The sequence below is a fragment of the Mobula hypostoma genome, chromosome 26 (genome assembly GCF_963921235.1).
Source record: "Mobula hypostoma chromosome 26, sMobHyp1.1, whole genome shotgun sequence".
In the NCBI taxonomy this organism is placed as follows: Eukaryota; Metazoa; Chordata; class Chondrichthyes; order Myliobatiformes; family Myliobatidae; genus Mobula; species Mobula hypostoma.
In genome coordinates, this window is record NC_086122.1 from 24,822,835 (window position 1) to 25,871,501 (window position 1,048,667).

At 42.0% G+C, this 1,048,667-nt stretch overlaps 7 protein-coding genes and 1 long non-coding RNA gene across 35 annotated transcripts in view; 7 read left to right on the plus strand and 1 right to left on the minus strand.

Moving 5' to 3' along the window:
• The first annotated feature begins 148,076 nt into the window (after positions 1–148,076).
• On the plus strand, positions 148,077–169,166 carry LOC134338067 (hairy/enhancer-of-split related with YRPW motif protein 1-like). The gene is made up of 5 exons (XM_063033597.1): positions 148,077–148,669; positions 149,477–149,543; positions 149,626–149,709; positions 151,643–151,724; positions 165,812–169,166. Exons 1-5 carry the CDS (start codon positions 148,590–148,592, stop codon positions 166,546–166,548), a joined length of 1,050 nt encoding a protein of 349 aa, XP_062889667.1. The 5' UTR covers positions 148,077–148,589; the 3' UTR covers positions 166,549–169,166.
• Positions 169,167–188,134: 18,968 nt separating this feature from the next.
• On the plus strand, positions 188,135–202,582 carry ndufs5 (NADH:ubiquinone oxidoreductase subunit S5). Of its 2 annotated transcripts, none has more exons than XM_063033679.1 (3): positions 188,135–188,250; positions 199,741–199,992; positions 201,636–202,582. In XM_063033679.1, exons 2-3 carry the CDS (start codon positions 199,777–199,779, stop codon positions 201,738–201,740), a joined length of 321 nt encoding a protein of 106 aa, XP_062889749.1. In that variant the 5' UTR covers positions 188,135–188,250; positions 199,741–199,776; the 3' UTR covers positions 201,741–202,582. The 2 variants fall into 2 exon arrangements, with proteins under 2 accessions (XP_062889749.1, XP_062889750.1); XM_063033680.1 differs by lacking the exon at positions 188,135–188,250 and adding an exon at positions 188,265–188,372.
• A 60,007-nt stretch (positions 202,583–262,589) lies between these two features.
• On the plus strand, positions 262,590–862,355 carry macf1a (microtubule actin crosslinking factor 1a). 24 transcript variants are annotated; one of them, XM_063033713.1, is made up of 100 exons: positions 262,590–263,269; positions 486,956–487,017; positions 535,652–535,741; positions 546,438–546,515; positions 549,903–549,995; positions 567,815–567,981; positions 571,203–571,315; positions 573,029–573,135; positions 575,009–575,128; positions 576,788–576,883; positions 577,968–578,095; positions 578,606–578,699; positions 578,799–578,953; positions 582,686–582,965; positions 584,389–584,517; positions 584,833–584,910; positions 587,427–587,588; positions 590,415–590,519; positions 592,015–592,110; positions 594,449–594,574; positions 598,695–598,847; positions 599,119–599,226; positions 599,823–599,977; positions 601,408–601,534; positions 601,955–602,138; positions 604,442–604,599; positions 605,372–605,550; positions 605,976–606,114; positions 608,647–608,840; positions 616,617–616,779; positions 617,710–617,793; positions 617,883–617,990; positions 618,086–618,184; positions 618,696–618,848; positions 622,809–622,897; positions 627,875–628,010; positions 633,315–638,105; positions 644,543–644,692; positions 644,846–645,061; positions 652,552–652,770; positions 654,626–654,775; positions 657,308–657,541; positions 659,530–659,793; positions 664,046–664,274; positions 665,443–665,759; positions 668,499–668,675; positions 671,196–671,319; positions 673,523–673,731; positions 674,061–674,378; positions 677,528–677,694; positions 680,934–681,090; positions 681,428–681,554; positions 684,957–685,019; positions 688,110–688,345; positions 689,848–689,977; positions 692,874–693,073; positions 697,772–698,267; positions 700,361–701,832; positions 742,249–742,410; positions 745,267–745,437; positions 750,015–750,181; positions 753,433–753,592; positions 755,810–756,136; positions 759,409–759,493; positions 761,860–762,101; positions 764,111–764,317; positions 771,945–772,064; positions 773,149–773,256; positions 774,293–774,511; positions 776,040–776,243; positions 779,463–779,694; positions 780,825–781,051; positions 782,082–782,204; positions 782,957–783,058; positions 783,149–783,250; positions 784,433–784,606; positions 786,294–786,449; positions 789,138–789,335; positions 789,780–789,908; positions 793,572–793,742; positions 794,218–794,373; positions 795,505–795,711; positions 797,809–797,928; positions 804,489–804,658; positions 806,055–806,214; positions 806,397–806,591; positions 809,405–809,533; positions 810,241–810,384; positions 813,284–813,472; positions 815,074–815,170; positions 817,481–817,650; positions 822,001–822,163; positions 822,841–822,995; positions 823,539–823,613; positions 828,719–828,736; positions 832,318–832,435; positions 850,140–850,351; positions 852,180–852,290; positions 854,667–854,778; positions 858,038–862,353. In XM_063033713.1, the coding sequence occupies exons 1-100, from the start codon at positions 263,107–263,109 to the stop codon at positions 858,286–858,288; spliced, it is 21,855 nt and encodes a 7,284-aa protein (XP_062889783.1). In that variant the 5' UTR covers positions 262,590–263,106; the 3' UTR covers positions 858,289–862,353. The 24 variants fall into 24 exon arrangements, with proteins under 24 accessions (XP_062889783.1, XP_062889795.1, XP_062889794.1 ...); XM_063033715.1 differs by lacking the exon at positions 262,590–263,269 and adding an exon at positions 317,381–317,672; XM_063033718.1 differs by lacking the exon at positions 262,590–263,269 and adding an exon at positions 367,624–367,911.
• Positions 854,801–878,722, minus strand: LOC134338142 (uncharacterized). Of its 3 annotated transcripts, XR_010016154.1 has the most exons (4): positions 878,673–878,684; positions 876,178–876,274; positions 871,184–871,337; positions 854,801–855,688 (listed from the first exon to the last, which is right to left on the minus strand). It is a non-coding gene; the product is annotated as an uncharacterized LOC134338142 (long non-coding RNA). The 3 variants fall into 3 exon arrangements; XR_010016153.1 differs by lacking the exon at positions 876,178–876,274 and having other exon boundaries at positions 871,184–871,340; positions 878,673–878,722; XR_010016152.1 differs by lacking the exon at positions 878,673–878,684 and having other exon boundaries at positions 876,178–876,691.
• Positions 878,723–879,576: 854 nt separating this feature from the next.
• LOC134338141 (bone morphogenetic protein 7-like) lies at positions 879,577–957,481 on the plus strand. The gene is made up of 7 exons (XM_063033729.1): positions 879,577–882,019; positions 931,035–931,227; positions 948,337–948,485; positions 950,693–950,890; positions 952,855–952,931; positions 953,114–953,224; positions 956,317–957,481. The coding sequence occupies exons 1-7, from the start codon at positions 881,629–881,631 to the stop codon at positions 956,464–956,466; spliced, it is 1,269 nt and encodes a 422-aa protein (XP_062889799.1). The 5' UTR covers positions 879,577–881,628; the 3' UTR covers positions 956,467–957,481.
• Positions 957,482–972,840: 15,359 nt separating this feature from the next.
• hmgcl (3-hydroxy-3-methylglutaryl-CoA lyase) lies at positions 972,841–1,013,456 on the plus strand. 2 transcript variants are annotated; one of them, XM_063033946.1, is made up of 9 exons: positions 972,841–973,007; positions 987,405–987,488; positions 997,211–997,318; positions 998,629–998,724; positions 1,000,565–1,000,713; positions 1,005,531–1,005,594; positions 1,007,531–1,007,719; positions 1,009,878–1,010,003; positions 1,011,582–1,013,456. In XM_063033946.1, exons 1-9 carry the CDS (start codon positions 972,987–972,989, stop codon positions 1,011,681–1,011,683), a joined length of 939 nt encoding a protein of 312 aa, XP_062890016.1. In that variant the 5' UTR covers positions 972,841–972,986; the 3' UTR covers positions 1,011,684–1,013,456. The 2 variants fall into 2 exon arrangements, with proteins under 2 accessions (XP_062890016.1, XP_062890015.1); XM_063033945.1 differs by lacking the exon at positions 972,841–973,007 and adding an exon at positions 977,166–977,312.
• Positions 1,013,457–1,015,601: 2,145 nt separating this feature from the next.
• Positions 1,015,602–1,032,443, plus strand: pithd1 (PITH (C-terminal proteasome-interacting domain of thioredoxin-like) domain containing 1). The gene is made up of 6 exons (XM_063033947.1): positions 1,015,602–1,015,929; positions 1,026,996–1,027,039; positions 1,028,307–1,028,384; positions 1,029,219–1,029,323; positions 1,030,342–1,030,450; positions 1,031,078–1,032,443. The coding sequence occupies exons 1-6, from the start codon at positions 1,015,741–1,015,743 to the stop codon at positions 1,031,177–1,031,179; spliced, it is 627 nt and encodes a 208-aa protein (XP_062890017.1). The 5' UTR covers positions 1,015,602–1,015,740; the 3' UTR covers positions 1,031,180–1,032,443.
• Positions 1,032,444–1,038,643: 6,200 nt separating this feature from the next.
• Positions 1,038,644–1,048,667, plus strand: part of lypla2 (lysophospholipase 2) — an 18,723-nt gene continuing 8,699 nt past the window's right edge. Inside the window, exons 1-5 of the mRNA XM_063033558.1 lie at positions 1,038,644–1,038,760; positions 1,041,705–1,041,798; positions 1,042,139–1,042,170; positions 1,045,534–1,045,599; positions 1,046,719–1,046,766. Coding sequence (XP_062889628.1) covers positions 1,041,721–1,041,798; positions 1,042,139–1,042,170; positions 1,045,534–1,045,599; positions 1,046,719–1,046,766 — 224 coding nt within the window. The 5' untranslated portion in view covers positions 1,038,644–1,038,760; positions 1,041,705–1,041,720. The remainder of the gene's footprint in view (positions 1,038,761–1,041,704; positions 1,041,799–1,042,138; positions 1,042,171–1,045,533; positions 1,045,600–1,046,718; positions 1,046,767–1,048,667) is intronic.

Below are 1,048,667 nucleotides of genomic sequence, written 5' to 3' on the forward strand. Positions count from 1 at the left end.
ACCGAGCACCATCTCTGCCGAGCGCTTCGACCCCAGCCCCGGCAACAGGCAATAGGCAAAGTCGAGGATTTGGGGCCTTCCCCTCCGGAGATTCTCGAGCGCACAGTAGCAGCGGCAGCAAAGCAGGCATTTCAGAAGTTTCTCCAGATGTTCCTCCGTGCTTCTCATGTCTGTCTCCATCAAATCAGGATTGTGCATGGCCCCTATTTAACAAATACGATATCAATTCGGAGCGGCCGCGTGCGCTGCGTTGTGCCGCCATCTTCTCCTCCCCTCCCATAATCCAAAGATGTACCAATTGGTAAGTTAGTTGGTCATTGTAAATTGTCCTGTGATTAGGCTAGGATTAAAATCGGGATTGCTGGGGTGGTGTGACTTGAAGGGCCTACTCCGTGCTGTATCTCAATAAATAAATTACAAAATGGATCACCTTCTTCCCATATTGGTCCTGGAAGCAGTACTCATCCATTCTCTCAGTTTTTGATTGTTGTTCCTGTCATCCTCTCATGCCTCATTTTCTCTGATTCTTCTCCATCGTGCCTGACCTCATCAAGAAAATATCTTTTAGAGTAGCCCTTTTTAATGCAACACAATGGAAGATCTAGCCACAGCCAGGCTCTTAAATATCATCACATGTCTTTATTTGATTAAGCATTGATAGGTTTGGTAGGACTGAACTTCCTGTGTATTATCTTGCTTCTGCTTATTCTGTTTCATTAACGTGTAACCAATTCTGTAATTACTTGTATCAAGTGACTCTCAGCACATCTGTGCTACACCTGTTTTTTTTTCAGGCTGCTCAATCAGATAGCGTTGGGATTTCATCTTTTCTCTGCCAGCATTTCTCCACAGTTCATACAGGTTCAGGGTCCAGAATGCCTGTTAGTTAGGGAAGCTTAGAAAACCTCCTCAAGGATAATTCCCATCTCCCAAGCAGTAGCATCAAGCATGGCTTCAATATTAGTTCCCAAGACAAAAGAATGATCCCCAGTTTGAAAGTGGTCCATGTTTGCCTCCATCTTTCTGTTGACCTCATCACTTAAAGCCAGACATTCTGCATTGGAATATATGTCAGAGGCCATGACTATTTTGTGATTGTTTCCATCTGGCAGTCTTAACTTCCTGTTTTACTATCAAAGTCACCACAACGAACTGCAACTGTCACACATAGGTTGTTCCATCTTTCTTGAGCCCTGAACTCTCATCTTCCCACTCCAGATGTTCACAGGTTGTTAGAATGGTACCCTCTACAGCTGTTATGTATATAACTGCTTGTTGTCTTCCCATCTTTACCCCCAGCTCATAAATTTCCAGCTGGTACAGTGAATGACTTAATTCCTGTAGTGTTTACCCATGACCTCCCTTTGTGGTGTCCACCAATTTCTTTTTTATAGGCTTTTATTCTTCCCCTTTTTATATTTAAAGTTTTGAATTGCCTACCAACATTTAGGTTAAGGCAGTCTGAGGTACTCACATGTTTCAAGCAGGCTTCAGTTATACCAGTGCCCAAGAAGAACATGGTGACCTGCTGACATCCACATCCACCGTGATGAAATACATCAATTCCTGTCTGAGAAGTGACTTAGATCTGCTCCAATTTGCCTACCGGAGCAACAGGTCAACAGCAAATGCCATCTCATTGGTCCTTCACTCAACCTTGGAACATCAGGACAACAAAGGTGCATACATCAGGATGCTCTTTACTGACTACAGCTCAGCATTCAATACCATCATCCCTTCAAAACTAAACAATAAGCTCCCAGACCTGGGCTTCCTTGTGCAATTGGATCCTTATTTTCCTCACTTCCAGACCCCAGTCAGTTCGGATTGGCAACAATATCTCCAGGATCTCCATCAGCACAAGTGCAGCTCAGGGCTGTGTGCTTAGCACCCCCTACTCTACTCACTTAACACTAATGACTGTGTGGCTAAGCACAGCTCCAATGCCATATTCAAGTTTGCTGAAAACACCACTGTCGTAAGCCAAATCAAAGGTAGTGATGAATCAGCACATAGGAGAGAGTTTGAAAATCTGGTTGAGTGGTGCAATAACAACAACCTCTTACTCAATGTCAGCAAGACCAAGGAGCTGACTGTTGACATCAGGAGGAGGAAACCAGAGGTCCATGAGCCAGTCCTCATCAGAGGTGGAGACGGTCAGCAACTTTAAATTCCTCAGTGTTATTATTTTCACAGGACCTGTCCTGGGCCTTGCACATGAGTACAGATATGAAGCATGGCAGCACCTTAACTTCCTGAGGAGTTTGCAAAAACTCGCCATGATGTCTAAAAGTTTTGACAGGTCACCCGAGCCCATCAGGGTTCATGTTCAGATCCAGGCACAGGAAAACACTTGGAATAATAAAGTTAAACTAAGAGTTTAATGTGCATTTAGTCAGGGACTTGTTATCTAGGCTTTGGGCCCTCATTAACCTGTACTCTTGTTTAACTTCTTGGATTTATTGTTTTGTCTGATTTTTGGGGGTTAGCAAAGCATGAATTCTGCCCTGAGATGTATTTAAAGGGCCATTACTATCCCCTCAGTGCTTGGTTGATGTTGATGCTAATTTGTAGTGTTTCTGACCGGAGTTTTCTGTTCTCTATATCCTTGTATTATTCAAGGTTTGATTTAGTTTATTTGATGAATTAAACTCTTAATTCAAGTCCTTGACTAAATGCACATTAAGCATAGAACATCATCCGAAAAAAAGCAAAGCTATCAAATTTATCACCTGCAAGGTCATAGCAAGCATTTATGGAAAACAAAATCAGAAACCGTTACAAAAACAGCCACGGCCTGAAGCAAAAGAATCATCAATTCTCTATTCAAGAAGTAAAAACAATGAAACTGTAAAAAAAAAATGAACCCTCAGAAACCATGACTAACAACCTGAGGTTTTGACAGTTTTCAGTCAGCTGCCTTCAGACTTCGTCCAACTATTTCTAAACTTTTATTATCAGACATTTTATCAAACTTTTCTTCAAAGACCCACTTGAGATGCTTAGACAACATGACTATATCTACATATGTATTCCTGTACTAAGTGCATTATTCCATTAAAGTTACCCTTCCAAAACACATGTTTGCCAGATATGCTAATCTCAAGCTTTCTTCCTTTCTCTCAAAAAAAGGGTCACGACTTTAGTCACAGCCTGTCACAGACTGACATTTGTAAATACAGTGGCATGCAGAAGTTTGTGCACCCTGGTCAAAATTTCTGTTACTGTGAATAGTTAAGTGAGTAGAAGATGAACTGATCTCCAAAAGTCATAAAGTTAAAGATGAAACATTCTTTTCAACATTTTAAACAAGATTAGTGTATTATTTTTGTTTTGTACAATTTTAGAGTGAAGAAGAGGAAAGGAGCACCATGCAAAAGTTTGGGTACCCCAAGAGATTTGAGCTCTCAGATAACTTTTACCAAGGTCTCAGACCTTAATTAGCTTGTTAGGGCTATGGTTTGTTCACAGTCATCGTTAGGAACGGCCAGGTGATGCAAATTTCAAAGCTTTATAAATACCCTGACTCCTCAAACCTTGTCCCAACAATCAGCAGCCATGGGCTCCTCTAAGCAGCTGCCTAGCACTCTAAAAATTAAAATAAATGATGCCCACAAAGCAGGAGAAGGCTATAGGAAGATAGCAAAGCGTTTTCAGGTAGCCATTTCCTCAGTTCGTAATGTAATTAAGAAATGGCAGTTAACAGGAATGGTGGAGGTCAAGTTAAGGTCTGGAAGACCAAGAAAACTTTCCGAGAGAACAGCTTGTAGGATTGGTAGAAAGGCAAATCAAAACCCCGTTTGACTGCAAAAGACCTTCAGAAAGATTTAGCAGACTCTGGAGTGGTGGTGCCCTGTTCTACTGTGCAGCAATACCTACACAAATATGACCTTCATGGAAGAGTCATCAGAAGAAAACCTTTCCTGCATCCTCACCACTAAATTCAGTGTCAGAAATTCGCAAAGGAACATCTAAACAAGCCTGATGCATTTTGGAAACAAGTCCTGTGGACTGATGAAGTTAAAATAGAACTTATCGGCCGCAACGAGCAAAGGTATATTTGGAAAAGAAAGGGTGCAGAATTTCATGAAAAGAACACCTCTCCAACTGTTAAGCACGGGGGTGGATCGATCATGCCTTGGGCTTGTGTTACAGGCAGTGGTACGGGGAACATTTCACTGGTAGAGGGAAGAATGAATTCAATTAAATACCAGCAAATTCTGGAAGCAAACATCACACCATCTGTAAAGCAGAAGATGAAAAGGAGATGGCTTCTGCAACAGGATAATGATCCTAAACACACCTCAAAATCCACGATGGACTACCTCAAGAGGCGCAAGCTGAAGGTTTTGTCATGGCCCTCACAATCCCCTGACCTAAACATCATCGAAAATCTGTGGATAGACCTCAAAAGAGCAGTGCATGCAAGACTGCCCAAGAATCTCACAGAACTAGAAGCCTTTTGCAAGGAAGAATGGGCGAAAATCCCCCAAACAAGAACTGAAAGAGTCTTAGCTGGCTACAGAAAGCACTTACAAGCTGTGATACTTGCCAAAGGGGGTGTTACTAAGTACTGACCATGCAGGGTGCCCAAACTTTTGCTTCAGGCCCTTTTCCTTTTTTGTTATTTTGAAACTGTAAAAAATGGAAATAAAAAAGTAATTTTGCTTAAAATATTAAAGAAATGTGTTACCTTTAACTTTATGCATTTTGGAAATCAGTTCATCTTTCACTCACTTATCTATTCACAGCAACAGAAGTTTTGACCAGGGGTGCCCAAACTTTTGCATGCCTCTGTAATTATACTGTTCAACCCTCGTCAATATTGGAATGAACAATTCAGTTAGAAATTTATTAACACTCAAAATATGTTTTATCAAGTTTACTTAAACTGAAGCTATAAATTCAGGCAGTGATTCACAGTCTAGTGCAGTCTGTATAATTCCCATATTAGAAATGAACAGGAACATACCAACTAAGAAATATACAAATTAGATGCTGGGATAGGCCATCAACCCCTCATGCCTGGTCTGCATTTAGTAAAACCATTGCTGATCTCACTGTACCCTCAGCTCTGCATTTCCATTCACTGACATAACCTTTCACCAATTGCTTTGAGTACCTAGCTTCTCTGCCTTAAAAATATTCAAGGAGTCTGCTTCTATTGCCCTTTAAGAAGATAGTTCCAAAAGTTCGCATCTCCGAGAGAAAAAGATTTATTCATTTTACCATTTATTTCTAAATGGATTCCCATGTTCCAATTATCTGCTCTGTCAGACCTCTCAGGATCTTACATGTTTCACTCAAGTCGACTGGATAGATTCTCAGAATTTTACATTCCAGCAGATGTGGATGCACTGGTCAATCTTTCCTCATAAGGCAATTACCCTGTTCCTGGTTTTAGTCTAATAAGGCTTCTCTGAACTGCCTCCACTGGAGCAACATCCTGCCTTAAATAGGGAGAAAGTACTGAGTACATTCCTCCTGATGTATACCAATGCTTTGAACATACCAAAAGCATAACCTTACTACTTTTTATTTGATTCCCCTGACATTAATAATAACATTTGGCTGGCTTTCCTAATTACTCACTTCATCAGCATACTGTTTTTTATGATGGATTTCCTTGAATATCCAGATTCTTCTGCGTATCAGACATCTGCAGTCTCTCACCATGTATGTAATATGCTTCTTCTTCCTGCAAAAAGGGTGATCTCCCATGTTCCTACATTATATCCCATTTGCCAGATCTTTGCCAATTAATACTCAGCCACAATTTGCAATGTTGTTGGGGAAAGGAGTGTGTGGGGATACCACTTACAAAGTCCAAATAAGAAAATGCAAAGTCCACACCAACAGTAATCAAGGTCAGGGGTGATTTTGCTCCATTGGAGCTTTACAACAACAGCACTACCCGCTGAGCCATCGTGCTAATCCAATTGAAGTTCCAACAATTATTTCTGTTCAGTGACATCTCCTTTTGTATAAACCATATTCCCAACTAACAAGTAACTTTCACAATGGTTTTTCAAGTCAGGCTTCAAAGGACACCAGAAAAAAATCTTAACAGATAAATTTTCTCTAAAAGTAAAAGACTTTTCAGGATTATTTAAGCAAAGCTGGAAGATGTTAACGTAGATAGAAAATATTTCTCCCATGAATGGCAAATCCTACAAAAAGTAGTGGATACTGTACAGTCTGGTCCATCACAGGCAAAGCCTACTGCACCATTGAGCACATCTACAAAGTGCACTGTCACAGTATCCATCATCAGGGAATCCCACCATCCATGTGATGCTCTCTCTCTTCTCACTGCTGTCATCAAGAAGAAGGTACAGAAGCCTCAGGACTCTCACTACCAGGTTCAGGAACAGTTATTACCCTTCAACCATCAGGCTCTGGAACCAGTGGGGATAACTTATATTCAGCTTCACCTGCCCCATCACTGAAACGTTCCCACAACCTATGGACTCACATTCAAGGACTTTTCATCTCATGTTCTTGATATTTATTGCTTGTTTGTCCTTTTTTCTCTTTTATATTTTCACAGTTTGTTGTTTTTTGCACATTGATTGTTTGTACGTCCTGTTGGGTGCAGTCTTTCATTGATTGTTTTATTTATTTGTTTGTTTGTTTACTTATTTATTGAGATGCAGCATGAAGTAGGCCCTTCCGGCCTTTCAAGCCTCGCTGCCTAGCAATCACCCAATTCAATCCTAGTCTAATCATGGGACAATTTACAATGACCAATTAACCTACCAGTCAGCATGTCTTTGGACTATGGGAGGAAACCGGAGCACCTGGAGGAAACCCATGTGGTCACGGGGAAAACCTCCAGACTCCTTACAGACAGCAGCAGGAATGGTTTTGGATTTACTGACTATGTCCACAAGAAGGCGAATCTCAGGGTTGTATATGGCAACATATATGTACGTTGAGAATATGTTTACTCCAAATTTTGAACTTTATGTTGTTCACTTGTCCCTCTGATCCATTTAGTATCCCAGAAGACCTTTGGTGTTCTTCAATTGCAATTTCACTTAAGCAAATATTATTTCTTGCAAATCATAAATAATTGGCAATTTTAAAATCTATTTTCCTTTGATCTGTTTTAGGCAACTCATTGTTCGTGCTTACAGAGTGCTCTTTATGATCCTGATACCAGAAAATGAGTCTTAATTGCATTGCCACATGGTTATCGACTAATGGTGCCACAATGTGCAATATTAAATCTAAAATAGACTACCCTGATTGGTTCCTTCACAAACTGAACAAAATCCTCTTTAATATACTATATTTCTGAATCATTCTCCACAATGTTACAAAAGTATCTGTCTGTTGCCTCTTTATGAAGTCCCAAGTCCAAATGATTGTTATATCTTGAGTCCTGAAGAAGGGTCTTGGCCTAAAATGTTGATTTTTTAAAATTCATTTCCATAGATGCTACCTGACCTGCTGAGTTCCTCCAGCATTTTGTGTGTGTTGCTTTGGATTTCCAGCACCTGAAGTCTTGTGTTTACTACTATTATATCACCTTTATTACATGCAATCTCTAATTTCATGAGTTGTTCTCTGGCTAAAGGTTCCATTAATCTTTTCTGCCCCTATTATTTCTGTGTTCCATCCATTCTGTATTCCAAGTACGAGGAAATCTGCAGATGCTGGAGTTTCAAGCAACACACATAAAAGTTGCTGGTGAATGCAGCAGGCCAGGCAGCATCTCTAGGAAGAGGTACAGTCGACGTTTCGGGCCAAGACCCTTCGTCAGGACTAACTGAAGAAAGAGCTAGTAAGAGATTTGAAAGTGGGAGGGGGAGGGGGAGATCCAAAATGATAGAAGAAGACAGGAGGGGGAGGGATGGAGCCAAGAGCTGGACAGTTGATTGGCAAAAGGGATATGAGAGTATCATGGGACAGGAGGCCTAGGGAGAAAGAAAAGGGGGAGGCAGGGACAAAGCCCAGAGGATGGGCAAGGGGTATAGTGAGAAGGACAGAGGGAGAAAAAGGAGAGAGAGAAAAAGAATGTGTGTATATAAATAAATAACGGATGGGGTACAAGGGGGAGGTGGGGCATTAGTGGAAGTTTGAGGTCAATGTTCATGCCATCAGGTTGGAGGCTACCCCATCCATTATTTATTTATATACACACATTCTTTTTTTCTCTCCTTTTTCTCCCTCTGTCCTTCTCACTATACCCCTTGCCCATTCTCTGGGCTTTTTCCCTCCTTTTCTTTCTCCCTAGGCCTCCTGTCCCATGATCCTCTCATATCCCTTTTGCCAATCAACTGTCCAGCTCTTGGCTCCATCCCTCCCCCTCCTGTCTTCTCCTACCGTTTTGGATCTCCCCTTCCCCCTCCCACTTGCAAATCTCTTACTAGCTCTTCTTTCAGTTAGACCTGATGAAGGGTCTCGGCCCGAAACGCCGACTGTACCTCTTCCTAGAGATGCTGCCTGGCCTGCTGCGTTCACCAGCAACTTTGACGTGTGTTACTCTGCATTCCAAGTGATTTTTTTTTCTCTCTATTTGTAGCCCTCCCTTTATTGGAAGAGACACCTGCACCCTAAGTTTTCCCAATCACTTCCATTTTATCAACTAATGGTGAAGCAGTTGGAGTATTTAATTCCCACTAATAGTCACTCTGCAACCATATCCCCACTGTGGTTATTAAGTTTAACCCATTCATTTCTAACTGTTATTAATTTATCTATTTTCTTGTGATGCTTTGCACACTTAGAGTAAGTGTCTTCAGGTGCAGTTTGCACCTGTTCCTAATGTCAGCTTGGACATCATTATCTGCTATTATTGATTTAGCTGCCTTTCTCTTCTGGAGCTGCTGTACCTGGTTTTACTCATATCAGTATTCTGCTCTACGATCTTAGCTTTCCCTATTGCTTCTAAATTTACTGTTTCCTAAATCATGACCGCCATCACACTCTCCCCCCACTTCATTTAGAGCAGGGGTTCCTGATCTCTTTTTATGCCATGGACCCCTACCATTAACTGAGGTGTCCATGGACCCCAAGTTGGGAACCCATGGTTTAGAGTCTTAACCCTGTCCCAGTGTCTTTATTTGCTGGGTTTTGAGGCTCTGGGAACTCATAAAATCCATATTTTGGAATATGGGTCCTGGTAAGAACAAACTGATAGAAAAATGAGCAATTATGTTGTAACATAATCTGAATATATATTTGGCAGTTTTCACACAGGTTGAAGCAAAAAGTGAGAAGGAAAAAAAACAGGTTCAATAAAAATACAAGTTTTAAATTTCACAATTCATTGATTTTTAATCCAATAAACAATGAATCTTCAGGATAACCAGCCATTATTTCTTCAGAAATTACTTCAATGGTCAGTCTCTGACCTTGAACCACTCAGATACTGAAGCACTCTGATCCACTTAGATTCAGTTCATAAAACCCCAACCAACTACCCAACATTTACACTTGGAACCTTGTCTCCTCTGACCTTTAGTCTGCATGGATATCCACCCTCTTTCCTCTCAGTTTGTTTCCTCCTCCGACTTTCCAAACCGTTAATTCAGTACGTGGTTTCTCTTTTCCTCAACTTCACAACTGAGTCTTTTAAGGCTTGAATTGCTGGGTGTCAGTTGATGTTGTGGGAGGGCAGGGAGGCGGGTGACAATCAGTAAGCAATTATCAACTGTGACCCTTGCTCAGCGATGTCTCAATTTATTTTTAAACATCCGGAAGGAGGTTTCACGGGTACATTGATTAGATCAGATTTGATTAACTTTATTTGTTAGATATAGTACATCGAAACGTACAGTGAAATCCATCATCTGCGTCAATGACCAACACAGTCCAAAGATGGCCTGGGGGCAGCCCCCTAGTGTTGCCCTGCTTCACTAACATACCCACAACTTACTAACCCTGACCTGTACATCTTTAGAATGTGGGAAGAAATCAGAACACTGAAGGAAAGGCATGTGATTATGGGGAGAAGGTACAAACTCCTAACAGAGAGCAGCTGAACTGAACCCAGGTTGCTGACACTGTGAAGCACTGCACTAACTGGTACACTACCATGCTGTCCTTCTCCAGTTATAGCCAATGAAACTGCTGGAACAGGTGCCCTGACACACATTATGCATCGCTGGACACCACTGGGAATGTTGGAGATTCTCTTTGGAACAGCAGCAGAAGCGTGGGTCAACCCAGAACAAACATCCTGGACTGTGTGAACAACACAGTAAATCCACGGTGTCCTATCATTATTAATCTTTGGGATGGAAAGACCAGTGGCCTTGAATGGAAAATCCAACTAAAAATAGTAGATACGGCCCAGTCCATCAAGTGTAAAGCCCTTCCCTCCATTAAGCACATGTACCTGAAACAGTGGGGCAAGAAAGCAGCATCCATCAACGAGGACCCCACCATGCAGCCCGTGCTCTCTTCTCACTGCTGCCATCAGGGAAGAGGTACAGGAGCCTCAGGAGGACCCACACCACCAGGTCCATCAGGCTCTTGAACCATATAACAATTACAGCACGGAAACAGGCCATCTTGGCCCTTCTAGTCCATGGCAAACTCTTACTCTCACCTAGTCCCACCAACCCGCACTCAGCCCATAACTCCCCATTCCTTTCCTCTCCATATAGCTATCCAATTTAACTTTAAATGACAACATCGAACCTGCTTCAACCACCTCTGCTGGAAGCTCATTCCACACAGCTACCACTCTCTGAGTAAAGAAGTTCCCCCTCATGTTACCCCTAAACTTTTGCCCTTTAACTCTCAACTCAAAGGTGATAATTTCACTTGACTTCACATGTGCCATCACGGAACTATTCCCACAACCTAGAGACTCACCTTCAAGGACTTTTCATCTCGTGGTTTCGATATTTATTGCTTATTTATTTATTATTATTTCTTTCTTCTAGTAGTTGCACAGTTTGATGTCTCTTGCACACTGGATGAACGCCCAAATTGGTGCGATCTTTCACTAATTAACATTGTTTCATTGTATACAAAAATGTAGTCCACAAAATTTTTTTTGCTGAACTCTTTCTATATGTTGGCAATGAAATGAACAGTTAGCCGCTGGTCCATTGGTTCATCGCTCAGTAGTCGTTCATTTGCAGTCATATAATGTTATTAGTCCTGTTTATAGCAGATTGGTGAATCTTTCTTATTTTTGTTCAGTTTTTCCCACTGTGATTTCTTGCATAGGTCAGAGATAAGAAATGTGAATCATCTACTAATGTATTTTCAATCAAAATATTAACTATTGTGCCTTTAGTAGTATATTCTTGATTTCATGTTAAACTAAAAGTACTTCTTGAAGAAACAGAATATGATTTGCTTTATGTATTAAAAGAAAGGCCTGACTTTCCACTAAGGGGCACCAAAGAGCTAACAAAACTATTTGGAAATTTTTCACAATTTCAAAGGCACTGATCTGTTCAAGGAAAGGTGAGAGTCATAAAACCAATAACACAAAATATTATATTTCATTGTTCTTGATTTCTTGTAGCCCTAACTATATAAGGTGACAGAATTTGCACAATATCTAAGATTGCAAATAAAATGCAGTGGGATTTTGGGATGCTCGAGACCACTTTAAATACTAACTCAAAATGGAGTAATTTCCTATTGAGTAAGTTAGAGACAAAGTAGGGTGTATGCTGAGTAATGTACAATGTGATCGTTCTTAAATAAGATAACAAATTTCCTATTGGTGGTGTCATTTGGATCGGTTAAAATGATTTTACATCAATATCGTGTCTATTTTGTTCATTTCTTTTTCTGATTATGTATGGCTAGCTTGATTAAAAAGAATCAGAGCTCAACCCTATTAATGGTTTGTCTAAAGATTTCTGGATAGTTAATCTCCACTTTTCATCCATGCACTTTTTCCAGCCATATCAGTATTTGAATTTTTCTGGATAAAAGATCCTACTTCAACTTTATTTCACCTGACAAGTCCCCACATTGTTCTTTAAAATCCTGGCTTTCCTCTGCACTCATTATGAGAGATATTCCCTTTCTCTTGTGGTAGCTAAGTTCAAGATTTCATTCATCCTTAGTACTATTTTATCAACAACACACTACAAATAAATAGCATTAAAGAGATCTGATTGCAACATACTATATTAAGAACAGATCATCACTGTGCAAGGATGATGCACCAATGAGTGACCTCAGGTGCAAAACTATTGCAAGATACATAGCAATAGTTGGAACACAAGGGGGCATGATTTTTAAAGTGATTGGAGGGAAGTATTGGTGGGGGGGGTGTGGAATATTAGACATAAGCTTTTTACGGAGTGGTCAGTGTGTGGAATATTCTGCCAGGGATAGAGGTTGAGGAATATATATTCGGGAAATTTTAAAAACTCTTATATAGGCACGTGGATGGAAGAAAAATGGAGGGCAATGCAAGAGGGAAGGGTTGGTTTGATCTTTTTTACTGCTCATTACACCGCTGGTGTTTAGGGCAGCAATGAATCTCCTCCATCTCTGGCAGTGTTCAGGGCTTCCTTCAACATGTCAGTAGCTTCCTCTCGGTTTTCACGACTGTCAGCCATACAAGTCCTGAGTGGAGACTCAGGAATACCATCACACTCAGATGTAGAAGGAGCCTTCATTGCTGTTTCCGTAACAGTTTTGTTTGGCCAGTCTGGGTTGCTAGCCCTGAGCTGAACCTGGAGGGCCGGTGGGCTACTCTCAGTCTGGCCTCTACCCTTTGACCTATTTGGCAAGGGTGACTATCCCAAAAACCAAAGCATGAAGCTCAGACTCCAGACAACACAGCTTTCTGGGTCATTGAGGCACGCAAGCCTCCAACCACAACAATGGCGTAATGGTGTCGAGGTCCTCATCAACGTCAACGATGGACGAACAACAGCCTTAAAAGTAATGCAGTTTGCCTTTTGGAGACCCAAGAGACTGCAAATTCTGGAGTCTGGAGCAACAAAAAAAATCACTGGAGGAAATCAACAGATCAGGCAGCACCTACAGAGGGAAATAGACAGTCAGTACTGGCCAGCTCTTGCTCTACACCTCCTCTTCGCCTTTTTATACTGGCTATCCTTCGATCCAGATGTAGGGTCTCACTCCGAAACATTGTGTGATGAGAGCCCTTGACAAGGATGGTTTGGATCCAAATGCTGGAATATCTGAAGCAAGGATTGAGACACGCTATCGGGCCGGATCGAGAACTGAGCACAAAACAAGCACTGGACGACGTCACTAGTTGGGCTTATGTCTGAGCACCGAACCTCAGCTCAGGTGTTCTTTAAGTACTCAATTCTTGGCACCTAAAACATGATAGCCAATTGTCAGGACTGCCCTGAACCCTTAAAGTGGCTGCCAGGTATGCATACTCTGGAGAGTTAGGGCATCTAAATCCTGGAAGCTGGTGCACTTGGAAGCATATCGTAACAGGACACCCTCCCATAAGGCCAACTCCTGACGGTCCTGGCTGCTCGGAGAGATGGTGACGGTAGTCATATATGAGTACCATATCCAAGATGTCTCCTCCAGACACCCAGCACCTCTCCTTCGGTCTGAATCCCTCCCAGTCCACGAGGTATTGCTGAACACCCTAAACAGTTTATGAGTCCAAAAGTCTTCTCACCATGAAGACTTGTTGCCCATCAATAAACCTGGGTGGCTGTGAGGCTGATGGTGGTGGGGCTAAGGGGCTGGTGCAGGCAGGTTTTAATTTAAAGATTTGGAAGGTGGGCTTGACCTTCGGGTCTTGGGCAGCAGCAAGGTGAAAGCCACCAGGGTTACTTTCCTCAGATCTTTGAAATTTCCAATGAACTCGGGCACCAACTTTCTATACTACACCTGTAGAGGCAAATCATGAGTGGACAGCCAGACCTGTTGCCCAGCCTGAAAAGTGGGTCCCTGTCTTCTCCTTGGGTTCACCTTGGTTTCTGCCTTCCAGTTAGAGGCCAGCAAAATCTTTCTTGCCCTACTCCATTTTTGCTTGCAGCATCAGATGAGATCTTCGGCTGCAGGGACCCCAACCTTGGCCTCCTGTTCCAGAAAGAGAGGTGGAGGATAACCAAACCGGCACTCGAGCAGTGACACCCCTTGTGCTGAATGCTGTAAGGTGCTGTGGGTGACCTCTACCCAGAGCAAATGGAGGCACCACTTGTCGGGTCTTTCTCAGACCAGGCATCTTAGGGCACATTCTAAATCTTAGTTGGCCCGCTCCATCTGACCGTTGGACTGTGGATGAAACGCAGAGGGAAGACTTGCTGTTGATCCAATCAGCTTACAGAACGCCCTCCAGAAATGTGAAGCAAGTTGCCTGCATATACTGCCAAGCCATTCTGGGCCACCAAAATCTTCCGTTGATAAACTCGAGAGTCCTGGCAATTCCCTGAGTGAGTGGTCATTCTCGACGAACATCCCCATTGGGGTACCTGGGACCGGATGGAACTTGGGATGAACAGCCGGCTTGGAGGGCCGTTTTTTGGAATTTCCCCTTGTACTTGGGCCTTGTGAACAAGGGCATCAATTCCCCAATGAATTGGTGCTCCCACCTTGGCTTGAGGCAAAATGGTGGCAGGCTGCTCCTCTTGTTCTGGTTCGTCAAACTGACAGGACGAGGCATCTGACTTCTGGTTCTTTGACCCCAGTCGACAGATCCAGATGAAATTAAAGCAGTTAGTGAACAAAGACTATCTGGCCTGCCTGGAATTCAGCCTCTTGGCCGCCTCAGTATAAGCCAGGTTCTTGTGGTCGGTCCAAATGATAAAAGGGTTCTGACCCTCTCTAGCCAGTGATGCCATTCCTCCAGGACTAACTTAACCACAAGTAGCTTCAAATGCCTGTTGTCATAGTTCCTCTCTGCCGGGATAGCTACCTGGAGAAGAATAAACATGAGTGCAGTTTACCGCCCGAAGGTGATTGTTGAGACAACACAGTGCACCCACTCCAATGACTGAAGCATCCACCTCCACAATGAAGGGAAGGTCTGGGTTCGGAGAAACCAAGATGGGAGCTGACGAGAACCACGGTTTAAGCTCTGCAGAAGCAGCCTCTACTTCGGTAGTCCAGACAAAAGGGCCCATGTATTTCTTAGTTAGCGCCATCAGTGGAGCTGTCCCTGAGCTGAGGTTCCTGACAAACTTCTGGTAGAAATTTGCAAACCCAAGGAATCGTCGGACTTGTTTGACCGTGGATGGCTGTGGCCAATGCCTAGGTCTTCGTAGGGTCCATCTTGAGATTGCTATTGGAGATGATGAACCCCAAAAATGAAGCAGTTGTCACGTGAAGTTTGGACTTCTCCAAACTGACATAACATCCATGGTCTAGAAGGCTATTTAAAATGTCCCTGACGTGAGCGACATGCTCCTCCATGGACCTTGAATAGATTAGGATATCATTCAGGTCAATGAAGGCATATTTATGGAGAGTACCCCGGAGCACGTCATTTATAAAGGCCTGAAAAACTGCTGCAGTGTTCACAAGGCCGAAAGGCACAACCAGGTACTTGCAGTGTCCTGTTGGTGTATTGAATTATTGAATGCAGTCTTCCACTCATCGCCTTCCCTAATATGGACCAGATTGTATGCACTCCGGAAGTCTAGCTTACTGAATACTCCTGCCCCCCTGGAGAATCTCAAAGACAGTATTCATGAGTGGAAGGGGGTAATGGTTCTCGACTGTTATGCAGTTTAATCCTCTATAATCAGTATATAGCTGCAGGATCCCATCCTTCTTTAGTATGAAAAGAAGCCTGCGCCGGCTGGTGAGGTGGAGGGTGAAGGAATCCCATAGCAAGAGCTTTCTTTATATATTCTTCCATTGCCTCTCTCTGTACCAGAGAGCACTTATAATCGACCACACAGAGGACAAGTACCAGGCAGGAGATCTATAGCACAGTCGTAGGATGGGTGTGGTGGAAGAGTCGAAGCCTTGCCCTTGATGAAGTCCTCTTCCAAATCCTTGTACACGGAAATTCGACCAGTCTGGGTGTTGCAAGTTCTTCTCCTTCAAGGACAACTCCTGAGGCTTCTTAGGTGACAGGGGTGGTTCGACTGACCTCCAAGACTCCTCCCTAGGTTCACTAGACTCCACCGTATCCTGTCGATGGCAATAAGGTGTTACAGATGGTCCTTGCACCAAGGGTCTGCGTTTAGGAGTTTTCCCTTTAGTCGGGACCTGGCAGCTGGATCCCTTAGGCTTTGGGTTACCTTGACTGAAGTCTGTCCCCTTGCTGGTCATTGGTCTCGGTAGAGTCTGGGGGTCAGAACACCACACTGCAAGCATCCCCTCTTATAATAAACTGGACTAAGCAATAATTCCCCCCTCCCTCCAGCCCACTGATGGGTTATGCTGGGACAGCCAGGAGTACTCGAGGATCAGGGGTATGAATGGTGAATCACTGATATAGAAACTAATGTCTTCCACATGATCCCCTATCGTCATCTGCAGTTCTCAGGGAAATGTATGGAAGAAATGTGGCAAATGTTCAGGGACCCTTACTCTTTGTGATTTTTATAAATGACCTGGATGAGGAAGTGGAGGGATGGGTTAGTAAATTTGCTGATGACACTAAGGTTGGGGGTGTTGTGGATAGTGTGGAGGGCTGGCAGAGGTTACAACGGGACATCGATAGGATGCAGAACTGGGCTGAGAAGTGGCAGATGGAGTTCAACTCATTTAAGTGTGAGGTGGTTCATTTTGGTAGGTCAAATATGATGGCAGAATATAGCATTAATGGTAAGACTCTCGGCAGTGTTGAGGATCAGAGGGATCTTGGGGTCCGACTCCTTAGGACACTCAAAGCTGCTACGCAGGTTGACTCTGTGGTTAAGAAGGCATACAGTGTATTGGCCTTCATTAATCGTGGGATTGAATTTAAGAGCCGAGAGGTAATGTTGCAGCTATATAGGACCCTGGTCAGACCCCACTTGGAGTACTGTGCTCAATTCTGGTCGCCTCACTACAGAAAGGATGTGGAAACCATAGAAAGGATGCAGAGGAGATTTACAAGGATGTTGCCTGGATTGGGGAGCATGCCTTATGAGAATAGGTTGAGTGAACTCGGCCTTTTCTCCTTGGAGCGACGGAGGATGAGAGGTGACCTGATGGAGGTGTACAAGATAATGAGAGGCATTGATCGGGTGGATAGTCGGAGGCTTTTTCTCAGGGCTGAAATGGCTAGCACAAGCGGGCATAGTTTTAAGGTGCTTGGAAGTAGGTACAGAGGAGATGTCAGGGGTAAGTTTTTTTACACAGAGAGTGGTGAGTACGTGGAATGGGCTGCCGGTGGTGGTGGTGGAGGCGGAAACGATAGGGTCTTTTAAGAGACTCCTGGATGGCTACTTGGAGCTTAGAAAAATAGAGGGCTATGGGTAAAGCCTAGGTAGTTCTAAGGTAGGGACCTATTCAGCACAGCTTTGTGGGCCGTAGGGCCTGTATTGTGCTGTAGGTTTTCAATGCTTCTATCCAAAGCAACAATCGAGACACGGTATCGAACTGGATTGAGAACTGAGCACAAAACAAACATGGAGACGATTATCACTAGTAGGCTTACGATTGAGCACCGAACCTTAGTTCAGGTGCTCTTTAAATACTCGATTCTTGGCACCCAAAACAGGATTGCTAATTAGCAGGGCTGCCCTGAACACTTAAAGGGGCCACGCTAACTATCTATACTCCAGAGAGTTAGAGCATCTAAATCCCGGAAAGTGGTGTGGTTGGGACTGTCTCATAACACACTGATTGTCCATTTCCCTTCATAGATGCTGTCTAAGTCGCAAGTCGAGGCCTGAAAACCAGAGCCGTGAGTCCACTGTGGAAATCAAAGCCCAATGTCTGTGAATCCATGTGTCCACTGGAGACTGGAGGGTTGAAGTCGTAGGGTTAGAGGACAATGTATGTGTGTGGGTGGGGTGGGGGGGGGCGGGATTGTGATGCACTTTCAATTATTCAATTATTCCAAAAGACTGGAAGTAGGGTAAATACTGAAAGGCTTTTATTTGCAGTAAAATGTGACCTCCTCCATGCTGAGTATCTGTCCTGGACTGAGGAGGAGGAGCAATGGTGAAATCGCCTTTATTCAGGGGTCTGTGGGAGGAGCCACAGGGGCAGTCAGCAGGGGGGCGTGTCCAGACAGGTAACCCAGTTACAACATATATATATGGTTTATCACAGGTTACTGTTGTTGTTCTGTTGCTTGTTGTGTTCTGTGTTGTTCTGCTGAGCATCGTGGGCGTGCTATGTTGATGCTGGAATGTGTGGTAACACTTGCAGGCTGCCCCCAGCACTTCCTTAGGTCGCATTGGTTGTTAAGGCAAACGACGCATTTTGCTGCTTGTTTCAACATACATTTGACAAGTAAATCTGACCTGCTGAGTTCCTCCAGCTTTCTCAGTGTTGCTCCAATTTGCCTTTTGCCCAATATCTATTAGCAGATTCACCATTTAAAATAAATTCCTCCTTATCCTTATTTATCTCGATGGTATGTGGGGAACAGCTCCATGGTAACTTAACATACATACTCTCCCTCATCATCTGAGTTCTTGGGTACCACCACTGAATGTACCTTTTGTCCTGTCTTTGCAGATATTGCATCTTGCACTATCTAGTTAAAAAGTGATAATATCAAACTGTTCCGAATATACGTAACTGAACTGAATGGTTGTTCTGATAACTTTGCCTTCACGTGATCCAGGCCCAAAGAAGAAGGCACTGCTGGGACCAGTAAGCTTTTGATACTTGCGACAAATTGGCAAGCAAGCTGCTGTTACACAACATAGAACAATGGCTGCTTTATTGTCGCACCCAAGGTCCTGGGCATGCTCTAGGCTATGTGCACACTTCAAGGAAAAAAAGTTCCCTCTGCTTGGATATGCAGGAGGTTTCTGTTAATGCACTGGGCAGTACCTGGTGCTTTCAGAACCTGAGGGTGCTGACGTTTTTATCGATTAAGATTAATCAGTTTCTTTTTTTAGCTTTGAGATGATTGTTTTTGGATTCACCAGTGGTATTTTGACCGCTTTTAAGAATTACACGTTCCTCTGACACATTGCGAAATATGGTCTGGGTACTTCTTCATGCCTGTAACTTCCAAAGCTATGTGTCACATGAAGTTAACTGCTTGTTTACACACAGTAGCTATTTTACTTCACAAGAATTCCATCTCCAGCCTCTAGTGACGTAGATCTGAGTTCCCACATCAGCTTTGATGATTGTCCTTGGCTTTCTTAAACCACATAAATGTTGATGATCTATCCCATGGCCAATCTCAGGAAGATCTGTACACGTTGGTTGTACGATAAAGGGGTGGCACGGTAGCATAGTGGTTAGCACAGCGCCTTACGGTACCAGTGACCCGGGTTCAATTCCCACTGCTGCTTGCAAGGAGTTTGTACGTTCTCCTTGTGACCGCATGGGTTTCCTCCGGGTGCTCCAGTTTCTTCCCACTGTCTAAAGATGTACCGGTTGGTAGGTTAGTTGGTCCTTGTAAATGGTCCTGTGATGAGGTGAGGATTGAAATCAAGGTATTGCTGGGCAGCATGGCTCAAAGGGCCAGAAGGTCTATTCCGTGCTGTATCTGTCTTCAAATTATGTTCTTTAGCATTTGTGTAAATCTTCCTACTTGACCACTGGCTCTTAGCCAGGGAGATATAATCTTGCTCCATGCAAAATCTTGTTAGTTTACAAACTTACTGAAAACATTACTGTCGAATGATGGTCGGCTATCTGAACATACTCTTTGCGGTCTACTAAACAGTGCAAAGAATGGGAGCCTTCATCAAACAATATCCCAATAGCCTTTGATAATTATTGTTGGATTCGTTCAATCATTTGTTATGTGCCATGTTGTAGGATGAAGGCAATCATGGTCCTTCCATGACCAAGGTTATTCTTGGCAAATTTTTCTACAAAAGTGGTTTGCCATTGTTGGATTGAGGCGTAGAATTGTTATTTTTCCTGCAATTTAGTCTTCCTATGCTTGCTTGTATTTTTATACAATCGACTCCATACGTATGATTGTTCAGCTTGAAATTTCCATTAATTACAGCACAGTTGCTTTGGTATTTTACTAGAAACTTCTTAGTTTTCAGTAGCAGATGCCACATCACTTGAATCTGGCTATTTTACAGGTTAATTGTTATCACTGGAATTTACTGTCATCTCTCTAGTTTGGTACAAAACGACCACAAATACTTTTTAGTCTGGTCTTTTCTTCGTTCTTTTGATACTTCTTCTTCTTGTACTTTGCTCTTAAAACAACAATCATAAGCGCTAAGTTTTATGCCTCATTATTGACTAACGAATAACCTTTTTTTTAAAAAAAAAATCACAACATCAGGATCCCAACACCATGAATAAGTCATCACCAGTTAGAGTTATGCAAAACTGACATTAAGATAGGGTACTCTCAGTAATTTTGACCTGTGATTTGATATTGTGATTTCCTTGACAATCTGGGCATGTACTGATTTAATATTTATAGAATATAAATCATAGAACAGGACAGGCTCTACAGCCCACAATGTTGTGCCAACCCTTTAACCTACTCCAAGATCAATCTGACTCTTCCCTCTCACATTGCCCTCCACTTTTCTTTCAGATTCCAAGTTCTTTTCCTGGAACAAAGCCTGTTCTGTTAAACAATCTCTCTTAGTTTATGCAATTCAATAATGATCTTTGAGCAAAATCCACAAAGCATTCCACCAGCATTTGCAGGGTGATTATGCTAACACCTCACCCACAAGATCTGAAGTGAATGCAGTTATACTGCAAGTTCATCATAAATTTCATGCTGATCTTGCAGAGAGTGTCCAACATGACTAGAAGGTGAATTTTCTACAGTTAGGTGAGTTATGACATTGGTAAACAGACTAACTAGCAGCTTACGATACATCACAACCTCGAAGTTTTAATCAAATGGATACAACTAATAGTACAATTAATACACAATAAATATCTGAGCCCAGTTCCACCAGAAGGATGGCCTTATTCACTTTCCAGTGGCCTCATTGTCACTTGTTACCACTGTTATTGTTAGCAGCAGAGTTCCACGCACTCCAGGTAGATACCAAACTCTGAGCATACCATTTTACTGTACATGTTCTCCTCCAGACTTGCTGTGGTAACTTGCAATATTCTTATTCTGACAGAGTCTGTGTTTTCCATTATCCCACATCCTCATCACCTGTGTAATGTCGGGGTTCATTGCGTCACGTCATAGTGAGGAACCGAGCAGCTTCAGCAGCTGCAGCATACTGTGCCTACTTATTCCAGACGATTGAGAAGCTGTTATAACGATTGCTACAAGCCAGAACATAGTCAACCACATTAGTCTGTGCTTAAACAGGAAGCAGCCTTAAACCCGCAGTGACCCTTAAACAGGATGTAGGTGTCACTGGTTGGGCCGAGATTTATTGCAAGGCCATTTTTAGAGGGTATTGACAATCTATATCCATGATCGTGTATAGGCCAGAGTAGGTTAGGAAGGTAGATTTCTTTCCCTGATTGGTCTAATAACTTCATAATCACCTTTAGTGATGCTGGCTTTTCTGACAAGATTTAATTTCCTGTCATAGAGTCATACAAAAGTACAACACAGAAACAGCCCCTTCAGCCCATCTAGTCCATGCCAGACCATTTAAACTGCCTACTCCCATCGACCTGCACTGGGACCATATGAATCTCAGGGTTGTATTTGGTAACATATAGGCACTTTGATAATAAAATTTACTTTGAACTTTCCTACCATTAAGATAACTGGCCTACCGTTGCTGGGCTTTTCTATTCATTGTTTGTTAAATGAGGTGTTTGATCTCCTCTTACCATTTGCACCCCTGTGAAACATTGAAAGATTGTGGCCAGATCTTCTAAATTTTTGTCCTTACTTTCCTCAGCATCTCATGGAAATAAGGCAACTTTTCTACCTTTTTTTTCCATGCTCTTTTAATCTGATCCAATTTATCCACCTTCTCCCCGCCCCCCGCCCCCCCATTACTGTGACATTGACACATGAATTTCAGATGCATGTACCTCAGCTGTGTACATGAACAATATCTCTTTTATGGTTTATAATTGGACTTTACACTCCTCTGTTTATCATCCGAGGAAGGATTTCTGAGTTCTCTTTTAGGTTACCCATGAATCTATCCCCAGGTACTCTTAATTTCTCTTACTTCCATTTTCAGTTCTCTTCTATACTTCTTAAAGTTTTGGTTCTCTATTCAATTATGATCCTAACATTTAGATTAGATTAGATTATGAGGACATGCAGTCCTCTTTTATTGTCATTTAGTAATGCATGCATTAAGAAATGATACAATGTTTTTCCAGAATTATATCACGGAAACACATGACAAACCAACCTAAAAACTAACAAAAACCATGTAATTATAACATATAGTTACAACAGTGCAAAGCAATACCATAATTTGATAAGAACAGACCATGGCACAGTAAAAGTCTCAAAGTCTCTCGAAAGTCCCATCATCTCACGCAGACGGTGAACCTCCAGCGCCGCCAACTTGCCGATGCAGCATACTGGAAGCATCCGACCACAGTCCGACTCCGAGTCCATCCGAAAACTCCGAGCCTCCGACCAGCTCTCCGACACCGATGCATCGAGCACCATCTCCGCTGAGCGCTTCGACCCCAGCCCCGGCAACAGGCAATAGGCAAAGCCGAGGATTTGAGGCCTTCCCCTCCGGAGATTCTCGATTGCACAGTAGCAGCGGCAGCGAAGCGGGCATTTCAGAAGTTACTCCAGATGTTCCTCTGCGCTTCTCCCGGCTGTCTCCATCAAATCCAGATTGTGCACGGCCCCCTAGTTACACGTATGATATTCATTCGGAACGGAATCTTCTCCTCCCTTATCAGAAGACATTTTTTCAAGTCAAGTTTATTGTCACATGTACAACAGCTACAATGAAAAACATCTTCACAGTGGCATCATGGACTCTTGGATAAAGAAATCAGACAGAATATAATTATGCAAGACAGTGAGGAGGGAGAAAGAGAAATGTCTGTGTAAACACAAGACCTTAGGGCAAAATAAACACCACCAGAGACAAGCCCATCGAGGTGCAGAAGGTGGTGCACACAGTTCCACTGCTGAGGTAATGCAAGATAGGAGTTGTGCAGATCAGTTCAAGATCATGATGGCTGTAGGAAAGTAGCCGTTTCTGAACCTGGTTGTTTGTGTCTTCAGGTTTCTGTAGCTCCTTCCTGACATTAGCAGGGAGAAGGGAGAATGGGATGAATGGTGGGGCACCCAGGTAAGAGATGCTGCCTCATTTTAATATCTTTAGAATTGAAATAGCTTCATTACCTATTAAAACAGCAATGTGTGTCAGTCCCATAAAAATCACACTGTCAGGTTTCCCTGAGGAATACCACATTAGTCTATATTACCCATGACGACCAAAGTCACCTTCGTCCTTAGCTTTCTCGCCAACGTTTGTTGCTGGCGCCATATCTCACCACTTGCTGCTCTTGGTTACATGAGAGAAGAACCCAAAAACCTAGCTTACTTCCTTAACAATCTAGGATACATTCCATCCAGACAAAGCACTTTTCAACTTCATGTCAATAGCATTTATAATGCTCCTTTTTCTTAATCCAATTTATCCACCTCATCCTTCCTTACCATCCCTTAAAGCTTGTCTCCTTTACCTGAAGGAGGGGCAAGTCATATTCCTCACCCCACCGAAGTTCAAAGGAAATTTTATTATCGGAGTACATATATGTCACAATATACAACCCTGAGATTCAGGAACAGTCAGAGCAGGCACAGACCTTTGCAACCTTTCCCAAAACCTTGACATTCATAGATTGTGGCTCATGCTGTTTTACTTTCTACAGAGAACTTCCACAGCTGCACTATTGGTTGGCAGCTACCAATCAATAGCCTCACAACTGATAAAGGCAGCCAGGACTTAAAACTGCTGGAGGCAAGAAAGGAAGCATATTATTTGTGCAAGGGGCTAAGGAACCCCTGTAGTGCTCTAGCCTGGCACTTGAAGGTTGCCATGGAGGCCCCTGTAAGGAAACCTTCCTATTGCGGCAAACCGTGAGATATCACAGAAATCAGTTGCAAGTGCCTAGAATGATACTGAGAATGACATTGGCCGTGACCTTTTCATGCAGAGCAGTCCAGGCATGTGGACCAGTATTTGAGGCTATGGGAGTCACAGATATGAATATGGACTGTCTTGGTGAAGCTTAGTGTCAGGGAAGTGGCCCAACCAGGAAGCAAACTCAGTTCGCTGGGTTGGAAGTCCAGCACTCTATCACTGAGGATTTGAGAGTGAACCCAATTGCAGAAACCAGGGTGCAAACAGGAGTTGACGTACAGATTCAAAAGCAACTTTTTCCTACTTTTGGCCCAGATGGGCAAAAACAGGCAACCAGTCCCACTCAAAAATGCAGTAATCCAACCACAGATTCAGTGATCTTAAATATTGATACACAAATAAGATTCAGAAAAGGCTGACATTAAAAACAACACAAACACTGAAAAGATGCAAAACAACACCCCCGACCCTCCCAAGACTCTTACTACTTACAAGGTCACACTTTAAGACTGAGAAAAGTGAAATACAGGATTTAGGTTTAAATACACAGATGTTAATTGGGAACATGTACCGTCAATGATCGATAACAAGAGAGTCCAATCAGTCCTGGAAAAACACCTTAGTCTGCCCCTGCTGGCCAACCCTGGAACAGACCAGAGTCCAAACACTTCCTACACGGACACTTCTCCTGAGGAAAGTCTAGAAACAAGCAATGGATTGATGGAAGTTCTGAGTGGACAGGTTCTTGCGTAATGTGCTCTCCGGTGCCTTCTCCCAAACAATCCTTGTGGCCGCCTGTGATTTCTAAGTTCCAGCTCTGTGACATCCAGCAGTATGTGTACAAAATCCCAAATGGAAGTCAATTTTAAGTGCAAGGAAAAATCATTGAAATTACAAACAAAGTTCAGTGCTCGGTGTGAACATTGTTACAGCAAGCAGTGAGGCTACAGAATGCAGTGGAGCAACCAAGCAAAGAATGTAGTTTGAGTCTTGGCTATTTACGCAGCCAAGTTTCAGGGAAATAGATGGATGGATGGAGGTAAATAGATGCGTTATTGATCCCAAAGGAAGTTACAGTGCCACAGTAGCATTACAAGTGCACAGATATACAGTACTAGAAGATAAGTAAGGAGAATAAATAAATAATAAGTTACCCCAAACAGGCTAACAGGAGGAGGCCATCACTTCCCCGGCTACAGGTTGACTCATTATAGAGTCTAATGACTGAGGGTAAAAATGACTTCATACAGCACTTTTTGGAGCAGCACAGTTGTCTTAGTCTATTACTGCAAGTGCTCCTCTGTTTAGCCAAGGTGGAAAGCAGAGGGGGAGAAACATTATTCAGAATTGGCAAGGTTTTCCGTAGGGTCCTGTAATGTAGGGATCCATTTATTTTAGAGCAATGATTCCACCACCACCCCCCTCCCCAGCACTATGTATTGATCTGCTGTCTATGCATGTGGATTGTTCTCTCTCTCTCTCCCTCTCTCGCTATCTCTCTCTCTGTCAGGCTGGAAGTCTTATATCAAGAGGGTTGAGCTGTATTATAACATGAACAACATGGAGGAGCAAAAGAAAACCCCTGCACTTCTTAGCTTAATGGGTGCAAGGACGTACAGTCTCTTATGCAATCTAGTAACCCTGAAAATCCAGCAAGCAAGAAGTTCAATGAAATTGTTACAATTTTACTGGATCGCTTGAGCCCTAAACCGCTGATAATAGCTGAGCAATTTAGGTTTTACAAAAGGAACCAATCAAAAGATGAAAGCATTTCTGAATACATTGCAGAACTGTGCAAACATTCCACATACTGTGACTTCAAAGATGGACTTTCTGATGCATTAACGTCAGGCTTGTATGTGGCATGCATAGTCAAATACTCAAACTGAGGCTACTGGAAGAAAGAGACTTAACCTTAGAACAGGCATTGACCATTGCAATATCTTTAGAGACTGCAGCAAAGGATGCAGCAGAACTACAGAAAAGGAGGTTAGAAAATGTGAAATGCACAATATGTCCCTGAATGGTACACAAGGCCAAAGATGTTATCGATGTAGCAAATCCTCCCATGATGCAAATGACTGTTGGTTCAAAAGAAAAAATCTGCAGAAAATGTCACAGACAAGGTCATATACAGAGAATGTGCAAGGCAGACAAAAAACACAACCGAGCAAAAAGTCTCAAATACAAAACTAAGCAAAATGCACAAAGTAACCACATGTAAAACAGAATCAGACAACGTAGAGTCCAACAAAGGTGAACTGTCATACCTAGAACTGCATAGTATTACTGAAACAGATCGCAATATAATATGGATCACAGTAGATGTGTCTGGTGTAAAACTGAAAATGGAGTTGGATACAGGGCCAGCTTTGCCCATAATTCCAGAGGCTGACTACAACAGACTGTTTTTGAAGGTACCATTAGAGAAAACCTCAGTGATGCTAATGACTTACACAGGCAAAAAAGTGTCTCCCAAAGACAAACTAAAAGTAATGTGATGTATGGAGGGCAAACACAACAGTTAGAGCTTTATGTATTGAAAGGTGGAGGGCCAGCACTTTTCCTACGTGAATGGTTGAGAAAAATCCAGCTAGACTGGCACTCAATCAAAGCTTTGAGTGTGACATCAACAGGCAACAGCAGCCCAAACAATAGCACTAACCAGAGAATGGCACAGCTGCTCGATGCTAATCGGAAGGTGTTTGAGAATAGATAGTTCAGCCAGTTGCCAAGTGAAGCAGCAAGGAGCTTTGGGATTGGACAGGAAATCCTAGCACATAATTACCGAGAAGACAAGCGGACACCCAGTAGGACAGCTACAAGAGCTGGACCAGTGATGTACACAGTGGATGTTGGAGATCAGATATGGCGACATCACATGGACCAGATACTGGATGCTGAACCAAAGAACACACCTGGGTCGACTGCATCCGACAAGGTGGACACATTACAGTCACTGGACTTACCTCTCAGTGATGATCAAGTCACTGATAGCAATATGACACTGGAAAATGAGAACATTGTCTTAGGCAAGACACCTACCAATCCTGATGCCACTCCACAGGTGCAGAAGTGCTGTCCTGAAAGAAGCAGAGTGCCAACCAATAGACTGAACCTTTAGAACTGTGAAGTTGTTATTGTGAAAGTATGTTTATTTGGAATATGGGTTTATGAAAGGGAAATGGAATGTTTTGTACATATACAGTTTTATGTAGTATTAATCTAAAGGGGGAGGAGGTGTAATGTATGGATCTATTGCTTTGAGAACTATGACTCCCCCCGCCCCCCGGTACTATGTATTGATCTGTTGTCTGCACATGCGCTGTTGTCTACACATGCACATTGTTCTCTTGCTTTCTCTCTCTCTCTCTCTCTCTCTCTCACACACTGCAATATGAATCCACCAGTTAAAGCCATTACCCATGTGTGTGCTTTTATTTAATTGATACGTAGTTGTGCACGGACACAACAGGTCCTTTGTTCTGTTACAGCCTCCAGTGTGTCCAGTTTGACTCCTGTAACAGAGCCAGCCTTTCTAATCATTGAGCCCGTTGCCATTACCCTTGCTGATGCCATTGCCTCAGCACACCACTACATAGATATAATAAAACCTGATTTTTCTGTAAACTGGAACTGTCATTTTTCTGATCAGTCACGCAATACACATTACAAAAGAGTTTTAGGCATTGCGATAAAGTTAGCGCCAAAATTCAAAGTACATTTATAATCAACATATGTGTAAGTTATACAACCTTGAGATTGGTCTCCTTACAGGCAGCCACAAAACAAGAAACCTGAGAGAGCCCATTTTTAAAAAAAGACTAACAATCACCCAATGCACAGAAAGAGAAAAAAATACAAATTGTGCAAACAGTAAAAGCAAGCAACAGCATTCAGAACGAAAGTGAGTCGATAGACACGAAGCCCGGAGGAAGCCCACTGCCTCAGTCTCAGTTCAGCGCAGAGCGGAGCAAAGCCGAGCTCACGATCGGAGTAGCCAGAGCAGGTCACAGACTTAGCGCCATGGAGAGTGGAGTAAACGTCACAGAGCGGCGAGCAGAACCAGCTCGACGCTCGCCTCCTGTCCCGACGCCTTTCCTCTTCAATCCATTTATCCTGTAAACATTTCTGGAGCTAGCAAGAGTCTCATCAGAAATTCAAGCATTGATGTTTTCACTTTAAACCCCCAAAATAGGTGCAATATTGCTCTGCTCCATATTCATCTGTACAGTACTGTTCATCATCACTGCGAGAAGGAATTTCTTGGCCACTATCTTTCATTCTCCAGGGACCTTCAGTACTCAATGTCTTTCATTTTCCCATTGCAGAAATAAGTCTAGTCTGTATCCCAACTATCTCCTATTTTGAAGGTTTATAATCCCATTGCTCACTTACTGTTTCACTTGGCAAACTTTGACTCTGAGTTACATGTGCCAGACCCTCTTGCAACTCTAGCTGTCCATCGGCTGAGCGTTTTCACATCTGATTTTCCTTGTCTTTTTCCTCAACCATTCTAAACATAACACTATTTTCCAATGTTCTTTCATAAACATATTCTCGGCATGACCTATTTTGCTGCCCAGAACACTCTTTCCTTCTTTGGTATGGAAATGCATTGAGAACATCCTCTCTTATACAACTCATCCTGCCTTTTACACAGATATTTTCCCAAAATATCTTTGTGACCATCATTGTCACCGTAATTATACGAGGGGTGATTGATAAGTTCGTGGCCTAAGGTAGACGGAGTCAATTTTAGAAAACCTAGCACATTTATTTTTTCAACATAGTCCCCTCCTACATTTACACACTTAGTCCAGCGGTCATGGAGCATACGGATCTTGGACCTCCAGAAAGTGACCACAGCAGGGGTGATTGATATGTTTGTGGCCTAAGGTAGAAAAAGATGGGTTATACAGCTCTCATTGCATGCACATGCAGTTCAACTCTTTGAGTGATTTTGCAGAAAGTTTGAAGTTAATAACTCATCTCCTTCTACCTTGGGCCATGAACTTATCAAGCACCCCTCATAAATGATTTGTTTAAATTCCTGAGGATTTTTGAGCAATCCAGCGATCTAAGTACGATGCTAACACATTGAAATATTGTGGATTGATAAGTTGTTAAAATTCAAGTTTGATCCAAATCTTACGACAGGAATATTGTTGAAGCCAGCAACAGTCACCATGATTAAGCAGTAAATGGGGCAATTGTTTCCAGCAGTCATATTGCCGTAGTCAGTCACAGAAATCATTTGTCCAGTTTGGCTTTCCTCACCTATGAGCTCTGCTATAGAGGTACCTCATCGATAGATTCAACATCCATTCTTATGAAGGCTGTGAAGTTATGGTAATGATCACTGAATAGTGACAAAATAAAGTTCATGCTTGTTTATTCAACTGTGTTTTTTTTAGGAGTGTAGTAAGTTTTATTCATGCCAAACCAACTCTATAGCACGGAGAATTTGTCCTTATGAGAGCAATTCCTTCTGATTGCCATTATCGTTGGAAAACATTTTTTTTTAAATTGTAATTATTTTTAGTTAATTTTTTTTAGGAGTGTGGAAATCTTTATTTACTGCCAAGCAAACTCTATGGCACTCAGAACTTAGAATTTGTTATTTCGAGTACAATTCCTTCAGATTGTCATTATTGTTGGAAAACAATTTTTTAAAATTGTAAGGATTTTAAGTTTATTTCTTTTGGCTTCTGTTTCTTTTTTTTTCTTTGTTTTCTGTACTTGAAATCCAAGTAAAGTTGCAAGCATGGATTATGACTAATAGCCCTTATTCACCTCTGAATGCTAGGACTTGACCCTGTTAAAGTTACATCAGCAGGCAATATGGAATGCTTCTCTCTTTTTAGACACCTTGGCTTGCATTTTCTAAGCTACCCACAAATCCTACAGAGACTTAAATTGTAGAGTTCATTTCAAGAATACAATAAAAACTCTTACCACAAAATACAGTTCAGCTCTTTAATTATGAAGTGTCTTAGGCACAGTGCATTCCACAGTGTCAATTTTCACTGTGAGATTCATATTTATTCATTCTATTAAGGCAAATTAATGTTTTTCATCATTAAAATAAATATAGAAATTTAGAACAAGGAAGCGATTTTTGAGTTTTTCCACATATATTATCACGCCAAGCCTTTGATAATATTTAGCTTGAGAGCATCAAATCATAAAGAAATGAAGTCTGTTTTCATGTGACCTATAAATAGATATGTTACTGCAGTGTCGTGGCATTACTTTGTATTCACAATGCATCCACTCCCTTTGGTTTAAGCTGGAATTGTAAACAGATTTATAAAATTTACTTAGCGTGGGAAAGACTTAACAACTTGTATGTTTTTTATAAGATGTAGTGTTCCAGTTGGAATTCCCCCATAAACCAATGTAACCACAATAATGTGAAAGAGATGGTTTGGTCTGAAATCAAGTTTTGTGGCCAGAAGCTTGAAATGTCATCTCTTAATTCGTAAAAGGTACAAGGACAATATCGTTCCACATCAAATAGATAACAAACAAGGACACAGCATGAACTGTGAGCACCCTCTTGCTCTGGAAACCAGTAGAGACCTTCTGTGAGTGTGTACAATCTTTGTCGTTGTTTGTCTGCAGGCTTCTGACGTGAGTTTTGTGAGGTAGTGTGTGAGTCATATTCTGCAGTGAGGGAATGCTTTAAAGACCTGAGAGCAAACAAAAAGAGCTGCGTTACCTTCCTGTGTCAACCTAATGTGTGACACTTCTGACACACTGAAATTTGAGAGGGAGAAACTAAGGTCGGGTATATTAGTAAAGAGTGGAGTGAAGAGAGGAACTGGCAAAAATTAATTGGAAAAGAACACTGGCAGGGATGACAGCAGAGCAGCAATGGGTGGAATTTCTGGAAGTAATTTGGGAAGACAGGATATCTGGAAGTAATTTGGGAAGACAGGATATATATATATATCCCAAAAAGGAAGAAGTATTCTAAAGGCAAGAAGACACAACTGTGGCTAACAAGAAAGTCAAAGCCAACATAAAAACCAAAGAGACGGCATATAATAGAGCAAAATTTAGTGTTGAGACTGCTTCTTTTTACCTTATATGTCAATGACTTGTATGATGGAATTGATTACTTTGCAGCTAAGCTTTGCTGATGATACAAAGATAGGTGGAGTGATCGATAGCTTTGACGAAGTAGAGAGGCTACAGAAAGACTTCGACAAATTAGGAGAATAGGCAAAGAAGTGGCAGATGGAGTACAATGTCAGGAAGTGTATGGTCATAGAAAAAAATAAAAGGGTAGACTATTTTCTAAATGGAAAGAAAATTCAAAAATCTGAGGTGCAAAGGGTCTTGGGAGTCCTTGTGCAAGATTCCCTAAAGGTTAATTTGCACATTGAGTTGTTGGTGAGGAAGGCAAATGTAATGTTAACATTCATTTCAAGAGGACTAGAATATAAAAGCAAGGATTTAATGTTGAGGTTTTATAATGCACTGGTAAGGCCTCACTTGGAGTACTGTGAGTAGTTTTGAGCCCCTTATCTTAGAAAGGATGTGTTGACTCTGGAGAACATTCAAAGGAGGTTCATGAAAGTGATTCCAGGATTGAATGGCTTGTCCCGTAAAGTTGCCAACACGAGGAATTCTGCAGATGCTGGAAATTCAAGCAACACACATCAAAGTTGCTGGTGAACGCAGCAGGCCAGGCAGCATCTCTAGGAAGAGATACAGCCCGAAACATCGACTGTACCTCTTCCTAGAGATGCTGCCTGGCCTGCTGCATTCACCAGCAACTTTGATGTGTGTTGCCCCGTAAAGTGTTTGAATTCAGAAGAATGAGGGGTGACCTCGCTGAAATCTATCCAATGTTGGTAGGCCTCGATAGAGTGGATGTGGAGAGGATGTTTCCTTTGGTGGGAGAATCTGGGACCAGAGGACACAGCCTCAGAATAGAGGGGTGTCCTTTTAGAATGTAGATGAGGAGGAATTTCTTTAGCCAGAGAGTGGTGAATCTGTGGAATTTATTGCCACGGGCGGCTATGGAGGCCAAGTTTTTAAATATCGTTAAGGCAGAGGTTGGCAGATTCTTGATTGGTCAAAGCATGAAGAGGTATGGGAAGAAGGCAGGAGACTGAGGCTGAGAGGGTAAATGGATCAGCCATGATGAAATGGCGGAGCGGACTTGATTGGCCAAATGGCCTAAATCTGCTCCTATAACTTGTGGTCTTATGGTCTTAAGGACTTGTGTTTTCTTCTTTCACAGTGGCAAACTAAAACAAAATTGTGCTCTCCAACATTGAAATACAGACCTTCATACTTAACATCAAACAAAAAGAAGTTTCCAGTATTTGCGGACAGCAGCAGAGAAGCTGTAGTGCTCAGCAATGGAACAGAAATGTTGTTAAAGAAATATATTATATATGAAATTAACTTAGAAATGTAGTCACTCAACATTTAGGGGAAAAAAGATTTAGAACGGTGTTCGTCCATTTTTTAGTAGAATGAACAAAAATCCATTTTTAAGCTTTCTTAATATTTCACTTGATGGATTTTTAATATTTCAACACATAACATAAAAAGCTTGCTTAAAGTTTCTGGCAAATTTCATTGTGGTTGGGGCCATGTGCAATCTCGTCCACTAAAATCTAAAAGCATTAAGAACAAAGCATTAAAAGCATCTAAGAACAAAGTAACATAAATATCAACGCCCTTCCACAACTGGAACCTCCATTTGAGATATGGATTTTGCTTTCAAGAGTTGAATAGGAAAGTTAGGCTAAACCTGCATCAAATCCTGGTTAAGATATACCATACAGCTCTAATCACCAAAACAATAAAAAGCAAAACACTGAACAGAGTGCAGAGTCAGTTGAGAGAATGACACTCCAAATGCCAGTGTATACATATTAGGAAAAGGTGAAGTGTCTGGGTCACTTGTCTTCTGAAAAAAGAAAGCTGAGGAATAATGCAACATTATTAATATCCTGAAGAGTTTTGATAGATACAGAAAGAACATTTCCTCCTTCAGCATAACTATAAGCTATTAATATTGAATAGTCACCAAGAAATGTATTACGAGATTCAAAAGAGTATTTTTTACCCAAACAGTGGTGAGAATATGGAACTCAGTCAAGCAAGAAGTGGTTGAATAATATAGTATAGAGGAAGGAAAAGAGAAAATTGGCTGAGGGAGGGATCTGGATGAGAGAGACAGAATATTTTCTTGACACTTATCAGTTTGAAACAACTTTCCTCATCTAAATTTTCTTGGAACCATGTAATGAATAATTGGTGGGGGGCTGATATGGTGGATAATCGCCATACTTTCGAAGTTCAAAGTGAATTTATTATCAAAGTACATATATGTCACCATATACAACTGTGAGATTCATTTTCTTGTGGGAATACTCCATAAATCCATAATAGAAATAACAACCATAACAGAATCAATGGAACTTTGACTTAAAACCTGTGTGCAAAAGATAATAAACTGTGCAAATACAAAAATAAATAAATAATAATAATAAATAGATAAGCAATAACTGTCAAGAACAGGAGAAGAGGAGTCCTTGAACATGAGTCCACGGGTTGTGGGGTAAGTGAAGTTGAGTGAAGTGATCCCCTTTGGTTCAAGAGCCTGATCGTTGAGTAGTACTAACTGTTCCTCAACCTGGTGGTGTGAGTCCTGAGGTACTGTACCTTCTTCCTGATGGCAGCAGTGAGAAGAAAGCATGAGCTGGGTGGTGGGTGTCCTTGAAGATGGACGCTGCTTTCCTGAGACAGCGTTCTGTGTAGAACGCTGTCTCTCTCCCTTCCCCTATCCCTATTTCACTCTGTCCCCTCCTCCAGCTGCCTATCACCTCCCTCATGGTTCCGCCTCCTTCTACTACCCATTGTGTTTTCCCCTATTCTTTCTTCACCTTTCCTGCCTATCACCTCCCTGCTTCCCCTCCCCCACCCCTTTATCTTTCCCCTTACTGGTTTTTCACCTGGAACCTACCAGCCTTCTCCTTCCCACCCTCCCCCCACCTTTTGTATAGGGCCTCTGCTCCTTCCCTCTACAGTCCTGACGAAGGGTTCCGGCCCGAAACATCGACTCATCGTTTCCACGGATGCTGCCTGACCTGCTGAGTTCCTCCAGCGTGCTGTGGGTGTTGTTCTGTGTAGATGTGCTCAATGGTGAGGAGGGCTTTACCTGAGATGGATTGGGCAGTATCCACTACTTTTTCACCATAGGGAGCTGGTTTTAAGCCCCATTCAAAGCAATGATCAGGAATGCACAGCAATATTTGAATGTCATAAAATTAATGCCTTCCTCAATTCGTCAATGGTAGAATTAATCCATAATTATCATTGTGGACAGTCAGTACCAGCAGGCCCAACAAATGTCTCTGAAGCATTGGGAAAGGGTGATGTGTTTCTCTTCCAAAGCCATTTCCAGTTTTCAAAAGGTGCCATCATTAAAGCATCGCTTGATGTAATCGTTGTGCTAAAAATATTAGAACTAAAGTATTGCATAATGCAGGTAATTGTATTCTGCATAGGGTATAACAAGAAAAAGGTAACCAAACGCAAGGAATTGTTTCTGTAGGTAAAAACAGAGAAGCTAAAACTGTATCAAATCTTAGCTTTAATACAACTGTAAAAAGTGTTTTGAGCTGAATTGTACTGATGGCCAGCTGGGGTTCTACACCCGTGCCAGTTACAGCACACGTGCACTCTGTGGGCCAGCACTCTGTGGTGTGGTCTATGCATCTTCAGTGTGGTCTCCAGTGGGGCTTCCACAAACTACAAGCTGAGGGGCTTCCTATCAGGTCTCCTTTCCATAATCCACAACTAAAAAATGAGTGAAGGTTGATAGATTTTTTAATAATTTCTTTTAATATATATTCATGATATTTAAATAGTTTATTATTTTCTATTCTTAGTTCTGTTTTAATTAATTACGGTTTTCAACACATTCTGTCAGAAGCCCATCAGGCAGTCTGTGGTTGAGGCTTTGATTTCCATCCCTGCAGTCTGGTTACCATTTTGGGCCCGTTCCTCCTTGAATGTGCAAGACCAGCAGGAGGGCCATTGCCACACAGCCTCAGAAAGTATCCTGCAAGCGCCAGTCACAGGGCGGGAGCCGAAAGCAATGCAGTGTGACCATTGATCTCTTTCTCCCCCCCTCCACCCCTTTTCAAGGTTCCTTTGAAGACCCTGACCTGGAGTTACACTCTGACTTCAGTCCTTTGCGGGAACAGGACCCGCTCTCAGGGCCTCATGACCGGCCGCGTTTTGATATTCCAAGAACGCGGCCCAGAAGGCGAGCATGCCTTCAGGGTGCTGGATTCGCGTGGCTCTGGGGAAGGGCTGATTCAAGGCCGGTGCCCCTGATTGAACCATCACGGGAGGACACGGAACATTGGGAGCAGCGGGGTTAGCTGCCGGGGTTGTGCGCCATCTCTCTGGGCACTGAGCTCGGTAAAAGCGACGCAACAGACTTTTAACATCGTAAATCAGCAAGTTGTTGGTTATGTCTCCCCTCTCACTGTGAAACAGGGACACCTCTTTCTCCCTTATTAGGGAGAGAGAGAATTACCAGGTGGACAAGTAGTCTTCGGGATACTGCAACTCTGTGTCTTTACTGATGCTTTGCTGCACGTTTGAGTGCTCAGCGGAGGGTGCTGATGCTTTTTAGCTGGTGGCGGGGGGTCATTGCTTTGCTGCTGCTTATGCATGGGAGGGGGAGCTGAGGGGGCTTTGGGGTTCTAATGTTTTAACTGTCATTCATTCTTTGGGGCACTTCTCTGTTTTCATGGATGTTTGCAAAGAAAAAGAATTTCAGGATGTATATTGTATATGGTTCTCTGACATTAAGTGTATCTGTTGAAACCTACTGAGGCACAATGAGGATGCAAAGAGAGGTTTAAACGATTGACTGCTGTATTACAAGGTCATAGGGGGAATCAGGTCTATTTTCCCTTTCAAAGGAAAATAGAACATAGAATAGCAATGTTGTGCCGACCCTTAAACCCTGCCTCCCATATAACCCCCCACCTTAAATTCCCCCATATACCTGTCTAGTAGTCTCTTAAATTTCACTAGTGTATCTGCCTCCACCACTGACTCAGGCAGTGCATTCCACGCACCAACCACTCTCTGAGTAAAAAACCTTCCTCTAATATCCCCCTTGAACTTCCCACCCCTTACCTTAAAGCCATGTCCTCTTGTATTGAGCAGTGGTGCCCTGGGGAAGAGGCCCTGGCTATCCACTCTATCTATTCCTCTTATTATCTTGTATACCTCTATCATGTCTCCCCCTCATCCTCCTCCTCTCCAAAGAGTAAAGCCCTATACCAAATAGGGCTCTTTAAACATATGGAAAAATAGATGGAATATTTGCATTTTTTTAGAACTGTTTGAAATAGACCACAGCCCATAAGCCATAGGAGCAAAATTGGGTCATTGAGTGTTTCACCATTCCCTCATGGCTGATTTATTATCCCTCTCAACCCCATTCTCTTGCCTTCTCCCCATAACCTTTGACACTTACTAATCAAGAACCTATCAACCTCTGCTTTAAATTTACCCATTGACTTGGCCTCCACAGCTATCTGTGACAATGAATTCCACAGATTCACCATCTTCTGGCGAAAGAAATTCCTCCTCATCTTTGTTCTAAAGGGAAGTCCTTCTTTTCTGAGGCTGTGCCCTCTAGTGCTAGAACGCTCCCACTACTGGAAACATCCTCTCCACATTTACTCTATCTGGGCCTTTCAATATTCCATAGGTTTCGATGAGATGCCCTCCTCAATCTCTAAAACTCCTGTGAGTACAGGCCCAGAGCCATCAAACACTCCTCATAAGTTAAACACTAGAAAGTCTGCAGATGCTAGAAATCCAAAGCAACACACACAAAATGCTGAAGGAACTCAGCAGGTCAGGCAGCATCTGTGGAAGTGAATAATCGGTCGACGTTTCGGGCCGACACCCCTCTTCAGGACTGAGGAAGTCCTCATATGTTAACACTTTCATTCCTAGGATCATCCTCTGAAACCCCCTCTGGACCTTCTCCAATGCCAACACATCCAATCATGGATAAGGGGCCCAAAGCTGCTCACAATACTTCAAATGTAGTCCGAACAATGCCTTCAGTAGAACTCATCAATCTGACAGGGTTGCTGAGAAATCTAACACGAAATCCAGAAGAAACCTTGCCTTCTGAGAACAGGTTGAGTGAACTTGGCCTTTTCTCCTTGGAGTGACGGAGGATGAGAGGTGACCTGATAGAGGTGAATAAGATGATGAGGGGCATTGATCGTGTGGAGAGCCAGAGGCTTTTTCCCATGGCTGAAATGGCTAACACGAGGGAGCACAGTTTTAAAGTGCTTGGAAATAAGTACAGAGGGTACGTCAGGGGTGAGTTTTTCACACAGAGAGTGGTGAGTGCATGGAATGCACTGCTGGCGATGGTGGTGGAGGTGGATACAGTAGGGTCTTTTAAGAGACTCTTAGATACGTACATGGAGCTTAGAACAATAGAGGGCAATGTGGTAGGGGAATCCTAGGCAGTTTCTAGAGTAGGTTACATGGTCGGCACAACATTGTGGGCCGAAGGGCCTGTAATGTGCTGTAGATTTTCTATGTTCCTATGTTCTATATTCTAAACTGCTTTATTATGAAAGTGGTCAAAATGCTTGATTAGCTAATATAGGTGAAGTAAATAGTACAGGTGTATTCAAGAGGAAGCAGGGTTTGTCTATGAAGGAGAAGGAAATAGAGATTTTTGACGGAAGGAACTGAATCAGTCTCAGCTGCAGCAATCTCACACTGGATTTGTGGGTTGTAGACGGGGGTTGACGACTATGTGGTATTATTTCTTGATGACCATGTGGAGCAGCTTCTCCAAATCTATTCCTCAATTCTTCTTAAAATGGGAATGGTCTATAATAAAGGGTTGCATGATATTACCCAATTTCCTCCATTGACTAACTGGGTAGCACATGCCTGTTGTTATTTGCCATTCATGTTGTTAACCACATCATTACTGTTTTGGTCACATTTCTAAAGAGGAAAATATATGTAATTATGATGGATATAAAATTAGGAATGGGTAGATCATACAAAGGAGGTGGCAGGGTGGAGATATGTCTCTACCAAAGCAAGTGTAAGTAGTTCCTTCCCTCCGCTAGCCTGCAGGTCACCCTTGGGCAAGGTGTAGCACCTTATAGCCCCCGATCAGTGCCATGTGAAGCCACGGGAGCAGGTGGTGGACTGTCGTATGAGCAGCTGGTGCATACCACAAGTCCTGGTTATACGACCACTGACGCCAGGCAGACAATCTCTGAAGAGTATTGATAATGGCTGGGGTCACCCGTCTTGTAAAGACACTGCCCAGAAGAAGGCAATGGCAAAGTACTGTTGTGGAAAAATTTGCCAAGAACAATCATGGTCAAGACCAAGATGTCATACGACACGGCACATAGTGATGATGATTATTTCATATAAAAAGTATCTCAATGAAGCTGTTGTGGGTTTAATTAAAGCGAGCTGGACAGTTACAGTACGGTGCAAAATTCTTAGGCATATATATAACAAGGGTGCACAGTACTGTAGTAATTTTATGTGTTGCACTGTATAGCTGCTGTAAAAAAAACACAAATTTCATGATATATATGAGTGATGATAAACCTGATTCTGATATGGGTCTCTATTGTGGGCTGACAGTTGGAAGGGGGGGCAAGAAGAGGGAGAATAATGGTTGGAAGAGGGAAGCACCAGAGGGACATACTGTAAGGATCAATAAACCAATTGTTTGGAATCAAATAACCTTACCGGTGTCTCAGGGCTGGGTGTGTCTGCACCCGCACCACCAACACCCCCCACCCCGGCATTCCTTCTCTGCCGTACATCCCACACCTCTCTCGTGGCGCTCCACCCCGGCCACTGCCAACATCCTTTGCTCCCACCAGATTTACAAACTCACTCTCCACTCCACGTTGACAAATACAGTACCGTGCAAAAGTCTTTATATATGTATATGTCCATGTGTATATAAAATACTTTTGCACAGTCCTGTACGTGGTCAATATTCTTTGCTTGAAAATCAGAAGGTTCTGTATTCTTTAAAATACTTTATTTATTGAGATTTTTAATATAGGCATCGGTTAGTCTCATGAGACCATGGATTTGTGCCTTGGAAGGTTTCCAGGGCGCAGGCCTGGGCAAGGTTATATGGAAGACCAGCAGTTGCCCATGCTGCAAGTCTCCCCTCTCCACGCCACCGATGTTGTCCAAGGGAAGGGCACTAGGACCCATACAGCTTGGCACCGGTGTCGTCGCAGAGCAATGTGTGGTTAAGTGCCTTGCTCAAGGACACAACACGTTGCCTCAGCTGAGGCTCAAACTAGCGAACTTCACCACTAGACGGACGCCTTAACCACTTGGCCACGCGCCAACACATTTATTGAGATAAAGCGCAGAATATGCCCTTCCGGTCCTTCGAGCTACACCATCTAGCCACCCAGCCTCCCCAGTTTAATCCTAGTTTACAATTTACAATGACCAATTAACCTACCAACCCTTGGACTGTGGGAGGAAACCAGAGCACCCGGAGGAAACCCACGCAGTCATGGGGAGAACATGCAAACACCTTACAGGCAGTGGCAGGAACTGAACCCGGGCCGCTGGTACTGTGAAGCGTTGTGCTAACCACCACGCTACCGTGCTACCCATCTCCTCCCCTTTATGCTTGTGATTATTCTGAGCACACTGAACTCAACAGCTACTAATGTGTCCCCCACCCAACTGGGAATGGCCAGTAAAGCAGTGCGTGCCCAGTGGATTGCCATGAATTTCAAAGGGAATACGCCTGTGCTAATCAGTCTTGAGTAACGTTTGTCCACGTTCAGCGTACGTGAGGAAATACATCCCTCACACGATGCTCTCCTGGGACATTGGTGCATCACTAATCTCCAGCAGCTTCTGAGTTTCTGAGCTGATCTGCTGCCTTCCCCTTCCATCATGTCGTTACAATTTTTTAGGATGGAAGTGCAGTCAAATTTAACGGCAAAGATTACTGTTGGAACCAACAACTCCGCTGTCTCCCGGAATCTGAATAAAAGTGATCAAATAGAAAATTGGTCAGAATTGCACAACCTGTGGGCTTATATAGTCACAGATCTTTACAGCAGAATTAAATAATAGTATGTGTTCAAAGGTTATTCATCACTACACTACAAAATTATTAGCTGGGTTAGAAAATATAACTGAATGGAAATTCACCTCTTAGTTTCAAACAGACAAAATGAACTTCAGATCAGCACTTTAAGTTTACAGAAAATTGCATGTTTAATTTAACATTTCAAGAAGCCAGGATTTCCGAGACAAAGGGCCATTATGAACCGTCACAGAAAACCATATAAAGAAGTTGTGTCACTGTAATAAGAAAGACCATAAGATATAGGGGCAGAATTAGGCCATTCAGCCCATTGAGTCTGCTCTGCCTTTCCATCATGGCTGATTTATTTTCCTTCTCAACCTCATTTTCCTGCCTTCTCCCCATAACCTTTGATGCCCTTACTAATCAAAAACTTATCAACCTCTGCTTTAAATATATCCAGTAATTTGGTCTCCTCAGTCATCTGTGGCAATGAATTCCCCAGGTTCATCACCAGCTCTGGCTAAAGAAATTCCTCATCATCTTTGTTCCAAGGGGTCATCTGAGATTGTGCCTCTGGTCGTAGACTTTCCCACAATGAAAGCATCCTCTCCACTCCATCTAAGCTTTTCAGTATTCAATAGGATTCAATGAGGCACCCATCCCCCATTCTTCTAAACTCAAATACAGGCCCAGAGCCATCAAACACTTCTCATACAGTATAATACTCTATAATTCCCTGGATTACTCTCATAAACCTCCTCTGGATCCTCTCCAATGCCAGCACATCTTTTCTAAGATAAGGGGCCCAAAGCTACTAACAATATCACAAATGTGATCGGACCAAAGCCTTATGAAGCTTCAGCATTGCATCCTTGCCTATATTCTAGTCTTCTCGAAATAAATGTTAACATTACATTTGTTTTCCGTACTAGCAACTCAACCTGGAAGATAACCTTTAGGAAATCCTGCGTGAGAGCTCTCAAGTCCCCTTGCACTTCTGATTTTTGAATACACTCCCCATTTAGAAAATAGTCTATGCCTTTATTCCTTCTACCAAAGTGCATGATCATACACTTCCCTACACTATATTCCATCTGCCACTTCTTTACCCATTCTCCTAATTTGTCCATGTCCTTCTGCAGACTCCCTGCTTCATCAACGCTACCTGCCCTTCCACCAGTCTTTGTATCATTAACAAACTTGGCCTCAAAGCTATCAATTCTGCCATCCAATTCATGAACATATAACATGAAAAAAGGTGTACTCAACACTGACCCTTGTGGAACACTGCTGGTCACCGGCCTGCAATCAGAAAAGGTCCCCTTTATTCCCACCTTTTACCTTCCACCAGTCAGCCTATCCTCTATAAATGCAAGTATATGTTTGTCTTGCTAAGCAGCCTCACGTGTGGCCCCATGTCAAAAGCCACACTTTTGGACACCAGGACTGAACTCTAAACTCTGAAGGCCCAAACCGTAATCGTGACATGCTAACCACTAAGCAACTGTGACACCCATTCTATCCTGCCTGTGATTTCCTCAAAGAATACCAAATGGTTTGTCAGACAAGATTTCTCCTTAAGGAAACATGCTGAGTTTGGCCTATTTTATCCTGTGCCTCCAAGTACTTCGAAATCTCATCCTTAGTAATGGACTCTAACATCTTATCTATCACTGAAGTCAGGCCAACTGCCCTATAATTTCCTGTGTTTTCCCTCCCTACCTTCTAAAAGAGCGGAGTGACACTGGCTATTTTCCAGTCCTCTGGAACCAGAGTCCAGTGATTCTTGAAAGATCGCTACTAAAGCCTCCATAATCATAGCGGGAGGAGAAGATGGCGGCGCGATGCAGCACGCGCAGCCTCTCCAGTGAAATGATATCGTATTTGTTAAATAAGGAACTGTGCACAATTCTGATTTGATGGAGATAGCCGTGAGAAGCACGGAGGAACATCTGGAGAAACTTCTGAAATGCCCGGTTCGCTGCTGCTGCTACTGTGCGATCGAGAATCTCCGGAGGGAAGGCCCCAAATCCTCGGCTTTGCCTGCTGCTGGCGGCCGGGGCTGAGGTCGAAGCACTCGGCAGAGATGATGGTCGGTGCTCGGTGTCGGAGGGCTGGTCGGAGGCTCAAAGTTTTTGGACGACTCAGAGTTGGACTGTGGTCGGGCATGCCAGGGAGAGTTTTCTTCCTTCTCCCATCTGCGTGAGATGTGGGACTTTCGAGAAACTTTGAACTTTTTTTTACCATGCCCATGGTCTGTTCTTCATCAAGTTCTGGTATTGCTTGCACTGTTGTAACTATATGTTATAATTATGTGGTTTTTGTCAGTTTTTCAGTCTTCGTCTGTCTCGTGTTTCTGTGTTATCACACCGGAGGAATATTGTATCATTTTTTAATGCATGCATTACTAAATGACAATAAAAGAGGACTACGTGTCCTCATAATCTAAAACAAAATAATCTCTTCACCGACATCTTTCAATACATGGGGTGTAGCTTTTTTCTATGGGCTGTTCCCAGGAATGTGCGCGCATGCGTGCGCACACACACACACACACACACACACACACACCCCCCCCCCCCCCCCACCAGCGGAAGAACATCGTGTGCTGCTGGCAGATGATCAGCTCAGTGAAGGACACCCTTTGGTCTGCCTGGAAGTCGTTGGCCTGCCAACGCATCTAGATGTCCGTAGAGCAGAAGCTCGCAACCTTTCTTATGCCATGGATCCCTACCTTTAATGGAGAAGACCGTTGACCACAGGCTGGGATACCCTGCCGTAGAGGAATGCTGCCGGCTGGCACATTCCCGGCTGCGGGAGTACGTGCTGAAGGACTGACCAAAGCGGGATGCGGCCCCCACTAGGACTCAGAGGGGTCGGCTTGCGTGAGGGAGCCCCCTCAATTGTAGTAGTAGCATACTATCCCAGAATGCCACTTGACTGGCAGGAGTGATACTGAAGTGTAGGACTGTACCAGAACCATACAGAAAGCATTAACTATGGATGTAAAGAATTACATGGTTTATTCTTGTCAGTATTTTTTTATTATGAATTAAGTTTATTTTGTTCACTAAAAAGGAATCTTAAAGCTTTTAATATTAGTTTACTGGTTAACACATCCATCTAAAGTTCCAAAAAGGTTGTTAACTCACCTATTTGACTCATTCACTGTCTGTCTCAGGTAGATCTCTTACCGAAGGACACAAAAAACGTTTAGGAACTTGGCCTGATCCACAGTGTGGTTTGGATAATGATTCAAAGGAAGAGCTTAAGGGAAAAAAAAGATGGAAAATTAAGTTTCTGGTGGTCTGGAGCAGCAAGTTCCCTACTGTAAGTACTGTATGTTTGCGGGGGTTGGGCCGGTTCTGCTGGCCGCTCTGCGATGTTTCACTCTGCCGTTGGCTGCACCGAGTCTGAGGCCGTGGGCTTCCTCTGGCTGCTCCGGGGCTCGTGCCTCTGGACTCACCTTCGCTCCGGATGCTGTTTCCAAATGCTTTTACTGTGAAGCAACATCAGCTTAACCACGACCGACAGCGTCCTAAGGCACAATGCTTCTTTTTTTCTTCTTTCTTATAACAACGTAATGAAAGTCAAACGAATGTATGTGTAGTAATCAAGCAAAAAGCAAAGGAAACCATCTCCTTTCCCCTTCCCAGCCCTCCCCTCCCCTCACCCCTCCCATATGTGCTGCTTAGGCCCTACCGCTACACAGTAATGGTTGCCAGATTTTTTCAAATTCCTTGAGTCTGTCCTTGATAACATATCTTATCCTCTCTAGATGCAGAGTATCCATTAATGCACTCTGGATGCTGTTGCTTGCTTTTATTGTTTGTACAATTTGTTTTTTTTTCCCTCTCTGCACACTGGGTGTTAGTTGGATATTTTTTTGTATTCTTTTTGGATTTCTTGTTTTGTGGCTGCCTGTAAGGAGACAAAGCTCAGGGTTGTATAATGTATACATACTTTGATAATAGATGTACTCTGAACTTTGAATTTTAAAGATTTGTATCGATTTGATGGTGGCACGACGCAGCTCGTAGCGGCCACGCCAGTGGTGATGTCTGTTATTTGTAAAGTAGGGTGCCGTGCACAATCCTGATTTGATGGAGACGGACGTGAGAAGCACGGAGGAACATCTGGTGAAACTTCTGAAATGCCTGCTTCGCTGCTGCTGCTACTGTGTGGTCCGGAATCTCCGGAGGGGAAGGCCCCGAGTCCTCGGCTTTGCTTGTTGCTCGGCGGCCGGGCGGGGTCGAAGCACTTGGCAGAGGATGGTGCTCGGAGAGGCTGTATCGGAGGGGCTGGTCGGAGGCTCAAAGTTTTCAGACGGACTCAGAGTCCGCTGCGGTCGGGTGCTTCCAATGCATCGGCAAGTTGTCGGTGCTTGGAGGTTCATGGCAGAGAGAGTTTCTCCCTTCTGCCGCCTGCGTTAGATGATGAGTCGATCGGGACTTTGAGACTTTTTTTTTACCGTGCCCATGGTCTGCTCTTTATCAAATTATGGTATTACTTTGCACTGTTGTAACTATATGTTACAATTATGTGGTTTTGTCAGTTTTGGTCTTGGTTTGTCCTGTTTTTCTTGTGATATCATTCTGGAGGAACATTGTATCATTTTTTAATGCATGCATTTCTAAATGACAATAAACGAGGACTGAGTGTCCTCATAATCTAATCTAATCTAATCTCTCATGTCCATATTCTGTAGCAGAGAGGCAAGGTCGCTTTGGGATATTATAAGATAATATGAATCATTTTTAAAATAAAATATTCAATTTTTACAAAATAATTGGCACAAATACCAATGTCAAATTAAACAAGAGAGAGGTTACAAGTTTGTAGTCACTGTTTCATGTGTGTTCAAAGGTTAATTCATCTCCAATGAGAAACCACACTATGAAATTATTAGTTGGGTTAGAAAATGTAACTGAATAGAAATTCACTCCTTAGTTCCAAACAGACAAAATGAATTTCGGATCAGCATTTTAAACCTGCAGAGAATTGCATGTTTAACTCAACACTTCAAGAAGCCAGGATTTCCAAGACAAAGTGCCATTATGAACCATCACAGAAAACCATATAAAGAAGTTGTGTCACTGTAATACGAAAGACCGTAAGACCTAGGGGCAGAAGTAGGCCATCTGGCCCATTGAGTCTGTTCTGTCTTTCCATCATGGCTGATTTATTTTCCTTCTCAACCCCATTTTCTCCCTTCTCCCCATAACCTTTGATGTCCTTACTAATCAAGAACTTATCAACCTCTACTTTAAATAGACCCAATGATTTGGTCTCCACAATCACCTGTGGCAATTAATTCCCCAGATTCACCATTCTCTGGCTAAAGAAATTCCTCATCTTCTCTATTCCAAAGGGACACCTGAGATTGTGTCCTCTGGTCATAGACTCTTCCACAATGAAAATATCCTCTCCACTCCATTTAGGCTTTTTAATATTCAGTAGGTTTCAATGAGATTGCCCCTCCCCCCCACTCTTCTAAACTCAAATACCGGCCCCATCAAACGCTCCTCATACGGTAACCCTTTAATTCCCAGGATTATTCTCATAAAGATCCTCTGGATCCTCTCCAACGGCAAAAGGTTTTATCTCTGGTTTGCCTAAGGGCTCTTCTCTACACAATGTCAGGTATTTGTTATCTGAGTGGAAATGGAGTTCTCTCGAAATTCATTTTCATAGATCTTACAAAATAGTTTTCAGATAAAAAAACGTTTACATACTGCATGCAATCGGGAAATTCTAACACAGTCCTCTTTGTGAGGCATTTATAAACTGTGATGTCAAACATACGCTGGAGGTTGACTGACACGACGTGCAAGTATGTATCTGCTCATGAAACAGCAAAGACTTCCAATGCAGGAACAAGTCTCAAAGGGAAAAAGCTAGCCTGGTTGAGAGGAAGTTCTCCTCAACTGAGATGCTGATAAAGGTCCTCCACTGAAGACAATAATCATATCTGCAATAACCTCAGTGCCTCCAGACGAGGTATATTTCTGCCTTAGGGTAGCGAGGACACAAACTGTGGAGTAACCGAACACTTGAGCTGACAACCCAGCTCCTTGCCTCAGGTGAACACTTATAATCCAATATCGATATACAATCAAGTATCAGAAAGGTATTTCCTATACACCATTTAAATAGATAGATAGATATACTTTATTGATCCCGAGGGAAACTGGGTTTCCTTACAGCCGCACCAACCAAGAATAGAGCATAAAATAGCAATACAAAAACCACAAACAATCAAACAACAAAATGCAAACTATGCCAGATGGAAAATAAGTCCAGTACCAGTCTACTGGCTCAGGGTGTCTGACCCTCCACGGGAGGAGCTGCAAAGTTCGATGGCCACAGGCAGGAACAACCTCCCGTGCTGCCCAGTGTTGTATCTCGGTGGAATATGGCCGAAGTCCAACAGCAGAAAGTTCAATATTCGGTCTACAAACACATTCCCTGATCGTAATATGACCCGGATTGCACCATCTGTTGTTAACCAGAACAGTAAGCACCCAACTCCTTTACGCTTACCGCTCTCAGTGCACTTCCGGTCAGCCCGAACGGTCTGGAAGCCGTCCATGGAGAAGTTTTGATCGGGTATGTCCTCTCAAAGACAAGAACATCATACTATTTGGAGTCATATTTCCTTTTGGCAACCAGCACTTTAAGAATTCCTGATGACGGACATGCTAGGGGTTTGTATATATAGTCACAAACCTCTTTAAGTACCCTTGTATATATGTTGTCTGGCCCTGGAGATTTATTAACTTTCAGCCTGTTCAGCTGAAGCAGGACCTTACTCTCTAAGATCGCTAAGTCATTTCAAACAACCTTATTGTTCTCTACACTTACTGGGATATTGGATTAGATTATGAGGACACGCAGTCCTCTTTTATTGTCATTTAGTAGTGCATGCATTAAGATATGATACAATGTTCCTCCAGTATGATATCACAGAAACACAAGACAAACCTATTGCTAACATAGATATTGCTAACATCTTTGCAGGTGAATACTTTAGCAAAATGTGAGTTCAGAATATCTGCTATGTCCTTCTCTGCATAATTTAACACTCCACTATTATGCCTAATACACTTAACCTCCTCTTTGACTTTTCTTTTACTACTAAAGTAATGAGAAAACCTTTAGGGTCAATCTTAGCAATATCAGCAACATCCTTTTCAACCTGCCTTTTGGCAATCTGAATTTCACTCTTGACTATAGATCTCATATTTTCATATGCCCTACTGTTAACATCATTACTGGTTTTTCTGTATTCCTTATATAGATGTCCTTTCTTCAATCATTTTTATGTGTGTCTTTATTCATCCATGTAGTTGATCTATTGTTTTAATGCTTCTCCCAACCTTGGGTATGAATGTTTCCTGTACTGTGTGTATTACCTCTTTAAATTGACCCCATTGTTCTTCAACTGACTCGACGTCAACCAGTTCCTTCCGGTTTACCTTCTGAAGTCTTTGCCGCATCTGCACAAACTTTGCCTTTCTGGAATTCAACTTAATGGCTTTGTTTTTTGCTGATATACTCTCCCAAAAAACTTCAAGACTAATAAGTTATGATTACTTGTTCCTAAAGGCTCAACAGCTTCCGTACTCAAAATTCTATCCTGATTGCTACAGAATATCAAATCTAGACAGGCCTTCCCCTCTTGTTGGTGCATCAACATGCTGGGTCAAAAAACAGTCATTCAATAACTCAATGAATTCATTTTCCTGTAAGCTATTAGTCACTGGGTTCTCCCACTCAATGTCTGGGAAACTAAAGTCACCCATAACTGGAACATCACCCTCAGAACTTGCTTTTTAAATATTCAGATAGAGTTGTTTATTAACATCACTATCAGCGTTAGGGGATCAATAATATACTGTACACCCAATGTTATTCCTTTATCCTTATTGCTTTCAATTCTCACCCAGATGTCTTCACTAAGTCTTGACTTATCTCCTATCATAAGCAGCCTCATGTTTAAATTCTCTCTTATGTATATGGCTACTCCTCCGCCTTTACAATCTTACCTGTCTTTCCTAAGTAAAGTATATCCTTTAAAACTGTATTCATCACCATCCTTTGAAGTCAGCCACGTTTCAGTTATTACACCTGCATATAATTCCAGCTTGTTTATTTTATTCTTAATACCTGCTGTATTTATACAGGCCATTCTTAGTCTGTTACCAATGTTTTTTATCTATTCTGACCCCATTTTTATATTTTTGAAGCCTATAAGCAGTTTATGTCCTAATACGTTATTCTCCACTATGATGTTTAAACAGTTGAGCCTGGCCTGTTCTAAGTTCCCTGCTCCCCCATTCCCTAGTTTAAGCAGTCCTCTACTAACTGAAGCATATGCTGCCCAGCACACTAGTGACTCCCCCCCCCCCCCACCCCCGGTTCAAATGCAACCCGTCCCGGTGGTACAGGTTCCATCTGCCCCAAAAGGTGCCCCAGTGTCCCATAAACCTATGCCCCTCTGACTTGAGCCACGTTAAATCTTCTGATCTCCTCTATCTTACTGAACTGGTGCGTGGCACAGGCAGAACTTCCGAGAAGACCACCTTGTCAGTCCTGTCCCTAAGCTTCCCACCTAACTCTTTAAATTTGTCTTGCAGATCTGACAGCCCGTCCTTTCCTATGCCATTTATTCCGAAGGGGACAATGAATACTGGATCTATCCCAGCCCTTCTGTAGCCCCATACAGCCTTGCCTTTACTTATCATACCTTCAAATGCTTAAGAAAGTCTAAGATTTCCAACAGCTTTTCATGTGACCATCAATGTTAATTTGTCATTTCAGCTAATGCGTGTTATGGCAACACTTTTTCATATACAGAAACTAACTGTATTTTCATTGAAAATAGCTAATCAAACATATTGGAAGCCAAATTTGGTAATCATCATAGTGGAAGATTGGAGATAATTTAAGCTTTATCCATAGCTGTGAAAATTGGGAGTAATCAGAGTCTGAAGTCCTCCAAGAGGACCACTGTATTGTTGCTCTTCAGGTTTGTGTACGTTATCATTAGGTTTTCTCTAGTTTACATTTAAGTTGCAATTGTCCTTGATTACTTCCTATTAATACTCTGAGACTTTGCAGATGTCCAATTAAGTATCCTTGGATTTTTGTCTCTTATTTGAATAGTTAAGTGTTAGCTTGTAATTAGTCTGGGGTTTTATCAACTGCCTCCAAGTAGATCACAACCTTGTCATGGTTTGCAGACTTACATGTCTCAATAGTGTTGGCTGAAGTCAGGGTTTTATGCCTTGGCTCTTGGTAGGGTCACCCATGCCAAGCAGGTCAGAGGGTAGAGGCCAGACTACTGCTCCTCCAGGTTTGGGGGTTCAGCTCACGGCTGACAACCCTGACTGCTAAAACCAAAGCTGTTAGGAAAAAATAGTGAAGAATCCTTCTGCATCTGAGGGGCCAAGAGAGACAGAGATGGAGGACCTTAACGAGCAGTAAGTTACGTAAGAATCTGAAATCGCACGGAAGCTTACTCAATCATTTATTGGATATTATTCAGAAAAGAGCTAGAGCGTTTTTCACACACACAAGATATAAAATATTGCACGGGACTTGATGGTCTCGCTGTGAATAACAGCAGCAGCTTGGTTATTGGCAGACTGTTGTGTTGAATGGCATAACAGAACTCTGGCATTAGCTTCCTGCCATTGAATCTAACAGGATCACATTCATCAAGGGGGCAGTGGCTTTGACAAAACAATGACTTGTCCTTCAATGCAACTCTTTGCACAAATATTTTTAGAATACCACCCACCTTGTAAAATTGTGGCATCTTAACATTATCTGTCATCATTTAAAGCTATTAGCGCTTCACTTAAAGATAAACTATTTTTAATAACTATTTTACCCCATGCCCTTGCTGGAACAGGGCAAGAGGTGAAAGAGTTATGTTTCATTTTTGGCAGGATTAATTTTTTTTTACAGGATTTGCGTCATTTATATAGTTGGGTCGCAAACAAAAGCAGGTTTTGACAAATACTTTAAGAGGCATTTATTTCCTCATCAGTTTTCCTACATTTTCCATATTAAACTATGGCTACCAACGATTCTAGAAAATCAATCAATTTACTTGATCTAGCTAATTTGCCCTTTGCACAGGAGGGTTAAGCATCAGATGGAAATGGGTTTGAAATACAGGGGAAGATTGGACCACAGGAGGCTGACATAATTCTGTATTAAAGAAATGGGGAGTTAATTTAAATGGGTGCAGGGAGGACACCAATTTCACACAACACGTTCATTTGAATTTCTGGATTCAACCAACACTAACTGCATTGTTTATTTGCTAAGAACATCAGTGAGGAGGCAGGATCGTGAGTAGATGCTTCCAGTGAGAGCAAGACTGCAATGCTTAAAGTTGGCGTGCATCTGTTGTGGCTGTGAATGAAGTCACCAGAGAGACCAACGTGGCAGATATAAAAGACTTTATTCGGGATACACAAGATCTGATAGCCATTAGAGTCACTTGAGAGAGGTTTGCAACATTGCAGCATATTGCAGCAACATTGCAGCACATTTTATATGTTAAAGAGCAAAGGTAGCTTGACAATTTCTGTAGTTAGAATTCCCTCATAATGTTTCTTCTGAGTTTCATGTAATTTTTCAAAATTCCAAGGTCTTCCCACCAACACACCCAAAGTCAGTGCTAGTTATTGTGGTCTCTGAGTCGTATTCATGCAATGGGGTGTTGATTGCATTCATGCACAAGCAGACATCTCAGTCAATTGGATGTCTTCTGGTCAGCAATTTACTCTAAAATGTAGCTTTAGGAAAATTATTGTTCTGAGCTGTATTTTAAATGCAATCAACAATCCATATTCAGACATCCCACCCTGCAAAAACTCATTTCAGGGGGGTAGCAACATCAATTTGCTGGAGACTCCCGGAACTTCCGGGAGAGGTGGGATGTCTGCAATAGAGTAGCTCTTTAGCAGCTATACAGCCAGTTCAAACAATGTTAGCTATGCTAATGAACAAATGACACCTGTTAAACTCACCCCAACATGTCTTTTACAGTCTTAACCCACCATGGGCAATAGAAAAGTCACTGTTGCAAACAGTGCAGTGAGCAACACTGTCATTATTTTTGACCCCTATTAGGCAGGGGTACACTTTAGGGTAGTCTGGGGTGACGTACATTTTATATTTTCTTTTTTTGGGACACTCTGCCATGGCGTGCGCTCTCTCTCGCGCTCACTCTCTTCCTTGCACTCTCTCTTTCTTGTGGTCGCTCTCGTGCTCGCTCTCTCATACTCTCTCTCACACTCTCTCTTACTCTCTCTCTCTCGCTCGCTCGCTCTCAAAAAAATTGATTTCCGGGACATTGTATATAATTTGTGGGCATCAGGGAGCCACTATTAATATGCGGGAGACTCCCGGAACTTCCAGGAGAGGTGGGATGTCTGCATATTCAGATCTGAAGGTTAATTGCTTTGTGAAATTAATATCTGCTATGTAGCCTAACTCCAGAATACACCCTAACACATCAATCCAAATTCAAGTGCAGACAGTTGCATGGGGAGTGAACCTGACTTGGGAAACTTTAATAAGTAACGTATCATGTGAGATGGCCTTCTTTCTTTAAAGTTACCAGTGTAGCATCAGCAGGAGTGATTAACCTGATGTGTACCTGGTCAAAAGGCTGTGGGCTAGATAGCCATGGAGGTCACGGTTAGAAGCCAAGCCCCAGGACCTAGATGCCGTGTCGCAAGACATTCAATGACCCCTCATGTGGACAAAGTCAGTGAATAAATTTTCAGACACCTAATCCTACCTCCTACTGTAAAACCAGCCTCGGGCTTCGCTCAGCTCACCACACCCTCATTCTGTAGCTACCAATCTCTGCCAATGGCACGTAGCTAAAATTCAGCTGCTCTACCACACCCTTTGTCAGCAGGAATCCTTGCATGCATATCTCATAGCTTATGCACTCTGCCAGTCACTCAGCCATTGCACAGACAAGTTGCATGTCACTGACACATTTGAACCCCACCCCCATAGAAAAGTGGGGAGCATTTGCTGAGGCAGCAGATGCTCACTGTGTCTGCGGAACGTGTGCCTGGAATGTCCTGATGCCCACAAAGAAGGTGCAGACCACTATTAGGAAGGCTGATAGTGAGCCATTTGTCAGCAGTGGAACACAAACCATCTAAGAAGACAACATCTCCATAACTAATTGCCCTTCTCACCTCCCTTCTCAACCTTTATTTACAACTTCTGATATCCACGCTTATTATAAATAGACATTGCCGTCCATCCCTTCCCCCCACACTGGTGTCTTTCTTTTTTTCAAGTGGTCAAGAACCACGTTGAGAGGTCAGCTGTGGAAAAGGTGAACAGCTTCAAGTTCCTCTCAGAGGATCGATCAAGTTCAAGTGCAGGTTTATCGTCATCAGTCTGTACATATATACAACCAAACGAAACAACATTGCTCCGGACCATAAAACGTATATCGCACACAGCACATGAAACAAAATATTACCATAAATAAGTTAATGAAATGTAATTCAAAATGCTTGTGGGAAAGCACAGCACAGGTAAACCGTAAACAGCTCGCTGGGATCTCGGTGATGGCCATGTATTCATTAGTCTCACAGCTTGTTACCCAGTTTGGCAGTCCTCGTCCTGATGCTTCTCCATAGAACATAGAAATCTACAGCACATTACAGGCCCTTCGGCCCACAATGTTGTGCCGACCATGTAACCTACTCTAGAAACTGCCTAGAGTTACCCGACTGCATAGCCCTCTATTTCTCCAAGCTCCATGTACCTTTCTAAGAGTCTCTCAAAAGACCCTACTGTATCCACCTCCACCACCGTTTCCGGCAGTGCATTCCATGCACCCACCAATATGTGTGAAAAGCTCACCCCTGATAATCCCCACTGTACTTACTTCCAAGTGTAGCCCCCCTGGCAAGCCTTAGGGTTGCTCAGCTCGCAGTTGTCCAGGGAAACAGCCCTCAGCCCCGCCAAACTGGGTAATTAGTTTATGTGGATGCTGTGTGATGTACCCCACCCCATCCAAATAACAGACAATACACCAGATACTATTAAATGAATTACAGTTTATAGATATTACTGGAACTGTGTACATACACCTATTGACGCTTCTGGACACATCTTCAGTGATGTTCCTGGAATCATCGGGTGTTTCGGGTCTTTCAACATCATACAACCTCCTCCAGGTGACCCAGCCGGGGCTGATCAGACCCCAGCTTGTGTCCAGATGGCTAGCTACTTATGACTCCATGGCTCCCCTCTTTTAAGCCACAGCCACCTTAAGGCCCTCTCTGCCGCATCGGTGGTGCTGCGGATGGCTCTCCTCTTCCTCTCTCCCTCGATGCCCAAAATGCTGAAGGCTCTAACCAAGGAACGGGCTACGAATCCCCTACAACCAACCTCCACTGGGAGACACCTCACTCTCCATCCAGCCTGCTGACAGTTGCTGAACTGTTCAGCGTACTTGGAGAGCTTCCTTTCAAAGGCCTCCTCCAAGCTATCTTCCCATGGGACTGTCAGCTCCAGCAGCACCACTTGCTTAGTAGACTCAGACACTAGGACAATGTCTGGTTGCAGGGTAGTGGCTGTGATATGGTTGGGGAACTTCAGCTGCCCTTCGAGGTCCACCAACAGCTGCCAGTCCCTTGAAGAGGTCAGAATGCCTGCAGATGTTCTTTTGGCAGGTATTGCCAAAACTATACAATTAATAGAGATAAAATATAAAAGAAAAATAAAAGGTGCCACAATTATCAAAGTTCAATCTCTTTGTGCACAAATAGTTGGAGCTCGGGACCCTCTTCCTTCACCCTACGATCCCCTCGGACCACCTCGACCTGCCGCCTGGGACCAACAACGGTGGTCAAACAGACGCTCCACACAAGTCCGTCTCTGTCTCCTCTCCTCGCCGAACACCCTGGACCTCGGACTCCTGCTTGGGGTCCGACCCTGTTAGTGACTCACAGCACCTTGTCCATCCTCACTCTCTCTCTCTCTCTCTCTCTCTCTCTCTCTCTCTCTCTCTCTCTCTCGCACCTTCTGCCCAAAAACCCGCGCATCACAATAACTTACAGACACACAGAAAGAATAACATCTATCCCAATTGGTTCGTTCTTCCTCTTATCAATTACATAATCCAAACAAACTGCTAGCGGGAGGACTTTCTCAGCAGTTAACATAACAAAGAAGCCAGTTCAATTATAACGTAACAAAGAAGCCATTTTAATTAGCCTACGCAGTAACATAAAAGAAGAAACCCCTTACACATGCCCCCTTATGTTAGCCACTTCAGCCCTGGGAAAAAAGCCTCTGGTTGTCCACACAATCAATGCTTCTCATCATCTTATACAGCTCTATCAGGTTACCTCTCATCCTCCTTCACTCCAAGGAAAAAAGGCCAAGTTCACTCAACCTATTCTCCTCCTTCCTGCTGGTAGTGGGTCAAAGAGATTGTGGGATGGGTTGTGGAGATCCTCTACAATGCTTCACACCCTTCATCTGCAACACTCCCGGTAAGTGTCACAAACAGGGGGCGGAACACCTTGGTGACCTTTGTGGGCAGTTTTCTGTCCTCTGTAGGGTCTTGTGGTCCGATGCCCTGTGGCTTACACACCACACAGTGATGCAGCCAGACAGGGCTCTCTTGGTGCTGATCTCGAAAGTTGTTAGGATTGGGGCGGGCACCCTACCATGCCTCAGTCTCTCACTGCTGTTCCTTCCTGACATTGTGGGGAGGTGCTCTGGGTCCAGGTTAGATCATTCATTACGTGTACATTCAAGGAATTTTGTGCTCTTCATTCTCTCCCTTTAGTGTCATTGAATGGAGCGTGGTCAACCTGCGCCTTCCTGAATGTCCACGGTCATCTCTTTTGTCTTGTCCGCATTGAGTCCCAAGTTGTTGTTCTCACACCATTTACAAGCCTCTCCGCCTCCTGTCTAGATGCCAACTCATTGTTGCTGATGAGGCCAACCGCTGTTGTACTATCAGCAAATTTGATGATGAGGTTTGAGATGGATCTGGCAGTGCAGTCGTGAGTCAGAACATGAACAGCAGTGGGCTGAGCACGCAGCCCTGGGGGGCACCAGTGCCCATGTGATGGAGCTTGAGATGTTGCACCCAAATTGGGCTGAATGGGGTCTTTCCATCAAGAAGGCCAAGGTCAAGTTACTGAGAGGGGTGTTAAGCCCCAAGAAGGATAGTTTACCCACCAGCCTCTGAGACAGGATCGTGTTAAATGCTGAACTGAAGTCGATGAACAACATCCTGGCATATGAGGCATCATTTTAAAGGAAGGACAGGATGGAGTGGAGGGTCGAGGCTAAGGCATCATCAGTGGACCAGTATGAGTGGTAGGTGAATTGGAAAGGGTCCAACGTAGATGGAAGGTGGGATTTTATATGATCCATTACCAGCAGATGAAAGCAATTCATGACTGTTGAAGACAGTGCTGCTGGAATGTTTAGGCCAGTTACCATTGCTCTCTTGGGCACCATAACGATGGTGGCCGCCTTGAAGCTTGCAGGGACAGTGCACTGTTTCAAAGATACTGTATGTTCAAGGTGTCCATTAAGACCTCTGTTAGCTGGTCAGCACAGTCCCACAGCTCTGTGTGAATTTACTCTGGCTATAATTCTCCTCACCTCGACTGTGGGCAGACAAGATGCCTGTCCCTCAGGAGAGAGGGTGTTTGCCCGACGTCACATCATTCAATACATAAAATCATGCATACAAAGCATTCAGCCCGTCAGGAAGGGAGACGTCTCTGGTGTTAACACACAGGCTGGACTTGTAATCGGTTATGGTTTGTGTACCCTGACACGTGCGCTGCATGTCCCTGGTGTCACAAAGGAGTCTGTGAATTTTCTGTGCGTACTCACGTTTTGCCTTCCTGATGGCACGGGAGAGCGTAGTTCCTGCTCGATCTGTCAACAACACCTCGATCCCTAAGCAGTGCCCAAACCTCTGCAGTCAGCCATGATTTCTGGTTTGCCCTGGCAGTGTAGTGTTTAATCACGATAACGTCTTCGATGTACTTCCCTTTGTAGCCAGTCACCGATCCCGCATATTATTCAATGTTGACATGATGATCATAGATAGCCATCTCCCAGAATATGCTATCAAAGTAGTCCCTGCAGTGCTGAGGCAGCATCTTCTGGCCAGGCCTTGATCTCCCTGTAAAATGGTTTGACTTGTTTAACCGGTGGACTAGTCTGCATGCAGGGATTAGCAAAATGGATGTGTGGGCTGAGTATCAGAAGTGAGGGCAGGGGTCAGCCTTGTAGGCTCCACGAACGTCGGTATAAACCAGGTCTAATATCTCCTCTGTCCTGGTTGTGAAGTTGACCTGCTGGCAGAATTTTGGCAGGACCGTTTTTAAGTGGGCGTGATTGAAGTCGCCAGCAACAACAAAGATACCATTGGGGTGAGTGGCTTCGAGGTTCTGGAGCTCCTGCAGCGCTTCCTCGACATTAGCACGGGGGCGGAGGGGGAGGGGGTGAAAAGCAACAATCACAATGTCAGTGAACTCCCTCGGTAAGCAGAAGGGCTTGCACTACACCATTAAAAATTCTAGCTGCGGTGAGCAGTTGCCCGTTACACCAAGGTGTTCACACACCAGTTCTTACTAATGTAGGCATTCAGACCACCTCTGCAGGTCTTGCAGGAGATCGCAGCGCTTCTGTCTGCCCAACATATTGATGCAGTCGTGAAGGGGGCATGGCAGCTCAGGAGTTTGAGGAGATTTGGTATATCACCAAAGACCGTGGAGAGCATTCTGACGGGTATGGAGGAGCCAACATACAGGATTGATAGAGGCTGCAGAAGATTGTAGACTCAACCAGCCCAGTCATGGGTACAGCCCTCCCCAGCTACCATCTGCACAAGGTGACGCCTCCAGAAGACAGTATCCATCAATAATGACCCTCAGCATCTGGGATGTGCCCTCTTCTCGTCACCACCATCAGGGAGGAAGTGCAAGAGGCTGAGATCCCACACTGAGCATTTTAGGAAGAGCCCATTCCCTTCTGCCACCAGATTTATGAACAGATCATGAACCCACGAGCACTATGTCGGGCACCTCTGCTCCTTCCGCCAAAAGCAGAACTCCCCGGCGGCCCAATATTTTAATTCTGATTCCCATCCCTGTTCCAATGTGTCAGTTTGTGGCCTTCCCTTGTGCCATGATGAGGCCTCCCTCAGGGTGGAGGAGCAACACCCTATATTCTGTCAGGATACCTTCCATGCTGATGGCATGAATATCGATTCCTCCTTCTGGTAAAACATTTTTTCCCTCCCCCTCACTTCTTCTTCTATTCAAAAGCTTTAAGTTCCTTGGGGTCAATATCACAAGTGACCTGACTTGGTCCAACCAAGCAGAGTTCACTGCCAAGAAGGCCCACCAGCACCTTTACTTCCTGAGAAAACTAAAGAAATTTGGCCTGTCCCCTAAAACCCTCACTAATTTTTATAGGTGCACCGTAGAAAGCATTCTTCTAAGGTGCATCACAACCTGGTATGGAAGTTGTCCTGTCCAAGACCGAAAGAAGCCGCAGAAGATCGTGAACATGGCGCAGCACATCACACAAACCAATCTTCCATCCGTGGACTCACTTTACACCGCACGCTGTCGAAGCAGTGCTGCCAGCATAATCAAGGACACGACCCATGCAGCCAACACACTTTTCGTCCCTCTTCCCTCCGGCAGAAGGTTCAGGAGCTTGAAAACTCGTACGGCCAGATTTGGGAACAGCTCCTTTCCAACTGTGATAAGACTGCTGAACGGATCCTGACCCGGATCTGGGCCGTACCCTCCAAATATCCGGACCTGCTTCTCAGTTTTTTTGCACTACCTTACTTTCTATTTTTCTATTTTCTATTTACGATTTATAATTTAAATTTTTAATATTTACTGATTTTTACTATTTTTAATATTTAATATTTGTAATCCAGGGAGTGTGAAGCGCAGAATCAAGTATCGCTGTGATGATTGTACGTTCTAGTACCAATTGTTTGGCGACAATAAAATATAAAGTATTCCTCACTCTGGCCTCTTACCTCACTTCCCCCTGGGTCCCCTCCTCCTTCCCTTTCTCCCATGGTCCACTCTCCTCTCCAATTAAATTCCTTCTTTTCCAGCCCTTTACCTTTCCCACCCACCTGGCTTCCAGCTATCCTCCTTCCCCTTCCCCCTCTCCCCCCGCAACCTTTTTATTCTGACATCTTCCCTCTTCCTTTCCAGTGCTGATGCAGGGTCTCGGCCCGAGACGTCGACTGCTTATTCATTTCCATAGATGCTGCCTGACCTGCTGAGTTCCATTTTGCATGTGTGGCTTTGGATTTCCAGCATCTGCAGAATTTCTCGTTTTTATTATTTACTCCCTCGCCGTTCCTATTTCGCACTGTTTGTTTATGTTTTATTGCAACTTATGTTAATTTTTTTATGTCTTGCACCGTTCTGCTGCCAGAAAGCAACGCAAGTTGTTGAGAATAAAGTGATCCTGACCTTGCCAGCACTGGAGGAACAACAAAAAAACTGCAAGATTGAATGGGGGAAGGGGAAATTGCAACTGCCAGCTAACTAGACTGAGGTTAAACACACATTCTGACGATGATCACTCACATGAGGAAGTAAGTGAATCAGGCCAACAATTATAGAAACATAGAAACATAGAAAATAGGTGCAGGAGTAGGCCATTCGGCCCTTCGAGCCTACACCGCCATTTATTATGATCATGGCTAATCATCCAACTCAGAACCCCGCCCCAGCCTTCCCTCCATACCCCCTGACCCCCGTAGCCACAAGGGCCATATCTAACTCCCTCTTAAATATAGCCAATGAACTGGCCTCGACTGTTTCCTGTGGCAGAGAATTCCACAGATTCACCACTCTCTGTGTGAAGAAGTTTTTCCTAATCTCAGTCCTAAAAGGCTTCCCCTTTATCCTTAAACGGTGACCCCTCGTTCTGGACTTCCCCAACATCGGGAACAATCTTCCTGCACCTAGCCTGTCCAATCCCTTTAGGATTTTATACGTTTCAATAAGATCCCCCCTCAATCTTCTAATTTTCAGCGAGTACAAGCCCAATTCATCCAGTCTTTCTTCATATGAAAGTCCTGCCATCCCAGGAATCAATCTGGTGAACCTTCTTTGTACTCCCTCTATGGCAAAGATGTCTTTCCTCAGATTAGGGGACCAAAACTGCACACAATACTCCAGGTGTGGTCTCACCAAGGCCTTGTATAACTGCAGTAGTACCTCCCTGCTCCTGTACTCAAATCCTCTGGCTATAAATGCCAGCATACCATTCACCTTTTTCACCGCCTGCTGTACCTGCATGCCCACTTTCAATGACTGGTGTATAATGACACCCAGGTCTCGTTGCACCTCCCCTTTTCCTAATCGGCCACCATTCAGATAATAATCTGTTTTCCTGTTTTTGCCACCAAAGTGGATAACCTCACATTTATCCACATTAAATTGCATCTGCCATGAATTTGCCCACTCACCCAACCTATCCAAGTCACCCTGCATCCTCTTAGCATCCTCCTCACTGCTAACACTGCCACCCAGCTTCGTGTCATCCTCAAGGAAATACATGTTGCTTTGGCGAAGCTTTCAATAAGCCTGGGTTCATTGTCAAGGATGTGGAAAGCTCTGGTAACAAGCTATACAAGACTTTTTGTGGAGCTTGGAACCTTAACTTGTCCAGGAATGAAAAGGTAGTCATTGAGCTGCTGACCAGGCAGTAATACAGCATCTAATGGTCAGTGTTGCATTAGATTCATTAAGGTCCATTTCAGCAGAATGGGCCTCAAGAGACAGAGATAGTTGGCAGTGCTAGATAGAGATAGAGATGGCCACAGAGGCAGGGATAGAGATAGATACAGAGGCAGGGATAGAGATAGACACAGAAATAGTTGGCCATAATCAAGAAATTTCCCTGAAGTCTAGAAAGGTCCCCAAACACTAGTAAATGGAAAAATCAATAAAATGTGTGACTATAGACTGATGAAGGGTCTTGGCCCAAAATGGCAATTATTTACTCTTTTCCATCTCTGCTACCTGGCTTCCTAAAGTTCCTCCACCATTTTTGTGTGCATTGCTTTGGATTTCCAGCATTTGCAAACTTTCCTGTGTTTGTGACTACAGACTAGTCAGCTTAACATCTTCACTGGGTAAAAAAAGTAAATCCATTGTTAACTAGGTAAAAGTATCTCGTTTAGTAAATCACAAGCCAGTGAGTAGAATGGACATGGTTTTATAGAAGGGAGATTGTGTTTCATACATTTGTCAAGTTATTGTAACAAGCAGGATCAATAAAGGGGAATCAATGGCCATTCTATAAGATTACTGCAAAAAATACAAAGTGTGGCTGGGAGAATATATTGTCATGGCAATTGTGTGGCCAAGTCCCAGAATGAGTGGGTGATTTTCTGACTGACACTCAGTAACTGGAAAGATGCTCTAGGGACCTGTGATTGGATCCTGGGATCACATATACTGTAGCTAAGTTTGCTAATTATACGATAGTAGATGGGCTGCAAATTCTGAGGAGGACACAAAGAGTTTGCAGAAGGGAAAAAAAAGGATCACTTAAGGGAATGGGTAAGCAGTTGCTAGGTGCAGTTAGATGTGCAAATTGTGAGACTAGCCAAACTGGAAAGAATTATGAAAAAGCAACTGATAGAAAACTTCCAATAATATATTATCGCATTGTTCAGAAATGCTGACAATTCAGCTTCTGGTGAAGTTTCCTATGTTCTCTTTAAACTCATGGATTCTGGAAGTTTTATTAAACTACTGTATAGGGTGGCATGGTAGCGTAGTGGTTAGCTACACAGTACCGGCGACACGGGTTCAATTCCCGCTCCTGCCTGTAAGGAATTTCTACATTCTTCCCATAACTGCGTGGGCTTCCCTCTGGATGCTCCAGGCCTAATTATGTGCTGTAAAACTCTATGAATCTAGGACCTAAGCTGCACCTATACTCATTAGAGTGTCCAAGAATAAAAAGTGATCTCAATGAAACACAAAACGTTCTGAGGGGGGATTGACTATGTGGAGGTGAATTTGTTGCCACAGGTGGCTATGGAGGCCAAGTTATTGGGTATATTTAAAGCAGAGTTTAATAGATTCTTGGTTAGTCAGGGCAGGAAAGGATACGGGGAGAAGGCAGGAGACTGGAGCTGAGAGGTCTTAATGATGAAATGGCAGAGCAGACTTGATGGGCCAAATGGCCTAATTCTGCTCCTATATCTGATAGGTAGCAAGAAAATGTTTTCCTGGGTGAAAGGACCGATTGTGTCATTTGCTGTCTTTAACTAACTTTCTACTTAGCTCAAAAGCAATTTATAGAGTGGAGTGCCACATAGCTTTTTTCAATTCTTTCTTTATTCCTCCAAGGGGATCAAAACCTTGTGGTGGTTTGGAGGCTTGCAAGCTTCAATGACCTGCAGAGATATGTTGGCTGAGGTCAGGGTTCTTGGTAGGGTCACCCATGCCAAACAAGTTAAGGGGTAGAGGCCAGACTAAGAGTGGTCCACCGGTCCTCCAGGTTCGGGGGTTCAGCTCGGGGTTAACAACCCTGACAGTTAAAACAAAACTATTACGGAAACAGCAGTGAAGAATCCTATTGCAACTGAGTGGTCAAGAACAGACAGAGATGGAGGACCTTCATTGCTGCCCTAAACTCCAGCAAACATAAGTCAGTAGGTACACTGGCAAGGTATTGGCAGCACTGGCAAGTCCATCAGTCATTTAAGCCCAACCCCTTTCGAAGTGAGTAGCTCACTGGGCTATTTTGGAAGCAGTTGTAAATTAACCAAATTGACATGAGCCTAGAGTAAGGGTCCCCAACATGGGGTCCACAGACACCTCAGTTAATGGTGGATGTCCATGGCAAAAAAAAAGGTTGGGAACCCCTAGCCTAGAGTCATGTATGGATCAAGCCAGTTATTCAGCAGTTATCCAGGAATTTGATTAATTAGTTGGATTTAAATTCCCCAGCATCCATGTCATGAACCAAACTCTTCTTCTGGATCACAAGTCCAGATCTCTGGATTACATATCATCAATATTATCCAGATGTGGCTGGACCATTATGACTATTGGCAGGTTTGTGATTTTTGCTCTGCACTGCCAAAAAAGCCAGGCAGTGTCTCTGCCAGCAAGCACTGAATGAAATAAGAGTTTTTAGTTCTTAGTTGATAATCTTCCATGATCTATCTTACAAGCCATCCACGGCAGATTATGATTTATCAGGGCTCCAGGCAAGCATAAAATTAGAGGTCTTTCGCTTGTTCTGAGTGGATTTTGAAGGCCCAGGGCCAGCCAATATGCTCCACTATATAAAACAGGATTTGCTGAGATAACCAAATGGCCATTGGGTAAACTGTCATCTGTAAATGTGAGCAGTGTGTGAAATGATATGAGGTTATGAAGAAACAGAGAACCTGTCAATTCTCTGCTTCTGAAATCTGACCTGTGAGGTCAAGTCAGTTCACAACTTTGAGTTGAGGTGAGTGAAGTTATCCACACTGATTCAGGAGTCTGATGGTTGTCTTTCTGGGCCTGGTGTTATGGAAGCTAAAGCACCTGGAACTCCTTCTCGACGGTAGTAGTGACAAGAGAATACATCCTGGGTGGTCGAGATCCCTAATATTGGGTGCTGCCTCCTTGTGACAGCTGTCCTTGTGAAGGTGCTCAATGATAAGAGTCAAATTTGTCCAAAGTTCAGTCTCAGAGTCACCTCTGAAATCAAGGAGGTGGTTATGGAAAGCGTCAGAGTTCAGCGAGGATATCTTTACAGAAGTATCGATATCACACAGGTTCTTGGAGAACTGCACCAACCTACAATGCGTGTAAGTTCTCCCCTTCCTCCTTCTCCCTCTTCAGCAGCTCATCCTGTTCGATCCATGCGTGAGAAATATTTGCTCACAATTTCTGAACTTAAATGGAAATATACTGTATATCCTTTGGGATATCCGGACAAAATATTGCACTTAAAAAATGCTGTGGGGGCCATAAGTGAACGAGAGGCATGCCAAATTGTCACATTCGCCTAAGTGACAAAGATGACACCTTCCTATCTGCATTAAACGTATAGAGTCCTGCTCAGTATGGAATTGTTCAAATAATTCTAAGAACAGGGGGTAAACCATTTAGTTAATTTATTGACAGCAGCAAATTTCTGAAATAATGAAGGAAAATGCTGAGCCCAAGAGGAAAGTGTTAAATGAAACACAAGAGTTTTATTCATCTATTGAAAGCAGAAGAAATGAACAGGTTATAAAGGTGGGGTGGGTTTTCATTGCAATAATTAAAAATGAGGAAATAAGATAGTAAACAGAAGATCACTGAAACTATTTTAAAGACTGAAGGATGCCTGGAGTGATCCTTCCACAATACGTACATTTAAAAACGGTAGGAATTAAACCATCGTTCCCTCCCCCCAATGATTTTTGCAGAAACTATTCAGACTTTTCCAGTTCATGATCAAGAAGAAGATCATCTTGGATTCTGAACAGTTACTTCACCAGTCGTGTCAAAGTCCATGTAAAATTCAGACTGGTAACATTGTAAAGAGAGTTCCTTGGTTTTGCGGCTAATGTTCTTTCCTAGGCTAACAATGTAGATTTTTAAAAATAATACCGCTCAAAGTTCACCAGCACTGTGACATAATCATCAGTAAAGGTACCACTAAAGATGTAACTTTAAGTTTCACCAATGATTTATGTCAGGAGGTGATTAGGCATCAGTAGTTCCATCTTTGTTTTCAGTTAGTTGTACCTCATTTCAGGTACAACCCAGTTCACTGCCCACAGGAACATTGGTGTGCAAGTCACATTTTCTCTCTAAATATAAAGAAGAGAGCCAACTTTTCTCTTTAATGGCCAAAACAGTAATTATTAAATAATTGATTGTCCTATGGTCTGATATGTTTTATAAACCACTTTCAGTTATTGGAGTGCAAAAAAAAGGCAGAGGACTCCACTTACTATTTCAAGTGTTTTTGGTGAAACCGTGGGAGTTCTCTAACTATAAGAACAGGTTGTGCAGATTTGATTTCTACTATTATTGCAGTAAATAAAGACTGTGTAGTTAAATAGAAGGGTTCACTGTTGCTTCAAAGTGAACGGTAGAAAGATCTGGTTTCCAGTGCACAAAGTAGTGATTGTCAAGAATGCTGTGAAGTTACACTTTCTGACAGCTACTCAGTATAACCTGTGGCAGGGTTTAAGAAGAGAGGTTTATTGGTTTTAGTGAAATAATACAGTTCCTCTTTCATACCTCATCCTTCTCAAAGCCTACAGTCACTAAACTGGGATATCCAACAATTGTCAGAATTACTTGTCACCTCCCAGCTTCACAGTTGACCAAACATATCTTATGCTTAACCTATGATTTATTTATCAGAAGCTAAGTATATCGAATCATGATTATTGTAGGGTTTGTCACAAAGGTATTTCCTGAAAATTAAGTTACACCAGGTTTCAAAAGCCACACAAATGACCCCTGAGATATCTCATTTTTGTACAAAAAAAAATGATTGCTTTCTCTATTATTAACCACATTCTAATCCTAGCAAGGTCTAAAATAGAATATTCTTTAAATGGACTTTCCTGTCGCACACCACATGTCCCAGTAAAAAAAAGGTCAAGTTTTCACTGTACAATATTATGCCAGTGCTGAAGAATCCACTTCTCAAGCCACTAGTTTTGCTTCCAGTCATTGTTTTGTTCCTTATCCAGATTCCTAGCCATTGTCACCTCACCCACACCTAAGAAAACTGTAAACTTTATCCGTGCATGCGTCTTGGATTGAGCACGTGACATGCTCCTCATACCCCAGAGAACAGTCACCTTGCCTCACGTTGTGTTGCCCAAAAAGAAAGAGCATTGAGACACAGGTACTTACAAGTATTTACATTTCTCTTCTGAAGGACTTCAAAGTCACTGCAGCTGAAAGGATTTGGCTATTTAAAAACAACTTCCTGACAGGAAATACTAGATCTGTTGCTGTCAAGGAGCACGGGGTACATTAGCATGTGAATATGACAACCAAGCTCGAGTTCACAAATGAACTATGAACAATATTGCTTGACATTGATTATTTTTACAGAAAAAAAGAGTCTGAGCAGGCTTTAGCTGATGTCTTCAATAAAAGCCCTTTGGGTGGATCAAGCCCTGTGATCTGACTTCAGTTCCTTATTACTACACAGCTCCACAACATCAACCCTGCCTTGGCTTCCTAAATCTCCCTTGTTAGTTGTCTCCCAGTTATCTCAAGGTCTTGTTGCTGCAGCCATTCCGCAAAGCAGATTGGGTCTAAGCAGCAGCACAAAATAAGATCGTGTTCTGGACTGTATTGAAGACTCAAGAGAATGCAGATGCAACAAACTGGAGCAACATATGGTCTGCTGGAGGAACTTAGTAGGTCAGGCAGCATCTGCGGGAGGGAAGGAACTGTTGACACCTTGGGTCGAAACATCCCCCATCCTGAAAAGTCGACAATTCCTTTCATCCCATAGATGCAGCTTGATCCGCTGAGTTCTTCCGGCAGACAGTATGTTACTCCTGCATTATCCCATTGGCTTCTGACAATTTAAATGATTAGCTTTATTTGTTCAAGGTAAATTTTATTATCAAAGTACATATACAACCCTGAGATTCATTTTCTTGTGGGCATACTCAATAAATCCAAAGAATAACAACTAAAACAGGATCAATGAAAGACCACTCTACTAGGGCGTTCAACCAGAGTGCAGACGACAACTAACTGTGCAAGTACAGAGAAAAGAAATAATAATAATAGATAAATAAGCAATAAATATTAAAAGCATGAGATAAAGAGTCCTTGAAAGTGAGTCCATTGGTTATGGGAACAGTTCAATGAAGTGGCAAGTGAAGTTAACCCCTTTGGTTCAAGAGCCTGATGGCTGAGGGGTAATAACTGTTTCTGAACTTGGTGGTGTGAGTCCTAAGGTTCCTGAACCTTCTTCCTGATAGCAGCAGTGAGAAGAGAGCCCATCCTGGGTGGCGGGGGTCCCTGCTGATGTCTGATGCTTTCCTACGACAGCGTTTCCGAAAGATGAGCTCAATGGCTGGGAGGACTTTACCCGCCATGCAGGATTTTCCGTTCAAAGGCATTGATGCAGCAGGCTGTGATGCAGCCAGTTAATATACTCTCCACTACACATCTGTAGTAGTTTGTCAAAGTCTTAGATGTCGTGCCAAATCTCCGCAAACTTCTAAGGAAGTAGAGGCACTACCGTGCTTTCTTCATAATAATAGATAAATAATTACATTCTTCCAGGATGCTGCATCGGCACGTTTGCGGCACTGGAAGCTCATGGCAGGGAGAGTTTCTCCCTTCTACCGTCTGCGTGAGATGTTGGGGCCATTGGGACTTTGAGACTTTTTTTTTACCATGCCCATGGTCTGCTCTTTATCAAATTATGGTATTGCTTTGCACTGTTGTAACTATATGTTATAATTATGTGGTTTTTGTCAGCTTTAGTCTGGGTCTGTCCTGCGTTTCTGTGATATCATACTGGAGGAACATTGCATCATTTCTTAATACATGCATTTCTAAATGACAATAAACGAGGACTGAGTGTCCTCATAATCTAATCTAATCAAATCTCATTTACTTGACAGGCCCAGGACAGGTCCTCTGAAATAATAACACCGAGGAATTTAAAGTTGCTAACCCCCTCCACCTCCGATCCTCTGATGAGGACCGGCTCGTGCACCTCTGGTTTCCCTCTCCTTGGTCTTGCCGACATTGAGTGAGAGGTTGTTGTCATGTCACCACCCAGCCAGATTTTCAGTCTCCCTCCCGCATGCTGATTCATCAAAGCCGCGGCACGTGCGGTGAAGTGCATCGTTTGCAGTCCAAGGACCGTGCCGGCGGCAGCCCGCGAGTGTCGCCACGTTTCCGGCGCCAGCATACCATTTCCACATCTCACCACAGCTAGCCCTAGCTGTTCACCTCCTGGCAGGAGGGAGGAAACCGGAGCACCCAGTGTTGTGTTTCAGGCACCGCGAAGCCGGGTGGCCGTGAGTAACGCCCACGAGAAACGGAGGGGTGAGCACCAAGTGTGCAGATCTTTAACTTGCGTGCAAGTCACCTCCCCAGAATGCCCTCTCGCGTCAGGTTCAGTACGTAACACACAGAGAAGCTCAACAACAACCCATAAGGGTCAAAATATACATGAATACATTACATATCCCCTCCCCTTATTTTAAAGGTTTCTCCCCCCTTCTCATATACAGTCTAGCTGCTGAACTATTAACATTCAAATTCAACCAACAACATAAAACAAGGGTAAGAGGGTAGACTGTCTCTATTCCCAGACATAACCCTGGGGATCTTTCTGCCTCATGTGCTGAGGGTTAGTCACTAAACTAGAGATTCAATCTGCCAGTTCCTGTGAGGGTATTGACGACTAGGGGATGACACCAAAGTCACCTTATCTCTGGGTGGTGTATGTGTAGATCTTGGCTTGTCTACTGCATTGTCACCAAGGGGCATCTCAGAAACCACAGGTGATGGGGGGAGCACCGGCCGTGTCAATTGATTTTAACAGAGGTTCTTCAATCGTTGTCTCAGAACCCTGTGCCATTTCTGCAACTGGATCTGGATTGGTCAGTTCATGTTGGCTTTCAGTAGCCTCAGAAGTGGGTAACAACTGACCAGCATGCCTCCTCTCAGTGTTGTGGTTACTAGCTTCCACTGCGTATGACACAGGACCAATTTCTGCCACCACTGTCGCGGGTACCCACTTTGTTCCAGAGCAAGTATTCTCTCAGCTGCTGTGAAACCTCTGTGCTTCCCTTTGGCACATCTCTCTCCTTGGGCTTTCTATTCATTGAGCACAATCTGTTTGCATTTGGGGGTCTAAACAGGTCATGCCGGGTGCGAAGCTGCCTTTTCATCAGCGTAGCGACTGGAACCATTTTGGAGGTGGCGTGAGGTGTGTCAAGACACTGGTTAAGGGATCCATTTCCCATTGAAGGCTTAAGGGCTTGTTTCAGCAAGGCCAATGGTGACTGGATGTTATGGTGCTGATTTTATGTGCTGGATATCATTTGCTTCCATAAATGCCTTGAACTCCTGAGGCAAGAGTTGTGGGGCACTGGTGCGTTGAGGAAACCCAAACTGGCTAAAAGATGGAACGGATCTGCTCAGTGCATTTTTCGGATACAGTGCTCTTCACAATGGCAACCTCGTGTGCGTCCACGATGACCATTCTCTTCGACGGTTGCATCCAGTCCTGGCCACCAGAAGTAGCTGTGTGTGACTTCTTTCACGCGTACTACGCCACAGCGTCCTGCAAGTAGCTGGTCAAGCAGTTGCGTTCTTAATGGTGGAGGAATGACAACACAGTAGCCCCATAGGAAACATTCTGCTCGGACTGTGAGCTCCTTCCATCGAGCCTGGTGAGCTTTCAGTTCTACGGTTGGCCCTCCTTTCCATACATGAGTTACCGTGTCCACCACCTTAGATAGAACAGGGTCAGTACATGTGTTCTTCTGGACTTGCACCGCAGTTATCAGAGCTGTAGGTACTTCCTTGAAGTAGAAGACCTCTTTTGGTGATGACTCTGGAGCTGTAACAGCTAGGGGAAGTCTGGATAGTCCATCAGCATTCAAATGGGTGCACGGACCTCCTGTGTGTGATATCGTACTGATGTGCAGATGGTAACAAAGCCCAATGTTGCATTCGACCAGCAGCCAAGGAAGGACTGCCCAAATGTGGACCAAAAATTGATGTCAAGGGGCGATGACGTGTCAGTAGTATAAATCGTCAACCAAGGAGCAATTGATGGAATTTCTTAACTTCAAAAAACTCAGCCTGGGCAGAGTAGCTTGCTGCCTTGCTTAATGTCCTTGACGTGAAAGTGATTGGATGCTCTTCATCCAACAGCGTAATGTGTGAGAAAACTGCCCCCACACCACTGGGTGATGCATCGCAAGCCAACTGTATGGGCAATGACGGGTTGAAGTGCGCAAGTGTTTCAGATTGTGGCAAAACTGTTGTGGCCTTTTTAAAAACCTCTTCACTGCGATCTGTCCACTGCCAAGGTGATGCTTTACTTAAAAGCTCATAAAGTGTTTTCAGCATGCTAGCTAGGTTAGGAACAAACTTTGCAATGCATATTATTAGTCTTAAGAAAGATCTTAATTAAGTTACTTTCTGTGGTGATGGAGCCTCCACGATTGCCTTCACCTTTGATGGTCCCTTGTGAAGCACTGAGTTCAAAGTTCAAAGTAAAATTATTAACAAAGTACATACATATCACTATATACAACCCTGAGATTATCTTCTTTGCGGGCATGCTAATAAATCCAATAACCATAATAAAGGCATTCGTTAGTCTTGCAAGACCATGGATCTGCACCTGGAAAGTCTTCACTCTCCAGGGCGCAGGCCTGGGCAAGGTTGTATGGAAGACCAGCAGTTGCCCATGCTGCAAGTATCCCCTCTCCATGCCACTGATGTTGTCCAAGGGAAGGGCATTAGGACCCATACAGCTTGGCACCGGTATCATCGCAGAGCAACGTGTGGTTAAGTGCCTTGCTCAAAGACACAACACACTGCCTCGGCTGGGGCTTGAACTCACAACCTTCAGATCGCGAGTCGAATGCCTTAACCACTTGGCCACATGCCCACTCAATAACCACAATAGAATCAATGGAAAACCGCACCAGCAAGGTGGATAACCAATGTGTGAAAGACAACAAAGTGTGCAAATACAAAAAAGAAAGAGGAATAAATAATGATAAATAAATAAGCAATACATGTCGAGGACGTGCAATGAAGAGTTCTTGAAAGTGAGTCCATAGGTTGTGAGAGTGTTTCAGTGATGGGGCAAGTGAAGTTAACCCCTCTGGTTCAAGAGCCTGAGTTGCCAATCACATGGCAAGAATATTCAATCGAAGGTCGAACCTGTCTTTCCAGGTCCTTAGCACATATTCCTTGAGTCTTTGTAGTCTAGCTTCCAAGTTTTGTAGGTGCTCGCACTCATTTTTTTTCTGAGTAGTGAGAAAGTCCATCCAAGTAGCATTACACCCCTGTCGACCCACCCAAAATCGGGTCCATTGCTCGCTGAAAAAACGCGGGAGCTGAGCCGATGCCAAGTGGTAGCCTTCAATACCTGAACTCTCCTTTGTTAGTCACTATGGCCTTGCAAGTCTGGCTTCACGTGCATCTGCAAGCACAAGTCAATCTTGCTAAATGCCTGCAATCCCGCAAAAAAGGTCGTCAATGAGGGGAAGAGGGTATTGTTCAGCCTTAAGAACTGGGTTAGTGGTTACCTTGTAGTCTCCACAAAGCCTTAAAGACCCATCCCTTTTTGGGACAGGGACCATTGGAGTTGCCCATTTACTTACACGCACGGGTTCCAATACCTTACTCAGGACCCGTCCTTTCAACTCAGCCTCTGCTTTTCATTTGAGGGCCTAGGGAACAGGTCTTGCCTTCAGGCGTTTTGGTGTTGTGTTGGGCTTAACAGTTCCGCCCAGTTCTCTGTTGAATACGTCTGCATGATGCTTCAATACCTCTTGTAGACCAGTGCTTCCACCAGTCAAATGCACTTCATGCCAGTTGAGTTTGAGCTGCTGCAACCCAGAAGCACCTTTAACAAAGTGCAATGGAGGTTCCTTCCTCTGTTTGGTAATCTCCACTGTAACACGTACCAGAACGACCTCACCAGTGTGAGTCTTTAAAGACAACTTTGCCCCTTCCGGGGTGAGATGCTGCAATATCTCCTTGTAAACTGTCTCTGACACAGCACCCATATCCGTCTGCATCCTCACTGTGGCCCCACCCAAACGCGGGGTCACCAAATAACCATCTTTGTGTCCGAAACAGGTAAAACACACAAAGCTTCTTCAACCACAGGCTGAGAGTCACACAGTTTGTCCCCACCCTGTTCACATGTGCCTTTTTGTTTTTCCAGAAGTCATTTTTCTTGATTACAGTGTTTTTGGTTGAAAGGTGCATTCAATTTGACCCTCTTCGCCATGAATTCATTAACATAAATCATTATACCAGCATTCCTTTGGTGAATGCCCAGTATTGCCACACTAGTAATATTGATCGCCAATAGGTGTCTTATTGTCAAAGTCAGTAGAAACTTTATGAACTTGGGAAGATGTGCTTAATAGATGTGCCTCTTTGGCTTCCATAGATATACTAATCTCAATTGCCTTCTGTAATGTTTGTCTGTCTTCTGTAAGCAAATGTTTCTGAGTTGCCTCCCTGCGCAAACCACGTTTGAGTTTATTACGCAATGTATCGTTCAGCGACTGGCCGCAGATAATCGCTTCAGCGCTGCCACAAATTGTAAACAAGACGCGCCTTCCTTTTGATTACTTTTATGAACTCTAAACTTCTCAGCAATAATCAAAGGTTTAGGTGAATAGTGATCCATTAAGACTTTAACTATGACCTCACTGGGCTTAGCACCAGGCTTAGCGGATTGCACTAAACTGTGTAATAAATTAAATGTTTTTGCATCCATCACAGTCAGAAAAGTTGGAAATCAAATATCTCTGAAATTTGATTTGCCAGTGCAAAATATTCAAATCTTTCAGTAAATGAACTCTGTTGCTCTGTGGTTTCGACATTCAGCCCCACGCTTCCAAACATTGTCACCATATTCAAACATAATCATGTTCCAGAAAGTTAACCATGCTTCTCGCTCTCTTCCTCTGCCTGTCCTTCTCCCTCTCCCCATCTGCCCTTCCCCCTCCCTGTCTTCCCCCCTCCCTCTCCTCCCCCTCTCCCTCTCCATCTCCCTCTCTCACCCCCTCCCTCTCCCTCTCTCCCTTCCCTCTCTCTACCCCTCTTATCTCCCTCTACCCCTTTAATCTCCCTCTACCTCTTTCTCCTTCTCCCCCTCCCAATCCCCTTTCCCTCCCCTTCCCCTCTCCCTTCCCCTCCCCTCCCCCTCATTCCCTCCCTCTCCCTCTCCCCCTCTCTCCCTCACTCCCCCTCTCCCCTTCCCCCTCCCTATCTTCCCCCTCTCTCCTTCCCCCCCTGTCTTCCCCTCTCCCTCTCCTCCCCCTCTCCCTCTCCATCTCCCCCACCCACCCCTTCCCTCTCTCTACCCCTCTTATCTCCCTCTACCCCTTTTATCTCCCTCTACCTCTTTCTCCCTCTCCCCCTCCCACTCCCCTTTCCCTCCCCTTCCCCTCTCCCTCCCCCTCCTCTCGCCTTTTCTCCCTCTCTCTCTCCCCCTCTCTCCCTCACTCCCCCTTTCCTCCTCTCAGGGTCAAAATGCACGTGAATACATATCGTATCCCTTCCCACTTCTGTTAAAGTTCTCTCCCCCCCCCCCGCCATTCACAGACCAGATGCTGAACTATTAACCTTCGATGGAGTAATCATCAAATCCGACCAACAACATAAAACTTCTTTTTTCTCTAAACTCGGGTAAGAGGGTAGACTGCCTCTATTCCCAGACACAACCCTGGGGATCATTCTGCCCCACGTGCTGAGGGTTAGTCACTAAACTAGGGATTCAATCTGCCTGGAGACTGCCTGTTCCTGCGAGGGCACCAACAAACTGGGGATGATGCTAAAGTCATTTTATTTCTTGGTGATCGTGGAGGGAACGTACAAACTTCTTACGGGCAGCGGCGGGAATTGAACCGATAGGTGATGGCTGGCGCTTTGAGGTGTTGCGTTAACTGCTACACTACTGTGCTGTCTTATTGTGCTGTGAGAGGGCTTTGTCTTTGCTTCCAATGCCTCTGATAATTACAGGCACCTGAAACTGTTTTTAAAGATTTATGAGAAAAATCCTGCTTTGATTTGCTTGAAAGCAAAATCAAATTATGTTAATTAATTTCAAAATAGAACAATAGTGCAAATCAGGAAGCCCATAATTTGTGCTAGATAGCTAGGAGCTGTGGCTGGTGTGACACTGAAGGGCCGGTAACAAAGAGTATCTGCTCCCCTGGCTCAGATTGCCACAGATGTCCACTCAGGGGCAGAGCAGGAGATACACGCACATCGTAACATGCAGTCCACCCTGCACTTCCACAAATGGTGCAGGTAACAGAGCTGCTTCCCCACAGCCCCTGAGGTTCAAGTTGAAGCACGACCTCTGATACTGTCTCCGTGACGATGTGGGTTTCCTCCAGATGTTCCAGTTTTTTCCGCGATCCGAAAGATCCTAAAGGTTGATAGTTGTTGTGCACTTATTATTTAAGTAATGTTTGAGTAATCTTATATATATAGGTTGATCAAGAATTCTTCTTCATTTAAATAATTCATTATGGGTTATATATTTACTGTATGACCCGGCAGATGGCGTGGTGGCATCAGCGCAGGATTGCGGGGCGGGAGGCCCCGAGTTCGAAGCCAGCTGGCTCCCCTGCACGCCTTTCATCTGTACTGGATTACGAGCTGGTGACCTCTTTGAAAAAAAAACTCACCCGGCAGAAGGCAATGGCAAACCATGCTATAACTTGCCTCATACGTGATTCCCAACTACGTCAGAGTGGCGTAGGAGGAAGTCGTCCGCTAACTGGAAAAAATTCCGGATGCGACGTATCTTTATATACTGTATAAATATGTTGATTGCATGCATCATCACGCTACCGTGTGACGTGTGCGCGCTTCACTTACAGTAAACACGTAGTTAGACCCGCATTCCCAGACTCCCTTGTCTTCCTTTGAATTATTTTGAAGTTTTGATGTTACAAAACATTGTAATAGTTATTTGACCCTCCTCCGCTGGAGAGTGAGGAGATAGTGAGGGAATCGGGGTGAAGTTGGCAGAAACCCGTGGAGGATAAAACAGGATCAGTGGGGCGGGATGGAAGTGTAGCGGTTTGTGCCCTGTTGTACATCGCCAGCTGTAAGATGCAGGTTCAATTCCCACCACTGCCTGTAAGGAGTTTGTATGTTCTCCCCCCGTTACCCTGTGAGTTTCCTCCCACATTCCAAAGATGAACGGGTTAGGGTTAGTGAGCTGTGAGTGTGCTTTCTTGATGCTGGAAGCGTGGCTGTACTGGTGGGCTACCCAGCACAATCCTCACTGATTTGATTTGATGCTAGTGATGCATTTCACTGCATGCCTCAATGTGTAGGTGACAAATAAAGCTAATCTTTAACTGGGGGCCAGAAGGCCAACGTGATCTCGCTAAACCAAAAAGCCTTCATCTGCGTTGCATGGCTCTATTACAAATTGTAGTACCAAGCCAGAGAGGTCCAACGCGAGCTGGCACACATACTCTAATCTGTTTTTTAACAGATCTGCCAGCCAGCCAATGTCACAAACAGGAACATTATCTGCAGACTAAGGTCTGTTTTATACTTCTGCGTTAACTCGACGCCGTAACCTACGCAAGTGACTTACGCGCGTTGTGAGCATTTATACTTGTGCGTTGGTGTGTTTGCGTCGCTCTGCAATTCGCGCACGTCACGCATGCACACACACCTGCCCCTGCAAGGCTTCATGGTCATGGTAGTCTTTCTCGGGGTAAACCAGAAGCGAGCGTCTTTTTTCGTAAAAACGAAATGTGTCCTCCATAATTCCGGAGGTCTATAAAGCTTTATGGAAAGCATTGCAGCCAGAGTTCCTTCCCTGCCCTTCAGTCGCCCAATGGGAAGCTATTGCAGCGTAGGAGGAAATGCGATGCTACCAAGTGGACCAATCACAGTTGTTGCGTTCTGCGTTGCCGCAACACGCAATTACATTTTGGGAGAGGTGCACGTCAGGCTCTGGCGTAGGGATCCGTGTCGGCTCTGCGTAGGGTTTGCGGCGACGCAGTACTTACGGCGTCGCGTTGACGCAGAAGTATAAATCAGGCTTAACTGCTGCTTTAGTGAAGGCAATGCAGAAGCTCAGCCTGGTAAACAGCTTTGTACCAAAGTACCGGGCAAGGGTGACTTCTATGGCCTGGGAACTAGGTTGGCAGAAACAAGGGGTCAATTTTGTCTCTTGATGCCCCAGGATGGTCTACTGGGAGTGTGACAGATTCTAACAGTCTAACCTCATGTGTGTTGTCTGCTCACTGTTTCCTGTCGGAAGCTGTTGGATTGCAATCACCTGAGCCACAAGATGCTAACAGTGATGATCACGTGGGAGGGATGAGCAGAAAGGTTCAAACTTTTCATTTGTAGCTCAGGGAGTAGTCCTCCTCTTGTGGGTCCCTTCAAAGAAAACTCCTTAAGCCTCAGTGTGCTTCAAAGGCCTTGTGACAGACACAGTGAGCAGGGCTGTCGTGGCCAAAGCCTTCCTCAGAAGTGAAAGAAAATTACTCCAGTGGGCTGAAGTTAGTCATGGGATACTCATTGTTATTTATCAAGAAGACTCTTATTGGACTGCACCAACTGAGCAAAACAAAGCACAAAATGGTACTGCTTAATGTCAACTGTTCCCCAGTCAAGTTACTGATACTGGAGGGAGGTCAAAATATTCTTTACGCTCTTACACACAACAAACGACCGAACTTCGGCTTCAAGAATAGTCACTATCCCTCAACCATCAGGCTCTTGAGTAAAAGGGGATAACTACACTCACTTGCCCCACCATTGAAATGTTCCTACAACCAAAGATCGCACATTACGGGCTCGTTATCTCATCATCTCATGTTCTCGCTATTCATTTATATTTGCATTTGCGCAGTTTGTTGTCTTCTGCACTCTGGTTGATCTTTCATTGATCCTGTTATAGTTACTATTCTATAGATTTTTGCTGAGTTTGCCCACAGGAAAATGAATCTCAGGGTTGTATGTGTACTTTGATAATAAGATTTACTCTGAACTTTAAACCTGAGGATTGAGGGAGAGAAGAATATGGGAAGAGGTGCAAGGTGTGCCTCATGACATTATGACATATTGAGTGAAAAGCACTTAATATTATCCTTCAAGCACTACAGGCTATTTTGTTTCAGCTGAACTTTGCATATCATCGTTTACAAAATCTTTCAGATTTTAAAGCTTTGTGGAATTTCCCTCAACTGCAACCTTTGGAAGTCGTCAAGCAGGCAGAGGATACCCCCTTCACTGCCAGCTGACCCTCGCGTACAAAGGACTGGAAGATAGTAAAACTGGTGCTTTTGATATTTCAATAATATTTGAGTAATTTTGTAAATATATTGTTGATTAAGCATTGTTGTTCATTTAAATAATTAATTACGGGTTATATGTAATTGCATACATCATCACGCTACCACATGATACGTGTGCGCCTCGCGTAAAGTCAAGACGAAGTTACATCTGTACTTTGGACTCCACCTGCTCCTTTGCATTAGTTTAACATTTTGAAGTTAAAAAACATAAAAATCACAGCATTAAACTGAATGATTACAAATTATGAAAATAAAACCAACAGGGTTATCGTTAATAATATAATCTAAAATTAGAATGATTATAAACAGCTTAGTTTCCCCTCTTCTAGTTTACAGTGTTACCTAATTCCTCAAATATAAAATACCTCTCTCATATTTATTGTTCTTCATGTCAGACTTTGCCAGATATTATCCTATGAATACAGTAGATTATTGATACTGTCTTTGTGCTGTCTACATATTATGGAAATGACCAAAATAGCTTTTTTTTAAATAACTATTCAACTAAGAGCTGCACTGTATTTTTAGTTCACTGAGTTTTGAAGGAGAGTATACTGTGACCAGAGCTGTGACTGAAGAGAGTTGTTTTACTTTTGTATGGAAATTAATAGCTAGCTCAAGGAGAGTTCAGTTCAGTGCACAAATATAGGCACATAACACATCTCCCTTGGCAATGAATGGTGAATATCTCAGGGCCGTGCACAGAGAAGCAGCAGGAAATGTGTGGAATGAAACACTGACGAAACAGTAATGAGACACTGTAATCGATCAGTTATAAAATGATAGTAATGAATCTCATTATTTTGAATCGGTAAATAACCACACTGAATATGCTGTTGTTCTAGCTGTGTGAGTGACATCAGTGAGTGTGGGAATGGACGTGTGGGACAGGGCGTTTGCTCTGAAATCCTGCCACACCCAGTCTCTTTCTATTCCCTTTCCCTGATGCTATTATTTCCCTTGATTTTTGCTGCTGATTCACAGAATATTGTTTTCCCCTACTGAAAGGGTAAGGGTGTTGTCTCCTCAACGTCAACATTGAAATAGCAGTGGATAATCCCTACAAGTCCAAATTGTTGTCTCAGAGTTGGATTGAACCCCAGAAGAGTGTGGCCCCAGAGCGAAGGACCGGAGAGGGAAGGGATACATTGCCTGTCTTGATGACTCCCTTCAAAACAGCAAAGATATAGCTGACAGCTTACCAGTCAATTAGCCTTATTTTGGGATATCCCTTTTCAAAATAATGTTTCCACAAAGAATTTAACTGAGACGGCAACATCTCGCGCACCAGAATTCTAACTCAGCAGCTTTCACCTCTGAGTTGCTGAACCGCCAGCTAATTGTTAATGCCAGAAATGGAATAATTAAAAGAATATACTGAAGTAACAAAAATGACATCCCCACAAAGGAAGGTGGGAGCGGCCAAGAGGATCGTAGGGGTCTCCCTCCCATCCGTCAGGGACATTTATCAGGAGTGCTGCGTTTGCAGGCCCCTTAAGATTATTAAGGATCCCACCCATCCATCCAGCACCCTCTTTGACTTTCTATCATCAGGCGGGAGACTGCGATGCATGAAAACAAGAACGATCAGGATGGGAAACAGCTTCTTCCCTCAGGCTATTGGGTTCTGAACTCCCTGCCACATCACATTTAAAGTGCCACGGTTAATCTGCTCCTGACAGTATTTAATTTATCCACTTTAGTTTGATGTTTATGCATGATTCATCTGTCGAGTTTATCCTTACTTTCATAAGTTATTGTGTGTTATGTGTACTACTGTGCTGTACACCCTAGTTCAGAGAAATGTTGTTTTGTTTATAACCTTATATGGTTATAAATGTTATATAGCTGCATATAGTTAAATGACATTCAACATGACTTGACTTCATTAGATGAACTAGAGCCAAGTCTTAGACCAGGGGTTCCCAACCTGTCGTTCACAGATCCCTCGGAAAATGGGAACCCCGGCTGAGACCATCAGTTAGCTATCACTTCCATCTGATGTGAAGAAGCATAAAATATAAAAAGTAAAGATCAATGTATTGCAATTGTTAAAGTGTCACAAACTAGATAAAACTGAACAAGCAAGCAAAACACGACTTTAGAATACATCCCACAGAGCTGCTGTACAACGTCACTAAAAATAGCACCAATGAATAGCTGGTGGAATTACTGAACCTGTCAGTTCTCATCCCATAAAAATGAAATAATTCTTTCATCGAACTCCATCTGAAGTTCAAGTTGCAAGTAGCATTAATATATAGCGATGCTATGCTGGGAGTAACTGGATGGAAATTCTTTTATATGTAGATTCTATTATACGTAGATCAGAGATGATGGGTCAGTACAGTACAGCACAGGAACAGAGTCTTCAGGCTATGATGTCTGTGCCAACCTATTCCTATCTGCTGGAACATGGTCCATATCCCTCCATTCCCAGTATGTTTGTGAGGCTCCCTAAATGCCTCTTAAATTGTATCTGCTTTCACTATCAGGAATAAGCCTGGAATCTCTGGGATAATGAGCCTTACATCAGGGGTGGGAAAGTTACTAGAGGGAATTCTGAGAGGCAGGTTTTACCTGTATTTGGAAAGGCAAGAACTGACTGGGGATAGTCCGCCTGGCTTTGTGCATGGGAAGTTGTGTCTCAAAGTTCAATGTAAATTTTATGATCAAAGTACATATGTACCACCGTATATATGCATGGCAATTGTCCCGTATCGGACTGCAAAGCACTCCAGCGTGTGGTGAAAACTGCCCAGTGGATTATCGGCACTCAGTTGCCCACCATTGAGAACATCTACCATAAACGCTGCCTGGGCAGAGGGAAAAGCATTATCGGGGATGCATCTCACCCTAACCATGGACTTTTTACTCTCCTCCCATCCGGTAGGTGCTACAGGAGCCTCCGCTCCCGCACCAGCAGGCACAGGAAGAGCTTCTTCCCTGAGGCTGTGGCACTGCTGAACCTCTCATCACAGCGCTAAGCAGTATTGCATTCGTATTGTACTGTCTCAGTACTTTTATATTTGTGTGCTGTAGCACTTTTTTTATTCGCAGTTATTTTGTAAGTAACACTATTCCTTGCATTTCTGGTCAGATGCTAAATGCATTTCATTGGCTTTGTATCTGTACTCGGCACAATGACAATAAAGTTGAATCTAACCTAATCTAAAATATAACCTTTTCTTGCAGGCATACTCAACAATATTATGAATTTTATTGAGTTTTTTGAGGATTGGCGGACAGGGTGTAGGTGTTGTCTATATGGACTTTAGTCAGGCCTTTGAAAAAGTCCCACATGGTAGGCTGGCCTGGAAGGTTAGGTCACATCCAGGGAAAGCAATCACCTCCCAGCTTCTTACATCATCCCCACTTCCCCCACCCTCCTTCCTCTTCCCCAGGGCTCGCTTATCACCTGCCAGCTTGTATTTTCCCACTTCCTTATTCTGGCTTCTGTCCCCTACTTTTCCAGTCCCGATGAAGGGTCTCGGCCCGAAATGTTGACTGTTTCTCCCCCTCCACAGATGAGCTGCTGAGGTCTCTCCGGCATTGTGTGTGTGTTGAGGGATCAAAATTGTGGAGGCCTGTTTTTCAGAGACGGAGATGGGTCCACTGTTTGTCGTCTATATTTGGATGGGAGTGTAGTTGGCGCTGTTAGCAACTTTCTAACATTACGTGTGTTGCTCTGGATTTCCAGCAACTGCAGGATCTCTTGTGTTTATTGTTAATAACTTTTGCAGATGACACCAAAATCGGGAGTATATTGGGCCGTGAAGATTATCTAGGATTACAATGCACCCCGCCTTTGGTTTAGGGTTCACCATGGATGGTGTATCCTAACTGTCTATGTGATAAGTACGATATGGAGTTACCCATACAGCTGATGAATCCAAAGGAACAGCAGAAACCGACACAATTTGGTACCAGCGGCATCGCAGGAGCTGCCAGCCAGCGTTGAACTCAACAGAGGGCTGCCTTAGCGACTCCAGCTCCAGGTTCTTCCTCAGGTTTTACTCCCATGAGTGGGCCGCAAGGCAGCAGAGGTTTGAGATTAGGGGTTGTTTTTTTCTCCCAGATGAGCTGCCATCTACAGCTGACAAGCCCCACCTACCCAGAGCAACTGGTTTTAAGGCACCAGCATCCCATCTTTGCCCCTCCTCTTGTCAATAGGAACAGTCCCACCAGGATTAGTAGCTAAGGTTCATAAGGTTCGTCCATCGTCATCGATGAAGACCTTGACACCATTAGTACTTTTTTTTTTACGAGGTCGCATTGCCAGCTCGACACTCAACCCGGCACGGATGGAAAGCATGCCTGGGAGCGGCTCGACTGGATTCGAACTCGAGAACCTTCGCTCCCAGAGTCTGGCGCTGATGTCACTGCGCCACCAGCCGGCTTGATGGTGTCAAGACTAGCGCTTGATTTGGATTTAAGTGAGGGAGAGTTGCGCAGCGTCAGCCTCACTCTCTCTTCCCAATTCCCATCTGGATCCAGTGGCAAGACAGAGTCGAGACGGCTGGAGATGGGACTAGGCGCAGTGGATGACCAGGACATCTTCTGTGTCTTGTCCTGCTCTACATATTCCACGACGCTTGCAGAGACCGCCTTCTTGACCATTGGACCTTCCATTGGTCTCATCCACTCAATCTGCCGGAGTCTGTCTTCACATGGTGGGATAGACAACTCCCTATCTCACCGAGGTTTGAGACTCGCCGGCTACCCTCACCAGCCGGCTTGTTGAAGCCGTTGCCCAGGGTGTGGCCGCTGTCGCATGCAAACAGCTAGGAGGAGCCACAGGTGAGACCTGAGTGCCAGGTGGGGACCAAAGGTGGACAAACCACCCTGAAAAGGACGTGACATGTTCCCCCACCAGAGGTGCTACCCCTCCCTGACACCTCATAGTAGCTAAGCCACACTTGAAGGCCAGGAGCTGGACTTGGTTGTCAGAGGAGCACACCACTGGGAGGATGTACTTGGCGGTGGGAGCTGGTCCCCACTACCTTCACCGGCGATGACAAACATAAGGAACCTAGAGTTACAATAGTTTAGGCAAAAGAGCCCGAAGGATAGAAGTACTGTAGATGGATCCCTGGTACTGGTGACAGAGGTACACAAGGCAGTGAAGAAGGTATTGGGCACTTGTCTTCATCAGTCAAGGTGAATGCAAGAGTTGGGATATCGTGCTACAACTATTCAAGGTGTTGGTGAGACCATGCTTGGAGTATTGTGTACATGCAAGAGATTGAGCAGATGCTGGAAATCCAGAGTAACACACACAAAATGCTGGAAGAACTCAGCAGGCCAGGCAGCATCCATGATGAGGAATAAACAGTCGAGGTTTTGGGCCCAGACGCTTCATCAGGGCTGGCTTAAAAATAGAGTGAAAGTGAGGCAATCAGGGCCCAGGGAAGCAGAAGTGGTTGAAGAGATTGAGAGCATGCGAAGAGTCCCGGAGGCGGCAAGAAAATGGAGTTGAGATACGCGGATGCGAGTTCAGTTCATCTCCGGTCACGAAGCTATAGAAAGAATGTCAATAAACTAGGAAGGGTGCAGAAAGGATACACACGGATGTTATCGGAACTGGGAGCATGATTTATAAGGAGAAACTGGATAAGCTTGGGCTTTTTTCCTAGCCCATAGAAGGCTGGGGGTGGGGGGTGACCTTACATGAGGGGAAAAGACAAAATGAATAGACAGGTAACACACATCAAAGTTGCTGGTGAACGCAGCAGGCCAGGCAGCATCTCTAGGAAGAGGTACAGCCGACGTTTCAGGCCGAGACCCTTCATCAGAACTTGCTTGAATTTCCAGCATCTGCAGAATTCCTGTTGTTTGCGTGAATAGACAGGACCTTTTTGCCATGGTAGAAGAATGTAAAACTAGAAGGCATAGAACTTAGGTGAGAGGGAAAAGACTTAAAGGGACCGAAGGGACGGACTTTTCACACAGGGCGTGGTGGGTATGTGAAATGAGATCCCAGTGGTAGACTCTGGTACAATTACAACATCTAAAATATGGCTGGAGAGGTCCGTAGGTAGGAAATGTTTAGAGAAAGGATTCCCAACCTGGGGTCCATGGACCCCTTGCTTAATGGTATTGATCCACAGCATAAAAAAGGTTGGGAACCCTTGGTTTAGAGAGACATGGGCCAACCTAGCCATTTAGGTGGGCAACTTGGATGGAAAACAGTGACCAGGACTGCACACAATGCTCCAGATGTAGACAAACGTGAACCAAAGTTTTATACGGCTGCAAACTAACTTGCCGAGCCCCAGCCAATGAAGGCAAGCATGCTACACGCCTTCTGTACCACCTAGATTGAGGACACTGGTTGTTGAGCACCTCTGGGACAAAGTGATGTCATTTGTGCAACATCACTTAGGAAACATGAGAGTTAAATAAAATATTGGCCCCACCTCCAATCTCCTGCCTGCATGCCCTAACTACCTCTTCCCTCAGCTGATCTCCCGGACTCCTGCCACTCACGATGTTATCAGTTCAATCTCATCTGACCTCCATCTACAGCAGTGTCAGAGTTCCTTCATCTCCTCTTCCATTCACCCCTCCACCATTGGCAAGAAAGTCCTTGTTAGGTCCATCCCTTCTAATCTCTATCATCCATCCCACTGCTGGCAAGCTACCAATCCCACCTCACCACCTGTCAAATGTAGTCAATATTTTTGTCAAAACCAAAAATGTGCTGTGTTCTGTGATGAAGACTTCGAGCTGCAACAGTAACATTATTTGTTTGAGCAGGCCGGATTTTATTCAGATGTTGCAATTTTGTTCACGTTCACTTTCATTCTTGACTGCAACTCAATTGTGTCTCTGTCTGCTGTTTCCATTGAGACAGTGATTTCAACTGTTCTTTTAAATGTGAGTTGAGCTTCTGTTAGGAGCCATTTTTGAATGTAAGATCCCACAAACTAAATGATCTCTCAGTGCATCATTAAGCCCATCACCGAACTGGCAATGTTCAGACAATCCCTTCAATTCAGCCACAAACACTGAAATGGATTCCCCTTCTTTTTGATTCTTTTTGAAGGATTCTGCAATCAACAATGGCTCCAGTTCTAAATGTTCCTCATCACTTTCACGTTATCAGCAAAGCTCATTTCGGCTGGTTTGATTGGATCAGTCAAACTTCTAAACAAACTGTCTGCCTTTAAATCCAATGAACTCAGCAAAACTGGCACAGATTATCATCAGCTATTCCATTTGCTATAAAATACTGCTCAATTCATTCAGTATACAAAATCCAGTTATCTGTTGTGCAATCGGACACATCAATCTTTTTGATGTAGCCAGCCATTTCTGCTTTTTTAAAAAAAAATTACTATTATTATCAACTTGTACTCACTGTTTATGAACTCATAACTTTGTCCATTTTCTGCCTTTTTGAAATAACTTGACTGTGGCTTCCCTTCTGAAGAACACATACTGTACTACCTTTTTTTAACTCAAACGTCTCACTGTATTTTTTATAAACTCAAAAGTCTCGCTGTGCTTCAACAGGTAGGTAGTCATCTTGGGTTAGTTTAAAACTTCCCCATCACCACTGTTGTGATTTGTAACTCCAAAACTAATTAAAAGCAAAAACCACGGAACTGGGAATAATGTGTCTACTTTCATTTTTACTTTAAGACATCTACACAGTTATGACGTGATGGCATGATGACATATGCCATTCACGTACTTTTTACGTATGAATTATTTAAATGAACAAGAAAGCTTAATCAAACAATATTACTCAAATACTACTGACATATTTAATACACAACAACAACATGTTTTAAAACACTTAGTTTTGACAAACGTAATGACAAAATGGGGGCATAGATCAACCAAGATTATTCAATAACAACAAACTAGCTTTTATATCACATCCTAATAACTCAAGGTGCTTCATGGGAATCTAGCTAAACTATAGGATCACTACATCGTGGAAACATAAGGCAGTAAAACAGTCCTTTTGTCCTACAAAGTCTGCTTTGACCATCAAGCACAGACTTACACTAAACTGATCCCATTTTATTCTCCCCATATTGTGGAACAAACTGCCAGCGGGAATGTGGGTTTGATTTTCAACACTTAAAGAGAAGTTTGGATAAGTACAAGGATGGGAGAGGTATGAAAGGCTATGGTCCCTGTGTGGGTCGATAGGACTGGGCAGAATAACAGTCTAGCGTGGACTAGATGGGCCAAATGTGCTATACTGTAGAGCTCTATGACATTTTCACCATCTTTCACCCACAGATGCATACCGGGACAGATTTAAAGCTCCCATTTAATCTACCACTTGCTCATCTTTGGGATTTCCAAGGAGACTGGAGTACATGAGGGAAACATCAAAGTCACAGGGTACGTGTACAAACTTCACACAGCCAGCTCCCTGGGTCAGGATGCAGCCCGAGTTCCTGGAGCGATGAGGCAGCAGCTCTGCTAAAATAGCACTGCTTCACCCAGAGAAATCTTACACCAGGTCGAATAAGATTACTTGGTTTCATCAAATATTATCAAGCACAGGAATGAGCAAAGGTATGGAGAGGTGTGGGAAAGCTGGTGTTTAGGTATTCTATAGGAGAAAATATTCCAAACATGCAGCAATCTCAGAAGGAGCTATGAAAATGAAAGGACTGTGTTAGTGGATATAGGATTCTTTGTATTGCAGAGAAGTTATTAAGTAACATTCAAAATTATTAAGTAACATTCCATTGTAAATTGAACTGTTCACCTAAAATATATCCACTATTTATTTCTTAGGAAAGTTCAAAGAATTTCACACCAGATTAGGTTCAATGTCTCCTTTCAACCATTTCCGCATTATTGTTTAAAAACTTGCCACACTGCTGTTGCTGGTTGACCATTCCCAATCCTATAACTTTCCATTCTTCCTTTGTTCTTCATGATTTTCACTTTAAACTACCAGTTGCTGATGCGCTAACTAGTGCATAGTATTTTTTCAGATACACTTAATACTTAAATTCAGATTCTTCCATTTGAATTATTCATTGTTGTCTCTCATCCAACAAAACAAACTCCATTTCTTCTCGGCTATGTCCATGTGGTAGAACTTTTACTAGCGGTATCGTCTGAGTAGACCAGATGAACTTTGCCAGAGGAGGAAATGAGAATTGACACTGCTGCTACAAACTAATCAATCATGTTTGGATAGCAGGTGTGGTCTCTTTAAAGCTCTGCTAATTGGCGGCCATGTTTCTGGCACCAAGATTTGGATATTTAAAGAGCACCTGAACTCAGGGACTCAGTCCCCAGCTCAAGTTTGGTTCAGTCTGCAACTCCATTTAGGATTTCTGTCTCATTTGAATTTTTATCTACTCTCGTTGGGTTCTCATCTAGCGTCTAGTCAAGAACCCTGTTCTCGCCTCAGTCCTGATTCTAGTCTCGGGTACTCCAGCACTTGGGTCATTACCATACTCACTTCGGCCTCTTGTCACACTCAGCAAGTCAAGCAGCATCTCTGGAGGCTAGTAAACAGTCAACATTTCAGGCAGAGACCCTTCATCAGGATTCCTAATGATGCCCTGAGTCCTGATGACTGCTCTCCGCCCAAAATGTCAGCTGTTCACTCCCCTCCATAGATGCTGCCTGACTTTTTGACTTCCTCCAGCACTTTGTGAATGTTGCTCAAGATTCCCAGCATCTACTGACTCTCTCGCGCTTATCACACTTTAACAGTGTCTCATCTGAGACATGTGACTGGGGTGCATTCTTTCTTTCATGTACAGCATATCACATTCATAAAATGTAGGTTGCCACATGTTTTGGTTTTAACATTCTGGATTTAATATTTTGTCCTCTCAAGTTTTTGTATATTTCAACATGATAAATAAGTTGCATGAGTCGATTAAATTAGCAGCGTTCTGCCAAATAAGGTACAAAGGCCAAAATCATACGGATTTCGGGCAGTAACTACACTTGAATAAGATATAAAGATTTTAGCCAGCCGTTACAATTGCCTTTTGATTTTAATGACTCTTTTACCATTTACTTGGAAAATATACGACATATTATGGTGACAATATCACATCAGATTCTAATTATATCAACTCTTTCATTTGAGTGATTGTTTGAAGAGAATGTTCAAAGCATACACATTCTAAACCCACATCACACAACAATGGCCTAACAAGTACCCACACTGTCTCCAGCTGCACTGAACCCAAACCACAGAGAACTCCATTTACGCCTAAACACATTCGATCCATCTTTTACCACTTTACCTAACATTTTTCCTCTATATTAATTTTTACCGTATGGCAAGTATGTTAAATGAAATCCAAAATGTTAGTTATGTTCTCCAAGTATGAGTAACTCCCCAGTGATAATAGAATATTCCAGGCATTACGTGAAACTATTTTTCTCCGAGGAACATCACCTTGTTGCGGTGGAGAGGCTTATGTCTTCCTGAAACCCCAAGAGTGATGCTGTCTGGAGTTTCGTTATCTGGCACTTACTCCATGGCAGGAAGGTCAAAAGGAAGGTTCAAAGTTCAAAGTGCATTTATTATCAAAGTATGTATAAATTATACGAACTCGAGATTCGTCTCCTTACAGGCAGCCACAAAACAAGAAACCAGCAAAAAAAAACATTGATAAGAAAACACCATGAAACACCCAATATGCAGAGAGAAAAAAAACACCAATTGTGCAAACAGTAAAAGCAAGCAACAGTGTTCGGAATGAAAGTGAGCCCACAGACACAAAGCCCGGAGCAGGACACAGCCTCAGCCTCAGTGCCCCAGGGAGCAGTGTCAAACATCATGGAGCAGCAAGCAGAACTGGCCCAGCCATCACCTTTGGTCTTGACACACTGCCTTTTCAATCCTTCTGGCCCAGCGTCACAGCGGCAGTGGAGGCGGAGGGGGGCTGCAGCGGTGAAGGGTCTCCAGCTGTTTTGCTCTCTGCGTCACCAGACCCTGACCCTGATCCATCAAGGACCATGTGCTGGCTGCCCATGCCTCAGCCTCCTCACATTAAACCAAGTGACGCACAGGTGATCTCCGTTAAGGGAATGCACCCTACCATCCCGGATCAAGTCCAAAGATGGTCAGAGAGTGGCGAAGGGTGCAGATTGTGAGGTCTGGAGCACCCTAGTCACAAGCTGGCGCATTGGGTGGCGGTGGTTTGATTCAGCCGCTGGGTGCTTGGACTGAGGCAGAAAGAGCCCACAACTGAGCAGGCAATACATGGAACTCTTACGGGACAGGTGGGTAAAGACTAAATTCATTAAGAGCTTGAGGAGATTTGGGATGTCACAAAAGCCACTCGCAAATTTTTACCGATGTACCGTGGAGGGCATTCTAACTGTCTGCATCACCATCTGGTATGGGGGGGTGGTGCACGGTGCTACTGCACAGGATCAAAATAAGCTGCAGAGAGTTGTAAACTTAGTCTGTTCCATCATCGGCACAGGCCTCTGCAGTATCCAGGACATCTTCAAGGAGCAATGCCTCAAAAAGGTCGTGACCATCATTAAGGACCCCCATCACCCAGGTCATGCCCTGTTCTTATTGCCACCATCTGAGAAGAGGTACAGAAGCTTGAAGACACACACCAACCGATTCAGGAACAGCTTCTTCCCCTCCGCCATCTGATTTCTGAATGGACATTGAACCACTACCTCGTTAATGTCTTATTTCTATTTTTGCATTACTCATTTAATTTAACTATTTAATTATATGTTGTTGTTGTTCGTCCATCGTTGACGTCGATGAGGACCTCGACACCATAATGATGGTGTCGAGACTAGCGCGTCATTTGGATTTAAGTGAGGGAGAGTTGCGCAGCGTCAGTCTCACTCTCTCTTCCCAATTCCCATCTGGATCCAGTGGCAAGACAGAGTCGAGACGGCTGGAGATGGGACTAGGCGCAGTGGATGACCAGGACGTCTTCTGTGTCTTGTCCCGCTCTACACGTTCCACGACGCTTGCAGAGACCGCCGCCTTGACCGTTGGACCTTCCATTGGTCTCGTCTGCTCAATCCGCCAGAGTCTGTCTTCACATGCTGGGATAGACAACTCCCTATCTCACCGAGGGTTTGAGACCCGTCGGCTACCCTCACCTGGTTTAGCTGGCTTGTCGAAACCGTTGCCCGGGGTGTGGCCGCTGTCGCATGCAAACAGCTACAGGGAGCCACAGGTGAGAGCTGATTATATATATACTTATATACTTATATTATATAATATACTTATTATTATATATATACTTACCATAATTCATATTTTTTCCTGTTATTATATATTGCATTGTACCGCGGCTGCAAAGACAACAAGTTTCATAACATATCTCTGATGATATTAAATCTGATTCTTATTCTAGCTTAATGTTTTTTTTGTTTTAAGGAAGGCCTTAACTGTGTAAAATTTTAAAAAGGCTAACGTCAGAGCCAACAGAATAAATTGCATTGAATAAACCAGGATCGAATAGAATAGATGCATTAATGAATACATTGTGGTCAGGTTATGGGACATTCACTCTTCCTCGAATGACATTTGAAAGGTATTACAACTTAACTATGAATGACAAATGGGTATCATTTGAGTTTTAAAAGACAGCTGGCATCAGCAATTGGATAGAAAATATAGCCAATCACATCTCAGCCCAACTTTAAATTGGGGGCAAGAGAAAGTCTGCAGATGCTGGAAATCAAAGTAACACACACAAAATGCTGGAGGAACTCAGCGGGCCAGGCAGCATATACGGAAATGAATAAACAGGCGATGTTTCAGAAGTGTCGACGGTTTACTTTCCCATAGATGCTGCCTGACCTGCTGAGATCCTCCAGCATTTTGTGTGTGTTGTTTAAACTTGTGGAGCTCTGTGGAGGAACACAGGGGCATGGGATTTTCTGTCTGTGTGGTGAAAGTGCTGAATGAAGAAGGCAGGGTGTGACTCGATAGTTGGTCACATCCAACAAATGTGGCAAGTAAGTGCCAGCACTGTCAGTTCCAGGATGCGTTGCTACTCTGCCTTGGGTACGAAAAGCAGTGGGTGAGACTCCTTTCGAAATTCTATGACGTTTCTGTGCGTTGCAGGAATCATCCAGATAATCGGTTGATCTGAGAACTCCAGTTGGCAGGTAGTGGGGTGGCTATGTACTTCTGTGCCTTCCCCGTGTTATCTGAATCATCTTCCATTCCTGTTTAACTCCCCTGAGCAAAGATTGCATACCAAGCAGTGAAGGACAATCCCAATGAGCCCTACTGAGAAAAAATCCCCAAAACTGCCTCCTCTACTCCCACAATGAAGCCAAACTCGGGTTGGGGGAGCAATATTTCACATTCCATCTTGGTAACCTCCATCTCGATGGCTTCAACAATTTCTTAAATTCCGATAATTTCTCCCTCCTCCTTCCTGCTCTCCTTTTCCATTCCCCATTCTTCTCCTCGGCTGCCCATCACCTCCCTCATGGTCTCCTCCTCTTTCCTTTTCTTCCATGGTCCGCTGTCCTCTCTGATAAGATAGCTTCTCCTTCAGCCCTTTACCTCATCCACCTAGCCCCTCCCAGCTTCTTACTTCAGCTGCCCTCCCCTTCACCGGACGTCACCAATCACCTGTCAGCTCGTACCCCTTACTCCTTCTTATTCTGGCTTCTGCCTCTTTCCTTCCCAGTCCTGATGAAGGGCCTCAGCCCGAACGTCAACCATTCACTCCCATGCATAGATGCTGCCTGACTTGCCGAGTTCCTCCAGCATTTTGCACATGTTGACCATAAGACCATAAGCTATAGGAGCAGAAGTAGGCCATTCAGCCCATCGAGTCTGCTCCACCATCCAATCATGGTGTTGCTCAATACTTTCAGCATGAATCCCGTGTTTATCATTTGTGAAGTACTCCAGTGCTCTCAATGACTGTTCCAGTTGACTCACAAAATTAGTTGAGGCAAAGTTTGCCCTTTGACTTCATTTTTACTGGCAGAGTCATTAAGCCAAGTATGTGGAGTTACCTCTCAGTCCCTTTAACCCTTCAACCAGAAACTTGCTTACTGTGCAGAGATTAAAGAGCAAGATGTCAAAGGAATGTACCAGTCAAAAACATAAGAGACCACAGTTGGTGATCACACAGTTTGGGACTGACTATTCCGTTTGAATATATTCTTTGAAGTTTTGGATGCAATTCCTTTGGACCGCATTTGTCGATTCCATCACAATTCATCCATATTAAAATTAATTAATCCCATTAATCAGAGAGCATATCACATATGTTATTGCCTATACTGCATTTTTATGCATGCACAAAAGCAAATCTGATGTTACTGCTTAAATAGTCAAAGCCTCGCAGATACTGAACTTATGAATTCATTGGATCATGAGCTAACTGGTTGCTTTCAAAGTTCAAAGTAAATGTATTATCAATTATTTCTGCATTTATTACCAATGCAGATTTAAAGGGGAAACTGGCATAAAGTGCAAACAGAGGACACTTATAATGGTCATGTTGGGCAAACAAAAATAAATGGATTACACAGGGAAGGGAAAAAGGTAGAAAGTCAAGTTGCAGTTTCAAGAAGAGCACTAATCTGCATGCTGTTGATGAAAAATCTGATAACGATGAGGGTGATACCGGACTGAGTAGCCTTGAGAGTTAACGTGTGAAAACTAACAAGAGACGAGCAATATGGCTTACACCAGAAGAAAGTGGCTAATTGATTAAAATGGAATTGGTTACTGGCTTGGACGTACTTAGATTTCCAGCATCTGCAGATTTTCCCTTGTTTGTGATTGGTTACTGGCTCAGTTGTTTCAATCAACTCACAAAATGATTTTGAGCAGCATTTCAAAGATACTGAAGCTGCAGATACCTAACTTGGAAATTATACCCGTAGAAAAGATAACTCCTGTGGGCATGGTATTTATAGCAGTGAATTAGAACAGCCAACAAGCCACATTGGGCTTGTATGTGGTAAAGACAGGAGGGCCAGCATTGTGGGATCACGATCGGCTGAGACAACTACAGCTTGGCTGCAGATCCATCCACCATTTGCGTGCCACGTCCCCTACAATAGAGTCAATGGAACGTGAATTGAGAAAGGTACTGGATGATACCACAGCAGTGTTCAAGGAAGGCAATGGAAAACTCAAACATATCAAGGGTAAAATTGTGCTAAATTAAAATGGCACACCCAAGTTTTGCAAAGCCTTTTCGGTTCCACATAGCACCTGCAATAAAATCACCAGTGAACCAGATCACATGGCAGCTGAAGGAATTCTTTTCGAGATTGAGTGGAACCCATGGGCAATGCCAGTGGTCTCAGTAGCCAAGAAGGATGAGTCTGTCAGGATCTGTGGTGATTTTAAGGTCACCATAAACCCAGTACTGAAAGTAGATTAATACCCTCTGCACAGGATAGAGGATATATTTGCAAACCTTCCCAGAGAGAAACACTTCAGCAAAGTGGACTTACTGAGGCCTGCCTACAGGTGGAGAAGGAAAAAGAGTCCAAAATGTTTCTCATATTAAACACTGACAAAGGGGTTATTCGCTATAATGGGTTTATTTTTGGAGTAACATCTATACCTGCACTCTGGCAGAAAGTTATAGACCAGGTGCTGCAAGGCTGCCCGGGCACTCAGAGTTACCTGGATGACGTCATTTTTACCAGTAAGGATGACAAGGATCATCTCCAAAATCTCAAGACAATTTTAAAAAGATGAGAAGATTATGGGCCCAGAACACAATGCAACAAGTGTGAATTCTTTAAACGAAGCATCACTTACTGTGGTCACACCATTGGAGCACAAGGATTACACAAGTGTGCTGAGAAAATACAAGCAGTTGGTGGATGCCCCAAGACCAAAGGATGTGTCACAGTTGTGATCCTTCTTAGGATTTGCCAATTACTATAACAGGTTCCTGCCAAACCTGGCTACTTGTGCTCCACTCCTTGAACTCATTACTACAGATCGGGAAGAAATGGCAATGGACAAAGCAGTGGGAGGTGGCTTTCCAAAGACAAAGGAAATAGTGACGTCAGGCACTGTAGTCACACATTATGATCCACATCATCCAGTGAAGCTTGCCTGTGAGACTTCTCTTTATGGTATAGGTGCAGTCCTGTCATATGCCATGAGTGATGGAAGTGAACGCCCCATAGCCTTTGGATCATATCTCCATATCACTGCAGAGATAAATTACTTACAGATTGACAAAGAGGCCTTCAGTCTGGTTTGGGGTGTAAAACCTTTCAATAGTACTTGTATAGGAGAGAGGTTACCCTCATTACTGATCATCAACCACGAATGTCCATTTTCAATCCATTGAAGGGTGTTCAGGTAACAGCAGCAGCACAAATGGACAGGTGGGCTTTGTTTCTTGGAGGGCACAATTACAAAAGATCGAATTCAAGATGACAACTGATTGTGGAAATGCTGAAGGAGCATCTTGGAGAAAGGAAAAGTATCCAGAGCTGTCAAAGCCACTTCCTGCAGTCCAGGGTCAACTCCTACGGCCACCACAGAGGAGGCCCCAGAACCTGAGATTGTTTTATTGCCACAAGTCTCACCTGCCAAGCAGAGTGAACCCCCCCCCCCGCCACACCGCCCACCCCCGTTAGGAAAGACGTTAACCCACAAGAGTAAGAAATCCCCCACAGCAATTAAATCTGTAGGCCTGTATGGGACAAGTTAAAATGTACTATGCTGTGGATGTAGTAGTTGTATTATATAGTGTGTTATTTTTAACAGTATATATATACATGTATTTGAGTTGAGATACATTCTAAACTGAGTTGGAGTTTATAGCTAAGCAGGGAGGAGTGTTGTGTATTTAATATTTCAGTAGTATTTGAGTAATATTGTAAATATATTGATTGATTAAGCATTCTTGTTCATTTAAATAATTTATTACAGGTTAAATGTAAAAGTACGTGAATGGCAGACAGCATCACGCCACCCAGTCATGAGTGGATGCCTCACTTAAAGTAAAAACAAAACTGGACATGTTATTCCCAGCTCTGTGTTATTATTTTTAATTAGTTTTATATTTTGAAGATACATGTCACTGTTGAAGTCCCGATGAAGGGTCTTAGCCTAACATGTTGACTGTTTATTCCTCTCCACAGATGCTGCCTGACATTCTGAGTTCCTTGAACAACTTATATGTATTCCTCAACATGCAAATGATGAAGAATAGAAATTTTCTATTCTTGATACTAATATAAACTTTGTTATGCCCGTTGAGGAATAGCAGATGAAGTTGTTTCAATGCAGTTAAGAATGCTGAAACCAAAATTTTTTTTAAAACACAGCTAAAATTTATAATCATCAGCCCTCCTTATCCGTGGGTTCCACATCTGTGGATTCAACCAACCGCGGATAGAAAATACTGTACAGGTTTCCCCCGCTATCCGAAAGTAGAGCGGAAATGGCATAAAGCGAAGAAGCAATTACCATTAATTTATATGGGAAAAATTTTTGAGCGTTCCCAGACCCAAAAAGTAACCTAACAAATCATACCAAATAACACATAAAACTTATAACACTAACATATAGTAAAAGCAGGAATGATATGATAAATCCACAGCCTATATAGAGTAGAAATAACGTATGTACAGTACAGTGTAGTTTCACTTACCAGAATCGGGAAGACAGCGAGCACACTGGAAGGTTCACGCATTTTTCTATTCTTTGTAAGCACTGAAAACAGCCTGCAAACCTGCCCTAAACTCACGCGCCCTTTCAAAATTAAAAGTCATACTTTTCTGCAATCATTGCAGCACTGTCAATCGTAGCAAAAATCTCACGCAGTTCAAAGCTATGGCGTGCACGCTGCCTCTATAACGGCTCACTGCAAAACAAGCGCTGAACGCCATTTTCACTTTTCGCCACTCTCGCTGCTCGGGGTGCACGCTGCCTCTATAACAGCTCGCTGCAAAAGAAATGTTGAACGCTATTTTCGCTGAGGCAGCATCAGCGTTCCCAGAAGAGCTACGATGGTTGCGTCTGTACTGAACATGTACAGACTTTTTTTTCTTGTCATTATTCCCGAAACAATTCAGTATAACAACTATTTACATAGCATTTACATGGTATTAGGTATTAAAAGTAATCTAGAGATGATTTAAAGTATACGGGAGGGTGTGCCTAGGTTATATGCAAATACTACGCTATTTTATATAAGGGACTTGAGCATCCGTGGATTTTGGTATCCGCGGGGGGTCCTGGAACCAATCCCCTGTGGATACGGAGGGCCAACTGTAGTCGTAATTTCTGAATTCCATTTCAATCCAAATGATCTCAAGTATTCAGGGGTCATGCTGATGATAACCAAGGCTTTAAAAAAACTTTTTGTACTTTCTCCTGAAAGGTTTCAGAGATCTGTCCAGGTTCTAGTATTGAAGCAGAGATTTGGCGTCCGAATGCATTGCTCTGGCACCATTCTGATATATGGTGGATAGCATTCAGACTGGCTGCATCACCGTTTGGGACGGAGGCTCCAACGCACAGGATAGCAAGAGGCTGCAGAGGTGGTAGACCCAGACAGCTCCATGGGCAACCATCAAGGACATCTTCAAAGGCAGTGCCTCAAGAAGGTGGCATCCATCATTAAGGACCTTCACCATCCGGGACATTCCTTCTTCTCATTACTACCATCAGGAAGAAGGTACGAGAGCGTGAAAGCCCACACTCAATATTTTAGGAGCAACTTCTTTCCCTCTGCCATCGGATTTCTGAATGGTCCATGAACCTATGAATACTGGCTCAATATTCTTTTTTTTTTGCACGATTTTAGTTTTTACTGTAACTTACAGTCATTTTTTACATCTTATACTGTCACCATCATCATTATGATCATTATGTGCCTTATCATATGATAAGGGTGCTCATGGTCTTTCCATGACCATGATTGTTCTTGGCAAACTTTCCTACAGAAGTGGTTTGCCTTCTTCCAGGCAGTGTTTTTACAAGATGGGTGACCCCAGCCATTATCCATACTCCTCTGCCTACTGGCAGTGGTCATGTAACCAGGACTTGCGATATGCACCAGCTGCTCATAAGACCATCCACCACCTTCCCCCATGGCTTCACGTGACCCTGATCGGGGGGACTAAGCAGGTGCTGCACCTTGCCCAAGGGTGACCTGCAGGCTAGCGGAGGGAAGGAGCGCCTTACACCTCCTTTGGCAGAGACGCATCTCCACCCCGCCACCCAGCTGTACTCCACTGCCGCCAAAAATCAACACATTTCATGACACATACCAGTGATAATAAACCTGATTCTGACTTATGCACAGGTTAGTTAATGAGGTTCTTTATTTCAGGCGGGAACTGTAGTTGCCTGGTCCTGGCCCCCCTCAGATGATGGAGTGAAAACCAAAACCAGATTGAAGACATCTACTGCTCTACCAGTTCTTAAAACCTGGACCTACTGAGGAGAGCCTCTGACCCAGTTTAATTGAAGTTAATTCTCAAGCAGTGAAAGAATTGTAGCACTCATGTACAAATTCCCTACAAAATGTTTGACAACAGAAATCTTTCTCTCGCGCATCCACACTTTTATTTTAGTGAATCAAGAACTGAAAACGCTGGAAACACTCAGCAGGTCAGACAGCAGCCATGGTGAAGGAAACAGGGTTATCAATTTATATCAAAGACCCATGGATAAAGTGTCACTGACAAATATTTTCATGATCACCAATTATCTTAACTGACTTAACATTTTGGCAAGTCATTTGTTAGAGTTTGCATTCTCTTTTTTTTTGTAATTTATTTTTTATTGAAGTTCATCATCAAACAAAACTTTCCATAAGATGTATTTCAGATACTGTACATATATATCATATAGTCATATTTGTCAGAAATCTCCACATAATATTTATCTGAGGTATACACTTACAGAAAGGAGAGGAAAGAAAGAACAATCAAAAGAAGAAAACTATGTACAAAGTAGGGAGTGATCTTTTTTTTACAACATATTCATTGACTTGTGAGAATAAAATCAGGCCTATGAGGTGTTATGTAGTTAAACCATTTTTCCCAGTATGAATCAAGTTGTTCCAACTTGTGATTAACAGATCCTGTTATCTTCTCCATTTTGTAAATGTCCATTGTAATTTCCATCCATACATTTAAAGTTGGGCTCTTCTGTGATAACCATTTCTTGGTAAGGGTCTTTATACCAGTCACCAGCAGTTATACTCATTAAATATTTATCTCTTTTCAACCATTCTTGAGGTATATACCCAAAATATATGGTCTTACTTTCCAAGGGTATTTCACATTTAAAGATGTGGAGTTTGCATTCTCAATTTATCTAAATCTCAGATGAAATGGCGGTGAGGATTTCCTCTGACCATCTCTGAACAATTAGACAGAAAAATCAGCTTGTCTTTTCAGTCAGCGGATTTACCTATGGGGACTGTTGCATTTATGACCCATGGTTGATCGTAGGTTTGGTTGGGCTCTGAAGGCTTAATTTTCAGATAAGGCTCATACATGAATCATATTCTTGTTTATCTCTGACTTATATCAGAGTCTTGTCAGAGAATTTACTGGGGTGCCACAGGTTCACCAACATTATGGACATCCCTCACATCCTGCCAACAACTTCCTTTACATCATCAGAATTGCAATGGTGTCCAAAGTAGGCTATATTTGATAGCTTCGTTTATTGAAATTGCAAGTAATTTCATGTAGCAAGAATTATTTCACAAATTCAAGGTAAAAATGCCACTTGTGACGTATCTACCATAATGCTGCCTTCATATTCTTTAAAAGCAAGTAAGGCACAGTCCTGATATAAAAAGCAGAAGCTTTGATCATTTCCATGAGGAGTTTACAAGTTGTTCATTAATCCAGTTTATAGAACATGTTCGAGTGACATGCTGTGAAGGACTCGAGGATCGCAGTAAGAAGCAGGAAGACGAGTTTGATCAGGCTGGACACTTAGAAATATGGCTCGTGAATAGGGAACTACCAGTGAGGCAGTGAATTCAAATTTCATGATTAGAGCACATCTGTAAGCAGTTTCACAAATTGTTACAGAACTTCAAGGCAAGAAATTTGCTTCACGCTAACAGCAATGTGCAGAGTGGATGTTAGTTTCATAAGTATTTTTGAGAAATATGCTCATGTAAGTTAATATATTCCCTTATGTCAAACTGTCTTCCCATTATCTGATAATGGAGAAAACTGATCTAATCAATGATCTATTAAAATAGGCCACAGTGGGATTGCATTATCTTCTTGAAAGAATGTAAAAACTGAGTCGCCGGTCTATCATTGAAGAATGACTGTTTCAAAGTTCAAGGTACATTAATAATCAAAGTATGTACACTTTATACATACTTGAGATTCATCTCCTTATAGGCAGCCACAAAACACAGAAACCTCAAAAGTGCCCAGTAAAAGAAAGAAGACTGACAAACACCCAACATGCTGCGAGGGGAAAAAATGTGCAAGCAATAAAAGTAAGCAAGTAGCTTCAGAACTGAAGTTTTAGAAAAGACGTGAGGCCAGGCGTTACCGCAGCTGGGGCAGGCCCAAGTTCACCGCAAAGCCAAATAAACGTCGCGAGACCACAGGAGGGAAGCCAGGCATCACTGCAGCCTCAGTGAAGTACACAGCCCAGTAAACGTCACAGGGCAGTAAGCAGAACTGGGCAGAGACGCCCGCCCCTTGCCTCCAGTTCCGACACCCCCACCCTTTTCAATCTGGCCCCGCGCTTAAACTGACTAAACATCGGGTCGTTCCTCACTCTCGGACCGCCGCATGGCCTGAACCCTGTCACCACAATTTGGCCCATGTCTGACCTTTCCAGTTCGGCCCGGCACTCAAGCCGATCAGACCCCAGGACTTGCCACGCTCTCTGGGATGCCGCCACTCTTCCTCGACTCTAGTTCGATCCCTGCCTCTGCCTGCGCTTGCCTCGACTATGCCTTGCCTTCACCTCTGCCTCCGCCACCACCAGCACCATCGCCTCTCCATCATAGCATTGATTGGTATTAATAAGGTATTTTGTAGTTTCCTTGTCTTGCTTTTTTTTGCCACCATTAAGTAATTGCTGAGCATCACCAGTGCCATCCTAAACCAGAGAAATCTTCAAAAATACCACACCCGGGTGACTGTCTTCTTAAGCCACAAATGACTAAAAAATCAGTAAGAAAGGTAAAATTAAAGTACAAGATAAAGCTGGCTAGCAACATAAATTGGATAGTAAGAACATAAAACATATTTAAAAGAGGAAAGAGAGGTGAAAGTTAGCGTAGATCCCGTAGAGTGTGGGAAACACCAAAATGGCAGATGAATTAAAGGGTTGTTTTGAATCAACCTTCACTAAAGATGGTACATGTAACATGACAGAAATACCAGGAAGTGGAAGGAAGGGAGGAACATGGGAAAATTACCAAGTCACCAAGACAGTGGTGTAGAACTGTGGCTTAAATAGTCTCTAGATCCTGATGAACTTTATTGTGGGACCTTAGAAGTCAGTGCCTAGTGAGACAGTGGATACATTGGTTTTAATTTTCAGACATTCTCTGAACATTGAGGAAAGCTCCATTGAATTAAAAACGGCAAATGTGAAGCCCCATTGAGAAAGAGAGACAGAGATATAGAAACAAAGGCCTGTTAGTTTAACTTCATCATGGGGAAAGTGTTAGAACCTATTACTAAAGATTTTACTGCAGGACACTTAGCAAACCATCAGGTAGTCAGGCAATTTCAACATGGTTTTGTGAAGGGGAAAGCAAGTGTTAGCAGTTTATCGGTGCTCATTGAAAAGGCAGACAGTTGCTCTGGATAAATGCTCTGTAAATTTCTCTTAGGTTCAATGCCTTGACTAACTGGTAGGGCTTACTAAATTAGATTTCCAAAAGCCATTTGATGAAATGCTGCATGAAAGATTATTTTATAGCTGTAGAAGATTATATACCAATAAAAAGATTTTAGAAATGAAAGGTTATTCTAGGAAATAAAAGCTCACGATGTAGAGGTTATATTTTGTGGGAGGAGGGCAAATTGGGCCCGTTTCTGGTTGGCAAGATGTAACGTATGGTGTGCCATGGAGATTTGTGCCGGGGCCACAACTGGAGGAGACTTAATACAGGACTTGGTTGAACACACTGAAGAATTAATTGTACATTTCCTGACAACACAAAGATAGGTAGGAAGGCATATTGTGAAGAGGACATGGGCCAGTAAAGGCATATGGGTGAGTGGCAAAGATAATTGGATGTGGGAAAATGTGAGATTGTCCATTTTGGTAGAAAAATAAAGGAAGCACACAGGGTGCTGTGGAATCTGGGTTCTTCTCGTAAATGATTTTCAAAAGGTTCGCATGGACATGTAGTAAATGGTTGAGGAAGCTATAAAAATGTTACGGTGTGTCGCCAGAGAGACTGGATACAAAAGTAGGGAGGTTATATGGGGAACGAGTGGCAATACCTCTGAAGTACTGTACTAGGTTGGTGTCACAACAACAATTCAACGTCAGGAAGATGAAGGAACTGGTTGTGAACTTCAGGAAGGAAAAATTGGGAGAGCGGACACCAGCCCTCACTGAGGGGTCAACGATGGAAAGGGAAAGTATCTTCATGTTTCTGGGCATCAACATCTCAGAGTATCTATCCTGGGCCCACCACATTGACGCAATCACGAAGAAGGCGAATCAGCGGCCCTCCTTCACTTGGAGCTTGAGGAGATTTTGTATGTCTCCAAAACACCCCTGCAAGTTTCTGCATCTATACGTAGAGCGGCGGTCCCCAACCACCGGGCCGCGGACCGGTACCAGGCCGCAAAGCATGTGCTACTGGGCCGCGAGGAAATGATATGAGTCAGCTGCACCTTTCCTCATTCCCTGTCACGCACCGTTGAACTTGAACATAGGGTTGCCAACTGTCCCGTATTTGCCGGGACATCTCGTATATTGGGCTAAGTTGGTTTGTTCCATACGGGACTGCCCTTGTCCTGTATTTCCCCTGCTAAGGTAAAGCATTCCTATGAAACCTTTCATGCCGAAATGGCGTAAAGCAAAGAAGCAATTACCATTAATTTATATCGGAAAAATTTTTGAGGGTTCCCAGACCCAAAAAATAACCTAACAAATCATACCAAATAACACATAAAACCGAAAATAAATAACACTAACATATAGTAAAAGCAGGAATGATATGATAAATACACAGCCTATATAAAGTAGAAATAATGTATGTACAGTGTAGTTGGGAAGATTAAGCCAAAACCAATTTGTGGGGGGGGGGGAAATCGGCACGTATGTGCATGCGCACGTCACACATCACACATGTGCACACAGGTGCCTGTGCAAGGCTTCATGGTCATGGTAGTCTTTTCCCGGGGTAAACACAAGTGTCCCGGGATTTGACTGCTACTTTTGTCCCTTATTTGGGAGCGAGAAAGTTGGCAACCCTAACTGTAAAAGACATGTTGAGGTGAGTTTAACCCTACTTGAACACCCCTCCCCCACCCCAGTCGGCCAGTCCGTAAGAATATTGTTAATATTAAACTGGTCCGCGGTGCAAAAAAGGTTGGGGACCCCTGCAGTAGAGAGCTTTCTGAATGGTTGCGTCACCACCTGGTGTGGAGACCTCGGTGCTCAGGATTGAAAGAGGCTGCAGAAGGATCCGCCAGTTCCATCACGGGCACAGCCCTCCCCACCATCGAGAACATCTTCACGAGGCAGTGCCTCAGGAAAGTCACGTCCATCATCAAGGACTCTCGCGACCTTGGACCTGCACTCTTCTCAATACTGCCATCAGAGTGGGAGGTACAAGAGCTGGAAGATACATGCTCAGTGTTTTAGGAACAGCTTCTGCCACCCATCATCAGATTTCTGAACAGTCCATGAACCGAGAACACTACAGTATCTCGTTATTCCGCTTTTACACAATTTATTTTCTCTTGTAACTTCTAGTAATTTTTATGTCTTGTGTTGTTCTCCTGCCGCAAAAGAACAAATTTCACAACATGTATGTGTGATAATAAATCTGATTCTAATTCCTTACTTAAGGTAACCAGTTAATGCACTAGAAGTTCAGAGAAGATTCAAAGTACATTTATTAACGAAGTATGTATGCAGTATACAAGCCTGAGATTTGTCTTTCTCACAGACAGCCACGAAACAAAGAAACACCATTAAAACCACTTCAAAGAAAAACATCAACCCTCCCCCATTTGCAAAAGAAAATCCCGCAAACAACAACAAAAAGATGAGTGAGAAACACAAAATATAAAAGACAAAATCGAAAGAGTCCAGTCCAGGCATATTCAGTTCAACTCCATGTTTGTTATCTGCAGACCGCCCTAATTCAAAGTCACCCAAAATAGCAACAAGAAACCAGAAACACATTATAACGTGGACTACAGAGTCTAATCCACAATCCACATTGATTAAACCTTGCCAAGATTCCACCACCATCCTCCGACAGCCTTGAGGGAGAGGGACCATTCGAAAGCAAGGATCTCGCAGTAGCGAGTAAGAGGGAAAGAAAGACAGTCACACGCAGACACCTTCCTCCAAGCGAGAGACTAATATGTTGCCCTTGGTTGCATTGTTCACTGGCGCCATCTTCTTCCGGTCCTATATGTAATATAGGCACAGGAGTGGTCCATCCAGTCCCCTGGCTTTGCTCTATACCATTTGTCAACGTTCCCGATCTTCTATCTCAGCTTGATTTCTCGCCCCCATTCCTTTACCCTTCCTTTCCCTTCATATCCAGAAATCTATTGATCTCTCTTTCAATGCCTGAGCCTGCAAAGGTGTTCATGTAGAGAACTTTGAGACTCACTACCCTGAAGTGAAGAAATTTCATCTCATCAACTTCTAAGCAGCCTACCCATATTCTGAGACCATCATCCCCTCAGCCGGGGAAATACATCTTCCCTTCATCCAGCCTGTCAAACACTGTAAGAATTCTGTAAGCCTCAATGAGATCTCCTCTCAGTCTTCTAAACACTAGATATTTAAAGCTTAGTCTGCTCAATCTCTCCTCATATGTCAAACAGCCATCCCTGGAACTAGACAGGTGAATCTTTCTTTCCACTCACCTTCCTTTCTTATGTATGGAGCCGAGAGTCCACTGCCTGTCCGCTGGGGAAGCTGAAAGCCAGCGTCTGCGAACCCCTGAGTCCTCTGGAGGCTGGAGGTGGCCTATCCTGGATTCGGAGGGCTGTGTGTGGATGGGAGGGAGGAACGGAGCTTGTTCTGCTGTCACTGCTTTGCTGCTTGTTGTGTCCTGTGTTGTTCTGCTGAGCGCTGTGGGCGTGCCACATTGGCTTGGAATTTGTGGCAACCCCTTGCGGGCTGCCGCCAGCATATCGTTGGGTCGTGTTGTTTGTTAACGCAAGCAACGCATTTCACTGTATGTTTCGATGTAGCTGTGATAAATAAGTAAACCTGAATCTAAATAGAATCTGAACCATACACTCCATGTATAGTATCCCGAAGCCCTGTACAAATCCAGTTAGATTTTCTTGCTCCTGTATTCAAATTTGTTTGTAATAAAGGTAAAATACCATCCTCTGAAAGTTCAAAGTTCAAAGTTCAAATTAAATTATATTACACTGGACAACAAAGATTTTGCTTCCTGAACACCTTTAGGAATTTTGGGCTAATGATCATGAAACTCACCATGAAATTTCCCTCTCACGCACCATTTTTTAATAAACTTATGTTTATTATTCCAATTCATGATTGAAGTCAATTAAAATGTTGCCTACAATGTAAGCTGGAAAGTTTCCTATCTTGTCCAGGCATGCTTGGACATGGTTAGGCGGCGCGGCTGCTGCATGGCAGGACAGGTTTTAGTAATAATTATTGGGTTCAGGACTGTAAGGATGGAATTTGCTATCACCAGGCACAAAAATTTCTATGAAGGAATTTGATATTTGAGACAGATGCTTCCCAGAATAACTGATGCCAAGATTAAGGAAAGCATTTTTGTTGGTCCACAAATCAAATAGGTCAACAATGACAGGCAATTTGAAGAATTTCTAGTGGGACCGGAGAAAATCACATGGAAGGCATTCAAGGAAGTTGTTGAAATTTTTCTTGGCATCTATAGAGCACCAAGCTACATGCAGCTGGTTGAAAGCGTGCTTCAAGCATATAAAACCATGAAATGCAACATGTCACTAAAGATTCATTTTCTGCATTCCCATTTAGACTTCTTCCCTGCAAATCTTGGTGCTGTCTGTGACGAGCATGGTGAAATGTTTCACCAGGACATTGCGGTCATGGAGAAAAGATACCAGGGCAACTGGAATCCATCAATGCTGGCGAATTATCGTTGGACAATTAAGCGAGAAGCCTCAGACACTGAGTACAAATGAAAATCATTAACAAAATATTTTTAACTTAGTTATACAATTAACCATATTATATTCAATAAAAGTTAATTTGTTGTTTCTCCAAATTCCTACGTGATACAAGTAGTCTGAAATTATATTTGGGTACATTTTCAAGCAGTCTATCATAAACAAAATAAAATTCTTTGAAAAAATTTGTTGTCCAGTGTTATCAAAGTACATATGTGTCACCATACACAACCCTGAGATTCATTTCCTTGCGGGCATACTCAATAAATCTATAGAATAATAACCATAACGGAAACAATGAAAGACTGCACAACTAGACGTTCGACCAGAGTGCAGAAGACAACAATCTGTGCAAGTATCAAAAGAATAAATAATAATAATAAATAAATAAGCAATGAATACTGAGTATATGAGATGAAGTGTCCTTGAAAGTGAGTCAATTGGCTGTGGGAACATTTTACTGAAGTTGGTTCAAGGGCCTGATGGTTGAGGGGTAATAATTGTTCCTGAACCTGGGAGTGTGAGTCCTGAGGTTCCTGTACCTTCATCCTGAAGGCAGCAGTGAGCGGAGAGCGTGTCATGAGTGATGGGGGTTGGGATTCCTGATGGCGGATGCTGCTCTCCAGAGACAGCATTTCATGTAGATGTGCTCAATGGTGGGGAGGGGTTTTCTCCATGATGGATTGGGCTGTATCTACTACTTTGTGGGAGTTTCTGTTCAAGGCCATTTGTGTTTCCATACCAGGCTGTGATGCAGCCAGACAATATACTCCCCACTACACATCTATAGAGATATGTCAATGTTTTAGATGTCACGATGAATCTATGCAGACTCCTGAGGAAGTACATAGAACATAGAATAGTACAGCACAGTACAGGCCCTTTGGCCCACAATGCTGTGCTGACCCTCAAACCCTGCCTCCCATATAAGCCCCCACCTTAAATTCCTCCATATACCTGTCTAGTAGTCTCTTAAACTTCACTAGTGTATCTGCCTCCACCACTGACTCAGGCAGTGCATTCCACACACCAACCACTCTCTGAGTAAAATACCTTCCTCTAATATCCCCCTTGAACTTCCCACCCCTTACCTTAAAGCCATGTCCTCTTGTATTGAGCAGTGGTGCCCTGGGAAAGAGGCACTGGCTATCCACTCTATCTATTCCTCTTATTATCTTGTATACCTCTATCATGTCTCCTCTCATCCTCCTTCTCGCCAAAGAGTAAAGCCCTAGCTCCCTTAGTCTCTGATCATAATGCATACTCTCTAAACCAGGCAGCATCCTGGTAAATCTCCTCTGTACCCTTTCCAATGCTTCCACATCCTTCCTATAGTGAGGCGACCAGAACTGGACACAGTACTCCAACTGTGGCCTAACCAGAGTTTTATAGAGCTGCATCATTACATCGCGACTCTTAAACACTATCCATCGACTTATGAAAGCTAACACCCCATAAGCTTTCTTAACTACCCTATCCACCTGTGAGGGAACTTTCAGGGATCTGTGGACATGTACCCCCAGATCCCTCTGCTCCTCCACACTAGAGGCACTTCATGACTTCACTTAAAAGCTGGGCCCAGGACGGGTCCTCCGAAATAATAACACCTCAACAACTTAAAGTTGCTAACCTTCTCCACCTCTGATCCTCTGATGAGGACTGGCTCACAGACATCTGGTTTTCTTCTCCTGAAGCCTATAATCAGTTCCTTGGTCTCACTGACGTTCAGTGAGAAGCACAAACGGGCAGGTTAAGTTTACAGCTGCTGCAGTTTAGGACTGAATCAGAAGACTGAAACATGTAAGATCCTGAGTGGCCTTTACAGAACAGATGTGAGAGGATGTCCAGTGGGAGAATCTAAAACTAGTGTTTTAAACGGGAGGGTTTCCCATTTAAGGCAGAGAAGAGGAAAGATCTTTTTCACTCATAAGATTCGGAGCTCTGTCCTTCAAATGGGAATGCAAGCAACTTATTGGCATATTTTTATTGCAGAGGTAACTTAATAAGCAAGAGCAGGAAGAACCATGGGCTCCTGAGATGAAGCTATAATCAGTCACGTGTGAAGTAGCTTAAAGGTTTGCTTATATTCTGATTCCTAATTCTTGTATCACTTAGCAAAGAAAAACTAGTGGACCATTCAAGCTAATGGGTGGGATGGTAGCATAATGGTTAGCACAATGCTTTACAGTACGGGCGACCAGGGTTCGATTCCCACCGCTGCCTCTAAGGAGTTTGTACTCCTGGGAACGCGTCGTTTCCGCTGGGTGCTCCAGTTGACTCCCACAGTCCAAAGGCGTACCCATTGGTAGGTTAATTGGTCATTGCAGATTGTCACATGATTAGGCTAGGGTTAAATCGGGAGATTGCTGGGTCGAAGGGCAAAAAGAAAGAAAGGAAGGGAGGAAGAAAGGAAAAAAAGATAGATTGTCACTGATCTCTCACCCAGATGCTACCATGTTGAAATCTAGTTTCTTTTTCCAAGCAGGCAAGATAAGTATCTACCTAAAACTGGTGAGGTCTTTCAGATAGGTTAGTCAGTCAATAATAACATCATACATGTGACCAAGCAGGACAGCCATTGGAACTCTGGTAAGTAGAAATGATCATTCCTCTAGATTTCTTGTCTTCCTCCCTTAGAACCTTCCCCCCACCCCCCACCCCCCGTTCTGAACTGGTTTTTTGCCATGAATCTGACATTGGTGATAAAGGAAGCTTTGTACCAATAAAGCATCTGCCAATCTGCTTGGGAAGCAACAAACAACGTGCAACATGTAACGTTGGAATTTTCAGTATTCTGGATCTAATACCATAAAATGAGGTGGCTTTGCATATCAGAATCAGAATTAGAATCATAATCAGGTTTTATATCACCAGCAAATGTTATGAAATTTGTTGTCTTTGCCTCAGCAGTACAGTGCAACACATAATAATAGAAAACAAAAACTGAGAATTACAGTAAGCTTATATATTCTTTAAATAGTTAAATTAAATAAATAGTGCAAAAATAGAAATAAAAAGTAGTGAGGTAGTGTTCATGGGTTCAATGTCCATTTGGAAATCGGATGGCAGAGGGGAAGAAGCTGTTCCTGAATCATTGAGTGAGTGCCTTCAGGCTCCTGTACCTCCTTAGTAATGGTAGCAATAAGAACAAGGCAGGACCTGGATGATGGGAGTTCTTAATGGTGGTCACTGCCTTTCTGAGGCATTGCACCTTAAAGATGTCCTGGATACTACGGAGGCTAGTGCCCATTCTGGAGCTGACTGAGTTTACAATTCTCTGTCAGTCCTGTGCAGTAGCCCCCTCCCCCATACCAGACAGTGATACAGCCAGTTAGAATGCTCTCCACAGTAGATCTGTAGAAATTTGCGAGAAACTTGCAACCTACCAAATCTCCTGAAACTCCAAATGAAATACAGCCACTGCCGTACCTGTCAAAATCCTCTCTTGGTTAAAAAAAATTCCCATGTGGTAATAACGGTACAACGTTTGAATTAATGGTCTTTAATAAGAAACTCACATGATAGACCTGACCGGTCTCAATGTAGTGGAGAGATCTAGAAGAGAAAAATGCTTAATTAGAGCCTAGAAGGAACTGGAGAGGAAGGTTCAAAGGAGAACTATTCATAGCAATATAACAACAAAAGGTTACAACAAATAGCAAGATATTTGTGGTTAGATGTCAGTGGCGAATCAGACAACTGAGATTTCTTTGTGTTCTATAAATAGTGTTAAAGTCTCCTCACATTTGTCTTATTGACAAATCTTTGGCTTTGTGAAGAGCTCTTAATTGGTGTCAGAAGTGTTTGACAATGTTATAATTATGGAGTTTAATTTAAATAAACTGTCACTCCACTAGGCACTCTGGGTGCCTTCGATCCTGCAGTGTGCTCATTTTGTCCATGTTTAATGGTGCAAAAGTACAACCAAGGGCCTCGTTGTGATTTCAATTGAATATTTCCTCATTGCTCTGAGGAAAGATCAGTGACCTGATATTTTATTCCTGCTTCTCTCTCCACACGCGCGGATTGGTTTGCTGACTATTTGCAGTATTGTTCGGCTGTTTGTCAGAAAGACATACTGTAAGCATCCTGGTAAAGTGGGTGGAAATCAGGTGGATGAAACATAGCACAGAAATAAGAAATGACTCATTTTGGTAGAAAGACTGAGAAGTGCTATGAACTAATTCAGTGGAAGTGTGGAAACAGAGACAGATGTATGCATCCACAAAAGTCTCTGAAGGTGACTGAACATGTTAAAAATGTTGCTTAAAATTCTTAGTAATTCCGGGCTTTATAAATAGACCAGCTGAATTCCTCCAGAGTGTGTGCATAAATTGAGAAACAGGGTACAAAAAGATCTTGCTAAACCCTAGAAAGACCTAAAAGAGGAGGATAAGAATTTCCCTAGAAAATTAAACCATCTGCGGCTATTTTTGTCTGATTTATGGATTAAATATTGTTTCATGCTCGTGAACATTTCCAGCTCTAATTAGTGACTCTCTGGATATTGGCCCAGATATTTCCAGGTGCAGTTCAGCCCTTCACATCTGACACCTGCCCAACATCGAGCATGGACCTAATCGCATCATTCAGAGTGTAAACAGCATTCTGAAAGCAAGTGGAAATCTACTGTCTGAACTGCAGATTCATTTTCGGATTCAGATTCATTTATCACACGTACACAGAAATAAAGTGAGATGGGCCATATGTGTCAGCAGTCGGTCGAATCTAAGATGTGCTGGGGGCAGCCCGCAGGTGTCGACACACACTCCAACGTAGCACGCCCACAACGCTCGGTAGGACAACACGGAGCAAAGCAAAATAAAACACAGCAAGCAACAAGACAATAACAGCAAAACAAGCCCCTTTTCACTCTCCCTCCCACCCACCCATCCACCCACACAGTCCACCAGCCCAGGACAGGCCTTCGTGCCTCCAGCAGACTCACAGACTTTAGGACTCTGACTTCCTCAGTGGACTTCGGACTCGTAGGCCCACCCAGGGCTTTGGTCATTGGGCTTCAACCTATGGACCGATCAATCTTCTGGCTGATGACAGGGCCTCAAACTCCAGACCTTGATCCCCGATCACGTCGACTCAGGGACCGAGACCAGCTCTTGTGCCCCCCCCCCACCACCCACCCCGCTCGCACGGACATCCAATCCTTGGACCCACTGACCTGGGGGCACTCACTGACCACCAACCCTCATTCTCGCTGGCCCTAATCCAGAGCGCTTGGAGCCCAGTATCCACGGATGTGCTCTGCCACACGTCCACTTCGCAGGCCTTTCAGCGTGGAGCTGAGGCCTAGGCTCCGGTTATTCTTCGTTTGAACTTTGCAGTGAAACAAGGGGAAAAGTCAGCAAAAACATGGATGAAAGACACCAGCGTTTTGCCCACAGCTTCCACTACAGCTACTTCACTGTGTCATGTTTCTGTTTAGAGGCACCAGGGTCAAAGCTTGCAAAGTCCCTACAATGTGTAATGCGCTGTGATCACTGGCAGCTTGATCGAGTTATCACTCTGGGCCTCTTCAGCCTGACGTTGACAGGTTTTATGTTCAGTCACGGGGGGCGGGGGGTTGGGGGTAGGGCTCCATGCCACTGCACGTCCCCCTTCCTCCTCGTCTTCACAACCTGCTGCTTTCTTCCTCACGCCCATTGGTAGCCTTTTTTGTCAGGGAGACTGCCCTCTCTAGATGTACTGATGTTGGCAAATCAGTCAGACGATGATGAGGCCTTCAGAGCTGGCCGCTGCCAAGAAACACAAGTGAAGAGATTTTACATATGATTCAAGGCAAAACCATTCCAGGCTCTCACCAAATGGATATGTCATCCAATCGGATGATAGTGCCAAAAGAGGCACCCATTGACACCAAGTGTGAACTTCAATTCTGAATTCTTAGACTGTGCAAAGAAAGGTCTTCAATTACACAGAGAAGCAGGAGACACTGGAACTCTTTCTTTAGAGCAATAATAATAACAGTAATAAGTATTTTATTGATCCCGAGTGGGAAATTCTTTCGTTACAGCAGTAAAATTTAAAACACACTTAACAGTGTGCAGAGTTAACTAATAATAAAGTGCAGAATAATAATATACACAATAATAATTTACCAATGTGCGATAATGTGCAAAATGATAAAACAGAGACTATCGTACTATGATGCGTGTTCTCCTGTCGCACGGAGATGAACTGTTGTATATGCTTATTGCATCTGGTAGGAAAGATTTTCTGTAATGGTCCTTGTGACAGTGGAGCTGAATGAGTCTGGTCGAAAAGTAGGTCATGGAGAGGATGTGCCTGATTGTCCATGATGGATAACAGTTTCTTAAAGAAAGTTAAGATGAAATTTGATGGCTATGCAAAGTCCTCCCCAGGATTGGATACATTTACAAGAGGTACCACCATGAGAAAGCAGCATCATCGTTAAAGACTTCCACCACCCAAGCTATGCTCTCTGCTCACTACTGCCATTGGGCAGGAGATCCAGAAACCTTAGATCCCACAGCACCAGGTTCTGGAGCAGTTATTACCCTACAACCATCAACCTCCTGAACTGGTGCAGATAACTTCAGTCACCACTTCTCTGAACTGATTCACTTTCAAAGACTCTTTACAACTTCTGTTGTTGGTATTTTTTATTTGTCGGTCAGTTTTTCATAAATTATATACAGTACTATTCTTTTTTTTGAAATTCATTTTCATGCAAGAAAATGAATTTTAAGGTATTGTCTGGTGGCAAGTACATACTTTGATTGCAATCTTACTTTGAACTGATGTAATAGTATTTACATAGTATATATAGGCATCCGTTAGTCTCGTGAGACCATGGATTTGCGCCTTGGAAGGTTTCCAGGGTGCAGGCCTGGGCAAAGTTGTATGGAAGACCAGCAGTTGCCCATGCTGCAAGTCTCCCCTCTCCGTGGCACCGATGTTGTCCAAGGGAAGGGCACTAGGGCCGATAGGTGTCGTCGCAGAGCAATGTGTGGTTAAGTGCCTTGCTCAAGGACACAACACACTGCCTCGGCTGAGGCTCGAACTAGCGACCTTCAGATCACTAGACGAACGCCTTAACCACTTGGCCACGTGCCAACACACACACACACATATATATATATATATATATATATACTGTAATTGATTTACTTATTTCTTTTTTTCTGTATTATTATGTGTTGCATTGTACTGCTGCTGCTAAGTTAACAAATTTCACGATGTATGCCGGTGATATTAAACCTGATTCTGATTCTGGTTTGGATAAAATAAGGAGAAACTGCTCCTGTGGATAGAGATAAACCAGGGTGCACGCTGTACAATAACTGGGCAGAGAACCAAAGATGAGAGAAACAAGTTAAACCTGAACTGACGTAATGCAGTACAGTACCTGACTGGCTGGTGAAACTAAAATTATCAACAATTTTGAAAGGGGTATTAGACACCCATAGATTTACAGAACTACTGTTCAGCTAGTTCCATCACAGGACAGCTCTCCCCACCTTCAAAGACATCAACAAGAGGCAATGTGTCAGAAAGGCTATATCCATCATTAATTCTCCCACCATTTGAGCTGTGCCCCCCGCTTCTTAATGTTACCACAGCAGGAAGTACAGGAGCCTGAAGACCCACATCTCAAAGTTTGGCAGTAGCTTCTTCCCACTGCCATCAGGTCCTTGAAGACACTACAGTGCTCTCTCTCTCTCTCTCTCTCTCTCTCCCCCACTCTGTTCCCCCTCTCTCTGCTCCTGCCTCTACCCCTTCTCTGTCTGTCCCTCTCTCCTTCCCCTTTCTCTCTCTTTCTCTCCTCTCTCTCCCCTCCTCTTCTCACATTTATTTATTTATTTTGTTGTGTAGGTTATGTGTAATTTATGTTAATTTAAGTCTATGTTAACTTATATTTGGTTCCTTAAGTTTGTTATAGCCGGGGGTGGTAATGGGGACAAACTCCCACTACCTATTAAATGCTTCCAATGGCGTGTGTCTCAAATAGCCTCTGACAGCCAAGTCCAGCTCCCGGTCTCCACTTGTGCTACCAAGCCCAGTGGAACCGTTTCTACTGACAGGAGACGGGGCAAAGGCAGGTTACTGGTGCCTTAAAATCAGTCACTTTGGGCAGCCGTGGTTGGCAGCTCCTCTAGGAGAAGGAAAACTCTGATCTCAAACCTCCGCTGCCTTACAGCCATACCCACTCATGGAGAAGGCTTTGTGAGTAAACCCTGAGGAAAAGTCCGGAGCTGGAATCCCTGAGGCAGTCCTATGTTGAGCTCAACACGGACTGGCAACTCCTGCGACACCGCTGGTGCCAAACTGTATCGGCCTCTGCCATTCCTTTGGATTCATCAGCAGCATGGAGAGGGGAGCTTGCTGCATGGGCAGCAGCTCGTTCTCCATATTGTTTTGCCTTGGCTTGTGTACACAGCCAGGAATCAACATCGATGGTCAGCCCTGATCAAACAGGGGCTGACATATCTCACGTTTGTAATGAACTGTGCTGCTGCAAACTTTCGTGTCATTTATACCCTGAGTATAGTTTCCTTTGACAATAAACTTGAACTTGAAAATTGGGTTTGAACTTGTTGGCAGCATAAAATGGAAGATGTACAAGGGTGTGAGGAGCAATCAGGTGGATGAGCTGAACTGGGTCTGTTTGTTCATGATGTGCCATGTCATTTGACATAGGTGATCATGGTCTTTCCATGACCATGACTGCTCTTGGCAAATTTCTACTCCAGAAGCGGTTTGCCATTGTCTTCTTCCGGACAGTGGGCAAAAAGAGTGACCCCCCCACCCCCCAGCCATTATCAGAGATTGTCTGCCTGGCGTCAGTGGTCACATAACCAGGACTTGGGATATGCACTGCTCACATGACCATCCACCACCTGCTCCTATGGGTTCACGGGACCCTGATCGAGAGGCTAAGCAGGTGCTACACCTTGGCCAAAGGTGACCTACAAGCTAGCAGAGGCAAGGAACGCCTTACACTTCCTTTGGCAGAGACGTATCTCCACCCCGCCACCCAGCTGGGTGCTTCTCTCAAACAGCTGCCGCAGCCAAAATAGGCAGAACCTCTAGGTTCTGGCTACAATCTTATGAAATAATTCATTGAAAGGAAAGAGTGTAAGAGGGAGCAGGTCCCCGTGATTTTATGGATGATATTGGAGTCAGAGGACGAGGCTCCAACAAAAGTGCAATAAAATCACATTGAGGACAGTGATGTTTAAAATTGGATACTCGCTGTTAAGGGTAATTTGGGCTTTGGTAGAAGATTACCGCAATCATTCACTGTCCATACTACTTAGCAGAATAACAAAAGATCCTTTGAAATCTTAGAATGATATTTTTACTGCTCGGGGTCTGTTGGAGTTGAAGGCAAGAAGCGATCACTTCACCAAAGGGGGGACTTAAAATCCACCCATGTAAGTTAACCATTATAAAAGCAATTGGAAAAAATGCCTGTGTCATACAAAAAGCTTGTAAAAATAAACATCAAACCGCCAGCAAGAAAAGAAAATATACTAAAAAATTTACAATTAGATCGTGGAAAAAATCTATCAATTAGCTCAAATGATAATAACAAGCAAATGAGCCTCATCTTTTCTCAAAATCAAATAAAGGTTTAAAGGTTCGACTTCTAATTTTCTCCAAGCTAAGACATAGCATCACTTGAGAGAACCATTGTGACAAAGTGGGAGCTGATGTATCCTTCCACTTCAACAAAACGGCCCTCCTAGCTATCAATGTAACAAATGCAGTCACACACAGACACACACAGAAATACCATGAATATTTTGAGGAATTATTCCAAAAAGCACAGTTAATTTATTAGGTTAATAAATGACTCCGGGGTTGTACACCTAATGGGTTCTTTTTTTTCTCACTTTTTCTGCTTAGTAGGTTTTTTTTGTTATCACAAAAATGTTTTTTAATCTTTAAGATAATGTCTTCTTTGAAACATTGTAAGTGTTGTTACTTCAATGTACTCATGTTATTTCTTTTGTATAATATAACAATAAAAAGATTTGAAAAGAAGGAAAAAATGCCTTGAAGAAAGGATTTCTTACTTTGTTCCCCTGGATCCAATTCTCATCTCATTATGATGTAGACTGAAATGGGTTCTTAACTCCTGATGACAGTAATCATCCTGGCACCTAACTTTCTATCAACACACTCATCTTCTCTTCAGTAGTTCCCACACAATGAACCCGAGCTGACACTGGGGATGTGTCAACACTGGAGAAGGACCAGCATCCTCCTTATCTCCAAAGCGATGCTTCTCTGTTCAGAGGTGATGAGAGCAAACAAGAACGGTCTTTTCTCTTGTCACATCTTTGTAAATCGCACCGGGTTGAGTGGTTGAATTAAAAGACTGATAGACTTACTGTACAGCAGTGGGCTGCACACTATTGGCCTGCGTTCAACTTTGCAACCCTTTTGCGCACGTTGCAGCAAAGAAAAGAATGACTGCATAATAATTGTAATTTTCAAAATTCCAAGCGTCTGCGGATTTTGTCGACTTTATAGAGACACAATTAGAGCTTCGAAAGATATGAAAACAAAATAATTTTACCAATGATTCTGCCATTTATTGTTCCTCTTGTACTGCTGGAGTTGATTAAGTAGACTCAAATCTCTTCAGACAATGGCATCAAATTTTCATAATTCTTAGTTTCATCTAAATAAACCTCAATCACAGTCTTGGGCTTCTCCCCATCAAATCTGATGTGGTGTGAACAATGCCTTGGTGTCATATGACATAATTCAGAGAGAGAAATAATGATGGAGAGGCCATACAGTTAATTCCTGTATTCCCTCCACAGTACAACATTCACTTTCAGAGGCTTTAACTTCTTGCATATGACTCTTGTACAGAGGCTTTTCACTCCATGCCAGCAAACTCCAAAGCACTTTGGAAACAATAAGGTTCTTTTTTAATGTAAACAGACTGTTGTGATATAGGAAATGGAGCTGCCAATCAGTATCCAGCAAGCTGCCACAAACTCCCAAGTGGTAAATGATGTTGATTGAAGAGTAAATATTGGCCCGGATGCCAGTTTTAACTTATTGCTTTTCCTATTCATATAGGATCTTTTACCCTGTGATTTGGAATGAACCACTTGATAATTAGTTTTGGTGGTGTTGTTAAAGGATTGGCACTCCGTATTCCCTTTGGGCGAAGAGGGTATTTCATCTAGTCATTGCCAAGTCCCACTATAACCCATTCTCCCCACATTCCCATCAACTTCACCCCCCCAGTTTCTATCACACGCCTACGCTAGGGTCAATGTCCTGTCAGCAATAAATCAGCCAAACTGCACGTCGTTGGGATTTGAGAGAAAACTAGGACACACGGTCATGGGGAGACCTTGCAAACTCCACATAGACAACACTGGAAGTCAGGTTTGAACTGAGTTGCTGGAGCCGTGATCCACTGGCTCTACTCACTATGCTGCGCCACCCATTGCTCCCTGCAGGCGGGGTAAGTCCTACACCTGCCCTCTCACCTCCATTCAGGGCCCCAAAACAGACAACACTGTTGGGGTTATCTACTGTATCTGGTACTCTTGGTGCATCCTCCACCTAAATTGGTGAGACCCGATGAAAACTGGGGGCACCGCTTTGTCGAGCACCGTTCGCCCCCTCCACAAAAGAAAAACGGGATTTCCTGCTGGCCAACCATTTTAATTCCAGTCTCCATTCCCATTCCACCATGTCAGTCCATGGACTCCTCTACTGCTACGATGAAGCCGCTCTCAAGTTGGGGGAGCAACACCTCATATTTGAGTGCCATTGAAGCGATATTTATTTATGTATTTGTTTGTTTATTTAGAGATACAACATAGTTATGAGCCTTTTCTGGTCAACGGGCCTGCGTCACCCAATTACACCCATGTGACCAATTAACCTACTAATCCCTACGTAGGTCTTTGCAATGTCACGTGAAACCAGAGCACATGGAGGAAACCCATGTGGTCGTGGGAAGAATGTAAAAACTTCTTATAGGTGGCAGCGAAACCGAACACAGGTTACTGGTGCTTCAATAGCATGACACTGACCGTTACGTTCCTGTATGCTTTCAAAGGTTCGAGAGCTAGCTGCAGGTGTTTATACCCTGGCCTGAAGAGAAGGGCTTGATTCAGTCCGTGCATGACTAGGACCAAGTGCAGGTAGCTGAATTATGAGAACAATGGATTTTTTGGGACTAGCTTGACAGAGAAAGAAAATGCACCCATAGGGAACAAATAGGAACATGCCCGTTATCAGTTTTTTTTCTACAGACTGCCTGGAAACTGTTAACGTAGTGAAGATTCCAGTGCTTCACCAAGACCACAACAAGAATCATTTTCAGCATGCAAGCTATAAGCATATTCTACAACCCTCAGATTTGAGTGGAGCTTAAAATTGCACGGAAAGTATATAACCAGATTATAAGCAGTGTACCATAACATCTTTATAGACTCCCAGTAACGTGCAGCCTATTCAAAAGATGATAGCCTTTGGATAACAGAGCTCCTCACTCTAACTAAAGTTGAAGTTAAATTCAATTGGTCATTAGGTTGGGGAAATCGATTAACGTTATCCAAGAACATGTAAGCGCCTTCCGATATCTCCAACACATACTTTCAATGCCTTTTGCAGAGTGATCATGTAGAAATAGTTTGTTCGGGGTTCCTTTTGCTTCTAATTTCAATTACTGTTTGCAAACTTTATCAAATGTTGTGGGAACTTGATCTCCACAGTTTGAAGAGGTTAAATGACTTCCATCAGTCTTCAAAAAAGCTGACATATATGTACATGTTCTTTGATTCTCTCCACACTGCTGCTGAAGGAATGAAAGTCCTTACATCGGCATTTTCTGACAGACGGAACTCTGGGTTGGAAATTTCACAGACCCTGGGAACACTCTGGGAAAGATTCCTCAAAGGTCACCATCGATGCTTATGGATGTCTAGTCAAAGACAAGTCGAACATCTTAACTCTAAAACGTTGAAACAAACTTTAGAGCAACAAGCACATTTTGCAGAGGGAACTCAGTAGGTCAGGCAGCACCTACAGAGAGGAATAAACAGCCGATGGTTCGGGACGAGAGCCTTCAGCAGGACGGGAAAGGAAAGGGGGAAGAAGACAGAAAAAGAAGGTGGGGGCAGGGAAAGGAGTACAAGTTGGCAAGTGATAGTTGAAACCAGGTGAGGGGAAAGGTAGCTGAATGGAAACAACATATGGAATGTAGTTTAAATTGTCCGAACGGCATTCATTGTTAATGATCAAATGAGTATGGTGGGCAGTTCTTACTGCACTCAGAATAAAACTGTATAGGCAAAAAGTTCCTGAAGAACTATAACACAGCTACAAGAACAGGCTTTCAAAGCAAAGCAGAAATGGTAATGTTGTCTCAGACTGGCATTTAAGATAGATATCTTGCTCTGTTCCAAGGCACTGATGCTGGGTGAGAACTTAGGTCACACACACACACACAATGCTGGAAGTGAACATAGTCGACGTTTCGGGCCGAGACCCTTCTTCAGGACTGAGAAGGAAGAGGGGAAGATGCCAGAATAAAAAGGTGTGTGGGGGGAGGGGGGGAGGAGAAAGAGGTGATAGGTGAAGTCAGGTGGGTGGGATAGGTGCAGAGAAGGAGAGGAGCGTGGAGAAAGGGAAGGAGGAGGGGATCCAAGGAGAAAGCAATAGGCAGGTGAGAAGCAGTAAAAGGACAGAGTGGGGAATAAAGGAAGGGGAGGAATTTAGTTAGCATTTCAGTGATACGTGAACATAAATTACTGTCTGTGGTGATTTAACTTGGGGACTTATTTATTTATTTTCAAAGAGTTAACACCCAAGGTAGAAATTTACGTAAAAGCATTAAAATTGGCCACATTAAGCTTCCAAGTAAGTTCTCAGACTTTCCCAGGAAGTCGCTAAACTAAGATTAGAGTCTCTCCCAAGTGGACTGAGAGAAAACAGAGCATAAATCTTCCAGAACAGTTCCTACTAACAGAAGAGCTGCATCTAGAAGCCTGAAAAAATGTTATCTCCCTATCAGATCGGACAGAGTCCTGGAGAGGAAATATATTTGGAAGTTTTGAACATATTCATGCAGTTATACCACTGCTGTATTTTGAACAGTGTCTTTCCTCACTGAGAATGTACTTTGAACTTTGAACGCAGGGCAAATCTCCAACTTCACCTTCAGCGATTGGAAAAAAAGGTTCAATGCTCCTCAAAAGGAGTACAGGCATTCTCGTCTTTCCACCTTCTGGCCAGCCAGCACTGCTTGGCCTTCCAGAAGGTGAAATGAGCAAGAGTGAGGGGAATGGACGGCCGGGGCGATCGCGTGAGGGTGCACGTTCATATTTCCTGCTGCTTGTACTTTAGAAGAGACTGTGTGACTTCGGGACGAGTTTGAGGATGGTATTGGCCCTTATGATGTAAGTCCCACTGCGGGCCCCAAAATGGCACTCTATGGTCCAGAGGAATTAGGTGATGCTGTTGCACCCCTCCCACTGCAGTGAGCTCCTGCCACTGCCTTCTGTCTCACACCAACTGGCCTTAAGAGAGGGGGAGAAATATGAGAGTGTGTGTGTGTGACTCCATTCCCAAGGAGGTAGAGTAAACCTTTTCTGGTGTTTCAAATGTTGTTGCTTGCAATATTGGGGCCAAATTGTGTTTCCCCCCCACCCTCCAAACAACATGTTAAATTGTCATTGGCATAGATTCTGGCAGGAGGGCTCACAATTTACACATAGGAGTAATACAGTACTGTGTGAAAGTCTTAAGCACATATATATACACTGTAGCTAGGGTGCCTAAGACATTTGCACAGTACTGTAGTAATTTTATGTATTGCGCTGTACTGCTGTTGCAAAAAAAACCAAATTTCATGATATATGTGAGTGTTGGCAAACCTGATTCTGATATGGGTCTCTATCATGGACTGAGAGTGGGAAGGGGGCAGGGAGAGGGGAGTCATGGTTGGGAAAAGGGGAAGGGAACGGGAAGAACCAGAGAGACATTGCGTAACGATCAATAAACCAATTGTTTGGAATCAAATTACCCTGCCTGGTGACTCAGGGCTGGGGGTGTCTGCATCCACGCCATCCCCCGCCCCAGCATTCCTTCCCTGCCACCTGTCCCACAGCCCTCCACTCCACTCCAAACGTCCTCTGCTCTCGCCAGATTTACAAACTCACTCTCCACTCCACCTTGACAAACACAGTGCCTAAGACTTTAGCACAGTACTGTACATCAGTCCTGTAATGCACATTCCCATTAAGTCAGATAGGGCAACGCCTATTATGTCTGCCGTGGTGGAGGAAGAAGCTGGAGAGACTAGGGCTCCTTGGTGACTGGAAGGAAGGAGAGACCATGTTCTCCAAGCACAAACAAGAGAAAATCTGCAGGTGCTGGAAATCCAAGCAACGCAGACAAAATGCAGGAGGAGCCCAGCAGGCCGGGTGGCATGGATGGAAAAGAGTTACGTCAACATTTCCAGCTGAGACCCATCAGTGGGGCTGGAGAACAAAAAGCTGAGGGGTAGAGTTAAACGGCGGGGGTTGGGAAGGGAGGGAGAAACACAAGGTGATCGGTGAAACTGGGAGGGGGAGGGGTGAAGTAAAGAGCTGGGAGGTAGATTGGTGGAAGAGATACAGGGCTGGGGAAGGGAGTCTGATAGGAGAGGACAGAAGACAATGGATGAAAGAAAAGGAGAGGGAGGAGCACCAGAGGGAGGCGATGGCAGGCAAGGAGATAAGGTGAGAGAAGGAAAAGGGGATGGGGAATGGTGAGGGGGGGGGCCTTTACTGGAAGTTGGAGAAACCGATGTTCATGCCACCAGGTTGGAGGCTACCCATGTTCTGTAGAGCCTACTGAAAGAGGTACTAGGACAGTACCAGACATACCAAGCACACACTCCCACACTGAAAAAAAAACAATAAACTGGAAAGAATAGTTGTTCCATTGTATTAATGTGGTATCCCCCTACAAAGGTAAGTTAAAATGAGAGATCTGTGATTCATTTCTTCAGTCAGAAAATGTCAGGAATAAGAGGGAGGGTACCCAAAGCAAAAGGGTGACCTCATAGGCAGAGCCCAAGGGCAGTATTCACCTAACCGTTATCAATGAATGTTGTTGGGGCAATTTAAACTACACCCTATCCACTTACCTTTCCCCTCACCTGGCTTCAGCTATCACTTGCCAACATTTCCACCACCTTCTTATTCCCGCTTCTACCCCCTTTCCTTCCAGTCCTGTTGAAGGGTCTCAGCCCAAATCACTGAGCGTTAATTCCTCTTCGGCACAGAGGCCCTGAGGCACCCGGCTATCTCCCGTTTGAGTGTTGGAGCGATCTTGTGAAGGGTCCTGTTACGAGCCAAATGGCCCTTGAAATGTGGAGCTCGCCAAGTGCTGCTTGTTACTTTACTGTGACTGCCAAACGACAATTGTTTACTTGACTTGGGAGTTCCAAAATCAATGCTTGCTTGAAAAGGTTTTCTCATGTACACTGTGTAATAAATAATGTCATTATCATATGACATTCAGAGGAGTACCTGACCAGCATTACCCAACTGGCATGGTTTCCCCTATTGGTGATCATGGTTTGATCCTTGTTAAAATACTACTTCACAACTGTAAGGGAAAATCTGTGTGACATGCCTGCTGTGGTTGAATAGCTGATCCAGTGTAAGCTGTGAATTTTGCGTGTAAGACTTGAAACAGTGGTGAATGCAAGAGGGAATGATACAGTTCGTTTGTTATATGACGTGGGCGATCATAGTCTTTCCATGACCGTGGTTGTTCTGGGCACATTTTTCGACAGAAGTGGTTCACCATTGCCTTCTTCCAAGCAGTGCCTTTACCAGATGGGTGTCCCCAGTCATTAACGATACTCTTCAGATTTGTCTGCCTGGCGTTGGCGGTTGCGTAACCAGGACTTACGATGCTCATACGACCACCTGCTCCCATGGCTTCACGGGACCCTGATTGGTGTGTGGGTGGGGGGGGGGGCTAAACAGGTGCTACACCTTGCCCAAGGGTGACCTGCAGGCTAGCGGAGGGAAGGAGCACCTCACACCCCCTTTGGTAAAGACATATCTCCACTCCACCACCCTTGATGAAGTATATTAAATAAAAATCTATAAATCGATGGTCGATGGATATGATGATGCAGATTGCTCCTGGGTCACAAACGGTTTCCTTTTTCCCAGGTCCATTTGGACAATAAGTCCATTTTTGGACTTTCACTAGATTGCCATTCATTGAAATGTGTGGAGGTATGTTTTCCATACTGAGTGGTGCAGTTTCTGAGACAGACAATGTCCATTTTGTCTGTGTTGGAAAATGCTCTGCTCAGTATGGAAACCATACCTCCACAGCATTGCATGAATGGCACCATAGGCATGCAAGACTAATAAGAAAGAACAGTTACGAAAAGTGGAGAGAGTATGTGCACATGTGCAGGATATGCGTGTGAGAGAGAGAGAGAAACAGGGCAAAATTAGTTCCACCATTTGTAGGAATGAAGGTATGTACTAGACATAGTTAGACTTCTGAGTTTAATAATATTCTGGGAGCTCCCTTCTATATATGTCCATAAATAAGACATTTATAACCCAGGATGACCTGTACTCAATTGTTTAGCAGTTCCATTTAATATCAGAGAATGTAAATGGTATACAACCTGAAATTCTTACTTTTCACAGATATCCACGAATATTAGAGAATGTATACAGTATACAACCTGAAATTTTTACTTTTTGCAGACATCCACAAATATCAGAGAATGTAGACAGTATACAACCTGAAATTCTTACTCTTCACAAACATCCACGAATATCAGAGAACGTATATGGTATACAACCTGAAATCCTTGCTCTCCACCAACATCCTCGAAATGGAAGAAAAGCCCCAAAGAACAAATGACAGGAAAACATTAGAACCCCAGATCACCTCCTCCCCCTCCCATGCACAAACAGCAGCAAAATCATCAACCCTCCCCGCTCCCGCTTCAGCAAAAAACATCACCCCACCCCCACCCGCCATGTAAGGAATAGCAAAGCCCCTGAAGAGACTATGATCTACAGTCCTTCCAAAAAGCACTATTCACCCCAACAGTTCAACAAAGGCCTCCATCCTCAATCGAGGGCAAATAAGGTCTTTGAGGGTCCTTGACCTGAAATGTTAATCATTTGTTTCTCTCACCATAAAAGCAGCCTAAACTGCTAATTAGCTCAATACACAAGAACACACATAAAAGTTGCTGGTGAACGCAGCAGGCCAGGCAGCATCTCTAGGAAGAGGCACAGTTGACGTTTCGGGCCGAGACCCTTCGTCAGGACTAACTGAAGGAAGAGTGAGTAAGGGATTTGAAAGTGGGAGGGGGAGGGGGAGATCCAAAATGATAGGAGAAGACAGGAGGGGGAGGGATGGAGCCAAGAGCTGGACAGGTGATAGGCAAAAGGGATATGAGAGGATCATGGGACAGGAGGCCTAGGGAGAAAGAAAAAGGCGGGGGAAGCCCAGAGAATGGGCGAGGGGTAGAGTGAGAGGGACAGAGGGAGAAAAAGGAGAGCGAGAGAAAGAATGTGCATATATAAATAAATAACAGATGAGGTACGAGGGGGAAGTGGGTCATTAGCAGCAGTTTGAGAAGTCAATGTTCATGCCATTAGATTGGCGCTACCCATACGGAATATAAGGTGTTGTTCCTCCAACCTGAGTGTGGCTTCATCTTTACGGAAGAGGAGGCCGTGCATAGACATATCAGAATGGGAATGGGACGTGGAATTAGCTCAATACTGCTGCTTTTGTGTTACACATGAATTCTTCTATCTCCAGGCAGACAGGTCTGAATATGTACAGTATATCCATGTAAGTGTTGCAGGTACCTTCATACGATGCTCTTACAATCAGTAAGTATAGCAGTGCATTGTATTCTGTTGCTGTTAATCAATTGAATGCAATGTATCCATTAGTGGAAATATGAACATTCATCAGTTTCTATTAGGTAATATTTTATCCTCATGACCTCAGAAGAACTTGTAGGTAGCTGACTTACTCTGTGCACACATTTACCAGTATTTTTTTCCTATGTTTGCCAAGTGATGAACGTAGTGCAAAGGTTTTTTTAAAGATTAGCTTCATTTGTCACAGGTACATCAAAACGTATAGTGAATGTATTCGTTTGCATCAAATAAGATCCGTGAGGAATGTGCTGGGCATTTCTCAGTGTCACCGTGTGCCAACATAGGATGCTCACAACTCACTAACCCTAACTGCACATCTTGGGGGATGTGGAGAGGTGGCAGGCCCTTCTGGCCTGTTATGTTTTGTCACCTCAGAACTAATTCTAAGGAATTCACAGTAGTCCGGGTTTGTAGATTTAACTTTGTGTTTACTTTAAGGGAGGCGTGCACATAACACATGGTAGCGAGATGACGTATGCAATTCACGTATTTATTCATATAACCCAGAATGAATTATTTAAATGAATAAGAACACATATAAATACAGACACACAGGATTACTCAAGTATTATTGAAATATTAAATATACAACACAGCCCAACGAGTCCAATTACACCCATGTGACCAATTACCCTACTAACCCCATACATCTTTGGAATGTGGGAGGAAACCGGAGCACCCGGAGGAAACCCACCAGGAGCGTACAAACTCCTTACAGACAGCAGTGAAATTGAACTTGGGTTGCTAGCATTGTAATGAGTTACCTTAACCGCTGTGCTATCACACTATTCCACCGTCCCACCCACCCAATACCTGAATGCATATATGAAACTTGTCTTGGAACTTCAAATTTCAAAGTATGTTTATTATCAAAGTACGTGTACATTATACAACCTTGAGATTCGTCTCCTGACAGGCAGCCACGAAACGAAGAAACCCAAAAGAACCCATTAAAAAAGACAGCCAAACACCTAAGGAGCAGGGACGAAAAAAAACAAATCACGCAAACAACATGTGCAAGCAAATAGCGTTCTCAACTGAAGTCCACAAAGAGAATCTGTCAACGCACCCATAGTTCAGCGCAAAGTGGAACAGAGAGCTGAACTGGCCCGTCCCTCGCCTCGGGCCCCGATACCCTGACCTTTTCAATCTGGCCAAACATTGGGTTCAGTTGCCTCCATATGCGCTGGCGCCTGGACCCCGTTGCCTCGATTCAGTTCAGCTCGGCACTTAAATCACTTTTTAGTGACACTAAAGAGATATTTTATAAAATAATCTCACTGCAAAAGAATACATATTACTTCATCCTGAATGTCATACAGTATGTCAAGGATAGATTTCCGTGCTCAGAGAGTGAGATTGTATGCAAATTAGAGCCGTAGACAATGTACATTTCACAAACAGTAGGGAAACTGTAAATGCACCTCGTAAAGACACAAGAGAAACTGCAGAGACTCTCAAGTCTCCTTATGGTTTGGTTCTCATCCAACTTGTTGAAATGTTCAATGCCTGCCTGTCTGCATAGTGCTAATGGAACTGAGACAGTGGAAAACACTGGGATTCAAAGCATTCATAACTCACCCTGAACATGAAATAAATTGTGCAACGTATTTTGTCCCAGGATATATTCATTACCAGATTTCAAAGACTAAGAGCAAGAATAGTGTTTAAAATCAGATCTAAAAATTCATTTTTGTGGTATCATCACCCACCAGCTAATCATTCTTTATGTGCTGTTTTTGATTTTCTAAGAATATGAGTTCTTTGATCAAGTTTAAAGTGATAATTCATAGAAATACATTTCCATCAGGACTTTAGAAGTCGAGCTGCTGAGAGTGCTTTGCGATTCACCATTGCCGAACTCCTCCGCTCCATTTTCCTACTCACCCTACATCTCGATTTCTGCATTGAGCCCCGTTCTGAATGAACTCTGTGGCTCAATCACAATACGGCAGAGCCAGTTCCCGCTTCATGAAAACTTTTCCTCTCGTCTCAGGGCAAAAGTAATCTGTCCACTTTCCAGTAAATGGCAACCGTTTCAAGGTCCGTCAGCCAGACAAAGCATCTAGCTTGTAACAGTTGGGTATATTTTGATGAGACCTTCGCTCTCTCTTCTAAACTCTAGCGAACACAGGTCCAATCTCTCCTTCTGTACTGTTCCAGAAGTGAGGCTGTGAATGCTTCTTACACTAACTCTGTAGTAGGCATATACTTTTGTGCTAAGGAGAGCTGAACTATGTACAGTACTCAAAGCATGTATATGTTATACAACCTTGAGATTCGTCTCCTAACAGGCAGCCACAAAACAAAGAAACCCAAAAGAAGCCATTTTTTAAAAAAGGCTGTCAAGCACCCAATGTGCAGAGAGAAAAAGAATCATGTGAACGAACAATAAAAGTAAGGAACAGACACAAAATGCTGAAGGAAACGTCGACTGTACTTTTTTCCATAGATGCTGCCTGGCCTGCTGAGTTCCTCCAGCATTTTGTGTGTGTTGCTTGGATTTCCAGCATCTGCAGAGTCTCTGGTTTGTGATAAAAGTAAAGAACTAGCACTCAGAACTGAAGTTTACGGAAGTGAATCTGTCCTCAGACACGAAGCCACAGCCTCAGCTCAGCACAAAGACGATTAAACGTAGCCTCACCTCCAGTGTCAACTCCCTGACCTTTTTGATTGTCCAAATATCGGGGCCATTCCTCACTCTTGGACCCGTGCTCTGTTGTTTTAATAGGATCCAGGGCCTGGACCCTGCTGCCTTGATACAGCCTGTACCCAGCCTTTCCAATATGGCCCAGTGCTTAAATCGATCGAGCGTCGGATTTTTCCTTGCTCTAGGGGACAGGCCCAAGCTCTGCCTCTCCTCCGCTCGCCTCGACTCGGCCTTACCTCTGATCTGATTGCAGTAAGAGATGTTGACAATGCTGTTGAAATTGCAGAGGGTAGTCCTAGGCTACAGGATGCTTCTGATCAGATGACAGGATGGGCAGAGCCATTCCAAATGGAATTTAATCCTGTTGAGTGTGAGGTGATGCATTATGGGTGAAACTAATCGTACTCCATGATTGGTGGCATCCTATGAAACATCCAGGAAAAGAGGGACCTTGATGTACGAGTACAATCGCCCCTGAAAGTTGCAAAACAGGTAATTAAGGTGTCAAAGTTAGCAAACAACAAGCTCTGCTAGAAGAACACAGCAGATCAGCAAACATCCATAGAAGGAAATTAATGTGATTGCACTGGAGAGGGTGGAGAGAGATTCCCTAGGGTGGGGTAGACGGTTTCAATTGTGAGCAAAGATGATAGGCTGGGTTTGTTCTCTTTGGATCCAAGGAAGTCGGAGATGGGGGTGGCTGATAAAGTTATGAATTAGATAGAAAGCAACTTTTCCCATAGCAGTCGTGACAAAAGCTAGTGGGCAGAGGATGAGGGTAAAGGGTGAGCAAAAAGAAAAGAACAAATCGCGCAATTGGCAAAAAAGAGTGAAAAGACACGGGGTTTTAAACATCAAACTACAAAGTTATCGAGGTGGTCCGGGAACATTTTGTGAACTGTCTGAAGGATGTCACCTTTGGTCACGTTGTTTGCTGGTGCCTCCTTCTGCCTTCCACTACAACACACAGAATCTGCAGATCAAATGTTAGCAAGTGAGAGTAACATATGGGTTTTTGCAAAGACGTGATGGGCTATGGTCTTTAATCTGTGCTATACAACCCCTTTCTTTACTCCTGTACTCAAATCCTCTCACAGCAAAGATTAACGGACCGGTGCCTTCTTAATCGCTTGCTGAACTTGCTCGTTGTCTTTCTGTGACCTCGATACAAGGACACCCAGCTCCCTTTAAACATTAGCCTCTCTCCGTCTGTCAGCACCGAGAAGATGCTCTGTCTTGCTTCATCATGAACTAAAGTGGTCCCCACACGTTTCCCACGTTGTATTCAGCTACCGTGTTTTCGGTGACTCGCTTAACTTGCCCAACTCCCCAGGAAGTTTCTTCGCATTCCCCTCCCCACACACACACACACACACACACACACACACACACACAGAGTCAGGGAGGCACAGTGGCGTAGTGGTTAGCACAACGCTTTACAGAACTGGCGACCCGGGTTCAATTCCCACCGCTGCCTGTAAGTGGTTTGTACATTCTCCCCATGACCACGTGGTTTCCTCCAGGTGCTCTGGTTTCCTCCCACAGTCCAAAGATGTACCAATTAGTCGGTTAACTGGCCATTGTAAATTGTCCCTTGATTAGGCTAGGACTAAATCAGGGGATTGCTGTGTGCTGCAGCTTGAAGGCCAGAAGGGCCTATTCCACATTATATCTCAATAAATAAAATAATGTCATAAAAATGAATGAATAGTTCATTCTTCAAGAACATTTTAAGTTGCTAAGTATGTGCGGTGATCAGGTCTGGCAGATTGCACAGTGTATAAACATTATGTTTCATTTACTCTTTCTTACAGCACTGAGCCTTGCTCCGTTATTTAAGGTATATTTGTAGGACTAGATGTCAATATCCCTTAATTGCATGCCTGAGACCTGCTGCCTAGACTCTGTGGGGTGGCCAAGTGACTGGTGGCATCTTCTGGGTTATCAATTGGGCGCCCTCTTTCCTCGGTGTTTCGCTGATAGGCCCGCGACACCTCCGGAGGGGTCAGCAGTGAATCCCGGCGTCCCGGACTCACCCCCTTTCCCTCACTTGGGGGCCCAGATGGAATCCTTTCTCTTCATCCAGAGCCACTGACCACCCTTTTCAGCAGCTCTGGAGAGGTAGATTTCAGTTCACCATTTCAGAATCAGGTTAAGTATCGCCAGCGAGTGTCATAAAACTTGTTAAATTTGCGTCAGCAGTACAATGCAATACATGCTAAAGATTTTAAAAAGCTGAATTACAGTAAGTCTATATATGTGAGTATTAAATAGTTAAGTTAAAATTATTAGTGCAAAAACAGAAATAAATTTTTAAAAAGTAGTGTGGGAGTATTCATGGGTTCAATGTCCAGAGGGGAGAGAAGCTGTTCCTGAATCTCTCCGTGTGTGCATTCAAGCTTCTGTACCTCCTTCCCATTGGTAACGATGAGAAGAGGGCATGTCCTGGATGGTAGGGTCCTTAATGATCGACGCCGCCTTCCTGAGGCACCGCTCCTTGAAGACGTCTTGGATATTATGGAGGCTGGTACCCATGAAGAAGCAGACTAATTTTACAACTTTCTGCAACTTACTTCGATCCTGTGTAGTCGTTTCTCCCCCCACCCCCACCCCTCACCCCTAGGCCTCTGCATTCTCGTTTGTTAGAAGAACAATTAATAAACAGGGATAGAGAAGGGGGGGAAAAACAAATGTGGGAAATGAGAATGATAAAAGGGAAGAAAATCAAACAATGGAGTAGCTTTTAACAAACACAGTACGACTGCCCATAACAGTGCATTCACTCAGTGTCTGACAAACGCAGTACAGCCAATAATTGTATGCACATTAGTCTGTACACTAAGCAAACACGCTCAAACATTCATCAAACAGAAGTAGTTCCATTAACTATTTTATAGCCATTCACAGGATGCGCCCGACACTGTGGAAAGGACAGTAAAGGCAATCATTTTGCCCCCTCCTTATTTCCGCTGAAATGTGTAACTTGCTTTGGACCCTTGGACACTTATGTGCCATATAAATATTCATTAAGTGGACAACGAGAACAGAAAATGCAAAAAGCAGTCGGCAGCTCATGCAGCAACTGTTGCGAGCCAGTTGGGGTGAATGCTTCAGGACAGGCCTTGAGCTTCGTGGAGACTCCTGAGGCAGAGCTCCCGGTTTCCTGTCTCTTTATCTGTCTTTCCCGCTCCCACACCCACTTCTCTAGCCCTGGTTTCCTGCACCGTCGAAGCAAAATGAAGGATGGGTGTGCAAGAGATTCTGCAGCTGCTGGAAATCCAGAGCAACACACTCAAAACGCTGGAGGAAGTCAGCAGGTCTGCAGAGGAATAAAACAGTCCCGATGAAGGGTCTCGGCCCACAATGTTGGCTCTTTATTCCGCTCCCTAGATGCTGCCTGACCTGCTGAGTTCCTCCGACATTTTGTGTGTGACATTAAGTATGGGGACCCTATTTCTCAGCTCCTCTTCTGAACTCAACCTTGAACTCAATTTATTTTAGTCATCAGTATCACCGGCATTTCATTTCAGATTTCCCATTTCTCGGTTTATTTCTCCTCTGATACCTTTAGATAGTTGAGTTCCTCCAGCATTTTGTGTGTGCTGCCCCAGATTTTCAGCATCTGCAGAATCTCTTGTGTTCAGATAATTCTGTTTCCATGGTTACACTTTTTATGACCCTTTGTTGGCTTACTTGCCACATGCGTTCATCTTACGCCATTTAATCTCTTCCGCCTTCTATCTTCCTCCAAGAGGATCTCAAACTTGTCGTAGGGTTTGGAGGCTTGCGTGCCTCAGTGACCCGGAGAGCTGGAGTCAGGGCCTTGTGCTTTGGCTTTTAGTAGTGTCGATCATCCCAAATAGGTCAAAGGCTAGGAGCCACACTACGTGGGTCACTGGTCCTCCAGGTTCGGGGGTTCAGCTCAGGGCTAACAACTCCGACTGGTCAAAGAAAATTGTTACAGAAACAGCAATGAAGAATCCTTCTATATCTGTGTACTGATGAGGACCCCGAACCATACCTGGGGCACAATAGAGTGGATGGCCACGGACAGACAGAGATAGAGGAACTTCATTGCTGCCCTAAACACCAGCAGCTTAACGGGCAGTAAATAAGCAAGGCTTCATTCCTATTCCACATTTTTCCTTTTGTTCACCCACTCTTCCTGCTTTGCACTGCATTTCTAAAACTTATCCTGTCTCTAATTTTTTCCAGTTCTGATGAGGGATCAATAATCTGAACCATCCACTCTATTACTGTCTCTGAGGATGCTCCCTGGCCTACCGTCCCAGCAACTATCTTTGTTATTCAGATTTCCAACACTACTGAAATGTCGAGCCCTAGTCATTGATACAGTAAGCCAACAAGCTTGATCTTATAGAAACATAAAATTATGAAATGGATAGGTAGAGGCAGGAAAGTTGTTTCCACTGATAGGTCACCATCACAGCCAGCCGCTCTAGTGTTGTTTGGCTGATGTTGAGCAGGTCAGTGTCAGTTAAATCAGGTGAGAGTGGGCAGTTGCACAGAACATGTTCAATGTTCTGCACCCTTTCGCCACACTCACAGGATTCGCTGGTCTCTAAACCCCACTTCACCACATTGTCTCCTGTCCTACAAACTCCCGCTCTCGCTCTGTTGAGAGTGCACCACTTCCATCTGTCAAGCAGTGCCCCATCTGGTGACATTTCTGTGGGGTCTTGCACTGTATTGTTTGGTGGGGTTCTGGCTTCCGTTTGTTGCCAGAGATCAATCCTGTATGGTTGGGGGGGATGTTCCGTGCGGATGTTCCTCCACTGTAGCAAAGCTTTTCCTCGGTTTTAGGCGGTTGGAGACTGGCACATGATAATGTAGTGGGTGCCGTGGATCTGAGTTCTGTTTACCTTTTTCAATTTTTGTTGTAGTGTGTCTTCGGGTCTCTGGGGGAGCGATGCCTGCAAGTCTGTAAATGATGCTCGTGGGTGTGGGGCGCAGTGTGCCTGTGATTATTCGGCAGGCTTCGTTAAGCAACGGGTCTATTTTCTTCACATGGGCTGATCCGCCCCACACAGGTGCACAGTATTCTGCAGGTGCATAGCAGAGCGCTAGGGCAGTTGATCTAAGTGTGTGAGCATTAGCTCCCCATTTCGTGCCTGCTAATTTTTTCAGGAGAGAGTTGCGAGAGCCAACTTTCCCTCGGAGGTTTTGGATGTGGGTGGCAAATGAGAGCGTCCTATCCAGTGTCACGCCCAGGTAAGTTGGAGTCGGATGGTGTTCGAGCTCCTTCCCACACCAGAAGATGAGTTTCCGAGCTGCTTCCCGATTCCTCAGGTGGAATGCACACACTTGAGTTTTTGATGGATTTGGGTTCAGAGACTATTTTTCATAATACTGCTTCATTGCTTCGAGGACTGCTGTAAATCATACTTCAACTTCTTGGAAGGAGTAAGTTTGTGTTGCTATGCATAGGTCGCCTGCATAGATAAACCTGCGTGTGTTAGGAAAGGTTGGTTGGTCGTTTGTGTAAACATTAAATAGTAGAGGTGCCAGGACTGATCCCTGTGGTAATCCGTTCTTATGTGGACGCCAACTACTCTTAATTCCGTTCATTTCCACATAAAATCTGCGATTTTCTAGGAGGCTTCTTATTACTTTGACTGTGGTTTCATTCTTTAACATTTTAGATAATTTCAGCAGAAGGCCTCTGTGGTTCACAGTGTCGTATGCTGCTGTTAAATCAATGAGTACTGCCCCTGTAATTTGTCGCATTTCAAAGGCATCCTCAGTATACTGGGTTAAATTCAGGAATTGACCACAGCAAGAGCGGCCTGGCCTGAACCGGGCTTGGTCTGGTGTTAGAAGATCTTCGACTAAGGGGGATATTCTTTTCAGTATGAGTCTCTCGTAGAGTTTACAGAGGGTGCAGAGCAAGGAAATCGGTCTGTAGTTTTTAGGAATATTGGGGTCTTTATTGGGTTTTAGGAGAGCAACAACTTTGGCTCTTCTCCACTTTTTAGGTATCTTTAACGATCTTAGGCAACAATTAAAAAGGGACAGAAGCCAGTGGAGTGCTTTAGGTCCAAGATGTTTAAGGAATTCATTAAGAATCCCATCTTTGCCAGCAGCTTTGTTGGATTTTAGCTGTGATACTTTATCCTTTAATTCTTCTAGGGTGAGAGATGGGAAGTTGTTATTCCCGTTTGAGAGAGCCGACTCCATCTCCTTCCTTCTTCACTCTTCCTTCAGTTAGTCCTGACGAAGGGTCTCGGCCTGAAACGTCGACTGCACCTCTTCCTATAGATGCTGCCTGGCCTGCTGCGTTCACCAGCAACTTTGATGTGTGTTGCTCCATCTCCTGATGTTGCTTTTTCTTTTGTCTGTTCTTTGTTATTTGGTCGACCATTTAGTATTAGTTGTTGGCAACCTGATTGGGTGTTACGGCAGCAATTCTCTGTGGTGGTCTATTGTCTGAGTTGAGTTTCTGAACAGTTGCCCATGCCTTCTTACTGTTCTTGGATATGTCTGTGTTTTCTATCAGTTCCTGCCAATGCTGTTGTCTCGCTTGGCTCAGTAGGGACAGAACTGACTCTTCCATTTCAATTGTGTCTTGACCAAACGGGGCTTGGTCACATAAGTTGACATACTCATCATAACTTTGCTTGATATCACTAGTCAATCCCTGAGTGATCGGTGGATCAACCCTTGTCCCACTGGAAATCATGAAAATCATTAGCACTAATAGGTAAGACTAGAACTAGGGGATGTAGCCTCAAGATTCAGGGAATAGATTTAGGATGGAGATGAGGAGGAACTGCTTTTCCCAAAGAGTGGTGAATCTGTGGAATTCTTTGCCCAGTGAAACAGTGGAGGCTACCTCAGTAAATATATTTAAAACAAGGCTGGATAGATTTTTGCATAGTAGGAGAATTAAGGGTTATGGGGAAAAGGCTGGTAGGTGGAGGTGAGCCCATGATCAGATCAGCTATGACCTTATTGAATGGTGGAGCAGGCTCGACGGGCCAGGTGGCCAACTCCTGCTCCTATTTCTTATGTTCCTATGTTGAACTCAAATGCACATGAAAAACAAGAGATTCTGCAGATGCCGGAAATCTAGAGCAACGCACACACACACGCGCACAAAACGCTGGAGGAACTCAGCAGGTCAGGCAGCAACTATGGAGAGGAATGTTTCAGGCCAAGATCCTTCATCAGCACTGGAAAGGAATGGGCAAGAAGCCAGAATAAGATGGTGGATGGAGAGGAAGGAGTACAAGCTGGCAGGTGATAGGTGAAACCAGGTGAGGGGGAAGGCAGGGTGCATTAAATAGATGGTTTGCAATCTTGCACTCCCTATTCGCTCCACAATGATAAATATTTACTGAATATACACGATTCATCTTCCAGCTTAAATGATTGGATGTGATTACAGGCCTAACAGAAAAATGGAATTAGTTTAGATAGCATTTTGGTTGGTATGGATGAGATGGGCCTATATCTGTGCTGTATAACCCTGTTCATCTGGAGATTGAACAGATGCAGCTATATCCAGTTTTACGTTAAGCAGACACATTTGCATTACACATGCTCATGGGCATGAACTCCTTCTCTCTCTCTCTCTCTCTCACACACACACACACACACACACACACACACACACACACACACACACACAGAGTGCACAGTTATATATTAGAATGCCAGCACACACCAGCGTTTCCGTGACAGTTCTGCACACCATCAACTAATCAGAACTCAGTACATGTGGTGTAATATTTCTGATAAATATAAAATGTTAAGAGTCCAACAAAACACAGATATCAATTGGTCAAATTACATTGGTAACTAATCACAAACAGGAAATCTGAAATAAATTAAGGCACACCACAACCAGTTTTATTTAAGAATCTGTTCCATACGTTTGTGATCCGTGGGGTAAATATATCTTCAAATGCTTCATCTCAGTTTTTGCTGTTTCATTGTTTTAGCAGAAACAGTACATGCGTGTGCACGGTCAGTACTGCGAAACTGATGGAATTTGGTGACTTTTTCAGTGTTTACCAGCCCTTTGATGATTGCATCAATTTTAGCGAAATTAGCAGAAAATGTTTTTATAACTTGTGATTGTTTTAGAGCATAGAACGTGGAATGTTAGAACAGAGTACAGGCCATTCTAAAATCATCCAACCCTTCTCTGCCACGTCACCCTCCGTTTTTCTATCATCTATGCTCCTATCTCCATCGATGCTGCCCGCTGCTCTGCTGGCGTTTAGGGCAGCCATGAAGGTCCGCTATCCCTGTCTGACCTTGGATACTCAGAGGTAGAAGGATTCTTCATTGCTGTTTCCCTCACAGTTTTGTTTGACCAGTCAGGACTGGTAGCCCTGAGCCCTAGAGGACCGGTGGACCACTCTCAGTCTGACCTCTACCCTTTGACCCGTTTGGTATGGGTGACCCTACCAACAGCCCTGACTCCAGACAACATAGCTCTCCGGGTCATTGAGGCATGCAAGTCTCCAAACCGGGACAAGGTTGTAGTCCTCTGTGACGATGTTCCTGTCTAAGAGTCTCTTAATTGTCCCTAATGTATCTACCTCTACCACCACCCCCGGCACAACATTCCACGCACCTACCACTCTCCGTGTAAAAAAACTTCACCTCTGACAAACCCCTGTTCTTTCCTACAATGACCTTAAAATTATGCCCCCTCGTGACTGGAAATTGTGAACAATATAGCAGTAGTGGCACTGCAAATCATATTTAAGCCCAGATCAAATCATCAAAGGGAGTGAGTATAAAGCGTTGCTCAAGTAGCCCCAGAGACCGGGATCAGTTCCATCCCCGGCAGCTCTCCGCATGGAGTTTGCACGTTCTCCTGACTCTATGGGTTTCCTCCAACAGAGACTGGTGGGAGGGAGAAGAAGATGGAGGCGCGACGCAGCGCGCGCGGCCTCTCCAGTGAATGATATCGGTATTTGTAAGTAGGATGCCGTGCACAATCCTGATTTGATGGAGACAGATGTGAGAAGCATGGAGGAACATCTGAAGTAACTTCTGAAATGCCCGGTTCGCTGCCGCTGCTACTGTGCAATCGAGATTCTCCAGAGGGGAAGGCCTCAAATCTTCGGCTTTGCCTATTGCCTGTTGCCGGGGCTGGGGTCGAAGCGCTCGGCAGAGATGGTGCTCAGTGCTCGGCGTTGGAGGGCTGGTCGGAGGCTCGAAGTTTTCGGACGGACTCAGAGTCGGACTGTGGTCGGGTGCTTCCAGGACGCTGCATCGGCAAGTTTGCGGCACTGGAGGTTCACAGCAGGAAGAGAGTTTTTCTTCCTTCTACCATCTGCGTGAGATGATGGGACTTTCAAGAGACTTTGAGACTTTTTTTTTACCGTCCTCATGGTTTGTTCTTCATCAAATTACGGTATTGTTTGCACTGTTGTAACTATATGTTATAATTATGTGGTTTTTGTCAGTTTTTCAGTCTTGGTCTGTCCTGTGTTTTGTGATATCACACCAGAGAAACATTGTATCATTTCTTAATGCATGCATTACTAAATGACAATAAAAGAGGACTGCGTGTCCTCATAATCTAATCTAATCACAGAGATTTAGCAGGCTGGTAAATTAGATGGCCGCAATAAATTGCCCCAAGTGTGTAAGTGAGCGATGGAAACAGGAGGGAGTGGTGAGACTGCGGGGAGAATAATAAAATTGTAATTAATGGAGGATTAGTGCAAATGGGTGATTGGCGATCAGAGTCAACTCAATGGGCCGAAGGGCCTGTTACTGTATGGTAACCCTCTTGCCCCTATCAGGTTCCTCATTCTGTCGGAGGAGTGTAGGAGCCCAGAGAGTGCGGACAACAAAGGAAGAGCATTTTGGGAAAGGCGCTACCTGGGGAATTGGACACACCACTAAAGAGAGAGAGGTTAACTGTACGTGTCACATGCACATCAAAGCATGCAGTGAAATGCATTGCTTGCATCAGACCAAATCAGTGAGGAATATTGGGGGGCAGCCCGCAATTATCAATACTCTTCCGACACCAACATGGCATGCCCACAACACACGAGCCCTAACCATACGTCTTGGAATGCAGGAGAAAGCCGAAGCTCCTGGAGGAAACCCACACCGTCACGGCAAGGACGTACAGACAGCAGCGGGAATCGAACCCCGATCAGCAACTCGTGTATCCGATCATTATTTCCTGGAAAACAGACTTACTTGGGCGTGAGTGGCCGAGCAACGCACACAAAAACGCTGGAGGAACTCAGCAGGCCACGCAGCATCTACGGAAAAGGTACTGTCAACATTTCGGGCCCAGACCCTGCCGCACAATCCTGCTGAAGGGTTTCGGCCTGAAACATCAACTGGACTACTTTCCGTAGATCTGGTCTGCTGTGTTCCTCCAGCATTTTGTGTGTGTTGCTCAGATTTCCAGCATCTGCAGATTTTCTCTTGTTCGTGAGTGACCCAGTTGAGTTTGTCCAGCGCCCCACGCCTCCCACTCAGAATTCCTGTCACATGGTATCACCAAAAATACCCTTAAGCAAAAATGATAAAGTTGACAGTGGGCTGAGCCATTCTAGACTTGGACCCTGCTCACCCGCACTAAACTGTCCCAAAAAGGCCTGGATTGAATGATGGTGGAGAGATTAAAATCAATAGGAGAGTCTAGCCTCAGAATGAAGAGACATCCCATCAAAGTTGAGATGAGAAGAAATTTCTTCAGTGGGTGGGGAATTGCCGGAGGGCTGTACACTCATTGTCGTATTTAAGGAAGAGATTGGCAGGCTCTTGATTGTTAAACCAATTAAGGTTTGCTGCAAGAAGGGAGGAATCAGGTTGAAAAAGAAATCAGCAGGATGTCAGAGCAGCTCGATGGGCTGAATGGCCTGATTTTGAACCTAGGTCTTATGGCCATATGGCAAACTCATGCACTGTCCCAGAAGGCCCAACAGCCATTAACAAGATGGGGTTTGTTGGAGGTGAATTTTCCAATTGATTTAGATGCTTAATAAAAATTTATTTTCTTGTACATAGAATAAAAGGAAAACATTATAAAACATTAACCAGAAGCAGAATAACTTTGGGGTGGTAACTTTTCTTTCCTGTATCACCATTGAAATCAGTGGGCTCTTAAATCCGGTCCCAGGTCTTTGCTGAGAACATGCTTGGCCCCTTTACTGAAATCCGGCCGCAGATCAAATGACAGGTAAGACGGAGACTTCTGTGTTTCACGGTGTTTACAGGGAAATATGAGATTTCTTTCAGAAGCAGAATGCCATGTAGCACAACTTGATCTGCCAGCACAGCAGAATGGCAATCAGTGTATTGGCTCCTGGCTTCCACTCAACATACAGTCAGTACTCTCTCTCCACCGAGACTCTCACTTTGAACTGCCTTCTTAACCTTATTATGTAACAACTTGTCTGCCTGAAAGTCCCTGTCTATGGTCATATGTGATTAATTTCAGAGCTATCTTTATGGTTTTACTTTGGCTGTTGGTAGGGCCACCCATGCTAAACAGGTCAAAGGGTAGAGAGTGGTCAAAGGGACTGAGAGTGGTCCACCAGTCCTCCAGGTTCGGAGGTTCAGCTCAGGGCTAACGACCCTGACTGGTCAAGCTAAATTATTACAGACACAGCAACGAGGGATCCTTCTATATCTGAGTGTAACGGTATTCCTGAGTCTCCACCCAGAGATTGCACGGCTGACAGTAGTGCAAACTGAGAGGAAGCTGCAGACACGATGGAGGAAACCCTTAACCCTGCCAGAGATGGAGAACCTTCACTGTTGCCCTAAAGGGCAGTAAGTATACTTATGGTTTGTTTTGGGACCTCCTGATAAATGAAGCCATTGAAATAAAACTAGAGGAAAAGAATTTTAACAAAGACAAAGGTCTCCATTTTAGCAAGAACTGGAATTCGATTGTAAAAAAAGGTGGGAGAGTGGCCACCCGATTGGATGAGGACTAACCAATCAAGAGGAACGGACTACGTGGGTATAAATACCTCTGGATTAGACATGCCCAGGCATCATGCCTGATGAAGATGGCAGAGTTCGTCATTGAAACCTCGGTTATGATCGATACCTGTACCCAACTGGAAGCCCGAGAAGTTTATTTGCGAGTTTAACCACATTTTAACATTTGTTTCCTTGTTTCCTAATGCTAACGCCTTCCCTTCCTCTGTAACTTGTTACTTGCTTTCTGGCCTGGAATACGAGCTCAGGTTCAATCCCTCCAATATTGTTTGCTATACCTACAGTTAACAAGGCCCTAACCTCTGGAATTCCTCTCTACATGACACACCTTTCTTCTTTTAAGAAACTATCTCAGGCCTTTTTCTTTTATCAAACATATAATCATCTGCCCTGATATGTAACAGTTAGTTCTGTTGGCAATTCTCCAGAGATAGGTTTACTCTCTGAGAAGCCCCATATAAATTATATAAGTGGATTGATTTTCTATTGAGCGTGTAATGGGCACAACTAAGCAATAAAATGCATGGTCTTCTGCTGCAGAGAGGCTTGACAACCTGACATACTCTTTTATCTTCTTGTGTAGGCCCAGTGTTGTTGTTGGGGTACTTTTGAGTGTCAGGAATAAGAGTAGATCTGCTATTTAATTGGCATCTCAATTTCAAAAAGATAGTGATAAGAGATAAGAGAGAGAGAGAGAGATAGAAAGAGAGAAAGAGAGAGATAGTGAGAGAGATGCAGCACGGTAATAGGCCCTCCCAGCCCAATGAGACTAGTGGCCCAATTATACCACCATCGTGGACCCCCACTATCCATGCCATCCTCTCTTCTTGCAACTACCATCGGGCAGTGGGTACAGGAGCTGTAGGTCCCACACCACCAGGTTCGGGAACACTTATTAACTTCAAACACCATCTCTACTCTAACCTCAATCCACAACCTGCAGCCTCACTTTCAAGCTCTGTACAGCTCATGTCCACCATATTGTTTTTTATTTGTACATCGGTTGTTAGTCAGTCTTTGTTGATATATAAATTCTGTTGTATTTTTTATTTTATTTATTGATATACGAGGGGTGATTGATAAGTTTGTGGCCTAAGGCAGAAGGAGTCAATTTTAGAAAACCTAGCACATTTATTTTTCCTACATTTACACACTTAGTCCAGCGGTCGTGGAGCATACAGATCTTGGACCTCCAGAAAGTGTCCACAGTAGGGGTGATTGATGAGTTTGTGGCCTTAAGGAGATGAGATACACAGCTCTCGTTACATGGCAGGTCAACTCTTTGAGTGATTATGCCAAAAGTTTGAAGTTAGTAACTCCTTCTACTTAGGCCACAAACTTATCAATCACAACCAGCAAACCCCCAATTTAATCCCAGCCTAATTACAGAACAATAACCAAGTTTATTGTATCAACCAGTACGTATTTGGGAACCGGAGCACCCAGAGGAAACCAACACAATCACAAACTGCTTACCGGCAGTGGTGGGAATTGAACCCGGGTCATCTGCACTGTAAAGCGTTGTGCTAACCACTACGCTACCGTGCCATTCCTCTAAATACCTGTTAGAAAATGAATCTTAAGGTCATATCTGGTGACGTATATATACTTTGATAATAAGTTTACTCTGAACTTTGATATTAATCCAAAATTTGGATAGAAGAAGGAGAAACTGCTTTTTCTGGGAAAAGGTAACCAGTGTGTATTAGAGTGATTTTTGGGTTTAGGTCATTTACATTTAGCAGACGGCTTTGGCTACCAGTCTTCTATTCCTTGACAATGTATTGTGGATTTAAATTGGAACAATGCATTTCCTAAAAGCTGTGAATCCCAGTGCAGACGATGCTGGCGCCTGTGGGATGGGTGCGAATCAGAAGGTGTGAAGTTTGTATGTAGTTTCAAAAGAAAGCATTGTCTATACTTTGTAAATATGGAATTGTCCTTTGTGTTTAGCATATAAATATCGAGCAGACCGGCAGACCTTTCCACCAAAAGTTTCTCTATTTGATGCCTGCTGTACCTTGTGTTGTCGGATAAAGAAGCTGCTTTGTATCTACCAGTAATTCTCTCCGGCAGTTTCATTCACGCAACAACAGTGTTTACAGCTGTAAGATAAATGGGCAAAGAACTGAAGATAAAGGGGAAAATAATAAAGACTGAGCTGATGTATTGGAGTACCTGAATGGATGATGAAACCAAAATTAGCAATAGATGGAAATTAGATACCCATCGCTCACTCAAACTGCTATTTAGCCAGCTCTTCCCACGACTTAACTTTGGACCTACTAACTGGTATGTCTTTGGAATGTGGGAGGAAACTAGAGCATCTGGAGGAAACCCATGTGGGCACAGGGAAAACGTACAAACTCCTTACAGGGAGCTGCGGAATTGAACTGGAGTCCCTGGTGCTGTAATAGCATTTTGCTAACTGCTATGCTACTGTCTTCTTCTTCTTCTCCCCCACTGAGGCTTAGGCCACCGAGAGCAGCTCGCCAGACTCCTCTGTCCTGGGCCGATAGAAGGTTGATGGCCTCTCCAGCTTCCGTTTTCACCACGCGACTTCATACATCTTCTAGGCGAAGATCCTTCCTCTGCCAGGGATGAGGTCTGTGGAGCTCCTGTAGTTCAGGATTTTGACAGATTGGGGTTGCTAGCCCTATACCCAACCCTCCTCCTTTTGCAGCAGGGGCTTGGGACCATCCCTAGTGGAGTTACCATGCTTCCCCCATATATAATACAGTGATGCTCTGGGCTTCCTTGCACGAACTGCTTGCTTCAGGTCCTTCCACAATGTTTCCATAGGATTAAGGTCAGGACTTAGACTCGGCCATTCCAAAACATGAAATTTATTCTGCTTTGTTAGACTAATGTGTGTTTAGGGTCGTTGTCTTGCTGCGTGACCCACTTTCTCTTGAGCTTCAGTTGAAGCAGTTTTGTAAGGGGGAACGGCCTAAAATTCCTCCAAGCCAACGTGCAGGACTGATCAGCAGTTACGGAAACATTTGGCTGAGGTTATTGCAGTACAAGGGGGTCACACCAGTTACTGAAAGCAAAGGTTCACATACTTTTTCCAACAAATACACGTAATATTGGATCATTTTTCTCAATAAATAAATGAACAAGTATAATGTTTTGTATTATTTGCTTAATTGGGTTCTCTTTATCTAGTTGCAGGACTTGTGTGAGGATGTGATCACATTTTAGGTCATATTTATGCAGAAGTAGAGAAAATTCTCAAGGGTTCACTCACAAACTTCCTAACACCTACGTATATATCCTTTGGAATTTAGAACGTGAAGGCTTGGGGAAATAATCTTGAAACCGCAGCTCACAAACTTATCCAAACTTACTGACAAAGTAGACTTAACCTCAGTAAAGGAACCACATGAGTAAAAACGAATGCTGAGATACCACAGGGTCAATCAGATAATTATTAAATTACCAGACAGGGAACCAACAGACCTCTGGATTAATGATCTAATGAAATGAGTTCAAATCCCTATGTCACAGTCTGTACGCCTCATGATTTTATCAAGCTGAACGGACTCAGTCTTTTTCCCCAGAGATGGGGAACCAAGAACTAGAGGGCCTAGATTTAAGGTGAGAGGGAAAAGAAGAGGAACTTGCTGGTGTAACATGGAATCAGGTTCATGGTTTGGCGAATGAGACAGAAAACACTGACTACAAGTAAGCATATTAGTCATTAACACAAAATACTCTGCAGATGCTGGGGTCAAAGCAACACTCAGAACACACTGGAGGAACTCAGCAGGTCGGGCAGCATCCGTGGAAACGATCAGTCAACATTTCGGGCCGGAACCCTTCGTCAGGACTGAAGAGGGAAGGGGCAGCGGCCCTATAAAGAAGGTGGGGGGAAGGTGAGAAGGAGAAGGCTGGTAGGTTCCAGGTGAAAAACCAGTAAGGGGAAAGATAAAGGGGTGGGGGAGGGGAATCAGGGAGGTGATAGGCAGGAAAAGTGAAGATGGAATAGGGGAAAACACAATGGGTAGTAGAAGGAGGCAGAACCATGAGGGAGGTAGTAGGCCACTGGGGGAGGGGGCAGAGTGAAATAGGGATAGGGGCAGGGAAGGGGAGGGGGAATTACCGTAAGTTGGAGAATTCGATGTTCTTACCAAGGGGCTGGAGACTACCCATACGGTATATGAGGTATACTCATATATGCTGCATATTAATCATTTATTTACAATCAGTAAGAAATCAACCAAACATTTAAGTTCCCCCAAGTTATACAAATTACAAATCTAAATGTTCAACATCAGACACTGTCACTGCGTTCGAATATGGCCCAAGTGCAGAGCGAGAGACACTGAAGCGGGGTTCACAAACTTCAATGCAATCAGAGTTAGAGGGAAAAGAAAACGATAAGCACTCGTCCAAACAGGGCCATTAACTAAAACTCTCAAATGGAAAATGAAGCCAACACTGCAGCTGAAAGGAATGACTAAATATAAAACGAATACTGCTAGTCTTCAGAGTCAGTTGACTCGACAGTCCAATTTCTCAGGCCAAGCCGAATGCAAGCAGGCAGCGAAACGTTGCTGTGCTTTGCTCAAGTCTTGACAAGCACTAAGACGAAAAGAATGGAGTTAAATACCATCACAATGAAGTAATAATTAACTGACACATGCAAATTCACGAGCACAATTGCTGTACCTGCTGCACTGCTGAATCCGCAGTTGTGACAGGTACTTAGGGAAAGGTGCGCATGGTGCCTACCTTCCCAATGGTTCTGTGAAGCGTGCCTTCGAGCCAAAGGGGAGAGCGAGAGAGTGAACCTCTCGGACTTGTTGCTATTATAACCCCCGAGGTGCCCAGAACTGGAATTAGGCGCCGTGATGCCCAAGCCAACCAAGGGAAAGAGCAGCTGCAGTTTTAAGCTGACCAATCAGAGACTGACACAGTGGAAGCAGCTTTCAGCTGGCAGATGGGCAACTTTTTTGTTACACAAAGGGTGGTATCTCTGTGGAACTGGCTGCCTGAAGAAGTAATTGAAGCAGGTACGAGAACATCTTTTAACAAGTGCATGGATTGGAAAAGTCAAGAAGGTTATAGGCCAAATGACAGGAAGTGGGACTATCTGGATTGGCAAGGACTGTTGGGCCTGTTTCTGTGCTGGATAACTCTGACTCTTTTACTCTCTGACCACAATGGTGGAAGTTACATTCAATTAAAAATGATGATAAAATGACAAAATTGTTAAAGAAGCCCATCTAGTTCACAAATATCCTCGGTCAGGAGGTCAGAAATGGGAACACTGTGGCAATACTACAAAAGCTGCAAGTAGTATTCTTTGGTATGAAATTCATACATTCTCCCAGGGATTCCCCAGGTTTTTTGGTTTCCCCCCATATTACAAAGACATGCAGTTTGATTGGCTGCTGTTGTTATGCAACCAGCAAAAGTGAACAATATTATAGCGATAAAAAACTAATTAAACTAAATTAGAAATCTTAGATAACAAAATAAGAGAAATAAGTGTAACTAAGCCGCCAACAACAAAGTATCACTCTGAGGCTCACTCCCTCTCAACTAGACTGAACTGAACTAAAAGAAAACGTGAATACGTAACTGTACTCATTCGCGCCTAGTACACCCCAAACCCTCGTAACAATTTACCCATAACAAATGCGCAACACAAAATACAATACAGACAGAATATAGATACATGGCTCCTCCTAGTGAGATGAGGGAATGGGAGGACGCGAGAGAGGTAAGAGGGTGGGGAAGGAAAGAAGAGGTAAAGAGAGTGCAGGAAGAGGCAATTTGGGCACTGTCCTTAATTTGGTACGAAAATAGACTCTTAAATGCACCACAGGTTCCCATTTAGATTTATACACTTGGTTCTATCTGCAGCTGAGGTGGTGGTTATGAAGATGTACAGCAAAGAAACTGTAAATAAAGTTAAGTTCAATTGAATGTGTACAAACACAATTGTTTTATTTTTACTTTGGGATAAATACAACATAGTAACAGCCCCTTCTGTCCCAACGAGCCCCCCCGCCTTGCCCAATTACACCCATGTGACCAATTAACCTACTAATCTGTATGTCCTTGGGGTGCGAGAGGAAACCGAGCACCCCGAGAAATCCTAACGGTCGGGGGAGAAAGTACAAACTCCTTACAGAGAGCGGTGGGAAATGAACCCAGGTCATTGACACTGTAAAGTGATATGCTAACCGTACTACCCAATTAGAGTAAGATCCTGAATTACCTCCTGCGCTTCTTACATGCATTTTTGAATACTTAGCACTGGATTTTAAAACTCCAAATCAAGAATGTTTTTTAATTAAATAGGATAGTTTTTATTATTGTGATTACTATTACTATTGTTTCACAGCATTCTGTACTGCTGACAATCTGATTTGAGTGGATTATATACTGAGGAAAACTAATGTTGATCAGTCTGTGTCAAAGAAGCCGTAACAATTTGTCTTCCACTTTTTTTTCCTTGCTTAACAATCCAAGACATATTAAAACTGGTACACAGAGACAGATGAACACGAACCTACATTCTGACCTACTCAGTGTCATCTTGGAAAAATTTGGGCACTTTCCCAAGTGCATTCATCTTACTCATAAAACAGTTTCTATCGACAGTCGCACATCTGCTGTGATAAGGAACGGATAGTCTTGTGTAGTGTGACTAAAAGCCTGAGGTCAACTACGGCTTTTTAATTGAAATGTCTCTTGCTGGAAGTTGCCCAGAACACTCACTGTGTAAATCACTTTACTCTGAAAGCTGGAATGCATCATAATGCCAGCGATTATTTCTACTTAAACCTGACACATTAACTTTTTGTTTGTTCCTCCCCATCGTGTGACAACCTTGCCGTTTCTTCAGCATTTGTCTGTTTAATTTCTCACAAAGCCGACACTCAACCTAACATGGACGGAAAGCGTGCAAGGAGCAAGCGGGATTCGAAACCGAGAACCCTCACCTCGAAAAGTCCAGTGTGCATGGCCACCTCACCACCGACCAGCTGAGCACTTTAACTTAGCTCATGAGAATTATGACTGCACACAAGTGAGGCGAGAGCAAGATGTCAGTAGTGCGGATGTATAGAAAAGTGTTCGCTACAGGGGGAAAAGAAATCTTATAGTGTAATAGTGTAATCAGTGAGAAAGTATGATGGTGTCAGTGTCTGGCAGATTGCAGATGCCAAAATAGGTAAACACAGTGTTCAAGTCACAGTGGAGGGAAATAGATAATATTGAACATTACAGTACTGTACAGGTTCTTCAGCATACGATGTTGTGCCAACCTTTCAATCTTCTCTAAAATCAATCTAATCCTTCCTTCCTACATAGCCTTCCATTTTTCTGTCACCCATATGCCTACCTAAGAGGTTTTCAACGTCCCTAATGTATCTGCCTCTACCACCAACCCTGGCACAACACTTACCGTTCTCTGTTTACCTGTCATATCCTATACTTCCTTCGAGTCACCTTAAAATTATGCCCCTTTGTATTAGCCACTTCTGCCCTGAGAAAAAGTCTTTGGCTATCAACTCTACCTATGGCTCTTGTCATCTTATACACCTCTATCCGGTCACCTCTTATCCTTCCTCATTCCAAAGTGATAAACCTTAGCTTGCTCAACCTGGACATACCCTCTAGTCTGGGCAGCATGCTGGTAAGTCTCCTCTGCACCCTTCCACATCCATCCTATAATGAGGTGACCAGGATTGAATGCAAAATTCCAGGTGTGTTCTAACCAGAGTTTTATAGAGCTGCATCATTACCTTGCAGCTTTGAACTCAATCCCCTGAAGGCCAACACACCATACACCTTCTTAACAATCCTATCAACCTTCATGGCAACTTTGAGAGCCTTGGACATGGACCCCAAGATCCCTCTGTTCCAAGACCCCACATAAACTGATGAGATAGTTTATGCAGAGCAACTACGTGTTGTCTCATTGTAGAGATCAGTTCTGCTTGGCTTAGATGTATACAATTTAATAGAAAAATTTTTCATCTATTAAAATATTTAATAAATGTATGACAAATGTTTGCACATATGGGTTCTATTGGGTTTCTTTGTTCTGTGGCTGCCTGTAAGGAGACAAATCTCAAGGTTGTATAGAGTATACATACTTTGATAATAAATGTACATTGAACATTTCATTTAGTGACTGCTCCCAAAGTACTTTCACTTCTTTGGCTCCTCTTCCCCCCTTCCACTTCCTTCCACTTGCTGACCCTCTTTACCAGCTTCTTCACCCTTACAGTGCAACCACCTACTTCGCAATACACAGCCGGGCAGCGTCTGAGGAGACTTCAGCTCTTGCAGCCTCATTGGTCCAGTGAGTGAAATCCAGACAAAATCAAAGAAGAATGCAAAAATCAAAAATATATATATATTTCTATTTTTATTTAAGAATGTTATGTTGCTTGAAGGAAGTCCATGGAATTTGCCTCGGACATGCCCGCCCTGGCATGCTAGTCAGATAATGTCTTTGACCAACTCTTCAATAAGCCTGCCAGCCTTCCCCATCCTGCGAATGCCCAGCTGACTTCTTCACTATCAATCAATCAACTCCCACCCTGTTCCTCAGACTGATCCTCGGCAGTCCGCCTTTGCCCAGCCCGCACGTATTATACAAAACTCCTCCCCTTGCTCCGCCTATGCCACCGGACAACCTGAGGGTACAAAGCAGTTGTTAGGGAGCTGTTCCACCCTATTCCAGGTGGAGGCTTTGGAGAGGGTGGAGGAGAGCTTCACTTGAACACTGCCTGGATTAGAGAATATTAGCGACAGATAGATAGTTAGGTGGAATCTAGGTCAGCCACCTAGAAGATGGTTGGTATGTCAGAGGCTGGGAAGAGACGTGATAGAGGTTCGTGAAAGCACAGTAGCGTAGTGGTTAGCACAACGCGTTACAGTATAGGCGATTGGGGTTCAATTCCTGTCATTGTCTGTAAGGAGTCTGAACGCTCTCCCTGTGACCTCGTGAGTTTCCTCCGGGAGCTCCGGTTTCCTCCCACAGTCCAAAGACGTACCGATCAGTAGGTTAATTGATCATTGTAAACTGTCCCATGATTAGGCTAGGGTTAAATCCGGAGACTGCTGAGCAGCGTGGCTCGAGGGGCTGAAAGGCCGCTGTATCTCAATCAATCAATCGATCAATAAATAAAATTTTGATAGGGGTAGATACTCAGTCTTTTTCCTCAACGTAGAAATGTTAAATATGAGAGAACTTAGCTTTAAGGTGAAAGGGGGAAAGTTTAAAGGAGACAAAGTTTTTTTTAAATCAGAAATTTGCAGTTACCTGGAACGTACAGCGAGCAGAGCGTTGTGGGCGCAGATACAATAGACAGGCAGGAAATGAGATACGCATCATGTGCAGGAAGATAGCTTTAGTTTACTTTGGCACTGTGGTGGGCACAGACATTCGGACCTGAAGAACCTGTTCTTGCACTGTACTGTTTGCGCAATGGTTTGACCCCTCTCCTATCCCAACGATAGGACCTCTCCTATGACCGCTGACCCGAAATCTCCACCAGCTGAACGCGAGACCCACCGGCCTGATCCCTCTACCGGCCAGCCAGTTGCCTTGACCTAGTTTTCAATCCCTGACTCAACCTCACCAACCTATTGGTCTGATACCACCCCCCTCACTGAATCCCAATTCTTTACTCCAACACCCACTCCCCTCCATGAACCCTAGGCCCCAGTCCACTGTGACCCACAACATGTTCTGTTCTTGTGCTCTGCACCGGCGGAGTCTGCAGACGGAAAGTCCTTTCCGCTGTTAATGAAAGACACCAGGAGCCGCTTCCACCACCGAACTTCCCTTCGTCGGGCACCAGAGTAAAATCACAGCCGCCTGCCATACACCAACGTTTAGGCTCGGCGTTTTTAGATTATTTACCAACGTAAAAAGGATGAACTATAACGTTGGCCAGCAGCGCTGCTAAAGCATTGGGAATAATGGTAACAATGGGCTTGATCTGCCGTCAGGTGCTCATTAGCGGATGTAATTTGTATTGTTGGCTACAGAGGAAAAGATTGAACTGTGGGGAATGGAACTCAATGGCCCCCTTTCACAAAGCTAACATGGACTAAGGGGCCGAATGGCCGCTATCTGCACCGTCATGTGATTATCCCCGGACTTAAAATGGCTCCTCCTCCCTACAACAAGGGAGCTTCAAAATACGCATTTCTTAACACCAGAGTATGTCTCAGGCTATAAAACAAAGTAAAAGAAGTAAAGCATGCTTTAAAACGATCGGGAAGTGGTAACGTGAGGAGTTTGCATCTTCTCCCCTGTGGAGGGATTTCTTCCCACGTCACAAGAACCTGTTGGTTAGAAGATCAAGTAGGCGCTGTAATTGTGGGTGGGTGAGGGTCTCCGGGAGGCTGACGGACAGAGAAAAACACGGGGAGGGTTGGGATTGTGCTGTGAGCGTGCACAGAGGCGATGGGCCAAGTGGCCTCTTTGCCTACGACAAAATATAAGTGCGCGGTGTTTCCCGGTTAATTGTGTGTGTTCATGTGTCAGGAGTCCCGGTGCCGTCTGGCTTTGAGGAGCGGCTGGAGAGAGGGCTCTATGTGTCTAGGGCGTGGTTTCTCGCTAACAGGTGCTGGTGGAAGTCACGGATCTCCGGCTGCCCTCTCCCCTTCTCACGTTTCAGCCGTCAAGACAACTACCTCACCTGCCGACCAGGTAACCAGGCAGAGCTGAGCGACTGGGCTGGCTGTCAGCCCCTCCAGCGCGGTCCCGCTGACGGGTTATTGGTCGGAGACCAGGCCCTTGCCGAAAGCAGAGGATACCGGCGGGGAGAGGGGGTCAAAGAGGTAAAAGTAGAGGTTACTCAGCCGCCTTTGAGTTTTGAAAGTGTACAGGGAGAGGAGAGAGAGCGCGAAAGACAGACAGACGCAGACGCAGTGCAGGCGATAGAAGAGGGAGGGAGACGGACAGGCGTCTGAAATCTGGGAAAGAGCCAGAGAGACTCGGTCAGAAAGAAACATTAAATCAAAGAGACCACATGAGAGCGATCAAACCACAGGAAGTATCTCGCGGGGAAAGAAAACCAGCAACTACAAGCCAGCCCGAGTCATCGCTTCTCCAGCCGGGAGCAGCGCGCTGGCGGACACCGGGAGCGAGCGGGGCATCGCACTCGTATTCCCAAACGCGGTGCCGGGGTTAACCCGGAGCTCAGCAACCCGCACGGCAGCCGTTCGCCCCCGCCGCCGCATCACTTTCAGCGCGAAAGCAGCAGCACCCACGGGGGCATCCAACAAGCTACAGCGTTCCCAGAATTGCCAGTAACTTGTCCCGTCAAGGGTAGGCGGAAGCCTCCAACTCAGTCCTTACCTGTGTGTTGCGGGATTACACGCCACTCGCGATTACAGTCTGTGTACAGTATATCTGTTTTAAAATATTAACACAATGAAACGACTCTATGATGAAACCACCTCGGACAGTGACCTGGAGGAGACAATAGACGTTGGAAGAGAGGAATACTGCTGGTGAGTAACGATTACTTGTTTAACTTTCTTGGCCTTCTCTGATCCAGCCCAATCTCATTTTCTTCACGGGACAGGTGTTTTCTGATATGTTGGAAACCTGGAATGATTGATTTATTAATGAACTTTGGCGCTCAGGGCAGCAATGAAGCTCGCCCATCGCCGCCTGTCCCTGCCCAAAGCCAATTTTGGTCTTGATCTCGGCGGTGGTTCGAGGCTTCCTTCATCGTGCCGGTAACTTCCTCTCGGTTTTCACTGCTGTCAGACATGCAGGTCCCGGGGAGGGGGCTCAGGAACACCGTCGCACTAGGATATAGAAGGAGTCTTCAGCGCTGTTTTCCGTAACAGTTTTGTTTTCACAAATCAGGGTTGTTAGCCCCGAGCTGAACCACCTCCCCGGATCTGGGGGACTGGCGGACCACTTTTAGTCTGGCCTCTATCCTTTGACCTGTTTGGCATGGGAGTCAAGGCACAAGGCCCTGACTCCGGCCAACACTGCTCTTCGGGTCAGTGAGACACGCAAGCCCCCAAACCCTACGACTAGGATGTCGTCCTCTTGGAGGTTAAAAGTCAGCAGGAATGTCTGCTTTTCTTTCAAGTTTCCAGCATTTGCAGTGTATTCGTATTCTTGGATACTTTGGTGACAATTTAAAATATTATATCTTAACAACACACGAAGGGTTAAAACATCCTATCATTATTTTACAAAGACATTATTATCCTCGCATTGATATTTATTTGGTAAGAAGTTGCCCATTTGTCTTGTAACACAAAACATGTAGATGTTAACGTAAGTTTTTCTGTTTTCAGCCCTGTGACTCGATCGAGTTCACCAACTACAACTTCCCACATTCTGGCACGGAAGAAGAGGCGTGGAGTAAGTGGTCAAATAGTCATTTCTGAAAGGCAAATGCTGGTTGGGTTTAATTTAACCACTTACTTAAATATGTTTCTTACAGATTATTGAAAAAAGAAGGCGGGACAGGATTAATAACAGTTTATGTGAACTGCGGCGTCTGGTCCCAACAGCTTTTGAAAAGCAGGTAATTGATAAAGTGAAGAAATGTGATCTTTAAAATCCAGCTCCCATTGGAATTGTTCATCCTTGTGCAAAATACTTAGATTTGGAATGGGTAACTTTTGTGTTATTTCTTCAGAAGGCTCTGATAGTTGAAAAGGCTACATGACGTTTACGACATAATACATAACACTGCACAGTGGCGCAGTACAATTTCCATAGGATGTTTCCTGGATCACACAAAGGAGGGACTGTAGATTTCATTAGTGATGCTGTACGATTTTGAGAGCAACACATCACACTATCAAAGATAATATATACTTCTACGAAATTCTGGCCCCATTTCAATATAGTCTCGAGGAGGAGTTGTAATATTTGTATTCCCACAATGCTGTCATGTGATGTTTCAATAATGGAAAGCGATCACAGTCCAGTGTCAGGGCAATCAAATGTCAGTTTCCAGCAGGTGACATTATAAGGGGATGATCTGATTCTACCAAAGGAACTTTGCATACTTTTATATTTAGACGTGGTCTGATCGCTCTAGAAGGAACTGCCCAGAAAGCTGCCCTTAATTGGACAATAACTTTGAAATATTCTGGACAAGATTTTAAACATACCGGCGCAATGTTTTCTCCTGGTCAGGGAGTTGATAGCATAGCTTGCTGCTGCCATTTTACTGCACACTCTACAATGGAACACTTCACAATTTATCCTCGTGTCTACCGTAGAAGGAAATCTACACCGAAGATTTGGCCAATTGCAACACAAATTTTGCATTTTGGCTTTTAAATTGCCATGACTACGTGTATATCAAAATATAAGAACAAGCAAATATTGTACAGATTTGAAATGTTGGTTGTTTCTCTTTCTGCAGATGCTGGCTGACCTTCTGAGCTTTTCCTGCATTTTCTGGTTTTGTTTAAAATTTCAAGCAGTTGGATTTGATTTTGATTTTCAAATATTGCTAAATTAATTTTGCTTATCTAGTTGTTCGCTTTATGTTTCTAAAGCCAGCCCAACCCATCATCATTATTTTTCCGGCAATCCATATATCATATAGTGCACAGAATCATAAATCTGCAGTTGGCTTTTGAAAGCTGTAGCAGTCTTTCATGTACTTATGTAATCCAGCTGTCACTAACTTGAAGCTCAAAGGACCAAGTTCCTTGTATCAAGATCAGCCTGTGGTTTCATTGTCACAGTATTCATTTTTTAAATATTTATTTCTACCAAATATACTCTTGTAGTTCCCTCCTCAATTTCAAACATTACTTTATAAACTCAGTATATACTCGTTCTTAGCCATCTGGTAGTGTAGTGGCAGACTTCTAGGCAAATGGCCTCAGGTTTGAATCTGGCTGGCTCCTTGACTGCTTTCCACCTGTGCTGGGTTAAGTATCAAGCTAGCAACTCGGCCTTGTGGGGTAAAAAACAGACAAAGTGCAAAAGGAACGGCAAGGATGCTACCCGATGCGCCACAAGGTGCGGAGGGGAACAACGATACTCATTCTCGCTGTAGAGTCAGAGTCGTACTACTGTGACTGAGTGGTATCACTCATTAATACAGGCCCTTCGGCCCAACAATTCTATGCCGACCATGTTGTTTACCCAGCTACCCCCAATTTCCTGCATTTGGCCCCCATATTCCCCTAAACCCTGAAGAGTTGCTATTATTGTTGAAGAGTTTACCAGAATATTGTTCATAATCAATGACTGCTTTGAAAGTTATTGTGGAAGCTATTTCTGTTTTGCATAACGATCAGAGCTGTGCTGCTAGCAGAAATGCAGGAAGTCGTAATTCTGTTTTTCAGTTATTCAGTAGCCTACTCATGTACTCCCTGACGTGAATATTGACTCATTCGTAGACCATTCGGTGTAGTTGAATCTGCTTCTTATCAATAAAGCACATTGCTATTAATATTCACAAACAACTGTTCTGTTATTCCACTACACAGGGATCATCGAAGCTGGAAAAAGCTGAGATCCTTCAAATGACTGTGGATCATCTGAAATTGCTCCGATCAACAGGGGGTAAAGGTAAGACTGAGATGTAATATCTTTATTCATTTGAAATCTAAGTTGTATCAGACTTGTTTGTCTGCAATGCTATTGCTATGTTAAAACCTCCGTGAGTCCTCTTGAGGAGGAGGTATGACTTGATAATGTTGAAATGTTTCCATTAGTGGGACATTGTTCTCTCGTGCTTTAACCAGGTCTATTTAAGAAAAGAGACACAGTTACGGGATTAGAGAGTTGTCATTATATTCAGAGGTACACAGGAACATCTTGGAGAGCGTGGTGAATCTCTGGAATTCCCTTGCCCAGGTAGTTCTGGATGCTAGATCATTAGGGTCTTCAGAGACCGAGGAGATGAATCTTTGGAAAATCAGGGAATTGAGGACTACAGAAAATAGGCACAGAAGAGGAGAAGGGGTGGATCAGCAATTATCATACAGAAGTTGAAGCAGGCTGATGATCTGAGTGCCCCGTCCATACTGAGCTCGCCAATTTCATCATCTTTGCCTCCAGCTTCCACCCTGCCCTTAAATTCACTTGTTCTATTCCTGACAGCTTTCTCACCTTTCGAGATCTCTCTGTCTTGATCACTGGAGACAAACCGTCTACCGATATCTTTCATAAACCTACCGATTCTCACAGCTGTCTTGACACCCTGCCTCCTGTAAAAAAATGCCATTTCTTTTTCTCAGTTCCTTCTTCTCTGCCACATCTGCTCCAGGATGAGGGTTTCCTTTCCAGGACATCAGAGGTGTCCTCGTCCTTCAAAGGTCAGGGTTTGACGCTGCCCTCACCTGCATCCCGTACATCCGCTCTCACCCTATCTTCCCGCCACCTCTCGGGAGAGAGTTCCTCACCCTCACCCACAACTCCCATCAGTCTCCGCATCCAACACGTCATTCTTCACAACCTCTGCCACTTTCGACGGGACCCTACCACCAAACTCAGCTTTATCTCCCTCTCCCCCCCACTTTCCATTTTCTGCAGGGATCGTTCCTTCCATGATTCCCTTTTCCATTCATCCCTCCCCACTAATCTCCTTCTTGGCATTTCTCCCTGCAAGGAGCCAAAGTGTCAGTCTTGCCTATTCACCCCCACCCTCATCTTTGTTCAGGGCCCCAAACTGTCCTTCCAGGGGCAGGCAACACTTCACCTGCGAATTTGTAGGGGTCGTCTACTATGTCCAGTGCATCAATCCCTCTGACTTTTGGTAATTTTTTCCCCCTCCTTATTCCCTCTTTTTAAATTCCTCATTCTAGTCTCTTACCTCTTCTCGCCTCCCCCTGGTGCCCCTCCTCCTTTCCTTTCTCCCATGGTCCACATTTCCTCTCCTATCAAATGCCTTCTTCTCCAGCCCTTTACATGTTCCACATCACCTCCCAGCTTCTGGTGTCACCCCCCGCCTCCCATCCACCTGGCTTCACCCATCACCATCTTAGCTTGTTCTCCTTCCCCTCCCCCACCACCTTCTCCTGGCATTTCCCCCCCCTTCCTTCCCAGTCCTGATGAAGGGCCTCAGCCCGGAGCGGCAACTGTTTATTCGTTTCCACGAATGCTGCCTGGCCTGCTGAGTTCCACCAGCATTTTGTGTGTATTGCTCTGGATTTCCAGCATCTGCAGAATCTCTTGTGTTTATGATGTGCCCCACTCTTACCTTTTTTCCTTAAGTTCCTCTCTGTTTCCCAGAGACCAGAAAGTGGTTTGAAATCGTCGTTCTCATTAATATTAAAGATTATTTCATCACATTCAGATCAAATCGCTGTGTAGCATTAATTCATGCCTTCAGGTTATTTCAGGTTACAGCTGAGGTCAGAGTGGGAACTAGCCCTTGACTGGAAAAAATGATATTTAAGTACTGTTGCTTAAGTGTTTATAATTATACTTGTTCCTTAATGGCAGGGGTTCCCAAGCTAGGGTTCACGGACCCCTCAGTTAATGGTAGGGGTCCATGGCATAAAGAAAGGTTGGGACCGCCAGCTTTAGGGTGTTATGTACATACTATAATGATTCTATGTGACTTTGGTTCTGATGCCCAAAGTCTTCCGCTGTAAGTTAAAAGCTGGGTTGTTCTTTCTGAAGCAAACTGGGAATTTGATGAGATACAGTATACACAAGGTCATGGCTGGTTTAAACTGTGTGAGTAAAAGAACACTTCTCCCATCAGCAGGTGGTTCAAGGACTGAGGGCTTTAAGTCTTTATTCAGGGATAAAAGTCTTTATGCAGGATGCAGTTAATTTCTTGAACTCAATGACTGTAAGGGTGATCGAAATAGAGTCAATCAAAGTACCAGAAAAGGAGCTGGATAAATATTTGAGAGGAAATAACATGCAATGCTGAATGGAAAAGGCAGGAGAATGAAAATAATGAAATTACTTCCCTGAAACCGGGCATGGAATCAATGGCTCTGAGGTTCTAGAAACTTCTAGTTGCAAATTTGTGGCTGCTTTTTAGTGGCAAGCCCTCCTATGAACCAAAATACTTTTTTTTTGCACGAAACTTTCCGTGAAGAAAGACTGCATGATGAACAAGCAGATTTTATGTTCTCTGATGGTAGATGTATATCAATAAGTCATAAAACCTGGGTTAAAAGCCACAAGACATCAAATAAGAAATGAAGCATTTTTATTTAAAGTGAGCAGATTTCAGTAAATTGCTTTAGAAGTTCTCCACAGGGCTCTCTGGAATTTGGATCATGTGTCCTTAATAAAGTGCTTCTTTATATATATTTTTTAAAAATGAACTTTTACTAAAATGGACTTTTTTTCTTTATTTGTGGTCTCTCATAAAAATGTGTATAACTTATATTTAATTTATGCTTTGTGAATGCTGCATATCTGATGCCATGTGCCTGCGATACTGTTGCAAGTAAGCTTTTCATTGCACCTGTGCATACATGGAGTTGTGCATGTGACAATAAACTCGACTTTGACTTCAAGGCAACACACCACAAAATGCTGGAGGAACTCAGCAGGCCAGGCAGCTTCTGTGGAAGAGATAAACCGTCAATGTTTCAGGCCGAGACCCTTCATGAGAACTGGAGGGGAAAAAAGATGGGAAGTCAGAGTAAGAAGGTGGGGGGGACGGGAGGAAAAAAAATACAAGGTGGTAGGCGATGGGTGAAACAGGGAAGGGTGATTGGTGAAAGAGATGAAGGGCTGGAGTAGGGGAACTCTGAAAGGAGAGGACAGAAGGCCATGGAAGAAAGGAAAAGGGGAGGAGCACCTGAGGGAGGTGCTGGGCAGGTGAGGTGAGAAGGTGAGAGAGGAAAATGGAAAGTGGGAATGGTGAGTGGGAGGGGCCCATTACCAGAAGTTTGAGAAATCTATGTTCATGCCGTCAGGTTGGAAGGTACCCGGACGGAATATAATGTTGCTGCTCTAACCTGAGTGTGACATCATCGTGGCAGTGGATAAACTAATCCTTGCGAGGGAAATAAGTGTTACACCTGTCCCTACGCCTCCTCCCTCACTACCATCCAGGGCTCCAAACAGTCCTTCCAGGTGAGGTGACACTTCACCCATGAGTCTGTTGGGGTCACCTACTGTATCCAGTGCTCCCAGTGTGGCCTCCTGTATATTGGTGAGACCCGACGCAGATTGGGAGACAGCTTCGCTGAGCACCTACACTCCGCCAGAAGAAGCGGGGTCTCCCAATGGCCACCCACTTTAATTCCACTTCCCATTCCCATGGTAACATGACAATCCATGGCCTCCTCCGCTGTTGTGGTGAGGCCTTACTCGGGCTAGAGCAGCAACGCCTTACATTCTGTCTGGGTAGCCTCCAACCTGATGGCATGAACATCGATTTATTGAACTTCCAGTAATGGCGCCCCACCTCCCTCGCCATTCTCCATAGCCATTTCCCTCTTTTCCCTTACCTCCTTACCTGCCCATCACCTCCCTCTGGTGCCCCTTCCCCATTCTCTTTCTTCCATGGCCTTCAGTCCTTTCCTATCAGATTCCCCCTTCTCCAGCCCTGTAGGCCCTTCACCAATCAACTTCCCAGCTCTTTACTTCACCCTTCCTCCTCCTGGTTTCACCTATCATCTACTGCCTTGTATTTATTCCCCCATCACCCCCACCTTCTTACTCTGACTTCCCATCTCTTTTTTACTCCATTTCTGATGAAGAGTCTCAGCCTGAAACATCAATTGTACTCTTTTCTGTGGATGCTGCCCAGCCTGCTGAGTTCCTCCAGCATTTTGTGTACAAACGTTTGTATGTTGCTTGGATTTCCAGCATCTGCAGATTTTCTCTTGTTTGTGATTTGGCTTTAAAGTCCTTGTTCAGTCATTGATATCAATAGTGAGCTAAATAAATGTGACTTGGCTGGGCTACATTAGTAATATTCTTTGAAGGAGTAAATAATCAACATTGAAATAATGCTTTTTCTGATAGTAGGACATCCCAAAGTACTTCATAATTTACAAATTACCAAAGAATCAAGTCAAGTTTATTGTCATTTAACTATACCATCAAACAAGACTTTTCTCCGAACAACGGTGTAAGCCATTGTAGTATACAGACACACATATAACACGCAATAACTTAGGAAGATAAGGATAAAATCTACATATGAATCACGCATAAACGACAAACTAAAGTGCATAAATTAAATACTGTAAGGAAGAGGTTAACCAGTGGCACTTTGAATACAATGCAGCAGGGAGTTCAGAAGTCTAATAGCCTGAGGGAGGAAACTGTTTCTCATCCTGACCGATCTTGTTTTTATGCATCATAGACTCCTGCCTGATGGTAGAAAGTCAAAGAGGATGCTGGATGGGGTGGGGGGGGGGGAGGGGTGGGATCCTTAATAATACTAAGGGCCCTGTGTATGCAGCGCTCCTGATAAATGTCCCCGATGGATGGTAGGGAGACCCCTATGATCCTCTCACCCGTTCTCACAGTCCTTTGTAGGGACTTCCGGTCCGATGCTCGCTGCTCCCATACCAGATGGAGATGAAACCTGTCAGGACGGTCTTAATGGTGCTCCTGTCTAATGCAATTAAGATGGGGGCAGGGAGCCTCATTTCCCTCAATCCCCTTAGGAAGTTGTTGTCATCTGGGCAAACCTAGAAGTCAACTTGCAGAGAACTAGCTGATATAAAATCAATTATTCACTATTCATTGTGTACATTTTCCTTGTAGTAACAGCAATAATTTGGAAATATTTGGAATTCTTCACCAAAGAAGTCTGTGGAGGGTCTGACTAGAATATAGAAGCAAGGATGTAATGTTGGGGCTTTATAAAGCACTGGTGAAGCCTCACTTGGTGTACTGGAAGTGGCTTTGGGGCCCCTTATCTAAGAAAGCGTGTGTTCACATTGGGGAGGGTTCAAAGGAGGTTCATGAAAATTATTGTGGGATTGAAGGGCTTGTCATATGAGGAGCGTTTGATGGCTCTGAGCCTCTACTCACTGGAATTCAGAAGAATGAGGGGCGATCTCACTGACACCTATCAAATGTAGAAAGCCCTCGATAGAGAGATGTGGAGATGATGTATCTATTGGTGGAGGACTCTGACCTGAGGACACGGTCTCAGTCTAAAGCAATGTCCTATTAGAATGGAGATGAGGAGGAATTTCCTTAGCCAGACAGTGGTGACTAGGTGGAATTTTATTTACTTATTGGGATGTGGCACAGAATAGGCCCTTCCACCCCTTCAAGCTACGTCACCCAGCAGTCCCTGATTTAATCCTGGCCAAATCACAGAACCATTTGCAATGGCCAGTTATTCTACCAATTGGTACATCTTTGGACTGTGGGAGAAGCTGGAACAGCCACAGGAAACACACATGGTACAAGCTCCTTACAGGCAGTGGTGGGAATTGAACCCCGGTCTCCTGTACCGTAAGGCATTGTGCTAACCACTATGCTACCGTGCTGACCCCTTTGCTGCCACGGGCAGCTGCAGGGGCTCAGTCACTGGGTGTATTTGAGGTAGAAGTTGATAGATTCTTGATTGGTCAGGGCATGAAAGGATACGGGGAGAAGGCAGGAGACTGGGGCTGAGAGGGAAAATGGATCAGCCATGATGAAATGGCAGAACAGACTAGATGGGCCAAGTGGCATAATTCTGCTCTCATATCTGATGGCACCTTCAAAGCTGATAATGGATAATTTTTTTAGCTCTTGGTGGATATGGGGTTAATGCTGAGATAAAATATTAGCCAATATCTTATTGAATAACCCAAGCAGGTACAGGATGGCTTTCTCCTGATTCTATTTCTTATGTTCTCACAGAAACCTACTGAATATTTAATATTCCTTCCAAAATCAGATGAATTGTTGAAGCTTTGTTCAAGGAACTTCCTAGTGAAACCATTGCAAAAATTACAGATGAATGTCCTTAGAATCATTTCCAAATTTCTATGTGACTGCGTTTATGATCATCTAATTTTCCTTATCCTTCTCAGCCTACCTGCCGTGCTTTGCATAGTTGTTTTCCTTCCCCCTCCCTCTTCATCCTTGTATTCTCCACTCTTGCCTCTTACCACTTCTCTCCTGCCTATCACTTCTCCCTGGGTCCCCTTCTTCTTCCCTTTCTCCTGTGGTCCACTCTCCTCTCCTGTCAGATTCCTCCTTCTCCCACCCTTTACCACCTGGCTTCACCTATCACCTTCTTGTTGTCTTCCCCACCCCCCCCCCCGACAACTTCTATTCTTTCCCCCTTCCTTTCCGGTCCCAATGAAGAGTCTCGGCTTGAAACGCCGACTGTTTATTCACTTTCACAGACGCTGCCTGCGACCTGCTGAGGTCCTGCAGCATTTTGTGTGTGTGTTGCTCTGGACTTTCAGCATCTGCAGAACCTCTTGTGTTTTCACAGTCGCTCAAGGTTCCCTCCTCCAACTCACAGCCACCATTGAGCCAGTCGGTGAGAACACTCTCCTCCAAATTTACCCTTGCATGTGCAGCCATGATTAATAATCTTCGGCAGAAATCTCCCTTCCCCAGTCCCACACCATTACTTGTGATATCTGCTAGGGATGACCTTTGGCCCCTTCCTATTTCTCAACTGAATGCCGCACCTCGGCAACGTTGTCTGAAAATGTCAGGTTATGCTTTCCCCCTTTCTCCTTTATTCCTCTCTCCGTCCTTCTGATGCACCCAGGTTCTCTGGAGTATCCCCTTCTTTTCAACCCCCACCCCCACCTCCATGGTGCCAAGTTTCCTCACCCATTAACCCTTCACCCTCAAATTCAACCCACTGGCTCCCTTAACCCCTTGCGCTAGTGTTCCCCTCTGCCTAGCATCCATTTCTCATCAGGTTCCACTTTGCACTCCTTCCTTACCAAAGTCCACTGTCTGCAAGTCATCTGTTAACTCTATGTATCACTTCTCGGCATTTGTCACTATCTCCATCTTCCCTCTCCTACCCTGCTCCACCTACTCTTCGCCCGGATCCACCTGTGACTTGCTAGCTCCTGCCTGGTCCCTTCCCTCCACTTCTTTATCCCACTCATGTCGTCTTTACTCTCTCAGTCCTGACCTCACACATTTGGACCCAGACATCAAATACTCCATAATACAGAGGTTAACAACCTCTTTTTTTGAATGCTGTGGGCCATTATCATTAACTAAGGGATCCATGTTAACACACAAGGTTCTGCAGGTGTTGGAAATTCAGAGCAACACGCACAGAATACTGGAGGAACTCAGCAGGTCGAGCAGCATCCGTGGAGAGGAATAAACAGCCAACTATTCCCTTCCTCCGCAGATGCTGCCTAACCTACTGAGTTTCTCTGTCAGTTTGTATTTTGCAAGGGAGTCCAGTTTCCATAGTCATTTTTTTTATTTATTCACTTACGGGATGTGGGCGTCGCCAGCTAAGCTGGCATTTATCGCCCATCCCCAGCTGCCCTTGAGAAGGTGGTGATGAGCTGCTGCCTTGAGGTGTCAGTACACCCACTTGTGCTTCCATTTATGCTTCTGACAACCATTTCCAATTCACCAGCCCCTTTCTCAAGGTCTCTTCTGCATCAATGTTGCTTGACAGCTTTTCCCAGGCACAGTACTTAATAAGAAATTTCTTCTTGGTATTTATAGGCATCCGTTAGTCTCGTGAGACCATGGATTTGCGCCTTGGCAGATTTCCAGGGCACAGGCCTGGGCAATGTTGTGTGAAAGACTGGCAGTTGCCCATGCTGCAATTCTCCCCTCTCCACACCACCGATGTTGTCCAAGGGATGGGCACTAGGACCGATACAGCTTGGCACCGGTGTCATCGCAGAGCAATGTGTGGTTAAGTGCCTTGCTCAAGGACACAACACACTGCCTCAGCTGGGCTCAAACTAGTGACCTTCAGATCACTAGACCAATGCCTTGGCCATGTGCCAACACCTAGGTATACATAAACACAAGGAATTCTGCAGATGCTGGAAATTCAAGCAACACACATCAAAGCTGCTGGTGAATGCAGCAGGCCAGGCAGCATCTCTAGGAAGAGGTACAGTCAACGTTTGGGGCTGAGACCCTTCGTCAGGACCCTTCATCCTGATGAAGGGTCTTGGCCCGAAACGTCGACTGTACCTCTTCCTAGAGATGCTGCCTGGCCTGCTGCGTTCACCAGCAACTTTGATGTGTGTTACCTAGGTATACAGTAGGTCTTCTAAGTATATAGTATATTGAAAAGTCATTGTCTTTGATCCCAATCCCAGACCCCGTTCTCCACTCACCTTATCGGTCTCTTCCTCTCCCTTACAATTGTCTGAAGCTGAATCAGCAGTGCATAAGCTTTGTACCATAATTTCCCCCAAAGATAGGTATCCAACTTCATATCTACAACATCAGGAAGAATAATTATTTCCACCACTGTCACATTACCCACCTTCCTCCAGCCTCAGCTCATCTGCTGCCCTTTCACCTTTGCCTTTGTTGCCTCTAAATCTGGTTATTCCGGCCCACTCTGAGGGAATGCCTCAATTTAAGCGTTCTCTTATTTGTTTCTCCTCCAAGAACGGGGTGCAGAGACTTGCTGCACTTCACTTATTTCTCAATGACAACATGACGTCAGAGCCTAAGCATGCTTCCAAATGGAGGCCATGGGTTAAGGGTGAAAGGTGAAAAGTTTAAAGGGAGCATGAGGGGAAACTTCATCACTCAGAGGGTCGTGAGAGTGTGGAACGAGCTGCCAGCACAAGTGGTGCACGTGAACTTGTTTTCAACTTTTAAGAAAAATTTGGGAAGGTACATGGATGTTAGAAGTATGGAGGACTGTGGTCCGATGCAAGTCAATGGGAGTAGGCAGTTTCAATGGTTTGGCGCAAACTGGTCTGAACTGCCTGATTCTGTGCTGTACTTTTCTTTGACTCTGACAGATGTACAAACCAAAAAGTTAACTATTTTTTAAACTGAGGTGTTTTCTGGGGATCCCTGCAGCCTACCAGAGCGAACGAGCAACTTGCACCCCCTTTGGTAGAGACGCATCTCAGTCCTGCCACCCAAATAAATAATACAGGTTTATTAAAATACCAAAGCATAACCAAAATAAATGCATGGCTTTAACGAGTTCTGTTTTATATTGCCTTATGTTACAAATTAAATTTTAATAATTTGATATTAATTTAAAATGTATATGTAAATCAATTGCTCATTAAAAGTTTAAAAATTCACTGATGTGACTTAAAGTGCACCCAAGATGCCTAAAATTCTAAAGGTTTCAAAATTATTTGGACAGAATGGAAAGGCCACTGGCGTATTTTGGAAAGCAAAACAAAAATAATTTCTGAAATGTCTTTCTTTGCAAAAATAAAAGCCCAACCTGTCAATTGTCAGGATAAAATACACATGGACTTTTTGTAGGTTGACAATATAACGAAAAGTAATTATTTCATAAATTATTGAAATAAACTTAAGCCTTACTCTGAGCAAACCTTTTCTAACTTTTGCTTTGAAGTTGGTCTTCAGTCCCATCTTTAATTTAACATTTTAGAATTGTTTTGCACATACAATAGATCCCATTATACCAGGACTTTTAAATTTTCATAAAACAGAGGAATGCAAGTGATTAAGGGTGAAAAGTTTAAAGGAAACATAAGGGGAAACTTCTTCACTGAGAGGGCCATGAGAGAGTGGAATGAGCTGTCAGCAAAGGTGGTGTATGCGAGCTCGATTTCAACCTTTAAGAGAAGTATGGATAGGTACACGGATGGTCCGGGTACGGAGGGCTATGGTGCCGGTGAAGATCAATGGGAGAAGACAATTTAAATGGTTCAGCATGGACTAGATGGGCTGAAAGGCCTACTTCTGTACTTTTCTATAACTCTATTAGGTGCATCTATTAGGTTTAAACATGCATGTTATGAAATTTCTTACTCTAAGAAAAATAGTATCTGCATTTATCCAAAATGGTTGGTCTAGAATTTGCTGGTGAACGGAACCACCAGAATGTATCTGTTTCAAGTGGAAACAAGTCCAGGGTATTTGTCTGTGCATAACCAAAGGCAAAGCCTTGAAGGATCAGTTAGCTGGAGAATTGCTTGTCATTTCCTGTGTCAGGTTAGACCTGGGAAAAAAGCTTCCCTTGACTTCAAAGGGGATTGTGTTCATCTCTGGTGGACACAGGTCCATACGATGAAATTCCAAACAATTTGACCCTTAGGATCAATGCAGCACTTTCACTGAGAGGTCCTGCAATAGGGGTGAAACAGAAATCGTTGAAGGCTAAATAAAAGTACATTGACAATCCAGATCATTACCCAGCTTCAGATGAACGAGGTGTGGTTAAGCAAAGCAAGGAGTCAACCTGTCGCCTTTGAGGACGAATCAATGGAACACTCGTGTTTCATCCACATCATTTCTGACACAGTTATGATCCTCAAGTCAATGTTGAATACTCAAACGGCCAGGTTCCACCTTGGCATCCAGATCTGTCTGTATGGAGCCTGCACGTCCTCCCTGTGGTCAAATGGGGTTTGCCCAGGTGCTGCAGCTCCCTTCCACGTCCCCAGGGTTTGTGGATTGACAGGTTAATTGGCCACCGTAAGCTGCCCTCAAGGTAGGTGGGTGATTTGCGAGTGGGGGAGGAGTTGAAAGAGGATTGGCCACTGGGAGATAAGAAAATGATGGGAATTCTCTGAGAGTCAGCATCAATTTGATGGGCTCCATGGCTTCCATGATAAATATGTTTATTCCTTACGTACCATGTCGTATGACGTATGTAGTCATGGTCTTTCCATGACCATGATTGTTCTTGGCTAATTTTTCTACAGAAGTGGTTTGCCATTGCCTTCTTCTGGGCAGTGCCTTTCCAAGATGGGTGACCCCAGCCAGTATCGATACTCTTCAGAGATTGCCTGCCTGGCATCAGTGGTGGCATAACCAGGTCTTGAGATGTGTACCAGCTGCTCACGCGACCACCCACCACCTGCTCCCATGGCTTCACATGACCCTGGTCGGGGGGGGGAGGGGTGACGCGGAGGAGCTAAGTAGGTGCAGCACCTTCCCCAAGGGTGACCAGCAGGTTAGCGGAGGGATGGAGCGCCTTACACACTGTATTCCCACCGTGTCACCCCAAATAGGAAGTAACATTAATGTGAAATACAGTTGATAGAACATGTCTTCAGCTCCATCATGGACACTGGCCTCCGTAGTACCCAGGACATCTTCAAGGAGCGGTGCCTCAGAAAGGTAGCGTCCATCAGTAAGGACCCCACCACCCAGGACATGCCCTCTTCTCATTGCTACCATCAGGAAGGAGGTACAGAAGCCTGAAGGCACACTCTCAGCGATTCAGGAACAGCTTCTTCCCCTCTGCCATCTGATTTCTGAATGGGCGTTGAACCCATGAACACTACCTCACTACTTTTTTATTTCTGTTTTTTGCACTACTTTAGTAAATACTGTAGATAATCTAATTCAGTTTTCTCTCTCTTATCTTGTATTGCAGTGTACCGCTGCCATAAAGTTAACAAATTTCACAACAAATGCCAGTGATATTAAACTAGATTCTGATTCAAAAAGCTCCTGATAGACAGTGTGGCAGAATAACAGTGAGGTTTTGCTACTCTGAACTGAGGTTTATGTGGCTTCTTTGACACCATGATAAGACAATGTATATAATTTTAAATTATATATAAATGGCAGCATTTTGCGATTTAATCAAAATGAACACCTTTAACCTTTATTCAATTCCCTTGTTTCAGTGTCCATATTTCAGAAGGAGAAAGATTAGTTTGCTCGTGGCATCACTCAAGTCCACAAACGTGATTTCCTCCCTTGCCTCAATGTATTTAGCGTTGTACCTGTTTAATTGATTTTAATAATTTAAAATGCATCCACTGCAGTATTTAGTTACAGCCTGCTACATTGCTGGCATTTTGGGCAGCAATGAAGGTCCTCCATCTCTCTCTCTGTCCTTGGCCGTCTTCTCTATTGTGCCCAGTTATGGTTCTGGGTCCTCATTTCTGCCTCTACAGCATGGCGCCAAGTTGCCTTTGGTCTCCCGTGTTTCCTCCGCTCTCCAGGGGTCAAGCGAAGTGCTGTCCTGATGACAGAGTTAGCCTCTCTTCTCATCACGCGCCCAACCCATCTCCAATGTTTCCTCGTGAGGATTGTGGCCACAGCCTCTCCGTGACACTGAGGGATTAGGGCATGGCTGGAAATCTGCCTTGGCCAGAAAATACGGAGGATCTTCCAGAGTCTGGCAGCATGGAATGACGGCAGCCTGGCAGGGTCGCTCTCTGTCATGTACCAGTATTCTGACCTGTACAGGACACGGCTTCACCTTGGTGTGGATGCTGTACTTGGTTGATCCCATGTATTGCTCTTTAATCTGCCGAAAGTGGTAAATTACTCCATGAGTCATCTGTAGTTCTAGATGGATTCATCATTTACCAAGCTTGTATTTGTTTCCCATTGCACACTGTTTCTTTAAATCCACCCATCACTTCACTTTCTGGCTTTTAAAAACTATATCCTAGTTTCTCTAGTTTTTTCCTGAATTCAGCCCATCTCTTTTCATCATTGACGAGAATCAATACAGGTTTTTGTCTTGTGCTGTCGATGGAAGTTAGGGTCAACACAACACCCAGTGGGTCCAAAATATCTACTTGGTCACCTTTTATTAACTAAGGAACATTCAAGTGTCAGCAGACGCTGGAAATCCAGAGCAACGCACTTGAAACGCTGGAGGAACTCAGCAGGTCAGGCCGCACCTATATAGAGCAATGATCAGTCCATGTTTCAGGCAGAGACCCTTCATACGAGTCCTGACTCAGCCTACAACATCAGGTGTTTATCTCTCTCCAGAGATGCTGCCTGACCTGCTGAGTCTCCAGTATTTTATTGACCTTTTTTTTTGTTGTTTTTTTTAAACAAGGCTCCTTAACTTGGGTCTCTGAAAGTTCACCTTAGTATCAGTAATCAGAATCGGGTATAATATCACCGGCATATGAAATTTGTTGACTTTGTGGCCACAGTCTGATGCAATACATGATAACAGAGGGGGGGGGGAGAAGCATGAATTACGGTAAAAAAAAATTTATATATATATATATAAAATTACACCTGCTGCAATTCATTAAGTAGTGCAAAAATATAAATTTTAAAAAGTAGTGAAGTAGTGTTTATGGGTTCAAGGTCCATTCAGAAATCGGATGGCGGAGGGGAAGAAGCTGTTCCCGAATCGTTGAGTGTGAGCCTGAATCCATTCTTGGATTGATGTTTCCTTGAATGATAAATAGGAACATTCTGAAAAGAGTAAAGAAATTAATGCAACACACACAAAATGCTGGTAGAACGCAGCAGGCCAGGCAGCATCTATAGGAAGAAGCACAGTCGACATTTCAGGCTGAGACCCTTCGTCAGGTTAGTTCATTAGTCCTGACGAAGGGTCTCAGCCTGAAACATCAACTGTGTTCTTCCTATAGATGCTGCCTGGTCTGCTGCATTCCAGCAGCATTTTGTGTGTGTTGCTTGAATTTCCAGCATCTGCAGATTTCCTCGTGTTTGCGTTTTTAAAGAAATTAATGTTTGCATTATTTTTGAGTTGCATACATTCAAGTTTGTAAAGGTTGGTCTATTACTAAACTGTAAAATAACTGAACAATGAACAAGTTTTGTTGAGAACTTTTCTGTCTATGGACTCACTCTAATTATTTACTTGACAGGTTACTTTGACCCTCATTTGCTCGCCGTGGATTACAGGAGCATGGGATTTCGAGAATGTCTCACTGAAGTCATAAGATACCTCGGCTCACTTGAACAAATTCAAGGCCGTGAAGGTGCAGATCCACTTAAGGACCGTTTAGTGTCTCATCTCAACAATTACATGTCCGAAATAGAGCCTTCACCATCTTCCTGGATCCACCGGGCCTGCACTTGGCCACATTATCACTTAGCCTCACTGTTCCCACAGCCGGCAGATGGAGCACAGTTATCCTGCAGGGACTCTTTTCACAACCCGGCCTTCCTTACTGGCTCGGTGCTGGCATACTCCAACTCGTCTCTAAGGGGAATTCCTCTTGACAGAACAGCATCTACTGTGATGCCATCTACTCACTGCCACCTCCCGAACATTGCATCTTCCAACCTCCTGTCGAGCCTGACATCTCCGATTCACAGAGCCCTGTCCAACATAGCGTGCACACTGCCTGGTGTTCCGTCCAACATGAGCTCAGCCAGTAAAGCGCTAACGAGTGTCCACGCATCCCCGCAGATTACCCCACCCTTACTACCACCGGCCGGTAACTCCAGCACCATTCATCCAACTGCCTCGTCCATTCCAGGGTCTTTAGGAAGTTATCACTCCGTGTCACATTTCCAACTCAATCCTTCCAATCAGGCAAACAACCTGGGCACTCGCAAGCCCCAGAGATCTTGGACAGCTGAGATTGGGGCTTTCTGAATCCATTTTAATTAAAGGCGGGGGAAATGACACTTTTTACAACATTGTAAGAACATATTAAGACAGAAAATGTTCTGTTAAATATAAACAGTAATACTTCTGACTGAAGTAAGAAAGAAAAGAACTTTATGCATTATAAGGTGCAGAGGTTTCATTCAGCATTCTCATCTGGGAAATGATTGTTCTTTATCTGACTATATTTTTCCATAATTTACTCTACCTTTCCTGACAGCACTGCTTTAGCTTTTCTCAGGGAAAAAAGGCTTGTTTTTTTGAATTTACCTTTGTTAGGATAAGCGGGGCAGTGGCTGACTTCATTAAGAGTTCCATCATACTTAATCACGTCATGCAAAGTAAATATTTTCAGTTTGTTGTTGGTATATCTGATACTGGTTTGTTTTACAAGCCCTTGACAAGGGAGAGTCACCGGTGTGATGCATGGGTTTACCATTTACTCTCAGTTGGCCTCCTTCTTCTTAAAGCTGCCTTCACTCTCTTCCTTGCCATCAAACTGCAAGGCAGAACTGCACACAGTTTGATTCTTATCTGTCCAATAATAGTTGTTAATTACTGAACACGATTAATGTTAATGTTGGCATTGTTAACTTTGGTCGGTCCTCAAGGAATTGTCCTTGGCTGTTTCCTATTTCTTATCTCTGAGCAACAAAGTGCCCGATCGTAAATGTAGCCGACGACAAAAATCTTTCTGCACCCATTCACTGACCCTAAGTTGGAAGAGTCTTTGTCTGACTTCCTATACTGGATCAGCAGAAGTTTCGTCCCACTACTGGTATAACTACAGTTATTGGTTTTGGTAGCCCACAAACCCTATTCAAAGGTTTGAAGTTTCATTTATTATCAAGGTATACAACTCTGAGATTCGACTTCTCCAGATAGCCACGAATCCAAGAAAACCATGGAAGTCGTTGGAAGAAAGACATCAACCCCGCGCCAAAAAAGAAACAAAAATTCCAAGCCTCTTTCCAGTAACTATATCAAAGTGAAGCAAAACATTCCCTTCCCATTTCTATATTTGACTCCAAGATGAACTTCCATCTGTATGTAAGTTCCAATGCTAAGACAGCTTATGACTTCCCCTTGTAACATCAGCTCACTCTGCCTGCCTCATAAACCTTGTCCATGCATTTGCTACCTTTAGATTTAACTGAAACAGGACATCTGTAGATAGACTCCCACTTTCTACTCTTCGTACTTGCAATCATTCCTAGCAGATTCTCTCCTCCTGTGTTGTCCCTCAACCAACGCTTGTACCTTCTCCCAGACCCCACTCCTCAACCATCTACATTAATTCCTGATTGCACAATGTCTCAATTTTAACATTTTCATCCCTGCTTTCAAATTCCACCCGGTCTCTGGAAACTGCTCTGACCCCTACAGGACTCTGAAATCTTGTGCAACCGATATATTTGCTCATCCCGCCCCGGTAGACTTGTCTTCACCTACAGAGGCTTCAGGCTCTGGAGTTTCTTCATTAATCTTCTTTACCTCACTAACTTCCTTTCTATCTTTAAGATGCTCCCTGAAGTGTATTGCTTCGACCAAGCTGTTGGTCATCTGCTCTGATAATCTCCTTGTATTACTCTGTGTAAGGCTTGGTTAAACTACAAAGCACCATGGGACTGTCTAAGACAGGGGTTCTTAACCTGGGATCCACAGATAGATTCCAGGGTTTCTGTGAACTTGGATGGGAAAAAAATTTGCATCTTTATTTTCACTAACCTTAACTGAAATTTAGCATTTCCTTCAACGGTGAATGTAGGCAACAAACCACAGTAGCATTAGCAGTACCTGTGACTTTGTCACCAATAGGAATCACATATCACAATACAGTTGTTAGAAATATCTCAAAAATCATTAAATATACAAAATATTGTAATCCTATATATTTTATTTTATATATTATCCTGAGAAGAGATCTAAAGGCTTCACCAGACTGCCAAAGGGGTTCATGGCAAAAAAAAAGGTTAAGAACCCCTGGTCTGAAAGGTGCCATGTAAATACGTGGTAATTTTATTTCTGTCATTATTTCCAATTATTAACTATTTTTGAGTCACGACAGGCAGTGCCCAGGCTCAGACCAGTTTCCATACGTGATCTATTTGCAATTCTTGAACTATTCCTGCAAACTGTTCGAAATCCAGACCGTTCTGTAAGTCGGAAAGGAACAAGAGAGGTTACGGAAAGAGCAGTGGTGGGAGAGTAAGCGGGCACGGGCCGAGTGGCCACCAACCATCCTCGCTGTGTCAGTGAGCAAGTGAATCGGTTCAGCGCTCCCAGCTCTGTTTGGCCTGATCCGGCCCCTGACCAGTGTGGCTGTAGGCGTACCAACGCCCTGTTCCCACCTGTCCGCGTCCCCACAACAGCTGGTGAGCCCATCCTGACGGTCCTTCGAATGCCAATGTGTACGTGGTGCCCATAATCAATAAGGCCGATAGATTCTTGATTAGTCGGGGGATGAAGGATACAGGGAAAAGGCAAGAGATCGGGGCTGAGAGGGATAGTAGATCAGCTACAAAGAAATGGCAGAGCAGATTTAATGGGCCAAATGGCCTCATCATGCTCCTATATCTTATGATCTTACAAGTCAGGCATTCATAATCTGGGGAGCACCTGTATCGATGATCTGCATTGACTGCATTGACATCGACTGTAGTCAATTCTCTTCCTTGATGGCTTTATAGTGCTGAGCAGAGGACTGGTCCTTTAATTATGGCGATTGTTTCGTCTGTCCATAAGGCAATATTTCTCAATTGGGGAAATAAAATTATAAAACTTGCCCAAAAACAACAAATGGCAGCTAAAGCTGGGACTTCATAACTTGGGTTTCAGTATTTGCAGACTGTACTGCCAGAACTACCAGACCATGAAATATTACTACCCTAGAAAGTCATCTATCGTAGGTAGCATTACCTGTGCATAGGATCGTGTCGCCTCGCGAATTTCAAAGGCAGGTTATGCTGCTGTTACTGTGCAGCGTGTGGAAGAGTTTATCGGCACGTGTTTCATTTCAATGATCGAGGGTCTGTGGAGTCCAGCTCTCACTCGTCGAGAGAATGTGCGAGAAAAACTGGGCCCAATCAAATGTTCATTTCGCACGACTCCAAGCAGGGGATGAAGTGTTTCAAATGCAAGCACAGCTATAAATTTGGTACAACACTGACATTAGTGTCTCCGGTTTCTGAAGTACGAGGTTTCCAGCTGGTACTGGAGCCAAGGTCCATTGGATATTTTCAATACAGCAATAGGAACAATAATTAATGTATACCAGAAATGTGAGCAGAGATATGGCTGAATATGTATAATGCTTCCACAGGTACTTATAAACTTGTACAGCACAGAAATAGCCTCTGAGGCCCATTTTGTTCGCGCAAAGCATTGTGCCTAATCTATTAATCCTACTTGCTCTCATTAAGTATGTAGCTAATTAATGACATGTATGTTGATAATATCTAGCCTGCATAATCAGGTAACTTGTATTGCAAACAGATCCGACACGTGCAGTACTGTGCAAAGGACTTGGGCACATGTATACAGCTCGGCTGCCTTAAGATTTTTGCACAGTGCTGCACTTGTCAATCTGGAGCGGAGAGCGAGTTTGTAAAGCTGGCGGGAGCAAAGGATGTTGGGAGTGGCAGGGGTGGAGGAGTGTAGGACAGGTGGCAGAGAGGAGTGCCAGGGGCGGGGGTGTTGTGTTGGCACGGGTAGACACACCCAGCTCTGAGACACCAGGCAAGGTCATTTGATTCCAAGCAATTGGTTTATTGATCATTACAGAATGTCCCTCTGGTGCTTCCCTCTTCCCCCTTTTCCCTACCATGATTCCCCTCTCCCTGCCCCCTTCCCACTCAGTCCACAATAAGAGACCCATATCAGAATCAGGTTTATCATCACTCACAAATGTCACGATTTTTGTTACTGCAGCAGTACAGTGCAGTGCATAAAATTACTACAGTGCTGTGCAAAAGTCTTAGTCTCCCTAGCTGTGTTTATGTGCCTAAGACTTTTGCTCAGTACCGTAAGGCGATGTTTCATGTTTCGATATTTCAACACAATGAAATATCAACTTTGAAGTGATTTTGTCAGAATTAATTATAAATTGCTTGAATTCACCATCTGATCCAGATGGTGCTGTAATTCAGGCAAGAGTGGATCGGCATCCTTCATTGCCCAGTTTCCATTAGTCAAAGTTCACAGTGCTGCCCAGATTCGCTGTCTCCCCTTCTGTGCTGTCACTCAACCAATGTTTGCCCCTTCTCCCAGACTTGTCACCTTCACCCTCAGGGCTCTGTCCTTCTGTTGCTCAACACCTCCCCGAAGTCAGCACATTGATCCTCCAGCTGACCAGCTTCTTAACGGACCGATCTGCTGATCGTCCTTCTCCCCTGAGCAAGTGCTCCCTGCAAAATCCATCCCTACATTGCGTGTCCAAACGAGGTCTCTTTCACTCAGAATTTAATTCTGGTTTTACTTTGTTTTAAACACATATTTGATAAATCAGTGGCAGCAGTTTTCTCTGGGACAACGACGTCCCGCCTGTGCTGGGTGACATGTTACAGGTCGGGGTAAAAGCACAGTCCTACATTGGCACTGGAGTGTCTTGCTACTTCTGGTGATTGGTGGTCTGTCCAGGTGATGTCACTGGCCAATAAAAGCTTAGACTTCATTACCCCAATTTATTATGGTCCAGCTTTGCTGACAACCCTGTAAATAATAAAGACGGAACCCTCAAAATGCATTAAAAGAATGGAGAAAAATAACTGGGGTTGCTTAATCTCAATGTAACACAAAAATTGCCGGAGGAACTCAGCGGGTCAGGCAGCATCTATGGAGGGGAATAAACAGTCGCCGTTTTGGGTTGAGATCCTTCATCTGTACTCCTGAGTCATGAGTCCCGATGAAGGGTCTCAGCCTGAAACGTCCATTGTTTATTCCCCTCCATAGATGCTGCCTGACCTGCTGAGTTCCTCCAGCGTTTTGTGTGTTGCTCTGGATTCCCAGCATCTGCAGGATCTCTTGTGTTAATCTCTATGTAGGTATGTTTAAGGCCGCCCACTTTGCAACTAAAAATAGACAATGGAATCTTGTAACTTATGAGAATTTAGAAGTCGGGGGTGGCTCTGGAAAAAATTGGTGTGCTCTGGAACACAGAAAATTCAGCAGGTGCTGGAAGTGATCAAATGGAAACAGAATGTCGGACTTTATAACTTGTGGTCTGGAATACAAGGAGTTGGAAGTTATCCTACAGCTAAATGAGCCCTGGTTAGGCCACACCTGGAATACTGTGATCAATTATACCCCATAACAGGGGAAGAATGCTTTGACATTGAGCTGATTGCTTTTTTGTTAAACATGGTTATGGTTAAAAATATAAGTAGGTAAGGCTAGGTCATGAATTGGAATTGATCTTATTGAATGGCAGAGGAAGCTGAAGTGGTTCACGAACCCATTTCTGCTTCTAATTATCTGAAAACATTTATGCGCACCACAAAGATGTATTTATTTTAAAACTGCAAACAATGCACATAAAAGCTCAACAAAGTGCATTGGAAGATCTCAACCACAAAGCTGCTAGCGGCAGATGATCTTGTGAAATGTTGTTGGATTGTTGTGGAGCTATTACTTAATCAGGGGAATATCTTTTAGGCAAAATTCATAATAAATGAGTTGTAATTATAGAGAAGTTTGTCTTTGATCTCGAGCTCAGGAATCTACATGTTGTATTTGTCTTTAAACATTGGTTTCGCTGAATTCCATTCATTTCGTACAATGGATTCAGGCATATGGAGCTGGGTATAATCATTGGCCAATAAATCCATCCCCCATGCTATATGTACTTGATGGTGATGGCATTAAGTTGTACTCAGCTCCAAGTTAACTCCATTGACATCAGAGGCAGAGAACAACGCGTTGATGCATCTTGGTGATAAAAATCATCTCCATCAACCATATTAGCAAAGTGTTAGCAGGCTAAGACCTACAGCAATGAGATCTCAGGAGCACAATTTGAAGGGGAGGGGGGAAATGTTCTTGTGTAGGTGTCGCCCTCAGTTGTTCTTCTGCAGTTTCCAGAGAAGAGACTCGGCCATAAATCCCATTTGTTTCTGTAGCAACAGTGCAGACCACGCGTAGTGCGACGCCTAGTGGTAAAGACGGGCAACGACATACTTTTCTCTCGAATGAATTTTATCGAAGTGAAGATGAAGCATTCCACAAATTCAATCCCACTTCTTCCAATATTATTTCTTTAATCTTCCAATCATCCTGGATGCACTTCTTGCAGGCGTGTGGTGAGATTGCTCTGTCCCTATCACCAGCAATAGTTATTAATTATACAGGAGTCGCAAGTAAAAGGATCACACACAAAACGCCGGAGGAACTCAGCAGGCCAGGCAGCCTCTGTGGAAAACAGTTGTCTCTGACCTGGTGAAGGGTCCCGGGCCTGAACGTCCACTCTTTACTCTTCTCCATAGGTCCTGCTGACCTGCTGACGAAGGGTCTCGGCCCAAAACGTCGACTATACCTCTTCCTAGAGATGCCGCCTGGCCCGTTCACCAGCAACTTCTATGTGTGTTTTGTGTCTGTGTGTTGCTTTGGATTTCCAGCATCTGCAGCTTTTCTCGTGTTTCCAAGTACGGTAAAAGGATATTAAGCACACGCAAAAAAAAAAGAAATCGGTAATGAATTTCGGGAGGAGAGCAAACTGCAAACCGAAAGGTTTCGGGACGATTATAAAAACAGTGGACTAACTTTTCAGGGCAATGTTTCTGAAAGGATTCCTATTTACTCTTCAAGCCTGTAGGTCAATTAAAAAAGAAATTATAAAAAGGGCAAGTCACTGAATTCCCCTTCAACAAATCCTGATATCTATATCCTAGTCAATACTTCACTTCGATAGTATTGTTGGGAATCAGCTGATTGTATCCAGCTGACCCTTGCCTGCTGAATGGACGAAACACTTTTGAGATCACGCACTACACACTATACACTAATGTGTAGAATAATGGTATAATTAAAGCCAACAAACTGGGGAAAACCTGTTTATGTAATGGATTTTAATATAATATAGAAACGTTATTAAGTGAAGGTCTGAAGAGCTTCTTGGAACAGGTAGAAATATTATTAAAATTCTCTGCAGCCGATCAGTATGTAATTGCTGAATTAAATACAATTGATCTCTCACTGTGTGGGAAAGCCATAAGAAACTCTATCGTAAATCTGAAATATGATATAGCGGATCCTAGAAGGTGTGTGTTTTCAATTTATATTGAATTCTGTATGATTGAATGGATTAATTATCCGCAGAATAATAAACATGCATTGATTGTAAAATATGAAAAGTGTAAAACTGCTTCACTTAATTTTTCCTTGTGTAATTTTTAAATTGCAGAATCTCACAGTTTTGTTTTTATCTTGCCCTAAAGCGCCTTCGTGGTACTGTAATAGGAAAACACTAAAGAGCAAGTGTGGTTAAACTCACGCACTCTTGAAAAAATTGACCATAGCGCAACAAGACACAAAAGTGGATCTGGAGAAAGTAACAAGATGTTTAGTCCATTCTTTTCTGGTTTAATCTCACTCAATCCCCATGAATCTCCAGAAGGACCACAACCTTATCATAGGGATTGGAGGCTTGCGTGCCTCGATGACCCGGAGAGCTATGCTGGCTGGAGTCAGGGCTTTATGTTTTGGCTCTTGGTAGGGCCACCCATACCAAACATGTCAAAGGGTAGAGGTCAGCCTAAAAGTGGTCCACTGGTCCTCCAGGTTCGGGGGTTCAGCTCAGGGCTAACAACTCTGAATTGTTACGGAAACCGCGATGAAGAATTCTTCTACACCTGAGTGCGACGATATTCCTGAGTCTCCATCCGGTACTTTCATGACTGACGGTAGTGAAAAGCGAGAGGAAGCGACTGAAATGCTGATGGAAGCCCTGAACACGACCAGAGATGGAGCACCTTCACTGCTGCCGTAAACGCCAGCCGGGTAATGGGCAGTAAGTCATCCCCATCCCATTTTTAGGAGTGAGGAACATTCATTAGCAATATTTTAAAATCCTTTCATCTCATCGTTAACAACCTGAACTTTGGGCAAACCTCACTTCTGTTGTTAGTCCTCTCTATATCCAATGCCCTGAAATTACATATGGCACTTCAACATTGATCTAAATAAGATTTTGTGGAAGTTTTAAATAAATGTTGAAAATCTATGGAAAACACATCAACTTACAGTAAATCCTATTATTTCAACTTTGTAACATTCCTCAGAAACTTTGATTTATTCGGACGGTCTCTAATTAATTCCTTTCCAAGCATTTAATAAATACATATTTTTGGATATTAGTAGTTGGCTAAAATTAAATTGCCTGAAATGTTTAGCCACATTGGCACTATTTTGAAGGGGATGAGTAGTGTAGGGGAGGAAGAAGAGGTGGTGGACTTATTTGTTGCCATCCAGGTCCCTGGTGCATTTTTCTTCTTCACTGGACATGGGGGGATTCCAGCTGTCCAATCCCGATTTCCCTGAGGGCTCTGGGGACTAATTTGTCCCTAGAATGAGTAATTACTTTGGTACATTATGTCCTTGAATAATAATTCTAAGCAATTACTGAAGGCATTTCTAATCAGAATCAGAATCAGGTTTAATATCACCAGCATATGCCGTGAAATCTTAACTTGGCAACAGCACACAGCAGTATATAAATAAAGGGGAAAAACGGAATTACAGTGAAATATATATATATATAAAACAGTTAAATTAAGATAAGTAGTTTCAAAACCAGAAATAAATAGTGTTCATGGGTTCAATGTCCATTTAGAAATCAGATGGCAGAGGGGAAGAAGCTGTTCCTGAATCGTTGAGTGAGTGCATTAAGGCTTCTGTACCTCCTTCCTGACGGTAACAATGAGAAGAGGGCATTTCCTGGGTGGTGGGAGTGGTCCTTGATGATAGAAGCCGCTTTTCTGAGGCACCTCTCCTAGAAGATGTCTTGGGTACTACGGTGGCGAGTAACCATGATGGGGCTGAACTTTATAGCTCTCTACATGCTACTTCAGTCCCGTGCAGAGCCCCACTCCCATACCAGACCGTGATTTATGAAATCTCTATCAGAACTCAGCAAACTATTCATCTAATAATCTTACCATTCTTCACATTCCTTTGCATATATATCTCTTTCATTATTCACACAAAGAAATCGTAGCGTCTGCCTCTGCCTTGATATACAGTCTTTTCATTTCAGTCGCTGGCAGAGCAATTGGCATGCAGATGTGGAACGACAGGACCCCCTAGTGGCCAGAGCATATTTTGCAGGTGCCTTCATACGCGCTTCATCAAGCATTTCAAAGGCAGACACAGTGAAATCAGACCTGGTGTGAATTGAAAAGAAAACATTATTTCACAAAAGAGAGTGAAAATTGAGTAAAAGCCATAAACAAATTATGCATGTTTCCCTCATTATTCTGTGTACAGTAAGCCATGCAATTTGTTCCTTTCTGACTTGTTTTTGATGCAAACCTTTTAAAGCTTGTTTCTAAATCAAAAGAAAAAATAGCCTCCTGCAAATTTACTCTAAATGGCTACTTTAGTGAGTAACTTATGTACCTAATTAAGTGGCCACTGAGTGCATGATCATGGTCTTCTGCTGCTGTAGCCCATCCACTTCAAGGTTCAACATGCTGTGCACATTCAGAGATGCTCTTCTGCACACCGCTGTTGCAAATTCATGGTTATTTCAGTTACTGTCACCTTCCTGTCATCTTAATCCAGCCTGGTCATTCTCCTCTAACCTCTCTCATTAACAATGTGTTTTTGCCCATAGAACTGCTGCTCACTGGATTTTTTTTTGATTATTTTCCATACTGTTTTCTGTAAACTCTAGAGACTACTGTGCATACAAATCCCAGGAGATCAGCAGTTTCTGCGATACTTAATCCACCCCATCTGGTACCAACAATTATTCCACAGTCAAAGTCACTTAGATCTCATTTCTTCCCCATTCTGATGTTTCGTTTGAACAACAACTGCTCCTCTTGATCTTGTCTGCATGCTTTTATGCATTGAGATGCTGCCACATGATTGGCTGATTAGATATTTGCATTAATGAGCAGGTGTACAGTACTGAGTGTAGATTCCAATGCATGGTGAAGGGTAAATTTCATAGTTCTCTACTTTGTCCTTAACCAGACTATACTTCTGTTCCTTTTTCATTGTTAACTTTGGTTCCAAGAAACAGAGGCATCATGTTCCTTACATCTACTCAGCCAATCACATTGATTGCTTCTCCAAGTGTATCCTCCCTTATTTGGGGCAGATTTTGAAACAGGGCAGCCTGCACATAATGAACACTGAGCTGAACTGAACATGCCTGGATGCTTTTGATTTTGTGTTTTATATTCTGTGTTTTCTTGCTCTTTTTTTGTCGTTTGCGTGATTTGTTTTTTTTGGGGGGGACGCATGAGAGGGTTGATGTTTTGCTTTGAATGGGTTCCATGGGTTTATCTGTTTCATGGCTGTCTGTGGAGAAGACAAATCTCAGAGTTGTATACTGCACACATACTTTGATAATAAATGTACTTTGAATCGTTTGAGTCCTCTATTGCATTCTTCAGCGAAGAGAATTGGCCGCCGGAGAAGCAGTGCAAATACTTATTTGCTATCCCGAGAAAAGATTAAATGTCATTAAAGAACTTTGATCACCTGAGGCAATGAAGTTGAGATTGTAAACCGTGACAGCCCCACCACTAGCACATCATGCCCTGACACATATCACTCACTGCTACAGCTTGCCGACTTTTCAAACCTGAGCAATTTCACTTCATTTTAAGGCAAGCCTCCTAAATATTATTTTCCCTCCTGATAGGAAAACGTGAGCTCAGGCACCTTTGATCTTGGCTGAGATTATGTAATTAATGGAGAATCATGAATATGCACCCACTTCCTAACACTGTTTCTGCCCAAACTTTGTGCCTTAAAATAAGAGCCACTGCTGCCCCACGACTTCAGGCTGTCCACATTGTGAAAGATTTGCACAGTTATCCTGCGTTTGGTTTGGCACCATCCAGTCCTAGCACAGATTTCACTCTTACATTTTTACATAATGGCTAGAACTATTTATTTTGACCACGTTATCAACTTGCAAACTTAACACCCAAGCAGCACAACTCACCCAGTGGTCAGTAGATCAAACTTAATTACTTTCCTCAGAACGCTAGCGTCTGTAACATGGCCCCTGACAATGAAGCAGTCATTACCTATTTGTTGACCTCCTTCCTGTGATTATTGACTATGGGCCAATGCAGGAAGTAATTTAACTATCAGATATTTTGGATTGCAGCAAGATTTAGGAAATTATTCTGTCATTTTTAGATTTATCGAAATGAGAAATTATTTTCAACATCAACATCATGTGTCATTGACAGATTAAGACTTACAGTTCAAATTGCAAACATTTCGTTGGGTTTTATAAATAACAGCAGAATCAGAATCCGAATCAGGTTTATTATCACCAGTATGTGACATGAAATTTGTTAATGCAGCAGCAGCAGTTCAATGCAATACATAATCCAGCAGGGAGAGAGAAAAATAATAAATAAAATAAAACATAATAATAAACAAGTAAATCAATTACATATATTGAATAGACTCAAAAAAAATGTGCAAAAACAGAAATACTGTATATTAAAAAGAGTGAGGTAGTGTCCAAAGCTTCAATGTCTATTTAGGAATTGGATGGCAGAGGGGGAAAAAGCTGTTCCTGAATCGCTGAGTGTGATTCTAATGAGATTCTAATGAAAAATGCCATTACAATAAGATCACTCCCACAATGACCACTTTAAATCAGAATTTCAACAGATCAAAAATCTGGCTCCATTTTCTGGCTGGCTGCCCTTGATCTTTGAAGGGGGGAAAGAATCACAGAAACATTTGTAGGATCACATCATCAGTAAAGAATGCTAAATGGAAACAATATGTAAGCAGTGACCTGTTGGGGATGAAGTCTGGTTGTGGCATATCGCCGCAGGAGAAAAAAATGCAGCCTTCCAATTGGCAGTGAGAATTTGTTAATCCACAACTCGCCATAGATGGTTCTTACAGGTTTCCAATTTCAGATAGAAATATGACATTCTGCCTGAGGGATAGTATAAATTGAAGGGTGGGGGGGATGCAGGAGAAATAGCTTTTTTAAAAACGATATTGAAAATAACTCTAAGGATTCAGTGAGGCCTTCTGAAATCTAGAGCCCCTGTTCCTCCCTTCCCATGGCAGTGACTATTTCTCACTCTTGTTACATTACCTCAGAATCAGGTTTAATATCACCAGTGACACCTCTCGGTCCCTTGTTCATGAGAGAAAGAGAGAGAGAGAGAGAGAGCCTGGAGCAAGTCAAACTGTCAGGTAAACAATAGTTTTTGTAGACTGCAGATCCTGGTCTCCCTTCGGAGGCTTTGCGGTTGCTTGGTGGGTGATGGGCACTGGCGCTTGCTGCCTAAATGGGTGGGGGGGAATGGGGGGGGGAGCTTGATGCTTTGCAGCTGCCTGTGCAGGGGAGGGGGGGAGGTCGATGTTTTTCTCTCGTTCATTCTTTTGGGGTTCTGTTTTTCGTGGATGTCTGTGAAGAGTAAGAATTTCAGGTTGTATACTGTATACATTCTCTGATAATAAATGGAAATGTATGTTGTGAAATCTGTTAAATTTGCAGCAGCAGGACAAAGCAATACATGATAATAGAGAGAAAACTGAATTACAATCAGTATATACGTACAGAATATTTACATTAAGTAAGTAGTGCAAAAAAAAAGGAAATAAAATAGTGAGGTGGTGTTCATTGATTCAATGTCCATTCAGAAATTGGATGGAGGAGGAGGAGAAGCTGTTCCTGTATCATCAACTGTGTGCCTTCAGGCTTCTGTACCTCCTTCCTGATGGTAACAATGAGATGAGAATCTGAAGTAAAACATTCAATTCTGAATAAAATGTTTGCACTGCACCTTACAAGTGTTTAGCCAGTTGCCCACAACACTTCCCTTTACAGACTCATCTATGTTCCTTTTAATTCTTCCCAATGTTTCTGTGTCTTACCTGTTGTGTCATAAACAGAAAACTGCACAGAAATGCAGTTTCACCACTTTCAAGATTTATTGTTGGGCAACTCTTACTATGTAATTTGGACCCGGAGTTTGGTACCCATTCTTCCCCGATATTTAGGGGTCAATTGCTGCCCTTTGTGGATGGCATAACCACAACTCTAATGGAAAACAGTTCCAATCTGTAACACTTAGATATCCGCTGGGTCCTCCTCTTCAGCCAGCGACACAAAGGGATAGTGTTCCTGTGCAGTTTGGACCTTGGATTCTCCCATACAGGCCTACATTTCATTCATGCTCAAGGGCTGTAGATAAAATCCTCATCTGTGCTTCTGAACAGGAATTCACATGTCGCATCGCCCTGACGTTACCTCGTCGACCTTTTCTCTATCATGACGTCAGACCACTCAAAACCAGTTACTCGTCAAGTGCACCCCCCTCCGCCCAGTTTAAAGATTAAAAAAAGATTATCTGTATTTGTCATGTGTACATGGAAAGATACAGTGAAATGCATCATTTGCATCAGATCAAATTAGCGCAGGCAGCCCACAAGTGTTGCCACGTTTCCAGCGCCAACTTAGCATGCCCACAACTTACTGACCCTAACTGTAAATTTGGAATGTGTGAGGAAACCAGAGCACCTGGGGAAAACACACGCAGTCACGGGGAGAACCTACAAACTTCTTACAGGCAGCGGCAGGAACTGAACCCCAATCAGTGATTGCCGGTGTTGTAATACTATTATTTTAACTGCTACGTTACTCTGCCACCCCACCTTGACTTCAGCTAGATTATGTGAAATGTCAACATCCAGGCTGGTGCCATCAGTAGTCAGACTAAGTGACACTGCGCCCTCTTCACTGGTGTGTTGTGACTGTGAACGAAGCCACCAGAGAGACAACTGAAGCTGGTGGATATGGACGCCTTTATTCAGTAAAACAAACAGCAGGCATCATACTGGAGACCCTCTTGGAAGAAGAGGCCTCCCTGGCCCAATATTCCATGGCATTTTTATATGCTAAAGATCAAAGGTAACAGCAGGACAATTCAATGGTTACAATGTATCTACAATGCTTCCTTTGAATTACATATAGTTTTCACACACCTCCTTCTTCACACCAGCACTCCAGATACCCAAGCTGAATGTTGATCTCCTTTGTCTCTTCAGTTGCATTCATGCATATCTCAGGTGAATGGGTGTTTCATGATCTGCAACGTACTCAAAGTGTTGTCTATCCTGCCCTCAAATTTACCTGGTCCATTTTTGACATCTCCCTCCCCTTTCTCAATCTCTCTGTCTCTATCTCTGGAGACAGCTTATCTATTGATGTCTATTATAAACCCACGGACACTCACAGCTACCTGAACTATACCTCCTCCCACCCTACTACTTGTGAAAATGCCATCCCCTTCTCTCAATTCCTCAGTCTCCACCACATCTGCTGTCAGGATGAGATTTTTCATTCCAGAACTAAGGAGATGTCCTCCTTCTTCAAAGAAAGGGGCTTCCCTTCCTCCACCATCAACACAGCCCTCAACTGCATCTCTTCCATTTCACATGTCTGCCCCCACCCCATCCTCCTGTCACCCCACCAAGAATAGGATTCCTCATCATTAGAAATCATAGAAAAATTACTGCACAACACACGCCCTTCAGCCCACAATGCTGTGCCGAACATGTACTTACTTTAGAAATTACCTAGGGTTACCCATAGCCCTCTATTTTTCTAAGCTCCATGTACCTATCCAGGAGTCTCTTAAAAGACCCTATCCTATCCGCCTCCACCACTGTCACTGGCAGCCCATTCCATGCACTCACCACTCTCTGGTAACTTGTTTTCACTCTTTTGACCTCACCTACCACCCCACCAGCCTCTGCGTCCAGTACATAATTCTCCATAACAACTGCCATCTCCAACAGGATCCTACCACCAAGCACATCCATCCCTTCCTTCCCACCCCCCACCACCCCCACACTTTCTGCTTTCTGTTGGGATCACTCCCAACACAACTCCCTTGTACATTCATCCTTTGCCACTGATCTCCCTCCTGGCCCTTATCCTTGCAAGCAGAACTAGTACTACACCTGCCCCTACACTTCCTCCCTCACTACCATTCAGGCCCCAAGCAGTCCTTTCAGGTAAGCCTGTTGGGGTCATATACCATGTACTGTGCTCCTGGTGTGGCCTCCTGCATGTCAGTGATACCCAATATAGATTGGAAACCGCTTTGCCAAGCACCAACGTTCTGTCAGCCAGAAAAAGCCGGATCTCCCCGTGGTCACTCATATTAATTCCACTTCCCACTCCCGTTCCAATATGTTCATCCATGGCCTCCTCCACTGTCATGATGAGGCCACACTTAGGTTGAAGGAGCAACACTTTATATTCCATCCAAGTAGCTTCTAACCTGATGGCATGAACATCCATTTCTCTAACTTCCGGTAATGCCCCAGCCCCTCTCCTTCTCCATTTCCCTCTCTCACCTTATCTCCTTACCTGCCCATCACCTCCCTCTGATGCTCCTCCCCCTTCTTTCTTCCATGGCCTTGTGTCCTCTCCTATCAGATTCCCCCTTCTCCAGCCTTGTATCTCTTTCACCAGTCAACTTCCCAGCTCTTTACTTCACATCTGCCCCCTTCCAGTTTCACCTATCATCTTGTGTTTCTTCCTCCCCTCCCCCCCCCCACCTTCTAACTCTGACTCCACATCTTCCTTTTTCTCCAATCCAGCTGAAGGGCATCGGCCCAAAACGTCGACTGTACTCATTTCCATAGATACAGCCTGGCCTGCTGAGTTCCTCCAGCGTTTTGTGTGTGTTACTCCAGGAAGATCATTGTCAGGGCTGCATTTTAAACTTAATCTACAATCCATATTCAGGTGTGAAGACTGGTTGCTGTTGAAATTAATATTTGCTATATACTGTAACTCCAGAATATGCCCTAACAGTCAGGTATTATTCAACCCCCACCAATAGGCAAGACGAGTTTTCTTAGCACTCTGAAAGAACAAGGATACAAAGAAGGATACAGTCATGTTAACTCCAACATGATCTGCAGTATGAATCAGAAGACATTGGGGAATGATGGGGAAGTGTGACATGAAAAAGTGAACTTGGAATGAGGAAACTTGGTCATGGTACCAGGACTATCATTGCCCAGGGTTGCTGGCTCCAAACTGACAGCCACTCTTCTTTTCATGACGGGATGAGCAATCAAACCAAGCTAGTTCCACTAATGCTTTGCTCTTGTACAAACAAGCGAGAGGCAACTATCTTAATTAACATTTTGAATTATGCCTGGATGATGTACCATCAGATGAATGAAAAGTATGTAGAAACTATGAGATGTGCCTTCAGGAGACAGATTGACAAATATATGAAGATATTCGGTGGCATTACTGGATAAAGAATGAGTCATGTTAGAGATTATTGGTGGAAGAGTGATGGGTCATATTGATTGGAGCAGAGAACAAGACGAGTGATAGAATCAGAACCAGAATCAGGTTTAATATCGCTGTCGTGAAATTTGTTAACTTTGCAGCAGCAGTACAATGCAATACATAATAGAAAAAATGTGAATTACAGTGAGTATATATATTAAATAGTTAAATTTAATAAGTAGTGCAAAACAGCAATAAAAACAAGTAGTGAGGTAGTGTTTACGAGTTCAATATCCATTCAGAAATTGGATGGCAGAGGGGAAGAAGGTGTTCCTGAATCACTGGGTATGTGTCTTCAGGCTCCTGTACCTCCTTTCTGATGGTAGCAATGAGAACAAGGTGATGGGGGTCCTTAATGATGGACACTACCTCTTTCAGACATCACTCCCGGAAGATGTTCTGGATACTACAGAGGCTAGCGCCCATGATGGAGCAGACTAAGTTTACAACTCTCTGCAGCTTGTCTCAATCCTTTACAGTAGGTCCTTCCCCCCACCCCACCCCCACCATACCAGACAGTGATACAGCCAGGTAGAATGCTCTCCATAGTACACATGTAGAAATTTGCGAGTGTCTTTGGTGACATTCCAAATCTTCTCTAACTCCTAATGAAATATAGCTGCTGCCATGCCTTCTTTGTAGCTGCATCTATCTGTTGGGCCCAGGGTAGATCCTCAGAGATTTTGACACCCAGGAACTTGAAAAGGCTCACCCTTTCCACTTCTGATCTCTTTATGAGGACTGGTGTGTGTTCCCTCGTCTTACCCTTTCTGAAGTCCACAATCAGTTCTTTGGTCCTACTGACGTTGAGAGCAAGGTTCTTACTGTGACACCACTCAACTAGTTGATATATCTTACTCCTGTATGCCCTCTCATCACCATCTGAAATCCTACCAACAAGAGAATTGACAATATATCCACTGGTTTTGAAGGTGTATGGAAATACCTTTTGTAGCACTGTGTGCAAGTCCTTGTGGCTTTGCTCACTGTGATCTTCCGTTCCAGATCCTTTCATTGCACCGGTGGAAAAGGATCTTCTTCCTTTCCTCCAGCCCATTATCCAAGTTCAGGGGATATCAAGCCTTCCCTGAAGTTTCATAAAACCTGGTACTTCTCATAAATTGCCACGACTCTGGCTCAATGCAGGATTCTTCCCAAAGTTCCAGAGATGAAGATGCACTTTTCATGGTCCATTCTAGGTCCTGTGAACTTTGAAATACTCTGATTTGACAATCTATTCTGCAATAAACACATTGTATAAATGAGGAATCAATCGCATTGTTAAAGCATGTTCTGGAGTTGGGGCAATATAGCAAATATTAACGTCAGCAACCAATTTTTAGACCTGAATGTGGACTGTAGATGAAATTTAAAATGCAGCTCTGGACAAGACCTGAAACATGCGATGATCCCAGGTCACACCACTGATGACAAACAAGAGAAAAGCTGCAGATGCTGGAAATCAAAGCAATACACACAAAATGCTGTAGGAACTCAGCAGGCCAGGAAGCATCTATAGAAAGGAGTGAACAGTCGACGCTTCGGGCCGAGACTGTTCACTCTTTTCCATAGATGCTGCCTGGCCTGCTGAGTTCCTCCAGCACTTTATGTGCGTTGCTACTTCACCGATGATGTGTCCCAGCACATCCTTGGATGCATCTCAGCGTCAGAAAAGAAAAGCAAATCAAACAAAAACTTACTATTTCTCTGATTAACAAGAGGAAGCTCGCCGACATTTTAAACGTAATACAACAAATGGAAGAACAGGTTGTGATGTTCATGTTCTTCACCAGTGTTTCATTTTTTATGAAACTACATCAATCAAAATGCAGGTGCTGTGAACAGAATGTGATCAGAGTGGGCTCTTGTTTTTATGATCACAGCATGAAAAGTACTGAATGAAACAGAACTGGTCAAGCCAAAATTAAATGAATAACATGTTTAACAATGTGCTGCGTCCATATTTTTTCACTGTTCCTTAGGCCTGGATGGCAGCCTCAAGCATTGACAACTGGTAATCAACAAATCTCAGCAAATCCTCAGCAGGTGGAAGGAACACATCCGTTTGGAGCTGAAGTTGGTGGATGTCCAAGTTCCTCAGCTGCAATGCATCAATGGCGAGAAATGTTTCCAAAGGATTTTACAATCATGTTGGCAAGGCACTTGATTCAATGGAGCTGATATTCAGAAAGCATCAGAAAGAAAGGGTCTTTTAAGAGACACTCGGATAGGTACATGGAGCTTAGAAAAATAGAGGGCTATGGGTAACCCTAGGTAATTTCTAAAGTAAGTACCTGTTCAGCACTGTATTGTGGGCCAAAGGGCCTGTATTGTGCTGTAGGTTTTCCATCAACAGATTTAATTTTTTGCCTTCCTCCTCCCCTCTTTTTCTATGCCCCACCTCTTCTCACCTGCCAATCACTTCCCCCGGCTCCCCTCCTCCTTCCCTTTCTCCTCTGGTCACTCTCCTCTCTTATCAGATTCCACCTTCTCCAGCCCTTTTACCTTTACTTTTTCCCAGAGAGAAAAAGAATGTGTGTATATAAATAAATAAATAACGGATGGGGTACGAAGGGGAGGTGGGGCATTAGCGGAAGTTAGAGAAGTCAATGTTCATAGCATCAGTTTGGAGGCTACCCAGATGGAATATAAGGTGTTGTTCCTCCAACCTGAGTGTGGCTTCATGTTTACAGTAGAGGAGGCTATGGATAGACATATCAGAATGGGAATGGGATGTGGAATTAAAATGTTCTTTCTCTCTCTCTCCTTTTTCTCCCTCTGTCCCTCTCACTATACGCCTTGCCCATCGTCTGGGCTTCCCCCCCCCCCACCTTTTCTTTCTCCCTAGGCCTCCTGTCCCATGATCCTCTCATATCCCTTTTGCCAATCAACTGTCCAGCTCTTGGCTCCATCCCTCCCCCTCCTGTCTTCTCCTATCATTTCGGATCTCCCCCTCCCCCTCCCACTTTCAAATCTCTTACTATCTCTTCTTTCAGTTAGTCCTGACGAAGGGTCTCGGCCCGAAACATCGACTGTACCTCTTCCTAGAGATGCTGCCTGGCCTGCTGCGTTCCACCAGCAACCTTTAGGTGTGTTGCTTGAAATTCCAGCATCTGCAGATTTCCTCGTGTTTGCCTTTCCCACCCACTTGGCTTTATCTATCACCTTCTAGCTAGCCTCTTTCCCCTCACCCCCCACCTTTTCATTCCGGTGTCTTTTCCTTTCCATTTCAGTCCTAAAGAAGGGTCTGGGCCCAAACGTTGACCTGCTGAGTCCCTCCAGCATTTTGTTTGTGTTGCGACAGATTAAGTTCACAGAACCGTTGTGCAGCTTAAGGCTTCATAGCGTGCCAGACCCCAGTTCTATCTTGTGTGAGTGGAGTTTTCACAATCCCCCACGACTGCTGCTCTCTCTGAGACTCCGGTTTCCTTCCACATCCCAATGACTTGCACGTTGGCAAGTTAATTGTCACATTAAATTGTCCCCAATGTTCAGACCATAACACATAGGAGCAGAATTAGGCCATTCGGCCCATCAAGTCTGCTCCACCGTTCCATCATGGCTGATTTATTATCCCTCTGAACCCCAATCTCCTGCCTCCTACCTGTCACCTTTGACATTCTTACAAATCAAGAACCATATCACCTCTGCTTTAAATATATGCAACGACTTGGCCTCCACAGCCATCCGTGGCAATGAATTACACTCAGAAATTCCTCCTTATCTTTGTTCCGAAGGGATGTCCTTCTGTCCTGAGACTGTGTCCTCTGGTCCTGGAGGGGTAGAAGAGTAATAAAATCTGGATGGGGCTGATGAGAATGTAAGATTCCACAAACACAAGAAACTCTGCAGATGCTGGAAATCCAAAGTAACACACACAAAACGCTGGAGGAACTCAGCAGGTCAGGCAGCATCTGTGGAAATGAATCAACAATCAACAGTTCGGGGCAAGACCCTTCTTCAGGGACTGAGGAGGAAGGGGGAAGATGCCAGAATAGAAAGGTGGGGGGGAGGGGGAAGGAGGCTAGCTGCAAGGTGATGGGTGAAGCCAGTTGAGTGGGAAAGGTCAAGGGCTGGAGAAAAGGGAACCAGATAGGAGAAAGGGAAGGGAATGTAGGATCACTGTACATCAATAGTTGAGTCAGTGTGGACTCGGTCGATCAAAGGGCCTATTGCCATGCTATATTGCATCTTTATGACTTTACAACTGCCATGAAAAAAATTAAAAACTGAATAAATACGTCACCACGAGAAAACCTGCAAGATGCTAGAATTCCAAGCGGCACCCACAAAATGCTGGAGGAACTCAGCAGGCCAGGCAGCATCTATGGAAAAGAGTTAACGTTTTGGGCTGACACCCTTCAGCCAATTCTGCTGAAGGGCCTCGGCCCGAAACGTCGACTGTTTATTCATTTCCAATAGATGCTGCCTGGCCTGTTGAGTTCCCCCAGCGTTGTGTGTGTGTGTGTGTGTGTGTGTGTGTGTCTTAAATATGTCAGGAGCTGGCCCTACAGATTGCAGGTATGTTGCTTAAAAATCAATTCACCGCAAATGCATTAACGGAAATGCATGTGATTCATTCCAGCTTTGACACAATGGGGTAAATGTCCCCCAGTTTCCTGACATTCTGTGACCTGACAGAATAGGAGGATTTTGCTCCCAGTACACACACCCTCATGATTTAATCCCTCACAGTGCAGTTTCTGCCCTGTGTCGCAGATTAGGTGCCTTTATCCGTTAATATTAATGGAAAGGGTGGTTTATGATCGACGATGGACACGCACCCAGCCAACACAACAATATCAGCATTCAACTCAACCTCAGTATCTTCTGTATCTTTGTTTTCCTCATCCCGGCAGAACAGTCCCAACGATCACCAGGATCAGGGTGTGGGAGGGGCGACACAAATTGGAATTGTACTTCCTGAAATTTAGATTGAAGGTTGATTTGATTGACTTTTTCAAAAGCGTGGTAGAGTTAGACGCAACCGTCCAAACTCAGAGACAGCCCGCGCACCGCCAGTTGATCGGACCTGCGCATGCGCGCAGTCACGCCGGGGGCGGCGCTGTAACGGCGGACGGTAGAAAGGCGTAAACTTGGCGCTGGCGCCCGCTTTACGACCGGACGGAAAGTGAGGCGGGGATCGGAAGGTGTTGAAGGTGAGAGGGGCAGTCTGGGGCCTTTGGGCGCCGGGCTCTTTTCTGGGTGACAGCTGGGGTCCTCCGTGCCCGGGGTTCGGGCCGGGGCGGGGATAAGGGCCGATCGGTTCGGTGGGACTCAGGTGAGGCCGGGACTTGACGGGACAGGCTCGGTGTAGGATGCGCAGGTCGGTCACCGGCGGATAAGGCCGGGCACCGTGAGGAGGATGGAGGGACAGAGAGTGAGACAGGAGTGGGAGAGGAGGAGGGCGAGGGGTGAAGAGGAATATGGGGGGGGGAGGGAGAGAAGAAGGAAAGTATGTGGAGAGGCGGAGGGGTTGCAGTAGAGAGCAAAAGTTCAATGTAACCCATAAAGAAAGCCATTGAGATGGTATCTGGGCTCGGTTAAGCGGGTTGGGTTATATAGAGCTGTAGTGCTTAAACTGGTATGTGCAGGTCTGTTTCTCACTTTGGGTAGACAGTGAGTAGTGCTGAGCTGAAGGAGTCACCATTGTGTTGAATGGTGAAATAGACGTGAGGTGCTGAATGACCTTCCTCTGCGATTTATGTTGTGTTGTGATGATTCTTGCATGTGGGGGGGGAGAACAAATAAAAGTACACTTTTTATTTTCCTCAGTAATTGTGATTGTGCCACTACCAAACAGTGCAATGGCCTAATGCACGTTGTACTTCAAAAGGGAATGGAATATGTCTAGGAAATACAGACTATGTAATTGAAGCAACAGGCAGTTGGTAAAACTGAAATTGGGTATGGATGGCTGGGGTCATACCTCGCGTGAAGGAAGATAGTTGTCCAGCTGCAAGGAAAAGTTTGTGAACCCTTTACAATTACCTGATTTTCTGCATTAATTAATCATAATATGTGGTCTGATCTTCATCTAAGTCACAAAAATAGGCAAGCACAATCTGCCTTGACTAATAACACACAAGCAATTATACTGTTCATGTCTTTATTCAGTGCATGGTTTAACCATTTGCAGTGCAGCAAGAAACAGTATGTGAACCCTTCTATTTAATAACTGGTAGAACCTCTTCTGGCAGCAATAACCTCCACCAAATGGTTCCTGTACCTGCTGATCAGATTTGCACAATGGCAATGAGGAATTTTAGACCATTCCTCCATACAAAACTGTTTCAGTGCATCAATATTTCTGAAATACCTTGCATAAACAGCCCTCTTCAGGTCATGCCACAGCATCTCAATTGGGATAAGTTCTAGACTCTTCACTTGGCCATTCCAAAATACAAATTTTCTTCTTTTTAAACCATTCTGTTGTTGATTTACTCTGTATTTTAGATCATTGTCTTGTTGCATCTTCCACCTTCCATTAAGCTTCAGGTAACAGACCGTTACCCTGACCTTCTCCCGTAAAATGTTGTGATACAACTTTGAATTTATTGTTCCCTCAACAATTGCAAGCTGCCCAGGCCCTGAGGCAGTAAAGCAGCCCAAACCGTGATGCTCCTTCCACCGTGCTTCACAGTTGGGATGAGGTTTTGGTGTTGGTGTGCAGTGTCCTTTTTCTTCCAAACATAGTGGTATGCATTTCTACCAAAAAGTTCAACTTTTGTTTCATCTGTCCACAGAGCAATGCCCCAGAATTGTTGTGGAACATCCAGTTGGTCTTTTGCAAATTTGAGATGTTCAGCATTTTGTTTTGGAGAGCAGTGGTTTCCTCTGTACTGTTCTTCCATGAACACCATTCTTGTTCAGTATTTTTCTTAAAGTGGACAAATGAGCAAGTCTTCAGCAAGTCAAGTGGTTAAGGCGTCAGTCTGGTGATATGAAGGTCACTGGTTCCAGCCTCAGCTGAGGCAACGTGTGTGTCCTTGAGCAAGGCACATAACCACACAGTGCTCTGCGACGACATTGGTGCCAAGCTGTATGGGTCCTAGTGCCCTTCCCTTGGACAACATCGGTGTCGTGGAGAGGGGAGACTTGCAGCATGGGCAACTGCCGGTCTTCCATACAACCTTGCCCAGGCCTGCACCCTGGAAACCTTCCAAGGCACAAATCCATGGTCTCACGAGACTAACGGAAGCCTATTATTAGCAAGTTCTAGAGATTTCTGCATGTCCTTTGCTGTTACCCTTGGGTTCTTTTTCACCTCCTTCGGCATTGCACGTTGTGCACTTGGTGTGATCTTTGCAGGATGCCCACTCCTAGGGAGAGTAGCAACAGTACTGAATTTCCTTCATTTATAGACAATTTCTCTTTCTGTGGACTGATGAACACTCAGGACTTTAGAAATGCTTTTGTAGCCTTTTGCAGCTTCGTGCATCTCTACAATTCTTCTTCTAAGATCCTCTGAAAGTTGTTTCGAACAAGGCGTGGTGCTCATAAACAGGTCCTTCTTGAGAAGACCAGGCTCTGTCAGGAGCCTGACTTTGTATGTTTTTTATAGGGCAGGATACCTCTACAGCCCACACCTCCAGTCTCATTTCATTGATTGGAACACCTGACTCCAAATAGGTTTTGTAGAAGGTGTTCACATACTTTTTTGAACCTAGATTGTTATTAGTTTAGGCAGATTGTGTTTGTCTGTTATTGTGACCTAGAGGAAGATCAGACTACATTTTATGAGTAATTAATGCAAAAAGCCAGGTAATTGTAAAGGGTTCACAAACTTTCTTGCAACTGTAGTTGTTGGAGTTTGATCAACCCAGTCCCACAACATGACTGCAGAGATTCCCTTGGGTTTTATCCTTGGGCCCAGTAATGATTAGCTGTTTCATCAATAATTTTCTTTCCATCATAAGATCAGAAGTGGGGTTGAGTTTAGTTCCATTTGTGCTAGTCCAGACTGGATGCAGTAAAACTTCCTGCCGCTGCCTGTGAGAAGTTTGTACGTTCTCCCCGTGACTGTGGAGTTTCCTCCCACAGTCCAAAGACGTACCGGTTGGTAGATCAATTGATCATTGTAAGTTGTACGGTGATAAGGCTAGGGTTAAATTGAGAGATTGCTGGGCGACATGGCTAAAATGACCTATTCCGCTCTGTTATATCAATAAGTAAATAACCCAGACAATATCAAGGCATCAACTGGATGCAGTCAGACTTCAACAGTATCAAGGCGTCAGCTGTTAAGTATTGAGTAACGTTCGTGCCCCAAAAGTGCTAGACGTGTATTTCCATCTACTCTATTTCCCTCACTGAGTGCCACAACATCTGACCAGATCAAATTTGACAGCCACACAAAAACCCCTGGCTACAGGTCAGACACTTGGTATCTTGTTGATTTCTCACCTCATGACATTCCAAATCGTATAAGAGTGATTTGAAGGAATTTCTTTCCACTTCCATGGATGAGTACAGTACCAGCAAGTACTCAAGAAGCTGATTAGCATCCAGGACAAAGCTGCTTGAATGCAACTCCACCCATCATCTGAAACATTCATTTGTTGCGTCTCCAGTGCACGGTGGCTGCAGTGTGTGCCATCTACAACATGCAGGGCGGCTGCTAGACTACTCCAGCATCACCTTCTGTACCTGCAAGCTTTACCAGCAAAAGGGATAACAGCACTAGGCACGTAGGAACATAACTGCCTGCACATTTCCTTCCAAGTTATACCCATCCTGATTTAGAAATGTATCAGCTGTCTTTCAATCCAGCAGCACCATGGGAATATCTTCACCAGAGATTCAAGATGACAGCTCACTGCCACTTTCTAAGAAGCAGTTTGAATCCTGGAGTACTACCACACCAAAGCAGGCTCTTCAGCCTATCTAGTTCACTCTGGCCTGTCTAGTCTATCAACCCATACCATAGCCCTCCATGCCTTAACCTTCCTGTACATATCCAAACTTCTCTTAAATGTTGCAATTGAACTCGCCTTTACCACTCTTATTGGCAGCTTTTTCCACACACATGACACCCTCTGAGTGAAAAAGCCCCCCCCCCCCGATTTGCCTTCAATATTTCACCTTTCACACTAAACCTATGATGTCTAGTTCTAATCTCACCCAAAGAAGGGAAAAGCCTGGAAACATTCATCCTGTCTGTACCTCTCTTAATTTTGTAAACCTCTATAAGAGATCCTTTCATTGTTTTTCAAGTGTTAACCTATTCAACCTTTCCAACAACTCGGGTCCTGAAGTACTGGCAACGCCCTTGTAAATTTTCTTTGGACTCTTTCAGATATTTTTGTATCTTTTCTGTAAGTAGCTGATCACAATACTCCAAATTTAGCCTCACCAGTATCTTACACAACTTCAACTCCTATACTCACTGCCCTTACTAGTGAAGGTCAATGTGGCAACTCTCTGTTTATGACCTTGTCTATCTGAGATATCCTGTCTACTTGAGGTAAGTAATGAATTATAGGTTTGCCAGCAATGCTTAGAACCCAAGCAATCTAACAATGAAAAATCATGGGTAACAGTGGGCTTTTAATGAGGTTTGACTGAGACTAAAACTATTGATATGATATATGGACTTGGGAGAGCAAGTAATATAATGAACAAGAACGTGTCTAGGAAATGGTATGTGTTAAAGATGCTAAAACTGGCATAGGTTGGAAAATATCTTATAGAGACTGCTGCTGAGGCAGTGCTTCACCTTGTATGTAATTTGGATTTTGGAATTCAAGATTTGCAAATGATAATAACCTGGACGTGGGCAAAATAGAGTGCTATTCTTTTACAATCAGTGTCCAAATGAACACTTTTCAAAATGATTTAAATGCATTGTTACAGCGTATTCTGGAGATGTGGAATAGAACAAATAGTTATTTGAATATCAACCAGTCTTCAGGTCTGAATGTGGATTGTAGATTGAATTTAACATACAGCCCAGAACAATGGTCTTCATGGAGCTGCACTTCAGGAAACACCCATTTGACCTACGATGTCTGCATATGCATGAATGCAGTAAACACCCCATTGACCTGAGAAGTTTGCATGAATGCAGCTCAGAGACAATGGTGATTGACACTCATTTTGGGTGTGTTAGTGTGAAGATCTAGGTATTTGAAAATTATATGCAACTCATGTTATGTACCCCGTAACTGGGTTGCCAAACCAGCAGAAATAGGTCACTCAGTTGGAGTCTGGATTACTAGAACTAAGAAAGCTTTATTAAAGAAACAAGCAACACAGTAATCGAAAGGATAATAAATGCAACAGTTCAGCAATGATAAACACACATGTGCACAGAATTAAGATAACAGCATCAATCAAGCTCTATCGTTGTCTAGGGATAAATGACCAATTTCAAAGTGACACAAAGTTCAGTCCAATTTAGTAGTTCAGTTCGCAGTAATCGTTGCCATGGCGATGGACTGATCATTCAGACATGGCTTCCACTCACAGACCGGCGATATTGCTCACAAGCAGCTTTTGGGCAGGTCCTTAGTGATGTCACCTGAGGTCACCGACTGTGACCCCTCCTCCAGATGTGGTCGATCCTCTGCAGTGAACCCGGCACCCAAGCGAGGGTGGACACACATCGGGTTCCCGCTGATCGTACCTTTCCACCCTGTGCGTTTAAGGTCCGGTACGTCCCACCGACTCGTGAGAGGCGCACCGCTTCCAGGGTCTCGTTACCTTGGGTGTCGTGTGTGTCCTGCCTTAGCAAACCTGTCCCTTTTTATCTCCCTGCTGGGGTATCGCCTGTCCATCACTTTAAACAGTTCAGGGTTCAAAGGGGGAGCCACTCCAGACAGCTCTCTCTCTCTCCCGTCCCTTCATTACACATCTCCAGACGCTGCTCCATTGTTCCTTATCTCTCCTTCCCCTGAGGACAGTTGGCAGACCAACTGCTGATCTCACAGGACAGCTAACATCTATGTGTATTCTCGTCACACTTCCCCCCTTTAAGGATTTTTACCAGGAGGTAAAAATTACAAACATGAATACATTATTTGATACACACAAATATACATCGTTATCAGCTATTTGGCTAATACAGGGAATTTGAAGTTGTCAACACCTTGACAGACAGTCATCACATTTTCTGTTCCTTTTATAGGTGTTATTAATAATTCCTTAGACCAGGCTCCAACTCAGCAAACTTCATAGTGGCCAAAAACACTGATGAATTGCAATCAATGTAACCTCTCATTTGGCTTTGTCCTGGACCACAATAACAAGGGTCGTCCCATTCCGACCTAGTTTCCTCTCGCAAGGGCTTAGTAGGAGGGGGAGGGGTAGTGACCGCAGAGTTATGGCAAAACTTCCTACAGTACCCCACCATATCCAAGAGCTTTCTGAGGGCCCTCTTGTCTGTCGGGGTTGGGAAGTCAGCGATAGCCTGCACTGTAGCTTGCGTCGCTGCCAGCTGCCCCTGTGTCACCACAATTCCCAGGTAAGTGACCTTCATGTGGCCGCACTTATTTTTTTCAAGGTTCACTATCAAGCTGGCTTCAGACAGCCGTATTAAATTGCCAATACACACCTCTTGTGTTCATCAGCCCTTTAGTCACTGAATTACTCATTATATATGGATGTTGTTTGCTAGGCTGACCTATTGTAACAGACATCACCCAACGTCCCAGTTCTTTGCATTGCCTCGGGACAATCAACCACACGGGTGCGAGTCGTTTAATTTCTCCTAAAGAGTCGCTTTGTTCGGGGATTAAGGGAGAGACCTTATCAGTAGACCTGGCCAAAACAATAGCCTTCTCCCATCTGATCGATCCCATACTAATCTTTTCAAAATGGTTTTTTTCTCTTATCAGGGGGCCCCTAGCTTCATTGATTTCCACGCTAACACCGACTAGGTTTGTTAGCATATCAAAAGCCGGTGACCGTCTCAGTTCGCGTCGGTCATAATCAATAACATTCTTCTCCCTGGGCAGCCAGTAAATCTCTTTCATGATTCCACCAACTGTTTCCTCCAGCACCGCAAAATGTCCACCGGGGGGTACCTCGTGGGCCATGTTAAAAACCTCATCCCCATTACTCTTTTGCACCACCCCCCACTCCTCATCTATGGGTACTGTACTTGATTTTCCTTTTTTCCTTAGCACTTCCTCCTCCACACAATAGCCTACTAGTTCCCTTGCTAAAGCTGTGTCAGAGAGAGCTGTCTCTGCTGAAACCATCAGCCCCTCGTTTCGCTCCTGCGTCTGCACAAATTCTTTCCTGGCTACTGCTACGTCTGTCCCAGCTCCCTCACTGCCTCTTGTCTCACTACGCTCTTTCTTTTCATTTTCTACCCTCTTCTCATACAAGGTTGACAGAAACGTTTCAGCTAAATTCACTACCACAGTCCCGTGATGAACCTGTGAGTCCATGGGCGGGGCCTCAATGCTGGCAGGCTGACCTGTCAATCTCACGACTGGGAACACGATTCCCCCGGCGATGTCATTACTGAGCAAGACTTCCACGCCTTTCATCGGTAATTCGGACCTCACCCCAATCGTGACCAGTCCAGAGACCAGGTTGCTTTGTAAGTGTATCTGGTGCAAAGGGACTGACTCTGTCCCTTCCCCAACACCTTTGACCTCTACCTCCCTAGTCTGGGTCTCTGAGCTAAACTCTAATACACTCTTCAGTATTAGTGACTGACACGCTCCCGTGTCTCTCCAGATCCGCACTGGAACTGGTTTTAACCCCTCCTTCACTGACACCAATCCGGCCGAGATAAACCTCTCGCACCCTTCCTGAACTTTTTCAGACCTGTCCTTCCCTAGCGGTTCACTTAACAGCTCGATACAGCCATTCAAAATCGCTGTTTTTCCTTTTCCCGTCTCCTTCTTTGGGGCAAAGCACCTGGACGCAAAGTGTCCGGCTTTCCCACAATTATAGCAGACGACCCCAGGAGACTTCCTACCAGACTGCTCCCGGTCTACCTTATCCTTTTCACTAGTCCCCGGCTTACTTTCTGACTTTTCCGGCGGACTCTCCCTGCCGTCCTGACTACCCTTCTGGTAGCCTTTACTCGGGGCAAACTTCATTTTATGCGTCAACGCATACTCATCTGCTAACTTAGCAGTTGCAGCTAATGTGGCTGCCTCTTTCCCATCGAGGTAGGGTCTCATACCCTCAGGGACACAACCTTTAAACTGCTCAATCAGGATCAGTTGTAGCAGTCTGTCATAATCGCCCTCTACCCCCTTTGAGGCGCACCAACGCTCACAATATGTCTGCATCTCACGGGTAAACTCCAAATACGTGCGGTCCCACTGCTTCCTCGCATTCCGGAACCTCTGCCGGTATGCCTCCGGGACCAACTCATAAATCCTGAGGATGGCCTCTTTTACCACCTCATACCTCTGGGCATCTTCTGCGGACAAAGCGGAGTAAGCTTCTTGGGCTTTCCCTTTCAGTACACTCTGAAGTAAGACAACCCACTTATCCCTCGGCCAGTCCTGACTTATAGCCACTTTTTCGAAGTGGAGAAAGTACCGATCCACGTCGGTATCGTCAAATGGGGGAACCAGCCTAACCTCCTGGGTCGCCCGGAACCCTCCACCTTGGTTCGGCACGAGCCCCTGCTCGGCCCTTATCTTTAACTTCTCCAGCTCAAATTCCCTTTCCCTCTGTTTCCCTCTCTCTTCTCGCTCCCATTGCCTCTCTTTCTCCTCTCTCTCCAACTGTCTCTCTCTCTCTTGCCTTTCTACCTCTTTCTCTTTCTCCCGCCTTTCTAACTCTCTCTCCTGCCTTTCTAACTCTCTCTCCTTCTCCCACCTTTCTAACTGCTTCTCTTCGTGTTCTAACTGTCGTACCCGGAACTCGTGCTCAAGTCTCAGTTTTTCAAGCTGTACCTGTACCGCGTCTCCAGCAGGTTTTTCAATAGACACCACTCCCAGCTCGCCTTGGGGAAACACACCCTTAGATACATAGTGCTCTACGATAGCTCTGTGTATCTCCTCTCTCCTCATTGTTGACTTCACCTTAGCAAGATTTAACTGTTTGGCCACAGCTACTAATTCCGATTTCCTGGCATCCTCTAATGCCTCCAAGGTCGGCGCCTTTATAAATTCCTCAGCCTCCATTTCTGCTGTTTGTCTTTTCTTTCTTTCGGGAATTTTACCCCAATCAATTTACTCCGTCCCAAATTTAGCGTTCAAAATCGCGGACGAGAACCCCACTTATGTTACGTACCCCGTAACTGGGTTGCCAAACCAGCAGAAATGGATCACTCAGTTGGAGTCTGGATTACTAGAACTAAGAAAGTTTTATTAAAGAAACAAGCAACACAGTAATCGAAAGGATAAATGCAACAGTTCAGCAATGATAAACACACATGTGCACAGAATTAAGATAACAGCATCAATCAAGCTCTATCGTTGTCTAGGGATAAATGACCAATTTCAAAGTGACACAAAGTTCAGTCCAATTTAGTAGTTCAGTTCGCAGTAATCGTTGCCATGGCGATGGACAACGTGGGGGGAGAGAGAGAGAGAACGGGAACGACTGATCATTCAGACACGGCTTCCACTCACAGACCGGCGATATTGCTCACAAGCAGCTTTCGGGCAGGTCCTTGGTGATGTCACCTGAGGTCACCGACTGTGACCCCTCCTCCAGATGTGGTCGATCCCCTGCAGTGAACCCGGCACCCAAGCGAGGGTGGACACACATCGGGTTCCCGCTGATCGTACCTTTCCACCCTGTGCGTTTAAGGTCCGGTACGTCCCACCGACTCGTGAGAGGCGCACCGCTTCCAGGGTCTCGTTACTTCGGGTGTCTTGTGTGTCCTGTCTTAGCGAACCTGTCCCTTTTTATCCCCCTGCTGGGGTATCGCCTGTCCATCACTTCAAACAGTTCAGGGTTCAAAAGGGGAGCCACTCCAGCAGCTCTCTCTCTCTCCTGTCCCTTCATTACACATCTCCAGACGCTGCTCCATTGTTCCTTATCTCTCCTTCCCCTGAGGACAGGTGGCAGACCAACTGCTGATCTCACAGGACAGCTAACATCTATGTGTATTCTCGTCACACTCAAAAGAAGCATTATGAATGCATTGTAACTATAGGAATTGTCCTGTTGTTACTTTTGTTCTTTAACATATAAAAATGTGATATAATGTTGGGTCCGGGAGCCTTTACCAGGAATGTCTCCATAAGAATGGCTGCTGATTGTGCTGAATAAATTAGATTAGATTCAACTTTATTGTCATTGTGCCGATTACAGATACAAAGCCAATGAAATGCTTAGCATCTGAGCAGGTGCAGAAGAATAGTATTATTTACAAAATAACTGAATAAAAAGTGCTACAGCATACAAATATAAAAGTACTGAGACAGTCCAATATGGATGTAATACTGCTTAACGCTGTGATGTGAGGTTCAGCAGGGTCACAGCCTCAGGGAAGAAGCTCTTCCTGTGCCTGCTGGTGCAGGAGCGGAGGCGGAGGCTCCTGTAGCGCCTACCGGATGGGAGGAGAGTAAACCCATAGTTAGGGTGAGATGCATCCCTGATAATGCTTTTCACCCTGCCCAGGCAGCGTTTATGGTAGATGTTCTCAATGGTGGGCAGTTTGGTGCCGATAATCCACTGGGCAGTTTTCACCACACGCTGGAGTGCTTTGTGGTCCGATATGGGACAGTTGCCATACTACACTGAGATGCAGTTGGTGAGTATGCTCTCAATGGTACAGCGGTAAAAGTCCGTCAGTATCCTGGGACAGAGGTGAGCTTTCTTGATGCTCCGCAGGAAGTAAAGGTGCTGTTGCGCCTTTTTGATCAGGATGGAGCCCTCTATATCAGTGACTATATAGTGTTTTCAGCATCTGGTGACTTCAATTATATATTTTAGAAGGAATGTTACCAAAAAGGAATAGTTATTTAGGACTGCTTTTTCACAAGTAATTGAAAGTGGCATTGCATGTAAACAGGGCTAGTGAATGAGTGATAGGTTCCAAAGAGAGCCATCTAAATATAAATATAGAACCCACCAACAAAACCTCATCCAACTCCCCTTTGAATGTTTGCAGCCGATCAATGCAGGCTGGCAACATAAGTCAAAGTCTCCGCAGCAGGAACAAACTTTTCTATTACCTAGTCTTCCTTGTTGTCTATGTTTTGCATATCTTGTTTACTTGTAAAGTGGTCCCAGAAACTAAATTTTCTGGAGACTCAGCTATCCAATGTCAGCCAGTGTTGTAGTGGCTTCAGCATCGGACTTCAAGGCAAATGGTCCCGAGTTTGAATCTGGCCGGCTTTCCATCTGTGCTGGGTTGAGCATCAAGCTAGCAACTCGGCTTCATTTTTAAAAAAGTCAAATGCTATGGCAACGGCAAAAATGCCATCCATTGTTCCTTACCACATCTTGTGGTACAACAGCAGCAGCTATCGAAGATGTTGTGGTTAGTTTGAATCCTTGTTTTAAAGTAGCAAAACTCCACTGAACAGGACACAATGGATTGGTTCAGACCTGCCCACAGACTTATTTAGAGGCAGTAGAATGTTTGTGTTATTTCTACTGCGAGATCACTCAAGCTTAAAACACAGCATTCCTTTTCCTATCTAGTATCTTAAGCATACTTTATGAGGCCAGGAATGTTTGTTGCTTCAAAATATATGACGCTATTCTGTTTTCATCAGAAAGCTCCTGGTTGAACTGTTCCCAATCCCACAGCCATGCCATTAATTGACCTCCAGGGAAAGCTGGGCATCAACATCGACAAATGGATGCTAATCCAAAGTGGTGCACAGCCCCACAACCGGCCGGCCCGTTGTCACGTATTTGAGAAGGATTGGATTGAATGTGCTCATGGGATCGGGAAAATCAGAGCCATGAAGGAGTGTAATCTGGAAATGGAAGATTTCTATGAATGTGTGAACCGAACTAAGTTGGTGAGTCGGCAGGCGTAAAAACAATGTGCCATATTGTCACAAATGTTGATGAGCAGTGTAGCTGTAGTATTTCCTTGCAATGCCTCTGTAAAGTTATCTTTTCACTTTTGAATTGAATGTTTAGAATCAGAATCAGTTTTAATATCACTAGCATATGTCATTAAATTTGTTGTGGCCACAGTGCAATGCAATACATTAAAGACTAAAATACAATTTATAAAAAATCGGATCATAGAAAACTACAGCACTAAAATAGGCCCTTCAGCCCATCTAGTCTGCAAAACCATTTAAACAGCCTACACCCATCGACCTGCACCCATATCACAGCCCTCCATATCCTCCCATCCATGTACCTATCCAAACTTCTCTTAAACGTTGAAATCAAAATCGTATCCACCACTTGTGCCAGCAGCTCATTCCACACTCTCATCACCCTCTGAGTGAAGAGGTTCCCCTCATGTTTCCCCTTAAACGCTTTACCTTTCACCCATAGCCCATGACCTCTAGTTGTAGTCCCACACAACCTCAGTGGAAAAAGCCTGCTTTCGTTTTCCCTATCAATACCCCTCATAATTTTGTATACTTCTATCAAATCTCCCCTCAATTTTCTACATTCCAGGAAATAAAGTTTTCTAACCTAGTCAATCTTTCCTTGTAACTCAGGTCCTCCAGTACCAACAACATCCTTGTAAATTTTCTCTGTACTCTTTCAATCTTGTTTACATCTTTCCTGTAGGTAGGTGACCAAAACTGCACACAATACTCCAAATTAGGCCTCACCAATGTCTTATCCAACTTCAACATAACATCCCATCTGATGTACTCAATACTTTGATCTGAAGGCCAATGTGCTAAAAGCTTTCTTTGCAGCCCTATTTGCTGGTGATGCCCCTTTCAACAAATTATACAACTACAGACGCAAAAAATCCATCTATAATCTCCTCCACCTCTTCTGGCTCCACACATAGATTGCCATTTTGATCTTCCAAAGGACCTATTTTGTCCCTTGCAATCCTTTTGCTCGTAATATTATCTGTAGAAGACCTTAGGATTCTCTTTCACCTTGTCTGCCAGAGCAACCTCGTGCCTTCTTTTAGCCTTTCTGAAGTGGTCTCTTACGTTTCTTACACTCCTCAAGTACCTCATTTGTTCCTACCTGCCCATACCTGCTACACACCTTTATTTTCCTTAACTAGGCCCTCAATACCTCTAGAAAACCAAAGTTCCCTAAACTTGTTTCCTTTCCTTTTATTCTGACAGGCACGTCAAAGCTTTGTAGTCTCAAAATTTTACTTCTGAAGCCCTCCCATTTACTAAGTGCATGCTATATACTGATTAAGGAAACTTTCCTGAACACATTCGACAAACTCTATCCCATCTAGTCCTTTTACAGTCAGGGTGTAGAGAGGCCAGCATGCATCCTTGAAGTGCTCCAATGTTGATTGTCAGTTGAGGGTGGGGGGTTATTTCTGATCCGCACTGTTAGTTGTTGAATGGTGCATTTACTTGATGCACACTTTACTGTGCGGGTTTTTCAATTACTACTTGACGGTACTGTTTTGTTAGAAGTGTCTGTAAATGACCAGATCTCCATGCTCTCAAGTGCTGTGCTGACATGGTGCTTTATGTTTCCATGCTCACAGGAAAAAAGGCTGAGCAGCATCCGAGCACAAAGAGAAAAGCTGATAAAGGAAGGCAAGTACACTCCTCCAGACTACCACACCGGCAAAGGTGACCAACGTCCATAAGCATTGTCCTTGTCTTCGTTACCCATACAGGAGCAAGCATCAGATGATCCTCTCAACAGTCTAAAAACTGGAACATTACAGTTAGCTTGTGCTGAAGGTTATCATGGGACAATGCACAGCTTGTGTGTCCAGTTTAGTTGGGTTGTTTTGGGAAGGCTATTTGTGGGCAATGATTGTGCAACTTGTCTATAAAGATTATTAAATCTAATTACGATACTGATTGTTAGCTTTGTCTGTCATCTGTGATGAGAGATTCTATGATTCCAGTCTTTTTACTGTCACCTTTGGCTCAGCTGATAGCGCTCCCACAGTCCTGCCTTCGACTTCCGGTTCAGAAACCGTGCACAAGAATCTGGACTGATGACTGACCTTCCAGTGCAGAGCTGAAGAAATGCTGCACTGTCAGTGGTTCACTCTTGGATAAAGCCCTCTGCTCTCTCCCAAGAGAGTGAGGTTCTCTTTGCCAATAATTCAAGGAAGAATCCCTGGTTATCCACCTGACCTGCCCAATACTTAATTGTGAACATTAATAAAACATGTGGACATTACCTTTTTGTGAACGTTTGCTATACATAATTATGTGTTTCCTGTGCCTCATTAACTGAAAATTCGTTGAGATGCTTTGAAAGAGATGTTAAAAGTGTGATATAATTTTCCCCCCTTTTTGTACTTGCTGTTATAGTCTTGGCTAAAGACAATTCCGTATGTCTATTTGACCACAATCTGAGAATGAACCAGATCACTTGGAAACTTCCTTCCATCATATCTGCAGCACTAAGACTTCAACCAATGTAAAGACACCCTTTTCTGCCCATGTCTTAATTCCTCTGACCTGAAATAAATTAACCAAATCTTGAACTCTAGACCTGACAGTTTCAGTGCTATCCTGACTGCTGTCTATATAGACCTCTAATCATCCAGAACTCTGGAGCCTGGCTCATAATTCATATTACATAACCACATTCAGTTGAACCATGAAATAATTCTATAGCTCTATTTGACTCGGGCTTCATGGATGTCAAATTCTGCTATTTTGCTGTTCTTCATATGAAGTAATCTATAGCCGTTCTAATTGCTGTATTTTTCACTTTTGATTATTAGTTACAATTACTGTTTGAAATTCTCGCTTTTTTTTTTAACTCACTTCCTCCTGATCAAAGATACAGCTATGGAATCTCATTGAGGGGTGTAGCTACATCTAACTGTTGTATAAACAATAGAAAGTGAAGAAGTACTCACCAGGTCAAGGACTTTCTCTGGTAAGAAATAGATTAATGCTTCAGGTTTATGAATCATCGAAGCTGGAGAAGTGCTGATTCCTGGTGGAAAATCTTGCATCGGTGAGGACACATTAGATTAGATTAGATTATGAGGACACTCAGTCCTCATTTATTGTCATTTAGAAATGCATGCATTAAAAAATGATACAATGTTCCTCCAGAAGGATATCAGAAACACAGGACAAACCAAGACTAAAACTGACAAAACCACATAATTATAGCATATAGTTACAACAGTGCAAAGCAATACCGTAATTTGATAAAGAGCAATACCATGAGAATTAGGAGCAGAATTAGGCCATTCAGCCCTTCATGTCTGCTCTGCCATTCAATTGTGGCTGATTTATATTTCCTCTCAACTCCATTTTTCCTGCCTTCTCCCAATAACTATTGGAGTTTTTACTAATCATAATTGAGCTTAGCTGTAAAGGCCCTTCAAGATGAATTGCTGAATGGAAGAGAAACAGAATGGATTCGCTCTCAAAATTCCCTTTCCGTGATCACTTATTGACACCCTATTGCTGATCCCCAGCTAATAATTTCAGAAATTATCTGTTCATTGAAGTAATGGCTGGAATGGAACTGAGCCTTGGAGAGGCAGCAGCCTCCATCAGACAAATCTCTCTGAAAGACTGAATGACAACGTCAGGTTCCCATCTTCCTCACTTTTCCTTTCAACATCCTCCACATTCAACAAGCTCTCCTCCATCACATTTCCTATGATAACATCCAGAGACATTTTGCATCCTCTCCCATTTCAGCATTTTCATTGTGAACATTCTCTCCTTGGCTCCCAGGTTCTCTTCCATCTCTCCATTTCATGGTATCTTCTCACGTGACCACAAATGGAGACCTGACCTTTTTATCTTTTCCTTCTACCACACAGAACCAAGGCATTCTTCCCTGGTGAAGCAGTTACCTTAAGTATTAACTACTAATACGAAGTATTGACTAGCAGTTACCTTGGTGTCCTGCAGTGTGGTCTGTATACCGCACACTTTGGCCATGAAAGGGACTCCAAGATGGTGTGTTGCCTCCCAGGTGCTGGTGTCCAGGATGTCTCAGAGCAGCTGCAGAAGACTCAAGATGGAGGGTGAGCTGCCAAAGCTTTGGTGCCAAGATGCACCACATGACATAGGTAGAAGATCCTGCACAGTGAGTGTAGGGAGTTCGGGAAGCGGCTGAAGAGCAGGACCTCCAAGACAGCAGGAATCTCTATATTACTCCCAGTACCATGTGTTAACAGGGCAGGAATAGGATGATGGCAGAGATGAATGAGTGGCTGAGGAACTGATGCAGGGGGCAGGGTTTCAGATTTTGGGATCTTATGCGGAAGGTATGACTGCACACAAAGGCTAGGTTATACCTGAACCCAAGGGGGACTGATGTCCTTGCAGGCAGGCTTGCTAGAGTTGTTGAGGAGGGTTTCAACTAATTTGGCAGGGGTTTGGGAACTGGAGTGTTGGGGCTAAGGATGGGACAAGTCGATAAAGTGTGTAGTGAGACTGAGTGTGAACAGGCAAATAATAGGGAAAATTGCAGTCGGTAGGATGAATTGAAGTGTAATGGTAAAATAGGGTGAAGATATTCAAAGGCTTGCAGTATACAGAGTAAGGTAGATGATCTTGCAGCACAAATAGAGGTTGGCAGGTATGACAGTGTGGACATCACAGAGTTGTGGCTGAAAGAAGATTATAGTTGGAAGCTTAACATCCAAGGAATCACATTGTATCGAAAGGACAGGCAGGTAGGCAGAGGGGGTGGGGTGGCACTTTGAACTTCAATCCTTCAAGAATCACTAGATTCTGGAATGGTTCAGAAGGATTGGATAATTGCAATTATCTCCCCACTCTTCAAGAAGGGAGAGAGGCAGAAGAAAGGAAGTTAGCCTAACTTCAGTGGTTGGGAAGCTGTTGGAGTCCATTGTTCAGGATGAAGGCTTGGGTAGATTAGGAGAATGGGCAAAGAAGTGGCAGGTGGAATACAGAATAGGGAAATGTATGGTCATGCACTTTGGTAGAAAGAATAAAGGTGTAGATTGTTTTCTAAACGGAGAAAATTCGAAAATCTGAGGTGCAAAGGGACTTGGGAGTCCTTGTGCAGGATTCCCTGAAGGTTAACTTGCACATTGAGTCTGTGGTAAGGAAGACAAATGCAATGTTAGTATTCATTTCAAATCAGAACAAGGATGAGGTGCATTGGTCAGAGTGCACTTGAGTATTGTTAGTAGATTTGGGCCCTTTATCTCAGAAAAGCTGTGCTGGCCCTGTATACGGTCGAGAGGAGTTCACGAGAATTATTCAGGGAATGAAAGGGTTAACATATGAGGAGCACTTGATGGCTCTGGGCCTGTACTTGCTGGAGTTGGTGGGGGGGGGGGGGTCTATTGAATTTTGAAAGGCATAATGGAGTGGATGTGGAGAAGGTATTTCCTATAGTGAATGAGTCAAGGACCAGAGGGCACAGCCTCAGAATAGAGGGACATCCACTTAGAGATGAGGAGGAATTTGTTTAACCAGAGGGTAGTGAGTCTGTGAAATTCTTTGCCACAGATGACTGTGGAGGCCAAGTCATTGAGTATATTTAAAGTGGAGGTTCTTGTCTAGTCAGACAAGTTATGGGAGAAGACAGGAGAATAGGGTTGAGAAGGATAATATATCAGCCATGATGGAATGGAGGAGTGGACGATGGGCCGAATGGATTAAATCTGCTCCTATAGCATATGGTTTTGTACCTCGGTTCAGTCTGCAAGGGCAAGTCTGGTCTTACAGTTGCCTTGAATTTCTGTTGTTCATCCACTCCCACACCACGGTTTTTGGCCTCGTATACCAGCATCTCATTTTCCGACTAAGCTCTCTGCAGGTCTGAGCTCAGCATTGAATTCAATGACCTCAGATAATAAATTTGTATTGGAACTGGCCAGCTCTGACAGAAGGTCATTGGTCTGCCCATTACAGACTCCCTGGTTTCCACCCATCGTGGAATCCAATTTGTTCTCTCAGCCCTTCTCCACTGCAAATAGAGACATTTGCTTTCTACCTTGTCCTTGTTCTGATGAAATATCTTCAACATGAAATGATAACCTTTACTTTTCTCTCTACAGCTGCTGCCTAATTTATGGAGCATGAATCGTTCATCTGGGCCCACTTGTAATTAAGCACAGTTGGTAGTTCCTGACCAGCTTCGTTCGATAGCTTTTTGGCTAGATAGTTTTAGCAGGTGTTTTTGATGTGGTCACAGTCATTGTTGAGTTATTCAGGTATCATTCTCAGATGGAAGTCACACTGGATTAGCAGAACCTGGTTTCGAGAAGATTACTTAGGTCGCAAACTAGGATCTCATTTAATCCTTTTCCCACCATCAGTATGTGCCTCCATAGAAATGATGATAAATCAGAATAGATAAAATGCTGATGTTCAACAAGTATTGGTTGGTTTATGGTGTTAATGTGGATTAGAAGACCTTCCGGTAATCCTTTTTTTTTAGAAATGATACCTACATTTGTGACCCTATATTTCCACATGAAAATGTCTATTCACCTACAGGCTATGACTGGTCTGGTACAGACCCAAACCATCCATCATGAAGTGCTGTCCATGGATCAGAATGTTATGTCTGGCTGTATCATCTAAGTCAGCAAGTGCCATGCCAGTAATCAACTGTCCTGAAGTTGTAACATAGTTTGAGTCGTGCAGTAGTAAAACACAAGTTCTTAATTTTCTTTCTCTGTAGCAAGAATGCCACCAACTGAGTCACACCAGCATGATTTACCACTGTTCACTTGCATTTTACTTATATTTTCTGTTCTTCCGTCAACAATAACAAGTTATATAGCACCTTTAACAAAATAAAAATACCCGATTGGAGTCCATAGGGATAGGTGCTTGCCATGGATTATATAACTCAGTTTTTAAAGTCTTTTGCTCCACTAAGTTGTCTGAACGGGTTCCCATTTTACCCATCGTAAAGTTGTCATCATGTGGTCAGAACCCAGTGTCCTCTCCCCCTCTTGTGCTCTGTGATGTGTTAAAAATGTACATATTCCTTCTATATCCCTAATTTCTTAAAATTATTCAGATATAACAGTGATCATGGAGCTGTACCTATTACCCTGTAATAAGCTGTGCTGAATTAACCACCTTACTCATTTCCTGCTTCAACTGTACTACCTTGGTCGTTTTTATGTTACGTTGGGAAACTTGAGTTGCATCTGCCCACGGTCTTCATTGTCTTACCATTTATTCTTGATTGGTCATGTCCTCTTTGATCTTTATCTGTCTTACTCAGGCTGCAAAGCAACTCACCTGTGTAACTAATAATAGATTGCACTTTCCTATTTGCAAGGTAGAAATGCAATTTAAGGTACTGGAGCTTAGAAAAATAGAGGGCTATGTGATAGGGAAATTCTCGGCATCTTCCAGAGTAGATTACGTGGTCGGCACAGCATTCTGGGCCAAGGGGCCTGTACTGGGCTGTGGATTTCTATGTTCTATGTATGTTGTTGTTGACTCCGTAAAAAGTGAGCTCTCACAGGCATGGAAACTACAGCTACAATTTGAAAGCTCATGGTCCAACAGATGTCTTACTCTACTATTAAAATCAAGACAGGATACTTTGGGTCAGTTGGGAGCTTAGAACCATAATAGGAGTTGCACTAGCTCTATCTAAAAAGATATTGCCAATCTGCTGTAACTACCATGTAGTGTTACCAAACAGCAGACGTAATGTGCTATAAGTGATTCCACCAGCGTTGGATCAATTCAATACTCAATTAAGTATCTCCATCCACAAAAATGGAGTCCAACCTGTGCATCTTAAATACAAGGCTGAAATTTTTGCCATTATATTCACTTGGCAATACTTTGCTATTAGAAACTTGCACCATCCCAGAAGCAAAACTTTAACCAGTAGTTCACTGCATGTGAAATTAATAAACTGCTGGGTATACAGAATACAGTGAAGCTTATTGGGCCTGACTGCATTTTCTACTAAGGGGCTGAATATTATCTCCACACCTTTAGCCAGCCGTAACAGTGTAGCTGCAACATACATCTGCATAGCAATGCATTTAAATGCCTAATTATATTGTCCATAAATTGCAGTAAGTCCAATCTGAACAATTAGCCTACTCTATCAAGTTCAAGTTTAATTGTCATTCAACATACACATTCAACCAAACAAAACAGTGTTCCTGTGGGGCCAAGGTGTAAAACACAAAATCATACAACACACAGCACATATAATTATGATAGAAAACATAATTACAAAAAGAAAATAATATTAAAAATAATAATGCAGATGGAGTATCCCTTATCCAAATTACCAAAATCTGAAAACCTTTGAAATCCAAAAATTTTTTGATCACTGACAGGAAGTCAGTGAAGAGGTGGGAGGAGAAGATGGCAGCGCGCGCAGCTCTCCAGTGAAATGATATCGTATTTGTAAGTAGGACGTCGTGCACAATTCTGATTTGATGGAGACAGACGTGAGAAGCACAGAGGAACAAATGGAGAAATTTCTGAAATGCCCGGTTCGCTGCCGCTGCTACTGTGCGATCGAGAATCTCCGGAGGGAAGGCCCCAAAATCCCCGGCTTTGCCTGCTGCTGGCAACCGAGGCTGGGGTCAAAGTGTTCAGCAGAGATGGTGCTCAGTACTCGGTGTCGGAACTCAAAGTTTTCGGACAACTCAGAGTCGGACTGTGGTCGGGCATGGCAGGGAGAGTTTTCTTCCTTCTCCCATCTGCGTGAGATGTGGGACTTTCGAGAGACTTTGAACTTTTTTTACTGTGCCCATGGCCTGTTCTTCATCAAGTTATGGTATTGTTGCACTGTTGTAACTATATGTTATAATTATGTGTTTTTTGTTAGTTTTTCAGTCTTGATCTGTCCTGTGTTTCTGTGATATCACACCAGAGCAATATTGTATCATTTCTTATTGCATGCATTACTAAATGACAATAAAAGAGGACTGCGTGTCCTCATATTCTAATCTAATCTAAAGTCACAAATGGCATGGGACAATTCTGAGAAGTGATCTCACATATGTAATGAAAAGAAATTAATGAAAAATAGAAAAACACTGTATAAATCAAAAAAATGAAGATATTGATCTTGTATTGAAAGAATGGATTCGTCAGCTTCAGAGTGAACATATGCCACTTAACTGTACGCTGGTTGTAAAACAAGCAAAGATTTGTCATAATGAACTAAAAATTGAAGGTAGTTGTGAATATTCAGCAGGATGCTTGCAGAAATTTAAGAAAAGGCACAGTACTCAATTTTTAAAGATAAAGTGTGCTGATCATATCATCATGGAGCAGCAGAGAAATTCATTGATGAGTTTGTGAAGAATCTAACACCAGAACAAGACTACAACGCTGATTGTTTTTATACCTTACAATAAACCTAAAAAAAAACACAAATACAGTGTGCTGTAACCTTTTAATCAAAATGCAGCATCGCAAGAGGAGACTGAATGCCTGTCATTGTTTGTAGTTCAACAGCTGATTCCGGTATTCTCCCGATGCTGCTATGCTGCTCTTATAACCCTGCACACATTATATTTTCATTATATTAATGGTTTGTAATAACGTTTACTGTTAAGTACATAAACAAGTGTAAGACAACAAGTGTTAGTCCTGACGAAGGGTCTCGGCCTGAAACGTCGACTGCGCTTCTTCCTATAGATGCTGCCTGGCCTGCTGCGTTCACCAGCAACTTTGATGTATGTTGCTTGAATTTCCAGCATCTGCAGAATTCCTGTTGTTTAAGTGTAAGACAACGACTGCTTACCGGTAACACACAAACTCAGAGTCAGAAATTATGGTGATTCCAAATTATCTCATTGTATATTCCAAAATCCAAAACACTTACAGCCCATCCCTCCCCCTCCTGTCTTCTCCTATCATTTCGGATCTCCCCCTCCCCCTCCCACTTTCAAATCTCTTACTAGCTCTTCCTTCAGTTAGTCCTGACAAAGAGTTTCGGCCCGAAACATCAACTGTACCTCTTCCTAGAGATGCTACCTGGCCTGCTGCATTCACCAGCAACTTTGAGGTGTGTCACTTACAGCCCCAAGCATTTTGGATACGGGGTACTCTTATAACCTGTAATAAAACCCAAGTCCCTGAGTGTCATGGCCTGTGTCATGGGTGTTGTCCTGAAACCACGTTTCTGCAAGAACAGTCTGCAGCAGTTTCTCATCATTATGGCAGACAATGCAACGAACTTGTCTTCCACCAAGTGAACACTAGAGGGCAGCACCACCCAGAGGGGCCAGGCTCCAATTCAGCAGCACACAGCCAGCAACGGCGTCTTCTTCCTCGGCAGCCACAACATGTAACCCCCAGGTATGAACGAGAGTCTGGTCCACCCCACAACCGAGGCCACAGAGCTCCCCCATCAGTCCTGCCAGTGAACCAGAATCGGGGTACTCTACATTATCAATGTCCAACAGGGTCTTGCGATCACAACAAAAATGTCCAAGATGGTCGCACATCACCTCCAACAAGTCGAGCTCCACCGCTATCCAGCAATTCGCTGGTAGGATAGACCTGCAGTACACAATGCTCTTGGTAACCAGCAGTGTCTTGCATTTGTGAAAAAGAGACAAAGGATCAACAATCACAGCTTTGGCTGGACACAGAAGCTGCTGAGTCTGAGTGCGCCACCATCTTACGGGAAGATGTCACTCACAATGTATTTAGCATGTTTCTCCAAAAGCAGTTATATTTCTGAATATATGTCTTGCACTTTGTGCTTGACAACCTGGTATGGAAGTTGTCCTGTCCAAGACCGGAAGAAGCTGCAGAAGATCGTGAACACAGCCCAGCACATCACACAAACCAATCTTCCGTCCTTGGACTCACTTTACACTGCACGCTGTCGGAGCAATGCTGCCAGGATAATCAAGCACACGACCCACCCAGCCAACACACTTTTCGTCCCTCTTCCCTCCAGAAGAAGGCTCAGGAGCTTGAAGACTCGTACGACCAGATTTGGGAACAGCTTCTTTCCAACTGTGATAAGACTGCTGAGCGGATCCTGACCCGGGTCTGGGCCGTACCCTCCAAATATCTGGAACTGCCTCTCAGTTTTTTTGCACTACCTTACTTTCCTTTTTCTATTTTCTATTTATGATTTATAATTTAAATTTTTAATATTTACTATCAATTTGTACTCCAGGGAGTGCGCAGAATCAACTATCGCTGTGATGATTGTACGCTCTAGTATCAATTGTTTGGCGACAATAAAATAAAGTAAAAGTAATGACGAGAAAATATAACATTTGAAAACATAAAGTGAGGCAGAGAAAGAACCTTTTAGATGTTGTTATTAGAGTTTTCATTCTTCTGCTTGTTCCCCCCAGCCCCTCCACATATGCTCCAGATCAGGATGGAAGGACTTGAAAACAGAGAAACCAGGTGGTACTAGATAAATAATTCACTCACTGCTACTCAGTCTACTGCTTACCTCCTGACTCCAGCAGTCTTGGTTCAACAGAAACTGCTCTTGACGTCAAGAGTGCATACGGTGAGGTTTGGCAACAAGGAGCCTTAGTAGGATTGAAACCAATGTGAATCAGGAGGACAGCTATCTTCTCAGTGGAACCAAACATGGCAGAAGGGAAGCATTTTGTGGTCACCTTGGCATTTCCTCAGAGAAGAGGCTACTCACCTTCAGATGCCTTACCAGTGACCTCCCTTTCCTGCTGTTGGAAGCATTAGGTTTGCTGATGCTTGCACTATGCTGAGTTCTATTTGCAGATCATACAATAGAGCTGAGAAAACAGTCAGGTTTGTGGTGATAAGTACAAGTAAGGCTCAAGCAATGCAAGTATCAGATTCAAATCTATCACAGTGAAATGTCTCATCTGCACAAACAACCAGCACAACCCAACCATGTGCTGGGGGCAGCTCGCAACTGTCACATGTTCTGGCGCAATCATGCTTGGTAGGACAACACAGAACACAGCAGATCAAAACATCCCAAGTGACAAAGCAACAACAGCAAAACAAGCCCCATTTCTCCCTACTCACGCACACGCAGAGTTCTGTAGACCCAGGACAGGCCATCCTCTTCAGCCTCCAGTCTTCATCCACAATCCTCATCTTGTAGATGCATAGACGTTGGGCCCTCAATCTCCCAGCAGACTCACAGAGAACTGCACACCCCGGCCTGCGGCCATTGGATCTTGACTGCCGGCCTTCCAATCGACCTTCAGGTTTCAACACTCGGTATCAACCCAGGACTCACCAAGGATGATGAATGTGGATCCAAAATCCAGGCCCTGCCATTGACGGGCTCCCGAGCGCTAGGCCTCGAGCTCCAGAGTCACGGTTTGCACACCTAGTGGGTCGCCAGGCTTCGTTCCTCCCGCCCGCATGGAACTCCAATCCCAGGACATGCCAATGACTTCAGTCCTCAACCTCGATGGTCCGTGGGCCCGGCATCTGACCATGTCCACATCACTGCCCTTCGAGTGCAGAGCAGAGAATTAGACTCTGGCCTTTCCCCCACATTCCTGTCCCTCGACCCCAACCATATTCCTAATTCCCCTCTCTACCCTCAAACCCTTCCCTATGAAACTATACAAAAGGACTAAATCTGAGCCACAGCTCAGAGCCAACGACTGCACCTTTGTGTCAGTGTCAGGTAATGATCATGGAGTCCTGATGGAAGGTCTCAATCCATAAATGGTGACTGTCCCAATTCCTTCCACAGATGCTGCCTGACCCACCGAGCTCCTCCGATGGCTTTGTTGCTTCAGGTAATGATTGGGCTCAGCAAGAGCAACTCCACAGCAACCTGGGGAAATCCAACAGTCGAACCATTACCAACCCCTGCACTGTCGACATCCTTGGGATGTTATAATTAAACAAAAGACCATAAGACATAGGAGCATAATTAGGCCACTCAGCCCATCGAGCCTTCTCCACCATTCTATTATGGCTGATTTATTATCCCTCTCAACCCTATTCTCCTGCCATCTCCCTGTAACCCTTGACATCCTGACTATAAATACTATGATTGCAAAAGCAGAATTTCTGTGGTAGATGACTCTCTTCCTGTCACTGCAAAACCTTTCTACCATGTACAAAGTTCAAGTGAAAATGCCCTCACTTGGCTAGATTAATTCCTGTATCAAATGCAAAATGTGCTCAAGACTTGTGCACTCACTGTTATCTGAGGAGATGTCTCTAACCTCTCCCACATCCAGATAGCATACAGAAAAAAAATTGTTGTCGAAAGAGGAAATGTTCTCAGAAATCTCTCTAATCTCACATCATCTTGTGTCCAGATAAACTTTGTAGCTCTGAACTTTGCTGGCAAGCTCCATTTTGCATCACCTTTTGACCATCACTCGCAAATAAAGTTATCATACAATCTCTCATTTCTTTTACTCGGGAGCATAAGAATCTGAATTTATTATCTTTTCCGTTTAATTAAGCAAGCAAATATTATTTCAAGACGTAAGAGAGACAGATGCTGGAAATCTGGAACAGCTCACCCAAAACACTGGAGGAACTCAGCAGGTTAGGCAGCGTCAATGGAGGGAAATAACCCACTGTCTGTTATGCCATTGCTGTTTAGGGCAGCAATGAAGGTCCCTCCATCTCTTTCTGTCCTTAGCCACTCAGATGCAGAAGGATTCTTCAGTGCTGTTTTCATAACAGTTTTGTTTTACCAGTCAGGGTTGCTAGCCCTGAGCTGAACCCCTGAACCTGGAGGACTGGTATACCATTCTTAGTCTGGCTCTACCCTTTGACCTGTTTGCCATGGGTGACCCTACCAAGAGCCAAAGAACCAACCCCTGACTCCAGCCAACACAGCTCTCCGGGTCATTGAGGCACTGAGCCTCCAAACCACGACAACGGTGGAGGGGAGAGAAATGAACACTCGACATTTTGAATGGAGGCCCTTCATCAAATCTAGAAAAAAAAGAGGGCAGAAGCCAGAACAAGAGGGAGAGAGGAGAGGAAGAGCATGAGCTGGCAGGTGATAGGCGAAGCTATGTGATGGGGGTAGGCAGGTGAGGACAAATTCAGGACTATTCTGGACCTATTCAATTTCCTCCAGTAATGAACGATATTGGAAGCTGGGAGGAGGTAAGTGGAAGAGGGAAAGGACTGAAAAAGAAGGAATCTGAATAGGAGAGGACAGTAGACTGTGGAATAAAGGGAAGGGGATGGGGAACCAGAGGGAAGAAGGTATAAATGAGGGACAGGCGGGGATGGGAAGGAAAGGGATACAGAGGCCAGAGCGATAAGTGAAACAAGGGGAGAGGTGGGATAGAGGGGATGGGTACCAGAGGTTAGATAAATCAATGCTGACATCATCAAGTTAGAGATTATCGATTCATAAATAAGGTATTTCACCTTCAGTCTGCAACTGGCCTCAACTTGGCGGTAGAAGAGTCCGTGGACAGGCATGTCAGTGAGGGAATGGGAAGTGGAATTAAAATGCTGGCCATCTGGTGATCTTGGCTATTATGGCAGATGGACTAAAGGAGCTCAACAAAGCAATCCTCAGCTCCGTGTTGGGTCTCACCAGTGGAGGGGAAGCTGCAATGGGGAGCTCCGGATACAATAAACAACCCGGACTGATTCACTTGTGGGGTGTTTCCTCACTGGAAGGACTGTTCAGGGCCCTGAACTGTGGTGGGGGGAGAGAGATGTAGGGACAAGCATAACACTTAGCATGGTTGCAGGGATAAGTGCATGGAGGGGGATATGCATGTGGGGAATGGGGGTTAAGCAGAATTCTTCGAGGATGTGATGAAGCACATTGATGAAGTTAGAGTAATTAATGTGGTGTGTATGGATTTTAGAAAGGTTTTTGATAACGTTTCCTATGGTAGGCTCATTCAAAAAGTCAGGAAGGATACGATCCAAGGAAACTTGTCTTCATGGAGACAGAACTGGCTTGCCCAAAGAGGGCAGAAGGTGGTAGTAAACAGACCACTTTTGAGGAGCTTGAGATGCCTCACCACTGCTCCCGCTCTCCACTATCTGAAGCCCTCCGGACCTTTTGCGGCAGAGGTGGACACATCCTACCTGGGCACCAGGGATAGCCCCTCCCAATGAGGTACAGACAGGAAAACACATCCGTGTGTGCCTCCTCGCACAAGTTCAACTCTACACAGCACCGATATGGAGTAGGGGACAGGGAGCCACTTGCCATGAAATGGGCCTTGGAGGAACAGAGACGTTGGCTGATGGTAAAAACTGAGCCCTTCCTGATCTGGACAGACCTCCAGGACCTCATTTCCATTCAATAGACCTACCAACTCAACCCATGTCAAGCTTGCTGGACTCTCTTCTTCGAGCTTTTCAACTTCACCATCTCCTACTGACACATCTCCAAGAAAACTAGGGCCTTGTAGTGACAGTTCAACCCAGCAGAAATGGAGATCGACCCTTAGTCCATCATTCCATCCTCTCAGATCCTCGCTGCAATCACCTGCGACCCTGAGAACCAGATCTCCCACGCCCTACATCACGAGCACTCCAAGGCACACCAGTGGGCCCAGTATTCACCCCTTTCCAGCCATCTCAGCATACAATGGACTCTGGACTTTCTGCGGCACCAGCTGTGGTAGCCCACCATGATCGCAAATGTATGTCAGTTTGTTACTGCCTGCCCAGCCCATTTCCTCCAACCAGCAACCCCCTGGGTTCCTGTAGCATTCCCTGGGCACCCATGGCCCCAAGTCACCATGGGTTTGCAACCTTCCACAGCGATGGACCAGTTCCCCACCTCATTGCCCTCCCCCAACTCGTGTCAGCCGCTGAGGCAGCAGATCTGGTTCCCCAACGTGTACTTTGCCCCCAGGGCTTCCCTCGGGATGCTCTGTTGGACCGGGGCCCACAGTTTGTCTCCCGCTTCTGGAGAGTCTTCTGCTCCCTCCTCCGCACCTCAGTCAGTTTGTCCTCTGGCTATCACCCGCAGACCAGTGGAGAAACTCAAACCCTTCCATGTGGAAGAAGTATCTGCTCCGGGCCAAGCCGTCCCACAACCTACACACCTGTTCTGCCACGGGTATGTCACCCTTTGAAGTGCTTCATGTCTACCAGCCCCCATTGTTCCCCACAGAGGACCTAATGACGGAGGTCCTGCCCACTGGAGCCCTAGTTCACCATTGCCGGAATGCTTGGAAGAGGTCATAGAGGGCTTTCCTAGCTGCCAACCGTGCCTCCTGCACAGGGAGATTATTCCAACCTGGGGACCGTGTCTGGTTGTCCTCCCAAGATCTGCCCCTGACCCTGCACGTTGACTTCGGCAAGCTCTCGCTCCAGTTCATTGGTCCCATCAAGATTACCCATCGCATCAACCCACTCTCTTACCGCTGCCAGCTGCCACCCCCCCTCAGGATCGTGCCTACCTTCCATGTGTCCTGCCTCAAGCCGGTTGTCCATGGAGCACTCAACCCACCGGAGCCTGCCCCTCCGGAACCCAGGATAGCGGAAGGTGACCCAGCATGCACGGCCAGCCCAATGATGAATTCACGTCATTGTGGGTGGCGTCTGCAGTAGCTGGGTGACTAGGACCAGTATGGCCCAGAGGAGAGGTCTTGGGTGCTGTCCAGTTCCATCTTGGATCCGTCGCTCATCGAGAAGTTCCACCGGGCCGATCTGGATCGTCCTGGGTCGTCAGGTGCCAGCCGTAGGAGGGGGTGCTCCTGTCAGGCCTCACAGACAGGCACTTCCCAATCCCCACCCATCTAACAGGAGTCACCTGCTACTCACTTCCAGAAACATCACCTGCAGCCTATTTAAACCCAGCTCTCATTCACAGTCCCTGTTCACTCACTGAACCAGCTGCTCCTATACTTCATTTACCTTTGAAACCCACACCCACCCCAAACTGGTTTCCCTGGGCTGTGTACGTCTAGGGAACACACACTCCATTTCCGCCAAGCCCGTGAGATTGAGACAGCTCTCCCACCCCAAACCCCGGTTTGTGTGGGTGCTGTGTACTTTGTTACCCTGTCACAACTCAGCGTCAAGAAATAACAGACAGCACACTGCATACGATTAAAGGAATTATCTTTATGAATCTTAACTAAAGGGTTAGTAAAGAAAAGTAAGAGAAAAACAAAAAGGGCCTATTATAATTAAACAGTTAAAGGTGCACAAGTTGGAGCTCAACTCTTCCAAAAGTCATACATATTCACCAATCGTCAGTAGACTCTGGCACCTTGCTCCTTTGAATCACGGTCCCTCACCGCGTCAAATCCCATGACCAATTCTCTCCAGCATTTTCTCTCTTCATCTCCTGCCAAACAAAGGACCCAGCTCACATTCCAAAGCACTTGTTATCTCTAACATTAACCCAAACACTACTTCCACAGAAAGACCACTATGTTAGCAGTGAAACCTTTTCCAGGGTGTTACACCTTGTTGCCCTGTTGTGTTCAGTATATGTTTTCTCTTGTTTTGTGACCCCTCATGGCTTGTTATTTTGCAGTTTATTATTAAAGTTATCACTTGCCGCAAAAACATCTCCAGTGCTCTGCATTTGGGTCAAGCTTCCTCTACATTTCCTGATATAAAGATCGCTCAAATTTGCCATACAAGTTGATAGGGTTGTTAAGATGGCGTATGGTGTGTTGACATTCATTAGTTGGGAGATTGACTTCTCTGTGGATTGTCACCTTGTCGCGGTGGAGAAGCTTGTGTGGTCCTGTGATCCCGAGAGCAATGCCGTCTGGAGCTATGCTCCTGGTAGGGTCACCCATGGCGGTAAGGTCGAGGGTGAGGTCCCTGACAAAGAACAATCCAACCAGGACCTCAACGGTGGAACAGGCAGACGAAGTTACTTCGAACTCAATGGCTGTGAAAGCAGATGAAGGCTGCAACAAATCCATCAGCTCCAATCGTCGTGGTTTCCAAGCCATTGGAATCATTTGGTTGAGTTGCAAAGTATCGTGTGCTTCTTGGAGTGCAACATCAAGTACACGTTAAACAAATACACGCACAGGCATCTTCACTCTGTGGGCCACTTCTTCAGAATGAAGACCATCATCCTCGACCTCAAGGGATAGCCATGACGACGGCGACAACGGGGGACTGAGTTCAAGAGCCGCAAAGTATTGTTGCAACTCCATAAAAACTTGGTTGGACCATACTTGGAATATTGTGTTCAGTTCTGGTTGCCATATTGTAGGAAGGATGTGGAAGCTTTAGAGAGGGAGCAGAGGAGGTTTATCAGGATGATACCTGGATTAGAGGACATGTCATATATAGATAGGTTGAGTGAGCTAGGGCTTTTCTTTTTGCAGAGGAGGAGGAGGATGAGAGATATACAAGATGATAAGAGGCGTAGTTCGAGCAGATTGCTAGAGACTTTTTCCCAGGGCTGAAATGGCTAAAACCAGGGTACATAATTTTAAGGTGACTGGAAGGATATAAGAGGTAAGCCGTACACAGAGAGTGGTGGGTTCGTAGAATGTGCTGCCAGGGGTGGTGGTAGAGGCAGATACATTAGGGGCATTTAGATACTCATAGATAGGCACATGGATGACAGAAAAATGGAAGGCTATGTAGGCAGGAAAGATTAGATTGATCTTAGAGAAGAGTAAAAGGTTGGCACAACATTGTTGGCTGAAGGGCCTATACTGTGCTGTAATGTTCCATGTTTCATGCTCTACGATAGCAGTGGTGGGGGGGGGGGGAATTCCAATTTTTGGAAAAGAGAATATCTCGGATGTCCTGGAATTGGAAATCTCATTGTGAGAACAGATGCTTTGGAGACCAAGGGACAGAGAGAAGGAAATACCTGTAGCATTCTTGCAAGTAATAGGGTGGGAAGATGAGGTAACTGTGGGGTCAGTGGGCTTGCAACATGTGGAGATGGAGACAGAGGTCAAGAACGGGAAGGGAGGTGTCAGAGATTAAACTTGAGCACAGACTGCAAGTTGGTGGCGAAGTTGATGAAATTGATGAGTTCTGCATGGGTGCAGAATGCAGCACCAATGCAGTTATCAGAGAAACAATTGGGGTGCATTAGCAGTGTGCATTTGGAAACTGGATTATTCCACATAGCCAGCGGAGGTGCAGGCAAAGCTGGGGCCCATGCAAGTGCCCACGGCCACATCTTTGGTCTGGAGAAAGTGGAAGAAACCAAAAGATAAATTGTTATGAGTGAATACCAGTTCTGCCAGATGGAGGAGAGTGGTGCATGAGAGGAACTCATTGGAAATCCATCCTGGCATGGACTAGATGGGCTGAAGGACCTTTTTTCTGTGCTGTAGTACTCTATGGCTGTTGTCAAGAAAGAATTGGAAAGCCTTGAGCCTTCCTAATGGGCCGTGGAAATGTACAGTAACTGGACGTCAGTAGTAAAACTGAGGCAGTGAGAGTCGGGGAGTTGAAAGGGTGGAGAGTATGTAAACTGTCACTGATATGGGGGCTGGGGGGGCAACGTAGTAGTGTATCAATTAATGCAATTGCTTTACAGCTCCAGCGACCATCAATCAGGGTTTGATTCCTGTCTGCAAGGAGTTTGTACGTTCTCCCCATGACTACGTGGGTTTTTACAGGTGCTCTGGACTCCTTCCACATTCCAAGCAGGTACGATCAGGATGAGGGTTAGTAAGTTGTGGCCGTGCTATGCTGATGCCGAAAGCGTGGCGGCAAATGTGACAAATAAAGTTAATCTTTAAGTCCGGGTGGGAAGGTACGAGGGCACGAGGACAGTGGGGCGGGGGCAGGTGGAAAAAATGGGCTTACTGGGCCAGTGATGTTTGTGGATCTTGGGTATGAGGGAAATATGGTCAGTGTGGAGTAGGGGAACTGAGGTTGGAAGCTGCAGAGGGGAGATCTTTAGAGGTGATGAGGTCAGTGACGGTGCGGGAGAGAGTAGCATGGTGCTTCTCAGACACACACTATATCAAGATCTTTCATAATTTTAGTTTCCAATTGCATCTTGCATTGTACTTCAATGGCATTTACTTAGATTTCCCAATCAGAAGTGACCTTTCTACTTTTATGATGTAAATTAATATGATGTACAAATGAAAAGCATAATTCAATTACGTAAACATTTCTGGATGCAGAGTTAACAGCAAGATTTGTGGTTATGCAGTCTTGAATGGAAATACTATAAAGTGGTTCTCCCGTAATCTCATCACCAGATACTTGCTGTGTTTCATTATATTCCACATTTAATCTAAAAATAAACTTTGACCATAATATAACAGTAGTCATGAAGAGTCAATGTTTCAGGATTCGAAAACACAACATCAGTGCGCTGACCAGGAGAAAATCTGCAGATGCTAGAAATCCAAAGCAACGCACATAAAATGCTGGAGGAACTCAGCAGGCCAGGCAGCGTCCGTGGAAATGAATAAACAGTCGACATCTCGGCCCAAAGCACCGACTGCACTCTTTTCCGTAGATGCCGCCTGGCCTGCTAAGTTCCTTACATCAGTGCACTGTATCTGAAACGTTACACTCAGGATGCACAGGTTAATCTGCACTGGGGTCTCCCCACACGTTGAAGGACTGTTCTCAAGCAGGCTCAGGTGTAGAAAGGTGCTTTGTGTTTATTCATAGGGAGGAAAAAATAGCCAAAAAAAAACAGACAGCAAATCACACAGTAAGCTAAGCATATATTGCAGTTTGAGATGCAGGAACTCATTACTCACAGATTTTAACAAGGCATTAAGAACGACCATCTCACCGTTCTGTTCAGATGCAGCATTTTACAGAGGTGCTGAGATGCCCTGTTATAACTTTGGAAGTGAGAGGAAATGAGCAACGCTCTGCTTGAGAATAGGCCTCTCAGACCTAATGGGGAAGATTAATGATGGGAAAATACCCAAAACATGATGTGCTTGAACAATATTATTCTTTGTTGGTCTCTTGAAAAAACTCTTCTGCAGGATGGTGGAAAACCAATTACAGGACACAATAGGCACATGTTTAACGCGTGACTCTCTGTTATTTGTCTTTTAGAGAGATACATTACTTAATCTCCGATGAATCTGTGTGTGTGTGTAAAGACTAGGAGATAAATGTGTTACAAGGCAGATCAATTCACTTCACCGACTCTGACCCCTGTATTGGGCTACAAGCCATAAATCATCCTAATTTGCGCATCCATTTCATTACCGCTGTTATTTTAAAAAAGATGAGAAAATGTACAGATGCTGGAAATCCAAAGCAACACACACAGACTGCAGGAGGAACTCAGCAGGTCAGGCAGCGCTGATGGAAATGAGTAAACAGTTGACGTTTTGGGCCAAGAGCTTTCAGCCAGTCCCGATGAAGGGTCTCGGCCCGAAACGTCGGCTGGTTATTCTTTTCCATTGCTGAGTTCCGCCAGCATTTTGTCTGTGTTGCTTTTAAAAAAAAAAGATGTTCTTTTTATTCTCAAATATGGTTTGTTACAATACAGTACCAGTATCAAAAGCAAAATGTAATCTCAAAATACTTGCCTATTGTGAACGAGTTGGCATATTGGCTGTGCACAGGAAGAGAGCATCGTCATTTGTTTCCAAATAACTGAAGCAAATCAGTAGCACTCTCTCAAATAAAATATGCCTAGGTATTTTCAGAGATAAAGCAATTGTCCTGAGATTGGACTCTTAATACTTGAATAGTCATCACACAAATTTAGTCCTTACATCCGTGCAATGAGATTTGTTTGTTTATGAGCATATTTTAATTAATACCTATCTGTAACTTGGCAATATTAAGATTATATCTTCCTACTATTCCCTGAAAGAGATTTTTTTCCTCCCTTCAAGGATTTGCAGTACCTGTAACATCTGTTCTATGAATCTAGATATCATACAGACATCACTGCCACATATTTACATGTACATGACACAAGATATTATTTTTAAGGGCAGAATAAAACAGATAAAGGGTATTGTATCAAGGAAGGATTGTTTTCTGGGGAAATTCTATTTTTTCAGGCTGGTTATTCAGGTGCACTGATGTGCAAAAGTAAATGGCAGAGAGAAACGATTGAAATTGTGATATCCTATTGAAGAAACATTGAGAAAATTATAATGGCAATTTACCATCCCAGACAAAATCAAGTTTCAAAGTTTAAATTTATTTTCAAAGTGCATTAATGTTACTATATACTACCCTGAGATTCATTTTATTGTGGGCATTCACAGTAGTTACAAAGAAATAAAACAGAACAAGCCCTTGATGAGGTCTAGATAATGGACTTCTGGCTTCCTTTTCCTCTAGTCAATAACCAGACACCTGCAGACAGATAAACAGCCAATGTGCAAAAGAAAACAAACTGAAAATACAAAAAAACACACAAATAACAATAATAATAAATATATAAGTAATAAATAATATTGGGAAAATGAGTTGTAAATTCCTTGAAAGTGAGTCTATAGGTGGTGGAATCAGTTCAGTGTTGAGGTGAGTGGCGTTATCCACTCTGGTTCAGGAGTCTGAGGTTGAAGGGTAACAACTGTTCCTGAACCTGGTGGTGTGGCACCTTAGGCTCTTGTACCTCCTTCCTGATGGCAACAGTGAGAAGAGAGCACGGCCTGGGTGGAGGGGATTCCCTGATAATGGAGACACGAGGAAATCTGCAGATGCTGGAAATTCAAGCAACGCACACACAAAATGCTGGTGAACGCATCTCTAGGAAGAGGTACAGTCGACGTTTCGGGCCAAGACCCTTCGTCAGGACTAACTGAAAGAAGCGATAGTAAGAGATTTGAAAGTGGGACGGGGAGGGGGAGATCCGAAATGATAGGAGAAAGACCGGGAGGGAGAGGGATGGAGCTAAGAGCTGGAAAGTTGATTGGCAAAAGGGATACCAGGCTGGAGACGGGAGAGGTTCATGGGATGGGAAGCCTGGGGAGAGAGAGAAGTGGGGGAGGGAAGCCCGGAGGGTGGAGAGCAGCCAAGGAGTTATAGTGAGAGGGACAGAGGGAGAAAAAAGAGAGAGAGAAAAAAAGAGGGGGGAAATAAAAAATACATTAAAAATATATAAAATAAATAAATAAGGGATGGGGTGTGAAGGGGAGGAAGGGCATTAACAGAAGTTAGAGAAGTCAATATTCATGCCATCAGGTTGGAGGCTACCCAGACGGAATATGAGGTTTTGTTCCTCCAACCTGAGTGTGGCTTCATCTTGACAGTAGAGGAGGCCATGGATAGACATATCAGAATGGGAATGGGATGTGGAATTAAAATGTGTGGCCACTGGGAGATCCTGCTTTCTCTGGCAGACAGAGTGTAGGTGTTCAGCGAAACGATCTCCCAGTCTGCGTCGGGCCTCGCCAATATGTAGAAGCCCGCATCGGGAGCACCGGACGCAGTATATCACCGCAGCCAACTCACAGGTGAAGTGTCGCCTCACCTGGAAGGACTGTCTGGGGCCCTGAATGGTGGTGAGGGTGGAAGCATAAGGGCAGGTGTAGCACTTGTTCCGCTTACAAGGATAAGTGCCGGGATGGGAGGGACAAATGGACAAGGGAGTCGCGTAGGGAGCGATCCCTGCGGAAAGCAGAAAGTGGGAGAGGGAAAGATGTGCTTGGTGGTGGGATCGCATTGGAGGTGGCGGAAGTTATGGAGAATAATATGTTGGATGATATGCTGCATCCGGTGCTCCCAGGGTGTGGCCTTCTATATATAGGTGAGACCCGACAAAGACTGGGAGACCGTTTTGCTGAACACCTACACTCTGTCTGCCAGAGAAAGGAGGATTTCCCAGTGGCCACACATTTTAATTCCACATCCCATTCCCATTCTGATATGCCAATCCACAGCCTCCTCTACCATCAAGATGAAGCCACACTCAGGTTGGAGGAATAACACCTCATATTCTGTCTGGGTAGCCTCCAACCTGATGGGATGAATATTGACTTCTCAAACTTCTGCTAATGCCCCTCCTCCCCTTCACACCCCATCCCTTATTTATTTATTTTATGTATTTTTTTCCCCCTTTTTTTCTCTCTTTCTCTTTTCTCCCTCTGTCCCTCTCACTATAACTCCTTGCCTGCTCTCCACCCTCTGGGCTCCCCTCCCCCCTTCTCTCTCTCCCCAGGCTTCCCGTCCCTTGATCCTTTCCCTTCTCCAGCCTGGTATCCCTTTTGCCAATCAAATTTCCAGCTCTTGGCTCCATCCCTCCCCCTCCTGTCTTCTCCTATCATTTCGGATCTCCCCCTCCCTCTTTCAAATCTCTTACTATCTCTTCTTTCAGTTAGTCCTTATGAAGGGTCCCTGCCCTCTTCCTAGAGATGCTGCCTGGCCAGCTGCATCCACCACCATTTTTTGTGTCTGTTCCCTGATAATAGAAACATAGAAACATAGAAAATAGGTGCAGGAGTAGGCCATTCGGCCCTTCGAGCCTGCACCGCCATTTATTATGATCATGGCTGATCATCCAACTCAGAACCCAGCCTTCCCTCCATACCCCCTGACCCCTGTAGCCACAAGGGCCATATCTAACTCCCTCTTAAACATAGCCAATGAACTGGCCTCAACAGTTTCCTGTGGCAGAGAATTCCACAGATTCACCACTCTCTGTGTGAAGAAGTTTTTCCTAATCTCGGTCCTAAAAGGCTTCCCCTCTATCCTCAAACTGTGACCCCTCGTTCTGGACCTCCCCAACATCGGGAACAATCTTCCCGCATCTAGCCTGTCCAATCCCTTTAGGATCTTATACGTTTCAATCAGATCCCCCCTCAATCTTCTAAATTCCAACGAGTACAAGCCCAGTTCATCCAGTCTTTCTTCATATGAAAGACCTGCCATCCCAGGAATCAATCTGGTGAACCTTCTTTGTACTCCCTCTATGGCAAAGATGTCTTTCCTCAGATTAGGGGACCAAAACTGCACACAATACTCCAGGTGTGGTCTCACCAAGGCCTTGTACAACTGCAGTAGTACCTCCCTGCTCCTGTACTCGAATCCTCTCGCTATAAATGCCAGCATACCATTCGCCTTTTTCACCGCCTGCTGTACCTGCATGCCCACTTTCAATGACTGGTGTATAATGACACCCAGGTCTTGTTGCACCTCCCCTTTTCCTAATCGGCCACCATTCAGATAATAATCTGTTTTCCTATTTTTGCCACCAAAGTGGATAACTTCACATTTATCCACATTAAATTGCATCTGCCATGAGTTTGCCCACTCACCCAACCTATCCAAGTCACCCTGCATCCTCTTAGCATCCTCCTCACTGCTAACACTGCCACCCAGCTTCGTGTCATCCGCAAACTTGGAGATACTGCATTTAATTCCCTCATCCAAGTCATTAATATATATTGTAAACAACTGGAGTCCCAGCACTGAGCCTTGCGGTACCCCACTAGTCACCGCCTGCCATTCTGAAAAGGTCCCGTTTATTCCCACTCTTTGCTTCCTGTCTGCTAACCAATTCTCCACCCACACCAATACCTTACCCCCAATACCGTGTGCTTTAAGTTTGCACACTAATCTCCTGTGTGGGACCTTGTCAAAAGCCTTTTGAAAATCCAAATATACCACATCCACTGGTTCTCCCCTATCCACTCTACTAGTTACATCCTCAAAAAATTCTATGAGATTCGTCAGACATGATTTTCCTTTCACAAATCCATGCTGACTTTGTCCGATCATTTCACCGCTTTCCAAATGTGCTGTTATCACATCCTTGATAACTGACTCCAGCAGTTTCCCCACCACCGACATTAGGCTAACCGGCCTATAATTCCCCGGTTTCTCTCTCCCTCCTTTTTTAAAAAGTGGGGTTACATTAGCCACCCTCCAATCCTCAGGAACTAGTCCAGAATCTAACGAGTTTTGAAAAATTATCACTAATGCATCCACTATTTCTTGGGCTACCTCCTTAAGCACTCTAGGATGCAGACCATCTGGCCCTAGGGATTTATCTGCCTTCAATCCCTTCAATTTACCTAACACCACTTCCCTACTAACATGTATTTCACTCAGTTCCTCCATCTCACTGGACCCTCTGTCCCTTACTATTTCTGGAAGATTATTTATGTCCTCCTTAGTGAAGACAGAACCAAAGTAATTATTCAATTGGTCTGCCATGTCCTTGCTCCCCATAATCAATTCACCTGTTTCTGTCTGCAGGGGACCTACATTTGTCTTTATCAGTCTTTTCCTTTTTACATATCTATAAAAGCTTTTACAGTCCATTTTTATGTTCTCTGCCAGTTTTCTCTCATAATCTTTTTTCCCCTTCCTAATTAAGCCCTTTGTCCTCCTCTGCTGAACTCTGAATTTCTCCCAGTCCTCAGGTGAGCCACTTTCTCTGGCTAATTTGTATGCTACTTCTTTGGAATTGATACTATCCCTAATTTCTCTTGTCAGCCACGGGTGCACTACCTTCCTTGATTTATTCTTTTGCCAAACTGGGATGAACAATTGTTGTAGTTCATCCATGCAACCTTTAAATGCTTGCCATTGCATATCCACCGTCAATCCTTTAAGTGTCATTTGCCAGTCTATCTTAGCTAATTCACGTCTCATACCTTCAAAGTTACCCCTCTTTAAGTTCAGAACCTTTGTTTCTGAATTAACTATGTCACTCTCCATGTTAATGAAGAATTCCACCATATTATGGTCACTCTTACCCAAGGGGCCTCTCACGACAAGGTCGCTAATTAACCCTTCCCCATTGCTCAAAACCCAGTCCAGAATAGCCTGCTCTCTAGTTGGTTCCTCGACATGTTGGTTCAAAAAAACCATCCCGCATACATTCCAAGAAATCCTCTTCCTCAGCACCTTTACCAATTTGGTTCACCCAGTCTACATGTAGATTGAAGTCACCCATTATAACTGCTGTTCCTTTATTGCACACATTTCTAATTTCCTGTTTAATACCATCTCCGACCTCACTACTACTGTTAGGTGGCCTGTACACAACTCCCACCAGCGTCTTCTGCCCCTTAGTGTTACGCAGCTCTACCCATATCAATTCCACATCTTCCCGGCTTATGTCCTTCCTTTCTATTGCGTTAATCTCTTTTTTAACCAGCAACGCCACCCCACCTCCCCTTCCTTCATGTCTATCCCTCCTGAATATTGAATATCCCTGAACGTTGAGCTCCCATCCCTGGTCACCCTGGAGCCATGTCTCTGTGATCCCAACTATATCATAATCATTAATAACAATCTGCACTTTCAATTCATCCACCTTATTACGAATGCTCCTTGCATTGACACATAAAGCCTTCAGGCGCTCTTTTACAACTCTCTTAGCCCTTGTACAATTATGTTGAAAAGTGGCCCTTTTTAATGCTTGCCCTGGATTTGTCGGCCTGCCACTTTTACTTTTCTCCTTTGTACTTTTTGCTTCTTTCTTGTGGCAGAACACCTTATAGATAATGATGGGGAAGACTTTTCGTATGATGAACTGGGGTATATCCACTACTTTTTGTAGGCCTTTCCATTCATGGGTATTGGTGTTTCCACACCAGGACCTGATGTGACCAGTCAGGATACTCTCCACTGTGCATCTGAAGAAGTTTGTCCAAGTTTTAAGATGACATGCCAAACCTGCCCAAACTTCTAAGAAACTACAAGGCTCTGCTCTGCTCTCTCTGTAATAGCACTTACGTGCTGGTCCCAGGACAAGGTCCGTGTAATTATAACACCAAGGAATTTAGTTACTGACCCTCTCCACCTGTGATCCCTTGATGAGAACTGGATCACGGACCTCTGGATTTCTTCTCCTCTAGACAATAGCCAGTTCTTTGCTTTTGCTGACCAATTGTTGTGGCACTATTCAACCAGATTTTTAATCTCCCTCCTATACGCCGATTCGTCGCTATCTTTTGCTCAGCAGCGGTGGTGTCGGCAGCGAACTTGAATATGGCGTTGGAGCTTTACAATTGCCGCAAAAAACCGAAGGAGCTGGTTGGGGACGACAGGAGGAATGGAGATAGGCTAACCCCTATTGACATCAATGGATCTGAGGTAGAGAGGGTGTTCTTCGGTATAAACATCACCGAGGATCTCACGCCGTCTGTACTTAACGGTTGTGTGGTGAAAAAGGCACAACAACGCCTCTTTCACCTCAGACGGCTGAAGAAGTTTGGTATGGGTCCCCCAAATCCTAAGAACTTTCTACAGGGGCACAATTGAGAGCATCCTGACTGGCTGCATCACTGCTGGTATGGGAACTGTACCTCCCTTAATTGCAGTACTCTGCAGAGAGTGGTGTGGACAGCCCAGTGCATCTGTGCATGTGAACTTCCCACTATTCAGGATATTTACAAAGACAGGGGTGTAAAAAGGGCCCCAAGAATCACTGGGGACATGAGTCACCCCAACCACAAACTGTTCCAGCTGCTACCATCCGGTAAACAGTACCGCAGCATAAAAGCCAGGACCAACAGGCTCCAGGACAGCTTCTTCCACCAGGCCAACAGTGATTAATTCATGCTGACACGACTGTACTTCTATGTTATATTGACGGTCCTGTTGTACTTACTATTTATTACAAATTACTATAAATTGCACATTTAGACGGAGACATGACGTAAAGATTTTTACTCCTCGTGTCTATGAAGGATGTAAGTAATAAAGTCAATTCAATTCAATTAAGATCCTGTGGACAGGATGAAAGAATCAAAGATGTGAAAAAAGGGAAAGAAGTAAGAAATAAGAAAACTTTTGTCTCGGACAGTGATACTATTTCAATGTAGCGACCATCAAGAATATGCATCGTCAGCTCTGGGCTTCCCGAGATCACGTTCCCGCTTCCATTGTCTCACCACCTTCTCTCTAATATTTCATATTTTTAAAGGCACATTTTCTGCCTTTGCTGATACACTGGACTCATTTACGCCTAGTGTTTTCAGTTTCTATGTGCAGCGTGAATAGTGATGGTATTTCTGCGGCTCAGCGATCCAGGAGGTACATAAGCGGAGGGGCGTTCCCACTCCTGATCGCTTGATTATCGGCTCCTGCAGGCACACAGGTAGCTGCGCTCTTAGTGAAAGTTTGAAATAAAGTTTGTTACTGAGCATAAGCTTTTCAACATGAACACGCAATGCAGTGAGAGAAAAACTCAACCATTTTTGCGGATAAAGATCAAATTTAATGCTATAAAATCAGATAACTTTTGACTCTATTTGCTTCCTTTGATTATAGCCACTGTCGTGTATTTAATATTTAAGTAATGTTTGAGTAAATGTGTGTGTGTGTGTGTGTGTGTGTGTGTGTGTGTGTGTGTTGATTAAGCGTTCTTGTTCGTCTAAAATAATTCATTACGGGTTACGTGTAATAATACATTAATTGCATACGTCATCGGGCTATCACGTAATACGTGCGCGCCTCGCTGAATATAATCCCGAAGTTACACCTGCATTTCGGAGTCTGGTCTTCCTTTTAATTAGTTTAATGTTTTGAAGTTACAAAACATAACAGCCATCATGCATGATAACGTCCTCGTGGAATGAATGCAATTAGCCCTGATTCTTGCAAATGCCGCCTCGAAATGTTTTCTGAGCACTCTGGTCGCAGTTTCACTGCAGGGGTTTACACTAAGAATGCTTTCAATATGAACGCCAGGGCTAAACAGGGTTTTAGTACTATGAAGGATCATCTGATTGCAATGCAACATACAAGTTAAACATAGAACATAGAACATAGTACAGCACAATACAGGCCCTTCGGCCCACTATGTTGTGCCGACCCTCAAACCCTGCCTCCCATATAAGCCCCCACCTTAGATTCCTCCATATACCTGTCTAGTAGTCTCTTAAACTTCACTAGTGTATCTGCCTCCACCACTGACTCAGGCAGTGCATTCCACTCACCAACCACTCTCTGAGTAAAAAAACCTTCCTCTAATAGCCCCCTTGAACTTCCCACCCCTTACCTTAAAGCCATGACCTCTTGTATTGAGCAGTGGTGCCCTGGGGAAGAGGCACTGGCTATCCACTCTATCTATTCCTCTTATTATCTTGTACACCTCTATCATGTCTCCTCTCATCCTCCTTCTCTCCAAAGAGTAAAGCCCTAGCTCCCTTAATCTCTGATCATAATGCATACTTTCTAAACCAGGCAGCATCCTGGTAAATCTCCTCTGTACCCTTTCCAATGCTTCCACATCCTTCCTATAGAGAGGTGACCAGAACTGGACACAGTACTCCAAGTGTGGCCTAACCAGAGTTTTATAGAGCTGCATCATTACATCGCGACTCTTAAACTCTATCCCTCAACTTATGAAAGCTAACACCCCATAAGCTTTCTTAACTACCCTATCCACCTGTGAGGCAACTTTCAGGGATCTGTGGACATGTACCCTGAGATCCCTCTGCTCCTCCACACTACCAAGAATCCTGCCATTTAATTTGTACTCTGCCTTGGAGTTTGTCCTTCCAAAGTGTACCACCTCACACTTCTCTGGGTTGAACTCCATCTGCCACTTCTCAGCCCACTTCTGCATCCTATCAATGTCTCTCTGCAATCTTTGACAATCCTCTACACTATCTACAACACCACCAACCTTTGTGTCGTCTGCAAACTTGCCAACCCACCCTTCTACCCCCACATCCAGGTCGTTAATAAAATTCACGAAAAGTAGAGGTCCTAGAACAGATCCTTGTGGGACACCACTAGTCACAATCCTCCAATCTGAATGTATTCCCTCCACCACCACCCGCTGCCTTCTGCAGGCAAGCCAATTCTGAATCCACCTGGCCAAACTTCCCCGGATCCCATGCCTTCTAACTTTCTGAATAAGCCTACCGTGTGGAACCTTGTCAAATGCCTTACTAAAATCCATATAGATCACATCCACTGCACTACTCTCATCTATCTGCCTGGTCACCTCCTCAAAGAACTCTATCAGGCTTGTTAGACACGATCTGCCCTTCACAAAGCCATGCTGACTGTTCCTGATCAGACCATGATTCTCTAAATGCCTATAGATCCTATCTCTAAGAATCTTTTCCAATAGCTTTCCCACCACAGACGTAAGGCTCACTGGTCTATAATTACCCAGACTATCCCTACTACCTTTTTTGAACAAGGGAACAACATTCGCCTCCCTCCAATCCTCCGGTACCATTCCCGTGAACAACGAGGACACAAAGATCCTAGCCAGAGGCTCAGCAATCTCTTCTCTCGCCTCGTGGAGCAGCCTGGGGAATATTCCGTCAGGCCCCGGGGACAACTCCAACACCTCCTCTCCCTTAATATCAACATGCTCCAGAACATCAACCTCACTCATATTGTCCTCACCATCATCAAGTTCCCTCTCATTGGTGAATACCGAAGAGAAGTATTCATTGAGGACCTCGCTCACTTCCACAGCCTCCAGGGACATCTTCCCACCTTTATCTCTAATCGGTTCTATCTTCACTCCTGTCATCCTTTTTTTGTTCACATAATTGAAGAATGCCTTGGGGTTTTCCTTTACCCTACTCGCCAAGGCCTTCTCATGCCCCCTTCTTGCTCTTCTCAGCCCCTTCTTAAGCTCTTTTCTTGCTTCCCTATATTCCTCAATAGACCCATCTGATCCTTGCTTCCTAAACCTCATGTATGCTGCCTTCTTCCACCTGACTAGATTTTCCACTTCACTTGTCACCCATGGTTCCTTCACCCTACCATTCTTTATCTTCCTCACAGGGACAAATTTATCCCTTACATCCTGCAAGAGATCTCTAAACATCGACCACATGCCCATAGTACATTTCCCTGCAAAAACATCATCCCAATTCACACCTGCAAGTTCTAGCCTTATAGCCTCATAATTTGCCTTTCCCCAATTAAAAATTTTCCTGTCCTCTTTGATTCTATCCTTTTCCATGATAATTATAAAGGCCAGGGAGCGGTGGTCACTGTCCCGCAGATGCTCACCCACTGAGAGATCTGTGACCTGACCCAGTTCATTACCTAGTACTAGATCTGGTATGGCATTCCCCCTGGTCGGCCTGTCCACATACTGTGACAGGAATCCATCCTGGACACACTTAACAAATTCTGCCCCATCTAAACCCTTTGAACTAATCAGGTGCCAAACAATATTAGGGAAGTTAAAGTCACCCATGATAACAACCCTGTTATTTTTGCACCTTTCCAAAATCTGCCTCCCAATCTGCTCCTCTGTATCTCTGCTGCTACCAGGGGGCCTATAGAATACCCCCAGTAAAGTAACTTCTCCCTTCCTGTTCCTGACTTCCACCCATATTGACTCAAAAGAGGATCCTGCTACATTACCCACCCTTTCTGTAGCTGTAATAGTATCTCTGACCAGTAATGCAGTAATCCTCCCCTTTTCCCGCCCTCTCTATCCCTTTTAAAGCACTGAAATCCAGGAATATTGAGAATCCATTCCTGCCCTGGTGCCAGCCAAGTCTCTGTAATGTCCACTACATCATAATGCCATGTATGTATCCAAGCTCTCAGTTCATCACCTTTGTTCCTGATGCTTCTTGCATTGAGGTACACACATTTCAGCGCTTCTACCTTACTGTCTTTACACCGTTTATTCTGCTTCTCTTTCCTCAAAGCCTCTCTGTATGTTAGATCTGGCTTTACTCCATGCACTTCTTTCACTGCTCTATCGCTCTGGGTCCCGTCCCCCTTGTAAATTAGTTTAAACCCTCCTGAACCATGCTAGCAAACCTACCTGCAAGGATATTGCTCCCCCTCGAGTTCAGGTGCAACCCATCCAATCTGTACAGGTCCCACCTTCCCCAGAAGAGATCCCAATGATCTAAAAATCTGAAACCCTGCTCCCTGCACCAACTCCTCAGCCACGCATTCAACTGCCATCTCCTCCAATTCTTACCATCTCTGTCACGTAGCACTAGCAGCAATCCTGAGAACGCCACCCTTGAGGTCCTGTTCTTCAGCCTTCTGCCTAATTCCCGAAACTCACACTTCAGGACCTCATCCCTCTTCCTGCCTATGTCATTGGTCCCAACATGTATCACAACTTCTGGTTGCTTTCCCTCTCGTACCAGGATGTCGTGCACCCGGTCAGAGACCTCCCGGACCCTGGCACCCGGGAGGCAACAAACCATGCGGGTGTCCTTCTCACGTCCACAAAATCTCCTGTCTGCTCCCCTGACTATAGAGTCTCCAATGACAACAGCTCTCCTCTTCTCCGTCCCACCCTTCTGCACCACAGGGTCAGCCTCAGTGCCGGAGGCCCTGCCACCGTGACTCACACCTGGTCGGTCGTCCCTGCCAGCAGTATCCAGGATGGTAAACTTATTATTCAGGGGAATAGCTACAGGGGTGCTCTGCACTACCTGTCTGCTCACCTTCACTTTCCCCCCTCTGACTGTCACCCAACAACCTGCCTCCGACAGCCAAGGTGTTACTACCTCCCTGCAGCTCTCATCTATGACTGCCTCATTCTCCCTTATGAATCGAAGGTCATCCAGCTGCTGCTCCAGATTCCTTACACGGTCTTCCAGATCGCCCAGCCATATGCACTTCTGGCAGATGTGACCCTGCGGGAGAGGGGCGTTCCCCCAAGACTGCCACATCTCACATGAGAGGCACATCACCGTCTCAGGAGACATTGTAAAATTATTTGTAAATAATCTACCTGGCCTTTACATCGTTCAAATTTTAAAAGTACCCGTCCGTTAGTTCTTTAGATGATTACAATGTAGATATTCTCTTTTGTAGTTTGCAATTTTAAAAAGGCGAGGTCAATTTCAACGTTAAAGAGACGTGTGGGTAGGGACATTGATGGTGGGGTTCTGGACAGCGTCGGTCCCGGAGCAGGTCGATGGGAGTAGACAGTTTAGATGGCTCCGCATGGACTAGACGGGCCGAAGGGCCTGTTTTCTGCGCTGTACTTTCCTATGACTCTCTAAGATTGGTGATATACGAACATAAGAAATAGGATATGTCTTATTAAGCCGCTAGTTCAACCTTTAAAAATGTGGAAAATCATTTGGTAGTGAGCGAGCTAATTGCAGAGTCAGGTTAAATGAATGGTTTTCAGGTTGCAAACCGTGACTGGAAGGTCGCAGGGTGAATCCCGGCGCCTCCACTATTTACAATCTATACTAATGATGGATGCAGTTTATTGCAGACAAATCTGCTGATAACACAGGTGGGGAAGTCAGTTCTGAGGAGTGTGTAAATATACTATGAATATAGATAAGAACACTGAATAGCGTTGCAGAGGACAGGCACCGACACAGCATGAAGCCAAATTAAACTAATCACTTCTGCCTGCACATGATGCATATCCCGCCACTCGCTGTATATTTATGTGCCGATCTGAATTTCTCTTCAATGCTACTATTGTATCTCTTTTAAATACCACCCCTAGCAGCACGTTCCGGGCATGTACCGCTCTCTGTGTAAAACAAAATAAAATATATCGCGCTGTACACCCCCCCCCCACCGAGTGAGTACGTTAGTTAAGTAACCGAGTCACAGAACAGTGAATTTGTATGCATGGGCTTTCAAAATGAGTTTTTCTAAATACTGCATCATCACCACGGACAGAAGCTGTCTGTTCATAAATTTAGCCAACGCAGCAAAAAGCAAAGGTTGTCTTTTCCAAGAAATGTCTCTCCAGGGTGCGCGTTTGATCAAGTAAACGCTCAAAAATTTGCCAGATTGTTATACTGTGAGGTTATCTACTCTGGTAAAAACGCAGAATATTGCTCAAGTGGAGAGAGACTGCAGAATGTACCTCGGTTTCCTCGTCCGTGAAAGACGTTAACACGAATTCACAGCACAGAAAGGCAATTGGAGTATAAGCATAAGAATTATCGCTACAACTGTACAGGGTGCTTTGGTCTCTGTACGTCAGGAGGGACAGACTGTATTTAATTTGAAGGCAGTTCAGGGAAGCTTCACTGGGATGACCAATCAAGAGAGTTCAAAGTTCAAAGTAAATTTGTTAACTAAGTACATTACACATATGTCACCGTGTACAACCCTGAGTTCATTTTCTTTCAAGCAAGCACAGTATACGCAAGAAAAACGACAGAATCAATGAAAGACTGCGCCCAACAGGACAGAAAACAGAGTGCAAAAAAAAACAAGCCGTGCAAATACAAAAAAAGGAGAAAAATAGTAAGTAAATAAATAAACAAGCAAGCAATAAATACAGAGAACTTGATAGGAAGAATCCTGGAAAATGAGCCTGGTGGTTGTGGGAACAGTTCAGTGATGGGATAACTGAAGTTGTGTGAAGTTACCCCCTCTGCTTCAAGATGTAGACCTTTAGACCACAAGACAAAGGAGCAGAAGTCGGCCATTCGGCCCATCGAGTCTGCTGCGCCATTTTATCATTAGTTGATCCATTCTCCCATTTAGTCCCACTCCCCCGCCTTCTCACCATAACCTTTGATGCCCTGGCTACTCAGATACCTATCAATCTCTGCTTTAAATACACCCAATGACTTGGCCTCCACTGCCGCCCGTGGCAACAAATTCCATAGATTTACCACCCTCTGGCTAAAAAAATTTCTTTGCATTTCTGTTCTGAATGGGCGCCCTTAATCCTTAAGTCACGCCCTCTCGTACTAGACTCCCCCATCATGGGAAACAACTTTGCCACATCCACTCTGTCCATGCCTTTCAACATTTGAAATGTTTCTATGAGGTTCCTTATGTAGAAGGAATCTTCACTGCTGTTTTCATAACAATTGTTTTACCGGCCAGTTGTTAGCCCTGAGCTGGACTCCTGGACCTGGAGGACCACTGAACCACTCTTAGTCTGGCCTCTACCCTTTGACCTGTCTGGCTTGGGTGACCCTACCAAGGGCCAAAGCATAAAGCCCTGACTCCAGCCAAGACAGCTCTCCTGATCATTGAGGCTTTTCTCAATCAATGGGCCCAAAAACTGCTCATCATACTCATAGTGCCTCAGAAAGCCTCAGCATTGGACTGGTCTAAGAACACTGAGGCTGCCTACAAGAAGGGTCAGAACCGTCTCTATTTCCTGAGGAGACTGAGGTCCTTTAACATCTGCCGGACGATGCTGAGGATGTTCTACGAGTCTGTGGTGGCCAGTGCTATCATGTTTGCTGTTGTGTGCTGGGGCAGCAGGCTGAGGGTAGCAGACACCAACAGAATCAACAAACTCATTCATAAGGCCAGTGATGTTGTGGGGATGGAACTGGACTCTCTGACAGTGGTGTCTGAAAAGAGGATGCTGGCCAAGTTGCATGCCATCTTGATCAATGTCTCCCATCCACTACATAATGTACTGGGTGGACACAGGAGTACATTCAGCCAGAGACTCATTCCTCCGAGATGCAGCACAGAGCGTCATAGGAAGTCATTCCTGCCTGTGGCCATCAAACTTTACAACTCCTCCCTTGGAGGGTCAGACACCCTGAGCCAATAGGCTGGTCCTGGACTTACTTCATAATTTACTGGTATAATTTATATATTACTATTTAACTATTTATTACTATTTAACTATTTATTACTATTTTCTATTACTATTTATTATTTATGGTGCAACTGTAACGAAAACCAATTTCCCCCAGGATCAGTAAAGTATGACTATGACTATGAGATTACGTCCTTGCTTTTATATTCTAGTCCTCTTGAAGAGAATGCTAACATTGTGTTTGCCCTCCTCACCACCAACTCAACCTGCAGATTAATCTTTATGGGATCCAGCAGAAGGGTCTCCCAAGTCCCTTTGCGCCTCGTATTTTCAAATTCCCCCCCCACCCCGGTTAGAAACTAGCCTATGCTTTTATTCCTTCTCCCAAAGGGCATGACCGTACATCTCCCCAACACTGCTTTCCATTTGCCACTTCTTCGCAAATGGCCCTCTTGGAGGCAGAAATTGTGAGGCCCGTGCCTCGGGGGGGGGGGGGTTAAGTGCTACAGGACACAAACGGGAAAATGAGCTTGCGGTCCAGATCAGATAGGCGACTTTCTTATTGAACATCACTTCCTGTTCCTTTCTCTTATGTTCTTTCTAATTCAGCTGGGACAGTGTGCAGCCTCAGCAATCTGCTTCTGAGGAAGGAGAACACCAACCACTTCCCTACTCTGATTATTTATTCAGCGAGTCCTGATTGGGGAGCACGCCTTATGAGAATAGGTTGAGTGAACTCGGCCTTTTCTCCTTGGAGCGACGGAGGATGAGAGGTGACCTGATAGAGGTGTACAAGATAATGAGAGGCATTGATTGGGTGGATAGTCAGAGGCTTTTCCCCAGGGCTGAAATGGCTGGCATGAGGGGGCATAGTTTTAAGGTGCTTGGAAGTAGGTACAGAGGAGATATCAGGGGTAAGTTTTTTTACGTGGAGAGTGGTGAGTGCGTGGAATGGGCTGCCGGCAATGGTGGTGGAGGCTGATACAGTAGGGTCTTTTAAGAGACTCCTGGATGGATGCATGGAGCTTAGAAAAATAGAGGGCTATGGGTAAACCTAGGTAGTTCTACGGTAAGGACATATTTGGCACAGCTTTGTGGGCCGAAGGGCCTGTATTGTGCTGTAGGTTTTCTATGTTTCTATGCAAGTTATTTTGTGTGGTATTCTGGCGATTAAAGTATCAGGCTTTGCTGTAATGGTATCTGCAGTGGATTAGTCCGACTCACTAATCTACAGCTAACATTGCAGGCTGAACTGACAACAGAGAGGACAAATTATAGAATTTTTGTAAAATCTGGGAATATTTTAAAATATTACAGTAAAAGATTACCCACATTGCCTGTCCTGTATTGACAGTAATGATTTCACGTTGGCACTAAATGGAGTGCATTTAAAATCCATTATACATTTCAGCCTAATAGATAAGGACATAAAAGTGCAGGCACGAAGTTTCAATTCTCCACATCACTCCTATCAGGAAGTAATCCACAGCTGCTATGCTAAATATCCTCCAGAGTATCGGAGGAGGGCTCCTGAGATTTTACTGGTGTGTCAGATGGTACATTGATCGCTGGGACCCGGTCCAGGCACAGCTAAGAGACTGATAGGATAAAAAAAAATATGCTCTTTCTGGTCATGGTAAGGATCAAATGAGTTTCAAGCAACTGCCACACTTGTGCAATGGGCAGCTTTTCTCTCGAGGCGCTGATTAAAGCAGGTTGCTTAGAGTTCAAATCAGCCTCTAAGCTCCCCTAGAAGTACAATGTATTGGCCTGCCAGTAAAGGCTGGGAAATTCCTCCATTTCTGGTGATCTCATCACTTAAGTTTTTTTTAAACTACAGAAGATATTTATTCTAGTTTAATCTAAAACTCCACCCGAGCCTTCGAAATATCAATTCCTCCGATTCAAAAGGCTGTTTCTTTTCATGCAGAATTTTACCGTAATCATTAATCATTTATGTTTATGTAGGTAATTGCTGGCTTCTGTCACATCCACTGCATCATAGCATTCAACGCTGCCTAGAGGTTCATAAAGGTCAGGCTCTACGCTTCCTCAATCTTGACACGGTTCAGCATTTCAGTTATTTCTATGATCTTAATACTTCCTGTAGTTTATGTGTGTAGAAGATAATTTGTGATTTCGGTGAGAGAAATTTGCTGTTAGCAAAACGACAGATTGCAGGCATGTTCTCAAATGAACTAGGCACTTCCTTCAGTCAATTTCACCGTGTGTAGTAAAGTGTAAAATATTGATTCATTGGTAATTGCTGTATTTGGCAGATGGAGTGAAGACTGCATTTGCTGAGAGCCATTCAAGATGTCTATAATGAGTGCCATTGTCCCAAAGCAATGAAATGTACAGTCCTATATTGCTGATTAAAATTTACTCTGACAGTTTTCAAATACCTGATATATAACGCAGAAATTCCTTCAAGGAGTGAACCAAGATCAAATCATTTCTACCATCTGACTAGTGTCCTTTTTGCACTGAAGATATTTATTATGTTTTACGTTTTCACACCCTGACATAGTGAGTGCCCTGGGGTATGAATTTGTGTCATCTTCTTAGAGATATTTCTATCTCCATTATTTTGTGTTTCAGTTTAAAAATTTAAAAGATCTTCTGCGTTTTTTTTTTCTTCTTAATTCATGACACCAATGCACTGAAGAACAAAGATGAAAACTCAAACAATTCCTTCACAGTTCAGAAGATGATTATTAATATTTCTCATCAAAATATTTAATCTTTTATCCAGATGGCATTCAGCAGGAATATCCCTCAATAATCCAATCAGAGGAGAATCATAACTTCAGAAGGACTGTGTCCTCACTTGAGTAGGGCTGTCCCTTTTGAAGCCATATTTATCTCCAAGGTCACCTGTGAATACTCCACTAAAAGATTACAGCGCATATAAAAAAACAACTGATTAGTTTTCCCAACTGAATATTTATCGACATTAATTGCCACTCTAAGTGGTACACTTTCTCAAATGTGAAACTGCCTCAGGCTGCCCACATACATTCTAGTTAGTCTGAACTGTTCCACAGTAACGTTAGCCCAAATTTTAATGCAGAAGTGCTTTCCTTCTGGAAAATAAATCAGATATGCCACTAAATCTTCCAACCTAGAACATTACTTGCGTCAGAGAAAAGGAATGAAGTATTTCAAGGCATTGGCTGTTTAGACAAAAAGAAAAATTGCTAGATTAGTAAACGTATGCAGAATAGTAAGTTGATATCTTCATGTTTTGATTTGTAACTCAAAAACATAAAAACTAATTCAAAGAAAATCATGGCAGCCAGGGATAACTTGTGTACGTTTAGTTTTAATTTCTTTAGTGAGGTGTGCACTTATGACATGGTGATGTAATGACGTACGCCATTCACGTACTTTTATATATAACCGATAATGAATTATGTAAACAACAAAGAATGCTTAATCAAACAATATATTTACAATATTTCTCAGATATTACTGATATTACACCACATTCCTCCCTACCTAACTATAAACTCCAACTCAATATATCATGCATTCAGGCCAAGAGATTTAATCACTGTGGAGGATTTCTTACTCTTGTAGGATAATCTCTTTCCTGGCTATGGAGGTCACTCTGCTTGGCAGGTGAGACTTGTGGCTGTGAAACAATCTCAGGTTCTGAGGCCTCCTCCGTTGTGGTTGCAGGAGTTGACTCTGGAACTGTAGGAAGTGGTTCTGACATCTCTGGCCATTTTTCTCCTCTAACAATCGAATCTGCTCTCCTCAGCCAATCAATCTGTCGTGTCCAGGTGACATCAGACACAATCTCCACTGTGTAGGAGAGTGGTCCAGTTTTGTCCTTAATCTTTCCAAGTGTCCACTTTTGATCACTTCTGTCCCTCGCCAGGACTGTTTGTCCAGGAGTGAAACATCGTATCTCCTTATTTGAAGGGCCCTGCAATTTTTCTCAGCTGTTTGTCCTGCTTACTTCTGAGATTGGGTTTGAGGAGATCCAACGGAAAACCCAGGGACAGCGGAGCTGGTAAGTTCTTGGCTGTGGTGACACGCAAGGAGGAAATTGGCCAGCTTCAGATTAGTGTCAGTGTAGTGTGTTCTGCTGATATTGCCTGCGGTGCTTTCGTTAGACTCTGAATAAACCTTTCTGCCAAGCCACTCGTAGCTGGGCGGTACGGTGCAGATGTAATATGTCGTACTGCATTCATTTTCAGGAATGGCTGACACTGTTCTGCACCATCTATGGTCCATCATCACTGACTAAGTGTTCTGGAGCACCAGTCCTTGGGTAGAGCCTTCCCCACCCATCAACAGTGTGCGAGGGAGGTGGCAGTGCAGGCTATTGGGAACTCGTCTGGCCACCTTGTAGCTGCACCCACCACTACCAAGAAACTTGTGCCCATGAATGGTCCGGCAAAATCCACAAACGTTTTGCCCAGGCCATTCCCAGGGATGCAGAGGCACGGCGCTTGGCATCTTCTGGGCATGTTGGCATCCCGAACAGTGCACGGCAAGCTCCTTGATCTGCTGATCTATTCCAAGCCACCAGACAAAGCTTCAAACCTATGCTTTCATTTTGACCAGGCCTAGATGACCGGCACCTAGCTCCTCCAACAATTTGGCTCTCAGCTTGGATGCTACAACAACTCTCAATCCCTGCATAAGGCAACACCCGACAAGGGTAAGTTCGTCCCAGTGCTGGTAAAAATGGGAAAGTGGAATTTTTGCTGCACGTTCCAGCCATTTTGGATTGCCATGTAGACCTGACACAGTGTGGCGTCTTTTCTGCTTTCCCTTTGGATCTTCTCTACATTAACAGGGAGACCTTCCATTTGCTTTAGGGAGAATATGTCAAGAGGAGTGTCCTCTTTTGTAAATTTTTCGGGTATTTCCTTCTCCAATCCAACAGCATTTCCATGATTAGCTGACCTCTTGAATTTAAACTTGGTAATTGTGTGCTCCAAGTAACAGAGCCCATCTCTGCATTTGTGCTGTTGCTATTGGTGGAACACCCTTCTGTGGATTGAAAACAGACACTAGTGGTTGATGATAAGTAATGAGGGTAAACTCTCCACCAGACAAGCACTTTTAGAAATGTTTTGCACCCCAAACCAGACTCAAGGCCTCTCTGTCAATATGTGTGTAATTTTTCTCTGCAGCATTAAGGGAATGTGATTTAAAGGCTATGAGGTATTCACGAACATCACTCATAACATGTGACATGATTGCATCTATACCATAAGGTGAGGCAGCACAGGCAAGCTTCACTGGACAATGTGAAGAATAATATGTGAGTGCAGAGTCTGACGTCACCATTTCCTTTGTCTTTTGGAAAGCCACCTAACACTGCTTTGTCAATTGCCATTTCCTCCCAATCCATTGTAATAAGTTCAAGAGGTGGAGCACAGTAGCCAGGTTTGGAAGGAACCTGTTACAGTAAGTGACAAATCCTAAAATGGACTGCAACTGTGACACATCCATTGGCCTTGGGGGATCCACCACTGCTTGAATTTTCTCAGCACACTTATGTAAATCTTGCGTGTCAATGGTGTGACCGCAGTAAGTGATGTTTGGTTTAAAAATTCACACTTGTTGCATTGTGCTCTAAACCCACAATTTTCTAATCTTTTTAGCACTGCCTTGAGATTTTGAAGATGTTCCTTCTCATCCACACTGGTAACAATGATGATATCCAGGTAACACTAAGTATCTGGGCAGCCTTGCAGTACGTGACCCATAGCTTTCTGCCAGAGTGTAGGTGCAGATGCTGCTCCAAAAATAAGCCTATTATAGTGATAGGGTGTTTATGGTGAGAAACACTTTGGACTCTCCTTCCATCTCCATCTGTAGGTAGGTCTTAGCTAAGTCCTCTTTGTTGAAGTGTTTCCCACTAGAAAGGTTTGCAAATATAGCCTCTATCCTGGGCAGAGGGTTATTGATTTACTTTTAGTACTGGGTTGATGGTGACCTCAAAATCATCACAGATCCTGACTGACTGATTCTTCTTGCCTGCTGGGAACACTGGCATTGCCCATGCGCTCCACTCAACCTTGAAAAGAATTCCTCCAGCCTCCTTGCGATCTACATAGCTCAGAGGCTTTGTCACAGATGGTATATGGAACCAGATGGGCTTTGTAAACTTGGGTGTGGCATTTTCATTTAACACTATTTTACCCTTGACATGTTTCATTTTTCCAATGCCATCCTTGAACACTGCTATGGCATCATCCAATTCCTTCCTTGATAGGATTTCAGTTGACTCTATTGTAGGGGATGTGGCATGCAAATGGTGGATGGATCTCCAACCAAGCTGTAGTTTTCTCAGCCAATCATGGCCCACAATGCTGGCCCTCCTGTTTTTGCCACCTACAAGCCCAATGTGGCTTGTTATTGTTGCATTTCACTGTTACGAATGTCATTTCCACAGGCGTTATCTTTTCTCCAGTATAAGTTCTTAGTTGGATATCTGCAGGTTTCAGCTCAGTAGCTTTGAAATGCCTTTCAAACTCATTTTGTGGTGTGACTGAAACAGCCAAGCCAGTGTCCAATTCCATTTTAATTAACTTGCCATTCACTTCTGGTGTAAGCCATATTGCTTGTCTCTTGTTAGTTTTCACAACTATGTATTTGTCCCACTTGTTGCATTTTCTGCAAGTTTTGTTTTTAATCCTGCATGGGTCTGGTGTATGTGAGCCCCTGCCACAATGGTAACACACTTTGTTTGGCCAGACCGGACTTTTTTAGACGTTGCCATTTCATTCCAGACCGCAACTCAAATATGTCTCTGTTTGCTTTTTCCATTTATACAGTGATTTCAACTGTTCTTTTAACTGTGAGTTGTGCTTCAGTTAGGAGCCATTTTTGAATGCTTTCTTGTAAGATCCCACAAACTAAGTGATCTCTCAGTGCGTCATTAAGCCCATCACTGAACTGGCAATGTTTAGACAATCTCTTCAATTCAGCCAGGTAAGCTGAAATAGACTCTCCTGAAATAGAATCTGTTTATGAAACCTAAAGCATTCTGCAATCAACAATATTTTCAGGTCTAAATCTTTCTGCATTATGTTCACGATATCAGCAAAGCTCATCTTGGCTGGTTTGGTTAGAGCAGGAAAACTTCTTAGCAAACTGTATCTTCTTCCAACAATTGCACTCAGGTGGCAAAACTGGCACTTGTTTCTCATCGGCTATGCCATTTGCTTGAAAATACTGCTCAATTCATTCAGTATACATCACCCAGTTACCTGTTTTGCAATTGAATGCGTCTGTATTTCCAAAATAGCCAACCATTTGTTTTTTTTTCTGTTTTCAATTTATTACTTTTCGCACGAGTACTCACTGTTTATGAATCAGCAAATTTTGTCCATTTTCTTGTTTTTTAAAACTAGATTATTTGTCTACCCTTGCTAAGGGAAATAATGTGCTGTGTTTTTTTAAATCGAATGTCCCTCCCGCTCCTCTTCCTTAAGAAAAACATGCTGCACATCAACAAGTAGGTAGTCGTCTCATGTTCATTTTAAAATTTCCTCATTGCTGCTGTTGTGCTTTGTAACTCCAAAACATAAAACTGATTGAAGGAAAAACATGGGGGCTGGAGATAACCCAAGTACAGTTACCTTTACATTTCTTTAGTGAGGAGCTCACTTATGATGTGGTGGTGTAATGACATTCATGTACTTTTACATATAACCCATAATGAATTATGTAAACAACAAAGAATACTTAATCAAACAATATATTACTGAAATATTAAATACACTACAGCTTATAGGCCCTCAATTACCAGTCTTCTAGCATGTTGGAGTAGCAACTCTTGCATAATGTAAACAGAATCAGCAAAGCCTTCAGTTCCACTGTTCCATCTAATAACTAAATCTATCAGTCCCATCATGGCAACACAATGAGATTAATAAGCATGCAAATAAATAAAATATTCCCTGCATGTTATGGATGTAACAACAAAATATCTGTGGGTCAGTAAGTGTTGCCTCCCATATTTCCTTGTTAATTTGTGTTTAAAATTAATAAATATCTCTTGGATATATTTATTTCTTGGATACATTGGAAAGCTATAAGATTAAACCCATTTTAACCATATGTGAGACAGAAATTGTATTCTATGGACACAATTTCCTGAAAAAAGAAAAGTATTTTTCTCTTCTAACACAGAAATTGGCTGCTCATTTCCATCTATCTGTATTGGTGTTTTGATTTCGAACCGTAGTCTTAATAGCACACGAATCTTGATCCGATATTCCCTATTTAACACTTTTTTTATTTGTCTGTCTGGAACACTCAAATGGTGTATTCCTTTCTTCTTCAATGGTTAACTCGGGCATTGATTCATGGATTTCTGTGTAAAGAAGAAGGCTATTCAGCCCATTGTGTCAATCCCAACTGAAGAAGAATAACTCAGCTTCCAGCACTAGGGTCCACAGCCCTGCAACCCACAGCTCTTCAAGACCATGCTGAAATAGTTTTTCAATCTGAAAAGACTTTCTGCTTCTACCATCTCTTTTAGAAGAAAAAAATCTCATTTATATCTTTTCTACTTATTCTTTCAAAACTTTTTATAGTTTTGTATATCTTAAGTCTTCCTCTACCTTCCTCTTTTCTAAAGAAAGCAATGGCACCTTATCCAACTTTCTCGTAGCTGATATTTCCCAATCCTAGCAACATCCTTGTAAGTCTCCTCTCCAGTACACAACCACAACTCTCCATACCTGCTCTCACCTTCAAAATCATGTCTGTCTTTTTTTCTCAGTGCCACTTTCCTTTACAAGTCCATAGCCCTTGATGCTCTCAAGATCCAACAATGTCATAATTATAGACTGAGCCTTGGGGAGAGATTTACAAATAGACACCTCACTCAGAAAGTGAATTCTTCAGATGTGAGTACACAGGAATCAGGCATTGGTCTTTCTGGCTGTTGTCCGCAGTTCCAGCCACAACTTCATTGATCTTATACTCAGCCGATAAAAGGAAATAACCAATATTAATTAATTACTTTAAAGATCTGTCCTGGTACCTTTAAGGTTAATGATCTGTGGACATGCACTTCAAGGTCTCTCCATCCATTCCATATCAGTATCATATATTAACCCACCTCTTGGCTTAGAAGCAACCTCCATCCATACCTACCTCCACATCTCCACCCCTCCCAAGCTTTATCACTGACCCCTCCTCTTCTTTTACATGACATCATCGAAGGCCTGGCTCGTGCATATGGATGACCTCCATCTATCGCCATTTCTCCACCACCTTCTTCAATTTCCCCAATGTCTCTGTACTCTAAACCCCATTGACTGGCCGTTGATCTTCCATAAACAAAAGCCGTCTAACTGGTCTCCCATAATCTGACCCTGTCCTGCAAGAAAATGAATCTCGATATATATGTACTTTGTTAATAAGGTAAACTTACTATCTGGGTACATATATGTCACCGTATATAGCACTGGGATTTTGAACTAATCCTCTCTGATTTCTACTTACACATTGCCTCTGGGCTTGACCTCTGTACAAGCAGGAAATGTTCATATTTGTGCTTTGTTGTCTCAGGTTCTCCTACCTCAGCAACTTTCTCCAGCACTGCAATCCTCCATGAACTCTGTTCCTCCATCCTTTCTTCATTTTCTGCACTTTACCTAGTCTGCCCCACCACTGATGGTTGTTCTTAAGGCCTTCCAGAGCCATGCTCCCCACCACCAGATCTTCCTTTCTTCCATTAAGGCCTACTTTAAAATCCACCGGAAGTTCTCTCCAGGTCTGAGAATGTGTATGTGAGGACAGAAATAGAGCTATCACTTCAGATCAGTGCTGCCTGATTTGTTGAGTACTACCTCAGCATTTTCCTTTTATATTTCAGCTTTGCTTTAAAGTCCACCTTTTTGACCAAGTCAGATTCAGATTCATTTGCTTATCACGTGTAGACGGAAACATACAGTGAAGTGCATCAAGGTCGGTTCAAAACACACACACACACACACACACACACACACACACTCACTCCTCCAACCCCAGGACAGATCATCTACAACCTTCGGCCGCTAGTCTCCAGTGGACTCACAGATTCACAGACATTGGCCCTTCAATTTCCCCAGATAACTGGCAGACTCAGGGCTCTGCAGACTTGCAGACTGGCCATCGAGCCTCAACTTCCTGGCTTCGATCTTCGGTATCGGCCGCAGGGCTCACCGGTGGCGATGGAAAGAGGGCCCCAAACTCCGGACTTCCCGATGACGGAACCCCAAACACTAGGCCTCGTCCAAGTCCTGGTATGTTCACCATGAGGACTGCAAAGATGCAAAAATGTGATTCACTACCACCTCTTCAAGGTATTGGAGTTGGTTCATTAGTGACACGTGGATCCGTTTTGCACACGATCCTGACAGACCCTGCCCATACATAAATGCATCAAGGTAGTAAAGCAAAACCAGAATGCAGAATATAGTGTAGCACAGCAGAGGAAGCCTAGTGCAGGTAGACATCCAAAGTACAAAGGCCACAACGAGGTAGATAGGGGATCAAAAGTTCAAAAACTTACGTTTTAGCCGATGAGAAGTCCATTCCAGAGTCTGTTAACAGCTTGATAAAACTGTCCTAGAGCCTGGTGATAGAGGCTCTCAAAATTTTTGATCTTCTGCTCGATGGGAGAGCAGAGAACTCTGAATGACTAAGCCGGAAGGAGTCCTTGATCATGTTAGTTGGCTTCTGGAGGCAACAGGAAATTAGGGGTGGTGAATACATATTGACCTTATTATCAAACCCCCTACCCAGTAAATGCATAGAAGTAAAGCTTCCAATTGACTCTCCCTCACACTTACCAATCCTTCATAACGAATCCTATCAGCTCTTTCCTCAGCCCCATTCTATGGCAAAGCTTGGAACGTTTCACTATGTTAACAGTGACACAGAAAAGTAAAGGATTGCTCTTGTTAAGGTAACCTGATTGCACCATCATTAGGATCCATCTACCTTGACAGGTTTGATACATCCTTATATAACATATCAACCAAGAGGTCCACCAACTTGTCTTTGGGTTTGGAGGCTTGCGTGTCTCAATGACCCGGAGAGCTATGCTGGCTGGAGTCTGGGCTTTATGCTTTGGCTCCTGATAGGGTCACCCATGTCAAACAGGTCAAAGGGTAGAGGACAGACTGAGGAGTGGTCCATCAGTCCTCCAGGTTCTGGGGTTCAGCTCAGCTGACTGGTCAAAGAAAAATTGCTATGGAACCAGCAATGAAGAATCCTTCTATATCTGTGTGCGACAGTATGGACAGACAGAGATGGAGGACATTCATTGCTGCTCTAAATGCCAATGGTTTAACAGGCAGTAACCTAACCTATATAACATATGTGATTCCAAGTAGTCTAGTCTCAAAGTGCCATTAGTTTTGTAATCAACCAGCTCATCAAAATCACTCCTAAAATATGTTATATATTATCAAATATAATAGATTTATATTTAAACCTCCGAACCTAGAGGACCAGTAGACCACTCTTGGTCAGCCTCTACCCTTTGACCTGCACTGAGATCCTTTGAGAAAAATACCGTTATTTTAACTTGCGATCTGTGCTTTCCAAACTTAAGAATTCAGCTTCTCCATCAGTCCCTAAATACAAATTAACCTCGCCACTCATCCCCAATCGGAAATAGCAGCCACTTCTCATAATTGACCCAATTACTTCATCAAGAAACATCTCGGGTGGAGAATAACAACGACCTCGTACAATGAGAGTTTTTTGTTCAGAGACAAAAGTACGACTAACATTGAACCATTATTCCAGAGCACATTCACATTGGTACAATATGAGACTTTGAAAAGTAGCACAAGTTACCCAGTGAAGTACCAAGAGGGAAAGAGGTCCTTTATATACCTGCCAACCCTTGGACAAAGAATGCACGAAAAAAAAACTTGAACAGAGCTTCACAAAATGTTTCTACTGCTGTAGACAGGGAACTGGCTAGCAGTCTCTGCCAGCAACAAACATAAAATGAATGCTTGCATTCTTCTGAGGGTCAAGAGAAGTAAATGAATTTGATCCCCCTCTCACCCCCCTCAAACCACATTAACACTTCTAAATTGTCTCCTTAAATAAATGTCTTACTTTATAGACAGTCTTCAGTTCAAAATATTTAAAAAAAATTTTTTGTGAAAATTGTCTTGAGAAAACTATATTCACAGTAGTATCAAATTGATTCCAAGCCATTTTCTTTTGGCAGTTGTTACTTCCCCACTTCAGATGTTGAAACGAACTATTTTGTGTTTCTTTTCCTACAATGAACTGACCAACAGTTCTTTTTTTTATTTTCAGCAGTTCTGATTTTATACAGGGAAAAAAAAAGTCTATTTGAAGGGTATTTGAATTCTCACAATTTCTATCAGGTTATTAACAAACATTGCTGAGATTTGTGTGAGAGCTCTCTGTGAAACATGCCAGAAATTGCTGAATCTGAAATATTGTCAAAGGACACTGTCCAGAATCACAGACAGAACAAGAAAAATATGCAGATAGAAATATTTCCTATACAAATAGTAAAGTTCCATGGCAACACACACAAAATGCTGGGGGAGCTCAGCAGGTCGGGCAGCATCCAAGAAAATGAATAAACAGTCGATGTTTTGGGCAGAGACCTTCCTCAGGACAGGAGAGAAAGGGGGAAGGTGTCTGAATAAAAAGGTTGGGGAGGAGGGGAAGTGGGATAGCTGCAAGGTGATGGGTAAAGCCAGGTGAGTAGGAAAGGCGAAGGACTGGAGAGGAAAGAATCTGACAGGAGAGTGAACCATAGGGGAAAGGGAAGGAGGTAGAGACCCAGGGGGAGGTGGTAGGCAGGTGAGAAGAGGGAAGAGAGCAAGGTGGGGCATAGAAGAAGAGGGGAGGGGCAGGGAGGGTTTTTTTAAACAGAAGGAGAAATCAATATCCATGCTTTCAGGTTGGAGGGTACCCAGATGGAATATAAGCTGTTGCTCCTCCACGCTGAGGGTGGCCTCCTCCTGGCACAAGTGTGGGTCGTGGACCAACATGTCGGAACAGGAATGGGAATGGGAATTAAAATGTTTGGCCACCAGGAAGTTCCACTTTTGGTGGATTGAGCGGAGGTTTGCAGCGTAACAACGTAATGATTCCAAAAGTAATCGGCATTGAGATTCAAATTTATATGATTTTGAAACAGGCCCTTCAGCCCACAGAGTGCATGCCAACAAGCACCTTTTTCAGGTCACACTACACTGTCATGGCGTCGCTCACTGGACTGAACCCAATGGCAGGCTCTCTGTCGCGGCAGCTGGTGGCATCCACTCGACCCCGGTGCGGCAGAAGGCAGACTCGGGCACGGGAAGCACTGACCACAACTGGATCCCAGGAGCAGAGGGCAGGAGGTCCCCACGAAGGGACGGTTAGACATAGGGACACCAACAGGGCAACAGAGGAATGATGGAGCAGCACAGTGAGACAACGCATTCTGTCCAACACAGTGACACAACTCAATCTCTCCAACACAGTGAGACAACTCAATCTCTCCAACACGGTGACACACTCAATCTCTCCAACACGGTGGGACAACTCAATCTCTCCAACACGGTGAGACAACTCAATCTCTCCAGCACGGTGACACAACTCAATCTCTCCAACACAGTGAGACAACTCAATCTCTCCAACACGGTGACACACTCAATCTCTCCAACACGGTGACACACTCAAGCTCTCCAACACGGTGAGACAACTCAACCTCTCCAACACGGTGAGACAACTCAACCTCTCCAACACGGTGACACACTCAACCTCTCCAGCACGGTGAGACAACTCAATCTCTCCAGCATGGTGAGACAACTCAATCTCTCCAACACGGTGACACACTCAATCTCTCCAACACGGTGAGACAACTCAACCTCTCCAACACGGTGAGACAACTCAACCTCTCCAACACGGTGAGACAACTCGATCTCTCCAACACGGTGGCACAACATGATCTCTCCAACACGGTGAGACAACTCGATCTCTCCAACACGGTGAGACAACTCGATCTCTCCAACACGGTGACACAAGTCGATCTCTCCAACACGGTGAGACAACTCAACCTCTCCAACACGGTGAGACAACTCAACCTCTCCAACACGGTGAGACAACTCAACCTCTCCAACACGGTGACACACTCAACCTCTCCAACACGGTGACACACTCAACCTCTCCAACACGGTGAGACAACTCGACCTCTCCAACACGGTGAGACAACTCGATCTCTCCAACACGGTGACACACTCAATCTCTCCAACACGGTGAGACAACTCAACCTCTCCAACACGGTGAGACAACTCAACCTCTCCAACACGGTGAGACAACTCGATCTCTCCAACACGGTGGCACAACATGATCTCTCCAACACGGTGAGACAACTCGATCTCTCCAACACGGTGAGACAACTCGATCTCTCCAACACGGTGACACAAGTCGATCTCTCCAACACGGTGAGACAACTCAACCTCTCCAACACGGTGAGACAACTCAACCTCTCCAACACGGTGACACACTCAACCTCTCCAACACGGTGACACACTCAACCTCTCCAACACGGTGAGACAACTCGACCTCTCCAACACGGTGAGACAACTCGATCTCTCCAACACGGTGACACAACTCGATCTCTCCAACACGGTGACACACTCAACCTCTCCAACACGGTGAGACAACTCGACCTCTCCAACACGGTGAGACAACTCGATCTCTCCAACACGGTGACACAACTCGATCTCTCCAACACGGTGAGACAACTCGATCTCTCCAACACGGTGAGACAACTCGATCTCTCCAACACGGTGAGACAACTCGATCTCTCCAACACGGTGACACAAGTCGATCTCTCCAACACAGTGAGACAACTCAATCTCTCCAACACAGTGAGACAACTCAATCTCTCCAACACAGTGGGACAACTCAATCTCTCCAACACAGTGGGACAACTCAATCTCTCCAACACAGTGACACCACTCAGGCACTAAACGAAAGTCCTCTTTAAATAATCACAGAACGCGGGAAACCCGTGCCAGTCACAATTAACAGACCAGATCAGTCAGAAAGCCAAGGGGTTAATGGCTCTCATTAAGACAAGAATTAGTACAGACAGGTCTTCAGCTCATGGCATACACTAATCCCATTTTAAACTCCGCACGTCATCAATCCATGTAATTATTTGTCATGTTTATTGAGTGCTATTTGATTATCACATCAGACACATATATTATATATGTCGAATGATAGTGAAATGTTGCTATATTACCTTCATTACTTTAGAGAAGGAGTGGATGACCCGAGGGGTTACCGAAGGACTGGGCTGGTAGTTCAGATAAGCCCTGAATTTATCATCCTCCAATTTACTCCGAATACCCAAGTTCCACAGAGGACTACAACCAGAGGTAAATCCATAGCGCTGAGTTGTATGTGGTGGGATTAAACATGTAGGGAATTCATAGTGGATTCAAGTGTTAAATGGGAAGTGACATAAATATTACACATGCCGATAGATGTGATTCTAAAATGATCAGGTGCCTCTCTGGTGCTAGGGTCAAGGGTGTCATCGTCATTCTGAAAGGAGAGGGTAAATAGTCGATGTTGGAACCAAGACGAAGGTAGAAGATGAGACCCTGCAGCCAAATAACAGAGTTAATATGAAATTGAAAAGCAGGATCTCAAAGGTACTTCTTTCTGGAGAAGGGCCTCGACCTGAAAGGTTGACTACACACTCTCTTCCATAGACGCTGGCTGACCTGCCGAGTTCCTCCAGCATGTGGAGTGTGTTTCTTCCTGGAATTGCTGTGCCCATATATAGAAACAGGAGAGGCGTGCAGATTAATGCACGGCTAAGGAGGTGACTCAGGAGAAAGGGCTTTAGATGCCTCCAACATACTGACTCATCATGGGGACTGAACACCAGTGCAAGGTAGATGGCTTGCAGCTCAAAAGCCGAGACAAATATCTTACAGAGAGGTTGGCCTATTCCATCAGGAAGGTTTAAACAGCTTGGTAGTAGGATGAGTTACAATATTTCAGAAAAAGAAAGGCAGGAGGAGAAGATGGCGGCGCGACGCAGCGCGCACAGCTCTCCAGTGAATGATATCATATTTGTAAGTAGGATGCCGTGCACAATTCTGATTTATGGAGACAGCTGTAAGAAGGCACAGAGGAACATCTGGAGAAATTTCTGAAGTGCCTGGTTCGCTGCTGCTGTTACTGAGCGATCAAGAATCTCCGGAGGGAAGGCCCCAAAATCCCCGGCTTTGCCTGCTGCTGGCAACCGAGGCTGGGGTCGAAGCCTTCGGCAGAGAAGGTGCTTGGTACTCGGTGCCAGAGGGCTGATCAGAGCTCGAAGTTTTCGGACGACTCAGAGTCGGACTGTGGTCGGGCATGGCAGGGAGAGTTTTCTTCCTTCTCCCGTCTGCGTGAGATGTGGGACTTTCGAGAGACTTTGAACTTTTTTACTGTGCCATGGCCTGTTCTTCATCAGGTTATGGTATTGTTGCACTGTTGTAACTATATGTTATAATTATGTGGTTTTTGTTAGTTTTTCAGTCTTGGTCTGTCCTGTGTTTCTGTGATATCACACCGGAGGAATATTGTATCATTTCTTAATGCATGCATTACTAAATGACAATAAAAGAGGACTGTGTGTCCTCATAATCTAATCTAAGCAAATCTGGAAAGAGACCATTTAGTAAAGAAACCTGGTGGGTGGAGAACTGAAGATTGAAAAGCAGAAGGAATCTGGAGACAAAGGGGTTTGGAAGCACTGTGTTGTGTTTATTATTTCAAGCAGATTTGGAAATAAAGTCAATGAGTTATTGTCACAAATTTAAATGTGAGGATATCAAAGATTCAAACATTCAAAATACATTGATTATCAGAGTATGAATGCAGTATACAGTGCTATGATTGGTTTTTCCCACAGCAATGGCTATGACTGGAAATGAACAGGAATGGCATTGCAACATTCCTGGTCATGGGGCTTTAAGTGAGGCAGGAGAGGCAGTGATGTTAGTTTGGGAAACAGTTACAGCTATGAGGGCAGATGACGTTGCTAGAAAGGCCATCACTGTGAAATTTCACATTCACATTACTGGAAATGTACAATTAATCAACCTTGGTGCAGTAGACTTAACCCCGGCTGAGGTCTTCAGAGGAACACAGGTATTCAGTGGTATAAAAGGCAAAAAGCAATAGAAGAGCACATTTGTACGCAAGTTTCTGAGGAACAAAAACAGCAGGTGGTAATGGTAGAGGATTTCAAATGCCCAGAATTAAATGGGACAGCAGGAGAATAAAGGGTTAAGACAATGTGGATTTCCTGCACCGCATTTATAATTTCATGTGTAGCAAGCTCAAGTACACACTAGGTGATGCTGCCTGGCCTGCTGAGTTCCTCCAGCATTTTGTGCGTGTTGCTTGGATTTCCAGCATCTGCAGATTTTCTCTTGTTTGTGGACCATTAGGTGTTTAGTTTTCGGGAATGAGAGTCCACTTTAGAGAAATAATTGTAATTTTGTCGGATCTTGCTTAGTTTTGAAAAAGAACAAAGATAAATCAGTATATTATCAATCACATTAAATTGGGATAACAACCACTTTGCTTAAATATGATTCAGCAAACATGGACTAGAACATAAGAAATAGATGAAGCAGATGATCTACTAGGATCTTCCACCCAGCTCTATTTATGATTGGTATTCCCACCTCCCTCAACTACTTTGATGCCTAGAAATTTATTTGTCTCTTCTCGTAGCATACTAGTTAGAATACATGTTGAATATTCTATTCCATTCTTGTTGCTAATACACAGATTCTAGTCAGTTATTCAACAGTTTGCAGTGAAATCTGACATTTGTGATTCATATTGCTAAGGGTCCACGGTACCTGTATTTCTTAGTTTGGAGAGACTATAAATCAAATTGATCATAAAGATCAGAGGTTCCCAACCTTTTTTATGTGATGGACCAATGCCATTAGGCAAGCAGCCAATGGGTCCTAGGATGGGAACTCCTGATATCGATGCTTGTGTAATCAGTTCAGGCATAGAAAACAAATCGAGAACGTGACTTTATATTGAGTTGAGGGAAAGGACATGGCGAAACAACACTGATGAGGGTCTAAATATAGGAGACTGTGTGGATGCCAGAAACCTTGAGCAACACATGCAAAATGCTGGAGGAACTCAGCAAATCAGGCAGTATCTACGGAGGGGAATAAACAGCTGACATTTCAACCGAGTCCCTTCTTCCAAAACAGAGACTGTTTATTCCCCTGAATGGGGGGGAGGGGTTCCCTCTGTTCATTAGTCACAAGCAGACTCGCCCTGGCTTACTAGTGTTGCTCCTACCTCCCACTCCTCTCACACACCTTTACTTCAAGTGAATTCACTCAGAGGGTCATGAACCTCTGGAGTTTGCAGATGGAATCACCTACTATATTTAATACATAACTGCAGTTCAGTGCAATCTCAAATGGGGGAAGAAAAGAATGCAGCAATCAGATCAGAGCGGGGTCCTGACTTGTATTTTTTTAACTCCGACCAGCATTTCTTTATACTCTTGCTTTGCTGCCTAAGTGGGAATTTGGGAAATATTTGTGAATTTTCACGATACTGGTCTCTCCAGATTATTCTTCAATATTTCCTAGTTTTGATTGTTAAACTTCATTCTGTATTCCATCTGCTCTATTTACACACCACCAATTTCACAAGCACATTCACTCTGAATCATTAGTGTTCCTCCTCCCTCCCTCTCCTACACACCTTTACTTTGAGTGAATTCACTTAGAGGGTCATGAACCTTTGGAGTTACTTCCCTTCAAACATTCAAAGTCAAAGAAAGTTTTATAATCGAAGTATGTATGTGTTACCATATCCTAGCTTGAGATTCACCTTCTTGCAGGCACTTACAGTAAATACAATAGAATTATTGAAAAACTATTCATAAACAGAGACTGACAACCGATGTGCAAAAGAAGATAAATCGTGCAAATATGAAAATACTGAGCACATGAATCGTAAAGGGTCCTTGAAAGCGGGTCGGTTCAGAGAGGTGGTGAATGAAGTTATCCACGCCAGTTCAGGAGCCTGATGGTTGGATGGTAATGGCTGTTCCGGAAACTGGCGGTGTGGGACCTATGGCTTCTGTACCTCCTGCCTGATGGTAGTAGTGAGAAGAGGGCATTGATAATAGATTCTGCATTCCTGTGGCAGCACCCCATGCAAAGGTGCTCAGTGGTGGAGAGGCTTCCTGAACCAGCTGGCACAGCCCTAATCCCCACATTTTAACAACATCATAACCACTCTGTACTACAATGGAATGTGTTTATTTTTGCTTTATTACAATTCATTGTTGTAAAAGTTGTGTCTCATTCACGTTTGTGTTTTCTCGTGAATACTGTTTATGTGATGCTACTGGCCAGTGCTACTGCTGCAAATTTTTCATTGCACCTTTGTGTAAGTCAATATAGTTAACTTCATGCACAAACCAGGTGATTCTATTTAAATGAATTAGACCTTAAGACCATAAGACATAGGAGCAGAATTAGTCCGTTGAGTCCATCGATTCTGCTCTGCCATTCCATCATAGCTGAGCTATTTCCCTCTCAGCCCCAATCTCCTGCCTTCTCCACATATCCCTTCATTCCCTGGCCAATCAAGAATCTGTCAACCTCTGCCCTAAACGTACCCAATGACGGCCTCCACAGCCGCTTGTAGCAGCAAGTTTCACAGATTCACCACTCTCTGGCTAAAGAAATTCCTCCTCATCTCTGTCCTAAAAGGACGACCCTCTGTCCTCTGGTCTTAGACTCCCCCACCATAGGAAACATTCTCTCCACATCTAGTCTATCAAGCCCTTTCAACATTTGATAGGTTTCAGTGATGTCATCCCTCATTCAATGGATCTGGGGTTGAGAGGGTGAACAGCTTTGAGTTCCTCAGCATCCACATCATCGAGGACCTCACGTGGTCTGTACACACCATCTGTGTGGTGAAAAAGGCACAACAGTGCCTCTTTCACCTCAGAAAGTTGAGGAAGTTTGGTTTCGGCCCCCAAATCCTTAGAACTTTCTACAGGGGCACAACTGAGTGCATGGTATGGGAACTGTACCTCCCTTAATTGCAGGATTCTGCAGAGAGTGATGCAGACAGTCCAGCGCATCTGTAGTTGTGAACTTCCCATGATTCAGGGCATTTACAAAGACAGGTGTGTAAAAAGGCCCTGAATTATCATTGGGGACCCGAGTCACCCCAACCACAATCTATTCCAGCTGCTACCATCCAGGAAACAGTACCACAGCATAAAAGCCAGAACCAATAAGCTCTTTCCACCAGGTTATCAGAATGATGAACTCACACTGATTTGAGTGCATTTCTATGTTACATTGTCTGTTCTATTTATTATAAATTCCTATGATTGTATATTGCACATCTAGATGGAGACGTAACATAAAGATTTTTACTCCTCATGTATGTGAAGGATGTAAGAAATAAAGTCAATTCAATTCTATTCTTCTGAATTCCAGTGAGTAGTGGCCCAGAGCCATCAAATGCTCTTCATATGACAAGCCATTCAATCCTGCAATCATTTTTGTAAACTTCCTTGAATTCTATTCAGATCTCCAGTTTTCATTCTTTGTCCCACTCATCACAAATGGGTCTTTTTTTCCTGCCACCATCTGATATCTCCACGTTCACAATTATTTCAGAATATTTCTGATCTGAACAATCTGAAGATTACACGTACTTGAATGACAGCATTGAACTGCAGTGAAAGGACAGCCCAACTCTCAGCAAGTGTATTTCTTTCACCTGAATACTAAGCATGCACCGGTTCACTTCCGCACATCTATTTAGAATTTTTTAACAGGTTGCAATTTATTCACAAGTTTTTCTTTCACCTAAAAACTTTATAGACTAAGTCATCCACTCCTGAATCATTAGGCATTAAAGGGTTCAAAGGTTCATTTACTACCAAAGAATGTGTACAGTATACAACTCGGAGACTCATCTTCTCCAGATAGCCACTAAACAATGAAAATCGTGAAGGTTGTTCGAAGAGAAACAGCAAAACTCACCACACACACACACACACACACACACACACAGGCAACACAATCATCAACCTGCCCCCAAACCCTCCTCCCCTGCACAAAACGCAACAAGAACGCCCCCAACCACCAACCCCCGCACACAAAAAAAACTAACAAAATGCGACAAGAACGTCAACCCCCAAACCCGCCTCCCCTTCCACGAAAGGACGACGAGAAAGAACGGATCAAAACACAGAATATAAAAAAAACCGTAAGACTGAAAAAGTCCACAGTTATCGTCCAATTCTCACTTTGTAAGGTGTTGTAGATAGAATTTATGTTGGTACTTAGTGAGGAATTTTATATTTGCTTTGCTGAATGCCTTGGACTTTATTATTTCCCTTACCAGGGATTTTACTAAATTCTTTGCTGTTGGACCCTGTTTCCGAGGGACTGTCAGTTCCTGTTTGCATTATCTATCATTGTCTTGGTTATTCACGCTTCGTTTGATGCATTTATACCTATTTTGACCGCAAGTTGACCGTTGTAAGCGTAAGATAGATATCAATCCTGCCTTTAATGCCCTAATGTCAGAGTGGCATTTTGTAAATCTCACCGTGAGGCTTAAAGAGCCAAGATTTATTGTAATTGAGAATCGGTCACAGCCATCTATTGCAGATATTAGTTGGTTGTTTTAGCAGTGAGTTTCTGTTAGCCTGCACAGGGATTTACATCATTTCCGATTTCGATTGTCAGTACAAATGAGGAGCTTATGTGGAATTTATCCAGTGATAGGACATTCTGGGCCCGTTATCGTTCTGGTTGTGGAGAGAAGATGAGAGTTTATGTTCATTCATCTCAAATCCCTAGGGCTACGACAACCGCAACGCGGCGCTCACTTTACCCCCGAACAGGGAGACAAATCTCGGCTTTTAATTTACACGGTGAGGAGGAGTTCCCCGCTTCGTCTAGCCAATGTCTTCCGGATTTTAAAGGAAGTTCCCGCCGTGATCTGTTACAATTTCGGGTGCGGATTTAACAAAGAATGGGAAAACGTCGCGATATTTACATACAAATCTATATCACAGCACTGCGGGTCTCTATTCCTACAGGTGAATCCTCTCCCAGATCATTGGAAATGGAGGAAGAAAGGCCGCCGCCTCCCACCAGAGCAGTATCTGGCTCGACTCCCACCCCGGCCCTTTCCCCATTCACTTGTCTCTTGGGTTTTATTTGAACAGATGGAGATTCACAAACACTCCCTACATCCAGTGAACGAAGCCGAGGCAAGAAGCGATCCTGGCCTGCAACAGACACGTATACACCGAGACAGAAAGATAGACACACCCAAAGGCACACAGAAACAGATCGCTTAGCGGACAGATAAATCCAGTTCCAACCTGGAGACTTATACTCACGCCAACAAGCAGCGCTTACACACACTCATCAACTGACCAGGCGCATTCATTCAAACGCACACACAATTACAGCTGACATCGCTCGGCTCCGGAGTCCGGGGGTCGGCCCTGACTGTGCGGAGTTTGCACGCTCTTCCCCTTCGCGGGGTTCCCGGGCGCTGTGGTTTCCTCCGGCGTCCCCGGAGATGCGCCGAGAGGCTGCCTGGATGCGGTTCATTACCCCGAGTGTGGGCGGGGGAACGGGAGAAAGAACAGGCCTCAGGCAAAAGAGTCGGGGCAGTGGGAATGCTCAGGCAGCTATCGTGGACTAAGAGAAAATATGAAAAATATAAAAACTATTATACACAAGCATGTAACACACACCCAATGCTGGAGGAACTCAGCAGGCCAGGCAGCATCTATGGAAAAGACTAAACAGTCCACGTTTCGGCCCGTGACCCTTCATCAGTACCTTTGCATCTGCAGATTTTCTCGTGGCTGTGACACACACGCATGTAGTTAGATACTTACAAATGCCCACGCCGCAATAAAGGCTGTCGTAATCTTTAGTTATATTGAATTTCTCGCCTTTGGTGGAACTTGTTTAGTCGAATACGGCTTTAATGCCGAGATACTTCCCAAAGCATTTCACTAAAGGAGATCGAATAAATATCAGTGACCAATCAGAGAAAGGCTCGGGATGTTAGGTCCAAAATAAGTTATCAGGAGTATTGTATAGAAGTATATATTGAAGATTACACGTTCTCCCTGTGAATGAGTTATCAAGAGGATTGTATAGAAGTATATATTGAAGATTACACGTTCTCCCTGTGAATGAGTTATCAGGAGGATTGTATAGCCGTATATATTGAAGATTACACGTTCTCCCTGTGAATGAGTTATCAGGAGGATTGTATAGAAGTATATATTGAAGATTACACGTTCTCCCTGTGAATGAGTTATCAGGAGGATTGTATAGAAGTATATATTGAAGATTACACGTTCTCCCTGTGAATGAGTTATCAGGAGGATTGTATAGCCGTATTAATTGAAGATTACACGTTCTCCCTGTGAATGAGTTATCAGGAGGATTGTATAGCCGTATATATTGAAGATTACACGTTCTCCCTGTGAATGAATTATCAGGAGGATTGTATAGAAGTATATATTGAAGATTACACGTTCTCCCTGTGAATGAGTTATCAGGAGGATTGTATAGAAGTATATATTGAAGATTACACGTTCTCCCTGTGAATGAGTTATCAGGAGGGTTGTATAGCCGTATATATTGAAGATTACACGTTCTCCCTGTGAATGAGTTATCAGGAGGATTGTATAGAAGCATATATTGAAGATTACACGTTCTCCCTGTGAATGAGTTATCAGGAGGATTGTATAGAAGTATATATTGAAGATTACACGTTCTCCCTGTGAATGAGTTATCAGGAGGATTGTATAGAAGTATATATTGAAGATTACACGTTCTCCCTGTGAATGAGTTATCAGGAGGGTTGTATAGCCGTATATATTGAAGATTACACGTTCTCTCTGTGAATGAGTTATCAGGAGGATTGTATAGAAGCATATATTGAAGATTACACGTTCTCCCTGTGAATGAGTTATCAAGAGGATTGTATAGAGGTATATACTGAAGATTACACGTTCTCCCTGTGAATGAGTTATTAGGAGGATTGTATAGAAGTATATATTGAAGATTACACGTTCTCCCTTTGAATGCGTAAGCTTCCTCCGAGGTGCTCCGATTTCCTCCAAAGTTGCAGGTTATTGGGCCCTAGTGTGCGGGTGGGTGGTAGAACCTGGGGGAGTTGATGAGTACTTGATTTAGCTCCCTCGTCTTTCCTATTCTATATTTCCAGGATTACAGGACAGCGTGATAAGGTTTCGAGATTTCGTGTGTTTAGGGCCTAGACACCGAAGGCACGATTGCGTAAGTGAGTCTGCAGAACAGACCAGAGTGTTTAGAAACATAGAAAACCCACAGCACAATACAGGCCCTTCGGCCCACAATGCTGTGCCGAACATGTCCTCCTTACCTGAGAAATTACCCAGGGTTACCCATGGCCCTCTATTTTTCTGAGCTCCATATACCTGTCCGGGAGTCTCTTAAAAGACCCTATGGTATCCACCTTCACCGCCGGCGCCGGACTGTCTTAACTCTGAAACAGGTCACCAAGTGTTTGATCTTAAATCCGAAGCGTTACGAGACTGATCCGCCTAGGTGTCTTACGGATTATGATCTAGCTATCTGTTTTGCAATTCTTAAATCTTTTAAAAGCTGATTATTATTAAGTAGATATCCATTGCGTTGTCACAATGAGACCCAGGGAAAGGTACAGCGCAGAAACAGGCTCTTCGGCCCATCTAGTCCGTGCCGAACCATTTAAACTGCCTGCTCCCATTGACCTGCACCGGGACCATAGCCCTACATACCCCTCACATCCATGTACCTATCCAAATTTCCCCCGCACTTTGAAATCGAACTCACCGCTGGCAGCTCATCCACACTCTCACCACCCTCTGAGTGAAGAAGCTTCCCCCCCCGCCCATGTTCCGCTTAAATTTTTCACCTTTCACCCTAAACCCATGACCTCTAGTTGTAGTCCCACCCAATCCCACTGGGAAAAGCTTGCTTTCTTTTATCCTGTTTATACCACTCATAATTTTGTACGCCTCTGTCAAATCTCCTCTCAATCTTCTACTTTCCAAGGAATAAAGTCCTAACCTATTCAACCTTTCCTTATAACGCAGGTCCTGCAGACCCGGCAACATCCTTCTAAATTTTCTCCATACTCCTTCAACCTTATTTACATCTTCCCCGTGAGTAGGTGGCCAAATAAAATTTGATTTTATTTTGAGTTCAGTAAAATTAATTCGTTGAAACACGAGTTACAGTCGTGTCAAATGTTCCCGGCCGCGTATTAATGACACTAGAACATAGTGGAGAGTGTATTGTGGAATCTCTCCGTGTAGTTCGCTCCAGTTATGCCGCAATTAACTTTATTCTCTGGCCTATTGACTGGCCAGGATAGATAACTGCCTGTTGGCATTGTAGCAATTATTCCAAGAGGTTGGAGACGAACACTAGAATACCCAGTCAGAATTTCCCTCTGCACATCTCGGCTCATTCATTGGTTGACTGGTTGCTTCCAGGAATCACAGGTCGTATTCACTCGCCCAATCCTGACCAGTCAGTGGTCGGGATTTAAATTAAATCATATTATTGAATTCAGGAAGAAATCACCCACGTTCCACACAGATGAATAGTCAGATATACATAACTGTGCGTCCCTTTTATCTGAAAGGGAAGCCTGTCTCTTTTTTTTCCGTAGGAGGTTTGGTCAGAGAGAAGGTTTCAGCGTTGTCAAATAAGCACGATCAGAAATTATGGCTTTGATAAAGCTCGTAAATTCTGTTCATCACAACCACTCGGGCTATGGAAGAAAAGCGAATATTTAGAAATATATACACAATGTGGAGTATCTAGTAGATTGAATGCACTAACGATGCATTTTAGATCAGGAATTAATCTGGTCGGTGGTACTTTAAAGAGATGATTTGGGGTGAACAGGATGAACATAAAAACATATACTCAACGTGAGATGTCAAGTGGTTGGGGTTATTTTTTTTAGATAGACATTAACTAAAATGGGCGTGATTAGGATAAAATGAATGAGGAAAGAACGAAGGGTCGACCAATCCGGGCTGTGTGGAGACAGAATGGACCAGTCTGAGGTTATGATGTGCAAAAATAATCCGTTTTTATTGCCGCTAGCAGTAATCTCCCTCTCCCTCTCTCTCTCTCGCTGTCCCTCTCACGCTCTCTCGCGTTCGCTCTCTCTCTCTCTCTCTCATTCACATTGCGAGTTGGGGGCGTTTGGGAAAGGAGAAGTGGGGGGAAAAGGCCAGGAAATCTAAATAGTACAATCAGGATTTCAGTTCTCTTCATCTTGGTGCCGCGCCGGGAAAATCAGATGCGGCACCCGAAACTGCTGATAAAAGAAGAAGATATCTGCAGTGGGGAATTCCACGGCTGGGTTGCCTAATCTCAGAGCATAAATGGAAATCGTCGGGTATTTAGTGACAGCCATTGCAGAGTCATAGGTCGATCTCCGGTGTTCACGGAAAACAACTGGTGTCTTCCGCACAAATCGACAATTCATTTAAGGAACTAGCAGACTGAGAGCAGGAACGACGTTTCGGCGTTTTATTTTTTTTAAACCAAAAGCATTTGGAAGAGACGGGCGACCTCGCTTTCCATTTTTTAACCCCATACCGGGAGTGTGGCTGCCTCCCACAGATCATCGTGTGTTAAGGGTGCGAGAGAGGAAGACAGCATCCTTCCTTCCTCCCAATGTCGTCTTCCGACGAAGAGAGCGTGAGCGAAAGATCGGGAAGCCTGTCCCCGTGCCCCGGCGACACTCTACCCTGGAACCTTTCTAAACATCAGAGGTCCAAAAGGCAAAGCCAGGAGTCAGTGCTGGATCCCGCAGAGAGAGCCGTGGTCAGAGTCGCTGGTAAGAAATGGCTTTGAACTGGGCGAGAATGTGGGTGGAGAGCAAGCTGCTCGCAGCCCGCACTCTTAATCCGGATCTAATGCTTAATTTAATCGCTGGTATTAAATGATACAGGAACGCGCGGTCGGCGATGCAATCAATGGGGGGGGGGAATCAAATATCAAGAGAACATAAAAGAATCTAAGCCACACGCTGAGGTAATGGTGTCTGAAGCACGTGTGGTGCTAGAAATGAACGGTGGGCATCTGAAATGTCCCATTGCAAACCAGCCGGGTTGCCGGATTATTCCCTTATTAATGGCCGGATTCACACCCCGAATCGCCCACCCTTCCTGCAGAATGTTAATGCTGGTCAGGCATGTCAACCTGTGACTGTATTTTTTTGTTAGCCTGGCGCTGTGGCTGGAACTTGTTTTCGCTCTGTCCTCCGCCTTCTGCGCTGCCCAAAAGGCTGGTGACATGTGAGAAATCTGGGGATCCCTCTTTTGTAACAACCGTGCCATTTGTCTATTTGACTGTATTCTTCAGTAAGAGGTAGATAGCAAGTTAAAAAGTCTGTAATTTGTGAGATAGAAATCATTTTTTTCACCATGCCAATGGTATTATGCCATAGTATCGTCGGTAACAAATCTCCATTACAGTATTTAAAATTGCCCAGAATATGAGCGAGATTGGTAGCTCGGTTGCCATGGTTTCCCCTGGAGTATAGTTTGCATTCCGAATAGTGAGCCTGGAGTGCTACAAACGAAACGCCCGCCATCAGTCCCGAGACCACCATCTCTCCAGCGTGAAAACCTACCCGTAAAGCTGAGAACTTGATCGTTAGCGTTTTGAATTTCTTGAAAGAAGCAAGCTATTGGACCATTAAAACACTGCGTGATACATGCCAGTCTATGTACTTAGGTACAGCCATACTAATGATGATAATATCTAGTTTGAAAAATATGTATTTTTACCATACGGAACAGACGAGAGGGTATTCTATACATAGGCGTGTCACCTGAAAACCTGTCAGTAATTGTCGATACAAATCCCCAAGCAATAATTCTAATAAATTAGACAACAGACAATGTTAAATTCCAAGTTAATATTTAGAATGTAAATATGCAATAATATTTATAAAACAATGCAGTCTTCATGAAATATGAAAATGAAACATCATTCTATTTTCTTATTCTTGGGCGGGTCAGATGAAAACTGCAAATAACTCTGAAATATTTATTAGCCACCATCAATCTTTAAAATGGAATCCTAAATATAAGCAGTCCTAAAATATTTACAACATCAAATAATCCTGAAAAATTATACCTAATAAAATTGATAGGTAAAATATCTATTCAAAAATACACATTGTTGGAGGAACTCGGAACCCTTGAAGAGAAATAAAGAGTAAGAATAGAGGTTTCTGACTGAGATCCTTCATCAGGACCGGTTGAGGTCTCAACCTGAAATTTCAACTCCTTATTCCTCTCCATAAATGCTGCCTGACCTGTTAAGTTCCTCCGGCATTTTGTGTGTAGCTCTGGATTTACAGCATCTGCAGAATCTCTTGAGTATATCTATTCTAATTATAGTAAGTATAATTGAGTTTACTAACAATATTTGGAATGCATATTTCAGATATTAAGATTAGTATTTATAGTTCTGATTCTTACTTCCCACAACTCATGTCATGCAATCATTAGTTCCGTAGAATTATACTTAAAATATTAATCCAGTAAATCTTTTCTATACTGTAATATTAATCACTGGTCATGTGATGGATATTCACTGTTCAGTACCAAAAGGACCTCTTCTTTTTCGCCAAGCTTAGCTTTCTAAACACTAGCAAGATCAAAGTTTTGCTTTTGAGTAAGTTAAACCTCCAACCAATATTCATTGTTTAGCTTTCTGTCATAAGCGGGAGCCGGCCTTCAGATCTTGATGTAAATGGAAAACAATAATCAGTTTGAAGTTAAAAGGACAGCTTCGCAAACAAGCACTGTCTGTAAGTGACGGACTTGCTGGCCGTACAACACCTGGTCTAACTGCCAAAGAGGAGAAGTATAAGGGTAATTTAATATGGCTTGTTTTAAACTAGACAGCACTGGCTAAGTTGTTTAGTTCAAGGAAGTTTGCAGACCAGATTGATATTATCATTTAGCATATCAATAGCTGATTTATTGATAAATTGAAAGGATTATGTACTCAAAGACTCAGCTTCATGGCATTAATTGTGGGTACTTGGGAACCTTCTTTCCAGACGCTTTTAGGCTTTTTGGGTAAAAAGATAGCGAAAAAGATATCACATGTGTGTGAAGTCACTCAAGTGGAAAAGAAACGGTCTCAAGTTCAAGCTTTTTAGGAATGATCCAGGAAGATGAATGATGGAAACACAGGGTGAAATAGAATCCACTCCTTTGGTTTTGATTTCTGCAATGATGATTTGCTCATTTGCAGCTTGTGGATTTTACGTTTGTAGATTATAGGAAGTGTACCTGTGTTTTGGAAATCTTTTGTGTTTCAGAAATGGTTTGTAATTTGGAAAGTTTTTATAAGATAAAATCCACTTTGGTTTTAAATGTGTTTCAACAATGTTGTTAAATTTAAACATGTCCCATAAAAAAAAATAAATGAACTGTGTTTAACCTACTTTGTTAGCTGAAAGTATCTTCTCCTTGGTAGGGAGGGGGGCCCACCACTCAAATAGTGGGTACTGGCAGCGAAACTCACTGTGGAGAGTGAACAGGGGAGTGAACTTGCCTTTGAAGATTAGGTAGTTACAGTTCAACGTCACCTTAGTGAGGGTACCTGTGGCTATGCACATTATTTATTTATTGATTGATTGATTGAGATACAACATGGCCCTTCTGGCCATTTGAGCCCCCAGTTCAATCCTAGTCTAATCACAGGCCAATTTACAGTGACTAATTAAGGTACATCTTTGGACTGTGGGAGGAAACCAGAGCACCCAGAGAAAACCCACGCAGTCTTTGTTTGAGTTTAGAACTTCGTGGTCAGCAAACCCAATATCATCACTGTCAATGTTTCATTGTTATAATATGGGTGCTAATTATCTTGCATAAATTATACAACCTTGAGATTCATCCCCTTGCAGGCAGCCACAAAACAAAGAAGCCCAAAATAAACATTAAAAAAAGAAGGCAGTCAAACACCCAATGTGTAGAGAGGAAAAAAAAGCAGATTGTGGAAAGAATAAAAGCAGGCAAATAGCACTCGGAACTGAAGTCCCTGAAAGCGAGACTGTCCACAGGCATAAAGCCACGGACCCCCAGTTCAGTGCAGAGCCAGGTAAACATCACAGAGCAGAGAGCTGAACTGGCCTGTCCCGCACCTCGGGTCCCAACACCCTGATCTTTTCAATCTGGCCCGGCACTTAAATCATTGTCCAAACATTGGGTTCCCTCACTTCAATACACTCTGAGGCCTGGACCCCACTGCCTCGATGCCGAGTCTATTCATTAATAACTGGCTATCTACCCTCCATCTTTCAGTCTGAATGAGTGAACTTGAATGGAAACGCTGACTGTCAGTTTCCCTCCAGAGACGCAGCCTGGCCTGCTGAGTGCCTCCAACATTTTGCTCATTGCTATTCAATCATGGGGATAGGAAAGAGGAGAGAGGGGAAGGTGCCTTGATAACTGCAATAGGGGAGGTAAAGGGAAGTAGAAGAGTGGATGGGAGACTACAGGTGGGATAAGTTGTAGTTCTAGAAAGGGAAACAGTTGACCAGGGAACTCGGATGGAAAGAGGTAAGCTCGGAATCAGAATCAGGTTTATTATCACCGGCATAGGTCATGAAATTTGTTGTTTTGCAGCAGCAGTCAGAGCAATCCATAAAAATGACTTTAAATGTCAATAGGAATATACAGAACAACAATGCAAGTAGAGAGTAACAGAGTGAGGTGGTTCTCATGGGTTTATGGACAGTTCAGAAATCTCACAGCGGAGGGAAAGAATCTGTTCCTAAAACATTGAGTCGACGTCTTCAGGCTCCTGTACCTCCTCCCCAATGGCAGCATTAAGAAGAGGGCATATCCTGAATGGCGAGGGTCCCTCACTTCAGATACAGCCCTCCTGAGGCATCAACTTTTGAAGGTGTCCTTGATGGTGCCCGTGACGGAGCTGTTGGGGAAACCTCCCGATCCAATGCACTGGCGACTCCATGGGAAACAGTGATGCAACCAGTCAGCGAGCTCTCCATGGTACATCTGTAGAAATCTGCGGGAAATGTCAGGAATGGGAGCTGGTGTTTAATAAAGAAGAGGATGAATACTGAGAAAATGCCTGTCATGGTTCCGTTTGGCTGTTCCCCTTTAACGCTCCTTTCTCCCTGATTATGCCCTAATTTCAGCCATTAGATTTCCAATTGCTGCTAGTTTACTTAGTGACAGTACACCTGGTTTGCATCAGAGACTGTGAAACAAGTACGATGGCGTCACTACACAGGTCGCCAGTTTGTTGGTCTATTCTTGTGTAATAATTCGTTCTCTCGTCCGCTTAGAGCCGTCAGTTCTAAGTTTAGTTCCAGGTTCTGCTCTAGTTTCAAGATAGTCCCTGTAGATCCCATCTCCTTGTCAAGATTCCAACTGTTTGCTGTTCTACGTTCACGTCTACGCCAGCATCCCCAACTCATTCGATTGCTGGTGTCCTGCACTTGGGTTCTCCTCAGTCGCACCAGGCAACAATGCCCAGTTAGCAGACAGAGTGGGTCTGAGAAAGCATAGGGAGTGGTGGTATGACAGGGTATCCCTAGCTTTTACAAAGTTATTTTAAAGAGGTGTGGAAAGGTGGAATATGGGGCTAGTTACAATGATACTAATTAACCATCCATAGCTCTGTGTATAATAGCTATTTCCACTCCTCCCTGCTCAGGCAACATAGATTTGCCATTCCCCGGGTTTTCTTTCATTTTCTAGATCCTTTTTCAAGCTGCAAGTTAAACAGGGCAATAGAAAGTTTCTAGTTACCCTGCGCCTTATCTTTGCTCCATTTTGCAATGTGATGGCAAGCATAAGCAACTTGTAGCTGCGGCAGTCATACTGACTACATTGGCTGGAATGCATGCAAGAACATGAGGTCTACCTTCATGTTCATACAGCAAATGCTCAGGGATATGTAGTCTGGAGGATTTGGAAGAAAGCCAGAAAGCAGCTACCTACACAGTGCAAGGAGCCAAGAACAGCTGACGATGGCAGAAGAAGGGAAGGAACTTGTTGTGTATGATGCTAATGGGAGAACTGTGGCTGCTAGGTGCATCTATATTTAATTTGAAGGAGAGGATGTGCTAGTGTTCTTAATTAGGTGTGTGCTGTCCTAATCAAAGTAAGGAAAGACATCTTCATTCTATTCATTCAGGAATATCACAAGATCACTTCCAACATTGTCTTGTAGCAGATAACAAATTGCTGATGGTTATTAGTTCCTGGTAGACTTGATGGACAACCTTCCTAAGAGTTCTAGTATGCCTGACCTTAGAGCCTCACTTCAAGACAGTTTTGATGCCCTGAAAATGTAGATATTCTTTGCCGGTGTATTACTCCAACTGTACACCCAAATCAATTGCTACCTCCCAAAGACCCAAGGCATTAGCCTCGGGATATTTATAGATGTTTAAAGAAGTGGTAAGGAAGGGGAGGAGGGTTGTGAGGGAAGGAGTTAGAATGTGCTGTGTTTGTGCAGGTCGACCTGTTGTCAGAAATATATTGAAGTATTAAAATCCAGAGCAGATGTAGAAGCGGACGGAGGGAAGGGGAGGGGGTGTGTGAAGAGGGAGCCGTGGTGCTTGTAGGCCCAATGTTCCACTGTGCACGATCAAGCCCCACCATTATTAACAAACTGTTACAATGGTATTAAACTGTGGCCAATGGAACCCACTTCCTTGTCATGTCCTGAGCAGCTCCCTATAAATGGCGTTCTTAAATGTAAAAGCTTAACCAGAGATATGGAGCGAACATCGAACAATGAATATGGGATGATTTTGCAAGAGTTTAGAAGAACAAGAGATGATCTTATTGGAACATAAATTTGAATGTTCTTAGCGGGGTTGGATAATATGACTGTGGGGGAAATCCAGAACCACAGAACATGTCCTAAGGATACTTAGAGGGATTTTGTCGTTTGGATGCTTGTGAATTTTGATAGTTCTCTAGAGCTATCTGAATGCAAGTTCATTAAGTATATTCAGGTCTTAGAAAGGATATACTGACAATGGAGAGGGTTCAGAGAAGATTCATGAGAATGATTCCAGGAATGAAAGGGTTACTGTATGAGGAACGTTGGGCAGCCCTTGGGCTGTATTCCCTGGAGTTCAGAGTAATGGGGGGGGGGGGGGCGGAATCTCATAGAAACATTCCAAATGTTAAAAGGCCTGAAGAGATTAGATATGGCAGTTATTTCCCACGGTAGAAGATTCTAGGACAAGAGGGCATGACTTCAGGAATGAAGGACGTCCTTTTAGAACTGAGATGCAGACAAATTACTTTAGTCAGAGGGTGGTAAATCTGTGGAATTTGTTGCCACGAGTGGTTGTGAAGGCCTAATCATTGGGTGTATTTAAGACAGCGATAGATAGGTTCTTGATTAGCCAGGGCATCAAAGGGTGTGGGGTGAAAGCAGGGGAGTGGGGATAACTGGAAGAATTGGATCAGCCCACGATTGAATGACAGAGTAGACTCGATGGGCCAAATGGCCTACTTCTGCTCCTATATCTTAAGGTATTATTTTTCAACACAGAGGTTCAAGCGTTATAGGGCTCTTGCAGGAAAATGCAGCAGAGAACAAACTTGCAGGAATACCGGAGCAGGCTTGAGAGGTCATCTACCCTGCTGCTGCTCCTATTTTTTATGATCTCTGTATTTGCACCTCAAACAATATATCCTCCAATATTCAACATTGGTCCAAACTTTTTCATTCTGATTTCATTCAACAGCCTCCTAATTCCAAAAGAGATCACAATATCATCAGCAGTGGGAGCTCTGGCCAGTTTTACTCCAATGACCTCAGTGGTTATCAGGCCAGTTGTAGTCTCTCTCTGACCTTTATGGTGGGCATCCGTTATCCCTATATATACCTCTGACACCATTGCGATCTGCAATGGCTCAGCTGTTCACTGCCCTTACATAATGTGAAGCAACAAGGCAAAATCTTTAGTTCTAGCATGTTCAAATCATCATTACCATCATCAACATCACAAGCCATGTCATATGACGTGGGCGATCACAGTCTTGACCATCAATATTCTTCGCAAATTTTTCTACAGACATGGTTGCCCGTTGCCTTCTTCTGGGCAGTGTCTTTACAAGTTGGGTGACCCCAGCCATTATCAATACTCTTTAAGAGCTTGTCTGCCTGGCGTCAGTGGTCACATAACCTGGACATGATATGCAACAGCTGGTCATATGACCATCCACCCCCTGCTCCCAATGGCTTCACGTGACCCTGATCGGGTGGCTAAGCAGGTGCTACACCTTGCCCAAGGGTGACCTGAGGGAAAGAGTGCCTTACACCTCCTTTGGTAGAGGTGTATCTCCACCCTGCCACCCATATTTCCAGATATCACTTCTAAAAGCATAAAATTACTACCTAGCTGTTTTCTTCAGCTTGATGTAAATCTGGAATAAAAGAGAGAATTAAACATTTCCAACTGGTTTAGTGTCACTGGAAATTCAGTTGGCCACTACCTGACAAGCAGTGAGCCCCAGGATGACATTGGTCCCCATTTAATGGTTCTTTTGGAGCATTGCAGGTGAAGCTGTGTCAGGCTCTGCAGCAACAACCATCACAGGCCAGTCCCAGTCCTGTGTCTGACTGCAATGCCTTTCAGCTAAACTATTTACCTACTGTCCACTCTTCAGGTCACACTGCTCTCTGCAGTGCACCTTCCCAGTTCTCCAGTATCATCCATCACTCTGGACTCCATGATATGAAGATACCTTCTGTTGAAAGTGACCGTCTCTGATCTCCTCTGAGGCAACCAGTAAGCTGCTCGTGCCATTGCCCGTGCCCTGCCTGCGGAGTTTGTGGATTCCTCCTGTGAGCACGTGGGTTTTCTCTAGCTGCTTCAGGTTCCTCACAGATCCCGGACATGTGCGGGTCAGAAGGTTAACTGACCGTTGTAATTTGCCCCTAGTGTGTAGGTGAGTGGCCAAATCCAGGGCAGAGGCAGAGGAAGTGAAGTTGATGGGAATGTAGGGAGAATAAAGGCTGATTTATACTTGTGCGTCAAATGTACACCATAGGTACAGCGTAGCTACGTACCTTATGCTGTACTCTACGCCGTAGCCTAACGCGCACCTCTCCAAAATGTAACTACACATCGCGGCGACACAGACCACAACAACTGTGATTGGTCTGCTTGGTAGCATCGCATTTCCACCTACGCTGCAATAGCTTCCCATTGGGTGACTGAAGGGCAGGGAAGGAACTCTGGCTGCAATGCTTTCCATAAGGCTTTACAGGCCTCTGAAATTATGGAGGACACATTTCGCTTGACGCCAGTTTGTAGCTAGCTCCTACAGCCTGTTGACTTCCACCTGAAGCTAAAATCGAATGGTGATTGCCAGTCTCTGAGTATAATGTGCGTACACTGATGCGAAATAAATGGTTGGAGACGATGAACCAAATTGTCAAATCTACCTGCCGACATCCGAAAATATTTGAAATGCATTTCCTCGTCCATGTCTCTCAGTGGCCGGACAAGCACAGAAAATTCACCCTCCTTCAGTTTCAGTCGCCATTGTTTGAAGTTTGAGTTTCTTCATGTTGAAGAAACTCAACACAGTGGCAAAGAAACCCCGCCAACTAGCGTTTTGGCGGTGAATTGCAGAGCGACACAGGCACACCAATGCACAAGTATAAATGCTCACAATGGCGTAGCCCACTTGCGTAGGCTACGGTGTAAGCTAGTATGCACAAGTATAAATCAGCCTTAAGGCAAGTTATGGTAGGATTAGTGTAAACGTGGCTATAATGGACTCAGTGGTCTGAAGGGTCTGTTCTCATGCTTTTTCTTTTTATGACAGTCTGACTCTAATCATTTAAAATGCCAGCGTTGGTCCCTGATTTTCCCTCACCACCCGCTAATCTATGTGCCAGTCCCTGATTCCTTCCAAGTATCACCTGGTCTTAAGCTATCCTCCTGGCCCTAACTGCAGCAAAACCATAAATGGAGCCCCCATCATCCCGGACAGGCACTCTTCTCATTGCTACCATCAGGAAGGAGGTACAGAAGCCTGAAGCCACACACTCAATGATTCAAGAACTGTTTATTTCCCTCTGCCATCTGATTTATGAATGGGCGTTGAACCCATGAACACTGCCGTCCTACTTTTTTGTTGCACTATTTATTTAACTATTATATAATATATGCATATAGATGTACATATTTTATATACATATATAGTTTAAAAAGTAGTATATGTGTGTGTGTATTTATATATATATATATGTACTGCTGGAATTCAGAAAAATGAGAAGAGATCTAACAGAAACTTATAAAGTTATGAAAAGGGTAGATAAGATAAAGGCAGAAAAGCTGTTTCCACTGGTAGGTGAGACTAGAACTAGGGGGATTTGGGGGATTAGATTTACAATGGAGATGAGGGGGAACTGCTTTTCCCAGAGAGCGGTGAATCTGTGGAATTCTCTGCCCAATGAAGCCGTGGAGGCTACCTCAGTAAATACATTTAAGACAAGGTTGGATAGATTTTTGCACAGTTGGGGAATTAAGGGTTATAGGGAAAAGGCAAGTAAATGGAGATGAGTCCATGGCCAGATCAGCGAAGTAGGATTGATGGGCCAGATGGCCTACTCCCGCTCCTACTACTTATGTTCACAAATATATACAATATATACGTCAATTCACAGTTTTTTTCCTCAATTATTATGTATTGTATTGTACTGCTGCCACAAAGGCAACGAATTTCAAATTTCTCGACATAGGCTGCTGAGATTAAACCTGCTTCTGATTCTGATACAGTGACCTCTGGTCTCTGGGAGGGGGACAGCACGGTTCTGGTTCCAAGAAAGTCTACCGCCCAATCCCTGAGGCCCTGATCCTTTGGCACAAGTGATATTTTCACTGGAAGGTCACAACCAAAACAGTCAGTGGCACCCTCGCACTGTTCCTATCGAACATACTGTAACTCTCAGCGCTGAAACTTCTAAGGAAACACTATTAAACTATTGGGACCATGTTTGTGTTTAACTTGAGCTAAGGTAGCTTCCAAACATATTTTCAGTTTATTTAAGACTCAGAGCTGGAATCATGACAATTGTGTGACTCATCTTGTTGAATTCTAATGGTAGGATTACAGATTTTTCATGGTTGCCTCTCTTTGAGGTATCTGGCCTTTTGAAAGTAGCCTGACAAACCCAAGGTGTTTGGTTGCTAAATTATTAATTTTCATAATGTGTTCCTTCTAATAACACAATACAAATGTTAATTGGCTGAATTTCCGCCGTATCTTGCTGCAATATACCTATCCCAACCCTTATATTCCCACACCGCCCTCTGCTTCACTATTTCCAGCAGAGCTTTTAACATAATCAATATATCAAATGACTCTGCAATTCATTCTTTGTATCATTCTCTAATTGCCACTTCTCATTCTATTTTAGAAACGTATTCTTTTGCTTTTTCTCACCTTTTTCTCAGAACCTTTTTGCCCAGTTCTGGTGATTTTCTGCATGATGTGTTGCTTAAAGGTTTCTCAGGAACAAGAGGTGTACTTACAGTGAAGTGCTTTGATGTGCAAAAGTTATTATCATGCAGGCAAATAATGTGGTTGCCATTTCAATGTGATGAGTCTTTCAAACATCGACCAGTTGACAGCAACAAAGTGGTTTATCCCCAGTACTGGATCATTATCCTAAATCATGTGCTTGGATCTCGATTAAACTCCACAATCTTCTGTCTCCATGAGTGAAAATGATCTAATACAATACTGGAAATGGATATGCAAATTATAATTGCTTAATTCAACTTACATGAAAGCAAAGTTATGTTTTGTCTATAAAACATAATGCTTTAAAGCATATGTTTTCAGGAATATCAGCCAATGTCCTTGACTCTTCTATCACATTTCCTGGGAATGTCCCATCTCACAGGCAGGACAGATGTCCCTGGAGGTGATAGTTCAGTGGTACAGGCAGGAAGGATTGGTCCCTGGAAACCGTTGACAATGACTGTACCCCGCAAAATCTCACGGCTTCAGCCAAGCAGATGTAAGGAAACAACCCATGTTGTCTGAAACCATCAACCACCCATTAGATCATAAAGCATGGGAGCAAAATTAGGCCATTCGGCCCATTGGGTCTGCTTCCCCATTCGATCATGGCTGATTTAATTTCCCTCTCAACCCCCTTCTCTTGCCTTCACCCTATAACCTTTGACATCCTTACTAATTAAGAACCTGTCAACCTCCATTTTAAAGATATCCAACAACTTGGCCTCCACAGCTGTTCCACCTCCTGCTGGTGAACCAGTACTTCTCCACGCTGAACACTGTGCACTGAGTGGAGCAAAGGCAAAGCAGGGGACTTCAACGTCTACCACCAAGATGGATTTACGGTTCCACCTCTTGCTGAGGTAGCTGATATCGGAGGGCCCTATACTGGACTCAAACAACCTGAGCACAAAAGCACTTGCTTTCGTCCTGATCTACCTATCATTCATGGACAAATCTGTTTGTAATGAAGGTGGGAGAATGGGAGTATAAAAAAAAAATCAGACATGGTTCAATGGCAGAGCAGACTTGATGGGCTGAATGGCCTAATTCTTGGCCTATAGCTTATGGTCTATGGTTGATAATCATACTGGTAGGATTGCTTGTGGAAACAAAATTTTGTACTCATACATACAGAGGCTAATCGTCTATGTCGTGTGGCACAGTCAACAAGTATAATGGAATAGATTCAGAATAAATCTCACAACTTAAAGCTGGGACATAAAGAAGGCTTTAGATCATCAGGCATATCCCTCACTTTAACATTACTGTAAAACCAGGCAAACAACTCTGGTTCATTGAGGAAAGCAGAACGGCCTCCCAGAAGCAGATTTTTTAAAGTCAAAAATGAGGCGCCAACCTGCTGAAGCTACCTGATAGAATTAAGTACAGGAGATTCTGCAGTTGCTAGAAATTCAGAGTAACGCATACAAGATGCTGGAGGAACTCAGCAGGTCAGGCAGCAACTATGAAGAGGAATAAAGAGTCGATGTTTCAGACCAAGAACCTTCTCTTGTCCCGGTGCAGGTTCTCGGCCCGAAATTTCGACTGGTTATTCATTTTCATAAATGTTGCCCGAGCAGCCGACTTCCTCCAGCATTCTGTGTGTGTTACTATAGAATTAGGCAACAGAAGCAACCGATATGTCAGATCAAAGCTCCACAGACGTGTTGTGCTTGTGGAGAGGTGTGTCACTAACAGGTGGAGGAGATTCCTGTTCTCAAAGATGATAGAGCCCAGGAATGGAGAATAAAAAAAACTGAAACCTGCTGAACTATCTCGGCCAGAACTGCCAGTGGCCCCTCTTTCTTCTTCCTGAGGTTTTATTGATGAAAGAAGCTATCCTCCAGTCAATTCTATTAACTCATAAAGTACAGTGTGATACCAAGAAAGTTCTGTGTGCTCCAGATGGAATATTGAACTGAAACAAGATATCCTGGTATAACTCTGAACATTCATGTTCCAGAGCTAGTCATAACTCTAAATCAGTGGTTCCCAACTTGGGATCCATGAATCCCTGCTTAATGGTATTATTGGTCCATGACATAAAAAAAAAAATTGGGAACTTCTGCTCCATGTGAAGGCATTCCAGAATAACTGCACAGCAGTGTGGAAAATTGCCCAGGTAAAACTGCCTCACGTAGAATTGGACAGATACAGTCTGGCCAACAGCATGTACTGGTTTAGTCTGAATCATCAGCAAGGTAATGGAAGATGATATTAACCATGTTACCAAGACATTCTTACTCAGCAGGTCCTGGTTGTGCCAGGACTACTCGGCTCCATGTCTCGCAAGTGCATAATATATGTGTTAAGTACATAATGAGCCTTTTCATTGCATCATCAAGTTTAATTTTATTTCAGATAGATGCTGGGAGCAGGCAGCAGGTCAAGCGAAGGAGTAACATGGCTCAGGTTTGAGACCTTTGTCAGAATGAACTGCCCTGACCGGGTACATTAACTCTCCACAGATGCTTCTGCCCCGCTGGGTGCATGTAGCTGTTCTGATCTGGGCACACAATTCTAAACCAAATGAAACACTTCTACATTTATACTAATAACTTCTGCATATTTTATAATCTCTTTGAATTAGAGCAGAATGTTTGAATGTTATCATTTGCTCTGTTAGATTTACAACATTTAATGAGGGTACAACTCGTAAACATGATGAAATTGCTGGCCCCAAGTAAACTAATAGAGGGTTGTCAAATTCTCTCAAACTGACTAAATGAGGAAAGGGGTGATTAAAATCGGATGGGAGAACTTAATGTGTTTTGTAACTTAAAAGCATTAAACTAATTCAAAGGAAAACAAGAGAGTCGGGAGATACGAGTCTAACTTCATTCTTTAAGCGAGGCATGTATGTATCACATGGTATCAATACATAAAACCATAAAGAATTATATAAACAACAAAGAAGGTTTAATCAAACAATATATTTACAAGATTACTGAAATATTAAATATACAACACTTAACATCCTACTCTTCAAACACAAAATCCTGGATGAATTCAGCAGATCAGGCGGCATCTAAGCAAGGAATCACCTTTTCAGTCCAAACAGTCTACATTTCAGCAGTAGATGCTGCCCGACCTGCTGAGTTCCTCCAGTATTTTCATGAACTGCTCAAGATTTCCAGCATCTGCAGAAACTCTTGCATCTAACATCCTGTTTATGCTGTTTTCAGCTCATAAATCTTCACCTTTTTCCAGAAAATAAATGCACTGTTTGTCAGTGATCCTAATGACAGAATAAAACTGGTCTGCACCAGGCTTGCCACAATCTTTACAGCCACTTCTCTCCTCCTCCAACCATCAAGGATTCCCAGAAGATGGCTGTTCTACGCCTACTTTTAGTCCTTCGCTTCTTTTGGGGAATCAAGATGGCTGACAAAAGCATGAGGTGATTGTGCGCATCTAGGGATTCTCTGGGGTAAAACCAGGCCCCGGTGAAAGAGCTCTAGGATTCTCGCTGCTCTTTTTTTTTGTGCATGGGGAATCATACACCGGGCACAGTAGCCTCTCAGCACAGGAAAGCCAGCCAGAAGCATTTACTATCAGGGGAAAGGGTTTCACTCAATCAACGTGTTGTTGGTCAGTGGTCACTATTACTGAACCAGGTCTATCACAACGCCAGCGTCCTGCATCAGTCAACCATTTCCTGTAATACTACAACCGCCAAGGATTGCCAGAGGGTAGCTGTGGATGAACTTGGGCTTCCTAAATCTGGCTGATGAAGTCCTTTTATGTAATAGTCCAATACAATCATGGACTAAGGAGTGATTATTGGACACATAAGAGGGATGTCGTAGCAACTATGTAGCAACCTGGAGTGGTCTGGATGCTCACAGCATGTTCAACAAACTACGTCAGCCAAAGGGTCTGTGCATGCAGCAGAACAAGTTCTTCCATCTGATGGAGATTTGGCTGAGAAAGGAAAGAAGAGGGAATGCCTTGATAACACACTGAAGCTGGAGACCCAGGGATGATTCCTCCATCACTTCCCAGAAAATAATGCACTCTCCCTTCGGAATTAATTACACAAAGCAGCTTTGTTGTCCCCTTGCATTAAGGAAAATATAAGTATTCAGTATGATAACAATGCAACATGATATGAAGTGAAAAAGCAGTCAAAAATAGAGACCGACATAAAGTCATAAACACAAGAGGTTCTGCAGATGCTGGAAATCCAGAGCAACACAGACAAGATGCTGGAAGAACTCAACAGGTCAGGCAGCATCTATGGAGAGGTATAAACAGTCAACGTTTTGGGTTGAGTTTTGATGAAGGATCTTGACTGGAAATGTTGACTGTTTATTCCTCCAGCATATTGTGTGGGTTTGACTGAGGTAAAAGCCATTTCTTCAATGTCAGATCGATGTTAAGTCATCGAGTTTTTCATCATGGGATTGAGACGAGGGTTTGGCAGTAACTGGTGAAATGCAGCTGCTTCTCACGTCAGACCTCTCGAGGTGCTTTTTAACCTCTGGCTGGTCAAGTCTGACAGAATCTATCCAAAGGGTGCAGATTCAGAATCAGGTTTAGTCCCACTGCCTCGTGGTGTGAAGTTGTGGCAACGTGCAGTGCAAGACATAATCATTACTATAAATTAAAAATAAATAATGAAAAAGAGGATTAATGAAGTTGTGTTTATGGGTTTGTGGACTGTTCAGAAATCCAATAGCATTGTTATTTGGTTATTACCAGGGCAGTCCATTATAATCTGATCTTTTACCGTCACTGATACTGGCCTGGGGGAGGCTGATGGCATAAGACTATAAGACACAGGAGCAGAATTAGGCCATACACCCCATCGAGTCTGCTCCATCACTCAATCATGGCTGATCCTTTCTTCCCCCTCCTCAGCCCTGTGGGTCACTCCCAAGGTGGCATTCCCAAAGGGCTGCAGCTCAACGTTCTCAGAGAGCACACCCGGGGAGATCAGTGATGCCTTTAAAATTCTGGGCCGCAGATCCAGTTAGAGGCTGAGCCGGAACACATGGGAGACTGAACTCAAGTAAGTGTGGTCTGAGGTTCCAGGACTACCCCTGGTGTGCAGCTGGCATTGAGGTGAAGACACATTGTGAAGCAGACAATAAAAAGCTTTTTCCCTGTGGCAGAAAAACACACAAGATGGAAGTAGTTTTGCCTAAATGTGCTGTTGTGACAGATAACAGTTTAGCCCTACATTTACTTGTGTGCATAAAGGGAGCTTTCTTTGGAAGACTAAGCCCCTGAGGTCCGTTTATCTTTTCCCGTCATCAGGGGTGAGAAATGGTTTTCCCTATGATAAACCAGCTCTTGGATTGCCCCAGTTATTAGACCTAGCTTCTGCTCACACAGAAGTTTCCAAATCACTTTAACTCAACCAGGTGTCAACCTCTATGCTTGTGCTTGGGGGAGGTGAGTCCCTGATGATACATCCTTCGAAGGCTTAGTCCTTCACAAACCTGCTTTTACATGGTCAAAGTGCTCAGTACATCCTGAAGGACCGGATAAGAACTAGCATAGAAATGGACTAAAAGCGTTCAGCAGGTCAGGAAGCATTTGTGAAAGGAGAAAGAGTTGAAGGCGTGGCTCCAGGGAGGCAAACCATTTCCATATTTTTTGGGATTGCCCTAAATTAAGTTTATATTGGGAAGGTATTCACAGAACGTTAGATAAGGTATTTAAGATTCAGATACCTCTGAACTTTGAGACTCTCTACTTGGGGCATGTATTGTTTTTGGAACAGAAGAAAGATAAAAAGCAGCTGCAGGCCCTTTTAGCAGCAAGTAAGAAATCAATCACCAGAAAGTGGTTAAATCCAACATCACCTACATCAGAAGATTGGCATGAAATCATTTTGGAAATATTTTAAATGGAAAAGATGACCAACTCTTTGAGAATTCAAAAGGAAAAATGTTATCAAATTTGAAATAAATGGTTTGAATTTATAACCCCAGAGTGAGCAGACTTTAGATGGCTCTCCGAATGGTTTATACTGTTTGTCTCACCAACATAGTAATAGTGTTAACGTAAACAGGCTTGGCTCGAATGTTTATTGTTCTTTTTTTTTGGAAAATGTGGAATTAACACAAGTAAAGATCTGGGGAAATTTTGGATCAGAAAGAAATGGACCAGAAGAGATACATGGAAATTAGTATTCAACCACTATTATTAATATTTTTTATAACAACTATTATCATTATTTTGTTTAATAGAGTGGAATTACATTTGTACATAAACATCTATTTGAGTGCCTAATTATTTTCTATATTAGCTCAATTTGAACTTGTGAATGTACAAATTAATATAGATTTACTCACATACAAAATGGAAAAGGTTATATATGTAAAAAAAAAGTTTGTGTATTACTTGTGAATACCTTATCCAAATAAAAATAAAATTAAAAGAAAGAAAAGAGAAAGAGTTAATATTTCAGATCAAAGATCCTTAATCAGGGATTTCTTTCTGAAGCAGGGAATTCAACTGAAAGATTTAGCAGTGGACCAATCAATTCAAAGAGAGAGAGAGAGAGAGCTTTGCACAAGTTGGGGAGAAGAGTTTTAAAAAAGGAGCATTTCACGGGGCTCGGCGCATTAGAATAGTGGGTATGACTGAGAGGCCAGTGTTCCATTCTGGGTATCAGATATGGGATGTCCAGGAGACTTCCAGCCTCCCTGATGGCTACAGCTGTGCCAGGTGCATCGAGCTGCAGCTCCTTAGAGATTTAGAGGGAACTGAAGCTGCAGCTCGATGATCTTCGGCTTGTTAGGGAGAGTGAGGAGGTGATAGACAGGAGCTATGGGCAGAGGAGACAGATAAGTAGGTGAGCATCAGGGGAGGGAAGGGAGGGTGTCAAGTAGTGGAGAGCACCCCTGTGGCTGTCCCCCTTAACAATAAGTACTCCATTTTGAGTGCTGTTGACGAGTACGATGTACCTGGGGGAAGCAACAGTGGCCGTGCCCTTGGCACTGAGTCTGGCCCTGTGGCTCAGAACGGTAGGGAATGGAAGAGGATGGCAGCATTGATACAGGACTCTATAGTTAGGGGGACAGATAGGGGATTCTGTGGGCACCAAAAAGAAACACAGATGGTAGTTTGCCTCCCAGGTGCCGGGGTTTGTGATGTTCCACAATATCCTGAAGTGGGAGGATGAGCAACACATTGGTACCAAGGACATAGGTAGAAAAAGATTGGAGGTCCTGAAAGCAGAATACAGGGAAGCTGAGAAGCAGGACCTCGAAGGTCGTAATCTCGGGATTGCTGCCTGTGCCACGCGACAGCGAGTATAGGAATAGAATGAGGTGGAGGATAAATGTGTGGCTGAGGGATTGGAGCAGGGAGCAGGGATTCAGATTATTGGATCATTGGGACCTCTTCTGGGGCAGGTGTCACCTGTACAAAATGAACCGGTTGCACTTGAATCTGAGGGGGGCCAGTATCCTGGCGGAGAGGTTTGCTAATGCTCTTGGGGAAGGTTTTATCTAGATTTGCAGGGGATTGGGAACCGAAGTGAAGAGGCGGAGGGTGGGGAGGTTGGAGCACAAGTGGAGACAGACTGTAGGGAGTTTGTGAGGAAGGACAGACAGATGTTAGAGCAAAGATGCACTCAGCCTGATGGTTTGAGATGTGTCTATTTTAATGCAAGAAGTATCATAAACAAGGCAGATGAACTTAAGAGTGTGGATCAATACGTGGAACTGTGAAGTTGTCATTACAGAGACATGGATGTCTCAGGAGCAGGAATGGCTGCTGACTGTGCCAGGCTTTAGATGTTTCAAAAAGAACAGAGAGGGAAGCAAAAGAGGTGGGAGCGTAGCATTGCTAATCAGGGATAGTGTCATGGCTGCAGAAAAGGAGGAAGTCATAGAGGGATGGTCTACTGAGTCAGTGTGGGTGGAAGTCAGAAACAGGAGAGGGGCAATACTGGGTGTTTTTTATATACCCCCAATAGTAACAGGGATATCGAGGAGCAGGTAGGGAAGCAGATTCTGGAACGGTGCAATAATAGTAGGGTTGCTGTGATGGGAGATTTTAACTTTCCTAATACTGATTGGCATCTCCTTAGCACAAGGGGTTTAGATGGGGTGGAGCTTGTTAGGTGCATTCAGGAAGCTTTCCTGACACAATATGTAGATAATCCAACTAGAAGAGAGGCTGTACTTGATCTGGTATTGGGAAATGAACCTGGTCAGGTGTCAGGTTTCTTGGCGGGACAGCATCTTGGAGGCAGTGACCACAAATCTGTCTCCTTCACCATGGCGCTGGAGAGGGATAGGAGCAAACAATTTGGGAAAACATTTAATTGGGGTAGGGCGAAATGTGATGCTAGTAGGCAGGAACTTGGGAGCAGATGTTCTCAGGGAAATGCACGGCAGAAATGTGGCAAATGTTCAGGGAACATTTGCACGGCGTTCTGCATAGGTATGTTCCACTGAGGCAGGGTAAGGATGGTAGGGTTAAAGAACAATGGTGTACAAAGGATGTAGAAAATCTAATTAAGAAGAAAAGAAAAGTTTACGAAAGGTTCAAGAAACTAGGTACTGTTAGAGCTGTAGAAAATTACAGGGTTGCTAGGAAGGAGCTTAAGAAAGGAATTAGGAGACCAGACGGGGCCATGAGAAGGCCTTGGTGAGCAGGATTAAGGAAAACCCTAAGGCATTCTACATATATGCAAAGAGCAAGAGGATGAGCCGTGTGAGAATATGACCAATCAGGTGCGATAGTGGAAATGTGTGCATGGAGTTGGAGGAGGTAGCGAAGGTACTTAATGAATACTTTGGTTCAGTATTCACCCGGGAAAAAGACCTTGGCGATTGTGGGGATGACTTACAGTGGACTGAAGCACTTGAGCGTATAGACATTAAGAAAAAGGATGTGCTGGAGCTTCTGGAAAGCATCAAGTTGTATAAGTCACCGGGACTGGATGAGATATACCCCAGGCTACTGTGGGAAGTGAGGGAGGAGATTGCTGAGCCTCTGGCGATGATCTTTGCATCATCAACAGGGATGGGAGAAGTACCAGAGGATTGGAGGGTTGCAAATATTGTTCCCTTGTTCAAGAAAGGGAGTAGAGATAACCCAGGAAATTATAGACCAGTGAGACTGACTTCAGTGGTGGGCAAATTGTTGAAGAAGATCCTGAGGGACAGGAATTATGAGCATTTGGAGAGGCATAATCTGATAAGGGATAGTCAGCATGGCTTTGTCAAGGGCAGGTCATGCCTTCCAACTTTGATTGAATTCTTTGAGGATGTAACAAAATATATTGATGAAGGTAGAGCAGTGGATGTAGTGTATATGGATTTCAGTAAGGCTTTTGACATTGGTCTCCATGCAGGGCTCCTTCAGAAAGTAAGGAGGCATGGGATCCAAGGACACCTTACTTTGTGGATCCAGAATTGGCTTGGCAACAGAAAGCAAAGGTTGTTGTAGATGGTTCGTATTCTGCATGGAGGTTGGTGACTAGTGATGTTTCACGGGGATCTGTACTGGGACCCCTCCTCTTTGTGATTTTTATAAGAGACCTGGATGAGGAAGTGGAAGGATGGGTTAGTAAGTTTACTGATGACACAAAGGTTAAGGGTGTTGTGGATGGTCTGGAGGGCTGTCAGAGGTTACAGCGGGACATCAATAGGATACAGAACTGGGTTGAGAAGTGGCAGATGGACTTCAACCCAGATAAGTATGAAATGGTTTATTTTGGTAGGTCTAATTTGAAGACAGAATATAATATAAATGGTAAGACTCTTGGCAGTGTGGAGGATCTCAGAGATCTTGGGGTCCATGTTGATAGGACACTCAAATCTGCTGTGCAGGTTGACAGTGTTGTTAAGAAGGTGTATCGTGTGTTGGCCTTCATCAACCATGGGATTGAGTTCAAGAGCCGTGAGGTAATGTTATAGCTATATATGACCTTGGTCAGTCCTCACTTGGAGTACTGTCTTCAGTTCTGGTCACATCTCTACAGGAAGGATGCGGATACTATAGAGAGAGTGCAGAGGAGATTTGCCTGGATTGGAGGGCGTACCTTATGAGAATAGGTTGAGTGAACTCAGCCTTTTCTCCTTGGAGTGACGGAGGATGAGAGGTGACCTGATAGACGTGTATAAGATGATGAGGGGCGTTGATCGTGTGGATAGCCAGAGGCTTTTTCTCATGGCTGAAATGGCTAACACGAGGGGGCGTAGTTTTAAGATGCTTGGAAATAGGTACTGGGGGGATGTCAGGGGTAAGTTTTTCACACAGAGAGTGGTGGGTGTGTGGAATGCACTGCTGGCAGTGGTGGCGGAAACGGATACAACAGGGTCTTTTAAGAACCTCTTAGATAGGTAACGGAGAGAAAAATAGAGGGCTATGTGCTAGGGAAACTCTAGGCAGTTTCTAGGTTATATAGTTGGCACAACATTGTTGGCTGAAGGGCCTGTAATGTGCTGTAAATTTCTATGTTCTATGTTCTAAGATTCATCCTGTTTCTCTTTCCCAGATGCTGCCTGACTTGCTGAGTATTTCCAGCATTTTCTGTTTTTATTTCAGACTTTCAGCATCTGCAAGTTCATAATTTTTTTTAAAGAATTAGCATAGTGTTGACAGGCCAGGCACGAGGGAATGCAAAGCCTTGCTATAACGGCATGATTTGGCAAGCTGGGTAAATGTGCAATTGCTTAAGGAAAGGGTAGAAGTAGTAGTTAGGCAACTTGCTCACTGTAGCTCCCAGCCCATCCATTTCTATCTATCTCCATCCATTTTCATCACAGTGTTGATCTGACTTGTAATTCACCCCCACTCATTCCTCGTTACATGGAACTCACAACGTTACAGCACAGTACAAGCTGTTCGGCCCACAATGTTGTGCTAACCTTTTAACCTACTCTAAGATCACTCTAACTCTTTCCTCCGACATAGCCCTCCATTTATCTATCATCCACGTTTCTAACTTATAGTCTCTTAAATGCTCCTAATGGATCTGAACGTAATGTGTGTTTACAAAGACAAATTTTTATCTTGTAAAAAGGAAGAGACTTAGTGAGTGACTTTTTACACATGGCTTAGTAGTTACTTCATGGTTTTGTGAGCTGAGAAGAGAAAGGACGATGTATTATCAGAATATTAGGGCGATGAATAGACTGTGATGACAAAGGAGAAATCAGGGGAGTTCAGTGAATGCTTTCAGGTGAGAACTGTTGTTGGTAAAATCCAGCAGAAAGCAGGACAGGTGAAGGTAAGCCTGGAATGATAAACAGAAGCAGCAATGAATTTTCTGATTGGTTGAGAGGTTGAAGGAAAAAGTGATGTTAGCAGATGAAATGTGGAAAAGTGGAGCTATTACGTCCTTGGTACAGGCTTTAAGCTAAAGCCCAAAGCTTTGGCATTCTCGGCCCAAATATTGGACAACCTCAATGCATTGTTGTAATGAAATAATCTGTGTGGATGGTGTGCAAGATATGCCGCACCTTGGTACATGTGACAACAATAAACCAACTTACCAGCCTCTGCATCTCTACCACTCCTTTCTCTTTAATTGGTTCATTACGTGCCATGTTGTATGACATAGGTGATCAAGGTCTTTCCATGACCATGATTGATCCTGGCAAATTTTTCTACAGAAGTGGCTTGCCATTGCCTTCTTCTGGGCAGTGTCTTTACGAGACGGGTGACCACAGCCATTATCAATACTCTTTAGTGATTGTCTGCCTGGTGTCAGTGGTCGCATAACCAGGACTTGTGATATGCACAAGCTGTCCCTACGGCCATCCACCACCTGCTCCCATGGCGGTTATGTGAGCCTGATTGGGTGGCTAAGCAGGTGCTACGCCTTGACCCAAGGGTGGCCTGCAGGCTAGCGGAGGGAAGGAGCACCTTACAACTCCTTTGGTAGAGACGTATCTCCACCCCATCATCCCTTCTCTTTAATACACCTCATTTAAAGCTAATCTTTCGATCAAGCACATAGCCAACACTCCTAACATCTCCCTCTGTAAACTACAATGAATTTTCTTGTTTGTTTGTTTATTTATTGACATACAGCACAGAATGGGTCCTTCCGGCCTTTTGAGCCATGCTGCCCAGCAATCCCCCAAATTAACCCTTGCCTAATCACAGGACGATTTACAATGGCCAATTAACCTAGCAACAGTAAGTAGGTCTTTGGACTGTGGGAGAAAACCCACCCGATCATGGGGAGAACGTACAAACCTCTTACAGGCAGTGGTGGGAATTGAACCCGGGTCACTGATACTGTAAAGCGTTGTACTAGCCTCTACGCTACAGTGCTGCAATAATTATTTTGGGCACATTACAGAGAAAGGAAAGGTTAGATTGATCTTAGGGTAGGTTAAAAGGTCAGCACAACATTGTGGGCCGAAGGGCCTGTAATGTTCAATGTTTTGATTATTGTTTCAAATTGAATTTTTAACAGAGCCACGAAAAACTAGAAGTCAAGTTGCAGAGTCGTGGGGTGGTGGGAGTGTTGTTGCTGGGGAGATGGGCCGAGTGAGTGGAGTGCTGTAGGTCCAGTGGAATTAGGTAAATGCAAGTCAAAAAAAGTCCAGATATTCACTGTCATGCCAGGCATTTGCAATGAATAAATTTAGCAAGATTAAGAGGCAAGTGCGAAAGGTGCAAATGGGTTTGGAGTTCTGAAGGATCTGCAGTCTGGGGTGAAGATTCCTGGCTGAAGTAGTTAGCAGAGAGGAGAAGGTGGTAGATTTTTAAAAATTTTACCTTGTAAGTTGCTATGATCTGAAATGCATTGACTGAAAGGAGAGGGAAACCAGATTCAATGGCAGCATTTAAAAGGGAACTGGGTATTTGCTTAAAATGAAAAACAAGTCATTGCTGTTCTGTGTTAAAGAACAGGCAAGTGGAAGTAATTAGTTCTTTCACTGGGCCTGTAGCCTTTCTTTGCACAGAGAGTTCTGATTCTAATAGTGGGTGGTCTTGTTGAATGAAGTGTGTAACATGCTAGGCCAGAGATTCACTTTTGCAAAGGCGAAAAAAAAAGCAGGCAAGGGCTTTTGAGGGTTGGTGCAGAAACCTTGTTCACATTCTCGGTGTCCTAGCACCCACTAGAAAATATGTCTCGTGAAAATCAAAACAAAACACTGGAAATTTTAAATAACAACAGAAAATGCTGGAAATGTCCAGCAGATCATGCGGCATCCGTGGGAAGAGAAACAGAGCTAACTTACCCGATTGAAGACACTTTTGCAGAACTAGGAAGGGAGAAAGAAGCTTTACGAACTGCAGGGAGGGTGGGGAAAGGGGAACCTCTGATAGGGTAGGGCAAAATCAGGTGACCATGGGAATAAACTATAAACAGGTTATCTGGCCTTTGAATGAATGGGAACAATTTGAAAATGAGCATAAAACTGTTCTGACTGTATTGCAACATGCAACATTAATACAATGCTTACTTCCAGCACAGACAGGTCGTAAAAACCTTCCCTCTGAAACTATAAACACAGGAGATTTTGCATCGAAGTGACTCCACCCGACTCTTTAGATGCTGTCTGACCCACTGAGTTCCTCCAGCATTTTGTGTGTGTTCCTCTGAAACTTTGCTATTTTAAAAAAAGCAAAACTCAAACTCCATACTTTGTCCTCATTGAGATCTCTGACCTTCTGCCACATTGAAAATGAAGCTGCCTTTCCCATGGAGCTTAGGGACACACGATTGGTCTTGTCTCTCTATCCTGAGAATCATTCCACGCTGCTGTTAATGTCATCCATCACACTGGCAAGCTACTCGTGTTTGCATGAGGGAGGTCATTCAAACTATATACTCAGAAACAGGAGATTTCACTTGCTTTTCCCCCATTCCTCAGGAGGAGGCACGAGCATTTGCAGGACTTTCCAAAGTGCAGGCATTCTTGTTCCCTCATACAGATCCCCCGACAACCTCCGACATGGAGAATCTGCCATAATTCTGGAGCATTTCTCTGGCCCTCTTCCTTAAAGAACATGCGGGCAAGGTCTTTAATACAAACACAAGCGTCACAGAAAAGTACAGCACAGAAACAGGCCCTTCTGCCCATCTAGCCCATGCTGAACCATTTAAGCTGCCTAGTCCTATTGACCTGCACTAGGACCATTGCCCATGTACCTATCCAAACTTCACTCAAGCATTGAAATCAAGCTCGCACTCAGCACTTGTACTGGCAGCTCGTTCCACACTCTCATGACCCTCTGAGGTTCTGCAGACGCTGGAAATCCAGAGTAACCCACACACACACACACAGAATGAACAGACTACTTTTCGGGCTGAGACACTTCATCAGGTTCTTTAGACCATAAGACAAAGCAGCAGAAGTCGGCCATTCAGCCCATCGAGTCTGCTCTGCCATTTTATCATGAGCTGATCCATTATCCCATTTAGTCCCGCTCCCCCGCCTTCTCACCATAACCTTTGATGCCCTGGCTACTCAGATACCTATCAATCTCTGCCTTAAATACACCCAATGACTTGGCCTCCACTGCCACCCGTGGCAAGAAATTTCATAGATTCACCACCCTCTGGCCAAAAAAAATTTCTTCGTGTCTCTGTTCTGAATGGGCTCCCTTCAATCCTTAAGTCTTGCCCTCTCGTACTAGACTCCCCCATCATGGGAAACAACTTTGCCACATCCACTCTGTCCATGCCATTCAACATTCGAAATGTTTCTATGAGGTCCCCCCTCATTCTTCTAAACTCCAAGGAATACAGTCCAAGAGCGAACAAACGTTCCTCATATGTTAACCCTCTCATTCCCAGAATTATTCTAGTGAATCTTCTCTGAACCCTCTCCAACGTCAGCACATCCTTTCTTAAATAAGGAGACCAAAACTGCCCACAGTACTCCAAATGAGGTCTCACCAGTGCCTTATAGAGCCTCAACATCACATCCCTGCTCCTATACTCTATTCCTCTAGAAATGAATGCCAACATTGCATTCGCCTTCTTCACCACCGACTCAACCTGGAGGTTAACCTTAAGGGTAACTTGCACGAGGACTCCCAAGTCCCATTGTATCCCGTCCCAAGTTCCCTTTACTAGCCTTTCCAGGTACCTTTAATCACTAAAGAGCACTCTCCAACCTGCCTCCTAACATTGTAGCATCATTCAATCAATGGCACCCACCATAGCTGGAAGAATGTTGCTTGCATGTCTCTTTAAGAACTGACTGAAAAAGTGAAACCTGCTGGATATACGCGGACAACAAAGTTCAAAGTGAATTATACTATCTAAGTACATACAGTATATGTCACCATATACAACCCTAATATTCATTTTCCTGTGGGAAAACTCAGCAAATCTATAGAAAAGTAATTATAACAAGATCAATGAGAGATCAACCAGAGTGCTGAAGACAACAAATTGTTCAAATACAAAAATAAATTAATAGGAATAAATAATAGGAACCTGAGATAATGAGATAAATAGTCCTTAAAGTGAGATCGTTGGTTGTGGGAACATTTCAATGATGGGGCAAGTGAGTGTAATTGTCCCCCTTTCATTCAAGAGCCCAATGGTTGAGGGGTAGAAACTGTTTTTGAACCTGCTGGTGTGAGTCCTGAGGGTCCTGAACCTTCTACCTGATGGCAGCAGTGAGAAGAGAGTATGACCTAGGTGGAAAGCCAAAGCTTTCAATCGCTGCTATAACAAGGACAAGTGTGTATTCGGGACCGCCAGACTTGCAATCCTTGGGTGTGTCATGGAGAACGGAGTCATTGGCCCTGACCCCGACCGTATGCGCCCCCTGTTGGAACTCCCTCTTTCCAACACCCTCAGAGCCCTCAAAAGGTGCCTGGGCTTCTTTTCATATTACGCCCAATGGATCTCTAACTACTCAGACAAGGCCCGCCCCCGGTCAAGTCCACCACATTCCCCCCCTCAGCCGAGGCCTGCGCGGCCTTCAGCCACGTAAAAGGGGACATTGCCAAAGCAGCAATGCATGCGGTGGATGAGGCCATTCCCTTCCAAGTAGAGAGTGACGCCTCCAACTTTGCACTGGCTGCTACCCTCAACCAGGCGGGAAGACCAGTGGCGTTCTTCTCCCGTATTCTTCAAGGCCCTGAACTTCGGCACTCCACAGTGGAGAAAGAGGCCCAGGCCATTAGGCACTGGAGGCACTATTTCGCCAGCAATAGGTTCACCCTGCCAACTGAGCAGCGCTAAGTCGCATTCATATTTAGTAACCAACAGCGGGGCAAAATCAAAAACGATAAAATTCTGAGGTGGAGAATCGAACTCTCCACCTACAACTATGACATCATGTACAGGCCTGGGAAGCTCAACGAGCCCTCCGATGCCCTATCCTGGGGAAAGTGCACCAGCGCACAGATCGAGCAGCTATACGCCCTACATGTAGATCTTTGCCACCCGGGGGTCACCCAGCTTTTCCACTTCGTGAAAGCCCGGAACCTGCCTTACTCCCTTGAGGAGATCAGGATGATGACCAGGGACTGCCAAGTCTGCGCGGAGTGCAAACCGCACTTCTACCGACCCGAAAAGGCACAACTCATCAAGACCACCCGCCCTTTTGAGCGACTGAGTGTTGACTTTAAGGGCCCCCTTCCCTCCACCAACTGCAATATGTACTTTCTTAACGTTATCGACGAGTACTTGCAGTTCCCCTTCGCCATCCCCTACCCCGACACCACTACCACGTCAGTTATAAAAGCCCTGCGCAAGCTCTTCACTCTGTTCGGATACCCATGCTATATCCACAGTGACAGAGGGTCCTCGTTTATGAGTGACGAGATGCGCCAATACCTACTGGCTAGGGAAATTGCAACTAGTAGGACCACGAGCTATAATCCCTGGGGGAATGGAGAGGTAGAGAAGGAGAATGCCACGGTGTGGAAAGCCACACTCTTAGCCCTCAGGTCAAAGGGACTCCCGCTGGCAGGAGGTCCTTCCCGAGGCACTCCACTCCATCCACTCCCTGTTGCGCACGGCCACCAATGCCACCCCTCATGAGCGGCTCTTTTCTTTTCCCAGAAAGTTGACCACTGGAACCACCCTACCAACTTGGTTGACGTCCCCGGGGCCAGTGCTGCTCCGGAAACATGCGAGGAGCAATAAATACTCCCCGATGATCGAGAGGGTTCACTTACTTCATGCAAACCCCCAGTAGGCCTATGTGGTTTTATCTGATGGGCGGGAGGACACGGTCTCCATCCGCGACCTGGCGCCCGCGGGAGCACCGGGCCCCTACCCTGAACACTCCGTGGTGACTATTGACCCCGTACCCGATGTATGTACCCACGGGACACCGCGCACTCCAAGCCCTACACAGACACTACACGGCACTCCCATATCGGGCACGAAGCACACGCACGAGGGATTACCAACGCCTAACGTGCTGACACCTCAAGTCAGGCCGGAGCCAGCACAACTGCCGTCACCGATGCAATCACCACTGGTGCTACGTAGATCACAGCGACGGACTCGACCGCCTGATAGACTTAACCTGTAAATATACTTGTTTTAAGTATTGTCAGTCACTTCACCCCACAGGACTCTTTTTAAAAAAAGGAGTGAATGTGGTAAACCATATATATGTTGTAACTGGGTTAACTGTCTGCTGACTGCCCCTGTGGCTCCTCCCACAGACCCCTGAATAAAGGTGATTTCGCCTTGCCCCTGCCCCTCAGTCTGGGGGCAGACACTCAGCATGGAGGTCGTATTGTACAGCGAATAAAAGCCTTTCAGTATTTTACCCAACTTCAGTCTTTCGGAGTTATTGAAGGTGCTTCAATCATAGAAGAGCAAGAGTGCCATCTCTGAATATCCGGTCTCTATTATACCTCCTTGTACGTGATCTTGCACTGAGTAAATAAGCAGCTGTTTTTTTTTAATGCTCCGACTGGACTCTGCTTCATTAGCTGTGAAGTGCTTTGGGATATCCTGAGGTTGTGAAAAGACATCCTGCTAATAATTCTTTCCTGACCTGTTTAGATTATTGTATTTCACACACCACCTCAGTTGGAGACAATGACATTTGGAATGGGAAGAGGTTATAAATTTGAAAACAACACGATCGCTACGAAGACGGCAAGGGAGCAGTGAGGTTACTTATGTTAACATGAGGAAGTCAAGGAGACATTGTACCATCACTGGCGTATTGCCATTGTCATTGAGTGCCCTCTGACGGAATGTGGAGTGCAGTTTGAAACTGTAGAGAATTGTACCCCACCCTTTATTTTACAACACTCAGCTCTATTTCCACTTGAACGTACCAAAGCGTTATGCACATTCAATGCAAGCTTAAATAACTTTATTCAAATTGAAGTTTTTGTTTATCCTTTCACAAAAGAAATCATAAGCATTATTTCAATCATTCAGTTTTTGAAACAACTGGCGAAACCCTGATCACGGCAGCTTAGCAACACTGTGATCACTTTACAAACACAAGAGTTTCGGCAGATGCTGGAAATCTGGAGGTACGCATTCAAGATGCTGGTCAGATGAAGGGCCTGGGCCCGAAACATCAACTAGTTATTCCTGTCCATAGATGGTGAGTTCACTTGCTGAGTTCCTCCAGCATTTTGTGTGTGTTACTTTGACCACTTTGCAGTAAAGTGGACTTTAATTTTTTGTTCTAGTTGTGTTTTCTGGTTTAAAATTGTGTAGAATTCATGTTTAACCGATGTTTTTCTTCTGAATGCTGCTTATATGATGCTATGTGCAACAAATTTGCACTCAATGTCAGTAAGCCCAAAGAGCTGACTGTGGATTTCAGAAAGGGCAAGACAAGAGAAGACACAGCAATCCTCATAGAGGGATCAGAAGTGGAGAGGGTGAGCTATTTCAAGTTCCTGGCTGTCAAGATCTCTGAGGACCTAACCTGGAAGCAACATATTGATGCAGTTATAAAGAAGGCAGGACGGCCGCTATATTTCAGGAGTTTGAGGAGATTTAGTTTGTCAACTAAAACACTCAAAAACTTCTACAAATGAACCATGGAGAGCATTCTGAGAGGTTGCATCACCGTCTGGTATGGGGGGGGGGTGGGGAGCTACTGCACAGGATCAAAGTAAGTTGCAGAAACTTGAAAGATCAGCCAGCTCCAATGTGAGTACTAGCCCCCCGTAGTATTAAAGACATCTTCAAGGATCGGTGCCTTAGGAAGACCCCCCACCACCCAGGACATGCCCTCTTCTCATTGTTACCGTCAGGAAGGAGGTACAGAAGCCTTAAGGCACACACTCAACAATTCAGGAACAGCTTCTTCCCCTCTCCCATCTGATTTTTAAATGGATATTGACCCCATGTACACTACCTCACTACTTTTTTAGTTCTGTTTTCTGCCACTACTTAATTTAAATTAACTATTTAATATACATATATATACTTACTGTAATTCAGGTTTTTCTCTATTTATCATGTATTGCATTGTACTGCTGCCATAAAGTTAACAAATATCATGACATACACCGGTGATATTAAACCTGATTCTGATGTGCCTAGGATGCTACTGCCAGTAAGTTATCCATTGCATCTGTCCATACATGTGCATTATGTCTGTTTGTACATGTGCATTACGTCTGTCCAACATGAGCATCGCATCTTTCCATATATGTGCATCACGTCTGTCCGTACATGTGCATCACATCTGCCTGTACATGTGCATCACGTCTGTCCGTACATGTGCATCACGTCTATCTGTACATGTGCATCACGTCTGTCCATACATGTGCATCACGTCTGTCCGTACATGTGCATCACATCTGCCTGTACATGTGCATCACGTCTGTCCGTACATGTGCATCACGTCTGTCCGTACATGTGCATCACTTCTGTCCGTACATGTGCATCACATCTGCCTGTACATGTGCATCACGTCTGTCCGTACATGTGCATCACATCTGCCTGTACATGTGCATCACGTCTATCTGTACATGTGCATCACGTCTGTCCATACATGTGCATTACGTCTGTCCATACATGTGCATCACGTCTGTCCATACATGTGCATTACGTCTATCCATACATGTGCATCACATCTATTCATACACGTGCATCACGTCTGTTCATACACGTGCATCACATCTGCTCGTACATGTGCATCACATCTGTCTGTACGTGTGCATTACACGTGTGAATTACACCTCTGAATTCCATGTACTTTTGCATCTGACAGTGAACTCAACTTTAAAGATTTATAATTCCTCTCTCTCCAGACATCCTTATCTTAAACAAACTTTCACAAAGAAGGACACAAACAACCTTTATCTGGATTAATTTATCTTCCACGGCCAGTGAGAAGAACGTTTTGTTTCTAATGTTGTGAGTGGCTGTGTAACATTGATGCAGTTAGCCTTGTTGAGTATGTAGCATGAGAAAGTGTCATACTGCTGGGCTTCTCCGAGGAGCACCACTTTATCATGGTGGGGAGGCTTGTGAGATCCTGACAGTGATGCCATCTGGAGCCTAGCTCCCGTTAGGGTCACCCATGGCAGAAAGGTCGGGGGGGGGGAGTTTCCAGAGAAGGGCAGGTCCACCAAGACCTCGACAGTGTACCTGGTGGACGGTGGTGACACACCATAACATCAGTGAAGGCGGCGGAGGACGGCAACAGCAGTGAAGGATTCCCAGTCATCTTGCACCTTGCACTGGACCCCGACCCCGACCTGTCACAGACCATGTGGTGGCTGCCTTTGCTTCAGCCTCCCCATGTTAATCAAAGCCATGCACAACCATTCTCCATTAAGGGAGTAACCCCTGAGGACAGGGGTTCCAAACCGTTTTTATGCCATGGACCCCTACCATTAACCGAGGGGTCCCTCAACCCCAGGTTGGGAACCCTTGCCTTAGGAGAACATCATGCTCGACTCCATCGATCAGTTGGGGCTGGGATTCAGCTGAATAATACCAACTATTCTGATAAATCCACCATGAGAGTGCTGGAGCTAGAGAGCCTTTTCAGAAATAACGTTTTGACATCAGACTCATGCTGGATTGGCAATACTGCAGGCTTGCTTTCAGGGATATGGAAACATATCCCTTGATGTGGTGTAGACTAAGTGAGCTTATTGAGATACATGGGGTGGCAGCTCTTCCTTTTCACCTACCCGGTGATTGTCCGGAAAGGCATTAGTCCATTGCACCAGCAATTATCTGGGCAATGGTAGCGCTCGTTTGAAGTTCCCGTGTCAAACTATTTATAAGTGATACTCAAATAATGTACAGAGTTTTAGCTAATACTCCAGGCACTGGTCCAGTGAAGGTGACCACCTTTTCACTTTAACTTGCCTTTTGTGGTTTATCATTTCCTGCAACGTGTAAAGGACAATGGGTGCCGCTGACACCCGGTGCTGCAAAAATTATTCGTCACTAGGATTTGCTTCAGGTATTGCACCGTTACCCATCTAATTCTGCTGGCACTGCCATCTTTTGACAGAGAGATGCAAATAGTACTCTCCACCCACAATTCCATTATTTATTTATTGAGATACAGCACGAAATAGGCCCTTCCAGCCCTGCGAGCTGCGCTGTCCAGCAACCCCCGATTTAACCCTCGCCAAATCACAGGACAACTTACAAAGACCAATTCACCTACCAACATCATTGGGCTGAGGGAGGAAACCAGGAACGCAAGAGGCTCTGCAGATGCTGGAAATCCAGAGGAACACACACAAGATGCTAGAAGAATTCAGCAGACCAGACGAGAGGTTTGGGCCCGAAACGCCTGCTGTTTATTCTTCTCAATAGATGCTGTCTGACCTGCTGAGTTTCTCCAGCATTATACTTTGTGTCCATATTTCATTTCACATCATTACTTCTTAATTGTTTAATTACCCTTTTATCTTCTTTTCTCACACAGAAATAATAAAAATCAGATTCTTTTCTCGTTGTTCCCTAATTTCCTTCATGAATTTCATTGTCGGCTTTTAACATCGTTACATATTTCAATAACTCTGCATTACTTGATTGCATCTCAATTATCTCAATTGTCTTTGAGCTGCCGAGAGACCTGTTAAGAGGCAGGGATCATACAGAACGATTGAAATATTATTTGTGCTTTTAAACATAGTGCTCTTAATTATGATAAGTACTCTCATTGGTAGGTGAAAGTAAATTTCAGTGTACTGTGTCAGGGTCAGGAGAAATGTTGAATGCACACAGTGGCTCACAGCACAGAACTAGAGCAGTGGTTCAGTCCTGCGCACCAGCACGATTAGTTAGCCTCAGCTTTAACTTGTATACCAGAATTGTTTTGCCATGTTCAAATCTTATTCCCTCAAAGTATCGAGTGGCTAACTCAGTTCATTGTAGCCCAAGTTGCTCCATTTATAAATACTTGTTTATTTAGTGAAATAGCACTGACCCAACGAGCCGCACTGGCCATCCAGCTGCTTAACACCAGCCTAATCACAGGACAATTTACACAGACCGACGAAAGCACTAACTGGGACATCTTTGCACTGTGGGAGGGCACCAGAGCACTCGGAGGAAAGCCATGCACTCACAGGGAGGTCATACAAACTTCTTAGAGAGGACACCAGAATTCCACCCTGAACTCCGATGCCCTGAGCTGTAATAAGCGTCTCGCTGACCGCTACGCCACCATGGCGCCCGATCACGACGTCAAAGGGCAAAGTAATTGGTGGCTGCCCTGGTCTTGCCAACGTGCGTGACCATCCACATCTAGCTTCGAAGTGACAATATTATGATTGCTGTTGTCCATCAAATTCATCTGGTGACCCAGTGGAGGAGTGGAGGGCACATTTTGTGATGTGGAACAAAGCTTAGTAGTGAAACTTCTGTGAGTTTAGATAAGCATTATGACTGTTGTATAATGTAGGACCATAAGGCCATAAGACCACACAGCACTGGTACAGGATGAGACCATTCAGCCCTTCGAGGCTGTTCTGCCATCTAGTCATTGTTCCTCTCAATCCTATTCTCCTGCCTTCTCCCCGTAACCTTTGATGTCTTTACTAATCAAGAATCTATCATCCTCTATTTTAGATATACGTAATGACTTGGCCTCCACAGCCGTATGTGGCAATGGGTTCCACAGATTCACCACCCTCTGGCTAGATAAATTCTTCCACATCTCAGTTCTAAAGAAATGTCCTTGAATTCTGAGGCTGGTCCCTCCAGTCCTAGACTCTCTCACTATTGGAAACATCCTCCCTATGTCGGCCTTTCAAAATCCGACAGGTTCCAATGAGATCCCGCACCCATACGCTTCTCATATATTAACCCTTTCATTCCTGGGATAATTCTCGTAAACCTCCTCTGGACCCTCTCCAACGCCAGCATATCCTTTCTTAGGTATGGGGCCCAAAACTGAAATTTCAAAATTCAAATGCAAATTTATAGTAAATCTATTATCAAAGTTAATATATGTCACCATGTACAACCCTGAGATTCATTTTCTCGCGGGCATACTCAATAAATCCATAACAGAATTATAACCACAACAGAATCAATGAAAGACCATACCAACTTGGGCGTTCAACAGACAAAATACAACCAACTGTCCAAATACAAAAAGAAAGATAATAATAGTAAATAAATAAGCAATAAATATCGAGAATGTGAGATGAAGAGTCCTTTAAAATGAGTCCATAGGTTGTGGGAAAATTTCAATGATGGGGTGAGCGAAGTTATCCCATAGGTTCAGGAGTCTGGTGGTTGAGGGGTAGTAACGGTTTCTGAACCTGGAGGTGAGAGTCCTGCTCTCAATACTCCAAATGTGGTCTGACCAATGCCTTATAAAGTCTGAGACTTATATCCTTGCTTTTATATTTTAGTCCTCTCGAAATGAATGCTAACATTGCATTTGCCTTCTTTATTATTGACTCAACATGCGGGATAACTTTAGGAGAGTCCTGCACTAGGACTTTCAAGTCCCTTTGCACATGCAATGTCTTCAACTATGGAATCAGGTCATGAAGTGCCAATTGTTTAAGCTTCTTGCATTGTCACTTCCAACTAGAAATATTACGCACAGATTGAAAAGAAGGCTTGTCTGACATTTTGGGGATCACTCAATTTCAGAAGTTTCCATTTAGTGGGTATTTCCCTGTGGTCGTAGACAGTAAATCACTGGTGAATATCTTTGTGTTTCCAGCATTTTCTGATTTTACTGCAGTTAGTTGAGTGTTCTTCATCAACATCATCAATTTAGGATGTTTGCTGGTTTGAATCCCTCTCTTTGTTACTTGCTTTAATAAATATTCAGGCAGAGAATAACCAAATAATAATACTTCAGTGCTCTTAAGCTGTCTGTTTGCCTCACAATGCTGCACTGTGAATTGTGCCCTTGAGTGTCTTGTATCTCTTTGATGCTTTAAATAATAAAATCTATTTTCTCTGTCTCACTTTACATGCTGAGCCAGATCTAGTGTTTCAGTCGACATTGAGTCCATTTGCAAATCTTAGTAGCTGCATTGTAAGTTGCAGGCATGGGCATGGGTTGATATGTGAGTCAATCAAAGGGCTTCACCTTATATTTCGCCTGGGTAGTCTCCAACCTGATGGCATAAATATCAATCTCTCCTTCCGGTAAACAAATTTCACCCCCTGCCCCCCAACCTTCCTCTATCCCCCACTCTAACCTTTTACCTCTTATCACCTGCCTATTACTTTTCCCTGGGTCCCCTTCTCTTTCCCATGGTCCACTCTCCTCTCCTGTCAGATTCCTTCTTATCTAGCCTTTGCCTTTTATCACCCATCTGGCATCACCTATCACCTTCCAGCTAGCCTCCCCTCTGCACCTCCCCCAACCTTTTTAATCTGGAATCTTCCCCTTCCTTCTCAATCCTGAAGAAGGAACTCGGCCCGAAAGGTCGACTATTTCCATAGACGCTGCCTGACCTGCCGAGTTCCTCCAGCATTTAGTGTGTGTTGCTGCAGAAAAGATTCACAGGTTATAATATTTTCTTGCAGGCGAGATAATGAGATGGTGTTGCTGTTGACAATTTTAGCTATGTTATTACTATTTAAACCTAATAATAATTTATACATCTTCAGGTGTCTGAAATCCAATCTGTGTACATTAAGACTGGATTTTAGGGAATAATGGAACCTGGCCTATGGAAACAAACTTCTGTAATGGAAAAAAACCTATAAAATTTGAGAGTTGTTTTGTGTTTTCAAGAATGCTTTACTTCATTTTTCCCTTGTTAGTTGGTTTGACCATTTTTCTTTATATGTTCAGTTTGCTAACATTCTCAAGTCTTTGTCTTTTCAGCTAGTGATACAATAAGCTTTGTTTCTATTCTCATATCTGATTTGTGATTTCAAAGTTCAAAGTAAATTTATTATCAAAGAAGTTATGTCACCAGATCCAACCCTGAGATCCCTTTTCTTGCAGGCAATCTTAGTAAATACAAGGAGCACACTAGGATCAGTGAATTATCTCATCCAACAGATCAGACAACAACAATTATGGAAAAAAACTACAAATACAAAGAAAAACAGTAAATAAATAAGCAATAAATATCAAGGACATGAGATGAAGAGTGCTTGAAAGTGAGTCCAGTTGAGTGGGAACAGTTCAGTGATTGGGGCGAGTGAAGTTGAATGAAGTTATCTCCTCTGGTTCAAGAGCCTGGTGGTTGAGGGGTAGTAACTGTTCTTGGACCTGGTGGTGTGGGTCCTGAGCTCCGATACCTTCTTCCCTGATGGCAGCAGCGAGAAGAGAGCATGGCCTGAATGGTGGGGGTCCTTAATGATGGATGCAGCTTTCCTGCAACAGCGCTCCGTGTAGATGTGTTCAATGGTGGGAAGGGCCTCACCTGTGATGGACTGGGCCATATCCACTACCTTTTGTATGTTTTTCTGTACTAGGGCATTGGTGTTTCCATACCAGGCTGTGACACAACCACTCAATATATTCTCCACCACATACATATATATATATATATATATATATATAGAGGTTTACCTAAGTTTTTGATGAAATGCCAAATCTAGGCAAACTTCTAAGAAAGTAGAGGCTGTGCTTTCTTCATGATTGCACTTGTGTGCTGGACCGAGAACAGATCGTCTAAAAAGATAACACCAAGGAATTTAAATTGGCTGACTTTCTCCACCTCCGATTTCCTGATGAGGATTAGCTCATGGACCTCTGGTTTCCTCCTCCTCAAGTCAATAATCAGCTCCTTGGTCTTGCTGACGTTGAATGAGAGGTTGTTGTTGTGGCACCACATGGCCAGATTCTTAATCACCCTCCCGCATGCTGGCATCAACCAATATCATTTGGCAGTGCTGCCCCCATATCCCAATTGGTGGCTGTATGATGTTTGGTGAAACCTAAATTCATTTGGTAGTCCTGTCATTGGTGAGAATGAATTATATTTGACATTGTTCTGATTAATTTCTTTTCCCAAAATCTCAGGTGGGAGAATGGGAGAATGAGAATGAAAGAGGCAGCTGGGGAGATTGTGGAGGCATTGATAATGATCGTTCACGAATCACTAAATTCTGGAATGGTTCTGGAGGACTGGAAAATTGCAAATGTCACTCCACTTTTTAAGAAAGGAGGGAAACGTATTGATGTAGTCATAAAGAAGGCGAGACAGCGGGTATAGTTCATTAGGAGTTTGAAGCGATTTGGCATGTCAACAAATACGCTCAAAAACTTCTATAGTTGTACCGTGGAGAGCATTCTGACAGGCTGCGTCACTGTCTGGTATGGAGGGGCTACTGCACAGGACCGAAAGAAGCTGCAGAAGGTTATAAATCTAGTCAGCTCCATCTTGGGCACTAGCCTACAAAGTACCCAGGATATCTTTAGGGAGTGGTGTCTCAGAAAGGCAGCGTCCATTATTAAGGACCTCCAGTACCCAGGGCATGCCCTTTTCTCACTGTTACCATCAGGTAGGAGGTACAGAAGCCTGAAGGCACACACTCAGCGATTCAGGAACAGTTTTTTCCCCCTCTGCCATCCAATTCCTAAATGGACTTTGAAGCTTTGGACACTACCTTACTTTTTTAATATACAGTATTTCTGTTTTTGCACATTTTTTAATAATCTATTCAATATATGTAATTGATTTACTTGTTTATTATTATTTTTTCTCTCTTTGCTAGATTATGTATTGCATTGAACTGGTGCTGCTAAGTTAACAAATTTCACATCACACGTCGGTGATAATAAACTTGATTCTGATTCTGAAGAGAAGAAAATAAATTATAGGCCAGTTAGCCTGACATCAGTGGTTGGGAAGATGTTGGAGTCGATTGTTAAGGATGAGGTCTCAGGGTACTTGGAGAGATATGATAAAATAGGCCATAGTCAGCATGGCTTCCTTAAGGGAAAATCTTACCTGACAAATCAGTTGGAATTCTTTGAGGAAAGAACAAGCAGGATAGACAAAGGAGAATTGGTGGGTGTTGATTTTCAGAAGGCCTTTGCTAAAAGTGCCGCACATGAGGCTGCTTACAAGTTAAGGGTCCTTGGTATTACAGGAGAGATACTAGCATGGATAGAGGATTGCCTGATTGGCAGGAGGCAAAGAGTGGGACTAAAGGGAGCCTTTTCTGATTGGCTGCTGATGACTAGCGGTATCACTCAAGGGTGTTAGGACTGCTTTTTTTATGTTCTATGTCAATGATTTGGATGAGGGACTTGATAGCTTTGTGGGCAAGTTTGTGGATGATATGAAGACAGGTGAAGGGGCAGGTAGTATAGAGGAAGCAGAGAAGCTGCAGAAGGACTTAGACAGATTAGGAGAATGGCCAAAGAAGTGGCAGATGAAACACAGTGTCGGTCATGTACTTTGGCAGAAGGAACAAAAGCATAGACTATTTTCTAAATGGAGAGAAAATTCAAAAATCCGAGGTGCAAAGGAACTTGGCAGACCTCGTGCAGGACTCCCTAAAGGTTAACTTGCAGGTTGAGTCTGTGGTGAGGAAGGCATACGCCATTCATTTCGAGAGGACCAGTAATGACCTCTCAGGATGTAATGCTGAGGCTTTATAAGGCACTGGTGAGGCCACACTTGGAGAATTGTGAGCAGTTCAGGGCCCCTATCTAAGAAAGGATGTGCTGACATTGGAGAAGACTTAGAGGAGGTTCATGAAAATGACTCTGGGAATAAAAGGGTTATCATATGAGGAGTGTTTGGTGGCTCTGGGCCTGCACTCGCTGGAATTTAGAAGAATGGAGGGGAATCTCATCAAAACCTATCAAACGTTGAAAGGCCTAGATAGAGCGGATATTTCCTATAGTGGAGGAGTCTAGAACCAGAGGGCACAATCTTAGAATTGAAGGATGCCCACTTATAAAGGAGACAAGGAGGAATTTCTTTAGCCTGAGAGCGGTGAATCTATGGAATTACTTGCCACAGGCAGCTGTGGAGGCCAGGTCATTGGGTGTACTTAAGGAAGAGGTTGATAGGTTCTTGATTGGTCAGGGCATGACAGGATATGGGGAGAAGGCAGGAGAATGCAGTTGAGAGGGAAAATGGGATCGGCCATGATGAAATGGCAAAGCAGTCCTGACGGGCTGAATGGCCTCATACTCCAATCTCTTATAGTCTTTTGCAATAATTTCTGTGGTGAGTAATGTTGAACGCTTGTATGAAATATTCCCATTTCATTGTTTTGTGATTAGCTTTCCAATAATTGGCTTTATCCAATATACGGTTGTATTATTGTTGTCATGTCCCCAAACATTGCTGTAATATGATAGCTGGCCATATGCTAATCTCACTTGGTCTAGATGTGATTGAAAATGAAAGGAAAGGGCAAAAACAGAGCTCAGACAATAAGCAGAGGAGGACTTAAAACCAAATCTAAAATAAAAAGCAGTGTTGCGAAGGCGGAAGGATGATATAGAAAAGGCAGACGCCATAAACTCACAGGAGGTGGGAAGTAGCTGTTCTTGAAAGTCCTGGATAGAGTGGATGCAGAGAGGATGTTTCCTGTGGTGGGGGAGTCTAAGCCTAGAGAGCACGCCCTCAGAATAAAAGGGCGTCAATTGAGGACAGAGATAAGGAGGGATTTCCTTAGTCAGTGAATCGGTGGAACTCATTGCCACGGGTGGCTGTGGAGACCACGTCACTGGGTATGTTTAAAGAGGAGTTTGGTAGGTTCTTGCTTAGTATGGATGTCACGAGTTAAGGTGAGACAGCAGGAGAATGGGATTTAGAGGGAGTAATAAATCAGCTATGATTGAACGGTGGAGCACACTCCATGAGCTGAATGGCCGAATTCTACTTGTATATCGTGTGGTGTAACCATTCAGATCTCATTAACCTGCACAACACTAGTCACTACCTCAGTAAAGCAATATGATGACTACGGACCACTTTGACCCCCTTTGCACCATAATAGACTTTGTTTTTTTTATTCTAATTTTCATCTTTCTTGTATAATTTTGTATAACTTGTGTTTTCTTGTGAACATTGTGTCTGATGCTATGTGCCTATGATACTGTTGTAGATAAGTTTTCATTGCACCTGTGCCTATGACAATAAAATTAACCTTGATTTTCACCGGACGACAACTGGAACACTGTTGAGGCCAACAATCTTCTTCCTATCTCATGCTTTCAACCATTTCTTACTACCTTCTGGAATGAATTGAATTGGCTTCAAGAGGCACGATGCAGGCAACGTATTTCACTGTATGTTTTGATGCTTCGACATACATGTGGCAAATAAAGCTAACCTTTGTCCTAAGGAGGCTAGGATGGTTAGGAATGCTTTAAGTTCATCTACTGTGTTCTTTTCCTAACGTACCCATCAACATAGTTTGGAGAGTTCATGAAGCCCTTCATTCAGCACTTAAATAGCCACTATTAGTTATAACTTGATGCGGCAGGATTCCAAAGTTTTGATCTGTTCTGTGTGTCGAGGGATCATTTAACCCTCAAACTACATGGCACTTCCATTCTGATAAAACAGGTTAATTCATCATTTCTTGATACACCCAATGCTCCTTCCTTTCACAAACCATACTAATTTTTTTTCCCCTGGTTGCTTTCCGTTTTCCTAAATTTCCTGCTATATCTTCTTGAGTAATAGTTTCCAACCTTTTCCCCATGACAGATGTTAAGATAACTGGCCTGTGATCCAGCTTTCTGACTCCTTTTTTTGAATAAAGGAGTTGTAAGAAGACTAATCTCAGGATTGCATATGGTGACATATATGTATTTTGATAATGAATTATTTGAACTTAGCACTTACATTTACTATTTTCCTTCAAATGGGGCAATGCCCAATTCAAAAGAAATTAAAACCAATGCAACATTTTACTTCTCCTAAAACCCTAAGATGATGTCTATTATAATTTTTGATGCATTACTTTCTGGAAATCTTGATATCTCACATCAACCATTTCCTCTTTATCCACAGCACATTATTTCTTCATGGAAATCTAATAAATTGATCACTTTTCTTTTTCACCAAACCATGTTAACTTTATCTGGTTACCTAGATTTTTTTCTAAATGGCCTGCTGTGCAGTGTTGCAGTAGCCCCTGATATTTTCCCCATGACATAGCTAACTGGCCTGTCTTTTCTAGTTATCTGTTTCCTTTGCTATTTTCCACTCTAATGGATCTTCGCCCATACAGATTATGAAGACACACAGTCCTCTTTTATTGTCATTTCGTAATGCATGCATTAAGAAATGATACAATATTTCCTCCAGTGTGATATCACAAAACACAGGACAGACCAAGACTGAAAAAACTGACAAAACCACATAATTATAACATATAGTTACAACAGTGCAACAATACCATAACTTGATGAAGAAGTTCATGAGCACAGTAAAAAGTTCAAAGTCTCTCAAATGTCCCACATCTCACACAGACGGGAGAAGGAAGAAAAACTCTCCCTGCCATGCCGACCACAGTCCGACTCTGAGTCATCCGAAAACTTCGAGCCTCCGATTCAGCTCTCCGACACCGAGTACTGAGCGCCATCTCTGTCCGAACGATTCGACCTCAATCTCGGTCGCCAACAGCAGGCAAGGCCGGGGATTTTGAGGCCTACCCTCTGAAAGATTCCCGACCACGCAGTAACGACAGCAGCGAACGAGCGTTTCAGAAATTTCTCCTGATGTTCCTCTGTGCTTTCACGTCCCTCTCTATCAAATCAGAATTGTCCACGGCCCCTATTTAACAGATACAATATCATTTTTCACCGGAGGGCTGCGCTCTCTCTCCTCCCACCATATATGGGAAATTTTGAAATTCTAAAACTAATGGATAGGTCACTGAAGGTAGCTGTGGACTGGAAAACTGTGATGATGGTTGCATTGATCAAGAGGAAGGAAGACAAAAATCTGGAAACAATAGTAACACACACAAAATGCTGGAGTAACTCTGCAGGACAGGCAGCATCTATAGAGAGGAACAAACAGTTGACATTTTGGTCTGAGACCTTGCATCAGGTCAATAGGCCTCTTAGCTCAATCATGAAAAAACTATTCATCACCATAGAAGTTCAATGGAATCAAAATAAGTCAACATGGCTCTATCAACTGTACATCACGTTTGATAAATTTGCTAGAGTTCTTTTAAGATGAAACAAGAGGTCAATAGAGGAGAACCTGTAGATGTGCTATATTTTGATTTTCAGAAGGTGTTTGAAGAGATGCTCAATGAAATGCTAGCACAAAAAATAAGAACTCATGGTATTAGAGTAGGTGTGTTTGGATAGTTTGAAGATCACATAGACGATAGAAAGTTGAAATAAACAGACCTTCTTCAGGCTGGATGAATTTAACTAATGTGGTGCCCTAACAATCAGTTTTTGTTCCTCAATTATTTATAATTTCTATTAATGATGAGGAGGAGGGAGCAGAGTGCAAGGTATCTAAGTTCTGTGATGGCAGAAAAAATAATTGGGAGGTCATGCTCCCATGAGGACATATGGGCTCTACATCAGGTTACATGCAAGTTAAATGAATGGGTGACAACTTGGCAAATGGAGTTAAAGATGGAAAAGGGTGAGGTCATAAACTCAGGTAAGAGGAATCTAAAGCCATCTATTACCCAAGTTGAAAAAGGCTGCAGGGGAATGAAGTACAGAGGGATCTAGATGTCCTTGTGCACTAATCACAAAATGTCAGCCAGCGAGTGGTAAGGAAGGCACATGATATATTGGTCTTTATAGCTAGAGTGTTGAAGTTTAGCTTTTGAACAGTATTTTTACAGTTGTGAAAAGTACTGATGAGGCCACATCTGGAGTACTACACACAGACTTTACTCCCTTATTGAAGAAAGGATACTCTGTCATTAGTGGCTGTCCAGAAGAGATCCACCAGGCTAATTCCTAGGTTGAGAGGGTGGCTAAAGAAATTAGATTTAAATTTGTTGGAGTTTAGAAGAATGAGGGGTGAGCTTGTCAAAGCAGGTAAGATAATAAGGGAGCACGTGGGGTAGATTTTGAAGTGGTTCTACCGGTAGGATCATCTTTAACGGGAAGACCCAGTCACAAGATTAGGTCATGGTCATTTAAAACAGACGTGTGTAGAAACTTCTTTTCATAGAGGTTGGTGACTCTCTGGAATTCTCTGTGCTGAAGGGTGTGGGGGCTGGATCACTGCCAGGGAAAGCATATAAATTTCAGAAAGATCAGGGAATTGAAGGCTGTGGTTAACTGGCAGAGAAAAGGAAATGAGGTTTGAAGCAGATTAGCCATGATCGTATCGAATGGTGCAGCAACCCCGAAGAGGGCGAATCGCCTAGTTCTTCATTCTTAAGTTATTTTGGTAACTTTTTTTTTTAAGAAGTCCCTTGGATATATCAGTCTGGAGCTTCACCATTTGCTCTGGAAATTATAATTTTCCTGAGCGTAGGGCTTCAGTATTGCAGCTGGGATGGTGTAAAGTCCTGCAGCTTTTGTTGCAGTCAGCATCCTAAGCTATGTCTGGAACTGAACGGCTGTAGGCTGATTCCTGTGATAGTGGAGATAACAGGAAGAAGCTAGAAGAAAAATCTGCTCAGTCATCCTGTGGAGCATGGCTGCAAGTGCTTCCGACTTGTCCTTAGTGCTGATATGCTGGGCCCCACCATTGCTGGAGATGGGAATGTTTCTGGAGCCGCCTCCTCTGCTGAATTGTTCAGCACCGTTCATGACAAGATGTGATAAGATCACTTATCTCTATCCACTGTATTTTGCTTTTGCTGTTTTAACATGCACATCGTCCTTCGTAGCAACTTTTCTATGTTGACACCTCATTTTTAGAAATACCTAGTGCTGCTCTTAACCTCTACTGACATCAATGGATCTGGGGTTGAGAGGGTGAACAGCTTTAAGTTCCTTGGCATACACATCACCGAGGATCTCACGTGGTCTGTACATACCGGCTGTGTGGTGAAAAAAGCACAACAGTGCCTCTTTCACCTCAGATGGTTGAGGAAGTTTGGTGTGGGTCCCCAAATCCTAAGGACTTTCCACAGGGGCACGATTGAGAGCATCCTGACTGGGTGCATCACTGCCTGGTATGGGAACCGCACCTCCCACAATCGCAGGACTCTGCAGAGAGTGGTGCGGACAGCCCAGCGCATCTGTAGATATGAACTTCCCACTATTCAGGACATTTACAGAGACAGGGGTGTAAAAAGGGAAGTATCATTGGAGACCCGAGTCACCCCAACCACAAACTGTTCCAGCTGCTACTATCCGGGAAACAGTACCGCAGCATAAGAGCCAGGACCAACAGGCTCCGGGATAGCTTCTCCCACCAGGCCATCAGACTGATTAATTCATGCCGATACAATTGTATTTCTATGTTATATTGACTGTCCTGTTGTACATACTATTTATTAAAAATTATTATAAATTGCACATTTAGATGGAGACGTAACATAAAGATGTTTACTCCTCATGTTTGTGAAGGATGTAAGTGATAAAGTCAATTCAATTTAATTTTTCTCTCCTCATTGAACCAGGATTAACCCCCTGGTTTGAAAACAATTGAATGATGAACGTGTGAGCTATGAGGTTATACACCAAATCGTGAAGGTGGGCATTTCTTCTACTGCTGAAGTTCTACAGCACCTCACGGATACTTAGTTTTGAGCTGCCACTACACTGTAGTGCCAACAAAATAATAGCACCAATGATGTTGCAAGTGTCCCCTGAAAGAAGTCACATTTAAATTCCTGGTTTAACAGGACTTGTGTGCATACTGCAGTCAGATTGAGTGAGCACTCCCGCTTATCCATAATTGCTAACGGTTACTAATCAACTACCTGCACATGGCAGAATACCAACTCTTAGACCAAAGTACTTTTTTAAAATTAAGGAATGGATACCGGTATTTCAACATTAAAAACATGCATTTATGTAGCATATCTAATGTAATGAAATATTCCAAGACATATAATAGGAATACCATCATTTTGGCAAAACTATATACAGAACAAAGTATTGGCTTGAAAAAAGAGGGAGTTTCTGATCAGGATTTTGAAAATAAGCTTGGGGGTTAAAAATGTTTTGGTATAGGAGTTCTATGACTGACCTCTTTGCAGGTGTAAAATGTCTTTCAGTGGAGGAGCAGTTAAAATCAGGAACTCAATGGAAAAAAATTAGATTTTGCTCACTGTCCGCGATGTCCACTCGTGTCTTCAGGGCGCGGAGACTTTCCCTAATCCGTCGCCGAGTTGATTTAAACACTGGCCCGGGTAGACAGCAAAGACAGCGTGTCGGTTAGGATGAGGGCCGATTTTGCTCGTTCTCCGCGACAGTCATCTCCATGGCGCTGAGGCTAGGAAGGCTGCTGCTCCGTGCCCACTAATATGACGAACTGCTAAGCGAGGCTTTGGGCCTACTCTGGGCTGCTCCAGGGTTTGGCTCTGAGGACTCAGTTTTGGTTCGGAATGATGTTGTTCGCTTCAATTGTTTGGATGACTTGTAGTTTTTCCCCTCTTGTGCATGGGTTGGGTTTTTATTTTAATTTTTTTTCCTCTCTCTTTAAGTTGAGTTCTTCCAGGTTTCTTGCTTTGTAGCTGCTTGTGAGCAAGCAAATCTCAAGGTTGTATAATTTATACATTCTTTGATAATAAATGTACTTGAATCTTGAAAGTTAAGGAGTGCATTGATCAAGAAATCTTGTAAGGTTAGATGAGGTTCAAAGTTCATTTATTACCAAAGTAAGTATCCAGTATATAACTCTGAGACTCATCTTCTCCAGATAGCCACAAAACAAAGAAAACAAAGAAGTCATTCAAAGAAAAACATTAAAACCCTCCCTGGCACAAAACTTTAAGATTGCCCCAAATTAAATCGCACAACAGCAACAAGAGCATCATACGCCACCCCCCCCACACAAAAAAACGAATCGGGTGAACTGGGAGTACATCAAACCCCAACTACCCCCCTGCACAAAAAAAACTTACTGATCGCTCCAAAATTAGATCGCTCAGACACAATGTTCTCTCTAAGGTGTGCGCGTGCACACATCTTTTGCTACTTGCGAGCAAAGGAATGTAAACTGCGCACGAAAGGTTGTCAACCTCTACCTCGTTGGCATGTTAAATATATTTCACGATCGCACACAATCTCATTTCCTTTTCCAGTTTCTGATGTTGACAGCATGGAGTTTGTGGTGATTTGTCTGCAGATTTTGGAATTGGTTTATTTATTTTGGTTTCATTGAAGAAATGATTCAGTGTGCACATTTTATTGTCACTGGGCAAAACACTACACAAGCTTTTTGTGCACTCGGGTCATTACAAATTAGAGGGAACATTGCTCAGATGACAAAAAGAAAGAACGGACAAAAACACAGAATATGAAAGACAGAAAACTGAAGAGAGTCCAGTCCAATCCATAAATTGCAGAACTTTGGTAGCATCCTCAAGCCTTGAGGGAGACCACTCGAACACAGAGGCAGAACAGTGAGGGAGATAAGCTGTCTCACACAGATGTGATGGAGAAGGGGGTGAGAAGATCATGGATGGATTTGAAAGCACGAAGAGAATTTTAAAACTGATGTATTGTCGGAACAGGAGCCAGTGAAAGTCACTAAACACGTGAGTTAAGATGTATGAGTTTAGAGTGAGTGCAAATTACAACAAAGGTGAAGGGGCTGGTCATGACCCTATTGGAACAGTTAAGTCCAGTGTGAGCGACAAAAAATAAAGCTCTGAGCAACAGATACAACAGGAGAGGCAGAACTGGGCAGAAACAAACAGCTTAACTTACAAAGCTGATTTATGGATGAAAATGCAGCCTTTGTTGGATGTGCACAAAATATACTGGAGGAACTCAGCAGGTCAGGCAGCATCTGTGGAAAAGAGTGAAGGGGAAAGATGCCTGAATTAAATGGTGGCGGGGGGGGGGAGAGGAGGAGTGGAAAGGGGTTGGCTAGGTGATAGGTGAAGCTAGATGGGTGGGAAAGGTCAAGGGCCAGAGAAGAAAGAATATGATGGGAGGGGAGAGAGGATAATAGGAGAAAGGGAAGGGGAGGAAGCCCGGGGGGGGGGGAAGTAATAGAAGTAAAAGATCAGAGTGGGGGTCAGAAGGCGGTGGGGGGGGGGCGAGTTTTGGTTCACCTGAAGAAATCGATATTCATGCCATCATGTTGGGGGGTACCCAGATGGAATATAAGGTGTTGCTCCTTCACCTGAGGGTGGCCTCATCTTGGCACAAGAGGAGGCCAGGTACTGACATGTAGGGAAGTGAAGGGAAATCAGAATTAAAGTGTTCAGCCACCGGAAGTCCTGCTTGAACATTTTCCTTTCCCTACTGCTCCTATTTGGTGACACGCCCGAGATGCCAACCGGACCAGGTGCAGACCACTAATTGGACGGTTGCCAAATATTGCTCACCAAGAACAGAGATACCCGGTGGCACAAAGTAGCGACACAAGCAGACAGGGTGATGAAGGACATTGAATACAGGAGTTGGGATGTCATGTTACAACTGTACAGGTTGTTGCTGTGACCACAGTTGGAGTTTTGTGTGTAGTTCTGGTTGCCTGGTTTTAGGACAGGAAGCATTAAGTCACAAGGATGAAGAAAAATATTTTACAAAGATGCTACTGGGGCTATAAGATGGAGCTATAAGAAGTGTCAGCATAAGCTGGGACTTTTTTTTACTCTAAGGCCTTGTTGGTTGGGTAGTATTCAAAACCATGAGGGGTGTGAATACAGTGAATGGACACACTCATATTGCCAAGGATAGGGAAGCCTACAGCTAGAGGATATATATTTCAGATGAGAGTTGAAAGATTTAAAGGAAACCTGCAGTACCAGTTCTCTCACCCAGAGGATGGTGGGTATCTGGAACAAGCATCAGGGGAATATTTGAAAGGCATGTGTCCAAGTACACAGATTGAAGAGGCCTAGTGGGAAATGGGCCAAATGCAGGTGAATTGGACTAGCTCAGATAGACACCTTGGTTGGCATGGATGAGTTGGGGCCAAAGGACTCCTTCCCTTGCTGTTTAGATGTATGCAGGGACAGACTTGGTGTTTGGGAAAGGACAGGATGAGATTGTGTGGATGTACAATTGGATGAATTGTGTGCCCTATAAATGGGGTTCAGACCTTTGTATTCATTTTGAACTGTCATCCCTTCTTGGTCCATTCTGTTGGAAGTCACACGGAGGCAATTTACGGTTGCAAGGCACATCAGCATCCAAAGCCCTGGTCAAGACCTACTTTAACACTGCACTCTACAAATGCGGAGAGTGACTATGGAAGGCCCAGAATGACAGATTATCTACATGCTCTCACATTGCATTTCTAATTATTGGCCCTCAGATACTGCATATATTTTTAGATGAACAGATGTAACCATTATCCTGTACCCTCCAGAACTTTTTCAGGCATTGTGAATGCTCGCTTACTTGTTCCCAGGTAAAATCTTAATTATCTCCTTAAATAGGCACAAGAAACAGCAAACGTTTGCTCTGGTGCATAGTAGACATAAATCTTGTGAAGGAATCAACTTCTCTGCGTATTTGCAGTCCAGGAATCTAGCGACAGCTGTGGCACGTGCTGGTGAGAAGGACGAGAGCATTCTGTTTAGTATTTGGAAGGCAGGGATTTCTCAAAAGAGCATGATGAAGATGGTCATCTTGGCTAAAATCATGTTATTGTGACTAACCACTGATTAACACACACATTTAATTCTCTCATCAGGTAGCTGAGAAGTCTCAATCTCTACCTTTGTGACAGCAAACAACACTAAAATGTCCCTACTTTCCTATTGCCTGCTCTGCAAGAGTAACCTGTCCAATATGTGGAGGACTCTCAGTCTTTCTGTCCCCTTAAGCAAGTAAATTATACAGAAGGATAATTTAGGAAATTAAAAGTGCATGTTACCTTGGGTGAAGGTAATGGTCATCAGTTCTTCTGCTTACTAAATGTGGAAAGTCTCCATTGTGCTGATGGCCATTGGGGTGGCGTGGTAGTGCTATCAACCTGGGTTCAATTCTGCTGTTGTCTATAAGGAGTTTTATGTTTTCCCCATAACTGCACGGATTTCCTCCGGATGCTCCAGTTTCCTCCCATATTCCATAGATGTATGGGTTTATGGGTTCAAGGGGTCAAAGGTTCATTTAGGGTTAGTAGGCTAATTGGTCACATGAGTGTAACTGGGCAACAAGGGTTCGTTGGTCTGTTAAATCTTGTTACTACGCTGTTTCTCTAAATAAAAAAAAATAAATATTGCATACTCCTTATTTGGGGCATCCACTACTTTCAGAAAGAGGGAACTTAAAAGATTGACTGGAATGATTCCAGCAATGAGGGACTTTACCTTTCAGAAGCATGAGTGGTTCCTCATCAAAGAGAGGAAGTTGAGAAGATATCAGAAAGAGATAGGTATTGAAAATTATGAGAGATCAGATAGAAAGAAGCTGTTTCCATTGGTGGAAGGATAAGAACCAGATTACATGGAACTGTGGAATTCAAATGGAAACTGATAATCTTTTTAGGGCTAAGGGTGGCAGATTGAGATGAACACACAAATAAACCCAGTATGGATTTGAAGGGGCAAAGGTTGACTTTGCTTTCTGTAACTTGTTAACTCACGTGTGACTTCCTCAGAGAAGTATACTTGGTTGATGTCTTCCTAGTCTTAATCAACAGTGGCGTAATTGTTTCAGATCCCCATAATCTCACTTGGTTGATTACCTCATAGTACGGCATGACAGGAAACAGTGATCTTCCCATGACAACAGTGTGATCTTTTCATAATCTTATTTGGATTAGTGTGACTAGCAGATGGGTGATTGTTTCTGATGGAAACATACAGAGATAGTTGAAATTAAGAGCTATCTCCACTGATGTTGCCTACTCTGTCAGGTACTTTACGGCATTTTAGTCACAGAGCATGGGAGCAGACCAATTGGCTCAACTTGTCCATCCCGACTAAGTTGTCTAATGGAGCTAGATACATTTGTCCCATATTCTTTCCTCTCCATGAACCTGTTTAAATGTCTTTTAAATGTTGTAATTGTACCACTTCCTCTGGCAGCCCATTCTACATACCCACTCCGCCTTCCGTGTGAAAAGGGTGCCCCTCGAATTCTTTTTTAATTTATCGAGATACAGCCTGGAATATGCCCTTCCACTCCTTCGAGCCACACGACCCAGCAATCCCCCGATTTCATCCTAGCCTAATCACGGGACAATTTTACATTGGCCAGTTAACCTAACATCAGGTACATATTTGGTTCATAGGAGGAAACCGGAGCACCTTGAGGAAACCCACATGGTCATGGTGAGAACATACAAACTCCTTATAGGAGGCACCATAACACACCGAGCTAACCTCTCATCTCAAACCTATGCCATCTAGCTTTAGATTTTCCTATTCCCGGCAATAAGACTGTTACTATTCACCTTACTTATGTCCTCTACGATTTTTATACACCTTTGTAACGTCACACTTCAGTCGGCACGGAGGAATAAAGTGCTTGCTTACCCAACCTCTCCTTGTAATATAGTCCCCAGAGTCCTGACAATGTTCCTGTAAATCTTCTTTGTACTCTTTCCAGTTTAATGACCTCATTCGTGTAAAGGATGGGATGACTAAATCTGTACACAACAACAGCTTGGGAGGTGTATAAAATCACAAGGAGCATCCAGATCACAAACAAGAGAAAAATCTGCCGATGCTGGAATTCCGAGCAACGCACACAAAATGCTGAGCTCCCCCAGCATTGTGTGTGTGTGTGTGTGTGTTGTCCGGGGGGGGGGGGGTGAATGCACGAGAGGGAGAAAGATTTACAACAACACCTTCTTCACTCAGAGCTTGGTGCATCTCTGGCACAAGTTGCCCAGAGAAATTAATTGAGGCAGCTGCATTGCAAACACTTTTAAAGACATTTAGGTTAAGGCATGGCTAGGCAAGGTTCATAGTGAAGTGGACACCGTAGTCAGCAGGAATGAGTTGGGTCCCCCCTTACCGTAGTCAGCAGGAATGAGTTGGGTTCCCCCCTTACCTTAGTCAGCGGGAATGAGTTGGGTCCCCCCTTACCTTAGTTGGCGGGAGTGAGTTGGGTCCCCCCTTACCGTAGTCAGCGGGAATGAGTTCGGTCCCCCCTTACCGTAGTCAGCGGGAATGAGTTGGGTCCCCCCTTACCGTAGTCAGCGGGAATGAGTTGGGTCCCCCCTTACCGTAGTCAGCGGGAATGAGTTGGGTTCCCCCCTTACTTTAGTCGGCGGGAATGAGTTGGGTCCCCCCTTACCTTAGTCGGCGGGAATGAGTTGGGTCCCCCCTTACCTTAATCGGCGGGAATGAGTTGGGTCCCCCCTTACCGTAGTCGGCGGGAATGAGTTGGGTCCCCCCTTACCGTAGTCAGCGGGAATGAGTTGGGTTCCCCCCTTACCTTAGTTGGAGGGAATGAGTTAGGTCCCCCCTTACCGTAGTCAGTGGGAATGAGTTGGGTCCCCCCTTACCTTAGTCAGCGGGAATGAGTTGGGTCCCCCCTTACCGTAGTCAGCAGGAATGAGTTGGGTCCCCCCTTACCTTAGTCAGCGGGAATGAGTTGGGTCCCCCCTTACCTTAGTCAGTGGAAATGAGTTGGGTCCCCCCTTACCTTAGTCGGCAGGAATGAGTTGGGTCCCCCCTCACCTTAGTCAGCAGGAATGAGTTGGGTTCCCCCCTTACCGTAGTCAGCGGGAATGAGTTGGGTTCCCCCCTTACTTTAGTCGGCGGGAATGAGTTGGGTCCCCCCTTACCTTAGTCGGCGGGAATGAGTTGGGTCCCCCCTTACCTTAGTCGGCGGGAATGAGTTGGGTCCCCCCTTACCGTAGTCGGCAGGAATGAGTTGGGTCCCCCCTTACCGTAGTCAGCGGGAATAAGTTGGGTTCCCCCCTTACCTTAGTTGGAGGGAATGAGTTGGGTTCCCCCCTTACCGTAGTCAGCGGGAATGAGTTGGGTCCCCCCTTACCTTAGTCGGCAGGAATGAGTTGGGTCCCCCCTCACCTTAGTCAGCAGGAATGAGTTGGGTTCCCCCCTTACCGTAGTCAGCAGGAATGAGTTGGGTTCCCCCCTTACCATAGTCAGTGGGAATGAGTTGGGTCCCCCCTTACCTTAGTCAGTGGGAAAGAGTTGGGTTCCCCCCCCTTACCGTAGTCAGCGGGAATGAGTTGGGTCCCCCCTTACCGTAGTCAGCGGGAATGAGTTGGGTCCCCCCTTACCGTAGTCAGCGGGAATGAGTTGGGTCCCCCCTTACCGTAGTCAGCGGGAATGAGTTGGGTCCCCCCTTACCGTAGTCAGCAGGAATGAGTTGGGTACCCCCCTTACCGTAGTCAGTGGGAATGAGTTGGGTCCCCCCTTACCTTAGTCAGCGGGAATGAGTTGGGTTCCCCCCCCCTTACCGTAGTCGGCGGGAATGAGTTGGGTTCCCCTCTTACCTTAGTCGGCGGGAATGAGTTGGGTCCCCCCTTACCTTAGTCGGCGGGAATGAGTTGGATCCCCCCTTATCTTAGTCGGCGGGAATGAGTTGGGTCCCCCCTTACCGTAGTCAGCGGGAATGAGTTGGGTCCCCCCTTACCTTAGTCAGTGGGAATGAGTTGGGTCCCCCCTTACCTTAGTCAGTGGGAATGAGTTGGGTTCCCCCCTTACCGTAGTCAGTGGGAATGAGTTGGGTCCCCCCTTACCGTAGTCAGCGGGAATGAGTTGGGTCCCCCCCTACCGTAGTCAGCGGGAATGAGTTGGGTTCCCCCCTTACCTTAGTTGGAGGGAATGAGTTGGGTCCCCCCTTACCGTAGTCGGTGGGAATGAGTTGGGTCCCCCCTTACCTTAGTCAGCGGGAATGAGTTGGGTCCCCCCTTACCGTAGTCAGCAGGAATGAGTTGGGTCCCCCCTTACCTTAGTCGGCGGGAATGAGTTGGGTCCCCCCTTACCTTAGTCAGTGGGAATGAGTTGGGTCCCCCCTTACCTTAGTCGGCCGGAATGAGTTGGGTCCCCCCTTACCTTAGTCAGCAGGAATGAGTTGGGTTTCCCCCTTACCGTAGTCAGCGGGAATGAGTTGGGTCCCCCCTTACCGTAGTCAGTGGGAATGAGTTGGGTCCCCCCCTTACCGTAGTCAGCGGGAATGAGTTGGGTCCCCCCTTACCGTAGTCAGCGGGAATGAGTTGGGTTCCCCCCTTACCGTAGTCAGTGGGAATGAGTTGGGTCCCCCCTTACCTTAGTCAGCGGGAATGAGTTGGGTTCCCCCCCCTTACCGTAGTCAGCGGGAATGAGTTGGGCCCTCCCCCTTACCGTAGTCAGTGGGAATGAGTTGGGTTCCCCCCCCCTTACCGTAGTCAGCGGGAATGAGTTGGGTTCCCCCCCCTTACCGTAGTCAGCGGGAATGAGTTGGGTTCCCCCCTTACCGTAGTCAGCGGGAATGAGTTGGGTCCCCCCTTACCGTAGTCAGCGGGAATGAGTTGGGTCCCCCCTTACCGTAGTCAGTGGGAATGAGTTGGGTCCCCCTCCCCCTTACCGTAGTCAGCGGGAATGAGTTGGGTTCCCCCCTTACCGTAGTCAGTGGGAATGAGTTGGGTCCCCCCTTACCGTAGTCAGTGGGAATGAGTTGGGTTCCCCCCTTTACCGTAGTCAGTGGGAATGAGTTGGGTCCCCCCCCTTACCGTAGTCAGTGGGAATGAGTTGGGTCCCCCCTTTACCATAGTCAGCGGGAATGAGTTGGGTCCCCCCTTACCTTGTCCGTATTCAGTGGGGGTTTCCAGCTCCTGTGGAAGGTGAGGCTGCGCCTCCCCCCGCGGTCTCGGCGCCAGATGTCGCAGCGCTCCGCCTTCCAGGCACGGGGAGGTGCTGCGTGAGGGCAGGTGACGGAGCCGGGCGCCGGGAGCCGGGAGAGCGCAGGCGGCTCTCTGCTCTCTGGCTCCCCCTCGGTGCGGTCACACGGGCTCCCGGGGAAGGGTCTGGCCTGCCAGACGGAGTCAGACTCCGGGCGGCGCTGCTACACACACTGTCCGTCCGCGGGAGCGGCCATTCATCAGCGGAAAATAAAAAGGGGGCAGGAGGCGGCGGGGTGGAGAAAGAGAGGGAGAGAGAGTGAGAGGTTCATCCAGGGGAAATCTCTCGCAGTCCGGTCCAGCTCCACTCCCGAGTCCGCGTCGCTGCTTGACGCCAGCCCCGGAGCCCGTGTTGTGGTGAGGGAGAAAGCGGCCCGTCGCAGCCGCTCTTCGGCGCCGGGAGCGGCGAGGATCCCGGCTGGAACGCTCCCACCATGGCCGGCTATGTGCCGGGTCAGATCCCCAGCACCTTCGCTGAGGAGAAGGAGTACGTGCAGGCCTACGAGGACGTCCTGGAGAGGTACAAAGGTAATGAATAACTCTTGTGGAACCACCGCATCCTGGTGGGGAACCAGCTTCCCTTCTATCGCCCGGCGTCCGCCCATAGCCTCACAGAATGGCTAGCAACATATTTTCCTCCCCTGTCTGTTCGCACTGCCGAACATTGGGATGCTGCTCATATATTTTGTTTCCCCCCGACCCTTCGTTTTATCTTGTCCGAGGTACGAATTAATCGCCAGAAAAGGTTGCTTTGGTGTTGATGACACAGATCCAGTGTAAATTGTTTAAATGCCCTCCGTTTGTAAATGGGGAAACCTACTTCCAAACCCGGCTAGGCTTTGATTCTCAGTTTTGTTAGGGCATAATTGTTCGTCAAATTCATGACGCCGTCGTTTCTCGTGTAAGTGATATCCCAGTGTTAATTTTTCACACCGTAATGTATTTCTGAGAAATATTACTGTGTTTGGAAGATTTTTATTAATTATCCCTGTGCGGATTATTTTAAAATACTGTCTGATATCCTTCTATAAGCCTGGTATTTTCTGTCTGAAAAGTGGATTAGTATTAAGATTCACAAGAAGAGCAATGACTCTCAAATTAATCTCTTTGTCTTTAGATAATGTTATCAGCAAATTACCATTTGGTGTGATGGGTTTGCTTTAAGCTGTACTGCATTAGACAGATATATTTCATACAAGGTAAACGGTTGGACTCTGGATAACGTTTTTTTTAAATCGGAATATTTTTCTTCCTTTAAACCTGTGTCATTGGGTGGTTTTGCGAGGTGTGTCAGACCTGTCTTGGGAGGCGGCTGCATTGCAAGTTCAGACTTACTCTAACAATAGGAAAAGGATGTTTCTGGACTAGTGATATGTCTCAGAAATTCGCTTCCTGATGATGTAATAAATCTGTCAGCCAAATCTGAAGCTGTTTGGGACAGTTCTATTTCCAGAGCGAAACTTGTAGTTGAAATTTAAAAAAAACAAAACCGCAGACAAAGATATCCCGTGTTGAAATCTTCCTGCATATCCTGATTACTTGTGTGGCGGTCTTTGACGTTTCCTATTGCACTTAAGGTACATTGTTTAGCGGTTCCTGATTTCTAATGTAGCACCATCTTAAACTACAATAGTTATAATATATTCTGCAGCGGTTAGTAACTTAATATGCGCTCCTAACTGTATATAATTCATATCACATTAAATTGAAGTATTTTAAAAATACATTTTAACTCGTTACAGTAATGCAGTATCCCTTTACCTTTCTACTCTGCTCCAAGTTTAATCTGGGCTGTTGGGAATGAGCCACTCTGTAGACGCATGCGTATTAGCCACGGGGCCCCGGGTTGATTGTAGGTTTAGACACAGGTTAAATGCTAATATCAACATCCGGGGTCCAAAATGTGAATGGCTTGTGACCAATAATTGACATTTTTTTTAAAGAAAGGTTCTCCTCTACAGACCAGAATAAATTGCTTCCACTCTGGTTCAGAGGTGGAACCTGTGTGATTGATGTGGGAACATCAGGCGGCGTTTGATGTTTCATGGGTGTTGTGTGCACTTGCCATTTTCCCTGGGCTTCTCCATTCCTGGCAGAGATAAGAGGTTCAGCTGCCCACTGTGTTTCAGTTGGGGCAGCAACAACTCCTTGAACAGTGTTCAAGGAGTTCCTGGACTTTGAAACTAGAAACTTTCAGGATGTATACAGTATTGTATACATTTCTCTGACATTAAATGTACCCATTGATTGATAGAATGGAGTTCAAGTCTGCCATTGTTCAAAGTAAATTTATTATCAAAGTACATAAGTGTCGCCATATACAACCCTGAGATTTGTTGTCTTGTGGGCATACTCAGTAAAGCCAAGAACCGTGTTAGAATCAAAGACTGCACCCACGGGGCAGTCAGAGTGCAAAAGACAACAAACTGCAAGTACAAAAGGAAAAAAAAAGTAATAATAATATCAAGAACATGAGTTGAGTCTTAGAAAAATGGGCTATGGGTACCCTAGGTAATTTCTAAAGTAAGTACATGTTCGACACTGCATTGTGGGCTGAAGGGCCTGTATTGTGCTGTCTGTCGGTTTTCTGTGTTTCTGAGAGTCCTTGAAAGTGAGTCCATAGGTTGTGGGAACAGGTCAGTGATGGGGCGAGTGAAGCTGAGTCAAGTTATCCCAACTGGCTCAAGAGCCTGATGGTTGAGGGGTAGTAACTGTTCCTGAACCTGGTGGCGTGAGTCATGAGGCTCCTGTACCTCCTTCCTGATGGCAGCAGCGAGAAGAGAGCATGACCTGGGTGGCGGGGGTCCCAGATGTTGGATGCTGCTTCCCTGCGACTGCGCTCTGCGTTGTATTGTTGGGACTGGGCTTCAGTTTGAGGAGCAGGGATGCATGTGTTCGCTTTCTTTTAACATAAGGAGCCTGAAGTGCACAGGTAACATGGCCGTGGCTGAGTGGCAAGGAGAAGAATGGGAGATCATTTCTCTTGCTGCTTGAACATTAAAATCTGTGCAATCACACTCTTACTCTCTCTCCTTCAGACCCCTTTATTTCCTTACATATTTGTTCTCTCTTCCCTGTCTCCATCTCCATCTCTCTCTCACTTAACCCTGCCTCTCCCTTTTTCCCTTTCTCTCTCCAGGTGATCTCCTTGGCCCTCTGGTGGGCACGTTTAATTGAAGATATTTGATCATGAATATTTTGGCTCCATCAAAGCCCTCAGCCATCAGGATCATGAACCAGTGGGGATCATTTCATTCAACTTCACTTCCATCATAAGTACCATAGTACAGGCAACTCCTGCATTACGATAGATTGTGTAATCAACATTTGCCCGTGTGGTGCTCACAAATCACTACCAAAAAAATCTAGCTTACAGAATAACAATTCATTGTTACAAAATTTATGTGGGGGGAAAAGTAAAAAGTAAAGGTTTTTTTTGATGATTCCACTACGGACCATTGGAAAACTGTCTCCAACATTATCACTGACCTCATCAACTCTGGAGAATTCCCATCCACTGCCATCAGGCTCATAGTTCCCTAATCCCGCACTGCTCGCTTCTACCTCCTACCCGAGATCCACAAGCCTGACTGTCTGAAATAGGCCTAATGTCTCTGCCTGCTCCTGCCCCACTGAACTTGTGTCTGCATGCCTCAACTACATTCTATCCCCCTTGGCTTAGTCCCTACCTTCATCTGGGACACTTCTTGTGTTTAAGTTTATTAAACTCTCTTGTCGTTACACAGACGACATGCCTTGGTGTTACGGAAAATTATTATATGGATGATTTTCTAAGAGCACAAGCCCCACCGTGCACTGTGTGAGTTGTTTATAAATCCTAGAAGAAATTTGACTTTTATTCATTTAACTTTACATCAGCAGATTGAGAGGTGATCTATGAGAAATGTGTAAAATTGTTAAAGGTCTTGACTGGGCAGATGCAGAGTTGATTTTTCCCTGGCTGGGGTATTCAGAACCAGAAGGCAGGATCTGAAAATAACAGGTCAAGCAGAGGTGAAATTTCTTCATTCAGTGGGTAGTTGTCTTTTGGAGATCTTTACCAAATATCAGTCATTGAGTGGGAAATTGGATATTATAGGAATTGAGGGATTTGGGATGAATGCAGAGGAATTAAAAGAATGGCAATGATCTTGTTGAATTGTGGGGTAAGCATGAGAGCCTTATTTGTTTTGCCCTGAGGTTTGAAGGTTGAACTTGGCTTACAAGGTGCTGACTCCCAAAAAACTGCTAGTTTCTGACATCATTTTAAGTCATTTAGAAACATAATTTGAATGCTTTCCAGATTTCTTGAGATCAGACAGTTTCCATACTACTGGGGGCAAAGGCAAATCGGTCAGGAAGAGCAGCTGGAGTGAAGAGTTGACATTGTTTGGTCACTGAAAACTTTCCTGAAGTTTTTGTCAACTTCACTGAATATTTTTAGCAAATGTGCTATTAAAATCTACAATGCACTGACTAATATTAAGCCATCGCATCAAAAATAGTTGCATTTTTGCACCTGTTGTATAATTACACCATTCGTCAAATTTCAGAGATGCTCTTGAAAAGGTTTTGAGTACGCGTTGAAAAGGTTTTGAGTACGCTTTGAAAAACCATGGTTTCATCTGCTGATTGTCTGATATTTTTAAATATATATTTGATTGTTTTCAGATTTATTTGTGGCAAGCCTATCAGTGATTTATTGAAGAGTAGTCAGCCCCTGCTGTGGTTTGGAACTTGTTATTTGCTTTGTGTTACTGGATTGGCTCTACGTCCCTTCATGCCTTTTGTGTTGATATATTTCATATCTTGTTGATTTTTTTTGGAAATATGAAGTTAGATCATGACAATGTGGGGCAAGATGTTGGAAATCTGGACTACTAAATAATAAAGTTCATGAAATACTCCGTGTTTTTTTTTTGGTTTTTCTTGTGTTCAATTTGTGAGCTCATGAGGCAAGAGAAAAGTGTGATTCTAAGCCCACCTGCAGTGTATTTCCCTGTCTTGTTGTCTACTTAAAGATTTTGGCCGAATTCTATACTGTATTGCTAAAGGTTTTGTATTCAATGATACTCCCAACTGAAATGGAAATCAATGTTCATATTAATTTTTTTTATCAGAGTTATTGCAAGTCATTGTTTAAGGCATTATAGCTATTCCTGGCTGGAGTATCACAATACAGCATTTGCAACTTGCCATACCTAAAATATTTGGTCTGTAAGGAAAAAGAAATCACTTCAGAGTGTTGTACATTAAACTGATTCATTGAACAAGAGAACATTCTCAAAAGTGTGGCCAAGAAGGTTGCATGAAATTGTATGTCATACTCTGATAGATCTTGTGATTGTATTAATGGATGGAATTCAATTTTTGGGAGGATTGGGGTAGAGAAGAATTTTTATAGTTCTCACAATGTATGCTGGCATTTCTTTCATACTTGGAGGCTGCATGGCAGTGTAGTAATTATTATAACTGTTTACAGCGCCAGTGATAGGGGTTCAATTCCTGCCACTTTCAGTCAGAAGTTTGTACATTCTCTCTGTGAACATACGGGTTTCCTCCAGGTGCTCTGGTTTCCTCCCACATTCCCAAGATCTTTGAGTTGGGGTTAGTAAGTTGTGGACATGCTATGTTGGTGCTGGAAACATGGCGGCACTTCAAGGCTGCCCCCAGCACGTCTTGGGATGTTGTTCATTGACATAAGTGACATATTTCACAGTATGTTTTGATGGTCATGTTATAAAGGCTAATCTTACTGGTCATATCTGGGGGAAAAAAAAGAAATGACAACAAACTGATGACTTTCTCCCAGGATCCAGTAACATGCTGTCCACTCTGTGACCTCTCAGTAACCTGTCCTTGCTACTTGCTATAACGTTTGCTTGTCCAAAATTCTGCTGCTGATAAATTTTGGTCCAAGCCCGATTCGCCAACTACAGCAGTGTTTGATGATCCAGATGAGCTTGTTGCTCAGACGAGGTTTACCATTGACCAGAATCTCAACTGAACCATCCAGAAATACCCTGGCTATAAGAGGCAGATGAATGCACAAATGTATTGCAGGTAATAACTTGTCTCCTGGCTTCGACTGTCTGGAAGGCCCAGACTGTAAGCTTGTTGAAATGGTTTCCATTTCATGGATGAGTAGAGTGCCAACAACTCCTGCTTGAACGGTGCCCTATCAACCACCCAGAACATTCCCTCTCTTCAACATTCAGATTTTGATTCATTAATTTATCACATGTATATCAAAACATACAGCGAAATGTCATTTGTATTAATAACCAGTGTTACCTCAGGGTGTGCATGGGGCAGCCTACAACATCGCCACACATTCTGGCACTAACATAGCATGCCCACAATGCTCGGCCAACCAGCACAGAACACAATCAAACAGCAAAACAAGCCCCATTACGTGCCCACAATCACTTCTCCAGTCCCACAACGGGCCGTCCCCAACCTCCAATGGACTTGCAGACATTGGGCCTTCAACTTCCCCAGCCTACTCGCAGTGGACTCGGGGCTGTGGTTGTCAGGCCTTGACGTCCGGGCTTCTAATTGACCTTTTGGGCTTCGATCTTCCGTATTGACCCCAGGGCTTGACGAGGAAGGAGGATCTTGGGAGCGCACTCTGAGCACTAGGTCTCGAACACTGGACTCTGAGGAGCCGGACCCTCGTCGTTGGACAGTGACTGCAGTGTGTATCGTGCACAAAATACTTCTGGAAACCCCCTGATCTCTGCTGCCATGATCATGCACAGAAACAGCAATGCCTACAAGATCCTTTCCAAGTTGCTGCTATCCCAAAGTGGAACTATGTTGCCCGCGTCCCTCGCGGCTGCCCGCATCCCTCATTGTTGCTAAGCTCCATGTCCAACAGCACCATGGGAGTATCATCACAAGGAGGACTTCAGAAGTTCCAGAAAAGTTGCTCACCCACCTTGTGGGCAGTAGAGGATGGCCAATAAATTTGGTTCTTGCCAATGATGAACAGATTCCAAAAATTAATATTTAAGAATAAATAAAGCAACTCCCTGCCTACAACTTGCTTTTTTTTTCCCAACTCTACAGGAAGTGTTCAAGCCCCAGGCTATGATTCGAATATGTCGTTGCTGGGTTTTCCATTAGGATCCTGACTTTTCGTGCCACAAACTTCATTTTGTTGCGTAGCAGATGCATTTTGTGCAGTTGCGTCTAACATGGCCTGGAATTTGCATACTGATAATAAATTTGAGAAAGTCTGAAGGTGCTGGAAATCCAAAGCAGCGTGCGCAAAATGCTGGAGGAACTCAGCAGGTCAGGCAGCATCCACGGAACTGAACGAACAGTCGACGTTTCAGGTTGAGACCCTTCATCGGGACTGAGAGGGAAGGGGGAAGATGCCAGAATAAAAAGGTGGGGTGGTGATAGGTGAAGCTTTTTGCCCTTCCTGCCCATCTAGCTTCACCTATCACCTTCCAGCTAGCCTCCTTCCCCACCCCCATCCTTTTCATTCTGGTATCTTCCCCCTTCCTTCTCAGCCCGAAACTTTGGCTGTTTATTCATTGCATACTATTGTTAGTCTTTGCCCATTAACAAGACGAATCAGCCTCCGCTGCATGGATCTTAAATTCACACATAGGTGGATGAACATGCAGATACCTATTGACACATGCAATCTAATTGCATACACATACTCAGCACATCTTTCCCTCCCCCCCCACCCCCGCTTTCCACAGGGATCATTCCCTACGCGACTCCCTTGTCCATTCGTCCCCCCCATCCTTCCCCACTGATCTCCCTCCTGGCACTTATCCGTGTAAGTGGAACAAGTGCTACACATGCCCTTACACTTCCTCCCTTACCACCATTCAGGGCCCCAGACAGTCCTTCCAGGTGAGGCGACACTTCACCTGTGAGTCGGCTGGGGTGATATACTGCATCCGGTGCTCCCGATGCGGCCTTCTATATATTTTCAAGACCCGATGCAGACCTCGCTGAACACTTATGCTCTGTTCATCAGGGAAAGCAGGATCACCCAGTGGCCACACATTTTAATTCCACGTCCCGTTCCCATTCTGATATGTCTATCCACAGCCTCCTCTACTGTCAAGATGAAGCCACACTCAGGTTGGAGGAACAACACCTTGTATTCTGTCTGTGTAGCCTCCAACCTGATGGCATGAACATTGACTTCTCTAACTTGCGTTAATGCCCCACCTCCCCCTCATACCCCATCCGTTATTGCCCATCCTCTGGGCTTCCACCCTCCCCCCTTCCTTTCTCCCTAGGCCTCCTGGCCCATGATCCTCTCATATCCTTTTTGCCAATCAACTGTCCAGCTCTTGGCTCCATCCCTCCCCTTCCTGTCTTCTCCTATCTTTTTGGATCCCCCCTCCCCCTCCCCCTTTCAAATCTCTTACTAGCTCTTCTTTCAGTTAGTCCTGACAAAGGGTCTCGGCCCGAAACGTCGACTGTACCTCTTCCTATAGATTCTGCCTGGCCTGCTGCGTTCACCAGCAACTTTTATGTGTGTTACTTACACATACTTTTGCTTTTGGACTCCCTTTCCTTCTGTCCCCCATCAAACCTCTCCCAGCACATGCATCACAGTCACACAGCGTTTTCCCTCCCAGATCCTTTTTTTAAATCCAAGTTTCCCTTCTCTCCAGTGTCTCCTTATTTTACCAAGGCCGTAATAGGCTCCTGACCAGGCGGCAGTGATGAAGTGGCTTGTGACTATGGACTCACTTGCCTGAGCTTTAATTCTGAGTGTTATTTGTTTAATTTCTATTGTTTGCATGATTTGTTCTTATTTTCACACTTTGGGTGACTGACAGGCTATTTCAATGGCTTCTATTGGGTTTCTTTGTTTTGAGGCTGTCTGTAAGAAGACGAATCTCAAGGTTCGATGAGTGAACTTTGAACTCATTTTTCCCCTGCCCCTCCCAGGCTTCCTGACTGCACTTTTCTTGCCACCTTCAGGGTTTCCTAGCCATTCTTTATTTTTCTCATTCCTGCAATCTCATCTGTTTGCTCCCATTGGTCACTTCTTATTCAGCTCAGTCCCAACAATTGTCCCTTGACTGATGACCGTCCTCTCTGTTTGCTCTCGGCCACCAAGCCACCAGAGGCCTACACTCCTGCGAAGCCTCCATTGTGAAAATATTGGTATAATTGCTGTTATCTGGACGGTGCTGCTTGGTGTCGCAGAGGCTGTTCAGTTGCTGAACAGCTGGCAGGTTTTGCCAGATGATGAGAGTTCATCATGCAGAGATAATTCCTCATGGCCATTGCCATGTTTCAGATCGAACCTTTCATCGCATGACTAAGGAAGTGCTGCATTGCTGGTGTTAAATCAAGGACAACAATGATGCATTAAAAAAAACTGAGGAAAATTGGGTGTTTTATCCTTGCTGTCTTGGCAAAGTAGATCCTTATGTCAGACTGCTCACACACATTATTTGAACACTTTTTGATACTGAATGTAAAATTAGCTGCTATTAATCCAACATTACAATAATGACAGGACTTCATTGTTTTGTAAATATTTTGCCCAAGGTAACTCAAGGACTATATAAATATTGACATTACAAAAATTAGATTCAGTATGCAGAAGCAAGACATGACCTAAATCCTTGTAACAAACACAAAATGCTGGAGGAACTCAGCAGGTCAGGCAGCATCAGTGGAAAAGAGTAAACAGTCGGCATTTTGTGTGTGTGTTGCTTGGATTTCCAGCATTGGCAGATTTTCTCTTGTTTGTGATTGACGTAAATCCTCGTGTAGCCTTTCGTCAGCATTGTTGTTCAGTCAAAGTAAAATTCCCTTTATTTTGCATAAGTGATAAGCCCCAGACTGTAACTTCTGGTGAGCTTCGTTTCGCAACGTTAGTATGCTGTACCCCCCACTACTGAATAAAATTGTCGTGTGTTACTTGGTACCAAATTCAGATTTCAGCTATGTTTTGTCTAGTCAGAGCTTTCAAATGTTGAGCTTTAAAGGAATGTTTTAGGGAAGCTGGATTATGAGTCAGTTCTTCTTAAGGGAAATTTTTGTGAAGTGAGATTTTAATTTTGATCTGGCAAATATCACAAAAAATTATTACTAATAATTGCTAAGACCTAGCTGATAGAACACAATTGTGAGTTGTATTCTGTATGCATACTTTTGATATTGTACTTTGAATTTTGTGGATTCGGTTTGAAGGTGTGTAATTATTGAGGGTGTCAGAACCCTCAAACCTCTTGAATCCAAAATCTAAACAGTTCTAGAGTAAGCTTGTATTTACTTATGTGACGAATGAAGAGCACAATCCTGTTCTGATGTCACAATTTCTCACTAAGATTTAGTGAATGGTATGTCGCCTACATTGTGAGTTCTGCTGGTATAGATCTTGGCAGTGTGAACATTTTCTCCATCCCAATTCCCCACTCCTGTTTGGTTCTTAACAATACAAACAATAGTTAGTACAACGCTTTACAGTATAGGCGACTCGGGTTCAATTTCTGCTGTACATTCTCCCTGTGATTTTGTGTGTTTCCTCCAGGTGCTCTGGTTTCCTCCTACAATCCAAAGATGTACCGGTTGGTAGGTTAATTGGCCATTGTAAATTGTCCCACGATCAGGCTAGGATTAAATTGGTGGCGGGGGTGGGGGAATTGCTGGGCAGCACAGCTCAAAGGGCCGGAAGGCCTCTTCCACGTTGTATCTGGATAATAATAAATCTACGTCATTGGTAATTGAAGAAAGTCGAGCTGTTAAAAACCAGACTCCATTTTGGCTGAACTTGCAGGTTTGGTTTTTCCTTGTGTCTTCTCTTTAACCTTGCCTTAAATCTCTGTCCTGAATTTATGATTTGTCAGCAAGAGCAGATCAACCTTTGAAGGTATAAATGTGTCAAATTGACGAGAGAAATTTCCTTGTTCAATTCCTGACCTGAATTCCTTGCCTAATCTTGGGCAAGGTAGTAATTGGAAAATAGTATTGCTTTATCTGATTATGAAATATTTGAGCAATAAATGACTCAAGAGTTGGGAATCTTGGTGACACAACACAGGAACTTGCCCTTCATCCCAATTGACACTAATCCCATTTTATTCTCCACGTAATTCCACCAGAATCAAGTTTAATATGACCAGTATATGTCATGAAATGAGTTGACTTTATGGCAGCAGTACAGTGAATACATGATAAATATAGAGGAAAGAACTGAATTACAGTAAGTATGTCTATTAAATAGTTAAAAATAGAAACTTTAAAAAGGTAGTGTTCATGGATATAATGTCCATTTTGAAATTGGATGGTAGAGTGGAAGAAGCTGTTCCTGGATTGTTGAGTGTATGCCTTCAGGCTTCTGTACCTCCTTCCCGATGTCAGCAATGAGAAGGGGGCATGTCCTGGGTGGTGGGGCCCTTGATAATGGATGCCACCTTCCTAAGGCACCACTCCTTGAAGATGTCTTGGATACTATGGAGGCTAGTACCCGTGACAGAACTGACTAACTTTTTAAGTTTCTGCAACTTCAATCCTGTGCAGAAGCCCCCTCCGCCCCACCCCACCCCATACCAGACGGTGATGCAACCAGTAAGAATGGTAGATCTTACCAGTCGCTTGCATGCTGGGGGTGGGGGCGATGAACAGTAGCCAATACCCTACAACCTCCTGTTTGTGACAGGAAGCCAAGCAGTACGCCAACCGGTGGTGTAGTGGCATCTGCACCGGACTTCCAGGCAAATGGTCCCAGGTTCGAATTCAGCCGGCTCCTTGCAGGCTTTCCATCCATGCTGGGTTGAGCTAGCAACACGGCCTCGTTTATATGAAAAAACAGACAAATGCTGAAGAAATGTTAGGGTTGCTGCCCGATGCGCCACAAGGCATGGAAAGGAACAACGACCCAAGCAGTGAATGCCAAGTGATTTTTGATTAAAAGAATCTTGTAGGTAAGCTTAAATACCCCTTTCTAGTGGGAATTAATGGACATGGAACCCCTACTTTTTTTGTTAACCTGGTGTATGGGCTCAAATGCAGTTGTCAAATACTGATTTTTCACGCACTGCAGTCCGTATGACCTCCTTGTGAAAATGTGGAGCAATCATACTTCAGGAAAATAATGCAGAACAATGTCTTACTCAAAGCATCTTCTGTACCGTGTGCTGAAATTCTTGTACTTGTCAATGGTTTGTGGACTGGTCAAGGCAATGTTTTTGGAACACTTTGGTTAGTCACATCTTGTCCCTTTTACTAGTCTCCTGTTCTTTCTGCTTCCATTGTGGTACAGAGTCACAAATACTTGTCGTAAAAAGTGAATGTTTCAAATTTTTTGTTTGTTGGCCAATCTGTATGGTCAGGGCAAGCAAAGTAATATTTCAATTGTAGATCTAGAATTTGAATTGTGTTTCAAATTGTTAAAGCCCCACATTTATTTATCTTGTGTACTCCTAAGCTCATTACTATTTTAAATATTCTAAAAAGACCAATTCCAGGAGAGAAGTGACAGGCGTTTGTGGAATATGGAGTTGACATTTATTTATTGAGATGCAGGGGAATAGGCCCTTCCAGCCTTTCAAGACACTACCCAGCAGCCCACTAACTTAACCTGAGCCTAATCACAGGACCATTTACAATGACCAATTATCCTACCAACCGGTACGTCTTTGGACTGTGGGAGGAAACTGGAGCACCCGGAGGAAACCCATGCTGTCACGGGGAGAAGGTACAAACTCCTTGCGGGCAGTGTCGGGAATTGAACCCAGGTCACCTGTACTGTAAAGCGTTGTGCTGACCACTACGCTACCATGCTGCCCTGTGAAGTAGAAGGCAAGGAAAAAAAAATTGTGGTCTATGGTTTTGGGCGGTGACCGGTAAGGAACACCTCAAATATTTTGGGTGGGAGGGCTGTGGGAAATATGTTCAATTAATGTTGAACCATCTGTAATTGGACAAAATTGACCTGAACAACAGAATGTTGGCTAATTGGGATAGATTGTTTTGATATGGTAATGCTGAGGAGATTTAGGGAATGGATTCTGGAATTTGGTAGCTTGGCAGCTGAAGCAATTACAGGAAGATTGATGCCACAAAAAATCTTAGGAATTGATGGCTTTAAATTGAGGTGCCTAAAGGAGAGTGTGTGATGATCTCATTCAACTGTTAGAAAGATTAAAAGAAAGCCAGTACGATCTTTGGATGAGGTAAATTTTGAAAGATTGTTTATATGAAGTTGTGGGCACGTGGCCAAGTGGTTAAGGCACTCGACTGGTGACCTGAGGGTCGTGAGTTCAAGCCCCAGCGAGGCAGCATGTTGTGTCCTTGAGCAAGGCACTTAACCACACAGTGCTCTGTGACGACACTGGTGCCAAGCTGTATCGGCCCTTGCCCTTCCTTGAACAACATCAGTCTCATGGAGAGGGGAGACTTGTAGCATGGGCAACTGCTAGTCTTCCATACAACCTTGCCCAGGCCTGCACCCTGGAGAGTGAAGACTTTCCAGGCGCAGATCTATGGGTCTCACAAGACTAACGGATGCCTTTATTTATGAAGGTGTTCAAGAGATCAATAGTATGGTATAGTAATGTCTGGAAGGTATGAATGATGGCTTTATCCACAGATGAGTTGAGGCAGGAGGTGGTCTTCATAATGGAGGAAATGAATTTGAAATTTTACATGTAGTCGGTAAAGATCCTTTTCTAAATTTCCTTGTGAAAATTCCCCGAGAAGTGAATGAGATTGGGTCATGAGGTTAACAGTTGGTGCTGAAATTCCTAAATTGTGCTTTAGTTTCGTAATGTTCACTTGGAGAGATCTGCGGTTCGTCCAACTCTTGTTGCGTCGTTTGACAATGTTGAAGTGCTGTGGGGTGGAGAGGTGGAACTCAGTGCCACAGGGAACTGATGTCACGTCTTTAGATGATTTGATAACTTGTTAGCACAAAGGAATGGTGTGCAGTTCATCCGTTCTCCAAACTTGTGCACTTTGAGTCAGTTCCCTGCAAAATATCTCTTTAATGTTCTCATTAAAAGCTCTATCCAAGTGGAATTTATTCCTTGTAGAGTCAATCAAATGAATTCTTAAGAAGCAAATAGCTGTACTTTATAAAGGTACCAGCATCTACCGTGCAACTTCCCATAATCTTGTTAGTCACTTGCCAGAGCAGTGTGTACTGATTTGTGGTTCACTGCAGGTGCCTTTCCTTGTAAAGGTGGTCCAGTTTTAGTCATTTAGAAACTCCATGCCTATGTTCATTATAAACATTTAAGATTTAAAGTAGCTGGTTCATGCCACTTCACTGTGGTGAGTGTAGACTGTGTTATTTATGATACGCATGTTCTTGAGGGCCGACCTAAATACCCATTAAATCAATGGTCCTGCTATTAATTTTGTGCTTTGGAAGGGATTGATTGATTTATTTATTTATTTTGTAGCATGAAATGTTTCTGAACCAAGAAGGCTTTTTTATATATACTTTTTCATGTCAAATTAATACCATCATATGAGAGAACGTTTCTCCAGACCAGGATGTGAAGCACAGTAGTGCACATAACACACAATAACTTAGGAAAGCAAGGATGAAATCTGCAGATGGATTGTGCATAAATAAATAAAGTGCATAAATTAAATTAACCGGTGACACTTCAAAAAGTCTGACCTGAGAGAAGAAACTGTTTCCCATCCTGACCGTTCTTGTCTTTGTGCATTGGAGTCTCCTGTCTCATGGTAGAAAATCAAAGGGAATACTGGATGGATAGGTGGGATCCCTAGTGATACTAAGGGCCCTGTGTACACAGCACTCCTGATAAATAAGATCAGCTTGTTTTGATTAATTCATTCAACCTCTTTGGGCTCTGCACTTGGTTATGATTACCAAAAAGGATGCTGGTGTGTCATGCAGAATTTGTTCTGGGTAACTGAAATACATGGTTCCTGGTAATTCTAAAGATTAGGTCATTGTTTCTTTCAGCTGATCTGTTGTCACGTGCTCCCAAAGATTACTTACTGTAGTTGTCCCACCCATTTTAATTTACATCATCGGTTAAAGTTGAGCAATTGACTTGACTCTTGGAATGTAATTATGAATTTAAAGAGTTCTGGAAACTCTTAAATTGTGGATGTCAGTTATTATAGGAGTAATTTTCTTAAATGGTGAATGGAGAAGTATACTTGATAAGTAGGACTTTTAAAAGTAATTTCATGGACATATTTAATTATGTGTCTTTAAAGCATAGATTACCAATGAAGCAATTAGAATAATGATTCGGGAGAAGGGTGGCATCAAGTAAATGAAGGGTGGTATTTGTACTTCCAAAAATAATTGTGCTTTGTCTTTAATTTCAAGTTGTGCTTATTATTCTGAGGCGTAGTAATTCAAAGGCCAGCATGAAGAATCTGGAATTGTTACGTCCAAATCTCATCATGACAATTTGGTTACTCAGATAAATCTGGAACAAAAAGTGCAGTGGAAGTATATGATACAGAGGCTATCTGTTTTATGTCTATACTGATCAAGAATGGTACCTGGGTCATTCCCCCTTCCTGTATATTAATCCGTTGCCCTGCAATTGTAGCTCTTGAAGTGCTGATCCAGGTAAATGAAGTGCACGTGTTTGCGTCCTCACTCCTGAACCTGCATGGATATGTTCACTGTCCGCAATTCCAAGGCTTTCAAGGAGTCCATGTTCTCCGTATTTTATTTTAAATTTGCATAGTTTGTCTTTCTCACATTGGTTCTTTATTAGTCTTTATTCATGTAGGGTTTTCACACATTCTATTGTATTTATTTTTCTTGTAAACGCCAACAAGAAAACAAATCTCAAGGTGGCATGTGGTAGCGTATCATCATTATGTGCAGTGTCTTGTATGACATGGATGATCATGGTCTATGACCATGGTTGTTCTTAGCAAATTTTACAGAAGTAGTTTGCTATTGCCGCCTTCTGGGCAGTGTCTTTACAAAGACGGGTGACCCCAGCCATTATCAATACTGTTCAGGGATTGTCTGCTTGACGTCAGTGGTCGCATAACCAGGACTTGTGACATGGACCAGCTGCTCATACGACTATCCAGTACCTGTTCACATGGCTTCACGTGACCCTGATCGGGGGCTAAGCAGAGGCTACACCTTTCCTAAGGGTGACCTGCAGGCTAGCAGAGGGAAGGAGGACCTTACACATCTTGTTTGCTAGAGACATACAGGCATCTCCACTCTACCACCCATAACATATATGTATGTTTATAATAAAATTACTCTGAACTTGATCTTCGGAACACATCAGACCTGTGTATATATGTATGTATATCCGTGCACAAGGAAGGCCTGGCAATCTACTTCAGTATCTATAATTAAATAAGTAATGCAAAAAAAAAAGCAATTTAAAAAGTAGTGAGATAGTGTTCATGGGTTCAATGTCCATTCAGAAATTGGGTAGCAGAGGGGAAGAAGCTGTTCCTGAATCACTGAGTGTATGTCTTTAGGCTTCTGTATCTCCTTCCTGATGGTAGCAATGAGAATGGGGCATGTCCTGGGTGATGGGGATCCTTAATGATAGATGCTGCCTTCTTGAGGCATTATTCCTTGAAGATGCCCTGGGTACTATGGAGGCTGGTACCCACGATGGAATTAACTAATTTTACAAGTCTCTACAGTGTATATTGATCCTGTGCTTTAGGATCCCCCCTCCCCCCCCCTCCCCCCCCCCCCACTATAGTATGTTCTTTAATTGCCGGCCACTATTTCAGTGTTTTGATATGATCTGTTGGTTGTGGGATTGTTTGATCCTATGTCCCTACTTTGTTTACAGATATGTCTGGTTCTGTTCTCTGTATGGCCTTCGACTCATTAAACTGGGGCTGATGGCAAAGTTAGTGAGGGATGTTCTGGCTATGAGATTACAGATTGTGTTAGAGTACATTTTGCAAATTAAGCTTTCATTGCCATTAAACGCCTGTGTAATTCATGACTAATTTTCTAGTGCAGGAATCCTAATGCCCTTATCTGACCTACGTGACACTGGATCCATATCAATCTGATTGGTACAATGATCCTGTGAAGTGGTCTACTAAGACATAATAACAATTTACTATAACCTCGAACCAAGACAAATCTTCTTAACATGCCAATTGCAATCTATTTGAGCTGGATGATTTATTGATGCTAGAATTAGATTTAATCTTAGAACAGATTATACTCCTGGAAGCAAACATTAGAACTTAGTACATAGCTCCCACTCCACCCCTAGAAGTCAAGGATCTTCATTCTGACTTTGAACATGAAACCAGGGTCAACATTTCACAATCCGCAGACCAGAAGCCTGGAGGAAGATGAATTTTGTTTTGTTTTACTTTTAGTTTTTCCCTAACTGCAATTGATGGATAAATTTGCAGATGACCTGCTGTCATGATAGCATATTTATGGAGCTCAAACAAAGTTATGAATTTGTTACAGTAGTGCATACAATTTTTTAAAAAACAAAATGCTGAAAATACTCAGCAGGTCAGGATGCATCTGTGAAAAGAGAAACTATTACTCTGCCTGACCAGGTTATTCCCAACATTCCCTTTGAACTTTCATTTTGGATTTCAAGCAACTGTGGTCTTCAAATATTGTTTTGTTTTTTTTTCTCTCTTTTGTCTTTATCACTGTATTTGCATACCATTTTATGAATTGGCAAAGACTAAGAAACCACTTCCACTCCCTGTCAGCCACACCAACATTGTCTGTGTCATTCAGTCTTCTCTGTTTTCACTTTATCACAGGTATTTCTTTTTAATCTACACCCTCTCTGCAACTTGATCTGTTTGATTTTTAGCATTTCCTAGTTCACACAAAGGGCTTCTGACTTGAAATGTTAACTCTGTTCCTGTATTTAAAAATGCAGTCTAACTGCTATTTCCAGCACATTTTTTCTTCAGATTTTAGTTTTTGAATGGTGCTTATAAAGCCACTTTTGTTCAATGGTCTTCCCATGTTATAACTTTTGCAGATAAGATTTATGAGCCAGCTTGTCTCATTGTTAAGTCGCCTTTTGTGGGTTCAACATTCCATACGTAACTTGGCATGTAAGATGGCAAATGACTGCAGTGCTGCATTGCTAGAGATGACAGCTTTAATTTACTGCCCACTGCATCGCTGGTGTTTAGGGCAGCAATGAAGGTCCTCCATCTTTGTCTATCTATACTGTCGCACACAGATATAGAAAGATACTGTAGTTCATTGCTGTTTCCATAACAATTTTTTGCCCAATCAGGGTGGTTATCCCTGAGCTGAACCCCAAACCTGGAGGACCAGTGGACCACTCTTAGCTTGGCCTCTACCCTTTGACCTGTTTGGCATGGGTGACCCTACCAAGAGCCAAAGCCCTGATTCTAGCCAACATAGCTCTCTGGGTCATTGAGGCACGCAGGCCTCCAAACCCTATGACAAGGTTGTGGTCATCTTTTAAAGAAGTTATTTAATCAATCTGTCTTTTTGGGTCACGCAAGCGCACACATGCAAACACCTCTCCCCATCTCCCCCTTCCTTTCCAGTCCTGATAAAGGGTCTCGGCTCAAAATATCAACTATCAACTGTTCATTTCCCCCTTTGTAGGTGCTGCCTGACTCACTGAGCTCCTCCAGCATTTTTTATGTGTATTGCTTAAGATTTCCAGAATCTGCAGAATCTCTTGTGTCATTTCAGGTGGTCACTTTAGAGAGGAAAAAAAAAATCCCCTGGTATAGCTCGTAAAAGAGCATAGGAGCGTGGAAATATTCAGGCATAATCTGCAGACTGAGGAAAAACAGAACTTCTGCTTGCTGCTATTTCACCTCAATTACTTTTGTTAGGACTGGGGATGGATTTTAAAATGCTGCCTGGTTCCTGTCCTTCTCTCCTCTGCTGCTCCAATAACGCTCACCACAAGCTGGGAGAAGAAAACCTCATCCTCCAACCACTTGATTTACGACCAATATTCTTATTCCCAAGAAAGTAGTTCAAATAGACATTTTGTTCACAATTCTTCCTTTCTTGTGGGCATTTTATCTTCTTTCTGAGGCTTTCCTTTCCATTTTTGAGATTGTGTAATGAATAGAGGGGGCACAGGAAATGTACATTTACTCTGCATAGTGGAATGGCAATGTTATTCAGCCCTTTGGGGAAATGAAAATTAAATGCAATTAAAATTTGTTTGGATCTTTTTGTCCTTGCACCCTTTTATTGCTTAGTGCAAAATTCCCCGACCATGACAACCACTGTTTGGTCTCTATTTCATTCAATGTCATCTGCGTTGTTGTAGTTATTAAAAGTAGAATGAGTGCAGTGGATAACTGGAAACTCACTCACTAGACATTTGCATTAACAACGTTTTGGAAATGTAATTTGATTTTTGACAAAATGAAACATAAGTCCATGCTCCTCAGATCTCCTCGGCTTTTTAAATTTAACTATTTATTGAGATGCAGTGTGGCATAGGCCCTTGGAGCCACGCCGCCTAGCAATCCCCCGATTTAACCCAAGCTTAATCACGGGACAGTTTACAATAACCAATTAGTCTGCCAACCAGTACATCTTTGGACTGTGGGAGGAAACCGGAGCACCCAGAGGAAACTCACCTGGTCACGGGGAGAATGTACAAACTCCTTACAGGCAACAGTGGGAATTGAACCTGGGTCGCTGGTACTGTAAAGTGTTGTTCTGACCACTATGCTACAGTGCCATTTGTCTGTGGTGCTTTCCATGATCTAGGTAATAGCAAAGGTGATTTTGTTTTTTCAGGAATTCATGCGAATAGTCTGCTTTACAGTTGTAAAAATTGAGGAAAACGTGTGAGCATTTTTTTTGGGGGGGGAGATTTACAAATATTTGAGCAAATTTTCGTTTGTTAACGAAATACACATTGTCCCTTCAGTATACTGCATGGAATACTGCACAGCAATCAGAGTGTGTGAACTTCACCTGCACAATAGTGCTATTTAAAAGATTAGTCATAAGTGACTTACCCTTGGATCTCCATAATATAAAGCTGGTTTGAAGATCTGTAATACCATCTGAGTCTTAAGGTTAAGTGAATCAGACTTGTGCCAGAGGGCCATTGGATTCTTTAAGACTTGGGTATCAATTTAAACCAATTATGGAAAAACTTGGCCTACATTCTAATTGCATATAATAATATGTTGGTTTAGTTTAAGTAACTTACTAATAGTTATGGTGTATAACTGAGTTCTGTTCCAGATGAGAAACCTATAACCTACTAAAGTCTTATCAATGCTGATGATGAAACCTCACAACTAAAGTTCAATTTATTATCAACCTTGAGATTCCTCTCTTAACAGGCAGCCACGAAACAAAGAACCCCCCCCCAAAAAAAAAATCCATTAAAAAATACCTTCAAACACCCAATGTACAGAGTAAAAAAAAACAAATCACTAAAAAAAACAAATTTATTTTCTGTGAAGTGTGTAGAAGTGATGCTGCTCCTTTTAAATTTTATTCTCCAGAAATTAGAACCAGCCAATTTACTGCTATTGGGCTGCCAGTTTTACATAGGATAGTAAAGCTTGACAAAACCTGACTGCCGTGGGTATTGGTTAAGTTTACTCTGATAAAACATTTGAGCTTGCATGAGTCTGTGCCAGCCTGCTTTATATTTTATCCAGGTTAGGGAAATTAGCAGATGTTTTCTGCCATTGATCTCTGCTACACTTTATCTTCGGCTTTTCTGCAAATGCTTTCAGATTGGTTACAGAAGTATTCTAAGCGTTCAGGTTGGGAGGGTGGTGAATGGGTTGGGTTTTAATTTTATGTTTGTGCAGCCATTTTACCATATGTTAAAATGTTTAGTGTCTTTAGTACGACCAGGACATCAGTATTTTTAACAGCTATATTACATCAAGGAGCTGTTCTTCTTTCAGTTCAATTAGTGTTTATTTTTGCCCTGCTACCATCTCTGTTCGTTGTTCAGTATCAACATTCTGTCTTGTGGTATAAATAAAGCTGCACTGGGAGCTAAAGAGCATTGCTATGTCTCAGCTATTGATAATGATAATTGAGACTTGTAAACGCTTTATTGGGTGCAGGAGTGAAGCCCCTTGAGGTCGTCTGCTTCTGTAGCCCACCCACTTCAAAGTTTGCCATATTATGCATTCAGAGATGTTCTTCTGAACACCACTGCTACAATGCAAGCTTATTTGAGTTCCTGTCAGCTTGAACCAGTCTGGCCATTCTCCTCTGACCTCTCTAATTAACAAAGCATTTTTGCCCACAGAACTGCCACTTGCAGGTTTTTTTTTCCACTATTCTCTGCAAACTCTAGATACCGTAGTGCCTGAAAATTCTAGGAGATCATTAGTTTCCGAGCTACTCAAACCACCCAACTATCGCTCCCTGGTCAATGTCATTTAGATCACATTTCTTCTCCATTCTGATGTTTTTGGTCTGAACAACAACTGCAATTCTGAAATGAGAGAATATGCAGACGCTGGAAATCTGAGCAGCACACACAAAATGCTGGAGGAAATTGGCAGGCCAGGCAGCATCTATGGAAAATAAGTAGAGTTAATGTTTTGATCCGAGGCCCTTCAGCAGGCGTGCATGTCTGTATGCTTTTTATGCATTGAGTTTATGCCACATGATTGGCTGATTAATATTTGCATGTACCTAATAAAGAGGTCACCAAGTGTACAGTATATAGACCAGTCAATGTTAAATTTATTTCGTTAACCAGTTCCTTTCATCCAGATGAGAATGTCTGATTTGTTGATGGATCTGACTGGGGGAGGAGAGGAGGAAAATAAGAAGAAAATTTTTAAAAATATATCTTCCTTTGCAGAAACGTGATGTTGGTTGAAGATTGGATTACGTTCTAATGAATTACTCTCCAAGCTTGGCCATGATGAATAACTATTTTGAATCTACAGAAGATCTCTCAAAGTTCAGTAGCTTTGAGATAAGGGTGGGAGGGGTTGATGGCTTTAGGAACAAGAATCAGAATCTGGTTTAATATCACCAGCATATGCCGTGAAATTTGTTGTCTTTGCAGCAGTACAACACAAATTATGATAATAAAGGCTGAATTACAGTACGTATATATAAACTAGTTAAAATAAGTAGTGAGGTGGTGTTCATGGGTTCAATGTCCATTCAAGAAAATCAAAACTGACCTTCAATTTAAATTGCTTTACTTGGAGAATTTCATTGTGTTTTGTAATGCAGTTTTTATTGATTTGGTAAACAGTTTTTCTATATTTTGATTTATTTTGGATAAATTCCATGTAATTCCAGCTTTCCATGATTCCTGAAAGGTTGTTCCAATAGTCCAATTGGAAGATGTGGTTCTATTTAATACTGGCCTATAAAGGTGGACTTTTAACCATCTAAGATGACGAGGGACATTGATTGTGTGGATAGCCAGAGGCTTTTTCCCGGGGCTGAAATGGCTAACACAAGCGGGTATAGTTTTAAGGTGCTTGGAAATAGGTACTGAGGGGGCGACAGGTGTTTTTCACACAGAGTGGTGGGTGTGTGGAATGCACTGCCGGCGGCAGTGGTGGAAGTGGATAAAATATGGTCTTTTAAGAGCCTCTTGGATAGGTACATGGAGCTGAGGAACATAGAGGGCTATGCGCCTGGGAAAGTTTCTAGAGTAGGTTATATGGTCGGCACAACATTGTGAGCCGAAGGGCCTGTAATTTTCTATGTTCTAAAAGTTGGTCGGTATAGATGACTGCACAAAATAAAATTTTATTCTAACCTTTTAGTTAAAGTTGTTGTGACCACAAAGTAGCAGTGACATTAAAAAATATCCAATCAGACATAGTTGGTGTTCTTGTACCAAATCTGTAATCTATTAATATATTATCTTTTAATCCTTTCTAGCCTTAATGTAGAGTTCTTTGAAATTTTATTCAGGCCCCTCCCTCCCCCAACCCTTTGTTCATATAAATGATTATTATAACCAGAGATTTTGATCAATTTAACTGGGAATTTTTATTTGTGAATCACATGCTCCTTTTTTCACCGTAGAACCAAAAATACAGGAACATTATAAAGCATGACAAACAAAAAAAATTTAAAAACCAAAATATCAGCAGTTCAAAAGTATCCATTCTCCTTTGCTCAGTACTTGGTTGAACCACCTCTTGCAGCATTTACAGCCAATAGTCTTTTTGGATAAGTCTCTATTAGCTTTGCACAATGTGTTGGAGCAAGATTTGCCCATTCTTCCTTGCAAAATTGCTCAAGCTGTGCCAGGTTAGTTGGGGTGTGTGGTGGACAGCAATCTTGAGGTCTTGCCAGAGATGTTTGATTGGGTTAAGGGCAGGACTCTGGGCCACTCAAGGACATCAATTTTCTTCATTTGACGCCACTCCATGGTTGCTCTGGCCGTGTGCTTTGGGACATATTTCCTCCCCATTTTAAGCTTTCTGGCAGAGGCTAGCAGGTCTATATCCAGGATCCCTCTGTATTAGCAGCATTCGTCTTTCATCAATTCTGACCAGATTTACAGTTCCTGATGCTGAAAAGTATCCCTTTATCATGATGCTACCTCTATCATACTTTACAGTAGGGTTTGTGTTACCTGCCTGATGTGCTGTATTGGATTTGCGTCACATGTACTGTTCAGTGTTAAGGTCAAAAAGTTACACTTTAGCCTCATCCTAACAGAAGACTTACTTCCACATCTTTACAATATCTTCTAAGTGTTGCTTTGCAAAATCTTTACGGGCTGCGAGAGGTGGTTGAACTAAGTAAAGGGGGATGAATACATTTGAACTGCTGACATTTCAGTTTTTGAATTCTTAGTTTTTCATGCTTCACAGTTTTCCCTGTTTTCTGGGCTCTAGTGTGTTGGGGGGGGGGGGCGCGGAAGAAGCGTGATTCACAAATAAAAATTCCCAGTTAAATTTATCAAAATTTCTGGATGTAATGCTCGTGTAACCAAAGGGTTGGGGACTGGATACTTTTTCAAGGCACTGTATTTACCTGCAGAAAATGTGCAATGCATGCATAAATTTGTGGGGAATTTTGATACTCAGTTTTGAATACAAACAAAGTGCTGGAAATATTCAGGAAGTGAGACAGATCTGTTAAGATGGATTAAGTGTTATCGTAACAAGTACAAACCCCATTTCCAGAAAAGTTGGGATATTTTCCAAAATGCAATAAAAACAAAAATCTGTGATATGTTAATTCACGTGAACCTTTATTTAACTGACAAAAGTACAAAGAAAAGATTTTTAATAGTTTTACTGACCAACTTAATTGTATTTTGTAAACATACACAAATTTAGAATTTGATGGCTGCAACACACTCAACAAAAGTTGGGACAGAGGCATGTTTACCCTTGTGTTACATCACCTTTCCTTTTAGTAACATTTTTTAATCATTTTAGAACTGAGGATACTAATTGTAGTAGATTTGCAATTGGAAATTTTGTCCGTTCTTGCGTGATATAAGACTTCAGCTGATCAACAGTCCATGGTCTCAGTTGTCTGATTCTCCTCTTCATGATGCACCATACATTTTCAATAGGAGATAGATCTGGACTAGCAGCAGGCCAGTCAAGCACACGCACTCTGTGTCTACAAAGCCACGCTGTTGTAGCCCGTGCAGAATGTGGTCTGGCATTGTCCTGCTGAAATAAGTATGGATGTCCCGGGAAGAGACGTCGCCTTGATGGCAACATATGTCTCTCTAAAATCCTAATATACGCCTCAGAGTCAATGGTACCTTCACAAACATGCAACTCACCCATACCATCACAGATGCTGGCTTTTGTACCTTTCGCTGATAACAATCTGGATGGTCATTTTCATCTTTGGCATGGAGAACTCGACGCCTGTTTTTTCCGAAAACTAGCTGAAATGTGGACTCATCTGACCACAGCACACGGTTCCACAGTCTTTTGGTCCATCTGGGATGAGCTCAGGCCCAGAGAACTCGCCAGTGTTTCTGCATAGAGTTGATGTGTGGCTTCCTCCTTGTGTAATACAGTTTCAAGTTGCATTTCTGGATGCAGCAACGGACTGTGTTGAGTGACAATGGTTTTCCGAAGTACTCCTGATCTTGCATTGAAAAATATTCCCTTTGAACTGACTAACAGTTCTCTCACGAATTTTGGCACAAAGGGGTGAGCCATGACCCATCCTTGCTTGCAAAGGCTGAGCCTTTGATGGACGCTACTTTTATACCCAGTCATGATACCTCACCTGCTACCAATTAGCCTGCTTATTGTGGAGTCTTCCAAACCAGTGTTACTTGAATATTCTGTGCACTTTTCAATCTTATTTTAACTCTGTCCCAACTTTTGTTGAGTGTGTAGCAGCCATCAAATTCTAAATTTGTGTATATTTACAAAATACAATTAAGTTGGTCAGTAAAACTATTGAAAATCTTTTCTTTGCACTTTTGTCAGTTAAATAAAGGTTCATGCGAATTAACATATCACAGATTTTTGTTTTTATTGCATTTTGGAAAATATCCCAACTTTTCTGGAAATGGGGTTTGTAGTTGACTTTACATCAGAACTGGAATAGTAGGTGGTGAATGGGTTTTCAAATCCTGAGAAAGCCAAGCGGGGAGGGGTAAAGAAGTGAAGCCTATTGAAAGTAAGGAAAGCAGGGGAGGTGAAGTGTCAGAAACTGAGAGTATGGAGTAACAAGCTTACAGGCGATTTTAAAATGTGGATTTGGCTCAAGGGGCCAACTGGCCTACTCTTGTACTTCCATGCTTGTGAATGTTAAGAAGTATTTGTGTGCTGCATCTAAACCTTTTTTTTAAAAAAAAAAATCCCCCTTAATCCCAAATACATATCAGGCATCTTGTGGCAAGTTCCTGCTATTGTCTGTATTGAGGCCTTGGTTTGTATTACAACTGTTTTCTGGAATTCTGTATTTTTAATTTCACTTGCTATGTTTCCCCACTGTGCATGAAGGCCAAGAAGCAGGAAACTGGAGTAATTGGGGCGACCAAGTGGGATAACTATGAAATGTTGGAATGAGTCCTGGAATCTATATGGTAGCTGAGAAGTCTATATCTGAGTTATGTGCTGAACACAGGATCATTATTGAATCACCCAGGAAGCCAACTGTGGCATACCTTCTATTGGGGAATTTGAGGAACTTGAAGCCAGCCCACAGAGGGGTCATACAGATACTGTAGATGACTTTATTGTAGAGTAATGCAAAGCTTATGGAAATCCTTGGACATTTGAGAACCATTAACTCGAAGGACTGATGATCTTCAGGAACACATTGCCACTGTTACTTCATTGTGGCTGGTTTATTGCTTAGCATTTGGAGTGAATGCTAAATTTGTATTCTAATCTTTTTCTGAAGTTCATTTTATTTTCAAAATATGCTTTTCAAAATTTAATGCAAACTTTCTGTGGTAAATCTTTGGTTTAAACTTGTGTGAAATACTTTTCTCTACAATGCAAAATGCAGCTACCATATTCTACTTTTTAGGCCTGAAATAATACAATTGTTAATGAGTATTAATAGTGAGTGAACTGTGAGATTACCAGGAATGCTGGTGCCTCTGGCCACACCATCTGTAAAATGAGATAAAAAAAATTTGACTTGGTTAGAATCAGGTTTAATATCACGGTCATATGTTGTGAAATTTGTTGTTATGTGGCAGCAGTACATTGCAATACATACTGTCATTTTCAATTAAGTATGTAGATAAATGTATATTATGTAAATTAGTGCAAAAAATAGTGAAATTGTATTCATGGGTTCAGTGTTCTGCTGCTGATGGCAGGGAAGAAGCTGTTCCTGAATCGTTGAGTGTGTGCATTAGGTTCCTGTACCTCCTTCCTGATGGTAGCAATGAGAAGTCCTGGGTAGTGGGATTCTTAATGATGGATGCCACCTTTTTGAGGCACCACTATAAATGAGGAAACATTTGGAATTGTCCATTTGCACGTTGTTGAAGTGTATTTTCCCCCCATCCTCTAACACTGCGGAGCAAATGTTCAAATAGTTTGATTTGTTCAAATAGTTTGATTATGAACCAGTAATATCTAACAACCCAACTCTGGCATCAATACATTGTGTAATTTTTTAGTTTTTTTAGCAGTTATGATTCGAGTGATGTTTGAAGATTTCTCCTTGCCACAAGCTGCAGAGTGGAGTGAATAAGGTGTCATACATTCCTTGCATTTCGCCCTGGTCCTGGCTTTGAATTATAGTTTTCTGATGTTGCCCTTGGTAGCTGTCTAAAGGACATCCTCTGTCAGTGAGCTGTGTGAATTGATTAACACACAACATGCAGAAATTGAGTAGTGTTTCATTTCAACTCAAACCTGCTCAACTGCACAATGCACACAAATTGTTTTCCTGCTGGTTTCAAAATTGGCTATCTTAATAAAATCTGCTGAAAATGCTAACAGAATCATTAGATGTTAACATTTATTCTTTGAGGCAAAATAGAGTTGAGAGGGCATCTTGGCTGACCCTGTAATGGGGTTGATGCCTTGTAAATGGGATATGTTTGAGCTGATTGACCACTTCATTCAACTGATCCTGTCGTCATCATTATATGCTGTGTTACTTGACGTGGGCAATCATGGCCCCATAACCATCTTTGATCTTGGTAAATCAAAGATCAAATCTACTGAAGTGGTTTGCCATTGCCGCCTTCTGGGCAGCGTCTTTACAAGACAAGTGACCCCAGTCATTATCAATACTCTACAGAGATTGTCTGCCTGGCGTCAGTGGTCACATAACCGGGACTTGTGATGTGCACCAGCTGCTCATACAACCATCCACCACCTGCTCCCGTGGTTTCATATTACCCTGATCGAGGAGGCTAAGCAGGCGCTACACCTTGCACAAGGGTGATCTGCAGGCTAGTGGAGGGAAGGAGCGCCTTACACCTCCTTTGGTAGAGACAAATCCCCACCCCACCACCCTAAATGATCCTGTACTGGCCTAGCCATTATATGAACTGAGCTGACTAACTAAGAGAAATGTGGGTGGGAATTTTCAACTGCTTACTGTATTGCTGCAGATAAATTGTGTATAGAGTCTTCCAGAAACATTTGTTTCCATTATGGCAGATGATTAGTGAATGTTTACATGTTGGGAGGTTCTCCCATGTCTTTCGAAGTTGATAAAAGGGTGAATGGAAAGGTGTAAATTTAGGTTTTAAATTTGAGAATAGTAAGACAAACGAAGGAGACCAAACATAATTTTTTGGGACTATTTGAACTTCGCAGACACGAAACCCGGGGCAGCTATGGCAGGACTCGACCTCAGTGCTGTGGAGCCCCAAGCAGAACTGGCCTGACCCTCACTTCCGGTCCCCGATACCCAACATTTTTAATCCATCCAGTCCGCTGTTTAAATTGTCCCAGCACCGGGCTGTCCTTCACATTTGGGGCCCAGTCCCCGCACGGCGATGCGCTCTGGGCATGGACCCTGTCGCCACGTTCCGGCCCGTCAGTGACCTTTCCAAATCGTCCCGGTGCTTAGATCGATCGTACCTTGCTTTTGGTTTCTCGGGCCCGAAGGATCACTGGGGACCCGAGTCACCCCAACCACAAACTGTTCCAACTGCTACCATCTGGGAAACAGTACCACAGCATTAAAGCCAGGACCAACAGGCTCTGGGACAGCTTCTTCTGCCAGGCCATCAGACTGATCAATTCATGCTATATGGACTGTCCTGTTGTACATACTATTTATTACAAATTACTAAAAATTGCACATTTAGACAGAGACATAATGTAAAGACTTTTACTCATGTATGTGAAGGATGTAAGAAATAAATTCAATTCAGGTGGACAGGACATCTTATAATCCATCTAGCTGGCCTCCAACCTGATGGCATAAGCATTGATCTCTCTAACTTGTGGTAATTACACCCCTTTTTCCCCCCTGCCTTTTGGTTTCCCATTCTGATTGCCCTTTCATGCCTTCTCCTCACCTCCCTGCTACCTCCTTTTCGTTATCCTCCTCTTTCCCTTTTTTCTATGGTCCACTGTCCTCTCTAATCTGATGCCTCCTTATTGAGCCCTTTTACCTTTTCCACCAATCATCCCCTGGCTTCTTGCTTCATGACCCCTCCCCACCCACCCACCTTCCCCGTCACCTCATCTCACCTGTCGTTTGCCAGCTTTCCCCCTCCCTCAATTACTCTAGTTTCTGCGCCCTTCCTTTCGAGCCCTGATAAAGGGTCTCGAGCCTGAAATGTTTATTCCCCTCCATGGATGCTGCCTGACCCGTTGAGTTCCTGCAACGTTTCTGTGTTTGTTGTTGGATCTGTCATGGCACAGCCGGCCAGGTTAGACCAGAAACGGGATCAGCAACCCCATTACTTTAATTGGTAGTCATAGTACTACAGATAATGAAGGGCAGGTCAATAAGATTGGCCCAATGGTGCTGCAGTCTTTCCTTTTGGGGGAATTAAAGGGGCAGAAGTGTGTGGAAGAAGAATAAATACCACTTTTGTGCACAATGCTATAATTGCAGCATTCCGGTGGTTGTCTGTTTGGAAATCCTTATTGTGTGTTTTAAGCAAATCTACTCCAAGCTGCAAGTTTGTTTTTTAGTATTGTTACTGTACCTCTTGTTGCCATCATCTTTATTGTCCATATTTAGTCTCTTTGGCCATATTTTTGGCAAATTACTTCATTATTGATATTTTGGCTACCCCCCTGCCAACTACTACTCCTCCTTCTCTGCAACTAGCAAGTTGACCTGAGGCCTGTGTGGCTTGAGATGGGCGGCACGGTAGGTAGCATAGTGGTTAGCGCAACGCTTTACAGTACAGATGACCCGGGTTCAATTCCCATCACTACCTGAAAGGACTTTGTAAGTTCTCCCCATGACCTTGTGAATTTCCTCCCACAGTTCAAAGACCAGGTCAATTCTTCATTGTAGATTGTCCCGTGATTAAGCTAGGGATAAATCAGGAATTGCTGGGCGGTGTGTGTTTAAAAAGGTCGGAAGGGCATTTTCCACGCTGTATCTCAATAATGAATAAATTAATGTTGGCCATCTTCAGAGTTCACAACAAGAGCAGGTAAGTAAGGCTGCAGTGCCAGCAAGAAGAAGAAATGAAGTAGCTGTATCTTGATTAATCCGTTTGATGTAATTATTTGCAAATGCCCAGTGTTAATATATTGTAAACTCTTGTACGTTCCTTCGTTTGTTATGTGCCATGTTGAATGACGTGGGTGATCATGGTCTTTCCATGACCAGGATTGTTCTTGGAAAATTTTTCTCCAGAAGTGGTTTGCCATTGCCGCCTTCTGGGCAGTGTCTTTACGAGATGGGTGATGCCAGCCATTATCAGTACTCTTCAGAGATTACCCGCCTGGCATCAGTGGTTGCTTAACCAGGACTTGTGATGCGCATCAGCTGTTCATACGACCATCTGCCATCTGCTCCCGTGGCTTCACATGATTCTTGGGTCGGGGGGGGTGTTAAGCAGGTGCTACCCCTTCCCCAAGGGTGACCTGCAGGCTAGCAGAGGGAAGGAGTGCCTTGCACGTCCTTTGGGATCTCCACAAAATTAATAGTCCCAGTCAGTTGTTTGATGTGAAGCTTGAGACAGCTTGTATTTGGGACAGGGTGGGTGTGAAGGAGGAAGGTTTGGTTGCCTGTATGCTATCATCAAAACATTACTTACAAAACTGATAAAGTTTCGAAAAGATGCTGATTTTTTTTTAAAATCGGGTTTATTATCACGGACATATGTTATGAAATTTGTTGTGTTGTGGCAGAGATTCCTCTGTTTGATGAGTTTTAGGCCCAAGTAAAGGGTAGGCTATTTACGACCCTGAGGAAAAATTCTTTTATGTACCCAGAGCTGAACCTTTGGAATTCTCCACATGGGAACTGAAGCAACTTATTGATTTTTTTTTTGTTTTGAACAAATAAATAGCTGAGATTTTTGGATATTAAGGTAAATGAAAGACATGTGGGACAAAACTGGAGAATGGGGAGGTCGTAGATGAAGAATAATCTTAATGAATGGTGGAGCAGGTTTTAGATTAGATTCAACTTTATTGTCATTGTGCCGAGTACAGATACAAAGCCAATAAAATGCATTTAGCATCTGACCAGAAATGCAAAGAATAGTGTTATTTACAAAATAACTGCGAATAAAAAAAAATGCTACAGCACTTTTGAAGGGCTGGGTGGCCTTGGCCCTGCTATTCTTCATATTCCTATTGCATTTTCTTAATGTTTCGGAGCAGAATGTCAAATATTTCATCCCTCGGAAGTCTGTACGCAGCTGGATTTCATACAGCTGGCATGACAAATGTCAAGTGATACTCTTGAAAAGTAATGTTCAACTGCTGCTAAACTTCTGGGCCTGAGTAATTAAATGCAGCTTTCTGCCAAGTTAATGGTGGTTGCTCTGCTCTGAACGTAACCGATGGCTAAGATATTCAGGAGTTCGCCAGACTGAAGCTTTCCCCTCCATTCCTCAATTGGAAGCTGAAGCTTAATTTTTGTTACTGTTACTTCCTAATTGGAATAAACAGATTCATGGAAATGAAATTAATTGTACTCCATGGAGCATATTTACAAACCTTGAATATTAAATCAGGTGATAATGAGACTTTACTGTCATGAAGATGATTTGTGGTGTGATATTGGAATGGAAGGTTCTTTAAAAAAACTGAGTTATTAAATTATGTATCTAAATGGCAGCTGCTCCAGATAATGGAGTTCAGATGGGTTATCCTAGAACTCTGTTACACGGGCGCTCACATTATGTCAGAATCATTGAAAGAAAATAATAAATCATTTTATTGTAATGAGATGGTGTTCATGGATTGTTCTGAAATCTGTTGGCGGAGGGGAGGAAGTTGCTTCTCAATCACTGAATGAGAGTCTTCGGGCTCCCGATGGTAGTAACGAGGTCATGTCCCAGATCGTGAGGGACCTTAAAGATGGATGCTGTCTTTTTGAATCAGACTTAATATCACTGGCACATGTTGCAAGAATTGTTGGCTTTGCAGTAGCGATACATTACAATGCCTAATAGTAGAGGGAGAAAATGTGAATTACAGTAAGTATATATAAAGAGGGGGAGGGGTGAAGTAAAGAGCTGGACCCTTTCCACCTCTGACCTTCTAGTTGATTACTGGCGCATAGACCTCTGGTTTCTCTCTCCTGAAGTCTATAATCGGTTTCTTGGTCTTATTGACATTGAATGAGAGGTTGTTGTTATTATACCACTCAGCCAAGTTTTCAGTCTCCCTCCTGTATGCTGATTCATCATCCCTATTGATACAGCCCACAACAGTGGTGTCATCAGCAAACTTGTATGTGGTGTTAGAGCTGTACTTGGCCACAAAGTCATAGGTGTACAGCGAGTAGAGCATGGGGGCTAAGCACACATCCCTGTGGTGCTCCTGTGCTGATACTGATTGTGGAGGAGATGTTTTAGCCAATGCAAACTGACTGGGGCCAACAAGTGAAGAAATCCAGGATTCAATTGCACCAGGGGGTATTGAGGTCCAGGTCTTAGAAGTGTTACGTACCCCGTAACTGGGTTGCCAAACCAGCAGAAATGGATCACTCAGTTGGAGTCTGGATTACTAGAACTAAGAAAGTTTTATTAAAGAAACAAGCAACACAGTACTCTAATCAAAAGGATAATAAATGCAACAGTTCAGCAATGATAAACACACATGTACACATAATTAAGATAACAGGATCAATCAAGCTCTATCGTTGTCTAGGGGTAAATGACCAGTTTCAAAGTGACGCAAAGTTCAGTTCAATTTAGTTCAGTTCAGTTCGCAGTAATCGCTTCCGTGGCGATGGACAGTGTGGGGGGAAGGAGAGATAGAGCAAACGAATGAATATTCAAGGTTTCCAGACAGACCTTCGCAGTCAGCTTTCGGGCGAGTCCTTTGTGATGTCATCTGAGGTCACTGACTGTGACCCCTCCGTTTCCAGATACGATCGTTTCCCTGCGCTGAACCTGGCACCCAGGCAAGGGTGGACACACACCAGGTTCCCGCTGATCATGCCTTTCCACCCTGTGCGTTTATGGCCTGGTACTTCCCACCGACTTGTGAGAGATGCACCGTTTCCAGGGTCTTGTTACCTCGGGTGTCGTGTGTGTGTCGCCTTAGCGAACCTGTCCCTTTTTATCCCCCTGCTGGGATATTGCCTGTCCATCACTTCAAACAGTTCAGGGTTCAAAGGGGGAGCCGATCTTGACAGCTCTCCTTCCTTCATTAACATCTCCAAATGCTGCTCCATTGTTTTCCTTATCTCGCTCTCTCCTGAAGACAGGTGGCAGACCAACTGCTGATTCCACTGGTGCGAGCCCAGGCCAGCTACATCTTAATCTATGTGTATTCTTGTCACAGAAGCAACACACATAAAAGTTGCTGGTGAACGCAGCAGGCCAGGCAGCATCTCTAGGAAGAGGTGTAGTCGACGTTTCAGGCCGAGACCCTTCGTCAGGACTAAGTGAAGGAAGAGTGAGTAAGGGATTTGAAAGTTGGGGGGGGAGGGGGAGATCCAAAATGATGAGAGAAGATAGGAGGGGGAGGGATGGAGCCAAGAGCTGGACAGATGATAGGCAAAAGGGATACGAAGCGATCATGGGACAGGAGGTCCGGGAAGAAAGACAAGGAGGTGGTGGGGGGGGACCCAGAGGATGGGCAAGGGGTATATTCAGAGGGAGAAAAAGGAGAGTGAGAGAAAGAATGTATGTATAAAAATAAGTAACAGATGGGGTACGAGGGGGAGGTGGGGCATTAGCGGAAGTTAGAGAAGTCGATGTTCATGCCATCAGGTTGGAGGCTACCCAGACGGAATATAAGGTGTTGTTCCTCCAACCTGAGTGTGGCTTCATCTTTACAGTAGAGGAGGCCGTGGATAGACATATCAGAATGGGAATGGGATGTGGAGTTAAAATGTGTGGCCACTGGGAGATCCTGCTTTCTCTGGCAGACAGAGCGTAGATGTTCAGCAAAGCGGTCTCCCAGTCTGCGTCGGGTCTCGCCAATATATAAAAGGCCACATCGGGAGCACCGGACGCAGTATATCACCCCAGCCGACTCACAGGTGAAGTGTTGCCTCACCTGGAAGGACTGTTTGGGGCCCTGAATGGTGGTAAGGGAGGAAGTGTAAGGGCATGTGTAGCACTTGTTCCGCTTACACGGATAAGTGCCAGGAGGGAGATCAGTGGGGAGGGATGGGGGGGACGAATGGACAAGGGAGTTGTGTAGGGAGCGATCCCTGCGGAATGCAGAGAGAGGGGAGGAGGGAAAGATGTGCTTAGTAGTGGGATCCCGTTGGAGGTGGCGGAAGTTACGGAGAATAATATGTTGGACCCGGAGGCTGGTGGGGTGGTAGGTGAGGACCAGGGGAACCCTATTCCTAGTGGGGTGGCGGGAGGATGGAGTGAGAGCAGATGTATGTGAAATGGGGGAGATGCATTTAAGAGCAGAGTTAGATCGCTCCCTACGCAACTCCCTTGTCTATTCGTCCCCCCTATCCCTCCCCACTGATCTCCCTCCTGGCACTTATCCGTGTAAGCGGAACAAGTGCTACACATGCCCTTACACTTCCTCCCTTACCACCATTCAGGGCCCCAAACAGTCCTTCCAGGTGAGGCAACACTTCACCTGTGAGTCGGCTGGGGTGATGTACTGCGTCCGGTGCTCCCGATGTGACCTTTTATATATTGGCGAGACCCGACGCAGACTGGGAGACCGCTTTGCTGAACATCTACGCTCTGTCCGCCAGAGAAAGCAGGATCTCCCAGTGGCCACACATTTTAATTCCACATCCCATTCCCATACTGACATGTCTATCCACGGCCTCCTCTACTGTAAAGATGAAGCCACACTCAGGTTGGAGGAACAACACCTTATATTCCGTCTGGGTAGCCTCCAACCTGATGGCATGAACATCGACTTCTCTAACTTCTGCTAATGCCCCACCTCCCCCTCGTACCCCATCTGTTACTTATTTTTATACATACATTCTTTCTCTCACTCTCCTTTTTCTCCCTCTGTCCCTCTGAATATACCCCTTGCCCATCCTCTGGGTCCCCCCCCACCTCTTTGTCTTTCTTCCCGGACCTCCTGTCCCATGATCGTCTCGTATCCTTTTTGCCTATCACCTGGCCAGCTCTTGGCTCCATCCCTCCCCCTCCTGTCTTCTCCTATCATTTTGGATCTCCCCCTCCCCCTCCAACTTTCAAATCCCTTACTCACTCTTCTTTCAGTTAGTCCTGACAAAGGGTCTCGGCCTGAAACGTTGGCTGCACCTCTTCCTAGAGATGCTGCCTGGCCTGCTGCGTTCATCAGCAACTTTTATGTGTGTTGCTTGAATTTTCAGCATCTGCAGAATTCCTGTTGTTTGTGTCCAGGGCTTAGAGTTCACTTATTAGTTTTGAGGAGATGATTGTATTAAATGCTGAGCTGTAATCGATAAAGAGCGTAGGAAGGAAATTAAGTGACTTTTTTACTGTAGAATAATTGTTGGTGCTGGACAAAGTGGTTTGAGTATCTCAGAAACTGCTGATTTCCTGGGATTTTCACACACCAGTCTCTAAAGTTTACAGAGAATGGTGCGGAAAACAAAGGAAAAACAGCCAGTGAGTTGCAGTTCTATGGACAAAATTCCCTTGTTAATGAGGGAGGTCAGAGGCAAATGATCAGACTGGTTCAAGCTGATGGTCAGACAACAGCAACTCAAATAATGACGTGTTACAACAGTGGCATGCAGAACAGCATCTCAACGCACAAGGTCGAACCTTGAAGGGGATGGGCTACAGGAAGAGAAGATCACTGCTGTTCCTAGTAAAGTGGCCACTAAGAATGTAGATGATAATATACCTGATTTCTAATTCTAAATAGGGGCAACTTCAAAGGTTAGGTTACTGATTTTTTTTAAAAGCCTGGAAGTGTTCATGTTTTAAACTGCATCTGCAATTGTACTATAGCCCTCTGATATAGCCACGTCACTGGGTGTATTTAAGGCAGAGATAGATAGGTTCTTGATTAGCCAGGGCATCAAAGGGTATGATTAGATTAGATTAGATTCAACTTTATTGTCATTGTGCCGAGTACAGATACAGAGCCAATAAAATGCATTTAGCATCTGACCAGAAATGCAAAGAATAGTGTTATTTACAAAATAACTGCGAATAAAAAAAGTGCTACAGCACACAAATATAAAAGTATTGAGACAGTACAATACGGATGCAATACTGCTTAGCGCTGTGATGAGAGGTTTAGCAGTGTCACAGCCTCAGGGAAGAAGCTCTTCCTGTCCCTGCTGGTGCGGGAGCGGAGGCTCCTGTAGCGCCTACCGGATGAGAGGAGAGTAAAAAGTCCATGGTTAGGGTGAGATGCATCCCTGATAATGCTTTTCGCCCTGCCCAGGCAGCGTTTATGGTAGATGTTCTCAATGGTGGACAATTGGGTGCCGATAATCCGCTGGGTAGTTTTCACCACATGCTGGAGTGCTTTGTGGTCTGATATGGGACAATTGCCATACCACACTGAGATGCAGTTAGTGAGTATGCTCTCAATGGTAAAAGTCTGTCAGTATCCTGGGACAGAGGTGAGCTTTTTTTGAGCTCTGCAGGAAATAAAGGCGCTGTTGAGCCTTTTTTATCAGGATGGAGGAGTTCAGGGACCAGGTGAGATCTTCGGAAATGTGGACACCAAAGAGTTTGAAGCTTGATACACGCTCCACTACAGTTCCGTTGATGTAGATGGGGACGCGAATGTGACTCCTGGCATGTCTGAATTGAAAGCAGGGGAATGGGGATGACTGGAATAATTGGATCAGCCCATGATTGGCAGAGCAGACTCGATGGGCCGAATGGCCTACTTCTGCTCCTATATCTTATGGTCTTATAATTAATTTTTTAAATGGAATCCCCTACAAGGCATCTGTGTCCTCCCTTGGATAAAGAGATCACAAAATTATGTGTAATTGAAGAAAGTGTTTCTTGCTATTATACTAGAACCCTGTAAGTAAAGGTCAAAAAGTGAATATCCCACTTGGCTTAATTGGTTCCCTTGTCTGTGTGTTGATTTCTTTTAATTTATAAAAGATGTACATGTTGTACTTGTGTCCTTTCTGGGAGGAAAGCAATTTTTCCATTCTTCCTAGCAAAGGATGATCTTGCACTTCTCTGCCATCTTCCAATCACTCAACAAATGAATTATTTTCATCTGCTCTTCCTATTGAGGGCCAATAATAGATCCTCAGATTGTGCTGGCTGTTAACGCAAATGATGCCTTTTCACTGTGTTTTAATGTACATGTGATTAATAATAAATCTAAATTTATACACCCTTATGTTTTGCAAAGATGCTGACACAAGAAAATTGGTGTAATTAGAGCTGTGGAAATATCTGATCTTAACAATACCCTGGGCTCAAAATGTACCTAAAAGTCAATGCATTTCTTCGTAATGGTGGCAGGTTATCTAGGGATCCTTTTGAAAATTCTCCTAAGAACTGAACATAGAGCTGAATCTTCAGCATTCCATTTTATATAATTCATTCTTTAATTCATCAAAAACATTCAAAGTTAATTCACAAGAATGCAGACGAAATCTGGAGGTGAGCCTCAATTTTGGGGTAAATTGTCAATATCTGGTCAAATGTATAGAAGATAGAGATTTAGATTTTGAATTCCCTTCCTTCTATTCCTAAATCCATTTTCTAAAGGAGAAATTCTCATGGCTGTCCATTTAGAAGTTATTTTTTTTCTTTGGAGAAAAATTGGAAAAGGGGGGTTATTTAATTTTGGAAGCATCTTCATTTTCTCTTATTGGTGGGGGGGAATAAAATTTGAGGGTAGTATGAGTCTAGAAGCTTGAATGCATTTTTGATACCTCTACTCACGATCTGCCTTGTTTTCTTTCCAAGGCCTTTTGCAAGCAGAAACACTTTTGATGTTTGAAAGTATAATTCTATGCTTTCAACCTGCAGGAGGAATAACACTAATTATAAGTTTTACTGGGGCTTGACATTAAAGAACAAACAATTGAATGTGTTTTGTGATCTTTACAGTAATGTTCCTGAATACGCATTATTTAGAAAATGCCTTCTTGGCAGCTTTATGACCCATCTTGTATTTTACCTTTGCAAATATGGATTTTGAACAAATGTAATCTCTTAGCAATTTAAAGCAGTGCCTGGAATTACCTGTGAAGTTCATTTACTGTGTGTCAAAAATTGAGTGAAACCTGGAATAAGTGATGCCCGCGTTAAGCTGAATTGCTTGATTTTAATTTTAGACACAAGAAAGTCTGCAGATGCTGGAAATCCAAAGCAACTCTCACAAAATGCTGGAGGAACTCGGCGGGTTCAGTAGCATCTATGGAAGTGAATAAACAGTCTATGTTTCAGGCTGAGACTCTTCTTCTGGACTGGGAAGGAAGGGGGAGGATGCCTGAATAAAAAGGTGGGGAGAGGGGAAGGAGGCTAGCTGGAAGGTGATAGGTGAAGGCAGATGGGTGGGAAAGGTAAAGGGCTGGAGAAGAAGGAATCTGATAGGAGAGAAGAGTGGACCATAGGAGAAAGGGAAGGAGATGGGGACCCAGGGGAAGTAATAAGCAGGTGAGAAGTAGTAAAAGGTCAGAGTGGGGAACTGAGGAAGGGGGTGTGGAATTTGTTTACTGGAAGGAGAAATCAATATTCATGCCATCAGGTTGGCGGCTACCCAGATGGAATACAAGGTGTTGCTCCTCTTCCCTGAGATGGCCTCTTCTCGGCACGAGGAGGCTGTGGAGCAGCATGTCGGAACAGGAATTGGAATTAAAATTTAATTTTTCCAAGATCAAAGGATGGATATGCAAATGAGTTCAAAAAGGTGTCATGTGAGCGAAGGACTGTTTGAGCAATGGGATATCTGCTTATTATTTCATCCTAGAACATTTTCATGAAATCAACTCTCAAATTTGAAACAATGGATTTTATTTTGTTCTAATCTTGTTGTAGTTTGCCTTTTTTTAAAAAAAAAAGTTAAATTCTGGATATCTGATGTAGAAAATCCTGGAATTGGGGAGAATGAATTAATATTTCAAGCTGATAAATATTTGCATGTGGCGTGATGAAGTGAATAATTTACTTGACTTGCTACTTTAAAGCTTGATGTCGGGTGGAGATACATCTCTACCAAGGGGAGGGGGGGTGTAAGACGCTCCTTCCCTCCGCTAGCCTGCAAATCATCCTTGGGCAAGGTGTAGCACCTGTTTAGCCCCTTGATCAGGGTCACGAGAAGCCATTGGAAGCAGGTGGTGGATGGTCGTATGAGCGGCGGGTGCATATCACAAGTCCCGGTTAAGCAACCACTGACGCCAGGCAGACAATCTCTGAAGAGTATTGATAATGACTGGGGTCACCTGTCTTATAAAGACACTGCCCAGGAGAATGCAATGGAAAACCATTTCTGTGGAAAAGAATTTGCTAAGAACAGTCATGGTCATGTCAAGACCATGATCACATACACCATATGACAGGGCGCATAACAAATGAACTTTAAAAGCAGCTAGCAAGATTCACTATTTCTCCTGCTGTCTTGATGCTTAACATTGCCAAAAACTGAGAATGAGGAATGTTGTTGCTCGTCTGAATTTTTTTGGGGGAATTTTCTGCTTTTTCTGTTAAATTAGAACATGTTTACTAAAGACAGAAATGTACTGGTGGTGTAAATTGAGATGCTGTTTATTTCATGAGTCAAATTCCAAATTATTTAATAGCTCTGAAACACTTCTTGAGATGTTTCAAGGTTGATTTAGGGTTAGTGGGAAGATTCAGCACAGATTAGATGAGCCAGGGCCTGTTTCTGTTGTACTTTTCTGTGACTCTGTTTGAGGATGTTTCAAAGCCTCCTGGGTGGGTGGTGGGAAATGCCCGGGACTACTTCTGGACCATAACGTCGCCCTTCTATGTTAGGCATTTCTTCACTTTTGAATCCATCAGAGTTACTTATTGCTTTTGCTGCTGCCTTTTCAAAGATTGGAGGATGGGTTCTCTCCATCTACCATAATAGCCAGAATCTCCTTGTGACCAGCCATTCTTATTCCACTTCCCATCCCCATGCTATCATAATCTTCAGTTTACCCACACATTCCTCCTAGTTCCCTTTCTTGCCTCATTCCCAGTCCACAGAATCTGGTAGGCAAGGTCAATCTTCAGGCCTTTATCACTTCTGCCTATCGCCTCTCAGCTTCTAAATTCATTCCCACGTCTCCTCCCCCCTCCAACCCCCCTCCACCACTACCCTATCATACTGACCGTTTTCCCTTTCATTCTAATCCCGAAGAAGGATGTCAGCCCAAAATGCCCATTTCCCTCCATAGTTGCTACCTAACCTGCTGAGTTCCTCCAGCACTTTTTGCGTCACTGAAATGTAGAGTATTTGGGATAGGACTGAGAATCTTGCCTGTGTAAATTGCAGAAATGCTCAATCTCTCAAAACACTCTCCTTCCAAGCAGTCATCTTCTGCTCATCTCTGGTTTCCCCATTGTCCTCGCCTATTGCTTCTAACCCATCAAACTAGACTGGAAGCAAATCATCAGATACTCCACACCAGCCCGTATGTTTTGTTACAGTGACTGCTGTTCACTAAAATTGCTCATAAATTGTGGTTCTTTCTTTTTTATAAGAAACATGGGAAATTTGTTTTTAGGACTACATTTAAATTGAAAATAGTATACAGACATTTTTCCCCCTTCTTGCCTCTCTGGTTTTTACTGAGGAAGGTTACTGTAGTAAACTGAGTGTATTGTCTCTTATTTCAAGGTTTTTTTTTAACACTGGTCTTTATTCAAATCTTCTCTACTCGTTGAAGAGAAAAGGAGGTGGTCAGTATTGCCCATTACGGTGTGGATGGTTAGTATGAGCAATTTGTCAGGAAATCTACACCTCACCTGAGATGAAATGTGTGTATATGGTGGAGCAGAAATCTCCATTTTGAAAAAAATAGTTAAGGTTGGGGAAGGTTTAAATGTCACCATGATTTTAATTACAACTTAACTGCAAACCTGAATGCAGTCCTTCCCAGTTAGCGTTTTTTTTAAAAGCCTAAAACAGAAATATTTCGGATATTTTCGGAAACATATGATATTGAGAGCTTGTCACTTCAGAATTTTCAGTTGCCATTGTATCTGATGTCAAGGGATCAATTTACTCTGCTGCCAAAGTTAAATAGACTCCACTATTTTACTGGCTTGTAACTACAAATCTTGGGTTTACAATGTTCCTTCCCATGCCTTGATATAAGTTTTGCAATTAATTAAGAGCTTAAATGTCATTATTATCAGGGACACTGGCAGCCAATTTGTGAAGAGTGGGTTCTCACAAACAGTATTATGGTATTGACAGACAAATTTTGTTACTGATGTTGATTTGAGGCATGGATATTGTTTAACTGAATAGGGACAAATCTCCTTTAGAATATTCAGACTCAGCATGTACATTTTGAGAGGTCTTCTGTTCAATGTCTAATCTTTAGAATGGTACTATTGATAGTAAAGCATTTCCTCAATAGACCACCAAAGGATAAGCTTTATTCATCACGTGTTGGGAGATTGCTGTTGTGTGTTGGCACGACGTGCACATGTATGATGATATTGTGCACAATAGTACAGAAGTGCTATTGGATGCAAACGTTAAGTTATAAGATTCTTCACAACTTGGTTTCAACTTGATATCAGAGAATGTATAGAGTATACAACCTGAAATTCTTACTCTTCGCAGACATCCACGAATCAGGGAAAAAAATGAAGAATGATTGAACATCAGAACCCCCCCAAAGCCCCCACTCACCCTCCACACATGTTAAATTTTCATAATCATACATCCTGATCATATACAGAGTGTTTCACTATAAAAGCCACTTAAAATTCAGCAAACTCGTATGTAGCTTTAAAATCAGTGGAAGAAACTTTGTAGGTTTAGAAAAATGTGTGGCTGCTTCTCTGTCGAAAATTCCACATGTTCCAGGAATGTGGAGTTTCGAAACACTTGTGTCAGCTATTCAAACATTTGCTGCTGTCTGACTTCAAAAATACTGAAATAGCTGCTGAGCCTATAGCTCAGATGCTTTTCACCTGTCTGTTCAGTGGTTTACAGAATTCTTTTGCAGGCGGCATTTGTCATTTGATATTGAGGGCCTCCTTTCTACATTTGATGTTTTATTAAGCACAGACACCATTCTTATAGATACTAAACGATTCCCAGTTATTTTTCACTCTGCTTTAAAAAGCCCCTTGCTGTACAGCAGTGAGTAAGCAGAATTGGCATCTGTAATGGTAGTACACGACTTTTGAAATTATCTTGCTTTTGATACAAAACAGTTATTCAAGTTTGAATATGAAGTTAGCATTATTCATTTTAAATACAGTTGCACACTTGAGTTACTTAATCAATTCCAGTGTGTTAATTTGATGATTTTCAGTTTTGTCATTTTTGATTTCCACTTGCTTGAACAGTTTTTAAAAAAAAACTGGTATCATCTAATGACTTTTAGTACTTCTATTTAACAAATTTAAAGCAAATTTGAATGTTTCATGTTTTACAGAATACAAAGATGAGTTTTCAAAGATTTTGTTGTACTATTTGACACACATTAATTAGAAGCTGTAGAACTAACTGAGAAAATCTTTTCTCACCTGTTCTTGTCATTTCAAACAAACGTTCTTGAGATTTGTATGCGCAGATGTAACCCGTTGCCGCAGTAACAGCCTGTCATATGCAGTGAGTTTTCTATTAGAATAAGCCAACCATTTTCCCGCTGCTGGACAGTTGCTAGTGACTGATCAGTAAATGCTCGTACACTTTTAGGTAAATCAGTCACTACAGTACTGTATAGTTTTCTAGAGGCTTTAAAAATAGAATGTTTTTAGTGTGAACGGATGTATTTGCTATTTTAATTGGCATATAAAACTGGCTTAACCTTGGTAGGTGAAGGTACTGAATAAAACTGACCAATTTTGATTTTATTTGTTTTTTTATTTATTAAGATGCAGCGTAGAATAGGACCTCCTGATCCTTCGAGCTGCACTGCCCAGCAATCCCCTGATTTTTTTAACCCTAGCCTAATGACAGGACAATTTACAATGACCAACTGGTACGTCTTTGGACTGTGGGAGGAAACCAGAGCACCTGGAGGAAATCCACACAGATATAGGGAGAACATGCGAACTCTTTACGGGCAGAGGCGGGAATTGAACCTGGATCGCTTGTACTGTGAAGTGTTGTGCTAACCACTACACTACCGTGCCACCCTACCGAAGCTTCTATTTAATGTAGAAGTAGTTGCCATTTGTTTTAATAATGGAAAAATATTGGCACAGATAACTCCTGGCTTCTCACAGAGCCTTTTACCTATATTGTCACCTGATCGGTTTATATACCTGCAGGATCAGATGACAAAAAGCCATTTTTCTGAAGTGTGCGCTCCCACACCTCTTTGACAAATCATTTAATTAACACATTAAATGACGCTTGCTTCTTCGTTACGGAACACATCAGGAAGGTCCTTTTTGAAGTTCGGGCAAGATTTGTCTTTTTAAGTTTAGTCAGTTTCTTGCTCTGTCCTCAATAAAATTGAACATTTTCATGGAATTATTCATATCTATGGCATTGAAGAAACTCATTTTGTCCATCATGACAGCCAAAGGTGAAGTTTGGATTAATCCTGTCTTGCGGCTGTTGGTCTGTTTCTCTGCACCCGATAGTTAAATGTACTATCATCCATTTGGATAGTGTTCCTTACCCCTGTCACTTGATGATTAAAATTTTGTATTTTTCTCAACCACCTTTTCCAAATTAACTTAAATCAATGGCCTCTAATTACTGACTTTTTTTTTGCTAAAGGAAATGATTATGTCTATTTGCACTGTGCCGATCCCTCATTTTGTCCACTTTAAGTTAAACTTTCCCTCTGGAATCGATGCCAAGGATTGAATCGGAAGTCTGGAATTTGAGGCCCATTGGTTGGGGGAGAATCCGTGAAACTGAGTCCACAACGGAGGTTGAAGCTTGATGTCTGGAGGCCTGAGTCTTTGCTGGAGGGCAGTCCTGGGGTTAAAGGACTGTGTACTGTATGTGTCTGAGCCGGACAGAGGAACCCGGCTTGTGTTTTTTTTTTGGCTGCTGTTAGTTGGTTGTGTTCTGTGCTTTCCTCTCGAGCATTTGTGGCCATGTTATGTTGGTGCTGGAATGTGTGGTGACACTTATAGGCTATGTCCCCCCCCCCCACCCCCCCACCGCCCAGCACAGCACCGGCTGAGTTGGTTGTTAACGCAAATGGCACATTTCACCGCATATTTTGATGTACACTTGACAAATAGACTTGAATCTTGTGTTCAAAAAAGAAACAGCAACCCTAGCCCCTTGTCATAATTCTCCAACCCTGGCAAAGTCATAAATCTCCTCCGTACTGTCAAGCACTGTAGTGCAGTTACCATGACTCTTCATGCTGTTCCTAATGCTTCATGCAATTCCTATATTACCTTCCTTCTCTTGTATTCTGATTTTTATCCAGCAAAAGCAAGTAGCCTATATGTTACCTTAACAGCTTGCTTCTCTACTTGCATTGCTATCTTCAAGCATTGGTGGACAAGCTGTTCTAAATCTTTGTCTCTTAATATTGAGTAATCCCTGCCATGTACTTCGCAGTCATCACAGACTAAATTACATTTGCCACATTTTTTTCTGTCACTCAACCAGTCTTTGGGTCTAGAACTTTCTTGTTATTAATTGCATTATCAAAGTATCATTTGGCATTTGTTTGTCCTCAGCTGAAGTCTCAATCATTATGGTATACCACAAGGAGCAAGTAATCTAGTACTGAACCCTCTAGAACTCCATTGAAAGCTACTTCCATTTGCAACAATTCCCATCAATTATTACTGAACCTACTTTTAACTGAACAGGCCATCTGCCCATGGAATGCAAAGGCTTTACTTTCTTGATCAATCTGCCATGTGATTTCTTCCAGTCTGGTGCTACAGTTCGTCCATACAACATCAAGTGCTGCACCACGTCAAATCTCTGCTTCTACATTTGCAGCATTCCAGCCCTTTGTCAGCATCCCTGCATCGAGCAAATTGCAAATTTATAGTTGGAGTCTGTGGTGCATCTGTTTTAAAAGCGAGTTTTTTTTTACACCTGTGTCTGGCAATTATCTATCTTAAATGCTAGATCACTTACTCTTTCTCACTGCCAATTTTCATGTTCTTTCTCGTTATTGTTAGAACCAGTCTCATCCACTCTACCCTGTAGATTTTGCGCATGACTTGGGGAGTGAAGCGAGAGGTGTCGAGCATTTATTGTGTCTGTTAAAGTCCTTGGCAATACCTACTAACTGCTTTTCTTTATTGGGAAATGTGTTACCAGTGTTTGCTGCAAAGTGGGTAAACTGTTTGACCGAGAAAGAAGTGAAATGACCAAATTTGGACTTTGTCCCTTCTCCAACAGAACTATAGCTGAGGTCACCAAACTAGAAAACAAAAGCAGGAAAGGGCATTTCCTCTCTGTTAAGGCGTCTTCCAAGCATCCTTCATATTGCATCTGCTAAATTGGCACAGATCAGTATTTTATGTCGTTCCTCCTTTAATCAATAATGTTTAGTCCCCACCAAGATTTCGATGACTCCATGCATGCTGGTTGTATGTCTGCTTTTCTCTGCTTATTTTGCTTCATAACTAATTTGTTTTGGTGAAACTAAAACTGATTTCTCGAGGATAAATTTGGAGAGTAAATGCTGTTTCCTGTGTTATACAATATTCTAATCTCGAGATGTTATTGCAGGTCCTTACAAGTTCTGTCAGAAATTCAAAGTCCAAACCTGTTTTTTTTCCCTTATTAAGTGTTCTTCTTGACCTAAACATTCTAAGCATGTTAACACACACAAAATGCTGGAGGAACTCGCTAGGCCAAGCAGCATCTACAGAAAGGAGCAAACAGTCGCCATTTTGGGTAAAGACCCTTCATCAGTACTGGGGGAAAAAAGAGATGGGAAGTCAGAGCAAGAAGGTGGGGGGGGCGGGAAGAGGTACAAGGTAGTAGGTGATCAGTGAAACTGGGCGTGGAGAGGGGTGAAGTAAAGGGCTGGGAAGTTGATTGGTGAAAGAGATAAAGGGCTGGAGAAAGGGGAATCTGATAAGAGTGGACAGAAGGCCATGGAAGGAAGGGAAGGGGGAGGTGCACCAGAGGGAGGTGATGGGCAGGTAAGGAGATTAGGTGAGAGAAGGAAATGGGAATTGTGAATGGTGAAGGGGGGACAATTACTGGAAGTTCGAGAAATTGATGTTCATGCCATCAGGTTGGAGGCTACCTAGACGGAATATGAGGTGTTGCTCCTCCAACCTGAGTGTGGCTGCATAGCGGCAGTAGAGGAGGCCATGGACTGACTTATGGGAATGGGAAGTAGAATTGAAATGGGTGGCCACTGGGAGATCCCACTTTTTTCAGCAGGCAGAGCATAGGTACTCACTGGTGGTCTTCCAGTCTACGTTGGATTTAAGAGTAATGGCAGATCCATTCGAAATTCAAGAAAGTAGCAAAACTCCAATAACTCCCACACAAGTCATCCAATGGTACCAGACTTAAGCCATGGTTCACAAAAATCTTCTCAATCTTCCGGAGCTTCAGGGCATCTCTTCGCAATAATGTCCCCTTGCCAAATTTATAGATCTTCTCTAACAGCTCTCCTAGCAACCAATGCTTTTAAATTCATTTTTTTTTACAATTTATCACAATCAAGGCCTGCCATCACATAGCAATAAATTGGAAGCAAAATTAATGAGGAAATACACATAACAGCTACCAAGTTATGACAAATGAGTCAGAGGTCAGAATCAAAAATGGCCAATAAATGCCAACGATTTAGAATATCTAATGTTCCAAATAATTAGAATTGAGAGAACAGAAGTAAATTCTACAGTCCTTCACTGAGCTGGGAAAGTCAGTTTTAGCTTGAGCATTAACTATGCATCTAACAATAAACAACTTTTGCATCAACATTAACAGGATGGGCAGGAACTTGATGAAAAATGCAGCAGTTCTGCACAGAATAGTTGGCATTTCTGAATGTGAATACAAAAGTTTAAAGAATTTTGGGCAAACGTCCCAGACCTGTTGGCTTCTTTGTTGGCAGTTCCCTCACTGTTCTGACTTTGACTTTGGAAGTACATGGGAAATCCAGCAGTATGTCTATATTTATTGCAGTTCTCTCTTCCCCCCCACCCCCCACAGCATTTGCAAGAGGGGATCTGCAGTCTTGAAGAAGGGTCTCGGTCTGAAACGTCGACTATCTATTCATTTCCATGGATGCTGCTCAACCTTCTGAGCTCCTCCAGCAGACTGTGTGTGTGTCTTTAGATTTCTAGCATCTCTTCAGGTTTATGAGGGGATTTCGCTGCTTTAGAGGAATGACTATGTGAAGCCCTATATATCTATTCAATCACTTGACTAAAAATTTAGATTTTTTTCATTTTGAATATATATTAATTTTAAATATTTTTATTGTTGGGAGCATTCAGAAGTACTGAAAGTCCTTGACTGTTTTGACATTGGCTAAGTTGGGGTGTAGCTTAATCAACTACAATATGTGTGTGTGCGTGTGTCTGCTGTTTCATTAGGAGGGTTTGTTGTGGCTGTCACGTCATGGCCGTGTGCTGCACAAAACACTCATCTAAAATTGATCTTGCTGCCATTTTTGGATCGGGGAAGCTACAGGTAGCTTGGTCAGGAAAGGTTTAAGACTGTAATGGCTGGGTAGGTCTCTGGTGTATGGGAAACGCATGTTGCTAGTGGCAAGTACAATCCCTCTGACTGTTTGTTCGTTGTGTTCTGCATTGCATGACGTATGCGATCATGGTCTTTCTGTGAGCGTCATTGTTCTTGGCAAATACTCCGACTGAAGTGGTTTGCCATTGCCTTCTTCTGAGCAGTGTCTTTACAAGACAGGTGGCCCCAGATATTACCAATGCTTTTTCAGAGATTGTCTTCCTGGCATCAGTGGTTGCATAACCAGGACTAATGAGCAGCTGGTGCACATCACACGACCATCCACTCCCTGCTCCCGTGCTTCACGTCACCTTGATTTGGGGGGGGGGGCTAAGCAGGTGCTACACTTGCCCAAGGGTGACCTGCAGGCCAGCAGAAGGAAGGAGTGCCTTACACCTCCTTTAGTAGAGATATATCTCCACCCACTGTAACCGTAGTGTGTGCTGGACAGTAACTGTCACAGGTTGTACTAACATCTATGCTGCTACTTCTGGGCATGATCCAGGAATTGGTTTTGAGTTCTCTGGAGCATTATCATTTGTGAGCAACCTATGTGTTGTTTATTCATACTGGTGATGTCTATCGATATTTCTGGATTGATCTACTGGTCAGGGTAATGTCTGATCCTCCAGCTTATTGTACCCTGATACAAGGTTAACGGGCTGGTTTGTGTGAGATCTAGCTGCCACTGCACTGATGCGCTCTGGCTGGATGTCAGGCTTCTTGATGTAGAGTTGAGGTACTACCCAGGAAACCTTGACCAACCTCAACAGAAGGTGCAGTAGAGTTTGGCCACCTTTAGCTTTTAGATGGCACTTGATTTTTAGATATATTTAAGAACCACTGAGACTTGTGTGTAATCAGGCATTTAAAAACGCTGAAGTTTAAAAACCAGAGCTTCTTGGCAATAATTAAAAGCATCAATTGAAAATAATTTGCCTTCCATTTTGTTACCAACCTGCAGACCTGGAATCCTTTTTGGAATCGCTTGGATCTTTGATCCTGCAGTTCATTTGAGTGGTTCTCATTCCCCAGAGTAAAGTGGGGAATCCCAGCAAGACAGAGCACTCCATGGATATAGTAATGGGCCCATCACCACGAGTCACTCACTAACCCTGGACACTGTGGGAAGATTCAGACGTACTGACTGTGGCAAGTTCTCTTTGGAACAGCAGATGCCAGCCAGCAAGGTATATTCTGGATGATCTTCATCATTATTAGTTAGCATATTGGCAGCTTTTCTAAAAATCTAGTATAAATGTTAATATTTTAATACAGTGGATTCCAGGTAATTGGGCCCTCAGTTAATCAGGACAGGCACTTATTTGGCCCAACTCTTAAAGAACAAAAGCTAATTGAAAATAGCTGGGATTCCTTCATATATTCGGGGCACTACACTGCTTAATTGTGGCAGGAGACTGTTGCTGAACAGTTTCTAATGAGCATCAGTGACCTGCACTTGTGTGGCCGTTAGACACTACACCATGCTCGGAACGAACAGTTTTTAAATTGCGTCAGTTGCATGTGTTTCTGTTCAAAAAAAAAAAGAAGCAGTGATTTTTGTCACTGATAGTTGGCGAGAAATAAGCTGTAACACAGTTCGGAACTGATTTGCTCACTGTGGCTTCAAGCATTGAGGCTTTGAGATACCAGAAATGGCTGGGAGTGAAAATGAAATGATACTACTACTTCAATTTATGAACTATGAAGAAATTCTAAGGTAATACACACAAAGTACTAGAGGAGCTTAGCAGGTCACGGTCCTGATGAAGGGTCTCTGCCCAAAATGTTGACTGCCTATTCCCATCCATAGATGCTGCCTGACCTGCTGAGCTCCTCAAGCACTGTGTGTGTGTGTGTGTGTGGCATCTTTAGTTTGTGCCTCTTGTTTCTACGAATTTGAAGGTATCGATGATCTTGAATGTTAAGATGAAAATTAAGAATTGTCGAAAGCATTGTATGAAAGCTGTCCATCATTTGCGCTGATTTTTATTTAGTCAATTAAAAGAACGCACTGTACTTTGGATGAATTCCACCGCTAGCAATTAGGAACTAATACACAGTTTTATAGTACTGCAGTAGTATTGGTAATATTCTGTATTTCATTCAAATACATAATTTGTTGCTCAGTTAAACAGCAGTTTGACTTTAATACCTTTTTAATTATTTCTTTGAAACTTCAGCTAATTGGGGCAGCCACTCAATTGGACCAAAATGCACTGGTTTTGATGTGTCCCAATTAATTGAAATGCACTGTATTTAATTTTATGGTGGATTTTTAGAAAAGATACCAATATGCTAAGAATGATAAGATGATCCTATTTTTAGCATCAGTTTGTTTCTGCTGCTACCGGTAAGAGTTTGTACGTTCTCCTCATGACCACATGTGTTTCCTCCAGATACTGTAGTTTCTTCCCGCATTCCAATGTACAGGTTAATTGATCACATGAGTCTAATTGGGCAGCGTGAGCTCATTTGGGCGAGAAAGGCCTTTAATGTGCTGTACTGTATCTCTAAATATTAATATTTAATGAACCATGCACTCTATACTTTCTGTAAACTGTCATCAATTTTATTCCTATGACTTAATTAAGCAATGTTTAATTATATCTAATGAAGTGAGAAGGACAATTTGCAGCTTCTAAAATTGTAAGGTGACAGAAAGCAGCTGGTGGTATTGAGTTAGTCAAACCTACAGCTGTGGAGGACAGGTTTAGGTATTGTCTATTTGTATATACCTCTGGCGACGCCAATTTAAATTGCATTTGTGTATTAGACTCCAAATGTTGTGTGGACTACATTGAGAAAATCGTAAACTGTTTCATCTAGTCTGTGATATCCTCCTGGCTGTTTTTTAAAAAAAGAACAGGTGAAGAGGGCATATTCATTTGTTTTGCATAAGTAAACCAGGAAGTGGAAAAGCCTGCCTCTGAGCCCAGTGGGATCAAGGTCTTAATCCTGTGCTTTTGGGAAGGTTACTGTACTACTAACGTTTATGAAAGGATTACCTAAATGAAACCGTACAAGAATTTTCTGCAAGAAATTGCAACATTGAAGGGTAAGTTTTCTTCAAACCCTCGAGCTGTCGCAGGGTAAATTGTACAGATTCAGTAAAACGGTGCAAGCTGGACTATGTCTGCTGCTGATCAGCCTTTTCTCCTCCACGTCTGGAATTTTAAACTGCCGTTACAGCTTTAAAACAAAGTACAGTTGTAGTTAAAGTTGATGAAAAGCGCTGTCATCCATGTGTCAGTTATGTGCTTCATAATCTTTTGTTCTTGTGGAAACATTTTTTTAATCACTGCATTTAGTGAATAAAATTGAAATGTGAATAATTTTAGGTAAGGATGGCACTCTCATTTGATTGTGGCCTTAATTTGTTGTTCAACTTTTCTAGATCATTTGCAGTTAAAACGATGTGTGAAATGGTCCTTCATGAACTGTTAAAGTAAAACTTGTAACATGGAAAGTAAAGACTTCAGCTTGGGATGTCTGAGTTCAATCTTGACGCTGTCTGTAAGGAATTTGTACGTCCTCCCCATGGAATGCGTGTGTTTGGTCTTGGTGGTCCGAGTTCCGACCATGGTTCAAAAAATGTACCGATTAGTTGGTCATTGTAAATTGTTCTGTGATTAGACTAGGATTAAATTGGGGGATGCTGGGCAGTGCATCTCGAAGAGCCTATTCCGCACTGTAATTCGAAATAAATAGATATACTAATTTGATGTCTGCTTTGTAAAATCTTTTCTTTTCCCACATAAATTTCCTTGTAGAAGAAACCTAATTCTAAATCTGCATGGAAATTCTGAATCTGCAAGGAAGTGTTCCAAAAATTTAGAATATGAAGGAACTGCAAAGGTAAGTAAATTATTACTTCATCAGAACTGGGGAAAAAATGCAAACTGTGTTCCAATTCGTGTTATAGTGCTGGATCAACTTGTACCAACTCTGCAAAGTTCTTCAAAGAAAATTAGCCAGGAGTTTGTGATCCATGCTTTTGTGTGTTTGTTTGTAGCCCATGGACTTTTGGACCTTCATGCAGCAAATAAATGACAGTTCATTATTTACTGTGTAAATTTGACCTGTTAATCTTACCCTTTGTGAATGTAACCATTATTCCCTCCTTACAAATCCTGTGAAACAAAATTCCTGCAATTATATCTGGAAGAAACAAAATCCAGAGTTCTCATTAGTGTAGATACTCCCTTCCTCCTTTGTCCATCTATTTAAAAACTTGGAATCATTCAGTGATTCATGAACAAAGTTCTTGTATGTGCTGCTGCAATATTTGTAGAAGGTGACTAGTCAGCTTCTCTGACTGTAATCTGCAGAGAAAAATTGTATTAGTGTAATGTTGAAGGTACCAAGTTGTTTAATGAATTTGTCAAGTGGTTCTGAAAAGACTGATATACTGTCGTTAGAGATGCAATTAGCTTGTTATATCACCATTTTGATTATTGTGTCTATATGTGTAACCAGTAATTTCAGTACAAAATGTGGCCGTTGCCTAGTTGCAACTCAGACCTGATGACCTTATCACAATGCAGACAAGAAAAAAATCTGCAGATGCTGGAAGTCCAAGCAGTGCGCACAAAATACTGGAGAAACCCTGCAGGCCAGGCAGCATCCATGGGGGGGGCGGGGGGGGGGAAAGTACAGCTGACATTTCAGGCTGAAACCCTTCAGCAGCACTTGCCCGAAATGCCGACTGTATTTCTTTTCGTGGATGCTGCCTGGCCTGCTGGGTTTCTCCAGCATTTTGTGAGTGTGTGTGTGTGTGTGTGTTTTTCTTATCACAATGCAGGTTCACATGACTACTTGTTGGCAGCATAATGGTTCTGTACAGCAGTTGCTTCATTAACTGGCTTTTGAAGCCGGTCCTTAAGCAGAAAATACTGGGTTGTCATGGTCTTCACTGGAATCCATAGTGTTTTGTTTTTAGTTTACTGTATTTATAGTAGTTGCCCTTCATTTTACATGTCGTACAGTTCTGATAAAAGTCTTAAAGGTTATATAGAAAAAGTTATTTATTTTATTAAGGTAAGAGATAATTTTGATATTTAATACTTCTTGCCATGAGGGAGCGGGTTGCTGTAATATGTGGGTGAGCTACTCTTTTCTGCTTTGAATCTGCTCCCCCCCCGCCCTAATTTGTTTTGTGTCCTTGTGCACAAGTCGTTGAACGGCAAGATGCAGGTGTAGTAAGCGATTTGCAAAGGCAAGTGACATGTTGACCTCTAGGGAAAGAGGAGGAATAAAACAAAATTATGTTGCCCGATAGCGGTTATGATGACTTCATCTAGGATAACGTATATAGTAACAAGCAATCCGCTGAAGGTATTCAGTGGATCGAGCAACACCTATAGGGGGAAAGGAGTTGTTGGCTTTTTGGTTCAAAACTCTGCATCGGTCTTGAAATGTTGCAAATTTCTTTCTTCTTGCAGATTCTGCTCAACCGGTTGAGCTCCTTCACCAGTAACACACACAAAATTGCTGGACGAACTCGGAAAGTCAGGCAGTATCTGTGGCAGGGCTCCCAGCCCTTTTTATGCCGTGGACCCTTGCCATTAACCAAGGAATTCGTGGACCCCAGGTTGGAAAGCCCTGATCCTTTGGAGAGAAATAAACAGTTGCTGTCTCAAGCCAATGCCCCTCATGAGATGCTGCCTCACCTGCTGAGTTCCTCTGACATTTCGTGTGTGTTGCCCTGGATTTCTAGCATCTCCAGAACTACTTGTGTTTGAGTTCCTTCCAGCAGATTTTTATTTTCTCCAGATTCCAGCATCTGCAGTCTCTTGGATCTACACCGTGGTATATAGGTTTTGGTATACTCCTTCAAATACAAAATGTGTGCAACAGAAAGGGGAGCATTTAGGATTCACTGGACAGGTTCCTGAGATGGGGAAAGTATTGTATGTGAAGAGAGTTGAGTAGGGTAGAACTCTACTCCCTAGAGTCTGGAGGGAAGGGGATCCCACTGAAACTTGCAAAATTCATTGAGACTTGACAGGATGGATTTGGAGACTATGCTTGCCATGTTGAGGGTTCTGGAATAAGAGGTCATAATTTCAGAATAAGAGGTAGCTATTTAGCATTGATAAAGAAACATCTCTTCTTGAAGAGGATGATTCTTTTTCAATTCTTTACCCTGGAAGACTGTGAAGTTGTCTTGTAGGTCATTCAACGCCAAGGTTGATGGATTTCTTAATCTCAGAGGAAGATGGGGGTAGTGAAGGGAAGTGTCGTTGTCAATGATTGACGACTGTCTTGTTGAATGGCGGAGCAGGGTCATGTGGCCTAATCCAGTTCGAAGTTCTAAAACAGAAATCAGAAAATGCTAGAAATACTCAATAAGTCGTGCCACGTCTATGGAAAGAGAAACTCTCAACGTGGCAGGTTAAAGTCCCTTCATCAGAACAGAAAAGACCTGAGCTTGTAGAGCTTCAGGGCAGGCAGGAGTTGGGAGATCTTCGGGGTCAAACCAGGGTGACCATAGAGATGAGGCTGTCTGGCCAATGAGTGAATGGGTGGAGGTGGAGAATGAGAACACAAACAAGAATGTGAGAGTTGCAAAATGCACTGCTGGAGGACATGTTCAGCAGGTCAGTCTGGGCATGTTTTCCATTTCCAGAGAGAGAGAGAAAAATGTAAAAGAAGAATTTGAGTGAATAAATAAGCTGAGCTAATGTTATAGTTGGATGACTGATACAGACTGAGAAATCAAGCTATCTGAAGCTGTAGGGTTCAATATAGAGTCCAGAAGGCTGCAGTGTCCCCAAACAGAAAATGGGGTACTGTTCCTCAAACTTGCCATGGGCCCCATTGTGAAAATGCAGGAAGCTGCAGACTGATGGGTGATAGTGGGATGGAGACAGGCAATGGAAAACTCGGCCAAACGGACTTAATGCAGGCGTACGGAAATGCAATCAACCTACCTGAGCTTGGTTTCTCCAACACCGCCTAACGCTTTCCAACCTGCACCAAAGGCATTAGCTGATTTAATAGGCTGACAGTGGGATTGTGAATTTTTTGTGCTGCGTGTCTGATTAAACATGGTATGCGTTTTTGTGTCGCAACTTGAATTGGGCGGGATGGAATTCTGCTCTGAAGCTTCTATCACCTCCAAATGGAGAAAAACCGCCTGTAGATTGGACTGGCCATATTATCATATTTAAACACCTGCCTTTCTGTTCAAATCCATTCCATAGGATTGTGGTTCAGTGGATTTGATGAAGTAACTGCCATATGTTAAGTATTTAAATTCTATTGCTTATGAAATAGAAATTGAGGCCTCCTGTCTGCTATCATTTTGGATCTCCCCCTCCCCCTCCCACTTTCAAATCTCTTACTAACTCTTCCTTCAGTTAGTCCTGACGAAGGGTCTCGGCCTGAAACGTCAACTGTACCTCTTCCTAGAGATGCTGCCTGGCCTGCTGCGTTCACCAGCAATTTTGATGTGTGTTGCTTGAATTTCCAGCATCTGCAGAATTCCTCGTGTTTGCCCATTCAGTTTTGATGTTTTCTCACTTTGCTGTTGTCAAATGTATCCCACTTTGGCAAAGATGCAAAATTGCATCACAGTTAGAATTTCACCTCCCCTTTTAAAGTGAATGTGTTAAGGGGTTGGGGAAGGTTCCTCCTAATAATCGTGGAAACATGCAGCACAGAAGCAGGTCCTTTGGCCCATCATATTCATGCCATTACCGTAAATGGGAATTCTTATCACCAAGTTATTAATTCAGTACTTTGAGCACTTGTGCTTTCAGGAGTGAAATATGACAGGGTGAAGCCAGAGCATTTAATTAACGTGCAGCGTTCTGGAGGGAACAGGGTCAAATGCAGGCATATGGGCCCAACTCTGTTGGGCAGCTTGGTCAAAATGGCTGAGTTGACCTGAAGGGCCTGTTTTCTGTGCTGTGTAGCTCTATGGATCTGATAACGATCACAAAGTTTGGGCCAAAATAAAACTGTGGAGATATTTGCCCAGAACAGTCGTGGTCATGGGACCCTGATTGCCTGTGTCGTACAGCACATGATGATGATGACGATGATTGGGAAATTATTCCAAAATTCTTTCAGAATTCGTGCTGCCCTGATGTGCACTTATTTTAAAACTGAACTATGCCTTGAACTCTACCACTAAATATCAATGATCAGTTTTATAAAATCACTGTGACCTGACGCAGGCCCTACCATGGGAGTTTACAACTTCATGTTGTCCGTTCCTAATGTGTTTTTTTAGGAAGAGGGATTATCCTCACCCAGTCATCAAGTGTTTCCTTTATGCCCGTTTTGTTGTTCAGCCCATCCAGTCCATGCAATCTCATCAATTGCTGCTTATTTCCCTGGAATCTCTTCTCTCCAGCTCCCCCATGATTCTCTTATCACTCAGCAGCGCCAGGGGCAATAGCCAGTTAGATTAACGACCAGCACACTTTAGAGGTGGGAGGGGAAAGCACCGGTGGGGAAACTCGTGCACTCAAGGGTAGAGAACGTACGGACTCCATATAGACACCAAAAGAGCTCTGAATTGGGCCAAGGTCAACAAGGCTAATTCTAAGTCCAATAAATTCTTCATTGTTGCAAGTTGCTCTTAAAAATAACAAAACATGATCAACCACCCAGCATCAATGTAAGTATTAGATTTGGGGGCCACAGAAGTGTCTCCAGTCCTGTTCTCCCCAGTGTCCTCGCCACTAATATCTGAGAGAGCCAATCCACAGACTGTTGAATGATGCCATAAGTCTACCTTTTTAGCAAAACATCCCAGACTCTTTACCCTCTGTGGATAGATTTCCCTGCCCCTTTATCAGGTCAGATACACCAACCAATTGGGCACAAAGGAATATAATCAATGGATCTGCTCCTGGAAATTCCAGGCTCCCAAATCTCTTGGTTTATCCTGAAGATAGTTAGCAAGTGTTGATTCATAAGCACAAGAATAAGGGCAAGTTGGAGGAAGGTTGATTTCTGTCATCATTACATAGGTAGAGGTAGCCAAATGAGATTTCCCTCAAGGGTACTGTAGGAGGTTTGATTCTGACCATGAATATTAATTAAAATAGTATTGATCCTCCATAGCCAGTGATATTCTAAAAAAAATTTCATTAGCAAGTCATCAGAATTTTATTTACTGCAAAGTGATGTGTTTCTCTGGCTTGATATTGAATTGTCCTTGTAAATAGAACTGCCAACGCCTGCAGCAGAATACATCAATCGATATTTCATTGGAAATTATGGCATTTGATTTGTTTTTCATGTTTACTTACTATGCGTTCCCTTTGGCATCTATGACCAAACATGAATTTTCCAGCTATTTTCAGGGTACAATTGAAAGTTTGCTTACTTCAATTGGCAAAGTTATTCCAGTCAACTGTGAACATTATTGAAGCAATGGCAAGTCCAACAATGTTATACCAAAATTACACTAGACAAGTAGTTACAGCTCAAGGTCATATTAGGTAACGCACAACCACTTGAGGAATTTGGATTCCTTCTGTGGTTGCATTGCAAGGATGTTTAGATGTGCTGATGTCTCCTCTTTTTCTCCTTTCTGGTATCTCTTATCAGGCACAGCTGTAGCAAGCATAAAAGGCAGTTTTTAGACTATATGGTTTTAGTAATTAATGATCCATGTGGAAATCAGAACCTTTATTAAGCAAAGTTTAATTCCTTGCCTTTCTTTACATTTTTTTAATGTATCGATAGATAGGGTAAATGCAAGCATGCTTTTTCTTGCTGAAGGGTCTCGGCCCAAAATGTCGACTGTATTCGTTTCCATAGATGCTGTCTGGCCTGTTGAGTTCCTCCAGCATTTGTGTGTGAGGCCTTTTTCACTGAGGTTGGGTGGGACTACAGCTGGAGGTCATGGGTTAAGGGCGAAAAGTGAAAAGCTTAAGGGACACATGAAGGGAAACTTCTTCACTTAGCGGGTAGGGAGCGTATAGAGCGAGCTGCCAGTGCAAATGGTGCATGCAAACCTGCTTATAACGTTTAATAAGGAGTTTGGATAGGTACAGGGATGGCAGGAGTATGTAGGGTATTGGTCCCAATGCAGGTCGATGGGACTAGGCAGTTTAAATGGTTTGATATAGACCAGGTGGGATGAAGGGCTTGTTTTTGTGCTGTACTTTTCTACGACTAGATTTTAGAACACTTTTGAATACTGGTATCATTCAAGACATAATGTTAATTACCAATGACACAGCTTAGTAGAGTCTTCCTCCATTAAGTTTTATTCAAGATCTATCTATGAACCTTTATCCATCCCAAAGTGCCGGGCAAGTCCAACGCCTTGAGACACAAAACATACCGTTGAAGGCCATTTATGGAAGAGCAATAGCACAATGTGTAGTAAACTATAGTGCAGATTATTTTCCTTAACTGAATCAACAGACTTTGTTGAACCACTTTAGGGAAAGAAGATGGCCCTCTTTATCTAATTTAACAGAAAATAACAGCGTTTGCAATGCAAATTTTGGATTTGTATTCAAATTAGACCTTTCCTGAAACCTCTCTCCCATCTCTTGATCTGACTTTATCTCCGTAGACAAACTATTCACTGACATGTATTACATGCCCACTGAGCCCCCACATCCTTATAGGCTACACCTCCTCCCACTTTGTCTCTTGTAAGGACGGGTCTCCACTTTCTCCATCTCCCACCTCTGTCACGTTTGCTTGTGAGATGAGGCCTTCCTCTCCAGGACATCGTCCTTTACCAGGAAATAGAACCTCACCAGCACCTTCCCTCCTCCTGCTCTTGCCCCACTCTTGACCCTCAAACCTTTCCTCCCCTCTTCAGATTGAGCTCTACTCGTGTTCTCTTGTTTCTTGCCTTTTCAGCTCGTCCATCAAACCATCCTTTTGATGTTTCTACAAGCTGCAGTGTGATTTTTTTTTTTCCCCCCCGCCAGCTACATCTTTCCCTCTCCTTGCCCTTTCCTGCTCCCCCGGGAATTTAAAGGAGATGTAACATGTGCCCATACACAACTCACTCACTTCCATGCAGAGACCTTTGCTGAGCACCAACGCGCCATCCGCCACATGGAGTTGCCGGCCATTTTGATTCCCCTACACTGACCCTCCATCCTCTGCCTCCATTGCTGCCAGGGAGAGGCCAAGTGCAACTGAGAGGAATGGTGCCTCTTAATCCACCACCTAAGGATGTGAACTTTGAATTCTGCAATTTTTTTTTGGTAACCTTCGCCATCTTTCCTTCTATGTCTCCTTTAGAATCAGTCGGGTTTAATATCACCAGCATATGTCATGAAATTTGTTAACTTAGCGACAGCAGTACATGATAAGCATAGAATAAAAAATAAATCAATTACAGTAGTTGAATTAAAAATAGTGCAAAAACAGAAAAAAAACTATATATTTGTATATCTATCCAGTTCTTCCTACATGCACCTCATGCCCAGCCCTGATCATCTTGTTTCATTTCCCTCCATCATCCACTCAAATCTCCCTCCTGCCATCGCTCTTCCCTACCCCTCCTTCCTTCACCTCTTCATACTGGTTTCCACCCCTCTATCCTTTCAGTCATTGGCTCTTACTTTCCCTCAACAGATGCTGACTGACACATTGAGTTCTTCCTGCACTTTGTGTTTTTGCTTAAATTTTAAAAATACCGCTTTGAGAAAAGTGGCTACTGAATTGGCTGATTCTTTTTTTCTCACTTTCCTTAGCACTGCTATGATGTAGGTATAGTTCATATTGTTTTTCAAGTCAGATTGATTTTGATTCTAATTGAACTTACTGGCTTTCGAGGAAGCTCTCAACATTAAACGAGTTCTTTTTGATGAAAGGATACTTGTCAGTTTGGAAACATTTTTAAATTTGCTATTAAATTGATAAAATCTTTAACTTTGAGTTAAGTAGCTGGGTCACTTGTGATCTTGGCATTCTGATTAAAATGCTTGTAAAATCTTGATTGGCTTTGATTAAATCGCACAAGTTGTGACAAGTTACAAAATAATTTTTATAAGCAAAATTTTATCTTTTAAAGGCTGCTTCATGGCAGATTGTAGGCGAATGTAAAATTAGTTTTGAATGAAAATTGAATGGAAAAGCTTCGCAGTTATGTCCAAAACACAGCTTGTGCTCAAATGCTTCGTATTTAAAATAAAAGCACATCGCCCCATGAGAATGTTGTTCCAACGGTGTTTGAGATTTTAAATCTTCCTTAATCCTACTAGTTATATGAGGTAAAGCTGTTGGCCCACTCTGAAAGGATGGCAGCTGTTACCTTGTATCTCTGATAATCCTGACATCCAGGCTGTCCGTGAGAAGCTGACGTGTTCGCTACCTGTGACTGTGTGGGTTTCTTCTCGCATTCCAGCGAGATGAATTGGTAGGTTAGTTGGTTACTGTAAATTGCCCTTGGTGTTAGGTTCCTGACGAAGGGTCTTGGCCTGAAACGTCGACTGCACCTCTTCCTAGAGATGCTGCCTGGCCTGCTGCGTTCACCAGAAACTTTGATGTGTGTTGCTTGGTGTTAGGTGGATGGTTAAAATATGGAGGGAGATGACACCCGCAAATTTCTACAGATTTACCGTGGAGAGCATTCTAACTTGCTGCATCGCTGTCTGGTATGGGGGTGTGGGGTGGTGTCTACTGCATAGGATTGATATAAGCGGCAGAGAGTTGTAAACTTAAGTCAGCTCCATCATGAGCACTGGCCTCCGTGGTAGGCCAGTGCTCATGATGGAGCTGACTTAAGTTTACAACTCTCTGCTGCTTATATTAAGGATCGATCCCTCAAAAAAGGTGGCGTCCATCATTAAGTAGCCCTATCACCCAAGAAATGCCCTCTTCTCACTGCTACCATCAGGAAGGAGGTACAGAAGCCTGAAGGCACGCACTCAGTGATTCAGGAATAGCTTCTTCCCTGCTGTCATCTGATTTCCGAATGGACATTGAACACATGAGCACGACCTCACTGCTTTTCAACTTTTTTTAATTTTGCACTACTTATTTAACTATTTTATGTACTTGCTGTAATTCATGTTTTTTCTATTAGTATGTCTGCATTGTACTGCTGCCACAAAGAGAATAAATTTCACGACTGATGCTTGTGATGTTAAACCTGATTCTGAAATGTGAGAGGAATAAAATGGGATTTGTGTAGGGTTGATGTCCAAGTTGCCTGATTCCAGTTCTATGACAGTCCGCAGTTGCCTTTTCTAACTTTTCAGAATATTTAAAAGGATTTCTCATTCTGTCTTATCCACTTTAGGAAAGCACTCCAACTTAAACCTATTAATTAGTTAAACTTGCAACAACCGTTGGTCTTTTCAGCTTCAAAGAAAGTGGTCCACTTTCTCTTGCGAAAACTCAAATGCTGCAGGGCCTCAAAAGTTCAAAGTACATATAAATTATACAACCTTGGGATTCATTTGCTTAAAGGCAGCCATGAAACAGACCTGAAGAACCCAATTTAAAAAAAAGACCAACACCCAATGCATAAAAGACTAAAAAAACATACAAATCATGCAAACAGTTAAAGCAAGCAAAACATTCAGAACGAAAGTGAGTCCATTGACTAGACAGTGGGTCAAGCAGCATCTATAATCCGTCCACTTGTCCTTTCTGTAGCTGGGAGGAGTCAGTGTACCACATTTACATGGAATGTGAGCGGTTGCAGTCCCTATTGCAATATTTGAAGGGGTGCTCCTCAAGTTTTGATTGCATTTAGCCTCGCACTCCTAACCTGGGCATCCTGTATGGAGTGGGGGGTGGGGGAGAGGTGAGAGTCTCCTGGAGGATCTACTGGTGGGCTTGCTCCTGGGCTTGGCCAAGATGGCAGTAGGTGTTAGGCAGTCGAAGGCTCTTCCTGGGCTCATTGCCTGCCCCTCTTCCAGGGATATGTTAGTGCCCAGGTATCTCTGGAGAGGGAGCATGTGGTCACCATGTGGGGGAGTTCCGGAGATAGTGCCCCCTGGGAATTGACTGTTTTAAAGAAAATAATAATGATATTTCAATTTGAATATGTTCACTGTCTTGTAAATGCCTGATGTTTGTATTTGGTGGTTTTTTTTGTGTGAATAAGCTTTTGTTTTGTAAAAAAAAAAGTAGCATCTGTGGAGCCAAAGAGGTGGTCGATGTTTGGGGTTTTGCCTCAAGACTTGTATCCTCAGCTCTTCAGTTATTTTGGTATTTCCTATCAAAAATCATCAGACTTTTCAGCCCCTATTTCTGGATAATAATTTCCTTTTGCAAAACTCTAAAGCACATTTGCTGAAATCTGGAATGAAAACAAAATGTCAGGAAGTTTTTGTACCTGGGGTTCACTATTAATAGCTTATTTTCATTTGCTCCAAGGTACTATATCCTTGCATCCGAGGGTTGCATTTTATTATATTTAAATGCTTGTCAGTTTTCTCAGAATATTACTCACTTAACACTTTTGCTAAACTTAATCCTGATCTCCAGTGCTGTCCGTGAAGAGCTCACATGTAATTTCCCTCCGACTGTGTGGGATCCCTTCAGGGGCTCCTGCTTCTGCCCCTAGCCTCTGTAGTATGCAGGACATCTTCAAGGATCAGTACCTCAGAAAGGCAGCATCCATCATTAAGGACCTCTGTCACCCAGGACATGGCCCTCTTCTCACTGTTACCATCAGGAAGGAGGTACAGAAGCCTGAAGGCACACACTTAGTGATTCAGGAACAGCTTCTTCTCCACTGCCATCTGATTTCTGAGTAGATATTGAACCCATGAACACTACTTTTCAAGCAATTTTTTTTGATACCATGAGGTTGACTAATTATATACCTCAATTTCTTTTCTCACTGATGTGTGATTGTTACTATCTTCTGAAAATCTATGTATCCAGTTTCTATTGGTTATCTTTGACTTTGTCATTGGCAAATTAATTTCACATCTTTACTCTTCTAAATCGGTCATGTTTTACCAAGCGCTTCCAAGCCTTTGGTTTTGATTACATGAGAAGTTGTCAAGCTTGCTACTGGATAGTACATCTTTCAAGAACCACTACTACCTGCTAGGGCAATGGATGGGCAATATATGTAAGCCTCGACAATGATGCGTATGTTAAACACTAGGAGCTGTGCAGATGCTGGAAATTCAAAACAACACACACAAAATGCTGGAGGAACTCAACAGGTCAGGCAACATCTGTGGAAAAGAGTGAACAGTCAATGTTTCAGGTCATGTTCCCATCTTCAGGACTGAAAAGGAAGGGTGAAGATGCCAGAATAAAGAGGTGGTGGGAGGGGAAGGAGGATAGCTAGAAGGTGATGGGTGAAGCCAGCTGGGTAGGAAAGGTAAAGGGCTGGAGAAGAAGGAATCTGATAGGAGAGGAGAGTGGACCATAGGAGAAAGGGAAGGAGGAGGGGACACAGGGGGAGGAGAAAGGCAGGGGAGGAGAGGTAAGAGTTCAGAGTGGGGAATAGAAGGGAGGGAGAGGGATTTTTTTTATATATACCAGAAGGAGAAATTGATGTTCATGTTATCAGGTTGGAGGCTACCAAGACAGAATATAAGGTGTTGCTCCTCCACCCTGAGGGAGTTCTTCGTGATGCTTATGTGTCATATATCAATTTTATGAAAACTGATTCTGGACTTGCATAATACATGCGATGTAAGAGTGAAACTTTTAGTTGAATTGGATATTGAGATTTATTATTTATGGTTAATGTACATGCAGACAGCATATTGAAATGTTTGTATTAATACTCTGTAACTAGTCCCTTCTTTGAAGTCACTATCCTTTTGTGAGCTCCTTCAATGAATCAGAGCTGGGCTGAGCTATTCTTCTGAAACACAAGGTGTTACTTGTGCCTCGTCAGCAGCAATTGAGAATTGATTTCATAATGTGCTCATCTGGCTTTCTGGTAAACAGAAAATTAAAAGCTGGACTTTTGAACAATCTTGTGCCAGAAGAGCTTCCCTTTGGGTATATTGGTGGTTCAGTGCTGAATTTTTGTATTCTGGTCCAAATCAGGACATTGGGTTACGTGATCTAGCAAAGGAAAATCCTTTTATGGCAGATATGGCATTTAAAATCTGTTAATAACATGAGTATTTTTGATGGAATGATAAGAGAGGAGTTCTCGGACTTAATATTATCTTCAGGCTATATGAAGTTTCATGGCCTTGGATTAAATATGAGCAGCAAAGAAAAAGCTCTTCGGGCGTATATGACAAATAAACTCTTCTCGGGCTTCCAGCTGGGTACAGGTATCGATTTTTAACTGTTTTGATGAAGACGGCAGTTAGTCACCGAAACCTCGGTTATAATGGATACCCAGACCTGGCTGGAAGCCGGAGAAGAGTTTTTATTCAGGAACAAGCAAGTTTCCACCAACCCATTCTCTTGCAGCTGTGGCACCAGTCCTCATCCATATTGAGTTACAAATGAGAGGCAAGGGTTCATAATATATTCCCAATGTTCATTGCTAGAAGGGCCTTAGTTGTGACACCATCAACATCCTTATAACATGAGGGATCAAGGTCTTTCCGTGACCATGATTGTTCTTGGCAAATTTTTCTACACAAGTGGTTTGCCATTGTCTTCTTCTGGGCAGTGTCTTTACAAGACTGGTGGCCTCCAGCTATTATCAATACTGTTCTGAGATTGTCTGCCTGGGGTGGGGGGTGTCAGTGGCCACATAACCAGGACGTGTGATATGCACCAGCTGCTTCCATTGCTCATGTGACCCTGATTGTGGTGGGGGGTGCGGTTGCTAAGCAGGTGCTGCACCTTACTCAAAGGTAACCTGCAGTGGTCTTGACACCACCGATTTTTTTTTTTAAAAAAAGGTAGCTGTGTCTGTCAGGTTGGGTATGTAGTAGCTATTTTAAAGGCCAATGTGAGGGGTAAACCTATTTGATTTTTGTCCTTGACAGTCATTGCAGATGCATTCTGTCTGCTCAAATCACCATCCTGATACCAAGGGTACCCTCCATTGTGTTGAGTGATGCAAAAGTGGGATACACTCAGAACAAATATGGCCAGCTTCAGGTGGGGTCTCTGCAAGTCAATGTGAAGCATAAAGCTGCAGCGATGTCCACCACGGTCTGTAACCTCGTGGCTCAATGTGTTCTGTTGCTCAGAAGCCAGCTCAGTACCAAACCAGGTCATGATTAGTGCTGGGCAAATAAACAGCACACGGGAGCAATCTCTGAGAGGATCTCTATTCTCAATAGTGGGGCCCAGCAAGCGGTCAATGAAGCATTTGCAAACATTGTGCTTGGACGTAACTTTTTAAAGAGAAAGATGAGCTTTATTTGTCGCACAGACGTCAAACACAGGGAATTGTGTCGCTTGTAACCTGACAATGTGGACAATTGACTTGGTGTCTGGGAAACGCAGGACGTATGGGTCCAGCCAGTTACCACTGAATTAATCTACTTTCAATCATCAGAAAAGTGCAAGCTGGCACCAGTCATGCTTTCAAAAAACACTTGCCAATTAGCAGTTCACAGATCCCTGGTTTGGATTTTGGCAGGAGCACTCTGTTCCAGACTTTATCCAAGCACGAATCAGTAAACTAAATTCCAGATGTGCAGTGAGATTGGCCATTCTTGAAAGTATTTGACTGAGAGACTGCATGAAGCTGAAGTAATGGACTTCAGTAGTAAAGTACTGAATCAGCTGGCATCACGAGTTATGCTTATTAAAGATCAATCTACAGCTTCACAGCACGTGTTATGAAAGTGATACGATACCGTCCAAGATGTCTCGCTTCTGGCTCCCACAAGCCATTGGGTATACGGGTGGTTTCAAAGAGGTGAGCGAGTGTACCTCCAACAAAGCTAAAATTTAATGGCACCCTTCTCCCATCATAAATATCCCCTCCTCCACCAATGCAACGGTAAATGTGAAAAGTTCACTGGAGTCAATCACCCAGGCTAATCCAAAAGCGCCTCGCAATCCTGCAATCTTGCAATCTTTGCCGGCATGAGAGTGAGCAATTTCAAGTTCCTGGGTGTGAATATCTGAGGACCTAACCTGGTCCCAGCATTATTGAAGACAAGACAGCAGCTATATTTCATTAGGAGTTTCAGGAGATTTGGTTTGTCCTGCACTCAAATTTCTACAGCTGTACCTCGGAAAGCATTCTGACTGGCTGCATCACTGTCTAGTATGTGGGGGTGGCGGGGTGGGTGGGGGGCTACTGCACAGGATGAAAGTAAGCTGCAGGAAGTTGTAAAATTAGTCAGATCCATCATGGTACTAGCCTTCGTAGTAGCCAAGATGTCTTCAAGGAACGGTGCCGGAGGAAGCTGCTGTTCACCATTAGGGACTCCGCCACCCAGGACAGCTCTCTTCTCATTGTTACCGTCAGGAAGGAGGCACAGGAGCCTGAATGCACATACTCGGCGATTCAGGAACAGCTTCCTCCCCTCAGCCATCAGGCTCTTGAATCTGTAGCGATGACTTCATTTAACTTCAGTGCTCCCTCAGATTTTTAAATGGACATTGAACCCATGAACACCACCTCAATAATTTTTTATTTCTGTTTTTTTTTTTTGCTTTGCTTATTTGAACCTAACAATTTAATATATGTATATATTACTGTAATTCAGTTTTTTTTCTGTATTATCAATGATTACTTTGTACCATTGGTGCAAAGTTAACAGGTTTCACGACATTTGCTGGTGATACTAAACCTGATTCTGATTCTGAAGGTGGACAAGGACAGCAAGAACTTTCAGGTTGCTCTCCAAATAACTCATTAATCCGGTTTAGAAATTGGTGTTCTTTAATCAGCACGAGCTGCCTGTCCAGCAGCCTGATGGCATGCTTTCACTGAAAGGGCTGGAGTGGTTCCACGGCGGCGATCAATGTTTTATTAGGAAGAGCAAAAATTCTGACCTTCCTAACGATGCTCATGTCCTTAACAAAAAATGAATAACTAAATTTAAACTGGTCTTTCCTGGCCAACATCTGTTTCCTCCTTTTCTTGCTGGGATGAATGCTTTTTAATTTTAGCTACTTTTTTTTGAAGGAACTGGATTACCCCAATGTCATGTGAATCTGATTGATAAGGATGGTTTCACAACCGGCAGTTTATTTATTTATTGAAATACAACGCACAATAGGCCCTTCTGTCCTTTCGAGCCGTGCTGCCCAGCAATCCCCCTAGCCTAATCACAGGAAAATTTACAACACCTAAATTAATATATGTATATATGTACATCTTTGAACTATGGGAGGAAACTGGAGAAAATACACATGGTCACGGGGAGAACGTGCAAACTCCTTGTAGGCAGTGGTGGGAATTGAACCCTGGTCACCTGTACTGTAGAGCTTTGTGTTAAGCAGTACACTACCATGTTGTGTACTGGTTAACCAGTTGTTTCAACAAACCTATCGATGATCTGTATCCTGACTTCAATTTCCATCTTTGTATTCAGCTAGTACTGGCCACAGAAGGGATTTTAAAACTTTGTGTGTGTTCATTTGAAACGTTATGCAACACTGCAGAATAATTTGCATCTCATACCTTTCACCGCAAATGCTTAAGTTCTGGAGCTCTGCCTGATTTTCTTTATTGCTACTTTCATGTAATCTTCTCCTATTCAAAGCTAATGTGTTCACATTTCTTTATTTTTAGTTTGGAATTAAAGCTGCATTATTGCACCAATTTCAATGGATCTGGGTTGTTTCTACGTTGCAGTTGTTTCAAATTGTTTTCCTGATTCTGATTTTTTTAAAACTTTTAAAATATTGTTTGAAATCTCTAATGTCATCATCACGGGGACCACCATATTGCACATGTTCAAAGTAAATTTATTAGCAAATTACAAATATGTCACCATATATAACCCTGAGATTTGTTTTCTTGCGGGCATACTAAGTAAATCCAGGAACTATAATAAAATCATTGTACCCAACAGGACGTACAAACAACCAGGGTGCAAAAGATAACGAACCGTGCAAATACAAAAGAGGAGAAATAAATGAATAAATAAGCAATAAGTATCGAGAACGTGAGATGAAGAGTCCTTGAAAGTGGGAACATTGGTTGTGGGACCAATTCACTGATGGGGCAAGTGAAGTTAAATGAAGTTATTACCATAGATTCGAGAGCTTGATGGCCGAGGAGTAATGACTGTTGCTGAACTTGGTGGTGAGAGCCGTGAGGCTCCTGTACCATTTAGCTGATAGCAGCAGCAGCAAGAAGAGACCGTGACCTGGGTGGCGGGGGTTCCTAATGATGGATGCTACTTTCCTTCAACAGTGCTGTGTGGAGAGGTGCTCAATGGTGGGAGGGCTTTACCCGTGATGGACTGGGTCATAACTACTTTTAGTCGCCTTTTCCATTCAAGGGCGTTGGTGTTTCCGTACCAGGCTGTGATGCAACCAGTCAATATACTCTCCACTGCACACCCACAGAAGTTTGTCAAGGTACCAGATATCATGCCACATCTTTGTAAGCTCCTCAGGAAGTAGAGGCTTGCTGTGCTTTCTTTGTAATTGCACTTATGTGCTGGGACCAGGACTGGTTCTCTGAAATGATAACACCCAGGAATTTAAAGATGCACTATCTTGTGCAAATAAATAAAAACAATTTTTTTGAAGAAGTTATGAGGGTTTAAGGTGGAAGTGGATCCCAATTACAATGTAGTTTGTTCCAATAATCGTTATTTGTCTAATGGGCGGCTTTTACATTGAGACAGGGATATCTTGCCTGCAACCTTTAGAGCATAAGCTTTTGGAGCAGAATTGAGCCATTTGGCCCATCGAGTCTTCTCTCCATATCCCTTCCTGCCGTGACTAATCAAGAACCTATCAACTTCTGCCTTAAACATACCCGCTAAAACTTGACCTCCACAGTTGCCTGTGGCAATGAATTCCACCAATTCATCACTCTCTGGCTATAAAAATTCTTCCATATCTCTTCTGTTAAGGGCGCCCCTCTCTTCTGCGGTTGTATCCTCTGTTAGACTCCCCCACCATAGGAAACATCCTCTTCATGTCAACCCTCGTGAGCCCTTTCAATATAAGGTTGTTTAACTCTAGTTGCTAAATCTGTGTGAACACTTTCGTTTGCATTTGTATACAGTAATATGAAACTGAAAGGACTTCGTATCTTTGAGCAAGCACTTTAATTTGTTTACATTATTTGGCAATTCATTTACTAAACAGCAGAGCACAGTCTGTGTGTTGGAACTTCAAGGTGGAATAATATGATAAGTGTAGAACCCTTCGAATCTTCATGTAACAAAATAGGGTGGGTCCAGTTATCTGAGTGCAGTGGAATGCATTCAAGGATCTCTTTTTAATCCACGTTGTTGGTTTTGTACCAAATGTCACCAAGTGTGGAAATTTGAAGGATAAAACTTGGCTTAATTAGTTCTGCTTATTGAAACTAAAATGTAATTCAACCCGAGCTTAAAAGCTCCCGTCCTCTACAACATACACTTGCAAATAAAGAGACTCTTGAGTTTTCTTAAATCCTGCAGTACATGAAATAGATGTTATAGTGTTTTGCGTGTGTAGCTGTTATAGTTTCTCACTTCCTGCCCCCATCCCCTTGCACTGAATTCCTTCGCTGCCTGACCAGAATGTAGATACAAGAGAAAGTGGTAAGATCCCTTCCCCCAACACACTTACAGCATTGAATCTATTAAACTTGAAAATCTGTCAGTTACAAGATGATTAATTCTTGTTAATTTGATATTCATCACATTTACACAAAAAAAAACCTTTACATTGGGAAGCATTAGCAGGTCTGCTTTGCAACAGTGCAAACATTTCTCCTTCAGTGTATGTTGGAAGGCTTTTTGAGAAAGAAATGTTTCTGAGAGAGCAATCCTCAGTGATGAGGCCCCATGTTTAAAGGGTTTGCAGCAATTTACAAAAGGAGAGGCTTCAATAAGCTGTGAGGAAAATATACTTAATGGTTCGTTGTATTTCAGGCTGCATTTTAATTGAAAAACGTCAGCAAGCCCATATATGGGATAACCAAACAGTGTGTTGAAAGTTTGTCCCTGCTGATACCACTCGCTGCTCAGCAGGTGAGCAACATAAGGAACAACACCTTATATTCCGTCTTGGTAGCCTCCAACCTGATGGTATGAACATTGACTTCTCAAACTTCCGCTAATGCCCCACCTCCCCCTTGTACCCCATCTGTTATTTATTTATATACACATTTTTTTTCTCTCTCCTTTTTCTCCCTCTGTCCCTTTCACTATACCCCTTGCCCATCCTCTGGGTTCCCCCCCCTCGCCCTTTCTCCCTCAGCCTCCTGTCCCATGATCCTCTCATATCCCTTTTGCCAATCACCTGTCCAGCTCTTGGCTCCATCCCTCCCCCTCCTGTCTTCTCCTATCATTTTGGATCTCCACCTCCCCCTCCCACTTTCAAATCTCTTACTAGTTCTTCTTTCAGTTAGTTCTGACGAAGGGTCTGGGCCTAAAACATCGACTGTACCTCTTCCTAGAGATGCTGCCTGGCCTGCTGTGTTCACCAGCAACTTTTATGTGTGTTGCTTGAAATTCCAGCATCTGCAGATTTCCTCATGCTTGCGTTAACAAATTGCCCCTGTATGGGTAGCCCTCTTTCCTGAGAGACTGCTTTTGGTGTAGTACCCTTATATGCTTAATTCACTGTAAATCTCATTGAGAACATGTTTTGGCTTTTAAATACTGGGATTCTGGCTGTTTTAATTTGCAATGGGGAATACAGTGACCAGACCCTTGCATGAATTAAGACCACAATAAGTGAGAAGATGTGGTTACAGTCCATGGTGACTCTGGTTTTGATACCATGTGATAGAATGGACCCTTGCATGAATTATGAGTACTAAATAAGTGAGAAGACATGGTTACAGTCCAAGGTGACTGGTTTTGAGAGCATCTTGTAGAGTGCACACACAGTGGTCAGAGAGCAAACATTTCGAGCTCTGATACTGACTCTTTTCAGCTTCTGTTACTGATTTTCACTTTTGATTCACCAGCGCTGATTTCAATTTGTTTTACATCAAAATTTCAACATAACAGCAGGTTGCTTGGTCTTTGTTGCTGACCTCCAGGTGGCACTGACGTACTTGTGCAAAGATGCAGTGAACCTGAGATGGGGCATCAGAATGAGGTTTAATATCAATGGTGTGTGCGTGTGATTTAAAAAAAAGTAGTGAGGTAGTGTTCATGGGTTCAATGCCCATTCAGAAATCGGATGGTAGAGGGGAAGAAGCTGTTCCTGCATCGTTGAGTGTGTACCTTCAGGCTCCTGTACCTCCTCCCTGATGTATTCCTCATTCCTGACATGCAGTGGCTTGCATTAATAGGATTATTATTATTATTATTATTATTATTACAGTGGACCCCACCATGCCACTGGATCCGGGAGGGGATGTCGAGAGGGTGGGTCTGGACCTGTGCAACGCCCTACTTACCTAAAATCCATTCACGCACACGCTGTTCCTTTCAACTGAAAGGAACCATTATCATCCTATGGGATGGATAACCAGAGAGAGATTATTAAAGTGGAGCTTTCTAGAACTTCATTTCCCTTTCACCTCTTCCACTGTCCGCAGTTACATAATGTCAGAATGTAGTTCTACAGCTGAGGGCTGTGCTCGCTGACAACTATTTTCGTTATAGTCATGGTTGGACTGAAACAGCTGGGTTGATGGTCAACTTGCCATGAAGAAAGTTCAAAGAGCAAATTGGCTCGTTGATGTCGGGGAAATGGCTGGCAAGTAAATTGTGCAAACTTGGATCATCATTTGAAAGCAGATTGAGCTACATGTGCATGCCAGCTGTTGACTGATTTTTTTAAACCGCGCCCCCCCCTCCCCTTTTGATAATTGCTTCCGGCCCATTGTCGTTAGATGGATTCGCGCCATCACAAAGTGCTTGGACCTTTCATTGGATGTGCAATGTTTATGGAAAGCAAGGAGTCAGCCAGCCAACTTCAGCCCAAGTCAACTGGTGCCATATTTTCAACGTCGGGTCCTGAAAAAATTTCTGCCGTTTTAAAAAAAAATTAACTGCTGCCTTTTCATCATCCTTCGCTATGGTCATTTGGCCTCTTACATGATTATTTGAAGTCAGGGAAAAATATAGATTTTTCTGAGAGTTTGAAGTCAAGTGGGGGGGGTGGAGAGAAAAAGATTTCAAAGAGCAGATAGTGTTTGGAAAGAATGGAGGAGATCCAGCAAATCGTCAATCATGGCTAAGTTGTCAAGACTTTATGTGGCTCAAAGATTGCATGACATATCCTGTTGAGAGCCAAGAAGGGGGAGAGAGCTATTCAAAGATGGTCAGCATCTGTTGGACAGAGCACTTTTAAAATAATGCCAACTGAGTGTCTGGCTTTGGAATTTGTGTATGCACACACTTGAACATCGAGGTGCATATCATTGTTGAATCCATCACTGCTTCTGAGAAAGGATGCATCTTGTACTAAATACTTAGAGGATGAAGGTCCTCTGCTAACCTGCCTCAGCTGCACAGCGTATGTTTTAACCAACTCTCCCTCGCAGACAATTAAGATTCTCAGAATGTGGATTATTTTTCACTATCTTGAGAGCAGCGTCTGTGAAGGTTGTTGAAATCTGCCACTCTCTCCAGTGTAACCTTCGGCCATCCAGAGTAAGGAATGTTCAAAGACCATACCTCCCAAACTGGTGTTGGGGTCAAGAGATCAGAACTGCTCCCTGCCCCTCCATGACGACAACTTGCCCCCGCAAAGTTTACCAAATTAATTGGAAGGATGGATGAACCAACCTTAGCTTCTTCTCCTGGGTCAGCTCCCAGAACATAGTGACTCCGATCACACTTTGGATAAGATATAGATAGGCCTAATAACAGACTTCTGAAACGTGTATTCTGCTGTGAGCTCTGGAGGGGAAGAGATTACCAGGGTGAAGTGCCAACACTTCACTTCCTTCCGGGTTAGTAGTTCACTGACCTCAGTCCTGGTGTATTTTTCAGAAACAAAACTGAAAAAGCACTCGGGGCAGTTTCCAGTTATCTGGCAAATACGGACTTCACTTAGTCATAGCAACAGTTGGGTAAGATGTGGGCCGCCTTTTGTTGACAATTGAATAGATGTCTGGGCATTTGACAAGTTGTTTCATCTACTTCAATGGGTGCTTTTTACTGTGGGATTTTAAGGATAATGTCTGATCAGTGGGCTGTAGTGCTGTGCTGTAAGGCTCACTTAGAATTAAGTACTCAGATTTGCTTCATTTTGCCCCTCTCTCTCTTGGTCATGTAAAGTTCTCGGCTCTGGATCATTCCGGCTCTGTTAGGACATAGTCTCTGGTAACCATGGCAAAGAAATTTGTATCATGCACCTACTGGTGTCATTGTTTAACAGATTTGTTAGAGTTTTAAATGTTCAAGGTTCAAAGTAAGTTTATTTTCAAAGTAAATTGCTGTGTGAACTGAAGTCTCGAAGATGCGTGGCGGGATATAGGCTGAATTGAGGTGGTAGGGTCCGAGCCCGAGAACGGGGAATGAGCCGATGTTTGGCCATTGCTGGAGCGGACTTGGAGGCGACTTGATGCGGCTGATTGGAGGTGGCTGGGCAGGGAATGGCCTGAAGTTTGGCTGATTATAAGTGCCTGGACCGATTGAGAAGGTCAGGGTGTCAGGACTGGAGGAGGGGGATGGCCAGTTTTCAGCTCCCTGCTCTGCAAGGTTTATTCATCTCTGCGCTGAGCTGAGGCTCTGGCCTGCAACTAACGGGCTCCTGGATCAGCTGCAATGATGACTGGCTTCATGGCTGTGGACTCACTCTCATGAACTTCAGTTCTGAATGTTATTTGCTTACTTTTACTGTTTTCTTTTGTTTCTGCACATGGGGTGTTTAATGGTCTTCCCTTTTTTAATGGGTTCTATTTGGTTTCTTTATTTTTTGTAGCTACCTGTAAACAGTCAAATTGCAAGCTTGGTGCATTTAGTACTGAGAGTGAGGGTGTAACTCATAATGGAAGAGGGAGAAAATTATAATCTTGAAACAAGCTTCAACAGCCTAGAAGGCTGTAAGATCTATGGACTCACTTTCAAGGACTCTTCATCTATAGACCATAGAATTTGGTTTCTTTTTTTTTTGTAGCTACCTGTAAACAGTCGAATTGCAAGCTTGTGGATAAGATACGTACTGTACTTTGAAACTTTTAAGCTTTGAACATGCATGTCACCATACACAAGCTAAGGTTCATTTTCTTGGTTCATTTTTTAACCATGTTAAAATTAATTAAAGACCACACCAACTAGTGTGCAAAAAAAAACAACAAACTGTGCAAATACAAAAAGAAAGAAAAAAAGAAATAATAATAAATAAGTAAGCAATAAATATGGAGAACATGTGATGAAGAGTCCTTGAAAGTGAGTCCATGGGTCTTACAGCCTTATAGGCTGTTGAAGATCATTTCAAGATTATAATTTTCTTCCTCTTCCATCATGAGTTACACCCTCACTCTCAGTATTGAATGCAGATTTCTTTATGCCATTTACATGGTTTCACTTATTCTTTCTTGTTACTGTCTGGCGTGATTTATAAGGTTTTTGTTTGAGGGAGGGGGTTTGATGTTCTTGTTGCCGTTTGACGCGATTTGTTGGTATTTTTTTGCCTGGGGCAGGGGGTTGTTGATTGTGATGCTGTTTGCAAGATTTGTTTTTTTTTGTGTGGGGGAAGGGTGTTGATGTTTTCCTTTTGAATTACTTCCATGTTTTTCTTTGTCTCATGGCTATCTGGAGAAGGTGAATCTCAAGAGTTGTGAACTTTTGAAATACATTTTGGTATTCGGATTTCATTCTATATCCACACTGTAATGTCGGTTTTTAATTTAATTCTTAATTATTATTCTTACAATTGCTAAATATTGCATATCACGCAATCTGCAGCAAATGCGTAATGCACATGCTGTGTACATACATCTACTGATGCTTCTGGACACATCTTCAGTGATGTTACTGGAATCATCAGCTGTTTCGGGTTTTTCAACATCATACAACCTCCTCCAGGTGACCCAGCCGGGGCTGATCAGACCCCAGCTTATGTCCAGATGGCTAGCTACTTATGACTCCATGGCTCCCCTCTTTTGAGCCACAGCCATCTTGAGGCACTCTCTGCCGCATCGGTGGTACTGCGGATGGCTCTCCTCTTCCTCTCTCCCCCGATGCCCAAAATGCTGAAGGCTCTAACTAAGGAACAGGCTGCGAATCCCCTACAACCACCCTCCACTGGGAGACACCTCGCTCTCCATCCAGCCTGCTGACAGTTGCTGAACCGTTCAGCTGCGATACTGACAATAATTGTTGTCATGGCTTGCAGCTTCCTATCAGTCCTTTCCTTCGCTGTTGCCTCCAGAATTTGGTTAACATCTTCATCAAACTGCTTCCACAGTGAAGTCATGTTATCTGTGAGCCATTTGATCCGCCTCCTGTTAGACTTTATGTTAGAGGGATTAGTTTGCAACACTTGGAGGTTCCGGGCACTATGGGGTGACTCTGGGCCTGGCACCTCCTTCGTTTCACCAGGTTGGACACCTGCGCGTTGTGCTGCTTCTGCTCCCGCCAAACATTTCATCCTCGCTTGGTGGATCTTCAAGCTGTGATTGTTCTTGCAGATTTTGCCACATGCACACTGCTTCCTCATCGTCATTTGTTCATTGCCTGGGTCTGATGCCGTTATGTCTGTCCGACTGGGGTGCATAAATGTATTAGGAATAAGATTATCCTCTTTGTCAAATCAGTGAGGATTGTGCTGGGCAGCCCACAATTCTCACCATCCTTCCAGCACCAGCATAGCATACCCACAACTCACTAGCCCTACTTGAAAAATAGTTGATTTGTGATAATTGATCTGAGATGCTTTTATTCCAGTAATTCAAACAGATGAGACATTTATTTTGAAAGTTCTTCTGTTGGTGATAACTGTAGAGGTTGTGATTTTTTTTTTGCTCTCTGTTTTCTTTTGTCAATTAACTGGAATGTGCATCAGTGGTTGTCAATCATTTGCAGAGTATTTTCTTGCTGGAACAGGTTTTATCCCAAATCATTAACAAGGGAACTTCCTCCCCCTGCAACTTCACAGCTGGATGGAAATTTAAGGTAATAATGTAATCATGTCTATGCAGCAGAACCAAGGCCTTTCCCACTCAATGAATAATGAATTGTAAACAGAATTCATACAAGCAGCACTTAAGTTTTTGGAGAATTCTGTCTTGAAGATATAAATAGAGAAGTGCACCTAGTCTCCTGCTTGTAGCTTCCTCTTTTGAAGTAATGAGGAAGAATGACAGAGCATTCAATGCTTTTTGTGTCTCCTATTCTTCAGAACTGTCAAAGGAGAGGCACCATTCCTACATCTTCCCCCTTCCATCGCAGCCCTGAAGGAGGGTCTCGGCCCAAAACATTGACTGTTTATTCATTTCCATAGATGCTGCCTGACCTGCTGAGTTCCTCCAGCATTGTGTGTGTGTGGCTCAGGATTTCCAGCATCTGCAGAATTTCTCGTTTCATGGTTTACCATTCCACTCCAGTCTTCAAATCTATCATCCGGTGTCTGAAAAGAACACACGATTGCATAACAAACTCCCCTCTGCACTTGATGTAGATCTTTGTAGTTAGCTTCTTGACATGGTTGTCTGGAAGTACTTGTTCCAAGATAGGTAAAATCTGGATTGATCTTCTCTCTCAGCTCTGATGGAACAGCCGTGGTAAATGTGCTTGATCTTATATAATGTGCCCAGGCTAATCTTTGGAAAGTTTGCCTCCAGTTGGGGAAGCTTATAAGCCAGAACTCCAAAATGTCCTTGGGTCATTGCGGTGTCCAACAGCATTGCTAAACATGCAGGTTTATGGAGTGGACCTTCTACTGGTGTCCTCTTGGATTTTGACTGCCTGTTTTAATGACACCATGTGCACAGGTGGACTCCAGGTGTTGGGAATGTGCTGAAAGCATCAGCTTGAATTTTTCCATCAAACTGCCTGTGATTATTGTCCTTGAGGTGATGTAGCCCATATCTTCCAGGGGTTCCCAACCTTTTTTATGCCATGAACCTCTACCATTAACCAAGGGGTCCATGACTGTAGGTTGGGAACCCTATGACTTTAACCTATCTTGTGTTTAAATGTATAATCTTGTTTAATAGATAACTGATTTAAAGTGCAAGCCGCACAGTCTATTTATCCCACTTTACTGGATGATTTTCTGCATGGCCCAGGATGTTCTTACTAATAGCGCCAAGCACAGAGTCAGATACTGATTCATTGAAATGTGATTTATTTTCATTAAAGTATAAATGAGCCTGCAGAATGTACTTTATGACAGGGCCCATACCAGGGAGGTGAGCTGATGACAGCCGTGTCAGTACTTTTGCCATGTGATGGAAACACTCTTAAAGTAACTGCAAGTGCTACCCCCCTATAGTACTCTGTGAATCTGGAGCCCAGGCACGTTGCCAGATGCAACCGAGAGGAAAAACATAAACTCCAGATGTTGGAAATACAAAATAAAAATGCTGGAGTCTGGACAGAATGTATGAAGAGGGAGGGCAAAGTGTGTGCTTCACTTCTTTCAGTTCCTGAATTGATTTTTATTTATTTATTTTCTTTTCCTCTACCTTTATTTATCCTCGGTGTTTCCTGACATCAGAACTTCGCCTACAGCCTTGCACTCTTTCTATTGGTGAGATCCTTGTCTAGTCAGTCCACTAGATCCTTATTGCAAGACAGGCTATGTTCCTTGTCTCCAAGGTCTTTGGGTATTCCCCACCAAGTGCCTTCTGTCACTTAATACAATGAAATGCATAATTTTGTGTAAAGTCAAATCAGTGAGGGTTGTGCTGGGCAGCCCACAAGTGTTGCCACGTACCTTACGTGGCACGCCCACAACTAGGTAACCCTCACCCATAGGTCTCTGGAGTGTGGGAGGAAACCCAAGCACCTGGAGGAAACCCAGGTGGTAAATGGGGAAACCGCGCAATCTCCTTAGACTGCCGGAGGAATCAAACCCCGATCTTACCGCTAACCGCCATGCCCTATTACAGTGCTAAATTACTAAAATTCACAAGGAGAAGATAACATAATTTTCACAGCAGAGTGATCCAGCACATGTTTGCTAAAGGATGAGCCATGATTGATGAGTTAAAATGGTAGATGTGCTGGATATATTATGTGTGTTGGCTCCGGATTATATTTGGTGATGTTGCATAAGAGAGCTTAAGAATCAGAAAGTTACAATGTGCAAGGAGGTCATACTGTGCAAGATGTCAATGCTAGTCAGCAAACAGCTGTCCGTCCTTGCAACATTTATGATCTTGCTGCTCACGACATTTAATAAAACGTGTCCAGTCCCTTTTTTTAAAAAAATGATAGTGAGGATTTCCACTCTGCTTGCCATTTAGATAGTGGCATGCAGACCCCTACCAAGCCCTGAATGTGAAAAAGAAATGGTCTGATCTTTGGCCAGTGAGTTTAAATCTATGTCTTGAGTTTTTGACACAGGAAGTTGACTGTTCCAAGTTTTCCTCTTGATGCCATTAACTAGAATACAGTGTACACAAAAACAAACTCTCTAGAAAATGGCTTCTAATCTGTCCTGTCTTCCCTTGTAGCTAAATTTCTTCAGTCCAGACAGCATCCTTGTTATCCGCTCTGTATGTTTTACAGTGCAAATGAAGTCCCGTTGAAAGGTCTGGGCCTAAAACGTCGACGCTTTATTCTTCGCGGATGCTGCCTGACCTGCTGGGTTCCTCCAGCATTTTTGTGTGTGTGTGTGTGTGAGAGACTACAGTGCAAATGTGTCTTCCTTTATGGCACTCACTTGATGATATACACACTTCTGCTGTGGACTAAAGAGCATTGTGTTTGGCCCTAACATTATGTCTGTCATCTTGTGTTCAATGTCTTTGGCATCAAAAGAAAGCATCATGATATTATCCAAAAAAAACCCCTTTTTGTCCACTTTTTTGAATATTCTGCCATTTATAATGCATTCCTTTGCTTTGTTGATGTTTCAAAAATGTCTGAAGTTGCACTTCTCCGGATTAAATTCCGTTTGTTGCTAACCAAACTACCTATAGTCTCCTAGTCAACCAGAACCCCTTGTTGTATCAGTGTCAAACTGCTTCATCACACCCCTTGCTGTTTAAATCCAAGTCATTAGTACGTGTAACAAAATGTTAGGGACTGTGTGTTGTGGAATCCCACCGAGGGTGACCCTCTCAGTCACAAAAACATCCGTCAATCATTCCCTGTGAAGTCCTGCTGATGATTTTTTAAAATTCAGTTTGCCCCTCTCCTTTGGGCTCTTTTCACCTTACCTTTTTCAGAATCAGGTTTAACATCACCAGCATATGTCGTGAAATTTGTTAATTTTACGGCACCGGTACAAAGAAATACATGATAAATAGAGGAAAAAAACCTGTTACATTAAGTGTATGTATATGTCTATTCAATCATTAAGTTAAAATAAGTGGCGCAAAGTAAAACTGAAACAAAAGAAGTAGTGAGGGTGGTGTTCATGGGTTCAATGTCCATTTAGAAATTTGATGACAAAGGGGAAGAAAGCTGTTCTTGAATTGCTGAGTGTGTGCTTCAGGCTTCTGTACCAGATCCTCCTTAAAAGACCAACTTAAATCAATGTCAAACGGATGATCTCCATCATCTCTTTTTATTAACATCAAAAGATTCTTGGTTAGATGGTTGTGACCTTTAACAAACCCAAGCTAACTTCATTTAGAACAGGGGTGGTCAACCTTTTACATTCCATGCGCCAATTTTTTCACCCACGAGTTCAGATGCGCCATACAACTCTTGTACCCCCATTCAATTCTTGTAAAAATATGTTAATATAGATATATTTAGCATTTTTACATGATATATTGATTTAATATAAAAACAATATAAACATTACTTAATGAGACTTTTAACAAATATATTTTGTCTTCTTTTGATTTCTTCCTTTTTCTTAATCACATATTTTTTCCGTAACTCAGACCCAAGCACTAGCTTCAGTTTTCCTTCTATTTCAGTCTGAAGTTGTGTTTTATAGTGTCTATTAAGATCATGTCTTCTATTATGTGAGAAAGTGTTTTCCTGACAGACCTGCTATGAATAAGAACTCATTTTCCCACTGTTCATTGAATTCACGCTCACTATCATTTTCTGCTTTTCTTTTGCACTGTGATGGGTAATTGAATGTAAAAACAAGGCTTAATTTTCTAAAAAGTACAAAACTGCAAATGTTCACAAAGGACGAACAAAGCACGACTCCATAGCGCACAAGTGTCAATTGTAAACTGACCGGCAAAAACCTGTGACGCACTGCTGGTGCAGACGCCTGGTGCGTCAGGGTGAAGCAAGTATCAAACGTGTATTGAACAGTTATGGAACGACTGCAGAACAAAAGTCCTTCTTTCCTAGTTTGACTCATTGGACATTTTTTTTGAATTGAGAACAGATTAATCTGAAAGAAGATAACATTCGCCAAAAGATGTGCATGAAATAATAAAATCGCTAAAAATAATTGCTAGGTTTTAGATTTTATTCTCAGTAAAACCCATTTCTAGCTCTAAGCTACTTGAATTCCTGTTATAGATTTTTTTTCTACAAATCGATTTTTGGTTAATACTTTTTGCATGAGTAGGCTTACTTTTTTATTATTATTACTGGGGTGCAATGCACCACTTCTAATCATCCAGTGTGCCACTGTTGGCACATGTGCGATGGGTTGGCCATCCCTGATTTAGAAGGTGCAAATTAATTGAAGTTTTATGCTCTAACTCAAACAAATCCATGCCGGCTGGTGGCGTAGTGGCATTAGCACTGGACTTTGGGGCAGAAGGCCCCGAGTTTGAATCCAGCCGGCTCCCATGCACACTTCCCATCTGTGCTGGGTTGAGCGTCAAGCTAGCAACTTGACTTTGTAAAAAAGAAATTGCCTGCTACAGAAACATTAACAGCAAAAAGTTGATGGCCTATGCTCTCTTGTGTGTTTAAAGGCAATTTCTCTCTTTCTGAAATGAATCCAGTAATCTGCTCTTTACTGAAATTACATTTACTGGTCTACAGTTATTTGGTGTATTCTTTTTTTTTGAAACAACAGTATGACATTAGCAGTTCTCAAATCATTTGTTCCACCTCCTTGGTTCCTACTTTATCTCTTCATAACCTCAACCATCAAGCTCTTGAATCAGAGGGGATAACTTCACTCACCTCCTCCCCCCCCCCCGCCAATAACACTGAACTGATTCCACAATCTGTGAGTTCATTTTCGAGGACTCTGCAATCTCATGTTCTTGATATTTGTTGCTTATTCATTCATTCATTATTATTATTATTATTATTTAGTTTTTTTTGTATTTGCACAGTTGTCTTTTGCACATTGGTTGTTTGTCTTTGTGTGCAGTTTATCATTGATTCTATTATTTCTTTGTACTTACTGTGAATACCCACAAGAAAATGAATCCCAAAGTAGTATATGGTGAGATGTATGTTGTTTGATAATAAATTTCACATTGCACTTTGAACTCAATGGAGGCTGTTACGTTGATGGCTTTATCTTTGGCAGATTTGTCTTCACATGTTTCCGATTACTTTGAGATTGGTTTTACAATCAGGAACTGATTCTATTTCAGTTCTGGTAAATCACTTCACTTCTCCATCTAGTAAAAATTATCTTGCCAGCAATGTAATGCTTATCTTATCTTTCGTTGGTCTCCATGACTGTTTTAGATCTGACTGAACTGTGATAACCACCTCAGAACATTGTATCCCAAGATGGTTGTTCCATCTGCCTGGCTCATTCTCTAAAGCTAAATCTAATATCCCGGACTTTATAATGGGCATACAACATACCAGCTAAAAGAGCTCCCTCCATGCAATTTGGGTATTCTTGGCTTGCTGTGCTTTACCTAATTATTAACTGGGGTACACCCAATGAAAGTCCCCAGCTATACCTAAAGGAAACCAAAAAGTGCGAGAAAAAGCTCAACAGGTTTGACAGCATCTCTGGAAAGAGGAAAGGTTAGTGTTTCAAGTCTGTGACCATTTATTACAACTGGGAGAGAGATGCAAATTAGACTTAAGTAAAAGATTGGGTTTGTTTGTTGCATATTCAGAAGTTCAGAGTACATTTATTATTAGGGGGCTTTGGGGTTCTAATGTTTTAACTGTCATTCATTCTTTGGAGCACTCCCCTGTTTTCATGGTTGTCTGTGAAGAAAAAGAATTTCAGGATGTATATTGTATACTGTATTGTATAAATAAAGGTTCACATGAATTAACATATCACAGATTTTTGTTTTTATTGCATTTTGGAAAATATCCCAACTTTTCTGGAAATGGGGTTTGTACAACAGGAAAAGCGGCCCAGTTGTGGCTTACGAGAGAATTTCCAGACTGCGTTAGGGCAAAGGAAAAGGCTTGGAAAACCAACCTGAGTAACAGGTTCCCACTCTTTTTACAGATGCTCTTAAGTCAGTTATGTTGACAAGACAGCAGATGAGCAGAGGTCACTGCAGGATAACCATGCCTCCATGGTATTGCAATTAATAAGATTGAATGTATATAAAACTAAGAAGAAAGAATTACTGAAGAGAGGAGGAAAGCGAGGGTGGGAGGGAACTAGTTTTTTTTGTTCGTAGGAACAAGCACGTGAACGTATATACATCAGAATTTTGAATTTAATATCATGTGAACTTGTTCGTATGTAGGAGTGTCCACATCAGATGCTTTTAACCTGGCAATGATCTGTATAATGTCACCAAAAGGAGCAATGACTCTCAGAATGAGGAAAATGTATTTTTGAAGTATTTGAGCAGGTTAGCATATAGCTACCCCAAGTCCAAGGGATATTAATTTGATTGATACTTTGACAGTTCTTTTAATCCAATAGCCTGGGAAGGAGCGGTGATAAGGAACTGGTCATGTTCAGGAATGTAATGTGTAAAATACCAACTGTTGGAGTATCCTAAATTTCACTAAAAAGCTGCTGGTGGTGCAGTGACATCTGCATTGGACTTCGAGATGGACGGTTCTGGGTTCGAATCCCGCTGGCTCCTTGCACGCTTTCCATCCGTGCCGGGTTGAGCGTTGAGCTGGCAACTCAACCTCATTTTTTAAAAAAAATGTCAAATGCTACAGAAATGGTAAAATACCACCTGATGTGCCACATGGCATGAAAAGGAAAAACAACAAATTACGCTAAAGACCATTCTCTCTGACTTGTACATTTGTTTTTCACTGCCATACATTATTTTCCAAACTTCCCATCAATTTTTGATGTGAGATTTTATTAACCCAAAAGTCATATTCTACAAAGGGCACATAGTTTATTCATGATAAATTATCTCAATGCCATAACCACTAATTTAGACTGTCTGCTAGTGAAAATGAGATGGAATGGTTATTTGATATTTCTCGTATTCTTTAAGGAATTTGCATGTAAGTATGGTGGATGTTTTGCAGGATGAAAGATACCTTGGTGATTTATTGCGACTCCTGTGTACTGTATAATGGCTGGTTATAGAAATATGTATGTAGGAGGCTGCAGAACTGCTTTGTCAGGAAAATAAGGATTGTGTTCAGGATTTAAATAAACAGAACAGAGCTAAGAAATTGGATCACCTCAGCCACACCTAAGGTGGGACTGCATTCTGATCCTGTTCCAAGCCAACGCCCTAGAGTTGGAACTTATGATTGTTAAGCAAGGTGATTTGAGTTCCTTGTAATGATAGACGTGGTGTTTTGCTGCACAAGCAGAACCCTGTTTTGGTGTTTAGATTCTGTATGCTGTCAACTCTAGGATACAGTTACACAAAATACACCATTGATTTTCTTCCATTGTATTTCTTGACAGTTCAAATGCTAGTGTGCAAACATTATGCGTTAAGAAATTATTCTATCAGCGTACTGTGTTAGCCATTGTTTAAATACCTTTGGATGTCAATTGTTATTACTCAGATGAATTAATGAGCTAAAAAACTGCTGGGTAAAAAAATTCCATATCAATCTTTGTTTGAAATTTTGATACTTTCTAAATCGATTGAACTTCTTCTCTTCCACAGGCCATCTGTTTCCTGCTGAGATCTCTTCAGTGCCCTTCTCCTTGGTCTCTGAATCTTATATCACCAATAATATTTTCACTGTGTACTCATCATCCTTTGTTAATTCCCAACGTTTTCCTTTATGTTGCATTGTCTTATTTTATATAGCCCATGAGTTGGCATTTGTAAATTGGCAGTGTTCCGATTGTACATGGTTGCCTCTCATAACATTCCAATTCTGCTCGCCTACTCTATAAACTCGCCTAATCATCTGAAACTAGAAAATACTCTTCCCCAAAATCACTTAAAATCGCACCCTCTCAAGCTACTTGAACTTTATAAATTGTGTTGGCTTTGGCCTTCAATTTACCAGCTATTCATCTGTTCAGTTGTAATCTAACCTCAACCTTTTTGAGACCTTTGTCCGCAATAAAGCCTCTATTCTTTCCAATTAGGATGTTTCGTTGCTATAAGCTGAAGTCAGCCAGACTTGAGTATAAATAGTTAATGCAGTTTCTGGTGATGCCTCATTCATTCGTCATCAGATATTACTCAGCTGCCCGTTTTCTCAATCTTCTTGTGACCCAATTTTCCCTCTTGGCCATTCCTGAAATAACGAACCTTTTCCCTTTCTTCAAAATGAGACAATTTATAACCCATCTTTAAAAATCTCTTCAACTGCTGAACTCTCTAGTCATTAATCATGGTAAGGCGCCAGGCAGTGTTGTGGAACAGTTGGATCTGGGTGCACAAACCCACAGATCCCTGAAGATGGCAGTGCAGATAAGGTGGTTGAAGGTAGAATACCACCTTCATTAGTATGGGCTTAAAGTGTGGGAGATTGGACGTTATGCTATGACTTTATAAACATGGACAAAGCTGGAGTACCTTGTACAGTCCTGTTTGCTACACTGTAGGGAGGATGCGATCGCACTGGAGAAGCGGCAGAGTGGATTTGCCAGAGTTTTGTCTGGGATGGTGTGTGTTCGTGATGGGAAGAGTCTGGATCAGTTTGGTTTGTGTTCTTTGGAGCGGACGAGGCTGAGGAGTGACCTGACATAGATATACAAAATACTGGAGTCCATACCTTTTGCTCTTCATTGGAAAATGCATCCAGCAACTTTTCTAACTCTGACCTTTGCCATTTGCCCCACCGTTAATAGGGAGGTTTGAAGACCAGCTTTATACATTGGAACATCGAAACATGCAGTACAAGGCTCCGTTTGCATCAACGGCCAGTGCAGTGTGAGGATGTGCTTGGGGCAGCCTGCAAGTGTCGTCGTGCTTCTGACACCAACAACTTACTTAACCATATCAGACATCCCACCTCTCCCGGAAGTTCCGGGAGTCTCCCGCATATTGATTGCGGCTCCCTGACCCGCAAATTATATACAATATCCCGGAAATCGATTGATTTTTTTTTAAGCAGGTGGGAGGGAGAGGGAGAGACAGTGAGAGTGAGTGACAGATGTAGCGAGAGAGTGACAGAGCATCCTGATAGGTCTACTTAGCACAAAGAGAGACCAATCAATTTTCTCTGTGGGCGGGCTTTACAGTCGACCTCTTTTTCTCTCTTTCTCATTGTCCATCAGTCCAGTTTAGTGTCCTGCAGCGCCATGGGAGAATGTTCCAAAAAAAAAAACGTACTTCACCCCAGACTACACTAAGGTGTACCCCTGCCTAATAGGGGTTAAAAATAATGACAGTGTTGCTTGCTGCAATATTTGCAGCAGTGACTTTTCTATCACCCATGGTGGGTTAAATGACTGTAAAAGACATGTTGAGGTGAGTTTACAGGTGTCATTTGATCATTAGCATAGCTAACGTTATTTAAACTAGGTGGCTAGCTGCTAAGGAACTACTCTATTGATATCCTATGTGATGAGGCCAAACTCCCTGAAGACTTAAAGTCGTAATAGAATAAAAAAAGGCTCCATGATAATATAAGTACATATTTTAATGTCACATTTTCTGCATAAGACAATATAAAATCTGTGAGCACAGGGCAGTTGAGATTCAAAGAGCTTTGCCAGTTGATGAAGCTGCTTTTTGGTGCTGCCAAATTCTAATTGTGATGTAGAAAGGGCATTCAGCATGGTGCGTCACATTAAGACAGAATTCAGAAGTCAGCTGTCTCACTTGTGAATCTGATGTCTTGCAAAATTAACAAATTCACTGACACAGACTGCTATGAGGTTGAGACTTCCGGCAAAATGCTCAAATCTGCCAAGCAAGTCACATCACAGTACAAGGAAAGTTTGCAAAAGAAATAGAAAAGCTATTTGCATTAGCATTTAGCTATTAGCATTGAGACTGCCAACAAAATACTCAAAAAGGAAAAAAAATATATATATACATATGTATGTAAATCGTTTCAATATGTGATCAAATAATTGTGTTCTTTCATAATCAAATGTCCTGTATACATACACACTTGGAGGTCGACCGGAGGTGGGGGGGGTGCTACCTCCCTGAAATGAGTTTTTGCAGGGTGGGATGTCTGCCATATCCTGTACATCTTTGGACTATGGGAGGGAACCGGAACACCCAGAGGAAGCCCACGGGGTCCCAGGGAGAACGTACAAACTCCTTACAGGCAGTGGCAGGAATTGAACCCTGATCACTAGCGCTGTAACTACGTTACGCTAACCGCTTGGCTATCGTGCTGTCCAATTATATATAGCAAATTAGCCCTTAAGCTATTACATGTTCAAGCTGCAGTTTTGTCTTCCTTTCAGCTTAAAATCTAACTTGAGTCACCCAGCCTAGTTGGTGTTGCAGGTCAGGCAATGTCTGTGGAAAGCGAAAGTTGTTGTTTCAGGTTTATTATTGATCAGATGAGACTATTGACCTGAAATGTAAATTTTTTTTTAACGGATACTGGCTGACCTGCTGAACAGAAGTTTTTTTTGTTTAATTATGAATTTCCAGTATCTTTAATTCATTTTCTGTTCACCCTTTGAATCGTAAATTTTTAATTCATCCTTTGATTACCATCTCTGGCAGCTGTTGTTATACTTATGAAAATCACAAATGTATTCAGGTCAAAAATGCTGAAAGTAATTGCAGTATTATTGGGCTGCTGGCTGGAGAATCGCACACATTATGCTTGTGTTCCAGTGTTTTCATGTACGTAAATACCTTTCGGGGTACAGCATCTGCTTTTGTTTCAGAGAGCTTGGGTTGTCTCGCATTCTCGGACGTAGACTTTCTCCTGCTGTCTTAGTCTACCCCAACTGGCACTGCTTATCCTGGTTTAAAAAAAATGAGGGACCTTCATGAATCTAATGAAATTGTCAGTATTTCAAATGGTGAATGGTCGGTATAGCTTTATGATTTTCAGTGAGTGACATCCTCCGAGCGTTCATCTCTGTCCTGCCTCATCTATTTTGGAATGGATAAGGGCCCTATGGAGGATTCAGCATTTGCAATATTGCCATTATTTATCATTATGTACCTGATTATTTATCCTTTGCCGCTGACTTCATCCCTGTCTGTAAATGTTCCAGTCATGGGGAGACTCCACTGCACTGTAGGTCTTCTGAGCCTGCGAATACAGAATTGCATGAGCTGAATGTTGGGTCACTGAAGGAGAAACTGCGGTGGTGCTGGTCTTTTTGGGCAATCTTAGTTATTAAGCTTTAAGTATTAGCCCCTATTCTTGCAACTGTTTCTTAATTATAAATTAAAAAGTTGTGTTTCCCTATTACAGGACAGTTGAGTTGCAATTGAATTTGTACAAAAAACTGCAGCTGCAGGAAATCTGTAACAAAAAGTAAAGTATGTTGGAAAATCTCAGCAGGTCAGGAAGTAGCCATGGGGAGAGAAGTGCCCAATGTTTAGGGTCTGCTGACTGTTTCTTCCTCCACAGGTGCTACAGCAGTTGTTACAGCATTTTCTAGAATAAAATTAATTTGCTTTTGTGGTGTTGAAACTGCCAATCTATAGAAATGTTAGTATTTCAGCATCAGAATATTTGGTTTGTAACCCCATGTCAAGGTTGGACATGAGATGTGTTATATTATAAAGCCCCATTTTCAGTATTGTTTATATTGACATTTATTGCTGTGGTGCTTTCCATGCTCTTGCATTTACCCTCTTTATTTTTTAACAACTTAAAATGTTACAAGGTGCTTCTCAGCTGTGCCAAGATAAAATGGTCAATGCAATATTAAAATCATAGGTTATGATGCCCACAAATATATTTTTAACAGTGACCCAGCCTATCTCAATACACAATGTAAATGTCAATAGCCTCAATGGTTTACTGTGCAAAATCTCATTTCAATGACACCAGATCACTGAATCAATCCAATTTAAACTAATAAGGCTTTGCCAATAGAAACTTCCTGTTTCTGGTATGCTGGATAAACAATTCACATTTTCCAGTTTGAAATATTTCCCAGCAAAGCTGCAGTAATTAAATCAAAATTAGTCCTACTACATGTTAAACATCTTGATAGAGAGCAAAAATGATAGCACTATTATCAGTTCTTATTGGTTCATAATTGACCAGGCCAGACCAGGAAATAATCTTGGGGGGGAGAGGGGGGAGTGAAATCTTCCACTTAATTGGAACGACACAGTAGCAAATTGCTTAGCACAATGCTTTACCGTACAGGCGAACTGGATTCAATTCCCACTGCTGCCTGTGAGGAGTTTGTATGTTCTCCTCGTGATAGCGTGGGCTTCCTCCAAGTGCTCCGGTTTCCTCCCACAGTACGAAGACGTACCGGTTGGTAGGCTAATTGGCCATTGTAAATTGTCCCATGCTTAGGCTAGGGTTAAATTGGGGGATGGCTGGGTGGCGCAGCTCAAAGGGCTGGAAGGACCCAATCTGCGCTGTGTCTCAATAAATAAATAAATTTTAAACTCTGATAATTTCACTGTGAATGCATGAAGTCACTCAGTTACACTTATATAATGGAAATCTGAAATAGAATTATGGCGGTACATGTTTATCTTGGTATCTATTGTTATTTAATGCAATATTTTCTAGTAATTATTTGTAGCTTGTAATACTCAACAGTGCAGTCAAAGTGAATACAAATGATTGTGTTGCAATTGTGATCAATTTATGGAAAGAATTAACACAAACCTTAAGCCAAGTGCAGAAGGTTAAAGCAGGGGTTTCCATTCTTTTTTTATGCCATGAACCAACATCATTAAGTAAGAGGTCCATGGACCTCTGGTTTGGGACCCCAAGGTTAAAGGAACAGGAAGATCTGATGAAGGGTCTCAGCCTGAAACGATGACTGTCTGTTCCCCTCCATAGATGATACCTGGCTTGTTGAGTTCCTCCAGCATTTTGATTGTGTTAATTTTGGGAGGAGCTTCGGATTCAAAGTTCAAAGTATTTATTCTATATGCAACCTTGAGATTCATCTCCTTGCAGGTAGCCACAAACAAAGAAACCCAACAGAACCGATTTTTGTTTTTTAAAAAGACTATCAAACACCCAATGCTCAGAAAAAGACCTGATCATGCATATAGCAACGAGTCAAGTGGCTTTGTAATTTCTGGTAATTTTTGTGGCCCAACTTTTGGTGAGGAGAGGTTTAACTTTGTGCTTATGGATGTGAATGAAATTAGAATTTATCACTATTCGTATTTTTCATAAAAGTCGTAAGTTACTAATTCTCGCTACCCAATATTGTGCCATTTAAATGAATTGTTGAAGATATTAGTTATTTCTATTCCTACTTGAGTGAGCTAGGGCTTTTCTCTTTGGAGCAAAGGAGGATGTGAAGTGAACTGATAGAGGTGTACAAGATGATAAGAGGCATAGAGCAAGTAGATACACAGGGTGGAAATGGCCTGTGCAAGAGGGCATAATCTTAAGATGAGTAACGCACACAAAGTGCTGGAGGAACTCAGCAGGCCAGGCACCATCTATGGAAAAGAGGAAACAGTTGACGTTTTGGGCTAAGCTAATTTTAAAATTATTGGAGGGAAGTACAGAGAGGGATGTCAGAGGTAAGAGTTTTTTTCCTCCCAGATGATGAGTGCATGGAACACCCTGCCAGGGATGGTAGTAGAGGAAGATACATTAGGGGGTATGTAAGAAACTCTTAGATAGTCGCATGGATGATTGGAAAAAATGGAGGGAAGGATTAGATTGAAGTTGGAGTAGGTTTAAAGATCAACATAGCATCATGGACCGAAGAGCATGTACTGTGCTGTAATGTTCTGTGTTCTGCGATTTATTAGTATCTAGTTTTACCTTCCTATACTTCGATTGAAGGAGTACTATTGTACTCAAAGTTAAATTAGGCTTTTCATGGTTAAGAATTCTAGAAATGAAGGGAAACCCGTTTGCCATAACTAGCGATCTTTGTACAGGTTGAATGAGGATGGAATGTTTTTCAGCATTACCCATTGAGTGTTGCAGTGAGTGAAAAGAAACTCAAAATGAGAATGATCCTGGCAACACACACACACAAAGTGCTGGAGGAGCTTAGCAGGCCAGGCAGCATCTGTGGAAAAGAGTAAACAGTTGACGTTTCGGACCGAGACCCTTCATCAGGACTGGGCTGTTTTCAGCCACCATTCTGATCTGCTCCTGAAGTGAAGGCTCATGAAGGAATACAAATGGTGCTGGAGTGTAATAGTGGGAAGTGTAAGGATGACGAACACCATATACTAAAAGGAACGATCTCGTCATTTCTTTTTTAATGCTACAGGTTTTATCCCACACAAACCAATTGACTCTTTCGCAATCAGAGTGATGAACAGCTATTTGCATGCAAATATTGCTGCATGGAATTTATTCAGTGAAGCAATAAAAAGGAAATGCTGCAAATATTTATCAAGTTTGCTCATCTCTGCGGAAAGAGAACAATTAGTGTGTCAGTTTAATGACTTCAGACTATCTGCTGAGCATTTCTAGTTGTTATTTCACATCTCCAGCATCTGTAGTTTCTCAGCAATTTGGATGAGGAACATTCTAACTCTAACTTGTTTACTTGTCATGGAATTCAGTACTGAACTTTGCTTGCTTTCTCTTCCACTCTGGATGAGCAGCTGCTGTTCCTGGAAAAAACTGGTAACAGTGGATCAGCGAGTAAATCAAATCGAGCAGCTATCGCACAACTGGGGTTGGAGCGCCCCTGTTCCCTGTATTTTCATTTAATTTTTAAGTCCAGCAGTAGGTTTAGTCAAAGTAAGTGTTCTGTGTGATTTGTCTTTTTTAAAAAGACTCTGGGAGATTACTGTCTGGGAAGCCCTTAAGATTTTTGTATTGTATGCAAAGAGTAAACATTTGGCCAGGCATGGATCTCACAGAATGATGTGACTGGAGGCCACCTTATAAAGTAACAAGTGCAAAGCATATATGAAGCAGAATGTTTACTGCAGCCAATGATTCATTTGCAAGCTTGATATTTGAATTGTCCTGAAGTTGCTGATGTGACACTGAGCAAGGGTGAACAGAGAATTATTTATAGCAATTACTCTGAACATTAGGTCATGCAAAAGGACCTTGTAGCCTTGCTTCCTGTTCTTTCAGATTCCACGTGCACACACTTCCACTAAGAGGCAGAGAAATGTACTTCTATTCTTAACTCTTCCTCATGGATGTGAGGCCACTTGTGGTGGAGACAGTCTCCCATAATTCATATTGCTGTTCCTTTTCTGCGCCTTGTGGCGCATTGGGCGGCACCTTTGCAGTCTCCTTAGCATTTTCAAAGGTTTCAAAAGTACATTTAATGTCAGAAATGTATACAATATACATCCTGAAATTCTTTTTCTTTGCAGCCATCCACAGAAACAGAGGAGTGCCCCAAAGAATGAATGACAGTTAAATGTTAGAACCCCAAAGCTCCCCACCAACTCCCCCCTCCCACGCACAAGCAGCAGCAAAGCAATGAGCCCCACTCCCCCACCAGCAAAAAAAAGCATCGGCGCCTCCCCAACAAGCATTCAAGTGTACAGCAAAACATCAATAAAGACACAGACTAGCAGTACTCCAAAGACTACTCATTCACCCGGTAATTCGACATACCACAGGCTCTCTCTCTCCCTAATAAGGGAAAAGAAAGAGGTGTCTCCATTCCACACCGAGAGCAGAGACGTAACAGCCTACTCACTGACTTACAATGTTAAAAGTTCGTTGTCGAGTCCGCCCTCCTCCAGGGGCATGAAATCCCAAAACTCTGAAGGCGAGCTGATCTTCTAGGCCGCATTCTCGCTATATCGAATAGCAGCCAGTCGTGAGACCCTGAGAGTGGGTCCCATTCCTGCAAAGAACCAAAGTCGGCGGGTAACTCCGGGTCAGGGTTTTCAAAAGAACCCTGAAAGGGAAAAATAAAGACGGAAATAGAGCTGTTTCTGCAGATGCAAGCAAAGGAGTTGGCGTTAGGCGCTATCTTCTCCTAAGCTCCTCCTTTTGTCTGCTTTTTATGAGGTCGATTTGCTAGCTCAGCGCTCAACCCAGCGCGGATGGAAAGTGTATGCACGGAGCGGGCCGGTTTCGAACCTGGGAGTCCAGTGCAGATGCCACCACACCACCGGCTGGCTCATTCATAGGTTTGAGTCTAAATCTTTAAGGTGGATACTTGCTGAATCAGCTTGCTGTGTTCTCAGCAACTCACCACACTTATAAGTGAGTTTTTAATTTAGTTTTATAGTGTAGCAGCTATCAGTAATACATCACTTTTCATGACGACCAAGAATTTGCTGAAAAACTAGATATTTACTTTAAATTTCCATTATATTCAAAAATGATTTTGAAAGGATTAAACATTCAAGAATGTACCATATCCACCAAAAGTGCTTACTTTGCATTAATTGATCAATTGATAGACTTCAGTCACGACCTACCACTCTGCATATCACTAGGTCTTGACTCTTGAACTTCACCTTTTTTTAAAAAAAGATAAGGATGATTTATTTTATTGAGATACAGCCCCCCCAGTCCTTTGAGCCGCACCACCCAGCAATCCCCGATTTAACCCTAGCCTAATCGCCAGACAATTTACAATGACCTAGCAACCGGTACATTGTTGGATGGTGGGAGGAAACCAAAGCACCCGGAGGAAATCCACACGGTCATGAGGAGAACGTACAAACTCCTTACAGACAGCGGTGTCAATTGAACCCAGGTTGTTGCTACTGTAAAGCGTTGTGCTAACCACTATGCAACTGTGCCATGCCTTGTATTATGAGGCTGAGCCCTCTGGTCCTAGATTTATCTAAATATTCAGAACTAAAGTGTAAAATAAGCAGATTATAAGCAACTAAAACACTAGGATTAATAGACGCAAACACGAGGAAATCTGCAGATGCTGGAGATTCAAGCAACATACACAAAATGCTGGTGGAACGCAGCAGGCCAGGCAGCATCTATATGAAGAGATACACTTGACGTTTCAGGCCGAGACCCTTCGTCAGAACTCACTGAAAGAAGAGCTGGTAAGGGATTTGAAAGTGGGAGAGGGAGGGGGAGATCCGAAATGATAGGAGAAGACAGGAGGGAGAGGGATGGAGCTGAGAGCTGGAAAGTTGATTGGCAAAAGGGATACAAGGCTGGAGAAGGGACAGGATCATGGTTTCGTCTAAACTCCAGAGGTTACAGGCCCAGAACCATCAAGCGCTCATCTATTAATCCTAATGTTTTATATGCTCAGTAGTTTGGAAAGAGCCCAGAAAATGTATGCGAAGAAGAAATGCATTTTAACCTACTGGCCTTTCCCTCATGATGTCCATTGTTACTGGATGGTACACAATCAAATTAAAATTTATTGCCCCAGTTGAATATTCTTTCCATGAGTTTAAATCCTGCCACTCCATTCTCCTTGGTGAACAATGTCTTTCCTCTTTGAGTGATTTCATGTTGGTGTGATCTTTGACCTTCCATACTATCTGTGCTATTCTAGTAAATATTTTCCATGTTATAATTTCAGTATAAGCACCAATGCAATATAATTATGATTAAGTTTGTATGTACCATGAAGTGTGTATAAATGAGAATTATGTCATGATATTATACAAGTTACTTGCTGTTAACAGGTTTCCAATTTTTAAAATATATGGTAAATGTTCAATATACTGAGATGTAAAATGACAGCATTATGCAAAAGAAGCCTTAAGTGTATCAATATGAGGGTTAATTCCACCCTAAACAGGCCAGATGTCCATCTTTTAGTACTTTTAGTAGAATTTCACTCATGCTTTTTTGTATTAGATATTTAATGTTAACTAGAATTTTTTATTAAAAAAAATTCTCTTGTCACTTACTTTCAACAAAGCTTTTTTAATGTTGTGGAAATATGTGCATATATACTTTTATGAATCCATAGTTCTCTACTCTACCATTTTGTTTCTGACATTTTCAGGAAGTTGAGTGGTTTGCTTGGGGTTAGTTGCTGGTAGGTTATTAATGGATAAGTTTGGTGCTTTCATTCATATGATCAGTAACTACAACTGCCTCACTGAGAAAGTACTGGAAAAAAAAAGTTAATTGATAGACCACTAGATCAAAGACTATGAAAAGGAAACACGGTAGTCATAGTGGATATAATTTTAGAATTCTGTATTTAAACCTCGAAGTAAAATTGCAGAACTGTTGCTGGATTGTTTTATAAAAAAAAAAAATTCCTACACTTTAAGAAAAAAATAAAATGCAGAACAGCGGGTATTTAGTGCAAGCTGAAAACTTGGACCAGATGGGTTATTGTTGCATCGTTTGGGAAAACTTCTAGAATCAACTTTGGAGATGAGGGGGTTAGACCATAAGGAGAGATTGAGTCGCCTGGGACTGTACTCACTGGAATTCAGAAGGATGAGAAGAGATCTTGTAGAAACATATAAAATTATGAAAGGGATAGATAAGATAGAGGCAGGGAAGTTGTCTCCACTGGTAGGTGAGACTAGAACTAGGGGACATGGCCTCGAGGTGTGAGCGAGTAAATTTAGGACGGAGATGCAGAAGAACTGCTTTTCCCAGAGAGTGGTGAACCTGTGGAATTCTCTGCCCAGTGAAGCAGTGGAGGTTACCTGAGTAAATATGTTTAAGACAAAGTTGGATAGATTTTTGCATAGTATGGGAAATTAAGGGTTATGGGGAAAAGGCAGGTAGATGGAAGTGAGTCCATGGTCAGATCAGCCATTATCTTATTGAATGGTGGAGCGGGCCAGACGGCCTACTCCTGCTCCTATCTCTTATGTTTTTATGTAACTCACTTTGGATGGAAATAAATTGGTTCGAAAGTTGACTTACCCTTATAACTTAAAATCATAATAAAGAGGAAATGTATTGTTCACTCTGGAGAATGAAATGGCAGGATTTAAACTAATGGAAAGAATATTTCAACCATACTATGGCAGGGTCGCCTTTTTCTGAACCTGTCTTTGTAATAGTGAGAGGAATGTGAACCATAATTTTAGCTGTCCTCCCTTATTAAGTGTTCATAATAAATATCAAGACGTGTACTGTCTAGTTCCATAACTGAAAACTCTAATGCAAAGCATGCCAATGTATATAAGCAAAATATTTAAAATGGGTACTTTGAAGAATTTGCAATTCTAAGTAACTATTTGAACAAAAATCACACACTTATCGGAAATTGAGATTTTGGAATTCCTGTAGTCATTTGATAACAGTTGGAATATTTGATAGTAAAATCTAATTATTTTCATTCCATCACTGTCTATTGCAGTATGTGTTGAGAAACTGCTTCAAGCACTGCAACATTGCTGATTTAAGATTGTCTAGAAAACAGAAGTAATGTTTTTCTCATGAATTGTACACAAAAACATCTGTACTATCAGAAATGCTCCCCCCGCCCCCATACCACAAAAAAGAATTTGTTTTCTTCTGCCTTTTGGAGGTTACAAGAATAAATGTAAACTGACAGAACTGTTTCATATTTGCAGTGATTTGGGAGACCTGTAAGACTTGCTTTCCATGCTGATTTAAGTTTGTGATGTTTACATACCTCTGATGTTCCACAAATGAATGGGGGAAAAAAGATCTGGGTGGCATTTCACTATTAGGGGAATCCAACATTGGCCAATTAAACACCAGCCTGTTAGTCATTCCAAACACTGTTAGACATGAAGTTCATAAGGCCACAGTTTTATGCTTGGCTATATTGCTGAATGCCACATGGTCTTCATTGGAAGAGCCAAGGCTTGCTGAGATTCCATAGTATTGTTGTTGGAGAATTGTCATTCCCATCCTGTTACTGGTAATACTCTGTCAAGAATCCAAGGTCATATTGATATCAATAGGCAATAAAGGAGCAGTGAATTAAGAGGCAAAAACTGTCATTTACATTTTTGATTTGGGTTAATACTTTTAATTATTCCAGCAGTTTGTAAACCATTTAAAAACTTTAAATTTATTTTTAAATATTTCCGATTTTAAAAACAAAAATCTTGCAAGCTATAAATGTGCAACCAAAATAGCTGCCTGTTACGCCGCTGGTGTTTAGGGCAGCAGTAAAGGTCCTCCATCTCCGGTGGTGGTCAAGGCTTCCTTTATCATGTCAGTAGCTTCCTCTCGGTTTTCACTATTGTCAGTCATGCAAGTCCCGGGTGGAGACTCAGGAATACTGTCGCACTCAGATGTGGAAGGATTCTTTATTGCTGTTTCTGTAACAGTTTTGTTTGACCAGTCAGGTTTGTTATCCCTGAGCTAAACCCCTGAACCTGGAGGACCGGTGGACCACTCCTTAGTCTGTCCTCTACCCTTTGACCTGTTTGGCATGGGTGACCCTACCAAGCGCCAAAACATAAAGCCCTGACTCCAGCCAACATAGCTCACCGGGTCGTTGAGGCACGCACTCCCAACCATGACATGGTTGTGGTCCTCCTGGAGGAATTGCAAACAAAAATGCACTCTTTATTTGTTCATATTCTAATCCTTTTCGTCAGATGACAATACTCATCTGGATGAATAACCAGACTCCAAAAGAGTTTATCTTGTACGTAGAAGGAATGAATCTATAATGTGGAGGTTGAGGCAGGAGCTACTATCTTATTAAACAGTGCAATCTAGGTGTGTGAAAAAGCAGCACTTCTGTTGGAGATTAGACCAGTGTAGCTTGTAGCACATTGGCTGACCTATTTGCACTTTGCAAAGTGAAAGATTGTATAGAAACTGAAGCTTTTTTAAATCCTGAGCTGTCAGAAATGCTGCAAGTATGAGACAAGGAGCCAAAAACTAGATGGTGACCATATTCTTAAAGAACTTGCCTGGCTTCAAATGATAGGTGTATGCGCGTAGGTCGTAAAGGAAAGAATTGAATGAGAGCATTTGAACAGGCAAAGTTTGACATCCAAACTTGCTGTACTGATGAAAGTGGAATCCAAGGATGCAAGAGAGTTTCATGAACTGTAGGTAACTGGTAGAACTGCAGTCCACTGTCTGAGCCCTGGCAACATCCAGCACTGTGAAGCATGTTGGTTCTTATCACTGCAATGACCTTCATGGACTTCAGTCGTGTACGCTTAGAACAACCACAACAAGCCTTCAGATCCAAGGACAGGATGAGCAACCATAGCATTTTCAACTGCAAATCAAACCTGCAGCATGTTGTACCAACAGTTCGGGGAGTGAGGAACTGGGATTGTACAACATCTTTATCATAAGAGTGGAAGTAGCAAACGTGAAAAATTATGGCAGTACACTAAATACCTGCTTCCTGAATCTTTGGCATATGGCTCGTTCGGTGATGCTTCCTATGCCTCCTTTAAACTCATTATGAACTATTTTGCCAAGTTCATTATATGCTGGCTGTTTCTCTCTCTCTCACACACACTCTAAATTTTTCTACTATGTAACATCAAAAAATTAAGGTGGGGTTGCCCTTTAATAGGAGGAACATCTGAGGCCCTGAAAAATTGAAGCCCTGAGGGTGTGGGATTATTGGAGTTTTACTGTATTCTCACTCAAGTTGGGATAAGCACGGACTGATGAGTCAGTCAACTTGAGCAAGTTCAGCTGGTGTGGTTGTTCGGTTGATGGGAAAGAATTGGCTGAGACAACACGACCACAACTAGAAAAGTGATGTTTAGCACTGAGGCTTCAGCATTGCACCTTCATACAGGGTCAGAAATGTATGATTTTTTTAATATATATGAAGATGGCTACACTGCCACCGTAAGCACATTGCTATCAGGCCATATGCAAAGCAGATTTTGCAAGCCTAAACCAGTCCTACATGTTCTCAGCAATCAAGTTATGTTGAGTTGGGACAAAAAGGTGCCCTTGTGCAATTGGCATTGGTGAATGGAACTTTCCAGTGGTGCCTGAGGCGAAGAGATCACTGCAGTTGTACTGAGTCTGCAAAAATCAAACTAGGTGAAGTTATGAGCGATATGCAAGAGTCGTACGGGGAGTAAGGAGGGGAAAGAAAATTTGTACACATAATGCCTAGCACAGTTAACATTGCTAAAGATGGTCAGTGACATCTCATCATAAATAGCCCAAAAGCATTCTGTCAACAATAGTTGTGGACTTTCCAAGATTATATGTAGAATCTTCGGAGAAATGGATCATGCTTATTTAACTAAGTTTGTTAGAATGTGACAAGCAAACAAGGTAAATTTTTTTTTTTTTTTGTTTGTTTTTTGGAGGATACCGCCATTCAGGCCATGCTGTCTTCTCACTACTACCACTACTACCATTGGACAGGAGGTACAGAAGCCTTGGGCTCACACACCAGATTCAGGAACAATTACATTACAGCTAAGGTTCCCAACCTTTAGGTCTATGGACCCCTTGTTTAATGGTTTTGGTCATGGTGTAGAAAAGATTGGGAACTCCTACTCTCAGCCATAGGGCTCCTGAACCGTTGTGGATAACTTCACTCATCACAAGTCTGAACTGATTCTACAACCTACGAGGCTCTTGACAACTCGAGTTCTCAGTATTTTTCGGAATTATTTGCATAGTTTATCTTTTGCGTATTGGTTGTCAGTCTTTGTATATGTATAGTTTATCATAAATTCGATTGTATTTCTTTATTTTCTAGTAAAAACCTACAAGAAAATGAATCTCAAGGAAAAAGATATAAAATGGAGGAGGTGCAGGGAGTAACTTAAGTGTTGTGTATTTGATAGTTCAGTAATATTTGAATAATCTTGTGTGTTTATGTGTATTTTTATTTGTGTATTATAAAATATATCTAACATTCTTCATGTAAAAAAAAAACGTGAATTGCATACATCACGCTACCACATAATAAGAGCGTGCCTTGCTTGAAGACAAAGTTAAACACATATTTTTGGACTCTGGTGTCTTCCCTGAATTACTCTTAATGTTTTGAAGTTACAAAACATAACACAAAGTACTTGAGATTTCTTTTTACATATTAAAAAGTAGCACCTGGAACTCCAGTTCATTACAAAACCATACAAGTGGGCCTATGACTTGAGTTATGATGTTGGTGCAGCAATCAACTATCAGAGATGCGTGGAGGGAAATCGCCCGCTAACCAGAGAAACTCCGGATGCGACGTACCTTTCCTTTTCCATTCTTGCATGGGCAAGTGTAATTAAACTTAAATTGAAAAAGAAGCACATGAGACGGTGTTTGCAATCAAAAATTCCACAGTTCATATGAGGCGGGTCCTTTACCCTAGCCATTTGTTCATGTAAGGCCACTTTAAAATGTTGGCATAGTGGCTTCTCAAACAAACCAACACTGCTGTTAGAGACCAAGTACGGGGAGTTGTCCTGTATGACGGGCCTTCTGATCCAACCCAATAGTAATAACATTCAAAGTCAAAGAGACTATTTGATCTTTTATTAAGTACCTAGCACAACTAACAATCTTGGAAGCAATAAATCTAATGAAACTAAAACTAGCAAAATTAACTGTACTTAAGTGGAATTCAGCGGTCAACAAAAAGATATAACATCAGGCTGTCTCTAGCTGTAAACTGACCTGGATGGTCAAAGCATGATACCTAACTAAACTCTTCACCTTTACTACACCCCTACCCATGTGACTAACTACGATACTACATGTGCAATGCAAAATACAGTGCAGATAGAAAACAGATGCATGGCTTCTACAATTGAGTTCAAAATCAGCAAACGTTTGGCTGTATGTGTAATCTTTTTGTCGTTGCATAAGACAATTGAAGCTCCAAGCTCAGTGCCATGGTAGACGCTTGGTTGAGCCAACCACATGAGAACATTGAGCTGGGTGCCACCCGCCATAAAACAAGAAGAAGAAGAACTTTTCACTGTCGAAGTAAAAATGTGAGTTCAGCATTTAAGTGACAGTAATGGGACTTTCTAGTAATTATTATGTTTGAAATCATTCCCATAAAAATGTTGGAGTCTCTGAAAAGACATTGAGAGAATGGAGAAAATTTGATTAGTATAGATGAAGTGGCTGCAGGGATGCATTGAATTGGGTGTTGCCGTTTCCTGTCATTTTGAGAGAAGATTTTGACTGAACTTAGTAGTGAACACAAGAGTAATTTGTATGAAGGCACTGGAGTCTTTGTTTATTGGCCATCTTAGGACAGATGATCTTGGACCATCATAAGAAAACATAGTACTTGTCAAAGCTGTAGCAACAAGCAGACAACAGTTCCATTGTAATCATGGAGTCTTTTCCAGAGATCGCATGTAGACTTAGTAAACAAAAAGGGAATGGCTGTTTTTGATATTGCTGGTCCATCAGTAGATATTACTACTGAGCATAGTTATAGATAGATGAAATCTATGTATGCATGCCATGTCTCATTCCTAATTATAGAATCAGAATCAGGTTTAAGGTCACCAACACGTCGAGAAATTTGTTAACTTTGCTGCAGTACAGTGCAATGTATGATAAATACATAAAAGAATATGAATTGCAGTAAGTATACCTACATATATGATTAAATGTATATATATTTGTGTATGTATATGTACATTAAGATGAGGTGGTGTCATGGGTTCAATTTTAGAAATTGGATGGCAGAGGGGAAGAAGCTGTTCCTGAATCATTGAGTGTGTGCCTTCAGGCTTCTGTACCTCCTCCTTGATGGTAACAATGAGAAGAGGCATGTCCTGGGTGGTGGGGGGTCCTTAATGATGGAAGCTGCTTTTCTGAGACACCACTCCTTGAAGATGTCTTGGATACAATGGAGGCTAGTGCCCATGATGGAGCTAACTAATTTACTAATTGTACAACATTCTGCAGCTTACTTTGATCCTGTGCAGTAGCCACCCCTCCTCATACCAGACAGAGATGCAGCCAGTCAGAATGCTCTCCATGGTACATTTGTAGAAGATTTCAAGTGCTTTAGGTGAGAAAACAAATCCCCTCAAACTCCTGATGAAATGTAGCTGCTGTCTTGCCTTCTTTATAGCTGCATTGAGATAATGGGACTATCTCAGATCCTCAGAGATATTAACTCCCAAGAACTTGAAATTGCTCACTCTCTCCTCTTTTGATCCCCCAATGAGGATTGGTTTGTGTTCCCTTGTCTTAACCTTTCTGAAGTCTACAATCAGCTACTGACATTGAATGTAAGGTTGTTGCTGTGACACTACTTAACTAGCTGGTATATCTTGCTCCTGTATGCCCTTCCATCACCATCTGAGATTCTCCCAACAATGGATGTATCTTAAGCAAATTTATAGCTCTGTTTCAGTCTTTTCTGAAATATACAGTGGAATAGTATCTGATACACTCTCATTTCTTCATATGGTTGGACTTTCAGCAGAGCAGCTAAAAGATTGGAGGACAATAAAGCTTTGAAGGAGCAAGTATTTAAAACTCAGAATGAAGCATAGCCTAGCCAATTTCTTGAAACGGTAACCCTAATTGTCAGCCAAGGTTACCCTTTGAGAATGCATGAAGAATATTGGGAGCATGTTTAAGCTGTGTTCAATAAAGTTTGCTTTGGAGTTGAGTGGAAGCAATTGGATCAAAATGGCAGAGTTGAACTGTTAAGGAAAATAAATTCAATGCCTTTGTCTTCTCACTTCTCAAAGCAAAACAAACTTAAATGGAAGTTAACAGCCATCTTGGTGGTTTGCAGATCTTGAGAGATGTTTGGATCAAATCAGTGGCAAACTCCAATGTTCATGAAGGTTGCATGATCTCTGTCAGGAGGTGAGTGGCATTCCACATGAGGGTGTGTCTGAGTTGGATTCAGTCCAGACTCCAGGAAGTGAAGAATGCAGTCCAAATAAATCTTGCAAAGAAAAAATATTCTTTTTTTTTTGAGTTCAGATCCAGAATTGCGTGGATTTCCTCCAGGTGCTCTGGTTTCCTCCCACAGTCCAATGACCTATGAGTTGGTAGGTTAATTGATCATTGTAAATTGCCCTATGATTAGGCTAGGGTTAAATTGGGTGATTGCGAGGCAGCGTGGCTCAAGGTCCAGAAGGGCCTTTTCCCCAGCTCTATGTCAACAGATAAAACTAGAAGTTGGTCCAACACTAAATCTTGTAAGGCTGTCAGCGAACTTCTCAAAACAATTAGGTTTATGTTTTTAAACGCAAACAACAATTAGGTTTATGTTTTGATTGTTTTAATACTTTTGGGCATGGTGGCAGAATTGATAAGAACTGCATTTATTGCCCATCAGTAATTACTTAATTGCTTCTAATCCACCGCTTCTTTGAATTGCTTTGATCTGGCAAAAGTGTTTTGGTAATGCCTCTGTGCAAAGAGTCCAGGATGGACTTTGGTCAGGCTGTGACGATGAAATGACAGACATTTCCCAGTCAGCATATGTGTGTGATTTTGGAGGTGAACCTATTGGTGACAGTGTTCCCATTCATCTGCTGCCATTGATCTTGAGGAATTGGGTGGGGGGGGGGTGAGAAACAGATTACTGTAGTGTACTTTGCAGTTGGCCCACATTTTAGCCTCTCTGTTGGTGGAGGGCATGCAGGTGGGGTTTGGTACCATTCAGGGATGGTAGTTGCTATGGCAGGAATGCTTTAAAGGCTCAGATGCTTCTGAAGCTCCACTTCAGACAAATAGTGAGTATGTCTTTGATCTGTGACTTCAATAATGGGAAGGTTTTTGGCTATCAGAACATGAGTCGCTTCCCGCAGGCAGTAAAATTCTTAAGGCCTTTACAAAGGCTGTGTAGGAATATATTGTATTCACCCATAAGTAATGTAAATATATTTACTAAATAAAACCCAGATCTGGATTGATCTTGCAGCCAAAACATTTTGCGTCTCTGATTTGGAGTGACCTTCAATAGTCCAATGTAATATCAGAGTCAATATACAATCTGAAATTCTAACTCTTCGCAGACATCCACGAAACAGGGAAAAAAGCGTGAAGAATGAATGACAGAAAACATCTGAACCCCAAACCCCCTCTCTTCCTCCCCCCCCCACACACAAGCAGCAGCAAATGCATCAACACTCCCCCCTCCCGCTTTACTCCAGCAAATGCATCAACACTCCCCCCCACCATTCACCATGCAAGCAATAACAAAGCTCCCGGAGACTATGATCTAGAGTCCATCAAAAACCACTGTCCATCCCAACATTTCAACATCTCAGACAAGCTCTCTCTCTCACTAGCCAGGGAGAGACTGAGAGAGATATTGCTCCTGCATCAAAGAGATGGGACACTTGGATATTGTTGGTGTAATTGAAGTCTAAGGTTAGACCACTGCCCAGTACTTTCAAGGCAAGAACTACCTCCCATTACTGTCCATGTTCTGAATGTCGTTCAGGTCTTTTGGCAAGAAGTACAAAATATGTAAATATAAATATTGCTTTGAAATGGAAGGGAGAAGTATCTTTAAGCATGTATGCGTAGATTCATCTGTAACAGCGTGTTCATGATATGATCCTATTGAAAAGCAAATTGTGTAGTGTCTGGCTACTTTGGCCCACTGCAACATCTGTTTACATTATATACATCTGCACATGTAATGTGTGGTTTTCATTCTGTTAATACCCTTTGTCTACAACTTTTATAACCTGCTGATTTATGAACAAGGCTTTGGAAGCTGTGAAAAGTTTTTGGGGGAGTTGTTTCTGTTATGTTTTGTAACTTCAAAATGCTAAACTAGTTCAAAGGAAGACTGGGTGTCCAGGAATACTGGTGTAACTTTGTCTTACTTTTAGTGAGGTGCGCATGTATCACATGGTAGCGTGACTTATGTAATTAATGTATTTTTACGTATAACCCGTAATTAGTTAAATGAACGGGAAAGCTCAATCAACCGTTGTACTATATATAAAGGGTTACTCCCATATTATTGAAATATCAAATACACAACAGTGTCAGCACTATGCCTCCAGTGAAACCACACTGCTTGGGTCCTGAATCCTTGAGGCCAGCAAGGGTGGTTCTTCACACCTCCTCAGGTATGCATGTGATGATTCTCGGTGGTTGGATTTGGTCAGCAAGATGTGGCCCAATGAGGATTCGCGCACACTATTTTTTGTGTGTGTGTGTATATATACAGGTCATTCCAGGGTTAGGAATGCTTGATTTATGGACCCACCACCTAAGAATGAACTCCCATAATATTAATAAATTCGGAAGTCTGAAGCACGTACACACATTTCATTCCTACAAATGGCAGAACAAGTGCTCTCCCTCCACTCAACATCTCTGCCTCTCATAATTATTCTTTCTTGTCAATCTTGTGTGTGCTCAATGCTACTCATTACAATATTGTGGAAATATGGTTACTATGTGCATGGTTTTGTGTATTTTCTGACTTGGTGAAATTAACTTATGGACATATGTAAAAATAAAAACTCGTTCATTGCCCAGGGTTGGCCAATGTGAGGTCAAGAACTATGTGAGAGCACTGGATATACCAAAGGCTGTAGGAGTGATGACATCCCTGTTGTGCTCCAGAGCTACTCCTGTTTTTAGTTATAGCTCTTCCAGTATAGTTACAGCACTGGGCATCTTCCTGCAGGGTGGCAAATTGCTGAGGTAGGTGTTCACAAACATTAGGACAAACCCAGTTATAGTCCATTCAGTCTATTCTCAATATCAGCAAAGTGATGAAAGCTGGCTTCCACCAGGTGATATCTGCTCAGTTGCGTATTTTGTCTGCAGACCTTTTTCAGCCTTGCTCTGAACAGCTGTATTCCAGAGCTGGGGCGAGAGTGACTGCTCTTAATATCAGGGCAGGGCAGCACTTGACCAATTGTGGCAACAAGGATGCCAAAGATAAAATAGCCCAATGTTGATGTCATCCCTTCTACAAAATAACAATTTGTGGCTGTTAGGGGTCAATCATTTCAGCACCATTACCGTGGTTGTTCCTCAGATCAGTGTCCTTGACCTCTTCATTTTTAGCTGCTTCATCACTGACCTTAAGGCCAGAGTAGGATGTTTGCTGCTGACTGCATAATGTTCAGTTCCACTTACAACTCGGGTGTTGCAACTGTACGGGAGCTATCAAGGAGGAGAAGAGAAGCAGGTGCAGGAGAGCACTTTCACCTACATTTTCTCCTCCGAACCAAACACAGTACTGAATTTGGAATTCTTTATCTGTCTTTTATCACTGCTGGGTTTAAATCCTGTAAATCCCAACTGAACAGCTCTTTGAGAAGACAGTCACCAGACATACTGCAGTGATTTGAGATGTGTGGGCAGTAAATGCTGGGCTTGTGTGCAGTACCTAGATCCCAAAAATGAACTTAAAAATAAACTGCAGTGCAGAAGGTATCTTGTAACTGGCAAATTTACTTTGTGTTTAGGTGACTTCAAAGATTCTTGCCCTCTTTTGTTCAAGAGAAAGAAAATTACCGCAGCCTTCTGAGTGGTACAAGGCCAAGAGTATGATTTCTAATCTGCTTTGTTTCTGTTCTTTCTGCCCTGCTATGAAGCTGATGATAGTGACTTTTGTAAAATTGCAGAAGCATGTTCTATGGAATCAGAGGCTTCAATCCATTCAGTGTTCATTCTTTGTTCTTCTGTTTTACAACATAATTCATTCTTTATGTCTGCTATCCTGAATTTAGTAATTCTTACTAATAATCTATGCCAACTGTGAATTATTCTTTGTATGTAAATACTAGATGTCTGTCCTTCTTTAGAACTCTGAACATGTGAGTTTTTTCTCCCTTGGTGCCCTGGAATATATTAAGATAATGACATGTGTTTATTTTCTCTAACCCATCAGATATTCTGTGATCCAGCCTACCTTTGAATCTGAAAAGCCTGGGTTTGGTCAAGTTGTCTCCAAAGTACTTCTAGTTAACCTGTTGTGTACTTTCAGAACCGGCTGGTTTGTGCATGGCACTGTGATTCCAGCTCTTGTAAATTGCCAATGTTAACCTGCACCTTTCCCTTGAATTTATTTCTTGTTCCAAGATGGAAGACTAACTGAGTTAACTTTTACACAAGGAATTCTGCAGATGCTGGAAATTCAAGCAACACACATCAAAGTTGCTGGTGAATGCAGCAGGCCAGGCAGCATCTCTAGGAAGAGGTCCTGACGAAGGGTCTCGGCCCGAAACGTCGAGTCCTGACAAAGGGTCTCGGCCCAGAACGTCGACTGTACCTCTTCCTAGAGATGCTGCCTGGCCTGCTGCGTTCACCAGCAAGTTTGATGTGAGTTAACCTTTGTTAGGTTCTGTCCCACACAAAAAAAAAGCATCTGCGTGTCATTTTCACAAAAGAAACAATAATTTTTTTTATTGATCAATCTAGTTTAAAAGGCCATGTGCAAGATACCCTAAAGATTAACCTCCAGGTTGAGTTGGTTGTGAAGAAGGTGAATGCAAGGTTGGCATTCATTTCTAGAGGTATAGAATATAAGAGCAGGAATGTGATGTTGAGGCTCTATAAGGCACTTGTGAGACAACACTTGGGGTATTGTGTGCAGTTTTGGGCTCCTTATTTTAGAAAGGATTTACTAACATTGGGGAAGGTTCAGAGAAGATTCACGAGAATTATTCCAGGAATGGATGGGTTACCGTATGAGGAATGTCTGGCAGCTCTTGGTCTGTATTGCCTGGAGTTCAGGAGAACGAGGGGGGATCTCATGGAAACATTCAGAATGTTAAAAGGCCTGAACAGATTAGATATGGCAAAGTTATTTCCCATGGTAGGAGATTCTAGGACAAGAGGGCATGACTTCAGGATTGAAGGACATACTTTTAGAACTGAGGTGCAAAGAAATTACTTTAGTCAGAGGGTGGTAAATCTGTGGAATTTGTTGCCACGAGTGGCTGTGGAGGCCAAGTCATTGGGTGTATTTAAGGCAGAGATAGATAGGTTCTTGATTAGCCAAGGCATCAAAGGATATGGGGAGAAGGCAGGGGAGTGGGGATGACTGGAAGAATTGGATCAGCCCATGATTGAATGGCGGAGCAGACTAAATGGGCTGAATGGCCTACTTCTGCTCCTATATCTTATGGCCTTAGGATGGTCTAGGGAAGGGTACAACAGGATACAACATATCCTAGCTGCAGAGAGTTGTAATCTCAGTCAGCTCCATCATGGGCACTAGCCTCCATAGTATCCAGGTAATCTTCGATGAGCGGTGCCTCAGAAAGGCAGCGTCCATCATCAAAGACCCCATCGCCCAGGACATGCCTCCTTTTTATTGCTACCATCAAGGAGGAGGTTTAAACCTGTAGCTAATTTATTTTAACCTCCCCAGTAGTGTTTGGCAGCAATGATGGTATGTACTACTGAATAGATTTTCTAGGCAGCATGTTTAGTCAGCAGGACTCTGAATTACAAATCAAAACCTTTTACTTTAGTGTTGCAGTACACAATCTTTGATCAGTGAATTTTTACTTCTAATCAGTGGGGCATCAGATCTTCAATCTATAACCAAAGGCCAAGACCTGTAAATCTTTTTGTCCTTTGGTGAGGCAAATCTGCACTGACTGTGCACTACCTTGTACCTTTAAAGTGAACTTTGCCGATGTTATTAGAATGACTGAGATTGCTGATGCTTTTGGGCTATCAGTCCAATGGAGCATACACTGCAGTCTGGTGTGCCAGGTATGAAGGGTCAGTAATGAGACTGGACGCTTGCAAACTCATTTTTCTTGTTTCTGTCTACTGTTGAACAGTTCAAGACTTGAATTTAATTGCAAAACTCATTTCACTGGAGTCTGTTATATACATTCAGTGGCCACTTTATTTGGAAAATGTGTACACCTGCCTGTTAATGCAAATAACTAATCAGCCATTTGTGGCAGCAACTCGAAGTTCAAAGTATCAGAGTACCTATATGTCATCATGTACAACCCTAAGGTTTGTTTTATTGTGGGCATATTCAATCCATCCATAGTAGAATAATAACTAAATAGAATTAATGAAAGCTGCATACACAAAATGCTGGAGGAACTCAGCAGGCCAGGCAGCATCTTTGGAAAAGAGTAGAGTCGGTGTTTCGGGTCGAAACCCTCCAGCAGAGCCTGTTGCAATTCGGTCCTGCTGAAGGGTCTCAGCTCAAAACATCAACTCTACTCTTTTCCACAGATGCTGCCTGGCCTGCTGAGTTCCTCCAGCATTCTGTGTGTGTTACTTGGCTTTACAGCATCTGCAGATTTTCTCTTGTTTGTGATTGGAATTAGTGAAAGACCATTTGTCTTTTCTTCAACCAATGTGCAAAAGACAACGAACTGTGCAAATACACAAAGAAAGAAATAACAATAATAAATAAGCAAGAAAATATCGAGAACATGAGATGAAGAGTCCTTGAAAGTGAGAATCCATAGGTTGTAGGAATGTCATCATTGGGCAAGTGAAGTTGAGTGAAGTTATCCCCTTTGTTTCAGGAGCCTGATGGTTGAGGGTCAAAACTATTCCTGAACCTGGTGGTGTGAGTTCTGAGGCTCCTGTACTACCTTCCTGATGATAATAACGAGAAGGGAGCACGTGCTGTGGTGGTGGGGCAGGCGGGGGTCCCTGATGATGTATCAGTTCATAAAAGCATGTAGACATGGTCAAGAGGTTCATTTGTTGTTCAGACCAAACATCAGAATGGGGAAGAAATGTGATCTAAATTACTATGACCATGGAATGCTTATTGGTGAGTGATTTGAGTACCTTAGAAATGGTTGATCTCCTGGGATGTCCACACATCAGTCTAGAGATTACAGAGAATGGTGTGAAAAACACAAAGCATCCAGTGAGTGGTAGTTCTGTGGGTGAAAACACCTTGTTAATGAGAAGGGTCAGAGAAGAAGGACCAGACAGGTTCAAGCTGACAGGAAGTCAACTAACTCAAATAAGCACGTTACAATAGTGGTGTGCAGAGGAACATCTTCGAACACACAATCTATTGAAGTTGGTATGCTGCAGTAGCAGAAAACCACACTGGGTTCCCCTCCTGTTCCGAATAAGGTGGCCACTGAGAGTACTAATAGTGCAATCACTCGAGTCAAGCTTGGTATTCTCGAAAAGGGTGGGTCCTCAGGTGGCTTTCAAGGCCAATCTGGGATCCACATATTTTGGTTCGGTGCAGGCAAGAGTACGTGGTGGCTGGGTCTTTTGGCTGTTCAGTCTCTCCTTTCGTAGCTGCCGCTTCTTCACTGCAGCACAGCGGAAGTCGTTGTCGTGTAGTTCCTCCAGGTACATCTATCAACTGCAATGTCTTCCCAGTTTTTAGCTGCTAATGGCGAGCTAGGGTGTAAGTTATCAGATACTCCGATGCATTTCTCGCATTCTTGTGTACTCACTCTTCAAGAATGTTGAGCAGCCTGAATTTTGGAATGATACTGATGTTGGTACGATTCTAAATTTGATGAGCAAGTTGGTGCAATTGAAGTTTTGGAGTTCATTATGGCATCAGAGGAACAGGATTTTTAATGGTGATAAGTTCTTCATGGAAAATTATTCGAAGCTGTGAAATTGCTGTGCAGATATTGAGTTTTGCCATGCAATCTGAAGCAAAGTGTTAATAATTACATCAGCACTATTAATCCCTGAGATAGTATTTCAAATCAGTTATCTTGGTTTGCCTCACTTTATGTATTTCACTTTCAGAATCCTTTAAGTGGTTAAAAATACTCCTACCCTCAGCAATCCGGAATTGTCAAAGGTGAACTGTGGTTGTAATTGCGGCTCCTCATTAATCGCGAAATTCAACATGCACGTTGAAGTATTATTTCAGCCCAATAATCTTGCTCTGCTGATTAATTAAATGACCTGCACCATCAAAATTTGCAAATTCTCGTGTCATTCCATTGTGTGAATCAGAAGTACTTCATTGTGATTGTGATGGAGCCTTTGCTAGTGTGATTTAAAATAAACAATAAATAACTTTTTAAAATGAAGATTTGTGATAAATGCAAGATTGAAAACCTGTTTTGGGTTACTTAATTGTTCACTGCTTCTCTTGTATGGTTTCTTTTATCTACATTTTGACATGTGCGTTTACTCACTGAGTTGCGGTTTACCTTTTGGGTGTATATCTCTACCAACAGTAGCTGGATTTTGTACACACCCATTACCCAAGTATTATTTTCTAATAGAATGGCATTCTAATCCTTAATGTTTTGGCAATGGGTTTGGTGTCTAGATTTGGCTTGTTTACTGGTGGTGGTGGCATCCGTTAGTCTCGCGAGACCATGGATCTGCGCCTGGGAAGTCTTGCTTCAGTCTATGTTAGAGCAGCGTCTGTTGTGGCTGTAGAGGCCCACACGGGAGTGACAGTCTCGGCTGCAGCGACTGCATTTGAAGGCGCTATCCTCCAGTGTTGTCTTGGTGCTGTTTTTCTGACGAGTGTGCTTTTCTTCAGCAGCAAGCCTCAGATTCTCTTCTCCTCTTTTTAGACCTCTGCGTAGTTCCAGCCTCCAGTGAGAGCGATCGCTTGCGATGTCCTCCCACCTCTGGATGTTCACTGTGACGGCACTGGTGCCAGGCTGTATCAGCCCTTGCCCTTCCCTTGGACAACATCGGTGTCATGGAGGGGGGAGACTTGCAGCATGGGCAACTGCCGGTCTTCCATACAACCCTTCCCAGGCCTGCGCCCTGGAGAGGACACACCGGCGTCGCCTCACTGCGATGGCACAACACAGCTTGTTTACTACAGCATATACATTCGGTAGTCACTTCATTAGGTACCTCCTGTACCTTATAAAGTGGCCACTGAGTGTATATTCATGGTCTCCTGATGCCGTAGCCCACCCACTTCAAGGTTTGATGTGTTGTGTGTTCAGAGATACTCTTCTGCACAGCACTGTTGTCTTCTTAAGACCATCACCCCTGCTAGGGCATAGGCTGCTGACAGAAGCTTGCCAGACTGCTCTGTCCTGGGCCAGTCTTTCAAGTTGCCCCCAGATGTACCCCATCTTCAAAGATCCTTCCTCTCCCAGGGATGAGGTCTTTGGAGCTTCTGTAGCACCGGGTTTTTACAGGATGGGGTTGCGAGCCCCATTTCTAACTCTCCTCCTTTCGCAGCTGGGCTTGGGATCATACATGGTGGAGTTGTACCACTGTTGTAACACATACTTACTTGAGTTACTGTCACATTCCTGTCAGCTTGAACCAGTCTGGCCCTTCTCCTCTAATATATATATATATATTTTATCACTTTTCATGCCGATCTCTGTAAACTTTCCCATTCTTTCTTATGCCATGGGCCCCCTACCATTAACTGAGGGGTCCGTGGATTCCAGGTTAGGAACCCCTGCTCTGGAGGCCACTCCTGTGAAAATCCTAGGAGATCAGCAGTTTCCAAGCTACTCAAACCACCCAGTCTGGCACCAACAATCATTCCGCGGCCAAAGTAGTTTCAACCTCATTTTGATGTTTGGTCTGAACAACAATTGAACCTCCTGACCATGTCTGCATGCTTTTATGCATTGATTTGCTGCTTCATGATTGGCTGATGAGATATTTGCATTTACGAGCAGGTGTGCATGTGTACCTAATAAATTGGCCACTGGGTGTATACATGTTTTATTGCCACAAGTTGTACTGAATGGTCCATTTGTTTATAAATAAAGACACAAATTGTATTTTTCAGGTACAGTAGAATGATTTTCTACCTTTTGGTCTTAAGAATTGTGAAATAGTCTCGTGCAGCTTCGTTATAATTTTACTTATAATTGATAAAAGTGTATTTAACAAATAAATCTCAAGCTAATTTTCTGGTTTAGAAAGATTTACAAAGCTTGCTGCTTTGAGACTTGTAGAAAGCAAAGAGCAAATGAGCTTTCCAGAAATGTGGACTTAATATTGAAATATTCTTTATTGTTAAGTATTGTTGGACAATGGCCATGTGCTTTTGGAATGATATGATATTAGGGTTGGATCTGAGGTCAGGAATGTTCTTTTTTTTTCAATCTGTAATTAGTGTGGCTTTGCGATGTATTTTTAGCATCCTGATTAAATGTGGGATAAATGCTCATTACCACAACTGTGAATGAACGTTCCAGTCCACAGCTCACATCTGATCTGGGCTAACTCTTCCAGCTGACAGGATGGGGGGGGTGGGAATACTCCTGAGGTCTCCAGTCTGGTGTCCACATACCCCTCGGTTCATGGTAGGGATCCAAGGCATTAAAAATGGTTGGGAACCCCTGCTTTAGGCAAATAAGCTCTTGCCTTTCACTTATGTTAAGCAAACTGTCTTTCCAGATCTAAATATCCATCTTAAGTAATGTGCAATCATCTTGTTCTATGTTGGTTGGTTGGCATCCATCTGTCTTGAAGGACGATGGGTGATTATTGTCATCATCACAAGCCTGTGGAGATCCTGAGATGCCCAGTTGTCTAGATCCCCCTCTCATCCTTACCAGTGTTGTCTAAAGGAAAACTTATGAAGCAATCTATTTGGCACCAGCTTGGCCGCAGGAGCCGTCAGAAGGGTATTCAGTGATGTCTAGCCGTCTTAGGGGCTCCACTCCGGATTTGCTGTCTGGGTTTACTCCTGCAGCCTTCGTCTCTCTCGAGGCTGCCCACAATGCAGTAGGACTATTTACCCATAGCTGGGGATCTGGTTCACGAGCACCAGGGTGTGTTCACACACTGGTGGACCTGCATGCTACGTCTGCAAGGACCAGCCTCCTCCCACCCCCCCCCTACACCCCCATCCTCTGTGGTTCAGCCTGAGTCCAAAAGGAGTTCGGTTTCCATGTAGCTATGGAAAGGCTATGTACTGTGAGGGAGAGACTTGCAAGTTCAGCTGTCCTTCTCGCTACACTGCCAGTCAGCGGTAGAAGCTGAAAGTGAGAGCGACAAGCACTATCCACTACACTACCACACTAGACGCATCACAACAACCATTTTGACTCCAATTCTGTATTCTGTGTAAGTGCTAGATATAAACATGCATATTTTCTGTGGAATGGGTTATGCTAAGTGAGGAATACTGGTGGAAACTGATGTGGCCAGGGAAGCAAGAGACACAAGGCCACAAGATGTAGGTGCAGAATTAGGCCATTTGGCCAATTGAGTCTGCTCTGCCATTTCATCATAGCTGATCTATTTCCCTCTCAGCCACAGTCTCCTGCCTTCTTCCCACATCCCTTCATGCCCCGACTAATCAAGAATCTATCAACCTTTGCCTTAAATATACACAATGACTTGGCCTCCACAGCTGGCCATGGCAACAAATTCACCATACTCTGGCTAAAGAGATTCGTCCTCATCATCCCTCTATTCTGAGGCCGTGTCCTCTGGTCTTAGACTCCCCCACCATAGGAAACATCCTTTCCTCATCCGCTCTATCAAAACCTTTCAACATTCAATAGGTTTTAATGAGATCCTTCCCTCATTCTTCTGAATTCCAGTGAGCACAGGCCCAGAGCCATCGAATGCTCCTCATATGATAAGCCTTTTAAACCCAAAATCATTTTTGTGAACTGTCTCCAATGTCAGCCCATCCTTTCTTAGATAAGGGGTCCAAAATTGCTCACAATATTCCGAGCGGGGCCTCATTAGTGCCTTGTAAAGCCTCAACATTACAACCTTGCTTTTGTATTCTAGTCAAGATTATTGTACTAAACTGAGTTTGGGAGAACTTCTGAAGAACTATAGCCTGGATTACTGCTTTTGAACTGGAAAACCCTCTAAAATCAGCTATGCACAACATTTTCAAGTGAAGGACCAGATTAACAATCTAAACCATTTTTGTGAAATCTGTTTTTATTTACAATCTTGTTAAACAGAATTTTGTATCTTTACTCATCTTATTGAAGGCAGTGCTAAGTTTTATTAAGAATTTTGTTTTTATTTTGCAACCAACCACAAGCCACAATTTGCTTCCCTATTTTAACTCGTGTTTTTTTTTGTTTTGATTTTTTCCCCAGCATTCATTATGCCTGAGAATTAGTTTGGATTTGTACAAGATCAGTATTCTGGCATTGATTTCAATGCATTCACTACTTTGTTAATCACATTAAACTTTAGTCATTATACAAACGTTCTTCCTGCTTGTTATCCCATACCCACATTTGTTGGTTACTCAACGGTGACTTTTTTTTTTAAAAAAGCGAAACAAAGCTATAGAATTTTTGTGCTAAATGTTCAGCATGTTATCCTCCCTCTCTTCCCACCCCACCTCCAGCTCCAGCCAAATTCTTTTCCCGTCCACTTAGACATCCATGGTCAATATGATTGAATTATTGAAGCTTCCTTCAAAAACAAAATTAACCCCAGTAGAGCATGATTAATCTTGCAGGTCCTAAGGGTCATGTTGCTTATTTGGTTTGAAGATGATCCTCTTTGTTTGAACTTCCCAGGGCTCTTCCCTAGAAACAGCCTATATCAATTACCAGAACTTGAAAATGGAGGTTACTGATGGGAGAAATGTGTGACATGCACTACGTACCAGACGACACAGAAGTTTACTAAGTTCAGAGCTTGAAGTCGTTAAAAGATCTTGTCTTTTTTTTTTGGAAATGATCAGGAAGTCAAGTGGCCAATAAAATAAATAAATCTCATTCCTCTGAGGGCCCAATGGAAGTGTGGTCTTTGCTAGTCATAATTTTCTCTCCATTCGCTATTGAAACTTCCATCAACAGCATCAACGCCGTGCCTGGATTGGCATGGTATTTGGGCCCTCTGAAGGTACCCAATAGCTGGTGTAAAGTTCCAGAAATAAAGGAAGAGAAATGGAGCAATGTTCTAATTTTAATTTTTTATTCTTTAACTCCTGAAAGATTTCCAAGGCCTTTCCATCTGTTGAGGATCTAATCAACGTCACTAGTCTATGAACAGCATTTGTGTGCATCCTGTGTGTAACCTCGTTGCAAACCTCCCCACTCTGTGCCAGTTTAGAAACCCAATCTAAAGAAGTGCTGCTAATGTAACTGTGTAGGAAGAGGCCACAGGCAGCCAGAAGAGGCAACTTTGAGCTCCCTGTTGCTTTCCACATCAATTATCCATCCCACTCTCAGTCTGGCCTGGTTGACTGTGGCCACATGTGGTGTTGTAATGAAGCTTGAGTAATGGCCCTTCGTCTTCCATCTGGGCACTTTGCAGCCTTCCAGACTCTGAATTCTGAAACTCCAGGTAATTTAATTGGCCACTTCTTCATTAATTTACAGGCCCAGTTATGGGACTGCAGTTTAGGTCCAATTTTTTTTTCTCCCTTCACTCCTGTTGAACAGAGTGACTTCTATACTCCTGAACTGACACCTTCCTTTGTGTATTCACCCTTCAACTAGATGATCTCTACAATTACCTGTAGAGTTATCCTAACTCCATCTGTACAGATGCTCCCTTTGTCATGTTCGTAACATCCAAAGTCAAAACAAAACGTTTGTGATATGCAAAAGCTGATGGATGAGCAAGTTCAATGAATGACATCCTTGCCTTTTCTGCAATTTAAAATGAACTTCTGTTTCCTCTTGTGTGCTTATGTCCTGAAATGTAAGGTTTCTCTTTCCACCAATGCTTAACCGCCCGAGTGTTTCCAGCATTTTGTTTGCTTTCCCCAAAGCCCAGGAGTACTGGCTGAATTTCTTTGAGGAGCACAGGAGATAAGTCAGATCATCAGATCCATGCACATTTCCAGGAGAACTTTCTAACTGGGCCCCCATTTTTCTGCAGCTGCTTCTCTCTCAAATTCCTCAACTTCCCCCCTTTCATTCTTTTTGTCAACAACCTACACCAAGGGGTAATGTGCTGTAGCCAATTAACCTATCATTGCATCTTTGGGATGTGGGAAGGAACCCACATGGTCGTAGAAAGATCTTGAAAATTTTGCACAAAGTTGGATTCAACCTCAAATCTTTGGGGTTATGTGGCAGCAGAATTAACTGTGCTGCCCTTGAAGGAGAGAGCATTCGAGAGAATTTACAATGTGCATATTTTTTGTATTTAGTTCCTTTGTATGTTTTAAATATTTTTATAATTTATAATGTTCAGTGTCTTGTGCTTGTGGAGGTGAATGGCAAGTGATGAGCAAAGGAACAAAAATTTATATTCGAGTCAAGTAAAGTTTATCGTCGTTTAACTACTGTGTATACATATGTACACCATCAAAATGAGGCAACGTTTCTCTGGAACACACATCAAAGTTGCTGGTGAACGCAGCAGGCCAGGCAGCATCTCTAGGAAGAGGTGCAGTCGACGTTTCAGGCCGAGACCCTTCGTCAGGACTAACTGAAGGAAGAGTGAGTAAGGGATTTGAAAGTTGGAGGGGGAGGGGGAGATCCAAGATGATAGAAGACAGGAGGGGGAGGGATAGAGCCAAGAGCTGGACAGGTGATAGGCAAAAGGGGATACGAGAGAATCATGGGACAGGAGGTCCGGGAAGAAAGACGGGGGGAGGGGTACCCAGAGGATGGGCAAGAGGTATATTCAGAGGGACAGAGGAAGAAAAAGGAGAGTGAGAGAAAGAATGTGTGTATAAAAATAAGTAACAGATGGGGTACGAGGGGGAGGTGGGGCATTAGCGGAAGTTAGAGAAGTCGATGTTCATGCCATCAGGTTGGAGGCTACCCAGACGGAATATAAGGTGTTATTCCTCCAACCTGAGTGTGGCTTCATCTTTACAGTAGAGGAGGCCGTGGATAGACATGTCAGAATGGGAATGGGATGTGGAATTAAAATGTGTGGCCACTGGGAGATCCTGCTTTCTCTGACGGACAGAGCGTAGGTGTTCAGCAAAGTGGTCTCCCAGTCTGTGTCGGGTCTCGCCAATATATAAAAGGCCACATCGGGAGCACCGGACACAGTATATCACCCCAGCCGACTCACAGGTGAAGTGTTGCCTCACCTGGAAGGACTGTTTGGGGCCCTGAATGGTGGTAAGGGAGGAAGTGTAAGGGCATGTGTAGCACTTGTTCCGCTTACACGGATAAGTGCCAGGAGGGAGATCAGTGGGGAGGGATGGGGGGGGGAGCGATCCCTGTGGAATGCAGAGAGAGAGGGGGACGGAAAGATGTGCTTAGTGGTGGGATCCCGTTGGAGGTGGCGGAAGTTACGGAGAGTAACATGTTGGACCTGGAGGCTGGTGGGGTGGTAGGTGAGGACCAGGGGAGCCCTATTCCTAGTGGGGTGGCAGGAGGATGGAGTGAGAGCAGATGTACGTGAAATGGGGGAGATGCGTTTAAGAGCAGAGTTGATAGTGGAGGAAGGGAAGCCCCTTTCTTTAAAAAAGGAATACATCTCCCTCGTCCTAGAATGAAAAGCCTCATCATGAGAGCAGATGCGGTGGAGACGGAGGAATTGCGAGAAGGGGATGGTGTTTTTGCAAGAGACAGGGTGAGAAGAGGTAGTCCAGATAGCTGTGAGAGTCAGTAGGCTTATAGTAGACATCAGTGGATAAGCTGTCTCCAGAGACAGAGACAGAAAAATCTAGAAAGGGGAGGAAGGTGTTGAAAATGGACCAGGTAAACTTGAGGGCAGGGTGAAAGTTGGAGGCAAAGTTAATAAAGTCAACGAGCTCTGCATGCGTGCAGGAAGCAGCGCCAATGCAGTCGTCGATGTAGTGAAGGAAAAGTGAGGGACAGATACCAGAATAGGCACAGAACATAGATTGTTCCACAAAGCCAACAAAAAGGCAGGCATAGCTAGGACCCATACGGGTGCCCATAGCTACACCTTTAGTTTGGAGGAAGTGGGAGGAGCCAAAGGAGAAATTATTAAGAGTAAGGACTAATTCCGCTAGACGGAGCAGAGTGGTGGTAAAGGGGAACGGATTAGGTCTGGAATCCAAAAAGAAGCGTAGAGCTTTGAGACCTTCCTGTTGGGGGGTGGAAGTATATAGGGACTGGACATCCATGGTGAAAATAAAGCGGTGGGGGCCAGGGAACTTAAAATCATCGAAAAGTTCAAGAACGTGAGAAGTGTCACGAACATAGGTAGGAAGGGATTGAACAAGGGGGGATAAAACCGTGTCGAGGTATGCAGAAACGAGTTTGGTGGGGCAGGAGCAAGCTGAGACAATAGGTTGGACAGGACAGGCAGGTTTGTGGATCTTGGGTAGGAGGTAGAAACGGGAAGTGCGAGGTGTGTGAACTATAAGGTTGGTAGCAGTGGATGGGAGATCCCCTGAGCGGATAAAGTCGGTGATGGTGTGGGAGACAATGGCTTGGTGCTCCTTAGTGGGGTCACAATCGAGGGGTAAATAAGAGGAGGTATCCGCGAGTTGTCGCTGTGGTGTTGTCAACGTTTCTCTGGACCAGGGTGTAAAACACAGCACACTTACCATACAAAAACTAAGAATAAAATCTACAAATGAATTACACATAGATAAACAAAGTAAAGAGCATCAATAAAATATTGTAGGGTACAGTACAAATTATCCATTGTCATTTTGAATGCAATGTGGCAAGGAGTTCGGAAGTCTAATGGGCTGAGGGAAGAAGCCGTTTCCCATCCTGACCATTCTTGTCTTTATGGTAGGATGTCAAAGGGGATGCTGGATGGATGAATGGGTGGGATTCTTGATGATGCTAAGGGCCCTGTGTACACAGCGCTCCTGATTAATGTCCCTGATGGACGGTAAGGAGACCCCTATGATCCTCTCGGCCATTCCCACAGTCCTTTGGCACATCCGGTCTAGTACTCGGTTGCACCCCTACCAGAGGGAGATGCAGCTTGTCAGGATGCTCTCAGTGGTGCTCCTGTAAAATGAAGTTAAAGGGGGTGGGGGCCTCACTTGCTCCAATCTCCTCAGGAAGTGGAGGCGCTGCTGTGCCTTGTTCAGAGAGATGATGTTGAGGGATCATTTGGGGCCATCTGTAATGTGAACTCCCAGGAGCCTGGTGTACTTAACTCTCTCTACAGAGGAGCCATGAATGTGTAGAGGGGGATAATTAAATCCTCCTCTGCGAGGTATTGGAGATCAGTTCATTGTTAATGTTTCTGTAAATACTATATAAACTTTATGTAAGCATTTTGTGAGAATGATATTTTGGATTACTTACAGCAGTCTGGCATTTAATAATGGAAGGATCATCAATCCATATATGTGAAACTATCTTTCTCCAGTAGCTCTGTTTGTATAAGTCTAAAAAGTTTTTCCGTTGGCAAAAGTAAGCCAGATTGTAGTCAGTAAATGTGCCTTGTGTATTTTTGGGAAATGCGGATAATGCAGTCCAATTTGATTTATTTGTAGTCGTATCACTTTGTGTTGTGTGAGTTGTATGTACAGTGTTGTACGTGTTGGTCTGGAGGAACGTTGTTTTGTTTGGCTGCATATGTGTGTACGGTTGAATGACGGTAAACCTGAGCCTGAACAATCCTTTGATCAGTGTTGACTGATGAGACGGCTGCAGAACTAGGGAAGGCTGGTCAGAAATTCCCCTCTATCACCCTATAGCCTCCTTGTGGGGAGAGAAAAGTCCTGCTGGGTTTATTTTCATGAATTTTATTCCACTGATTATGATTTCCATTATTGTTAATGGAGTGGTGTTGAAAATTTATAAGCACAGAGTGAGTTTTATCTGGAATGCTATTTGAACTAACATTGTATTCGTCAACCAAACATGGAAGTACAGTTAACCGGAAAACTCCAGTTATGTTTTTCATTGGAAGGTCATGGGTTCTTTGAGATTTGAACATGTAATTTAAATTGATGGCTCGGATATTGACTGAGGAAGTGTTTCATTTGGTGGAGTACTGTTTCAGTTGAGATATAAACATTTGAGAAATGGAAAAATCCCCAAGCACAATCGAGGATTGAAGCTCTGCTGTGGTTGGAGCTGATATTTCTCCAGCCAATCTTACTAAAATGTTAACAAGATATCTTGCTGTTGGTGGGGCCTTGTTGTGGACGGTTTTAATGCTCGAGTTCTAGCATAATAAGCCTGCGTTTCGGGATCTCCAGGTGTGGCCTGGAAGACGTCCGCCTTCAGGGTGTAGCCCTGTGGACGACCCGATTCCTCACCGGTGTCACCGACTGAAATGCGCGGGAGATTTAAGCACAGAGACTGCAGTGTACATTGCTGCCAATCGTAACATCGAAACGGTGAGCTGTTGGTCTCCCTCTTGCTGTGGCAGGAGCAATAACTCTCTCTCCCTTATCAGTAAACGAGAGAGCCTGCCTGAAATGGTCAATGTGTTGGGATGGACAGTAGTTTTTGATGGACTCTAGATTATGGTCTCTATGGGGCTTTTCTATTGTCTGCATGGTAGGTGGTGGTGGGGCGGGGGGGGCGGTTGATGCCTTTGCTGGAGCAAGAGGGGGAGGGGATTCTTGGGAGAGGGAAAACGTTTCAAAGTTTTTGGAGGAACATCAGAATCAGGTTTAATATCATGATGCTCTATCAATTACTCCAAAAGACTGGAAGTAGAGTAAATACTGAAAGGCTTTTATTAACGGTAAATGGTCCAACGACCATGCTGAGTATCTGCTCTGGACTGAGAGGAGGAGCAGTGGCACAATCGCCTTTATTCAGGGGTCTGTGGGAGGAGCTACAGGGGCAGTCAGCAGAGGGGTGTGTCCAGACAGGTAACCCGGTTACAACATGTATATGGTGTACCACAATATCACTGGCATATGTCGTGAAATTTGTTAACTTAGCAACAGTGCAATTCAATACATGATGCATATAGAAAATAATCAAGCACAGTAAGTATAAATGTATATTAAATAGTTCAATTAAAATGGTGCAAAAAGAGAAATAGTTTAAAAACAGTGAGGTAGTGTTTATGGGTTCAATGTCAATTCAGAGATCGGATGGCAGAGAGGAAGAAGCTGCTGAATCGTTGAGTGTGTGCCTTCAGGCTTCTGTACCTCCTTCCTGACGGTAACAATGAGAAAAGAGCATGTGCTTGGTGATGAGGGTCCTTAAAGGTGGACACTGCCTTTCTCCTTGTAGACGAAATTGCAAAAGGTACAAAAAAAATTTGCTACCTTCCAAAATACTTTGTCATACAAATTTGTTAATTACCTATTTTATTTGAAAATACTGAAACTATTTTTGAAAGTATTATTTGAGCTTATTGGAGGTACAAAATAGTGAATTTACAATTTAATTAATTCTGGGCAGCAACCAAAGGCATGAATGTACCAGCATTCTGTTACTCAGTCAACTACTGAGCACTGAGAAGAGTGAACTGAGCCATTGCAAACGTGCTAAATCAGTTGTGACAAAATCAGTAACAGTATTGTTGAGCTGTAATTTGGAACATCAGTGCAGTACGGAGTAATTGTATGATTTTACTCTCATCTCTTTATTTGCATAAGAGAAAGCAACTCTTATGATTTACTTTCATAAGTTTTGTTTTCCCTCATTATTTGCCTGGTCCATGCCTAGAAGATTAATCAGGATATATTTCAAAGAAAGCAACAGTTACTGCCTCCCACCTTTCTCCTGTGTGTTCAATATATGCAGTCACTTAAAATTAAATGCTTGTGGCTTGCAAATTTTGCATGTCAGTAAGTACATTTATTATCAAAGTATGTATATGTTAGCATTTACAATGCTGTGATTCATTTTCTTGCAGGCATTTACAGGAAAAATTATATACAATAGAATTTTACAAAAAAAGCTATACATATACAGATATAAAAACAGACAACCAACCAACCAATGTACAAAAGAAGACAAACTGTACAAATAAAAGTAATACTGAGAACTTTAATCGTAGAGTGAGTTTACAGGTCTAGAGCTGGGGTTCCAAACCTGGGGTCCCCACTGACCCCTCGGTTAGTGGTAAGGGTCCATAGCTTTAAATGGTTTGGGAACCCCGGTCTAGAATCATATCAGAATAGTGATGATTGAAGTTATCCATGCCATTTCAGGATCCTGATAGTTGTAGGGTATTAAATGTTCCATCACCTGGTTGTGAAGGTTTCTCTATCTTCTACCTGATGGTAATACTTAAAAAAGAGTATGGCCTAGATTGTGGGGGGTCTTTAATGATTGATGTTTGGTTGTTGTGGCAGTGCTGCATGTAAACGTACTCCATGTTGGGAGGGCTTTGCCTATGGTGAACTGGGCTGAGCCAACTACTTTATGTACCCTTTTCCATTTCTTGGCATTAGTGTTTTCATACCAGGCTGTGATACAACCAGTTAGGATTCTCTCCACAATGCATCTATAGAAGTTTGTCGAAATTTTTGGTGACTCTGCGCAAACTTCTAAAACAGTTGAGATGTTGTCATGCCTTTCTGATGATACTTTCTGCTGGTCCCAGGCCAAATCCACAGATGTATTAACGCCAAGGAGTTTAAAGGTACTGACCCTCTCCACCTCAGTTCTCCCAATGAAGTCTGGCTCCTAAACCTTTGGCTTTTTCCTCCTACAAGGTTTAATTGATACAGATTGTGGATTTGGACTCTAATTCAGTGTCCTAGTTCTGGTTGCTTTCTGTTACTACTTTTGGGCAAATTTTGAATCGGGCGGTCTGCAGATAATGAACACTGAACTGACGTACACCTTTTGATTTTGTGTTTTATATTCTGTGTTTTCGCTCTCTTTTTTTGTTGTTGCTGTTTGCACAATTTTGTTTTGTCCGCGGAGGGGTGGGTGTTTGATGTTTTCTTTGAATGGGTTGGTTCTGCGGGGAAAATAAATTTCATAGTTGCATACTGCATTCATAGCAGCACACTCAAAATGCTGGAGAAACTCAGTGTGCCCAGCATTTTGTATATGTTACTTTGGATTTCCAGCATCTGCAGATTTTCTTGTGTTTGTGATGCTGCATGTGCACTTTGATAAATGTACTTTGAATCTGTGGTCAACAATCATCTTTTTAGTTTTGCTGACATTGAGTGAGAGGTTGTTGCTGTGGCACCATTCAACCAGATTTTCAATCTCCCTGCTACTTGCCAATTCATCACTTTTGATTTGGCCAATGACAGTGGTGTCGTCCGCAAACTTGGGTTTAAAGTGAGTAGAGCACGTCCTCCCAACTTGTACTTATTAATTCCACCTCCATGTTCTTGAGTTATTTTGAAGATCAGGATCATATCTCACATCAGTGTTCTCTACCATAGAAATAATTTTCTGGACGTGTGCTTGTTAAATTTTATTATCTGTTGAAGGACTTCCTTGCAGAAACATGTGCCAAGAGTAGTCCACTTAAACTTTATGCTCCTCATCCTTCCTCCATATGAAAAATGGAATGGGGTAAAACAGCAAATAAAGTGAAGGACAGTTGTGTTATTGTGTGATTCATTGGTACCAGGTATGGACTATAATCCATGCTTGGTTCCTCTGAATCTTGATTTAGAGTTAGCAATATTCTATTTTGAATTTATTCTGAATATTTAGTTCATTCCTGATAGAGGGCAGCGCGAGTACATTTTTTTTTGCAAGTTTCCTTAGTGATGCTGACTAGCCAAATTAGTGAAGTGAAGATCATGAGTGTCTCTTGTGAGAATAGGTTGAGTGAACTTGGCCTTTTCTCCTTGGAGCGATGGAGGCCGATTCCTAAATGGACATTAAAGCTTTGGACACTACCTCACTTTTTTAAATATACAGTATTTCTGTTTCTGCACATTTTTAATGATCTATTCAATATATGTTATTGATTTACTTGTTTATTTTTTTTTCTCTCTCTCTGCTAGATTATGTATAGCATTGAACTGTTGCTGCTAAGTTAACAAATTTCATGTCACATGCCGGTTATAATAAACCTGATTCTGATTCTGATCTGTGGCAGAATGTACACTGCTGTGATGATAACAGCCATGAACTCCCTAGGCAGCCAGTAGGGTCTGCACAGCAGCACCAGGGGAACAAAAAGATTTGAGTGTATGCACATTCTGGGGGTGGCACCAAGTATTATTGACCATGAAGCATGCCCCTCCTCCTTTACTCTTCCCAGTGAGGTTTTTGACCTGTCTGCCCAGAACAGGGAGAACCCAGAGGGTTCGATGGCATGATCCGGTATCTCCTCCATCAGCCAGGTCTCCACGAAGCACAAAACGTTGCATTCCTTTCGTTTCCTGCTGATAGGAGATTCTGGCTCTCAGTTCAGAAAGCTTGTTATCGAGGGACTGAACATTAGCCAGGAGTATGCTAGGGAGCGGCGGTCAGTTTGCACGCCGTCTCTTCTCCCTCACCTCCGGCACTTCTTCCGAGGTAGTGGCGGTGTAAGGGATGAGTCTCCCATGGATCACGCAAGCAGAGGATCCCAGTGTAGGAAAGACGGCACATAGTGGGTAAATGCCGTCTTTCTGATGTTCAGGAGGGACGTTTATAATCAGATGTTTTCTTAAAAACTTAAAATCTGCTGAGTGTGTGTGTCTTAGTTCTTGCTCCATTCGTAATCGTTCGGACTGTCATGATGTAGACTGCGATTCCAGGGGATTTGGAATTGACATCATTCTCTATTGCAAAGTTGGTGAGAAGTTAAATAAAAATGCTGCCTGGTTTTTCTCTAACCTCCTGGCAGAGTTACTGGGAGCAATCAGAGACACCTCCCAAGGACCACACCTAGTGCATGAGATATGGTACGTTTTGTGAATTAAGTCAGCTGTTTGGCATGCAGACGTGGCAGTACCTAAGTTAGATTTACATTTTCAACTCCATATGTTGTATTTAGTGTAAACTACAAAAAAAGCAGAGAATTGTTTTGCCATAAATCTGTATGTCCTACTTTTATTTTGTTAGTTTCCCACACTAAGTTATCAGCCCTGGTTTATCAATAGCGCCACCATCTCCCAGTCAGAAATCTATGGGCTCAAATTCCATTCTGGCTTTTCAGTTTGAAACGCAAGACTTGCTCAATATTAGATGATGCTAACTTTCGGTATGCTGAACTGAATGAAGCTCCACCTGTACAAATCTGGCAATTGCCATTCCTTGTACCAGTGACACAATGCCCTTTGGGCTGTCTTGACATTTTGACGGCACATTGTATTTAGTACCAGTCAAAGAGAGAGAATTGTGTAAACGTTATAAACAATTTTTCTTTTGTACTGTCATTTTTCATTCTCATTGGTTCAACAATAACAATCAATTTTGCAAAGAATTACTGTAAAGAAGTGATCAATGTATAATATGATTGTACTGTGAAGTAGTCTAACAATGAATGAATTAAAATGTCAATGAATACATGGAAATGTAACAAGCTCTGCTGGTGTAGGTCACTAAGATCAACTCAAAGTAAATTTATCATCAAAGTACATGTATGCCACCATATACAACCCCAAAATTAATTTACTTCTGAGCATACTCAATACATCCATAATAGAATAATAACCATTCACAAACGAGCAGAAAATCTGCAGATGCAGGATTCAGCCCTGCTGAAGTGTCTCGGCCCGAAATGTCGACTGTACGTTTTTCCATAGATGCTGCCTGGCTTGCTGAGTTCCTCCAGCATTTTGTGTGTGTTGCTAGAACAATAACCATAATAGAATCAATGAAAAAAGTGCGCAAACTTGACTAAAGGCAACAAACTGTGCGCATACAAAAATAAAGGAACAATAATAATAAATAAACAATAAATATTGAGAGATGAAGAGTCCTTGAAAGTGAGTACATAGATTGTGGGAGAATTTCAGTGATGGGGCAGGTGAAGTTGGTTCAAGACCCCTGTAGTTGAGAGGTGGTAACTGTTCCTAAACCTGGTAGTGAGAGTCCTGAGGCTCATGTGCCAGCTTCACGGCAGCAGTGAGAAAAGAGCATGATCTGGATGGCGGAGGCCCCGATGATGGATGCTGCTTTCTTGCAACAACACCCTGTGCAGACGCGCTCAGTAGTGGGGAGGGCTTTACCCGTGATGGACTGGGCCGTATCCTCTACAATGTTCCGTTCAAGGACTTTGGTGTTTCCTCACCAGGCCGTGATGCAGCCAGTCAGTATACTCTCCACTACATATCTATAGACATTTGTCAAAGTTCTAGATGCCACGCCAAATCTTAGCAACTCCTAAGGATGTAAAGACATTGCGGTGCTTTCTTTGTAATTGCACTTTTGTGCTGGGCCCCGGACAGGTCGTCTAAAATGATAACACCGAGAGATTTAAAGTTGCTGACCTCCTCCACCTCTGATCTTTTATTGAGGACTGACTCGTGGACCTCTGGTTTCTTTCTGCTGAAGTCGGCTATCAGCTTGATCACTGATGCCATAACTTGGCTTTCAGTGAGTTTTTACTTGGAGTCTGTCCTTTGAAAATCATTTAGCATGCTCAAGTATCTACGGAAGGCAAAGGGACAATATTTGAAGCTTGTATGTGAATATGGAACAGGGACTGGTAGAAGATAGTTGAAAGGGAACTGTAGGATTTCTCATTGATGCCATGACTGAGTACAACATAATTTTTAGCTGCAATGCAATTTGTGTCTTAGATTAGATAAGTCTTCAAATGCAATTTCATTGTAACAAAAGCCCATGAGATGATGAGGGAATAAGCATATGTTGGAGAGTATGTTCCCAAGCATTCTCTCTTCCTTTTTCCATCGGGCTGAAGCGATAAAAGTCAGAAAGCACATAACACCAGGGTTAAGGACAGCTTCTACCCCACTGTTATAAGACTATTGAATAGTTCCCTGGTATGATAAGATGGACTCTTCACTTTAGAATCTACCTGGTTAGGACCTTACACCTTATCATTTACCTTCCCTGCACGTCCTCTGTAGCTGTTAGACTTTATTTTGCATTCTGTTAATGTTCTGCCTCAATGCATTCTGTTAAGAACCGATGTGTGTGAATACTATGCAAGTCAAGCTCTTTACTGTATCTGGGACCAAATGACAATAAGACCATAAGACATTAGAGCAGAATTAGGCCGTTTGGCCCATCGGGTTTGCTCCGCCATTTATAGCTGAAAACCAATTCCAATATATATAACATACACATCTTTTAGTATTTGGAATATTTTAATGTACATAGCTTAAAAAGAAAGACCTTTAAAGGTTAACTTTATTTGTCATGTGTACGTAGAAACCTACAGTGATGTGTGTCGTTTGTGTCAACGGCCAAAACAGTCTGAGGGTGTTTTGGGTGCAGCCCACAGGTGTCGTCATGCTTCCAGCACCAACATAGCATGCTCACAACTTAATAACTCTAATCTGTACGTTTTCTTTTGGAATGTTGGAGGAAACCTATGCAGCCATGGGAAGAATGTACAAATTCCTTACAAACAGCAGAGAGAATCAATTTCTCTAAATTCCAATAATTACCTCCCCCCTCCATCTCCTTCCCTATTCCCCATTCCTGTTCCCCACTCTTGCCTCATCTCCTTACCTGCCCATCACCTCCCTCAGGTGCTCTTCCCCCTTTCCCTTCTTCCATATTCTCCTATCAGATTCCCCCTCCTCCAGCCTTCTATTTCTTTCATCAATCAACTTCCCAGCTCGGTACTGCACCCCTTCCCCTTCTCCCAGTTTCACCTATTACCTGTCACCTTGTACTTCTTCCTCCCCTCCTCCCACCTTCTTATTCTGACTTCTTCTCCTTCCTTTCCAGTCCTGAAGAAGGGTCCCTGCCTGAGATGTCGACTGTTTACTCTTTTCCATGGATGCTGCCTGGCCTGCTGAGGTCTTCCAGCATTTTGTGTCTGTGTGTTGCTTGAGAGAATTGAACACTCACCTTCTGATCACTGGCACTGTAAAGTGTTACACTAGCCATTATGCTACTGTGACACTTCGTTGAGTTTAGAACTATAGAAAATCTACGGTACAATGCAGGCCCTTCGGCCCACAAAGTTGTGCCGAACATGTCCCTACCTTAGAAATTACTAGACTTACCCATAACCCTCTATTTTTCTAAGCTCCATATACCTATCCAACAGTCTCTTAAAAGACCCTATCATATCCGCCTCCACCACCATTGCCGGCAGCCCATTCCACGCTCTCAGCACTCTCTGAGTTAAAAAACTTACCCCTGACATCTCCTCTGTACCCACTTCCAAGCAACTTAAACCTGTGTCCTCTTGTGGCAACCATTTCAGCTCTGGGAAAAAGCCTCTGACTATCTACACAATCAATGCCTTTCATCATCTTATAGCCCCTATCAGGTCTCCTCTCATCCTCCATCGCTCCAAGGAGAAGAGGCCGAGTTCACTCAACCTGTTTTCATAAGGCATGCTCCCCAATCCAGGCAACATCCTTGTAAATCTCCTCTGCACCCTTTCTATGGTTTCCACATCCTTCCTGTAGTGAGGTGACCAGAACTGAGCACAGTACTCCAAGTGGGATCTGACCAGGGTCCTATATAGCTGCAACCTCCAACTGAGTTTGTTGAATATGTTGAAATTAAAGTCTGGTCCTTGGATTCCCTCTGTGCATTTGTGCCCTTATTTAATTTGCCATTAAAATATTAACTAACTGGTTACATCATAGGGTAATCATAAAATTTAGAACTGACTCAAAAACATTAGTTATATTGAATGATATTGTAACCTAAAGGCTGATAAATTAATAGCAAGATTTACCATTTTTCCCAGCCACTCATTTACAATAATCACCAAATCCACTGGATAAGTGTATTGGGCTAAAGGAAGTGTCCTCCTTAGCCTCTGGCAACTCTCACAGACAGCAGACTAGGTGTGGCGTCCCTTATGCAACCTGCTTTCACCTTGAGCTGGTATTTTATTTAGCGACACAGCCTGGAATAGGCCCTTCCGACCCTTCAAGCCACGCTACCCAGTGACCCCCCGACAACCCTGATTTAACCCTAACCCAATTTACAATGACCAATTAACCTACCCAGGTATGTATTCGGACAGTGGGAAGACACCGGAGCACCCGGAGGAAAACCCACGGATTCCACTGGAAGGCCGTACAAGCTCTTACAGGAGATGCCGGGATTTAACACTGAACTCTGAACTCCACCCTGAGCTGTAATTGCGTCGTACTAACCACTATACCACCGTGGCGCCTGACTAAGCAAACTTTCTGGTTTCATTAGTTATGCTAACATTCATTTTGGATTGGCTGAAGTATATGGAGTCCTATAATATGTAGTTCTGTGACAGAGCACCTTCATTTGAAAAATATTTTAGTTTTTCTGTGTCGCCACTTGTAAATATTCGCAGTAGGACAGTTACTAGTTCGTAATGTACTTCTGGTGTTCTTAACAATTTTTTTGTTGATATCAAGATATTTTATTTCCCTTGCAAGTTTTCATGTTCAAACTGAAGCTCCTCCCATTTGTCTTTGTCTCATCTCTCTTTTGTCAGAAGCTGAGTGTCTTTTCCTTTTCAGTATGCACGTTTTCCCCTTTATTCTGTTAATGCTCCATAATTATCCTGTTTTCTTTCCAAGTAGAACTCTTGTCACTTAAAAGTGTCAACTGCATCTGGATCAATCTAAGTTCTTTTTTTTAAGCACCTGTCAGTGATCTTGTACAGTAGGAGTCGCTATCATAAACTGCAAAAAAGAAACCTCATTGTAGGGTCGTGTCCCTCACATCTCCTTTGAACTTGCCCCCTCTCACCTTAAATGCATGCCCTCTGATATTAGGAATTTCAACCCTGAGAAAAAGATGCTGTCTATCTACCTCCTATTTATGCCTCTCATAATCTTGTAAACATCTATCTTTTGTAGTATCTTCCCTCTAATACAGGCAGCAGCCTACTAAACCTCTTCTGCATCCTTTCCAAAGCCTCAATATCCTTCTTATAATTGGGTGACCAGAACTGTACGGAGTACTCCAGGTGGGGCCTAACTAGAGCTTTATAAATCTGAAACATCCGTACTTTTGACGTCAGTGTCCTGAATAATAAAGGCAAGCATGCCATATGCCTTCTTAACCACCTTATCAACCTGTGTAGCCACTTTCAGAGAGCTATGAACTTGGACTCCAAGATCTCTCTGCTCATCAACATTGTTAAGAGTCTTACCCTTAAGTGTACTGTCTCTTTACATTTGCTCTACCAAGGTGCAACTCTTCACATTTGGCTGGGTTAATCTCCATCTGCCATTTCTTTGCTCATATCTGCAACTGATCTATATCCCGTTGTATCCTTTGCCAGTCTTCTACACTATCCACAGCACCACCAATCTACAAATCATCTGCAAACTTACTAACCCACCCATCTACATTTTTATCCAGCTCAAACAGCCGAGGTCCCAGCACAGATCCCTTTGGAACAGCACTAATCACAGACCTCCAGATAGAAGTCAACCACTACCCTCTGACTTCCATGGGCAAGCTCGTTCCGAATCTAAACAGACGATTCACCATTGATCCTATGCATCTTAAATCCTTGAACCTTGAACTTTGCAGAGAGCATAGGCTATCTTGGTCCTACTGGCCAGTATCTTTGTGGCTGTAAAATACTATGATTGTGTAGGATTGTAAGGGACTCACGGGTCTTCCTGTGTAACCTGGGGCACTACTGTTTTATGTTTGTTCTTGGTAAAAGACAAACTTAGCATAGGTTAAAAAAAAATAACACATTTCATTCGGGACACTTCAGCCTGCACCAGCGTGTGCACTGGGAACTGCAGTTCTTTATTATATAAAAAATACGGTTCAGATTGTTTCACATTTGCCAGCTTCCCTTTGTCCTAGCTCCCAAGAGGAGCTGACAGAAACGGCCGAAACACGAGCTTGGGGCAACACTGAGAACGATGATTCTGGTGCATTGAATCCTGAAGAACTCTGCATTGTGTGCAGATGTTACAGGGTTGAAAACCTGGCTCTCCGGCATCAGGATGCACCTCCTCTGGAGAACTGAGATTCCAAGCAGATAAGTTGGTATGCATCAGCCGTACGTGGGGGTCATAAATCAGAGTGTACAATGGAAGTGTTCTAAAAATGGAACCTATCATTGTATTCAAAGATATCCGTACATTGTCGTAATTGCTTTATCTGGTTGCATTCTTACTGATCACGAGTGAGTCCGTGAAGAGTGTTGTGGTCATCAGCATGAAAAGATGATGCATTTTTTTAAAAAAAGGAAAAAATCAATGTAATATTTCATCATGCAAGGCTGCTTATTCCAGCAGAATACATTGTAAGTGTACAAATTGTCACTTTAAGGTCAGCACATATGGACTGTATTGCATCTAGGACACTCTTGCATGGTCACCTGAGAGAACAAGGAGATGTAACAAGGCCTTGCCAGCTAGTAGGCCTCGCCAGCAAGTAGGCCTCGGCAGTGTGAAGCTGACACCCTGCCTTCTGGGACTCTTATAGAAAGTAAACTGAGGCAGAGTTATATTTCCTGTTATATTTTGTAACTTCAAAATATTAAACTAATTCAAAGGAAGACACGGGAGTCCAAAATGCAGGTTTAGCTTCGAGTTTACTTTAAGCGAGGCACGCACTATTCCTTTGGTAGCGTGATGGCATGTGTTTTTACATATAACCCGTAAAGAATTATTGAAATGAACAAGAATGCTTAATCAGCCAATATGTATACAAGATTACTCAAATATTAAATACACAACACCTGTCAAAACAATTTTTAAAAAAAATTTTGGAGACAATAAAAAAAGGCAGTTTTTAGAAATTTGATTAAAACAAAACAATTAATAATAAAATAAGTGAAAAGGAATAAATAGCTTCAGTGCTACCAGTCGCCGCCAACCCATGTCTGGTCAGACTGGTGAGGGATCAGACGGGTGGATTCTCAATTCCAGAGTGAATTTCAGTATGAACAAATACACACAAAATGCTGGAGGAACTCAGCAGGCCAGGCAGCATCCAGGAAAAGAGTACAGTCGACGTTTTGGCCCTTCCTGGCCTGCTGAGGTCCTCCAACATTTTGTGGCTCTTGTTATCAGACAGCATGCAGAATAAAATAACGGAACAAAATGACTGATGCACAAACGACTGACATTCAGTATCTTTCGGATATGCGGTGTATGTCCATCCAAATCCACGATGGGCTGGGAGTGGCTGAATGCTCGCTGTTCTACAGGGCCAGCATTTTACACCCCATTGTTTTTCAATCGTTTGGCTGTTCATTTCCACTACAACTCTTACTGAAGAATACTGTCTAAAAACTCAGTAGATCAGGCAACATCTGTGAAGAACAATTTAAAAAAAAAGGAGTTGACATTTTGGGTAACAGACTGGCTGAGTATTTCCAGGAACCCGTTATTTTTCACTCAGCAGATGCAGTCTGACCTGGTTGATATTCTGGCATCGTGCTTCAGATTTCCAGCATGTGTAGTTTTCCTTCAATTGGAATTTTTTCGATGGTTTCATTTTCCCTTTCATTGCAAACTTTCGGTTTTGCCTGTTGGTTTTAAAAGACAATTTGGCATGCATTATGTTTCATGTTGCCAGTGGTGTAGTGGCTTTGAGCTGAGTGGTCCCGGGTTCGAATATGGCCGGCTCCTTGCCTGCTTCTCACTCATGCTGGGTTGAGCGTTGAGCTAGCAACTCGGCCTCATTTTTAAAAAAAAATGGACAAATGCTAAAGGAACGGCAAGGTTGGCGCCGGATGCACCACAAGGCACGGGTAGGAACAACAGCAATGCCTTGTGTTAATGTGTAACAGGCTAGCTGGGTCTTCCAGCCCAGTACCTACAATTGCAGCATCTTTTGCTACACTGCCATTTACACCTTCCATACTTCCTTATACTTACAATTCCAGATGTTGATTTTAAAATCCCTGAGATTGTATTCCAGTGGCCTTTTGCACCAGTCCTCGTAGAGACTTGGGTGAGTGGGGTGTTGGTTTGCAACATGTCCTATCAGAGAATGCAAGTTTCTCTTTTCAATGCCAGTTGGAAGGAACATTTCAGAAGTCTCACCAACTAGCACTGGATCTTTGTCCTTCACTCTGAGAATGCACTCTTTTGACCAGACTAATTTGTTGTCAGCTCCATACGAGGTTGAAAAAACATGAACAAGGCCTCCAGGTAGATGTTATGTCTGCTAAAGTTCTGATAACTTCAGCATTGATTCCTGCTCATCTCATTCATCTGGGAAGTGAAAAGCTCACCAGGACTTCCATAATTGTGACTATCTTTATGAAAAGACATGCATCTGGTATTAATTACAGAGATCTCCTGGATGTCTGTCACACAGAAAGTCAGTGCAGCCTCCCAGTGGCTAAAGAGCTCCACCCTGAGTCCTAAAGTGGATTCTCTGCATCAAGGATTTTAATGGGCATAATCTTTTTTGTATGACATCAGTAAGAAAAATACACTGTACATGATCTTTTCAACATCATCAAAGCCTTTAATTATTTCAGTTGGGAGAGGTTATAGAAAATCATTTATAAGAGGTCTCCTTCATAAATTTGTTCTTCATTCTATGCTTGTAATTTGAAGGTCTGGAAGCCATGAATCTACCAATAAGCCCATTACAAACCTAATCTTGGTAAAACCAGAGTCAAACAAGGCTGTGTCATTATTCCAACCTTATTTTGCTCTTTCTCACTACAGTATTACACCTTGTGTCTGACAAGCTCCCTGGTAATTGACAGGACAAATGTGTCTTTGCTGCCTCCACTCTAGAATCACAGTCACTCTGATCTCCATCATCATGATCCGTGCGTGATGCACAATGGCTGAGCCTTTCTTAGAGCATACAAGGAATAGGTCATGTTTTAAAACACCATCACCAAGAGACAGGTACTATATTAACTTATCTCCAATACACAACACTGCCCCGACCCCACTGGTCAAGATCTATGGTGTCACCTTGAAAAATAATGGGGTGGCACGGTAGTGTAGTGGTTAGCACAACGGTTTACAGTTTAGGCAACCAGGGTTCAACTCTTGCCGCAGCCTGTAGGAAGTTTGCACGCTTTCCCTGTGACCGCCTGGGTTTCCTCTGCATGCTCCAGTTTTCTCCCACAGTTCAAAGACGTAGTGGTTGATTGGTTAATTGGTCATTGTAAATTGTCCTGCGATTAGGATCAGAAATAGGCAGGGCTTGAAAGGCCGGAAGGGACTATTCCACACTCTATTTCGATAACTAAATAATAACTTGCCTTTGCTTTCCCCACTGTCTGTGAAGAATGAAATTAGTAATGAATTCCAGTACCACCGCCAGGGTGCTAGTACTGTCCCTAAGGCTGCATTTGAAGATCAAGACCTCGTCTCATACTAAGCTCATGACCAGTCAGCAGTGATTTGTGCCGCCTTGTGTATGAGTGATATATGAACTACAGCATTAGGTGTAGTGAAGCGCTGGAGAAGAAATAATGCAGTATCCTCCAAATATGTAGTAGGATACTAGGGTTGCCAACCTTCTCACTCCCAAATAAGGGACAAAAGTAGCAGTCAAATGTGGGACACTTGTGTTTACCCCGAGAAAGATTACCATGACCACGAAGCCTTGCGCGGGCACCTGTGTGCACATATGTGTACGTGCCGTTTCTTTTTCTACAAATCGGTTTTGGCGATTCTGTTCAGTGAAACTACACTGTAGATACGTTATTTCTACTTTATATAGGCTGTGTATTTATTATATCATTCCTGCTTTTACTATATGTTAGTGTTATTTTAGGTTTTATGTGTTATTTGGTATGATTTGGTAGGTTATTTTTTGGGTCTGGGAACGCTCAAAAATTTTTCCCATATTAAATAATGGTAATTACTTCTTCACTTTACGCCATTTCGGCACGAAAGGTTCCATAGGAGCGCTGTACCTTAGCAGGGGAAATATGGGACAAGGGTGGTCCCGTGTGGGACAAACCAATTTAGCCCAATATACGGGATGTCCCAGCTAATATGGGACTGTTGGCAATCCTATAGGATACTTACTTGGGCCCTTAGCTCCTACGTGGAGCATTGGCCATCGATGACTTTCCATCTCCATTTGTCCTCTGACGTCGATGGTATGGTTGGAGTTCATCAACATTTCTGTAAACCATTGGGTCCACTGGAGATTGGCCTATCCAACTTCATCAGAGCCATGTTTGCCAACCTTGCCCGCCTCCACCTCTCACGGGTTAGACTTTGAGAGGCAACATAGTAGGATAAGCAAACCAATATTGCTATCCTCTCCCAGACGGGGGTCCCAGCATAAAGATTCTAGTTTAGATACTTCCTATAGGCAAGCCATATTATTGTGAGTAGTTCTAAATATCTGCTTCAGGAATCTTGAATCCAGCAGATTGTTTTTTTTTCTGAACGAAGGGACAAAATACTTCAAGAATGTTCTCAAAACTGCCTTGGAAAAATGTAGAATCTTCAACTGATGTGAATCCCGCTGTAAGCACTTGAGAAGGATGGGGGAAGACAGGAGCAGGAGTAGGCCTCGGGCTTCTCAAGCTGACCTGCCATTTGTTGTGATTAGGTTGTTCTGTGTTGGGGCCAACTCCTCATTTGCCGTAATCCTCGAGCCTTGAGCCTCAGGAAAGGCACTGAACATCATGAGTCTCTTGGGCAGGAGCTCACAGAGGCCACAAAAGCAGCAAAAGAATTCAACATCCATTCACCCATCCCCCTCGAGCATCTGTCGCCAAGTTATTAAAGGGGGAAATCAGCCACTGGACAGCAGTTAGTGCAGTGCTGCTCAGAGGCCTGTGATTCCCAATCTGGCTCCATTTCCCACTGCTGTCTGTGAGGGGTTTGTACGTTCTTCCCTTGTCTGCGTGGGTTTCCTCCTAGTGCTCAGGTTTCCTCCCACATTATAAAGACGTCCAGGTTAGGATTAGTAAACTGAGTGCAGGTTATGGTGGTGTCACTTGCAGGCTGCCCAGTACAATCCCCACTGATTTGACTCAATGTACGTGTGACAAATAAAGCTAATCTTAAATGTTACAATACATTCAGGCTTTCCCATGGCTCTTCCACCGACCCACTCCGCCATGTTTAACAGCTTATCAACATTGTATAGGTTCTAGCATGTGTGATTAGCTGCTTGGAGGAGATGCTGAAGAGTTGTCACCGCCCACTTAAACATTCGTCAGCATGAGTCATGTGCCTTTTAATAGGTGTGGAAGCAAGGATTAATGGAGATGGGGAGATGTTTAAACAGCAGGAAGTATATCAGCACGCAAAATGTGAAGACAGCCTTTCCCATCAATGCAGTTTGAATGCCAGATATCTGACTTCTCAGTAGTAACCTTTAAATCTCACAGCACTGCCCATTGTAAATGTGAAAACCCTGGCAATATTGTGAAACTACTTAGCCTTCAGGGGATAGATTAGAGCAGGGGTTCCCAACATGGGGTCCTCGGACCCCTCTGTTAATGGTAAGGTTCCATGGTATCAAAAAGATTGGGAACCCCTGGATTAGAGCCAAAACAACAAAATCTATGCCTCTTCTCACCTGGCACTGACTACATAGAATAATTCAACATGCAGACTTTAATAGTTTGCAACTAGATTAATTAAATTATAGGCACATAATGAAAGCCAGTAGAACGGGTGATGTCAAGAGTAATTACATTAAAGGTAGAGGAAATAGAAAATATATGAATTAATATAGCAGTCCTGCCAAAGTATTAAGTAACTGAAGTTCAGGATTTGGTGAGTGAAGATGTCTGAGTTCCGTGATGATGGATGAGCTTTGTCAAGGACCAGAATATTTTATAAATAACCTCAGCATTCCAACCACAATTTGGCTTCTAGTTTGACTTGTCTTTTTGATTTAATGACATGTATTGTTGAGCAGATTGTGTTTTTTTCCTTTGAATTCTCAATTAACATTTTAGTACAATGTCCCAAGGCATTTTATATTCCCCGGCTCTTCCAAAAATTGACATAGTCATAAGCACGAGGAAGTCTGCAGATATTGGAAATCCAAAGCAACACACACAGAATGCTGGAGGAACTCCACAGGTTGGGCAGCGTCTATGGGAATGAATGTTTCTGGCCGAGACCCTTCTTCAGGACTGAAATGGGAGGAGGAATACGGTAGAATTAAAAAAGTGATGGGAGGGGAAGCAGGCCAGTTGGAAGGTGATGGGTGAAGCCAAGTAGGTGGGAAGGGTAAAGAGCTGGTGAAGAAGGAATCTAACAGAGGGGAGTGGACCATGGGAGAAAGCAAAGCAGGAGATTGACCAGTCAGAGATTGTAAGAACCAGATTACAGAAGAAGTGGCATCTGGTGGCATTATCACCAATGATAGATTATCAAGGGAGATGCAGGAGAGCAGAATTAAAGGACCCACTCTTCCATGGACTCTGTCTACACTTCTTGCTGCCTCAGTAAAACAGCCAGCATCATCAAAAATTTCTCCCTATCCAGATTTCACTCTTCTTCCTCTTCCCATCAGGTAGAGAATACAAAAGCTTGAATGCAAGTGTCACCAGAATGAGGGACAGCTTCCCACCCACTGTTTCGACCATTAAATGGTCCCCTGGTACAATACTGTGCACTCTTGATCTCCCAATCTACCTACTAATGGCCTTGTGCCTTACTGTCTGCATTGCACTTTCTCTGTAACTCTAACACTTTATTCTGCACTCTCTTACTTTCCTTTGTACTATTCAACGCACTGCTGATCTGTATGGACAGCACACAAAACAAGTTTATCACCGTGCATCAGTACATGTGATAATAATAAATCAAGGAGCCAATTTCACTTTTTAATCAATTCATCAGGTTATAAGACTGACAAGATTGTTACTGTAGCAGGGAAGTATCCTCAGTTGGATTTAAAGGACAAGAAACTGATTTTAAAATCAAATGGATGTTTAATAGGACCAGGTGGCTTCCATAGAAAAATATTCAATCATATTTTGGGAAAACTATCATTTGACTTTTTTTTTGAGGTGTTAATGCATCTTACGAACAAAATTGTGAGAAAAATTACAGGCCTTTTTTTTTTGATTTGCTGAGATTAAGTAGTTTATTATATTCCGAATACCGTGTTTGTTAGAAGACAAATCCTCCCCCCCCATTCCTCTATTCTTTTACCTCTGTCCTTTTACCTCTTCTCACCTGCCTATCACCTCCCCCTGGGTCCCCTCCTCTTTCCCTTTCCCCCATGGTCCGTTCTCCTCTCCTATCATATTCCTTCTTTTCCAGCCCTTGACCTTTCCCACCCACCTGGCTTCGCCTATCACCTTCCAGCTAGCCTCCCCCCCCCTCACCTTTTTATTCTGGCGTGTTTCCCCCTTCCTTCTCAGTCCCGATGAAGGGTCTCAGGCTGAAATGTTAACTATTTATTAATTTCCATAGATGCTGCCTGGCCTGCTGAGCTCCTCCATCATTTTGTGTGAGTGTTGTTAGGAGAACAGATTTCAATCCAAACTGGTATTGATTAGTCCAGACATCCCACTCTGCAAAAACTCATTTCAGGGAGATAGCACCACCATTTCAGGGAGGTAGCACCCCCGCCCTCCGCAACCCCATATCCCCCCCACCCTCGGTCGACCTCCTAGGACGCATGTATATGGGACATTTGATTATGAAAGAACACAACAATTTATTTGACACATATTGAAACTATTTACTTATACATACATATACATACACATACACACACACACACACACACACACACACTTGAGTATTTTGTTGGCAATCTCAATGCTAATGCAAATAGCTTTTCTATTTCTTTGCAAACTTTTCTTGTACTGTAATGTGGCTCTGCTGAAAAGAACTGTGAAATATTTGAGCAGCCTTCCCTGCGATTAGCCTCCCTAATATGTTGTCCGTAAAAGAAATAAAAAACATAAAGTGTATCCTTATTATATTGTCTTATGTAATACTTTGTTTAGTGATTTTGTCTAAACCAATCTGTAAACTGGGTATATGCAGAAAATGTGACATTAAAATATGTACTTGTATATTATCATGGAGTCGTTTTTTAATTCTCTTACAACGTTAAGCACGTCTACAGGGAGTTTGGCCTCATCACGTAGGACATCAATAGAGTAGCTACTTAGCAGCTAGCCAGCTAGTTTAAATAACGTTAGCTATGCTAATGAACGAATGACACCTGTTAAACTCACCTCAACATGTCTTTTACAGTCCTAACCCACCATGGGCAATAGAAGAGTCACTGTTGCAAACAGTGCAGTGAGCAACACTGTCATTATTTTTGACCCCTAGGGTACACTTTAGTGTAGTCTGGGGTGAAGGGCATTTTATATTTTTGAAACACTCTGCCATGGCAGTGCAGGTCATGAAAATGAACTGATGGAAAGACAGAGGTCGACTGTAAAGCCCGCCCACAGAGAAAACTGATAGGTCTACTTAGCACAAAGAGATCAATCAGAATGCTCCCCCTTGCTCCCGCTCCCCCTCTCCCTCTCATTTCCGAGATATTGTATATAATTTGCGGGCGTCAGGGAGCTGCTATTAATATGCGGGAGACTCCCGGAGCTTCCGGGAGAGGTGGGATGTCTGTTAGTCAGTGATAAGATGGTGAAGAGCCTGTGTGCTTAATTTGAAATAATAAATTTTGAAATAATTTAAAGTATTTTGGAGCAAAAATGCACGTTTTAATTTAATGCAAAATATTTGCTCCTTTTATCTTTATTTTGTTGCCTCTTTGAGCAGCATCCCAATATTATCCACTCATGTGGCCATGTAATACTTCCAATCCACAGCCATCCTCTCCTCCCAAACACTTCTCAATCAACGTTCACGAATCACAGGCAAACTTCATTGTTTACTCTGGCACACACTAGGGTTTGCCAAAAAGGTATTTGACTACTTGTTTGTTTAGGGTGATATTGACAATGGTATTCCTTATTTTTTTGAGTTTAATATGTTTATTTATCCTGCTCACATCTAATGGCACAGTAGCTTGTTCAAAAGCTGATACTTTGAATGCTTTATAGCTTGTTATTCAAAGGATATTTTTAGGTATCACTTTGTCTACAGAACACATGCTAAAGGTAGTAAAGTAAAATCTTTGTGTCTGTTTTTTAGTATGCGGTGCCCATTTTATCCAAGAAGAGCTGTGCCTCTTTTTTTTTGTACAACGATTGGATTCCAAAACTTGTTCATGCCTGCTGCCTGCATTTATGTATAAAATGGGTCACCTGGGCAAGATGCCTCATGATTGCTAGTAGATGTGAAACCATTCTTGTGTGAGTCACCACTGCCTTGGGGAGGTGGCCGAGAATTTGTCATTCTTTCAGTACTTTTGAAATTTCTGTTTGGCCATTTTAAAAATAATTTTGTGGTTGTTATTTCCACGAATTGAGATCTAAAAGTTGATTATGGTAGATTCTTGCGTGATGTGAGTCAAAATCATATTCATTGAAGGTTGTGTTGCGTGCTAATGAACCTAATGTCACTTTTGCTGCAAATACTATGAGTATTTTGACTAAAGACTTTTGTAAGGAAGGCCATTCTTTTCCTCAGAATTTTATTTCCTGTACACTGACATGAATGCCAAATGGTTGTTTAATGGGCTTTTTGTCAGACTATAAATTATAACCAACCAGAAGTTTTGAAGAGTAAAGTCCTGAGTTTTGTAACATTACACTGCAGTGTAACAAAAATGTGAAGAAATTTGAGTGTAATTTTTTAGAGAATAGTAAAGTCAAAAAATTTCCATAACGTTAGGAATAAAATGGTGTTAAATATAACTAATCTGCACTTCCTTTCCACCCATATGACTTCCAGAAGTTGCTCAATAAAGATGCATACATTATTTGAATAACGCAATGGCACAGGAAAAGCAAAAAAAAACCAATCCACAGGGAAAAATTCAGGGTCTATTACCATTATTGAAGGCAAGGGCATGGTTGACGTTTTAGGTCAAGACCCTGTTGTGATCCAGGGTGTGGATCCAAACTGTTGGCCATCTCCTTACCCCCACAGATGCCGCTTGACCTACTGAATTCTCCCAGCAGTTGACTTTCGGTCCAGATTCCAGCATCTGTAGTTTCTTGTGGCACAGAAAGAGGATTAGTTAATGGGCAGAAGACAGTGAGAGTAACCAGGTCATTTTCTTTGGGTTAGGACAGTGCATATATTAGGTACCAAAGGAATCGGTGCTAGTGCCATAGTTTTTTGGTCTAAATGAATGACTTGGATCAGTAAAATATAATGTACTGTACAGGTGTAGGGTTACAGGTGGGCTGAGAGGGACTTTGGGCAGGTGGAATGTAATGTGAGAAAATTGTTATAATCTATTCTTGTAGAGACAATAGACCATGCACATGCACTTAATTTGTGAGTGGCAAGTTCAATGGAGATAAGCAGGGAGTGTTTTCTTTTACACAGAGACTGGTGGGTGCCTGGAATGTACTGCCTGTGGTGATGGTGCTGCAAATACAGTAGAAATATTCAAAAAGCCCTCAGATAGGCAAGTAACTGTGCAGGAAATGGAAGGATATGGACATTGTGTGGGCAGAAGGGATTAGTTTTGTTGGACATTTGATTATTAATTTAATTAATTTGGATTAATTTACCTACTGCCTGTTACACCGCTGGCATTTAGGGCAACAGTGATGGTCCTCCATATTTGTCTGTGTAGAAGGATACTTCATTGCTGTTTCTGTATCAATTGTTTTTTGACCAGTCGGGGTTGTTAGCCCTGAACTGAGCCCCTGAACCTGGAGGACTGGTGGACCACTCTTGGTACCCTTTGACCTGTTTGGCATGGGTGATCCTATCAAGAGCCCTGACTCCAACCAACATAGCTCCTTGAGTCATTGAGGCACGGAAGCTTCCAAACCCTATGATAAGGTTGTGCTGCTCTTGGAGGAACTTGGATTAACATTGTGGGCTGAAGGGCCTGTTCCTGCACTGTACCTTTTATATTTCAAACATTAGACTCTCTCTTTTTTAAAAACAAAATGGTGACAACTGAAGAGTTTGGTGTTCAGAGAGAGCTTGCATACAAGACACAGAAAGTTGACACAAAGGTTCAGCCAGCATCTGGGAAGTTAAGATTTGAATGCAGCAAGCATCAGCTCCAATTCTGTTGATCCCTGGTTTGACCTGTATCTGGAATACCAGGTACTGATCTGGAATGCAGCACTGAGAAAATAGATCTGTCGTGATGGAGCAATTGCAGAGGGTCGAATGATTTCTTTATCTTCTGTCACAAAGTATACCGTTCTTCTCTATTTTTGAAAAGGTCATGCTGGTCAGGGACAAAGCAAACGCTGATCATACTGGTCAAATCAATAAAACCTTTTGTGTATAATACCATTGATTTAGACATTGACAAAAATAGTTGGCCTCTGGAAATGAAAAGCAAAACAAAACTGCAGATTGTGGAAATACTTGCCAGGCCAGGCTCCAATTGTGGAGAATAAACTGGAGCTAAGTTTTCAAATTAGCTTTTCTTCAGAACTCACAATTTAGAAACTAGCTCATGGTGTTTGGTTTGGAGGGCAGATTACAGGTGTTGTTCCCATGCTTTTATTGCTTGTCCTTCTAGCTGGCGGGCTTGGATGGCATTGTCTAAAGAGTGTTGGTGAGTTAATACAAACTGCTACTGTGCATTGTGGTAGAGTGAGTAAATGGTTGTGAATGGGGGCCTATTAAGTGAGCTGCTATTTTCCAGAAGGCTATTTGCTTGTGTTTATTATTTGCATGATCTTTTTTCTCTCTGCACATTTGACAGTTTTTTAAATGTGTTTTTTTTGCGTTTCTTTTTTTGGTGACTGCCTGTTAGGAGATGAATCTCCAGGCTGTATAATGTATATATACTGGAGACGATGAATATCAGAGTTGTATTGTACCATGCATGCTTTAACAATAAAATAAACCTTAGAACATACTTTGATGATGGGTGTACTGTGAACTTTTGAACTATAAACTTGTATAGTTACTCTGGTTGACTTTCTGCTTATTGATCCCAGACTGTTGATAGCGGAAGATTCAATGATGGTAAAGCTGCAATCAGCCTAGCTTGGATCTTGTTGAAGTTCAAGTTGATGGATTGTCATTTGACTGTACATTCTGCATATATAACGAAATGAAACAGTGTTCCTCCGGACCACAGTGCACCTACAAATTGTATTACGCACAGCACAGGATTTGCTGCATTTGGATGTGGACTACATCGTTATTTGAAGAATTGCAAATGGTGCTGAACTTGTTTCGTCTAGTCCTTGATTCTGTCTTATTCTTGGTTTTTTGCTCAAGCAGTATCTCTGGATGGAGGTGAAAATAAAATTTAGAAAAGGAACCTGTAATCAATTCAAGAACCATTCTGGAAATTTGTAGTAAAACCATAAGGACATTCAAGATGTAGGTACTTAAATCATTGGATTAAAATGATCTAAATTGTGATCAATGTTCCGTCTAAGGTGTGTGGAAGCACACATCTTTTGCTACTAGCACACAAAGGAATTTAGACTGCGCACAAAAGGTTGTCACCCTCTACCTTGTTGGCATGTTAAGTATATTTCACATTCATACCCAATCACATTTCCTTTTCCAGTTTCTGATGCGGACGGTGTTGACGACGTGGAGTTTGTGATGATTTGTCTGCAGATTTTAGAACCGGCTTATTTATACTGTTTTTATTGAAGAAATTATTCAGTGCGCACATGTTGTCACTGGGCAAAAAATTGCACAGCGCAAGATTTTTGTGCACACTGGTCATTACAAATTAGAGGGAAGTTTGGTTGTTATTTATTAATGCACACTTTAATTATGTTATACCCAGAGGCTGAGTAGTTACTTTACTTTTATGTAACTCATTCTGATTGATAGTATTGTGTACCTTTGTGGTTTTTCTTAGCAAAGCTTCTCTTTTGTAGCCAAAATGTCAGACAATTGGCTTGTTACCAACAAACATGTTGGAGGTTATGGTGTTAAGCAGAGTAGTAGTCTAGAATGGTGGAATGGTGGGTTTGAAGCAGGAAATAGGTTGGCTGATGATGCAGGTGCAAACATTTCAATTCAATTTTAGGTTTGATGTTTTTTTTCTGCATTTCTCTCCGATCATTGCCGCTTACAGAAAACAGAATTTCTATCCTGCCAAAAATGTTTCGCTGCATTGCCAAACCACTGCCAATAGCACATTGATGTTGAATCTTGGACGCTTTCTTCAACTCCATGTTCATGGAACACCTCGTCCAATTATATCATGGCAACATATTGAAGTAGCAGATTGTATGATAGAAAGTCGACACATCAGCACTGCAAGCTGGCTTTTAATTTTGTGGATCAAAAGAATACTTTGCTTTTCATATAGATGAGCTGACACATTTAAATTATGGTTTTGCTATTATTGATAATTGTATTAAATTCCAAATGATTAACTCGCATCAGACATGTAACAGAGGAATGGGGCAAGATTGAACTTGCCTCCACGCTTAACAGCTCTGAACTGGTTTTCTCAGTCTAGGTCATTCAGAGATGTTAAGCTCACACAAAATGCTGGAGGAACTCAGCAAGCCAAGCAGTATCTGTGGAAAAGAGTGAACAGTCGATGTTTCAGGCCGAGATCCTTCATTAGGACTGAGCCAGAGGTGCTGCCTGGCTTGCTGATTTCCTCCAGCATTTAGTCTGTGATGCTTTGGATTTCCAGCATCTGCAGATTTTCACGAGTTAGAGATGTTAAACTGCCCTTTTCCCTTTCCAAAAGCTTCATAACTATCTCTTCATTAATATGTGCTTTCTCTCTTCCTCTGTGGAAACAGGAAGAATTCTCTTCAGGAAGAACTTTTGCTACAATCATCATCTATTAGACCAGCCTTTCTCAACCTTTTTTGCTCTGGAGGAACCCTTGAAATAATTTTCAGGTCTTGGGGGGACTCCTGAGTAAAAATTATTGTATCTACGGCTCACGGTACGTTGGCGTGATCAGTAAGTTGTAGATATAATTGTCAATCCTCTTTTGAGTAGAGAATTAATTTTTAGCCCACCTTTCTTGAGGGAAAATAAAACAGATAGTTAAGCTTAGCTTACCTATCTTGAAATTGTCTCTTTCTTTCCATTTCATAAATTTTAAACACTCATCAGGCAAACATAATAAATTTCTTTTAAATAACTGGCTTAATTTAACTTTTCTAAAGGTAGGATCAGTAGATTTAATTTAAATAAAGGTTGTAAATTGATTTTAATTAATGCTTTTTACAACATGAAAATTTATAGCCAATATTGAATGGTAAAGTTACTAAAAACCTTAAGCCAAAGCAATATGAATAAAAATATAGCCCACGCAATTTTATACAAGGCTTTGAAAAAAACATTTTCTTACTAGGTGACATGATAGGACACAAATATAGGCCTAGCATCTGAAACCCGTGCTTGTTTTTTGCTGCACAAATACTCAGTTCTGGGTCGAACCTGAGATAAGCACACAGGATTTCACCTTCAACGAAATTAGACAATTTCTATCCTTGCTCTTGATGCTTGTTAAACAAGAAAAAAACTTGCTTATACATGTAAGAAGTTGAAAACTGCAGCAAAATGTTCATTGCTTTCCCATGAACAGCAAGATATTCTTCTTTCACAGAAATCCAGAACTTGCCCAGGGCAGGTTGGTAAATCTCATTGGGAGGGAGAGGCTGACGTCATGCCCCAAGTTGGGCAAGTCCATTGAATGCATCGAAAACACACTTCGCGTTCCTCAGCAGCCTACCGACTGCCCCCCCCCATGCAATACAGTGCTCACCAATTATCAATGGCCTCCCCTATCTCACATCAAAAATTGAGAATAAACACAGTCCTACTGCGTACTGCCATACTGGGCTGAGAGGCCTCTGCTGAGATTGCTAATGGGGCTGTTTGGTCACTGCCCACCCCTGCAAGAGCTAGCATCGCACACTGTGCAAAGTTCAAAAAGCGTTCTTTAAGCAATCTTAAAGAGTCCTTTTGTTCTTCAAGAGTTGTCCCAAAATAAACAGTTGCCCCAATTAACCAGAATCCACTGTACTCAGTTTTGTCTATGTGTAGATCATCCCTGCAAATTGACCATTTCCCTAAACTTGGGTGCATTGTTTGTCCTCTGTCAATTGAATAAGTTAGACCATTTGTACAAAATGCTGAATTTCCAAAGTTTCCTGAGGAAGGATACTGCCAAAATGGCTTTAACAATTTGAAGTTGCTGTTACAAAGTAAGACTCTAAAATGGGAGTACTTTGCAGAAATAGAAATAATGTATTAGTCTTGCTATTTGATTAAAATGGTAGCAAGAGTATACAAGACACAGTATGTAAGTCCCAGAATACCTGACACTGTCACACTTCCATTCGCTTATTGTAGTGGCAAAACCAAACCAAAATAATTGCCGCTAGCCTGCGACCCCTACGGATTTGTTATACCTAGATTATGCACCAGTGATTGCTCCAAAAGTCGAATCCATTATTCAGTTCTTTATGAGCAATTCACAAGCAATCTTGAAGCGATGGAAACTGAATTGCACCCGGGGTAAGCTAAGCGCACTTAAACATTATTGACCGGTCAGCATAAGATGTGACAGCCGCCGGTGCCAAGCTGCGAACCTGCTATGAAATAAGCATGCATGCATGACTTATTCCCTTCACTTTTACCCCGCCTCCACTCATGTGACTAGCTACCATGATAACCGTGCGACACAGAATGCAATGCAGATATACAGTCCTACAGTCGCTTGTGAACTTGCAGCGTTTTCTGTTGCCAATCTATATCCACACAAGGTCAGTGGTGCAGCATGAGTAACGAGTGGGAAGGTTAGTTAGCGGGTTAATATAAAATGATTTACTTACCCAGGCGTACTCAACCCTTTTTTGTGCCATGGGCCCCCTACCACTAACCCAAGGGTCCCTAGATCCCAGGTTGGGAACCCCTGTACAACTTACTGCAAGTGTTCAAGAAACATACAGTGTGTAAAGGAAGGATATGAAATGTACCACGAAGGGCATCAAGGTGCATGTCCCGTTTGAGGTCCAGGCACTATCTTAGGGGAAAATGGGTGACGTGCCTCTTTTGCCAAAGCTTTCTTAAAGTTGAAAAGAGTGTTTGGTTAGGATTAGGATGCTGAAGGAATGAATTGTATTGCATATCTGGTACTTTCCAGTGTACCCCTGGAATTATGCAGTGGCCACCAGTATATGCTAATGAAAGAACTAATAAAGATGAACATAAAAACAACTTTTATGTGAATACAATGATCAATCAGTATTTGTGAAGATGTAGGAGACTCGAGTATTTTCTCAAGGATTGGAAAGAGTGATAATTTATTGAGATATGGCACGGAATAGGTTCTTTGAACCATGCCGTCCAAAGATTCCATGATTTAATCCCAGGACAATTTACAATGATCAATTAACCTACCAACCGGTAAAACTTTGGACTGTAGGAGAAATCCCGCATGGTCACGGGGAGAACATATAAACTCCTTACAGGCAGTGGCGGGAATTGAACCTGGATTGGCTGTACTCTAAAGCGTTGTGCCCACCACTATGCTACTTGGGAAGAATGTTCAGGGATTGGTGCACTCGTCCTGCTTCTTTTCCACATGATGTTCAAACACTCTCGAATCAGTAACCACTTTATTCGGAATGGGAATGGACCCCACTGTTGTCTTCTGAAAGCCTGCCGTAGTTTGTTGTTGTTCGACAGCTGATTCATGTATTCTCCCGATGCTGCTGTGCTGCTTTTGTAACCTTCAACACATTATATTTTCATTATATTAATGGTTTGTAATAATTTTTACTGTTAAGTGCCTATGTGTGATGAACAAGTGTAAGACAAAGACGGCACATAGGTTCAGAGTCAGAAATCCTACCTCATTATTTATTCCAAAATTGGAAAACATCAGTAATCCAAAATACTTCTGCCCCAAAGCATTTTGGATAAGGGATCCTCAATCTGTAGTAGAATTATGGAACAGTGGTATAACACAGAAGAGTTAATCGGTATCCAATCTGCCAGCTGTTGACGTTCGTACAGAGCTCTCCAGTTCTCCTCCCTTGTTGGCTGCCTGGACTGCAAAGATTTTTGATTTAGCACACACATTTATGCACAATCTGTTGGGTGAATAATGCTTGGCAAATTGATTTCACTTCCACTAAAACACCATTCTTACTTAGAAAATCTGTTGTAATCTGATGTAAACCAAGCAGCTGTTCTTCGATTGAGTAAAAGGAACATATTATTATCATTTTCTATGATTATTTCAATATATGTTAAAACGTTTTGTCTCATGTAATTAGATTGTTTAGAACCTTTTACAACAAGTTGTTTAACCATTAATTTCTAATTACTGTAATAGAAAAAATTATTTTGAGCAAAAATAATTATTCAGAGAAAATTATTTTTTGAGCTCCACACCCTTGCTGTGGTAATATTGATAAAAAAAATTAATAAAACCCACCTTTATTGTTTAACTAATGATTTTTTGATTCCTGTCTCCACAGGATCCTTGTATTTACAAGAAATAAGTCACTTAATTTATAGTCGACTAAGATGCACATAAAAGAAAGCAACAAAAGTTTGCATCTAAGTATTTTGTTAGTTATTTTTGCATTTATTTATTTATATTCTTATTTAAAGCAGTTACCTAGTCTGCTCTCATCCACACTGGGCCTGATCAGCTTAATCAAAGTTGCTGGAGTTTGACTTGCCAGCTCTCCTAATCTTCTGGGCAAATTAAATTTTCATCCCCGCACAGTTCCTAACGTCCTAGTGCACGGTTTAGTGAGCTATGAGTGGATTTGAAGGTCACACCCAGAGGAAGATGAGCATTCAATCATAATGTTGTTTTAGGCTGGTATTGATGTCCATAAGCAATAGCAAATTTTATACCTTAACCAACAGAGAAACAGTCAGAGTGAATTTGGGTCATTTGATTAATTTTTATATCTGAATCAACCTTCCAAACTGCAATCTTTAGCTTATGATGTTATGACATTCCAACATTTATCATTTATTGTATATTTTGACTACTTGAACACACTTTGTGGCCCAGACATCAGTTGATGGTTGATGTGCATCCATTACAGTTGCCAAGGGTTCCCGGGTTCCCAACTTGTGGTCTGCAGACCCCTCGGTAGGGGTCCCTGGCATAAAAAAGGTTGGGAACCCCTGGCCTAGATTGTAATTTAGAACTGTTATCAAATCATAAGACATAGGAGCAGAATTAGGCCATTCGGCCCATTGCATCTGAGCCACCATTCCACCATGAGTGATTTACTATCCCTTTCAATCCTACTCTTTTGCCATCTCCCTGTAACCTTTGATGCCATTATCTATCATCCTCCACTTTAAATATACCTAATGACTTGGCCTCCACAGCCATCTGTGCAGTGAATTCCACAGATTCATAACTATCCAGCAAAAGAAATTCCTCCTCATCTCTATTCTAAAGGTATATCCTTTTATTCTGAGGCTGTGTACTCTGGTCCCAGACTCTTTTTCTTCCCCCCCCCCCCCCCATCCATAGGAAACATCCTCTCCATGTGTACTCTATCCAGGCTTTTGAATATTTGATAGGATTCAATGAAATTCTCCTTCCCCAACACATTCTTCTAAACTCTAGTGCGAATAGGCTCAGAGCCCGAATCTTTGAATCTTTGTCTATTATGCTACACCATCTCTCCACTAAGGTAACATCCGCAGCACATGGTTAGCTTTCAGATACACTGCTGATATTCAATGTAACCACACAACCACTTCTATATTCTAAATACCTGTCTAATGCAGTTATTGCTAAGTCGATAAACCATCACATTGAATTCCTGCGAACTCTAACTTGTTACTAATTCCGTTTGTCCCCTGCTAGTCATCTGGCCAGACTAACCAAAACAAGTAAATTGGTGTGGTTGGAAGGAAAATCCCTTTTCTTTTCATCAGAACTAGCAATTCATTGACAACCTTGCACTTTGAAAAGTTATAAAATTGTAAAGTGACTGAGTTGGGGGGCTTGTAGAAACTTGCTCAACTAAGCCATTTTCCTAAGTTATTTATTTCAAAAGTCGGTTAAGCGTCGGAAATATCTGCATGCAGGAAGCTGCCGTGGTTATTTCCTTGAAGGGCTGAATAAAAAAAAATTACCTAACTTTCAGTGCAGAAGCATAAACGGAGAGGAATCTGTTGCAGCCAGTTTCTTGTTTCCAAGGCGGATTGTTGGTGATGAAATGCCAGTATGCAGCTCTCCCTTGTTATTGCCTGCATTATTTGTAGTTGGACATTTTCTCAGTATTATTGCCCATTGGTTCTATTGCAGACGTAATCTAGGCAGAAAAGGTGAGTATTCTCCATCTTGTAGTGTATGACTCCGCCTGGAGCAGGTATTAAGTACTGTTCATATAAATTTTGAACCTTGCATATGTGATGCCCATTTTCTTTACTCTGCTGACGCTGTTCCTGTGCATAGTTGTGAACTGTGTGCAGTGAAATGAACCAGGGCTCAATTTACTTCCATTCCTTTTCTTGGGACCAGGCAGCAGCAACAGAACAAAGTTAAAGAGGAATTGAAAATTCATTTTGTGTGAAACACTTTAGTGCTGGTATCATTATTCAAATCACAAATATTCAAAATTTTAAAAATATCAATTAATAAATTGAGTGATTTACTTCAACTGAAAAATGTAGAAAATTTATATTTTCTTCCTGAATTCTTGGGTACAAATTTAAATGTTCTTAAATGCCCGTGATGCAAATGGGGATAATTTCTATCCAGTCCAGTGGCGAAGGTCATTTTGGAAAAAGTATAGTTAATGTTGAAAAGAATGTGGTTTGCTGTGATTTTTAGAACTGAGGTCAACATTTGCAACTTCTTGTTTCCCAAGGAGAGAGGGGTAATGACTACTACTATTGGTGTCAATTAAAGGGAGGAATTGCACATAATGTTCAGTTGATAGAAAACAAATGTCACTTTGACACAAGTAACCTGGAGCATTCTGGGAATATGGTGCCTAACAAAGCTAGTTGAATGGAAATCCAGTACTTCTTTGTCATTACTTACTGTTTTTGAAAACTGAATAAAAATAAGCAAAGAAACATGTGCTCAGACTATTGATTTATTTATCCTGAATCAAGATAAGTATCCTTCATTGTTTTCTCGGAGGATTTAGATGCTCATCTCTTAGTGCAACTGAACAGAGTTTTTGATTCTCACAGTGCATTTATAATTCATCAATATTTGTAACTGATCAGAAGTTTGATGTTTATGCTGTCACTTTAAAGGTAGATTCTTGACCTGGGACAGATATCTGGGAAAAAAACCGAGTAGTTGTAATGAGAGTTTTTATGATCTCATCGCAAAGTTACCTAAAGGGATGTTAATAAATGCAGATATATATTTAATTCATCACTGCCATTTTGTGCTCCTTGATAGCCATTCAGTGGTGCCTGTAGTGAGGTGTGGTGCCCCATTGGTATAGCGGTTAGCACAACGTTTTACGGTATCAGTGACCTGGGTTCAATTCCCGTTGCTGACTGTAAGGAATTTGTACGTTCTCCCCATGACTGTGTGGGTTTCCTCTGGGTGCTCCGGTTTCTTCTCCCAGTCCAAAGATATACCAGTTGGTAGGTTAATTGGTCATTGTAAATTGTCCCTTGATTAGGCTTGGGTTAAATTAGGGGATTGCTGGGTGGCGCAGATCAAAAGGCTGGGAGGGCTTATTCCATGGTGTATATCATTAAAATAAAAAAAATACCAACATGGCCATTTTTAAGAGAATTATGTCAGTAATTTACCTACAGGATAGACAAAGCATTTGTGCCACTCTACTTTTCCGTTTTGTGCAGTATTTCAGAATATAACAGCAACAGAGTGGAATAAAGCATGGCTTTGGTGGTTTAAGAAGGCAAATCAGCTACACTTTCCCAAAAGCAGCTAATAAAATTTAATAAAGGTCAGTCCTTCCTGTGAGGCCACATACAAAAAAAATGAAAAAAACAAAATGTTCCAAGAAATTAATGGGCCAAGATTTGCAACTTAATCTTCTGGTTGCTATGGCATAATCCTATTATGAAGCACTTTCTAAACCAACTTTATTAAAATTAAACAAAATACTTGTATTTGCATGGAATTTTTCACATCATCAAATGCCCATAAGTGTTTATAGCTCATGAAATAATTTTGATGTGGAATCAGAGGAGTGTTAAATCACCAGATTGCAAATGGAAAACTTCTCACAGTCAGCAAAGCCATCACAGAAAACTTAGAACAGTACAGCACAGAAAAAGGCCATTCAGCCCACAATGTTGTACTGAACCAGCTACAAAACGAATTAAAAACACCCAAACGCTAATCCCTCCTGTCTACACCATGTTCCTATCCCTCCATCTTCCTCACACCCATGTGCCTATCCAAACGTCTCTTAAAAGCCTCTAATGTATTTGCCTGTGCCACCATACCAGGCAGCCATGACTCTAAGTAAAATAATTACCCCTCACGTTTCCTTTGAACCTACCCCCTCTCACCGTTAATTTATGCCCTCTGGTATTAGACTTTTCAACCCTGGGAGACAGAGAAGATCTGTTTTTCAGGGTTGAGACAGAGTATCATGGCCAGATAATTTGCTAAGAGCTATGTTGATTGACAGGAAAGTTTGACTGAGCCGAAGATGAGAATTTTTTAGTTAATCGTGGACGCGCTGCATATTATCTTTTAATTCCATCAGAATCTACAAGGTCTTTATTTAGCAATTCTTCCAAACTGCGATGTTCTTCAGTTTTTATGCACATTAGGATGTGGGTTCTGTTGGTAAGGCCAGCATTTGCAATCCATCCAAACCCACCCCCCCCCACCCACCAAGAATGCCATGATAAATTGGGATCACTTGTAATACTTTGGATAAAGTTATTTCATAGTCCTCTTGGAGTTATCTCAAGGTCACTAGTTTGAACCTCAGCTGTGGCAGGGTGTTTGTGCCCTTGAGCAAGGCACTTAATCACACATTGCTCTAGTCTGTGTGAGGAGTTCTGCCCCACATAGACTTCCAATATGCGCCTTGTAAGGCATGAAAATGCCCGACGCAGGCCACTCATGGTCTGAGTCGACGTTCCCCCCTCCCCTTGGAAGCTCAACCTCCTGCAGGATTGTCACACTTTCCCAAATCAAACAGTGTGTGAATTTCAGGAAACATGATGGTGTTTGTCTTCTAATAAGCCTACTTTCTTTCCTGCATAAATACCAGATATTGTAAATTTGGGAGATGATTTGATGAAGACTTTGTTGGTCTGCTTGCCTGTTTTGTGTTCAAGTCTTTGAATTTTCAACTTTCTAACCTAGTGTCAAAAAGATGCCAATTAATATATCTAAAGTATCAGGAATTTTTTGTTTGTTTTGTTTTTAAGAGCTCCTAACTTTTTCCTCAATAATTACAGATGAGGAGCAAGTGTTACAATATTATGTGTTTTCCTTGTCTGGACTGTGACTAAGAAATAGTTTGTTGGCTCTTCTCTGTCATGGGGAAATTTCCTTCTGTTTTGAACTTCTCTCTTAATATTTCAGCAGCTACTTGTTACTCAGAAAGCAAATTGTTTCCCAATAATTAATGGATTAATGGAAATTGAAGTAAGTAATACTAAGATAAGGGAAGTAAACATAATTTAACATAATTTTCACGAGTTCAAATGTATCCCTGAGCTTGGAGGGTTAAAAATAATGTACATAACATTATTGCCAATGCAGAAGTGGTCCTTTTGTTCAGAGAATCAAAATGATTGGCAGATGAATGAGTGGCTGAGGAACTAGTGCAGGAGGTAGGAGTTCAGATTTCTGGATCATTGGGATCTCTTCCGGGGGGGGGGGGGTGCGACCTGTACAAAAGGGACCAGTATCCTTGAGGGCAGGTTTGCTAGAGCTGTTTGGGAGAGTTTAAACTAATTTGGCAGTGGAACTGGGCTGAGGATGGAGCAGTTGGTTTACAAGCAGAGGCAGGATGTAGTGAGACTGTTAGCAAAGGCAGGCCGATGATGGGGCAAAATTGCAATCAAAGGGATGAGTTACAGTGTAAAGGCGGACAACATCATAAAGGGTGGACACAGGACTAAAGGTGTTATATTTGAGTGCACTCAGTATACAGAATAAGGTAGATGAACTTCTAGCACAGTTACAGATTGACATGTATGATGTTGTGGACATCACTGAATCATGGCTGAAAGAAGATTATAGCTGGGAGCTTACAAGGATACACATTGTACTGTATTGAAAAGACTGGCAGGTAGGCAGAAGGGGTGGGGTGGCTCTGGTTTAAAAAAAAATCATATCATTAGAAAGAAGTGACATGGGATCGGAAGGTGTACAATCGTTGTGGGTTGAGCTAAGAAACTGCAAGGGTTAAAAGATCTTGATGGGACCTCTGAACAGTAGCAAAGATGTGGTTTACAAATTACAACAAGAGATAGAAAATGCATATCAAAAGGGCAATGTTACAATAGTCATGGGGGAATTCAGTATACAGGTAGATTAGGAAAATCGAGTTGGTGCTGGATCCCAAGGGGGGAATCTGTAGATTGCTGATGGGATGGCTTTTTAGAGCAGCTCTTGGTAGAACCCACTTGGTGGATTAGCTATTTTGGATTGGGTGTTGTGCAACGAACTGGAATTGTTTAGAGTTTAAGGTAAAGGAACCCTTAGGAGAACATGTTCGTAATATGGTTGAGTTCACCCTGCAATTTGAGAAGGAGAAGCTAAAGTCAGATCTATCAGTATTAAAGTGGAGTAAAAGGAATTACCAAGGCATGAGGAAGGAACTGGCCAAAATTGATTAGAAGAGAACACTAGCAGGGATGACGGTAGAGCAGCAACAGCAGGAATTTCTGGGAGCAATTCGGAAGGCCCAGGATAGATGCATCCCAAAGGAGTAGTATTTTAAAGGCAGGATGATGCAACCGTGGCTGACAAAAGAAGTCAGAGCCAACACAAAAGCCAAAGAGAGGGCATATAATAGAGCAAAAATTAGTGGGCAATTAGGGGATTGGGAAGCTTTTAAAAACCAACAGAAGGCAACTAAAAATGTCATAAAGAAGGAACAAATGAAATAATATGGAAGAGGATGAGAAGATGGTATTAGATGAAAATAATTAGGAGCAAAGCGATCGAGCACAATGTGGTTTGTAGAATTCCACTGAACATTGTGGGGGCCAAAGAAGCTATGTGGTGAAATGGAAGGGTACCAGCAATAGGAACGGCAGTACGGGTGACACGGTAGCATAGCAGTTAGCATTTGTCAGGTGGGGTTTGATTCTGCCATGGAGCTTGTATATTTTCCCTGTTACCACCTGGGTTTCCGCCTGACGTTCCACTCTCCTCCCACATTTCTAAGACGTATGCGTTGGCATTAGTAAGTTATGGGCATGCTATGTTGGTGCTGGAAGCGTGACAACACTTGCGGGCTGCTCAGCACAATCCTCGCTAATTTGATTTGATACAGACGTCACTTTTCACTGTCTGTTTTGACGTTTCAGCATACACATGACAATAAAGCTAATCTTTAAAAGCAAGTTAAAGCACTGGCCTTCTGACTACCAGCCAGGAGAGGCATTTCCAAAGAAATTCCTAGCACCATGAAGAGCGGATTACTTGGGTAATTTTCCACTTTGAGTAGATGTCAGTGTTGTAGCTACAATGTTGGACCAGCTTGCCTGGAGAAGTTCAAACCATCAGAACCTTGCCTGGCTCTGTAGCCTTTGATTCCAGCAGTCTGGCTGTTCCTTGATATTGTGTGGACTGAATTGAATTGGCTGAAGCCTTGCTCCTGTGACTGTGAGGACCTTGGGAGAAAATCCGCTTGATCCACTCAGCACTTGTGGCTGATCGTGGTCATGAATGAAGTTCCTGTTTAAGGTCCTTGACCTTTTTCATTTCCATAGACGCTGCCTGACCTGCTGAGTTCCTCTAGCATTTTGTGTGTGTTACTCATGGTTACTCATGCTTCATTTATCTTTAGCATTACCTACCCCCCCCCCATTATTGAGCGTAGGAATGCTCTTGGAGTCTTCTCTGTTGGATGTTTAAGTGTCCAGAACCATTCATGACATGGCTTGATATGGCAGGACTGTAGAACGTTGATCTGAGCCATTGGTGTAGAATCATTTACCTGAATCTACTTGACACTGTTGTGCAGTTTAGCATAAAACATGTTGTATTGCAACTTCTGTTTGGCACCTACCTGCCATACTTCTGCACCCCTCAGTGAGCCAAAGTTAATCATCTATTGTGGTTTTAAGAATAGAGTGAGGTGTACCCAGGCCATATGGTTATAGATTAATGTGGTGCACATTTCTGATAGTCCCTAGTGCCCAGTTTTGATTGAGTTACCAGATCTGTATTGATGTAGTGCCTGGCACAGTGTGAAACAGTGAGGATGGAGCTTTGTCTCCACGAGGGCATTGTGCTGGTCACTTCTCCCTGTGCAGTCAGACAGGTAATCTGTCGTAGGTGATTGCTGGAGTCACAAGTAAGGTCAAATACACTCAGTGCTCACTTTATTAGGTACATCTGGACACCCCGTTAATGCAAATATCTAGTCAGCCCATCATGTGGTAGCAACTCAATGCATAAAAGCATGCCGACATGGTCAAGAGGTTCAGTTGTTCAGATCGAGCATTAGAATTGGGAATGTGGTCCAAGTGATTTTAATTGTGGAGTGATTGTTGGTGCCAGATGAGATGGTTTGAGTATCTCAGAAACTGCTGATCTCCTGTGGATCACACACAACAGTCTCTAGAGTTTAGAGAATAATGCGAGGGGGAAAAAAAGAGGAAAAAATCATCCAGTGAGCAGCAGTTCTGTGGGTGAAAATGCCTTGTTAATAAGAGAGAATGGCCAGACTGGTTCAGGCTGACAGGAGGGCAACACTAACTCAAATAACTATGCCTTACAACAGTGGTGTATAGAAGAACATCTCTGAATGCAAAAAATGTCGAAACTTGAAGTGGATGGGCTACAGCAGCAGGAGATCACGTCCATACACTCAGAGGCCTCTTTAAGGTACAGGAGGTAACTAATAACGTGGCCACTGAGTATAGGTTCAGCACGGTAGATTTCCGATGCTGAACGATGTTATCCCTTACTTTGGTTTGTGTTGTTACCTTCTGCAGATCCAGGATGTGGTCAAAGATGGTGCTACCAAGGTGCTTTGAGACATTGAAGTCTCCTCCCTAAAGTAATTCTGTGCTCTTGCTGCTTTCGGTGCTGTCTAATTATTGCTCAACATCAGCTGAAGAAAGGTGCTACTGATGTTTAGGCTTTCTCACCCACTTTTGCCTTGCAAATTCACGAGGACTTGCGGTGTACCCCGAGAATCGTCAGCACCACATCAAATGTATACTAGTAAGTGTCCTCTCTGGCTGGTTTGTCCTGCTGATGGGAGAGGACATATCCAGGGATTGTGATGGAGGTATCCTTCACAATATCAAGTATCATTTGAATGCAAGGCTAATCCTACTTTCATTGACATTACCAGACTAAATCTTGTGAGGATGACTTTGTAAAGCAGATTGGGTTGGTAGAGATTTCGTGTCTGTATTTGGTGTTTTGGTCAAAAAAAACTATTTAGTTATTGAATTCTATTTTGACACTGTGGTTATGATGCAGCTGTGTAGGTTGCTTACCAGTTTGAGAGAGTAGTTGGAAGTTAACCACATTTCTGCAGGTGTGGCCGGAAGTGAAAGAAAATCTGCAGAAGATGGAAATATGAAATGACAAAGTTGTGCAAATACTCAGCAGGTCAGGCAGCATTTCACTTGCCCTACCTTCCCATCATTAACAGGGAGATTCGTGAACAGTTGAGTTCTTTTAAAATGATAAATTGGCAGTTTTAAGACTAATACTGGTTGGGTACCCCTCATCTGAAATTCCAAAATCTGAAAACTCCCGAAATCCGATTTTTATTATTATTTTTTGAGTGCTGACATGACATCAAAAATGAAAAATTCAACAAGACACGAGGAAGGTTCTCAGACAATGCAAAGGTCTCTGTGCAGTACAGACATTCCTGAGAAGGAATCTCATATATGTAATGAACAGAAGTTAATGAAAAATAGAAAAACTCTGCATAAAGCAAAAAATGAAGATGACGATCGTGTATAGTCGGCATCAGAGTGAACATATGTCACTTAACAGTACACTGATCATGAAACAAGTAAAGATCTATCATGAACTGAAAATTGAACATGGTTGTTAATATTCAGCAAGCTGATTGCAGAAGTTTAAGAAAAGGCATGGCAGTAAATTTTTTAAAAATATCTAGCACCCGAGCAAGTCTACAGTGCTGATTGTTTTAATACCTTAAATAAAACCTCAAAAAAAGTCATGTACAAATAGTGTACTGTAACCTTTTAACAAAACACGGCATCGTAGGTGGAGATTGAAGGCCAGCCGCTGTTTATTGTTGTTGAACAGCTGATTCAGGTACTCTCCTGATACTGCTGTGCTGCTTTTGATACCCTGCACACATTATATTTTCATTACATTAATGGTTTGTAATAATTTTTACTGTTAAGTACATATGTATGATGAACAAGTGTAAGACAATGAACGCTTACCGGTAGCACATAAATTCAAAGTCGGAAATGACGACGAACCCAAGCTATCTCATGATGTATTTCAAAATCTGGAAAAAAAAATCCAAAATGCTTCGGGCCCCCAAGCATTTTGGATAAGGCATACTCAATCTGTATTAGTAAGGTTAGATTTTGTTTTTAGTTTCATTCTTCATTATGAATCGAATTTAAATCCTCTGGCTGCCATGGTAATAATGTTTGAATTTGCTCATCCAGAATGTTAGTCTAGGCCTTGGTGTACCTCGCCCACTTATTCCATCACTGCTCCGCCGATGCCATTAATGGAGGATCTGAACTAGAAAACGGGAAATAATTACCCCAGGAAAGGGCAGCTCAGGGAAGACTAGAATTCTGAAGGATTCCACTAGTATGTTTGAGTCTCATAATGTTTCTCTCTTAAGTTAGAATTGTTCCACTAGTTCTTAAAAAAAAATTGCATTTTAACTGCATGCATGAGATTGACCCCAATATAAAAAGAGCCTGTGGAAAAAATATTGCTGGACTTCCTCAGATTTCTCTTCAGCCAAGGGGTGTGAAGCATTCTGTGTGTACAGTGCAGCATTTCTTTTAAACATTCGGATAGACTGTGTGGCCTTTTAAAAATTGTGCCAGTCACGTTCTCCTTCGGTGGTGGAAGGTGTGCAAATTTGTAAGAGAAAGGGACTTTTTCAGGTGAATTTTGTTTGGCTGTAAAACTGACAGCATTATGAAACTTGTGTGATACCTTACAACCTTAATTCCTTTCAAAGAAAGTAATAGATTATTTTAAAATAGAGGGAAAAAAATTGGTTTCTAACTGCATGTTTTTAGTTAACACTATCCGATTCCTGTTGTGTTTGAATCAATTCAGTTAGGTTCCTTGCTTCAGTAATTCTGTGAATCATTATGAGCTTTGAGGAAATGACGTCTGACTGCCATGTTTTGAGGAGGCTGAGCTGAGCAGTGCACTGGAAGCAATGCAGCACAGATACTGCAGCATTCGCAGGTGAACACAGCAGAGAAGTTAGGAAATTATTACCATACTGGATTAAAGGCTTGCTGCCTAAATACCAGAGCTGTGGAAGATATTTATAGCTCTGAACTGTTCGCCCATGCTATCAAGGCGAAGCAAGGAAAAAAAAGGGAAATGGTTTCAGCTTGTGCACATTCCTGTATGTCTGATTCAGCTCAATATTGTGGGTCACTGGAAAATTAATTATTAGAGAAAAATGAAGACCACTCTCTTGATATGACTAATCTTTTTGGCACCCTGGGCAACTGGAAGAAGCCTGTCTGGAATTTGTAACACATTGCACTAACCGTACTGATGCAAGTGGCAGTGTGTACTCCTTACTAGGGAACAGATCTTCCCTTCACCTCTGCTGCTATAATTTCAAATTGCCTCTGCAAATCCACAGAACATTTTGCCTCTACTATTTTGGATTTGAAGTTCGAATGTTTCCCGCAGGCATCGGGGACAGTCAGCCTTAATATAGGCTTCTAAGTTTGGCGGCTTGAGCAGAAGAGGAAACGAACAAATTCACGTTGGACTTTTCAGAAAGCGGGTTTACGACGACTTGAAGCATGCTTGGCTAATTACATCATAACAGTTACATACCGCTCTGAAGTTATAAGTTTGCTGCAGAAAGGCAAAGCATGTCGGCATTACGTGCTGCGAACATGTGGGGTCTCTTCAGTAATGACAGAGAGCTAAATGCAAGCTTGGTTTCCTTGATGTGTTGCATGGGTCAGTACAACGTTTTCCTTCTATCTCTTCTGCAGTTATAGTGATAGTTCAGTGACAGAGCTGGCTGTTTTAATTGATAGAGTAATCATTGTAAGTTACCATAATAATCTTGAATCGCTGCACGTGAGAACAGTTATCTTTGCAGTGATGGCATTTTGTAGAGGGTCAGTGTTAACGCCCTCGTACTCCATACTCCACTCTAAGCTGCCACTCTTTCTCCCACAGTCCCCACACTGAAATACATTTGGATGTGGTTATTTAGGAAGCCCTTCTCACTGGAGATAAAGAAAAGTAAGAGATGACCTCACTGAGCCATACAGGATTCTCTGAGGGATTGATGGCATAGCTGTCAGGAGGTTATTTTGATGGAAGTATGTCCGGCTGAACAATTAAGTTAATATTCTGTTTAAAAGATCTGACTCTTGCTGCGGCTCTGTAATACTCTCGCCTTTTTGTGTAGACTCATGTTGCGGCAGATTATCCAACAGTCTGCCCTGGTCAGTGTATGTTGCATTTGATTCAACCTGCCAGCCACAGTTTGTTAATGATCCTCCCACCTCTGTGTTGGAAGGCTGTGGCCCCAACCTCCATTTTAGCATCGCGGCATAAAGTTCAGGATAACACTATGGTCAGTGGCATTGTTCAGATGCTTAACCGCCCCGGAACTGATTAAGGTGTTCGTAAAGGTACTGGCCATATTTGTCCCTCAAATGACAACACTAAGCCCTCTTCTCATTGTTACCATTGGGAAGGAGATGCAGAAGCCTGAAGGTACACACTCAGTGGTTTATAGAACACAGAAATCTACATCACATAACAGGCCCTTCTGCCCTCAATGTTGTGCCGACTGTGTAACCTACTCTAGAAATTGCCTAGAATTTCCCTACTGCATAGCCCTCTATTTTTCTAAGCTCCATGTACCTATTGAAGAGTCTCTTAAAAGACCATTTTGTATCCGCCTCTACCACCGTCGCTGGCAGTGCATTCCATTCACTCACTACCGTGTGTTTGTAAAAAAAAAACACCCAACAACAACAACTTAATTCTGGCATCCTTCTTGTGCCTACTTCCAAGCACCTTAAAACTATGCCCCCTCGTGTTAGCCATTTCAACCCTGGGGGAAAAGCCTCTGGCTCTCCACACGATCAATGCCCCTCATCACCTTATATACCTCTATCAGGTCACCTCTCATCCTCCATCGCTCCAAGGAGAAAAGGCCAAGTTCGCTCAACCTATTCTCATAAGGCATGCTCTCCAATCCAGGCAACATCCTTGTAAATCTCCTCTGCACTCTCAGTTCAAGAACAGCTTCTTCCCCTCTACCATCCAATTTCTAAATGAACATGAACAATACCTCACTACTTCTTAAAATTTCTGATTTTACACTACTTATTTTAATTTAGCTATTAATAGACATATATTTACTGTTATTTCTTTTTTCAATATCTATCATGTATTGCATTGTACTGCTGCCACAATGTAACAAACTTCACGACATACGCCGGTGATATTAAACCTGATTCTGACTTTGAAGGATCTTTGGTCCGAAACCTCAACTATTTATTCCTCTCTGTAGATGCTGCCTCTGGTGAGAATTAAACAGTCCTCAGCATTTATTTGTGTTTGTTGCTAAGACATTTTATTATTTCCATGTTGGTGTGTAGGATCTTTCTAAAAAGACTTTGCACAGTTTTTGAAGTGATTAAGCTTCAACTATAGAAGTATTTCAGGGTGATGAGACACATCTGTCATAGCGAGGACTGTACTGAGAAATTTTTTTTTACTGCGTTCAGGTGGATGACACAATTTTTATATTTTATTTTTTATATAGTCATTCCCAGACGTTTTACTGGAAATGTGGTTAACTTGTCATTTCTCAATGTTATGGGCAAGTTCCAATTCGGAGAATACATCTTAAGCATTTTATTTCTTTTTGCTGCCTGCAATGTTTTGAGGCATTAATCAAGTTACTTTAATTTTCTATATTTAAAACTGCTGCTTATTAAACAATTCACAAGGTTTATTAAACATGAAGGTAGAAGGTTGGAGGTACAAGAAAGGAAGTTGAATGAAAATCAAAAGAAACTGCAGATCCTGAAAATCTGGAATAAAAACGCAAACATTGCTGGAAACACTCCAAGTCAGGCAGCATCTCTGGTAAATGAGAAACAGTTGAAAGTTCAGGTTCAGTGCCCATTGTCAAATCTTGATCATGCTGGCTGGTAACCCAGACTAGCTCCTCTTAGCCAACATGGCCAAATTCCTAGTCAGATTAAAACCCAATTTTGTAAAACTGCTTAGAAGGCACTTGCGTTGCCTGGAAATGTTAATTTTGTTTTATAACACAGAACAACATAATTAAGCCATTCTCTTAAATGTTAAAATTAATTTGGAGAAATTTTATTGGGTGAGTTGCAAGCAATGATGTGGTGGCAGACAGCATCTCAGAGGTACTTTGTATATATGTCCAGAACAAAAAGCATATGCAGGCCATAATATGTGAGTTATGTATTACTGTGAGACAATGTAAAATCTAGTTATTTCTGCCAGTTTTATCTTGCAATAACTACAGATGTTGAAGTGAGATCAGGATAGCAAAACACTCAAAATGCTGGAGGAATTCAGCAGGCCAGGCAGCATGTACGGAAATGAATAAACAGTCAACGTTTCGAGCCGAGACCCTTCTTTGGGACAGAGTAGGAAGGGGAAGACACCAGAATAAGAAGGTGGGTGGGGAGAGTTGGGGAGGAGTGGAGGGAGGCTAGCTGAAAGGTGATAGGTGAAGAAAGGTAAGCAGGAAAGGTAAAGGGCTGGGGAGGAAGGATTCTGATAGGAGGAGGGGACCCAGGGGGAAGTGATAGGCAGGTGTGAATAGGTAAGAGGCCAGAGTAGGAAATAGAGGAAAAGGGGAGGGGGAGGGAAACTTTTTTAATGGAAGGAGAAATCGATATTCATGTCTTTGGGTTGGAGGGTACCCAGATGGAATATAAGGTGTTGCTCCCTCACCTACAGGGTGGCGTCATCTTGATGAAGCAAGTGAGCAAAATTCTGGTGAATTAACCTTGGCCAAATAGTATTTGACCCAGCATGTGAGTTTAATTTTTTTAATGTCAGCATTCAGTGGACATGAAAATGATTGGCAAATATTTGCGTAAAGCTCTTTGTGGTTTGATCATTATTTAAAATTGTGGCATGAATGAGAATGGTTCAATATTTATAGTTCAACTTAATCAAAATAAGCTTGCTCTTTGCAATACAGAGCTAGTGCAGTGAAACTCGTGCCGGAACTCTGATTCTAGTTCTAAAAGCATTGCTCTCTGTGGAAATCATTCTCCATCTTCCACGCTCCCTCCACCACTCTCCCCCAACTACTGCCTGATATATAACGAAAAAGTGACAAACTGCAAGTGGTGGACATTCAGCAGCAGCCACAGAGAGAAACAATTGCATTTCAATTTTTACCAGGTCGTTCCTCTGAAACTTGAGCTTCATTTCTCTCTTTGGGCATTGCTTAGCCACTGTTTCAAAGGTGCTGTCTGTACTTATTAATGAGTTAAGCAAGATTATCTTCATCTTGTTTGAATGTATTTAATTGCATTTGCTCCACTTGGCACTCTGCTCATAGAGATTACTGAGATCATGGAGTGAATTTCCACCCAACGCCTTGAAATTTGAACTGTTGGGTTGGTGGGCCGCAGTCTCACTGGAGCCAGTATCAGAGGATTGGGTTGACAGTGGGAAGGTTTACCTGGTCAGGTTGAGCAAAGTGAGGGCTGTCCTCCAAACCTTCAAGTGTCCTGAATGCGACTCATTCTGAGATGACATCAAGTGCTTATCACTTTTGAAATCAGGTTGGTGGAAACTACAGAGTATATTAGCAAGTTATTTCAAAAGGCACAATTCTTATAAGGATAATGGACATAATCCAGGAAGTTATAGGCCAGTGCGTTTTCTATCAGTAGTAGGGAAATTATTGGAAAAGATTCTTACGGACAGGATCTACTCTCAGTTGCAAAACAAAATCAGAATCAAATTTAATATCATTGGCATGTTTTGTGAAATTTATTAACTCAGTGGCAGTGGTACAATGCAATACATAATAATAAGAAAAAATAAATAAGTAAACCAATTGCAGTAAGTAGGTATGTATATTAAATAGTTAAATTAAAAATACTGCAAAAACAGAAATTATTTTTTAAAGTGAGGTGGTGCTCATGGGGTCAATGTCCATTTAAGAATCGGATGGCAGAGGGGAAGAAGCTGCCCCAAAAGCATGGAGTTATTATGGATAGTCATTGTGGGGGAAGGTCCTGTCTCATAAATTTGAATTTTGAGGAGGTTACAAAAGATGATTGCATAGAGTAAGGCATTTTGGATGATTAGTATAACATTTGACACAGCCCCCTCATGTCAGACTGGTCAAGAAGATTAAGTCACATGGGATTCACACTGAGTTAGTAAGTTGGATACAAAATTGCTCTGGTCGTGCATAGAGTAGTGGTGGACAGATGCTTTTCTGGCTGGATTCTGTGACCAGTGGTATTCCACAAGGATCAGTGCTGTGACCTTTATATAAAATGATGTGGATGAAAAGGTAGCAGGTCTGATTAGTGCATGTCACCAAACTGATGCAGTCATGACTAGTGAGGAACCTTTTCCAAGGGTCGGAAATTTAGGTGAGGGAATCGTACATCGAGCTTAATTTGGGCAAGCATAAAGTGATGCATTTTGGGGGGTAAAATCTAGGTGGAAAGTATAGTGTAAATGGATGTCAGAACTGTTAGGACATTGATGTGCAGAGGGATCTTGGAGTGACTAACTCCTTCAGCTCCTATCTGAAAAATACAGCAACAGTGGATCGGGTGGTAAAAAGGTTCTGTAGCATGTTTGCCTTCATCATTTTGGACATTGAGTATAAAAATTGACAAGTAATGCTCCAGGTCACTTTTGGAGAATTGTGTGTAGTTCTAGCGGCCACATCATTTATTTAGTTGTTGGTACACAATGTGGAATTGCCCTTCCAGCCCTTCAAGCCATGTCATCCAGCAATCCCTCAGCTTTAATATTAGCCTAATCACGGGAAACCCACACAGTCATGGGGAGAACATACAAACTCCTTACAGGTAGCATTGGGAATTGGAGCCAGGTCACCTGTACTGTTTTAAAAGACAAAGGTGAACATTTTAAGGGGAACATGACGGGAAACCTCTGCACTCAGAGGTTTGTGAGGGTGTGGAATAAGCTGCCAGCACAAGTGGTACATGAGAGCTCGATTTCAGTGTTTGGATAGGTACATGGGTGGTAGGGGTATGGAGGGTTATGGGAGTAGGCAGCTTAAATGTCTCTCAGCACGGACTAGATAGGCCAAGGGGCCTGTTTCTGTGCTGTACTTTTCTATGACTCTAAGAGACTAAAGCGTTGTGCTAACTGCTAGGCTGCCGTGATGCCCCATGGAAGCCATGAGCCAGCTTTGGAGAAGGTGCAGAAGGGGTTCACCATGATGTTGCTTGAACTGGAATATGTAGACTATAAGGAGAAGTGGGACAAGCTTGGATTGTTTTCTGCAGCGCACCAGAGGCTGAGGAGTAACCTGATGGAAGTATACAAAATTATGAGAGGCAAAAAGATGCCGGACAGTTTTTTTTCCCAGAGTGGAAATCAACTACCAGAGAGTGTAGGTTTGAAGAGAGAGAGGGAAAGTTTAAAGGAGATTTGCAACACGTTTTATTTTGCATGCTGAATGGTAGGTGCCTGGAACTCTCTGCCAGAAGAAGTGCTGGAAACAGATGCAAAAGCAATGTTTAAGAGGCATTTCGATGCACCCATAAATAGGCAAGGAATAGAGGGAATATGGATCATTTGCCAGCAGATGGGATTAGTTAGACTGGTGACTTGCTAAACAGATTTGATAGGTCAAAGGGCCTGTTCCTGTGTGGGACTGTTCTATGTAATTATAGCTTCTGTTGAGTGAGAGTATCTTTGAATGTTGTTCACGTTTTGCCAGAATCAGGAAGCTCTTCTCTTCCCTTGTTTCTTGCACATGCCAAGTTTCTGTTGCTTGGCCTAAATTTTCTTTGGTGCACCAGGCCAGCCTTGGCCCATTCTCCTATGACTGTGTGGCTAGGTGCAGCACAAACACCTTCCGTAAATTTGCCGGTGACACAGCTTTGTTGGTGGAATCTCAGATGATTGTGAGGATGCGTATAGGAGTGAGCTAGATCAGCTGGATGAGTGCTATCGCAACAACAACCTTGCACTCAGCATCAGTGCGATCGAGGAATTGATTGTAGATTTGTAGAAGGGAAGTCAAGAGAACACACACTAGTCCTCATGGAGGAATCGGCAGTGGAAAGGGTGAGTGAGTTCCTGGGTGTCAACGTCTCTGAAGATCTATTTTGGGCCCAGTGCTATATATTGATGCAATTGCAAAGAAGGCTTGTCAGTGGCTGTATTTCATTAGGAGCTGGAGGAGTGTTGGTATGTCACCAAGTACGCCAGCTAATTTCTACAGATGTACCGTAGAGACCATTCCAGCTGGTTACATCACCATTAGGTATGGAGGGGTCACTGCACAGGATTGGAAAAAGCTGCAGAGATTTCCAAACTCAGCCACCTCTACCATGGGCCACTTGGCTCTAGCATCGAGGACGAGTTGAGATGCCTCAAAAAGGAGACATCTATCACTAAGGGCCCCCATCACCCAGGGCATGCCCTCTTCTTATTGCTACCATCAGAGAGGAGGTACGGGAGCATGAAGACACTCAATGTTCCGAAACAGCTTCTTCCACTCTGTTATCAGGTTTCTGAATGTACAATGAACCCATGTACACTACCTCACTTTTTTCTCACCTTTGCAATGCATATTCAATTTATTCTATATATTTATTGTAATTTATAGCTTTTTAATGTATTGCATATTACTGCTGCTGCAGAACAACAAATTTCCCAACATATGTCAGTGATGTTAAACCTGAATCTGATTCTAATTGGTACTCACCGTGGCGATGATCAATGGGACCTGAAATTATGGACATCTCTTCATTCTGTTTGTGGTACTTCCATCCTCCGTTGTTCATGGCACAAGATAACGAGCATAATAAAACACAATTGTGCCCAGTACTTCGTCCCAGAGCCTGCGCAGGGTGCCCATGGTATAAAGGACTTAAAGCCTGGATGATCCCAATATTCAGATCTGTGGTCTCCCTTGTGGGAGTGTTGACATTTTTGAAGCAGATGTGCAAAGCAAAATGTTACCTTGCCTACTTATAAATGACCAATGATATTTTTTTAAAAATATCATCATGGATTTCTAGTGTAATGCAATGGATAAAATGTCAAATTCTACTGGAAAAATAGGACTGAATCTATTTTGCTATGATGTAAATGATCTGACTTTAAAAGTGTTTTTTGAAGAAAATAATCTGCAATCTACTTCTGAGGTTTACAGCGCCTTTGTATAAATAAAGCGTTTGCACTTTTGCCCACGAGCATGATGATCTGTGCATTTACAAAAAAAGGTAGGAGCTTTTTCTAATGGGGAGTGATAATTATTTGGAATTTAAAACAGTGTTGCAGGGGCTCAGTGGGTCGGGCAGCCTCTGTGGAAGGAAATGGACGGTTGATGTTTTGGTTGACTGAGAGATAGAGGGGGTGACTGTGAGTAAAAATGGGCAATGGGAAGGGGTGGAGCATGAGCTAGCAAGTGATAGGTGGATCCAGGCGAGGAGGAGAGAAGAGTGGAAGTAGCAATAGTGACGGCTGGAGGGAAGAAAGGGCTGCCGATGATCATTTGAAATTTAGGTTAATTGATTTTTCAGATACTGAGCATGCTTCTGATTTTTGTTAATCAGTATGTATCCTCAAATGGTGAAAATTTCTCCTGATTCTAACAATCTGGTTGCCAGTTTGGGCATTAAAAGGTATTTAAATTGGCTTATTATTGTCAAATGTACTGTACAGTGTGAAAAAAAAAACTCTCTTGCATGCCATACAGATCATTTCATTAAAATAGTACATTAGTGCAAGATAAAACAGTAACAGAATGCTGGATAAAGTAGTTGGTGTAGTGCAAGCAGACAATAAGGTGCAAAACCATAATGAGGTTGATTGTGAGGTCAAGAGTGCATCTTATCATACGAGGGGATAAGTTTAGTAGTCATAACAACTGGATAGAAGCTGTCCTGGACCTTGGTGTTATGTGCTTTAAGGATTTTGCATCTTCTGCCCAATGGAAGAGGGGAGAATGTCTGTGTTGGGTGGGATCATTGATTAGGTGTTCTCCTTTACCATGACAATGAGAAATGTAGGCAAAGTCCATGGAGGCAAAGCTGGTCTCCGGTGCCCTCCAGTTCTGATCTTTAACTATGTTGACTGCTTCACTGAGAATTGTAGACAGTATGTGCTGGTAGCTATAGATGGAGTACTTTTATCTGGGAAGAGATACCCTCGTGAGGAAAGTGATAAAGGCGTGGTCACAGGTTAACACTTGTGCATTTCTGCAATTCAATGTCCTTGCAAGCTTATTTTGTATCTTGAATTTATTGTTATTCCAATTTTATCAAAGTTTGCAAAAATCCAAACCTCCAAGCCCACTAACAAGTTTTCATTAGTGAAATACTCTGCATGAATGATTGACTTGTGAGAGGAACTTAGGAAGTACCGGTGAAGTAAAAATGTGTTTTAAAAAAAAAGAGAAAGAATTTGGGAAGTTGTACATTAACACAGCGACCCTGCCAAATGTACGAGAATTAAATGCAGGGAAACTGATTGACCTTTGATTTGCTAAATGTGATGTTCTTCGGTCCAGTTGTTGAACGTTATTCTTGAGCTTTTATGTGCGGAATTGAAAGACTCTCATTTTCATGTACCATCAGAAAATTATGAGAAAAAGGCAAAACGGTTTAAGGTGATTGAGGTTGCTGGTCTTTTTGCAGTCAATCAGATGAATTGATCAGAAATGTAACAATTGTCACAGGTTCTGCTGGACCTGAGCAGTTCCAGTATTTATTGTTTTTATACCCAGTTCACAATATTTTCCTTTTTGTTAGAGGTTATCTGGTAAAATGGGGTACACAGCTTTACGTCAGTACATAAAACACATATTACAAATCTTGCTGGTGAACGCAGCAGGCCAGGCAGCATCTATAGGAAGAGGTACAGTCGACGTTTCTGCCCACGACCAGCATCTGCAGATTTCCTCGTGTTTGGGTACTACAAATCTTCTCTTTCTATTATTTCAGATTGTCATTCATTGATTTGGAAGCCAACATTTTGAGTTAATAGCTTTTTGAGTTAATAGCTATTTAAGTGACTTATGAGTGAAGTAAAAACAGTCAGGAAATTTATTTCAAGCACAAGAAAGTCTACAGATGCTGGAAATCCAGAGCAACACACACAAAATGCTGAGGAACTCAGCAGGTCAGGCAGCATCTATAGAAGTGAACAGACGGTCAATGTTTCGGGCTGAGACCCTTCTTCAGGGCCAAGAAGAAAGAGGAAGATTGCCAGAATAAAAAGGTGGGGGGCAATCTTCCTCTTTCCTTCTCACTCCTGAAGAAGGGTCTGTGCCTGAAAAATTGACTGTTTACTCTTTTCCATAGATGCTGCCTGGCCTGCTGAGTTCCTCCAACGTTTTGTGTATGTTGCTTTGAAAATTTATTTATTATTCAGAGACCAGGGTTACATCTGAATATAATATTAGTGAGAGACCCTTGAATGAAGACATGCTAGAGATGGAGTCTTTACATTGTAAACCTTGATTAATCATCAGATATTATTGATAACGATGGCAAGCTTCATTGCTTAGACTATACAGATCTCACGATTATTATGACATATATACCACAAAGAAAACAAACTTTTTGATATTTTAATTGGTGAGGTTTAAAAATAGTTTGTTGAAAAATAATTTTTTAATTCTTTTTTTTAAAAACAGATGAGCGTGACAGAGTGCAGAAAAAGACGTTCACAAAATGGATCAATAAACATCTTATAAAGGTACAGTTTAAACTTCAAAGTCTTGGGAGGGACCTGCGTTTAAAGGCTTTTCTTGTAATTGGAGCTGCTTGGCACCAGCAATTAGCAGTGATGATGACACCCATTTTTGATGAGCTCACTTGTGTCAGATTTTCACCTTTACAATAATTCTCATTTATTTATGTTGCAGATCTGTTTTGTAGTATTCTTGATAGCTGAGAAATCTTTTAAAGCTGTACCAAATACCAATTTTATTTGGAGCTTGAAATCGGAAAGATTCCTAATAAACGTGAACATTACTGTGATCTTTATGAAAGTACCATTAGTTGCTTTTTTTCCCAGAATGTTTTTAGGGTAAAACACTGACTTGTTTTGTGTGCAGTGATAAACACCTCACTAACAGCAATAGTCAAAGAAGCAGTTAGTCTGTTGACTGAAGGAAATGTCGATGCAACATGTGGGAAAAAAAACCACGATCTTCTGACACAATAACGTTTCATAAACCAGCTCAGCTTGATTAAACAAGAGTTATACACACCGCGTTGCTGGGTGTGAGTTCTCAAGATCAAAGATTCAAAGTACATTCATGATCAAACTATGTACACAACCCTGTCGATCCCTGTCTTCCCTTAAACTGCCTCAAAACAAAGAAAACCACGCCCCCCCCACACACGTAAAAAAAATCACACAAATGGCAAAAAAAAGCAAAAACACAGACTATAACATACCAACCCACAAAGTCATTGAAAGAATCCAGGCATATTCAATTCAGCTCACTTCAGTACCATCTGAAGGATGTTACCCCCTTGGTCATGTACACCTTGAGAAATATGGGCATATCTGTTTGACATCAGATGTGTATTTTAAACCATATTATATTTTCTGAATCAAATGAATGAGTATTTGAAGTGAAATTACTATATTAGAAAATGTCGTTTTTTATTTTCATAATTTTAAGTACCAAATCCGCTTTGCTAAATATAAGGTATTTGAGATGACTGTTGCTCTTTTCCTCTTTATCTTACAAATAGATCTATTTTTAGACAAGTGTTCAGAAATTGTATTTGGTCAGTCCATCCATTACTTGACATCTGTGCTCATTTCTGTTGCCTTTTATCTGTTTTTCCTGTCCTGCCTGAGAAATGCATAAAATTAATATGGTATCATTAAAGATGTTATATATCTCCAAAGGAAAACCTTAGGACAAAACTGAGAAATACAATATGATTTACAAACTGTGAGTAATGATAGTGTCTCTCTCCCCCACTCCCCAGACTGCTTCCAAACAAGTGCTGATTATGAAAGCAAATCCCTAAGATATAGGAGCAGAATTAGGCCATTCATCCCATTGAGTCTGATGTGTCATTTCATCATGGCTGATCCCCATACACCTGCCTTCTCACCATATCCTTTGATGCCCTGACTAATCAGGAAACTATCAACTTTTGCCTTAAATATACAGTACTCTTACACTTGGCCTCCACCGCTATGGCAGAGCATTCCACAGATTCACTACTCTCTGGCTAAAAAAAAAATCAACTTTTTTTTAGATTATGAGAACACTCAGTCCTCTTTTATTGTCATTTAGAAATGCATACATGCATTAAGAAATGATACAATGTTTCTCCGGAGTGGTATCACAGAAAACAGGACAGACCAAAGAATAACACTGACAGAACCAAATAATTATAACATACACTTACAGCAGTGCAAAGTAATACCATAATTTGATAAAGAACAGACCACGGGCACGGTAAAATAAAGTCTCAAAGTCCCCGAGTCAATCGACTCCCGAGTCCCTGATAGCAGGCAGCAAAAGGGAGAAACTCCCTGCCATAAACCTCCAGGCACCGTCAACTTGCCGATACCTTGGAAGCAGCCGACCCCTGCCGACACTGAGTCCATCTGTCCGAAAACTTCGAGCCTCTGACCAGCCCCTCCGATACAGCCTCCCGAGTGCCATCCTCTGCCGAGTGCCTTCGACCTCTCCCCGGCCACTGAAACACGCAAAGCCGAGGATTTCGGGGCCTTCAGCTCCGGAGATTCCGGTTACCACACAGTAGCAGCAGCAGTGAAGAGGGCATTTGAGAAGTTTTCCAGATGTTCTGCTGTGCTCTCACGTCTGTCTCCATTAAATCAGAATTGTGCACGGTCCCCTACTTGACAGATAACAGACACCATCACCGAAGTGGCCACGTGCGCTGCCGTCGCGCCGCCATCTTCTCCCCCCTTCCAGGAGGATTTTACCTCTGTTCTAAAAGGTCACCCTCTATTTTTAGGCTATACCCTCTAGTTCTGGATACCCCCACCACAGGAAACATCCTCTCCACTTCCACCCTATCTAATCCTTTCAACATTCGGTTCGATGAGATCCCTCTATATTCTTCTAAATTCCAGTGAGTACAGGCCCAAAGCTGCCAAACGCTCCTCATATGTTAACCTCTTCGTTCCTAGAATCAGCCTCGTGACCCTCCTCTGGACTCTCTCCAATAACAATGCATCTTTTCTGAGATATGGGGCCCAATGCTGTTGACAATACTCCAAGTGCGGCCTGACTAGTGTCTTATAAAGCCTCAGCATTATCTCCTGTTATATTCTATTCCTCTTGAAATAAGTGCCAATATTGCATTTGCTGCCTTTACCACAAACTCAACCTGTAACTTAACCTTCTGGAAGTCTTGCACGATGACTCCTAAGTCCCTTTGCGCCTCTGATGTTTGAACCTTTTCCTCATTTAGATAATAGTCCACACTATCGTTCCTTTTACCAATGCATTACCATACATTTCCCAACATTGTATTCCATCTGCCACTTTTTTTGCCCATTCTTCTAATTTGTCTAAGTCCTGCTGCAATCACATTGCTTCCTCAGGATTACCTAACCCTCCACCTGTCTTCGTATCATCTCCAGCTTTGCTGCAAAGTCATCAATTTCATTAATGTGAAAAGTAGTGGTCCCAATACTGACAACTGAGGAATACCACTAGTCACTGGCAGCCAACCACACTCACTGCCCCCTGCCTGTCAACCATTCCTTTATCCATGCCAGTATCTTTCCTGTAATGCCACAGGATTTTATCGTGTTAAGCAGCCTCATGTGTGGCATTGTATCAAATGCCTTCTGAAAATCCAAGTAAATGACATCCACTCCCTCTCTTTAGCCTCCCTGTATGTTACTCCCTCAAAGAATTCTAACATGTTTGTCAGGCAAGATTTTCCTTTGCAGAAACCACGCTGACTTTGACATATTTTATCATTAGTCTCCAAGTATCCTGAAACCTCATCCTTAATAATAGACTCCAACACTTTCCCAGCCACTGAGGTTAGGCTAACTGGTCTATAATTTCCTTTCTTTTGCCTTCCTCCCTTCTTAAAGAGTGGATTGACATTTGCAGAATATCTTGGACCCTGGCACTTGGGAGGCAAACTATTATCAGTGTTCTGTGGATTCGCGTCCACAAAATTGCCTATCTGTCCCCCTAACTATAGAGTATCCTATAACTGCTGCCAGCCTCTTCAGTTCCCTATCCTTCTAAGCCACAGGGCCAGGCTCAGTGCCAGTGGAATGGCCACTGTTGCTTCCCCCAGGTAGGTGCCCTCCCAACAGTACTCAAAATGGAGTACTTGTCATTGAGGGGGGACAGCCACAAGGGTGCTCTTCCCACTATTATCCAATGTTATCCCTTCCCTCTCCTGGCAGTCACCCATATATCTGTCTCCTGTAGCTAACCTTTCATTCATCTTGCGTGAGTAAAGAGATCCAGTTTTATTCACTTTGACTTTTTAAAGCAAATTATATTCATAAAAAGATACATTTATAATTCACTAATTATGAAGTGTAAGCACAGGCAAGTTTATTTGACTAAATACCAGAGCTTGTGGCTTCATTGACTCTTTTCCCTTGACTCTTCTTGAGATGGAACCGAATATGAAACTAGCAAAAGTTCAGATTTGGAATCCTTGCTGTTCTATCCCTCTGTACTTTCCTGTGTGCTATTTTACAGAAATTTTATGCCATTGTTGTGAATCTCATAACAGACCACCGCCTTGAATTTTTATTATAATGTTCTTGAAGCATTTGGATTTTTCTACACTCTGTGTGGTTTAATTGTGTCAGGTATCCTGAACAAACTATTTGGTTTCCTGCAAGCCTGTACTCAAACTCGCATAATTATGCACAAACCAAAATCCTGTACGAAAACTTCTTAACAAACTCCTAGGACTCTCACTGTTTTGTTTTTAATGATGTTTAGATTAATTTCTACTTGCTATCTCTCATCAATTACTTCCTAATTGGTCTCTCATAGATTTTGTTTACCCTTTCACCGTTATGCATGCATAATTACTTTACTGCTAGTGTTTTCATCTTGTTGATGGCTTGCAAGGGACTGGATTGACGTTTAAAGATCTTTAGAGTCTTGTCAATTTCTTAAAATTCCACGTTAGCACAAGCAACAGGGAGGCAAATCGTGTGTTAATTTCTGTATTAGACAATTTGAGTACAAGAGCAAGGAAGTTTTTCACCACCTTATTTCATTTTATTCATTTATTCCGGGATAATATGCATTAACAGACCGTTCCAGTCCAAAAAGCCTGCACTACCCATTTGCACCCATGCAACTGCCCCCACCCACTTGCACCCGTGCAATCGCCCCTCCCAATTACACCCAGGGGACCAAGAATTCAGTTTTAAAAAAAAGAGGGCTGAAGAGGCTTGTTCTAAGTTAATTCAAAAAAGATATCGATAGATCTCCTGGAACATGATGTAGAAAAATCGTACTGAGGGAGAACTTTGGATATGATCTTCATTAATGGCAGAGCAGATTCGAAGACCTTGGTCACCCTGTTATTAAAATTGTACACAAGTTATTGTTAACTATAACCTCCATAGAGTTTGGAGTAATTTTACTCCTTCCACAATTCTGAGTACATTGGGATATATATATATATTGGGATATATATATATATATTGTGTGTGTATATCTATATATACACATATATATATACACACACACACACACACACACACACACACACACACACACACACACACACACACACTTTTGCTCAAACTCCTGACTCTCTACGTTTAGGGTTAATATTTTCCTCCAAGCCTCTGCCAGCTTCATAGGCTCATAGAGGGCAGTTTGTCTCCTTACTCAGACATGTACACAATTCCCCACCAACCCTTCCTTGCTTGACTGACTGTAAGGCAAGCCCGTCAGCATGATTAGGCTGACATCCACGGATCCTGTCCAAAGAAAAATCTAACTGAATCTGGAGGAACCTGCTACCGAATTCCCTAACCTTACTTTGTCCTCATTACCCGCAGCCTCAAAGGCCCAATGTCTGTGATTCCACAAGCCCCCTGATGCTACCGTGGCTACTGTATCAGCATTGGTCACTGGGATCACTCTAACTTCTCAGCCTGTTCCTTTTCTCCTCCATGGTCACATAGTCGTTCAGATCCACTGTTTTTAAGCAGGCATTGGTAGCCATGCCTAACGTGACTCTCCAATGGAGTTTGTACTGTTTTCTTTCATATAAGCAATAGTGACTATGCAAAACAGTTGTTTGAAAATTAAATTGTCCCTGTGACATTAAGGGAGCCTTAAAAGCGCAATTGAAATACGAAATAATGTAAGTAAAACTAAAAGTAGTTATTTATCATTTTCATACAACAGTTGTGTCAAGCAGTGGCTGATTGCTAATGCACTTCATAGAGCCCTAAATAGCTTTATGCATCACTGCCCTCTAAATAGCTTTGTAGGCTGCCTTGCCTGATAACTATTCTGTGGTCACATGGAGACCTCCATGGCATTTGAGTATTGTAGGTATTTTAGGAAAGGCTAATGGTTTGTCACGATTAGGCATGGCAAGATAAATTTTGCATGTCTTCAACTGAAGAGCTTTCAAGCACTTCTTTTTAAGGTTTTACTATCACAGTTCCTCTTTAGCTGATAGGGCAAAATGCATTTCCCTTCCTCTGTCATAAATATAGAATGAGTTGTTAGAACACAAGTACCCTTACCAGTTACGTGGGTAAAGTCTTGCTATAATTTTAGGATTGTCTCTTGTAGGACACAAATATAACATCTAGTTCAGATCACTTGGTGGCTGTAGTACTATACATCCATGTTGGGTAATAATGTAATTAGATATTGAACAGTTGTCATGTACCATTCAGTTAGGTCTTCAAACAAATAGTAATAAACTACAACAAACTCAATGATACTGTAATTTCCTTTGGGATCAATAAAGTATCTATCAATAATATGCTCATTTATTACTTGCAAGGCAAAGTCTACCTCCATACATTAAGTCATTGTTAGGTAGCTTTAACCCTTGTAGCTCAAAACAGATCATTATATCCAGTAACTCATCCTTAATTGCATTCCTTCCTTGCATCTGTCTTAAATGAGCCATATTTGTCTTTAATTAGTTGATTTGTCTTTTGAGTCTTCTCCCCCCAATGTCCTGTTTTCCTCTGTTGTCAAAACACGCCCTGCCATAGAACATACTCCCTGCTATGAAATACACGCCCTTCTTCATCCAAATATTTCAACAAACCAGCAAAGCACTCTGGGATCACATTGGTTCCATTTTGTCATATTACATTTTACAAAAGTTATAAATTCATAAAGACTTTAGGGTTACAAATAATTTCCACACAGTACAGGAATACATCTGCGTACAAAGAGCTGAGAAAATTTTTGGGCTTTTATCAATTGACACGAGGTATAGATGGAATATCGGTCTGTCCAAAGGTTCAAAGGTCAAGTTTAATGTCAGAGAAATGTATACAATATACATCCTGAAATGCTTTTCTTCGCAAAACATCCACGAAAATAGAGAAGTGCCCCAAAGAATGAATGACAGTTAAATGTGAGAACCCCAATGTTCCCCCCCTCCCCGGCTCCCCCCACCAGCACGTAATTGGCAATGAGCAGTGATTCCCCCTCCACCCCCACCAGCAAAGTTAAATATGCATCGGTACAGTCACCAAGCCCAAACGTGTGGTAAGCGATAGCAAAGACACAGACCATGCAGTAGCCTCAGAAGTTTTGCATTTCATCTGAATTCGACAACCCACTGGCAAGGTAGAGGGAGGTGTCCTCCATTTTCACAGCGGTGGGTGACAGAACAACAACCCGCTGGCTTACGATCTTAAAAGTCCATTTTGTTGCTTTTTCCAAGCTCTGTGCCTGAAGATTGCAAAGACCTCGGGCAAAAGATTTCCGGCCTCCCCGATGACACAAGTCTCCGGCTGTGACACCAACCCTCGATCCGCCTGTCCCCAGAGCCCCGAGATCTTAGGTTTCCAAACACAATTGAGGTTCTCAGGCCAAACCCTTGGCATGTTGAATAATGGCCAGTAGTGGAACCCCGAGAGTCGGTCCCATTCCCGCAAAGAATCAAAGCTTGCGTGTAACTCCAGGTCAGGGTCTTCAAAAGAACCCTGAAAGGAAAAAAATAAAGATATTAAAGGTAGAAATGGAGCTGCTTCTGAAGAAGCCAGCAAAGGAGTCGCTGTTAGGTGCCATAATTCCTCCTAAGCTCTTAAGTCAAGAATACTGTTAAAACTTGCGATCCTTCAAGCTGTGTGTTCATTATTTGGCTTCCACAACAAATGAACGATAACTTTTTGTAAGTTTTTTTTTGAAAATAGCAATAAATACGGAATGTTGTCTTATAGTATTCATTATTTCTGTGTAATACCAGATAGGATAGCATTGGACCATTTGATCATGGGATTCTAAATGCAAATCTAATGCTGTCTTAGCACATGATCTGTGGATTCAGATCAGAAGTCATTAATCTTAATAACAGATGTTAGGATAAATAGTTGTCTTCCCGAATGGTAACAATTGGAGAATGAATCTTGGCTATGATTTATAATATTATTATGAAACTCAGGAAAGCTCCATTTGATAAGATTAGGGTAGATTGGGAACAGGAATTGGGGCTTACCATTTCTGTGGATGATTGGGGGCAGATTTTACAATTAGTTAATACTTCCTCTATTTGTGCTAAACATTCCCTAATTCAATTTAAAGTGGTGCATAGAGCACATATGTCCAAAGATAAGTTAGCGCGTTTTTACTCGCATATTAATCCTTTCTGTGATAGATGTTCGGGGCAGATAGCCTCTTTAACTCATATGTTTTGGTCTTGCCCTACTTTGGAAACTTTTTGGAGAGATATTTTCAATATTATTTCTAAGGTATTAAATATAGATATCTCTCCTCACCCTATTACTGCTATCTTTGGACTACCTAAAATTTCTAGTAATCTTTCCCCTTCAGCCCGTAGAATGATTGCATTTCTTACTTTAATGGCGAAAAGATGTATTTTACAACATTGGAAAGAGCTTAATGCTCCAACTACCTTTTTTTGGTTTTCTCAGACGATTTTATGTTTGAATCTGGAGAAAATTAGAAGTAACCTTCATGATTCTTCATTTAAATTTGAACAGATTTGGGGACCTTTTATTCGATATTTTCATTTAATGTAATATTTACCCTTTTTGTTTTTTTTTCACTGTTTTAATGGAGGTCGGGATTGAGGACGTGATTTTAAGTTTAACTCTGTTTGGTTTCAAGTTAGCCCATTGCTTTGCTTTGCTTTTAGTTAGTTGCACGGTGGGTTTTTTTTTTGGGGTTTTTTTTTCTTTTTTTCCATTGATATATATAAAATCTAGTATACTATTATGTTATTTTGGTTTCTTATGCTTAAATTACATTGTTTGTAGTATTTTCTTTTTGGTATTGTTATCTTTTGGAATTTTATTATACTTTAACATCGTATTAATGTTTATATGGCTTACCTTTTTTGTATACTTACTCAATAAAAAGATTTAAAAAGAAAGAAAGAGAATGAATCAAGAAATTGTGAGGCTAAGAACGGTGAAAGAATAATTATGGAATGTAATCTTCATTAACAATCATCTGTTCAAGTAAGGAAAACATCATAAGATACATGTGGGACAAAATTGTGGGACTAACTAGAAAACTGACTATCTTAGAACTGATTCCTGCATCCACCCACATTCAACAATGACCTGCTCTCTGTTGCCCAGTTTAATGCCACGTTAGTCCAAGCATGTGTCAGTCCCTTTGAGAACAACAACCCAAGTCTGAACATGGAGAAGACCAAGGAATGATTGTGGACTTTAGGGAGGTGGAGATGCACCATCCTTCTCTGCGCATACATGGCTGCTCCGTAAAGAGAGAGTAACGTGCACTGAGTTTCTAGGAGTTCACATCACGGATAACCTCACCTGATTTCTCAACATCACCTTCCTGAACAAGAAGGCACAACAGCACCCCCACTTCCTAAAGAGATTGAGGTAAGCGAGACTCCCCCCATCTCAACTGAATATTATAGGAGCACTGCTAAGTGTGTCCTGACAAGCTGCATCACCATCTGGTATGGGAGCAGAAGAACATCGGACTGGAAGTCCCCACAAAAGACTGTGAGTACAGCCAAAAGGATCATAAGGATCTCCCTGCCATCCATCGGGGACCTTTATTAGGAGCGCTGTATACGCAGGACCCTTGGTATTATCAAGGATCCCACCCAGCCATCCAGCATCCTCTTTGACATTTTACCTTCAGACAGGAGACTCTAATGCATAAAGACAAGCCTTTAGACCTCTGAACACTCTGCTGTATCGCTTTCGAAGTGTGACCGGTTAAGTTGTTCTGCACCCTACAATATTTAATTTATGCACTTTACTTTGTGTGCAATTAGTTTGTGGATTTTATTCTTACTTTCCTAAGTTATTGTGTGCTATATGTGTGTTATGTGTACTACTGTGCTTTACACCCTGGTCTGATGAAACGCTGTCTTGTTTGACGTTAACACATGTACAGTATATAGTTAAATGACAATAAATTTGACTTGACTTCAAAAAGCTGAATTCCAAGGTGAGGTGAGCCTTGGCAATAACTGTGTTTGATTGTGATGTTCCTAATATAAAAATGCATTCAGGGAAGAATGCTCTGCTGGTTGGCATTATGCACTGCACCCAGCAGCTGATCATTAAGTGTCCTCAGTCACAACCTCGGGATATCAATGCACAAGACTGACGTGATGGTAATTTCAACCTTTTTTTAAGGCCCTTTTTTTTACATTTGTGATATGTCAGAAGAAGGAGGATTTGCTTAATAATTGGCGCTGATTCATTCTGATAGATCAGCAAATGAGCATTAATACCTGCATTTGGCAAGACCTAGGCAATATTCAGGCACAGACTGATAAAAGGCAGGTTGGCAATGACTGCCTTCAAGAAGAGAGTGCAGCTAACCACCTTTGATAGTCAATGGTTTTACCATTCCTAACTAGTGCAGCTAACTACCTTTGACATTCAGTGGTTTTACCATTGCTAACTAGTGCAGCTAACTACCTTTGACATTCAGTGGTTTTACCATTGCCGACTAATGCAGCTAACTACCTTTGACATTCACTGGTTTTACCATTCCTAACTAGTGCAGCTAACTACCTTTGACATTCAGTGGTTTTGCCATTGCTAACTAGTGCAGCTAACTACCTTTGATATTCAATGGTTTTACCATTGCCAACTAATGCAGCTAACCACCTTTGACATTCAATGGTTTTACCATTGCTAATTAGTGCAGCTAACCACCTTTGACATTTAATGGTTTTACCATTGCTAACTAGTGCAGCTAACCACCTTTGACATTCAATGGTTTTACCATTGCTAACTAGTGCAGCTAACTACCTTTGATATTCAATGGTTTTACCATTGCCAACTAATGCAGCAAACCACCTTTGACATTCAATGGTTTTACCATTGCTAATTAGTGCAGCTAACCACCTTTGACATTCAATGGTTTTACCATTCCTAACTAGTGCAGCTAACTACTTTTGACATTCAGTGGTTTTACCATTGCTAACTTCACCACCAATAACACCCTGGTAGTCAGCATCGAGCAGAAGGGCTCCAGCCACGTTAGCACTGGCTACAGCAACAGATCTGAGGTCGGGTATTCTTCAGTGAATGACTTAGACTGTGATATCCCAGAGTTTTGCTGTGCTCTGCAGGGCACAATTCAGAAGTATGATGTCCGCTTGTCTGAATGCTTGCAAATCCAACAATTCTCAAGAAATATGATGTCATCCCAGCCTTAATAATCACCTCTCCATTACTGGTGAGCCATGCCCAAAGTTTGTACCGCTGCTGTAAATTACTCCAGCACCAGCTCGCAAACTTGCAACCACAACCATCAAAGGAAAGGGAAAACGAACACTCAGAATACATTACCCTGCAAGCTGCACATGGTCCTGTCTTGGAAATGTGTTGCTGTTAACCCATCATTGCTGGGCGTAAATCCTGGAACGCACTGTTCAGCAATATTGTGAGAACGTGCTGACCAGAATGACAGCATATTCTCAGGGCGTTTAAGAAAAGGAGATAAATGTGGGCCTTGCCAGTGACCCCCCGACATATTAACTTTTTTAAAAGTAATCTCAATAAATTTTCTAAAGCAATTGTATTCTGAATTATGTATCTTGTGCTTGGAGTTTGAGAGGTATGGTGCAGTCAGGAACTAGACTTGGAAATTTTTGTTCATTTGCAGGAAATGGGTATCGTCTCAGAAAACATGGAACTGTGTGCGGCTTAGGAACAGGCCATTCAGCCCACAATGTCTGTGCTGACCATGATGCTGAATTAAACTCAATCTATCTACCTGCACGTGATCCATAGCGCTTCCTTCCCTGCGTGCTTGTCTCAATGCCTGTTAACTGCCACAATTATGCTTGCTTCCACCACCTCCCCTGGTTGCAAGTTACAGGCCCCTGCCGCTCCCTGTTTTTAAAAAAAAAAATTACCTCAGAAATCCCATTTAAATTTTGCTCTAAAACCCCCTCACTTTAAAGTTATGTCTATAAGTCCATAAGATATAGGAGCAGAATTAGGCCATATGGCCAATCGAGCCTAGTTTTTGACATTTCTACCCTCAGACAAAGACTCTGCCTAACTCTCTACTCTGTCTTGGCCTCTCATAATTTTATAAGGCTCATACCAGGTCTCCCTTTAGCCTCTGAGGCAGCAGTGTAAACAATCCAGGTTTGTCCATCCTCTCCTCTAAACTAATGTTCTCTAATCCAGGCAGCATCCTGGTGAACCCCTTCGTAATCTCTCCACATCTTTCCTGCAAAGGGTGATCAGAACTGCACTTAATTCTCCGAATGCAGCCTAGCCAAAGTATTCTTCTCTTAACTGCAGCACGACTTCCTGATTCTTGCACTCAGTGCTCTAACCAATGAAGGCAGATATGCCATATACCATCTTTGCCACTTTTTCTACTTGTGTTGCCGCTTTCAGGAAGCTATGGACTTGGATGGTTGTCATCATTTACTACTTTGAGGACTATGATCAGCTACAAACCCTTGTAAATTTGGGCATTTCGCAATTTATGGGGGGAATAGCTCTAAAGACAAAACAAAGCAATTAATTGCATATTTTTAAATTGATCAATAAAGTGAAAGATATTGCAGAGAACTGAAACCAAGTTTTCCAAAAGGCCTCTTTTCAGTTTCTCTTTTCTGCCACAACTGTGAACTGCTTTAATAAACAAATCAGCATGATTTTCCTTGCCTCAGACTGACAATGATTCTCTTGATTCTATGCTTTCCTTCACCTTTCTGAAGTTTGAAACTAAATGTGTTCTCACCTTCACACTACTGATGTCTTCGAGCTGAAACTTTAAAACTTTTTTAATGCTGACTGGCCCAAGCATTCACAACACATAGTAAATATTTCCATTTTCATTTCGGATGAATTCCTGTTAATTAGGACGCATGGGGATCAGTACTTTTTTGGCCCAACTAAGTGGCTGCCCGAAATAGTCAAAGTTTCATGGAAATGACCAAAAAAAGGTTTTAAAAAAAAGACAAACTACCATTTATCTGAGTAACAACTTGCCTATTTACAAAGCAAGTTAGAACACCACTAACAACTCTGCAGTGCTATAAAACTCCTAAAATATTCATCCAGTTTTCAGATTGAGATATGCACCTGGGCATTCCAGAGCAGAAACACCGGGTTTTTGTGCTGTCAGAAACGTCTTGCTGAAGTGCGTAATCCAACTTGATCTTCATGTGAGTTTGCAGATGAGTTTCTGTTTCTGTGACTGCCAATGCACAAAACTTAGTTAACAGGTACTTGCGTATTGCCCAGGGTGTTAATTGATAAGCTAAGTGCTCTTAAAACAATTTGATGCAAACTATTAAGATACCACTCTTATCTGAGATCAGAGTTTGAGTACTTTCTTGGAATAGTTGTAGATGCAGGTGATACGGTACAGGAAAATACGGATTGGAGGATTGTGACTAGTGGTGTCCCACAAAGATCTGTTCTGGAACCTCTACTTTCGTGATTTTTATTAACGACCTGGATGTGGGGGTAGAAGGGTGGGTTGGCAAGTTTGCAGATGACACAAAGGTTGGTGGTGAGGTGGTACACTTTGGAAGGACAAACTCCAAGGCAGAGTACAAAGTAAATGGCAGGATATTTGGTAGTGTGGAGTAGCAGAGGGATCTGGGGGTACATGTCCACAGATCCCTGAAAGTTGCCTCACAGGTGGATAGGGTAGTTACGAAAGCTTATGGGGTGTTAGCTTTCATAAGTCGAGGGATAGAGTTTAAGAGTTGCGATGTAATGATGCAGCTCTATAAAACTCTGGTTAGGCCACACTTGGAGTACTGTGTCCAGTTCTGGTTGCCTCACTATAGGAAGGATGTGGAAGCATTGGAAAGGGTACAGAGGAGATTTACCAGGATGCTGACAACAGGAATGCTGCAGATGCTGGAAATTCAAGCAACACACATCAAAGTTGCTGGTGAACGCAGCAGGCCAGGCAGCATCTCTAGGAAGAGGTACAGTCGACGTTTCAGGCCGAGACCCTTCGTCAGGCCTGGTTTAGAGAGTATGCATTATGATCAGAGATTAAAGGAGCTAGGGCTTTACTGTTTGGAGAGAAGGAGGATGAGAGGAGACATGATAGAGGTGTACAAAATATTAAGAGGAATAAATAGAGTGGATAGCCAGTGCCTTTTCCCCAGGGCACCACTGCTCAATACAAGAGGACATGGCTTTAAGGTAAGGGGTGGGAAGTTCAAGGGGGATATTAGAGGAAGGTTTTTTACTCAGAGAGTGGTTGGTGCATGGAATGCACTGCCTGAGTCAGTGGTGGAGGCAGATACACTAGTGAAGTTTAAGAGACTACTAGACAGGTATATGGAGGAATTTAAGGTGGGGGCTTATATGGGAGGCAGGGTTTGAGGGTCGGCACAACATTGTAGGCCGAAGGGCCTGTACTGTGCTGTACTATTCTATGTTCTATGTTCTAAAAGGCCATTTGGTCCATGAAGTCCATGCTGTACATCAAGCAACCAATTACACTAATACTATCTTATTCATACCACGTTCCCCTCAACTCCCTCCAGATACTACCCCTCCCCTTCTTACTTACTGTCTATTACTCTGGTGGTGCTCCAGGCAGCGATGAAGGTCCTCTGTCCCTGGCGGTGTTCATGGCTTCTGTCATCGTGCCGGTAGCTTCCTCTCGGTTTTCACTACTGTATAGTCCCGGGTGGAGACTCAGGAATACCACTGCACTCCGATGTGGAAGAATTCTTCGTTGCTACTTTCATAAATTTTATTTGACCAGTCAGGGTTGTTAGCCCCGAGCTGAAACTCCCAAAGCTGGAGGACTAGTGGACCACACTAGTGGCCTCTACCCTTTGACCTATCTGACATGACCCTACCAAGAGCCAAAGCACAAAACCCAACATAACTCTCCGGGTCATTGTAGCACACGAGCCTCCAAACCACGACAAGGTTGTGGACTTCTTTGAAGATCACTCCCCTACAGACTAGGAAATATCTGCAGAGGCCAATTTACCTACTGATGTGCAAGTCATTAGAATGCAGGAGGAAAACAGAACATGTAAACTCTTTAGACAGCATGAGAGGCCAAGAACAAGCCCAGGTCTCTGGACCTAATCAGACTGCAGTTTTACTAATTGTGCTCACTGTGCTGCTCCATCCTAGTGATTTCCATATGAAGGATAATTGAGGCTATATTCTGTGCTATGAAATGGAAAATTGGTCTTTTGTTTTGTCAAACACTGCTTGGAAATTAGTATAAGTTAACTTTGATCATGCAGAATAAAAAAAATGCAGTAGTGGCTGATGAGAGACTTTATTGGGCAGAAATTTCTGTAACCCTACACAACTCATTGTGTGGTCTAATTTATATTGTACACCAGCTGTGTGAGAAATATTCACACCATCCTAAAGAGACTTAAACCACAGTGCGTAGTTTATCTTCTAACATTCAGCTTTTGCAATGTTCAGTCAGAAAATTGATGCACTTACAGTGCAATCCCACCATCTGCCACAACTTCGCCCTCCCCACCCTTTCCTGCTTTCCACAGGAACCACTCTCAGTGTGACTCCCTGGGCTGCTCATTCCTCTCTCTCCCCCCAGACATTTTCCCTGCAGCCGTAGGAAATATTAGACCTGTAACTACACCTTATCCCTCACCATCCAGGGTCAACGAACCCTTATAAATTCTTTGGCTTCACTTATTGCATCCGGTGCTCTTGATGTGGCCTCCTCTCCATCAGAGGGATGAGGCACAAAGTGGGCGGGCTGCTTTGCGGCGTGCTTAAACTGTGTTTGCCTTGGCTGTCTGAAGCTCCTGGTTGCTAAACTTTTAGTTCTTCTCCCCATTCCTGCCTGCCATAACTGTCCTTGGCCTCCTCTGTTTCCAAGACAAGGTTCAACACAAACTAGAGAAAGAGCGCCTCCCATTCCACTTGGGTAGTCTACAACTCAACAGCATGAACATTAAATTTTCCGACTCCTGGAAAAACTGCTCCTCCTCTGTCCCTTCTCTCTCTCTCCGCCTGAACTTCCTACACTCATCTTAGCCCCTTTCACCTACATACTCCTCCCACTGGTTCCCCTGCTGCACCATTCCCATTTAGCCTCCTCACCTTCCTCATTTGATTCCATGACCCACCTTTCTCAGATTCTATCATCTTCAACCCTTACCTGCCTCCACCTATCACCTTCCAGCTCCTCTATTTCCACCCTCCTCTCCATCTTCCTATCACCCCTCCTCACTGTTGTGTATTTATTATGTCAGTAATATTTGAGTAATATTGTAAATCTTTTCTTTGATTCATTCTTTAAATAATTCATTACAGATTATATGTAAAAGGCACTATGTCATCACGCCACCACATAATAAGTATGTGCCTCGCTTAAAGTAAAAACGAAGTTAGACTCACATTTCAGACTGTCTTGTTTTTCTTCCACTTAGCTAAATGTCTTAGAGTTACAAACATGCTACTCACCTGGATCCACCTACTGCTTGCCAGCTCTTGTTCCACCCCTTTTTATACTAGCTTTCTCCCCTCTTATTTCAGTTAATTTTACAGATATATTTATAGACTATTAGATTATTCAACATACAGAAAAGCAGTTGCGTGAAACAAAACTATAAAATGGGGGTATCTTTCCCCCTTCCTTTCCAGTCCTGAAGAAAGGTCTCGACGCAAAACGTCTGCTGTTTATTCATTTCCATAGATACTGCCTGACCTGTTGAGTTTGTGTGTGTGTTGCTACAAAAAGAAGTTTTTTTTTCCACTTTTAATCTCCTTAAAAGCAGTTCTATTTCCTTCCCTTTAAATTCCAACTTTTCTCCAAATGTTTAAGTACTTTAAGGTGTAGGCTCTGCTTTTATCATGTTGTCACAGAGCGGTTGATGCTTTCCCTCAATTTTCTGCCTTAAGTGCAACCTTGTGGTCATGAGTGCCAAAGATAGCAATGAAGTGTAGTGGGTCAAGTCTCAAATTATGAAAAATTCAGTTTAATTTGGAGACTCTGCCAGAATGGAGAGTTATTGCACAGGAGGAGGTGCTTATCCCAACACCTTTCTAATATCGTTAGTGTTCATATGCTGTTATCCCTTCAAGCTCTGAGTTCTGTACCCTGTATTTCATCCATCTTGTGTCATGATGACTAGAACTGGACACACTGAACTGGCCACCCCCCAGGTTAGGAATGCCTTGCGTACAGACGTCTGTACATACACGTGACTTTGATATTATTAAAGTCCAATGAATATGCATATGTTTGTTCCTACAAACAACGGAACAGTTTTCCCCCTCTCTCTGCTTTTGGTAATTATTCTCTTTTAATCAGTCTGTGTATTTTCCTTGCTATACCACGATGGTATGGCTATCATATCAAGTGATTTTTTTGGTGTGTATTTTCCAACTTGTGAATGAAGTCGATCTAATGCTGTAAAGGTGTTGGGATAAGCACTTGAAGAAACATATCCTGCAGGGTGTCAGATCAAGTGCCAGGGAAGAGATACCCAATTTATACTCTATTTGTGGCCAGAATGGACACAACATCCTGAACTTCCTCGTCCTGTGCAATAACTCTCCGTTCTGGCAGAGTCTCCAAATTAAACTGAAATTTTCAGAATTTGAGACTTGTCCCACTACATTTCATTGTTATCTTTGGCAGTCATGACCACAACATTGCACTTAAGGCAGAAAATTGAGGGAAAGAATCAACCGCTCTGTGACATCATGATAAAACCAGAGCCTACACCTCAAAGTATCACACAACCTGTTTGTTACCAGGGTTGGACTGCTGTGCTTTATGTAGTTCTAATATTTTTTTTTCTCTCAGTACCCTAGCAATATTCATAAAAACAATTATTCATATTTATCCTTAACCCCCATTATCTTTTGAGTATCTCTAGTTTCAAGGATCTGTGGACAGGTATCCTGAGATCCCTCTGTTCCTCTGCAATTTTTTTGTACTAATTATCTATCATTTGGTATGATTGATCAAAATATTGAAGTAATCACAAATAACGTGTACTATTATCAAGCAAGTCAAAATTTTCACTATACCTCAGTACATGTAATAATAATTAATTTACCAATATATTTTTACAGTGACACTTCTAATTAAAATGTAATCTTTTTCCACTTTTTAAAATTTTGGTGAAATCGTTTTGCATTTAGATTTCCCTTTGTTTATCTGTATAACTGTTCAAAATGTGGAAAAGAAAAGGGAAATTACATAACTCTCAGTTTTCACTCAAATTAACCTGAATATTTCAATGTTAAACAGTTGGTGAATGATGTATACTTTAGGAGCATACTGAAGTTCTATTAACACTTTCTCTTTGAACTACAATGTGTAGTGTATAGACTGTGGTGTCTTTGTTTAATTTTCCTATAGCGCGAATAATGAGCGTTGAATGTTATATTCATGACAGAACCATTGATTCCATCAGTTCTCAAATTCTGCTTTGAACCAGAAATTGAAATTGAGTTTTTTTTTAAAAAAGGTAATTATCAATTAACTTACTAAGTTATTTAAAATAGTTGGCACTTTTCATGAGAATAACAATTTGTGGGATAACTTTTAAATGCAACTTCCCCTCTGCAACTTCCTGACCAACAGACCAAAAACTCAGTAAGGATAGGCAGTGGCACTTCCTCCATGGTTATCCTCAACACTGGTGTGCCACAAGGCTGTGTGTGCCCACAGGCACGTAGTTTACTCCCTATACACTCGTGACTGTATAGCCAGATTCAGCTTTTACTCCATCTACAAGTTTGCAGGTGACACTACCATAGCGTGCCAAATATCACACAACGATAAGACTGATTTTTGGGAAGGCGATAGAGGGTCTTGTGGTATGATGTGAAGACAACAACCGCCCTGTCAGTGTCATCAGAACCAAGGATATGGTCGTTGACTTTAGAAAGCAGGCAGAGTACAAGTCCCTTATTTTATCAATGATGTGGAGGTTGGAGATGGTTGAGAGCTTCAAGTCCCTAGATGTAAATACCACCACTAATTTGTCCTGATCCAGACATGTGGTTGCTGTAGCCAATAAAGCACAACAGCATCCCTACATCCTCAGAAGAGTAGGAAAGTTGATGTTACAGATGCCCCAAAGCGGGCTGATCTGGATGAATCATAGCGTGATACTGCTCCGCCCGAGACTGCAGAGAATTACAGAGACTTGTGAATGCAGCACCATCCATTATGAAAACCACCCTCCCCTCTATTTGCTCTGTCTAGATTTACAACTGCCTTGTGAAAGCAGCTAATGTAATTGAGTTACCCTACTCTGCCTATTCTTTCTTCCTACCATCCCACTGGGAAAAAGACACAAGAACATGTAGCACCAGCCTCAAGGACACCATTGTGTCTCTGTTGTAAGACTCTTGAATGACCTCATATTCTGCATTATGTACTTTTTGTGGTAACTCAATGTGTTTGTGTATGAATTGATCTGTCTGGATGGCATGCAAACAGAAGTTTTTTTTTACTGTATCTTGGGATATAGTATGGTCCTCCATCATTTAGGGTTGACCACGGATGTTGTGTCCTAGCTGTCTAGATATGCAAGTCTGGGCAGTGCAGCATGGAGAACAATCTGTTACCCATGTAGCAAGCTTCCCCTCTCAATGCATCTGATAAATCCAATGGAACGGCAGAGACCAGTCCAGTCCATCACAGAAGTTGCCAGTCAGCATTGATCTCAATGTAGGACTGCCTTAGGAACTCAAAGGCTCATTTATTATCAAAATATACAGCTCTGAAATTCTTCTTCTCCTGCTCAGGGTTTACTCCCAAAGCCTTCTCCATGAGTAGGTATAGCCACAAGGCAGCAGAGGTTTGAGATCAGAGTTTTTCTTACCTGTATGAGCTGCCAACCGTGGCTGAATGGCTCCAGCTGCCCGAAGCCATTGGTTTTAAGATGCCAGTTACCTGCCTTTGCTCCTTCTCCTGCCAGCAGAAATGTTTCCGCCGGGCTTAGTAACTAAGCCACATGTGAAGACCAGGAGCTGGACTTGGTTGTCTGAGGCTATTTAGTATCTTGTCTACGTGACAATAATAAATCAATTTCATATATTGGAATTATATATCATCTTTGTAAAGGAAAACTTGTACCAAGAATTTTTAAATTGAGTTACGACCTAACCGGGAGCTAGTGTAGGTCAGCAAATGCATGGGATGGACAAATAGGTGTGATTTAGGACATAGGCTGTAGAGTTTTGGATTACCTCAAATTTGCAAAGAGGAATAAAAACAAAATCTTGGATAAATGTTTCTTTAGCAAATGAAGTGTGCAAGTGCAGAGCAAATCACTGTAAGAGTAGATGTAAAGTCTGAAACTTGGGACAAAATGTGATCATTCACTTCTGGTTTACTGTTGCCTAAGGATAAGGAACAGACTTTGTAATAGGTACTGAGGAGGATGACTTCGGTCTTTTCCAATATTTGGATGGAGAAAAGTTTTTGTTTGTGCACAATAGATGTTTCTTTCTTTTTAAATCTTTTTATTGAGTAAGTATACAAAAAAGGTAAGCCATATAAACATTAATACAATGTTAAAGTATAATAAAATTCCAAAAGATAACAATACCAAAAAGAAAATACTACAAACAATGTAATTTAAGCATAAGAAACCAAAATAACATAATAGTATACTAGATTTTATATATATCAATGGAAAAAAAAAGAAAAAAAAACCCCCAAAAAAAAACCCACCGTGCAACTAACTAAAAGCAAAGCAAAGCAATGGGCTAACTTGAAACCAAACAGAGTTAAACTTAAAATCACGTCCTCAATCCCGACCTCCATTAAAACAGTGAAAAAAAAACAAGAAGGGTAAATATTACATTAAATGAAAATATCGAATAAAAGGTCCCCAAATCTGTTCAAATTTAAATGAAGAATCATGAAGGTTACTTCTAATTTTCTCCAGATTCAAACATAAAATCGTCTGAGAAAACCAAAAAAAAGGTAGTTGGAGCATTAAGCTCTTTCCAATGTTGTAAAATACATCTTTTCGCCATTAAAGTAAGAAATGCAATCATTCTACGGGCTGAAGGGGAAAGATTACTAGAAATTTTAGGTAGTCCAAAGATAGCAGTAATAGGGTGAGGAGAGATATCTATATTTAATACCTTAGAAATAATATTGAAAATATCTCTCCAAAAAGTTTCCAAAGTAGGGCAAGACCAAAACATATGAGTTAAAGAGGCTATCTGCCCCGAACATCTATCACAGAAAGGATTAATATGCGAGTAAAAACGCGCTAACTTATCTTTGGACATATGTGCTCTATGCACCACTTTAAATTGAATTAGGGAATGTTTAGCACAAATAGAAGAAGTATTAACTAATTGTAAAATCTGCCCCCAATCATCCACAGAAATGGTAAGCCCCAATTCCTGTTCCCAATCTACCCTAATCTTATCAAATGGAGCTTTCCTGAGTTTCATAATAATATTATAAATCATAGCCGATGCACCTTTCTGACATGGATTAAGGTTAATTATCGAATCTAAAATATATATAGGAGGAAGCATTGGAAAAGAAGGAAGTATAGTACTTAGAAAATTTCTAACTTGTAAATATCTAAAAAAATGTATTCTTGATAGGTTATATTTATTAGATAATTGTTCAAAAGACATAAGGGAACCATCTAAAAATAAATCCAAAAACCGTAAAATACCCTTAGTCTTCCAAGTTTGAAAAGCGCGATCCGTAAAAGAGGGAGGAAAAAATATGTTACCTAAAATAGGAATCGCTAACCCGAATTGATTAAGATCAAAAAATTTTCTGAATTGAAACCAAATACGCAAAGCATATTTAACGATCGGGTTAGAGACCTGCTTAAGGCGTTTCGAATCAAAAGGAAGAGATGAACCTAAAATAGAACCAAGTGTATAACCCTGAACAGATTGTAATTCCAATGCTACCCATTTAGGAATAGATAGTATATCCCGGTCAAGTAACCAAAATTTCATATGTCGAATATTAATAGCCCAATAATAAAATCTAAAGTTAGGTAATGCTAAACCTCCATCTCTCTTAGCTTTCTGTAAATGTATTTTACCCAGTCTCGGATTCTTATTCTGCCAAATAAATGAAGAAATTTTAGAGTCGACTTTATCAAAAAAAGATTTAGGAACGAAAATTGGTAATGCCTGAAACACATATAAAAATTTTGGCAAAAAAAACATCTTAACTGCATTAATACGACCAATCAAAGTTAAATATAAAGGAAACCATTTAGATGAAAGTTGAGTAATATGGTCTATTAATGGTAAAAAGTTAGTCTTAAATAAATCTTTATGTTTACAAGTAATTTTAATCCCAAGATATGAAAGGTAATTATTAATCAATTTAAATGGAAATTTATAATATAAGGGAAGATGTTTATTAATCGGAAAAAGTTCACTCTTACTAAGATTTAATTTATAACCTGAGAAAAGACCAAATTGTGCTAATAACTCTAAAACAGCAGGAATAGATCTCTCAGGATTAGAAATATATAAAAGTAAATCATCAGCATAGAGTGATAATTTATGGGACTTTAATCCCCGAGTTATCCCAGTAATATTTGAAGATTCTCGAATAGCAATTGCAAGAGGTTCTAATGCAATATCAAATAATAGGGGACTAAGAGGACAGCCTTGTCGAGTACCACGAAAGAGAGGAAAAAAAGGTGAGTTTAAAGAGTTAGTACGAACCGAGGCTACAGGGGAGTGATATAACAGTTTAATCCAGGATATAAATTTCAGGCTAAAATTAAACATTTCAAGCACCTTAAATAAATAAGGCCATTCTACTCTATCAAAAGCTTTCTCGGCATCTAAAGAAATAACACACTCAGGAACATTTTGTGAGGGAGTATAAACGATATTTAACAATGTACGAATATTATAAAAAGAGTAACGACCTTTAATAAAACCAGTTTGGTCTTCCGAAATAATAGAAGGAAGTACTTTTTCTAGTCTATTTGCTAATAACTTAGAAAAGACTTTAGAATCAACATTTAATAAAGATATTGGTCTATAAGATGCACATTGAGCAGGATCTTTATCCTTCTTTAGTATTAAAGAAATTGATGCTCTATTAAAAGATTCCGGAAGTTTACCAAGTTTCAAAGAAGCCTCAAAAACCTTATAGAGCCAGGGAATCAATAAAGAAGCAAAACATTTATAAAATTCAACGGTAAACCCATCAGGGCCAGGAGCTTTCCCCAGATTCATAGAAAAAATAACATTCTTAATCTCATCCATTGTAATGGAAGTATCTAATAAAGAAGACATATCCTGTGAAATCTGAGGAAAGTCTAACTTATCTAGAAAATCATTCATATATTTAGAATCTCGAGGAGACTCTGATTGATATAAAGAAGAATAAAAATCACAAAAGGTATGATTAATCCCCACATGATCCAATATCAATCGATCATTTTGGTTATAAATCTGATTGATTTGAGATTTAACATAATTAGATTTCAATTGATTAGCCAGCAGCTTGCCAATTTTATCACTGTGGACATAAAAATCACTTCTTGTTTTCTTTAATTGGTTTACAATCGAGGACGAGAGTAGTAAACTGTGTTCCATTTGAAGTTCAGTTCTTTGTTTGTATAGCTCCTCAGAAGGAGCCATAACATATTTCTTATCAATTTCTTTAATCTTGTCCACAATTGCCATCTCCTCCTGCTTCTGTTTCTTCCTCAAAGCAACGGAATACGAAATAATCTGACCCCGAATATAGGCTTTAAAAGTGTCCCAAAGAGTGTTAACCGAAATATCTTCTGTATGGTTAATTATAAAAAAAAGCTCAATCTGTTCATTCATAAAATTAACAAAGTCCGAGTCCTGAAGCAACAGCGAATTAAAACGCCATTGTCTATTGTTTGGTATATTGGCCATAATTTTAATAGAAAGCTTAAGTGGAGCATGATCCGAAATGGTTATAGAGTCATAATCACATTTAATCACTGAAGGAATGAGACGAGAATCAATAAAAAAATAATCAATTCTTGAATAGGAATGATGAACATGTGAAAAAAAGGAAAAATCTTTTTCCTGAGGATGCAGAAAACGCCAAATATCCGTCGACCCAGAATCAGAAAGGAAAAAATTAATCAAATTTGCAGATTTATTAGGTAAAGTCCGTAAAGGAGCTGAACGGTCCAAAGCTGGAGATAAACAGGTATTAAGATCTCCGCCCCAAATCAATGAAAACTCGTTCAAATTCGGAAACTGATCAAACAATGATTTATAAAATTCCGGACAATCCATATTAGGAGCATAAACATTAACCAAAACTACTTTTTTATTAAATAGTAAACCACTAACCAATAAAAATCTACCATTCGGATCAGAGATAATATCCTGTTGTATAAAAGTAACTGAGGAATCTATAAAAATAGAGACGCCTCGAATCTTAGCATTGGAGTTCGAATGAAATTGTTGTTCCTTCCAGAATTTGAAAAAACGTAGTCTGTCCCCCCTCCGTACATGGGTCTCTTGTAAAAATAAAATTTGTGCTTTAAGTCTCCGGAACACTTTAAAAACTTTTTTTCTTTTAATAGGATGATTAAGACCATTAGTATTCCAGGAGACAAAATTAATAATAGACTCCATAAATCCTAAAGTCAACCCACAACAGGGAGGATTGACAATAGGCGCGACCCACAAACCCGGAGAGGGAACAGAACATACAAAAGATACCGGGGAAAAGGACGCAACCAGTACTTCAATAATGTATATAGCCCAAAGAAAAACAAACTAAAACGTGAAGCCCCACCCCCCACCCCCCAGCCCAAGACCCCAAGGCAAAATCTAAAGCAGACCCGCCAGAAAGAAGCAAGCGCTAAAACTACCCCCATGACTTCCGGTATACGCTCCCTAAAAAAAAGGTATAAATATGAAAAGGATCAGCTAATTGTAAAACAGTAAAAAAATAAGTAAAAAAAAGTTAGCTCAATTAGAATACACACAGAACAGAACAAAAGCCGGAAAATATATATTAAAAAAAACCACAATATACCTCAAACTCATGAATAGACACAGCAACAAAAAAATAGGATTATTAACATAAAGTGATTATAAAAAGCAAAACAGAATAAAATTTAAACAAAAACTACAAAATTTAAGGCCGCACAGGAAATACGTAAGATGACAAAAGGGAAGTAACCACCCAGAATCCCCTGGGAAAAGAAAGAAATGACGCAGTTAAAAAGAAAGTTTAGTAGCCATATTAAGAAATCGAAAGTAAACTTTTCTGCCCAAATAGGGCACAGAAAAGTTAAAACCAACCAATTCACAGCCTCCGATCGACGGAGAAAATTAAAAAGAAAGCAATTAAGATGTTGGAGATGAAAGTTGATCCAGATAACTCTGGGCATCCGATGGAGAATCAAAAAAACGAAGGGCTCCATCTGACATGCGAATCCTTAGACGTGCAGGGTACAGCAGCGCTGGTCTTAAATCCCTCTTATAGAATTCCGACATCACGGATCTGTAACGGACCAGTTGGTCCCAGATTGGTTTACTGAAATCTTCCACGAATCCGAACTTAAGATCCGAAAAATCAATGAAACCTTTAGATCGAGCGAATCGAAACAGTTTCTCCTTGTCTTGAAAGTAATGAAAACGTAAAATAACATGCCTAGGTCTATCTGACCTAGACGAGTATGATGGGATTCTGTGAACACGATCCAGTAGCGGTGGTTGGTCAGGAAATACAGTAGGGAATGCATCTTTTAAAAGTTGGGAGAAATATTTCATGGGGTTGTTACCTTCAGCGGCTTCCCTCACGCCAATCATTCGTAAATTCTGCCGTCGCATTCTAGATTCCAAGTCAGAGTTTTTAAAAGTCAAAAAGTCAAGTTTCTTCTTCATTACATTAATTGTTTCTTCGATTTTCCCCATCTTAAGCTCACTTTGTTGCGCGGATTTTTGAAGATCAGATATAGCCGACTGATGTTCCGCAATACATGTTTGCATCTTATCAATTAAATCGGCAATTTTCTGGAAATTAGTTGAGATTTCCGTATGAATCAGGTCTTTAACAAAGCCCGCAATTTCCGTACGAATCATCTCCCTAACAGAGGTTGAAATTTCCCTCTGAATTAACTCCGCTATCGCTTTCAAAGTCACCGGTGATTCAGTCGGAGGGAGATCCGTAGCTTTCGGTTTAACCGGAGGTTTACCATCCTTGCCGTCTTTCTCGTTCTTAGACATAGCAGATCTAAGTTCCATCCAGTTGTCGGAGAATTCAGTTTAATTCAAAGTATTGTAAGAGTTGATGCCTTAATGGTTAATTAAAGTATAGCTGACCATAGAGAAAAAAAACTCAGAGGTAATGGAGCGAGTCAAGAACGCGACTTCACTCCATGAGCGCTACCGGAAGTCTCCAATAGATGTTGAAGAAATAGTCTGACATTTGCAGAGAACAGGAGGTTCAGAGAGAGGTGATCCTGATGCAGAGGTGATGTTGTTAAAGTTCTCGTGAAAGATGATGATGTGATTATAAATAATGTTGTGGCTCAGTAGTGTGGGTACGTGGCCAAGTGGTTAAGGCATTTGACTAGCGATCTGAAGGTCGTGAGTTCGAGCCCCTGCCTAGGTAGCATGTTGTATCCTTGAGCAAAGCACTTAACCACACATTGCGCTGCGATGACACTGGTGCCAAGCTGTATGGGTCCTAATGGCCTTCCCTTGGACAACATCAGTGGCGTGGAGAGAGGAGACTTGCAGCATGGGCAGCTGCCGGTCTTCCATACAACCTTGCCCAGGCCTGTGCCCTACAGAGTGAAGACTTTCCAGGCACAGATCCATGATCTCGCAAGACTAACGGATGCCTTCCAGATCAGTATGTGAAAGGTAGATCATTATGATGCCGGAAGTAATGGTGGAAGTTGCAGAAAAGAAAAGCAATTGGTGATTTTCTATCTGCAACTGTAAAAGAGATTAAAACTAGCTAACTACAGTCCCATCTAGTGGAATGAAGGTGGAGAGGCAATACAAGAATCTTGTGTGGCTAACTGCTGTCAGGTCAGAAAGCACAGGTAGGGATGGATTACCTTTATCACACACACAAGATAAACCCAAGTTATTTGCTTTTGCTCTGTATTTAGTTTTATATGTGTAGTATTTCTGGAGACTGGGAACTGGCAAAGTAGATTCCATAAAATTCTTAAGGAATAGATGGAGAATTACCATTTCAAATGCATCACCAAGAGCAGCACTGAATTGCTTAAAACCATTTTAAGCTACTTTTTTTGCGTTTGAGATTTATGACATTAGAAGAAAAATACAAATGACAATTTTTTTCATGATTTAAAAATTTACATCCTTCTAATCTGCAAATAAAAGTGTGCTTGCTGTGAGTTTGTTGATATTTCCCTAGTGGGTGTATATATCCAACTTGGGTCGCTCTGCGTGGTTATTGAGATACCGGCCACTGTACGATTTTTGAAGTCAGCAGATAATTGCTTTGATTTCAGTTTAATCTCATTCCAGTTGAGGTATGGTATCAAATTTGTGTGCTATGTAATGAGCATACTTTGAACATGTATATGAGATGGCTACTATCAAGCATGCTATGGCGAGCTAACTTGATTATTACAATCTGTCACACACGGCCCCTTTCAACAGTTGGTGGCAGTGAAGTTGTTTGTTGGTAGCCTAGCCCTAGATGTATTGTAACAAAATGCTCAAGAGCCATAATTACCTGAGCACCTGCAATGTCTTGCTTCTATGAGAAGCATCCATGTAGCTACAGATTGTGTAATTTGTGCAATTGTATTTATATCAATTCTAATTCTTTTTGTCCTATTTTCTGGTTCATTATTTATTTTCTGAAAGGTTGGTGAATATTTTTCTGCCTGGATAAAATCAGAATTCAAAGCTTAATGAAGTGTCACAAGGCTCCTCAGACAAACCTGTCCACTTAGTGCACCTGCTCTACTGTTTGTTGTACTCTTCAGTACCCACTACCAACCCCTGACCCTGGTTTTCCCCCTGTCCTCACCCTCTTTCAATACTCTTCTGTTATCACGTTGTTTGCTATTGTTGTTTGTAGTCTTTGGAATTTCTTTGGTCTCTTTCCGCTTCAATCCCCCTTATTCTCTGGTTCAAATTCCTTTTTACCTTAACTTGTTCAGATCCCCTGTTTGATTTCTCCTTGTCCTCTCACAGTTAATTCTCTTAGCTAACAAAACAGGAAAATGAGAACAGGAGAAGGCCATTCAGCCCTTTCAGCTGTTGAGTACTGTAATGCCATTTTCTTGCACTCTGTTTTGTCTATTCACATTCAGAACCTCTTAATTAATCTCTCTATCCAGTGATTTTTCATATTAAAAGATCATCTATGATCACCTATACCCATACGACCTCACTACCTTCTGCATTCCTTAGATAGCCAATGAACAGATACGTGGGACGGCACAGTAGCGTAGTGGTTAGCACAATGCTTTACAGTACCAGCGACCCGGGTTCAATTCCCAACGCTGTCTGTAAGGAGTTTGTATGTTCTTCCCGTGACCGTGTGTGTTTTCTCCGGGTGCTCCAGTGCCCTCCCACGGTCCAAAGACGCACCGGTCGGTAGGTTAATTGGTCATTGTAAATTGTCCCGTGATTAGGCCAAGGTTAAAACGGGGATTGCTGGGGGACATGGCTTGAAGGGCCAGAAAGGCCCACTCTGTGCAGCATCTCATTAAATCAATAAAATAAACAAACAGATGAGTCACAAACCGAACTGTCAACTGTCCATTTGCCTCTAGAAATGCTACCTGACCAGTTCAGTTCCTTCAGCAGTTCACTGTTGTTACAATGACATTTGAGTGACTTTTTTGTCAAGTTTTTGTCCTTTGATTCACTATTATACTTCCATAACTTACGATCCATTAAGTTGTTTTGCTATTCCCTCACCTGGCTGTGCTTTTCACTCTGAGGGTCATGAGAGTGTGGAACAAGCTGCCAGCACAAGTGGTACATGCGGGCTGGCTCGATTTTAACACTTAAGAAGAGTTTGGATAGGTATGTGGATGGGAGGGGTGTGGAGGGCTGTGGTCTGGGTGCAGGACAATAGGACTAGGTAGTTTAAATGGTTCGGCATGGACTAGATGGGCCGAAGGCCATTTCTGAGCTTTTCTGTGACTCTGCCTTTCATGATGCAAGTAGAATTCTCTCTGTCCTGCCCTGGTGGATACCCCTCTTAGGGTCTCATTTTTGTGTATAATCCCTGTGTGCAAGATCCGCAAAAATTAATATACTGCATTTGCTACAGATACCTGAACCAATCTTCATTTCCAAATGATATTTGGTTTCACTTTCTTCTGCCAAAACTTCATACCACAGTAAGGTCAATTTGTGTTAATTTGCCAACCTCCTTTCTCCTCTAATTAGCGTTTTCTTGAAATTTCTCTTGGAACAAGTGCTCGGAGCTCATGAATTTCTTTACCGCAGAGGTCAACTATATCCATTATGCTTCACCTCTCTCACCTGCCTTGAAACATGGGCTGACCTCTTGCACCATGTACCCTCAGCTCAGTTTAGCCATGAGACCCATTCTCTGATCTCTTAGTCCCATATCCACCAAACTGCAGATATCTTCCCCTCTTACTATAATATGAACTGAAATGATAAATGTTTCTATCTTCAAGGCAATCTGCATCTCGTCACACAAACCAATGCAAAATCTCTGCCATAATCTAGCCAGTACAAGTCCCACCCATTTGTTGATGAATACGCACCTAATTTCGCTTCACAATCCCCAATACTATTAACATATTATCCTTGTAGCCAAGCTCGAATTCTCGAAGAATTCTGTCTCTTCTCACGTTCCTCACCCACTGTTGGCATCCATGTTTTCAACCACTCTAAATATTCTCCAGTCATCCTTCCCTTTTCCTACTCTAAAGTAAGAAACCCAACTCTTCTAGCCACATGCAAATGTTTGTTCTTCAATATTAAAATCTATGACACCCGTAAACTATGATTGAGGTATCGCCTCCAGAGTTCTTCTGATACTTTCCCCGGCTGACTTGTTTGGTACTTGGCTCTGTGCACGTGACTTTGATGGAAGTGACAGTAAAAGTTGAGTTGATTGTCATATGCACAGGTACAATGAAAAACTTGCAGCAGCATCTTGGTCACATGTACAGGTGCAGCATTCACAAGAAAAACACACACCATTATGGCAATAAAAGTCCATTTTGATGTGAAGTGGCCAGAGTGTTGCTAAACTATTGTGATTAGAGTTCTGGCAGTTGGTTCAAGAACTGAATGATCGAAATGAAGTAGCTGTTCTTGATTGAGGTGGTATAGGACTTCAGACTTTTGTACCTCCCCCCTAATGGTAGGTGTGAAAAGATGACATGGGCTGGATGGTGGGGATCCTCGGATGTTGATTTCCTGAGGGAGCACCTCCTGTAGGAAGGGGTGTGCCCGTGATGTCTAATATTACTCAGCAGCTTCTTGCATTTGAATTGCTCGACCAGACCAGTCAGGACTCTTATCTGGAGACAAGCTGGCCAAAGAAAGTAAAGATGCTGGCATGCTTTCCTCTTGATTATATCGATGTGGTGCTGCCTAAAACGGGTCATCAGATATATTAACACACAGAAATTAAAGCTGCTGACTGTCTCCATTGTTGGTTTCCCCGGTGTAGACCTAGCGCCTGTTCACCCTCCTGCCCTGCCCTGCCCTGAAGTCAACAGTCAGCTCTTTAGTATTACTGATGTTAAGCGGGGGAATGTTGTTGTGGCACCACTCACATAGGGGTGGGCCCTATCTCACTTTGGTGAGTTGATTCATTACTACCTGTGATATGTCCAGTGCTTCATTATTGTTTTGATGTTTGCCCTGTGATTCTGTTTGCCTTGTGTAAAGCTTTGGAGAAGATCGCTAATTAGCAAAGTAAAACTGATTAATCATCAATTCTTCTTAGAGTCACAGAGTCACAGAAAAGTACAGCACAGAAACAGGCCTTTTGGCCCATCTAGTCCGTGCTGAATCTTTTAAACTGCTTACTCCCATCGACCTGCACCAGGACCATAGCCCTTCATACCCTACCATCCATGTACCTATCCAAACTTCTCTTAAACATTAAATTCCAGCTAGCATGCACCACTTGCGCTGGCAGCTACTTTCACACTCTTATGACCCTCTGGGTGAAGAAGTTTCCCCCCATGTTCCTCTTAAAAAAATTTTTACCTTTCACCCTTAACACATGACCTCTGGTTGAGGTCCCAACCACCTCAGTAGAAAAAAGCCTGCTTACATTTACTCCATCTATACTCATAATTTTGCATGCCTCGATCAAAACTCCCCTCAATCTTCTACATTCCTAGGAATGAAGTCCTCACCTCTTCAATTTTTTCTTATAATGCTGGTCCTCTACTCCTTGTAAAATTTCTCTGTATGTTTTCAATCTTAATTGCATCTTTCCTGTAGGTAGGTGACCAAAACTGCACACAATACTCCAAATTAGGCTTCACCAATTTCTTATACAACTTCAACATGACATCCCAACTCCTAAACTCACTACATTGATTTATGAAGGCCAATGTGCCAAAAGTTTTCTTTACATCCCTCTCTACCTGTGACACCACTTACAATGACTTATCTACCTATCTTTTCTTAACCAGTACCTCAATATCTCTTGAAAACCAAGGTTTCCTAAACCTGTTATCTTTACCTTTTAATTCAACAGGGATGTACAAGTCTGTACTCCCAAAATTTCACTTCTCAAGGTCTCCAACTTATCAAGTACACCTTTGCCAAAAAACAGTCTGTCCCAATCCACTCTTGCCAGATCCCTTCTGATACCATCAGAACTGGCCTTTTTCCAATTTAGAATCTCAACCCACAGACCAGATCTATCCTTTTCCATATTTACTTTGAAACTAATGGCATTGTGATCACTAGATGCAAGTGTTCCCCACACAAACTTCTGTCACCTGCCCTGTCACATTCCCTAATAACAGATCAAGATCGCACACTCTTTTGTTGGGACTTCTATGTACTGGTTAAGGAAGCTTTCCTGAACGCATTTGATGAACTCTATCCCATCTAGTCCTTTTACAGTATGGGAGTCCCAGTCAATATGTGGAAAGTTAAAATCACCAACTATAACAATGCTATGTTTCTTGCAACAGTCTGATCTCTCTACAAATTTGTTCCTCTAAATCGCTTGATTGGGAGGTCTGTAATATAACCCCATTAATGTGGTCATACCTTTCTTATTCCTCAGTTCCACCCATAAAGCCTTACCAGACTCAGTTATCGTGACTGAGCACTGCCATGCTTAGTAACGGCACACCTCCTCCTTTAACCCCTTCTACCCTGTCGCATCTAATTCAATGGTACCCTAGAATATTGAGTTGCCAGTCCTGCAACCAAGTCTCATTACTGGCTACATTTAATTCTACGTGTTGATCCATGCCCTGAGCTCATCTGCCTTTCATACAATACTTCTTGCATTGTAATATATGCAGCTGAGGACATTGGTCACACCATGCTCAAACCTTTTGATTCCTGACTTTGTCTGTGGTCTTAACAACACCTGTCTCCACAACCTCTCCACTAACTGCTCTGGCACTCTGGTTCCCATCCCCCTGCAACTCTCGTTTAAACCCTCCATGCAGCATGAGCAAACCTTCCTGCCAGGATAATAGTCTCCCTCCAGTTTAGGTGGAAACCATCCCTTCTGTACAGGTGACACCTTCCCTGGAAGAGAGCCCAATGATCCAAAAATCAGATGTCCTCCCTCCTACACCAACTCCTTAGCCATATGTTTAACTGTTTGGTCTTCCTATTTTTGGCCTCACTAGCATGTGGCACTAATGATGTGATGAAAATCCATATAAACCTAATTTGAGTTTGCAAAGTTCCTGCAGCACTTTATTTGTAGTTAGGTTTTTTTTTAATATTGTGACGAGCGTTTGGTCCATGATGACAGATGAGAAAAGTTCATTTAACTCGACAGCCGTTTTTATTGCGACCCACGAACACACAAGCAAATAACTGTACAACCCAAGATAAAAGTAACAATAGATTAACTTGAACATCCCACCAACATCCCACGAATGCATTTTTAGACAAGAACAATAAATAGCGCTGGCCACTAGGAATGCTGGAGCGGGCTGTCGACGCCCCACCCCCAGAGCACCACAATATGTACTGTTCTCATTTAATTTCATTTAACTGCATGTTGATTGTTTTTTTATTTTCCATTTTCTCCTGAACAACTGTTCATCACAGCTGAGCTTCAGACAGTGGCAGTAATATATATTGAAACAGCTGTACTATGACATTCCTGAAGGGAAAGCTGCCTAGTATGGGGGTGTGAGAGAACTGGAGGCTAACGAGGAATGATGAGTTGTTTAGGACAAAACCGGAAATAACACTTGGCATTTACTGAAGATTGTAATCAATGCTATTTTCATCGTACACAGATCGAATAGTTATTATGTGAAATCAGCAGTCTTGAATTTGTACATCATATAAATATCACAATTGCAAAACGAAGGAAATGCTTAGCAATTTTCATCCATGTAGAGAAAAGTCGGCCAAATTGTTCTTTCTTTAGAAATGGGGTGGGTGCGGGTGGAATACTGAAGGAACTTTGGATGTGGAGACACGAGATTGCAGATGATCAGGGCCACTATGGGGCCTTGACCTGACGCTGTCCCTTTGCCTGCACAGTTCCTGACTGACTTGCTGAGTTCCTCCAGTAGTCTGTCTTTTGACCTGAGATGTGAACTGTTTCTTACTCAACTGTTACTGGCCAAGCTATTTCTAGCACTTAAAAAACAAAACTATTGTGAGAAATCTCAGAATTGTGATAATAATCTCATTATTGTGAAAAATCTCAGTGGACGCTTGGCAAATTGTGTTCACCACTGAAGCAATGAATGTACAGGCTACATATTCATACTGAGCTCATATTAAAATTTGGCATGACAGTTTGTTTCAGAGCATGAAACTCTTCCCAACAATACAGCATCTTCCTTAAATCAGTCGTTTTTAAAGCCTTGAATGTCAAATTTGTTAACTAACATTGAAAAGTTACATAATATCAGTATAGCATATAAATTAGAAATAATTTCTAAAATCAGTGAGTTACACTGGGGTATCTGCTATGTGTCTCTTTACAAAATAGCATTTGGAATGTGCAGAATAAGCTACTTGAATAGAGCTTTCCATCACAATTTTGCTTTCAGGCTTGGATATGAGATTATTCTATTTTCCTCTGTAGACTAAAACATTATTAATGTTAATTCTAGAACTGTACCTCAGGAACAAGGCTGATTTATTTTTCACTCCAGGCTTGTGTGTGTTCTGAGGTGTGAAATGAGACCATTGTGAAACCTGTAAATCTGCCAACGGTGGGGCTTTGGGGGGATGGGGGTTCATGAATAGTATTTGGACATGGTAATCTGGCATTGAAGCTGGGCTAAGTAAGGGAGTATTGCACTGTATTTTCCAACCAACTGAATTCCAAGTTGAAAAAGTACTTTTAATCCTTTATTACAAACCAACAGTAAAATCATTCGACTCTTCTGCAATTCATGTAATACAAAAATGAGTGAGGTGAGCATAATTGGATCAAATTCAAACAAAGACAAGCAGTCAAAGGTGAGCATAATTGGATCAAATTCAAATAAGGATGAGCAGTCAACAAGAAATATGCACTTCCTACTCACCCCCTCTCTATGCTGCCATACAGGTGAACAGGTCTCTATATTTGTTCATTTCTATCACCATCCAAGCCTACATGTCAAGTTACCTTAAGCCAGAGAGAGGACATGCAACACAAACACAATACAAACAATAAATAGATACATGACTCCTACATTTAGGAATCAAGGTGCCTTCACTGGAAAATGGATAATTTCTGACTTGGGGTTTGTTTATCTCTCTAGATACCTCTTTGAGTATTTCTACTGTTTGATAGTATATTTTTTTTTGTCAGAACTTGTTGGAAATATTAAGGGGGTCAGCCAGCATCAATAAAGGGAAAGATAATTATTAGCTTTTCATTTTAATGACTTTTTATCAAACCTAATTTTTATCCCCAGCTTCTCCTCCCATCCTCATTGCTTCCATAACTATTGATCCAAAGAAAGTGTTCCTGAAGCAGAATAAGTTAGTTACTGCCTGTTATGCTGCTTGCATTTAAGGCAGCACTGAAGGTCCTCTATCTCTGTCTATCCTTGGCCATCTTCTCTGTTGTGCCCAGGTGTGGTTCAGGGTTCTCATTTCTGCCTCTATGCTCCCAAGTTGTCTTTGGTCCCCCACGTTTCCTCCGCCCTTCAGGGGTCCATGAAGTGCCATCTTGGTGATGTCTCTCTTCTCAACGTGCCCCCAATCAATCTCCACCATTTTCTCATGGTGATCGTGGCCACGTCCCCTTGATGACACTGAAGGAGTAGGGGGTGGTTGGGGATCAATCTTGGCCAGAAAATACGAAACATCTTCCGGAGGCTCATGGTATGGAATGACAGCTGCTTGGCAAGGTCGTTCTCTGTCATGCAGCATTCTGACCCATACAAGAGTGTGGGCAGGATACAGCTCTGCTACAGCTTCACCTTGGTGTGGACGATGTACTTGCTTGATCTCCATGATCTGAAGACGTTTCTAGCCTTGCTGAGTCTGCACTGGTAAAGCAAAATAAACCACTGACAAAAACTAGAATTAGTGATCTCTACTTAATTTACCACAGAAGTACACCCTGGTTTATAGCATATAAATTAGAAATAATTTCTGGAATTAGTGAGATACAGTGAGGCGTCTGCTATCGTCTCTCCTTAATTGGAGACCTAATAGCAGCCACTCCCTAACTGGTAGGCAAGGAGCAAAATAACAAAAGAAATTAGGAAGAATAATTTTGGTTCTTCTTCAGACTATATTCTACATTATTCTTCTACAAACATTTATTTGGGACTGATTTTAAGGCATGATAATTAATCTGATGATCCTGTCATAAATTTTATTTACCTTTATGCAAATTAAGCAAAACTCTGCATCAACGAATATAATTATCAGCAAAAAAAGTGTCTAAGACCACAGGCTACCAAATGTCCTATGCTGAGAATTACTTTGAGAATTTTGCATTCCATTTCCATGATCATAGTTGAAGGAAGACAGCAAGTTTGTAAATATCAATTGATTTTATAAAGCTGTAGATTTTCAACACATGAAGAAATGAACCTTGCCTTCACAATGAAGTATCTTATGGGGGGCATGATAGCGTAGTGGTTAGCACAACACTCTACAATACCAGCAAACCAGGTTCAATTCCTACCACCACCCATAAGGAGTTGGTGTGTTCTCCTGTGAGCGTGTGGGTTTCCTCTGGGTGCTCTGGTTTCCTCCCACAGTCAATTCAATTCAACTCAAGTTTAATTGTCATTCAACCATACATGAATACCCATGAGTACAGCCAAGTGAGACAGTGTTACTCTGTCCAGCCAAGGTGCAAAACACAGTACCAACAGTCACAAGTCACAAAGCACCCATAGCACACGCAAGACAGCAAGCACATTAATATATCAATAAGATACAGCCCCGAGCCATGAATGCCACCAAAATCTGCTGTTAGCCACAATACAGCTCGTCTTCTGCCAAGCAGACACTGGGGGCAGCTCCGACTTCAGACCGTACACCACAGCACACTGTCCCTGGTGGAATGCACCGGCTCCGACGCCGCTTTCCTGGCAGCTGTGAACAGGTGACACCATGGCTTGAGGCCTAGACCTCACACTTATAAGAAGACAAGCACATGTAAAATATCAGTAAAATACAACCATGCAAAAAAATTATATTTTTATATATATATATATATATATAATCTCCAAAGATGTACTAGTTAAAAGTTTAATTGGTCATTGCAAATTGTCCTGTGATTAGGCTAGGATTTGCTGGGTGGCGTGGCTTGAAAGGCCTATTCCATGCTGTATCTCAATAAATAAGAAGTAAAAAATGTTCCATTATTGTTCATGCTGGTGATGTGTTATATGAATACAAGTAGATCTGTAATAAAGCATTCATAATTTTTAAGCACTAGGTCCTTATTCATAATCTCTTTTCACAGTCCTATGTCATATCCAAGTTATCATGCGATGTATTAGTTCCAATAAAGAAATAACCAGAAAAAGTAGTCCAGGATCTGATTTTACTTCTGCATTCATGGTTTTCACTTGAAACTGCAACAATCCCCCCCAACGTCCATCCAAATAAATGCTGCTTGACCCACTGAGTTTTGCCGGCAGATTGTGTGTTGCTCCAGACTGCAGCATCTGCAGTCTCTTGTATCTTCTCTGACATTATGTGATGGGCACCAAGATGTTTTGCAAGAAGTAGCAGGTAATATAGAATGTGAATGAAATCGTAAATTCTTCACTTTAAAAGGGTGAGAATTGCTGAAGCTAATATATGAAAATAAACTAATAGAACTGGAAGAAATTATTATAAATTGAAAAATCCAGGCCTTAAGCCTAATTAACTAATGTACAATCACCTTCTGCAATAGAGCGCCACCTAGTGCACTAAATAATGATTTGAAATTAAATTTCAGAGTAAATTCAAAGTTCAAGGTACATTTATTATCAAAGTATATATATGTCACCATATTCAACCCTGAGATTAATTTTCTTGTGGGCATACTCAATAAATCGATAATAGAATAATAACCATAATAGAACCAATAAAAGACCACAAACAACAGGAATTCTGCAGATGCTGGAAATTCAAGCAACATACATCAAAGTTGCTGGTGAACGCAGCAGGCCAAGCAGCATCTATAGGAAGAGGCGCAGTCGACGTTTCAGGCCGAGACCCTTCGTCAGGACTAACTGAAGGAAGAGTGAGTAAGGGATTTGAAAGCTGGAGGCTTTAAGGGATTTGAAAGCTGGAGGGCTCCAGCTTTCAAATCCCTTACTCACTCTTCCTTCAGTTAGTCCTGACGAAGGGTCTCGGCCTGAAACGTCGACTGCGCCTCTTCCTATAGATGCTGTTTGGCCTGCTGCGTTCACCAGCAACTTTGATGTATGTTGCAATAAAAGACCACGGCAGCTTGGGTGTTCAACCAGTGTGCAAAGGACAAGAAGAAAGAAATAATAAATCAGCAATAAGTATCAAAAACATGTGATGAAGAGTCCCTGAAAGTGAGTCCACAGGTTGTAGGAACGTTTCAGTGAAGGGGCAATTGAAGTTGCGTGTAGTTATCCCCTTTGATTCAAGAACTCTTTGACTCTTGAACCTGGTGGTGTGAATCCTGAGGCTGCTGTACCTTCTTTCTGCTGGCAGCAGCGAGAAGAGAGCATGGCCTGGGTGTTGGGGATCTCTGACAATGGATGCTGCTCTCCTGCGACAATGTAGACGTGCTCAATGGTGGGGAGGGCTTTACCCATGAGGGACTTGGCCATATCTCCTACTTTTTGTAGGATTCTCTGTTCAAGGGCATTAATGTTTCCATACCAGGCCGTGATGCAGCCAGTCAATATACTCTCCACTACACAGCTATAGAAGTTTGTCAAAGTTTTGGGTGTCGTGCTGAATCTTTGCAAACTCCTAAGGAAGTAGAGGCATTGCCGAGTTATATGATAACACCATGGAATTTAAAATTGCTAACCCTCTCCACCACTGATCCTCCGCTGAGGATTGGCTCATGGACCTCTGGTTCCCTCCTCCTGAAGTCAATAATCAGCTTCTTGGTCTTGCTGACATTGAGGAAGTTGTTGTTGTGGCGCCACTCGGATTTCCCTCCGATATGCTGATTTTTCAGCCTACAACACTGGTGTCATTGGCAAACTTGAATATGGCATTAGAGCTGTGCTCAGCTCCACCATCATAAATAGAGTAGAGCAGGGGGCTAAGCACACACCATTGACTGCACCTGTGCCGATGGAGATTGTGAAGGAGATGTTGCCAATCCAAACTGACTGGGATCTGCAAGTGAGGAGATCGAAGATCCAATCAGAAACATAGAAAACCTACAGCACAATACAGGCCCTTCGGCCCACAAAGTTTTGCCGAACATGTCCTTAACTTAGAAATCACGTAGGGTTACCCATAGTCCTCTATTTTTCTAAGATCCATGTACCTATCCAGGAGTCTCTTAAAAGACCCTATCGTATCTGCCTCCACCACCATCGCCGGCAGCCCATTCCACGCACTCCCCACTCTCTGCGTAAAAAAAAAAACAACAAAAAACAAACTTAACCCTGACATCTCCTCTGTACCTACTTCCAATCATCTTAAACCTGTGCCCTCTCTTGCTAGCCATTTCAGCCCTGGCAAAAAGCCAAGTTCACTCAACCAGGGAGGTATTGAGGCCAAGGTCTTGAAGCTTATTGATTAGTTTTGAGGGGATGATAGCACTGAATGCTGAACTGTAGTCAATAAAGAGCACGTTAATGTATGTAACTTTTCTGTCTAGATGTTCTAGGGTTGAGTGAAGAGTCAATGAAATGAGTAGTGAAACAAGATTTCAATTGACTGGAGTCTTGAACACAAGATTGATAAGGGTTTCAGTTGAAGGGTTCCAGGTTGGGTTCTGAAACGTGGAGTTGAGATAAAAAATTGACATCCATAAGTAACATGCGATGGAGAGGGAGCACTTGGTCCTGAAGAAGGGACTTGGCCTGAAATGTCAACTGTTTATTAATTTCCATAGATGCTGCCTGATTTGCTAAGTTCCTCCAGCACTTTGTTTGTGTTGTTTTGGATTACTATGTAGTTCTTTTCTGACATGGTACTATATAAAATTAAGGCTCAATATCTCAGGTTCTATCATCTGGATAGCTTCTGGCATTTTCATGATTTTGCATTTGTAAGGAGGTTTGGTCCTGTACAATTTGTCTCGCACACATCCAGGCGTTGTCTCCTCAATAACAATTTTCTGTAATTCACCTGTGACTCATCCTCCAGCCTTTCTCAGCAGCTAACTCCCCAACCTATCAAGCATGATGTGGCTAGCTTTGTGCTCAGCTTAACTCATTCTTGGATGAAGCATTTTAATTTTCATGTAAATAAAACAGTTCCATATATTTTTATCTGATATATTTGGTTAATTGGGACACATTAGGACCAGTACATTTTGGCCCAATTAAGGGGCTGCCTCAATTAGCTAGAGTTTCATGGAAATAGTTAAAATTAAGTATTAAAAAGATGAACTGAGTAACAAATTATGTATTTAAATAAAAACAATTAGAATACTACCAATACTACTGCATTATTATAATACTGTGTATTAGATCCCAATACTTATCAATGGAGGAATTCATCTGCATCATGTTCTTTTGACTATAAATAATCCAAATCAGCACAGACTCTTTAGTGCAGAATATGGATTGTTTCCTCAAATTCTTCATTTTCCTTGTAACATTTAAGGTGATTGTCAATTTCTTCAAATTCTTTGTAGTTTCTAACTTGTTGAAGTAGTGAAATCATTTCATTTTCACTCCTAGCCATTTCTGACACCTGTAAGCCCGAATGCTTGAAACTGCAGTGAGCAGAACAGTTCTGAATCGTCTTGCTGCTCACTTCTCACCAAATAAATGAAGGGAATCCCAGCTATTTTCTCGATTAGTTTTTGTTCTTTAAGTGTTGTCCCAAATAAATGGCTGCCCCAATTAAATGGAATCCACTGTAATCCATTCCCCACCTTAGTTGTAAACCAAGTCACAAATGCTATTTGTTTTACTTAAGCTTGAAATCATGTACCAAAGCCTTGTGACGTCCGCAACTCATTCAGATATTATTTAGTTTTAATAGAAGTAAATTAGTGTTGTTTTAGCTGCATTATTTCATTTGTCATAGCTCCTGACAACAAAATCCCATTTTCCTAGAACAGGTTTGTCATAGATCATCCAAACTGGATCATTCTCTGGTAATTACCTCGAGCCACCCACCTTCTCATTTGCCTTGCACATTGCTACCATGCAAAATTCAGCCGAAAATTCTCAAAATCGAATGCTGCAAAATCATTTTGTTGGCCAAACCACACTATTTATTTATTTGCCATTATTTAATTAGTACCTTTACACCTGAGTGAAGAATTTTCCTCAAAAATATACAAAGCCGAGCCTAGTTAAGATTCAGATTTAAGCACCGTGTTCTTCTGCATTACATTCTTGTTGCTTAATGGGTTGTTAAACATGTATATAAAAAAAATTAGGTAACTCATATGCAATTATTTTTGATCAAAGCAAACAATGTAATCCAAAACTGGGCAACGAATGTGAATCATAAATGAATGAATTCAACTGTTTTGTTTCTGCTTTTGCATGACAAACAAGTAAATTAATATACTTTTTCTCCCCCCACATGGTCTTCCAAGAGGACTACAACCTTACCGTGGGGTTTGGAGGCTTGAGTGCCTCAATGACTCGGAGAGCTACGGCAGACATCCCACCCTGCAAAAACTCATTTCAGGGAGGTAGCACCATCAATTTGCGGGAGACTTCTGGGAGAGGTGGGATGTCTGCAATAGAGTAGCTCTTTAGCTGCTAGCCAGCTAGTTTAAATAACGTTAGCTATGAACGAATGACACCTGTTAAACTCACCTCAACATGTCTTTTACAGTCTTAACCCACCATGGGCAATAGAAAAGTCACTGTTGCAAACAGTGCAGCGAGCAACGCTGTCATTATTTTGACCCCTATTAGGCAGGGGTGCACTTTAGTGTAGTCTGGGGTGACGTACGTTTTATAGTTTTTTTTTGGAACACTCTGCCATGGCGTGTGTGCGCGCACTCTCTCTCGTCACTCGCGGGCTCTCGTTTGCTTTCTTTCATGCTCACTTGCTTTCTCGCGCGCTCTCGCTCTCGCTCTCTCGCTTGCTTGCTCTCACTCGCTTGCTCTCAAAAAAATTGATTTCCGTGATATTGTATATAATTTGCGGGCATCAGGGAGCCACTATTCATATGCGGGAGACTCCCGGATCTTCCAGGAGAGGTGGGATGTCTGGCTACGGTGTGGTGGCTGGAGTCAGGGCCTTGTGCTTTGGCTCTTGGTAGGGCCATCCATACCAGAAAGGTCAAAGTTTGGATGCCAGACTAAGAGTGGTCCACCGGTCCTCCAGGTTCGGAGGTTCTGGAAACAGCGATGAAGAATCCTTTATCTGTGTGCAGCGCTATGGACAGACAGAGATGGAGGACTTGCATTACTGTCCTAAATACCACTGGTGTAATGAGCAGTAAGTTAGTAAGTTGCCACTTGGTCATTTGCACTATTGTTTTAAAAGTTATACTCTTAAATAAGTAGCTTTACTTCAGCAGCTGAAATAGAACATAAATGCCAGATAAGGGGAACAACTGTCCATTGAATAATTCTTGGTATTTGAAAAAAAATGGATAATTTTTATCTTTAGAATTACCACATAATAAAAAATACTTTCAATACCTTAGTTTCTTTATGGGTTTCATAGTTTCTGGATGGCATAGATTTTGTTTTACACCTTTTTATTTCTTTTCTCTTCTGAGGGTTAGTATCCTAAAGGTTCCCTCTTTTTGTGGCACAGTTTCAGTCAATTTTGGAAAAATATGTTCACAGGATTATTCAAACCTTGTCCATTTTTGTGCAGTTTGATATATTGAGCTAAAAGGTAGTGACTGTTTTTGTTGATAACTGTTTTAACATTATAGCTCGGCCTGTTTGGAGTAGAAGGTAATTAATGTAAAGCAATGTAACACAATTTCTAAATAATACAGGTGGAAGTGTGAAATAAAAGCAAAAATGCCAGAAGTCTTCCGGTCAGTTAGCACCTGTGGAAGGAGAGGTCGTTCAGAATGAGGAAAAGGAGAAAGCAGCTTGGTTTCAAATTGCAGTGAGGACAGAGGAAAGAATATTGAGGTCAAATCATCCATAAGGAGAGCGAGCTGTCTGATTTCTAGTTTAACATGGGAAGTTAAAACAATGGGACACACAAAAGCTGTGAATGGCCAGTCAGTTTGTATTACAGTAATTTCTAAAGGAGTTTCTGACTCTATGGGTAAAGAATTCCTGTTTTTAACCATCCTCTGGGTGGAAAAGTAAATTGTATCACCTCCCTTCTAATCCTTCTGCTAATTATTTTAAATCTATGTTTCACACAGTTTGACCTCTATTGGAGGGAAAATAGGTATTTACTGTTTACACTAGCAAGATGCCTCATACTCCTTGGACTCCTTCCGTCTTTTCTATTCCAAAGCAAACATTAACTTATCCAGTCTTTCCCCATTTCTGTTATTGTTCAGTCCTGGTAGCATCCACACAAATATCTTCTGTATCTTATCCAGTGCAATCTCATCACTTATGAATACAAACCATACACCGTGTATTCAAAACTGTGGTCCAACTAATGCTGTTGACACTTCAAGCATGACGTCCAATCTCTTTTACTCAATGGCTTTGATTGATAAAGACTTGCTTGTCTTTCATAACACCTTTAATAAAAACAGCCATGGTTGGGGATACTCAGCAGTTCAGGCAGCATCTGTAGAGAAAGAAAGAGGTTTATCATATACTTTATGTACTTGAAGAAACATTGTTCTTAACTTTTATCTGGAGTTTTCCTTTTTCCTTTGTGCTTCTTTTATATATCTGTGCATATATATTTCAAGGTCTCTGGTTACTTGACACCACTCAATCTCCTTCCATTTGTTGTATTTTTCCCTTTCCTTGTTGCACCTCCCAGATGTATTACCCTGCAGTTCTGCAGGTTCCGTTGCATTTGGCCAGTTGACAACACCATCCATATCTTCCCACAATCTGCACACTGCTACCATTTCCTCTGCCACTACTTCTGTGGTGAAAAAAGATTGAAAAATTATATTTGGAGCTTCGGTAGTTACAGACAAAGATATCTTTTGAAGATACTGGATTCTTTAATTCTTCATCTTTATTGGAACATATACCATGAAGACAGGACATTCAGCCCATCATATCCTCACTGACCAGAGGACATCCATCTGTAATAGTACCATCTTCTAGCAGTTGGCTTGTAGCCTTTCTATGCTTAGGCTGTCAGGTACTTGTATAGCACCATCTTAGATGCTGTCAGCAATTCTACTTCCATCACCCTCTGTCATAGAATGTATTCCAGATACTCACCACTCTTTGGATGAATAAGTCCCCTCAAAATCTCTACCCCACCTATACCATGCATATTTTCAAATACCTCAATTATGCCCCACTTCATCTTTGCTAAAACAGATCTAGATTCTCCAATCTGTCTTTGCAACTGAAACGCTCCCTCCCAGCTAAAATCCTGGTGAATCTCCTCTGCATCCTGTCCATTGCTATCACGTCCTTCCTATTCTGTGGTGATCAGAATGTATGTAGTACTCAAACTGAGGTCTGACCAATGCTTTATAAAGTTGGTGCATACCCACCCTACTCTTGTAATCAATGTCCCAATTAATGAGAATCAGTGTCCTTTAGACCCTACCATTCATGATGTAAGTGCTAACCTCATTGGTACTTAGGAAAGTGCATCACCACACATTTATCAGAAGTAAAGCCCATCTTCCATATCTCAATCCATTCCACCCACACATCACTATTTCCCTGAAGCAGGGGTTCCCAACCTTTTTTTAATGCCATGCACCCCTACCATAAACCAAAGGGTCTGCAGACCCCAGACTGGGAACCCCTGCCCTGAAGCCTGCAACAACCCTTCATACTATCAGCAACTCGACCAATCTTTGTGTCAACTGCAGACTTAATGATCGTGCCTGCCACACCCATCTTAAGATCAAAAAGTCAGACATCATGCAAACAGACCCTTTGACCCAACTGGCCCAGGCCAACCAAGATTCCAATCTGGCCCATGTCCTGCTAAACCTTTCCTAGACATGTACCTCTGCAGGTATCTTCTAAATGTTGTTAAGGTACGTGCGTCAACCACTTCCTCTGTTAGTTCATTTCATATTCTGACCATCTTCTGGGTGAAAATGATTCCCCTCAGGTTTGTATTAAATCCCCCCCCCCCCCACCCTAAGCATATGCCCTCTAATTCCTGATTGCTCATCCCTGGGAAAAAGACTGTGAAGATTCACCTTATCTATCTTCTTCATAATTTTATACACCCCTATAAGATCATCTCTCATTCTCTTATGTTCTGATGACAGAAGTCCCAACCTTCTCAACCTCCCTCCAAAGCCGAGTCCCTCAAGTCCCAGCAACATCCTTATAGATCTTTGCTCTTTTTCCAGCTCAATGGCATCTTTTCCATCGCAGGGTGACCATAACTGAAAACAATGTCCCAATCTTCCTATAACAGAGCTTGGAAGAGAGTATCTGTATCTAGAATCTGGTGTTTGGTATGTGAATCACATTGCCTGTCCCACATAGCTGTTTTCGGTACATATTCTACTAAATTACTTCAATCTTTTGGCCAGACCTCAACTTCGAAACTTATCTGCTCTCCATTTACCTTGCAGATGGACAATAGTGATATCAACTCTGGCTTTAGGTCAAACGTGGAGCTTGAGCTTCCAGCTGATAATACTTCCTGTGGTTGTCCAGGACATGAGAAATATCCTGGAGCTTCCACATGGGGAAGGATGTGCATCCCATAGATTTGGCACCCCTTTCCAAGCTTCTATAAAATCATCTCACAGTGCAGAGTACCAGAACAAGACTTCACTGTAAGCAAATTCACCCAATGCACCCGATCACTGAGTTTCATATTCAAGTGGAAACCATGTTTCAAGGAACTTGACTCCACGATGCTTATTTTCTTTCTAAAGATAAGGACGATTCAGTCAATATCCATATCTGGCAAAACGTATTTAAGCTCTAAAATTTGATAAGCCCGGCTTGTTTACCTGTTGATCTTGCATTGAAATTCATAAACTGCTATCATGGGGTGGCACAGTACTGTAGTGTGGTGGTTAGCACCACACTTTAAAGTCTCAGTGACCTGGGTTCATTTCCCATCGCTGCCTATAAGGAGTCTGTACGTTCTTCTGACCACCTGGGTTTCCTCCCACAGTCCAAAACTGTACCGGTTGGTAGGTTAATTGGTCATTGTAAATTGTCTTGTGATTAGGCTCAGATTAAATCAGGGGATTGCTGGGCAGCGTAGCTCGAAGGGCTGGAAGGGCCAATTCCGTGCTGTATCTCAATAAATAAGTGAAATGAAAGGATAAATTTCAATGAGATGATTCATTAAAGATCAGAGCTGCCATTCTGGATGAATTATAACTGGATTCAGAAAACAGGATGTAGATTGATTTGTAGATTAGAATCATGAAAGACAATGGCTGTATTGACCGATTCCTGCCTGTGCTTTATTTTATTAAGAACTTTAATCATTGATCATCTTGGATGGTTGCAGTTCACATGAACCTGATAGTTTGAATCTGTGCAATCTTATAGAGAACAAAAACTTTGCTTGTTTGTTATACTTCTGCGATGAAGTTTCAGTAGGCTGAATTCACTCTAAGATTCTGCACTGCCATGGAAATGGAGAAGCTTGTGCTTGAATATGACCTTTACTGGAATAAATCTCCTTTGTCTGTTTGGGATATATTTTCAAGGACTTCTGAAATGAACCGAGAGGTTGGTAGAATGATGACTGTTGTGTACAGTTATCGTATTACTGTCATCTCTTGACTTGAGTCATTTGAGAACAAAACCATTTATTCAGTGAAATTTCCATAACAATGATATTTAGTGTTTTCCACTCAGGCTTAATATTCTTTGGATCCTCCCTGACCTAAAAGAATATCTAGACAGACTGAATAGACTTTGGCAAATGATTTATTTTTCAATTTTAAGGCCTACATTTCTCTAGATAATGTAAAATCTAAAACATTTAAGGATGTGTCAAGAATTATTGAATGTTATTTGGATTTTGATCATGGCTGAGGATGCATTAGATTAGCTTTAAATATGATAGAACCTGTATGGCCTTGTGATCATAAAGAGTACTGGAATATTGTAAGCTAAAGTGTGTAACCCCTGTTAAAGTATTACACACTTTAAGGTAGATTTAATTGCTAGATTAAATGTTAGCTTTGTGAAACTACTGCATGTATTTTTGTTTTTATATTTGCACTAACACTAACTTTCTCTTGGATTCCAAAGAAAGATTTTTCCTTGTTTGTGACATTGCCAACTGAAGTGTTTTTTTCCAAAGGTAGATTGTAGATGTATCTTTAAGTAACACAACAAATACAATTTATAGCATGTCAATCTGACTTAACTTTGCATGAGTTCACAGTTGAAATTTTGTGCGGGAATATTTTAATGTTTTGTAACTCCAAAACATGAAGCTAATTGATAGAAAATTGAAAGGGATCTAGGGCTTTACCCTTTGGAGAGAAGGAGGATGAGGGGAGACATGATAGAGGTATACAAGATATTAAGAGAAATAGATAGAGTGGATAGCCAGCGCCTCTTCCCCAGGGCACCACTGCTCAATACAAGGGGACATGGCTTTAAGGTAAGGGGTGGGAAGTTCAAGGGGGATATTAGAGGAAGGTTGTTTACTCAGAGAGTGGTAGGTGTGTGGAATACGCTGCCTGAGTCAGTGGTGGAGGCAGATACACTAGTGAAATTTCAGAGACTACTAGACAGGTATATGGAGGAATTTAAGGTGGGGGGTTATATGGGAGGCAGGGTTTGAGGGGCGACACAACAATGTGGGCCGAAGGGCCTATACTGTGCTGTACTATTCTATGTTCTATGTTGTTCTAAAAACACGGGAACCAGGAGATGCATGTCTACTTCGTCTTACTTTAGTGAGGCGCACACTTATGACATAGTGGCGTAATAACGTATGTCATTCACATACTTTACATATAACCATGAACAACAAGCAATGCTTAATCAAACAATATACTTACAATATTATTCAAATATTAAATACACATCAGATACTTAATCACACTCTTGTAGTTAAATGACCAACTGATTAATTTCAGTAGTCACTGAATGTGTCCACTGATTTTTTTTAAAAATGGCTTCTGTATTTTTCTACACTGAAGCAGGCTTATATTAAAAAAAGATAATTGAAAATGTACAAAGGTTGTCTGCGGGTGGCTGATCTCAGCAAGAGTGGTAGAAAGCAGAGGATTTAGTTTAATATTAGAAGGAGAAAATTGGTAAGACCTCTTGATTCTTACCATTACCTGTTTGTTCGTTTTGTGCTGTGTAGGCGATTATGGTCTTTTGATGACCATGATTGTCCTTGGCAATTTTTTCTGGAGAACTGGTTTGCTATTGCCGCCTTGTGGGCAGTGTCTTTACAAGATGGGTGACCCCAGCCATAATCAATACTCCTCAGATATTGTCTGCCTGGCATCAGTGGTCGCATAACCAGGACTTGTGATATGCACCAGCTGCTCAGACGACCATCCATCACCTGCTCCCATGGCTTCACGTGACCCTGATCAGGGGCTAAGCAGGTGCTATACTACGCCCAAGGGTGACTTGCAGGCTAGTGGAGAGAAGGAACACCTTACAGCTCCTTTGGTAGAGACCAAGGTTACCCATTAACCTTGCTGTTACTGCTCACGTGTGATGCACAGAGGTTGTAGAAGTAGATGAAACTGAGCCTCACGTTAGTATAGAATAATTATCCCAGTGCACGGTTTTTCCATTTGGAAAATCTGGCTGTTGGAGAGCTGGCATTTGTTGAACCATATCCATGTTTAATTGCAGTTTCAAAAATACTGGGAAAAGGAGTCATTTGAGTAATTGAATTCTGTGAAAGCTTCAATTGATGTTCTATAAAATTACTATTTCCTTTCTTTTAGGTACGGAAACATATAAATGATCTTTATGAAGATCTAAGAGATGGACATAACTTGATCTCCCTCCTGGAAGTCCTCTCTGGGGTGACTCTAGTAAGTACTCATTTTATAATTTGAATTGAATACATTGCACATTTCTCCATATGAACTTTAATTTTTTTTTAAAAGTTGCTGAACAATTTTACAACATACCCACTTTGTAGAATAAGTATTAAAATAATTATACTGAAGCCGTCTGATTGCCTTGTAATCTGGTTATTAAGAGACTGTATTCGTGAAGACCATAGTAAAAAAAAATTACATTCAACAGGAGTTCTGTATTTTGTACACTGCAGTTAAAGGAATTATGTTAACAAGCGTTACCTCATGTCATGCTTAACACTACTTTCTCCAGCAATTATTTTTAATTCCTTTTGTTTTCAGTTGGTTTAGGTGCTTGAAAACTGTCGAAATGGTTTAATGGTTTTCAGATTTTCAGTTCGATGTTAGTTTGGACTGGGTACTGTCCCCATAACAACTTGGCAAGGGAGTGAAAGTGATAATCCCAGTGAAATTTTTGAAGTGTTCCTTTGAAACCATGAACGATTTAATTTATAACACACACTGGTGACATCTAGTGGACAAGAAGCAGTACTCCACAGAAAAAATCAGTTTAACCTTTTCAAGTTCAAGTTCCAAGTGTTTTTGTCATCTGACTGTATGTATACATACAACTAAATAAAACAAAGTACCTCCAGACCACGGTCCACTAGCAAAACATATCACACACAGCACATAAAATAAAATATTACCATAAATATGTTAATAAAATATAATGCATGATGCATGTAGTGTGCAGCATAGGTAAACAGTTCACTGTCCTAGTGACGAGACCTCGGTGGTGGCAGGGTATTCAGCAGTCTCACAGCCTGAGGGAAGAAGCTGTTACCAGTCTGGTAGTCCAAGTCCTGATGCTGCTATGCCTCCTGCCTGATGGTGGTGGGTCAAAGAGATTGTGGGATGGGTGAGAGGGGGCCCTCAACAATCTTCTGGGCCCTTTGCCTCCAAGTTTCCTGATAAATGTCACAAGTGGGGGGGGGGGGAAGGAGACCTCAGTTATCCTCTCGGTTGTTTTTGCATTCTTGTTTAAGGTCTTTCAGTCCCCTGTCTTCCAACTGCAATACCGTGCAATGATGCAGCCAGTCAGGGCATTCTTGATGGTGCTCCTGCAGAAAGTTGTTAGAATAGGTCCAGGGAGCCTTGAAGATGTCAGTCTCCTTCTTGACCAATGAGGAGTGTTGTCGATCTAGATTGGATCATCCATTATGTGCACACCAAGGAACTTTGTGCTCTTCACCCTCTCCACGACAGAGCCATTCATGTGCAATGGAGAGTGGTCATCCTGTGCCTTCCGGAAGTCCACAATCATCTCTTTTGCCATGTCCACCTTGAGACAGGTTGTTTGAGGGAAAAGAACAAAGATGGACTCCCGAAAAAAATCCTAAATTCAGATAAATCCAGTTTAAGCGGAAGTGGATTGGGAACAGATGTTTGAAGGTACATTGGTATTAGGGCGGTGAAGTGAGGATTCCCACCACTGCCTATAAGGAGTTTGTACATTGTCTCCGTTGCTGAACGGATTTCTTCAGAGTGCAGTGGTTTCCTCCCACCGTAGGTGTGTCAATTGGTCATTGTAAATTGTCCCGTGATTAGGCTAGGATTAAACTGGGGGATTGCCGGGCTGCGTGGTTTGAAGGGTCTGTTCCGAGCTGTATCTCAATCAGTCAATAAATAACTGGGATCAGCTATGTTTTCAATAACAGAGGAAAATTCCGACTTTAAATCCCCAGGATATCTAAGATTATGAGGAGTAAAAATGAGGCATCTGGGAGCCCAACACAGCAGAAATATATAAAAATGTAGGGATGGAGTTAGAAATAAACTGCATGAAAAATATTGGTGGGGTACATTCATACAAGTTGTAGAGCTGTTGTTCAATTTTACCTCAAGAATGGGTTCCATCAATTTCTTTAGAAATACATGAAAGGATGGAACCTGTAGAGTTTTAACCTTGTATTTCTAAAATAATAGAAATAGCCTGTTGTGTCGAGGTTGTTGTTCAAGTGAGTGTACTGTCTCTGTTTTCATGGAAGAAAGGGTTGCTATGGATCACATTATTAGGGAGGAAGAAGTGGTGTGCATGGATAGAAAGCTTTTTAAGGTGTCCAGTATCTATAAAGCTGGATTAATCGTGAGATCTAGCCAAAAAAAAATACAGATCTTAAAAGAAGCAAGGGATGAAATTGTCTATACACTTTGGATATATGCTTTGTGATAAGAATACTGGAAAATAACCAAGATAGTATTGCTTTTTGTAAAAGGAAGAACATGATGGACCAAATAACTACAGGGTAGTCAGGCTAAGAGTCATAGAAAAGTACAGCACAGAAGCAGGCCCTTTGGCCCATCTAGTCCATGCCCAACCATTTAAACTACTGCCTAGTCCTGTTGATCTGCACTGGGACCATAGCCCTCCCTATCCCTACCATCCATATACCTATCCCAACTCCTCTTAAATGTTGAAAACGAGCTCACATGCACCACTTGTGCTGGCAGCTCATTCCACACTCTCACCACCCTCTGAGTGAAGAAGTTTCCCCTGATGTTCCCCTTAAACTTTTCATCTTTCACTCTTAACCCATGACCTCTGGTTGTTGTCCCACCCAACCTCAGCAGAAAAAGCCTGCTTGCATTTACTCTTATCTATAGCCCTCACGTTGGGGAGCTCAGCATTAAAGTGACACTTGAGCACCGTCAGCTTATACTTTTGGAGAGAAGATCTTATTTGATCAACAGTTTAATTTTTGAGGATGTAATAGAATCAATAAAGTTTTTTTTTAATTCTGCATAGGAGTTAACAAAGCTATTGACAGAGTCTGGCTCTGATTGGAACGTAGCAATACAAGAGATACAAAGCTAAAGCAAGGGAATGAAAAAAAAATAGTGAAGCGATAAAGGAAAAGAAGGTCCATGGAGGAAGTAGGATCGGTTGTGACTTAGTGAACACATGAGGGATAATTATTGACCAAAACATACCATACAAAAGCCAGGAGGTCTTGCTAGAGCTCCAGTTAAACCATTGCTGCAGAACAGCGCTATAATGGCCATTGTTCTTCCGAAGGATGTGATAGCATTAGAGAGTGTGCAGAGGATATCTCCAAGGATATCAGTAGGTTTGGAGAATTATAGTTATGAAGACAGATTGAATATTAGTTTTCTTTGAAACAAAGAGAAGATCTCATTGTGAAATTTTGATCGATTGTGAACAGGAAGCGTCAATTTCTAAAGGCCAATGACTAAGGATAGATTTAAGTTCATTGGAAAGATTAGAGGGTTGAGGGGGTACTTTTCTTCACCCACTTGTGGAGTTCTGAGATGGTGATGAAAGCAGAGATGCTCATCCACTTCAAGGGGAGTCCTGATGCAGGGTCTTGATTGGGAACATCAATCATCCCTCTGCCCCCACAGATGCTGATTGACCAGCTGAGTTTATTATTTGCTCCATTTAAAAGATGCATGGGTGAAGGTGCATGTGCAGTGTGTGACTGTATACACCGTGTGCTTGCACCCTGGCCCCAGAGGAACGTTGTTTTGTTTAGCTGTGCACACGTGTACGGTTGAATGACGATAAACTTGCACGTGAACTGGGAAGCAGGACAAACCTAAATCTCCAGCCTTTGCTACCTCCTGTCCCATGAGTTTCTATGAGTCAAGGTTCAAAGTACATTTATTATCAAAGTGCAACCTTGAGATTTGTCTCCTTACAGGCAGCCACAAAACAAAGAAACCCAATAGAACCCAGTAACAGAAATCCGTCAAACTCACAATGCGCAGGGGGAAAAAAATTGTGCAAAGAATAAAAGCAAGCAAATAACATTCAGAACTGAAGTTCCCATCTAATATGGAGTTCCATCTAACATGTGGGTTGACAATCATGGGCAGTAATAGATAAAGTAATTTTTTTAACGTAATTCTGGGTAATGTACTGATCTTGGTAAAAACAGGAATTAACCATTTGGCTCCTTTAGTATGTTCTGTTATCTGTGCCTCAGATCTTGCTTCTTATTTTCTTTTGTAGCTTCTTCTAAGTCCATTGATAGTGCATCTGTAACCATTTGGGAAGGCCGGGGATATAATTCCAAATTTCTGTCATCATTTGTATTGGAGGGAGGAGCGGGGGTTAGAATGATCTTAACCTTAAAAGACCTAGCTCTAATTTTAAAGGTATTGCTACCTCATTGTGGATTTCACCACCAAACAAAATAGTTCCTGTATATCTATTGAAACACTTTTATCTTTCCAAGAATTTAAATTAGATCAAACTGCAAACAAAATTCAATCCAAGTTTACAAAACCTCTTCACAATTTAATCCTCTTAAATCCAAGTATTATTCTGGTTTAATGTTCTGATTCAAACTCGTGAAGATCGATAGTTTAATCATGTTTTGGGGTAATTAAAATACATTAACATTGCAGATTGAATAACTTTAGAGAATTCCAGCGTTCACAACTCAGAGGAAATTGATTCTAATCTTATTGTGAATGGGAGTTTTCTGAGACGATAAAATCAAGTTCTATTATTTCCCCTATTTAGTGACATTTTTTTGCCTGTAATCAATCGATTGAGCCTTCTCTGCTGTTCCTCCAGGGAGAGTGAATCTGAATGAGAATGAAATTGGGGAACTTCCTTCCTAAATCCTCTCTTCTCCTTCTAGCAAAGGGCCTTTGACCTGAAATGTTAACTGTTTTCCTTCCACAGATGCTGCCAACTTGAATATATCCAACATTTTCTGAGTTATTTTTCCAAATTTTTTTTCAGCATCTACAAAACAGTATTTGATTCTGCAAACAATACACCTACCACCCCATCACCCTCCACATCCAACACATTATTCTCCACAATCTCTGAAGGGACCCAGCAATAAATATATCTTTACTGCCCCACGCCCTCCACTTTCCACAGGGATCACTCCCTCCATGACTCTCTTGTCCTTTTGTCCCTCCCCACTACTCTCCCTCCAGGCACTTACCCTGCCAAGTGGCCTAAGTGCTACACCTGCCTGTACACCCCCTCCCTCACCTCCATTCAGGGCCCCAAACAGTCCTTCCAGGTGAGGTAACACTTCAACTGTGATTCTGCTGGGGCCGTCTATTGTATCTGGTGCTCCCGATTTGACCACCTCTACATTGGTGAGACCCATCGTAAATTGGGGGACCACTTCGTCAAGCATCTCCACACCACCCTCAGGTGGGACTTCCCAGTGGTCAAACATTTTAATTCCAATTCCAATTCCCATTCCGACGTGTTGATCCATGGCCTCCCTTGTGCCAAGATGAGACAATCATCAGAGCAGAGGGCCAACACTTTATATTCCATCTGGGATACTCCAACCTGATGGTATGAATATCGATTTCTCCTTCCCGTCAGCAAATTTCTCAGCTGCCTATTACCTGCCCTTGTGTCCCCTCCACCTTCCCTTTCTCCAATTGTCCACACTCCTCTCCTATCAGATTCTTTCTTCTCCTGCCCTTGACCTTTCCCACCCACCTGGCTTCACTTATCACCTTCCAGCTAGCTTCTTTCTCTTCCCCCCACCGTTTAATTTGGGCAACTTACTCCTTCCCTCTCAGAAGAAGGGACTCGGCCCAAAATGTCAACTGTTTACTCTTTCCCATAGCTGCTGCCTGATCTGCTGAGTCCCTCCAGTATTTTGTGTCTGTTGCAATAGGTATGACAGCAGAGTCCAATAACATAGTAAATTTAAGCTTCACATTTCATTATCTAACACTCAAAATTTTATGATGCATCTTTGACAAAGATTGTATTTTGACAGACAAAGCTGGAGGCTAAATTTTGCTCTTTTGGGAAATTTACTTTCTTAAAGCTTGCTGAGAGCATATCTGTAACCAGTCATTATGAAGATTAGCCAAACTGGTGGCAAAAGTTCAAAATAGTGGCACAAGATAAGTCTGCAGAAGCATCATGATCCCTTGATGTTTTGTTGGAAAACAGCTTCCAATTATCAAAACAGTATCTATAAATTATATTCATTGCAACAAGAAAGAAACATCATTCCTGCCTATACAATGCCTTTTACAACATCAGGGTATTCCAATATTCTTCACAGCCAATCAAATGTTTATTAATTGTGCTATCTCTGTCTAAATATAAAATTAGAAATTAATATGTGGTTACTAACAAACTTTTTGTACTTTTAAGTGATTAAGCATATCCTGAGTTCATAAAAGACTCCGTGTAATGCATTTTGCTTTCCTTCCAAGTGTGATATGTTCTATTAATGAAAATTTGATCTGCAGTATTTTTCATTGCAATGGTACAAGGGAACTATTGCAAGTTAAACACATCTTCATATTTTTGTTGAAGTCCAGATAACATGTCTGATAGAATGAAAGTGCTTTTTTTATTGCAGCTTATTAGTGCATGGATATACTGAAATGTTCAACCTTTCTCTCATGACTTGTCAAGCGTTCATGATGTTCGCTTCTTGGAAAAAAGCAAAATTGTGTTCCAATGAACCACTCCCAGCATAAAAGCATTATTTTCACATTTTTTCAAAAACACCTACAGCAGAGGCTTGCCAGCTTCCAGAATGAGACATCCTTTGTGCTAAGCCTCACTGGGATCATAACACATTACAACTTCAAAGAAATCCTTGTATTATAAAATAACACGGTATACTTTGAATATGTGTTGAGGGCAAAATTTGCTGGTTGATTTTATTCACACACAGGAGGTGGTGAGGGCCCCGATGTTTTCTTTAAAATTTATTCTTCCTTCATTTTATTTTGTATAGCCTTTGCTTTCCCATTTACCCTTCCTTTGCTTCCGCCATTCTCTTCATTTTTGTTTTATGCTGATTAGCCAAAGGAGCAATTTGTCATGAAGAATTTGCGCTTGCCGAGACCGCCATTCTGCGTTTCTGAACGCAGTCCAGAGGAGGCGGATGATGTTGAGGGGGTAGGTGCCACAGCATGAGGCGATGCAATTAATACTGTATCACTGCAAGCTAATCCACGTTGCTTTTAAGTGAGGGCGAATAAGAATCGGGGTTAATCTCAGCGGCATACGTGGTGAAATGTGTTGCCTTTGCAGCAGCGTACAATGCAATACATAACAGAAAAAAAGTGAATTAGAGTAAGTATATTTATTAAGTAGTTGAATTAAATAGTGCAAAAATAGAAATAAAACAGTAGTGAGGTAGTGTTCATGGGTTCAATGGCCATTCCGAAATCGGATAGCAAAGGGGAAAAGCTGTTTCTGTGTGTGCCTTCAGGCTTCTGTACCTCCTTCCTGATGGTAGCAATGAGAACTAGTCATGACCTGGGTGATGGGGGTCCTTAATGATACCGTTTTTTTTTGAGATATCGCTCCTTGAAGATGTCCTGGATACTACGGAGGCTAGCGCCCAGGATGGAGCTGACTAAATTTACAGCTCTCTGCCGCTTGCTTCTGTGCAGTGGCCCCACCCCTGATTTAGAGCTCAATTACACAGATATTTATAAAACACTGACTTAATATTGGGATGTATTTTGCAGTTGTTATATTTTTGAATATATTTTGGAAGTTTCAACTGGGTTTTGCCATATTTCTTGTTAGTGATTCATCAGTGGAACAATTGACTTTTTATTCACAGTTTGAATTATCATCACTGATAATTATTATCATTGAATTATGTATGATGTTGAAACTAATAAAAAGATTATAAAAGAGAGAATTATCATCTCAGGAAGAGAAAAATATACCCCTTTGTTCCAGAGAGAAAATAGTCAGTCTGTGCACTGTCCTGGTTCACCTGGGTGGGGAGTGGAATGTTAGCTCTGCAGGAATTGGCTTCAAGGGATGTGAATCCAAATTGTTTGAAAGAGACTCAGTATCTTCAAAACAAAGCATCAATATTTATGACATAATTAATATTCTGAATTTGGAGTCTGATGCTGGAATCCCACGTGTAATGTCTCAGCTGTGTCCTGACGAAGGGCCTTGCCCTGAAATGTCGACTGTTTACTCTTTTCCTGAGACGCTGCCTGACCTGCCGAGTTCCTCCAGCATTTTGCGTGTGCTGCTTGGATTTCCAGCAGCTGCAGATTTTCTCTTGTTTATTACACATTGTACTACATAGAGCCCAGACCGTAGTTACATCATTTAAAAAAAGGCCATTGATAGATTTAACATTTGGTATATCGGAACCCAACGCAGATGACTGATGCTGCTGATGAGTGACAGAATGTGTGAAATCACGCAGCTTTCATAATATTGCAGTTGGCATTGTGACTGGATTGAAAATGGAGTTGACTCAAATGTACAAGTAGTTTTCTGTGGATTATTCTTTAGTGATACAGTATCTTGCTTGTGGCAATAAAATGAATGAAAGCAGCACAGCTAATTCTAATCTTTTCCTCATTGTGTTCCTTCTTTCATCATAATTTGGGGCATTTTGGGTTAATTAAATAAGAGATTCAATCATTGTAAATACTCTCTGGGGTAAGTAACATGGGGAGCTTCAACCTCAGGTCAAGTTGATTTTGCCATTTTGCATGAATTGAATATCAATAAAATCCGAGAGGAGAGGTAGGAAAGAAAACCATGGTCACGTAGAGGTTAACGTGACGCTTTTACAGCTGGGGTTCAGTTCTGGTGTCCTCCATGAGGAGTCTCTGTATGTCCTCCCTGTAGAATGCCTGGATTTTCCCTGGTGCTCCTGTTTCTTTGCACAGTCCAAAGATGTACTGGGTAGGTTAATTGGCGATTGTAAATTGTCTCTTGATTAGATTAGTTAATCGGGGTTTGGGGTTGCTATGGTGGCTCGAAGGGCTGGAGGATCTACACAATGTGTTGTTAAATAAAGTAGTATTATGCTGAATGATGCAGTAATACTTTCATTGAACAGAAAATAAGGCGACCCAGTTACATTGCTTAAAAAATACATTTTTAGATAATTTCCCATTATCTGTATGCACCCTGGTTAGTGAAAGATTTGATGAGGTGTTTACCAGACATTTCAGCTGTGTGCTTTTGCTCTAACTATGAAAGGATCAGCAATATTGGGAAAAGGTTAGTGTTTGTGTGCTGCTTAGGAATTTGGCGCAGTTTTCAATTATGCTTTTAACCCACTGTTTGCCGAGATCTAAACTAACATTGCACATCTTTCTTTAAAAATGAACGTTAACGCCTGACTACTAATACCAGAAATAGTTATGAGGAATGAAATGGTAGGTTGGCATGCAAGAAATATTTCCAGTGTGTGATATAATATGCAATTCTGCTTACTTTTCTATGTTTTGGATTATATATATTATGTCTACATCAGCAAAATAGTGGTTACAAGTCAGTCTTAATGTCTTCACATATTTCAGATTAATATACAGGTTGGTAATCTGCACATTTTTTATCATTATAATGAGAATCATTTTTGCCTCATCTAGCGGAGAAAATTGTGAAATGCCAGATTCTTGGTGTGCAGTATTGTCCAATTACAATGGAACTATTTAAAAACTTTTCCTGTCCTTCGATCTTCATTGATCAGTAGCTACAGAAAACTATCAGTGGACTAGTGGGCAGGCACAAAAGTGACAAATGGAATTCAGTCTGGTGATATTTTAATAGTCTGGGTAGAGCAAACAGGTAAGGGGTATACATGATAAATGTAAAGCTTTCGCAGATTAAGTTTGGTTTTGCAACGAGCTAATCAATCTTCTACATAGTTATAGGAAAAATCATAGGATGGATGTGAAATAAGGACCTATTTTGTCCAATGGAATTTTTGCAATTTGCAATGCTTTCTCTTTATTTTGGAAGTTATTTTCTGCTGCCCCTTCTGAAGCATTTTTTGCACTTTATTAACTTGGACTACAAAGGAGCAATGTAACCAAGTCACCAGTCCCTTGTAGTGAGATCAGACACAAGACAAGTGGGGAATTGCAGTAGCAAATTTGCATGCTGTCCACCCCTCCGCAATCAAATAACAGAATGTAAAAATGTCCAAGCACGGGTATGTTTATTCTTCATAAAGCTATATATATATGTCCTCTTTTTTTTTAAACTGTTATTCTTTAAGTCGAAAATTGATAAGAGGTTTCCTTTACAACACTAATTAATATTACAAAAATAAATGTGTATTTAAATACCTGGGACAAATTTTTTTCTGCAAACTAAATGACAAAGTATTATTGAACAATCTGTAGTATCCACCACTGAATGTGTTGCAGAGTTTGAGTTTGGTTGTCAGGAAATGTGGTTGACCAGAAAAGCTGCTGAGGCTTCAGTATGAAAGGAAACTATGGTTGATTTGGAAACTAGTGAGGATATCAACAGTAAGCTCCAATGTGAAAATCATATCCATCTACTTACTGCCTAGGTGCGAAGTAAAATCAGAAGCATGTCAATAGAAGGGAAGAGTTTTTTTTAGTATCTTATTACATTCGAACTGTTATGACTGCCAAGCGATCACCATTAAGGAGCTAAATGTGAACTTCTGACAATGTCCCACCCCCTCTTAAAAACTTGAGGCTAAATTTGTTGGAGATTTTTTAAAGTTAGCGAGAGACTGACATTGTGACCTATTTTGTAACGTTGTCTTCAACACAATGACTATTGTTTAAAAAAAACACTTATTAACCTGAATGTGAGTGGAAGCTGATAAGGCTGACCAAGGAAACATTCTGCTTTGTGTTAATCAGACCCAAAGTAACTCGTTTAAAATTTGCATTAATCTTTCTCTTTTCTTGTCAGCCTCGTGAGAAAGGACGCATGCGTTTTCACAGATTACAAAATGTACAGATTGCACTCGACTATTTAAAGCAACGGCAGGTAGGTCAATGTATCTGTTTCTTAGTAGTTATGGAACTGGACTATCTATCAATCTGATGTACATTCAAATTCCACCATTGGAATTTACAAATGATAAGATTTTTGCCTTCCAGCTCACACCCCTCTGTTATATGTCTATCAGTGAGTGGGAGAAGGTCACCAAAGTCTCCATCAGCACTTCCAAGGTTCATTCTCTCACATCTGATTTAGACACTTGGCTGTTCCTTCAAAGTTCAAAGTGAATTTTATTATCAAAATGCATATATGTCACCAAATACGACCCTGAGATTCATTGTCTTGTGGGCATGCAAAACAATAGAATAATAACTATTACAGGATCAGTGGAAGACTGCCTAATGAGGGCGTTCAACCAGAGTGCAGAAGACAACAAACTCTGCAAATGCAAAAAGAAGAAACAATTAAAAAATTAAATAAGCGATAATTATCAAGAACATGAGGTGAAGGATCCTTGAAAGTGAGTCCATTGGTTGTGGGAACATTTCAATGATGGGGCTAGTGAAGTTGGTTCACAAGCCTGATGGTTGAAGGATAGTAACTGTTCCTGAGCCTGGTGGTGCGAGTCCTGAGGCTCCTGTACTTTCTTCCTGATGACAGCAATGAGAAGTGAGCATGTCCTGGATGGATGGGGGGGGGAGGGGGCCTGGTGTTGGATGCTGCTTTCCTGCGACAGTGTTTCATGTAAATGTGCTCAATGATTGGGAAATATCCACTACGTTTTGTAGGCTTTTCCATTGGTGTTTCCACGTCAGGCTGTGATGCAGCCAGTCAATGTACTCTCCCTGACTCAGCTATAGAAGTCTGTTAAAGTTTTAGATGTCATGCTGACTCTCCTGAAACTCCCAAGGAAGTAGAGGCACTGCTGTGCCTTCTTCGTAATTGCACTTACTTGCCAGGCCCAGGACAGATCCTCTGAAATAGTAAAACCTATTTTGGTACTTCATTGTTACTGATCAATATCCCACAATTACTCATATGGATCCTTTACCAGGTCCTTTCCCATACCTTGAACAGACAAATACAAACAGGGTAACTTATGTTCTGCAGGATGCCCCCGGCATTATTTTTTGATTTTGCTTATTTTTTAAAAGCAGATTTAACTCTGTTAGTTTGGGTTATTATAATTTGATAAAAAAAATTTGTGTTCCCTCCATAACTTACTAAATTGTCTGGATTTAAGTACACAAACCCAGGAAGATACTAAAAGCAGCTGTGAGTCTCTGTCAGAGTTTTCCAACCTTTTTTATGCCATGAACCAATACTATTGAGCAAGGACACCAGTTTGGGGATTCCTGGTCTATATCCTATTTTCATTTTCTTGTCAGTAAGCTGGAGCATTAGAATGAGCTTCAGCATTAACCTGGGGGAAAAGAAAACCCTGATATTAGTACATCTGAATAGTGTTAATACATTTGGGCTTGAGAGCTGTAACCTGGCTACCAGAAAACAACCTGGCAGTAATAAAGTTCTTTAGTCAGAACTGACTGTGTCCAGCCAAGTTGTTCCGGTGCAGTTACTACAACACCATCTTCCCGGGGTGGTCTTAAGCAACAGTTGCCAAACTATGTCCAAGTAGTTAGCTCAGCTCCAGATTTCTTTGTAGCTGGAGTCCAAACACAGCCTAAAGAACTGAGGTAAATGGGATGTTCTTCGACATCGGGGCAGCAGGAGGCCTAGGTAAGATTGAAGTCAGTGAGCATCAAAGACAGAAGACTCCATTGGTTTACAGTCATATTTGCGCAAAAGATGATTATGTCCAGAAGAAGGGCCTCTGCCTGAAATACTGTTTATTAATTTCCATAGATGCTGCCTGACCTGCTGAGTTCCTCCAGCATTTTGTGTGTTTTGCAGCAGATGATTATGGAGGACCCAGGACATTATTGCTGGGGTTTCTCAGGACAGTGTCCTTGGCCCAATCATCTTCAGTTGCTTTATCAATAACCAACGATCCATCCTAAGAAGTGGGGAAGTTCACTGATAATCGTACGTTGTACAATTTCAGTTGTAGCTCCTCCGCAAGTGAAGAGGCCTTTGTTTAGCAAGACGTGAACAACATTCAGACTCAGGATAGTAACTTTCCTGCTGTGGAAGTGCACAGCGATGGCCACTTTCAACAAGATAAAGTCTTTTCGACATTCAACATTATTGCATCAATATCCACTGGGGTCACATTGACCAAGGTTCAGGTGGGCTAGCTACATGCACACTGTGGCCACAACAGCAGGTTAGAGTCTGGGCATACTGTTGTGAGTGACTCAACGCTCAACAACCCAAATCCTTTCCATCAACTACAAGGCCTGAATTTATTTATTTATTGCAATACAGTGTGGAATAGGCCCTTCTGGCCCTTCAAATTGTGCTGCCCAGCAACCCCCAATTTCATCCTAGCCTGATCAGGGGATAATTTACAATGACCAATTAACTTGCCAGTCGGTACTGTTTGGTGTGCGGAAGGAAACCAGAGCACCCAGGAGAAACCCTCGCGGCCACGGGGAAAGCAGACAAACTCCTTACAGGCAGTGGCGGGAATTGAACCTGCGCTGTTAGTAGCGTAAAGCGCTGCGCTAGCCGCTTTGCTACTGTGCCGCCCCTATCAGTTGTGTCACGGTACACCGTCTGCTTCCTAGGATGAATGCAGGTTTAGCAATACTCGCGAAACTTGGTAATCACTAGAATAAACTGTCCTGCTTGATTGTCGTCCCCCCAAACATTGCAAGATTGCATCCCCTCCGTCATCAGTGCACAGTGGCTGCTGTGTGTACCACCCGCAAGGAGTTTATGCGTTCTTCCCGTAACCGCGTAGGTTTCCTCCGGGTGCTCCGGTTTCCTCCCACAGTCCAAAGACCTACCAGTTCGTAGGTTAATTGGTCATTGTAGATTGCTATGATTAAATTGGGGGATTGCTGGGTGGTAAGACTCGAAGGGCCTATTCTGCACTGTATCTCAATAAATAATGAATAAATAACTCAACAATATGCCATACAGTTATTTGTCCGGGCCACCTCAACAGCACCCTTAAAACATGTGAAGAAGGATAAACGCTGCATATACATTTTAATTTTAAATTATGTGACTGGATGAATTAACTACCAGATTTGTTATTCTCCCAGTGTTCTTTAAAGACCACACACTACAGTAAGGTTCTTGCTTCTGTTTTTTTTTTAATCAGACTGTGAAAATTTGACAAATATGATTTATCACAATTATTCCTAAGATACCAGTCACAGTAGTTCTTACTTGTTCAGCAGAGTAGGCATTTAAGAAAATGACCTTCTCAAGAATGTATTATACTTGGACTTTATTAAGTTTAGAAAGTGGTGTTAATATGCCTCAAAACTGTATGCACTGATTATGTTTGCACTCTTGCAGGTGAAGTTGGTGAACATTAGAAATGATGACATTACTGATGGCAATCCCAAGCTAACACTTGGTTTAATTTGGACCATAATTCTACATTTCCAGGTAAGGGTGTTTTATTTGTTTTGCTTTGAATTATTTCATAATAAATCTAAGTATGCAAATAACAGACTCCATATTATATTAGTACTATGTGTGATCCATTAAATATGTGGAAGTATAATGTCGCTAGTGTAATCGGTTGCAGACTTGATGTGAAATGTCTGTCAAAACTGTCAAGAATCCTGTCAAAACATGATCCACTCTCCTCTCCTATCAGATTTCTTCTTCTCCAGCCCGTTGGCTTTTCCACCTATCACCTTGCAGCTTCATACTTCATCCCGCCCCTCGCCACCCACCTGGCTTCACCTATCACCTTGTAGCTTGTCCTCCTTCCCTTGCCCCCACCTCCTCCTTCTGTCTTCTTCCCCTTTCCTCTCCAGTCCTGGAGAAGGGTCTCAGAAATGTTTATTCATTTCCATAGTTACTGCCTGAGCTGCTGAGTTCCTCCAGTGTTTTGTCTATGTTGCTCTGGATTTCCAGCATATGCAGAATCTCTTGTGTTTGTCAACAATGATTTTCAGATAGCGATAGGCCAAATGACTATAGGTGCCTGTGTATGTCCACAGCGGTGGTCTATGGTCAGTGAAGGATGGATCAGGGGTTATATGCAGAAATAGGCAGTTTTATCTTTTAGCCTATATAATGTGGTAAATTCATTTTGTGACCAGTTTAAGTTGGATAGTTGTGAACAGTTATGGTTCATGATGACTTATTGACCATGAATTGGTGGCAGGAGCATGGTTTGTCTACAGGTTGCCTGAGATGATTCTGAATATTTAGTTGTCTGTCTGTCTGTCTAGGTACCATATCCGATGTGGACTTTGGTGACCATGGTTTTCCATATAGATCTATCCTTCGTTTTTTGGATGACTTCCATTTCCTCGATGTGTAGCCACCTGGCTATGCTTTTGATGTACATAAGCCGAGGTCTTCCTCTAGGTTTGCTCCCCTCAGTCATTCCAGAGAGTATGAGTTTTTCTAGTTCATCTTTCCGCATGATGCGTCCTAGGAATCTGAGTTGTCTTTCTATTATTGTTGGTATGAGTGATCGAACTGCTTGGGCTCTTCTGAGAACTTCTTCATTTGATGTGTGTGTGGTCCATGATATTTTTAACATTCCCCTGTAGAACTATAATTCAGCTGCTTCTAGTCTCTTTTCCATTGTTGGAGAAATGGTCCAGCATTCACTTCCATAAGTCATATTTAGTTGTAGGAAGTTATTTATGCAGCGGGTGCTGACAACAGAAAGCCCGCAGTTGTGGAAGATGTGGTGCAGGAAGATTGCAAGGAGCTTCCGAAGTTTCAGGTATGCGAGGGAAGATAGAAACATTATTATTTATGATGCATTGATTGTAATCAGATAACCATGAATGAAACGAGTGAAGTATCACTGTTGTATGTAATATCATTTATGATATTACTTTGAACTGGTTCATTGTTGTACAAGTGTTTGAAACTTGATAGGATAGATGTTTAATACCAAAGTAGAAACGTTTAATTTTAATGGGCGTCTTTTTAATCATCAAATTTACCTTCACTGCAAACATTGTTTATTGATATACTACAATGGTTTATTTTTAACTTTTAGGTCTATTATTAGTACTTTCTACATAGAAAAAGTAATTTGTGCTTGTGATGTACTACTTGTTGAACCTGTTATGTGGATTTGTTTATCCGTTGAGGGATGGAATATTTTCCACATTTATCAGAATCAGGTTTACTATCACTGGCATATGTCATGAAATTTATTTTGTGGCATCAGTACAGTGTCAGACATAAAATAATCACCTTCAGTTACAGTACATAAATAGTGCAAAAGAGGACAATGATGTGCACAATGATGTTCATGGACTGTTCAGAAATCCGATGGCAGAGGGGAAGAAGCTGCTTCTGAAATGTTGAGTGTGTGTCTTCAGGCTCCTTTAGCACGCCTCGGATGGTAGTGATGAGAAGGGGGCATGACCTGGATGGTGGTGATGAGAAGGGGGCATGACCCAGATGACAGTGATGAGAAGGGGGCATGACCCGTATGGTAGTGATGAGAAGGGGGCATGACCCGTATGGTAGTGATGAGAAGGGGGCATGACCCGGATGGTGAGGGGTGTTAATGATGGATGCTGTCTTCTGGAGGCACCACCATTTGAAAATGTCTTTGATCGAGCTGAGTCCACAACCCTCGGCAATCTCCTTCATTCCTGTGCATGGGAGCGTCCATACCAGGCAGTAATGCAACCAGTCACAATGCTCTCCATTGTCTATTTGTAGAAATTTGCTCTGGTGACATACCAAATCTCCTCAGACTCCCCATGAAATATAGCCGGAGTGTCTTCTTCATGATCAGCCAGGATAGATCCTCTGACAGCCAGTAACCTGAGCTGCTCACTCTTTCCACTGCTGACTCCTCAATGAATTCTGCTGTTGTGTTCTCCCAACTTCCCCTTCCTGAAGTCTGCAAGTCTTTCTGACGTTGAGTCAAGGTGTTTGTTATGCGACGACTGAATCCTGTCTGGGTCGTTTTCTTCCTCATCATTTTAAATCATTGCCAAAACTTCCCACTTATACATTTTGGAGCTTATCTGAAGTAAAAACTCAGTAGCATTACTGATTATAACATCAAACATGGGAAACTGTCTGTATATTGGAAAGCTCTTCATTGATGAACCTAAATTTATTTCGAAAATTTGGTGATATTCAGCGTTTGAACATTTTGTAATTGTGATGCGATTTTAATCTCTCTTTCAGTTGCTCCATAATCATTGAGTTGGCCTGTGGCGTGCATTGCCTTAACAAATGATAAAATGGGCTTGTTGTCAGATGTTTTTCTGGGATTCCATTATGATGTGCTCATAGTTTGTATAGAGCTCAAGTGCTATTGAATTGTACTTGTACTAAAATGAGTGCCTGCTTTAGTGGATGGATTTCTCTCTGTGGGTGTTCTGATAGCACACTGAATCTGACTGATGTATTTCAGATTCCAAGTTGCATTCCTCAAAGCTGAACCCGTTGTGTGTGTTGGTGGCAAGCTGGAAGTGCATTATGTATTAGATTGCTTATTTCTAAGGCTGAAATCTATTCAAATTGCTTTTGAGGGTTGGGGTTGTGGTTGGTGTAGAGAAGCAACTGGTTAAATGTTTTTGCGGAGTTTTGGGGTACAAGATAGCACCCAAAAACCATAACCAGTACTTCTAAAGAACTTCGAAATCTGTGTTGTTTCTTGTATTTCACTGGAACTTTTAAAAGACTTGTTTCAACAAACAGTGAGTTCGAAGCTGATGAAGGGTCTCGGCCCGAAACGTCGACTATACTCTTTTCCATAGATGTTGCCTGGCCTGCTGAGTTTCTCCAGCATTTTGTGTGTGTTGCTTGGCTTTCCAGCATCTGCAGTTTATCTCTCGTTTGAGTTCAAATCTGTGCTGTTGCCTATAGACAACGCAGGAAAGACTCATTTTAAAGGGTAGAGACCATGGATATGTTACATTGATAAATTAGTTGCAGAAGGTGGAGACCAAGGATATGTTATGTTGATAAGTTAGATGCGGTCATAAATTCACTCTAAAACATTGGAGAATTAAAACTATAAAGTATTGGTATAACTTGGAAAAGGATGTGAAGTACAGTACTGTGCAAAAGTCTTAGGCACATATATATAACTCGGGAGCCCAAGACTTTTGCACAGTACTGTAGTAATATTATGCATTGCACTGTTCTGCTGCAAAAAAAAAACAAATTTCTTGACACATGAGTGATGATAAACCTGATTCCGATATGGGTCTCTGTTGTGGACTGAGAGTGGGAAGGGGGCAGAGAGAGGGGAATCATGGTTGGGGGGAAAAAGGGAAGGGAGCGGGAAGCACCAGGGGATAAACTCTAATGATTAATAAACCAATTGGAATCAAATGATCTTGGCTGGTGTCTCAGGGCTGGGTGTGTCTGCACCCACGCCATCCCCAGCCCCTGGCACTTCCTGTCTGCTACCTGTCACACAACCCTCCCATGACGCTCCACCCTCACCATTCCTGACATCCTTTGCTCCTGCCAGGTGTACAAATTCACTCTGTGCTCCTCGTTGACAAATACAGTACTGTGCAGCAACCTTAGGCACCCTATATGTACCCAAGGCTTGTGGAAAGTACTGTATATTTGAATTTCTATTCAGCCATACATCAAAGAATCTGGAATACCTGCTATGGTGGTTGAGGTAGAAACTCTAAACCTATTTAAAAGGTACATGGGCTTCAAAGCTTACAAAGCTAAAGAACAAGGACCGGGATGGAGGGTTAGTCTGAATTGCTCTTTTGCAGTTCAAAGCTGTGCTGTTCTGTGGTGCAGTTACTTACCATCAGTTTCTATGACATCAGCAATAGGCTGTATCAAAATGAGGTGAAACACATTCTGCCTATATCAAGTAATCTTGCAAAAATTGAAAACTTAAAATATCAATGGTAACATATTCTTTATAAATCAAAGTATTAAGTACAGGAGATGGGATATTATGTTGACGTTGTGTAAGACATTGGTGAGGCTGAATTTGGAGTATTGTATGTAGTTTTGGCCACAGACTCACAAGAAAGATGTAAATAACATTGAAAGAGTTCAGGGAGAATTTACAAAGATGTTGCCGGGTCTGGAGGACCTGAGTTATAAGGAAAGATTGAATAGGTTAGGACTTCATTCCTTGGAACGTAAAAGATTGAGAGGAGATTTGATGGGAGTATACAAAATTGTGAGGGGGATAGATAGGTTTTTCTGCTGAGGTTGGATGGGACTACAACTGGAGGTCATGGGTTAAGGGTGAAAGATGAAAAGTTTAAGGGGAACATGAGGGGAATCTTCTTCACTCAGAGGGTGCAGAGAGTGTGAATCAAGTTGCCAGCACAAGTGGTGCATGCAAGTTTCAACGTTTAAGAGAAGTTTGGATAGGTACATGGAGGGTAGGGATATGGAGGGCTGTGATCCTGGTGCAAGTCGATCGAAGTAGGCAGTCTAAGTGGTTTGTCATGGACCAGATGAGCAAAAGAGCCTGTTTCTGTACTGCACTTCTCTTTGACTCCATAACAAGTCCTTAATTTGCAGCTAAAGAATTTACGGATATTGGATTGAAAGAGCAAGCTTACAATGTTGACTGAAAGAGTAGTAAAGCTGAAGATTGGGAAGATTTTGGCAAACAGGAATAACCGAATGACTGATTAAGGAAACGATAAAAGATGAGCAAAGAAGATAGCTGGATTGTGTTGGATACAACTTGCAGGCATTGCTTGCCTACGTTCAGCTGAACTAAGTGCAAAAGATTGATCTTGTTGGGCCTCAGCACTTGGGAGACCGGCAGTGAGTAGGCCTCAGGCAACATATTCTAGCAGGGGTTCCCAATCTGGGGTCCAGGACCCCTTGCTTGATGATATTGGTCCAAGACATAAAAGGGATTGGGAGCCCCTAGGGTTTTTCTCTGGAATGTTCCTGACAAAGCAAAGGGCAGAGTTTTACCTGTGTCAAAACTTATATGAAATAAAATGCCTCTTTATATTTTGATATATAAAAACTATTAAAATTAATGTTGTCTAATTAAAATAAATGTCATCATTAACACATTAAACCCAATGATTTTCAAATATTTTAAAGGACATAAGAACATGAGAAATAGGAGTAAGAGTAGGATATCTAGCCCATCAATAAGATCATGGCTGATCTGGCCATGGACTCATCTCCACCTACCAGCCTTTTCTCCATAACCCTTAATTCCCCTACCATGCAAAAATCTATCCAACTTTGTCTTATGTATATTTACTGAGGTAACCTTCACTGCTTCATTGGGAAGAGAATTCCACAGATTCACCACTCTCTGGGAAAAGCAGTTTCTCCTCATCTCTGTCCTACATCTATTCCCCCGAATCTTGAGGCTATATTCCCTAGTTCTAGTCCACCTACAAGTGGAAACAAATTTCCTGCCTCTATCTTACCTATCCCTTTCATAATTTTATATGTTTCTATAAGATCTCCTCTCATTATATGTTTCTATATGATTTCTCATTATTTCAATAAGATCTCCTCTCAAAGGAAAATTGTTAAGAATAAGAACTTGCTTTCTTTACTCCACAAGTTTAAAAATCCACATTCTAATAGGATTAACCAATGATAATTTGGCAGAAATGTGAAAATAAGGCCATATATTTTATATATGAATGTGTATTTAAATCAAAAATTCACATTGATGAATAGTTCCAGGCAAGACACTTATATCTAAATGATTTGTCCAAATATACGATTTTGGCAGAAGATATAATGCCTTCATGCAAGGCCATTTATCAAGCTTTAACATTTAGTAAACACACTTCAATCGATCTTTATCCAATCACAAAGTTGACCTTCATATCCATCAACCCTTTTGGTAGTCAACATACATAAGAATTTTCGACCCTTTAAATGTTTCCAGACCTTGAAATTTAGCTGGAAGCAATTTTTGAAATAAAACTATGATACAAATATATGGCACAACAAACACAATTCAGAACATTTTCCCTGAAATTTGCAAAAACAAAAAGTTATATTCCAAATTAAAATTGAATAAATTGCTGAATTGTAATGTTAAGTACAGATGGAATATCAGTATTTCATGAAAGTTATTCAAGTTATAAGCTTTGTCTGACAGAAAGGAGAAGGTGAGGCCAGAGTGCTGTGGCTTACATGGGGTGTCGAGAAGCTGATGAGAAGAGCTGTCAGGAAGGAGGGACCCACAGGAGTTTACTTGGAGGGAGGAGGGAGTGGGGGAAGGAACGATCGCTGAGTCTAGGGTTGCTGAGAGGAGCTGCACGGAAGGAAAAAGGGGAACTGATACCTGGGGTTTATGAGGGACCAGGATATCGTAGGGAGAGAGGGTGGGACTTGAGAGTGAAGGCTGAAGGGAGAGAGAGTGTAGCCCCAAGTGTTACCTTGATTCAAGCAATCACGTGACTCCTTTCATATTCTCAAAATTTTGCGAACTCCTCCATAACTTTCAAAGTACAATCGTTCTTTTTCAAGCAAATATTTCCACCAATATATGTGTAACAATATCTCACTGACCTGTATCTGACGAATGCTCAGTTGGAAAAGGTTTGGTATCTGAATTATGTAATTAACTGAATACATAACATTGTATGCTCCAGCAGCACTGTATACAAGTTACTCAGGTTCCTGATTTCCTTTTATTATTTAATCTCCAAAGCTCTTCCAGCATACTTGTTTAATTTTGATTGCAGAATGTATGGCTTCTAATTTGCAGTGTAAATTGGTACCCTTCACATTCAAATCATCATCATCATCATCAGGTGCCATGCCCAGTTTGAGCTTTGACTGCCATGGCCCACACACACCTGTTTCGGGTCAAGTGGATCAATTCAGTGGTATTCACTTCCAATGCTCTGGCTGCTGTCTCCATCATCATTTGTCTTTGTCTTCCTCTCGCTTTCTTCCCTTCAATCTTTCCCATAATTACCGTGCATTCTAACTCCTCTTTCCTAATCACATGTCCAATGAAGTTACGTTGCCTTTTCATGATCTCATACATTATTTCTCTTCTTGTGTTTGCTCTGTTCATGACATCCTCGTTAGATATTCGTTTCGTCCATGATATTCTTTATATCCTCCTCAAAAACCACATCTCTGCTGCTCATATTCAAATACATCTGTTGAAGTGAACCATTGAAGAAAATGGTTCCAGTCCAGCAGAGGGAGCACTTGTTTGAAGTATAGAAGGATTGTATTGAATCGCACAAATATTTGATGTTTGTATCAGGCAATTTAAAAAAAAATTATTAAAATACAGCGTGGAATACCCTTCCAGCCCTTTGAGTCACTCTGCGCAGTAACCCCCGATTTAACCCTAGCCTAATCACGAGACAATTTACAATGACCAATTAACCCACCAACCGGTATGTCTTTGGACTGTGGGAGGAAACTGGAGCACCCGGAGGAAACTCACGTAGTTATGGGGAGAACTTACAACTCCTTACAGACAGCGATGGGAGCGTTACCTGTGTCCCTCTTAACTTCGTATTGTTACAGCCAATCTCATCCCGGTCCTGTGCTCAAAGTTCAAAGTAAATTTTATTATCCAGGTACATAATATATCACCGTATACATTTTCCTGTGGGCATACTCAAAGTCAAAGTACAATTTATTATCAGAGTACACACATCACCCCATACAAACTTGAGATTCTTTTTCTGTGGGCACACTTAACAAATCTATAGGACAGTAACTGTAAACAGAATCAATGGACAGCAAACCATGCAAATGCAGATAGCAAAAAATAAATAAATAGCAATAAATAACAGGCATGAAATAAGATAAAGATTCAGCATATCTATAGAATAATAACTATAATAGGATCAGTGAATGATCAACCAGAGCGCAGAAGACAATAAACTGCAAATGCACGTATAAATAAATAGCAATAAATAATGAGCACATGAGATAATGAGTCCTTAAAGCGAGATCATTGGTTCTGGAAACATCTCAATGATGGGGCAAGCGAAAAGACTGTGAGTGCTCTGGCTAAGATTATCTCCATCTTCACTGGGAATAAGCGAACTACCTGATGACTGGAGAACAGTGAACATGGACCCCTGTTAACTCTAGACCTGTGAGGCTAGCGTCAATAGTTGGGAAGAAACTGGAGGGAGTGGATTAATGATCACTCGGAAAAGTGGAAAGTAACCAGGTACAGTCAATCTGGGTGGGATACTATATGTGATTTACACAGATTTTAGTAAAACCTTTGACAAGGTGCTACATGCGGGACTGGCTCAAAAGGTTAGGGCCAATGGGATCCAGTACAAAGAGGATCCAAATTTGGCTTTTGGCAAGAGGAGTCAGAAGGTAATGGTAGAAGGTTGTTGCTATAATTGATGCCTCTGACTAGTGGTGTCCTACAAGGATTGGTACTGTGCCCCTACAAGTGATTGACTTGGATGTGAATGTGAGAGGCAAGATCAGTAAGTCTGTGCATGTCACAAAGATTAGCAGTTGTTGATAGTATGGATGGTGGTCTTGGGCTTCAGGGATATATCAATATTTCAGTGAAGGGCACTAAAAAGGGTGTTTTGAGAAACAGAGGGATCTCAGAGTACAAGTTTGTTTAAAGGTCTTGGCCAGAAATGTCGACTGTACTCTTTTTTTTTCCCATAGATGCTGCCTGGCCTGCTGAGTTCCTCCAGCATTTTGTGTGTGGTACGAGTCTGTAGATCTTTGAAAGTGGCAGCACAGGTGGACAATGTAGTTAGGAATACAAACAAGAAGACCTTCATTGGTTAGGGCATTGAATTCAGATACAGGAAAGGTGCTCCAACTCTATAAAACCTTGGTCAGATTTTGGCTGAAGTACTGTGTGGAGTTCTTGGCACCAAGGTAGAGGAAGAATGCAATGGTACTAGAGAAGGTGCAGAGGAGATGAACCAGTATATTGTTTGAGATAATTTTATTTATAGAGCATTTTTTATACATATGATGCAGTTCGAAGTGCTTTAGAATGCGATAAAAGTGCAAACATGAAAATAAAATAAAAAGATAAAAATAAAACTAAACATGAAAATAAAAGACACAAAGATATTAGTTCAAATCAAGGTTCAATAAATAGATTTTGAGCTGGCGTTTTAAAGTATTGAATTCTACATTTCAAGAGAGTAGTTCAGAAAAGCTGACCTGCCCATTATCTTTTGAAGGAGATTTAAAAAAAAATTTATCAGACTGACAGAAGAAGACCTGAGGGCTTGTGTGAAAATAATTCTTTGATGTACTCTGGTCTCAGACCTTTGAGAGTTTTAAAACAAGTAAGAGAACTTTAAAATCAATTCTAGAAGATCTAGGAAGCCAATGCAGAGTAGGTAGAATGAGAGTGATATGCTCCGTCTTCCTGGTTTTAGTTAAAAGTCTGGCAGCAGCGTTCTGAATGAGTTGCAACAAGCCTAGGCATGATCCTTGATTCAGATTTGAATTTTAAATCCCACATTATGAAAGTGACCAGAGCATCATTTCTACACTTACAATTACTGCAGAAATACTGCAAAGGTATGTTCATTTATGCCACGTAATGATGCTGAAAAACTAATTCGCACCTCTGTATCAAATAGACTAGATTACTGCAATGCATTTTTTTTCAGCCAGAACGTGCTGGAATGCACTGACAGAGCGTGATTGAGGTGTGATGTGTCAAAAAATTTGGATGTGGCCATTGTGAGGTAGAGATATGTTTGACAATGTTTGCATTTGCACTTGGGGAAAACAAGTATTGCAAATCCAGAGGGGATAGGTTGGTGTGAGTGAATGGAGCAGGGTTGGAATAATACATTAAAGTGGGAGCTAACCTTACTTTACCCCTCTCTCATTTACAATATTACATCTCTCATTTCCCACAGTCATCAGTTCAATGGTTCCATTTAATATCAGAGAATGTATACAATATACAACCTGAAATCCTTGCTCTCTGCAGTCTCACCTTTCTCCCTCATGCTTCTGACTGAAAAACAGTGAGGTTTTTTTGCCAAAATACTTACAGAAGAGTGAATCAGGCAATATTTCTGATTTAAAGGAAAGGGTGGATGAAGACTTCACACTGTTAGATCCCCCTGGGCCAATTACATTCAATAAACCCTGTCAAGTTGAGGTATAGCTGCTCCATGTAGCCTGACCCAGCTTGGGAAGGTGGCCTGAACTTCCCTAACCTTACCTGGCCCTCTTGACTGCAGAAACTGATTTAAATTTCTCAGTCGTGAAGATGTTCTATAGAACGGGTAGAAGAAATACTGCATTATACTCTGCTGTGTAAAACAAGCTCGTCACACAAATATAATCCGTGCCAGGTATATTGTGTTGAATCTGAGCAGTACTGTATATTGAATCGGGTTTCCAATAATTTCTCAGCTTTGACAATGCTGATTTTTTTAAGCTAGATTATTAGCAACGCGTCTCATTGACCAGCAAGGCAAACAATTTAAAGAAAAGATGATTCTTTCGGCATGGCTGTTGAAGCCACGATTCCTTGTAATACCGAGCTATCTTAAACCATTAATACACGCTCCCTCCAATATGCTAATTCGAGTCGCTACGTAGCACGGTGGTAGTTGACTCCACCTTGAACTGTGTGTATCTGCAATAATGATTTTAAATTCTGCATTTTACAATTCTAATCATGACCGAGTAAATATTTATCGCCTTTTACTCCGGGGGGGGGTTCATTTTTTGTGCAGAATGCCACTGACCTTATTTTTGACATGACGCAGCCATCTGCCTTTGCTGCTGAGACTGCAGTATCGTTTATTGAGTTAGCAGATGAACACGGCGCGAGTGTGTAGCACGGACTAACTGGTTTGCCTGGGCGTGGTGTGTCGCAGGTTGAAAGAATTTTATTCCGGCTGACAAGATATTAGAGATTTGTTTCTGCGCCATCGAGTCCGCGTACGGAGCAGGCACTGGCCCACCTGGTTCACGTTGCATGAAGGGCAAAATCCCATTTGCTCCTCGAAAAGGCGAATGCACCAGTGTTGAAACCATGGAGATCTGACAGTGTGCGCGCTTAATAGTTGAAGAATGCAGCACTTCAATCAAATGTACCAGTGCGCTCTGACGGCGGAACGATGGTGATTCTCGACATTGGGACAACAGGAATTATCAGCCGATCCGGGATCGGCTGCCTTGTGGTCAGAGAGTGCGAACTATGGTGACTAGCGTCGGGTTTGCTGGATGTTCGTCTGAAGATGGCCGGCCGGTTGGAATGTTAAATTGCGTTTAGATCCTCCCGGGGAGAGTTGCAACTTCTCTCCTCAGCCGAGCCCAGTCGCGGCGACAGGCGCTGCCAGGAATGCCGACAGAATGGGAAGCACCTTAGGATGTGTCCGAAAGCAGCAGGAGGCTGCGGGAGTAGATCGGGAAAAAACTCCCTTCCCACCGCGGAAAAAGATCAAATTCAGGCGCTTCAGGAGAAAGAAGAAAGCCGCTTCGCGTTCCCGAGAAGCGGAGGGGAGGCTGCCGGGCAATTCGTCTCCGTCGGCTGCGCGGCGGATGAAAGGAGATGGGGCACGTTTCTCTCCGGCTGGAGCTGCGGGGGGATTATCAACAGGCGCCAGTCTCGGTTCTGCCGCGGGGAACGGGGAGCCTGCTGAAGCCCTGTCAGGGCTCCGAAATGCATCGGATCTCCCCATCGGAGCGGCGGCAAGTCCGGGAAAATCGGCAGATTTCCTCGTGAAAGCCGGCGGAGAAAGTACGCAGCAGACGTTTTCAGTCAGGGCTGAAATCCAGCCTTTTGGCGGACGCGTGATGACACTTGAAACGGACCCGTGTTCGGGGGAAGAGCTCTGTGAAAGTGAAGTGAAAGAGTTGATCTTCCCTGTACCCGTGTCCGGAGATGAGGACCTGAAAGCGGGCAAGACAATAATTGCGAGCACCCCCGAGGCTGCTAATGAAGTCGACGCAGGTCCCCCCTTCTCCGGAGAGTCGCCGGAGAAGCGAGCGCGGCTGGACTGGGACACACATCACCCCAATGTACTTGACGAGTCGCGTGTAACTTCACACGGTGAACGCGCGGATAGCAAAAACGATCAGCCATCCTCGCACGGGGAAAACGAAGCTCTAGCAGAGTTAGCGAGGCAGTCTCCTTTAAAGAGGGACTTCACTGTGGAGCTACGGACCAGTAACACTCTCTTCTCCTCTGGTTACGGCATCAGTTTGCCCTCCGCGGAAATAAACGAAAGTGTGTCTGGAAAAACCAGCTGTAGAGACTTTGAGCTGTCTTCCTCCGTCCCTGATGGCGATACCTTGTCCATTTCTGAAATAGAGTTTGGGCTATCGACCGGCAATGAAGGTGACGATATCAGTTTGGAACAGATTGCAAACCTAAGCCAGGAAATGGTTCGTGAAAGCTTGAAACACACCTTTGATCATCTGAAATGTTTCCCGTCGTGCGTAGTGGTATTGAAGTGTCATTACCTTAAATGTTCAATTGCATTTGATTTTATTTTGAACAGCTGTGTAGAGCACTCCATAATTTTGTGCAGGATTTGGTACTGCATTCATTTACTTGAAGTAGTTAGCTAGGAATGGGTTTCACTGGTGCTTGTGCACAGATAACCTCTGTACACTTAAAATTGATTTGTTTACATTCGCGTTTCATTCGTGTGGCCGCGAATCGTGTTATTTCCTGAAGTGTCAGCTGGAGCGCATACCTTAACCTGACAGGATAATCACACTTCCCGGAAATATACAAGCTCCCGTTGTGCTTTTTGTCCTGTTTTTGGGCAGGGCAGGGCAGGATCTGAGGCGCGGTGACTGCTGGCGGGGAAGAGGTCTCACAGCCAGTGGTAGCTCCTCTCCACCTCATGGACGTGGATTGAGAGAGTTTTCTTTGCAGCTTCTCGTCAGTTCTCTCACACAGAGCCCACGTTGTAGTGTGACAGTATTTGGAGTTCTAGGATGCTAGTTTATTCTACATTAAAATGAGTCCACTCTCTGAAATAGGCAGGTGCTTTGTATCCAATGGCAAATTTTTGAAAATATTATTGGCTGATCTTCCATGTTAGAGCCAATGAGGTCACTGGAGTCCCCTTGTAATTTGTGTTTCATCAAATGACCAGTCCATGGCAATAAAAAAAAGAATTTAGACATTAAATCTCTTACTAGCTCTTCCTTCAGTTAGACCTGACGAAGGGTCTCGGCCCAAAATGTCGACTGTACCTCTTCCTAGAGATGCTGCCTGGCCTGCTGCGTTCACCAGCAACTTTGATGTGTGTTGCTACTTTTAAGGTTTCTTTTATATTGCATCCCTATCTGTCCGTCCCCTACATTGGAGAGACCCATTGTAACTGGTGGGGGGGGGGGTCTGCTTCCTCAAATAGCTTGGAACCATCAGCCACAAGCGGGACTTCCCGGTTACCAAACATTTTAATCCGAATCCCATTCCCATTCCCATTCTCATCCTGACATGTTGGTCCGTCGCTTCATCTTGTGCCAACATGTGTTCACCCTCCGGGTGGAGGAGCAACATTTGTATTCCATCTGGGTAGCCTCCAACCGGGTGGCATGAACATTGATTTCTCCTTCCAGAAAAAAATCCCTCCCCTTCCTCTTCTATTCCCCACTCTGGCCTCTTACCTTTTCTCACCTGCCTATATCCGTTCCCCCTGCATGCCCCCCTTCTTGCCTTTCTCCTATGATCCACTCTCCTCTCCTATCAGATTCCTTCTCCAGCCCTTGACCTTCCCCACCTACCTGGCTTCACCTATCTCCTTCCCCTCCCCCCCACTTTTTTTTATTCTGGCATCTTATTCCTTCCTTATTAGTCCTGAAGAAGGGTCTCGGCCTGAAACGTCGACTATCTATTCATTTCCAGAGATGCTACTTGACCTTCTGAGTTCCTCCAGCATTCTGTGTGTTCCTTTAAAACCTACTTCTTTGATCGAACTGCGTACAGAGACAAGTCCACATGTCTCCTTCAAAGCAGCAAAGAGGTTTGCATCTATAGGGAAAGAGTGAATAGATTTGGACTTTATTTACTGGCTTTCAATAGAATAGATGATATAATTAAATCACATTAGGGTTGATGTTAGTGAATTGTTTTTTCTGGGCTGGGCAGACTAGAGTGAGGAAACCTATCCTCAGGGATAAGAGATTATACACTTCAGATTTGAATGTGGTATTTGTTTTTGCTGAGATGGTTGTGAATCTCGCTTGTGTGAAAGAAACTTTAGTAATCCAGCGAAGTGATGGAGTGTGAAGATCAGCTGAGTAAAAGTTGGAGTAAAAGATCAGGCATGATCTTGGTGAATGTTGAAGGCCATTGCAGCTTACGTTGCTCTTTCGACGTTCAGGCTTTCCTGAAAGATGAGGAGAGTTGGAAATAGTTTTTACCAGAGCATTCTGTCTGATTCACTGCAAATTTACAAATTTGATAAATATGAAAAGGGGGAAATTACACCTCTGTAGGGAAAGAGCAGCAAAGTGGAATCAATTGCTTAACATATTCGGGCAAATATCCTTTGTGGCTTTACTAAACCTGTCTGAGACTTTGCTGGAGCTGACGTACCGTGCTAAGATTTATTTGGATAGACGAGAGCTGGGCTTCCCAACCTGGGGTTCACAGACCCCTGGCTTAATGGTATTGGTCCATGGCATAAAACAAGATTGGGAACCACTGGGCTAGAGGATGTACTTACTTGAACTCTGGTGTGTTTGAAGGTTGTAGATAGTAAGCACTGAGTTTTCATCATCTTGTGCTTGAATGAGTTAAGCAGTATTGGTCTTCTAGGTATGTGGCACTAAAAAGAAAATGACCATTTTTGGAATGTTAAAATCCTTGGGTAAATATTTTTGACAAAGTTAGTATTGTAAAGTTTAACAAAACTAAAAAGCTGTCGAATTAATTCAGTTCATGAAAGGACTGAATTACTTTGACAAGTTTTTTTTAGTTTTCTGTTAAACATTACTGTATTAAGGTTTAATAGTATCAGGTTTAAGACCATAACACAGAAGCAGAATTAGGCCATTCTGCCCATCAAGTCTGTTCCAACATTGATCAAGGCTGATTTATTTTTCCCTCTCAATCCTATTATCTGGCCTTCTCCCCATAATCTTTGACACCCTTACCAATCAATAATCTATCAACCTTTGCTTTAAATATGCCCAACAACTTGTTCAATGGTACAGTTGGGACATTAAGCTCAAATAGTAGAAATGGTGGTTTATCTGTCCTCATTTTGCCAATAAATCAAAAACTAACATCAATAATTTTGGCATATTGATTTTTCACTCTTTATGAGACCTTTCTAAATAAAGCTAGAACGTAGAGGTGAGTATATTATGGCAGTGATTGGTAAATCAATTCCCAGTGCATCATATTTCAATTAATTGCAATACACTTGATACTTAGTGAGCTTGATGGTACCTTGGGATCTGTTTTGCAGAATGTGAACACACTAGATCGCAATTAGCAAGTTGCCTCAAATATTTTACTGCATGTTAATAATACTCTTAGTTCTTTGTTTTACAGATAAGTTAAATTAATACTGATATCTAAGTGTTGTCCCTTAAGCCATTATTCTGAAATTTTAAAAATTAACTGCTTGGAAGTTCAAAGTAAATTTTATTATCAAAGTACCTATATGTCACCATATACAACTCTGAGATTCATTTTCTTGTGGGCGTTAATGCATAGAATAGTAAATATAACAGATCAATGAACGACCGTCAAACGAGGGCTTTCAACCAGAGTGCAGAATGCAGAACTGTGCAGATGCAAAAATATAAAATGATAATATAAATATATAAGCAATAAATATCGAGAACATAGGATGAAGAGTCCTTGAAAGTGAATCCATTGGTTGTGGGAACATATCAATGATGATAGGGCAAATAAAGTTGAGTGAAGTTAACTTTGTTCAAGAGCTTTATGGTTGCAGGCTAGTAACTTTCCCTAAACCTGGTGGTGAGAGTCCTCAGGCTCTTGTATCACCTTCCAGTGAGAGAGAGCATGTCCTGGGTGGTGGGGGTCACTGATGATGGAACTACATGATAATCTTTTTATAAATTAGTATTTGTGATACTTCCCAAACATCTACGTCACATTCTCAGTAAAAATCCATTTTTATATCTATCTTCAAATATTAGACAGAATTGACATTTTTAAATTAACAAATTTGCCCTTTTGTTTATTTATTGTATAAGCGTAATAATGGTATTTAATTTAAAACAAATACATTGTCAGTGTGCTAAGAATGTTAAGTGCAGATGTGCATCAAAATTCTAAATTTTGAAATGACTCCTGCACCTATTTTCTATGTTTCTATAGGGTTCTGAGTTGGATGATCAGCCATGATCATACTGAATGGCGGTGCAGGCTCGAAGGGCCGAATGGCCTACTCCTGCACCTATTTTCTATGTTTCTATGTTTCTAAAAACATAGCTGATCACTTTGTTGGAATGTTCACTACAACAGTCAAGACTGAGGGGGGAGATTTATGACCATGACATGGTTGCTTAGGCAGATAGTCAACTATCATTGTCTGCCACTATTTTGTTTTATCCATCAATTCAGTGAAAGGTTCTCCTCCTGTTCCAGTTCTAATCCTCGATTCTTCCTGAAGCAATGACTTGCCTTTTCCTTTCAGATGTTGACGAACCAACTTCATTCCTTGCCTTATACTTTATTGTTGCCAAACAATTGGTACTAGAACGTACGATCATCACAGCGATATTTGACTCTGCGCTTCACACTCCCTGGATTACAAATATTAAAAATAGTTAAAATTAGTAAATATTAAAAATTTAAATTATAAATCATAAATAGAAAAATGGGAAGTAAGGTAGTGCAAAAAAAAACCGAGAGACAGGTCTGGATATTTGGAGGGTACGGCCCAGATCCGGGTCAGGATCCGTTCAGCAGTCTTATCACAGTTGGAAAGAAGCTGTTCCCAAATCTGGCCGTACGAGTCTTCAAGCTCCTGAACCTTCTCCCGGAGATTGCCAACTTTAATCTCCAGTTTAAAAATGATCGACATAATTGTTTGGTTTGTTGTCTTAACAAATAAATCAAACAGCCTTGTTACTTTAGTTAAGGTTTCACTAATTTCAAGATGTAGAGGTCTGTATAATGGCAATAAATCCATTTGACTAATTGGCTCTCAGTAACCTAGACTAAGGGAAAAAATAGTTAATCTTTTGCATCTTTTGCACCTTTTGCAGTTTGGTCAAAGTAATTAATGTTGAGTCTGTGTATTGAATGGACATTAAAAAGTGTATATGCGCCAGACTTTTGGGTCTGCAGTGACTTGTGGTACCTACTTTTACAAACCTCCTTTTTGCAGATCTCAGAAATTTATGTGAGTGGAGAATCTGGTGACATGTCTGCTAAAGAGAAGCTGCTACTTTGGACACAGAAGTTGACAGAAGGCTATTCTGGGTTGAAGTGCTCCAATTTTACCTCCAGCTGGAGTGATGGAAAAGTATTTAATGCTATCATACATAAATACAGGTGAGCTATTACAATTAAGACAGTTTTAGTAGTAAATTTTCATTTGAATTACCATGCAATAGGTAGAGATTTATTAGAAAAACATGATCACGTTTAATTCCTTGAGGTTTCTGAGCTCATTCTGCCACTCATTTAGATAGTGGCTGATCTGACTTAACTGGACCTCAATGAAAATAAATGCCCGTGTCTAGTGTGTATGTGCAATAAAGTGTAAATTCTGTGTTATTTTCAAAGTTGCTTTAACTTCAATGTGGATTTGAGATTTTACAGACAACTTACACGTTTGCTCTTTAGACATTTGTGTTCCTTTTTGCGCCCTGTGGTGCATTGGGCAGGGCCTCAGCTGCTGCTTCAACATTTTTGTTAGCTCAACGCTCAAGGAAAGTGTGCTCAAGCAGCCGACCGGATTCGAACCGGGGACCACTTGCCTCGAAGTCTGGTGCTGATGCCATTACACCACTGGCCAGCTTTAGACGTTGACCGTACTGATGCTGTAGATTATACCTATTTACATTATGAGCCAGGTTGTAATAACTATAATCATTGAGATCCGGTTTTTCAGTTTAGCACCTGGCTATTCAAGTTTGCATTGATTCAGATGTTGGATGTGCGATTGATTTTGCCAAATGAACTGTTGGATCTCCATTTATATTCGATCCTTAGTGTTCTTCTGGGAGTCAGGAATGGCGAGCATCTTAATTCTAAGATATCAGTTTATTTTACAATAAAAACATATAAAGAGCTGAGAAACAATGCTGAAAGGTGAATGGATCTGAAGACAAAAGGAATAGAGAGGCCAAGATGGCACCTCTGAAAGATCCATCGCTTTTATAATAAGATGAGGAAAATGCCTTGGATATGAATAAACTAGTTAATAGGCTACGTAATTAAAACAATTACATCATGTGAGTGATGTGCAGATAATTAGCCAGTGAAAAGCGAGAAAGGTGATAAACTGTTAGTTTAGCTGCTATACTGCTTTCTGCCAGTGAGTAGGGATGAACCACCACATACTGTGGAAAAATATGAGTTTGTTAGAAAAATGTACAAATTTTATAAAAAGTATTATTAAAAAAACAGTGGTTTCCACAGAAGCTATGAACTGCAGGGAGCTATTGGTGGGCAAAAAGCAAAGTGTCTATTAGAATTCAATCCAAAGAAGCTTTCAATGCATGTGGACATGAGTTCAGTGGGGCAAGAGCAGGCAGAGACAATGGGCTTACCTAATACTCAAGGCAGAGGAGTACAGGGGTTTGGATCTGCGGAGAGCGTAGGGTGATCACGTTATGCTGAAAGGTGCTTTTCTCTGTCTGAGAGTTGTATGGAGAACTCTCTGCAATGGATTACCTGTTCCCTGACTTCTGCACTTGTGTCAGAGAGTAGCCGACACGTTTAGCCTCTTAATTTTCACCAGGCTGGGTTGCTATGAGCTACAAAACTGTTCATTTAAAAAGAGACGCTGACTGAATAGACAAAATGAGGGCAGATAGGTGGTTTTATTTAAATTTACTTTACCTTTGCTAATTTATAATGATTAAAAAATTTCTTCCAATTTAAGTATTTGTAAGGGTCTGATTTTCAATACACTTTAACTGTTTGATAAGATCTTTGACAGCTGGGTCTCCTAGCTGATTGGTCATGAAGTTAGGTCACATGGCAAGAGTGAAGCGAGTGCAAGCGGTGGGCCTGATCTACTATGATTGTTGGAACAGTGAGGAGGGCAGGAACACTGAGGAACCTTGGACTTAAGTTAATGGAGATGCCATAAAGTGGAAGGTGATAAGGTTCAATAAGATTTTTTTTCTTTATTAGCATATATGCAATAAAATAGCAAAGGAGTTATGCTGAAGCAGTATAAAGGGCTTGGCAGGATTCAATTTTTTATTGGTAAATGCTGATTTAACTTCATAGGCTCAAACAAAAAAGAATCCATCGTTAATTATTGAAAGTCTTTATTTCATCCATGCCAGTAACTAATAAAAACTTTGAATATTTGATTATTCAACCTTTGTTCAAATATATAAAATGCCCAGTCAAATGAATGCTGGATTATATCAAGGACGGTTTTGTTTTTTTAAATCTTTTTACAGATGGCTATATAAAATCTTTAATAGTATGTGGTCAGATGCTGCATGCCCTAATTTTGTACAATCTTGAAAATTTAAATGAAACAACTTTTGTTTAATCGTTTATCTGTTGAAGATTAAAAAAGGGATTTGTAATGATTATATATAAAATAAAAGTTAGACCATGGCTACAGTACTTTCACCAGGTTAGAGAAGAGATTTGCAGGATATTCCAGGACTGAGGTATTTTAGCAGTGGAAGAAGATAGGGTTGTATATTTCATTGAAGTGCATAAAATTATAAAGAGCCTAAATAGGGTGGATAGGAGAACTCCCATTTCCCAGAGAACAGATATCAGGAAACTGTGTGCATGGTTTTTAAAGTATGTGGCTGAAAAAATGAAACAGAGGTATAAGGAGAATTCTTTTTCAACAGGGAAGGTCATACAAGTGAGGAACTCACTCATGAAAGACATGTTGAGTCAGAAATGTAGAAAGAGCTCAAATGTGCACTTGAAGTGGTGTAACCACAAAAATCTCAAATCAGAGCTAGCAGTGGTTCAGGCCACATGTTTTTCCACAGCCAGCAAATGCATTTTGAGTTAAATAATAACCAGTTCTTTGTTTAAAGTACTGTATGTAAAGGCAAAGCAGTTTATCACAATCACAGGTTTATTTAGAAAACAGTGGCAAATTGCTTTGCATTTACATATTTTAAACATAGAAGAGTTTGCTATTTAATTCAAAATGCATTTTCTGGCTGTGGAAAAACGTGGCCTAACCCACTTCCAGCCCTGAGATGAGACTTTTGTGGTTACACCACTTCAAGTGCACATTTGAGCTCTTTCGACATTTCTGACTCAACATGTCTTTCATGAGTGAGTTCCTCACTTGCGTGACCCTCTGTGTTGATAAAGAATTCTCCTTGTATCTGTTTTGGGAGTAGGGGAAAAAGATGTGAATAATTTGTGGACCCATTTTGAAAACTTCAGTTTCCCGGTATAAAAACAATATTTTACTTTGTGGATGCAACTGCTGCTTAAATTTTGGATCTGATTTGCAGTTTTCGATATGCATCAAATCGATTGAAAGGCTTAATATGTTTTATACAATGAGCTTAGTGCATTGAAGCTCAGTTGGATGCTTTCCTTTACAGACCAGACCTCATAGATATGGAGAAAGTTTCAATTCAAAGCAATCAAGAGAATCTGGAACAAGCTTTTGCAGTTGCTGAAGCACTTGGTGTTACACGACTATTGGATCCAGAAGGTAAACCGCAAACAAGAGGACTATCTGTCCTCTACTTAATTTGGTAGATATTGGCCATCTATGCTTGATTTTTGACCAAAGGTTCAGTGCTTTATCTCTAAAGGAATCTTGAAGTAATTTTAGTATCTTTCTATTCAGTAATATTCGATGATTTTAGTAGTGACCCTTTTCAAAATCATTTCTTGCAAGGTTTAAGATTGTATTATAGCGCTTGTACAATTGAAGTCCATGGTCCCCAAGAGGAAAATATGCAATAATTGGTGCCCTGCAGTATCTCGTCAAAGGAAGATGACTGTGTCTGGAAGTCGGTCATCCCAGCCCCAACACATCGCTGTAGTGTTGGTACCTTGATTGTCACTGATGGAAATCCACCCTCAGGGCATTGTCCTTGGATCAACCACCTTCAACTGTTTCACCAATGACTCCCTTTTTTTTCCCCATTATATGTTCAGAAGTGGGAGTGTTTGCTGATAACTGCAACATTACATTTATGGCTCTGAAACAGTTTGTGTCTACAGAATTCAGGAATGGCTAGTAGGTGCCAAATGCCCTTCCTGCTGTAAAAGTCTCAGATAATGACTATTTGCATTTGAAGCCACCTGTCCTGCAGCAGCAAACTTTCCTCCATTCTTTCACGAGATGCCATGTAGTAATCTCTACTTTCTTAGATGTAGCCACCTCCTTTATCCTGAGGAACCTCCTGAAAAGGGGATGAAGAGACAGAAAAGGATATCATAGAAACAGGCAACACAGGAACGGAACCTTATGGCTCACTTTGTCCATGCCAACTGTAATCCCTGTCGACACTAATCCCATCTGTCCACATTTGACCCATTTCCCTCTACGCCTTTCCTATCCACTGTCATCTAAACATTGCTACAGTATCTGCCTCCACTAACTAACATTCAGCACATTCAGATTTCCTTTAAACTTCTCTCACCTTACACCTGCGTCCTTCGTTTTAAGTTCCACTGTCCTGGGAGAAAGCTTCTAACTAACCATCCTACCTGGGCTTCTCTATAATTTCCTAAACCCATCAGCCTCCAGCATTACAATGAGAGTAAATACACTTGATCCAATCTTTCCTTATAACCTTAGACCTCCATTCCAGATAACATCCTGGTGACTCTCTTCTGTACCTTCCCTATTGATATCTCATCCTTCCATGGGTGGCACCCAGAACTATAGCTCGTACTCTGAGTCTGGTCTAACCAGTATTTTACATAACTAGAACATGACACTTCAGCTCTTATACTCAGTATTTCACCATGACTCAAACTGACTAATCTGGCCAATTATATTCTAATCAATAATATATGTTACTTTTATTATCAGACTGTGTGTCTGTGTGTGTGTCGGGGCCTTCTTTCAACAGCAGTGTGCACTGCCTGTTTTCTCAAGTTAGAGAGAAATCTCTTTATGCAGTAATGATGAATCTCAGAAGTTCCCTACCCTTGAGAACTCTAATGGCTCAGCTATTCAAAACAAGATCAATTCATTTTTAAATATCAGGGCATTTAAAAAAAAAATGGAAATGTGGTCAGAAGGTGTTGAGGCCAAAGATCAACCATGTTCTTCTTGAAGGGCTGATGGCCTACTCCTGTTCTTACGTTCATTACTTGTAAAAATGTTTTGATACAAAACATGAATCTTTTGGATTTATGAAAAAAAATCACTTACGATATTTGTATTAACATAGACTTGTTTTTACAGATGTTGATGTTCCATCTCCCGATGAGAAGTCTGTGCTCACTTATGTCTCCTCTATTTATGAATCATTCCCCAAGGTCCCAGAAGGTGGTGAAGGTATTAGTGCAAATGTAAGGATTCACATTTTTATACTTTAGCATGGTTATATGTGTATGCTGAAGCAGTTTTGGGTATAGGTACCATGAGAGAGCTAGTGTTTCTCACAATGAGTCAGGGGTATATTCAGCTAGAATTTGTCACTTTATTGAAAAAAATATATAATTTACAATAGCTTTAAAACAGATATTTTCACTCTCACATTCCCAATTATTGGTACTTTATTAAAATCTGGAGTAGGCTCAGGAATAGATTCTCCAGTGTAATTGTTAGAGGACTGCAGGAAAGTACTCACTGCATTTAATGAGGACTGCAGTCATGAAATGCTGACAAGCATTGCTGAGAAAGTTTGGAATATCCATATTCATATTCACTCTAGTGGATGTCATACATCCCTGGACAGCAATGGGCAGTTATTAAAAACTGAAATATTTTTATTATGTACAATATTTATATGTTGGCCTGATGTATGTGTGATAGTTGAACTTATTTTATCAGCTGCTTATTAAAGTAAGTTTTTCTCAGAAGCCCAAACAAACTGTAATATATTCACTTACCCTATTTCCATCCAGAGCTTATGTGCATATGTATCTCCAATTCTCTATTCCATCTAAAAAATTATTTAATTTTAGACCTGAAGAAGGGTCTCGGCCCGAAACGTGGACTGTTTACTGTTTTCCATAGGTGCTGCCTGGCCTGCTGAGTTCCTCCAGTGTTCTGTGTGTGTTGCTTGGATTTCCAGCATCTGCAGATTTTCTTGTGTTTATAAAATTATTTAATTTAGTTTATTTTGCCCCTCAGTATATTTATTGTCTAAATATATCTATGTATATATATTTTGAATTCTTTTAAAATTAAATTTCATCTATCATTTGCTAACTATACTTTCTTTGACTCTGCTACTTTTTTCACTGTTAATTAATTTTCCATTTTCTGCCTCTTTCAAGAAATGAACTGTTTTTCTCATATCCACAAGATCATCACATTAAGAAGTCTCAGGAAGAGTCCTAATACTAGCCCAGGAGAATACCATTGCAGATTTTCCCCCCAGTCCAATAAACAACTTCACTTTTGTTCTCTGTTTTCTGTTAACCAGTGTCATATCCATGTTGCCACTGTCCCATTTAGCCTGTTTGCTTCCTTTGTGGGCAAGTGAATAAATGAATATGTGGTCATTTATGATATGATTTCTTGGCATTTGTTTTTAGGGTTCACTGAGCCTGGAGGTTAGGTCGCAAACATTTTGTCACCAATTGAGGTGACATACTCTGGTGGTGACTCGTTTGAGACCTAACCTCCAGGTTTGGCAAACAGCCGTTCAAAAAGCAGCCAACTCAAGCTACCAGCTTTCTTTTTCATTTCATGATTTCTGGATATTTATAAAGATGTGTATCAGCCATCCTACTATCATCAAACCTCGGTTCAATTTCATCAATTGCTGGGCAAGTTGTTGTGCAGTTTGCTTTTAACATAAAGAACTATGAATTTCTAGTCCGGAAATGTGTTAGCATTAAACATATGGTTTATGTGCAGCAGATTATTGCATTAATTTTGTAAAGTTGTTTTTCTTATATGTAATTTAGTAACAGAAGTTTCAAATAAAATCTAAAAATATATGGGGAAACCAAATATTAAGATTTGTTGCAGTTTTAGTTCTCCAGGGGACAAGACTCTATGCACTAGTTTTACAGGAAAATCGAATATGCTTAAGACAAACTTGACCTTTGTCTCAAAAGTTTTGAAACAGTTTTGTTTCAATGCTTAAGTACACCAGACTTCTTGTTATTGCATTTATGTTGTAACTAAACTGTTATCTTGGATATTGTGAATTTTTCAGTTGTTATTTAAACTTGTTTTTCTGATTATTGTTACTCTGTTACTATCCAGGAGGTTGACTCGAAATGGCAGGAATACCAGAATAAAATAAACTACCTCTTCCAGTGGATCAGGCAGCACATCACACTAATGTCTGATAAAGCTTTTCCACACAATCCTGTAGAACTTAAGGTGATCACTCTATATTATCTTGCTTTGTTATTTACAGCAAAATGAATAATCAAAGATCTTGTATTTAATCCTGGTAACAGTTTAGTGAAATTTTGGCTACATTTTCTTCTGATCGATTATCTGTAAATATAAAATTAATATTATGTCATTTACTCTTTCCAGCTTTCATACACACAACAAAGTTATTTATCTCCCAAGTTCATTCTTTCTGCAGCCAAGTGAATTAATGCCAATGAAATGATTTAGATTGGTGAATACAGGTCAGTCCTTCACCGGCAAAGTCCCCCCCACCACCAGTGAGCACAGTTACGTAGAGTGCTACCATAATAAAGCAGCATCCATCATCAAAGACCCTCACCATCCAGGCCATGCTCTCTTTTCACTTCTGCCATGCAGAAGCCTTAGGTCCCACACCACCAGGTTCAGGAGCAATTATTACCCTGCAATCAGCAGGCTCCTGAACCGACTTGAACTCTGAATTGATTCTACAACCTTCAAGCTCACTTTCACAGTCCCTTTACAGCTCAGGTTCACAATTTGACTTTTTATTTGCACAGTTTGTCATCTTTTGCACATTGATTGTTGGTCTGTCCTTGTATATCTATAGTTTTTTTGTAAATTCTACTGCATTTCTTCGTTTTTCCTGTAAATGTCTGCAAGAAAATAAATTTCAAGCCAGCATGTGGTAACACATACATACTTTGATATTAAATTTTACTCTGGATTTTAATTCGAGAATTTCCAGATATTGGAACCATAGTTGTAGATACGGGACCGAGGACTGAAGATTACAGCGCAGGGAGTTGCATCCTTTGGCCCTAGGGAGCCATAGTAGAGGAACTAAAGAAAATGTAATAGATTTAAACAGAACCATGGGCAAAAGTGCGTAGTCCCCTGAAAGTGGCAATGCAGGTAGACAGTGTGGAGAAGAAGGCACTGGGCGTGCATTCGTCATTGTACTGAGAACGAGAGCTAGGGCACCATGTTGCAACTGTACTTGATGTTAGTGGAACTGCACCTGGAGTATTGTGCACCATTCTGGTCACCTAGCTATAGAAAGGTTGTCATTCAGCTGGAACGGGTGCAGAAAAGATACACAACGATGATGCCAGAACTGCACGTCTTGAGTTATAAGGTGAGACTGAATAGACTGCAGGTTTTTTTTTCCCTCTGAAGTGTAGAGGTGACCTTAAAGAGGTTTATAAAATCATGAGGGACATAGGTAGGGTGAATGGCCAGGCCACAAACATTTTTTGCAGGGTAGGGAAGTCGTAACATTAGAGTGCTTGGAGTTAAGGTGAAGGAGGTGGGGAAGACGAGATTTAAAGGGGACCTGTGGAGCATCTTTGGATGCTGGGCTTATAGAACAAACTGTCAGAGGAACTGGTCAAGGAAGGTTCAATTACAATGATTAGAAAAACATTTTGGACAGGTACATAGATAGAAAATTTTTATTGGGATAATGGGTGAAATGCAGACAAATGGGACCAGCGCAGGTAGGCACCTTGTTAGCATTGATAAGTTGGGCTGAAAGGCCTGTTTCCATGCTGTATATCAATGACCTGTTTTATTCAACAAAATTTCATGTTTTATCATTTAATAAACAAGTGAAGACTTTGCTCCTTGGACTGAATGCCTCCTCTGTTTTCTTCCACGCAGGCACTTTATAATGAATATGTACATTTTAAAGAAACTGAATTACCAGCAAAAGAAGTAGAAAAGTCACAGATACAGCATTTATATAAATTGCTTGAGGTAAGACATTCAGTACTAGAAACTGATCTGAGTATAAATCAGGGGGCTGACTGAAGTAGAGAGTTTGATTCTCATTCATGGAACTGAATAAGTTGGGTAACGTCATTTGGGTAATGTTGTCAACCTGCCAGTTGGGGGAGCCAGAGGATGCATGAGTTGTGCGAGTGAGTAGTTCAGGTGGGAATGCGGATGAACTAAAGTCACGGCTAAAAGCTGGCTGTGAACTTAATGTGGATTATTGGCAGTCACCTGCTTCCTCTAACTCACAACAGCACAAAATAAGTATTTGAAGATTTTTCATAATGTATTTTAGAGGGCATAATCTATTGGCACCGAGGTTAAGGGATGAATTCTCCTCTATTAGAGTTTGCATTTCAATTTGTATATGTTTGGATTTTCCTGTATAGGTTCTTTATTGTGTACAAGGTGCAGGTCCACTTCAAGTTGTCATTAGCCACGTGCACAGCCTGTGCATATGAAAGACTATTTTGGGACTGGCAGAATAGATTTGCCAACTGCTGCATCTCTGCTGTGTTTGCGGCGATATCTGATTGAGTGAAATACCGTGGTTTACCTCTGCACTGACCATGGTTGGCCTAAGTTTGATTTAACTCTATTGCCAGGAGGTGTCGTTACTGTCTTGTGAACAGGAGCTGAACCTTGTTATAACCTGGGAAGGGTCATTGATTATATAAATGTAATGATATTGATAATACTGTATTGTATGATATTTGTATATTATATGAATATGATACTGTAATCAAATGAATATACTAGTCACTTATGTCATTGATTATATACATCAATTACTTCCAAATATTTCTCAGATCCTCTCAGTATATTAGCTTATCACTATTTTACTCCAACATTTTATCGAGATTTCCTGAACTAATAATTATTGCCAAATTTGAAGAACAAGGTGATGGTTTATAGCTGTCCCTTTAAGGACGTAGGGCCAGAAAGCAGGATACATAATCGTCATGTCTCCTGCATCTTGCAGATGTTCTGATCAACATAATTGAGGGTGAAGTTTTGGAATAAATCATATTGGATGTTTTTCTATACATACCTATTTTTCTCCTAGGTTTGGATCGAGTTTGGTCGAATTTTGCTTCCCCAAGGTTACCACCCCAATGATGTGGAAGAAGAATGGGGAAGACTGATCATTGAAATGCTAGATCGAGAGAAAGCCCTCCGACCTGCAGTAGAAAGGTTTGCTTTTGTATTTTAATGACTAGGTGGACATAATTGGCTAGAAAGACATTTTCACACTATTCTTGACTGAGTTAGCCATGGAAATATTTAACCTTCTATTAGTACTTTCAGCAAAGTCATTTCTTGATCATCATTAAATTCTGACCATCTTCCTTTAAAGTGAAAACTTAACTTAGTATTAGAAACGTTCACAGTATCAGTGACAAGCACAAAAGGAATTGGAGTGTTTAGAACGCAGATTTTTCAACAGTGAAATATACAATTGCAACAATGGATCATCTTGATAATTCATTTAAAGTTGCAAATATTCAAATCTGAAACAAATACATTTATATATGAAATTCAGAACATAACAGAGTATACAGAATGGGGCATCAGCATTTCTGAATACTATTAATACTGAAGAGCTTCCAAATTAACTTGTGAATCTTGCGCTACACCAGTAGTGAATTTCACGGCCCCTCCATAAATTGAAATAAATTTCTTCTGTTTTAAATTCTATTCAAGGCTGGAACTACTACTGCAGATTGCCAACAAAATCCAAAATGGAGCTTTAAACTGTGAGGAAAAGTTAACATTGGCCAAAAATACCCTGCAGGCTGTAAGTAAAGATATCAATTGCAAAGAGAGCTGGGGGTAATTCTGCCCAGCAATTAGTGGATTTATGTTGACATGTATGAAATTGAATTTCTTTTTTCAGGATAATGCTCATTTAGAATCAAGTCAGCAGTTTCAGTATGAAACAGAAGTGGTCATGTACCTAGAAGAGTGTGAACGAATAATACGACAGCTACAAATCGATGTACAGATTCTCCGAGATGAGAAGTACTATCAGGTGGAACAGATTGTTATGAGGTAAGAGTAAACATGTATTTCTTTTTGACACTGATATCCTCATTACTCCTGTATTGATGAGTATGCTTAATGTCACAAAATCAAGTAATTGTGAATTAACAGCTGGAACATTGAAACAGTCATGTCCATTCACTGGAATACAATTCAGTTTAGATCACCTGATTCCACATTTCAATATGGAACACAATTGTGATTGATGTCCTTCTAGACTTCATTCTTCATTGTAAAGAGCCATTGAATTAAAGCAAATTAATCATTTAACATAATGGTTATTTATTTACTATTATCCTCCTTCTTCCCAAAATATTCCTTTAGTACTATATATTTTCTGTAGCTCTTTTTACAAAAGAAGGTGTGAATTAGGAGCAAGAATAGGTCATTGGGTCTGTTCCACTATTCAGTAAGATGATGGTCACCTCGGATTCACATTCCCACATTGCAGATGGTTCTTTCCAAGCCTTTGCTTATCTGTTTTATCTAATACTGTCTTAAAAATATTCAAAAGCTCTGCTTCTGCTCTTTGAGAAAGAAAATTCACAAGCCTCATGACCCTTGGAAAGGACAGCTGAGAGTTAAATTTCTCCTCATTTGGCTTGTGGATGATCTCTTGCTTTTTAAATGGTGGCTCCTCGCTCTACCTTCTCCCACAAGAGGAAGCATCTTCTCCACAGCCACCCTGTCATGGTTTCTCAGGACCTTATATGTTAGAATTAAATGATTTTGCTCTTCTAAATTCCAGTGGGAAAATCTGAGCCTGCCCAACTCACAAGATGATTCCAGCTACAAATCTAAAAGTTCTTGGAATTGATCCTGATACATTTAGATCATAATCATAAGACTTAGGAGCAGAACAACACTCACAACACGCTGGAGGAACTCAGCAGGTCAGGCACCATCAGTGGAAACGACGAGTTGACGTTTCGGGCCGGAACCCTTCGTCAGGAGTGAAGAGGGAAGGGGCAGAGGCCCTATAAAGAAGGTGGGGGAGGGTTGGAAAGATTCCCTGTTCAGTCCTGACGAAGGGTTCCGACCCGAAACATCGACTCATCGTTTCCACTGATGCTGCCCGACCTGCTGAGTTCCTCCAGCGCGTTGTCAGTGTTGCTTTGATCCCAGCATCTGCAGATTATTTTGTACTTAGGAGCAGAATTAGGCTGTTTGACCCATCGAGTCTGCTCCGCCATTTTGTCATGGCTGATCCATTTTCCCTTTCAGCCCAAAGGACCATTTTTTAAGGTAAATATTAATAGGCTAGATTTATACACATGTCCAACAGGTGTAACTCTGTAATGAAGAGATCAATAGTGTACAGTAACACAGATTATTGTAGTCCAGTTGAATACAGAACAAATTAGAACATTACCAATGCTACTACAGTACTATAAAACTGTGTGTTTCTTCCTAATAGTTAACAGTGGAGGAATTCATCTGGTGTGCACTGCCATATATGTGGTGTCCAGGGAGGGGTAGCACCTCTAGTGAAAGGCTTGTTGTGTCTATTCCGGGGCAGCTCACTCACTTTTGGTCCCCACCGGGCATTCAGCTCTCACCTGTGGCTCCAAGTAGTTGCTTGCTTGCGACGGTGGCCATGCCCTGGTTCACTGCCCCGACAGGCGAGTTAGACCAGGTGAGTGCAATTGGCAGGCCTCACATTCCAGGGAAATAGGGGCATTGCCTGTCCTAGCATGTGAAGTCAGCTCCAGCAAATGAGATCCAAAGGCCAAGAAAGTGGTTCGGCAACACTTTGTGGAAAGCGAAGGGCACGTTAAGGCACATCAGAAGTCGCAGTTATTCACTACAACCAAAGAAGATAGCAGTTTGTGATGACTATTCATACCACTGGACCCAGAATTCTGAGGTCGTGAGAATGGAGCTGTACCCGTGCAACGGCTTTTCCACTTTAAAAACTCTCCTGCACAGGTTTCACTGTCATCGTCAGATACAACGGGCAACTGTCACGCTGCTGTGTCCTTTTGGTTGACTGTAAATGAACAAACTCAGCACAGACATCAAGTGCAGGTAGTAGTCTGCCTTCAAACAATGCTTTCGACGATTGCATCTTCCAAACCTTCATTTTCATTGTAACATTCAAGATGATTGTCGATACCTTCAAGTTCAAATTCAACTTTAATTGTCATTCAACCATACATGAATACCCATGAATACAGCCAAATGAAATAGCGTTACTCCGGGCCAAGGTGCAAAACACAGCACCAAGAGTCATACACAAGTCACACATAGCACATATAAGATAGCAATAACATACAGTCGCACAAATAAAAGCCGAAGTCCCCAAGTCCATGAATTTTGCAGCAGTCTGCAGTCGAACGCAATATATCTTGTCTTCTGCCAAGTGACCACTGGAGGGCAGCATCAACTCCAGCGTGGACCACACCATCCATGGTGAGCATACTGCCTCAGATGTCTCTCTCCTTGATAGCTGTAAACAGGCAACACCACCATTTCAGGACTAGTCCTCGCTACACGTGAGGCTATTCAGCTGCCCATTGTTCGCCAATAAAACAGTGAATCAAACCTGCAGCGTTCCACATTGCCAATGTCCAACTGGGTCTTGCAATCACAAGAAAAGCAATTAAGACACTGTTGTTAGACTGCACACCACCTTCATGCACTGATGCCTCTCAGATGCAGGCAGCAGCACGACCTGCACCAAGCCTGGCTCCTTCAGCTTCTCCACCAACGAAGCAACTTGCTGATGGGGTAGACCTTGCAGTACTTGTAAGTTCTTAATGTCGAGCAAGATCTTACAGTTGTAACAAATACATACAAAAGAGACAATAACACCTTTGGTTGGTCCTGTAGAAGCCGCTGCATCTGAGCAAGCCACCATCTTACCAGAAGTAGTTCTTAACTTCTCTGTAGTTCCTAACTTGGTGAAGTAATGAAATCATTGCATTTTCACTCCCTGCTATTTCTGTTCCGAGTCTAAATGCTTGAAACCGCAATGAGCAAAACAGTTCTGAGTTATATTACTGCTTATTTCTAACCAACTATCAGTGGCAAAAAGAAATCGCTGCTTTTTAAACACAAACACATGCAACTGACGCTATTTAAAAAATGTTTGCTCTAAGGACGGTGTAGTGTCTAATGGCCAGATGACAAGCGCATGACTGATGACAGTGAGAAACCTTACAGTGACAGTCTCCTGTCTCAATTAAGCAGCATAGTGTCTGAAATAAAGAGAATTCCAGCTATTTTCTCAATAAATTTTTGTTCTTTCAATGTTGTCCCAAATAAGCCGCTGCCTGATTAAACGATGGGCCAATTAACCGGAATCCACCGTAGATGTTTTAATGAATGAAACTCATTTTTAAAAGAAGAAAAATTTGGTCTGAGAAGCAGAGGGAGGATGTATTAGCAAACAGTACTGATTTCTGTGTGGAGTAAGTTATCCTACTAAAAGTAGCTCAATAGAATTTACCTCCCATTATTTAAGATTTGAGATTTAAGTATGTGAAATGATCCAGATGTGGCATACAATATGCTGAAAGGATTTGAGAAGAAGTTGGGAACTTAGTTTCAGGAAAATGGAATGTCCATTTAAGACTGATAAGTGAATGACTTGTACTCAAAAGATTATAAATCTTTAATTTCCTTCTCATCAGCCTGTAGGTGCAATGTACCTGCTGAATTGTATGTCCCAGTATAAAGTTGTGTATTCTCTTTCATAAACTCTTGAAGACTCCTGCATGTTTTACATCTTTCTTACAGAATCATTAAACTGCAGGATGAACTGGTGACGTTGAGGCTGGAGTGCACCAACTTGTATAGAAAAGGACATTTCATCTCCACAGCAGACCACTTACAGCCTTTGAACCTGACTGCCACTGACTTAACAACTGATGTTGGTTCCAGCAATTTGCACATCACCTCTCTCACAGGATTTAAAAAACCCATGACAAGGTCAGAATTGATTGCACTCTCTTCAACGCAAGATGAAGGGAGCCTGCGATTCGTCTATGAGCTTTTGGCCTGGGTGGAGGAAGTACAGGTACTGAACGTATTTCCATTTAAACAAACGTATGCTGAGTACTACACCTTTAAGTAGCAATTTCTCATAATTCGTAGTTAGAAACTGTTTATGAAGAACTTCACAATTTTTAAATAAAGCTGTATTTTGGATTATTCCTAAATCATCTCATCCACTTTTTAACCCTTTCTGTGCTATGGTCATGCCACAGCGCTATTCAAGAATAATCAGACAGTACTGTGCAAGAGTCTTAGGCATGTAGATATAGCTAGGGTGCCTAAGACATGTGCATAGTATTGAAGTAATTTTATGTATTAAACTGTACTGCTGCTGCAGAAGAAACGAGTTTCATTTCATATGTGATTGATGATATACCTGATTCTGATATTGTGGACTGAGAGGGGGAAGGGGGCTGGAAGAGGGGGATCATGGTTGGGAGAAGGGGAAAGGAGAGAGGAGGGCGCAGGAAGCACCAGAGGAACATTCCAATTGTATGGAATCAAATGACCTTGCCTGCTGTCTCAGGACTGGAGGTGTCTGCACCCACACCACCCCCTACCCTCCCTGACACTCCTTCTCTGCCACATGTCCCACAGCACTCCATTCCCAACATCCTTTGCTCCTGCCGGATTTACAAACTCATTGTCTGCTGCACATTGACAAATACTGTAGTGTGCAACCGTCTTAGACCCCCTAACTATATATATGTGCCTAAGACTTTTGCACAGTACTGTATCTTTTCATTCTCTGGAAAGGAGACATTTACAAATCTCCATTAAAATTAGAATTGTATTTCTACATAAGGAGTTTGATGATATACCAAGATCAGAAGGATATACAGTGCAGGCTGCACATTAAAAATTAAAACTCAATAAGAAAGGAATTCAGGTTTCGTTTCCCATTCGTGACTCTGTTTCTGTTCTGGAAATTGTTAATAAATTTTGAACAGGTTCTTTGGGCATTCCTTTGGCTAGTGTCATCAATCACTGTTCTATCAAGTTGTTCATGTTGCAAAAACATACGCTCAAATTTCACAAAATGTCATTTTAAAAACTTGCCAGCTTGTTTTTGAGTGCGCTGTCCCAATGCACAAACACCATCCTATTTATTAGTCACATGAAAGTTTAGGGGTCACTGTAAGTCGAACAATACTTTTTTCTGTTGGAATACATTTCCTGTTAGTGTGCATATATGTCAACCAATGGACATTTTTCTAATGGTATCAGTTATCTTCATGATTTTCATGCTACCACTCCAATTAGAAAGACTCTTGTTTGGAGGACAGATTGTATTAGAATCAGTAGCACCTTTCTGCCAACTTCCTTCTTAGTCTCTTACGAGCATTGGATGCACCAAAGCAATATTGGCAGGTCTCAGTAAAGCATAAAAGCATTTCCAGTGCTGGAATGGTGTAGGTTTAATAATGCATGGTTTGCTTCTGCAGGTAAGACTTGATCGAGCTGAGTGGGGCACTGACTTACCTAGTGTGGAAAAGCACCTTGAAGCACACAGGACTATCCACACTGCTGTGGAAGAACTGGATTCTAGCCTAAAAGAAGCTAAAATTTATGAAGTAAGTCTTTTTCTATTATGCATTACTATTTTGGAAACAGTGTTTCTTACAATCACATAATTAATTCAAATCTTAATTTTCGCTGTTGCTATAATTCTCCAGCTGTTTAAGTTTACCAACTCTTAACCATATTACTCACTATAGAGTAACACTAATGCTTTGAAACATCACACCTTTTCCTCCAAAAAAAAATCCTGGCCATTGCTATGAATATGGTTTAATGTGTTTGCAGGCTGTTTAAATTTGGTTCTTGACATAATTTTTTACAGAAATCTTAAAATCTTTCATCTGTACAAATATACTTGCTTGTTACAGGGTCAAATCTCTTCAAACTTCAAGACTAGTTATTCAGATACATTAAGTAAACTGGAAGTACAATACCTCAAGCTGCTGGTAAGTTAATCATCTGAAGTAATTAATTGTTTTCTTTATAACTTTATAATGCACTCTATTATGGGCACCAAAATTAATAAAATATTGTGCATAAGTATTGAAAACTTTCAGTTGTCTAATCAAATCCTGTATTTTAAAATAGTTAAATTAAACCACAACAGAAGTAAACGTTTTTCAGTTGAATGACCTTTTGGTTAAAAACTGTACTGATTGTTTTGAGGCACATCTTCAACGAAACAAAGCAGACCGATCCTTGACTCCCTTAAACTATACAATGCAATTCTATTAGTCCTAGCCTCTACTTAAAACTCTGCGGCACGTTAAAGTCAGTTTCTACACAAAAGTATCTTTATAGTTACGGTTTTAAAAAAAAAAGTAATGAATTTTACCCATTTGCGCAATTGCACTCTTACTGAAGAGGAGAAATGGAAATGAACCTCTTTTTGCTCTAACAAAAGCTGTCAAGTCATTTCCACTCTGCCCCAGCCAAAAAGATGTGAGCAACAATAGACAGAAGCATTATTTTTAAATATTTGAAAGCATAAGTTCCATGCTCAAACGTGTTGTTGAAAAGGAACTTTCAATTACACTTTAAGTTCTTTGAATAAGTGTAGTTGTGTTTTGTCATGAACATTTTATAATTGCTTGAGGTATGCAACTTCAGTTTATTAAGATACAGAAGGAGATTATTTACAACGCCCAGGTATGAATCATCATGGAGTATGCCTGCTTATCATGGATGGATGCCTCACAGAGTGTCCTCAGCCAGCTTGATTCCATTCAAAGAAAGGCTCTCAGGATTATAGGTGTAGATGAAGCCACAGCTCGTGAGAAGCTAGCCATCAGTAGCTTACACCACAGACGACAGGTTGCTGCAGCTATTGTGCTATACAAAATGCACACCAGCCACAGCCCTGCAGACCTTCGCACCATGCTGCCTTCATCTCCTGAGTGACGGCGCACCACGTGATCAGGTTTATCTATGCCTGCTCACGCTGTTTCTATGCCTGATGCGAGAACCTACACACTGGATAGAAGCTTCCTTCACTGAGCTATCAGAATTTGGAACAGCCTTCCAGATGCTGTGGTTGGAAACATCTGCGACGATGGGGTCCAAGCCTTCAAGGGTCGAGTGCACAAACACCTCTCATCTCTGGGGGGGAAGTCACATGCTTCTTCATAAGCTATAATGAAGGGAACCAGGATGACAATGCTTGGTTGTTGGCAGGTAGGGTTAATACCAGACTTTCAAGAGACCTTGTGAATTATGTTCCGGCTGGACTTAGTCCTTAAACTGCTGGAGAACAGTGTGTAAAGAACAGTTGCTGTTTTCTCCCGGTAGGGATTAGTTTTTAGTTTCAAGTGCTCCTGCCACGTTTTGTCACCCTGCAACCTCAGCCTTCAATCTCTTTGAATTATGGAGGACAGCATGTGTATAAATGTCTCTGTCTAGCAGACTTCATCATGATCATCATGACCAGTATTTCTACTTTTTTTTAATGTTTTTTTAATTGTACATATGATTTTTGTTTGTGTTCTATTGCTGAGCAGCAGTGAACCATCTGATTGGCCTATCAGAGTTCTCTTTGGGAACTAGTTGACATGATCAGCATTTCTGATCTGGCTATTGTTCACGATTGCACTTAATAAAATAAAATCCCATCCGGTCTATGCCAACTACTGACAGATCAATCCCATCATTTCTGTGCCTCCTCTTGTGTTTCCTTGTAGCTCTACACCTTCTTTCTCGCATGTCCATCAAATCCCACTTGATTCTTCTTCAGAATCAGAATCAGGTTTATTATCACTGACATAGGTCGTGAAATTTGTTGCTTTGCAGTGGTAGCTCTCTTCAATACGTAAAATACACTATAAATTAAAAATTAAATAAGTCATTCAAAAAGTGAGCAAAAATAGTCAGGTAATGTTCATTGTCCACTTAGAAATCTGATGGTGCAGGGGAAGAAACTTTTCCCAAAACATTGAGTGCGTGTCTTCAGGCTCCGGTACCTTTTCCCTGATGGTGGCAGTGAGAAGAGGGCATGCCCTCGGTAGTGGGGGTCCTTAATGATGGACGCAGTCTTTTTTGAGGCATTGCCTTGTGAAGATTTTCTCAGTGGTGGGGAGTCTAGTGCCTAAGATGAAGCCGGCTGAGTTTACAGCCCTCTGTGCTTTTTTACAATCCTGTGCAGTGGTTTTTCATACCAGAGGGTGATACAACCAGACAGAATGCTCTCCACTTAGAGGTGATTTACAGTGACCCAGGAGGAGAGCAGAGCAACCATGGTATATCTGCCTATTCACTGGTGAACGTGTGTGTGTGGGTGTGTAAAGTCAGAATTGAACCTAAGCGCCTGGAGCTCTGGGCAACCATGTAAAGCAGTGCACAGCCATTGCTTCCGTCATCACAAGTCAGTTACTTTGTAAAGTTATAGTATTTTACTATGGTATTGAACACAGATGAAGAGTCAATCCCTGTCCGTGGTCGATATTTAACGCTGTGTTTTATTCCTCAGGAAACGTCAAGGTTGCGTTTGAGACACTTATTAAGTCTGCACAGTTTTGTATTGAAAGTGACCACAGAGCTTATTTGGCTAAATGAAAAGGAGGAGGAAGAATTGGCTTATGACTGGAGTGACAACAATACAAATATCTCTTCCAAGAAGGAATATTTCATTGTAAGTTTTCTGTTTAAAATGAAACCCACTTCAGCTGGCAAATTGCATGCCAAGACCTACAGACCTGTCTGCAAAGTACCTTTTTTCTCCATGAGCTGCCATCATTGGGTAGATGAAGATTCTGCCAAGGTTTACAGATGACATAGACTGGACTGTAGGCCGTTGCTTTAACCACGGCGGTAAGAAGCTGGGGTGTGTTCAAAGTGAGGCAGGAGCTATATATGAGGGTAGAGTGGGCAAACAAATGCAAAGTGGTAGACTGATGTGCCTGGCAGCTAGAGAGTGGAGGATGTTGTGGGGGGGGGGCGGGGGGGGATATCTTTGTTGTATTGAACAAGATCTTATTCTGCATCAATATTTTTCCATTGTTAACATCATAACTTGCAAATCCATTAGAACGGTGCAACTTCCATCACCTATGTAGACGCATGAAAGCCCATGAGAGGTGTTTGTTTTTAAACAGGATTATGTGAATTTCTTGACATTTTGGTAGTGCCCCCCCCACCACCATTCCCCCTTCCCCTTTTCCTCTCTCACCTTATTTCTTTACCAGCCCTTCTCTTTCTTCCATGGCCTTCTGTCAGATTCTCCCTTCTCCAGCCCTTTATCTCTTTCACCAATCAACTTCCCAGTTCTTTACTTCACCACCCCCCCCCCCGTTTCACCTATCACCTGCTACTTTGTATTTCTTCCTCCCCTCCCCACCTTCTTACTCAGCTTTTTTCTCCAGTTCTGATTAAGGGTCTTGGCCCGAAACGTCAACTGTGTAATCTTTACCATAGATGCTGCCTGGCTTACTGAGTTCCTCCAGCATTTTGTGTCTGTTGCTTGAATGTCCAGCAGCTGCAGATTTTCCCTTGTGTGTTTTGTGGGTTATGTTGGACTTGACAAGGGTAAATGGGGAGATTTGGGGTAAGGTGTAAAGCTGTGGGGAAGGAGAACTTTTTGAGCCATACTAGTGAATGTTTGCGTGCACAAAAGTGCTGACTTGCCTAACTCTTAAAGACAGAGGTTTATTCATGACCTTAAGTGAAGTTCCAACCCTTTTCTAATTGCTTTAGGCTATTGTTTAATTATGCGGCAAAGCCTCTACTGTCATTGATCTGACTATTCTTTAGCTGCAATTAAGTTTGGAATTGCATAATCCTTGAGATGCTTACAATTTTTTACAACCCTTACAAATTGCTATTTGTCTTAGATTCCTTTAATTGTTTGCTGAAAGATGATTATGCTGTATGTCTGAAATTTTCGTCTGAATAGACAGGCATGAGAACCAGGTTTAATATCACCAGCATATGTTGTGAAATTTATGAACTTTACAGCAGCAGACGAATGAAATACATGATAAATAAATTCATAGAGAAAAAACTGAATTACATTAAGTATATATGCCTATTAAATAGTTAAAATAAGTAGTGCAAAAATAGAAATAATAAAGTAGTGTTCATGGGTTCAATGTTCATTTAAAAATCGGATGGCAGAGGGGAAGAAGCTGTTCCTGAATTGCTGAGGGTTTGCCTTCAGGCTTCTGTACCTCCTACCTGATGGTAACAGTGAGAAGAAAGTATGTCCTGGGTGGTGGGGATCCTAAATGATGGACGCCGCTCCCTAAGGCACCACTGCTCGAAGGTGGTTTGGATACGATTGAAGGCTAGTACCCATGATGGAGCTGACTAATTTTTACAAGTTTCTGCAGCTTATTTCTTTCTTGTGTAGTAGCCCCCCCCCCCCAATACCAGATGGTGATGCAGCCAGTCAGGTTGTTCTCCACGGTACATTTGTAGAAGTTTCCGAGTATTTTAGTTGACAAACCACATCTCTTCGAACTCCTAATGAAATATAATTGCTGTTTTGCCTTATTTGTAGCTGCATCAACATGTTGCATCCAGATTAGGTTTTCAGAGATACTGACACTCAGGAACTTGAAATTGCTGACTCTCGCTTCTTCTGAACCCTCAATGGCAATGGTATATGTTCCCTCGTCTTACCCTTTCTGAAGTCCACAATCAGCTCTTTGTTTTCGCTGACGTTGAATGTAAGGTTGTTGCTGCGACACCACTCACCTAACTGGTACATCTTGTCCAGTACGCCCTTTTGTTAGCATCTGAAATTCTGCCAACAATGGTTCATCTTCAGCAAATTTATAGATGATCCTCTATTGTGTAAATTATTAATAGCAGGTTAGAGAATGGTGTTCACCAGTCTGGTTTGGATTTCTTTCTCCCTTGATCTGGGCTAGGACCTATGATCTTATTAGACGAAAATAACATATGATTCCGGGTAAAAAGAAAGTGTGTCTCAAATATGGAGACAAATGAATTTTTTTAAACCTGTACTTAGGTAGTTAACTCGCACCTATTTCCAAACAAAAGTGAAAAGCTGAAATTGAGCCAACAGATTCAGTCCTCCCAAATGAGTCATTCTACTTATTCATTGAAACTGAGTTGAAAAAGACTGTTAACTATCTCTAGTGATAATATAGTTTATTAGAGTTACTAACTTCACAGAAATGAAGTAGTGACTTATTGGAAACCACCACACGCTTTGTGGGGGAAATTGGTTTGGGTCTGGCAAAGTTAATTTGAATATTAGAGAAGATTTACAGTCTGGTTAACTAATGGAAAATTAACTCGAACGTGTTCTTTACATTTGTTGAGCCTGATGACAAATTCCATGATATTATCCTAATTGTTGTTATTGATAATCACAGAAGTTTTGTTACTTAGTGATTTGTATTCCGTCCTTATTCAACTGGATAATTAATATGACTATTGGAGCAATTGACTGAAATCTAGTTAAAAATAAATCTTGCCCTATATTCTGTAGGAACTGAAGAAAGAACTGGAGCAAAAACAGGTGGTTATCAAATCCCACCAGGAGACAGGAGAACAGCTCTCACTGGAGAACCATCCAGCCCGGCAGACGGTTGAGGTAGTTTGTCGAACTGATTTGTTAAGTTTGATAAATGATTATTGAATTTTAATTTCATGACTGAATGAAGTTGGCCTTTGTATTCTCTTATTCAGTTTATTATGTAATTAAATTACAGAATAATTGTGCTGCCTCAAGTTAGACTTAAAATTCATGATAGTTGTAGCATTACCTTCACAATCTCCTGAGTAACAATTAAATCCACAGCCTCAAATTTGTGCTCACCTGCTGTCCATTGAGTGTCCAAATTTCCAAAGCCATTATCGGGATATCAGACAGGAATTCTGGAAGGATTAACTCTGCTTACTGAAATGCAATATTAAGTTAATTATCAGGGAATAATGTTAATTATAAATGATTGATCCTGGGTCCTGTTAACCATGCTAACGTAATAACATTGTAGGTGTTTTGGGGGCAGGGACAGAGAGACATCTTTTAAATAAGTGTGGTGCTTTCAAGATTTAGAACAGAGGTTCCCAACCTGGGGTCCATGGACTTGTTGTTTAATGGTATTGGTCCATGGCATTAAAAGAAAGGTTGGGAACCCCTGGTTCATAGCGAAAATAAGGATGATATAGGTGTACTTTTGATGTATTTTCAATAATGAATATGAATAAACTAGTGGAAAGACAATGCTAAAGCTGTCTCTTCAATATTCTTCAAATCTTCAAGATTGTATAGTCTTCTTCCTGGCCAACATTCCCAGTATTGATCCCATAATGATCTGCAGTTAGTAAATTTTCTGATGGTCATATATTCAAATACTAATCCAGGTTTTGAGGATGTATTCTAGGATGTGGGGATGGAAAGCTCAAAACTATAAGCAAGTTACTTAACAGTTATCTTTGGAAAGATCAAAACCAGGTTTACTATCACTTGCATCTGTTGTAAAATATGTTATTTTGCAGCAACAGTATATTGCAGTACCCAAGTTTAAAAAAAACTATAAATTACAATAAGAAATGTATCTTAAAAAATTAAGTAGTGCAAAAAGAGCAAAAAAAAAGATGGGGTAGAGATGAAAGGGTCTCGGCCTGAAACGTCGACTGCACCTCTTCCTAGAGATGCTGCCTGGCCTGCTGCGTTCACCAGCAACTTTTATGTGTGTTGCTTGAATTTCCAGCATTTGCAGAATTCCTGTTGTTTGGGGTAGAGATGATTTGGGTATAGGAGGCAGAGAAAGGGGAAACAGACAAATTGATTCCTCAGCTGTTTTATCTTTGTAAGAACTTGCTAAGTTCCACAAGCTCCTCTATAGGAATGATAATGTTCCAAAATATAGTTGTGAATTGTTTTGTGGTGGCTTGAGAATGTGATGTTGCATCCTATCGCAAGTTCTAACCGGGAGAGTGAATTGATGCCTATGATGAAGACGTATCCATTCTTCTCTAATATTTTAACAAATAATACAGACTGCGCTTTTAAAATCGAAAACTCACATAGGGAACTTTAAAAGGTGCCATTTCTAATTAAGCTGCTCTTTATCACTTTCAAGGCGTACAGTGCAGCACTTCAGACACAGTGGCTCTGGATCAGGCAGCTGTGCTGCTGTGTGGAGCAACATGTGAAAGATAACACAGCCTACTTCCAGGTAAAGGACACTGCTTTAGCTACAGCAAACATAACAGCTATAAAGATCCACATACTGTACCCATAAAGCTGATAACATACAGTAAATGCACAGTAATCTATGTACTGATTAAAATAATAACTTGATTTCAACCAAATGAGTGATTTTACAGTTCCACACTGCTTGTGGGAAGGATTTCTGATCGTCAGGGCAAGTTGGCAATGCAACTGGTTCCCATACTGTTCTGACTGCAGTGACCAGGAGTGAGGATTCCTTTTTGGGCAGAATATTATCATAGATAGTCAAAGGAGTAAAATGGCCGTTAACGGTCAATGTTCCAGCATTGCTCATCCACCAGCTTGGTACCAAGTAACTAAATTTAAATTTAAGGCATCCGTTAGTCTTGCGAAACCACGGATCTGCACCTGGAAAGTCTTCACTCTCCAGGACGCAGGCCTGGGCAAGGTTGTATGAAAGACCAGCAGTTGCCCATGCTGCAAGCCTCCCCTCTCCACGACACCAATGTTGTCCAAGGGAAGGGCATTAGGACCCATACAGCTTGGTAAGTGACTACAGGAGCAATATCTACTGTTTTCAGTTGTGCAGGGTCTGATAAGTAGTTTAAAACAATCTATTTCTATAATGCTAATGAACACCATAATGCTAACATTGTCGAACGATGGATTGTATATAAAAAAAAATTCAAACTTGCATATTCTCAACATTTAATCACTTACTGAACTCAGTTTTAAGTAACCTATGAATTGGGCATTTCATAATCTTGAGACTGGAATAGGTTCTATTGGGTTTCTTTGTTTTGTGGCTGCCTGTAAGGAGACGAATCTCGAGGTTGTACAATGTATACATACTTAGAACTTTATTTAGATTCTTGAAGTTGTGTGCCCACTGTCCCAGCTATTTATCTTCTCCCCTTCCATGTTAAAAAAAATCACTCAGTCTCAATCTTAAAAGTAAGTAATCTTGCATCATATAGAGTAAATCATCATTTGCAGAGGGGAATTCTAGATTTCTCTCACCAGGTTCATGTTGAAGCATTTTCTAGCTTCTCTCCTCAGAAGGCTGACTCTAGTTTTTTTTTAAAGGATACGTCCTCTATTCCTACACAGCCAACCAGGGGTTCCCAACTTTTTTGTATGCCAGGGAGCCGTACCATTAACAGAGAGGTCCATGGACTCCAGATTGGGAACCCTTGATTCAGATTCACTTGATATTTTAATCCAATCCACCCTCGGTCTAGATAACATTGTTACATTGATACATTTTGCTTCCCTTAGTATGCCAAGTGTGGTTTAACCATGGCCTTCTATACCTGTGGCAGCATAACTTCTATCCTTGCATTCATGTATTATGTTTTCTTTACCTATGACGTTTTAAATACTTATATGCATGTTACATCCAATCTCTTTGGACTTGCTTCTGATCTTTTAAACATTTAAAATGTATTCTGTCTATTTTAGATTTAAAATGGTTAACTTCACGTTTACCTTTATTGAACCTATTTGCTCATTTTACCAGTGAAAGTCAAAACAGCGCAGAAACATGCCCTTTGGCCAATTGAAACCAGTCCTTTATTGTTCCCACCTATACAAATGAAAATGCCCTATATCTCTGTGGTTTTAACATGAACAAAGTCACCAGAGGGACCTTGATGCCAGTGGATATAGAAGTGTTTTAGTCAACAAAAATGAGCAACAGACATCATATTGAGACATTCTTGGAAGAAGAGGCCTACCTGACCCAATATTACATGACACTTTTATATACTAAAGACCAAAGGTATCGGCAGGACAATTCTAAAGTTACTGTGTATCTACAGTGCTTCCTTTGAATTACATATAGTTTTCACATATCTACTACTTCACACCCACACTCCAGACACTCAAAATTAATGTTAATCAGTATTGTCTGTTTGGCAGTCAGCTCCAGGAAAATATTTTAAATTCAATCTACAATCAGCATTCATGCTTGAAGGTTGGTTGCTGGTGAATTTAATATTTGCCCTTTCCCCAACTCCAGAATATGCCCTTACATCTGTCAGCAAAAAGCTTCCATAAATATGCTAAACCTTGTCAGTTATGTTATATTTGACTCTTAATGAGTTCACTAGTGCTTGTTCTGTTGCTTATTTTGTAGAACATTCAGCATTTATTCATTATTGTTCACTAATTGTCTTCATTAGTCTCTTGGGCAATCTGAAAGTATAACCTATTTTCTGCAGTTAGTATTTTTCAGTACTAATGCACAGTGGATCACCAAAACAGAACCTTGAAAGAAGAGTATCTTTCGGCCATTTCTGACTAGTGACGTGCGTGATATTTTTATTCCTCTTGTCTTGCAGTTTTTAAGCGATGTTAAGGAAGCAGAGCAATATCTACGGAACTTGCAGGAGACAATAAGAAGAAAATACAAGTGCGACCAGACCAGTAGTCTATCAAAACTGGAGGATCTACTTCAAGATTCAATGGTACAGACAGAGTTATGCCTGCTGGACATGTGTATAAATCAAGTCTATTAATAATTATCTTAAGAAATGGTCTTGTGGGCTGAGAGGGAACTGGATCAGCCAAGATGAATTGGTGACACAGACTCAATGGGCCAAATAGTCTAATTCTGCTCCTGTATCTTATGATCTACATGTAGAAAATGTAGCTATTGTTATTCAAAATTCTTATTGACAAGGGCCTGAATTAAGCCCTGATAAATGAATCTGCCTCCAAGTTTTGAACTTGAGTAAGGAGACATCATAGTGAGTAACAGTTTGTGACATGTCCTTTGTTAGCCTCTCTGTCATGAGCAACGTCTAATTGCCAAGAGTAAACATGAGAACATCTGCAGACGCTGGAGATCCAGAGCAATGCACACAAAATGCTAGAGGAACTCAGCAGCTCAGGCAGCATCTATGGAAGTGAATAAACAGTCAGCGTTTCAGGCTGAGACCCTTCTTCAGGACTGGAAAGGAAAGGGAAAGATGCCAGATAAAAAGGTGGGGGAGGGGGAAGGAAGATAGCTACAAGGTGATGGGTGAAGCCAGGTAAGTAGGAAAGGTAAAGGGCTGGAGAAAAGGAATCTGATAGGAGAGGAGAGTACACCACAGGACAACGGGACCCAGGGGGATGTGATGGGCAGGTAAGAAGAGGTAAGAGGCCAGAGTGGGGAATGGAAGGAGAGGTGAGGGGGAAGGAATTTTTTTTCCCCAGAAAGGAGAAATCGATATGCCATCAGGTTGGAGGCTCCCAGACAGAATATAAGGTGTTTGTTGCATAAAGTGAAAAACCCTTAAGGTGATAAAATGTTTTGATATTTTACCTGAAAACTAGGTATGAAATTTTATTCTTTATTCTCATTGCATAGTACACTTTGTCATGCACCAATACAGCGAAAATGAGCTTGCAACTCTCATACTCAATGCTATAAAACAACAAATAAAATAAATAAGCAATAAATAAAATCAAGTAACCAGCCAGTACAAGCAACGTCCAGCAGTACAAAAGCGAAACTCAGATGCATGACAGCCATAAAACCAGTACTAAAGTAGTAATATAACAAGTTTATGGATGATGCTTGATCAATTGGTTCAGAGCAATTATAGCTCTGGGGAAAAAGCTGTTTTTCAGTCTGGAAGTGCGGGCATAGAAAATCTTATAACGTCTGCCAGGTGGAAGAAGTTCAAACAAATGATTGCATGGGTGTGTATTGTCTTTACAAATGCTTGTAGCTTTCCTTAGGCAGTGTGAGCTCTAGGTGTCCTCCAGGGCTGGGAGCTGTGTCCCGATGATCTTCTGTGGGCTAGAGACGACCCGCTGAAGTGCTTTCCCTATCAGCTGCTGTACAACTGAGATACCACACAGAGATGCAGTACGTTAAGATGCTGTCTATGGTGCAGCGATAAAAGGTCACCTTTTATGCATTTGAAAGTCGTGACCCTGCACCTGCCTTAATTGAATTAGAGAGAGGTAAATAGTTGTTCTGAAGTTTCTTCAGGTGAAACAGTTTAGTTGTTGAAGAGGGTTTAAGAAGGTGGCATTTGTGTATTTACACTGTGACAAAAGAGTTGAGCTGCCGTCAGCAGCTCCAAGTACCCAATCTGAGTTTAAACCTATTTTAACCAGCGAGTCATTTTCCTCCTCTTGTACCATAAGTAGGTCATTTTGAGTTCATGTAATAAGCTACTGCATATGAAAAGTCAGACATATCTATGGCAGTCTTAAGTAATTAGATACTGAAACAGAGCACCTCTACAGCACGTAAAGAATTTCTAACCAGCTTGATTCAAGAATAAAGATGTTCAGTACATCTTTATGAGCTTTTTTTGTTGTTTACTCCAGACAACACTATTAGCTCATGATCTAATGAACTGTTCATAGCTGATCAAGGGGTTGTAAGACTGTCAGTGTCATATATTGGAAAACTGCGCAGTTTATCGGTTTAAACACTTACCAGATCCCACATGTTAGTATAGAGATCTCTGTCATTTTTGTCAATTTGTGTCTAATTGAAGTGTATAGCTGTAAGAAAAGGACCAGTCAATTTTGACCTTTACAAAGTTTGCTTTGGAGATTCTTAGTTATTTGCTTTTTTCTGTATATTAGATTCTTGGCTAACTAAAAAAAATCTGAATGGCATCCTCATTTTTAATCTACAAATAGAAGGAATATTTTGATAGCTATCTTTTGGTTAAGATCAAAAGCACATTGATAATGAAATACAAGTGTTGATCTTCCCAAAGCAACTAAACTAATCCACTGCAGTCCTGATACAGGATTTTGAACTGAAATATTGTCAGTTCCTTTCCTCACACAGATGCTCTTTGACCCTCTTGAGTTTTTCTCTTTTGTTGCTCCATATTCCACCATGTGTAGACTCCAGTACCTCTAAATTAATCCAGTGCACTTTATCCATCCATTTGATGTTTAGATTAATTTATGAGAACAATCCTCTTTTATTGTCATTTAGAAATGCATACATGCATTAAGAAATGATACAATGTTTCTCCAGAGTGATATCGCAGAAAACAGGACAAACCAAAGATTAACACTGACAGAACCACATAATTATAACATATAGTTACAGCAGTGCAAAACAATACCATAATTTGATAAAGAACAGACCATGGGCACAGTTTTTAAAAAAGTCTCAAGTCCCGACCGACTCCCGAGTCCCCAATAGCAGGCGGCAAAAGGGAGAAACTCCCTGCCATAAACCTCCAAGGCACCGACAACTGCCGATGCCTTGGAAGCAGCCAACCACAGCTGACACCGAGTCCGTCCATCCGAAAAATTTGAGTCTCCGACCGGCCCCTCTGGTACATCCTCTGCCGAGCGCCTTCGGCCTAGCCCCGGCCGCCGAAACAAGCAAAGCCGAGGAATCGGGGCCTTCTGCTCCGGAGATTCCAGTTACCACCCAGTAGCAGCGGCAGCGAGGCGGGCATTTCAGAAGTTTTCCAGATGTTTCTCCGTACTCTCACTTCTGTCTCCATCAAATCAGAATTGTGCACTGTCCTCCACTTGATAGATTACAGATATCATTCACCGGAGAGGCCGCGCGTGCTGTGTCGCGCTGCCATCTTCTCCTCCTCCTGTTTATCTATAAAAAATACAAATTTTGTAGATATGGTTTAATATAAAATGAGTTGATGATCATTTTAAGTTCTAAAAATTGTAAGGGCATAACCATTGGAGTAATTTTCCATAGGACCATTGCATAAACATTGGATTACTCTGGGCGCCGGGCTGATTTGGAGAAGTTGAGAGCAGCTCTCCAACAGTGAAATCTAGGCCCGGAGCGGTTTGCCACAACAGGGGCTGGGTCCTAGAGTGAGGCTCGGACAACTTAAGCGCCGGTCCAGATGGTCTGGGGGCTTCTCTCTCTCCGCGATGCTTGAGGCTGTGAAGCTGCTGTGCTTTGTGCCTGCGAGCTTTGACGTGATTTGCCCCAGTAATGTGATGAACTGAATACCGAGGCTTTGGGCCTGCTCTGAGCTGCAGAGGGGATTTGGATCTAAGGAGTCGATTTGGTTTGAAATGCTGCTGCTGCTGCTCGCTTCTGTTGTCTGCATGATTTATTCTCTCTTTCTCTCTGCACATTGGGGGTTGGTCTTATTTTTTTAAATTGGGTTCCTTGCTTTGCGACTGTAAGCAAACAAGTCTAAAGGTTGTATAATTTATACACTGTTTGATAATAAATGCACTTTGAATCCTTTGAATTTTTGAGGTATTTTTTTCTTTTGGGACTTAAGACTTTGCTTGCATTGTATAGGCATGTCCCCTAGAGGGCAAAACTAGAAAGTGAAATGTTGTGTTGAATTGAAATTCAGTGCTGAAATTCTCTTAAAACGTAGGAAATATTTTAACTTTATTACAGTTGGTGTTTGAATATTCTTTATATTAGTTTTGTTAAATAAAATAATCTTTGTTTTGAATATGTTAGTTAAATTTGTCTTTATTATGGATTTTTGGAGTTTTTTTAAGCTGATTATAAATCAGTTGTACACGTTGCATGTCTCCCTGTTCAACAATGCTAATTCCATTATTGAGTGGTTTTCTTTTTGAATATCGTGAGGTTTACGTATAATTTTTGTTTTGTAGGATGAAAAGGAGCAGCTGATAAAGTACAAGAGTTGCATAGCAGGTCTCGTCGGAAGGGCAAAAACAATTGTTCAGTTGAAACCAAGAAATCCCAATAATGTTCTCAAAGGCACAATCCCAATCAAGGCAATCTGTGACTATAGGCAAATTGAGGTATGACCTCTATATCTGCACATGGTAAAAGATTGAAAAGAGAAGAAAATACTTTTGAAATCAATATTAAAATATGTTAAATCAGTCTCCATATTTATCCTTGGGTGACTTGTACCTAGCGTTGGCACTGACATCTTGTTCATATAATATCATAAATTTTCAACTCTGTAGTGTTATATTAAGTAAGAAATTTAATGAATGTTGCAAACAATTTTTTTATCCCTATTCCCTCACTTCCCCTCTGCCCTGTCTCTGTTATTTCTCATGGGAGCCGCTTGGCACCATGCAGCATCCATCTACTGGGAAGGTTACAGGGTCTGGGCCGCAGTCTTCACTCCATTACCACTGTCAATGTCAGTCCGGGATTGGCCAACAGGAGGTACGTTTTCATTGGGGTCATCCAACCATGCCAGTTTTTCCCTTCATCAGAGATGGCGCATTGTGCAATGCACCTTGCTAATTTTTTAAATAATCGTCACTACTCAAAACCCATAACCGTTTGGTTGAGGAGTGGACTTTCAAGAATTGAAATCAATTTTTTAAAACAAGTGCATGGTAATTTTATCCAAAATTTGTGACAAACAATTGTATCAATTTGATAATGTCACAGTCCTTATCCTCATTCAAAGAAAATGTGACTAACTGTTGTATAAAAATCTGGAATTCTACAATTCGTATATCATGAATTGTCTTGATTTTTTTGGTTCATTGGGCCAGCACCATAGAGCACTGGATCCCTTGCAACACTTTGCATTCATTATTTATTCACACAGTCTTTTCAGTGGCCATGGACCAACACTTTATATACAATATCATGAGGAAATTAAAAGTATGTAATCGCTTCATTTTCTATTTTAAGTAAATGTGTGTCTTGCAAGTTGGAGTATGCTTCTGTGGATACCCATGATAAAGAGCAATGGTGAAGTATAAATATTGATTAATGTACTTGGGTTTTAACTTTGTAATTATTAACAGATCACGGTTTGTAAGAACGATGAGTGTGTTCTGGAAGATAACTCTCACCGAACCAAATGGAAGGTTATTAGCCCGACTGGTAATGAAGCAATGGTCCCATCAGTATGTTTTACAATCCCTGCGCCCAACCAGGAGGCCATAGATACTGGCAGCAGGTAATAAAGAATGTGAACCATTTCATTATCGTTTATATTTCCATGTTGTTATTTTATCACAGAGTACAATCAGTTGATTACATTTTTTAAAAGATTCAGAATTTTCAGATTCTAATTAGTGAGGGTTTTTGAGTCTTCTCATTGTAGAACACACTTTTGATGATGGGTTTGTCACAGTTTTAGCGATTTGCATTTGTGGAAATTGTTGTGGGGAGGATGAAATCAGCGGAGAGACAGAGTCAGTGGTAGATACAAAGCAGCTTCTTTATTCCAACAAGGTACAGCAGGCATCATACCGACAGAGACGCTTTTGGTGGAAAGGTCTGCTAGCCCACTATGGGCTCGATATTTATATACTAAACACAAAGGGCAATCACTATTTACAAAGTTATAGACAATGCTTCCTTTTGAAGCTACATACAAAACATCACACCTTCTGACTTCATCCTTTCCTCCTGACGCCAACATGTCTGGGTTGGTACTCACAGCCTTTAGGAGTGCAAGTCAAATCCACAATACGTTTATTTGGTACTTTACGTGCTAACGTAGAGGACAATTAATATTTATAAAGTATAGATAAGACTATCTTCGAAACTACCTGTAAACTCCACACTTCCATCCGCACCGTCTGGCTAGTATTCCGATATTCACAGCTTTTAGAAAATGCATTGTTGTGAACTCAATCCACAGTACTTTGTCAAACAGAAGACTGGTGGCCAGAGTCATTTAAGTGTAAATGAATCATCTACCCAAAAACTCACTCTAACAGAAATAAAGTGATAGATAAGTCAAATATTTATTTTAATGACATAATATACTGATCATATCCTGGAGACTTCATTCTATTGTGATAGGACGTTTGACATTATAACTAATGCATGTTAGGGGTGGCACAGTAACATAGGGGTTAGTACAACCCTTTATTGCACCAGCGACCCGGGTTTGGTTCCCACCCTCTGCCTGTAAGGAGTCTGCATGTTCTCCCAGTGACGGTGTGGGTTTCCGCCCACTGTCCAAAGGCGAACCGGTTGGTAGATTAATTGATTATTGTAGATTGTCCATTGATTAGCTAGGATTAAATCATGGGTTGCTGGACGATGCAGCTTGCAGGACCTATTCTGTGCTGCATCCCAACAGAGTTTTTAAAAATTAGAATAAAACTCTTATTTGATCTTAATTCTAGTCATTATTCTTTTGAATTGAAATTTTCCTCAATACCTTTTATTCCACAAGAGAAATCAACTTTTATTTTTTAAACTTAGGCAGTTTGTTAAAATATTTCCTATAGGTCTGGTGCAGAAGTCAGTGGTCATATTTTAAATAAGTGGATGAACAAGTGTACAACTTAGTGGATCATGACTTCAATATAATCAGTCTGCTGCTGTGATGTAAATTAAATGTTAACTTAGTTCTCTAATCATGTGTTTCAGAATTGAACAGATGTATCAAAATGTTATGGCTTTGTGGCATCAGCTGCATATTAATATGAAAAGTGTTGTGTCCTGGAACTACCTAGTGAAAGATATTGAAACTATTCGCTCTTGGAACAAAGACACCGTATGTATCCACTGTTCTGTTAAAAGATTGCACTCGATCCCTTTCGGAATTGAATAAATTTGTAGTCATACTTTGTGGTCTGAAAATTACTCCTGATTGTTCTTGTACAAGTTGCGTCTTGAAATTGCTGTTGTAAAGTGTTGCTGTTGCCTGTAGAGTTGTATGTAATACTGACAAGATTTTCATATTATGTTAAAGAAAGTTCTCTAATATGTTTATCTTATGTTTGTTTACATGAAAGATTGCTTAAATATGAAACACTGTTAAACTATTAATTTTCTGAGTGGCAACTTGTTTATAAAACTTAGATCAGTGCAGTAACTGACTAACAAGGATTGCAACTTCTGCAAATTTGTATGCTGTCTAATTATCTAAGAATTAAAACCATTTGTAATAATCTTAACACTTTTCTCATTTCAGTTTAAGACAGTGGAAGCAAGTGAACAGCAGCTGGTGATGAAAAATCTCCAGGTGCATTATGAGGATTTCCTTGAAGACAGCCAGGAGTCGCAAGTATTTTCCATTGCTGACAGACTGCGGTTAGAGGAAGAGGTGGATAGCTGTAAGGACCATTATGAGCAGCTACTGGTAACCATGGAAACAGGTCTGTTTATACAATACACAAAAATACGAAGTTAAATGTCTTTTGATTACTATCTTCATTGTAATCATTACAAATGAAAGGGGCCTATTGTTGAAGCAGGACACTAAGTTTGTTTGATACATGGATTTAGATTTCCTTTTTTACAAAATATATTTCAAAAATTGCTGCTTCTTTCCAACAAATGAACACCAGCAGCCTCCTTAAAAATGAGACGATCAATTATTGGAACTTTTTTCCGGCAATGGAAACGTGGGAAATTACTTAGTCAATGATTCAGTGGTTCCGTTTAATATACAGTATGCAACCTGAAATTCTTACTGTTTGCAGACATCCACAAAACGGAAGAAACACCTCAAAGGACGAATGACAGAAAAAAAAATCAAACCTCAAAGACCCCTCCCACACACAAACAGCAGCAAAGCATCAACCCCCCCCCCCCCATCATGGATAGCAGGGCTTTACCTCTGGATACAAATATAAGTAGTATTGGTTACCAGAATTGTGGTCAGCATTTTAGTTTTTCCACTGTCTTGTCCAAATCATTGGTAGTCTTTTATACTTAAAAGAACATTTATTATTTTCTGCCTTGGTTTAAAAACCATTGAAGAATAATAAAAGGCAAACTTTTTCAAAAGTAAGACTATAGCACAGCATTAATAAGACTATAGTAATTGGTCATTTAGTTACAGGTGAAATTATCCTCAAAAATACAAGTTTTAAAAAAAATTTTGCCACCTGTAATTAGTGTGATTAACATGGAAGAAATTGAACACTTCAGTTTTCAACATGAAGGAAGTTACATTTGAAGAACATTTCAATTGTCCTTCTACTTTGAAATCAGCAGCAGCTCTTTGCTGCTGAGTCTTGAGCTTCTCAGATGTCCCCTGCTGGCTGCTAAATTTCCTCCATTCAGTTATTTTCAGTAGGCTTCCCCATGGACCGAAAGTACACTATGCCAAATATCTAAATTCATTCGTAATCGCTAATTGGACCCGTTGATAATGCAATATAAAATTAAACACTAGTATCATTCTTGTTGGTACTTGTAGTGAATGAAAGAAACCAAGAGGATAGGAGGAAAGAGCTTCTGCGTAAAGTCTGTTTCGTTAAGCTGCAAGTCTCCTGTATTACTGAGCGGTTTCAGCTTCAGCTTGAAGCTTCAGTTTTCCAATCACTTCCTCACCCTGCTCAATTTGTATGAATTTTAACCGAGGAATGTGTTATTGGAGGCAGCCCTCAAAAGAAATTAGGTTAAAGAGTGAATAAGTAATATGGGGTTGCTATGAGCTATTACAAGTGTCATTGTCAAGGATTAATTTGCAAGCTAACTTTGGGAAGGCGTGAGGGCGGGAAGGAGAAGAGTAGAGGATGATGTGTGATGATACAAGGAGAAATACCAAAGGTATAGTTTCTCCTTGGTTAGGTCCACTTAAAAGAAAAATTGTCCAGGTTGAATTGTTGAAACTTGGGGGTCCCTTTGATGAATCACTCTATTGTGGCATGCAGCAGAGCTTAGGGTTAATTCACGCCACCCATATCCAAATCCCATCAATCCACCTTGGCAGTGTGCCAGCCAACTTGTGTTTCTCCCTGGATCATCACTCCCCTCCACTGTGTTAACTCAAGTTAAAACAAGAATGTATTCCGAGTCTGTAGAGCAAAGTCTAACCAAGTCATCCAGCTGACAATGGCGTGGTGAAGGAAACTGGACCTATGCAAGAAGCCTGAATTGATGGAATACAGAGATTAGAGGTTGTGGGACAAGCGGAGGTTACGTTTCAAGGAAAAGCAAACCCATGGGTTTTAACATGAGAATTTTGAGTTGTCTCACTCGAGAAGACGAAAGTAAAATGCTTCCAGCCTTCCAGCCCTTCAAACTGCACTGCCCAGCAATCCCCCAATTTAATCCTGGCCTAATCACAGGGCAATCTACAATGACCAATTGACCTACTGACTGGTATATCTTCATTACAGGCAGCAACGGGAGTTGAACCGGGTCGCTGGTACTGTAAAGCATCGTGCTAACCACTGTGCACCCCACTAACACCGTGACACTTTATTCTGACATTTAGTGTGCTGATATTGGTTTATTATAGCATACTGTGATACAGTGGAAAGCTATTATTTTGCGTGCCTTCCAGACAGATCATGCCATATGTAATTCCAGTAAACGTTTGAAAACACAAAAACTAATTTAATGATTCTGTTTTGTTTAGTCGTTTTATCTTTAATATGTGAACTTAAAATAGCAGAAGAGATTATCTTAATTTGAATTTTAGTATTGTTGCGTATTTATTTAACAGAAGAGAAAGACGAAACTCTCAGTAAGACATGCATCTCAGAACTGCAAAATATATGTCTGCGCCTCGAAAAGTACAAAGAAAGGTTAATACGGAGGCTTCAGGCTTCAGTAGAAGGGGATGTCTTGCAAGAAAATGCCCTCAGAATGGCTCAACAGGAGGTTTGTGCAATATATATCAATAGTGTGATGTAATTGATTGGTGATCACAGCAGTCTTAACTACAGTACTGTGCACGTATATATGGCTGGGGTGCCTAAGATTTTTGCACAGTACTGAGTAAGTCAACGTGGACTGCAGATAGAGTTTGCAATTCTGGCAGGAGTAGTGGTTGTTGGGAATGGTGAGGATGGAGTGCCGTGGGTAGGGTGTGGGAAAGGTGGCAGAGAAGGAACACAAGGAACGGGGGGTGCGGGGGGGGGGCGCACAGATGAAGACAGTGAGCTCTGAGACGCCAGGCAAGGTCACTTGATTCCAAACAATTGGTTTTTTGATCATTACAGGATGTCCCTCCAGTACTTCCTGCTCCCTCCCTTTTCCCTTCCCCTTTTCCCAACCATGATTCCCCTCTCCCTGCTCTCTTCCCACTCTCAGTCCACAATAGAGACCCATATCAAAATCTGGTTTCTCATCACTGACATATGTCATGAAATTTGTTTTTTTTGCAGCAGCAGTACAGTTCAATGCATCAAATTACAGTACTGTGCAAAGGTCTTAGGCACCCTAGCTATATATATGTGTCTAAGACTTTTCAACAGTACTGTACAGCCGTGTGATAGCCATGCTGTGATACACTAATGTTGCCATGTTTCAATATTATTCAACATGACAAGTGCATATGAATATCTGATTATTTCTTGCTGCATCTGTATTTACCTGTCTTTCAAATCACCCTAAATAACTTTGATTATTTGAACACTTACACCTTTTGCAGCATGTGCAGCAGGAACTAAATGGGTTGAAATCGGACCTGGATGAGGTCACAAAGAAATGTGAGACTTTGTTCTGTCAGTCTCCTTCTGCGGCTAGTATCCCTGTCCTGCGCTCTGAGTTAGACCTAGTGGTACAGAAGATGGATCAAGTGCATTCATTATCCTCAACCTACATGGACAAGTGAGTCTGCTTTTATGTAAAAGGCACTGATAGAATAATCCATAACTGAGTGGTATTTCAAACTAAGTGCTTTATCTTTGATGTCCTGGCTGCAATATTATTGTGACCAGTCAATATTTTTGAGTCTGTCATATATCTCTGATTGGCCGGCCAGTGGTGTGGTGGACTTTGAGGCGAGTGGTCCGGGGTTTGAATCCTGCCAGCTCCATGCTAAAGAAACAGCAGGGTTGCCGCTTGATATGCCGCAAAGCGCGGAAAGGAACAGCAATATATCTCTGATCAAAAGATGAAAGGGCATGAATTTGTCAAAAAAAAATGTAAAATTAATTTGGATCTTGATTGGACTTACTCGAAATTTACCACTTTTGTCTTCTGTGCAGAATATACGTACTTTAAATGTAAAATACATTTTAATTTCTTCTTAGACTGAAAACGGTGGACGTAATGTTGAAAAGTAGCCAAGGAGCAGAGATGCTGGTTAAAATGTATGAAATGAAGCTGAGTGAAGAAGATATTGTTCCAGTAGAACTGGAAGCTGTTGGGGAACACAGACGGATATTACAGGTGCGAATGAGTATTAGATGACCAAGAACACAATCCTACCTAATTGCTTCTGGAAATCCTGGTCCTACCCAAGTAGGAGACAACTAAATTCTCCATAAGGACACAGCACAGAAAAGGGCTTTTTATTCTATTGCATCAATGCGGACTATCAACCACTCAAGATAAATCCCATTTTTTTCCTACCTCTTTGATCGTGGTTAAGTCTTCCCTCTCCCCACACCACACTCATTCTCCTATTTCCCTCCCATTCCAGTTCTCCTGCAGAGACAATTTACAACAGTCAGTCAACCCACCAGTCAGCACCTTTTTGGCATTTGTGAGCAAACTGAAGCACTTAAAATTAGAAATGGTTCCCAAGGCATCTTATGCAATCATAATTTAATTGCCTAGGCTTAATTTCATATATTTATGGAGAGGAAATCTGTAAACGTTCTCAAAAATAAAGTTTAAAGGATATTGATGAAGACTAGGGGATGTACTTTACAACTTTATGGGCAGTGGTAGGCAGAGCAAGTTTGAGCAGCCGGATTATAAGAAGCCCATATTTGCAGAAGTGAAGATTTCTCAGAGATATAGGATAGAAGAGATGCAGATGTTGGGAAAGATTCAGCTTAGGGGTAGAGGAAAGGGGTGCACAGCAAAATAATGGAGGAACTTCAGTAGCGCTGGACCAGTCTGAAATACAAATGAAGTATGATTGTAGAAGTTGATTGTGGGTTGGGATACAGCTAGCAGACTTTGTTGTGAGCCGAAAAGCATTAGAATTTGGGCAGAGATTGGAACAAGTGACGTGGAGTTGGATATAGAAATGATAAAGATACGAAGTGATTAGGAATTTGGACAAATTTGGTACAGCTGATTTCATCATCATCATTATGTGCCGTGTTGTTATAGTGTGGGCGATCATGGTCTCCCACTTGGCACATTTTTCTACAGAAGTAATTTGCCATTGCCACCTTCTGTGCAGTGTCTTTACAAGATGGATGACCCCAGCCATTATCAATACACTTCAGAGATTGTCTGCCTGGCGTCAGTGGTCGCATAACCAAGACTTGAGATGTGCACTACTTGCTCATACGACCGTCCACCACCTACTCCCGTGGCTTCACACGACCCTGATTGGGGGGGCACGGGGTGGGGGCTAAACAGGGGCTAAACCTTGCCCAAGGGTGATCTGCAGACTAAAGGAGGGAAGGAGTGCCTTACACCTCCTTTGGTAGAGACATATCTCCACCCCGCCAAGCCCATCCATAATGCTATATTGCCCACAGTAATTTTAAAAAAAACATTGAATCTTTAAGAAATGTGTCAAACAGACTTCAAGGAACTAACTATGGGTTTTTCAAAATTCTTAATGGGAAACTAGCTATCGTTGAAGCGCAGGGAAATGAGGATAAGATTAAGTAACAGGAGATCATCCGGGTTATAGGCAATGATGTGACGGTGTGTCATTTCGCAGGGATTTGTGGTGCAACCTCTAGTCATTGTACCAACAACCTAGATGGTGAAGCAGGAAGCTGCTCTTTCAGGTTTGCCACAGACTTGAGCATCTGAGAAGGACATCAAGACAAATTAAACAGTTTTAGAATGATTGAAATGAGCACATTTCTCTATCTTTCTGATTTTTCTTTACTGGAGCACCTTCGCTCCATCCTCCAGAGGCCAGCCATTTTAATTTCACTTCCCATTCGCACGCCAACGTGCCTGTCCATGGCCTCTTCTACAGCCAAGCAAATGCTACGCGCAGATTTGAGGAGCAGCACCTTGTATTTCACCTTGGGTGTCTTAAACCCTACAGTATGAACTTCAATATCTCTGACTTCTAGAAATTTATTCTCCTGTCCCTTTTCTCTATGCCACCGGCACCATCACCCCTTTTTTTTAATCACTCTTTCCCACCCTCTCAATTTGGCAATCACCCCTTGGTTCCTCTCCCCACCTCTTTCCCTTTATTCCATAGTCCACTGTCCTCGATCAGATTCAATCTTCAGCCCTTTGACTTTTCCACCTATCAACCTAACACTTTGTTTCCACTTCCCTCCCACTCCCTCATTTGCCTATCATGCTCATGCCTAACGCCCCCCCCAACCTGGATCTGCCTATTACATGCCAACTCTTGCTTCTGCTCCCCCCCCACCCCGTATACTCACCTTTCTTTTCAGTTCTGATATGAAGTGTCCTGACCCGAAATGCTGACTGTCCATTTCCCTCCATAGACGCTGCCTGACACAATGAGTTCCTTCAACTCCTTTCAGTGTTGCTTTGTATTTCCAGAATCTGCAGTCTATTGTCTAACTGGATATTTATTTAAGTACACTAACCAATACATCAGACATTATAAAATGTTATTCACTATGAGTATTACATTTGAGCTTATTATGACTCATGCCTAGGGGGCCGGCGTCAGGCAACTATGCATTATTATGAGCTATGCATTAAACAGTGTATAATGTCACTTTCAATAATATATTGATATTTAACTTCTAAAGACACTCTTAAACAAAGTAAATAAATAATATCTACTACTTGCAGCAATGGCTCAGTGATGTGACTGAAAAGCACGAAGTCTTTTACTCGCTGGAAGAGGAAATGCAACGAGCACAAACGGTTTGTAAACATCTCTTTGAACTGCATGGTGAGCGGAGCTTGGATTTGGAACGATACCAAGAAAAAGTGGTACAGCTGAAAGACCGCTGGCGAAATATCCAAACGCAGATTGCAAACAGGTTGGTCATCTTTGTGACTTAATAAAACGATCAGATTTCTTGTTGGCTGAGGAGAAATCTTAATTTCAGACCTTTTCCCTGAGGTGCAGGAGCTGTTATATTTGGAATTTTATCTCCAAATCTCCTCAAAGCAAATCTGATCATTTGGCTCTTTAGGTTTGTCTGAGTACTCTGCTTTAAAATTTGTGTTTTAAACCTATTTAGTAGGCTTACAAAGTCACTGCTTTGCTTTCTAACTTGAAAATAGCAAATATCACAATAAAAGTACTGAAGACCTTTGAAATAGAGCACTACTGAGGGGAGTGTACCTGCAAAAGGTTTCTATGTTGATTGCTTATATTTTTCCCTTTTTCTTATTTTCTACATTCGTAGCTGCTCACTTTCTTGAAGGTGAATAGCAGCACACCCCAATAATTCATTGGCGAGTTCACTTTTCCATGCACCTTTACTGGAACCAAATGCCTCAAGTAATCTTCTATTCTGTCATTTCGTTTACGTTGTTAAAACTGTGGAATAACTTATTTTCCCATCTGCAATAGCAAAATGTTACTTTCATATCTGCCCAGTTTTCTAATTTTGTTATTTTAAGCTTGGAAGTGGCTCTCTTAGTTGGTTTCCATCAACTTTAATCTGTAAAGATTACTTCTTGCACCATTTTAGATTTCTGAATTAATATTTGAGGAAGATTATCCCCTCGATAAGCATATATCTGACAGCCAGTCAGAACGTTCATGCTCCAAGCTGATCTGTACTTTGCTATTTCACAAGGAATGTCTGAACTACTTAATCCTAAACATATTTTTGTAGCTCCATGTAAAGCTCCTCTCCTATTTATCGACTTTCCTTCACCTCTGAAGTTGAAGCTGTTATGTTGACAAATCAAATGGTGTAAATGGTTTAATTTAGTAACAGAGAATGTATACAATATACAACTTGAAATTCTTACTCTTCGCAGACATCCACAGAACAGAGAAATCCCCAAATAAAGAATGACAGACACATCAGAACCCCAAGGCCCCCCCTTACCTTGCCACGCACAAACAGCAGCAAAGCATCAACCCTCCCCTGTCCTTCCTCACACTTGCACGAGCAACCCCCACACCATGCAAGCAGTAGCAAAAACCCCCAAAGAGACCTTAATCTAGCGTCCTTCAAAAACTACAGTCCATAACCCAACACTCAGTATCTCAAACAGGTTCTCTCTCTTTCTTTTTAAATCTTTTTATTGAGTAAGTATACAAAAAAGGTAAGCCATATAAACATTAATACAATGTTAAAGTATAATAAAATTCCAAAAGATAACAATACCAAAAAGAAAATACTACAAACAATGTAATTTAAGCATAAGAAACCAAGATAACATAATAGTATACTAGATTTTATATATATCAATGGAAAAAAAGAAAAAAAAAACCCCAAAAAAAAACCCACCGTGCAACTAACTAAAAGCAAAGCAAAGCAATGGGCTAACTTGAAACCAAACAGAGTTAAACTTAAAATCACGTCCTCAATCCCGACCTCCATTAAAACAGTGAAGAGAAAACAAGAAGGGTAAATATTACATTAAATGAAAATATCGAATAAAAGGTCCCCAAATCTGTTCAAATTTAAATGAAGAATCATAAAGGTTACTTCTAATTTTCTCCAGATTCAAACATAAAATCGTCTGAGAAAACCAAAAAAAGGTAGTTGGAGCATTAAGCTCTTTCCAATGTTGTAAAATACATCTTTTCGCCATTAAAGTAAGAAATGCAATCATTCTACGGGCTGAAGGGGAAAGATTACTAGAAATTTTAGGTAGTCCAAAGATAGCAGTAATAGGGTGAGGAGAGATATCTATATTTAATACCTTAGAAATAATATTGAAAATATCTCTCCAAAAAGTTTCCAAAGTAGGGCAAGACCAAAACATATGAGTTAAAGAGGCTATCTGCCCCGAACATCTATCACAGAAAGGATTAATATGCGAGTAAAAACGCGCTAACTTATCTTTGGACATATGTGCTCTATGAACCACTTTAAATTGAATTAGGGAATGTTTAGCACAAATAGAGGAAATATTAACTAATTGTAAAATCTGCCCCCAATCATCCACAGAAATGGTAAGCCCCAATTCCTGTTCCCAATCTACCCTAATCTTATCAAATGGAGCTTTCCTAAGTTTCATAATAATATTATAAATCATAGCCGATGCACCTTTCTGACATGGATTAAGGTTAATTATCGAATCTAAAATATATATAGGAGGAAGCATTGGAAAGGAAGTAAGTATAGTACTTAGGAAATTTCTAACTTGTAAATATCTAAAAAAATGTATTCTTGATAAGTTATATTTGTTAGATAATTGTTCAAAAGACATAAGGGAACCATCTAAAAATAAATCCAAAAACCGTAAAATACCCTTAGTCTTCCAAGTTTGAAAAGCGCGATCCGTAAAAGAGGGAGGAAAAAATATGTTACCTAAAATAGGAATCGCTAACCCGAATTGATTAAGATCAAAAAATTTTCTGAATTGAAACCAAATGCGCAAAGCATATTTAACTATCGGGTTAGAGACCTGCTTAAGACGTTTCGAATCAAAAGGAAGAGAGGAACCTAAAATAGAACCAAGTGTATAACCCTGAACAGATTGTAATTCCAATGCTACCCATTTAGGAATAAATAGTATGTCCCGATCAAGTAACCAAAATTTCATATGTCGAATATTAATAGCCCAATAATAAAATCTAAAGTTAGGTAATGCTAAACCTCCATCTCTCTTAGCTTTCTGTAAATGTATTTTACCCAGTCTCGGATTCTTGTTCTGCCAAATAAATGAAGAAATTTTAGAGTCAACTTTATCAAAAAAAGATTTAGGAACGAAAATTGGTAATGCCTGAAACACATATAAAAATTTTGGCAAAAAAAACATCTTAACTGCATTAATACGACCAATCAAAGTTAAATATAAGGGAAACCATTTAGATGAAAGTTGAGTAATATGGTCTATTAATGGTAAAAAGTTAGTCTTAAATAAATCTTTATGTTTACAAGTAATTTTAATCCCAAGATATGAAAAGTAATTATTAATCAATTTAAATGGAAATTTATAATATAAGGGAAGATGTTTATTAATCGGAAAAAGTTCACTCTTACTAAGATTTAATTTATAACCTGAGAAAAGACCAAATTGTGCTAATAACTCTAAAACAGCAGGAATGGATCTCTCAGGATTAGAAATATATAAAAGTAAATCATCAGCATAGAGTGATAATTTATGGGACTTTAATCCCCGAGTTATCCCAGTAATATTTAAAGATTCTCGAATAGCAATTGCAAGAGGTTCTAATGCAATATCAAATAATAGGGGACTAAGAGGACAGCCTTGTCGAGTACCACGAAAGAGAGGAAAAAAAGGTGAGTTTAAGGAGTTAGTACGAACCGAGGCTACAGGGGAATAATATAACAGTTTAATCCAGGATATAAATTTCAAGCTAAAATTAAACATTTCAAGCACCTTAAATAAATAAGGCCATTCTACTCTATCAAAAGCTTTCTCGGCATCTAAAGAAATAACACACTCAGGAACATTTTGTGAGGGAGTATAAACGATATTTAACAATGTACGAATATTATAAAAAGAGTAACGACCTTTAATAAAACCCGTTTGGTCTTCCGAAATAATAGAAGGAAGTACTTTTTCTAGTCTATTTGCTAATAACTTAGAAAAAACTTTAGAATCAACATTTAATAAAGATATTGGTCTATAAGATGCACATTGAGCAGGGTCTTTATCCTTCTTTAGTATTAAAGAAATTGATGCTCTATTAAAAGATTCCGGAAGTTTACCAAGTTTCAAAGAAGCCTCAAAAACCTTATAGAGCCAAGGAATCAATAAAGAAGCAAAACATTTATAAAATTCAACGGTAAACCCATCAGGGCCAGGAGCTTTCCCCAGATTCATAGAAAAAATAACATTCTTAATCTCATCCATTGTAATGGAAGTATCTAATAAAGAAGACATATCCTGTGAAATCAGAGGGAAGTCTAACTTATCTAAAAAATCATTCATATATTTAGAATCTCGAGGAGACTCTGATTGGTATAAAGAAGAATAAAAATCACAAAAGGTTTGATTAATCCCCACATGATCCAATATCAATCGATCATTTTGGTTATAAATCTGATTGATTTGAGATTTAACATAATTAGATTTCAATTGATTAGCCAGCAGCTTGCCAATTTTATCACTGTGAACATAAAAATCACTTCTTGTTTTCTTTAATTGGTTTACAATCGAGGACGAGAGTAGTAAACTGTGTTCCATTTGAAGTTCAGTTCTTTGTTTGTATAGCTCCTCAGAAGGAGCCATAACATATTTCTTATCAATTTCTTTAATCTTGTCCACAATTACCATCTCCTCCTGCTTCTGTTTCTTCCTCAAAGCAACGGAATACGAAATAATCTGACCCCGAATATAGGCTTTAAAAGTGTCCCAAAGAGTGTTAACCGAAATATCTTCTGTATGGTTAATTGTAAAAAAAAGCTCAATCTGTTCATTCATAAAATTAACAAAGTCCGAGTCCTGAAGCAACAGCGAATTAAAACGCCATTGTCTATTGTTTGGTATATTGGCCATAATTTTAATAGAAAGCTTAAGTGGAGCATGATCCGAAATGGTTATAGAATCATAATCACATTTAATCACTGAAGAAATGAGACGAGAATCAATGAAAAAATAATCAATTCTTGAATAGGAATGATGAACATGTGAAAAGAAGGAAAAATCTTTTTCCTGAGGATGCAGAAAACGCCAAATGTCCGTCGACCCAGAATCAGAAAGGAAAAAATTAATCAAATTTGCAGATTTATTAGGTAAAGTCCGTAAAGGAGCCGAACGGTCCAAAGCTGGAGATAAACAGGTATTAAGATCTCCGCCCCAAATCAATGAAAACTCGTTCAAATTCGGAAACTGATCAAACAATGATTTATAAAATTCCGGACAATCCATATTAGGAGCATAAACATTAACCAAAACTACTTTTTTATTAAATAATAAACCACTAACCAATAAAAATCTACCATTCGGATCAGAGATAATATCCTGTTGTATAAAAGTAACTGAGGAGTCTATAAAGATAGAGACGCCTCGAATCTTAGCATTGGAGTTCGAATGAAATTGTTGTCCCTTCCAAAATTTGAAAAAACGTAGTCTGTCCCCCCTCCGTACATGGGTCTCTTGTAAAAATAAAATTTGTGCTTTAAGTCTCCGGAACACTTTAAAAACTTTTTTCCTTTTAATAGGATGATTAAGACCATTAGTATTCCAGGAGACAAAATTAATAATAGACTCCATAAATCCTAAAGTCAACCCATAACAAGGAGGATTGACAATAGGCGCGACCCACAGACCCGGAGAGGAAACAGAACATACAAAAGATACCGGGGAAAAGGACGTAACCAATACTTCAATAATGTATATAGCCCAAAGAGAAACAAACTAAAACGTGAAGCCCCTCCCACCGCCCCCCACCCCAGGACCCCAAGGCGAAATCTAAAGCAGACCCGCCAGAAAGAAGCAAGCGCTAAAACTACCCCCATGACTTCCGGTATACGCTCCCTAAAAAAAAGGTATAAATATGAAAAGGATCAGCTAATTGTAAAACAGTAAAAAATAAGTAAAAAAAAGTTAGCTCAATTAAAATACACACAGAACAGAACAAAAGCCGGAAAGTATATATTAAAAAAAACCACAATAAACCTCAAACTCATGAATAGACACAGCAACAAAAAAAATAGGATTATTAACATAAAATGATTATAAAAAGCAAAACAGAATAAAATTTAAAAAAAACTACAAAATTTAAGGCCGCACAGGAAATACGTAAGATGACAAAAGGGAAGTAACCACCCAGAATCCCCTGGGAAAAGAAAGAAATGACGCAGTTAAAAAGAAAGTTTAGCAGCCATATTAAGAAATCGAAAGTAAACTTTTCTGCCCAAATAGGGCACAGAAAAGTTAAAACCAACCAATTCACAGCCTCCGATCAACGGAGAAAATTAAAAAAAGGCAATTAAGATGTTGAAGATGAAAGTTGATCCAGATAACTCTGGGCATCCGATGGAGAATCAAAAAAACGAAGAGCTCCATCTAACATGCGAATCCTTAGACGTGCAGGGTACAGCAGCGCTGGTCTTAAATCCATCTTATAGAATTCCGACATCACGGATCTGTAACGGACCCGTTGGTCCCAGATTGGTTTACTGAAATCTTCCACGAATCGGAACTTAAGATCCGAAAAATCAATGAAACCTTTAGATCGAGCGAATCGAAACAGTCTCTCCTTATCTTGAAAGTAATGAAAACGTAAGATAACATGCCTAGGTCTATCTGACCTAGACGAGTATGATGGGATTCTGTGAACACGATCCAGTAGCGGTGGTTGGTCAGGAAATACAGTAGGGAATGCATCTTTTAAAAGTTGGGAGAAATATTTCATAGGGTTGTTAGCTTCCACGGCTTCCCTGACGCCAATCATTCGTAAATTCTGCCGTCGCATTCTAGATTCCAAGTCAGAGTTTTTAAAAGTCAAAAAGTCAAGTTTCTTCTTCATTACATTAATTGTTTCTTCGACTTTCCCCATCTTAAGCTCACTTTGTTGCGCGGATTTTTGAAGACCAGATATAGCCGACTGATGTTCCGCAATACATGTTTGCATCTTATCAATTAAATCGGCAATTTTCTGGAACTTAGTTGAGATTTCCATATGAATCAGGTCTTTAACAAAGCCCATAATTTCTGTACGAATCATCTCCCTAACAGAGGTTGAAATTTCCCTCTGAATTAACTCCGATATAGCTTCCAAAGTCACCGGTGATTCAGTCGGAGGGAGATCCGTAGCTTTCGGTTTAACCGGAGGTTTACCATCCTTGCCGTCTTTCCCGTTCTTAGACATAGCAGATCTAAGTTCCATCCAATTGTCAGAGAATTCAGTTTAATTCAAAGTATTGTAAAAATTGATGCCTTAATAGTTAATTAAAGTATAGCTGACCATAGAGAGAAAAAACTCAGAGGTAATGGAGCGAGTCAAGAACGCGACTTCACTCCATGAGCGCTACCGGAAGTCCCCTCAAACAGGTTCTCTCTCACTCAGATTCTTTGCTACTACATTTGCAACAACTGTTGTTTCGGTCTGCATTCATAGAGTTGTACTGCAAAGAAGTTACTCCTTTGCTCATGTGCCTGTGCTGCCCATCTACACTGATTCTACTTGCCCATATTAAGACAATATTCTGCTATTGCATTCTCCGTTGCATCCTTCCAGTGGTTCAGCAACCAGAACAGCACACAGTACTCCCAAGTAGAGCCTAACCAGTGTTTGATAAAGGTGCAACATTACATTCCAACTCTTGTTTTTTTTATATAAACACGAGAAATTCTGCAGATGCTGGAAGTCCAAAGAAACACACACATAATGCTGGAGGAACTCAGCAGGTCAGGCAGCATTTGTAAAAGTGAATAAACAGGCGATGTTTCGGGCCGAGACCCTTCTCCATGACTGGCACGACCTATGAAGGCAGGCATGCTATTCGCCACCTCCACCGCCCCATTGATGAGTGTTGACACTTTCAGAAAGTTGTGGACTAGAATCCCTCTGTTCATCAGTGTTTCTTGGTGCCCTTCCGTTTACAGTCTATGTCCTTCCCTGACAACAAAGCAGGAGTAGCAGAGGGGAAGAGTTGATCCTATTCCCATCTCATATGTCATTTCACCTTACTCTTTCCTGCACCGTGCAGGGAATCTGAGTTGGCGACCATTGAGGAGCTGCTGAAGAATTACAGGGGTTGCCATCAGTCACTGATAGACTGGATTGAGGAGACTACTGCTCAGCAAGGCAAGATGGAGCCGGGCAAGGCAGAAGACACGAAGATCCTATCAGAGCAGCTGAGTCAACAGACGGTAGGAAATACCACATCTACTTAACGTGATGTTATCCTCAGTAGTAATGGAATTGGTTGAAGTGATTTTTTTTTGCAAATGAAAAGAATTATTTATTAGGGGGCAGAGCTTTAGAAGTAAAGTTTCTGAGCTGATTTCTTGTATTGTTTTACCTGTTACTGGAGTTTACATGCCTTTAGATTATTTTACGCTGCTGTATAAATTTCACATCCTAAACTCAATCATCATCATCATCATCATTATGTGCCGTGTCATATGACGTGGGGCCGACTGGTGGCGCAGTGGTATCAGCGCTGGAGTTTGGAGCGGAAGGTCTCGAGTTCGAATCCAGCCGGCTCCCTTGCATGCTTTCCATCCGTGCTGGGTTGAGCGTCGAGCTAGCAACTGGGTCTCGTAAAAATAAGAAAGCCTGTTAAAAAAATGCCGTCATGACGGCATCCTGATGACTCCACTCAAAATTAAGGGCTTTCTTCTTCATATGACGTGGGCAATCATAGTCCCATGGCCATGGTTGTTCTTGGCAATTTTTTTCTACAGAAGTGGTTTGCCATTGCCTTCTTCTGGGCAGTGTCTTTACAAGACGGGTGACCTCAGCCGTTACCAATACCCTTCAGAGATTGTCTGCTTGGCATCAGTGGGCACAGAACCAGGACTTGTGATGTGCACCAGCTGCTCACGTGACCATCCACCTCCTGCTCCCATGACTTCACTTGACCCTGATTGGGGGTGAGGAAGTGGGGTATAAGCAGCTCTTACACCTTGTCCAATTGACTAGTGGAGGGCAGGAGTGCCTTACACCACCTTTGATAGAGACATGTCTCCACCCCACCACCCGTTATAACGTAGTACATTTCCAAAAAAAAAGCAAGAATGGTGCAGAAATTGGGAATCATGTAAGTAGAATCACTTAAATTATTTGTTTCTGTGTAGGCATTGGTTGCTGAAATTGAAAATAACCAAACAAAACTTGATGAATGCCAGACCCTGTCTAAACAGTACTCTGCAGCTGTGAAGGTAAGCCTTTGCATTTATTGGATCAGATTGGATTGAACTTACTCTGAAAGAACACAGGATTTCAAATGGCCTCACTCTGATTTCCTCAGGATTATGAACTGCAGTTGATGACCTACAGAGCCTTTGTTGAATCTCATCAAAAATCGCCCGTAAAACGCCGGAGAATCCATTCATCATCTGATGTCATTACCCAAGAGGTGGGAAATGTTTGTAGAGTCTAAGATTTTATTCCTGCCAACTACATTGTAAACTTAATTTTGAAGATTTTTGGAACATTCTATCTTTTCTATAGTTCATGGATCTGAGAACCCAATATACAGCACTAGTTACTCTAACAACTCAACATGTGAAGTACATCAGTGATGCTTTGAGGCGACTGGAAGAAGAGGAAGTAAGTGTCTAGTTTAAATTTATTGTCATGGGCATGCATACTCACAGCCGCCCAGTGGTGTAGTGGCACCCAGGCTGGGTTTCGAGGCAAGAGATCCCGGGTTCGAATCCAGCCGGCTCTTTCCATCCTTGCTGGCTTGAGCGTCTAGCTAGTACGCGGCCTCGTAAAAAAACAGACAAAATGCTAAAGAAATGGCAAGATTGCCACCCACTGTGTTCCAAAGCACGGAGAGGATCAACATGGATACTCAGATTATAAATGTTATGAAACTTAGCTTTTAGCAGCAGCACAGTATATTACAAACAAAAATTAGCATATTAGGCAGATGAATATGGAAGGTTATGGGTTATGTGCAGGCAGAAGGGAATAATTTAACAGACATTGTGGGCTGAACATCTTTTTCCTATCCTGTTCAATGTTCACATCAGTTCTGTTTGAAGAGTTGAACCTGAATGTGTTTAATCATCTTACAGACAGTGCATGTTTTTTCTATTTATTCCCGAACTTACAGAAAGTTGTTGAGGAGGAAAAGCAGGAACACGTCGAGAAGCTGAAGGAACTCTTGGGCTGGGTTTTGAACACTGATCAGATGCTGAGAAACAAGGAAATTGAATCCGAAACAGCAGGGCTGGAAACCATTGAGCAGTCATTTTGTGAGCAGCAGGTATGTGTACGTCTAGGTCTGGAATGGTAAATCATCAGTGATGAAAGCTAGCATTAGAACGTACAGTTGTCCAAATCCATAACCATGGCGCTCACTCCTGATGAAGGTAAAAGCAAGCCACTATTTCACACAGAATCAGGTTTAATATCATTGGTATATGTCTTAAAATTATTTAAGGGGAAGAAGCTGTTCCTAAATCACTGTGCACCTTCAGGCTTCTGTACCTCCTCCTTGATGGTAGCAATGAGGAGAGGGTATGTCCAGAGTGATGAGAGTCTTCAATGATGGCACAGCCTTTTTGAGGCATTGCGGCTTGAAGATGTCCTGGACACTACAGAGGCCAGTGCCCATGATGGAGCTGACTAATTTTACAACTCTCTGCAGCTTACTTCGACCCTGTGCAGTAGCCCCACCCACATCTCCCCGTACCAGATGGTGATGCAGCCAGTTAGAATGCTCTCAACAATACATCTGTAGAAATTTGCAAGTGTTTCAGGTGACATACCACATCTCCTCAGACTCCGAATGAAGTATAGCCGCTGTTGTGCATTCTTAGTAGCTGCATTGATATGTTGGGACCATGTTAGATCCTCAGAGATCTTGACACCCAGGAACTTGAAATAGCTCACTCTCTGCACTTCTGAAAAGGGGTGTTTCATCAAAATTAAGGACCCCCCCCCGCCCCATCCTCAATGGCTGCCAGCTTGTAACCTTTGGAAATGAAAGGTTTTACACACCAAGCTTCCTTTCCTCAGTTTGATCTAGCATGTACAGAGATAATGGAGCCTCACTGTGTTTGTTTTCAGCTCTTTGAGTTTTTGTATTAATCATTATGTCCTTTTTTCTCGATATAGAATAGTACAGCACAGTACAGGTCCTTCGGCCCACATTGTTGTGCCAACCCTCAAACCCTGCCTCCCCTATAACCCCCCCACCTTAAATTCTTCCATATACCTGTCTAGTAGTCTCTTAAATTTCACTAGTGTATCTGCCTCCACCACTGACTCAGGCAGTGCATTCCACGCACCAACCACTCTCTGAGTAAAAAACCTTCCTCTAATAACCCCCTTGAACTTCCCGCCCCTTACCTTAAAGCCATGTCCCCTTGTATTGAGCAGTGGTGCCCTGGGGAAGAGCTGCTGGCTGTCCACTCTATCTATTCCTCTTAATATCTTGTACACCTCTATCATGTCTCCTGTCATCCTCCTTCTCTCCAAAGAGTAAAGCCCTAGCTCCCTTAATCTCTGATCATAATCCATACTCTCTAAACCAGGCAACATCCTGGTAAATCTCCTCTGTACCCTTTCCAATGCTTCCACATCCTTCCTATAGTGAGGTGACCAGAACTGGACACAGTACTCCAAGTGTGGCCTAACTAGAGTTTTATAGAGCTGCATCATTACATCGCGACTATAATTTTTCTTGAAGTATTTCAAGCAGAACCAACTAAAACTAGTTACAGTCGACCCAGAAACTGCATTTACTGCATTTCATTATTTCTCTAGATCACGTTTTCCAACCTTTTTTATGCCATGGACCCTTACCGATAACAGAGGGTCTGTGGAACCCAGGTTGGGAACCCATGCCTACCTTGAAAGTAATTTTTTACATCAGAAGATGCAAATCTCTCATTAGAGATGGGAATACCTGGAGATTTTTTTAAGCTGCATGAAAAGGGCAGCGCAAGGAAGAGGACAAAATGCATGCCCCTTGGGATGCCTAATTCCAGAGGGCAAGCACTTAAGGCGAGAAGGGTAACTGTCAGAGGAGATGTGCAGGGCAAGTTTTTCATTTACACAGTGGTGGGTGCCTGAATGACTGGGGTGGTGGAGGATACAAATACAATAGAGGCGTTTGAGGGGCTTTTAGATAGGCACCTGAATGTACAGGAAATGGAATGATATGGATATTGTGTAGGCAGAAGGGATTAGTGTAGTTGGGCATGTGATTTTACTAATGGAATTGTTTCGGCAAGACCTGGTGAGACAAAGAGCCTGTTCTTGTGCTGTTCCACATTCTGGTGAGATGAGACGCAGTAAAGATTTAAATGGAAAAGGGGTGAAAATGCTAATAAAATAAAGGGGTGTAGATGATCAATAATTACCTCAGAGTCATTGAAGAAATGCAAAAAGAATTTGGACAGGAGTGTCGGCTGAGATTGTTGAATTCTTTGTTCGGTCCAGGGGGCTGTAATACATCTCATCAGAAAAATGAGATACTATTAAACTTCATGTAACGATGAACATTCAAGGATAGAAATGTGAGAAAGAGCAGGAATTAACGTAACAGGTGACTGGAAGCTGATGGTCACGCTTGTGATCTGAACTGTATTCAGTTCTGGTCACCTCATTACAGAAAGGATGTGGATACTATAGAGAGAGAGAGAGAGCAGCAGAGATTTAGAAGGATGTTGCCTGGATTGGAGAGTGTGCCCTATGAGAATAAGCTGAGTGAACTTAGCCTTTTCTCCTTGGAGCGACGGAGTATGAGAGGTGACCTGATAGAGGTGTATAAGATGATGAGAGGCATTGATCATGTGGATAGCCAGAGGGCTGAAATGGCTAACACGAGGGGGCACAGTTTTAAGGTGCTTGGAAGTAGGTACAAGGGGGATGTCAGAGGTAAGTTTTTCACACAGAGAGTGGTGGGTGTGTGGAATACACTGCCAGTGCAGGTGGTAGAGGCGGATGCAATGGGTCTTTTAAGAGACTCTTAGATAGGTACATGGAGCTTAGAAAAATAGACAGCTGTGCAGTAGGGAAATTCTAGGCAGCTAGGTTACACGATTAGCACAACATTGTGGGTGGAAGGGCCAGTAATGTGCCGTAGATTTCCTATGTTCTATGTTTTATGAACTGAAGTATTCTGTAAGCAGCTACCCAAAATGGTGCAAGTAAATTACTGATTCATATTAATAGACTGTTTGAAGTTGGAGAGGGGCAGGTAAAAGGATGAATGAAATCAAAAAGTAAATAAATTCAGTTGCTGGAAATCTGAAATAAAAACACCAAAAGCTGGGGAAAATTTAGCAATTTGGGTGGCAACTGTGGAGTGAGAAAAGGAATTAACATTTGCAGTCAATGAAATGGCATATAACTAGAGAATCGCGGCAAGGTGGGACTCTGCCTTTGGACTCCACTGACATTCTTGCGTCAGTGCCAGGAAAATTTGGCTGGTGTTTTTGGGACTTCCTTGATCGCATGGGAGCACTGAATACTGGCAATCGCACAAAGAAATGTCAGCATTTACTGTGGTACTGCCAGCATTTCTCGGCAAAATCCAGGCGATTTAATATTTAGCTTTAGTTCTTGTGTTCAAAGTTAGAGAAATACATTTTGTTCCTGGCATTTAAAAAAATCTTCTTAACTGATTCCATACATATGCTGTTTTGCATTTCTAATGGTAATTTGATATTGACAACACTTTTTCGCTCTTTTCATGAAAAATTATAAAATAAATTGTAATTATTATAAACTAGGTTCACATGTATTATTTATTGCTTTTTTGTCCACTAATCAGATATAATCTTAATTCTTATTTTTGTTGTATTTCCATATTCTGTGTCTATTCTATTCAATGGAGCAGGTCGATGGGAATAGGCAGTTTAAATAATTCGTCATGGTCTAGATGGGTTGAAAAGCCTGTGCTGTACTTTTCTATGAATCAATTACCTTTTTCCATGTGCAGTTTGATGTGATGATACATGTGTGATTATTTTGATAAGTAGTTAGCCTGTTTTCTGAGCCTTGGTAAAGGATAGGTAATTTTACATGTGAAGTATATTTACCTGGCTTCAGCAAGCATATGCAAGCAATTTCTACTAAGATTAGTGTATGTTGTTCAAACCACATTGCTACATCTGTGCTAAGTTAACAATTTCTTTTGGAAGACATAGCTGTAAGTGGAAGAAAGTCAACAAAGCATAAAAATGGAGCCTCAAAATATTCATTAACATTGTAGGCAATGACTGAAGAACTCAATGCCAAGAGAGATCAAGTAGCAGAAGCAATTAAAACAGCACAGATTTTTCTTGCCAAACATGGACACAGGTTAGTTGTTTTTGAATATAATATTCATATTGAAGCATCAGCTGATACTCTGAGAATATATCACTAAAATAGCACAGCTGGAATTGGAAAAATATCTGTTTCCGCTCTTAATTATAGGTATGGAAAATGAGATCTTGTTAGTTGAAATTCCTGTTGAGATCATGCTTTTACATAAATGTGCAAAATAATCCTTGTATAGGAAGTTCTATTGTTTACACAAGAGATTCTGCAGATGCTGGGTATCCAGAGCAACGCACACAAAATGCTGGAGGAACTGACCAGGTCAGGCAGCATCTATGGAAATGAGTAAGCAGTTGACGTTTCGGGCTGAGACCTTTCATCAGGTCTATTGTTTTTCTTGGTCAGTCTTTCAAAAAAAAATGTTTTCAGCATTGGCACACTATGATAATCAGTGATTTCAACAGCACCACACTAGGTTCCAGTGCCATAATTCACGCCACAGAGTTACAGGTGACCCTTTTGGTGTGGCACCTGTGGCTGTTCTCAATCTCGGCTTACTTCGTCGTCAGCAGAAACACAGTCTGTGACATGACCTCGCTAAAGCCTCTTGACTGTATCCCCATCATCCCATTAAGGGGGCTGCACGATAGCGTAGTGGTGAGCAGGATGGTTTACAGCAGAGGTGACCTGGGTTCAATTCCCACAACTGCCTGTAAGGAGTTTGTACGTTTTTCCCGTGACCGCGTGGGCTTCCTACGGGTGCTCTGGTTTCCTCCCACAGTCCAAAGACGTGCAGGTTAATTGCTCATCATAAATTGCCCCATGATTAGGCTAGGATTAAATCAGGGGATTGCTGGGCAGCTTAGCAATGCTGTATCCAAATAAAAATAAACAGTTTGCCATTTTGCGCATTAATTCATTTATTAATGCACATTGAGTAAATTCTAATAGGTAGTTTGACCAAGAAAAATCTGAACACATGCAGTTCTGTACATGATTACCATTTGCACTGTAAAATGCCATGTTGTATTTACAGAAGTAGCAGCAGTTGGACTTATTTATTCATTCAGTTGAGATTGACTGTCATCTAGTGTTCAGCTCCCTACGTAAGTTGGTCTCAGAGTTGCGACGTGAGCTGATCGCTGGATACTGGTACATTTGTCACTTCCCTGTGTTGCTGAGCTTCGTAGAAAGTCCGTCAGTGTGATGTGCTGGTGATGTAGAAGAACAGCTTAGAATGTTGTTTATAAACATGGATATGCAAAATTAGGATCGGAAATAGTACTTTTGGTTCCCCATGTCTGCTCCTTCGTTTCAGAAAATAATGTCTGATCTGTTTTGTAACCTCAACACTGCATTCCAGTTCACCCAACCTTTAAGAATCTTTGTGACCTTCCCTTAAAAATATTCAGAATTTGCTTCAACTAGCCTTTGAGGAAAAGAGTGCTAAATACAGTGGATTTTGGTTAATTGGGACACATTTAGACCAGTACATTTTGGCCCAATTAACCAGCTACCCCAATTAGCTGAAGTTTTATGGAAATGGTTAAAAAGGTATACAAAAAAGCCTCAGTAACAGATTATGTATCTAAGTGAAATACAGAACAAATTAGAACACCACCAATACTGCTACAGTACTATAAAACTGTGTATTAGTTCCAAATAGTTATCAGTGGAGGAATTTATCTAGTGTACGCAACGAACAAAATCAGTACAGTCACCTAGTACAGATAATGGACTGCCTTCATACAATGTCATCGACTGTCTTCAGTTTCATTGTAACAATCAAATGATTGTTAACACCTTCAAATTCTTTGTAGTTTCTAACTTGCTGACGTAATTGTTTCATTTTTCACTTCTGACTATTTCTGGCATCTCCAAGCCTGAATGCTTGAAACCGCAGTGAACTAAACGGCTTGGAATTGCCTTGCTGCTTATTTTGCGCCAACTATCAGTGACAAAAATCACTTTTTTTTGAATACAAACACACACAGCCGATGCTATTTAAAAACGGTTCGCTCTAAGGACAGTGTAGCGTTTAACAGCCACACAAGTACATGGGACTGACACTAGCTGGAACCTGTTTGGCAAGTTTCCTGCCCCAATTAATTGGCACGGTGTCCCAAATAAATGAAGGAAATCCTGGCAATTTTCTTGATTTGTTTTTGTTCTTGAAGATCCAAATAAGTGACTGCCCTGATTAACTACTGGCCAAATTAACCAGAATCCAAGTGACTCACAACTCTGAGAGGGGGGAAAAAAGAATCATTCCAACTCTCTTAACCTCTCAATTTTAAATAATGTCCCATTGTTCTCATAAGAAAAAAAAGCATCTCCACATTCTTGCTGTCAGCAAGCCTTCATATCTTAAATGTTTCAGTGAAGTCCTTTCCTGAGGTCCCGAATTCCAGCAGATGAAGCCAAGTCTTTGGAACCTTTTCTTTTAGACAAGCCCTCCCATCCAAGGGGTAATGCAGTAAACATGCTCTAAACCAGGGGTTCCCAACCCTTTTTATACAAATGAACGGTACCATCAGCCAAGGGGTCCGTGGCTCCGAGGTTGGGAAGTCTTGCTCTAAACTGCCTTCAAAGCACTAACAATTTTACATTAACTAAGGAAACCGATACTCTGCACAATCCTTTTGCATTTAATTTTGTTTTCAAAATATATTTTGTAATGTTCTAAAATTATTTCTATTAATTTTAACAGCATTTAAATATGTGTGCATTCGAATGTAATTTTAAAACTCCCCAAGTTTTGACAGAACAAATTCAGGGAATGAGGAGTCCATGTTATCTAAGACCTAGTTATATAATTTTTAAAGTGCAGTTTTGGAATGGACAATAGTATTTATTACTCATTCCAAATTGTGCTTGAGACGGTGCGATGAGATGCCGCCTTGAACAGCTGCTGCCCTTAGCTCAGGGGTTCCCAACCTTCTTTATGCCACGGACTAATACCATTTAGTAAGGGGTCCTTGGACCCTGGCTTAGGAACCCCTGTCTTAGATGGAGTTACTCCCACGGTGATTTTGGAAACTGTGTTTCTGCCCTGGTCTGCCTTGATGGTAAAAATCATGGGAATAGAAGAGGAAGGAGCCTGGGTAAGTATCTGCAGACCCTGTTGAATGCTTGTCACTGGCTCCCAGTGGACAATCTGGGGATGTGCGGGCAGGCAGGTAGTGCTGAGTGGATGGTTCGCCCGAATGTGTTGGTATAAATAATTAGGTATTAAAAATCTGAAATAAAAGCAAATTGCTGGAAAAATGCAACATCAGTGGAAAGCGAAAGAGTTGACCAATATCTACGCTCTCTGATTTGCCATTTCTAAGGTTCAGAGATGAAGTCACAGTCTAGGATCCTTCATCAGAATAAGCTTAATACCGTGTAGAATGGGATGCCAACTATTTGATATCATTCCTGTTGCTATTTCAAGGTAGCATTTTCATCATCTATTTGAAAGACTGAAGATTAGCTTTATTTTTCCCATCGTACTTTGAAACATCAATACATAGTGAAATGTATCATTTGTGTCAATGGCCAACACATCCTGACTGTGTGCTGGGGACAGCCTGCAAATGTCACCACACTTCTGGCACCAACATAGCATGCCCACAGTTTACTAACCCTCATCCATTCATCTTTGGAATGTGGGAGGAAACCGGAACACACACACGGAGAGCACACAGACTCCTTACGGATAGCGACGGGAATTGAACCTAGGTCACTGGCACTATGCTAACCGCTACACTACCTTGTAGTATTACTGTGTGATTGATGCTTAACTCAACATTTTTAAGAAGAGATGTCTTGGCCCAAAGTTTCCATAGATGCTGCCTAATCTGCGGAGTTCCTCCAGCATTTTGTGTGTGTGTGTTGCTTTGAATTTCCAACATCTGCTGATTTCTTGTCTTTAAGAATGCCAAGATGAGAATTCAGTCGAGACAACGTAAAACAAAACTTCATTTGTATTGCATTTAACAGTGTTAAAGGATCACGCCTATCATTAAGGGAGCTGAAACCCAGCCTGTGGAAATATAAATGTATTTGCAGGTCATGGAGTGTTACCTCCCTCCATTGGCTCAAAGTGTGTCAAGACTTTGTGGTATTTTTCTATTTTGAAGCGACATATGGACAGCTCAGTGGCAGAGTGAGTGTTGTTGTTAGAACAACCCATGTTCAATTCTGACCGTGTGAGCTTACATGTTCACCCTGGTTTTGTGCTTCATGAGACCCTCAGTAGAACTTAGTGAACTAAAACAAAAAATGTCATCCTAAACATGTAACATTTTGAAAGGTAAACTCATGACTTATCTGCAAACTTAGCTTGTAATGGGGTATACCGATAGTACTGACTAATTACATACCTTAATCAGCACACTGCTGGAGGAACTCGGCAGGTCAGGCAGCATCTATCGTCAACATTTCAGGTCAAGACCCTTCTTCAGGACTGAGAAGGGAGGTATGGGGGGGGTGGGAGAGAAGATGTTAGAATAGTGAAAGTGGGAGGAGGGGAAGGAGGTTAGCTGGAAGGTGGGAGATGAAGCCAGGTGGGTGGGAAAGCTAAAGGGCTGGAGAAGAAGGTACACACACAAAATCCTGGAGGAACTCAGCAGGCCAGGGAGCAACCATGGAAAAGAGTGAACGGTGTAAGTTTCGGACTGAGACCCTTCTTCAGGAGAAGAAGGGATCTGATGGGAGAGATACCTTAATGTTCACTGTCGTTTTGGTTAAATGGTCAGTGAAGTTAGAATTTGAGTTTTCAAAGCCAACTGTGGAATTAGTTTTTAAAGAATTAAAGCATTTGGTTCATTATTTTCTCATAGATCAGATTTATGAAAACAAGAAGAAAAACTGCACTAAAAGCACAATTAACCAACTAGACCTTACCTTGTAGAAAAGTCCTGTTCTGTTAGGCAATAGTCTGATTTCCATTCCCTTTCCCTTCATCTCCTTTGCCGCCTTGTTTGTCCAGTTCCTGGACCATCTTAATGGAGAAGTTATTTGCCTTCGCAGAATATCTCCACAAGAACAGCAGCAGGTGACATCACAATTGAACACGCTGAAAGAAACCTATGGCAAATTGTGTGACCAGTCTGCAGAAGAGCTCCAGCGACTACAAAATAAACTCACTCATGAGGTGCAACGAAAGGTACACTTTGGAGGAATAATCTATTGCTTAGAAGTTAATACTTTAAATGTGTTTTTATCATGTCAGGGATTAGATAATATGACCTGCATGCATCAAAGTATGTATGGAATTGTGAATGTGTAAATGAATGTAAATGACACTGCATGGTGTGTTTTACCTGTAATGGCACGAACATCATTACTCACATTATATCAGACTACTCATCATTTCAGGACGATTTTTCGTTTCTCAGCCAATTCTCTCCAATTCAGTGTGCTGCACTTGGTGGCAAATTATTTATGCTCAGCCTTGTCCTTTTCCAAGGCAGGTACACAAGTGTGTGCTTAATTATCCCAATAACTCAAACAAGATAAAAATCCTGTTTTCATTCCTATTTTATAAATTGGTCTGGATATCATTCAGTGAACAAGTAGTCTGATTTGTGTAAATTAAAATGAAAGGTATCATATTTATACATTTCCTTTCACAGCCTTAGGTTATCCCAAGACACTTTACTCTGTGAGCTATATTGAAGTGTAAATCCTATAACTGCAGATGCTGGGTATCTGAAATGAAAACAGAAAATGCTGGGAACTTAGAAAGTCATGATAAGACCAACCTGCTGATTGTTTCCAGCATTTTCTGTTCTTTATATTTCAAGTTTAGCTATTTCTGTAGGGTGGGTTGCGCAAAATAGTCTTTTGGAAGCAGGGGTAAAATTATACTCTTTGCTTCTGTGGTGACAGTTAAGAATAAATACTTACCAAAACCCCAAGAAGAACTTGTCCTGATTTGTCTTTGCTTTGTGCCCTGGAATCTTTTGCACCTGACTGAGATGAAAGATGATTTTGTGGCTTAATCCAAATTGGTCCAAATTCTGGACACATCTGATAAATCGTGATGAAAGCAGCTTCCGTCCGATGCGATGACGATACATTGTCTGAGAAACATCATCTGAATTTGTTCGGACCTCATGTTCGTTGTGTATTGCTTCAACTACTCATGACTCTGTGTGTGTGTGTGTGTGTGTGTGTGGAAAGATGAGAGGAGTGCAGATAAGTTGGTTCTTTGCTCACTACCAATTTTCTGAAATTTCCTTCCCGTTATCTAGGACAGATATAAATGTGTGTGTGTGAATATAAAATGTTGCCTTGTATACAGTGATGCACCATGAAATAGAAAATACCATTTAAATTTAAAAATGAGCACGTCATAAATTATTATTGATCTATTCAGTATTTTTAAAGGCTTTTGGTTATTTATCACAAATCAATTCATCTTCAAACTTGCTTTTCCTGAATTGTTCAGCAAAAAGCAGGATGTGTATCTAATGTCTTTCTTGCTTCACTGTGGAAGGGAACCCATGTTTGAAGTATGGTATAGTCTTTGCTTGCTGTAAAGAGCATAGTGCGATCATTATCAAGTCTAAATTTCCATGACAAATTGAGCATGATGTGTCACTATGGATTTCCTGTGAATAAATATGTCAAATTAACCAGCATCCTTGCTTACAACTCAAAACTAACCATTGTGAAATAGAAGATGGATTAAAATTTGATACCAAAAATCCCTATAAAAGCCGCATGCTGGACCTAACCACAAGCTTACACTGTGTGTGTGATACTGCTGAAATACTCGCATTAGCTCTGTTTTGCCACTGGCAAGCCATCGTTGCTGGTAAGTAATTGTTTTTGTCTTCTTCTGTTTTAAATGTGTTACATTGTCGTGTTTCTCTATTTGTCCTTTGTGACTCTAATTCAAAGCGAAGTCTTAGACAATAACAAAAAAAACTCCCAAAGTAAGCAGCAGGCATGGCGGACATAAATCAATCTTGTCCCAAAATGGAATATAATCAGGTTTATTGTCTAAGATGTATGTTGTAATAATGTGTTGTTTTGCAGCAGTAGAGTGCAAAATGGTAAATTACTAGAATAAATATAAATAGGTGTAGCTTGTGGACCATTGGAAAATCTGATGGCCGAAGGGAAGAAGCTGTTCTTAAATTGTCGACTGTGCGTCTTCAGGCTCCTGTATCTCCTCCCCATTGGTAATAAGAAAAAGGGCACGTCCCAGATGGTGAGGGTCCTTAATAATGGATGCTGCCTTCTTGAGGCAACTGCATCAAGGATGTCCATGATGTTCGGAGACTTGTGCTGGTGATGGAGCTGGTTGAGTATACAACCCTCTGCAGCCTTTCTCTATCCTGCACATTCTAGCCTCTGTTCCAGTGAGGCAACCAGTCAATACACTCTCAACCATACATCTGTAGAAATTTAAAAGTGTCTTCGACAACATACCAAATCTCCTCAAACTTCTAAAGAAATATTTCATCTGGAGCTTGATATGGTCTCATATCGTTTCCTGAATCACCTACCTCAAATGCACGTAAAATGCTTTCTGGCAAGCCCTTGGTGGTGATCTCACCTCTCGCCCACTAGAGCAGACAGCAATATAACTCTTTGTGTCTAGAATCTGACAGAAGTCCAAATGCTTTCTCACAAGGTAGAAGAGAAAATCAGCAAATTTAAGATTAAATGTATACTTTTGATCAGAAATTCGTTTTGTAAGTATGGACGTAAAATTAAAAAGAGGGGAATCGAATTATGTAGCATTTTCATAGAAACAGATCTAATCTTGATTTGTTGCCATCATTTTTAGTATTGAAATCAAATTATATTTGAAATGATGTATAATATTATTTATAAAAAGAAATCCATGATTCCTGTTTACTAACTGAGATAGGTTAACATACCTATGGAAATATATAGCCATCCTTTGAAATTAAAAAGGTGCAGACCTATTGTTTGGTCTACAGAAAGAAATGAAGTTCAGCCCAGAGAAAAGGAGAAAACAATATCTGATTTCTTAACCTACTTCCTTTCTGTCCCATTAATAACTTGAATCTCGTCAGAGTTCAGTATAAGCATTGTTGAGCCCAGTATTAAAACTGTGTTAAATAACAGACGTTACGGAAAAATGTTGTGAAGTTCCAGATCCTTAATACAGTGATCTGGATTTCATTCAAAAAGCATTATCCTGCACAGCGCTTTACAGTACAGGTGACCCTGGTTCAATTCCCACCACTGTCTGTAAGGGGTTTGTATGTTCTCTCCGTGACCACGTGGATTTCCTCTGGGTGCTCCAGTTTCCTCCCACAATCCAATGTCGTACCAGTTGGCTATTGTAAATTATCCTGTGATTAAATTGGGGAATGGTGGGTGGCCAGAAGGACCTACTCCACACTGTATCTCAATAAATAAATAAATAGATAGATAGATAGATAAATTAGGCAATTTCTGGAAGGAGTAATACACTCAAATGATCTCAGTCTAATACTCCTAATGGTCAAGGAGGTCTATAAATAACATTAAATTCAAAGGTTTACATATTACAGAAGTGCAGACATTTTACTCAGCATTTCATTTGGACAATATTATTTGTTACGTTTGCTTTGTTGCTTGCTTTTTTTGTGCAAAATATAATGCTTACTGTGTATCTGTCCCATGACACCGCAAGCTCAGAGTTAATGGAGAAGTTAGTCACACTATAATCTACTGTCTAATATCTATGAATAACATGTCTGGTTCTTAAATTAATTCAGTTTTGAAAAGCCCTTTATCAGCACCAGTGTGTGCATGACGTCTTGGTTTCGAAGTCTGCATCGTTAATCATGTAAAAAAAAATCATAATCTTACAGCCAGTATAGCTGGACAGCTATGGTTTTTTGTACCTAAGATACATTATAAATTGTGGCCCCTATTAACATTGTCCAAAAGATTATGAGGAACTCAAAGTTATTTTATCCACATTTTTTTCAAAACCACATTCCTCCTAACAATGGACATAACATCTTATTTCTTTAGTCGACTGCAGTGTGACTAAAACCAGTTCTGTGCAGTCTGCTGGGATTTGCAAGGCAGTGACGAGTGCCTATTTAGAAGTAGCTTTGGAAAAGCAATTGCATCAGTACTTGGGGAGGGGGAATGGAAGGACACTGGGATGAATTAAATTCCTTTCAAAAAGAATTGGCTCAGACTCAAGGAGTTATATGGCCTCCACCTCCTGTGCTGTATAATTGTGTGACCCTGTTTTTATTTGAATGGTCACATGTTATGTACCTGTAGGCACACAATTATATTCACAATTTCAAAGTGTGTCCAAAGAATATATATAGATTTAAAGAATTGAAACAGGGCAAGGAATAATTTGATGTTGCTCCAATTCCGGAAGGGTGGTGCATTATGCCACATTGATATGTATTAATGCATATTTGTGTCTGGCATAAGCCATCTTTAAAGATTATACTAAAGCTGGCACAATGCTATTCAACATTAGACAAAGTATTGGAGCAGAATTAGGCTATTTGGCCCATCAAGTCGATGCTGCCATTTTCCCTCTTAGCCCCAATCTCTTGCCTTCTCCCCATATCCCTTCATGTCCTGACTAATGAAGAAATTATCAGTCTCTGCCTTAAATATACCCAATGACTTGGCCTCCACACCTGCCTGTGACAGTAAATTCCACAGATTCACAACTCCGGCTAAAACTATTCCTCCTCATCTCCCTTCTAAAAGGACATCCCTCCATTCTGAGGCTGTGTCCTCTTGTCTTAGGCTCCCCCACCATAGGAAACATCCTCTCTGCATCCACTCTATCGAGGCCTTTCAACATCCAATAAGTTGCAATGAGGTCACCCTTCATTCTTCTGAATTCCATTGAGTAGAGGCCCAGAGTCATCGAATGCTCCTCAAATGACAAGCCTTTCAATCCCAGAATCATTTTTCATGAACCTCCTTTGAACTTTCTCCAATGTCAGCACATCCTTTCTTAGATAGCGGGCCCAAAATTGCTCACAATACTCCAAGTGAGGCCTCACCAGTGCTTTATAAAGCTTCGATATTACAGCCTCGATTAGTGGTCTAATTAGTGGTGATTAGCCGATGGTGTTATTTCATTACGTTCCAGTAAAAATCTCATGTCAGATTCAAAACTGCAAAAATTGATGAAAATAAACTGAAAATTAGCACCATAGTAAGAAAATTGATTAAATTCTTCTCAACCAGGGTACATAAATGGAAGAAGTTGACAATTAAAAACCAATTAAAAACAAAGTTCAATAATTAGAACTTGCTTTGTTTTCTTATACATATAGCTACAGATGGAAGGTCTATTTGTTTCTTTTACCTTTCTTCCCATTATTTTGTTGGGAATAGTTCAGACGAAATAAACCTTTATTAATGTTCTCTGCCTAAGATTAAAAGTATGTGTGTAGATTTATTGATTGCTCGAGGTCCAGAGGCCTAACTTGTGATTTACATTTTCCAGGAGTATGAAACAATTGCAGGTGTGATTGACCTGGACACAGTAGAAATCTTTTCCATTTTCCGTGCCATGCAGAAAGGTTTTATAGACCAGGACACGGGCCTCGCTCTGCTGCAGATTCAAGTGATTAATTCTGGCCTCCTGCTTCCTGAGACACATGAATGCCTGTCAGTGGAGCAAGCTTTAGAGAGAGGTGCAATAGATGGTCGAACAGCTGGATCCTTGAAAGAACTACAGGCCGCCATGGAGGTTTTGAAAAGCACGACTTTTAAAAACAACAAGCTGCTCCCCGTTGCTGCTGCTGTTGAAGAGAATAAGATTGAAGAGGATATCGGACTGAAAATTTTGGAGATGCAGCTCAGCTGTGGTTTTGATAACCTAACAGCAGCTGAAGCTGTCAATCTGGAGAAAGTTTTCCAACAGGGCCTGATCACCACTTCCTTGCACTCTAAGATGAAGGCAAGACAAAGAATGCAAAAAAGTTTGATTGATCCCAATACAGGAGAAAAGCTTGTGCTTCTGGAGCTGATGCAACGATGCATTGTAGATAAAGAAACTGGATTAACTTTATTTCCAATAAAGCAGCTTGCAGGTGGGATGATATGCCTGAAATCGGGAAGAAAAGTCAGTATATTTCTTGCGATCCAAGAAGGCCTGATCGATCGACAGGTGATGGTTAGAATGCTAGAGGCCCAGTTATTCGCGGGAGGCATAGTTGACCCCAGAACAGGGCACCGATTAACAGTGGATGAAGCAGTGAGACATAATCTCATCGAACATGATATAGCTTGTTCTATAGTGATCCGTCAGATCCAGATGGGTGGCATTATTGATCCCGTCTCAGGCCAGCGACTGACTCTAGATGAGGCTGTGCAGCGGGATTTGATGACTTCAAGGAGTGCGCTGGTTGTCCTGGAGTCGCTGCTGTCCTTTAAGGGCCTGCTGTGGCCAAAATCTGGTGAGGTCCTTCCTGTGGCCAGTGCATTGCAACAGGGCCTTGTCTCCGCTGAACTCGCGCATACTATCCTGAAGAAGAGACCCACTATATCAGGACTTTATTTCCCAGAAACGACTGAGGTGCTGTCCTGGGAAGAATCAGTTGAACGAGGAATTTTAGATGCCAAATTTGTTGAACTGTTGAAGTCAATTCGTCTTCTTGATATGATACCGAATATGAAAGAACCTAGTTCCCCAAGCTTAGACAGATTGAACTGGAGGACATCAAGTGGAATGCTGCCAAATTCCAGTCCGAAATCCCTGGATGCAGACAACAGTACTGAAGCCTCAGATGCTCAAAGAGCAGAAGAAAGATTATTGTCTTACATAATGGCCCAAAGCTACATGAACGTGCACAATGGCAACAGACTGCTTTTGATTGATGCCAAGTTAAATGACATCTCTACAGAATTCATAAAAGCTGCAGTATTAAAAAGCAAAGAGATGTCAGAAGAATGCAATAACGAATATGATAGCACTGTGGATTCTGTTGAAGTAAAATATCCACATAAGCTGCTATTAGAGCAAAATGGCAGTGTGAAAGCAAGCGATAAGTTAGATCCTGATTATGGAATGCACGAGAGACAATCAGATGGATGGATTAAGGAAATTAGAAGCAGTGAGGAAATACCAGTCAGGAGGAACGTGGATTTTCCAGCCTGCAAGGAAACAAGTGATCAGATTGGAATCTGTTGCGGGGATATTGTGGTTCATGAGCAGCCAACAGCTGGAAGGGAGGAGAAGCCAGTGGAATATGACACTGGTGAAGAAGAAAACCTGAGCATGGATTCTGAAACTTCATTACATAGAATGAGTGATGAAAACCTTCAGCTGCCTTCACAGGATCACGTTGCCAATAAATGTGAGAGAGGGGCCGGAGATTTACAGACAGTTGACTCTCAACCTACTCCAGCCAGTTCAGTTTTGGGTGTTCCAACATCAGCAGCTCACAGGTCATTGCAAGAACCTCAGTGTAGTTTATTACTAAACAACGAAGCCAAATCCGTGATAAGTGAGAGCTGGATTGAGCCTGCTAAACCCCCCCAACACCAGAAATTGGCAATAATTTCAAACGTAACAGATGATAGCTTGGATAATGAGTCCACATTAAACGTTCTGATTGACCAGCTTCAAAGGGGTGGTGTCATTGATGTGCAGACTGGACAAAGACTGGCACTGAAGGAAGCAGTGACCAAGGGGGCGCTACAGAGCCACACCGCTCTCAAACTAATGGAAAAGCTGGGCATCTTCAACGGCTTCTTTGACCCACAGACTTGTGAAACTCTGACCGTCGCTGAGGCTGTGGATGAAGGGCTTGTTAATGAACAGCTGATTCAGAAGATCTTGAACTCTGAGAAGGTCATCTGTGGTGTGATATATCCAGGCTGTGCTTCAGTGCATTCGGTCAAGGATGCAGCTGACGCTGGGCTTCTGGATCAAGAGACTGCAGCAAGGATCCTAGAGGGGCAGGTTGTTTCTGGCGGAATCGTAGATTTAAAGCGAGGCAAACAGTTGTCAGTGACTCTGGCATCAAAAATGGGCCTAGTAGATAAAGTACATCAGGATAATTTGATAAATGTAGAAAAGGCAACAAAAGGAAAAGGATCTGATGAAAGTGCAAAGCTGCGCATGATTGCTTTACAGATGGAAATGAATGGCATAGTGGATCCACAAACAAAAGAACACCTAACTGTTGTTGAAGCAAGGAAAAGGGGAATCATCGATAAACAAGCTGCTCTTAACATTTTGAAGAAGCAGGTGGCTTTTGGTGGAGTTAATCACCACCTGTCAGGAATGAGGCTTTCTGTGACAGATGCTATTGAATGTGGTCTGCTTGATCAGGATGTAGCCAATGAATTGATTGAAGTAGAAAAAGCTAGTCAGCAGGCAAAGGAAATGCAGGTAATTACTTTATCTGAAACAACATCCTTTAGCCTAGAGGACGCTTTCGAAGTTGAAGAAGCCCAAGGACTGAGTGGAAGGATGCAGGTGCCGGTAACTTCCAAAATCTTGGCATTAACACGAAATTCAAATCAAGGAATAACATCTGCACAAGCAAAAGCAATGTCCTCTCCTGAGCAGAATCAAGGGATTGTGGCTCCTGACCAATGTGTGGTGATACCTTACTCAGAGCTGATAAAGAAAGGGAAAATAGACTTGGAATCTGGCCAGAGATACATGGAAGCCAGATATTTCACAGGGGTTATTGATGGACTCACGGGCAAGAACTTAACAGTTGCTGAGGCAATAAAGTCAATGATAGTGGATCCAGTCCCTGCCATGCGACTGCTGCAAGCCCAGGCTGATACTGGTGGGATTGTAGATAGCACCACCGGAAACAGAATGACTTTGATGAAAGCTGCAGAACGTGAGCTGTTAGATGACAATATGGTAAAGATTATAGCCACCAATCAGCTTCTGGGTGGAGGAATAATTGATCCACTCACTGGAGATAGAGTCCCACTCATTGAAGCAGCTGAAAGTGGGCTGATAAGTTGTAAGGTGGCTGAGGAAATCCAGTCCAGTGTGGGATCTATTCATGAAAATTCTTACCCTGACCTGGGCATTGCGACAGAAACTGTAATTAAACCAGTTGGGCAGAGTATGTCTTTTGAAGAGACCTCCTCAGATGAAGGGAGCCAGATATTAAACCCAAGAGTTGAAGAGGATGACCAGTTGAGCATTAGAGATGAAAATTCAGTGATCAGTTATAAACACCCAATGCTGCTTTTACCTGACAACTCAGTGCCTTTATCATCTGAACTACTCTTAGAAAGTGCACTTGATACAAAGGATTCATTTCCTGTCAAATCGGTTGATGATAGAATATATGCATTACATCACAGCAAAGAAGGATTTGCCCCAGAAGCAATAGTGTCCGTGGACACAGAGCCAAACTTGAGCAACTTGGGGAGAAGAGAGGAAGAAATGGAGTTTGATAATTATTCAATAGACTGCTCCAATACTGTGGCAGATGTGCAGGATGTCTTCAATTTGGAAATGACTGAGGCACAGCAATTTATGAAAGGAAAGGACGATCATTTTGCTGGTGAGATACAAGTGGTGGTTTCTAGTGATGCAGAGTATGAGAGTGATCAAGGAGTTTCTTTGACAATGGATCAAGAGCTGGAAGAAATTGAGACAGGTGAAAGAAAATCTTCCTTTCCAAGGAGGGAAGAGCTTCCCGGCTGCTTGCAGAAGGAAATTGAAGAGTTGGCTGGACAAAGAATGATAGATGAAATTTCTGGAGGATGCATGTTTGAAGATAAGAAAGATGGAGAAATGCTTTCAAAACAAATAAATGAGCCCATTGCAAAGCACGTTCATGAAAGTTCAAAACAATTGCAGTCATTTGTTGAAATAACCAAAACTGAAGAGCCAAGTGGTAAAGTAATGGAAGAGGATTGTGTATGTGACGATAGAAAATCGGCAGGAAAACTGATAGAAGATGAAAATAAACTTCCCAGTGCTAGAAAACCAATTGTGTCTCTTGTTCCCACAAAAAGCACGGAATCCAAAGGTGTATCAGCCTTGCAGTTAAGTGAAGGGTATGATCCAATAAAAGCTGCAGATGAACAGAGAATAAATAAATTAACAGAAAATACTAAAACAGACTTGGACCAAAACATTGATTCTGATTTTGAAGCTGATAATAAAAGTACTCAAGTGATGCTGAACCAAGACTTCCTACAGAAACAAATTGATGAACCAACGTTTATGGCCGTGAATGAACAAGCACAGGTTACCAACAAGGGAACTGAAATTGTCAAGGACGAAACAGAAGATACTGAGAAACAGGTAGGCACACTGCATTCTTTTTTAGGAATTAGAATTATTGTTATATTTTTCATCTTTCTTTATACTTCGGTTCCTTTAAGCCTTTGAGAGGAATTTAGGATTTCCATGAATCCTATTTCCTACTTCAGATGGCTTGGTGCAGCTTTCTCCTTTGAATACCTGATTCTGGACTTAGTGTTGAATGTTAAACAGTCAAATTGGTGGCGGGTGATGGAAGAGTTAAATTAAAACAACTAACAGCCCCGTAGGGTTTATTTACAATTTACAACATAGTTGTAGTGCTCTACTTCCCTAACCCACATGTTTGTTTTAAACGATTTTTGGCAAATTTTATTTTAAATTGCTCAGCAATGTAATGTTGAGAATGGGATGACAGTGTAACGTTTCATTTCCAAGTTGGTACAAATATTGACTGACAAAGATATCTGAAATGAGATCTATATCTTCTACAAATAAATATTTTTTTCTTTATTATTGGCCTTGATAATCTGAATCAGGTTTAATATCACCGCCGTAAGTCGTGAAATTTGTTGTCTTTGTGGCAGCAATACAATGAAATACATGGTAATAGAGAAAAAAAACGTGAATTAATATGTGTGCGCGTGTGTGTGTGTGTGTATTTTATATATATATATACACACACACTGTGATTCAGGTTTTTTCATATATACACACATATACATACGTACATACACACACTAGTTAAATAAGTCATGCAAAAATAGAAATAAAAAAGTAGTGAGGTACTGTTCATGGTTCAGTGTCCATTCAGAAATCTGATGGCAGAAGGGAAGAAGCTGTTCCTGAATCGTTGATAAGTGACATTTTGTAACCTTAAAATGAAAACAATGTCTTTTGTTTCTACTTTTAATTTTAGAAAGCCTACATGAGTCTGTATACAACAGGAATTCTGCAGTTGCTGGAAATTCAAGCAACACACATAAAAGTTGCTGGTGAACGCAGTAGGCCAGGCAGCATCTCTAGGAAGAGGTGCAGTCGACGTTTCAGGCCGAGACCCTTGTTAGTCCTGACGAAGGGTCTCGGCCTGAAACGTCGACTGCAGCTCTTCCTAGAGATGCTGCCTGGCCTGCTGCGTTCATGAGTCTGTATAGACAGAATTCAGCTAAAACAAATTCAGGAAAAGGTTGAAGTTTTGGTAGTTTTTATTTCATCTTTGCATTTGCATTCTTGTACTTAAGATGACCCAAGTAAGAGCTTATTTTATTTTTACTGTTGAATCAGTGGCATTACAAGTGAAATTGTTCTTAGGACCTGATTTGGGATCCAGTGCAAAAGGGCTCACTAGTTTGGAGAGGGCTAAAGACACTGCCTCATCAGCTTCTCACCACTACCTACTGATAAAAGGAACATTTCTATTTTATGTACTGCACGTAAAATGCTGGAGAAACTCAGCAGGTCAGGCAGCATCTATGGAAATAAATAAACAGTCAATGCTTTGGGCTGAGACCCTTCTTTAGGACTGGAAAGGAAGGGGGAAAGATGCCAGAATAAGAAGGTGGGTGGAGGGGAATGAGGGCAAGCTAGAAGGTGATAGGTGAAGCCAGGTGAGTGGAGGTGGGAGAGGGGGTTGAAGTAAGAAGTTGGGAGGTGATAGGTGGAAAAGGCAAAGGGCTGGAGAAGAAGGAATGTGATAAAAGAGGATAGTGAACCATGGTAGGAAGGGAAATAGGAGGGGCACCAAGGGGAGGTGATAGGTAGATGAAGAGAAGTGGTAAGAGGCTGGAGTGGGGAAAGAAAGAGAGGGAAGGGGGGGAGAGGGAAAATTTACCAGAAGTTGGAGAAATCAGTGTTCATGACATCAAGTTGGAGGCTTCCCAGAAGAAATATGAGGTGTTGTTCCTTCAACCTGAGAGTAGCCTCATTGTGGCAGAAGAGAAGGCCACGGATTGACGTGTCAGAATGGGAATGGGGATTGGAATTGAAATGACTGGCCACTGGGTAATTCTGTTTTTTACAAATGGAGCTGAGATGCTCGATAAAGTTGTCCCCAAATTATGTTGGGTCTCAGTGGAGGCCACGTCGGCCGCACCAGATACAGTAGGACGACCCCAACAGATCTGCAGGCGAAGTGTTGCCTCATCTGGAAGGGCTGTTTGGGGCCCTGAATGGAGGAGAGGCAGGAGGCGAATGGGCAGGTGTAGCACTACTGCCACTTGCAGTGCTCAGTGCTGGGAGAGAGATTAGCCGGGAGAGATGACTAGACAAGGGAATCACGGAGGGAGCAATACCTACGGAGAGTAAGGGAAGGTAAAGCTGTGTTTGGTGATAGAGTCCCGTTGAAGATGCAGGAAGTCATGGAGAATGATGTGTTGGATGCGGAGGCTCATGGGGTGGTAGGTGAGGACAGGAGGAACTCTATCATTGTTAAGGTGGCGGGAAGATGGGATAGGCCCATAACATCAACAGTTTATTCATTTCCATAGATGCTGCCTGACCTGCTGAGTTCTTCCAGCATTTTGTGTGTGTCACTCTGGATTTCCAGCGTCTGCGGACTTTCTCAGGTTTTTGTTTCTATTTTATGATGAAGATCTTTAATTTTTAAATTTCATGCATAATACTTCAACTTACAAGCATTCCATAAATAACATACATCGTGGGGAGGCTAGTGCCCATGATGGAGCTGGCTGAGTTTACAGCTGCCTGCAGCTTCTTCCAACCCTGTGCAGTGGCCCCTCCCTGTACTGGGGGGTGATGCAACCAGTTAGAATGCTTTCCATGGTATGCCTGTAGAAATTTGCAAGAGTCTTTGGTGACACGGCAATCCTCCACAACCTCCTAAAGATGTGTTTGCAGGTAGGGTCCCGTTGAAGATGGCAGAAGTTGGTGGAGGATGCAGAGGCTCACGTGGTGGTAGGTGAGGACAAGAGATACTCTATCATTGTTAAGGCAGCGGGAAGGTGGGGTGGACCCGAAACTTCAAACATTATTCATTTCCATAAATCCTGCTTGATCTGCTGAGTTCCTCCAGTGGCCTGGTTATGTCCCATCATATAAAAATCAGGCTTTACTTACAATGAACCCTGCATCAGCGCAGCTGTGTGATCTGATCTGTGTGTAAAGTTTTTTTAAAAAGTTACCCTACTCGGTTATTTCAACTGCTATTCAAGAGTCTGAAGCCATATTAATGAGGAACGTAGGTGGTTGGAAAGCAAACAGTTGCAGGGAAATGAGCTCAACCTGTGTAGCACCAAGGAATTGACTGTGGACTTGAGGAAGGGGAAGTTGAGGGAACTCAGCAGGCCAGGCAGTGTCTATGGAAAAGAGAATAGTTGACGTTCTGGGGCTGAAACCCTTCAGCAGGACTCAGAAGCTGGGTTTCCAGCATCTGCAGATTTTCTCTTGTTTGTGATTGGAACTCACGTGAGTCTTCAAGGGAATCAGCAGTGGGAAGAGTGAACAGTTTCCAGTTCCTGGGTGTCATCATCTCTAAGGATCTATCCAGGGCTCAACGTGTCAATGCAATCACAAAGAAGGCATGACAGTGGCTATATTTCATTTGGAGTTTGAGGGGACTTGGTATGTCACCTAAGACTGTTGCAAATTTCTACAGATGTACATTGGGGAGCATGCTAACTAGCTGCATCACTGTCTGGTATGGAGAGGTGACTGCGCTAGAATAGAAAAAGCTGCAGAAAGTTGATAATTCAGGCAGCTCCACCATGGGCTCTCACCTCCCCAGCGTTGAGGGCACCTTCAAAAGGCGATGCCTCAAAAAGGCAGCATCCATCATGAAGGACCCCCATCACGTAGGGCATGACCTCTTCTCATTGCCACCATCAAGGAGAAGGTACAGGAACCTGTAAACGCTCACTCAATGTTTCAGGAACAGCTTCTTCCCTTCCTCCTTCAGATTTCTGAATGGACAATGAAACCATGTGCACTGTTGTAATTTATAGGTTTTTTTTGCAGCAAAGCAACAAATTTCACAACATATGCCAGTGATATTAAACCTGATTCTGAAACTAGTGGTTAAAATTGAGGAATAATGAAATATAAATAAATTTAAGTGCATATCAGAAGTCTTTGTGAAAGTTCCTGTTAGTTTAGATAATTGATACATCTTCAAGAAGCCAACACATGCATGGTTGCCTTCTGTGCTGTAAGATTCAGTGATTGACATGACTTCCATTGGACAGATCTACCAGGCTCTGATTTGGTTTATGTGAACACACAAATCCTTGTAAAGTGCGGACATAGCGTTCTGGGGATTGTTGTGGGCTGTGTGCTCTTTCACTGGTTAGTTCCTGCAACCATCCTACTGAATTCATGCCAGTTTCTCAATTCCTTCCATCTGCTCTTTGCATGCAAACTCTTATTCGCTTCCTATAATTTATGTAAAATCTTTTCAAATTAGAAATTATGTAAGCAATTTTATTGGAACAACCCGATAAGGATTGAACAGCAGTGGGGATGAAATCAGGATTTCAGTGTTTCCAGCATCAACCTAAATCTGAGTATAGCATTGTCTAGGCAAGGGATCTGATTGTATGCTGTCAGAGAAAGGTGATTCAGCAATGTGATGGAATACCAAGGAAAACAGGTGGTGTCGTGGTTAGCACAACGCTTTACATACCGGCGACCCGGGTTCATTTCCTGCTGTTGCCTGTAAGGGGTTTGTACGTTCTCCCTATGACCGTGTGGGTTTCCTCTGGGTGCTCTGGTTTCCTCCCAAAGTCCAAAGACATACCAGTCGGTAGGTTAACTGGTCATTGCAAATTGTCCCATGATGAAGCGAGGGTTAAATCGGGGATTGCTGCTCGAAAGGCCAAAAGGGCATATTCTGTGCTGTATCTCAATAGATAAAATAGTTGACAGGTTTTAAACTTATTGGTAGGAAAATCTGCTACACAACCTTAAGTATCCATCGAAGGGCAAGAGGTATATTTTTTGGATCAGCTGAAATGACCATCCAGGAACCAGAATATCAGAGATAGCATTCTTTACTCTCCTGGCAGAATAGGTTAAGTAAAGCAGACTTCTGACATTGTTGTTGGATTCATTTTGATCACTAATATCTGACGGCTTTTGCCACCCCAAAGCTGGCCACAACATTGAAATTCTTAAAACATATTTTGCTGATTGAGGCCAAAACCATCATGGGCTGTTTTTATCTGTTCTGGCAGCCGTATTTAGTTCCAAAGGAATCTTTAGTAAACCTGCTCTTCTCATTTTATCCCCAAGTATACACTCCTCTGTTTAATGCTATTGTTATGTCTTAAGCAATTTAATATCCAAGCTGTTAATTCTAGTCAGATGCCATTCATCGTACTTGGGTTGAGAACAGGACGGCCCGGTAGCGTAGTGGTTAGCGCAATGCTTTACGTTACCAGTGACCCAAGTTCATTCCTGGCACTGCCCGTAAGGAGTTTGTATGTTCTCCCTGTGACCACGTAAGTTTCCTCCGGGTGCTCCGGTTTCTTCCCACAGTCCAAAGACGTACTGGCTGGTAGGTTAATCGGTCATTGTAAATTGTCCCGTGATTATACTAGGATTAAATTGGGGAATTGCTGGGCGCTGTGGCTCAAAGGGCCAGAAGGACCTATTCTCTGCTGTATCTCAATAAATAGACTATATTGAGTGATTTTGCAGTGAAATATAGATTTGAGTTCAAAGATTAGTGCTCTTTATGATATGCCTGCCACTTGTACTATCATGACTAGCTAATCTATATCGCCTCAACCTGTTAGACTGAAAGAAGTAAAGGGTCTGAATTATGAGTCAGGTAAGGAAAGGGATAGAAAGTAAGGAAAAGACGAAGTGGGTTAAGAGAGAATAGGAATGTAAAGAGCAGCTTTTTTTCCTCTCCACCCAGAGACTGGCATAACCATATAACCATATAACAATTACAGCACGGAGACAGGCCATCAGTGATGGAGCTGATGTTTAGTATTGTCAATGCCTACCACCTACCAAGCTGATAAAAGGGTTTTTAAATTAGAAATTAGAGTCTGAACTTTTTCTGATGAGTGCAGTTTATATTTATCAGTTAAATATGGCAATTTCACGCCATTCAACATCCTTGAATGGTGAGACTGTCAGGCGACGTAATATCTCTGTGAAGCTCTGCGTGGATTAAGGCAGGGGTTCCCAACTTGGGGTCCATGAACCCCTTGGTTAATGTAGGAGTCCATGGCATAAAGAAGGTTGGGAACCCCTGGATTAAGGTGACAGTAACTTCTCCAATTCCATATTTTAACTCTGCACATGTGACAATAAAAAATTCCTGTCCGATATCTGCATAAACAGTGGTGAGCAGTGTTGGGGTCATCCTGAGTTTTTGTTGCTTACTGCTGCGATATTGTATGAGCACAGATCAGTCAGTATTGCAGTTAAAAGAAAAATGCAAAATAATATTATTTCAATTGAACTCCATCTAATTTTAATTTTATATTTTTTCTTGTTACCTGCATCGCCAGCCATTGTACAGTAAGCAGCAATGCTTAGAGCACGGCGAAAATCTTGTTTCTTTCCTCTCTCGTGTGCTGGACATCGAGGTCAGATTGAAACAGCAGAAGCCATTTGGTACGAACCCCGCGATGCTTCTTGAGCAATTGTACTTGGCAGAGGTTAGTGCATTATCTTTAATGGTGTAGATTTATCTCTCTTTACCAAAACAGAATTCTGCATTGGACCAGTACCCAAGGTTTTGCATATTACTCGTTTAGATTTCTCATTTTTGTCCCCATTGAAAACTCCGGTGTCTTTCATGCTGTTTTTAGGGTTTCGAAGCCGAGCTCGAGAAGCTGTCAGTCCAGATTGATCAAGAGCTGATATTGATTAATGAGATACTTCAAGGATGCACACAAAATGTACCCAGTCAGTTACTGAAGACACTTGAGAAAGACTCAAAAAGCTTGCTGACAGCGTTTACCTCAGTCCGTGAGGTGTCAAAAACTTGGCTTGGAGATTTGAGAGACATGCTGGCAACCAAAAAAGTAAGAAGAATTTCATCAATTACCAAAAAAAATGTTTTTATTTACTGTAAAGAACATGAGAAAATCTGCAGATGCTAGAAATCCAAAGCAACACACACAAGATGCTGGAGGAACTCAGCAGGCCAGGCAGCATCTCTGGAAAAGAGTAAACAGTCAAAATTTTGCGCTGAGACTCTTCGTCAGGACCTAGAGAAGGGTCTCGGCCCGAAATGGCTGTACTCTTTTCCATGGATGCTGCCTGACTTGCTGAGTTCCTCCAGCATTTTGTGTGTGTTGCTTTTATTTACTGTTCTCTCTTTCTTTCTGTTTGACCCATGATCATTTTGTGAAATTAACTATGTACTTGGTTAATTTACTTTCAATAATACCTGTGTAAGGATAACAAGTAATCAGAGGTAAATTATCATGTCCAACCATGCATTGGAAAAACTACCACCTACTGTTTTTACAGCTCCTACATTTTGTTGAAGCATGCTGAAACAGTCTTTGACCAACTTATCTCTGATTTAGTGATCAGAATTTGAGATGGCCCATTAACATCATAATATTTTTCCTTGATAAAGTGTTTTTCCTGGAATTGAAAACACATTATGCTTGCAGTTTGACTTTTCAACTGATGAAGCATTTGCCGTTAGAGTAGGGTTTCCCAGTCTGGGGTCCATGGACCCTTTGCTTAATGGTAATGGCCCATGGATAGAAAGGGTTGGGACCCCCTGCTTTAGGAGGTAGAAAACTAATCCTCAGGTATGGTCTTAATACCCTGTAATCATTGAAGCATTTTTATCAATGAAATATGCTGATTCTTGTGTCACTGAAGCAAAGATAGGAGAGTAAATCAGTTAAAAAGAAAAGAAACAAATAGGGAGAAACATTGAAAGATAACGTGTTGCTGTATTTTTCTGTTATGAGGAAAAAAGATTTTTTTCAAAGTCTTCTCCTTGGATCAATGTGATAGGTGCCCACATAATGATTGATCGCAAAATTGTCGGCTTGTTTTCTATTGATAAAACAGTTACTATAAAATGAAGCTTTGATAAATTGTCCAACATCTGGGCACAATATGCTACATTTAATTCTGTACCATTGCCAAAATTATGATGGCAGTATTTCAACAATACTTCAACATCAATCATAAAATACACACTTGTTCAGCCAGCAAAGTGAGCAATATTTGGAATGGATAACTTGTTTCTTTAAACCACTTGCTTTTACAGCTCTAAAATCGAAATCTTATGTTCTTAATGAGAGTGCCATTATTTATTTGGTCTACATTAGATGATTTTGTTAAATAAACAGACACGTGCCTCAACTCTTTTACGAAATTCGGATAATGATAGCTGTTTCTTGAACTATCCTTGATTTGCTAGTTTTTTCAGTAGTCAGACAACTAGAAAGATCGTCATTTGTAAAGTTTGATAAATTGCCTCGCCATAATATATTGCAATTAATTTACAAGGGAAAAAGCATCTCTTCAGTATTAGTGTAAAACAAAAGGCCAGAACTTTATGGAAAATATTTCCAAATTGTCTAACCTGGGATTCCATTCATTTGTAGTTTATGGAATCTACTCATTTCAGTAGAAGGAAATATCTTTGAGGGACAAAATTAATGAACCAAAAATTCAAATCTGTTTTAATTTTTTAGGTGGTTTCAGTGATTTTGTTTTTTAAATAGACTTGTAATGTTTTTGAATGCTTCTGAACGTAATGGGTCTGGTCTACACTTCCCTCTAAGTGGTGTGGGTAACTGAAATGCTCCATTGCACATGGCCTTTCTTGCTGTAGAGCTGGAAGTTGACTTGTATGATTGAATTACAATATCTGAATAGATAGTTGGGTATTGAGAGTTGTTGGGTTCTATTTTATTTTATTGGGGATACAGTGCGGAATAGGCTCCTCCAGCTCAATGAACCACCCCGTCCAACAACCCACCTGTTCAACACTAGCCTAATCATAGGACAGTTTACAATGACCGATTAACCTATTAACCGGTACGTCTTTGGACTGTGGGAGGAAACCTGTGTGATCACAGGGAGAACATACAAACTCCTTACAGGCGGCGCTGGAATTGAACTCGGGAACGCCTTGAGCCATAATAGCATCGCTCTAACCGCTACGCTACTGTAGCGCTCACAGATCTGGCAGAAACTGTCCGAACAAAGACAGGCTGGTTCTTCTACCATTCCATCCAGGCATGATGATGGCTGAAACGGGAAGTGCATTTAGAGATGCAGTTGTAACAATGGAATGAAAGCACGTTCCCATAAATAGCATTCGGGTAAATGTCTAGTTAATTTGTTTTCAGTTTGATTGATAGTGATGTGTTGGCCAAGACTTGGGGATTATTCCCCTCCTCTTCAAAATTTTTGAGAGAAGTTTGAGCTTCAGTCTTAAAATTTGTCTGTATGATCGCATCTCTTTAGTGAGCAGTGAATTGCAACGAGTCACTTGGAATTGCAATGTTAGCAGAATCAGGATTAATTTATTATCACTGACAATATGGTATGAAGCCTGTTCTTTGTGGAAGCAGTACGTTGCAATGCACAAAAAACGACTACAGGTTACAATAAGAAATACAAAAATAAATGCAAAAAGAGAGCAAAAATAGTGAGGTAGTGTTCACGACCATTTAGAAATTTTATTTTATTTATTGAGATACTGCGCAGAATAGCTCCTTCCTGTTCCGCGCCACGCAGCAACCCCTGAATTAACCCTAGCCTACTCACAAGACAGTTTACAATGACCAGTTATCCTACCAACTGGTAAATCTTTGGACTGTGGGTGCACCCGGAGGAAACCCATGCAGTCACGGGAAGATCGTACAAACTCCTTACAGGTAGTGGCGAGAATTGAACCTGACTCGCCAGGCTGTGCTAACCACCACGCTACCGTGCCGCCCCATTATACTGTGGAAGAGTAAGCTGGCGGAGGGGAAGAGTGCATCTTAAGGTGCCTGTACTTCCTCCCTGTGGTAACAATGAGAAGAGGGCACGCCCTCGATGGTAAGAGTTCCAATGAACACTGCCTTTTGAAGATGTCCTCAATGATGGAGAGGCTAATTGGAGCTGGCTGAGTTTTGACAACCCTGTACAACTTCCTTCATTCCTGTACATGAGAGCCTCTATACCCGTCAGAATGCTCTCCAGAGTACACTTGTAGAAATTTGTTAGGGTCTTTGCTGACATACCAAGTCTCCCCAAACTCCTATTGAACTGGTGTCCCTTCGTTATGATTTCCCCAAGACCAGTGCCTTGGACCCAAGAGAGATCATCTGAGATGTTGACAGCCAGAAACTTGAAATGGCTCACCCTTTCCACTGCTGACCACGCCCCCCGCCAAGTGAGAACTGATGTGTGTTCCCCTGACTTCCCCTTCCTCAAGTCCACAATCAATTCCTTGCTCTTACTGATGTTGAGTGCAAGGTTGCTGTTGTGACACCGACCAGCTGATCTATGTCATTCCTGTACGCCTCCTCATCACCATCTGAGATTCTTCCAACAATTGTGTCATCGGCAAATTTGTAAATGGTGTTTGAGCTGTGCCTATCCACACAGTTGTGGATGTAGAGAGAGTCGAGCAGTGAGCACATCCTCGAGGTGCAACTGGATAGACTGTCAACAAGAAGGAGTTGTTATTTCCAATCTGATCCTACAATCTGTAGGATCCAGCTGCAGAGCCCCAGGTGTGAAGCTTGTTGATTAGTACTGAGGGGATGATGGTGTGGAATGCTGAGCTGTAAACAATAAACAGCAGCCTGACCCGGGTATTGCTGTTGTCCAGGCTAAGTGAAGAGCGAGTGAGATTGTATCTGCTATAGACCTGTTGTGTCAGTAGGCAAATTGCAGTGGGTCCAGATCCCTTACTCGGGCAGGAGTTAATTCTAGCCATGATCAATCTGTCAAACCACCTCATCGCTGTAGGTGTGAGTGCTACCAGGAGATGGTTGTTGAGGCCACTCACTGTGCTCTTCTTGGGCACTGGTTTGGTTGATGCCCTTTCGAAGTGGGTGGGAACCTCCAACTGCAACAGGGGAGAGGTTGAAGATGGCCTTGAGCACTCCAGCCAGTTGGTTGGCAGGGGTTTTCAGTGCCCTGCCTGGTACACCACTGGAGCCTGAAGACTTGCAAAGGTTCACCCTCTTAAAAGATGTTCTGATGTCACTCTCCAAGACAGAGATGCTAGCCCAGATTTTTGAGGAGAGCTTGAACCTCTGAAATAAAATTGGTTATTTGCAGAAAGACAATAGAAGTATGGGAAGGACACAGAGGAGCTGCTTAATTCCTAGTAAATAATTTAAGAGAGTAAATAGCCGGAGATTAAATTGTACGATAGAAGTATGCAGTGCTATATTTCTTTTATCTCTAATATAAAGTATTCACTGAGTGCAAATAACTCTAAAAGAACCAAGTATCTTATAGAGACCTCAAAATTGGCATTATACCATCTGTGTATGAATTAAAATGTCAAGTATTAAATGATATGGTAAGTCCTAAATAAAATTTGCAGTATTATGAAGTAACCTCCTTCCTTCAGATTACTTCACACATAAATGACAAGCAGGCAGTACATTGCTAACTATAGGTTCTTCTCAAAACAAAATGGTTACTTTGGTAAAATATAAGTTTGCTTGTTAATAGATGATTCTCTAGCTAAAACATTTTGTTCATGAAAACATCCCAAGACGAAGCAATTGTTCAAACAAAATTCAAAAGGTAAATTGGTCAAAAAGTTACATTTGAGGCATAGTCAGAAAGACAGGAGGGTTGTGAACAAGAGAAAATCTGCAAATGCTGGAAATCCAGGCAACATAAAGTGCTGAAGGAACTCAGCAGGCCAGGCTGCGTTTATAGAAAAAGTACAGTCAACATTTCAGCAGGACTGTGTGTACCTTTTGGAATACCCAACTTTTCTTATTTATTTATCTTGAATGCAGAGTTTCTAACTTTATCCCTGTTTCAAAAAAGGGATTTATTCTTCCTTCCTGCATTGCAATGGTAATTAAATTTCAAGATAATTATCCTTAACCTCAAATTTGTCATTCTTTCTGTAGATGCAACAAGCATCCATTCCTATTGCAGTCTTAAAGACATTGTTTAAAAACTTATTTTACATTCGACATCCTGAAGATTATCTAAAACTTTCTACCTATTACTTTATTTTGTTAGTTATGTGTTTTGGGTGAACAGTTAACCAGTTTCCTCGTGTTTGCATTAACAGATTTGAGTCTTCCAGTTTTTATTTTAAAACATATATATTTAACATTTTGTAAACACGAGGAAATCTGCAGATGCCAGAATTTCAAGCAACACACACAAAAAATGCGGGTGAACGCAGCAGGCCAGGCAGCATCTATGGAAAGAGGTACAGTCAACATTTCGGGCCGAGACAGGGTCCTGACGAAGGGTCCCGGCCAGAAACGTCGACTGTTCCTCTTCCTATAGATGGTGCCTGGCCTGCTGCGTTCACCAGCATTTTGTGTGTGTGTTGCTGGATATTTAACATTTATTAAATGACATGCAGTTTGCATAAATACTCTTTGATATTTTGTATTTAACTTACTCCAAGTTTTATGGAAAGATTACATTCTTCACTTTGACCCCATATCTTGAAATTCTATAATTTAGCATGTATATGAGGTGATTTAGAATGAATTCTACTATCTCTGCCAGAAATTGTATTTTATCATATGTTTGTCAAACCATTTACCAGTCCCTTTACTTAATCTCTTTATAATCCCTTGTCCTGTAATTGCGTCTGAAGGGCTCATAGAGAACAACGAAATTATTTCTTAATTTATAGGTAAAATACAACTGTTCCACAACCAAGCATGAAACAATAAATCAAGACTTTAAGTATAAATAATGAAGTCTTGTTAAATGTTTTAATGATTTTTCTCACTAAGTAATATATAACTGTCTTTAATCCCCTGCTTTATCTGCTTTATGAAAAGCAAGATGACATTTTACCTATTTTAATTTTTTTAATGGAAATATCTTGGAAATTTTTACCAGAATTTCCTATACTTTGCTCGTGCATCGTGGATCTGTTACAAGATCTTTCTCAAACAAGAAGCTTAGATAATGTGAGAGACTCGAATCAATAAGATAATAGTATAGTCATAGTCATACTTTATTGATCCTGGGGGAAATTGGTTTTCGTTACAGTTGCACCATAAATAATAAATAGTAATAGAACCGTAATAGTTAAATAGTAATATGTAAATTATGCCAGTAAATTATGAAATAAGTCCAGGACCAGCCTATTGGCTCAGGGTGTCTGACCCTCCAAGGGAGGAGGTGTAAAGTTTGATGGCCACAGGCAGGAATGACTTCCTATGACGCTCAGTGCTGCATCTCGGTGGAATGAGTCTCTGGCTGAATATACTCCTGTGCCCACCCAGTACATTATGTAGTGAATGGGAGACATTGTCTAAGATGGCATGCAACTTAGACAGCATCCTCTTTTCAGACACCACCGTGAGAGAGTCCAGTTCCATCCCCACAACATCACTGGCCTTACGAATGAGTTTGTTGATTCTGTTGATGTCTGTTACCCTCAGCCTGCTGCCCCAGCACACAACAGCAAACATGATAGCACTGGCCACCACAGACTCATAGAACATCCTCAGCATCATAAGAGAGGGATTGCGCTATTGATTACTTGCATTGAAGTAGTTAGTTATAGAATTTGTCTGTGGTGTTGATTAGTTACAAGAACTTTCACTTTGTGATGTGTAAAATAACTTGTGTAGATTTTGAATGCCCCCTAATCTGCTCACATCACAGAATTAAAACAGCCTTAAGAAAAGTAATGCTGTTGCTACAGATCAGGAAGCAGGAAACATTGATTTCATTGGCCCAAAATTTGTTCTGGCTAAAATCGTGAAGAATCTTTTTTTTCCGCCGTTTGTTTTCAGAACCAGCTTTGAAATGATTGCTCATTTTAGCTACATAAGTATCACTAGGTTTCACTTCACTTTCAAGTCCTGGTAGATTGCCAAATACTAAATTTTAATATGACTAGCTTCGAAAAACACTGCTTTATTTGCTATGGATAATATGTATTTGAATCATTGCATCCTCCCATTAGGGAGACCACATTATCTATGTTACATGCTAGTTTCCTCAGAAACTCAAAATAAAAATTGTAGATAATCACAGCTTGTTGATTCAGAAATGATTTGAAGCAGAGAAGATAGATTAACTATCCTATGAGCTCTTCATCTTTATGAGGGTTAGAAATTGGACATGTTTTATTCCAATATCCAAGTGTGCCAAAATAAGATTTTGGTATTTAAATACTTTTTATTCCAAATATATGAAATTCCTTGACAATTATATCATTCATCAAGTCAAACCAACTGATTTTGGAGTTGTTCTATTACTTCTATGAAATATTTTTGTTAATGTTCTCTGTAGTTTTTAATTCAATCATAAAGTTTAGAGTTGAGTTCTTGCAATTTGGGATGCTAATTGGTCCTCCCTTTTCTAGGAGCTTAATGAATCTACATCACACACTAAAGCAAATATTGCTGACTTGGAGTTTAATTCGGAATATGCTCGAGACTCAAGACCACAACAGATTGAACTGTTGCATAAACAATTAAATGAGGGACACAAGTCACTCGTAGATACGTATGAAAAAAATGAGGCACACACAGAATCACCAGATCTTCAACTTCAGGATAAAATACCTGTGGAATCCATGAAGGTTTGGCCTAGGCAGCAGTTCGACTTAATAAGCAATTGTTTTAAATCTTAGTAAATATTTATAAAACAAAGTGCCAAATGGGATATAATGTATTAAACACCAATGGACAAAAGTAAGAATTTAATTATTTTGAATATGTAAAGGATGTCAAGTAAATGCCTGAAATGAAAATTTGTGAAATGGGACCATTTGCTGAAGGTTTTTCTAGAGATTTCAACAGTAATATATTGGATTATATAAACAAAGCTCCAATAATCCATTATTCTGCAAATGGAAATCCTGATAGTTCAGTATCGGGCTCACCAGAAGATGATTGCAATTTACACTCTCCGGGGCCTCAGTTCATGTCCTCCGATTCCACTCACTGGATGTCTGGTGGGCATGCTTCTTTCCAGTTCTGCCACTACCTTCCTGCCATCAGGGCCCAGGTTTCTGTCCTCTTTGCCTGCTCTTCCAGGCTCTGGTTCCAAGCTCTGCTTCTGTTGATCAGAGTTCTGGTTCCGACTTCCGCTTCTGTTCACCAGGGCTCTGGTTTTTGCCCTACCTTTAAACTCATCTGATTTTGTTGACCACCCTGTCTTGAAATTTACCTGGTTCCATTTCCCGGGCTCCCTCAAAATTTACCAGTTCTTGTTTTCCACTCTCCCTTTAAGCATCCCGAGCTTACTGAAATATAATAACAAGCACACCTTTTAAAAGGTGGATTTTAAAAAATCTGTGGGAATATTGATTAAATGACATCTGATAGTCTTGAAAATTTGCTAATCTGGCACCATCAAAGTCCCAAGTGTGCTGAATTAACAGAATTTCACTTAATAGAATTAAATTAGAAATAAACTGAGGTCCATTGGCTGTTTTAAAGAAAATGTGCTCAGCTGTTTTTAGTATGGTTTAATATGAATTGGGTATATGGTGTATAACCCAAGTACTGAGAAGAAATTCCATGGGATTTGAACCAGTGTGTATATTGTGCATACGTGTGCATTCTAAATAGACTGTGTTGATTATTTGTGTGTCTTTTGTTCAGCTGCAGTGCTTTCAGTAACCCTCCTAACCAATGTTCATTGAGTCAATCTTGTAACCTGTTTGCCTTGCCTTTTCCAGATACTTTTGTTCCGTTAACCGCAATGGCTCACATAATGAAGATAATGCTTTGCAGTGGATCTGAAAATGGTCATTGAAGTGTTCAGTGTGGTTTATAACTGCAAGACCACGTGCTAATAGTTCTTGTCATTGTCGTTCAATAACAACTGATTCTTTGCTGCTTCTAAAACATATTTCTGTGAAGTCTCCACACAGTGACTTCCCTAAGTATTTGTGACACATCTTGCTCAATTGTACTAATTCATAAGGTGGTATCTGTAGTGTATCTAAGGGCTGGAGATGAGAACAGACTGCTTGTGACAAGTATTCTTCATGGATATCTGAATGTATGCTGTAAGCTTTTTATCTATAAGTTACAGTACATTAATTTCTAATTGGCAACAGCACCCACTAATTTTCTTCCATCTGTCCTGAAATTTAATCAAAAAATTTCCATCCATCCAGTTTATTAGATCACAGATGATTTATTTTCAAGCACAGCTTTCAAAATCTTAAATATTCTAGATAAGTTCTTAATTATAATTGAATAAACTGGAAGTTTTATTGACAACTGCATGTTCATGATGGAGTTTGGTCAAGTAATGTTAAAAAGTTTTTTTGGCTTATATCAAAAATCTGCTAAATATCTATTGTGTTCACCCAGCCAGAGATATTCTATAGATAACACTAGGGTTATGTTTTAAGATGCTGGTTATGAGAGTTAGCAGAACACGAATGGAAATGGGGAATATAAGTTTTTGTTTCTTTACAGTCTCGACAGGAGCAACGGGAGGAATGCAAGCAGAAGTTGGACGAGATCGGTACGTGGCTGTCTCAGGCAGCTAACATGGTAGCTGGTCACCAGATGGCAGTGAATGAGTGTGACCTGCCAGCTCTTCACGAGCAACAGAATGCGATTCAGGTTTGTGATGGCAATTCTATGATCAAAGAGCATCTTCTGCATTAAATCAGTCTGTTTCCCCATCATCAGATCTGAAAACATGGCAAAAAGAAAGGGAGATCCTCTTCTCTTTTGAAGGACGAAAGCAGAACTTAGAGCCCCACGGTAGCATACTTTGATAATAAATTTCCTTTGAACTTTGAGCCCCACAACAACAGGCAACCTCCACTTCAACCCTCTCTCCAAAGAACCTGGACGTTGACTTAAAGGCAGGCTTCATTATTGAAATGGAGCAGAAATAATAGGGATTTCTGGATGACCTGAAGGAATAATAATGGCAGGCCAATGTCACTAAAAAGAAATAAAGCAAGTTTAATGATTATTTCTAGCACTGAAAATTGAGTTTTGTAAATATAGTTGTAATGAATTAAAGTGGGATTTTGCAAATAAGCTAATATACCTATGAAAATGATTTCAAGTGGAACTTGCTATGAGGAAGAGTCCACTTGACATTCAGTTGGTTCCAAGAAAATGAAATGCAGCAACTGGTTAGAAATGTTTAAACAAGATTGTGTAAATTATATTAAACTACTTGGAGTTTGTTGCCCAGTACTTATTATTTATTATTTATGTAATATGAGTTGGATATTCTTCAACTGCAAATTCATCAGTAGCTAAGTAAATACAATATCCAGACCTGCTTCAGCTGTAACAGGAGCTGCACAGTTCAGTCTTCAGCCAGGACAGTAGCAGTCCAGCCTGGGATTCCAGCTTGGTGAGAAACTTGGAAAGATCATCAGATCATCAGAGCAACAGGACCGGGACAGAGTTGTCCTACAAACTGGCTAAACTGCTGTCAGCTGCACAGGAGGTAGCTGGCATGGGTACTTCTATAGGAAAGTTATATTAAACACTTGAGAGAGCAAGAGGAAGGCTTGATAGTCAGAGGAAATTCATAAATAAAGAGTGTGGCATTGAGGTTGTGAAAGCATTGCAAGATAAAAGGGTGAAGGTCTGGAGCAGTGTGTTCACAATGTATCATGGAGAACCTGCAGTGGAGAAACCTATTATAATTAATATTTACAAATGAGCTCACGCAAGCGTATCATCTAAAGTTCAAAGTACATTTATTATCAAAGTATGTATGCCATATACAACCTTGAGATTCATCTCCTTGCAGGCAGCCACAAACAAAGAAACTCGTTTGAACCCTTAAGAGAAAGGCCGTCAAACACCCAATTTGCTGAGGAAATAAAAACACTAATCATGCAAGCAATAAAAGTAAGCAAATGGCATTCAGAATGGAAGTTCACGAAAGTGAGTCCACAGACACGAAGCCAGCAGCTGATCCCAGGAGCCCGCCGGTTGCAGGCCGCAGCCTCAGTTCAGCACAGAGAGGAGTAAATCAGAATTACCTTTCAGGTATTCTGCAAAAGTAGAATGCATGTTGTTTATAGTTTATTCCTGCTATCAGTGACTTAACTCTTCAGATGCAGCAGAGATAACTAGTTTTTCAACACACGATTTTTAACGTTTCTGTGCATTAAAGCTTGTAATTTGCCTTTCCTCGAAATAATTTTTTTATGAGATGAACCATCATTTCACAGTTCAATTCACTTCAACGCTTTTCATAAACCACTTTTTGTTAGATCTCCAGTTTGATAGCTCAAATGAAATTCAGTACTATTACAAATGTCATTGAGGTATTTAGCAAAAGCAGAGCTATTCCGATATATGTTCTGCTTCTCAAACTGCTTGTACTAATTTGCTTCAAATCAAAATAGCAATTGTGAAATATCTTCATGTTTTCAGAATTTCCAATTGGATCCACTGTGTATGATGATAAAGACATAGCAGCAAGTTCACTATGACCTGTTTTCTATCATTGATACAAATATCAATTACTTCTCAACTGTACAGTGGCACAAACTGGGCAGTCTTTGTACTGAAGGGATATCTGCGCAAAATTCAGTGGGATCTTAGTGTTATGATGACTTCGGAGCAGGCACACCTTGAGAGAAATTCTCAAACACAAGGAAGTTTGCAAATGCTGGAAATCCAAGCAGCTGCAGACTTTGTGTGTATTGCTTGAGAGAAATTATGCTGTGTTAGAAATCAGTGGCCTAACTTCAGTAATCAACGGATGTTTGTATCTGAGTACTTTATTCCACCTATAGAACCTAACCTAATCGACTTTAGGAACTGATATGGGGATTTCTGAACAAATGTGTTGAAATTGCTCAAGATTTAAAAAAAAAGACTGGTGGGCATTTTAGTCCAAGACTTTTCACGAGTGATTAGGTCGAAACTTTACCGGGCTCAAAATCCAGTGACCAAAACCGAATACAGCAAGTTTACTAGGGCGAAATGCTTTGGAATTTTGGGAATCTTTTATTTTAAATAAATGTGTGCTCAAAAAAAGGCCACAGGAATTTGATCCAGGCAGGAAGTACACTACATGTAGGTGTAAAATAGAATACCATTAGTTTTTTTTTTAATTTTTTTTTCACAAAATTCCGATTAAATTATCTTTGCTGATACGTTCCCTCACAGGCATTACAAAAAGACATGCAATCGCGCGCTGCTGTTATGGAGGATGTGATCAAAGCCACGGAACATTTATTGGAGGAAAACCAGGGAAAACTAGATCCGGAAGAACTGGCGGAAGTTGAAACTAAACTGTTGGAAGTTAAAGCTCAGCACAAAGTCTTGAGTCAAAGTGCTGAGAAACTTCAGAAGCAAGTAGATAGTGCCTTAACAAAAGCTGTCCAGCAAGAAACCGAAAAGGTAATGCCCGAGAGAAAATCTGTAAATGTGTTAAAAGTCACTGCAGTGTATTCTCAAGTTACAGCAGTTCAGAGAATGGAAATTCACCCTTATGGAATTTATAAGTCAATACCTGAAGATTTAAGATACAGAATAAAAATTAACATTTACAGAATTTGTGTCAGGGAGAAAAATAACTAAACAAATCTAAAATGCAAAGGAACCAGTAATTTTTGTCAGTTTTTATCAAGATCTTGCCTTACAGAGAATCTCCAGACAAATGGCTACACAGCCTCAGAATAGAGAGACGTCCATTTAGAATGGAGGTGAGGAGGAATTTCTTTAGCCAGGGAGTTGTGAATCTGTGGAGTCCATTGCCACAGGTGGCTGTGGAGACCAGGTTATCGGGTATATTTAAGGTAGAGGTTGATAGGTTCTTCATTGGTCAGGGCATGAAGGGATATGGGGAGAAGGCAGGAGATTGCGGCCGAGAGCGAAATGGATCAGCCATGATGAAATAGCAGAGCAGACGATGGGCCGAATGACCTATTTCTGTTCCCATATCTGTGGTCTTATGATTTTCTAGGAACGCAACCTCTTCATACCATCGGTGTACTGTACTGCAATAGCTGTTGTATATTGGAAAACAATGTTTTAAAGAATAGATTGAAATAGCAGCAATTTAATGATGCATAGAATATGACAATTTTATAGTTTGCATAGAAAATGACAGTTTGGCTATGGAAATATTAAGTTTACACATAGTAATCAACAGCTGTATAAAAGATTCCTACACAGAATAAGATGGATAAGAACATAAAAGCTTTGTTATTATCCTTCTTCTAAAGTAATTGTCCTGTGCAGGTTAGCTTTTCAAGTAACAATGATGCAGGTGGACTTTGTGCCATGTGTAGCGCTGTGAGAATTGGTGGTGGGCTGTGCAGCTGAAAGTTAACTTGGGTTTGGCCTTTGGAGTAGGAGGCAGAGAAATGGAAATAGCCACTGTGCAACGTGATTATCAGCAATGGAACTCTCACCAATGTACAGGGCACAGTGCACGTGACTGAAGATTTTCCTTCGGTTTTCCAGAAGAGACTCATGAGGTTTTGGCTACACTATAGGCTTTGTGCAACCAAGGATCCTGTTGATAGTGGTGGGACAGTGATAGGCAACAAAGCAGAAATGTAGGAGGGTAAGTGGTGATGATGGAAGTGGCCTCACACTAGGAGAGAGCAGTTGACCTGGAGGTGGAGACTCGTGGGTGTTTCTTTTGGGGGGGGCGGCATTGGGATACGGAAGATAGAAAGCAAGCAGCTAAGAGCAAAGGTAAATTCAGGGGTAGTGGAGAAAGGCAGGGCAGAGAGAAACTCTGGGGTGGAGTTGGGGAAAATGGAGTGGGCGAGATCATTTAGTTGTGTGGGTGTGGATAATTGGAGAGTGTCAGTGTGCCTGTTTTTGCAGCAGAGCCTGATCTTTTAGTATTTTTAATCTCAGTCCCATTAAGCCATATCTGTGGGCAAGACCATATTGTTATCCATGTTCATGTTTGGTTGGGTTGGGTAGTTCTCCGATCTTGGCCATTTGCTTGCAAACGTTCCGTCACCATGTGAGCACCAGCGCACTGTTGATTGCGATGTGCCCTCCGAATGCTTGGCCTTTATATACTTTCCAGAGAGCTGAGTGAAAAGTATATTAAGGCCAACACTTCAGAGGACACACCACAGTCAACAGCGCACTGACGCAGTCTCCTCGCTTGATAACGAAACGTTTGCAAGGAAGTTGCCAAGATTGGAGAAGAACTCAACCTAACCATCAACAACCTGAGCTACACATCTTCCGAACTATGTTCATGTTTAGTTGAAATGGTTGCAATGGTCACAGAACGTATGCACAGGAGTTTGCCTAACAACATGAGAGAATTTTTAAATGCTGCTGAAATGCTGGAAAACATCAGAAATTCTGTGAAAACTTTATCATATCTTCGAACTAATAGAATTTTGTGATTATAGGCCAAAGCAGAAGAGGAACTTGAAGAAAACAAGGTTAAAATAGAGAGTCTTTTGGAGTGGCTGTCAGCCCTGGGACAGCAGGCAGTGTCGCATTCCCAACATGCAGGGCCCCAGGAGGAACAGGATGAGAAGCGTGCACTTGGTATCAGTGAAGATGAAATGGATGCGCTAGGAAATAGTTTACAACCGCAAGGCCAGAATAATGTCATGGATTCTCTCGCTGGGATGGGAGGAAACCTGAGCCAGCAGCAACAGGCACTGAAGGTATAAACTCTTCCAGGGGCTTTGAACATGTGCATGTTTAATGAAAAAATGGACAATTGCTGCTCTGTTCTTTTGACCTTAATGTCCCATAGAACTAATGTTATAGCTTAAAGAGAATCTTTGTATGTTATAGAGTCAAGAAGTCAATTTTGGTCATCATCATTATGTGCCATGTCATATGATGTCGGCGATCATGATTGTTCTTGGCAAATGTTTCTACTGAAGTAGTTTGCCATTGCCTTCTTCTGGGCAGTGTCTTTATAAGATGGGTGACCCCAGCCAGTATCAATACTCTTTAGAGATTGTCTGCCTGGTGTCAGTGGTCGTGTAACCAGGGCTTGTGATATGTACCAGCTGTGCATACAACCATTGACCACCTGTTCCCGTGGCTTCACGAGACCTGGATTTGGGGGACGGGGTTTGGAGGGGGGAACTAAGCAGGTGTTACACCTTGCCCGAGGGTGACCTGCAGGCTAGTGGAGGGAAGGAGCGTCGTGACCTGGATTGGGGGGGGGGGGGGCGGGGTGTGGAGGGGGGAACTAAGCAGGTGCTACACCTTGCCCGAGGGTGACCTGCAGGCTAGTGGAGGGAAGGAGCGTCGTGACCTGGATTGGGGGGGGGTGCGGGGTGTGGAGGGGGGAACTAAACAGGTGCTACACCTTGCCCGAGGGTGACCTGCAGGCTAGTGGAGGGAAGGAGCGTCTTGCACCTTCTTTGGTAGACGTGTCTCTATCCCACCACCCAATGTTGATAAATGTAGCAGGCCTGGTCACATCTATTTCCAGAATTTTCTATTTCAAATTTTGAATCTTTACAAGAATTGGCTTACTAAATTTGTTTGTGGAACCTGCTGCCACTTTTACTGCGAAAGCAAAATGCTGTTGGAAATCAAAAATAAAAACAGAACATATTCAGCAGGTTTGTAGAGGGAGAATCAAAATTACTTCTTCAGGTTGTCATCCTTTTTAAATTGGGAGAAGTTAGAGCTGGAAGAGACATAGAGGAAGAGAGAGCTGAGAGAGAAAGGGGGGGTAGAGGGATGGATAGTTGGAGAGACTGAGAGGCTGAAAGATAATTAGTGCAAGACAGAGGAAGGTAATAATAAGACAAGTTGAGGGCAAGTCTGAAGGAGGTGTACGTGGGAAAGGTCGAATTATTCATTGGAAATAGAATGGTTGTTGGGAATCTGAAATAAAAGTGCTGGGTATGCTGACCTTCTCAAACTTTCAGACATGGGGCACCATTTGTAAGATCAGGTTTGAATTCCCACTGCTGTCTATAAGGAAGTTGTACATTCTCCCTGTGACTCCTCCGGGTGCTCTGGTTTTCTCCCACATTCCAAGGACATATGAGTTAGTAAGTTGTGGGCATGCTGTGTTGGCTCCGGGAGCGTAGCGACATTCCTGGTCTGTCCTGCAATATCCTCACTGATTTGATTTGACATAAATGACACATTTCACTGGGTGCTTTGATGCACGTGACAGATTAAGCTAATCTTTGTCTTTACATGCTGCTGAATATTGGCCGTAATATAAGTGGTTGGAGGATGAGGTTCTGTTCACCCAGCTTGTGTTGAGCTTCATGAGAACAGTAGAGGAGAGATGGACATAAATCAGGCGGCATCTTAAAAGTCATCCCCAGTTCTATCGAAAGTGATTGAGGTGAAATAGCAGCAAACAGGAGCTCTGTTTTTCTCACTCCGCAGATTATGCCTGAATATCTCCACCATTTTCTTACTTTATTAGCTTTGAATTTCTGTTCGTCTCCTAGCTGCCTCACTTGCTGTCATTCTAATTACAGTTATAGAAAGTACAACACAGAAACAGGTCCTTCAGTCCATCTAGTCTGTGCTGAGCCATTTAGACTGCCTTGTCCCATGTCCCTATCCACACTTCTCTTAAACATAGAAATCAAGCTTTCATGCACCACTTGCGCTGGCAGCTTGTTGTACACTTGCATGGCCAAGTGGTTAAGGCTTTGGGCTAGCAATTTGAAGGTCGTTAGTTTGAGCCTCAGCCGAGGCAGTGTGTTGTGTCCTTGAGCAAGGAACTTAACCACACACTGCTCCTGCACGTTTATAGCCCAGTAGCGGCGGTTGGTGCGGTATGGACAAGACAAGACAAGATAAGACACTCTCATGACCCTCCGAGTGAAAAAGCGTACCCTCATGTTCCCCTTTAAATTTTCACCTTTCACCCTTAACCCACGACCTCTGGTTGTAGTCCCACCCAACCTCAGTGGAAAAAGCCTGCTTGTATTTACCCTATCGATACCCCTCGTAATTTTGTATACCTCTATCAAATCTCCCCTCAATCTTCCAAGGAATCAAGTCCTAATCTATTCAATCTTTCCTTATAACTCAGGTCCTCCAGACCCGGCAACATCCTTGTAAACTTTTAACCTTTAGATTTAAATTAAACCTAACCTTTAAACTAAACAATTTATTAGGTAACCAGAACAAAATACTACAAATGTTATTAATCTAAAATAAACAGTGACGCAAGTGGTGTCTGGGGAGAGATAAGCTATTAACATTTCAAAGTTAATAGACTTCTTATCAGGAGTCCTAAATAGATCTGAAGTAATGTCACTGTCCTGAAGAGTCATATCAATATATTGACCAACCCAAGTTCTAATTAAGTTTGAATTGAGCTATGATTGCCTTGTCCCAATAATAGTCAAAGACCTTCCAGACCCTTTTGAACTATGTTTATAACTAAATGCTACATTCTGCTCATTGTTATGTAGCCATGCAAGCAGTGAAAGGTAAAGGCGCTGTATTTTACTCACCAATGACAGAGCAGTGGTCGATATAGTGACTGAGGAACCTGGACTAATAATCTAGAGAGATTAGATTAGATTATGAGGACACTCAGTCCTCATCTATTGTCATTTAGAAATGCATGCATTAAGAAATGATACAATGTTCCTTCAGAGTGATATCACACAAAAAAAACCAGGACAAACCAAAGACTAACACTGACAAGACCACATAATTATAACATATAGTTACAGCAGTGCAAAGCAATACCATAATTTGATAAAGAGCAGACCATGGGCATGGTAAAAAAAAAGTCTCAAAGTTCCGATCGACTTCCGATAGTCCCGATAGCAGGTGGCAAAAAGGAGAAACTCTCCCTGCTATAAACCTCCAGGCGCTGACAACTGCCGATGCATTGGAAGCACCCAACCACAGCTGACTCTGAGTCCGTCTGAAAACCTCGAGCCTCTGACTAGCCCCTCCGATACAGCCTCCCAGGCACCATCCTCTGCCGAGCGCTTCGACCCCACCCTGGCCGCCGAGCAAAAGCCTTCTTCTCCGGAGATTCTGGATCACACGGTAGCAGCGGCAGCAAAGAAGGCATTTCAGAAGTTTCTCCAGATGTTCCTCCGTACTCTCACGTCTGTCTCCATCAAATCAGGATTGTGCACGGAACCCTACTTGACAGATTACAGATATCATTCACCAGAGTGGCCGCTGCAAGCTGCAATATGCCGCCACCTTCTCCTCCTTCAAATCTTATTAGTTCAAATCTCACCATGGTAGTTTTTCTATTAAAAATGGCTAAACTTAGTAATAATGTATAGTCGCAGAATCTGGGCATTGATGACCTTCAGGGATGAAGGACGGCCTTTCCCAGTTTGGTGACTGCAGTCACCCTAAAAAATGATCAAATGTTAATAATCCACTGAACCAGCCTTGCAAGCTATTCACAGCTGCCATTTTAGAACCGGAAATGCATCACTGCAGTGTATTCTGACATGGCAAAGTCACTGTTCGTCACGCTGCGGAGTCCTCTTCATGAAGAAATAATGAACAGCACACACAAACTGCTGAAGGAACTCAGCCAGCCAGGCAGCATCTGTGGAAAAGAGTACAGTCAACGTTTCAGCAGGAAGTCCGAGGATGTCCTAAGGGCAGCCTGCTAGTGTCATCACAGTTTTGGCATCAACCTAGCATGCCCACAACTAAATAATTCTAATCCATACACCTTTGGAGTGTGGAAGCAAACCATCTGAAGATGTTTTGTGATTAAATAATTGATTGAATAAGTGATTAAATATTTAAATAATTAAATAATCTGATATGATAATACCACTTAAAGGTTTTAGACTCGAAGCAAATCTGCACTATAATGCCTTTTTTTTGTTTGTATTTTTCAATTGTATTACTGCTAAGTAGAAATCTTAAGATCCCGAAGACAGTTTGTAGCAATGAAACTGACCCTAGTACACGTTGCCTTTTATTTAGGAACATCATGAAATGTTGTTATCACAGCAGCAAGCTTTTGTATTAGCGACACAGTCAGCTCAGTCCTTTCTGGACAAACATGGCCATAACCTTTCGCCAGAAGAGAAGAGACAACTGCAGAGTAAACTGAATGATTTGAAGGAGCAGTACGAGACAGCACTGTTACATGCAGACACTCAGCTGAAACACGTTCATGCCTTACAGGAAGAACTACAAAAGTTTCTAAAAGGTAATTGAAAGAATTGATTTATTTTCCAAATTTCAATACTAATCTGTTTACTCAGAGTTGAAAAGAATTAAGTAAGATGATAAGAAGCTGCATATGGTTTGGAATAACATAATTTTTTATTAAAATACAGCACTGTACAGAAGTCATATATATAGCTGAGGTGCCTAAGACTTCTGCATAGCACTGTATTTGTTAATGTGGAGCGGAGAGCAAGGTTGTAAATCTGGCGGGAGCAAAAGATGTTGGGAATGGGGAGGGTGGAGTGCTGTGGGAGGGGTGTGGGGCAGGTGGCAGAGAAGGGGTGCTGGGTCAGTGGTGTGGGGGGATGAGGTGTCATGCGGGTGCAGACATATCCACCCTTGAGACACTGCAAGGTCATTTGATTCAAACAATTATGATTTATTAATCTTTGCAGAATGTCTCTCTGGTGCTTCCCATTCCTTCTCCTCTCCCTTCCCCTTCTCCCAACCACGATTCCCCTCTCCCTGCCCCTTCTCCCAACCACGATTCCTCCTCTCCCTGCCCCTTCTCCCAACTACAATTCCCCTCTCCCTTCCCCTTCTCCCAACCATGATTCCTCCTCTCCCTGCCCCTTCTCCCAACCACGATTCCCCTCTCCCTGCCCCTTTTCCCAACCATGATTCCCCTTCTCCCAACCACAATTCCGCTCTCTCTTCCCCTTCTCCCAACCACGATTCCCCTCTCCCTGCCCCTTTTCCCAACCATGATTCCTCCTCTCCCTTCCCCTCATCCCAACCACGACTCCCCTCTCCCTTCCCATTCTCCCAACCACGATTCCCCTCTCCCTTCCCATTCTCCCAACCACGATTCCCCTCTCCCTTCCCATTCTCCCAACCATGATTCCTCCTCTCCCTTCCCCTTCTCCCAACCACGATTCCTCCTCTCCCTTCCCCTTCTCCCAACCACGATTCCCCTTTCCCTGCCCCTTTCCCACTCTCTGTCCACAATAGAGACCCATATCAGAATCGGGTTAACCATCACTCATATAGGCCATGAAATAAATAAATAAATCTTTAAAACCCAGAGGTTAGCTGTAGTAATTATTACAGATTAAATCTAAATAATTTGGGGCATTTTCTGACTATTTTGAATGCTCTAAAGCATAAATCACCTCAATTATTTGATAACCATCTTATTTTTTTAATAGATCATGGTGAATTTGAGGCCTGGCTAGTGCAGTCTGAGTATGATCTGGAAGAGTTGAAAGCTGGTGAAATGGACTCCAATTCATTGCAAGTCAAACTCCAGAAACAGAAGTGCTTCTCTGAAGATGTTATTTCTCATAAGGGCGATCTAAGATACATCACAATCTCAGGGCAAAAGGTTTTGGATGCTGCTGATGCTTTTGCTGAAGCTAACACAAGTGAAGGTTTCAAGGCCCCTATCGACCCCTCGGTGACCAGCACCCTAGTGAAGGAGAAGTTAGAAGATGCCAAAAGTCGCTATAGCATGCTTCATTCCAAAGTATGACATAATTTATTTGTTAATGTACTGATACTTAAATACTTGCATTGTATTTGACAATTTCAGTTATGTTTAATTTTAGTAAATTCATTTGCATGTAGATAAACTGACAAAGTTTTGCAAGTTTTTGCCATGGAAAAGGAATTGTGCTAACTTCTGGCCAGTTCGGTTCAGCTAAGTAATTGATGACCTCTCATCTCCATCATCCAAAGTCAATGGTATGGTTGGAGTTCATCAATGTTTCTGCAATCCATTGTATCCCCAATACAGGGGATTGGCCTGTACAGCTTCCCCAGAGCCCTGGTTTAAAAAGATGAGTAGGTTTGCAAACCCCATGCCAGGTCTAATCTGATGCTGAAGCTGTAAGTCGGTTTTGAAGTGTAGGCAATGGGCAGAGCCATCTCAGCAAGCTTGTGCTCCGCACTTTCAACTCCTGGAGGGGTCCAGCAGTGAAGTACAGCTGGGTAAGTGCAGGGGAAGCTTGCGCAGCAAATTGAAGACTTGTGAATTTGCATGGGGAGTCAGGCAAAATCCAGGCTTTTGAATAGCTTAAGGCTATTGTTGAACTGTTATTCTCAAACGTTACTGTTACATTTTTCTGAAATTAATCTTTTTCTAACTTTCATTTAGTGCCCTTTTACTTGTTAGCCATGCAGCTCCCCCAGGCTGAGCAAGCATCATTGGAATGAACATTCCCTGCTGAAGGACAGCACATGTTGATTCAGTGTATAGCTCATTTCTTGATCAGCAGTATGACTCAGTGTAGGTTCAAACGCTATCACCCACTGCACTGGTGTGATATTTCTCATTTTCGTTAAGGGTGATCTATTGAACAAGTATGCCAAATTGAGGTTATTTTAGTTGGGATCCTTAACACTTGCACATAAGGGAGTCTATGCTTTGAACACCTCCAAGAACAGATGAAGCCAGAGCTTAACTATCCCATAGACTATCAGGATTTTCAAAGCATGGGGTCTTGGGATGTCCTCCCTGAGGTCTCCAGAAGCCTTTCCACCAAGCCCCCCCAGACACAGAAGGTCTGCAAGATCTACCACCTGTATCTAGACCAGGTGTGGGTTGGCAGGTTGTGTGGGGTCTACGGTTGACAACTTTGGACTAGTCCAGCTACTTCCATCTGTTTGTGACTGGCGTCTTACTTGCTTTGGGCCCAACCTACTTCTGTGTGTATTTTTAAGGGTGGAGTTGGTTATCAAACTTAGATTCGAATAATTCCTCTGCTTTAACATTTTCTTGCTTTGTCCATCAAAGATTTAGATTAATTATTCCACATCTTATTCAACAAAGCTGATCATCTTGAAGTTAATGATATTATTGTATCCTTGCATTTAATTGCTGTGAGTTTGCTCTCTCATGTTTTCATGATGTTTGCTACCTTGCCCATCTCAAGACACTCTCATCAGTTTAAAGTGGGCAGTTATCATTTAGTTGTGAATTGAATTGTCTTTATTTCTTACATCCTTCACATATGTGAGGAGTAAAAATCTTTATGTTACATCTCCATCTGAATGTGCAATGTGCAAATGATAGTAATTTGTAATAAATAGTATGTACAGTAAGATATACAGCCGAACAGTCAATATAGCTTAGAAATAGAATATCTACATTAAGAACCTGAAACAAACTAAATAACATACACACACACACACACACACACACACACACACACACACACACACACACACACACACACACACCTACACACATATACTATTTTGATCTTGTGGGTGGTCTGTGGTACATAACTAGCAGTATCAAAGAAATCTTCCTAACAAATATTTCAATTGAATTTGAGTAAGTTCGTATCCTAGAAGAGCTGAACAAAAGGAAGTTATTTTCAAACCAAGATATGTATTAGGTTTTTATACATATCTTTTAAACCAGGGGTCGGCAACCTTTTTGCCTCTGTGGGCCGGATCGCGTATTACTGAGCAGATGGTGGGCCAGATAAATGCCATAAAAAACCTGAAATATGTGAATTATCCATTCAAATACACCCAGTTATGTTTTGCCTCAAATTAATGAATAATGCATGCTGGAAAATCATTTGTACTTAAGGTTGCCCTACCTTAAGTTTTAAACAGTTCATTGCTATGATTTTGTTTTGGGTCTTACTGGGGAAGTGATTGAACGGTGAATGTATCTGGAGGGATGGACACGTCAAGATAAATGTTTAAAAACTGATAGGATTCTTGTTACAACCGGGATTAGAAATTTAAATTGATTCGGCCTTAGCTGGAGTATTGTGTTCACACACTGGGCTGTCGTGGTTTAGAGCAGGGGTTCCCAGTCTGGGTTCTACAGACCGTTCAATTAATGGAATGGGTCCATGGCGTAAAAAAGTTTGGGAACCCCCCTGCTGTAGCACGTTTGCTGATGCTTGGTGATGTTACAGAGGAGATCTGCTTGAATGTTGGGGAATAAGAGACACAGCTTATATGGAGAGACAAGAGAACTTGTTAGGGTCTTCTTGCCAGAGCAGGGAAAATTAAAAATTTGGTAGAGACACTTAGATTAAAGGTTAAAGGAGTGAGTGAAGCAAATTCAGTAATAACTTTGTAAAAGTAATGAGGCTAAATTAAAAAGAATGAACTTGCAGAACTGCCGGATTGTTGGGAAAGTACAGAAGCATGCTATTAATTGTAGATAGTACTTGGCAGCATTTCACCAAAGCTGTAAATCTGAAACATTGATATGTTCATTTATTTGTTTGATTCTCAGTGTGGTAAACTTGGCACTCACCTTGCCAATATGTTGGAGAAATCTGAGCATTTCCATGAGGTTGCTGATGAGCTGAATATGTGGCTAAATAACTCAGAGGCAACTGCAGAGAGGCTTCTATTGGAAACAATTTCTTCTGATCCAGAAAATTTGCAGAAGCAGCTTGAAGATGTTAAGGTAAGTCAGAAGTTATTCTATAAATCACTGCATATTATTACCGATTCTGAATTATAATGAGATTTATGTGAAAACCTTGAAATAATATTAACGTGCACCTCAACCAATGTGGGATAAGGCTAGATGGGACATCTTAGAAGTTTAATCTCTGAAATAGGAACTAGGAACACCTTTAATCCATCTACTTTTAAGGGAAACCTAACAAAGAACAGGCTGCCAATTGCCTTCCTGGTGGCTAGTCGATCATGGAAACTTTTTAAAGATAGCAAACATTTCTGCTGTTACAGTGTGTATATTTTTGACCATGTCGTATAGGTTTCCCTGACTTTGGGTAGCCCACATTGACATTTAGCTGGGAACCGGTGACTAATGACGTTGATAGCAGAGTTTTGGATTGCCTCGAGGTTACAGTAGTAGATCAGGGGAGGCCAGTACGGAGGTATTTGAACAATCAGGACTGGTTTTAACAAAAGGATTTCAGGAACAGGTGAGGTGGGTGGAAAGCCGTGATTTTTGGCTTTGGATATGTGAAGCAAAGGTCATTTTGAAGTAAGATTTGTTTTCAAGGTTACAAAGTGTCTGGTGTATTCTAAAGAAATGTAGAATTTATTTTATCATGTATAGAGTTTATTTTGATTTATTCTGTAGAAATATGAAACTGTATTTGTTTTTGAGATACAGCATGGAATTGGCCCTTCAAGCCATGCTGCCTGGCAATCTCCCAATTTAACCCTAGCCTAATCACAGGACAGTTTACAATGACCAATTAACCTACTAACCACTAACCAGTAGTTCTTTGGACTATGGGAGGAAACTGGAGCACCCAGAGGAAACCCACACAGTCATGGGGAGAACGTACAAACTCCTGACAGACAGCGGCCGGAATTGAACCCCGGTCGCTGGTACTGTAAAGCGTTGTGCTAACCACTACGCTACCGTGCCGCCCTGTAAATAGAGCCTGAAGACACATACTCAACGTTTTAGGAACAGCTCCTTCCCCTCCGCCATCAGATTTCTGATTGGGCAGTGAGCCCATGATTGCTTTCTTAGTATTTTTCCCTCTCTTTTTGCACTAATTTAATTTAATTTTATATATGTACTTAATTGTAATTTATAATTTTTATTACTGTCTGTTGCATTGTACTGCTGCTGCAAAACAACAAATTTCATGACATATGGTGGTGATATTAAACCTGATTCCGAGTTGGTGTTCAGGGAATTGAAATATGACAAGCCAGTGGTTTCAGTTTTCACAGTATTTAGTTGTAGAGTATTTCTGCTTCAGACAGAGAAACAGTCTGACCATTTTATACCCATATATGGTTCATTTGGCGGGGGGGGGTGTTGGTTTGGTGAGATAAAGTTGGTATTCATAGGGAAATTGTTGTCCTGTACTTGGGTAGGATTACTGGTGTGCATCACGTTAATGTGAGAGAGTAAGAAACAATTCAGTGGAACAGATACCACACAAACTATTGCAGTCAAATCTGTGTCCTCAGTGCTGATAAGCCAAATGATTTCTGCCCATGGTGAAAGCTGCCATAAAGTTTACTGCATGTGGCACAGACTATCATAAAAGTTTTGAATACTTTCATGGTAATTGGTGTCTCTGTCTAGGCTGGCAAAGATTGGCTATTCATTTTAGAGCTGTTTGGCATTTATTAGGGCATTTCAGGGCCAGTAGAGAGACTGGAGTCACATTTTGGCCAAAATGAGGATGGTGAGATCAATACAATCAGAAAATGCTCAAACACCAGGCATATTAACTGTAAGCTTAAATCTGTTAAAATTGGGAACCACTTCTTATTTTAACATGGTTTACAATCAGTAATATATATACTGGGAAAGGATATATTATTTATCATCTTTTTATTACCCTTCTGTGATCTGTCAGGTATGGTGGCTGGCTCGCAATTAACCTCAATTTTTTTTTGGTCTCAAGTGGCTGTTCCTGAAAATTCGTATCATAACCAATCCAACTATGAGTCTTCCAATGGCTTGGTAGCGCAGTGGTTAGCACAACGCTTTACAGTACAGGCAACTGGGGTCAAATTCCCGCGGCTGCCTGTAAGGAGTTTGTACGTCCTTCCCGTGACTGCGTGGGTTTCCTCCAGATGCTCCAGTTTCCTCCCACAGTCCAAAGACCTACCGGTTGGTAGGATAATTGGTCATTGTAAATTGTCCCATGATTATGCTCGGATTATATCAGGGGATTGCTGGGCAGTGTGGCTCAAATGGGCCAAAAGGGCGTATCCTGCACTGTATGTTAATTAATCAATAAATAAATAGACAGCTAAATATCCAGTTGTTGCTAGGTCCTTGTTAATCCAAACATCCCAATCCACAAAGCAGGCTGTCGTGTTAAGACTATTTTTGATACTTTTAGATAACCTTTTCAGTCAGTGTATCTCTGTGACCCACCAGTGCACCATCTCCATCCATCAGTCGAGCTAATGGTCCTTCACACAGAAAGGATTAATTTAATTTTGGATCAATCACTGTGCTTTTTTGCAATTCCAGGTGCTCCAGGGGGATATAGCAGAACATGAAGTCAGTGTGGAAAAGTTACAGAAAGCAGCAAATTCCCTAATGTCCTTGGATGATGACCTTGTTCCAAACCAGGATCAAATTCAACAAACAACAGGTATCATTTCAGCTTCGGTCCTTTCTGTCAACATGTGATGATGGAATTAGAACAAACAGAAGGGAATGCATCTTCCCAGTAAATCAGGCATCTTCAATATATGTAAATATATAGTGATCCACCAACAACTTAATTCTTTCTGAAATATTTGTTGTAATTGATAAGCTTTCAAATGTTGAGTTATCTTTACATAGCAGGTTGTAAATCTGCTAATATTTGACAAACAGAACTAATAAATTCTGTAAATAAAATTACCATGTTCCAAAGAAGTGTACGCTGGCCAATGGTGTCGTGTCACCCACGCCGGACTTCGAGGCGAGCGGTCCTGGGATCGAATCTGGCCAGCTCCTTGAACACTTTCGATCTGTGCTGAGTTGAGCAACGAGCTAGCAACGTGGCCTCGTAAAAAACAGACAAGTGCTAAAGAAATGGCAAGATTGATGCCCGATGCCCCACAAGCCGCTTAGAGGAATATGTATATGTATAAAGAAGTCTACATTTAAAATCAAAAAGCAGTATTCCATAAAGCTGAATATTACTTTGGAGATAGTGTTTATTAAGTTGTGGGTAGTGATTCAGAATCCCAATAGTATTGTAGAATGCATATTTATTGAATGATGTTTTGGTGGAATAGCACATAGTTTAAGTGTTAGGTTGTATGGAACTATTGCGTGAGAAGTATGTAACGGTTTTGAATTGTTAGGCTAATTTTGCCTTATTTGGAGCAGTGAAAGTGAAAATAGCACCAAACATGAATTCTTTCAGGGAATTGTTTGAAAGCGAGAGTATAGTATTAAGTCGTAAAAGAAGCTTATTAGGCTTTAGTTCTGCCATACCTGTCAGCTGCTCTGGAAATCAGACAAAGCAAAAATATACAGGGAATCTGAAACACATTTTAAAAAGGCTGTGAGTATAGAGTCCAGTCAGGAGCAGTAATGAACAAAGAATAATGGAAATTTTCTCTTTCCCGGCACTCTTGTCAGCTTGGCTATTATACATTTTCTGTTATTATTTATTAGATTCCAAGTCAGCTAAAATTGCTCATATTTTTCTGCATTTATCTTGTGTCAGCTGCAACAATAAGATATATTGTAGCTGAATAAATGATATGTGAGGAAACGGTATAGTGTTGAGCAAAAGGCACTTCAGCAACTATGAACATCTGGCAGTGATGCAGCCAAGGAAGTATTTGAGCTGCGAAGGCACAAAGGCCCACAATGAGCAGTAATTTTTCATGCTCTGCTGGGAGTACAGTGAGGAGCCTTGCAACCGAGCACCCCGGCAGTGCAGGATGCGCGGCTGGAACCGCGGTTCTGGTGAGAACGTCAGCAGCTGCTATGGGAGCCTGCCCGCTTTGTGCCTGTACTCCTCCTCCTCTTCCCTGCACTTCACCTGCTCCTCTTGGGGAGTTGCAGGAAAAGAGGTTTTATTGTTCCTCCATTTGTTTCTCCTGCAAATTTCCTTTTCATTTCCCTATTCCTCATTTTACTCCGAATGCGTGCTTTAATCTGATTTCCCTCTCCCTTTTTTCCCCTCCCTGCTCAGAATTCTTTTCTCCTGATTTTTTTTCCCCCTTTTAGTCCTTCTGACTCCTTCCTTTAAAATTTTACTTAGAATCAGAATCAGGTTAAATATCACCGGCATATGCCGTGAAATTTGTTAACTTTGCGGCTGCAATACATGATAATAGAGAGACAAAAATCTGTGAATTACAGTAAACATATTAAATAGTTACATTAAATAAGTAGTGCAAAAAATAGGAAATAAAAGTTGTGAGGTAGTAGTCATGGGTTCAATGTCCACTCAGGAATCAGATGGCAGAGGGGAAGAAGCTGTTCCTGAATTGCGGAGTGTGTGCATGTCCTGGGTAATGGGGGTCCTTAATGATGAATGCTGTCATTTTGAGGCATCTCTACTTGAAGATGTCATGGATACTGTGGAGGCTAGTGCCCATGATGGAGCCTACTAAGCTGACATTTGCAACATTTAAAGCAATTTTGATTAGTATGCAGATAGGGAGCCATGGACCAAATATAGATCCTCCCCCTCATACCAGACGGTGATGCAGAAAGATCTTTCACCTGGGCTACATATATTCCAGAGAGGGATATTGTTTATTTTCATGAAAACTTTGAAGCTTTATATGGTAAAATCTTCACCATCACTTCAAACGTCAGCGTAACAGAGTCTTGTTTCCATTTAGATTCCATTGCACAGAGGTACAAGAACTTGTCGAAGGTCGTTTCAGAGCACGACAAGAAGTTGCAAGTGTCAATCGCTCAGTCTCAAAATGTTCAAGAAGGCTTGGATAATTTACTGAATTGGTTGGAAGGTGTTGAAAAGAGTTTGAAAAATCAGGATAATTTGCTGATGTCATCTGCAGCAGTCCAGGATGCCCTTGCCCAAAACACTGTGAGTTTTTGCCCAGACTTTTGCTTTTTGAAACAGTTAAATGAACCATACTTAGTTTTATCAAGTCTTGTGACAGTCTCATAATCTTAACTATGATTTTCTGGCATGTCTGTCTAAACAGTTTCTTTGCCTCCTCAGCAAGTATTTTGCACGCAGATGACCCACTGCTGGTTAACTTGCTCGCTCACTCTCTACCATCACAGTAAAGATATGAATCTCAATCACGGTAGCATACCGGAGCAAGCTAATTATAGCAGTGACATTTATGGTGAAATGCAATTGTGTCACAGAATACAAACAAGTATAATTTGTTTTCTGAATTTTTCCAGAAATTAAAACAGGATATTGCTAGTCATCAAAGCAGCATTAACACCATCCAGGATATGGTCCGTGGTTTTCTTGAAAACACCGATGGAGCAACGGCTTCCTCACTGCAGGAGAAGCTTGAACGGTTGAACAGCCAAGTGCAAGCGGTGTGCAGTGAGCAGCAGGAGAAGGAGGAGAAGCTGAGAGAACTGCTCCCCAAAATACAGCAATTTGAGAAACTGGTGCAGAACGTCGGACAGTTCATAGAAATCAAGTCTCAGAGCCTGGCAGCTGGAGGAGATCCCAATAAAGATATTGCTCATTTTTCACAGAAAATGCTGGTGAATACATTATAAACTTCTACTTCTAGCTTAAGTACATCAATGTTCATTTAAATGGTGCTAAAATTTTGGTTCAGTTAACCTGAAAGATATTTGACAAACAGCTTGATATGTCCAGTTCCACTCACAACCACATAACCTTTCCCTGTGGTGCAGTTACATAGCACGTTTGGATGGCAAGCGAAAGGTTGGTGGTTTGATCCCAACTGGGGACGGGAGACATTTTATCGTATCTGGCCGTGCTAAAGTAGCAAGTCACTGATCTGGGGCGGCACGGTAGCGTAGTGGTTAGCACAACGCTCTACAGTACCAGCGACCCGGGTTCAATTCCTGCCACTGCCTGTAAGGAGTTTGTTCGTCCTCCCCGTGACCAGATGGGTTTGCTCCCACAGTCCAAGTATGTACTGGTTGATAAGTTAATTGGCGATTGTAAATTGTCCTGTAATCAAGCAAGGATTAATCAGGGGGAGTACTGGGTGGCACGGCTTGAAGGGACAGAAGGGCCTATTCTGTGCTATGTCTCAATAAATAAATAAATTCATATATAAGTAGTGACACAGTCCATGCCCAGTATGTATACACCATTTTTTTTTGGAATGTGTACACTTGTCACTCATCCTTTAATTACTGTTGTGAGGGTGGAGATGAATGGCCTCCTAGTCAGGTGACAATACTTTCATTTAGCCAACATGCATGCTGCACTATTGCTAAATAAGTAAAGATTTTCCATGGATGTGCCATTGCTCAGACTTCCCTCAGCAAGCTCTGGAGACCAAAGTGTAAACTGGAACAGACTCATTCTTATCGTGGACCCCGCCAACCCCCCCCCCCCCAAAGGAGCCTGGGTTGCTCAGGGAATGGGCTCAGTTCTTGACTGCCCAAAGCTCTGCGCAACGAGAATGAGAATGTACTCTACTCGCCTGTGTAACATGGCTACCACATAGGCTGACCCTTGATGTTGAGGATGACTTGCTTCCACTCTGGGTCTGTGGGTCTGATAACTCATGAGGCCAATGTGGGAACCAAGAGGCTTCCACAGAAGGTGCAGGAGATGCCACTAGAAGCACAACTGTATCAATACCAGGGGATTACAACTCCACCCAGGATGGTGCAATTTACTTTATTTGTGTCACGTCACATGGCCTACATGTCCAATTCTGTTATCGGTGGCATGACACTATGGTATAGTGTGCACCACCTACCGGATGCACTGAAGCAGTTTGCCTCAGTTCTTTAACAGTATTTCCCAAATAAGTGACTGAAATCACAAAAGAGACCTCTCAGTCCCAAACAGCGACCGTTTATTCCTCTCCATAGAGGCTGCCTGTCCTGCTGAGTTCCTCCAGCACTTGGTGTGTATGTTGTATCTGCAGAATCTCTTGTGATTATGATCTGCAGAATTATTTTTTGTTTCTGAATAGCTCCTGGTCTCCCTCCTAATCACCTCCTCAGCATGGGTATTGGAGACTTAGACACGTATTGCCATTCACGTGTTGCTGGTATGGGCAACTGAAACATCACCCACATCCCCACCCTCCCAACATCCATACCCTTCAAGCTCAAGAATTGTGCTGTTCATTCACCATACTGGGGAGCGATGGTAGAACAGAGAAACATAGAAAATCTATAGCACAATACAGGCCCTTTGGCCCACAATACTGTGCTGCACATGTCCTTACTTTAGAAATTACCTAGGGTTACCTATAGCCCTCTATTTTTCTAAGCTCCACACACCTATCCAGGAGTCTCTTAAAAGATCCACCACTGTCGCCAGCAGCCCATTCCACGCACTCAGCACTCTCTGTGTTAAGAAACTTATCCCTGACATCTCCTCTGTACCTACTTCCAAGCACCTTAAAACTGTGCCCACTTGTGTTAGTCATTTCAGCCCTGGGGAAAAAGCCTCCGACTATCCACCCGATCAATGCCTCTCATTATCTTGTACACTTCTATCAGGTCACCTCTCATCCTGTATCGCTCCAAGGAGAAAAGGCCAAGTTCACTCAACCTATTCTCATAAGGCATGCTCCCCAATCCAGGCAACATCCTTGTAAATCTCCTCTGCATCCTTTCTATGGTTTCCACATCTTTCCTATAGTGAGGTGACCAGAGCTGAGCACAGTACTCCAAGTGGGGTCTGACCAGGGTCCTATATAGCTGTAACATTACCTCTTGGCTCTGAAGCTCAGTCCCACGGTTGCTGAAAACCAATGCACCATGTGTCTTCTTAACCTCAGAATCAACCTGCGCAGCAGCTTTGAGTGTCCTATGGACTTGGACTGCAAGATCCCTCTGATCCTCCACACTGCCAAGAGTCTTACCATTAATACTATATTCTGCCATCATATTTGACCTACCAAAATCTGGGTTGAACTCCATCTGCCACTTCTCAGCCCAGTTTTGCATCCTATTGATGTTCCACTGTAACCTCTGACAGCCCTCCACACTATCCACAACACCTCCAATCTTTGTGTCATCAGCAAATTTACCTACCCATCCTTCCATTTCCTCATCCAGGACATTTATAAAAATCACGAAGAGAAGGGGTCCCAGAACGGATCCCTGAGGTACACCACTGGTGCATGGAGTTCTGGTGCATTTCGTTGGGGCTAGGCAGAATAATAGCTGGGCATGGACTAGATGGGCCAAAGGGCCTTTAGTGTTCGATAACTTCATGACTTTTCATGCCAGGGGTTGTAGAATGTGGCTCAGCACCACCGCCTTGAAGGTGTACCACGTGTTCTGAACCAACCGAGGGTGATCTTGTGTCAGAAATAAAATAAATGCATCTTTTAAATGAGTTAGAAGTATTCTGAGTATGTTTTACAACATTTAATTATATTATTGTAATAGTACTCCCAGACAGTACCTTCCTTTGATAAACATGTTAATTTGACATTTCTCACACTGTAATATAGAAAACATAGAAAATAGATGCAGGAGTAGGCCATTTGGCCCTTCGAGCATTCTATAATATTATTTTGGAGAGTGCAGAGAATGGGGAAGATTCCCTGTCATGTGTGATTTATATTATTTTCATGGAAAGAGCAGTATTGGCATTGGTCAATGAAGTAACACATTTAAACATAAAATAGAGCGGCCAGTCTGTCATTCTTATTGCAAGTGTCTACGTGTTTGCCTTACCACAGGATGCAAGCTCTGAAATGGTGAAGCAAAGGGGAGACCTCCAGGCTCTACAGCAGCTAGCAGAAGAGCTGAGTGCATTTGGCATCTTAACAGAAAAAGGTCAGCTCACGGAGACTGTCAAAGACCTAACTAAAGGATACAGAAATCTAGAACTCACCATTAAGAAGAGGTAAGAGACAAAGACTCTTCGTAACTACAAATCTGGGCCATTTGTGAGCTATATTTGTCTCTAAGGAGACATGAGCCCAGAGTTCATTAAAAATAAATGTGTTTGCTTTGGGGGAAAAAAAGCTGACTAAATCAAAATGGGCCTGATTCTTTTGAGTAGCTTGCTTCAGTGTGATTTTTTTCCCTCCTTAATTTTTAACCCACTGTTTTCCTTCCCATTTCCTTGCTTAGATCCATCAATTTGTGTCAAATGATGAAATGGCTTTTTTGTTTCAGGGCCTCCGATATCATTACCCTTCAACTGGGCAATAGATTGTGTAAAATTTATCAGATCATTTAACTCGCTCTCACCCACCTTGAAGAGCTTGATCGAGTTGTATTTTAGATAAATTATCAAGTTCTACCCAGGGAAGACATGACGTCTGCAAGTAGCAAAAGTGTAAATAGGGTCAATGATGAAAGCGATAAAAAGGTGTTCCCTTGTGATGGCCAGAATGTCAAATTGGAACAAGGCTCAATATTATAAATCATGGACCATCCACACTTAAGTGAAAAGCATTATTATCTCAGTATGTTAATTATTTTCAGCAAACGTTTTGAACTCTGGGTTTTTGAAATGCAGTAAATGATTCTACACCACCTGGGTTTTACTGCAATATATTTGTTAAACTTTACGGGGTGATTGCTTTTGAACTCCTTTTGTTATTGGGTAAATGAGAATCATTAACATTTTGGTCCTCCACTATCTTGCTGCGTGTTGTTCCTTTCCGCGCCTTGTGGTGCATCTGGCGGTGGCCTTGCCGTTTCTTTAGTACTCGTGTCTGTTTTTCATGAGGCCGAGTTGCTAGCTCGTTGCTCAACCCAGCATGGATGGAAAGCATGCAAGGAGCCAGCAGGGTTCAAACCCAGGACCACTTGCTCCAAAATCCGGTGCAGATGTCATTACACCATCGGCTGGTTTCCTCCGCTATCTAATATTCTTTATTTGGAAGGCATTGCTTTGCCAAACTTGGGGAAATAAAAGTGGGACCACCCAGTAGCCACCCATTTTAATTCCCATTCTGATATGTCTATCCATGACCTCCTCTACTATCGTGATGAGGCTATACCAAGGTTGGAGGAACAACACCTAATATTCCATCTTGGTAGCCTCCAACCTGATGGCATGAACATGATTTCTTGAACTTCCGGTAATGCTCTCCTTCACCATTTCCCATTCCCTTTTCCCTCTCTCACCTTATCTCCTTGCCCGCCTATCGCCTCCCTCTGGTGCTCCTCCCCCCTTTTCTTTCTTCCGTGGCCTTCTGTCCTCTCTTATCAGACTCCCCCTTCTCCAGCCCTGTATCTCTTTCACCAACTTCCCAGCTCTTTACTTCATCTCTCCCCACCTCAGGTTTCACTGATTATCTTGTGTATCTCTCTCCCCTCCCCCCACCTTTAAAACCTACTCCTCAGCGTTTTTTCTCCAGTCCTGCCAAAGGTTCTCGGCCTGAAACGTCAACTGTACTCTTTTCCAAAGATGCTGCGTGGCCTGCTGAGGTTCCTCCAGCTTTTTGTATGTGTTGTTAGGGAAATATGTTCTCTCATTAGATTCTTGGCAGTTATGCACCCCAAGTGAACCACAAATATAAAGACTTCTTGTTGATGTGTTTAGCAATATTGATTTGTAGTCGCAAGTTGTCCATCAAATTGAAACCACATTTTTCTTTAGAGTATCGCTGGATTTGTCTGAAGTAAGCAGGTTTTTTTTTACCATTTACTTGGTTGCTTTCTCCCTAAATACCAAGCAGCACCTTTAAAAAATAGTTTTATATATAACAGGCTCAGACTAGCTTTGCGTCCTGAAAGAGATCAAGCTAGTAAGTGATGTGCTATAAAATTGACATTGATTTTCAGCTCAAGCTGATTTGTTATGTTATTTTTTGCTCGTGTCGTTTTAAAGTCAGTTAATTGGGCACAGAGTGAAAGTGATGATCAGCAGCTCAGAATTGACAGGCAGCAGTGAGCTGGCACTCTGGCTATTTCATATCTCCTCAGTCTACACTAAGCTGGTGTGAGTCTTCCTGAACAAAGCTGGGCAATTTTTTTAAATTGACATACAGGGCGGATTAGGCCCTCTGAGCTGCTTCGCCCAGCAATCTCTCTAGTTTAATCCTAGCCCAATCACGGGACAATTTATAATGGCCAGTTAACCTATCAGCCTATCTACAGTTCAGTCGACCTAGCAATTTCAACATTAGTGGCATTTAATAACAATAAATGTATGTGTACAGCTCTGATCTTTGGACTGTGGGAGGAAACTGGAGCACCTCCCACAGGTCACGGTCAGAGGGAGAATGTACAAACTCCTTACAGGCAGAGGCAGGAATTGAACCCGGGTTGCTGGTACTGTAAAGCATTGTGCTAACCACTACACTACCATGTAGAGCCCTTGAGCTGTACGTGGCAAATCCTTCCCAGAGGCCTCTGGCGTACACTACCGTCCGTACACTGAGCCTGCATGTTATTGAATATCTGTGACAGTCAGAATTATTATTTTTTATCATTTAGTTAGCTATTAAATGTGTTTTATAGGACATAGTGAACATATACATTTTAATTTTTGTTTCAAGTTAATTATTTTTATTTTAAGTAGATTACCTAAAACTTGCATTCCACTTTCATTACTTTTCCTTTCCATTTAAATAAATAAAGTCACTGAATAATAGAAGGATTTTCAGGATAACCACTGGGAAATAGCAGGAAATTAGCACTTCATCATGGACTCCAAGCAGAGTGCAACATCAGTGTGTAATTTGGAAGAACGGAAGTTCAGGACCTCCCGACTTTTGAGAATTATGGGGTGAAATCTTGGCAGTTCCACATGGAAAATTAAGATCTATTGTTGGCTGCTTGAATTTAGCACACAAAGTCCTGACTGAAATCCTTCCTCCTATTGAGAAATAAATAAAGGTTGTTATTCAGAGTTGTCTTTTCTCGTGGTCACTGTTGCCAGGGGAAATGAGAAATGGTAGTTCAAAGTAAATTTAATACCAAAGTATACACGTCACCATATACAACCCTGAGATTCATTGTCTTGTGGGCATACCCAATAAATCAGCAAGCAAAATAAGAAAAATAATGAATTGTAATTGTATCCCTATTCTGAAACAGTTCAGTCTACCTAGCAATTTCAACATTAGTGGCATTTTATAACAATATATGTATGTGTACAGCTGTGATTGAGTCTTTCTTTTTCAGGGAGGAAGAGGCAGTGTCCTGCCAGCAGTCTCTGACCGAGTTCACTTCTCTGGTGGAATCAGTTAGAAAATGGTTAAAGGAAACAAAGGCAAACATTCCAAATTTTGAATTGGCACTTAATACAGACATAATCGAGCAACAGATCCAGGAAGTAACGGTATGTTTACATACAATAAAACATGTACTATTTGTGCTTTTTGATAGAAGATCAATTTTTTTTTAGTTTTAGTGTGAAGGTAGATGCTATAGATTAAATAACCCGTATATAGGCTTCCTGAATTTTAGTCGGGCAAGTTTGCTCAGCCGCGTTATGTGGAAACACTTCCTGTAATTTGGTGGAGGGTGGGAAGGAGTATGGTCCCATCCAGAATGATGTAATCATCACGTGACCTAATTGTGCATAATGTTCTGAGAAAAGAAGCACAAGGGAAATCAAGCTCCTGTTTGCAAAAGTTTGAGTGAACTAGTATGATGCAGCCTCTTTTGATTATCAGGTCCTGTTGGAAGACTGGTCAGCAAAATCTCCACAAATTCAAGAAATAAACCATAAAGGAACTGAGTTAGAAAGTCTCATCATGGAAATAACATCACCTGATACAACTTTGTTAACTAGCAAAACAGGTAATGTTTTGATCAAGAAAATACAGTCAACTTAATTGTTTTGTCTCTTTTTAAACTTCGTCCTCCACTTTAATATTCTATATACTATTGAAAGAAGCTACACACTATTTGCTGAAAATCCCTTTCAAGACAATCTTGTGCCGTATTAGAGCATTATCTAAGTTTCCCTTTATCTCTCATGGAGTCATAGGTCACAGGAATAGGCACGGTAGTCGACTGAGTCTTCACTAACCATCAGGCACCAATTTAGACTCATCCCACTTTATTGTCCCACATTCCCATCAACTCTGCCCAGGATCTGCCACTTACAGGACAACTTATGGAGGGCGCATGTCTTTGGGATATGGGAAAAAAACCTGAGCACCCAGAAAAAAACCTGTGTCATCAACAGGGAGAACATGCAAACTCCACAAAGACAGTGCCCGAGATTAGAATCAAACCTGCGTCATTTGAACCGTGAGGTACTGGATCTACCAGCTCACCACTGTGCAGTGCTACCTGATTCTGAAGTTTTCCACAAGCTGATTCATGCCTGTGCTATCATATTGATTTTTACTGAGACACTTCGTAAAACGAAATATGAAACATGCACAGGAGCTAATTAGATTGTGTTTCTTGTAACATTGTCTTATTGTTTCTCATGTTTATTTTAAGTTATATAGTTAAATGTTGTTTAATTTCTTAACGATCACTGTTTCTAATTAACGCATTCTTCATCAGTGTGCTTACCACATTAACACAGACTAACTTCGTCAATGTTCTTTTCCTCTGTAGTTTATGTTTTCTGTTAAGAAAGCAGCAGTGCACTTATTAAATCTTATAATTGATTTGGCTTTATAAGTGTTCAAGTACTGGACATGTATTCAAGAGTATAACTTATTCTCAACTTTCTCTCAATGTTGCATTTTCCTTAACTTACTCTGCTATCAATTGAATTGTTTTAAAGTAAGCATTTGTGCTCTATGAATTAACCTTGGATAACCAAGGATAAATTTGGGACACAAGACACTTTCGGTGCTTGAATCTGAAGCAACAATACCTCCATGTTTTCCTAATAACCCCCAACTTCCCCCTCCATTTCAAAAGTTTCAAAGGTACATTTAATGTCAGAGAAATGTATATGATATACATCATGAAATGCTTTTTCTTCACAACCATCCACAAAAACAGAGGAATGTCCCAAAGAATGAACAACGGTTAAACGTTAGAACCCCAAAGTCTCCCCCAGCTCCCCTCCCTCCCCTGTGTAAGTGGCAGCAAGCACGATCCCCCCCCAACTGCAAAAAAAAAAGCATCGGCACCCATCACCGAGCACTCAAGCATGCAGCAAAAGCAACAGTAAAGAAACACTTGCAGTTCTCCAAAGACAACATTGTTCACCCGGCATTCGACATACCACAGGCTCTCTCTCTCTCTCCCTAATAAGGGAGATAGAGATGTCTCCCCTCTCGCTGTGAAATGGAGACATAACAAACAACTCATTGGTTTATGATGTTAAAAATCCATTGCGCTGCTTGTTTTTGAGCTCTGTGCCCGAAGATCTCAGGTCTCTGGGAACACAGCCAAAGATCTTCCAGCTCCCATGACACACCGATATGGGACACCGACTTTTGATCCGCCCATCTCCAGAGCCCCAAGATCCTAGGCCTTGAAAGCCAAGCCGAGCCCTTGGCGTGCCGAACAACGGCCAATTGTGAAACCCCGAGAGCGGGTCCCATTCCCGCAAAGAACCGCAGTCAACATGTAACTCCAGGTCAGGGTCTTCAAAAGAACCATGAAAGGGAAAAATAGAGATATTAAAGATGAAAATAGAGCTGTTTCCAAAGATGCAAGTAAAGGAGTTGCCGTTTAGTGCCATCATCACTTCGCTCTGCCCCTCCTTACACATCCCCTTTTTCCACTCTCACCTCATCTCATCAAGAACTTCCCAGCTCTTTGCTTTATCCTTCCCCTTCCAGGTTTCACCTGTCACCTGGTGGCCCTCTCTCCCACCTTTCAAATCTACTCCCCAGCTTTTTCCCTCCGGTCCTGCCGAAGGGTTTTGTCCCGAAACGTCGACTGTACTTTTTTCCATAGATGCTCACTGGCCTGCTGAGTTCCTCCAGCATTTTGTGTGTGTTGCTCAGATTTCTAGCATCTGCAAATTTTCTCTTGTCCATGTTTTAATCCCTGGGTAAATTTATAAGACCATAAGACATAGGATCTTATAAATTTACCCAGGGAGTAAAACATGGAGGAATTTTTACTCCAAATGTTATCTGTATAGTGATTTTAAATGTCTATAATCCATTATGCAGTAGTTTTTGTGGGTTGGACTTCACCTGCATTGGTTCCATTTCATTTAGTGAAACCAAATTCTGGAAGAAAGGTACAACAGGCATGTGCCCCTAATTTGTACTTTTAGAGTATGCGGTAGAGGATAAAGTTTTGATGATCCCCAAATGTGACGTGATTGCTTATATGATGCAATTGGTTGCCCTGAGCTAAAGTGGGCTGAGTTCTTCAATCAGTAGAAGATATTCCTAGCAATGGGAAGATGATGGAGCCAATGTATACAAATTAAATATTCTTGGAATATAAATGAAAGGGAAAGAAGTTTACCCTTAGCTAACACTTTTCACAGCCCTTGGGATTTTCTAAATGTTAGTATTTGTAAAGCAGAGTCACCAACATTAAAGTAGGGAAACATAACAGCTAGTATGAGATTTCGCCAAACAACAATGCAAAAATGACCAAGTGACAAGATAAAATAATTGGCCTAGAGGCTGGAGAGCACCCTTGTTGCTCTTCAGATAATACCAAGGAATCTTCTATACAACACACACAAAACGCTGGAGGAGCTCAGCAGGCCAGGCAGCATCTATGGAAAAAAGTGCAGTTGATGTTTCGGTCTGAGGCCCTTCTGCAGGACTGGAGAAAAAAAGATCATTCAAGAGAACAGATAAGATGTGGTTTGAAGTCTTATCTAAAATGTCGTACCTGCTGCAAAAATGTGTTAATCTGAAGGACACAAGATCTCTAGGGCAGTATACAAGCTCACAGCCATTCTGAAACATAAACAAAAGTGTCGTCGCTATTAAAGCTAAACTCTTATACATTTGGAGAGTTTTCAAAAAAAAAGATTATAGAATGGTGCCCAGTGTATACAAAATAGATTATGACAAACATAGCTGAGACTATCCATGCTTGCTACATCCAGTTGTACATCTGAGATTTGTGCACTGCTGCAACACAGTACAAAGGTTTTCTCATACTTTTTAACAAAATGCTCATCTATAAACCATGTTTGTTCATGTCCTGTAAAGTTCCACCAAGGAACTTTCTGTGCACATGTCTGTGCTCAGAGTCTGTTCCTAACTTTGGCGTCCCGTGCACTGTTTTGTCTCCCTGTTGTTTGCATAGGTTCTGTGATGATGAATGGTGGGGTGACAGCACCTAGTGTGAATGGGCACCACAGAAACAAAGGTGAGAATTTTACAAATCTGAGGTGTGTCTCTGTTTGGTTTTCTAACCATTTCATCTTGAATTAGATTCCCATTCTTGGGAAGTGAATAAAAACATTTAATCCTTGGGGGAAAAATGCAAAATTTAGAATTGCATTTTTTCATAATTCGAAACAACACAGTGGGTGACTGGCCCATTGAATCTATGCCAGCTGTCAACATTCTCCCACTTACTGTATCCCCCTGTGACTTACTCTCTCTCATGTGCTCAGCAGCTGCCCCGAATCTCCTGATTGCCAATCTAATGGTGCGAACATCAATTTCTCTAACTTCGGATAATTTCTCCCTGCTCCCTCCATAACTCTTTTTCCATTCTCCATTCAAGTTACCCTGTCAGCCCCTTCTCTTCACCTGCCCATCACCTCCCTCCGGTTCCCAAGCATGAGAAAATCTGCAGACCCTGGATATCCAAAGCAACACGCACAAAACGCTGGAGGAACTCAGCAGGCCAGGCAGCGTCTGTGGAAAAGAGTACAGTGGACGTTTCAGGCCGAGACCCTTCATCAGGACTGGAAAGAAAGAGGAGAAGTCAGAGTAAGGAGCTGGGGAGGGAGGAGGGGAAGAGAAGTATAAGGCAGTAGGTGATAGGTGAAACCGGGGGAGGGGGAGGGGTGAAATAAAGAGCTGGGAAGTCGATTGATGAAAGCGATGAAGGGCTGGAGAAGGGGGAATCTGATAGGAAAGGGTAGAAGATCATTCCCCCTTTGCTAGCCCTTTATCTCTTTCACCAATCATCTTCCCACCTCTTAACTTCACCCGCTCCCTCCCTCCCGGTTTCACCTCTCACCTACCACCTTGTACTTCTTCCTCCACTCTCTCCACCTTCTTACTCTGACTTCTCCTCTTTCTTGTCAGTCTTGATGAAGGGTCTATGGCCAAAACATCAGCTGTAGCCCCCTCTATAGACGCTGCTTGACATGCTGACTTCCTCTGGCATTTTGTGTGTATTGCTAAACATGTCTTTGAATCTGGCAAGAAACGTGTGTAGTCACAGGGAAACTCCACATAGACCATACAAGATGACAGGATTGAACTTGGATTGCTAGAACTGAGAGACTGTGACGGTGGTGACCCTGTACCTCCCAGTAGAATTCCACCCACCCAGATAAAACTATTAGTGAATTACAGGAACATTATTGCAATGTAGTCACAAGAAGAACATTTGCCCATATTGAGCAAAGGTCTGATCAAAAGTCATGTTCTGGAATTTGCAGTAAGTTATGGATAGCTTTCACCAGCACCGTGATGATGGAAAAATCTCACAGGACTCGATTGCAGAATGGTTACTTTTGGCCCATCGTGTCCATGCTAGCTCATTGCAGATGGTGATTAGTTCCACACCGTGGTCGCTTCTCTGTGCCCTTGCCAGTGTCATCCCACCATAGTTCAACGTTCAAAGTTGAAGCTTCAGCCACACGTGCACACAGCCGAAGGAAACGGTGTTGCTCCAGAACCAAGGTGCAAAACGCAATACCAATAGTCATACACAGCACAGAGCACATGTATAAGATAGCAAGTGCAGGTCCGATATCGGTAAAATACATTCAGACCAAAAAATGCGGACCAAGACTCTGAGTCCATGAATGTTGCAGAAATCTGCATTCGGACACGATACGAATTGTCTTCTGCCAAGCGAACTCTACGGGCAGCACTGACGCCAGCTTTGATGCCATGCCACACTGCCTCCAGTGGAGTGCGGTGACCCTGACACCTCTCACCAGGACGGCTGTAAACAGGCAGCACTGTGACTTGATGCCTAGACCTTGCCACGACCGAGGATACACAGCTCCCAAACCTTTTGCCCCTTCTGTTCTATTTTATTTATTCAATTCTGCCCTGAAGGTCACAGTGAAGCCTGTCTCCTCATTTAAGACAGCAAGCACACATTGAGTTCAAAACAGGCTCTTTCTCATATCATTCTTAACTGTTTTCTCTTTAATTATACCCCATGACCTCTAATTCACAACTCCTCCAACAGATGTACAACAGATGTAACCTGTTAATCACTGTCAATTTTCCTCATCATTTTGTACAATTTAGTAATTGTAGCTTGCACCTCTATAATATAACGGAGTGGCACAGTGGCATAGTGGTTAGCGCAACGCTTTAGAGCACCAGCGATCCAGGTTCAATTCCCACCGCTGCCTGTAAGCAATTTTTACTTTCTCCTCGTTACCGCATGTGTTTCCTCTGGGTGCTCTGGTTTCCTCCCACAATCCAAAGACGTACGGGTTTACAGGTTATTTGGTTGTTGTAAATTGTAGTGGGATTAGACTAGGGTTAAGTTGGGGGGTTGCTGGACAGCATGGTTTGAAGGACCAGAAGGGCCTACTTTGCGTTGTATCTCAATAAAATAAATAAATCTAAAGTTTTTTTTCAAGGAAGCAATGAGATTAACACTGAGTATCCCAGTAGAATGCTGCCATTCCTTTTCCTCCAGTCCAGAAAGCAGCAATCTGAAGCAACTCTGCTACATGTGTATATACAGTTAACCAGATACACTGTGTGTTTCCTCGCTTTTCCTTGGGGTAGCTATTTTGTACTCTTCTCCAAATTAAGCTTCAGAAATCCATCCACTCATGAAAATTGCACATATTTAAAATCTATGCCTACTATTTACCCTGAAAATGTTTTGCTTTAATGTGGAAGGATTATTGAAATACTAATTCTAATTTTAGCTTAGCCTCTTTAGCCCTAAAGATGAACCTTTCAAAATTCAATGAATTTTAACTTTATTACAGTGTTTGCTATTTCAGTGTTCAGCTCAATCTTGTTTGTACATCTTCATCTTCACATCAATATTAATTTTAAAATGAAAGTTTAATTCGATCTGCTGTGCAAACTCGTCAACGTTATTGGCTGGTTCTGCTGACAGTATCATTTTTGCTGGATGCCTTGACACCCCAGATGAAATGGGACAGGTGGAATCAATATCACAGATATCATTAGATATTTTTTGAGGCGATTTACTTTGAGGTCAGCAATGAAAGCCATTATTTTGTCTCTGATTCTTTTAAATCGCATATGCTCACTGACTTCCAACTTTTTGTAGAACTTGCAAAGATTCAGCAGGACGTCGCCGATGTGAACGACGACTATAAAACCCTTGGTAGCATGCTAAAGGAGTCTCAGGACCATCTAATGGCCACACTTAATAAAATGCAGGAGGTACAGGAAGAAACGGCCTCTATCATGAACTGGCTGGAATTAAAAGAACAGACTTTAACCTCTTTAAGTTCACCGTCAATCAAAACGCAAGCAATGAAGGAGCAAGTGGAGCAAAACAAGGTGAATTTATTTGTGGATTGGAGTCTGTTGTTCACGTTATGATGTGTTTCTGGTTTCTGGTCTCTCCTTTTTATGTTCCTATTTTGTGTGATTTTGATTGGGGCAGGTTGGCTCTGCAGCCTGATGCAGAGCTAGATTGAACTGAACTGAATATGCCCGGAATAGTTGGATGATATGTGGCTTGGTGTTCTGTATTCTGTGTTTTTCACTCTTTTGCATGATTTGTTCTATTCTTTGCATGTTGGAGGGGTTTGATGTTTTTCTTTGAACGGGGTCCATGGTTTTTCTTTCTTTGTTTTGCTGCTATCTGTGGGAAGATGAATCTCAGGGTTGTGTACTGCATACATACTTTGATAATTAAATGTACTTCGTTGTTCCCAGAAGAATAATGCCGCAGTTAAAATAAACCAACTGACTTGCAGCTTGTGAGTAGCTGGAGTATTTTTCAAATAGCTCGTTTGGCAGCCGAAAGGGAAAGTTAGAACTTGGTCACGATAATTAATACTGGATGAAGTTTCCTTTGTCACTTGAGTTGAACAAAAGTAAATGAGTGTATAACTTCAGTTAAAATGAGAGAATGAGTACTTGTGTCAGGCTGCAATTTATCAGCTAATTTACTGAATACTGCCTCCAGTGTTCCCGAGACCACAAGATAACGTAATGTTGTTCATCTGGATCTGAATTTTCATTGCCATTCAAACAAACAATTACTTTTTAATTGAATAACAAATTAAACTGGGATATGCTCACTTTTCAAATGTTGTCAGAATGATGAAAGAAATGGATAAAAATAAGGTGAATTTCTTAAATCTTATAAGCTCTACAAAAATCCCACTTAAAGTTAAATGTGTAGATTCTATGAAAGGGGAATTGCATTTTGAAATAGCAATGAACACTTGATTCTTGAAGAGCAAACATATCAAAAAGCACGATGCTGAGATGCATCCGAGGACATGCTGGGACACATCATCAGTGATGTAACCTGGGGTCACCAGGTGTTTCGGGTCTTTCGACATCCAACACTCTCACCCAGGCGACCCAGGTTGATCAGGGTTCTGGCTTGTGTCTCAGCCTGGGTCACACCTCTTGATCCACAGCCATCTGGAGGCTCCCTCAGCAGCCTCTGTGACGGTCCTGATTGCTCTTTGCAGCCCCCACAGGACCAAGGAGAGAGTAGGTTCTGCACAGCGAGCAGCCAGCAAAGTCTCTACACCCACCTCTATAGGCTCACATCGTGCCCTCCACCCCTGTCACAGGCACTGATCTATCAGTTCCTGGTATTTGGTTTTCTTGCACTCAAATGCCTCCTCATCCGGTCTTCCCAAGGAACTGTCAGTTCTTTCATGAACCCCTGCTTCAGGGTTTCTGACAGAATGATGCAATGAATCGATTGCGTGTGGAACATAATGGGCGAATATTACAGATAATGAACCCAGTGCTGCCTTTTAACGAAAACACAGTTGCAAAGTTGTCGTAAACATTTGAATTTCTCTTTTACTTAGGTTTATCTTGCTGAGCTCGAACAGAATTCTAGTAAGATCGATAAACTTAAAGGGGCATTGAAAGACTTGCTGAAGAAAAATCCAGACTCGCCAGAAGCTAAGAAGTGGACAGAAATGCTTGAACAAATAGGTAAAACTAATGCTATTCTCATGTAAATATTCCATTTTATAGAATGGAAAACTTTGTACTCAACAAAGTTGGAAGCAGATAGCAAGAGAGCTGCTACATAATGTTTGGACTTCTACTTGAGTGCAGGATAAGCAGTAAGAGGATCAAACACGAGGAAATCTGCAGAATTTTTATGCGTGTTACTAATAGGATCATTTGGGCTGAAGGTCCTCTGGGGGAATTTAATCTTTGAAATCTAGATCAAAAACCAGAGAAGGGAAATTACATGAAAAACTTTGGCCATCTAACTGCATATGCAAATTGTTATAGATAATTGAAAGCTCTTAAATATCAAATAGATATTTAGCTCTCCAAACATGGATTCTGTTCTCAGAATAGCAAATGAACACATTTTTAAAGCAATTGAATCAAGCGGAAATCTTAATGCTTAGATTTTCCCAAATGGATGTCTGATAAATATTGAATTTTTTATAGCCTTTTAAAATCCTGTAATAGATTAATGTGACTTCATTATGATATATTTCATAGATATCCTTAACTCTTGAGAAAGACGACCTCAATGTAGAAATTCCATCTTTGTTCACTGGTGCTAAATGTAATTTTAATTGATTATTATATTTCCTCTCTGTACTCTGGTCCACACCAGTCATTGTATGGAACTGAATATGGGAAGGTGAATATAATCATTAACCAATCTAAGATGTCTTTTTGGATCTAGTTTCAAAACTAGTCTGCTCCCCTTCTGAGCAGGCTTTCTCCTGATGGAATATATTCGGTAACACTGGCTTTACTTCTTACTTGGACCCTTTGCTCCGAAGTGGAGCATAGGCCATTGACGAGCTCCCATCTCCATCGCCCTCTGAAGTCGATGGTATGGTTGGAGTCCATTAACACTTCTGCAATCCATTGCATCCCCTGTACAGGGGATTGGCCTATGCAGCTTCACCAAAGCACCGTAGGCCGGCCTTACCTGTTTCCACCTCTCACGAAGATGACATGGGGTTGGACTTGGAATCAGAATCAGATTTACTATCACCAGCATATGCCATGAAATTTGTTAACTTTATGGCGGCAGTACAGTGAAAATGCATGATAAATAAAATAGAGAAACTGAGTTACATTAAGTATATATATGTCTATTAAATAGTTAAAACAAGCTGTGTAAAATAACAGAAATAAAAAAGTAGTGAGGTAGTGTTTGTGGGTTCAATGTCCATTTAGAAATCGTATGGCAGAGGGGAGGAAGCTGTTCCTGAATCGCTGAGCGTGTGCTTTCAGGCTCCTGTACCTCCTTCCCAATGGTAACAGTGAGACGAGGGCATGCCCTGGGTGGTGGGGATATTTAATGATGGATGCCACCTTCCTAAAGCACTGCTCCTTGTAGAAGTTTTTGAGTGTTTTAGTTGACAGACCAAACCTCCTCAAACTCCTAATGAAATATAGCCTTCTTTATAGCTGCATCAATATGTTGTGTCCAGGTCAGGTCCTCAGAGATATTGACACCCAGGAACTTGAAATAGCTCACTCTGTAACTTCTGAGCCCTCTATGGGGACTGGTTAGTGTTCCCTCGTCTTGCCCTTCCTGAAGTCCACAATCAGCTCTTTGGTCTTGCTGATATTGAGTGCAAGATTGTTGCTGTGACACCACTCAACTAGCTGGTTTATCTTGCTCCTGTACGTATTTTCATCGCCAACCAAAATTCTGCCAACAATGGTTATTTCATAAACAAATTTATACTTGCTGTTTGAGCTATGCCTGGCCACACAGTCATGGGTGTAGAGAGAGTAGAGCAGTGGGCTAAGCACACATCCCTGTGGAGTGCCAGTGTTAATTGTCGGCGAGGTGGGGATGTTACTTCCAATCCACACAGATTGTGGTCTCCCAGTTAGGAAGTTGATCATCCAGTTGCAGAGGGAGGTACAGAGGCCTAGGTTTTGTAGCTTTTCGATTAGGACTGTAGGAATGATGGTGTTAAATGCAATAAACAGCATCCTGACATAGGCATTTGCATTATCCAGGTGATCCAAGGTTGCATGGAGGGCTGTTAAGATCATGTCTGCTGTAGACCTATTGTGGTGATAGGCAAATTGCAGTGGGTCCAGGTCCTTTCTGAGACAGGAGCTGATTCTAGCCGTGACCAACCTCTCAGAGTGTTTTATCACTGTAGATGTGAGTGTTACTGGACAATAGTCGTTGAGGCAGCTCACACTGCTTTTGGGCAGTGGTATAATTGTTGCCCTTTGAGAGGCTAACATGGGCTTTAGATGTCTTTTATTCTGTAGCTTTCTACAAAAAAATGTAGTTTTTGAAATGAAATGGTATGTCATTTTAAAGTGTTTTCATGAATATAAAAATAGCCTCTGAGTTCTACATACCAAATAATTTATAGATTGTTTACTGCAAAGAAAATAGCTTTTTATTTACTACCTTCCGAGTTACTAATATATACATGGAGAAAAGCATAGTTTTACAATAAGAAATATTTCAAAATTACTATATGAATGACCAAGTTTGTGTATTTAAATAATGCAAACATAGGACTGAACTGCTCAGGCTGAGAGAGGAAATTAACCTGAGTAGAGTGTCTGAAATTTTAATCGTGAATGTATCTGATCTTGAAAGACATTGTGAGATGTTCCAGTCTAAATGTTAATTTCAGCTTCCAATTTCCTTTATATTTGCTACTTGGGTTAAAGCATTATTTTACTCTGAATTTAAAATGGTCTTTATCATAAGTTAACATTATGGGATTACAGATTTTTAAAATCATTTTGCACTGCATTGATGGTAAGCACAAAATATCTTCTATGGCAAAGTCAGGAGGCTGGACCAATACGTATTGCACATTAAGCTTTTCTCAGCATAAATGATCATTGTTTTCCATGTTATTTCTAGAGTCAAAGTGGGCACGTGCCAATCAGGCAATAACTGAGAGGCAACAAAAACTAGAAGAATCAGCAGATCTTCTTTTAAGTTTCCAGAACACAGAATCACAGCTCAGTCCATGGTTATCAGAAAAGGAATTAATGATGAGTGTGCTCGGTCCTCTGTCAATTGATCCAAATATGCTCCGTGCCCAGAAGCAGCAAGTGCAGGTAATATTTAAATAAAAACTAAAATCTTCAAGAACTGGATAAGTTTTTGGGCACTGCTTGTCTTTTATCTGTAGCATTAGTGAAGAACTACTTTTACAAATTATAAAGGTGGGTTAATGCCACATTTAGATTAGATTATATTATGAGGACACACAGTCCTCTTTTATTGTCATGCATTAAGAAATGATACAATGTTTTTCCAGAATGATATCACAGAAACACATGACAAACCGACTTAAAAACTGACAAGAACCACATAATTATAACATATAGTTACAGCAGTGCAAAGCAATACCGTAATTTGATAAGAACAGACCATGGGCACGGTAAAAGTCTCAAAGTCTCTCGAAAGTCCCATCATCTCACGCAGACGGTGAACCTCCAGCTCCGCAAACTTGCTGATGCAGCATCCTGGAAGCATCCGACCACAGTCCAATTCCAACTGCAAAAGCTCCGAGCCTCCAACCAGCTCTCTGACACCGAGCACCCTCTCAGCCGAGCACTTCGACCCTGGCCCCGGCAACAGGCAATAGGCAAAGCCGAGGATTTGGGGCCTTCCCCTCCGGAGATTCTCGATCGCACAGTAGCAGCAGCAGTGAAGCGGGCATTTCAGAAGTTTCTCCAGGTGTTCCTCCGTGCTTCTCACGGCTGTCTCCATCAAATCCGGATTGTGCACGGACCCCTAGATAACACATATAGATATCATTCGGAACGGCCGGGCGCGCTGCATCGCCCGCCATCTTCTCCTCCCTGTGCCTGTGCTTCATATGTAAGATGCCTCAATTCAAGGATGACTTATTGCAGCTGACTTTGTGTTGCACTGCGAGATTCGTTCACAAAAGCTGCATTGCGCTTGACAGTTGCTTCTCTTCAAATCTGGCCAGCTCCAGCTGCAAATGATGTTTACGAGTTAAAGTACGGGATCTAACGTATGTGTTCTTACTTCGGGATACTGCTTCAGCACTTCATAACACCAGAGTTCTGATGCACAGCACAGCTATCAGCCCAGTCGTAATTATGGATCTGAAACTTACTACCTGCCCTTCCTACAGCGCCCAGTCAAGCGGTGATGATGATTGCAAATAACTGGACAGGGCCAAGCTTATCCTGTTTCCCCCAATCTGGAATAGTGATCGCATTCTGCCCGCACACATGCTTGCATGGGCCAAAAGCAAAGCTCCCCAAGTCCAGCTTGAGCCAGACCAGAAAGTTTTTTTTTTCCCCCTCCCCATACTCGTCTCTCGTAGGGCGTCACGGTAGCGGAGTCTGTAAGACTTCCCCCATTCTGGGTCCTCCAGTCCCCTCCTACAGTCCCAACCATGTATTGGGTAGGTTGATTGGTCATTGTAAATTGTCCTGTCAACAGGGCAGGGTTAACCGGGTTTGTCGGGGTGGCTCGAAGGGCCAGAAGGGCATATTCCATGCCATATCTCTATACAAGTAAATATGCATCGGGCTGATATAGCATTCCCTCCTTCAGAGAGGCAATAAAAGCCTGATAGGCAACCTGTCTTACTGCTGTGAGCCATTATTTATCCGTGGCTGCTGTATATCCTGTTGAATGTGAAGATCTCGTAGAAGGCATTTCCCCTTCCCAAGGAAAACCCAAGCAACGCAACTTCAAAGCTGGTTTGACTGACTGCAAAATGGACTCAAAGTCTTGCAACGTCCTCACTTGAAGATAGCAGTTGCTATCATGGATACAGTCTCCTGTATTAATGCAAGCTTCAGAAGTGGTTCCAGACAACCACTGCAGTTGGTGCTTTATTCATTATATACCATGTTGTATGACCTTGGGAATCATGGTCTTTCCACAACTATGATTGTTCTTGGCAAATTCTTCTACTGAAGTGGTTTGCCATTGTCTTCTTCTGGGCAGTGTCTTTACAGGATGGCTGACTCCAGCCATTATCAGTACTCGACAAAGATTTGTCTGCCTGGCGTCAGTGGTCACATAACCAGGACTTGTGAAACTCATACATTCATGTACCACCTGCTCCCATGGCCTTAGGTGACCCTGATCGGGGGAACTAAGCAGGTGCTACACCTTGCCCAAGGGTGACCTGCAGGCTGGCGGAGGGAAGGAGCGCCTTACGCCTCCTCTGCTAGAGACGTGTCTCCACCCCGCCCCTCAAACAGTCAGTGCAGATGGGCTTATTATCAACTGTGTTAAAGTAGCCAGCCCTCAACACAGCCATGATCCATCACTGTCACGGAATAAAGAAAAAGAAATCCAAACGTTGATGCCGTTCCCGTGCTGGCCTCCCCCTTGTCAGTGCCTCCTGCAATACACACAATGAAAGCAGGAGGGTCTGAATCAGTCTCGCTGAAATTATACTACAAAACCAATTAAATGCTCATACTTTGCATTTAGTAATGGTCGCTCTAATTAATCATCCCCGGACTTGTGTACCAGTATTCCATGTTCTGTTACTTTGCCTGTGAAGTGTGTGCAGCACTTCCCTCATGCCAGCAGCTAGGATAACAAAAGGTGTTCCCATGCAGCGGAAGGGACAGCACGTGGTCACGAAAGAGAATTATGACTGTGGTCTTACTTGCATCTGACTACTTTGATGCGAGTTGCAGTTGGCTGAGGTGCACTTGCGAGAAGACAGGAGATAGTTGCTCTGTGGACCCACAAGTACCACTGGAATGGGGCTTCAGATTGACCCAAGTCTTCTGGAGGGCAGAGAGCACCTTGTTATTACAGACTTCGCATAATGCCAAGAGCCTTCTGGGTGCTAATAGTAGCAAGCTGTGCCTGGCGAGCATTAGGGTGTGACAGCTGGCACCACTGTGGACTTGTGCCTTCTTGCATAGTATTTAAAGACATTGCATGGTCTCTGCCTGTGCTGTGATGAAAGCTGATGGATAGTATTGCCGTTAGTTTGACCTGCTGTGGTTGGATTTCCTCCTACAGTAGTGTGGTGGTTAGCACAACACTTAACGGCGCCAGAGTTTGTTCATTTTTGCTGTGATCTCTTCGGTTTCTTTCCACAGCCCAAAGACGTATGGGTTGGTGGGTTAATTGGTCACTGTAAATTGTCACACGATTAGACTGGGGGATTGCTGGGTGGTGCGGCTCCAAGGGCTGGGGAGCCCGTTCCGCGCTATATCGCAATAAAAAACATAAATAATTATGTGCATGTCATCCCAACTAGCAAAGAGGGGCTTCAGAGAAAGCCCGTAAAAGGCTGCGCAAAAGTATCTCTCACAAGCTTTCACACGGGCCAGACAACATGGCAAGAATCTCCTTATCAGCCTTCTCACTTCAGCTGACCATCTCAGCTCCCACTTGAGGGCTGTGGGGCAGCACCGTGTAATGTCCGTCCTTCCCGCCCACCCCCAGAGAGTTAGTACCTTAGCTACCCAAGCCTCCTGCCCTGGCTAGTTCACCAGCGTTGATCTCTCAACAAGCATTTCCATCCCCATTCTCATTTTGCGGTGCAGGGATTGGAGGGATGTGGAGCGCAATGCAACAGTGATTCTCCATTGTAATAGGCTGGTCAATAGCAGAGGAACTTCTGTGCTTCTACAATAATAAAGGCACGATAGGAGGGGGTGAGGTTAAAGGTGAAAGACATGCTATGAATGGTAGATTGAGGGTGATGGGTTGTGAAAGTACCTGTCCTCAGTTAGGATAACTTCCAGGTTTCCTCAGCTCACCGATAGCACAGGAATTATACCTGTGACCTCCAGCACCTTCTTGTCCTAATGTATCAATCACAGGGACGAAAAAGGGAACCGTTATGTTTTGTGGCTTCAAAACATTAAACCAATTCAAAGGAAGACACGGAAGTCCGAAATGTGAGTCTAACTTCGTGTTTTACTTTAAGCAAGGCGCGGAGATATCACGTGGTAGTGTGATGATGTACTCAATTCATGTATTTATACATATAACTATAATGAATTTTATAAGCAACAGAACGTTAATCAAACAATTTATATACGAGCTTGTACAACAGGGGCCTAGTGTACAGGACCTTTCTTGCCACTTTGGCATGGGGCTTTTGTCCTGTAGTTGTCAGTAGATGCTCATGCAAACGTAATTCTCAATAGTCATTGCTCTTTCTAAGAGGAGTTACTTTTAGATAAGTTTTACAGGTCCACAGCATTGTTGAAGTGATTGAAACTTAATGGGGCTATTGTAGAAAAATCAAGATTCTGCAACTTTAAATGCCCACATGCTTTTGTTTGTCCAAAGAGGCATGCTTGTTTGTTTATTTATTTATTGGTTGATAGATATACATCACAGAGTAGGCCCTTCCAGCCCTTCGAGCCACGTTGCCCAGCAATTCCCTGATTTAATCCTAGCCTAATCACAGGACGATTTACAATGACCAATTAACCCACCAACTGGTACATCTTTGGAACGTGGGAGGAAACCGGAGCACCCAGAGGAAACCCACGCAGTCGCGGGGAGGATGTACAAACTCCTTACAGGCGGCAGTGGCAATTCAACCCAGATCGCCCGTACTGTAAAGCATTGTGTTGACCACTACACAACCGCCTGCCTTGCCTCCATCCACCTCACACGTGCAGCTCTCTTTGTACAAGGGCAAGTGGATAGACCCCAGGCAAAGCTGCTTTTAGTAAAAGAATTTCCAGCCTCTATTATTCACTCATGCCCCACCGAATATTAAATATGAATTTGTTCCCAGTATCTCTAATTAAATGTTTTTCTTTTGTGTGTGACAGTTCATGCTGAAGGAATTTGAGACTCGCAAACCCCAATATGAACATCTTAACCAAGCGGCACAGGGCATACTCTGTGCACCTGGTGACGTGTGTCCTTCTGACAGCCTGGTGAGAGACCAGCTCAGAGCCATCAACGACAAATGGGATAACCTGACTCATCAGCTCAGCAATCGTTCTGATCAAATTGATCAGACCACAGCCAAGAGTACAGAGTACCAGGAGTTACTGCAGCAGCTCAGCGACAAAGTCAGGGTCCTCAATAATAAACTCAACTCTCAGTCGATGGTCAGCACGCAGCCAGACGTCGTCAAACAGCAACTCGAAGAAATCAGTGAAATCCGTTCCGAGTTAGAACAGCAGAAGGAGCAGATTGAAGATGCCCAGAATCTCTGTGAGGACCTGTCCTCCCTTATTGGTGAACAGTATTTAAAGGATGAACTTCGGAAACGGCTGGATGCAGTCTTGATGCCATTTAATGGTCTTGAAGAGAGAGCAGGTTGGTATAGTTGCTAACTAATTATTTGCATTGTTTCAAAAGATTGGGTGATATAATTTCAATACAAGTTAGTCAATCCTGCTAGAATCTTTTTTTATGCCATGGGCCCCCACCATTAACCAAGGGGACAGTGGGAAACCCTGTACTAGATGAAGTAACAGCAGACTTTTGTAATCGTTCATATTGTGAACATTTATTTCAGGAGTATCCACTCTTCCGTCAATTTGTTGTTGATGCCCTGGTATTAGAAAAGTTACTTAAAACAATTCAAATAGACTAAACCACTCAGAGATTGTACAGGCCAATTTATTACTTTAAGGAGAAACTCTTGTCTGAGTCTGAAAATCACAATTTGATTCACTCCATAATAATTGTATAGATAACTTTTATCATATTTCTATCACTGCGTCTTGTTTTTACTCTTTCCCAAATTGTTTTTACTTCTAGACCTTGCAATTGGTTTCATATCAGTTTTCCTGTTTCACCCTCTCTGTAGAAAATTGATATTTATACATTAAATCAAAATAGTCACCTGTTGAGGATGAGAGTTAATAGAATTTTTAGAAGCTTGCTTCTCTTCCGATGACTCATATTGAAATAGGCACCATCTACAAAGCCCTCAGAGCCAAAGAAGTGCAAGCCAATAGAATTCAAAGGTCACCTGAAGGGGTAACCAATCAGGAGCAAAGCAAGCGAACGGTGGGGGGGAGTGGAGGGTGCTATATAAACATGAGCACTGACAGAGAGAAACACCAACAACTACGCACTGAGGATGTCACATCAACTGGTGATGAAATATCTGCAAGCCAGTTGCCAAGTTCACCAAACACCATGACATCAAACTCTAGAGATAATATCAGTTAAATGAGCACGTATTCTGACTTGATGCTGACTCAGCGACACAGTCAGGATCCTGAATAATAAATTAAACAGTCAATCGCTGGTCACCACGCAACCAGACATTGTCAAACAGCAACTCAAATAATTCACAGTTCAAAGTAAATTTTGCTATCAGGGTACATGTATGTCACCATATGCAACCCTGAGATTTTTTCCTGTGGGCATATTCAGCTAATAGCAACCATACAATAGTATCAATTAAAGATAGAGTGCAGAAGACACAAAACTATGCAAATGAAAATATAAATTAATAGCAATAAATAACAGGAACATGAGATAATGAGATAGAGTCCTTAAAGCAAGATCATTGGTTATGGGAACATCTCAATGGATGGGCAAGTGAGTGTAGTTATCCCCTTTTGTCAAGAGGTGACGGTTGTGAAAATCCATTCCATGTTTGACCAGCAGAAGGAGCAGATTATTGATGGCCTACTCCAGGTGAATATTTGTAACCATAATCAGTCTTTATACGTTGGATTTTGAACTGGTGACTTTTTCTATTTGAAACTTTAAAAAAAAAATGACTATAAACAGGTGGAGACAAATTACACTTTTGCAGGTTAAAAATCACATTCATAAAAGTTGAGGATTTGGCAAAGCAATTTGGTAAAGAATATATTTCTTAATTAGTAAATTGCACATAAATGTCTTCATTGTATGTGCAATGCTAAAATAATTGAACACTTTTCTACCAGCCATGTGTCAATTATGTGTCAAATATTACTTACCATATTGGAGGAATAATTGAGTAATTCTGCAAGTCTCCAAACTCCATTCACTGGTTATGAGGTTAAATTCAAAATTTGGTCTAACATTTTTTGGGTTATTTATGATAAATCAATGGTCTATAGGCATTAAAGCATTTATGATATAATTTATGATACATGAATTATTATTCTGAAGTTAAACTAGGGATGTAGTCTTTTGAAACAAAAAAATCCGTTTTTCTTTTGGCTAACATTTTTTATCCAAAGTTTAATTTTTATTCCTTGCAAATGTGAGAGACAGCAGATCACAAATGATCAGCTAGTCCACACATATTAAATAAATATATTGCATTCTGAGATTTAAGTTCTGTTCAGGATTAGTACTTCCGAAAGTATGCTGTTAAATCTATAATTAGGCAACTTTGAGGAATGCTTGTTTCAGAATTAATGATGAATCCTTTGTCGTTAAAAATGTGTCTTCTCCAGGTGATCGCATAAACCAGCTTCAAACAACTCTGGCCAGTTCTCAGCAGTTTCAGCAAACTTTCGATGAGCTCAAGCTGTGGCTGGATGGGAAATGCAGCGAGCATACACAGAAACCTCTCGTGTCTGCGAACCTTGACACTTTACAATCCCAAATAAGTGAGCAAGAGGAGTTCCAAAAAAGTCTGAATCAGCATTCGGGTTCTTACGAGATGATCCTGGCTGAAGGAGAGTCCCTAGTTCGAAGTGCCCAAACAGGTGAAGAAAAGACGGGTCTTCAGAGTCAGTTGTCAGCTCTTAAAGGACAGTGGGATGAGCTGTGGAAGCAGGCAGCAAGTAGACATTCTAAGCTGAAAGACTGTGTTCAGAAAGCACAGAAGTACAGACAGTACATGGAAGACCTGCTCCCATGGGTAGAAGAATGTGAATTGAAGGTGAAAGAACTGGAGATCACCATTGACCCAACACAGTTGAACTCCTCTTTAGCTAATGCAAAAGATCTACAACACGATGTGGACAAACGTCGCTCATTGCTGGAGATGATGAACACTGCTGCAGACGTTCTTGTCGATTCCTGTCAGGTGGATGAAGAAGATATCAGAGATGAGAAAACGGACATAAACCAGAGGTTGGACCGTGTTACAGAGCAACTTCAAGTCAAAAGTGAATCAATTGAAGAAATGGCTCAAAGACTGAAAGAATTCCAAGACTCCCTGAAAAGTATTCAGTTAAAACTTGATGGTGCAAAACAACAGCTCGAAATCTATGATGCTCTTGGATCACAGGCCTGCAGTAATAAGAACTTGGAGAAGCTGAGGACTCGTCAGGAAGCTCTTCAGATCTTAGCGTCCCAGGTAGAATATCTGAGAGACCTTGCTCGAGGACTTGCAGAGGATGCCCCTGATGGTGCAGATTCATCACAGCTCCTTCAGCAGGCAGAATTAGTTCAGCAAGAGTATGGCGATGTAAAGCAGAGGGTGGATGAAAGCTGTCTGGCAATGGAAAACAGACTTCAAGGAATTGGTCATTTCCAGAACCGTACTCGGGAAATGTTTTCACGTCTTGCTGACTTGGATGATGAGCTGGACAGCATGAGTCCCATTGGGAGAGACGTGGACAGCCTGCAGTCGCAGACTGATGATGTTAGGCAGTTTATGAGCAAGCTTAAAAAACTGAAGAAAGATATTGAGACTTCAGAAGAAGAATGCAAACAGATGCTGGAGGTGGAAGGCAGTCCAGACCTACAGGGACTGAAACGAGAGCTCGAAGCCTTGAACAAACAGTGTGGTAAACTACTCGAACGTGGAAGAAACAGACAAGAACAAGTGGAGGTGACCGTGGGACGCGTTGAAGATTTCTATGAAAAACTCAAAGAATTAAATAATCTTCTTACCAAAACTGAAGAGGGTGAAGAATTGCAAGGCAATGTGGGTACAGAAGTTGATATCATCAATCAGCAGCTGGCAGACTTTAAGGTAAGATTTGTTTACCTTCACCTGTTGCAGTTTTCTGAATTTCCCTAAGTGAGAAGCAATTAATAACTTTGTTTCAAACTTTATAGTTGTTTGAAATGCTATTCAAATATATGCCTTTATGTATATACATTTATGCACGGTGTTTTGCCTATAACAGACAGAATCTTAGTCTCAGTAATTATGCTGTAGAGTTTTTGTGACATTGTCCTGCAATGAAAAGCATGTACCTGTCAAAGCCAGTTATTCCAGTTGGCTGGAACTTCAGGTCTTGGTGGTGTGTATCACCTGGATATTGTGGAGGGGAAATTTGCAAAAGAGATGTGAATGTTACCTCATAGCTTGGACTGGTGTGGATGACGCTGGTGGGAGGTCGAAGAAAATACTTGAGGGAAGGCAGGAACAGCCTTTTGAGAGGACATGGGCTGAAAGCAGCAATTGGTAGCAGAGAAGGAGAACAACACTTGGAAACTGAGGGGGGTGAAAACTAAAACAAGAGGGCAGAAAGAAAGAAATCACAGAAGTAGCTGTTGCTGACGCAGTATTATGTTTTAGGAGTTTGGGATTTTCAGCAGGTATTACCACTGGGTGGTGGGGTCAAGATTCAACTCCGTCAAAGGAGGTGTAAGGCGCTGCTTCCCTCTGCTAGCCTGTAGACCACCCTTGGCAAGGTGTAACACCTGTTTAGCCCCCACCCCCCCGATCAGGGTCACATGAAACCATGGAAGCAGGTTGGTGGATGGTCGTACGAGCAACCAGTGCGTATCACAAGTACTGGTGATGCGACCACTGACGCCAGGCAGACAATCTCTGAGAAGTATTTACAATGGCTGGGGTCACCCGTCTTGTAAAGACACTGCCCAGAAGAAGGCAATAGCAAACAACTTCTGCAGAAAAATTGGCCATGAATAATCATGGGATAGATGGAACACCATGTTTGCCTACGTCATACGACATGGCATATAATGATGATGATTTTCACATTTCACTTATTCCTTGAGTTAACATTATTGAAACTGGCCATCTTTTCAATTGTTTGCATGATTTTTTGTTCTTTCTCTTGCACACCGAGTGTTGGTCTTTCATTTTTTTTTCTTTAATGGGGTTCTTCTGGATTTCATGCTCTGTGGCTGTCTGTAAGCAAACAAATCTCAAGGTTGTGTAATTTATACATTCTTTGAATCTAGAGAGACCAAGATTTCACTTTGTAGCCTATATTCCTTTATTTAGTTTTGAAGACTCTGTACCCTTCACTAAGTCATACCTGCCAGAGCTTGCTTGATTCATATGGGCCAAATGCTTTTGCAATTTGCTGGAATTAATTTGTATGCAAGCTAGAAGCCAACTGAGTCTACACTGCCTATAATGGCTCCTGGCACATTCTCATCAGTCCTATCTCCCCTCTTTTTCAGAATCAAGTTTATTATTACCGGCATGTGACGTGAAATTTGTTAACAGCAGCAGCAGTTCAATGCAATACATAATCTAGCAGAGAGAAAACAAAATAAAATAATAATAATAAATAAGTAAATTAATTATAGTATACGTATATTGAATAGATTAAAAATCATGCAAAAACAAAAGTACTATATATTTTTAAAAGGTGAGGTAGTGTCCAAAGATTCAAAGTCCATTTAGGAATCAGATGGAAGAGGGGAAGAAGCTGTTCCTGAATCGCTGAGTGTGTGCCTTCAGGCTTCTGTACCTCCTACCTGATGGTAACAGTGAGAAAAGGGCATGCCCTGGGTGCTGAAGGTCCTTAATAATGGATGCTGCCTTTCTGAGACACTGCTCTCTAAAGATGTCCTGGGTACTTTGTAGGCTAGTACCCAAGATGGAGCTGACTAGATTTACAACCTTCTGCAGCTTCTTCCGGTCCTGTGCAGTAGCCCCTCCATACCAGACAGTGATGCAGCCTGTCAGAGTGATCTCCACGGTATAACTATCGAAGTTTTTGAGTGTATTTGTTGACATGCCAAATCTCTTCAAACTCCTAATAAAGTATAGCTGCTGTCTTGTCTTCTTTATAACTACATCAATATGTTGGGACTGGGTTAGATCCTCAAAGATCTTGACACCCAGGAACTTAAAGCTGCTCATTCTCTCAACTTCTGATCCCTCTATGAGGATTGGTATGTGTTCCTTCGTTCCTGAAGTCCACAATCAGCTCTTTTGTCTTACTGACATTGAGTGCCAGGTTGTTGCTGTGGCACCATTCCACTAGTTGGCATAGCTTACTAATGTATGCCCTCTCGTCACCACCTGAGATTCTACCAGCAATGATTGTATCATCAGCACATTTATAGATGGTATTTGAGCTATGCCTAGCCACACAGTCATGTGTATATAGAGAGTAGAACAGTGGGCTAAGCACACACCTCTGAGGTGCGCCAGTGTTGATCGTCAGCGAGGAGGATATGTTATCACCAATCAGCACAGACTGTGGTCTTCCGGTTAGGAAGTTGAGGATCCGATTGCAGAGGGAGGTACAGAGGCCCAGGTTCTGCAACTTCTCAATCAGGATTGTGGGAATGATGGTATTAAATGCTGAGCTATAGTCGATGAACTGCATCCTGACATGGGTGTTTGTGTTGTCTAGGTGGTCGAAAGCCGTGTGGAGAGCCATTGAGATTGTATCTGCCGTTGACCTATTGTGGCGATAGGCAGATTGCAATGGGTCCAGGTCCTTGCTGAGGCAGGAGTTCAGTCTAGTCATAACCAATCTCTCAAAGCATTTCATCGCTGTCAATGTGAGTGCTACCAGGCGATAATCATTAAGGCAGCCCACATTATTATTCTTAGGCACTGGTATAATTGTTGCCTTTTTGAAGCAAGTGGGAACTTCTGCTTGTAGCAGTGAGAGGTTGAAAATGTCCTTGAATACTCCTGCTAGTTTGTTGGCACAGGTTTTCAAAGCCTTACCAGGTACTCCAGGACCTTCTGCCTTGCAAGGGTTCACTCTCTTTAAAGACAGTCTAACATCGGACTTTGAGACGGAGATCACAGGGTTATCAGGTGCAGCAGGGATCTTCACAGCCGTAGTTGTGTTCTCCCTTTCAAAGCGTGCGTAGAAGGCACTCCTACTTCAGTTGAGTAGTTCAGTTTAAATCTTGGATATTTTTCATGCCCTTTTCCAAAATTGCTTTAAATTGGATAAAATTATAATCACCAAAATTCACTACCTGCCCTCCTGTATTTCCCACAACTGGAACCAGCACTGTCCCATACGTGATCCAAATGTCAGAAGCATTATTTCACCTTTCAGAACTTGGGCATTTGCAGTCTTCATTGCTGAAGCTATGTCCTTGATATTGCATTAATGACAAAAAAAATACTTGAATCAAAGTTGATTTTGTGTTCATTGGCAACTCTGCTGGCTAGCTTTCCATTCTGTCGTAGATAGACTGATTGCTACAACTTTTCCACTTTTGGACTCTGACCAAAGTAGTTTTGGCAAAAACTGTAAGGTTTAAGAAGGGCCTCTTTACACATCTCTTGTCCGGATCCTAGGTGATACTGACGTCATAGATGTAGCATAACAAATTACTCTCTCAGAAGAATGTAGCATGCCCTAAAAAAATTTGAGAAGGACAAAAATTGTACCTAACACCCAAATAAGAATTCTCACTGATCACGCATGCAGCTCATTTGGAGGGAAACATTAATTTAGATTAATGAAGCAGTAACGTTCAATCATACCTATCTCAGTGAACGTGGAAGAAGATTTATTGAAAGAATGCTTCTTTAAATATACTGAAAATGACCATGAAGCCAATTGCTGCGAAACCAGATTTTCTTCAGTCCATGCTGTTGGGCAACAATTCCTGAAAAATTAAGACAATAAGACATAGGAACAGAATTAGGCCATTTGGCCCATCGAGTCTGCTTCGCCATTCAGTCATGGCTGATCCTTTTTTCTATGTCCTCCTCAACCCTATTTTCCGGCCATCTCCCTGTAACCTTTGATGCCGTGTCCAGTCAAGAACCTATCAATCTCTGCCTTAAATACACCCAACAATCTGGCCTCCACAGCTTCATGTGGTAACAAATTCCACAAATACATCACACACTGATTAAATAAATTTCTCCACATCTTTTTTTAATGGACACCCCTCTATCCTGAGGCTGCGCCCTCTTGTCCTAGAGTCCTCCATTGTGGAAAACATCCTTTCCACATCTACTCTGTCTGTCTCGGCCTTTCAACATTCGAAAGGTTTCAATGAGACCCCCCCCGCCCCACCATCACAATCCTTCTAAATTCCAGTGACTACAAACCCAGAGCTATCAAATGTTCCTTGTATGATAACCCTTTCATTCCTGGAATCATCCTTGTGAACCGCCTTTGGGCTCTCCAATGCCAGCACATCTTTTCTTAGATGAAGAGCCAAAACTGTTGACAGTACTCAAAGTGAGCCTCACCAGTGCCTTATAAAGTCTCAGCATAACATCCCTGCTCTTGTATTCTAGACTTCTTGAAATTAATGCTAACATTGCATTTGCCTCCCTCACCACCAACTCAACCTGCAAATTAACCTTTAAGGTGTTCTGCACAAGGACTCCCAAGAACCTTTACATCTCAAATTTTTGGATTTTCTCCCTGTTAAGAAAATAGTATACACATTCATGACCATGCATCTTCCAACATTGTATTTCATTTCTTGCCTATTCTCCTAATCTGTCTTAAGCCCTTCTACAGCTTGCCCGTTTCTTAACAACTTTTTTATATTTGGGTCAAGGAGGAGGCTTATTCATCTTCAAGAAGACCACAACAACAACAAGCACCTCTTATCCATTGTTGTAAAAAAGGGAGAATGTTGCAATCAATGTTTGTAGTTGAAAAGTAGATATTTCTTCATTCTACAAAGCTGTGTGAGCAACTAGTTACTGTGATTTCCCAAATTTCAAAAGTTCAGAGTAAGTTTATTATCAAAGTACATATATGTCACCATATACAACCCTGGGGTTCAATTTCCTGTGGGCATTCTCAATAAATTCATAGTAGAATAATAACCTTAACGTTGTCATTGAAAGACCTCGCCAACTTGGACGTTCAACCAATGTGCAAAAAACAACAAACTGTGCAAATACAAAAGGAAATAATAATAATAATAAATAAATAAGCCATAAATATTGAAGACATGAGATGAAGAGTCCTTGAAAGTGAGTCCATTGATTGTGGAAATACTTCAATGATGGGACAAGTGAAGTTAACTCCTTTGGTTCATTAGCCTGATGATGGAAGGGTGGTAACTGTTCCTGAACCTGGTTGTGTGAGTTCTCACCACCTTCCTGATGGCAGCAACGAGAAGAGAGCATGACCTGGGTGGTAGGGGTCCTTGATGGATGCTGTGACAGCACTTCATGTAGATGTGCTCAGTGGTGGAGAGGGCTTTACCTGTTATGGACTGGGCCATACCCACTACTTTTTGTAGAATTTTCTGTTCAAAGGCATTGGTGTTTCCATACCAGACTGTGATGTAGCCAGTCAATACACTCTCCACCACCCATCTTATAGAAGTTTGTCGAAGTTTTAGATGTCATGCCGAATCTATGCATACACCTAAGGAAGTAGAGGCACTGCCTTGCCTTCTTCATGATTGCACTCGTGCTGGGCCCTAGACAGATCCTCTGAAATGATAACACCAAGGAATTGGAAATTGCTGACCCTGTCCACATCTGATCCTCTGAGGACTGGCTCATAGAGCTCTGGTTTCCTCCTGAAGTTAATAATCATCTCCTTGGTCTTGTTGACATTGAGTAAAGAGGTTGTTGTTGAGTGAGAAGTTGTAAGTAGTTATCTAGCAAATATTAATGTAGAAACTTCTGTTTTCACAACAATTGAAAGAGCCTTCTTATATCACAAGATATTAAACTTCTGTATCCTTTTTGTAATAAATAGGGGGGAAATCCATTTCTGTCTATTGTCACATACAAGGAAAAGGACATCTCAGAGGACGAAAAAGGAAAGATGTTTAATTAAATTTAACATCTGATTTGTCTCAGTACATACTTAACATCGTATAAATAGGCTGTTATTAGGAAAAATAATGTTAAATTTGTATGGCAGTTTCAGAAAGGATCATTGTTCCTGCCCAGAATGTTTGCTGATGACTTGTGCAGAGGGCTGAAAGTCGAAATCTTTGTTTCAGACTTTGGGTCTGCCCTATTCTTATGGGGAAGGGGACGAGAATGAGGGGATGCTTATCACTGACATGAGTAGTTTCCATTCAGAATGTTCCCCTGCTGCATCTAATGATATGGTAATAAATTAGCAAACATACTACAAGACCTCCTTTGTGTCAGAATTACATCATGTCTTTCTTCCACATGCTTTTACAAACTTCTGCAATACTCTGGTGAGTGGATTGATAACACTTCACAGAGAAAAGAACAATTTTTCTTTCATGCAACAAATTAATTTACAGAGAATTTCCCCAGGAATGGTCAGCAATTCTTTGCATGACTGGTGGCTTTATCCCACTAAGTTCCAGATGGTTTGGGATTCCCGCACAGCAGACCCAAACTGCTGCCTGCTGTTTGCCAGAGAATCTTCTATTATGCTCAAATGCTGAACACCGTATGGAGTCCAGCAATAGAGCACAATGTTATGGCAATTCTCCACCTCCTCAATGGTGGAGAATCCACTTGTGCAACCTGCAGCAGTTTGGGCCTGGTACAGGAACAGTGTCTCAGTTCATCTAAATGCAGAGCTATACCTGAAAAGACCATAAGACATGGGAGCAGAAGTGGACCACTCAGTCCATCGAGTCTGCTTTGCTATTCCATCATGGCTGATTTATTATCCCTCTCAACCCCATTCTCCTGTCTTCTCTCCGTAACCTTTAACACCCTGACTAATCAAGAACCAAGAACCAACGGCTTTAAATACACTCAATGACTTGGCCTCGATTTACCACCCTCTGGCTAAAGAAATTCCTCCTTATCTCTGTTCTAAATAGACATCCCTCTGAGGCTATGCCCTCTAGTCCTGGACTCACCCACTTTTGGAAACATCCATTCTATCTATTCTTTCAATGAGATTCCCCTCTGAATCTTATAAACTCCAGCAAGTACAAGCCTAGAGCCATCAAATGCTCCTCATACATTAACCTTTTCGTTCCCGGAATCATTCTCGTGAACCTCCTCTGGATCCCCTCCAGTGCCACCTCCTTTCTTAGATAAGTGGTCCAAAACTGCTCACAATACGCCGTGCAGCCTGACCAATGGTTTATAAAGCCTCAGCATCATGTCCTTGCTCTTATATTCTAGTCCTCTCAAAATGAATGCTAACATTGTATTTGCCTTCTTTACCACTGACTCAACTTGCTAGCTAACCTTCAGGGAATCCAGCATGAGGACTCCTAATCCCCTCTGCACCTCTGATCTTTTGAAATTTCTCCCAATTTAGAAAACAGTCCACACCTTTATTCCTTTTACCAAAGTTCATGACCATACACTTCCCAACACTATAATTCATTTGCCACCTATTTGCCCATTCTCCCAATCTGTCTTAAGTCCTTCTGCAGGCTCCTTGCTTCCTTAACACTACCTGCCCCTCCACCTATCTTTGTGTCATCTGCAAAGTTGGCCACAAAGCCATCAATTATGTCATCCAAATCGTTGACATACAGTATAATGCGTAAAGAAGCAGTCCTAATACTGACCCCTGCAGAACACCACTAGTCACAGGTAGCCAACCAGTATTGAAGCCCCTTCTCTTCCCACTCTTTGCCTCCTGCCAATTAGCCAAACTTCTATACATGTTAGCATCTTTCCTGTTATACCACATGCTCCTGTTGTTAAGCAGCTCCATATGCAACACCTTGTCAAAGGCCTTCTCAAAATCCAACTACACAACATCCACTGGCTGTCCTTTGTCTATCCTGCCTGTTATTTCCTCCATGAATTCTAACAAATTTGCCAGGTAAAATGTCCCCTTTAGGAAACCATGCTGACTGCAGTGCCTCAAGTCCGAATGATGGACTAGAGCATCTTACCAGTCATTGATATCAGGCTATTGTAATTCACATCCCATATCCTGACTATTGTTTGTGGAACCTGTGTTGAACTCCCATCAGGGTCTTTTTACCTTTGCAGTTTCTTAAATTTACTCATAAAGATTCCATTTCTTCCAAACCTATATCATCTCTTACGAAGGATTCCATTTTATTTTACCAACAAAGCCACTCCACCCGCTCTGCCTACTTGCCTGTCCTTTTGATATAATGTGTATCCTTGGATGCTGAGCTCCCAATCGTGATCTTTCAGCCATGACTCCGTGATGGCCACAATGTGTCATATGTCATACAATGTCAATGCTAATCTCTCTAACCGCACTATAAGATCATCCACCTTATTCTTTATACTGTGTGCATTCAAATATAACATTTTCAGTCCTGTATTCATCACCCTTTTCAATTTTGCCTCCATGTTACACTTCAACCCATCCCTCTGACTACAATTTTGCCCTGTCATCTGCCTGACCTTCTTCGCAGTCTCATTACACACTGCATCGGCAACATAAGTTATCCATTGGTAAATTTGAACCTCAACTATTTAATGTTTTGTAAATATTCTTGTGCTTTAATTTTAATATTTTTAATAGTGCATGACTACTGTGTGTTTTTGAATGTGAATATTTTGAAACTTCAGCTAGAGGTGTCAAAGTTTTTATGAGCTGTTTGCTCTGTAAAGGCACTGGTTATCTTGCTAAGGATGAAACAATATTTGTCACACAGTTTTTTTTTCTCAGGGGACATGCACTAAATGCTTTCTTAGTGCAGAGAACAATGATGGTTCAAGGGCCTGGCCAATATTTGCAAATTCTGGACCGCTATTATGTCCCATACTTATTCAACAGACCTTTTTCTCCTTATGTACAGGCAAAATACAAACGTAATAGCATGCTGACTCTTCTGAGCTCACTAAAAAAATGTAGATTTCAAAATAAGATCATCATCAAAGGACAAATATTTCACGATATACTACTTGGAGATCATTTCCTTGCAGGCATTCACAGTAGAATTGAGAAATACAATAGAATGAATGGGAAAAAAACATTACAGACAACCAGTGTGCAACAGGAATACAAAGTACACATAAACAAATAAATAATACAGAGACTCTCTGATCAAGCAACATCTCACTGCCTTTTCTCTGGCCCATTATCCTTTCTGCTGTGTAATTTCAATCAGAGTATAAAATGAAGAATTAATTTTATAGGGGAATTTAAAAACAAGTTATCAACTTTATTTAATCTGAAGTTTAAAGGGAGTCTGAATTTTCCTGGTATATTTGTCAGTGCCTTTTACTTGGAGCCTTAAATAATCCTGAAACTGTGATTGCAAAGACTGCAGTTGGTCATACTTAACACTTCCCAGGATTCTGTTGACACGGTAGCTTACAGCATGAAGGGAGACCATTTGATCCATCCTGCCGGTGCTAGCTTAGCACTGTGAATAGTGTTATTTAGCTTACTTCCTTGCCTTGGGCATTTATTAATAAGCAGCTGCCCAATTCCTTTTTAAAATTATTTATGGATCAGCTTGCACCACCTTTTCAATTAAATATTCTTGATCTTGATATCTGTATTTCCAGCGAACTCATTTTAGACCCCTTTGTTCCAAGGAAAGTTAAACTGGGCTAGAATACGTCTTAAATCTGCATACAGCTGGTAACTGTCACTTGAACTAATAGAGCTGCTTTGGGGAAGATTTGCCCTTGAGTTGTCATAGAGTTAATTCATGCAAGTACCACATATCTCTAATGACCATTGTGCTGCTAAAAGTAAACACCTGGGGCAGGGATTATGGTTGCCGGGGCCGACCACCTTGTTGCTCCCAGAGGAAGGATGAGCTTCTCTTGGGGTAGGAGGATATTAGGTTATATTTTAGCTGCTTGAGGACTCGGGAGTGGACCATTTTACTAAGACAGGAGCTGACCTTCAATCTCTGCAGAAGGCCTGCTGTTAAGGTGAAAATTGAAAACCAAAATAAATATTGCACTGTAGCAGCATTTTCATACATTGCACATGAACTGATGTCACTGCTCTGTGTGTATTAATGTGTCATACACAAAGAGGTCTACGCTACAAATTATGTGAGCAAGTAATGCGTCCACAGGAGTCCACGTTTACCTTGTGGAAATAGTTTCACGTAAAATTTCAAAAACATCACAAGAATTCTAGCTGGCTGCATCACTGTCTGGTATGGGGGGGTGGGGGTGTTGGCGACTGCACAGGATTAGAATAAGCTGTGGAGACTGGTAAACCTAGTCAGCTCCATCATGGGCACTAGCCTCCGTAGAATCCAGGCCATCTTCAAGCAGTGATACCTCAAAAAGGTGGCCCCCCACCGTCCCCAATCGCCCAGGACGTGCCCTGTTCTCATTGCTCATTCAGGAGAGAAGTATTAGAAGAAGGCACACATGCAATATGTTATTCAGGAACAGTTTCTTCCCATCTACCATCGATTTCTGAATGGATATTGAACCCATGCTAATTACCTCACTACTTTTTTAATTTCAGCGTTTGCACTACATATTTAACTATTAACTATTTAAGTATATGTACTTTTTGTAATTCAGTTTTTTTCTATTATTATGTATTTCATTGTACTGCTGCTGCAAAGACAATCAATTTCACAATTTATGCCAGTGATATTAAACCTAATTCTGATTCAGAAAATTTTGAACTCTTGTTAGAATTTCTGAACACTGACCTTTCCAATCATTCTTTTATAACTGAAGATCCTCATTCCAAGTGACATGGTAGAAACCATCTCCCTCCTCTTCAGTCTGTACCATTTGTTTAAATGAGCAGAAGAAATGTTTTCAGAGGTGTGTATTTATAATTTCAAATGAGAATTGTTAATGTATTATTGAGGTTCTTTAGCTGAAGGCATTGTCCGTAGGTACCTTGTAAAACTGGATGGTGATATTACCGAGAACACTTCCAGTTACCTGCAACTAATTTAAATTGCATTAATTCCATTAATGAGCAGCTGGGCCAAGCTAGCTAGTTATTCTCTTTTAAAATAGCATGCAGAATCTGTCACCTGTCTTCAGCTATTTGTGTTCCTCCCCAATTCTTGACATAGCAGTCGGTGTCTGGAGTTCTGCAGCTCTACGCCTGTTGTCTCAACACCCCTCCCTTTGGAAGCATGGGCTTGAATGTCATGGCTTTGCTATTTTTAAGAAATGATGCAGAGTAGAGAGCATTTAACAGCCGCCTTAACGGGCTCTCATTTTTTAAAAAATTAAATGTATCCGTGATTGAAGTATTATAAAACTTGCATTCCATTCTCATGTTTATTATGGGATTTTCACTTTTCTGGACTTACTTTTCTCATAATTGTCCTGCTCCTTTTCTGTCGGCATTCCCTGAGGACTGCTACCACAGGTGTAGTTGCTTTTCCGTGCCTTGCCAAAGTGTAAGCCCCAGACAGTAATTGTTAGCGGGCTATTGAAGTACGTGGCACGTCATGGTATTGACTAACTTGACAATCGAGACTGGCATCCACATACTCGTCCTCATTGTAGATCAGGGAGTAACTATGCTTTGGGCATCTTTATCTGTCTGTTTCCCCTTCCCTAAGCCATGGAAGTCAAGCCCAGTTGTAGGTACTTTGTCAATAGGCTGGGTGACATCTGCTAGCTTATTTCAGAGCACAGATTACACTGGGGCTTTCACGGACTGTGTGAAGCAGCTATTCAGAGCACGAATAACTGAATTGAAAGGAAATCTCACATCTGCGTCTTTTTTCCAAAATGCAAGCTTTAAACGATGTCTAGACTTAATACAGTAGTTAATAAATTGAGAAGTTATCACATATTCTAAATATCCAGTTTCATTTGACACAGTTAAGCATTACCACTCAGTTACATAATCAAGACAATTGGTCAGGAGTAATATCTTTTCACATCTAAAAAGACAATCTTGAACTTTATTTATTTGTTTGTTTGTTTATTTATTGCGATACAGCACGGAATAGACCCTTCTGGCCTTTTGAGCCACACTGCCCAGCAACCCCTGATTGTCCTAGCGTAATCACGGGACAATTTACAATGACCAATTAACCTACCAACTGGTACGTCTTTGGACTGTGGGAGGAAACCCACATGGTCACGGGGAGAACGTACAAAACTCCTTACAGTCAGCGGCGGGAATTGGACCCAGTTCACTGGTACTGTAAAGAATTGTGTGAACACTGTTGTAAGAAGCTTTTCAACCAAAAATAATTATGTGATTGTGCTGGGGAAGAAAAGTTTAATTTCATAATTTAATAACCTTTATTTCTTCGTATTCACTGCCTGCTTAAAGCCAGCTGGTGGTGTAGTGGTATCTGCACCGGACTTTGGGGTGAGTGGTCCTGGGTTTGAATCCGGCTGGCTCCCTGCATGCTTTCTATCCATGCTGCGTTGAGCATCAAGCTAACAATTCAGCCGCAAAAATAAAAGCAGGTAAATGCTAAAAAGAAACAGCAAGGTTGCCGCCCGATGCGCCATAAGGTACGGAAAGGGACAACAGTTGCCTGCTTAAACAAAGACAGTGCTGGGAACGGCAATATTGCTTGTTAAAATAATTACTGCTTATAAACGTAATGGCTCATCTTTGCCAAATATTTCCCTTGTAGGACTTTGTCTTGACAAAATGCTGCAAAATTATAAGGGAAATAATTTAATAGTTAAATGATCCACAAGGACAAATAGCTTATTAACTTATTCTAGGCTCGTTTGATATTAACCAATGTTGGAAATTAATTTGAAAAGGATAAATTATTTTTATGTTTCAATAAGTAAAATAACAGCTTGTCATGAACAGACATGTTCTTCAGTTGACATCTACCAACCATCTTAAAACTGCTGCCATAAGCATTTCTCTAGCACAATTGTCCTTTTTCAAATAAGCTTTGTTCTACATAGATTATTAAATTAAATGGCTTCTAAGGGAGCGCTGCGGTAGTGCAGCGGTTAGCACAACGCTTTACGGCATAGGCAACCCGAGTTCAAGTCCCGCTGCTGCCTCTAAGGAGCTTGTATGTTCTCACTGCATGGGTTCTGGTTTCCTCTCGCGGTCCAAAGACCGACTGGGTGGGAGATTAATTGGTCATTGTAAATTGTCCTGTGATTAGGCTAGTGGGATTGCTGAGTGACACAGCTCAGAGGGCCTATTCCGCACTGTATCTCAATAAATAAATCAAAATAAAAAGAGTATTTTATTCTGCGTTAAATTCCCTCATTACATTTAATTGCTTATGGCATCAGAATACTATATGTTTTAAATCACTCTACTTGCTAATCGGGTCACAATATTCAACTGAAGAGCAGTACACAAGAGCTCTACCAGTTTATAAATAGAAATGTTGTGAAATTGGCTGCCTTGACATGTTGATGCCGTGCAGGATTGGTATTCTTGTTTCAAATGCAACTTCATAACAGCAGTAACAATTGTTGTGTGAAGTTGCTCAGCGAGGCATTCCGCCAGCATTATCAGCGACCAGTCATCCATGTAGCACCATGTGAGTTGAGGTTAAACTATCTGCATTTGCTATACTGTGGTGTCACTTCTCATAAACTTTGCAGGCCAGAGGATTAAACTATTTTGGCAGTCTACTTGGATAGGTTGTTTCCAAATAGGAATGTTTCTTCATATCATTCCAGTCATCTGCTAAATATTTTGTCTATTTATTTGAGGTGTTCCGCAACAAAGGTTTTTGCACATGGGCTTATTTAAGTTCTTCAGTCTTTCTAAAGTTATATATAAATCGATGTTAAACTCTCCATTTGAATAGCATGTGTCCAATCTTAAAGATTTATTACAAATACATACATTAACAGTTTGCATGCAACAGCAGCCACACCCCAGTACATCGCTTCAACAGGCAGGCTAAACCAGATGAGGGTAGCCGCTGGGCCTCATACCCCTGTGAGATAGAGATTTGCCTGTCCTAGCATGTGAAGACAGCTGCAGCAGACTGGACAGATGAGATCAATGGTGAGATCCAACATCCAGGAAGGCGGTTCTGCAATGCTTCGTGGAGAGCAAAGATCATGACAAGGCACAGAAGAAGTCATGGTCATCCACTGCAACCAAGGAGGACCCCAGTTTGTGGTGACCAATGAACCCGAACTTCCAAAGTCAAGAGAGTGGAACTCCTCAGTGCAATGGCTCCCGCACAGGTCTCCTATCATTGTTGGATATGGCGGACATCCAGCACATGCAACTGTGTATCGTCATTTCTGAAGCACGAAAGTCTCAGTCTTGGCCCTCTCTTCGGCATATACTGTGCAAGTGTTATTATTTTAAATAGGTGCTCAGGATTTCTTATTACTGATGGAAAAATGCAACCTGAATGATATTTAGTGAACTCCTTGATCCTGACCTTGAGTAGAGTTTGCACGTTCTAACTCTGAGCATAGAATGGAGGTTGGTAATTGATACATATAGTCTTAATCTGTGGGAAAAAAACACAGATTGGAAACATGGCTCAATTCAGACTATGTAATGTAGTAGGCTGATGGAATTAATGTTTATGACAGTTTGCATAATGCCTTTGATTTCAGGTTTTTGAGTGTTTTAATAGCTGAACTATGCTTGATTTAAGACTAGATGTCAGGCAATGAAGACCACAGCTTTATTACTGCTAACATCCTTTATTCACCTGCTCACTAATCAACCCAGTCCCATGAGAAAAAGCTAATACTACCCCAAATTTTGAGATGATTTACGATTTTCATCTCCCTGCCTTCTTCTCACAAATATTTGTGTGAGTACGGTTTGAGTGCCCCTTATCCGAAATTCCAAATGACGCTGACCTGACATCACAAATGGAAAACTCCACAAGGCGCTGGGAGGGTTCCCAGGCAATGCACAGGTCTGTGCGCACCACAGACAGTTCTGAGAAATGACCTCGTATGTGTAATGAACAGAAGTTAATGAAAAATAGAAGAATGCTGCAGAAAGCAAAAAAAATGAAGATCTTGAATCTATATTGTAAGAGTGGATTTGTCAGCATCGGAGTGAGCATATGCCACATAATGGCATACTGATCATGAAGCAAGTAAAGATCTATCACGATGAACTGCAGATCGAAGGCAATTGCAAATATTCAATAGGCTGGTTGCAAAAAATTAAGGAAAAACTACATTTTTAAAGATTTGTGGTGATAAAGTGCTTGCTGGTCACGAAGCATCAGCAGCAAAGTCCATTGATGAGTTTGCTAAGATTGTCACTGATGAAAATCTAACATGTGTTATGGCTACATCAGTACATATGTGTGATGAACAAGTGTGAGACAAAGACTGCTTGCCAGTAGCAAATAAATTCAGAGTCAGGAATGATAGCGATACCAAGGAGCCACTGACTGTCCATCTGGACGGACAAGGTCCTGATAGCTATTAAAAATATTATATAAAGCTGTATGTATAAGCTGTTCATATAATGTAAATGGATTTTGTGTTCAGACTTGGGTCCTATTCCCTTGGCATCTCATTATATAGATATTCCAAAATCTGAAATCCGAAACACTTCTGGCCCGAAGCATTTTGGATAAGGGCTGCTGAACCTGTATTCACTTCCCTCGAGCATCTGATCACTCGTTTGGTATCGTGTAGTAGGTCCAGAGGTAATGAATCATAGTAACAGGTCTTTGTCTTGCCAAGTTTGCACTGGCCAGCAAGTATCCAGTTACACCAATCGATCCTAACTTAAGGTCCAAGTACGTTCATTATCAAATTGTGTATGCAATATACATCTCTGAGATTTGTCTCCTCCAGACAGCCAAAAAACAAAGAAACACTATGAAAGCTGTTCAAAGAAAAACATCAACCCTTCTCTCCCCACCTGACACACACATATACACACACACACACACACACACACACACACACACACACACATGTAAACAGCAACAAGAATGTCAACCTCTCCCTCCCCCCCACCAGCACAAAAAAAAATTAAACCACAAACCCAGAACTTCAGTACAATCCTCCGACAGCATGGAGGGAGCTTTCTTCCTTCCTCCCCTCAGCAGCAGCGAGCAAGGGGGGAGAGAGATAGACCGTTACATGCAGACACCTTCCTCTGGCAGCAACGAGCGAGAGGCTGGTAGACAGCACTGAATACCCGCTTACCTTCCGCACTCATCTCGATGTTTCACTCTTCCTCGGCACTTTAATCAGCAGGATCGGCGAGAAAGGGAGTCAGTCACGGGTCTGCACCCTATCTACAAGCTTTTCGGCCTTGAGGCTGCTCACCTCCTGGAATCATCTTGGAGACAACAAAGCCCCGGATTGCTCAGTCAACCCAAAAACACACCTTCAAGCTGCAGATCACAGGCTCCAACAATACCAAAAACACATTTAAAAGAAAAAGAAGACATAAAAGAAACAGTTTCATGGACTATCTGGGATGTTCTCGATACCTTCCTGTCAACCCTAATTCTGCCACTCACTTGTATACTAAGGGCTAATTATAGCAGCCACGTAACCTACCATGCCACACAGAGCACTCAAAGGAAACTCACACAGTCACTAAGAAAAAGTGCAAACTTCACATAGACAGCACCCATGGTGAAGATCAAAGCCAGGTGACTTGAGTTTGGAGGTGACATTTCTACTCACTACATGCTGTGGTGCTGCACCTGATCGTTTTTAGATCTTATCTCCGTATTTTTCTATATTTGCTCATGCACAGAAGATAAAGTCCAAAGTGAAAAGTGAAATTTTCAGGGTTGAAATATTCACTTTGCTTTGGAATATATTTAGAATTTCACCTGTTCTACATAACTTCCATGAAGATTGTTGATGGCTACTAGTGCTGAAAGGGGGAAGTGTCTTTTTGTATTAAAACTATGTAGTTAAGTGAATGCAATTTTTGCTTTTAAAGTGGACAGAGCAACTCTTATTTATGATTACCCTGACAAAGTTTACCAGTCTGAGGGAATCCAGGAAATTTTCTAAGCAACTAGTGATTTCAAAGTGAACAAGGAAAGTGATGCACTTAAATTTACCATTTACCATGTGTAAGTGGATGGTGCGATTTTAGTATCAAGAAATGTTAACTTTTCATTCAGGTTTTCATCATCTGATATTGTAATATGTCACAAAATAGATTCACAAACAATGAATGTGGAAGTTTGGAATACACTCTTGTGAAAGTTATTTGTGTACTGTACTGCAAAGGCACTGCATTAATGAGCAAATGGAAGCAGTGAACCTGTGGAAACAAATAGCAGATGAAAAAGGACCATTAAACTGTCTCAGAGACTGATTGCAAGTTGATGAGTGGATAAGTTATTCATTACAATTGAAGTTGAAATGTTGATCAGTTGAAAATTCAAAAAAAAACAGAGCAGAATGTAGATATCTTTGTTGGAAAGGATTATAGTTCCCTGCAGGTTTGTGGGGACATAGTATTGTGTTTGTTTTTCTTTCAAGGGGGAAAATGTGTTATTATGTGTGCATAATAAAGAACTTCAGTTCCCAGTGGGTAATGCGAGGGGTTCACTTGGAACTGGAAGCTAGGATGGTGACCTGGTTGTGAGTGCACAGGGTTCAGCAGCAGTTCGGTAATAAAATGTTCTAACGTAAACCCATGCCAAGTTAGTCTTTATTAAGAACAAACATAAAAGAAGATGCATAAATATTCTGCATCTAATATAGAGAGTTACTGGAGTACAACAGAAATTTTCAATGATAGCGAAACAGAATTTAAACATGAATAAAGTTCATGAAAATTCAGAAAAGCACTGAAGTCTGAGATAGGAGTGCCAATTAGGCATTCCATCCAGATTCACTGCTGTACTAATATCTCATTGTTCATGTGTTCAGGGTAAAAGAAAACAGCAAGACAATGAAACAGCACTGGTCACTTGAACTATCACTAAAACCATGTGTAAAGCTGAACATTTCTAGCTGAAGTAGTTTATGTCTTCTGTTTCTGAACCCAGGGCAGGTCAGTGAAAGATTAACTCGCCACTGAAGCTCTTTTTAGAGTCATTGCGCAGAATTGGATTCAACCTATAAGCATCTGATGCCTAACTTTTTATAGATTGGCTGCTGTGGTTAGAAATAGCAATGCAAAGTATTTTTTTACATCATGAATCAGAAAATACATCCCCATTAGATTTTTTAAGAGCACCTTGAAATACTGTATTCTGACTGACGGCCATTGCTTAAAATATAGTGTATATCTTTGATGTCCTCACTGCACAGTTTCTGATGCTTCATTGAGCAGTGATGTTGACAAACTGTTGAAAGGCTTCAGTTCATTTTGTAAAGCCTCAGACATTTCCCAAGATCAACAGATCCCCACACTGCTATTTCTTGGTGCAGCTCTACACTACAGTAGTTAAAGTTTGGCACTGAAGGAGAATGGCTCAAACAGGAACTATTCCCAATGTGACCATTTTCTCTTACCATACAAATAATCTTCACTTGTGTTGGGCATGTTTGACCTTGGTGGTGATAACCACCTCAAACTATTACCCTTCAAATATCATCTTGAAATGAAAATGTAACCAACTGTTTTTTTTACAGATGGGTATTTATAAGATTAATTGTGAATTTAAATCTGATGCATGACATTTATTCCATGCATTCAATGGGCCATTGCTGTTTCTGTGCTATGTATAATGCAAGTTGACTGATTTGAGATTAGCATTTAGAAAATGAAGTTTCTAAAGTTTTCTATCATTCATTTTGGGGGGGGTTTCTGTTTTGTGATGTCTGCGAAGAGTAAGAATTCCAGGTTGTGTATTGTATGCATTCTCTGATATTAAATTGAACCATTGAAATGCTGGAAGAATTCAGCAGGTCAAGCAGTATCTGTGGAAATTAATAAACAGTCAGTGTTTCGGTTGAGACCCTTTTCCGGGACTGGAAAGGAAGAGGGAAGATCCCTGAAGAAGGATCTCAGGAAACATCGACTGTTTATTCATTTCCATAGATACTTCCTGACCTGGCTAAGTTCCTCCAGCATTTTGTGTGTTGCTTTGGATTTCCTGCTTCTGCGGACTTCCTCATGTTTATTATTTAGAAACTAACCTATTTCTGTCCCCACCTTTCTAACACTCAAGTTTAGATCAGTGCAATTTTTGGATGTGTTACTAATCGCCTTTTGAGAATATCATGTAATAGAATAATAAATGATATAGCTTTTCTGAACACAGAGATCTATCTGGTTGTGCTTGTAGTAAAAGCAAGAGAAAACCTGGTTTCATCTCTTGTGCACCTGGTTTCACTGTTTATGGTTGACAAAATTAATGAGCTTTTGCAATGCTGCTTCCAAAGTTAACCACAAGATTATAATATATTAGCCCCTACTAAAATACATTTTCAGATAACGTTGTTCCTTTATATTTCGAATTCCTTGAGTCTAAAGTGCATCAGTAAATGGTGGTTCTGAAGGAACGTGCTCTGCAATTTGGAGCCAGCTATTAATAAGTTGTGGTGCCAAGGTGTACTCTTGTTGACCTTTTCTCAAGTCTTGGTGTTAATGTGTTCTTCTGCATGACAGACTCTGCCTGTGTACGGACTTAATATCCCCACCCCCTCTTGGCGGATTAAATTACCGACTGGCAGACAAAAAAGCAATGCTGCGGTATTCTAATTTCCATGAAATTTAAAAATTCTTCAATCCAGACATAGTAACGTTTGCATGCACTTGGAACTAGAGAGGTAATTGCATTGAAGAACACAGACTTTGTTGCTTTCATGTCAAACCGTTAATGAGCAGAGTAAAAGAGCCAAGGGAACACAGTGAAAGTGCTGAAGAAATGTTGCTGCTAATTAAATTAAAATGGGTTATTTTCTTAATTGAGAAACCTGTTAGCAGTGGTTTCTGTGTCCTTATAAATGAAGAGTTTTTTTTAATCTTTGTTTTTACTGCCAATACCTATCAAATCTTTAGTTTGGATGATCCTTTTCAAAGTCTCATCCAATATGCTGTTTGTTACCTATATTTCATTCAATATAGTATCACTCAACCTAGCAGTAAACAGTGCACCTGCAGTAGACTCAAAATCATATCCCAATTATTGTATCTTGGGGGCATCATTTGGCTCTGCAGTTAGCTCTGGAAACCATCGGTTCAATGTCCATTCAAAAATCAGATGGCAGAGGGGAAGAAGCTGTTCCTGAATCATTGAGTGTGTGCCTTCAGGCTCCTGTACTTCCTCCCTGATGGTAACAGTGAGAAGAGGACATGTCCTGGGTGGTGGGGGGTCCTTAATGATGGACGCCACTGCCTTGAGGCACTGCTCCTTGAAGATGTGCTGGATACTACAGAGTCTAGTGCCGGTGATGGAGCTGACTGAGTTTACAATTTTCTGCAGTTTATTTTGATCCCGTGTAGTAGCGCACCCCCCCCCAAATACCAGATGGTGATGCAGCCAGTTAGAATGCTCTCCGCGTTATCTGTAGAAATGTGTGAGTGTTTGAGGTGACAAATGTTTTCAATCTTTAGGAAAAGAAACATTGCTATACTTCTTTGTTCTCTAGACTGAGGATGACATAATAATACAGCACTGAACAAACCCTTCCAGCCCAATGAGCGGGGCCGCGTCGCCCAGCAACCCACCTATTTAACCCTAGCTTAATCACAGAACAGTTTTCCCTACTAACCGGTACGTCTTTGGAATGTACGAGGAAATCCGAACACCCACTCGCTTATGAGAAGAACGTAGAAACTTCCTTACAGAGGATGCCAACGTTGAACGCCCTGAGCTGCAGTAGAATTGCATTAACCGCCATGCTACCGTGGTGCTCTCTACAGGTTCCCACAGATTATGAGAGGTATAAATAGAGTAGCCAGGCAGCATCTTTTTCCCAGGGTTGAAATGTCTGATACTAAAGGGCATTTCACTTGAGGTGAGAGGGAGTAATTTCCAAGGAGATGTGAGGGGCAAGTTTTTTTTATACAGGGGATGGTGGCTGCCTGGGGTGGTGGTGAAGGCAGACACTTTAAGGACTTTAAAGAGATGTTTAGATAGGCACATGGATGTGAGGAAAATGGAAGGATGTGGACATAGTTAGCTATTTGATTACTAATTTAATTGGCTCAGCACAACATTGTGGGCCGAAGGGCCTGTTTCTGTGCTGTACAGATGGGGCAGATCAAGGCCAACAGGACAGATGAGTGAGCGGGTGGGTGGTTTATAAGGTAGTCTGTTCAGCTTCCTGTGTGTTCTCAGTGCACGACCCTGATGTTCTCAGTAACATCCTGAATATTCCTTCTCCACAGTAAGGTACCATTCCTAATCCAGTGACCTTTGCTAGACAGGTGTGTAGCAGTGCAGGACCCTAGTGACAATGACATTAACAAATCAACAGAGAAGCGGAGTGGCTGAAAAGTGCATCAAAGATTAAACAAATCAGCTAAATCTTTTGGCAGCAACATAAAAATACGTTTCTATGCAATGTTACTTCTGAAGGATCTTTAGTATTGCTCTGAAACATATCTCTTCTTCTATTGTTTAATATTCCGCCTTAATGGATATATCTGATATTTAAATTAGGCAATTATGCTTGCTTTAGAGATTGAAGCTTCAAGTCAAATGGTCAATTCAAGGTCCTGGTAAAAAGATCTTTCTACCTGAGAAAGACATAACATTTAAACGTCTCCTGTTTGCTCACTAAAATCCATGTTTTGTGCTGACTGGTCAAACCTTCCACCCATTAAACTGGGCACACACTAAGGGAGAAGAGTTTACAAGGAGGGGGTAAAAAAGAATCACTTTACCAAAAAAGCAGATTAATAGAACAGATAATTAATATTATTTTCTTTCACTTTTCCTCCTTGTTCTTAAGTGCAAAACCTGTATTTTAGGACTGTGGGTAGAGCTGTTACTGTCCATGGTGATTTTGTGTTAGCTGTTTCTTTCTAAATCAAAGTGCATATAAGCTGAGATGTGAAAGCAGAGCAATTTAACATATTTTCTTTTTTGGTCCTTGGGTAGGTGTGTGTAGTCTACCCAGCCTAGATACATTGCTATTGTTGGTTTTTGTAAATAAAACGGCAGAGGAGTTTTAAGTTTAAGGGAAAACATAACAACTTCTTTATCGTCCACCAAACACAGAACATAAGGCGCGGCTTTGAAAAGAAACTTCACATAGTTATGTCATCACTTCAGGCCAGCCTCTTAAAGTGAACCCCAACTTAATGTGGGTGGTTGTGAATTCTGTCTATTTCTACCCATTACATTACCCTACACAGTCATGTACAGTAATGCTCCTCTGTTATTTTCCAGCCAGGAATCCTGTTTCTGATTAGCAAACCTCCTCCATCACTTGTGAATCCTTTGCTTCCCCACATTAGCTACTCTGCGACCTTTTCATGTCAAGTTGCGAAACAGCATTTTGTTTTGTGACCTTTATGCGTGTGTGGTACTAATAATAACAGGATAAATTTTCCCTTTTTTTTAAAGAAAATCTTATTGTTACAAATTAAATACCAGAATGTGAAAGGACAGTTTCGTAATCTACTTGGCCTCCAGTTCTTTTTATGAATTCTGTTTTCTTTTAGGAGTGGCTGGAATTGTTCAGAGAAAAGATATTTTAACAGAATTTAAGATGGCCTACTTTTATTGGGGTGCAATAGCATATGGTCCATAAAAGGCAAGGTTAATTTTTAAATTTAGATTGTTTTAATCTTTCTGGATAAAGTTTCTCAATAATATTTGAACAAGCAGAAGAAGATGAAAGGAAAACAAAGATAAAAGCAGATTCAAAGCAGCAGAAAGGTGTGGCTGGGAGGGGAGGAGGAGTCAAAGAAGTAAGATTAGATCTTGTGACTTATTGACAGAAATTGAGACTATTTCGTGTGCACATTTGTTCAAACCCATTAAGTTATAAAACCATTATGATTTGCATACAACACACACAAAATGCTGGTGAACACAGCAGGCATAATTAGTATTCTCATCAGTTACTGTGATACCTGTTTTTTGGTGTTGGCACATATAGCAAATAGCTTCAGCAACAGACTTCAGCCACCAGATGCAAACATGAACTGTGGATTATATCTAAAATGCAGCTCTGAACAATGAGTTCCTTAGAACCGTGAACCACAGTTAACTGGAAGACCAGACAATGCTGATTAAAATTCATTCGGATGTCTGTGGTGCGGATACCGAGCAGGAGGTGTGAAGTTTGTGTGTAGCTCAAAGAAAGCATTGTGGATGCATTGTAAATATCGAATTGCCTTTTAATCCTTAGCACATATAACGTCATGTAGCGTTGGGTCAAGCAGGCCACTCCCCTCTGAAAGGGGTCTCAATATGAAGACTGCTGTGTCTCATTTTGTTGAATACAGAGACTGCTTCAGATCTACCGGTACTTCTCTCTGGTTACTTTGTTCACTAGCCAACAATACCAGTTTATTATTTATCTGTTTTGCTTGGATAATCATTGCTTAGAAAGAGAGACTTCTTTGGTGGATCTCTTCTGATATTTCCCTTTTGATTCATATTTGGGGCCTTAGTTTTGAATTCTTCTACCAGTGAAAACATTCTGTTCATATCAAACCCACCATTTATAACATTGAAGTCACATCTAAGACCTCGTCTTTGGAACTGATTCACATATTCAGTCAGTTAACGTTCTGTTCTAGTAGCATTTTGTAAATTTTTCTTCTTTTGCCAGAGGTTCTAAAGTACACAGTATGGAGACTGGTGCTCCGCAGGACTCTCAAATGAAACCAGAGCAGGAATTTAAGCAATTTTAGCATAACTCCCGAGTTGTGTTCGCCTTGTAGTTAATTTGTTGATCATATTGCTTGTAAATAATTTATTTGCCTGTACTTTGATTCTATCACCACACTTTTAAAACAGCACTGCAATAAACTGTGTTGGATAAAAGAGGATTAATTTTAATCTTTTTGGTTTAAATCAGTGAGTAATTGTAATCTAAGGTTTTCTCTAGGAATGACTGTCGAGCAAAAACTCATTTGGAAAAATTACTATTATTATAGTACAGTACTCTCATAAATGTAAACGTTTGATTTTGAGGGAAAATCTTAGTGACTGCAAACTATTATATTAAACTGCCTGTAAATTTCTGTTCCCCTTCCAAAAGAGGTGCTCAAACCAAAGAAGTGTTTGAAAAGATAAAGGATGTATTGTGACTTTGAATAATATTATTTTATGAGCTCCGCTGGGTATAGACAATTATCATAATTGGAATTCCCATAGCTCCTGCACAAACTTTTTGATTATGTTGTAAAACAATATACGCGGGAATGTTTTCATAAACTGGCGGACTGATTGCTGCTACTCCTCAATAACTGAGGTTGTATCATTGTAAGAAGACAAGAGAAGGAAAACAAGGAAGGGAAATCAGGAATTGGAGAAGCACCTAGGATGTGACAAAACAGAAAAGCAATTTGAGTTGCTTAGTGTTTCCACAGCAAGAATGTACTGGAAAAGGAAGTATATATTTTTCTTCAGAACTCTTACACGGGCTGAATCGGCCTTACAGAAAACTCTTGCATTGCACAGAGATTTATTTTAGCTTTGAATTAAATAGTTTATTTTGTTGGACTTATTAAATCAATTAATATTCTGGAAAATCCCTGATAAGGCCAACATAAATATTTATCATAAGGTTATGTGGCCATTCAGAGTAGGATTTGTTACTAAAGCAATCTGTGATCTGTAAAATCTTTAATGAGGGTAAAAGGTTTAATATTGAATATCTTTATTGGTTTTCCATTTAATTAAAATCAAGATTATGTATCATTTTCAGTGCTAAACTGAATACATTGTGTGGACTTTTCAAATTTTTAATTATTTTAAATGCTATACTATTTTGATTTGGAATGAAAACTGACATTTTTGAGGTGTGCTGTTGGCTGTGCAGGTTTCAAAGTACATCTTAATCTGCAGGTTTGAAGGCTTTTTTTTTTGCCTGTAGTACATTTCCCACAGTTACGTCTCATATGCAAACTAGAGGAAAAAGCAGGAGACAAACAGCCGTTAAAGAGTCAACTTTCTGAGAAGCTACAGTTTGACCACATGGGGCTGAAACGTAATCGGGGAAGGGAAGAGTGCACAAGGTCGAATCTTCAGTGGCATTCATAATGTTGCAAGATTGGCGGTGAAAAAAGGATCACAACAGATGCTATTCAGTGTTGTGTGTGACAGAGAGAGAGAGAGAGAGAGAGGGAGAGAGAGAGAGAGTGTAGGAGAGCGACCAAAAAAGGGCGTTTCTTTGTCTGTGCAGCAGGGAGACACTGAAGTCGGTTGAGAGAAAAAACTGCAGTGGGAACCATTTGCCTAGAGTACTGGTTAAGTTCCTGTGTCAGTTTTACAATCAAGTAAGAGAAGTAAGTGTTTAAAACTTTTTTAAACCTCTAACTAAGTTTTGGAAAGTTGACAAGGCTGCTACGGGATTCTTTGTGGCTGAGAAAGCGTAACTGCATCTAATTAGCCACAGAAGCTGACGTAGGCTATGGGATTAATCATAGCAGTTTTAGATTGCCTGTGAGCCAACCAGTCGTGCTAACTTACTTTAGACAGCACATGCTAAGGAAGGAGCTGCCTGAGACATTTGGAAGAAAAAACTGGATAGAACGTGGAAGCTCTCGATACTCTTTTGTTCAACGGTAAAACTTTGCCTTGCACAATGTGACAGCTGGACACAACGTTTTCCGGAGAATAAAGTCAGTTATACCTCTCACAGCTGGTTGTTACTGTTCATAAACTAAGGAGAAAGGAATTTTTTCCCCAACAGCTGGAGATTAAGAAAAAATACCTGGTTTAAAACAGGAATAAAAAAATAAGTGAACCTTGTTGGATGAGAATCTGAACTGTTAGGCACCAGTGCATTTTAAGTTGGCGTTAAACAGTATAAACGTATATACTGACTGGAATTGCAGGATTATGCCAGATAATCGTCAACCTGGAAAGGATTGATTTATAAGTAATAAATGAACAATATTCTCTTTAAGGAAAAGCTCATCTGGAAACTTTTAACCATTGTTCTGAAGTTGCACCATTTTAAAAAATGCCATGATGTTGCTAAGAAAGGAAGCAGCTGAAGCTCCAGTGATTGAAGAACTTCCTGTCTTTGAATCTGCCGGAATATCCGCCAAGAATCACTTTTCAAAAGAAAACATGTGGAATTTCAAGGACTGCCTCTCTTGCAGCAGCAGGGGATTTGGGCATTGTAACGTTTGTGGTTAAAATGAAAGGAATTTGCACAGAGTTCGAATACAGCAGTTGAACTACCTTATTCTTATCAGCCACAATGCATTTGAACAGACAACTAGAAAGAATCTGACTTGAATGCATAAATGTGGTTTGGCTGATTGTCGTGGAATGATTTCTTTTAGAGTGCCTGAGCTTCATTGATATGACAAGTGAGTAAAATGTTGTTGGAATATCTAAACAATACAGAGTCTCTTTTGAATTAAAATATACATGCAAACTTCTATTTTGGATTTGGAATATAGTTTATTTACTGTTTAAAGAAAATAATCTATCTTTTTACTCTGGATTTTTGAAATTCTGATTTAATTATGGGGAAGCCACTCAGCAGGCCAGACTGTTTGCGACGTAATAATCCCACCTGCTTGAGAAAAAGTGAAGAGGATGATATGTACATTGAAGATTGTTACATTCCACAAAGATCCATATATGATACGATGAGAATTAATGAACAGATAGACCTAGGGACAAGGGCTAACCAGCCATCGAGAAGTTTTGTTGATCACACACATTCGCAAAGTCAGAGAGCTGTAGATACTAGCACTTTATCAAGTAATGGGACTCCCACCACGTCAAACGTATTCGAAACACGGACTAGTTCTGAAAGCAAAAAATTAGACGAAAGACTCATATTTGATGCATTAAAACTGAGCAGTGATGTTATTCGGTCTTCTGGTCCACCAAAGAGAAGGCCCCACGTGGAGAGGAAAGAAAACACAAACAGGAGGTCCTGGAAAGCTTTCCTGCCTCCAAACTTCCCAGACTTCATGGAACGAACTGAGATCTCAGCGAATGAGCCGACAGATAGTTCTAATTCAATTAAGGAGAAGAGGCATTCTGGCTACTTGTCTGTCGAAAGCCCTGATCTGTCTCCTGAAAAAGAACTGGTCACAGTTAAATCGGCATTGGAGGTTGAAAACAAATCTGCAGGGACCCTGGCCTTTCAGCAAGGAGCAGGAAATAAGTTGCGAACCGCTACAGTTTTGTCTCAAAACTCGGAAAGTGAAAGTGCTCCTTTAATGGAATACAAAGATGTACTGGAGCTGACAAGGTTTTTACCAGAGCATCATACAAGTGTATCTGCAACGTGGCCGAGAGCATTGAAGGCTAAAGGGATGTTGGAAGATGCCTCGTTTCTACATAAAAGGACTAATGATCTTGTACAGGAAAAGAACGTCACATATGCAACATCTATAGAATGCAGAGGGATGTTTCACCCTGATGCAACCAAACTAGAGGTTACTGCTGAATTTGATGAGCAAGATTATGAAACAGATAATAAAAGCCATCTAAATCTTGAAATGGTGCAACAGCGTGAAACTGAACGAATGTTTTTTGCCTCAGAATTTCTTAGTGAACAATTAGCGCTTCAGCAATTAGATGCTATAATCCAGGAGAGTAGAGAGGAAGACACTGACTCCCTATTACAGTTTGAGCAAGAAGAGCAAAGATTGACTGAGGAAAAAGATGATCTCGTGGAAGATTTTGCACTTCAACAGCTAGATAGTGTAATTACTAAAAATATAGATGACGCACTCATTCCAAGATTTGAAGAACAAAAATTGATCGATGACATGGAACCTGGTAAGAAACTATTTGAACAATATGCTGCAATAGAAACTATGCAGAGAGATACTGAATCTCTCATAGAGTTTACTGACAATGCAAACCTTGTTGAAGATAGAGCATGTATTTTTAAAGAATCACTTCATATAGATGCTACAATCTTGAGAGAGACTGAGGGCGATACAGATTCTCTGATACAATTTGAAGAAATAGAGCGAAGCCTGATTGAAGACAGAGAACTTAATGATGAGCTGGCATTTCAGCAAATTGATGACATCAATTTGGAAAGCACAGAGGGATTCAATTTGAGGATGCCATTCGAAGAAGCTCAAAGACCGATTGAAGACGCAGAATTTCTGGATGAAAGATCAGCCCTTCAGCACCTAGATGCTGTAATACTGGAAAATACAGACTCTGTCACACAGTTTGAAGAAGAGCAGAGCCAGACTGAAGACATAGAATTCCATTTTGAAGAGCCTGCACTTCAGTTGGATGCTGTAATCTTGGAAAGCAATGAAGGAGATACAGACTCTCTCCTTCAGTTTGAAGAAGAGGAGCGAAAGATGATTGAAGACAGCCAAGTTCTCTATGAAGAATCAGCATTTCAGCAGTTAGATACTGTAATATTGGCAAGCACAGATGGAGGTGCAAATTCTTTGAGGTTTGAACAAGAAGAGGAAAGACCAATAATATGCCAGGACAAAATAATGGAATCTGGCATAGAGGGGGAAGAAGAGTTCATGGCATTTCAAAAATTTAGCTCTTCAGTTAACAGGAGATTAGAGGAAGAGAAAATCTTTGAAGAGTTAGAAAATAAACATCAACATGTTAGGAGAATGACTGCAGCTGAACAAAGATCAACTACTTGTGCAGAGTGGAAAAATAACACTGCTCAGACAGAGAGATCTGAGTGTACCCTTCCACAAGAGTGTGATGCTGAACATGCTGCCAGTGTAAGTCAGCAAGAGATTCCAAGTCTATTGAAAGAAGATTGTAATTTAGAAATAAGTCATGATGCCTCTGAAGAAATTCTGATCGATGCAGGTGAGGTGCTCATTGATGAAATAATTAACGATGATGAAGAAACTGTATTTATGACAAGGGCTGCAGATATTGAATCTGAAACCTTAATTGGTAACTGTGAAATGCATAATACTGTTATAAAAGATGAACAACTAAACTCCATTCAGTTAGAAAAATATGAAGCAGTTGTTCTGTGTCCTACAGCAGGTTCAAGCATACCATCAGATTTAAATCTTGCTTGTTATGCTCAGGAAGTAGTGAAATTGCCTACTGCTGAGGAAGCCCATGACACACAGACAAATTTTGTCCAATCAAATGAATGTCATTTTGTTATAGAAAATCCTACAACAGACTCCATTGAAACATCTTGTCTAGATCTCTCACACTGTGCTCAGCAGATGGCAACATCGCACAATGTGGTGGAGACCAGGGATGTACAGGCGGCATTTGTCCAGTTAGAAGAATGTGAAACAGTTGCAGAGCCACCTACTGCAAGTTATTCTCTCCATCCTTCAAAACCTAATGTAGATCTCATAAACCTTTCTCAGGAAGAAATATTTTCTAATGTGAATGAAGACGATTTTGATGTGGAGAAACTTGCTGATGGTTCTGGTCAAGAAGAGCAAGACTTTATTTCAGAAATAAAAGGCAGCAAGTGCCTTGAATTTGAAGAATGTGAATCTAGTGTTCAATTAGTATCATCGGAAACTGAAGCAACAGAGATCCATGTGCTTCAAAGAGGCTGTCTCACCGATTTTCAATTGGATGAACAGATAGAGTCTGATGCAGTAAAATGCTCAGATGTTGCAGACCCTGCTACTTTAGATCCAGCACACGTAAATACTATAGAAGAACCAATTGATAATGATACCACAAAAATCTATTCTGCATCCGATCTGGTTGTTGAAAATATTCGATCTTGTAGTGAGGGATTGCCAATTGACGTGGGTTCTGAGGAATCACTTGAAGCAATCAGATTCCTTTTCCAATCTGATGAAGATGAAGAGATTATTAAACCAACAGAGGAAGAACAAGCAAACAGAGCTGAAAGTTGGGAATATGGCGTGCAGGCTGATTTGCAGGAAAATGTTTTGAGTTTGTACCTTGATGATGATTTCATTGAAGCAGGAATAATGGAGCGTTTATTTAAGTCAGAGTGTGATGATTCCAGTCCATCAGGATTGTCCTTGGACCCAGATCCACTTGGTAATGTTTTAGAGACCAGTGGAGACTGCTTCAATGTGAAAACGGATGAGCTGGAGTCTTCTGCTTTAAGTGAAGAGTTGGATACAGATGATGAGGTATTTATCTTCCTCTCTGATGCATAATATGTTTCCTGGGAAAATTGTTACTTGGGCATTACACGGACAGCATTAAGGTACCGAACTTTATTTACACTGTCCTGTGAGTAAGTGAGAATTTTGTAAATATATTATTTAGTACAGCACCGAATCAGGGCCCTCACGGCCCTTTGAACCAGGCTGCCCAGCAGTTCCCCGATTTAACCCTAGCCTAATCGCAGCACAGTTTACAGTGACCAGCTAACCTATCAGCCAGTATGTCTTGGACTTTGGGGTGGGGGGGGTGGGAACTGGAGCACCCGGAGGAAACCGACGTGGTCACGGGGAGAACGTACAAACTCCTTACAGGCAGCGGCGGGAATTGAACGCAGGTCGCTGGTACTGTAAGGCGTTGTGCTGACCACTACGCCACCGTGCCACCCCAAGTGTAGAACTTTTACTTTTTGATGGATGTTCAAATGCATTTACTATTCATAGTAACATAGAAAACATACAGCACAATACAGGCCCTTCGGCCCGCAAAGCTGTGCCGAACATGTCCCTACCTTAGAACTGCCTAGGCTTTACCCATAGCCCTCTATTCTTCTAAGCTCCATGTAACCATCCAGGAGACTCTTAAAAGACCCTGTCGTTTCTGCCTCACCCACCGCTGCCGGCAGCCCACTGCACGCTCTCACCACTCTCGTGAAAGTTTTATGAAAACCCATGCCCTTTGTGTGAATTCGGCTTCTTAGGATCCTTCATTGTAATGTATTAAATGTGTTTCTGAAATATTTGTACAATATGAAGGGAACTTAGATATTTAATACTGCAGAAACAATGTTGTAGCCTGGTACTCATCTAATTATTGAGAAAGTAAAATTTATTTACCTCCAGGGATGGCGCGTTCAGTTATGATGTTCAGTCAGATTAGCTGGGTTTGTTTTCCTTGGAGCAGAGGAAGTAGAGGCAAATTTGACAGAGGTGAACTAAATTGCAAGAGGCATAGGTAGAATAGATAATGAGAAACTTTACCTGTAGCCAAGACATCTAAAGCCTGAAGAAATTAGGATTAATGTGAGGATGAGAGGGAATCGGAGGGTTTTTTTCCCATTCAGATGGTTTATGCACTCTGGAATGTACTGCTTGAAAACATGGTTCTCACAACATTTAAGATCCAGATATCTGGACAAAAGGCTTGAGTTGTTGAGGTGCAGAAGGCTGTGGACTAAGTGCTGGTCGATAGGATTTGGGTGGATGGGCATACTGGTCTGGAGAGAGTGTCTCTCTCTTCTGTGTGACTGCATATAATGCTCAAAATTTCAGTAACATTACAACAAAAGCTATAATGAATAATTGCCCATCACTGATTATTTCAGACAATACTGGGTTAATATAGTGTGGCACGGTAGCATAGTAGTTAGCACAACGCTTTACAATGCAGGCATCTCGGGTTCAATTCCCATCACTGCCTGTAATGGGTTTATATGTATGTTCTCCCCATGGCCATGTGGTTTTCCTCTGCGTGCTCTGGTTTCCTCCCACAGTCCAAAGGCGTACCGGTTGGATGGTTAATTGGTCACTATAAATTGTTCCTTTCCGCACCTTATGGTGCATGGGGCGGTCCCTTGCTGTTTCCTTAACATTTGTCTGTTTTTCACGAGGCTGAGTTGCTGGCTCAATGCTCAACCCAGCACGGATGGGAAGCATGCATGGAGCAGGCCAGATTCGAACCTGGGACCATTTGCCTCGAAGTCCGGTGCTCATGCCGCTACACCACCGACCAGCTTTGTCCCATGATTAGGCTAGGGTTAAGTTGGGGGTTGCTGGGTGGCAAGGGCCAGAAGGGCCTACTCCACACTGTATCTCAATAAAAATATTTCAATACTGAAATAAGGATTACTTAGACTATATAAAGATTGCATGATCAGTAACTGAAATCTACTAGTTCATTTATCAAATTTTAAGTCAAGGCTCAGGCTTAACAATTTGGTGATTTGAATGTGTGAATGACTTGGATCTTAATGTATAGATGCAGGCAGGCAGGTTCATAACCTTTTTGTATTCATTCACCTGACCAGATAGAGTTGTAGCTGATAAGGCTCACATCACTCTTCACTTATTATGTGAGCACGTAGTGGTTTGTTGCCCTCTCTAACTGCTCCAGTCCATTGGGGAAGATCCTCCCACAAGGCTGACAGATAGAGAGTTCAGCACTTATTTTCTCCAGCAACAGCAAGGTGTGTGCAAATTGGGGTTTGTACCCTTACACCTGCAGCCATTGTTCTCAAGAGTATGAAGACATTTTGGCAATTCGCTGCAATATAGATGATCATCATGACTGCCAATAAATACTGGTGCTGGGGGGCAAAGGTAGACGGATTGTTCTGACCTGGACAGAGTGCGTATCAAACGGTTCAATTTAATACCAGAGAATGTATACAGTAATCAACCTGAAATTCTCATTCTTCACAGACACCCACAAAGCAGAAAAAAACCCAAAGAATGAATGACAGAAAAGTTAGAACCCCAATAATTTTACAATTTGCGGATGATAGCAACATAGTAATTGGTTGGGAGATGAACCATTTACTGCAGATTACCAATTTTTTTTTAATCCATTCATCTTCTGGGATCTGGGCCAAGTTATGCCCCTACCTTGGAAAAATTATTCTGGTTATTTACCTTACCAATGCCTCTTTTAATTTTATATACTATCAGGCCACACTTCCACCTCTTTCATTTCAGGGAATATAAACCCAGCTAATCCAATCACATCACATGACTAAAGGGCAACATCAAGGTGAATCTTCTATCTCCAGCACAACGCCGTTGATCTTAGAGCACAGTAGGGTTGCCAACTGTCCCGTATTTGCTGGGACATCCCGTATATTGGGCTAAATTGGTTTGTCCCATACAGGACTGCCCTTGTCCCGTATTTCCCCCACTAAGGTAGAGCGTTCCTATGAAACCTTGCGTGCCAAAATGGCGTAAAGCGAAGAAGCAATTACCATTAACTTATATGGGAACAATTTTTGAGCGTTCCCAGACCCAAAAAATAACCTACCAAATCATATCAAATAATACATAAAACCTAAAATAACACCAACATATAGTAAAAGCAGGAATGATATGATAAATACACAGCCTATATAAAGTAGAAATAATGTATGTACAGTATAATCGGGAAGACTAAACCAAAAGTGATTTGTGGGGGATAAAAATCGGCACGTACGCGCATACGTACGTCAGGCATGTGCACACAGGTGCCCGCGCAAGGCTTCATGGTCATGGTAGTCTTTCTCAGGGTAAACACAAGTGTCCCGTATTTGACTGCTACTTTTGTCCTTTATTTGGGAGTGAGAAAGTTGGCAACCCTATAGCACAGTGACCAGAACTGCCCACAATACTCCAAGTGAGCTCTAAGCAGTGTTTTGTAAGCCTGCAGAATAACCCCTCAACTTTTATATTCTGCACCCAAATCCCTAGAAGCCATCCTCGCCACCTTCTCTATTCCTTGTAAATTTTCTTATGCTGTTTCAACCTTATTTAAATCTATCCTGTGTTGTTCTCCCCCAACAATTGCCTGCATGATGATTGAACTTGGATGACTGAATTCCAACTACCGCAGTCATTTTCATTTAATTAAGGATGACTTCAGTTAATGGACTGTTTTTTTTAGTTAGTTACCAGTCTTACCAGGGCTTTTTGCTGCCATACTCAGTCAGATACTGCCTGACGTCAAGGGCAGTCTCTCTGGTCTAACCTCTGGAATTTAACTCTCTGGTCCATGCTTGGATTGAAGCTGAGATGAGATCTAAAGTCAAGTGATAACAAAACCCAAGCAAGGCACTGTCATCTTTTGGGTGAGGAAATACAGCTGGATAGTATTGACAGTAATGTTGTCCTTCACACTGATTGAGAGTTAACAGATTGCAGTAATGAACTGGAATGGATTTGGCCTGATGTTTGTGAATTGGGCATTCCTGTTTGCAGACGTTACACTGAGTGAACTGGAGGTTGGCTTCTGTGAAGGTGGGAATTTTATGTGGCTTGTTAAGTTGATTATTTGGTCAATTGTGACACCACCTACGCAACCCAGAATATGTCATCAGTATTTAAAAAGTATTCTCATCTACCTCAGTTGTCATTCATAACTCCCTCGCCCTGGCCCTCGTCCTCTCCTCTCCCCTGGTTATTCTGATACTTAAAAAGTAATTAAATGAGTAAATGATAAAGAAGTTTAGGATTTTGGAAAATGGGCAGCATCACATAATGCACCAAAGACCCTGTTTTTGTAGTCTGATTTAATGGCTAAAACTTGGTCCTTTATGCGCATTAGAACTATCCATGTTGCATGATATATAGCTCTCTGTCAAGGTCTTGTGCTTTCACATTCCTTCTCTATTTTGAACCCAAACTGTGTTTAGAACTGTGAAAGCAATTAGAATGTTTTCTGGTGTTGATCATTTATAAGGTCATTCTTCAATCTCTTAAAAACAGAGGTCTTGAAAGCATCTCTACTATTTGCACAAGTATGGCGTTAAGGGATCAATAACCTGTGGCATATGTTGTCAAAACAATTTTTCCAAATGTTCTTGTGAAGGTGTCTGTTTTGTGTCTTGGACCAACAGAAATCGAAAGTGTAGTCCTTTATTAATAATCTGCACATACTCTACTCTTTTCCTTGTTTTGGGAAATCTCTGGGATGTTGAGACATGGAAGTACAGTATCATGCAAAAGCCTTGGGCGCCATAGACTTTTGACACTTTCCAATGGTATGGCCTCCACAGGGCCCTAATCCTAACATCATCCAGTCTGTCTGGGATTACCTGGAGAGACTGAAGCAAGTGAGACAGCCAAATGCTGCAGAACTGTGGCAAGTTCTCCAAGATGCTTGCAACAATCTACCAGCTGATTATCTTATAAAACTGTACGACAGTATACATAAGAGAATTGATGCACTTTTAAAGGCAAAGGGTGGTCACACTAAATATTGACATCATTTATTCTTTTTACTGATTTCTGCTCTTCATAGTAATTTCTTTGCTATTCAGAAACTTTTCATTATTTTTAAAAGCATCTTCACTTTACAAAACTTACTTTTCACATATGCCTAAGACTTTTGCACAGGACTGTATATAATCCATGGGCATTGTTTTTATGTGGTAGACAGCTTGGATTGAAAGTTGACTCAATGTTGAGATTTTACGAAGCACTGGTGAGGCCTCACTTGGAGTATTGTGAGCAGGTTTGGGCCCCCTATCTTAGAAAGGATGTGCTGAAACTGGAAAGGGTGCAAAGAAGGTTCTCAAAAATGATTCCAGGATGGAATGGCTTGTCTTATGAAGAGTGTTTGATGGCTCTGGGCTTGTATTCACTGGAGTTCAGAAGAATGAGGGGTGACCTCATTGACACCTATCAAATGTTGAGAGGCCTTGATGGAGAGGATGTTTCCTGTGGTGGGGGAGTCTGAGACCAGCAGACACAGCCTCAGAAGAGAGGCATCCTTTTAGAACATAGATGAGGAGGAATTTCTTCAGCCAGAGAGTGGTGAATCGATGGAATTCTTTGCCATGGGCAGCTGTGGAGGCCAAGTCTTTATGTATATTTTAAGTCAAAGGTTGATAGATTCTTGATTGGTCAGGGCATGAAGGGATACAGGGAGAAGCACGTGATTGGGGCTGAGAAGAAAATTGGCTCAGCCATGATGAAATGTCGGAGCAGACTCGATGGGCCAAATGGCCTAATTCTGCACCTATATAGATCTTATGGTCAATTTCTAACAAATTGGTCTTCCCAAATATATACATATATAAAAAAGACTTGGTTTTAATTAAGATAAAACATTATTCGATGTTTTCAGTTGCTTTGTATATCAATCAACCTGTGGTGCCAGATCAGAACTAGGTTTAGTACCACTGAACAATGCCATGAAATTTGCTCATTTGCGGCAACAGTACAATGCAAGGCGTAAAAAAACTATCAGTTATAATAAATATATACAATAAACAGTGGTGGGGGGGGAAGCAATTTCCAATCCTGTTGACATAAGAACTTAGTTATTTGATTATTTGTGGCTGATAAATCAGTGAGATCTTCACTGATCTTCATCCTGACCTTTGTCTTCAGTTCCTCTTTCCTGCATTAACCCTTGGTTCCCGTAATACTTAATAATCTTCTGCTGCCTGTGTCAGTAAAAGCTCCTTTACAACCTACCGTGGTGGTGAATTCCCAAGATTTACTGCCTTCTTGATTTAAAAAAAATAGTTCCTCACCCCCATCCTGAATGGCTGACCCCTTATGTTGTAGGCTGTGTGACCTCCAGTTGTAGACAGCTAGAGACCTCAGCCAAGGGAAGGTACAATTTTGTATTGGCAATGTCGAGCCCATTTTTGCATGTTTTGTTGAGATCACCTCTTTCAGACTTGCAGCCCTTTGAGGGTACAATTCTAGTCTGCTTAATCTGTTCTCATACAATAAACCTGCCATTTCAGAATTCTACCCATTAAACCTTTGTTATGCTTCTGCCTGCTTCTGATGCAGTCTATCCTTCCATAGGTAGAGACCAAACCTGGAGTGAATATTTGCAGTCACCAGGAACTCTGTATAATTAGAGAAAGAGAGTTCAGCTTGCACTAAAATCCAGTTTTGTTAAAGACCAACATGCCATATGCATCACTGAATGCCTGCTGAACCTGTATATTAACTTTCAGTGACGAGGTGCAAGGATTCCTAGACCTCTCTGGATACCAGTAATCTAGGATCTCTTGCCATAAAATACCCTGCCTTTTATTTTTTTCCTCTCACTTCCAAGTTGATTGATTCACATTTTCCACAGCCCTTACCCTTTCATTTAGCCTGATGATATTCCCTGGGGTGTCTCTGCATTCTCCTCACTCCCTATTCAGGTGCTTTGTTAGTATTATCAGGGAACATGGGTACATTACACTTGATCTCCTATTCCAAATCATGGCTTTAGATTGTGAACAGCTGGTGCCTTGGTACTAATCCCCTTGGTGCCCCATTTATCATGCTTGAAAATGAACCTTTCATTCCCCTCTTTCTTGTCAGTTAACAATGTTTATTCCACTATAAAATTCTGCCCACAGTATCAAGTGTTCTAATTTAATGATATCTTGTTTGGTCTCTTACCAAAGGTTCTGGTAAACAAATTCCCCGCCACCCCTTCTTCTATTCCCCACTGTGACCTTTTACCTCTTCTCAGCTGCCTATCACCTCCCCCAGCTTCCCTCTCCTTTCCTTTCTCCCATGGTCCGTCGTCCTCTCCTGTCCAATTCCTTCCTCTCCAGCCCATGACCTTTCCCACCTACCTGACTTCACTAATCACCTTCTAGCTATGCTCCTTCCCCACCTCCCACCCATCTTTTTATTTTGGCGTCTTCCCCCTTCTCAATCCTGAAGAAGGGTCTCAGCCTGAAACATCAACTATCTGTTCATTTCCATAGATGCTGCCTAACCTGCTTGAGTTCCTCCAGCATTTTGTATGTGTGGCTTTGGATTTCTGCAGAATTTGTCATGCTTATGAAAGGCTTTGAGAGTCTAAATATACCACATCATCTGGTTCACCACTGTCTATTGCTGCAGTTGCTACCCCATACACGTGCAATAGATTTCTCAAATATTTTTCCTTCTGTAAATCCAAATTGATTCTTCCAAATCACATATTTGTTTTCCACTTACCTGATAACAAGTTCCAGCATATCTCCCACTGCTGCTGTCAAGCCAACAGGATCAAGAGGTCCTTGTTTTCCCTCTCAAATAGATGCACCCTTCCAATCTATAGGAACTCTTCCAGAATCTCATGAAAGTAAGTTTGCAAGATGACGATCAATAATTCTGCCATCACCAAAACAGCTGACTTCAAAGCGCTGGGATGCATGCCATTACGTCATGGGGAATTAAGTCCTTACAGTCCTAATATGGCTGAAGGAACGTCATTGGAGCAGCACGGTAGTGTAGTGGTTAGCACAACGTTTTACAGTACCAGCAACCTGGGTTCAATTGCCACCACTGTCTGTAAGGAGTTTGTATGTGTTTCCCCCCCCCCACCCCCGTCACTGTGTGCGTTTCCTCTGGGCGCTTCGGTTTCCTCCCACAGTCCAAAAGACGTACTGGTCGGTAGGTTAATTGGTCATTGTAAATTGTCCCGTGATTAGCCTAGGATTAAATCAGGGGTTCCTGGCTGGCATGGCACAGGGGGCTGGAAGGGGCTAGATCTCAATAAATAAATATTAACTTCTTCAACACTTGTTTATTTTTCCTTTTTACTTCTGCTGATGACTTTCAGTTCCTCATTCACTCTCGACCCATATTCCTCCACAACTTCCAAGTGGTTTTCTGTGCCTTCTGCAGTGACAGAAACAAAATATTTACTTCCTTTGTCATTTCCTTGTTCATTAATATAATTCCTACCCCCCCCAGTCAGAAAAGACCCCACTCCTGCTGATCTTTATCTTTTCACACATCTATGGCAGCTCCTGCAGTTTTTCATTGTCTCTCAATAGCCCACTCTGGTATTCCACTTCCTCTTTTTTATCAATGCCAGTTAAATCACGAGGCTCACCTATGTTGGATTTACACTTCAGGCTCATAAATTATTATCTAAAGATTATGATCATGTAATTTTTAAAAGTTATGCATTTAGCCTCTGAACTATATTTGAGAAGTTGGGGTAATCATTTATGTATGATTTTCGACAGCATGACCATCGTATGAAATGATTATCCAAACATGAAAGAATTAACCAAGTGACTATTTATAAGATACTTTTCTTAACTAAATTTGTGCACAGCTTCTCAAAAGACATTATATGCATAAAAACCATTGTAATGTAGTTGAATTCCTTAGTCATTTTTAGAACCTTTTTGCACCCAACGTAATGCTCCTCAAAGACAAATTCCACCAAGAGAATTGAATCAAAACAAGATTTTGGTTTGTATCTTGATGGGACAGACCAAGTGAAAGATAAAATGTGTTTTCACTTCTGCAGACGACAAGCAAGGATTCTTCTAGAAGGGCTGAAGTTAGTGCAAATAAAATCTGAAATGAAAAACAAAATTACTTTGAATGACAATTATGAATAACTAAAATACTAAAATAACTAAATTATGAATAACTAAAAGGCCGGCTGGTGGCGCAGTGACATCAGCGCCGGACTCCGGAGCGAAGGTTCCCAAGTTCGAACCCAGTCGGGCTGCTCCCGGGCACACTTTCCATCCGTGCCGGTTGAGTGTCAAGCTTGCAACTCGGCCTCGTTTAAAAAAAAGACTGCGCTGTGAGAAGGACATGGGGGACCACTCACAGAATCATTCCTCCAAAACAACCACTTGAAAAGATAAGTGGTCGCCGAGGCTCTGGCAGAGTATGGCACACACAAAAATAAATACAGAACCTTCAAAGTTTTAACAAAGTTTTAATGTAACATCAGTAAAAATTACTATATAGGAGGCCCACTGAAAAGGTACTAATGGAAACTATAAACAGACCACTCGCCTTTTATACACTTTCTTCCAGGCCTGTGATATGTAGAGAATAACACTAAAACCTAGAAGAATTAACCTAGTGATTAAAGATTCTATAGATTTTTATGTACATTGGTCATCGTATATATGTTACTCGTGTGGGCACATGGTTAAGGCATTGGACTAGTGACCTGAAGGTCGTGAGTTTGAGCCCCAGCCGAGGCAACGTGTTGTGTCCTTGAGCACTTAATCACACATTGCTCTGCGACGACACTGGTGCCAAGCTGTATGGGTCCTAATGCCCTTCCCTTGGACAAACATTGGTGTCGTGGAGAGGGGAGACTTGCAGCATGGGCAACTGCTGGTCTTCCATACAACCTTGCCCAGGCCTGCACCCTGGAGAATGAAGACTTTCCAGGTGCAGATCCATGGTCTCACAAGACTAACGGATGCCTTAATATGTTACTCACATTTCTTCGCATTTTTAAAATTATCTCAATCTGACAATGTTGAGTAATGAATTTTTTACATATCTATGTTGAAATGTGATCTGAGTTCCAATGTTTTCAGCCCTCTGGAGATAGCAGCCCATGTTAACTTCCTTGCCATCTTTGGTTTGCTCTTTGTCTTGGATAACATTTGTAATTGCGTAAACCTTTCAAGCAAAAATTCAAGCTCTTCTTCCATTTTGCATATTTGAGCTTGATTTCCAAGAGTTCTTTGTATCTAAGTTATTTTGATTTTGTATTGTCTTTAGTGTGGTTCACACCATAAATCCTCTATCTCTTGAGTAAATTTTATTGGATAATATTTCTTTGTGTCCTTTTGTGAGCAGTATTGTTTTCCATTCTCTCATTACAGACATTCCAAAAGGTTCAGGTGGATCCTATACAATACAAACTCCAGCAGGCCAATGCGGTAGGCCAGGGCCTTATTCAGAGCGCAGCAAAGAATACCAATACACAAGGACTTGAACACGATCTGGATGAAACTAATACCAGGTGGAACACACTCAACAAAAAGGTCAGTTTTTTCCCTTTTCATTTGTGGAAAGGATTTTTTTTGGGGGGGAGGAGTGAGGGTGGTATAAATCATTCTAAAGGAAAAGTAATTGAAAATATCTTTGATAACCTCTGTATAGTGTGACTGTGTGTAAACAATGATTAGTTCAAAGGAACTTCAATTCATTCCTTTAATATTTGTTGAGTTTCTCTGAGCAAGGTAACAGAGCGTGGAAAAGGTATTGATTAGGAGTGGGTAATGTTTTGCCAAATTAAATATATTTGTAATCAAGTGAAAACTAAGCTGAATGTTTGGCTACACAATGTTGATATCCCTCCATTTTATTTATTGAGATAAAGCCTTCGGACGTACAAACTTGTAGGCAGGAGCGGGAATTGAACCCGGATCACCTGCTCTGCAAAGCGGTGTGCTACCCACTACGCTGCAGTTCCTGCACATTCATATGCCTACCTAGGATCCTCTTGAACAGCTCTATCATACTTGTCTCCACTGCCGCCCTGTCAGTGCTTTCCCGGCATCCATCACACCTTGATATCGGTGTCACAGGATCATAGAGTCACCGTGTTGTGTTGTAACTTGAACAAAGTCATCGGAGAGACACTGAAGCTAGTGGATATAGAAGTGTCTTATTCAACAAAAATGAGCAACAGGCATCATGTTGAGACACTCTTGCAAGCAGAGGCCTGCTCAACCCAATATTACATAACGAGAGATCAAAGGTAGCAGCAGGAGAATTCTATAGTTACAAAGTATCTACCACGCCTGTTTTGAATTTCATATAGTTTTCACACACTTCCATCTTCACACCCTCACCCCAGACACCCAAGATGAACATTAATCAGCACTGCCTGCTTTGCAGTCAACTCCAATCTGTAGCTCCAGGGGTATTATTGTTCGGGGCTGCATTTTAAATTTAATCTACAATCCACGTTCAGGTCTGAAGATAGCTTGCTAGTGAAATTAATATTTGCTATTTACCCTGACTCCAGAATAGGCCCTAACAATGGAAGCAAGCTTTAACGTCCACCACATCCATGCCACCCTTTTGCCTGCATTTGGACCATATCAACAAATACTTAAAGTTTTTTTTTAAGTGCTTACAAATATTATAATGCTTGTATATTATTATTGGACCAGATTTGGCTAGCAATTCTTTAATTCTTTATGGCCTGAAAATCCCAGCCATTTCAGGCCATCCAGCTGCCACTGCTTTGTGTGTGAATTTCAGCAGTGGAGCTGGAGCTTGTTGACACTACCCCACACTTCTAGGCAACCTACTTTTGGATCCAACGTCAGATTATACCTACCTGACACAGAATCTGCAAGCCCCTTCCTTCACGTCTCAGTTGCAGCAAGCTGCTCATTTAACGTGTTTTATATTTTCATTTTGCTCTTGCAAGTTGATAATTTTTGAGCATTCAAAAACTTTGGTGAATGTTGGCAGTTTTGACAGATGGCAGAGCTCGGTGCAGGTTCTGCCATCTGTTTATGAGTTCCAAAACAATTTTATGGACAGGATTTATTCTGGCCCGCTAGTGTTTTCCAGTTACATCACTCAAGGCCCTTCATTCAGTCAAGGCTTCACCGCCTGTCTCTGGGGCTGTTGCAGACAGCAGGTTTGGCATTGAGATTTATAGTATGTAGATGTATGCAAGTAGCAGGCACAGGTAACAGATCCCACTTCGGAAAGTCTAGTCCACCGTATTTCATGACAGTTTGAGATATTTAGAATAGAATAAATTATTTGGAAGTGCAATCACTGTTGCTTTTGAGTTGAACCTTGATGCCATTTTCCACATGTAGATACCAGCAAATCTTCTGTTGAGTCAAAGTAACCCTTATAGAACAGAGAGAGACCAACTTCAATCCAGCCTGTCTGTATAGTGTTCAGTTTTAGTAGGCAGCAATAGTGGCTTTGCCGCACATGGTTTCCACTCCTGAGAACTCTCGAGATATCTCTACTGAAACAGCAAGTGCTTAAAACAGAAGGTGGAAGATCCCAGTGCCCTCTGTGTTCACATGCAATTGAGTAACCGAACGCCTCTCTTTGTAAGCTGATACAAATTGGATGAGCATGTCAGCGCAACTAATAACCATTGCACAAACTGCAAATTTCTGGAAATGGTGCATTAATAAAAATAATTAGATGTTTAGGTTCCCTGATTTAAAAAGTAACATTCGCAATTTTGACAAGGAAGGTGGACCGTGCATCAGATGAAGTACAAAATAATAATACGTGAAAACTATACCTGAATATTGGCCTTGTTTCAGCTACTGTTTTAGACCATTGACAACTATACTCTTATTGTTCCCCCCCCCACCACCACCCTGGTCTAGTCGGTGGAGAGTCATGTTCACCATGATTGTCCATTTTTAATTACCCCATACCCTTTGCTTGGGGTGGGGGGGTGGAAATACGTCTCTACCAAAGGAGGTGTAAGGTGTTCCTTCCCTCCGCTAGCCTCCAGGTCACCCTTGGGCAGAGTGTAGCACCTGCTCTGCCCCCCGATCAGGGTCATGTGAAGCCATGGGAGCAGGTGGTAGATGGTCTTATGAGCAGCTGGTGCATATCACAAGTTCTGGTTATGTGACCACTGATGCCAGGCAGACAGTCTCTGAAGAGTACTGATAATGGCTGGAGTCACCTGTCTTGTGAAGACACTGCCCAGAAGGAGGCAATGGCAAACCACGTCTGCCACCTTATCTCTTCCCAAGCTCCCAACTCTTAGTCGTTCCAGCTCTTTTTCCTCCTTTCCTCCAGTCAGTTTACCCTGAATATCTGTCTTGTAATGCTTCTACTTGAGCAGGGGAATCCGAAATTGGAATTGCTAATACTGTTTGTGTTTCTCCCTCCAGGTGGCAGAACGTATATCACAGTTGCAAGAAGCACTGTTACATCGTGGAAAGTTCCAGGATGCTTTGGAGCCTTTGTTGAGTTGGCTGACTGATACAGAAGAGCTCATTGCCAATCAGAAACCTCCTTCAGCAGAATATAAAGTGGTGAAGGCACAAATTCAGGAGCAGAAGGTATTTTCTGATAACTGAGTGGTGCTCATATGTGCAATATTTACTGTGGTCACACTTGGCTAATCATATTTCAATAGCCAGACACTAAAAGGGTAAAACTTAAAACATAGGGCAAACTTGTAAAGTACCTTATTGTTTTTTCCCCTCATTTCTAGCATATGGTCTACAAAGAGACTATTTTCCGCTTGCAGAGATGAACAAATGGATCCCACTGGATCTTTGCCAAATTAAAGATTTCTGCCGCTATCCTGATTTGGAAAAATGATACATCTTTCAATGCCTGTTTTCTGTCTTTTCCTACAGGATTCCTGGCCTGATGAAAGTATTGGAAAAGTTTTTTTTCTTTTCTACAGATACACTATGTTATGACTTAATCCCATTGAAATATATCTCAGGTTGCTCATGTGTAGCCTGAACGTAAGGAAACAGATGTTCAGTTTTCCTCTTCCCTCAGCTCAAGGGCAGCAGGCCAGCAAATGCTCTCTTCATGGCCATGTCACTGCAGAATCCAGCAGTGTGCATGACCGTTGCACATTGCTTTAAGGAAATAAATTAAACATGGGTCTAGAGGAGGAGAGTGTTATTGAGGAGTAAATCAGTTTGGGGTCTGATTTAGACCAAGAAGTGGAGTTAATTTCCATCGTTCAATATGAGTCATGATCAGCAAGGAAGTTAGACCAAAAACGTCATTCTGAGAGATTGGTAAGGAACTTCTAGATTAAAGTTGGCATCTGAGATATAATAGGCAGACTTAGGGCAAATATCAATTGCCAAGGCTGGATTGAGGGTCGAGACTTGAACCAGAATGTTGGAAAGGTGGTGCGACAGCAGATGGTAAAGAGACTACCTCTAACTTCTGGTAATTTCTTCCCCCTGCCCCATTTCTCTTTTTCCATTCCTCATCCTGTTTCCTTTCCCCTCTCACTCCTTCCCTACCCATCACTTCCCTCTAGTACCCCTCCTTCTTCCCTTTCTTTCATCGTCCACTGTCCTCTCTTCTCAGGTACCTCTTCTGCCTATCATCTCCCAGCTTCTTTCTTCACCCCCCCCCTCACCCACCCACCTTCTCCCTCACCTAGCTTCACCTATCTCCTTCTACCTTGTACTAGTTCCCCTCCCTCCACTTTCTTATTCTGCCTTCTTCCCCCTTCTTTTCCCATATATTGAAGCATCTCAGCCTTCCCTCCCCCCACCAATTTATTCTAGTGTCTTACCCCCTTCCTTTCCAGTCCTGATGAAGGGTCTCAGCCCGAAACATCAACTGCTTATTCATTTCCATACATGCTGCCTGACCTGCTGAGTTTCTCCAGCATTTTGTGTGTGCTGCTTTGGATTTCTGGCACCTGCAGAATTTCTCATGTTTGTGAAACGTTAATTGTTTATTCCCCTCCATAGATGCTACCTCATGTGCTGTGTTCTTCCAGCACATTATGTGTGTGATTCAGGATTTCCAGCATCCACCGAGTCTCGTGTGTGGATGGTAGAGGGACTGGTGTTGCATAGCAGATCAGTGGCTGGAGCATTCAGGCAAGGGAACCAACGTCATAGACGGGGGGAAATTAGAGTTTGTGATAAGGATGGCACAGGAAAAATTATCATTCACCATGAAAGAAAAGTAGGGGGTGCAGTATAGTGGTTAGCACAACGGTTTACAATACAGGCGACCAGGGTTCAATTCCCATCACTACCTGTAAGAAGTTTATACGTTCTCCCTGTGACCGTATGGGTTTTCTCTGAAGGCTCCGGTTTCCTCCCACAGTCCAAAGACGTACAGGTAGATACGTTAATTGGTCATTGTAAATTGTCCCGTGATGAGGCTAGGGTTAAATCAGGGACTTCTGGGCAGCATGGCTCAAAGGGCTGTATCGTAAGAAATAGATAACAAATAATTAAAATCATTAGGTACATTAGAGTTTTCTACCAATGTCCTTTACAAACAATTTTTCATTGAACCTGAGTTGCATAGTGTTCAAATCTGATGCTCCCAGTATTTAATCAAGTGTCTTTTCAAAACGCACTCAATCCTGGGAATATAACCACTCTAAAGAAATCTTAATGAAATCCTAAAAAGGCAGATTATACCAGAATAGATGCGGTGGAAAAAGGATCATAATAGTCATTGCCCCCCCCACATCAAAATTCAGGTGCAACCAAAGTGCAAGTGTGGGCAGTCTGTTTGGTTATGTAGGATAGTCAGTGGGATTCAGTTGGGAAGGAAGGGATCTCATCAGTAGGTTGTAGATTTGGGAAAAGGTGGGAAGGGGTTAATTGATGCAGGATTAGAATTTGAGGGGGCTCCCTCCCATCCATCAGGGACACTTATCAGGAGCGCTGCGTGCACAGGGCCCTTTAGTATTGTTGAGGATCCCACCCATTCATCCAGCATCCTCTTTGACTTTCTACCGTCAGGCAGGAGACTCCGATGCATAAAAACAAGAACAGTCAGGTTGGGAGACAGTCTCTTCCCTCAGGCCATTAGGCTTCTGAACTCCCTGTTGCATCGCATTCACTAATTAATCTGTTCCGTACGTTACAATATTTATTTAATGCACTCTGTTTATTTATGTGTAATCCATCTGTAGATTTCATCCTTACTTTCATAAATTATTGTGTGTTATGTGTCTTACACCCTGGTTTGGAGAAACCTTGACTCATTTGTCAGTCTACATGACAATAGACTTGACGTGATGTGTTTGCCTCAGGACTTGCTTGCAGGCTTCTTAAGGAAATGCTGCATTTTAAGCCCATGTTTTCGAGGGACCACCCAATTAAAGACATCCTTGGGACAATATATAAAGGCAGTTTACACCAGATTGAATCAATTTTCAATTAACTACTTTTTTTTTAAAAAACACTTAAACCATGAGGATATGAGAGATATTGAGATGTTTAACATTGTTGAAAATGGCTTAGCAGTGGGGTAAATGTGATTTAAGATACGTTTATAAAGAACCATTATTAAATCAGTGCTGGAATACTCGAGTTTCACTTGTGTATGTTGTTTTAAGATCAACTTTCCTTTTTGCTGTCTGTTCTATAGTGTGGTTAATTTGTGAATGAGAGGATTCAATAACAAAATAAACAAGCACAGATTTCAAGTGGAAGGGACTTAGTTCCAGGCCGCCAATAAACATTCCTGGTTTTACTGTAGTAAAAGAATGATTTCTCCGCAGTGGAGATGATCAGAGTTGTGTTTATGAATGTCTTTGGATTTAAGGGATGTAGTTCAATAGGAGATGTGATATGGACTGTTCTGGTGGTACTGGAACAGTTCCAGCTTTGGGAAGTGCAGTTTGTCTATTTGTAGTTAGAAAATCATTACTCAAGAATGCCATAAACAGAAGAAATTCTGCAGATGCTGGAAATCCAAAGCAAAACACACACAAAATACTGGAGGATCTCAGCAGGTCATAGATATAACCTGACCTATTGAGTTCCTCCAGCATTGTGTGTGTGTGTGTGTGTGCGCGCGCTTCAATCTAGAATGTTTGAAAAGGTTGACCACAGGTAATGCCCTGCAACCTGTTTGCAGTCGTAAGCTCAAGTGTTAATTTTTGCAATAGATGGTGAAGATCTAATCAATAGAGTGGGATCTTCATCGTGAACCATTTTTGGGTGACAGTTCTTTTGGTTTGTCTGTAGCCGTGCTGCAGGACAAGAGAAAGGAAAGTAGATTTATTTATACTGTGGAATTGAAAAGCTTCCACTAAACAAATGATTATTTTCCCATTAAAATTCATTCCTGATGGAAAATATGGTTGAAGAAATGAGAAAGAAAATTCTGTGCATTTTAAGAAGTTCATAAAACATGAAGGAAAGCTCAGATAATCCAACATCCAGTTATTTAGACTTTCTATTGGTTCAGCAACTGAAAAATCTGCTGGAGGAACTCAGCCGGTTAAGCAGCATTTGTGGAAGGAAAGGAATTTATCAATATTTTGGGTCAAAACGCTGCATCAGGTTCCATATTTGGGGTTTCAAGCTGAAATGTTGACATTTTCTTTCTTTCCCTGGATGCTGCTCTTCCCAGAGTTCCGCCCAGCATCTGCAGTCTCTCGTATCTCGGAATGGTTAGGCTTCCAGCTCACTCAGTCCCGAGCACAGGGAAGGTGTGTTGGCAGAGGCAAGAGTTTGGCACATGGCCAGAGCAAGCATTGTGACGACGGGTCAGGTGTTTACTGGAGTTGGAACCAAAAGCATTAGAGGACAGGAATGTGGGTAGATTTGTGACCAGAGACAGGGTCTGGACTGTTTGTATGTTTGCTACTTTCTTTAAACTCACCAGGTTCACCAGGAAAACTTAATATGTAAGATACAATGAAATGTAAGTGTGCTTAAGCTTTTAACAGGAGAAGCTTCCAGTGGGCCAAGAAATCCACAAATGGTGCAACATCAAAATCCCAGAAGTATTTTACTATATTAAGAGATACTGGTATCTTTAGGTGTTCGGGGCCCATGCTTCATAATATTGTTCTATGGGGAAAGCAAGAACAAATTTAAATCTCAAATTCTTGTAAACCTTTGCCACGTGCTAATTATTTATTTTTCTTACCCCGCCCCCCCCCCCCCCCACCCAGCTCCTGCAGAGACTGCTAGATGATCGCAAATCCACAGTGGAGATTATTAAGGCAGAGGGAGAGAGGATTGCTGAGTCTGCCGAAACTGAAGAGAGGGATAAGATACAGAAACAACTGCAAAATCTGCGAGAGAGATGGGACAACTTGCTCAGCAAGGCTGCTGCAAGGTACGTGGCTCTTTTATTTTCATTCCGGTAGAAACCAAACAAGGTGCTCTTCAAATGGTATAAAAATATTCTTCACTGCTCGAGAGCTAGTCATGCTTAGCCAGGCACTGAATTTGAGGTCCAGATATTTTCTGATTTATTTTAATGCATCAGGTCTGCACCCGTCCTTGTCACTGACCAACATGGTGAGTGCAAACCTATCTAATACAGGTTCGTACTTCAGGTTCAGATTCATTAATTTATCACATGTACATAGAAACATACAGTGAAATGCATCATTTCTGTTAACAATCAACACAACCTAAAGATGTCAACTTGCATTCCCAAACCTGGATGGTAATTACCTGCATGGTGCAGGGAGCTTGCATAATAGAATATCAGCACTTTCCACTATCACTGGAAAATCACTTTGAAGAATTTAAATAATTTTATCAATAAGGACATTAAATGAAACATTTCAAACTATTAAAACCAAATCATGCTTAAGCAATTTATATCTTTTGAAGAATTAATTTATTTCTCAGACCTCATCTCTTTTCTAATGAACTTGTCACTGTGTGTGCACTTGGTGTAACCTGACAAGATTTCAACAGTGAGTTTCCTCTGTAAGTCCTGGAGAACTGTGTTAGACCATCATCTACTGCTGGATTCTGTGAGGTGTCCAGCAGCCGACCGTAGTCATGAAATGACAGCTGACGGATACCCTGCAAGTTTTTAAGATTTTTCACTTTCTGGCTTTTTTTTCACTTGGTGATATTTATGCAGGAAATAGTCAGAAATTCAACTTTGAAATGTCAGAATCTCCTGGCAGAACCCAGCCCCAAAACCTCCTTGCTCAAATAATAGTACAATAATGTGGTAATTGCTAAGATTCTTATCAGTATTATGGGAGGAAAATAAAACATTTATAGATCTTTGCGTTTCTAAAATTATAAATGTCATTATAGAAGCAATGTCAGAGGACAGCATTTAAAAAATTGACCTATATCTTTATTGTTGATTATATTAACTCCATATGTTTGAAAATAGAAATGGCCTTAATAGAAGAAAGCTTTTTCTTTTTGCATTTGAACTCAAAAAATCTCAGTGTCTGCTCACTTTAAAAGCATTTGTACAAGCTCTCTGTGTGCGAACTGAGAATAAGGTTTTGTAATATTTTTTGTGTTCCTACACACATGACTGCATTTCTGGTTTAATAATTTTGTGAATTATGCAGATATGCAGCTGCAGACCAGATCACTGTTGACATCCTTTACAACAGCCTAATGTCAACCCAGAATAATAGTTACCCCAATTTAAGTTCTTTCGTGTACTCAGTGTTCAGGATTTGTAATTTGTAAGAAATGTAAGCATTTCTTCTGAGGAGGATACACTAAAGACTCAAAAGATTAACTTTGATCATCGCACGTACATCGAATCGTACAGTGAAATGCATTATTTTGCATCAATGACCAACTCAGTCCGAGGATTATGTTGGGGCAGCCCACCACGCTTCCGGTGCCAACGTAACATGCCCACGTTTCACTAACGCTAACCTGTGCATCGTTTTGGTATGGGAAGGGAAACTAGAGGGCCTGGAGGAAGGACGTCATGGAGAGAATGTACACACTCCTCGCAGGCATCGGTGGCAATTGAACCCCTATCGGTAGGTGCTGGCATTGTAAAGCAATGCACAACTGTGTCCCTCTAGGAGAACAGTTCATTCATTTGTATGTATTTATTGATTGATTGAGCTACAGTGCGGAGTGGGCCCTTCGAGCCCGCTGCTTAGCAATCCCCCATTTAATCCTAACGTAATCAAGGGACAATTTACAATGACCAGTTAACCTATCAACTGATACCTTTTTGGTCTGCGGGAGGAAACCCATGTGGTCATGAGGAGAACGTACGAACTCCTTACAGACAGCTGTGAGAATTGAACCTGTGTCACTATGCTACTGTGCTGCTCCTGAAAGTTTTATTTTAAGTGCTAGGAATATGAGTAAGACTCGGTTTGAATCTTATGATGCGGCTTTGTAAAAAGAATACCTCTATATAGGCATTTGCAAATGAAAAGTACAGCACAGAGATGCACACAGTTTCTATGGCACTCCTCTCAATCACAGTATTCACATAGGATAAATTTAAAATTAAATGTTCCTTGCCCTGTAGCTCAGTAAAAGTTTCTGAATCCATGATTGTGTAGTAACATTTGGATCTGAGCTATACGTTCTGCAGATCCAGGGCCAGTCTGTTCCTCACTCTCAAGGTATAATGCCACTGGAAGTTTGCAGAAGATGCTGCAATTTTGTGAACTCTCATGCAAAAGCTTTGATGCATTAAAAACTCCAACTAATTGATGATACGTGAAGGATCTAGGCCTGAAACGATGACAGTTTATTCATTTCCATGGATGCTGCTTGACCTGCTGAGTTCCTCCAGCATCTTGTGTGTGTTATTCTGGATTTCCAGCATCTCTTGTGTTTATCATTAATTGACGACCCCATTGATCTGATCTAGTCATGTCTTCATATTGATTTTCTCTTGTGTGGGGTCACGTGATATGAAAGCAGATTTTTTTAAAAAATGTAACTAGTTTAAGCAGTCACCACTCGGTCAGGTAGGGTTAGCTGAGAATTGTTCTTTCTAAATCGGGTTAGAGAGACACTGAAGCTAGTAAATATGGAAGTGTTTTATTCAGCAAAAATGAGCAACAAGCATCATATTGAGATGCTCTTGGAAGAAGCAGACAGCTCGACCCAATACTACATGTTACTTTATATGCTGAAGATCAAAGGTAACAGCGGGACACTTCTATAGTTACAGTGTATTTACAGTGCTTCCTTTGAATTACATATAGTTTTCAAACACCTATGTCTTGACACCCACACTCCAGACATCCAAAATGAATGTTTATCAGCATTGTCTGGTTTGCAGTCAACTCTAGTCTGTAGCTCCAGGGATGCTATTGTTCAGGGCTGCATTTTAAATTCAGTCGACAATCCACATTCAGGTCTGAAAATTGGCTGCTGTTAAAAGTATTATCTTCTATATGCCATAACTCCAGAATACGCCTTAACAGTTTAAGCTGCCACAGCCTGGTCAGGTATCTTAGCTGAGAATCGTTGGTTGATCTTTCTGAATTGGGATATATTAAATGTCACTTCAGATTTATATTGATTTGTGACTCTGTTTATATAAATATTCCCACTACAAAAATACTTCAAGCTAACTTGAACGATCACATCACCTTGCTTTATATATCCATACAGGCAGAAGCAGTTAGAGGATATTTTGGTGATTGCAAAGCAGTTCCATGAAACAGCAGAACCCCTGAATGACTGGTTGACCAGCAAGGAGAAAAAATTAGCCAATTCTGAACCTGTCGGAACTCAAACCGCTAAAATACAACAGCAAATTGCACGCCATAAGGTAAGAGATATTCAGTATCAATTCAAACTCATTTATGGACTACTTTTAATTGACATCGGTGCTCATGGTGCAATTTTTTTTTGTTTTGTTTAAATGTAAAAATGTATAAGAACCGATTAGATCAGGGGGAAAATACCTACAGTACAAAATCCCAGTGATTTAGCATAAGTTTCTGAAGTACACAGGATTCCAGTTTAATTTTAGGTAATTGCAGTCCTGAGATAAGATCGCTAACCTTCATTAAACAAAATGCAACCGATAGAGCAAGTAGCAGAAAATATTTGGGTATAGAAAAGTACAAAGCAACACACATAAAATGCTAGAGGAACTCAGCAGGTCAGGCAGCATCTATGGAAGTGAATAACCAGTCAATGTTTTGGGCCACGACCCTGAAATGTCAACTGTTTACTCTTTTCCATAGTTGCTGCCTGACCTACTGCGTTCCTCCAGTGTTTTGTGTGTGTTGCTTCGGATTTCCAGCATGTACACACTTTCTGTTTAGAGAAAAGTGCTGTCCTTTTTAAATTTTTCATGGATTGCACAGAAGAAAAGATGAACCAGGAGTAAGCCACTTGCTTAATGCCGTTGTGCTAAAAGAAGCAATATTAATATTGTTGCAAATAAGCCAGAATTTGTCAGTTTGAATTAATAGACATTGACTTTATCTTTGGTAAAAGTCTTGCGGCAGTGTATGTGAATTAAACAGTTTTGCAAATTCTTTCAAAAACGTTTATGCGAGTTGCATAAACAATCTACTCTCATATCTTAAAATCTCTTTAGTGCTAACTTCATAAAGGCATATGATACACACCTCCCCACTATTGAAAGAAATTTAATGTGAGGATTTTGTCTTACTGCATTAGTTTTGTTTCAATTAAGAAACTTCTATAAATTTAGCTCCTTTAAAAAACAATATCTTGTAACTTGTGGAGCTCCTCCACCCTCCCCCACCAATTCACATGAGCAACAGGGCTCTAATCAAGACTCTTCTAATCTCTCGTTTCTTGCCTCATTTATTAGTTATCCACAGGGATCCCCTTGTGGTTCATGCAGGTGTCCTTTATTGCAGTGTTAGAGTTGGCAGTAATCGCAGCAGAGGATAAGGAAGAGGTGGAATCAGAATTGAACCAATCATGTCTTAGTTGAACGTTCATATTCAAATAAAATTTACCGTACGGTTAGGTGATAGAATCCAGCTTGTTTTCTCTCCTTCAGAACTGATTCCAGCTAAACTCTACAAAACATTGACCCTTGCTAATTTGTCCTCATCCATTCACTGGCTGAGCTAGCTCATTGGGAATGCAGTTTAAGAATGTAAATAGATTTATAATTATTCAGTCTCCGCTGTGCTAATTGATTTTATTCAAAGGGAATAGCTGAGACGAGCGTTATTTTGAAAAATAGGGAGAACTGTTCACTTACAACTTCTCGCCACGTGCTGGTGATTAAGAAGCAACATCCTTGGGAATGTTGTGAAAATCACAACTCAAAATGGTCCCTGTGGCCAAAGGAATAATCTGTGTTATGAGATACTATACAGCAAAGTATGAAATTATGGATAGGAGTATCTGTTTGGAGTATTTATTTTATATTTATAATGTGTTAAAATAATGCCCAAATTAGTGATTTGAAAGTCTCCAATGTGCAGTTATAAGTAATCTGTACTCAATATTTTGGCTAAACTTCATTCTCTTCAGGTTTTATTTTAAATTGTGCAATATTAATGTAGAATGCTGTTGAATATAAGTGGAAATGTTTTCTGCATTACTAAATTGTGAAGAATTAGCTCCACAGATGTTTGCTTTCTTGCACCAAGAGAACTCATTTATTACAGTTTGCTTTTAACTTGAAAAATGTTTTTAAAATTTCTTTGAAGTTGTATCAAGATCTTTTTGTTATCTGGCCTGGCTGTCATAATTTTTGCTGCAGAACATTTTAAGCCTTGTCAAATTTGCTGGTGTATAGCCTAGATTTTTCTACTAAGGCCTATAAGAATTGTATCAATTCTAAGTTGGAGATTTTCCAGCATAACCTAAATGTTTATTCTCCATTCTCTTTTGCAACGCTTTGGAAAAATTTGCAGTGTTATAGATTCAAACTAAGCACAAGTTACTGTATTTATGTTGATGCATGTCTTTCATATGTTAGTTCCGTTTTGTTTTTGTTCAGATTTTTCAATTCAGTTTCTTCATTGCTATAATTTTATCCTTGGTTCAGGCATTAGAGGATGACATCACAAACCAAACGGAGAGCGTGCACCAGGCGGTCGATGTCGGCCAGTTTCTCATGACGTTGAGTGCAAAACCAGACCAGGAAATGGTAGAGGACAAGTTGGAGTCTATCCAGACTCGGTATAGGGAGATTAGGGACAAGTGCAGCCGAAAGGCAGTCCTGCTCCAGCAAGCCCTTGCCAATGCCAAGATCTTTGGAGAGGAGGAGGTGGAGGTGTTGAATTGGCTGGCTGACGTTCAGGACAAACTGAGTCTAGTGGCCATCAAAGATTACAAACCTGACATCCTGCTTAAACAACACAAAGAGCAGCTGGTATTTCATTTAATTTTCCTTTTCGTTTTATCATCTGTTGTATTAATTTGGTTAATTTAATCTATGTGTCTCGAATTTTATGTTGATTTTCACTTAGTCTGATTTGAGTTTCTTCACATTGTTTCTGTTATAGTTTTTGGTTGAATTTTAGCACATGTTCCATGGTGTCTCCAAGGATTATTAAAGGTGCAATTTTAAAAAAAGCCTTTTCCAAACTAACTTGTTAAGAACCAACTTTATTTAAACATTCCTTAAAAATATGGGCTTAAATGCCTACTTGCATAGAACAATATTTGGAATGGTTCCTGAGTAAATTCATGCCACAACAGAAATTTCAGTTGTGTACATTCAGTTGAAGGGTTCAGGCATTTTCTAAGTCGGGCATATACATGAAAGCTTTGCCAGGTGATGCTAACAGTCTCAGTCCAACAAAGTTATTCAGCAGCAGGATAACTTTAAGATGGCCTGCCTGAGTATGTACCAAACCTGGTGCTTGGAACCTTACAAATCTAAGCCCATCTCCACTACTCACCCACTCAACCTTGTAAACCCTGCTGACCAAGAATTACAATGCCCTGCCTAACTGACCCCACCACCTGTCAACCACTGTTCATGGACCCAACTCACTGCCATGCAAATGTTATCTCCTGCATGTCCCTTCTTCCAATCTATAACCTTCTTCCCCACCACCGCCCCTCTCAAATCAACAGACCGACCGACTGACCAACTCCCCCCACCCCATAAATACCTGGTACCTTCCCATTCTCCCACTTGCCTCTGTGAATGACCATGACTTTCTAGAACTTTTTCTCCGTTTCACCTAACAGAATTTTTCTCTTGAGTTTTATTCCTCATCTACACTGCAAGATGTCTCAATCTGCCTTGACACATTATGCTATCCTTAAATATTAAAAAAAGGTAAAAATATAATGAAGTATTAAGTCAGATTAATGTAGCAGCCAAAAATTCAAATATACAGTGGATTCCAGTTAATTGGGACACATTGGGACCAGTACATTTTGGCCCAAATAAGCAGCTGACCCAATTCTCCGAAGTTTCATGGAAGTAGTTAAAGAAATATAAAAAAAAGATGAACTTATTGTTTAACTGAGTAACGAATGCTGTATTTTAATAAGATACAGATCCAATTAGAGCACTGCAATATTACTACACCGTTATAAAACTGTGTATTAGCTCCTAATGGTTATAGACGGAGGAATTCGTCCATTAAGTGTGCACTGGCATAGTACTCGATTGGTAAGTTATCCACTCTTAGCCCCTTAAAGCATCAAAGTTTCAAGCTATTCCCGATAACCAAAAATTTCTTTTTGTCAGTTCTTGAAGTATTTGAACAACTCAACACCTTTATATGATCCATTGCTTTCTTTGAGCCTGATAGTGTTGCGTGTTTGTAGCAAGGGGAATATTTCGGTGTGGTGCGATTAAAAGGAAAAAGGCCTGTTGGCCTGTTTCATCAGCATTGTAGCTATCATCTGCACAATATTTTTGAAGCAAGTCAGGGAATTTTGGAGTTTCCATGTTTTTTCACTTAAAGCATCAGCACTGCATTTCTTACCGTGTGCTTTCTTGAATTAATTGTGGTGCCTACATTTTCGTGACCCATCTTAGCTAGCTCCTCTGACTTGTTTTTTTAATGGTGGTCTGCTGACACGCACACCTCGCCCAGTTACAATGGAAAACCATTGATTGAGGGCCTGGTCAACACCCGGATGCTTACCTTCACGCTTTTGTTTTTGGAAATGTTTCCCGTTGTCCCTCACGTACTGCCCATTCTTCTCGCAGTTTATCTTGCTGATGTATCAAGCGTGCAGTTATGGATTTTCAGCACTCCAGTTATCTCTGCCAGCTGACGTTGAGTGCGGTTAGGCAGATGGCTTTTAATTTGAATGAGTAGGTTAATTTTTTTTCAGCCAGCGTCAAATCTTTTCAAGGCAAGGGTCTCAAAGTTTAAAAAAAACAAAATGATCAAAAAATCACTGCCTTTCAAATTGGAGTCCATCGACCAAAATGGATAACGTAGTACAAGCACGCACAACTGTTCACTCTAAGCACTGTGTAGAGTCTTAACAGCCACGCAAGTGCACGTGACTAGCCGTCTTCTGTCCCAGATAAGTGGTATAGTGTCCCTAACAAGCGAAGGGAATTGTGGCTGTTTTTTCAGTTTGTGTCTGTTCTTTAAGAGTTGTCCCAAAATAAGTAGCTGCCCTGATTAACCGATGGCCCAATTAACCAGAATCCACTGTAAGCAGTCACCATCATCACACCACCTTGATCATTTTGTAAGTATGTTCATTTGTTTTAAAAAAAGATTATTTTATTTTGAAGTTATCACTGCCTTGATTCTTCATTACATAGTCATTTAATTGTTACCTGCTGAAGACCAGCTCAAACCCACTTAACCCTGCGATGGTAGTCAATTGAAGTAAACACATTTGGAACAGGGGGTTCTGTGGATTTATTTATTGGGATACCGTGCGGAGTAGATCCTTCAAGCCATGCTGCCCAACCCACCAAACCTCCCCCCCCCCCCATTTAACCCTAGCCTAATCACAGGACCATTTACAATGACCAATTATCTTACCAACCGGTATGCCTTTGGACTGTGGGAGGAAACCAGAGCACCCGGAGGAAACCCACGCAGTCACGGGGAGAACGTACAAACTCCTTACAGGCAGCGGCGGGAATTGAACCTGGGTCGCTGGTACTGTAAATCGTTGCTCCCCCTGCTGTAATTAAATTAATTGGAAGAAAAAAAAATAAATGGAAAAGATATTTTAAGTAAGCACTAAGAAATAAATGGTAAGATATTTAGTATTTTAGCTTTAACTATGGATTTTCTAATAAAAGTATATTTCCCTCATTCAAATTGCATTTTAATTGTGAATGACATCAGTTTTGATTCAGAGCTCTAACTTTTGCAAGTTTTAACAATAACAGTTCATAATTGGTGCATGAAACAGCTATGCTACAATTAATTTTCAGGTTAATTTTAGCCTAAGGTAATTTAATGATGTAGCTAGTGCTGAGGAAGGCGTATGTGCGTGTGTTGCAAGCGGAGGTTTAAAGAATGGCTGCTCCTTTCACTGTACTTTCAGCACTGGTAAAAGCAGCTGCTCTTTAATTTACTTTCCTTTGGCTGCAGTTCAATTTCAGTTCCCTGGTGTTAGAACCATGAGAAGTAGGAATGATGTTGCCATAGGAACGAAACCTCACCATCCTTTTACTAAGCAGCTGCAATGATCTTTTTGTAGGCTCTGAATGATGAGATTATATCCCGGAAGAAGAATGTAGATCAAGCAGTTAGAAACGGGCAGGCCCTTCTTAAACAAACCACAGGTAACAGTTCAGAAAAATTTACAATTATTTTGAACATTTGATGTCTAATTTCTACATATATTTTCATGGAGCTGTAGTTTACTGAACTTGTACAATAAATGGCAAAGTATTTTTCTTTGTTTAAGGATGTAAACTTTATTCAAGTCTTTGATTCTATGTTGCCATTGTGTTGTCACTGAAACTCCAGCATCCATTGTGATCTGTACATAATGACACCATCTGCCCAGTTTCTGGCATCAAGAGTTGCAGTTGGAACAAATCCCTTTCATATCCTCAGTGAATGCACTCCCTAAAAACACGTCAATTAATGTTCACCAAGGCAATAAGAGGCCTTTTAAAATAGAAAATTACACTCTAATCATAACTTTTTAAAAACTTTTTATCAATTGAATCTTTTCTATTACACTAGAAACAGAATTTCTGAAGTTTCAATTGTCCATTTCTGATTTAACAAAAAAAGGTCCAAAGCTTTTAAAAAGTTATAATTAGAATGTAATATTTGTTGATCAAATATTTCTATCAAAGAGGGCAAGCGTGCAGCCCAGCAACATCTTTCTCTTGAACTGGCAGCTAAAAGTTGGCAGAATTGAGCACTCGATTATTTTTAAAACTTCCTCCCTAATCTTTGCAGTGCAGCCTTTAATGGCAGAGCCTTATTTGGAAACTTGGGAGAAATTGTGGGTGTGAATTTGCATGTTGTAACTTTGGGACAGGGAGGCACCATGCCATCCAGCAGCACTAAATGGAATGAGATCACTGTCATCTTATGCCAGCAGTAATAGGAGCGTGCCTAAAGCATATTTGATTTTACAGTCAACCTTTTCTTCATGAGGTCCTCAAAATTAGCATGTGTTAATTTGAGAAACGTTTCCAAATATGGTGCAAGATTGTTACCGCACTTTACGAGGCGTTTCAAAAAAGGACCAGCAGGTGTTCAGTTCTGTTTCTCAGATGCATTTTAACTTGAGCAGTTCTCAGGTAACATACCTGCATATTAGTTATCTATGGTTCTCTGAAGTCCATTGCACAAAGCAACCTACATTTTGTTAATTTTGAATTAGTGGCTTCCTATCAAGTTTAGTATTTATAATTATGGTCTATTTTTTAATGAAGTATAAGAAAAACTTTAATTTTGGCATTTTATCACCCCTGTCCTTAATATCCTCTTGACAAATGTTTCCATGGTGACACTGCATACTGTTTTGCTGTCTGCCAACTTCAGAAATGCTTTTGTGATGTGGACTTTTCATGTCTTGAATTGTAACTGTTATTTGGTGAACAAAACAAGTTTTTGTATATCAAAAAATATTTTATTTATTCACACACACAATCTGAGTGCACAATGACGAAGGTTAAGAACGTGATGAGAAAATATGAGATAGAGCACTGCATGCCGTTATCAATCCCTAGTCTCCCTGGTGTATTTTTAATGATACCCTTACCATTGAATGAATTCGATCCCATTCTCCTGACTTTGCAGAGCGATATGGCTATTTGTGAAAAAGCTTTAGGTGCAAATATGCTGAATGAGAACACGTGCCATTTTGTGGTTGGTTAATTTTGAGATGCATACTTAGCAGTTCATCCCTGTTGGTTGTGTTAAATGAGTTATGCCACTGCAAAGGAAGGTTGCTGTCTGGCTCTGAAATGCATTCCACTGAAATGAATTTCAAAGGGAGGGGGTTAACCCCATTCCCCCCCCCCAATGCATTTGAAAATGAAGTCTGAAATTAATTTCTAGAGAAACAGTCTAAATCAGGGGGCCCAAATCTTTTTTAAGCCATGGACCTCGAGCCATTAGCAGAGCAGTCTGTGGACCCCAAATTGGGAACCCTTGGTCTGAATAATGCTCAGAGTCTTGCAAGCAAGACAAAATCTCACATCTGCTACTTATTGCTGAGATTGTAACTTGAGCCAGTGTGGGTAACTTCGTTCACCACTACTCTGAACCGATTGTGCTACCTACAGACCTACTTCAAGAGCTGTTTGCAACTCATGTTCCCAGTATTATTTTTATTTGTGCAATTGGTCTTTCCCATATTGGTGTTTGACAGTCTTTGTTTTACATAAAATTGTATTGTATATCTTTTTTTCTTATAAATGCTTGCAAGAAAATGAATCTCAAGGTAGTATATGGTAACATACAGTACGCGTACTTTGGGAAGAATAAGTTACTTTGAACTTTGAATTTCTCCCTTACTCTGATCAATTATTGGAGCAGTGTTTAAAACAAATGTGTTTTAAAGCACTGTTGAGAATGCAACTTCTAATACCTGGTGAAATAATGTGTTCATTGATTATTTACATATTCCTATTTCTTTGCGTTTAACCACCCAATATTTTGTTCACTAATGTTGTTTCCGTAGGTGAAGAGGTGATCATAATTCAGGAGAAACTGGATGGCATTAAGAGTCGTTATGCAGAGATTACGACTTCTAGTTCCAGGGCGCTGAAAACGTTGGAGCAGGTCCTCCAACTTGCCACAAAGTTCCAGGCCTTCAATGAAGAGCTTTGTGGCTGGCTCGATTCAGTGGAAGCTGAACTTGCTGCAACCACTCCACAGTCACCAATTGGAGAGCAGATCCCACAGCTCCATGAGAGACAGAAGGTAAGCACCTTCTGGGTGTCAGTCACCCAGACTTAATAGCAGCAAGCTATGAGAGGAAGGAAAATAAGATAATATTTAGTAATCAAAAAAAAAATAGCATTAAGAGGTCAAAGAACCTTCCAAGTGTACTCTGCTGTTCAGTAAAATAATATGCATTCTATATCCCAAGTATCTTTACCCATCTTGAATCTCTTGATTCTGTTATCTTCTGAAATCCACTGATCTCAGGCTTGAGTATTGTCAATCACAGAGCACCATCGGTCATTGACAGCCATCAAGATTTTCACTGCTCTGACCAGAATAAAAATGCTTCATCTCATTTGGAAATGTCTAGGATTCTAATTTGACCCACACTGTCTAGCAGGCACAGCTCTCAGCATCAATCCTTTTCAAATGAATTGTTTCACCAGCATCACCTCTTTTCTAAATAGCTGTGCACATGTTCTCCAGTGGCTCTCCTACTTCCATGAATCAATATGCTGCTAATATGAGAGTATCTTTTCTTAGGTGTAGAGTCCCCAAGCTGCATACAATACTCAATCCCAGTGTAGAATGCTTGATCTAGAAGCAGTACTCAATCCAAAACCACTTCAGATGTAGAATGCCTTAAATTAGAACTTCAGATCCTTTGCAATAAAGGCTGGCGTATCATTTGCCATCAGAATTGCTTGCCAAATCCAGACATTAACTGTTTCTATTTCAATAATCTTCTCACCTTGGTTTCATTCTACACAAACATTGGCTGGTTTCTTACAGCTTAAAAAAAAAATTGTCTTCTGTCCTTTGCATTCCTGCATTTCCTGCCACCGCCTCTGTTATGTCTTGGATCTTCAAAGCATAAAACGAATCCAAAGGAAAACACGGGGTCCAGGAATGCAGGTTTAAGCTTTGAGTTTACTTTAAGCAGAGCGCGCACATATTATGTGGTAGAGTGATGACATATGCAATTTTTATATATGACCCATAATTATTTAAATGATCGCATATGCTTAATCAACCTATATACTCAAATATTATTGAATTACTAAATACACAGCAACCTGGTCTAGCACATTTATCCCATGTGGAACTTCAGATATTCTTTTACTGGCTCACTTTCCCAAATGGCTTTGAGTCATTGTTTGGGAAAAGGCAGGTTGCATTTATTTATTACGTTTTCCATGTAAATTCAGTTAGAGCAGAATTTCAGAGTTAATTTATAATCAAAGGATATAAATGTCACCATATACAACATAGAGATTCATTGTCTTACAGGCATACTCAATAAACCCCTAACAGAATCAGTGAAAGACTCTGCACCAACTTGGCTGTTTTATTCATATCTCCAGTTTTTGGATAGTAATTTGTGATTTCCTTAAGGCCAAAGGACTATAACGTGGGAGTCACTTGTACTTGTTTTTGTTTTCTTTAACCATGGTAATATGATAATCCTAACCCCTTGATGTTATATAACAACCATTTGTGTTGGAACTGATGTAATACCTTTTGAAATTTAGGTGTACTGTATCCTATTATCCTTTATCTAACACAGAACATCGATCACCACAGCACAGTGCAGGTTCTGCGGCCCACGATGTTGTGCCGACATTTTAACCTACTCTGTGATCAATCTAGTAGACGGCCGGTGGTGTCGTGGTGTCTGAGGCAAGTGGGTCCGGGTTGGAATCCAGAAGGCTTCTTGCAGGCTTTCCGTCATGCTGGTTGAGTGTTGAGGTAGCAACTCAGCCTTGGCTAAAGAACATAGACGAATGCTAAAGAGATGGCAAGGTTGCCACCTGATGCACCAGAAGGCACATAAAGGAACAGCAACAAGGTCAATCTAGTAGTTAGAAACCTCATAGTTAATCAGAAAAAAGGGAGCAAATAACAGTCTGAGTTTATAAACAATGATAGTTCTGCCAAATTATATTTTGATAAAATTGCCCCACGACTATGCAGGAAATCTGATGTTGAGTTGAGTTAAGGCAGATGGTGTTTTGTCGAACTGATTCACCAACTTTAATGTTCAGGAGTTGAAGAAGGAAGTAATGGAATACAGGCTGGTCCTGGACACAATCAATGAAGTGAGCAACGCATTACTGGAGCTGGTGCCATGGAGAGCGCGCGAGGGTCTGGATCGGCAAGTGGCAGAAGCCAACGAGCGCTACAGAACGGTCAGTGACACGGTGACACAGAAGGTCGAAGCTATAGATGCTGCCATTCAGCGGTCACAGCAGGTAGGTTGAATTTAATATGCACGTTAGTGTAACCATATGAAACGCATATCCAGATGTTCCAAAACCTACTGCTCATAAGTAAAACTGCCCAGAGCAAATATTGAATGCTTCAAGCGTGAGGGAGGCATCCATCGGTCAGCGTCGACCATGGATCCTGTCTCGGTATGCAAGCCTGGGCAGTAAATATAACATATGACACTTGAAGGATGACTGCAAAGGGAACCGGAACAGGAGCTGTAAGATGTTTATTGTAGAAATACTATCTGAAGAGCAGGATTATGCAAATTGTATCCATTACGGTCCAAGAATTGCAGACTGGTAGTTGAGTTGAAACCTGATTGTTTCTTATTCATTGGTTGCTCTTCTTGGAATTTTATGGGCCTGTACTTAGTGGCTTTGATGATGGCTTGGAAACAGATTGCTTGCTGAGTTAGATTGTACGTTGGGACTGTAATATAAAGAGAAAATGAAGAGGGCCCTCCCTTTTAGTGTGTCACTTAGTAATAACCTGTCTAGCATCAACAGTCAGAAATCAGAATCAGGTTTATTATCACCGGCATGTGTCGTGAAATTTGGTAACTGGTATGATTGTGGATCATGAGTAGGGAGTGTTGAACCACGTGCAGAATAACACATCTATAAATGCACAAGCAGAATATGTTTCACCCTGAACTAATTTTTCATATCTTTCATAAAAAAAGTATTGCCAGTTCCAAACTAAATCACCTCTGTGCTCACCAGGATCTATCCGTTAATGAAGTATTTATTCCAGTCTCAAGACTTGATTATGGCAGTCTTCCCCTAACCTGAAATATAAGAGTTCTTAAACCCATTTCTAGCAATCATTGTACATGCTTTCTTTGATATGGTTTCAGTTTTCCTTGCATCCTTGGAGCAAATTAAATACTCCATTGTTAAATGGTGCTAATATCAATACCCTTCCCCGAGAAAAGTAACAACAAAACAATTTGTTAATGCATGTGATCATTAAGGAGTTTATTTTTGTGTGTATGTGAATCAGCTTCCTGATATTATAGTGTGAATTCACTGACCAATTGCTGGGGTGTTTGCATGTTGTGAACATTCAAAATCTGTTTCATATTTGTGTTTTGGTGTCCGTGCTGGATAGCACGTTAACCCTATGATAATTTGCAGAATGTAATGTGTCCTGCATGAGGTGACCCAAATGATTTGTTTCTATAAGCTGGAGGAACAACACAATCTAACTAACAAATAGTAGGTCCATATTGGAACTTAAATCTACCTAATTTAATGTTTCCTGCCCTTGCATGGTAATCTAATACTTAAGCTTGGTGGCCACTTTATTAGGTACAGGAGTGGAACTCGCTGCTGTAGTTGATCCATTTAAAGGTTTGACATGTTGTGCATTCAGAGATGCTCTTCCACACACCACTGTCATAGTGCCTGATTATTTGAGTTATTGTCACTTTCCTGTCAGCTTGAACCACTGACCATTCTCCCCGATCTCTCTCATTAATGAGGTGTTTTCGCCCACAGAACTGTTGCTCACTGGATGTTTTGTTTTGTTTTTTGTTTTTTTCTAACTATTCTCTGCAAACGCTAGAGACTGTTCTTTGTAAAAATCCCAGGAGGTGAGCAGCTTCTGAGATATTCAAGCTACCCTGTGTAGCGCCAACAATCACTCCATGGTCAAAATCGATCAGATCGCATTCCTTCTCCATTCTGATGTTTGATCTGAACCTCTTGACCATGTCTGCATGCTTTTAATGCATTGAATTGCTGCCACATGATTGGCTGAATAGATGATTGCATTAACAAGCAACTGTACAGGGGCACCTAATAAAGTGGCCACTGAGTGTATTTAAAGCTGTGAAATATTTTTGAAAATTATTAGGTGTATTTTTTTTCTCTCAATGAACATACAATTGAAATCAGGAACATTATTTATAAAATTGTGATTTAGTTTAACTGACCAAATTGCTCATCTAAACTAGATCCCATCATTACAAGTGGTCTCCTGTATAACAGGGCAAAAAAAAATCTAGGCTACTACTTTTGCATCAGGAAAATTGGCACCAATTGGTAATTTTTAATATAAACTTATGATTGACTGCAGGGCCTTAAGTCATTACACAAAGATGTCCTTGTTGATGTTGTCCATTTTAATTACTAATCAAAAGGATGGTGGTGGATTTTTACCATGTATGATTTCATTCTACATTAAATGCTATATACATTTGCACACTTAAGCATGTTTGAAAGCAGTCAGTCAGACCCTTGTTTTATGTGGCCTAGCACTTATAAGCTACAAAGTTATTTATATATATTTAATTTATCATGCTTGTGTGAGTTTTATTTATATAATAAGCGGGTCTACATGATCCCAACTGTAGGTTTATATGTAAGTAACTAGTAGACTTGCCCGCAAATAAATCCAGAGAACTTGATGACCTGCATCTTGAGTGTTTAAAGCTGGAGGGTATGGAGATGGTGGAAACAATGGATGCCATCTATAATTTTATAGGTTTTAGAATCAGAATCAGGTTTGTTGTCACCAGCATGTGTTGTGAAATTAACTTAGCAGCAGCAGTTCAATACAATACATGATAATATGGAAAGAAAACAAGTAAATCATTTGCATTTAGAATATGATGGTAGGACTGGATGGAGCCAACGTATTTTGACAAGTCTGCTCGAGGTTTTCAAGAAGGATTTGGAGATGCCTCAGAGGATGTAATCAGACTGAATGGGCTGGGACTTGGCAGATAGAATAGTGCGTGTGGGAAAAAATGTGAGGTCAATCTCTTTGGTCGAAACTAATAGAAGGACAATTTTTTTTCAAATGATGAGAACTTGAAAGTTGTTGGTGGTCAGCGGGACCTTGATGTGCTACACAAATCTCTGAAGGTGAATGTGCAAGTACAGCAGTCATAGTGTTTTGGTAGCTAATCTCATAGAAATGTGCAAAATTCTTGCAGGGCTTATTTGGGGCTGAGAGGGAAATGGATCCGCCATGACGAAATGGGGAACAAACTCAATAGGTCTAATGGCCTAATTCTGCTCCTATATCTTATGGTCTTATGGCTTGACATGGTTGATAAAGTGATGGTGTTCGCTCCGGCTATCAGTCCACTGGGGGTGACCATCCAGCACTGATGCAATTTCTTCACCCAGAGAAGTAAAGCTTTGGAATTCTGTGTCCAAGAGAGCTGTCAGTGCTGCCTCTGAGTATATCCAGAACAAATGCTTAATTATTAAAAGAATTGTAGAAAATGCAGCCTATCCAGGCAGATGGTACCAAGGTCCTCAATCAGCCATGATCTTGTAGAATTGCGGAGCAGGCTACAAGAAGCTATTTGTTTCTTCTGTTCATATCAATGTTTGGCCTCAACTTATTGCTGTGTTGTGTGCTTCATCGGAGTTATGTGTGTACTGTTATTTTGTTTAACCTTTTAAGGGCTAATTATCCACAAAAAATAAATTGCATGAGAAAATACAGATTAGTTTTCTGTTTTCAAGTGCAATTCTTTTTTCACATGACAGATTAAGTCTGTTAAATAGAAATGGAAAATCTGGTTTGCAAGATTCTGTTGAACAAATTCTGCACTCAAAGGGTTAAATCTAGCAATGTTTTTTGTATTCTTTGTTTTTGTGATTTTCTCCTTTAATAATTCAGTACTGTGCAAAGGTTTTAGGCCTATATATATAAAACTAGGATGTGTAAGGTTTTCACGCAGTGCTGTATGTTACTTAAAATAGGAAGATGGTTGGGAAGCAGAAATAAGAATACTTAGCTTTGTAGTAGCTCAGTGGTATTAAGTGTTATTTGGTAACTGGAAGTACATAAAATACTATACTGTGCAGAAGTCTTAATTGCCCTAGCTCTTCCACCATCATCTCCACATCCATCCATCAAGGCCTTTCACCATTCCATAGGCTTCAAGAGGTCACCCCCTCATTCTTCTGAATTCTAGTGAATACAGGGCCTTCATATGACAAGCCATTCAATCCTGGAATTACTATTGTGAATCTCCTTTGAACCCTCTGCAGTTTCAGCACATCCTTCCTAAGATAAGGAGCCCAAACCTGCTTACAGTACTCCAAGTGAGGCCTTACCAGTGCTTTATAAAGCTTCAACATTACATCCTTTTGTTTATATTCTAGTCCTCTTGAAATGAATGATCACATTGCATATGCCTTGCTCACCATAGAATCAACCTGCAAATTAACCTTTAGGGAATCCCGCACAAGGGCTCCCAAGTACCTTTGTACCTCAATTTTTTTGTATTTTCTCTTCATTTAGAAAATAATCAACCCTTTCGTTTCTTCCACCAAAGTGCAAAGTGCACTTCCTGACGCTGTATTCCATCTGCCATTTCTTTGCTCATTCTCCTAATCTGTCCAAGTCCTACTGTAGCCTCGCTATTTCCTTAGAACTCCTGCCCCTCACCTATCTTCATATCGTCTGCAAATCTTTCAACAAAGCCATCAATTCCATCATCCAAATCATTGACGTATAAACTTAAAAAAGTATCAGTCCCAACACAGACTCCTGTGGAACATCACTAGTCACTGGCAACCAGCCAGAAAAGGCTTCCTTTATTCCCACTCTTTGCCTCCTGCCAATCAGCCACTGCTTTATCCATGTGAGAATCTTTCCTGTAATACCACGGGCTCGTGGCTTGTTAAGAAGCCTCATGTGTGGCACTTAGTCAAACACCTACTGGAAATCCAAGTACACAACATCATCCAATTCTCCTTTGTCTATCCTGCTCGTTACTTCTTCAAAGAATTCCAACAGATTTGTCAGACAAGACTTTCCCTTCAGGAAACCATTCAGACTACAGCCTATTTTATCAGGCGCCTCCAAGTACCCTGAGACCTCATCCTTAATAATCGACTCCAACACCTTCCCAACCACTGAGGTCAGACTAACTGGCCTATAATTTCCTTTCTTCTGCCTCCCTCCCTTCTTGAAGAGTGGTGTGACATTTGCAAGCTTCCAGTCCTCCAGAACCATTCCAGAATCTCGTGATTCTTAAAAGATCATTGCTAATGCCTCCACAATCTCTTCGTGCACGTCTTTCAGAACTCTTTGAGGTATACATCATCTGGTCCAGGTGACTATTCTGGGTAAATTGACGTAATTTTCCAACCTTGCAAAATAAAAAAAAAGTGAACTAGCAGTTATCCTACATTTCTTTTACCTGCAAATCATTGAGCTTGCTTTGTAAATCGCCTTAATCCTCCCCCTATTCAACCTTAATGAGTCCAGGCCAGTGTGGACAGTTGATTTCCCTTCCCATCTTTTCTCAAATTGATCTACAACCTTACATGTCCAAATCAGAACGTGTGGGTCAGAGCAAGCTGCTAAGTATAAACTCTGGAGAGGCTTGAGAAGCCATAAGTACTTCCAGCAAGGTTTGTCTTCCATCAAACAGGAGAACTGCTGTTGGCATTCTTGGGATGTAACTTCAGCAATTTTGTAAAGTCTATTCCTCTTAATATTATCAATTATCTTAAAATTGGTCAACAAGTATTGTATTAGAAATAGTGTTAAATAGATTTTTAAGGATGTTTGGCTAAAGATACTTGAATATTTTTCAGCTGCGACAATAATTCAAAGCAGAAATAAACAGCCAACTCATTTAGTTAAATAGACATAGTGCAGTTTTATTTAATGGTCTTGTGACTAATAGAGATGTAATTTATTAATATATTCGAATACATAATTAACAGAGGAGCAAGAGACTGGAATTCTAGACCAATACACAAAGACTCTGAAGGAACAAGTGAGTCACGCGTCTTCTCTCGAGGGAAGCAGACAGCCGACATGTCCATTTGCACTGGTTTATTTTGGAACGTTGACTCTTCATTCCAATGGACAGTCAATGTTTCAAACGAGCAACATACAGTTGGAGTCATCAGCTGTCTATTTCCCTTCATAGACGCCGCCTAACCCGCTGACTTCCTCCAGATAGTCGATGGAAACCAGGCTGCAGATGGTTTTTGAAACTAGCTGGCTCAAAGTGTGAGGTGGCCATTGTGCAGTCCATACTGTTGTTTCTAAGTAGACGATTCATCTGAGAAGTCAAGTTGTTAGCTTTTAATGAATGACTTGGATAGAGCTGGTAGAATTTTGTAAAGTGTGCAAGGACTGTATCTGAGATGACAAAGAACATTGTAGCCTTTTCCTTGACTGGAGAAGGCAAAGAAAAATTCTTGATAAGTAATTTTGAAATTGTATACAATTGAGGCAAAGCTATTCCCTCAGGGTAGTGTTATAAAATCCTACAAAAAGTAGTGGTTTCAATCCAGTACATCACTGGTAAATCCCTCCCAACCATTGAGCACATCTACGTGAAATGCTGTCATAGGAAAGCATCATCCATTATCATAGATCCTCACGCCTAACCATCATAGATCCCTAAACCCCAGGCCATGCTCTTTTCTCATTCCTGCCATGAGGTAGAAGGTACAAGAGCCTCAGGATTCTCATCACCACGTTCCAGAACTGTTACTACCCTCAACTAACAGGCTCTTAAATAAAAGGGAATACTTGCCCCATCATTGAGATGTTTCCCACAACTAGTGATCTCATTTTACGAATTCTTTATCTCATTATCTCATGTTCTGCTTATTTATTACTATTTATTTATATTTACATTTGCACAGTTTGTTTTCTTCTGCACTCTGGTTAATTTTTCACTGATCCTGCTATAATTACTATTCTATAGATTTGCTGAGTATGCCCACAGGAAAATAAATCTCAGGGCTGTATATGGTGACGTACATGTACTTTGGTAATAAACTTACTTTGAACTTTGATTTGGAAGTTGTTTTGTTATATTAACCCTTGATAACACCAAAGGGTGTCTGTGCTTGATTTCAAAGTATGTCACCATTATACAACCCTGAGATTAATTTTCTTGTGGGCATCCACAATAGAATAATAACCATAATAGAATCAGTGAAAGACTGCACCAAGTTGGGTGCTCAACCGGCGTGCAAAAGGCAACAAATTGTGCAAATACAAAAAGAAAATAAATAATAATAATAAGTAATAAATATCGAGAACATGAGATGAAGAGTCCTTGAGAGTGAGTCAAGGCTGTGGGAACATTTCAGTAATGGACAAGTGAAGTTGAGTGAAGTTATCTCCTCTGGTTCAAGAGCCTGATGGCTGAGGGGTAATAAATATTCCTGAACCTAGTGGTGTGGGTCCTGAGGCTGCCGTGCTTTCTCCCTGATGGCAGCAGCGAGAAGAGAAAGAGTTTTAGCGAAAAGTTTTAAGTAGAAATAAATGTGTCCTGGTCTGCCTTTAAAGTGCTGTCAGGTTATGCTGAACATTATGAATGTTCACATTTAATTTTTAAATTATATTAGCATATCAATTCAGCAATAGTAGCAAGTAATTATAAATGATTAACTCCTGCTGCTGTGGACTTGAATGCAGTGTGAAAATAGCAGTGAAACTACAATAAGCAATGATGGGTCAGGGTGGATTTGGTCTGTGTGGTGTTCTTTTCTTGTCCTACCTGCGTCTGATTGCAGTTGTGCATCGCTCTCATCCGTCTCTTTGTACGTTTGGCTATTTGTCTGCTTTGTTCCCTTAATGTATCCTGCTGCTTCTCCTTTCTGCTAGTATGAGCAGGCCACTGACTCCGAGCTTACCTGGGTGGCCGAAACTGTGCGAAAGTTAACAGCCTTGGGTCCAATAAGGCTGGAACAAGATCAGACAACAGCTCAACTGCAGGTGCAGAAGGTAGGAACGTGTGGTGTGATGGAATCCTTGTATCTGACATAACTTTTCAAACAAACGTGCTTTACTACATTTAGAACATTTGTTCCAAACTATATTTGAGCTGATAATGTAGTTATATTCACTGCATGACCAATGAAACAAAATCCTCTGAAAAGAGCTGTTGTTATTCTGTTGGCTTTCATGCCAGAACTATGAGTAATCAAACAAAGCACTGGTCAAACAAAATGATTTGGAAACATTAATGCTAACAAAAAAGCAAAGAGCAAATATTACTCTGATACAGTTTAATATCTTTCTATTACATCTTAAAAATAGTGGTGGTTACTCTTTTGCATGCTTGCGCTATTGTGGGGTTAATAAGGAACAAATTCTCAGAGATGTCTTATATTCTGTTTAATCTCCATTCTGTAATAGATAGTAAAGCTAATTTCTATTAATGAACTTCTGTGTCTGTTTTAAATGGTAGATTACTGAATCTGGATTAAATGTAAAATCAGATTTGGCAGGTAGAATTTAAATTTCCATTATCAGTTGTGTTCAGTCTTTAAGGATATATCTGTCATCAGATCATATATGATTTATCACTTTTCTCATTATTCCTCCATAATGTTCTATTGTTTAGTAATATTATTCCCTGGGCTGGTTGTTGGCTGCTTTTACCCTTTGGCTACAGACAAGCTGAGTTCATCAAAAGTTTATGCTCAGTTTTGTTTTAAACACGGTCAAATCCAGATGGGGTGTTTGCATCCCCATCTCACTAGCCCTTGCATAAAAGAGTGAAGCCTGGTTTATTTTAAAATTCACAGATAGTTGCAGCGTTCCCAAAATATAATCACAGGAGGGGAGCCCGTCTGTATCCCTGATGAGCCAAATAAGCAACTAACTCAGCAGTTCACATGCATTCCATTTGTATGACAGATAGCAATCTTCTTGCTGTCCTAGACTCTTGATTTGTTTTGATCCAGGCTTCCTTAACTTTGTTTCACCAGCATGCCAAGGAAACAGAATACAAATTAGCAGTCTGGGCATCTTATATCGGAGTTACCAGTTCCTCATTTTAAGAAATTTTCTTTTATCCCTTCAGGCCTTTTCAATTGACATCATACGGCATAAGGATTCCATAGACGAGTTGGTAACTACGCAAGATGAAATTCTTGGTACCTGTGGAGACGAACAAAAGACTGCACTGCAGGTATTATTTTTGTGTTTCTGAAGTGTTCTGCTATGGCACGGTGGCGTAGTGGTTAGCACAACGCTTTACAGAACCGGTGACCTGGGTTCAATTCCTGCCACTGCCTGTTCGTACATTCTCCCCGTGACTGTGTGGGCTTCCTTCGGGTGCTTGGGTTTCTCCCACAGCTCAAAGACCTACCGGTTGGTGGGTTAATTGGTCATTGTAAAAGGCTAGGATTAAATCGGGGGATTGCTGGATGGCGTGGCTGAAAGGAATAGAAGGCCCAACTCCACACAGCATCTCAATAAAGACAATAAGACTCTAGACAAAACAAATACAAATAGCGAACTAAGCAAATCCATAAGCCCAATGGGTGGTTGTGGGATTGGTGTATATACGTATTTTCCATATATAAAATTATTATTACAGACCATAATAGAAAAATGTCAACGAATGGAAGTATTAATATTGAGAAGATGTGTCAGAGTTCTGATGTGATATTTTGCTGTGCAGTGTAGTATTCAAGTCTAATTATTTTTAAATCTGATATTTTTATAATGATCTTAATGACAATGTCAAGTTTCAAATGCATACATCCATGCATTGAATCGCCTGGGACTGTATTTGCTGGAATTCAGAAGGATTAGAGGAGAGCTGATAGAAACATGTACAATTATGAAAGGGATGGATAAGATAGAGGCAGGAAAGTTGTTAACACTGGTAGGTGAGACTAGAACTAGGAGACATAGCCTCAAGATTTAGGGGAGTAAATTTAGGATGCGATGAGGAGGAACTGTTTTTCCCAAAGAGTGGTGAATCGGTGGAATTCCCTGCCCAGTGAAGCAGTGGAGGCTACCTCGGTAAATATACTTGACAAGGTTGGATAGATTTTTGCATAGTAGGGGAATTAAGGGTTGTGGGGGAAAAGGCTGGAAGGTGGAGATGAGTCCATGGTCAGATCAGCCATGATCTTACTGAATGGCGGAGCAGGGTCAATGGGCCAGATGGCCGACTCCTGCTCCTATATCTGATGTGCATGCACTCTTACTTACAGGAGAAGATGAACTTACTACAGCAGCAATACGAGATGGTCAGTCAGATGAACACTGAAAGGTACTCCCAACTGGAGCGGGCTCAGGTGTTGATTAACCAGTTCTGGGAAACCTATGAAGAGTTGTGTCCTTGGCTTGACGAGACCAGAAGTCTGATAGCACAGCTCCCGCCACCAGCCGTTGACCATGAGATCTTGAAGCAACAGCAGGAAGAAATGAGGGTAAGCACAACACAGGTCAGACCACCGGCCACAAGCGGGACTTCCTGGTGGACAAACATTTTAATTCCCATTCCGACATGTTGTGCCAAGATGAGGCCACCCTCAGGGTGGAGGAGCAACATCTTATATTCTGTCTGGGTACCCTCCAACCTGATGGTATGAATATCAATATCTCCTTCTGGTAAACAAATTCTCCCCCTCCCCATTCCCACTCTGGCCTTTTGCCTCTTCTCACCTGCCTGTTACATCCTCCTGGGTCCCCTCCTCTTCCCCTTTCCCCTTAAGGTCCACTCTCCTCTCCTTTCAGCTTCCGTCTTCTCCAGCCCTTGACCTTTCCCATCTCCCTGGCTTTTTGTTCCCAACCTTTTTGTTCTGGAAACTCCCCCCCCCCCCCCGCCCCCCGCCACAGTCCTGAAGAAGGATCTCGGCCCGAAACGTCGACTATCTATTCATTTCCATAGATGCTGCCTGACCTGCTGAGTTCCTCCAGCATTTTGTGGAGGAAGACATATTGTTGATACATATTCTGGTACACATCAGATTCCCTGCTTTGCTGTTGGCATCAGTAGACCATGTGGGATTGACGCAAGACCAAGAGATCTAAGCTCATTGTTTCCACATATCTATTGTATATGCTTTTCTCTTCAACCAACAGAACAGATGATTTAAATAAGTATTTTGAAAGAGGTTTCCTGGTTATGAACTTGTAGTAATTGGCTCATTCATCAATCTTATGTTATACAAAATGAGTATTATTTATATAAAATTATGAGAATAAGATTCTGTGCTCTCAATAGGCACCAATTCTTGAAGCTGGTCCTTGGTGGAGCCTAGCAATATTGTAGTCATTTTCTGATTTAAATTCCCTTTGAGTCTGGCACATCACTTCCTGGCTAAACCTCACTTTAGTCCTGTTTTTTCTTATTATGCTATAATCTGGTCAGAATGTACTGTGCTGTGCAAAAGTCTCAGGCTAGGGTGCTTGAGACTCGCACAGAGCTGTATCTGTCAACGTGGAACAGAGAGCCAGTTTATAAATCTGGTTTGAGAAAAGGACTTGTGGAATGACGGGGGTGGAGCGCCACAGGAGGGGTGTGGGACAGGTAGTAGAGAAGGAGTGCTAGGGGCTGGGTGGGGGGGGGAGGTGGCATGGGTGCAGACAGACCCACCCCTGACACAAGGCAAGGTTGTTGGATTCCAAGCAATTGGTTTATTGATCGTTACAGAGTGTCTCTCTGGTGCTTCCCATTCCCTTCCCCTTTCCCAACCATGATTCCCCTCTCCCCGTCCCCTTCCCACTCTCAGTCCACAGTAGAGACCCGTAGCAGAATCAGGTTTATCATCACGCACACATGTCATGAAGTTTGTTGGGTTTTTTTTGCGACAGCAGTACATAAGATTACTACAGTTCTGTGCAAATGTCTTCAGTACCCTAGCTATATATATGTGCCTAAGACTCTTGCGCATTATATTGCTTCTGGAATCAGATGCTTTAAGAAACTAAGACCTGTGCATGATTTTACAACAGCAACTCCGTGAATCAATCTCTGAGCACAAGCCTCACATTGATAAGCTAATGAAGATTGGGCCTCAGTTAATGGTATTGAATCCAGATGAGGGTAAAATGGTCCATGAGAAACATACCACGGCAGAAGCCCTCTACACTAAAATAAAACACGATGCACGAGAGAGGGCTTTGGCATTGGATGAAGCAATCTCGCAGTCTGCTCAGGTACGTTCTAGTAAATATTGTTGTATATAATTGAGGTTTTTTTATGGTTGTCTGTCAAAAAGGAATCTTGTGTGTTAGTTTCCCACTGTTGCCACAACCTAGTGTGTTGTGGCATACTAATGTAGGCTTATTATTGTTCAACATCAGTGCTCTTTAAAATTCAGAGAAGCATTCTAGAGCCTTTGTGATTGACTTTAGAACCATCATAGTCGGTAATAAAGTAATTGAAGAGTATGAGCACAAGAGACATGTTTGAGGTATTTGCAGTTTTCTCCCAAATATGTAATAAACTCATTTTCCTGTAAGCTGCATTATACTTGCCTATACTGTGATTGGATAGTCCATTTGTTCCCCTTCAACTGCAGACCCAAGGTGGTGTAGCAGTTACCGCGATGCTCCTACAGGTTGGGGCGTCAGAGTTCGGAGTTCAATTCCGACCCTGTCTGTAATTCCTCCCCGCGAGTGCGTGGGTTTCCTCTGGGTGCTCCGGTTTCCTCCCACGTTCCAAAGACGTACCGGTTAGTAGGTTAATTGGCCATTGTAAAACATCCAGTGATGAAACTGGGGTTGAGCAGGCGGGTGGCTAGGTGGTATGGTTCATTGTGTCCTGCACTTTATCAATAAATAGAGATGTATAGATACTGTGAATATTATACAATTCTATGATAGCTGTTAATATCCATCAGTGGAATGCTTAACGAAGTCAACCATAGTTTGACAGGTTGTTCAGCGTGTCATTCTGACTAGTTATTAATCACAGTGAAAACAACTGAGGAAGTAAGACAATCCAATAGAATAGAAACCACACTATGGCATCCAACTTTCTAGATGTATAGAAGCACTACAACATAACGTTAGTCATGTTTGTAAATCGTAATCATTCCATGTTTGTCCTGTTTAAGACACTCCCGTATGTTATCCCTTCAGTTTTCTCATACTAACATGTCATTTGTTTTCCATTCCGACCACCTCGTGGAATTAAATATTTATTTGCCGACACGTCCTGCCACGTTGTGTTTAATTGTTGTGTTCATCAAATCCACTCATTAGTTTACTGAGGTAAGCAAAACTCCTTGCACACTTGCTACTGCTGCACATAGAGGTTGCTTTCTTGTTATTTTGCTAAAGCTGGCCACTGAATAGCTTTGCCGGAGATGAAAAAACAAAGCCTGTGCGTGTTATAGTTGAATTTGTTCTAAGCAGGTTGCTTATTATTTAACAAATAACTTCAAATTCAACTTCACTTTATTTGGGGCGGCTCGGTAGCATAGTAGTTAGCACAACACTTTACAGTACCAGGGTTCAATTCCCGTCACCTGTAAGGAGTTTGTACATTCTCCCCGTGATGGTGTGGGTTTCCTCAGGCAGCTCAGGTTTCCTCCCACAGTCCAAAGACATACTGGTTAGTGGGTTAATTGGTCATTGTGAATTGTCCTGTGATTAAGCTAGGATTAAATCAGGGGATTGCTGGGTAGTGCAGCTTAAAGGGCCCATTCTGCACGGTATCTCAGTCAATAAATTAGTTAACTTTACATAATAATGCTCTGAACTTCAGAATTTGAGTTATTTCTTCTGTAGCACTGAGTTCAAGAAGGGTCATTCTCATTAAAATTAATGTCTATTGATTTTAATATTCAGTAATTTTTAAAAAATCATTATCTAGACTATTTAAGTCTTTATATTTTTGTTGGAGTGCCAGATTAGTTGGAAATGCCTCTCTCAATAACACTTCAACAAAGCCCTCTGAGAAATAGAATAGAGGTTTCATTTTCACATATCACGCTCATTGACTTTTGAGGTGTGATTGCCTAATTATTGTTGGGTTCTGGACTTTTGTCTGTTTGTAACGTCTACTCAGATTGATTTAAGTTGGGATCTCCTTAGTGGTATGAGAAAGTAAAATCTTCTTCCAAACATATGGATTTAATTTGAACCTGGATTTCAGGGTGAAAGAAAATATTTCAAGGCTGAGCTATTAAAAACACAGACTTTTTTTTTCCCTGAGCTAAATTTTTGTTCAAAATAGTATATGCATTTAAAAGTCCTTTTATGGTTCCCTTATTGGCTATGATTGGGTCAACCGGGGAGTATCGATTGCTTGCCCTGTTGCTCTTAGAATATCAATACATAGAAAGGATCTTTTAAAGTGACAGGCAACATTTGGGAATCAATTCCCTAGTTTTAAATTTGTACATTTTTAGTGTTAAGCGAGAAAAGATCCAGCACTTCTTAGACGATAGTCAGTGTTTTGGGCCGAGACACTTTATCATCAACCAGAAACATCGACTGTTTATTCCCCTCCATAGATGCTACTCTTCTGCTGAGTTGCTCCAGCATTTTATGTGCCCTGCTCCAGTATCCCTTGCTTTAAATCAGATGGTTTGATCCAACGGGTTTATTTAGTTTTTGACTAGTTCAATCAAGCACATATATAAATTAGAGTCCTATAGAAGTATTCTTCTCCAGGAAAGGTGGTCTCTAAAGTTTTTCAATTACATATTATAAATGTCAATGCAGATTATATCTCTGTTGACCCAGTCTTAGTAGATAACAATATGCCAACTACATAATGCTGACTAATTACGAGGCACTGCCCTTGTGCAGATCTGCTGAGGGCAACTTGCTGGCTACAGGTGAATCCGACATCAACAGAAAACCTCCCTGGCATAAATCCCAACACTTGGGATGGCTCTTCCCACGAGGGTAAAAACAAATTGACAACCGTCTAATGTGTATGAACAAAAGCGTTGACAAGAAAATTCCAAAGCTGTTCGTTCTCTTAAAAATTAATGAAAATATAGAAGGAATCTGAAGAGTTAACTGCATTTAAGCTGTTCCAAAACAATTAATTGAACTCAGTCCCTTGCAGCCGTTTGTGTCTTCTCAAAAAATAGCCGAGTCTGTTCTGGCAGTGGGTCAGGGGTCAGGCCACGGAGCATAAGGATTCCCTGATGAATAAGTGCCAGTCGTCTCAGCACGCCTATGTTCACTTATGTGTTTTCGCAAATCCTACACTTGCTGCAGCTTATGGGGAAAGGTCTTGCAGAGCTGCCAGAATTTACCCACACAATCTGCTTGTGTATTTTTTTTCTCTGACAATGCAATATAAAATGAGACTGTTTAATGCTTAACTAGGAATTAGACCCTTTTTAAAATAAATGGCAGTTCTGGGAAAATCTTGAGGCAACACCGGCAACTTGTGTTTTTTGGTTTGTGTAGTTTCACGATAAGATTGACCCAATGCTGGAGTCCCTGGGGCACATTGCTGACCGGGTGCGGATGCCTCCTTCAATACCGGCTGAGGTTGAGAAGATCCGAGAGCACATCAGCGAGAATAAAAACATTGCAATGGAACTCGAGAAACTCCAACCATCTTTTGAAGCTCTTAAACGCCGCGGAGAGGAGCTGATCAGTAGGTCATCTGGAGCAGAGGAGGATCCTGCTGCTAAAGGTATTGAATGAACTTTTATTTCCAGATGTGTGTGTGTGTGTATAAATTGCATGTTTGTTAACTTTGCAGTTACTCCATATATCACTTACCTGATGAGAATAAATGACCTAGCTCCTAGATTTCAAATTATAATGTCCTTGGGAATATTGGGTCCAAATTCCTCTAATCTGTTCTGCATATGTTGAAGGTACTTTATCATAGAGTTTTTCCACAAGACCCGAGTTTTCAGACAGTCTGGTTCCATTTGAGGCCGACTGTAGTGAGTGTGAACAGAATTTGTAATCAAAGTTCGAAGCATTAACTTAGGTCTTCATGATGTTTAGTTGAAGGAACTGTCAGCACGGTCATCTCTGGATAACCACTTATTGGAACCGGTGATGAGGTCATTTGAACATCATTAGCATACATGCTGAAATTGACTTTGTCTTCAAATAATGTTGGGAAAGGACGTGAGAAAGAAGACCAGGGTGGGACCAAGCATAGATCCATGGATGATCCCAAGGGGCAGTGCAAATATGCAAAGGCAATTCTTTGCTAGTAATTCACTAAATACAGCTGGAATGAAACCAAAAGAATTCCCCCTAGGGTTCCCATGTCCCCTTTGTATGGCCCTGGTCCCTGCATTTCCTTTAGGCATATTGGGTTCACTTATTGTGCTACTGTGTCGCATCTTTTTGTTTAAGAAACGTAAGTTAAATGTGTGCAGGAGTATTAATTGAATTATCAGTCCAATGGTCCAGAAAATCTTCCAATCCAGGGCCACCAAATTTCCAAGTGTGGCAGATTAACAGTTTTACGTCCGTTCAGTTGACAAGTGACTTGTCTTGTTTCTGCAAAATCAGCTTTAGCAAACAATTACCAGTTGTTAGGTGTAAAATGTTAAAAACTGCCAATCCTAGAAATCCAGAATAAAAGTAGGAAGCACTCAGCAGATCAGACAACACCTGTGGAAAGGAAACACTGCTGACATAGGCAGATTCTGCCTTGCCTCTTGACTCTTACAGCAATTTCAATTTTTATCTCAGTTGTTAGAATTGTTTTTTTAAAGTTTCATTGTATAATGTAGTTATCCCTGCATGCAGAAATGCCTCCTTAAAAATTCTAATTTTTTCCCCCACTTATAACATTAGCCATTCAGGACAAGTTGAATGAAATGGTATTTTACTGGGAAGATATCAAAGCCCGAGGTGAGGAGAGGGATACTAAGCTTCTCGATGTACTTGACCTTGCTGAGAAGTTCTGGTATGATATGGCTGCCCTGATGACTACCATTAAGGACACACAGGAAATAGTTCGAGACCTGGAGAGTCCTGGTATCGATCCTTCAATCATTAAACAACAACAGGAGGCTGCAGAGGTATGGTTCAAGTGCAGAAAACTACACAGTACAGTTTTGTTATATGAACTTTGATTAACTATATCGAGCATGTTCCATCTATTTATTTAGAACATTGAACAGTAAAGGACCTTCATCCCAGGATGTTATGCCAGCCCTTTAACCTACTCCAAGATCAATCTAACCCTTCCCTCCCACATCGCCCTGCATTTTTCTTTCATCCATGTGACTGTCCAAGAGTCTCCTAAATGCCCCTGATGTATCTTGCCTCTACTACCACCCTGGCAGTGTGTTTTATGCACCTTCCATTCTCTGTGTGTAAAAACCTACCTCTGACATTCCCCCGATACTTTCCTCCAAAATCCTTAAAAAACTAATAAACCCACCACTGTGTGTTGCAAAAAAAAAAAACTCCTTCTGACAACCTCCTTATACTTTCCTCCCAACACCCTGAAATCATTCCCCCTTATATTAGTGATTTCGGCCCTGGGGAAAGTTTCTGGCAGTCCACTCAATGAATGGCTCTATCAACCACCTCCCATCCTCCTCCTTTCCAAAGAGAAAAAGCCCTAGCTTGGTCACCCTAACCACAGAAGACATGCTCTCTTATCCAGGCAGCATCCTGGTAAATCTCTGCCTCCTCATCCTTCCTGTAATGAGATGGCCAGAGCTGAATGCAATATTCTAAGTGTGGTCTCACCAGAGTTTTATAGAGCTGCAGCGTTACCTTGTGGCTCTTGAACTCAATCCCCCGACTAATAAAGGCCAAAACACACCGTATGCCGCCTTAACCTTCCTGTCAACTTGTGCAGAATCTCAGAGACATCTATGAATGTGAATCCCAAGCTGGCCCTGTCTCTCCACACTGCTAAGAGCGGAGGAGCAGGGTGACCTTGGGATTCATTTACCCTGTGCTTTGCCTTTTGTGGATTGAATTCCACCTGTCATTTACCATATTTGTCTTATTTATATCACGTAAATCAATTGATGAATAATAGTCTGGGTAAGACTGAGATTTGCCGATGATTTTGTGAATACCTGCTTATTTCAGACAATCAAAGAGGAGACAGATGGACTTCACGAGGAACTGGAGTTTGTGCGAATCTTGGGAGCAGACCTCATCTTTGCCTGTGGAGAACTGGAAAAACCTGAAGTGAAAAAAAGTATTGATGAGGTAAAATGTTAATAGAAATAATAAGTAATTAAGTGGTAATATATGATCTTAAATGTATTGAAACCAGTTTTATATTTTAAAAAAGCATGTTAAGGAAGGAAGGGTCATTATTTCAACAATTGAATAGACAGAGGGATAGATAGGATAGAAAGAAAAAGTGATTGCCCCAATTCTGCCATTCATTAATATGATCCTTAGACCTTGCTCTTTGACCGCACGCTGTCGGAGCAGTGCTACCAGCATAATCAAGGACACGACCCACCCAGCCAACAGACTTTTCGTCCTTCTTCCCTCTGGGAGAAGGCTCAGGAGCTTGAAGACTCGTACGGCCAGATTTGGGAACAGCTTCTTTCCAACTGTGATAAGACTGCTGAACGGATCCTGACCCGGATCTGGGCCGTACCCTCCAAATATCCAGACCTGCCTCTCAGTTCTTTGCACTACCTTACTTCCCATTTTTCTATTTTCTATTTATGATTTATAATTTAAATTTTTAATATTTACTAATGTTAACTATTTTTAATATTTATGATATTTAATATTTGTAATCCAGGGAGTGTGAAGCACAGAATCAAATATCGATGTGATGATTGTACATTCTAGTACCAATTGTTTGGCGACAATAAAGTATAAAGATGTGGTCATCTGGCTGAATATCTCTTTCCATAGTTTAGTGCACGTTAGAACGTTTGTCTGCAGTAAAAGCGCCCGAATGGTGTTGCCATTCTTATTGTTTCATTTACTGTTTCTAGCTCAATAATACCTGGGATAACCTGAACAAAACCTGGAAGGAGCGAATGGACAGACTGGAAGAAGCCATGCAAGCAGCTGTCCAATACCAAGATGCACTGCAAGTAAGGGATGCTTTGCATAAAATCTAATCGTTTGCAAATATGGTATTAATATCGGCGATGGTTCCTAATTTGCTTGTTGTGACTTCTTAGGCAATGTTCGACTGGCTGGATAACACAGTAATAAAACTGGGTGAAATGTCTCCAGTTGGCACAGATATCAGCACTGTCAAGCAGCAAATAAACGAAATGAAGGTGGGTAAATCTTGCAACAGGATCTTGCTGAACAAGCCCAAATCTTTTTTTTAAAAAAAGCATGAAAAGATAAAATTATAATATCTCAGCACTTCTGCTTTTCCTCTGCGACAAGCACAAAATGCTGGAGGGTCTCATAAGGTAGATCTGTGTAAGGGAATAAACAGCTGATATTTTTCCTTTGATTTCTTCAACTATTTTGTAATAGTTTTGATTTGAAATGAGTACTCCATTTATATATATCTTTACTCCATAAAGATAACTTGTTAAAAGATTTAATTATTTAGCTCTGAATGGTTGAAACATGAGGAGCCAGGACTGTGCTGATTTTGGCCTACTTCCCTTAGGAAGTAGCAATGTCATTATTATTGATTGTGTTAAAGAAGAAAGTGCCAACAAGAATAGAGTCAGGCTCACAAGGCTAGTTCCTTCACTTCAGTGGCTTTTACAGATCTGTGAGCTAGAACGGATGGTATGACTTTGGGCTCTTAAGGCTTTGTTCGGGTTACCACGGAGTGACCAACTTTTATCAGAGTCAGGTTTAATATCACCGGCATATGTTGTGAAATTTGTTGTCTCTACTGCAGCAGTACAATGCAATACATAATAGAAAAAAAACATGAAATGCAGTAAGAATATATATGTATTAAATAGTTAAATAAGGAGTGCAAAGTAGAAATAAAAAAACTGGTGAGGTAGTCCATTCAGAAATCTGATGGTGGGGGAGTGGGGAAGAAGTTGTTCCTGAATTGCTGAGTGTGTGCCTTCTGGCTTCTGTACCTCCTCCTGGATGGTAGCAGTGAGAACAAGGCATGACCTGGGTGATGGGGGTCCCAAATGATGGACGCTGCCTTTCGAGGCATCGCTCCTTGAAATTGTCCTGGATACTACAGAGGCTAGTGGCCGTGATGGAGCTGACTAAGTTTACAACTCTCTGCAGCTTATTTCAATTCTGTGCAGTAGCCACCACCAGCCACCCCCGAATACTGTATGGTAATGCAGCCAGTTAGAATGCTCTCCACGGTACATCTGTATCCAGCAACTTAAGAAAGAATAAGGGAAAACATCTGTGGAAGAAAAGTAGGAAAGGAATCTAATCACTATGATTTTAAGATTTGTGCATGAAATGAATTTGCTATTCTGGATGTCATGTAATGTTCCCACTATGTGTGCATGCCACAGGAATTTAAAATGGAGGTGTACCAGCAGCAAATAGAGATGGAAAAACTTAACCACCAGGGGGAGCTCCTACTGAAGAAAGCCTCAGATGAGACTGACCAAGACATAATTCAACAGCCACTCAATGAACTCCAGCATCTCTGGGAAGATCTGGGAGAGAAGATCATTAACAGACAGGTACAAAATCCCCAGGCACTGTTTTTCATGTATTGATCATCTACACGCATTGCCATCATACAAGCCACAAAACTGGTATCTGGGAAAGAATATTTGAAAGGAAGTGGTCAGTGGCACTTGTCCCGTGGTTTAGTTGCTCACACACAAAGTTTTTGTATCTTGGAGGAGAAATTATTAATTTTGATATTAAATAAAACATCAAACTGATGAAGTTCAATCTTGTAAAGTACTTTATCAAATAATTATGAAGCAGTTTGAAGAGATGCATTTTTCTCTTTTTCTGGTGCTTCCTGATAGTTTTGATCAACAGCTGGTATTCTGACGGAATGGGCGGATTTTGCACAGGCAATGATGGCTTTGCACATTTATTGTCTATAAAGAAAATCTCAAAGTCACTGTCTCTTCAAAGCTGAGTGCTCTTCTGTGGCTTTTTAATGCAAACAAGTGAACTAGCCAGACCTGGAGTAAGTTTGGGATAATTTTGAAGGAGAAGGCTATAATACAGAAATCTTACATTTACTTGAATTTCAACTTATTTAAATCTTACATCCGTCCCACAAAGTGAGGGAGTAAAAGTCTTTGTATTGTGACTCCGTCGCGATGTAGACATGTCAACTGGCTTGTAGAAAGAAGCTGTCCCACAGCCTGTTGGTCCTGGCTTTACTGCTGCGGTACTGTTTGCCAGAAGCAGCTGAAAGTGAGAACTAAATGGGTTTTGATGGCTTATTAATCAATAATTATAGTTTGGCAAACTCTGTGGCTCTAAAAATGGATTTTTAAATGTGTATTTCCTTAAGTGCTTCAGATTACAAGCTTTTTATAATAAGTTTTCTTTTTTAAAATATTAATTATAAAAATGAGCTTTTTGTTAGCTTGCAGCTTGGGGAAATTTTAGCTTGATTGGCACTTGAATCAGGTCAGCAACAGCATAGCTGCTGGAAGTCAAGGATCACCTTGAACTGGTGCTCAGAAAAGAGGAAGTTCTCATCACACACGTAGGTGGATAGATCTGTGTGGGGATCTTTGAGATCAGTAGTTGACCTATTGCTTCATTACTGATCTCAAATTATCATCCTAAGTGCTTACAAATGGGAAATGAGGAGCAAATGAGCTGCTGCAGTTACGTTTCTCGCTCAGTGCAATTGCCAAAAATTGAACATAGTCAAATGTGTGTCATAAACACAAGGGGTTCTGCAAATGCTGGAAATCCAGAGCAGCACACTTAAAATGCCGGAGGAACTCAGCAGGTCGGGTAGCATCTGTGGAGAGGAATAAGTATTTGATGTTTCAGTCCGAGACCCTTCACCAGGACTGGAAAGGAAGGCAGAAGAAACCAGCAAATGGAAGGTGGGCGGGGTGGGGGGGGAGGAGTGCAAGCTGGCGGCTGATAGATGAAAGGAAAATGTGGGTGGATTGGGGAGGGGGGCACTGTTAAATATATGTGCCAGGTTGTCACTTCTCAATCACTGTGATTGGTGCCATAAACATTGGCCCATGCCTTGTTAATGCAAAATATATTGGCTTGGCTGATGAACATTTGAAAATACATTTGAATAATCAGTACTCAGTTTTTTTTCCCTTACTCTGATAAATACATTATATGTCCCAGGTATTTCAGGAAAGTGATTAAGTATTTGTTCTGCCCATTTATGAATTCTGAATGACTGAGCTCACTTTTACTCTGCAGCACAAAGTGGAGGGCGCACTGTTGGCACTGGGTCAGTTTCAACATGCACTGGCTGAACTTATGACCTGGTTGAACCATACTGAGGAGCTCCTGGATGGACAAAGACCAATCACTGGAGACCCAAAGGCCATAGAGATCGAACTGGCAAAACATCACGTAATTGCAATATATTCCTTATACCAAGTGAATTACCTGCTTGCAAAATAGCCATGATGTTATCACAGTTGATGGAGTATATTGTTTGTTTGTTATGGGCCGTGTTGTATGACATGGGCGATCATGGTCTTTCCATGACCATGGTAGTCCATGGAATTTTTTTCTACAGAAGTGGTTTGCCATTGCCTCCTTTTTTCTTTCTCAATTTTTTTATTAGTTTCAACACCAAACACATTACAAAAAGTAAGTACAGAGCAATTGGGATTGTATTAATTGATAATAATTATTATTAAGTTTACAGTCAGGTAAACATCCCAAAATCACACAGAGTAACAATAAAATATATAAAGAGTATACATAAAATACAAAAATATCATTAAAAAAACAGAAAAAGAAAAAAAATCTAAAAAAAAACTAATCTACTCAAACTAAAAGAAAACTAAGGAAAAGAAAAAGGAAAGCAAGGGCTATTATGATTCCACAGATAGAACCAATAGTGTCGCCACTTCCGCTCCTCTCCCCATATATTGGAATCACGAAATAGATTTGGCAAGGGTCAAATTACGTCATGTTGAAGTATTGAATAAATGGTCTCCAAGTCTCATCAAATTTAATAGGTGGGTCAAAAATGACACTTCTAATTTTTTTCTAGAACCATTGTCTCCTTCTGAGCAGCATTTTTACGAGACAGGTGACCCAGCCATTATCAATACTCTTAAGAGGTTGTCTGGCATCAGTGGTCACATAACCAGGTCTTGGGATCTGCACCAGCTGCTCATATGACCGTCCACCACCTGATCCCGTGGCTTCACATGACCCTGATCGGGGTGGGGGGGGGTGGCTAAGCAGGTGCTACACCTTATCCAAGGGTGACCTGCAGGCTAGCGGGGTGAAGGAGTGCCTTACACCTCCTTTGATTGAGAGGTATCTCCACTCCGCCACCCTGATGGAATATATGACAGTTCTTATTAGCTGTTATCAGTAAATGAAGACAGAATGTTAGTTTTTATTTGTGTCTTGTGAAAGTTTATAAAGCTGTAAAAGCTCAGCGTTGCCATCATGTCCACTCAGCAACAACATTCCCTCTAAATTTTTATTTACAGCTGCGCAGACCAACCATTGCTCTGGGTAGGACAATTTTACACAGCCTGAAAACTGCGTGACACTTTAATAGGACATTATATAAAAGAAAATTCCAGCTGCGCAGCAACAAAGGCTATGTAGGCGGGAGCATTTCAGTTCCTGCGCGACTTAGAGGGAACAGTGCTCAGCAAGTAGCAGGCAGCTGATCATGTACAGTGTCAAAATTACTAAAGGGCAAATTGACTTTTTTAGAGATTTTAAGACATGAGCTGAAGAGCGGGAAAGTGTTCATGGCAGCTGAAGATCTGTTTGCTTATAATGCACGCAGGCTTTTTCGACTGAGGTTGGGTGGGGACTGCAACTAGAGGTCATGGGTTAAGGGTGAAAGGTGAACATGAAGGGAAACTTCTTCGTACAGAGGGTCGTCAGAGTGTGGAAAAAGCTGCCAGTGCAAGTGTTGCATGCGAGCTCGATTTCAACGTTTAAGAGAAATTTGGATAGGTACATGGATAGTAGGGGTACAGAGGGCTATGGTCTGGGTGCAGGTCGATGGGACTAGGCAGTTTAAATGGTTCAGCGCAGACTAGATGGGCCGAAGAGCCTATTTATCGACTGTAGTTTTCTATGGCTATGAGTTGAAGAATTGGAGGGTATTCTGAAGTTCAGATTAAGGACAGTAAGGGGAGGCTCTGTGTAAGTTAACAGAGCCAATTATACTGAATTTGGCTTTCTGGTGTTCAATTATGTGGTTGAAGTTTAAACAATATGTTGAAGGATAAGATGTTAGTAGTAAAAGACAACAGTTTGTCTTGGATTGTGATTTGGTAGAGGTGGCAGCGGAACATTGAGTGATGAGGGAGCACGAGTTATTCTCTACTTTTTTCCTCATGAGATCTGTTACTTATTTCCTAAAGTGAGTCTTATTTCCTGATATGTGTCTACACTGCCATCATAAAGGTCAATCAGCCGTTACTGCCTGGTTCAGTGCAGCATCCTCTCACAACATATGAAAACTGCAGTGATCTGGCAGGACAACAGAAAGGGCCATTGGCTTCAGTTGACCATCACTGCAGGACTTGTATGTGTCCAGAACAAAGCCGGCGGGAAAAATCGTTAGGACGTTGCCCACCCATCTAACTGCCTTTTCCAGAAGCGCCTCTCTGGAAGGTGCTCTAGGGCTAATAAAACAAAAACTTCATGTCATCTTAAAAGTGTCTTCCCACAGGCAGTTAATCTGATCAACCATTCTCATTAGACCTCTACACCCCCCTCTATCTATAACCTCAGTCACGGCACTGCTCTGTAAACACTTCAAACTATTTGTTACACTGCTATTTACATTGTAAACACATGCTGGTATTTATGCACATTTTATTCCATATTTGTAATTCTAACTTTAATTTTATCTAAATCTTTATTCTGTAAAATTGTTGAATGTTTTTTTGTTGCATGTAGCACCAACATGCCACAATAATTTCCAAACACATGTAAATATGTGTGGCATATAAAGATAATCATTGATCCTTAATGTATATATAGGTTTGTTAATATCCAGTTGAATTGGACCGGAATATTTTAGTAACTAGAACATTAATTTTTCCTTAGGTCCTGAAAAATGACGTCCTTGCACATAAATCAACAGTTGACACTGTTAATAAAGCTGGTAATGAACTTCTGGAATCAAGCGCAGGGGAGGATGCCAATAACCTAAAGCATCGACTAGACACCCTGAATCAGAGTTGGCAGAACCTGCTCAGGAAAACTGAAGGGAGAGAGCAGCAACTGGAGGCTGCCCTGCAGCAGGTAAGCAGCGAGGGGGAAGATGTGAGGATGGAGCTTGGTAAAGATTAGCTGTATTTGTCACAGGTACATCGAAGCGTGGAGTGAAATGGCGTCCAGTGCATCCATGACCAACACAGTCCAAGAATGTGCTGCAGCAGCTCGTGAACCCTGATCATTGAACACTGGTGCTGTAACAACATTATATTGAACGCTATGCTACCGTGCTGCACAGAGCAGGAGAATGCTAGAAAGAGGATACCGGTGGATGGGGGATAAAACTTTTAAACTTGACAAGTTCTGACATGACATTGCTTATGATTTATCTAGTCATTAAAAAGAGTTTAATGCTTAAACTGAATTTAAACAATAGATAATCCCTTGTCAATATCGGGGGGATTTTTTTCTGATAAAATAAACATTAACAATCGTTACCAGTTATATTTTTCTTCGGCTCTTATTTCGCAGGCTGAAGGATTTCATAGTGAGATTGACGACTTCTTGCAATGGCTGAGTCGGGTTGAGAATCAATTGGCAGTGTCAAAATCAACTGGAGGTTTACCTGAGACGGCTCGGGAACAGCTCAATGCACACTTGGTAATGATTTTACCTTTCAACTTGACAGTCAAAACATTGATTGAAGTGGAGTCGCTGTAAGTTTTAATGTGGTGGAACTTGATTACACTTTCTCATTTAAGGCATCCAAATGTAGAGTCATTGAGCACAACAGCACAGAGCAGCTGCTTCTGAAGTAGTCCATGCCGAGCTACTATTCTGCCTAGTCCTGTCGACTTGGACCCGGACCATAGTCTTCCATACTTGTACTTATCCAAATTTCCCTTAAGTATTGAAGTTGAACCCACGTGCAGCTCGTTCCACACTCTCACCACCCTCTGAGTGAAGAAGTTCCCCCGTCAGGTTCCCCTAAATCTTTCACCTTTCACATAAAGAGGGTACTCTGAAAGTGTAATCTGAAAGAGTTTCAATGCTGTCAGTTTTGTTTTGAGTAAATCGTGGTGTTTTATCCTGCATTTCCAATCCAACTCCAAGCTGAAACGTCATTCTAGTAGGCTGCGGTGCATTCTTTGTAGTTTCCATTTACAAAAGGGAGGATCAAAATGAAGGCAGAAAAGAGGATGGAGCGCAGAAGCAGAATTAGGCTTGTTTAGTCTTTTGAGTAATTTCTGTCGTACATTGAAATCTTGACTCGTTGGTGGCATAACACAATTTGCCTTTTCTCCTTCGGTTATCAAATTTGCATTCAAAATTAATGTTTGGCTTACTGTAATTTCTGGAAGTGTCTTTCAAATTTTTGGTACCCTCTGCGTATCAAGTATAGAATTTTTTTTTATATTCCTGAAAGACTGGACCTTCGCAGAGATCGAATAATGTAATTCTGGTTTGTGGTAAATCTGCCATTTACAGCGCTGTCCCTTAAGCAGCATCCTAACCAATACTTGCAAAAGGTCTGGGTGAAGTATTTGAAAACAGTGCTGATAGATTTCTTCTACCCCTTTTATGTTGTTAACTTTTGAAGAAATTGTGTTACAGTCATTCTATTATCTTTTAGCTTAGTGTGCTTATTAGATTATGAGGACACGCAGTCCTATTTTATTGTCATTTAGTAATGCATGTATTAAGAAATGATACAACGTTCCTCAGAATGATATCACAGAAACACAAGACAAACCAAGACAAAAAAAAACTGACAAAAACCACATAATTATAACATATAGTTACAACAGTGCGAAGCAATACCGTAATTTGATAAAGAACAGACCATGGACATGGTAAAAAAAAAAGTCTCAAAGTCTCTCGAAAGTCCCATCATCTCACACAGACGGTAGAAGGAAGAGAGACTCTCTTCCTGCCATGAACCTCCAGTGCCGCAAACTTGCCGATGCAAGTTATAGTATTATAGTATTTTTACAAGTTGCATTGAGTTTATTTAGTTTTATTTTTTGAGATACAGTGGGGAGTAGGGCCTTCTGGCCCTTCGAGCCGTACTGTCCAGCAATCCCCCAATTTAACCCTAGCCTAATCATGGGACGATGCACAATGACCAATTAACCTACCAGCCGGTACGTCTTTGGACTGTGGAAGGAAACTGGAGCACCTGGAGGAAACCCACAGGGTCACGGGGAGAACGTACAAACTCCTTACAGACAGCGGCGGGAATTGAACCTGTGTTGCCTGTACTGTAAGGCAGCGGTCCCCAACCACCAAAGCAAAGCATGTGCGAAGAAATGATATGAGTCAGCTGCACCTTTCCTCATTCCCTGTCACGCACTGTTGAACTTGAACATAGGGTTGCCAACTGTCCCGTATTTGCCAGGACATCCTGTATATTGGGCTAAATTGGCTTGTCCCATACGGGACCACCCTTGTCCTGTATTTCCCCCGCTAAGGTAGAGCGTTCCTATGAAACCTTTTGTGCCGAAATGGCGTAAAGCGAAGAAGCAATTACCATTAATTTATATGGGAAAAATTTAATAACCTACCAAATAATACATAAAACCTAAAATAACACTAACATATAGTAAAAGCAGGAATGACATGATAAATACACAGCCTATATAAAGTAGAAATAATGTATGTACAGTGTAGTCGGGAAGATTAAGCCAAAACCAATTTGTGGAAAAAATCGGCACATACACGCATACGCACGTCACGCATGCGCACACAGGTGCCCGCGCAAGGCTTCATGGTCATGGTAGTCTTTCTCGGGGTAAACACAAGTGTCCCGTATTTGACTGCTACTTTTGTCCTTTATTTGGGAGTGAGAAAGTTGGCAATCCTAACTGTAAAAGACATGTTGAGGTGAGTTTAACCCTACTTGAACACCCCCCCCCCAGTTGGCTGGTCCGCAAGAATATTGAAGAATATTGTCAGTATTAAACCAGTTCGCGGTGCAAAAACAGTTGGGGACCCCTGCTGTAAGGCGTTGTGCGAACCACTACACTCCCATGCTGGCTTTGGATCTTGATTAATTCCTAAGTCAAGGACTCGTATAACAAAATCAAAAGCTTGTAAACATATACCAAATGAATGCACAATATCAATCAATGATTTTTAGGTTGAAATTGTGTTGTGTAATCAGTTTATGCCTTTGTATGAAATGTATCCTGGTTTTATATAAATAAAATAGAAGATAATGGCATTTCATTCAGAGACATTAAGGAGTAGTTTGTAGGTTCTCTTAGGCATTTGAATATTTACATTTTAATGAGTTATATGAGTTACAACTTTAATGAGTTATAAGGTTCAAGTTATAAAATTTAATAAATGCCTACGTTGGAACTCTGAAACTAAAACAATGCTACAATGCTATAAAGTCTCAGCAGGTCAAGCAGCATATGTGGAAGGAAAAACAGTCAGTGTTTTAGATCTGCAACTCTTATTAGAACTCTGACAGGGTCAATTCTATAGATGCTGCTTGACATCTGACTTTGTCCAGCATTTTGTGTTTTCTCATGTCTTTCCCCTATATTAGAACTTTGTACTGAAGTAACCATATTCATGATTCAAAACTAAACACACAAAATACTTGAGGCACTCAGCAGGTCAGGCAGCATACAAAGCAAAAGGCACAGAGTTGGTCTTCTGACAAAAGGTCACCACCCTGAAATTAGTCCATTACATCTGTTTACCACCATATTCTGCCATAAATAAGCTATATAGTCATTTCACAAAGTACACATTTTCGCATGGTCCTTTCTATAATAAATACTAAATTCATCATCATTATGTGCCGTGTTGTGTGATGTCATCATTATGAGCCATATTGTATGACATGGGTGATCATGGTCCCATGACCATGACTGTTGGCAATCTTTTCTGCAGAAGTGGTTTGCCATTACCTTCTACTGGGCAGTGCCTTTACGTGACGGGTGACCCCAGCCATTATCAGTACTCTTCAGAGGTTGTCGGGCATCTGTGGTCACATAACCAGGAGCTTGTGATATGCACCAGCTGCTCACATGACCTTCCACCTCCTGCTCCCATGGCTTCAGGTGACCTTGAACCGGGGGGGGGGGGGGGGCTAAGCAGGTGCTACACCTTGCCCAAGGGTGACCTGCAGGCTGGCAAAGGGAAGGAGCACCTTACACCTCCTTTGGCAGACACGTTTCTCCACCCCACCACCCAAAATATTAAAATAACCAAGGTAGAACCTCAGGGGAGCTAGTTTGTGATTAGGATGATAGAAGTAACATTTTAGCTGCCATAATTTCACAGAAATAATCCCCTCTACTTCTGTAGGACCTTTATGGGGAATTCCATGCTCATGAGGAAACGTACAAGAACTTGCACGATAAAGGTCGACTGTTGCTGAGTAGCCGTGATGACGCCTCAGGATCCAATGTTGAACAGTGTGTGGCCTTATTAGAACAGAAATGGCAATCGATGAGCACTAAGATGGAGGAAAGGAAGGTACGATAAGATATAAGATTAGCTTTATTTGTCCCAGGTACGTTGAACCGTACAGTGAAATGCGTCGTTTGCGTCAGATCAAATCGGCGGGGATTGTGCTGGGGGCAGCCTGCAAGTATCGCCGCGCTTCTAGCCCCAACATAGCATGCCCGCAGCTCACTAACACTAACCATACGTCTTCGGACTGTGGGAGGAAATAGGGGCACCTGGAGGAAACCCACGCGGTCACGGGGAGAGCGTATAAACTCCTTACAGACGGCAGCGGGAATCGTACCCCGATCATGAAGCTGGTTCTGTCAAGTGTGCCAGCAGCATTAGCAGTGTCCATTTGTCTGGGAAAAGGGGAATTCTCCATAGTTTCAGCCTGGTGTGTGAAGTCCTTGCCATAAAGGCTGTGTTCACTCCAGGTGTATTAATTTTTTTCTCGGCAATACTTAAGGATTTTACTGAACTTGTCCTGTTTTTCCTATTTCAGACCAAGCTGGAAGAGGCTCTCAATCTCGCAACAGAATTCCAGAATTCTTTACAGGATTTCATTAACTGGCTTACGCAGGCAGAGCAGAGCCTGAACATTGCTGCTCCTCCTAGTCTTATACTCGATACCGTCCTCTTCCAGATGGATGAACACAAGGTATTAAAGTTCTGCATTACATTTGGTGCGAAGGGAACCTCTGCTGACAAACCTACCTGTGGAGTTCTGAAGGGTGGTCACAGAAATCGCCTCACTCAAGGAAATAAGGGATAGCAAGACACTTTCATCTCAGTTCCTTGTATAGGAAGGTGGTGGGTGCACTGATCTTGAGGACTGTTACTGACTCGATAATGCAGAACAGGATATTGTGAGTAGTGAAAACGGTCTTTGATTTAGGAATGACCATGATTTGACCACCTTGAGCATGGGAAAAAGAATGAATTGAATGCCTGGAGGCAGGTGGCCACACGATACTGGGAATAGTAGTGGAGGAGTTCCTAGATAATGGGACTGGGCTGCCTGCTCAAATCCAGGTCTGGTGATTTCTCACTGCTGGAAGTGGGTGTGGGCTCCATTGCTGGGGATCAGTTCTGTGTGACTCATGGGTGTTGTGAACACATACACCAGGGGTTCCCATCCTGGGGTCTATGGACCCCTTGCTTAATGGTATTGGTCCATGGCATGAAAGAGCCTGGGAACCCCTTGGCATACATAAAGTTTGTCCAAGGCTCAGGTTACTGACGTGTCAGTGGCCTCCACTGGGAATCGGGTGGCTCGTTGATATTGAGTACAGGATCAAGATGGCTGTCCTCCCCAATCAGTCAGTAAGCTTCTAGCAATTCAGTACAATTGATTGACGATCGGAAAATATCTAACTTCAGGGCCTTCTGATTGAGTTAGTAGCGAGCAGTCTGTAAATAAAAATGGATGATAACTGTAATAAGCATTTACATAATGTAGGAATTTTTGGGAAGAACTTCGCTTACATTTAAGAATGCAATTCTTTAATAAAAATAATATATAGTTAAGCAAAGTCTTAGTCATCAAGAACTTGATTCCTTAATTTTCAATCTCAGATGTATATTCTGGAAACACGGGTGTCTGTTCCACAGTGAGGAACATGCGATAGTTACACAGCAGTAATGATGGATGGCTTGCATCATCGCTGCCTCCTACCTGAGCTGTAATGTGACCTGAGAATGGAAAGAACTTCACCTAAAGGGCAAAGCAATGGAGATTAGTTTTAATTTATTGGTTCTTGTTTAGCTAATACCTGCTACTGTTTTCCAGATTTTTGCCAATGAAGTGAATTCTCATCGAGATCAAATCATTGACCTGGATAAAACTGGAAATCAGCTGAAGTTCCTCAGCCAGAAACAGGATGTGGTCCTGATAAAGAATCTTCTGTTTAGTGTGCAATCACGCTGGGAGAAAGTGGTGCAGCGCTCTGTTGAGAGAGGAAGGGCGCTCGATGAGGCCAGGAAGCGTGCAAAGCAGGTATACAATATCAAAGAGTCTAGCTTTTCACTTTGCCATTTACCAAAACTGCACGAGGGAAGGTTTGTTGGTTAACTATTTAGAGACAAAAACAGAGTTAACGTTTACATGTAATCATTGCATACAAGCAGATACACCAATGGCCTTCTAGTTTTTCAATTCAATCTGATCAGACGCTACAGTTAATCCGAGGACAATGTGTAAATTGAGTCATGGGTTAGTGTGAAAGCTCCAGTATTAAATTTTGGCTGCGCTAGTCATTGTACTGTTTAATCTTTTTTAAAATTGATAAGCTTGTTAAGAAAATGTTCTTTTTAAGTAACATAGTAGCATATTCGGTAGAGCAGGGGATCCCAAACTTTTTAATACCATGGGCCCCTACCATTAACTGAGGGGTCTGTAGACTCCAGGTTGGGGAGCGCCTGCTGTAGAGGGTTCTGTGAGAAATGGGCAGATTGAATAAATTGACTGTAGCAATGGGTGAAGTGTACGGCATGAATGTGTTTGATCAGTTTGCAGTTCCCTATGGTGGCACATATCTGGGGGTTGATGTTAGCAGTTGAGAGCAGCTGTGGTAGAAGAGTTGAACATAGAGAGTTGTTGTGTTCACCCGGGTATTCTAGGACAATCACGATAGCCATTGCCACCATTGCTGAGATCTGAGATGTTTCTGCCTCGGTTCCACACATTGACTCACCAGGATAGCTTAGTATTCTCCAAGCAGCACACACAAAATGCTGGAGGAACTCAGCAGGCCAGGCAGCATCTATGGAGGGGGAAAAAAAAAGTGCAGTTCCTCCAGCATTTTGTGTGTGTTGGCCAGATTTCCAGCATCTGCAAATTTTCTCTTGTTTATGGTTTGATTAATATTCTCCAATGTGCTCACAGCTTTGCAACAAAAAACTCTCTGGTTTCCCTGAAGCTGCTCGGATAACAGAACTGTTTAAGCTATTGTGACACATACTAAAGTCATTTAAAAGGTCCACAGATCATTTTCTGTGTGTTTACTATCGGAATATATTTAAGTATGATTTAAGTCTCAGTACTACTTCCATTTTACTACATCTTGTGCTTATTCAGATTTAGTCCAACACTGCCTTTTTTGAACTTATTATAATGTCCTAAGCACACTTGTTACTTTCTAGACTATTCAGAAACTGAGAATTTGGAACATCAGATTGGTTGGAATAAGCCCATGTATTCCACAGGCAGAAACAAATGATCTCATCTAGATGTCTGCACGGTTAACATACCAAAACATTTGAAACATTATTAGTTTAGTAATTCTATGAAGAGTGTGTTTAAAGGTTTCTTAAAAGCAGTGTAATTTAATTATACGTTTTATTCATGTAATTTCAGCCTATTTCACTGATTTTGTGGTGGAACTGGAAATGCTTTCCTTCCATCTTTTGGCTAAAATCTTTAATTCCTTTGGGTTTTCAGTCATGACCAACAGTCTGTTGTCCCAGTATACCATGGTAACTAGCTTTTTGCCCATTCTGTCAATCTGGGAAGCAAGCAAAAATGGTCATTTTCAAAAAGAAAAATTGTTGTGTGCAGTCCCTAGTATTGGGTACTCGAAGAATAGCTCTCGTTCACAGTAGAAACCACAACTGTATTTAAAGATATAGAATTCTAATAGGGGGGGGAAGCATTCAATAATGATGTTACGTTTAGAAATTATTCTGAAGATGTGCAAGAGGATCATAGTTTCTTGGAAGCACTGAACTTCTGTTCATATGCTATAATGCAGTGGATTCAGCATAGATGCTATGACTGACACCTCAAGGAGATGGAGTGCTTGATTTTACTGAGATCCATTTTGTTTATTTTAATTATATCTTGTGCTACATATATAGTACCATTTGGATATTGAACAAATCTACCTGTAACTTCCAAATATATCAGCATTTAACCCCATTAATTAGATACACTGAAGAATGTTACCTATTGCAGTCCATGACGACTGGTGGTTATATTTGAAAGTATTTCTCTCATCTGCAGTATGCACTCTGTATTTCTAACTGAAAGTCATGAAATGTACATTTGATTTTGATCCAAGTGAGTTTAGTCCAGAATATTTTGTGTTAAACCCAGTTCTATGAAGCATGGAAAAAGCTGATCGACTGGCTGGAGGAAGCGGAAAACAATCTGGATACGGACCTTGAAATCTCCAATGACCCGGATAAGATCAAACTGCAGCTCACAAAGCACAAGGTAAGAAATCGGTTGTTCCATAAGAGTGGATTGAGTTTGTTTTATGAATCAAATTACAGCCTCCTTCGGTATTCCTATCACTGGTGAAGAGGATGAATAACTTTGATGTCCTTTCCCATGAACAACTTCACCTCATGAACATCTCTTAACTAAAGTAACCATTTTGATTTCCTAATCTGAGGCGAGGGCGTTTGTGCCATCGGTCCAGTGCAGTAGAATCCAATCCAGCAGCTTGATGTCCAAACATTCTCACTGTGGATGAGTCACCGACTAACAATGAGGTGTAGGAGCCCTTGCGAATTTTTTTTTTTTGCCATTTCTTCAAGAATATTAAGGTCCTTGTGACATTATGAACTCTGCTTCATTTGTGAATGCCTAAATGAGCTTGAGAGTCATTTGATTTTTGAGTGTTTCGGTCACACAGTACCCAACAATTGGAGAAAATTGCAGAAAATTAGTATCAACCTGAGTAACAAAAGCAAAATTTAAAAAGGGAACAGAAATAAAAGAACATCGTTTATGTATTAATACTTACCAACATCATCTCAGACTGAAGCTTGGAGGAGAGGGTCACTTGCTTCTGCTTTGGTTTTGTGGGTTCTAGGGTGACTGATGAAGCTATTATTGGATCCATGGCACTTCCACAAGTTGAACAGAGGTGCCTAGTGAGGCAGATGGATCAATAGTTTGTGAGATGGTTGTCCCTTCCTTCATTTATGCAAGGCTCAAGATATTCAGTACCATCTCAAATGCTCCTTCTCTATTTTAGACAGTCTTGCACCTGGAATCTAAAGAGTTGCTGGGAAATAGCATGTTCTCATGTAGACTTCAAAGTGTCTCATCTTCAATTCTTCCTGAATGGAGCCTGGTGCGCAGTGTCTGCTTTGTCAGATAACGTCAGGATTGCGGTTGCCCTGGCTGTCTCATGGAGCCATCGGAGTGAACTGGAGACTCAGTGGCGGGGAGGTTGGTCTGAGAGGGAACACAAACATTATTTTGTTCGTATTCAGGTGCCAGAGCACTTTAGAGGGCAGGGATGGCTGCTGCTTATCAGACTGAGTTTAGTGCAGGGTCTGAGGTCTTTACACATCTTCTATTGACCGAGCGCCACGCTGCTACATTGAAAGCAATGGTGAACCTCACTGTTGGTATCTTACTTCGCTGAGAGAGAACTCCCAAGAGATTTCCAGATTCTAACCATGAATCTTTATTGTTGGTAGTAGTACTGTATAGTCGTGGGTTGGGGGGGGGGGGGCGGGTGGAGCAGTTGGGTAGACTTCTTCAGACTTGCAGATGTTGAATGTGCCCAGCTTGTATGCTTCAATGAACGAATCAGCGTGTAGTAAAATTCTGGTATAATCTAACTTTTGATCTTCTTTTTCATTTTGAAATGTGTCTGAAAACTGTATTAATGCAAGCAAGAGGTTGAAATCATCCAGAAGGTGCACTTTAGCTCGCCCAGAGATGAAGTGTTGGCATTGCTGTCAATGGTGATCGCTGGTGACAGAGAAATAAACGTTGCCAAGCCTTGCATACCAGTGAATGGTAAATTGCTGAGTGGATAAAAACTCAAATGCCTTCATCATCCAGCCAGTATAGCAGTGAAGTCCTTTGCTTGCTCTGTGCTTACATTGGTAACATTAGTAGGTGGCAGATTTCATGGAACATAGAACATTACAGCTCAAGAGCAGGCCCTTTGGCCCACAATGTTGTGCCACACCAGCAAAAAAGTAAATTTTTAAAAAGCCCCCCAAAACTAACCCCTCCTACCTACACAATATCCATATCCCTCCATCTTCCTCATAGTCATGTGGTTATCTAAACAGCTCTTAAAAACTTGTAATGTATTTGCCTCCACCACCATACCAGGCAGTGCATTCCAGGCATCCACGACTCTCTAAGTAAAAAAAACTTGGGTAGTGAGGTCATGTTCATAGTTCAATGTCCATTCGGAAATCGAATGGCAGAGAAAAAAAAGGTATTCCTAAATCATTGAGTGTGTGCCTTCATGTTTCTGTGCTTTCTTCCTGATGGTAGCAATGAGAACAAGACATGACTGGGTGATGGGGGTCCTTAATAATGGACCCCTCCCCCCCCACCGAGGCACTGCTCCTTGAAGATGACCTGGATACTATGGAGGCTAATGCCCATGGTGGAGCTGACTATAATTCTCTGCAGCTTATTTCGACACTATGCAGTAGCACCCCCTCCTCCCCCCATACCGGATGTTGATGCAGCCAGTTAGAATGCTCTCCACAGTACATCTGTAGAAATTTGTGAGTGTCTTTGGTAACATACCAAATCTCCTCAAACTCCTAATAGAATATAGTTGCCGTCATGCCTTCCTTGTAGCTGCAGTGATATGTTGGGTCCAGATTAGATCTCAGAGATGCTGATACCTGGGAATTTGAGATTGCTCACTCTTTCCACTTCTGATCAATGAGGACTGGTGTGTGTTCCCTCCCTGAAGTCCACCATCAGTTCTTTGGTCTTTCGTGCATGTGAACTGTTGAACTGATTTCTGTAGTAAACATTTAGTTTTTGCAGAAGCCTTTGCTCTTTGCAGACATGAGCACCTAAAGACCTTGTAGAGAGCACCAAACTCTATGAATCTTAACACAAATTAAAAGAAATCACCAGTAGTCAACTTATGAATCATTGATGTTTCCACGTAAATATGACTGGTGGGTAAGTCTTTTGCTGCTGAATGCCTGTGAAATTGAGAGAGCATTGGGTGCAGATCTGAATTCAAAATGACAGTACTGGAGTCTATCACCGTCACGTGCCAATCGACATCATGATCTGCTGGAAAGCATACAATCTATGCACTCTACTGTCCTGTGCAAAAAGATGTCAGCACAATTAATCCCACAGAAGTGTGTCCCCACCCAATAAAATGGTCAAGTTTATTGTCATCTGACTGTACATGTATACAACGAAATGAAACAAAGTTCCTCCAGACCACAGTACACCCACAGAAGTTATCACCCACAGTACATGAAACGAAATAGTACTGTAAGTAATTTAATAAAATATAATTCAAAATGCATGCAGTGAGCAGCACAGGTAAACAGTTCGTTAAAAGGTAAACACCTCGGTGGTGGTAGGATATTCATTAGTCTCACAGCCTGAGGGAAGAAGCTATTACCCAGTCTGACAGTCCTAGTCCTAATGCTTCCACACCTCCTTCCTGACAGTAGTGGGTCAAAGAAATTGTGGGATCCTCCACAAAGCTTCGGGCTCTCCATACACAACACCCCTGGCAAATGTCACAAATTGGTTGGGAGAGCGGGGGAGAGACCTCAGTGATCCTCTTGCAGCTTCTGTGCTACGCAATGATGTAGTCAGTCAGGACACACTCGATGGTGGTCCTGTAGAAAGTTGTTAGAATGGGGGCAGGGAGCCTTGCATGCCTAGGTCTCCTCAGAAAGTGTAGAACCTGCTGTGCCTTCTTGACTACAAGGACGTGTTGTGGGTCCAGGTTAGATTGTCTGTTTTGTGCGCACCAAGGAACTTGGTGCTGTTCACTCTCTCCATAGCAGTGTCATTGATGTGCAGTGGACCTTCCTGAAGTCCGCAGTTAACTCTTTTGTCTTGTCCATGTGCAAGACTCACATCATTTGACGAGTCTCTCTACCTCCTGTCTGTCTGCCGACTCATCATGGTCACTGATGAAGCCAACCACAGTTGTACCATCAGCGAACTTGATTTTGTGGTTTGAGCTGGATCTGGCAGGGTAGCTGTGAGTCAGCAGCATGACCAGCAGTGGGCTCAGCACACAGCCCTGGGGGTGGGGGGGGGGGGGTCACCAGTGCGCAGTGTGATGGAGCTTGAGATGTCACTGCCAACTCAGACTGACTGGGGTCTGAAGAGATTGTGGCGGTATTAGGAATGATCTTCCAAGAATCATTAGATTCTGAAATGGTTCCAGAGGACTAGAAAATTGCAAATGTCACCGCACTCTTTAAGAAGGGAGGGAGGCACATGAGAGGAAATTATACACTGACCTCAATGGTTGGGAAATGTTGGGAGTCCATTATGAAGGATGAGGTTTCAAGTTAATTGGAGGCACATGATAAAGTAGGCCAAAGTCAACATGGTTTCCTTAAGGAGAAATATAGTCTGATGTATCTGTTGGAATTCTTTGAGGAAATAACAAGCAGGATAGACTAGGAAGGTGTTGGATGTTTTTTCACTTGGATATTCAGAAGGCCTCTGACAAGGTGCTGCACATGAGGCTGCTTAACAAGATAAGAGCCCATGGTATTACAGGAAGGATACTAGCATCGATAGAGCATTGGCTGATTGGCAGGAAACAAAGAGTGGGAATAAGTTGCTGCCAGCGACTAGTGTTCCGCAGGGTCCTGTGTTGGGACCAATTCTTTTCACGTTATGTGTCAAAGACTTGGATGAAGAAATTGATGGCTTTGTGGCTGACTTTGCAAGTGGTACAAAGTTAGGTGGAGGGGCAGGTAGTGTTGAGGAAGCAGGGAATCTGCAGAAGGACTTGGACAGACTGGGAGAATGGGCAAAAAAGTGGCAAATGGAATACCGTGCAGGGAAGTGTATGGTCATGCACTTTAGCAGAAGGAGTAACAATGTAGACTATTTTATAAATGAGAAGAAAATTCAAAAATCAGAACCGCAAGGGGACTTGGGAGTCCTCATGTGGGATTCCCTAAAGGTTAACTTGCAGGTTGAATCAATGGTAAGGAAGGCAAATACAATGTTAGCTTTCTTTTTGAGCGGACTAGAATATAAGAGCAAGGATGTGATGCTGGGGCTTTATCAGGTACTGTTAAACTGCACTTGGAGTATTGGGAGCAGCCTTGGGCCCCTTATCTAAGAAAGGATGTGCTGGCATTGGAGAGGGTCCAAAGGAGGTGCACGAGAGTTATTACGGGAATGATAGGGTGAACATATGAGGGGTGTTTGATGGCTCTGGGCCTGTACTCGCTGGAGTTTAGAAGAATGAGGGGGATCTCACTGAAACCTGATAAGCATTGAAAAGCCAAGATTGAGTGGATATGGAGAGGATGTACATACAGTGGGTCAGTCGAGGACCAGAAGACACAGCCTCAGAATAGAGGGATGTCCATTTAGAACACAGGTAAGAAGAAATTTCTTTAGCCAAAGGGTGATGAATCGAGGAATTCATTGCACAGGCAGCTGTGGAGGACAAGCATTGGAGTATATTTAAAGCAGAGGTTGATAGGTTCTTGGCTAGAGTCAAAGGTTATGGGGAGAAGGCTGGAGAATGGGGTTCAGTGGGAATAATAAATCAGCCATGATGAAATGGCAGGACATACTCAATGGGCCGAATGGCCCATTCTTTTATCTTATGGTCTTATGGGTCTTTCCATCAAGAAATCCAAGCTGCAGTTACAGAGAGGGGTGTTGAGCCCTAACGAGGACAGTTTACCCACCAGTCTCCGAGGGATGATAGTGTTACACGCCGAGCTGAAATCGGTGAACAACTTCCTGGCGTACGAGGCATCGTTTTCCAGATGGGACAGGACGGAGAGGAGGGCATCATCAGTGGACTGGTTTGAACAGAAGGCAAATTGGATAGGGTCAAAAATAGCTGGAAGGTGGGATTTTATACAATCGATTATTAGCCACTCGAAATGCTCCGTGACTGTTGAAGTCACTGCCACTTGGCGGTAATTGTGTAGGCCAGTTACCATCACTCTCTTTGGCAGCGGAATGATGTTGGCTGACTTGAAGCCTGCAGGGACAGTGGACTAAGATATTAAAGCTGTCTATTGAGACCTCTCTTAGCTTGCTGCATGGTTCCCCATCCCTCAGCATCTGACCAGGTATGTTGTCCAGCCCCACAGCTTTGTGTGGGTTTACCCTGGCTAGGATCCTCCTCACCTCGGCTATAGCCAGACAAGAGTGCCTGTTCCTCAGGAGGAGAGGTGGCTTTAACTGTGGCAAGTGATGCATGGAGGGCATTTAGCCCATCAGGATGGAAGGTGTCACCGACATGCAGGGTGAACTTGTAATCTGTTATGGCCTGTATACCTTGCCACATGCACCATGTGTCCCTGGTGTCATAACAGTGTCTATGAATTTTCTGTGAGTACTCCCACATCCACATCTTAAGAAAGACTTTTACCAATCTGAGGTGGTTTCTTCAGGAATTAGTCAGGGAAAGAATTAAATTCTTCAAATGGCAGCTGCAACTGTAATCAAATCAACATATTATTCTAATTGGAAAATCAATTCTCCTTGTAAAATTGTTAATAAAATAAAGATCTGTAAATGAGTGGTTGAAATGTTACCAAAGATCTGCTGACCTGAATTATTATTGTTTTGAACCATTTAGATTGTACAAATATAATTTTGTGAAAACAGAAAATTTGTTGCCAAATCCTAATGGGCTATGAAGTCCCAATGGCAACTAAATTAAGCTTTCTGCATGAACACAAAAATGTGGATGCCTTACTGACCAAACTAGTGATTGCCAGCACAAGATCTAATGTGTTGTTCAGAGATGTGCAGTCTATGCCCTTTTAGGTCTTACATTGCTGTGGTTTTCCTTCCAATTAAAATAGGATTTTCAGAAAACGCTGGGTGGGAAACAGCCAGTGTACGACACCACAATCCGAATGGGCCGCTCAATGAAAGATAAGGCTTCCCACGAGGATGATCGGCAGAAATTGGATAATCTCCTTGGAGAAGTCCGGGACAAGTGGGACACCGTCTGCGGCAAATCAGTTGAAAGGTGAGATGGGAAAATTGAAGTTTTGACAATTAAGTGAGATTTTCTAGCTAAAATTAGCTTAGCATTTGGTCACAATTTGTGGCTTCAGACTGGCCAGTATTCTACCTTAAAAAAAATAAATTACATTTATCATAATTCAAAGGTTCATTTTAATAGCAGAGAATGTACACAGTATACAGCCTGAAATTCCTATACTTCACAGACATCCATGAAACAAGAGACCCCATAGAACGCATGATAGAAACATCAAAGCCCCCCCCTTCACACAAGCACCAGCGGAAGCATTGACCCTCCCCTCACTTCGCCAGCAGAAACACCGACCTTTCCCCCTGCCCCACCCAACATGCAAGCAACAGCAGAAACCTCCCAAAAGAGACCTTGCTCCACAGTCCATCAAAACTACAGTCCATAACCCAGCACTTCGGTATCTCAGACGGGCTCTCTCTCTCCACTGGGGGGGGGGGGTCACTCCTGCAACAACAAGAGCAGAGACCAGGAACTCGCTGTCCGATGTTATAATCCTTCTGTGTCACATCTCCAAGCCCCCAGTCCTGAGGACCGACAGGTTCTCATTCTCCATCAAAAGAGACACAGAGAGAGATCGCTCGAGCACAGGCATCTTCTTCCGACAGCAGCCGGCAATTTAGCAAACACACACCGCCTGCTGTCTCGATGCTTCAGTCTCTCATGATGTTTCAGTCAGCGAAATCAGCGAGGAGCCATGTCATCCATTTTAACATGTTAAATAGAATAATTGTTTGCATATAGAATTGGTATGCTTTATCAATAGCTATTCATGCTTCTCTAGAAATCTGTTGCTGAGGGATTATTTATTTATTAATTGATTTATCGAGATACACTGTAGTGTAGGCCTTTCCGGTCTTTCGAGCAACCAATATGCCATGACCAATTAACCTACCAACCGGTAGGTCTTTAGACTGTGGGAGGAAACCCACACGGTCATGGGAAGAATGTACAAACTCCTTACAGGCTGCAGCGGGAATTGAACCCGCGTCACCTGTACTGTAAAGCGTTGTGCCTAATCATGGGACAATTTACATCCTACTAGCCGGTATGTCTTTGGAATGTGGGAGGAAACCAGAGCCCCTGGGGGAAATGTGCGTGACCATGGGGAGAACGTACTGACTCCTTACAGGCAGCGTCGGGAATTGAACCCGGCTTGCCTGTACTGTAAAGCGTTGTGCTAACCACTACGCTACCGTCCCACCCCATGATACTACATCAAAATGCAAGTGAAAAAAGTGTTTTAAATTGGGTATTTACTGACAATGTCCATTTTGTCTGGCTCTGAGGTGACATTACATAATTGTATGCTTAATATTTAGATGTAACTTCCCCAAATATTAAGGACTGTTGATTTCCTAATCCTTTCTAGGCAGCACAAGCTGGAAGAGGCTCTTCTGTTTTCAGGACAGTTTACTGATGCTCTCCAGGCATTAGTGGATTGGCTGTACAAGGTTGAGCCACAGTTGGCTGAAGATCAACCTGTCCACGGAGATCTTGATCTGGTGATGAACTTGATGGATGCTCATAAGGTAGAGCTTTATTGTTAACCATTCATCATTGAACAAGTTTGCATGACCTGGCATTCATTACTAATTCAAAACGTACATTTTTTTAATTTGTGCTGAAAACTTTGAGCAATAGACGTTGAAAGCTTCACTTATTTCTGGATTTTGCACACAGAAACATCTTGGTTATCGTGTTTTTTTTGTAGGTTTTCCAGAAGGAACTCGGCAAGCGCACAAGTAGTGTTCAGGTCCTGAAACGGTCAGCTCGTGAACTGATTGAGAACAGCCACGACGACACAACCTGGGTGAAAGTTCAACTACAGGAACTGAGTATACGATGGGACACAGTGTGCAAACTCTCAGTGTCTAAGCAGACACGGCTTGAGCAGGCTCTTAAGCAGGTGAAGATAATTCCATTTTAACGTAAACTTGGTGAAATAAAAAGGAATCCAGTTGCTACTGTTGCTTTAGCTAAACTGTAATACATGGTTTCACATAGCACTGATAGATAATAATGTCATTTATTAGTCATTTAACAGCTGTTGTAGATGAAGTGAACACACTGGTGAGGGAAGAGGGAGAAGTGGAGAGTCCATCGTCGTGCCCGACACCGGCCCTCTAGGCCTAAGTCGACGTAGTAGTAGTTGTGTGAGAAGTCTGGAGTAGCATCTATATTTTCTGTAAAGCATTTCAAGCTGTTTATCTGTTACTTAGTATGTCGGTCAGAACCACAGATGCTTTATGTTATCCGTAATTTTCATTCCATGCTAACTTCTTATAAAGAAATTATGAGCCAGTTCCTTCGTTCATTCAGATGATATTTTTATATAAATCTCCATTTCAATTGATTACATTTATTCTATTACTCCTGGTATCCTAAATTTGACAAAAAAAAATCTTTTGATCTAAGTGTCAGAAGCTTGTATTGTTCCAGCATTTGCAGACATCTTTGATACGTCCATGTACAGCGATCTTCATTCAAAGTAAATGCTTTCTCCTGGGGATAGCTGCTGTCGCAGAATCCAGGATTTAGCTCACTCACTTCACTCCAAGAAACGGCCGAGAGGCACGGGATGTAGTAAAGGCTATAAGACAGGGCAAGGGGAAACCATTACAGTGATGAAGACTTCTGTTCCAGTACTAGTCGCAATCTCTAGCCAAGCTGTCCAGTGTAGTTATAGCACTAACATTTTACCCAACCATGCATACAGCTTCTGAGATATGTTCTGATCACAGAAACATGACATTATTTTGCACCTGATTGGTCTGCCCTCCGTCATTAGCGAAGTAATTGACAATGGCGGCATGAGGCATTTACTCAGTGTAGACAGTTTGGGTTTCAGGACCAACAGTTCTAACCATCATCACTCCCTGAACCCTAGGAGTGAAATCCAGAGGGAAAGTGAGAGTGCCGAAGGAGTCTTGGCCAGAAGTGTCGACTGTTTATTATTTTCCATAGATGCTGCCTGGCCTGCAGAGTTCCTCCAGCATTTTGTGTGTGTGTGTGTTGCTTGGATTTCCAGCATCTGCAGATTTTCTCTTGTTTTGGAAAGTCAGAGTGACTGTGTTTGGCATTAAGGCAACGTTTGAGAGTGTGTGGCATCAAGGAGCAATGTTAAAACTGAAATATGCAACCTGAATTTGGGGGGAGAAGATCTCCAGTGCACAGAGAAGGAATGTTCTGCAGGTTGGTGACCATCTCCAACTGTCCTATGAAAGATTGACTTTGCATTATAGGATCAGAATTAGGAATACATGTTGGTGATTGCTCCGTGTTCGGTTTGATCCACAACTCTTCAGGAACGAGACCTGGACAACATTCAACCATAGGCTGATAACCGGCAAGTAACAGACACATCACAAAAATGCTGTCATCTCCAACAACCTACCCTTGACTTTACCATTGCTGAACCCACCAGCATCATTCTGGGTAGAGAAATGTAGTTGGCATCATTCACCACAAGCTCAGTTGCACCAACTTCACATGTATTGTCGTGATGTGATCCAAGACTGGATATCCTCTGAGGGATGACTTACCTCCTGACATCGTAAAGTCTTTCCCCTATCTACAAGCAACAAGTCAGGAGTTTGGTACAGTAATCTCCACCTGCCTGAGTAAATCATGAACCATCATCAGGAAGTTTGACAACATCCAGGACAGAGCTTGACTGGCATCCTGTCAACAGCCCTCATTCCCTCCATCACCAGCAAACAGTGACTGCAGTGTGTGTCAGCAGCAAGGTGCACAGCAATTACTTGCCTAGACCGTCTGACAGTACCTCCCAGACCCTCAGCCTGCACTGTCAAGGGCTTCAGATGTATCCTGACTCTGGAAGTATGCTGCATCTAATTGTTGCTGAGTTTACATCCTGAAGCACCCCCCTCCCCCAAACAGTACCACAAGCAGGAGCATGCACACGTAGATGCTGGAAATCCAAAACAACACACACAAGATGGTGGAGGTCAGGCAGCATCCACGGAAAAGAGCAAACAATCAATGTTTCGGACCAAGTCCCTTCATCAGGACTGTTGGGACACCTTTGCCTGAAGGATTGCAGCAGTTCAAGGCAGTGGCTCACTTCTGTCATTGAAAGATAAATTAGAGATGGTCAGTAAATGTTGGCTTTGTTAACAATCCTAGATACAGAAAATGAAAATAAACTGCAAATGACCTAGCTTGCGTTTTTAAGTTGGGTGCTTTGTTTTTGTTCATCTCTTAAAGGTCCACTAAGTTTATGAAACTTGCACGATACCTTTTGAAACATCAGCTTAGATAATTACGTACCACCAAACCATTGATGCACCTTCCCCTCTTCCATATTCCACTCTCCTTTGGGATAAAGGAAATATGCCATTTTCCAATTTGAGTAAATTCTAAACATGAACATGATCTTTGGTGATCTACATCCTTCTTCATCAAGAAAGAAATCTGATTCCTTATTTAAATTACCTGTTCAGTGAAATTTGGACAAGTCGAAAGACAATGAGAAATTTGTATCCAAATTATTTTCTTCTAATTCACTGTAATCTGCAGTATGGTAGAGCTTGCAATCTGCTACCTTTCTTACCACTATTCCAAAGTAAAGTGAAGGAATATGCATATTGAATATTTTAGGAACAAAACCTTTAGAAATACACAGTAATCTTTTGAAAAATTTGACGTTGAATGTGAGAAAGTAGCCGATGTGGTGATAATTTTTGAATTCTATCCCAGGCAGAGGAGTTCCGCAGTGCTGTCCATATGCTACTGGAGTGGCTTTCTGAGGCAGAGCAATCGCTTCGATTCCGGGGCGTCCTACCAGATGATGTGGAAGCTCTGCAGTCCTTGATTGATTTGCACAAGGTGAGTTGGCCAGTTAAATGTGATTTTCTTAAAAACAAAATCAGTATGTTCATTTAAAAGGGCTAAATATTTAAACTCTGGAATGCATCCATTGAAATATATGCATTTGACCTTCTGTATGTTCAAAAGGTAAGTATTTCAATCAAAATTCAAAGTTACTTTACATTAGACCATTACTTATAAATTATTTAAAGTTAGAGCATTAAATGCTGAAGTAGTATTAAAAGTATTAGAAAGGATTGTCTAAATCCTAGGATTTAGGGAAATTGTCAGAGAATTCCATTGAAAGTTCCAGGAAATAATATGCTACAAAAGCTCTTTTTAGACTCCTCAAAAGACATGGCATTGTACAATTGTGTAAAACAAAGCTTTAATAAAATACTTAGCACAAAGTTAATGCTGATTCAGTGACTTTGCTTTAAAAATGCACAACTGAATTTCTTAAAGAATGAACTGATTGTACATTTGAATACATTGCTGGAGCATTTATATCTTTTGATTTAAATACAGTAAAATTCATCTTTAAATCACGTGGCATATAACACACAGTGCTTTTAATAGAATTCTGGGAAAATTGTTTATTTTGGGACATATTTTAGTTGACGGTAATGAAATTGATGCAAGGTCCCTTGTATGGTTTAAAAGTTTTTGAATCCATTGTACGTGTGCGTTTTTTAAAGAAGAACATTGTGTATTCAATATCTCAGGAATTTATGAAGAAAGTGGAGGAGAAGCGTGTCGATGTCAATAAGGCAGCTGGCATGGGGGAAGCCATTTTAGCCGTGTGCCACCCAGACTGCGTCACGACCGTCAAACATTGGATCACCATCATCCGAGCCCGCTTTGAAGAAGTAAGTGGGAATAATGCAGCAGTTCAGAGCAGTGACAGGAAATATTATTGTGTAAAATATAAATAAGATACCTAAGCTTAACTGAACTATTAGGAAAATGCCAGTTGTACAGGAAGTATTCCCTTCAAGAATTTAAATCTGTTATGCCTTTCTGTCAAAGGATGAATTTATTAGTCTTGAAAACTTGTATGGGTGATCAGAAGACATTCAGTAATAGAACCACTTTTAGTTCAGGCAGTATTGATGAATGTTGTATTTCCACGTGCTGAATTATTCTAGTATAAACAGGGAAGTACCGGCCAATGGTGTAGAGGCATCTGCACTGGACTTGGAGGCGAGTGGTCCCAGCTTCAAAGCTGGCCGACTCCTTGCACGCTCTCCATCCGTGCTGGGTCGAGCATCGAGCTTGCAATTTGGCCTTGTTAAAAAACAGACAAATGCTAAAGAAATGGCAAGGTTGGCATCCAAAGCACCACAAGGCGCGGAGAAGAACAATAAGCGGGGAAGGTTGATGGGACAAGAATAAAAGATGAAGTACACAATTGCATCTCCTTATAGGATTTAATATCCAGTTTTCTGGATAATAAAGAGGTAAAGCATGCTGATTCCCTTCCTAATTTGTAAACACTGCAGGTATATAAATAATTTGTCAATAGACTACAACTGTCAAGTAGAAAATCTAACCTTTGAGGATAACCGATGCCATTATAAATTTGGGAAAAAGCGCAGAAAATTGCTAACTCAGCAGTTCCATCGTAGGCACTGCCCTCCCCAACACTGGGGGCATCTTTAAACAGCGATGCCTCAAGAAGGCAGCATCCTTCATGAAGGAGCCCCATCACCCAGGACATGCCCTCTTCTCATTGCTAATGTCAAGCAGGAGGTACAAGAGCCTGAAAACACACACTTCTTAAGTTTTAGGAGCAGTTTCTTCCCCACCACCATCAGATTTCTGAATGGACAATATATACTACCTCACTATTTTTTCTTTTTATATTTGCTCCCTTTGCTCTAATTATTTAGTGTGTGTGGATGAATATATAATATGTGTGTGTATAAATGTGTCCTATTGTAATTTAGAGTTTTTGAATGTATTGCAATGGTTAACCTCAAGGTTGTCCATTTTATGAACAATCACCTCATAGTTGTTATAAAGTATCTATTACATATATAGTAAATAACAAGGTGCCATTTCCTTTTAAACTTCATAGTTGACATCATCAACGAGAGAATATTGTATTTTCAGAATCAGGTTTAATATCACTGTCGTGAAATTTGTTGTTATGTGGCAGCAGAACATTGCAATACATAATATCTGTAATTTACAGTACGTATATATATAATTTAAGAGGAGGGTGGTTATTTACTGTGTCACTTGGAATGAGGACCTTCAGTTATAAAGAATGGTTGCAAAGGTCAGTGTATAGAAATTTTAACACGAGGTCAAAATTTTCAGAATCAGATTTACTGTCACTGGCACTTGTTGTGAAATTTGTTGTCTTTGCAATTCAATACAATAGGTAATAGAGAAAAAATGTGAATTATAGTAGATATATATAGTTAAGTACTTAATGTAAAAATAGAAATTAAAAAAGTAATGGGGTAGTGTTCACGGGTTCTATATCCATTCAGAAATTGGATGGCTGAGGGGAAGATGCTATTCCTGAATTCTTCATTGTGTGCCTTCAGGTGGCTGTACCTCCTCCCACAGGGTAACAATGAGAAGAGGGTGATGGGGGTCCTTTTTGTAGCAACGCTCCTTGGAAATGCCCTGGATGCTGAGGAGGCTGGTGCCCATGATGGAGCTGACTGAGTTTACAACTTTCTGCAGCATATTTTAATCCTGTGTATTTTTCCCACTCTCCCTTCCCCCCGATACCAGACAGTGATGCAGCCAGTTAGAATGCTCTCCATGGTACATCTGTGGAACAGAAGGTTCCCACTGACCTCACAGAATTTGTACATCAGTTCAGTATAGAGAGAAAATGAAAGGCTACAACTAATTATGATTATGATTTACCTCATTTAGCACCACAGGAAATACAATCAAGACCCCATTTTTTGGTGTAGTACCTCTGTGGAGTGAGGCAGCTCATTATTGCTTTGTCCAGAGGGGTTCAATAAGGTGGACAGTTGCAGGGTCGGTCTTAAGGATGGAGAGGAACCGCTGAATTACTCCCCCTTCTGTTGAGTGCAGATCAACTCATCTGGTTAAGCCTGAATCTCTTGCAATCTACGTAAAAAGGGAACTGGAGTACCCACAATATGCTGGAGGAGCTCAGTAGGTCGGGCAGCATCTTTTGATGGGAATGAACAGTTGAACGTTTTGGGCCGAGACGCTTCCATCAGTCCTGATGTGTGCGTTGCTCCAGAATTCCAGCATCTGCAGTAGTACCTCAGGTGTCTATTAAAGGGAACTGCAAGTTTTCCAGGACCAACCAAGTGTTGGTCTCAGTTTGCTGGAATCCAATTTTAATTATAATTTAGTAAGGACTGATTATGACAACATGTTTGTAACAACTGGTGGTTATACTGCAGTGTATGGTCTTAGTCTCTTTCCTGGGCTATTCTGGAGTAGGATAAGTAATTAGAATCGCTCCTCAATGTATATCATGCCTTCTAATAGGAAGAAATAAATCTTTAACTTCTGAAATGGAATTCCACTTCATAGACTTGAATACAGTGATTATTTGTCTTAAATACTGTACTTAGTGTTCATACATATTTTGTTCCTGTGTAGATTTTAATGAAGAAATGCAATCCAAAAATTCAGACTTACAATATACTGCAAAAAAAATCTTTTACAAGAGATTGACCTCTTCAAAATCAGCTGTCTCTAATATAGAACTTAGTTAATCAAATAAATATTTATAGTTTTCCCTGTCAATTTTGTATCTAGGTGCTGACGTGGGCAAAACAGCACCAACAACGGTTGGCATCTGCACTGTCAGAGTTGGTTACCAATGCTGAGCTGTTGGAAGAGCTGTTGTCCTGGTTACAGTGGGCTGAAACTACACTAATACAAAGAGATCAAGAGTCTATGCCAAAGGAAATTGAACAAGTCAAAGCAATCATCGCAGAACATCAGGTACACACAAAGCTGAACAGCCAAAGAACAAGTATATTAATAGTAATAAGATGGCTTCTGAAACCTTGTGAAGGAATTTCTGCATTTTGTCTTCAGCCACTCTTGTTCCTTTCCAAAATTCATAACTGATCAAATGTTGTTTTCTTCTTGCTGACAATAAACAGCTCAACTTAAATGTTGCTAAAAAGAACGAAAGAGTGCACTGGATTCCCATTGTTGAAGATTTGTTCCAAGCGAATGGCCAACTCCTATAAAACAGCAGTATTGCTCATTCCTGATAGTCCTAAGCCTTAAGAAGTTAAATCACATTATGAGAGTCTGGAATCTACATTAGGCGAAACTCAGTGGGGGTGGAGGTGTGAAAAGGGCGGTATGGGGTGACAGGTTCTTACTGGAGCAAGTACATAGACAATTTTAAGTTCAAGTATAAACTGGCAATTGTTAATCATTTTCTGTTTCCAGCTCATAATTTTCACGGCAAACTCCAGAAGGATTTTAACAACATCTTTTGGTTCCTTAACACACCCAGCAGACCATAAGACCATAACATATAGGAGCAGAATTAGGCCATTTGGCCCATCAAGTCTGCTCCACAATTTCAACATGGTTGATCCATCTTCCTCTCAGCCCCAATCTCCTGCCTTCTCCCTGTATCCCTTCATGCCCTGACTAAAAAAGAACCTATCAATCTTTGCCCTAAATATACCCAATGAGTTGGCCTCCACAGCCACTTGTGGCAACAAATTCTGCAGATTCACCATTCTCTGGCCAAAGAAATTCCTCCTCATTTCTGATCTAAATGGACATTCTTCTATTCTGAGGCTGTGTCCTCTGGTCTTTGAGTCCTCCACCATCGGAAACATCCTCTCTACATCCACATTCAATATTCAATAAGTTTCAATGAGATTTCCCCCTCATTTTTCTGAATTCCATAGCCATCAAACACTTCATATGATAAACCTTTCAATCCTGGAATCATTTACGTGAGCTTCCTTTGAACCCTCCTCATCAGCACATCCTTTCTTAGATAAAGAGCCCAAAACTGCTCACTATACTCCAAAAGAGACCTCACCAGTACCTTATAAAGCCTCAACATTACATCCTTGCTTTTATATTTTAGTCCTCTCGAAATAAATGCTAACATTGCATTTGCCTTCCTCACCACCAACTCAACCTGCAAATTAACCTTTAGGGAATCCTGCATAGGGACTCTTCAAGTCCCTTTGCACCTCCAATTTTTGAACTTTCTCTCCGCTTAAAAAATAGTCTATTTTAATTCTTCTACAGAAGTGCATAAGCATACACTTCCCGACACTGTATTCCATCTGCCAATTCTTTGCCCATTCTACTGCAGGCTCCTTGCTTCCTCAACACTACCTGCCCCTCCACCTATCTTTGTATCACCCGTGTCTTAATTATCAGATGAGGATTAATGTCTGGAAAGATGAGTTATATTTTCCTTTTCTCAGAGTGGAAGAGTCTACCATTGATGACTAGTTCATTCAATCTTCTGCTTAGATTAAGTAAAGGTGTCGAGTATTTTTAGCTATTGAGGCCTGTTCACTTTTCCTGTTTAAATTTTTTTTAATCCTTTTTTTCAGTCTTTCATGGAAGAAATGACTCGGAAACAGCCGGATGTGGATAAAGTTACAAAAACATACAAGCGGAAGGCAGTGGAACCATCACACGTGCGAGGAAGTAAGCCTCTTTCATTCAAAGGAAGGGGGAAATAGATTGCAGATTAATCATGGAAGAATTCTGCAAAGCTATGATTAGGAATTTGGTCATTGTTTACAAAATGAATGGGTGAAGTGTCTCATGTAGTATAACTGCCGAGTGTTGTACGATCTCATTGACAGTGTGGTCAGGAATGAGAAAAATTACCTCTTTATTCTCACACTGGACGAAAACATCCACTGCAGGGACGAAACTTGGTGCAGGATAGCTCATGAATCACTACTTTGAAATGTTGCAGACTTTGTGCTTGTGATGCTTCCACAGTGCAGCTAATTAGGGAGCTGCAATTTTTTAATCCAGCAACTGTAGATTAAGGCTTTGGGAACTGGAGGTGAGCTGCACGTCACTGGTTCCCATTCCCTAACCATCTCGTGTGTACAAACTATTTATGAAGTTGCTCCAGCTGAGTTTCTGGGTAATGGCAATCCCAGGGTATCGATGATGAGTAACTAAAAGTTGACAGCAAGCTGTTCCTTAGCTTGCTTCATAGTCATAGTCATACTTTATTGATCCCGATGGAAATTTGGTTTCATTACAGTTGCACCAACCAAGAATAGAGTATAAATATAGCAATATAAAACCATAAATAATTAAATAATAATATGTAAATTATGCCAGGAAATAAGTCCAGGACCAGCCTATTGGCTCAGGGTGTCTGACCCTCCAAGGGAGGAGTTGTAAAGTTTGATGGCCACAGGCAGGAATGACTTCCTATGACGCTCTATGCTGCATCTCGGTGGAATGAGTCTCTGGCTGAATGTACTCCTGTGCCCAACCAGTACATTATGTAGTGGATGGGAGACATTGTCCAAGATGGCATGCAACTTGGACAGCATCCTCTTTTCAGACACCACCGTCAGAGAGTCCAGTACCATCCCCACAACATCACTGGCCTTACGAATTAGCTTGTTGATTCTGTTGGTGTCTGCTACCCTCAGCCTGCTGCCCCAGCACACAACAGCAAGGATGATAGCACTGGCCACCACAGACTCGTAGAACATCCTCAGTATCGTCTGGCAGATGTTAAAGGACCTCAGTCTCCTCAGGAAATAGAGACTGCTCTGACCCTTCTTGTAGACAGCCTCAGTGTTCTTTGACCAGTCCAGTTTATTGTCAATTCGTATCCCCAGGTATTTGTAATCCTCCACCATGTCCACACTGACCCCCTGGATGAAAACAGGAGTCACCGGTGCCTTAGCCCTCCTCAGGTCCACCACCAGCTCCTTAGTCTTTTTCACATTAAGCTGCAGATAATTCTGCTCACACCATGTGACAAAGTTTCCTACAGTAGCCCTGTACTCAGCCTCATCTCCCTTGCTGATGCATCCAACTATGGCAGAGTCATCAGAAAACTTCTGAAGATGGCAAGACTCTGCAGTAGTTGAAGTCCGAGGTGTAAATGGTGAAGAGAAAGAGAGACAAGACAGTCACCTGTGGAGCCCCAGTGCTGCTGATCACTCTATCTGACAGTGTTGCAAGCAAGAGGTGAATAACGTTCATGAAGTTGAATTTTTCATAAACACCAGCTGCATTGGTCTATATTTTAGGACAGCACAGTGGCGTAGTGGTTAGTGAACTATGCTTTACAGTACCAGTGACTAGGATTCAGTTCCTGCCTCTGCCTGTAAGGAGTTTGTACCTTCTTCCCATGACCACATAGGTTTCCTCCAGGTGCTCCCACAGTCCAAAGATATACAGGTTTGTAGGTTAATTGGTCATTGTAAATTGTCCCGTGATTAGGCTAGGGTTAAATTGAGGGATTTTGGGTGGCGCGGCTTGAAGGCCTATTCTGCACTGTATCTCAATAACAAAATACGTATTTTTATTAAAGTGTGTTTTTGAAATGCTGTAGCCTCACGGTACTCGGTCAGGGTGGCTTGGTAGCATAGTGGTTAGCACAATCGCTTTTAAGCTCCAGCAATCACTGACCGGGGTTCAATTCCCACCACTGCCTGTAAGGGGTTTGTACATTCTCCCCGTGACTGCGAGGGTTTCCTCCGGGTGCTCTGCTTTCCTCCCACATCCCAAAGATGTACAGGTTAGGATTAATAAATTGTGGGCATGCTATGTTGCCGTGGAAACATGGCAACACTTGCAGGCTGCCCAGCACAATACTCGCTGATTTGAGTTGACCCAGACAACACATTTTACCGTATGTTTTGATATGCATGTGACAATCTTTACTATTTGGGAATAATAAGACCACAGATTCCTTGAATATGTTAGCAATTGGAATATTGAGCGCTCACAATCTTTTTCTGCGTGTTGCAGGAAAACCTTTAAATCAAATGACTAATCCACCCACACCCACGGCTATTGCAGCACAGACAGAAGCAAAAAATCCCCAGATTAATCTACTCTCCGGCAGATGGCAGCAAGTTTGGTTACTGGCGCTGGAGAGACAGCGAAAGCTACACGACTGTCTGGACCGATTGGAGGAAGTAAGTCTATAACTTAGCACTTCTATTTAAAGGCTGTTGACTCAAAATGTAAACTTTCTTCTCTATGGACGCTTGAGGTTTTTATTTCAGATTTCCAACATCTATGATCCTTTACAAGGTTAAGAACTGGAAGACACAATAAGGCTCTTGGACAAAGAATCAAAAGCAAGAGACAATTAATTCTCTGTCTTTGTTTCATATCCACAGTTGCTACTTAACCCACTGAATATTTCTAGAAGTTCCTTGTTTGACTTGTGCGAGAAGAAAGTATTCCTGTTTGTTTGTTCTATTAAAATCATTCCTTATGTAGACAGTTGCATAACCTATTTTTCTTAAAAGGGAGTAATCAAACTCCACACAGCTAGTAATTCTCGGTGTCATACTTTTATATCTCTTCTCCATGCTTTCAAAGGCTTTGCTGTCTTTCCTAATTTACTCAGAAGTGGACACGGTGAGATGAATTGTAACAAGGATAAGCATGAATGAGTGGGTGTGGATAGCCATCAGAGGGAAAGGGGAATAAAACAAGCTAAAGTTCAAAGTCAATTTATTATCGAAGTACATATATGTCACCATATACGTCACCATATACAACCTTGAGATTAATTTTCTTGTGGGCATACTCAATAAATCTATAGGATGATAACCATAACAAAATCAGTGAAAGACTGCCTAACCAAGACTTTCATCCAGAGTGCAGAAGACAACAAACTGTGCAAATAGAAAAAGAAGAAATAATAGCAGAAAATAAATAAGCAATAAATATGGAGAACATATATGAGAAGAGTCCCTGAAAGTGAGTCCATTGGTTGTGGAAACAGTTCGGTGATGGGGCGAGTGAAGTTGTCCCCTTTGGTTCAAGAGCCTGTTGGGTGAGGAGTCATCAGAAACTCAGCTGCACTGACCGTCTTCGGTGTTCACTGGAGCAGGGTAAGGGATGGGAAGACAACCACCTTACAGAGAATGCACTGACATTTTCAGTGGTTTAGTTGACTTGAAGCTCCTAATTTAACTGGCTCTGAGAGTTGTGGTTAACCTAATTTCCCAAGATGTGGGACACCTTTGGAGAGGTGGGGGGTGGGGGTGGGGAGAAGCAAGTGTGGGCTAGGAAATCTTAAACCCGGCTATCAAACCTCTCCCAGCTGCTACATCCATGTGTTTCCCTTCCCTTCTCCCACCCTTCGCAGATCCATCCCAGTCCACACCATTCATTCACACACCCTCCTGCCAATGACCAACCTGAGTAATAGTCTTCCTTCACTCCCAGATAACTCCCCACCATTCTGGGGGTTGCAGCTCCTACGCACTGTGGAGGGTACAGCCCGGTACCTCACCGGCAATTGAGCATATTTACACAGAGTGCTGCCACAGGAAAGCAGCATCCAACATCAAAGACCCTGACTGTCCAATCCATGCTTTCTTCTCGTCACTGTTAGCAGGCAGAAGGGTACAGAAGCCTTGGGTCCCACACCACGAGGTTCAGGAACAGTATTACCTCACAACCATGGGTAACTTCACTCACTGCAATTCCGAACTGATTCCACAACCTGTGGACTCACTTTCAAAGAATCTTTGCAATAATGTTCTCAGTAGTTGTTCTTAGTTACACAAATTGTCTTCTTTGCACATTGGCTATTTGCCAGTCTCTATGTATAGTTTTTCATGAATTCTATTGTATTTATTTTCCTATAAATGTCTGCAAGAAAAGGTAGTAAATGGTAACATATGCATACTTAGATAATAAACTTTACTTCAAACTTTTGTGTGTCACGGTTGAGCTCTACAGTATTGTGCAGAAGTCTTAGTGATGCTAGAACGTTTACGAACCTTGTCGAATTTTCTCTATTTCTGCATAAATATGACCTAAAATGTGATCAGATCTTCATGCGTCCTAAAACTAGATAAATTGAACCCAATTAAATAAATAACACAAAAGCGTTATACTTGTTCATTTATTTATTGAGAAAAATTATCCAATATTACATGTGTTTGTTGAAAAAAGTATGTGAACCTTTGCTGTCAGTAACTGGTGTGAGCACTCCTCCCCCTTGTACAGCAATGACTTCAACCAAAACGTTTCTGGTAACTGTTGATCAGTCCTGCACATCAGTTTGGAGGAATTTTAGGCGTTTCTCCTTGTAAAACTGCTTCAGCTCTGGGATGTTCGTGGACTTCCTTGCGCGAGCTGTTTGCTTCAAGTTCTTCCACAACATTTCTGTAGGGTTAAGGTCAGGACTTTGACTTGGCCATTTCAAAACACAAAATTTTCTTCTTTTCAAACCATTCTGTTGTTGATTTATCTCTGGGATCATTGTCTTGTTGCAACTTCTATTAAGTTTCCCTGCTACCCTGACATTCTTCTGTAAAATGTCTTGATACAATTTTGAATTCATTATTCCCTCAACGATTGCAAGCTGTTCAGACCCTGAGGCAACAAAGCAGCCCCAAACCATGATGCTCCTTCCACCGTGCTTCACAGTTGGGATGGGGTTTTGGTGTTGGTGTGCAGTGCCTTTTTACTTCCAAACATAGCAATGTGTATCTCTGCCAAGAAGTTCAATGTTTGTCTCATCTGTCCACAGACGATTGTCCCAGAAGCATTGTAGAGTATCCAGGTGGTCTTTTGCAAACTTGAAACATGCAGCAACGTTTTTTTTGGAGAGCAGTAGTTTCCTCCGTGGTGTCCTTCCATGAATACCATTCTTGTTCAGTGTTTTTCTTATACTGGACACATGAACAGAGACTAGCAAGTTGTAGAGATTTCTGCATATCATTTGCTGTTACTCTTGGGTTCTTTTTCAACTTCTTCATCATTGCACATTGTGCTCAGTGTGATCTTTGCAGGATCTCTCCTAGGGAGAGTAGCAATAGTACTGAGCTTCCTCCATTTGTAGATAGTTTCATTTTCTGTGAACTGAGAACAGTTAGGACTTTAGTAATGCTTTCATAACCTTTTCCAGCTTCATGCATCTCTACAATTCTTCTCAGGTCCTCTGAAAGTTGTTTCAACTGCGGCATGGTGCACATAAACAGATCTTTCTTGAGCAGAGCAGCTTCTGTCAGTAAGCTGACTTTGTGTGACTTTTTTTATAGGCAGGGCATCGCTACAACCCACACCTCCAATCTCAGCTCATTGATTGGAAAACCTGACTCCAGATAGCTTTTGTAGAAAGCATTACCCCAGATGTTCACATACTTTTTCCAACAAATACATGTAATATTGGACGCAAACATGAGGAAATCTGCAGATGCTGGAATTTCAAGCAACACTCACAAAAAATGCTGGTGAACACAGCAGGCCAGGCAGCATCTATAGGAAGAGATCTCTTACTATCTCTTCTTTCAGTTAGTCCTGACGAAGGGTCTCGGCCCGAAACGTCGACTGTACCTCTTCCTATAGATGCTGCCTGGCCTGCTACGTTCAGCAGCATTTTTTGTGTGTGTTACATGTAATATTGGGTCATTTTTCTCAATAAATAAATGAACAAGTATAATGTTTTTATTTCATTGGGTTCTCTTTATCTAGTATTAGGACTTAAGTGAAGATCTGATCACATTTTAGGTCATATTTATGCAGAAATAGACAAAAATTCTGCAGGGTTCACAAACTTTCTAGCACCACTGTGGGTACCCCAGATTTTATGTGGTTTTAGATGGTACGGCCTCCGCAGAGCCCTGATCTCAACGTCGTCAAGGCTGCCTGGGATTACCTGGAGAGACAGAAGTAAGAAAGTCTGCAGAAGAACTGGGGCAAGTTCTCCAAGATGCTTTGAACAACCTACCAGCTGATTTTCTTATAAAATTGCACGAACGTGTACCTTGGAGAATTGATGCAGCTTTAAAGGCAAAGGATGGTCACACCAAATATTGATTTGATTTAGTTTTTTTTTACTGCTCACTGCTCTTCATTGAAAAATTATTTTGATATTTAGAAACCTTTCATTATCTTTGAAAGCATCTTTGCTTTACAGAATTTTTTTACATCTGCCTAAGACTTTTGCACAGTACTGTACCTGGCTCTGCAAGAATATCAAGAACTCATCCCGTCCCACGAGGTATCTCTCAAGTCAAGTGTATTAATCAATTCGATTTATATCCAGCACTGTGGTTATGTAGTTTGTCCCCATAAACGCTGAACTAAACCCCGTATCAGGCCTAAACTAGTGATTCCCACGGATTCTTTTCATTTGTGTTTCGTCTGTTTTAAAGCTGAATAACTCAAACCTTCTGTTTTCTGTTTTTTATTAAATCTGATATCATTAGAAAATCTTTTTAACAGTAATAACCAGTTGTGCTTTGGCAGTCAATTACATTTTCAGCTCTTGACTAAGACTCTTCTTTAAATTTCAGCTGAAAGAATTTGCCAACTTTGACTTTGATGTGTGGCGGAAAAAATACATGCGATGGATGAACCATAAGAAGTCCCGAGTAATGGACTTTTTCCGGCGCATTGATAAGGATCAGGATGGAAAGATCACACGGCAGGAATTCATTGATGGAATCCTCTCTTCAAGTAATTGGAATATTTTCCACCAGTTTATTAAATTATAAAGTGTTTAGATTCACGAAAATGTTCCTTTAAATGTGCATTAGTTGGACCATATATGATTATTTTACATTGAAATTTAAAGTTCATTGCTAATATTAAAGAGGGCATAATGCCTTTTTTTTTAAAAAAAGGCAGGGCCTAGATTGAACAGAAATGCTGTGTTTGCACACTAGGTTTAGCAAACTGCAGTTCACTCTGGATGACGCAAAAGTTGTTTTAAATGTGGCTCAAGATGGCAGCTGAGCATTTAGAGGGTGGTAACTGAAATCCCTGCCATTTTCTCCCAGCAGTATCGCTTTCCTCACCTACCACCACCCACACTAACACACAGCAGTTCCATCTCAGTGGTTCACTGTTGATCATCTCTCTCCAGTCCCCACAAATAGAAGGAATATCCCTTGTTTAAAGAATTATCAGTGATGCTGAGAAAAGTAACGGTTATCGCTGCTTGCGTTAGATCACTTGTTTTTTTTTTATTTTGCTTCTTTAAGGCCATATCTGTAAGTACTATAACATTCCGTCTTACTCCAAGTTAAATACGGTATCTAATTGACTCTACACACTTTGTCTCTGGAGCAATAGCATCACACTTCCATGAAATCTGGTATTTTAAGTTGTCTGGTCTTGTGTTTCTATTTCAGAGTTCCCCACTAGTAAACTGGAAATGACTGCTGTCGCTGACATTTTTGACGGAGATGGAGATGGTTACATCGACTATTATGAATTTGTGGCTGCACTTCATCCCAATAAAGATGCCTACCGGCCTGTTACTGATGCTGACAAAATCGAGGATGAGGTTCAGGATTCACTATTTTTACTTGAATGTAGTTGTTGTTCTGGTCCTGCTTTTAGGTTAAGTAGAAAAATGAATGAAAATATTTCAGATTGGAAAAGGGAAGTAAGTTGTTATTCAGAAGACAGAAATTCTTTAATTTTGTATTGGAGGAATTTTAAAGAAACAGAAGTCATGTGTAAATGAAGGCAGGAAAGTATCAACTGGTCCATCAAATTTGTGTAATTCAACCACAGTGCAACTTAATCAAACTTAAATACCATAGACCCATCTGTCCTGCCTCACCCTATTTTCTCACCAGTGTCTAGAAGCCAAACTAAACCAAACCGTCACAGGAAACCATGGTAACTGAGCCTGAGCTCCTGCGTGTGCTGAAACTCTCTTCCCTGCTTTACTCTTCTAACTTCAAAAAATGTAATTGCATTATGGAAATCGGTCACTTACAGAGAGCTATTGCATCCTGCCAACGTGTAGACAGTTTTTTTGTCTGTAGGTAATAACATCTGAACATTTTTGGTTTCTAATTTAAAAGTCTCTGCTTTCCAGGTGACTAGACAGGTGGCACAGTGCAAATGTGCAAAACGTTTTCAGGTGGAGCAGATTGGAGAGAACAAGTACAGAGTAAGTAAATAACTTCAAACTTTGAAATAAATGCATCATTAACATCTTATCAAGTTTTATAAAGCATATCTATTAAAATAATTGAAGTTGAGATTGATTAGGTTTGAGCATTCTTTAACAGGAACTGTTTGAAGGAAATAATATATGGAATGGGCTGAATTTCAGAACTTTATGTTTTAAATGGGCTGGTAGTTCAGATTCAGCTGAGACAGGCATGAGGCCCGGAGTTGCTGCCCACAATCCCTACGTGCTTACATTTCGCTGGTCCTGATGGCCAAAGGTCATCTGTCAAAGATTCCATCATATTACTGGGACATTTAAAGATAATTAAATTTGAAATCTTTTTGGAAAAAATGGATTTATAAGTATTGTTAAAAGTAATAAAACATTAAAGCAAAATTAATTTGTTGCCTCCTTAACTGCAAGCCTAGAATCCCATTTGAAATCGGTTGCATTTTGGACCCTCTGTCAGCTCTGACCTTGTGGAGGAGCTGAGTGACACTTTTCCATTATAATGCTGAAGAACACCTTCACAACTGGGCCGTGCTTCTGAATTCCATGAGGAATTGAACGGCAAAGTGTGGAAACAGATTTGGTCTCCCAGATTTTCAGCATGCGAGCATAAATTCAGGAGTTACCCTAGTTCTAGATTTTTCCACGAGAGGAATTCTTCTCTCCACATCCACCCTGTTGAGATCTTAAACATTTCAGTCAAATCGCCTCTCATTCTTGCAAATTCCACTGGATACAATCCTATCCCTGCCTAATCTTTCCTGATAAGATAATCCACCTATTCTGCCCACTGAGGGTCATTATCAGTTGTTTGAGACGTGGGTCAATTAAACGTTTTAAAAAGACAGATAATGCTCTAAGCATATGGTACATATTCTTTGAAGTATTCTGTCTACAGAAAATATACTTCAAAGAAAACAACAAACACTGTAGGTAATAAATTATGCATTCCAAGTCAATAAGGTCATTATCAGTGAATCTGTTGTGCTTTTGAAACGTCCGAATACATGTTGAGCTCCTTTGAAATCGGTGATACTCCTTATGATCAAGCAACACACATAAAAGTTGCTGGTGAATGTCCTGACGAAGGGTCTGGGCCTGAAACGTCGACTGTACCTCTTCCTAGAGATGCCGCCCGGCCTGCTGCGTTCACCAGCAACTTTGATGTGTGTTGCTTGAATTGCCAGCATCTGCAGAATTCCTGTTGTTTGATGAACGCCGCAGGCCAGGCAGCAAATCTCCAGGAAGGGGTACAGTGGACGTTTCGGGCCAAGGCCCTTCGTCAGAACTAACTGAAAGAAGAGCTAGTAAGAGATTTGAAAGTTGGAGGGGGAGATCCAAAATCCTTATGACGGCTGCTCTCTGTAATTAAGTGAAGCAAGGAAAATTTAAATGTCCTCCTCCCGCCCTGATAGGATTTAGAAATAGAACATAGAACAGTACAGGCCCTTCGGCCCACAATGTTGTGCTGACCCTCAAACCCTGCCTCCCATATAAGCCCCCACCTTAGATTCCTCCATATACCTGTCTAATAGTCTCTTAAATTTCACTAGTGTATCTGCCTCCACCACTGACTCAGGCAGTGCATTCCATGCACCAACCACTCTCTGAGTAAAAAACCTTCCTCTAATATCCCCCTTGAACTTCCCACCCCTTACCTTAAAGCCATGACCTCTTGTATTGAGCAGTGGTGCCCTGGGGAAGAGGCACTGGCTATCCACTCTATCTATTCCTCTTATTATCTTGTACACCTCTATCATGTCTCCTGTCATCCTCCTTCTCTCCAAAGAGTAAAGCCCTAGCTCCCTTAATCTCTGATCATAATGCATACTTTCTAAACCAGGCAGCATCCTGGTAAATCTCCTCTGTATCCTTTCCAATGCTTCCACATCCTTCCTATAGTGAGGTGACCAGAACTGGACACAGTACTCCAAGTGTGGCCTAACCAGAGTTTTATAGAGCTGCATCATTACATCGCGACTCTTAAACTCTATCCCTCGACTTATGAAAGCTAACACCCCATAAGCTTTCTTAACTACCTTATCCACCTGTGAGGCAACTTTCAGGGATCTGTGGACATGTACCCCGAGATCCCTCTGCTCCTCCACACTACCAAGTATCCTGCCATTTACTTTGTACTCTGCCTTGGAGTTTCTCCTTCCAAAGTGTACCACCTCACACTTCTCTGGGTTGAACTCCATCTGCCACTTCTCAGCCCACTTGTGCATCCTATCAATGTCTCTCTGCAGTCTTTGACAATCCTCTACACTATCTACAACACCACCAACCTTTGTGTCGTCTGCAAACTTGCCAACCCACCCTTCTACCCCCACATCCAGGTCGTTAATAAAAATCCCAAAAAGTAGAGGTCCCAGAACAGATCCTTGTGGGACACCACTAGTCGCAATCCTCCAATCTGAATGTACTCCCTCCACCACCACCCTCTGCCTTCTGCAGGCAAGCCAATTCTGAATCCACCTGGCCAAACTTCCCTGGATCCCATGCCTTCTAACTTTCTGAATAAGCTTACCGTGTGGAACCTTGTCAAATACCTTACTAAAATCCATATAGATCACATCCACTGCACTACCCTCATCTATATGCCTGGTCACTTCCTCAAAGAACTCTATCAGGCTTGTTAGACACGATCTGCCCTTCACAAAGCCATGCTGACTGTCCCTGATCAGACCATGATTCTCTAAATGCCTATAGATCCTATCAATTTAAATGTAACTTTTGTTGAATGAGATCATCAATTTATAATACAAGATGGAATAATTTGAGAAAAAGTAGTTTCTTTGAGAGAGGTGCTGATGGGAAAATGTATTTTCTGATAGACAAATCCTTATTTCTCCCTAAAATGATAATCATGGAAAAAGAAGAGGCTGGTCCTTGGGTTAAAACGAGGAAGGCTGATTTCAACCATATAACTCGGCAGGGTAAAAGTAGACTGGGAACAGCTGCTAGAAGGAAACACTATGTCTGATAAATAAGTGCTTAAAGGCCAGGTGGGAAGAGCTCAGCATCAGCTTGCCCCTGACAAAGCAAAAGTGGGCAAGATCAGGGAACCTTGTCTTTTCAATTTCCATTGCTCAGACATAGAAGGAAGCCATCGGGCGTGGGCATTTGGTTTCAAGTGAGTCCTTGGATGTTTTCAGTAGTGTAGGAGAGATCTTAAGAAAAAAAAATATGAGGGCAAAAGGAGGACCTGATATGTCCTTGGTAAGCAGGATTGAAAGAATCCCAAAACATCTTGGTATGTATATTGTGCGTAAGAGAGTAGCGAGGAAAAGAGTCTGTCCCCTCAACCAATAGGGAAGGTGGATAAGTTCCCAGGGCCTGATGGGATCTATCCCAGGATGCTCTGGGATGCAAGGGAGGAGATTGCTGAGCCTCTAATGGAGATTTTCTTCATCTTCATTGGCTGAGGGTGGGGCACCAGCAAACCAGAGGTTATTTCCTTATTAAGAAAGGGCAGTAGGGATAAGCCAAAGAATTTACACCCAATGATCATTTTATCAATGGATAAAGGGAAAATATTCTAAGAGGCAGCATTTGTGATCACTTGGAAGGCGTTTGGGAGGACTCTGTGGTTTTGTGCAGAGAAATCCTGTCTCATAAGTCTGAGTTGTTTGAGGAACTAGGAAAACTGATGAAGGCAGAGTATTAGAGTTCTGCAATTTATTGGTGTTTAAATAGTTTTCTCCTCCTGTCAAAGTGGGTAATTTAAAATTTCCCCAGGTTGTATTTCACTCACCTGACCTTTGCTCATTCACTTGACCTATCTGTATCCCTCCAGAGCCACCTTACATACACTTCACTTCACAATTTCCCTACCTATCTTTGTGTCATCATTGGCAAATTTAGCAACCATGCATTCCTCCCAATTCATTAATGTCAATTGTTGAAAGTACCCGTTACCTTGGCACACTGCTTGTTACATCATGCCATCCAGTAAAAGACTCATTTATGCCTTCTCTGTTCCTTGTTAGCCAACTAGTATTTTATCTCCTAAACCATGAATTTTATTTTCTGAAATAACCTTTGATCCAGCCGGTTAACTGATGCATTCTGGCAATCTATACATAATGTGCCCACCGGTTCTCCATTAACCACTGCACAGGTTACCACTTTGGAGAACGCCAAATATATTGTCCATTACATTTCAATTTTCCTGGTTCATTTTGCTCTTGTATCATTGCATTTGTAATCCAAGTGATTCATTGTTAAATATTGTACCAGAATGTTCAGTCATAGAACACCACAGCACAGAAACAAGCCCTTTGGTCCATCCAGTCAATATTCCTCCCTTCCATGTTGTCATTTAAACTTCTCTTAAATGCTGCAATCAAACTTGCAAGCAGCTGGCTTCTTGCTTGCATCGCCCTCTAGTAACAACACCCGTTGTCCAGTGTGTATGTAATTCGTTTTATATGCAAGTGTTTTGGAATTTATAATTATGAACTGCTGTAATCCCTTATGTGGCTACAAGATCGCTATTACTGAGCTTTGCCTTGTCAGTGAGAGTTTAAAAAGTTGCAAAAGCACATACACCACTCGCACAATCTAAAAGGTTTGCAGAGATGGAGCTGGCTACAAAATTCTTCCTTGTAGAAACAATTAATATTTCTCAGATTGATCGTCCTGAAAAAATCTCTTTTTTAAGCAGCATGTTTGAGATTTCAACATGGTCTAAGTTCCTGTAAAGAAGGGAAAAAAAACTAGAAGAAATATGAGATTCTTAATTGAGTTCAGTATGTGGGCAGAAAAGCAGAACTTACTTTAGAACAAAGCAAGTTTATTTTGAAACTGCTTCACATTGAATGTTGCTCAATGTAGATAGATTGAAGTGATTCCTTTGTGAAATATACAACCAAGTCATTCTGGTGACAGCAGATTAGTTTGGTTAAATTAAGTGTTCAAAGTTAAGTTGAGAAAGAAGCATGGATATCATAATTTGTATAACCATTAGCCTGATAAATTCAGTGGTGTATGTTATGTCACTATGTTAGAATCCTACTTTTGAATGTGCTTATTAGTGTGTCTAAAATATATTTTTTTTCATTTTCTTCATATTCTCTTGCTGCAAATAGTTCTTCCTTGGAAATCAGGTATCGTGTACTCAGTGTGCTAATTATATATTTGTGGTGTGAATCTGCACTTTGATCTGCATGTAAATAGTTTTCCTGTTTCCCAGAGCACCTAGAAAAATTCTGTCAACCTTTCCAATCCTATTTTGACAGAGTGTAAAATAAAACTTTGATTACTTATGAAATAATGATTAGGGAAATCAATATTAAACATGCAAATGTTGTCAGTAAATAATTTTCTTTGTGCTAGGAATTTGTTTACTGATCACAATACTGAACTATATCCTAAGGCACTCAACATCCAAACAAAATACTGCAGCAGGTGTTCCAATACAGCTTTAGATCATTTCAGATTCCTTCTATGTCAAAATATTGGCTAATATTTTATCCCACTCCTAATTAGTGCCTAAAGGAATAAAATTTGAGTCCTTCACGTTAAACATTTATAACATCAGTAAGGAACAATAAAATCGGTAAAGAACATTTTGACCGTTGAAGGAATTTTCAGATGCTCTTAGTTTTATTCTACTGGAGATCCCCTGTATAACTGAACGGTGGTTGATCCCATGGTGAAAATGCTGACACACAAATTCAGTTTACTCTGTATGCGTGAAGTTTTGATCGTTGATGAATCAGGAGGTTAATTAAGATTACTAGGTTGATTTTAAACACAAGAAAGTCAACAGATGGTGGAAATCCAAAGCACCACACACAAAAAATTCTGGAGGAACTCAGCAATCAGCAAGTAAGGCAGCATCTATGGAAGAGAATAAACAGTCAACCTTTTGGGCCGAGACCCTTCTTCATTCCTGACCTGCTGAGTTCCTCCAGCATTTTATGTGAAATTAGAGTAATTTTACAGAATCCTTCTGATTCAATATACTGGATCTTCACGTATGTGAGATAAACTATATCACACAGTGTTAGATCGAGCTTTGAAAAGCTATCCCTTTCAGACATGTGCAGTTCACAGCTGCATACACAAGTGTATCAACTCAAGTAAAAAGTTATGCATGTTGAAGTAAACTGTTCAGAAATTTTAATTTGAAGTGCACATCATTAGTTGAAGTGTTTTAAGATACTGATTTTTGAAGCTTATTATGACAAAAGTCTCTTCAAAATTTGTATATATCTACATGCACTCCTCAAGATGCTAATAAGACCATAATGAGACACAAGTTTGCTTGTAGGGTTGTATAAAGGTTATAAATTGTTTTGGAACACTGTGTGATATTTTGCACCTCACTAGTTTTTTAAAAAAGGAAAGAGCTTGCTACCAGATTTATTCATTAATATGGAATGAGCAAGAAATGTCATCACGTTCTATTTAGCTAAAATTAGAAAACTCCCTATTGAGATACACACTACGTAAATCATGTATACGATTCATCATCTATGGATTGAAAAAAGAGTACATTAGCAGTATGACGTTGGATAATTCTGGTGGCATATCTTCAGTATATAAAAAAAGATTTCTTACCCACACTAATTATGAATTTGCAAGCCTTGTTATGCATGCATAGAAACGCAGTCTCAAAATCAAGGTTATTAGGCAACTAAGTTTATCCCCTCCTCTCTCCACATTCCGTAATATAGTCTTGGATCTAATGATTAATAGTTTGTGCTGATTGTTACCTTGGACAATACAAAGTATGCTGTTTCCAAGCAATACCAGGGAGCAAAATAACGTTTCCCTACTTTAGAATGTCTATAGAAAATAGCTCACTGTTATTATAATCATTCTACCTTGACACATCACGTGATTGCTGTGAGTTCCACACTGTGCGAAATGATTTTAATTGACATCTGTACAGAAAAGGAAATCAAAGGCGCTTTTCCCGTTCTTTATGAATATTTCGGCCAACACTTCTTGGAAAAAAAAATCACTATTTGAATGCTTTAATTCTTTTAAAGGGTTCCGGTACAATAGCCCTTATAGGAGTAAGTCTGTTTCTTTTACGTTAATAATGAGAGGAGCTGTGTACAGAAATTAATTATCCTCCATTATCTTTATATGTTATTATATGGGCTTGTTATCAAATGGCTATTGAGAACTCCTGCAGCTATCGTTTGTTATTTAGTTGTCCTTTTATTTATTAACCAAAATACTTAATTTTTTAAAATTTGTCAATGACCCTTCTTCATACAACAATGTCCTGGGCAGCTAGGATTCTAAACTTTTGAGTTTGTACGTCCAAGGAATGCCATGGGCAAGATCCTTTGATGCGTGAAGGAAAAGTGGTATCATCACCAGTGGTATTAATACAAATTTGCAAGTCAAAATGACACACGATTCAGCATGTTCGACAGACACAACAGTATTTGTAAATAAGTTACTGCAAATCATGGGGTAAACTTGCCACAGAAAGGTTCATGTGGCAATATTCACAATTACCCACTCCCCTTGTTGCATACAGACTGTGAAATAATTTTGTTTGGTAGCTCAGAAACAGTCACATAGGCAATGCAGGTGCCATTTGTACCCAAGTAATAAAATCTGTTAGTCGACCTTTTCCACGACCACAAATTCATTGTGATTTGAATTTAGCTTTGAGCTGCAGTTAGTAAAAATCACATTTTTAAAAAAATTTTCAAGTCTTTAGAGTGATAAATATGCATGGCACATTGGGTGACAACTTGTAAAATCTATCACACAACCTCTTGCATGAAGTGAAATGGCTGATAAATGAGTTAAACCAGCATTGTGTAATTACACGGCATAGAAATGCCATCTTTGTGAATTGAATGGAGAAAATTTCCATTCAAAGATCACTGTAAAGTGAAGCTTCTTCAAACTTAATGTTTCTGAATCTAGGCATGTGAATTATGTATGTTTTTTCATATATTAAATATTATGAAGCATAATATTTGGTTAAACTATGAAAAGAAAACAGCTTTCAATATGGCAGCAATTGCTGGTTTAAATCATTACTACTCACTTGGAATAACCTTGGATGTGGTGTAATGGACTTTCTAATTCAATTCTGGTTTTTAAAAAATCACCCAAGGCAATAGTTTTCCACTGGCCAATTAGGCGATTTTCAAATTGGAAGAATTTCTCCCTTTTTTGGCTAAACACAGAGCGCAACAACTCACCAGGAGCTTCTAGACTTACCTTTCTGATGCTTTGACAGGTCATGTTAATGATCGTGATTTTTTAAATATCTAAACAAGTTATTTGTCCTTTTTATTGGCAATGTCACTGGAAAGGGCTCAGATCTTTTCAAGTATTGGTTCTACATTGCTGACATGAGGAAATTAGCTATAGCAAATTATAAAAAAAAGAATTCCCATGCCCTACTTGTATTTTGAAGCTCCAGTGGTCATCTTGTTGTACTGCCTTTATCTTAAAACCACACTGGCTTTCTAAATTTAGCTCTGACAAGAGTACATTAATTGAATGGAAATCAGAGATTGCCTCTGGTCACTGTAAACCTATCAGTTTGCTAGTTTGAATGGCATTGGCAAAACCTTGGCAGTAGTCGACCCACTTGCCTTTTTAAGAAAAAGTAGGTTGGATTTGCTGCACTTGGCCCGTGGAAAACTGGGAAGTGGCAATTGCTGATCTTCAGAATTAAACTTCATGTTTTTGGTTCCCACAGTTTGGGGATTCCCAGCAGTTGCGCCTTGTGCGTATTCTGCGAAGCACTGTGATGGTCCGTGTTGGAGGAGGTTGGATGGCATTGGACGAGTTCTTAGTGAAAAATGATCCCTGCAGAGGTAAGGCTGAATGGCAGCAGAGGCCCCTAATCTTTTCCCACCCTACCATGAGGAATTATTTGAACTATTTTAAGTTTATTTGGTAGTGTTGCTACTTCTAAGGCAAATGGAACATTACTGTACTAAATTATTTGTTAATTCTTGCATTCTTGTTAGGCTGGAAAAATATAACCTACAATTTGTGAAAATTTACAATATGATTATTGTTGCTAGAGTCTAGTGAGTTGTAATGAGGATTATCTTGAGGATTTCACCCAAGTTCTCTTTCTTTTAGTGCAGGATGTAATAATGGCTTCAAGAAATGTATTTATACTGACTTAAGAACTTTCTTGTAATTGCGTACAAGTTAAATTAGAAACTATGCAATATTGACATTTATTGTACGGGAGGAGCACAAGCTGGCAGGAAGGAGATGTCAAGGTGAGGAGAGGGGATGAAAGTGAGTGATGTGAGATGCTAGGAGGTAGTAGGTGAAAGAGGTAAAGGGCTGAAGAAGAAAGAACCTGATATGAGAGGATAGACCATGGAATGAAGGGATGGAGGTGGGAACCAGAGGCAGGTGATGGGCAGCTTGTGAGGGCATGGGAAGGGAAGAAAAGGGCTAAGAGAGCCATCAGAAAGACGGGGAAAAGTTGTGGGGTGGAGGGGGTAAACAGAGGGGAATGCTTACCAAAGGTTTTAGAAATTGACATTGATGTCCTCGTATTAGACCCCAATCCGTGTCAGATCTCACCGGTATAGAGGAGGTCACACTGGGAGCATTGGTAATCTCCAACCTGACTCTAACTTTTAGTAACCTTTCCTTTCTGTTTTCCATGTTTCCCCACCTTTGTTTTCCCTCATTCTGGTGGCCCTCTCACCCCTTCTCTTTCCTTCCCACGTCTTCACAATGTTCCCCACCTCCTTCCCTTTTTTCGATGATCTGCTGGCCTCTCCTATCAGATTCCTTCTCCTTCAGCCCTTTGTCTCTTCCACCTACCACCACAAGCTTCCTATATCATTCCCCTTCATCTCCGCTCCCCCTTCCACCTACCTTTCCCTTCACCTGGACTCATCTATTTCCTGCCAGCTTGAGCTGCTCCCCTTCCCCCTCCCTTTTTATTCTGGTTTCTGCCGCCTTCCTTACCACTGCTGATGAAGGGTCTCAGCTGAAACGTCAGCTGTTCATTTCCCTCTGTGGATGCTGAGTTCCTCCAGCATCTTGTGTTGAGCAATGTTCCCTCTAATTTGTAATAACCAGTGTCCGCAAAAACCTTGTGCTGTGCAATTTTTTGTGACCAGTGACGACAACAACACGTACTCACTGAATTTTTGAATGGAAGGAAGCCTGAGGCTATTTTAAGGATAATAAACTACCAAGTCCAGTTTGTTGTTCATTGTTTAAAAGAAATAAAATAATGCACATCAATTAGTCTTATTCCTCAAGTATTATGCAGCAGTATGTAATAATATTCATTTTTTCATGTTATTAAAGTATACTTAAAAATATTTAACATGCTCATGAGGTAGAGGGTGATAACCTTTTGTGCGCAGTTTAAATTCCTTTGTGTGCTGGTAGCAAAAGATGTGATCGCGTACACACCATAGAAGGAGCATTGGAAACAAGATAAAGCAATAATTCACTATAGCTGGAAAGAAATGGGTTAGAGGCTTTAAATATATGAAGTTTTCAAATACAGTGATAGAGAAGGGTTGTTTTCTGTTTTGGAATTCAGGTGTCACATAAGAGTGAGAAAAAAGTTATATTGTGAGTTGTAGCGGGCTAAGTATTAAACAGAGAAAGTTTTATCCTTTTTAAAAAAAAGAAGTGGATTAAGAAGAAACTGGAAGAAAACAATTGTGTGAAGGGTAGGTGGAGAGCAAGACACAAGGGTTTGTTTGCATTGCCACAGCAAAGTGGGCATGAATTAAACAGCTGTGTGCTGTAGTGGTGGCTGTGCACTGTGACAATGATAGAACCCGTGCAGGAGAGTTTTTACAGTGGAAAAACCATGCTCTGGGGCAGTTGCACTCTCTCAACCTCAGAATTCCAGGTCCAGTGGTACGAACAAGTGTCACAAACTGGATCTCCCTTGGCTGCAGTGGACGACCGTGACGTCTTCTGTGCCTTGTCAAGCCGTTTGCTCTCCACGGAGTGTTGTAGTACAAGCTTCCTGGCTGTTGGATCTCACTCCATGGACTGAATGCCCCCAGTCCGCCAGAGCTAACTTCACATGCTCGGACAGGCAGGAGGATGAGGCTGCTGCCTGCCCTCACCTGGTTTAGTCTGCCTGTTGAAGCGGAGTACCGGGGTGTGGCCACTGTCACATGCATTCAAGTATAAGCCAGGGTAACAAAAGAATAAAATCAGTGCCTTCACTTTGAAACGAGAGATGAAATGGTTCATAACTATCAACACTAAGCTTCTGTTTTCTAACTCTCTAACAGTGTTCAAACTCCTTTTAGTTGCCTTGCTAAGACTCTTATCTGTTTATTTCTCTGACTGAAGATAATTTTCTACTTAACGCTCTTGCACATATTCAGCGCATGGTTACAAGACACTAAAGCAGGGGTTCCCAGCCTGGGGTCCACAAACCCCTTGGTTAATGGTAGGGGTCCATGGCATAGAAAAGGTTGGGAACCACTGAATTAAAGGTATGGTAAAGGTCATTAGATGTCCAACCTTAATTGAAAGAAATCTTTCAAAGATCTTTTCTGTAAACTTTTAATCAGGAAATTGGTCGCAGAATTGACCTTTGGTGTCTATCATACTCACTATTGATTAGCAGTCTTTTTTTATATTAAAGAAAGTATCTTTGTAATTCCATTTGACTAAATTGCTGTAATCTGCCCTCTTTAATTGAGAAATTAGGACAGGCAATTATAGATGTTTCTACCTCTTACTGTTAAAGAATTTGAAGTGGTCTGTTACGTACCCCGTAACTGGGTTGCCAAACCAGCAGAAATGGATCACTCAGTTGGAGTCTGGAGTACTAGAACTAAGAAAGTTTTATTAAAGAAACAAGCAACACAGTAATCGAAAGGATAATAAATGCAACAATTCAACAATGATAACCACACATGTGCACAGAATTAAGATAACAGCATCAATCAAGCTCTATCGTTGTCTAGGGGTTAAATGACCAATTTCAAAATGACTCAAAGTTCAGTCCAGTTTGTAGTTCAGTTCGCAGTAATCGTTGCCATGGCGATGGACAAGGTGGGGGGAGAGAGACAGAATAGGAACAACTGATCATTCAGAACGGCTTCACTCACAGACCAGCGGGATGGCTCACAAACAGCTTTTGGGCAGGTCCTTGGTGATGTCACCTGAGGTCACCGACTGTGACCCCTCCTCCAGATGCGGTCGATCCTCTGCAGTGAACCCGGCACCCAGGCAAGGGCGGACACACACCGGGTTCCCGCTGATCGTACCTTTCCACCCTTGTCGTTGTCTGGGACTTCTCACCCACTCGTGAGAAGCGCACCGCTTCCAGGGTCTCGTTACCTCGGGTGGCGTGTGTGTCTGTCTTAGCGAACCTGTCCCTTTTTATCCCCCTGCTGGGGTATCGCCTGTCCATCACTTCAAACAGTTCAGGGTTCAAAGGGGGGAGCCGCTCCAGACAGCTCTTCCTCCCACATCCCTTCATTACACATCTCCAGACGCTGCTCCATTGTTCCTTATCTCTCCTTCCCCTGAGGGCAGGTGGCAGACCAACTGCTGATGCCACTGATGCTAGCCCAGGCCAGCAAACATCTTAATTTTATGTGTATTCTCGTAACACTTCCCCCCTTTAAGGATTTTTACCGGGAGGTAAAAATTACAAACATGACTACATTATCTGATACATACACAATATACATCTTTAACAGTTATTTAGCTAATACAGAGAATTTGAAATTGTCAACACCTTGACAGACAGTCATCACATTTTCTGTTCCTTTTACACGTGTTATTAATAATCCCTTAGACCAGGCTCCAACTCAGCAAACTTCATAGTGGCCAAAAACACTGATGAATTGCGACCAATGTAACCTCTCATTTGGTTTTGTCCCGGACCACAACAACAAGGGTCGTCCCATTCCGACTCAATTTTCCCTCGCAAGGGCTTAGTAGGAGGGGGACGGGTATTGACCGCAGAGTTATTGCAAAACTTCCTGCAGTACCCCACCATCTCCAAAAGCCTTCTGAGGGCCCTCTTGTCTGTCGGGGTTGGGAGGTCAGCGATAGCCTGCACTGTAGCTTGCATCACTGCCAGCTGCCCCTGTGTCACCACAATTCCCAGGTAAGTGACATTCGTGTGGCCGAATTCATTGTTTCCAAGGTTCACTATCAAGCTGGCTTCAGACAGCCGTGTTAAATTGCCAATACACACCTCTGTGTTCATCAGCCCTTTAGTCACTGAATTACTCGAAAAATATGGGTGTTGTTTACTTGGCTGCCCTATTGTAACAGACATAACCCAACGTCCCAGTTCTTTGCATTTCCTCGGGACAATCAAACACATGGGTGCGAGTCGTTTAATTACTCCTTCGGGGATTAAGGGAGAGACCTTATCAGTAGACCTGGCCAAAACAATAGCCTTCTCCCACCTGACCGATCCCATCCTAATCTTTTCAAAATGGTTCTTTCTTCTTATCAAGGGGCCCCTAGCTTCATTGATTTCCACGCTAACACCGACCAGGTTTGTTAGCATATCAAAAACCGGTGACCGTCTCAGTTCGCGTCGGTCATGATCAATAACATTTTTCCCCCTGGGCAGCCGGTAAATCTCTTTCATGATTCCACCAACTGTTTCCTCCAGCACCGCAAAATGTCCACCGGGGGGTACCTCGTGGGCCATGTTAAAAACCTCATCCCCATAACTCTTTTGCACCACCCCCCACTCCTCATCTGCGGATGCTGTACTTGATTTCCCTTTCTTCCTTAGCACCTCCTTATCCGCACAATAGCTTGTCAAGGCTGTGTCAGAGAGAGCGGTCTCGGCAAAAACCATCAGCCCCTCGTCTCGCTCCTGCGTCTGCACAAATTCTTTCCTGGCTACTGCTACGTCCGTCCCAGCTCCCTCACTACCTCTTATCTCACTACACCCTGTCTCATACAAGGTTGGCAGAAATGTTTCAGCCAAATTCACCATCGCGGGCGGGGCCTCCATGCTGGCAGGCTGACCCGTCAATCTCACGACTGGGAACACGATTCCTCCGGCGATGTCATTACCGAGCAAGACTTCCACGTCTTTCATCGGTAATTCGGACCTCACCCCGATCGTGACTAGTCCAGAGACCAGGTTGCTCTGTAAATGTATCTGGTGCAAAGGGACTGACTCTGTCCCTTCCCCAACACCTTTGACCTCTACCTCCCCAGTCTGGGTCTCTGAGCTAAACTGTAATACACTCTTCAATATCAATGACTGACACGCTCCCGTGTCTCTCCAGATCCGCACTGGAACTGGTTTTAACCTCTTTTTCACTGACACCAGTCCGGCCGAGATAAACCTCTCGCGCCCTTCCTGGACTTTTTCAGACCTGTCCTTCCCTAGCGGTTCGCTTAACAGCTCAATACAGCCATTCCAAATTTCCGCTTTTCCTTTCCCCGTCTCCTTTCTTGGGGCAAAGCACCTGGACGCAAAGTGTCCGACTTTCCCACAATTATAACAGACGACCCCAGGAGACTTCCTACCAGACTGCTCCCGGTCTACCTTATCCTTTTCACTAGTCCCCGGCTTACTTTCTGACTTTTCCGGTGGACTCTCCCCGCCGTCCTGACTACCCTTCTGGTAGCCTTTACTCGGGGCAACCTTCATTTTATGCGTCAACGCATACTCATCCGCTAACTTAGCAGTTGCGGCTAACGTGGCTGCCTCTTTCTCATCGAGGTAGGGTCTCATACCCTCAGGGACACAACCTTTAAACTGCTCAATCAGAATCAGTTGCAGCAGTCTGTCATAATCCCCCTCTACCCCTTTCGAGGCGCACCAACGCTCACAATATGTTTGCATCTCACGAGCAAACTCCAAATACGTGCGGTCCCACCGCTTCCTCGCATTCCGGAACCTCTGCCGGTATGCCTCCGGGACCAACTCATAAATCCTGAGGATGGCCTCCTTCACCACCTCATACTTCTGGGCATCTTCCGCGGATAAGGCGGAGTACGCTTGTTGGGCTTTCCCTTTCAGTACACTCTGAAGTAAGACAACCCACTTATCCCTCGGCCAGTCCTGACTTATAGCTACCTTTTCGAAGTGGAGAAAGTACCGATCCACATCGGTATCGTCAAATGGGGGAACCAGCCTAACCTCCTGGGTCGCCCGGAACCCTCCACCTTGGTTCGGCACGAGCCCCTGCTCGGCCCTTATCTTTAACTTCTCCAGCTCAAATTCCCTTTCCCTCTGTTTCTCCTCTCTCTCCAACTGTCTGTCCCTCTCTCTCTCTTGCCTTTCTACCTCTCTCTCCTGCCTTTCTAACTGCTTCTCTTCGTGTTCTAACTGCCGTACCCGGAACTCGTGCTCGAGTCTCAGTTTTTCAAGCTGTACCTGTACCGCATCTCCAGCAGGTTTTTCAATAGACACCTCCCCCAGCTCACCTTGGGGAAACACACCTTTAGATACATAGTGCTCTACAATAGCTCTGTGTATCTCCTCTCTCCTCATTGTCGACTTCACCTTAGCAAGATTCACCCGTTTTGCCACAGCTATCAATTCCGATTTCCTGGCATCCTCTAATGCCTCCAAGGTCGGCGCCTTTATAAATTCCTCAACCTCCATTTCTGCTGTTTGTCTTTTCTTTCTTTCGGGAATTTTAACCCAATCAATTTACTCCGTCCCAAATTTAGCGTTCAAAATCGCGGACGAGAACCCCACTTATGTTACGTACCCCGTAACTGGGTTGCCAAACCAGCAGAAATGGATCACTCAGTTGGAGTCTGGAGTACTAGAACTAAGAAAGTTTTATTAAAGAAACAAGCAACACAGTAATCGAAAGGATAATAAATGCAACAATTCAACAATGATAACCACACATGTGCACAGAATTAAGATAACAGCATCAATCAAGCTCTATCGTTGTCTAGGGGTTAAATGACCAATTTCAAAATGACTCAAAGTTCAGTCCAGTTTGTAGTTCAGTTCGCAGTAATCGTTGCCATGGCGATGGACAAGGTGGGGGGAGAGAGACAGAATAGGAACAACTGATCATTCAGAACGGCTTCACTCACAGACCAGCGGGATGGCTCACAAACAGCTTTTGGGCAGGTCCTTGGTGATGTCACCTGAGGTCACCGACTGTGACCCCTCCTCCAGATGCGGTCGATCCTCTGCAGTGAACCCGGCACCCAGGCAAGGGCGGACACACACCGGGTTCCCGCTGATCGTACCTTTCCACCCTTGTCGTTGTCTGGGACTTCTCACCCACTCGTGAGAAGCGCACCGCTTCCAGGGTCTCGTTACCTCGGGTGGCGTGTGTGTCTGTCTTAGCGAACCTGTCCCTTTTTATCCCCCTGCTGGGGTATCGCCTGTCCATCACTTCAAACAGTTCAGGGTTCAAAGGGGGGAGCCGCTCCAGACAGCTCTTCCTCCCACATCCCTTCATTACACATCTCCAGACGCTGCTCCATTGTTCCTTATCTCTCCTTCCCCTGAGGGCAGGTGGCAGACCAACTGCTGATGCCACTGATGCTAGCCCAGGCCAGCAAACATCTTAATTTTATGTGTATTCTCGTAACAAGTCATAAAACAGTATTATCAAGTCTAATTAGCTGAATTACAAAATGGGCATCATGGTAGCAAAGTGGTTAGGGCGATGCTTTACATTGCAGGCGACCCAGGTTCAATTCCCGCCGCTGCCTGTAAGGAGTTCATACATTCTCCCTGTAACTGCATGAGTTTCCTCACACAGTCCAAAGAACCTAATGTAGGGTAATTGGTCATTGTAAGTTGTCCTGTGATTTGGCTAAGATTAAATTGGGGGATTGCTGAGCAGCACAGCTCAAAGGGCTGGAAGGACATATTCTGCATTGTATCTCGATGATGGTAATAAAAATTCTGGAGGTGAGCAAATTCATCTTAAAAATATTTTCAGGGTCTAAATTTGATTAAAGTTTCATCAGCCAGAAATGACAACTGTTTATACCTCTCTATAGATGCTGCCTAACCTGCTGAGTTCCTCCAGCATTTGTGTATGTGTGTGTGTGTGTGTGTGTGTGTGTGTGTGTGTGTGTGTGTTGCTCTGGACTTCCAGTATCTGCGGAAACTCTTGCATTTAACATTTGAATAAAAGTTGAACAGTCAAGTCTAACATTGTATGTAACCTGATGATTGAATAAACTTCAAGGTTCCCATTGGTGAAGCGAAATTGACTCCTCCAATATCATAGTTACCATGGGGAAAAAGAAACTAAAAAAAAAGACACAGGCCTGCCCACGTTGATGGACTTGTTGGGGTTGACTTTAAATTAACCTTGAATTTGAAACGTGACACCTGGATTGTGAAGTGAATGACATTGTTAAACTAAACAGAGAAGTGAACTTCAGTTATATGAGTACTTAAAAGAATTGATACACAAAACAAAAATTAAATTCAAATAGTTACTCATTAATCAACAGTTTGATTGTTAAATGACTGGGAGTTGTTTCTAAGTTTCCACAAGCATTGCTCTATAACCAACAATACAAAATTCTTCAGGGTTGTCAAATCTTGGATTATGTTTCTCAATAGTAGAATGATAGAGATCAAGGTTTCAAATGTAAACTGAAGTTTGAGACCATATCCTTCTGATCCATGGCTGAATATAATTGTTAGGTCGTTTTTCTCAGGTTCTAATTTATTTTAGCATTGGACAACAAGGGCATGCATTGAAGGAAAATGGTCAAAGTATTGTCATGTGCATGCCCACTAAGTAAACAACTCTGTTGTTCTTTTCCAGTCTGTCTTGTTGAGTTTCAGATTTTGTGTAATTTTTTTTTTCTAGTTCATCATCAGGGGAATAAACTGTTACGATCGGAGTCAAATTCTTCAATTTCCAGTCATTCTCCGATAGGTTGGCAATTCTTCTCTGTCCAGATCTTTCTTTCTTTTTTTTTCCCTCATTCCTGCTCCTCGCCATGAATGATTTGACCTTGTTACATTAGCAAGGTTGACAGGCTATTCTCTGCGCACAGTATTACAGCCAGGCTATTAGGATACAATCCTTTGTTTTCTTCCTTTGACTCCTTAGTCAATTTTCCATAGTTTCAATCTGATATTTAGGAACTAATTCTCTATTTTTAAATTCAGATTTTGTTTTAGAACAGACAGAAAAAAAGCAAAACTGATCCAATTAAAATCTACATTATAATTCATGTTTCAAATTGTAAGTGACATAACTTGAAAGTTGAAGATATTAGCAATATTTTGGGCCAAGAATATGCAACAAGTTCCTAGGAACACCATACGTTCAATCGATCATTATAAAAGTTCCAGCAAAGGTTGAGTGTCTAGATGAGAAAGTTGATCTATCAAGATATTCAGTCTGTGGAGCATTTGATGGAATGTGATTTTGTATTTAATTGACTAGTATGTGCCATCGACTTGTATGTTTCCTCCATTCCCAAAGTACCTTTGGTCTTCAATAGTCTGAGATGGAGTTGAAAGCTGCAAGGCAAAGTTGCAGCTCTATAAAACTCTGGTTAGACCACACTTGAATATTGTGTTCAGTTCTAGCTGCCTCATTATAGGAATGGTGTAGAAGCTTTAGAGCAGGGGTCCCCAACCTTTTTTATGCCAAGGCTGAGGTCTCCGTTGGTCAGCGTTGACTCCTAGCTAGATAGGCAAGCATGGGCAGTACAATACGGAGATTAAGCTATTGCCCATGTAGCAAGTTCTGCTGGGCTTAGTAGCTAAGCCACATGTGAAGGCCAGGAGCTGGACTTAATTGTCAGAGGCTATTTAAGGCGAAGACCATTGGGAGCATTTAATAGACAGTGGGAGCTTGTCTCCACCCCTGGCTACAACAACCTGAAGGAATCTTGGACCCCTACCATTAACTGAGGTGCCTGGGGACCCCGGGTTGGGAACCCCTGCTTTACAGAGAGTGCAGAGGAGATCTACCAGGATACTACCTAGATTAGAGATTATGCCTGATATGGAAACGCTGAGCGAGCTAGGACTTTTGTCTTTGGAACAAAGGAGGATTAGAGGTAGACTAATAGAGGTGTATAAGGTGACAAGAAGCATAATTAGAGTTGACTGCCAGCACCTTTTCCCAGGGTGGCAGGGGTTAATATGAAGCATAGCTTTAACATGTTTGGAAGAAACTATTGGGGGGGGGGAGGGTGTCAGAGTTAGGTTTTTTAACACAGAGAATGGTTAGTGCTTGGAACAGACTGCCAGGAGTGGCAGTAGAGGGCAGATTAATTTAGGATAGTTTATAGACTCTTGGATAGGCACATGGATGAAAGAAAAATGGGGAGGCTATGTGGGAGGGAAGAATTAGATTGATCTTATAGTAGGTTAAAAGGTTGGCACAAGATCGTGGGCTCAAGAGCTTGTAAAGTGCTCTACTGTTCCATGTTCTGTGGTCAGAATAGTATCCTCAGATATTTAACTAGTAAAGCAAGGTCAAAGCTATCAAAACAAAGACTGTTTAGATTATTGGCATTTATTATGATCTGATAGTTTTCCTTTCTCCTTTAAGATGGAAATCCCAATTAAATATCAAAATATTCATCTTACTTCAATATTTCTGTCCTTTCTATTACAAGGAATAAAGTTTCAAAATCAAAAGACAATTAATAACCATGAACATGCTATTTGTTGCAATGCTCAAGTATAAAAAATGGAGTATCTTTAAACAACACAAGTTAGTTTTGAAAAGCCAGGCTGTACTGTGTGCTGAGGCAATTGCACTGATTTCTAACTTGCATGTAAACTGTTCACCACTTTCACTACCTAGATTCTCCTTCACAAAAGTAGCCCTAACTTTTATCATGCAATTCTACACTTGAGTTGAATGTGACTATTAGATTTTATTTCATTATAGCTGTGTTATTTTGCAAAACTTATCACAAAGATTGGTCTGAAGATGCATTTCTTCAACCCGTCTGGTTAGATTATTTTACTTACATAATTTTTAATGTTCAATCTAATTTGTTTCACTGGTGTAATTTTTTAAACATCGGGGAAATGGATCTTTTAAAATTGGTGCAAAACAAAATATTTTCCAGAAGTTTAGATTTAAAAGAAAAAAAATATAAGATACAATGTACAGAGGATTAGTGAAATTAAACATATTAAATCAAATAATCTAATAACTACACTGTCCATGATTGAAACAGTATATCAATCGCCCTGCTTATGTCAGTGGTTGTAGCGATGGGGACAAGGATGGGAGGGGAGAGTTGAATGCACTATAGAGAAGGCATGCACAAGTACTGCAATCCCACCCTGTAATCTCTTTGACCATTTCTTATGCCCTCGCAACTTTCCTTTAATGTTTTATAAAGATTCGGAATAACTTCCCTGCTTTTATACTCTATGCCATTTCATAAAGCCTAGAATTGTGATTGCCCCATTTAACAACTTTTCCACCTATCCTGCCATTTGTGTACATTTATCCAAGGGGCCATCAGTTTCTACACTCCTCTTTAGAATGGACTTCTTCAAGTGAAGTTTAATGTGAAGAAATTGGAGTTTCTGCATTTTGGCATCTGTCCATTCTAACAGCTTGTTTATATTGAACTGTAGTCTGTGTAGTCCTTTTCACAGCTCACACTACTGCCAGGTTTTGTGCTGTCTACAATCTTAGTCACTTTGGCTTGCACTTCCAAGTCGAGATTTCTGATATAGCTAGAAAGAAGTCAATGTCTATAAGGCAGCACGGTAGTGTAGTGGTTAGCACAACACTTTACAGTACCAGTGATCCAGGTTCAATTCCCACTGCTGTCCGTGTGTTCTCTGGGTGCTGTCGTTTCCTCCCACAGTCCAAAGACGTACCAGTTTGGAGGTAAATTATAAATTAGGGTAGGGTTAAATCGGGGGTTGCTGGGCAGCCTGGCTCGAAGGGCTGGAAGAACCTGTTCTTCACTGTATCACAATAAATATGATCAATCTCTGGAGAAACACCACTGTTTGACTAGCTTCAACCCAAAAAACATAAGTGTTTACCATGATGCTCTGTTGTCTGTTACTTAGTCTAAATCATATCATATATTTAATTTATTTTAATGCATAGTCTTCAACTTTGCTGATAAGCCTGCATCCAAAGTCAGTGTATATCATAACAACTGCAATACCCTCATCAAGTCTATCCATTACCTCATCAAAAAAAATTCTATCAAATTGATTAAGCATCACTTGCTCTCAGCGAATCAATGCTGTCTTGAATGAAATCGTCTCTATTTTTCATCAAAGTAGCTCTTAATCCCTTCCCAAGTTAATGTTTTTTAATATTTTCCCACCACTAGGGCTAAACTAGTCGACCTGTAGTTACTGAGCTTGTCTTAGCATTCAAAGTTCGGAGTAAATTTATTATCAAAGTGCATATATGTTTTCCATAAACTACCTTGAGATTAATTTTCTTGCAGGCATTTAGAGAGAATAAAGAAATACAATAGAATCCTACTAATAAAATGCATAAAAACTGACAAACATTAATGTGTAAAAGAAGAAAACTACAAATAAATATAATTCTGAGAACCTGAGTTTTCAATGTGAGTTGTAACATTTGCCAATCTCCACTCCACTGGTACCATCCCCATACCAAAGAGGTCTGGAGATTAATATATCATCTTGAAGTTCAGACAACTTTTCTAATACCTTAGTACAATCAAACTTTAACATACTTAGTGTCTCAACTGTCTGTTCTACTTTTAATTTGGAAGCGCCACTTCCCCTGGTGAAGATATATGCAATTGACTCAGTTTGTACCTTAAGAGTGCCTTCAGCATTCAATTACAAATTAGCATGTTTGCCCTTAAGGTGCTCCATGTACTAATCCTTTATTTTGCATGTGTAGAACATGCTTTAATTCCCATATATGTTGGCAGTAATTCCCAGCCTTTTCTCCTAGGCTCTCTTTGCCTCTCTTACTTTTCACTTCCTCTCCATTCCTTCATAATCAGCCTCATACTTGTTGGTATTTGCAAAGTGACACTTGTCACCCACAGTCTTTAATCACACCATCGCTTCATTTGCAACAGGGCTGGCGGCCAGCCATTTCAATTCCGATCTCCATTCCCATCGCAATAGGTTGGTCCGTAGACTCCTCTACTGCCGCGATGAGGCTGCTCTCAGGTTGGAGAAGCAATACCTTGTATTCCATCTGGGTAGCCTCAAACCTGACAGCATGAACACCAATTCCTCTTAACTTACTGTAATTACTACCCCCCACCCTGTTTTTGCATTCCCCCATTCTAGCTCCCCTCTTAGCCCTTCTCCTCGGCTGCCTGTCTCTGATGCCCTCCTTCCCTTTCTCCTATCGTCCACTGTCCTCTCCTATCAGATTCCTCCTATCACCTCCTAGCTTCTCACTTCATCACCCCACTGCCCCACCCACCTACCTTCCACCCCACCTGGCTTCACCATTACCTCCCAGCTGGTGCTCCTTCCCCTCCCCCCCCCCCCGCTGTCCTAATCTGACTTCTCCCCCAGCCCCCTTCCTTTCCAGTCTCAATGAAGAATGTAGGCACGAAATGTTGCCTCTTTATCCCCTCCATGGATGCTGCCTGACCAGCTGAGTTCCTCCGGCATTTAGTGTTTGTTTCGACGGTCTCTTGTGCTTTTCCTTCACTTGTTTTGTCACCACCCAGGAATTAGCATTTAGCCGTGACATTCTTCAGAGAAAAAAACAAACCGAAATAAAAGGGAGGATAATAAAATCTGCTGCTAACCTTGAATGGGATAGATCCACAGACAGCCTGGTTTCAGCTAGAATGAAATTTTAGAAAGAGGTGGTTAAAATTAGCCCCATACCAGTGAGTAACTAGGACTGTAAGTGTGTGGTCTGTGCCCATTAGGGTGGACAGGTCATTTTCTTATTGCAAGTATAAGTAATGCTTTATATCACAACAACCCAATTAATTATTTTTTCCTCTGCCTTTCTTCTTCACCACAGCTGGCCTAATTTTAATGTTAGGATCACCTTCTCCTAAATATTTCCCTGCTGAAGCATAATGCATTTGACCCACCTCAATCCCCCAAATCTGATTCAGCCATTCTCTAAAAATTATTCCAGACACATTTTAGAAACTCTTCACCTTCTGTACCGTTGTTTACGTTGAGGTAATTAAAGTCCCCCTATAGTTTCTACATTTATCTGCAGACCACTGCTTGAGTGGATAAATTCATCTCTGCATACCGCAAAATTATTTTAAAATTATTAAGTGATCCTTTATTTAAGGATATTTTAAAATTTGTATCATGTTGCAAATTTACCTTTGGATAGAAATTCATCTCTGATTATAATGTGCACATCGTTAGTCTCCTGAACTCAGTTCCACAGAAATTAATGGGACCAAACTTGACAAGTAGAACATGACTCACCTACTCTAATGTTATTCCCAGTTAGTATAAGTAACTGGGAAGAAACCAGTGGATGTAGTGCATCAGTCTTCCATAAGCTTAAGGCTCTTATCTGTGCCAATAATGATTAAATGAAAAAAAAAACATTATAGTTGTAGATAAGTGGTTCTGTTTCAAGTTGGCAACCTGTAACTAGTGGGGTTCCAAATAGATCAGTGCTGAGTCAGTTAATGAGAATTTATATTAACGACTTGGAGAAAGGCTCTGTATCCAAGTTCAAGGATAGGTGCCAGGAAAGCGAGAAAAAAAACTGCAGACTGGCTAGGTAAATGGACTGAAGAAAAACAGGTGGAGTATAATGTAATAAAGACCCTCCACAGTTGCAAAGAGTTTAATAAATCTTGCCCGCATGTATGCAATTCTGATCTCGTTATTTAAGGAAGGATATACTTGGCAGCAGTGCAGAGAAAGTTCATATGGTTCCTCTGATAAAGGAGGTAGTCGTCTAAGAAAATACCCAAGGTATAAAAATTCTGGAACTTTATTTATGAGGTAGTTGAGTGTGAGGCAAGGTCTCAGGGTAAGGGTCTGGATAAGGATGGAGACCTGATGGAATTTCTTGGAGGAACTGTGAGTGTTTGAAATTCCATATCCTGGAGACATATGAGCGCAAGTCATTAAGTATATTCCAGAAGGAGATAAATGGAGCTTTAGACGTCCAGAATTCAGCGCTATGCAAATCAAGCAAGAAAATGAATAAGAAAAAGGCATATAGTCAGCCAAACTCTTGTTAAAGAACTGATTGTGTTCAAGAAGCATTGAGGCCTGTCACTCCCCACTCCTTACATTCAGATGAATTTCAACTCTGTCCCTCAACTAGTACATGTGTGCACTATTTTGGTCTTCCAAATTGAGTTCAGTGCTGACATTGCAACCTACACACCACAAAGCCTCGCCTGTTACATTGTAGCCACCTCCTCCTTTGTCAAGTTCACCTTTGTCTATCATATAACAAAAGGTGATTGAAGTTTTGTTTGTTATTCTTTGTACTTTATTTATTGTGATTTTACTTTAATATTTTATTAGTAAAAGTTTTTATCATTTGCATCTAAGTATGTTTAGACTCAACAACCAGTCAGCCAAAGCCACTGGACTCATAATTGAGAAACAAGATCAATTCGTTGCCATTTTTAAAAAATTGTTTATCAATTGAGTTACAGCGTGGAATAACCCCTTCTGGCCCTTTGAGGCACACTGCTAGCCCAATCGCAGGAAAATTTATAATGACCAATTAGCCTACCAACCAGTATGCCTTTGGACTGTGGGAGGGAACTGGAGCACCCGGAGGAAACCCACACAGTCACGGGGAGAACGTACAAACTCCTTACAGACAGTGGTAGGCATTGAACCCAGGTCACCTGTACTGTAAAGCGTTGTGCAAGCCACTACATTACTGTACCGCCCTGCTTTATCTGCTTTATTTCGTTATTTCAATTCTTTGTTATCAGACCATTCTAAAATTCCTCACATCATCATTAACAGCTCTCAAACTTCAGTTTTTGTTAATGACTTTGCCTATTCTTTATGGACTATTGGTGGTGTCAGCCTCAGTAGGGTTGTGTCAGTATCACCCATGACACAGTCTGCATTTCAACAAAAAGTCCAAAGCAAATTTATTATCGAGATACATACGGGCCCGCACAGTAGCACAGTGGTTATCACAACGCTTTACAGTACAGGTGACCCAGGTTCAATTCCCGATGCTGCCTGTAGGAGTCGGTACAGTCTCCTCGTGATTGCGCAGGTTTCCTCCAGGTGCTCCGGTTTCCTCCCACATTCCAAAGACATGATTAAGCGTAAAGGAATGCAATGAAAAACAGTGGATCTTGCATTTCAACTGAGATCTCAGTAACACATACATTGACATTGACATTGAACATGATTAACCATGCTTTTTTATTGTGAATAAGAATAGAATTTGTAAAGTTCTCCTGTAACAAATTCCCAAAAAAAATACCAAGTTAGTTTAGTTTCTTTGTAGATCCAACTGTTAAAGTGGCAGAGGTCTCTTCCCAATTACTGTTCATTTTTACGGTCCTCTTCACAGTGAAACACAGATTTGTTTTATTGTTTAAGTGGTATTGGTGTAACCAAGTTTTACTTGGCAATTTGAATAAACAGCTAAAAGGCCAGATGGGTACGGTAATGTTTAGTAACTTCAAAACATTAAACTAATTCAAAGGAAAATACAGAGTCGGAAAACACGAGGTACGCACGTATCACGTGGTAGTGTGATGACATATGCAATTAACATATTTACATATAAGCCATAATTATTTAAATGAACAAGAATGCTTAATCAACAACATATTTACCAGATTACTCAAATATTATTGAAATGTTAAATACACAAGAGGTACACAGATAGACAGATTCAAAAGTATCTTCCTTACAACTTTTGAAAGTTTATTTTAGAATATTCCTATTCGCTCTCTTTTACAGTGAGTAATTAGCAGAAAATTGGTCTATCAATCCACTTGAAAATGAACTGTGAGGATAAATTTGGAAGCGGACCGTTTTTCCTTGACACTGATAAATAAAATGATAATAGTCAAATGCCCAGCTTGTACCTGTAGGGAAAGCCTTTTTCAGAAAGTCATCCACCCCTCTCATGCATATTTTGCTGCAGCTAGGAAGCTGTTTTAGTGTAGGCTGTGAACAGTGCGGGAATTCCCATCGTGTTGCCTTGTCATCGGATCAGAGATGTGCATGCAGCATGGCAAAAATGGCAACTTTGGCCTGGCATTCACTTCTTCCATTTTTCTCACAAACCGTTTGCAGACTGAAGCAAATCCACCCCATAATCTCGTCTCATGACTGAATAAACTGTTTTGCCTCTAGCAATCTTTGAATCTTTGAGCTTGTGAATATCCTTACAGAGAACCAGCTACATTACAACAACTGCATTTGAGGAAGAATATAATCTATATCATTTAAATTCATAATGCTATGTTGCTGAACTTCATAGTATTGTAAAACAAGCTTTACTGTGCTGCATGTTCAGCAGTTTCAATACAGTTGCTGATGTGAACTACAATTTTGCAATTTTTAGGTTTAATTGTACTGATATCATTGGTAGTTAGTTTGAACTGAGATTTGTCTGCTTTCCTGCAACAGCTATATAGATTTTGGCTTCATTATTTTCTCATTTTTATGTTTTAATTTTCCTTCAGCAAGAGGACGAACCAATTTAGAACTGCGAGAGAAATTTATATTACCAGAGGGAGCATCGCAGGGTATGGCACCTTTCAGGATTAGAGGTCGCAAATCTAAGCCTTCGTCCAGGGCTGCATCTCCAACCCGATCAAGTTCCAGTGCCAGCCATAGTAACCACAGTTGTACATCTGTGCCTTCGTCACCCGCCACTCCAGCCAGCGGAAATAAGGTAAGCATTTTTTTCTGTAGTTTTAAAGTAAACTCTTTTCATTGTAGTCCTACACCTAATGAAAATATATGAATTGAATCAGTTTTCTATATTTCCAAGTAAAATATATCAACAGTGTACTATTTTTGTAACCCTTCATTACAGATACAATGCCATGAAATCAATATTAACAAAAATTGTGTTCTCTGGGATTTAATAGTATAATATCTGTTAAATGCACAGAGTAAAACAGTACACAAGAAATATTAAAATGAAAACTCCTTTTAAGACGTAATGGTAAACTTATTGATACTAACAAACACGAGGAGGTCTGCAGATGCTGGAAATCCAAAACAACACATACACAAAATGCTGGAGGAACTCGGCAGTCCAGGCAGCATTGATGGAAGAGAGTAACCGACCGACGTTTTGGGCTGAGACCCTTTATCAGGACTGGAAAGAAAGGGGAGAAGTCAGTATAATGGGGAGGGAGGCAAAAGTACAAGGTGGCAGGTGACAGGTGAAACTGCAAAAGGAGGAGGGAGTGAAGTAAAGAGCTGGGCAGTTGGTTGGTGAAAAGATAAAAGGCTGGGAAATGGGGAAATCTGATAGGAAAGGACAGGTCCCCTCCTTTCTCCCTTTCTTTTCCAGTCCTGGTTAAAGAGTCTTGGCTCAAAACATCAACTGGTTACTCTTTTCCATAGATGCTGCCTGGCCTGCTGAGTTTGTGCGTGTTGCTTAAAGGTATTATGTTTGGTCTAGTTTACTGTTACTGTCAGCCATATAGTCACCCTCCATAACTGAATTAATAATAGTAGGGGTTCAGGATTATTACCTGCCTTTTAAGTTTTTGAAAAAAATCAATGTTCAACGAGGTACAAGTACAAAAAACTGTTTTCCAATAGTGAATATCACACGATGTGTATGGTATATTTTCTCCTTCACTTACCCAATGTTCATGTAAAATAAATTGATCTGTAATTTTCATTCTAACCTGTGAACAATCAGATGTTCATGGGATTTTCAAAAAAAACACTGTTGCTGAAGATGTGTTTCTCATTAGTCCAAATTTTCATCAGAGGAAACGTACTTCAAAGCAACTTTTGGTTCTGTCCTATTATAGTACAGACTATTTGGTGGAACAACAAAAAAGAACTTTCACTCTCTGTAAAACAATTGAAGTTGTTGTGTACTAATAATCTTCATACAGGGGCACAGGTTATATTTCTTTATCATTACTCAATTCCATGGCATTTTTTTTCTGTTGCATTCATTTTAATTAGTAATATGACTCTTAAATTGAACAAGATTGAGCGCTTGGAATGACCAGAGATTAATGTAGCCAAAGTAAATTAAAGATGTCTGAATCCAAGTTCTGTACTTCTGTCATCTCTTTTTTTAAACAGAGCATTCATTAATCAGGATCAGACTTTCTTAATAAATTCAATTGAGATATTAGACGTGCGCCTAATTAGAATTTGTTTAAAAAAAACTCTTACAAAGCCACATGTGTGATTTGATTTTGATTTAAAGGGAAGGCAAAAGGCTACAGTATTTTGGTAAATATTATTTTTGAACACAGGAACAGTCTGGTCTCTTTATTTGTAAAGAAAGGTGGTTTCTTGTTCAATGTTTTATAAAGTTCTTGAAATTTGTGAATTTTTTGCACAAGTTTCTTATATTTCAGTTTAATTGTTTATTATTTGGTGATTTTTAACATTTCATTGTTCAACATTAATTTTATGTTAACATTTGCTCATCCTTTTAACCCCTTTTCTTTTACCATCTTATGTCCATCTTGCTTCTAATCCTCTCCTACTCCATCCTACCTTCCTCCCCCACCTCACAGACGCCCCAGACCTTCACACGTTGTTATGACAAACCTTGGTTGACAAACAGTAAGGCTTCTACTCCCTCTAAGTGCCTAGACTCACATGTGTTCCAGATCCCCAGCATTGAGGTACAGTATAAAGCACACTAAGGTAGTAAGAAGACTCAATGAGATAACAGAGCAATGGTAATCAACAGTGAGCAGCATCTACTGCCTAGATAAACCACAAAATTGTACTCAGGGTTACTCTAGGGGTGTGCTAACCTCTGTTTAAATTAAAATTCGCTGTTTGGAAATTATTGGAAAATATTTAGCAATTGTGTCAAAATGTATAATAAATGATAATCTACAAAGACACTTGGAATTACATTGATGTTTTTAATTCACAGTACCAAGAATTACAGAAATGTGTGCATCAACTATATTTTAAGCTTAAGCTTTGGTAGGAAAAGTATACTTTCAAATAGAGGTTTTATTCTGAAACTAAAACCTCAATTTAGTTGAAAAAAAATTTACAAGTAGATAACATAGCTTTTGTTTGTTGCACATCTCATTTTTAAATGGGCATTATTAGTCCAGAAAGTTGGTTCCAAATGAAGCAAAAAAAAAGCTCCATACTGCCTCCAAAACTGGCGCTCCCTCCTCCTCTTGTTTCTGCTTTGGGTTGGTTAATTTAAATAATCAATTAACTCAAACTTGTGGTCGGCATTACATCTGTGCATTCTTAATCATCTTACACCTCTTATGGGGCTTTCATTATTCCTAAGTGACCAAGTCAACTTACTTTGGACGTTCTCCATCCATATTACATTTACACTGTGAATCATTAGTTATAGTTAGAGTGGAGAATCAACGTCACAATTTTGGTAATAAAGAAGCTGTAGGTTCCCAATATTTGCATAGTTGGCTTCCTGGTTAATTGTGAGGACTGTGGTCGGGTGCAAGTAGATGGACTCGGTAGAAGACCAAGCCGGCACAGACTAGATGGGCCAAAGACCCTGCTTATGTGCTGTAGTTCTCTATAACTAAATTAAGAAATATAACATTAAAATCTTTAAATAATCCTTCTATTGCAAGAGTTCCCAACCTTTTTTATTCCATGGACCAATACCATTAAGCAAAAGAGTCCATCAATCCCAGGTTAGGTTTCTTCGAGAATGGGTTTCAGTCTGTTTTTGACCACAATGCGGAAAAAAGGAAAGGCTTTCTCATAGCGTTCCTTGTCTAAACTGTTCCATACTGAGGAGATTTGCTTGGGAGGCGATTGAAATCACAGATGAGGGGAAGCTCATTAAGGGGGGGGAAACTGAAAAGAGCAGAGTTGGAGGTGACTGCCTGTCCTGGTGGAGTTACTGGAACTTAAGTGTTAGTGCCGTGAAATTGGATTTTTTTTAAACTATGACCAATTTTTAATAGGGAGCAGGTGCACTCATGTTACCATATGCCAGTGCTCTGTCATAGAATTTGCTTTCAGCTTGCTTGCTTGTCATATTCCAGACCTTGTGCCTGATATCCATCATCTGAATGTTTCACATACCAAATAAAATGCTTTCTCCTCATATTACCAGGATTTCTGTATTTCTAGATTCGTGTAGCAGCTTTATCATATGCTCAGGGCATTCCAAAGCTAGTAAATCATTTTGAAACGAGGATTTTGCTGTAATTTATAAAACATGATCCTGTGATAGGTAATTAGAGAGTAATCTGGTTTGGTGAAAGTAGTTGGAAGGAGACCAGAAAACTCTTGGCTCCTCTTTTGAATGGTCCCATAACACATTTGAGGAGATGGAGCCTGAGATTAATACCTCATCCAAAAAAGCACCACTTCCAATCACTTTTCCCTCTGTACCGTACAAGTGTCATTTTTAATTACAAGCTATAATCTTATATCTTAAATGCCAAGCTGACACTTGAATGTGCTTTAGTGTTAAGTGAATCCTCGGTTCCCGGACTAATATGATAGGACAATTAGCATTAAATATTGGCACCAATGAAGAGAATGAAATTTATGTTAGCTTCTGAAAATGTTAATGAGTGTTTATATTCTGTGTGATTGAATTATTTTCTCATTTGGTATGTGGGCTAGATCTTAGGTTCTTTATATTAATGTTATTTGACATATAAGCATCAAGGTGAAGCTCCAGTTGCTGAGGGTTTATTACATATGCTTGGCTAGATAGATTAACAAAATCCTAGTCAAGACAACAATAAACTCATCATGTCATATAATCCAGACAGTAAGATTCAGCCTCTAGAGCAGATTTGTAAAGAAGTGAAAGTTAATCACGCATGGAGCCTTAAATAACGAAAGGAAAATATCCTCAGTACCAGAATTTTCTACATCCCCCCCCAGCTACTCTGGTATTATTGAGAAGAAGACATTTGTAACTGACTGGAAAATTACGATAATCAACGGTGAACGATGTGGTAACCTGTTGACATTGCATTTATTGTTCTTCATTGGTCTGTCAATTGGCATTTTAAAACTTCTGTACTTCAAACTAGGTGACTTCCGTGCAAGGAAGTAAACTCAGACGACCAAGCTACCACTCCAGCAAGGTCTCACTCAGTGGGGACAATGGAAACGTGCCTACAGCCGCCAAGGCCAGCAAAACTGGTGAGTTCCCAAGGTGATGAAGAAATGGATGTCAGCAGAAACAGGCTTATTATCACCGACATGTGCTGTGAAATTTGTTTTGTGGCAGCAGTACGGTGCAATACATAAAATATACCATAAATTACAATAAGAAATATATATATAAAATAAGTCACGCTAAAAAAGAAAAGTCAATAGGGTTGGTTACAGTTAAGATGGCAGAGAGGTGGAATCTTCATCTTTGAACCATTAGTTTCATAATCTTGAGTGTAATGTGCTATGATTTTTGGTGATTTGCTATGAATTTGGTGGTATTTGTAGTTGCGATTTTATAAAATCCAAAGGTATTTAAGGTGATGTATCGTAAAGTTCAAAGTAGATTTTATTATAGAGTTACATACATGTCACCTCATACAACCCTGATTCTTTTTCCTGTGGGCAAACTGAGCAAATCTATAGAATAGTAACTGTAGACAGGATCAGTGAAAGAGCAAGAGTATAGAAGACAACAGACTGTGCAAATGCAAATATAAATAAACGGCAATAAGTAACGAGCATGAAATAACAAGATAAAGGGTCCTTAAAGTGAGATCACTGGAAACCAGTGTTCCCAGGTCCTGGACTGAGAAAGGGACAAACATGCCTCTCTGTTCCACTTGTGGTTTCCGGAGACAGGACCCATCACGTAGATTCTGTGTCAGTCAAACCTGGTGAAAGATTTGAGATCCCCTTACTTTCAATGTGAATCTTAAGCCTATGTATTGCTATGTTTCATTCAATGTTTCTCCATGATTTAAGTGTTGTTAATTTACTGTTCCTGAATTTATTTCAAAGATTCAAAGTACATTTATTATCGAAGTATGTATGCAGTATACAACCCTGAGATTCGTCTTCTCCACAGACGGCCACAAACAAGGAAGGACCATGGAATCTGTTCAAAGAAAAAAAGACATCAAATTCCTCCCCCCACACCAAGCGCAAAAAAAACAATTCATCCAAATAGCAACAGAAAGAAGAAAACGAGCAGAAATTCAGGATATAAAACACATAATTAGAAGGCACATTTCAGTTCAGCTCAGTGTTCATTATCTGCAGGCCACCCCGATTCAAAATTGCCCAAACTAGAAACCAAAAAGGAACAACCAGAAAACTAGAATTTTCCATTTTACTGCAATTTTAAAAGATTTTCTTTAAATTTCTGATAATCGCACACTTTCAAAATAAAATGGAAATGCATGCTCATATCCCACACAAATATATCGTTGGATTTTTTTCTTTTAATTAAAATATAATTTTCAAACATAGAAATTGTCAGAAATATAAATGGCACCTCTTGACAAATAATAACATTTCACTGTTATTTGCAGTTTTTATTTCTTTGAATCTTTAACATTGAAAGCATAACCAACCCTTAATTTATAATTTCCTTTTTCATTCCACAACTTTTATCCTACAAAGCTATGAGTTTTTATGTTGAGAATAATCATTATTCTTGCATATTGTAACTCCAAATGCTATAAATTTCAGCCAAACAGGCAGCTTCTGTGGAGAGAAACAGAAGGTAAAGTTTCAGATCAATGATCCTTCATTGGTAACTCTGATTTAACCGATGGCAGTCCCCCTAGGTAATTTAAAATTCATGACAAGATGATTCAACACAATTGTTCTTTTTGACAACTCTTCTGGGGTGTGTGATGACGTGAAGAGGATCGAGATCAAACATAGTGCACTTGTGGTTCCATTGCTCCCCGCCACTGAGCATATCGACAAGGAGGGCTGCCACAAGAAAGCAGCATCTGTCACCAGATACCTCCACGATACTCTCCAGGACACGCTGTCTTCTCGCTGCTGCCATTGGGAAGGAGGCACAGGAGCCTTAGGTCCCACACCACGACATTCAGAAACAGTTATTGCCCTTCAACCATCGGGGTCCTAAACTGGCATGGATAACTTCACTCATGCTCGGCTCTGAACTGATCCCACAACCTACAAGGTCACTGTTGTGGACTCTACAACTCGTGTTCTCAAAATTATTTATTTATTCATTGTTTGCACAGTCCATCTTCCTTTCACATTGGTTGTTTGTCAGTCTTTGTGTGTAATTTTTCACTGATTCTACTGTATTTCTGTGTTCCACTGTGAATGCCTGCAAGGAAATGAACCTATATGGTGACACATACTGCACGTACTTCGATAATAAATTTACTTTGAATTCTGTTACATCTGAGCCATGAATACTAAACAGATGACAACTCAAATTCATTCAACAAGTTAAAGCAGATGCTACAAACCCAAATGGTTTGTATCTTTTAATTATGCACATAACTAATTTGACATTTACATCTTTGAATTGAATAGAAAGTAAATTAGCAGGCTTTGTCCCAATCACAAGCTAGATTTTTCCTGCAGGAAATGTGTTTGTTTATTTGTGAGTCTAATAAGGGCAATCGCAGTTCATAACCCAACTCCAAAGTTGCAAGTTCACATTTTACAAATGGTTGGTAAAGTTTCGGAAAGGGGCACACAAAAGGATTTATATTGTCTCACTTTCTGCATCAAAATAAAATCCCACAGCGAAGATCACTTTTTGGGGAAAGATTATCAGTTCCGAAGGAGATTGAGGTAAGCGAGGCTGCCTCCACACCCTCTCCCAACCTTAAATGAATTTTACAAGAGCACCATTCAGAGCGTCCTGACAAGTTACATCTCCGTCTGGTGTGGGAGCAGCTGAGCATCAGACCAGAAGTCCCTACAAAAGACTGTGAGAACAGCTGAGAAGATCATAGGGGTCTCCTTACCATCCATCGGGGACATTTATCATGAGCGTTCCATACGCAGGGTCCTTAGTATTATCAAGAATCCCACCTGTTCATCTAGCAGGCTGTTTGTTTGACTTTCTACCATCAGGCAGGAGACTCTGAGGCGTAAATGGCCAGGATATGAAACAGTTCCCTCCCTCAGGCCATTAGGCTTCTGAACTCCCAGCCGCATCATATTCAAAGTATCACTGGTTAATTTGTTCTGTACCTGACAATATTTAATTGATGCACTTTATTTATGCATAATTTATCTATAGATTTTATCCTTACTTTCCTAAGTTATTGTGTGTTATGTATACTACTGTGCTTTACACCCTGGTCTGGAGAATCATCTCATTTGATGGTGTACATGTCTATAGTTAAATGACAATCAACTTGACTTGAATTGACTTCGTGGCATCTTGCTTAAAACTGTGTGTGGCTGTTCCCCAGAATAACACTTTTTTTAAACGTCCCTGTAGATTCCAAAAGGACACCAAGCAGGCCGACAAGTCGGGCAGGAAGTCGTGCCGGTAGCAGAGCAAACAGTCGGCGAGGCAGCGACGCTTCTGATTTTGATGTCCTGGAGACGCAATCAATGTGTTCAGATATTTCCGAATCCAGCACAGGAGGATCCCAAGCAAGTTCGCGAAGGGGTTCCACAAAACCTTCAAAGATCCCAACACCCTCAAAGAAAACCACGACCCCAAAAACCACAGGCACCAGAAGATAATACAAGTGAAGCTGTGGAATAGTCCACACAAACCAACACACACACACATACACACCACACACGCGCGTGCGACCAGATGTATAATATTCTACAAAAAGTACTGTTGTTAAGCATTGTAAAAGATTAATTGTCGTCTAATACTGCCTTATCATTGTACTTTCTCTGGTTTTTTTTTGTTTTTGTAAGTTAAAAGTTTTTTCATGTGAATATTTATGTAGATAAAACATCCATGTTTTGTTCCCATGGCCTCTGTGTCAGAGGGAAGTGAGAATGCTTTTAAAGAAAAAGGAAATTTAAATGTGTTCGTGTTCTATTAAAGATTTGAACTACTGCTTTTTAAAAAAAACTTGCATTTAGGAAATGACCCTTTAATGAGAAGTTGACTTGCTGTAAAGGCAAGACAAATGCTGCAGTGTTTGTTAAGAATCACGGATACCTCACGGAGTATTTAAGTGGGAAAAAAAATGGAGCGATGTACAGTTTTACTTATTTTTAAGATTGTTCATTTTTTGCCTGCTGAAAGTTACACAAATAATAATTATGACAACAAGTGCACATGCAAGTTGTAAAAGACTATTGCTATCTTGTAAGCAGTATAAAGGACACTTTAATAGCAGCTGAAGGTCATTGTGGGCCACACCAGCAATTGCTAGCAAGGCCCTTCTCACTTTTTTATGCTGCTTTTTGTTCATATGAACTGACCACTGGGGCTACATGAGCAGCAGTATTTATATTCTATTGATATCTAGTCTGACCATGTCGCTATGTGAATCCACAATTGAAATTGTACCAATGAGTCAAACGTTCATTTTTTGTATTCAAAAACAAATGTGCTTGCAGTAACTTAAAAAAAAAGATTAAGTACTGCTTTACTTGTCTCGGTGGTCTTTATTCATAATTCAGCGAGGTGGTGTCACGGGTAGATAGGGGCGTGAAGAAAAATTTCGGCACATTGGCCTTCATAAATCAAAGTATTGGGTATAGGAGATAGGATGTTACGTTGAAGTTGTATAAGACATTGGTGAGGCCTAATTTGGAGCAGATTTGGTCACCTACCTACAGGAAAGATGTAAACAAGGTTGAAAGAGTACAGAGAAAATTTACAAGGATGTTGCCAGGTCTGGAGGGCCTAAGTTATATGGAAAGATTGAATGGGTTAGAACTTTATTCCTTGGAACGTAGAAGGTTGAGGGGAAATTTGATAGAAGTATACAAAATTATAAGGGTATAGATAGGGTAAGTGCAAGCATGCTTTTTCCACTGAAGTTGGGTGGAACTACACCATGAGGTGATGGGTTAAGCTTGAAAGGTGAAAAGTTTAAAGGGAACTTGAGGGAGTGCAGAGGAGATTTACAAGGATGTTGCCTGAATTGGGGAGCATGCCTTATGAGAATAGGTTGAGTGAACTTGGCCTTTTCTCCTTGGAGCGACGGAGGATGAGAGGTGACCTGATAGAGGTGTACAAGATGATGAGAGGCTTTGATCGTGTGGATAGTCAGAGGCTTTTTCCCAGGGCTGAAATGGCTAGCACGAGAGGGCACAGTTTTAAGGTCCTTTGAAATAGGTACAGAGGAGATGCCAGGGTAAGTTATTTACGCAGTGTGTGGTGAGTGCGTGGAATGGGCTGCTGGTGATGGTGGTGGAGGCAGATACGATAGGGTCTTTTAAGAGACTTCTGGATAGGTACATGGAGTTTAGAAAAATAGAGGGCAATGGGTAACCCTAGGTAACTTCTAAAGTAAGTACATGTGTGGCACAGCATTATGGGCCGAAGGGCCTGTATTGTGCTGTAGGTTTTCTATGTTTCTATGTAACTTATTCAGTTGGACTGTGCAGACAGTGTGGGATGAGCTGCCAGCGCAAGTGGTGGATGCCGGGTCAATTTCAACAGTTAAGAGAAGCTTGGATAGGTACATGAATGGTAGGGGTATGGAGGACGATGGTCCCGGTGCAGGTCGCTGGTAGTAGGCAATGTAAATGATTCAGCATGGATTAGATGGACTGAAGGGTCTGTTTGTGCTGTATTTTTCTATGACTGACTCTATTCAAGAGATTGAAGATTCTCCCTGTGCTGTAACATAGTTTCTGTTTAGATTGGTGCATACGTTAGAATTAATAGTGCAGAAGGATTAGAATTGTGCGATTTCTGCAAGAGTGACTATCTGATCCCACATACTATTCTTAGATGTAAGTATGCCTACATCCCTCATGTTGATGTCCATATAGAAAATCTGATTTGGATTACTTATGTGTTTAGCAGGATTCTACAGCTGTTGGTATATAAAGTGCCATCTACAGGAATCTAATAAGAATAGGAAAAAAATACTGTCATTGGTATCAAAAAAAAAATGCTGGACTCACAGTGGTTTCCAACCTAGAATCCATGGACCCCTCAGTTAACGGTAAGGCTCCATGGCATAATAAGTTGTAGGGAATCCTTGTGAGGGGCGCCCTGTGTCAGGCAGTTTCTGTAGAGACAAGGGGATGGTCAAAATTTTTAGTCCATAAGGTACAGGAGCAGAATTAGGCCATTTGGCCCATTGAGTCTGCTCTGCCATTTCATCGTTTCATCATGGCTGATCCATTTTTCCTCTCAGCCCCAATCTCTTGCCTTCTCCCTGTAACTCTTTGTTCCTGACTAATCAAGAACCTATTAAACTCTGCCTTAACTATACCAAATAACTTGGCCTCCACAACTGCCTGTGACAATGAATTCCACAGATTCACCACCCTCCGGCTAAAGAAATTCCTCCTCATCTCTGTTCTAAAAGGATGTCCCTCTATTCCGAGGCTGTGTCCTCTGGTCTTGGACTCCCCCCACTAGAGGAAACATCCTCTCCGCATCCATTCCATCAAGGCCTTTCACCGTTCGATAGGTTTCAGTGAGGTCACCTTCCACATTGACCAGAAATATCAAGTATCTCTGCTCCACACAGGTGCTGCCCGACCTGCTGAGTTCCTATAGCGGCTTGTTTTCTGCTTCAGATCCCAGCATCTTCGATCTCTCGTGCCCTCACTATCATTGGCATTCAGAACTGGCAATCGAACACTACAACACAGTACAGGCCCTTGGACCACAATGTTGTGCCGACCCTTTAACCTACTTTAAGATCAATCTAACCCTTCCCTCACACATGGCCCTCCATTTTTCTTTCATTCATGTGCTTATCTAAGAGTCTCTTAAATGTCCCTGATGTATCTACCTCTAGCACCCCCTTGGCAGTGTATTTTGTGCACCTACCGCTCTCAGAATGGGTGGGGACGAAACTACCTCTGACATGGCCCTCCCCATACTTCTGTCCAGTCACCTTAAAATTATGCCCCTTCGTATTGGCCATTTCCACCCTAGGAAGAAAGGTGCTAGCTGTGCAACCTATCTGTGCCTCTCAACATTTTGTACACCTCTATCAAAGTCACCTCTCATCCTCTTTCACTCCAAAGAGAAAAGCCCTAGCTCACTCAGCCAATCCTCATCAGGCATGCTCTCTAATATAGGGCAGCATCCAGTTAAGTCTCCTCTGCACCCTGTCCAAAGCTTCCACATTCTTCCTATAGTGCGATAACCAGAGCTGAACCCAATACTCCCAAGTGCAGTCTAACCAGAGATTTATTAAGCTGTAGCATTACCTCGTGGCTCTTGAACTCAATCTGGACCAAAACATAATCTGCTGGAGGAACTTGATGGATCAAACACCATCTGTGGGAGGACGGGGAATGTCGATGTTTCAGGTTGAAACCCTGACTCGGGGTTGAGCGGCGGGGAAGATGGTATTAATAGGAGAGAAGAAATGTCAAGGCAGAGACCGGAAAAGTCACCAGCAATCATTATAGTTCTGGTTTTCATCCTTCAAATTTTAGTGCACTTTTGCTTGCAAGATATCTAAAGTACAGCCAGGAGTCAAGAGAATCTTTGTCATGATATTTGCCTCATTCAATGTAGCATGTGCCTTATATAAATGGTTAAAAAGAAGTTACATTAGACTGTAGCCAGTTGATTATATAGTCAATAGTAAAGTCTATTGTAGTGATGATACTTTATATATTTGCAATTAATTCAGACAACTAAGAAAACATTCAAGCACAGCACTCAAATATGGGCAGGATCTGGTTTAATGATCTGAAAGCTCTTGACTGCTCTCGTTTAATCCATCAATCCTCCATTCTCAGCTTCGGATTAAGCAACATGAAACAACATAGGATGGTGAGGAATCTTTAAAATATCATCTGTATATTTCCTCCCATTGGGAGACAACATGGTAATGAAGGTAAAGTACTTGACTTGATTATTGATAAGCACGAGGTGTTCTGTAGATGCTGAAAATCCAAAGCAACACACACAAAATGCAGGAGGAACTCAGTAGGTCAGGCAGCATCCATGGAAATGAGCAAACAGTGGAAGTTTTGGGCTGCGATCCTCCAGAACTAAAAAGGAAGGGGGCAGCCACCAGAATAAAAAGGTGGGGGTAGGGGAAGGAAGCTAGCTGGAAGGTGATAGGCAAAGCCAGGCGGGTGGGAAAGGTAACAGGCTGGAGAGGAAGGAATCTGATAAGAGAGGAGGGTGGGCCAGGGAAAAAGGGGACCCGGGAGGTGGGCGGGGGGGGGGGTGATAGGCATATGAAGTGAAGAGTTATGAGCCCAGAGGAGGGAACTTTTTTATACCAGAAGAAATTGATATTCATGTCATCAGATTAGATGCTACTCAAACAAAATATAAGATATTGCTCCTTCACTCTGAAGTTGCCCTCTTGGCACAAGAGGAAGCCATGAATCAACATGTCAGGATGAGATTAGGAATTGGAATTAAAATGTTTTGCCACTGTGGCTATTGAATTGTTTTGATGTACAGCACTGCACAGAAGTTAACAAACACACATATATCTAAGAATTTTGCACAATACCGTACTTGTCAATGTGGAGCAGAGAGCGAGTCTGTAAATCTGGCAGGAGTAAAGGATGTTGGGAATGGCGAGGGTAGAGCGCCATGGGAGGGGTGTGGGACAGGTGGCCGAGAAGGAGTACCAGGGATAGGGGATGCGCGGGTGCAGACGCACCCAGTCTTGAAACACCAGGCAAGGTCATTTGATTCCAAACAATCTGTTTATTGACCATTACAGTATGTCTCTCTGCTGTTTCCCACTCCCTCCCCTCTCCCCTTTTCTCAACCATGATTTCCCACTCTTAGTCCACAGTAAAGACCCATATCAGAATCAGGTTTACCATCACTCACATATGTCATGAAATTCGATTTTGTTTTGCAGCAGCAGTACAGTGTAATACATAAAATTACTACAGAATTGTGCAAAAGTGTGGTTGTGTGTGTGTATATATATATAGAGAGAGAGATCTAATACTATATATAAAATAGATTATATACTGTTTGCACAGGACTGTACAGTATTTTGATCTTTGCTTAATTTTCCAAAATGAAGTCTACAGCAGGAGTTTGCAACTGAGCAACTACTCAAAGTTAGCAGGTCAGACCTCCTGAACAACAACAACATCATGCACTTGTAAATCTCTACTAACAAGAAAAATAGCTCAAGATTCTTCACAAAAGAATATTCAGCCAAAACTGGAATATGAGGAAAGGAAAGGAGATATTAGGAGGGATGGATGGAAGCCAAAGGGAGAGGTGGAGAATTTTAGGGGGGCATAGAAGGTTGGAGGGTTGGGCCTCTGTATCGGGCTGAAGTGAGGCAGGTTAACTCTGAAGTTCGGAGTTGGAGGAATGGAAGGTCTTGGGTTGTAAAACAGATTACAGGAACAAAGAGGAGGAATGGATGTTACATTTTAAATTGAAAGCCTTCTGATCCTAGGAATGAATGTAGGTCATAGGTGTAGGTACAAGCTCGATTAAAGGAAGCAGAGTTTTGAATGAGCTGATAGGTGCCTAAGGCAGAGGTGATAAATAGTGGTGAGGACATTAATAGTAGGTTGGTCAAGCTGCAGAGAATAATGTTGCTGAGGTGTATTGTGTGATCTTCATTCAACGTGGAGCAGAAATGACAAAATTTACTTTCAGATGTATTTGAAGAGGGGGTGTGGAGAATGCTGAATCTGGCCAGCTTGATTTTTTCCCATGGGGGGACGCTCTAAACCACAGGCTGCACCCTCAGATTAATGGTGGATACAGTGTTTGATGCAACGTGATTATTGAGGTTAACGACCCAAACGAGGGATAGGCTGGCACATGCAAGTTTGATTGAGCCAGGAAAGATAGGAGATGGGCCATTCTGGAAAAACATTGTGTCATTTCTTAATGCATGCATTACTAAATGACAATAAAAGAGGAGTGTGTGTCCTCATAATCATAATCATAAATAGCTGAAGTAACACTCTCCTATTTTAGCATTGAATTGAACTGAATTGACTTTATTTCTTACATCTTTCACATACACGAGGAGTAAAAATCTTTACGTTATGTCTCCGTCTAAATGTGCAATCATAGTAATTTATAATAGTGCCCTGTCTTTGTAAATATCCTGAATCATGGGACGTTCACAACTACAATGTAACATAGAAATACACTCAGATCAGCATGAGTTTAATCAGTCTGATGGCCTGGTGGAAGAAGCTGTCCTGGAGCCTGTTGGTCCTGGCTTTTATGCTGCGGTACCGTTTCCCAGATGGTAGCAGCTGGAACAGTTTGTGGTTGGGATGACTCGGGTCCCCAGTGATCCTTCAGGCCCATTTTTCACACCTGCCTTTGTAAATGTCCTGAATCATGGGAAGTTCACAACTACAGATGCGCTGGGCTGTCCGCACCACTCTCTGCAGAGTCCTGCGATTGAGGGCAGTACAGTTCCCATACCAGGCAGTGATGCAGCCAGTCAGGATGCTCTCAATTGTGCCCCTGTAGAAAGTTCTATAGGATTTGGGGGCCCACACCAAACTTCCTCAACCGCCTGAGGTGAAAGAGGCGCTGTTGTGCCTTTTTCACCGCACAGCGGATATGTACAGACCACGTTTACGGGCTCCCGTTCCACTTCCTTTGCTGTTTTGGGTGTGTATTTTCAACCAGTTTTTTAACATTAACCCTTTCATGACGGTTGCATCAATGGCCATTAACAGGATTTTATTTTCACTGGTCTGCCCCTCATTTCCTTTGCTGAATGAGGTTATGTACGTCTGGTGATGCCTTGGCCTTTAAATCTGGGCCTGCTCAAGTAGGCCTCTGGTGTCTATCATTGACCAAACAAGAGACAGTAGACTTGTTAAGTATAAATCTAATGGTTCTTTTAGGTTTTGATCACATATTAATCCGTACAGTCTTCCAGATAACAAAGAAATGGGGTGCAAGATATTCATTTGCTATTCTTTTACTGCACTTAACACTGACTTAAAAATGGAAAGTCTCTCTTGATGCATACTTCTCTAATGATAAGTTCTAGTAATGCAGGAAGACTGGACGTTTTCACAGATAGCTTGTCTATACTTAGAATATTTTGCTGTTTTCTCCCCTACTGACAGATAATTTTGTGGAATTCGTGGACTAGGCTAAGGACTGTGCTTATTTTAAAGAAAGCATTAGCCCATGGAAACAAAATTGAAGGAGTTCACTATAACTAGGGAGGATTAGGATAGTGACCAAACCCTCTCTATTTATAGTAGTGCATCTGTATATGGAGGTGTGAGAAGAAATGTAATTTTAACACGCAGGTGTCAGCAGATCCATCCAGAAGTCTAGGTATGAGGCATGCCTAATTAGAGTCAGAATCAGGTTTAATATCACCGGCACATGTCGTGAAATTTATTGTCTTTGCAGCAGCAGTACAATGCAATACGTAATAATAGAGAAAAAACTGAATTATTAAATAGAAATGCAAAAATAAAAATAACAAAGTAGTGAGGTAGTGTTCATGGGTTCAATATCCATTCAGAAGTTGGATGGCAGAGGGGAAGAGGCTGTTCCTGAATCACTGAGTGTGTGCCTTCAGGCTTCTGTACCTCCTCCCTGATGGTAGCAATGAGAACAAGGCATGTCCTGGGTGATGGGGGTCCTTAATAATGGACGCCACCTTTTTGAGGCATCGCTCCTTGAAGTTGCCCTGGATACTACGGAGGCTGATGCTCATAATGTAACTGATTAAGTTTACAGCTTCCTGCCGCTTACTTCGACCCTGGGCAATAGCACCCCCACCGCCACACCAGACAGTGACACAGCCAGTTAGAATGCTCTCCACGGTACATCTGTAGAAATGTTCGAGTGTTCTTGTTGACATACCAGATCTCCTCACACTTCTAATGAAATATAGCCGCTGTCATGCTTAATGATAACTCCTGGAATTCATCTACTTCTCAGCAGTTACCTGCCTATCCAAAATAAATACAAAGAAGCACAAATACTCCCACACACCTCACTATCCCATCGTGCAGTAAAAAAGCCCAAATGGTAAAATTTTGTGAAGCTCCAACCTCAGCAGAACTATGGGAGCTTAAGTGAATTTACCTCCACTTTTATTGATTACTTTAATCAAGGGTCAAAGTGACTTCATCTTCAAGTAGTTGCATCATTCTTTCAGTTCAAAGTGCTTTAATCTATGCTTATAAGCCGGTCTGCATTCCTACATGTACAGAGGAGAAGTACTGGAAGATAAGCATTTCTGATGCTTGCCCAGCCAGGACTAGCTTGTCTGTCGAGGATTATGAATTGATCTAAAACTTGCTGGTAATATTCCCAACTCCCAAAGAAAGGCCGATCGCTCTTAATTCTGCCGGAAGATCTGGCAGTCTGGATCAGGTACCTCATCTTTTACTGCAAGGCATCATTCCCCACTGTCATACTTCATAACTTCAAAACATTAAACTAATTCGAGGAAGACACGGGGAATCCAATGTACAGGTGTAGCTTTGTCTTTACTGGAAGCGAACCACACACATATCACATGGTAACGTGATGACGTATTCTGTTAGCATATTTTTACATATAATTCATAATTAATTATTTAAATGAATAAGAATGCTTAATCAACCAATATATATATACACAGCATCACTCAAATATTATTGAAATATTAGAAACATAGAAGCATAGAAAACCTAGAGCACAATACAGGTCCATCAGCCCACAAAGCTGTGCCAAACATGTCCTTACCTTAGAAATTGCCTAGGGTTACCTATAGCCCTCTAGTTTTCTGAGCTCCATGTACCTGTCCAGGAGTCTCTTAAAAGACCCTATTGTATCCACCTCCACCACAGTCTCCGGCAGCCCATTCCACGCACTCACCACTCTCTGTGTAAAAAACTTACCCCTGACATCTCCTCTGTACCTACTCCCAAGCACCTTAAAACTGTCCTCTCATGCTAGCCATTTCAGCCCCGGGAAAAAGCCTCTGACTATCCACATGATCAAAGCCTCTCATCATCTTATACACCTCTATCGGGTCACCTCTCATCCTCCATTGCTCTAAGGAAAAAGGCAAGTTCACTCAACCTATTCTCATAAGGCATGCTCCCCAATCCAGGCAACATCCTTGTAAATCTCCTCTGCACACTGTCTGTGGTTTCCACATCCTTCCTGTAGTGAGGCGACCAGAATTGAGCACAGTACTCCAAGTGGGGTTTGACCAGGATCCCATATAGCTGCAACATTACTTCTCGGCTCCTAAACTCAGTCCCATGATTGATGAAGGCCAATGCACCATATACTGTCTTAACCTCAGAGTCAACCTGCGCAGCAGCTTTGAGTGTCCTATAGACTCGGACCCCAAGATCCCTCTGATCCTCCACACTGCCAACAGTCTTACCATTAATGCTATATTCTGCCATCATATTTGACCTATCAAAATGAACCACCTCTCACTTATCTGGCTTGGACTCCATCTGCCACTTCTCAGCCCAGTTTTGCATCCTATCAATGTCCTGCTGTAACCTCTGACAGCCCTCCACAATATCTGCAACACCCCCAATCTTTGTGTCATCAGCAAATTTTCTAACCCATCCCTCCACTTCCTCATCCAGGTCATTTATAAAAATCACGAAGAGTAGGGGTCCCAGAACATATCCCTGAGGCACACCACTGGTCACCGACCTCCAGCAGAATATGACCTGTCAACAACCACTCTTTGTCTTCTGTGGGCAAGCCAGTTCTGGATCCACAAAGCGATGTCTGCTTGGATCCCATGCCTCCTTACTTTCTCAATAAGCTTTGCATGGGGTACCTTGTCAAATGCCTTGCTGAATTCCATATACACTACACCTACAGCTCTGCCTTCATCAATGTGTTTAGTCACATCCTCAAAAAATTCAGTCAGGTTCATTAGGCGCTACCTGCCTTTGACAAAGCCATGCTGACTATTCCTAATCATATTATGCCTCTCCAAATGTTCATAAATCCGGCCTCTCAGGATCTTCTCAACTTACCAACCACTGAAGTAAGACTCACTGGTCTATAATTTCCTGGGCTATCTCTACTCCCTTTCTTGAATAATAGAACAACATCCACAACCCTCCAATCCTCCAGAACCTCTCCTGTCCCCTTGATGATGCAAAGATCATCACCAGAGGCTCAGTAATCTCCTCCCTCACCTCCCACAGTAGCCTGCGGTACATCTCTTCCGGTCCTGGTGACTTATCCAACTTGATGCTTTCCAAAAGCTCCAGCACATCCTCTTTCTTAATATCTACATGCTCAAGCTTTTCAGTCCGCTGTAAGTCATCCCTGGCAGTGCATATTAAATGCACAACACATGCCAAAGATCCTTTAATAACAAGGAGGTCGTCCTATTTCTTCCCAATGATATATCCCATGTTTTAAGGCAATAAAAGCCTTTTGTTACAGATGTTGTCACTAAAGGTTCAATTGAAAACATACTTTATCATGAAGACAGTTATTTGAGCATATGCTGGAAAGAATGAAAGGTATTTTTCAGCATTCTTCTATTATTCCAACCCCCAGTGTAATTTATTCCTGTCATACATGCGGCAAGCAGTTTGTTGCAGTTCAGAACCCCCATGTCAGAAGCCTATTTTGTGAGGATGTAAACCTTTGTTTAAAAGGTTATAGATACAATATACAAGGCATAGGTCTTACTGAATTAAATTCAATTGACTTTATTTCTTACATCCTACCCATAGGTGAGGAGTAAAAATCTTTACGTTACACCTCCATCTGAATGTGCAAAGTGCAGATTATAATAATTTGTAATAAATATAAATATTACTGAAAACTGCATAGTTTCCTGGTGGACAGTGGTGAAAGAGAATGAAAAGTAATCCTGTTACATCCATTGGGCTGGGACATAGAGTACTGGTTTGTCAGACACGTCACAAACTGCCCAACATAGGTCCTTTATCACTAGGAAAGCAGACATTTATCTCAAAACTGGAGAGGAAACGCAGGTTTGGGATGACTGCTGACATCAGGTTATCCAATGACGAGATGCTTGCTACAATTTTTTTTTGTAGAAAATGGAAATTGAGTGCAGTAGCCCACACAACAGTCCACCGATTCTCCAGGTTCGAGGGTGCGAGGGTTCAGCTCAGGGCTAACAACCCTGACTGGTAAAACAAAATTGCTATGGAAACAGCAATAGACAATAGGTGCAGGAGTAGGCCATTCAGCCCTTCGAGCCAGCACCACCATTCACGGTAATCATGGCTGATCATCCACAATCAATACCCTTTTCCTGCCTTCTCCCCATATCCCTTCACTCCACTATCTTTAAGAGCTCTATCTAACTCTTTTTTGAAAGGATCCGGAGAATTGGCCTCCACTGCCTTCTGAGGCAGAGCATTCCACAGAACCACAACCCTCTGTGTGAAAAAGTTTTTCCTCAACTCCGTTCTAAATGGCCTACCCCTTATTCTTAAACTGTGGCCTCTGGTGCTGGACCCCCCCAACATCGGGAACATGTTTCCTGCCTCTAGTGTGTCCAATCCCTTAATAATCTTATATGTTTCAATCAGATCCCCTCTCATGCTTCTAAATTCCAGTGTATACAACCCCAGTTGCTCCAATCTTTCAACATATGACAGTCCCGCCATCCCGGGAATTAACCTCGTGAACCTACGCTGCACTCCCTCAATAGCTAGAATGTCCTTCCTCAAATTTGGAAACCAAAACTGCACACAGTACTCCAGGTGTGGTCTCACCAGGGCCCTGTACAACTGCAGAAGGACCTCTTTGCTCCTACACTCAATTCCTCTTGTTATGAAGGCCAGCATGCCATTAGCTTTCTTCACAGCCTGCTGTACCTGCATGCTTGCTTTCAGTGACTGATGAACAAGGACACCTAGATCTCGTTGTGCTTCCCTTTTTCCTAACTTGACACCATTCAGATAGTAATCTGCCTTCCTGTTCTTACCACCAAAGTGGATAACCTCACATTTATCCACATTAAACTGAAGAGTGAAGAATGAAGAATCCTACATCTGAGTACGACGGTATTCCTGAGTCTCCACCTGGGACTTGCACGACTGACAGCAGTGAAAACTGAGAGAAGCTACTGACACAATGAAGGAAGACCTGATCACCATCAGAGATGGAGGACCGTCATTGCTGTCCTAAATGCCAGCGGCGTAGCGGTCAAAAGAAAGAGTCTATTTGAGCTTTGCTCTTGTAGTAGAATTGCAGTGAGGTTTATTGGGACAGCAAGGAAGTTGGTACAATGCAGACATACTCCACATTAATAATATGTGGAGACTTTGCTAACCCCAATGGTGGACTTGCACATGGAGCAGCAAAATCTGACTTCCATTTTAATGAGCAGGTGATGGACTTTGGGATTTTCTTTCAGAAGAGGGAAAACATGCTGGCCTGGCACTCATTCCAACCACAAATATGAACTCCTGACCCACTGCAGCTTTCATCTCCATGCTCTCAATGATTCCCTGATTTAGATGCTTGTGAAAATTGATTGTTACCTTCTGAAAGAAAACATGCGCAACGCCTTACCAGTCCTGGTTCGGTGATCCAAAGTAATCGAAACAGTGTCTCCCTCAGCATTTTATTGACCTTCTGCCAGCTCCAGATCTGACTGCCCAGCACCGCAGGATCAACAAGTCCTTTGTCCTCTCGTACGTAGACTTCCACTCCTTGCCATATGAAGCTGCTAGAAAGAGCCGCCCAAAATGTGAAGTTCAAAAATTAAAGTACATTTATTATCAAAGTATGTACACTCTATACAACCTTGAGTTTTGTCTCCTTACAGGCAGCCACAGAACAAAGAAACCCAGTAGTACCCATTAAAAAAGGAAGATTATCAAACACCCATTATGCATGGCAAAAGAAACAATAAAAGTAAGCAATTAACATTCAGAACTGAAGTTCATGAAAGTGAGATGACAGTAGGGTTGCCAACTTTCTCACTCCCAAATAAGGGACAAAAGTAGCAGTCAAATACGGGACACTTGTGTTTACCCCGAGAAAGACTACCATGACCATGAAGTCTTGCGCGGGCACCTGTGTGCGCATGCGTGACGTGCCGATTTTTTCCTACAAATCAGTTTTGGCTTAATCTTCCCGATTCTGCTTTTACTATGTGTTAGTGTTATTTTAGGTTTTATATGTTATTTGGTAGGATTTGGTAGGTTATTTTTTGGGTCTGGGAAGGCTCAAAAATTTTTCTCATATAAATTAATGGTAATTGCTTCTTCACTTTACGCCATTTCGGCTTACGAACGGTTTCATAGGATCGCTCTACCTTAGCGGGGGAAATATGGGACAAGGGCGGTCCCGTATGCGACAAACCAATTCAGCCCAATATACGGGATGTCCCAGCTAATACGGGACAGTTGGCAATGCTAGATCCCAGCCACAGCCAAAACAGGAGCTTGTTCATTGTAGGCCGCAGCCTCAGTTCAGCGCAGGGACAAGCAAACCTCACAGAGCAGTGTGCTGAACCCTGACCCGTCCCTTGCCTCTGGCCCCGACACCCTGACCTTTTGAAAAAGAGCGGATCATTCCTCGCTCCCGGACCTGGGCCCTGCTGCTTTGATCCGCTCTCAGGCCACGATTCAGCCCAAACCCAACCTTTCCAATTCGGCCCAGTGCCAAGTCAGTCAAACATTGGCTTGTTCCTCTGTCTCGCCTCAGTAAATATTAAATATTTAATGGCTCCACTGCTCCTTGAGAACTTGTGTTTCGGGCAACACTTGGTTTCTTTATAATTGCACTGCCAATATCAATGTTTTGTTTTAAATTGTTGGTTGTGTGAGGGCAGTATGGGCCAGAGTACATTAGTTGGTTTCTTATACAATACTGAGGGTCACCTGGGAGAAAGGTGCCCTTACAAAGAAGGTGCGATTGCTCCACTAATTTCTTAGAAGTTTGAGCAGGTTCGGCAGGTCCTTTAAACTTTGACAAATTTCTATAAATGCACAGTAGAGAGCATCCTGACTGGTTGCATCTCAGTCTGTTATGGAACCACCAATGCCCAATATGGAAAAACAAATAAAAAATAGTGGATTCAGCCCAGTCGCAGGTAAAGCCCTCCCCAACATCGAGCACATCTACAAGGAGCGCTGGCACAAGACAGCGTCATCCGTCATCAGGGACCCCCACCATCCAGGCCATGCTCTCTTCTCACTGCTGCCATCGGGAAGGAGGTACAGGAGCCTCAGGTCCCTCACCACCAGGTTCACCCTCAACCATCAGGCTCCTGAACCAGTGTGGATAGCTTCACTCACGTCGGCTTTGAACTGATTCCACAAACTATGTACTTACGTTCAAGGACTCTGCAACTCATGTTATCTGTATTATTTATTTATTATTACTATTTTTTTGTACCTGCACTGTTTGTCTTGTTATGCACATTGGTTGTTTGCTAGTCTTTGTGTGTAGTTTTTCATTGATTCTGTTGTATTTTTTGTTCTACTGTGAATATCTGCAGGAAAATCGAATCTCAGAATAGTATATAGTGACATATACGTAGTTTGATAATAAATTTAGGTACTCTGAATTTTGAATCCACCACACACAATGGAGAAGGAGACGCGTTTATTCTAAACTGCTCCTGCTTTCAAGGACAAAGTAAATCAGGTGAGATTTTAAGGCAGCCAAAGAATTCCAAGTGATAAATGGCCAAGACATCTGTATTCAGCTTCCCAAGCTGCACATTTTTTCTTGAGTTTAGCAATTATTTTACTGAATCTCTGTTCTATTTTACTTGACTTTGCCAAGTCAATCACCAATTTCAATTGTTGGAGGCCATGCTGAAATGTGGCAGAAATAAGCAATGTTTTGATTTCTATTAGTAGCAAATCAATATTTTCTTTCTCTTCGGCCCTCTTATACTTTTTTTTTGTAAAAGAGTCCCCTATATTTTCTACATTGTCCACTTAGCTTTAGACCATAAGATCTAAGAGCAGAATTAAGCCATTCGGCCCGTTGAGTTCGCTCTGCCATTCCATCATGACTGATTTATTATCCCTCTCAACCCCATTTTCCTGCCTTCTCCCTGTAACGTTTTACATCCTTACTAATCAAGAATCTAACAACCACCATTTAAAATATACCCAATAACTTGGTCTCCAAAGCCATCTGTGGCAATGAATTCCACAGACTCACCACTCCCTGGCTAAACAAATTCCTCCTCATCTCCCGTTCTAAAGAGACGTCCTATTCTGAGGCTGTATTCTTTGCTCCTAGACACCCCCACTACTAGAAACATCCCCTCAACGTCCACCTTAATCCTTAAACTCATCACATTCTTCATTTCTTGGATCACTGGAGTCTCTACCTTTTGTATTTCTATGTTTAGAAGAAAACTTGTGTATTTTATCTCTTATCATATGTACATATACCTGAAACATATTGAAGGCCTTTCGTCGCTCAGTAACTGATGTGCTGTTCATTTTACTTATTCCGACCCAACCCCTCAACATCTCCCCCAACGCCAGACCAGCTCTGTTTATGCCATGTTGATAGTGAATTGCTCAGCTGTTCAGTAATTTTACATTTGACTGTAACAGATCCTTTTCATCAATTGCTCGAAACCTGTCCATATAAAAGCAGTGTCTATTCAAATGCCTTCAGCCAGCTCAGCTCACAGTATTGCCCAGAATTAGGTCCTGTAATTCACGCCACATTAAATTGGAAACACTGATTAAGAAAGTTGTTATGATTTATAGGTTCGTACGACACACAGACGTTCCATCCAGCTTGTTGAGTCTGCTCTGACCACGACGCACCCATTCAAAGTTCAAAGAATTCAAAGATTCCAAGAACATTTATTATCAAAGTGTGTATGCAGTATACAACCCTGAGATTCATCTTCCTCACAGACAGCCACAAAACGAAAAAACACCATGGAACCCATCCACAGAAAAACATCAACCCCTCCCCCCCCACATACATACACACACACACGCACGCAAAAAAAACAAATCGCACAAACGGCAACCAAAAAAACGAACGAAAACACAGAAACAAAAGATTCCATATTCAGTTCAGCTCAGTGTTCATTAGGTTTCAATAGGTGCATTTAATGTCAGAGAAATGTATACATCCTGAAATTCTTTTTCTTTGCAAACATCCACGAAAACAGAGGAGTGCCCCAAAGAATGAATGACAGTTAAATGCTAGAACCCCAAAGCCCCCCCAGCTCCCCCTCCCATGCATAAGCAGCAGCAAAGCAATGGCCCCCCTCCCCCATCAGCACCCCCCACCGAGCACTCAAGCATGCAGCAAAGCATCAATAAAGACACAGACTTGCAGTACTCCAAAGACTACTCGTTCACCCGGTATTCGACATACCACAGGCTCTCTCTCTCTTAATAAGGGAAAAAGAGTTGTCCCCATTTCACAGCGAGAGGGGAGACATAACAAGCAAATCGCCGATTTATGGCGTTAGGAGTCTGTTGCGTCGCTTTTTCCGAGCTCTGTGCCCAGAGAACTCAAGTCTCAGGGCACACAGCCAGCAGCCAATGCTTCCAATCTTCCACATGCTCCCAAGACACATCGGTCAGCAGCACCAGCCTTGGATCCGCCTGCCTCCAGAGCCACGAAAATCCGGCCCCCTGAAGGCACGCTAATCTTCCAGGCCGCGTCCCTGGCCTGTCGAAAAGCAGCCGGTGCTGAGGCCCCGAGAGCGGGTCCCATTATCTGCCAGCTGCACCGATTCGAAGTCGCCCAAAATAGCAACAGAAAAAGGAGTGACCAGAAACCAGGAACACATCATACCGCGAACTACAGTGCAATCCACAAACCGCGCTGATTAAACCTTGCTCCGGCACCACCCTTCGACGGCACCAAGGGAAAGAGAGAGAGAATTTGAACGCAGGGAACAGCAAGCTGCATCACTGGCCTTCATCCGTAAGGCCGGTGGCCAGTGACGTTGTGGGGATGGAACTGGACTCCACGAGTCTGTGGTGGCCAGTGCGATCATGTTTGCTGTTGTGTGCTGGGGCAGCAGGCTGACGGTAGCAGACACCAACAGAATCAACAAACTCATCTGTAAGGCCAGTGATGTTGTGGGGATGGAACTGGACTCTCTCACGGTGGTGTCTGAAAAGAGGATGCTGTCCAAGTTTCATGCCATCTCAGACAATGTTTCCCATCCACTACATAATGTACTGGGTGGGCACAGGAGTACATTCAGCCAGAGACTCATTCCTCCGAGATGCAGCACAGAGCATCATAGGAAGTCATTCCTGCCTGTGGCCATCAAACCTTACAACTCCTCCCTTGGAGGGTTAGACACCCTGAGCCAATAGGCTGGTCCTGGACTTATTTCCTGGCATAATTTACATATTACTATTTAACTATTTATGGTTTTATTACTACTTAATTATTTATGGTGCAACTGTAACGAAAACCAATTTCCCCCGGGATCAATAAAGTATGACCATGACTATGGGAAGGAGAGAGAGAGAGACCGTCACACACAGGCACCTTCCTCCAGAAGCAGCGAGTGAGAGGCTGGTAGACGGTGCTGAATACTCACTCACCTTCCGCACTTGCCTCGATGTTTTTGATCTTCCTCGATGCTTTAATCAGCTAGATCGGCGAGAGGTAGAGTCAAACGTGGGCTGGCATCCATGGAGGCTGCTCACCTCAAAGACAGCAAACCACCAGATCACACATTTGGCCCAAAAACACACCATCAAACTGCAGATCATGGGCTTGAAGAGTACCAGAAACACATGTAACACACTGTAAGGTTTCACTGCTAATGTAATGGTTTCTCTGTAGCAGCAATGTTTGGGTCATGACTAGAGATAACGGGGCTTTGGAATGAGGGCTATCCACTGAGACGGATGTTGTTCTTTCGTGTGGGTCTGGGAGCAGGGATTTTGCGGTCTTTTCCCGGGGAGAGATGAGGAGAGAAGACGGAAATGGAGAGAGTTGGTAGACTGCTGGGCGGAGTGAACTTGGAGCGAGGGTCCGAAGGTTAGTGATGATTGGAGGAGGTCGATGGTGGATGAATGGCCTTATCAATGAGCTCCAACGTTGCGCATTGGACTGTTTCACGAGAATGGGCCCTGTTCTTTTTTTTGTTTCTTTACTAACCATATAGTCAAATTAAGAATTATAAAGCTCAATCGTTTAATCGCGTATTGTGTACTGTTTGTTATTTCTGTGGTACTAATTTGAAACAGGGGACACATCGCGCAGCATCCACCCAAACGAGATTTCTTAAGTTTGGCCGGGCCAAGGGCTGTCTTCCCCTAGATTAATCCGCTAGCCGAACCGAGAGATACGCACATTTGAAAAGAGAAGATGTAAAAGTGAAAGAAGCAGTTTCGTGGACCATCGGGAGGATGTTGCCTCTGGCAGCATTGTTTACTGGTGCCGTCTTCTTCCAGAATCCCAATGTCTATTCACACTAATCCGACACCAATCTCATTATATTCTCCCACATGTCCTGTATATGGAGTCTTAGAAACTCCTCATTCATGTAGTCAAGTCCATTTGTCCGCACTAGCCATTAACCTCCCTCCTTTCATGCTGATCCTTCTCTAAGCCAGTTAATTCTCCCCACGTTCCTGTGAGCTTCCCCCTTCCCACCCCCTGGATTCAGTGACTCATCAGCACACCGGAGGCAATTTACGGCGCCCAGTTAAACTACCAGCCCATACATTATTGACAAGAGGAAGCGAGGACCCAGGGAATACCCAGAGAGTTCACCGAGGAAACAAGCGGTGAGCACCAGAGGTCAGGATTGGACCCAGGCTGCTGGAGTTAGAAGGAAGCACCTTAGTGAGCCGTGCTACTGTGCTGTCCTCAGAAGTCACAGTGGTTAGACTCTCTCCTGGGGCGTTTCTGCCATTGTACTTTATCATGTCACAGCCTCTCTCTCTCTACATTTAACCACATCTACTTCAAACTCATTTTGGAATAAAGAAAAGTAAAGGCATCCATTAGTCTTGCGAGACCATGGACCTACACCTGGAAAGTCTTCACTCTCCAGGGTACAGGCCTGGGCAAGGTTGTATGGAAGACCAGCAGTTGCCCGTGCTGCAAGTCTCCCCTCTCCACGATACCAATGTTGTCCAAGGGAAGGGCATTAGGACCCATACAGCTTGGCACCAGTGTCGTCGCAGAGCGATGTGTGGTTAAGTGCCTTGCTCAAGGATACAACACGTTGCCTTGGTGGGGGCTCAAACTCACGACTTTCAGGTCGCTAGTCCAATGCCTTAACCACTTGGCCACGTGCCCACACATTCCCATAAGACCGTATGACATAGAAACAGAATTATGCCATTCAGCCCATCAAGTCTGCTCCATCCTTCCATCATGGCTGATTTACTATCCCTCTCAACCCCATTCTCCCCGTAACCTCTGGTGCCCTTGCTAATCAAGAACCCATCGAGTTTCACTTTAAATATACCCAATGATTCGCCCTCCTGAGCCATCTTTGGCAATGAATTTCACTTAGTCACCACCCTCTGGCTAAAGAAATTCTTCCTTACCTCTGTTCTAAAGGGGCGTCCTTGCCTAGAAGTAGGGAAACTCTGATCTCAAACTTCCGCTGCCTTGCAACTAGATCCACTCATAGGGGAGGCTTCAGGAGTAAACCTGAGGGAGAAATCTGGAGCTGCCCTAAGACAGTCCTACACTGAGTTCAAAGCTGACTGGCAACTCTTGTAATGCTGCCAGTACCAAACTGTATCGGTTTCTGCCGTTCCTTTGGGTTCATCAGATGCGTGAAGAGGGGGAGCTTGCTACACGGGCAACAGCTTGCTCTCCATATCGTACTGCCCAGGCTTGCGTATCTAGACAGCTGGGATACAATACAGCTCTGACCTCACCTCCCACGCAAAAAGCCATGCCGACTACCCCGAATCGTGCCTTCCCAAATGCAGATAAATCCTGTCTCTCAGAATTCTCTCCAGCACCACCGATGCTGGTCTCACCAGCCCATAGTTCCTGGACTTGACCTTGCAGCCCTCTTTAAGAAAGGCATAACGTTAGCGAGCTTGTAGGGCATCCAGTAACTCACCTGTGGCGAACATAGTCACAAGAAAATCTTTGCCAGAAGTGCTCTCCACAGACGCTGGTACAAGACAGAAAATGCTGGATTACTTACAGGGCAGGGCTGTGCTTGTGAGGAGTGAAACAGAGTTAGTTTTTTAGATTTTATTTCTGATTCCTGCAAGGCAGATTACTATTGGGTAAATACTAGAGAGACTACATTTTCTTCATTGATCAAAGTCAAAAGTTTGTAGCCATCTGAACTTTTAATTAGGCAGTATACACCAGGGAAGAGATCCATGTAGCAACAAGGCAATCCAATGTAAACAAGCTACTGACTTGGCAGCAACTACCGTGGTAATACATTGCGAGTGCACTGCAGTGATTCCAGTTGTAGGTTGGCTTGTGAGTTTGTCAATTGAAAGCGTCCGACTGAAGTAACTTATTCAACAGTTGCCTTGTTGAAAATCATAAAGCAAATGGGTAATTGTAATACTCAGTGGACATTTGAACTGCAGCAATACATCTTCCTTGTCCGTAATAGGAAAGCAGGGAGACGGCTGGGAGAGGATGGAATCAAAATCAGAATCAGGTTTAATAGCACTGGCGTATGTCGTGAAATTTGTTGTTATGTGGCAGCAGTACATTGCAATACATAATAAAAATAATAATTAAAAAATATATATAGTATATACATACACACACATTCAGATATACACACATAAGTGTGTGTGTGTATATACTATATATTTTTAAAAATTATTTGTATACTTATTTATTAAAATATTTGGGCATCTTCCCCCTTCCTTTCCAGTCCTGAAGAAGGGTCTCGGCCCAAAACGTCGACTGTTAACTCTGTTCCGTAGATGCTGCCTGGCCTGCTGAGTTCCTCCGGCATTTTGTGTGCGTTGCTTTAAATGTGGGGCAAAAAGAGAGGGGAAAAAAATGTAATCAGGTGGTGTTCATGGGTTCAATGTTCATTTAGAAATCTGATGGCCAAGGGGAAAGAAACTGTTCCTGAATCATTGAGTTCAATACAAGGGAAAACTGTTCAATATAAAACGTCCAATATAAGAGAAAACTATTTTAATAACTAACATAAAGTATTTGTAGAAACCTTCACTCTGTGATAAATGAAATCAGTAATAGTTTGCAATTATACACTGTACGTATTTGTTCTAAAGTTCCTAAGGCACATCAGAATCAGAATCAGGTTTATTATCACTGGCGTGTGTCGTGAGATTTGTTAGCTTTGGTTATGATCAAACAAAAATTGGCACAAAGCCACATACGGCCATGTTACACTGTGTATTAGGAAGTTGGTCAATTATTTTGGAGCTTTGTGCTAGAGATTCACAATGTGATCTTACCTTCCAAGAAACAGTAATGTTATCAGCCGCCACCAACAAAATGGAGGCTGTTGATCCTTTTCACGCCTTGTGGCACATCGGGTGGCATTTTTTGCCGTTTCCTTAGCATTTTGACTGTTTTTTATGAGGCCGAGTTGCTAGCTTGACGCTCAACCCAGCACGGATGGGAAGGGTGCAAAGACGGCCGGATTCGAACCAGGAATTCGAACTCCAAGTCTGGCGCCGATGCCACTACACCACAGGCCGGCAACAAAATGGAGGGCAGGTAATTTATTCCCAATTTTCTCTCTGAGGAATTATTTGTTAGAGCTTTGACTTTTTTTTCCTGAACAATTACTGTTATTTCACAGTGCCTTTAATTGCTTCCTTTCTTTTGATCCCTCTAGCTGATGCAAATGGCTGACTGGAAATCTGTATCTAAGCTGGCCACTGAGACGGGCAGGCAACTGCCTAGTAGCTTTTTTGATGACTGCCTCACCCATCCTGTCTGATTCGCAATCTCAGCTCCGATCTCTCCGGTGTCTGGGAGCTTATGTTGTCAATGCTCTGCCGGGTTTTGCATTTGCTGTGGTAAATTACAATGTGTAAGATATTTAGTTAATTATCCCCAACCCATGTCAGACTTGCTGGTCACTCTTTTTGTGACATTCATGTTACCCTTCTTGCCTTTAAATATTTTCTATTTCCCAGACATTCTCAAACTGTTAACAATTTTCCCAACAGAAGGACAGTCTCGTACATATGTGGAAGAGAAATATCCAGGAAGACAGAAGCAGACAAATATATATATATATAAAATCCCAATTTACGAAAGAATCTGGAGCAACAGCAACTGATGTTTACTGCTGTCCCAGTACCTTGTAATTTTGCACGGATGATTAATGTTTGCATCTGCAGGTTCTCTGAGCTGGAGCTGGTGAAGTTCAGTTTGAAATTTATAGAACTCGCTAAGCAAAATAAACAGGCAAATAGCAAACATCCAATATTTCAACACAGCTTAAAACACTTGAAAACTAACTATCTGAGTGAAAAATGAGCAGTAATAAAGGAAATAAATGAAAGAGTTAAGCCCGTTTTAAACGGCGGGCTGCATTGGAGGGTGAATTTGAGTCCTGTGTAACCTCAAGATTCTGTGAATATGCTGTGATTAGTCTATATATAGATGGTAAGGCTCAAGTCTGGAGTATGCGGATACTGTGGTGTTTGAATGGCCTGGGGATGTACCTATCATCCAACAGCCAAAGCAGTCAGATAGTAACAGACCCTGGGGAATCAGCTGAGTCACTTCAACAGCTTGAGACTCGATAAATACAGGCTCTGGAGACTCAGGAGCTGAATGTGGAAGTCTGCGACTGAAGTCTTATTTGCTGAAGAATTGAAAGCTCCTGGATCCATTTAAGCTTTGACTGGTAGCCATGACTATCAAAAGTGCAACACTAAGCTAGCACAGCTTCCATGCAAGTTTTTTCTCTCGTAAAAATTCTTTATTTTCATTGCGGCAGAAAATTGTTATCTTCAGAACAGTTCGTATTTACATGAAGAATTTCGAAGGATTTTCTGGCATTTTCAGTGCAGAGGTTTTCTAATAAATTAAAAGAACAGCAATTATTGGTTATGGCTGGAATGCAGAGATGGGAGAAGACCGTTTTCCTTCTGATGTGTTTACTGGGACTGCTTGTGGAGTTGGTGAGTGGGAGCTTGTTGAAGCACCATTCTCATTCAAGCTTTATCCATCGTAGACTGAACAGCAGGGAGAGGAGAGAGATGCAAAAAGAGATCTTGTCTATCCTGGGCCTACCTCGCCGCCCCAAGCCTCTGCTCTCCTTCAAACGCTCATTTTCTGCCCCAGTCTTCATGTTGGACCTGTACCGTACTTTAGCCAACGAGGAGCTGGACCGGTGGCAGGGGGCTTCGTTGCCTTTTCATACGTTCCAGAGCGCACACACACCCCTGGAAGAGACCTTCCTCAGTCAAGCAGATACTGTAATGAGCTTTGTTAATGTAGGTAAGTGTGTGTTTAAGAAAAATACACTTTTAGATTTGTAGCACTTCAGATTTAGCTTCTTGATGATTTAGTCTATAGTACAACTTGGCCAGGAAGCAGGGGTTCCCAACTCTTATTATTGCTGTTCCTTTCCATGCCTTGTGGCAGCACCTTCCCGTTTGTTTAGCATTTGTCTGTTTTTCATGAGGCCAAATTGCTAGCTCAACACTCAACCCAATGGAAAGTGTGCAAGGGGCCAGCCGGATTCGAACCTGGGACCATTTGCCTCGAAGTCCAAAGCTGATGCCACTACACCACCGCTAAGCCTTCTTCATGCCATGAACCAATAGCATTAAGCAAGGGGTCCGTGAACCCACGGTTGGGAACCCCTGCCACAAAGAAATTCTTAAATGGTGCGTAGCATTTCACAAACAGTGGAAGATCAAGTGGTGAAACTAATCTTGCGGAACATTATAACTTTACAGATCGCACAAAAATATTGCCTTAGAGAGATTGCCTTGAATTGACTCAATGTGGATTAGGGTAGTTGTTGTGGATAGATAGACTTTAATGTTCAGCTCTCACTGTTCATCCAAAGCTAAATTATCCAAAAACCCAGCTGTCCCGAGCTGAGGTGGATTCTCAGGTATGAATTTGCTAAATGATAAAATATTAATAAAGGTCAATATTAGCCCAGCATAACTTCCTTTAGAACAGTATTGTTTTCTGTATTTGCAGAGGTCAATTAACAGAGTAGTAAGCATTTTAATAAGTAATGGCCTAATTAGACCTTGTTACAAAATTAATAAATTAACAAAGATTAGTACGATATATAACACTGTGCTTTGTAGAATAACCCTCCGACGCTAGAAATAACAAGCTACAGGAATCTCATAGTTTGCTGAAGTACTAACAATTTGTCCTTTCCAACGTCTGTTAATGTACCAACATTGGAAACGTTAAATCAAGCTTCAACTGTTGAATTGTTACAGGAGATACGGTATTTCCATCTTTGAAGTTCCAAGTTCAAAGTAAATTTATTATCGAGGTATGTATGTGTCACCATATACTACCCTGAGATTTTGTTCCTGGACCCAATGCGGTTTAGGGCCAACTTCTAGAAAGCTCTGCTGGAATCACAGATTAACTAACTCCACTGGGAAGCTGCACGTTGAGCTGATTTGGAGAAAGTTCCAGGCGCTAAGGTAGCAATTTCCTAACCATGGAGGCAAGTGAATGGCAAATAGCCGATTTCTCCATTGTAGTTTCTTTATAGATCTAAGTGTCATAAATCTTTCAACCCCACTGGAAAAATGTACCCATCTGAGACCCTAGTTTTAGTAATGCCGGATAATTTTAAAATATCCTGAACGTTTTGAAGTTCCATATAAATGATTCTCCCACCTTACAGGAGAAGATTTACTTTTCTGAGTTTCCGCCTGCATAACAAGAATCTGAGTGTAATGTCAAGCCTACAACAGTCATAGGATCAGAATCTGAATCAAGTTTAATATTGTCAGCATATGTCCTGAAATTTGTTAACTTTGCAGCAGCAGTATAATGCAATACATAGTAACAGGAAAAAAACCTGTGAATTACAGTAAAATATATATACCTCCTTCCTGATGGTAGTAATGAAAATAAGGCTGAACCTGTGTGATGGGTATTCTTAATGACAGATGCCGTCATTTTCAGGCGTCATTTCTTAAAGACTTAATAATCTCGCATGGCAGAACATCTTTAAACACAAGCAATTCTAGAAATCCAGAACAGCACACACAAAATGCTGGAGGAACTCAGCAGGCCGGGCAGCATCTATGGGAAGGAATAAAGGGCCGACATTTCAGGCTGAGATCGGTCATCGGGACTGGTCTTCATGCTGCCTGAGTGGCTGAGTTCCTCCTGCACTTTTAAGTGAGGCAGAAATATCGGAGCATGGCTGCCTTCAGTCAGAATTGTCTCTGCAGTTTTGGTTTCTGATCATGCTTGTGGGGCAAGTTGCTGAAAGTGTGGAGAGGGTTTGAGTGTTGCTGGCAAGTCGTCTATTTATTGCAGTACTTGAAAAGGTAATTTTAGAGGGCTTTTATCATTTTGCTGGGGGTTTGAATTCAAATGTAATCTAGTGTTGTAACTGGGTTAACTGTCTGGACAGGCCCCTCTGCTGACTGCCCCTGTGGCTCCTCCCACAGATTCCTGTATAAATGTGTTTCACCTTGCCCCTCCCCCTCCGTCCGGGGGCAGACACTCACTGTGGAGATCGTATTGTACAGCGAATAAAAGCCTTTCGGTATTTTACCTAACCTCAGTCTTTTGGAGTTATTGAAGGTGCTTCATCTAGTAATTTTGTCTACAATAAATAGAGCAGATGTTTATGGGCTCCACTAGAAGAGACGGGTCTTCTGCCTACCTAGGTCACTACTTTTGAACCCATCTTTCCAATTCTTTTAGCTAATTGAATTTAAATTTCCCAGCTGACAGGCTGGGATTTGAACCCCTATTCTGGGATCTTTAATTCAGTCCTCTGCATTGTTAGTCCAGAAATCATACCCTGATTTTGACCACACTCTCCTTGGCTGATGGACCTGTTATCTGTTTCTTTAATTGTTCCTAATGAAGGATCGTAACATCTCGCAGGGGCTGAGAACTAAATATAAATTGGAGTGGGTGAATTCAATACAAAATCCGATTTAGGTGCAGAATTTAGGGAGGGGGGAACACAGATGGAATAAAGAGAAATGAAATTAATTGCATAACTCTCCAGCAATTAAAGACTTCAGCCCGAAATGTCAACTGTTTATTCTCCCTCCATAGATGCTGCCTGACTTGCTGAGTTCCTTCAGCATTTTGTGTTCTTTGTTCAAGATTTCCAGCATCTGCAGAATCTCATGTTTAAAATCCACACATGTAATCTCTAATTGTGATCAGCAGATAGGAATGAGTGTTATCACAATACTTGACATGACAAGATCGCATGGTGAGTTTAGCTTGTATCATGCAAAGGTGGCAATTTCAAAGCATTTTTTTCTTGGCTTCCAGATAAGCAATTTTTCTTTTGCTTTTAGAATCATGACCTAGTTGTACCTTAACCTCATTTGCAGAAATTTATTTTGTATCCCTTTATACCCATACCCAACAAAAATCTGTTGGCTATCAGTCAAAAGACCATGGGCGCTTTTGGAACTCTGAGACCCAAACAGAAAGTGTAGGGAACACTCAGCAGGTCAAGCAGCTTCTGCAGAGACTGAAACAAAGTTAGCTTTTCACTTTGTTGACCTATCTGAACCTATTGATATTGATTCTTGCAAATTTCAATGTTTCTCCATTCTTCTCCATTCAGCCACACACAATTCTTTTATGAGAGAAAGTTTCACATTTCCTGTAATATTTGTGTGCACTTCCTGATTTCACTCATTGTAAAGAAACTTATTAAAAACTTTCTCAAACTTCATGGAAGCACTATCCAGTGAGTCTACTATCTACCTACCAGTGACCTCTTCAAAACTTAACTCTGTTCAAATCCAAGCTGTTTCTTCGATTAATTGCCCAAGTGAGCAGTGTGTTACTGGAAATCCAAGCAACACACACAAAATGCTGGAGGAACTCAGCAGGCCAGGCAGCATCTATGAAAAAGAGTAAACGGTCGACGGTTCGGGCTGAGACCCTTCAGCTGGAGAAAAAAAGATGAGGAGTAGAGTTAAAAAGTGGGGGGAAGGGAGGGAGAAACACAAGGTGACAGGTGAAACCGGGAGGGGGAGGGGGGAGGGATGAGGTAAGGATCTGGGAAGTTGATTGCTAAAAGAGATACAGGGCTGGAGAAGCGGGGTGTCTGATAGGAGAGGACAGAAGGCCATGGAAGAAAGAAAAGGGGGAGGAGCACCAGAGGGAGGTGATGGGCAGGTGCAGAGATAAGGTGAGAGAGGAAAAAGGGTTTGGGGAATGGTGAGGGGCGGATGCAATGGGGGGGGGTGCAATTACAGGAAATTTGAGAAATCGATGTTCATGCCATCAGGTTGGAGGCTGCCCAGATGGAATATAAGATGTTGTTCCTCCAACCTGAGTGTGGCCTCATCACGACAGCGGAGGAGGCCATGGATGGACATACCAGCCTGGTCTTGTGTTGGATTCCATAACATCCCCAGATTTGTGAGAATTCACTCTCCTTTCCTGCTTAAATAGTAGAGTTTTAGTTTTTCCAAACCAAATGGGTGTTTGATAGCCCTCTTTTTTATCAACGAGTTCTTTTGGTTTTCTTTTTTCATGGCTGCCTGCTAGGAGATGAATCTCAAGGTCTGAATGATGTACACAGAGTTGGATAATAAATGTACTTCGAACTTTAATTCAAAATGGAAAATCTGCAACTTTCTGGTCTATTTTCTAACATTTACCTAAAATCCATTACCATTAACTTGTTTATTAGGTGCTCCGACTCTGATTAAGGGATGAGGGTTAAGGCAGCAAATGAGCTCAAGGAGGACAGACAAAATCAGTGAATGTTTCAGAACTTGTCTTGCTGATCGGAAAGACGTGGCAGTGCAAACTCAGCCTGAGACCAAGTAGCCCCCATTGGCTGTGGACAGCCTGCTTCAGAACGAAACACCGAATGAGCAGGGAATGGAATTAATGACGAAAGCATGGAGTTTGGCGGGGACTCATGATGGTAGCTTTGAGCTTTCTCGGTTCAGCTAGAGGAAACTGCAGCTCTAATAGGGATGAAAGTCAGGCAGGTGATCTACAGCACACTGCTTTGTGTTGTAAAAAGGACAGTGTTTCATAAGGGCAACATGAGGGCAAAACCTTAAGAGATTTCAGACATCACTGCAGGGTAATGGAGAGAGATCAGAAAGATTCTGCTTGTATTTGTCTAATGGAACCATAGAAGGGTGAATCTTAATAAGCATTTACTCTTTCAACAATATCCTCTTTAACTTTGGTTAACTCTGATTGGTCCATTCCTTCCTTACATTCTTTCTTCCATTCCTGGGTAGATGTTTATTGAGCTGTAAACACACAAACACCATCATCATGACCTTCACAAAATCTTGTAACTGTGCTTACTGCAGAACTAAACCAACATAACATACTCTCTCCCATTTTCAACATGTTCAACCAGCTCCAGATGGCACGTCACATCACTCACCTGTCTGACACTACAACCCAAAAGAATCAATCCACTCCGGGTGGAGACAAAAATCACTCCGAATGCACCCTCAAGGCATCCTTGAAAAGGCAAGATCTTCTCCAACCCATGGGAATCTCTGAGCCAAGACCACTCAAACAGGAAGGCGTGGAGCACCTGGAGTGCCTCTGGCAGAAGTAAATGGGGGCCATATCCAACTAGGGAATGCACAACAATCCAAGTATCAGCCCCTCCCCACCATGATCCTTCCCATCATGCACCACCTCTCCATCTGTGGTGAAGTCTGCAGCTCCTGCATAGGTCACCACACAACATACAGCTCTGCAGTGGAAGCAAGTCATCCTCAAACCCAAGGGACTGACCAAAGAAGAGGTGTTCCAGAGCCACAGCACAGAGCAAAACTGATTGGAGAAGTTCACTGAGAAAACTTCGAAAAATATTTCAGTGTCTATGTATGGTAGGCAAAAATATTTCAGTTTTTCTTTGTATTTCACATTTTCTGTCAAATCTTGAACTTAACCACCTGTCCTCTCTATTGTAGCACAACCATAACATAGTTCGCTACTCACTTTGAGTTCCAATCACCATATAAGACCAGAAGACATAGGAGCAAAATGAGAGCATTTGCTCCACCATTTGATCATGGCTGATTTATTTTCCCACTCAACCCCATTCTCCTGCCTTCTCCCTTTTATGTCAAGGCAGTATCCTTGGTGTGGACAGATTATTGCTTCAGGTTCTGATATAGTTGACTTGCTTCAACCACCTAAGTGAGACTCCACATATTTAGCTCCCATTCTTCTCTACTCAGTCACACAGATTGACTTCCCTTCCCATTGTGGCACCAGTACATCTCAGCTCCTTCTGGGATCTACCTGTGAGACTTTCCTATTTCTCATTGGTATGCTGCCTCCCAGCAATACCATCTGAAAGCTCTGGGGATGAAAATTTCACTTGAATTATTCTAGGAGAAAAGGTAGTGTGCCACCAAGAAAAGATCAGCTTGACCTGGAGCGGAGTAACGTTGTGCACACATCTGAGGGAGCAAGAAGCTATCGGATTATTTCTCCCGATTTTTAGCCAGACTTTTATTTTTCCTGATGTCATACTTCTGGTATTAAGTTCAATATAACACACATCAAAGTTGCTGGTGAACACAGCAGGCCAGGCAGCATCTCTAGGAAGAGGTACAGTCGACGTTTCAGGCCAAGACCCTTCGTCAGGACTAACTGAAGGAAGAGCTAGAAAGAGATTTGAAAGTGGGAGGGGGAGGGGGAGATCCAAAATGATTAAGAGATTTGAAAGTGTGAGGGGGCTGAAACGTTGACGTTGGTCCTGACGAAGGGTCTCGGCCTGAAACGTCAACCTACCTCTTCCTTCAGTTAGTCCTGACGAAGGGTCTCGGCCTGAAACGTTGACTGTACCCCTTCCTAGAGATGCTGCCTGGCCTGCTGCGTTCACCAGCAACTTTGATGTGTGTTGCTTGAATTTCCAGCATCTGCAGAATTCCTGTTGTTTAAGTTCCATATAGTTTGTCAGCAGTTGTACAGCACAACGTTACTCTTCCACCTGAATAGCCACTGCGCTTATTTGTTCTCAGATCAACCAGGCTTTGCTTGCCTTGTATCCCCTGAAATAGCCAACTCTCAAATTGTAATCTTTGTCCTCACCAAGACCTCCTGTACTTCATATACCACTTCAGTGCTTTATCATTGGAGATCAGGGCAGTGGTCGGTGTCAGCCTCCTCAGGAACACCCCCCCCCCGCCTCACTTTCTTACTCTGACTCCTGTTTTTTCCCAGTCCTGCTGAAGGGTCTCGGCCTGAAATGTCCACTGTACTCTTTTCCATTGATACTGCCTTGCCTGCTGAGTTCCTCCAGCATTTTGTGTGTGTGTGTGTGTGTGTGTGTGTGTTCCTCAGGATCATGATTGCCACTTCTCACAGCTTTGCTGCTCACTGCTGCATCATACAATGACTGACCACTGGCCCTGGGAATGTGAATCATGGGTCTAGACTTCCCAGCTGAAGAAACGTCATCACTGCATCCTCTCTACCTAACCCCATACAAATTTTGTATGCTTTCACATGATCGCCTTTCTTTCTTTGGTACTCCTGCAGGGGTGGGGGGGGGTGGATTGTCTCAGGAATCAATAGAGTGAACTTTCATTCCACCCCTCCTCTCACAGTTATATCCTTGCATGTGTAGGGAGAGCACACCTGTATAAAGCATTCCAGATATGGTCCCACTATGGCCCCATATATTCGGGGTAAGACATCACTACATTTGGGTAAAGGCCAACCAACTATACACCCATATCCTGATCGCTTGTTAATCTTGTATAGCAGTAGAGATCTGCCATGGCATTATCATGCAACACAAAATGTTTCTAGACAACTTTCCCTCTAATTTTATTTTACAGCTGCACTGATCAGCCATTTCTCTGAGCAGGAAATCGTTACGCAGCCTGAAAACTGCATGACACTTTAAATGTTTCAGATGTAAACAGAGACCACAACTCGAAACACAAGTAAACAATGTCAGGCGGTCAAAACAACTGGTAGGCAGAACATTGAAAGTAAAATGTTTTGATTAGATGGCGTCGGCGTTCAGCGGTCTGGTGGTTTATTAGCAATGAGCTACCTACCCCCATTCTGTGTTTATTTTTACAATTTGTAAGTGTTGTAACTTGAAATACTGACAATGGAAATATGTTGAAGCTCTAAATTATTTAAAAGTAAAGGTTGTGGTACATTTATTATTTAGAAAATTTATATTCATTAACACATAAATTACAGGCTATTTCACAATTGTATTAACATGAATTTCAAAATTATATTTGCATAATTTTGGCATTATATTAACATAATTTCATAATTCTATTTGCATTATATAAAAGAAAAGTCTGGCTGTGTGGCAACAAAGGCTGTGTGCGCGGGAGCATTTCAGTTACTGTGTGGCCACGTACCTGAGCAGTTTAGAGGGAACAGTTCTCCCAGAACATGTTTCTCACTACCTTTTTAACATGTTAATGTATTGTGATATCATAAAATTGCGGTAGTGAATTAACAGGAAAGGTGATCCCTGATCTCTGATGTAAATGATGTGGTGAAGGTTTAGTCTACAATTATACTATAGAGACTGATCTCAGATCAGCTTTCAATATTGATTCACAGCCAGCGGTGATTAATTTTCTTGTGTTGGCTGCAAATTCCACCTGTGAGGAAAGTGAGCTATAAACTATGATTGTACCAGTGTTGCTTATTGAAGCTTATTAGGCTATATTTCACTAGGAGTTTGAGGAGATTTGGAATGTCACCAAAGACACTCGCAAATTTCTACAGATGTACCGTGGAGAGCATTCTAACTGGCTGCATAACCGTCCGGTATTGGGAGGGGGGGTGCTGCTACTACATGGGATTAAAATAAGCTGCAGAGAGTTGTAAACTCAGTCAGCTCCATCATGGGCACTAGCCTCTGTAGTATCCAGCACATCTTCAAGGAGCAGTGCATCATCAAGGCGCGTCCATCATTAAGGACCCCCCATCATCCAGGACGTGTCCTGTTCTCATTGCTACCATCAGGAAGGAGGTACAGGAGCCTGAAGGCACACACTCAATGATTCAGGAACAGCTTCTTCCCCTCTGCCATCTGATTTCTGAATGGACATTGAAACCATGAACACCACCTCACTAATCTATTTAATCTTTTTTCATGACTTACTTAATATAACTTATGCCAGTGATATTAACCCTGATTCTGATTCATTGCAAAGGAAGGGTCAAATAAGTGGCCCCTCCATGCCTCTGAAACAAAAAAAAACACAACCGGTGTAGAATGCTTCAGAGTCCATAACTTAAGACTCAATAACAAGTGAGCATTTTGGGAAGTAAAGTGAATCATGTCAACGATAAGTGGAAGGTGCACAAGCAAAATGCTGGAGAAACACATTAAGTCAGGCAGCATCTATGGAGGGAGATGAAGAGTCATCATTTTGGGTTGAAATCCTCCATTGGGGCTGGTCATCCAGCATTTTGTGTGTGTTTCTCCAGACGTCCATTATCAGCGGACTCTCTTGTGACATGAACTATAAACCCTAGGTTTGGTGAGCTGCTTTGCTGAACGCCTGAGTTCACTCCACAGATTTTATAATCTTCGACTCAATTCTGTCCATTTTATCATCTTCTACACAATTTGCCATCCTACAGAAAATCCCACAATAGGTGGTGTTTTGAGTGAAAAAATCCTACAAAAGGTAGTGGATTCGGCCCAGTACATCACGGGTAAAGCCCTCCCAGCCGTTGAGCACATCTACGTAAAATGTTGTTGTAGAAAAGCAGCATCCATCATCAAGGATCCTCACCCCCCAGGCTATCATGTTCCTTTCTCACTGCTGCCATCAGGGAGAAGGTACAAGAGCCTCAGGACTCACACCACCAGGTTCAAGAACAGATGCTACCCCTCAACCATCAAGGCCTTGAACAAAAGAGGATAACTACACTGATTCTACCTCTGATGTTCCCACAATCAATGGTCTCACTTTAAGGGCTCTTTATCTTGCTATTTCATGCTCTCATTATTTATCGCTATTTATTTATATCTGAATTTGCACAGTTTGCTGTCTATTGATCCTGTTTCCAGTTAATGTTCTATAGATTTGCTAAGTATGCCCGCAGAAAGGAGAATCTCAGGGTTGTATGTGCGGACATGTATATACTCTGATAATAAATTTTACTTTGAACTTTGAACTTTGAACTCCCACTTTGACTTGCCTGTCTGTCACCTGCTACGCAGTTGTAATAGGTTTGAGAAACAGTATCTTCCACCTGGATGTATTACCAGACATCCCACCTCTTCCGGAAGTTCCGAGAGTCTCCCGCATATTAATAGTGGCTCCCTGATGTCCGCAAATTATATGCAATATCACGGAAATCAATTTTTTGAGAGCGAGTGATAGAAAGCAAGTGAGAGAGCGCACGAGCGAGAGAGAGTGCGAGGGAGAGAGAGAGGGTGCACCATGGCAGAGTGTTCCAAAAAAAAAAGAAAATATAAAACGTACGTCACCCCAGACTACCCTAAAGTGTGCCCCTGCCTAATAGGGGTCAAAAATAATGACAGTGTTGCTCACTGCACTGTTTGCAACAGTGACTTTTCTATTGCCCATGTTGGGTTAAGACTGTAAAAGACATGTTGAGGTGAGTTAACAGGTGTCATTCATTCATTAGCATATTTAAACTAGCTGGCTAGCTGCTAAGGAGCTACTCTATTGCAGACATCCCACCTCTCCCGGAAGTTCCGGGAGTCGTCCGCAAATTGATGGTGCTACCTCCCTGAAATGAGTTTTTGCAGGGTGGGATGTCTGTATTACAATCTTTCGGACGTAATTTTGAACCTTGTATTTTGTATTGGTATCAGGAATAGTAACTTCTGCTGTGGGTTGTCCACCTGTAATTTGGGTCAGTTTTACTCCCTCCATTAGTACAGTCTGGCTTTCTGGGCAGTTCCTATACTCTGCATCTTACAGTTTGTAAAGTCAGTTCTTTGTGCTTTTGTCGCTCACTGGCCTTATTCCCTCGTTTTCATTTTCCTTCCTCCACGGTTTCTTTCCAACCTCTCTCATTAATCTATTAGCTGAATTATTTCATCCATGGCTTATCCCCATAGCAACTCTGGTTGCTATGGGGGTACGCTGCAGATGAAATCATCCCTCATCCAGTCAGAGATATTCCCTTTGTCCTATCCATCCTTCCTAATCCTCGCTGCAGCTTAAATATTCTCCTTCCTCTCCCCTCCCCTTCTCTCTCCTCCTCCCCTTTCTCCCTTCCCTCCCTCACCCTCCCTCCCCCTCCTCTCTCCCCCTCACCCCTCTATCCCTCTCCCCCTTCCTCCTCCCCTTCCCTCTCCCTGCTCCCCGCCTTCCTCCCTCCCTCCCTTTCCTTTCCCAGTTCTGCTTTGACTTGAAACATCAGCTCTGCTCCCATTTGTACAGAATCTCTGCCCTCCTTCCTACAGAATCTCTGCTTCCCTTCCTACAGAAGCTGTGCTGAGTGGATCCAGTGGTTTCTGCTTTCAATCATGTGACCCAGCACTTGTTATATGAATAAATTCTGTTTGATGGAAATGCCTCAACAACAGAAAACCCTGATTACATCCCACCGATCGGGCGTTATTGGAGAAAGTGAATACCCCACCTTTTCCCCGGGATCGTAGTGCAGATGTTACCGTAATGTTCTACAACAGCAGCCATAAGATTTGGGTTCAATTCCCACCGCTGTGTGTGTTGGTTGTTAGTGTTAATGATCCATTTTACTATCTATTTCGATGTACATGTGACAAATAACGCCAATCTTTACTTTATTTTTTAAAGACCTCAAGTCCATGTGCGAGCTGAACCAGGAGCAGTAGTCCTGAAAATTATATTTAACTTTATGACTTGTGTCACACTACAGGAACACAAAATGGTTTAGCCACAGAAATGTCCTGTGGAGTCAGTATTGAAAATAACTAAAGGCCAGTTGCTGCCTTGTGTTCTGATTTGGCAGTGCTTATTCAGTTCCACCTCCCTGGGTTTGCCCAGGTCCAATTGCTTGACACACTCCTGAAGACATCGTGGTATCTTAGTATTCATCATGCCCCAGACAAAATGCGAGCAGAGCGCAGTAAATTAGAAATACCCAAACTATCGCCAGAGGCCTTACTTGATCTGTATCTACTCTTGGCCTGGCTTGCTCAGGGAGTGACCGTGAAGTGAAGATTCAAATTATCATCCACTTGTAAGGCAGGAAGTGTCCCGACCTAAGGTGATTTTTCTCTCTTAGCTGCGGAGTTTTCTTGGGAGGAATTGCTGTAGAAGGCGGTGTTGGAGGTCAGAGAAAGGGTTAATAGGTAAAACCTAGTAGGATCTGAAGGCGATGTAATGTGGGAACAGGAAGAGAAGTCATCACAGTGTTTTCTCTCTTTACGTCAGGAACTGGGCGCTGGCAGTCCAACCCAAGCTGGACGGAAGGTGTCAAAGCCAGATAACGTGATCAATCACATTGAAGGGTGTAGGCAGGTAAAGATAAGCAGGGAGGGATGGTGCACAAGGTCGCAGACACAAAGGATGACGTTTTACGACTAGAGTCAGGGCTGATTCAGAGCTACGGCGAGGCGGAACACCAAACTGAAGAGGTTCAAACGTTGGAGTGGCTGGACATGTGGAAGTATCACTATTAACGACATCAGAGATAAAAAAAAGGAGGATTGATGATAAAGTTGTATTAAAGAGTCAGCGCAAAAACAGGCCCTTCAGCCCATCTAGTCCATGCTGAAACATTTAGGTTTGCAACGATGTGTCTTTTACTGTGTGTAGTTAAACAGAAACAGGGCCCTTATATGCATTCAAAATGACTGACAGAAAGACTCAAGGTAAATTGGGGAATATATTTTTCACCCAGAGCTTAGTAAGAGTCAGGAATTTACTGCTGAAGAGGGTGGAAGAGATCGTCAAATTTTTAGAAAAGTGGCCAAATGTATATTTGAAGAGTTGGGCTATGAATTAAGCCCCCCCCCCTTTGACCTACAATACTTCTTTCCAGAGCGATTGCTCCCCAACATACCCCTGCAATAGGAAGTGACTGCACAAGTACAGCATGTACTTGCATAGAAGACTTCACTTCACCAAACTTCAGTCCGATGCTCAGTGAGTCATCCTGGGCTTTAGGAGGCACCGGTCTGCAACGTTCAGCCTGCAGCCCTGTGATGGAAGATCTATATCTGAGGGTTGTGCGAGAGGCAGCCCGCAAGCATCGCTACGCTTCCCGCGCTAACGTAGCACGCCCATAACTCGCTGACCCTAACCCGTACGTCTCTGGAATGTGGGAGCGTCCGGAGGAAACCCATTCCGTTACGGGAAGAGTGGATGGGCTCCTTACAGAGAGCGGTGGGAATTTGAACCCCAGTGGTTGGCACTAGGCTAACACGCGGCACCGAAATGCGTGTTTCTCACCGAGCTGGTAACCTTGCAGCGGCAGGCGATGCTGGTCGCAGTGTGAGTCTCTGGGAATCGAGGCTGGTGCGTTACGCAGACGCACAGGCTGAACCTTGCGCTCTGTTCCACATCGTCCGCGGTCCAGAAGGCGGTCTCTTCCACACTGCGGCTGCATTACGGGAAATGTACGATGGTGCTGGAACTCTATTTGTGTCAGAAGGTTCTCTCAGAAAAGGAACACTCACAACACGCTGGAAGAACTCAGCTGGTCGGGCAGCATCCATGGAAATGATCAATCGACGTTTCGGGCCGGAACCCTTCGTCAGGACTGTAGAGGGAAGGGTCAGAGGCCCTATGAAGAAGGTGGGAGGAGGGTGGGAAGGAGAAGGTTGGAAGGTTCCAGGTGAAAAACCAGTAAGGGGAAAGATAAAGGGGTGGGGGAGGGGAAGCGGGGAGGTGATAGGCAGGAAAGGTGAAGAAGGAATAAGGGAAAACACAATGGGTAGTAGAAGGAGGTGGAACCATGAGGGAGGTGTTAGGCAGTTAGGGGAGGGGGCAGAGTGAAATAGGGATAGGGGAAGGGAGGGGGAGGGAATTACTGGAAGTTGGAGAATTCTATGTTCATACCAAGGGGCTGGAGACTACCCAGACGGTATATGAGGTGTTGCTCCTCATGGCAGTAGAGGAGGCCATGTATGGACATATCTGAATGGGAATGGGAAGCAGAGTTGAAGTGGGTGGCTACCGGGAGATCCTGTCTGTTTTGGCGGACGGAGCGGAGGTGCTTGACGAAGCGGTCCCCCAATCTGCGTCGGGTTTCACCGATGTAGAGGAGGCCGCAACGGGAGCACCGGATGCAATAGATGACCCCAACAGACTCACAAGTGAAGTGTTGCCTCACCTGGAAGGACTGTTTGGGGCCCTGAATGGTGGCAAGGGAGGAGGTGTAGGGACACGTGTAGCACTTACGCTTACAGGGATAAGCGTTTTCTCTCAGAAAAGGGCCTCCTCACCGCCAACCGACCAAGGTCTCGGTGCTTGTTTAGAACTCCTGGTGATGAGGCATTCTGCCGCATAATTTTGACAGTCTGCCCAGGAAACCATCCTCTGGAGCTAGACAGGTGAAGTACTAGGAGGCAGGTCGGGACTTCTCTTCCACGTTCAGCTAGTTGCAGCTGGAGGGGGTGGGCGGGACAGGTTCGGACAAAGGAAGCTCATTACGGCGAGGGAAAAGCAGTTCTCAGTCAGCGTCGTCGTGCTGCCCTCCACCTGCCCCGTGGTTATTGTATCCATGCGTACGAATCTGCATACAGCTGCCCGGCTTCAGTCAGACCATTACTGTTTCATATGCAAAGCAGCTTGGAGTTATTGAGACGCCAAATCTCCACTTGGGTGGATGTGCAACACTGAGCAATAACAATTTTACAATCTGTTAAACGTTTTACTTCCAGGCGTGGTGTCAATACAAAAAATAAAACTGGGTGCCCATCCCCTACAAAAATTGTCTTCCTGTAAGGCACATACCATTCCATTTATTATACAGCTGAAAGAAGGGAGAACCTTCGCTGTTCGGTTTGTACCGCCCACAGTTCAAGGGGGTCGGTTCTAATGAACATGAAAATTGCCCCTGATCTTATTTGCACTAGTTGACCTACGTTTCAGTTTGTAATTAGGCCCCCATCTCAGAGACGTGTCACATAACTCGGTCTCTCTCGGGCGACACATCTCCAGAAGCCAATCAGGAGCCCGTTCCCTTCACTTCTCTGCCTGCCCATCTCTAGGGTTAGCCAGAAACTTGGGACAACCAACCAAAATAGAAATCTAACATTCCTTTCAGTATCTGATGGTTGTGAAATTTGATGACATCAAAATCGATGACTTACCAAACATTTCACCTTCAACCAACTCAAAGTTGACACAAAGGTAATCGCAATGATGGGTAGTTTTGGAGCTATGGTTTCAAACTTACCTGTTCCTTACAAAGAGAACTGTACTGAGACAAAAAATGGTCCAATTTGTTTGAGATGCTGAGTTTCAGCTGCACGGCTGATATAGAAGTCTTTTAGTATCGAGATCAAATTTAGTAGTGAAATTCAGAGAAGAATTTTGACAAGAGCTTTTGCTAAAGGCTCACTATGATTTTGCGATGATGCTAGTGAGTTCTAATCCTTGTCTTGATGATATGAAATGTTACATTACTCTATGTGGTTACCTGCCACCCACACCATGGCTCTGCAGTGATGTGATGGCTTTCCTGGGTAGTGGTGGACTTGAAAAACCTCTGCTAGTACTCCATCCTAGTGTGTTGAACTTAAGTTTTTAAACCAGTGATAGCATTTTCAGGAAGTGAAAACTTTAGTGCGCTTGGAATCAAATATCCTAGTAGGCCATCTAATTTCTGAATAAATATTGAAACTATGACCAGTGCTTTGCTATGTTTTTATTTCTATTTTTGCACTACCTATTTAATTTAACTATTTAATGTATACATGCTTCCTGAAATTCTCGTTTTGTTCCCTATTATCATGTATTGCTTTGTACTGCTGCTGCAAAGACAACGAATTTCACGACTTCTGCTGGTGAGATTAAACCTGATTCAGACGTGTTATAAATCGACAAGAAGTGGTACTTTGGCAGCCTGGCATAAATGTAATTGAGGTGCTGTTCAGAACAATGAATGACCAAGTCCTTTTGCTGAACATTTTTTTATAGACTGTGTTTTTTGGTTTCACTATAGACTCCCAGCAGATACAATTCAAGGTCTGATTACCTTGTGTGCCATGCCATTAATTACCTACATGTAGTGTGCTAAGTTTAGATTCAAAACCAGGAGAAAATATTGAGCAGATTCAAGGCTCCTCTCCAGAAAGAAGTGGAAGCTCTGGAGCTTGCTTCTCAATCAGAATGATGTGGTTAGTTTCGATAAGGGAGAATTCTCAATAACATCTTAAAATTAGCTGACGTCCTAAATTTATTTTCCTCCCTGAACAGCAACAAATGTCGTTTAAGTCACCTGACTTTTCTAGTTACAAAACCAGTTGCAAGATCTAAGCTAATTTATGCTCTCACTTGAGTTTTTACTCCTTGCCTGGAGAAATTTCGCTTTCTTCACTGAAAGCCTCCACCAGACTGCTATTGATGTTTTAATCAACAGTGAAGCAGCTGCAAACACAGTTTTGCTCTGGTTTGCCATTTCTGATCGCCAGTTAACTAATGGAATTTCCACCACTCAGGCCATACCGCCTTCTCATTGTTAAGGAGATACAGGAGATACAGGAGTCTGAAGACACACACTCAGCGATTCAGGAACAGCTTCTTCCCTTCTGCCATCCGATTCCGAAATGGACATTGAACATGAACACTACCTCGCTGCTTTTCTCATTTTCTGTTTTTTTGGTACTAACTTAACTATTTCATAGACTTACTGTAACTCAGTTTTTTTCTCTATTTATCACGTATTTCATTATACTGCTACTGTAAAGTTCACAAATTTCACAACAAATTTCAGATATTAAACCTGACTGACTCTTGCCACGTTAGTATCATTTTGTCAGGATTTGCTTATGTAACACACTCATTATTATAATCAAAACATCTAAAATATGCATTAGAAATTAATATTTAACTTTGTACTCATTGATAGAGAACATTAATAAGATTATACCTCATGCTTCATTTAAAAAAATACCTACCCTTGACGTGAATAACTAAAGCCTCCATGTCTAGTTGCCAAGAATTTGTTGTTATGGTGCAGAAATTTACAGCTCCCTCTCCCTCCCTGACGTCAACTGAACCTTTGCAACATTGATTGTTTATGCTGCTCTAAAGAGGTCCAGGGGACTGTTTACATAGCCAACTCTGAAAACTCAAATAAAAGTTTGAATAGCTGGTGCACTTCTGCAAGCTTGCTCCAGACTAGAGACATCCAGCATGGGCATTTTCCATCAAGAAGTTCCCAGAAGCCAGTAACAATCTCAAAAGTTGATTCTTTCCATAGTGGACCTCCTCCAGGATCTCAATGGAAAGTCCAGTCATTTTCTGGACCAGACTCCACCTCCCCATGGCCACCTTCTCTTCTCCAACTGTAAGGTACTCCTGGCCCATCTCTCCCCAAGCAGGCTTCTTGTGGTGTTGATAAATGGTCTCTGAGCCATCTGATACTTTATCCTGCACAAAAAAAAACCATTTGAATTCTCCCTCAATTTCCATGATCTTATTGCGGGATTTTGTCAGGAAATATTATTGTATAACAGGGCCTGGATATTTGTCTTACAGATTTTTAATCTGAGCAACATCACAGTAAGAATTTATCCAATGAAAATTAGGTAAGGAGATTCTCGAAGCCTCCTTAGAAAGTACAACATCATGACTATGTTCCATTCTGGTGCAAATGAAGGAGGCTTTATAAAGCTCTAGTTAGGCTGCACTTGTGTTTGGGCTTCATTTCAGAACGGATGTGTGGTCATTGGAGAAAGTCCAGAGGACGTTCATAACGATGGTTCCAGGAATGAAGCGGTTAACGTATGAGGAGCATTTGGCAGCTTTGGGCCTGTACTCACTGGAATTTAGAAGAATGCAGGAGGATCTCATTGAAACCTACCAAATGATGAAAGGACTAGATAGGGTGATGTGGAGAGGATGTTTCCTATGGTGGGGTATCCAAAACTAGAGGGCAAAGTCTCAAAAATTGAGGGGCTACCTTTTAGAACAGAGGTAAGAAGGATTTTTTTTAGCCAGAGAGTAGTGAATCTGTGGAATGCTCTGCCACAGACTGCGGTGGAGGCCAAGTCCGTGGGTATATTTAAGGTGGAAGTTGATCATTTCCTGATTGGTCAGGGCATCAAAGGATATGGCGAGAAGGTAGATGTATGGGGTTGAGTGGGATCCGGGATCAGCCATGATGGATTGGTGGAGCAGACTCCATGGGCTGAATGGCCCAATTCTGGTCCTATGGGTCTTATGGACATTTGGGAAGGCAGAAGCTTAGAATAAACAGCAGAAGGAGCAGAAGGTTGACCAGACTGTCCCATTCAGTGTCTCTTGCCCACATTTCCCTCATCACCACAGCAGGGCCCACAAAACCAGAGAGGAAACAAGTCCCAAGGGACTGCTCAAGCAAAAGAGACTAGGATACAAATCAAAATAAAAATCTGCGGACGATGTCCATCGTGAGCAGCACAGACAAAATGCTGGAGGAACTCAGTGGGTCAGACAGCATCCATGCAAACGAATAGGTAGTCGACGCTGGCGGCCGGCTGAGCTCCTCCAGCATTTTGTGTGTGTTGCTCAGACAGTCAACGTTTTGGACCAAGACCCTTCTTCAGGACTGAGGAGGAAAGGGTGAAGATGCCAGAATAAAAAGGTGGGGAGAGGGGAAGGCGGCTAGCTGGAAGGTGAAAGGTGAAGCCAGGTGGGTGGGAAAGGTCAAGGGCTGGAGGAGAAGGAATCTGATAGGAGAGGAGAGTGGACCATAGGAGGAAGGGAAGAAGGAGGGGACCCGGAGGTGGGGGGGGGGTGGGGGAGGTGATAGGCAGGTCCAACATATTTTTCTGTTATTTCCAAACCAGAAGACCAGTGCATGCACACTAAATCATGACATTGACCTTCAGCATCAAGAACATAATGAATCACAATATGTTCAATACTTAGAGTGTGCATCTTCTTTTCCCACAGATGTAATACCTTTAAGTCTCATTTTATAGATCAAAAGGGAAGCAGATGACTCTCCTCCAGCTCTTTCTTTGTGTGAAACAGACGCTGACATTTAAATGGAGTTGGTCCAGCTTTGATTTGTAACTTCAGTGTGAGAACATGGAATACACTAGAGTAAAGGAATAAATATATGTAGCAACTGCTAACATTGGTTGCTGGGGACTTTGCTTATTCCTGCCAGATCTGGGGCTGAAAACTGGGAACAAACAAGTGCAGAATCGTTTCTGGTTGACATGCCTGAAACTTTCAGTCTTTCTGATGCTAAATGATCTGCTTTACACGTCATTTCGCGAGAGGTAACATTTATTGCAATTGTTTTCGTTCGGTATTGTGGGCGTGTGTATGTGTTTGTGCTTGAGGGTCTGAAGCAAAGTGAGACCACAACAAAAAGGGTCATTCTGTTGGGATCCCAGCAACAGCCATTCATCCCTCCCCCAAAGGGAATATCAAGAAAAGTGCTTTTTTCAGTGGATATTTCATGTGTTACACAAGGTCCTCTTTGAAATGAGTCAAATGTTTCCTCCCACAGTCCAAAGACGTACCGGTTGGTAGGTAATTGGTCATTGTAAACTGTTCTGTGTTTAAGCTGAGGTTAAATCTGGCACTGCTGAGATGATTCCGCACTGTTTCTCAGTAAATAAATACATAGACTTTTATTTTGTAACATAAGAGGCAACTACTAATGTAGACTTATGCATTAATATATTTAAAAACTATGGAATAACAGATATAAATAAATAGCAATAAATAATGAGTGTGATGTAACAGAATTGCTGTAAAACTGGTTAAGGAGTAAGCAGTAGAGAGAATACGAATAAACAATTATTTTATGGAAATACGGGAAGTTTCCCTGAGGTTTCAATAATAAACCATGCCTCAATTTAATAATGACTTTAAAATTTGCAGATGGCTGGCAATGTAGTAGGTAGTTAGAGATGTATCACAAACTGGAGAAAGTCTGCAGGTGCTGGAAATCCAAAGCAACACATACAAATTGCTGGAGGAAATCAGCAGTCCTGACGAAGGGTCTCGGCCCAGAGCATCGACTGTTTGCTCTTTTCCATAGATGCTGCCTGGCCTGCTGAGTTCCTCCTGCATTGCCCCAGTTACAGATGTAGACAGGCTGGTGAATCTGGCGGACACAACAGAGAAGTGTGGGGTGACACATTTTATCGGGAAGAAGGAGCGGAGGTCACTTAAATTATACATTTTAAAGGGAGCACGAGAACATGAGGTACATGTGCACAAATTTCTGAACATGTCAGGGAAACTTTGGAAGGCCCGTTTAAAACAAAATGCTTTAATGGGATCCATGGCTTCAATGAGATGTAGATCACAAAGGTAATAAATCTCTGCTAAAGTTTTGCCAAGCACTGGGTTATTTCTCAGCCAGTTGAGTTTGGAAAATCTGCAGAAAAGATTTATTTGAATGATTTCAGGCATAAAGGTCTCCAGCAGTGTGGAAATACAGGAGTTTTTTTTCCCTTGACCGCAGGAAGTCCGGAAAGAGTTGACAAAAATGTGGGAAATATTGGAAGGAATATGATAAAGTAATAAAAACAAGATTTTTTCAGGAGCAATAAGGTAAATGAAGAGGCGGGGTGGAGATACGTCTCTACTAAAGGAGGTGTAAGACACTTCTTCCCTCCACTAGCCTGCAGGTCACCCTGGGGCAAAGTGTAGCACCTGCTTAACAACACATCCACCACCCCCCCCCCCAACGATCAGGGTCACGTAAAGCCATTGGGAGCAGGTGGTAGATGGTCGTATGAGCAGTTGGTGCATATCACAAGTCCTGGTTATGCGACCACTGATGCCCGGCGGAAAATCTCTGAAGAGTATTGATAATGGTTGGGGGTCACCCGTCTTGTGAAGACACTGCCCAGAAGAAGGCGATGGCAAACCACTTCCGTAGAATAACTTGCCAAGAACAATCATGGTCATGAGACCATGATCACCGACATCATACAACATATCACATAATGATTCAATAACGTAAATAAAGGAAAGAGATCAGATCTTCAGGTTAACAGCTCACCTAAATGCTGGTACCTCGAATACTGAACCGCAATATTACACTTGATGTCAGCAGATTTTTGTACTGAGCCTACACAATAGAAAATAAATCTGCACTTTATTGGTGCAGAAGTCAGACTGCTACCAACCGGGCCACAGTGAGGACTATTGAATAGGACATGTGTTTGTGTCTTTAGTAACTATTAAATATCTCACAGCCAAATTTCACCTCTCAGCCAGCCAGTGGTGTAGTGGCATCTGCACCGGACTTCGGGGCGAGTGGTTCAGGGTTCGAATCCGGCCGAGGCGGCTCCTCGCAGGCTTTCTGTCCGTGCTGGGTTGAGCGTTGAGTGAGCAACTCGGCCTCGTAAAGGACAGACAGAAGTGCTAAAGTAACAACAAGGTGGCCACCCAGCACGGAGAGGAATAACAAAAAAAAACAAGTTTTGCTTTTAAGGATTATGATCACAGACAGGCCTTACATAGTCATAGTCATAGTCATACTTTATTGATCCCGGGGGAAATTGGTTTTCGTTACAGTTGCACCATAAATAATAAATAGTAGTAGAACCATAAATAGTTAAATAGTAATATGTAAATTATGCCAGTAAATTATGAAATAAGTCCAGGACCAGCCTATCGGAACAGGGTGTCTGACCCTCCAAGGGAGGAGTTGTAAAGTTTGATGGCCACAGGCAGGAATGACTTCCTATGACGCTCTGTGCTGCATCTCGGTGGAATGAGTCTCTGGCTGAATGTACTCCTGTGCCCAACCAGTACATCATGCAGTGGATGGGAGACATTGACCAAGATGACATGCAACTTAGACAGCATCCTCTTTTCAGACACCACCGTGAGAGAGTCCAGTTCCATCCCCACAACATCACTGGCCTTACGAATGAGTTAGTTGATTCTGTTGGTGTCTGCTACCCTCAGCCTGCTGCCCCAGCACACAACAGCAAACATGATAGCACTGGCCACCACAGACTCGTAGAACATCCTCAGCATCGTCCGGCAGATGTTAAAGGACCTCAGTCTCCTCAGGAAATAGAGACAGCTCTGACCCTTCTTGTAGACAGCCTCAGTGTTCTTTCACCAGTCCAGTTTATTGTCAATTTGTATCCCCAGGTATTTGTAATCCTCCACCATGTCCACACTGACCCCCTGGATGGAAACAGGGGTCACCGGTACCTTAGCTCTCCTCAGGTCTACCACCAGCTCCTTAGTCTTTTTCACATTAAGCTGCAGATAATTCTGCTCACACCATGTGACAAAGTTTCCTACAGTAGCCCTGTAGTCAACCTCATCTCCCTTGCTGATGCATCCAACTATGGCAGAGTCATCCGAAAACTTCTGAAGATGACAAGACTCTGTGCAGTAGTTGAAGAAACCTTATTTTCATCTTTCCCATAGGTAGGTGACGGCACATGAACATTTAATTTCTCTCACTTTGAGAAGTTTATAAATACATCCCTAATAAAACAATGATTGCCAGGTCCAGAACTTCCACTGGTGTGGCAGCTTTCTCGGTCTTCAAACAACCAACATGATTATGTAGTTGATGACCTTGTCCAATTTTATGACAACAGAAAGCTACCTTATCATGAGTAATCAGTGAAGGGAGAAGAAATGGGCAATGATAAGATGCCGGGGCAGAAAATTTTCATAGTTCAAACAAATCATATTGCTTTGGTCTGCTATTACAGTTCACCATGCATTATTCAGCTCTACTGATGTCAACAATGGCAAACTTCAGTTGAAAGTGTCCTGCTTATCCTTCCGTTAATGATGACTTTCTCACTCTTCCAATGACGCAAGTGCACCAAGTTTTACTCTGAATGCAGAGACAAGCTTGGCGTTGTATAAACCTGATCAATTTACACTGTGGCTTATTGGTTTATATTACACATCTGCTGTGACCAGTTTCGTACGTGGCTTCCTCCCATTGACAAAAACATTTATGTTTAATGTTCCATTGATTTGGACTCTAACTCCAACCATGTGATCGCACCTGCTCTTGTAGCTCCTCATCAGTTAACCAGATAGTCTTAAGTCCATTTTCCTATTGTAGAGATCATGAGCTCTTTGAGCATAAACAGATCATGAGAAATACTAGTTCAGTGTTGAAGTAGAATTAATTGGAAAAAAATATCAGTGAATTACAGCAGTATTTCTCAGAAATTAAATCTGTTTGTCCCTGAACTTTCATGTGCTTCAGATATTTTCTTGGGATCAACTCCACTCCAAATAACGTTATTAGTGTATGCGATGCTAACTTCTGCCCTTCCTCCAACCTATAAGCTTCGCTGAGTGGTAACGGTTCTGCTAGGTGCAAGAAAATGAATTGCAGGGTTGTACAGCATATATGTGCTTTGATAATAAAATTTACTTTGGACTTCGAACACTGCTAGATGCACATTGCCCTACTTGGTACTTTAGTTGTGTTGTTAAAGGATGGCTGTTCTGTCAAAATATTAAATACTAACATTACATGTATGGAAAGCACAAAATCAGCTTCTCTTCTCCCTCTGTACTGAGTTCCCACTCATCAGGTTTTCACTTTTCATGATATTTATGACTCACTATGTTTTTGACTAATCTATGCTGAGATGAAAACCTTAATAACGTCATTAACTACGCTATATAGTTAGTCTGTGCAGCAAATCTTGGTGGATAACACAACTGACCAAGAAGTTTCCCATTTGTTCTTCACATGACATTAGAATGGACTCCGAGTCTAAAATGACCCGAAAACAACAAATGTTGGAATTTGTTGTATAAAGACAATCTACTGAGAACATACTTCAGCAATATGTCGCTAGTTAAGAAAAAAATTCTTGGCATTCATGTTGCTTCTGTAGACTGATTGTAACACATAATTTTTGTTCAAAAATGTAACTGACATCAGTAAAAGCATCATCAGAGAAGAGTTTCAGATAGTCCAATGATTATCAACATCCTTTAATCTTGTTTCTAAAAGAAGGATTCAGGGCCGATTGGGAGGTGTTAAAGACATGAAGATACAGAGCTGTTCTGATAATACTAATGGCTCTCATGAGCAATTCTTGGAGAAACTGAGCCCCTCTCAACTGGGACTGCTTATAAGTTAGCAGAACTGAAAAATATTTTTTTACTTAAGTATGCAAATTAATTTAGGGTGGAAATAATTCCAGACAAATGTAAATGTAAGTTAAAGTTCAGTTCTTCCCTCCAAACCTTTCCATACCTTTTCTCATTTTTCTGCACTCAATTCCCAACAAACAGCCGATTCCTTATTGGTTTCTAGCAGACAGCTGGTGTGGAGGACTTTTAAATAAAAGCTAGGCGTCACTTGTATGATTTTCAAAATAGAGATCCCCTTTTGGATTTAATTATATAGTACAGTTATTGACATTATTAAGGTTTCCACCTCTGACAGAATTTTAGTTGGGATCTAACTTCCTTCCATCTATCTTTTCCACTTCCCTGCAACTTTATACTTGGTAAACCTGTCAGTCACAGAAAGTTGTGTGTATTCCTTCATTTCTTCTTACTTACTCACTGCCCGCTACACCGCTGGCATTTAGGGCGGCAATGAAGGTCCTCCATCTCTTGTCTGCATAAAAGGATTCTTCATTGCTGTTTCTGTAACAATTTTGTTTTACCAGTCAGGCTTGTTAGCCCTGAGCTGAACCCCCGAACCTGGAGCACTGGTGGACCACTCTTAGTCTGGCCTCTACCCTTTGACCTGTTTGGCATGGGTGACCCTACCAAGAGCCAAAGCACAAGGTCCAACCAACATAGCTCTCTGGGTCATTGAGGTATACAAGCCTCCAAACCCTACCACAAGGTTGTGGTCCTCTTGGAGGTTCATTTCTTCTAGAGAGGCATATTTTGTTGCAAGTTGGAATATAACTCACAAGAAAATTAATATTACATTTATGCAGAATGCCCTGAAGAAGGAGTTCCTCATGTTTCTTTTATGAATTTCCAGGATGGTAGAAAAAGCAAGAAAGGTAGAATCAGAGCAAAATGATGGATGAGAAATTCACCTGCAGTTATTGATTATTTGCACAAACTTGAAATCAATAGGAACTATGTAAATGACTGTCAGTCTCTGTCAAATCTCTGTAGAATGAAGACAGAGAGGAATGTTTTTAACCAGAGGGTGGTGAATCTGTGGAATTCGTTGCCACAGGTGGCTGTGGAGGCCAAGTCATTGGGTAGACTTAAAGCCGAAGTTGATAGATTCTTGATTAGTCAGGGCATGAAGGGATATGGGGAGAAGTGAGGAGATTGGGACTGAGAGGGAAAAAGGATCAGCCATGATGAAATGGCAAAGCAGACTCGATGAGCCAAATGGCCTAATTCTGCTCCTATATCTTATGGTCTTGAGGTCTAATTTCCCCTTCACATATTACACTTCTGCCTCCAAGAAAGAAAATGTGTATTACTGTAATGTATCTAATGTTTCAGGAATATCTGAATAATGTTGTAAATATATTGTTTGATTGAGCATTCCTTGTTTGTTTACATAATTCATTCTTGGTCATACGTAAGAAGCACGTGAATTGCTTACGTCATTATGCCACCAAGACATATGTAAGCGCCCTACCAAAGAAAAGGGAAAAAAAATTATATAGACAGGTATTCCTGGCCCCTATGTTTTTCTTTTAAGTAGTTTCTGAAGTGACAAAACATAACAGTGGCAAAGAGGAAGTTTTAAAGTGAACCCAAAATAACTACCTACCTGTAGAAGGGCAGCATGTTTTTCTTTGGAAGGGGAGAGAGATGAAATTAACAAGCAACGAGTATGGCCATGGGTTCAGAGACAGTGTGTACCGGGTGATGACAATTATAAAAAAAAAGCAGATATGGCTGGCTACATCAGAAAGATAGACACATTCGATTGCACAACAGATAACTGGATGATGTATGTCGAACAAATTGAGCAGTATTTTGAAGTAAATGCAATAGCTGATTGACAAGTGCCAATGTTGCTAAGTGCAATGGGTGGAAAAGCTAACAGTTTGCTTAGAAGTTTAACTGCTACAAACAAACCAGCCCCAAATCGGCTTTGCTTTTAGAATATAATGCAGGAACATTTAGAACTGAAAACGTTGTTGGTTGCAGACGCATTAAGTTTCATAAGCAGAGTCAAAAAGAAGGGAAGTCCACTTATGTGGCTGAGTTGGATAAATTGTCTGAGCTTTGTCAGTTTAGTGATGGGTTTAATGATGCACTGAGAGATCGTTTAGTTTGTGAAACTTTGCAAGAAAGCATTCAAAAACAGCTTCCAACTGAAGCACAACTCACATTTAAAAGAGCAGTTGAAATTACTGTACCAATGGAAACAGCAGTCAAAGATGCAACTGAGTGGCAGTCAGGAATGAAAGTGAGCGTGAACAAAATTGCAACTTTTGAACAGAACCCGCCTGTGTAAATTGTGTTACCTTTGTGGCAGGGGTTCACATACACCAGACTTAAGGGTGAAAGTTAAAGAAAATGCAAGAAAGTAGGACACATACAAAGAGCATGTTGGGCAGACAAAAATAAATGGAATTCACAGGGAAGATAAAAAGATAAAAAGTCGAGTTGCATTTTCAAAAGAAACACTAACGTACATGCTGTTGATGAAAAATCTGATAATGATGAGAGTGATGGGACTGGCTCACCTTAAGGTTAAGAATGTGAAAGCTAACAATAGACAGGCAATATGGCTTACATCAGAAGTGAACAGCAAATTAATTAAAACGGAATTGGACACTGGCTCGGCTGTTTCAGTCATTCCACAAAGTGAGTTGGAACGGCATTTCAAAGATACTGAACTGAAACCTGCAGATATCCAACTAAGAACTTAAGCTGGAGAAAAGATAATAATAGGCATCCGTTCGTCTCGTGAGACCATGGATTTGTGCCTTGGAAGGTTTCCAGGGTGCAGGCCTGGGCAAGGTTGTATGGAAGACCGGCAGTTGCCAATGCTGCAAGTCTCCCCTCTCCACGCCACCGATGTTGTCCAAGGGAAGGGCACTAGGGCCGATACAGCTTGGCACCGGTGTCGTCGCAGAGTAATGTGTGGTTATGTGCCTTGCTCAAGGACACAACACGTTGTCTCAGCTGAGGCTCGAACTAGTGACCTTCAGATCACTAGACCGACGCCTTAACCACTTGGCCATGCACCAACACAGAGAGAAGATAACTACTGTGGGAATAACATTCATCACAGTGAAATACAACAACCAACAAGCCACATTGGGCCTGTATGTGGTAAAAATAGAAGGACCAGCATTGTGGGGTGGTGATTGGCTGTGACAACTACAACTTGATTGGAGATCCACCCACCACTTGCATGCCATACAATAAAGTCAAATGAAAGCAAATTAAGAAAGGTACTGGATGATGTCACAGCGGTGATTAAGGATGGCATTGGAAAACTAAAACATTTCGAGGGTAAAATAGTATTAAATAAAAATGCCACACCCAAGTTTTACAAAGCCGGTTCCGTAAACCATTCTGGAATTACAAAACATAATTACACACTCAAAATGCTGGAGGAACTCAGCAGGTCAGGCAGCATCTGTGGAGAGGAATAAAGAGCCAATGCTTCAGGCCAAGACCCTTCATCGGGACGGGAAAGGAAGGAGGAAGAGGGTAGAGGGAGGAAATGGAATACAAGCTAGAGGGTGATTGGTGAAACCAAGTGAGGGGGAAGGTAGGTGGTGGGGGAACGGGGTTGATGTGAGAAGCTGGGAGGTTGGAAAAGGGAGAAGGCTGAAGAAGGATGAATCTGATTGGAGAGAAGGGTGAACCATGGGAGAAAGGGAAGGAGGAGGAGCACTAGAGGGAAGTGATAGGCAGGTGAGGAGAAGAGAAGGGGTAAAAGAGGATAGTTAATCAGAGTGTTCTCATGTACATCCTGTCAGTATTAATGTAACCGTATGAAGAGAGGCCGTGGTGTGTGGCCAAGTGGTTAGGGCGTTGGCTGACGATCTGGAGGTCGTGGGTTCAAGTCTCGGCCAAGACAGTGTGTTGTGTCTTCGAGCAAGGCACTTAACCACACATTTCTCCACTCCACCCAGCTGAAAATGGGTACCGGCAAATGCTGGGGGTTAACCTCGTGATAGACTGGCATCCTATCCGGCGGGGGAGGGGAGTCTTGAACTCTCAGTCGCTTCACGCCACAGAAACTGGCATAAGCATGGCCTGATGAGCCTATAAGGCTCGGGACAGGCTTTAACTTTAATTTATGAAGAGAGGTCAGCTAATGGTTGGCCTGTGAAACTGGGAGGACGCGAGAGAGTTAAATGTGAAGCAATTTATAAAATTTACTCTTGCATCTTTCTGTACTCAAAACAGATCCAAAACTATACACAGCACAGAACATGAGGTAAGAGATTTGTTCTGGCACAAAGTACATCAACAAATCTCAAAGTTCACTGCACAACAGAAAATGTTTAAACCATTTGCTTAGATTATTTTGTTTTGAAGAATCGAGCGGGGGTCAGCATGGGAAGCTTCAGTACCTGAACAGCTGATAACTGCAACCCAGAGAATTAGGGGTGGGAAGACCAGAGAAAAGAGATTATTAAAAAATTATTAAGAAAAAAAACTATTCAGGAAAAAAAATCCCTTCCCCTCCCCTCTTCTATTCCCCAGTCTGGTTTCTTACCTCTTCTCACCTGCCTATCAAATTCTCCTGTGTCAGCTCCTCCTTCCCTTTCTCCTGTGGTCCACTCTCCTCTCCTATCAGATTCTTTCTTCTCCACTCTTTATCTTTCGCATCCACCTGGCTTCCCCCATCACTTTCTAGCTATCCTCCTTCCCCTCCCCCTCTCCATTTTATTCTGGAGTCTTTCCCCTTTATTTCCAGCCCTGATGAAGGGTCTCAGCCTGAGACATCAACTGTTAATTCATTTCCATAGATGCTGCCTGGCCTGCTGAGTTCCTCCAGCCTTTTGTGTGTGTTGCTCTGGATTTCCAGCATCCGCAGATTTTCTCGTGCTTATTATTCCAATGGAGGTAGTTCAGACAAGGTTCACAAGAAGGGATGGAGGAATTGTTCCCTGAGGAAAGGTTAAAGCAGGATTCTGGAGTTTGGACGAATGAAAGTTGATCTTATTAAAGCATTAAATTAAATTAAAAGCATCCGTTACTCTTGCGAGACCATGGATCTGCGCTTGGAAAGTCTTCACTCTCCAGGGCGCAGGCCTGGGCAAGGTTATATGGAAGACCAGCAGTTGCCCATGCTGCAAGTCTCCCCTCTCCACAACACCAAAGTTGTCCAAGGGAAGGGCATTAGGACCCATACAGCTTGGCACCAGTGTTGTCGCAGAGCAACGTGTGATTAAGTACCTTGCTCAAGGACACAACACATTCCCTCGGTTGGGGCTCGAACTCACGACCTTCAGGTCGCTAGTCCAATGCCTTAACCACTTGGATTTCTGCAAAGAGTGAGATGGGGTAAATGCTGAGGTTATGTCTCTGTCGTGGGAAGATCAGGACTAGCAAGCAGTGTCCATTCAACACTGTGGTGAGGAATAATCTTTTCTCTCAGATAGTTGCAAGTCTTTGGAACTCCTTGCTACAGGCAGCAGTGAGGGAAGACTGGACATATTTAGGCAGATTTCAATCTGTAGAGGGAATCAAAGGCTCTGAAGACACAGCAGGAAGTAGGGCTTGAATGGCTTATTATCTTTAAAGTGGTGGAGCAGCTTTGAGGGGCTGAATGACCTGCAGCTGGTCATATTTCTCATGGTCTTTGGGTCAACCACTCATCAGCCGCTGGAAGTCTAGTTCGCTAAATTTTAGGCACTTGCCCTGTCATCTGCTGCCTACTGTGAAACTACCCGGATGTCTACAGTTTTAACCAATGGAAAATAGCTTCTCTAAATCAACCTACTTCCTTGCAGAAAACAGTTATGTATGCCCTGTGTTTTTTCCTGCTTTTGATTATAATTGAAGTCCCAAGTACGAAAGAAATCTCGCACGAGGAAAGGAAGCCCTGCCAAGGGTTTTCAGGAGGGCCGCTCCACTGAGAGAGAAGTCCATTCCTGTGCGTGATCATCATACACTTCAGATTAGATGATCTCAGAAGATACTTAAAGTAAATAAGGATAAAAAGCAATGTAATTGTAAGTTTGTTCCTTTTCATGTGGTGAGCCCTTTCTCAGCAAGTCCCTGAAGATGGGAGGCTGTCACGCAGATGGCAAACGTTTCCATTCCGTCTGCCTGTGAATAGCCTTTCCACAGTCGTGGGTGAACCGTGCTGAAGGCTCCTGTAGTCCACGTAACCTTTTCAGTGCATACCTGCAAGAACCTTGCTCTCATTGTGCTTTAATAAGGCCATAAGATATAGGAGCAGAATCAGGCCGTTTGGCGCATCGAGTCTGCTCCACCATTTCACATCATGGCTGATCCACTTTCCCTCTCAGCCCCCAATCTCCTGCCTTCTCCCCATAACCCTTCACTCCCTGACCAATCAGGAATCTATCAACCTCAGTCTTCAGTATACCCAACCACTTGGCCTACCCCGTCGCTTGTGGCAACAAACTCCACAGATTCACCACTCCCTGGCGAAAGAAATTCCTCCCCATCCACTTTTGTAACAAACTGCTTTCAGTGGATTCTTCATGAAACATGAAGCGGTTTTAGATTTCAATATGATCATTTCCTTCCCGCCTCAGTGAAATATTTCTACTCTTCTACTTTTCTGGCTGTGATGCTGAAGACGCTGACCTCATCCAAGTTCCAGTTCGACCTGCGCTCGATGCTGGTGTACGCCAGCTCACTCAGTGCCTGGCCTGAAGGGATATATTCTCAGAACCACACCCTTCCGGCACCTGGGCTTTTGGTGTGTTCTGTACCACTGGTGTGGGTATTGAGTGCCGTAAAAACCTAGTGCAGAAATTGAGCAAAGTTTTTTTTTAACTTTTCTGGCGGGAAATGTGGGTAGGAATGAACCAGCCATTTGTCAGAAAACGTTCTACTGCGCCTTCCCGTTGACCAATGTAAAAGACAGGCAGCGTTCAGTGTGAAATGGTACTTGGACATGGCCCAGATATCATATCAGAAATGTTCGTGGAAACACCCCTGGGATTCAATGATGTATCAAAGGCCAAGAGGCATGTTTGTGGTTCTAAAAGTATTGCATCAAAGAAGAAATAAAAATAAATGGATTAGAGGAGGATGTTAACATTTCAGTGAAAGATAAATGTGTCCTTTTTAAAACTTTCAAGATGCAGTGTGTCCAGAGTATATACTCAATGGCCACTTTATTAGGTACACCTGTACAGCTGCTCATTAATACGAATATCTAATCAGCTAATCAAGTGGCTGCAACTGAATGCGTAAAAGCACGCAGACGTAACCAAGAGGTTCAGTTGATCACAAATGAATATTTAAATAATTGATGGGGATCTTATCTGAAGATTTTTACTGATGGCTCAGTGGACCCAGAGAGCAGTAGGGCAGGATTTGGGATGTATGTGTCTCAACTTGGAGTTAAGATTGGTCACCGGGTTTCAGATGGTCTTTCTGTCTTTGCAACAGAATTATTAGCAATCCTCTGGGCCTTATGGTGGATAGAAGACTCTCGACCACGTAGAGTTATCATCTGTTCGGATTCTGCTGCTGCGTTAGAGTCTATAAAAGGGAGTAAATCAAAAGCTCGTCCTGACATAGTTATTGAGATTCTCTTAGTGTTGTTTAGAGTAGGGAAGATGGGTTGTGCAGTTAGATTTTCATGGACACCTGGGCATGCTGGGGTGGAGGGAAATGAAATTGTGGATGGCATTGCAAAGTCTTCCTTCCTTCCAGGCAAGTAGAAATTAGAGTTCCCCTAGGCAGAGCAGAATTGAGAAGTAGGATTTAAAAAGGTATAGAGAAGAAATGGCAGGAGGATTGGAAAAATGAATTAAGGGGCAGGCATTATTTTTCTAGTCATCCTCTAGTTAAGAAGGTCTCAGACTGTTACCTTTTAAGTCGTAGAGATATGGTGAAATTAACAAGACTTAGTTTGGGCATTGTGGGCTAAACTATTATTTAAAGATAATAGGAAAGCATCCTACTGGATTATGTGACTGTGGTAGTCCAGAAACAGTCTGGAATGTTTTGCTGAGCTGTAATCGATACAAAATTGAAAGAAGCATATTGTTCAAGAGGCTATCTGGCTTAAATTTATTTTGGTTTTCTATTCAATCTTTGGCCATCAAAAGAATCAACATCTGATTGAAGAGTCTATCATTCAATTTATATGTGAGACTAGGTTGTATTCGAGAATTTGAATTCCTTGAAGTTCTATAATTAATTATACATCCTGTGGAGGGCTGTAATATGCCTAGATGCGTCTAAACAGGAAGAAGAAGAAGAAGAAGAAGAAGAAGAAGGAGAAGAAGGAGGAGAAGGAGGAGGAGGAGAAGGAGGAGGAGGAGGAGAAGGAGGAGGAGGAGAAGGAGGAGGAGGAGGAGAAGGAGGAGGAGGAGAAGGAGGAGAAGAAGAAGACGAAGAAGAAGAAGAAGAAGAAGAAGAAGAAGAAGAAGAAGAAGATGAAGATGTTGTTGTTGTTCAGACCAAACATCAGAATGGGGAAGAAATGTGATCTAAGTGACTTTGACTGTGGAATGATTTTTGGTGCCAGAGGGGGCAGCTCCAGGGGGTTCGGCTCAAGGCTAACAACCCTGACTGGTAGAGGAAAACTGTTATGGAAACAGCACTAAACATTTCTTCCACATCTGAGTGCGACGGTATTCCTGAGTCTCCACCTGGGACAGGAGTGAAAACCGAGAGGAAGCTACTGACATGTTGAAGGAAGCCCTGAACACCGCCAGAGACCGAGGACCTTCATTGCTGCCCTAAACCCCAGCGGGGTAATGGGGAAAGGAGTAATGGTAGTTAAGAAGCTTCAAGAGATGGAGAGAAAGAGTAGTAAAACAGCTGGCCTTTCACTGCTTGCGTGTTACTACAACATGATTTAGCGAGCACGGGAGTCCCAATCTTGATGAGCTCCCTTTTCCTGCTCCAGAGTGTCTTCCAACTCTGAGTGAAGTTGTGGTGGTTCCCCAGCACTTGCATTCCACCTGCCGAACCTACCCTGGACAGAGGACGTGAGGACCTGCTGCCAGAAAGGATGATAGAGGCAGGAACACCCGTCCTATTTGAGAGAGTACTTGACCTTTCAGTTGCAGGGTCATGATCCGCTGCAGCCCAAGTGTCAGATGTGGAATTAGGCTGAATTGCTCGTTTGCATCTGGCCCAGATTTGATGGTTTAAATGTTCCCCTTCCACATAGAATTTTCCCCATTAAATTTTCATGGCTCATTTGAGGGAATATGAAATTGATATATTTTGGAATTAATTTAATTTAACTAAATATTTTGTTTTATTTAAAAATGTTTTCAGCAAGTTTAATCATGTTTAATATTTTTAATCCTTCCCTTTCTTCCGAGGTCTACTCTTCCCGTGTATCAGATTCCTTCATCAGCTCTTTACCCCTTCCCATCGTTTCCCAGCTTTATTTCATCACCCCCTCCCTCACCTACCCACTTTCCCATTCAGCTGGTTATACTGATCACCTGAAAACTTGTACAAACCACCTCTCCTCCCCCCACCATCTTTTTATTTTGGCTTCTGCCCCCTTCCTTTCCAGCCCTGATGAAGGAGTTTGGCCTAAAAGCTTGACCGATTATTCCCCTTTGTAGATGTTTCCTGCCTTGCTGAGCTCCTATAGCATGGTGTGCATGTGTTGCTAAAAAGTTACAGCATTTGCAAAACCTCTCATGTCTATTTCTAATTGTTCCTTTTAAGTTATAGATTTTGATTTTTTTTTTAGTTTGTCAGCGGCATTTACAGCATTCAGTTTTTTTGACAGGTTTAACCACTGGCAAAACCAGGGTCTAGTTGAGCCAGAGGTCAAAGTTTTCCCAGCTGTTTCGAGGGCAGATCTCGTTCTCGTGTCCACATCACATGGCAGCAGTGGAGACGGCCTTGCCACTGGGGTCAGAGCCAGCTGCAAGTGCAAGTTGGCAACAGCAGATGCCCAAAGGCAGGCTCATCCTTACCACGTGTGCTTATCCCTGCTTGCTGCCGCAATTTATCTGTCCCATACCACAGCCATGAAACTACCATCAGGAAAGGGGTGAAGAAAGTTCAAGATGTTAATGTTGAAGAGAAAAGGAAGATAATTAAGGATTAGAGTAAAACTTTGATAATCCTTCTTCCATAGGTGATATGTGTGGGCATGTGGCCAAGTGGTTGAGGCATTGGACTAGCAATCTCAAGGTCGTGAGTTCAAGCCCCAGCCGAGGCAACATGCATTGTGTCCTTGAGCAAGGCACTTAATCACACATTGCTGGTGCCAAGCTGTATGGGTCCTAATGCCCTTCCCTTGGACAACATTGGTGCCGTGGAGAGGGGAGACTTGCAGCATGGGCAACTGCTGGTCTTTCATACAACCTTGCCCAGGGCTGCGCCCTGGAAAGTGAAGACTTTCCAGGCGCAGATCCATGGTCTCACAAGACTAATGGATGCCTTTAACTTAATGCCTACTAATACCCAGCCACACTTTCAATTCCACTTTTCTTATGTGTAACACATTGGCTAGTAACACTTTGCCATGAACCTGGTGATTAAAGGGAGCAGGAAATATTCAGGCACCCTGGACCCTAGCTCTCCAAAGTCTGGATCTCTGCAGATTATGGAGAAATGAGAGAGCCAGATGCTAAGCCATCTAACTTTTTTTTTGCCCTGGACCCCTACTGTTATGTTTTGTAACTTCAAAACATTAATAGTTGAGTCCAGGCTTGCGGATGTAAATTCAAGTTTACTTCAAGCAAGGCATGCACTTGTCACATGGTAACATGATGGTGTATGCAATTAGCATATTTTTACAGATAACCTATAATTAATTATTTAAATTAACAAAATGCTTAACCAAACTATACAGTGCCCATAAAAAATATTCACCCCCCCCCACCCACCTGGAAGTTTTCATGTTTTATTGTTTTGCAATATTGAAACACAGTGGATTTAATTTGACGTTTTTTGACAATTGATCAACAGAAAAAGACTCTTTCACTTCAAAGTGAAAATGGATCCCTACAAAGTGATCTAAGTTAATTACAAATATAAAACACAAAATAATTGATTGCATAAGTATTCACCCTCTTCAAGTCAGTATTTAGTAGATGCACCTTTGGCAGCAATTACAGCCTTGAGTCTGTGTGGATAGGTCTCTATCAGCTTTGCACATCTGGACATGACAATTTTTCCCCATTCTTCTTGACAAAACTGCTCAAACTCTGTCAGATTGCATGGGGGATCGTGAGTGAACAGCCCTTTTCAAGTCCTGCCACAAATTCTCAATTGGATTGAGGTCTGGACTCAGACTTGGCCACTCCAGGACATTATCTTTGTTGTTTTTAAGCCATTCCTGTGTAGCTTTGTTATGCTTGGGGTCATTGCCTTGCTGGAAAACAAATCTTCTCTCAAGTCACAGTTCTCTTGCAGGCTGCATCAGGTTTTCCTCCAGGATTTCCCTGTATTTAGCTGCAATTATTTTACCCTCTACCTTCACAAGCCTTCCAGGCCCTGCTGCAGTGAAGCATCCCCACAGCATGATGCAGCCACCACCATGCTTCACAATAGGGATGGTGTGTTTTTGATTATGCGCAGTGTTTGGCATACACCAAACATAGCATTTAGTCTGCTGGCCAAAAATTTCAATTTTGGTTTCATCAGACCATAGAAACTTCTTCCAGCTGACTTCAGAGTTTCCCACATGCTTCTGGCAAACTCTAGCTGAGATTTCATGAGAGTTTTTTTCAACAGTGGCTTTCTCTTTGCCATTCTCCCTGGAAGCTGTGACTGCTGAAGCACCTGGGCAACAGTTGTTCCATGCGCAGTCTCTCCCACCTCAGTCACTGAACCTCCAGAGCTGTCATGGGTTTCTAAGTAGCCTCCATCACTTGTCCCCTTCCCGCACGGTCACTCTGTTTTTGAGAACTGCCTGCTGTAGGAAGATTTAGAGCTGTGTCATATTCTTTCCATTTCTTGATGATTGACTTAACTGTATTCCAAGGGATACTCAGTGACTTGGAAATTTTCTTGTATCCATCTCCTGATTTGTGCTTTTCAATAACCTTTTTGCAGAGTTGCTTGGAGTGTTCTTTTGTCTTTCTGATATAGTTTTTGCCGGGATACTGACTCATCAACAGTTGGACCTTCCAGATACTGGTGTATTTTTACTCCAGTCAATTGAAGTACCTTGACTGCACACAGATCTCCATTTAACTAATTATGTGACTTTTAAAACAATGGCTGCACTAGTGAAGATTTAGTGGGTCATATTAAAGGCAAGTGAATACTTAGGCAATCAATTATTTTGTGTTTTAGATATCTAATTAATTTAGATCATTTTGTAGAGATCTGTTTTCACTCTGACATGAAGAAATCTTTTTCTGTTGATCATTGTCAAAAAAAAAGCCAAATTAAATCCACTGTGATTCAATGTTGTAAAACAATAAAATGTGGAAACTTCCATGGGTGGGGGGGGGAATACATTTTATAGGCACTGTATACAAGATTACACATATTATTGAAATATTAATTACACAGTAGGGTAATGTATTTGGTGGAAACATACATAATTCACAACCACTGACATTGAGTTGGGGTTCACTTTAAGAACTGGGGGTCGGTCGTAAATGTATTACGTGAATTCTGTTACCACACTTTTTTGTGTTCAGTGTTTGGAGTACAATGAATGAGTTGCTAGGTTTTTATTAAACATAAAATGTTTCACTTTGTTTTATTTGTGAAAACCTACAACACAACCCCCGCCATTAACCAAAGGGTCCTTGGTCAGCAGGTTGGGAACCCCTGCGGTTAGAGGGATGTTTGGCAGGACAAGGAGAGGGAAATAATGTGGAAGGAGACTAATGTGAAGAAAGTCAACGACATGGTCCATCCAAGCAGAACAACTCTCCTTGCAACATAAATTTGAATTCTGGATTGCAATGGGTCAAATGCTTTTCCTTAACCCTGTGATTTTACTCCTTGTGTCCTTGGAGAGCGAAAATGTATTTTTTCTAAGAATACTTTGATAATCAGGAAATACCTTCGGGCTCGGAATGTGATTTTTTTTCTTCTTCCGCTAAGCTGGGTGGTTGTGAATTCTGTCCAAAGAGCAGTAAATCTGCATTCCTGTCTTTGACAGTTTGAAGATGCCATTTATTCTCAACTTCTGAGCAGTTTGTAAAAATGTATTACTGTTTGGATAAAATCAATCAATGAAAAGCAATGTATAGATTCCTACAGAATCTGCCAAGCCACATCTACTGATTCAACATTTCACTGTGTGTGTGTGTGTGGCTGAGAAGCATTTCTGTCAATATCCATCTCCAATCGCACATTCGAAAGTGTTTCATGAATAAAACGGTGGCTTCCTGCTTTTAAACCACAGTTTAAAGTCATGTAAAAATAAAATTAAAATGTGAGGAACATACTGATCTCGACAACTAGAGTTAATACTCTTATTGTACTGTGACTTAAATAATGTGTCGAGGCAGTGTTTAAAATTTCATTGGATATGTTAAAGATATTCTACATCTGAAATTCATTACCATTTTTATAACATCAGAATCGGGTTTAATATCACTGCCATACAGTGTGAAATTTGTTAATTTTGCAGCAGCAGTACAATGCAATACATGATAATAGAGAAAGAACTGTGAGTTGCAGTAAGTAAATATATAGTTAAATTAAATATGTAGTGCAAAAAATAGAAATAAAAAAAGTAGTGAGGTAGTGTTCCTGGGTTCAGAGTCCTTCCAGAAAGTGGATGGCAGGGGGGAAGAAGCTGGTCCTGTGAATGTGTACCTCCCTCCTGATGTAGCAATGAGAAGAGGGCATGTCCTGGGTGGTGGGGGTTCTTAATGATGGACAGCACCTTTCCACTACTTAAAATTATTTTCATCTTCAGGATAGTACTAAATACTTCATACAAGAAAAATGCTCTAAACTGTAGCCGGTGAATACATAGACAGTTCTAGTGATATAAATTAACAATTGTACAACTAGCACATCATTACTAAAAATCTGAATGTTACATCCTAATTATTAACTGAAACAGGATCTATTTACTTAACCATGGCGGTTTAGTAAAATAGTTAGAGATCTAGGAAAAGCTTACACATCATTCAACACGCCATCGTTTTGCTTTTAGATTCAGTCTTTAAAGCAAGATATTTTAAGCATTATCAGCTATAATTTGTGATTTCTGAACGAGTTGAGCATAAATTATACTTAGAACATTGTAACTATCTGGACAGAAATGATAAGCTCCCCTTTGAGGTTATTCCCATTGTATAAGCGGATGACTTCAAAAGGCACATATAGCCTGTAATCTCTAAAGTTAAGGGCTTGAAGTCTCCAACTCGTTTGTTTTTGTATTATATTTCTGGGTTTTGCCTGGTCAAGATTATTCAGGGACACAGTTCCCAGGAATCATTTTGCTATCTCCCATGCATTTTGCATTGGAGTGCTCTAAATGTTACAGTACACACCTGACAGTCAGTCTCCGGGGTTTAGACGCTCCGATTCTCCGGAGTACGGCTAGCTGCCAAGGCCCCTTTAAAGATTCAGGCCCGCCCCCCCCCCAACTGGCGGCCATGTTTTGGCGCCAAGCTTTGGATGTTTAAAGAGCGCCTGAACTCAGGTTCGGGGCCTCTGCCGTCAGCTCGGCTTTAGTTCCGCCTGCAGTTGCGTTTAGGATTTCTCTATTGCTTGGATTCTCGTCTAGTCTCCTCAGGTTGTCATCCAGCATCTGGTCAAGAACCCCGTTCTCGTCTCAGTCTCGAAATCGTGTCCCGATTCTAGTCTCAGGTATTCCAGCACTTGGGTCCTTACCATCCTCTCCTAGGCCTCTCGTCACACCAAATAGTCAATCTTCTCACCAATCGTATAAAAATATATATATTTTTTTAAGAATTGCAGGGGTATAGGGGCACAATTAGAAAAACTACTCCTACACTGAACCTTCTAATTTGAAATCAGATTTAGGATTCTTTTAAATCCTCACAGAGGATCACCGTTACAAAAATAAAACTGAAGCCAAACGGACCACCCAGCGTCAGCCTCAATGGGGAATATGACAAAGGCACACCCACTAATAACTCTACTAAATGCTCATCTGCGGGCTGGGGCCAAAATCGGGAGAGCTGTCCCATGGAGTAGTTAAGTGTGATATAATCGTACTCGCAGAATCTTACCTTTTCAGGCAATGGCCCTGATTCCTTCACCATTCCTGGGTTTGTCTTGTCCCACCAGCAATGAAGACCCAATGAAGGTCAAATGCTATACTGTCTAAAGGAAGCGGATTCTCCATACTAATATCAACCTCCTTAAAGACTAATGGCATTGGGCCAAAGGTGAATGATACTTCCTGTTGGTTGTCACTAACCTCAGCTGATGACTACATTCTTTGCCACACTAAATACCACTTGAAAAAGCGTACTAGACGCTGAGGTACATCCAAGAATGTGCTTAGACACATCATCATTGATGTAACCTGGAGTCGTCAGGTGTTTTGGGCCTTTCAACATCAGACACCCTCACCCTGGTGACCCATCCAGGGTTGATCAAGCCCGGCTTGTGTCCCAGCAGCATTGGTCCATGGGTCACACCTCTTGATCCATAGTCATCTGGCGGCTCCCTCAGCAGCCTCTGTAACAGTCCTGATGGCTCTTTTTTTTTGCAGCTGAGAAGAGAGTAGGTTCTGCACAGAGAACAGCCAGCAAAACTTCTCCCCTCTGCTCCTATATCGTGCCCTCCGCCCCTGTCTCGGGCACTGCTCCTGGTATTTGGCTTTCTTGCGCTCAAACGCCTCCTCAATCCGGCCTTCCCAAGGAACTGTCAGCTCTACCGTGACCACCTGCTTCGAGGATTCTGACCGAATGACCGTGTCAGGCCTCGGGGATGATGATGCGATGAAGTCAGGGAACTTTATTTGCCTGCTGAGATCGACTTTCAGTCGCCAGTCAGATGCTGAGGTGAGCAAGCCTGCAGATCTGGGCCGAGGCTGTGGGAATAACAAACTACCGAATGTACCTGGAGTTGGAAAAACTAACATCAATCACCAACATCAGTAGATTAACAGCTATTGACCTAGTTGGCTCTGAGGGACTCAACTATTACACAAAGAAATCAAAACCCCCTCCTCCAAAACTGGAAAGCTCTCACAGCAACCCAAGCCCCATCCACTAAACAGCCAAAGCTTCGATTTGCAAAAACAGCACACGCAAAATGCTGGAGGAGCTCAGCAGGTGAGGCAGCATGCATCGAAATGAATGAACAGTCAACGTTTCAATGTCTTCCCCCTTCCTTTACATTCCTGAAGAAGGGTCTCGGCCCGAAACGTCGACTGTTTATTCATTTCCATGGATGTTGCCTGACCTGCTGAGTTCCTCCAGCACTTTGTGTGTGTGTGTGTTGCTTTGGATTTCCAGCATCTGCAGAATTTCTTGTGTTTATGATTTGCAAAAGCATTCACAAAAGCTATTTCTAGATTTTAAAGTGTGAATATAAGATGCTTAAAACATTTAAATACATACATTTTATTTAAGAAATCCAGATTAAATATTATTTTCCTTCATTCATTGCGGACGTTCCTCTGCACTGAAACGTTGTCTCACCCGAATTCATGCGTTCAGGGTCAGAGCCCGGGATGGAAAACCGCCATGAAGAATCTACTGCTTGGGACCGTTCTGTTGGCATGTGCATGCAAAAAGGATCCAGACAAGAGAAAACCTGCAGATGCTGGAAATCCGAAGCAACAGACACAGACTGCTGGAGGAACTCAGCAGGCCAGGCAGCATCTGTGGGAAAAAAAGTACAGTTTACGTTTCCGGCTGATTCTTTTGGTGGGAAAGAATCCAGAAGTTGTTTCTAGTGGCAATGAGGAACGTCAATGGACACTCGTGGTTTTACTGTGATTTCTGTTTTAAAACCTCAGCTATCATAATCAACTGTGAGATTCGTGCATGCAAGGATAACAGGAAGGTGCCACTGTACCCAAAGCAGCGGCGATGCTTCAAGGCAGGTTCTCAGTAGTGGAATATATAGGGCAGGGAGAAAGCCCAGACCCTGTCTTACAGACATTCACACCACAAACTGCATCCGTAAAGCAAACAGCATTATGAAGGACCCCACGCACCCCTCATACAAACTCTTCTCCCTCCTGCCATCTGGCAAAAGGCACCAAAGCATTCGGGCTCTCACGACCAGACTATGTAACAGTTTCTTCCCCCAAGCCATCAGACTCCTCAATACCCAGAGCCTGGACTGACACCGACCTACTGCCCTCTACTGTGCCTATTGTCTTGTTTATTATTTATTGTAGTGCCTGCACTGTTTTGTGCACTTTTTGCAGTCCTGGGTAGGTCTGTAGTCTAGTGTAGTTTTGTGCTGTTTTACATAGTTCAGTGTAGTTTTTGTATGTAGTTCATGTAGCACCATGGTCCTGAAAAACGTTGTCTCGTTTTTACTGTGTACGGTACCAGCAGTTATGGTCGAACTGACAATAAAAAGTGACTTGACTTGACTTGATACCACATTCTCTCCAGCTTTGCAGTATCCAATGTTCCCTCTAATTTTTCTTACAGCTATGAGGACCAACCATTGCTATGAGGAGGAAATTTTTACATGGTCCGAAACCTGCGCAGCACTTTAATTGATTTTTTTCTAATATGCATACCCTTCATCTTCATCATCATTATGTACCGTGTCGTATGACGTTGACTATCATGGTCTCATGACCATGATTGCTCTTGGCAAATTTTTCTCAGTGGTTTGTCATTGCCTTCTTCTGGGCAGTGTCTTTACAAGACGGGTGACCCCAGCCATTATCAATACTCTTCGGAGATTGTCTACCTGGTGTCAGTTGGCGCATAACCAGGACTTGTGGTATGCCCCAGTTGCTCATACGACCACCCACCACCTGCTCCCAAGGCTTCACGTGACCCTGATCAGGGGGATAACCAGGTCTTACACCTTGCTGAATGGTGACCTGCAGGCTAGCAGAGGTCAGGAGCACCTGACGTCTCCTTCGGTAGAGACGTACCTCCACCCCACCATCAAAAAAGCTTCTGATGAACCTTTTAATTGAACCAGTCTTAACTTCCTCAGAGATGACAAATTTGAAATCATAGTATTGCTGAGATATTTTTGAGGCAACACTTTCGTCGTAGTTCATAATGGGTAACAGAGTATTTTTTTGTCACTTGTACGATATTCTCGTCTCCAAATTCAAAATTGGCTGTGTTTGCAACAGCAGCAGGGTAAAAAGCTTGCAGTTCTCTTAAGTCATCGTCAGGAAATCTATTAACCAAGTGTCTACACACATGTTGAATGAATCAAACAATAGGCACTGTATTGACATCAGAACTGATAGATGCAAACAGACCTTTCACTTTGTCATTCAGCATCACCAGGATACTGTGGCCGTAAATTGTTAATCTGATTTCCTGCTGAGTTCCTCCAGCATTTTGTGTGTGTGTGTGTGTGTGTGTGTGTGTGTGTGTGTAGCTTGTTAATTTTTTCTTTTGCATACTGCAGTGCTTCAATTGTATTCAGACAGATTTATTGAAGCAATTTGTAAAGAGATGTCAATTCTACTAGAACATTGTTAAGGGCAGTTAATGCTACTTGGAGATGTTCTTTCAAATGTTGGCATCCCCCCAGTTTTGGAAGATGAAGGGTCTCGGCCCAAAACGTCAACTGTTTATTTCCTTCCTGAGAAGCTGCCTGTCTTGTTGAGCTACCCACATTTGGTGGGTGTTGCTCACAATTAGCAAATAATCATGAGGTTGATTAATTCTATCTGGAGAAGAGCCAGCTATATGGTTGTGGCTGGATTCTATTTAAAGTATTGCAAATGAATGCAAGCATGATTTATATCTGTAATTCTCAATTTTGACCCATATCAACTGACAGAACCTCACTGCAGCCTCATGCCCTGTCTGTTTCTGGGAGGTAGATCCAAAAACAGTCAGATCAAATATCATCCTGTCTTCAGAATAAAGCACTTGGTTTTGAAAATCATGAAATCAATAACCTTTTTATTCCTAAAGCACACCCTGTTTTTTTTTGCCCTTTAATTAATTCCTTCTTTCTAAGAGTTTATTTTTAAAGGTTGACCATTCCTATAATTATGCCTCTAGGTTTCGTTCTGGTTTGTGAATTCACCCGCCCTCCCTTTGCTTTTAAAGAAGGAAATTAGATCAGTGGAAGGTGAGGTTACTGCATTGTGGAACATGATGGCTGCAGTAAATCAAAGTATTTTATCATTCCTTCATCAAACTGTTCACTGCCCCAAAATGTTCTGTTTTGTAATTCCAAAATATAAAACTAATTGAAAGAAAAAACATGGAGCATGTCTATTTCATTCTTACTTTACAGAGGTGTGCACTTATGCCATGGTGACGTGATGACGTACGCCATTCACATACTTTTACAGATAACCCATACTTAATTATGTAAACAACAAAGAATGCTTAACCAAACAGTATACTTATGATTATGATTATGAGGACACGCAGTCCCCTTTTATTGTCATTTAGTAATGCATGCATTAAGAAATGATAAAAATGTTTTTCCAGAATAATATCACGAAAACACATGACAAACTGACTTAAAAACTAACAAAATCCACATAACTATAACATATAGTTACAACAGTTCAAACAATACCGTAATTTGATAAGAACAGACCATGGCACAGTAAAAATCTCAAAGTCTCTCGAAAGTCCCATCATCTCACGCAGACGGTAAACCTCCAGCGCCGCCAACTTGCCGATGCAGCATCCCGGAAGCATCCGACCACAGTCCGAGTCCGTCCGAAAACTCCGAGCCTCCGACCACCTCCCGACACCGATGCACCGAGCACCATCTCTGCCGAGCGCTTCGGTCCCGGCCCCGGCAACAGGCAATAGGCAAAGCCGAGGATTTGGGGCCTTTATTCTTCCGATATTCATTTGGAACAGCTGCGTGTGCAATATACTTATGATATTACTGAAGTATTAAATACACAACACTCCTCTCTGCTCTATAAAGTCCAACTCCATATAGAATACATCTCAACTCAAAGATGTAACATATTGCTCTCTGGTCATCTTACACACACACACACACACACGCACAATACCATATAATACAACTACTCTATAGGCATCCGCAGCACAGTAAATTTTAAATTGTCCTATTCAGGTCTAAAGACTTAATCACTGCGGAGGATTCCTTACTTTTATAGGATAATGTTTTTCTTGACAAGGGGGTGTGGGAGGGTCACTCTGCTAGGCAGGGGAGACCCGTGGCTGTGAGACAATCTCAGGTTCTGTGGCCTTCTCCGTGGTGGCTGTAAGAATCGCCAGTGGGACTGCAGGAAGTGGTTCTGACAGCTCTGGACATGTCTGCATCATGAACAGCGCATAGCAACCTGCTCAACCTGCTGACCTATCCCGGGCCACCCAGACAAAGCTCCGAGCCAAAGCCTTAAGTTTGACCATGCCTAGATGACTAGCATGTAGGTCCTCCAATACTTTAGCTCTCAGCATTGATGTTACAACAATTCTCAATCCCAACCAAGGGCAGGTTCATCCCAGTGCTGGTAAAAATAAGGGAACTGGGATATCTTGCATATTCCAGCCACTTTGGGTTGCCATGCAGACCTGAGACAGTGTGGGGTCTTTTCTGGTTTTCCACTGGATTATCTCTGCTGTAGTAGGCAGGCACTCAATTTGCATTAGGGAGAATATATCAAAAGGAGTGTCCTCTGTTGTAAATTTTTCAAGTACTTTCTCTTCCAAGGGTAAACAGGACAGTCCATCAGCATTTCCATGATTAGTTGTCATCTTGAATTTGATCTTGTAAATGTGAAACAAAGCCCATCTCTGCATTTGTTCTGCTGCTGTTAGTGGAACACGCTTCTGTGGACTGAAAACAGACACTAGTGGGTGATGATTGGTAATAAGGGTGAACTCTCTCCCATTCGGGTACCGGTTGAAACATTTTGTACACAAAACCAGACTCAAGGCCCCTCTGTCAACCTGAGTATAAATTTTTATCTGCAGCGGGAAGGGGACTTGATGCAAAGGCTACGGGGCGTTCACTTCCATCACTCATGACAAGTGACATGACGGTACCTGCTGTATATCATATAGTGAGGTGTCACAGTCAAGATTCACTGGAGAATGTGGATCATAATGTGTGAGCACAGATCTGACGTCACCATTTCCTTCGTCTTTTGGAGAGCCACCTCACACTGCTTTGTCCATTGGCCATTTCTTCCTAATTCTGTAGTAATGAGTTCAAGGGGTGGAGCACAGCAGCCAGAACACTGCTTTGAACACTGCTGTGACGTTTTCCAGTACTTACCCTAATTCGCTTTCAGCTGACTCTATTGTAGAGGATGTGGCACGCAAATGGTGGATGGATATCCAATCAAGTTGTAGTTAATCTCAGCCACTGACAGCCCCACAATGCTGGCCTCCTGCTTTTACCACATATGCCCAATATGGGTTGTTGGTTGTTGTATTTCACTGTCATTCCCACAGGAGTTATTTTTTTTCTCCAGTTTAACTTCTTAGTGGGATATGTGCAGGCTTCAGTTCAGTATCTTCAAATTCCATTCATACTCATTTTGTAAAATGACTGAAACAGCTGAGTCAGTGCCCTATTACATTTTAATCAATTTGCTGTTCACTTCTGGTGTAAACCGTATTGCTTATCTATTATCTTAACTCTTCCTTCAGTTAGTCCTGACGAAGGGTCTTGGCCTGAAACGTCGACTGCACCTCCTCCTAGAGATGCTGCCTGGCCTGCTGCGTTCACCAGCAACATTTATGTGTGTTGCTTGAATTTCCAGCATCTGCAGAATTCCTGTTGTTTGCTTATCTATTGTTCGTTTTCACGTTGTAAATGTCCTGTGTCACTCTCATCATTACCGGGTGTTCATCAACAGCATGCAGATTAGTGCTCTTTTTGAAACTGCAACTTGACTTTTTATCTTCCCTGTGCAGTCCATTTCTGTTTGTCTGCCCGACACACTCCGCATGCATCCTACTTTGTTGCATTTTCTGCATTGGTCTGGTGTGTGTGAGCCCCTGCCACAATGGTATCGCAATTTATTTGGGTGGGCAGGCTTTGGCTTGATGCTGCAATTTTGTTCATTCCTGACTGCAACTCCATTGCATCTCTGACTGCTGTTTCCATTCATGCAGCAATTTCAGCTGCTCTTTTAGATGTGAGCTTTTGTTTCATTTAGGAGACATTTTTGAATGCTTTCTTGAAAGATTCCACAAACTGAATGATCTCTCAGTGCATCATTAAGCCCATCACTGAACTGACAATGCTCAGATAATCTCATCAATTTAGCCGCGAAAGCTGAAATGGACCCCCTTGCCTTTTGATCCCACTTATGCAACCGGACACACTCTGCAATCAGGTCTAAATGTTCCTGCATTATATTTATGATATTATCAAAGCTTATTTTGTCTACTTTAGTAGGAGCAGCCAAACTTCGAAGCAAACTATTTGCTCTTCCACCAATTGCACTCAGCAAATCTGACACTCATTTCTCATTGGTTATTCCATTTACTATAAAATACTGCTCAATTCGCTCAGTATGTATAACCCAGTTATCTGCTGTGCAATTGAACATGTCTATCTTTCCAATGTAGCTAGCCATTTCTGTTTTTTTTTATATTTTAGATTGTTATCACCCAGTACTTACTGTTTATGAACCCCTGACTTTTGTCCATTTTCTGTTTTTTTACACTCAACCGTCTTTCTATTCTCCTTCCAAAGAGAAAAACATGCCATGCTTTTTTTTAAACTTGTTCATCTCTTTCTCCTCTTCCAAAGAAAATAATGTGCTCCACTTTTTTTTAACTCAAACATCTCTCTATGTTTCAACAGTTAGGTAGACATCTCAGGTTCATTTTAAAACTTCCTTGTTGCCACTATTATGATTTTTAGCTCCAAAACATAAAACTAGTTGAAAGTAAAATATAGCCAGAGATAACATGTCTACTTCATTCTTACTTTACAGAGGCGCAGACTTATGACGTGGTGACGTGATGACGTATGCCATTCACATATTTTTACATATAAACTGTAATGAATTATCTAAACAATGAAGAATGCTCAATCAAACAATATATTTCCAATACTATTCAACTATTACTGAACTATTAAATACACAACACAAAATATTACAGTATCAAGTCACAGTGGGCTGCTTATAAAATAAAAAACTACATGAAGTTTTGCTTGTATATCAGGAGTGGCACTCCAATAAATAACAGATCATTTGACAATTGACAATTATTGTGTTCCAAGTTCAAAGTACATTTATTTTCGAAGTATGTATACCTTGAGATTTGTCTCCTTACAGGCAGCCACAGAACAAGAAACTCAAAAGAACCCATTTGGGGATAAAAACAACAAACATTGAGTGTTATCAAGATTCAAATTTACTTATCATGCATACATTGAAACATAGAGTGAAATGCTTCTTTGCGTTAACAACCAACACACCCAAGGGGGTGGTAGAGACACCAACATAACATGCCTGTTACGTTCAGCAGAACAACACAGAACACAACAAGCAACAAAATAACAACAGCAAAATAAGCCCCGTTCCTCCCTCCCACCCATATACGCATGCACGTATGCACAGTACTGTGCTCCAACCACAGTACAGTCCAGAGAGAAAAAAAACAACATTTCCTAGGAGCATATTATGTTCTGCAGTTCAAGTTCAATGAAACAGTAATCCTAAAACTGACTTTGTGTGGCTTTGTATTAATGGTTAAGGCAATATATTAATAAAATCGGGTTTACGTCCTACTTATTCATTGGATTAATGCAAAGGACTATCAGAGTCAGAATCAGAATCAGGTTTATTATCGCCAGCATGTGACGTAGAATTTGTTAACTTAGCAGCAGCGGTTCAATGCTATACATCATCTAGCATAGAGAGAAAAATAGTAATAATAATAAATAAAATAAAACATAATAATAAATAAACAAGTAATTCAATTACATATATTGAATAGATTATTTTAAAATGTGCAAAAACAGAAATACTGTATATTGAAAAAAGTGAGGTAGTGTCCAAAGCTTCAAAGTCCATTTAGGAATAGGATGGCAGAGGGGAAGAAGCTGTTCCTGAATCACTGAATGTGTGCCTTCAGGCTTCTGTATCTCCTACCTGAAGGTACCAGTGAGAAAAGGGTGCTGGAGGTCTTTAATAATGGACGCTGCCTTTCTGAGACATTGCTCCCTAAAGATGTTCTGGGTACTTTGTAGGCTGGTGCTCAAGATGGAACTGACCAGATTTACAACCCTCTGCAGCTTCTTTCGGTCCTGTGCAGTAGCCCCTCCATACCAGATGGTGATGCAAAACTGTCTGTGGGAAAATCTGTCCTGTTGAATGATAGCAACAGACTGCTGATCTATTTCCCTCCCTGTATGGAAGATCATTGACTCCTTGTTACCTTTCCGAGCATGGGCCTCAAATGTGTTCACGAAACCTATTCCCCTCCTCCAATAACCATAGCCCATCCAAAAGGTTGGAGGAAGAAGTCCTCGACAGTAACCGGTGATTACGTTGATTTCATCTAATCATGTAAACAGGTTAAAGACTAATTTACAGCAGAGTTTATAACTTTCCTGAAATTGGGAATAGAAGTATGGAGTCAATCATTTGTTTGGTCAAAATCATTGTGCGCTGGAATGAGCCAACAGTTCAACCAGCGGAGACGTTCGCTCCAGCCTGGCCTGGTCTTCACCTGACTTACATACCAGTGGGATTCGCAGATTCAGATTTATTATCACTCATTTAGGAGGTGTAAAGTTTTTTGTTTTGTGGCAGCAAAGTCACTCTTTGGATAAGTTTTGACAAGGAGACATGCCCCCTTGAACTTCCATCGCTTAAGGAACATATCATGTACTGTAATTTAAATTGTGAAGTCTATGCCATTTTTTGTTGGTGTTGATGACAGACTGTTCTCGATTATCCTCCTTGTATAGAACATGGATTTCATTTGGGAGCAGGTTCCAAATGGAAACACTCCCATCACATCTGGTTCCCAAACCTGGAATGTCATGGATGAAGGAATTGCAAGCCAAGCATATGTATTCATTGACTCTCTTTGTTGTTGTTTTGACAGTGGAACACAATGAAGATGCTTTTCACCATGAGGCACTGTGGAAAGAATTTAAGTTTGATTTAACTCAGATCCCTCAAGGTGAAATGGTAACTGCAGCAGAGTTTAGGATCTACAAGAGAGCAAATGAGAGTTTTCATGGAAACATGACTCTTCACATCACAATTTACCAGGTGCTGCAGGAGTTCAAGGACAGGTTAGTGCATATTCAAAGCGCCAATGCAGTCATGTCATCTACTGTTTACAGAAATGGGAATATGTTCTCCATCATCCCCCTGCCTCATCCCATTCTCTAATCCTCCAGGAAGAAAAAACCTGGTAGCATCTTCTAAACATTTTTCTCTTTATTTCTTCTCTGCAGAGGTAGTTTCCACAATGGTTCAATGGTTTCATTTAATATCAGAGAACGCATACAGTATACAACCTGAAATTCTTACTCTTCACAGACATCCACGAAGCAGAAGAATTTTCAGGTACTAAGTATTCACGTGTTAATCTAGCCCAGTGGTTCCAAACCTTCTTTATGCCATGGACCATTACCATTAAGCAAGGGGTCTGTGGTGCCTAGGTTGGGAACCCCTGGTCTAGACAGTAATTGCTGGGTTTGTTAACATTATCCCACAGTGTAAAGCAGCTGGTAATCAACAGACTGCATTGTTTACACTATCTAAGAATAAAGATAAATATCTGGAGAGGAGACAACAGGTTGATGACTCTATTATCCAAGTATATTACAGCACAGTTCAAAGTTACTTGCTTTGGCACATCAAAGTGGTGTGACTAGTACAGCTACTGCCTCACAACTCCAATGACCTGGACTCAAACCTGACTTCCGCTGCTGTCTTTGTGGAATCTGCATGCTCCCTTGTTTCTTTTTATGTCCAACAGACATGCCAGTAGATGAAATGGTTATTATAAATTGCCGTTGGTGTAGGTGGGTGATAGGGTTTCTGGGAATGCGGGGGAGAACAGGTTAAAGGGGAAATTGATGGAAGGGATGGGATGGCTCTTCAAGTTGACTTAGACTTGATGGGCCGAGTGGCTTCCTGTGGTGTAAGGGAACATGGAGATGTGGATATATTAGCAGACTATTCAATCAGGAGGAGCATCACAGTTGAGTCTGATCTTGTTCTCCCCTGCTGCAGCAGCAGTACAATGCAATACATGATAATAGAGAGAAAAAAACTGTCAATTACGATATACGTATATACTTTAGAAAGTTAAATTAAGTAAGCAGTGCAAAAAGAGAAAAAAGGTAGTGAGGTGGTGTTCATGGGTTCGATGTCCTTTCAGAAATCTGATGGTGGAGGGAAGAAGCTATTGCTGCATCATTGAGTGTGTGTCTTCACAGACATCCCACCCTGCAAAAACTCATTTCAGGGAGGTAGCACCATCAATTTGCGGGAGACTTCCGGGAGAGATGGGATGTCTGCAATAGAGTAGCTCCTTAGCTGCTAGCCAGCTAGTTTAAATAACGTTAGCTATGAACGAATGACACCTGTTAAACTCACCTCAACACGTCTTTTACAGTCTTAACCCACCGTGGGCAATAGAAAAGTCACTGTTGCAAACAGTGCAGCAAGCAACACTGTCATTATTTTTGACCCCTATTAGGCAGGGGTACACTTTAGTCTTGTCTGGGGTGACGTACGTTTTATTTTTTTTTTGGAACACTCTGCCATGACGCGCTCTCGCTCGCGCTCTCTCTCTCTCGTGGTCACTCGCGTGCTCTCGCTCTCGCTCGCGCACTCTCTCTCTCGTGGTCACTCGCGCTCTCTCTCTCTCATGGTCACTCGCGTGCTCTCGCTCTCGCTCGCGCTCTCTCTCTCTCTCTCTCTCTCGTGGTCACTCGCGTGCTCTCGCTTTCTTGCTCGCTCGCTCTCTCTCCCACGCGCGCTCTCTCTTGCTTTTCTCTCACTCGCTCTCAAAAAGATTGATTTCCGTGATATTGTATATAATTTGCGGGCATCAGGGAGCCACTATTAATGTGCGGGAGACTCCCGGAAGTTCCGGGAGAGGTGGGATGTCTGTCTTCAGGCCCCTGTACCTCCTTCCTGGTGGTAGCATTGCGAGGAGGCATATCCCGCGTGATGGGGGTCCTTAATAATGGGTGTCACCTTTTTGAAGCACTGCTCCTTAGAGATGTCCCGGTGCCGGAGAGGCTAGTGCCCATGATGGGTCTAATTGAGTTCACAACCTCCTGCAGCTTACTTCAATACCACCCATCAGAGCTATTCGCACAAACTGCCTTCTTAATGGCATCAATGGAAACAGACCAAACTCTGATTTTAGTATGACCGGCACGAGCTGATTCAAATTCACTGGAGATAGGGGCTGAGATCATTCTGGTAAAAAGATGTTCAGGAACATCATTGCTTGTTTGCTGTTGAGCCATTAAGGTATCCCACAAGAATAAGTTTTATAAATTGGTATACTGTCTCACCACCGTATATTCTCATAGGGTTAGATCATGCTGTCTCGTACTGTGCAGAATTGGCATCTGTGTCCCCACCTTCCCTGACTAACCTGGGCCAGATGCTGATGGGTGATCTCACTGATCTTCCATACCTGGGAGCCAGGCTCAACGAAACCTCAGCAATGAGTAGGCCTCGGGGAATATAACTCTGAGGCCTGGCCCTGGAATGCTCTGGCAGTCTTTGACAAAAGATAAAACTAAGGTTCTTCAGAACTTTTCAGAATTTTTAAATGTCAATAATATCAAGAAAAATATTAAAATTATTAAAACAAACAGAACAATTAAAGAAATAATCACAAATCAATGGAGTTGTTAATCTGGAATATGGAAAAATAATTGAAAGCGAACGCTACCATTTCCCATTTCCCAGACTGGGAATCCCCTTTGAAATGAATGGGGTCTCTGAACCAGTGGCAGGCGTAGTGGGAGAGCTGGGTCCTCTTGCGTAGTGCAGAGGTGTCCCAGCAAGCCTGAACCTTGCTACAACTCCTTGTAGAATCCAGTGCCAAGGCAGCATTTGCCCCTCATCAACGCCCAGGCTTAAAGTGGGTCTGTAGAGTTCTGGGACTTAGCCGGCTGGCAATGGCTGCAAAGGGGCGGTTGCCTTTGGAAGCACCCAGTCCAGCCAGCACAGCTTGGCATAGTTGTTCCCTGAAACTTGCATGGCCTGTTGGTCACACCAGAACAACCAACAATGAAGTGGCAGAGAACGAATCACAGGAAGGAAATGGTCGGGCAAGGAAAGAACAGTTTATTCATAGGCAGACAGTTCAAATGAAAGGATGCCAGCTTAGCTCAACAGCGTTCACGCTGGAAGTCCCTGATATTAGCAATCAAACCGGAATATATTTAGCAAAACACGCAGAATGAAAAGTCGTAGCATCATTTTATCTTTAAATGATTTAGACATAGATCACTTTTCAAGTGCACAATGTTAGAATCACACAGCCAGCAGTTAAGGAAAAGTTTTATTAGTATTTAGGGCGGGGCTGTTATTTACTGTTCTTGGTAAATTGGTTTCCTCCTAGACCCAACAGCCCATTAACTGAAAATCGCACTTCCTGGGTAGAGTGAGGAGCTGAGATAAAATCACAAGATCAAAGGGTGTTGTGTGAGGCAGTTTATTGGTTCCTGCTGACAGCTTGTCTGCCAGGCTGATAGTTCACGTCGCAGGGATGCCTCGCCCCTGGACGTGCTGTCCGGACTCTAGCTAGCTTGCTGCTCAATTGGCTTGCAATTTATTTACTTCTTTTTGTTTAGCGATACGGCATTGAGAGCCCTTCCAGCCCTTTGAGCTCCACCGCCCCGGACGAACCGGATAAACCCAAACATAATCTGGATGGTGGGGGTCCTTAATGATGGACTGTTTGAGGCACCACTCCTTGAAAATGTCCTGGACGCCATAGAGTCTAGTGCCCATGATGGAGCTGGCTAAGTTTACAACTTTCTACAGCTTATTTCGATCCTGCACGGTGCCCCCCACCCATACCAGACAGTGATGAAGCCAGTTAAAATGCCCTCAATGATACATCTGCAGAAACTTGCAAGCATCTTTGGTGGCATACCATTCTTGGTGCACCTGGCCTCCATAAGGCAGGGCATTGAGTATAAAAGATGGGAGGTCAAAATGCCCTTGTACAGGGACTCTAGTCAGGCTGCACTGGGATTATTGTGTTCAGCTTTGGTTGCTCTGCTACAGGGGGAGAAAAAAGTTTGAGGGATTAGTTTTAAGGAGAGGTTAAACAGGCTAGGCCTTTATTCCTTGGAGCATAAGAAGACATGAGAGGTGAACTGATAGAAGTGTATAAAATAATGAAGGGCATAGGGAAGGTGAATGCTCTCAATCATTTTCCCAGAGCTGGGGAGCCAAGAACGAGAAGGTGAAAGGGGAGTGATTTAATGAAAACGTGACAGAAAGGGCGGTATCTATGTGGAGTCAGCTGCCAGAGGAAGTGGGTTGACGCAGGTACAATAGCAACTTTCAACAGACAGTTGGACAGGAGATGGACTGGAAAAGTTTCAAAGGTCACGGGCCAAATGCTGGCAACTGGGACTCCTTAGATGGGAATTGTGGTCAGCAGGACCATTTAGGCTGCAGGGCTTGTTTCCAGGCTGTGTACAACTCTGAGACTTTATGAGTCTGATTCTGCACTTATGCCGGTCGAACGATTCTGATTAGCAGCAATCTCACGGTGCCCATAAGTCTGTAAGACCATAAGACATAGGAGCAGAATTAGCCCCATTTGGACTTTCAAGTCTACTCCACCATTCTATCATGGCTGATAGATTTTCCCTCTCAATCCCACTCCTCTGCCTTATCCCCGTCACCTTTCATGCCCTGACCAATCAAGAGCCTATCAAACTCTTCTTGAAATATACCCAGGACAGCCATCTGCGGCAATGAATTCCACAGACTCACTGCACTCCGGCCAAAGAAATTCGTCCTCATCTCTGTTCTAAAGGCGTGTCCTTCTATTCTGAGTCTGTGCCCTCTATTCCTAGACTCTCCCACTATTTGAAACATCCTCTCCACGTCCACTCCAGGGGATTCCAACTTGGGATCAATGGACACCTTGCTTAGTGGTATAGGCCCATGACATAAAAAAGGTTGGGATTTCCCGTTCTCGGCCTTTCAATATTCAGTAGGTTTACAAATTCTGGCCCAGAGCCATCAAATGCTCCTCATACCCTTTCAGTCCCGTGATCATTTTCATAAACCTCCTCTGGATCCTCTCCAATGCCAGCACATCCTTCCTTAGATTCTTCACTGCTGTTCCCACAACAATTTTGTTTTTTGATCAGTCAGGGTTGTTAGCCCTGAGCTGAACCCCCGAACACGGAGGACTGGTGGACCACTCTTAGTCTGGCCTCTACCCTTTGACCTGTTTGGCATGGGTGACCCTACCAAGACCTGCAGCGTGAAGCCCCGACTCCAGCCAGCACAGCTCTCCAGGTCATTGAGGCACACAAGTCTCCAAACCCTATGAAAAGGTTGTGGTTGTCTAGGAGGAGTGCAGTATATTGCTGTAACACAGCAAAGCCTCCTGGCCCCCTCTTTAGATTGAAATTGGACAGTTCAAAATCTACGTGTTTGCCATCTTTTCTTGATCTTTTTATCCATGACAACTTTACAAAAACATGCTGCAAAGTTATTTCTGTAGCAGAATGTATCAAATTGTTAAATGTACAGTTATTGGACCCAATTTGCTTTGGTCCTCTCAGATCCCTATTGAATGAACTCCCATTGCCAGAGATGTCCCTATCAATGGACCGGCCTGCAACCTCAGTTCTCTGCTTCTGTTTTAATTCTGTTCTTGCATCCTCTTTGCTTTCAACTTCAGCATACAGAGCGTTCTGAGTTTCAGAACCAACCTGAGAGAAGGGTGTCAGCCCGAAACGTCAGCTGTACTTTTCTCCATGGATGCTGCCTGGCCTGCTGCGTTCCTCCAGCGTTTTGTGTCCGTTGCATGGACTTCCAGCAGCTGCAGATTTTCTCTTGTCTATGAGAAGCAAGATTTCTAATACTAATAGCGTTTGAATCAAAGATTTAAGATTCAAAGTGCATTTATTATCAAACTATGTGTACAGTATACAACCCTGAAACTCGCCTTCCCCACGGAGAGTTACAAAACGTAGAAGAACCATGGAACCAACCTGTCCAAAGAGAAACGTCAAACTCCAAATCCCCCTCCCACCCCGTGCACAAAAAAAATCACCCAAGCAGCAACAAAAAAAAAACGAGCAAAAACACAAAACCAAAGGGCATATTTCGCCACTGCTCAGTTCAGTGTTCATTATCTGCAGGCCGCCCCGATTCAAAAATCGCTCAGAAGTAGCAACAAAAAAGAGTGACCAGAACTAGAACACATCGTAAACCTGAATTAGAGTCCAAACCTACAATCCGTGTCAATTACCAAACACCGTTCTGCAATGCCTGTTCTGTTCGCCAGTCCCCATTCCCATATCCCTCTCTCACCTTGTCTCCTTACCTGCCCATCACCTCCCTCTAGTGCTCCTCCCCCTTTTCTTTCTTCCATGGCCTTCTGTTCTCATCAATCAGACTCTCCCTTCTCCAGCCCTGAATCTCTTCAATCAGCTCTTTACTCCACCCCACCCCACTCCTGGTTTCACCTATCACCTTGTGGTTCTTCTCCCCTCCCACCACTTTCTTACTCTGACCCCTCATTTTTTTTTCCTGAAGTGTCTCAGCCTGAAACGTTGACTGTCTACTCTTTTCCATAGATGTGGCCGGGCCTGCTGAGTTCCTCCAGCATTTTGCATGCGTGTGTGTGTATGTGTGTTGCCTCTTCTGTTACTGGATTTCTTCTCTTGCTTGCACGCTCTGCCAAGTCTGACCGTGAGCCCCTGCAGTTTGTTCATACTGAGCTCCAGCACTCCAGACTCTACACATCAAGTTCTTGTTCAGCCCATCTCAGATGTCAACAACTGGTAGAGGCTTTTTATTGAAGAAGTGAGTTGATGTCTTCTTCAATTCTTTTCATTTTTTTTCCCAGATTTCACATATGCAATAAATAATGGAGAAGAATGCAACTGCCATGCTACTGCTGTTTGGTTTGATTCACAGCTCCTGCTCCTATTTTGCTGCCCTGCCAGCTTTTTGTTGGCTCAGCTTCACATGTGCCTTCCTTCACCATTCCCATCCTTGCTTATCTGGAGCTGTACCAATTGTCTCGGCCTCCTCCTGCAGTGTGTGAGGACGAGAGACGGAGATCCACAACACATCAAGGTGGTACCCCCCGCTGAGTTTGAGCGTGGTGCTCAGTCAGTCAGTCAGTCAGTGGGGGGTGCTGAATCCGGGGTTGGCGGCTACGCACCTCCATCTTCTTCAATCTTGCGACAGCCTCTCCTCCAGTTTGTTCTCGCTGGCCGCCTTGGCACCGCCCCCACCGAACTCGAGCCCGAGGCCGTGTCGGCCTCCAGCCGCGGCCGCTTCTTCAAGCTCGGCCTCTCCTTAGGCGGAGGCCTTGGGCAGGTCCAGGCACGCGGTGCAGCGCCCAAGTTCATCTCTTCTAACTAGGTGCATAGCATACGATTCGTAGATACGTGGTGAGACTTTAATCTCCTCCACGGAAGATGGCTGCTGGCTCACAAGGAGCTCATCCGCCCTTTGTCAGGTCTTGTTTGTCTTTTAGTCCTGCTGGGTATCCTCACACCCTCCTCACCAGACTAAGTCTGGTGGGGGAGTCGGCCCAAGTCATTATAGGAGAGTAAAAAAAAAATAGATTAGTTCTACTTGCCACACGTCCATCGAGACATAGAACGAAATATGCCATTGGTGTCAATGACCGGCACTGCCTGAGGATTGTCTGAGGCAGCCCACAGTCGTTCCATCACCAACATCGTGCGCCCGTAACTCACCCACCCTAATTGTACGTCTTTGGAAACCAGAGCACCCGTTCTGTCTTGGGTACACTGTATGAGAGTCGAATATTTGATTCTGGCTAGTCTGAGCACCATGATCCAATTATAACCACCACAAATGGAAATTCATCTTTTCGAAAACTGTGGAACAAAAATGAATTTCATCTGGCCCAGTGACTCCATTACCCCCCCCCCCGAGCACGTGCGCCTCATTAGAGTACTGTCAGTTAAAGCATTCTGCTGTCTTCCGATGACTGTACAGCACATTCTGATCTGGGTCCATGCTCACCTTCATGGTGGTCGTAAAATACCCTGTGGTTTGCCTTTGGCTGGGTCTGTATAAAATGCATTCCTCCTTGCAATTATTTAGCCCAATGACGTGTCTGGCCTATTTCAGAAACAGGATTCTTTGCTGTCTGAATTCTTGCGTTCTCTACTATTGTGGTCCTTTTCAGAATGACACTATACACGTTATTCTGATTCAGTGAAACGATCTGACTGTTCTGAATAGACGATGATAATGTTATGATACTGATAATGTTGACAGAGTTTCCCACCAGGATCATACCTTGCAGTTACATGACCTGGGCCCAATGAAGAAGTACTCTTTTTTTTAAAACTCAGAACTTGTACACACGTACTCCCTTCTCTCCCTCACATTTTCCAAAACTGTTTCAGAGGTCAAGGCAACCTTGTACAATCTTTTCAGTCGTGAACTCCAAAATATTCAAGAGCTTATCTTGTAGTTGCTCGTTCATGAGACCACACACACACACACACAGATCTTACTGTGCACAATCTATAAAGATGCCAAAATTACAGAGGTCTGATGAACTGTTTAAGTCAGCAGAGAAATCTTTGGGCATTTCGTTGCAGGTTCCCAATTAATAACTTTTAATATATTTCTAATTCCACTGGTTGGTAAAGTCATAAAACGGTAGAAATAGGCCCTTCAGCCCATCTCATCCATGCTAACTGATGCCCATTTAAGCTGGTGCTAGGAAAGTGGTTCTGTGAAATTCAGGGATACATCCAATCCTACCATCAGGTGGGAGGTACAGAAGCCTGAAGGCACACACTCAGTGATTCAGGAACAGCTTCTTCCCCTCTGTCATCCGATTCCTAAATGGACATTGAACCTGTGAACACTACCTCACTTTTTAAATTTATATTTCTCTTTTTATTCACAATTTTTAATCTACTCAACATACATATAATGTAATTTTTTTTCTCTCTGCTAGATTATGTATTGCATTGAACTGCTGCTGCTAAGTTAACAAATTTCATGATACATGCCGATGATAATCAACCTGATTCTGATTCTGATGGATGGACGGTTGCTAGTAGATTCACAGAAGTGATATAAAATGGGACACATTTCCACTAGAAAGATGGCCTATATTTGCTCCCAGACAGCTTCATCAGCGTTTTCACTACTCCCATTATTTCTATAACGCTGTTGGCTCAAGTACTTTCCCAGTAGGTTCTGAATACTCGTGTCTTTCCCCTCCTTCTCCGCCTTCGGATGTATCCAGCTTGAGTTTGCCCTGCCAGTTTACGCAAGCTGCTCTTTGTATGCCTCACTGTGCTTGCAATATTTTCAAACGCAAATAACTTCACATTTGGGAACATTTTTCGCCACCTTCCATCCTCTACCACAATTCCCACTCTTCCCTCCTCCATCTATCACCTTTCCTCGTCTGGATCCACTTTCACTTGGCAGTTCTTGCCATATCCATTCCCCTCACCACTTTACATAAGGTATCTCTTCCCACACCCCCCACAACCTTCGCTTACTCTTTCCAGATGAAAGTTCTCAGCCCCTAATACATTCCCTCTGCAACCACTGCCTCGCCAGCCGAGTTCCTCCAGATTTCACCATCTGTAGTCTTTTTCCCATTTTGCTGTCTCGACATCCTATCGTCACAAATATGTGGAGTATCTGGGTTCTTTTTTGAAACCTTATGAGTGAAAAACTGAACAAACATACCGACTAAAGAATTCAGCAGAGCAAGACCATTTATTCGAACTGATCAAGCAAACATCTACAGACATACACGACAACAAGCAGCCAATCATGACCCTACATTTAACAAGAGAGTACCCACACAGAGACCATGAGGTATAGGAGCAGAATTAGGCCATTTGGCCCATCGAGTCTGCTCCGCCAATTCGTCATGGCTGATCCATTTCCCTCTCAGCCCCAATCTCCTGCCTTCTCCCCATATCCCTTCATGCCCTGATTAATCAAGAATCTATCAACTTCTGCATTAAATATATCCAATAACGTGGCCTCCACACTGCCTGTGGCAATGAATTCCACCGATTCCACTACGATAAGGTGTTTTATATCGGCATACATTCTCTATATATTGTGTACCCATCACAGCCTAACCCAAACCCAACAAACTTCGTCAAACTTTCCCTTGAGGTGCTTTGAGTTCAAACATTAATCAGAAGGGTGTTTAAATTCTAGTGTTTGTCATGAAGTTTATTTTGAGCTTTGAACTTTGTGAAGCAACACCAAAGCGGTCATGGTTCTTGAAGGTTTGAACTAAATCTTCTATTTTCACATCCAGGAGCAAAGCTTTGCCCATTGGAAGTACACATTAGGAAATTACAAATAGGATTTTGTAAGCCATCAGCACGTGCCCAAAGTAACAATCAGTCCTTATCAAGGGTCTCAGCCGCAAAAGTCGACTGTTTATTCTTTTCCATGGATGCTGCCTGGCCTGCTGAGTTCCTCCAGCATTTTGCTTTGGGTTTCTAGCATCTGCAGACCCCCTCGTGTTTGAATTAGACAGCTTACTTCTATGCATTCTCAAAGAAAGGAAGTGTCACACCAAAAACACAAGGTATAAAATTACCCTTCTGTTCCAAAACGGTCATTACTTTGAGTACTTTCCAGCAGCAATGTTATTTTCTTTTGAACAGAGTTTCATGAACGATGATCCTCTTAAAACAAACTAACTTTGGGGTTCTAGCATTTTTCTGTCATTCATTCTTTGGGGTTTCCTCGGTTTCGTGGATGTCTGTGAAGAGTAAGAATTTCAGTTTGTATAATATATACATTCTTTGATATTAAATGGAACCATTGGACTTCGGGATTATATTGAAATGTGATGAGTAATCTTGCATGTATGGAAACTTTGAAGTGATAACGCTCAGTGGGAATCAATCATTTTAATGGGGTCTGAAAATAAAACTGTGGTGATTTTAATTACGGTGGGAACTTCCCTTGTTGTTCAGTCATTATGTTAAGTGCAACTCTTCATGACTTCATGGTCCCCATGGCAAGATGCGGAAGTAGATTTCCAGGCCTTTCTTCTGTGCAGGTACTCCTGCTGCCCAGGTTGGGACCCGGCTGGGTTTGAACCCAAGACCATCTGCCTTGAAATCCAGTGCTGATGCCAATACTCCACCAGCCGGCCTTTCCCTCGTTAACCAAATAAAGTCAATTGACATCAAAGTTCCTGGTGAACGCAGCAGGCCAGGCAGCATCTCTAGGAAGGTCAGCGTTTCGGGCCGGGACCCTTCGTCAGGACTAACTGAAAGAAGAGCTAGTCAGAGATTTGAAAGTGGGAGGGGGAGGGGGAGATCCAAAATGATAGGAGAAGACAGGAGGGGGAGGGATGGAGCCAAGAGCTGGACGGGTGATTGGCAAAAGGGATATGAGAGGATCATGGGACAGGAGGCCTAGGGAGAAAGAAAAGGGGGAGGGGGCAGAAAACCCAGAGGATGGGTAAGAGGTATAGTGAAAGGACAGAGGGAGAAAAAGGAGAGAGAGAAAAAGAATGTGTGTATATAAATAAATAACAGATGGGATACGAGGGGGAGGTGGGGCATTAGCGGAAGTTTGAGAAATCCTGTCTTCTCCCATCATTTCAGATCTCCCCCTCCCCCTCCCACTTTCAAATCTCTTACTAGCTCTTCTTTCAGTTAGTCCTGACGAAGGGTCTCGGCCCAAAATGTCAACTGTACCTCTTCCTAGAGATGCTGCCTGGCCTGCTGCGTTCACCAGCAACTTTTATGTGTGTTGCTTGAAATTCCAGCATCTGCAGATTTTCTCGTGTTTGCGTTTTTAAAGTAAATTGAAGTGTCACCTTGCTATAATATTACTACACATAGAACTGGTGCTACAGTTCTCTAGTGGTTAATCAGGAATGGAGAACTGTAAACAATGAGACTGAGCTAGACACTCATGCAGTGGAATGTGCTGTATATAAAACGTGGAGAGTTTAAAAATAGCTTGAAGGAAATAGCTGACTGAAATGCCTGTTATTGTCAATTACTGAGTTAGAGATTGGTAGACGTATGACAAGAGCTCAGGCAGAATGGAAAAGGGAGATAAGGGTCCTTGAGGATGAGATTGCTAGAAAAGAGGAACTGAGCAAGTTTGTCACAGTGGACATCAGCAGAACGCAGTGTAGAATGAATTGGATTGGCATTGCTTGTCTTTCTTCAAGGAAATCATTTTTAGTCCATTCTGAAGGTCAATACCAGTAGCTGAAGGAAGAAGTTGAAACCTAGGCTTGTTTCATTCCCTGCTGCAAAGCTCTGGGCAGTTAGTTCATATAATTCATGGCGTGCTTCAATACTAAAGCAATCATACTGAATTAGTTTAATTGTACACACTGTATCTCCAGCTTCAGTCTGAGTTTGTGACTGAAAATGTCTCCAGGATCCTTTAGGACTCATTTGATTCCTCTGCTGACAGTTCCTGTTAACTGTGTGAGAGATTCCATTCATTTGCCAACCCTTGCAGCTTTCTTCCACACAAGGGCAGAGCCTCCTGTAATATGAGACACCACACTTCCTGCACCATTACCTTGTCACATCAGTACTTGAACCTGGAAAACTGCAGATAAAACTCTATCAAAGAACACAGCCCCTCTCAAAATCACGTAACAAAATGATATTCAGGATTGATCAATGGAAAGGAGCTCGTCGACTGTACTCCTTTCCCATCGATGCCACCTGGCCTGCTGAGCTCCTCCACCATTTTGTGCGTGTTGCTTGGATTTGCAGCATCTACAGGTTTCTCCTGTTTGTATTCCGGATTGATGCTTGCTTTAATTAGAATGATAAGCGTGGTGCCGTAACGTATAATTTTTCAAAATCCTATTTAGTGGTACGGTGGGGAACATGACCTTTCCAGCCCGACAAGCGGCGGCACCCAGCAAACCCACCTATTTAACCCTAGCCTAATCACAGGGCAATTTAACCTGCCAGCCGGTACGTCTTTGGACTGTGGGAGGAAACCCACGCGGTCACGGGGAGAACGTACAAACTCCTTACAGCCAGTGCCAGAATGGAACTCTGAACTCGGGCACCTCGAACAGTAGGAGCACTGCGCTGACCCCTAGGTTACTGAGGCGCCCCTATATAGAAAGTAGAAAAACAATTCTAGGTTACTTATTACAAAGTCATGTTTTGTCCTAAATAATTAAAGAAAATTATTAGAAAATCATGCTTATAATTGCAAATCACCTACGTTTCTTTGGTTTAGAAGGATCATTACTCTGAAATTTCAACTACGCCTTTATTCCTAATAGCATCCAAGTGTATTCTAATTGTTGCGAATAGTTATTTCTCAGTGCCGTTTCCGTTGGCACAGAGAGGAGAAACTGAACCGGTTTCTCACCCCATTCATTCCATTAACCACAGGCTACTTTTACAGAATGCTTTTAATATGGTAAAATGCCTAAAGACACCTCGCAGCATTGTTATCAAATACATTTTAATACAAGGCTGCTTAAAGAAAGATTAGGACAAGAAGTCAAGGAGTTTAAAGAACTTCTTAAAGGAGGAGATAAGTCAAGTTGATGGTCATTTAACTATATACATGTATACCATCAAACGAGACAACGTTTCTCCGGACCAGGGTGTAAAGCACCGTAGTACATATAACACACAATAACTTGGGAAAGTAAGAATTAAATCTACAACTGAATGACTCATAGATAAACAAAGTAAAGTGCATAAATTAAATATTACAAATTATCTAGTGACTCTTCAAATACAATATGGCAGGGAGTTGGGAAGCCTAATGGCCTGAGGAAAGAAGCTGTTTCCCATCCTGACCGTTCCTGTTTTTATGCATCGGAGTCTCCTGCCTGATGGTGGAAAGTCAAAGAGGATGTTGAATGGATGGGTGGGATTTTTGATAATACTAAGGGCCCTGCATATGCAGCACTCCTGATAATTGTCCCCAGTGGATGGCGGGGAGTTCCCTATGATCCTGTTGGCCTTACCAGGGGATAGAGAGCCTGTTTGGAAAACCTAATTACTGAAAGCCCAAGCTGTTGAAGGGACTGTTGTGAGAGAAATATTAAAATCAGCATTGCACAATCGGATGAATCAAAAAGATCTTGGAGGGTTCACAATGAAAAAGACCCTTCAGCCCAACAGACGCATACTAACCCTTAGCCAACCATTTACACTAACCTTACATTGATCTCATTCTTTGTTCCCCCTGAGTTTACCACTCACCCAAGGGGGCAGGGGTCAATTTACAATGACCAGTTAACCAAGATCTTTGGAATCAGGGAGGAAATTGGAATGCCTAGAAGAAACCACCCAGTTGCAGGGAGAACTTGCAAGCTCCACACAGTCCCAGCGGCCTCGGGCACGGCAAGGTAGCATCTCCACCGTGACGTCCTGTAGGAACTTGATTTGTCCGTGAGCCATGTCAGGTAAACCAGAAATCTGTGGGAGTCAAGATACAGAGAGCAGAGCTTTGGATCACAGGTTGTGGGAAATGCGAGGCCCATAGAGAGGCCATTGAAAACCACGGTAGCAAAGAGGTTTAGTGCGATCGTATTACCACTCGCGATGGCAAGAGATTGGAGTCAATTCTGACGCTGTGTGTAAGGAGTTTTCACGTTCCTCCCAATGGGCACATAGCTTTTCTGCAGGTGCCTTGGTTCATCACCAGAATCAGGTTTAATATCACCGGTACTTGTCGTGAAATTTGTTAACTTTGCAGCAGCAGTACAATACAATACATAATAATAGAGAGAAAAAACTATGAATTCATGGTGTTCATGGTTTCAATCTGCATTCAGAAATCATACGGCAGAGGGGAAGTATCTGTTCCTGAGTGCGTGCCTTCAGGCTCCTGTACTCCCACCTGATGGTAGCAATGAGAAGAGGGCATTCCAAAGACATTCAGATTAGTAGGCTAAATGGTCATTGTAAATTGTCCTGTAATTAGGCTAGGGTTAAATAGGTGGGTTGCCGTGCAGTTGAGCTGGAAGGACCTATTCCATGGTGTGTCTCAAAATAAAATAAAGACAAACAAGTAAATAAATTTAGCCCTATTGACAAAAGCATGGCTGAAGATTTTGGCAAGAAAAATTGGTCCATGGGCATGAGGGATACTGAGAAGAATGCTCTTGGTGATAGAACAAGTACGTGGTGGAAAGCTGACTACATTGTCAGATGGGATGTCAAGGTTTTAAATATTCCCATTCATCCTGGCAGAGTGACGAAAGGGAGAGATGGAGTGGATGAGAAAGGAAACAGGTCCATGATAAGGACAATGGCTTTCGGCTTCATGGTTTAGCCGGGGGGATTTCTGCTTTTCCAAAGCCAGATGGGGACAAGTAACAATGGAAATCAGTGCAATGGAAGTTTATGTAATAGAAAGAGAGCAACGGACATGCTGGAAGTCAATGATATTATAAACACAAGAGAGACTGAAGATGCTGGGAATCTAGAGCAACACACACAAAATGCTGGAGGAGCTCAGCAGGCCAGGCAGCATCTATGGAAACTAATAAACAGTGGATGTTTCGGGCTTAGACCCTTCAGAACTGAGAAGGAAGAGGGAAGATGCCAGATTCAAAAGATTGGCGAAAGGGAAGTAAGATGACTAGAAAAGGTGACTCGTGAAGCCAGGTGGGTGGGAAAGGTCAAGGGCTGGAGAGGAAGGAATCTGAAAGGAGAGGAGAGTGGACCGTAGGAGAAAGGGAAGGAGGAAGGGATCCAGGGGGAGGTGATAGGCAGTGAGAAGAGGTAAGAGTGGGGAGTAGAAGAAGGGGGAGAGGGGATTTTTTTAAACTGGGATGAGAAATCGATATTCATACCATCAGGTTGGAGGTTACCCATTTGGAATATAAAGTATTGCTCCTCCACCCTGAGGGTGGCCTCGTCTAGGCACAAGAAAAGGGCATGGACCAAGATGTCAGAATGGGAGTGGGAATTAGAATTTAGATGTTCAGCCACCAGGAAGTTCTACTTTTGGCGGATGGAGTGGAAGCACTCAATGAAGCGGTCCCCCAATTTACAACAGGTAAAGGAGGCCGCATCGGGAGCACCAGACACAATAGACGAACCCGGCAGATTCACAGGTCAAGTGTTGTCTCACCTGGAAGGACTGTTTGGGGCCCTGAGTGGAGGTGAACGGGTCAGTGCCATTGTTGTCATATTAGTTATTTATTCAGAAGTGTTTGGTGCTATATTGCACTGTTATGCAGAAGGAAGGAAATTCCAATTTACCTTTCTGAGATTTGAGTGACGTAATGTTAAGTCCTGGACACCAAGTTAGTGGGCAATGGAAGTGAATAGATGTGGCACCTTGTGGAACAGGGGAAGATTTAGAGGAAGGAAAATTATTTCAGTAATTTTTCCAAATTTCCGATGCTAAAGTCATCTCCTGTTACCCAATGTACCTTTCATGATGTCCTCCCCAAGACCATTTCTTCACCTTCCAGCATGGTGCACTCTGGGCCGGAAGGATTTTGGGGTAACGTGCCTCTCCCTCAGAAATATTTACTTTTAACAAAAAAGTTGTGTGAGATTCGTTTGTAGTTGTTTATTCATTAACAATAAAAGTAACAGCATTTCTCTGAGGTGAACCCTGACAAAGTTCGCTTGCATCATGTCGATAGTGATGACCCGTACCTTCAAAGTACATTTAATATCAGAGTACGTATGCAGTACACAACCTGAAATTCGTCCTCTTCACAGACATCCACGAAACAGAGAAACCCCACTGAAGGATAGAAACATCAAAGCCCCGAAGCAGCCCCCCCACTTTGCACAAGCGGCAACAAAAAGCATCAGTTTGCCCCCCCTTCACCCCAACCCCAAGCCAGCAGAGGCACTGACCACCCCCTCTACACCCGGCTCCCCTGTCACCACGTAAGGAACAGCAAAGCACCTAAGAGTCCATTAAACTACAGTCCACAGACCAACACTTCAGTATCTCGCTTCTTGATAACTACCAACATTTAATCTCTTTCTTTCATCACCCCAACCTCTGTCTCACCCGGGGCTACGTCAGAGGAGAGCATCCAGTTTAATGCATCTGAGACTTTGACTCAGCAACGAGTGCAGCATTAACATGTGAAACGAACATCCCCTTTTCCAGTCACAAGTCAGACTGGCTACTCAAATTCATACATGTCTGCCTCAAGTCGAATTCATTTTTCCCGTTGACAGAGAACCAGAGCTCCTCCTATTGGATAATCAGGAAGTGTGGCCTGCAGAGGAAGGCTGGCTGGAGTTCGATATCACGGCGACGAGTAACCACTGGCTGATGGACCCACATTGTAACCTTGGCCTGCGACTCTGTGTGGAAACTGATGAAGGTACTGGATTTGACAACAGCATAGAGTATGTTCCAAGGTCAAAAAGAAAAAGTCTAGGCTATCACCTGACAATTACTTTGTTGTTCTCTCACTATATACATTTTTCCTCATGGCTATTTTGTTTTAAAGATGAGAAGATTAGTTTTGTTTGTCACATGTGCATCTTAACATACAGTGAAATGGGTCGTTGGTGTCAGATCAGATTGAATCAGCAAGCAAGTGTGGCCACTCTTCCAGGACCAACGTAGCATTGGGGACCCGAGTCGCCCCTAACCACAAACTGTTCCAGCTGCTACCATCCGGGAAACAGTACCACAGCATAAGAGCCAGGACCAACAGGCTCAGGGACAGCTTCTTCCACCAAGCCATCAGACTGATTAATTCACGCTGATACAATTGTATTTCCATGCTATATTGACTGTCCTGTTGTACATACTATTTATTGCAAATTATTGTAAATTGCACATTGCACATTTAGATAGAGACGTAAGGTAGAGATTTTTACTCTTCATGTATGTGAAGTATGTAAGTTATAAAGTCAATTCAGTTCAATAGCATGCCCACAGCTCACTAACCCTAACGTACATCTTTGGCACGTGGGAGGAAACCAGAGCACCCGGAGTAAACCAATTCCTTACTGGCAGCAGCCGGAGTTGAACCCTGACCTTATGGCGCTGCAAAGCATTCAGTATTCATTCATCGCAATGTAAAAACCATTTGCTTTGTGTAAAGATGTAGAATGCTCATAGCAAACTGTATAAATGCTTTATTTTTGGTAAAGATGTAATCTCACTTGCCACTACAGCTTTGGATACCTCGGGCCCTGACAGCTGAAGTTGTTCTACTCACGCAGCAGGTTTAACAATTAAAGGGTGAAACTATTGTCCACTTTGTCTTTGGCAGCTCCTTGTCCATATTCAATTTGACTGTTAACTCCCTATTTAGTCTGGATATCAGTTGTTGTTCATACAGGTAGTTCTGCTAAATTCATTCATGCCCACAAACTATCCTCTGTTCCTGGGATCCAGTGTTAGCATCCAAATGGGGTATATTGAAATGGTATGCCTTCGATTTTTTTTTCTTTGTAACTCGGAACCACCGCAGAATCATAATTATTATCATTGACATAAGTCGTGAAATATTTTGGTTTGTTTTCTGGCAACTATACAGTACATTAAAAATGCTGTAAGTTACAATGAGAAATATATACAGTATTTAAAGATTAAGTAGGGCAAAAAGAGAGCAAAATTAGTGAGGCAGTGTTCATGGGTTCATGGACCATTCAGAAATCTGATGGCAGAAGGGAAGAAGGGGTTGCCAAGCTGCTGAGTGTGTGTCTCCTTCCTGATGGTGGTAATGAGAAGACAGCCTGACCCAGGTCGTGCAGGTCCTTAATGATAGATGCCGACTTTTTGAGGCATCACCTTTTAAAAATACCCTGGGTGCTGGGGAGGCTAGCGCCCATGACGGGAGATGGCTAAGCTTACAACACTCTGCAGCTTTTTCCAATCCTGCATACATGCAGACATTTGGAAGGATCTCCACAGTCGAGCTGTAGAAATTTGTTGGAGGATAACTTTCACACATGTTGATACCCAGGGATTGAATACTTGCCTCATAGAATGAACAGTCACATTCCTGCCAGATGGCTAATCGTATGGTTCAGAATCCTTCCAAGGAAGATCCCTTAAATTCCTATTTTAAGTGATTCCAGACCCCACAGTAATGCAAAGTAGAGAGCACCAATTTAATACATGGTAAATTCAGTGGGAGTTCCTACTAGTCCATTGCATAGTTTGTAAACAGCCCCATATGTTATACACAGCTAGGAATTACAACTTCATATATTTTTGTTTTAATATATTAAGAATATCTGATGAATGGAAACTTAACAAACTAGGAACTCATATTATGAAGCAAGTTAAATTGTAATGATATGCTGAAGACAAATGCAGTTCATTGATAGAGAGTAGCTCAGAGACCCACCTCAGTATCCCTCCTCACAAACGGTTTCAGAGCAGCATTGCAAGATCGAGCGGGCTGATAGATGAACCAGCTAAGGAACGTGGTCTAGAGCGAAGGGGAGATAGTAACACAAATAGGGTAATAAAGAGAAGCTAATTCTTTTAAGAAATGAAACCTGTCCCAAATTTCATTTAATGCGGCCAGCATGACAAGCTGATTCATTGACTTGAGGTTTTGTTCAGCCCCAGGGCACAGTCTGGACCCCGATTTCATTGGACTAGTGGGACAACGAGGGGCCCGTTCGAAGCAGCCATTCATGGTGACGTTCTTCAGAGCAAGTCAGGCCCCGGTTCGTAAAAGACGGGCTGCAAAACCACGCAGAGGTCGTAAGAAATATAGCCAACCGAATGAATCCTGTGAAAGGCTGCCCAGTGTGTCAGGTAACATAGTAAATATACAAATAAACATAATCTCAGTAAATTAGTAGCTAAATGTATAATTTTGGTCCCCTCTTATGAAAGGCATGCATAGGTCTTACAATAATTTATACTAGAAAAGTGATTTAAATCTTTTTATAGATATAGTTTGTCTTTGAATTTGTTCAATAGGTACATTTAATGTCAGAGAAATGTATACAATGTACATCATGAAATTCTTTTTGTGCAGCCTGCTTTTCATGGTTGTTAAGGGCCACATTAAGAACCAGAGGCCACAGTTTAAGAATAAGGGGTAGGCCATTTAGAACAGAGTTGAGGAAAAACTTTTTCACCCAGAGAGTTGTTGATCTGTGGAATGCTCTGCCTCAGAAGGCAGTGGAGGCCAATTCTCTGGATGCTTTCAAGAAAGAGTTAGATAGAGCTCTTAATGATAGTGGAGTCAAGGGATATGGGGAGAAAGCAGGAACGGGGTACTGATTGTGGATAATCAGCCATGATCACAGTGAATGGCGATGCTGGCTCGAAGGGCTGAATGGCCTACTTCTGCACCTATTGTCTATTGTTCTGGTTAGAATTTCTGATAAATGAATTAGCAAAATGGAGTGGTTATAGAGTTTATAGCTTTCTAGCAGACACAGTGAGTAAAATATAGCCCAAACAGAAGAAATAGTAATTATCAGTGAATAACTTTCTTTTATAAATCTGTGCACTGTGTGAAATCATATGAGAGACCCCTTCAATACCATTTCCCCACAAAGTCACAAGGAGGTAGAAGCCTCTAGTGACACAATGGCAAAAAAACACATGCCACACTGGGGAGTGGTGGTCGTACAGGCAGGAGAGTAGCACCACAATAATTATCCAATTCAAGTTTAGTTGTCATTCAACCATACGTGAATACCCAAATGAGACACCGTTACTCCAGGACCAAGGTGCAAAACACAGTACCAACAGTCACACAGCACACGTAGCACATAGAAGGTAGCAAGCATGTAAAGATATCAGTGAGGCCCAGCCATGCAAACAGAAGTCCGGACCCGAGCCATGAATGCCGTAGAAATCGGCAGTCAACCACAATACAGCTTGTCTTCTGCCAGGTGAACACTGGGGGGCAGCACTAACTCCAGTCTGACGGCGCACCACACTGCCCCCGGTGGAGTGCACCTGCTATGACGCTTATCTCCTGGTGGCTGCTACCAGGCAACGCCTCAGCTTGAGGCCTGGTTCTCGCACATATAAGATGTCAGTAAAGTACAAACACGCAAAAAAATATATATACATATTCCAGATTCTGAATCCATGATTGCCACACAAATCTGCAGTCAACCATGATACAGTTTGTCTTCTGCCACACTAGAGGGCAGCATTGAATCCAGCCTGGACGCCGTGCGTTAAGCATATTAATGACTTGTGCATATGTATGTCTAGCAAAGCCGTCCAAAGCTAGTCAAGTTTTAACTCTGCCCATCTTCTCCCAAGCAAATTGATTGCCAAAAACACCAAAATCCGACATTAATTTCCATTATGTACTTACTGCCCGTTACACCGCTGGTATGGAGGGGAAACAATGAAGGTCCTCCGTCTCTGGCGGTGTTCCCAGCTTCCTGTTGGTTTTTGCTACCGTCAGTCATGCAAGTCCTGGATAGAGACTCAGGAATACCGTCGCACTCAGCTGTGGAAGGATTCTTTGTCGCTGTTTCCATAACAAATTTGTTTTACCAATTAGGGTTGTTAATCCTGAGCTGAACCCCCAGGTGGGCAGGTGGACCAGTCTTACCCTTTGACCTGTCTGGCATGGGTGACCCTACCAAGACCAAAAGCATTAGGCCCTGACTCCAGCCAATATAGCTCTCCAGGGCATTGACAAGGTCGTTGTCCCCTTGGAAGTTCCATTATATAAATCTAAATAAAAAGACAGGTTGTTTGCAAAGATTTTATTCATCTTTTTCTATTATGTGTGTAAGCAGGTCATAATTCTGGAGATCAGGGGCACGTATGCAAGAGGCACGAAATGTATGTTAGCTTCCGAGACCTTAGATGGCAGGTAAGATGACTTGGAGTTCCAATGGGAATGTTTAGAGAGTGAAAAAACATGGCTGCCATTGACCTTTATCTCCAACTGGTGTTTACTTTGTCGGGTTGGCCACTTAATTTGCAGTGAGCCAATGAACGGTTTGTATTGAACAGTCCTTACATGACGAGAGACCTTTCCTTCTTCCAATGCAGGACTGGATAATCGCACCAGAAGGATACTCAGCCTTTTATTGCGATGGAGAATGCTCATTTCCACTTAACTCCCACATGAACGCAACCAACCATGCGATTGTTCAGACACTGGTAAGATACAGAACCCTCAGTCAGGGTCAGATGTCCAATTGGCTACCATAAATACTCAAGATGCTTATTTATTTATTTATTGAGATATAGTGCGGAATAGATCCTTCCAGACCTGCGAGCCAGGCCACCCTGCAACCCTAGCCTAATCACGGGACAATTCACAATGACCAATTAAATTACCAACCAGTACTTCTTTGGAATGTGTGAGGAAGCCAGAGTACCCAGAGGAAGCCCGTGCAGTCAAGCGAAGAACGTACAAACTCCTTACAGGCAGCGACGGGAATTGAACCCGGGTCACTGGTACCGTAAGGCGTTGTGCCAACCACTACGCTACCGACCCGCCCATTCTTCAGCATGGGGTCATCCTTCAGTACCTGAGTGTCAGGAAGAACAGAATGACTGTTATTCCAGACCCAATGCAGCAAAAAAGAACCCAATACACATAACAAACCAATAAATATAAACATAACAGCAACAATGTACAAGCAACTTTTGAATGTGGCCGCACACGCATAAGATTAGCTCATATATATAGACTGACATATGTACATAAAGTGGTGCTGGGTGCAGGAGTATCTGAACATAAGGTGACTGACAGGAAATGATAAAGTAACAAAGTGACTCTTGGCAAGAGGAACTTTGGTTTATAGTTTTCACTCAATAGTAAAACATTCATCAAAAATCCTAACTCTACTTTGTTGATATTATCAAAATCAGAATCAGGTCTAATATCAGGCATATGTCGTGAAATTTGTTAACTTTGTGGCAGAAGTACAATGCAATACATAACAATAGAGTAAAAACTATGAATTACAGTAAATGCATATTAGTTATTACATAAATGGTTAACTTAAATAAGTACTGCAAAAGAATAGGAAATAAAAAAGTAGAGAGGTAGTGTTCATGGGTTCAATGTCCGTTCAGAAATCGGATGGCAGAGGGGAAGAAGCTGCTCCTGAATCGCTGAGTGAGTGCCTTCAGGTTCCTGTACCTCCTCCCTGCAATAAGCGCAAGTCATGCCCTGAGTGATGGGGGTCCTGATTGATAGACGCCACCTTTCTGAGGCACCGCTCCTTGAAGATGTCCTGGATACTACGGAGGCTAGTGCCCGTGATGGATCTGACTAATACTACAACTCTCTACGACTTACTTTGATCCTGTGCAGTAGCCCCCCCCCCACCCCCATACCAGACAGTGATGCAACCAGTTAGAATGTTTTCCATGGCCCAGTATATCTCTGAGTATCCTAGCTTTACATGATACGCAAGCCAGGGCAGTACGATGTGGAGAGCAAGCTGTTGCCCATGCAACAGACTCCCCCTCTCCACGCACCTGATGAGTCCAAATGAACGACAGGAACTGATACAGTTTGGCACCAGCAGCGTTGCAGGAGTTGCCCATCATCATTGACCTCAATGTGGGACTGCCTTAGGGGCTCCAGCTCCGGACTTTACCCTTGGGGTTTAATCCCGAAGCCTTGCCTGTCGTGGTCCCATCTGGCAATTCCCCATCTTGCTATTGTCTCATTGACTGTGCCTTAATTCCTGTCGGCTGATTCCCAATTATCGCTAGTTCCATTAATTACAGCATGCCTGGTTCCCATTAGCGAACATGGGATAAGAACCCTGGCATCACGGCCATGCTTTGCCAGTTTGTTGGTCAATTCGAGTGTGTGAAAACCTCGTTTCCTGATTCCTTAGGACTGTTAGTTCTAAGTTCCGCACCATTGCCTGGATCAACTATGTAAACCTTGTCTCTGTGTAAAGACCCGTTCCATGTTCGCGCCTCACGATCCTGTCTCCGTGCCTGTGTCCTGCACTTGGGTTCATCCCCAGCCACGCCCTTGCAACATTCCCCTGGGTGGGTGTTGCCAGAAAGCAGCGAAGGTTTGAGATCAGAGTTTCCCCTCTCCTCAATGAGCTGCCAACCACAGCTGATGAGCCCCAGCTGGTTTTAAGGGGGCAGTAACCCTCCTTTGCCCCTTCTCCAGTCTGTAGAAATGGTTCCGCCGGGCTTAGTAGCTAAGCCACAAGTGGAGACCGGGAGCTGGACTAGGTTGTCAGAGGCTATTTGAGACGCACGTCATTGGGAGCACTTAATAGGTAGTGGAGCTTGTCCCCATTACCACCCCCCGGTTATGGCAACTGTTACGAACCTTAAGGAACAAAATCAACTGTATTTTGTCAGATATTCCTCAAAGTTTGCAAACTGAATGTTTACACTGATTAACAAATGTAAACCCTGCAGTCAATTCCATGTGGAAGACTTATAAAAGCAGTGAGGTGAAAAACACAGGAAAAAAAACTAGAAGAGTACAGCACAGAAAAAGGCCATTTGGTCCACAATATTGTTCTGAACCAGCTAAGAAGCAAATCAAAAACACTCAAACAGTAATCCCTCCTACCGACACCATGTCCTTATCCCTCCATCTTCCTCACACCCATGTGCCTATCCAAATGTCTCTTAAAAGCCCCTAATGTATTTTCCTCTGGCACCATACCAGGCAGCCATGACTCTCTGAGTGAAAATGTTACCCCTCACACCCCCCTTTGAACCTATCCCCTCTCAACTTCAATGCATGTCCTCTTGCAACCCTGGGAAACGGACACTCTATCTATGCCTCTCATGATCTTGTAAACCTCTATCAGATCTCCCCCTCAGCCTTCAAGGAACAGTACTTAAATGACTAATGTTATTTTAATATTGCACTGAAGAATTAATCTGGGTTACACACTGAAATCCTGCGGGAAGGATTGAATCTATCACTGCATAAGCTAAACCAGCAGGTGGGTATAGTTATTTTGCCAGACTGCTGCACCACCCACAATCGTGCTGGTTGTGTGGCTGTGAGGTGGGCCTGCTTTCCTTCTTCAGGCAGCTTTGTCCCAAATTAAGGTAGAGTTGTACTTGTCACACTTGCATAAAGCAGCAAGTGGAAATGTCCGACTGTTCCAGCCAACTCCTCAAATTATCTTAAAGTAATTCACAAGTTGAAGCAAGTTAACTGCAGGAGAGAAAGAAGTTGTGTATTTAGGACTGGGAGAGAGAGAGAAGAGAAAAGCAGAAATAAACAGATTTTATTTCTTTCACAGGCTCACCTGTTGAAGCCAGACACTGTTCCAAAACCGTGCTGTGCACCAACCAAACTCACTGCGACATCAGTACTCTACTTTGACGAGAAATACAATGTGATCTTAAAAAAGTACCGGAACATGGTGGTAAAGTCGTGTGGATGCCAGTGAGAAATGTACACTTGCTGCGTATTTATCTTTGTCGAGTATCAGTTTATTAGGCAGCTGGAAGAAACAAAGAAGACAAAAACTGCCAGTCCCCATGAGTCATCAAAATATACAGTATTTAATATGGGATTCAAAATAAGTATCCGGGCATACTGAAGATTTAGACATTTCAATGACATTGAAGGCAAGAAGAACTTCTAAAATAATAAGTGTGATAATATAATAAAGGTTAAATCAACTACTTTTTTCCATGCATGAACAAAATTGGCAATGGAGACAGGACATTGAGTTCTCATGTTGGTGGCTATGAAGAGGATTTTAGCAAGAGCGGGGATGTGGGATTTGATATGCTTTGGTGTTTCAAGCATGTCAGGACCTTAGGTGCGAGCTGCCACAACTTAGGTTAACCAAGGGCAAGCGAAACCAGGGCAGCTAACCCACTCCCAGGAGGCAGTCGGCATTTAAATAAAGCTGCCTTGACCTGCCTTTCAGATCCAACTTTGCACAGACTTGAGAAAAGTATCATGATAGCTAAAGCAGATCAAGTAGACTGAAGCTTCTTAACACCCTTTCTGACTCGGGATTTAATTCCATGCCATTCCAAACCAACACCCCCCCCCCCCCACCAACCATTGCCTGATGTATTTCTTACCTGTGCGATCATCCCAAACTGCCCACAACCCACTGCCCCGTCATGTCAGGATCTGATTTCTTCAGTTCCTCCCTTGAAACCTTTGTGCCAGTCTGCCAGTCAAGCCAACTATATGTGAGAAACTTGCCAATAGCAAAATTAGCAAGCTTTCAAACTAAAATTCCACAATATATGGAGTTTAGAAAAAAAAAGTTCACCCATTTATATAACCTAGCACAGTAAGTGTCGGGACCTGAAAATATAAGCCACCGATGCAGACGATGCAGATTGACACAATGTTCATTCTCTTGCTAGAATATGAAAATTATTCTGTGTACTGAATATTAAAACAACACTGCTGATTGAACAAACGCACATTAAACTCTTCAATAAACTTAAGCTTTGTTAATGCATTTTTATTATTCCATATATCATAAACAGCACGGACCCTGATGACCCACTGAGACATTGACTACTTCACAGGGAGAATTGTCACTAATGGGTTAAAAAATCCTTATTGCTCTATTTCTTACTTTGACAGCTACCATTTTACATTGTTTTGAGATCGTTAATCCTTAGCATGCCAAAGACTGGGTTTTACAAAGGCAATCTTGCTGATGACTTTCAGCGAGAAAAGTAAACGTAATGCCTTTTTCCTGAAATGATACTTAGAATATGTCTGCGAAGACAACTCAGGATAGAGTGAGAAGCAAACAACAAAATAGTTTGGTGTGAATAAACTTCCTACAATCCATCAATAATTGCCTGAATTGATGATATTTATTTTATTATTTAGAGCAGCGATTCCTGATCTATTTTATGCCATGGACCCCTACCATTAACTGAGGGGTCCATAGACTCCAGCTCGGGAGCCCCTGGTTTAGAGGTACAGCACATTACAGGCCCTTCCGGCCCAATGAGCCAACGCTGCCCAATTACACCTATGTGGCCAATTAACCTTCTAACTCGTACGTCTTTGGAATTTGGGAGGAAAACCAGAGCACCTGGTTTCCCACGCGGTCACAGGGAGTACGTACAAACTCCTTACACTAGCGGCTAAGCTACCGCGTACCCAATGAATAAGGGGGAGAAAAAGCTACCTCGATTGCTACTAATTTGGACTTATTTTTTAAAGAAAACAGCTTTGGACAGGATTATATCACGAGATTTATGAATTTGGTCTCCCCCAACTCATTAAGGCTTCTCTTCAGACGATCTCTCGGGATCAACGACAAATCACTTCCACTCCAGTTCTGCGGGCTGTGATGTGGTGGATAAGGCCATCTTAAGGAACCCTAAAATTCATTTGGTTTGGTCTTTCACTCACACCTGAAGCTGTTCCGCTCATTTCTTGGACAATCAACAATTTCCGATTGTTCCGAGGCTTAAGATTTGGTAGCCTTCAGGTCTGTGCTTACAATGTATGGCATTTATCGTGGCGTCAATGACAGATTAAAAGGACGGCAACTGAATGATATTGTATTAGTTTAGATAAAACACGGGGGGACAAGTGGCCTATTGCTTTAAAGGTATAGAACAAAATTTGTGTAGAGTCCTATGCAAAAGTCTTCAGCACGTAAACATAGAGGGTGCTGGATACTTTTGCACAGTGCTGTATGTGTCAACATGGAGCGGAGAGCGAGTTTGTAACTCTGGCGTGAGCAGAGGGTGTTGGGACTGGCAAGGGTGGAGTGCCAGAGGAGGGGTTTGGGGCAGGTGGCAGAGAAGGAGTGCCAGGGGCAGGATTGGGGGTGGGGTGAGTGCAGACACACCCAGCCCTGAGACACCAGGCAAGGTCATTTGATTCCCAACAATTGGTTTATCGACCATTACAGAATGTCTCTCTGGTGCTTCCTGCTCCCTCCCCTCTCCCTTCCCCTTTTCCCAACCATGATTCCCCTCTCCCTGCCCCCTTCCCACTGTCAGTTCATAATAGAGACCCATATCAGAATCAGGTTTATCATCACTCACATACGGCAGGAAATTTGTTTCTTTTTTATGACAGCAGTACAGAACAATACATAAAATTATTACAGTGCTGTACAAAAGCACATACATGTAGCTAGGATGCCTAAGACTTTTGCACAGTACTGTATTTATCTCAGTAGCCTATGTTTAAATACCAGATTCGTCAACTTCTACACTCTGCCTATTTAGAGAAGTTCATCATTCTTCGCTGTCTTTTAAGTGAGCTGCCTCATAGTGAAAGAATATGGTGAGAAACACTATCGGGATCTCCAATACTTTGCCTCATGATGCAAGTCATTAAACTTTGAAGAACGGTATGGTTCTGTAATAAAATGTCAACAGGTCAGGGAGCAAGAGAAATAATGAACACTAGATAAATGGCTTTGACCTTTCCTTAGAACTCTGCCTTTCTTCAAAGTCACTAAACCGCTGAGTATTTCCAACATTTTCTGCTTTATTTCATATTTCCAGCACCTACACTATTTTGCTTTTGAGGATATTGAATACGTGGTCTCTCAGGCTTTTCTGAGCTTTCACAAAATCAAAAGATGATAAGACCATAGGATATAGGAGCAGAATTAGGCCATTTGGCCCATCGAGTCTGCTCCACCATTTCATCATGGCTGATCCGATTTTCCTCTCACCCCCACTTTCCTGCCTTCATGCCCTGACCAATCAAGAATCTATCAACCTCTGCCTTAAATGTACATAAAGACTTGGCCTCCACGGTCACCTGTGGCAAAGAATTCCACAGATCCCCCACTCTTTGGCTAAAGAAATTCCTCCTCATCTCTATTCTAAAAGGATGCCCCTCTATTCTAAGGCTGAGTCCTCTTGTCTTAGATTCTCCCATCAAAGGAAACATCCTCTTCACATCCACTCTATCAAGGCCTTTCAGTATTTGATAGGCTTCAATTAGGTCATCCATCATTTTTCTGAATTCTAGTGAACACAGGCCCAAAGCCATTAAACGCTCTTCATATGACAAGCCATTCAATCCTGGAACCTGACGAAGGGTCTCGGCCTGAAACGCCGACTGCACCTCTTCCTAGAGATGGTGCCTGGCCTGCTGCGTTCACCAGCAACTTTTATGTGTGTTGCTTGAATTTCCAGCATCTGCAGAATTCCTGTTGTTTACCCTTTTCATGAACCTCCTTTGAACCCTCTCCAGCTTCAGCATATCCTTTCTAAGATAAGGAACCCAAAACTGCTCACAATATTCCAAGTGAGGGCTCACCAGTGCTTTATAAGTCCTCAACATTACATCCTTGCTTTTATATTCTAGTCCTCTTGAAATGAATGCTAACATCACATTTGCCTTCCTTACCACAGACACAACCTGCAAGATAACCCTTAGGGAATCCTGCACAAGGACTCCCAAGACCCTTTGTGCCTCAGTTTTTTTTTGTATTTTCTCCCCATTTAAAAAAATAGTCTACCCTTTCATCTCTTCTACCAAAGCACATGACCGTATACTTCTTGACACTATTTTTCAACAGCCCCTTCCTAATCTAAGTCCTTCTGTAGTCTTTCGTGGCAAAAAAAAACACCACATAGCAGCGACTGTAGAACGAGTTCAACGCCCATAAATCAGCTGAAGAGATGGTGTCAAAACCCTTTCAATTCCTGGAGACAAACCGGGTACATTTCACCTTAGCAGAGCTGGGATCAATGTCCCTGGACACAAGGGTTCAGGTACGATAGGACAGGGAAGAGACGTCAGGCTGTGACGGTGATGGTTAGGGTGAACATTGGAGAGATAGGATCTCCTGGAACAATCAAGGGAAGAATCCACCTGTTTTGACTTAAGAAATCATGAAGGGGAATTACACTCTTAGAAGCATAATACTTAGTAACAGGAGAGGCCATTCATCCCATGTCTGTTCTGTCATTCATTAAGATAGAGGGAAAAGTTGGGGAGTTAGGCACCTTATTCCATGGTACACAGGAGACTGAGGGGCAACTTTATGAAGGTGTATAAAATTGTGAGGAACGTTAATGAGGTGAGTGCACACAGTCTTTTTCCCGGGAAAGGTGTACAAAAAATGGAGGGCACATGTTTGGGAGGACGAGGGGGAAGACTCTAAAAGGACCAGAGAGGTAACTTCTTCATGCAGAGGCTGGTGCTTGTAGGGATCAGGCGACAGAGGAAGTGATAATCGTCGTGGATTATAGATTTGGACTCTAATTCAGGTTTATGATGTGATCTAGTTTCTAGTTTCTCGCTCTGGTTGCTCTTTTTTTGAGTGATTTTTGAATTGGAGCAGCCCGCAGATAATCACTGAGCTGAACTGAACTGAAATATGCCTTTTTGATTTAGTGCTTTACATCCTGTGTTTTCACTCTTTTTTTTGTTGCCGTTTGCGTGACATTTTTGTGCATGGCGGGGGGTGGGGTTTGCTGTTTGTTGTTTCTCTTTGAACAGGTTGGTTCCACAGTTCTTCTTTGTTTCGTGACTGTCTGTGGTGAAGATGAATCTCGGGGTTGTATACTGTATTAAAGAAAAGGCATCTATTAGTCTTGCGAGACCATGGATCTGCGCCTGGAAAGTCTTCACTCTCCAGGGCGCAGGCCTGGGCAAGGAAGACCGGCAGTTGCCCATGCTGCAAGTCTCCCCTCTCCACGACACCGATGTTGTCCAAGGGAAGGGCAAGGGCTGATACAGCTTGGCAGCGGTGTCATCACAGAGCACTGTGTGGTTAAGTGCCTTGCTCAAGGACACAACACGTTCCCTCGGCTAGGGCTCGAACTCACGACCTTCAGATCACTAGTCGAATGCCTTAACTACTTGGCCACATGCCCACATGGTATACCGTATACATAGCTTGATAATAAATGTACTTTGAATCTTGAACACTTAAAAGACATTTGGATAAACACATGAATAGAGGGCATGTGGGGTAAAGGGACTAGCTTGGACAAGATGGACCAAAGGGCCTGTTTCTATGCTGTATTGGTGTATTATTGCTCTATGGCTTCTCCATAGATTGCTAATAAGCAGAAAGGAATTGAGAAGCACATTTGAATGGAAATTTCAGTAATGCGCATAGAGCAGTGATAAAGAGAACTTGAGCTATCCAGATATAAACTGGGAGAATGATAACAGAAGATAAAAGAGTTCAAGGAGTTTCTGGTATGATCACAAGAATTTTCCAGTTCATTATAGTTCAACTGCAGATCCTAAACCTCCAACGAGCAGAAATAGTTTCTCTCTACCTAAGCCATCAATTTCCCCTAAAAACTTGAAATCTTCATTCTGATTACATCTAACTTTCTAAGTTCCAAGAAGTACTACCTTAGTTTGTGTAATGTAAATCTTGAGCTCCAGGAAGCATTCTGATATCTCTACAATCCACTTTAGAGTGTACTCCTGCGTACCTTTCGATGTAAGACATGTGAAGCCTCTGGATGTTGTATCCTAGCTATCTAGACACACAAGCCAGGGCAATATAATATGGAGAGCAAGCTGTTGCCCACGTAGCAAGCTCCCCCTCTCCGCGCATCCGGTGAACCCAAAGAAACGGCCAAGACCGATGCAACTTGGCACCAGCAGCATCACACGACTCCATCTCTGGATTTTCCCCTCAGGGTCTTCTTCCAAAGCCTTCTCCAGGAGTGGGAATGGCTGCAAGGCAGCACTGGTTTAAGATCAGAGTTTTCCTTCTCCCTGATGAGCTGCCAACCATGGGTGATGAGCCCCATTTGCTGGAAGTAATTACTTTTGCCCCTTCTCCTGCCAGGGGAAATAGTTTAGCTGGGCTTAGTAACTAAGCCATACCTGAAGGCCAGGAGTTGAACGTGGTTGTCAGAGGCTATTTGAGGCACACATCATTAGGAGCATTTAATAGGTAGTGGGAGCTTGTCCCCATTACCACACCTCCCCCCCAGCTATAACAACCTTAAGGAACCATAAGAAAACTAGTGTTTGACAATTGAGCATAACTTGCTGTCATAGTAATATGTTTTTACAATATATTCCTCTCTTACACACAAACTACAGCTAATTTATATAAAGAGCATGAAACCAGAAACTCTGCCACTTTTCACTTGCTGCTAATACACAAATATTTCTTGTATTCCAATATTCTTATTTTATTTTATTGATCAATTTGCCTTTCATTCTATGTACAATGCATCAATTAAAGTCATGCCCAATCTTATTCAATGGGTTTTAAATTACTGTATGATATTCATTAATTCTCCTCTATCTACCATCTCAAAGATCATTAAAATGCTAAATTGTTAAATATGAGTAATCTTCTATGCTGAAAAGCTCAAACATTTTATGTCTTTGTCTTTCATTTAATTTATCTAAATGACTTTTAAAAACAATGAACATTTTTGAATGTTATGTTTAACTGCAGAGTCTATTAATCTATGTCTGTGGCCAAATATTGTATTACATCAGACAACTGCAGTGGCCCATTTTTTCCACTAGACGCCACTGAATTACTTACAAAGGTAAAGATCAGCACCTAGTGGCTGAATGAGAGCCTGAGCATTTTGATAGTTTTGGGGTCTGTCTAACACATTCAACAAAGATAAAAATATCTCTTCCACTTTAAATGGTTTGCAAGTTGTTATATTTGAAAGTACATTTTGTTCATTCTGCAGGTATCTATGCTTATGTGTCTTCATGTCACCATTATATAACCTTCTTCATGGACTGAAGGGTCTGGACGATATACATATGCATTGTGTGGTTATGTTTTTTCCAGAATATTCTATATATGTTTATATATGCAAGGACTAGGCCTCAAGTCGCAGTATCGCCTGGCGGGCATCGAGGCTGGTCAACAGATGATCTCGGTGGGCTGGGCAGTCTGGACTATATACATGCATATTCTGTGTTCTGGTATTTTACTGATGTTCTCTGTGGGTTTGTTGTATGTGTAAGGACTGGGCCTCAAGCTGCTGTGTCACGGGGGTGGGGGGGGGAGGCATCGGGACTATTTTATTCTGTGATTGTGATTTTATGTGTGCTGTGCCGTGTGTGACTGTTGATAATGTGTTTTTGCACCTTGGCCCTGTAGTAACGCTGTCTCGTTTGGCTGTATTCATGTATGGTTGAAAGACAATTAAACTTGAATTGAATTGAACATGAATTGAATTTTCCTCTGCAAAGCTCATTGAGCTGCTTCTGATCAAGCTACCTGCCTGCGATTTGCTTGTTTCAATACAGGTAGGGAAAAAAAACTCCTAAGACTGTCCAGAATAGGGTGGAAGCAGAGCAAATGATTTCATTTCCCAACCCTATGCATGTGTCGTACATCATTCAGCTAGGTCTTCTAATATACAGAAACAAACTACAACAGATGTAGAGTGGATCAAATTATAGGCACGTTTTACTTGCAAGGGAAGGTTTACCTCCAAATGTTATTGTCTGGAAATAGCTTCAATCTTATAGCTCAGACAAAGCACTTTAATACTTTTTTTTTACAGAGAACAGTAATTAGGTTGTTTCATTCCAGAATATTCCTCCGTTATTGTCATTTGTTCGATTTGTCACTTAGAGGCTGCGTCCTGTTTTCCTCTGTTGTCAAAACATCCCCTCGCCGTAAAGCATACATCTTCCTGTTATAAAGCATACATTTTGATAAAACACACACACACACACACACACACACACGCACACTCACACACTTGATAACATTCCATCCAAACCAGCAAAGCACCCTGGGATCTCACAGGTTCCATTTTGTCACATTACGTTTTACAAAAGTTACAAAATCATAAAGACTTCCGGGGTACAGATATATTTCCACACATGTGCATGAAAACAGAATTGTGCTAAACATTGATTTTATGTTTTCTTTTTCCTCTTGTGACAATCATCTTACCTGCTTTAAGAAACCTTCAGTGGATCTATGCAGGGCAACTTGAGGATAGAGCCATGATCAGGAATTCCCAGTTGCTGGTGTGAATACGAATTACAAATAAAATTACAGTTATTCAAAAAAATATTCAACATAATGATGGTGCATTTATGCCATAATTGTAGAAACAATTTAAATGGAATATAAACCATAATAAACAGCCTCTATTTCACTGACCACATGTATTGAATGAAGGCAATTTTTCAAGTTGCAGTTAATAAGAGAGAGGCTGTGTTTTCCAGCTTAGAAATACCTGAATGTTCAACGCTAATTAATCACACTATATTATCCAGAAGAGTTGAACAAAACTAATGGGCTCCTTACAGGTATCAGGGGTCATGAAGTACGTGAAGTTACCATAGCTAGAGAAGGTTCTTGGGAAACTGAAAGGTCTGAAGGTAAATAAGTCACCTGACCCAGATGGCGTACACCCCAGAGTTCTGGAAGGTGTGGCTGAAGAGATCGTGGAGGCATTAATAATGATCTTTCAAGAATCACTAGATTCTGGAATGTTTCTGGAAGACTGGAAATTGGATATGTCACTCCACTCTTCAAGAAGTGAGAGAGGCAGAAGAAAGGAAACTATAGGCCAGTTAGTCTGATGTCAGTGGTTGGGAAGATGTTGGAGTCAATTATTAAGGATGAGGTCTCAGGGTACTTGGAGGTGCATGATAAAATAGGCTGTAGTCAGCATGGTTTCCTCAAGGGAAAATCTGCCTGGCAAACCTGTTGGAATTCTTTGAAGAAGTAACAAGCAGGATAGACAAAGGAGAATTGGTTGATGTTGTGTACTTGGATTTTCAGAAGGCTTTTGTCAAGGTGCCACATATCAGGCTGCTTAACAAGCTATGAGCCCATGGTATTACAGGAAAGATTCTAGCATGGATAAAGCAGTGGCTGATTGGCAGGAGGCAAATTGTAGGAATAAAGGGAGCCTTTTCTGGCTGGCTACCGGTGATTAGAGATGTTTCACAGGGGCCTGTGTTGGGACCGATTCTTTTTCAACTATATGTCAATGATTTGGACGATGGAATTAGTGGCTCCTTTGAAAAGTTTGCAGATGATATGAAGATAATTAGAGGGGTAGGTAGTTTGAGGAAGTAGAGACGCTACATAAGGACTTAGATTAGGAGAATGGGCAAAGAAGCGGCAAATAGAATACAGTGTTGGGAAATGTGCAGTCATGCACTTTGTTAGAAGAAATAAAAGGGTAGATTATTTTCTAAATGTAGAGAAAATACAAAAAAAAAAGAAGCACAAAGGGATTTGGGAATTCTTTTGCAGGATTCCCTAAAGGTTAATTTGCAGGTTGAATCTGTGGTGAGGAAGGCAAATGCAATGTTAGCATTCATTTAAAGAGGACTGGAAGATAAACACAGGGATGTAATGTTGAAACTTTATAAAACACTGGTGAGGCCTCACTTGGAGTAACATGAGCAGGTTTGGGCCCCTTATCTTAGAAAGGATGTGCTGAAACTGGAGAGAGATCAAAGGAGGTTCATGAAAAAGATTCCAGCATTGAATTGCTTGTCATATGAGAGCGTTTGATGGTTCTGAGCCTGTACTCACCAGAATTCAGAAGAATGATGGGTGACCTCATTGAAATCTATTGAATGTTGAAAGGCCTTGACAGAGTGGGTGTGGAGAGGATGTTTCCTAGGGGAGAGTTTCAGACCAGAGGACACAGCCTCAGAGTAGAGGGCATCCTTTTAGAAAGGAGATGAGGAGGAATTTCTTTAGCCAGAGGGTGGTGAATCTGTGGAATTCATTGCCACAAGTAATGGTGGAGGTCGTCTTTATGTATACTTAAGGCAGAGGTTGTAAGATTCTTGATTGGTCAGGACATTAAGGGATATGGGGAGAAGGCAGGAGATTGGGGCTGAGAGGAATAATGGATCAGCAATGATGAAATGGTGGAGAACACTAGATGGGCCAAATGGCCTAACTCTGCCCCAATATCTTATGGTCTTATGGTGACAAATGTTTCATTCCAACAACAGATCAGCTGCTTGTTATGTTCAAAATGAAACCGTAGCCAGACGACCTCTTTAGACCATAAGACCATAAGATAAAAGAAACATCAACTACCTGAGCCATACATTTCCCGAGTGAAGAAAGAATCTCTGGGAATCAAAAGAAAATTAGGGAAATTTATAATATGGTCAACCTAGGTGCCAAACAAATTGGAAAAAGGCGTATAGGAAATCATGGCAATATTGAAAGTAGCTGCAGCGTCATATTAGAAGAGACTGCGCAGTAGTTAGATTAAGGATGTGTTTAGTTGGCAAGGCACACATTTTGAATCAAAGATAAACATATGGAAGTTCTAGTTCAGACAAAGTGCAAAAGAGTTGATCTTGAGATAGGCAGAGTCACATAGAAAAACACAACCATAAATTAAACCACCCTTTTTTTTAGAGAGTTTGGGATTTGGGGAAATGGCTGACTGGTATATAGAGGGAATTCCTGCTGAGATAAACCCAAAGTTCAAAGTTCAAATTACATTTGTTACCAAAGTATGTATGCAGTGTATGACCCTGAAATTTGTCTTCCTCACAGACAGTCATGAAACAAAAAACTACGGAACGAACCCACCTAAGTGAAATATCAACCCCCCCACCCCTCCCCCGCACAAAAAACGTGTAAATGGCAACAAAAAAGAGTGAAAATGCAGAATATAAAAACACGAGGTCCAAAGGCATATTTCAGTACAGTCCGGCTCAGTGTTCATTATCTCCAGGACACCCCAATTCAAAAATCGCCCAAAAGCAGCAACAAAAAAGAGCGACCAGAACTAGAACACATCATAAACCTGAGAGTCTGAGTCTGCAGTCCGCGTCGATTAAACCTTGCTACGGCCCCACCCGCCAACAGCATCGAGGGAGAGAGAGATACCACTCGAATGCGGGGACCTTCCCTTGGGAGCAGTGAGAGAGAGGCCGTCACACACTAACTCCCTCTCCAGCAGCAGCAAGCGAAGGGGTTGAGAGACGTCGCTGAACACTCGCTCACCTCCACACAATCAAATATTACAAAGAAGTATAGATAGCTGGAAATTATTGTGAAATTGTAGAATCCACATGTTAATGATTGTAACACAAATATGACAAAATTGCTGGAAAGTGTTTTGGGTCAGCGGAATATCTTTGAACTCTCACTTGAAGTTCTCCCCAGTGTAGCCGGAATAAACCAACTTTTTCAAGAAACTCGCCATTGCTGTATGAGATTTTCTTCTCGCGCTGCCCTGATGTGAGCTGTAACTAAGAAGGCGAACAGGTCCCAGGTGAAAGCCAAATCCAGGGTTCAGGTCTGATACAAATCCCTCCAACACAAACCTTAAATGACAGGAACAACTCTTAATATTCAAACACCTTTATCAGGACATACGGGCAGTCTAAAAACTTTTGCGGGCAATAACCCATAACACTATCACCATATTTGGTTTGCCAAGTGGGAAAAGAGCTTATCTGGAACCCTCCTTGATCTTTGTTACAATAGGGCAGAATTCAAGATGTCTGGGGCCTGCTTTGATCCTGGTATGATCATTGGGTCTATGTCTATACATTTGGCTAATGCAGATGAGAATATCTCATAATCTTGTCAGTTTCCAAAGCACATCTCCTAAGTCGTTATGACCTAGCAACTGGCTCTCTTCATAGACCAAGGGTTCTTAACCAGGGGCCCACAGACCCCTCAGGGGTCTGTTGATAGATTCCAGGGGGTTCGTGAACTTAGATGGGAAAAAAAATTACATGTATATTTTCACTAACCTCCAACTGAAATGTGTTGGCGCATGGCCAAGTGGTTAAGGCGTCGGTCTAGTGACCTGAAGGTCACTAGTTCGAGCCTCAGCTGAGGCAGCGTGTTGTGTCCTTGAGCAAGGCACTTAACCACACCTTGCTCTACGACGACACCGGTGCCAAGCTGTATCGGCCCTAGTGCCCTTCCCTTGGACAATATCGGTGGCGTGGAGAGAGCAGACTTGCAGCATGGGCAACTGTTGGTCTTCCCTACAACCTTGCCCAGGCCTGCTCCCTGGAAACCTTCCAAGGAGCAAATCCATCACGAGACTAACGGATGCCCGTTTTAACTGATATTTAGCATTTCCTTCAATTATGAATGTTGGCAGCAAACCATAGTAGCATTAGCAGTGCCTATGGCTTTGTCACCAGTAGAAATCACAGATATTTTCAAACAAGAGAGAATCTGCTGGAAATCCGAGCAACGTACACAAAATGCTGGAGGAACTCTGCAGGCCAGGCAGCATCTAGGAAAAGAGTGCAGTCGATGTTTTGGGCCAAAACCCCTTCTCCTATCACGTTACAGTTGTTACAAATATCTCAAAATATAGTTTGTGGCACGCTCATCACTACTTCAAAACTAGGGTAGTTATTAGAGCTGCTGCTAGATCGAACACGAGAGGAGCCTTGTAAAGCGAGCTATGGAAGCTTTAATTCCATTCGCAGCAACGCATCTTTGCCAATCAGGATTTTCAGCACTTGTAACCATTAAAATAAAAAATCAAAATCAGTTGGACGTACAGCATGATGTGCATGTTGCTTTGTCAAAGACCACCCCACAGTTTGATGTTCTTAACCAAGCAAAGCAACAGCCTTCACACTGATATATCTTTACAAAACTAAAATTTCATTTTAACTTGCCTATATTTTAGATGTATAGTCTTGTTATTATGTGGGCACGTGGCCAAGCGGTTAAGGCATTGGACTAGCTACCCGAAGGTCGTGAGTTCAAGCCCCAGCCGAGGGAACGTGTTGTGTCCTTGAGCAAGGCACTTAATCATACATTGCTCTGCGATGACACCGGTGCCAAGCTGTATGGGTCCTAATGCCCTTCCCTTGGACAGCATTGGTGTCATGGAGAGGGGAGACTTGCAGCATGTGCAACTGCTGGTCTTCCATACAACCTTGCCCAGGCCTGCGCCCTGGAGAGTGAAGACGTTCCAGGCGCAGATCCATGGTCTCGCAAGACTAATGGATACCTTTACTTTAGTCTTGTTATTAAATGCATTAATAAAGAAGCAATAAAGAATTAATAAAGATTTCAATACACATTTGTTTCATTAAATATTTTGATAAGTGTTTCAATATAATTGGATTATTTTGTAATCCTATGAATTTTATTTTACATATTTACATACAAACTATACATTATTCTGAGAAGGGGTCCATAGGCTTCACTGGACTGCCAAGGGGGTCCATGGCATAAAAAAGGTTAAGACCCCCTGATTTTTCCCCTCTTTCTCTGCGCATCATGTGTTGGTCTTTTTTTTAATTGTTTTCTTTTGAGTTTCTTGTTTTGGTGGCTGCCTGTAAGCAGACAAAGTTCAAGGTTGTATAATTCATACATTCTTTGATAATAAATATACTTTGAACTCATAGACAGAGGTGCTCAGCTGATTACTTGTGTAGAGGTTACATTTGAAAACACTTTGATGGCTTATTCTTGTTTGCATTAATGGGCATTAAGCGTCAAAAACTGCAAATGTGCAACATCTAAGATAAAAACAGAAAACGCTGGAAATGCTCAGGGGACAGCTGTGGGAAGAGAAATAGTGTGGCTGTTTCATGTCAAATATCCTTTTCTCGGAACTGGGAAAGATACAAAAGATGCCTGTTAAACTGCAGGATAGTGGAGGAGGGGTTGTCTATCATAGAGTAAAACTAGGTGACCATAAGATTAAGCTGTAAACAAGGTTATCTGGCCAATGAACAGTTAGACAGTGAAAACGTAGAGAAAAGAACATAGGTAAAATCATGTAGAAAATGCAAAATTCAGAAGGGGACAATATGCCTGGAATGTGGTGGACTACTGTATCTTATCTGGTAGGAGCTATCGTTGATGGGATTCTATGGTAAAGGGAATAGACAGGAGCTTCTGTAACTGCAAATGGGACTCCCTGTTGAATGTTGCCACCCATGTGCAAGGGTCAGGGATGTCTCAGAGTGGCAGCAGGGCTCCTGCACTTTCTTCCAGCTCTTGCTGCTTGCTTTCTACCATCCCCATCAGACTTCTTCCACTGCTGCTTGAGGTTACACCTAACATTCTCACGCAGTTCCTTCTTTTGCACACGTCTAGGAAAGCAGCATGCTTCATCAGAGATCCTCACCACCCAGGCTGTGCTCAATTTCACTGCTGCCATCATACAAGAGCCTCACCACCAGGTTCAAGAACAGTTACTACCCCTCAACCACCAGGCTCTTGAACAAAAGAGGATAACTACACTCACCTGTCCATCCATTGAGACATTCCCACACCCAATTATCTCACTTTAAGGACTCTTTATCTCACGTTCTCATTATTTATTCCTATTTATTTATATTTGCATCTGCACAGTTTTCTGCACTCTGGTTGATTTTTCATTGATCCTGCTAGAGTTACTGTTCTATTGATTTGCTGAGTATGCCCGCAGGAAACTGAATCTCAAGGTTGTATGTGGTGACATATACTGTATGTGCTTTGATAATAAAATTTACTTTGAACTTTAAAGAGTAGTTTAGCCACAGATGATAATGTGTGGCTACTTATTAGTCAGTGATTGAGTGATAGACAGTTGCAGTAACAGCTAAAATTGATGCAAATCTTACCCTGCTGGTTTGGGAAAAGCCAATAGTTCTCCTCATTACTTGTTAGTGCTTTCTGTGCCAACCACAAGGCGATGTTGTTAGCTTATTAAAGATCGAAAACTTTCACACGGTAAGCTTGTTTAGAAGATAGAGACATTGAGGCGAATGCAGAGGACGAGCGAGGGTTTCAGTGCCGACTGCCTGCCTTGTGATCGCTGCCCGAGAAAGAGTCAGTGAGGGCCTATCGCTGTGGCCGGCGGGTGGGCCTCTCTACCTCGCGTGGTTCCTCTCTCTTTCAATGAACGTCGGTGATATCGTAGGATGGTATCGTGGTTCTGCAATTATGAATTGGACTATTGTGTTTATGGACTGTGGGCCTTTTTCAGACTTAAGGTTTTTATATTCTGTCTTTTCTATCACCCATTCCTTTCCTATTTTGTTTTGTGAGGGGGAGAGTGTTGGGGGGGGAGTTGATGTTCTGTTATTGTTCTGTTTGTTTTTGGTGCAGGGAGGGGTTGTTTTATGGTGTCAATGTTCCTGTTCTGTTTTGTGCAAGAGGAGGGGGGATTGATGATCAGGATGCCTTTTTTTTTACGGTGGGGGGGGTGGGTTTAACGTTTCTCTCTGAACGAGTTTCATGTTCTTTCTTTGATTCGTGGGTATCTGGAGAAGACAGATTTCAGAGCTGTATAGAGATACATGCTTTGATGATAAATGAGCCTTTGAACCTTTGAAATGGTTCTGGGTCGAATGACTAACAACTGCTGTCATCAACCCGTGATTCTGTGATTAACAAAAGGTATTTGGCTCAAGTACTTTACCAAGGATAAATCCATCAACACATTTTAGTGTCAGCATTTTTCTGCTGAAATTCATTGCGTCTAGTGCATAGCTTTGGAACCATGACCAACATTTACCACGTCATGTTTGTTCTTTAACAAAGACAAACCTTGCGTGGGTTTTAACGCTAAACTAAAGATTGGTAGTTGTTCTACCTGTCAGACCCCAGAGGCAAGATTTTTAGTTAGACATGATTTAAAAAGCAAGACGTTTCAATGCCTATTATCTAATGGGTTAAGAATTTTATTCTGTACTTCTCGATATGGCTTTTAATTGGGCATTTAATCACATCCTGCTACATGCGTCTGTCTCTATAGGTTACTGTTTCCTTGTATTTGGGAGATATCTTGTGTTACAAATCGCGTAGAAAAAGATGGCATTCTAGTGAAAGATTAAGTGAAAGGTGTTATCTTCACTAAATCACAAGTGGGGGAAATATTTTTGAACCAATATAGTAGATGGGAAAAGTATAGAAATCCATCAAAAACAAATTTCTGATCAGAGCGAAAGCAAGAAGGAAGTTAATGTTCAGCGCCCTGACGTCAGACAAATTGGAGCTTTTATTTTACTTGAGTGTTGGAGTGTGTTGGTTGCAAGGATTTTCGGAATGATGTGGTGCATGGGATGGGAGGGATCTGCGCTCAGGTGAGTCAGACCACCAAAGTAAAATGAAAAGGGTCGAGCACAAGTTGTGTCGAAATAGCACAGCATTGCATTCCGAGACCTATGTGGGGTTGTGACGCACAATTCATTAGGGCGGCGTAAAGAGTTGGACGCACAATTTACAATGAAACGATATTTTAATAGCATAATCGTTAGATAATAATGTTGTTAGTATTATATTATATTATTATTTATAAACTTACCTGTTTATTTGTTTATTGAAAATTGGTATAAATTTATTTTCTGATCAACTGTGGCCTTTTTGAATTCGTCTCATATTTATGGAGTATTGTATTTTGAACCGCTACTTGTATTTCTTTTGAGTATCTTTTTAAATGTGTTTTCTTTCTATTCTACTTCAAGCAAACAGAAAGAGGTTTTCCGTTTCCGCAAATGTAGCCTTTTATATTATTTCCTTTATGTCTTGTTTCCAAATTTGACGTCCCAGTTCTAGTATCATTGGTCCCACTAGCGAATCGGCAGTACAGTGCTGTTACCCCACGCGCTTTGTTGAAGGAATGCGTAGGGTCTGCTGTGGGGCAGGATATATTATTTCTGTATGAAAGAGCGTTGAGAGACAAGGTTTTCCCTTCTGTTCTATCAAGTTGAAGAATTTATACAGTTTAGCAGGTGCTAAACAATTAGCATCGGTCATAAAATACAGGGACAGAAACCAGGAGCGGGTCATATTTCAACTTGGAGACCGTGGCAATCATCCATTTGAATGCCCACCATTGGATACGTGGTCTGTCATTATTCCTTCCTAACGTTTTTACTGTGGAAGGAGGTGATGAGAAAATTAGGTATGCATGATAGTTTGTAGATAGAAACCTCTAGTATCTTGCCCTATTGGGTCAGTCCTTAAGCTTTCTTCTAACAAGACCTTACTCATTAGCTGAGGTGGTTGTTTGCAGAAATTCCCAGAGAAACAGCACCGTCGTTCATTCCATCCAGTCATTTATGTTTATTAGTTGTTTATGCAACGTGATCATTGCTGCTCAAGACAGTATTTGTTACCTATGCTCATCCCCTTTCAAAGATGTTGCAGAGCCAGTTTTGGTGATACCAGGCTTTAATGTTCAGGAGCCTGAAAGGGTACAGAGAAAATTTACAAGGATGTTGCCCGTTCTAGAGGAAATATAAGAGTTATAAGAAAAAAATTAATAGCTTTGGGACTTTATTCCTTGGAATGTAGAAGGCCGAGAGGTGACTTGATAGAGGCATACAAAATTTTGAGGGGTATAGGGTAAATGCAAATATGCTTTTTTCCACTGAGGTTGGGTGGGACTACAACTAGAGGTGATAGGCTAAGGTTGAAAGGTGAAAAGTTTGAGGGGAATATGAAAGGAAACTTCTTCACTCGGAGGGCTGTGAGAGTGTGGAATGAGCTGCCAGCGCAAGTGGTGCATACAAGCTCGATTTCAACGTTTAAGAGAAGTTTGGATAGGTACATGGGTGGTAGGGTTATGGTCCCGGTGCAGCTCAATGGGAGTAGGCAGTTTAAATGGCTTGGTACAAACTAGATGGGCTGAAGGGCCTGTTTGTGCTGTACCTTTCTATGACTGTCTCTGACCTTCCAGCTCTTTGTCCCAGCCACAATAATAGAACAGTGATACATTTCCATCTTGGAATGATGCGTGATTTCGTAGAATCATAGAAAAGTACGATGATTTGGAGGGAGTTCTTGAAGGTGTTTCCACGCACCTTCTGACTTAGATTTTAGCCTTTTCAGGTCCGGAAACTATTTTGAAGTGACCTTGTTAGGTAAGTATACTGTTTTCTGCCAAAGGTACACATGGTACCCAGGAGATTGGGAGAGTGAATGTTTTTTGTCATGATAAGTCCCATAGGTGAGTAGAGAGAACTGGAACACACTGCTGGCCTGTGTAACTGGTGAAAAGGCATTGGGGAGTTAAGAGACGGCCAGTTCATCACAGCTTCTGATCCTGCAGATGCCACACCTTCATCTAGCCAAGAGAAATGGGAATTGAACTATGGGCAATTTAGGGCATCTAAGGTCCTGCATGAGATACAATTCCTGGAATGGCAGATTAAATTTGACTAGGTTTATATTTACTACTGCTCAGAAGAGTGAGAGGGAAGCAAAATGAGACACACAAAACTACCTCAGTACTATACAAGTTTGTGTGGAGAGCGTGCATCTGGAATCCAGAACAACAGTTTACAGTCTCAATTTACAGAATAATATATTTGAGACTGAGATGAAGAAAAAATTCTTCACTCAAAGGATTGGTCAGCCTGTGAAATTTGCAACCATGGAGGACTACAGTCGCAAAATATTTTTAAGAAGGATATAGTTAAATTTCTAGATGCAAGTTATCCAGTGGCATGGGGAGGATGTGGAAATATGATGATATCAAACGGCAGAGTATGCTCAAAGACTACAACTCAATAGTCTACACCTGTTTTTATTTTAATCTGATATTGGCCATCACAAATGCAGATGGGTCTGACTGATATGCATTAAAAATCAAGTTCTTTGCAGAAAAGATCTTTGTACTGAAAGTTAAGGGCTTGAGATCTGCGGCTTGGTCTGGCAATTCTGCAGATGCAGTTTGCAGACTCCCATTATACTCCCAACTACAAAAATCCAGCAATCCACATTCCCAAATCTTCCTTGTCAGCTTCATATATGCCACTGGAAATGCTGGAGACATGGCAAAATTTCAAGGTCAAGATTTCAAGATTCAAGATAGTTTATCGTCATTCTTCAGTACACCAGTATAAAGGAGAATGAAACATTTGTTACTCTGGATGCAAAACAGCGTAAGAAAACACAATGACATAAAAATACAGTAAATATAAATATAAAAGCAATCCTACATACAAAACACAACATACAAGTAACTGCCAGAGTGTGGCCATATATCCATAAGATTAGTTTAGAATTAAGGCAGTCTGACCCGATGTAGACTAATTGTGTGTACATAAAGAAACACTAGGCGTAGTATCTAAACTTAAGGTGACTCACAAAGTGCTGGACGAACTCAGCAAGTCAGGTGGCAACTATGGAAATGAATAAACAGTCGACGTTTTTGGGCCGAGACCCTTCTTCGTGACTGGAAAGAAAGGGAGAAGATGCCGAAACATTGACTGTTAATTCATTTCCATAGACACAGCCTGGCCTGCTGAGTTCCTCCAGCATTTTGTGTGTGCTGCTCTGGATTTCCAGCATCTGCAGACTTTCTCATGTTTATTATAATATGAATCCGACGGGAGATGATAAAGTGACAAAGTGGCTCTTCTAGGTAGCAGCGGTGCATATGAGTACACAGTGACTGTGTCAGTGTAGGCATGGGATGTGGGTGTAAGCATGAGGTGGCAGTGCATGGAGGAATGAAAAGTGCTGAGGGGCTGTGGAGAAGATTAGCTGATGCGGTGGGGGACCACTACGTTCACGTTAGCCATTTCTGAGAAAGAAACAGTTCATTTTTCAAACGCAAACACGAGGGATTCTGCAGACGCTGGAAATTCAAGCAACACACATCAGCAACTTTGATGTGTGTTGCAGTTAATTTTTCAGGCCTATGACCTTTGATTGAAAGGTCAGAGTTAAGGTTCTAAAGAAAGGTCACAGACCTTAAACTTTTAACTCGATTGGCAACACGCCCAAAAATGCTGGAGGAATTTTGTGAGTTCCTCCAGCACTTTGTGTGTGTTGCTGTGGATTTCCAGCATCTGCAGATTTTCTCGTGCTTGGGGGAGCTTTAACTCTGTTTCTGTGCTTGCATATCGTGCTAGGTATTTACAGCATTTCCAATTTTTTTATTATTGAAGGGTTCCCCAGAGTTGCATTTCCGATTGTATTTTATAGGGCACCTTTAGTTGCAGTAAAACGGCTCCGAGCTAGTTTTTTTTTGGAGCTTGACACTAAGTAACTTGGAGAGATTCTGCAGGAGCTAAGCTGTAAAAATAAAGTACATGAGATTCTGCAGGAGCAAAGCTGTAAAAATAAAGTACATGAGATTCTGCAAGAGCAAAGCTGTCCTTCAGAAAGTTTCTTAAAACCTGTCCCTGCAAGGACAGGAATTCCCTGTCAGCGCGCGGAGGCGGAGTCACGCTCGGTGAGCGGTGATAGGCGGAGCGGCGGCGCCGCGGGTCACGTGGTCGTCCGGGCCGCCGGGTCACGTGGTGGTCCCGCTGCGCCGGCGCCGGGTCTGGTGGACGGCACCCAGAGAAATGGCGGCGCTGTCGGCTGCGATGAGGCTGCCGAGACTGTCTGTGGTTGCTGCGGCGGCTGCCTTCCAACGCGTGCTGGCCACAACAGTGAGTGAAAATGCAGTGTAAAATCTTCCAAAATGAGCACGCTGCAGGGCGTCACAGTTGTAATTCTTAAATATTTTTATAAAAGATCGTAACTTGATTTTTGATTGTCTGAAAAGGAGATCAGTGAGGAAAAGGAAGGAGGTTCTTCACAGCATTTTGATTTTTTTTTCCCCTTTTTGACCAAACTCGTTGAAGGTATTCGCAGAATATCAATTACATCTACTGGTGTGAAAGCTGCAGCTTGTGTTGGCTGGCATGTGGAACATGGAAACCAGAACATTGTGTAACAGACAGACAAATAAATAAATAACAAATGTTGGAAGTCAGAAATAAAATAAAATGCTGGAAATATTCAGCAACCCTGACATTTTCAGTTGTTATTTCAGATTTTTCAGTATCTGTAATATTTTGATTTTCATAGGCTGACATCTAAGATAGCTTACTGTGTGAGTTTAAGGACCATGGCCAATATGTGGAGTACTTTGGAGTGCTTTAATCAAGTGTAGATTGCTTCGCTATTCCTTTGAAAAGTGGTCCTTCATTGGTGGTAGGATCGATCCTTGCAGGATTGGGGCATACTGTCTTAAAGGCCCTATCAAATCCATAACTTGTGGTTACTAGAGGGGCACTAGGTGTCCTATGCTCCAGCCACCCCACAATTTGTTTTTGAGGGTAAGTATTTTCTGTTACAGTTCAGTCTCCAGATGCCTGAATGACTTTTTCCTTGAGAAAATGGGGAGTTTCTAATCCATAAACTGTCTTTGTTTATGGTCAGTTAGTTCTTGGGTTTCCTGATCATTATTTAAATAATCCTCATGCTTTCCGGTAGAGGAGCCAAGATTCTGTTTGCAGACTCTAGTTACAGTGGACTTCAGTCCAGTTAAGGTCCTGTGAGTGCACTGAGTGATGTCACGCTGTCTTTGTGGTCCTGTGTAAAGCTGGCTTTGCCAAGTTCTTGATCATTTCAGAACTGATTTTCTTGCAGCAATATTTCTGTTGTTGCTTTTGATTTGGAGCCAAGTTGGAAACGGACAATCCAACAATCCCTGTCTCCTGTGTCATGGTACAGGTGGTGGGTTTCTCACTGCGACGATGACACGGTGCCTGGATCAGAGTGTGTCCCAGGAATTTCACTCTTTACTTTCTCCTCTCCACCCTAACTAATCACATCTTTCCAGAGGATTGCATTGAAGTCACCAAGGAGTATCAGTTTGCCTCCTCTGGGATGCATGTCAGGACTTTTTTCAAGATTGGAATGGAAATCCTTCTTGTTCTCATCCACAGCAGGAAATGGGGTATGCACACTGATGACTTGCAGCACCCTTCATAGTGTGTTAGATTGAACTGGAGGGTCTTGCGACAGGATAGTGTCGCAAGACCCTCCATTTGATCTTGTGCTGTCTGTCAGGAGCTTTCAAGTTCTATCTGTAAGGAACTTCAAAGTTCTTTCTGGGGACAGCTGCTCAATTTTTCAACCCTCCCAAAAACTGCTTGATAGGTTAAATGGCAGTTGTAATTCCACCCCCCCCCCCACCAAAGCTGGTGGGCAGTAGGAGAATCGGGGGAAGCTAATGGACATGTAAGATTGATCAATTGAAGAGAAGTAAGAGGGGTATAGGATTACTGTGAGAACAAGCATTAACTCGATAGGACAAATGACTTCCCTCGTGTCTTCAGGAAAATGAGAGGTGAAGTCAGACTGCATCTGTGGAAAGAGCTAAGACTACAAGCTGAAGTTCCTTTGTCGGTATTGGGTAAAAGAGAAAACAAGATAGTATTAAATTACAGAGAAGATGGGCAGAACAAAGGGAATATCCCTGATAGGGTAAGGCCAGTTTATTCATGGGTTTGATGAACTCCATGAATAATTTGGCCTCACCCTATCAGGAATATTCCCTTTGCACCCTATCCAAATAGGACAGATCAAGGATGATAAGACAGGGAAAAGAAGTATAATGTGTTGCAAACAGTGGGTTTATGGGACCTGCCCAACAAGTGATGTATGCTATTGGAAAGAAAGACTGAAGTAATATCACTGACCGATCTCTTCAATAGAAGTGTGCAGTTCTGATACAGACAAAAAGCAGCTATCTGAAGTTGGGAGAATTCATTATCAGGTCTGGAAGGTTCTGATGTGCCTGATGGGAAGATGAGATGCTGTATTTTGAGCTTGTATTGGATGTCATTATAATGTGAAGGAGAGCCATGGGTAGTCGTGTCAAGATGGAGAATTAAAGTAGCATGAGAGTGGGATGGAAAATTGAAATAGCAAGGAGGTGACGTATGTGGACTAATGTTCCATAAAGCCTCATACTAATCTGCATTGGCCTAGTAGTGTGGAGGCCAAACTGTGAACAGCAAATACTGTACACTAAATTAGGAGCAGTGCAAGTGAATTCGAAGGAAAACTGTATGATGGGAAGGGAAGATATGGAAAGGGCAGATATGTTGCATCTCTTGTATTTGCATTGGAAAATGTAGTAAGACAGAGTGGGTCTTAAAAATGAAGCAAGGAGGGGGCAATTCCCATCAAAATGCTGAAAGGGAAGTGGGACATGTGTCTGGTGATAGAATCGTGTTAGAGCTGGTGAAAATTGAGGAGGGCAAGTTCAGGACTGGGAGAACTTGTTCCGTGCAGGAGGAGAGGATGTGAGAGAAGTATCAGGATCAGGTTTAATATCACTGTCATGTGTGTATGCCCTGGAGAGTGAAGACTTTCCAGGCGCAGATCCATGGTCTCGCAAGACTAACGGATGCCTTCATATGTTGTGAAATTTGTTGACTTTGCAGCAGCTGTACAATGCAATACATGATAATATAGGAAAAAAACTAAGTTATGGTAAATGTGTATATGTATATCAAACAGTTTAATTAGATTAATAGTACCCCCCATATGAATGGTAAATAGATGAGGTAAGGCAAAAACCACAGTTCAGGAAGAAACAAGACATTTCAGAGGCACTGTCTGCAAAATCTCATCATCGGAGCTTATGGGATTGGAGAATGGAATAGAGCCTGGTAGGAGGTTGGGAGTGGGAGAGGAGTTTAGTGTGGGATAAGTTCAAGATTGATCAAAATAACTGCGGGGATCTGTGGGTGTTGGTGACTTGCCTGTCCTCTGAGATGAAGGCAAAAAGTCCTGAAGAGATGGAAGAATCAGACTACGTAAATGACAGAGCAGGACAGAAATAGGCAGTAAATGTGGGGATATTTTTGAGTTACGTGCATGTGCAGGAAGCAGTTCAGTACAGTTATCAATGTACTGGAAGATAGTTGAAGGAATAGGCCAGATTAGAAATACAGACACATACATCCCACAAAAGACAGGTATAGTTTGGGCCCATTGCTATATCTTTGAACTGCAGAAAGCGAGTGGAGTTTGAAGACGAAGTTGTTCAATATGAGGATGAGTTTAGCCAGCTGCCAGAGTGAATTGTTGGAGGGGAACTGGGTGACCCTCTGTTCAAGGAAATGTAAAGGGATTGTACATCCATAGTGAAGCTGAACTGGTTGGGATCAAGAAACAAGAAATTTTCCAAGTGGTGGAGGGAATCTGAAATGGTCAAGGGCCTCAACCAGAGAGAAATGAAGGAGTAAAGATAGAAATGTTGTTCCTTCTCACATCGGGCAGCACTTTTGTACATTTGACCATGGTTTTTTTAACGAGGTTGAGTTGCTAGCTTGACGCTCAACCCACAACGGATGGGAAGCGTGCAAGAAGTTGGCCAGACTTGAACTCGGGACCATTCGCCTTGAAGTCCGATGCTGATGCCACTACAACACCGGCCGACCAAGATAGAAATAAATAAGTTGAATAAGGCAGGTGTGGGCTGGAACTGTAGCTATGCTTTGACAGCTCTGTGTGTAGATTATGGGCTGTGTGAGCCAGCGAGATAAGATCTAAGGACATGAGATTAGTAACTGTGTAGAAAACAATTGCCTGGTGTTTGATGGTGGAGTCATATCTGGAGGAGCTATGAAGATACATCTGAGGATTGACATTTGGCAGCATTCATCACTTCACCAGATCACAGTAGATGAAATGATTCTAGCAGGACTGGTTCTTAGTGAGCAGAATACTACAAGTACAGAAAGGTGGTGGTTATTAGGGGTGGGGTGGTGTTCAGAATGAGTGAGGGGAGCTTCCCATGGCTGTTCACACTTTCAAAATAAAGCAGTGACCATTTTGGACCCAAATGAAGGTATCACTTTCGGGCAGTGGAGTACTGTGTGGTCAGTCTCTAGGTGCATTCGAGGCAAGTTGATAGACTTTTTTTGGATATTAATGGAATCAAGAAACATTTATAGTTGTACCGTGGAGAGCATTCTGACAGGTTGCATCACTGTCTGGTATTGGGGGGTGGGGGTGGTGGGGGCTACTGCACAGGACCAAAAGAAGCTGCAGAAGGTTGTAAATCTAGTCAGCTCCATCTTGGGCACTAGCCTACAAAGTACGCAGGACATCTTTAGGGAGTGGTGTCTCAGAAAGGCAGCATCCATTATTAAGGACCTCCAGCACACAAGGCATGCCCTTTTACCACTGGTACCATCAGGTAGGAGGCACAGAAGCCTAAAGGCACACACTCAGTGATTCAGGAATAGCTTCTTCCCCTCTGCCATCCAATTCCTAAATGGTCATTGAAGCTTTGGACACTACCTCACTTTTTTTTCTATACAGTATTTCTGTTTTTGCATGTTGTTTTTTAAATTATTCAATATACATAATTGATTTACTTTATTATGTTTTATTTTATTTATTATTATTTTTCTGTCTGCTAGATTATGTATTGCATTGAACTGCTGCTGCTAAGTTAACAAATTTCACATCACATGCTGGGGATAATACACCTGATTCTGAGAAAAAGGCAGCCATGATCTTATTCAATGACTTGCCCACACTTTATTTTTTTATATATATTCTTGTGTTCTTTTGTGATACTGACTTAAAGATAAATTTTGGCAAGGATCTCAGGGGTGACACTCCTTGCCAAAGTGTTTTCATGAGAACTTTTATGCCCAGTTGATAAAGGAATAGAGGGTTCGACTTTAACAGCTTTTCCAAAAGACCTGCAATATTCTATCAGTCAAGAATTTTATGCTTCAGTTTCTGCACCGCTGGTCTAAAATTATGTAGTTCCTCATGGTCAAATTATCATATTTAGTAAAACCTAATCTAGGGATGCAAAGTAGAAGTTTATTTAAGTAACTAGATCTGAGTATATAGTTTGCATATTGTAGAAAGATAAAACATCTTTAGCTGCCTATATTTTAATAATTGCACACCTGCATTACAAATGTAAATCAAACCTTTGTATATTTCTCATGGAAATCACATCATACTATTGAAAGTCATTCAGATATGTAAAAAATAATATATTATTGTTCGGACTTGCAGGCAGGACTGCACGCTGAATGAGGAAAGCAGGGTGTACCATTTTAGGATTGCAGCTGAATGTGTTGGTATTGCAACACAATGATTATCATCACGCTTTCCTTCAGTGCTTCGGTGTAGCCTCTGTTGAATGGAAAAGATGTTTGAAGACCAAGATCTCTTATATGGCCAAAACTCATGGTCTACTAGGAAACAATGACTGTTGAATTTATTGTGTGAAATCTGAACTACCTGTGGCAGGCATCTCAAGGTGCTGGAAAGATGTCAACAATAGTCATAGTCATACTTTATTGATCCTGGGGGAAATTGGTTAGCAATGCAGATTAAGCAAAATTTAATGGAAGAATTTTCAGTATTTTCTTTCTGGGCCTGTGTCCCTAGCATTGAGGACCTAGTATAACGTAGTTGACTCTACTGGATAAACCTTATTATTTACACATCTTGCACCAAATTCCCAAAATGGATACTATTCCAAGCTTTGCTGGGGAAGAAATTACCAGGTAGGCAGGCAGAAAGAAGGCGAGATTCAAGCAGGTATTCAAAATCTCCGAGATAAAATGCACCTTCCTCTCTGGTTTTTGGGAATCTCCAGCACTTTACTACTCTGGGGAAGCAGCATTCAATTTGGTATTGGGAACCTCAAATCTGTACGTTTTGAGTTTACAGAAGCTCAGTGTAAGAAGCAGGAGTGCACCATCTTGTAAACTACCTTCTACTTCCCACATTAAGCACCCTGATTACTGTCTCTGGAAAAGTCTGAAAAATCCTCATCGGCTTCCACTGTCACCTCAGAGGTCACAAGGGGAAAGTGTGATCAAAGCAAATTCAAATTGAGGGTGAGAAACTAATGACCTAAACTTTGAAATTAAGTCACTTACAATAGAGTAAAGACAGAGTAAATTAGACTGAAAAAATAGATTGAATATCAGCATATGGATCAACAGGGGCAGACGTTTAAGAAGATATTTTTGTAAATCTTCCAAAGGTACTGTATATTCCAACTAGAAAGAGAGGCTTTACAAGAAGGATGTCTCATCCATGGATATTCAATCAAATTAAATGTGATATCAGATTGATAGGAAAGGCATATAATCTTGCAGAGATCAGTGGCAGGCTATAGAAGTGGGAAGTATTACACGCAACCGAAGATAGCTAAGAAAAGATCTGTAATCTCTTGTGTCTAAGAAAACTAGAACAAGGGAGAAGGCAGCGTGACAGTAAAGTAGCAATTAATATTAGAATATTAGAGCTTCTAATATGTAGACGTTAAAATGAAGAGTAGCTGATAAAGTAAATGGTTGTCCCTTGGAAGATGACAATGCAATGGAGAAATGGCAGAGGTTCTAAACAATTACTTTTCCTGGTAGATGACACTGGGAAGAAAAATACCAAAATAGTAGACCATCAAAGAAATAAACGTTTATAACAAACTTTAATTCATCTGGCAAACTAATGGAGCTAAAGGCCAACAGGTTGTGTGGGCAGCAAAAAAGTCTTAAGGGAATGACAGGATAATCAAGAGTGAACATGGTTTTTGTAAATGGAAGATGTGTTTCATAAATTTTGCAAGCATCCCTTTACAGATACACGGGATAGATGAAGGGAACTAGAAGATGCAGAGTACTTGGATTTTTCAAAGTACATTTGGGAGGTGCCTTGTAAAAGTTACTGCACGAGATGAGGGTGGATTTGCATTTGCTGATGGTACATTGGAGCTTAGGAGAATGAGAGATAATTTAATTGACACCTATAACATTCTGTGGGAAGTGACCGGATAGTAACTGACAGGATATTTCCATTATGAGTCAGTAGTACAGGGGACATAATTTCAGAATAAGCAGACACCATTTAAGACAATGGAACAGAATTTCTTCTCTAATAAAATTTCTGCCCATTTCAATGTAGGATCAAGTGAAAAACTGTTCACACGGATTAAATCATTGCACAGTGGTGTGCATTGAGGTAGAACAAAGTAAAATATTAACAATACAGAACAAAGTGTAAAGGCTACAGAAAGCATGTCGTGCAGGTAAACAATAAAGTGCAAGGTCATAGAGGTAGGTTATGAGGTCAAGGGTCCATCCTGTTGGACAAGAGATTTGTTCAAGAGTCTGAAAACAACAGGATAGATGCTGTCCTTGAGCCTGCTGAATCATGCTTTCAGGCCCCATGGGAGAGGGGAGAAGAGGTCATGCTGGGGTATATGAGGTCTATGATAATGCAGACTGATTACTGAGGCAGCAAGAAGTACAGACAGAGTCTAGAGGGGAGGAGGCTGGTTTCTGTGATGTGTTGTGCATTTGGAATTTTCTGCCTGGGGGATTTATGGAACCTGAATGTTTTCAAGATGGAAATTAATAGATACTTAAATTGAAATGGAGTCAAGGGGGGTATGGAGAGGGCATGGAAGTGATATTGACACCGTGAATGGATCAGCCAAGATCTTACTGGCTGGTATAGAAAGCTTGAGGAGCTAATTAGGAACATATTTCTTATGTTAATTTTTGTTGGACTTGCTGAGTACCTCCTGCATTTTCTATTTTATTTATCTGTAAAACACCTTAAACATAACTCCATCTGAAACTATTGCTTTGATCCCAGTCATCCATAACTTGTCACAGATACAGCGCCATGCAAAAGTTTGGGCACCCCTGGTCAAAATTTCTGTTGCTGTGAATAGCTAAGTGAATAAAGGATGACCTGATTTCCAAAAGGCATAAAGATAAAGATGACAGATTTCCTTAATATTTTAAGCAAGATTACTTTTTTATTTCTATCTTCTACAGTTTCAAAATAACAAAAAAGGAAAAGGGCCCAAAGCAAAAGTTTGGGCACCCTGCATGGTCAGTCCTTAGTAACACTCCCTTTGGCAAGTATCACAGCTTGTAAACGCTTTCTGTAGCCAGCTAAGAGTCTTTCAATTCTTGTCTGGGGGATTTTCACCCATTCTTCCTTTCAAAAGGCTTCTAGTTCTGTGAGATTCTTGGGCCGTCTTGCATGCACTGTTCTTTTGAGGTCTATTCACAGATTTTTGATGATGTTTTGGTCGGGGGACTGTGAGGGCCATGGCAAAACCTTCAGCTTGCGCCTCTTGAGGTAGTCCATTGTGGATTTTGAGGTGTGTTTAGGATCATTATCCTGTTGTAGAAGCCATCCTCTTTTCATCTTCAGCTTTTTTACAGATGGTGTGATGTTTGCTTCCAAAATTTGCTGGTATTTAATTGAATTCATTCTTCCCTCTACCAGTGAAATGTTCCCCCTGTCACTGGCTGCAACACAAATCTAAAGCATGATCGATCCACCCCCGTGCTTAACAGTTGGAGAGGTGTACTTTTCATGAATTTCTGCATCCTTTTTTCTCCAAACATACCTTTGCTCATTGTGGCCAAAATTCAGCATCAGAAGTTTGCAAAGGAAAATCTAAACAATCCTGATGCATTTTAGAAACAAGTCCTGTGGACTGATGAAGTTAAGATAGAACTTTTTGGCTGCAATGAGCAAAGGTATGTTTGGAAAAAGAAGGATGCAGAATTTAATGAAAAGAACATCTCTCCAACTGTTAAGCATGGGGGTGGTTCGATCATGCTTTGGGCTTGTGTTGCAGCCAGTGACAGGGGGAACATTTCACTGGTGGAGGGAAGAAATGAATCCAATTAAATACCAGCAAATTCTGGAAGCAAACATCACACCGTCTGTAAAAAAGCTGAAGATGAAAAGAGGATGGCTTCTACAACAGGATAATGATCCTAAACACACCTCAAAATCCACAATGGACTAACTCAAGAGGCGCAAGCTGAAGGTTTTGCCATGGCCCTCACAGTCCCCTGACCAAAACATCATCGAAAATCTGTGGATAGACCTCAAAAGAGCAGTGCATGCAAGACGGCCCAAGAATCTCACAGAACTAAAAGCCTTTTGCAAGGAAGAATGGGTGAAAATCCCCCAAACAAGAATTGAAACACCCTTAGCTGGCTACAGAAAGTGTTTACAAGCTGTGATACTTGCCAAAGGGGGTGTTACTAAGTACTGACCATGCAGGGTGCCTAAACTTTTACTTCAGGCCCTTTTCCTTTTTTGTTATTTTGAAACTGTTAAAAATGGAAATAAAAAAGTAATCTTGCTTAAAATATTAAAGAAATGTGTCATCTTTAACTTTATGCCTTTTGGAAATCAGGTCATCTTTCACTCGCTTAGCTATTCACAGCAACAGAAATTTTGACCAGAGGTGCCACTGTATTATCTTTGTCTTTGCTTAATTAAGTATCAGCATCTTCCCTATCCCTGCATTAAGTTGGAGATGGCAAATCAATCCATGTCTTGCCAGTGGTACTCAAAAAGAAAAGGAACGTGTTTCACTAGATTTGCTGTGTGTGTGTGTTTGTGTATGTATATGTGTGTATGTATGGCTCTCCTGCACCTTTTGTGTTTGCTTTGGAAGGCATGTTATTTGTTGAGTGATTTTTTTGTTTTGGTACAAAGTACAAAATATGATTAGTGGATAACATTCACCCATAAATTAAGGATCATTTGTTTTAAACTGAACACATGTTAAGCTCTACACTTGGAAAACTACATGTGGTTAATGCAGTAATATTGCAACTTTTCATAGTACAGATTGCAGGGAGATCTTTGTTATTATTGCAGAGAAACAGTACTAACATCTATTAAGATATTAACAATTTTTTCTTAATCCTATGCAGACCAGTGTGGCAGGTGCAGAATCTCTGCCTGAGCATGTGAAAATTGTTGAAGTTGGACCCCGAGATGGACTACAGAATGAAAAGGTAATTCACAATGCTGGATGCCAAAACGTTGCAGTAGCACAGAATTTGTGTCAGTTATATCATCCAAGAATGAAAATAAAGCTGAATTGATTTATTTTCTTACAATGTTAACCAAAATTGTGACCGACGGGTCAACAAATTTGAGTTACAGGCAGTCCCCGAGTTACGAACGAGATCCGTTCCGAAGTCTTGTAGCGATGTGCTACACACAGCGCTAGAATAACCACACGGAGTCGGTGAGTTAGAGTTGCAATGAAAGAGATTTATTCAAACTTCGCGGCCTGCTTTAAAGCCTTCCCGTTCCCGCCCTCCCTGGACGGGATTGCTGTGGGGAATGCATATTCCCAGACCCTTTCTGCGCGCGTGATTTTCCCCCTGCTGGTGAAGATGGCCTGGCGCCCTTTTTGGGGCCGGCCCTCTGCCTGCACGCGCTGTTGTGAGCCGGTTCGTGTGTGCCACAAAGTGGGTCGCCACATAACCCCCCCGCAGAACTGGCGATACCTCCCCCAATGTCCACAGTCTGGATCGGCCTCTGTTTGGGAGGTCTGCCCCTGCGCCGTGGTGCCTGAGCCTGGACCGGTTGCTCCAAGTCCACATGGGCCGGTTTGAGTCGGTCCACCGTGAAAACCTCCTCTCTCCCCCCAATGTCCAGCACGAACGTGGACCCGTTGTTCCTGATCACCTTAAACGGCCCCTCGTAGGGCCGCTGTAGCGGTGCCCGGTGTCCGCCCCGTCGTACAAAAAGAAACTTACAGTTCTGCAGGTCTTTGGGTACGCAGGTCGGGCTCTGTCCGTGCTGTGAAGTGGGGATGGGGGCCGGGTTACCGAGCCTCTCCCGTAGTCTGTCCAGGACTGCTGTGGGTTCTTCCTCTTGCCCCCTTGGGGCTGGTATGAACTCTCCTGGGACGACCAGGGGTGCGCCGTACACCAACTCGGCCGACGAGGTGTGTAGATCCTCCTTGGGCGCCGTGCGGATTCTGAGCAGGACCCAGGGAAGTTCGTCCACCCAGTTAGGCCCCTCCAGGCGGGCCATGAGAGCCGATTTCAGGTGACGGTGGAAGCACTCCACTAGTCCGTTCGACTGTGGGTGGTAGGCAGTTGTGTGGTGTAGCTGTGTTCCTAAAAGGCTGGCCATAGCCGACCACAGGCTGGAGGTGAACTGGGCGCCCCTGTCGGAGGTAATGTGGGCCGGTACCCCAAAGCGTGCTACCCAGGTTGCGATCAGTGCTCGGGCACAGGATTCGGAGGTGGTGTCGGTGAGCGGGACTGCCTGTGGCCATCTGGTGAACCGGTCTATCAGAGTTAGGAGGTACCGCGCTCCTTGCGACACTGGCAGGGCCCCCACGATATCCACATGAATGTGGTCGAACCTCCAGCGGGTGGGTTCGAACCGCTGCGGCAGAGCCTTGGTGTGCCGCTGCACCTTGGCCGTTTGGCACTGCATGCACGTTTTGGCCCATTCACTGACCTGCTTATGAAGTCCATGCCACACGAACCTGTTGGCGACCAGCCGGACGGTTGTCCTGATGGAGGGGTGCGCTAAGTTGTGAATGGACTCGAAAATCCGCCGGCGCCAGGCTGCTGGGACGACGGGGTGGGGTTGGCCGGTAGCTACGTCACATAGTAGGGTCCTCTCACCTGGGCCTACGGGGAGGTCTTGAAGCTGTAAACCGGAGACTGCAGTCCTGTAACTGGGGATCTCAGTGTCTGCCTGCTGTGCCTCTGCCAGCGCTGCATAGTCCACCCCCTGGGACAGGGCCTGTATAGTAGGTCTGGAAAGTGCGTCTGCCACGACGTTGTTCTTTCCAGAGACATGCCGGATGTCCGTCGTGTACTCGGAGATGTAGGACAGATGTCGCTGCTGGCGGGACGACCAGGGGTCGGACACCTTAGTGAACGCAAAGGTAAGCGGTTTGTGGTCTGTGAACATGGTGAAGGGCCTACCTTCTAAGAAGTACCTGAAATGCCGGATTGCCAGGTATAGTGCCAATAGCTCCCGGTCGAAAGCACTGTATTTGAGTTCGGGTGGTCGTAGGTGTTTGCTGAAGAACGCCAGAGGTTGCCAGTGACCCTCGATGAGTTGTTCCAGCACTCTACCGACCGCTGTGTTGGAGGCGTCCACCGTGAGGGCAGTAGGAACGTCCGTTCTGGGGTGCACTAGCATCGCGGCGTTTGCTAAGGCTTCTTTGGTTTTAACGAAAGCGGTTGTGGCCTCTTCGTCCCAGGTAATGTCCTTGCCCTTACCCGACATCAGGGTGAACAGGGGGCGCATGGTTCGGGCTGCTGAGGGGAGGAAACGGTGGTAAAAATTCACCATACCCACGAATTCCTGCAAGCCTTTGATTGTGTTGGGTCGGGGGAAGTGGCGGACCGCGTCTACCTTGGTGGGCAGCGGGGTTGCCCCGTCTTTAGTAATCCTGTGGCCCAGGAAGTCGGTGGTGTCGAGTCCGAACTGGCATTTGGCTGGATTGATTGTAAGGCCAGATTCGCTCAGGTGGGAGTAGAGCTGGCAGAGGTGGGACAGATGTTCTTGACGACTACTGCTGGCTATAAGGATGTCGTCCAAATAGATGAATGCAAAGTCCAGGTCGCGTCCCACCGCGTCCATTAGCCGCTGGAAAGTCTGTGCGGCATTCTTTAGACCAAACGGCATTCGGAGGAATTTGAAAAGTCCGAACGGGGTGATAAGTGCTGTTTTGGGGATGTCGTCTGGATGTACAGGGATTTGATGGTATCCCCGGACGAGGTCTACCTTGGAAAAGATCCTTGCACCGTGTAGGTTTGCTGCGAAGTCTTGAATGTGCGGCACAGGGTAGCGGTCTGGCGTGGTAGCCTCGTTCAGTCTGCGGTAGTCACCGCATGGTCTCCAGCCCCCCGTTGCCTTGGGCACCATGTGAAGGGGGGAGGCCCATGGGCTGTCGGACCATCGTATAATCCCTAATTCCTCCATCTTCTTGAACTCCTCCTTCGCCAGTCGGAGCTTGTCCGGGGGAAGCCTTTGAGCACGGGCGTGGAGGGGTGGTCCCTGGGTCGGGATGTGGTGCTGTACTCCGTGTCTGGGCATGGCTGCCGTGAACTGCAGTGTCAGTACTGATGGGAAATCCACCAGGACCCTGGTGAATTCATCGTCGGACAGCGTGATGGAGTCCAGGTGTGGGACTGGCAACTGTGCTTCACCCAGGGAGAACGTTTGAAAAGTCTTGGCGTGGACTAATCGCTTCCCTTGCAGGTCGACCAGCAGGCTGTGGGCTCGTAGAAAATCTGACCCCAGCAGTGGTTGGGCCACAGCGGCCAGTGTGAAGTCCCACGTGAACTGGCTGGAGCTGAACTGTAGCCGCACCGTGCGGGTGCCGTAGGTTCGTATTGTGCTGCCATTTGCGGCCCTCAGGGTGGGTCCCGGTTCTCTGTTGCGGGTGTCGTAACTCGTTGGAGGTAAGACGCTGATCTCCGCTCCGGTGTCGACCAAAAAGCGGCGTCCTGACTGCTTGTCCCAGACGTACAGGAGGCTGTCCTGATGGCCAGCCGCCGTAGCCATCAGCAGCGGCTGGCCCTGCCGTTTCCCGGGAATTTGCAGGGTGGTCTGCAGCGGCGGGCCTCTGTGCCCCACCGCTGGTGGTAGAAACACCATTGTTCGTTGGGCTCCTCACTCCCGTCGCCGGGTTTTGTAGGCTCTGCTGCCAGGCCTGGTCTGGTCTGTCGTTGGGCACGCGGCTTGGTGATCTGTGCGACGGATGCCCCTCTCTCTTTCCTGGCATTCCACAGCACATCTGCTCGGGCCGCCACCTCCCAGGGGTTGCTGAAATCTGCGTCGGACAGCAGCAGGCATATGTCCTCGGGCAGTTGCTCTAGGAACGCCTGCTCAAACATGAGGCAGGGTTTGTGTCCTTCAGCCAGGGCCAGCATCTCGTTCATTAATGCTGACGGCGGCCTGTCTCCCAAACCATCCAGGTGCATTAAGCGGCGTGCCCGTTCGCGCCGTGAGAGTCCGAAAGTCCTTATGAGCAGGGCTTTGAATGCTGTGTATTTGCTGTCCTCTGGGGGCGACTGTATAAACTCCTCAACTTGTGCAGCAGTCTCCTGGTCGAGTGAGCTCAGCACGTAGTAGTAGCGAGTGGACTCCGAGGTTATCTGCCGAATGTGGAATTGTGCTTCTGCTTGTTCGAACCATAAATGGGGTCGCAGCGTCCAGAAGCTTGGCAGTTTTAACGAAACTGCGTGAACAGATGCAGCGTCGGTCATCTCTGGTCCAAATATCGTTTGGACTGTCGGGGTCACCAATTGTAGCGATGTGCTACACATAGCGCTAGAATAACCACACGGAGTCGGTGGGTTAGAGTTGCAATGAAAGAGATTTATTCAAACTTCGCGGCCCGCTTTAAAGCCTTCCCGTTTCCGCCCTCCCTGGGCGGGATTGCTGTGGGGAATGCATATTCCCAGACCCTTTCTGCGCGCGGGATTTTCCCCCTGCTGGTGAAGATGGCCTGGCGCCCTTTTTGGGGCCGGCCCTCTGCCTGCGTGCGCTGTTGTGAGCCGGTTCGTGTGTGCCACAAAGTGGGTCGCCACAGTCTGTCTTTAAGTCGGATTTGTACGTAAGTCGGAACAGGTTCATACCCACAGCACTTACATCGGCACTCGCTGCTTCACCTTGCACTCTAATATTGTGTAAATTTGCCTTCACTTTGAAACGATTGAACCAACCCCTACTCGCAACAAATTCTTCATCACAGAGTGAAATAATCTCGAGATGGGAATTATCGGTCCATAATTTTAACTAGTTTACCGCGTCCGTCAACAGAACAGAAACGCTGAGAATTCGGCAGCAGGTCCTGAGCTCCCCCGGGTCCTAAAGTCCACCTGCATTGAGACAGGTTAAATGGGACAATTCGGGGTGGTACTGAGTGGAGAAGGGGGTTCAGGGTGAATCTTGCTAAGAAAAATTTAAGCCAAATACAAAGTTACACACTCAACACAGTGTTAACGGCAACATGATCCAACTTCAAATGGCGGATGGCGTTTTCCTTCCTTGAACCGACGAATTTTTAATGTAATAGGCTTTATGGCAGTCCGTTCATAAGTACAAGTTGTTCATAAGTCAGACGTTCGTAACTCGGGAAATAACTGTAATTTGTTTTGTGCAAGGTTAGGCTCCTATTGATTTCAAACACTAGTTGCTCTATTGGACTCGAGTGCTATTCTTTAATTAACAAATATGATTTTTAAGTGCGAAGTATGCTATTTGTGCAAATTCATATGTTGGATAAAATCTTATTCGCCACTTAATAAGTGCTCCCCTTAGGAGACGCCGTTAGAGAGCATAAACTTGATTTCCACAGTTATGCAGATGAAACACAATTATGTACCTTGGTTGAGCCTGATGATGATAACATCCTATCTTATAAGACTATAAGACATAGGAGCAGAATTAGGCCATTCAGCCCATCGAGTCTGCTCCATCATTCCATTATGGCTGATCCCCGATCCCACTCAACCCCAAACTGCTGCCTTCTTGCCATATCCTTTGATGCCCTGACAGATCAGGAAACAGCCAACTTCCGCCTTAAATATTCGCATGGACTTGGCCTCCATCTTTTCTTACTTCTGGTATGGCTGCGATAAGCAAGTGGTTGAGCAATAACTTTATAAAACTAAATGAAGATAAAACAAATACTTTTGATTGATCTCAAAATCAAAAGAGGGAAACTTCTTGATAAACTTGGGAACTTGGTTCCCCGTGTAAGATTAGAAAATAACAAGCCTGGGTGTTAACAATAGCAGTCCTGTTTCTTATGATCTTGTACTGACCATAAGATATAGGAGCAGAAGTAGGCCATTCGGCCCATCGAGTCTGTGCCACCATTCAGTCATGGGCTGATCCAATTCTTCCAGTCATCCCCACTCCCCTGCCTTCTCCCCATACTCTTTGATGCCCTGGCTAATTATCCAATTGCTTACCAATCCACAAAGCACTTTGTTGTGCATGGGCATCAACCATCTTTTCCAGGCCATACCATCAGAGTATTCTCAAGAAACTCATTTGCAACTTGTTCTCTGACAAGGTGTCAAATGTGCATTTGCCCTATGCCCTGGCTACAAGATACTTGTGCCAGATGTCTCATTATTTCTAAATCCCCCGCTCTTAAACTAGCCCTAAAATGTGTGCGGTTCAAGTAACCACTAAGTACAATTGTTAAATTAAGTGACAGTGTGCCTGCTGTTCACTGTATAGATGTCACCCTGTTAATCAAAGCTGTTGATATGTAAATGGTAGCAGTGTGATGCCTGAAGCTGAGGCTGATGGGATAATGGCTTCCAAAGATGTATTTACTGATCATAAACATTTGTGTGAAGTCTTGCAGTGCCATACCCTAGATCTTGGAGGTTAGAAGGTGGTCGTTTGCTCCAATTATCTTCTGAGAATTTACTTGGAGAGCCCCAGAGCCCCACAGATCACACCTTCTCATGCCTAGAACAATATTGGAAAATCTTAGCGGCCTCTCCTCCATAATGAATGATGGCCAGTTTGATTTTTGAAAGAACACCGATCCCTTCTCCTAGCCACAGCATACTTCCTTTAAGTTTGCAATTTAATCACTGAAATACTGGCCCACTGTGAATACTGTAGTGCCTTTGACCCTGGTGTATACAGCAATTGTGCAAATGTATAGGCAGCACAAAATTAATGTACTGTCTGTATTAGAGAAACATGTAGATTATCTGACTGTCACAATCTCCACCTTCATTTTCAGCAGAACACAAATTTAACCCCTTGAATTTCAGCAACTTGACTAACATATTTTATATATTGTGTTGAAGCTTTACTTTTAATATGCAGCAGGTGTAACTTGTGCTTTTCCCCCTGTTTTTTTTTATTAACAAGCTGTGTGTGTGTGCGCGCGTGCATGGGCACGTGTCCCATCACAAGTGATGAGGATCACTGACATCCTTGGGTGGGTGTGTTTGTGTTTGTCTGGAGGTGACTGATGAGTCCAATCCAGGCTAGGAAGTACCTTTCACATGTGGGGCAGGTGTGTGAGGGTTCTGTAGGTGAGGTGCCTGCTGCTCGTACTTTCTGCTGTTCTCATTTCCTTTGTGCTTCAGCGTTGCAATTTCTTTCAGCTTTGGTGGCACCTTTATTGAGAAGGCTGTGCCAGGATGAGCGATTCAAGGCTGCGTGTTCCTAAGAAGTGCACCAGATCTCAAGGGCCTTGAGTGAAGTCTTGAGTGTGTCCTTGAATCATTTCTGCTGACCACAACGAGATGGCTTCCCTGTGGACAGTTCCCCGAAGAACAACTGCTTGGGGATTTGATCGTCTGACATCCTGATGATGTGGCGTGCCCACCTGACTTGAAGTTTCGTCAGCAGTGTGTGGACGGTGGGCATGTCTGCTGCAGTCAGCTCTTCCGAGTCAGGAATTCTGTCTTGCCAATTGATTTTCATGATCTTCCATGGGCATGACAAGTAGATTGTTTCGGTCTACGCATGTCTAATGTACCCAGTCCATGTTTCGCACGCATAGAGGAGGGTGGGTGGGAGGGCAGCATGGTAGACTTTCAGCTTGGTCTTCATAGTAATTCCTCTTCACCCCCCCCCCCCCAGACAGTGTCACCTGGTCTCCCAAAACTGGCACTAGCCTTGGCAATCCTGCAGCTGACCTCGTCATTGATGTAAACTGCTCTTGTGAGGGTGCTGCCAAGCTACGTGAATTTGTAGACTGCCTAGAGCTGCTGGCCGTACACCGAGATGGATGGCTGCACATAGGGGTTGATCTGGGGCTGCTTGGTGCGTACTTCCATCTTCTTGGTGCTGATGGCGAGACTGAAGTTGCACATACAGTGGAAAATTTGTCGATGATGACTCAGAGCTTGCGTTGAGAGTGCAGTCATCAATGGATAGGAAGCCTCTCAGCACTGTCTGTCTGACGTTAGTAATGGCTTGAAACCTGCACAGGTTGAACAGCTTGCCATCCATCCTGTACTTGATCTGGACTCTAGGTTCGCTGCCCCGGAATGCATCAGTGGACATCGCACTGAACATCATGCTGAAGAGGATGGGCACCAGCACGCATCCCTGCTTGACCCCATTTGTGACTGAGAAAGCAACAGAACAGTCATCATTGTTGAGCACATGGGCTGACATCCCAACATGGAACTGCTTGACCATGGTGATGAATCTGCAGGGCAACCAAACTCCACCATGATCTTCCATAACCTCTCTCGACTCAGTGTCGAGGGCCTTGGTAAGATCGACAAAGGTGGTGTGGAGCTGTCTGTTCTCTCCTGGCTTTTTTCCTGGAGTTGTCTTGCAGCAGGAATCATGTTGATAGCTTCCAGGTAATGACCTCGTTTCAGATGAGCACCTAGCCTGTCTAGCAGGAATCTGACTAAGATTTCTCCAGCTACTGGGAGCAAAGAGATGGCTCTGTGGTTGTCGCATACTTAGTGGTTTCCCTTCCTCTTGTACAGCTGTACAATGTGGAATCTGACCCTTTTCCCAGAAGGACTGGAAGAGCTCCGTCAGTTTGTCAGTTTGCTGGCAATGAGTAGACCACCTATTTTGTAGACCTCTGCAGGTATAGCATCTGCTCCAGGAGCCTTGCCACTTCACAGCTGGTCTATCACTTTTCTCGACTTCCTCTTCTTGGGAAAGTGAGTCCATCTCATGTTTGATGTCAACTTGATTGAGACAATCAGTTGCTTCCTTGTTTATGGTGGATGGTCTGTTCAGCACAGATTCAAAATGCTCTGCCCATCTGTCCAGAATCTTGGCCTTCTCAGCGATGGCCTTCTGTGCTTAGGAGGGGCAACGTCTCAGGAGACCGAGGGCCGTACAGTGTTTTGATAGCATCAAAGAATGTCTTCAAGTCATGTCTATCAGCGTAGCCCTGAATCGCATTAGCCTTTTTGCAGGGCCAAGAGTCTTGCACCTTTCTGACTTTGGTTTGAACTAATCTGTGCACATTGGCAAATGCAGTCTTCTTGGAGATGCGAGAAGAATCATTCTGATAGGCTCCGTGTAGCCTGTGTTTTTCCTGTAGGAGAGCTTTTATCTCCTCATCAGTCTCGTTGGTTCTTCCTTGTTGTATGACCAAGGACCTCGTAGATGGCAGAGTGAACACAATCTCTGAAAGCAGCCCAGTCTTCTTCATTATGCCCTCCAAGATGAACATAGGCGAGCTGTGATAGAGGCTTTTAACCGGGTGGTCTGCAGTAGTACCAGATTTCAGTTTGCTGACATTGAGCTTCTTGGCAAATTTCCTTGGGTTGGATGTTGGACATTGAGTTTGGAAACAATCAGACAGTGGTTTGTCCAGCAGTCTGCGCCACATGTGGCTTTGATCACTCTGACATCGCGTCTGTCACATCTTCTGGTGATGATGTAGCATTAATTACTTACTGATAACAGGCCTTACCAAGTTGGAAAATACTGAGAAAGTAACACACTTCTGCTAAGTAAACGCTTTTGTAGTAGCTCTGCAGATTGTATGTTGAAATTAAGTTTATAGTTACAGAATTGAATTCTGCATTTAAGATCAAAATAGAGAAAGAAGGCTATCACTGAAAATCAAAACAGCCAGCTGCTGGAAATCTGAAATAAAAACTGAAAATGCTGGAAACTCCCGGCAGTTCAGGCAATAACAATGGAAAGTCTCAGAAAACTTAAAACCATTCATAATGTTTGTTTTCCATCTGTGACTTCCACTTTAAAAATTATGTGGTTACAGGTCATTGTTCCTGTTGATGTCAAAATCCAATTAATTAACCTTCTTTCGGAGACTGGATTATCTGTTGTGGAAGCAACAAGCTTTGTCTCCCCAAAGTGGGTTCCTCAGGTAAGAGATTAGAAATAGAAAATAGTCTAGCGTTCATCTTTTGCAATTATACTGAGTGCTTGGGCCTTTATTTTTGAACCTTAATAAGCAATATAGCCTTTTCATCTCCAAACTGGTTATGTTTATATTCACTGAGGTGGTGTAAAGAATACATTGTGGGCAAAAACGTTAAATACTTCAGCTTGAGGAGAAAGAATCAATTCACTTTTAAATAATGTGATGTTGTCTTTCTCCCTCTCACAACTCAAAACTGAATGAAAAATTCATAAATCAAAGTATTCTGTGGAGATTAATACGTTTGCAAACTAAGACTAATTTGATATTTCTGAAAACTAAATTGTTAATATTTAAGAAAAAAATTATCCTTCTGAGTGAATTTGGTTCCCTACGTGAACTCTCAACTCCTCCCCTAGCAGGTTGCTTTTCTCCTTGTATGTAGAAAGTTACTGTATTTATTTAGTCAATGCAAAATGAAGTCATGTGACAGAATTCTTTGAGCTTATTTTCATTTAGTGAACATCAAACAGTTTGTGTTAACTGTTAGTAGTTTTATATTTGTAGTGACCTTGTCCACACTGGACCTTGGAAGTAGTTCATGTTTTCTTAGAAATTCCTATTCTTAACCAGATGACGTGTGTTGGATTGGGGTTATGGACTGGAGTGGAAAAATAGCAGAAGATTGAGGGCTAAGGTTGTTAGTCACAAACTAAAATCAAAATGATTTGGGTTTTATATTTGTCCACTTAAGTGATAATGAAAGATAGGGAAAAATGAAAATTAAATGGTGATTAAAACAAAAGTCAGCATATTCACGGGTACGAATCCATACATTACAAGTCCCTCATGAAATCGGATATCAACTCTTCAGAGTCCTGGAAATTACAGAGAATTTCTAGAAAATTCCTACACCTCTGGTGATTTCCACCACAGTGCCTTTGGCAGTGGTGTCAAGCCACAAAGCTCTGTGAACTGACTTGTGCTTCTCACTTTCTCCCTTTTATCTCTCAGTGAGAGAGGTTTTAAGATGCATCTATTTGTTACCATGATTTCAGATGCGTGTACTGATAATACTTTGCACTAGTGTAAAGTTTTGTTTGCCTTCCACCAAGTTCCCTGGGATGTTTTGTGGTGTTCTAAAGTTTTTGCACTAATTAATTATGATTTGTGCTAATTATTTTGCTGTTGTAAAGGAAAGATCACTTCTCAGTGTTCTAGTCAGGTTATATGTATCAGAATTTCTAAAGATCGTGAAAAGTAATGACTTTTGTACTTGGCCTTTCTATATTTTGGAACATATTACCTCTGTCTAGATGGCTGATCAGCTGCAAGTGATGCAAGGAATCCGAAGATATCCAAACGTGAGCTACCCAGTGTTGACTCCAAATCTGAAAGGGTTTGAGTCTGCTGTAAGTATCTGCTGCAAGATTTGCATTTGCCCTTTGTTCTCTTAGAGGTCCCAGTAAAGGTATTTTATCCCATTAGATATAACTTGAGACCATAAATTAAAAAATATTAGTGTTGTACTACATGATTGTTTATATACTGTCTTGAGATTCTAATTTCAGTTCTATGTACATTTCAAGAAATAAAATAGAATAATAAATTTTCTAATCCCACCAATTTGTATTTTTTACAGGTTGTAAAGAATGAGGAAATGTCTAAAGAGTAGAAATATTTTGTCTATAATTTGGTATTAGTGGCTGATGTCAAGTACTGCTGTAGGATGTCCTGCACCATAAATCTGCTGCTTGGGTTGTGAACAAGAAGGGGCAGAACAAATGCTGCCTGCAAAAAATGTTGATGCTGAGCTATATCCTCAGCTTAGCCAGCTTTCAAAGATGTCAAAACTATGAACATTTAAAAATGTCTCTGAATTCTAGAAGTGAATGAAGATTACTGGTAATTCTCAGCAAAATCTGGCCCAAAATCTTGCGGAGCAAACTCAATGGGCCAAATGGCGTAATTTTGCTTCCGTATCTTATGGTTTTATAAGTTTTCTAAAATATACAACAGGACCAAGCAGGATGTTGTCAATTACATTTCAGGTCCAGTCTTTTCAAATTCATTTGACATTTTGAACCTAAATTGAAGTAATTAAAACTGCTTTGTGTGTGTGTGTGTGTGTGTGTGTGTGTGTGTGTGTGTGTACACACAGAAATCTGCATTTCAGTTTCAATAGCCAAATGCCAATGTTTGGATTGCATTGACTTGGCTTATTATTGTCATATAAGCCAAGAAAGAGTAAAATGCTTGTCTTACACACTGTTCATACAAATCAGTTCATTTCACAATGCATTGAGGTTGGATAAGGTAAATCAATAACAATGCAGAATAATGTGTAACAGATACAGAGAAAGTACAGTGTAGGTAAACAATAAGGTGCAAGATCATAATGAGGTAGATCATGAGGTTAAGAGCCCAACTTATTATCATACTAGGGAACTATTTAATAGTCTTATTACAGTGGGGGTAGAAGCTGTCCTTAGGCCTGGTTTTGTATCTTAACCAGTGACGAAGGTGAGCATTATCCAACCATTATGTACAGATCCTCAGCTTTATTTGTTTATTTTTTTAATTTGTTTGTTTACTTACCTAACTGTCTTTTGAGATATAGCACAAACTCGGCCTTTCCGGCCCTTCAAGCCGTGCCACCCAACAACAGCCCCACCTCCCACCCCCAATTTAATCCCAGCCTAATCACAGGACAGTTAACAATGACCAATTAGCCTACCAACCAATACGTCTTTAGACTGGGAGAGGAAACCGGAGAACTTGGAGGAAACCCATGCAGTCACAAGGAGAAAGAACAAACTCCTTACAGACAGCAGTGGGAAGTGAACCCAGGTCGCTGGTACTATAAAGCATTGTGCTAACCATTACACTACCTGCTTGGAGAACAAAGTATGGTAATGGCACTTAATTCGGATCAAAAAAGGTAAATAGGATGTTAACCTATACCATCTCTGTAAATAATTCATGTATTATGGTCATCTTGGATAGTTATAATTATTTTCAGTGTTTAAATAAAGGTTTTTGACTTGGAAACTATATTTCCTGTATCTACTGAAAAACAGAAAATACTTGAGCATTAAAAAAAAGGATTAACACCCAGTTTAATGAGGCACCTTGCAAGATTTGCTTTATGAGTAAAAGCAGAGTGAGTAGGAGTTTGGCTGGGATTGGGAGTTTAAAGCCTTGTATTATTATCTTGCGTTGTGAATGAATTTTGTTTTGCGTTTTCCACAGCTGAGAGCTGGTGCGAGAGAGGTGGCCATCTTTGGAGCAGCCTCAGAGATGTTCAGCAAGAAAAACATTAATTGCTCAATCGATGAGAGTCTACAGCGGTTTGAAGAGGTAATGAAAGCAGCAAAGGATGCAAGCATTCCAGTTAGGGGGTAATTAAATTTTTTTCACATTTTTATGTCGCCAATGTTTCACTTTTTATTGAAAACAGCCTAATTTCCTTTCCCATGTTTCTGAATAAATACAATTAAAGATGAATAAACTCTTCCTGGGCTTCCAGCTGGGTACAGGCATCAATTGCAACCAGTGTTTTGATGACAGACTCTGCCACTTTCATCAGGGATGATGCCTGGGCATGTCTAGTCCAGTGATGTTTCTGTCCCGGAAGTCTGTCCTTCCTGATTGGTTAGACCTCATGCAATCAGTTTTCCTCTTTCCCGTCTTGTCTACAATCAAATTCCAGTTCTTACTTGGAGCAGGGCCTTCGTCTGTTAAAATTCTTTTCCTCTAGTTTTATTTCAATGACTTCTTTCACGAGGCGGTCCCAAAAGCCATTGGCATGGTATAGTGGTTTTTTGTGCCATCGAAGTCAATCCTATAGCCATCGTGAATGTAATGTTCTGCTACTGCCGATTTCTCCGGGTAACCCAACTGGATACACCTCCTGTGCTCCTTGACGCGGGTTTCCACTGTGTGACCCGTCTGACCAATTTGCACTGCTCTGCATTCACAGGGTTTCCCATTTTTTTTCCATCATCAAAACAACAAACTAATTGTACTGACGTATGTATCAATGTGATTCCTGGATGGCTTGAAATATCTGATGGATTTGAATCAAGAATTTAAATTTATGATCTGGTTTCTTTCCTGCAACAATTTCGACTTGACCTCCAAGTACATTGAAACCATAAACTCCAGGGTTTTTTTAAGCTTCAGCTACACATTCTTCAAAAAACATTTTGTCTTTTTTTACTTGACGTTTGAGAGCATTAAGTCTGGGTGTTGCACAGCTAGTGACAGAAGCTGGTGTCCTTGAAAGTTGTTGGAACTCAAAAGAACAAAAAGCTTTCTCACATCATACAGTCTGTCAACACAGAGCAGACTGAAGAAGTACATAATAATGTATTACTTCAGTATAATGCATGTCCTGTTAGAAATCTAGAGCAGAATAAGAAAAGCTTCAAAGAAGAGGAATGTTAAAATTGTCTTTGGAGCAACAATGAAAGTCTATGCAGATAAAATGAACTGATCATTATGTGTAACTGCAGATTGTGATTGATTGTGTATTTTCCAATATTCTGCCACCGGGTGGCAGTGGTTGCCTTATAAATGGTGTTCCAGAGCACAGAAGTAGGTCCTTCAGCCCACAAAATCCATGCTAACCTTACCCATCTATAAAAATCCCATTGCCCACATTAGGTATATTTCTGTACCTTGCCTATTTTGCTGCTGTATAGATGTCTATTAAATTTGTTGATTGTATCTGACCACCTCCTCGGGCAATGAATTCAAGATGTTAACACTCTATGTATCAATGAAACTTTCTGCTTTAAAACTTCTACCTCTCATCTTAAACCTATGTCCTCTTGTTTTTGATACCCCTACCATAGAAAGTAGATTCTGTCCATCCACGCTCTCAATAGAGTACATCTCATTTTTTTATAGCTCTCTCAGGTCACCCTTAAGCCTCTTTATTTTCTAGGGAAAACAATCCAGCCTTTCCAGTCTCTCCCCATACATTAACTCCTCTAATCCAGGCCACAAGGAAGAAGCTGCATTTTATCCAAAGCAAAAATCTGACCAGGGCTCTCAGTTTATTCTTCTCACCTAGGGTAGGATCCACCTTTGGCTACAACCCAGATTCTTACAGTTAGTGGTGCAGAGGAGGACCCTAAATAAACTGTTATCCATCATGGACAATCAGGCACATCTTCTCCATGACCTACTGAATAAGCAGCGGAGCACCCCTTCAAACAGACTCATTCAGCTCCACTGTCACAAGGATCGTTACAGAAAATCTTTCCTACCAGATGCAATAAGCATAAACAACAGTTCATCTCCGTGCGACAGGAGAACACACGTCATAGTACAATAGCCTCTGTTTTATTATTTCGTCCATTACTATTGCACAATTGGTACATTATTATTCTGTACTTTATCATTAGTTAAATCTGCACACTGCGAAGTGTGTGTTTAAATGTTGCTGCTGTAATGAAAGAATTTCCCACTCAGGATCAATAAAGTACTTATTAATATTACTTATTATTACTGTAGGTAACAACAACACACAGTAAACGATTGATTTGATGTATGAAAAAGAAACAGGAAGGTTAATAAAGCACTCCATGCAGAAAGGGAATGAACTACATCACTGAAGGACTTGACAGTTGAAGGTGCAGCCTCTCCCATTGCCCAGTGTATGTGGTTATAAAGCTGAGTGCAATTAAACTTTGTCAAGTGTCCCTTGCAGAAACAGCTGAACATGTTTGTGGCATAACTGAATAAATATTTTGCTACTAATTTTGAGGAAACTTAAGCCACAAACACCAAAAGCGGTCATTTAATCCTATCAAAAATGCTTTTCAATATAGTACTCAAATAATAACGAAGGCACTATTCTGAAAAAGCGCTCAATTTTCATGGCTGTCAGTAGAGGATCAGCATCACAAGTGTGCAAGTCATTTGGCTGACTAAATGCCCCCAGAGTCAGTGCCATGCATAAGTTTTAATAAAAGGTTTGCTTTTATTTACTTTCAATAAAATCCTCCCTACAGATTGATTACACCATTTATCTACATTTCTGACAATGTTTCATACTGCAGCGCCATTTAAGTGGGAAATTTGAGGTTTGAAAAGAGTTCCAGTAAACTTTAAATCAACGCGCACAAAAATGCTTGGAGGAATTCAGCAGGTCAGGCAGCATTTATAGAATTGAACCACTCGACGCTATGGGCTGAGACCCTCCCTCAGGACTGGAAAGGAAAGAGGAAGATGCCAGAATAAAAAGGTGGAAGGGGAGAGAAGGGAAAGGAGGATAGCTAGAAGATAATAGGTGAAAGAAAGGTAAATGGCTGGAGAGGAAGGAACCTGATAGGAGAGGGCAGTGGACTATATGATAAAGGGAAGGAGGAGGGGACCCAGTGGAGGTAATAGGTAGGTAAGAAGAAGGGATTCAGTCCGAAATATCATTTCCATAGATGATGCCTAACCTGATGAGTTCCTCCAGAATTTTGTGTGTGTTGCTTCGGATTTCTCTTAAACTGCTGCACCCATTTGAGGAATGTGTTTACAAACAGCAGTATCCTTTATAAATCACATCTTGGGACTTTTGTGGAGTCAATCATCCCGCAGATATTAAAGCATCTCCTTCTTTAACTGTATGCAGATGGGCAGCAGTGTCTTGATCTGTTATGGCAAATATTAATTCTTCCAGTCGACTGTTCCTCGAAGGCAAAAACATTTCTGGTTCCTCTTCTTTGCCTTTGAATACTTGTTTTACTTTCCCTACATTCAAAGTGATCCAACATAATTTCCCAGTCCTGAACTGCCAAAATGTACTTCTGGATAAGCAAAGAGGAAATCGGTCTGAAAGAGCTTTCAAATCTGATAGAAATCTGAAATCCTTTTAGTTTGTATTACTGGTTACATACGATTGGCATTGACCTGAAACACTCCAGGAAATTGTCTGATTAACAGTGCCACGAAACTCTAAATAAAACCTGACATTTACAGCAGATGATACTATTGATGATCAGGGTGTGTGTGGTCTTAGATAGAATAAGTAAAATATTTTCAAAGAGATGTACAGTACTGTCCAAAATTCTTAGGCACACATGTATATAGCTAGGGTGCCTGAGACTCTGTACGGTACAGTATTTGTCAACATGGAGTAGAGAGCAAGTTTGTAAACCTGACGGGAGCAAAGGATGTTGGGAATGGCGAGGGTGGAGCGCTGCAGAAAGGTTGTGGGACAGGTGGCAGAGGAGTGCGAGGGTGCATGGCTGCAGACACACCCAGCCCTGAGACACTGGGCAGGGTAATTTGATTCCAAACAATTGGTTTATTGATCATTACAGAATATCCCTCTGGTGCTTCCTGCTCCCTTCCCCTTTTCCCAACCATGATTCCCCTCTCCCTGCCCCCTTCCCACTCTCAGTCCACAACAGAGACCCATATCAGAATCAAGTTTATCATCACTCACATAAGTCATGAAATATGTTATCAGCAGTACAGTGCAGTACATCAAGGTAGTCTTAGGTACCCTAGCTAGATATGTATGTATATATATATATATATCTAAGACTTTTGCACAGCACTGTAAGTAAAATTTAGTTCGCCAATGGAACAATGCTGATATGGCCTGACCAATTACAAATCAAGAGTTTAAGTTTTCATAACAAAAGTAGGAAATGCTGAAAATTATTAGCAATTCAGGCGGCATCTGTGGAAGTGGAAACTGTTAATGCTTGGTTCCCAGGCTCGTCAGAACAGGGAAGGGAAGTTTTCAGAAGTAGAGAAGGTGGTGCGATGGATAGAACAAGTCCAGATGAGTAAATGAAGTATTTCCTGTCTTTGTAATATGCTTTTAATAGTAAATCTGTAGGAGATGCCCCAGCAAATATTTCCTTTGTTCTACCTGTTATTCCCCCACTTTTCTTTCCACTGAAAACTAACTTGTTCTCCTTCCAATTGTAAAGTGTCTTTGAACTGTAATGTTAATTATGTTCTTGTTCTGCTGATACTGAGTGTATCTGATATTTTCTATTTTCTGTCCATTTTCTAGCCTTTGCAGTTTTTGTGATTTTTGTTTTTATTTAGGTTTTCATAGTTATGGCTATCACTGATCCATCCTGCCTGGTTCCAACAGGAAGGGGCTTGTACAGACTCTTAACTTTAATAAATGTTTCTCCGCTGAGAAAATAGATTGTCTTATTGAACAAAAATCAACTTTTGTTCTGAACTGTTTCAGATATGTGTCCTGTGTCCTCGGCTGTCCTTATGAAGGAAGTGTTTCCCCTGTTAAAGTTGCAGAGGCAAGTATGGTGGCAATGGGGGAAGGTGACAATAATTAGAATTTATTCATTTTTAAAATTATAGTGGTTTAGCCAATTAATATGTGGAGATAAGAACTATTCCTAGTTGGTGATGTGACCTCTGGAGTCTACTACGCTACTTTGTGAGATCTTAGCTGATCTGGTCTTTGACTTCAATATTTCTACTTGTCCCATAACCCCTTTATTTCCTGAGAGGACAGTACTTAGGTAACCTCCAGGGGCTGAGAATTCTAAAGGGAATAAATTCTTCCTCGTCTCAGGCTCATGGAAGACACATTATCCTGAAACTATGTCCATTGTTTCAGACTCCCACAGCATCTACTCTGTGTAGCCCACAGAAAGCCTATGCCCAATCTGCTTGGAGTTTCCCCATAGAACAGCAAACACTAACCTCTCTTTCCGACTAATGACTACTGATCTGAGAATCAAAGCAGTGAATCTTTGCAGCATTACCTCCAAGGCAAGTGTACCTTCTAGTGTTTTTTAAAAAAGAGAACTATATGCATAATTCTAATTAAAGTGCTACCAGGGCCCTGTTGAGTTGCAGCATAAAGGATGATTTATTTTAATTATGTGCTTAATGCACATGCATGCTATAATTGTGTTTCTTGCACAAAGGCATCCAGTCACCTTTGAACACCAATATTAATTATTTCACATCATTTAAATGTGTGTTTTTCTATTCTTCTTCCCAAAGTGACTATCTTAGTGGATACCTTACATTATAGTCTCACATTTTTCCAGTCACTTAACATGTTTATAATTCCTTGCATATTATCTATGTCCTCCTCAAAGCTTTATTCCCCACATAACATTGCATCGTAACTTCACTTTTCAAAGTAATTAATATAATTAGTTTCAACCCCAGCAGAATCATTTCAGTAGTTTCTGCCTACCAACAAAACAAAGTACTCATTTATCCCTGTTGTGTTCTTTATCTTATCAAACATCTCTCCACACTAATTTTTCACCATCTACCCCAGGAACAATTTTTTGTGGTACATTAGCAAGTGGTGTATCAAAATATACTGCATATAATTGCTCTATTTACCTTCTCTGCTGACGTAAGTTCCCAAAGTACTCTAACCAATGAACACTATTTCCTTTTTAAACAGCTTTGCTGATCCTCTTCTACTCTTATCTTCCTACTGATAAAAGACTCTAGCAGCTTCAAGCAACTGATGTTAATCTATTGTTTTCAGTTTTCTTTCTCCTCCTTAGGGACCCCTCCTTAGATTCCCAGGAAATAGGCAATCTAGGCAATTTGTTTGTCACCCTGGGTATTGTTAGTTTGTCTTTTGCCCGTTTAGCCTCATTACATTCTTTTTCCACTTGTTACTTACCATATAATATGTTTTTAGTGTCTTCTATTGTGAAAATGAATACAAAATATTTGTTTAATTGTTCTGCCTTTTATTTCCCACAATTCCCATGTCTCAAATTCTAAGGGATCAGTTTTTACTTCACTATTTCTTTTATGTGGTCTTGGAAGCACTAATGTTTCTTGCCAGTTTAATTCCACAATCTGTTTTCTCCCTGTTTCAAGTTTTGCCATACATTATGGTTTCTACTAGTCTTTACAGGTTTACAAATCATTTCTTACAGTCTTATGCTGTCCTTTAACTGGCCAAGAGTGAATCACTTTCAGCATCAAATCATGAAAATCCCTCATTAGGGTCTGCCAGTTTTCACACCTATTAATCGAACCTTATTTGCCTAATCTGGTTTGCTGGTTTGCTAATTTGCTAAATTATGAAGTCAACTATAATTTAAAAAGAGGAAGCAACAGTTGTGTTCTCCCTTCCCTTCTAGATACTCTGCACTAAAGTTGCGTGACTGAATTTCGGATGCATTGCAGAACCAATAGGCCAGGTGGAAAGTTTTCATCCGGTTACTGATGGTGTGCTTTCTGCAGGTGGCCAAGAAGCTTTATTCCATGGGCTGCTATGAAATATCCCTGGGTGATACCATTGGTGTAGGAACACCAGGCAGCATGCACAAAATGTTGGCAGCTGTAATCAAGGAGGTTCCAGTCAGTGCATTAGCTGTACACTGTCATGATACATATGGTCAGGCTCTTGTCAACATCTTTGCAGCATTACAGGCAAGTGATCTCAAGGCTTTAATTGATTTTAATTGAAATGTATGATTGTAGTTAAACTTCCTTTCGGCATATCATCGAAGTTATATGTTATGTGTCATCTGTAGGGTCAGTTAGACAGCCATCACCTCTCTGATTCATTCACAGCCTAGTGATTATTTGAGGCTTCTTCTGATGTCTCAAGTGTGTCCTGGACAAAACCCTTCAACACAACCTTTGAAACTGTAACTGCTTTGTAAGCAGAATGGAAATGACTCCTTATAGGCGAGCCACCTTTTATGTATCTGTTTCTCTGTTTGGCCAGTACACTTTTTTTCAAGATAAATACTTCACATTAATAGCAAATTTTTGAGATCCACTTTGGCTGTTTTTAAATCATTGATTTTGATGCTAACCAAGATATTATGGATCTGGGCCGTACCCTCCAGATATCCGGACCTACCTCTTGGTTTTTTTTGCACTACCTTACTTTCCATTTTTCTATTTATGATTTATAATTTAAATTTTTAATATTTACTAATTTTTAATATTTAAAATATTTAATATTTGTAATCCAGGGAATGGGAAGCGCAGAATCAAATATCGCTGTGATGATTGTACGTTCTAGTACCAAATGTTTGGCGACAATAAAGTATAAAGTATTGTGTTGAACAAAATGTCATAAGTAGTTGTGTTTGGAGCTCTTCATGTTTAAAGACATCAAACACATTTGTAGACTTCAATACACTATACCAGGGAAAAAAAGTACTTGTTCCTTATTTTATATAAAAGGTCAATATTTAAATTATCAGCACAATATACAAATAGTGTTTAAACTTTTTCTGGAATTATTGCTGTTAGCAAAAGGTAAGTATAAAAATGTTTCATCTATAACTACATTTCAGAAACAAAAAGAAAGACTGCACAGAATTGGTGGACGAGACAGTTGACACATTAGTTTCAATTTTCTAAAATTCTCAAGAATCGCTAATCGTTCTATTAGATGGGAAAATTATAAATGTAATTTTTCTTTCAAAGAAAGGAGTGAAACAAAGTGGGAAATTGCATGCCAGTTCACTTAACATCTTGTAACAGGGAAAATAGTGAGACACTGGTATTAAAGTTGCAATACCAAGGCTGAGTACAATATGGGGAATATGTGAATTTGTCCACTTTCAGAGGTAAAAATACGAAAATACATTACCTAAGTTGTCAGAGATTGCGGAGGGATTTGCGTATTCTTGAGCATTGTTTACATGAGACGGTTTAAGTGATGTTACAGCAAATAATTGGGAATGATTACCAAATATTCTTATCTCTTGCATGGGGATTTCGAAACAAAAATTACGTCTGTTATCCAAGTACTGATAAGGCATCTGGAGTTCTCTGTACAACATTGGTCATTTTATTTAACGAAGGATGCTATGATTTTAGAAGCAAATTGTTCATTAGACCACCAGAGGAGATGAATAAGTTGGTTTCTGAGGAAAGGTTGGAGAACCTGGACTTGTATCTTCTAAATACAAGATTGAAACATGTTTAATCCTGAGGGGTCTTGACTAGGTAGATGATGATTCCACTTGTGGGAGAATCTTGAACCAGAAATCCTTGTTTAAAAATTAGGAATTCAAGACTAAGAAGCAACCTGTTCTTGTCTGACTATTGTAAATCTTTGGAACTTTCTTTCTCAAAGAGTATTGGAAGAAGAGTAAATATATTTAAGCCAGAAGTAATCAGATTATTGACCAAAAGGGGTGAAATATCATTACAACTAGATGGTTATGTAGAGTTGAAGTTAGTCAGATTCACCGTGATATTAAATGGCAGCACTGGTTCAAAGGTCTAATGACTAATCACTTTGATTCTAATGTGAAGTAATACTGTTGGCCAGTTCAAAATCAAACTAAAACATGACAGCATACTAGTTTACACTGTACTCCATTCTTATCCCAGGGGATAATAATTCACAGCTTTGCCTCTCTGCAGTTGGGTTATTACACAGGGTGAATTGACTTGAGCATCCTGGCACAAATGTCACAAAAATGGCATCAGACCAACCTATTTTACAGATTTGCAGCCTGAAATTTACCAGCCTCAACTGTTCACCCTGGAAGGGGTTAAATTAAACCACATGTGTAATGCAGAGAGTGTGTCATTGAGCTGGTGCTTTTTACATTTTCAGATGGGAGTCTGTACGGTGGATTCATCAGTGGCTGGCTTGGGTGGTTGTCCGTACGCAGCTGGTGCATCTGGAAATGTAGCAACTGAGGATGTAGTCTACATGATGAATGGGCTAGGAATTCACACAGTAAGTTTTGCTTTTTAAATAAAATCCTTCACTTTAGATCTTCGGGTTGCTCTAAATTTGTGTATATAAGTCCCAATCAAGGAGGATTTGACCTCATGAATATATGGAAAGTTCACTTTTTTTGTGTCACAAAATAGAATAATTCTTCTATATGACACCTGACTAACTATATGCATCTCTCTGCAAGCCTCATCAAATCAAGTTTAGTTACCATTCAACTGTACATGGATACAGCCGAACGAAACAGCATTCCTCTGGGGCCAAGCTGCAGAACGTACACAGCACATATTCAAAATAGTGAGCAAAAAATAACATAGTCACGCAAAAAACAACACAAGACCCTGGGCAACATGTCCCGCAAATCAGTTCCCAGCAATCCACCTTTCATTCCACCGATCGATCACTAGCTCCTTTTGCTTCTTCCCCCTTCCTATCCAGTGCTGATGAAGGGTCTCGGCCCAACATGTCGATTGTTTATTCATTTTTATAAGTGCTGTCTGACTTACTGAGTTCCTTTAACATTTTGTGTGTGTTGCTCCAAATGTTCAGCATAAGCAGATTCTCTTTTGTTTATCCTTTTGCTTCTACCTGATTAGTTGCATATGCAATTTTATTCCTTACTGGTATTACACCGCATTGGAGGATGAGGTTTGTATTAACTTTTATATCTCTTATACTTTTTTTTAACCAAGTCCTGTACTCTTTATGTCTGTAGTTGTAGTATTCAGTACTGCAATTTTTATTCAATGCAATAATTATTGATACGTAGTGCCAAATGTTGGAGCTAGCTTGAAGTTTGACTGAGGATGCTCTCTAATAAGTGCTTATGACTATCTGGTTAAATTTAATGGGAAGCAATTGCTGCCTTCATGCTACCTTGCATTTTAAGTTTTGGAAAGAATTTGTTAGTTTACAGATGAGACAAAAAGAACCACAGCAGTAATTTTAACGGATTGTAAACTCACAAAAAGTTAATCAGTTCGAGTAGCACCAAGCAGGAAAAACCAGGTAATTAACTTCAGATTTGAACAGAACTTTCTGTATAATGGTTAGTTAATGATGAATCTTTGTGGCAAAAAACCCAAAAAATCCTGTATTTTTCTAGTTGTAATGAGCACAGAAGTTAAATTACTCAAGTTTGTATGATTGATTATATACGTGATGGGAGTCAAAGCAAAATCTTTTTGTATTGTATTTCCATTAAACCTCCATATGACAGCCAAGTGTCCATCCTCTGTACATCAGCACAATATGATACCATTTTACCACTATCTAATTTTTCTTAAGTAAAATGAATGGCTTCCAGTTGGTTCCATTTAATGAAATTTAAATGTATTGTTACGAAGCTGGAATAATTTGATTAATGACATTTGAAAAGTGTGGTGTAATCAGGGTTAGGTATCCCCAAGATGTTCCTACTGCTGGCACTTCCTGTGTTATTGCGGATGTTGATTGGTTGCTATGATTGTTGTATGATTGTCATATCACTACTGCAAAAATAGAAGTCAACAGTCTTTCTGGATGAAAAATATGTTAAACCTTGACTCAACCAAACTCTTTCTTGGCCTTTTTTTTTAGGGGGTGGATTTGCAGAAGTTGATGGAAGCTGGTGCGTTCATCTGTAATGCTCTGAAGAGGAAAACCAGCTCCAAAGTCGCTCAGGCATCGTGCAAGTTATGATCAGTAAATGATAACTCACAAGCTGGATGAATGAACACCATAATAATATTCCAGTATTCCAGGGCACGTGTGTCCAGCTGTCCCCAAGGCTAAAAAGGCTATGCCATTGTAATTTCTGTTACTAAGTTTGAATCTCATTTGAAAGCAAAAAGCAAATGAGACACCTGCCAACTGCCTGTTTACCCTCTGAATGCTGACATGCACTTCAAAATACATAAACACTTGCATAATCATGGCAGAAAGGGACTTTAAACCCACATTAACACATCAAAATGCGAGGAACTCAGCAGGTCAGGCAATGTCTAGGGAAATGAATAAACAGTCAATGATTCGGGCCAAGGCCCTTTATCAGGATTAGTTCTCAGTCCTGATAAAGGGTTTCAACCTGAAACATTGACTGTTCATTCATTTCCATAAATGCCACCTGACCTGCTGGGTTCCTCCAGCATTCTGTGTGTGTTGCTCTGGATTTCTAGCATCTGCAGAATCTCTTCGAGTTTACAGTAAAACCCACAATTACTATGAAGCAGGAAACAAGGGAACTTTCATTCTTTTTGAGGTTCTTTCTTCGATTGTACACTGTTAAAGAGAATTGAAATGTTTTGGGGAAGTAATATGACAATAGCTTTCAGTAGATTGGTATCGAAGATGTGCTGTTAATTAACTATAATCCCAAGCACATTTTTATATGTTTAATCTTGAGCTAGATTTTGGGAAAAAATTTTCTTTTTTTCCATATTAGTTCATGAAGATATCATCTAGGAATTGCAGCTGTTTGTAGTTCCATATATTCCCCTATTAATGCCTAGTGTTTTTTTTGTATCTCAAGTTACTCTTTTGTATTGCAAGTTTATCTAAATCGGAGGTTCCCAACCTGGAGTCCACAGACCCCTTGCTTTTAATGGTATTGGTTCATGACATAAAAATAGCCGGCTTGTTTAAAAAGTTTAAAAATTCTAAACCCTGCATAATATGCTGAAGGATATAAAAATTGAGGATAAACTTAAAAGTTTTTGACTAAGCTTTCTATGCAGCATTTTTTAAACTTGGAGTAGAAATTATTTTGTATTAGTTAATTCAATTAACAGCCTTGCAGAAAAAGCATTCTTTAATTTGCAGGATTTTTGAATGGCCATTTTCCAGTTTACTACTACGTTTTTACTGTCAATTAAATTTCAGCCCATGCCAATCCAGTGTTTCTGCCTTAAAAAGTTAGGCCATAGATGTCCCAGTACCTTCTATGATGCTGTAATATGGTCATCGGAATCATCTTTTGTATAGAATGTGGTTAATTTTGCATTATGGATGTATTGTGTAGACTTAATGTTATATTGGTAAACTTCTCAAATATTGAAGTCAATTTCTTATTGTTGTCTATTATTAATAAATATGTATATATAATTCTCAAAATTAAAATAATTATTTTAGGGAAGGAAATTTGTTGTTCTCACCTGATTGGTTAGTGACTGCAGTTCTGTATTAACAGGTTGATGTTAATCTGCCTTTGATGTGATTTATCAAGCCACCCTCCTGCATCAAACTGCTGCTGCATTATGTATGTGAGATAATGGGCATACATTATGTCTCAGTATTGTCTCAGGGAAACCGGGTTGGGCAAAAGATACAGCCTTGCCAGCAAATTGTATAATGAGAATGAACTTAAAACAGTTATATTTTATAAATGAACTGCTGTGAAAGAGTTGATTTAAGTGTCACTTTTTTAATTGTAATTATTTGTACATGTACATATTGAATTAAAAATATCAATACATACATCTGTGTGTGTGTTTTCCGCCAATGCAGTGTTTGTCACATCTGAAACAATGCATCTTTAAAGTGTTGTGCATCGATTAAAAATTAGTGATTAATTTTGCATTTAACCGTGTTTCAAATTAAACGATTAAAAATGAATCAACATAGTATAGTTTTTGATAACTGCGATATGAGTGAACAGAAAGCTAATTAGATTTTTCCGATTAACAACATCGATCTTGTCTATCCTTAATTCCAAATATCTAAGTTATTTAAAAGCATCCTGATGAAGAGTCTCAGCCTGAAACGTCGACTGTTTACTTTTTCCAGATAGATACTGCCCGGCCTGCTGCGTTCCTCCAACATTTTGTGTGTTGCCTGGATTTTCAGCATCTGCAGATTTCCTCGTATTTGTGACTACAATAGCTACATTTCATTTTTTGTCTTGCGCAATGTGCATTTTTTAAAGTTGTTTGAGCAGATGAAGCGTCTGGACCTGACTCTCCCCACCCCACCCCATAGCAGCTGTTTAACCCGCTGAGTACGTCCAGCGCCGCCTTTCTGCGTGGCTCATTCAAACCTGTAAGGATTGATAAAGAGCGAACATGATTTTTCCAATAGCATTAGGCTGAAGAGACAGCGAAGACCCGCCAAAAAGAAAACGGAAAGCCGAATTATAAGTTAACCATAAACGCGAGAAAGCCTGCAGATGCCAGAAATCCAAAGCAACACAAATAAACTTTTAAAAATACAAACACGAGCCTCCATCATCAACTGTGCTCTCAAACGCATCTCCCCCATTTCACGCACATCTGCTCTCACTCCATCCTCCCGCCACCCCACTAGGAATAGGGTTCCCCTTGTCCTCACCCACCAGCCCACCAGCCTCCGGGTCCAACGTATAATTCAACATAACTTCCGCCACCTCCAAAAGGATCCCACCACTAAGCACATCTTTCCCTCTCCCCCCACCCCCCTCCCCGCTTTCCACAGGGATCGCTCCCTACGCGACTCCCTCGTCCATTCGTCCCCCATCCCTCCCCACCGATCTCCCTCCCGACACTTATCCTTGTAAGCGGAACAAGTGCTACACCTGCCCTTACACTTCCTCCCTCACCACCATTCAGGGCCGCAGACAGTCCTAACAGGTGAGGCGACACTTCACCTGTGAGTCGGCTGGTGTGATATGCTGCGTCTGGTGCTCCCGATGCGGCCTTCTATATGTTGGCGAGACCCGACGCAGACTGGGAGACTGTTTCGCTGAACACCTACGCTCTGTCCACCAGAGGAAGCAAGATCTCCCAGTGGCCACACATTTTAATTCCACATCCCATTCCCATTCTGATATGTCTTATCCATAGCCTCCTCTACTGTCAAGATGAAGCCACACTCAGGTTGTAGGAACAACACCTTATATTCCGTCTGGGTAGCCTCCAACCTGATGGCATGAACATTGACTTCTCCAACTTCGGTTAATGCCCCACCCCCCCTTCGTACCCCATCCCTCCCTCCCTCCCTCCCTCCCTCCCTCCCTGCCTTCCTTCCTTCCGTTATTTATTTATTTATTTATCTATCTATTTATTTGTCTGTCTATTTATCTATCTATATATTTATATATATTTATTTATTTATCTCTTTCTTTCTCCTTTTTCTCCCTCTGTCCCTCTCACTATAACTTCTTGCCCATCCCCTGGGCTCCCCTCCCCTTTTTTTCTCCCCAGGCTTCCCGTCCCATGAACCTCTCCCGTCTCCAGCCTGGTATCCCTTTTGCCAATCAACTTTCCAGCTCTTAGCTCCATCCCTCCCCCTCCCGTCTTCTCCTATCATTTCGGATCTTCCCCTCCCCCTCCCACTTTCAAATCTCTTACTATCTCTTTTTCCCTTTATTCTGACGAAGGGTCTCGGCCCGGAACGTCGACTGTACCTCTTCCTATAGATGCTGCTTGGCCTGCTGCGTTCACCAGCAACTTTGAAGTTTATTTGTTAACTTTTGTTTCATCGTTAATTATTTGGTTCGGCGCCTCTTTGCAGAGGATTTCGGGGGAATATAATCTTTTACGTTTTGTCTCAAAGTATCTCCTATCATTGTCGCCGTTGCAGAATTTCGGACAGAATCGGGCACTTTCAGATAACAATCCCGTTCCCCTATACAGACAGGGAGGCGATCACGCCAATGCTCTGTCACGTGGTGTGGGCCATCACGTGACCCAGCTGGCTTCCTCACGTGATCAGGGCCGCCCGGTCCTTTGCGCGACAGTCGGGCGAACACGGTTTGCGGCATAACAACAGGCTCGGGCGAAGGAAGATGTCTGGCCACAGGCATGGCCCCGGGCAGTGCCAGTGCGAGGGGCAGCACGATCCCGCCGAGAGAGGGATGGAGTACGGTCTCTTCAAGAAAATCGATCTCGAGAGGTTGGAGTGTCTGAACGAGTCTAGTGAGGGCTCTGGCAAACTGGTGTTCAAGCCCTGGGAGGAGAGGCAGGACCGCACTAAGGTACAACTGGGAACAGCGTTAGCAGGCGCTAGAAAGCCATTCGTTCATGCTGGGGCTGAGAACGAGATCCCATTTGATGCTAATTGTGTTTTATCAGTAGAAGACCAGGAATAAAATTAAGGTCTTTCGAGTAGAGCTGGCAAAATTAAACTAGTTTATTTGTGTAGAGCCCGGGAGACCAGTAACGAGGTGATCAGATAAAATATAAGGGGTAATCCAGTAGATAGGGTAGACGGGGCTCTTTTTCCCAGGTTGGGAGACGTCAGATTCTGGAGGGCGTAGATTGAAGGTGAGAGGGGAGAAGTTGAAGACCGGCGACACAATAAGAGCGGGAGTTCCCGCGAATCTACTGCTGGCGGGGGGGGGGGGGGCAATATAGGCAGACATGTTAACAATGTTTAAGAGGTCTTGAGATGGAAGAGCAAGTAAGAAATGGATTTACTTCGCAAGGTTGCGTCCTCAACCTGTTACTCTACTCCCTCTACGCTCATTCTGCGTCATCTCCACCTACAAGTATTGGTATCGATTTATTATTGTCACTTCTAAAACATATGATTTAGATACAGTGACCATCTTGCATACAGTTTCTGTGGATCAAATCACGGCGCAGTGTAATGAGCGAGCGTGAGGTAAACCAACGCAGAATAGAGTGTAAAAGCTACCAAAAAACCTGCAGTGCAGCTAAATGAAGTGTAAGATTATAACGAGGTAAATTGTGAGGCCACGAGTCCATCTTAACGTACAAGAGGTTCGTTTAAGAGTCTGGGATAGAAGCTGCCCTTGAACCTGGTGGTTTATAACTTCCAACTCGATGGGAGAAGACGGAAAATCCGGGGTGGGTGGGGTCTTTAATTATGCTGCTTGCTTTAATGATGTAGTGAGAAGAATAGATGGAGTCCATAGATTCCTGTGACGGGCTGAGCTATGTCCACAACTCTGCCGTTTCCTACGGTCATGTGCAGAGTAGAATCAGAATCGGGTTTAATATCACTGGTCGTGAAATCTGTTGTTGGTGCCAGCTGTATATTGCAGTACGTTTAAAAAAAAATTAAATGAGCAGTGCAAAAAGAGAGAGAAAGAAATACTGGGGTAGTGTTCATGGGCATATTGTCCATTCAGAAACCTGATGGGGAAGGGGAAGAAGCTGTTCCTGAAATGTTGAGTGTGTGTCTTCAAGCACCTCCTTGATGGCAGCAATGAAAATACAGCATGTCCTGCGGGATAGGGGCCCTTAATGATGGATACCACCTTTTTGCAGCTTTTTCCAATCCTGTGTAGTGGCCCTTCAGTACTACACAGTGATGCAACCAGTTGGGATGCTCTCCACAGTACACCTATTGAAATTTGCATGTGTCTTTGGAGACATACCAAATGTCCTCAAACTCCTCGTGAAATATAGCCACTGGCATGCTTTCCTTGTGGTTGCAAAATATGCTCGGCCCAGACTAGATCCTCAGTGATGTTGACACCCTTGAACTTAAAACTGCTCACCCTTTCCACTTCTGATCCCTTAACTGGTGTGCCTTAACTTGAATTCCCCTTTCTGAAGACCACAGTCAATTCCTTGGTTGTACTGACATTGAGTTGCAGTACCATGCTGTTGTGCATTCAGAAAGAATGTATGGTACAGTACGAGAGCTTCAAGTTCCTAGGAGAGAATATCGTTAATAGCCTGTCCTGATTAAAGCCACATTGATGTCACAGCCAAGAAAGCTCACCAGTGCCTCTGAAAACTAAAGAAATATTGCACGTCCCCGTAGACTGTTACCAATTATTATTGATGCACCATAGAAAGCATCCTGTCTGGATGCGTAGAAGCTTGTTATGGCAACTGCTCTGCTTGTGACTGCAGAGACTGTTGTGTTTTTTGTTTCACGGAATCTTGGTTATCCCCCGCCATTCCAGACGCGGCGTTACAGCTCGCTGGCTTCATGAATCACCGCCGAGATGGGACTGCTGAGTCATTCAAAGGCAGAGGAGGTGGAGTACGCTGTATGATTAACTCCTCATCGGCACAAACGTGGTGGTTCTGTCTCAGTCCTGCTCACCCGACCTGGAACATCTATCGATCAAATGCCATCCACCTTATCTGCCACAGGAACTTTCAGCCATCATCTTGGTAGCGGTTTATATTCCATCTTGGGCTCATATCAAACAGGCTGTAGAACTGGGCAACATAATCAACAGGCATGAAACAGTTCACCCTGATGCTTTCCCCAACATTTTGGGGAATTTTAACCAGGCCCTCTTGGAAAAAGTCCCTGAATAATTATCATCAGCATATCATTTGTATAACCAGAGGAACCAATGCACTGGACCACTGTTTATACTACTTTCAAGAAAGCTTACTGTCCCGGAAGTTTTGCAAATGAAAGAGGAGGTTCGATCAATTGAAATTGAGCGGGCACATAGAGCTCTAAGACCAAAACCACAAGATGACCAATATCCATGATCGATTTTAATAAAATTCTTAAGATTTCATGACAAGGAAAGGATTCTACAGGCAGCTGCCCAAGCTGCCAAGAATAGAAAAGGGCCATTGATGATTCAAGGGAGCAAAGTTTTTTCTATCCTTACATAAGTTATGAACTTTTGAAGAGAAGGAAGAAATTTAATCCAGTGAAAAAAATCCTATGGGATCACGGTTATCAATTTATATTGCATTATCCTGCAACCTTGAAGATTTTTTTGCCTGGTGGAGAAAAAAGATGTTTTGATGACTACCAGAAAGCGGAGCAGTTTGTGCGAGATTCTCTGAATATTCACCAGATACAAGAACAAATCCAGGGGAGCGAGATAGATTGAAGATGAAGACTGGGTCAAGAATGGACTTGTTGGATTTTTGGGTGGATGAATATATAAATATATTATTAATTATACGAGGGGAGGGAAGAAAGATTAAAATTTGAAGAATACTGGTTGGGAATAGTAACATTAATTTTGTTTATATATATATATATATATATATATAATTTTTTTTTGTTGCGGTGGAGCTGGAAGAAGCACTGACCAATTGCTACGCTAATCATGTGTGCAAGCGTGGCTTTAGCCACGACCCGCAAAATGGAGGGGGGTAGTGTTGTGTATCTTTTCATTCACAACATTAGTGGGGGGGTATTTCGTTTTATCTTTTTTTGTATCTTTTCTATCTTTTTTTTTCTTTTTGCCTGGAGGGTTGGGAGGGGAATACATAGCAACATGGTGAAGTTCAAAGAGATTCCCCAAGGAACTATGAGAGTTGAGAAGATAAGTAATGTTTTAGATTGAAGTAACTTTGTTAAGAATAATGACCAATTTATTGAATTTTTTGAGTTTTAATGTTATTGGGCTTAATGGACCAGTGAAAAGAAAAAGAATCTTAACACATATTAAGAAAATGAAGATAGATTTAGCCTTTTTACAGGAAACGCATTTAACAGAAACAGAACATCAGAAACTAAAGAGAGATTGGGTGGGTAGTGTTGTTGCGGCTTCATTTAATTCAAAAGCGAGGGGAGTAGCAATTTTGATCAATAAAACATTACCAATTAGAATACAAAATGTAATAACCGATTCTGCGGGAAGATATGTGATTATACTTTGTCAACTTTTCTCTGAATTATGGTCATTTATGAATATTTATGCACCAAATGAAAATGATGCAAAATTCATACAAGAAGCTTTTTTGAATTTGGTGGATGCACATGAAAAAATATTAATTGGAGGAGACTTTAATTTTTGCTTAGACCCAATCTTAGATAGATCAACTAAGGTTATTATAAAATCGAAGGTAGTAAATCTAACTTTATCATTGATGAAAGATTTAAATTTGATTGATATATGGAGAAGAATCAATCCTAAGAGACTATTCGTTCTATTCTCATAGACATAAAACTTACTCAAGGATAGATTTTTTTCCTATTATTAATATATTCAACACAGAGTGAAAAATATGGAATATAAAGCAAGAATATTGTCAGATCATTCTCCTTTATTAATGACAATAATAATGACTGATAAGGAAGAAGTGGCTTATAGATGGAGATTTAATTCAACATTATTAAAACGTCAAGATTTTTGTGACTTTATGAAAAAGCAGATCCAATTTTTTTTGGATACAAATTTTCATTCAGTGGATGATAAATTTATATTATGGGATGCGATGAAAGCATATCTGAGGGGCCAGATAATAAGTTATACGTCTAAAATTAAGAAAGAATATATGGTAGAACTAGATCAATTGGAAAAAAAGATTACAAAATTAGAAAAAGAATCTCAAAGATATATGTCGGAAGAAAAACGAAAGCAACTTGTCAATAAGAAGTTACAATATAATACGTTTCAGACATATAGAATGGAAAAAGCAATTATAAGAACTAAGCAAAGGTATTATGAGTTAGGTGAGAGAGCACAAAAAATTCTTGCCTGGCAGTTGAAAACAGAACAAGCTTCCAAAACAATAAATGCAATTAGAACAAGTGCAAATAAAATATCTTATAAAACTCTTGAAATACATGAAACCTTTAAAAGTTTCTATTCTGAATTATATCAATCAGAATCACAAAATGATGTTAATGAGATAGAAAGGTTTTTATCACAAGTAACTCTTCCAAAATTGAACTCGGAAGAACAGAAGGGATTAGATATGCCTTTTACATCAAAAGAAGTTGAAGAAGCTTTAGGATCACTTCAAAGTAATAAATCTCCAGGAGAAGATGGTTTTCCACCTGAATTTTATAAAAAGTTTAAAGATTTATTATTTCCTCTCTTTATGGAGTTAATACGTCAAGCAGAAAAAACACAAACTCCCAGAATCTTTTTCAACAGTGATTGTAATAGTATTGCCAAAAAAAGGCAGAGACCCTATGAAACCAACATCATACAGGCCTATTTCTTTATTGAATACTGATTATAAAATAATAGCAAAAATTTTATCGAATAGATTCTCTAAATCTTACCAAAATTAATACAAATGGATCAAACAGGATTTATTAAAAATGGACAATTGGCAGATAATGTAACTCGGCTACTCAGTATAATTCATTTGGCACAAAAAATGGACGAGAAGAGTATAGTAGTAGCCTTGGATGCAGAAGAAGCATTTGATAGATTAGAATGGGATTTTTTATTTAAAGTATTAGAAAACTATGGGTTAGGAACATCTTTTATAAATTGGATTAAAATTTTAAATTCTAACCCTAAGGCTAAAGTAGTGACAAACTCTCAAATTTCAACACCATTCCAGTTAAAAAGGTCAACTAGACAAGGTTGTCCATTATCACCTGCTCTATTTGTACTAGCGATAGAGCCATTAGCAGAACTAATCAGAATTGATCCAGATATTATGGGTTTTAGAGTTAATCAGGAGGAATATAAAATTAATCATTTTGCCGATGATGTTTTGATTTACTTAACAAACCCACAACATTCGTTACATAAATTATCTTCTAGATTGGATGAATATGGGAAGGTATCAGGTTATAAAATAAATTGGGATAAAAGTGAAATTTTACCTCTTACTAAAGGAGACTATAGTCAATGTCGGTTAGCAACCCAATTTAGATGGCCGGTAAATGGTATAAAGTATTTAGGTATAAGACTTGATAATGATGTAAAGAATTTATATAAATTTAATTATTTACCACTATTGAAAAAAATTCAAGAAGATCTTGACAAATGGATGATATTACCAATAACATTAGTAGGTAGAGTCAATGTTGTAAAAATGAACATATTTCCTAGATTACAGTATTTGTTTCAAACATTACCAATACAATTGCCACAGAAATTTTTTCGAAAGTAAATAAATGTGTGAGAAAATTTCTTTGGAAAGGTAAAATGTCAAGAATATCATTGGAAAAATTGACATGGAAATTTGAGTTAGGAGGGTTACAACTTCCAAACTTTAAGAATTATTATAAAGCAAATCAACTTAGATTTATTGCATCTTTCTTCAATGATCAAAAACCAGCATGGATTAAAATAGAATTAGACAAGATAGGAGAAAATAGACCTGAAGATTTTATATATAAATGGGAATCTAAATGGATACGGGAAAAGAAAGAATCTCCTATATTAATACATTTGATTGATCTATGGAATAAGATAAATGTTGATAATGAAATACAGAAATCTTTATTAGCAAGGAGACCTTTGCTCCAAAACAGACTTATTCCTTTTACAATGGACAATCAACTTTTATATAATTGGTACCAAAAAGGGATTAAATTTATAGGAGATTGTTATGAACGAGGTATATTGATGTCATTTGAACAACTAAAGGATAAATATAAAATATCAAATAACACTTTCTTTTGTTACCTTCAATTAAGGGCTTACTTAAAAGGTAAGCTGGCTCAAACAATGTTTTTGCCAAAACCTAATGAAATTGAAACTTTAATTCAATAAGGGAAAATTAAAAAATTTATTTCTTGTATGTATAATTTGATTCAAAAATAGATAATTAAACGAGGAATCCATAAGTCAAAACAAAAATGGGAAACAGATCTGAATATTAATATTGATGAAGCAAATTGGTCAAGACTCTCTTGACAGTATGACAAATACAATAAATGTTCGACTTAGATTAGTACAATATAATTTTTTACACCAATTATATATTACACCACAAAAAATAAATAGATTAAATTCAAATCTATCCGATAAATGCTTTCAGTGTAATCAAGAAATTGGTACTTTCTTACATTCTACTTGGTCTTGTTTTAAAATTTAACCCTTTTGGATAAATTTAAGAGTCTTATTGGAACAAATTACTGGAACTCAACTTCCACATAACCCTGTATTATTTCTATTAGGTGATATTGAAGGGATAAAGCCGAAACTTAAATTGAATAAATATCAGAAAGAATTTATAAAAATTGCAGTGGCAGTAGCTAAGAAGACTATAGCAGTTACTTGGAAATCTGATTCGTATTTAAGTATGAATCGTTGGAATAATGAAATGGCTAGGTTCTATTCCACTCAAAAAAATTACTTATAATTTAAGAGATAAATATGTAACATTTTTGAATATTTGGCGCCCTTATTTACAAAAGATAGGATGGCATATTTAAGTGCTCCGATAAAGATCTTGGTCCCTTGGGGAAAGTAACGAATAATTATACCAAATTTATTTTGAATTCCATGGAGCATGTGTAAACCTTCCAATACCCAGGTGGTTCTTCTTTTTTTCCTTCTTTTCTTTTTTAGGTAGGACTTTATTGGGGGGGGGAAGGTAGATATTATCTTTTCATGTATTCTTTTTGAAAACTCAATAAAAATTATATTTAAAAATTATATTAAAAAAAAAGAAAGCTTACTGTGTCGTCCCACGCCCGCGCTCTGAAAAGTCTGATCACCTGGCTGTACTTCTGCTCCCTGAGTGTAGGCAGAGACTGAAGACCGCAGCACCAGTAGAGAGGACCAAGAAGGTATGGATAAAGAGGCGCAGGAGTCCTTACGGGACTGCTTTGAGTCAGTGGACTGAGCAGTATTCAACGATTCATCTTCAAATCTGAATGAATGTGCCACAGTTGTCACTGACGTCATTAAAACTTGTGTGGATGAGTGTGTGTACCTATGAGAACACACCCGAATCAAAAGCTGTGGATGAACCAGGAGTTTTGTCATCTGCTGATGGCTAGATCTGTGACATTCAAGTCTGGGGATCTAGGACTATACAAGAAGTCCAGGTATGACTTATGGAGGGCTATTTCGGAGCAAAAGAACAATCCTGATTGGGGTTGGATGCAGGCCAACTCTGGCAGAGTTTGCAGGCCAATACTTCCTACAAAGCATAACCTAATATAGTGAATGGCAGTGATGCTTCACTCCCAGATGAGCCCAAAGCCTTTTATGCGTACTTTGAAAGGGAGAATAAAACTACAGCTCTGAGGATCCCTGCAGCATCTGGTGACACAGTGACCTTTGTCTCGGAGGCTGACGTCAGAGCGTCTTTCAAGAGCATGAACCCTTGTAAGGCGACAGGCCCCAATCGTACACCTGGTAGAGCTCTGAAAACCTGTGACAACCAACTGGCAGGTGTGTTCAAAGGCATTTTCAGTCTCTAATCGCAACAGTCAGAAGTTCCCACCTGCTTCAACAGTGCAACAATTGTACGGTGCCCAAAAGGAGCAGGTTGAGCTTCCCAATGGCTGTTGTCCAGTAGCACTCACATCTACAGTGATGAAATGCTTTGAGAGGTTGATTGTGGCTCGAATCAACTGCAGCCTAAACAAAGACCTGGACCCACTGCAGTTTGCCTATCACTACAATAGGTCTACAGCCGACGTGATCGCATCGGCTCTTCACGCAGTCTTGGATCACCCGGACAATACTACTACTTATGTCAAGCTGCTGTTTATCGACTATAGCTCAGTGTTTAACACAATCAGTCCTACAGTTCTGATTTAAAAAGCTCCAAAACCTGGGCCTCTGTTCCTCCCTCTGCAGCTGGATCATCGACTTCCTCACCAGAAGGCCAGAGTCTGTGTGGATTGGAAATAACATCTCCACTTCACTGATAACCAACACTGGTGCACCTCGAGGATGTGTGCTTAGCCCACTGCTCTACTCTCTACACCCACGACTGTGTGGCTAGGCACAGTTCAAATGCCATCTGGCAACACAACTATTGTTGGCAGAATTTCAGATGGTGACGAGAAGGCGTACAGGGTTGAGATAGATCAGATTGTTTAGTATTGTCATAGCAACAATTTTGCACTCGGTGTCAATAAGACTGAAGGATTGATTGTAGACTTCAGAAAGGGCAAGAGGAGGACACACACACCAGTCCTCTTCAAGGGATCAGTAGTGGAAAGGGTGAGCAGTTTCAAGTTGCTGTGTGTCAGTATCTCTGAGGATCTATCCTGGGCCCAGTTACAAAGAAGGCACGACAGCAGCTATGTTTCATTAGGAGTTTGAGGAGATTTGGTATGTCACCAAAGACCCACTCAAATTCCTACAGATGTACCTTAGAAATCCTTCTAACTGGTCACATCACTGTCTGGTCTTGAGGGGCTACTGCACAGGATCAAAATAAGCTGCACAGTTGTAAACTTGGTCATCTCCATCATGGGCACTTGGCTCAAAAAGCTGGCATCCATCATTAAGGACCTCCATCACCCAGCACATGCCCTCTTCTCATTGTTACCATCAGGAAGGAGGTACAGGAGCCTGAAGGCACACACTCTATGATTCAGGAACAGCTCCTTCCCCTCTGCCATCAGATTACTGGATGGACACTGAATCCATGAACGCTACTTCATTACATTTCCTTTATTTTTGCACTATTTATTATATCTTTTAAAATATATATTTACTGTAATTTAGTTTCTTGATATGCATGGCAAAGTAGTGCCACATAACAACAAATTTCATGACACATGCCGGTGATATTAAACCTGATTCTGAGTTGTGGCACAGCTCAGGACTTCATGAAAATCAGCCTCCCCTCTATGGACTCTGTCTCGATTTCTCACTGCCTTAGTAAAGCAGCCAGTATAGTCAAAGACCCCATCTACCCTAAACGTTCTCTCTTCTCCCTTCTCCAATTGGGGCGAAGATACAAGAGCCTGGGAGCACATACCACCAGGCTTAAGGACAGCTGCTGTAATAAGACTGTTAAGCTGGACTCTTGGCCTCACAATGTCCTCTGTAGGAACAGCTACAGAGGAAGTGCAGGCAAAGTGCAAGATCACAACGAAGTATAGTGTGAGGCCAATATTCCAACTTATTGTACTAGGGAACCAATATAGTCTTTCTTCTGCAGAGCACTACTGTGTTTGACCTGATCTGAATGAACAGTATGTAAGGCAAGCTTTTCACTATCTCAGTACATGATAGTTTATTACTGTCACACCAGTACCAATATATGGACCATGTGCAGGCAGACAGGATTAGTCCAAATTGGCATCATAGTCAGTGAAGGTCAAGTTTATTGTATGAGCAAGTACATGTATGCACAGGTGAAACAACAGCAGCACCACAACCACATAGTATTTATATACGCAGCATTCATTAGAAAAAAAACATTGTATACAGTATTTACAAGAAAAGAATTGGACCAGAAAAAAGACAAAGCACACACATGAAAAGACTTTTAGTGCAAAGTGGTCAAAGTGTTCATTAACTGTAGTGATTAGGGTTTTGCTATTTGGTTCAAAACTGAATGGTTGAAGGGAAGTAGCTACTCTTGAACCTGTTGATGTGAGGTTTAAGGCTTTTGTACCTTCTGCCTGATGGTAACTAGGAAAAGATGGCATAGTTTGGACGGTGGGGATCCTTGATGATAAGCGCTGCTGGCGGTATTCTGTGCGGATAGGGGTGGTATACTATGCCAGAGGGCTCAATCCTATGCTGTTCCATCTTAGGACTGTAACTCCATTCGTATCGGAAAGGTGCTGCAACTTCAGAAGTGGAGGAGAGGAAAAGCTGAGCAGATTGCTTGTTACAGAAATGCCACTGTGAAAGCAGGGCCAAATCAAAGCAAAAACTGCAGATAACGAAAGTCTCAACTAAATATAGGAAATGCTGGAAATACCCTGCGGGTCAGGCCTCATTTGTTGGTAGAGAAATAAAATTTCTAGTCAAAAGACTCTTCTATCTTTTAAAAAGTGTGAATAAAAGTGAATTGGAGTAAGCACTAGTTATGGGGCTAGGTGAAGAGAGAGTTGTATTTACAGAATGAAGAGGTTGTGAGTGGGGAGCAATTGACCCTCCTCTGCTCTGGTAATGGTGAGCGTAACAAGACTAGGTGAGCTGACACGGTCAAAGGAGTGGGATTGTGAGACAATGGCAAATTGCAGCTGTATTTCCGAATGAAACTTGGACCTCTGGGGTGAAAAGTAATTTAAATTAAAAAGTAGGATTTATGTTTGAGTATCTTGGTGTAATTGAAAGGTAAACCTATTATTGCAATGCAAAACTTTTATAGAACTTTTTTGAGCACTTTTGTAACCACTGCAGTGGCTGATTGAATAGAACTACAATATTAGGACAAGAGAAATATAACTTGCTATCTTGGAGCATAGCTGAATAAAAGGAAATCTTTTCATTGTTTGATGCATTTTGAAACTTCTCTGTTGCAGTACGTGGAAAGTGATGATGATGAAGAACTGTTGTTTAATATACCGTAAGTGTTATAAAACTCATCCCCTTCTAAGCATTGTTGCGCTATCTTCATTTAGAAATAACACATTACCAAATCTGTGTTGAGTGGCCTGATTGTGTTGCATGTAATGAGTTATCTGCAAGTAAATGAAGCATTGTTTCTTGGCGTAACTTGAGGTATTAAACCTCTGCCACCAATTAATTTTAAAGTAAAGAGATCCAGTATTTCATATCATGATGTATATTCCACATTCAAAGCTGCAGGTTTGTGAATCTGATTTCTTCCTTCTCTCAAGGTCCAATGATTTTCCTATAATGTGGAACTGGGACAGGCAGAACTGTATTTATGTAGGTGTGGAACTTTACAGCTGATTACATTAGTACCTTCCACTATAGCACACTTGGGCCAAGGGAAAAATATTTTCCCTTAATTACAAAAATACATCACAACTCAGAAGTTTGCCTCATGAAGTCACTGTGCTCACGTTTGTCAGCCAGTCACATTATAGTATGCAATGACCCTTTTGGTGCGAATTCAATTAGCAAACTTATTTTAGTTTGTCCAGTATTTTAATGATGGTACTGTTGGAGTGTATGACAGGACCGTAGCAGTTTTCTCTCACATTCCGAAGGCACGTGGTTGTGGGTACACTATGTTGGCGCTGGAAGCATGGCAACACATGTGGACTGTGTTGGACTGCATTTCACTGCCATGTTTTGATGTACATGTGTACAAATAAAGCTCATCTTTAAACCTTTAATGCAGAGAGTATTATTTTACTTCTTCATGCATATCAAAAAGTGCCAATAAAAAAAGTCCCCCCCCCCAGAAGTTTTTATATTTTATTGTCAAAAAAGCCAAGTTAAATCCACTGTGATTCAATGTTGTAAAACAATAAAACATGAACACTTCGTGGGGGGGGGTGCAGGATGAATACTTTTGATAGGTACTGTATGTGTAAATATGAGTCTACCTCATATCAAAAGTCGTCTTGAAACACTTTACAATGTGGGACAACAGAGGAAAGAAAAGGTCAAATTAGACTGACACTTCAAGTGGGGAAGATCTCTGGAAAATTGTTGAAGGTTCATTCATGAAGGAATTTCCTATAGGTTAGAGTGGAGTCTAGTGGATATACAGTTGAACGCATACTATTGTGATTATATTAGATCCAAACCTTCTTTTAAGTGTGCATGTTTGCCAGCAGAGACTTATGGATTACATACACACACTAGAATGTGGGTGAAATGAGCTATTTTCAAAGTCAGCATAAATTATTTTGATTCAGTTTCACAGGTAACGTAAAACTTAAAGGAGTAATTGTGATGGGTGAAAATGACGATACACATCCGTCAGAAATGAGACTGTAAGTGCCACAATATTTCAATTTTCTCAAGGTGCTTAATATTAAAAATCAATCTATAAAAGCCCTGGTGTTGGCTTTTAATATTTATATTAGATTAGATGTTTCTTTTAAACAGGCAGTCAGTTCAGAGAGAACTGTGTGCATTTTCCTTCAGCGATTAATCACTGAATCGTTCATAGAGAATTATAAAAGTATTCTTAAATTGCTGATAGTTTGTTTGAAATCTAAAATATTCTTAGCTGTGTCATTTTATTTTAAAATGTAAAAATGATGGTTAAGCTATGTTGACTCTAAACCATAAATATATAGACCAGTGATCCAGAGGGGAGAGATTTTTAGTAGGTACTGTGACAAGTTATCATTATGCTTTTAGAATATTAATTCAGGCAACGAAGGATGATAAACACCCATGCCATATTTGAAAATTGTATTCAACAATATCCCTTCGTAAATCTTTCATCTTCATGAGTAGTCAATTATGTGGTGTCATGTCCACATTAGTCAATGGATCATGCCCATTTTATCTTGAACTCTCTTCGCTTAGTTTATTATCATCTGAGAAAGCACGTTTAATAACCATCACTGGTGTTGTGACAGTGGATATTCTCCAGGAACCACAACCATATTCATCTGGTTGGGAATGATCTATGGGGAGGGGGTGTACTTGGGTCTGCACGGTGACACAGTGGTGAATTTGGGTTGTGGGAGTGCTGAAGAAGGAGATTCTCACTAGAAAGAAGGTTGAATGTGTTGTAGTTGTGTACTTCACCTTCAGTTAGAGCCTTCCCGTTTAAATCGTATGGATGCTAATAATTTTTTTTGTTTTCCAATTAGTTATAAGAACATCCCACATATGTCGTTTGATGACACAGGCAGAGAACCTGATCAAGTGTTCAAGATGAACAGAGATGTCACAGGAGAACTGGAATATACCACAAAGTATGTCTGTTTTTTTTTTGTTGTGTTAAAATGTAAAATTGGTAAATTGATCTTCACCTGTAATGTGAAACACTTTGGTAATTTAGAAGTATTTTTATTACACATGGTCTTTTAAAAAAAAAACAACAAATTAAAACACTACGCTGATTCAGAATTACTTTGGAACAGATGTTCAAAACCGTGGAGAGCATTCAGACTGGCTGTATCACCATCTGGTATAGGGCAGGGGGGGGGATGCCTACTGCAGAGGATCAAAATAAGCTGCAAAAGTTTGTACGCTCAGCTCCATCGTGGGCACTAATCTCCCCAGCATCCAGGACACCTTTAAGGAGCAATGCCTCAAAAAGGCAACTTCAATCATTAAGGACCCCATCACCCAGGACATGCCCTCTTCTTGTTGCTACCAACAGGAAGGAGGTACAGGAGCCTGAAGACACACACTCAATGATACAGTAACAGCTTCTTTTCCTCTTTCTCCAATTTCTGTATGGACATTGAACCCATGAACACTACCTCACTACTTTTAATTTTTCTTTTTGCACTACTAATTCATAGTTTTTATTATTATATATTGCAAAGTACTGCTGCCACGACAAATGCCGGTGATATTAAATCTGATTCTGAAATGTCCTTGCATGCAAAGATGAAATTCAGCTAGATAATCCCAATCAAGATGCGACAACAACAAAGAAATAAATTTGTAAGCCATCTAATGCACTAATAGCAAATTCAAGGTTGCTGCCAATAGTTAATGTAGCTAAAGAATTAATCCAGCTACCCAGTGTAGAGCCTGTATATCCATAAGCTACATGCATTTTATCAATGGTCATGTTTAAAAGTACTTGTATCTCACCGGACAGTCAAATGATCACTGTCCATAAGGACTTCCACCCAGTGATATTCAACATTATATTACAAGTGTAAAGCTTTAAAGTGGTATTGATTCCAGTAATTGATTAAATCAATTTCTCCCTTTTTAAATAACTATAAGGTATTTTTTTTTGTTTGTTTTTTTTAGGGTGGCTCGTTTCTCCAGTGTTAATCACCTTTCCATTCATATTGCCAAGAATTTTGGTGCTGAGATTTCAAAGATTTATTATATCGGTTTGCGAGGAGAGTGGTCAGAGGTGAGTCTAATCACACATTGAAATAGACAGTTTTCTGGTATGAACTTGCTTTGCTTGGAGTAATATTTTACAGCAAATAATGATCTCAGTGTGAAGTGATTGAGAACAATGACAAAAAACTTACGTACTTTTGCCAAAATGGTGTGGAACTTGACTGCTGTCAATATGGAATGATGTAAAGTAATTTTACTGCAGTTCTCTTGAATTTTGTAATGTGTATCTCCTTAATATGAAAGGTGCATTTCATTTACATGTTATGATTCTATTCCAAATACCAGAAACTTGGCTAGAGACAAATGTTATCCCTATTCCTGATTATCTCCAACCTTATTGCTTGGACCTTTTCTCTCAAATGTTTATTTTATCTCTGGGTCCAAAACGCCTAAGTGTCCTTCTGAATCTGTTTGCATTGTCAAGCACAAGTTCAGGACCACCATCTTGCTAAATTAGGTGCATAAGAACCAAACACAGACTGTTGTCATCTGAAATACATACTCAGCTCCACTGAAAAATAATCAGGAATGTTAATTTATAAATTGTAATTCGTTCCAGAAGCATTGTCTTAATGTGAAGTCCTTATTTGACCTGAAATATTAATTATGCAGCATAAATTTACTCTTTTAACAGGGCCACAGACATGAAGTGACACTTTGCACATATGAAGCGTCTGCTAATCCTACGGATCACAAAATTGACCTCATCACTCCCCAAACGCACTTCATCGCTTAAAACCTGGCTTCTAAAGCTTGAGCGTGCAGTGAAGAAAGAAAGACCAGGATGAAAGTATTTCTGGGATTCAAAAACGTTCAGTGCAACGGATTGGTGTACAGGCGCAATGTTGTAAACCATCAAAGGTGTGGTGAACAGAAGATTCAAAAAGCAAATAACATTGGCTGTTTAAATAGGAGCTTGCAGTTGCTGCTTTTGATTTGTAAATGTTAAAACATCTATTTGCAAACAAGTACAAGTAGCTGGCATATTGACTTTCCCAGTCAAAAAATAGATTATTTTCTATTAAAGTATGATGCCTAATTTTGAATTATTAACATGAGTCTTTGTCCTACCTGCTTTTCCTTTTTCTCCTCCACCGCAAAACCCTCCAAGCCCCCAATAAAATCCACTTATTACAAGTGGATTTTTGACTCTAGATGTAATTATTTGGGCCATAAGAGCAGTTCAAAGCTATATTTTTTTGTAAATTATAAATATAAGAAAAACTGTCTTAATAGTTATACACCTTGGAGAAAGTTCATCATGGTGTCAAATCAATTTTATCACGTCTGTGATTTGGGGGCAAACATTTTTAATTGTCCATTAGATGCATAATGCTTTTTGGGTGCCAAAGTGGCTTAACTGATGTCAGAGATATTGAACTTTGATATAAAGAGTGACTATTGTAACTCTTGCATCACTAACACACAGTCCAAAAATATACTGACAATGAATGAAATGATTCATCAACCTCTGTATTTCATATAACTTGCTATCAGGTTTTCTTCACCACTTTTTTTTTATGCTATTCTTTTCATATGCCTTAATTGATTAGATTGGATAGCCTTGTGTCCAAGAAAATATTCATGTCCTTTAAGTATCAGGTGAATGAATGGTTACTGTACAGCTGATGTTAATATTGACATGATATGAATTCGTTCATGGTTTTTCCTGGTAACATATGAGTTAGAACTTTTCCTGTATACTTCTGTATTTTGGAAATTGCAAGACAATACAACCATGGTTTTGTGGAAGAACTAAAATGTGATTTGTGTTAATTGAATGTGTGATCTGTCACTTCTTCAAGCCAACAGTCCTCACACTGCAAATTGTTTGGGTAATGTTGGCCACTGACAATTTTTTTTTAATGAAATGCATCTGATTAAAATAACTGCACTACAGTTGTTTCAAATGACTGGATCTGTTAACTAAAATATGCAATGTTGCGATGAAGCAGAATGTAAAGCGAGGAAGTAAAAAAGGAAATAAATCCTCCTGTCTGTTGATGTGTATCCTTGTTGTTCATCATATCTGGAGCCAGCCTAAGACAGAATTATGGAGTAACACAGTGCAGAAATATGCCCTTTGGCCCATCTAGTTCAGGCTAACTTGATCTACTGCCCATCTACCTGCACCTGAATTATATCCCTCCAAACCCCTCTCATCCATGTAGTCTTGGCAGTGTGGAAGGATCAGAAGGATCTTGGGGTCTGAGTCCATAGGACTCTCAAAGCTGCTGCGCAGGTTGACTCTGGTTAAGAAAGCATACGGTGCATTGGCCTTCATCAATCGTGGGATTGAGTTTAAGAGCCAAGAGGTAATGTTGCAGCTCTATAGGATCCTGGTCAGACCCCACTTGGAGTACTGTGCTCAATTCTGGTCGCCTCACTACAGGAAGGATGTGGAAACCATAGAAAGGGTGCAGAGGAGATTTACAAGGATGTTGCCTGAATTGGGGAGCATGCCTTATGAGAATAGGTTGAGTGAACTCAGCCTTTTCTCCTTGGAGCGACGGAGGATGAGAGGTGACCTGATAGAGGTGTATAAGATGATGAGAGGCTTTGATCGTGTGGATAGTCGGAGGCTTTTTCCTAGGGCTGAAATGGCTAACAGGAGAGGGCATGGTTTTAAGGTGCTTGGAAGTAGGTACAGAGGAGATGCCAAGGGTAAGTTTTTTACGCAGAGAGTGGTGAGTGTGTGGAATGGGCTGCCAGCGATGGTGGTGGAGGTGGATACGACAGGGTCTCTTAAGAGACTCCTGGATGGGTACATGGAGCTTAAAAAAAAATGGAGGGCTATGGGTAACCCAGGTAATTTCTAAGGTAAGGACATGTTTGGTACAGCTTTGTGGGCCAAAGGGCCTGTATTGTGCTGTAGGTTTTCTATGTTTCTTTATCCAGACTTCTCCAACCTTCCCTTAAATATTACAATTAACCCTCATCTACCACTTTTGCTGCAGCTCATTTCACACTCGTTCCACACTGAGTGAAGAAGTTTCCCTGCAGCTTCCCCTTGAATATTTTACCTTTCTCCCTAAATCTATGACCTCTGGTTCTTGTCCTGAGGGGGGAAAGCCTGCATGCATTTACCCTATCTATAGTCATAATTTTATATACTTCTGTAAGAGAGTCAAGATGGCACCTGCGTAAAATGCTCCTTCGGTCGACATCTGGATAGATCATAAAACCATACATTTCATTTCTTTTGTGTCTTTTACGTTCGGAGCCTGTGATTTGCCATTTGGAGATCGTTCGGGTGTCCCTGCACTCCGCAGTCTCCGGAAGGCAGAGCTGGCGAGCGCGGGCAGGCTGCGGGATGGGGTGCAAGCTGACGTTTGACTCCATTTCGCCAGTTAAAGCTTCTACTATTGTCCCCCGATTAAAGCGATAAGGGAGATTGAAGCAGCAAGGCAAGTGCGGAGGTTGAGCACTGGCTGCCTGTCTTTTGATCGCTCTGCTGTGGAGAGGGAAAGGCCTGCCACTGGGCCCCAGAGAGTGTTACCCAGGATTTCTGTGTTCTGAATGTGGACGTGGACGTGGACTACAGACTTTTTCCCATATAGTTTCTTTATATTCTGTGGGGGGTTTTTTGCCTGATCTTTCTTTGTTATTTTGTGTGTGTGTGGAGAGGGAAATTTGGGGTCAATGTGCTGATTCTGTTTTTTGTGTGTGGGATGAGGGATTTGGGGGTTGATATGCCTGTTCTATTATTGTGTGGGGAGGGGAGATTTGGTGGGGGGGGGGGTGATAATTGTGCTGCCTTTCTTTCCTTTCTTGGTTTCATGGCCACCCGGAGAAGACAATTTCAGGTTGTATACTTCGATAATAAATGGTCCTTTGAACTTCCCTCATTCTCCTTCACACCAGGGAATAAAGGCCTAACCTATTCAACCTTTCCCTATAACTCAGGTGCTCAAGTCTCAGCAACATCCCTGTAATTTTTTTCTCACAGGCTAAGTATTCATTCTGCAAGAAATACATTGTATAAGGATTGCTGCATAACTGACAGAATTCATAAACAGCTCCACTTAGAAGGTGAGAAAACAGGTTGTGTGGAGGGAAATAAGATACCCTTTTAAAGAAACCCATTGTCATGAGAAACAGTTATTTATCATCTATAGAGTAAAATACAGTTCTTCCATAATTTTCTCTTCATGCTAAGTTTTTGTTTCTAGTCTCCAGATCTACGTTTCCACCCTCTTCTCTTGTGCGTCCAGGAAACAATCAGTGTTTTAATCCAGTCTCCTCAGGCTTTTAGATTCTTCCTCTGCTATTGCAAAGCCAGTTCTCAAATTCAAGTTGCATTTTCAAAGTTCAAATTAAATTTATTTTCAACATGCATATATGTCACCATATACGAGGGGTGATAGATAAGTTTGTGGCCTAAGGTAGAAGGAGTCAATTTTAGAAAACCTAGCACGTTTATTTTTCAACATAGTCCCCTCCTTCATTTACCCACTTAGTCCAGCGGTCGTGGAGCATACGGATCCCTTCTTTGTAGAAGTCGGCATCTTCTGATTCATCACACCGCTGCCTATCATTTCATATTGCATGAAATTTTACTTGCCACGTCAGAGTCATGCAAAAGTGCAGCACAGAAACCGGCCCTTTGGGCCGTCTAGTCCATGCCAAACCATTTAAACTGCCCACTCTCATCAACCTTCACCGGGACCATCGCCCTCCATACCCCTGCCTCCTATTTCATTTGTCATTTTATGAAGTTTATTATCTGCCACATTGTTTATAATCTTTGAGTGTTTTAGATTAGATTAGATTAGATTCAATTTTATTGTCATTGTGCCAAGTACAGATACAAAGCCAATGAAATGCATTTAGCATCTGACCAGAAATGCAAAGAATAGTGTTACTTACAAAATAGCTGTGAATAAAAAAAGTGCTACAGCACACCAATATAAAAATACTGAGACAGTACAATACGGATGCAATACTGCTTAGCGCTGTGATGAGAGGTTCAGCAGGGTCACAGCCTCAGGGAAGAAACTCTTCCTGTGCCTGTTGGTGCGGGAGTGGAGGCTCCTGTAGCGCCTACCGGATGGGAGGAGAGTAAAAAGTCCATAGTTAGGGTGAGATGCATCCCCGATAATGCTTTTCCCTCTGCCCAGGCAGCGTTTATGGTAGATGTTCTCAGTGGTGGGTTGCATCCAGTGAAGTTCTAAACAACAAGGTTGAGATTATGTATCATTAAAGGTGGTGTTCTTTTATACCAACTCCTGGGGATACCACGAGCATTTCCTTCTTGTCAGAGTATCAGCAGCCCCCTGCTGCAATCTCTTTTCTGTTCCCTAATCTACTGTGTTTTAATGAAATACTATATTTCAGTAGGAGTTTGAGGAGAGCTGGTGTGCCACCTAAAACACTGGAAAATTTCTACAGCAGTATCCTGGAGAGCATTCTAACTGGCTGCACTACCATCTGGGGGCTACTGCATGGGATCGAGTAAGCTGCAGAGAGTTGTAAAATTGGTCAGCTCCATCATGGGTATTAGCCGCCGTAGTAGTGGTACCTCAAAAAGGTGGCGTCCATCATTAAGGACCCCCATCACCCAGGACATTCCCTCTTCTCATTGTTACCACCAGGTAGGAGGTACAGGAGCCTGAAGGCAGACACTCCGCAATTCTGGAACAGCTTCTTCCCCTCTGCCATCAGACTTCTGAATGGACATTGATTAACACTACCTTGCTACTTTTTATTTCTGTTTTTGCACTATTTATTTAATTTAACTATTTAAGATACATATAAAGTATATGCATACTGTAATTTACAGTTTTATATATATTATCATGTATTGCATTGTACTGCTGCCATAAAGTCAGCAAATTTCACAACGTGCTGCTGAATTATTTATCAGAATGTGACTACGCACCATTGGAGAGTAAAATCAATCAGTGAAGTCAAGACTTTAAAAAGCATAAAGATCCACTAGCTACAGTTGCAGGAAATCTAAAATAAAAATAGAATACTATTTCATCTTAAAAGGGCTTTGATCTGAAATGTTAACTCTGTTTCTCTCTCCACCAGAGCTGCCTGACCTGATGAGTTTTCTATAAGTATGCAAAAATATCTGAGACTCAGTGAATCAAATCTAGGACTCAATGTTATGAGATAAAGTTGAACAGTATTTGATCATCAGCAGGAGCAAAGAAAATAAGGATTGCTTGAATGTAAAGAATTGTTTTAAAATGGAACAGAAAATTCCAAGAATTTTGAAGTAGGGATGTTTTATCAAATAATATCACTGTAAACTTAATAATTTTTTTTAGTAAATTAGACTATAGAATACAAAAAATGTATTTTTTGTTAACTGACAATCTTTAGAATTGTCAAAGTTGCTGGTGAATGCAGCAGGCCAGGCAGCATCTCTAGGAAGAAGTACAGTCGACGTTTCAGGCTGAGACCCTTTGTCAGGACAGACCTGACGAAGGGTCTCGGCCCGAAACATCGACTGTACCTCTTCCTAGAGATGCTGCCTGGCCTGCTGCGTTCACCAGCAACTTTGATGTGTGTTGCTTGAATTTCCAGCATCTGCAGAATTCCTCGTGTTTATATCTTTAGAATTGTGGCAGCTTAAGTCCCCTTTAAAATATTCAATCTCCCTTGCAAATTCCACCTGTGGTTTTCTTAACTCAGAATAATAGTTGATCTGACCTAGTCATTCACACGCTGAGTGGCTCCCTTCCTACCAATTTAATTTTCTCAAGTAAGTAACATCACAAGATGACCAGTTTTGATCATGCCTATCTCTTCAAATCACTGAATCCTTAAAATACCTGGAACTACATGTCTTAATTTTACTAAGGTGTAAAAATAACTACATTTAGACATAATATTCACCCACAATAAACACACAAAAATAATGAGAGTACACAGTATGTGGCACAAACACGAGAAAGTCTGCAGACACTGGAAATCCAAAGCACCACACACAAAATGTAGCAGGAACTCAGCAGGGCAGGCGGCCTCTATGGAAAAGAGTGAACAGTCGACATATCAGACTGAGATCCTTAATCAGGGCTGGAAAGAAAGAGAAGTCAGAAGGTCGGAGGGAGGGGAGGAAGAAGTACAAGGTGGGAGGTGATAGGTGAAACCAGGAGAGGGGGAGGGAGTGAAGTAAAGAGCTGGGAAGTGGATTGGTGAAAGAGAGAAAGGGGGGAATCTGACAGGAGAGGATAGAAGGCCATGGAAGAAAGGGAAGGGGGAGGAGCACCAGAGGGAGGTGCTGGGCAGGTAAGAAGAGAAGGTGAGAGAGGGAATGGTTGAGGCTGGGGAAGGTCATGATGGAAGTTCAAGAAATCAAAGTTCATGCAATCAAGTTGGAGGCTACCCAAATGGAATATGAGGTGTTGCTCCTCCAACCTGAGTGTGGCCTCATCGCGGCAGTAGAGGAGGCCATGGACTGACATGTTGGAATGGGAATGGGAAGTACAATTGAAATGTGTGGCCACCGATCAGCATATGAACTGATACATATTTGAGGAGATATGTGGATCAGTTCATATCGATCATTAATTGGAGTCATTTATTGATTTGACTTCGCTGGATGAAATAAATAATAATTAGATCTTCAGTCCTGAAGAAGGATCTCGACCTGAAATGTCGACTGTTTATGCATTTCCACGGATGCTGCCTGACCTGCTGAGTTCCTCCAGCATTTTGCGTGTGTGTGTGTGTGTGTGTGTGTGTGTGTTGCCTTGGATTTCCAGCATCTGCAGATTTTTTAGATTATGAGGACACGCAGTCCTCTCTTATTGTCATTTAGTAATGCATGCATTGAGAAACGATACAATGTTTTTCCGGAATGATATCACAGAAATACAGATTTTCTCCTGTTGTTAACACAACTGACTGGTTCTCACACCTCTGCTGCACCTGCAGCTGGATATTTGCTCAGTGACTTTTGAAATTCTCGAGCCTTCTTACCCAAATAACTGGAGAAACGACTGAGGAGACAAAAGAATCACCTGCTGTAACTGACAGGGTTGCGGGATCGGGGCGGCAATTGGGACCTAGATGTATAATATTGCATTGATGTCATTAAACTTTCAACTATATCTGGATGGTGACTGTTGGAATCTCCCGTGCATTCTGGAAGTACATGGACCCATTCTGGGGGGAGACAGTAATGACTAGATTCCCAGGTCAGAGATTCAGCGAATGGAAAGATAGAGTCACTGGGATCCAGTGACGTCAACTCCGGAGACCGGGATGCGGCTGCTCTGCGTTACCGGCCAGTGAAGGCGGCAGGTGGGCGTCGGGTGGTCGGCGGTCGGGGGGAGCGGGTCAGTGTTCTGCCGGTGGATGGGTAAGTGGCGACCGGTCTCCGGGAGTAAATCGTTGCGCCCTCGGCATCTTTTGGTCCAGCGCGGCGAGGAGACCGGGCAGGTTGTACAATGGAAGCTCCCGGCCTCCGGCTCTCTCTTCTTCATCATCCACCCCCGTCGTCTCAGGCCTCTCCGCCACATCCCCATGACCCCCACCCCCATCCCCATCCTGCGTCTTCCCCCTCTATCGCCCTTTCCCCCATCCCTCTCACCGCCACCTCCACCCTATCCTTCCCTGTTGCCCCTCCATCCTGCCTCTTCCCCAGGACAAGCCTCTATCCCCTCTATCGCCCTTTCCCCCCATCCCTCTCACCGCCACCTCCACCCTATCCTTCCCTGTTGCCCCTCCATCCCTCTCCCTACTGGCGCTCGATGACAGTCCTCTCCCCCCACCCCCCACACCCGCGGTCGGCATTGATACCCAGTAAATGCCCCAGTTATGGCTCAGTGAGACCTCCTTGTACAACGTGGCTAATGTCATCCACTACACATTCAAACGGCACTATTTATAATAAGGTGACATTGTCTAATACGTTTTAAAATTTCTTGCTACCGAACATGAATGTGTGTAAAATTAAGTAGCGATAGTGTCAATCTGACCATCTCCCAAAGCTTAAGTACTGCTGTATTCCGAAATATTTATAGCAGAGCGCGGTTGAAACCCTGCACATCTGTCAGATTGTCATTGCACGTTGCATCTGACCGTCAGCCTGAGGACGCACACGCACTGTTTCAGGAACAGCTTCTTCCCCCCACCCCCCGTCACCAGACCGTCATCAGATTTCTGAATGGACAACGAACACCACCTCAGTGTTTTCCCCTTGCTTTTTGTACTAATGTAATTTATATGCAGTACTGTGCAAAAGTCTTAGGCACATAAAAATAGCTCGGATGCCTCAGACTGTATTTGTCAACATGGGACGGAGAGCGAGTTTGTAAATCTGGCGAGGTCAAAGGATGTTGGGAGTGGTGAGGGTGGAGCACCGCGGGAGGGGTGTGGGACAGGTGGCAGAGAATGAGTGCCAGGGGTGTGGGACAGGGGACAGAGGAGTGCCAGGGGTGAGGGCCAGGTGGCAGAGGAGTGCCAGGGGTGTGAGGCAGGTGGCAGAGGAGGAGTGCCGGGGTGTGAGGCAGGGGGCAGAGGAGTGCCAGGGGTGTGAGGCAGGTGGCAGAGGAGTGCCAAGGGTGTGAGGCAGGTGGCAAGGGAGTGCCAGGGGTGTGGGACAGGGGACAGAGGAGTGCCAGGGGTGAGGGCCAGGTGGCAGAGGAGTGCCAAGGGTGTGAGGCAGGTGGCAGAGGAGGAGTGCCAGGGGTGTGGGACAGGTGGCAGAGAATGAGTGCCAGGGGTGTGGGACAGGGGACAGAGGAGTGCCAGGGGTGAGGGCCAGGTGGCAGAGGAGTGCCAGGGGTGTGAGGCAGGTGGCAGAGGAGGAGTGCCAGGGGTGTGGGGCAAGGGGCAGAGGAGTGCCAGGGGTGTGGGCCAGGTGGCAGGGGAGTGCCAGGGGTGTGGGGCAGAGGGCAGAGAAGGAGAGCCACAGACCCAGCCCTGAGGCACCAGGCAAGGACAATTAATTGATTCTGAATGATTGGTTTATTATCATTACAGAATGTCTGTCTCGTATTTCCTCTCCCTTCTCCTTTTCCCAACCATAATTCCCCTCTCCCTGTCCCCTTCCCACTCTCAGTCCACAGTAGGGATCCATATCAGAATCAGGTTTATCACCACTCACATATGTCATGAAATTAGTTTCTTTTAAGTGGCAGCATAACAGTATATTACATGCAATTACAACAGTACTGTGCAAAAGTCTTCGGCATATATATATCATCATTTTTATCATTTTGTATTGCAATATATTGCTGCCGGGAAAACAACAAAATTCACAACATAAGCCTGATTATTATTAAACCCGATTCTGATTCCAGTTAACATATGGTTAGTGGATATCAGTGACTAGTAGGTAGGGTCCTAAACATTAGATGTTTGGCTTCTTTGATGCAGTTGAGGAAAATAAATAATAATATGACTGTTGACCAGACTCAAACATTTTCTTTACCTCTTCCTCAACAATTAGAGTTATAGACTTGTCTTGCATTAGGACATTGTCCAATGTGTTTTGGATTTTCATAGAACCCTACAAGTACACAACATAGAGTAAGATCATTATGCCAGCCAAAAAAAATCCATTCAGACCAATAGCATATCCCAGCTATTTGTTCGTCCCAGTTACACTCTAACTGGGAAGAAGATTTGTGGTCTCATTGCCTTCTGAGGCTGTAGATTCCAAACCTCTAACATCCTTTGGTTGAAATGAATTCCCCATTTTCCTTTCTAATCCTTCTAGCAATTTCTCTCAATATACAGCACCTAGTTATTGTTCTTTCTGCTAAAGGAAATTTTCATATTCACCCTATTTAGGGACATCAGTTTTAGAAAACCTTGAATTTCCCTTTGCTGTCTAACTAGGTGGAGTTTCAATAAGTTTGTAATAAGATTGCACATAAAATATCACAGAATAAATGAGTCTGATGGTAATGTTTGTTATTTAAACACAAATTAAACCTCGGTTGTGATAATATGCTAATATTTTGAGGGCCAATTTGCTATAGATTTTCTCCTATGTCTAGTATTTTCTTCAGTATATTATGCCAGCACACTGTATGATGGTAGTAAAGACCTACTGGATGCAGAGTTTTTTCAGTTTGAAGTTGCAGGTATATAATCGCATTGTTTCATATGGAGAATAAATTTCTCTTTGGAATGCACAGCATTTACCTGAAACAAACATTTTTGAAATGTTCCTCATACATTTGTGTGTCTCTGGCCCTGAGCCTCTGGGTTTACATTTTTTCAAAATAACATTCTCGTTCTTTTAAGTGCCAGCTGGGAACCATAACAGGTTATTCCTGCTTCTGTCTCTGAAGGTATCACAGTTGATGTATGTGTGGTAACAACATGTCTTTGCCGCTGCTCGACGAAGCCGCGACAGTGTCTGGGACAGAACGGGAGACGGCAGTGGTAAGCAATATGTTCTCCAGCGCTGTCTTTTGGTTTGTTTTCTCTGAAGCTGAAGAGGCCAGGAGAAGAACTGATAAAAGTATATATAATTATGAGGGTGATAGATAAAGTGGATAATAAAAATCTGTTTCCCATGATATGAGGACAGGTCCTTAAGGTGAGAGGTGGGAGGGTTGGTGGGGATCTAAAAGGGGAATATGGCATTAATTTCCTCCGTAGTTAACTTGAAATACCATTGCTACTATCATATTGTGTTTGACATTGTTTTATTGGATCATATTTCCTGTCTTTGCTATATGGTACCGTATATATTCATGCTTGTTTCAATTGTGTTGCATAGGTTATTTTCTTGCATGGACTTGGAGACAGTGGGTGAGTTTAAGTGAAACTTCTAACTGTAGTGATGTAAAACATTAAATATATGCTAAATGTTTTTTTCTTATGATGAAAGGCATTTGCCACTTACATTCTGAGGTTTACCTAATAGCGGTATACACTATGTTGCTGTGTGATGTATTTTTATTACCTATTTTCCATAAAGTTCATTTCCCAGATCCATCTGTAGGAATATTAATAAATATTATCTTGGAGGCAAAATGTGCGCTTCATTTTCTTCCCTGGATAAATTGACTAACGGTATTCCTCAATCTGATGGGTTTTTTTGACTCGTCTACGTTATTGAACAGCTAATTGGGCTGTGAATACCTTCAGGTCCAGATTCATGTTCTGGTCTTCAGTAACTTTATTCCAGCTGAAATACTCCACCTGCATGTTAATTTTTGTTATTAGGAAAAAGAAAAATACTGTGATTATTATCAGTTATCTTCCTGAGTTGGGCATTAAGCAGGTTGGGATTCTTGTTGATCTGTGAATCCCCAGGAGGTAAATAGGTGGCACTAGCTAATATGATTTACATGTGAATAATCTACATGGTCACGATAATGGGGGAGCTGCTCCCATTAACAGTAAAGTAAAGGCATCTGTTAGTCTTGCGAGACCATGGATCTGTGCCTGGAAAATCTTCACTCTCCAGGGCGCAGGCCTGGGCAAGGTTGTAAGCAGTTGCCCATGCTGCAAGTCTCCCCTCTCCATGACACCAATGTTGTCCAAGGGAAGGGCATTAGAACCCATACAGCTTGGCACCAGTGTCATCGCAGAGCAATGTGTGATTAAGTGCCTTGCTCAAGGACACAACACGATGCTTCGGCTGGGGCTCGGGAATTAACTCCTTTATTTAATCCACATTACAGTTGTCCGATGTATTCATCACTTATTTGTAAGAAGCATTGTTGTCAGTTATAATATAGCATTGCTTTAATAGTATAATTACAGTATATAAGCATTGATTCTGTCAATGAAAGATACTGAGCTGAGGCCAGTTGCATTTCTGTGGAGGTAAAATTAGATCGTTTGTTACACAAGACGGATATTTAGACTTCAGGGTTGAGTTTTATTGGAATATGCACAAGTACATGTATGCACAGGTGTAATGAAAAACGATACTGGCAGTAGCATCACATTGTTGGTCGTTCAGTGATGACTAGAACTGTCATTTCCAACCATTTCTAACTTTGGTCATCCTACTCGCTGAACATATACACTTCCCACTTTCTTCCTTGAGCTTTCCAATCAGAAAGAAATGTATACGCTGATATTTGTTGTGGTCAGCCCGATGAGACTCTTTGACTCTTTTAAACCATCTTACCTGCGCCTTCGCAAGCTAAAATGTCTTACAGTACTAAGTTCAGCCATACTCACCTAACGTAGTTTTAACTTGCATAGGTCTGGCATTTCTGAATGAGAACCATGGAACCACTAGTGGATGTTTAGCTCCCATTCCCCTTTGTGCTTCAACCACTGTCCATTGCCTCTGAGAAGTCATATTTGAATCCCGTGCAGGGCTTGGCACCACAGCAATTAGTCTGAGATTTAACGTCTAAACTGTAGAGAAACCTCAGACAGCGGCAGCATCAAGAAAGAAGAAAGGAATATAGACCACAATATATAGGAGTGGAACTGGGCCATTCAGCCCATCGAGTCTATTCTGCCATTCCTTCATGGCTGATTTATTATCCCTCTCAACGCCACTCTCCCCTTCTCCCCTTCTCCCCGTAACCTTTTATGCCCCTACTAATCACGAACCTCTATTTTAAGTATATCAAATGACTTGGCCTCCTCATCAGCCTGTGGCAGTAACTGCCACAGATTCACTGCCTTCTGGCCAAAGAAATTTCCATAGATTCTGCCTGACCTGCTCAGTTCCTCCAGCATTGTGTGTGTTGCTGAAGAAACTCCTCCTCATCATTATTCTACAGGGATGTCCTTCTATTCTGAGGCTGTGCCCCCTGGTCCTAGGCTCCTGCACTATAGGAGTCGTCCTCTCCACGTTCACGTAGACAAAATGAACAGTGAAAAAAGCTGAATGACTGAAGGTGTTTTGTATTTTAAAATGCTTCCGTGTATTTAAAAGCATAATGAAGTAAACAGGCCATTCATTTTCCTATCCTGTTCAATTTTATCCAATTCCAAGCTAGTTTAGAGACGCTGTGGTACTTGGAGATTTGTGGATCAGGTGTCCTGAATTAAAAACATAACCCTAGTCGCGACAGTTCAGCAAAACTTTGTGCACTTTGACCACTTGGCACTAAAGTGGACTTTTTTTTGTTCTAATTGTGTTTTCTTGTAAAACTTTTGTATCACTTTTGTTTTTCTTGTGAATGTTGCCTATATGATGCTTTGTGCCTACGATGCTACAGGCAAATAGGTTTTTCATTACACTTGTGCGTATGAAAATGAACTTGACCTTTGATTTCAATATTTTCCCCTTGTTTTCCATTACAATTTTTGCATGTGTGAAAGAGTTAAATTACTGGACTAATATCTAAGAGCCTGGAATAACGAAACTGAGATGAGAATTCAAATCCCGCTGTAGCAGTTCTGGAATTTAAATTTGTTTAATTAAGTGGACTGTATTTAAAGAGAATCATTAGTAATAATAATTTCAAAATCTTCATTCTGGATCACTAATGTCATCTGAGGGGGAAGGGCAAAATACAACCACCAAAATAATTTTTCAGCATATCAGCTGAAGTTTTTCATTCTGTATTACTGATTAAAATTAGAGACACAAAGGATCTGCTGGATTAAAATTTGATATTTTATCTTCCTTTATTAATCTTTTTATTGATTTAAAAGGAGCATAAGTACGGTCAAGAGGAGAATTATCTCAAATATATATATCAGTAACAATATAAACCGAGATTAAGATAAACATTGTCAAAATCATATTGTTAAACTAGTATAAATATATAATTAAAAAAATAAAAATAGCAATTCTCTTCTTATCAGTTATGAAGAGAAAAGAAAAAACATTGAGCTTTAAATAAAGAGAGAGAAAAAAATCACTACACTATATATATAAAAAAAACAAAAAAAAAGGGACTGGGCAGTCCATTTTGAGGATGCAACCAAAAAAAAAAAGCAAGACTTTCGGATCAAATCTAAAACTTCGAAAAAAAGATTGAAAGAGTAATAAATCAGATTAAGTGAAAATATTGGATAAAAGGTCACCAGATTTGCACAAATTTAAAGGATGTATCAAATGTCCGACGTCTTATTTTCTCTAAATTTAAACAGGACATAATGGAGGAGAGCCAATAAAAGACCATAGGTGGATTAGAAGATATTTTGTAAATGTTAGATGATTGGACTGACGAGTTTGAAATTTGTTCTCAGATATGCATGGGCTGAGTCGCTGTCTTCTATCCGACTTCCCTATGTGAAATATATCTGCCCTCATGCGTAAGTTCAACATGATGATTAATGCTTTCACGTTTTCTTTGTGTTCGTTTGAAATATTCTCTTTAAACTGATGATGTTGAACACCAGTTCACTTCCTTGTGTCACATCTGCCTGCTTGATATTGTTGCTGGAGGCTTTGAGATCAGAAAAGGGCAAAGACTAACGGTCATGAATTCTGTGGGTAACTCATCTAGAGAGATCTTAAACTTCTCGCTCCTTGATCTCAAAGAGTAGTGCCCGGACCCCAGTATGGGGAAGGAGGAGTTGTGTTCATTTTGACTGTGGTGGAGAAAGTGCAGGATTGCAGAAGGGTGAAATGCTTTTGCACTGCCATTGTTTTAATCTTGTTCTCATCTTAACGTTGCAGTTGAAGGGACACAGTGAGAGTGTTCCAAGGGCCTAGATGACAGTCATTTACCATGAGTTGCGGCAAATCACCCGACCTGAGCTGATTCACCAGGACTCTCTCCTCCCAGCACATACATAATATGATCTGTCTGTCTGATTACGGGCCCTGTAGGCCCCTTGAGCCACACTGCCCAGCAACCCACCGATTTAACCCCAGCCCAATCACGGGACAATTTATAATGACCAATTAACCTATCAACTGGTACGACTTGAGACTGTCGGAGGAAACCGGAGCACCCGGTGGAAACCCATAGGGAGAACGTACAAACTCCTGACAGGCAGCTTCGGGAATTGAACCTGGGTCACCTGTACTGTAAAGCGTTTTACCGCCAAGTGACCTGAAAAGCTGTCTATATACCCAGGACTGCTATGACTTAAATTCCTCATTGTCCTCTGGGTGTAGCAGTTAGCACAGTCGTTTTTCAGCACCAGCTATCATCAATCTGAATTCATTCCCCACTGGGTAGCAACGCACTTTTGGGAAAATTAATTTTGTGTTTCTGTCCTTTTAGATCAGTCCAGAATTTTGTCTTTGGGTCATTTGTTGTCCTGAAACAATATGAAATGCAATGATCATTTTATATTTGGGATGAAATTACATGGTTGACTATGAGGTCTAAATTACAACAAAACACTTATTAATATTGTGAAGCTTGACTATATTTGAGGTATAATTTCTGAATGTGATTTAATTCTTTCTTGTTTATTCAGGCCAAAGATGCCTGTGCAATTGAAAAACTTTGCATCGATTCCATCATGGTAAGTTTTTCTGTCATTCATAAATTTTCTCCTTTCATGACACTCTTGTCTTATTTCTCTATCACCCTACCCATTATCATTTTTCCTCTGCCTTCTAAATTGTTTTATTTAAATACTTGGGAGTCCAGTTTTTAATATCCTGGCTAATTTCATGTGCACCCTTGCCTCATTTTGTGACCATTTAAACTTAATCACTGACTCAATATTAATAGTCTTTTGTAAAGGAATTCCAAATGTATTGTACTTTGTAAGTGGAAAGGTTTTTCACCTTATGTTATGAAAGGCCTGGATCTAGTCATTAGGACCTGCAGTCCTAGATTCCCAAATAATTTCTCCACCAGATCCACCTACCTTAAGTTACAAACACTCTTCATATTCCAAATTCCAGTGACGCCCACCTTCGTTTGTGTAAATTTTTTTTCTAATTCAGATCTCAATTTCAAACCCAAGTTGTACTCTGATAAATCAATGCATCATTCCCTTCAAAGTGGGCATATTCTCAAACTGCAATTTCTATGACAACACACATAAAATGCCGGAGGAACTCAGCAGGTCAGGCAGCATCTACAGAAATGAATGAACCGTTGACGTTTCAGGCCGAGACCTTTCTTCAGGGCTGGAAAAGAAGGGGGAAGATCCAGAATAAAAAGGTGGGGAAGGGGAAGGAGGCTAGCAGGAAGGTGATATGCATTTTATCCCACTACCTAAGTTCAAAATTATGGTAATAATTGGAACCCAACTCATTGTATTGCTGCATCCTATTAGCCACAGAGTACCTGTCCATAGCTTCTATCCTTAATTATAACTGTTAGTAATTTCCCAACAAGCAAATTGGTCTGTAATTCCATTGCTTTCTCCTCTCATCTTAGACCGTGAAGCTAGAGGTGCAATTTTCCAAGCTAAGTGCACTGTTTCTCAATTGAGAGAACTTTGACTGATCATTGGGACATCTGTAATTTCCTTGCCAACGCCCTTCATCTCAGGAGTTCCCGACCTGGAGACCATGGACCCCTTGCCTAATGGTATTGGTCCATGGCATTAAAAAAAAGGTTGGGAACCCCCAGCTTTATATGTTGGGATGGAAATCATCTTGGGGGTTTGTCAGTCTTCACTGCCATTACTTTCTGCTCTAACTGTTAATTTGCTTGCTTTATTTTGGTGACCTCTAGTCTCCATTATTGTAAAAGGATGCCAAAACAAACCAGAAATGTTGGTTTTTGATAGCAGAAGATGCAGAAAAACTAATAAACACTTTTGTTTTTAGCCATTGGACTACAGTAATGCACTCTTTTCAGGACTGCCTAAGGAAGATATAAATCGGCTGCAGCTTGTTCAAAAATGCAGCAGCAAGAATCTTAACCAATAAAAAAATCTGAGCGCAATTCACTGGTTTTAGCATCATTACACTGGCTGCCTCTGTCCTTTAGGATCAATTTTAATTGTATATAAAGCTCTGAATAACCTAGCTCCTCTGTATATTTTGGAGTGTATATCCCCTCACATCCCTATCATAATCTTAGAACCACAAATGCTGGTTTGCTTAGTGTTCCTAAGAACTGATGGTATGGCGTTTTGCTGGAATCTGGAATATTCTACTGACTGAGATGCGCCAAACTAGTACTGAGGTACACTTCAAAACACTTCTTAAGAACCTACTTTTTAAATTTGGCCTACTTATGCCTGTTGATGTTGATTATATTTATATAATTTGGTGTATTTGATTACATTTTATTCTATATAATGTTTGACTTAAGATTTTTAATTTTGTCGGGTATTTTTATGACTGTATTGATGCATCTTCACAATCTATGTAAAGCACTATGAGCCTGCATCTTAATGTGTGAAAGGTGCTACAGGAAAAAAATTATTATTAAAAAATCCTGTTTCTCCACTATAATTAA

What these genes read in the sequence shown, in the direction of transcription:
- ndufs5 (XM_063033679.1), top strand. Translation starts at nt 199,777, where the DNA reads ATGCCATTAATTGACCTCCAGGGAAAGCTGGGCATCAACATCGACAAA. An exon ending in GTGTGAACCGAACTAAGTTG is followed by an intron (nt 199,993 to 201,635) that starts GTGAGTCGGCAG and finishes CCATGCTCACAG; the next exon opens with GAAAAAAGGCTGAGCAGCAT.
- pithd1 (XM_063033947.1), top strand. Translation starts at nt 1,015,741, where the DNA reads ATGTCTGGCCACAGGCATGGCCCCGGGCAGTGCCAGTGCGAGGGGCAG. An exon ending in GAACTGTTGTTTAATATACC is followed by an intron (nt 1,027,040 to 1,028,306) that starts GTAAGTGTTATA and finishes ATTTTGATTCAG; the next exon opens with TTTCACAGGTAACGTAAAAC. An exon ending in CATCCGTCAGAAATGAGACT is followed by an intron (nt 1,028,385 to 1,029,218) that starts GTAAGTGCCACA and finishes TTTTCCAATTAG; the next exon opens with TTATAAGAACATCCCACATA.
- LOC134338141 (XM_063033729.1), top strand. Translation starts at nt 881,629, where the DNA reads ATGGCTGGAATGCAGAGATGGGAGAAGACCGTTTTCCTTCTGATGTGT. An exon ending in CTGCAGGAGTTCAAGGACAG is followed by an intron (nt 931,228 to 948,336) that starts GTTAGTGCATAT and finishes TCCCGTTGACAG; the next exon opens with AGAACCAGAGCTCCTCCTAT. An exon ending in TCCGAGACCTTAGATGGCAG is followed by an intron (nt 952,932 to 953,113) that starts GTAAGATGACTT and finishes CTTCCAATGCAG; the next exon opens with GACTGGATAATCGCACCAGA.
- LOC134338067 (XM_063033597.1), top strand. Translation starts at nt 148,590, where the DNA reads ATGAAACGACTCTATGATGAAACCACCTCGGACAGTGACCTGGAGGAG. An exon ending in CAACAGCTTTTGAAAAGCAG is followed by an intron (nt 149,710 to 151,642) that starts GTAATTGATAAA and finishes TCCACTACACAG; the next exon opens with GGATCATCGAAGCTGGAAAA. An exon ending in CCGATCAACAGGGGGTAAAG is followed by an intron (nt 151,725 to 165,811) that starts GTAAGACTGAGA and finishes TTTACTTGACAG; the next exon opens with GTTACTTTGACCCTCATTTG.
- hmgcl (XM_063033945.1), top strand. Translation starts at nt 977,226, where the DNA reads ATGGCGGCGCTGTCGGCTGCGATGAGGCTGCCGAGACTGTCTGTGGTT. An exon ending in AACGCGTGCTGGCCACAACA is followed by an intron (nt 977,313 to 987,404) that starts GTGAGTGAAAAT and finishes AATCCTATGCAG; the next exon opens with ACCAGTGTGGCAGGTGCAGA. An exon ending in TGAAAGGGTTTGAGTCTGCT is followed by an intron (nt 998,725 to 1,000,564) that starts GTAAGTATCTGC and finishes CGTTTTCCACAG; the next exon opens with CTGAGAGCTGGTGCGAGAGA.
- macf1a (XM_063033703.1), top strand. Translation starts at nt 561,834, where the DNA reads ATGGGAAGCACCTTAGGATGTGTCCGAAAGCAGCAGGAGGCTGCGGGA. An exon ending in TCCAGCAAGAAACCGAAAAG is followed by an intron (nt 657,542 to 659,529) that starts GTAATGCCCGAG and finishes TTGTGATTATAG; the next exon opens with GCCAAAGCAGAAGAGGAACT. An exon ending in AGCAGCAACAGGCACTGAAG is followed by an intron (nt 659,794 to 664,045) that starts GTATAAACTCTT and finishes CCTTTTATTTAG; the next exon opens with GAACATCATGAAATGTTGTT.